Below are 1153433 nucleotides of genomic sequence, written 5' to 3' on the forward strand. Positions count from 1 at the left end.
AGAGGTTTTGTAGGCCTTCATTCCCCATAACCCAGCTCCTAAACTCCAATATTGTCTTCATATTTTGCTTATCTAAGATTTCTTTTTAACCGAGCTTCTTCATCATCCGTGTATGTGCACAACATGTATGTATATGTGGCTAAATAAATGGTTTAAATGATTTAAACCAAAGCGATGTCTAGGCTTTAAAAGAGAGGACCCAAAAGTTCGGCTCGAAAGTGGGTACACCAGGAAAATCGATTATAATATTAATGTAGTTATACCATTCTCCCGGCTAGCTCATCCTGTTCAAGGTCTTCGTAAGTTGTTCCTCAGACAATGTCATGGACTGATGCTTTATGTACCTGAAGATTGTGTCGGCAATATTCTTTTCAGTGACAACTTAAATAGGCGCGCATCTCGGGTGTCATTTTGCTGAAGCACCTGGCATCTGTTTCTTTGAATTCTCTTTCCTTAGGGACTGCCACCATCACCCTCCAGTAAGTGGGAATGACTCACTGGTCTATGAGGCCTAAGATTTCTCTGCAATCGAATATTTCCGTTTTAGAAAAGTGCATTGCTGTAGCGCTCTAGGGACCGGGATCTCGGGATATTTCAATTAAAAACATGTGTTTATTGACTGATGGAAAAAGTGTCAAGCTTAATAATAGATCATTACCTATTAAATTCCTGTTTTGTATAAAAAATTTAAAGGATTTTTTTTTCATGTATTTTTTATTTGTAGTTATCAAAGAAATTACCCTATAAATGCATCTTTGCCAACGCAGTAGGAGTAAATTGATACTTCTTAACGAAATCAGCTGGACGGGAGTCAACCATTTGTTCAAAGGCGTTTTGTACTGCCTCTCGGGTATTTACTTTTTTTCCCGACAAAAAGTTATCCAAATTCTGGAAAAAGTTGTAGTGTGTCTGTGTGGGCCTATGGTCTAGTGACGGAAAAATTCATTCATTTGTGTGTCTGCTGAGCAGTGCAAGGCACGTCTCGACGCGTACTTCGCGCTAGCGTTCGAGTTCGTGGGACGCCCATTTGTTAAGCTTTTTTACCTTGCCAATTTTACGCTAATGGTTTAATATTGTTTTGACGCTAACGTCGAAAGCTACTGCTAATTTAGCCGTAGATTGTGTATATCAGCTTTTGCATAAAATCAAAATCAAAATCAAAAATCATTTATTCAAACTTGGCTGCAAGACAGCACTTTTTGAACGTCAGGAATTTACATAAGACAGCCCCCAAAACGCCCACCCTTCACCACTTCCTATGTGTTTTTGCTAGGAAGAAGAAGTGGCGCAACAAACTCCCCAGCATATTCTCACTAGTCAGCCCCTTTAAATATATTTTCACAAAAATAATTTCGTCATTTATATGGGCCTTCATACTTAAATCTTAAACGATAATAAAACATTATTAGATTCTCGTCTTTATTTTACCGAGAACTGTAGAATTTCTCTTACATAGTTTGTTGTTAATAGAAATTCTTCCTTTATCGCAAATCGTCTTAAAAGCAATGCCTTCTGTATATTGGTTCTTACTGAAGAACAATGCAAGCCCTTGTAAATACGCGCCTAGAATGAGCGCGAGATCATTTTCGTGCCATTTATTTGTGGCCGCGATGGTTCTGAATTGGAATAAAAAATCATATAGGCAAACATTATCAGCGCCGGTGAAAAACAATATGTTCTGTGACATCTTTCGCATAAAAAAAAATACACTTAGCTCTTCTGGTTCTCCTCCGTGTTCCGATATTTCATCAGAACTATATAGTGCCCAGGAATACTTCATCCAGGTTCTTCTGTCCCGTCTTGTAGAATGCCACTCCGAGACTTTCTCACGGCAGTGAGATAATTATAGATTCCATGTCAGCTGATGCACCAATGGTGTGGCATATTTACTTTTACCTAGATATTTATTGCAATAAATAAATGAATACCTCAGTTTGAACGTTCATTTTAAGCTTCACTAACAGCATAAAATCAGGTAAAGCCATCATGGAATATAAAGATCCTTTGAAATGCTGACTGCATATTCACCTATGAATGAACACCATTCAGGGTATTCACTCGATTCGATTAAATTCTTTGTCGAGTCAAATCGAGTTACTTTGTTATTATAAAAAAAGTTAAACTGAAATATTATGATCTTAGTTCTTTATTTAGTTAGCATGATTTTTACAGTTTATAATGTGCATTGCACACATTCCAATGTGAACGTAATTTTATTCCAACTTTGCCAGTTTCATCATACCTATTTCTTCTTTTTGATTGGCACAGCAAGTCTTCTGTTTTCCGTACCTTTCTATTTGACGTTCACAGGTAACATTCGTTGTAGTCATATTGTTACTCATTACAACATCTATCTTATATTGGGCATCTTCTGCCTGTAGAGGTATATTTATATTTCATGCTCAACACTTTCCGCTCAACATTGATCTTTAAAAATACTCCCTATTTAATAAACAAATCACAGATTCAAATAAAACGGTCCAGCCAAAATCTGGTGACAAGCAATTTGCTAGTATGCAAACGATCCACCCGTAGGTTGTCAGTGTCACTAGCAGACCGACACTCGTGTATTTAGCACAATCGACGTCACTGTCTAAATACACTGTAGAAATGTGAAAATTAACTCAATAGAAGTATTTTGATTGGATTATAACGTTCAGCTCGGCTCTACCTGCATGCCGGGGAAATAAATTGCATACATGCTTTTTCTGAGCCTATACAATCTGTGAAATAAATTCCATTGAAATCAGTTCAGTTGTTTTCGTGTGAAAACCAAACAAACTGAGTCATTCGGTAAGAATGTTTATCAAACAACTCGTGGTATTATAACATTTTATAGCTATCGATATACAAATATCAATGTTTACTGCTGACCTTACTTCAAAACAGGAACAATTCTACACTAACAATTGAGTTTATGTGGAAAACAAACTCGTAAAGTCAACATAAAAAATATAACAAAGGAACAGCAGTCTGTGCGTTCTATAAAAATATCATAATCGTGTCGTTTTATTTCTAGATTTTTATTATAGAATTATGGTTTTTACAAAAGCGAGATATGAAATAAAAGATTGTTTTCACTTATTATATGGTTTCTCTTACCGGGTAAAACACTGGTCGGCCATAGCGCATAGCCCGAATACAATAAGCGCTGCATTTCATCTGAGTATACAAATAAAAATAACGTGCATTTTGTAAACATGAAGTCACATGTTCAGGTTTATCAAAGAGACCAAATACAACAAGTTTTATAATATAAATATAGGTAGGTATTATCATTCTCGCATACAGCCATGAATCGTTGCTATTTATTTTACATTACATAGTTATTCTATGAAAGCTCTTAAATCCATTAGATGTCATTTAGTAACGCAGTGTAAATACAAATGGCGTTATGTTAATCACATTTAACACGCTAAGGGAATGACGAAGGCTCAATATCCATTACGGCTCTTAGCAAAGTTTTAACAACCAATTTGCTAAGCCCATGTCAAGTTCGCGAAATTACCAATTAAATTGTTTATTAAGAAGAATTTAACACATTAAGTTTTTGAAAAATATTTTATCTGTTGAAGTAATTTAGAAGTGTTTGATAGTTCAAAAATAAAGCATCTTTGCATCATCATCATCATCTCAGCCATAGGACGTCTACTGCTGAACATAGGCCTCCCCCTTTGGTCTCCACAGATCTTTGCATCGCAAGTAAAAAATGTTTTTTGTTACAGAAGCTACGCTAATAGCTAGGCTAATTAAGCTAAGCTAATTTTTCCTTCATTAATTTAACAATTAAAAAAACTAAAATTTTAAAAAGTCTCGTTTTGCTCCAACCTTGTTTAAAATTGATTAGATACAGTTTACTTTCGTTCTCACTGTAAAATCGTAGAGGTATTTCATACATTTCTAATCGACAGTAAATGGAAATGAGTATGATAAGTGAGGCTAACTGTGAAATTAAGGCTGTATCGCGTAAATGATTTTGCAGTAATTTTTATAGCAATGGAGGCAATGGTTCCGTGAATGGAATTCAAGTATTGTATAGTAAGTCTAGGACGCATCAAAGTTAAAAGTTTTATATTTTTCCTGATATTTTAGACTTACTTTTCCAAATAGAAATTTAGTTTCAGAATGGTTCAATAGAACACACAGAATCAATTTTTACAAATCTTCCAAAAAGGATAGAATAAAACAAATATCTAAACAGTTTCACTGATAAACTTACAAGGAAATGTTTTAAAGCTTCTAAGAAGCCAGCACGCTTTTATTGTACTACGTGCAGCAGTAAAGTGCATTTTAACATCCTGCCGAAGGTGAGCAACGACATGTGCAACGTAATTTATAAAAGAGGAAATGGCTCTCATGCCACGATCTTAATTAAGGCCTGATATGATATAATATGAGACTTACACCGCAGGTAATGCTATTGTGCTGTTGCGGCACATTGAGTTACCACCAAAAGGGAAGATGGTACAAAGGAGGGTTAGTCAAAATGCGTCACTATCGGTCCTCCTGCTACGTATAGTGACAAAGATTATCTGATAATTTGCAACCTCATAAAAAAAAAACGGTAATGTTGACGAAGTTTGAAGTCGGTGAAATATTTTGTGCCCTGCCATTCCTCACCAGTAAGCTTTCCAACCATATCATAGCATGTAAAAGTTCTTTAAAATTATGAAGTAGGATACTTGTTCTCAGGCAAGGTGGAGTGATGACTTGCGCAAGACGGCTGGCAGGAGCTGGATGCGAGAAGCCGAAAATCGATCTCAGTGGCGTGCACTTGGAGAGGCCCTTGTCCAGCAGGGGACTGCGATAGGCTGATGATGATGATGATGATGATACTTTCTGCAATCTCCATTATAGTACCCTTTTGAAACCCTGTGACTCTTATAGTGGTTGAAAAACACAATCGCACACCTGAAAATGTTGGGAAGGTGGGATATATGAAAATTCACCGTTGTGGTACTTGATATACTTCCAACACTTCCATTATTTATTTAAAAATACATATCGAAACAAATTAATATCATCAAAAAGTGGTTTTTGTCAGCTGTTAAATTGGCTCATGGTGACAAAAACCGATGGAAAATTCTTGGAAGTTTTGGAATGTTTTAGCACTAGTTTATCACAAAAATAGTATAGTGTTAGCATCTGCTTTTTAACATTTATATAAAAGGAAACTTCATATTCATATAAATATGATTTGTTTGCTTCCCACAGCTTTTCAGGAGTAGTTACATTTGGCTATTATAATGTTTCTTGAAAATCGAGCTTTTTTTCCACATTTTATGTTTTTATAAATTCTGAGTGGAAGTAAAAGGCTAGAGTGTCGGTATTTTAATGGACTCCAACCATTACCACGTGCATTTATGTAATAAGTAAATCCCCATTATTTCTCATAGTCATAAACGAGCTTTGTTATTAAGTATAGTCTGAAGTTTTTAATGTTTTTTACAGAAGACGAGCGGGTTGCGCTCATTTAAGTATACGCTTCTGTTATTCTTTTTTACCCCATATTTTTTTTATAACTAAACCAATTAGCAATGACCGTTGAAGTCCCCGTAGAAACCCCGTAATCCTCTAAACGAGTGAAAAAGGCAAACTTACCTGGGAAGTGGGAAGTGGGGGGAGCTTCCTCCGCACTTTCTTTTTTAAAGCCTTTGATTCCTCGGGTCTGCTTGTACGGACACTTGCGGACAGCTCTCCTAGCGAGGGACTAAAGTGAAACCAGTCGTGGCAGGAAGTTTTTTTTTTCATTCCACATTAAAAAGAATGAAATAGGAAATGACCAAGAAGTTTGTACACAATAGCATTATTTATCATCTTCTGTTGTACCTAAGAGTGAAGATGTGTTGGAGAAGATTTTCTATTGCAATTAGGATTTAATTTTATATAGAATGTTGAGAGTTGCGTAATTATCTAACGAAGCCATAACCTACGATGAAAATTTTATTGATTAAAAAATAATCATTTTTCTTCGACAATAAAGGAACCCAACAAAAGGGATAATTTGCGAACAATTTGAACTAGGCTTTTTATGAGGAAAATACTTTGTGAAGTTGAACATACCAACCATTTCGCTAATTGGACAATTGAAATAATTGACCGCTAATATAAAACCACACAATAGAACAGTTTCATTTTAACCTTTTCAACGTGAACACAAAAAGGTAACGATGCTTTTGGAAAAAATTGTCAAATACACCAAGGAATTAGAGGATCCAAAAAACCCTTTGTTAGGACCGACATTGAAAGGATTGTATTTATTTGGCCTCTGGCCGATTGGGAGTAAGTTTAGGTCGACTGTTTACAATTTATTTCATTTTTCAACATTACTTTTTGTAATAAGCGAATTCACTGACCTCTATGTTGTCAGACATGACAGCAACAAAGTTTTGAACAACATGTCACTGACAGTTCTTAGCTTAATTTGCTTTGCAAAATGTTATTCTTGCGTCATGTGGCACAGCGATTGGAAGGAGCTCGTTAGAGGTATTTCTGAGGAGGAATTACGACACATTCAAAAAGACGATCCCGTAACAAAAAAACATATGGAAGATTACACGAGGTACACAAGGGTAATCACATTTATGTTTTGGGTGATGGTATTCATAACAAATTTTCTTTTGATATTAACTCCTTTGTTGAAATATGCGTCATCTCATTCTTACCGCGAGGAGATACGCATGGGGATTGAACCATTACCCCAAATTCTATGCTCCTGGTTCCCGTTTGATAACACGAAGATGCCTGGCTATGTCGGAGGTATTATCGTTCATGTGATTATGGGTAGCCAAGGTTCGGGAGTACTGGCTGTCTACGACATGAACTCTGTTGCAATTATGTCTTATCTTAAAGGACAGATGATTATTCTTAGAAATAAATGTATAAGCTTATTTGACGATGTTACTTCGACCGAAGATGTATTAGAAAGGATTAAAGAGTGTCATCGTCATCATAACGCAATACTCAAGTAAGTTCTTTATTAGTGGTTATGATGCACTTTTCTTGAGCGGTGATTAAATATTTAATTATTTTTTACTTAATTCATACTGATAGTGCTTTATTTGTGCTTTAGTTATTACAATTTATTTCTTTTTAGAATTTTGAGGTCGATATAAAATGGCTTCTTGTACAATCTTGATTTGGTGTTTTTTCATTTGCAGACACTTCTTGCTGTTTAACTCCCTGCTCTCTCCTACCATGTTTCTATATGTGCTGATGTGTTCCATAACCATTTGCGGCAGCGTGGTCCAGTTTGCTTCTGTAAGCTAATCTTCTTCATCTCAAGTAAAAAAAAAAGAGTTTTTGATGCTGAATCACATTTATTTTTGGAAAATGAGTGTTTATTAACGACTATCATTTATTTCCCCAAAACGATGGACAATTATTCATACTGCCTATGATATACCAATAATTTATTTGACATAATATTTTCATAAACATGGCATATCTAATGTTCGAAATACCTAACTGAAAAATCTCACCTGTCGTCTTTTTATCGATATTTCGCGTAGGATATTGCGGCATAATACAGGTCTGGGACGTGCGCGTGATTCAGTCCAGGGTGAGAGTGCTTGTCACTATATTCAAACCGAACAACAAACAAGTTTCCGAAGATTTTCTTGTATTTTTTTTCCATTGATTTTGAATATCAAAATAAAAAGCAAAGTATTTGTTTTAGAAAGGAGCCGTCACAAAAATTGTGGGTTATTCAGTACACTTGTGGATTAGTTTCGCAGCTGTTTTTGTACCTCAAACATACGGATCGTTCGTCGTTTCGCCCGACAAATCGACGAAGCAAAATTTTTGAATGGGTCGTTTAGCACCACAGTTTTGTTTTTGTTTTATTCGGGGCGAATGGCCCAAGGTATCTTAAGCAAAGGTCGAGTCGCAACATTTGGTTAACTCATTGCAAATATTGTCAATTCCAATTATTTATTTCTACAGTCGCTACGAAAATTGACATCATTTACCAGGAGAGCAGAAGTGTAAATGTGAGTGAATTGTGTTGAAAAGGATTAGGGAGAAACTCAAGGGAAGGTATATTAACAGTTGGGAAAACTCGGCCTAAAATGCACGGGCCAGATAACCATGAGAAGAAAGTAATGAAGGTAAATCGACCCACTGAAATTTTATTAATTTCCTGAAATCTGGTAGTTGTGAAAATGTTCACAGCTCAAAATCGTCAGGAGGCCAGACTTAGATTTTTTTCATAATTTTCATCAAAAATATTATAAGTAAAATACATTGATCCTTGTCTGCAGTCTCTCCGAACAGATGTTCATTTTCTCCTCTATTGTTAATTCCGCTTCATCTTTGGGGGCGTGGTTATGAACGGTTTCATGGACGATCACATAAAGATTCACATAAAATAAACCTTTTTTTATTTACAATAAAAATAAAGACAAAAAAATAAAAACTAAACAGCAACAAAAAATTCATCCAGCTGGCACCCCGACAGCCACAATAGTGCAGTCATTGAAGCGAAAAATACGGTCTAACCTCAGAATTTTTTTACTGTGAACCGATTTGCATGAAATTTTGGTATTAGGTTCATCTTACCCTTAACTTCAAAAGTGAATATGATTTGAACTCCGCCACCCCCCCTGGGGGCGGTTGACACCCCTTCTTTGGGGTGAATATTTTTTTTGCAAAATAATCACGGATATCGATAGAAGACCTAATTTTAAGCTAAAGTTGTCTTTAAAGTTTAAAAAAAAATCCAATACTTTTCAAGTTATTGGCAATTGAAAATTCCCAATTTTTCACGTTTTTCATCGGTTTTTTGCAAATATCTCCAAAAATATAGGTTTTATCGAAAATTTATAAAGAACAAAATTGTAGCAGGTAAAACAACGAACAATTTGTTTTTTTATAAAAGGTCCTAAGTGCAATATTAAGCTAGATATTAAAGATCAAAGCCGTTTTTTATTTTGTCTGAAATTTAATCGACGTAGTTTATGCCATCTATTATTTTAGTAAGTTGATCAATTTACCAGTTTTATTATTTTCCGGTGACATATATACACATTACAATAGTTGTGACTCTTTATTATACTGCCTACTTTCACATTGCTCCAAATATTGACACTCCGAAGTTTTCAGTTACTAAGTAGAAAAAAATATGACAAGTTTTTGGACCGTAACTCCTTCAATTTTCATGCTATCACAATTTATAAAAAAACACTGTAAAAGTAATTAAGAGAGCTACAACATCCATCATTGCAATATATAGTAAAGAACTTTTTTCTAAAACGGTGAAGGGTTAAAGTGCTTAAGAGAGGCTGTGATTGCGCTGCCACGCGCTCTTTAAACAATCATATCTCCGTCAATTTTTGTTCGACAGAAAAAACAAACAAACCAAATTGTTTGTCAGAAAAATACCTAATTTTTTTATCAGTACACTTTTATACGTATCTGTCGTAATTTTTGAGATATTATGAAAAACAAGTGGGTTTTTCTTTAATTTGAAATTTTGTTCTTTTCGTTAATCGTGACTTTTTTGAAAAATATCTGTCCTGAAGCAGCCAAACTGATACTATCTATCAAACTCTTCATAATAAAGTTAATCCTAGGCGGAATACGATTAATTTTAATTTTGGTGGAAATGGCACTTATGAAACCCATTGATTTAAAAGAAAAAATAAAAGATGCTCCCCTTATTTGCAATACAGCTCACTTATTTTACGTGCAAAAGACTTTTAATAGTACTCATCTTAAAGCTTATTTCAAGCACTACAAAACCCATTTGTATTCGAATGCATAAAATGCATCTACTCGCCGCTACATGGCATTGACCACAACGATTAAATTTCAGACAAAATAAAAAACGGCTTTGATCTTTAATATCTAGCTTAATATTGCACTTAGGACCTTTTATAAAAAAAAACAAATTGTTCGTTGTTTTACCTGCTACAATTTTGTTCTGTATAAATTTTCGATAAAACCTATATTTTTGGAGATATTTGCAAAAAACCGATGAAAAACGTGAAAAAATTGCGAATTTTCAATTGCCAATAACTTGAAAAGTATTGGATTTTTTTTTAAACTTTAAAGACAACTTTAGCTTAAAATTAGGTCTTCTATCGATATCCGAGGTTATTTTGCAAAAAAAATATTCACCCCAAAGAAGGGGTGTCAACCACCCCCAAGTGGCGGAGTTCAAATCATATTCACTTTTGAAGTTAAGGGTAAGATGAACCTAATTCCAAAATTTCATGCAAATCGGTTCACAGTAAAAAAAATCGTAGCAATAATGCTTCAATGACTGCACTACAAGAGCGCGACGTATATGGCCTTACTACAAAAACTTTAACCCCTGTTTTACACTTGTCTAATAAAACTTTGGCTGCAAAATGAACCGTATGTCAACGTCATAATTTGTCATTTTTTTAGACAAGGCATAAACTGACGTTAAAAAGTTTTTGTGGTAAGACGGATACTGTTTTAGGAGATGATTTAAACACAAGTGGCCTTACTACAAAAACTTTAACAACTGTTTTACACTTGTCTAAAAAAAATGTGGCTCCAAAATGAACCTTATGTCAACGTCATAATTTGACATTTTTTTAGACAAGTCTTAAACTGACGTTAAAAAGTTTTTGTGGTAAGACGGAAGAAGTTTATGTCGACTGATTTATTCCAACGGACGGCGCCCTATTTATATCTGTACGCCTGCGGCAGCGAAAATCTGCTTTTGAAAATTCAAAATTTTGAATTTGACGTTTGATCCTAATTGCATTTTTCTTCATGACTATTGAAGGTTGCGAGTCAAAAAGGTTGTATGCGTTTCATGTCGCTACACTGTCGTTGATGTTTGCGTGCCACGCAATAAGGCCCGCACTATGGCTGCACGAAAGGCTGTGGTTTCCGAGGCTGGTGACGGCCTCACCACAGTGGCAGCGATGAGGGGAGAAGGAGAAGAAAGGGGCTCCTATTTATTTATTTAGTGCTCGGATTTATCTTAAATTTTATAGTGGCATTGCACTTGGCTTTGTTCCTGTTAGTGCACCTCCATAGCTCCGAGCTGTCTTATTTACCCTCTTCAATATGTAGGTATAGCCGGCCCGATATAGCATGCGCCCATAGGCATAGGCAGGTGTTGTAGGCTGAGACATAGTAGTAATAATAATAATAAGCCCCGCAGGGCATCTGAGGCGGATGACGGGGAGTAGCGACCCCGCGGGGCTATATATCCGAGTGCTCCAGGGAGAGTACACTGTCCCCCACCTCCGGCTTGCCGGAGTGAAGCATGACGGGGGATAGGTCTCCCGCCTCTTGGCTTGCCTTCATCGGCCGGTCAGAGTGGAGTCGCTAGAGCAAGGTTAGTCCTGCTCGGAGGGTAGGTGCCTCGTGGTAAGTGGCGAGTGGGCCGGTGATGCTGGACCCACAGGGAGCGCGTGATCTGCGTTTAAAGTCCGCCGAGGTATCCTCACCCTTCTCAGCCGCTCATGTCCCTGTTGCCCTCTTGTTGCTTTTCAGTGACTAATTCCCGGGGGCCCAGTAAGTGAGTTGGCGAGTCTCCACCTGCCATTTTAACATGTATTTAATACATTGTCATCGGCAGGTGCCATAGTTCCCGTAGTTTCCCCATTCCTAGTCCATTAGCATCCCATCACAATAGCCTAAGTAGTTTTCATCCATAGTTAGCAATAGTTTAGCACAGAACCGGGGATTGTCCTTGGGTACATTTCTATAGTGTATACAGGGATAATCGTCGGTTTTGTGTTACCATTTCATTAAAGTTGTCTCAAAAGGGCTTCAGCGTGTTGGCTTCGGCCCCACGTTCGCCTCCCAAAAATCCGGGACTCTGTAGTCCCGAGGTCTGGTAGAGACATATAATAATAATGTACGTGTTTATAGACGCGAGAAAGGTGGAAAATAATTATTTTTTGCTTGACATAAATTATGACAGTTCATTCCAGAATAATATTTAAATAACAGAAAAAGAAAATCATTATTACAGCCAGCAAAATAACTAAAATTACCTTTTTTCTTGGTTTAAAAGAATATTATTAAGTAATTTTTTTGATTACGTTCTTGTAAGTAAAGGAGCTCGTCGCTAAATAGCGATATCTTCCATGTTGCAGAAAACACTTCAAGGTTTGCTTATAACGTCCCAGCTGTAGATTTGTAGATCTCGGACAGTTGTAATTAGTCATTTTCATACAGCGTTGATCGCTGATAGCCCAGGGTCCTGAGAAATTAGCTCATTGTCCTTTTAAAGATTCTACGTCGGTAAAAATTATGGACTCCGAGTAATGGTAAGCACAGTAAGTTTCCAGTTGACTGAGTTGTAATGTTGATTGTTGCATTCAACAAGTCGTTTTTTATTACCGACTTATTAACTGAGTTTTTTTTAATGAAAATTATGAAAAAAAGTCTTTTTGCCTCCTGACAATTTTGAGCTTTTAGCACGCGGTTTCATCAACGTCCTTACTTCAAGTATTTTATGCTGCCCTAGTATATCGTAAGATGACATTGAGTGCCAGAAAAGTTAAAAAGTTCAGATACAATAATGCATTTTTTCGGTTTTGAAGTACACCACTTGGATAAACTGAAGATGATACTACACGGAAAAAGAAAATAATAAAAACTGCTTATCTCCTCTGACTGCAATCACCCTTTCAAAAAAACGACTGTTCCATAATTTGGGGCGAATCAACCTATTCCAAATGGGTAGTTCGTCAATTGGCACCGGCCGCGGTGCGAAACGACCCATTCAAAAATATACTTCGTCGATTAGCACCGCAATCGCTTGTGGGGTGAAACGACGAACGACCCAAACAAACAAGTTTCCAAAGATTTTCTTGTTTATCTTTCCATTGATTTTTGAAAATGAAAAGCAAAGTATTTGCTTTAGAAAGAAGCCACTGCGTCACAAAAATTGTAGGTTATTCAGTACACTTGTGGATTAGTTTCGCAGCTGTTTTTGTACTGCAAACAAACAAGTTTCCAAAGATTTTCTTGTATTTTTTCCATTGATTTTTTAAAATGAAAAGCAAAGTATTTGTTTTAGAAAGAAGCCACTGCGTCACAAAAATTGTGGGTTATTCAGTACACTTGTGCATTAGTATCGCAGCTGTTTTTGTACTGTTGGCATAGCAACGAAGTTACACTGCAGGTATTCTCTTTTGTCATTTCTAGGATTTTGTATCTAAATAAAAGACTTAAGGATTCCGTCTGTCGTCAGGCTGTATCTTGAGAACCATGATAGCTATACAGTTAGAATTTTTCACAGATTATTTTTTTAACTAATGACAGAGCTTTGCATCCTTTTAATCGAATCCCAAATAAAATCTGTTAAAATTGTGGTAAAAAACAAGATGACAAGATTTCATTTTGTAAATAAAGGACAATAAATGAATGCTTATGTGTATAGCAACGCTTACTACCCACTTATTTTTAACTTTTGTATTTTTCCCGTATTTCACAGAGTAGAGTGGTAGATGGAGGAATCTACAATAGCAACTGGTGGAAGAGCGATGTAAGAGTGCGCAAACAACTAATATTATTGGCGGGGAAATTGAATCATCCATTAGTGTTGGACGCTGGTCCTTATACCACACTCTCTGTACCTACTTTCATCGAAGTGCGTATTTGTTTTTGTTCCTAGTTACTTAATTTCATATATTTTTTCAAAATTTCAAAGTCTAATTCAAACAAACGAGCAATGACAATGCCAATTTATATGTCAATTACTTGAAAAATATGGTAAAGCTTCTGTGCGTAAATAAATCTTGATAACGTAATAACAAGATCGAAGTAACTCGAATCAGGAGATCATATCCCAATTGTGGTTGTTATTCGATTTAAGTAAATAATTATAATTAACATTTGATTCCTTTCAGATAATGAAAGGCTCCTACAGTTTCTTCACGCTTTTCTCACAAATTCAAGAAGATTAACTTTCGATTGTTATTCACGATTCAATTTGCTAACAGAACATTTGCCGGTAATGTTCATTCTCATTTTATTATTACATAAATGCGAAACTAATTCTGCCTGTCTGTCTGTCGTGCGTCCACGCCAAAACTACTGAGACGATAAGCAATGGAAAAGCCACAGGGGACTTCGGGCAGTAGTATCATAGGGACAAGTGCAAAACCGCGGCAAATGCCTTGTTTGCCATAAATACGATAATTCACGCTGTTTTCATTTAAATTTAATTATGCTTGTAATATTCAATTTTAATATGCGGCACTTTCGTGTGTAAGCAGTGGACCAAAATTGTAATTAATGTGCTTTCTAAACGATGTAGGATGATCAAACACATGTATAATATTGTTTGTTTATTTTATGTATCAAATAAGATCAAAGTAAATGTATGCTGTTTAATTAGAATACGCTTGAATTGCTTTAATTAAATATTTTATTTGCTTCTTTTGGTTTTATTTATGATCCCGTGGAATTACGTCAAAAAGGAAAAACTAGTAAAATGTTTTAATTAAGGATTTTATTCAATTTAATGGAATTTTGTTTGATGTGTAAAAGTCAGTAAACCAACAATTGCGTGCTGATACAAACGAAATTATTGACTCGCTGGCTTGGATTTATATTGATCCGTAAAATGTAGGTAGGTATCTTATATTACTATAAGTCGAGAGTTAATTTTTAACAATGCATTTCAATTGCACTTTTACTAATCTCATAATAGTAACATGCTGTTTTTTTTATTAAAGAAAAATAAACAACTGGAATAATTGTGTGCTTTTTGCCCTTGTATTTACTAAAACTACTGTTACTCTGTCAAACTTGACAGCTTTAAGTCCACAATTACGCTGGCCTATTTGCAAAAACAGTTCAATTTACTGACCGTAATAGGCACTTGTCACAGTGTAAAAAATTGCTCATTTAATGGATAGGCTGCTTTGTTTGTTATGCAAAGCACTAATTTGTTTTTGAATACTGTGACATCTGTCCGCCTATGACTCGCAACTTATCCATTTGTTTGTTTAGCTGTCTGTTTGTAATAAATAGTGTTTAATGAAATGCATAATTTTACTCCTTCCCAAAGTAAAGTAATTCACTAATGCACCTTAAAGGGATTTATATTACTTTTACTGTAGGAGATCAAAAAACTACACAAACAGAATAGATCTTAAACAAAAGCTTTCTTTTCTCGTGAGGATATATCAACTTAAGCCAATAGATAAAGTAGGTATCATGTTTTACAAGTTTGAGTTCCAAAATGAAAAATTTAACATCACTTTAACTACTCCTATGACTCATTAGTTATCTGAATAGCATAAACTTTGTCCATTCAGATCATCATGCGAACCCGAGCCATTATTCTCCCTAATTATTTAAAGCCTTTTTAATTATATTTTTTTTAGACACAAGATGATAATTCATATTTTTTTCTTGACATACCTAATTGCAGTACTTTTCCCTGTGATTTGATTTCGATGACAGTCGATTATTGTCCAGTCAAAACAACGACTAAATAAAAAATGAAAAATAAGAAATTTGACAAAACTCAATTACCGAATGGCAACAGCACTGAGGCTCTTAATGACACACAGCGAGGATTTCACACAAAAGACTTGATTAAAACTCGTCCAGAATCCGCATTCATAGTAGTTGGGTTCATTCATTCTGTACATTTCGAGATAAAAACTGTGTCGCTATACGTCGGTCGGGACTGTCAACTTCTGAAATATGGAGGTCAGTGTAGAAAGGTTTGCGAAATAAAAATGCAAAACATTAAAAAAAAAAACTAAAGTTTGTACAAAATCCAAATATAAATAACACGCGCCGCTGGATTGTACTAGTTAAGCTAATTAAGTTAACATTTATATAAAAAGGTATTGCGTCAATTTCCATATTACGAGAAATCGCATTCATATTCACCTAGAACTAGAACTACTAACTCCAAAATGGTATTAAAATTCCTGGATCGTTTAGAAGACCCAAATAATCCATTATTAGGACCAACTGTATTGGCTCTCCGGTACGGAGGATTATGGCAAAAAGATCGAGTCAAACACTTTCTGTACAATTTGGTGCATTTTATAGCATTCCTATTTGTTGTATCCCAATATGTGGAACTTTGGATAATCAGGAAAAACTTAGAAATGGCTATGAGGAATCTGTCATTAACTATGCTCAGTACCGTCTGCGTTTTTAAAGCCTGCAATTTGATGCTGTGGCAAAATTCCTGGAAGGAGCTCATTGACTATGTATCTGAGTTAGAAAGGTCCCAACTGTCGAAAAACGACGCTGTGGTGAACAAAATAATTTCTGACTACGTAAAATATGCGCGAAGGGTCACTTATCTTTATTGGGCTTTGGTAACTGCAACTGTTGTCACCGTTATCTTAGCACCTCTTTTCATTTACTTATCATCCCCAAATTACCAGGAGAGTATAAAAAATGGTTCTGCACCATATCCAGAGATAATGAGCTCTTGGACTCCATTTGATAGGTCCAGAGGCTTGGGTTTTTGTGGAGCCACTTTGTACCAGATGTTGGCTTGTTTCTACGGAGGCACAGTGGTCGCAAATTTCGACTCTACCGCTGTAGTAATAATGACGTTTTTCACTGGACAGTTGAAGGTATTATCTGTTAATTGCGAACGACTGTTTGGTGATGGTAATGAGCTAGTTGATTATGATGAAACTGTGAAGAGGATTAAGGACTGTCATTTGCATCATTATTATATGGTGAAGTAAGTAGTTTGAAGACATCATATATTTAGTCATTTTTGCTAACAAATCAACGTGAAAGCAGTAGAACAATATATAGTATTTTTTTTTTGTCACAGTGCTAACTTCAGAATGTCTTAAAATACTGGTGTTTGTTTCAGATTTTCGTCGGTATTAAATTCATTACTTTCTCCAGTTTTGTTTTTGTATGTAATTATCTGCTCTCTAATGATATGTGCGAGTGCTGTACAGTTAACAACGGTATGTCTTTACTAGTTATCAAAAGTTAATCTTTTTTCATCAATCTTAATCTATACATATAATAAATCTGTAGAAAAGTAATTTTTGTACATTGAAGAAATTGACAAAAAAAATAGCCAGCATTTTAAAGAATAACTAACAGAACCCATTTCCAACATTTTTGTAATTTTTGTTTATGTATTTATATTTGTGTATTCTGTTTATCTGTTTGTTTGTTCGCGATTCACGTAAAATCTACGAATTCAATGCAGACAATGCTTATATACGAACGAATTCTACGTAACTTGGGGTATTACTTAGTTTTTGTTTCATCGAAATCGATTCACTCTATCAAAAGATATGATTAATTTAGTGAATTCAAGATGTAAAATATTACGACACGCAATCTATTTGTCAAAACTGTACATTTGAATGTTGTACTTATATTAGTTGATCGGCCTATTATTAATCTTTACACAGAAAACACACCTTTATAAGTAACTTCGGAAGAAAAAAAAATGAAAATTTTGTTTAGCCAAGGTTAAAGTAGCTCCATCTGTGGTAAAAATACATTAAATTTGTCAAAGGAGCGAGGTGGTAAATGACAATTAATTACCATACATTCTTTATAGAGGATTATTATTTCAACAGATGGAGTTGTGTATTTTCCGTAATTCACCATATTTTAACACGTAGTGTAATTTTTCGATAGACATTTCAATAGTGTTTGTCAGTTTGCCGTACCACATCAAAATCCAACTATATTATTACCTTGATGAAAGAAAAATTAATAGTTCTCAGCCAAATTGAAAACGGTGCCATCTAAATTATTTTTTGAAGATTACGTCAAAAATGATGACTTTAGTGGAACAATTAAATATCATTTAAAGTTACAGATGGAGTTCATATCAGGATTTTTTCATAAACATAGTTTAGCTTATCTTCCACTAATGTGGTGGCCTTAAAACAAATTACTTTGAGTGAGTAGCATTAAGTAGACCTTAATTATTTTTTCTGATGCAAAATATGTAAACTTAATCCTAGAAGAAATGAGGATCTATCTCTCGCAAGCGCTACTAAGCGTGAGGTAGGTAATGTAGGATTCTGTAGCTTTAAAAACAAGCCCAGATACACAGTGCAGATAAGATGGGAGCTTTCTCTATTTAATACCATACACACGTAAAATGCTTTATGCGTCTGAAAACGTACAAATTACGCGCCGCATACCGGAGACATGCTTACTTTCAACTTCTGATCGCAAATACACTGTTCACGATTACGAACAGTCTCAGTAAGACCCGAGCCAAGTCTAAAAAAACACCTTTTATATAAAACTACGTTTGATGTCATTTAATCACAAAGACAGAATTGTTCTCTGTTGCAAATCCTATCCACCTATATCCTATCCTAATCCAGAATGCATTGCAGGTGTGCATTGCACAAAAACCAATGGTATCCTATTCGAGAAGTCAAAAGAGTTGACCTGCCAACGTCAGCTTCTGCGCTAAGCAAGTGTTCTTAATAGTACCATCAGAATTACATTCATCGTTGAATGAGGTGAATAAATTTTCAGAAACCACAATAACAGTAGGAGCCAAAGCGTATTATCGCTTCATAGAGCTCTGATTGGCCCCAGGTGACCAAGTCAGGTCTGATTTGTTCGTTCATCAGATCTTTGAAAGTGTTTCGGTGGATACTTACTGTCGTCCTGTTTACGTGTGACACAAAATATGGTATATAAACGTCCTCCGCAATAGCGAAATTTTCCCGGTGTGCGGTAGTGACGCACAGTATACAACACTTCTGTTTCTTTTGATTTGCTGGCTCCACCAAGAAATGACAAATTGCGAGCGTACATTTTGAAAATCTTGGTAAAACTGCAGGTTTCAAGTACGAACACATGAAGTGGACTCTCACAGATACGTACATTTTGCCTATTCGTGAACTAATGCAAACATTTCGGTGGAGTCCCTCCCGGTTTAGACCTCCCCCACATTAGGCGTGCCCGGTCCTCGGGCGTGTGAGTAGCGCGTGCGTCGCGAGCACGCTGCGTGAGGGTCGCGTTTTGCTGCCCTGCAGCATTTGCAGCGCGCTCGACTTGACGTTTAACTGCTAAGGCGTTTAGCGGGCAGTGGGGATAGCGGGCGAAGGGGTAAGAACGCAACTCGAGCGCCGCGTGCCCGCCGCGAGCGCGTCGCTTGCACTCTTCACACATGCCGCAGGGCAACAAAACGCGACTTTCACGCAGCGCGCTCGCGACGCCCGCACTACTCACACGCCCGAGGATCGCGCACGCCTAATGTGGGGTCAGCCTTACCATAGTGAGTAAGTGCACAGAAAATCCCCAATTCATACAAGTCATACAAGTGTTTCTCCCCAGTAGTGAAACTATCCTACCCTATGCGCCTGATGATGATGATGACTCATTTTATCATCCATCCAGCTATTCCCCAACTATGTTGGTGTTGGGCTTCCAGTCACCGAATCTGTTTGAGTACCAATATTTTACCGAACGAAATTGTGTAAACACTTTTAATAACTCGGAGTATTTTATCCGACAAAATGTCTGCCGAAGCGTCAAGAGTGACGTAAAAAATGAAAGTTCCAATTTGAAAGGGCACACCGTGACACGGTTCATTTAAAAAATGACAATCCCTCCTATGTTGAGTTGAGTTTTTGAACTCACTTTTTTAGAGTGGTTCAGTGGTTCATACCTAAATTTAGTTTTCCGTACCCAAACTGTAAATATAGGAAGGATGCCCTTAGTTAAAATTGGCCTCGCCGTGGCTGTGGCCGTTGGTTCCATCAAAACAAAATAAAAAAAGAAAGACGTAGGTCAAGGAATATTTATTACTGCGAGAGAAGTTATCAAACATGAATATAACGAGTGTTTCAGAACCGGCAGACTTCAGACGTTTTTACTGTAGCATTCTTATCGATATTTTTGTATATGTTGAGAAACACTTCGAAACCTTCACTTCTAGGATCTTTGGTTCATGTAATTTTTATCGTTTTTGTTCCCTAGATATGGCATGTCTTTATAAAGTTCGATTATATAGCCTAGAACTTATTTTTCTTTCGTCGCTGTTCTCGAACAACGCACCTTCCTAAATGCGCTAGTCAGAATTTAGTAACTGCATCATTTAGACGACTGAATTTAGTAAAGTCTAACGGCCAGTTTCTTCATCAAAAGTTAAAGTTAAAGTTATGGCTAAAGTAATGTCTAAAGTAAAAGTAACGGTTAAATTCAATTTTTCTATTCATTTTGCTGTCACTTTAGCCTTGAAAAAACGAATTCGACCGTAACTTTTACTTTAGACATTACTTTAACTTTAAATTTTGATGAAGAAACTGGCCGTAATAAGCCCTTTAATCTGTAACCCTCAATTGAAGGAGGCTAATGATTATTGTTATATTTTTCCAATTTTCCAGGAAGGTACGGGCAATATGCAGCGTATTTGGATTGCGGAATACCTCATGGCCCTTATAGCGCAACTATTTTTATATTGTTGGCATAGCAACGATGTACTGTACATGGTTAGTGGATATAGCAATGTAATAAACTTGTCACTCACATGCTGATGTGGACTTGCTTACTTTGAACAGATAACCAACTGGATCGACAATCAGGTCAAATCTCTATTCGGGATAAAAGCATTTTCGTTCGATGTCGATAGTATCGTCATATGGCCGACAAAATCACGCACATGACAAAATTGACAGACACAAGCAAACTTTTACACACACTACATAGGAGTATGATTGGCGGTTCAGCCTGTAGTAATATCTACATGTATACCTATGTAATCTCTGACAGAGTGGACGGCACGGCGATGGCGTCTCCATAATATTAAATGCTCTAAGTGTTCATATTGAATCGTGCCGCGTTATTTTCATGACATTGCCTGAATTTCTGGCAACAATGACATAACAAAGGTGTTTTTGTTTTGTATTTTATCAGATATCCTACCTATGAGTTTTTTTATTGCTTCATAAAATTGGGTGAACAAACAACTACGATACAAGAAATGCTGAAACTAAAGTAATTATGTAGTTTGTTTGTTTGGTTTCGTAGAAATCTAGAAAATAATACTATTTGTTATCTATCTCACATTCAAATCTCACGTTATTACATGTTCAATTTACACAGCAAAGCCGTCTAAATAATATTGGCGTAAAAATGCGTTTTACTTTGTAGTCGGCAATTCCGTTTCATTATTTTCTGATGTGTGTGTTTGAAAATGGATAAATGGATCTCGATATCGATCGATTTATATTCGAAATGTTACCCAAAGCTTCTCTTCTGGCGTAATACAAAAGACGAAAATTTGTATCTCTTCCACTAATACCTGTTCAAATTTTGCTGAGCAAATAATCAAAAGATGTGGTTGACATACGCGTGTAGTTGAAGAATTTCTCTTCATATTTTCTAAGGTCCCAGTAATTTTGAACAAATGACCCATTTAAAGATCTTGTTTGTAAATAAGGTTGTACCCAGTATCTTCTATAGGCACGATTTCTTTTAATTTGACCGTATAAAAACCAAACAGTTAGTATAATGGCAGCGTCCTCAATGAGTTCCACACTATTAACCATTTTTATCAAAACTATCTTGATGCTCACTACTGCACGACCACCATAGAGAACGGCGAATAAATGAGAGCCGCCGTACGTGAATCTGTGAATCTACAAAACGCACCTACGCGCGTGAGTGCGCAAAAAACCCGCACGATGATGCAGATCTGCACTCCCGCAGGAACGCGCGTAGGTGCGTCGACACGCAATATGCAGCATGTTGCGGGGCAGTGTGAACATCCCCTTACAAATCCAAATGTATAAGGAATCCATCTTTTGGAAAAACTGTTGTATTACAGATATAATTCAACAGTTTTTCCGACGTTCTGTCACCAATTTACCGGCGATGTAAAAGAAAATGTTGCTGCAAAGTCATAAAAGGAAGTTAGAGAGGTTGGAAGCTAATTTGAATAGATTAACGTCGCTTTTCGTTTCGCAGTTTTCAATGAAATTTGAAATGTCACATTCATAATTTAAACTACTGGTATATGAAACAAGTTTATAAAGGTCTTACGGGACGTGAATTCGTAACCTGCTTTGATTCACTTTAAACTGCGGAGCGGTCATTATTTATTTATAATGCACTTCAAATTTTCCGCAATTTCTGTGTTTTTAATTAATGTTTAGTTCTTTTGTTTTATTTGAGAGTCTATTGTTAAAAAGCGTTAAAGACAGAATTAAGTCGAAAGTCAAGTAATATTAAACGTCTTAAGGCAATGTCTCCATGAACTGCAAATATTGAAGAAGGTATCCTATATCAGGTTTTTCTACGTAGATCTACGATAGCAATTTCCTTAATGTACAATCGCAATCTTACGTGTTTGTGTAATATATAAAGTAACACAGATTTTGTCTTAATTGAAGATGTCTTAAGTGCCTATAATTATAAAATTCACAAAAAAATACTTTAGTAATCGGTATTGTATTTTCATTCATAATGCACAAACTATTCGTGCTTCTATTGTTAAAAATATTATTTTGTACCTACAAAATGTACTATAATGTTTTACCTTAAAAATATTTCAGTTTGAATATGTTTTAAATATTGTTTTTTCTTCATAGAGTAATAAAGTTGATGATGGAGTATACAGCAGCGCTTGGTGGTCTCAAAACGTGCGCATACGTAGAAGTTTGCTCCTGCTAGGAGGGCAACTACGCAGACCTATCATATTCACTGCTGGGCCATTCACTTTACTCAACATGGCTACTTTTGTCGCTGTAAGTTATTTTGTTCTTCTTTAAATTTTACCTCAAAGCGTCCAAGACCGATTTCAGCCTCTGTGGCTGATTCCATATAAGGACATCAGCCAGCTGCACAGGACATAATTATAGCACACACGCATTTGCGCAGACACAGGTACGTCACACGGTCATATCCCGATGGGACAGTAATCCAACACGACCGGGGAGAGATCGGGCGTAGAACCGACATTACTTGCACTCTGATACACGAGTGCATTAATCACCATTTCCAAACCCACAAAGTGATTTCGGCCCGTTCCGGGAATCTAACCCAAAACCTCAAGCACTACAGTCGCGTTTGCTACTACTAGACCAACGAGGCAGTAATATTAAACTTATGAGCTAAGATTGTTTTCTAATTACAAGATTTCTAAGACTTTGAGAAAATTGGCATTTCTCAGCTACTTTTCAACGTAGCTTCTTTTGTAAAAGTTATTTTGATACAGTAAAAAGATAAAGTAGCATTTTAAAGTACAAAAGATTCTTAAGAGGTACTTCTATTCTTTGTGAGTGAAATGAACCACCTGTATTCAGAAATGTGAATAGAAAACCCGTGCAATTTTGAGATAATCCTTAGAACTTAAGTATTTTACAATTTATTCGATTTTCAGTGTTGTTCAAAGCAATAATGAGGTTTAAGACAAGACTAATGTATAATTTCTAGTTTAAAAATTATAATAAAGTTATCCGTATGTTATCATATTATATGCAGTCTCTAATTAACAAAGGTATATGCATGTATTTACCGATGTAATTTGGTTATTTTTTTTCATAAAATAATTTAGAAAATTTTGATTTCAGATTATGAAAGGCTCGTACAGCTACTACACGCTTTTAGCAAAGAAGGACGATTGATTTCAACAATATATTCAAATCCAAATGTACCGTAATTTTAATTTGATTTAACGCACATTTCTCTGTATTTTGCGATTGGAAATTCGATGTCAATAATTAAGCACTATGGAATGTAGTTTATAATTAAAATTCTGTGTAAAATTAAATTACGCAATTCACAAAATCACCTCATTGCTTTTCATTTCTATTTAAAGTTTTTATTAATTTCATGTTAATTCAATTGGAATGACCCGATTAAATTAATTACACATAATATATTAATTATGATCACATTCACTCTGAAGATCTCCTTGGCAAACATGGAGGAGCTTTCAAATAAAAATAAAATCACAGATTCGTCTACATTGAGTAGTGTTTTTTGTTAATATTTTACACTTATGCAGGAAAAGTAAATACATGATTTTGCTAAGTTGGTTTAAAGCAACACATGTTTGGATTTGACTATTCATTAATTTTTACATTTCAAACCTCCCCACTCAGAGTCATTTAATGGTTACTTAAGCCATTCCTTAGTGAAGAATTTGTATGACATTCCGTCACTAAGGAGTGACTTAAGTAATCATTAAATGTTGAGTCAGGAGGAAAGTCTTGTCGAATTTACTTTCGGGACACACTGCCAATTCCAGACGTGTTTCTTGAATGTTTCCAAATATTTTTCAACGTTTTGTACAAAACCCGTTTTTAATGTTTCCTATGCGTTGGTTCGTGAACTTAAGATTTAATTGCGCTCCCTCATCTCCGCTATGCCGGGTAATATAAATTTACAAATACTGTTTTAACTATCGGCCGGCATCACGCAATAAACACGTGAGGATGCAGTAAACAAACATAAATAAACTTTCATGCGTGGACATTACACGTGACTTGTCATCTACAGCTCACCGGAATCTGTTTTTATGTTGTAAACAACCGCTGAGTAGCAGCCTGGCTAGCTCGTTTGTGATAATCTGATTCAGAATTTTGAATTGACATATGCATATGCAATTAATCATTTTACGGAGCATAATTAGACTGTTTCGTGAATTAAATAATAAGTTTAAATAAAATAACTTTCAGAAAGAAGCAACATTCAAAGCTTTTTGCAATATTTTATATCTTTAGTGAAATAAATAAAGTTCTCTTTACATATAAAAAGCGAGTGAAGTTAGAGTATGTACAGATAGATAAATAAACTATAGTTAAAACAGGTACGTAATAATTTAATCCTTTTATGAACAAAATGAAGTAAAAAGATTAAAATCCCATCTAACCGTAATTTTGCTAAGCTGTTAATCTGATGCTTCAACGTTTTTTCCTCCATTTTTGGGTCTCGTGTTCGCGCCGAAATCTTTCTAAAGCCGCATGAAATATTACAAACAGTAAAATTTGGTTCTGTGATGTAGCGTAAATTTTTAACCACAATAACACAGTGAGTCCTGAGAGATTGAAATAGGGATTTTCGGTCAGTGGGTCGATTTTCTTAAGTACTACCAGCTTCCCGATTCCAGATTCCTGATACCAGATTCCTGATACCAAAAATGTATCGTGTATGTGAAAAAAACAAAGATGTATCGACCCAAAACCCGGAATCAGTCGAAAATTTACTAGTGCGAAAGCTATGTATAAGTTTTCGGAATAGGTACCTAATGATGATGTCCTCCTAGCCGATCGTCGGTTGTTCTCATATAAGAAGATGTATTTGTGAACTCGTATGTAAACTATACATAGGAGTATTTCTCCATCATCAGTCAGGAGTATTTCATTATTATTTTGATACATTTGTTGTGGGACTTTCCTTTGTTTTCCAACATCCAGCCACCTAGAACCCCGTTCATTACAAAAAGTTGAATTTTGAATTTAGCTCTCGAATGATTGGGTGAATTGCGAGGCTGAAAATTACTGACCCGAAGGGATCACCCTGTTGGCAAGCAACTGCGGATTCCAATAGGTTGTCTTTGATATAATACTGAAGAAAACTGTAAATTTTGGGTACTTCTTTTTGTGCTTCAGCCAGCAATGTGTCCCGGTTGACAGAAATAAATGCATTTTTGGTGTCAACCTTCAGGATGACATCTCCATTGCCACAATTTCGGTAGGCTGACAAAGCATGTATGGCAGCCTCGCAACCCTCTTTGGAAGCGTATCCTATCTGCAGGGGCTGAAATTTGTTCGAAAGTTTCTCACTGTATTTACAACAGATTTTAGGTGCCATACGGCGATATGTTGTTCCCACGGCAATGGGACGAATACCGCCATCCTTATCCGGAGAGCATGGCGCCACAACATCGCTGCTGAAAAGTATTCTGGCTGCACCTCTGATATCACCTTCACCTAACTTTGAATTAATTAAATTGGCTATACCCCTTCCATTGTGCCGGTAATTAAGAATCAATTTGATGCCGAAATATTTCAATTTTCTTTTATTTGGGATGTCAAAGATTTTTTGAATGGCCTCGCATCACGGGGAACCCGCTTTAAAATGGGAACAGAGTTTTTTAATTTTTAAAGCTTTTGCCAAATGGGAACATTATTTGGTATAATACTGTGTGTAACTGTGGGCCAGGTTGAAAGGTGTTTAAATTTGGAGGTAGTGAAAAACTTTGGGGTCTTTGTATTTTTCCGATGTGGATATTCAGACTCCGCTTACCTTTAAAGTACCGTGCCAGGGTACAGTGCGGGCATCGCTCCATAGTATCTAGCGATACAGAAGGTTGACTAGCACTTCTCGCCGCATCGCTACTGTTCATATCTCTTATATTCACAAAAAGTCTATCAAAAGGCACTGATGACAGACGTCACTGGCGTGGCGCCCTGACGCGCGTTTCATTCGTGCTCTATGTATTTCTTACTGATGAAATAATTATTAGATTTTTTACATTTTAGGTCCTGAACAACATTTTGTATTCTTCGATTGAATTCTACTGTGTCTGGTTTTCTTTTTAAGATGCTTAAGTTGCCTATGACATTTACTTTGCCGTAGAGAAGTTCGCATCTTTTTGTATTCCCTCCCAGAAATTGGGCAATATTGGGATTTTCGGGAATATTTTTTTATTCGTGCATTCCACGACTCCACCATATTATTTGTTCTGTCAAATTGTTTGTATAAATTCCATGTTGTGGAAAGAACATCATGCTCAAGCCACGTTTTAACAAAATAATCATTGAATGCTGTGACTTGAGAACTTTTTATATACTTTCTTCCATTCCACCCTTCGTCTTAAAAGTTTGTCGGCAAGTGTGCCAATTGTGTACACAGTTTGACTTGGATTACACACATTTTTGATTTATTAAGCCCAAGGTGTTTAGATTTTCACCATAAACTACGACTAAAATGAAAATAACATCCAACGATTTTAATATCTGGAAATTAATTTACGTTACATTCTAGGTCCTGAACAATATTTTTTATTCTTCGGTTGAATTCTACTGTTTCTGGTTTTCTTTTTGGGATGATTAAGTTGCCTATGACATTTACTTTGCTGTAGTAGAAGTTCGCATCTTTTAGTATTCTCCCCCATAAATTGGGAATTAGTGGTATTTCGGGAATATTTTTTTTATTCCCGCATTCCACGACTCCACCATATTATTTGTTTTGTCAAATTGTTTGTATAAATTCCATGTTATGGAAAGAACGTCATGCTCAAGCCACGTTTTAACAAAATAATCATTGATTGCTGTGACTTGAGCACTTTTTAAAATTTCTTCCATTTTATACAGACACCCTTCTAACAAGTTTGGCGGCAAGTGTGCCAATTGTGTGCACAGTTTAACGTGGATTACACACCGTTTTTTTTTATTAAGTCCAAGATGTTTAGATTTTCGCGATAAACTACGACTAAAATGAAAATAACATCCAACAATTTTAACATCTGGATTTTTTAAATGATTTTTTACATTCTAGGTCCTGAACAATATTTTTTATTCTTCGGTTGAATTCTACTGTTTCTGGTTTTCTTTTTAAGATGCTTAAATTGCCTATGACATTTACTTTGCCTTAGAGAAGTTCGCATCTTTTTGTATTCCCCCCTCCCCCCAGAAATTGGGCAATATTCGGATTTTCGGGAATATTTTTTTTATTCGTGCATACCACGACTCCACCATATTATTTGTTCTGTCAAATCGTTTGTATAAATTCCATGTTTTGGAAAGAACATCATGCTCAAGCCACGTTTTAACAAAATAATCATTGAATGCTGGCAAAGCAAGGTGATTAGATTTTCGCCATAAACTACGACTAAAAAGAAAATAACATCCAACAATTTTGACATCTGGAAATAAATTTCTTATTGCCAAAATGGCACCTACCTCGAAATCAATCGAAATATGTGTGGGCTTTCATTCTTTCACTTGGCTTTTTATCATCTGAAATAAAATTTCATATGTAGTCTTTGTTTTATCGGGAAACAATGCATATAGCACGGTGACCACATTAACATACTCTTAATTGTTGCCGATGTCTGCATGAAGAGTGTATACTTGGCAGAATCACTTTGGAAAACTACCTTTTTTTTGGTTCAAAAAAATATTATTTATTTTAAAAAGTTAAAATATATTCAAAAAGCGGAGTCACACTCAAAAACGACTCGACAGGTCTTTGGAAACTTACCCGAAAAATGAAAGGTTTATTTACATAGTAGTTCTGTTTAAGAATTATTAGACAATTGATGAAATGTCATATTTGAATGTTTTTAAGCATTAAGCATTTCAAATTGTTATTAATCGTTAATTATTTTCGTAGCGGTAGGTAATATAATTTCAAATGTATCAACGGCCACAGCTATTTAGATATGTTTTTTTTCCTGTGGACAATACTCGCTGGAGAAGTTACTGGCGTTACTGCAATCTCCGTTGAAACCCCATGACTCTCAGTATTATTGGAAAAGACAAACTTACCTGGGAAACAGGGAAGTGGACGGGAAAGAATCTACCAACGACGGGGCACTCGATGCCGGCCGGCCAGCGGGAAACTTCCTCCGCACTTACTTCAGTAATGTCTTTCCACGTGTCAGGGTGATACAGGCACTAACGGTCAGCACTTCCAGCAAGAGTTTTTCATACTTTTTTAATCGCGCGACGAACCGCGTGCATTACCAATATTTTGACAGTCAGAAGAGGGAAAAAAACAAAAGCAAAACCCGTCATGGCAGGAAAAATAACAATGACAGAAATGAGGATTGACCAAGAAGTCTGTACGTCCTGTGCATATATATTTTAGAATGTATACTTACTATTACAACTTAGTCAAATGTTGAATAAACAGTGGCTTAAAACGATTTCTTATTATAAAGGGTCGAGTTTCTAATGAAACCAAAAAATGCTTTAAATGTTTTAATAAAAAATAATTAATTTAATACTTTGTTTCATTTGCACCGATATAAGTTAATTTCACTCATCAGTAGCTCATGGTTTTCTCAAAATCAATTTTTGACACTTTTTGTTCGACGCGTGTTCCACTGTGCCGCAGTGCGAACCTCTTGTGGTGCGAAACGACGAACTACCCAAAAAACTGCTTTTTCCAAGGAGTGACAAAAGATTATTTTTTATCTCAGTTGCTTTTTAAAGTTTATTTCCATTTTCCGAATATCACAAAAGTAAGAATTCCCTCATTAAAACATTAAGCTGATTGTGAACAATTTACCCAAATCCGACTTTAAAAGGGATTTTAAACTTTACATCATATTTTTGCGGTATTAGATATGGCAGAGCGGTTTTACCACTTTGTTGGAATAATCCTTTTGCTCTAATTTATGCAAAGTTTTAATATTGTTTGTGGAACATATTACATTTTTATTAGGTGTAAAGGGTGAAAGGAAAAAGAAATGGAAAATAGGCAACATTTTAATTTTTGACGTGATTCAGAATAGTGATATATTTTTCTTTTAACAATATATTATGTAATGTATACACTATATATACAAACTTAAACTACTTATCTTTATACAAAAATAAAATACTTTAAGGAGATGAATTTCACACGAAGATTTTGTGTCGACTTATTTATTTAAACGGGCGGCGCCCTATTTATATGTGTACGCCTGCGACAACGAAAATCAGCTTTTGAAAATTTAAAATTTTGAATTTGACATTTGAACGTATTGTATTTTTCTTCATGACTATTGAAGGTTGCCAGTCGAAAAGGTTGTATGCGTTTCATGTCGCTACATCACTCCCCCCTAAGCGAAGCGAACGTTTGGTTTAACTGTGCGGCCGGAACGAGTGACGATTGTGTCACGCTGTGGTTTTGCCGCTGCTGCTGGTTGTGGCACTATGCTCGGGAAGCGTGATGGCGACGCTTGTTGCTTATTCTGCATGCTTGAGGAAGTGGGAGTGATTTCTTCTTCGTTAAGTAAGTATGCCGGTTTCAATCTGTCGATAGAGACGACTGCTGTACGCAAAGGCATCTGGATGGTAAATTGTTTTTCTCCTCGATGTATGACTTCGAATGGACCGTCGGTGAATATTGTGAGGTGATTGCCATCTATCAATCTTCGAAGATGTTGAACAGCGGTGTACATGGCTAATAATTCGCGATCGTACACGCTGTATCTTCGTTGAGTTTCTTCGCTCATGGATTTTGAGAAAAATGCCTGTGGTTTCCCAAACTTTGTCGACCTTTTGTTGAAGGACGGCGCCGATGCTAGTATTCGATGCGTCAGTGTATAAACTTAGCGGCGCGTTGGGAATCGGGTGCGTTAGCGTTGTTGCTTGGAGTATGCTTTGTCGGCATTTCTCAAAAGCTTGTTCTGCCTCTTGTGACCATGTTGTTTCAAGCCAGTCTTGTTGCCAATATGTTGCCGCGAGGTTCTCGGTGAGTCGGAACTGGCTGCTACGGCGGTGCTGCGAATCCCAGTGGGTCGGGACCGGCGCTGCGAGAGTTGCACAGCGCCGCGCTAGTGGCTAGCGGCTGCTTCGGCGAGGGAGATTCTCGACCGGCCGAAGTGCAGTGAGCTGGAGCCAAGGTCGCTGGATGTGGCTGAGGGTGCTGACCAGGAATGTGCGTCCGCACATGCTGGTGGTCAGGGATACTCGTTTGAAGCTGGCTGGCTTGAGGAAGGTCTTGCTGTTGACGCGACGATGAGCGATAGCGAGAACGGGAGGGAGGGTGGCGGCGGTGTGTCGCGCGCCGATGGCTTGTAGGTACGTGGTTATAACATTTTGCTGCGCACCGTCGCTGTAGTGGATGAGGCGTTTGAAGCGACGGTGGCGATTGAAGCAGATAGCAGATTTTGTTTTCACATCACGTCGGGGTCACCAATTAAGGAGATGAATTTCACACGAAGATTTTGTGTCGACTTATTTATTTAAACGGGCGGCGCCCTATTTATATGTGTACGCCTGCGACAACGAAAATCAGCTTTTGAAAATTTAAAATTTTGAATTTGACATTTGAACGTATTGTATTTTTCTTCATGACTATTGAAGGTTGCCAGTCGAAAAGGTTGTATGCGTTTCATGTCGCTACATACTATATACAAAATATATATAAACATAAAACATATGTATATAAAAGAACATCGATCAGGTGTCGAAGTATTCCTCCGCATCACTGTCCTCCGGAATCATGCCCAGAAGACTGGCTGCATTGCCACGTTGAATGGCAATGCTAATTCTTTGTCCAAAGAATAAGCCAGCCCTCTGGTCACGCGAAGCGTCGACAAGCCTTTTCGCGATGTCCTATAAATAAATAGTTTAAGTAAATCCTTCACTATAATTATTTATGTTGGTATGTACTTACAGCGTTCCAGAAAAAATGTACGTCTTTAAAAATACATGGTGTTATTTACAAGTATTTAATCAAATGTGTTTGTTTTTTTAAAGGAAGTTTTATAATAACAAATATATTTTAAAAGTGTGTGTCAAATGCACTTGTACTGATTAGTATTATATATTATGAGATTTATATGAGATTAGATATTATTATGATGTGGTGGCGGGTAGGTGTCCCGGCACCAACAAGCTTCATGGAAATTTAACCTGTACGGCACTAGCCTTAAGGCGCAGAGTAGCGTGGCGGTATAGCAGACGCAGCAGAGAAGGAGGATAGTAATGACGGTTTCTTGAGGAATGAATAGTGTTATTAACTCGATTTAAATATATATAATCAGCATTTACAAAGGATCACAATTACAAGCAAGGCAACAAGCACGGATAGCACGGGAGTTGTCGTTCGTACGCGTAGTTAAAGCACACTGGCCGGCGGTCCCAAGAAATGCATTCGGCGCGTGCACCGCTGCGCGTGTGTGTGTGTAGCGGCGTCGACCACCACATCACCTGATTTAAGGCCGCGGTACAAAATCATAAGCGATGGCGATTTTCTTCAAATTGTAAGGTGGTGGCCCAAGTGATATTCCGCTACATATTCCCCCCGGCCAGACCGTGACTACGGTCGATAGAAATCCGGGAACTTCACTCGTCTACCGCTTCTGGTACTCTTCTTGCCCTCTGTTGTAGTAGCAGTAGCCGTGGTGTTGCTAGTGACAGTTTCTTCTGCTGCTGTTGTAACTGGAACTTCCCTCTCATCTAGCGTCGTATAGGCAGGTTTCAGTCTGTCTACGGAGACGTTGTTAAATTTCCCTTTAATATCTATCTCGAAGTACTAAGGCTGTCTCCGTATAACCTTGTAAGGTCCAGCATATGGTGGTTCCAGTGAGCTTCTAACATGGTCTCGGCGAACGAAGACATGCGAGCAGGAATGTAGACCCCGCGGCACGTAGAAGGGTGAATCAGCGCTGCTGGTGTGCCAAGAAGTAGGTTTCGGGCTAATCTTGGCCATGTGAGCCCGTAGACGTGTGGCATACTCTGTGACGTCAGCTGTGGTGTAGTCATCTTTAGGAGACAGGAACTGTGCAGGTAAGCTCAACGTTTCTCCGTAGACCAACTCAGCAGGCGTGGCGTGAATGTCTTCCTTCCACGAGTTACGCATGCCAAGAAGAATCAGTGGAAGGGCTTCTGTCCACTGTGAAGGAGCATGGCACATGATGGCGGCCTTCAGTTGACGATGCAGCCGCTCTACGATGCCATTCGCAGCCGGGTGGTAGGCGGTTGTGCGGAAGTGATGTGCGCCCACCAAGGATGTGAGAGCCTTGAACAGATGACTCTCGAATTGGCGACCACGGTCCGTGGTCACCCGCGCCGGGCAGCCAAACCTGGCTATCCAACCAGACACCAGGGCAGCTGCGCAGGTCTCCGCCGTTATATCCTTCAAGGGATACACCTCAGGCCACCGAGTAAATCGGTCGATGACAGTGAGGCAGTACCTGTAATCATTAGAAGGGGTTAAGGGCCCTACGAGGTCAAGATGTATGTGGGAAAATCGGGAAGAAGGTGTAAGGTAAGAGGAAAGTGGAGATTTAGTGTGACGTGAGACTTTACACGTCTGGCATTGTAGACATTGCCTAGCCCACTCTCTACAATCCTTGCGTATCCCTGGCCACACAAAGTGTTGAGTTACCAGTCGCACTGTAGCAGAACTTCCAGGATGATGCAGGTTATGCAGTGACTTGAAAACCTCTTTTCTTAGAGCCGGCGTTATGTACGGACGAGGAGTCTGCTGAGAGCAGTCGCAATATACAGGTAAGTTATTGCTGTAAGTAGACGCTACCTTTCTAAGTCTAAGCGTGGAGCCATGAAGAAGCAGGTCTTGCAGTTCTGGATCTTCTTCCTGAAGCTTTGCAAGATCTTCGAAGTTTATGGCTGCAGATATCTCCTCGATGCGCGACAAGGCGCCGGCGACAACGTTCTCATTGCCAGGTAAGTATCGTAGGTCTGTAGTGAATTGTCCTATAAAATCTAAGTACCTGAATTGTCGAGGCGAGCAACTGTCTCTGTTTGTCTTAAAGGCGAAGATAAGTGGCTTGTGATCTGTGAAAATTGAGAACTTCCTAGCCTCAACCATGTGTCGAAAGTACTTTATGGCCTCATAGATGGCAAGTAGCTCACGGTCGTACGGGCTGTACTTCCTCTGAGCATCACTAAGCTTGTGCGAGAAGAAGGCTAATGGCTGCCAGTTGTCAGCTTTCCGCTGCTGAAGAACCGCGCCGATTGCGGTATCAGATGCATCTGTCACAATTGCTAACTCTGCTGATGCATCAGGATGGGCTAGAAGAGTTGCCTTAGACAGCGATGATTTAGTATCGTCGAATGCCTTTAGCAATCCCGGTGTCATATTAACCGGATGTGAGCCTTTTACCTTTGAGCCAGCGAGAACGTTGTTTAGTGGTGCTTGAATTCTAGCGGCATTCGGAATAAATCGACGGTAAAAATTGATGATCCCGAGGAACCGGCGCAGTTCTTTTACAGTCTTGGGAACTGGGAATTCCTGAATGGCCTGCACCTTGGCTTCTACCGGTTTTGTGCCCTCGGCTGACACGTCATATCCCAGGAAAACGACTTTCGACTGTCCAATTTTGCATTTGGCTGTGTTTACCACAATACCGTACTGTTTAAGACGCTCGAACAGTATACGCAAGTGTACCTTGTGCTCATCCGGAGATGCTGAGAAGACCAGGATGTCGTCCACGTACCCATAGCAGAACTCGAGTCCAAGGAGGACCTCATCGATGAACCTTTGGAAGGTTTGAGCCGCGTTCCTCAAGCCAAAGGTCATAAAAGGGAACTCGAAAAGACCAAAGGGCGTCGTTATCGCCGTCTTTGGAATGTCTTCAGGGTTAATAGCGATCTGGTTGTACGCTTTGACAAGATCTATTGTGGAGAAGGTGGCACACCCAGATAGCTGGTGAGAAAAGTCGTAGATGTGACGTATATACTTAACGCCCGCACCATACCTGTCAGGTATGGTGCGGGCGTTAAGTGCTCTGTAGTCACCGCACGGTCTCCATCCATCATCCTTCTTCTTCACTAGATGCAGAGGCGCTGACCAAGCGCTTTCAGAGCGTCGAGCTACTCCGTTCTCCAGCATGCTCTCGAACTCCTTCTTCGCGATTTGCAGTCGAGTTGGGTCAAGGCGCCTGGGCTTGCAAGCTACCGGTGGACCTGGTGTTGTCCTTATGAAATGTAAAGTGTTGTGCTTAGCCGGTAATTGTTTACCTGGAGGCCGTGTCATCTCCGGGAATTCGCGTAAAATGTGATGGTAATCAGTGTCGCCCACAACAGCCTTTACAGATGCGATGTCCGCTGCGCTACAGCTTGCAGCAGGTACCGACAAAGCCGTGACGTTGTCGATCAATCGCTGGTTTCTGCAATCTATTAAAAGGTTATAGAAGCTTAGAAAATCAACACCGATAATGGCCTTCCCCACGTCAGCAATAGTGAAACTCCAGCTATAGTTCCTCCTAAGACCTAGATTTAGTTGCAGTTGAATAGGCCCGTAGGTATGAATCACGGTGTTGTTGGCGGCTACCAGATCATATCGAGATCGAATGCAGGGCGTCTTGACAGCTGACCGAGGAAAAACGCACAAGTCAGAACCAGTGTCCACAAGGTACTGCATTTTTGAAGTCCGGTCAGTTATAAATAGACGGCCTGAAGAAGTAGGGCAGTCGTTAGCCGCTACTTGCGACCGCCCTTCCCGTTTTCCGACCTATACGTACAGGGTTGTTTGCAGTTCTTAGCCAAGTCCCCGTATGTATAATGATAAAAACAGTGTGGGTGATTTGAAGGTGGCTGCCGTGGTCTACTATTGGAACGGTCATACCTTCTGTGATGATTGCGGAATCGTGAGCGCGAGTGGTCTCTGCCTCTTCTGTTCATCTGCGAAGTGAGCGCCGCTACCTGTTTTGTCAACTCCGTGACTGTTCTTGCCAGGTCATTGTCGCTGGCGCTTGCGGAGGTGCTGGCAACCTGCGGTGTCATCGGGGCTATCTCGTACACCCTGTCTGCGTTGTCAGCTAATTGTGCCACCTGTAACTCAGTTATTTGTGAGGCAATGACTGTCTGAATCTTTTTGGGGCAACCGGGTAGTCCAGATACTTTTAACAAAATCTGTGGCGCCTGATGGCCCAGCCAGGCTTTGCAAGTGCCGTAAGAATTGTGACGGTTTGCGGTCACCTAATTCCTCGTGGCAAAGTAATTGCTGTATGCGCTTCTCCTGGGAAGCTGACACCCGTTTGACTAACTCGCTTTTTAAGGTCTGGTATTTATTTGTCTCAGGCGGATTTGTGATTATATCCTTGACTTGCAGAGCGTACTTAGTTTCTAGCTGAGTGGACACATAATAAAATTTTGTTGAATCGCTCGTAATTCTAGAGAGAACAAATTGGCCCTCAAGCTGCGCAAACCATAAAGCCGGTTCTTCCGGGCAAAATGGCGGACAGCGCAATGGCGTTCCTACTCCAGATACCTCTCTTTGGATAACAGGAGCGTCCTTACAGTCGACAAAACCATCTGGTTCCGTCATTTTTTAAATATGTTAAAATCGCTCCGCTTATGCTGAGAGACCACCCCCGCACTTTTGTCACTCACTGGGTAGAAATAAAAGTTTTGCCTGACCTTAGTTCCTTTTCTTTTCTGTTACTCCTGGGCACCTGGAGCTCTTGATCCTCACGACGCAGTATTCGGGGTCACCAATGTGGTGGCGGGTAGGTGTCCCGGCACCAACAAGCTTCATGGAAATTTAACCTGTACGGCACTAGCCTTAAGGCGCAGAGTAGCGTGGCGGTATAGCAGACGCAGCAGAGAAGGAGGATAGTAATGACGGTTTCTTGAGGAATGAATAGTGTTATTAACTCGATTTAAATATATATAATCAGCATTTACAAAGGATCACAATTAAAAGCAAGGCAACAAGCACGGATAGCACGGGAGTTGTCGTTCGTACACGTAGTTAAAGCACACTGGCCGGCGGTCCCAAGAAATGCATTCGGCGCGTGCACCGCTGCGCGTGTGTGTGTGTAGCGGCGTCGACCACCACATCACCTGATTTAAGGCCGCGGTACAAAATCATAAGCGATGGCGATTTTCTTCAAATTGTAAGGTGGTGGCCCAAGTGATATTCCGCTACAATGAGATTTCATAACAGTATCGTACAGATTTTTAAAGAAAAATAAACAACAGGAATCATTTTGTGCTTTTTGCCCTTGTAATTACTACAACTACTGTTACTCTGTCAAACTTGACAAGTTAAGTCCACAATTACGCTGGCCTATTTGCAAAAACAGTTCAATTTACTGACCGTAATAGGCACTTGTCACAGTGTAAAAAATTGCTCATTTAATGGATAGGCTGCTTTGTTTGTTATGCAAAGCACTAATTTGTTTTTGAATACTGTAATGAATAATGAATAATGAATGATGAATGTTAAATTTAGGATTAGTCGAGCTTGCTCTGTCGGGCTACAATTTTCACAATATCTTCTGCCTCCTTTAGCATTGTGTCGAATGCCTCTCCGAACGCCATCTTCATCTTGTTTTTGGTTTCTTCGTCAATGGACAGACTATTGGTTGACGTCTGGGCATTGAGGAACGAACGAATGAACCTTACATTTATGGTAGCATTCTCGATTTTTGCTTTATACCTGTCAAGAGTCTTATTCTTTGGATCGTTTATCTCTTCAATAACGTTTGCTGTTACGATCAGGTCAGCATAGTTTGCCGAAGTAAAGCATTGTATATCCGGCTTGAATAAGTGTATAAAGACGATATCTTCAGGATCGTACCCGTCGGCAACTATCATTTCTTCTACTTTTTTTTCTCCTTTAAAAAGGAAAGGACTTGGGCCGGAAGAGGTGGAATCAGGATAACATTTTTCCCCATTGCGATGACTTTTAGAATCAATGAATAAGTCGTCATCTCGGACAGCATTGTGAGCATCCTAGTATGAACTTTTATTGCTGCTCCCCGAGTGTCGGAGAATTGGGACTTAATGACACGAAACACAATAAGCCGAAGGCAGGACCGAGTACTCGCAATAGAGTTCACGCGTGTGCCGCCGATTTGGACGTCAGGAAATGCGGAGGTTTCCGTGGTGTGCTGGATTGAAGATAGAAAAGCGTTATATCTCTTCGAGATCCATTGTCGGAACTCCCTCTTATTCGCGACCGGTCGACAAAGGACATACGATCCATAGACCGCATGGAACGCGGCAATACCAGGAGAAATTTCCTTCCCATACTTCTTCATTTCCAGGTATCGGTTTTGTAATGAGGAAGGGATACAATGCACTATCTTCAACCATGAATTGGATATACTGTGAAGTATAATCAATGGATGATAACGCAGTTACAACGTCAACATCTGTCATATACTTAATGCAGCTGAGGTAATATGTGGTTAACAGGCGATTTATCTCATCAGTGGCCTCGCCCGTATCTGCTCCGAATAACTGAGTAATCCTCCCTATCGGGTCCCGCATACCGTCGTGAAAGGCTAGGATAATCCCTGATGCGGCGGACTTAGTTAGGGGGACGAATAAAGGTTTTTTGCCTTCTATCGAAAAGGGAAGCTCTAAAGTAACCTTCTTCTGAGCCCTAATGAAGGACTGGAGATTACCGATGATAGTACATTTGATGGACAGAAAGGTTGAATCAGATAAGGATCTTACCTGATCCTCAGTTATTAACACCTTCTTTTCCTCCATGTCATACAAGAAACCTGCAAAGGTGTCTGTTTCTGTAGTTCCAATTTTAATAACCAATTTGGTTCGCTTAAAGGCAAACCATTCAGATCCTGTAGCAACATCTTGATTCCTTAGTTCTAGCTCCTCTGGGGTAATAAGAATAGGAGTAAAAATTTGAGACATATTGATATCGAGGGGATACTCAGCATAAAATAATAATTTTTGACATCCGTCCGCCCATGACTCGCAACTTATCCATTTTTTTCTTTGGCTGTCTGTTTGTAATAAATAGTGTTTGAAAGAAAATTAATCCCAATATTGCCCAGAAATTGGGCAATATTGGGATTAATTTTCGGGAATATTTTTTTATTCGTGCATTCCACGACTCCACCATATTATTTGTTCTGTCAAATTGTTTGTATAAATTCCATGTTGTGGAAAGAACATCATGCTCAAGCCACGTTTTAACAAAATAATCATTGAATGCTGTGACTTGAGAACTTTTTATATACTTTCTTCCATTCCACCCTTCGTCTTAAAAGTTCGTCGGCAAGTGTGCCAATTGTGTACACAGTTTGACTTGGATTACACACATTTTTGATTTATTAAGCCCAAGGTGTTTAGATTTTCACCATAAACTACGACTAAAATGAAAATAACATCCAACGATTTTAACATCTGGAAATTAACTTACGTTACATTCTAGGCCCTGAACAATATTTTTTATTCTTCGGTTGAATTCTACTGTTTCTGGTTTTCTTTTTGGGATGATTAAGTTGCCTATGACATTTACTTTGCTGTAGTAGAAGTTCGCATCTTTTAGTATTCTCCCCCATAAATTGGGAATTAGTGGTATTTCGGGAATATTTTTTTTATTCCCGCATTCCACGACTCCACCATATTATTTGGTTTGTCAAATTGTTTGTATAAATTCCATGTTATGGAAAGAACGTCATGCTCAAGCCACGTTTTAACAAAATAATCATTGATTGCTGTGACTTGAGCACTTTTTAAAATTTCTTCCATTTTATACAGACACCCTTCGTCTAACAAGTTTGGCGGCAAGTGTGCCAATTGTGTGCACAGTTTAACGTGGATTACACACCGTTTTTTTTTTTATTAAGCCCAAGTTTTTTTAGATTTTCGCGATAAACTACGACTAAAATGAAAATAACATCCAACAATTTTAACATCTGGATTTTTTAAATGATTTTTTACATTCTAGGTCCTGAACAATATTTTTTATTCTTCGGTTGAATTCTACTGTTTCTGGTTTTCTTTTTAAGATGCTTAAATTGCCTATGACATTAACTTTGCCTTAGAGAAGTTCGCATCTTTTTGTATTCCCCCCACCCCCCAGAAATTGGGCAATATTCGGATTTTCGGGAATATTTTTTTTATTCGTGCATACCACGACTCCACCATATTATTTGTTCTTTCAAATCGTTTGTATAAATTCCATGTTTTGGAAAGAACATCATGCTCAAGCCACGTTTTAACAAAATAATCATTGAATGCTGGCAAAGCAAGGTGATTAGATTTTCGCCATAAACTACGACTAAAAAGAAAATAACATCCAACAATTTTGACATCTGGAAATAAATTTCTTATTGCCAAAATGGCACCTACCTCGAAATCAATCGAAATATGTGTGGGCTTTCATTCTTTCACTTGGCTTTTTATCATCTGAAATAAAATTTCATATGTAGTCTTTGTTTTATCGGGAAACAATGCATATAGCACGGTGACCACATTAACATACTCTTAATTGTTGCCTATGTCTGCATGAAGAGTGTATACTTGGCAGAATCACTTTGGAAAACTACCTTTTTTTTTGGTTCAAAAAAATATTATTTATTTTAAAAAGTTAAAATATATTCAAAAAGCGGAGTCACACTCAAAAACGACTCGACAGGTCTTTGGAAACTTACCCGAAAAATGAAAGGTTTATTTACATAGTAGTTCTGTTTAAGAATTATTAGACAATTGATGAAATGTCATATTTGAATGTTTTTAAGCATTAAGCATTTCAAATTGTTATTAATCGTTAATTATTTTCGTAGCGGTAGGTAATATAATTTCAAATGTATCAACGGCCACAGCTATTTAGATATGTTTTTTTTCCTACAACAATACTCGCTGGAGAAGTTACTGGCGTTACTGCAATCTCCGTTGAAACCCCATGACTCTCAGTATTATTGGAAAAGACAAACTTACCTGGGAAACAGGGAAGTGGACGGGAAAGAATCTACCAACGACGGGGCACTCGATGCCGGCCGGCCAGCGGGAAACTTCCTCCGCACTTACTTCAGTAATGTCTTTCCACGTGTCAGGGTGATACAGGCACTAACGGTCAGCACTTCCAGCAAGAGTTTTTCATACTTTTTTAATCGCGCGACGAACCGCGTGCATTACCAATATTTTGACAGTCAGAAGAGGGAAAAAAACAAAAGCAAAACCCGTCATGGCAGGAAAAATAAAAATGACAGACATGAGGATTGACCAAGAAGTCTGTACGTCCTGTGTATATGTCACCGTAAGATTACAAACATCGTTAGATTACAATCTATCTCGAGAGATTGTAAACTGTCGAATTATTGTAAACCGTAACACCTGATTGCAATTTAACGCATTATTTTTCGCTATATTATAATCTATCGATGAGAAATTGTCAAATTGTCAACTGTCCGAAAGCTCTCCCTGATTGGTCAGTCTTTTTGTAAGATCGAGAGCGATGTAGAGCGGTCAAATTGTCAACCCGGTGTCACAGCTCTTTGACGTGCAAAAATAAGTGACGGTTTAATTTTTTATAAAATCAAAAATTGTACTTAATTTTTAAGACTCAAATTACACACAATTAAAAATTGTATTAAAAATTGAAGTTAGTGACGAAAACGAATCGCTGCAAAACCGACTCCACGTAGTCTTGTCTGCCCTACCCCTAGAGTGCAATTCAAAACCGCGTAGGCGCGGAGGGGCGAGGCGGCCTGCGAGCTGAGGCGCAGGTAGTTTCAGCGCTCGCCGCCGCGGCTGAGGCTGGCCGGCTCTGCCGGCCAGCAAGCCGAAGCTGAGGTGGTGAGCGTGAAAACCATCTGCGACGATAAGCTCGCATGGGACCGCCGGAGCCCCGCAGCGCCGGAGCCGTGACAGAAGTTATGCTTGCTGCATGTTGCATGCTTACTTCCATGCTGGGTCAATTAATATGGGATGTGTTATATTTTAAACAAAAAACTCAGTAGGTACGAGTTAAAAAATTAGAAGGTAAATAAATATTTTTATGATGTTTTTACGATTTTTGGGGGCGAATAATGATATTAAAAAGAAGCCTGTTTAATTAGCACCCCTTTTATTTTATTTTTAAATATTAGTTTGTATTTGAAGACAAAATACCTAACTGTATTTTTATAAGAGTTATTTTTATATAAATTTAATACTTGAAGAATTTTTGAAGAGCATTTATTTTATTTAACTGACACCTCTATTTCATTCCTAACTCTACGGGAACTCCATGGGAACAGAACGGCTGGTCGTGATTGGTCGATCTTACAAAAAGACTGACCAATCAGAGAGAGCTTTCGGACAGTTGACAATTTGACAATTTCTCATCGATAGATTATAATATAGCGAAAAATAATGCGTTAAATTGCAATCAGATGTTACGGTTCACAATAATTCGACAGTTTACAATCTCTCGAGATAGATTGTAATCTAACGATGTTTGTAATCTTACGGTAACATATATATATTTTAGAATGTATACTTACTATTACAACTTAGTCAAATATTGAATAAACAGTGGCTTAAAACGATTTCTTATTATAAAGGGTCGAGTTTCTAATGAAACCAAAAAATGCTTTAAATGTTTTAATAAAAAATAATTAATTTAATACTTTGTTTCATTTGCACCGATATAAGTTAATTTCACTCATCAGTAGCTCATGGTTTTCTCAAAATCAATTTTTGACACTTTTTGTTCGACGCGTGTTCCACTGCGCCGCAGTGCGAACCTCTTGTGGTGCGAGACGACGAACTACCCAAAAAACTGCTTTTTCCAAGGAGTGACAAAAGATTATTTTTTATCTCAGTTGCTTTTTAAAGTTTATTTCCATTTTCCGAATATCACAAAAGTAAGAATTCCCTCATTAAAACATTAAGCTGATTGTGAACAATTTACCCAAATCCGACTTTAAAAGGGATTTTAAACTTTACAGCATATTTTTGCGGTATTAGATATGGCAGAGCGGTTTTACCACTTTGTTGGAATAATCCTTTTGCTCTAATTTATGCAAAGTTTTAATATTGTTTGTGGAACATATTACATTTTTATTAGGTGTAAAGGGTGAAAGGAAAAAGAAATGGAAAATAGGCAACAATTTTATTTTTCATGTGATTTTTTTCGATTTGGAATAGGTAGTTACATATTTTTCTTTCAACAATATTACTAACTAGTGGAAAACCCGGCTTCGCTCGGGTGAAATTTGACTCATAATACTCATAATACACGGAATATTAAAGGAATAATCAAGGCATAGATTCGTATAGCTTCGTTCGTTATGTTTAATAAATATAATAAATAAAAACTGCAAAAGTTTTTACACAAATTATTTTTATTTCAAATTAACATTCAAAATAAACTAACACAAATTAACAAAACACATAATTTTTAAGGTTTACTCTGTGTAAACCTCTTTGTTTTAAGCACTCAGTCTTTTTCTTTACTTTGACAGGTAGATAAGTACTTACTAATTTTAAAAATAAAATATGAAATTGTGGTTCTTTATCCAAATTGGCTAAATCAAGAATAATATTAGGAAGTATGTAAATTGTAATTTTACAATGAGTACTTATCCGAGAATTTGGCAAAGGTACTTATAAAAAAATATTCTCTATTATACATCAGAGGTTGATTATCACAAAATTTCTCTATATATAACATTTTTCGATAAATATTTATCACCTTTCAAGCCTTGTTCAGTGGTATTGATAATTTGAATTTTTACATCATCGAATCTTCGAACTCGAAATAATTGCCGAGAAAGTTTAAAATCAATTGCTTCATTCAAACATCTTTCCCATTCTTGATCGTCAAAAAGGAGCTTGAGCAGCTTCTCAAAATGAGTTGTAAATAATATTTTCATAAGTTCTAACATTCAACTCTTCGTTATCGACCTTAAAGGAGAAAATATATTAGATAAATATTCAAATAATAATAACTATTGTGAATGTATGTAGGTATATCCTCACATCTCTATCTGGTAATAAGTATTATTATATTATTGTATTCTTGCGGAGTCTCCTAACACAGGCATTACTTGCTTAAAAGGAGGCTCCAATCACAAATGAAATTAAAAATATGTTGTTACAGAAATAAAACATTTTGTATTTTTTGTATTTGTATTGTATTATTTTTCATTTTACAGCCACAGCACTCGCAATAATTGAAATTATCTGCAAAAATATATTATACAATTAATAATGTCTATTGTATAATAAGAGCCAGCCAAGTTCAAGTGGAACTTGCGCATGAAGGGGTTCATTTCATTATCGAGAAAAAACGGTGAAAAAATCGTGTCTGTTTCTGTATGTGTTCATGACACCTCAACACAGGCTATGCGTGTGGTCATTTATTATTATTTGTCGAATTATAGAGAAAAAATATTGAGCCGCTTACCGAGTATAATGTTGTCGCATTCCACACATCGACTGCACATTTGCTTTTGTTTGCCATCTCTTGCAAATATTTTGCCATTACAAAAATTGCATGTCACTGGAAGTAAATAAGTACTTATTTTATTTTTAAATGCAGAAGGCTCACAATCCACACTTTAAGAAGAAAACAAAACAAAATTCACTTAAAAACACAACCTGCCTACATACCTACTAAAATACTACACACCATCTTTACGAAGAGCCCTTCGCTCCATCCACTTTCCACAATTGTGAAAATGTTTACCAAATGCACGGAGATTCGGCTGTTAACAAAATGATATAGGTATCATCAAACAAAAGACTAAACGAAGACAGAGACACGACCAATGAAACATTTTATGAAATACTTACGATTTTCGGCATGATGTGTGTAATCCAAACAAAGTAAATGACAATGACATTTGAACTAAAACTTCGACTTTGAGGTTATGGTTATTATTCTTCTTTCTATGGTTTTTATCGCAATCGGCCAATCTTATGCTACGTTCACACGCGCGCCGCGCAACCCGGCGGGCTGCCTGGCAGGCTGCGCGGCGTGCAGCCCGTCGCGGGCAGGCGGACATTCAAGCTGTTCACACGCGCGCCGTCGTGTCAGTCAGTGCAAGAATGGCGAGCAGCGAGGATCTCGGTGTTGTTGCTGTCATAGCCTTTGGCTTAACTTATTTTTATTGGAAAAATAATCAAAATGATGAACGACGTTAACCATTCCGCCATGTTGTTATCTTCGATCGTAGCGACTTTCTTAGAACGTTTAATCGTCACGAAAGCGCAGGAGAGACTGACTGCCCGCGCGCGTGGAAACAGTCGCCGGGCGCCCGCACATTCATCCTTTGAATTTTGCCAAAAAACCGACACTCGACCGATTCGCGGCGTTCACGGGCACGGGCGCGTTCACGGGCTCGGGCGTACCGTTTACACGCTCGTGAACGTGACTGTGCCCGTTGAATGTCGATTTGAACGCGCGCGTGTGAACGTACCATTAGGTTTAAAGAAAAAACACATAACAAAAAGTATATCATAAAAAAGTGTCAAAAACAATATTTTCGCGAAACGTCAACGACTGACGAAAAGTATTTTTTGATAAGATTCACTAAACGTTGGCGATGCGTATCTAAGCAACGTTTATTAACTACCCAAGATGGCGACTGTGGTTTGCTTGTCAGTGCAATTGAAATTTAACGAAATTCTCCATAATCCGAATTTTGCGGATATATGTTGTCGACTCAAAATTAATATTTTTTTATGTTTTGTTATTCATATAAGGTTTCGATCGAGTCTACCGTACCCTTTGACGAATTTATTAATATAGATTCCTTGTTATAAAATACCTATATCCCGACCGTCAGTGGCGCAATTAGCAAATGCTGTCAATGAGTACAAACAACGCTATTTTCGCTTGATAACTAACAGTTGTCAACTGCACAAAACATTTGGTACCCCTATACTTTTTATTTTTCTCTTTATAGTTCTAGTTTTCTTTTTAATACATCAAACGACCATCAAAAAATACTGGATCCATGCATAAACGAAACGAAAACACACTCCTGCAAATGAAAAACAACTATTGCAGTCTCTTTCAAGCGGATACTTGTTAATCTCGGCTTTCATTTGAAAAACTATAATGGGAAATCACACAATGCTTAGCGGCCAGTCATTACCAGGATTAAAAACTGCATAATAAACAAACGCAAAAATAAAATACTAGCTCTTCCTCGCAGTTGCACCCGCGTCCCGAGGGACCTACTTTCCGATAAAATGAAGCATTTGGATAAATGTATGTCTTTATCCTATGCTCTTCTAGACTATTGGCCTTACTACAAAAACTTTAACAACTGTTTTACACTTGTCTAAAAAAAATGTGTCTCCAAAATGAACCTTATGTCAACGTCATAATTTGACATTTTTTTAGACAAGTCTTAAACTGACGTTAAAAAGTTTTTGTGGTAAGACGGTATATATTTAAATTCATTAAAATCGGTTAAGTAATTTTGGCGTAATAGGAAAAGACTTTCAGACTTTCGCATTAGCCTAACATAAAATATAAAATTAATAAGGTTTTCCAATTCCTACATTTATTTCTATATGGATGTTGTATTTACTAGACGGAAATCTTTTTAGTTTTTACTTATTTGTACAATATATTGGTCTTCTTTGGATCAAACCTTATTAGCTAATAGTTTGTTTAAATGTAGATATTAGTGTATTTTGTTGAGAAAATTAAACACGAAAATTCGTAATGCTCAACATCGGTCTCTGATGTTACTTTAAATAAAATCCGAGTTACAGCATAACAAACAACTTCATTACTGTCATTACTGTGAAACAAAATAATAAGATTAATAAACTTGAAGATACTTGTCTTCTTTCAAAGTGCCAGTTTGTTTGTCAAGAATTGTTATCCTCCCTAAGGGCATCGTTACCTGGCTTCTTCAACATCTCTTGAAAAGCCCTTTCTGTATTTATAAATCTGATTTGTTCACCGAGTAAGGAACGATAAGCTTAGATGCCTAATGCACGTAGGTCAGGCGCCGTCTTCTAGGTCAAATACTTACGGTGGGCATGATCAAAACGATCAGTTACAAGTGAACTAACGAGGCGTTCGTTCCTTTTACAAACAATGGTCGGGTCCAAAGAAGGAGTATATGGGCGAAAACAGTAACGTTCTTCGTTCTCGCAAACCCGCATTTTGGCGCGCTACTTCCTTAGACGATTTTCTGTTATGGCACCTCCGCTAGACATTTTGTTCTCCATGGTATTTATGACTCTGATTTGCTACTCAGTATCCTGATTAAAGCCACTTTGACGTGGCCAAATATCAAGTCTTGGTAATAGAATGTTTCTCTTTATTTTTTTCTTTATGATTTATTACATGATCTGCCTGTGGCGTTCTAGTAATTGGTTGGGTATGTCATTTTGAAATGGATATTTGGAAACAATATATGTCACGGTATCTTAAATAGGTACCGTTCCAGGGGGATCCACCACGGGGCATACAAAAAGTTGGTTCCAGTAAGTTAGTTACATAAAACCTGGTCGCTATTGAAATACCGATGTAGGTACCTATATTTATAGTAGGTATAGAAAAAATCCCTCGTAAAAAACCACATCGAAAGACCGCTATAACTCAAATTGATGCTGAAAACGAGCGATTTCGTTCCAATTTTTTGGCAGAACACAAACTGCGAACGTACGTGTCGAAGAATGAACACGTTAGACTGATTAAGCTTTTGCTGGTTCACGCGTGAATTTTGAAACCGTTCAGCGAGCGATCAGCTTTGAATGAAGAATTTGAATTCTGAATTCAATATTTCAAATCGTGGGTACCAGCAGAAGTGTGTTTTGAATTCTATCAATATGCAATGGAGCTGTGTTGATTTGTTTTTTATTAATTGGCTAAAGCGACTGTTGGGTCAGTCATAACTACGCATAAATAAATAAAAATTGCTTGCAAAATTCCAAATAGACATTATTCAAAACGGCATACATTTTATTTGGTTATGCAGGAGGAACAAACTTTTGTATTTACTTCTTATATTTCCATAGTTAGCTAAAACAAACAAATAATACACATATTTCTCACTACGAACGAAAACCGACTGGTTTGAAAAGCCTTCTAGAAACTAGCTGTCAAACCAGCCGGCCAGTACCAATAACTTTTCATGAAAAAGGTAGGTCACTACAGTTATATTAGTTCCAAGATATATAACCCAAACTATAAGAAAATGCAAATCCAAATTAGAAATCGTGTCTGTCGTTACTAAGCGGACAACAAATAACATTATTTGAATAACAAGCCGGATGAGAGCCGGATTGCTCGGGGCAGCCGGTCCGGTGCCGGTCAAACTGAAATGACAAGGGATATTAGTTGAACCAAATTCTCGGAAGGGGCTAGTTCAATATTCGTTTGTTTAACTAGCTCGTCCCAAGGTTTATTTATTTTATAGAATATTTAAAAACTATGCAGCCCTAAAAATGGGACGGCAAACGATAGGCTTCTATGGTAACTTGATAGTTTATTAAATTATCAATGATTCGATTATTAATTTAAAAAAAATTTTTTTTTACATTTTTAAATATAAAAAAAAAATAGGTCGCTACTGTAGCGCGTGGCGCGCTAGGGACCGGGGATCTCAGGATATTTAATTAAAAGATTGCAAAATAACTTCAACTTTGTGTTTATTGACGGACTGGGGTGAAGTGACATACTTCAGTATAAAAATTCTAATCTACTATTTTCCATAGAACGCATTTAAAATGATTGTCCGGACAGTATCAAAATAATGAATAAAACCTTACAAATGAAAAAGTTTCTAACTACACTACATGAGCTACGCCCTTAGGATAAAGTCGAAACTTTATCACAAAAGCGCAGTTGTTTCGGTGAAACCCTATAAGGAGGTCGATGAACCGGTATTTCGTCAGTAGTTTTTATTTCAATATTTACTAAATCACAATTTCCTAACTCTGACGTGGAAAAAGCAAAACATTTTCTATATGAAAGGAACAAATTATTCAATTCTGTTTTTTCTTCAACACGCAGGTCTGGGTTTATGTTAATAGTATCTATTAAAGACTTATCATCTTGCGTTCTTAAGGAATGTGAAACATAATCAGAACCTAACACATAATCGTCATTATCCCTAATCTTTTCTGAAAAATAAATATAGTCTGATTTTGACAATGTTTTCAAACTACCTGATGTCATTATGGAATTATGATGACAATAAACTAGCGTATTTGATTCTGAAGCAACATCTCGGGAGACTTTGTGAAACGGAACATATATGCGATTCATTACAACTAAACGTTCGTTACTAAAGTCTATCAATGCTTTATTCTTATATAGAAAGTCTTGACCGAGTATCACATCTGTCTTTAATGATGATGAGTTCGTTCTTGAAAAGATAAGAATCCAATATTATATTGACCATAGCGGATCCAACAATCTTCAAACAAGAGCCGGAGATGGACTTGATGCAATACCTCGTTTCGTCATAAGTGAAATTAATGTTTAATTTTAATGCCAGCTGTTCAGACATGCAGGAGATTGAAGCTCCAGTGTCTATCAGCGCAAGAATGTTTTGATGGCTGATGGAAATGTTTATTAAAGGAACAGACTGACCGGTTTTATTGTTTTCATCTGGGAGTTTATTTTCTTCGGACGCAGCTCGCAACTCCCCTGTCATTTTCTCTTTTTCTAATGTCTGCGTCCTTGGTAGTTTGGGTTATCATCCCGACTTCTTGGGCTAGAAAAGAATCGAGCGTTATTGCTGTTCGCATTCGTATATCTAAATCTAGGTCTTAAGTTGTATCTGGGCGTATGGAAAGTTTCCGTATTTCGTGGTTCCATTGGTCGGGGTGTCGAGGTTGATGGTGATGGTATTGGACTCTGCGCCCTCGGTGTCAGTGTGGATGGTGATCTCGTAATTTCGAAGGGGTGGTCGAATCTTACTTTCGACAAAATCCCTCGCGGGGTTTGGAGGGGCAAATTTATCGATGATTTCTGATCTTGACCAAATAGTTCTTTTATTTGTATTAATGTCATTCTCAACTCTGCCTTTGAATTATATACACGCGTCTCCAGCTTTTGCAAATTTTCGTTTGTCAGCCCCTTTAGATATGTCTTTATGAAAATACTTTCGTCATTTATGTGGGCCTTCATACTCAAATCGTTTAATCGATAATAAAACATTATAAGGTCCTCGTCTTTATTTTGCCGAGAACCATAGAATTTCTCTACGTAATTAGTTATGGATGGAAATTCTTCCTTTATTTTGTCACAAATCGTCTTAAAAGCAATGCCTACTGTGTATAGATTTTAAAAGAAGGACAATGCAGGCCCTTGCAAATATGCGCCTAATATAAGCGCGAGATCATTTTCCGCCCATTTATTGATTGCGGCAATTAGTTTAAATTGTACTAAAAATTCATCGAAATTCACGTCATCTGTACCAGTGAAAAAATTTATGGTTTGCGCCATCGTTATAGTGAAATATATGATTTTACTTAACTTATCTGTAGTTTGCTGGCTCCGTCGCGTAGTATACGTTACCCTTCTCGACTTGACACCTCCGATTTTTCTTCTATATCTGTCACCAAGCCAATTTTTCCGCGTGATCTAAAACTTTATACTTTATACTTTTAGGGGCTCTGGCGTCGGCGCCTCCACCATATGTAGCGCGTGGCGCGCTAGGGACCGGGGATCTCAGGATATTTAATTAAAAGATTGCAAAATAACTTCAACTTTGTGTTTATTGACGGACTGGGGTGAAGTGACATACTTCAGTATAAAAATTCGAATCTACTATTTTCCATAAAACGCATTTAAAATGATTGTCCGGACAGTATCAAAATAATGAATAAAACCTTACAAATGAAAAAAAATTTAACTACACTACACTACCGATATCTGGCACGGGGTCCAAGGTACCGGTGGTTAGGGCCCCAGAGACGGAAACCTCCTCACAATATCGCATGACGTCGGCGGAGAGAAGTATTCATCGCTCGAGCTCTACGCAACTGCAGCCCGTGTCACTAGTGGTCGAGGGTCCGCGGCGGCGAGGCGGAGCTGAGCGACGATCCCGGAGGTGGTAGCCGTGCGCGTAGGCGGGCCGCTCTCGTCAACATTTTTAAGTTAGTTTTCTCTCCTTACATAGCTGATGTGTTTGTGTCTCTTGATCTTCGTTATAGGTACTATTTCATTATCACTGATGTTACTATTTTATTGTTTTCGTGTATTTCGATATGTTATCTATAAAATATATGTGTAAATTATGAATATTTATCAAAAAGTTTTGGAGAGAACAACATAAATGGTGATGGTTGATTTTACGAAATCTAAAGTTTTACTGTCCTTATAATAATAACACCATCAAAACTTCACATACCATGACAACTTTCATAATGAAATTTCTTCCGTTTGAGTAGTACGTACACTTTGTAAAACTCAGTCTTAAATAGAACTTTGTTGAATAACGAACTATAAAAACTCTTCGAAATCACGAGTTGGGTATCAAAGTTTACCTTCACTCAGAAATGAGGGTCCGACAATGTGAGGGTATTTGGAACTTTTAATGAATGTCTCTATGAAGCTGTGGTCAAGACTTTGTAGATTTGATTTGAATGTTTCATTTTATATAACCATATGTTTTGGCGGGTTAACAAGTTCATGTAATAACTCAATTATTTTTTCTAGACTGAAATGACGTGTTCATCAGAACCGCTGTCATAGATTTGTTCGAAATACCTATAGAGAGTTCGCTAATCGCTACCAGCTGCCATTAGTTGCTACCAATTGCTTATTAGCCGCTTAAGGTGACTGCTGTAGCATGAAGAATCTGGATAAAAATAATAGTTAACTAAAGTCCTTTCTTGAAATATTCGGTACCGCTCTTATTCTTGTTTTTATTATTCCTAAACCAATATTGTTTGCCTATATGCCCATATTTGTTGCAGTTGAAGCAACGGAGGTCCTATGTTTTTCCTAAGTGACTTTCTGTAAGTCGAGTGTTGTTCATATTTTTTCACTTTGCATAAAAAGCGGTGTAATATTTTTTTGTGCACTTTTTGTTGCCCTACTAATAAGATCGTTTAAGAACTGCACATTGTCCCGGTCTGATCCTCTGCATGTATTTTCTGACAGATCTCTCCATCATCATCTACATACTCATCGTAGTCAATCACATAATTCCATCCCTTCTTAACTAATGGGACACTTTCTGATCTTAGCTTGACACCTCTGTGCAACCCACAAATCCAAGCTATTATAACATAAGCTATTATCACTGCAAAAACTATTAGTACAGACTCAACAATTATAATGATATTTTTCTCATTGACATTGCACTCAGTCTTGGTGAGTTGTTTCCTTAATCTAGTTTCACAGTGATTAACCTCCTCACTAGCCTAGCACTTCCCTGACGTCACTGGTCGCTGCAGGAACAAGTGGCCGCGCGCCGAGATCAGGTTCAGGTGCTGCTGTAGGGTTCGAAGGTCAACCCGCTACAGTCCACCGCGGGGAAGCAGGAGATTTAAGGTGTACGTGAAACCCTGTAATGCGCAATAAGCGAAGGCATTACACACTGGCCGTAGACGGTGAGCACCCACAGCAACGCTTAATAGGGAAGCGCTAAAAGTGTAGATGTGTTGCTGTGGATGTTCACTATCAGATACGGAGATAACAATAATTCGGTTACTTAGCAAATTTATCATTTGAAAATTTTAACGGTAACTAAAACGCAAGTAGGCAAAAATTACATTATTAAGAAAATGTGGGGTAAACTACTATGCAGAAACACATAATAAGCTTGCAAGAGAAATAAAGTTAAGCGATAACACAAATAAAGAGATTACCCAGCTAAAGCAAAGCGAAAGAAACCGTTATGGTTTGCTTAGCTTCTGGCTAATTTAAAATTGTGTAGCACTTACCCAATCGGGGTTTAAATCACACACACTGAATATGCTGAGTATTATTATATGTCGAGATATATAGTCGAGGGAACGGTAAGGACGCCCTTAAAAAGTTTAATCGCTATGGCGATTATAATTGCTTAGAAAAACCGTTGGATTAGCTTTTAAAAAACTGGCTTGCGTTCGCCTCGATATCCAGATTCGCACTGACAGCTGCGACGTGGAAGCGAGGAGTCGCTGGTGCGGTCCGGGTGCCTAATATGTCGCTCGTTTAAATACGCGCGTGGTGATAAAATGTAGCTGGCCAGAAATTTTGATGCGTTTAGTTTGATACTGTAAATAGTTTAGTTTTTGTAAATAGTTTTAGTTTTGTAAATAGTTTTGTTAATTTTATTTTTACTCAACATTTTATTAAAAAGAATTAAGACATGTAACAATTAATGTTACAACATACTGCCAATAAAAATATATCAACCCTGATATGATTTAAGTCATCAATAATTTCGTGTAAATATTCGTTGGCTGAGATACTTTTTTAAAAGTTCTATTTATTTTTACTGTTTCTATGACAAGGCGTTAGGCTGCTCACATAGCAAGCTCTTGCGAGAGTTAATTAACGAAATGGACCACCTCATTATGCTTATGGGTTGTGTTTTCCTACGCCTACACTACTTTGTTATACTGCAAATCATTAGACCTACTAGATTAGATTTACGGAAGTATGTTTACTTCCTTAATTCAAATCAAATACAATTTATTTAAATAAGTAACTATTACTATATGATAGTATTTTACAATGATAACTACATATTTACAAAAATATAAAATAAAGGGTTGGAAAATTAAAACTACCTATGTATCAAAATATTCATCCGCATCGCTGTCAGCAAGAATCGTACCCAAAAGGCCAAAGAAGTTCAATGCATATTCTTTGGCCGAAGTATAGGCCAGCCTTATGGTCACGAGTGGACTCCACTAATCACTTGGATTTTTTTAAAGCCTTTACAATATCAATCAGGACAGTGAAGTCTTAAAAAAAATGTTATTTAAAAAGTACCTACATTTTCAATTCTTGTTTTTATGTATTCTAAATGATTTCTGAAGATAAGAAATAATATTTTACATTAGTTATCAGACCCTAATAGCATGTGGTGATGTCAAGTCTTCGTTAGTAAGTACGAATCTATATTAGCTTAAACAATTTTCATTTTCTCATGATTTTATCCTTCTATGATAGCCAATATGGCGCCTAAATAAAGTATATTCGTGAAATTGGGACACGCAGAAGCGATTAGTGCGTACCTACCTACAATAAAATTAAATAGCCAATAAAGCTGATGGACGTGCATAAAATCTGTCGATACTCGTGAGCAGATAAAATAGCTATCACTCTTAAAATTGGCCGTTAATCTACGGACAAAATGGTAATTCTAATGGAAGTATCTTTTAATTGGATTTCATAGATTATGGCTATTGCTTGACACCCTCGAAACGAAGAATCTCTTTAGCTGATTCCAGTATTGGAAACGATTATTTCTGCTTGCGGTAGGACGGAGACTTGAGGACCAAACACCTATTCAGATAACAGATCATTAATATTTTTTATACCTTTGGAAATAAAATATCAATTTTGAAAAATTAGCACGAAAACGAGAGAGCGGCCCGTAGCTTGACGGCGCGATGATAAAATACAAATTAAAAACATAATAAAAAACAAGCCGTTAGATGTCATAGCAGTCACACGAAATTCTTAACATTTGTATTATTTCATTTATACTCAAAACTAGTCTAAACACAACCAAATAATACAGATTACATCTAATATATGTGACTAACTCAACTTGCTTACAAGCCAGGTTGAGCTATCGTAATGGAAATCTTGAAGATTTACGAATTCCAATAACTGCGAATAGAATACTATATTATGTGTTTTAGGGGTGAAAGATTAGATTTTAATAATTGGTTACTTGCCCTTTTTTATGGGATTTCATGAAATGACCCCTCCCGCTGTGGGTTAGCAGCATGAAGGAGCGTCAGACTCTTATTGACTAAAACCAACCATGTTCCTTCTTAAGCCCTTTATGTACCAGGGCCACGGTAACTCTTTCAAACAATACCGCAGGCCCGGCTGGTTACTTGCCCTTACATTGGAATATAACACTGTGCGTAGTTCGTGAATCACTTAGGCCGGCTTACACGGGCTTTTCGTGCAGTGACCAAAATACGCATAGCTCTTGTAGTCGCAGCTAATAGCGAGAGCCTACCCGCTCTATAAAATTCATTGCGCTGTCAAAGGCTCCAAGCTGTAGCAACAGCATGAGTGCATCCATTTATGTAAAGGGTATTTACTGACAAAAGCGAAACTTACATCTGAAACATTGTTGCACGGGAATCAAGACAATTGAATAAACCAAGCCCGCAAGCAAAGATGACCAGACCACAGCTTGGGCTTGAGATTAATATTGTCAAAACTACAATTTATTACCATTTTGACATGTTCCTTTAGACAGTCAATTAACCCAACATTTACGAAATATTCGAAAAGATAAACAGGGGCTAAAAGCTTCAATGTTTACTCTCAAAATTTTAACAAACCCTTGTAAATACATTTTGGTAACATACAGTGTTTAGTTACACAAATAACCACCCACAATGTACTCCAAACCTTTTCATTTGAACGTAATGTTCATGTTACACGTCCTATTAATTCTTTCGTAATTAATTTACTATGTTTAACTTTGAAATATGAATTTCTGCGATAAAATAAAAGATGGACAAATATATTTTGCAAACAATTCACTGTTTTGTCTGATTCTCCATACATAATCCACAGCTTCTTGACCCAATCAAACAAGTGGGTTTCTATCATGTCTACAACAGTTGTGCTAGTTAATGTAAAAGCCAATACAATGTATTCATTATTTTTCCAAGCCAACCTATTAATAAATTGTTATTGGTTCTTATAATTTCCTTCCGAGAGCAACAAGATTCAGTAAAAAATGTTTTTAATCCCCTGTTTCTGCAATTACAATAACGGATTCCATTGTTTTATTTTTTGTTTTACGTTTTATTTTTCTCTTAACCAAGAAATATTACCGCAAAACCATATATTTGCATAATTTATTTGTGTAAATTGTTATTCATTATAATGTATGTGCATGCGAGTAAGTACTCATTTCTCTAAGCTGACTAGGGGAACTTGGGCCATTTCTCTTTCGGCAATTGCGTGTTTGTTTAAATAATGTCGTTACGTTAATACGAGGTACGATATTACTTTGCATGATTTATATAAATGCTTATTATTTATTGTGTACCATAGCTTAAATGAGCATGCAGTCACGACATAACGTTAGTGACAGAATGGCTGGTTGGCTGAAGAAAATGTTTTTTTTGTTCGTCTTTTATTTAATGATGCTTGGGCGCTGCTGTGCTTTCTCATTCTCAGACTCGTAAGGTTTGACAAAAATAGATAGGTAATAAATATTATAAAACTTGAAAACACTCAGAGTACTTACATCCCACCAAAATATGGCACAACAAAAGAATATCCTTGAAGACAATGATGGAGAGCAACGAATGAATGAACGGATCTGAGAGTTTTCATTTCAGAATTATTGCTCCTAAATTACGGCTTAGGTCTCATGCCCGCTTTCATGTATGCATCCTTGTTTAGTACCCCTGGGGAAACCAATAGGACTTTTGAGTCTAGGGTAGCCAACAGGACTTGAATGCCATAGGATTTTTAAGTCTCCCATTAGTACGGTGACGTTGGTCACTAAAGATGAAGGTGGTATGAGTGTATCCATCGCCTTAAGGATATCGGGACTCCGATCATACAGAGTCTCGGCCATATTTTTAAAATACAAAAGGACATTGTTCCGGCTCCATACATGTTCTGCCTAAGAACCGTTTGAATGGAAAGTGACTTCTATAAACTCTTAAAATTATATGGAATCCTATGAAATAAGTTTTCACGAACGGACACTTCAGGAAACTAAAATAATTACGAAAAAAGTTAATATTTTGAGGTTATAAATAAAAAATAACCAAGCTTGCGTGAAATATCAGAGTAGTGTTATCAAACTACACTATACAAAATATCAACAATACTATGTACAGCTCTATATGTTCTCTTCTAGATCTAGGAAAAGACTACTCTACTAGATACTAGGAAAAGAGATAGTAAATAGTCAAGTTTAAGATAATTCTTTGACAATGATCATTTTATAAAGTTGCATTTTCTGTCTGTCCCTATGAATGCTTTAGATCTTTAAAACTACGCGATGGATTTGGGTGCGATTTTTTTTTATTTTTTTTTAATAGATAGAGTAGGTCAAGAGGAAGGTTAACACCAAGGTTTTATATTGCCACCGTGCGAAGACGGGGCGTGTGACTAGTTTTCATAAATGCTTAGAATTTTTATGAAAAACAACTACCTAAACGCTTTTGCTTTCAACGTTACGTTTCTTAATATATAGTGAATCCACTTTGGATTTGTGATAAAACGTATCCAAAATGGAAGAGTTCCATTCACCACAATTCATAAAATATCGATATTATTACGATAGAGAATTATTTATTTAAATGATTGTTACTACTTTTATATTAGACAGTTACCTAGCTATCTACATGCCATAAGGCGGGAATCGAACCCGCGGTCTATTACCAAGAAGGTACAGACCATACTAAAAATGTCATTACCACACAAAATAATTTAACAGTTAAAGTAAGGTTTACCAATAACAATGAAAGAGGTTTTCGAGGATGTGCAATAAAAACAATATTTATATTCAATTAAAGGTTTTTAATCATCAATATTTCTCAATAATATATTATCTAAGAACTGAGCAGGGGGTTCAATTGAGTTTTGGTATCTCGCCCAGCTTAAATACCAGATAATAGTCATTATGTGGGCACAACAGCCCACTGTTCTACGCCCAAAGATACAATTGCAACAGTATGCCTGATGGTAGGAGCTTCTTACAAAGTACACAATTGCGTCCAACAGTGCATTGCATCTTATTATGCTCGACTGCTTGAGACCAACACGTCGTACATATAAGGTCATGAGCTTCAACCTGTAATAATAAATACAAAAAACATTAGTAAATATCAAGTAACTTGCAATTGTGGCAATTGATTTGAAAACCGAGAAATTGTGTGCTTATGAAAACATAAGTAGGTAGTAACATTCTTATCAAAATTAGAAAAACACTTTCGTAGACCACTTACCATACGGGGAACGGTCCATTGTTGTATGCAACGAAGTATATCTTCGTTTTCTAATACCAAAGAACCTCCAGCAGATCCACAATTTATACAATATACTATATTCTACATCCATTGTTGTAATTATAATATAACTAAATTCGATCACAGACAGAGCAATATCCGAAAATGCTAGTAAAATCCAGTTCTTCACACAAAGCCGAGTCTACCAAGTACGCAATCTAATCGGAGTCCGTAATCAAGCCAAAGTTGTTAGAATAAAACCATGAAACACATAGAAAATCACAAAAGAAACGATAGTCGCAAAGCTATCAAACTGACTTCTAGCAAACTGACTGAAGTACACCAGTGTTGCCAATTACGAAAACTATAATCCTACTCGAGTGCCAAGCTAGAAATTCGCGATTTCGCTCAAAACCATCTTAAAACATTATACAAATACTAGTTTTTTTCTAGCTAGTCAGTTTAGGTATTTAAATGAATAAAGTGTTAGCAACTAATTTTAATAACCGACTTCGGAAAGGAGGTTCTCAATTCGATCCGTATTTACCGAAATCCCGAAAACTTCCGAAACTGGCAGCACTGGCCGACGGAAACATTTTATAAGGCATCAATAATTGTGACCCTACTTTTTATTTGGAATTTTTTTATTTGAAGTGTCCGTGGAATACTAAAATATGTTTCAAACAATATAAAAATAAATAAAAATTATAGTATAATTTATATTCACATCGGTTCTTAGGCCAAAATTGAACAATGTCCTTTTCAGGCTTTTCAACTTTTTTTCATGATTGAAGCAGAAAAACGTTTTTGTTTATTTCTTGGACTTATCAATAAAACAACTAGAATAATTCTCACTCATTATATTTGCTATAACGTTTAAGAAACATTTATTTTCTCATAACCATCTACAGTATTATAAATATAGGTACCTTTCTAAGATCACAACATAGTTTTAAGTAGTTCAGGCGTTATTTACAATAAATAATAAACAATTAAGTACATAAGTATATTTACAAACTAGTCTCATCATTTGTAATAAATAGAATGTACTAAGTTGAATAAACTGTGAAAGTACAAATTGAGCAAGTCTAACTTACATTACTTGTATTCATACATTACTTTACTTGATAATATTTTGACTTTATTGAGGTAAAATAATATTGCTCACTAATGGATTTTTTCATATTTTCAATCTCTTTTTGGAGTTGATAATAATACATCTTTTTGATAATAAGCTATTAACTAACGCTTTCTTCGAGCGATTTATTTATTTAATATGTAAAGCAATCTGAAATGGTTTCCAAATAGTATTTATAAACATTTTCATTATAACTAATGACTGTGCGCAAAAAGTACTTCTAAACTATGACTGCAAAGAGTAAAATTGTTGCTCAATGTGCAACATCAATCTTAATCATTGAATAGTCAAATATTCAGACAGGTTTCAAAAATATCATTCATACATAATAGTAAACAGTTTCATAAGCTCTTTACTGGGAATGTACGTAAATATGGACAATTGATCCAGGGTATATATTAAAAGAGATCGTGCAAGTGAATATTTTTCGCAAGATTTATCGAAGTTTTTAAGCAGTGCTAGTTACTTACTATCAAAACACCAAGTAACGTATTATATTGACATTAAACATTTACCTAGTATATACTAGTATAGTAATATAAGACTTTCATTTAAAACATTTGATTTTAGGGTTCCAGGACTTTTGAAAATGGGACTCAATCAAATTAAGACGATAGAATAAACAATTTAAATGACGGCATATTTTTTTAGCATTAAATTTTTAAATGTAGACCTTACCTTAACAAGTCATTGGTACAAATTAAGTAACTAAATGCTACTTTTGAGTTCGCTTCAAATAATGCTCAAAATCGAGCATGTCATGATAAGTATCTAACCAATTTGTCATAATATATAGGGAAAACAATAAGTGCGTCTCAAAATTAAATAAAGCACTATCATCCAAAATGAATACTTCAAGTAAATAACACCCTATTGAATGGATGTACGATACAGGAATGGGACGGGAGCTATAAAGGTTAATGCCAGAGAAACCTTTTGAGGCATCCTAATAAATTGAGACAAATGGCTTTGGGACTACAAATCATTAGGGACTCATCCATTTCAGAATTCACCAATTTCATATGTACACATTATCAGCTAAAAGTAAATAGGTATCTAGTACCTTTGTACATGCAAATATACATTAACTTGAATGATCAAGTGAGAGCACAAATGACAACATTCACATCCATATAATAACACGAAGCAAGAACTTTCTCACAACTTTTCTGTGTCACTTTATAAAGTCCTTTAAATTCACATAAAATTCTACACAATTGAATCGTTTGGTGTATCAGCTTTTGAAAGTAACGGTACACTGCTGTAATCCTTTAAACGTTCTGCGCCTTTCTTGGTGCCGTTATCGAACGAGCTCGCTGTCGGCAATTTAGAAATCCAATTGTTATTCCCTACTTTGTTTGTCTTGTGATTGCCAATTGAATTCTGGTTCTGGCAGTCTTTCAGCTTTACTCGGGGCTGACTGCTATGAACCGAGTTGTGGTTTAGTGAATTGACGTTTAGAGATATGGAATTAGAAACGCTTTGTTTGTCCACTTCTTCTCCATTTTCTGTGACACCATTCGTGACAGGTTCCGTGGGGTCTGAATGCTGTCTCTGAATACTTAAGTTTTGTAAAAGTGGTTGAGCGTCTTTTTCTAATTTACTGATGTCTGTTTTTTGTATGAACACTCCTGATCCTCTTCTACTTGATGATCGAGAAGTTTGGTCTAATCGTTGTCTGAATGGAGTTAAGTGTGACAGTGAGCCACTTTCTGTCGACTGCGTCTGGGTTTTAACTAACGATGGTCTGTCTTTTTGTGCATTAGGATCTATTTTTTCGCCTATTAACCAATATGTGACTAGAGTTCCTTTGCCCTGTAACAAAATCATAATTACTATAACATAAAGGAAAAAAATACCATTGAATCTTTACATAAATTCTATCTATATTATTAGTTAGCTAAACTGAACTTGTAAATACTGAAAACAGTTGTGAGTGTACCTTCATAGCAACTTCTCCTCTGCACTCCAAATGAAAGGTTCCAAAGAGATCAAGCAGTGCCTTAGTATCTGGAGACACATGGATCTTGAGAGCTTCGCCATTGGACTCCATTCTCGACGCCGTATTCACGGTGTCCCCGAACAGACAATAGCGAGGCATCTTCAGACCAACCACACCAGCTACACAAGGACCTGTTAGAAAAAAATAACATTTAAATTAGAAACGTACATTTGTGTCAAATCTGGCTAATTACGCGCATAAAAACGGTCAAAAACTTTATTAAATAAGTTCAATCAAGGTTGTATTAAGCAAAATAAAAACCAATAGGTACCTATGTGTAAATAAAATTGTTATGTACTTTATTGAAAATGAATTGATGTCGGCTAAAAGGTTTGTCTGTATGCCATAATGTGACTAGACCATTATTTTACTCTGCAGAAACTACGTGAGGGACCTTTAATGAATAAAAATACGCAAGGAGCACGAACATGAGAAACTGACAACAACGTTCTGACTCTATTGAAAGCTTTTACTCCGCCCATTAATTGATTCCAAAAAATTGAGCATATTTTCTCGTGAGTGATTTTCCTAATGAAGACGTGTCAAAGAAAACAAAGCTGCTCTCATAATGATATCGAAATAACTTTGCATGAAACAGATTTCTGACGGCAAAGTAATTTGAATGCTTCTAAAAAATACCATGCGAACAAAAAATTGGCTTATATTCTATTTAATTTTCGAGTTCGTTTCATCGCAGCTCGTTACTTTGAAAGGGAATGAATGTGGTACTGTATTTTTGTTCAACATTTCCGAGAGTCGTGGCCCAGATTTTTTAACGTAGTGATTTTCGACGGGATATCGTTCTCTTTATGTTAAGTTAGTAATTTTGGGGCATCGTTTGTCATGTTGCTTTTCCTACAATTCTACAATTTGTGATTGTTCGGTTGTCTGAAAGTTGTTTTTTTTTTTCTGTATAACTTAGTTTCATTTGCTTCTTTTGACATTTTCTCGAAGTAACTGAACGGAGTTTGTTGTGAAACAACATTTAAACGAGAAGTTATCCGAGTGACATTTAATAAAAGTACACGAACAATTTGATTTTATAAACTATTCGATGCCGCTCTGGATGAAAGTAACCTCATCACAAATTCAGATCATGAGTTTCGTATACCGGATTATTATTTGTGACTTGAAAATAGTTTCAGTTCATTTTGAAATCATATTGATCCCCGAGCTTAAATAAGATTTAGTCTTGAGTTAGATCCGGGATGAAGAAGACCTTATAGCGCCCTTTTGTGGTCATAGCAAGCAGAAACTGTTAGGACTTGTTCTCATACTAATCTAGATCGTTTATACCCTTTATGATTGTTTGTAGCAGTGATCTTACCAGAATGTAACCCAATCCGGAGCTTCAACTGATCTTGTGGCCGATGCCTGATGCGGAATCTACTGACTGCGTCTCGCAGCGCTAGAGCCATTCGGGCCACTTCACAGGCATGCCGCGTACCGTTGCGTTCTGGCAGACCTGATACCACCATGTAAGCGTCGCCTATGGTTTCCACCTGTTTTTGGGATACAAAAATATCTTAAGATTTTGACACGTTGTAAATATGCCTCAAAAAATATGAAGGTTAGTAGGGCTAAAACCATAGCTGCAGGATTGCTTGAGAGAGTACCTTGGATCTAGACCACAATAACTGGTACATAGGTAGATTAGGCAAACGTGGAAAACTCCTTGCTGCCCCACCAGCAGTCGAGTAAATTGACAGTAAAACTCACCTTATAAACATCGTAGTTTTCAACAATGGAATCGAAGCACGTATACAGGTCGTTCAACAGGTCTACCACTTGCATAGGAGTGGAGGAGGCAGACAGTGCTGTGAAACCGACGATGTCTGAGAAGTAGATCGTCACTTGTTCGAAGGTCTCTGCCACCACTGACTGGCCGTTGATCAGTTGTAATGTTACGGACCTGGGTGATAAAAACAACATCTGTCATTTCTATTGACGCTTTTAAGTTTTAAATTATTTACTAGAATAGTTTTAATTTGTGATTGTGATTAATAAATAATTTTGCGTCAAAAAAAAACATGTTTCTGTCGGATTCGAATTATATGGCCGATTCGTCGCGCGAGGTTTCATACAATTTTATTTACTTAGAATCTTAAAATTCATTTCGTTTGGCGCTTTCGCTGCTGTCGATTGCAACAGATTTGTAAATTAAGAATACGGAGTACATTTGAACAATGCTGTTGAAAATGGAAGGATGGACTCTCCACTGAGAGACTTTTTCTGACCCAATTATGAATAACACAATCAAGTCAGATCAAGCATATTTATTGTGTCGTATAAAAGAGTAATAGAACCTACAAAGTATCCAATATCCATTAAAATACGTGGAGCAGATTGCTTTTAATAATATTTCTATATTTTTAAAGATTCAGTATAAACCAACCTTGAATTTGACCTTAAAAGCGTAAGAAAATCTGTATATAGTACCTACCGTATGACATGAATAAATAATTTGAAATTAGGAGTTCTATGAAATATATTTTCTTAGCCTAAGTTAATGCTTTTTATGAAATATTTCAGTTTCTTTTGACGAAATATTTTTTAAGAAAAAGCATTTTTAAGACACAAACAAGTCACTTAAAAAATCAAGTTCATTAAATACGAAGACAAAATTTTTAGAAGTTGAATGGAAAAGACAATTAAGTCGGTCTTTGTTACTTTGAAAGTCCATTTTCTAATTAGCACTGTCTGCTACCGACGAAAGTTATTCATTATTGAGATTTTAATTGACCTCAAACGGCGATGCCGCGGGCGATGAAAAATTGGAAATGGAAAAAATAATTATATTTTGAACAGAGTATTTTTATTACCGTCGTAATTAGATTTGAGAACATAGTACATATCTTTGTTCTTTATTTTTTTTATATTTACCTACACAGGTAGTATTATTGTTCGTCTGAATAAAAAGTTTGCAGACTCTTCGATTAAAATTTCTATTGTTTTCGAAAGCAGTTCAATATTGGCGCTGTGTTTGAAATAGTTTTTACTGAAAGCACACTGCTTTTAAAATGCTGTTTTTGTTACTTACTTGGGTAAAAGTTGATAGAGAAGTTCTTCGCATTTCTTCTTTTCTTCTAAATAATCTTGAGTTCGCTCACTAACTAAAGATTCCAAATTATTTGCGTACTGCTCCATACGGGAAAGTAAATTATCTAAAATGTTGCTACTTTCTTGAGTTCTGTTGGAAAGAAAAATACGAGTTTAGAATATCGAGAACTCGAAAAAAGAAAATATTATATTTACAAATAACAAGCAAAAATGATTTCTGGAGAGGTTAACTTTTATTTTAAAGAAATAACGAAAATATTGATAAATGTATTTAACATTTAACAATATTTTCGTTATTTCTTTAAAATGTTAAATACATTTATCAATATTTGCTTAATTGTTTTACGATTAAAAATTGATAGTCGTGTGTTTTCAGAGACACTACGTAAATTAAAAAAAAATAATAAAAAAATTGCTAAAAAAATGTCACAATACATCTACACCAGAAGATGAAGACATATGTACATAATAATTACTTGTTGAGGCGTCTTATGGCTCCCTTCAGGTGGGCGAAGTCTGGTCTCTCGGCAGGGTCTTCGGCCCAGCACCTCCTCATCAACTCGGTGGCATCGTCCACCTCACAGGAACGGTGATGAGATGTATTGGGTCGAATACCACTGGCTATCACCGCCTCAATGATTTCTAGGAAAATTGTATATTCAAGAATAGTTTATTTTTGTTACAACGCAATTTCCCACGATTTATACCATATTCCAAAGTAAATATTTAACTATAAAGTAACGTATACCCTTCTTCGATTAAAGAGCTTTATTTTTAGAGAATTATTATCCGTAATTCAATAATCTTTATTCAGTATCTTAAATTGTATCGACGCTAATAGCCAAAAGGCCGTCCTAATAAATTACGGATCTATTGGTTTAATTCTAACATAAATGAAATATCCTTTTAAACCAATTTTATCCCTACAGCGCGTAAATAAAGCCAAAAGAGATATTTGATGAAAAAATGTTTTTGCCAATTTGGTTTGCACCTGTGTTAAACGGAATCCATTACGTTTAATATAACCTTGTATGAATAACGAGAAATATATTTTTTAAGCGCTACTCTCTTTTAAATATTTATGGCGATGAAACGCGTTGTACCAAAAAATATAGGTTTTTGGAATTTACTCTGAACAATAAAACATCAATTTGTGTATCTAATTGTCGCTAGGCTTGATCTTATTTTAATCATTCATTTGTACCTTTAGCATAACTCACCTTTAGGCGCCATTTCGATGCCAGGACCGAGCCAGAATGCTCCCTGCCTGTTCACAATTTCATGCATGACGATGCCGAAGGAATACACGTCTCCTTTCTGTGTCCCCTCCGGTGGCGGTTCTGCTGTTCGAAGCAACTCTGGTGCAGTCCAGAGAAGACCTAAAGGACCATATGAAAATTTAGTTTACCTGGAATAATGGGCTAAGAAAAATATCCACCCGTTTTGGGAATAAGTTTTGTAAGATCTTATCGCTTATGTTCACTTAGCTTAGTTTCTTGAGGTTTGGTAGACAACATTTTGGTCAATAATAGTCGTTTTTTGCGAGGCTTGGCGTTTAGCGAAGTCCTGATTTTCCTCAAATTGAGAGTTAAGAACCCACAAAGACAATTACAAAGTAAAAATTAAATTAAAAGCTGTCCAACTGAGCTTCCTTATTGAGGCGGTTAATATAATTTTACAAAAGTCAAATACTCTGACTGGCGACTAATTGACTGGATGCTGGTTGAATTTCGAACTTGTTTCAGAAAGTGCGAGGGTAGAATGGCGTCATAGTTAAGTGGATCGGTAATGAGTGATATTGTTTAATCATGAGGCTTTTATATAAATTCGAACGTGCTTAGTTCAGATTACTTATGACTACATTTGAAAGTTGTTATTTGAAAGCTTTGAATTTATATGAGACATCGGCATTTTTTGTGAAAAAGGAAAAGCATCATGAATCAATCACTGAACAGTACTGAACACAATCGTTTGACCCGTACGAGTAAACTACATTGACAAAAAAGGGCAGAAACTTTAAAAATGAGTTCTATTCACTTATCACTAATTTCAATGTACTTACGCGTCCAATAACTGTGTGCCCTCGAATCTTTCTCTGATGTCCTTAACGCGTGGAGTCCAAAGTCCGTGATCTTCAATACAAATCGTGAGTCTACCACACAGTTGCTGGACTTCAAAGCCCCGTGAGATCTGATGTCTGAACCGTGGAGGTAATGCATGCCCTGAATAAGGAAAAAAAACATTAAAACGTTATTTGCTTCTGATGCAGTCTATAATAAACGCTGATTTTGTTTATGTAAGGATAGGCTGTATATTTTATTAATGTTTTAATATCACTTGACACAAGACCCACACAGTATTGAATTCTGCATTGAAATTTTGACAATGTTTAAACAAGCTGGTTATAGTCACCACAGATAACATTTCGAATTGTCTGCCAAACAAAACAAATGATTTGATCAGTTCATTATTCATTAAGCCCTGTAATTTTATTGAACTTCAGTAAAATCGATTCACAATGTTTGTATAAAGCTTTTAAAGCTCGGTGAGGCAGTAGCAAAGTTTTGTCCTTTGAGATTTTATACTATTATCACCCTGTAAAGAGGTCCAACTAAACTGATAAACTGTTTAGTGTAAAGGAGCACAATAGTATCAATTTTCAAGAGATTTTATAAATAGTAACTAGACCCAAAAATCCCCAAGACTCAACTGTGACTAACGAGTGCGCAATCATCGTGTAAATAAAAGTACACAGATTAATACCAATTAAGAACTACAAGCTCACCTTCACGATATCGTGCATCAAACTGACTTTGAACATCCAATCCAGTTTAATGGATTCATTTTCCAAAATATCTTGCAGCGATCCTTTGGGGCAGTACTCGGTCAAAAGGCAACAATGTGGAGGATCCACACACGCTCCGTAAAACCTTGCCAAGTGATCATGTTCTAAATCCTTCATCTTCTTTAACTCGAGCAGAAGAGGCCTCGTTAGGTCTATCCGCTGTTTGTCCACTTTCTTAATAGCAACTCGGCAACCTTTGTAGAATCCACATGGAGCGTATACTTGTCTGTCACCAGCTAAAGACGTGGCTTCGTCCGAGAATGTAGTCTAAAACAAAAACCATTAAAGTGAAGACTCTAAATCTGTTTAATGTCTATGAAAATCGTTTAAGCTTATTCGCACAAATAAGGTTTCGTTTTCAACTACCTAAGAGTTAATTTAATAAGTATATTTAAAACTTGATCTCCTCAGTTTATCTTTCCTTAAGGTGTTCGCAATTACAAAGAAGTTGTAAGACCCTAAAGGGACCAGCTATTTCCAGGAATTTCAAATTATCAAAAAGATACTCCAAAATATTTAGGAAATTAACAGTAACTTCTTAAAGTAGCTCTTCAAACTATTCCACTCACAAAATCTATCGAACGCTAAAAGTTCATCGAATATTAACGTTGTTGAACGAGGATGAAGTTCGTACCGATAAATACTTGACATTTATAAGTTTGGTAACTTAGCTCTTCACAAGCTGAAAGTCAGCCATGAATCAATTCGGACTTACCTACTTTTACATTTCAGAGTCAAACAAGTTTTGCTGTATTCCGAATTCAAGACAATGTTTCATTCTCAAGAGCTCTAGACTAGTCTAAGATTTAACAGACTTTGGGGGTTCAGTTTATACGTGATCATTAAGCGTAACTTTCCAATATAAATAAAATTTAACAATACATGAAAATAGTTCATTGATCAAAGTTAATGCAACTGACAACAAATATTGTAAATTATGATTTGACACAATAGCGGATCATGAAAGCAATTCGAACAAAGCTTCCAAATAATGGAAGTAATGAACTGGAAAGTCCACAGGGGATAACCTATGGACAATCAATATAACATCGAGATTTTTCGTTTGTTTAGTAATTTTGCTTCTCTTATGTACAATACATATAATATATTATAGTAAACATTTACTTGAGTAACTAAGGTCCTATCGCAGTTTCTGTAGCGTATTTGTCTAAAGAAACTTTTTGCTATAAAATAATACACAGTCATATGATTAAAGGAAAGAGTCACGTTGCACCGACCCCGAATGAAAGATTGAGACAGGGGTCGCCTTAACCCTATCCATGATGATCCTTGTCAAATAATTGTGATATAAATAGGTCCATATTAATTTTGGTGGTGATAATAATTTTACGAATGTATTGAACAGTAAACATAATAGATATCGATTATAGTTCGGCCATTCAGAGAATGCGTTCCTGACACGTCGCGATTGAACTGACGACGTAACTTTGCAATGGCGTTGCAGTTACGATAAAAATATTTTTGCTGGTTGTTTACCGTTTTAACAATTGAGGAGCATTAAAACAACATTATTATATCAATAATCAATGAATGTAGTTACGTCGTCAGTTCAATCGCGACGTGTCAGGAACGCATTCTCTGAATGGCCGAACTATAGTTTCCATACTTTATGATTTAAAGCGCAGGTGGTCGCCCTTTAGTAATAATCTTGATTCAAAAGCCGATTGGAATATGCAAGCAACACGGGGATTTGAACCGCAAAACAGTTTTAGTCTGAAATTGCACCTACATTGAAGCCTACAGATTTCCAATTCTACATTGGATAGGCTGCACAGGTTAAATCCTCAGGCTAATGTTTAGTGCCTCTATTTCTAGATTAGTCTGATAAATCCGAATAACGGATATGCATAATTTAAAGTTTTGACGCTAGTATTGTAAGTAAATGGATGGATCCGATGACATATAATTGTAAAATGCTTCAATGTAATTTACGAAATGACTCCGACAAAATTCCTGAGTTCAAAGGTACACGTAGGTATGTACACTTTTTATTTTTATTTAATTTTTGTGACTAATCCTTCTGATTAAGATTTACGTTTCTTTTTTTTTTTTTTTTTCTTTTTTTTTTTTTTAAATAGTACATAGTTTAGTAGTTTTATTATTTTTTTCTATAGAGCATAAATCAGTTCATACCGATGGACATCCGCAACTCCGCATAGGTCCAGTTGAAAACCAGCGTCAGACACTAGCTGTCTGGCATAATGCTGAACTGGACCTAGTTGACGCAACCTTTTGTTCTTTTATTTTGTTTTTTTTTTGTTGTTTCTATTGTGTATGTATGGTTTGTGTCAATAAATAAGTTTTCTTTCTTTCTTCTTTCTTTCTTTCTTTCTAGCTCACTGTTCGTTTACCAGCAAACATCTGTTTACACCTTATTTGCAAAGCACGCTGTCAATATTCCTGTTACATTTGAATCGACATTTTATTTTGAAATATTTTGAAATAACACAATGTGCCAGGCTTTTTTATTTATTTAATACTTTATGCACAAGCTTGTACAATAGCGGACTTACTTATATACTTTTTACACTAGCCCATATCGACTTCCTTAATGGCCCTTAACTTATCCGCTATTTCTGACCTCAGTTCCAAGGTATAATTATGTCAGTAATTTAAAATACCCAGATGTTCATTTTGAGTTCCGAATATGGAGTGATGTATCACTTGCTCCTATTTTTAGTTATATCGTCATATCCCGGATCTGATACTTTTTTAACACTGTTTTTTTTTTCAGGTTTAACAAGGTTTCATGTTTCAAGCGAATTGTAAAGTACAGGTATATTATTGGGACTGTTATAAGGAATTGTGCAAGGAGGTTCGATACGCTTTATTCAATTTAAACATTTTTTTTTTTGTCCAAATGATATATATTAGAAACACAATAATGAAATGTCTTATATCTGCTTACCCCAGTACTGTATCTCCTCGCCAGTGAGTGCAAGCTCCCGCGAAGCCGCCCGCCCGGCTGCAGCACGTCACTCCAACTGACCCGCCATGTCATCATAGCTATCTCTGCTTCCAACTTGTAATGCCTATTAAAATGGAATCAGTGATTATTAATTCATTTGTTAACTACCTATGTACATATTAATAATATTTTTAAATATTACTTAAAAAATATTAAAAAGAAGAAGAAAGAAAATACAGGTACGCAATGTAAACCTTGAATTATCATGTAGGCATCACTAGGTAGCAAGACATGGGTTTTTTTTTTTAAGTGTGCAGGATATCATATCGAAGTAAGAGTTTTTTACAGTTTGTAAAAATTAAAAGATAATTCCCTGACACTCAGTTTATTTTTTTTAGTTCTATGGATAGTAAATATGGGATGGGGGTAGGTGTCCTCCCAATTACAGGCGACCACATCAATCACAATACATCATTAGGTACCACTATAACTATACAATACTAATAACAACAAGCAAAGGTTTCATTACAAGACCGTTGGTAAAAATACTTTTCTCATAGAAAATATATAATGATCTAAGAAATGTTGCTTTCACAAGGGAAAAGAATGATGGATTCAATTTAATGAGGCACCGAGTAAAATGTACTTAATGGTTGTTTTTTATCGGAAAAATATTCAGTGATATTGATACTTGTATTATTTAATACAGGATAAAACGGTGTATCAAACTAATAAAGCATTTATGGCCTTACTACAAAAACTTTAACCACTGTTTTACACTTGTCTAAAAAAAATGTGGCTCCAAAATGAACCATATGTCAACGTCATAATTTGTCATTTTTTTAGACAAGTCTTAAACTGACGTTAAAAAGTTTTTGTGGTAAGACGGTTAATATTTTAGTCCTAACTTTTTCAGTTTCAGATATTATAAACTTTTCGATAAACACTTTTCGGATAAGTTAATTTGCTTTTTTAAGTTCATTATAGCCAAACAAACGAACTTCGTGACAAAAAAGTCCTGATCAAACTAATAAAATACCTTTATTTTTATTTTTTAATTACATATGAAAACTTACCTGTAAATAAACACTGAGAGTATAGCCAGCACGACGACCACTGAACTGAGTATTATACTCAATATTGCATAAACTGGCAAAGCTGAAACAATAGATTAATATTAGTAAACAGTATATATTCCGAATATATTATAATTATGAAATTCTGACTACTAATTACGGACATTAATATCAAATTGTTCATGGAATCCTAATTTCAAATTTTGAAACCGTATTTCGATGTTATAGAGAGATGTTTTGAGTATGTTTCATCAAAATCCATGACAACTTGTTGGTATACTATATTGTGTGACATGATTTAAATTATGATTATAATTATGAGCGAAGGCAGAGACGACAGCGCAACAACAAATCAATATATTTTCAATCTATACTTATAAAAATGAAACCCGCTTTCCGTTGTCACGACATAACATGAAAACGGCTTGACCGATTTGGCTGAAAATTAGAGGGGAGGTAACTTAGACCCGGGAGAAGGTTTTTGTCACCATCCGGCTACGGGACGTGGGTGAAACCGCGGGCGAAAGCTAGTATTTTCATAAAACTCGAAGGTTAATGTTCGATTGGTTAAAATTCACAAATTCGGGTAGGTTGACCTGATAGCGTCTGCTCAGAAGCTGAGGACTGCCATTGAGTTTTCCGAGTACTGTATCAATCTTTATACACGACCCTAAATAAAGGACCTGTATCTTCCTTGTCACTGAATAAATTGTCTAGAGAATTTATTCTATCGCTTCACCCTAAAGTGAATTATCGTAATAAATCTGATAAAATTTAATTTCACGCCAAAATAAACACGACTGTGCTAGATTCGATAATTTAACGTGCTTGTGAGATGGGTTGGTCCTTTTATTCGCTTCCCAGCTTTTGTCTAAAGGAATTACATTTTGAAACAAGGAAAATTGATGAGGTTTTAGTGCATTCGCATAGAATACTGAACCCTAATTTATAAAGGAACTTATTACGTGAACCAGCTGTGCAAGCTATCGAGCTTTTTGAGAAAACACATTTATCTTTAGGTAAATAGTATTTGATTTTGATAGTGACAAAATCACCTTTTCCACAGTTTCCGAAAGCTGACCTTAGCAGCAAACAAATATAGTTATAATCTAGTTTTCTAGTTTGGACTGTAAATCCAATTACTATAATTTTATAATTTCCGACGTCTTAAAGAACCAGTGATTCAAATATCTACTATATTAGGAGAGGAACTAAAAATGTCACTTACGTGTCCCTGCTGTGTTTGCTTATCCTTATGGTATACAGGAGTAGGGGTCTATTTACCATCCACCTTATCCGTAAATGGACCTCTTCATGCATTTATTTACCAAAGACATACGTACCTATTTGTGTAACTGTTATTTTCAATGCTTAAATTCTATAAATTGAAAGCGGTCCTTTAATTAAACAATTATTATAATAAGTATATTACGTACTCGTAAATTATTCATCAAGCTTTAATAAAATATTCCAATTATATTTAATAATAATTGTCTTTCCGCACGTTTGACCGAAGTGCTTGAGCGGGATTGCAATTAACGATACCCATCACCGTTGCGCTGCTATGTGTAATAAACGATGGACCGGCCCGAGCTATATTGCTTGTATCGACCCTACGTTATTGCTTGAAGCAATAACAGGCCAGAACCAAACAGTGAGTAAACGCTTTCAATCATGATAGGTGTTAAACGGTGATTTTATGTTGGGTTTATTTTTCAATGTTAAAACCATCTCGTTTATCAACGTACCTACTTTTCTGCCTCAAATGTCCAGGCAGGCATAATTATAAATATAAGGATAAGGCATAATACTTTTTAGGACTGAAATATTATGTTAGTGTCCACCAATTACTTTATATATTTTAGATCAACATTTAGTAACAGAAAGAATATCAATAACATCGATTCAAATAGCTTCGCTCAATTCATAAACATACCGTTATTATGGTTTTTAGTCAGTTTATTACACAAGATTATGAACTGATGCATGACTTGTGTGTATACGATCGGCCTTTGATATTTGTTGGCCAGCTGCCAATACAAGTGAAGACGGTTAGCAATGGGACAATGTTGGCAATCAAATGTACATTAGTATCATCCTTGTCAACATTTCTCGTTAAACCGAAGGATCGGAATAATCACACTAATATTATAAAGTTTATATGTGTGTAAGTTTTTTACTTCTTTACACGCAAACGGCTGAATTTATAAGTTATTTAGATTTATGCCAGAACATGTTATTCGGGGATAGTCAAGCTACCCCATAGTAAACGATTTTATAAATCGTTATAGTTGCTTCGGATTATTTCGCTTAGATTAAAGACAAACAAAAGTTCCTTTTTTTATTAAAGTTTATATAGATATATAGATAGAATAAGATATGTATTATAGAAGATAGATTAGTATTGCGAAAAAGGTTTGTTTTGTCATTTTTCACTTCGCCTCCCTCAGTCCTTTTTAAAGGATTTACATTTTCAGATCCATTTATTTTTATTGAAAATGAAACAAAGCTTTTAATCCTACGATAATGGCAACCTACAAAATGAACGTAAGAACACTTTATCCAAAATAAAATAATGTGCTTTCGAAACGTTATGAAGGCTTAATACTTATGTCATCATTATAAAGAATAATGCTCATTTAAACTACATTCATTATTTTAACTATCACAATAATCCTTTTATAAAAAGAAAACTTTGGCAATAAATGGAAAATAATCATCAATATCCGCGTGTTTAATAATACAAATTAATCGTAAGCAAAGAAAAACGGTACAAAAAATAAGTTTCATACAGCATAATTTTACTTGGCGGTAACCCAACAAGTTGAAATAACTAGCGGCCGAGAAAATTGCAAGCGATTTACTGAAGACCCGATAATATTATTAAGAAAAGAAATGAGCTGCGAATACGGCTTCAGATTGGGTCCAAATGGCAAAGATAAGGTCTGTAACGAGAATAGCATAGGGAGTGGTCGCCAAACGATATTGTATAGACCACGATTCAGAATCGGTCATATTGAAAATGTTACTTTTCTATACTAATATTACCTCTATAAAGAGAAAAAAATTGTTTGTAATGGATGAACTCAAAAATTACCGGACAGATTTTAAAAATTCTTTCAATGTTGAAAATACACTCTTATCGAACATAGACTATATTTTATCCATGTACGGACAGTAGTTCCTGTGGGACACGTATTAATTTTCATTAAATATTCAAACAGAGGTACTGTTTGAATATTTAATGAAAATTAATAGTGACATCGACACGTAACTATCTTTAAAGAAAACATATTATTATTTGTATCATAGCATATTTCTTCCCTTTGCTTAAGGGATTGGTATAGTTTGCTGAATTTGTGGTTGAATTCTTATAAAAAGAAAATAAAATAAAGCCCTCAAAGTCTTTTACTTCTAAACTTTAATTAAAAGGAAGGTACTACAGCGAAAATAAAGTACATTGAAGTGGCAGATAAGAAGTTTAGTGGCTTAAAAGAGTAAACACCACCTCATTTGAGAGTGCCTCTTTTGTAATTAGAGGAAAATTTTATAAAAGCCAAGTCAAATAAAAGTTGTAGACATTTTAAATGACCTTTGTTACTCAAGGTTTTCATTCATTTTTGATGTTTTATTTCATAATGCAATTGTTTGAGTTCTAGTGATGTTTATGAACAAAACTAACTTGCGATGTGAAGAGGATAAAAGTGTCAGGTATTAGCTATATTACTCCCAACTAATATTTAACTAATATTTGACCCAACCCAACTAATATTTGACTGCCTCGTTGGTCTAGTGGTCGCAAGCGCAGGCTGCTGTGCTCGAGGTCTCGGGTTCGATTCCCGGGTCGGGCCGAAATCGCTTTGTGGGTTTTCTTAAACTTTCACAAAGCAGCCCGTAGTCTGGAAGTTGGTGATTGATTCACCCGTGCTTCGGAGAGCACGTAAATGTCGGTCCTGCGCCTGATCTCTTTCCGGTCGTGTCGGATTGCCGTCCCATCGGGTTATGAAAGTGAAGGAATAGGGATTGCACCTGTGTCTGCGCAAATGCTCGTGCACTATAATATGTCCTGCGCAGTTGGCTGATCTCCTTAAGTGAGAACAGCCGCCGTGGCCGAAATCGGCCGTGGACGCCATTATTACTCCCAAGTTTCAATTTTATCTATTGAAATTGGTGCCGATAATAACGTAGGTATATTAAAATCGAATATAGCACAAACACAACGTCACAGACTTTTCGTATAGGATCATGACACCAAAGACAGTATTTTAAACAACGCCACTACATGTGACAGATTATTATTGTATGTATATGGCCAGTAAGGGCCACAAGGAATTTCCTTCAATAATTGAGCTGTTTGCGCATTAAGAAGTAACATACACACAAAATCGTAAACTTTTGCAACAAAGTATTCATTGCATTAGAATAAAAATAGTTCTTACAATTATCAGGACAGAGAGAGCCATCAAAGCCGCACATAGGTGTGTCAGGAGGAGGTGTGGTCCTTCCACCAGCCCAGTGAATAGGCCGGTCTTCGATGAACTGGAGAGAGGAGTTAGCTGCCACGTATGTCGCCACCACCTGCGGAAAAAATATCAATATAGTAAAATAATATTCTTCAAAGAAAAACATAGGAAAATAAGTTATATTTTAGATTCCAGGCCCATAATTTTCATATTAATGCAATTTTCGGCCACGGTGGCTGTTCTCGCATTAAGCGACGCGCCAGCTATGAAGGACGTTCGCAAGAATTTGCGCAGACATTGGTGCACTTTATATTCCTTAACTCTCATAGCCCGGCGGTATGAACATAATACGAGTAGGTAAATTAAAAAAAATCCAGAGTACTTTTCTGCTAACAACCAGACTTGTTTTTTGTTTCGTCCAAAATTTAAAAGAAGTTAGTTTTTTTTTGAAATAACCAGCAATCACAGCCAATTCAATCTCTCGAAACTTACCAAAATGTAGAAGATATTTTATAAAGTGTCTGAAAATTACGTTTGCTCAAGGCTCACATGAAATCTGCGCAAACTTCGCAAATATCATGTTCATGCCTTTTCCAAGTTCGTAACAAGCTTTTTGAAAGTTGGCCCTAGACGAAACTTGAGAAGAGTTTTTAATAAAATGGAGGGTGAACCTTGAATTTTGTCCATGAAAGTAAAATTGATTTTTATGCGCGATTCCAATAATTTTGTTTGTACGCGTGAAATGATTGTGATTCCGGAAAACAATATAGACAAAGAATGTCATCTGCGCTTGATTTCACTTATTAAAATGTTTTGCATTTGCATATTAAAATTAAAAAAAAAACATAAGTTTATTGTAATTGATAATACTATTTTTTCCCGTGAAAGTGATCCCGAACTACTGTTATTCGTTCTTTGATACATGAATACATGACTTTTGCTTACAAATGAAACCATTTCTGAACTGAACAATATGAAGCAAATGGATTTCAAAATATAGAAATTCTAATTAAGCATAATACGTATTAGAGTGCGCTGCTGTCGACAGTCATTTTCATTCAATTATCTATTGTTAGTGAATTCAGTACTATGTAAATTATGCAATCATTTTGCCGTGTTTTCAACCAGTTGAAAGTCAGCAGAACACATCTAATCCACTAAACCCATATAGGATTAATTCAATAAACTATTTTTAAAATTAAGTGCATAAGATTTAAGCATTACTACTTGCATAATATTGCCTCACGAAAATATAAGTGGTAGATACCGATACCTACACAGATTCGGAATTACCTCAACGTCTTGTCATAGGGATAAACCATTTTTTCCTATGGTTAAATATTCAAATGTTGGCCTCATCTCAATTTACGGGAAATTCCATTACTACAATTTATTTGCGCGCCCCTCACATTTGGTTACGAACATAAAAAGGAGGCTATAAAATTTGCAGCAAATAAAGATGTAAGTAAAACCATTTTTATGACACAATTTAAGGACCTACTTTACTATCGTGTTAGCAAGAAAAAATCGGCTAAGTGCGAGTAGGACTCGCGCACGTAGGGTTCCGTACCATCCAAACTAATATTCTATATATATTTATGGATATCGAAAAACCACGTTTGTTGTATGGGAGCCCCTCGAAATATTTATTTTATTCTAGTTTTCAGTATTTGTTATAACAACAAATGGCGGCAACAGAAATACATCATCTGTGAAAATTTCAACTCTCTAACTATCACGGTTCATGAGATACAGCCTGGTGACAGACGGACGGATGGACGGACGGACAGAGGAGCGAAAACAATAGGGTCCCGTTTTACCCTTTGGGTACGGAACCCCCGGAACAAAAAGGTCTACAATAGACATGGAAAAATGTAGATTGGTACTATGTAGCTATTCTCAAGAGTTCACAAACATTGTTTGCTTGACAAATGTGGTTATATGTACCTATGTCTGCGGATATATTGCAAACGAAAGCTAACCTGGGTTCATAATAAATTCTTTCAATATCCCACATACAGTAAATAGAAATGCCAGAAACTTTATTCTAGGATTTTGTTTACTTTGCTTTAGAATTGAATATAAAAATTTTTCGCTGGTAGACATTAAAGAGATTGTTAATATGATTCTCGTAGTTAGTTATTTTTTCTATACCGTGGCTTAAGTTAATTTTAGTTAAAAAACCCAAAATTATGGATATACCCAATAAGTGTACATAGGTAACAGCTAAATATACACATACAATGATAAGACTCCATTTTAAACTATTCTGTCTTTTTATGTTTGGAATAAGATTTATCGGAGAGAAATACTGCAATTAAAATATAACTCCACGTTTCGGGTCCTTTGAACCCTCTGGAAAGGTCATTGAAAATAATGTGCTTTCCTCTTGACAGAGACAGACTGGTGTAAAATATATGTAGATACAAATGTTACGCTCGAAAAGTTTCCACGCAAACTTTCGATTAATCTATGTTCGAACATCGTCACTATTCACAAGTTTATAAATGTGTGGTGTGCTGTTATTTACGAGAAAGTGTGGGCTTACCTGAAGGTATCCAGAAGTTAAGATACAAAGAATTTTGTTATTGGAAATGTATAAATTACACTGAACATGGGATAAAATACCTTGTTTTTCATTTGAAGTCTTTATTACTTAATAAGTAAGTTAAATATCTTGGATTCCATTTGAACTGTTTCTAAAGTTTCAATGAGGCCTTAATCGCCTGTAATTTTTTTTTGAAAATAAATGTTTAATGATCAATGAATATTGAAAAGATAAAATATTTGGTCTTCAAAGTTCGTAAGCCGTCTTAAAGTTTAATCTTCAAAAGTTTTGTTTGTAATAGCTTCTTTATATTGTTTAGTACGATACTGGGAATCAATGTAAACTCCAAAACGTGTTTTATCGAGAAAATGATTATCTATATTTTTAATAAATTACTAACGTCTTTTGTCGGAATTTTTGGATCTCTTAGTATTTTAATTAAATTATTCTTTTACACATCAGTGGCCGTCAGGTAGATCTAAGAAAACTCTTAAACAAAGGTTTGTTTGGTGATTTAATTTGCAGCTCAATTCGTAAGTAGAAGAAAAAATAGGCAAAACATAACTTCTGTAGGTACTGATTAATTAATTCTAAAAATGTTTACTTCAAGGATTGAAAAACTACGCTAACAAAGTCTAGTTTAACTTTACCATTTTTTATAAAAAACCTTGGAAATCTTAAAGAACACAATGCCGTTTTACTGCCTTATTGTAACCTTTCTCGAAACCTTTACAAAAGCGCTTAGAAATTGAAAAGTCCATTGTTACTTGGAAAACGCTGAGGTGCACAATATGTGCGCGATAGAGCCATGAATTTAGGACTTTTATTGAAAACCCTCTTTACAAGTACCACGCAACTTTTGTTAAACCATTATGCTAATACTGAATATCGAAGTTAATAAAAAGAACCGAAAATCTAAGACCATTTTATAAGTCAGTAGCCGTTTTCCCGTGGCTTCACCCGTGTCCCGTCCCGACGTGCTGTAAGCACCCGAATAAAGTATAACGTATCTTCTAAACAGTGAATTTTTCAAAGCGATCAAGTAGTTTCTGCGTGACGACAAACAAACCATCAAATCATTCCTCTCAGATACCTTCCCAATTTTGGAGACTCATAAAAACGAAATATAAATCTTCTTTTCATAAAACAAATACAAATAATGCAGATTGATATTATCTCTGCAGAAAATCCTGCCTTCTGATATATAAAATATCGCTGAGCCCCAAAAATATGGCGGCAAATTTTCATCTTTTCTGCATTAACGTTATCTATGTCTGTGCCATTATTTTCGCCAAACCACTAACTTAAGTCGATCGATTTAAGGTCCATTAAGTTCAGTCCTGGTTATTTTTTTGGTGATGAAGTACAGATATAGGTTCTATATTTTCTGACCCTTTTATATTAATAGGTTTTCAGGCGTATGAGCACAAATATAATATCGCACATTCGCCGACTGTATTTTTAATCTGTGATAAAGAAGTTAGCCGCTAATTTCTCAAGGATATTAAGAGGATTCATTTTTATATAAATGGTCGTTATAGTTTACCTGCACAGAAAGCAAAGTCAAAAAGTACATATAAACACGTCAGGCACACACAGACAAGCTCTCTCACACGCTGATACTCACATAAATACTTTTTAAAGCAGAAAGATTTTCATGACTGGCAGGAGTTATAATTTTATTAATATTCCATCAATATTGTTCTCATTGACAGTATTTAACGATCATTAAAATTGAATGATACATTATTTTCACAATAAAATGCAACGGACCATGGGGCATGGGTCGTACATTAATCAACACATTAACAGATGACCCATTACCAATTACCATTTAATTTATTGATATTGTTTATAATGAATAGTTTGTTATTATAATTGAAATTGACCTCAGATTCTGATAACCAAGCCTTTCTAATTAACGTAAGCAAATACTGATAACTATAGGATTGGCGTCCATTGAGCGGTCAAATAGGACATATTCCTGTAATTGTTACGCTTGACAGAAACGCCATGCAATGGCCAATTTTCACTAGTTCCTGATCGCGACTTCCCCCCACGTGGTCTTGGATTAAATGATGGATTGAATAATGAGCTTTAAATGGAATTCTGAACCAGGGTCAAAAATAGGAGATTTGCCAAACTGTATCCACTTCAGTTGCTTTTGCGTAAAGTTATATAAAGAAGATTAGAAAGATTTATTCCCCCGCTCACAAATGGTTTGCTACATAACTTTGACATTTGCTTCACACCAAGATTATTCATAATGTTACATATTACCCAAAGTTAAATTCTTGAGTTACTTTTGCCACATAGAAGTAGGTACTTTTTGTTTTACATCGCAGAAGACTCATGATTTCGCTCGTAACTTTTTGAATTAAGCAAATCTGTCTTGCTTTTCTGCTTGATTGAAATACTCAGAAAGTTTGAGGCGAATTAAAGTCATTGTTAAGTTGCTTGCTTGAATGTGATTTGCGTTTTGGTGTCGTTTGTTTTTTCAGTTTATTTGTAGAATTCGTGGTCTGATTATCGTTTTTTTATAGATGGCAATACGATCACAGAACAAATAATAAGACTTAATTGACTTTCAAACAGGGACCCTTTTTCGACACGTATATTTTTTATAAAAAAAATCAAACGCGTTTTATACAAACATAAAAACAGCACTTTACATAAACTATTCCTTGGTGACTTAGAATATGACTACATTCTCTCGGTGACTACAAATATTGAAATTATTTGCGTTACGAGCAAAATCCCAAAGTCTCTCAACAATGGTCCCTATTCTCTTATCAGCTGACCTCTGTCATTTCGTATAATGTCCCATCGGGCCACAAAAGCGAGGACATAAGTGCATCTACGTTATCGCACAGATTTGTGTAGTATTATATTTTCTGCACAATTGGTATACAGGCTCCCATTAAGATTGGGCTTTGCGATATCAAAACGCTATTAGAGGTAAATAACATGAAGTTTTTCCCAGCTTCACGCTGATCATAAATGAACTAGTTCTCTTGCTAGGAAATGATTTTAACTGTATCCTTTCCTATCTTAACTTGTTCAGCATTTTCCTATGTGTTGCGAGATTTTGACAGATCTCGAATTTACTAGTAGATTAAATTGTTTATACAGGAATGAATTTTAAGCAGTGCACAAAAAAATACTGGTGGTCCAGAATCATTAACAGAACATATCTGCATCATCAGTAAAAAAAAAATTTTCATTCTTTTGTCCGCCCTAAAATCAGCAAAATATGGATACCAACAATTCTTTCGCGCGCCGAGCAGCGCTCGCGTCAGTAAACCGGTTTCGCGTTGCCGCCCGTGCCTACTATGACGACTGCGACCGTACAATCGGTAACAAAATAAACATCTTTCGATATCAATAACTTTTCTTTTTTGTACTAAAACACGACAAAATAAAAAAATTGTATATATAAAACTTATTTAACTATAAGTTGACAAAGTTTGTGCACTGGATAAAATTCATTCCTGTATGATAGCCGCCTTAGAATTGGAAAGGTGAAATCACAGCATGAAGTGGAAAATTAACTGAAAAATGACTGAGCTTTTTGAAACCATTAGTGGATAACAAAAACCTTTAGAAATATTTTCAAGAAAATTTTGCATATTCAAAGGCTCTCTTTGAGAGGAATTTGTTTGCAGTTTGCACATCTCCCTCGTCATGCACAAGATTGTATTTGCTGGTTTGTTTGGCATATTACATTTAATATACTTCACTGAATTTGATCATGAAAATCCCAAGGACAAGATATTTGAAGAAGATATATTTAAAAACTACGTGCAGACAGAATTAGATGTGAGCATCTATCGGACAATGGTCCCTTTAGAAAATAACGGTCGAGGTTCATGTATTCAGATATTTACTTATAGTTCAATAGAATCTTTGACCTCTCACTTTCTTAGACTGAAATGCATAATCTAACAGGACCGGGAGAAGATGAGACCACACGACTATTATCGTAAGATCTCCCAGAAACATGGAGATATCATAAAATAATTGAAAATAACAAAATCTGTATAATCTTAATTACTGTAAATAATACACATTTTCCTACCAGGTGCAAATATCGAAGACTAGATAAATCATGAAAATATAACATCAGCCAAAAAACATACATAAATGGTTCAGAAATTTTATTCGTGGGATATCTCTGTTTTCATGAAGGTAATTATAATCTTAATTATCAGTCTTTGCAAGCAGATGAGTGACACACTGTGACAGACGACCTTCTAAACAAAGGACTCATCTTTCTAACTGACCTTTAGAAGGTACGTCTGATGAGGGATGGCATTTAATAGGGTCCGTACCTCGAGACAGTTATAGTGAAACCACAGAATTTGGTGTCTACATTACTTCATAATCTGGAATTTGGGAAACAAAGGAAAAAAGAAAAAAACTTTTGCCAATTTAAATGTGGCGACTGTTTTTTTTCGCCGCATTAGTTAATAAAAGTGACTTTGTATTCATTTGGAAAACTTTCAACATGTACATAGATTAATTATTATTTCAAGAGTAACGCAGATAAATACTATGGTATTGTTTACCGATAAAAAATGCTTTATCAGTTATTCAAAAAGTTCCATTCCATACCAATTATTGCTAAATTCCTCTAGCGTAAAAGATCCATGCCAATTGATAAATTATTTTCGCGTCAAAATCTTTAATATTCCATTCATATTATTGCGTTCTTGGTGAATTCACGCAATATTAATTCTGAAATTTTTAATATCGAATTTGGTTTCCTGCTAACTACATTACGGTTTCAGCTTGAGTTTATTCGAATGAAAAACTTGTATATAACAAAGCCTTACAAAGCTGTTTAAAATTAGCCTTACTATAGATTTTTGCCTTACCGAAAACGATGCCGTCAAAAGGGTCAACCCAAAAGGATCCTTATGTATATTTAAGACTTCGAAAAGATATTCTTTGAAAAGTTATTTTTAGAAGACCCTAATTTTTTTCTTTTTTTTAGCTTTGCTTTGAGCTTAGGATGAAAATTATTCTAAGTAGATAGGTACGTTTTAATAATCAACATTAAAGAAATTAAGAAAATACTAATGAGCAAAGAATTTAAAAATGTTAAGCTGTCTAAATGATTTATGATAGATCATGACGCACATACAAAGCGTCCAATACATTAATTCTAGAATTTAATTTTATATCTCACTAATCTCACTAAATGCTTCTCATGACGACCTTCAAAAACTTTGTCCTTGAAAATCAAACCTTTTACACCTCAGAAAATAAATCAGATTTACGCCTTTCCATTGTTAAATGTAATTCTCTATCTCTTATTTACTGACTCCGAGTTAGTAACGATTTCGTCTGAAAGCATTTAACCGTATCTTAGTAATTTGATTCACAGTAATTTAATCTTCTAACGAAATGCCCCTAACAATTCACCATGACTGATCAACGTCTGATTGTACAAAAATGTATAAGAGAGCAGTTTTGGAAATGTTGGTAATTTAATGGACCTAGCACGTTTTTCTATCTCTGAAATTCAGTCACATTGCAAATATTTTTTTCTCTGTATATTTTTATAAAAAAGCCTTACTTTGTGATGGAGTTGAGCCACTTTAGCAATAATGGCTAATGTCGCAAAAAATTATAGCCGGTCAATTAGTCAATATCGTATAGGTGACAATAAAATATATTTTTTTTAAACAGGCTTCAATGAAAAGCATCAACATCAAAGGTTTCATTAATACAAAATTTACCACCGTTAACTTATCGAACTTACACTACAGGAAAATTGCAGTGCAGACAAAACTGGCGAAGTTATTAGCAACCGAAGCGCATCTCGGAACTAAACTTCTGTTGACCTTTCCTGGCCTTTCCACGTTAGTTGGAACACAAGTCACATACCCTCATATGAGATAGTGACGTCACGGGTCTAGATATGAAAGAACTGTATTGCAACTTATGACCGAAACGTTATGCCCTGAACTTGACTTTGCTTTTGTATCTTTTCTTTCATTTCTGTGAATGCGGATCGTATTGTAGGCAGAATCATACTAATATTATAAATGTGAAAATTTTTGTGTACATCCAGTTTGGGTTTTTGTTCCTCAATCATGCTTAAATAGCTGATCTGATTGTATTTAATGGTATTGTTGTTGTGTAAATATTAGAATAAAATAAAGGTTTTTAATACGGGCGCAGGAAGGAGTTTGTAGAACAAGAAGGCTGCAAGGCCGCGAGTCGAAGCAAATGTAACAATAAAATACGTATATTCAAATTTTTACTCATTACAATTTCCAAGTCAAAAAGCAGGTTTTCATAAATCCCTTTGTATTTTATAGCTGCGGGACGCCCAGTACAATAATTATATCATTTAATACTCAACATTTAAGTTTCTCTCAGCAAATGAAAATGTTACCGCTTCAATGAAAACGAAACATCCTGTAAAAGATTTCCCCGGGGCTTTATTTACTGTGCAAGGGTTAAGAAATTGTTGTTCTGTGTAAAGGAAAGATAACAACTTTTTAAATGCAATGTTACTTTAAGTTTCTGCAGTTGGCAGGATGTAAATATTGGGCGCAGAAAATGGGCACTGGATTGGTTTTCAGTGACCTCAGTTTGTTTATATTACGTACCGCTTCCAAACTGCTACCAAAATACCAAACTAGGTTTGTTTCAGTAAAGCTGCCTACGCTATAACTCATGGGATATGATATCGATCACCAAAAACTACGTTAAGATTAAGATATAAACGAGAGATGATAAAATGTCTTTCTTACTGACCTGAAACTTGCTGGTATCTGGATTCATGTCAAGAAGAGAGTAGGATGCCACCCGGTCACCATTGGAGTCTATGATCACCTCGCCGGTTATTCCTGCAAGATTATCAAAAGTTACAGGTATCTGCATCCTAATAATATGTTGTATATGAGCGGGGAAATACTATTTTTTGTTTAAAAACTTTTTCACTCCATTTCGTTTTGGAGATTCGATTTCGAATCAGAGATACATTGATGGAAACGCAGAAACTGTTAATTCATATAATTCAATCTTAAGATTATCGTACAATATAACCGTACAATGTATCTATAGCACAATTGATTGCAACCAACCACTGGCTTACTCATATTACTTAAGTGTTTAGCAGGTCCATTCAGGAGTGAATCCGGCCGGCCCTAAGCTACACGAGCGGCAAACCGCATGTAAATATCTCAGTTGCCTTAGGTACTTGAAATTATATTGTAATACTTTAACCAGAATGGTTTTCAAGAGCCCAGGTCTCTGTTCCTATTCGAAACAAATACTGAAATTACTGACTACATGATCATAATCATTTCCCTTAGTAGTCTGGTTTGGCAGACGGTTTTTAGTAGTAGACTACTTCTACCAAATGAGTTCAAATAACAGACGACGAATAACATCGCGATAAAGAAAGAACCATTGAACTAATTAAATGATTACTTCACCCCGTATCTTTTCAATGTTATTCGTCCCGTAACAAATGAATATTGCTTGTCTTGCAAGTCAAGTCAAAGTTCGCAGGTAACGAGTCTAATTGCTACACAGTTAAGTTTTACTTCCTTACAAACTGCCGTTCTATTCATTGCTTAACTCTGTAGTTCAGAAGTTACTTGACAAAACTTTCCGACGAGGCATTAACGTTACGCTGCGTTTGGTTTAATGAGGTAACCTTTTCCGATACATTGACGTTATTAGGTCCTGATGGTAGTTCTTATAGTTACTTTTTAAACTTGAAAGAAATCGAGCCTAGTAGAATTTGACTTCTTATATGCTTACTAGTAATATAAACACGATAAAGAGTACATTGTCGTGGGTAAATTGAATTGGTCAGATCTAGACGTGGATTTATTTTTATCCTAATGCAAGACCCAGACCCCTCGGGTCAGTTATTATAACAAATGCTTCACAAGAATGACAAGAAGGCCAGAAAAATCTTTTGACTGTTTCTATCATACTTTTATAAAATCCTTTAATACCTTGAAATGTCCTGTTCCACATTTTGCTGATGACCGCAGCGCCGTCCAGCGGTCCCCTCGGGTTTTCGGCCTCGCTGAGCGTGTCGTTCAAGGCTAGGGCGTACAGAAGCACTGCATCATAGAACGCTGCTACAAATGTGGACACCACCTCGCCTTTGCCGAACGTGTAGTTGTACTTCGTGGCTGCTAGGTCTTTCACCTGGATGGACAATTTGCTGTATTAGTTAAGAGAAAAATAAACTAAGGTCAAAATGTTACGGAGGATTATGAGTAGGAGCAGAAGCAGACCAATTTTTTTTTAATTCATCATGTTCATTTAAATTACAAACTACAAACCTTTTACCATACAGAGAAGGAATGAGCGTCAACGTTTTTATACTTAAGACATAAATTAAATTATTATTAAAAAATACATGTTATTGACTCACCTTATCAGAAAACCGAAGATATTCTTTTTTCTCAGGAGCTGGGCTGGTGACGGTGAGCACGGCGCTGTATGCTTTCCTCGCCTTCTCGTTCCTCTCTTCAGTATCATTCTCTACTTTCCAAGGTTCCTTCGATGATGCAGACGCGAGGCTGGTTGGAAAATGATATACAAGTGAATACAATTAAACAAACGCAGATGAATAAGAATTTAATGATATTTTAGTTACCATTATTTATTTACTTTCATACATTATGATAATACATACTATATATTTCACAAGCGTACTATCTAATATACATAGAGCGTGCCCAAGAGGCTGGCATCATTGCCACGTTGGATGGCAATGCTAAACTATTGAAGAAAATATAAAACCTGCCCTTGGGTCACTTGAGTGTCAGCAAATCGCTTTACTAATGACATGGAAATATTAATTTTGCTAACACTGCGATATCCATGATTTCCAATTCCATATCTCGATAGTCTATAATTGTAAATAGTTCCCGATAGTAAGTAATAATCTATTGATAAACTCGTAGATGGATGGGAATACCGTCATCTGTTGAATTGCAAGCAAATAAGATTGATAGTGTCAGTCTAGCGGAGCGTCGCTTGCAAAAATCGCCAACATTACTATTTACTATGAATCTTTCTATAATAAGTGTAGAAAATAGCTTAACAGATATTCCATCAAAAAATAAAATAAATATGCCTGATAAATCTAAACAAATCAATTGAAGGGATATCTAAGATCTACTGTCAATTAATTTTAGAGTGGCTATGAAGATAGAACTTAACGTAAATACAACTTGCTGATCGATCTGAAACCTTTTAGTCCGTCTAGCTAAAACCTTCACCGCACTCACAACACCGAAGTTTCGTCGTAGTCGTAAACATATAAAAGTTTTTGGAAGACATAAGATGTACCTATGTAGAACGAAGTAGGTGTTATTTATTTATTATCTTTACCTTTACCTTAAATAAAGTCGTTATTGTAATTTATGATTGTACCATGTAGTTTAGTTTTGAAAGAAAGCAAGAAACCATTGAAAACGCTTAGGCCAGCAAACTGGTATACCTAATTTTAATAATATGACAAACCAAATTGACAAGATGATACGTTATTACAGTCTTTAAATATTCTACCTACAAAACGATGAAGTACATACCATATAAGAGCAAGTTTATTCCAAAATAGATTTACAACCGTGTTCCCGAGGGATGTTATATCTCTAATAGGATGGGAGAGAGAAAAGCCTCAAGGGACATGCGAAAACCGTCGACATGAATGAAAGTCGATGACGTAATCAGACTAGTCGGAGATGTCCGTAGGCGAAACGCGAACCGCTTCCGAACAGCGATTCTTTATTGAAATATGATTATATGGTATATAAAAGGCAAAAATAATTCATAGAGAGAGAAACGGATGTATGACTTACAGTTTACAGTGATGGCTTACCACAAAACTAATTTTGAAAAGTCAAAGTTTAAGTCTTTTTAATAGGTATAATTTATTTATTTGAAAGATAATTAAAATTGAGTGGCGGTTCAGTACACCATCGTTAGACTCGAAACCTTATTTTTAAGTGATTCAAAAACGAAGAAGTTTCGTCTATATATATATGTTATGCTTGTTGTCCCATTTGGCTTTTACAGGCTTATATGAAACTTCAGCTACCAGTTGCACGGTTCAAAGACCAGAGATTATTTCGGTGACTTGGCCAGACATTTCAAGTAAGACATAAGTAGCTCAAGTACGTCTTACATTTCCAATTCTGTGATGTAAATAAGTCTGAGGCGAGGACTTGTTTGTTAGTTTGTCCGCAATACCAAAGTTCGAGGCGCAAGTTGGAACACTAGATACAATCTTGATGTACTGTGTGTTTGTGTGAACAATGGGAAAAGTTGAGTGATATTTATAGTGTTTATTTGCAGACACCCTGTTTTTTTTTGTAGTGTAGGGCAAAAATATCGTCATAATTTGCTTTTTATTATTTGGTTTCTTGTTTTTCACAAGATTTAGAATTCTAGACACAGAGCCCTGATTTTTGGAACTACCATGTTTGGCGTATATAGAAAGTAAGAATATAAACGTATGTAAGAAGTAGACTACTAAAGCTACCATAGATGAACCTGTGTGAAAGGCGATATAGCTGGAAGGGATTTACTTAGATAATAAAATTGTATAATGACATTTGGTAAGTTTTTGATCAGCTGATAGGTAGGTACAACTCAAAAACTGCTTATCTATACTATATACTATTATAAAGAGGGAAACTTTGTTTTGGTTGCAATGGATAAACTCAAAAACTACTGTACCGATTTTAAATATTCTTTCACCATTAGAAAGCTATATTATTTGCGAGTAACATAAGCTATATTTTATCCCGGTGCGGGCAGTAGCTCCCACGGGACGCGGGTGAAACCGCTGGAAAACGGCTAGTTTATAATATTCTAGATACGCACTTGGAAAACAGCTCGATATTGAAGAACACGTACTCTCCAGATGACACCATGTTTAGATCGTAGGCAGCCAACATTATGTCTCGCACAGTGCTCGGGTTTGCACACACCACCACAACTGAAACAAACGTTGGCATTTGCATTTTGAACACGACTGATATGGACAAGTTTACCCCAAAGAGTATCGATAACGTACAGGTAAGTAGACCCAAGTTATTAAATATATTTAAAAAAATGTTAAGTCTCATAATCCTACTTATATTATAAATGTGAAAGTTTGTGCGAATGTATGGATGTATGTTTGTTATTCAATCACGTAAAAATCAAAAACGGCTGGACCGATTTGATTGAAATTTAGTGTGTTGATAGGTGATACCCTGGATTAACACATAGGCTACTTTTTATCAACACACCACGCGGGCGAAGCCGCTGGCGGAAGCTAGTTAGTTATATGCTGGTGTAATCAATGCGTTTAAAATATTGTAGGAAAGTGTAGGCTCAGCTGGCTACAGGTTTGTTTTAGGACAACAGGTCTCCTGAGAGATACAGTTTAAATAGTTTTTTTTTCATACTAAATCAGTTCAGACTTTCAGCTGCTACTGAAAAAACCGTAAATTACACTATCAAAAATCCAACCCGGAGACTACCGGCACAATAAAAATAGAAAAATAAAAGAACCTCACTTAATAAAGGTTTTAATTACAGATCCCTTTTTTGAAAACGATTCTGTCTCTTCCAATTGTGGACAACATGGCGTGACGGCTTAACAGAGCAATTAGCGTGACCATTAACTTGTAATAAACAACATATTGAACCGTTTGTCCGGTAGAAAACCGAAGGGCGGGACTTTTAACAATATATTTTATGAAATACATGGCCACAGCGGAATTTGTGTCACTGATTAACAACTTTAGATTTACGGAAGATATTTGTATTTTTTTTTATTTGTTTAAGTGTTTTTTATTTGTAATTATTTCATGAAAAATTAAGTGTCGCAATAAGAAAACACCTTAATAAATCTTCAGAAAATGTTTATCGTAAAGATGACCTAACATTTAAAAATAATTTTCAGTGTTCTCATAGTCAGCTGAAAACGTATAATTTATGCAGCTGGCTTACACTCATACCACATGCGATGCAATAATTTTAACGTTTCACAGTTATTACACATAAATTGAATTTTGCATTCACGGATCAACACACAATCTTTCATCTGCAACCGAAATATATTTACAACTATAAACGTTTGAAGAGATCAAAAGAAACCAAGTGTGAAATATGTGCTTTGCAAATCGTTAAATTAATCATTACGCTCGTAGAGAATCGTATGTTATTTCAGCGTCGACATATGTAATCCTCATAATAAATTGTTTTATATTAGTTTGCAATTAAACTCAACTAAGACTTAACACAAAATAGCCATTAGACAGGGCACCGTCAAATATAGAAATTCATTCCCTAATACCGGAAAATTTATTGTTCCTATTGCGCATGCTTGCGAGAGTTCGTTAAATAAGACGATAACTCAAGGTTTTAGATATGTCTTGTTGCATGAAAACTCATCTTTACATTTTTAGGGTTCCGTACCCAAAGGGTAAATCGGGGACCCTATTGTTTTCGCTCCTCTGTCCGTCCGTCCGTCCGTCTATCACCAGGCTGTATCTCATGAACCGTGATAGTTAGAGACCTGAAATTTTCACAGATGATGTATTTTGGTAGCCGCTAAAACAACAAATACTAAGACTAGAATTAAATAAATATTTTGGGGGGCTCCCATACAACAAACGTGATTTTTTTGTCCGTTTTATAAATAATGGTACGGAACCCTTCGTGCGCGAGTCCGACTCGCACTTTGCCGGTTTTATAAATAATGGTACGGAACCCTTCGTGCGCGAGTCCGACTCGCACTTTGCCGGTTTTATAAATAATGGTACGGAACCCTTCGTGCGCGAGTCCGACTCGCACTTGGCCGGTTTTTAAGTAATCACTGTAACCTTGTGCAATGAAACAGATAAAAAATTCACCCTTTACAATGGTAGGTATATCTTTTATCAAGCTATAAAAAAAGTAAAATACCATTGTATGTAGTTTCTATGATGAAATAATAAACATTATTGACGTGCTTTTGTCAATGCTTGGCTTATTGAAATATCAGGCATTTTTCATGCTGTGTATGAAATAGTTATTCTATATTGCATACCGTGTTCGATATTCTAATAATATTTAAATAGGGTCACCTACTTACTCGGTTTTGTAAAATGTTATTTATTTATATGTCGTTATGATGGGATACACATATGTTGGGTACATATGTGTAATGTGTATGCATGGAAGTTACTTAAAAATCAAATAATTTAAATATAATATAAAAGAATATAAAATAAACATAACTCACATGTTAAAATTATTGCAATTTCACTCAGATTACACGAAGATACGTTTTTATCGACTGTTTTTTTTTTTGTTTCATTCATTGATTGTTTTGCAAAACATTTTACTAGTTTTTAATTACCTCTAACAATAACAAACAGTACGTGCATCTTGTATATTACCATTACACGATAATTTGCATAAAATGTGACTTTATTCAATTACGTGCCGTGAGAGGCTCGCATTCATCTCATAAATTCCGTTAAAGGTATTATAGTATCATGTTTCGCACTGTCTTTAGCGGATTAAATGATTAACATGAATAAGATTATTTGCTAGAGCTCCGCATCATCGCAAGTCAGTTTTACATGTGATTTTTACGTAGGTTAATATCGAAAAAATAATCGTAAGAAACATGAATTGTTAGGAATAGTCCAGTATTTTTCTTATATACTCACGTTTGATGTACCTATCAAATAGCAGTTTATTGAAATTATTCTTGCTATCTAATTTATAATTTGCAAATATATGATCCAATGCCAATCTGACTGTAAAATCAAATTTTAATAATATTATGAAACATTAATTCTCATTGTAAGTATCTGATCCTGGAGTCTATGAAATTGTCAGATTACATTATTTCGCCTTCCTGTTTGTGTTAGTTGTTGACTAACTATTCTTGAGTTTTCTAACTCGTCCCCTCGAGAAATAAGTTTCTATGTTTACCTCGTGACATGTCCCCTAAGCTGATAATTCTTAATTAGGTAAAAGAACTTTCAGTAGCAAGAAGACAATTACAAGATTGCTTAATCATAGCTTTTCAGTAGTCTCATCATCATCTTTATATAACACTTAATTAGATAAAATAACTTTTAGTAGCAAGAAGACAATTACAAGATTGCCTAATCATAGCTTTTCAGTAGTCTCATCATCATCTTTATCTTAGACATAGTCTTTTTCCATGGTAGTCTTGCGGTTCATTTAAAATTATATCAGTATCACTTGTTCTTAATTCATCATTATTACCATGATAATTGTAAGTCGCTTCATCAAAATTATTATCGATATCCTTAATACCAAATATTCCAATTATTCATACTCTATCCAAACCCCTTTTCGTAACGCCCATACATGTATTACAAGTCTATTTATAAAGATTTTTCAAAGCGGCTTTGAATTTCAAATTATCCGATTTCGAAATACCTTTTGCAAAAATACATCGTGGATCATCAATAAATATTTTTATCGTACGATAGACGATATCGACAAAGTGTACGATTGATTCTCTAAAGTAGTATTTAAAGGCGAACTAGGGTACATTTTCAAAGAATCACAAATCATATCAGTGCATATTGCATATCAATGATTTGTGTGATGCACGTGTGTCGAGAGGGGATTTAAAATTCAAATGGAATCGCATTGAGTCCGTGTCGATGCATAGGCGATGCAAATAACGGAAGCAGGCGGAAGAATATACATGAAGATTGGTCCCAATAAGGATCTGTCTTGTATATTCATTGTTATTACAAAACGACTGCGGTGTCTTGTACTTGCCTTTGTCACACCTACAGTAAACAATGATTATGGTGACAAAGGAAAAAATATGCAATGGACATTTAATATCTATATTAGTTACTACATCATCCTTATGTATGAAAAGTCTTAGTTACACCTCTTGTAACACTAGAACGGCTGAACCGAATTAAATGAAAATAACTGCTTTTAATAAGCTTTGTTGAACCAACCTGCAAAGGACTTTCGACCGATCAAGGAATCGAATCCAAAACCCCGTTTATGACAGCCACGTTTGCCACATTAAACCAACGGGCAATTAGAACAAAATACTATTAATTATGCTAATCGCTCATGGAACACCAATGCAAATATTATTTATTTATAAATACCGAGGCGAATACCGAAGCACACTAATTCGCCTTACCACTAATGTGATGTTCTATCTTTGTCCTACTAAATAGTAAACCCGATAGCACGTCATGGGAATAGAAGGTACTAAGCTGATTATGTTAACCAGTCAGAGTATGCAAATTAAATCTTGAATGAGACTCTAAGTATTATCTTCGGAATTTCGGAAAATATTATCTAAGTATTTGAAATTCGAATAGGATTGTTGGAAATTGACTCCTGAATGCAAAATTAAATTTTGGCAGAATTACAGTGAAAACTTAATTTTGCATTTTTTTATTAATTTATTCAATTAATAGCTCTTTAATACAGTTGAACATGTCCTGCCGTTGTCAAAATTAAATCAAATAAAATTGTTGTTTTTTTAATTATAAAACGAATTTCGATGTCTATGCTTCTCGTAATAAATTCGGAGTATATTTTATCTCAAAACATTTTTTTTAAAGTTATTTCATATTCCTCAATATTTAGAGTGATTTTGATATAGGTAATTCTTCAGCGAAAAACAAACAAAAACAATTTAAAAATAGCCGCCACCTAACCTTGTTAAAAGCAAGTATCAAAAAATACAATCCAAAATCTCTTGAACAATTTTATTCATGTTTTATTCATCAAATTTTTAAAATAAAGCCAGAGGGTTAGTTTCAAAATCTCTTCAATACTTACTTCTGGTGTTTAATGACAACTTATGTAGTAGTTCCTTTATTTTTGTCGTGGTTATGTTGGTCTCGTCAAAGGGTGAGGTCGCTATGTCCGAACCATTGTGTTTCTTGTTCAGTACCGAGAAGATTGCGCTCAGGGTCAAAAAACAGGGGCTGTTACCCTTCCCCGAAGCCGGGTCGTGGTTGTGGTACAGCATTCCTATACGGCTCCATTTGAATTCCTGAAACAATATAAAAGTTTGTATATTTTTCAGTGAAATTCAATTTGGGATGAAACAATGTAGAACATGACGCTTAAAAAGGCAATCAGTAATACTTATGTAAAGTCAAACTTAGAAACACTACTTAAACTTTGATGCAGTGAAATAGTTTTTAAATTATCGAATAAAAACACTCGCCAGCTTTTATGACTTAATAAAACTTAAACCAAGAAACGATAAAAAGTAGTAGTGCAGTCAAGAATATTTATTATAGAATTAAATAGAAATAAAAAACAAAAGACAGATCACGCAAAAGCATTTTATTTTTCACACGAAGATGTCGGACCTTCTATATTTAAAGTAAATTATAAAATAATACAAAAAGACACAAATAATAGCTGTAACAGAATAGACAAAGTACACACAAACCCAAAATACAGTGAGGAAATCATAATAAATAATCATAAATCAGCGGCACTAAAATCTATTAAGTTCTGATTATTCGCAATCAAATTAAATTCAATCTTATGTATTGCTATTCCATACATCATTTAATGTAGGATTTGTCACTTGGGTATAACTCAAGCTTTTATATAGTAAACTACCCTCCGCCCGCGGGTTCTCCCGCGTCCCGAGATAAGGAAGTGCTTTCTGTAACCGGATGGTGTCAAAAATATCCCACCAAAAACATTAAATGTAAAAAAAAGCCAATCCTCTACGCAATTCCTCCACCGTAAAAAGTTTTGAGATCGCATAGAAGCCAAGTCCTGTTCTACTTTATTTGTAATAATAAAACAATATTTTGTGACTATATCAATAGTTTCGTTCACTTTACAATAATATTGACTTGGCCATGAGCACAATAAACTACAAATATAATACAGCATATCTTGGAGAGGTGAAAGTCAAACATGAAGTTTAATATCACAGAATTAAATACTTTTAGTTTATTCAATTGTTACTAAATTACCGACAGTCAGTATCATCCAACATCAATGAACTGCACATGTACTATGGCGCATGTTTAGTGCATGGTGATCTCAAATTCCAACAAGTCCATAATCAGTCCAATCGTAAAATCATGTCCATATAGAATTTATCAATTCAATGGTATTTACACATTCTTACAAGGAGCGACTTTTAACTTGTGCTCATGGCCAAGACAGTATTATTGTAATGTGAACAAAACTATTGATATAGTCACAAAATATTGATTTATTATTACAAATAAAGTAGAACAGGACTTGGCTTCTATGCGATCTCAAAACTTTTTACGGTGGAGGAATTGCGTAGAGGATTGGCTTTTTTTTACATTTAATGTTTTTGGTGGGATCTAATTTATTTTTTGTAGGTCTCTTTCTTCTCTAAGTATAGGTATAACAAATTAAATTAACTGACATGCAACTAACTCAATATATAACAAACTAAATATGTACACCTAAAGTAGCAAGTAAACAATTTTTTTTTTACCTAAAAAATTTCGAAATTGTCGAATTTTTTAATCGAATATCTTTTAGAATAAAAGAGATTTATTTCAGAGGTAGATGACGCTATCACATGAAATTATTTGATTTTTTTAAATACTACTTATACTAAGCTATGTAACGAAACCATAGCGCGATTTAGACCAGGACAACGCCATCTATCGAGCGAGCATGCAGTGTTTATCGCACTGCATTAATATGAAAGATTTTATCATTATTCATTTCATTTAAACCTAGCTTTTTTATTCATATGTTGTATATTTAATACATAATAACAATATACCACTACGTAACAATAAAACAAATAGTAACATTTTGTACATAAATAAATAACAAAGTTATCAATGCAGTCAAAATTCATACACAATGTTCTTGAAAAACCGCAAATATAAATTTGTTTCCTATTTTTTTATTAAGTTTTAAGGTTTTTATAATTTTCCCTTTATATGTAGCTAATAACCTATCTTGGTGCCAAATTTGAAGGTTCTAAGTTTGCCAGAAGTACCTTAGACTTTTGATGATCGGTCAGTGAGTGAGTCAGTGACAAAATGGTGTAACTTTGATCGCTCATAACTCGTAAACTATTTATTCAAATGTCTTGTAATTTTGAGACTGAGCTTATTCTAATACTTACTCTTGGTCATCGAAAACCTAAACTCCTAGCTTTGTTCACATGGAAGATACAGGGGGCTGAAATAGCCGCGAAACGCTTCGAGAAAAGATGGTACGGCCGTGCCCGCTTTGCTCGAGTCTTGGCTGGGGCACTGCCGTGCCCTCAGATCCTATGTCCCTCTCCCTATAACTAGATGGGTATGTGAGCGAAAATGGAAAAACGTTCTTCATACGTTTTTTGCAGAATAGACCTATGCACCTTATCAAATCATCTTAGCCATTTGCAAAGGTTTCTCAATCGAAGGAAAAGGAAAGGAAAAAGCTTTGACTCAATGACATTTGGCTAAATTAAAATAACAAACCTACCTAGATTCAAATAATTTGCTATGCCTAACGCAATTGATGCTAATTGATTTTAATCTCTGCATACGTTAAATCTGTACCACTAATTGTTTGCATTAATGCATTCAGAGCGAATTTCAAACATTAACATACAGCTCGTTTGGAAGTTATTTAGAGCCCTGAATAGCAGTTGTACAGTAGGAGATAAAGCTGGGGCTAAATAAATACGTGAATACATAAACATGTCGATTTAACAAAATTAAGATATTTGAACAAAAAGATTTATACAAGCTGTTCTCTATGGTAGTACTTTCCACGATCAACTAGAAGAGTCTGCTAAAACGATCTGCGTTCCAAACATATAAATTAGTTTAGTAGTTATGACGTGAAAGCACGACACGCAATCCAAGTTACTATAAGGATAACTCATTTTTAAACGCATGTTTGAAATCCATGCTTACACCCAAAATTGTAATATACAAAGCCGTCGTTTTAATCATATTTATTTACATAAGACGTAGGTAAAAATAATGATTAACGGCCAGTTTCTTCATCAAAAGTTAAAGTTAAAGTTATGGCTAAAGTAATGTCTAAAGTAAAAGTAACGGTTAAATTCAATTTTCTATTAGTTTTGCTGTCACTTTAGCACGTTTGAAAAAACGAATTTGACCGTTACTTTTACTTTAGACATTACTTTAACTTTAACTTTTGATGAAGAAACTGGCCGTATGTCTACTACCTAGTTTGATATTTTATTAGACGCTAATCGGGTAATATGACATTAATCTTCACCTTGAATAATGTAATCAAAGCTAAAAATAAAACTTGAATACAATGACTATAATATATTATTCGCCGCTGTTGTACACCTGTCTAAATATTCTGTTTGCTAATATATTGGGTATGATAGTCATCTAGGGCTTAAATTAAGGAAACAGGTATTATCTTTTATATAATAAGAAAAATGACAATGACGCTTATATCAATTTCATATACAAACTGATTTTTTTTTCAGTTCTTTAATAAAATTTTAATTACTGCCATTTAACTGGTATTTACAAGATATTATATTATATCCTGACTCCGGGTTATCACAAAGATTACAGAGAAACGAACACTTCGCAGGCCAAAAGATCAGAAAATAAACTGATATGACTCTTTAGTTCATTTGTAATGGTTTACGCCGTATTAAGTAGCTGTACCTAATGTTCTCAGCTTCTTCTTCTTCTCCAGCTTCTTCAAAAGACAGATTTACGTGATGACTAACTTTATGAGTGACTTAAAAAAAATAAGCCTCCCCAGGGGAGGCTTTAAAGTGTTTTAAAAGCAGACCGCAGCTCCTATCCTTTGAATGTCTAGTATGGTGATATGGTTTTCTCTCTATCGAGTATTCCATGATAACGTTAAAGTACAGCATATTGACTATAATAAAAGAGAAACTTGTGAAATTGCAATATATTTAATTTTAACCATTTTCACGACGCGCACAATATTTATATCAACTATAGTTTTAAAGGCTTTTGCAGAGAGGTAACAATAAATTTATTGGCCACCAGCCCCTTTAAATTCTCATCTAATACTTTAAATAGATCAAGTTTGTTTATGGTCTGAGTAACTTTCCTCATTATTAACTTAGAACATAACAACCTGTTTTCCGTGAAGCAATAATGGGTGTTTCTTTGATTTTATGTTATTTCCTAAATAGCAGTTGTTTCGTCAAGAATTGATAATAAATAATACTTTAAGTATAGGTTTTTCTGGTTATTACTTTTGGTACTACTGGTTTTTGTTGTACCGTTCTTTTTATTATCTTATAAACTATTGTGTGTAAATCAGTATTTGTTTTTTATTTAAAAAGTATGCAGTTTGATTCTGCAATACAATTATTTTTGATTGACACATCAATAAATTAAGCTCCATTAAGAATAACGTAGCTGTTCTCGAAAATACTGTCCCGAGATCCGTCTCAATTTATCAGTGAACAAAGTCTATGCTTAAATCTGGGACAGCTAGTATAACAAAAGTCACATCACGTAAAAAAACCTTTTTGTTATGGATGATACGCTTTGATTGAAGAGAATCAAATTATTGGATCTAGCTTTAGTTGATAGCATCGTAAAATACTTTGGTTTTCATGTCTTCCTATTGACCCGGCTGAATTTGTTTTCTTTACTGCCCCTGTTTACGTCACAAATTCGTGGATAAAAAATGTTTGACGAACACCAAAGAAAGTTCTCATTTTGAAAAAGGAAATGCAAAATAAAGTTAACAAATTATCTTCCCATCATATGAAAAGCGGCTTGCACAGCATAATTGAAATTATTTCCGTTACTAAACCTTTTATTTCTGGATACCATATTTACGGTCTCTATCCATTAAGAGTGGGCAGTATTCCAAATTTTATCAGTAAGGCATTGGACCACTAAGTGCAACTTTGAATAACGTAAATAGAATCAGGGTCAATTATTACTAAAGATTCTAAGATCGATTGATGACTGATTTGTGTAGGTATATTTAGCTTTCTGAGTCTATTGGTCCTTTAGTTAAATAATCAGAGATAAGGTCTAGATATATGTTTTGTGAAAGTTAATAAAAGTATGTATTAAACCTCGTTTTAAAGTACAGTCAATAAGCGAAACTATTTGGTGTTTCTGCCCTAAACCCTTGTCAAAGCATGTGTGACATTATGAAGGATTCAGAATACAATAAAAACTTTTTGAAGAGTTCATTTTCATTGTTATACGCAGTTATTTGCAACTAGTTTTGTATAAACAGGTTCACGCTCGGAAATGCTACTGACAACTCAATTTATGAAGAGCTATGAAACGTTTGCAATATTATATTGTTACGGTTCCAGACTGTTCGAACAAATGACTATGATTAACAGCTTGCTCGTTCACAGGTTTGTAGATTTCTCCTGAACTGAATTAATTGATTTTACTAATTTGATGGAAATATTAGTCTTTTCTTAGCATGAAAATATGAAGAACCTTTTTAAGTTTTAACTTGCAAACCTATGATTTTTTTAATACACACAGTATTTTGGTTAGACTAAACTTTAGAAAATAACTGTTTAGATTATATTTCAAGTTACCACCGTTATTATTTATGGTCTTGAAAACTTAACATAGCAAAAAGTAGTTTAACTACTTGTTTTCCTCCTCATTAGTGCTCTAGCAGTCTCAAGTCTTGCAACATTAACTCGCCGTTTATTTAATTTAGAACAACCGTTGCATTTTGATGAGGTTATTTAAATCCCGACTTCTAATTCAAATCTCGTGTTGGTAATTATTATGAACTTCTAATTTGTATTTTATCTAAGATGGCCCATCCAATTTTGTACTTGAATAGTAGGTTACATTGACACTGTCTGAGAATTGTCATTTTTGGTTTTCCAAATGTCAAAAGCTAATTGGAACGAATTTTGGCCTTTACTTAAAACAAAAGCAAAGCACAAACATTCATAAAACATAAACTGCTCAATAAAAGCTTAACAAAACGCCAACCAAAAATAAAACATCACAAAACAAAGAGGCCGTAGATAATTCCGACATGTACAACATTGATACAGAATTCCCATAGATTTACCTCAAAGACTTTGCGGATCGCGACACCGGCTTGCGTGTAGCTTCCCATCATCCTGGTTAACGTGCTGTAACTTGGTTGCTTGTACCCAAAAGCCTGGGCCTGTGCTCCCGCAGTCAGCACCGGAATGCCCCAAGGTCCTGCATACCTCGCCACCGGAGCTATCACGTACTCACAACCGGGCCCGATAAACGCATCTGAAATGTATTTTATACTTGACAATCTTGAACTGCCCTCAAACTAATGCAACGTTGGAAGCTTTATTACTGAACTTAACATCTCAAATTCGCTTAAAGAAAGTTAATTGATAGCCTTGTTCAAATTAAAAAATCAATGCTTACCAGCGGCTTCATGGACGTAGAATTCGAAAGCGGCCAAAGGCCCTTCGACGGAAGAGCACCGTGTATCTCTGTAGTCCACCAAAATAGTCCAGCCTGGTAGTGGTCCATCGGGACCAGTCACAGCTGGGATTGCCATCTCAATAATAGGCAAAACTTTTCCAAGCGAGAAAATTTGGGTTTCGTCGGCAGGCAGTAGAACACCTAGTTTCACAATCTTGTCCTGAAACTGGTGTCTCTCAGGTCTCAAATTGAATTTTATATTTTTCACGAAAAAAGGATGTTCATCGAGCTTGTGTGGATGTCCTACAGCTTGCGAGTCGTCAGGCATGAAATGAGACATATGATCGTATGTTGGCAATTCAGTTGCGTTTGGTACATCATCTTTATCCTTAAGGTAATTATAATACTTATTAAAGTCTTGAGCTTCTGGGCCGTATTTATCTGGTTTTCCATCAGTCTCTCTTTTAGTTGATGCCCGACCTTTTCGCAAATTCTTCCCATAACTGCGGTAGCCATCGTGCCTCTGTCCAAACCAGTATTTCGTTTTCTCTCTAGTTATTTCACGTTCGTACAAACCTTCTTTTCGTTCTTTAATATTTACAGCACTAATACTAACATCACACGAGATTATCACATTTATAACACATACATAGAAAATGAGGAATGTTATCAACATTGGCACTTTAAATCTCGGAGTTTTAAGCGCGTATGTTTTAGCATTGTCCAAAGATAGATAGAATTCTCCAGGAACTTGACCTGTATCTTCATCTGTGTCGAAAGTTCGTCTCTTTCTGTTATTTGCTCGGTTTGCAAATGCCTTCTTTTTACACCTTATTGTCCGCGTGCTCGGGAGAATCGTGTGAACGATCTCCTCTAACATTTTATTTCAAAATTGTATCATTTTGTTAGAACATTTTGTGCACCGCATTATCGTGAGTGGCTGTCAAGATTTTTATGAATATTAGTATTGAATGCGACGATCTATTCATATAATCTAGGCACTATAACTATTATAACTTGTTTTGGGTGATTTATAGACAAGGTAAAATCAAATTTAAAAAATCCGTTAAATGTCTGCGCGGGTGAGTTAACGTTAGGAGTTTAAAATATTCTCTGTAGGTATTATCTAAAACGTCTGGTTATACTTATGTGGGTGTTTTTCCTGACGCAATTTATAGCATCTAAAATTATATTTTTAAGAATTTTAAGTGCCGAAATAAAATATAAAGATTGACTGACTATAAAATTTTAAAACTTTTTATGTATGAAATCAAAATGACCAATTCCAAATACTACGCTGTGACAGTTAATATCAGCAGCAATAAAGACCTCTATGTATACCTAGAAATATTAAAAAATACGAGGTCCACCGGACTCCACTATTATTATGACTACAACTGAAATTGAACACACTACGAAACATAGAAAAACATTGAAACAGTCACGCAGGCTAAAGTATATGTATTTTAATCATCATCATCATCATCTCAGCCATAGGACGTCCATTGCTGAACATATTTCTGGTTAAATAATTTTTTGGTGAGAAATAAAGACTGTTTGTATGGAATTGAGATTCCAAAGTAAGAATACATGTCATAGTCAAGAAAAATAAATCAACCAATTCAAATAGAACAGGATAAAAAGTTAATCATAAATATGTAATTATTTCAGCTGGATCCTTTTAAATAGGTCAAGAACTAAAGAGGCTAATTCTAAAGAACTATAAATTATTGCAAGTGTCTATTTAAACAATGCTTCTTATTTTAAATTCTACAAAGCAAGTCTTCGGCCAAATTACGCTAAAGTTTGCACCCGTGCTTAGAATTTGAAATTAGCAAGTGGAAGAAATATAACATTACTTAGCAAGATTGGTGTTCACTTCGGAACGTTATTTTAACTCGTTCAGGAACACTCGGAATAAATAGTAGCATAATGTAGTTAAGTGAAATCTCTTCAGTAATCATTGATGCAAATTCGAGTGCATTTAAAAATTCTGAAATGTAGTTCAATAGCTGTTTGGAACTTCGTTTGGAAAATCCTTTGTAAGTTGTTGAAATATTCCAAATACTATTTCAATTTGTTGTTGAAAGATTTTTTGAGATACTAATAAAAATACCTTAAAGTTGGCAAGGAAAGGAAAAGAAAAAAAAAATATGGGTCGTGTCAAAGGCTGTTTCGTCTTAAAATAATTGCGATGTTTGCTAAAACTTTGTAGATCTACGTGAAATAGAAAAATAACAATTCTTATGTAAATTGTATTGTATCTGAAGAAAACAACAAAATTAGTGAGTAAAATAAAAAATATCAGAGTACGGTGGCTTTTACCTTTAAGCTTATTTTAATGGATACTAAGAGAAGTTTAATTGTGTTATTTATTTTAATTATTGGATTGTTAAAAAATATTTTTTATACTCAAAAGTAACAATGTTAACAAAATTATCAGCAGTTTTTTCTTACAAACCTTCACAAAAAGCTCATTATTTCAACAAATAAATTACCTTTGTTAGTGATAACATGTTGTTTTTCCAATTAGATGAACCTGCTTCGAGAAGAAACATAAAAAATATTTACTTGTTTACTAGCTGCACAGTCATGAAGAACTGACCTCAAATACTGAGGCAAAAATATCAATGGGATTGGGATTAAATTCTGTAGGCAATGAATCGTAGGGCTCTCTAAGGTAAATAACACCTGCCTAGCCTTTTCCCAACTTCCAGTCTAACCGAGTGCCACTGAGTACCAGTGTTTTAAAAGGAGCGACTGCCTATCTGACCTCCTCAACCCAGTTACCCGGGCAACCCAAGGTAAGACTGGTGTTAGATTTACTGGCTTCTGACTACCCGTATGCAGCAATTTACTTTAAGCTCTTCGTTTCAAAGTGTGGATATAGCAACTGATTAGGTAGTGTACAATTACTACATAATATAAAACGTGTTAAAAGTTTAAACTCAGATTTCCTGACATAGCATCCTTCACCTTTAACAAATGATGTCCATACGCTCATAAACAGCATTTTAAATTTCAAACAAAAACTCTAAAACTGCACCTCTGCAGTAAAATAATATGTTTATAATTAAAACTTGTTCCCGGAAATGATTCATTATAATAACTATGGCATATAGCTTTGTCTTCACCTTGTGGGACAAGTTAATAAATTGTAGCTTAGACGAAGCTAAAAATAGACGGTGTTGTACTTGTCCTTCAATGCTTCCTATGTCGGGCATACTTAACTGTAAAAGGTAATGACTGGTAAGCAAGTTTTAAGTTGTTGTACGTCATTAATATGAACAAAATATATATAGGTATTGTTCATTATTAGTTTAACCCCCACACTCAGAGACATTTAATGATTACTTATGTCACTCCTTAGTGACGGAATGTCATACAAATCCTTCACTAAGGAATGGCTTAAGTAACCATTAAATGTCTCTGAGTGGGCAGGATAGACATTAGTTTTAAGTACTTATAAATAATTTACCTACAATAATGCATTTACCTGTAATTGTAAATGTATGTAGAATAATATGTACTTACCTATATTATTTTTTTACGAATTTCGAAACACTTTTCGAGGTTACAGTAACTTTTTTTGCTACCGCCTTCAAGAGCGATGTTCCAAAATTAATTATTCAGTTGTTTGTCTTGTCTGAAGTTTTTTTTTTTATGGCAAAAATCAGCATAATTAAGTTACGAAGACACTTAAGTTCATTAAGAATTTCAGATAGGTACTTGGAAGTTTTTATGTGTTTGTATATCACAGCCGACATTTGCTATTGGTGTATGTAATTTCTAAACTTACCTATATTTGTTTAGATTTTCTATTGAGATACCTATGTATTATAAAATGTTATAATCTGTGAATTTTTTTATAGGGTTTTCCTCAATGAAGTTAGCGTGACAATAATGTGAATGGTAATTTTTAACATATTTTCATGTACTTATTATTTCATTTATTTAATTCATAACTTTATTTTATCAGCTTAATCATTTTAGTAAACGAAATGAGTGATGTAACTACATGTTAATAAACGAGTACGAATTTTCAAAACTAATAGGTTTTCTTCCTCCATTGAATAAATCATCATTCAAACGTGATTTAATTTTGTTAAGGAAAATGAAATAGAAATACCCCAGACACACTATGTTGCCTAACTTTTAAAATAAGGTAAATCCATTAAGTTAAAATTTTAGATTACCTATCATACGACCGTTAATCATTTTAAATACAAAACATTATTAAAACAAAAGTTTGTTATACCTATAACAAATGATCAGATTTCTGAATTTATTTTAAATTAGGTATTTATCTATTCGGAACTTTTGCCAATTTTATCTAAAATCATAATTAGATATATATCTTTTATTGACACAGATTCTCTAGCCTCCAGTTATCCGTACTTACTCAAACCCCAATTAGTTAAGTTTTTTGAGACGAACAACCGCACAACTCTCGTGTATACCTAACAAAAGTTCATGATAGTTTTAGTTCTTAACTAGATCTCTGTAAACCATACACTTAGACTTACGACTATAAGAATAAAACTACATACATTGTTCTTACACAAAAATAAAAAGAACCATTCACGTCCTCCCTTTTATAGACGAAACCGGAGGTAGTCGCTAGTTTTCCCGCTCTCGGAAACAATTCCGAAGACAATGTAAGACAAATGGTCTGAGAGAGAACTTGGGAAAGGCCACCCACATTGGAGTATAAATAAAAACATAGAGCGTTATTCATTCTCAAAGAAAAAACTTATTTTTATTTATCATCTTGCACCTTGAGTCGCAATACTCATATTTTAAGAATATCTCATAAATATGAATTGCAAAAAAAATGAATCAAGTATTTTAAAATATTAATATTTCCTTCTAAAACGATAATATTATTATAAGACCTATACCTGGAATGATTAAGTGCCATATTAGACGAAGGCATCAATATCTTATTGCACACAATGTGGGAAGTCGTCGTGTAACCTTGTTCCATTCATACTTCATAGCGGTGTCTGTCAATGACATTTTTCCTCAGCCCTGGCGAATGGCAGATGAATACAGATTTGTTTGAAATAACGTAACATTTGTTAGATCGACTGGTTCGCGTCAGGAGGTAAACGAATAGTACTTAAGTGTTGATGTTATTTATCTACTGTGTACTACTAGGTTTTCCCACGGTTTTCACGGTTGTGGGAGCAACTGCCCATACTGGGATAAAATATAGCTTAAGTTACTCGGAAAGAGTGCAGCTATCTAACAGTGAAAGAATGTTTCTAATCGGTTCAGTGGTCTTGCAGCCTTTTGGGTGCAAACAAACAAACAGCAAAATGGCATAGACTATATGTATTTATGTTTGTTGATTTTTGTTTGTTGTATGAAGCTTTAATTCTACCACTGCTTCTTTACGCCTCGGAGACATGGTGTCTTTACAAAGGTGATATTAAACGCCTTGACACTTTCCACATGAAGTGTCTCCGAGCAATACTCCGTATACGTTGGCAAGATCGGGTTCCCAATACGGATTTTCTTCGACGGACGGGCTTGGCGGGCATGGAGTGCCTTCTGATGAAAGGTCAGCTGCGCTGGTGCGGTCACCTGGTACGCATGGAGTCCTCCAGGTTGCCGAAAACTATTTTCTATTCGGAAATTAGTTTGGGTAAACGACAAGCTGGAGGACAATATTTACGTTACAGGGATGTATTAAAGCGCCACTTAAAATCGACCGGTTTATCCCCGAACTCATGGGAGGACCTAGCCACCCAAAGATCTGAGTGGCGTAAGGCAATTCATCAAAGACTAGAAAACTTCGAGTCCCATCGTCTTGAAGACCTTGATGGTAAACGCCTGGCCCGTAAAACTCGTCCTAAACCGACGTATAATTATACCTTTAATGCAAACGGAGAGCTCTACTGTGCATCATGTGACCGAGTTTTTAAAAACAAATTCGGGTTCGCAAGTCACTACCGGGCCCATGAGCGAAGACAGATTGCCGGGAATTGACAGAGTGTCGCCGTCGACGGACACGTCTGGGAGGACATCATCATCATCATGATTTTTGTCTATTACTTCTTCGAGGAAAAACATGAAGGCTTATGAAGGTCTTTTGATATAGTTTCCTTAAGATAAATATCATAAGACATAGATACAATGATGATCGTCGATCGATGTCGTTTTTATTTGTGTGATTCAAGATTATTTACGACAAAACTACAATTCTTCTAACTAATGAATAACGATGGCGTCAAAAACCCTCATCAAAAAAGAAAATATTCCTCATAAAAGGAGCTGTTTCGTACAAATTTAAAGATAACCTCTTTTACAACTTAAATAACAAAGTAATAAACAAACGGAGAACGTAAAAACATGTTTTAAAAGGCTACAATTGACCGCCAAATGACTCAAGTGCGGCCGTGACTCCATACACCTCGAAATCTAAAAATAACTAACAACTTTGAATCTCGGATATTTTCGTAACAAGTTTTGGTCAGTAATTTACATTATTTTACGTTAAGGTCGTAGTTCATTTACGCGGCTTGTTTGCGAGCAAGAATAATGTTGGCGATTTTGTATTGTTCGTCGGTACATACAAATGAGCTTCAATGTCATGTGATGTAATGAGTTCACATTTTGAGCCCAAACGTCGACAAGTTAATTTATTATTTCGTTATTAAGTTTTGAATTGGTAAAATAATTGATGCCAACTGTCAATAGTTGTCAAAGTTTTGGTTTGTTTTGGAAACAACCTTATCGACTTTAGCGCAATTTGACAGATGCTTATAGGAAGTTTTATTACATAGCCCAAAGATAAATGCTACTGTCATAGAACGTCAAATCCCTAGAGAATTTAATTCCTAGAACATTCTATTCGCGTAACGTCCTAGTCGGGAAACCGACCCAATCCCTAACCGCACCTCCGCAAAACACTCCATGCATATAAACCACTGCTAATTTTAAGCTTTAGACACGGCACAGTTTCTTTGACAAACTTTAAAAGTAATCTGTGCCCGCAACACAAATAAAAATGATCGCGTAAAAGAAATATCGGCTTTACTATACTCATCTATCTACCTTCGGCTAGTTTTTGTCTGGCTTTTGTGTATTAATATCTAACATTAGCAATCTGTCTGGCACGCAAACTTGAATAAAAATTGAAATAGAATTAATTTAGTGTAGATAAAAAATCTAAGCAAGTAGATTAAGTTGCTTTGTCATTTCTCCAGTTATAGATCGAGATGTGTGGGAGTACAGTTACAAATATAATCTTTTATTTTTATGTACGAAAAAAATCGTTAAGTCATCATACAATATTGTATTCTCGTATAACTCTTTCTGTTATGGGTATATGAGTAAGATACAAATTGCCTTACTACAAAAACTTTAACCCCTGTTTTACACTTGTCTAATAAAATTTTGGCTGCAAAATGAACCATATGTCAACGTCATAATTTGTCATTTTTTTAGACAAGGCATAAACTGACGTTTAAAACTTTTTGTGGTAAGACGGTTAATATCTGACGGGGGTCCCCCCGTCCACGCAATTTTTTATGACTTTGTTAATGGACAATTCATTAAAAGGTGAACTTTAGACCTTCGGTTTAGTGTCCTTCAAAAGGACAAGCAAGTTTTTATTACGTTAAGCGTTTTATTTACATTTAATTACTCTTTTTTTATTAAAAGAGCGTTTAATAATAAAAATCGTCAGCCGCCTAGACCTGCCAGCTGCCTTACTCCAAAATTCCAATTTAACCCAATACAGCCAAGGGCCTATAATAGCTAACTCACTTTCGTAACTCAGTTACTAGGTCGTTACCCGTTACCCCTTTGTAACTTCTTAAGACTACCTGTCATATTCCTATTACCTTTTATGACCTTCAAAGATATAATTTAATGACAACCAGGACTCGACGTGCATTACCTACGTTTATTCACAGACCGAGCTTGAATACGGAAAGAATACCCCGCTTACCTCGCTAAAATGCTAATAACCTACTCTAGTAACTTTGCACTTGAATATCTATTCTATACAAAGTTATATGAAGTATCATCGAACACAATATCAAGTAGGTCAAGGCGCCAATAATGTGCAAAGTCCGAAGACTTACTGCGGAATTGCTCTAGCATCCCTATCTGTGACTGTTAACGACTGTACTTAAGGCATGTGGAGTGCTTCTAGATAAAACTCACTTCTAGCAAGATAGGTACAGAACTTTATTATTAGGTATTGATAATTTATTGATCATCTTTACAAAAACGATCTTTTTATAAAAGCGTTAATGATTTTTTGGTTACACATTAATACATTATGTAAACGCAAAAAAATCTGATTGCTTATGTTTGTTACATACTTACAAATAAACAACCAGACAAAATCAGACTGTTTATAAAATTATCATATCAGTTACTATTACAACTTATTTTTAGAGTAAGGCTATCCACCCACATGCGATAATGAAAAATAAAACACACTGATAGCAATGCAATGCACACATCCTACAAAAGTAGATCAGAAAATCCTGGTAAGAACGTTATCGGTCCTTCAAAAAGTTGACGTGGACGGGCCTCTTAAAAATGCCTAAACCAAAATCCTTAAGTAACGTAAGGGTGCGTCTACACGGTGCACGTAGCTGTAGCAAGTTAACATGCACAAGTGACAAAAGCACGCTGGTGGGTATTTTGCTTTGGTAGATCAGGGTTCTTCCCAATATTTTAATATCCACTGGCTTTTGCGTGCGGTGTCACCCGCTTTTGGAAGGCACTACTTCCCACAACCGAATAAAACCGAAACCGAATAAAGTAGCCTTCAATGTTATTCTCCAGCAGTTTATATGTGATAGAGGAATATAAACATCCATCTAAAGGTACATACAAACTTTATCGTTTCTACCGAAGTTTTAATGCTTATGAAACCACTTCAAGTTGTAAGTAGTAGATGCCATACTAGTAACGTAGAACATGGTAATTGTATTCTTGCCAAGATTTTATTACCAGTAACTGAATTGTGAATGTAAGACAGGTATGAATATGAAAATTCTGAAACGTATCTTTTTAAACTGGAATTTGATACAATCATCTAAAAAGGTTTTGGTAAATCATGAAACGTGCTATTTAAAACTTAATTGTTTGAATCGAAAAAGCAATAAAATAGGCTGTTTGAATAACGCTTTCAGTATTCAAATTTATTTTAACTGAGCACGCTCGAGCAACGGCATTCATTCATATTATAAATTGATACACGAAATATATGTATAGAATATAATATGAAATTTGTTTTTGAACCTATAGCATCTAAAATCAATTTTCATATAATATTCTGTTTTTAGATACTCTAGTATCTAAAATCAATGTTCATATTATATGATAAAACTACTCGTGTATAATTATATAATTTAATTATATAATTATACACGAGTATAATTATATAAGTATAATTATACAACGTATCTATACGATACACAGATTTATGACGAAATAACATATTATTTTTTTCGAGATCTTTATACTTCGTAAACGTAACAAAACTTTAATAAACATGATTAATTGACTAATTATTACTCTTACTGTCTTACCACAAAATATTACGTTGGCAGTCCTAATTTGGATTTTGAAAGGAGGTAAAATGTGAATGAAATAATTCAACGGAATTAAGCTTACGTTCAAATTCCATAATATTCGTCATTATACTGATAACTTCGATTGGAATTCATCCGTAAGAACTTGGATGCGTAATTGAATATTCCTACCAAATTATAAGAATTACAAGTTTTTTTTTATTTTCAAACGTTATTGTGACTTTCTTTTAGGCGTATACAGAATACCTACGATGTTACTCGGGAATAGTCTAGCTTCCCATCAGTGAAAGAATATTTAAAATCAGTTCAGTAGTCTCGGAGCTTTCTTCCTTGTTTGTTTCCCAAACCATAGTACTAAGATTAAAGTTACTCTTATTGGTCTATGTCTAAACTAAGAAACAAAGAAAAATCCTCTATATGATATTTGTATTGATATTCCCTTTTGCTTCGTCCATATTCATGCACATTTTTGTTCGAGCAGTTGCCACTGCACACCTGATGTTAATGTTTCTGTGATTAATTCTATGTTCACGGCTGTATCGTTAATTGGAATGGAGGACCATTAATATTCCTCTTATTATAATCACGTACTTGGATACCAAAGGAAAGGAAAAAAAGATTTTTCAAAGGATTTTCCTTTAAAATAGTTCAAAGAAAACTTTTCATATTGGCAGAAACTGTGCTGTACCTCACTAGTATCTAATATTAGAAAGAGGCAAGATTTTGGGACTGTGGGAGGAATTCATTCATTATTAAGAAAAGTTTTTCAATAAAAGAAGCCATGTTATTTGTGAATTTTACCTATAAGCTATTTTATATCATGATAAACAAGTAGGTTGATGATTTACCTATTTCGATAAAACTTGGCTGTAATATGACTTAGATTCAGAATTAATAATATTTACGTTATATCTGGAAGCTAGTTTTCCATATATTACGACTGACACCGCTATTTATATAAGTAAATGCAACATAAAAGGTTAGCCAGTAACCGTCAATCTAATAATAAGTTCACCTAGATCCCATAACAAGTAATATTGTTTACTTCCTGAAACGTTTAAATAAATAGGCTCATATGACTCTACGATATTAATAGAATAGAATACCTATGTAGGTGGATTAATTGCATGTTTATGTTATTTACATTAATTTGTTTAAAAACTAGTGACCGATAAAACGTAGTCTATCCTAGATTAACCTGTACCATAGGCGCTCTCTGTGCACTTAGATAAAAAGCATTGCTTTATTCCTTTAACATTCCTTACAGCGCTTTCACATCGGCGGATTTCTCGCTCGGTTCGTACGGACTACAGCAAACAATTGATACGTATGACTTTTTATTTAAAAACTCAGTTTAAAAATAAAATGTAGGTAAAACATTAATCAATATAATGATGATGATGATGATGATGTCCTCCTAGCCGATTATCGGCTACGGCGGCTGTTCTCATGTAAGGAGATTAGCCAACTGCGCAGGACATATTATAGTGCACAAGCATTTGCGCAGACACAGGTGCACTCACTATTCCTTCACTCTCATAGCCCGATGGGACGGCAATCCGACACGACCGGAAAGAGATCAGGCGCAGGACCGACATTTACGTGCTCTCCGATGCACGGGTGAATCAATCACCAACTTCCAGGCTTCGGGCTGCTTTGTGAAAGTCTTCTAAAACCCACAAAGCGATTTCGGCCCGACTCGGGAATCGAATCAATATAATAATAACGGTTACTTCATCGGTTGATCATAATTTTACTCAGTATTTTATTTGTGTAAAAAGTTTTACTCAAATGGAGTATACTTATTTACCAGTACAAAAATTTTGTCGATCGAAATTTGTCGCGCGTACAAGCGTGGATTTCATTTTGTTTTTGCATTGTTAACACGGGTCGTGAGGACGACAAAGATGACAAGACTTTAACTCTATCGCTTTGCAAAATCTCATCTCATTTTCTCCATTCTATCAAAAACAAAGTAACTTTTTCCATCCAACGAACATTATAAACGCGAAAGTTTGAAAGAATGTTAGGATGGTCGTTTGTTACTTCACGCGAAGCCTTATAAGTGGATTTTAATTACAATTTGAAATAAATTAATTATACTTTGTATCAATATGAAGAAAGTGGGTTTCTCGGGAATCAAGTGAAACCAAGGGCGCAAACTAATCTTTATATAAATAAAAATGAATTGTTGTTCGTTAGTCTGATTAAAACTCGAGAACGGCTGGGCCGATTGAGCTGATTTTGGTTTTAAAAGGTTTGTAGAGGTCCAGGGAAGGTTTGAACGATACGAACTTCGCGGGATGAGCTAGTTTAGAATAAGCAAGGATTTCGCTGGTCATTGAAATGTTATCATGCTTACTTTGTTTTACTATCAGTATTTACTTTGTTCATTTGTTTCCTCCAGACAAATAAAAAAAATAAAGGCGTGGCAAAAGTTCAGTTACAAGTTACATAGTTGTAAATGTTTTTGTACATGTCTACCTATTGTAAGTAAGTAGGTACTGTATAGTGTATATTTGATCACGTACTTGTTTTTTATTTATTTACGTTAAGTGTCTGAAATTACGAGTGCTTTTGTTGGTTTTTGCTTGTTATAGGTAATGGAGTTTCTTAATGCAATACATTATTATATAATTGTTGTTAGGGTTACAATATTTAATAGTTGATTTCAAGTTAAAACTACAAAAATGAAAAGGTATATTTTTAATGAATTAGTCAATTTGTAACATGAAAAATTATTCCGCTTGTTATTATTTACTTATTTATTTTCCCTAACAACAATAATAGTTTTTCTGTTATCTCTTGTTTATTATATAAAGTTATTCTATTAACATTCCTAAGATAACAACGAATAAAATTATACGGACGGGTAAATAGTACTCAATAAATAAACTAGCCCACCTTAGTTAAAGAATAAATTATTTAAATTAAAATAACTAGCTTTTGTTTTTAAAGTAGCAAGTGTAAATGTGTACCTACTTAAAGAAAAAAACAATGTTTATGTATATTTTCAAAAATCTGATTCCAGCACGAAATCAATGTAGGTACCTACTTTGCTGCCATCACTCCAATTATATTATGTTACACGCAAATGCTCGTAAATAAACTTTCTATACGTATTACCGATTAAACACAGGTAGTTATTTCCATATTTATTAGTTTTGTCTAGCGTTGAAATTTGTATCTACTAACATAGTATCTTGGCTAAAAAGGTTGGCTATTAACTATTCGCACGCTACTGAGCGTGAGCACAAACTTAAAAAAAAAGATTCTAAGAAAAAAAAACCGGCCAAGTGTGAGTCGGGCTCGCTCACGAAGGGTTCCGTACCAGAACAAAAATTAGCAAAAAAAAAAAACAAAATATTTATTTTATTCTAGTTTAAATACATCATCTGTGAAAATTTCAGCTCTCTAACTATCACGGTTAATGAGATACAACCTGGTGACAGACGGACGGACGGACGGACGGACAGAGGAGCGAAAACAATAGGGTCCCGTTTTACCCTTTGGGTACGGAACCCTAAAAAGCTCATCTAAGAATTCGAAAATTAAATAAGTTTATGATGATTACCATTTTAATACTGGCATAATTACGTCCATTATGTAACATCATTGCATAACATTATAACAGAAACCAGTTATTACGTAATATTGTTAAAATAGCTACAAAACGGTTTTTTTGCAATGGACCTGGCAAAATGAGATAGATTTCTTATGTTTCGATAAGAGTAGGTAAATAATAATTTAAAGTGGAAAGTCTGTGTTTCATTCGCATCCCCTGGAGAAGACCCAACAAGATCAAAAAGTAGTAGGTATAGCCTTTTTCCATAAACGAACTATCTAAAAATTAAAATTATTTTTCGAAGCGGTCTAAAGTTCCCAAGATTTAATAATTAAACCCACAAAAGCTTGTAAAAAGTACAGTAGTACTTATAGTATAGAAAATAATTTTGATTTCCTACGTGATTCATAAATTAATATAGTTTATGAATCATTTCTACGCATAAACATAAACAAAATCTACAATCTTGGAACATGTTTTCAGATAGACATAACGGTCTGATCTTTGAAGTAATTTAAAAAGATTTTTGGAACATCTTGCAAAGTAAAACCTTCTTCGAAAATATCAAAGATGTCTGCTACTGACTTGAGAAGGTATCATTCGGATGTTGAACTCTAGTTTGTATTCGAACCATGGAGAACAAAATGACTAGCGGAAGTGCCATGTCGGGAAATCACCTAAGAAAGTAGCCCGTCTAAATACGGGTGAGCAGGGGACGGAGGACCGTTACTGTTTAAGCCTTTATACGCCTTCTTTGGATCCGATATTTTTTTGTAATATTATAAACCGTTGACAGATGTCTCAAGGAACCCAAACGAAATCAAAATCAAAAGTCATTTATTCAAACTTGGCTGCAAAACAGCACTTTTCGAACGTCAAAAAAAAAAATTACAAAAGACAGCCCCCAAAACGCCCACCCTTCACCACTTCCTATGTGTTTTTGCTGGGAAGAAGAAGTGGCGCAACAAACTCCCCAGCAACACATGTCTGTCTGTTCGGTTAGAAGAACCTTAAACATTGTTTGATATGTACATTTGTATACAATTTAATTTGTATATTACAAAAGAGGACAATACAGTAAAAATACCTTAACTAACTCAAGCATTGAATATGTTTGATGAACAGAAAATTATAGCCTCCAAATATTTACACTTAATAGAATATCAGAGAGTGCCCACCTACATGTGCTATTCTTTTGTAAACTAGTAAATTAGACCGCTCAGCCAGAACATATGTAAAATAAAAAGAGTTTACAAATAAAAACAAAAAAACTAATATATAGTCAGTAAGACGACCTGGCACCACAAGCAGCACCCGTTCACGAGCATAACGCGAGGATCAGCCATCGCCCCCCTCGCACATTTTTGAGGGAGGGAGGCAACCCGACCGCCGACGCTACCGCAAGCAGTGCCGTCTAAGGGAGCATGACGTACTCACTGCTACACAACTCAATATCAAGATTAAATTATCAGTTCCCGCTAAGTAGCATTATTTACTAAAATCCAAAACAGAAAATTAATACAAAGAATGTATCTTGTCAATAATGTAAAAACATTAAAAAATAATAATTAAATAATAAATCAAAATAAAATAAATGTCAACGCCTCGTTAGTTCGCTGATCGTTCGTATTGGTCATGCCCACCGTATGAATTTGAACTAGAAAAAGGCGCCTGACCCACCAGCATTATGGCATCTCCTCTCATCTTTCTTTACTCCATGTTTCGAACGTTCACAAGATAACATTATTTTCGAGTAGTCTGCACATTGAAACTCCAGATTCACTTTCAAAGGTAAAGATCCAAATATAGCTTGAGATAAACGAAATTTTAGATAAGATAGTAAAATAGGATCATCTATATTATCGATTTACTACAAATAAGCTTTCAGCCTTTATTGTAGTTTGGGATGATAAAATATTTTTTATCATAATAACGGCTGTTGCACTGCGTGTTACATTCGATCAAAAATAAAAACTACTTTTTCCCCATACCAGCTCCCGTGGTTTTACCCGTTTTCCCATGCAAAGTATAGCCTAGCACTCGGAGCGGTAGTTCTTGAGATTAGCTCATTCAAACAAACAACTCACAGTTTCATAAAATAGGTAAGTATAGCATGATTACAGTTTTCTCTAACATACAAACACATGAACATTATTTTCTAAGAGTAAGTAGACGAAAGGTTTAAGCCTTTGCCGACGCGTTGTAACAAAAGCTTAACTGTGCTCCTTAGTTCGGTTCAAAGAATAAACACAGAAGCTTAGCTTGCGGTGGCCTGAAACTAAGCAAGGCAAGCTAAGCTTTGCCTTGCTTTTAATGAAAATTTTGTGGAGATACATAGCCAGGTACCCGCTTTATAATATGTTAATCATAAGTAAAGAGTGAATGGAGTAATAATAACATAGGCAGTGGCGGCCCTAGGGGTGTGCGAACTGTGCCATCGCACAGGGCCTCGCGCTACAACCCACACTAATATAAAAAAAAAATATTATAAAAAAATATAAATCTGGTCCAAGAAAAAAAATGTGCATTTTTTCTTTACTTCTAATTCATTCTGCGTTTACTTTTTGAGTCCTCAATTTAACAAAAAGTTGGCACCAAAGTAACAAAAACCACTGGCTCTCGATCCATGCAGTCACGAATTCTTTTTATTTGTGCTTAATTCCGAGTTTAATTTGAGAGTCCTTAAACAAACAATTTAAAAAATTCGCGCTCGCTACGCTCGCGACTGTTCACTTCGCAGTACCTTTCCTTCTAACTTGATTAGAGTAGTTTTATGTCCCAAAACTACGATTTTCGCGCTCGCTACGCTCGCGACTTCACCTTCCACTGTTGTTTCTTATACAAGTTTAGGTGTTTCAGTGACCCAAACCTCAAAATTTTCGCGCTCGCTACGCTCGCGGCTTCACCTTCCACTGCTGTTTGTTGTACAAGTTTAGGTGTTTCAGTGACCCAAACATCAAAATTTTCGCGCTCGCTATGCTTGCGGCTTCACCTTCCGCTGCTGTTTGTTATACAAGTTTAGGTGTTTCAGTGACCCAAACCTCAAAATTTTCGCGCTCGCTACGCTCGCGACTTCACCTTGCACTGTTGTTTATTATACAAGTTTAGGTGCTTTAGTGACCCAAAGTTCAAGATTTTACTTGATTTATTTTTTCATCGATCCTTTTTTAACTGAACCTAGACGGTAGCGCCGCTTTTAAGTCCTTTTATTAACAAGAAAACAACTCCTAGTTTCCGTATGAACCTTCTTATTTACGACGTTCGAACTACTCAAGTCACAATCTTTCAATACATAGGGGGCGCTTTTGTCATGATTGCACCCGAACGCTACATGAGCTAGAGACGGCCCTGAATCAGTTATACGAATAATTAGAAAATAATTTAACTGAAATTTATCCCACTACCGAAATAGTCTTGAGAATTCGAATAATAAAATATTCATATCGAAAAAGCAGTTTTTCGAGGCTTAAAATTATTAAAACATGTTTAAGGAATTCGATGACACAAGATCGCCTTTCAGCCCTTGCTATTCTTTCGATCGAAAATGACGTTGCACATACATTCCATTATTATTATTATTATTAATTAAAGATTTTAGTCTTAAGAGAAGTCGCAAGCATCAGATCATTTTAATATTTGTTAATTTTGTGATTCTTTAAATATAAACTGTAGTAAAATTAAATTTTATTAATTTGCTTAACTTGAGCATTTCTCCTCAAACATGACGTTTAGCTAAATCAAAACACCAGCTTACTTTCGCAACACATACTTTTCACGTAGGACAAAGGGCCTCGTATAGACCTGCCGCACGTAGCCTCGCAATGGCTAGGGCCGCCGCTGAACATAGGTAATCCTTTTGAAAAGACCGCAAACGACTTGTCTTTAGTGATGTAACTGATCTAGTATCTATGTACTATCGGTTGAGCATTTCCCCACTATAGGATAAAAAACTGAATTTTAAAGCAACAGTAATGTACCTTCTATAAATATGAAAAGTTTGTATGTCCGAAAAATTTCGTAGTTACCGTTTTTTTACTCCCCACTGTAGGCAGTGTTTTGCAAATAAGAACACGGCTAACGTACACAAGAATTAATCCAAAATGATGCTTAACTAAATGAAAACATTGCAGTATGTAAAACAGGAGACAAGATTGATAGTTCCATCCTGAGGGCTAATATAATCAATTGGGCGATATCCTTGTCATCTGATGCGCGCCAGATGGACGGCAGCTGACACAACCTGAACTTTGCTCCTTAGATGTAATGGAATACCATTTCGGGGGATAGAATATTTTAAGATTCATAAAGAGGTTTTGGTGACTTTTTCAAAAGTCGTAGTGGCCTAGTGGGCAAAGAACCAACCTCTCGAGTATGAGGGCGCAGGTTCAATTCCAGGTCAGACAAATACCAATGCAACTTTTCTAAGTTTGTATGTACTTTCTAAGTATATCCTAGACACCAATGACTGTGTTTCGGATGGCACGTTAAACTATAGGTCCCGGCTGTCATTGAACATCTTTGGCACATGAGTGTACTGTAACAACCCTTGTATTTTACTTTGATTGAGTGTAAATATAACTTATATATTTATACATATAATAATTGAACATCATTGGCAGTCGTTACGGGTAGTCAGAAGCCAGTAAGTCTGGCACTAGTCTAACCAAGGGATATTGGGTTGCCCGGCTAACTGGCTTGAGGAGGTCAGATAGGCAGTCGCTTCTTGTAAAGCACTGGTACTCAGCTGAATCCGGTTTGACTGGAAGCCGACCCCAAAATAGTTGGGAAAAGGATCGGAGGACTTTTATTTCCATTTTTTAAATTATTTTTTACCAAAGAGAAATTGTGAACATAAAGTACGGACTATATTTATTTCGAATAATTGAATATCTAATAAAACGATATGGCTGAAAAACAATATATCAGTGAGATGGCATTAGACAAAAGTGCTCGGAAGAAGAAGTCATGTTGCACCGACCACCAAATAAAATTGGGAAGATGAAAGATGGAAGTATGAGTTGAAAACAAATCGTATGTCGAACTAACATCGGCAAAATAAATATAGTATATTTACACTTACTCATATACAAACAAATAGACATTATGAATGTCGTAACTGTTGATGTTAATTGTCGGATCATTTATTTCGGTCTCGGGTTCACCGACCATTGGCGCGATGCCAAGCAGTCTACATTTATTGATGGAAACGTGCCTAGGATGGTGATGAAATAATGGTGATTTATTTCTAAAAAAAAAGATAAATTACCTCTTGTTTAACTGACAGTTTTAGAAACTTTTTGTAGGTCGAAGTATTATTTACTGACTTCATGAAGGAGGACGTTCCATTGTGGTTGCAGCATTTAGATATTTTTGATCGTATTGTAATTTTGAAATCATGTAAGCAGTAATTTGTAAGAAAACTAAAAAATCCTACAGTTACACAGAAAAATACGCTACTAAAATGTCTATATTTCTACATGTTAATACAAAATGTTGTCGCGGAAACTAGTTTGTAGTAACACGCTCATAACAATCCAAGTCTGCATTGAAAACCGTTGCAGCGTTAGTGAAATAACTTTTACGGCATACGGAAATATACTGAATATTGTTAAGCTGGAAATCGTGTTAGTTTTTATATACTTACCTAGCTTGTAGAGTATGTATAAAATAGCGAAAATTTACTCAAATAAGTATGGTGGATATTTTGAAGTAACTTTTAAAAACTCTTATAGGTACAGTCTAATACTGATTTAAACTTGAGTAATGTTTGAGCGTAAGCAAGCGTATAAGGACCCTAGTCACCCAGTGACGTTTGCGGGATTATGTAGTTACGAGTTTAATTACATAATAAGTACGTAAGGGTAAAACTTTACGGAATCAATGGAGATAATGATGTGTAACAATATATCTTTCTGTGTCTTGTGACGATGGTACGACAATCGTGTCTCCGGTTGGTGAAATGCTCGAAGCCAAATCATCACAAAATTAAAATATCCAACCAAGTACCGTTTTGCGTATAGGTACAACTGTATCCAGAAATTCGTGGTACTCATACAAATATCCATATTTGCATGCAACAATCTTGCGTTTTCGGGGTATCATTACAGTATTTTGTGCCTAAATCAATTTTCATGCAAATAAAAAGCATTACGAAACATTTTTACGCAAGTGAGTTTGGGATGCTCGCATTTTTGAATCGCAAATGTGGACGAGTATTGATACAATCGTTTCTTTTATTTATTTTTAGGATTCTTTAAAGTATCAATGAGACTGCACAAAAAAGCTTCGGTAAGTTTTAGAAAATGAAAAATGTATTACCTGTCATTTTGTCAAGAGTAAAATGAAATCAAAATAATTCCCGATTCATGTGCGTAATTGAAAAACAAAACAATTTTATAAATGGTGCCTAAAATCGAATTATAGTGGATAGTGATTGTCAAATGTCAATCCAATTTTTTGCGTTCAATCGAAAAATTCGCTTTGTTTTTTAACGTCATTAAAATTACTTTTGTAGCAACGTCAAACATCAAACAAAGGATTATTTGTCAAATTCATATGGCCAGAGTTTTTCCCCGAAAAAACAGGCTAAAATTGAAAATCATATTCGCACAGTTGGATCTCCGCGTTAATCCAATTAAATTGACAATTTTGAAGTAGATTTTACAAGTCCCTCGTGAAATATTGAAAAAATAAGTGCCAATCAATTTTTGAATTATACATGAAATATCTAAAGCAAGTATAAACATATTGTACATACGTGAACATACTGACATTCATATCACGTAAGTAATAACGTGGAATAAATTGACATACAAAATATCCCGAAAGAATTTTAATATTCACCGCTTCTTGAGTTCATAATGAAATGGGTTCCGGTAGTATGACAATGCAATGTTCATTATAATTATTGAAGTGTCAAAATATAATAAAAGTTACCAAATATGCAAAATATTATCACAAAAAGTGCCTCTAAAACTATGCTCTTGCCACTAGAGCGTGCTCAAAGAGCAATCCAGAAGGTCGCCACTTTTCGTCCTTTCAGGTTTCTTACTCACCAGTTATACTATGAATGCAAAGTACTCACAGTACGCCAATTATTTATCCTTGATATAGTACTACTCCAGCATACTGAAATTAGTTTCAGTCCGGTACCTACCGGCAAGAGAATAAAGGATTTAGTTTGCACAATCCCACAGACGAAACGTGCTTTTACCAACAGATTTTATTTATTTCTAGGACCTCATTTATATCGGGTGTGTCGTTCATAATCACATTAAATGAAATGCGTTAATATACTGGTTAATATATGTCCATTAACACAAAGAAAAAAGAAAAATACGTAAAAATAAAAAAATGAAATTTTCAAACAAAGTGAATAGAATAAAAATGTGCGAAAATTAGAACACCATACAAAAGTCAGTCATTACAAACAACTGTAATTCTCCCTTGAAAACTGACAGCTGTCAATTGATCAAAACATTCGATACTCCTAACTTTATCTCTGCTTTACACATGATGTTGTAAATTATAAAAACGAAAAATGACTCCTGTGACTAAACCACTGAATGGATTAGGTTATTTTTTTTACAATTCGCCATAGAATATCATAAAGTATATGCGATAGAATTTAATGTGATTGTGAACGACACACCCGATATAACAAACTTAATAGGTTGCTAAAGGTATATAGTGTAAGCTTAAATAGGTGTAATATAATGGTGACAGAGTATTTACAGTCTCTAAATTACTCAGATACGGAAAAATTGCTAGAAGTATTACAATAAACTGTTTAGCTTGGTAATTATATAATAGGTAGAGGTAATGTAATAATTTAGGACAGCTTGTCCTGTTTTTAGTCTATTATAAACTTATATCATAGAATTATAATTAAATTATCCATAAATATTATTTTGCTCCTATGATAACCCGAAACACAGGTTTAAAATAATCCTAGTTCGGGTGGTCCATAAAGGCATTAGATTTAGACCGTCTTTCTCGTATTTATTATGTAGTAGTCTAGATTAAGTGAACTCCTATGATTATTTTATTTTTTTAGATTTATTTACTGCCATTACAATGAGCTATTTGTATTTGGACATGTTGAACTATGTGTTTTTAATAAATTTATTTTATTTTATTATTATTTTACACATTTTACTTTTCCCTGCCTATATGTTTATATGTTCCTTTATCTTTTATGAATCACATTTACATGTTCCTTTATCTTTTATGAATCTTGTACACTCAGTATCGTGATTAAATTCTCGAATAGGTACTAAATAAATCCTCAAAACCCTTAGAATGTCGTTGGCTGGTAAACTTTATTGGAATTAAGAGGGTTAATTGTGTGAGTTTCGGTTAAATACCGTGGCGTTAGCTAGCAGTATTTAATTAATTTACAAAATTCAATTTAGAACTCAATTGAGAGGCTGTTTGAACTGGTTTGGAGTTTTTATAATTTTATATGTAATTAATTTTTTTGTCCCTCATGTTTCTGCGTTATCTGAATGGAATCCTTTGACGGAAAGGAGCAGTGCAACTAAAACTCTCTAATATTCATCTTTGTCTAAGTTCGCGACATTGTGTCCAAATAAAAAGTATTTTATATTTAGGTAAACTTCTTAATTTTGGGATCGAAAAAATAATCTTGACAAAGTTGTAGTTTGTTTACAGTCTACAGACAACACTTCAGCAGTTATGTAAAAAATTCAAATCAAAGATATTTTTAACCGACTTCCCAAAAAGGAGGAGATTTTCAATTCGGAAGCTGATATGCTTTAGGTATCTTTTATTTTATCAAAAAAACTTAAAACTGTAAACAAAAATCCTCTTTTTTTAATTTGTTTACTAATTAGAGCACCAATGACCAATGTCAGCCTTGACTTACGCATACTAGGTCGTGGGTATGACCTCAAGCATTCGAATTACGAACACAATATGTGTCATTAACATTTAAGCGTACATGAATTGTGGAATGACACATGAGTGAACCGTAACAACCCTTGTATTTTACTTTGATTGAGTGTAAATATAACTTATATATTTATACATATAATAATTGAACATCATTGGCAGTCGTTACGGGTAGTCAGAAGCCAGTAAGTCTGACACCAGTCCAACCAAGGGGTATCGGGTTGCCCGGGTAACTGGGTTGAGGAGGTCAGATAGGCAGTCGCTTCTTATAAAGCACTGGTACTCAGCTGAATCCGGTTAGACTGGACGCCGACACCAACATAGTTGGGAAAAGGCTCGGAGGATGATGATGATTTATACATATAATAATTGTTTTTATGATGATTATATGAAGTCAGCCTAGCCGATGATATTATCGGCTACGGCGGCTGTTCTCATGTAAGGATCGTTTTTATAGTATGTTTGAAAGTCATGCTTATATACGATTTAAAGTAATGAAAAATGTGTAGGTATTATTATTTGTGCTATATAAAAATATACCTAATATTCTATCCCCTGCTTAATCTAGAAGCCTTTCTTAGGAACACCATTCAGTTGGAATGATGTTATAATATGTATATGGTGCTATTTTTGTTGTTGTTGTATACATTGAAATACCAACTACACTAAGAACAATGCAGTACTTCTAAATTAATCCAAAGTGCACACTGTGGGCCCCGGCATCCGTAAAAGCACCTATTTTAAGCCGAGAGCAGATTGATGGATAGTTGTTCAACTCTCACCTCATGTAATCTGTTACTCCATTCCACGACGCGCTAAGTGATAGATTGGACCTTTTTAGATAGAATTCGCATTTTTCCGCGTATCTACTGAATGAGACGGAATGTACCTTTGTTATTTATTTTCGTGTTTACACAAAATGTTTACTTTGTTCCAGGTAAGTCCCTACATAAGGTTTGATTTCTGACACTTACGCGAATATTAGACATTTAAATAAAACTACTTTTACGGATTTTATCGCGTTATATTAATATTATTTAATCCCGACGTTTCGGATCCTTTAAAGCATCCATGGTCACGGGCAGACTAAGGTGTTGGTCGTCTTGATATATTAGTTACAAACAGCTACCCTAAATTTTGTTGACAAATACCTTCATGGTGAGTCCCACCACCACCCAACACAGTTATCTACCGTTGGTAAATCATTGTTTCAGAGAGCACGTGGGATCTGTGATGAACAACACCTGGGTGCTGAACTTCAACATGTTAAGCAAGTACTGCACGACAACAAGCTCCGAGTACCGCGCCCTCGTCGCAGAACCCGCGTGAAACCAGCCACAGTTGAGCGTCTACCTGCTGTTCTTCCATACATAAGAGGAGTCACAGACAAGATTGGCTACATCTTGAAGCGAGCTTCAATCAAAACCTACTTCAAGCCGCTGAAGAAGATCAGTCAATTCTTACCACCTGTCAAGTGTCACATACCTCTACAAGATGCGGCTGTATACAAGCTTGACTGTGATTGTGGTCTCTCTTACATAGGCCAAACTAAAAGAAGCATAGGGACCCGCGTAAAAGAACACATCGCCGATGTCAAACACCGCCGTTCCAGACAGTCAGCAGTTTGTGAACACACACTAGACAAGGCCCAGCATTACATCAGATTTGATAAACCACAAGTCCTTGCAAAAGAAAACCGATTCCTACCTAGGATGATTCGCGAGGCTATTGAAATTAAAAAACATCCAAATTTCAATAGAGAAGATGGCTGGTGCATACCACCTGCTTGGAATCCCATCATTGAAACTATTAAATCAAAATCCAAGCCTACAACTGCTCGACCTAAGGATACAGTGAGCTCGTTTTGCGTGAATCGGACTGTCAATAATAATCAACAAAATATAGGGTAGCTGTTTGTAACTAATATATCAAGACGACCAACACCTTAGTCTGCCCGTGACCATGGATGCTGTAAAGGATCCGAAACGTCGGGATTAAATAATATTAATATAACGCGATAAAATCCGTAAAAGTAGTTTTATTTAAACGACGATAAGGTTATTTAGTAGAGTAATGAGACTGGAATACGGTATCGTTATGTTACTCAGTTTTATTTAGTCATCAATGTCACAAAAGAGAATTAAATCTCAAGCAACAGACAGGAACATAATGCAGTAAAACATAACCAAGACGTTTATAGCCTCGCATAAATTCACGCTTGTAAGTAAGAACAGTAAGGGTGCATCTACACGGTGCAAGTAGCTGGCACATGCGCAGGTTACAGGCATTTTAAAAACGTGCGGGTCCAGCGACTCGCGCATGTACCAAAGCAAAATACACACCCGCGTGCTCTTGTCACTTGTCGCTTAAGTAAGTTAACTTGCTCCAGCTACTTGCATCATGTAGAAGCACCCTAAGTAACTGGTTACAACTGTAAAAATCGCGGAACTACACTTGTTTTGACGCGCTCGCGTTGGGCAAACCCGTTAACTCAACAATGCACTATCAGTTAGGCTCATATTATGAAACTCATTGTCATGTTCCGATGTCATTGCCATGGAAAATTTTAATAATAAAAACCGCAAGTAGGTGTGTGTAGCTGACAAAATAAGTTGTCAATATTTTTTTAGTTTTTTGTTAATCTGTCATTCACACACTCACATCAGTAATGTTAGTCACATTCACATTTCGTTTGAAAAGAATGGCTGGGAAAATTATTTTGATAATAGAAAATGATTGTTATGTTTTGTACTTCTTATACTGTTTTTAAGTACCAAAATCACTTACTCTCCACTTCTGATATAATGCATAAGTGAACCAGTCAAATTGGAAAAGGCATGGACAAAGACAAAGTAAAAAATAAAATCCAAAAGTTCTTCAAAATGTAGCCCCAACATTTACTCAAGAAAATAAAACCACGTAACAACCACATCAGTAAAATTTCGCTATAACATGCAAAACAAAATCCAAGCAACAAAATATTTGTATCAAATTCTGCTCGACACAAAATGAATAGACCGCACTGCGAGCAAATGTACCAGTACATTGGATATTCGGAAACCTGCTCAGGCATACAATATAATACGTCGACGTTGCCCAGGAAATATTCCTTAGCTTTACCTTGTACTCTGTATACTGGACTAACCTATATAGTTGCATCTTGTAGAATAGAATTGTGCAGTCAATGTTTTAAATTCAAATGGAAAGGAAATCTGGTAGATATATTTACCTATATATTTATCAATGCGTAGCTACTCTAAGGAAGATATGTATCTTCCTAGTAACAGGCTGTTAGTTGAAGGTAACTCAGTGAGGGTCAGAAGTATTCATATTTCACGGTCATAATCATATTTTTTTTATAAATTGTTAAGTCTATTTGACAAATATACTTGTTATTTTTTCATTAGGTTTATAAATTACTTCAAAACCGCATGGCGTTATAAACTTTAATTCCAACTATTTTAGTGCAGTTTGCAGTGCTGCCAGTCAGGACAGAAAAGCTATTTTCTCTTGAAAATTGACAGCTGTTAACTGTATAAAATATTCGGCAGCACTATAACATGTTATACAATATAAAAAACATATTTCCAACCCATGTGATAGAAAAAAGCAACATCGAATCTGTCACCATTTTTTATCACAGGATGGATGTCACAACAAATTGTGTGATCCATTCATTATATTTGAAAGCCACATGTGGTAACACCATTATTTTGGTAGTGCACATATGTATAGCAATTTTCATTTTAGTGACAGGACAATCCGTCAAATGTACCGTGTGAAAATGACATAATATTCTTGCGGAATATTATATTCCCGTAATACCAGTGACTATTCACATAGTTTTGAGCTTATTATTTTTATTGATCTGTTCGTCTAATTTAAGTGAAAAATGACAATAAATCACCGTTGGAAAACCAGGTTTTATATAATTAAGCAACAGTTATTCTAATTGGTTAATACGCTTAAAAACTACAGTCGCACAGACTGCTGCACAGCTTTTAAACTAATAACACCCACTAGACTTTTTACATTTAGGTTCAAAATAAACTTGTCGTAAGTACTAGGAAACGTATTTTGTATAAAGCAGGTGTAGGAAATTTTAATATAAAGGGCATTTAGAGGAAGCATGTAGGAGTAAACATGAGAAGTTGTTGTAATGAAGTAAAATCTAAAATACTAGGAATAATTTAATACACAGCATGCAGCTTTACTCACAGTACAAGTTGTACTGTTATTATATCTAAATGATGATAGCGTCCAAGGCCGATTTCCGCCACGGCGGCTGTTCTCATATAAGGAGATCAACCAGCTGCGCAGGACATATTATAGTGCACGAGCATTTGCGCAGATACAGGTGCACTCACTATTCCTTCACTTTCATAGCCACGGACGGTAATCCGACATGACCGTAGAGGTCTGAATGATGATGATGTCCTCCTAGCCGATTATCGGCTACGGCGGCTGTACTCATGTAAGGAGATTAGCCAACTGCGCAGGACATATTATAGTGCACAAGCATTTGCGCAGACACAGGTGCACTCCCTATTCCTTCACTCTCATAGCCCGATGGGACGGCAATCCGACACGACCGGAAAGAGATCAGGCGCAGGACCGACATTTACGTGCTCTCCGATGCACGGGTGAATCAATCACCAACTTCCAGGCTTCGGGCTGCTTTGTGAAAGTCTTCTAAAACCCGCAAAGCGATTTCGGCCCGACTCGGGAATCGAACCCGAAACCTCGTGCTCAGCAGCCACACTTGCGACAACTAGACCAACGAGGCAGTTATTCTATATAGAGGTAGAGTTATAGAGTTATAGAGGTCTGAATACCATACATGTAACCACGCAACAATAAATATCATTTAATTAAAATAAATGTTTGAAATAACTGCTTTGAAATGTCAAATTTATTGAATTTTATTTCTGGAAATACCTTTAATTAATGTTCTATTTACGATGAGTTTACCTCTATATGAAGATACTAGCTGGTGCCCGCGACTTCGTCTGCGCAGGTTTTGTATTTCGAACAATATGTTTACAAATTGTAGCCTATGTGTTAATCTGATGTATAAGCTATATTATTGTAAAGTTTCATTAAAATCCATTCAGTAGTTTTTGCGTGAAAGAGTAACAAACATCCATACATCCATACATACAAACTTTCGCGTTTATAATATTAGTAGGATTCCACTACCCAGTGACTATTTGTATGTTGCGCTGATATTTTGCAATCGTAATAACGATATACATACAGACGTAGTATACCTAGATGCACAGACTTAGAAATGTTATTTATAATTTGCATTGACAAGGCTTACACAACATAAATAAATATCTAAAGGTTATCATATCGATAACCTACAGCGTCCTAAACCTTAGATCTCGCAAGGCCTGTTTATATCTCACGGCAGTAAACAGTACGGAGGGTCAGGTTGGTATTGACACAATCAGATGTAATTTCCCGATATCAAACACGATTACAAACAAAGCCACGTGCTTGAACTAGTTGCTAAGACTTATTGTTCCAATGGAGACTGATCAATACACAATATCGGCCTTTCATGTGTGCAGTGTCAATATGACGTGTGTATGTATCTGTTGTAATTAAGTGACAATGAGTTTTATGTAAATGCGTGAAATTAATTGATTCGAATAATACAAAAGTGGCTGTTTCTCGCGATTTCAACCGCGTTCCATGGGATATAATTCCCGCACCCCCGATAAAAAGTAGTCCTGTAGTAGTGTCCCTTCAGGCTATTTTCACTATCTGTGAACCAAATCACAATTAAATTGGTCAGGGAATTTTAGCGTTAAAGTCAGAGGTAATATTTAAGACAAATTCTGCAAAATCTAGGCCCCTTTTCGAGGTAAATTCCACCACGCAGAACCTATATGTTTGACAGACGTCCATAAAAGTCTATGATCAAATATGGCGGCACAAAGCATATTGTCGGTGCCTGTCACATAGACACGGGTGTAACAAGGGCTCTCGAATGTTCGGAGCCGAATAGATCCAAGGGCCATTGTTCAGACGGACTGTGATGACGATGGTAGAATGAAATTGTGTGTATGAATTTTTAAACTACAGAGTAAATGGTAAAGGATGTTTATCTATACCTATGGAAGTTGGCCAAGATAGCTCACATAGTTGGTGCAAAAAATGGTTGTCTGTGGCGAAGGTAAATTTCATTTAAATCTAAAGTTTTAGCCTAAAAAGTTTCCTAGTGGATAAACGTTGGTTATTTTAATTTATTATATTTATTGTTTCTAACTTCAGTATAGTGCTGTTTAGGGTTCCGTACCCAAAGGGTAAAGCGGAACCCTATTGTTTTCGCTCCTCTGTCCGTCCGTCCGTCCATCCGTCCGTCCGTCCGTCTGTCACCAGGCTGTATCTCATAAACCGTGATAGTAAGAAAGTTGACATTTTCACAGATGATGTATTTCTGTTACCGCTATAACAATAAATACCGAAAACTAGAATAAAATAAATATTTTGGGGGCTCCCATACAACAAACCTGATTTTTTTGCTCAGTTTTGCTCTGGTGCGCGAGTCCGACTTGGCCGGTTTTTTTTTTGTTACAGTTCTATTTTTTTTTTGAAAGTAAGTCTGTTATCTATTAATAACTTAATCTTATTTTGCGGTCTACTGGTTTCACACGCGACTGACAGGTGTGAGTTTTCTGGGTTCAATTCTCGTATAGGGCAATACCTTTAAGTTCTTAGTAAAATTAATTTAATTACTCATAAACCGTTTAGGTACTTACAAACGCACTCACAAAGCAACCGGCTTAGATATTTTTGAACCACTTTGAGATTTTTTTTATCACATTCGTACCTATTTATAGGAATTTTTAGAAGTTGTTATGTGTATTTATTAACTACGTCCTGTAAATTATTATGGGTATAATTTAGGCGATCACCAAAAATATTTTTAAGACTCTAAGCTGAGGCACCAAATAAAATAAACAACTCCAAAAAAAATAAATTGACTTTATTAAAAGGGCACTAAAGTATATAATATTATGATCCAAAAAAAATAAAATAACATCAGAAAAATCGCAAATCTTGCACAAATATTATTTTTGGTTCCCAAAATGGATTAATGGTCACCAAATTCTATCCAACTAAAAGATTAATATTACTACCAAAATCAAAGTTAGTGACGAAAACGAATCGCTGCAAAATCGACTCCACGTAGTCTTGTCTGCCCTACCCCTAGAGTGCAATTCAAATCCGCGTAGGCGCAGAGGGGCGAGGCGGCCTGCGAGCTGAGGCGCAGGTAGTTTTTAAGGCTCGCCGCCGCGGCTGAGGCTGGCCGGCAGAGCCGGCCAGCAAGCCGTAGCTGCGGTGGTGAGCGTGAAAACCATCTGCGACGATAAGCTCGCATGGGACCGCCGGAGCCCCGCAGTGCCGGAGCCGTGACAGAAGCCATGCTTGCTGCATGTTTCGTGCTTACATTTTACTACTGAGTTACACACAAATTCATATAACAATAAATAAGCGACGTACGTTTGGGAACCCCAGTATATTAATTGGTGTTTGGGAAATATTCTAGCGATCGTTAGCTTTTTTAGTCTAACAAAAATGACCAAATTAGGAGTCATGGTATTACATAATTGGTAACATCTAAGTAGTGACAATATATAATATTTGGTCTAAAGTGTATTTTAAAGGCGTCCATATATTTTTTTAGTAGTCAATAATACGAAAAAATGGTTTTACCTAATAATATTTTTGGAAACGTTATTTGGTGACCATTTATCCATTTTGGTAACCGTTTAGAATTTTTTTGGTAGTAAACCGGCACAATTAGAGGAACACAAAAAAAAATACAGTTTTATTTTAAAATAATAGCTTTTAATGCAATTTTTTCACTTAATTCGAGCTTGTTTACATGTTACACGTATAACACAACTAAAACTAGGAGTAAACATTAATAAAATTGGTAAAAATACAGTAAAATAACAAATAATGAGAATCTTAAAATTTTCTAAACAATTGTAAAAATTAAATTAGTGGGGGAAATCTTTAAAAAAAACTTAATTAATACCTTGTATTGCCCCCGCGGGCTCTAATTAATGCTTGAATGCGTCTGCCCATACTCATGATGACATTCGCGATCATTTCTTGGGGTAAGTTGACCCACTCTTCGACCAGCGCCAACTTTAGCTCTTCAACATTCCTGGGAGGTGGAATTTTCGCTCTTACCCTTCGCCCAATCATGTCCCAGACATGCTCTATTGGATTCATGTCTGGTGATCGTGCTGGCCAGTTCATTTGGGTAATTCCGATTTCGCTAAGGTATTCGGTAACCACGCGTGCAGTATGGGGCCGTGCATTATCGTGCATAAACACAAAATTTTCGCCAATGAATGGGGCAAATGGCATTACATGGGGTTCTAAGATCTCTGTAATGTATCGATGTGCAGTCAGAGAACCTCCATCGATGATGACTAAAGCCGTGCGTGCGGACAAAGTAATGCCACCCCATACCATAACGGACCCTCCACCGTATGACACCGTTTCGGTAAAATTTGCTTGATGGTAGCGTTCTCCTCGATGCCTCCACATCCTTTCCCTTCCGTCGATGAAATTGACACAAAATCGGCTTTCATCAGAGAATAAAACATGACTCCATTCTTCAGACCAATTTTGGTGTTGACGAGCAAACGCTAGTCTTGCAACTCGATGGCATACCTCAAGCTTGGGCGCTTTAGCTGGCACGTATGACTTTAAACCGGCATCATTTAACCGTCTTCTTACTGTTCGTTCACTAATATGCACATTACGCACTTCTTCTAAAAGATTTCGGGTCTGAACTGCAGTTTGACGACGATTTCTCAAAGTTTGCACCCTTATAAAACGGTCATCTACGGCACTGGTTGCACGATTTCTGCCTTGTCCCCGCCTCCGCACGTAAGACCCCGTCTGCCTGTACCGTTTAACATTACGGTGGATCACAGATACGGACACACCCAACCTTCGACTCACTGAACGGTATGTGTGACCTTCCTCGATCATTGTCACAGCTCTGGCGACATCAGTTGCGGGCAAATCACTCATTTTCGATGCAATACAATGTTAATTCTCCAAGTAACAACAACAAAGTGAGCTAGGGCCACCATTGACTGCATAAACAAATTTCTTATCCAAAACACTTAAACGCCCTAATTGTCAACAAACACTTATGAGGGTCCAATTTCTGTTAAATTATTGAGGGATGTCAAAAAGTCTCAAAAGGGTATGTCATAAGAGGGTAATAAATAAAATAAAGGAGCCACTTGTAAATATTCTCATAAGAAATAAAAAAAACGTCTTTTTTTTTTGTGTTCCTCTAATTGTGCCGGTGTGTAGGTACTTTTTTGGGTGGTGTTTAAACACAAGCCAATTATTATTAAACCGTTAAACAAGGAAAACGGTTACCACATTTAATTTCTACCTATCGCTTGAACCGTACACATTGGAACTCCCTTTTAAATTAGTTTAGCAAATCTGGCTTAAACCGAAGGGTCGTGAAGTATATTAATAAGGCTTAAATTGAACGTGCTAGTTAGTTTAAAGTTGGATTATTATTTAAATTAGTCTTTGTTTGTGTTGCTGCTTATCTAGAAGTTCTGAATAGGTATATTGCAACTAGCTTCCACTGACCACACCAGGATAAAAAATCTTTAGGCCTTCTTCAATTACTGGGCTTTCTGACACTATGATAAGTGTTTGGATCAGTAGTTCCTGAAAAAAGGCCTTCCAAAAAAAATCGTGCAAGACTAACTCTAATGTAAAAACATACTAAAATTCATGTAGGTTTTCTAAATAGGATTGTTAAATATTTATGAATACATAATCATAGTCTGTATTACATAACTATTAATGAGTCAAAAGGTTACATTACCTACTGTCAGTTGAGATCTGGTTAATAGTAAATAGTAGGTATAGCTAATACCTAAGTAAGTCAGTCTCATTTGCAGTCAATTATTGTACTAGAAATAAATTAATTTAATTGAAACAATAGATAGGACTATAATTGATTCATCCATACATATAAAGGCTGCTATTTTTCAATGTAATAATTTTAAATTAACATATAAATAGCTTGTTATTAATTCTGTTCATGAATAATATTGTACTATTAACAATACATGTGATTGTGACTAGCTATAGGTATATATTACATTATAACGCACGTTTATTTCGAACTAATCAATTAGATCTTTCAACTTTAATGGATAATGTATATTCATTAATGAAACGTTTACGAGTACTAACAATGATTCATGTGTGCATCTATGTACTAAACACATTAGTATTCAAAATAATAATTATTTACTAACAAATCTATCCGCATCGTTGCTAATGTGACCGGAGAACAAAGTGAGTCAGTTCATCACTCAATTTTATGGCTTTCCTGTATCATTTATCAATGGAGTCAATCTAGCAGTGATTGCGTCATTGATGAAGTGGTCTCAGGGGCGGTTTCTGAACACAACGAGATTCCAATTAGTCAATTTACGACATTGAGCTTTAGAATATCTACTCAAAGGTATTCATTATTATATAAGAGGCATATATATATAAGTTTTTAAGGCTCGTTTAAAGATATTTCGTCAATTGTAACAAACTTCTAAAATAGAGAAAAGTCAAATTAGTTTTGAGCAGCGTGGAATACCTTAGATTTTGATTAAAAATAAGGATGAAAAGGTTTCAATAAAACTGAATATTTGCATAAATTGTATCCCAAAAATACTTGCTTCGATTTATGAATTTATGAGCAACATAACACGGGACCCGTCTTTCTCGACCTTATTGATGCATTTTATCATCATCAAAAACACACTATTTCGAATTGAAATCAATTTCTTAGCTGAACAAATTCTATCAAATTAGGGTCACGGTTGGTAATGATGACATATTGACAGTCTGATGCCGGATATTTGGCGTTTTCGCAATAACGCTGGCTACAAGAATGGATAGCTTTCCTAAATTCCAATTTTTCTGTGTTAGAAGAAATGTTGGTTAAATAAATCATGAGTTGGAAACCCCCCATAAATGGTCTCTAGCTACATTCCACAATCACTTGATCATACATAATTCTACCAATTTAATTAAAAAACATTGATTGCTATTTTTAATTAATAATTAATGTTTCTTCCATATATGCAAATGGGCTGTCAATATGACAACAGAGTTATTATAACTAACGAAAATGTTACATTTTAATTAAGGTCACATTAGCCTGTGCCTGACTTTCGGAACTTGTATTGTCAATCAAATTTATTACACTCGAGACAACATCATAGGCGTACAATTTTTTTATCCAGATTTTTTTTCTATAAAAAAAGCCACAAATCGTGTCAAACGAAACATCAACCAATGACAAAGAGACTGCCAAAGTAATAACAACGCTCAAACAAAATTACCTACTTGTATCATAATAACAAAGGCTTGGTCCTTCCGTTTACAAATTTGGTCCTTTTATACGATTCCTTTCTTACGCAATTGTCTAGTATAGGCTCTGTATTTTCAGCTGTTATTTTGATATTTTTCCCTGAGGATATAAACATAGGCTGAAAGGATAATCTATATTGGAACAGAAAATTCGAAGAAAGTACTTCCATCTTTTATTTATTTATTCTATATAGCTAGAAAGTCAACTTCGAATAGTAAATATTCTTCCCATAATAAAATGAATGTGTTTTTGTAAATTAGCGTAATTATTATTTGCCATTAGTTCCCATTTCAATGTCCCATGATTTAGGTTGACGGCTGTCATGAGATTGCCATTTAGGACTAATTGGATACGTCAACTGACAGAATTTTGTTAGGGATTACGCAAAATTATGCCACAAATTAGTAATGACATAGTTCTGAAAATTATTACAGTGACTGTTTTAATATGAAATTTTAATGTCTCAACTGAATTTACTTTTTCATTGGAAAACAAGGATAAATGAATGAAGCATCACTCTGGACTTTTATTTACGTCATGTTATGACGATAAATTAAATTCTGTTTGCTTTCATAAAGCAGAGGAATTTATAAATCTGGTATGATGACGTGTCGGCGGATTCCCATAACAATTTTCGTAAACAAACAATCGCGCAACTCTTACAGTTATTATTCTTTCAGCGGAAACAAATTAGCTTTTATATTCTTGTTCTTGTTTTGATGGACAGCTATAATTAGTGCGAATGGAAAATTTCGGGGTCGTTTCTTTTAAGAGCTTTGGTTTAGGAAGACCGTACACTCTCTACCGCCGAGGGATTATTTGAACTTAGAACAAGTACTATCTTCCATTCGCAGTTTCACTCGCGTGCCGCGAAACTTCTTCCAGCACCCGGATAAGAATAGTTTATGTTTGTGTGTGTCCCATTTTCAGCAATTGATTTAGCCTTTAAATACACTAGATATATTAAATTGAGAAAGACACATTCACTCTCAATTCACTTTATAATATTAGTAGGATGATACCTACTTTAATAATATCACGTTATGTAACGATGTATAATAGAAGTATGAATGTATAGCAGTGTCCATATTCAAATTGATTCCATAATACCGATACATCTGCTTATCAAACCATATAAGGCGCGCATTATTTATTGCGTTTTATGAAAAGCATGTTTAATTCGTAGCTGCGCATATGATTGGTTTTTGACAGACATTTTTGAAATGAGGAAAAAACGAAATAAAATAAAAAATCGCAGTTTCTAATTCATAGAATTATCATATTGTATGCATGTGATCACATGTCGAAAGAAGTTCTAGACCAAACAGCTTCTGACAGTATAATAAAATTCCGAAGGAAAAAATACTGTTTTTTTTTGTAGGTAGGTATATCGTATAATTTTAACTATCATTTGAGCAAGTCAGTGATCATATTCATGATATGTATTGTTCGAATATAGTCTATACTTATAAGTAACAGAATTAAAGTAGTCTGTTATTAAATGTTTTTGTAAGTAAGTAGGTAAGAAGAATTGCAAGTGTGCGTGTTTGCGGCAAATTATACCACTTACAACCAAAAAATTAAGTTATTTTTAAATATTGTTTGTTGTATATGAGTAGCAGTTGTTAATAGTTCTTTATAGTTTTTGTTCTTGGTGTTGTCCATCTATACAATAATTAAAATTTTTGATAAATTAATAAAATTTATAAATCGATCCATCATCGTTTATATCCAGAAAATAAATAAACTAAGATTGAAACTAGCACAAAAACATAGGGAAGTCTGATATTTGTATATTAAATACTGGTAAATTTCCTCGATATGCAAAAATCAGTAAGGTAAAATGTTCTGCGACTTTTTAGTCATTTATTCACCGACTAAAAGTCGCCAGTGTCTGAAAGCCCTCGCAGTAATTGAAGACAAATATTGACCGACAAAAGTATATTATACTCTCTTATTCTAGAGCCAGGAATTATTTATCGAGATTTCCTATTATTTTCAGTACAAAAGGTACACTAGGTAGGCACTTAAACCACTTTTTACGTCTCAATTTCATATTGTATTTTCGGTTCTTTTGTATTTTCTTGTTTCAGACTGTGATCCAATTTGGGATTGGAAAACAATGTAGGTTCATTTAATTATTGTTTCATAAAATGATAAAAGAAATATGACATTTTTACTTTTAATTGGATACTAACAGTTATTGTTTTATACAGTTACTCTGATGCAACATGCGTCGCGTATTATCGGTCGCGTGGCGCCAAAACAGACAAGTATACGATAAACATTCAATCATTCACACCTAACCGATGATGCATTAATAGTGTGTCGATCATACATTTACGATACGCGCGACGCATTTCCCGTCAGATGTGAACCTTCCCTAATGCTCATGGTGAGATAAAAAAACATTGTTATAATATACTCGTACCTACTAATGTAGGACCATTCTAATAATTATATCAGTTGATGACTGACATTGAATATTTCATTAGCAGAATCAACGCGTACACATAATATGTTGCGTTAATTAATAACTTCAAATAAAATACCACTGTATCTATTACATTTAAAAACTGCCCAAAAAACTACTACATACTAAGTTTTTCGACACCGTTCCACTGATGGGCAAAGGCCTATCCATCTCGTGTCTATAAATAGAATTATACTGACTAAATTACAGCCGACTGCTCAGATCTGACGCAAACTTAATACGTAGTATCACCATTCTTGTCTACGTGACTCCATGCAGCATTGTACTGGCTTCGCCCTAAGATGTTCGTGCCCTTGAGAAAGTACCTACGATCTATATAGCAGCAGGGCCAAGGCCTGCCGGGGCTGCGGGTTGTTCGAAAGAGATACCGCGGCCCTGGTACATAAAAGGCCTATGACGGAACACGACGATTTTAGTCAGTAAAAGTCTGACACTCCCTCACCGCTGCTAACCCACAGCGGGGAAAAAAAAAAAAAAAAAGGGCCGTTGATATGACATCACAAGAAAACGCTGTATGGAAACCTACGCGTTATTACTGGGTTCCTAGTACCTACATCAGAAGTACCGTCTATCTACGTAGTCTTAACCGCAGTATCTTTAGGGAACATCTAGGTAAATTAGGTATTATATAGGTCCCATCCCATAGGTTATTTATCAACATGACCTTTGTATATTTGTGTATATATTTGTATATATTATATTGTATATATTTCATGTAATTATAAAAGGTATATATTTAATTTATTATAAGGAATTATTCATATAGATTCTTTTTATTAGTATAAAGTTGCACATTTGCCCTACCCTATCAAATCACTCTTTCACTCTAAGGTTGGCTGGAAGAGAACCCAACACTGGGTTAAGCTCGCCATTGTACATTATCTCTCTGTATTCAGTGTGTCTCTCTGTATTTATGTGTGCAATAAAGAATAATAAAGTCCCATTCCCTCTGTCTATATTGATATTAAAAAGCTGTGGAGTTGGTTTGTTTGATCACACTCATCTCAGGAACGAATCGTTTTATTAAAAGAAAAAAAAATGAAAATATTTTGTTATGTTCTAGCTCTTATTTTAGCTTTACATAACAATATTATAGAGGTATAATCAATCTGTAACTACATGTTCACAAATAAAAAGGTAAACATAATATTCAATGTTAGATGTATCGTATCACAGCGAAGACCAAAGGCTACATTTTTCGGGGTGCTCTATAAAAAAAATTGTAACTACGTTATTAAATCCTATCATTTTTCTAACTGACGTATGTATGATGCGAATCTCTAGCTATTTTCCCTTGAAAATGAATTAAACCCGAATGTTGTTTGTGACCATAATAATTTTAAAGCACTACTCGCAATTGCGTGTTTTATTTCTTTTATGTTTCTCTTCATAATACTCGTAGTATAATGTCAAACAAATAAAATCGCACACTTTATTATGAGGACCTACCAGAGTTTTATTTTTCACTATTTGGGTCGACCATAAAGGTTCTAATGGAGCCATAAAAATTCATCATAATACTGCAAAAATTTCCAGGCATTTTCTTTTAAGTTTGAAATTGTTTTGGAAACATTAAACCTTGCAGAATATCAGCTTTCTTGATTACTGATCTTGAGTTAGTTGGAGCTTAAAGAGATTGGTCTTTATGGACAGAGGCACAAGCAATTAAAATGTCATTAGTGAACCAAATTGTTTAACGTTGGACAGCATAACGAATTTAATATTGTTCCGCGTTTTCATAAGCCCTGGTTGAAGAACCAATTTACGGTGGATTACTCCGTTCAAATGTAACGATAGCCGAACCATTTTCAGTTGTCAAATCGCGCATTTAACAAATGGGCGAAAAGTACCTATACGGCTGGCTAGAGGTACTCTGGTTATCGTTATAGTTAACTAGTGCAATTGACCCTTACAGTTAAATGCGCTTCAAATTCAATATGTCATGTTTTTTAACAATCCAAAATAAAAAGTAAATAAATGAAATATTCAAGATTTTTGTGTTTAAATACTCGTATATAAAGCCCTCAAAAGTTTAATTTTGGCCCCTCGAACAGACTGGGGTACATTACGAATTCAACAAGCAAACCGAAAAAAGATAATGATGCAACAATGAAATTTTGTTGCCCCTTTTAAAACCAGTAGGTACCTCTACGTTAAGCTATTTTTAAGTAAACTTTTGGCCTTTGGAGTAATAAAGCGAGGCTATTAAAAGACCTTACATTATCTTATTAACACCACACACACAGTTTTATGTTTAAAACTGTAAAATAGCTTGGAGTTCTGCCCACCTCATTAAACTATAGTCGTTTACATAATAATCAAGAAGTTAATTTGTTTATTGAATGAGAAAATTACAGGCTTTGAAATTGGACTGAAACTCACATTGAAAACTAAAAACAATGTCATACAAAGTTTATTTCTTTTTATTTGCATACACGTACTACTAAGGGGCTTCAAGAAGAGATTTCATTAGAAACAAGCAGTACCTACCTTTGTTGTATTTTATATAGGGAACAAATATAATGACCACCATAAAATGCTTTGATACCCTTAGTTTTGTAACCAGAAATATCTACAGAACACCAGAAAAATAAAGTCTAAAAATGTAATAGTACCACCTATTTTAGTCACGACTTCACTTTAAATTGTATTCGACCACCAAATTTAGTAAATGATCACCAACTCTTGACGACCAAATTAATTTATTATTTTTGCCTAAATAAGTCACTGTGATTGCCATAAAATGTAGGCTTATTACCAAATAAAGTATTATGATGCCATATTAAGTTATGTGTCCGGCTTGAAATGCATGCGTGAGTGTCAGTATGACGAGTATCAGGGGAAAATGGAAGAATATGACATATTGCGCCGACCCCAAGTAAAATTGGGAACAGGGCAGGAGAAAGAAGAAGAAGAATGTGCTTCTCAATACACTCCCTCGAAAACACACTCTTATCGCACTGTTTAGAGGCATGCAACAGACAATTTTCCACCCTAGTGCAGGAAAAGGGTCCCCATAATGTTATTACATTTATTGTATCAGGCCGAACTTATTTTTTGGAATCAGTTTACTTAAACAGGATAGCAAGATGTAAAAACTTTAATTATCATTTTATATTAAAACGCTGGTATAATTTTGATGATCATTTACTACTTTTGGGATAACAATGATTTATTTGGACTCATTTTGCTTAAATAGGATAGCAGAATTTAAAAACTTTGGTTATAATCTTACTTTAAAATGGTGGTTTAATTTTGGTGATCATTTACTATTTTTGGCTTACGAATGATTTATTTTGGAGTAATTTCACTTAAATAGGATAGCAAAGTGTTAAAACTTGTTATAGTTTTACATTAAAATGCGAGTTTCATTTTGGTGATCATTTACTATTTTTGTCTGCTATTTGTTACTATATGTGGTGATCAGTTAAACATAAGCCTTTTATATATTACTTCTTCTGTCATGTGCGCACAGTGTACATAAACGGTTAAATAAAAAAGTACCTTTGTTTGTAGTCGTAAAGAACTGCTATGTCGTAGACAATATATACTTGTCGGAGACTGTCAATAGTACGGACACTAAACGTCACGCAAGCGCGCCCTCTGGTGGCGTTTCCGGTGAAACAACATTTTGGCGCGCTTGGCAGAGTCGTGGTGGTCGGCGTGGTGTCCGCGGAGCTCAGTCTTGATCGAGTCTTGGTCGAGGCTTCGTCGAGTCTTCGTGGAGTTGTCGCGTTACTGCCTTTCGTTACGTGTAGTGTACCTAGCGTTGTAGTACCGTTGTAGATCCATATTGTAAAGTGTGTAAAGTGTCTTTTGAAATTAAAGTGTAAAGGTTCTTCTAACCTAACAGACAGACATGTGTTGCTGGGGAGTTTGTTCCGCCACTTCTTCTCCCCAGCCAAAACACATAGGAAGTGGCGAAGGGCGGGCGTTTTGGGGGCTGTCTTTTGTTCTAACTAATTTGAATAAACGTTTGAGTTTTGAGTTTGTTTGAGTTTTTGAGCTTGTTTGAATTATCTCTTTGTACGAATACCCTAACTGATGTCGGACGATAGTGCCATCCTGATGACACCTCCGACATCAGAAGTGGGATGTAATCCGAATGCCCACAGTGTCACGTGTTCAAAATGTGAACGTGTTCAAAGATTGTAGTGGTGAAAATTGCAACGCCAGATACGATACTGCTATCACATTGAATCGATCCATGTAAGCACAAGGAAGAATCCTGGGTGGTTATTCGGTGGAATGGTTATTTGGGTGTGCCTGTCAGATGCCGGATAGAGGTTGTCTTGAAGGGCAAGTCGACTATCAGACTCCGGATAGAGGATGTCTTGAGTCGTAGATGTCGGACGCCGGATAGAGGTTGTCTTGAAATGGTGACTATCAGACTCCGGATAGAGGATGTCTTGAGTCATCGCTATCAGACGCCGGAGGGAGGTTGTCTTGAAGGAAATTGTTGAACTGAGCTTAGTTTTGGACTTTTGTTAGTAAGGTTTGCTATGTGAATTTTGCTAGAGGGTATTTAACGATGTAAGTGGACTTTGAATCATCTGGATTAAAAAAATGGAACGTCGATAATTTGAAATGGAGTTTGTAGTAGAAGATTTATTAAGAATTTCAGCGAAGGTACAAGTATGGTAACCACGGTTATGGTAATGGTATCGTTTTCCAATGTTACATGTCAAGCTAGTTATTGCGGGTATGCTAGAAAATTAACCGAATCTGTCTTTTTTTATGTTTCAATAATGACGGTGGTTATTGTGCAATATGGCGACAAAATTACTGCGGAGCATCCCAGCTGCCTGCTAGGAGCCCAACGTGTCAACGTGTCGTGTGTTATTGTGAGTTCGGAGTGTTGGTGCTCGTGCATCTACGTGGCTTCACGTTCGCGAAAGCCACTGTACTGCGCGCTATAGCCATGTGCGCATCGTCACGCACGTTGAATGGAAACCCGGTGAGACCGATCCATTTTTGCTTTATGTTGACGTTATTTGTTTTGCGACATTTTTAAACTTGAGAGGCAGTCTGTCTCGCTGATTATTGTTGGTTATGAACTGCTTGGGTTCAGGGAGCATTCATTGCCACAAGCTTCGTTATAAAGCTGCTGTTAGGTTTGTTTTGATCCGAATGTGTCCAGGAGCTGACATAATGTTGACCTGACCTTCATGAATTGCATGGTTGGGAAAATCGACAATCAGTGAAATTAGATTTATGCCATGATAGTCATATTGTCATCGTTGTTATGAAAATGTTGTGATAAAATTAACCGATTTCCGATTTCTTTTGCATGTGATAATCCCGTGAGCCTCTCCTGCTTCGAGTGAAAGGAGTCTAGTCTGCTAGTTCGTCGCTGTGGTGTCCGCGAGCGCGACGCCTGGATTCTACTGCGCGCCGGATTTCAGCATGAACATACACGAGGCACTATGCACAGAGATGTTAAGAGACGCCTGAATGATAAACATGGTGAGATCAATCCAATTTTATTGTGGCTTTTCATTGTACATTGTACTGTTTAACTGACTCGTTGGCCTAGTGGTCGCAAGCGTGACTGCTATACACGAGGTCTTGGGTTCGATTCCCGGGTCGGGACGAAATCGCTTTGTGAGTTTTAGAAACTTTCACAAAGCAGCCCTTAGTCTGGATGTTGGTGATTGATTCACTCGTGCATCAGAGAGCACGTAAATGTGTGTATGCTTGTGTGTTGCGCTTCAATCACAAGGTTGATTGACTGTTAAGTTGGAAGTCACAGAGATGACTGCCGTTGAACACTTGTCACAGGGATGGCTGAAGTGTGTATCTTATGTTTGGTCACAGGGATTACCTGGTTTCTGTTTATCAATTAAAACCTCGAATTATAATATTTCAGTTTTGCGTCATTTGATTGAATTGTGCATCAGACTAGAGATTTTTGGTAAGGTGTTACGTTCACCTACTCGGTAATTTTGTTGCGTTAAGTTGTACCAATGATGGATACCGGGGTGACTTGGAAAAGACCCGTTGGCCTGTGTGATGGCATCGGGGTGACCAAGAAGAGACCTGTGTAAAGTCTGCGGTACTGTTGTTTTTATTGTGTTAAGCTGTACCTATGATGGGTATCGGGGTGACCTGGAAGAGACTCGTTGGCCTGTGTGACGGCATCGGGGTGACCAGGAAGAGACCCGTATACATCTGTGGTACAGTTGGTGTCATGTCACTGTGGTTGTGGTTGTGGTCCCTAGGAGGCCAGGATGGGCTGAGAGCTCGGCTAAGGGACACGACGGTTATGTGAAGCCTATCGAGTAGAAGGCGTTGATGTGAATGACAACCGTAGCTGTAATGATTTTGTAATTTACAAGTTCAGTCTGACTAGCAATTCGATCTTTCTTCAATTTCGTGCTATTTTGCTATTCTTAAAACCCATAATATGTGTTTAGGTCTTACCATCGAGAAGGTTTGTTGCTGACCCATATGTTTTCAATATTTGATGCCTAAGCACTTTCCATTTCTGACTTAACAGATAACATCTAAGGTGAACCGAGCCTGGAGAACAGGACGAAGTTTACTAGTCGAGCGGTGGGCGGGTGCGCTGCAGTTGCTATTTGGAGCGTCGTCCTCCCCCGGATTCGTCGTGAAGGCCGTGTGAGTTGCGGCAGGCCAGGACATCGCGTATCATCGCACAAGGTGAAAGCATTCTATTTCATTGAAAATGTTTAAATTGACCAGACAAACTTCACGATAACTAATAATTTGTTACTTGTATTCTGTCACTTGTAAGTGTTTTAGATTATTATCAATGCTTTCTTATTATTCTTTATTGTACACAAAATAAAATTTGATTCTAATTAAAAATCAATTCGCACTTGATAGGCCGGAAAATCAAAGTATCACTGATGAAATTGAGATGGAACGAAGTAGTTATGATATTGAGGAGTGTTTGAGTTTGCATGATGATCGGACCGTACCAGAGGCTGTCGTGTAGCCGTAGCTCAGTAGAAATCGGCGTCTGCTCAGTGAGTAGTCCGTGAGTACGCGGTAAGCAGTCAGCTCTGGCGGAGGTCGGGTTTCAGTGGAAACCAATGAGTCCAGGGTAGACTCGGCGTTCCTATGTGAGGTTCGCAGTAAAGAGTAAAGAGTAACTGGAGGTTACTGGGCTAAGTGTAGCCATGGTCACATGTAGAGCTTAAATGTTTTGTTTTAATTTATCAGTTTAGAGTTTATTGTCTCTTGTAAGAGGCAGTGATCGGTTTTACTTTGAGTTTCCTAATTTTGATTCTGAATTATTGTAATGAAACGATTATTTTCTTTCTTTTCATTGATCATTTCCCAATTAAATGTAGAGTTTGATTTGTTGCTTGTGAGAGTTTAGTACTCGGTTGCTCTGGGTATAGCTTTTGAGAACTAGTTGTCACCTAGATTGTTTATTAAAGACCTAATTGAGGCCATTTGAAGTTTGTTTCATTTCCTTGAGAGAAGTAAGACCGTAAAACAAAGATCGAGAGTTACTGTTGTGGTCAGGAGTGGCCGAGGCTGTACTGTGCATACTGTGTTGTGTTTGTGTTGTTGCAGATTAACCCACGAGGACGTGGGTCTACGCAGGATGGCCGTGTCGGAGACTGTCAATAGTACGGACACTAAACGTCACGCAAGCGCGCCCTCTGGTGGCGTTTCCGGTGAAACAACATTTTGGCGCGCTTGGCAGAGTCGTGGTGGTCGGCGTGGTGTCCGCGGAGCTCAGTCTTGATCGAGTCTTGGTCGAGGCTTCGTCGAGTCTTCGTGGAGTTGTCGCGTTACTGCCTTTCGTTACGTGTAGTGTACCTAGCGTTGTAGTACCGTTGTAGATCCATATTGTAAAGTGTGTAAAGTGTCTTTTGAAATTAAAGTGTAAAGGTTCTTCTAACCTAACAGACAGACATGTGTTGCTGGGGAGTTTGTTCCGCCACTTCTTCTCCCCAGCCAAAACACATAGGAAGTGGCGAAGGGCGGGCGTTTTGGGGGCTGTCTTTTGTTCTAACTAATTTGAATAAACGTTTGAGTTTTGAGTTTGTTTGAGTTTTTGAGCTTGTTTGAATTATCTCTTTGTTCGAATACCCTAACTGATGTCGGACGATAGTGCCATCCTGATGACACCTCCGACATACTTATTTATTAGTCACTAGCCTCTGCCAGCGGTTTCACCTGCATCCCGTGGAAACCTCGGCCCGAACCCCTATAAAAAGTAGCCTATAGTCTTCCTCGATAAATGGGCTACCTAAAAATGAAATATTTTTTTAAAATCAGGACCAGCAGTTCCTGAGAATAAAGCGGTCAAACAAACAAACTCTTCAGCTTTATAATATTAGTGTAGATTTGTATTATTTTGTATTTAAAAGCTAAACCTTTGAAAAGAAATAGTTCTAACTGACCGACATTTGAAATTGTTAAGCGAATTTTCCTTGATTACCCTCGAGATGCACTGCGGAGACTGATTAAAACGAACGAATGACTGGCATTTTTTAATTTCGAAATTGGAACGTGATATAGACTTTTTTCCTAGTTGAATACCTGGTAAAGCGAAAGAAGAAGGCTAAGGGTTACCCACACACAACAGACTTAACAGTCAGCCGACATCATTTTTAGGAAAATCGTGAGTTCAATCAAAGTTTTTAGTCAGTCTGAAATACCTAATCGTTGATATATGCATAGTACCATTCATTTCCATACTGATTGATGACCCCGAACAAACTGTCGGCCGACTAAAAGTTTCTAGTGTGCGGGTATTCTAAGGCCAGTTAACAAGACAATAATTAAATAACTTCAGTTGAGAATTTATAGATTCAATAATTCATTTATCGATGACAGGCTATCGTGTTTCTGTCAAAACTTAAACAATGGAAGTGTAAAGCAAATTGAAAATGTTCTAATTTGTCAAAGTAATTAATCATAAACCCAGCTGGCTAAAACTATTTGTGATAAACTTTAGAATTTTAAGGTCAATCTTAGTACCAAAATGTACTAAAGGTCAGATGAGACATTTTAGGTATGACCCCACTTATTTCAAGAGATTTTGTAGCATAACACAATTAGAATAATTTGTTTGAGTTGAAAGACAAGGTCGTGAGATAAAATTGTTTTCAAAATTACTAAATTGCACGTAACATGACAGTGCATGGTACCTATGCCTTTTCAGCTACAGCCAAAATGTTTTGTTTGTTTATGTAAAATATTCACATCTTTTACGTAGGTTAGTTAGAATAAGGGAACCTGGACTCGAACATAATTAGAAAAAGGCAGATGATGATGAGTTAAAAAAAGACTTAGAAATTTTGACTTAAAATATTAATAGAAACTTCAAAGTCCAAAGCAATTCAATAACAAGTACCAGTATAAAGTATCGAGAAGCACGTGCGACATCCGCACTTATAATTTTGTTATTAATTTCACGTACACTCAATAAAATAACTCTGAACAATACTAAAAACGTAATAAAAATTCACGCAACGACGTCGAATTGTTTGGTGCTGTCACTTTGGACTTCATTCAAAGAGTACCGTGTCTATTTCTGTATGTATAGCATACTAGCTTTTGTTTGTGGATTTACTCGCGTGTTTTGTAATATTATGTTTAATGTTTTTTTTTCATTGATTGTTCTGTTATACATGTCGGTTGATAGATATGTAATGATTGCTGTTTTTATTTGCTATCAAAACATTATTTCTTGCTTCCTGCGCTATTGGCTAATCCCTCGTATGAAAACAGCGAGGACCTTATATGAGGACATCACCATTTTTTGATTATTTCCGTTTTGGTATTAACCGAAAAAATAAATCATTTTAGAATAATCGCCACATGTATGTATCATCAAAAATAGTACCGAGTGTTCTGCCCTATGTTAATTCAATCTGTTATATTATTTTCAATCCAATATGTATAAAATATCCATAATATGTATTCCAATATGTATGGTATATACCTGCTAATCTTGTGAGTCAGTACAAAAAATGCAATTTTCTTTTGAAAATGACGGCTGTCAACTGCACAAAAGATTGTACACCTATATGTTACGCACTACACCCAAAAATTACGCATTCGTCGTAATGTAACTCACAAAACGGCTAAAAATAACTTCAAGTAACAGTTATCTCGAATATTTTAAGTGGCAATCGCGACTCGAATTTAAAACAGCGTTTAAGGAGGCAAAAACTTTTGCTTTTCAGAACATACGTTTAATAAATATGCGCATATGAATCGTGGGATGACGTAATCACTCAAGAAAATTTGTTCCGCCGCAGTATGTACTTGAAATTCGCGTTGAATTGAATTAGTTTTCTTTTCAGGAACACATGCTGGTTTTGGAAATAGTGTACCTATCTTTTAAAATAAATGCAAGGAGGCAATAAATTTAAATACGACCCAATTTCTGTTTATTGTTTTGTTTTGTGTGTATCCAATGACCATTATTTTCATTAACTTGAACTCAAGATTCAGAGTTCTTGTCTTGCAATTAAACTGAAGTTCTGGATTTATCCACTTTATTTTTAGTAGCTTCCACTAGTAGAAGTTAGTACTGTGCGGAACAACTTCGTGTACCCAGATTAAATGTAGCCTTTACGGATTCTTTACAAATGGGGAATGGGAATTCTTTCAAGTAAGTAGTTCCTCATATTAAGCACACAAACTCTTCAGTTCTATTACTTTAGTAGCTATATCTAGATGATCGAGTTTTTTTTTTGAATCGAGATTGCATTCTGTACATTTTAACAACAAAGATAGCATCTGAGTATTCATTAAATAGGCGGTATCTGAGAGGCCAATGCTCCGCTTTTTTAAAATAATAATTAAACTTGATTGTAGAGTTATACTGAATGAAGAAGCGCATTATAACATATGATTATTCTAGCATGGCAACAACTTATGATTGTTCTAGAAATAGCAGGTGAAAAAGTAATTCACTTGCATTCGTAAGGAAATGGTTATTACGTTTTTAAAGAACAAAGTCGTTCGCCGCGTCCATCTTTTCATGATAATCTAAAAAACCATGCAACGGATTATGATTATGGTTTGCTTACAGTTAGAGTAATATTTGCAAAGCCGAGAAAGGCCACTAGATTCAGTAAAATTTACATAGAGAATTTATTAATAAATTATAGGAGACAATAAAAGCCGTAAATTACACTATTTTGTCCGTAATCGTAATCCTTATTGACCTTTTTATTGTCACACTGTCTCTTTACATACAGAAAAGGAATCAGCATTAATCACCATGCTTGTCCAAGGAGGATAGCCAGGATAGGTGATTTAATTGGAGAAATAATCTGATGTACCTACCTTTATAATTATTATTTTTTAAATTAGCTTTCTAATGTTGGTGCTTTAGAATAATTCATGATTGAAATTATTTATTTCAAGCTAATTCATTGTAGATTTACTGAAAATCAACCAGAAATTAAAATCGGACCGAGGCACTTAATTTACCATGTCGCTTTAATTCATACACCAGTACAATTTCATTTAAAAAGTAAATACAACAATGTTTCCAATAATTTCGAACACGTGCTATTCTTCTACTATATAAAAATAAGTCCGGTTTTCCTCCCTGACGCTATAACTCCAGAACGCACGAACCGATTTCCACGGTTTTGCATTCGTTGGAAAGGTCTCGGGCTCCGTGAGGTTTATAGTAAAGAAAATTCAGGAATAATCAGGAATAATTCAACAGAAAAGTGGGTAAATCGTTTTTCACATACAGCGCCATCTCTGATACATAGCATGTACTACAAACCAATATCCAACACTTCAAGTAGATGGCGCCGAGTGTTTGACAGCTACTCATTGTTATATAATAAAAATTTTTTTTTTCTTTATCTTTTAATCACCAAACGAAATGTTACATAAAACGAATCTGGTGGCGAAACGGAGTTCGCCGGGTCTGCTAGTAGTCTATAAATAAAAATGCGTGGAACATAGATAATTCTGAAAAGATATAAAATTTAATCTGCAATATTAAGCCTATTCAACGTGTGGTTCCTATAGAAAAATTGTAAAGGTTATTTTCCGGGGTTTCTAATAAACGTATCTATCTACGTATCGTGAACGAAAAAGTTTCGAGTATTGTGACGTCGACATGATTTAATCCCGGGTAACGTAGAGTCGGATAATTCTTTTGTCGATACCCGGCCGGTTTGTCTGTTGATTACATTTTATTGGAAGAAATGTTAGGTTTCACAAAAGAATATCACGGTTATTTCTTATAACAGTTTATTTGTCAGAAAATTATATCTCGGCGACCTATATAATTTTCTTCCAATCGTTTAGAAAAGTTGGTAAAATATCAACAAACAACATCTCATATGATATCATCATGATATGGATTTGCGTCTTATTTAGAAAGTGAGTTTAAAAAACATAAAGAGAATTAAAAACGCTGTTGCATATTCCGTGAATCACAAGTTTAGAAATAACCATAGGTATTATAAAACGACATAAAAATTCAATTCATAGAAACTAATCCCTCAAAAACTTGATTTTGTACAGTATTTAATTTACGACTGTTTACCGAAAAGTCATTATGCATTGATTCATAATATTCGAGCATATAATTTATAGAAAATGTAACCTAAAATAATCACAAGGACAAAATCCCGTTGTACGTAATACAATTTCAGCGGATACACTCAAGGAAAACATACAAAATAATTCAAATAAGGTTAGTATATTCAATTCTTCGATTCCATTGATGACGAGAATCATAATAGAATCAAACCTACTGGGATGTGTTGGGGTGCACAAGGTTACCTTGATCTGCCTATATCTTTACGACGACTAAAGGTCTTGACACACATTAACACGGCACGGCACAACGGTAACCCAGCTGTTTTTAGATAGCTGTCACCGTGCTGTTGGCTTCTTTTAATGACGTTATATTTTTTTATTTACTATTTTAATTTTGTGCTTAGGATTCAAAGACTAAATTCACACTATAAGTTAATCGCTGGATTGGAACCAGGAGCTGCGTCGTGACGTACCGTTCATGTGTGCCGTGACCTTAAGGCAGAATACCATAACAATTGCATGGAGTGACAATCGGGATTGGACTCTGTGGAAAAAGTCCGGTTTCTTTTTTGAGAACATTATGATTTGATCAATTTTGTTACTGTACAAAATAGTCGATAATAATACTGAATAGGTATATGTGTTGGCACAAATGAAATTAACACTTATAGGAAATATCATAGTTTGTTTATTAGTCCTTTTTACGCATTTATTGAAAATATTATTCAATGACTTCTCCGAACTTAATTGGTTTGAAATGTCAAATGTCTTCTATCAAAATTAATATTTTGAATTCTGACGCTACGTGATACCAGAATTCACTGAACCATTTTCTAGCTTATAAATAATAATTATTAGATATGATATTCGAATACGAATATAATCCTTTCCAGCAACGTTATAATTTAGCGGAACAGACATTTCATTCATACTTGAAAAGGCAATAACCTAATACTCGTGTAATATAAAGCTATTCTTTGAATTGAAAATATTATACTAAATATACGAAAATAACGTTAAAAGCCTCATCAATCCCAGGTAAAAGTCCCTGATAACAGAATCAAGTAGTTCTCATGATTGATCGATCTCTTCTGAATAAGAAATGTTCAGAAGCTTAGGTACCAACAAAACAACGGGGGAGTTTTGAACTTTGGTAATACGAAGAAAGAAACAACAAAAGATCTCGATAGATCAAATTGGAAATATAAAATAAGTTTTTGGAAGTCTTTTTCAGGATTTTTTGATCGAAGACATGTCATCATCATTCAACAGGCTTTTTATTGACTTAATGTAGGGTTGCAGCGTTTTCGGCTACAGAAAAGGAATGAGCATTAATCGCTTGCCTACTCAAGGCAGATTTTAGGCTTCGAAATCCAGGTTTCCTCCAATGTTTTTGTAAACTCGTGAGGTTTTAGTCTCAAAAATAGCGGTATTGCAAGGAAGGAGTGACAAAAACCATTAATCTATTGTTTAATGTTGATACCGTACTATAAATATTTGGATTTTGTACAAATTATCTCGTCAACACCTGTTATACCCCGCATTAAACAGATAGAACTGTCACTATATTTATAAAATGCACATCCCAAGCGGATATGGCGGATAATATCCGAAATCCGAACGCAAAACGGAGGCCCGCACATTATATTTGATGACGTATCGGTAATCGAATCTGAGTGCGATATATCACATCTCTACTTAGAGTATTTTATCCACCGGAACCGCTATGAGGCAACTCAACAAAAATTATAGCTTACTCATGCATATTTGATCGCATTGCACGCACGCACGCAGACTACAAAATTGAGAAGCACTTTACGCACACATGGTACCAGTAATGCTCTGGTTCCTTTCAAAAAGAGGAAGGAATGCCAATGGCGTCTCCTGTTGGTTTAATTCTTTAGGCATCTCAATGAGCTTTCTCCGTCAGTTTGGTATGACACTCAACTCTGTCAACCCTTCGTTGAACACTTTACTTGAATATATAGATTTATACAACACATCTTGATATAACTAATAGGAATCCATTTACAGTAATAAGTTAACCAGTATTAATTTGTTGCATATTCAAAACACGGATTTGATTTTAAACATAGAACAAAAAAAAACACCTGAGGCATTACAGCCAAATTTAGTAAAAAAATCATTTTAACAAATCTAAATGAAAACGTTTTCGGCCGGAAAAGCATAAAAATAATAATTTACTGAAATGGATATTAAATAAAATATTGGAGAAAAGCCCATTGAGGCATTTAAAAGATAGGTAACTAAATATATTAAAAAAAAACTACAGTTTTAATATCAATTCTTTGATGCGTTAAAAAAAGTAACTAAATAAATAGTAACGTATAAAAGTAAATGTTTTTCCAAACATGTCTTCGTCATATGATTTCCCTTTGTCTCTGTGTTAAGCCCATGTTCAAAGGGCTTGTCATATCCATACCGTAACTCTAACAAATACGAGTAGGTTGTCAGGCGTAATGATACAACCTACGTACCTTACTATTATTATTAAGTTATCCCTATTATTTTTCGTTGTTCGTAAAAAAGCTTATCATTTTCGTAATATTTATTTCATTTTTTTAGATACGTACGGTTAGTAACAAAATAAAATCTCCATTAAATACGATCAGAATTACTAAATGCTTAAACACCCAAAATAACATACATTGAGTTCAGGTATTTAGTTTTCCGTTTAAGGACTTGTGGTGCTGAGAGTATGTCTGTATGTATTATTCTCTATTCAATCTCTCAGACAAAATATGCATCATATTTAGTTTATAATTTGTAACGCAATGTATGTAAACAGACATGAGTTAAGCACTATATTATGATTATAGTGAGACAGACACAAAGATTAATAACTAACTAGTAGTGCCTGCCTATTTATTAAGTTCGTAGAAACTGCAATTAGCCACGTCAATGCACTTTGCAACTTAACATTATTGATCTTCTGCAATCAAACGTATAATACAACAGTATTTAGTACATAGCTTTTCTAAAACACGAGAATTGACAATTAATTACCTATACTAAATATAAGAAAGCTCAACAATATGTTTGTTTGATTGAACTCCTAAATTCAGTAACTGTTGCACCATTTTGCAAAAAAATAATCTGGTTTTTGATTGCTCATTTGTTATCAAGGAAGGCTGGTTTTATTAGGGTACACACAGTAAAGTTTCCTCGGAACCCAGATGATCCGCTGCAAAAAGCTAGTAAAATAAATAAAGAACGACTACACTACGAAAAAGTGATTGAAAGTGTTGTAAGTACATTATAGTCATGATAACAACGATATACCATCCCGTACAAAAGGTAACCTTTTGTTAGTGCGCAATAGTCGTAACTTGGAAGGGCTTCCAATAATCATAAAACCTTTTCAAATTAGACACGTGCTTTCTTTAATGAAAGTCTGCGGTGAAGTGGAATGATGTGGTCATTGGTATGACAGATAAAAAAAGTAGAAAATAACAGTGGAACATAATCAATTCTCATGTTTTTTTTGTTTTAAAAAATTGAGGGTCTAGCAATTTCATCACTGATACAAGTGCTCAAAATATGATTAACTAGTCGTTTTCCCGCAGTTTCTCTCGCGTCCTGTGAAAGAACTGCCTGTACCGAGATAAACGATGCCCTATGTTACTTGTAACAGTGAAATAACTTTTCAAAACAGTTCAGTTGTTTCAGAGTACAAACAAACAAAAGAAAGTTCCCTCTTTATTATTACCGATAGACTAATCGAGTGCTAAAAATACCGCCTCCAAACTATTGACTTTTGAATTTTAATATTTGAAACCTGGATGGGAAGCAATGTAATATGTTTCCGATCACATTTGAAATGAGGCAGTCAGAAGAATGCATAATTTCTGCGTTCGACACGACAGCCACGTGAAATTACACGTGCGATGTTAAATCAAAGTCGAACGAATTGCTCTTACGACGTGTCTCCAAGGAACTCATGTTATGTATGTAGAACTTACAATATCGTGTATATACTATCTCTATTTCAATTACGTTTGGTTTAGATTCACCCTGGCTCATCTGATTAAAACTGCGGACTAGTACATTTAATTTTTCCGAAACAAAACAGGAACGATTCGCGACGCGCGGTTATTACGAAATGTACGTTCTGAAGTTTCATCGGCCACGCGCGGCTGTCGGGAGTCTGGGAAACGTTTTCATATATTTCCATACTGTGCCTGCAGCGGCATTGGTCGGGATCACAAGCCTCTATCCGAAGAGTATTTTTATCAATAGTTATGTATTCCGGAACGTTTTCATAATATTGAAGTAAATATCAAAAGGATATCTTTAAAACAACGACTCCATTAGTGTAATCTCCTTGGCCCATAAACTAAGCGATTCTAAAAAAAAATACTACACGACCCGTACCCTCTTTTTTACAAGTTATCTTTTCCTTTCCCTTGTTACCTATCTTTTACTGAACAATCATTTTCCTTTTTCACTTAGAATAATAGACTTTTATTTATAAGTCAGAAATAAGGACTGATCTTTTGGCCGGCGGTTATATTACAATTGCAAAGCAGGGAGATGCCCCATTACCTCGAGAACCCGGCGATATCGGAAATTTTGCGGACAATTTGTTTGTTCATACATTACTGGCTTCTGAACACTTTGTATCGTGAAATATAGAATGGAAATATTCTTTTCTAAGCAGGTCAATCACCCGTACATTACCTACTGACATGAAACAAAAAATAATACCTGATATTTGAAAGGTTTCCGAGTTATTGGTGTGGCAATAAGTAAGTAGCATTTGTGTTTAATATTTCATTGTGTTTTTTTTGCGAGTTTCATTCTGCGATGCCTGCCTTTTATGCAGATACAATTTAGACCTTATCATCTTCAGTGAAAAACTGACGAGTAATTATTAATAATACTATTCATTATAATGGCATCCAGACCAATTGTCAACTATGGTGGCTGTTCTCCCTAACGAGATCAGGCAGCTGCACGATAGTTACACAGAACACAGGTGCGCTCCCATAGCCTGATGGGACAACAATCCTTCACGACCGGACACAGATCAGGCGCAGGACCAATACTTATTCACGTGCTTTCCGAGTAGCAATCACCAACTTCCAGAATCCGGGTTCCTTTGTGGCACAAAATTAGCACACAGAAACAATCTACTCTGTTTCTGAAGAACATAACGTACTTACATTATTAGAAACATGAGAGTTCATACATTTTTCATTCAATACATTTAGCCGCACGTCGTCACATGTCGTTTATACCATTCGACCTTATGCTGACCCTACGTGACTTGTTCCGCTCACCGTACAGATATAACTTGAACGTTGTACTTGTGTTCAAACATTTATAATTATTCCTTGCTTTACCTATAGTTTTTGCTTGTAATAATGTGTTCGGTTCTAGTTGCTTTTTTTAGGTGTAAAGTGATTTAAGCGCCGAATAAGAAAATCTTGTTTTAGGTTTTCAATTATCTCTTATACACCTAATGTAAATAGAGTACTTTGCCATGAAATGGAATATGATATATTTTGATAGAAACATCAAAAACAGTTTACGCAACTAGTGGATTGAAGTTACACAGAAACTACATAACGATATGAAACTTTAAACTACCAATTAGTATAATGTTTACTACTTGTGTAAATTTTGAAGTTTGCACAACCCTTCAACTAATAAGCGGCTTCCTAATATCCATATTGATATTATTCGTATAAGTTTCAATATCTGTTCAAACCAACATAAATATAACTTACGTAAGTATATTCCCTACAAAATAAAAATAGTTTATCACGTGATTTTACCCGCGTCTCGAGGGAACTTATCACCCGCACTAAAAGAAGTACGTATGACCGTCTCCTACGTACCACCTATCTCTGTGTCATATTTGATTTCAATCCGTTTAACTGTTTTAGCGTGAATGCTTAATTTCGCATTTAAAAAAGTCGTGGTGGCCTAGTGGGTAAAGGACCAATCTCTCAAGTATGAGGGCGCGGGTTCGATCCCAGGTCAGGCAAGTACCAATGCAACTTTTCTAAGTCTGTATGTACTTTCTAAGTATATCTTAGACACCATTGGCTGTGTTTCGGATGGCACGTTAAACTGTAGGTCCCGGCTGTCATTGAACATCCTTGGCAGTCGTTACGGGTAGTCAGAAGCCAGTAAGTCTGATACCAGTCTAACCAAGGGGTATCGGTTTGCCCGGGTAACTGGGTTGAGGAGGTCAGATAGGCAGTCGCTTCTTGTAAAGCACTGGTACTCAGCTGAATCCGGTTAGACTGGAAGCCGACCCCAACATGATTGGGAAAAAGGCTCGGAGGATGCTTAATTTCGCATTTATAATGATTACTATCCTTTTTCTGCGGTTTTATCCGCTTCCCGTAGGAACTACTGCCCGTAGCGGGATAAAATAAGGCCTATGTTACTCCGGAAGAGTATACCTTTAAAACAGTGTTTTTTTTTTCAAATCAGTTTTTAGGTAGTTTCGGAACCTTTAGGGTGCAAAAAAACGAAAAAATATTACTTGTTTATTATATGAGTAGGGGAGAGTGGGGGAATTGCGGACGCGGGGTAAAAACGGACTAGCATGTATCTACTCACTCCTTCCCCCCGCGGCAGCCCGGTGCTGTCATCTGTTTCTTTAAGCCATTTTAGTGCCACGCAAAAACTTACGACAGCCGGCTGCGCACAGTTTGAACGGTAGGTAATTTTTTTAAAAAAAGTGCATAATGATCTAATATTCAGTGTTTTTCAATTCAAGGGACAAGTCTGTATACTAAGTGATGGTAAAAAGTGATATTTTCTATGGATAGCTTTGTCAATGGGGTTTGCAGCGCCAATGTTTGTTTTTATGGAACGTTTTCATAACTTACAAATTTCTCTCTTTGATTTAAAAATACCCAGTGGGGATAATTGCGGACAAGCCTTGCGGGGTAAATACGTACGTCTGCAATTACCCCTAATTCGATAAACTATTATGAAATCAATCAATAACTACTCATTTTTGAATGCCTCGGAAATATATACAAGAAAAAAGAACAATCATACACCATCGAATCAATACAAAAAGCTGTGCAAGAAATAAAAGACCAGATAACTTTTCGTCAGGCGGAAGAAAAATATGGTATTACCAGAGCTACTGTGTTTGACCAAGTGAAAAAGGGCAGTGTTTCTACAATACCAAAGAGAGGTTAAAATCCATTTTAAACGGAATACAAGAAAACGAACTGAAAATTTTGATTAAAATGTTGATGTTGAAATGTTGATTACGTTTGCATTTATTGTCAAGAAAAGTACAGTGATCCACCCGCCGAAGGTTGGATTATGTGTTCAAAGTGTGACAAGTGGGTTCATGAGAACTGCACTGTAGGAAGTTCTTCTAAAGGCTTTACTTGTGATTTTTGTAGCGATGTGGACCTAGTCCGTGAATACCCCATGCTGTCCATAATTAACCCAGGGTCAGTCCGAATTTACCCCGAGCGCTACGGGTAATTACGGACAGACAAGGTTTTGTTTTTGCTAAAAATATTATATTTATTGACTGATCTCGTATAATAAGTATAATTGTTTTTGTAGATGAATAACTAAAGATTAATATTTAATCAAGACAGACTGATTATTACTGATAGTACGAATGTTGTGCGTTATTTCCCTTCAGCGTCCGCAATTCCCCCATCCTCCCCTATAGATATAGTTATAAACTAAGGATTAGCGAAGAGAATTAAGTTTTCGCGAAATAACGTACCGTGAACAGAGCCGGTATAAAATCGTAGTTAATTAGTTACAAAAACAGAATACATAAGTTGTCTAACCTTCGAAGCTAAAAATAGCTTATTGCCGACGTGTGTTGAAGAATCTTTCTTTCCTAATATAGATGAACGTTTTATATCCGTGTGTTGGCTCTAGACATTATGTATGTTTTGTATGCAATAATTACACCATTAGTTCTTTTATTTTCAATAGCTCGTGTGATGTGAATTGTTGATCTTTTGCTATTATTAGCATAATGTGGTGATTTAGTTGTCTACATAAACATTCTTCTAAAACTATTGAAAAGAATAAATAATTTCCCTTGATTGCGTCTTAAAATCCTAAATTTTTAAAAGGTGAAAATTCTTTTTATATTTCCAGTTCTACTTACAGTTGACGTTGTAATACTCGTAGTTACCTATTTAAACTGAAAAAAAAAATACAGTAAACAGGAAACAAAACTATCTATTTCCATACAATCAGAGGTCAATTTAATGAATCATATGACCCTTCTTGTCAGTTAGACACAGGTGAGGCAAAACTAGTTTAGTCTTGTTTACCAAAGGTTTACCTATTCTAATGCTTTACTTATAGTCTACGACTATTTTTTATATGGGCAAGAAAGTAAGACATGCCGCGGTGTAGTTGGAAAAAGCCTAGACAGAAGGAGATAGGACCCAACTTAAGAGCGGCAAAGTTATTTGACCAGACCTGAATAAAACTTTAAAACGGTCCTGTAATAACACCTCACACAGCCTACAACTATACGGTATTTGAAAAACTGAAGTCCTGATTCCTGTTTAAGTTGCGTAATTTGTTTCTGGTAAGTTATGTACTTTACCCAAAAGGATTGGTGCTTTATCTCAGTCAGCTAGCTAATCAAGTTATCTATCTTAGTTTTATTTTTACTTAATTATATAAAAGATTACAACGAATTGATAATCTTCTCCTTTTTTGAAGTCGGTAAAAAATATTATGAAAAAGAATAAAGATTCTTAGACACATTTGGAGATGTTCGTAAGTTCTGAAGATGGAACAAATAAAATTATCATTTTGGTTCAGAAAAATATTATTTCGAGAACAATCACGAAAAAAACTTTGGAGACAATTACATTAATAAGATGGGTCGTTAACGTGTGGACGCGTCGCAACTCTGCAAAAAGTTTCAAAGTTTTTTTGCTACAATAAGCAAAAAATATGTCTCCATCATTATTCTCGACAAGACACTATGTATTTTGACAGAGCACTATGTATGTTGTTAGTGTATAATTTAATAAAATAATATGTGTAAGAGATTTCTTTATAAATATTCTTAACCTTTATAACACATTTTTCTTCTATGATTTAATATTAAGTATTGTGTTGTATTGTACATTAATTGTAAAAAAAAAACTACTTAATACATGATATCTATAACTCAAAAAGTAAGTTATGTTTTTTCTACGAAAAAAAAATCAATATGCATAGCAAAAAGTGTTAGTTACCTACTACCTAGTATTATTTAAAGATAATTCCCTGTTCAATTAATTATTTAAAAACGATAAACAACAAAGAATAATATGAAAATTGGCAATGATTAAGTATACAAAAACTTAAATTCTGACTTCCTGACAAGCGTAATTTATGAATATCAAAATAATTCTCAGAAAACAAAATGCAGTGCTGCAAATTTTCTGCAAAGGAATAATTACTCGTATTGTATTTTATATTTACTTGAGTTTTTGTGGCAACATTAATTTTACTGGACTGAGTGAAACCGCAGACAAAAACTAGTGGTCTGATAAACGAGCATCAAAAATGTATTTATAAAAATGTATACGTTCTTTTTGCCTTTTTCTTCTTTTTATTAAGTTTAATAAAAAAATTAAATACAATGACGCTCACAAAATAAACACTAACAATAAAACAAAATACATAGGTATTCCAATCTTCATCGAAGTCACAAAATCGCATGATAATCCCGCAAAAAAATCTATCATTTTTTTATCATTACCAACTTAATGACGATGATCAATCAAATGTTCTATTTCGGTACCAAACAAGCCTCGCTGTTACATCACTGTTCTATTTCTGATACAGTTTAATCACTGTGCTAATTATAGTCAGATTTGAACAAGAAACCGCTTCATGACCGCAAGTAATGAGGAAGTGACGGGCGATATAAACTATATGTATGACTGTATGTACCTACAAATGTAGTGTTATTGCAAACCTAATTGGTTATTCGTTGTTGGTCTGTTTCCGTACAATTGTGACGATGTCTACACTAGCCGTTTTATCGCAGCTTTACTCGCGTCCTGTGGGAACTACTGCCCGTATCGGGATAAAATATAGCCTGTGTTACTAAAAGAGTGTTTCTTCCCAACAGTGAAAAAAAATTCAAATCAATATGTTAAAAATAAACAAAAACTGTTTCTCTTTAAAACATTATAGCGAAGTAAGATATTCTTTTGAGAAAGCTTGTTTCGCAATACAAAATTTCGCAAAAAAGCTCTAAGTCTAAAAAATTCTCGCAGACTCAAATCCGCTTAGGTATATATTTCCTAATGAGTCCGTGTTGAATAACCGTTTGAATTATCGAGAAACGTTAATTGTATATCTATTATTATTTATTTTGCAGTCCCACAAAATATTAAATGAAATTATTGGAAGCTTGCCCTATAGGTACATACAGCCATAATTTTCCCGGATATCAAAATTCCAAGAAAATTGCACTGTTAAGGTTTTTGAATATTAATATTGATGATTCGCCGAATCTTGATACTTTTTACGGTATCTTGTGGTAGAAAACGGATATCGTAAATTTTATGTAGGTACATAAAAAGGAAAATCCATTCAAGTGTAGGTACCAAGAAACACGATACAGAAATATATACTTTGGTACTATAAAGACGATTTTTTTTTTGTTTGTATCATGAAAGTACAAAAACGAATTGAAAAAAAAAAGTACACTGTTGGTAAAGCCTATTCCTAAACAACAAAAGCTATGTTTTGTCCAGGTACTTGAAAAGGTTCCCCTAAAAAGCGTAAAACCACGTAACACGTCTAGTCATCATCAGCCTATCGCAGTCCACTGCTGGACATAGGCCTCTCCAAGTGCACGCCACTGAGATCGATTTTCGGCTTCTCGCATCCAGCTCCTGCCAGCCGTCTTGCGCAAGTCATCACTCCACCGTGCCTGAGGACGTCCTACACTACGTTTGCCGAGGCATGGTCTCCACTCTAGAACTCGTTTACCCCAACGGTTATCGGTTCTTCGGCTAATATGGCCAGCCCACTGCCACTTCAGCTTGCTGATTCGGTGGGCTATGTCGATGACCTTGGTTCTCTGACGGATTACCTCATTACTGATGCGATCCCTCAGAGAAATGCCGAGCATAGCCCTTTCCATAGCCCGCTGAGCGACTTTAAACTTGTGAACCAGCCGTACCGACAGTGTCCACGTTTCGGCTCCGTAAGTCATGACAGGTAGGACGCACTGATTGAAGACTTTTGTCTTTAGGCACTGTGGGATCGACGATGTTAGGACAGACACGTCTAGTAAATCATAACATTAATCAATCTCTAAGTCATCAGATGATGTCAAGGGTTTTCTGATAATGATCAGTTCTATTTCCGCACATAAGTAAGAACTCATCGAATACCAATAATGTTTATAACAAGTCATAGTATTGTGTCAATCACATTAATCATCGGATCATTATCAAAAGCATCCTGTTCACTGTTCAGTCAAGTGTATCATTAGCTGTTGGTATGATATCAGTTTTTTTTTTTTATGTCAGCTCTCATCTAAAATGCACAAGCACTCTAAACAATAATTAGAAAATAGTCATTTTGTACCTAACCTTTTAAATGAATAGGTAGGTGATTATTGAACCGGTTTTTTAACAAATTAAAAAGTGACCTTTATGTGTATTTTCAATTACCTACCTATGTCAAATACCTTTGATTCTTCTAAATAAGTCATTCCAAGTATTATGAACGTGCTGTATTGTTTTTTCATACACATTAGTGTATCATCTGTGACACGTGTCTTATTTTTATTCTATTAGTCAAATTCCGACAAGCAAAGCTACTGATGAAGAATTAAACCAGTATACCTAATAAAGCTTTTATCTAACATTTGCTGATGCACCACGCATCAGCAATAAAACTATTAGTGACCAACTCAGATCATTACTATGTTTAACACAGACTGCATCATTACTCGAATGCATTTTCCGCCATTATTAGTTATGACTTCTCACCTCATAGTTGTATGCCAATTAATATTACACACACCTACTGTTGTGATTCACAATACCATTCTGTCTTAGATACAACCTTGAGTTTATGAAACTACTACTTCTGCCAACAGTTTCACTTCCAGAGGGAACTACTTTCCGATAAAAGGTAGCCTACATGTTAACCTCATAGATAAGCTATATTATTGCCAAGTTTCACCAAAATCCAATATGTAGTTTTTGCATAAAAGAGACAAAAAGTCAATACATACATACATTCATACTTACATAGAAACTTTTCTATTAAAAATGTAAATATTAAGAACGTTTAGATGTCACATTCCCAAATATAATTTGTGCGCAATTTTATCATTTCACGTTTAATCTCATCCATTTAGGTACGATGTTTAACCTTCGAAGTTCCAAACTTTAACAAACACGTGTATACATGACTGTTATATTATGTAATTAGGGAAATTATTCGGCAGGGTTAATCATGTTTGGTAGCGAGAAAACAGAACTAATTAGTGAACAGGTTATTTTATTATAACATACTGGAGAATTATTATAATAGAGCTTCTTATTTGATGAAAGTGCAAAAGAGCAGCAACAACTAGGTCTAGACCTAGATTTTTTTTTTCAATTTTGTACGTACGTTTTCAAAGTAAGTACCTTTTTTACTACGTACCTATAGAGTTACAGAGTATCGTGTGATTTTCTAATCATTTTCCTAGACTTCAAGAGTTCCTTATTTAACTATTTCACTAACCACGGTCCAGACAGAATAGTTAAACAATAGGCGTGTATCACATATGATTCATAGGACAGAGAAGTTATTTAAATGGTCTTAAGCCCTCCCAATTTTTATTGCAGAAGGAGATAGCCACTCCGTAATAATTGTTCGGGTTTTGTTTATAATCTTGTTCACCAACAAACAAAAGTACGCGTGATAAAAATAGTCGAGATGCCTTAACGTTGCAATTTGTCAACTTGCCAATACTGACACTTCTCGCGTCAGAAATTGATATCGACGTCCCATAGTCGGATAGTCACGCTGTCTAGGTAAAACGAAAAAGTCCATTTATTTTGTACATATGATTTGACTGATCCGTTCGATGTTCTAGTTTCTTTATGTTTATTGAAATTCTTTTTCGTTTTTTTTGCTGTGTAGGGATTTGCTCAATTCTCGACAACGCTACTAGGTATACCTATATTATATACTCGCGAAATGACTCATACGTACAATAATTTGCATGTAAGCCCGACAGACATATATCCACAGTTGACTTCTCAATTATATCATCAGTAAAGATAATTTGGTAATTCTTAGCTACTCTATTATAGACGGCACTTATATCTTACATGAAGTTATATATCTGAACTTCTACTATCAACATTCAAGGATATTCCACCAAGGAAATGATGAGTAAGCACCATTACTCATATCTGCGGTTGGCGCAACACTCTAGCAATAACAATAAGACTCCATTAGCTGTTCAATAATATTCACAGTTGTTTCTGTATAAGATAACAATTATTACTTAATGAAACTTGCAACCTAGACTGGTAATACCACATCTTCTTCACTACTAAATATGGCTCTTTGGGTTTATATTTAAGTATTGAAGTTTCGTAGAAAACTGCGGCTGAGAGAGAGGAATGGAAGTGGAAAAGTAAAGTGTTCCGCCGACCCCAAATAAATTAGGAACAGGTTAGAAAGAAGATGTCTCGAGGAAAACTAACAAATGTAACGGTTTTCACTTATATTAATAAGCAATGAGTTTATATTCTAACTAGAACTACCAGAAGATTCCTCAAAGCGAGCCACCGATTACAAGAAAGATTAATAATGAAAAGCCCTTGAAACCTCTTCTCCCACTACTTAATATCTTAAAGATTAATTCGATTTATCCCCCAATACAATTAAATTTGCCTAAGGCCATGGAAAGCCAAGGTTTACTACAGGCTGTTTTTCTCAGAAGCCAGTAAGATCTTTACCCCTTAAAATTATACCAAATTACGTTCCACCCTCGGATTTAATTACACGAAACAGATAAACATCGGAAAACAAATTAAGATATCTCGATGTTTAGTAAACAGAATTTGTGTAATAAAATCTTATTACAGGTTCTCAAATACGTTAATTTCTTCGAAATATTCTAGGTTTCAGCCGCCGCAGGGGCCGCAGGGGATGATCGGTTAAGCAACGCTTGGCGCGGTTGAATCGTGGATGGGTTACCATCTTATCAGTCAGTCCATGTGCCTTCTAAAAGACGGAAGTTATATCTATTTCCTAGGTAACTATGAAGTTAATTTTATTATAATCGGTTAAGATTTGGCATAAAAACACTACAAACCCAAGAGTCGCTTTCGTATTTATAATATCAGTAAGGATTATTTCCCTTTCATAGATGGTCTTCATTGAAATCCATGTAAGCTTCGCATAGAATGCAAGGCACAACAGGCCCTGGAATACGCAAGACGTACGGGGCCCGTTCAATTTCCTACCACAAAGCATTAATTGGTAATAGATGGAATCGCTCTGGATTGAGCCTGCGTCTCGGATATTGTACTGAGAGACGTCAATTGCAAATGGCTTGCCAATCTTTAATAGTGGTTGCCAATAAATAGTGAAATTGGAAGGCGTGTATTAAATGTTTTTTTGTTTGACGTCAGGTAAATATTCGTAGTCGTGGTGGCCTAGTGGGCAAAGAACCGACCTCTCGAGTATGAGGGCGTGGGTTCGAATCCAGGTCAGACAAGTACCAATGCAACTTTTCTAAGTTTTTATGTACTTTCTAAGTATATCTTAGACACCAATGACTGTGTTTCGGATGGCACGTTAAACTGTAGGTCCCGGCTGTCATTGAACATCCTTGGCAGTCGTTACGGGTAGTCAGAAGCCAGTAAGTCTGACACCAGTCTAACCAAGGGGTATCGGGTTGTCCGGGTAACTGGGTTGAGGAGGTCAGATAGGCAGTCGCTTCTTGTAAAGCACTGGTACTCAGCTGAATCCGGTTAGACTGGAAGCCGACCCCAACATAGTTTGGGAAAAGGCTCGGAGGATGATGATGTCAGGTAAATATTGAAACGTTTTTTTTATCATCAATATATAAGGACTTGCAACTACTAACAATGCAAAAGAAAAAAACTGATCCAAGTGTAAAACGGTAAATCATGGAGTCCATAGATTAGGAATAGGAAGAAAAGATGGATGGATTGTTTGAGAGATGACATGAATAAGAAGGGAGTGAGTGTTAGTGACGACTGTCAGAGAGGAATGGAAGCAGAAAATAATACTGCGCCGATCCCAGATAAAATAAGAAACAGGGCAGGAACAATAAGAAAAGATGAAATATTTGAATCTTGAACACATTAATCATAAAAATAATTTGCTCATATTCTCACAGACAATAAACCTCTATCCCGAAAATCTTTCACAGGCAGTGTAACCCAGTTTCGAAAAGTAATAAAAGCTCATGCTAAAGAAACCCCTTCGGTAATGTGCTTTTGATACCCGGTCGAAGCGGAACATCGGGGCAAAAATAAGACTATTTATTTGCTGACAGTAATATTGCCTCGATAAGTACTGTTATTTTGAGCTTTGAAGATTCACTAGTATCGGGAAAAACTGTTTCAAATAAATAAAAACGTCGATTTTATAGAATTTTGTTAAGGATTCAGTAGAATTTTGTGACTGTTGGAAAGTATGCCGTTTCAGGTAACATCGTTTTTGTCCCTTTACTGGTTATTCATAGGCTGGAAAAACGATACCAGGAAAAACGTATCCATCGAAACATTTTAAAATTTATTGAACAAAGCAATATTCAAAAAATAAAAGCTCGAACACAAACAATTCCTTACTTTTTGAAGTTAAAATACGTTCCTATGACTGTACTGCACAATATCTAGACACACGGCAGTGTGTCCGCCAAGTTCGAGCAAAAAAGGCGACACACCGGCCGTGGGTTATATTACACGAACCATTTCGGGCCAAATTCGACCCCCCTGTAACTCAAAATCTATTTTATTTACGCATATCAAATTTCTAGTATCTGTTGAGACCCCCTCAGTTATCTAAAATACAAAATTTCATTAATATACCTATTGTAGGTCTTGAGATATTGACGTCAGAAAATCGCTATTTTTACTATACACTTATTCACTGATTCACTTATTCACTGATTCACTTATTCACTGATTCACTTATTCACTGACTCACTCATCAAAAACCTAGACCACTTCCAATGGTCGTATTGACTTGAAATTTGGCATGGAGGTAGGTCTTTATGTCAAGGTAAAGGAAAAAATCTGAAAATAGCCAAGTGTGAGTCGGTTTCAAAATAATGAAGGTGTTTTATACCCAGTGTAAATTTATACCCCTAAGGAACTAAAACGAACTAAATTTATCTATATTTATATAATATATCTTCGAATGGTACAAAGGTTTGTATTTAGTCAAAGTAAAGTAAAAATCTGAAAACGGCCAAGTGTGAATCACTTTCGAAAATAACGAATGTGTAACTTTGATCCACGAACATAATATATGATAACATGTCATGTCAGTCAGTTGGTAAATCTAGTCATAGTTAATCTAGTTCATTTCTTTGTAAGAAACATAGTGCATATTAAAAAATCTAAAAGATAGTATAAATGAGACATTTCTTTAACTAACTTCATCATAAGAAAAAAATAAAATAAACAACCTTACAAAAATAAATGAAATCCCACCCAAAACAAAAATGTGAAAGACTGCCAAGTTCGATAATATGGGAATGCTTCGCCTATAAAAGAAGTGAGATCTGAATAAGTACCAAGTTCCATACACATACCTCAGTTAAAAATAGTTACTTTTTAATGATGATTACTTGGCAAGTTTTAATAGAAAATTAAATACTTGATTCATTGCGTTTAGTAGGTTTATAACAAGGTGTATGAAAACTTGCCAAGTAACATCATTAAAAAGTAACTATTTTTAACTGAGGTATGTGTATGGAACTTGGTACTTATTCAGATCTCACTTCTTTTATAGGCGAAGCATTCCCATATTATCGAACTTGGCAGTCTTTCACATTTTTGTTTTGGGTAATAATAATATACCAGATTACACAGTTGGTTGAGAGATAAGTTTGTTCGTTCTATTTCTATATTCTTGAGTAGAAATACATTAACTGTACCACACGCGATGCAGTGATAATATGTGTCACGGTCACTTGACTCAGGTATGACGAAGCAATTCTAAACTTACACTCACTTGCAAGAAATCCAAGTCCAGCCAAGATTATGCCAACAAAAGTGCACTATATTAGTTTTATAGCTCATAAAATTTTCTCATTAATTGCGATTTTAATTGGGGTAATTAAAACGGCTATTACGTCAGGGAGCATTGTAAGACTGGAATATGAGAACTTACATTGTTTAAAGAACTTTGGGTAAGTTGAATAAGACAACTGATTTTCTCTTAAATTAAACGCTGTTTATGTTTTTCAAACCTTTATGATGACCCAAATATACTGTACGAAACCTTGTAAGAACTTTTTTTGTTTGTAATTAAAAAATACCTGAAAGAGAAGCCACAAACAGTTTTAGGTTTCCGCCTCACCTTTAAAACAAGAGCGGATATTTTTTCACATTAATTATAATACGTGTAGTCCACAACAACCCTCAAACAAGCAACAAAATTTCGCCCAAAAAATGTGGTTTTCATTAATTCTGTAGGCACTTGTTATTCGCGAGTCAACCCGTTAGTTGGCTCGACCTAAAATTAGGGTACTCTTTAGAACCCGTTGGCTGGATGATTTGATTATCACACTCTTTTAGATATATCACTATGAAAAGTTTGTACCTAAAGGACGAGGTATTAAACTGTGAAAATGTCATTACTTAATATGTAAAGGACTGGATACTGAATTATCGATATAAAAAAAAACCTATTGTTTTGTAAAGTTATTTATTTGGCCCGAAGCGAACAGCTTGATTTGGGACCACATTTAAAAACTAAAATAAATTGATTTCCATCTTTTTGTTAATGACAATTCCATGTCATCGAATGAAATATCACGCAATATCTTAAAATCATTTAATGTTGGCAGATAAGTTCGCATTTTCAGCTTCTTGTAAATGTGTAATATCATCGTTCTACATTACTGCTATAAAGATATTACTCCGTTCGCTGTCTCCAAAATATGTCGGTAATAACACTCGCTAACATCAAAACTCAGTATCTCATATCATAAAAATTCTACTTTCAGCAAACGTCTTTTAGAGTGTGTTTTAAGACCTAAAATATGATATTGGTAATTGTAAAAGACTAAAATAGGTGCAGACCAATAGCTATCTACGAGTATGCTAATATATTATAACACGGAGGAAACTTTGTTTGTTTGTTCCCTAGAGAGTTCCTAGATTTGAAAAATTCTTTCACAGTTGGGAAGCTGCACTCATCTTGAGTAACATAAACTTTATTTTCTCTCGGTGCGGGCGGTGGTTACCACGGAACGCGAGTGAAACCGGGGGAAAACAGCTAGTGTACTGTAACTTTTTATGTCACTCTTGATTACCTACCTAACAACATTAAATAAGAAATCTTTTATATTTTCTTATGAAAGAGACGATCAAATTACAAATTATACGGTAGCCAATATTTAATTAAAAAGCAAAAGCGTCCTAAAAATAAAAGGCTCCCTTACAAATATTATAGCTACAATATTACTTGAAAAATTACTAAATAGCTATTATTTTGCTAGACTTATGACATTATTTCTTTAACTATGATTATTATTATATCTATATAAGATTAACGATCTGTCTCACAAATGAAAAAAATACTTCAGCAATATCTTTAGATACCTAACAATTTATTTTTGTAATATTATTTAAGTATGAAAAATGTCTGTGTCCATTGTAATCTTTAGAAATTTTGCTGTTTATATTTTTTAAAAATCCCTTAAGAAAAGCTCTTGCATGTTTATATTTTTTTATTTATCATGTTTTTACGCTTACAAAATTATCCGAAAATCAACCTCACAACAGCACCAAAACAACAAACATAATTGCATTATGAGTACTGTTCGTGAATTCAGAAATATTGTTAAGCTTTAAAATATTCTTCATCATGATTCACTGCTACAAACTTTGCAACTGTCTCCTAGAACTTAAAATCTTCCGACTCATTCGTACGGAAAAGTGTCTGTACTTTGTACCCAGACACGTTTCTTCAAATCGCAATTGTACGAGTAAGCGCGGGCCATAAAATGCTGCAACTGTGTTTGATAATGGTGCATTCGCTCGTTGCAAAGTTGCTGAGCGCCATTTTAGTGTGCTTAGGGATACGACTTTTGAAGTTATGACAGCTGTTTCCAGAATGTATTGCACATGTTTCTTCTGGTAACTCCTGTCTCAAATATTACTTTCCCAAGAGGCCAGGAGTAAGTCTGCGTCATGTTCAGAAATTACGAAGGAAATATTTCTAGATTAAATATTATAATCTTGACAAATAAACGACTTGATAATCAAGGTGACTTTGATAAATCATATACGGGGAAGTCAAGATCGAACTCTAGACTAGTCTAGACAACTATTAACGATATTAGTTACGGTTTTTAATATTGAAAATATAGGCTTTACAAGGCATAAATAGATACTCAAAAGTATTGAATCGAAGTTCGCATTCTTTTACTTTTTTCACCAGCTACTTTTTGCATCTTGAAAGCTGTCCAATCTAATTAAAACGTCGATGGCATACAGATTTAAATAAATAACATATAAAACTAAAATATTCCTTGATAAAACTTCCACTACTAGCATTAACAGGTGCAAAAGGCAAGTTTAGATACCCGATAAATCTTTGATATACGTGATAATGTCGGAAGAGATCTCGGATGAGCGAACACTTTCATAACAGCACGAGCATCCTTTGTGACGTGACGCATGTGAGCATGACTTGTAAAGGAAAGCTAATTAAAATGTGTCTCGATTTAAATGTATTTGTTTAAAATTTCTGCACTCCGATTTTCAATAAGACGTCAATTAACTACTTCTTATGTACGTTTTTTTGTCAACGTTGGTTCTCCGAAGTTTGCATCAGCTCTCGCTGTCGCAAATAACTATGCTGCTCTGAAGTCAGACATACGAAAAACGCATACACAACATTATAAAAATTGAACATACCTACATATTGACTTTGGTTTTAAAAAATTGAGTTGTAAAATTCCACCCGAACACACATACCTAGTTAGGTACATACATACATTGCAAGTTAAATAAAAGCTTGTAAAAAAACTATAGCTCTCAAAATGTATTTTTTTTAGGTTTCTTTAAAAAAAATATTATTGGCCTTTATTTTGGTCACAATAAATAAAACATATTTTTTTGGTACAAAAAAGTTAACTGTGCAAAATATTCGCGTAACGAACACAGTTTCATAATTCGTTAAGTATTGAAATAAAAAATTTAAAGTTCTTTCATTGAACTTTTTTTTACAAATAATTGACCACGGCGGTTACGAGGCAAGTCAGAATATAATGTGACGTGGAAATAGTTAAAATGTTTACGTCGTGTTACACGTTGTTAAAGTTATACGTATTGCGAACTTTATTAGTTAGAGTTCACTCATAATAATATTTGTATTTTCACTGCCATTTTTTACCCACTACTATTTACAACGTATTGAAGAAACGATTATTGAATTGAATGATTTATGACAGTTCGCAAAAAAAGCTTACATTTGACTCTACAAGAAAAACAATTCATTAAAATTTTAAGACTTTAAGAACACCCGGTGTCAAGATTTCTTGTACATATCTATTTTAGTACTTAAATCATGAAATAACAACCTGCATACATAGCTACATCAAACGTTGTGAGTGCATACAAAGAGAGGGAAAAGTTCAATAGGATGCATATATGGATGTATAGTTGTCTACGTAAGTGCGGCTGTAGTTCTCGTTTGAATAGAGGGTTCAAGTCCAAGCTCATTGAAACGACTCGTACACGAAGCTACAGATATTATCACGCGCTATAGTAATCAGACATCGAGAATAAAATGAGTAGAGGAGGTGCCATAACGCCATCTCATATTATGTGATGATCTATTTATATATACCATCTTAGAGAATAACTGTGTATACAAAACACCTACACACTTATAGAATGAACTTATTTTAAAGCGAAAAAATAATAATTGAATAACGGAAAATCGCCTAAAAAAGTAACGCGCCAAAATACGGGCGAACAAGGGACGAGGAACGTTACTGTTTTCTTACTCATACGCTTTCTTTGGACCCCGCATTTTTTTTGCAATAAGTACCAAAAATCGTTTGATAGATGTCTCAAAAAATCCGAACGCCTCGTTAGTTCACTCGTTTTAGTCATGCCCACCGTACGAATCTGATCTAGAAGAAGGCGCCTGACCTACCTGTATTATGGCATCTCCGCTCATCTTTCCTTACTCCGTATAATCAACATTACAGTGAGAAAACGAGATGGAGTTATACAGGATACAGTTCCGTCTCTTTTTCTCCTCAGAATCTGGAGCATCACGACTCTTCATAATACGGTGGAGATTAATTACTGTAGATATAGTTAGTGAGACCTTTCTTTAGAGTGATTTTGCTATTTTGTACTATCATATTAGGCGTACTAAATTGTCATTATAAGTAGTTCTGCCAGCGGCTTTACCCGCGTCACGTGAAAACTGCCACAGACACGCGAATGAAAGAAAACAGAAGTAGAGAGTCTTCCTCGATCATCTGCCTAGCCTTTTTTCCCTACTATGTTATGGTCGGCTTTCAGTCCCGGGCATGCCGCAACCCCTAGGACTAATCTTTCTCGATAATGATGCTCAAACAATTTAATAATATTTAATATCAGATCAGTAGCTCTTGGTAATATTAATGCATTCTGACAAACATACAGTTAAAATCTTCAGCTTTATAATATTACTCTAGTATGTTAGCTAGTTATAAGACGTTTTGGCTTGTAACTAGCCATGACGGTTATGTCATATCTACTAATGACACCCGGGTTAATGTTGTTAATTACTACCCGAGACACGAAGGGTTTGCAATGAAGAAAGATGGTCACGGCGTGTACTCGTTCCTTCATATACTGTGAATCAGTGAGCTGAATCCGAAGTTATCTAGTTGTCGGTTTCTAGGCACCTTTGTAACTAGTTATTTTTAAGTTTAAATTAATGGCTTCCTAAACTACCGATAAAGGTGCTCAAAATCTGATCTGCTTTTTTTGTCAGTCTGATACCGGCTAAATATCTGTAATATGCATACTTCCATACGTGTTCTTCACACTGATTTATGCGCTCAAACAAACTATCGGTCGACTACATGCTATACTTTGCTACTTTGAAAGTTTTATCAAAAATACAGTGTTTCTAGAGAAGCCGATGAAAAACATTGTTCTTTGATTCTTGAAGAGTTTCTCTCAACCAATTACAAACTGTTTACAAACTTTTGTTCTGTACTAAAGAGCTTTACGTAAAATCCTTTCGCTTGAAAAGACTTCGATACAATTCTTAAATGTTCGCTTAAAGCTAAACAATAGGTATTGTTAAACCGTTTTAATTGGACCCTAATAAGCCTGAAAGAAAGAAATGAATGCCAACCACTGGATGTAATGATTCAAATAATATTATTCAATAGCTTTTGTGTTTAAGCGTACCTATTGTTGAATTTAATAATTTGAGCGGATATTTTTGATCGCTATTAATTGGTTAGATTTAGCCATTGTGTTTAAAAGGTTGACATTCCAATTTAAATTAGTAAGCCAATTTTTGGGACCTATCGTCTGTAAGCAAAATTAATCGTTTTCTTTTATTTGAATTTGGCATAAAGGCTGTCTCAGATTTTTAATAGGCTGAATATGTTGATGTGCCTGAACGCGCTGATCTCAGTTACTACAAGATCGATATGAAAAATTGTTTCGGTAGTTTTGGGTAGCCCATTAATCGAAGAAGTTTTTAGGACCGCGGAGTAGCTCCCGCGAGACGCGCTCAAATAAAACCGCTGACGGAAGCTGCTTTAGAATATAAACAAATTAGATTGACGTGTGCTCTTTGAGAATGAAGCAGTTCATTAATTATTGTTTTGTACACAAACTAAGCGCTTTCACAGCAGACAGACTGACTAGCTGAATAAATTACTCAACGGAATAATGCGCTAATCTGCAGTTGAGTTGTGTGGTATACAATTAGTACCTATTAAATTATAAGATCTTTTGTACCATGATTCAGGACCGTGTCTTATATAATAAAAATCTTTATTATACTTTTCGATTAAAATTCGTCCAATCTATCAGCCTTTTAACCGATTTAAAGATTAAGTTCTCAGTTTATTCTGTACGTTCGTGATTATTTTATGTGTGATAATTTTGGCTCCGTCCGTATGTTTCATTCACATTTGAATGCCTACTTGTGTTTTTTTATTTGCGATTTAGCATTTAGTTTCATAATAATTTTCATAAACAGTTTTCAATACTTTTTTCCAAAATAATACATAGAAAAATAGAAAAAATTCACTACTTTCAACTTTGAAAGGACAATGGGCACTTTGTATGGGATTTGGTACCCGCTCCAACAGCAACGTATTATATATCATTAGAAAGGTATTTACGTGAAGAATAATAAAAACTATGGAGCTTGCCTCAATTAGCTGTCCGATCCAAGAACGATAAAAATTGAATCGACATAGAAACAAACATGTCATCCATATATGCAAATTCATTAAGAGGCATTTATGTCGTCAGTGTAATAATTTTAAACTCAGTTAACAGACATCTTACATTGATTGATACACTCTATTATAATCTAAAGGTTGTAATAGTCTATGGAGTCATACTACGGAAACACAATCGTCATCTGATTTGACAAAAGTTCAAAACATTTCTATTCATCTTTTTTTAAGAAGAAATTCACCATTATCTCAGCACCTCTTGAGGAGCAAGATTGAGTCGTAATATGGACTATGTAAACATCGTCTCCTGACTTTTTAACCTCAATTGATTGTAAATACTGAAAGACTTTCATCAAATACATAAGCTGGTTCTGCGTGAACTGCAAAGGTTTGCACAGTCTTTTTTTAAATCAATCGGCAGGCAAACATTCTAAAAAGGCCATATTCCTGTTTTTTTCTTACTTTACCAGTTTTTATTCAAAACAGTTGGATTTAAGAACTTCATCTACGTTGATGATTTATGAACATTACACATTCTATTAGTCGATGTTACGGGAAATGGACAAGGATTTCGGACTAGTCGTCATAGTAAACATTTTTTGCCTTGCCAAGACCTACGCAATGGTACTAGATTCAACACTGTTGGACAGGGTACCAAAACGCCCATCGTCCTTTCGTGAGCAAGGCTTTATCCATCGAACATATTTTTAACCGAACTTAAATACCACTTTAAACTTTACTATTTTCACTGTTATAAATAGTTTGGTCAGTTTGAAAACTTATCCATTTAATTCGTTTAATTTTGGTTTCATTCATATTGCCAGCTTTGTTTTATTGGATAACTTTTTACTGAAAATATTAACAAATTGTACTCAGACGCAAATAAATTGATATGTAATTAAAATAAGTTTATTTTTATTGAAGAAGTTTAAACTAATTTGCAAGCAGTTGCAAACTCAGCTGCATCCTGGCAAAAACTTGGCAGATGAGGTAATAAAATGTAATGTAAGTATATAAACATATTTAAATAAAGTGTGCATGTAAAAGACAATTATTTTACCTTTTATTAAGCACCTTGAGTTAGACCTACATCTGTAAACGTATTTATAAATAAACCACCCAATTATAGTACTACATTCCGTCACATCAAAATGACAAACATGGGTATTCCATTTACCTTACAATTCGTTATACAAAAAATACATGTACCTATCGTTATACAAATAATACTGCCGCCTAACCACCACTAGGCTTCTTTTTGATTATTCATAAAAAAAAAAAACACTTTCTTGCTTTGCCGTCATGAACTTACATAAACGATATTATGCTTTCCTATAGGTGTTTTCGATAGGTGAAATCCATAGAGTTTTCTTTGAATAACGCCGTAGGATTTTAAACTCAAAAATTCATCAGTGGTCAGACGGAAAAGTCCGTAGTACCTATAACTACAATATTCGGCATTTAAACTGGTGTTTTGTGTCACTACTTCCAACTTAATGGCGCAAAATTGAACAAGTTTCAGCAATTCGTGAGCTTTCTTGTTTAAGTTTTCAAGTATAAAAACTGCTGATTCGGAGATTTCCGAGGAAAATCCATTTTCTTTATTCCCTTGCGAATTGGCTTTAATCTTGAGTTTAACCTCAACTTTTTACGTCAAAGGAAAAATATATATATAAAAAAAACTTAATACTAGGCTTTTCTGACGTCATGACGGCAGGTAAAAAAAATAAAACATAATGATATATAAGCCGACGACTCAATCGCAACACAAAAAACAAGACAGGTAAAGGTCGATATTTAGCAAGTTTATTTTTAGCCACCGCTGACGAAGCCAAAGTTTTAAGACGTCTTATCAAAAATTCAATTACAATATTACTACAGCATGATTGTGTAAAATACAGCATGTTTTTGTTTGAAAAAATGTTAAGATCGAGTGCTTATAATATGTCCTTAATAATGATAGGAGTTTTTCGTATTTCTTCATTGTACTATTTAAATATAGTAGTAGTTTATTTTTTCAAATGATACACAAGATTTTTCTTTATAAAAAACCAAAATAATTCAGTTCAGTTTATAATTGTTTTATAGGAGTTTTGATATTTTGTTCCGAGTAAAAGGTACGATTTAGAAAACGTTTTCGTGGAAAATTCTCAGGAGTCGAAACATTCCCTTTATTTGGTTTAAGACAGAAGAATTTTGGTAATTGCTTTTTGCGCGTCACCACGGAACGGGCAAACAAATGCTTAATGAAATTTTCTCGAAAACAGATATCCTGCTTTCCACAATACAAATATATCTTAGTACCTACCGCCTGAGATCCTCCCTCCCTCCTCTCCCCCACCTTTTTCAACCGCCCTTGACTCTTCTCGTACTTTTAAACAGAAATAAGAAGTTTCTCAATTTGTGTTGGGCTAGTTTTACTTAATATCTTCTAAATCGTAACGTCATTAACTTGTCTACCTTCAACACATGAGTAAAATCCTTTTTTAAGCACCCATTTATCTTCAATTTGAAAAAAAAAAACGATAGAAATAGAAACCATTTATTTGCAAAAAAAAAAATTGGTTCCTGTGTTTGAAATATCAAAAAATAGAATTTCGCGAAATCGATTGACAGTTCCAATAACTATATTTACAGCTTCCCATTTCATACAAGCATTGCTATATATAGATAGGAATATTGTTTATCTGATATATTGTACGCACAGATATAATGATACCTTATGTAAACGTTAATATAACGTTTATAATGAGATAGCGTTCGCGGTTAGATACGGGTCTGACCTGTAACCCGGGTACCGGAAAATCCTCGGGAAATCATAATGAAACAATATATTATCGCAAATACATTTTGTATAGCTCAATATATTATGTCTACTATAATAGAAGGTTCTAATATTACTTTGAGATAGAAGAGATGTAACATAATCTACGCATTGAAATATTTTACCTACTAGATTCTGCCAGGAGTTGCAAAGGAACCTTGATCATATCTCAAGAAATAAGATACGTGACACTGAAATAATGTTTCAATTTGGTCCAGTAATTCCAGAGATAACCGAGTTCAATCGAACAAACAAATTCTTTACCTTAATAGTGGCCATTAGTAAAGATTTGCCAGCTTATAAACAGTCTTAAAAAGCAAGTTTATAATTCAATGAAACGATTAAAAATCCACAATCTACCTACACGGAAAAATATTAAAAGATAGCATTTTTTTAAAATACCGGTTAAGATTAATATAAAAGCCGACGAAAATAACTTTATCATTAAAAAGGTTTCGAAGGCAAGGACAAGATGATCATTCAAAGAAGTAATTAACATTATGAAGTAAGCACTTATTAAGAAAAGGTTTAATATGTGAAGCAGAAGCAAGATTCATCTCACTCTATAATAAGATTTCAACATACAACTATAGTACTAACTAACATTTACTAAGTTCAAACATACAACTATCGGGCAAGTTGAAAAAAAAAGCTTGTAGCAAACAATCTATAAAAACATTTATAAAGGAAGGCTACTTTTTATCCAGGCACGCGGAGTGCTTCCCACGGGACGCAGTTGAAACAGCTGAAGGAAGCTAACATTTTATAGAGGTACAAAATCCATATTTCTTCTTAGACCTCTCATAATATTCAAATGTAAACCAACTGAAAGTGTGAAAGTCACTGGTTAAAAAGAATGCTGCCAACCAATGCCCACCAGGGCCAAAGCCTGCCGAGACTGCGGTATTGGTCGAAAGAGTTACCGTGGCCCTGGTACATAAACGGCTTCAGAAGAAACATGATGGGTTTTAGTCAGTAAGAGTTTGATACTCCCTCACGCTGCCCATAGCAGAAAAGGTCGTTTAATGATTTCCCATAAAAAAGTACATGATAATATACTTTTCACATTAACATTCCTATCATATGCAAGCCGACTCAATGTGCGTTCACGCTGTCTCTCAACTCTGCCAAATGGCAATTTAGACGTAATAAGTTAAGAAATTTTAGGCACGCTTCTGACATGCATCAAATCGTGATCTCTGCTCTATTTGGCAGAGTTAGTGATAACGACAATTATCTAGCGAATGAGATGTTCTAGTTGCTGCCAGAAAATCTATTTGCTGGTTCATAAGTGTCTGTGAACTGTCAAAAGATATATTTCATACTAACAGTTTAGTCGCGTGTCAAGGGAACTACTACATGCCGCGCAAAAATTAGACTGCAGTTATGTTATTGACCAGTTCAGAAGTTATAGATTTAGTTTTGTGTTTATATAATCTAATAATTTCAAAATTAATATTTTGTTAGCCAAAATTACAAATGAATATTTAATCACACACACACACAAACACGCACGCACTACCCTATATCAGAATTTTTAAGTGCCAAAGTGAATCCCTCATTCTCTGCGTCAATAAATAACACAGTTTCCCAACAAAAACGCTCAGTAACGATCACCCATCTTGCCTTCATTTGCTTTAAAAAAAGATAAAAATAGATAATCTATACAATGACATGGGCCATCGGTCTTTGTACAATCTGTGTGTTCACCTAAAATAGTTCGTCGCCTTATTTTCGTACTCAACTCACAAACATTGCGTTAGTTCAAACAAGCATAACATAACAAGCCTGAAGATTATTTGTTTGAAAACATTAAGGCCAGAAATCACTCCACATGGACAGATTATGTTATATTTGTATTAAAATGAAATTGAATCTATACTGGTATTATAAAACTGAAGGGTTTGTTCGTTTCAGGAACTACTGACTAGTTTGTATTAAAAAAAATATTTCAGTGCTAGACTCCATTTTTCAGGAAAGATCGGGGCAAAGAGAATGCACCTAACTGCGTTGTTACAAGGAAGAACGGATGGGCAAAACCGCATGGCAACACTAGGTAACTACTGACTTCTTATTAACAATTATGCAATAAATACATTTAATATATCCGACTATTAATCAACAATATTATTATAATTGATCCATAGCTAGCATATTTATGCAATTCTTAATTATGTTTAATTGCTAATAATTGCCTTTTATGTTTTTCACAATAATGTGATACCTAGCTTATCCGCGTTTTTAGCATTGTTTGAAAAGCGAGTAATATTGTACGAATTGAGTAAAAAAATAAAATATGGAGGATTTAAAAAACACCCCGGAACCCGGATAGGATTACGTCATTTTTTATTATACAATATTGAAATATGAACACCGCATCTATACTTATAATAAATCTGTAGAGAGGTCGATTCTGTACAATAAATATATTTCCAAAATTGTGTGATTATTATTTCTCTCTCATTCTTCTTCTTTGCACAAAGTCCGAATCTAACGCGGACGAAGTCGCTGGCAGAAGTAAGTGTTTAAATAAGTTGATTTAGCGTTTACATTTTATTTAATATTGAGCCTTCCCCGATAAATAAGCTACCTAACACTGAAAGATTTTTTCTAATAGTCAATCATTCCTGAGATAAGCGCGTTTAAGCGAACGATCAAATTCTTCAGCTTAATAATACACAGATACGAAATGGGCTTCATAAGAAAAAAAAAAAAAAGAAAGGAGTTAATTAAGTAAACACCTGAAATTCACAAGATTATTTATATGTAGTTTTTCATAAAAAGCACTTCAGTGACTGTTCAGAAGTCACAAGTCTTGTTAGCGCGCCTCAAGCTGTCAACGCAGTATCGAAAGTCAACAAACTTTCGTCGCTGCATTTACATAAAAATAGGCTCTTTTATAGTCGTAAAAGCAAAACGAGATGGTTCGAAATATAAATGGAATGGGAATCGGATTATTATGATGGGCGTTAAAAAAGTTATCGCTTATATTCGTAGGAAATACATTAAAAGACCCAATTGCTATTGGTAGGGATAAAATATGCTTTAAAAATAAATACCAAAGTCAAGTCATAACGGTGTCTTAACATAGGAATGTTTTAATTTCTAAATTATGTATACTTGTAAAAGAATCAAAATTCTGAAATTAGCAGTTCTCTAAGAAACAATATAATAATCCTTACCAATATGTCTGTCTGTTTGCTGTCTCTCTTTCAGGCCAAACTACGGAATTAATCAAAATGTTTTGTAAGCCTAGAGCTTGAGAAAGGATATAAGCTACTTTTCCCCGTATGCGGGCAGTAGTTCCACCAGCATACTCAAAAAAACCATTAGTTTGTGAAAAAAAACACTTCCTGATGCTGACTAGATATTAATTTGTATTTCGGCAGCAGAATTTTCCATTAGCAAAAACTCATAATAACATTTGGTTTATGTTTTAAATATTTGCAGTTAAATATTTGAATGGTAAATAAATTGAATGTGTAATTACTCGTTTTGTCGCACAAACGTTAGATTAAACCACAATGTCATAATAGTCAGACGATATATGTATTTCGGTCATTGAAATCGGCTAATATTTGATTACACATGTTAACACACAATCTTTAATGAAGTGTTATGCATAGTCTGTTTCTGTGATTCCCCTAAACGGCTGCACCACTCGAAGATATTCTTTCCTTATTTAAAATTAGAATTTGCAACGTTTCAATGACTTCACTGGTTAAAAATAACTTTTTCCTCTGCAGATTAGGCAATTATCACATTAATTTGTTTTCATTTACCTTTTACGAAAAGTATATAAATAGGTACATACATTTAATACATAAACATAAGGCACGTAGACCACATGTGGTGGTTTTAAATAATTTTAAATAAACTGGTTTAGCAGCCTCAATAGTTTTATTTTTAGTTAGATCTTGTTGCAATTTTAGCTAAAATTTGAAATTAAAATGTGACTTTGACTATCTGCTAGAACATACATATTTAAGTAGTTTAATGCATTTTACATAATACACCGTGACTTTTTAGTCGTCTTACAAAGGTGGTCCACTCAATCTATCCGACATAAAATACCAGTAGACACGATTATTAATTTTATAGCCTTACTTAATTAAGATAATAGGCGCAAAGAAAAATACTGAAAAAAAAATGTTTACGTATCAAACGGTAGAAAGTAGGTACCTTCCCAACGCGCCGCGCTCCATTGATACAAGATTCGGGCAGCGCTCACAACAGGGTGTTCTTATAATCTACGTCATGCATCATAATAATGAATTAATTTTTATTTTTAAATTTTTCAAATCTCATAAATATATATTTTTTTATATGAACGTTTACTAGTCATTGGATACATGAAGTGGGCTGCCGTTGTAAGACGGCTAAAAAGTCACGGTGTATAGGCAGGATAGAAAATAATTATATGAAATGGTTTTGAGATAAGAAGTTTTTTTTTTCTAGACTTGACGGACTACTACTGTAACTCTTGAATTTCAGGTTATAATTGTATGCAAAAACGACTAACATATAAAATACAGAAATAAGCAGTTGAATTATTTTTAAAACTTCAAATTCATTTATTTCAAGTAACAATAGGACTCATGCAATGTAGGTATGTGCATATTTTATACTATAAATACTGTAGTTAGTACTTTTAGTACTGCAATTTCCTTTTTATTTAAATCATCAAAATATCTCTGCTTGAAAATAATATTCGGATTTTTAAACGACTATTAATCAGAAATTAAGACGTAACTTAGGTATGTTATTATTAATCTAGCTACAGTGACACCATCGCGATATTCGATTTGAAAAACTGTAAATTAACATTAAGAAGACCTTTACTGGCAAAAAATCTATGACTTGAACCATCTCATTGAAAATTTTGAAACAAATTCATTACACATTGCTTAAAATAAACCTTATCAACATATACACTTGGGTGCATTTTTGTAAATCCAAAACTCAGGCTGTCACGTTGGTAAAGTCAAAGAACTAGTTTGTTTGTCCCTCGTTTTTATATTTAAATATTTTTTGGTTAATTTTAGTCATGTGATAAATGTCTGTTTTCAAGTGAGCCAAGGTTGTGAATTCGTTATTGTATAATCAAGACGTTTCGCCAATGTTGCGTACCGTACCAGTTGTCGGGAGAAAGGAGGCTTGATTTTGTGAATTAAAGTTCTATAAATAGCTGTTTGTTTTATGCAGTTTCATATATGATACTGTTATTGCATAATTGGTACTAAAATCGTTATCTTTTAAACAGAAATGCTTATTTTATACTAGCTTCCGATTGTGGTGTCGCTCGGGAGAACCAATTCGCGCGCATGATAAAATGTACCTATCACTTCCTCAGTAAATAGGCCAGGTAATACTGAAAGATTTTCCAAAATGGGCTAGTAGCTTCTCAGGTTAGATCGTTCAACCAATTAAACTCTTCAACTTTATACTAGTAAGTAAAGATGATTTTACGTCATTCTATGTAAAGCCAATATGACGGAATTTCAGTACGGATCGCATACCCCGATGGGTGGGTCAGTTTCTATCGTCCTTCTTGTCTTACAATACTTCATCATGTTACATACACGGTAATAGTACGTTGGAAACTCGCCATGGAAATTGATCAAACCTGTTAATTAGTAACGTACAAATTACTTGCAATTAATATTGCCTATCAGATGAAATATTTAGATTTGGTTCATTTACCCGACAAAGTTTCAGCGGTTCTATTTTTAGGCATTTGCACTTTCCACAGGTTTTCTTATTCTTTTTCAAATCTTTTATCCCTTTTGGAATCTAAGGGTGCGTCCACATCTGGCGAATGTGCCGCGAATGCGCAGCACGCGAGCCGATTGCGAGCTGTGTGCGACCTGCGCGCGTGCAGTCCCTGCGATAGTTTGGTGTGCCTCTTTAGCGCAACTCATGCAAGGCTCGTATAGAGCGCGCGAGCGGCGCGCGATCTGCGCGCACTCAGTTCTCGCCCTTACAGTTCCGTATACTGGCTCAGTACTATCGAAGATGGCAGACGTCGCGCGCCGCCTGCGCGCCGCTCGCGTGCGGCGCTTAGGTCGCGCGCGAACTGCGCGCGGGCGGCGCAGAAGCGGCGCACGAACAAAAATGCACGCGCGCAGCTCGCGGGCAGGTCGCAAACGGCTCGCGAGCTGCACATTCGCGGCACATTCGCCAGATGTGGACGCACCCTTATGCTCTAATGTCGTAATTTCTTTTACATGATCATAGAGATTAAAGTTTGAAATAATTTGAAATAGGCATTTTATCTCCTCTTATAATTTTTTCTCCTTATCCTCTTCCTTTACTCCAAATCATAAACTTTTACAAAAATGGTAGTCCATTTAAACTGGCGTTAGAACTCAAAAGAAATTCCAAGACGTCGTCGGAAAATCGCGTCATGTGAAAATGTCTACTAAGAAAGTGAATTTACCGCGAAATTCGGATAGTTCATTTTTATTACACCCCAGAGCCTGGAGGGACGATACCTTCGCACGTTTGCAAAAATGTGGAAATTGAAAAGTTCTTCTCAAAGCTAGCAGCTACCCTTTATGTTTTGCTCTGCATGTGGTTTGTTTTTGCAGGTATGCTAGCTAGTTTAATCTCATCGAAAATTGAAATTCTTCTCTGTACCGTGTACCGAATTTGTTTGAGGTCGGCGCAATATATTTTCTGTTTCCATACCTTTCTGTCAGCCGTCGTACTAACAGTCTTCTTATTCAAGTCAACTTTAAGGCAATCAGTCCATTTTACTCTTGATTGACCTGTCCCTCTCGATTCATCCACATTCATGTCATTCACACACAAGATCATTCTAGATTTTGATTAATTCTAGAAATTATTTCGGTCAATGTTACGTCAGAATTGACTAGCTTTGTATGTATTGTACCTATCTACACATGGTAGGATCTACATAAGGAAACTGTGACTATCAATAGGTTAGCAATATGCCTATTAAATGATAATATTAATTTATATTATAATAGTCGATCTGTATCCGTTTCTAAGCTTTACTGGGAACACAAGATCAATGATTGCTTTCAGGTCTTAAGACGTATCAATTTCATACCTCTTGCACAATACGATTATGGGATTCGATATTTGCCCTATTCATACGATCTTTGTATGACGAATAGTATTCAGAAGCTATATAGTACGTATATTTCACCTTGTATATAATAATAGTAAAAAGAAAATATCTTGTATATAAGGGGGCTTTTGAAAGTAAAAGATGATTCCTTTGTAAAAAGCAAAAAGTCTTAAAATCAACCTTCCTTAAGCAAAATGAATGAAGTTCAATGAAATTACAGTTAATTGTATTAAAATTAATAAGTTTACCGACCTCTTAACTAATGGCTAAAGCGCGGCCCGAAAGACTTAAAAACCTTTTTGAACTTTGAACCCTAAAATTCTAGTTTTAAAGTATCTATTCCCTTGAATAGATTTTGAATACTTTACAGACAAATTATTATATTCTATATCTTACGCTTCATAATTTTGGTGATAAACTAACAGTAAAGTTAATTTTTATCTTTGTGAAATTCAGGTATACCTACCAGTTTAATATCTTTTGATCTCAATTTTTTAGGGTTCCGTACCTCGAAATAAAAAAACGGAACCCTTATAGGATCACTTTGTTGTCCGTCTGTCTGTCTGTCTGTCTGTCTGTCTGTCTGTCTGTCAAGACCCTTTATCTCAAGAACACGTGGACGCATCAAGCTGAAATTCACATGAAATACTCAGGTCTGTTGTCCCTTTAAGCTGTGAAAATATCAAACTTCTAAGCCAAGCCAATCAAAAGATACAGCCGATTATGTCGATATTTTCAGCAAATTTTCGACACTCGCAAAGGAATCAAAACCTACAGGATACTTCCCGTAAACTCAGAGCCTTGAAATTTGGCATGAAGCATTGTCATATAATGCAAATATAGGAAAAATTTCGAAAATCTCATTTTTTTAGTTATATAATATAAAAAAAAATATTTTAATAAAATGTAACTTACTACCTTATTTCTCACGAACGAATAAAGGTATCAAATTGAAATTTATACGAAATACCTAAATCTATTGTCTCTTTAGGCAGTGAAAAAATCAAACTTCTAAGTTAACGCGATCAAAAGATACAGCGGTTATACCGACACCTTAGACGAATTTCCGTCACACGCTAGGGAATCAAAACCTACAAGGTACTTCCCGTGAACTCAGAATCTTGAAATTCGCCAAGAAGCAACGTTATATAGTACAGATAAAGGAAAAATTGCGAAAATGATAAATTTGAAGTTACATAAAATATTACAAACTCTAAACTGTAAAAAATTTTAAATCATTCAAAGGTCATTGGGCACCTTAGTATGGAAACCATACCCACGGCGGATACGAACGAAATATAGCGCAGTGTCGTGATAAAGGCTCTGATTTACTATGGCATTAGTCGCATCAATGTGAACCATGGGAATCTAGAGAAAATCAGGTGTAAACATCAAATATTTTCCTCATTTCAATGGGGAATTTAAACAACCAAGTTTGACGGATTTGAGAAATCATTTCTTTGTAGTGAAAGAGTATACTCGCCGTTTATTTCCAATGTCATCAGGTCAGGATCTGATGACGGAAATCCTGAGAAATCGAGGGCAACTATCAGAAATTGTAGGCCCATAGGATTAAAACTTGATTCTCAGATGTATGTCTGGTGACTATCAAAGAGTGAAGGTTAGGAAGTTAGAGCTTACCTGATGATGGAGACGTGAGAAAGTCGAGAGAACTCCTCAACGGTATGTTTTAGTTACGTCGTGTTTGGGCTTATATTATTCGTATTGACGAGGACTTTTCACAAAAGTTAAAAATAAAAACTTTTTACAAAAAAAAAAAACAACTTCTAAAAACAACAAGAAAACTGTTTATATGCATCGGTCTAGATCTCGGTGGTTAAATAAATATAGATGCATCCTCTAGACACCGACTTCTAGACCGATGCACCTAACATCTTTTTAATTTTTTTCTTGCTTTTGTTTTCTTGTTGCTTTTTTATATGTTTGAAGTTGGATTTGTTTGTAAAATGCTACAAAATAAAATAAAGCCGACTTTATAAAACAAAGAAAGGGACAGAATTACACTTTTGTCAAGGCTCCAGAAACGTAAAGCCAGCAGCCCTGAATCCTACTCTCTAGCAGTCGTAGTTACAATTCGACAGTTATAAGTCGTCAGGCAGTTTCGAAAAAAACCTGAAACTGATGCTCGTTAGGTGATTAATCCCTCAAAAATAAAAGATCCCATTAGTAGTGAATTATCATCACCTTAAATAAAATAAGCTCCAACACAAGGTTACGTTATAAATTGTAAAGGAATTCCCGTAACTATATCTGATCTTTGCTATCGATCCCACAATGGCAGTCAAACCTGTCTATGTGGAAAGTCTTCGCCAATACAAATAAAATAAGCCCAAACACGTGGTAGTTGCAACATACCGTTCAGGAGTTCCCTCGACTCTCTGTAGTCTCCATAATCAAATCAGCTCCAAACCTTCACTGTTTACCAGTACCCTCAAAAATACACTCACATGTCTGGTTTTGACTCGATGCGTGCCTACAATATTCAAGAGTTGCCCTCGATTTCTCAGGGTTTCCAGATCCTCATCAGATCCTGGTCATCCGAATTAGCATCTTCCTTCTTTATGAAAAGTCTTTAACAAAAAAAACTAGCATTGCAACCTGTACAATCCTCTGAAACTGCTTTTTTTATATTTTTCAAACGATCCTGGACATTCGTCTCCATGGAATTTTAATTTGGATGCATGGATTTGTACGGAACCCTCGGTGCGCGAGTCCGACTCGCACTTGGCCGGTTTATTTTTCTGTTAAGGTGCGTTCTGAAAGCCAGCTGCCGACTGCAACTATCGACTGCATGAAATCGGTCGAAACCAGTAGTAGGTACAGCTACGGCCGATTTCTTACAGTCGCGGCATGTGCGGTCGGCAGTTACAATCAGCAGCATGCATTCAACACGCACCTTTGATGAACATGAAAAGAAAAAGAAATTATGTTTGTGTAAATAATAATTGAACAGCGTTTTGAGTTTGAATTCAACAGTTCTAAGTAGCTTAATTAATTTAATTATGTTTTTATCTCTTGTTATCGCAAGAAGCTTTTGAAAAATGTTGATAAACGTAAAGATCGAAATAATATTAGAAATATTTTTATGTATACTATATTGCTTATTGAAGCAACTGCCTGATAGTATTTTATCGCAATTTTTCAACAACAGAGCAAATATTTTTATAGAGATACAGAAATAAAATCAGCAGTCTAAGGAGAAATTCAACAAATATTTATAGTAAATAAATATGTTATAAAAATAGCGTTTCTGCTGTATGATGTAATATTATAAAACTACATATTACATGGATGCCATAGAAAATTGATTATGGTAATCAAAAATATGCAGTTAACACACATAATTATTTTTACAAAAACACGTAGAATGACTAATTTTACTGATACTCATATTTAAGTTGAGAAATGACGTTAAAGTTAATTGAAAATATTGTAACCTGACTGAATTTACTAATTCTTACATTGTCTTGTACACCAATTATTGTAAAATTGGTAGGTATCTATCTAAAGATAATTTATTTATTATACTTTTTGCAACATATGTATTACAAAATTCATCCGATACACTGTCTGATTCGCTTCTTTTCATCATAATAGAAACAAATATGAACGTCAAATGGGTTTTTATCAGTAAACTGCCTTACAAAGTATATTTGATGATGATTGCGTTTCTTACAATCGAATAGCTTTCTCCTTTTACGAGTGCTGATAAAGAAATCAGAATTTACTTCTATTTTTAGAACTAGACGATGTGAACAGCGATTACCTACAAGGTTAAAAAACTCATGAAAAAAAATACCTACGTTATTTTTTATCGATGTCATCATCATTATCATTATTTTCAGGAGCCTATTTTTATAACCTTGACAAATAGTTGAAAACGAAATTATAATGCATCCAAAGCTATAGATTCTATCTTGCCTAGGTTAGTATCCGTGTGTTTAGATAAACGATGCTATGAACAAAGTGAAATGATGTCCTTATAACAAACAAAAAAGATCCTGAAATTATGGTTGTACGACAATATCGTTTCCACATTTAATTTTCTTAAAGAAAAAGATAAAATGTTCCAATCCCATGGCATTGCTCATTGCAGTTATTCACAAAAGAACCTCATTAATGAGGTAGATTTCTACCTCATAAACCACTATGAACTGAAAGGGAAATTACAAACCACTTTTCACAGAAATATTAAAATGTTTCAAGCGAAAAGATCCTTTGGGATCATTTCACGTTGTATAAAAGGATCAAGCAGATTAAATATTAAATGGTCTCAGTATAGACAGGACTATTTAAGAGCAGAAGATGTTTCATCCTTCAATAATGTTAAGCAAGGAATCTGAGGTTCATTCTTTCGGTTACAAAAAAACCAACGGCTCTCGTGACGGTAAGTGTTCACGAAGATATCATGTATCATGTATTATGTGTATATCCAAACTAGACCATAGCAACAGTATTAAGTATCTAATTTCTGTGATAGTTATGTTCTTTAATAGATATATTCATTGACGCGTTCTTAAAAAAAAACTCAAATGAGAATAGGCGTAACTGACGAGGCAATTTTAATTTCCATCAAAAAACTGATTCATAACTTACAGAAAACAAATACTTTTAATTTATTTTTAGCATTGTTCTTGCCAAATACGGAAAATTAAATGACGGACTTTTCATATACTATTCCGCCATTTTGGTTTCACCACGGTCTTAGATTAAGGTCTTAAATTAGATTTTTGCAATAGATAAATTTTATGTTTCATTTTTATTATAATAGGTTTCATTGTTATTGTAACACCAGAAAGAAAAATAATGAAGAAAATATAATTAAATGGATTTATCGAGATTGTTTCAAAATTATTGTAGTCGTAATCATTTATATCTTTAAAATAGTGTAATGCCCTTTCCCAAGTAAATTATGTTATTAAAATAATTTCACTTACCAAAGTATTTAAATTGTTCAAAACAATTTAGAGAAGATCATCCAAACGGGCGAATTCCAAACTTTAATTTTATTCAAATGAATCAAATAAAACATACTTACAACACAAATTGAATTTGTAATAGAAAACTGTCTGGCTCAGAAACAAGGTTAAAACTGTATAATTATATGAATATTGTTGTGTACAAAATAGAACAAATTCAATGTAAAATCGAGTAATGTATGCTAAGTACTTGCTAATACAATTAGGAAATCCTGGAATTGGTCACGAAAATGAATTAAATTCAGGGCCTAGATTTTTTTTCTAAATAGGATTATAAGATAGCCCTTGACCGATTTTTCGGTTCTGGCCCATTCATAGACAAAAATCCTCCAGCGAGATAAGATGTACCGTCTTATTAATAACAATATTTTTTTTCCTTGTTTTAATTATTATAAGTAATTCTAATGCAATCAAACTTTGTACGAAACGACCTTACCCACGAAGTTAAAAACAATTTACTTTTTTTAACAACGTAAAACACGTTTTAAACAGTATTTATAGGAACGGCGTCAGTTTTCAAGTATTATCGTTTTCAGACATTGTAAATTTAAATTCTTTTGTATGTAAATTTGCATAATCCGCATCAAAACAAGCCACGTACGTTTGTACAGCTGAATCCAACAAACCAGCAAATAGGTAACCGATCATCGCATTCAATATAACAATTTTAATAAAATTTTTGATTAATCACTTTTGAGACCGGTTGAACTCGGCCGATTACGAACTCACAATTTTTTTCACTTCACAAAATTTTCACTTTTTATCACTGGTTGGCAATCCCACATTTCACGATCACTGAGCGAGTTTTTGAAATTGGAGCGCGCGGAATACGTTAGCGATTTTCCCGCGCAAACAAGATGGCGGCATGTACGCCCCCCGCAGCGGTGCAGAGCAGACTGGCTAAGTAAAGGTGACGCTTCACATGATCAGATCACGTCGTTGGGTTATATATTTTTGCTACGAACATAACCTTAACACGACCGGTTCCAAAGCCCGTTAATATAATGACTGCCAAAAATAACACAGTATACAAGTAGTTGTTTCCATAATTTTGTGAAACATTTATTATTTCGCTGCGCTTATGAGCAAATGTTGCGCGGTTTGGAGTACCGCAAGCGATATTTTTATTATTTTTCACGAATCTTTGCGATTACAATCTACATAATATACGTTATAATGAATGCGTGTGTAGTTCGTTCAATGTTGACATGAATATTGTTGTTAGTCTATTACCAATATTTATGTTGCAACTTATGTCTTCTATTTTTTATTTTATGATCACGTTTCTACTTTTGGGTACATCAAGACATGATTAAATCAACGTCATAGGACAAAATTCTTAGGACAATTTTTACCATAGGCATATTAATCACACATATTTTTTTTTTGTAAAATAGGCAACAGTACTTTTATTGCGGAACACGTAAACTGCAATTTTCAGCTTATGAGAAATAAGTTTGTCAAGTAAAAAATCAAAAGTGCGCACAATTTACGTAAATACAGCCACATTATGTTAATTATTTGATTGAATAAAAACTGTTGATGTTACGTTCGATACCGAATCAAAATGGTTACAATGTGTATGCAAATTTTATAAAACTCAAATAAGGTATAAAAAAAAATCTTGTTTATAACGCAAAAAGTCTACTCCAAAGTTTAAGCATATTTAGGGATAAATAGATGAAATAGTAATCCATCATTTGTCATGTCAATCAGGATAAGACCTTTTTGCCACGGTTAGTGAAGCGAGTAATAGAGTTTTAAGGAGAAGGAAGGAAACAATAGTTTTTATCTCTGTCCTTTACCAACCTAATATTTCGATAGAATTTGCGTCATATTTTTGTCAAAACATTTATGTGTTTTAAGCAAACTTTTTAAACAATGACGGAAAGTTTGACAACCAGTCTTACGAAGGAGTATCGAATTGCCCGGGTAACTGTGTTGAGGAGGTCAGAAAGGCAGTCGCTCCGTGTAGCACACTGGTTAGACTTTAAACCGACCCTAATATAGTTAGGAAAAGGCTCGGCAGATGATGTTAGAGACAGCATTTTTTTGAATGTCTATGAAATAGTAGAGCAGTAAGATTTTCCGCTTGATTTTTCTGCGTCGATTCTACTAGCGTTTTCAAGTACCAGTTCAAACGAAGACAGCGTTTCGTGCGTAGAAAATGTAGAGTATTCGTACGAAAAAATGCTAGTGCAAAAGCGCTCTGACCTTATGATAGTTAATGTATCAAATTGGTATATTTAAGATTACTAAAAGTAGCTTTTACATTATGGTTTTTATTGGACGTTAAAAAAAATATTTTCATTCAAAATTAATTGAAACATTCAATATTTTTGGACAAAAAATATAAAAGCTGCTTAAAACTGTCATGGATTGATTAAATGTACGGAACTCACTCATAACTGTTGCATTTCATACATAAGGTCATTTTAAATGGAACGTTACGAGAACAGGTATTTCCTGCATTTTATCATTGCTCTTACAATATTAAAACTACTTCTGTGCTTTTCAGAATCACATTTCTGAGATTTTTTATTTATTTTTCATTGTCGTTTTAAATTGACGTGAAGCTCTTCGCTTACAATATTCTTTTTAAAATGTATTGATTAATCAAATATAGTGCTTTAAATGTGATGAGTAAACTTTTTGATTTCAAACGTTACTGGACCTACTTTTTGTTCGGGTGCATGATGTGTTGAGAAATTCTTTTAAGACTTAATAAAGAAAACCGTACATCTAAAAAGTACCTTCTTGCTTCTTTATTAGTATAATAAATGGGAAAACTCAATCTGTGTTTCTGTCTGTTTGTCGAACTTGCTTGCCAAAACTACTGAACTGATTATTTAATTTGGTAAATACCCAAAAGGTGAGAAAGGATAAAAGCTACGTTTTATCCGGATATAGGAAGTAGGGAACGGGCGAACAGCCGCGGGGGCAGCTAGTAATATATGAATTTACCATCCTAACATATATTTCCAACCAAAAATGCAGACGTGACTTAGATAAATCTTGTAATCCATCACAAAATACAAAGCTATTTTAAAGTGTACCGTAATAAATGCACTTACTTCGTCTTCGGTAGCTTCAGCTTCTGTTTTCGGTCTCTCAGGATGGATATCCGCCTCCCAACAAATGTTTACACTTTCTCTCAATGTTTGTTCCTGTAATGGCGTCTAACACTTACCCAAGAACTATGGGATAAACAAAAAAGGCAGGCGCTATTATTTTTAGAAAAATATTTTGGGATTTTAATAAATTTTCTATGAAAGACAAATTAAATGTCAAGAATACAAAATATGAATTATTTAAATGGCATGACATTAAGCAAAAATACTGATGTTAAAAAAAAATAATTCAAATCCAAACTGAAAGCAATCATTCCAATTTTCGAAACGAAAACAAGAGTTCGGTTGTTCTATTCCTAGGTTATGTAACATGATATTAAGTTTTTCCATCACAAAATTCTCGGAAGTGCTTTAAGCCTGTTTTTTGTGGCCGATGGCAATAACGGCCGCCCCCAGTTACACGAGCCTTAAACATATCTGACATAATGTGGAGCATGTATGTTCCAGGAAAACAGTTACCATATATGATGGAAAAAGAAAGGATGACGCCCTAAGGCAAGGTAATTACATTCTTTTCCACCAAACATCCACGTGTAAAAACGCAAAAATCAAATCACGTATCAATACCGCATGTGTAGAATATTCGTACAAATTCTTTTATAGCTAAACGGTTTTCTTATTCCGTCTTTTAGAATCGCCGAATGCGTACTGAAGGGAATCCTGCCTACACGTGCACAATAAAATATAACGAGAATGTTCTGAAAATGATTATGGGGATGTGTGAAGTTAACATGCCTAATAGCTGTTTATACCCACACATACGTACACTTAGGTACGGTACTTATACTTCTTTTAGGCTTTCATTTTGCTGCGTAGGATTTCTTTCCATATAATACTAGCTACAGCCAACGGTTTTAACCGTATCTCTTGGGAACTTCTGCAAGAATCCGAATAAAAAGTAACATATTGCCTTCCTCGATAAATGGGCTATCTATCACTGAAATATTTTTACAAATCGGATCAGTAGTGTCTGAGATTAGCGTGTTTAAACAGACAAACCTTTAAGCTTTTCAATACTAGTACATAATTGGTGAAAACTTGGTACTGATGTCTTTATCGTGATCGCAAATGTCATTGATGAATATTTTAGTCCTATTTAAATATGTGCCAAGGTCACAAAAAGTTTTAAAAGATTTCAATTAGGAATTTCTCCTAAGAAAGTTTGAAGTCCGGATTTGGGTTCAACTAATGACAGTCAGAGGCTGTGAAATGTACTTACTATTAAATAAATAAAATCTGAACTAGTAAATAAAAAAACAGTCTTCGCCTTTTTGGAAAGTCGATTAAAAATCCTATTCTATTCTTTTCTGTACCTCGTGCGCTAACTAGAGATTAGTTTAGTAGAATTCGTTTGTTACTCTTTCTTAGCTATTAAGAGGTTCTCGTGTGGAACGGCAATATCGATTATAATCGAAAATAAAATTAACTTCGTAAAGTCACTTTATATCGTAATTTTCTTATATATCATCCTAGGTCAACTTACATTGTATAATTTTCTCAGAGTCAAACCATAAAACATTGTAAAGAGTTTTTTTTTCAAGTGTCTTTGGAGTTTCTTGCCGGTTCGTCTCCATTAGACCCGCTTTTAGGAACCGCGCAACTAGCTTGACGTTTCTTAAGCACCTGTAATAGGTCTAATAAAATAACAACGTTTGACTTTGAATCATTGTGCGATCAACTTATTGCCTAAAATAGATCGCAGTTCAGCATGACATGACGATTTTCGAAAACTGGGTCGGGCGATTACTTGGTTTAGTCCGTGCAAGTATACTCCCAACTCAACTAGATGTATCAGATTTTTAGTCAAAGAGACAGTAGGATGACCTTTACTGAAGTAGACCGGGTTTCGGCCACATTTTATAGACAATGATGTTATGCAAGGCTGTATAAAGGCACGGCACGTGTAACTTATGCTAATTTATTTTGATTGAGGTGCAAAACCTCAAAATTTTAAACGAATCAGTGCGAATGTAATTTCCTTATTTACCTGGTTTCTAAATAAACAAAATTTAGTCTCTGTCCGTGTGAAAAGTTTTGTATTTCAGAGGTATATTGTGATACGTTCTTTGTCCCAGTTTTAATTTTGGTTTTTTTAATTTTTTACTTTTTTCAGTACGTTATAATATGTGTCACCAAACCATAATGTAATGTAAGTTTATTGCCCAAATTTTGTAATTTAAATAAGACTACAATTTACTATTGTAGTACTATTTTTATTTCCAAAAAAATCTATTATGTCCGTTGTTGTTATTGTATGTTAATGGAACCTTTTCATACAACAAAATTAAACTGAACATTAAGAATCTTTTACTGTCTAAAATTTAGACCGTTATTTTGTCTTTTTATTTTAAATTCCAAACTTTGGTAAATGTTATCAATGGCAGAATTCATGAAACACTTTATGCACTAAAGTGCAAATAAAAAGCACTTACGTCCGTTCGATGTACTCAATTTTAAATTCCCACATGGCAAGAAGACGAATATACGGACTAACTCAATTTCTAGTCCAGACAGTTTACTCTTAATAAAGAAAAATATTTATTATCAAAGTTCATTGTACTCAAACCTAAATTCGGTATTAATTTGTAAGGGCCAGTGTATTATTTCGAGGTTATATTTAAATTAATTATTGTACTCTTCGCCTACTCTACTGGACCGGGTTAATTCTTTCGTTTTAATTAAAAGTGTGATTAATCTCGGTGTTGCGAAAAATCGGTCTAATATTTCAGAGGAAGAAGCTTTGTTTTTTTTTTGTCTTGTGATTTAAGCTTGCTTTACAGTAAATGTTTTAAAAGACACTTTTAATATTAATACGTAAAACTCTTACTCATAATGTGATTTAATATTTTAAAAGTTACCTTAGATATGAACTACTATAAAACCTTATTCATATACCTAATTTCGTTAAACTAATGTATTGTTTATTTTAATTTACCATTTTATCTTACCCAAAAGCTTCTTAACGGTGAAAATTGAGAGCTTTTCTCTTACGTTGTTTTTCTTAATTAAAGTATAATAAAAAATAGTAATGAATGAAGAAAATTGACTTTCCTTTTAAAAACAGTTCAACATGTACTTTCTACGCTTTGAGTAGACAAACGGCTTCAACTTTCTGATTAAACTAAAGCATTCTTCGATCATTGCAATCTAAAAGTTGTAAGAGGTTTAATTGAATTGAAATATTTAATTGATAGATAAGTTTATTACGGGCACTTAAAGTAAGACTTTAAATAAATACTTCAGGACTATTTTATACACTTAGTGAGATTGGCGTCGATAACATTTCTATAAAAGTAACCTCTACTATATTCTGAGTACTTTCGAGATGTAAGTAGATAAATCAACTACTTTATACTAAAAAAAAAAAAAAATTATTGAGTTTTTTTTATAGTTTTGGCCGTAGATATCAGATTTATGGCTTACTGGGCCTCAAATTCGTCTTTGAATGGTGAATTTGACCTACACCACGAAAAGTCGAGAAAATTTTCGATTCTCCAGTTTAGAGACCCTGATTTCACCTTGAAGGGCAGCCCTCATTTTACTAAAAAGGATCTGCATAAAAAGGCTTCTTAACCTCGTCGTATTGGGTATTTTATTAGGCCATGCCTTTGATACATTGCGTAAAGTTGCCTTAAAATTCAAGCCCGTTTAGGCTTTTTTCTTGTATGAAAATCGAGGTTCTTCATCTAGGCTTTTAGATTTTTACTCGGCAAAGCTTTTGATATATTATTTTCCTTTCTTGCTTCTTATTAAATTATGTTTTAAAATTAGCGACTCTGTTGATTAGAACCATACTTTTTCTGGTGAAATTGAAGCAATATGAAGTTTCATGCTTTACAGGATACATAAAGCTTTTCTTTATCTTACAATTTCAAGGACTCCACAATTCGCGATAAGAAACTTCGTTCCAAATCCACTACATTCTTTGTCTCACGGTTATTCAACTCGCAAATGATTATAACTTCTGAAAACACAATCATGGACTTCTAAAGGGACCATTTCGGACCAAGACTGTCCATAAAAGGAGTATTTCACATAAAATATGTCGTTAAGAACGCTATAGTAAAGTATACGATGTGAAGACGGGATATAAAACACGTATGTTCAGCTGAAAGTCGGTAGCTTATGGATAAATGGAAGTACGTATTTATTTTAAAAAAGTCTGGTACAAAATTTGTTAGTCATCAATGTATGTCTTGGGAAATATCGATAATCATCTTCTTGCTGCCCTGTTCCTTAATTTATTTTGGGTCTTAAATATGTTTTGCTCTGTCAGCCGTTATACTAACATTCACTCCCTTTTTATTCATATTATCTTTCTTTAGCAATATTATCAGCGTTTATTTGGTCTACTTTTCCTCTCCATCCACACAGTCTTTATATTTAACACACTCTTTGTAGCATATTTGATGATGTTACAATCTCGATAATCGCCTGGGCGAGATGGTAAAGAAAAGACAGAGTATTTGCATAAGGCGTTTTCTTAACAGGATTTTCATCACTCAACTTATTCAATTAAGCCGCTTTTAATAAATTCTGTCTTATTAATTACTTATTCTCCTTCAGGCTTTTATTTGAAAGAAAATTGGGGAACCGAATCAGTTGTCTATTTTATCAGATTTCCTTCAAAGTTGGGCAATGCAATAATATGTTTCCAACAGTTATTTACGAGAATAGCAAATTGTTTCAACCCTATGTTGGATTCCGATGTCTGCATAAGTATACATTAGACACGTCGCCCTTTAATTTATTTAAACGGTATAATGTGGGTACGCAGCTGTTTAACCCCGTAGGTGGAAATAGGCGTGATAATAAGCTTTCAAATAAAGACTGATGTATTATTATTTCTCTTCGCAATCCTTGCTAATAATATTATAAAGTAAGTATATCTAGATGTCTGTCTATCTGAATTTTACGCCTAAACGTATGACTGAACCGTTGAAATTGAATTAGGAACACACTGGTAGCCTGAGAAGGGACGTAGGCTACTTTTCATAAGGGTGCGAGTTCCTCGGGACGCGGGTAGAACCGCGAGGAACAGCCAGTATATCATATAAGTAACACAATTTGGACGAAATGTAATAAGAATGTTGTGTACTTGATCAAATAACGCAACTGTATTACGATTCGTAGGTACCAGGAGTACAGAATTCGTGAGAGCACCAAATTACACTAATGGCAAGAGAAGGAGCTCGTTGTTTGTCGCGTTATTTCCAGAAACCTTTCTTGTTAACATAAATATTATAATGTATTATGTGTAAGCCCTTCCTTTGTGGTCCTGAAGGGACCGTACTTAACCCGTAGGGTGCTCTGCCATACAAGACATTGTTACCACAGACCTTACTGTTGAAATGTTCAAAACGTTTGTTTTTGACAAATAATGCCTACTGTTGGGCGTTTGTATTTTAAGCGTTACATTCCAAGTTCAACAGTTTGGACATTAGTGAGTCTGCTACAAAAATAACTAGGCTATTGTGTGTAGGTAAGTGTAGGTACCCTTATAAAAAAACTACCTCATTCTAAACAAATACCTAGACATTATAATTTTGTTTGTTATTCCATTGTTTCTTTACTTTAAATAAATTGAATATACGATTTTGATATTAGAAAACAATATTAAACTGTATGTTTTGATTACAGAAACACAACATGAGTTGAGAAACTGGATTAACAAAAAATAAATATATACACTCGATTTTATAGAAGAATGCAGAGTAAAATTTTTAACAAATAAATAAGGATCTGTAAAATGAACAATACCTATTGAAAAGGATGTATAAAACAGACAATCAAGAATGAAAGACGGAGCCGGAAATTAAGTTAATAAAGACAAACGAACGTTAAAACAAAATAGCGCTTTAAAGATGAACAATTTCTTAATGGAAAAATAAAATCAGTAAATACAGTAACAGCGTTTTCAGACTAGTGGATTTACCGACCGACATCACAAGGTTCATGTGGGAGTGATGCAACAAACAATTGATAACTACCAGTGAAAAAAAATACGTTCAAAACAGACCAGATTTGATTCGATCAGATTTCTGCCGCTCGGAATGTGTCGCACAAAAGTACACTAGTGTGAAAACGGTATTATAACATGGTAATACTATTTAATTTTAATCAAGAATATATAAATCGGTTTCTACTTATTCCAGTCCCGTAAAATATATAAAAAATGTATATTAAACCCGTCAAACAATTTACGAAGATTTACTGAAAATGAGATGAAAATTGACGTAAAACGATATTCAGATTACATGGTAACTACGTTTTTAACGCTTCAAATTACGAGTGTTGCGTTCAAGTATAAAATTCCTTTTTGTTTTTCTAAAGTTATCTTTTGTAAAATGTCTGCAGCAGTTGAACGGTTAAAATGCTCATTTCTAACCTCGGTCGGATTACTGTCACCGTGGGAACCTTTTACTGTAAGTTTATGGAACACTTTGAGTTGACAAGAAACTAACGTGAACGGTTTATTTTGTAAATGTTTATTTAAGGAACATGTAAAGAAGGCTTACCTAGTTAAAGTTACTATGTAATCAAATAGAACAGTATATACTTAATTATTCCATTGATAATTAACATCTCAGAACCCAATCTAATTGATCGCTGAGGATTTACTGAGCATTTTACTTTTTGGTTACCTTACTCGTATTTTTTGGTAGTCCATTACCTATAGAATTTAACAGTATTTAATAGTACCTATACTTATAGAATTCCATCTTACTTTTTATATAAATCAACAAGGGAAGATGCAACTTCTAAAGCACTATGAAAATACTAAAAGCCCTCTAAAGACAAATAAGTTTTTTGTACATTACTTGTCAAATACTTGAAAGTGAAAGGAATCCCTTGTATCGAAATAAAAGTCACATAGTGAGATATGTATAAAGAGGCCTTAAGTCGAAAATTGGATGAAAAGAGGCTGATATAGATAGTTAGATAGTCTGAAAAGTACCTATTTCGTTCCGAAGCCATTTTCGTTTATAAAGTGTTCTGCTGTTAATTTGATGTTTCTCCTGATAGTGGATTAATGTCTTTACGTCGGGGCCCCTTACATTTACCACTGAAGGTGCTCCAAGCATTTTCTCGGTAATTGGATTTTTTCCCAATCGACGTTGATTGTTAGCACTGTGCTTCGAACAAGGGTTTTTGTTTGCGTTGCAATTAAGATTTTTTTGTTTTTAAGTGTTACTGAAATTCCAAAATCTTGAAGAAAGTTTTTATGAAACACAATATTTTCGATTTTGTATTAAAATATGACATTATTTTGTATAGTTTTTACAGTTAATCAGCAGAAGTGGTTGTGATGGTTTGTACGTTTGGTAGGTAGATAACCTGAACTTGTGAAATCATTTTTGTTACACGTGTGAAATTATAAAAATAGGTAGCTTTTGTAGTTTACGGATAGCCAGAAAGTCTGACATCCAGCCAGGGGTATCGGATTGCTCGGAAAACTGAATAAGGCAAGTCAGATGGGCCGTCGCTCAATGTCATAAACTGGCGCTCAACTGCATGCCGTTCGAATAGAAGCCGACCTCAACATATTTCGAAAACATATAGGTCGATGAATTTTAAAAATATTTCTTTCACATGACCTCTCAATGGTGGCAAATAGATTTTTTATAAATATAGGTTATCATTTCATACTTTTTATTTGCACAGCAAACATTGTTTAAGGGTAGCTTCTACCTCGTACATGTTGCTAAGCCTAGATAATACATATAATATAGAACAAACAAGAGTTTTTATATAGCGAGTACATTGATTTTGTGTTTGAAGTCTAGACAGATTGACGTGTACATTTCTAGACGCTTTTTCTAATCTAAAAGAGTCCTGGATTTTTGGGCGTGTACTTTTTGAAGATACACTAATTTCTAGCTAGCTTAGCTACTATTTATGGAACAGTAAGCAAGTTTTATCTAAATCTGTTCAGAATTTTGTCGTAAAAACGTGATAGTAGTAGACTTTTACTTCATTTTCTCATCGAGTGAGCTACTGTTTTAATCAGCTAACAAGCCTCGGTGTCAGAGTTTTCTCAAATCTTAAAGATCAAAAAGGTCTTTATTAGACTTGTTAACCTTTACACCATACAGAGATTCCACCCGCTTTCACCCGCATCCCTAGGGAACTGTGTCTCACCCGGATAAACAGTAGCTTATATTCTGATTAGCAGCCAGTTTCTTAATCAAAAGTAAAAGCCAAAGTAATGTCATAAAGTAAAAGTAACGGTCAAATTCGATTTATCTATTAGTTTTGCTTGTACTTTAGCCTTGAAAAAACTAATTTGACCGTTACTTTTACTTTTTGAGATTACTTTGGCTTTTACTGTTAGAAACTGGCTGTCAGTAGTTAGAAGACTTTTGTTTGGTTAAAATAAGGAACACCCACACATCCTAAAATTCATTTTTAAAATATTAGTGGAGTAGTAGGATTACCTTAAAAGCTATTTTGCATGAACTACAAAATATGGCTTGCAACCTGAAAATGTTACATAGAAAATTTCTTCTCATAGTTTTTTGTTTGGCAAAAGGCGTACATCCTAAAGGTCATGGCACAGTGTAGCGGCACCGCAACAGCACGGCTCCACACCAGCATTTAAGTTGTCATTCAATTTAGAGCATTAAATCGTGTATATTATAATATATTTCGTAATGTCAATTTGATAAAAACCAACGGCGAGCAGTCAGCGCGCTTGCCGCTACCACACAACTCGGCTCGCAGCCCGCGTGCTGCAAGCTAGCGGACCTCATGCGTACAGCGCGCCGACACGGCATGCTCGTTACGCGCCGACTCCGAGTCGGCAGCGAAACAACGTCATTACGTCGTGTTCAATCATAACTGTCTTAAAATGATATTGAGTTTGCGGTGACAGCAAGCTTACACCTCGCGGACAACGCGTATTTAGCGCGCTGGCAGCTAGCCGTAGTCTAAATTCGAGGCGACGCCGTGCTGCAGCCGTGCTGTTGCGGTGCCGCTATAATGTGCCATGACCTTTATTATTATTAGTGTTGAGTAGGATTATCCTAAAAGCTATGTTTAGTTACACGAACTAAAAATATGGTTTGGAAATTAAAAATGGATGGAAAAATTCGTAGCCCAGAACTGAAAAAGGCTCTGTTTTACAGCTGTACCATATCAGGGACATTTTAAGGTACTCCCACAATTTTACGATGTCTCTTCCCCGTTCATATTTCCCCTAGTATTGTGTTCTAACCTTTTTACTTTTTATTACGTCGTTCCCATCGAAGATGACTGTATTAAGTTATAAATTCCTTTCATTTCTTCCCTTTTTCTTCGGTTTATTTCCACTGTGGGATGTTGTTTTTCTTTACAGTTCTATGTAAATAATTTAAATAATGTTGTATTAGTGTAAATACCTCTTTTATTGTATTCTTTTATAAAACTTGTAAGCTCTGTACATGCTTTTGTTACAAAATAAACTATGTAAACATGCAAAAGAAGTTGTCGTTCAAAAATAAAATATTTGACTTTAAAATATTCCACTTTCTATTGGAGATACATTACTTTAAAGAATAAAATACTCCTTCTTAATGTATAAGAATATAGTTTCAAATGCAATAACGTTCTTATTACAAATCTGTCAACTTTAACAATTTTCTAGTTTCAGTTTTCGTATTATTTAAAACTTTTCCGATCTTGATAAGACAAAACTAGCTTGTAGGTTTAATATAACTCCACGACAAACTTTGACTGCTTATACAAAAGAGGCAAAGTTTATTTTTTTAACTCTCTGAATTGTTTTGAATGAAAACAATGATTGATTTATCAGTCAAGACAAAAAATACGTATCATATTACTCTTTGCATATTGACAACTTTTCCAATAGGTCTAGAAATAAATCCATTCATCAATTCCGTATTTACTAGTGTCAATTTTCACAAATCTTTAACCAATTTTTTGACGAGATCTTTACTCATAAACAGTTGCGTATGCTTATTTTTTTATAACACTGATCTAAGCAATACATACATTAGATATACGCATAAGTATAAGGAACTACATACGTTTACAGAAGCACTCTAACAGTGATATAACCGGCAATAGTATTCCATTAGACTTGAGTCTCATTTACGCTCGCACTTAACACATTATGAGTCTCCGTCTTATGTACTCGTATGTTCTTAAATAAAAGGGTGGTCAGGTTATTATCTCGACATATCAAAAGAAGAATTAAATTAGTCTCATAATAAATTAAAAAAAATTATCCTGTGTTTACAAATCTTTCGAAATTTTTCGGTGTTATCGGGATAGGAAGGGACATCTGAAAGTCTCTTACTTTGCCATAATTTTGATTAAAATATTGAGAATGATAGACGTTGAAACGAATGCATCAATGAGCTGTCAAACAACAAAATAAGCTCGGAAATGCGCCCACGAGCACATATGTCAAAGTATCATCTAATTGACAAGAATAAACTCGAAAGTAATATTAATGTATTTCCATGTATCAATCCTAGATCAAACACAAGAATTCTTTTAACAATGTTTGTGTAAAGTATTTACACTTAATCAATATCCATGTAAGTAGGAGGATAAGCGCCAAAATAAAATGTTTTACCCCGCTAATCCCACGTATTTATAAAGAGCTTAAACTCTGTCCATGGCACATGTCACTCCCAAAAGTGGATGAAAGCGAACTAGCGGGGTTCTGCTAATACACTCACTGCTGACAGACGCCCGGGTAAACCCAGATGTATAGCTTAAGTATAGCTTAAGTTTCATCCGGCTAAATACTTGCATGTCGGTCTTGTGAGGACAAATTCAATGAATCAGATTCAACTTATGAGTACTTCAGGAATAAAGTTAACTAGATGAGTTACTAAGTAAATGTTAACAATAATACGGGAACTTCATAACATATCTTGATTTTGCGAAAATAGACCGCAATCAATATTTTTCGCTTATATTTTTCTTTCTAAACAATTTGCATCTCTCAGAATGTCCTCTCCTGAAACATAGCGCAATAATTTTACTGAAGAGAACGTTAAATTAGATCTACAATTTCACCCGTTACCCTTTAATTACTTCTGAATAGATTCACCCTTCACACCATAGAAGCATGTAATAAGCCATCAAATCACGGTGTTGATTAACAAGCGCGTCAAAACGATTCGACGCCTCATATCATTAGCAAAAATTGACACGCGACCCAAAATTAGCGCCGTCAAAATCAGCGGACCATGGGGAACAAAATGACTAGCGGAGGTACCATAACGGAAAATCTCCTAAGAAAGTAGCGCGCCAAAATGCGGGAGAGCGTGTGACGAGGAACGTTACTGTTTTCGCCATACACCTTATTTGTCCCCGACTATTTTTTGTAATATTAAAAATCGTTGATGGATGTCTCAAAGAACCCGAAAGTCACGTTAGTTCACTCGTAACTAATCATTTTGGTCATGCCCACCGTACTAATTTGACCTAGAAGAAGGCGCCTGACCTACCTACTCTCCGCTTATCTTTCCTTACTTCGTGGAAGGGACCAAGTGGGGTCTAATAAAGTCCCTAATTAATGACAGAGGAGCGAATCCCTTTTTACTTTCGGAATGCCCTACGGTAATGATATTACACTGTGATGATGAGGTGGGTAGGAAAAGGTTTTTTTGTCCTGTTTATTTTGGACAGGTTGTAGGAGTTTGGAGGTGTGTTCATAATTGAAGTTATTTCCGAGATTTTTTAAGGTATTCTTTTTGCATTTTATATTGGATAGGTTATGCAATAATACCTAATATGTTTTAAAAAATCACTTGAGAGCAAATATTTTTACTGGTTCTATTTGTATCTTTTGGAACGTAGCTTATATGAAGGACCATTAAAAATAAACAACATGCAAATTGCACATTGTTTCAGAAAATATTTATAGTTTATATCTTCAACAATAAACTTCTGAAAGAAACGAGTCTAACAAAACAAACACGTAGTTGAAAACGATCTGCGAAAACTATTTGTTTGTTCCGAACATCGAGGAAAATATGTTTGTATATTTCTAATAGAAAAACCGCAAAGTCAGCAAAAAGGTTATGAAAAACCACTACCTACACGGGAATATCACCAACAAATATTTGATTCAGTCCTGGCCAAATATTAGTTTCATGGCAATCATTCCAGTTCGCAAAACTTCTAATTGAAGACAAACAGACGACGCTGGAACTCTTCATTTATATGTGTTAAATAAACACCTGAGTATGTGCCAAGGGGGTACTGAATTTTGAATACTTCCCTAAGGCATCTTCTCTAGATAAAGTATGAACAGGGAACTTACAGAGCGCTATTATTGTTCATGCTTCAAAATTTTCAATGTTAGTCTAAAAGTTTTCCAACCTTTCTTTACAAGTGAAAACTTAATGGAAACTGTTTTTCTAGTCTTTATAATTCCGAATTATTATTGTTGAGGTCCGGGCAATTTTATATTTTATACTTCTGTCCTAAGTAGAACTTCGGTCACTACTACCTTCTTAATTTTGTCTTAATCAATAAACTTTAGGCCTCCAACATTAATCAATCTTCTTTAAAAAATATCTTATAAAAGACTGAAAATGGAATTGTATATACGATTATATTTTCTCTTGTTTAATCTTTATGTCAGACACACAGATCCACGCGATACTCAATAGATTTTCTACTGTCTTATACTCTGCGACATACAAGTGAGCTAAGCTACATTTCTCAGTAGCGTGCTACAGCTCTTCATACTCAAGAGTTCTCATTAAAGCCTTGAAGCTCGTCGTCGTTGTACATAATTATAAGTTTTTGATTGCATTTTACCGTCAGCAGCCGTATTATGCAATTTTCTGCTTCAGTTTCATGTGCGCAAAGAATTCATGAAGTCATATGCGAATATGGTAATGAGGTTTCTGCTTGAAGTTTCATAATTCTCGGTAGTGAAATGTTCGTATTAAAACTGAATTCAGGGCTTTATAGTGAGACAGAATAATATATCAAAGTTTAGTTACTTACTCCGAACTGAAGTAGCTATAAGAAAACTTATAAAGGACAAAGTCTTTATTTCTCTTTATTTTATAGGAACCCCTATAAAATTAAGCATAGTGTATGTTAATCCAATAATTTATCTTATCTATGAATCTGAACAAACCTTTCGCATTGTCACAATTTATTTGGGATATCGAATATACATTAAATCTGTAAAAAATCGGTTACCTCACATAATTATTCAAGCATCTCACACATATTAGACCAATACACTCTTAAGTTATATTTCAAATAAACATTGACTTGATAAATCTCTAGCCTATACTAAGCATTCTCTCGTAATCTATAAAGGATCTTATCTCTATTATGTGTACACAAAAGTCTGTCACGGTTCAATGTCAGTGAACTGGGTCTAATGAGCCATAGGACGGCTTGACGATCTACCGTCACAATGGAAAACCGACAATGTATGACGAAAATGATGTGGCTATACAAAATACATAACCAAATTTTGGGATTAAGCCAACTATTTATTTTTTACAAACTGACAGGATTAACATATATTACATTTTTATATTTGCAATTTACCTGTTTCATATTTTATTTAGAGTAAGTTATTATTTTATTTCCAATTAAATATTATGATAATTACAATCAATTCATTTCAGCCAGAAGAAAATATGTATGTTCAACATCATGATGATGATGACCATGATAATATTACTCTGAAACCTGTCTTATTTCTAAAGTAAAGCAACAGAAAGTAGCCTTCTTACGAGAAAACATTTTTAGGAAGCACTACATATCGCCGAAACTTGATAAACTAGGTCGAAAAATTACTAAGACGATACAAAAGCCAAAAAGGATCTTATTCTCTAAGAAGCCAGAAGTTTCTCACATAAACACAATCCCACTCCCACATGCGGTCGTAAATAATAAATTCCCAGCCTCTTCTATGGCAGAAGGAAGATCATAAAAGGAATAAGTGAAAGAATACGTTTTTAAGCGCACTCAATTTGGCACTCGTTCCGAATAACAAATGCGGTATCAGGCGTATAACTCATTGAGGATAAAGACTAAGGCTGTTTTGTTTTTAAACACATTTACTGCAACATCAACTAAGCATACAAAAACGTAGAAAAAATGTAAACATCCGAATCGAGGGATGTTTATATTTTTCCTACGTTTTTGTATGCCTCCTTTTTGGGAAGTCGGTTAATAATGGAGGCAATGATTAGGTAGTTAATTATTTCTTTATCCCTTAGATTTATTTTCAAGCAGACATAAATGATAATAATTAGAAGAATGAATGTATGTTAACTTCCGATTAGATCCTTCTGATTTCCTTTCTATTTGAAATCGGTAGGCTAAGGATGACCTATGGCTGAGAAGACAATGATGATGACGATATTACCTGTAGGTATTATTTTTACTTATTTTCAAACCAAAAGTACAGATGCTTAGCTTTGTTGAGAAAATGTTCTCAAAGAGATTGTAGTGGCTTTCAATTTAGTACTACCCTAATTTATCACACAACATACATGTAGCATTAGATTGATATACCCCATAAATCCACCTAGCGCTCATAAGTAAAAAGAAACATCATTAATATTTTATTTTTCCAAAATCCCAAAAGACATAAGCAATCTTTTTTTTTTCACTTAAACATTGATAAATAACAACTTGTTTGACAAAGAAATGAGTCTATTACCGAAACTTGAAAACAAACAATCTTTGGTTGTGAAGAAAAGCAATTTTTGGCAAACATGGCTATATTTATTGGCTATTTCATCTGGCGATTGAGTATTAAGATATCGAAATCTGTTTGTTCCTTACCTTTTGTCTTTGTTGGCTTTGTGTACTCATTCTAACTCTTAGTAATAGACTTGGCTACTTTAAGGTCTTAATACTTGTCCTGATTTTTTTTCTACATTGCCTACTTAGAAAAGAGGTTGCTTAAACTGGTGTTGGCTGGAAGGACATCGAACTTGCTAAAGTTTGAAACTACATGTTTCAAATAAGGTTTTAATAGGATGCCTAGAATAGAAGTCTAGATTAACTAATTATATGGCTCCTGGGCTTTCAAAATGTTTATAAGACATTCAACCGAAGAAATCAGTTTAACTAAATCGTTACTTCAGTAACAGATTATGATTTGCGGATATTACGCAGGTTTTTGGCAAATAATTTCCGCACGACGTCAGCTCCCAAAATAATGCCTAAAGAAGATAACCCTGTTTTAAATAAATGTCATTACCTACCCACCTTTATTTACAGTGTCAAAGACTAAGCTCTTAATTATGTAAGCAATTCTTAATTAAAGTACCTTCAAAGAGCCTTTGAACAAAATAGCTTTGTTTTAAGTTTTTATATATAATGAACATCGTAAGAAAATTGCATTTGTTTATGCAAATTTTTTGTAGTTAAATGTGTCGTGCGTGGCAAATAATTCTTAGGAGTTTAAAAATTTAAGTTAGAACAGATGCCGTTATGTTAATAAGATGGGCCTTAAAGTCTTCTTTTAGAATAATGACAAATAATAAAAAAGTATAAATTGCAAATTTTCTTCTCTGTTAGAGGATCTACATGTTGATGTCTTACTTCTGTCTCTCAACTACGTCATTTGAATGTTTTTTTTTTTTAGGATTACTGACTAACCCAGTGCACCCTAATCAAATGTCTCAAAAAATTCTTCTACTACAAGCATCAAGCAGAAATAAAAAGATGTCTAGATCATAAATACTAATATTTATATTGTGGTCTAGAAATCTTTTTTATTATTTGGAATACAGGCGCATTGGACACATTCGCGTCAAAAAGTAGCCCAGACCTGATTAATAGTAGGTAATATTTTGACATTTACATAACAGTATTTAGTCTGCAACAATATGAGAGCTATAACATATATTTTTTGGAAATTATGCTGTTTTGCTTCTCAGTTTTGCTGTGATGTGGTATTTTTTGTACGATGACGAGAGAGATCAACGCTCCACGGGTCATTTAGGATTTTATTGTCATTACTAGTTAGTATTATATTACTGGAATTAGTTTTTTTTTTCTGGGTTTTCCTCAAATATGCGGTGTGTGTATATTCTTGTGATGATAGATTAAAACTAAGCCTTCGATTTGAGGATTAGATTTTTTTCCGTCAAGATAATCATAAAAATAATTGCTTTCTGACCTCATACAACTTCGATGAATAACCTTCCTTTTATTTCGGAATCAAATAAAATATAGGCAGCAATTTATAATCTATATAGTCATTAACTACTTGACAATGATGACCATAAATTATAAAATTTGTCTTCTCTTATCCTTTAAACCCTGTTACAAAATCCTTTAGGTCCAATTACTCGTAAAATAAACTTACCAGCCTTTGCGAAAAGACCGAATATAGAAAACTTGTATTCTCACTTCATCCCTGAAGCATCAGTAGACATAATTTAACCAGCCTCTGACCCTAAAATGGAAATGATAACCGATATAAGGGCGTATACTTTGGGACCATGGAGAACAACATGGCTAGCGGAGGTGCCATAACAGAAAATCTCCTGAGGCAATAGCACGTCAAAACGCAGGTGTACGGGTCACGAGGAACGTTACTGTCTCAGCTCTTATGCGCCTTATTTAGAACCCGCCTATTGTTTGAAAAAAACAAAAATAGTTGAGAGATGTCTTAAAAAACTCAGGCGCCTTCGTTCGTTCAATCGTAACTGATCGTTCTGGTCATGGCCACCGTACGTATTGGACCTAGAAGAAGGCGCAGACCTATCTGCATTATGACTCCTCCGGTCGTTTTTCCTTACTCCATGTTTAGGGTAAACAAAAAAGGGTATCTGCTGATAATGTGGGTCCTCTATAGTTTTTGTTGCTTCTGTAACAGCTGTGCGAGATTTATGTTTTATGATATTATTTGATGTTCAACTTGAGACAAGAGTATCTACGGTCGTTGTGGATGATGACAAAAAATAAAGTAAGTTTTCAGTCTTGGATTTAATGTAAAATTGGTTTATTTTAAATAGGGTACTTAAATGGGTAGATAAATGCTAGGAACCTAATGAGATTATAATACACGTTGTACATAAGTAGGTACTATTAAATAACAAGATCTACCTAAGTGTGACGCAAAAATATGAAAAGGTTCTAGACTTTAGGATTTAGACCTAATGTAAGTTATTATCCAAGGTTTGCACGAGAGGATTACGGAAAAGGTTACTTTTAAGCTCATTTTTGCGTAGATGTTTATTTTAAATATAATGTTAACATACTATATTCTCTTTAACTTGAAAAAGAACTTTATGACTATGTTTTTGTTAGTAAAATTCAAATAATACTTACTTTAAACGAAAATGGATAGGCAATAGAGATTGAAACAAACTTATTGGCTATATTTTTATTACAATTCTTCCTGAATTTAAGAGCAATGATTCATAACATTTCCTTCATCTCTAAAACTTAGAGAATCGTAATAAAATGAAATTTATCGTTGACGAAGATGTTTTCAGATTATTGTGATTGTTATTACAGACACAGGTGCGCTTCAGAAACATTTGTACAACGGACGTTAAAGTAACGAGCAACATGAAAATTCCTAGTATCGTAAATCCCCACGAATTTGTTGGTTTTATACACTAATTAGAATTTTCGTATCAAAAATATCGTATATACCTATAGAATTTTGTTTAGAAACAAGTCTGTTTTGTTAACTCCAAATCAAATTATCCTAAAATCATATTGTGGAAAGTGCTGAAATATTTTGAATATTGCAAAAACATAAAGTATTTTCGCAGAATTTGTACTTTGTATTTTTAAGTTTATCAGACACACTTGTAAACGAAAACATAACCCCTAACCCCCTTACTTATAAAAATCTCTAATCACTCTCTAAGCAACATTTTAACTACTTAATGCCTTAAGTAGTGATTAAATGTTAGTTAAGACATGCGTAAACGACGTTTATAAGTAAGAATTTTTTTAAACAGTCCTTAAGTATTACCTACTTATTATATACAACATGTAACGTAATTAACGCACACCCTCAAACACCCCAATTAGAATATTATGTTATAATCATAATACATACACTGAATTTTTAATTCAACATGTACATGCATTGTTATTTACTAAATTAGTTATACCAATTCTTGGAGAACTTTTTGGTCATACTACTACGCACGCAAATATCGCGCCGCGCGCCGCTCGACTCGACACAACATAACGAAACTACGGAAAAAGCCGACAATACACGAAGTCTTATTACTTTGAGTTACGGTCTATTTGAATTTGTTTTGACTGTACAGGGTTAATATGACAATAATTTCCGTAGTTTTAATTATTTTTGGTATAAAAAATTACCTATATTAAGAATGATATAAATCGATTCAGTAAACGATTCTGAACAAACTAATTTCAGGATGTGCGTTAATTAAGTTACATGTTGTATATCACGTTTATAAGTAAGGCTGAACGTTGCTAAGTAAGTTAATCAATTACTTAAATCAAATGCCTAGATAAGATAAATAGGGAAACCATAGCGAAACCGAATCACTTTCTTAATCTAACCGCTCGGTAGTAATCGGGTCTATTCAGATAGTCCCGAATTGGACCGTCAAAGCAACTTAGATAACTAAAATCACCGAAGCAACTGACACTAAGCCGATAAGTTAGACACTGGACAAATAGACGATTAATTAATTTTCAACCTTATTACTAGCGACATAAAGTTGGGATATGATGAGCTAGAAGTTTATTCAAGTAATGTTTCGTATGTCGATTAAAATGTAGTGCCGATTTTCATGGATATTATGGTTAAATATTTGTGTTTGGTTTATTTAATTTAATTAATTATTGTTATTTATTATAGTAGGTATAACTATTGATGACTAGATGAAAAACCTACCTACTTGTTTTTTTGAAAAAACAAAAAGTTTTTTAATAAAAAGTCATGTCAAAAAATACCCGTAGGAAATAAATTGGCTGGCTATGTAGTCGATGTAAAAATAAAACTCCACGTAAAGCTGGAAAGTGTACCGAAAAGATAAATATTTGAAAACCGTGTGAAAAACTGTTTCAGTGCAAAATTCAATAGTCACACGTGCGAACACTCGTGGCAGGTTGTCAATTGGTGCTTTAAACAATTCGGCTATGCATTGTGATCGAAGGCTATGATGTTATTAAACTAAATGTGGAAATTTGAACACTAAAATAATATTATTTTACTGAAAGTTTTGAGCAAACGAAATAAAACGACCTAATTTAGTAGATACCCTTTGAACACCATGTTATAGGTAAGCATAGCCACAATGCGTAACCAAGGTTTATTACAAGTTGAAAGCAGTAAAACATCCCCACCCGTTCAAAACAACTCACTCGCGAAATCGTTTCCTACTATCTGAACCAACATGTCTTCGAAAGATTGTTGGGCCATCATTTCCCAGCCGAAAACTTCTATCGACGAGCCCAACATGTAGCCGTGGATAGTAGCGGCCATTAAGTATCCGCCAGAGCCTCCCACTAAACTTTCGTAAGCCGGAGTATCGTAAAGCAATGCCGCACGACCCCATCCGAATCTGTTGATAACCGTATTCATTTTAGAAAGATGCTAGCGACATCTGTTGTTGAGTAGCGGAACGAAAAATGTTCTAGGTTCTAGCTTCTACACTAGTGTATTAGCGCCATCTCTCGGCCGCAGTAAGAACTCCATAACGTTTTACTTACCGCTATAACCAATAGATGGCAGGAGTAGTAGGATAAAGTTTTTTAATTCTAAACTTACTTGTGTATTTGTAGCCGAGGTAAAACTTCAAGTTTTCTGTGTAGTTAAGCCCAGCGTCTGATGTGGTGTCCCACGGAGTGTAAAGGATTTCTTCTTTTTTCAGAAAATTGGCGAAGGACTTCATCATGAGATGGCAGGTAGATTTGCCGGCGACGTGCAATTGTGACTCGGGCTCGTTGATGAGTAGCAGTTGCTTCCACTCGAAGCTAGATGGCGTGAAAATAAAAACGTGTTAGCAAAGCCAAACCGTGAAAAACGTGCAAGGAAGGAAACAATCACAATTCACGCAAAAATATCCTAAGGTGATCTTCACACTGCCCCGCATCACGCTGCATCTTGCGTGTCGACGCACCTACGCGCGTTCCTGCGGGATTGCAGATCTGCATCATCGTGCGGGTTTTTTGCGCACTCACGCGCGTACTGTGCGTTTTGTAATTTCACGCACAGCGGCTCTCATCGAGTTCGGCGATTATCACACTGCCCCGCATGATGCAGCGTAGCGCGTGGATGCGTTTTTTTTCCGTTGCTTGTAAATATCTCCGTTTGTATGGAAAACACGCATAGTTCAACACACTGAAAATGAATCCAAGCGCGTTCATGCGGATCACGCGCATACACGCGGAGAAACATGCACCCCCGCGCGTAGGTGCGGGGTGAGACGCAAGGTATGGCACACCGAATCCCGCAGTGACGCGCGTGATTTTGAATGGGACGTGTATATTAATTGAAAATGAATCTCTATGAGAGCCGCCGTGCGTGAATCTACTAAACGCACCTACGCGCGTGAGTGCGTGAAAAACCCGCACGATGATGCAGATCTGCACTCCCACAGGACGCGCGTAGGTGCGTCGACACGCAAGATGCAGCGTGATGCGGGGCAGTGTGAAGATCACCTTCCATTTTCAAATATACACGTCACGCCCATTCAAAATCACGCGCGGCACTGCGGGATTCAGTGTGCCATACCTTGCGTCTCACCCCGCACCTACGCGCGGGGGTGCGTGTTTCTCCGCGTGTATGCGCGTGATCCGCATGAACGCGCGTGGATGCATTTTCAGTGTGTTGGACTATGCGTGTTTTCCATACAAACGGAGATATACCTTATTAATTAATAAATAAAATTGCTATTGTAACAAATTTACGACTACGAGTGTTGAAGTTACTTGTAATGCAAAAATATTACTTTTATCAGCAAACTTTCAATAAGGAAGTTCTATCTGCATATTTAACAGCATTGGAGTTCCACAATATTTTGCAAAGGAATAAGATTAGATTTTGGGTATTTAATTTAATAAGTAAATATCCATGGCCTTCATGGGCATAGACGTTATCAGGGTTAGAGGCGGTTGAGATACGCCAACAAACAATGCGAAAGGGCCCATGTGTTAAAACGACAACAAACCTTTTTGTTTTATCAGAGGTAGTTTATGGGAAAGACACGAGTACCTACCACAAAGGATAGCAATGGTTGTTACAAAGGAAGGGAAAAAGGGACAATAACACTAGCCTGGATAAACGCAGGTCTAACATAAAAAACCCCTATCATAATCAGAGAGAAAACGGACAAACTAAAGCTAGAACATCACGAATATGTTGAAATAGGTACGTGATATACCTATTTCCTCATCTATCAAATTTGTTAATGCAAGCAATAACAAAAAACAACATGCAAACAATATTGTTCCTGTCTCTAACATTAATTCATCGCCTGTGTAGGGATAAAGTGTCCAATATCTCATTTGATTTTAAAGCTTCGACCAAAAATCCTAAAAACCAAACAATCACTGAACCCACAAAATTATGCAGAAAATGTCAAGTGGCGTACATTTTAGGCGAAAGTACGTACTTTGTTAAATAAATACGTAGGTATAGATAAATCTCGATAAGGCTGAAAGCCCAACGCTTATTATTTTCGGACATTTGAGTGACAACACTACAGATAAGTTTATGAATTCTGTTTCTATTATTAGAAGGGAAAGTGCGCTTTGTTTGTCTTTCTATTGAAATGTTCTGAGTTACATAATATGGAGTAATATTATCTACATCATTTAAGCTATTTTTCGCTATTTTCTGTTTTAATTAATTGTTTTATTTAAGTCATCCGGATATAATCTTATCCTACATATTATATTCACCTATCTGTAACTCTGTAAGTAATAAGTACTTTTTTTTAATATAAACCTTTGATTTTGGCATATTCAATTTTAATTATTTTATTTTGCCTCCATAGAATATTCCATGTCAAGTGAATTCATTTGTAGTTAGCTACGTGCCAATTACTGATCGAGGCTTTGTTATTACCACAGACCACAGAAAATGACGAAAATAAAAGAGTCTAGATTTTTTTGCTTCTAATTAAAGCCAAATTCCTAAAATAATTACAGATCCTTTGAACACGAAATCATGAAATAAAGGCTCTCTTTTAATCTAAAAGAAGATGGATCAAAATTGCCCCACGTCCTATAACAATGTGACGTATCTCAAAAAAAAGATAAAAATGTTTAAAAAAATATGGCATACTCTCTAATTCATTTTTTTTACACCTTCATACGAAAAAAATGCTTTAAAAATTGTTCAGGCGCTGTTATGAAAACGTCGTTCATAGAACTATTAATGGACTATTTTATTAAATTGTTTTTTTGTTTGATAGAGTATACCTCACAGGTGGTCCCATAATCATCAGGTCAGGATCTGATGATGGAAACCCTGAGAAATTCAGGGCAACTTTTGAAAGTTGTAGGCATGCGAAGAATAAAAACTTGACTATAAGGTGTATGTCTTATAACAATATGCAACAGTGAAGATTTGGAGCTGACCTGATGATGGAAACGAAAGAAGGTCGAGGGAACTCGACAACTGAATATGTGAACTACCTCGTGTTTGGGCTTGTATTATTTGTATTGAATAGACCTTTGCAACAGTGAAGGTTTGGATCTGATCTGATGATGGAGACCAGAGAAGAGCGAGGGAACTCGACAACTGAATATGTGAACTACCTCGTGTTTGGGCTTATATTATTCGTATTGATGAGAACTTTCCACTTATGCGGATAGTGACAACTGTGCTTGTCACTGAAAAGCCAAAAATAGGAAGAAGTCGGTGGGGATATAAACTTAGGTACATCCATTAGACACCGACTTCTGAGGTAGTTTACATATTTTGTTGTCGAGTCCCCCCGACCTTCTCTGGTCTTCATCATCGGATCAGCTCCAAACCTTCACTGTTGCAAAGGTCTATTCAATACAAATAATACAAGCCCAAACACGAGGTAGTTTACATATTCAGTTGTCGAGTTCCCTCGACCTTCTTTCGTCTCCATCATCAGGTTAGCTCCGAATTTTCACTGTTGCATAGTGTTATAAGACATACATCTTACAGTCAAGTTTTTATCCTGCGAATGCCTACAACTTTCAAAAGATGCCCTGAATTTCTCAGGGTTTCCATCATCAGATCCTGACCTGATGATTATGGGACCACCTGTGAGGTATACCCTATCAAACAAAAAAATAATTTAATAAAATAGTCCATTCATAGTTCTATGAACGATGTTTTCATTACAGCGCCTGAACAATTTTTAAAGCATTTTTTTCGTATGAAGGTGTAAAAAAAATGAATTAGAGAGTATGCCATATTTTTTTAAACATTTTTATCTTTTTTTTGAGATACGTCACATTGTTATAGGACGTGGGGCAATTTTGTATGGATTGTGTTCCGTCTTCTTTACGATTGGGTAATCGTAATTTAGGAAATGCGTAAATTCCGTCTGTTTTTTTAGATAGGTACCAGCTTCTGCCAGCGGCGTGACCCGCATTCCATGAGACCTAGGTACCTACATCCTGTACCCGGATCAAAGTAAGTACCCTAAGATTATATTTTCAAGCTATAGAAAATCTGTGCACCCAATTTCGTTTAAATCGGTTCAATAGTTTTAGCGTGAAAGAGCGTCAGACGGGCTGACAGATAGTTACTTTCGGTATTTATTATCACCGGGAATACTATTGCTGTCTTAAGGTGAATTTCCCTATATTTTACGTTGTGTTTTGTTTTACACGGTAAGAGCTGTAATGCGGTATTACTTGGTATCTGGATAAGTAAAGGTATTCCCTCAAGAGTTAGGAAATATTTGAAACCGCGGGGAAATTTCAGCGTAGAAAACTGAGTGGTAAATGAAACTAATATAACTAATTTTACAACAAATTAAATATAAAATAAATATTACGTTATCTATGTAAAGTACAATAACGTAACTTTCCAGTTAATAAATAAACACGTCTTTGTGTAGAAATAAATAATGAGTGTAATTAATAAGTTTAACCCGCCCAAGACAAAAGGTTCGCTTGTATTCTAAACACGAACTTTATGAATGAATCCCGGAATTAAAATAATCTCTTCCAAGATCAGTGTCGAGTTTACTAAACGAGGCGTTAAGTATTAACGTAACTGGCTTTTTGAGGGCTTTACAGCCATCTTAGGGCCAAATTCATTAATACTTTGGTAAATCAATTTTCAAATTCTGCTTCTAATCAAATCGGGAATTTTAGATACTTACTAAGAAAAACCCCGTCAAGATTCTACGGTATTATAAAGTTGTCAGTTTTTGTTAATCAGTAAGGTCATAGTTTACTCTGAAACCGGGTGCCAATAAAACTGTAATAATACATTTAGAGCCCCTAACACTGCAATCTAAACTGTCTGGCAATAGTTAACCCGATTGCTGGATTGACCGGATCTCCCCATTGATTTTTGTGCTCGACTAAAACTTTGCAGTATGTTAGCTAGGTTTAAAATACAACGCATGTAAATAACGATTTTGGATAATAATGTTACAAATTTCAATTAATTTTTATCGTGACTTTGATATTAATTAATGGAAGAAGTTTATGAACAAAGTTACAAGGTTCATTTTGTCCCTTGTAATTTTATTATCAATATAACCCAAGACAAGTAAAGGCTTTATTTCGTAGGGCGTATTTTTAATCTGGTTGTGGAGATCAGATAGGCAGTTGCTCCTTGTAAAACACTATTAAGTACTCAGCTGCATGCGGTCAGACTGGCAGCCGATACCAATATATTGGGAAAAGGCTGGTCAGATGACGATTTCTAATAGCGCTGCACCTAAGGTCGTGGGTTCGAATCCGGGCATGGTGTATTTTATTTATTTAAATATAAAGATAAAAAGCTGTCAGGTACTTATTTGATAGTTGATTTATCAGTTCTCTAGTAACAATAGAATATGTTTTTCTTAGATTTCGATGATAAAATACCACTTTTAGATAACCAAAGAAGATCCCTTCTCTAATTGCCAACCATTAAATTGGATCGCGCGTCACTTAATTTCAACTACCCATCGAAAAACGCATTTAACGTCCTAAATGGCCATAGTCCCACACTATCCGAATGAATGGCTTTACTATAATGGTGAGCCGTTTTCTCAGCTTATAGTGAGCCTTACACTTAGAGCATTAAAACCAATGGAGCCGCATTGAGCACAAATGTCTCTGAGAAAAAATCTTCCCACACACGTATGAGGGCAAGGCAATGCAATAGGTAGATACTCATAGCTCACTCAAGGAATTTCGACGACATGGTTACGCATGGACACGAAAAAGTTACCAAACACAAGCATAAACTTAGAGCGCAAATGTAAGTAGAGTTGCTCCACAGCTGTCAGCGGCGCTTTCGTACTTTTGCATAAAGTAAATATGGCGTCTCCAGTTGGTTGCATTATCTAACTAAGGGCATACAGAAGTTATGGGATAGAGATAACGATTAACGTTCGGTCAGCAATCAATTGCCTGTTAGGTGAAGATGCAGCACAATTTATCAGCGGGAGCGATTATTTGAGCTGATTAAGTATTTATCAAAATGGGTGAAAATATAGGAGAAAGAAAGTAATCATTTTTAGCTTGTTCTGGAAAAGTTTTTTTTTTTTTTTAATATGAAAAATGTTTCCAAGTTTAGCTAATAAAAACAGTAATAAATACGATTCAATTTATATAGGTAAACTAGGTATGTATGAAAATAACAACAAACAAACCTTTTCTCATTCAAAATGACTTTTCACTAAACATTTTTCTTTAAATAAAAATACATTACCTAGTAAGTTTTGAGTCTTGTAAGTTGTTGTTAAGTACTAAGTTTTACCGACACCAAGCATTGTACCAAACTCATAACGTACTTACAACTATTTCAGTGACTTCTAACAAAAGCTAGAGAAACATCGTGAGAAACAGTTGACAACTGATGTTAAGCAAGTGGGAGATCAATACACGTGTCGTGTGTGACTCCACTATTTAAAGAGACAAGGAGGTCCTTGTATGAGAAGGAGACATTGGCAACAATAGTAAATAAACAATAAAGGATATTGCTTAGTTCTTGTTTATTTGCAGTGATTTCGAAGAAATTTACTAGAAAAGACTAAGACTGAAGTTTACGAGAAAATATAAATCTAATGAGTGAACGTAATGTTTAGCGACAAAATGGCTGAACCCAATTTGAATGCAATTCGGAATCCATATAGTCTATGCAGGTAGATTCTTACACTAAAATAATAAAGATTAAAAAAATATCTGTTTGAGTGTTTGTGCAGCAGTTTCGGAACCTACAAAGTCTAAAGGCACTGAAGCCACGCTAACTCTGGGTGACATACCTAAGCTATATTTTATCCGGATACGGAAACTTATGTCTACAGGAACCAGCTATTGAGTAAATACTTATAGGTTGTTGTTTTAAACGAGACTGCGATCAGGTCAGTAGGTACGCGTCCGAAACACCGTTAGTTAGCCTAAGAGCCTAAAAACTGTTAGTATTTCGAGGAAACAAAGAAAAGTAAACTTGAATTTACTTTGTTTGTCGTTTGTGAGCTTGGCGTAAAGGTTGTCAAAGGAAACTCGTTGAAGCTTGTATTTTCAGTCTTTCAGGTAGAAAGTACTTAAAAAACTACTAGACAAAGTTTGAAGATTTAATACAAGTCCGATTTATATCGTGAAAAGATAAAAAAATAGGAAAATATAATTGGTTACTAGCCTAGTATTTGAAGTAAATAATGTACTTCAAAAATATTCATGGAATTTCGTATCAAAGGCCCTAAAAATTATGTGTTAAAATACCTGAGCTTTAATAAAATCTTTTGAAGCTTTAGCTTTTCAAAATTACTTTATCTTTTCAAACATTTGGAAAACTTAATACCTACTTTAATATATTTTGAAGTCAAAGGCGAGATTATTGTACTCGACACCGATCAAACCAAATAAGTGCTCACTTACCTTTAAGGGTGAAAACTTATAAGTATCTACGTCAAACACACAGCTTGAAGCAAAGAATTCTATGAAAACCTTTTGAATACGTACCTGTTAAACTTTTAATGATGATAAATCGAAGGGAAAAACTCACACGCGACAAGTTTTTCAATTTATTTCAGTTACAACGATTGGTTACGAAGGAAACATTGAAAAAGCTGTTTTGTGTGGAGTTATTAAGACCCTTGTAATTTTAAGGACAAGTCTATGCTAAGTAGTGATTTTACAAAATATTTATCAAGTACCCAACTAAAGAATTGTATTTTTTCAAACGCCAGATAACTTTTATCTGAAGGATATGTTTGGCTATTAAACCCCTGTAGGTATTTATTCCTCAGATTGAATTTAACGGATTAATGCAAAATCGGCCTCAAGAGAGGTATCTTACTTAGCATAGTATTGTTATAAATAAACTATGAAATTATAATAAAAAGAAATTAAGAACTTACTGTCTCATCAAATCAATAAGGAAATATGCCAAGTCTTCGAAGCCAAGTGGTCCTGCCCGCACCAGCATATAAAACTCGTCTTGGCAAGTTTGCTTAGGCTTGACGAAGTCGAAAGTAAAACCGCCGGTCGTCACTAGAGGTGTGCCCATCCCGCCAAGAAACTTGGCGATTCTGGCTACAGATGCTGTGGACAAAAGAAAATTGGATTTATAGCAATATTATCATCGCATAAAATAACCTTATCGAAGTAGTTATGGTGTGCCATTCATAATCCCATGGAATAATCTATGTATGTAAATCTTACGTCTCAAGTTATTTTTATTAAAACTCTAAACTGCTCTCAGCTTTTTACATAAGTTCAGTACACTTCTTTACCAAGAACTCCTGCTAAGCTGGGAACAAAATTCCAGTAAGTATGTTTACATCACATGAGATAATTAATTATACCTATTTTTGTTTTATTTCGGCGAAAAAACCTTTATTATATGTTCAGTTTCCGCGAAATCTGCGGAAATATATGTTCAAATAAAAATCCCGACATTAATTTGAGAATGGCTATGAAACCAGGAAAAGGTTGTGATATAAAAAAAGGTTACTTTGTCTTGACAAGCAATTCTTGATAGTGTATTTTTTTTCACGTTTCCGTCTCAAAGGATCACGTACGCGCGTTCCTATTAAATATGAACAAAAGGAACTCTTAAAAGTTCGTCGTTTGAGACGCAGTTCATAACTTAGGCAAAAACATCTTTTAATACGAGTTTCTTTGAGTATGTTACATATCATTGTTCTATTTTTTCAGTGTGAATTTATGGAATATTGTATCTCGAATTTGGGACATTTTACTTTCAATTTGTTTCTATGATTTGTACTTGTTTGTTGATCCTGAAATATTATAATATGTACGTAGCTTTGAACCGCTTGCACACCGATCGTTATTGATACAATTTGGCACAGATATGGTCTTGGTATACATATGATCCCTTTTATCACGATGTAGACTAGGTACCTAATAGACCTGGAGACTGGAGATAAATATAACCACTTTTCTAAACAAATTAATTCAATCAATGTTAGTTCTAATTAGGTAACGTCGTTCTCCAATGAAATCAATAGATATATGATATCAATTTAATATCATGACAAACAAAGACCATTGTTGTGAACTATTCCTATTAGTTACAAACTAATAATCTAGAATATAGATATTTCTGTTTAGACTATAGCTCTGTGCTTTATAAACTATCGCTATTGTTTAAGCTATTGTTTAAGTACTAGGGAAGGATGTACCAGTAAAACAGATTAGTGACAAAGTAGTTTTTATTTTGAAGAAATTTATTCATTTTTATGATGTCAAGGTATAACGTCTAATATAATTAAATCTGTATCATATTTACTTTTTAAATCTGAACAAACTGGAGTCCTGCATTTAAGGATTGTTAACCTATGTCGGCTTTTAACTATTCACGCATCCAGGAAAAAAGAAGACACAAAAGACTTGTGTTATTTTGATGCGTATTCTTACCTATAGTCTGTTTTTAAATCTCGTAGACTAAACTGACATTACGAGTGTGGTCAGTTTATTGCAAATTCTTAAGTAGTGATGTGGCACGACCGAAACTTGGCGTTAATAAAATCAAGTATCGTTTTTTTACAATAAGTCATCCTGAAATAATGGGCTTATTCTTGATGATTACGCATGGCGTTGCGTGGTCAGATATCCCTGGCAGTTTGTAGCACATCGTGCAGCCCTGTGTACGTACGTGAATTGTAAATATAAAACTTTGTATGAATATTAAATTCGTCTATTATAGATAAAAAGTTACGATTCAACAAACCGGTATCGTAAGTACAACACTTCACAAAAAAGCTAGCAACATTATCTGTAAGTTTGACATTTTGCAAGTGGAGATTAAAAAACAGAATTTTTATACCTACTCTAAATTTGTTTTGTTTTTGTAATCGATTTAAGTTAAATTTTATTATTTTTGTATGTGTAGCTATTGTGGACACCACTATCGAATTGGTTTGTAAACAGTAATGATAGTGTGTCTGTTTTTAAATAAATAAATAAAGTTCTACAAACACGTGGTGGCCTAGTGGGTAAAGGACCAATCTCTCAAGTATGAGGGCGCGGGTTCGATCCCAGGTCAGGCAAGTACCAATGCAACTTTTCTAAGTCTGTATGTACTTTCTAAGTATATACACCATTGGCTGTGTTTCGGATGGCATGTTAAACTGTAGGTCCCGGCTGTCATTGAACATCCTTGGCAGTCGTTACGGGTAGTCAGAAGCCAGTAAGTCTGACACCAGTCTAACCAAGGGGTATCGGGTTGCCCGGGTAACTGGGTTGAGGAGGTCAGATAGGCAGTCGCTTCTTGTAAAGCACTGGTACTCAGCTGAATCCGGTTAGACTGGAAGCCGACCCCAACATGATTGGGAAAAAGGCTCGGAGGAGGATGATGAAAGTTCTACAAACACCATTCAGCATTTTTATCCACATCCAAACATTCAGTTTTATAATAATATGATGCAATGTAATGTTTGTTAACACCAGTATGTAAAGTCTAGTCTCAGTACCGACGTTCTTAATTACAATACCTACCTACAGTTGAGAAAATGGAAATTTTCCATTTTAGCTCTCATGTATCCTCGAAAATTGCTCGTGTTGAGAAGTTTTACCTTCTTATTTGCTTAAAAGTTTTTTTTTATTAAATTAACAAGTTTATAATATTTATTTAGTCAATACAATACCTACAAAAAATGATAAGGATCTCGTTCGCTTTTGTCAAAAAAAATCGCTTTTGTCAAAAAACGTATTTTCCAAGTAAGAACTTACTTTTCAGTAACAGAAGCCTGGTATTTTTTTCTCGAAAGCTCAATTTGGATTTTCGATTCATTTAGTGAAATTGTCTTATAAATAAAAATAAAGCTGTTTTTCACTGTAATGTCAATTATTTACCTACCTACCTACTAACGCTATCATTAAAAATAAGTATATTTCTTTTATTTTTTTCATGGCCTAAAACAAAGTTTTTTGCAATATCCCCTCTACCCATTAGACAGGTCTCTTAATCTCCTGAAATGTGTAGCTAATAAAATGTTAATAGCCCCTTCCCCGTAGATTCCACTCCATAAATTAGAAGGTACAAGCCAATAAATCAAACCGTAACAAACAGGTATTGGTATATAAACTGCGTTGCAAAAAAATTTGGCATCCTTTGTTTTATAAAGGTTTTAAACTAACGCGAATTGTAAACATATTTATAAACAACCGGGACTTAAAAACGATACTGTATGTGTATACTGTACGATTTAGGTTTTATTGGATAATAATAATATATGAAACATAATAGTCACAACTTTTGGATCTGTTTTAATGTTTTTTTTTTTTGTGTTGTAGATTGGTAGTGAGAATGATTGAATTTTAAAATATGATATTACTTAATAAAGCTTAAAACTTCTAAACGTCGATTAGTCGAACTATTCAAAACTAATATGACAATTCCAAAAACTTTTTTCGGAAAACGTTCTTATAACTGCCTTTCGCGATACATGCTTTTGAAAGAAATGCATAATCTCAAAACTGACAAATCTCGTAGGTACCCATTTTTCTTACAAGAAAATGTACCTACAACCTAGTAGTAGCAACTGTCTGCTTAGGTAAAGACAAATAGCAGAACATTGGAGAGAAACAATTAGGAACACGTCCAAACAAACTTTTAGTGGCACATGCTACCAAAGCCTTTGAGGCCATTCTTGGATCAACTGGTTATAAACCGGGGCTTTGAAGCCAGCGATTTTTTAAATTAATTAAATTCTTCTTTTTTTAAGCTTTCGTACCTAAAGAGAAAAACGAAACGCTTGTCACTAAACTGTATCTCATGCATCGAGATAGTCACAATGTTCTCACACTAGCTGATAATAAACAATTGACAACTGTTCCACCGGTGTGAAAGATGACGGCCACATAATATTTTTGCCGTTTGGAATTTTTTGATATGCGCGACAGTCCGAGAGTGTGAAAAATTGTTACAGACAGCTTAATCAGAGTATTATAATGTTGCCGCTGTAACACAAAACACTATAAATTATAGTGAATATTTAAAATCATATCAGTAGATTTCTGTCAGTTTTATTAATTACGATCACGGATTCCTTTGCACGCGAGTCCAACTTGTACTCGGCCTTTTTTTACTTTGAATACTTAGCTGTTCATCCAATTGGGCATAGGAAAATATTTATGTATAGAAACTGAACAAGGCTCTAATGAGAATGCGTCCGAGATTTTTATGGCTCAACCGCAACCGTTTTATGGTCATCCGTTGGGATTAGGGGAGCCTAATATTGTAAGAACCGTATCTACGTATTGGCAGGCGCTTGCAAATTCAACACCCAAATATACACACACACACACTTATGAACACAATCACACAGACATACAGAATCCTTTGATACCGAGAATTGTATCTATGTTTATTGCTGTAGTGAAAATGTAAATATTTACGATTAATTTTATCAAAATCAGAATAAACATTCTGATTTTGATTTTGTTTACGTAAGTCTATGGGAATTGTCAATTGTATACCAATTGGAACTAGCTGTTAATTTTAGATTAATTGAATAGAGGAAATACAAGATATTCAAAATCAAAAGTGGTAAATGAAAATAAACTATTGTTTTAACTTTTCACTAGCGGTTTTACACGCGTACCGTGAGAACTACTCATCCGGATATATCTATATATATATATATATATATCCGGCCTATAGCCTTCGTTGATAAATAAGCTAATAACACTGAAAACATTCCTAATCGGAATCGGCCAACAAAAAAACTCTTGACATTTAAAAAATCGAAGTTTACATATCTAAGCATATTTTTTGACTGAATTTAACTGACTCCAGATGCCATTTATATTCGTTCCAATTTGCAAACAATTAACTTGATTGTCATCTATTCCTTGTTACCGTAGAACACAATGGGTGCTGATGCCTTGTCGACATTGAGCTGAACTGAGCTCTTTCAAAATCAAAGTCAAAGTCACTTTTTATTTCAAATAGGCCTATGAAAGCTCTTTCGAAACATCAAACTAGTTGCACAGTTCCAAAGAGTTGGTCTCATGGAGGAAAATCGGTAAGAAACCGAATCTCGAAACGTAAAATGGAATATAAATATCAAGTGATTTTTGCAAACAGAATATATATCGAGGTTTTGTTGCTGTTGAGGTTTAAACACGATTTAATAATATTCCTCTTTTTAATAATTTTGAAATAATAATATAGGTATAGGCTATAATTATCCTTATTCTCCTGTCCTGAGGGCACTATTACTCGCAACTAGATGAAAAGTAGCCTAATTGTAAACAATTGACTTGTTTGTTATTTACTCCTTGTTACACGGGAGAACACAATGGATCCTGATGGCGTGTCGACATTGAGCTGAACTGAGCTCTTTCAATCTCGAAGCGTGAAATGGAATATAAACATCAACAGATTAGTGCAAACAGAATATATCGAGGTTTTGGTGCTGTTGAGATTTATACGATATAATGGTATTCTATTTTTAATTGTTACAAATAATAGCCTATTTATGGAAAGCAAATATTTACCTAGTAAAACTGTTGGTTTATTAGGAGATTCTTGATTTTAAAGGAGAATTATTATTCTCCTTTTATGAATTCAGGCAAAGTCTGTTAAATTATAGAATGTAACGGATTTGTAGAAACTATACCAAGTCCTGTGGGAACTACTTACAGCAGATAAAAAGTAGCCTATATGTTATTCTAATATGTATTATCTATATTAGAACCAAGTTTTATTTTTAAGTTTCAGTTCCGTGTAGTGTAGAATTATCGAACACGCCGGGATACTCACTTTCACCTTCATAATATTAGTTTGCACAAACTTACTAAAACATTTTAAGCTTTAATCTTAATCTTAACGTACACTATTAAGAAGAGTACCTATCTTTAATGATATTTCCTTTGTGTAACAGGGAGGGATTCCACTCAACTTGAAATTGAGCGGTGTATCGTTTCAGGATAAAGTTTGGCAAATCCCAGCGATATCGGATACGAAGATTAGTGTTTACATTTGGCAATCCTCTTTAAACCCGATATAAATTTTGAGGATTAAGTTAAACAGGATAGGGGAATAATACATTATTTATTTTGTACATCTATTTATTATGGTGATATCGAAAATTGGTTAATACTAGTTTTCCGGAACTGTTAAGATTTTTTTTATTACTGTTTACTTTCCACGTAAAATATTATTGATATTTTATTTCTGTGTCAATGTCCCATTCTCACCGATGACATGAGCGTCAGTTTTTTTTTTTACTCTGAAAATCTAAACGCGACCATTAATCGAAACTTAGCAATTATAAGATTAGACTTAGCCATGGCGGGCGTTTTGGGGGCTGTCTTTTGTTAATTTGACCTTCAAAAATACTGATTTTCAGCCTACTTTTAATAAATCACTTTTTATCTTTATAACTGCCGTTGAACCCTACTTGGCCCTTAGCCATTGAAAAAAAAAACAAAAAACACATATATATGAAAATAAAAAAGCGTTAAATTAAGATAGTCATTACATTTGTTATACCACCCCTTGATAGATAGCAACATTCAAACTAATGTTGCCATAAAAAACATACAGTGTCCTCTTAATGTTTATCACTGACATACGTAGTATTTACGATACATTTTCTATAATTAGAAGTGAGTGAATGACTGCTAATTGACTTTAGTTTGATGACTCTTGTAATTGTTATTGTCTACTAGCTGTGGATCACGGTTTCACCCGCATACCGGGGGAGTTCTACCCGTATTTGGATAAAATATAGTGGTACACGAGTACAGTGCCGCTTTTCATCAGTGACATTAAAAATTAAATCGGTTCATTACTTTTGAAGCTTTAAAATAACTTTTAAATAAACAAAAACTGTTTCCTCTTTGTAATTAGACAGTATAGATTTGCCAGTCTCTCCAGTCAATGAAAGATACACAACTTAGTACACAGCCTTAGAAAGGATATAGGCTCCGATTTATCCAGCTGCGGAAATTAGTTCCCTCAGATCACAAGTGAAATTACGCAGAACAGCTACTTATGTATATTATTCAATACAGTATCATTATTAAACTAATCACATTTAATCACGTGTTAATAAGTTCGATTATTGCTAACGCTTTTAGTGGTTCTTGCTAATACATGTTTGGGAAACCAATTCCATTTAATATTAGTAGACAGTGTTTCTATGTCAATAACGCGTCCTGTATTATGACAGACTCTATTAGAATAAACACATCAAATTAGCTTCCGTAACTAGGGTAGAGAAATGTTGCATTTGTGTTACTTTATCATCACCTCCCGGGCTTTTCCCAACTATGTTGGGGTCTATCGGATGTATACCAGTGCGTTATCGGATGCGGATGAGTACCAGTGTTTTACAAGGAGCAACTGCCTATCTGACCCCCTCAACCCAGTTACCCGGGCAACTCAATACCCCTTGATAAGACTGTGTTACTCAATCATCTCTGAATATTGCTTTTGTTCAAGGAAGAAGACAGAAAGTCTGATAACTAGTCAAAGGGTGTAAAGTGACAGTCGCTCCTTGTAAAAGCCGAGTCCCATATAGTTGTGAAAATGCTCTTATGGTAAGTATATACTTATATATGTATATATGTATAGTATCAATGGTCATCTTTGAAAATTGGCATATGTTAAGTTTTATATTCTAATGAGCACTGAAAGTAATAATTTAATGCCTAATCACGCATATAATGTTTGCGGGATTTTTCGAAAGAAATACCGCGGCTTCAGAAGGAATATGAAATTAATCAGTTAGTCTACCATTCCCTCACGCTGCTAACCCGCAATGGGATTTGGTGATTTCCGAGAAATAAAATAGAGCATCTATACTAATATTATAAAGCTGAAGAGTTTGTTTGTTTGTTTGTTTGAACGCGCTAATCTCAGGAAATACTGATCCGATTTGAAAATTTCTTTCAGTGTTAAGCCAATTTGAAAAACTTCAATTTGAATGGATTCCACGAATTTTCACGACATGAATACTAATTTGTGTTTATCTTCACTAACTGTTTTCCCACGATTTCACCCGCAACCCGGGTGATTTTATTTTCGCACCCGGATAAAATATAGTCTATGTTGCTCGGGGCTAGTGTAATTCTCTAACAAAAAATGTGTGTTTATATTATAAATCGGGTGGAGCCGCTGGCGGAAGCTAGTTTTTATTAAATCATCACCATCATCATCTCAGCCATAGGACGTCCACTGCTGAACATAGGCCCCCCCCTTAGATCTCCACAGATACCTGTTGGAAGCGACCATTAATTAAATATATTTTAGTTATTTTCGATATACCTACATACCAATTGACACGTGAAACTAATGGAACTACTGAATTGATAAAGCCACATTTGTAATCGCCAAGGGATGAGTCCCGTTAGGTATAGTTACCTCAAACTTGTGGGCAGTGAATTCTTATCGCTTTGGAGTTTAAACCCAATATTCAGAATAGTTTACATCAAACGGGTTATGAGTACAATATAAGTTATCCATATTTTACTGTAGCTATTGTCAAAGTTTAATTTTCAGATTTATTATTGCTTCTGATATCCTTATAAATTATATTATAAAGCTGAAGAGTTTGTTTGTTTGATTACTTTAACGCACTTACTCTGGGAACTACTGGTGCGGTTTATACAAAAAAAAACTGCCAGTGCAGATAGCTATAGCCAACGTGGTTCCCATGAGACGCTGTTGTTACCGCTGGCGGAAGCTAGTATTAAGCTATTGCATAGCTTCTATCGCAGGCCTTGAGCGCGGGGACCAAATCCAGAAATTCGGTAACGAAAAAACCTCACGCTCCCCACTCCGACGGGCACGGAGGTGTGGCTTGAAGGCCGTGCATCGTCTAACGTCGTGTCAGTTCGGCAGTCTTCGACACGGCGCTGTGTGTCGTGCGATTAGACGTATTGTACGACTTTACGGAACTCGCCCGAATCGAGACGAGCTGCTCCGAAATCGGACGAATACATAATCAGCTGTTTGTGAGAAAGTATATAGGTTTATAAGTATTTATCTACAACAGTGAACGGCTGTACTTGTAAAGGACATTGTTCCGGCTCCATACATGTTCTGCCTAAGAACCGTTCGAATGGAAAGTGACTTCTATAAACTCTTAAAATTATATGGAATCCTATGAAATAAGTTTTCACGAACGGACACTTCAGGAAACTAAAATAATTACGAAAAAAGTTAATATTTTGAGGTTATAAATAAAAAATAACCAAGCTTGCGTGAAATATCAGAGTAGTATTATCAAACTACACTATACAAAAAATCAACAATACTATGTACAGCTCTATATGTTCTCTTCTAGATCTAGGAAAAGACTACTCTACTAGATACTAGGAAAAGAGATAGTAAATAGTCAAGTTTAAGATAATTCTTTGACAATGATCATTTTATAAAGTTGCATTTTCTGTCTGTCCCTTTGAATGCTTTAGATCTTTAAAACTACGCAATGGATTTGGGTGCGATTTTTTTTAATAGATAGAGGAAGGTTTACACCAAGGTTTTACATTGCCACCGTGCGAAGACGGGGCGTGTGACTAGTTTTCATAAATGCTTAGAATTTTTATGAAAAACAACTACCTAAACGCTTTTGCTTTCAACGTTACGTTTCTTAATATATAGTGAATCCACTTTGGATTTGTGATAAAACGCATAAGTTTCCAAAATGGAAGAGTTCCATTCACCACAATTCATAAAATATCGATATTATTACGATGGAGAATTATTTATTTAAATGATTGTTACTACTTTTATATTAGACAGTTACCTAGCTATCTACATGCCATAAGGCGGGAATCGAACCCGCGGTCTATTACCAAGAAGGCACAGACCATACTAAAAATGTCATTACCACACAAAATAATTTAACAGTTAAAGTAAGGTTTACCAATAACAATGAAAGAGGTTTTCGAGGATGTGCAATAAAAACAATATTTATATTCAATTAAAGGTTTTTAATCATCAATATTTCTCAATAATATATCTAAGAACTGAGCTTTGGTATCTCGCCCAGCTTAAATACCAGATAATAGTCATTATGTGGGCACAACAGCCCACTGTTCTACGCCCAACGATACAATTGCAACAGTATGCCTGATGGTAGGAGCTTCTTACAAAGTACACAATTGCGTCCAACAGTGCATTGCATCTTATTATGCTCGACTGCTTCAGACCAACACGTCGTACATATAAGGTCATGAGCTTCAACCTGTAATAATAAATACAAAAAATCATTAGTAAATATCAAGTAACTTGCAATTGTGGCAATTGATTTGAAAACCGAGAAATTGTGTGCTTATGAAAACATAAGTAGGTAGTTCTTCATAAGATTCTTATCAAAATTAGAAAAACACTTTCGTAGACCACTTACCATACGGGGAACAGTCCATTGTTGTATGCAACGAAGTATATCTTCGTTTTCTAATACCAAAGAACCTCCAGCAGATCCACAATTTATACAATATACTATATTCTGCATCCATTGTTGTAATTATAATATAACTAAATTCGATCACAGACAGAGCAATATCCGAAAATGCTAGTAAAATCCAGTTCTTTACACAAAGCCGAGTCTACCAAGTACGCAATCTAATCGGAGTCCGTAATCAAGCCAAAGTTGTTAGAATAAAACCATGAAACGCATAGAAAATCACAAAAGAAACGATAGTCGCAAAGCAATCAAACCAATCAAACTGACTTCTAGCAAACTGACTGAAGTACACCAGTGTTGCCAATTACGAAAACTATAATCCTACTCGAATGCCAAGCTAGAAATTCGCGATTCGCTCAAAACCATCTTAAAACATTATATAGAATACTAGCTTTTTTCTAGCTAGTCAGTTTAGGTATTTAAATGAATAAAGTGTTACCAACTAATTTTAATAACCGACTTCGGAAAGTAGGTTCTCAATTCGTAGTGACGTACGTCGTACTTCCACGTAGTGACCCCTGGGCAACGCCGCGCCTGACCACCGTAACGGAGTGGCAGGCCGGCGGCTAACGAACGCTGTGCGTCGAAACGGTAAAGTCCTGTGTTTCGATATTGTCGGTGGCAATGCCACGCCATTCGAGGGCCGCCTCCGGGCGCTGTCTCCCCAAAGGCCCTTCTCAGGGCCAACCCAAAGGCCCTTTTCAGGGCCAAACCATGGCTCGAGATGTTTCGGCATCAGAGAGCAGCCGCGCACCATCCGCGGCCAGTCTCTTGAGGGATAGTGACATCGTGTCGACCGATTTGTCCGACACGGAGTCACAAATGAGTGAAACGAGCGGCGTTACAACCCGCCAGACGAGGAAGAGGGCCTTCTTCAAGCGCGGCTCCGAAGGCTCATCAGACGCAGCTGAGAATCCGGCGAAGCGGGCGGTTTTACAAGCCGACTTGGAACAGCCAGCGCGAAGATGCAGAGCCAAGGCCAGCCACGGCGCCTCCAGTGTCCTCTACGCGGACCACACAGTGGAGGAAATGGAGCTCATGGCTCTGGAAGATCAGATGGAGATCTACGAGGTAGCCTCCAAGGCCTCCAACTTGAAGGGGACCTTACAGAAGGCCCTGAAATGCCGGGCAGCGAGCTTGCTCGGCATTGTTAAGGAATTGGCGCAGCGCACCACCTCCGAGGAGACGCGGCAACTGCAGGCGAAGGTGGATCGCCTGCAGAAAGAGGTGTCCGCGCTGCACGCGCGCGTTGCCGAGCCCACGTCTCGGCCCGAGGGGATGTCGGAAGGTCCAGGACCTATGCCTCCCTCCTCCAACCTTGAGGATATTATCCGCAAGGTAGTCATGGAGGAGAGGGCCTTCACCAGGGCCTGTCTCGCCGGCATCGAGGACCGGCTCCTACCGGAGAAGCGACTACGCCCTCCACTCGCGGCAGATAAGGCACCCGGACGGATGCCCATCGCACCGGGGCCCTCAACGGCCCCAGCCCAAGCTATGCCCCAGGTGCTAAAGACCACCAAGGGCAAAGGAAAGGGCAAGAAGACGTCACCGGCCCCGACTGCTCCGACGGTCCCTCCGGAACCAGTGAGGGAAGACCCAATGCTGCCCTCCACCACCCCTTCCAACCAGCCTTGGATTAAGGTGGTAAGGAAGCAGAAAGGGAAAAAGTCGGCTCCTGAGCCCCCTGCAGCCAAGCCTGCAGTTTCAGCGGACAAGAGGAGGAAGCTCGCTCCTCCTCCAAGAACTGCAGCCGTGTTAGTGACATTGACCCCAGAGGCAGCGGAACGAGGGGAGACATATGAGTCCGTGCTGCGGCGGGCTCGTGCAAACGTCGACCCTGCGGAACTCGGAGCTGGCAGGGTCACGTGCCGGAAAACCCAAACAGGGGCCCGAATCTTCGAGTTCTCGGGGGCCCAACGCGGCAACAAGGCGGACCTCTTCGCGACGAAGCTCCGAGAGGCTATCTCGGATACGGCCAAGGTCGTGAGAGCCGTCAAATGTGTGACCCTTGAGGTGACCGACCTCGACGACTCGGTCACTCAAGAGGAGGTGGTGGCAGCAGTTGCGGCAGCGGGGGGCTGCCCCGTCGCATCCGTCAAGGGCCGAGCCATTAGACCTGGCCGTAGGGGCATGGGCACTATGAGATTAGAGTGCCCGGTCGTAGTTGCCAAGGCGGTTCTGGCTAAGGGTCGCCTCCCAGTCGGGCTTAGCTCGGGTGGGGTCCGAGTGCTCGAGGATGCGCCGATGCGCTGTTTCAAGTGCCTCGGCATCGGGCACACCCGGCCTCTCTGCACGTCCACTGCCGAGCGTGGGGAATTATGCTTCCGCTGCGGAAAAGAGGGGCACAGGTTGGCCACCTGCGAGGCTGCCAACACGCATTGCGCAGTATGCGCTGCCAGCGGTCGTCCAGCTAACCACGTGATGGCGGGCAGGGAATGCCGACCGCCACAAAAGAAGGGCAAACCGCAGGCACCGGTGCGGCCTGCCGCTGCCGCCGCCACTGAAACTCCAGTTCCAGTGCCGGCCACCGAGGGAAGCGCGATGAACACCGACTGATGGCTGGGCATCGACGACGTGTTCTTCAAGCCAACATCAACCACTGCAGAGCAGCCCAGAGCCTGCTGGTCCAAACCTTTGCGGAGTGGTTGGTGGATGTGGCGGTTGTCGCTGAGCCGTACTCTGTCCCTGGCAGCTGGCTGGGAGACGACAACGGCTCGGTTGCATTGGTGGCGCGGTCTTCTACGGATTCCCCTCTCCTCTCGCTCTTAGAGAGGGGACCGGGATACGTGGCCGCCTCGTGGGGTGACATAGCCCTTATAGGGGTGTATTTCTCCCCAAACCGCCCTCTCACGGACTTCGAGGACTTTCTAGAGGTCCTCGCCAGGGTGGCAAGTGGAGTGGTGCAGCACCGGGTGTTGGTCTTGGGCGACTTCAATGCAAAATCTTTGATATGGGGTAACCCAGCCACAAATGCCCGAGGACGAGAGGTGGAAGCCTGGGCCGTGTCGTCCGGTCTGTCCCTCCTGAATAGGGGAACAGTTCACACCTGCGTGCGGCAGCAGGGGGGCTCCATCGTGGACCTCGCCTTTGCCTCCCCTTCTTTGGCGGCCTGTGTAGTGGACTGGCGGGTGGAGCTGGTGGAGACGCTGTCAGACCACCGATACGTGCGGTTTGATGTTTCCATCCCGGGCTTTCAGGGGGCCCGGGAGGGTCGGTCGCACTTCCCACGGTGGGCGCTCTCCCGCCTAGACCGGGAGGCCGCTACGGAGGCGGCTTTCGTCCAGGACTGGCTGTCCCCTCCTGTAGTAGTCCGGGATGTGGACGCCACAGCGGCCCATTTAAGGGTCTCCCTGACCGAGGTGTGCAACTCTAGCATGCCTCTGTCTCATCGTCCGCCTCCTAGGCGCGCCGTCTATTGATGGTCGGAGGAGTTGGGGGATCTTCGGGCCGCTTGTGTGGCGGCCAGGCGGGCCTACACAAGAAGCCGGCGGCGGCGCCTTCGCGACCTCGACAACGAGGACCGCCTCTATGCAGCCTACATAGAGGCCAAGTCAACATTGACGGCTCAAATGGGCACAGCCCAGGATCGCGCGAGGGCGGAGATGCTTGAGGGTCTGGACATGGATCCCTTTGGGAGGCCCTACAAGGCGGCACGCAACAAACTGCGCTCGTACGGTCCCCCAGTTGCCGAGACCCTCGAACCGTCGTTACTGGATGGGGTTGTTCAGTCCCTGTTTCCGCGCAGGGACAACTTCACTCCACCCGTGATGAGCGCCCCGCAAGGTGCGGCTCCATCGGCCGAGGAGGTCCCGCCGGTTACGGAGGACGAGGTGGAGAAGGCAGTCTTCTGCCTCAGGGGGAAAAAGACGGCCCCAGGTCCAGACGGCGTTCCCGCAAAGGTGGTGGCCATCACCGCCTCCCAGATGGGAGAAAGGTTTCGGGATCTCTTCAGTGCGTGCCTGACGTGTGAGAGGTTCCCAAAGCCGTGGAAGGAGGGCCAATTGTGCCTTCTTCGGAAGGAAGGGCGGCCGGTGGACTCTCCATCGGCATACCGACCCATCGTTTTACTGGATGAGGTCGGTAAAATGTTCGAGAGGATCCTCGCTGCCCGTATCACCAGGCATCTGAGCACAACTGGCCCAGATCTAGCGGACGCTCAGTTTGGTTTTCGAGCTGAGCGTTCGACAGTTGATGCCCTGTCCCGACTCAAGGGCCAGGTGAGGGAGGCGATGGATGCGGGAGATGGACTGCTGGCTGTGTCATTCGACATAGCCAACGCCTTCAACTCAATTCCTCACTCCACTATACTGGAGGCCCTCCGCTTCCATGGGGTGCCCCCGTATCTGCGGAGACTTTTGGCTGACTACTTAAGGGACCGTACAGTCATCCTTGTGGACAAGTCGGGCCAGCTCCGACGTTACGTCGTCGAGTCCGGTGTCCCGCAGGGTTCTGTTCTAGGGCCACTCCTGTGGAACATCGGATTCGACTGGCTTTTGAGGGGCAACCTCCCCCGTGGCACTTCTGTCATCTGCTATGCAGACGACACCCTTCTGACTGCCCGGGGGAGAAATTTTGGAGAGGCGGCCAGCTTGGCCTCGGCGGGCGGTTCTCAAGTGGTGGACAAAATCTCCCGCCTAGGGCTGACGGTGGCGCTGCACAAGACCGAGGCCGTGTTCTTCCATGGGTCTCGGCAGCACCAACCGCCCGACGCCCATATCCATGTGGAGGGTGTCCGCATTGAGGTGCAGCCCCAGATGAAATATCTGGGCATAGTCCTTGACAGTAAGTGGCGCTTCAGAGCACACTTCAGCGGCTTGTCGACGCGCCTGATGAGGACCGCGGGCGCCCTCTCATGGCTCCTCCCAAACATCGGGAGGCCCGGCGACCAATGCCGGCGTCTATACGCCGGCATACTCAAAAGTATGGCACTGTACGGGGCCCCAATCTGGGCAGACTCATTGTCCAGTCGGGTGAACGCCGCTGCCATCCGCAGGCCACAAAGGGTCATTGCACAGCGGGTGGCGAGGGCGTATCGCACGGTGAGCTTCGCGGCGGCGTGCGTTCTGGCAGGAACCCCTCCCTGGGAGCTCGAGGCATGGGTGCTCGCCAGAGTGTACGACTGGACGGTGGCGCAGAAGGCGCTAAACCGGCGCCCAGACCCGATAGAAAAGGAAGAGGTGCGTGAGGAGGCAAGGGAGGCAATAACACTGCACTGGGCCGAAGACCTTGCCTCGGCAACGTACGGGCGCTGGACGCTGGATGCCGTCGGGCCTGTCCTGAAGGGATGGCTCGATCGGCGGCACGGGTGCCTTTCGATGCGGCTGGTGCAGGTGCTGTCCGGGCATGGCTGCTTCGGATCGTACCTGCACCGGATTGGGAGGGAGGAGAATCCACAGTGTCACCACTGCGAAGCCACGGTGGATACGGCAGAGCACACACTTCAGGTGTGCTCATCGTGGGCTGAACCCCGCCGCGCCCTGATGGCAGTGGTCGGGAACGACCTCTCGCTTCCCAGCGTGATTGCCGCCATGCTGGGAAGTGAGGAGGCATGGGAAGCAGTAGCCTCCTTCTGTGAGGACATCATGTCACAGAAGGAAGCGGCGGAGCGCATGCGGGAGAACGACCCTCTCGCGGTGCCGCTCCGCAGACGAAGAAGGGGCAGAAGACGACAAACACGACGTCCGTCCCCATCCGCCCCGGGGGGCGATCAGCAGGCGACAGGCGCGGGGGCGCCACCGCCTGCATCACAAGGATCAACCCCTGCGCTCCGGCCATTATAAGGACCCTTCTCCACTAGGGGGAGGTATGAGGGGCCTGCCGTAAGGCGGGCAATCGCCGGTGGGGGACTGGACGCCATAGATTCCCAGACCCCCTCCACTCAGGCGAGGTCGGAGTGCCGCTGGGCCTTTTTAGTGGGTATACCGGAAACGATTTTACCGGGGAGTCCCACATACCCCTCTCCCGTCCCCCGACGGGAAGGGGATGCGTAATAGCATTTTTAGCCCAGCGACAACAAAAAAAAAAAAAAAAAAAAAAGGTTCTCAATTCGATCCGTATTTACCGAAATCCCGAAAACTTCCGAAACTGGCAGCACTGGCTGACGGAAACATTTTATAAGGCATCAATAATTGTGACCCTACTTTTTATTTGGAATTTATTTATTTGAAGTGTCCGTGGAATACTAAAATATGTTTCAAACAATATAAAAATAAATAAAAATTATAGTATAATTTATATTCACATCGGTTCTTAGGCCAAAATTGAACAATGTCCTTTGTGTATACAATTTGTCTTATGTAAAACGAATATAATATAATAAAAAATAAAAAAAAATAATTATAATTGCATAAGTTGATACAGAATGCTATGCAATAGCTTTACCGCGGCAGTCCCCGAGTGCCACACGTATTTTTTTTATAAATGCTTATGTAACTCTGCATGTATGCCATCTGTCAATCCAGCTAAAACAACTGAACTGATGGGAAGACGATCCCTCAGGAGTTAGTCATAGGCTAAACTACGAAAAAAATTGAAACCTCGAGCAGAACCTATTATGAAATAATCTTTCAAAAGTAAGTAGGTAATGTAAATTAGAGTTATTCTTTATAAATATTTATTGATAACGAAACTTATAGTGGCACCCTCTTTTACATTTACTATTTATTTATTAAATCTATGTGGTATCTGTTTTTGCGGTTGGCTTATACTTGATGTTAATCCATCCGTGATATTCATCTCGCATATCTGTGTTTGTTAATGTTGAATGTTGTATAAAACAATAGGAATTAATCACTCACTATACTTAGTATAATTATTCTGACATGACACACAGAATACTTTGAACTCCAAAATACCAATAATTATATAATTCAGGCTTTTTGTGAAAAAGGATGAATGATTACAAGTAAAGGTTTGGTATCTCGATTAGTCGGTCCAATTCTTCAAAATTATTTGACATCATTGAAACTGGATCTGTGTTACTCATTCTTGTCACCCAATATAAAGACTTCTCAAAGAAACGATGGTCACCCTTATCGTTCCAGATAAATAAACATCAACTTAACAATTTGTTCTACTTATTGACTCCCGGAGAGATAATGAATTCATTATGATAATATTCAGGAAATTTTACAGCTTCAAATAAAGCGTTTAACTTAAGAAAATCTTGTTTAGGTACTTCTGAAAATTCATGCAAATTATTGCTCTTTCATGTTTTTCTAACTGTATGTAGCTGTCAAGATGGTTCTCTTAAAACAATAAATAAAATGAATTGCCAAGCTGGTCCATTCTAAATAAAGATTTTAGTCTCATACTCATTTAGTTTTCTCGAGATGTTTCTATTTCGTCCAAGATTGCTTGAAAGTTCAACTAAAGATCTTACTTAGGACCTCGAAATGAGATTTAAGAAAAGTCCCATCATTGAGAGCGCTCTCACAAACCTAATTTCTTTAGGAATTATTTTGTTACTTTATTTAAAAAAAATAGTTTTCTTTCATTTATTTTTTATTACGTTAAATAATAATTCAACAGAGTGAAAAACTGGTTTTAATTTGAAAGTTCTTTCAATATAACATTTTATTTTCATATTGTGATAATAAAGCTTGACATGTGTCTATCCAAAAGTGCAAAAAGTAAACTGATTTAAACATACATATGAAGTGAAGTTTCATCATAAATAAAATTATGCGCCCAAAAAATAATAAAAACAATTTTTCGCACAGGCAACACACGTATCTTATGATATGGCAACACAAAACAACATGGCGGGTAATGTAATTTTTCACATAGATTTATTGTGTGACAGATGAGGCACAACAAAAATATATTTACATTTTATGAGCCACAGTACAGATTGGATGAATTTATTGACTTTGGGAAAATGTACGCTTATAATAGTTGCTGTTACTTGACTACACTTTTTAGCTTTTATGGCCTTTGTATAAGGTTCAAATTGCAATGGCGAAAGAGCTGAATAAATAGGCTCTATTGTTGTATAAGATTGGTATATAACAAGGTAAGTACAGTAACATTAACTACAAATGAAAACAGAGCTCTCTGACCGCTGAAATTAATGCACCTACTTTTGTTTCGTTGGCTAAGATTGCTTTTTCTACTGTAGGTACATACTTACGTCAGTTTCAATTATTGTTTGATACAATGAGACATTCATTTTAGGGAAATACAAATGAAAATTAATGCTACAAAAATAAAATAAAAAGAAATAATATCATAAATTGTGTATATTTAACATTTAATCATTACATAACTTCGTTGTCATTCATTATTAAGTTTATCAATACCAATTTGGCCGTCAATACGAATTATAGGACTTTAACCCATGTTTTTTGTTTGTCTGTTTTTACTGATTTCATTGTTCCGTACATGACATAGTCACGGTGACATTTAAACGACTATTTTGTGCCTATTTAGTTAAAATACAACAGTACAGGCAGTAGTGTGATGTAAAAAGTTTGGGGGCTCGACCGACTACGTAATCGAATCGGCTGTTTAAAAAAAAATGAACAATTCGTTTTGCTTCCGGATAGTAGCTTTTTGACTGTTGGTCCATACAATTAAGGTTAATAAACTGCTTAATTGTTTCTAGTACTAATAAGTTTGGTACACTAACTGTGAAGGCCGATGTCCATATTATATCTAGGTATCTGTCCATTTGTTTCAAGACATAATTTTGACAATAGCCCCAAACAAGTAATCTTAAATTATGATCTCTAGTAAGCAAAACAACAGATAGATAAAATTTTGGAAAAGGCTGTGAAAGATTCACTTAAGACCATTAAAGGATTTCTACTTCTTCATCTGAAGTGGTTTTCTTCTTACATCGTACCTAGTGCAGGTTAATGCTGGTATATGTAATGCTGGTATATGATAATAATCATTGCTAAAAGCTAAAAGAGGCCTTCCAGAAATAAAGGCAAATAGCTGACACCAAGCTACGTCTCGAATAAAGTGAGTCTCACCTAACTCAGGAGGCTTCCAATATAATAATATTTTTATGCCAATTAAACATTTATCATATCATCTAGCACGGGTCTTACGAAAACAGATAAACTGAGGTTTAGTCCAAATGTACCGAGTTGTTTCTTCAAATTGTAAGCATATAGCCTTCACCGAAAATAAATATTGCAAAAGAAACTGTTTTTTTTTTAATATTCACAAATCTATGATAATAAATAACGGTACGCCCAAAGTCAAAAGTTCAAGTATACTGCTAATCTAAGATGGAATCTTAGTTTGTTTTTAATTATGGATTTTAATAATATTAATTTATAATATTAGACATTAATAGATAACAGATATTTGAGTGTTTCGGAGAGCACGATAAACGGGATCTACAAGGTCCCGGCTGTCATTTCAACACCTTCAGCAGTCGTTACGAGTAGACAGAAGCCAGAGACTCTAATAACCAGTCTTACCTAGGGGTATTGGGTTGCCCGGGTAACTGGGTTGAGGAAGTCAGATAGGCAGTCGCTCCTTGTAAAATACTAGTAGTCAGTAGTAGTACTCGAAGCCGCTTAGACTGGAAACCGACCCCAACATATGAAGCTGGGAAAATGCTAGACAGATGTTTAGGCAGATAACAAAATGCTTCTTTAAACTTTTTGATGGTTCGAAATACTTTTCTTGTATGGACTCACAGCTTTAAAATCATATACCGTGGTGCCGTATGTTTGTATTTAAATCATCGCGTGTTCATCCGTTCTGAAAATTCATTTATTCAGAACGAAACAGAAATGTTAATCCAGATTGTCGCTTGTTACTGTGCCATTGTTTGTCGTCCAAATCCAATTATTGTTTTCTTAAAACCTTTTAAATGTAACAAACTTTTTAGTTTTGCCTGTTTACCTAAGGACTATCGAAAGTTGTTTCTTGTTTCGTCCAAATAATTAAATTAATTAATTTAAATGTAATGCTATGTAATGTAATGTAATATTTGCAGAATGAACTATTTAAAATTATTTCTGTGATTCTCCAACAAACTGCAACCTTTTGTATTTTGATTAAAAAATGCATATTCACAGAACATGCGCAATCTGACACATAAACAACTGTCAGATTGTGACATTTTATGTACAATCTACATGTCGTTTCCCGCCAATTTGGTATGACGACGGCGGGAATATGCAAAAGGGGTCTTGTTATACTTAATGTAAAAAAGTTATTTTATCACGGCCCTTTTCCAAAAGGCTCAGCAGATTTGTTCCTGCGTTTTGTATGGCCATAAAATGCCAGTTATGTAAATGTCCTCGGAAATAATGGACACCCTTATAACTTTTACGCGGCTATAATATAAAAGTTGCTAATTTATTTTAAAAAGAAAAATACAATAGGCGTCATTCTGAAGGTTTACATTAATAAGTTTCTGTAAATCTTGCTCTAGTTCATAAAATGATTTTATGACAAGTAAACGGGTCAACGAAACTACATCGCTTAGGGCTGCGGGTTGTTCGAAAGAGATACCGCGGCCCTGGCACATAAAAGGCCTATGACGGAACACGACGGTTTTTAGTCAGTAAGAGTCTGACACTCCCTCACCGCTGCTAACCCACAGCGGGAGGGGTCATTAGATGATTTTTGACGTCGTTAAAAAAAAAAAATACCCACCCAGTTGACAACGATGGGGACGAATTTTTTGACGCTTTTTAGTTGTTTGTTTTAATAGGATAGTTTTTGATATTTATTGTAAATATGTATCGCTTAATTTAATAAAGCTTAAAAATATATGTTTCGTCTGCCTCGATTTTCCAAAACTTTTCAATAGCAAGAATATTTTACAAAGGACAACTCTCGATAAATAAAAGCCAATCTTATTTAAAAAATAAATAACAATAACTGTAATAATCAATTTTAATTTCCTTTGTATGCCAATCTTGTTGTTTACTAAAAAATAAAGTCTTTCAAAGGAGAGTGAAATTTTGTTATATATTTATGTTTCATAATCATCATCAGCCTATCGCAGTCCACTGCTGGACATAGGCCTCTCCAAGTGCACGCCACTGCGATTATTACCCAGCAATTTTTACTCGTCTCGGATAACCGAATTAACAACATAGTAATTACGATTATTTGCTTTACCTTCAGTTTGCAGGTATTCAATCTAAATTCCTTTTTTTTTGTAATTCTTGCAAATTGCTTTTGTACGGCTGCCCTAAAAGGTCTCAGGAAGAAAAACGTCCAAATATTTACTAAGGCCGTCCAAAAGGGGTTCATACAATTTTTCATCCAGAGGGAATTCTCTTTTATCAGTAAAATGCGACTCACACTTAACCTTTTCACCGACTTTTCACAGTTTGCATTTGTTTAACTTACTTTTACATTAGACTGTCGAACGTTAAGTTTGAAGCAAATACTTTTAGGGCCAAGTATAAGTTATGTTCCGCGAAAATAAGTGAGAAGAACAAGTTTGCTCAAAACTGCGAAATTCATTTTAAAATTGATTTAATGAAGATAAATGTTACTGAAGTGAGTTATTATCCTTGCGAGTTTAAGTGGATATACTTTTCTCTTTTACCGAGTTCCTCGAATTATGAGGTCACTTGTTAACATAGGAAGATTATTGACTGCTGAATGCGTGGTGCTGACATTTCTAATGGGGTCATTTTGTAACTTTTTCTGTTGGTACTCTCAATCTTCATCAAATCTTTAAGTAACCTACCTTACAGTTAACCTAGAGAAAGTTATGCAATGAAAGTTTGTAACTATATACCACATAAAAGGCATAATGTTATGTAATCAAACTGGTATTCGAACACTACCTACACAAAATTACTACGCAACGTAGGAATTCCTGCAAACGAATGCTTGCGGTGAAAACGTAACGTTGTCCAAAACCTGACAAAACAAAATTTTGCCAATATTCGGCAAACGTATCGGTTTTCGGTTTTTGTGTAACTTTGAACAGGCGGTGCCACGATATAGAACTTTTTGTGTAGGTGGCCGGTTCAAAGATTCTTTATTTGATACTATCATTTAATTTCTTCAATATGAGAGTGCTTGAGACCATACTGCAGTCTAAACAGCCGGAAGACAGTTGACCCGATGGTTGTGCAAATTGTTTTTTTAAATAAAATTTTGATTAAAATCAAAGTTTTCAGTAGGTCCGATACCCTGACCCGATCTTTGTAATGTGCATACAACCCATTCAACTTTTTTACTGATTTATGAGCCCAAAAAAACTATCAGCCGACTTATATTTACAGCGTGCAAGTACTCACTCTTATAATAGTTTTCAATGTTAATTTGATTATTTTTCTGATACATTACACATTGATTTATTACATTTTAAAATACTTAAATAATTCTGAGCCCGTTTTTTCTGAAAGTATTTATTAAATATTTAGTATTTATTTATTCTATATTGTTACATTTAATAACAACAAAATAGTCCAGATTTAAACTCAGGAACGCAAAATAAAATTCACAATCCCAAAATCTAGAACATTTAACAAATTAAGGTGAAATCTTTGTTAAGCTTTAATGACTAATTAAAAGTACCCTCCGGGAACTCGTTAAGTTAGGAAAATTAAACCCTAATTTATTTAAGTTCTTTGGAATCATGCTACGTTATTTGATTTTTTCTTTGGTTAACTTTATTGTTGAATTTCTGGCAAATTAAGTTATTAACCATGCGGAATTTACCGCTGTTAGACTGTAGAAAATGGCTGTTTGTCTATCCTATCATCATCCTCCGAGCCTTTTTCCCAAACTATGTTGGGGTCAGCTTCCAGTCTAACCGGATTCAGCTGAGTACCAGTGCTTTACAAGAAGCGACTGCCTATCTGACCTCCTCAACCCAGATACCCGGGCAACCCGATACCCCTTGGTTTGTCTATCCTATAATCCTACTAATTTATAAACGCGAAAGTTGGTGCGTACTTACTGATATATCATTGTTTGTTCCCCGTACACGCTAAAACTAGTGGATGAAATTTAATGAAACTCGGCAGTAATATAGCTTAATACTCTAACAAGAATCACATATATCAGTATAGGCTCTTTCAACATGCGAGAAAGACTGCGTTATTAGCCTCTGCCTAACTGTGAAAAACTGGATAATTCCAATTAAATACAATGTATTTTAAATTATTTTATTATAGAGAAAATTATAACATAAGGAAAAAAGTGAAGTGACAGATGTAATAAAAAATAAATCGTTAAAATCTCTATGTACAGACAAAGAGGTTTGTCTTGTACACTAACCTTAAACTTTATTCAATAATTTTCAAATTAATCATATTTTAAGTGTGTAAATCTATTTACAAAATAACAAGATAAATATCGCTCTCGATAGTTAATAACTAAATTAAAGTACACATTGTATGGTTTCACAGATAAGTTTATACTCGTGCTCAAACTACGCTACTCAAGCTTTGAACTTTCAAAGTGCATTGAAACTTCTATTGCCAATATTAAAGACACACACTAACTTGTGTGTAACTATGTCTTAAACATTAATGTGTTGGAATTTCTCATTTTCACGTAATCTAAGACAAAATAATCATGAAATAAACTGGAGAAAATTTTGAAATACCTATGAAAAACAATAAGATTAGGAAGTATATTTTATATAATGTGTTGTATAAAAAACCATCCGTCGTACGACAAAAACTTTTAAACATCTGTTGAACACTTGTCTAAAAATGTCAGATTATGACGAATTATAATAAATAAGGTCCGTTTTGCAAGCCACACTTTTTATAGACATGTGTTCAACAGATGTTTAAGTTTTTGTAGTAAGGCTGTATGTGTTTATGTTTTTTGCACAAAAGGAAACTAGGTATGTCTAAAATGTATAATGTGACAAGGATATATCCATAAAAAATCTCTATCGCTGTAAAGTTCGTTGATAAAGAACCCACTTAGGGTTAATGAGGGATTAACCCAAAGTGAGTTCTCATAATGCATAATCTTTAAGGATTTAAAGACTTAAAATATTTTTTGTGTTTGTTCAAAAAACCCTTAAATATTTAACGCGAAATTTGGAAATTATTATGTGTTTAGGCCTGCTAATCAATCACATGTTATCGGCTGCACGCATTCGGATATGATGTGGCATACAAGTAGACCATGGTATAAATTAAAACGAGGGGAACACCAAAAGTCAACCTTCGTATAATTATTTTTATCGGTAAGGATAGAAAGTGAAGAAAAGCCTTTGTTATGACAATGCGAATTTTTCCATAAACCATAGAGCATTAATGAGGGCTTTTTCCACAACGCTCAAATGACAGCATTCACGGGCTATGAGAATTTTAATATTCTTTGATCGTACAAAATTAATATTCTTTGAACCATGATTCAGTCAGACAGATCAAAGAAAAAAATCTTTTTTGAAGTTCCAACACAGACTTGGACTAAAAAACCAATTTTCCAATCTGAAGCGAATTGTTATAGTGGGTGTGGCTGTTTTTTGTGTGAAAAAAAAAACACGTGGTCTTGTGTTTTTGTGTTAGAAAAAGTCACGTGATGCTTTGACAATGAGTATGCGATATTGAAAGCTGAACTTGATTCGTATCAATTCTCGTATCTTACGTCAGTACCTACTTATTAGGTAAAAGAATGCAATATTGATACTGCCGTTATCAATTCTATTCTATATCTATTTTTGAATAAAAATATAGGCTTTATTGCCATGTAATAATGTGGTCCTTTGTTACACCGAACATTTTTATTGCATCCACAAAAACTGGTCCTTTTGGTTAAAAAGGATGAGAGAGGTGGCTTTTAAACAAACTATGTCCCTAGTTATTTTGTCTTAATACCACGTTAAATGGAACTGGATGCTTTGAGCATGCATTAGTAATGTTTACTTTGTATTAGCACTTTTAACAGGTAACTTTTATTAGCACAACAGTTCGCTAACGAGACATTAACTAATTTGGCGGAACAGCCCCCAAAATGCCAACAACACGAAAACTCAATTTTTATTTTCATCACTAAGAGCAATTTTTATGTCAGCTGCGAAGTTATGTCCATAATAAACGCCATTATTAAACTACGGGATACCTCAGAGACGTAAAACTATTTGTGTAGACCTATATTCTTTTATATTGCTTTCATAAAAGCAATACAATACCTTATTCGTTTTGCAGACGATTTTCGACTCCTGAACTTTGTTGTGACTGGACTAGCTTACGAACTGTACATTTATTTCTGTTTTTTTTTTCCACAATTCTGGTTACAGCTTCGAGAATTTCTCTATTGGGACTAATATAAATCGTAGAATTGTATCTGAACTTGAATGTGACCTTCTAAACTTATAACATGTATGTTTTGTTCTCACTAGCTGTTTATCGCGGTTTCACCCACAATCCGGGATAACTTCTTCCTGTAATATAACCTATATCATCCGGAGATACTGTAGCTTCCCAATAATGATATAATGTATTATTTCGAATTAGTTTAGTAGAGTTGAATCCTTTAAAGAATAAATAAACAAAGCATATTTATTTATTTATTTATTTATTTAGGATCTCCAACGTAGAATACACAATTACATTTTGTTACCTTTACAACAAGAACATTTCTGTGTGCTTCTCCAATTATGGGAGATCACAGCATTTGCAGGATAAGCTAGATTTCAAACAAGTTTGACATAGATTTACACAGCAAGAAAAATAATAAATTAAGGTGCATTACAAAACAAAAATGCCAAACGAAATTTAAAATGAAAAACTAAAATACAAACAAAATGAAAATAAAATCGTGTGAACAAATAAACAGACTGCAAGAAGTTATTACTTAATGTTATGTAGTTGTTGTCCATAATATACATTTGTTAGCTCTTTCTTATACTTTGATATTGTACATGTGATATCAAGATTATTAATCTTGGACAATTCGTTGTATTGCCGACAGAGTCTTGGAAGAATAGAATAATGCCCAAGATTTGTCTTAGACCCCGGCACGTGAAAGAAATTATAGCTACGTTTCCGCGGTATGCGTGATGGTGCATTTATCCGCAGTTTGTTGAGAAGTTCGCTACAGTCAACAACCCCGTGGAATAATTTGTGTAGGAATAAGAGGTCAACTACTTTTCTCCTGTCTTCAAGCGCGGACATATTATAGTGTTTCAGACGTAGCTTGTAACTAATTATCTTCTTTGCAAGACGATCTTTAAAACAAAGATGGTAAAGGAAACGTTTCTGTACAGATTCAAGGCGTTTGACGTAGACGTTATAGTGCGGGTTCCATATTGTTTTTACATTGTAAAATAAGTCCAGATTATAATTAGTTTCTACATTCAAATTAGTTACAATGTTGAGCATTGTAACTCGGAATATAATTCCTTGTCCAATTAAATAAAGAGCGGTCGTGTAGCTTATGTCACTAGGGAATGGTGAAGCTTGTCGGCCGAGATTTTTACAAATTAGATAAGTGCCTCCAGAGATCTTCCAAGAAATGGCTTTACTGATTTATTAAATGAAATGTGCCTTTGAAAAATTATACCTCTTCATATCTATTAATTATGGAAAATTGACTGAGGAAACTTCCAGTTTTGAGACGGAATTTAAGAACCTCTAGTCAGTGGGAATGTGACATTCCTTCTCGTTTCGAATGCATTTATCAGCCGTAGCAAATCTTTTGCATATTCCTACATACTTTTTATTTTAGGTATTTATTCACCACTAGCTATAGCAGTTTCTCCCACTTCCCAAAAAAAACTAATCTCATCATACGGATGAAAAGGAACTTATTTTTCTCACATCTTTTATCTCTATCGATTTAGCTGGTTTCTTGTAATTGAGTAATATGCAAACAAAGATACTTTAAGCAAGAGATTTATATGTAGGTACATCGTCATTTTAGTTGCTGCAAGATAAGATGCCATGTCTTAGTAAAATCAAAGATGTTTGATCTCAGAAGATCCCACCCACTCGCTTGATCGGCTTATTTCTTTGAATACGTATTACAATGGTTTGACGTCATTAATCTCTTTTTATATAAGACCTATAAGATTTGTATGAAGCTTCACTCGGATTTACTTGCATGTTAAAAGATTTACTTTTAAGGTATACACAAAAGTATGATATCTATTCATCTGATGTTAATTTTTCAATTCATCTTAAGAAACTCATACCTTTGCCATACAGATTCTATTCAGTACCTTGACCATTAATTCAATTCAATTCAATTCTTTATTTCAGACTATTTTTTCCATATTATATTAATGCTGCATAGACAGACAAGATTAATTTCTCATTTATATTTAGGTTTTTTTGTACTGTACTTTATTATTTAAACCTGACTTTGACTGCCTCGTTGGTCTAGTTGTCGCAAGTGTGGCTGCTGAGCACGAGGTCTCGGGTTCGATTCCCGAGTCGGGCCGAAATCGCTTTGTGGGTTTTAGAAGACTTTCACAAAGCAGCCCGAAGCCTGGAAGTTGGTGATTGATTCACCCGTGCATCGGAGAGCACGTAAATGTCGGTCCTGCGCCTGATCTCTTTCCGGTCGTGTCGGATTCCCGTCCCATCGGGCTATGAGAGTGAAGGAATAGGGAGTGCACCTGTGTCTGCGCAAATGCTTGTGCACTATAATATGTCCTGCGCAGTTGGCTAATCTCCTTACATGAGAACAGCCGCCATCATTTAAACCAATATCCGCCATGTCAATAACAGCTTTGAAGTATACCGATATTGACAAGTGTATAATATAGTTTCGTTTCGTTTTAAGTTATTTCTTAATTAAATAAAGTAAACGAGAACACAACTTTCACGTTGATAAGTTATTAAGTTTTAGATCTTCCTAGCCTTTTCCAATTAACTAACTTTTACAACATGAAATAAATATTGACAGGTAATAATAACAACACTTGTTTCCCGCAATTGTTTTCCAACATTAATGAATTCACGAACGCGATTTTCAATTCTAAGATCGTAAAATACACAATTTTCAATGTCTTATGAAAGCAAATACTGTAAGTATCCAAGTAAAATAGTGATTATGTCTTCATCAAAATCCCCTGCCCTTATCCCAGTCTATTATTTGGAGCTGACGAAGCATATCTTTTATATGTATATGCCTATCTAACGTCGTCTCACAAGTAACACTCTTTACAACCATATCATCTTTCACACAATCATCCATAAATTCGTTGATCTTCTTTTCTATACGTAACCTTTAACTGTATCACAACAAAACCTACGTAATTCCAAGACTTAATCGCATTTGTGAAAAATGAAGCTCAAACGGAAATGAAATAAAAATATGACGACTTTGGTATTCATAAATCTTTATAGCGTTATACGTACCTCAGTAACAATTTTAAGAATCGGCGATCAAAAGACAAAAATAATTGAACGAACGAATTGATTTTAAAATCACCTGAGAGCGACCTCTATGTCTATGACTCAACTGTTCGTCTAAACATACCGATTTACAAATCGATTTCAAAACAAAACAATCACGCGTCTATTAATACTAGACTAAACACCGACTAAACATTTCAAATTCTAAATAGGTATTCCGTCAGTGGAACTCGCCTTCAGAATACCAGCACACTGCAAACTTTTAGTCGGCCGATAGTTGTTTGGGCTCATAAATCAGTATGGAGATTAATGGTAGTGCTCACATTATATAAAGATCAGGTATTGAGCCAGCCTGCGAGTTGTTCGAAAGAGATACCGCGGCCCTAGCACATAAAAAGGCCTACGACGGAACACGACGGTTTTTAGTCAGTAAGAGTCTGACACTCCCTCACCGCTGCTAACCCACAGCGGGAGGGGTCATTTGATGATTTTTGACGTCGTCAAAAGGTATTGAGCCAGTGTCAGACCAGTTAAAAACTTTGATCGGTATCAAGATTACGTTAAAAAAAATTGACAACTGTCGGCCGACTATTTAGTCTGCACTATGCTAGGTAATCTTAACTACAAGAAATCGATGCCGATTTCGGCGCATCAAATCTAGCATTGGAAAATCTGCTGTAATTTTACTGTGATTGAAATGAACATGAATTGGTCTTTTGAGTTTTGAATTCGCAATTTGTAGTTGTCATTTGTTTCGCCAGCTAACAAAATTTTGGTAAACTGTGACATTTCTTTGAAAGTTAAAATATTATGGTGTCCTTTTACTTATTTATCATTTTTTTCTTTCCCTTTCACGACCGTCCCTTATCACTACCTTAACCTTATTACCACTTCATTAAATATAGAATATTCGCCTATAATTATCTTCCCTTCGTCCTTCCCGCTAACACTTACAAAACACCGGCCACATCACATAGAACCCTTTAAAAAGATTTATGTCCTACGTGAGGTAGCATGACGTAGCGGTCCTTAGCACGATGTTTGTGGAATACGATGGTCTAGCAAAATGGCGATTAATCTTTTCACTTCAATGTACCGCCCGATTCATGTCACGATTCAAATGAAAAATCGCTGTTGAATGTGTACTATAATAGAAACGTTTGTATGGCCCTGTAGGGAAATACCTGGTTAAGTAAATTGATATATTATCATATTTATTTCTGGCTGTGCTATCAGAATGAAGATTTCGTAGTCAGAATACACAAGATAATAGACCAAAAGAAAACGTTATTGCAGAGGTTTTAACTGTTTAGAGAACAGCGGTTAAATGATAGAAAGTGATTTTATAATTTTGTATTTTGATAACTACATAGCTTTTATATTTTGATGAAAATTGATTAAATAAACAAGCTTTGTTTTAAATTCCTAGATTCAATCTATTGCTGCCCTGGTACTGTGAGCTACAACGCTACATTGTCCATGTGCGCATAACATGTTATCGTATATATCCCTATTTACTTTATCCCACAAAGCACGTATAAGCTAGAATTTTCACCCGAGTTCTTATGATATTTATAGCATAATATTGCACTGTAATTTTCCAGTTACTATCATGTGGGAAAAATAAACTAAGCATTGGTTGCCTCTGTCTAGGTAACACAGAGAAGATAAGAAAATATACGTAGATTGACGAAATAATGGATAGAATAGTAATGCCACAACCCTTGTCTAAATCAAACACAACCTGCGCCGTGACATCATGATTACCCAACTGCCGCAAAAAGTAAATGCTTTTATAAAATGATGATGTAGGTAATTTGTATTTAGGTCACCGATTCACCTAGCCATATGCGGGATGTTGTATTTTGTTATTACGAAATAACTGCCCGATTCCCGCAATTAAATTAGTTTCTCGTGAAAATACGCTCAGAGATAAATAATGTATGCAAAATTATTTTCACGGCAAAAATAAAAATTTTCACGTGAAAAATGGAATCAGATTACCAACGGTTTTTTTTTTTTAATTAATTTATTTTATGTTTGCGATATTAGAAGGGAGTTAGTTTTCCCTTGATAAGTTACTCCTGAGAAACTACATAATCTACTAACTATTTCATAAAAAATATATCCAATATACGGTGGTATTCTTTTTAAGTTCATTTTATATATTATATTTATTTTACATATTTACAAGAGTATGGTCAGACCTGCTGTCTTGTATGGATCAGAGTGCTGGCCCACAAAAGCGACGAATGAAAGACAATTGCATGCGGCAGAGATGAGAATGTTAAGAGGTATGTGTGGCGTTACGCAAATGGATAGAGTGAGGAATGAGTATATAAGAGGAAGTTTGAAAGTAGCGCCGGTATCAGAAAAACTGCGTGGAAACCGGCTGTCATGGTATGGGCATATGATGCGGAGGAATGATAATCATGTAGTGAGAAAGATGATGAGTATGAATGTGGACGGATATAGTGGAAGAGAAAGACGAAAGAAACGATGGATGGATTGTGTGAAAGTAGATATGGTAAGAAAGAATGTTACTTGTGAGATGACGGCAGATAGAAGAGTATGGAAGGAGAAAACATGCTGCGCCGACCACAAATAAAATTGGGATAAGGGCAGGAGGATTCATATTTTTTTGCCAAAGAATTAGCAGATAATTACTTTTCCATTAAGAAATAACTCCTGAATACTACATACATTAATTTGATACAAATACTCGCAAATCCAGTGGTATAAACTATAATTAAGACAGGCAACGCTGAAGACAAAGTCTCTAAGTAAACCTCCTCACTCTATCGTTAGCAGTAAGCTTAACAACGCATGTAGTTAAACTCAGACTCCTGTCTGGCTTAATTCGTAGTATTCCATCATAAAATAATAGGGCATAAGTCTAACTACTACTCGAAGTAATCACTGAATAGAATACTGCTCTTTGTAAAATAAGACGCCTTGATAAAAAAGTCTCCGAAAGCAAAGAAAGTGTTCGTAATGATTGAACAGTGTAGGAATTTGACCAATCTATATAATTATTATAGACATAGTCAATGTGCATAACAAACAAATAACAAATCTCAGACAATATTTCTACCACCATTCACAACAATCAACGCTGCACGACGTTGTAACATTAGCAGACAATCATTTAACTCCACTCAATTTAGCAGACCGAAACCCACAAAAAAAAGAGAAGATTACGGACGTTAAAGAAAAGATTGCCGCTTGGAAGCAGAAGTCTCTTCACGGACGGCACTACCACGACCTGCAGCAACCACATGTCGACAAAAACGCGTCGAACGCCTGGCTGCAGCATGGCGAGCTATTCCCTGAGATTGAAGCTTTCATGATGGCAATCCAGGACCAAGTCATCGATACCCGCAACTACCAGAAGCATATAATGCGGGTCAATAACCTTCTCACAGACACCTGTCCGACGCCGACCGACCTGTGTGTCACTGCCACTCAACCCCCGAAACCATACAACATATCACGTCTGCCTGCAGATCACTTGCACAGACTGACTACAAACACCGGCATGACCAGGTAGCATCCATAGTACACCAGCACCTTGCACATAAATTTATATTCATAGAAAGGAAAACTGCGTATTACAAATACAAACCGAGCACAACATTCGAAAACAATAGCCACAAACTATATTGGGACAGGACCATCATTACCGACAAGACTATACAATTCAACAGAACCGACATTACATTATTTGATAAAAATAACAAAAACGCTTACCTTATAGATTAGCCATCCCAAATACCCATAACGTCCAATCCACAATAGCCGATAAACTAACAAAGTACCAAGATTTAGCAATAGAACTCAAACGCCAATGGCAGGCACAAACCATACATATGGTCTCGATAGTCATGTCATCAACGGGGGTTGTGCCAAAGAGCCTTAAACGCAGCCTAGACCTACTACAGATCCCACAATACATAACCCAAACAATCCAGAAAGCCGTTATACTTAACACATGCCGAATCACGAGAAAATTTCTCACAACATCTTCTGTTTCATCTACCTACTGTATCACCTAAACCCCTGATCACGCTTGGCTAAGGCCCGTGTGATCAGATTCTTTTACCCCCACCAAAGGGAGAATAAAAAATAAAACAAGAAATAATTATAATATTATAATAATATTATAAAGAGGAAAACTTTGTTTGTTTGGTTGTAATGGATAAACTCAAAAACTACTGGACCGATTCTAAATATTCTTTCACCATTAGAAAGCTATATTATCTGCGAGTAACATAGGCTATATTTTATCCCGGTGCGGGCAGTAGCTCCCACGGGACGCGGGTGAAACCGCGGGAAAACGGCTAGTTATATAATAAACAGGATTTTTTTTTGTTTGTTTGCTTGTAGGGTACAAAAGCTCCAAAACTTTTAAAAAATTCTTTCACTGTTGGAAAGCTACACTCATCTAGAGTAACATAGGCTATATTCTATTCCGGCACGGGCAATAGTTCCCACTCATGATGAAATAGGCATCAAATGATGATATCCATTTTTTAGGGTTCCGCGCTCAAAGGATAATGTCACCGGGCATTTCTGTCTCATGAACTCTGATTAGTTTATTTTATAAGTTTTAAAACAATGTCAGAAGCTGTCAAGTGGATTTGGGACAACTTTGACACGAGGTCATTAAACCAATGGCACATTTTATAAGAAGACCTCAGATAGAGGATCAAAATATGTCAGAGACGACATTCAAATTGAAATTGACTTTATACTAACAATTAGCAAAGTTATTGTTTTACCCGAAGCCGTTCTAATTGATTACCAGGAAACAACGCAGTTCAAATTACATTAAACTAAATTGAACTGAGAAATGTTACTTAATTCAACATTAAAATCTGTCTTCAACACTTAAAATGTAATTAATATAATTGTGTAAGACGAGGGCGATAATTAATAGGTTATATTTTGGTCTCAAGGGATGTTTGTTAAAAACATTTAGCAGTTACTTGAGCTTCTATAATTATATATACATATATATACTTACCAACAATATAAAGCTGAAGTGTTCATTCGTTTGTTTGAACGAGTTCATCGCAGAAACTACTAGACAGATCGAAAAGGATATTAGCTCACAATCGTTTTACAACCCAAAACGTCTACGTTGAACATGTTACAGATTGCACGGATTAACTAGAAAACGAAAAAACTACACGTTTCTGACCGAAAAAATCTCCGAATAAAAATGTGTACCTAGAGCGATATGAGAGCGTTACAATAAAACGTATAGAGTTATAAAAGGGGAGAGGAAATAAAAAAATGGCTGCGTAAAAGGCACAGATAATAAGCACGTATTCATTGCACTCGAGTGTACGGCTCCTTTCACGTGTTTACGAGTATTTTACTACACTTTAACCACTTTTGTTATTTTCGCTAAGAAGTGGTTCGGAGAAAGGGTATTTTTTGCAGGAATTTAAAACTGCTGAAATCTCAGTTTTAACATTATTGAGCATTATTAATAAATTGAGAAAGTTTTCATCGATGAAAATATTAGATGTTTTCTATAATTATACGAAGAGAGTTTGCTTGGGACTTTACTTTAGGTGCAGGCAAACGTAGTAAACAGCATCAAAATCGGTTTACCCAAATGCTGCAATCGCGCACAAACATTGAACAGTACAGGTAAAACTGAGAACCTCTTGTTTTTGAAGTCATTTAAAATACACATTTTGCGATACCATTTTAAAACTAGCCAAAATTCTCCGCACGTAAGTGTAATACACTGCTGTCATAAAACAAATATATTCAGCAGAGATTGTGTGTGTTAGTTGTTATCCCTTCCACGTCAGATAGCGAGGTCTTTGGGCACCGGCAGTATCCTTTCTGACAGCACCTGAATCCATATTTTTCCACTGTATTAGGGAAAATAAATTACACGTCTGTCTGTCTTGGGTTCCGCATCCCTTGGGTAGTCTTGAATGATACGCTCTTACTTTGAAATCTAGAGCATTTAACGAACCGGAGACGCTATGAGCAAAATTCTATGCGACAAAGTGCTTGGCAGAAGTAACGCATCGAAATGCGCGCACGCAAATGCACAACTAACAGTATTTCTGTTAGTTCACTCGTGCATTTTCAACATTGTTACACATACAAGAATAAACTTGATGCACACATACACTTGATGACTGGGGCAGTCTCGTAGGTATATTAGGCAAAGGAGAATACTCACACAACATAATTGACACACACACAAGGAAACACTTGATTCACACATCTACATATGACTATGAATAGAAGTCTGAGCCTTTGGCAGAGGACAGTACACAGTAATGGCTTATCCAGTTAGTTTCATGCTCCAAGATTAAAACCGTGGCAAAACCGTTAAGGCAGTGTTTTTTATCGCGAGAATTTCTCGCCCTGTTGGCTCCGCTTTAGTAGTTTATGGCACCACAGAGACTTGCTATAGGGAATATGCTAAAAGTGCTTTGGAAACTGACTGCATTAGGCAAATATATGATGTTATAGCCTCCAGCTTTATTCTCTTTAAGGCTGTCGGAGATAACGTTAGCGTCAGGACCGCCGTCACAATTCTCCGATCCTCTCTAAATACATATAGAGAGTTGCTACCTAATTGCTACCAGCTACCATTAGTTGCTACCAATTGCTACCCTCGTGGTTTTGAAGATATTCAGCATCCAAAGGTGACAGCCATTCTGATCTCAGGATGGCTGTCACTTTTCCCAGTGTGAAGAAACGGCGCAAAAGTATTGAGTTTTTTTTTCACCCAGAGTTGCTACCTAATTGCTACCCTCCGGAATTAAATTTTGGGCCACAACGATTCCCTGGATAAAAAGATATTTAAAAAATTAGTTTTTACGCCCTGCCAAATTAAATTAGCAAGCAGTCAGTTAATACAAATGAGTACTTTTGACGTAGGCGCTATCTATTATAATCCGACAGCTGATATAAATGCGGCCGAAAAGTGAACTAAAGCAAGCCGCCATCTTTGAACATCATTTTTGATTAGGTGTATTTATAAATGTTACCTGTTGAATGAAATTTCCCGAAATGCATGAAAAAAGTATTTATTATATTTACCTCAGCCTTCGATTGTTAACACGAAATAATTCAAAATTTATTAAATCATGTCAGGGTATGATATACACTCTTTGCAAAAAAAGCGGGCACCTATGCGAAATCTTAGTTTTAAGGACTTTATGTGTGTTTCAAAGGGTTTTCATGATTGTAGTATGTTTCTAGCATCAAAAAGGTAAGCCAAGCATGCGTGAGAGTGTATTCTAAATTTGAATATTTTAAAATTGCTAAAAAATTGGTAAACCTTGTTTTGGACTAATCGCTGGCAGAATGTTCGTCGGTGTTTTGAAAATTTTTTAGTCCTTAAAACTAAGATTTCGCATAGGTGCCCGATTTTTTTGCAAAAGAGTCTATTTTAAGTCAGTGACTGAAATAAAAATATTTTTTAATAAAATCAATATTGTTTTACTGTGACCAAATCAGTTCATGTTTTACGTAGAGTTGGGTATGATTTTTACACGACTGGCCTTACTGGATGTTTTCGTGTTAACAATCGAAGGCTGAGGTAATTATAATAAATACTTTTTTCATGCATTTCGGGAAATTTCATTTAACAGGTAACATTTATAAATACACCTAATCAAAAATGATGTTCAAAGATGGCGGCTTGCTTTAGTTCACTTTTCGGCCGCATTTATATCAGCTGTAGGATTATAATAGATAGCGCCTACGTCAAAAGTACTCATTTGTATTAACTGACAGCTTGCTAATTTAATTTGGCAGGGCGTAAAAACTCATTTTTTTAATATCTTTTTATCCAGGAAATCTTTGTGGCCCAAAATTTAATTCTGTAGGGTAGCAATTAGGTAGCAACTCTGGGTGAAAAAAAAACTCAATACTTTTGCGCCGTTTCTTCACACTGGGAAAAGTGACAGCCATCCTGATATCAGAATGGCTGTCACCTTTGGATGCTGAATATCTTCAAAACCACGAGGGTAGCAATCGGTAGCAACTAATGGTAGCTGGTAGCAATTAGGTAGCAACTCTCTATATGTATTTCGAGAGGATCGGAGAATTGTGACGGCGCTCCTGACGCTAACGGAGATAACTCCTTTGTTCTACCAGCTATCTAGGACTTTTTACATGAGAAAAATCTATTTATGTCTTAACCATTTATTCGTTTAATTTTTGCGTTTTTTATGCAATAATATTGACAATGATATACGATTTGTGTTACGTATTAAGATTGATATAAGATAGAAAAACAAATAAAACAATAATTGAGAATTCTTTCTTTTCCCCTCGAAAAGTGAGTCACGTTAGAAAAGCCATCAAAATGTTTTTCTCATAATAAACATTGTTTATGGAAGTGATTACATAAAAATGCCTTATGAATGTCACAATGGCTCTTAATATGATATGAAGTATGATTATTAAGGAATATCCCCAAAATAATAAGAATATGAAGAAAAAGGGACTTCAGGCCGATCCCTATCAATCTTCCCGCAAGCTAATGGTTCCTACTTATGACATCGAAATGTTTTTTGATTAAGAAAATAATAAGGTCGTTTATCAAAATTAGAAACGATTGATGCGTAATATCAAACATGAAAATTAAATAAATGTGTCGTGCATTTTTATGAAAAAACGTTATTGAATTTCAGGAAGTCTGATGATGATGTCTTCTAAGCTGTAGTCTTCGTTTTCAGTGCATTTCAGGTACTAAAATAACTATGTGAATATAAACTGGTTTGGCTTAGCTATACTGATTTATCCTATAGGGCTCAGGACAAATTAGTTTTGTCTGGGTCAGTTTGTCCTGAAATGTGGTTTGACCGGTATTATAAAAGAGTATATCTACCCAATACTTCGAAATACCACTGGTAGGCACCTATTCGAATATTCTACGTCCTATATACTAAACGTAGTGAAACATTTACGTTTAAATTCGGAACGATACAAAGCCAATTCATAGGAATAGGAGAGGACGAAATTGGACTGGTGTAGCAATTTACCTAAATAAAGAGTAAGTTTGGCAATATGGGCCAAGTTTAGAATCAAAGAGTATTTATTTGAGGTGTATTTGTGGTGACATAGTATAGGGATTATATGCCTTTTGCAATGACAAATAGGAAGAATCGAGGCAGATAATTATATAGTTAGTTAAGAAAGACGCAAAAGAAAAACAGCATCCTAAAAAGCTTATTTTAGCACCAGCAAATTTGTCTGCGTGTATTTTAGTGTCAGGCTCAAATGCCATATAAACACATTATCAGAATATACGTATGTAAAGGTTTTGTAAAAAAATGTGTATTACTTGAAACAACCCGAATAAAAAATTCTATCATAATGTTTTTTATGAAATAAATAAGAAAGAAAAAATCCAAAAATAAAACAATAAATATCTAAACAAAACTAACAAATACCCAATAAAACTGATCTTCACAGATTCACCCAAATAAGTCAGTTTTCCTTGCCCAGCGGCGAAATCCTTACGTCAATCTCTTTTGAAAAAAACCCTTTGATTCTGAAGCAATTTTGTTTCACGATAACAAGCGGAATCAGGGGTACATCTACGTTTGTAAATATCATTTTCACTTGTCACACGAGTATTCATATGAATTTCTGTGCAAATAACAGTGACAAGAGATACCGTAATGATACAAAGACTGTTTCAATATTGGGTGAGGAAATAGAACGCTTGATGTGTGGGGAGGTAGTCAGTCAGTGGGTGTAGGCAGCTGTCACTTTATAGGGTAAAAGGGTTAAAATAACATAATATAGGACGACTTCATGTATGGATGTTTTGTCTCACTAAAAGGAATGAGCCATACTTGTGTGTGCAAAACTTACATGCATATTATCTTTGTATGCATTAACTCAACAGCGTTCAGTAGTAGCCGAGACACCGAGTCATATAAAGTCATATAACGACAATATGCTCGTATTAAAACATATTGATTGTAGACATATAAAATTCCAGTATGGCTCGCCCGCTTTCGGGAAATAAAACAACTGTACGACTGGAACTGTAGACTAATAAAGTTCACTTCGAATATTGAGTCGTTTGACACCTTGTATACTCATGTTTTACAAATAAAATATCTTTTATCTTTTTATCTTTTATCTTTATCTTTATCTTTATCTTTATCTTTTATCTTTTGAATACATTAGGATTTGCAAAATATAAAATTAGTTCTAAAATTAGGTATCGCATCTTCCACCAGTGTTTATCGTGAAATCTAATGTAACCTATAATTCATTTTAATGTTTGATGTCACCCTCAGGTGGTTTGTAACCCTAGTCATTATAGTAAGAGCTTATTCAGGTGCTGAGTTGATTTATAACGGCTTTGGAGCACAATGAGACTCTCGGGCTACAAAGGGGCTATTTCTACTAGAAACTGCAAAAGACTATGATCTATGTGTTAGAAGCATGAATATATTTGTACTAGCTGTTCCGCGCGGTTTATTTCACACGTACCGTAAGATATACCAAATAAAATTGGGAACAGGGCAGGAGGAAGAAGTATATAGTAGGATAAATAGGTTTTTTAACACTGAAATGTTTTTTTAATCGGGTCTATACTTGAGATTAAATAGCGCTTTTAAAGAAACAAGCAAAATCTTACGATTTTTAATTAGAGTTTTTTTATTTCCTATTTCGAACAACAATATGTACCTTACTGACTGATTTACAAGATTGCGAAATAACATTTACGACATAAAAAACGAAGAAACATCGACACAGTTAACAATCAATTTGTTAAAGATTTGTTTTCATTAGCATCGTTAAGATGAAAAATTCATGAAACACTTCCTTATCATAATAGTGCCTTTTATGCTGCAGCACGTAGAAACTCTTCATCAGATTCAAATAACACCAAGAAACGGTAAATAAGGAAACTTCAGTGGAATAACAAATCCTTTAGGCACTTCGTATACACAAGACACTCACTCACACACATATTTTTTACCTCTGCATCACCGTAAGAATGACTGGAGAGAATTTCATAGGGTTAGTCCGCCATATTGTATTTAGTTATACGAGTATTGGAGGTTATATTGCAATTTGAATAAATAAATACACGGTGAAAGTCTCTGACTACCGCAATAAAAAATTAATACACTTTCTTACAGGTACCATATATACACATACATATATATGCAGCTTATAAAGGTGAGGCGTGTCGAGATACTGCGGGTTGTTCGAAAGAGATACCGCGGCCCTGGTACATAAAAGGCCAATGACGAAACACGACGGTTTTTAGTCAGTAAGAGTCTGACACTCCCTCACCGCTGCTAACCCACAGCGGGAGGGGTCATTTGATGATTTTTGACGTCGTTAAAAAAAAATAATAATAAGAAAAAAGGCGTGTCGAGATTTGCGTTGCCTTGTCTATGAAGCCCCTTAGATGTTTTGAAGTACTTTGTATTCTGTGTCAACGTAGAGGATATTTTTTGTCCGCATATTGATCCAATTCTGAAGTAAGCAGACGAAAAATCACGTAGTAAAATGCAGATGAGTAATAAAATCTACACTTTTTGTCGACATGTATAGTACAGTCACGAAGAACTCCTGGTCATCGAAGCCGCGCAGATCGAACGATCATAAAGTTAAGCAACGCTTGGTGAGGTCGGTCCGTGGATGGGTGACCATCTTGTCATAACGAGTTCTTCCATGATTCGGAAACCACGATAAACTATAGGCAGAAGTCACATATTTTAGAAAATGTGACAAAGCGTTAAATATTTTATAACAGTTTTCAATGTTTTACTTGTGTGAGTTTTTCTCTAGAAAAGCCCTTTAAAATTACACTAAAACCACAAGTATAAAATGCTTGGACCAGAATTTCAGTGGCCCGTCTTTCTAACGTGGAGTAATAGGATTCACGCCGTAATAGGCTTAGAGACGATTTATTCAGATGTGGTCTAACAACAACCACGCAACGTCGGCATAATGTGGCTGCGACCAATATTGAATGGAACTTAGAGCATGTAACTAACAGGAGACGTAGGTATGTGCCGAGCCTTCTTTTTGTACGTAGCAAGACCGCCACGCAGATCTTCCGTACACATAAGTGGATCTATATTATGTTTGTGTTTGTAATTTTTGTCGTGTGTGACATGACTGTGATTTTTTGTTTTTTTGTACTCATACGTGCCTAAGTATTGTTAAGTTTCGGTACACTAACAAGCCATGTGCCGATGACTTTAACGATTTTTTTACAATGTATGAGCAATCTATCACTAATTGGTTTCGTTTGTTAACACCCAGCGAGTTTTCTTGTCATTATTTTTTTATAGTGATGTGTGACCATGGCGACTCCGGTTGGTAAAATCATCTAAGGCATGAAAAGCTAGTGGTTTCACACAAATGCTTATTTACGTCCGTACTTCTGAATGGGACTGAACGTTTCAAATTATCTGAATGTTTACCACAACTTCACAGAGTTTGTGACAAAATAATGGGCTTTTGAATAAAATTAATTTCAATTATGTACCTTACGGTAGTCTCAGAGTAGGCTGATGCAAGTCGTTATATTTTCTGCTATTTCTTTTTTGAAGCTCCAAAATTATGTACATTTACATAGATATTATCTTGGGTATGCTTTTGTTCCTAACTAAAGATATTACAAAGCTTTATTACATAAATCAAACTTCACAGAATATGAAGTAATTTCTTTCAAATGAACTATGAACAGACAATTTAATGATAGCAGTAACTAACTAATATTTTAATCCGGAGGCTCATCAATCTCTTAGCGGGTCATTTTCTAAACGAATGGTTTAAAAAACTTTTCAACGTAAACTCACATTATTCATTTTATTTCGGGCTTAATAGATTGTTGTCTATTTTGTAAAGTTTTTTACTAAAAAACGGGCAGGCAATTCATGGCCGTCGGGTAGTGTAATAATAGTAGAAAGCAGTTTAATTAAAATTTATATAAAAATAAAACCTAACCTTACCTAAATTACCAAGACTCAAACTTACCAAATCTGATAAATTACCAAGTTCTTAAGGAGAGTACATATGGAATTTTATAAATAAGATAAGGGATTACATAAGAAAGTTCATAAGGCGAGTACATAAGGAGTTTATGGGAGTACTCCCCTTATGTACTTCCTTATATACATAATTTTGTTTTCCCCTTATGTACTTCCCTTATGAACTAGCTTATATACTCCTATTATGTAATCTCTTTGTCTTCTCTTATCTATAAACTACCTTATGTACTCCCCTTATGTGCTCCCCTTATGTATTCCCCTAATATAGGTACTCCCTTTATGTACTTCCTAATTTACTCCCTTTATATACTTCCTTATATAATTTATTATATACTCCCCTTATTTACTTCCTTAGACTTCCTTATTTACTCCCTATGTGTAATTCCCTATTAGTCCCCTTATGTTCCTCCTTATGTAGTCCCCTTATGTACTTCCCTTATATACTCCCTTTGTGTACTTCCTTATGTACTTTCTTATATACTATGTTATGTACTCCCCTATATACTCAAATTATGTGCCTCCTTTTCTTCTCCCTATTTATAAAGTTAATGTATCTATAAAATGTCATGCACAATCAATTTGTACTGTGTGTTCTGTTCCAGTAAAGATTTATTTATTTAGATAAAACACCAGCTTTAAGTAGCTAAAATCTAGGTTTTTAGCTAAGCCACTTTTTGCTAGATATTCCTTCTTTTCAAAAACATAGTCATAAAAGTACTAAGTTTAGTACTAGGTTTAGAGCAATAACTTTGTTCGAGGCGGTGGTACCTAGTAGGTACTAGAGTCGGTACTATTTTAGGACCACATAATATTGTTGGTTTAAGTTTCAGACAGTATAATCCAGATTTATCTAGACCAGCGGTTCCCAAATGGGGTTCCGCGGAACCCTGAGGTTCCGTGACAGGCCCTCAGGGGTTCCGTGGAAAATTCAAGATTTCCATATGGTAAATCGTTTCACTTTTGACAATATTAAATTATTATTCATTTTCAATTAAATTGTTTTAAATATTGCATTCCAAAATTCCATTTAGGCACCATGTAGGTGGGTACCACTCAGGAGTGTAAGTCTCGTACTTTCGCGACAAGCGCAGGGGAAGGCCACGGCAGCAGATAAATTAATTCTGTTTTTTACAAATTGTAGATTAACTTAATACCTCCAGGTCTTCGGCAATCGGCATAAGTAGGTAGCGAGTCGGCCAAAAATCACCGCATTTTTTGGGCTTATTTCATCGCCAGGATTATACGTTTTCATACATTTGACAGGACGTGAAATGACACGGCATATGAGTATTTCCAGTGGCTATTTTTACCATGAATCAAAATGTGACATTATTTCCAATTTTTGCACCTCCGCGAGTCCGAAAATTTCGCGCTCGCTTCGCTCGCGACTCCATGTTGCGTGTGATGCTTTTATGTTCGTTTAATTGCTCAAGTATCCAGCAAAGAAATAATTTTGCGCTCTTCCGTCGAGGTTTCCTTTGATGTTTATTTTTTATTCCTCTGGTTCAGAAAAAGCAATAGCGCTTTCTTCGCTAGCTGCTTATTCATTTGGATTTGCTTTTTTGTGTGGATATTGTACTTTTTGAGACCTTATTAATTTACAGTGGTTTTGTTTATTTTGTGTAGGTAATTAAACTAAAAAAAATTCGCGCTCGCTTCGCTCGCGATACCGGCTACCACTGCATGTCTTTCAATGCTAGCGGGTGCTTGGAACTTCGTTTTTTAGTTTAAAAAAATCGCGCTCGCTCGCCTCGCACGTGTACAAACCCAATCTATTTCTTTTTGCGTTTACTTTGTCAGTCTTCAAACTGAAAACTATTCACATAATACACAAAGTCAAGGGTGACCAAATTATTTTCTGGCAAGTGTGGCCATGCTACGCCTGAGTATACTGAATATATCTCTAACCATATTATAACCTTTTGGTGCACTACCACGCGCCGCGAGCCGTACCTAAGTATATTTTACGTCTTTAGTTTACTTCTTACTTAAGCTAAGGTTCCGCCGAAAAATGGTGAAACGAAAAGGGTTCCGAAGCCAAAAGAATTCGGGAACCGCTGATCTAGACCCAAAATAATTTAAAGAAAAACTCACCCAGCGCAAAATCGCAAGAAGGTCCAAAGAAAACATGGGCGCAGTCGTTGTAGGCGTCTATAGCTGATATCACAGCGTAGGCCGCATCACAATCTGTGACGTCATACTTCAGCCATTCGACTGATAGCCAGGGAGGGAAGGCGTCTTGAATGACTGGGTCTTGCATCGCCAGGTCTAGGGCAGGACCAACCTGGAACAATATAAAGTTAATTAGTTATCGTATACTAGCAATCTGTCTTAGCTTCGGGTATTGATATGCCAAAGAGAGCTTTCAATGTAGTGTATTTTCCCCGCGATTTTTTACAATACATAAATGTGCTAAATACGTGACAATCGCGAAGCCTTAGAAACCGACGATTAGATCTAGCAGCTAGACTTCTTTCGTGATACCGTGATATCCCTGACAGTCCCTGACAACATAATTCAAATTTAATTATTTAACATATTGTAGCAGCGATGCAGGTAAAGTTGATAAATAAAACAGCAATGATGGTGTAAAGTAGAAGAGTATAGTATATCGTATCTTTTGTAAATACAGAACGAGCTTAAGTCTAAAATAACAGGGGCCGAAGTAGTGTTAACGCTCAAGCGAGAGCGTCGCGCGATTGTCCAATAAGAACGCTCTGATAAGACTCTGTGAGTACCTAAAAGAAACGAGACAGATGCGCGCGCGAGCGAGATAGCACGAACGTAAATATAACGCGTTCGGCGCGAGCGGTCTTCAATCCCATGTTGTGGGTGGTGTAGCGAAGCGTACCTCACAGTACCCCCCCCTTAGCGAAGCGTACGTTTGGCTTGCATACTCTGCCGGTCCTGGTGACGTAGGGTTGCTGTGAAGGTACAGGATCCACGATGCTCGGTGTACTCGTAGGACACGTAGTGTTTGGCGAATCATTTTCGTTGCAGATGTATGCCGGTTTCAGTCTATCCAGCGATACAACTGTCTCTCGATTCGGTAGCTGTATCTTGAAGAATTTTTCGTGTCTCTGTAGCACAGGATACGGTCCATCGTAGGGTGGTGTCAGCGGCGCTCGAACGGTATCGTTCCTCACAAAGACGTGTGTGCACGTACCGAGGTCCTTATGTATGAAGGGACTGGCTGATGTTCTCGCGGTAGTGCACGAAGGTGAGAGTGACGTCATCGTTTGTGTGAGGCAGCGTACGTAATCTTCGTCCGACATGTTAATTGTAGTAGTCGGCGCGAAGAAATCCGATGGCACACGTAGCGTAGAACCGTAGGTCATTAGCGCGGGACTTAGGTTGTTGTCTTCACGCAGCGCTGTTCGGAGGCCAAGTAGTACGGTGGGAAGTTCGTCACTCCAGTTGGTAGCTGCGCCTCTAGCCATTAACGCAGCTTTTAGCGTACGATGCCAGCGCTCTATTTGACCGTTTGACTGCGGATGGTATGCAGTTGTACGTATGCGTGTAATGCCGAGCTTCTTCGTTAGCGCGCTGAACAACGACGATTCAAACTGCCTGCCTTGATCGGTTGATATACGTAGTGGGCAGCCGAATCTCGCAATCCAGTTTTCATACAGCGCTTTTGCGACGATCTCAGCTGTTATTTCGCGCACTGGTACAGCTTCTGGCCACTTTGTAAATCTGTCCATGATCGAAACACAATATCGATAATCGTAAGATAGTCGAAGTGGGCCGACTATATCGATATGTATGTGTTCGAAGCGTTGAGATGGCGGGAAACTTCCTAGCGGCGTGACGACGTGACGATGTACTTTTGCTCGCTGACAGCCGACGCAGTTTCTTGTCCACGTTGTTACGTCTTTGTTCATGGATGACCAGAAGAACTTCGATGTCACTTGCTTCCTAGTCGCCTTGATACCAGAGTGGCAGAGATCATGTTGCGCTTTGAATGCAGCAAAACGATGTGCCGGTGGTAAGTATGGGCGAAGCGTGGACGTTAACATCTCGCACGTGATTGGTCGTTGCGTGCCAGGCAAAGTAACTGAGATGAATTTTAAATTCGGCTGCAGCTTCAATTGTTTCAGCTCATCGTCTTGATCTTGATCACGTGATAACTTGTCGTAGTCGATGTTTGACGGGCATTGTATTTCGTCAATACGAGATAAGGCGTCAGCGACTGAGTTTTCTTCTCCCTTTACGTACACGATGTTCTTGACGAATTGACTGATAAAGTGGAGTTGTCGCTCACGTCGCTGAGTGTCGCTGCTACTTTGCGGCCTTGAGAGCGCATAGGACAGCGGTTTGTGATCAGTGTAGACGGTGACGTCACAGCCTTCGATGAGTCTTCGAAAATGTTTCACAGCCGCGTAGATCGCTAGTAGTTCGCGATCATACGTGCTGTATCGTGATTGCGTAGCACTCAATGTTTTGGAAAAGAATGCTAGCGGTTTCCAGGCTGCGTTGTCACGTTGTTGTAGCACCGCTCCAATGCCGTGGTCAGAAGCGTCCGTCATGATGCAGAGTGGGGTGCCGGCGATAGGGTGCGATAGTGTTGCACATTCCAGTATGCTTTGGCGGCATTTTTGAAATGCTTGTTCGGCGGCCGGCGTCCACGTGATAGGCGTTTTGTCATTCTTTTTCCCATTGTGCAGATATTTGTTGAGTTCACTTTGCATGTCGGCTTGATTTGGTAAACAATCTCTGTAGAAGTTCAGCATGCCCAGGAAACGACGAAGCTCGATGATAGTTTTCGGTTGAGGATAACTGGATATGACTTTTATCCGTTCTTCGGTTGGTTTTATGCCGTCCGCTGTTACTTCATAGCCGAGAAAATTGATTTTCGCCTGTGCAAATTCACATTTGTTTACGTTGAGTGATACGCCGTATTTGTTCAAGCGGTCAAGAACTCGATGCAGTAATTCCTTGTGTTCTTGTTCGTTATCTGAGTACAACAAGATATCGTCGATGTATGAAAAACATCCCTCGATGCCGCGCATAACCTCGTGCATGAATCGTTGGAAAGTTTGACTAGCGTTACGTAGGCCAAACGGCATGCAGGTGAATTCAAACAACCCGAAGGGTGTGATGATTGCCGTTTTCTGAGCGTCTTCTTTGTTTATTGGTATTTTGTAGTAGGCCATTTTCATGTCGAGTTTTGAAAAGATCTTCTTATTGTGTAGTTGATAGGTGAAGTCTTGTATGCGCGGAATCGGGTATTTATCTGGTAGCGTGACTGAATTTAGACGTCTGTAGTCGCCGCACACTCGTAGACTGCCATCTTTCTTCTTTACCACATGGAGTGGGCTGGCCCACGGGCTCTTGGAAGGTTGACATATGCCCATTTCCATCATGCGTTCGAATTCGTCCTTAGCCGCTTTGTATTTGTCGGGCGGCAGGGGGCGAGCACGGGCGAAGACAGGTTGTCCCGTAGTCTCGATGTGATGCACGACGTTGTGTTTAGCGGGCGTTTTCAAGGACATAGGTCGCAGTAGATCTGGATATTGCTTGAGTATGTCTTGATATGTCTGCTTGTTGCTAAGTACGTAAACGGCTTGTTGCATCGACGAGATTTCTACGGCGTTTATCGATAGTTGTGTCACCTTGTCGATTAGCTTCTTTTGATGCAAGTCGACGAGGAGTTTGAAGTGGCGAAGGAAGTCAGCTCCGAGTATCGATGTTTTGACATCTGCGACTACAAATGACCAGCGAAATCGTCTTCTGAGGCCTAGGTCGATTTGTAGATCTTTCTCGCCGTAGGTATTGATTGGTGAACTGCTCGCGGCGTATAATTTGTATGATGTTGGCGAACATTTCTTCTTATGTATTGGGGTGGCGGCTAGGACGGAGATATCCGCACCGGTGTCAACGAGGAAACGGTGATTCGTGTTGCGATCGAAGACACATAGGCGGTTACTTGTCGTAGTTACACCGACGTCCGCCACGGTCGGTGTCTCTTCTAGTTTTCCGACTTCTTTTGATTTCGCCTAGCGCACGGTGACACGCAGCGTCTTGCCTGATCTCCAAATCGGTAGTGGTAGTAACATACTCGATTGGGATCGTGTTGATGCCTTGCAGTGGACTTTGATCTTGAGCGGGAACGCTGATAACGGCGATGGTTTGGTCTTCCACGGCTACGAAGTTCGGAGATCTCGAGTGTCAGATTCTCGAGTTGTTTTGAGAGAACTTGTATCTGCGCGGACATGATTTGCTGGTTTACTGCCGCAGAATCTGGTTGAGATGAAGAGACAGCTGCGATATTTGCCGACTCGGAATATTCCATCATCTTGTCTGCCATTGCCGCGAGCATATCGAGTGATGAATCTGTGTTCACAGACAGCACAACTCGCATTTGCGGCGGAAGGTGGTTCATCCACTCAATCTTGATGCCATCTTCGGTGATCATGTTGCCGCCGAGTTCGCGCATACGTCGTAGCAACTGAGACGGTTTTTGGTTGCCAAGTTCCAATCCGCTGATGAGGTTCTTAAAGTTTTTCACCTCGGACTGCTCGTACACGGAGAGAAGGCGTTGTTTGATGGCCTCGTACTTCTTAGTTTCTGGCGGCTTGATCACGATGTCTGTGACATGTTGAAGGTCGGTCGGTTGTAGTTGGCCCAGGACGTAACGATATTTGTTTTCGTCACTGGTCTTCTGCGGCTCGACGACGGCTTCGAATTGAATGAACCACATGCGAGGATATTCACGCCAGAAGGGAAGGAGACGCGACTGCACGGAGACGACAGCGAGTTCTGTAGGCTCGCTAACTTCTTGCTTGTGTTCCATCATTTTTCTCTCGGGGTCACCAAAATGTAGCAGCGATGCAGGTAAAGTTGATAAATAAAACAGCAATGATGGTGTAAAGTAGAAGAGTATAGTATATCGTATCTTTTGTAAATACAGAACGAGCTTAAGTCTAAAATAACAGGGGCCGAAGTAGTGTTAACGCTCAAGCGAGAGCGTCGCGCGATTGTCCAATAAGAACGCTCTGATAAGACTCTGTGAGTACCTAAAAGAAACGAGACAGATGCGCGCGCGAGCGAGATAGCACGAACGTAAATATAACGCGTTCGGCGCGAGCGGTCTTCAATCCCATGTTGTGGGTGGTGTAGCGAAGCGTACCTCACAATATTATTAAAATGTATGTATGTAATTATACAAAAAAGTCATGTTAGTTACGCTATTTATTACCTGAGAACGGTTGACTCTATTTGGATGAAAATTCTCAGGACTTAGAACCATGTAAGACGGACATGTTTTTCCCCAGACACGGCGCGAGGAACCGCGCGAGTGAAACCGCTGGCGGAATTTTGTATATTTATAATAACTTGTTGCTCAAATTGGAGCCCTCATGATAATAAGATTATTTTGTGTTGTTCGATGACTTGTAAGGTTATAATGATCTATTGAACTATTTAATCCTCTTCAACTCCCTTGCCAGAGCAATGAAACCAGGTCAGTTGTTTTAAAAATCTTGTTATACCCGAATAACGAACTAAGTCAAGTAAGAAATAAGAGCTATAGAAAGGAATATTAAATAAGTAAGTGCTTTTAGGCTTTGTATTTTGTAGAAATAATATTTATTTATTATGTAAAGATTTTGAGCCTCTTCAGTGTGTTTACTATTCAGATTATAACTAAACAAATTCTGTAGATACAGCTAGCACTGTTTGTAACCATTGGAGAAAGCTCTCAAAGAAAATGTAGTGTCATCATAAGAAGTAGGGTGTCCAAACTTAACAAAAATATGAAGAAATCACAAACACATCAAGTCAACATAAACAAGATTCCATCATAATAAAAATAAACGAAGCAATAGCAATGGGTTTACAAATATATAACCCATTTTTGCAACGAGGGAGTGAATCTACCAGAACGGGAAAAGTATTTTTTCCCAAGATTTATGGGCACCCTACTCCGGAACTTGAGAATTGTTACATATTCAGAGTGGCGGAAAACATTTTTCTCGCAATAGAATGTTCTGGATTATGTCCTGAATTTTGCTTTCAGCTGAGACCCCACCCTATTTGTTTTAATGGCTAACCCCAACTTTTGTTTTAATGTGTGGAAATGTGTGTACTACATTACACGGACACGTAGATTTCCTTTTTACCCGATTGCTCAGAATAATTGAAGATTTGATTATTTGATTAACTTACTATTTACTAGCCGTTGTCCCGCGGTTTCATCCGCGTGGGAACTACTGCCTGTACCAGGATAAAATATAGCCTATGATACTCGAAAAGAGTGTAGCATTCCAGTAGTGAATTGGTAATAGATGAGTGTGGCTAAGAAAATAAATTAATGTTTTACATAGTGTCTTTCTGTTTTAGTAAGACTTTATACTTTTATTTGTTTTTGATACATAACATAATAGAATGAATAGCCACACCTGAAAATACGAAATATTCGGATAGCGAAAACACGCAAAAATATTCAGGAGCGAGTTTTTTCATTAACCTTTTATTTATGAAAAAAATCAATAGGCATTAATTTACACAGGCAGCAACTAGCAAAAAATTGAAAAAGAACTATCCAGTGGCTACCCATTCATTAAAATAATATAAAAGCTCCCAGTAATGCCTTTTCAAGCAAGGCGTCGAGTAACAGAATATATTTTCTTTTCTCTATAAGTTTTCATAGGAAAACACAGTGATCGTCATGCAACATTAATTAGGGTGGAATACAATGGCAGTGGGCGTTTCGCATCACAAGCCATTGCCAAGATATCCTGAATGTGATGTGTAAATAAACCTTCTTTTTCAGAAATAATTGTAATGTCGATAAAGGCTATCGACAAAAGCCTTATTTCGCCGTATTGCTTTATTTCGTATAGTTTTATTTTAAAAGAATACAAATAACTGTGTCAAAATATTTTTTATTTAACTGGCGTCCGCCCGCGATTTCACCCGCGTCCCAAGACATAAACCTATCCTATGGCCTTCCCCGGGTCCCCCCTCTAATTTTTAACTTAAAAGGTTCAACCATTCTTGACTTATTAATTCGTGTAACAAAAGCGACTTTCGTTTATTTTATATAGAAATATATCTGTGTTATAAGTTTTATTTTATTTTATGTAACGCTGTTGCAACACCGCCCCAAATAGATAGTGAAGCGCCATGACATTATCGATAAACATTTATCGACTCTAACTAATCGAATTGATGAAAAGATTTCGTGTTGTACGTGTTCCTAATAATAGAATGTATACTGTTATCTTTTTATCGAATTTACTCGGATCTAATCTAAAAACGTATAGTGCGTACTCCCGTTTCCATTAGTAAGGTATAAATAGACATTGCTGATAATGTAGATATTATTTAGAGCTCTATAATGATTGTACTTAAAACTAACATAATTATTCGATTCGTTCTATGAATCATAGTTAGTTAGATTACAGAGGATCAAAGGATTTTATTGATTTTGATTGAAAGCCTGCATTAAGAGTCATATTACAATTCGGACAATAACAATAATGTAATACTTCATTTCCGAATATTATAACGGTCATAAATATTTTATATTGATATATGTACATGCAAAACTGAATTGAGTAATAAATAAAATTTTAACTAATATTACTAGTCATTTAGTGTTAATATATTGTCGGCATGAATACAAGCTTTTAAAAGAAAACTTTTTTGCAAGTACCTAACTACATTGATACCATCATACTCACAGCAGATAAACAGGCATCGTAAGTCGTGTTCTTCGGCAGCAGCAACGCCGCCCGTATCTTGCAGTTTCCATTTTCATCACAAACGTGATCACAATTCCGAATCCGCGGCTTTTCACCGCGACAGTTCAATTGACAGACAGCCACATTCACTAATCCAAACAAAACTAACGCGCTCCACCACATTTTAGCTTTATCGACAAACTCTAACGTAATACACATCCATATTTAATTTATAAATTACTAAACAACAATTGATTTTAAAATTAGAACACTAACATTTTTTTTTATTTCGATTCCATAGTTCACAATTTGAACGTGGGATTTTTTATCGATAAAACAACTTCACGAGACGATACATCATTATTTTTTTTTCACAACACTGCCACTGGACCTGAAACAAAAGAAAGAGTAATGAGTCAATATTACTGGATTTAAATACCAATGTGATACAAAATACAGAAAAGTCCGAGCATAAAGTACAAACAATCGTTGAAACATAAATAAACACATCAGGACCAATAATTTTTATACTCATAAAGGTTTTTGCAATATTTTCTTATGTTCATAATTAATATTTTAAAAACAAAATATACCATTGTTGAAAATCATTAAAAAGATAATGACTTTTATATTTACACTGTTAACTGAAACAATCTTTATCTACTGACATGTTTTTAAAATAGCCTATACTCGTTGTTCCACTCGCGTCCCGTATCAACTTCTTCCCGACTTGGATTAAACGTAGCCTAAACCCTTTCTCGAGCTCTATAGAATATAATTAAGTAAGTAAATGCCCTTTTCATTACAATCGGTTTAGTACATAGTTTTGGCCTGGAAGCGCAAAATACAGACAGACAAAGCTACTGTCGCATTCATATATTGTTGAGGATTCTTCTTCAGTGGCTTGAAAGCTTTTTCGTTTCGTTAAATTCAATTTTATTCATTCGAAGTTCTTTGAATTTTATTCATCATTTTACTCAAAAATCTGTGTTAAAAATATTCCAATATAATTTGCCATCAGGGATACTTTGTTTCACGACAATTTTCGGAAATATGTAGTCGAATATGTTTTTGTATTGTAAATGATATAAAAAAACAAAATTGATATAACTATAGACCAGATTCTGCCCGCGGTTTCACCCACTTTAACCTATTTTCGTCTCATAGGTTGCATGTCGTTTTGGATTGCGTAACAGAGAGTTATTTTCGCATTTATAATGCTAAAATACGAATTACAGTAAGCTGGATACAGTCACACGTAACCCAGCAAAATGTATTTTTTGAGCTATTTATTTCATCCTAACACTGGTATTTTCCAAAAAGGTTCAAATTGATCGTAACTTTATAGAAATTATGGCTGTTTCATTCTGGTCATGCATAGAAAGTAGGCCATTATGAGATAAAGAAAAATAATGCTTGTACAGATGACCTGAACGACCTTTAGTCCTAACTAATATACCTAATAAATGTGAAAGTAGCTTTGTTTATGTACTTTAACAATGCAATGATGCTAGACTGCTGTATCCGTCTTTTACATACTGTAGTTTAGAGCCGGAGAAAGAACATAGGCTTCTTTGCCAAAAGATGCGGGTGAAATCGCAGAAAAATGGCTAGTATCTAATAAAGTATCTAACATTCAAATACGGAAAAGACTCAAGAGAAGAACTATAAAACAAATAAAACGTAGAAATAAAAAATAAAGCGTGAAGTTACAATACAAAGGCCCAAGTACACCGACAAGTTAAACGTCAGTTTTGTAAAACGACTATTCACTATGTACAAGTTTATATACACAGTTGTTTAAAGGAAAACGGACGTTTATGTTGTTGATTAACTCGGGCCTTAGTAGTTTCATTTTACTTTGCGCTAGCATAATATAACTCGCTGTTTGTATGAAGAACTGCAACCTAACATTAATTAGCAATTAGTACTTTTCTAAATGCTTTCTGAAAGTACCTACGGATAAATAACTTATGTTATATGTTTATACGTAGCTGACTACCGCATCTTTTCGAAAAAGAAGACGCACTATCAGAGGATAAATTTTCAGTATATTTTTTTCTACCAGAATAACTTTTATCTTGTTTTTCAATTCATGATAAAAACGGATTATTAATATCTCAAGTTTCATAAAGTTTTCTTGAAAAGTAAAAGAACTACAAAACTACACCTTTTCCAATAAAATGCTTCGGAAAACTAAATTGTGGACCTTTTTCCTCCATATCAATTCCTTCGTTTATCTTTGCAAAGATAAAAAAGATGAATGTCCTTCGGAAAGGTCTTTAATGAAATGGTCCTCTTATAAATAATGCGTAAACAGAATCGTGAAGTCGTGAAACGTGTAAATTGGAACGCCAGCTGACATCTAGTTTATAACTTTTGGAATATTCGCGAGAACAATTTTGGGAACATTCAATAAACATAATAAATGAAGCAAAGGAAGTATATTTTTAGCATCTATACTTTAATTAAAAAGCTGAAGTTTATTTTGTATGGTATTATTATTTGTTTGGTCGTTGATATGTTTGTTAGCTTGAAATCGCTAAGTGCAGTAGCACCGATTCGATTTGTTTTTTTTTTAATGTTAAATAGCCCACCTATCGAAGGGAGCTATTTCCTATCCGAAAGCATGAAGTAATTCCTACTGGATACGGGTAAAACGTCTAGCAGAAGGTAGTCTTCGATAAATGAAAAGGTAAAGAAATGAAAATGAAATTTTGATGTTACTGATGTAGATACAATCTCTTTTTAATTTAATGTACCTTATGTTATGAAATTCAGATACTACTGCTTTTATTACGCTCTTTCATAGTTCAATAACAAGAGTCATGAATATAAAGAAACTGTGTCTGTTTCGACATTATTTGAAAACCAACATAACCCATATTATGGTTCGGTGCAGACCTCCAACTACTTTTAGTAGATCTGGAAAATATATTTTTATGGTATTCATCAGTAACAATGTTTTACCTTAAAGCGACAATCACTAAACGAGTACAAAAGTCCTCGTTTCTTATGCACATAATCTCCATACGTAAATATGTGTCTACATAAATTACCTAACTGCCATTTAGTCGAACAAAAAATCAATCAAGGTGAAGCTACATTAAAAGATAGGCATTAGATATTATAAAGCACATTAAAAATCCTTTTATTAGTATTGTATATAATACTTCTTGTGGGATGACAGCAAAAAAAATGTGGAAGAACAACGAATAGAATTAGAATAAAGACAATAGGATGATGATGGATAATATGAGTCGTATTGCAAATAATATACTACTGAGCAATAAAAGACCAGGGAAGAATTTTCTAAAGTAAAAACTGAACCTATTTTCAGAGTACGCAATCACGCAACTAACGTTTTTGTCTTTACAATACCATTGTTTCAGCCTATAGATACTGGTATTATGTAAGAAACAAAGGAGCGTAATGCAGTCTCTGTAGGTTATTAAGCGCTCAGAATTAATATCATAACATGCAGTGGAACGGAGCCTTCGATGAATTGTAGCCTTTAAGTCTACTAAATACAGGTCACACAAAAGGTGTCAGTAACATCGAATGCCTTTTGTGAAGGTGCTGTGTTCAAGTCCAGGATTTCTGGTAATTTTACCGTTGGTGACACAAGTGGAAACCGAAAATGATGTTAAAGCTGTATTGAAAATGTTTTGCTTTAATTTTCTGATTATTTTCATAACCAGGAATAATTAATGAAGTTATTGTTTATTTTCCAAGAAAAATGTTGAAATTAGTTACAAATCATCCATCCTTATCTAATTTCAATATAAATCTAGACCGTTACGGTGGTCGCAAATGCGAAATTCGATTCCTGGGTCGAACCGAAAAAGCATTTTGAGTCTAGAAACTTTCACGAAACAGCCTGAAGTCTGAAAATGATATACCCACGTGCCTGGAAGGACACGTAAAGCCTTGTGTGCGAACATTTCTAAACTGTAACCTTTTCAACGGTAACAACTGAAAACTATAACCGAACACATGCTACCAGTGGACTCGCTCCATGGAGTAAAGAACAATGAGCGGAGATGCCATAATGCAAGTAGGTGAGGCGCCTTCTTCTATCAGTTACGAATGAAATAACGGCGTCGGGTTCTTTGAGACATCAGCCAACGAGTTTTGGTATTACAAAAAATGGGCGGGTCCAAAGAAGGCGTATATGGGCGAAAACAGTATCGTTCCTCTTACCCCGCTGACCCGCATTTTGGCGAGTTACTTTCTTAGGCAATTTTCCGTTATGACACCTCCTCTAGTCATTTTATTCTCCATGGTTCGCTCCGACACATTTTTTGTTCGCAAACAAATGTGTGCGAACTATTTTGGTGGAAACTCGCCATTACAGTGTTGCCTTCATTAACACAACAATGAGTTTTGTTTTGTTCGGGATACAGTTCGTTTTTGTTTGCACCCTTGATTATATTGTTCCTGTAAGTGACGGGGCTTTGTATTGCAGTCGTATAGAGGATACATTCAGTTTGAAAAAATAGGCTGTGTGTCCTTTTATTTACGCCGACTTTGTACTCAACAACGCGACATATTGTGTTTGTTTTCGACAGCTGTATTTTTTAGTTTATATATTACCAATTCACTATGTTAGTTCGACTTCCCTGACTAATTTACACGCCTATCGTGAAAAATGCATCATGGCTTAAATACTCTAATAGTTTTTTGAATCTTATGATAATATAATAAAGCGTTATAATGCTTCTATTTTTAAACAATATCAAATCTCCCACGAGAACCCAAAAATAATATGGCACTTTCTTAAACAAAAATGTCGCGGTAACAACTTAATAAATTAAGTTAAACTTCCAGTTGGGGAATACTAAACAAGTTAAAAACTTAAGTGACAGGACTAAGGGCGCCCCCTGGTGGTACACAAACATCGACTTACGATGTCACAAGGGAAGTACGAGGGACTAACTGAATCTTATTAAGGGCTCAGAGGTAATTTAATATATACTATGTTTATAATCCTCTGGCAGGTAAAGATGTTGGTAACTACCTAATGAACTCGTAATATATGTACATACAGATAAGTACCAAATAATATGTTTTAATGCCCATATACATACATTATGCCATATGAATCCGGGTTACGTGAGCATATTGACAATGATTAAAGATCTGAGTCTCGTGTTTGAAGCTGTTAAATCCTAAGGTTTTAAAATAAAAAGCCCAGACCGCGGGACTACAGAGTCACCGATTTTTGGAAAGCGAATGTGCTAATGGAGCCCCTTGGGGAGCACCTTAATGAAATAATGACACACCAACGACTATTCCTGTATAAAAATATACATATACTTAGATCGTTTTTTAACATTTTGATTACCTGTAAATAGCTACTCCTAATACTTTTCAAATGCGATATTCTTATAAATAAAACACCTTACAAATCGATTCACCTCTTTCAAATTCCAAACAAACAGTACAACTTTATCGGCCGATAAGACTTAGAAAAAGGTGCGATAACGTAGTTATTTCTGTCTTTGATTTAGCGATAAACAAACGTAGGTACAATAATAATATCGTATCAGTCAGCTGTCGTATTGACATGTTGATAAGGAATAGGATTTACTTAGATTACTTACTGCGTTGACTTAGACGGAGACTTTGTTGTGAAATAGTTGACTAATAGGTATGCGTCATTGGATCAGGATCGGTAGAATTTATACCTATTATAAATGGGAAATCAGCAGATGACCTCACCCACTGTATATGCAGCCGGAAGAAGTTTCAGACTCTTACTGACAAAAACCCACCATTTTCCTTCTTAAGGCCTTCGTGTACCAGGGCAGTGATAACTGTTTCGAACAATCCCGCAGCCTCTACAGGCTTCGACCTTACTGAATTTGCTGAATGCTCTTTGAGCCGACCGAGATAGAGTTATTTTTCTGACAACATCTTTCAAGTGAAATAATTGAACCAATAAAAATATTTTCTACAAATAATAAGATTTATTGTTCAACAAAGCCCTAAAATGTCTTATCTAATTTAAGAAAGACGCCTACGGACGTACAAGCAAAAATATTCAATCAAAACACGTTACGCTAAAATTAGACGCATTCAACTAAAAACTCCGTTCGTTATAGGAAGGGAAATTTGAATAATAGCCACGAACAAACAATAATGGTGATCAAATATGTAATGAGGGTGGAAACATTCATAAAATTTCAGCCGAGATTTTTGGGGTTCCTTACAATTCATGGCATCTTAAGACTTATATGAACTCCAGATAACTTTGCCAATTGATATATCGCGCATGCACAGTAGAGTTTTTGCCCATAATTTGAAAATTCAAAAAAAAAGTCACAAGAAGCCTACATGAAGGTACCTAGTAATCGCAGTCTAAAAGCTCGCTACACCACTCTACCATTATATAAACCATTAGCTACGGTCAGTACTGTGGTCGAAAAGGTTACCATTTGTGTCATACTTACAATCTGAAAGCCTGGGAAAACAACGTAAGCCGTTAAGCAGGGGGCTGCGGGATTGTTCGACAGAGTTACAGCGGCCCTGGTACATAAAAGGCCTACGATGGAACACGACGGTTTTTAGTCAGTAAGAGTCTGACACTCACTCACCGCTGCCAACCCACAGCGGGAAGGGTCATTTGAAGATTTGTGAAAAAAAAAGCCGTTAAGCAGGATGCCGGCTAATTCGAACCAGAAACTTCAGGGATTAGTCTAACAGCAAGTGCCCCGTGTAAAATACTGGAAAGTACCTACACAGCACCTAGTTAGGCAGGAATCTAAAGAGGTCTTGCTATATTTCATCCAATGACCTTATGGACTCTACAGTAAATCAAAAAGTCGTTTACATAATTATCAGATTTCTTGTCCCGAAAAAGTGGTTTAATATTTCTACGGTACCATTATACCTATCTCCCTTTCTTATTATATTTTTTAGATAATATTGCCTTTTGCAGCAACACATTTTCCTTTAACGGTGTTTTTCAAAACTCTCAGCGTCGGTCAATTACGGGACTTTTAAATATGATTTTCAGTCTGTTGCGAATTCTTAAACTTCGCAAACTTTTAAGGAAAAATCTTCGTAAATTATTTTTAATATTTTTCCATCGCTTAACCAATTTGGAAGCTTTTAAACCAGCGTAACAAAGCAAGATAATTGTTTATCTTTTATTTTCCTGTTTCCAATTTATTTGGGGACATCAGTTAGAATTCTTGTCATATACTACTTTGTTACCTGTCATACTCACTTAGTATTTTACCAAAACTGACGTCTTTTTATGATCCACCTTTAATTTTCATCCTTCAATATTATACTTTAGATATTGTTCGTAGTATTTACGTATTTAAACTGTTCACTTTAAAAAATATGAAACGTATACCATCTACGAAGAACCATAAAACCCGCAGAATGGATAGTTTTTTCCCAAGAAATATAATAAGACAGATTATGTAAATCCCCTACCACCATAATTGGCGAATTGTTTTATTTCAGCACATCTGTCTTCCTGCTTAAGTGTGACATTGATGCATTGTGTTTTTTATTTTATGCTGTTCTATCAATCAAAATGCCAAAAGGGATCAATAATCACCGATCAATCGTACAAGCGCGGAACCCAAATATTGTGACGTGGCAACACTGACTATCAATGAATAAATAGACGCTCACTATTATCGCTTTTATTGCGTAATAAATTTTCTTCATGGGTTTTCATATCTTACGGGTCGTTATGGGTTCAAAGCAATAATCGTACATCTTAACCGAAATAATTGGAGTATCATAAAAGTTCTCATCTTTATATCGATAGATTTCATAAAAAAAAGTATTTGATTTAGAGGTATGTCGGGTTTGCCTGGACTAGCCTTACCAATAGATTTTTCGATTTGATGAAACTCATATTTCATGCACTCATATAAATCCATCTTTAGGAATACGTACCTCTACCTCCTTGTACATATATGTATATACAGGAATGAATTTTATGCAGTGCGCAAACTTTGTCAACTTATAGTTAAATGAGTTTTGTAAATACGTATATTTTTATTTTGTTGTGTTTTAGTACAAAAAAGAAAAGTTATTGATATCGAAAGATGTTTATTTTGTAACCGATTGTACGTGAGTCGTCATAGTAGGCACGGGCGGCAACGCGAAACCGGTTTACTGATGCGAGCGCTGCTCGGCGCGCGTAAGAATAGTTGGTGTCCATATTTTGTTGATTTTAGGGCGGACAAAATAATGAAAAACAAATTTTAACTGATGGTGCAGATGTGTTCTGTTAATGATTCTGGACCACCAGTTTTTTTGTGCACTGCTTAAAATTCATTCCTGTATATATCGGGTGTGTCGTTCATAATCACATTAAATGAAATGCGTTAATGTACTGGTTGATATATGTCGATTAACACAAAGAAAAAAGAAAAATACGTAAAAATAAAAAAATGCATTTTTCAAACAAAGGAAATAGAATAAAAATGTGCAAAAATTAGAACACCATATAGAAGTCAGTCATTACAAACAGCTGAAATTCTCCCTTGAAAACTGACAGCTGTCAACTGATCAAAACATTCGATACTCCTACCTTTATCTCTGCTTTACACATGATGTTGTAAATTATGAAAACGAAAAATGAGTCCTGTGGCTAAACCACTGAATGGATTATATTATTTTTTTTACAATTCGCTATAGAATATCATGAAGTACATGTGATAGAATTTAATGTGATTATGAACGACACACCCGATATATGTTTTATGTGATTTAGTGCAGCTGTTAAAGCGGAACAAAGCCACATACCATCGCCCAACGATCGAGTACTTTAAGAACCTAGATTTGAATAAATATTAGATGAGAATCAAGGACATTTGGTTCAAACATCTTACGTATAGACCATTTTTACGCGGGTCGAGTTATTTAGCAAAACAAATATTTATTGGTAATTACTTAATAAGGTCTTGGTTCGTAATTTGGCTTCTATACACGTGTAAACGAATGTCCTTGCTTGATCCAGTTTAGTTATTAGAATATGAAGATCCTCTAATGACCTAGTAAGTAAAATCACAAACAAAGTCATCTGTAAATAAAATAAATAATCTGGCATTAAACTTTAAGCCACCTTTAATAGAACCCTTCTACATAGATACACATAGTAAGCAAGCTATGAATGAATAACATCGCCATTACGTGATGATGTCCTCCTAGACGTTTCCGTCGACGGCGACATCCTGGCATATATCGGCAGTTTGGTTTCGTTCATGGGCTCGTACATGACTAGCGAAACCAAACTTTGCCTTGAACACGCGGTCACAAATAGCGCAGTAGAGTTGCCCTTGCGCATTGTAGGTGTAGTTATAGGAGGGCTTAGGGCGGGATTTTTGGAGCTGGCGTTTAGCGTCTAGGGCTTCAAGACGCCGCTGTTCAAAATCCTGTACGCTCTTATGAACAGTTCTGCGCCACTCAGGTCTTTGGGTCGCTAGTTGTTCCCATGAAGTTGGCGATAAGCCAACTGATCTTAGGTGGCGCTTTAGTACGTCCCTGTATCGCAAATATTGCCCTCCAGATTGGCGTTTGCCAGTACTAAGCTCAGAGTAAAAAACGGTCTTAGGCAATCTGGAGGACTCCATACGCACAAGGTGACCGCACCAGCGCAATTGTCCCTTCATCAGGAAACTCTCTATACCTGACATAGACGATCGATGGAGAACCTCCGTGTTGGAAATCCGATCTTGCCAGCGAATGCGAAGAATAGCTCGGAGACATTTAAGATGGAAGACGTCGAGGCGTTTGATGTCACCTTTGTAAAGGCACCAAGTCTCCGAGGCATACAAAAGCAAAGGGAGTATAATGGCTTTGTATATAGCTAGCTTAGTGACTAATTTGAGATCATGGGACTTCCATACACGGTGATTAAGTCCGCCAAATGCTGCTGCAGCCTTAGCGATCCTTGCAGATATATCAGACTCGAGACGGTTGTCGCTGCGTACGAGACTGCCAAGGTATCGAAAGGATCCCACTTCCTCCAGAGGTTTCCCGCTTAGGTAAACAGGCGTGTCGTCTGCAGATGTTTTTCTTGCAGGCTGTTTAAGAATCTGAGTCTTTGATGCGCTGATTACCAAGCCAAATTTGTGACACGATTCGTCCAGATAGTCAAGACATTCTTGAAGATCCTGGACACTGCTGGCCATAAGGCAGACATCATCAGCATATTGAATCTCCGCAACAGGAACCGTGGAGATCCTGCGTTTTGCTCGGAAGCGTGAGATGTCAAAGACGCTCTTGTCCATGCGGACATTGAGGATGATCTTATTCCTACATTTAACTAGAGCATCACTCATTACCGCAGAGAAATAAATGGCAAAGAGTGTCGGTGCCATGACACAGCCTTGCTTGACGCCGCTTGTGACCGGGAACTGTTCCGTAAGTTTGTCCTCGTGGCGTACGCGTGCAAACATGCCTTCGTGAAATTGGCGTACTAAGTTAACAAATTTTGGTGGACACCCACGTTTTTCAAGGACAACCCATAAAGCGGACCTTGGAACCCGGTCAAAAGCTTTCTCTAGATCCACAAAACACAAATAGAGGTCACGATGCTGTTCAAGGCACTTTTCCTGAAGCTGTTTTAACACAAAAATAGCATCAACCGTGCCTCTATTTGGGCGAAAACCACACTGGCTTTCTGGCAGGAAGCTCTCAGCTAGCTTGACGAGGCGGCTATTGATGACATGCGCCAGTACCTTGCCAGCCGCAGATAGCAGGGCGATACCTCTGTAGCAACTACAGTCGGAAAGGTCACCTTTGCCCTTGTAGAGTTTGCTTATAAGAGCATCCTTCCAGTCCTGTGGAACTATTTCTGCGTCCCATATTTGCAACACAAGTTCAAACAGTCTGGTCTTAATATTTTTCCCGCCATATTTGTAAACTTCTGATGGAAGACTGTCATAACCTGGAGATTTGCCATTCTTTAAACGGTTTAGAGCATTATGGAATTCCTCATAGGATGGTGGAGTTTCGAGATCGGATGAAATCGGCAATGCATCAAGAGAATTGATGTAATTTAGATCCGCTCCTTGACTTCCAGGATTGAGCACTTCGTTGAAATGCTCCGCCCATCGAAGAAGAACTTCTGAGGGATCAGTCAGCTTGGTGTTCTTGTCGCGCGAATATACCGGGGCTGTTTTATTACAACGGGGGCCATATATTGTTCTGAGGCTTTCGAAAAATCTAGCAGTTTGATTGGTATCTGCCAAACGTTGTAAGTCTTGGGCCTTAGCCAGCCACCATTCATTTTTCAATTCACGCACTTTTCTCTTAAGGACTTGCTGAAGTGCATTGCGCTCTTGGTTACAGTGGGCACTTCTCAGAGAGCGTCGAAACTCTCCAACAAGTTGTCGTAATTCCGTATCAGAATCATCAAACCAGTCTTGATTCTTCTTTTGCACCTTACCAATAACCAGTTTTGAGACCTTGTGCAGGTTATCAGCGAAACAACGCCATTCAGCGTCAATTGTCGGATTGTCTACAGAGTCAGAGTCAGATGCAGTATTCCCAAATTTTTTGTCAAGTTCTTTTCTAATATCCACGTCCAGAACTAGTTTCGAAAACGCCAGCCTAGCTGGTATCTTATGTTCTGCTCTATGTGGAGGTTTGATATTGAGCCTCATTTTGCATCTGATAAGCCGATGATCCGTCCAGCCCTGAGCACCTCGCATTGCTCTGGTAATAAGTACATCTTTTAGGTCATTCCTTCGGACTATGACATAATCAAGGAGGTGCCAGTGCCTTGAACGAGGATGCATCCAGGATGTTTTATATTTATCAGGCAACCGAAAAAACGTATTGGTTATGCTGAGTTCTAATTCTGCACATAAGGCAAGTAGGGCATAGCCATTAGAGTTGCATTTTCCAATGCCGTGCCTCCCAAGCACGTTTTTCCAGGCGAGATACTCTGTTCCGACACGCGCATTAAAGTCTCCGAGAAGAATAATCTTATCACATTGAGGGATGCTAAGGAGAACCATACGGAGATGGTCATAGAACTTCCGCTTTTCTTCATCAGAGCAGGTCATGGTTGGCGCGTAGACACTCACTAGGTGGACGAACTTCTTTGCTGATGTGTGAAGTCGAAGAGTAATGATTCTATCACTTAAGCCTTTCGGAGGTTCTATCAGGGAGCGGGCAATGCTGTTCTTAATCGCGAACCCAACGCCACTTGAAGCGCGTTCTGAAGAGGGTTTCCCTGACCAAAAGTAAGTGAATCCACCTAGTTCCTCGCAAAGTTCTCCACTGTCAGCTAAATGAGTTTCGCTTATTGCTGCAATGTCGATGTTGTATCGGGAGAGCTCACGAGCTATTAGCGCTGTCTTGCGCTCTGGGCAAATGTTGTTATCGTTGTCCAGAAGTGTTCTTACATTCCAAGCCGCTATATTGATTTTCTTATTGTATATTTGACTATTCTTTCGACCGCATTGATTGGTGACCAGACGGTCGCGGTTAACCATCTGGATAAAGGTGAGATGGGCTTTGTTTAGGCCACCTTTTCTAGGCCTCTCCCTGGATTGGGGAAAGCAGTGCTATCCCTAAATAGGGCTGCTTTGTCTTTGAACGAGCTGCCGAGTCAGTCCTCCCATCTCATCTGAGTCCCGAAACGACCATCACCGTCCAAACGCCTACGTGCAGAGAGCCAGCTAAAGACCGAGCTCACCCGCTCAATCCCCACCACCAGTCTCCATCGCCGCAGGGCTTTTAAATTCAGAGTTCAAGGATATTGCCAGGAGTCATCAGCGCGGGAATATATTATAGTGGGTAGGTATGTGCGCAGATACATACCCACTCTCTCGTCTCCTAGATCTTGTGTCCAGTGGATCGGATGACCGATACGACTAGACAGAAAGAGGAGATGCAGTGAATGGCCGCATGCCACTTTGTATCCTGACATACGCCCTACAAGCATATCACATATGCCTTGCTGCAACGCAACGATGGCCGGGTGAGTTGTCATACTGACGGAACCCGCCCATCGAACCGCTGCAGGCCATTACGTACAAGATATATGAGCAGCGAAGTATCGTTTGTTTGTTTAGTCAATATATTACGGTTATGGCCTTTTAAACCGCAAATAACAACATTGTTACAGTGATTTATTCCGATTCGTAACCATTTGTTCAACCACTTTTATTGTACATGAATTAATTAATGGCTTTTCTGTAAAATGGTCACAGAAATAAAAAACCCATTATTTATTTTTTGCAGCAAGTAGGTTTATTAAAAAAAAGGCTAAAGGCTGTAGGCTTAGTGAGATGGCTTTACTTCTCAAATGCCAAATATATTTTTTTAAATATGTTACGAATTGAAAACCAACCTTTTTCGTGTAGCCGAAAAATGACAATTTGAATTTGGAATTGAGTTCCATTCAACTTTGGATGACATCAAAACTTTTTTAAGTTATCATTTTCGCGATCAAAAACGTATTTCTAAAAATGAATTACAATTTGCAATTCCTTTTTCAACGTTATTTCAAACCAGCTACATTTTTCTTTTACATTTTTGAACGATGATCTAAAATTCGCGTAGGTATAATTTCAGAATTGAGTTAAAACTTGTTCTATTTTTGACTCAATTCAAACAAATTGGCATTGCATACCTATAACCGCTATTTTAAATCATAGTCCTTGAATCTACGAACATCAAATAGAGAATGATCAAAGCAAACTTTGGCAAACGTGCTGACATGAGGTAGGAGTGTGTACGGACAGCTAGCGAGGATAACGGGGTACGTACACAAATATTTATTGTATTAGTATTGTGTAATATTAGCGATTGCTGTGAGTAAACAATGCCTCTTGTATTGGAATTGATGGAAATATCAAATTTTGATAGGTACTTGTACTTCAGGTATCTCGATAAAGCGTGTATTGTAAAATATAGATTTCGACCGCAGTCCACAGGGTACTATTTCCCGCATATAAATTAAAAATAGCCTATTTACCTACTACTATGATTTATAAGCTATATAGGTATCTCCCAAGGCTCATTAAAATCTAACCAGTGGTTGTATTAATATTTATCCGTCATCGATAGTTGATGTAAAAAAAAAGTTTTCTTTTAAATTAAAAAGGTATTTTGTCATGAACTCCTTTATTGTAAAACAGGGGTTGTTTCTATTTTGTGATGGTTGAATACACTTGAAAAAATCATTTGTAGCTCGGCATTTCCTCGAAATCTTCCAGGTTCTAACCACTAGGTTCTACCACAATTTTTATGTTTCATTTAAAATTGTTCATATTAATTCAGGTGTAAATAAACCTCATTTGTAAAAGAAAATATACAATTTTATTTGCTCTCAATTCCTGAAATGAGCTTCTGTGGTCGGAACAAAATCAACTGGCGCCGAAAACAATACAATATTAACAATTAAACACTGTTTTTCCCAGAATTATGTACTGATATTGTGATTTTAACAAAACACTGGCAACAAACATGCTAGAAATAATAATGAGGAATTTTAATTATATGCATGTACTAGCTTCGCTAGTCGTGGTGGCCTAGTGGTTAAAGAACCAGCCTCTCGAGTATGAGGGTGTGGGTTCGATTCCAGGTCAGGCAAGTACCAATGCAACTTTTCTAAGTTTGTACGTAAGGCTGCCTTTTAAGTTCTGTCGTTTGGTAACCTCCCGCGATTTTTAAAAATATATATATATGCTATTTGAATCTTTTTGAATTTAGAATTCGAAAACAAAAGAATGTTTTTAAATAGGTCGAATAGTTTTATTGTATCGTCCATTCAAAGGTGACAGGTCGGTTGCAAAAATGGAAATGTGTAAGGAAAATTTGAGTGCGATAATTTTCTACAACTTTAAAAGGGGATTGTCGCGACTTCAGTACTAGAAAGAGATTAATTCTGTATTTAGTGATGTAGCACCATTCCTTAGGACCGCAGAACGCTGATATTTAGAATTTCAACCTGGGCACTCTAGCTTCAGTGACAAGCCTCGTGAAGGTCGTCCAAAAACCGCCATGATGCAAGTTTATATCGAGGCTGTGCGGCAGCTAATCCTCGCAGACGGACATGTAGCATATGGTGAAATAGAGGCATCCGTGGGCATTTCAGGGACCACAGTCAAAAATATCCTACACGAAGAACTTGGCGTAAGATAGATGATCTCTCCATGGATACCACATTTTCTTAGCGACGACCAAGAAACAGCCCTAGTAAGTTGGTGACGTCAAACTCTGCAGCGATTCGACCGAGGAGAGTCAAAGCAGGTCTATGATATAGTTAGTGATAACAAGTCCTGGATATACGCTTATGATCCGGATTCTAAGCAGCAGTCAGCTGTCTAGGTCTTCCAAGACGAGCCAAAACCGACCAAAGTCGTACGCTCGCAAAGCACTTAAAAAAAAATGGTTGTCTCGTTTTTGGCAAAGGGTGATCGTGTCGCCACTATTGTACTAAAATATCGCGACATGGTTACCGCTGACTCGTATACCATTGTTTGTTTGCCAAAAGTCATCACCGAATTTAGAAAAAACTATCCAAGACTTCGAATGATACTGCACCATGACAATGCAAGTTCGCGCACCGCCCGCCAAACACCGATGTTTTTGAGTTCCCAAAATGTTGTAATATTGGATCATCCACCTTACAGCTGTAACTTAAGCATTAATGATTTTAATACATTAACCAAAATTAAGAAAATTCTTCGTGGACTACCTTTCAGCACACCTGAAGAAGCTGTTGACGTATACAAATCGGCCGTTTTGACTACCCCCACTTTGGAATGGAATAAATATTTAAAAACTGATTTGAATGCATGCAAAAGTGCATTAAATATCGCTAAGTATTCTTAAAAAAATAATAAACGGTAATAACCTATTGGATTATCTATACTTATTTCAAACGACACAACTTAAAAGGCAGCCCTCGTATGTACTTTCTAAATATATCTTAGACACCAATGCCTGATAAAAAGGTGAAGGAAAACATCTTGAGGAAACCTGGACTATATAGTCTGAAATCACCAACCCGCATTGAGCAAGCGTGGTGATTAATGCTCAATCCTTCTCCGTGCGAGAGGAGGCCTGTGCCCAGCAGTGGGATGATAAAAAGGCTGTAACAGAACAGAACAGATGTACTAGCTTCTGACAACGGTTTCACCCGCGTCCCGTTGGCACTTCTCGACGAACCCGTATAAAAATACTAATACCCGTATAAATGGGCTGTGATACTTTTTCAAATCGATTTTTTGAAAAGATAGTATTTTTTTCAAATCGGACCAGTAGTTAACAAACAAGCAAACAAAGTCTTCAGCTTTATAATATTAATATAGACGTAAAATTTGCTTAAATAGTCAAAATTGTAAAAAGTAGAATTTGTATTCAAAATCACATTTAAAATCATGCTTAATTTTAAGTTCACAGAATTGTATCCATAATAAATATTGTGTTAATAAAAACAAAATAAGTTAAAACCTCATTTCATTATTATTGGGTAGGGATAACCGTATATTACTGAACTTAATTTTTGTATAATAGGAAAAACCACTATTGTATTTATTTTTATTTTGTTTGTTAATACTAACTTACGCCAGCGGTTTCACGAGTGTACCGTGGGATATACAATTAAAAAAATGTAGCGAATAGGTTTCCTCAATAAATGGACTATCTAACATTGAAATATTTTTTTCAGACTGCGCGTAAGAACTGCCGAAGCTGTTCAGCCTACAATTTAACGCACCTTACAAACTATGGAGGGATTTATCATGTCGAGATGGGCACTCATCCACAGGTACCGACCGCGCCTTATGATCGACCGACCCGTGCGGCTGCACTTAGCCACGAGCTCCTCCGTAAGGGCGTATTCAGATGACACGCGCCGATCACGCACAGCACCCGTGCACGCGTTCTGCCCGCCTTAAACCCGCACACGCGCTGCATCCGCCTCGCATACGCCTCGCGCCAACATAAACTACTAGTGACTGGACTACTTCGTTCACTAGGCACAGTGGCTTCCAGGTATCACAACGCGTACGCGGGGAGGGTGCAGAGCGCGGGCAGGGCGAGTGCAGGGTTGGCGCGAGTCAGGCGCGGGGCGTGCGCATGCCGTGCGCTTGTAGACCTCGTTAAATGCAATTTGAGATCTATTGATGCATTATAAGGCTCAAATTCTTATTTAACAAATTTCAATGCGAGTTGGACGCGGGAGAACGCACCCTAAAGAAAACATAGCAGTGAACGCCGTAGGCTTTCTATAATGTATCCTTCTCTGTCAAACATTTATAATTTAACAATTATTGCTAGATAAAGACAAGGCCCAGCAACAAAATATTACAAAGCCATATCAAATTGAAATCACTTCGAGACGATAAAAATAACTTGTTACTATATAACGCCCACAAATCAATTAGGCCACGAGAGAAAATTCCATTTATTAAAGAACAAGGAGCCAAAGCTTTTCCATTTACACATATTTCATTCACACAAAACCTATCAAATGCTTGTATATAAAGATAATAGTGTTTTCCCCTTTTTTGTTATTTACCCATCTCAGCGATTTACTCTATAGGACCGTTAATAATATGGACCTTGATGCGAAAAAATCAAGCACCTATAATAATTTTATGCCTTTTGTCCTTTCGTCTGTGTTTCATATTTGTAATTAATATGTAGCTGGCATAACGGTAGGATTAAATAAGAGTATATTCCAAATTCGAACTTGATTTGTCGACGAAATTCCATCAAAAAATTTGTACGCGCGTTGCCGCAAAACCACTGCTACTTAGCGTGTTTTCGCACACAAAGGTTCGCGATGGTTTGCACGCAATTTGTTGGATAGGTATTGTGACTAGATTAAGTAGATCATTAAGAAACATTTGTGTGCCACACACTGGTGGAATCTCCCCTTAATTTTAGTAGACATTACCTAAATGTCTACTTAAATTTATTATCTTCGTAAATGAATAACTACCTACTTATTAAACCTGGGTTCTTAGTGAATTTACTAATGATGTAATATGCAAACCAAGCATTTCAGTACATTGATATACAAAACAAAATATAGGTACCTATATACGAATTAACTTCAGAAAATTATTTCTCAATGAGATAATCATTATTTTCCAAAAGCAATTATTTTGGCTTATAACGCAGCAAAAATTACCGGGTTGGGTTGTATTAATTTTTGTAATTAATGCCATTGCAACTTTAATGATTTACTGATCAAGCAATTATTATCATAATATTTTACAACAATGGTCTCTGCCGGGTCTGTCTGATGGTTCACGATTAATTCAGGAACTACTGAATGGATTTTCATGTGCTTTGGGTAATAATAGATGACAAGTAAAAAAAGAATGAATTGTAAGCAAAGATGGACAGACGACCTTACAAAACGAAGGAAAACGCTGGATGCAGGTCGCTTCCAACCGGTATCTGTGGAGATGGAAGGGGGAAGCCTATGTTCAGCAGTAGACGTCCTATGGCTGAGATGATGATGATGATGATGAAAGGTTTCAAAGTCTGCCTGTTCTAATTAAATAAAGGTACTAACAATTTACATTTAAACTGTTATTACATTTTTGTAATGATGTAGATTCTATAAAAAAATCTACCTATTGTATTAATAAAATGCATCATGTGAAATAGAAACGGGATCAAACGTGTAGATAAATGTGGGTCACAGGTCACAGTGTTGTACGCAAAGATAACCTTTTGAACTTCACATTGAGATAAGTAGTTCATGATCGATTTACATTCCTTCCGCTTTTTAGATCGATTTTCTGGTTCTAATCTTCTAATGTCTGTGTCTTCACCTCTAGGTTTACAAGTTCAATATAGAAAGCATTTATAGGATATGTGACCAAAGTGTATATTTAAAACTAATTACTACCAACAAATTAAATTAAGTATCTACATCAGTTTTCAAAATAAATTACCTCAGGGAAAAAATATATCCCCACCCAAACATCTATCTGCTCTCATAATAATTTATCAATCATTGACAACCAAGAAAAAACTTTCAAAAACAATTTCGCATAATTTTTCCTTTACAAATTGCTATGAAAAGCCACATGATCAAAGCTTAAGAATATTGTATAAATGCGTGTGTGAAGAAGCAATTATCTCTTCAAAGAGCCATCGCGACAAAACAAATTAAATTCAACCTCCGCAGTCTTAGAGCATTAACGAACCGGAGACGCCATGAGCACAGATCTCCACGGGATTAAGTATGTAAATTTAGACACAGGGGCAGAAATGACCGCAAATCTCCTTAGGGAAAAGGCTGCCATTTGACCCACGGGGGCAGAAGTGAGCACAAATCTCACAAAGGGGCAGCGGACAATACAAAAAATAGTAACACTTACCTCACACATGCATTTTCGATCACACCATTACGTACACATACGATAAAATTTTCAAACAATCTTATTATCAAATTATTAATCATAAACGTGATGCACACATGTTCATACGAGTATGAACGGCGTATTCGTACTTTGGCAAAAAGGAAAGCACAGCAGTGGCGGATCCAGTTGATTAACAACTCTAAGTACGTAGCAGGGTCAAACTGTACTGCTATTTTTACTTACAAAAGGGCGTAAGTATGTAGACTACTTCATACATGAATATACGCTCTTTCAAATTTAACGGAAAGGAAAAGCTTATTACATTGCGACGTACTAAAGAACTCGATCTAGTTGATATAAGGAAGAAATGGTGTCAAGTTTATGGAGTACTACGTTTTCTTGCGGTTTTACTAAAACTTAGACAAAAAGTATATTTTGACGTTTGTTATTATTTCATCCTATTTACATAATAAAGCCGTTTTTTTTTTGTTTACGCTTATCTCGGGAAGTGCAGAGCTGACTATAAAAAAAACCTTTATTAAGTACACCATTTTTTTCATTTCGGATCTCAGAACTTACTAGGTATTGTCCAAAATGTAAAACTCAAGTAACGCCAGGTGTACTAGCTAGTTATAAACAAAGATATAAATGCTTGAGCTCCCAAAGTTGATAAAATTACACGAGCTATTGATGTGGAAGAAGGCATTGTCATGAAAATCTTCCTGAATAGATACTTTCGTGAACCATTGATTTACATAATACACCAAGCTTTATCTGAAGGGATGGGGAAAAATATATCTTATTATAGCCTTACCTTATAGTTTCACTTACATCCTGATAAAAATGGAATTCTGCCTTTAGGTTGCCTGTTCACCGGAGCGGAGCTAGGCTACGGAGTGGAGAAACTGAGAAATATTAACCAATAGGATTGCACAAAATCTCCGCTCCTCAATCCTATTGGTTAATATTTCTCAGTTTCTCCACTCCGCAGCCTAGCTCCGCTCCGGTGGACAGGCAGCCTTAAAGAAGTAAACCCTCGTAACCAAGTTTTAATTAACCTATTTAACTATCGTCAAACCAAATGTTTTTAGCAGCGGATAAACATTTTTAAAAGTACATATAAACTATTTATTTACATACGTATTAAAAATGTAATAGAAACACTCAAAATTGAGTACAATATTTATTGTCACTCACACACCGAGAAAATTGATAGCTTTTGTTCCTATTTACCTATTAATACTGCTGTCAACTTAAAATTTGTATTTCACTTTACCGACTATATTCATTAATATTTCATAAATTTTCCAGCGAGCAAAATATTTCTCACAATGGGATTTTTATTTCTCTGTAGGTATCGATTGAAGGAATAACCCATAACAGTGAAAATACTCCATTTACTCAGTTTTGGGACTGTTCGTTTACAGTTTTTTTTCAAGGAAAAAAATAAATTTTTTATAACTCATTTGTCGCATTTCCCTGAATATCGTAAATACAAAAAAAACCGTAACTCTTACTATATAATATGAATCATTGTATTAGCATTTGAATTCTATGTTAGGATGAGCAAAGGGTCAAGATAGCATTGTTGTGGGATCAAAAACATTTCATGGCTCAGCGATTTCACAAACTTCCTGTTTTCCGCGAAAGTTACTCGTGTGTGAATCTACCTGTGTTTTTGTTTGTAATGTATGTTTTTTTTATGTCAGACTGTCTATCAAGTTTTCATGTTTTTCGTCGCTCAAAATGTATCACAGGTAAAAAAAGCGGAAAATCCGCTGATATGAAAACGGTACTAGTACCAGCCATTTCGACCGAATGTCAATGCGTTGAGTATTTATTAGTCACAGTATGAAAATCTATAAGCTGTCATCAGTCGTATGTATGTGTATATAAATAGTTTTATATTTTTTAAGTCCGGAAGATACATGTGTACTTTTCTATCTAACCATTGGCAAGCGCTAGTCATAAGATAAACTAATATTTTTTCGCAAAAAGGTTTTTGTATAAAAATACACATTATACGAGCTTTAGAGATTTTTTGTAAAGAATTGCATGGTCAAAGGAAGCTGATTGGGTGCAAAACTACTGACCAATTAAAGGTATCAAAGAACGCTGTAATTAGGACTGTCCCAATTGAAATCAAAAGGTCGATAATGCTATTAGTTGCCCAGGAAATGGAATGGAATCAATGGCTAATGGCCGGCCAATGGAAGGTAATCATCCATTTGTTGGGTCAAGCTTCGAAGGTGTAACATAAATATTTAGTGCTACAAACATACAATGATAGTTCGTAAAAAAAATCCACACGTACCAGATAAAAAATAATAAAAACAAAATGCAATAAATGCGATGGACGTTTAAAAAAACTGCAAGTCATGCCATGAAAAAATACCTTGTTGTTCAAGAAAATGAATCATGCGCTTTAATATTTGAATACAATCTTCTATTTCGGCATTACAGTCACATCTTCGGTAGTATAGTGGTAAGTATCCCCGCCTGTCACGCGGGAGACCGGGGTTCGATTCCCCGCCGGAGAGATTCTTTTTGTGCTTTCAAACAACATTATTTATCACACCGTAATCAGTTTTACCGAGTACATTTATTATCTCGCTTTACACGATGAATACAAAGTTATAGTTTATTATTTTCCATTCAATCGGTACTGCGTAAAATTAGTATTGTTTTACGTGTCCTTTTCATATGGTATTGACAATTCGATTCAATTTGAGCTAACTACCAGGTAAAATAATTTATATAAACTAGTTCTGAACATTTTCAATTAATTCACCTACATTCACGATGTAAATAGTTTAGTCACACTACACAAAAAAATATTTTACACGGAACTGTAAAAGTTGCTGCGCTCAGACCAATTGCCTTTCACATTACTCATATAGTTTATTAGTAGGGACATAACATTGAAGTAAAATTGTAATTGCGTAAAACATTAAAAAAAACTGCAGTTTAATTAGTAACCACGTCCACTGATACCAACTTACTTAGTCATCAAAACCGTCCAGTAGTTAAACGCCTTCTCAAGTACGAGAGTAAATTGCAATCTAACTTCCCCTAGTTATAAAGGTTTACGCACTTTAGTCTAAGTTATAATATGTACTTTCTAAGTATGTAGTAGTTAGTAGTAAAGAAAAACATCTTGAGGAAACCTGGACTTTATAATCTGAAATCGCCAATGTGCCTTGAGTAAGCGTGGTGATTAATGCTCATCTCTTTTCTGTATAAAAAGAGGCATGTGCCCTACAGTAGGAAAAAAGAAAGGGCTTATGATGATGATGACATTCTTCAAAACTGTCACCCATCCATTTTCCTCGCATCAAGGCATTTGGGCTCACAGTGTCACCGGGATTGTTCGAAAGAGTTACCGCGGCCTTGGTACATAAAAGGCCTACGACGGAACACGACGGTTTTAGTCAGTAAGAGTCTGACACTCCCTCACCGATGCTAACCCCCAGCGGGAGGGGTTATTTGATGATTTTTGATGTCGTGAAAAAAAAAGTGTCACGGAAGAAAATATGTCAACATTATGGGGATCTTAAAACAAATCTATGTAAAAAGAACTCATAGCAAGTCACATCACAAGCCGAACTGTGAAACAAAATCTTTTCAAGTCGCGATAAAGCGGAAAGTTTTGAAAACCCCGTGCTTTTAGGCTTTTATGTGACGCCTTCGCTTACGAAAGCGGATTATCCGTTACACGTGTTTTGTATTGCGACTCCTTATAAATAAATGATTTGTGTAACCTATTTTATACGACCTCAAAAAGACAAGAAGAAATTAAAATACCGAATGTTTCTCTTTTTGTGGAAAAGTAAATTGTCTTTTTCATGGAAAAGTACGATACTTTCTCACTATATGGATTGAATGGTTAACCTATTGATATTAGCCTCTTGATTCTGCTGCATTTTTAACCTACCTGAAAGGACAATGCTCATGAAGTATGAGAAAAAAACCCAGGCCCGGCGCAAAAGAAATGTAACTCAAAATATAGGTAAAAATAAGTAATTAAATATAACATAGGGGGCATTATCGAAATCAGTGGCTATATGTGTGAAATTGCTATTCGAATATTAACATCTGCGGTACATTGCTACTCGAGATTTTAGAGGAAACATAATATATTAGTAAAAGGAACAGCAAACAGATACAGTTGTGGTTTAAGACATAATGACATGTTTATGGCAACTTCTCCACTATTCTACCTACTTTTGCAAGATAAAAGGATGATAGAACTAAAACACGATATGAATGTACTTTTCATTTTAATAATAACGCTTAAAAGTCATCGATTCTTTATTTCTAACACGACATGATCCAAAAATGTTGCGGGATGCGCGAACTGTTCCTCATGTCTAGCCCACCCTAAGTAATGTAAAACGGTCATGACACGATGACGGGGGTGCTGCAGCCCAATGTCCTCCACCCATGAATACAGGAGCAGTAATATCCTGATATGCCATTCCTGCCATTTTCCCTCGTATAAAGAATTTAGGTGTAAAAGAACACTGCTAAAGTGAAGTTAACCCGGTTTGGACAAGGCTTGCGTCGCATCCCAAAGTCCCGAGTTGTACTTTGGTATTGATTTATCTTTTTGGAGAGGCTTATTACTTGCCATATTACTTGTTTGTTGTTTCAGATAGCACTTTAATTAAACTATAAGCCCCAGCTGCTCATGTGTCCTTTAATTAAATTAATTTAATATAAAAGAATTATACTTTTTTGCAATTTTATAAGGTCGAGGTAAATACTTCCCACCCCTTCCCCTGGATAAATATTGACAGTCTGCAAAATTTGTATCAACGATTTCTGTCTGACAACGTGAAAGAGTGACAAACGGACAGACACAGTTACTTCCGAATAAAACAAAAGAAATTTCCAATAAACGCGTGAGGGTTGTTACTGTCACATGAAAACTTTCCTCAAAGATAAAAATAGAATCAAATGCCACGAGAGATTACAATATTATTGTTTAATTTTTGTTTATCACGCTGACTGATTTAGTAAACCACGTCATACTAAAAACGATATTTAAGCATTACTATTATCTCTATAATCATTAGGTACTTTTAAATGTCAACTGAAATACTTTCAGGCAAAGATTATTGAATTAAAGAGACTAGACGGTTTGCGTGGCACGAAACGTTCATACGAGACAGATTGCGTAAAATAATTTGTGATAAATCAATACTCTTATTATTCTTTTATTTGTATAATTACTCAAGTTCACAGAAATTTATTTTGTTTGCTTAACACCAGATTCTTCAAATCTTCACCCACTAGGCCACCACGACTTTTGGTAAAAGGCTAGGCAGATGAATATAAGATTTTTAAAGCCAATTACGAAATGGCACACACGTTTACGCAATAAAAAGCTTTTATAATTTCAGACTGACATAATACATGGAAACTGAACTTTATCGCACCTTACTATGCGCTTGGACTTACACACTTATTCATATTTCATGCGTTATTATTTCGAGTTATAAGTATATTTTCATTATCCCACTGAGATGTCTTCTCATGCAGAGAAGAATTGAGAGTGAATCAGCTCGACCAATTTGGGTTGGCGATTTAAACTTTTAACCAACTTTCCAAAAAAGAGGTACTCACTTCTGAGGTTTGTATTTTTAAGTCCAGATTTCACTATTAATATAGAAAATTAATATTCGGATATTTTTTTCCAGTCATGTTTCATGACTAAATGACAAAGAGACAGCAAAATAATTCAGAATTAATTACTCGAATCTAATCTCAAGTGCTCCATAAGATTAAGATTAAAGAACACTCTCGTATTCATAATCCAGCCATTAGATTACCTACTCGAGCATCTAATAACGTTTTAAATAATACATGACTTTGGTAACATAGACTTCTGCAAAAAGGAAAGTTACGAAATGTATTTAAATTCAGAACTTGAATTAATGTCAGATATTCTAAATCCGACTTTAAAGATTGGTCAGTACAAAAAATTCCATCATCCCTTGGACATTGATTGCTGTCAACTGCACATAATCGGTACCCATATAATTCACTGACGTTCACTGACTCCGTAAATATTACGCTCACATACACGAAATAGATTCGTATCCAGTTCTAAACTTGAAAAATTAAAAAAACGAACTCAAGAATCCGACTCAAATAGTTCCAACCAATTCACAACATTTCCAGAATACCTCCGCACACATTCTCAAACACACACACATATACACATCACATATTTCAGAAGCAAATCTATATTATTATATTGTATTGGGCAGATAAGATATGGTCGTTACACTTCTACGATATCTAAGAGCCGTGATCGATATCGGGTATGAGAGGATGGATAAAACTATTAGCGGGTTATAATAATGTTTGAGAATCGTTTCCAATAATGGCCCGTATTAGTACAGATGTTAGGCCTTTTATGTAGCTTGGAATATCCTTTTTTTCTGAGGCGGATTACCAGTATCACGCTTTCGTGGAATTCATCAATCGATCAGTATTATAACCATGTGTGTATACCTAATACAAAATGTACATTTTGTGATTGCATACCCTAGAACGTGATGTTACGTAGATTATGAACCATATAAGGTCTTTCAATAACCTACCAAGGCTACAGGAATGTTCGAAAGAGATTCTGCTTCCCAGGTACACAAAGGCCTTTAGAAAGAACATAGATCGGTTTTAACCAATAAAAGTATAACACTCTCTTTCACAATAAAAGTCGTGGTGGCCTAGTGGGCAAAGAACCAACCTCTCGAGTATGAGGGCGCGGGTTCGATTCCAAGTCAGGCAAGTACCAATGCAACTTTTCTAAGTTTGTTTGTACTTTCTAAGTATAGCTTAGACACCAAATGACTGTGTTTCGGATGGCACGTTAAACTGTAGGTCCCGGCTGTCATTGAACATCCTTGGCAGTCGTTACGGGTAGTCAGAAGCCAGTAAGTCTGACACCAGTCAAATCAAGGGGTATCGGGTTGCCTGGGTTGAGGAGGTCAGATAGGCAGTCGCTTCTTGTAAAGCACTGGTACTCAGCTGAATCCGGTTAGACTGGAAGCCGACCCCAACATAGTTGGGAAAAGACTCGGAGGATGACTCTCTTTCACAATAACCACATCGGGAGATGTCATTTAATGATTTGAAAAGCAATGACAAACTAATTGGAACCTGGTTTATGGCACACAAGATGTACCACCTGTATTTCAGAACATAAAGAAATAAAATCCTCAAGATGGCCATTTTACAACTTCAAGAGTTAAAGGCCTGTTGCTACAATAATTCCATTATCTGTCAGACAAACTGAGTTTGCTTGAGTTAGATCTAACTGGAATTGAGTTAGAACGTCATTGGGGCAGTTATCTGCTGAACGAGAATTTTGTTTTGAAACTGTTTTATTGGACAAATTCCTGTTTTGAAACGTGTTATGATTTATAAAAAATGTGTTTGTCGTTTTGGTAAAATGGAGACAAAACAAAAAGAGCAGAAAGAACGGGTCTGCTCGAAGAGATTTCATCAGAATTATGCAGTACCTTTGTACTATTTTATGTCACTTCTACTTTTTGTGTGTTTATACAAAAATGGTTAAATAAAATAAAATAAATAAAGAATCCTCCAGACGCTTTTTAGTTGTTTGTTTTACTAGGATAGTCTTTGATATGTATTGTAAATATCTATGTAAATAAAAATAAAGAATAAACCTGGTTAAAAAAAGAGCATCCTTCAGATGTAAATATGTTTAGTCAACGAAAATTTACCTATGTACGAGTAATTCGGTATCGTTAATTTAGTTTCTACAAAACAACAACTGAATGTGATGAATGAATAAAGACGCTGAAAATATTTTTCAATCACACAAAGATATTTTGTAACTTCTTCAAAGCCAAAGATGAAAAATACAAAGTGACTTTTACAAAATCCTAATCTTATCTTACACGTCGTCTCTAACAAAGGAAAATATTCAGATAAACCTATAAATGTAAGAAAAATATTACTGGATAGCTAATCAATGGTTGACACTTTGTATAGGCAAAAGCAATTGGCTAGGGCAGGCGACAATGGCCGGTATTATGCTGACAATTCCGAATGAACCGCATTTAGTTTAGTTCATTCAGTTTCTAAAGACATTTCTTTATATAAGCTTTTTTGTACATTGATGAAACGTCAAAGCGCTGTATAAAGGCTCGAGCAGACCGCTTGCGTAGCGTAGACGTGCGCGTCGTTACGCAAGCGGTGTGGCCTGTTTCATACATTACAACTCATGGTACGTGCACGTCTACGTTTACGTCTACGCGTACGCATCCGGTCTGCTCAAGCCTTAAGTGAATTTTTAACTGACTTCAAAAAAGAGGATTTTAATTATCTCACGCGATTATCTGACGTTTGGCTAAACCGAATCACACCAAGTATTTAATCTCTACAACCAAAATCACTACTATCATTGTACAAAAATACAAAATAGGAATTCATCCCCACCCATAACATTAACAGCGCTTTCACACTAACAGTTTTAGCGCTCGGTTTTCCCGAGTAACATCGCTCGACTCGACGGACAGTGTCAGCAAACAAATTTACTACGGCCTTACTACCCTAGTGCAAAAAATTATATTTAAAACCGAACGAAACATTTTCGCCACTCGAAATTCAAACATCAAAAATTTAATAGTGTAAAAGCGCTATGGCACACACTCACTGCCCAGATTACAAAGCAAAATTGATGTAAGTAGGTTTGTTCAGGAAATATATTCTATCCGCATACTTTAAGATCGTGTATGAATAATGTGAAATCTGAATTTCCCTAAGGAATGCACGGGGAAACAGAGTTACCACAGCTAATTAATTTGAGTGGAGATTAAAACAGTGGTTTAAGTAGGTCAAGAAAAACTAGGTGCTTTACATATTTTTTTTACATTTTACCTACGTGCGTAAAATTCTATATATAATACTATGGAACGCATAATTTTATTGGCACATAGGAACAAAGCAATCTAACCATCTTCTGTAATAACACAATTATTATGAAAAAATAAATTATTTTCTCTTTACTTAAATCTGAATCGATACAGCTATTAATGGTATCAATAAAAGTTTTCAAAGTGTTTGTTAAAACCCTTGACCGATTTTCCGTTTACAATTATAATAATGGGATTCACCGTCAATTCTCGATGCAATGTTGAGTGCTCTCACAGATAGGGCACACAATACACGTAAAGTACTTCGAATGATACACACCTTTATTGTCAATGAATGAGTGGTGATTGTCAATGATTTATAAGTTAAACTAGCTACCAAAAGCGGATTTACTCATTTTATGATTTACTCACTTTCTGAGGTAGCTTCTTTCAGCACCCGAATAAAAATAAGTCTGAATCACGAACAATCGTTTTTTTTTTTCTTAATATTGTCTGGTTAGGCTGTGGATTGTGGAACTATGTATTTTATAGTAATTCAAAGCACAAAGTACGCACATGAATTCGTACCCCTCCCGCAATTTGGCTGATACCTAGGATTAATTTCTGTTCAGCCACTCACTCGAACTATGTACATAGTTGTGTATGTATATTAAGCAATTGTATAGACACCGCAATTTTCATAGCGCGGACTTTACAAATTGTCAATTTAGAAGGACCATAACAACTTTCCATTTCACAGAAACAATGACAGCTGACGCAAGCACTTCAGTAACACGCAGTTTTCCTCTCAAGCCGTAGATAGTGTTAGCTTGTATGTGTGCGTTTATCTCAAGTGCGCAGACGCAGACAATGTTTTTAGTACAACGCCTTGCTTTTATTAATACAGATCTAGGTTTATATGTACCTTCCATATTTAGAAACGCGATGGTTTGTAAGAATGATTTGATGCGAAAACTACTGAATGGATTTTGATGAAACTTGGCAGTAAATTTCAAAATTACATATAGAGCTACTGTTTATCTTCGGGGTGACGTATTTCCTCCAGGACGCGAGTAAAACCGCGAAAAGAATAATTAAGCTTATATAAAAATAATTTTCAGATATTTTGTTGGAAATATAAAAGGTTTATATTTCCAACAAAATATCTGAAAATTAATTATATTTACTAATTGATAAATGCGGTAATTTACCGTGACAAGACAAAGCTAACTTGTAAAAATATAAATTTCAATGATAAAATACATGATGTATTTTTATTACGCTGTCTGATATTAAATCCTATAAATATACCTACAGTTTTCCAAAATGAGAAACAGCAATGAGTCTTCGTCAAAATACGTATCAAAGTAGTGGTAATAAACATTGTTCCATTAACAATAATGATGATTGACAGATGGGCTTATAGTGCATATTAGTTACCTACTATTAGGGATTAGTTAAATGATCATATAGTTCGTGTAAACGTGGGATTATCCTCCAAGAAAGGATAAGACCACGATCGATTAGAACGTGCCGAATTAACATTAACTGTAAGTGAACCAGCTTCCACCTGCGGTTTCACTCGGTTCCCCCCTTTCCGAGGGAACTATTTCCGGATAAAAAATAAACTACACATAAGTATGTCGTTCTGATTTATAACCTATACTACTGTCAAGTTTCATCAAAATGAATTTGGCAGTTTTTGCGTGAAAGAGGAACAAATATTCTAAACATACAAACCTTCGCATTAACAAAATTAGTCAGACGATATATCTCACGTGACGTTAAAAATAGCCACTTAAAAGTCTTGTATGGGGGTTGATTGCTCAAAGGATTACAGCAACCCTAAATCAGGGACAAGTTCAAGGGGATGATGACACAAGCCTTTGCCAACACTTCGTTCAAATAGGCTTACCCAAAAGGTACCGATTTCACGATTATGACCTAAAAAATATAGAAAATACAGTAACTTTATGCAGTTGGCAACAAAAGTTTGTATGCATGGATGTTTGTCTTCTTTCACGCAAAAACTGTAAAATCAATGTTGATGTAACTTGGCAGTAATATAGCCTATACACATCAAAAAATATACAGACTACTGTTTTTATATTTGCGGGAAGTAATTCCTTTTTATGACGAGAGAAACCTCGGGTGGAAGCTAGTGTAAGAGTAGCAGTAAGCTACATGACACACTAAGAGTGGGAAAAACCATGTCGAGGTTTTGCGTAATTTGTAGTAAGAGATAATGCATACTTATTATGATTAGCATTGGCATTCAAGAAGTTAAATACATAGTTATTTTTGTATAGCATTCGTATGTCAATCATATGCCAAAGCCAAGATTATTTCTTCGCATAAATATCTAGAGTCGAATTTACGTTCTTCACTACATAAACATTGGGTGTCGAAAAACGTATTCGGTCTGTTTTCGTAGCCACAATGTTTTCTCAGTTCCCTTTGTTGAAAGTCAGGAATCTTAGGAAATATACTCGTCCTTTCTATATGGATAGAAGGACCATTTCTATTTGCTTTTTTTCCTCGCAATTTCTTACGCATCATGAGAAAACACATAGCTTCCTAGGAAAAATCTGAAAGGAAAATTCTTTGTTTTGTATCTTTATATTACACAGGCTTCCGTTTGCGGATTCACTCGCGTTCTATGGGAACTACTACGTGCACGTGGATAAAAAGTAAAATTTAGTTCCTGAGAGAAACCAACTATCAAAAAAACTTCGGCTATTTTTTTTTTTGTTATTTTAATATAAAATACAAGCGAGCAGGGATAATTTCACATGTGCTTATCCATCTAAAATTGGACTAGGCAAGCTAAACTTATTTTAGCCTTCACTAATGTTTGGTAATACATTAATGTCGCCGTGCCTAATTAATCATTTACCTACAGTGAATCTTGTTTACGTAAACAAGCGTAAAATACAAAATAATTAATGAAAATCAATACCCACAGCTTCTAGTCTTTGTTGCTCTCCATCAACTACAAGTTTCCCTCGTATTCCAAATATGCAAATTCTTCGAATTCCATTTATTCCAAAAACAGACTTTTCATCTCCACAATAACGGTTACTTTTTTATATATAGATAGTTATAATACAGGGTTATAAATTTATAATTCGAAGTATACCTCATCTATATAATACTAATATTATAAAGCTGAAGAGTTTGTTTGTTTGTTTCGCGCTAATCTCAGGAACTACTGGTCCGATTTCAAAAATTATTTCAGTGTTAGATAGCCAATTTATCGAGGAAGGCTATAGGCTTTTTATCCGGTTTCGTGCAGAGGTTTCCACGGGATGCGGGTGAAACCGCTGGCAGAAGCTAGTAATATATATTCGAGATACATCCGAAATTCCCTGTGTTTTGAAATAATGAATGAATTTTAGAAGCCCTGTATTTTGGAGATAAATCACGATTTTGGAGATAAACCACTCCTAACTTATTCAACCCTTCCAAAAATAAATGACTTGTGGTGTCATCTATATGTGTATATTTTTTAATGAGGTTAAGAGTACACTGAATACTTTTAGTCGGCCGATAGTTTGTCATAAGTCAGTATGAAGATGAATGGTATTATTATAAAGATCAGGTACTTATTCAGCCGATTTCAGATCGACTGAAAACATTGATTGGAATCAAGATTTTCTTAAAAAAAAAAATTACAAACATCAGGTCAACTGTCGGTTAGTCGACGGTTTAGTCTGCAGCGTTAGGGTACTCAAATTGAAAATGATTAAAAAGGAGCCATTAATTAGGCATTTTAGACGCGGCCCATGTTGATTTAGGTGACAAAAGGTAAGGCCTTTTTTGGGAACTCAGCCATTTATTCCATTACGTTTCTAATTACGGGTTCCTTGATCCTTATCTATAATTACACGTATATATAAATAAGTAATTAGATAATTAATCGGGAAAGAAATTAAATTAAATGGTTTAGACTATTAGACTGCGATTTTGTAGCCTTGCAGACCTACTGTTTAGATAATAAAGTTATTTTAATGTATTTATTCCGGACCAGTCTAGCTAGAAACATTTTAATAATTTACTTTGAGTTTATATTTTGTTATTTACATATTTAAATAAGCTTCTTCAGCTCCTAACTTACGTAAATAAACTTTACATTAGAGGAAATGCTTACGTATTTATTTTAACCATAAAGTACACAAAAAAAGTATTCTAATTTTATGTTTTACTCATACTATTTAAAAATTATATGCTGATACATTTCACTTCTGGATATGACAGTTAAAACTTCATCCCCTTAGGAAAAATAAGCGTGCAAAGTCAGACATGATTTATAAACGTATAAATAATCAACGTACGACGCAGAGCAACTAGCATGAGTTAATTGCTCCAACGAAGCATAACGGTACGTTTTGAAAGCGAGCTGTTCACTGCAACTGCCGATCGAAGCGGTGGATGCATATACAGAATTTCTCTTATGAAAAATCATCAAATGACCCCTTCCGCTGTGGGTTGGCATTGTGTGTCAAACTCTTATAACTAAAACCCATCATGTTCCTTCTTCGGCCTTTTATGTACAGGCCCTGGCCCAGCACATACAGCCTGAGATATCAATCAGTTGGCAGCTCACTTCGAAAACGTACCTTTACACTTCCATTTCTACAGTGATGAGGAAAATAATTTTCTTTACTACAAGAGAGTTATTAGCTTCCAGTTCGTGAGTTTCAGTTCAAAGTTTTAATATTTTACGGAAATATTCTAGAAAATATTTTATACAAGTAAATACATACCTATTTCAAAATTTATGGGCTTACATCGATGTGGCTATCATCAACAAAGTTACGTTTGGTCAAGTTTTACGATATCCGCAGTAATTTAGGAATCAGAACTTCCGCAGTTGTATGTCTGAAATGGTATCCATTATTTGTATTATAGGATTACTATATGTTATAAATCAGACTAATGTCTAATATAAATCTCTTGAGGCTAATAAACCGCGAGTGCCAAGGATGTGTAAGACCTAAATCTGAAATATGCTGTAGTAAATAATCATTTTATTTGTATTAGGTATAGACCTCTGTTACAACATTTTAATTTAAGATTAAGGAAGCTAAAAAAGTAGATTTGTAAAATTTTAAAACATTTTATTAATTTTATTCCTTCCACATAAATGTATCACCAATTCACCATTTATCACCAATGTACACCATTTATCACCAATTCCGATTACCAAGTAGGGTTATAGTTGTTTTTTATGGTACCAAAATAATCCTAATCAATTTTTATTTCCGAATTCGTAGTAGGTACTGCACGTGTTACAATAACTTGTGCATATTTTAAAAAGCACTTTCATCTCTAAATATAGCAAATAAAATACAGAATATAAAACGGAATACATACATCATCTGCCTAGCCTTTTTTGGATGCAACTAAGTACCAGTGTTTTACAAAGAGCGACTGCCTATCTGATTTCCCCAAACCAGTTACCCAGGCAACACAATACCCTCAAGTAAAATGGAATACACACATTTCAATCACATAAAAACAGTGCGTAATAAAACTGTCTCACAAATCCTTCAAACAAAATACAGCAGACATTATGATAATCCTGTTTAGTGAAGTAAACCAATATACATGAATACATAACACAATTTGTTAGATAACATAGAAAGGAACATATTGGTGAACACGTGGGGAAGTTTATCTTGTTATTTATGCCGCGAAATGAACACAAAAATATGTGAAAGTACTTACAGGATCCCATGTTTGCTAAAGTGTATTGGATTCCTTCTTGTGTCACGAAGATATGGTGTTGTAGAAGAACATGAATCACTCTACAAGGAGGTTTTAGGGTTCCGGAACTGCGGGATTGATCGGAAGAGATACCGCGGCCCTGGTACATAAAAGGCCTATGACGGAACTCGACGGTTTTTAGTCAGGAAGAGTCTGACACTCCCTCACCGCTGCTAACCCACAGCGGGAGGGGTCATTTGACGATTTTTGACGTTGTTTAAAAAAACACATACATACAGGGCATTGTCATATTACAGGAAATTTTACGTGTTCTAAGCGTATTAAGAGTTTATGCAACACCAAAGATGAATAAAATATATGAATTCGTTTTTTAAAATGGCAGCCATGCACATAAAAAATGACAGTTTGTTAATTGTATTTAAAGAAAAATGCAATAAGTTTGTTTCTAAAAAATCTCGACGTTGACGAGCATTATGAAAGTAACACTAGAAAAATGTAGATCATACTTTTTACCCTGCTTTTTACAATAAAATTTTAAAATATTACTTAACAGTTTTTAATTTAAAATCCTTTAACAACTAAAACTCCGCTTTTACGATTCAAATATTTTAAACTTCCACTAATATTTTGTTGAGGTCAGCTCGCCTCGATGTAATACATAGTTTGTTTAATATTGAAACAACTACCTTTATTATTGTTATGCTCTAATTTGTAAAAAAAATATGTTGAGTCCATTCGATATTTTTAGTTCTGAAATAAACACATTTTATTTACTTTTTTACCTTTTAGATACATCGAACAATACCCGGAATCTAAGTATTTTGCTATTTAATGGATTTTAATAGAAACATTTTTGCTGAAATTATTTTTTATGGTATCAAAATAAAATTATTAATTGTTAATTTTATGAAATACTGAGCCGCTTAACAAAGCTATTACTATCATATTCTGCTATTTCCGAATTTCTAACATACATATTTTAATACTATTTATAAGGTTAATCAATAAAAAAAATAATTCATCATAAATTAAAAATTGAGATGAACACAATACGCAAATATCTCGAAAATGTTATTTGTTCCACGGAAAACAAAAATAATCCATTTCTCCGTGGTTTGTTCCTACCTCTGCAATATTATTCTATTCTTGACAGATTGTCACAATTTTCCTAAGCAAAAACTTCCCGAGTTGTCTAGAAATATCGGTAATACTTTTACGCAAAAAAGTCGCGCTTAATTGCAGGATTATAAATATCAGTAGAGTTTTAGCTTATCTATAGAATCAGGGGAATTCCTTGTTATATAAAACCCGTTTAATCGTGTTACAAAATATTATATGATATGCTTTGGTTTGATAGTACTTTTATTATTCATGGTTAGCCTTAATGGTTAAAGCTACCTCAAAACCATGTATGACGGAAATGTTCTTCTTAAAATTATGTAAAAAACATCCCTTGACAGCATATGTCTACCTTTTATGGTTGACTCACAATAACACGTGTAAGTCTCGATAGCTTAGTAGTTCGGAGCTTTCTGATTATATTTGTCTACTATTACGTTTCTTAGACTCTGACTCACACTAAATAATAAAGGTTAACATTATTACCTATTCAATAAAAAAAAGAATCATATAAATCGGTAAACAAAAACCAAAGTTATACATGAAATACGGTTATAAGCCATCGCGCGTGAATATCATGCGATAAGGATCATTTTTGTGTAACGGTCGCCGTGCTCGACGCGGCTCACGGCGCGGTGGCTGCGCGAGCTTCATACATTATTTGGCTGTTGATGCGATTGGTGCGAATAGACGTTCAGAGTGTTCAAGTTCAACCTTATTGACTGACAATAATTGATATTAACAAACCTTATAATTTATTTTAAACTTGCTTTTGTTGTTATTTTATAAAATAGGTAAGAATTCGTTATTTTGGTAGTGTTTAAATATTCGTTTTATTACAATAATACCATAGTTTACATTTTATTTCTTTTTACGTGAAGTAGTGGTAGGTACGCATAGATTTAGAATTGGATTGGCTGGTGTGTAGTACCTATTTCTTCCTCTCTTTACACAAAATCCGAATTTAATGCGGACGAAGTCGCTGGCAGAAGCTAGTCTAGAATAAAATAAACGACTATTTTTGTAAACATACAAACCATTTTGCCTCTCAGGAATGGGACAAAACACCCATTACTACAACGTTCAAATTCCTACATTTTGGTTCGCCCACAAACGCTTCAATGTTTGCTTTGAATCGCTAATGTAATGTCCCAAATAGGCCTTCTACTAAATAGGACGACATTACCGAATTCTCTATCAATAGAAGTTCTAAATACGCTTGTACGGTACCAAGCAAAGCCAAAACCAGTGTTCTGTAGGTTTTGAAACAACAATTTGACTGCAGCTTTGAAATTCGATTTTCGACTGTTGTATTTTAGAACGTTCCTGACATTCACGTATATGCCTCTACAAGCAATCTGTGGTACAATTCTCTGCGTCGATTCCACGGAGTAAGGACAGATGAGCGGAGGTGCTTTAATGCAGGTCGGTCAGGCGCCTTCTTCTAGGTTAAATTCGTACGGTGGACATTACCAAAACGATCAGTTACGAGTAGACTAACGTTCGGGCGTTCGGGTTCTTTGAAATAGCAATGATTTTTCCTATTACAAAAGAATATCAGGTCCAAAGAAAGCGTATAAGGGCGAATACAGTAACGTTGCTCGATTTTCCTCATGGCACCTCCACTTGCCATTTTGTTCTCCAAGCTCTACAAGCAAAATATGAAACAGTTCTCTGCGTCGATTCTAAGTCACCCGGCGTCCTCACAAATTGGGATTATACAGACATTGTCGTGTTAGATTTTGAGCCTTATTCTTGTGGGTATAGAAACGTGTACGGACTTCGAAAGGCTGCCCGCCTGGTGTTGTTAAAAAAGTAACCAGGAATTTTACTTCGGGTTTGACATTTTGAAACGGAATTTGATCAACCCCGCCACAGGCATTTAAAACAATTATACAAGCTAAAAGCGAAATTGTACCGAATTTTTTTAGGCCCGGAGCGACGTTTAAAAAAAAATCATTACTTGGATCATTACTTGCGCATCACTTTTGGAGAGTGAGTTTCTCAGTTGCAGTTTTGATTCCCAAAGGAAAAAACAAATGAGTTGCGTGTCTAAATTGGCCAGCCATAATTATCGTTTTTCACACAATCCATCCATCATTTCTTTGGTCGTTCTATATTTTCAATACTTATATATTTTCTTACAAAGCGGTTTTTTATTGCATTGTTTGTTTTGGATATTTATTTTATTTAAAGAAAAGACTCGTCCATGCTTCACGTGACCAGAGGGCTGGCTTATTCCGAAATAAAGCTAGCTTTGCCCGAAGACAAAGAACTAGCATTGCCATACAACAGCGCAATGTTGAAGTTTGTATACATGTAGGTATAGTGTGTAGTGTGTATATATTTCTATGATAAATAACGTACTAATTCTTTTACGGTTACGATACTATTTCTAGGCAGTAACCCGAGACGTGTACTAGCATAGCAACCAATTCGAGGGCAATCCATCACAATAGCTGTCATCATGAATTAATGTGCCCTGTGTAAACGTATGACGAATTACATCTTTTCATATTGAAACCCTTAGTAACAATATTTATTTATAGGTAACTTAAAATTATTGTCTTTTGCGCCAGTGTCTTGTGTGGCAGTGTGTCTTCTACGGTTTCCTACTACTATTATAAAGCCAAAGAGTTTGTTTTTTTAAATGCGCTAAGCTCAGGAACTACATAATAATATCTACGAAAGCTAAGTATATAGTACGTATTATCCAGCTAGTAATTTTAATAACAATTGATATACAACAAAATATTCAAAAGAGACTGACAACTGTTGAACGGTGCGATTGGACTCCTGTTTGTGAAAAAAAAAAACTTCTTGCTTTTACACGAAATGCACAAAACATTGTAAAACAACAAATCTGTTTTGTTTAAAGCGTTACGCGTCAGGTTGCCTAAGCTAAACTTTGTTCTGCAACAGCAAAATAAAACCCGTTTCCTCGTTTTTGAAACGTATTCAATATACACACGTACTACACTGAATGTAAAATAACAGAAAGAAAATCTTAGTGCCTAATATCCTAGTGAGGACAGAATAAGCATCTGCGGGTTGTTCGAAAAAGATACCGCGGACCTGGTACATAAAAGGCCAATGACGGAACACGACGGTTTTTAGTCAGTAAGAGTCTGAAACTCCCTCACGCTGCTAACCCACAGCGGGAGGGGTCATTTGATGATTTTTGACGTCGTTAAAAAAATTTTTTTTTAATAAAAATTAAAAAAAAGGACAGAATAAGCATTTACTCGCTTGGTTTAAATTCATCCCAAGACTCGTTCTAAACTACTGGCCTTGTTTGTCTAGCTTCCATTTAGAATACGAGACTCTTTAAGCTGCCATAGATACCTACGTTTGCAGTCGGGTTGATGACAATATCAGCATCTGCCTAGCCGAACGTGTCGGCTTCCAGTCTTACCAAATGCAGTTGAGTACCAGTAGAGCGAATGCCCATGTGACCTATACAACCCGGGCAACCTAATAATATCCCTTGGTAAAACTGATTGTCAGAGTTTCTGGCTTCTGACTACCCTCAACGACTGTCAAAAATATTCAAACGAGAGACTTGACTCACCAATTTATTGTGCCTTCCAAAACACGGAAGTACGCGTCATGATGCCAAGCGTTGCCAACTCAATGATAAATCGATCCACGCGGCTTTGACTCAGCTACGAGCCCATTGATGACAATATATTTAGATATTTCACAGGCAAATTAAAAACCAGTTAATGAATAAACAATGATAATCAAATGATGTGACCACAAACAAATAGCAACCACGCGTTAATCTATACGGATATAAGTAAAATCGTTACGAAATCCTAATGAGCATCTTTAATAATTCATATTTGTCATGCGTTACCTGCTTGTGCGGTAACATGTCATCTAGTATTCTGGTCAAACGTGACGTTGTTTAAGTTTGAAATCGTAGTTTTTGTTGAATGTCTTGAATGAATCGAGGTAAATGTGTACGCCAAAAGGTTTGCTTGCGTCACGCTAAAACTTCCGAAAAAATATGGAAAGCACAAACAGGATCCTTTTTTCTTTATCCTGATCCAATTGGAAATAACTTGAGACGGCTAATTCACGAACTGTAGATACCTATGGAAGTAACGATTTTCCTGTAGTTAATATAAGTAGGGCACTCCATTACTTCTTACTTTGAACCCTTGAACTTTGTCCTTCCACGTGATGGATTGCATCTTTGTCACAGTCGCGGGGCAACGCGTACCCCGGTCATTTATCAAGACCGCCGATTTCTCACTTCCAACGCAACATAAACAAACAAATACTTAATTAAAAATAATAAAACATGTTGGTTTAGGCTTATAATGTAAACGTTTTGAAATTAAAATGTGTATGATATCGTCATGGGTTATACCTATTTATTGCGTGGGTAAATATTTCTAAATGATTTTTTTGAATGTAACTTCGGTTAATAGGTAATTAAAATTACTCAAAAATACAAACAAATATTTTTGTTTATTTTAACTCTTTGATCCAAAATTATTGGAATGATTTAAAAAGGCAAAAAAAGATAAAATCCAGGATATTTGATAACTCAAATTAATTCCAAAGTTAGCGAGAGGCGACGGTAAACAAAAGCTAGGCACGTTGTAATAGGAATCTCTCGAATATCTCTTATTCTCTATTACATGAAGAAAAACATCAAATAACAAGTAAATGATCCCTTACGCCTTTCAAAACAGAATTCAAACTTCTCTCAAAGACAAACTTATTTTATTAACCGGCCCCAAAAACAAGGGAAGTCGTAAACAACTTACCTAGAACAGAAATCAACCCAAGTTCTTAAATCTATTTAATATAAGTGACCTATAAATGAGACCCCGAACTTTTAGAGGGTACATAAAAGGCTTGACTTCGGTGACATCAGATTCTGGAACGTTATTTTCATGTCACACTGAGATGGGGAAAAGTAGGAACATTTTATCTATACTAATATTATAAAGCTGAAGAGTTTGTTTGAACGCGCTAATCTCAGGAACTACTGGTCCGATTTGAAAAATTCTTTCAGTGTTAGATAGCCCATTTATCGAGGAAGGCTATAGGCTACTTTTATCCGGGTTCGTGGAGAGGTTTCCACGGGATGCGGGTGAAACCACATGCAGAAGTTAGTGTGATATATGTATATATGAATAGCCGTTTTCCCACGGTTTCACCCGCGTCCCGAGGGAAATACTGCCTTAACCGAGATAAAATATAGCCTGTTACCCGGGAAGAGTGAAGCTTTCCAACGATGAAAGATATTTTCAAGTCGGCTCAGTAGTTTCGGGTACAAACCTGGCTTTGTAGCCTTTAGGGTGCATACAAACAAAAAAAAATGTTTCCTTTTATTAAATTAGTATTGATGTTTATGTGTCCCATGGTTTCACATGCGACACTAGAAAAATACTTTCCGATAATAAGCAGACTGCAATATTACTGCCAAGTTTCATCAGTATCCGTTCAATATTTTTTGTGTGAAAGCCTAACAAATATCTACACAGACAAAATTTTACGTATACAAATTAGTGTATCCCGTGGTCTCACCCATATTTTAGGGTAACTTATAAAGTAGAAAGAAACTCCGTGGTTTACCTTCGCTATGCAAAATTGGGGTACAAGATGATCATTATGGGAAAACTCGGCAGCTGATTACGGTCTGTGTAAAATAAAGAAGCAAGGTCGCCAATTAAGTCCGGATTCTTAAAGGCCCAGAACCTTTAATTTTGATCCCAGATATATAACATCCAGTAGTACAAGTAACGTAGATTACTTCTTATGACTTAACTTCATCTTCCTCCTGCCCTGTTCCCAATTTTATTTGGGGGACGGTGCAATATGTCATCTTCTTCCATTTTCCCCTGTCACTCGTCATACTGACACTCACTCCCTTCCTATTCATGTCATCTTTCAGGCAATCCATCCATCTTTTCTTTGGTCGTCCTCTTCATCTCCATGCATGCTTATCATGTTGCATGCTTATCATCCCTCCTCATTACATGCGCATACTATGACAATCTTCTACTCCTTATAACTTAACATTATAGCGAAATATTCAGTCTTAAAACTCGTTTAAGAACATAGGTAAAAAACTGGGTACTTAGTAGTAAGTAGGTTGTAGTACATGCAAAGTGGTTTATGTGGTTCATGAAACTTTAAAAAAAAGTTATTAAAATTGACGTACGTAATTGGCCGGGAAACAGGTCCGTAAATTCAAAACACAAAAGTTTGTAATTGAATCTGTCGACTAATTTACTCGCAGGTGAATAGGGTGTTATGGCAAAATTCAATAGCAGCTTTGTCCAGAAATGTATTGCAAATAGAGGAGTTAATTAAAAACGTTATTCCGTGCAGGTGAACCGATTCATAAAATTTTTAATCTTGACTAAGCAATCGGTCTCGATACAAAAAAGAAATAAAACATCTTTCTCAGTTTTAGTACGCAGATAAAGTAGTATACGGAATTTCATCAATGATCGAAGATATCAGTTTAGGAGTTGCGATAACACAGACACACATTTTACACTTATCATGCCCCTTCTTTTTGTTTAAATGGGATAACAAACAAATCAATGGACACGCCATTTTGTTTTTTCAGGTATGACTCAATTTTTACAGTTAAAAAAATACCTGAACTAAAAATATAATCAGTTCATGAAATCTATTTGTAAAAATTGTAGAGATATTAACGGTATAGATAGTGTTACAGTATTTAGATAAGGACTGTATCTGAAATGTATCGAAGATGTCGCTGTCACATGACATTGATGGGAGTGGAAAATTACTTGTCAAGTTGCTACTTGTGGGTACTAGAATATGTAGCCAACAATTTGTCTTACCAGCCAACTTTGAAGTTGGCTCCAACATGAGTAAAGTACAATTAGTCAATACTTGCACCAATTCTGTGTTGTTTCTTAATGGAGGCTCTTGTTATCCTTCCAAATGTTTTCCATATAACGATTTTTAATATTATTTGAGTAGGCGGCTTCAAATATTGACCAAACTGATTCCAATAGTAAGTCGTTCCCAACATCACAGGAACGCTTCCGTATGATAGGAATGTTAGATATAGAACCTCTTTTATGTATCTGGATAAAGGAATTAAAAGATTGGGACCCGTTTGCCATCCTTTGGGACCCTAAATCAATAAGCGGGGTTCATAAATTCAAGGGACGCAAATTGAATTCATATTTTTTCTATTATTGTATGAGTGAAGTGAGAATGATGTGATATATGGAGTCGTTTGAACTTATTCTATTATGTAAACTTTGTGTACCTACTTACATAAAGGTACGTCAAGTAAGATTTTCGAGGAAACGCTCATATTAAATTACTAGATTCTGCCAGCGACTTCGTCCGCGTTAGATTCGGACTTTGTGCAAAGAGAGGAAGAAATAATAATCACCAGCCTATCCAGTTATCTAAATCTATGCGTACCTAGCCTATTGCTACTTAGCTTTAACCACTAAGGCTGCACACGCGACGGAAGTTTAAAAACAAAGTAACTTCTCCCGTTTTCCCAACATTTCCCATCACTGCTCTGCTCCTATTGATTGTAGCGTGGTGAAAAGTACCTGCCCAGGAGTATGAAGAATATTTGTGCCAAGTTTCGTTAAAATCCGTCGAGTAGTTTTTGTTTCCAAAACGAATATACAGACAGACAGACAGACTAAAATTTTACTGATTGCATTTTTGGCATCAGTATCGATCACTAATCACCCCCTGATAGATATTTTGGAAATATATTGAATGTACAGAATTGACCTCTCTACAGATTTATTATAAGTATAGATTACAGTTATCGATTCGATATGAACTTTCAAAATTCAGTAGAACTATTTGACGTTATTTTTTTTTTATATTGGTACGGCAAATAATATTATTATTGACATTTACAGATAGGCACTTATTTGCAAGGCACAGTATTCATCTTCGGCCAGCCTTTAAAAACGTCCCACCAATATTCCAGTTTACATCTTTATAAAATACCAGTCCCATACATGGAATACTCTATTATCGAAGCTGGAATTTCATAAAACGTGATACCGTTTTCTATCGATCTAATAAAATAGTCATGTGCGTCTCAGTAAAGGATAGGCGTCAATCTGTCAACTGTCAATCTGACGTTGGATTTGGCGCGTTTGGGCTGAATATATCGACGACATCGGTTGCCATAAACAAAAATAGAATACTTTTAGGAGTAGTAGTCAAATACAGTTGGCTGAAATCATGAAGGAAAATTGTGGCCTCTAAAATCATTATTATTCATCATCATCATCATCATCAGCCTATCGCAGTCCACTGCTGGACATAGGCCTCTCCAAGTGCACGCCACTGAGATCGATTTATAAATTATAAATCATTATTATTGATTATCCAATATTATTTAATTCAAAAAATATATGTTGCGCTTTAGTTTTCTTCCATGACAAAGGGCACATTATAACAAACTAACCATCAACCTAGCTAGATAATCGTCTTGTCCTCATTGAACAAATATCTGTTATAAGCTTATTTATGAGATGTTCGGAGAAGCTTCTTAAGGACTCTGGTGATTCTAGTTGACAAAATCCAGTTGCTGAATATTTTTAAAACACTAAGTATTTCCTTCAGTTATATGCCAAAATTTTAACGCACTTACTTATGCCCATTTTCACCAACAAATACCTAAATTTAGGGATCCCGTAAGAGCATTTACGGAACACTTAATAAGAATTTCGTTTTCACCAAAGTTTAGGTGTCCCTTATACATAGTTATTTATGTCAAAATTGGGAGGGCCCTTATTATAAGTGGCACTTAGATTAAGAGATTGTTGGTGAAAACGGGCATTATTTTTCCTTACGTTCACTTAAAACATCAACCTACCACAACGTCTTAACATTATTGGACATATTGTCAATCTTTGTGACAGATTTTTTTTTTTTTTTTATTATTTATTATTCAAAATATCAGATTTACAATTTGGTTACATAACAGTAAACATACCGACACAAACCATCGCGGGTTTAACAGTGGTATGTCAGCCACGGCAACTCGGTGACACATTTATACATAGGTATACATTATATATACATAAGGAGTTACTTTCTAGATCGCACTGCAGTCTAGAAAGTACTTCTTTAGTATCTTTTGACAGTTTTTAGGATTTATTTTACTGCAGAGTTCAATGGGCAGGTCATTTAAATATGATGGTAGCATACATTCCCACGTCCTTGTTCCATAGATATTATTAGATTTAGGTATGATAAATGTAGGTAAATATGTTAAACAACGCAACGACTTTAGCCTTTCGTATTTACGGATATTGAGAATATTGTGACAATTTTCACTTATAACGCGTAAACGTACCTTATCAAATACATTAACAATTTGACAGTGCTTAAATAAACCCGAGTCATCATCTTGGAATTGCTGTTTTATTTTTTTGGGTACTATCGTTTTTAAAATGCGTAACTGTAACTTGTAAATGTCTTCAATATAAGTCTTGTATGTTCGTCCGTAGCTACTTAGGCCGTAATCAATTACGGAATCAGCCAATGCCAAGTACAATGTTCTAAGTATTTTATATGGTAGTTTATACTTAAGTATCGATAGTTTTGCTAATATAGACCTGAGCTTATTGCATACATGATCGATGTGCGGCCTCCAGTGGAAGTTACTATCTATTATCAGACCAAGGTACATATGCTGAGTCACTAGCTCCAATGAGGAGCAACTACACGCTTTGACCGGTCGGTGAAGACACAGGTGCTCATGAGCAACGACAGAAGGCACACAAGACGCTGTCAGGTAAGGTGAGTGTATGTAAATTAACTTAGTTTTTTTTGTATTAATTACAAGACCAACGTCATGGGCCCACTTGCATAAGAGGTCGAAGTTACACTGCATCACTCTCTGCGCCTCACGTATGTCTTTATGTGCAGCAACCAAACATGTGTCGTCAGCAAATTGGTACACGGAGCCTTCTGTGAAAATGTTACACATGTCGTTCACGTACAGTAAGTATTCAGTTGGCCCGATAATTGAACCTTGTGCTGTGCCTTTATCAGTTGAGACCATGCTACTTAACGAACCCGCGACACACACCGACGTGTAGCGGTTCTTGTGGTAGTTTTTGAACCAATCTAATAAATAATAATCCAAGGTCGGATGCGAGAATCTGTCTGTCGAAGCTCTGACGTCAATTTCAGAACTTTAGCACCGAAACCGATACGTATATAAATGTATAAATACGTAAAAATGCAAAAAAAAATCTATAAATAGAATTCTGCTAATCCGTCATTTTGAAGGTAACAATAATGTATGAAAAAATATAAGCTTTGAAGTAAATGCTGAACAAATTACATGAATTGTTGTTATTTTTGTATCACGTACTATTAAATTCTTGACCGTTATTTGAAGCTTACTAGTTTGAGATAGGCACCTACGTGTTTTCCGCTTTTATCTCCGTCCTTTTCTACCCCATATCTTGCATCTCTCTCGCACACCGACCAGTTTCACTCCCCACCAGGCAGGAGGCGACGAGTGTTCTCGGCGGCCACAGTTCGTCATTGGCGTCTTGTTTTCCGCCCGAGAAGGTTGTCTAACCAACCGCTGTAGTATTTCGTTGAAAAATAAACTCAGTGCTCTCGCAGAACACAGGTGAGTTTATAATATTTTATACAATTTGTTAACGGTTTTTTACCGTTCGATATTCGATTTTGCGAAATCAAGTGTTAATATTTTGTACATCTACCCCTTTTTTGTCACGAGTTTCTTCCGTGTACTTTTTTTTCAGTAATTTGTTTTCAGAATGAGTGACTTATAAAGCAAATACAGATGCGGTAAATAATAAAGCTACCACAGCCCGTGCACGTGACTATGGAAAAGAAAGCAAGCCCGAAGTTCCTAAGGCACCTGTGGCCCTAGTTCAATCCTGCAAGGCGTTCAACGGTTTGACAAAAAAGAATGGTGTGAGGTGCGGTCCAACCAGCATCTCCTTAGTTCGGACTGATCACTACCGCACTTGAAGAGGGCTGATGGTGTCAAGAAAGCTTTTCGGCCTTGAAAGACTTGGTACGCTCCCCTCGGACTACCAGTAAGTCTGTTAGCCACCTCCCATGGGGGTCGGCTCATTATCACGGCGTGTGATGGTTTTCGGCCTTGAAAGACTTGGTACGCTCCCCTCGGACTGCCAGTAAGTCTGTTAGCCACCCCCCGTAGGGGTCGGCTCATTATCTCGGCGTGTGATGCTTTTCGGCCTTGAAAGACTTGGTACGCTCCCCTCGGACTGCCAGTAAGTCTGTTAGCCACCCCCCGTAGGGGTCGGCTCATTATCTCGGCGTATGATGCTTTTCGGCCTTGAAAGACTTGGTACGCTCCGCCTAGGACTGCCAGTAAGTATGTTAGCCACCCCCCACAGGGGTTGGCTCATTTTCACGGACCCGCGCAGGGTACCAATCTTGCATGTTGCGAGACGCAGCATCATTACAAAGTGGGGACCAGTAAGTATACTAGCCACCCCCCACAGGGGTCGTTTCATTATCACGGACCCGCGCAGGGTACCAATCTTGCATTTTGCGAGTCGCAGCATCATTACAAAGCAGGGACCAGTAAGTATACTAGCCACCCCCCGCAGGGGTCGGCTCATTATCACGGACCCTCGCAGGGTACCAATCATGCATGTTGCGGGTCGTACCATCATTGCAATCTACCCTCGCAGGGTGGCTTTTTGGATCGACTTTCGAAGAGTCGCCATTATAACCTTCCCTCGAAGGGAAATGGTAATCACACTCACGCTGAATGGCGTGTGACGCAAAACTCTAAAAGCTCCCTTGGGATATCACGAGTAAATTACAATAGGAACCATGTCCAACAGAGGAAACAGAAAGCGTCCAGGACCGCAGGCGGACTTTGATGCGTCCAACAAGGCACGTAAGTTATGACTTTCCAGGCGGGTTGCCTAACATTATATCAAGACCAATGGAAAGAAATGGGAGCTCCGCCTTTCTTGTCAAAAATAATAACTGGGTATCGCATACCATTGGCCAAGAGCCACCTTTGATAGATAATGCCAGATTTGACCAGAGAGTCCAAAGAGATGGATGTCGTCATATCCCAAATGATAAAACAAAAAGTTCTATTGATAGCTGCAAATTCTGCCAGCTTTCTTTCCAATATGTTTCTTGTGCCCAAAAGGCGACGGAAAGAACCGTCCAATACTCAATCTCAAGGTTCTCAACAAGTTCATAATTACGGAACCCTTCAGTTTAATAAATGTTTTTCGGGTGCTAGAGTTTCTTCAGAAAGACGAATGGCTGTGCAAGTGGATCTCGCCCAGGCTTACTTCTACCTTCCGGTAGCCGGAGGTCACAGACATGTTCTTCGACTAGTATACAGAAGAAGACTGCTTCAGATTACGTGCCTACCATTTGGCTTAAGCACGGCACCCAAGACCTTCGCCACAGTGACCAATTTGGGTGGCTCAAACTTTGAAAACTCAAGGGTTACTTATAATTGTGTATCTCGATTTTCTGGTGGCTCACCAAGATATATTTGCCTACTTTGGGATCATTTGCACCACGTTTTGGATGGCAAGTGAATAAATCGCAAGCATTATCAACAAGATAATGACAAAACGCACTACGTGACAAACAGCACGACAAACTTAGAAGACCTGCATAGCTTGATAGGACTTTTAAACTTCGCAAGTTTTCGTTGTTCCATACGGCGGACTGCATTACCGGGCTCTCCTCACTTTCCTCAATGCAGTGTTGAACAGCAATCTATACCTACCCTATTCATGGAACCGTGAGCCAAACGGTGAACAAACCATAAAAAGGGTTCTTATAAGTCACGATTGAAGTAATGATCATATTTTATAAAAATAACTACGAAAGTAATATACTGACAACATTAGAAATGATATTTTAGAACGATGTCTGTGGAACTTATGCAATCTTTTCAAACTTATTTGAAATCAAATATGTATAATAAAGGCCGTAAATTATTTTCTTAATTTTAATGAAATATGTAGTAAATCGTTTACATGTAAAATGAACCTAGAAGTCTTGACTGTCATACATAGAACCCTACTTAATTGAAGACCACGATACTAAGAACATTTTACATAAAAATGTGACGTTTTTGTCATCGGTCGGGTTATACCCACCATTTTGAAAAAGTGTCATTCTTTGGTTACATTGTGGGCTCACGGCTCGGTGAATGGAGTATAGCAATGTTGAACCTACCAGCAGATGCCTTAGCAGATCTAAAGTGGTGGCTGGTCAGCTGCCACCAAACCTTGGATATTCATTCGCCACTTCCCTGTCACCTTATAACCACGGACGCCTCCGATGTAGGATGGGGGCACAACTGAACGGAACTCCCGTAATGGGTTCATGGAACGAGAGAGAAAAAGGCTTTCACTGCGATCTGAAAGAGATGCTTGCAGTATTAACTGGAAAATCACGGCAAGTTGCTAAAGAGATCAACAGCCATTTTTCAATGCAAAAATGGGACTGTGGTGTCATATCTAAGAAATCAAGGTGGCACCCGATCAAGGAGCCTACCGAACTTGACGTACAGAGTATTCAGTTATCTTGAGCTGTATCAAATCTATCACGTCGTGAATCATATACCAGCCCTATTCAACAGTCAGGCAGACCATCTCTCCCGACACAAACCTCCACCGGAGTGGCATCTTGTATCAGCAGTGGACCTACTTGCCTCGAAGCGAGCCCAGGGACACATAGTTGTGTACTACGTGCCCCTAGATCTGAAGGACCCGAAAGCGGGGTTCCACGATGCCTTTTTCTCAAGTTTTGACTTACCCGCTAGCATGGGTATTACCGCCACCTTACCTTATACCGTAGGTCCTCAGTCATCTCAATTCAGGAACGGGAGTTAATCTCATAGTAGTTCCTTCGGTGGCACCAGGTATTTTGGCGAGCAGATTTGAAGTCCCGATCATTAGCAGTACCCTACACACTGATGAACCTCGAGCAGAAACCGATAGACACAGCAACGGGGATACCCCCTGCCAAGGTCAGGGAAATGGGGGGGGGGGGGGGAGGGACAAGGAGTCTCTCCGACTGAAGTCTTCTTCAATCCACACGCAACACTTATCAATCAGCTTGGAGTCGATGGTTAAATTGGGGCGAAAAGTATGAAATTGGATCCTATGAATCCTTGAATCCCTATTTGGACCTATACTTACCCAATTTTTAGCAGACTTACACATAGTAAATAAACTAACATACAATACTATTTTATTACACAAGTCAGTTATAGCTACACTATGCAATGCAGAAACCACTGGAGAGCTAGGTTCACACGTTCTAGTCGGACACAATTTAAAATCAATAGCGCTGAGCAAACCTGTTCCCCGGGAAGCCGTCCATCTGGAATAATGACCAATTGGTAACCTACTTAAGTGCAGTAAACGTAGACGAGAATAATCCATTTGCAACTTCCAGGCACACTGCTGCTCTTTCTTTTGCTAGCTTGTTTCGGAAAGGCGAGTCCATGATCTTTCCTTGCTTGCAATAGACCCAGAACATTTCAAAAACAACAAAGATAATTTAATCTTATGGCCAGTCTTTGGCTCTAAGACCGACAGTTCTAGTCATAGGCAGTCGGGTTGTTGTTTGATGGATAATCAGGAAAATATAAATCTAAGTCCAGTGTATTGGGTCAGAAAGACTAAAGCCTTGTTAGAAGATAGACGGACATCGGCTAATTCCTTAAATTTATTTATATCCGTTAGAGGCCAACCAAAGGCAGGCACCCGAACGATGATGCGGGTGGATTAAGACATTGTTAAAAGAGGCAGGAATAACTACAACCCCAGGAAGCTTCCACTCGGCGGTAGCGTCAAAATCTGTGTTGACAATATACTTTTGGACGATATATTAGCAAAGGGTAATTGGCGATCAGGCAATACATTTGCCCATTTTTACAGAAGGGAAAGATACCCACTAAATAGAAGTAGCAAGTTATCTCGATTATTTAATTAATCCAGCTGATTAATGTCTATATTTTTGTTACTATTGTTATTAAGAAGTATCGCAATGTTTTTGTTAATTACTATTAGAAAATGAAATCAATTTTGCTTTTGTTCTTGCATCTCTCTTTTAATTTTTATTACTCATCCTTCGAGCCCATTTCCCAACTATGTTGGGGTCGGCTTCCAGTCTAACAGGATGTAGCTGAGTACCAGTACCAGTTAACTTTGATTACATTAGTATTCCAGGACGCAATACACATACTTACATGTGATTACTCGTGTACCTAAGTACCTATTTACATACACAATTTCATTGTGCTTTTGCTCACATTGGCGTCCACTTCCACCAGGCGATAACAAACACGTCTCAAACTAGTAAGCTTCAAATAACGGTCAAGAATTTAATAGCAGCGTTTTACCTGAAATAAAACGCATATTAAATACTTACCTTATTTGAAGCTTACATTTTAATTTCTGCCTGGTGTTTTCGACTCAATGACGAACTGTGGCCGCCGAGAACACTCGTCGCCTCCTGCCTGGTGGGGAGTGAAACTGGTCGGTGTGCGAGAGAGATGCAAGATATGGGGTAGAAAAGGACGGAGATAAAAGCGGAAAACACGTAGGTGCCTATCTCAAACTAGTAAGCTTCAAATAAGGTAAGTATTTAATATGCGTTTTATTTCAGGTAAAACGCTGCTATTAATACGCATTCGTTGTTTTTTTCTTGTATTTTATTATTAGGAATTCAATCGCACTTACGATACTGTTTTGGTTTCTTCTATGCATTTAAAAGGTTTTGAAAACCTGCATTGGCCACATTCAGTATTATTGTAAAAACCCAGTAAATGTGAAAATATTAAACATTTTCTACCTACATGCCAGTAAGTATTATTTTTTTCATATCATTAAACAAGTAGAAAAAGCTTGAAGGAAAAATATAACATAGTTTCACCTTGACCTATCAACGTAGTAAACTTGATACAATGACCTAATCGCTTACTTTCTTAGCTGTTGTGACGTGTGTTTGAAGTTTGTTTTATTAATTAGATAAGTGCTTTCACAGGAGAAGCTCGTGACTATGTAAGCGGCTCGGGACGATCGCAGGATCGAGTTATCTTTGTTATGCTTTTGCCCTAAAACGGCTATTACGATACAGATAGCATTTGTGATGGAGTTTTTTGATGTCTTGGAGACGGAAATGGCTTTATTTTTATTTGGATGCGGGAAGCCATTTGGAAGCCCTTGGTAACTGACCAAATAATCAATTAATGATCACTGTTACGTTCTTTAAAAATAGCAACGTGTTGACTAATAACCAAAATACCATTTTAACAAAATCTTCCCGATTTTAAACGAGGGTAATATTGACGACACTTTTACATGATGACACTCCTAATGACATCGCGTTTAATTTTATGACAGCGTTTACTTACCTATAAAGGATAATCGGGGTAGCTGAAAAGCTGAACATTGGGGTAGAAATAATAAAAATCATAATTTGTTACACCCTTCGAATAATATATCTACATAATTCGTATTGCTGTAAATAAGGCCTTATTCTTCAAATTAAGCTTCAAAATATATAAATAGGTAATCATGATTTAACATGTTTAATTAAGCGTAACTAAAGATAATAAGTATATCAGTTTTTTTCACTGTACTATTTACCTAATTATTTAGCCAAAGTACCTAATCTATTGACATTAAGTACGAGTAACTAACTATTGTCGGTTTGGTTTGTTCCCACTAGTTCTACTGCTTAGTTCTACCGTAGAACTAATGGGAACTTTTTTTCCCACTAGTTCTACTATTTGAGGTGTAACAAAATAGTAGAACTAGTGGGAATTATGGTTTTTATTGGTATTCCCACTAGTTCCACTGAACATTGGCAGTAGAACTAATGGGACATAATTTTGTTCTACTAGACAGAAGAAATACAGTCGACGGCCGATAGTTGTGATTTTTTTTGGAGTTCAAAATCGATAGCAGGCAGAATAACTTAGATTTTTTTCATTACTTTCAACAAAAATCTAATGTTTTTCTTTATAAAAGTACTAGGATAGCAGAAATGAAGAGGAGCTAGTTAATCTTTTTGTTCTTCTGATTTTTAAACAGGTGGAGGTGTTATAAAATTTTATAACACCTCTATGGTGGTATTTGACACATTGATTAAAAAAAACACACTAAAGTCAGTTTAGTTAAAAGGTTCTTCTAACCTACAGACAGACATGTGTTGCTGGGGAGTTTGTAGCGCCACTTCTTCTTCCCAGCAAAAACACATAGGAAGTGGTGAAGGGCGGGCGTTTTGGGGGCTGTCTATTGTAAATTCCTAGCGTTCAAAAAGTGCTGTCTTGCAGCCAAGTTTGAATAAATGATTTTAGATTTTTTGATTTTGATTTTGTTAGTTTGATGTGAGTGTTGTGTTTGAAACTAACAGTATTAATACAAAAAGTTAAACATCTGTTGAACACTTATCTAAAAAAGTGTGGCTACAAAAGGGACCTTATTTCAACGTCGTTTGTCATTTATACAAGTGTTCAACAGACGTTTACATTTTTTTGTGGTACGACGGTAAATGTCCGAATTATTGTGTTTTTTTAAAAGATTATTTTTATTTATTTGTTATTTTTTTGCCTAAATCATAGGGCTGCAGTTCAAATAGTCAGTCTCTTCAAAGTAATTTTTGCGTTATTGTTTACTTACATTGCTATTCAATGTGTATTATTATAAACAATGTCTTTTAATTAGTAGTGTTGTAGATGAATATCAATGTCTGATTTCAAACACCACCTAGCTCCTCTTCATGTCTGCTGTCCAAGTACTTTTATAATGAAAAACATTTAATTTTTGTTGTAATTCATGAAAAAAATCTAAGTTATTCTGATTGTTATCGATTTTGAGCTCTGAAAAAAATTACAACTACAGATAACCACCCAGGCCGTCGACTGTACTTCTTCTGTCTAGTAGAACAAAATGTCCCATTAGTTCTACTGCAAATGTTCAGTGGAACTAGTGGGAATACCAATAAAAACCATAATTCCCACTAGTTCTACTATTTTGTTACACCTCAAATAGTAGAACTAGTGGGAAAAAAAGTTCCCATTAGTTCTACGGTAGAACTAAGCAGTAGAACTAGTGGGAACAAACCGTCGGTTTTTAATACAAAAACAACAAGGTAAAAAATTTGAAAAAATATACTTACATTACCGAACCAAAATTTTGCATCCCTTAGTGTAATGTAACCTATTGATAAAATTCCGACCGATATGCAGTGGAATGAATAGTGTCACCTATTGAAAGGTATACCAGAAACTAATTAGCTAAATGGGAAAACTACTGAAGCATTCTAGTTGTACTGAAAACCGATATTGCAAGAGAATAGCTGTCTAAACTTTAAGCTATATACAAAAGTAATCGTTTTGATAATATTGTCAAAATAGCAATATAATTAGAAATAATTGTGATGACAATAATGTGATGTGCCTGGATTATAAGAGTAGAATTTAAGATATAAGATAGCTATGATCAGAAGTAAAAATATAGGCACCTAATGTTAAACTGTACGCTTAATAAACATTTATATTTCTTTTTCAATAAATTGCAATGTCTTTAAGGCAACTAAGCTCTAAGAACGTACCTAGTTATAAGATAATTTGTACTCACTTAAATCGCAAGAAAGATTTTGAATTAGAACTTGAAAATATTTTTATACGTTGCAAATTAACTAATAATTGTAAAGCTATGAATGAATCCGAATTACTGTTTACAAACTGCTGTTTAAAACAATCAAATGAAGTCTGTATAGGAACTAATAGCCACCAAATACAATTCTTTCGAAATAACAATACACTGTTTTTTCTATCAAAGTGTATAAAAAAAGACTTCAAATATGCTTTAGTTAAATCAATTCAGAAAGTCCTGCGCTTGATCTCTATCAGATCGTGTCGGATCACCGTCCAATGAGAGTGAAGAAGTAGTGAGTGCACCTGTGTCCAAGCAAATGCTTGTGCACTATTATAAGTCCTGCGCAGCTGGCTGATCTTCTGTCTAGATGTTATTGTTATTACTAAGTGAGTAAAGGTGTGACAGTTGTACTACATACTGATATGCACTCGATATCTAAAAATATGCATAAACAAATTGATATTAATAACCCGGTATCTCCAAAAATCGCTTTATCGTTCATTATCCCCGATTTATTAAAAGTATTTACCACCGTTTTCTTAAGATAACATAACTGATAACAGACTTGATATCGTATTATATTATTTATACCGATTTGGTAATTAGAAAAATAATTAAATGTTCACAATTATAATAATTAATTTTAATGTATTTTAGGAACATGATTCACAGTTTAGTTAACGTGGTAAAGATACGTTATCATAATTATTGGCTTTATCGGAAACTATCTCTTGTACAAAAATTGTAGCATTGATTACGCGCCGTATTTAAGTCATGATTCTTTGAAATACTTTTTTAATTTACAGTAGCTCTGTACTCTTTTATAAATAGTCTATCGTTTAAAGATTTCCACTTTGTTTAATTAAAGAATACTTAGTGTGAAACTGTAATAAAAAATCGTTTCTGCTTATATTTTTCACATATTCCGTGTAATTCAGATTTATTATAAAGCCTTGCAAAGAATTGCAGGTAGGCCATGTTTGCATTGTCTTAATTTTAACGGAAATAAAAAGCCTTTATTAAATGATAAAATTTTGTTTTTCATTCTTGTTCAATTTATGTCAGGAAAATTTCAATGGAACTTTTACTGGTAGGTAAATAAGGACCAAAATATACGAAAACCTAAACAGACTTTCCTTTTCAACAATTCCAGACACAATATTGAAACATAGTTAACCCAATTTTTTATTATCTGTATTTAAACAAAAACATGCCTAAAGATAAAATTAAAAACAAGCAAAAAACTTACATGCGTCAAAATAATCCACTTTTTGGTAGTTCTCACTCACTTTTTACACTTAATCACAGAACTTAACACTAGATATATAATGCGAAATATATTTTTAAATATTTATTTGACCACAACAAGTTTTCGCGATGTTTGTACGAATTTTGCGAGCGCAACGCGACCTCTCCCGCTGTCTTCGCAATCGGTACTGAACTGAAAACATCAGCGTTTAGAGATAAGTCTCGATACTACAAAACATATTTATCACTAACCGACCAAATTCAGATGTCATGATTGGTGAAAGATAAGCGCTTCTAATGTAGGTGTTCGTAAATAGTTTGGTTAAATTGCCGGAATTTTACAAAGAGGAGTAATCAAAAGTTTTCGTATTGCAAATAATGTGTTTGTATGTGTAAGCTTGAGAGGGCTCGGTAGTGGTCAAGTTATATGATGAATAGATGTCCTCCTAGACGTTCCCATCGATGGCTACAACCTGATATACAATCGGCAGTTTGGTTTCGTTCGTGGGTTCGGAAGTGAGTAGCGAAACCAGATTTTGCTTCGATTATTTTAAGCACGTGGTCACATATAATAGTGCAGTAAAGTTGCACATGGTAGGTGTTATTATATGAAGGGGTGTTATTATACAATATTATGAACAGCCAAACGCCATCTCCAAAAAACACACCCTAAAGGCGGCCACACAAAACGCATCGCATCGCAGTTTTGTATGGGAGCTCTACCCCTCGAGACATATAAATATCGCGACACCTTCACACACGGTCTATTATATAAAGGCAATGTGCATAGAACATGCACATTGACACACACAAGTGTAGCTCTCCCGCTTTCGTGAGATAAAACATCTGTAACTGTCGAGCTGAGGTCACAAATTGATCAGTATTTCTGAGAACACTTTAATAAGATCAGATAGTGAAGACTAAACTTTGCTAGGTAACTATTGTAGATATTAATAAGGCCGTTTATAGCTAGCTCGCAATATAAATAATCAGTTTATTATACGCTGTTGTACCTACTTCTGAATTAACCACTAACAAATAAAAACTGGGATCAAAAAAAAGGATAATAGATAAACGCTTATTCAGCACAAACAAAGATACCAACTCAATAAGAAATATAAAATGCAAGCAGAAATTATGCTGGTATTCTGCTCGATCCCTGCAATCACGTACGCAAAATCAACGAGTAAGAAAATTCTCAAACAAGGTTTGTTCATAAACTTAAAACCGCAATTCAAAATCAATTTATTTTACAATTCTTTTTTTGACTAAGCAAACTCCGAAAGCTTCGAACGGATCCAAATTAAATGGTGAACCGTTTCCTGAACGCAACAACCCTTTCCGCCAAAATGAATTTCTTAAGTAAGCAAAACTCAGCAACTGAGTAGAAAATCAATCAAAAACAAAATAAAAATTCTACCAAAAGTTTTACCTTAAGATGAGAAGATTCTACGTAATAAATAATTAATATACAACGTTATAAAGGGCTCTAAGTTAGAAAGTCTAAACAAGATGCAAAGTCAACAAACTAGAACAAGGAGCCCAGTTATATTTCAATATAAACTGAAACCTGATATCAACGGGTTCATTCAAAACAAAACACAAACAAAACAATTGACGACTTGAAACAATTTCAGAATTTCTAAGACTACATAGAATATTGATGAATAGATGACTCAACTTAATTAAGTAACAAAATTATAAACATTAAGGCGAAAATCCACCGGCGTGCGTCATTTTGGCGAACACAAATGTTTCTTCTAGTATACTTGCTCTAATCAGTACGAAATTTCGTGAAATATTTTTGAAATTGCTGTCTCCGTTGCGTAAACATGTGCTAGTGGACAATCCTTATCTTTATATCATCTTTTCGCGATCAATTTTGGTGGAATCTCACCATAACGAATTAAACGATTTTCGATGCGCAACGCACTTTTTCCAATCAACTGACCCTCACTGAATTACATAAAGGAAGCAAGAATGGCAAGAATAACAAGAACAAGGAAAATTAGGAAAGGATAAGTTATAATATTGGGACGCAAGAAATACATGGGAATGCTACAGCTGCAGTTTTTTACCCATAACACTTATGGGAAAGTAATTAGGAAGGAAAAACTTTTTTGTACGTTCTTACTAATGGAGAGTGTGATAAATTACAAGACGTAGTAAGTATTTAATATCACATTTATTTTAAATGTTCCAAAATAACTGAAACTCAAAACTTAGGCTTAATGACTTTCGCTACTGCGGCGCTTAGAAAAGATCAAATCTTTTAATTTAAAATTCTGGGTCTGATCTTCCTGCCTAAAATAGCCAACTTTCACTGTCTTATTTGTAGACTTAAATTTTGTAGGGCTAATATTTTAATTTATTTTACGTCGTACGTCTAATAGGTAAAGTTATAATCGATTGTGCTTATAAGCCTACTCTTTAATGCATTTTTTATACCACAAAATAATTTGACTGCACTTAAAATACATATACTATCATTTTTCAAACATTGCTACACCCAAATAACGATCAACTTAGATCACTGATCAGGTCAGAGAGTCAGTCCATTAAAAATACAAATATTCATCTGTATCTAGTTATAACTACATAGAAGCCAATCCCAACATAGTTATATATATATATATATAGTCATATCAGATATATAACCTATCCCGATACGTCGCAGAATGAATGGGGTTCTATTTTGATCATAGCCACAGCCATCTGATCCCTGCTATTTATCTTCTGAGACATATTGCATGATTGTTGGTCAGTTTCTGTCTGACTAGACGCTGCAAGATTGATCAGCATATCTTCTTGGGGCCTTTAACGAAATAGCCAACAGCATACACACTGTTGGAAATTATCCAGTACAATAAAATTGTTTAAAGGTCGACATTTATATACCTATGTATTTTGAAAGCTTTTATGTTTTTTTTTGTAATGAAAATGTGACACGGTCTATCGATGACAAAGTAACAAACAAGATGAATTTAAAAGCTTTTAACTAACTTCGTCAACGAAAAGTCGTGGTGGCCTAGTCGGCAAAGAACCGACCTCTCGAGTAGGAGGGCGCGGGTTCGATTCCAGGTCAGGTAAGTACCAATGCAACTTTTCTAAGTTTGTATGTACTTTCTAAGTATATCTTAGACACCAATGACTGTGTTTCGGATGGCACGTTAAACTGTAGGTCCCGGCTGGCATTGAACATCCTTGGCAGTCGTTACGGGTAGTCAGAAGCCAGTACCTAAGTCTGACACCAGTCTAACCAAGGGGTATCGGGTTGCCCGGGTAACTGGGTTGAGGAGGTCAGATAGGCAGTTGCTTCTTGTAAAGCACTGGTACTCAGCTGAATCCGGTTAGACTGGAAGCCGACCCCAACATAGTTTGGGAAAAAAAGGCTCGGAGGATGATGAACTAACTTCCTCAACTGCACCAAAAAGGATTCTATTTTATTTAATCACATAAAACATCTTATTTATTTATTTACTATTTTATTTTTAAATCAGGCATCTAAGGCCCATACAAAATACTATACATAAATATTATAAAATTAAATCGTATAATAACATTTTATATAAACAACTTATATCCGATCTTACTTACGAGACTTTTATTCTTATATCGGTATATCCGATTACGAATATATGATTTTTAGAAACGTTTCTCGTTTCACAAGACAGCATCACAGTTCAAAGGCTTGAACAAAATGATCCTCTTTGCATATTCTTTGCCTATTTTTCATCAAAATCATTGGAGCGTGCGTTTAACACGTTTTCGATCAAAATCTTACACGCGCTCGTAGTTCTACTTACGTACGGGCCCAAGCACATCAAGCTGGTACAATTTGTCAAATATGTTCATTCATTTTTCAACTTTATCTCTTAAGTGTAAGGTTCAAAGTTGATTGGAAAAGTTTTGCACCTATCTTAGTTTGCATACCAAACTATGCATATTTCATAGTTCTTCGAATGGCGTCGCTTGCTTGAAACTTAACAGAATATAGCTTACGTTCCAAGTACAGCTGTTGCGTACTTTGTTGTTATAGTATAGATTACTTGATAGTTTTCTAGAGGTAGAATTTCGTGGAGAGAGATTCCTTTAAACAAGGGAAAAAATATTCTAATATATTTTATTCTTATATAAAACGTAATTGTTTAACCTTTGCCTATATCAACAAAAAGAAGGACAAAAGTTCAGTCACCCAAAAATTGATAGCCAACTTCAATCAGGGGCATGATTTTAATAACCCATGGCCACTTCAGATTTCAATTCTGTGTATTGGTTTCGGCACGTTTCAAGTGAATGCAATTGTTGACAAAATTCCGCAAACACTTCACTCCAGTTAAGGCAGATTACACACGGAAACTGCAAAGCCCTGCCAAACTTGAAATATTTAAATGTGATACTTTTTTGTACATTACCATGTAAGGATTTAAGGACCCATGCTGGGCTTTCTATGCTTAACTTTTTATGTAAAACGCGAAAGTCTGAAAAATTCTTGCTACAATAAAAATACCAATTTTCAAGGAGTTATAGGCTATTGTTTAAAGAACAATGTGTATGACTGGAAAGAATTTCCCTTTTCAGTTGCAGGGAGGAAAATATGGAAGAAGACATGCTGCGCCGACCACAAATAAAATTTGGTATAAGGGGAGTGATGTTGATTTCTGGCTAAAGGATATTTTGATATGGGAACCAAACCGAGTAAATGTACTAAATATGACAAAAGAGAGATGTTTGATGTGACGTTTCAGGACGGACGAGTAAACCCGCTGTGCAGAACAAGTTCATGCCCATTTGCACGACGTCTCTAAAAGCTTTGAATTGCTTTCACGTTACTGTTGATTTGTAGTATTTGGGTGCGCCTTGAAATGACAGACGGACAGACAACCATTGACGAAGATGCCTTGTATGTTTGCAAATAATGTCACTCTCGAACGAGGGTTTGTGGCAGGAAAGGATTCAATATTTTCTTAGCATATTTATATATTTTAGATACATAGTGGTGCTTTGCTCAGATATAAAATATATACATACTTTCACAGTATAAGATGTGATTAAAAGTCAACGAGGCGTAACATTTAACTACATAGGTAACGTAATTTCTTTAATTCTCTTGTATTTTTTTTTTACAAAATATGTTAACTAATAATTATGATTACGACTTGCCAATATTTTTTTGCGTATCTAAATATTAGGTCAAAAATTCTTTAATCAGTGAACAAACCCAGATTTATTAATATCGACCCAGAATGGTTTGTGTTTGGGCACACGCGTATCGCACTCGATAAGATACTGCAGTGACTCAATTAATATAATAAGTAAATTAATATTTGCCTAGATAACGGTTTAATATAAATTCTGATAACTGCTGAGTGGACGATACGAACAAACCCTTTGCCGTCGTGATTTCAAACGCCATTCATACATTACATTATCCCTGATCCTCTTTTCTTAAACAGTTCTTTTCTGACATGATTAAACTTTCACGAATCGTAGACATCATCCTCCGAGCCTTTTTCCCAACTATGTTGGTGTCGGGTTCCAGTCTAGCCGGATGTAGCTGAGTACCAGTGCTTTACAAGAAGCGACTGCCCTATCTGACCCCCTCAACCCAGTTACCCGGACAACCCAATACCCCTTGGTTAGACTGGTGTCAGACTTACTGGCTTCTGACTACCCGTAACGACTGCCAAGGATGTTCAATGACAATCTTTCACGAATCGTAATATGTTGAAGAAATGAGAACTGTGTTATAACCTAAACATGTACCATTGAAAAACACGATTATTACTTATATTCCTAAACGCCCACTCCTCATCACGTCTTGTATATTTTCCTGGAAGAAATCTCATTACTGAAGGAAATTTTCTTGTACCTGTTCGTTATGAATAAAATTTTTATGTTACCACACTAAAAAACACTAACCTTTTTCCCACGGTTTCACCCGCGTTAGTGTGAACTACTGCCCGTACTTGGATAAAATATAGCCTATGTTACTCGGAAAGACTGTAGCTTTCCAACAGTGCAAGAATTTTTCAGATAGTAGTTTTGGAGCCTTTAGGGTACAAACAAACAAAAAAAAATTTCTCCTTCATTATATTTTGATATTGCTACACACAACTCCGCAAAACTATTGACAAAATCACTTAGCTCCAAGCTCTTTTGTTTTCATCAGTTTCTATATATCATACAACTGTCTACCATCTCGGCCTAACTTCTGGCAAACTGAGAGATAGTGTTAAGCAATTCCGTATATAAATCAGAACAATAACATAATATATGGCCCATAAGTCAAAGTTTGTGGTATGTAATATATTTGGAGTTAGGAAATATGATCGTGTCGGGTATCCTTATGTGTAGATATGCGACAGTGTGTTTGTTTATAACCCTTTCATGGTAAATTCAATTATTAAGATGGAGTTTTGCATGGTAATATATGGTGCTCTGAATGAAAGAAAAAAAGAAAGAAAAGAAAATAAATTTTATTGCGCAACAATAGACGCATACACACACTTAAAATTAGGCACATGATTCTGAAATAATAATAGGTCAAAATATGCGTCTTAAAGCGCGCAATACGGCCCTCGCTCAGCATAATGCCCCTACCCGGAACAAGACGGAGTCCCAGCGCTGGTTTTCAGCGACAGCCGGTGATACCGCGATGACGTCTATCGGTGATGCTGATTATATTATGAAGACACATATATGTACTTAGTTTAGACATCGGCTTGTTATCTGGGTAAGGGATATAGTTTCCCTCGTGAAACGGACGAAGTCGCGTGCAATATCTAGTTTCGAATAAATCCGATTAAGTTTCAAGCTGATCTGATATGTTAAAATACTTGAACAGATAAGGATGTCATCTGTGGTTGGATAAATCGAAGAAAAATATGATCAAAATTACTTGTGAATTTGCCATTTCTGTCACCGATATTTGGTAGCTTGATTGAAAAAATTGGAAATTTTTAACTTATACGCAATGTAGACTCCATTTATTTATTTCTAAACAGCACTAAAAAAGCCGACTTTTAAATGTTAGGAAAATCATCATCATCTCCGTTTTTTCGCCTTTTTTCAACTTTGTTGCCGGCTTCCAGTTCCAGTTGCTAGGGAAAAAAAATATCTAGCATTAATTCCACAAGACAATTAATCGAGGCGCGATGCAGGATGTAGTCCTAGCCATATGTGCACATACAGCAAAGGTTTATGCATAAAAGATACAATTGCAGACCGAATAACCATTTCATTTCTGTAACTGTCAGACGACCGTCGCATCGGGTCAACAGCTGACTCTTTGAACTGCAGAGTCAAAAGGCATATAAGTACATTCCGACCGTGCCAACCCTATTGTGAACATATTCTCGTAGCTTCAAATTCCCGAGTACATTATGACAGACATTCGATTACAGACACTGGAGACACGATGACGAGTGATTGAGAGAAAACTGACGCTAGAGTTGGAAATTGTGAGAATTGCGGTAGATGTCAATTCAATCCTAGCGTTGGCTGCGTTCTATTAATATATAATCGATCATTTTCAGTAGCATTTATTTCTAAGACACCTTATAAAGTAACTAGTTCCATGAATTAAGGGATTGTTCGCAAGAGTTAACGCGGCCATGATACATAAAATGCTTAAGAAGGAACATTATGGGTTTTAGTCAGTAAGAGTCTGACACTCCCTCAAGTTGCTTACCCACAGCGGATGGGGTCATTCGATGATTACCCATAAAAAATTGCTGTTTCATGAATTCTAAATTTAAGTAAGTAGAATAAATAATGCCCTACCGATAGCAGTACCTTCATCTCATACCCGTTCTTCGCGACTTCACAGAATTACCGCTGGAGTACCAACGCATCAGTGTTTTAGTTACGTGTTGGAACGCTTACCGAGAAGCGAGTAAATAAACGCCTAAGTGTAAGTCACTTACTACTTTCAATTACTTTGAAAGAGTTCTAAGAAAGCACTATGAGAACATTAGTGACATGTTTAAGATGGCGTCTACAGAACAGAGGGTAGCGTTTTAAAATGTATAACCGATTTCCAAAAAAGTTCACACATTTTTTTGATAGGGTTTTGTTTGATTTCTTAGCACTTCATCATATAAAATTGCAGAAGACAGTCTTCGCTTTTGATTGCACTATATACCAAGAACTGATAGAAAGAAAATAGGAAATCGAAAATATTGCTCGCGATTCTTTACAGTTGACTTGGTTTCATTGCTTTGCAGTTGCAGTTGACAAGCTGGGAACTTGATTTGTTTAAAAAATAAAATATTTATGTACAATGTCCACGACAAATACCTACGCGTCTGTTATCTGTCTGTTTATTCATGGAACATTTTTATTTACTCTCAATCGATTGAAAATGACTCGGGCCCATTTTCACCGACAACGTTAACGTAAGTTTTCGTTAAAACAACTGTTTCCTTTGAAAATTGAACGTGTAAATTCATAGTAAACTGTTGTTTTCAGAAAACTGATGTTCGGGCTGTCGGTAAACTTGGGTGTCTTTTGTTCTAAAGGTACGTTTTGAATGCCGACTGCCGACTGCAACTGTCGACTCTTGCCGCGACAGCATCAAATCGTAAAATATTTTCATGAAACCGTTTTGGATCGCAGTGGCAACAGCACGGACGGACTGCAGTTGCATTCGGCAGCTAGTAATTAAAACGTACCTTAAAGATCGCTCCGCTTCCCAATAAACGCTACCTAACTCCCGACCAATTTTACCGAGGTATACTCATGTATACCCGTGTAATATGCTAATAAGGACCGAGTTCCTTAGTGCGGTATCAAATATGATATTATCCTTCACCGCTAAGCTTGGGTTGTTCTAATTAACATCAGTTTAGAAGGTGTTTCCGTAATAAGGAAGCAATATGAAGACTTAATATGTGTACCCAGATCTTGTTGCGAAGTTAATGTGCTAGTTTTATGAGAAAGATATTTGATTTCATTTTTAAAAGGTGAGATGTGTTACTTACTGTTTGTTTATGAATTTCGTATGGTTAAGTTATAGCTTGGTGTTGTCCGTCCGTTGATTGGACACTATTAAGTAGGAAATCAAAGTCAAATATGTATATATATTTTTTTTTAAATAGGCCCTCGCAGGCTCCTATGAAACGATATAGGTATTTGCATTTTCTTCAACTAGACTAGCCTAACTAGCCTAGCTAGAATAGCAAATTAATTATAATTTGTCTACGCTATTGCATTAGGATAAGTTCCTGTAATAATAGTTGTAAGTTGATAATAATAATAAATAAATTATCAACGAATTGACTATCTCATTTTGTGAATAAATCAGTAAAAAATAATGACAAGCTCAAAAGTAAAAATAAATACTCAAAGTTCACACAGACACACCTACTTAATTTACACAAGCTTTAACTGTCACTGATAAAAAAATAAAACGAAAGTATATGTTAAAAAATATAATTTAATAATAAAAACTAAATCAACAATGGCAATTCAGTTAAAATAGAAATAATTTTATTCTAGGGCGCCATATCTTTTGAAGATATTAGCTGTAATTACATATTTATAAGTTTTTTTCCCATTAGAGAAAACAACTTCTGACTTCAATGTTATAGGAACTGTTGCAGTCCAAAAAAAGAAATTTCAGAAGTAATTTTCGCTATTGGAAAACATGATTTTTTATCAATAAGGTACATCTACTTTTCGAGGCAAAATTTTAGTCTAAATGTAGAATGAAACGCTATGGCACAATATTTTGTCCGAATCATAATTTTATCCGTATTTTGTTTCACACAAATTGATAGTTTAATGATAACTGAGTGCGGGCTATTTTATATATTCACATTGTAAACGTCGCCGGGGGCAGAATTCAGTTTATTACTGAACCAAATCCAGTAATGGTTTTGTTAGTTACAAGCATTTGATATTCACACGGGGCTTTTCATGTATTTGTATATTTATATTGGAAAATAAAAATAGTATACAATGAAGATATAGGTAGTCAACTTCTTCGGACATAAAATATTTTTTTTAATTTAATGCTATAAAATTTGTAAAAAAGCGAACATGCAAAGATTGTGTTTCATTCTAAATTGAGGAAAATGGACTGTAAGTAAATTATTCAGGCTTTTAGAGAAAAAATATTATTTTCTAAAATAGTAAATTATTAAGATTCCTCGTTAAACATTCTTTTAGAGAAGATGTAAAATTATGAAAGCTATATTAATTACAGAGATAATGTACAAAATCCTGAATACATTTACTGAATAAATTTACTGATTAAGAAGTTTTTAATCTAAGCTGTCCTAGTATAGCTTAAGCGTAGCTTAGCTAATAATAGCGATGTAAGAAATATTAAATACCTATCTCATTATATGTTTGGTCCTTTCGTCCGCAATTTTCAACAAAAAAACGAATTCGACAGTTTAGCTCGGATTTGTAGCAACGTAAAATATTTCTCCTTTAACGATTTGGTTTTAATTTATGCCATAAAAAAACACCATTACTGCAAAGTCCAGTATTAAACCATAAATTTTAAGTTATACGTTTTGGTGTTACAAAATCGTATCGAACAACCTTTAGGATCAAACTTAGTAGAATGATCTACGAACTTTTTCTAAGATTTTTTTTCAATACTACAAGTCGCACATTTTCGCCTGATCACCCATTTAAAACACCCTTAACTTTTTCTGTACCCTGTACATAAATACATACTTAAACTAAAACATATTTTAAATCATTATCTTACTCGGTTATATTTATATTTAAAGCATTTACATTTATATAAAATAATGTTAGTATACTAAAATCTCTTTTTTTATTTACAAAAATAATTATGAAAATAGGAAAGTTGTACATAGACAATTCACAGTTCGAGATAGGTTTTTTGTAAAAAACCTCTGTAAAATTCGTCATATCATGTAGGTCTATAAAAACGAAATCCCAACCAGACAGTTATTCATATAAATACTTGCGTATTATTATGATTTATTTTCTGACAAAAGCTTTTATTCAAACAAAGACACTCAATTTTCCCTTATGAGAATACATGTTTATGAGATTCGTTCATATGAACGTAAAGGTCAAGTCCGTAATAATGCAGCACGAAAATAAACCTTATTGCGTTTGAACAAGGCCAAAAGTTGCTGAAGCGGAGTTCTTATCGTATTCTGATCGCTTAAAGGATTTCAAATCTCTTGTTCCAAGTTCCCATTTGAGTCTCGTTTTCCTAATACCAAACATTTTGACTATTTTTTAATCAAAGCAATAAATATGGAACATCAAAACTTCTGTCTTCTTATATCAATAACAATGTAGTCTTTTGTTTTTCCTACATTCTGTATTTTAAAGATACAAAATTGAAACATCAATCTTCTTTTACGCCATTAGACTACAGTCTTTTCGACACAAATATGCTCGATACTATTACCACAATTGAAAGGTCCTCATTTCAACAAAATCCAGGGTTAGTGTGTTCAATAACACATCTTTTGCAGTACTTCTTAACCGCTCTGTAACCTCTTAACGTGACCGGTGTATCTTGAATGTTGAGCTGTGTTAATCCTCTGCAGTAATATGCTACTGCTTCTAAACCATCGTCTCCGACTAACTCACAGCCTCGGAGAGCGAGCTTCTTTAGGTTTGGACAGCATCGGGCCAAGATCTGAAATAGAAGACATCAAAATGGAAAAATGTCAAAATGTATTCAAGAATTGAAAATACCGTCCTATATTTCCGACAGTCTTTTTGATAATGTGAAAAGACCAGATTAGCGAGAAACTACTTAGTATATACATATATACTTAGTATATATAGTACTAAGTATATCCATGGCAAGTTGGCGGAATCATTACAGTAGTTCATTTTTCTCACTATCTTCTCCTACATACTCCTGGATACAGTTGTATATATACCTATATATATATGCATATATATATATATATATACAACTGTAATATGTATATATACATATATATATATAGTTATATATGTATATTATATTTATATATGCATAAATATATATTTTTATTATCTTCCACTGATGCTCAAATTGTGTTGCACCCACCACTTCTATTTCACCACCACCCTAAGGTAGACTGGCAGAGAACGCCTAAGGCGTTAAGTCCGCCGTTGTACAATGTGCAAAAAGTATTCTAAATAAATAAAATAAATAAATATATAACCTTGACAGACCTAAGGTCTTCTCGGCCCAACTAATATGTAAATTTCAATTACGTATATTACTACTGTCTAAAAAATTTTGGTATTTAAAGATTACCAGAAACTTGAAAGTCTGACCAGCATAATCAAGCAGTCTTTCCAAAAGTTCGGAAACGCCTAGGCAAATAATTATGTCCTTAGATTTAAGAAAGAAGATTTACCTGTAACCCCGCTTCAGAGACATCAGTAGCACCAAGATCGAGTGCCCTTAGCCTGGAACACCCCCTGGCTATGGCTTCCACGCCATCGTCTCCGAGGGCCCCACAACCTCGGGCGTTCAGATACCGCAACTTGTAGCATCTTCGGGCCAGGGTTCTGACACCAGAGTCTGATACCTGGAGAAGTAAAGACAAGTTATAAAGTGGTGTAAAATGCAGAAAAAATATTTTTGGGAGATTCAGGGAATAAAAGAAAAATAAGTTTTGGTTTGGTAGGTAAGGATTTTTTAATATTAACATAGCAACCGTCAGTCAAACTTCATATTGGTTAATCGTCCACACATAATAAGGGTCCAGACATACATAGTTGTACACAAGAGGTTTCACTCTTTATAGTACGGAGGGTCAGGCAGTCACTGGCTATATCATCATCATCATCAGCCTATCGCAGTCCACTGCTGGACATAGGCCTCTCCAAGTGCACGCCACTGAGATCTATTTTCGGCTTCTCGCATCCAGCTCCTGCCAGCCGTCTTGCGCAAGTCATCACTCCACCGTGCCTGAGGACGTCCTACACTACGTTTGCCGAGGCGTGGTCTCCACTCTAGAACTCGTTTACCTCAACGGTTATCGGTTCTTCGGCTAATATGGCCAGCCCACTGCCACTTCAGCTTGCTGATTCGGTAGGCTATGTCGATGACCTTAGTTCTCTGACGGATTACCTCATTTCTGATGCGATCCCTCAGAGAAACGCCGAGCATAGCTCTTTCCATAGCCCGCTGAGCGACTTTAAACTTGTGGACCAGCCGTACCGTCAGTGTCCACGTTTCGGCTCCGTAAGTCATGACAGGTAGGACGCACTGATTGAAGACTTTTGTTTTTAGGCACTGTGGGATCGACGATGTTAGGACTCGACGTAGCTTCCCAAATGCAGCCCAACCCAACTGAATTCTCCTATTCACCTCGTCCTCAAAGTTGTTTCTACCTAACTGCAATGTCTGCCCGAGGTATATAATCTATCTCATCTGTATATCATATCTCACTGGCTATATAATCTATAACAATATTTGCAAAACCATAATTATACAGAGATAGGTCAAATGGTTTCTGTAGAATTTGGTTTAAAACGTCAAATCCAGATTCAAAACAAAATATGGATATTATTCAGTTCCAGTATAATTGGTTGAACTGAAAGTCCGCTACACGAGTAAATTGGCGCTTTGAAGAGCATACTGAGTAGTAGATATAACTTCATATAACGTGTAGATTGCCATCGTCTGCATTTAGATTGGATTTATGATTGCAACAGAAACCAACACTGATATTTGCTTTAATCAGAGTAATGTTTCAAGCTTAACTGCTGGAGGAAAAGCATTGTAAGTGGTTTTCACAAAATTTCACAATTGACGATGTTATAAAAAAATAAGGCTGAATATCACTGTTAATTTAAACGTCAGTTTTTTAAAACAACTGTTTTGCTACGATTTTTTTAAGTTCAAGTTTCAAAGTAAACAGTTTTCTTAGAATTATGAATAATAGTATGAATTTTGAAGTTCAAGTTTCAAAGGAAACAATTGTTTTAAAAACGCACGTTTATGCTCTCGGTGTACTTGGGCCTTTGGGTCGTTTTATTCTGGTGTTGGTACTATGTCACAGTTTAGAATAAAAGTAATGCTGATATTGTAATATTTGTTTCAGGAACTACGTTCATTTTGAATGGAAAAAAACAACTGTAAGACTTAATCGCAAGCAAAAATAGTACTTTCAAATGACGATTAGATTGCAAGACTAATTAAGAAGAACTACAAGTTCTTACGAATGGCCTCTGAGCCAAGTTTCTGCTAGTCAACTAATTAAAACTGTATGAAGTTTGTGGACCACGAGTTCATTCGTCTTTATTAAACTTCCTGTAATTGGTTATCGCGTGTTTTGGTTAGGTTATGTTTTTTCCCAAGAACGGGACTTTTCCATGGACACTACTGATTTATTTATGCAGAATCCAAGTGGGCAATTGGACTCTATTTTTATTCTACAAGCGAACATCACTTCATATTAATTAATGCAGGAATAGTTCTACACACAAAAATCGTCACACTCTTACATTTCACCAGTTATTGGCCAATTGACTTTAATAAAACGGTAGAATTATTTACCAATGCAAATACGATGAACCAAAAAATCATAAATTAAACTTAGTCTTTGTTCTCATTTCTGAAATTCAATTTGCAATTTATGAACTTAAAATGTAACAAAATTGAACTTAAACTTGTATAAACTTTCCATACAGTTGCTTTACTTATTTCCATAACAAAAAGATGTGATCATAACTTCCAGACTTTGGTCTAGCTAGACGTAGTGTTAAGTTTCTAAGTCGTATTTTGTCACAGAATGAGTTCTTAGAACTTCTTTTACATGTAGAAGCAATCAACGTGACTATAAATTCAGTTTATGTACTTATTGAAGGGAGACTGACATAGTTTTAGAAAATCGTATCTAGTCGTACTATAAATATTATCTTACTTTTTTTTTGCCAAACAGCAAAGTAATGATAAGCTTTTGCCACACTCAGATAAAATCAGCCCAATGTATATAAGACCATTTTTTTTTTAAATTGACAAGTTATTTTCAAGTTCATTCATTACATTATCTCTATCTTTAAATCTTCCAAATCTATTAAGTCTTTTCTTTCCGAAAGATAAACAGATATTATAAAGATTAAGCCATCATCAATCGAATAAAAATCTAAATCACTATTTCTGAGAAATACAAGCTGTTGATTTGCATCCGTGCCATAGTCAAAGACGTAATTATACTAATGATTCTCAACCCAAATCAACAAAAAAATTGGTACGAAAAATTTTGATTTAATTTTTTTTTCGGAATTCCGTCAATGTCACCTACCCGTTTTTAAACTCGGCGCGTGTGTTACTGGCCTTAAAACCGTGCTGCGCTCTCACACTAACGTAAACACAAAACATATGCAACGATCACTCATAAATTTCAATCAATTCACTCATACATTACAATGACAAAAAAAGCGGCACATATTAACTATTTCCCGTTTACTGTAATTCCAATCGATTATTTACGTATTTTATGTCAACCTCCTGAACTATGGCACAGATGCAAATCAACAGCTTGTATATCCCATCCGGTAAAACCCTAAGTGGAAAAACCAATAACAATTTTGTCCAATCTCCGAATTCCGCCTAAGTACGATCACTTTCCGACAATAAATCAATTTAGCAAATCTTTGCAATGAATAGCTTTTCAACCAATGTATTTCTAAAAAAAATAAACTTTCGAAAACTCATGAAATGTGTAAATAATTATTTTAAGGTTACAAATCTTCTCTATTTCATTACGTGAAACTAAAATACGTGTCTAACGGTGGGTTGCATCATTTAAATATAACGATAAACCGTTTGAAGTGGTCAAATCGCGGATTTGACCAATGTATGGCTGTTTATGATTAGTTATCGTTATAGCTAAGTGATAAAACTCACCCTAAATGTTGTACCCGTTATAATATGTAGAATGACCCCTTAAATAGTAAAATAATTTAGCAGAAAAGTAATCTCTCTGCCATATTTTTATCCAACTTTTCAATAAATAAACAATACTGCTATTACAAGAAACAAAACCCTTTCTATTTTACAACAATAAAATATTCATCCACCAAATTAAAGTTGCCATATTTTTTACTACAAAATAAACAAGAATCAACCTTTTCTTATTTACCCAAAGTAGAAGATCATTTAATATTTTACAACTGTTGAATCCAGACTAACAAAGTGAGCCTCTTTGAACAAAGGGAAATATTTCAGTATTTTCAGTTTAAACATGGGTTTACTCATCCGTATTATAAACTGAATATAAATTAAAAGGTTCTTCATTTATCAGTGGCTTCCGCATAATGAAACGTTAGGCTTAATTTTTGCCGTATTTGCTTCCTTTGATGTGGTTTCTCCTAATCTACACTAATTTTATAAAGAGGAAAATCTTTTTGTGCTCTAAATCTACTGGACCGAATCGAAAAAAAATCCTGTTGGAAATTTCCATTATCCCAGTGCAACAATATTTTTTCTATTACATATAGGTAGGTAGTTCTAATTTTCCTAAGGACGCAGGTGAAACTGTTGGAAACATGTCGTCCTTACAAATATTTGTAATTCGAAAGTACTCTGTATGTTCGACTTTGACGCAAAAACTACTGAACCGATTGATTTTTATTGTACACGGATAGTTTAAAACCTGAGTATTGTTAGAGCCCAAAGAAACGCGTAAAACAGCTGGTTTCACAATCTAAATTGAGAATTGACCTTTTGAAAATACAATATGGTCTATTCTCAGAAAAATGAAAACGATTCTACTTGATCTCGTTACCACAGGCAACAGTCTATCCCGCAATATGGAAAATATGAAAATATTAAATTTTCTGGGAATGAGATTGAAAATTCAGGGAAATACCAGTGGTATGAAAAGTGTATAGTTTTCTTATTATCCACGTAACCGATGTGGTCCAAAATTTAATTCTGGAGGGTAGCAATTAGGTAGCAGCTCTGGGTGAAAAAAAAAACACAATACTTTTGCGCCGTTTCTTCACACTGGGAATAGTGACAGCTATCCTGACATCAGAATGGCTGTCACCTTTGGATGCTGAATATCTTCAAAACCACGAGGGTAGCTATTGGTAGCAACTAATGGTAGCTGGTAGCGATTAGGTAGCAACTCTCTATATGTATTTCGAGAGGATCGGAGAGTTGTAACAGGGATCCTGACGCAGACTGTCATCCGCCACTTTCAACTCCGCAACACATAGGTAGTGTTGGCAAAAACTAGGCTAGCAATTCAAAAACCAGTTAATATGCATCTTTGTTTATGAACAAAATTTTCTATCATGAATACGAGATTTATATGGAAACGGATGTTAAGTTACTTGGTGTTATTTTCGTACATACCTATACGTATACGTACTTAATTCAAGACAAACAGAAAGAAGAACGAAATGCTTCACAAGTACTATTTACTATGCATAGCCATGTACAGACAAGCACACTAGTGCTACTCACCTGAGTACACTTAGCAACAGAAAGGTACCGCAGCGCCGGTCCTAGCTTGGCCAGCTCGTACAGTCCGAAGTCCGTGACTCCGGTACAGTCGGACACACTGAGCTCTTTCAGCGCGCAGTAAGATGGTATCCATCGAACTCCTGCATCTGAAATACAAAGGATAGTGCCAGTTTTAGTTTCAATTTCATTGAAATTTGTAGTTTCAATTGCGTTTCAGTTTCAATTTCATTGTGGTTCCAATTTAATTTTTGTTTCAATTTCATTGTGGTTCCAATTTCATTTTTGTTTCAATTCCATATTATTTTCTATTTATTTTGTTCCTATTTCAGGTGTTTCTAGTTTTTATGTTTTTGAGTAACACTTACTAAAATTAATTCACCGGTGAAAATAAATAATGGACCCTGATCCGAACGCGATTTGTACCTGTTCTATGATCTTAGGGATACCATTTAATTGGTAAGATTAATGGGTCCGTTCACCCAATTAGAACACGACTTAATTAATTAAGATGCTGAACCGAATCCTTCCTCGTTGTAAGGAATTGTTCAACCCGAATTAATTGTTACCAATTTTACCTTTAACGCGATGAGGTGATAAGCCTTTATTTCATTAAATGGGTCGTATTCAAATCAAAGGTGGATTACAGAAATACATAGTATTATAGTATGTACTAGCTTCTGCCAGCGACTTCGTCCGCGTTAGATTCGGACTTTGTGCAAAGAGAGGAAGAAATAATAAACACCCAGCTTATCCAATTATCTAAATCTATGCGTACCTACTACTACTTCACCTAAAAAGAAATAAATGTAAACTATTAATAATTTGTAATTTGAACAAATATCTACCTAAACATTACCAAAATAAGTAATAGGTACTTTCCTATTTTATAAAATATCAATAAAAGAAAGTTAAAAATAAATTATTTATAACCTAAAAGTCGCCCTGATAAGCAAGGTTTGTTAATATCAATAATAATTATCGTCGGTCAATAAGTTTGAACACTGAACGTCTATTGGCATCAATCGCATCAACAGCCAAATATTGTATGAAGCTCGCGCAGCCACCGCGCCGCGAGCCGCGTCGAGCTCGGCGACCGTTGCACAAAAATGATCCTTATGGCAGGATTCAGTATTTACGCGCGATGGCTTATTACCTTATTTCATGTATAACTTTGGTGTTTCTTTATCGATTTATATGATTCTTTTTTTATTGAATGGATAATAATGTTAACTTTTTTAAATTACTGTGAGTAAGAGTGTTATAAATGTAATAGTAGACAAATGTAGTCAGAAAGCTCCGAACTTCTAAGCTATCGAGAGTTAAATGTGTTATTCTGAGCCAACCATAAAAGATAGACATATACTATCATAGTATATTTTTTACATAATTTTAAGGAGTACATTTCCGTCATACATGATTTCTGTGTAGCTTTAACCATTAAGGCTGCACACGCGACGGAAGCATAAAAAATGGAGTAACTTCTCCCGTTTTCCCAACATTTACCATCACTGCTCTGCTCCTATTGATCTAAGCGTGATAAAAAGTATCCTATAACCTGCCCAGGAGTATGAAGAATTATTGTACCAAGTTTCGTTGAAATCCGTCAAGTAGTTTTTGTTTCCATAACGAACATACAGACAGACAGACAGACAAAAATTTTACTGATTGCATTTTTGGCATCAGTATCGATCAACCCAACCCGCATTGAGCAAGCGTGGTGATTAATGCTCAATCCTTCTCCATGTGAGAGGAGGCCGCAGCCCAGCAGTGGGACGATAAAAAGGCTGTAACAGTAACATTAACAGTAACAGTATCGATCACTAATCACCCCCTGATAGTTTTTTTGGAAATATATTCAATGCACAGAATTGACCTCTCTACAGATTTATTATAAGTATAGATTAGTTTATGTATTTCGAAGGGAGGTTTAATTGTATTCGAACATCTTTAGCAGAAGCTTGGGTAGTTAGAAGCCAAAGTTTGACATCCAGTCTTACTTGAGGGTATCGGAGGGGAGGAGATCAGATAGGCGTCGCTTCTTGTAAAGCACTGGTACTCAGCTGAATCCGGTTAGACTGGAAACTGACCCTAACATAGTTGAGAAAAGCCTAGGCAGATGATGATGATTATTTATTGAACTATCAAACTTTGGTAATGAATCATTTTTGCGTGTAACAACTATATGTACCTACCTACAAATAATTAGCAAAATAATCTCAAAGTTTTTAAACAAAGCCTAAAATTCGCATACACAGTAACAATTAAACAATAACATACTAAAACCCTGGTCTACGTCACTCGTGCGGACCCTTTGTAACAGGGGAACAATTATAATAATTACTGAAGCGAGTTGAAAGAGTTTTATCATTGCGCCGTTACTTTGTGTTAAGCCGTTACGCTTAGAGTATCGAACCAACAAGTACCGCCATAAAAATATGTAGGTAAGTCGCTATGCGAAGAAGTCTGCCAATTACCTAAATACCCACTATTAAAATATCATTGCTCTCTTGATTCAGCAAAATAGAGTAATTATCTAAGCCCATTTTGCAACGCCTGAAAAGGGCCGTTGAGCTTTTGTTATTTATTTTTTAAATATGTTGGGACACCTTTTCACACACGGTCGGTTAGCCCCATGGTAAGTTATTAATTAACTTGTGTTATGGATGCTAACACAACTGATAAACTACATATAGCTACATATATACATATTTATAAATACATACTGTGACACCCAGACCACGGCCAACAAGCATGCTCATCACAAACGTACATGTCGACCGAACCGGGAATCGAACCCGGGACCTCAGATCCGGCAGTCCGGCATGGTGACCATTGCGCCATCGAGGTCGTAGTTATTATTGTTTTTAAGACCCAAAAAAAGGTTCTGAGTTTGAGTTTACGCGACGGCGAAGTGACGCAGTAAATAGTGATCGCTTACTCAATACTTATGTATATTCATGAAAGTTTCAAACACAAGCATAGTCTTGACAACCCATGTAGGGCTCAGGTATAACTGACGCAGTCCCGAAGCTTTGGCAGAGAGGAAGACACGGCAATGGCGCTTCCAGCTAGTTCAAAGATCTAAGCAGGTACCCCATATTTTACATAATCGTTTAAAGTTTATGTACCCTCATTCTACGCAGATTTAGCTCCGGGCTATTAAAAGTTTGGATTACGAACATTTTATAACAAGTTTCAGAAATATTTTGTTATCTGTTTGTTTGCTACGCTGCTATCCCTAGAACTGAATTAATTGTTATTGTTCGTTCCCATATCAAAAGTTTACACGTGTAAAAGTTGAGAGTAACTAGAATCGGTCATGGAAATGCCCCTAAATATTCAAACAACAAAAGCTGAAGAATGCCGTTTCATCTAAGTACTAACAAATTGATGCAGATACCAAATATGGCTATCTGATCTAAAACATAACATATTTTTCTTAATTACCTATTTTCATTCAGTAGGTAACGAACATCAGTTACGCAGTCTTTCTTACAATCAATTTATTATCTACCTCTTCTATCATTTTGTGAATACCAATATATCTACACAAAAAAAAACCTAAGTACAAGAAAATAAAAACACTTAACATAAGCGTCTACAAACATCAACCTTTTTCCAACAAGAAAATCTTGTGTGAAAACCTAGTACAAGCAATTACTTGGTTACTTTCGAAAAACTGATCGAACTAGCTTGACAAGCCTAGAAGCCTACCAGCTATCTAATATAGACGTTTCTTACGGATTACGGCGATTAGACCGATGTTTTTCTGAATAATAATGCGATTACTGTCCCGTACAGGCCGTGTTATTTATCGGACTAACGGGAACACCTTTAAGTATAGTCTTATTTGTAGACCAGTGCTCTTCGAGAAAAATTGAATAAAGTTGTTATTAGGGTCTGTAGTATAAGTTCGGCCATTCAGAGAATGCGTTCCTGACACGTCGCGATTGAACTGACGACGTAACTACATTCATTGATTATTGATATAATAATGTTGTTTTAATGCTCCTCAATTGTTAAAACGGTAAACAACCAGCAAAAATATTTTTATCGTAACTGCAACGCCATTGCAAAGTTACGTCGTCAGTTCAATCGCGACGTGTCAGGAACGCATTCTCTGAATGGCCGAACTTATAATGATATATTGGCTCTTTTGTACATTATTATGCTTTTAGTAGACTTACAAGCGGTTGATTTGCATCCGTGCCATATTCAAGGACGTAATTATGCTACTGATTCTCGACCCAAATCAACAAAAAAATAGGTTAGTAATTTTTTTTTTTTTTTTTTTCGGAATTCTTTCAATGTCATCTAGCCGTATTTTAAACTTGGCGCGTGTGTTACTGGCCTTAAAACCGTGCTGCTCCCTCAAAACAAACGCAAACACAAAGCATACGCAACGATCATTCATAATTGTCATTCATAAAATTGGGTTACTTCTGAAATACTACGACATTAAAATGACAAAAAAGCAGTGCATATTAGCTATTTCCCGTCTACTGTAATTCCAATCGATTATTTACATATTTTATGTCCTCCTCCTGAACTATGGCACAAATGCAAATCAACACCTTGTATATTGGAAAGTAGATCTATACTAATATTTTAAAGGTGCAGATTTTGTGTGCTTGAACTTGCTAATTTTAGGAACTATTGCAGGAGATTTTAAAAATATAGTATGTAGAACCATAATTCAATTTTCAAAGATGAAAAAATGAGAGGGAAATGATTATTTTAATGGCTATTAAAAATGCATAATAGTTGTATATTTTTTAATAGTGTAAGCGGTAAAATGAATAAAAGATTGATTATAAGACTCCTTATTTATATCCTGTATATGATCGACTTTTCTAAGCTCTGACCACAACCAATCATGATATTGATTAGAAAATTCCGCAGTTCTAATTTCTAAGCTAACCTAGTTTCCCGGATTAACTTGTCGTTAAATTACTGGGTGTTAACTTTAATCAGTCAAGTTATCATTAAGTCACACTTAATTATGTTATAAAAATTGAGAAAATTAGAATAAATTATGATATGCATTAGAAAAGTGGTTTTATTTACATAGTGTGTGGTCAAACTAGTATTTTCCTGTGATCTTGCCCTGGTTTTGATCATGAAATTATAAATATAATCTATAATATTGCTTGTAGAAAATTGAGCTTATTTGTGAAAGACAAGTTTAGTAGTTGCAGAGTATTTACTTTATAAGGTTATGTGTTTGTCATATAACTCTTTGTGCGGGAGCTCGGACAATTTTGACATTTTCCATGATTCCTATAATAAATTTAAGCGCAATGTAAATGCCTCATATAAATTAAATTTTGCACAAAATTGACCAATTTGAATAGTACCTTGTCATTTACCTCTATCGATTCTTCTTCTTTTTTTTATTATTATTTTTGTTATGCATAGTTTGGTTTAGTTTAATTTAAGTTATTTTTAATTTGAACGTTGTGCGCACCTGTAATTAACATATTTACGCAGGACTTATTACAATTGTAAACTTATATATGTGAAAGTATTTGTAAATAAGTTGTTGGTGTGCCTAAATAAATAAATAAATAAATAACAAATAGATGAAAAAAGCCTGAAATATTAAAAAATGTAGCAGTTGTATACAAATATATGCTAATATTATGTATTTATTTTTTAATCAAAATGCTGCAAAGAAATTTTAATTAAAGCAAATATTTCATATTTTATTAATGTTCGTGACACAAAAATAATAAAAAAAATTACGTACTTTGCCTTTGTGAAATATTTTCATATTCAAAAAGCTACTACAAATGACCGACATAGAGTCCTTCACAAAAGACATAGAATATGATTTGTTATGTCTTAACCACTTATATGTACTTGAAATATCACAGGAAAAATATGATATATATTGTATTCTGTTCTTGGCTAGCTTTTACGCAAACAAAGTTATTAGGTTTTTCTCTTAGGCAATCACTTTTATTTTGGTAAATAAAAACAAGTAACATTTTTATGCCCAGCCAATTCAATAGACAAGCTTTTTCGTTCGTTATTTTAGTGTTCGGTTTTATTCAATACGATTTTTGGTAAAGCTACAAATAAAGCCTAGATCAAAAGATTTTAAAATAAAGGGAATAACAGTAATTTTTATTCAATACAGCATACATCAAAATTAACTATGCCTGTCATGTAGCAAATCATCATCATCTGGCTAACCTTTTCTCTATTGGGTTCTATATTGGGTTCGAAACGAAGCTCAGTACCAGTATTTTACAGCGAGGCCTTTCTGACCTCCTCAACCCATCTTAATAATAGGCTTTCTGGCTTCACCCATTTGGCAAATAATTATGACTACCTATAAATCGACTCATTTCAGTAAAAACCTCGTGAAAACGTAACTTTCCGGAGTAAGATATCTAGAATGTGCTTGGTGTCGCCTTTTTCCTAGAAACGCAATAAAATGTTGAGCAAAAATGCATTTCCTTCCATCAATTTCTCTTGCCATTATTCTAACTTTAGCCCAACATTTCCTCACCTGTGACTAGAGTACACCTCCTTAGATACAAATACTGCAAGGATGGACAGGTGTGGAGCAACGCACACAGTCCAGCGTCCGTCACAGACCCACAGTCCGTCAGGTCTATGTACTCCACTGGGGGTCGGCGCGTCGCCAGCCGTGTCTCCAACCACGCCCAATCTGGCCAATCCACGTTTGGACAACCTGAGGAACAAAGTGAGTATGTATCTGTGTGTGGATTTCTGTAAGATATCTATCCGTTGTTTTGCAAGTATAGATTGACATAACTTATGTGGAGTTAATGTTAAAATTCAATCTCTAAAGACAAATCAACGTATAAATAGGCTAACGATACACATTAGGTATATTTACTGTCAAAAAGGTGGTTTATTGTAACCCTTTCGTTCGACTGCAAAAGGGAAGATAAATGGTGCCTATATTTTTTGCAAATTATAGACCACTTATCATTCGTATCAAGAATCAGGGAATGCTAAGATATGGGGCCCGTGTTTCTGCCTGAGGATTTGGATTGATAAAGTAATTACAGCGACAATGTCTTCATCACATCATTTCACTCGTATTCATAGGATAAATATTTCATTCACGCGAATAAACCTCTCTTAATTATCTTCCAAAGTAACAAACATCTCATTAATACTATGTAAATATTAGCAGGAAAAGCAGCCTCATTATTTACTAACTCTTCCTAAAAATCGATGATACGTAGACCTTTCCCGGTTATTCAAATTGAAAGACAATTATTTATTCATTGTTTAGACAGGCAGCGGAGTTTGGTCCCAGTGGGTGCTACCCTTCCGATCTAAAATGAATAAACAAGAAAATTACAATGAACGAACATCGTTATTTACGGGTGTACTTGCTTTCAGTAATTCTTTAGGAAGTTGTGAATTCATTTTGTATAATTAAAATTGTATAAACAATACAATGTTTATGAATTGTGGCCTTTATTAAATAAAAGGTTATCTTCTGTTTTCGGGTCCTGAATAACAACCAAAGTAGCAGTTCCAGAAAAATAGTAATTACAATATTTGAGCATTCTTCACGAAAGGTCTCCTGGGTCTTGACATTTTAAAGGGTTCTTATGGATACATTAAATTATTTTTTCAAATAAAGTATGCATTAATTTATAAAAAAATATAATCTAGCTAGGTGAATGAAGATCCCATGGAATATGGAAAAACCAATATTTCAAAAGCGAAAGTCCGCTTGCTACGCCTTCACGCAAAAACGATTTAACCGATCAGCGTGAAACTTGTACCCATATTCTTGGTGGTACTAGAATGAACATAGGATACTTTTTATCAACACACCATGCCAAGCTAGTCAAGAATATTTTCAAAATAACAGTAATACCTGTAAGGTCTATATGCCTCAAATCCGTGAGGTCTGTGATGAGAGGCGCCATAGCTCTGGCGTCCATACTGCTAGAGCCGGTCACGGCGAGGTGCGTCAGGTTTCTGAAGGTAGCTACCAGCAACTGAGCACTGGCTACTGTCACCTGTATGTTAAAGAATAGATACTAAACGATACCTACTAGAATATAAAAACAAAATACAAACATTCTAATTGAATACTTTTTGGGAAGTTGGTTAAATGCTAACTTTCGCCAGCAGTTTTTTTCGCGATCCGTTGGAACTTTTTCACCAACCTGGACAAAAAGTACAATTTGCCTAGCCTTCCTTGATAAATGGGCTATCTAACACGAAACTGTTTTTATATCAGTTCCCGAGGTTAATGCATTCCAACAAATAGATAAACTCTTCAACTTCATTATATTGTAGAGGCTCTTCAAAAATAAAAAATAAGATGGCTCAATTAAAACTCTTACCGCACAGTTTTTCGAGCGCCACTCCCTAACAGAACTGACGCAGGGCCCCGCCCTTGCTCCCGCGCATCTTGCAGCGATCTCCAGGGGCCCAGCGGCCCTCACCTTCTTCCAGGCCTCAGGCCTCGTGATGAGCCTCGTGGTCAGTCGAGCCCATCGTCTGCAGACGCGGGACATTCGACAGAGGTCGGATACCTGGAAATGTCAGGTGTAGGTCTAGAAATATGATGATATTAAGTAGGGTTAAAACAATAGAAAATCAATTAGTATATAAGTGTCTCACGTAGCTATATCCGTGCTCCGACATACAATAGGTTAATCCCTTCAACATTCTAGTTCCACCTTTTATTAAGGAGATTCCCTAAGTTAAGGCCAATAAGCTAGGCATAAATAGTGGATTGACTACACCACCTATTTAAGAAGTTTGTGTATATGTAATGGTTATTTCATTGGCATTAGATTTTTAGCTGGTAAACTTGACTCAAGGCAATCTGAAAACCATTTAATATGGAACTCAACACAAACTTTCGACATTGGAATAATAATCGTTGCTAATATCATATTTGTTTTAGGTATAAACTCAAGACCGAGCTTAGTTGGATGGAATAACCAAAATTATAAATCAACGTTACATTTTCAACCGCATCTCATATACTTTGTATCTTTAAAACCGACTATAATGACTTTAAAAGATATATAACTGTTCAATGTTGGCAAGAACCTATAAACGTTGGCAAGATTCAGACCAAATTCACATGCAGGGGCTACCAACCTCAAGGTACGACAAAATCTTCAACCACAGCGCATCACTAAGGGTATTATCCCTTCTTCGTCTCGGCGGGCCGCAGTCAGCTAGGGTGTGGTAGCCCTGGTCTAGGCTGAGCTCACTGAGGTCGGCTGCGAGCGATAGCGCGGGCTCCGGGGGAGGGGGTGGCCGCCGCCGCGCACCCCCGCATACGCCCGGCCCGGAACAACTGCCGCTTGACATGGCGAGACCCTGGGAGGAAAATTGAGAGTTATTATCAGGGACTTAAAGCACAGATTACTATAATAGTTAAGTTACTACGTTTAAAGTCTTCTTTCATTGGCATGTGTATAATCGTCTGCGGTATGTTCATGAACAAACTACAAAGATTTATAAAATCATCCACTAAGTTGCAACTTAACGACTCTGAAGCAAACCGATTAGTTGTGCAGGACATTCTTAATTGGAAACAAAATATTCTACAGCGAGTAGTAGTAAAGATAAAGTAATATAAAATATAAAAGTAATATAAAGTAATATTTTTTCAGACTCAAGAAATTAAGGGAACTTAGATAACTGCGTATCGAAAATTCGTAGACAGACATTGTTTTCGTGCCACTAAACGTAATAAACTAAAAGTGGAATAAACAATTATTGTAACCTTTAAACATTGTCAAAATCATAATAAACTAGATAAACAATAATCAAATTATGGTTTTACAGGCTAAATAACAGGCATTCAAAAGATAAGAAGGTAGGTAACAGAAATCATAATGCCAAACCAGAAAATATGACTTAATTCGATAGCAATTCGTTATGATGTAAATCGTAACAAATTGTTCCAATAAATTATTTACATTGACAAGCATCTATAAAACGCCAATTACAATGAACTAGCTATTACCCGCGGTGTCACCCGTTTCCTAAGATTTTTTAATGCAGTCGTTTGCTGAAATATTATACGACTTCTCCATAAATAACTTTAATGCCTGTTTCGTCCGTTTAGCTAAGCTATTTATTAGCTCTTGTCATATGTTGAGTACTTATATATTCTCCTATTATTACACCCAGACCACATACACAAAAATACATGTTCATGACATAAACTGTTGACGTATAGGGAATCGAACCGGGACCCTCAGTTTGTCAGACCAACATGGTGACCATTGCATTAACAAGGTCGTCATTTTCAAAATTTTTCTTTTACTCTTATTAAATGAACAAACAGTCAAATACTTTTGTAAGGATCTCATATTGCGGTAACTTAACGATAGCTTTAAATATCCGAACAAATTACGCAAATCTTGGATCGTTTATATTGAGTTTTCAAGTCAAAGGATTAACCTAATTTCAAGACGTCGTTTATGAAGGAATATTACTTCGGTAGTAAAATGCTGTCGACAAGCCGTCGTGCGCGTGTTCTCGCTTGTATTCGACGGCAAATATATTGCAAGGGGATGCAAAAATGTTTAAAACTATATCGATACTTTGTATAGTAAACTAAGGAGTTTTGGCGTGATTTTTTTGTATTTTGCAGTTAATAATGTCATGCATTCTACCTTTTGCACTGGTGTACGAACACTGTACTCCCTTATTTGATATGGTTCAACTGTGAAAAAACAGATTTTCAAATTATGAAAGTTTTTGAAAAGCACTTTTCAGTCTATGGCAGCCAAATCTGATTCGTGCAAACATTGTATTTTGGATTAAAATAATAGGTAAAAACAGTGCAACATGCAAGTGTTTCGGTAACTCATACCTAACAGTGGCAGACATCTTTATATACATACACCCAATAGATCTCCAATGACTAGTTTCACCATTTACTGATAAAGTCTCTGATAGCCTATCAGGAACTTATAACAAAAATAAACTTTTGATTTCACGGGTCTCGGATAACAAAACCAGGCACAAATTATAAACAACTTTTATCTGGCAGATAGCATAAACTACCAGTTAACTAATTAACACTCCATCGGTAACCAATGCAACCAGTCCTATTATTTAAAACTGCCTCTAGCTAGTGGTCGCAAGCGCGGCTGCTGTGCTCGAGGTCTCGGGTTCGATTCCCGGGTCGGGCCGAAATCGCTTTGTGGGTTTTCTTAAACTTTCACAAAGCAGCCCGCAGTCTGGAAGTTGGTGATAGATTCACCCGTGCATCGGAGAGCATCAGAGCACGTAAATGTCGGTCCTGCTCCTGATCTATTTCCGGTCGTGGCGGATTGCCGTCCCATCGGGTTATGAGAGTGAAGGAATAGGAAGTGCACCAGTGTCTGCGCAAATGCTCGTGCACTATAATATGTCCTGCGCAGCTGGCTGATCTCCTTAAATGAGAACAGCCGCCATTGCCGAAATCGGCCGTAGACGCCATTATTGTTTAAAAGATGCAGGTAAGACCACGCGACATAACTAGTTCACCAATAAACAAAACAAAATTCTCAGAACACATCCGATGAAACAATTTATAACGTGCAAACACATTAGCATACAAACAGACATTAGTACCAGTGCTAATTAATGTTTCTGAAGCTGTCAATTGCACAATTAATACGCAAATTATAATTTTATTCGTGTCTGTGGGAATTTGATTGCATATTGTAGACGTTGAAGATTTATTTGCTGAATGTGTTTTCAGAATTTAGTGATGTGCGCAGAATATTTTTATCGATAAAGAATAAATAGTGTATCATATTATGGTCTCTTTACCAGTCTATGTTTCGTTTATTTTCTAAGGCCCCATTTGTCTTCCAGTATTTATTGTTTCCATTGATATTCATATTAATGAACTTCTAACGTGACTAATTTATACTTTGACTTCCTGAGAAAATATTTTTGAATTTGACATCCTATTTGAATTAATTAAAGCTTATATCGGGTGTGTCGTTCATAATCACATTAAATTCTATCACATGTACTTCATGATATTCTATAGCGAATTGTAAAAAAAATAACATAATCCATTCAGTAGTTTAGCCACAGGACTCATTTTTCGTTTTCATAATTTACAACATCATGTGTAAAGCAGAGATAAAGTTAGGAGTATCGTATTCGAAGAAGAGATAAAGTTTTGATCAGTTGACAGCTGTCAGTTTTCAAGGGAGAATTTCAGCTGTTTGTAATGACTGACTTCTATATGGTGTTCTAATTTTCGCACATTTTTATTCTATTTACTTTGTTTGAAAAATACATTTTTTTATTTTTACGTATTTTTTTTTTCTTTGTGTTAATCGACATATATTAACCAGTATATTAACACATTTCATTTAATGTAATTATGAACGACACACCCGATATAACGACCCATACATGAGATACCATCTTTGACGGTAATTACATTCCCTTCATCCTTTCTTGAAAAAATACGCAGAAATAAACTACAGTTAAAATTAAATACAAAAGTTCTAACACTACAGTTATAAACTACCACAGAACAATAAAACTCTATAAGACCATAACAAAAGCTGAATAGGACCATACATGAGAACATCAAAGAGGTTGAAGTACCAACGGTTATAGTCTTAGCAATATTATAAACGCAAAAGTTTGTATGTATGGATGTTTCTTCCTCATTCACGTAAAACTTACTTGATGGATTGTGATGAAACAAAGCAGTAATATAGCTTATGTATTAGATTTATATATAGGCTTTTTATCCGGGTCTACATATTCAGTATTTCACTGAAAAAGCGGGTGAAACTGCTTGGGTAGTAAAAATATGTACGCGAAAATGTAAATGTGTGCACTTTTGTTCCTCGTTGACGCAAAAATGACCAAATCGATTTTTTCATCAATATAACTTGAACACCAGAACAAATACATGCTTCTTTTCATCTAAGTGTAGTAAGTAGTTCCCATCGGGAAGTAGGCGAAACCGCTGGCAGAAGCTAGTGCTTTATAACTAAGAGAGTAACCCACGATATTCAGTCGTGTATCTTCATCGCTTTACAGGCTGACTTTGATGTACGCCACATATCATGACTGGTTCTAAAAGACCAAGGAAAGTGTACAGAAGGACCAAGTTTCTTTTTAAACATACCTATTTCTTAAACACTTACATTATTAAAAATAAATAAAATTGATTTAATTCAGGTAAAACCAATAAAAAATTAACAAGATATTACGGAATTATAGAAAGAAATTATTACAAAAAATTAAGACGAAAGGGAGTTGCTTTTTTTGATTGAGATAAAATAATTATTTTTATGAAGAATGACCTGTTTCTACGGATGAATCCGTAGAAACATTTTTCATAAGGGACTCTTAAAATGATCTATCTCAAATTATCATTCTTAAAACTACACGTAATACTAAATGGCCTTTAACAACTTTTAATCATGACCTATTTTTACCTATTTTATGATACACAAATATAAACACGAAAATAATGGCTATGCGAGATCATCTTCAGACATCTTTGAGGGCTTAGAGAAAAAAATATCTACAAAATAAAATTATGGGTCAAGTTCTTTTGATGTTAAATCGAAGGCAGAATCAGGCTAAGTTACTCGAAATTTCTAGAAAACAAAACACGTTTTTTTTCTATTAAAGAAATCCTTTTAAGTTTTACGTGGTTTTAGGTTTTATCTCTATTTTATTTCTTTGAAATTGTGGATTAAACTTTAGAGAGCCTTACCAGATCAGGTTTTGGCCGTCATTGGCTGAAATAAATGAAAAAATAACGATTTACTAAAGCACCTAAATCTTACTGCATTTTTAAGGACCACTTTTTATAATAACATTTATAGTAACTTGAATCTGTAGATAACAAAAAATCTCACAGAAATATTTCATTTGAAGCAAAAATCATCTTCTTCTTCTTCAATTTAAGAGCCCAGCTCTTATCGGTGCAACTCCTTCCATTTACGCTTATCTAGCGCCAACTCCTGAACTTCCTTATACGTCACAACATTCGCCTTTTCTTCCCCTCTTTCCTTCGACTTTCCCTTCCACGATGTTTTTTATAAAATCGTCGTGGCGCATAAGGTGTCCTATCATTTTTCCTCTCCTGTTCTCTATGTTATGCAATAGTTGTCTAACGATTGCAATCATATTTTATAAGGAATGAACCTTCTGCCCTCCTATTCTATGACCACAGAACATCAGTACCGACCTTATTTCACAATTAAACGCGTATCTTTACAATGGAGGTATAAATCAAACGAGTTTGTCATCTGTGCCACTCATGCACATTTATGAGCCCAAGCTATGCCAATTGAACTTGCTATTGGCAAACGCACTTAATTTTAAATTGTCAGTAAAAAACATTGGCCGTTTTAATGGCTTAAAGGTCTTAAAAAATAATCTATAGCCTTCGTAAAAACTAGAACTTCTTCCAATTATAAAATTTTAATTATCGAACACTTTAATCGAATATTATAACGAGCAGAAGTGTTTATTCCGACATATTTTTTTTTATTCGCATTCCTTTATCTTAGTGAAGTTAATGTTTTGTTTCCGGAACTATTTTATGAGATATCGGGTGTTGTTAAGTGTGGGCGTTGATTAATGATTAATAAACATAAAGCCTAGAGTTAATTTCCTTTGGAAACTCTTCAATATTATTCAAAAGTGCTTAAGACTGAAAAGTATTCGCATGTGAAATACTATACACGGGCATATAATGAATTTGGATATTCAAGGCTAGCATAACTATAGCTGTCCATCATCCAAATATATTAGCCACCAACACATTTTTTAGGTACCTGAAACATAACAATATATTTTGTTACCTTATTCCTTTTATTAAGAAGCAATATTCAGCGAAAATCGAATACAAGTAAGTAAATAAACGTAAAGTCGACAAAATAAAGACTGACATACAGCGTAATTGAATTAAGAGCAATCGACGTTTTAATAAAGACACGTGGAAATGTCTTTCAATCCTTTGATGCTGATTAATCTTCAAGGTACCGAGAACTTTTCCCTATGAGAATTTTTGAATAAACTCATTTATTTCTCAACTAAACGATTCTGCAAATAAACGATTTCTATTTCTATTTAATGAAATGAGTAAAAATAGAGTACCTACCAAATAATTGTGACTGAAGTGGATAGTAATCTTATAAAAATATTGTGTAGGAATTCAAGTACGTTTTTACATAATCCGCTTTATCTATATAAAGGTCAAACAATTCCATTAAAATTACACAACAATTTACTAAGCAAAGATTACCAAATTATTCTCACAGAGCTTAATAATAATTCCATTTTCTACCATAGATAACGGAATTCGAAAATATTTAGCTTCAATTTCTCACAAATAAAACACCGTCGCGTTAAAAATGTCACGCATTGAACAAGATAATTTAAAATTCTAACTGTATAGGGCCTGTTGAGATTGCTGACCGATCAGTGGCTTCGCACTTTCCGATAGAAATAGGGTTGTCAACTAAACTTCTGCCAGCAGTTCTAACCAATTATATAGAGAACCACTTCCCGCATTTGGAGAAAAAGTAGTCTATATGTTATTCTAGTTTTAGAAAGGGGACGGATAGTCCGCTCAAAGTAAAATAAAAACGTCGTACTTAACAATTTATTACAAAAAACATATTTCACAAAATCAGTATCAATCTACCTATACAGTAATACCTAAATACCTAAACTATACCTAACGCACAAGATCACTCAAGACAACCGTCCACCCACCGCTCGTCGAGCCAAAAGTGAGGCGCTGGACGCCGCACCCGTCGACAAATCATTCAGTCGGTCAAACAGTCCACATAGCGCCATCTATGATTTTTGTCTCTTATTCTAATACGGCCTCTCCTGACGAGAGAACGTCCTCGTTCTCTAATGCGTGCTGAAGGTCTTTTTGTGAGACACTCCCTGCATCGTCGCCATCTTCAGCAACAACGATGACTACGACTGTCTCTTCGCCTTCAGGAGTTGGTTCAGCTGCACCTGGTTCCACAACTTCTGATCCAGTCGATTTTGCTTCTGCTATTGTAGAAGTTGAACAGGAAGAGCTGTGCTCAGCTATCCCGGATCCAGAAGCGCCTTGGTTCACAGTTTCGTCTTGATCCGCGGCAGCCGACCCGGACTCGCTCTGGTCTGCACCTGTAGTACAAAACAATGTCTGCTCAAACACAAGTAGGTATCTCTTGCGAGGTCTGCTCGCATTTGGTGTGAATTAGTGAGCTCTACTCGCATGTTTTTGTATAACCTGCTCACAAGCGAGGTCTGCTCGCAGTAACACGTGAGGTCTGCTCATGTGCAAGGTCTGCTTGCCAGAGTATGTGAGGTCTGCTCATATGCGAGGTCTGCTCGCAAGAGTATGTGAGGTCTGCTCACAGGAACATAGAGGTATGCTCATATGCGAGGTCTGCTCGCAAGAGTATGTGAGGTCTGCTCACAGGAACATAGAGGTCTGCTCATATGCGAGGTCTGCTCGCAAGAGTATGTGAGGTCTGCTCACAGGAACATAGAGGTATGCTCATATGCGAGGTCTGCTCGCGAGGACGCGTGAGGTCTGCTCACATGGAAGTACATTCAAGTAACCCAAACGCTACAACAAGCAACTCACTCTCAAAATAGGCAGCACAAGTGTCCGGAGTCCACTCCCCTTTCCAAGGGATCATATACTCGGCAGCGGCTTGAGTCGACTTCCCGTATGAACCAGCAACTAGTTGGAGCTCGTATCTTCCATGGGGCAGCGCCTTGACCACACGGTAAGGGCCGCGCATACCAGAGTCCAACTTTCCTGTGGACTGTGCTTTCTTGATAACAAACACCATGGAATTGACAGGGTAAACACGTGGTGTATGTCGGCGTTGATTCACCGACAGATCTTGTTGTTCCTGGTTCTGTTTAAGGCGCTCAGACACCCTTTGCCTTGTCAAAACACGGAGTGCTTCTCTGTTTTGATGGGTACCTTCTATTGCGACATCGCGGACAAGATTACGAATGACAGGTGTCATGGCGTCAGCACCAATTAACAAGTTAAGTGGTGAAGTCTGAGTGGTTTTGTGCTTAGTCATGTTAACAGTAAGTTGTAACCTCCACAAAACGTTCGACCATTCTTCTTGGTGATAATTACTCTGAATTCTGATCATATTAAGCAAAGTCCTACAGTACCTTTCAACCTGACCATTGGAATGATGCATTTCAGGAGTGATTAGGTGGATATCACTACCCACCTCAGAAACCCAATTAAGAAACTCCGCACTTTGAAACATTCGGCCACGGTCAGCAACAATTAGCTTAGGTGTGCCGAAGAGTGAAATGGCATTCGTAAAATGACGTTTAAGCTCACTGGCTTCTTGACGCAACATTGGATAAAAGAGGCAGTATTTGGAAAAAGCATCGACAATAATAAGCACATATCGATAACCATTGGATTCTGGCAAGGGTCCTAATGCATCAGCATGGATGGTCTCAAATGGGGAATCAGGTTTCTCATATGAATGAATTGGTTGAAGTGGTGCTCTAGGAGACTTTTTGTGCGACAAACATACAACACAATGGGATATGTACTTTTGAACAAAGGCACGAAGCCCGGGGAACCAAAAATGTCTTAGTATAAGATCACACGTCTTATCTACCCCCACATGATTATGTTCGTCGTGAAATACGCGGAGAAGGCTGAGTCTGTGGCCTTTTGGGATAAAACATAGAAGTTTAGGTTGTTCTCCTGTGACGCAGTAACGGTAATACAATAGATCGTTCTTTTTGACGTACTGATTGGGATCTAATTGCCCGTCAGTAAGTTTTTGCATGAGAAGTTGGGTTTCTTCATCTGCGGCTTGAGCAACGAGTGCCCAACTTTGAGGTTTTTGAACCCTAACAACGTTAACCGCATTGCGACTTAAGTAATCTGCGTGTGACATCGAAGTACCCTTGCGGTACTCAAGCGAGAAGTCAAAGTCCTGCAAGTAGATCCACCATCTGGCGACGCGTGGCATCAAGTCTTTTTTTTTCTGGGTAAGTTTTAAGGCGTTACAATCTGTCACAACCTTAAAATGTACGCCAACCAGATAATGTCTAAAGTGTTGCAGGGCCTTGACGACCGCAAGAGTCTCCAGCTCATACGAGTGGTACTTCGATTCTGCGCCTTGAGTCAATTTTGAAAAATAGCCTACAACACGTTTGTTTCCAGTGTCGTGCAACTGAAGGAGGACTGCGCCGTACCCTAGAGAGCTGGCGTCAGTATGAACCTCAATAGGTAACTTCGGATCATATATGGCCAGGACAGGTTCATTAGTTAAGTGTGAAATTAATTCTTGCCTAGCCGCTTCTTGTTCCGAACCCCACACAAAAGGGACATTTTTCTTTGTAAGTTTAGCTATACAGGCAGTTTTTGAGGAGAACCCCGCAATGTATTTTCGAAAATATCCCGCAAGACCTAGGAACTGTCGAACCTGTTTAACATTTTTAGGCACAGGTGAGTCTACGAGAGCTTTTACTTTTAACGGGCTCGGTCGTACCTGACCCTGACTAATGGTGCGGCCTAGATACTCCACTGTGGTCGTCAAAAAGAAGCACTTTTTTATGTTTATAGAAAATCCGGCATTGGTAAGTGTCATCAGTACTTCGTGGAGAAGGGAAAGCCCTTCCTGAATGGTGTGACTCATGATCAGGACGTCGTCGATGTACACCAGGACTTTACCAGAAACAATGAGATGACGCAGAGTTTTTGTAATAATGCGCTGATAAACTATTGGTGCATTAGCTAATCCATACGGCATCTTCAAATACTCAAAGTGCCCCTCTGGCGTAACGAATCCCGTCAGAGGAATAGAATCCTTCTCCATTGGGATCTGATGAAATCCTGTTGTCATATCCAGGCTACTAAAATATTTATGACGTCCTAATCGATCAATATAATCGTCAATGAGTGGGAGTGGGAATCTATCCTTAACAGTTATCTCGTTAAGTTTTCTGAAATCAACACACAAGCGATCCGTGCCGTCTTTTTTCTTAACGAGAAGAATGGGGCTTGCAAATTCAGATTCCGACTCCCGTATTACTCCTTTGTCTGTCAAGTCCTTAATGATTTCCCTAACACGCAAAGTCTCTGGCTGGGAAAGACGGTAAGGCCTATAACTAACCGGTGTATTACTGTTGAGTTTGATGGACATGCTACCAGTTGTTACAGTTGAAATAGCAGTACCAGTTATAAAGTGAGACGCAAACTTTTTGATTATAACGAGCAGTTTATCTAAATCATCACCAGTTAATTCCGTATTAACCAAGGGCTGTTCTTCAAACTCAACAGTCAATACTCTTTCAGGGTTAACCTCAGTACGTGTAATACGCTGGCGGTCACAAGTTCGTAAGTAGGTGACACCTTTACGGTTAAGAACGTCAGTTCCTACTATAACCGGCATGTTCATATACAACGCGTCTACCACGAACAAATCAACTTCGAGGGTGACGTCATCAAACTCAATCGGCAAAGTGACATAATGTGTGGATTCTACTTCTTGGCTACCAATCCCCTTTAACACACGAAAAGCAGGCTTACGTGGACAGTCAAAGTGTTTTAGTAAGGCAGACGATATCAGAGAAATAGTTGACCCACTATCTATCAACACATCGACTGGGACGCCATTTATGACAGCGACCACTACATCGTTATTACGATTAACCTGCATCTCACAACAGAAATTGACATTGGACTGATTTCTCGATTCAGACTTCATCCTAGCAAAGCATGTCTCAAGTTTGTGCCCGACTTTTTTACAATAAGAACATGTATCTACATTTGATGCTTTCGACGCAGGGGTTACTGACGATACAGGATTAGGGTGACTAGAATTATCAATTCTGGGTTTTTTACTGCAAGAGCTCTGTACGTGTCCAGAAAGGCCACAAGTAAAACATTTACCAGACTCAAAACGGCGTTTTCTTATTGCATCAGCGGGACGTCTAAACTTAGAATTGTCACGTTGGTTTCGCAGTTGTATGGCATGTAAATTGTTCTTTGCTGCATTTGGTTTAATGTAAATTGAGAGGAATTCAACTAGTTCATTTGGCATGAGCTTTGCATTAGTTGCAGCAGCCCTGATTTGTGGGTCTGTGATACCACGAATTACAATGGCGGACATTAATTCCTCACTCAGACCGGATACAACTCGTAAACGAAGCAAAGAACGTCGGGCGTAATCCGCGTATGTGGGATAACTATCGGAATTCGTTTTCATTACGTCAAATAAGATGTTAGCTACGTTGGGCTTTTTGGGACACAACGGCTTAAACTCCCTTTTAAAATTACTCCAACTGCGGTCATTTGTTACCCATTCATTCATCCACGTTCGTGCGTCACCTTTCAGGCAATTACCTATTCTCGACAAACATTCGTTGTCACTCCAGTTGTTAGTTACTTTAGCTCTATCTACTTCTTGACACCATACCTCAATGTCGTGTAAATTAGGGTCAAAGTTAGAGATAAAATAAGGTTGATTCGATTTTACCGCACTATTGATGGACCGGATTGCATCTACCAAGGCTTCTGTGGAGGTTTGTCCTGATGGAGCGGAACTGCTCGATCGCGGAGCTGCTTCGCACGTTACCTCACTGCGTCCCACGGCTGACCGGCTGGACCGGGCTGATGGCGGCGGTGATCCAGGCGGCGTGCCGGGTAAGGACCCTGCCCCTGCAGACTCCGGCTGACCTAAGGCTGGCAGCGACGTAGACGGCGTTTGGAGCGGTTGTCTTTCCAATGCATGAAGCCTAGTTAAAATAGTTTGCATCTGTCGCTTGAGATCTCCATCGGGAGTCGCACTACGCTTATGTTTCCGACGACGATGTCGGCTTTTACTTCGTGATCTTCGATCGGACATTGTCTAATCTATACGCAATTACAAGTAATGGAAAAACCAAATACTAAAAAGTGGGTACTAAAAAGTACGAAACAACACGAAACTACAAGTAGAAATTGATTGAAATATTCTAAAACGAAAAAACGTCTAAACAGAAATAATTAGCACTACGCGTAATAACAAAAAAAACACTTCAACTATTTTCATAAACTTGTAGGTACTCGCAAAAATAAAAAAAGGAATCACGAACTTATTTAATTAACTACTACTTATGTACACACAATGACCTTCAACTAAAATTACAAAAGAACACACGAGAACGCAATCACTATAGTACTTATACACAATTACACAGTGCAATAAAATTAACGAACGAAATTTTAAATTAACCGAAAGTCGGATAGCGAAGCAGATTGAACTACGTAAGCTGAATCGCACTTCTGATTTTAGAAAGGGGACGGATAGTCCGCTCAAAGTAAAATAAAAACGTCGTACTTAACAATTTATTACAAAAAACATATTTCACAAAATCAGTATCAATCTACCTATACAGTAATACCTAAATACCTAAACTATACCTAACGCACAAGATCACTCAAGACAACCGTCCACCCACCGCTCGTCGAGCCAAAAGTGAGGCGCTGGACGCCGCACCCGTCGACAAATCATTCAGTCGGTCAAACAGTCCACATAGCGCCATCTATGATTTTTGTCTCTTATTCTAATACTAGTTTATAAGCTACATTATTGCCAAGTTTCATCAAAATTCATTTTGTAATTTTTGCGCGAAAGAGGCGCAAAAATTCCTACAACCACCGTTACATATATTGTTGAGTTTTGTTATGTTAAAATACTTATTTTCTAACCAACATACTGCTTAACACAATTCTCAGAATTTTCCTCTCTGATCCACATTAATTATATTAAGAACTCTCATTTATTCCTCATCATATGCTTGAATTTCACACAATTTCTAGTTTGCCCGAGACACTTTCAGGCTCCTTTCGATTCAAACATCTCGCCTGCAAGTAATTTAACTTTGAACGAATGAAATATTCAAATCGTCTTCTCGGAAATTTTCATACATTTAGATTTAAGTTTTCATATTAAACTCATTTCATTTACATGCGTAACATTTTCTTGCAGTTTTTGGGTATCACCATGTTGGTAGACTGTCAAACGTATGCAAACAACTGGCAAAACCAATATGCTTGACGTAGTTTTTAGGCAAAGAGAGATCTAGCTGTGATGGTACTATCAATCGACTACGGCAGTTCCCTTCGTCAAATAACTATGCTGCTGCCTTTTCTAAAAGTGACTTCACCATGGTCAAAAGATTATATGGCTGACTTCAGACTGACAAAATGTTTGATGCAGCTCAATCTTCATTGATGGACTCATTCCTACTGATATTACTCCACTAGCTTCAATCTCGACATAGTAGAACCGTTCAAGAGATTACTTTTAAAGCACGTCATAACCGCAGTTCATTTCGTAAGACACTTAAATTACAAAGTGTTTACAACGTAGTTTATTAGTGTAACTGTGTGCACCCTAGGAAGATGGCTAACCGCTCATCAAGAGCTCATGTGGCTTGAAGTGTCGCCTCGGAATAGGGCTGTCAGAGTTATGTTTGGGTACATAAATTGGTGCGGATATGTTAGCTATTTAAGTCTTAAGACTGTGTGTGTTTGTTCCGTAACCTAAAGCTACTAATCCGAAATAGTTTACTCTTTTCAAACCATAAGACTAGAAAGGAAATTTCATTGTCCAAAAACTTCTAGATACAATGATGATTATATGGCCTCTTTGCCCCATACAGAGATCAGCCAGCTGCGCAGGACATATTATAGTGCACAAGCATTTGCTTAGAAACAGATGCACTCTATTCCTTCACTCTCAAAGCCCGATGGGACGACAATCCGTCACCAACAGAGAGAGATCAGGCGCAGGACTGACATTAACGTACTCTCCAAAACACGGGTGTATCAATCACCGCCTTCCAGACTCCAGGCTGTTAAGTAAAAGTTTCTTAAAGAAAGCGAATTTAAAACTTTTCTAAGATAAATAATTAGGTATTAAAAGAGACAGCCCTATTTGTCTCTCATCGCTCCCAGTCCATTAACATACACAAACACTATTTGCTTAGCCGTGGTGTTATTTCAATACCCATTGACTGCACTTGAGGGGCTCTTCCAATAATTATGTTTACTTTGCGTGTCTCCAGCGAGCAACTATTACGCTACCGGACATTTTCTTCTTAATAAAGTGAGCTGAGAATCGTGTTTTGTACATTTTATATTTTTTTTGATTTATATAGAAACTATTTTCTGCCTGCGGTTTCAGCCGCGTCCCGATAGTTACAAGTCCGCACACCTGGATAGAAAATTCTCGTTTACCTTCCGTGATAAATGGGTAATCTAACATTGCAAGAATTTTTCAAATCAGTTCAGTAGTTCCTGAGGTTACCTCGTTCAAACAAACTAACTCCTCAGATTTATGACCCGACTATAGTTCGGCCATTCAGAGAATGCGTTCCTGACACGTCGCGATTGAACTGACGACGTAACTACATTCATTGATTATATTATTGATATAATAATGTATTTTTGCTGGTTGTTTACCGTTTTAACAATTGAGGAGCATTAAAACAACATTATTATATCAATAATCAATGAATGTAGTTACGTCGTCAGTTCAATCGCGACGTGTCAGGAACGCATTCTCTGAATGGCCGAACTATACCAAGAAAGGTGTACCTACTGGTACAAATTCTTATATTAAGTGAAGGTGTATCTTTGAGCGGTAGTAAAAAGTACATTTTCAACATGTTATTGCTATGTAGCGATATTGGCTTCTGAATGCATGTCCCACTTTCGATCCTACTGCGGAAAATATTAAATTCTTGCTCATAAATAGATAACTTGCGTATACAATATATATCTATACTTATGACTGTGTCTATACCTATGTAATGTTATCTGTATAGCCATGTCAACCTATATACGACACAAGAATCTTTTATGAAAATTACGTCTATAGGTATAAAGCTGAAGAGTTTAGATACTTGTTTTCTTGAATTCGCTAAACTCAAAAACTACTGGACCGATCTGAAAATTCTTTCGGTGTTAGATAGCTCACTTATAGAGAAAGGCTATAGGTTACTTTTTAACCAGTGCGGTAACAGCAGTTACGGGTGAAACCGCTGGTGGAAACTAGTATCAAATAAAACTGATAAATATCAGCATTAGGTAGGTACTCAAAAATATGTGAAAGGATCAAAATATACTTCCATTGCGAAATATTAAGGCTACCTACTTTTAAAGCGTTTATTTCATACTGACAGTTTACATTAAATAAAGCTTAATTTCCATATTTTCTTCAACGTACAGTACACGGTACAACTCATAACCATTTTGCATAATTATTTGAAGTAATTATCATGTTAGTCAGAACGCCGCGAGCTAGTCTAGACTTTGATGCTTGTATATAAAATAAAATTTAACTAAAACTAAGCTCCTGTCAGGTTAAGTAATTGGACTTGTTAGAAAATATATTTCAACGAATTGAATTAAATTTCAAAACACGAAAACTTATTCGCGTAAAATATGTAAGAACCACAAAGCCTTTGGAATATTTTACACTACACTTTTCTTAGAATCAATATTTCAAAGTTTTTACACAATTTCATCGAAAAAAGGTAAGTTCATTGAATTCTTGGTATTTATTGATTAAAATTTACACTATTTCTTTGCTTTAATATTTTATTTTATTCAAGTTTCTGTTGCATTTTACGTGCTAAATAAAAACGAAAATGTACAAGAACACTCCGTCTATTTGTTTCTTAACAAATTAATCTTATTCAGTTGGGAAGTTCTTGAATAAATGAGACTCATAATTACATTAATTAATTAAATTACGCTCCATTTTCCACTTCCAAACTTCGGCTGTAAAGACCCGTAAGTAAAGGACGATAAACCTTCACAATAATACACCCACTGTTATCTTTTAAAGTATAATATTCCTTATAGGGCTTTTACAGAAAATATCAGAAAGAGCAAATGTCAGAACGTCAAGTTTTAGTCATATCGTCATAACATATGAAGCCTAATTATTCCCAACAATGCAGAGGTCGGCATCCCGCCTAACTGGATGTAACTGAGTACCAGGCCTTTAACATGGAGTTACTGCGAATCTGAACTCCGCAATCGAAATACCTAGTATCCCTTTTTTATGTAAAATCATCAAATAACACAGCGCACTGAGGGTTAGCGTCAGTGTCAGACTCTTACTACTACATCTGAAGCCCTTTATGTACCAGGGTAGCGGTTATTCTTTCGAACAATTCCACAACCCTACAAAGAGGTACCTTGGTAAGACTGGTTGTAAGACTTCCTGCTCGAGCCACGAGCCACATATAAATAAATAAATAAATAATGTCGGGACACCTTTTCACACACGGTCGGTTAGCCCCATGGTAAGTTATTAATTAACTTGTGTTATGGGAGCTAACACAACTGATAAACTACATATAGCTACATATATACATATTTATAAATACATATTGTAATACCCAGACCACGGCCAACAAGCATGCTCATCACACAAATGTCGACCGAACCGGGAATCGAACCCGGGACCTCAGGTTCGGCTGTCCGACATCGTGACCATTGCGCCATCGAGGTCGTCATATACAATCACGTATTTAATTTATAAGCAACTACACATTATAAAACTTAATCAAAGTCAGATTACTTTTAATGTATATTTAAATAAATCACAAAGATTTACTACAGTTTAATAGATAGGGCGGTTTATAATAATTGCAAGACGCCACAAAAAGACTTACATCGTTATTAAGCCATGTTTATCCGCTGACAGGCTAAAAGGCTATAAACAACTGAATACCAACACTTTTATTACTCACGTAATTATTCTATCGAACTAGATTTATATATTTCTTTGGTTTCAGTAATTAAAATGAGAGTGGTTCTGTTTGAAGGGCCGGCTGAATATAATAATCTATACTAATATTATAAAGCTGAAGAGTTTGTTTGTTTGTTTGAACGCGCTAATCTCAGGAACTACTGGTCCGATTTGAAAATTTCTTTCAGTGTTAGATAGCCCATTTATCGAGGAAGGCTCTAGGCTACTTTTATCCCGGTACGGGAAGTAGTTCCCACGGGATGCGGGTGAAACCGCTGGCAGAAGCTAATGTATTATACAAGGTGTTGATTTGCATTTGTGCCATAGTTCAGGAGGAGGACATAAAGTACGTAAATAATCGATTGGAATTACAGTAGACGGGAAATAACTAACATGCACTGCCTTTTTTGTCATTGTAATGTCGTAGTATTTCAGAAGTAATCCAATTTTATGAATGAAATTTATGAATGATCGTTGCGTATTCTTTGTGTTTGCGTTTGTGTGAGGGCGCAGCACGGTTTTAAGGCCAGTAACACACGCGCCAAGTTTAAATACAGCAAGATGACAAAGACGGAATTCGGAGAAAAATAAATTAAAAAAAAATTAGGTACCAATTTTTTTGTTGATTTGGGTCGAGAATCACTAGCATAATTACGTCCTTGACTATGGCACGGATGCAAATCAACAGCTTGTATACCAGCGGTTTCACTCGACTCGCGGGGCCATATTCTTACACCCGGATAAAATATAGCCTATGTTGCCCGGAAATAGTGTTACTTCCCAAAAGTGAAAGATTCTATAGTATCAGACACTATTCAAAGCAAACAAACAATGGAATATTTCATCTTGATTTTGATAATGTTAAAAAAAAATGCACTTATTTAAAGATCTGTATGACTTTTAGAAATAAATAAGTTATTATTCTATTTTTTACTAAAAAGTAGTTAATATAATTAGCAATATTTTTTACTCAGGTTTTAGTCTAAAATTCCTTGACATAGCACCTACTTCGGTACTCCGGTCATCGCATCTTTTAGTTCAATTATAAACAGAACTCAAAAACACCACCAACATCAGAAGTCTCGTCTCTTTGTAAACATATCTTCAGTACAATATTGAACATACTACCGAAGCCCAGGCGCCGCCGCCCACACACATGCCTTGAAGTAAAGCTCGGCACATACAATGTTGCAAGATGTACCCCTTGCGTGAGAAATGAAGTCAGTATTGGTTGCTGTCTGAGATTAAAACAATCAGATTACTTACTTTATTTATGTAGGCTGATATTTGTTTTTTCTAGTACTTTGGGGTTGTGCTCTAATTGAAAAAGCTGAAAGTTTTGTATTATTCGTTTGCCATTATTTTTGATCATAAAATAGTTCGTCGTTACAATGCCTTGTTAGTCTAGTTATCGCATAGAGTAACTGCTGTGCCCGAAGTCTCAGGTTCAATTCCCGAAATGGACCGAAATCGCTTTGTGGGTTTGAAAATCTTCCATAAAATAGCGAGTCTGGAAATTGGCGGTGTTACACCCCCGTGCAGAGAAGTTCTGAGAAGGCACATAAAGCCGGCGGACGTCCCCAAATGGTACTCAGTAGCAATCATTATTAGAATTCCACGTCAGAGGCCGTCAAGCGGATTTGAGAAAACTCTGAAAACAGGGTTTGTTAGGCGATTAAACCTGCAGGCCAGTCTATAAGAATAATGTTCTTGAAACCTTTTGCCTTTATAATTAGCGTAAGTAGTGTAGTTGATATCAAATTCAGGGAAAAAAGCTTACCAACAATGTACGGACATTTTAAATTAGCTTTTGAGGTTTTTAAAGCTTCACTTTTTCATGGAAACAATACTGAAGCAGAAAGTCTGGCATAATGAGTTGTGGTTTTCCAGCAAGAATGTATTTCAATGGCTATTTTGCCTAAAAGTCAGTACAGACAAAGTGTGTGACAAAGACCCGTGCCATATGGAAATTATAGAAAAAATACTAGGTATAGTTAATAAAATAAAGTTAAACAGATGCTTAACACGTACTTAAAGAAAATTCACATGCCTATTACATTTTCTTAAACACATTTCAATATAGTTCGGCCATTCAGAGAATGCGTTCCTGACACGTCGCGATTGAACTGACGACGTAACTTTGCAATGGCGTTGCAGTTACGATAAAAATATTTTTGCTGGTTGTTTACCGTTTTAACAATTGAGGAGCATTAAAACAACATTATTATATCAATAATCAATGAATGTTATTACGTCGTCAGTTCAATCGCGACGTGTCAGGAACGCATTCTCTGAATGGCCGAACTATAGTCTGCTTAACTTTTTTTGAGTAATACCGCACCGTTGATGTTTTTTACTCATCATATCTATTTCGGCCAATTTAGGGATATTAAATAATTTCAGAAAATACCTTATTAATTCCACCACGTTTTTTAAAAATCTAAAAAAGTCCACCAAAGATTACTCCATCGTTTCTAGGCTCGACGGGGTCACACGCCCAACTTAGCCTAGACCAACGCCCCTTTAAACTAAACTACAAACTTTCACAAGCCTCCATAACTTAATTGTTAAACACAAATAACTCTAACTAATTGAGTTCTGCGCTTTACCTAGCAATGCGGCGCCAACATTCACTGGCCCACGCTCGCCCTTGACGCACCCGGCTTATCATGATCTTAGAAACCCTTGATCACTTTCAAAATCTGACGAACGGAATTAGGTGACCTTGGTATAGGTAAGTTAGAAACTGATTTATTTATAAACAAAAATATGGAACTCCATAGAGAACATTGATAAAGAAATAGCTATTGCTGAGTGTAATCTATGCGTCGAAAGAACCATATTCTTGCATTGGAAAAAAGAAGCTACATATGTTATTATGATTTAAAAGCTACACATATTGCTTATAAAGTTTGATCAAAATCTATTCAGTAGTTTTTGGTTAAAAGAGCTTCAAATAATTAAGTCACTCAGTCATACATTTTATCAGCATTATTACCGTTTATGGATTCGAGCGATTTATTTTCATTTTGAATTTTCTCTATTTTCCAGAATCGGCTTTTACTCTACATATTATTTAATACCACACCAGCCCCAGTTATTAACGAAATTACTACAGATTACGTTCTTCCTTCTTCCTAGTTCATAGCTTACTTTTAACTGAGTTAATTCATTAACACAAGCCTAGTTCACTATTCCTTACATAGACCTACGACAGCTGAATAAAATATTCTAACAAAAATTCTTAGCATACCAAATTATCAAAAGGCATTTAAGATAGCTATGTTAAACGACTGCCTACACCATTTCATTCGAATTCCAAGTCTATGAATTATTTCGTTAAGTACCTAATACTAGACACGTCTAGTAACCAGCATTGAGAGACAATAGCATTCCATTCCTTTCAGTACGAATCTAAACACGATATTACAAATGTACATGAAACTTGGTTGCCTCACTCGAAAGCCAAACCTTTTTCTGTTAATCTTATCAATAAATCATTTTATTTCTTATTAAAATAACATTTCTACGTTACGACACGCCATTCTAGAAATCACAAACTGTGGGAACAGTTGTCCCGATGGTTAGCAATTTTCTTTTTCAAGTTTTTAGTAGGTCTGATACCGGCTAAATACCTAATCTTTGTAATGTGCCTATTACCATTTATCTTCATACTGATTATGAGCTTAAGCAAATTATCGGCCGACTAAATGTTTTTAATCGTATGTGGTTGTGAATCGATAATAATCAATAACTTAGATCGTTTTTGTCGTTTTGACATATCGTCAAGGTAAAGAAGACTATAGGTATTACCGAGATCATTCTTAGGAGGGTTATTTTTATCAAAAACCAAGTCTTTGTATATAAAACTGGCATTAACTTCTACAAAGTTTGAGTCGTAACTTAGGCAACGTAAGATCGTTTTCGATAATAAACTTGCTTTTAAGCAACATTTCAAAATTACTGTATTAAAATATAATGATTTCGAACCGTTCTAATCTAACGAGATAATTAATAATCTCGGGAATTTCCTCATAAATGAACTTGCTACTGGTTTTGAAATACATTGTTATTTACAAACTTTACTTTTCAATCTGATCTTACGCATCTTTCTTTATTTAGGTCAGAATCGAAATATTTATTTGTTAAACATAGGTGTATTATTATACCAAGTGTGCTATGTTTTGACGTGACAAATATTAAAATAGTCTTCAATCTATTGCCATAAGCGATTGTCTAACTATTTTTGATCTTATCCTTGAACCTACATTTTCTTGGTCGAAAGGACCAAAAAGTTTTGACGCAGCGTATCACCAATATGTTCCAATAGTACCAGGCGAACATATGTCGCAATAGGTACCTATTCCGTAGATAAGCGAGCTAGCGCCATCTGGTATATAAATCAAGAAAGCGCACGCAAGCCAGTGACGCGCTGAGTACTATCTGACGATCTCATCCCTATCGATGTTTGTATGTAATCGCGTGTTCGACAATAATTTATTTATGAGAAATGTCGGGAAGTAATGACTGGAGTTGTTTATGAGAGTAAATAACTAAATACTTTGTAGATTACATTGTTGGTCCTTTCATACGGTTTTTTTTTCTCCTTAGACAACATTTAAATGTAGTAAAAAAAAAATGCTATCAAAAACACTTAAGACCTATTCATTCAGAGCCTATTCTGAATTTTATGAAATAAATATACAAAGCTGTACAAGTTTTTCTGTACCAAAATAAATCAAATCTTCTATTGACCTTTGCGATACCAAAAATACCTAAAATCTCTTCACAAAATATATTTTCTTTTGTGTGTAAGATTGTTGAGCTGGCTTAAATTATATTAAAGGAGATCATGTTTATTTATACACAGCTTGTTTAATAAATAAATACAACATTATTAATTTTTTCATCTAACCTAATAAATCATAAAAACCCAATGAAGATATCGCAATATTTTTTTGCAATGACATCGTGCGACTTGATTGGACTAGATAGAAAATTACTTCATTTATTTTATTAAGTAAGCTATAAATAATAACACTCATATTATACGTCGGGATACCATAAAAAGATAAGTTATATTGGAAATAATATATCTTGGAACATACAACTCTCGTTTTCATGAAGGCTTGTGGCTCAGCTTTCAGAAAGTAACCTGACCTATAGTTCGGCCATTCAGAGAATGCGTTCCTGACACGTCGCGATTGAACTGACGACGTAACTACATTCATTGATTATTGATATAATAATGTTGTTTTAATGCTCCTCAATTGTTAAAACGGTAAACAACCAGCAAAAATATTTTTATCGTAACTGCAACGCCATTGCAAAGTTACGTCGTCAGTTCAATCGCGACGTGTCAGGAACGCATTCTCTGAATGGCCGAACTATAGTTGGCGCAGTAGTCACCAATCTGGAATGCAGAAAAGAGGGTCCTGGGTTCGATTCCTTTACGGTCTTCATTTGATAAGTGTGTTTGTTGGCCTGTGGTCTGGGTTATATGTAGTACATATTCATAAAAAAACTTGTGGAAAGCAATAAATAAAGAATATGAATACATGCGACCGTGTAGGAAAGATGTTCCGATATATAATTATTACATACAAGACGTCTTCATGAAATAAAATACATTAAAAAAACAACCAATGTTAGGCATTGCTTTGACTTCCTTTCAAACAGTTTAGAAACTCATAATAACATACCTGACAAACTAATTTACCCACATAACAATGGTTCTCATAACACCGATGCCATGGATTGAATCTCCATAAATACTAGGGCATCATAAAGCCGCAATAGTGAGTTCACCCACGTTTGTTAGCCGTGTGGGATTGTGCACTATCTAAAGCTATGCCGAGAATTAGTGATAAAATAAAGCATGCAGGTATAGATTTACGGGCTTGTGGCGTTTGAATTGTTCTTGTTAGGTTAGGAACTTGAAGATGATTTACTTATTTTGTAGAAGCTCAAGATTTATATCTAAGCTTAAAGAAGTAACATAAATAAGTGTATTTAAAGAAAAACTTACCAACGCATAATTAAGTATTATGGCACATAAAATGAGGTGATTATCGTGTCAGAAACTTAATTACATTTAAGAAATTAGGTAAATATTTTTCATCTACTTAAACTACATTCACGATATTACGTTTCTAGGTGCGAAATAAATCTGGATGACGTATTACCTGTAAACAAAGAAAAACAGATGGTGAAAAATCTAGTGAGTGTAAAAAGGAGTACTTATAACATTAAGTTTTATTTAAAAAAAGCTGTTTTGTTTTTCAATAATGTCGTACAAAGCTTGAAGAAAAATCACACGAGTTACTCTATAATCAAAACTTGAGACACAATTTGTTTCAAGAAACCATATTTCTTTATCCTATTCAATGGCACTCTTAAACTTGATTACACAGAAAGACCTGCTTTCATTTATTAAATAACTACAGTAACAAATTGAAGACAATATTTTGTGGTTTTATTTTATAAAATAAAATTTCATGTTTGCTTTTCTTTTGTATACCTTCTTAATGCTCTAGAGGCTTTACACAAGCTAGTGAAACGAAACACCAAATTACTACAATAGATATTTGGCAAGATTTTTTTTACTTGGTCCTTTGGGGCGAAATTGCCGTTGCTAATAAGATTTTTGATATACGGAAAAATGAGGAGCTTTGTTTAATTATTATTTTTGAGAGAATGCTGACTAGAGGCGGGTGGTTGTTGGTTAATCTTTTATGCAAAACACTTAAACTATATTTTGATATAATATACACATTTACATAGTTTACTTACACAACGTAACATGTTTTTAATGGGCAAGGGAGGCATTATAACCTTAGTACGCGAGTGAAACCACGGAAAACAGTCAGTTAAATAAAAGGAATTATGATTCCATTACAATGAACAGGTAAAGTTCAAGACGAAAGTTTCTGAAGTGTTCAAAAGACTTAATAAATTGATATAAATTCCGACCAAAACCTCAAGTTTTTAATGAAGTATTGAACTTGGAAACGAGAAGCTGAGTCACACTGAGGATTATTCATATAATCACTAATTAGCTATAATGACCGTAGCTAAAACGGGTATAATTTAATTAGTTAAGGAAGCCATTTATTATTTCCGATTATATAATATTAATTCTATGCTATAATATTCTGTAATCAAGATGTAACTTTTCATATAATGTAAACAAGAAGGACCTTGATTTCATGTTGTTAAAAAACGAATTATTGAAATATTGATATTTCCTCTTTTTGGCAAGTCGGTTAATGAAGTATTATGCTACGTTCAGACGCGCGCCGCGCAGCCCGGCGGGCTGCCTGGCGGGCAGCGCGGCGTGCAGCCCGTCGCGGGCAGGCGGACATTCAAGCTGTTCACACGCGCGCCGTCGTGTCAGTCAGTGCAAGAATGGCGAGCAGCGAGGATCTCGGTGTTGTTGCTGTCATAGCCTTTGGCTTAACTTATTTTTATTGGAAAAAGAATCAAAATGATGAACGACGTTAACAATTCCGCCATGTTGTAATCTCCGATCGTAGCGACTTTCTTAGAACGTTTAATCGTCACGAAAGCGCAGGAGAGACTGACTGCCCGCGCGCGTGTAAACAGTCGCCGGGCGCCCGCACATTCATCCTTTGAACTTTGCCAAAAAACCAACACTCGCCCGATTCGCGGCATTCACGGGCACGGGCGCGTTCACGGGGTCGGGCGTACCGTTTACACGCTCGTGAACGTGACTGTGCCCGTTGAATGTCGATTTGAACGCGCGCGTGTGAACGTACCATTAGATTTTATCTTTATACAGGATGCTACGAGCCCTGAAGCGCATACTTAGCTTAATTTCTGTATTCTCAATGTCAGTAGAAGGATGGGAGACCAAACGTTTCGTATCAGAATACTTAGATAACATCATTAAACTCTATGTACTTGTAACACCCACCTATGTCCTTTAGAGCTTTTCCTCAGCAGCCTAATATCTATTATAATACCTAAGGTAAACCAACTTCAAGCAATCGATTATTTAGTATTATAAAGTTCTAACATTATTCTAGCTTGGATGATGGATTGGTTCGCCTAGAATGGCGGAGCGACGGGATGGCGCCTACCTCGAGTGATCTGAGTGGCCATTAAGCAGGCGAATTTGTGGCTCAACAACAAATAGAACATTTACGAAAAAAAATATCTTGATGCTTTTGTAGAAATTGTGATAGTTTAATTTTTTCATATAGAGTAGGAACATTTAGGTGAAAAAAATCTTTTTTGTTTTCATCAAGTTCATCTTTCTTTATGTTTTAAAACATTTCCAAACGCCACCGCACACTTTCAAGGAAAGTGGTCATGGTCAACAAGATAACAGTCACTAAATGAATAAGCAAACATAAATATCATATTTTTTCTTACAGATTCTTCTACACACTGTCCCATTATTCAATTTTAAATCAAGGACAAGCAACCCCACTAATTAAAGTTACACATGACGTGCAATTGTGAAAGCAGTCTAACAAACTTGATTGCTGATTGATGAGGTGCAATTTCATGCCAATCTAAGACAAATACTACATCAACATCTTGTTTATCCTATACAAGAATACTAATAATATGTAGCTGAAGGGCTGTTTGATTATTTATACATACAGGCTATTTTCAAGGACTAAAAATCGAATTTGAGAAAATCTTTAATTTTTAAACATTTTTTTAGGAAAGATACAGGCTGATTTTTATCCATGTGCAGGAAGAAGTTCTTCGAGACGCTGGTGAAACTGTGGAAAACTTAGGAACATCCTAACTGTATCAACCTTCTTCTAATTGTGTTGCCTGCAGGTTTAATGACATAACAAGAGAGATTAATCAAAAATGCGAAACGATTTATGGAGTCTCATATAAATGTACCAGCCCTTGATTTCACTTTAAAAGCCCTCTGAAAACAGCATCATAATCTTTTGTTAATTACCAAGAACATTATCAAGCAAATAGGAGTAATTATGTCACAATATGTTTATTTTCTAAATTAACTTTTACACCCGATCGTCTCATATAAACAGTGGATTAATGGAAATAGTGAGGATAATAGTTCTCGTAAAGTTGCGACCAGTCGATAGTCATTTGTCAGTACCCCAGTTTAAGATATTTATTCGTCTTTAACAGTACAAACCAACTTAATGGTTCTTAATCGATTTTAGTAATCCATTTAATTGATAGCGGTACAACGATGGATAATAATGTATGTCCTAGTATACTTCCTTGGGGAGCACCAAAAGCTATGTGTTTCCTTTGTGACTTTTTGACGGTTATTTAATACAATTCTTCATTACATTACTGTAGCATAAATGAAAAGAGACAGACAAAACATCCGAATTAGGGCCTCCTCCTTTTTGGGAAGTCGGGTATAAATAAAGGAGATAATACTTTATGTATCCTAAACAACAAATTTAAGTCCATTGTTTTTGCAAATTAAATAAAATTTATTTCAATTCGGTAAAAATTTAAAAACATTTTCGCACAAATCCTAAGACTAGAACCACCATTTCTCAATATCTATCACATTCACAACAGCATTTCCAATTTTAGCCCAAAACCAATTCGCGTCAATAACTTACACCATTGCTTAGCTGCCAACATTCTCTCCCACTTCATACAATAAACTGTACTTTACATCGGCCATCTGTCTCTTGCAAATTCTCGCCAACTTTATAGCCCCATTTCCCTGTAACTCTTGCATGAGTGAAGCCTTTGAAAATTCTTGTTTTATTATTTCTATGTTATGAAGAGGTATTGTTTGTTAATCGTTTAGTTTGAGTGTATGGAATTAATCAATTGGATATGTATGAAGTACTTTAATGTGGAAATGACATAACATGAAAATGAAGACTAAGCTTTAAATAGGTCACATGGAATAAATTATCATATATTTTAACTCAATTACCTAACATTTTCGTAATATTTTTGAAAACTTTCTTTCAATTATTAAATATTTTGAAAATAATGCCATGATAGGTAAAGAATATGAAATAGAAGAGAATGATAAATGAATAGAATGAACATTTTAACGACTCTGTCCTAAATATTCAATGGTAGTGACGAGACATTCTCGTAACAAATTCATTAATAATTATGTACGTGCAAACGATTGATTGCAAAACAGTGTTACTTCATTATTTATGGCAGAAGTATTAAGTTTCTCGTATTTCCCATTTATCATAGAAGCAATTATGACGACACTGCACTGTGAAATACAACAGCACCAAGATTATTGAAACCTGAATCACTGACAGCTATTCTATCGATAGAAACAATTTGTCGGATTAGGCACAACACTGACAAAATAATTTAGTTGGCAATGCTTGTTCGTTTGTTAGTGAACAGGATATTGTTAAGTTGTAGAATGGTATAGCATTACATACAATAAATCAATCAATGTACACTACAATGAAAATGTTACGCGTGTTTTACAGTGAGAATAAAATCTGTTTATATCTCTATGAGATAATGCTAATAATTTTGAATTGATATAAAAACGATATTTTCTGCAGTTTCGCTCTCAGCTTCAAGGAAATAATTCTTTACCCCGACATCTTAATTATCATCATCATACTCCCTTTACGTCCAATTTTATTTGGAGTTGACGCAGCAGTCTTCGTCTTCCATTCTTCTCTGTCCAATGTCGTTCTTCCCATTTTATCTTTCACACTATCTTCCATCCCAGTATCGTATTATAATTATTTTATTCATCCAAATTCTTACGTAGTCAACTAAATATTTCTACCCAACAGTACCCACCAACGCATCGCTTAGTTGTATGTTACAAACTAAGTTAAAAGTTTTACCAACATATTTCTTAGAATAAAAAATGTAGCACCAATCAATTCGCCTCATTGAACTGGACATCCACCTCAATTGGCAAGTCGCCGTCTAAAAAATGCCCAGCTGTCTAATTTAATACGGATGTGGAACTTTGTAAGCTGTATCGAAACCCTAGCATTCTTGCTCTAATTACGATCTCGCTCGGTCGGCCTGCGGTCGACTTGAAGTAAGTATATGTATGTACTTTCAACCTAAGATTTGCTTGTTGCCAGTTTATTTATGGTTAAAGGCATTCGAGGTATGTCGCTAATGGTTATAAAATATCGTGCCGTTTAGCATTTGTGTCATTTTAACGCCACGTTATTGGCAAATTGATGTTGGTTAAGGAATTTGGTGGGTTTAAGGATCTGTTTTAGGATGCTGTGTTTCTTCTATTAAGCTTATATCTATGTAAGTAAGTGGTAACACCATTTTTAACAAAACTTCTGAACATACTAAATATACCTATCTAGATTTCTACCAAGCGCAAAATATGTAATTCATTCTATTCAAATATGTAGAACATTTTATTTAAAATCCACATGCAATTCTACAACATAACTGAAATCAGCGCCATCTATTAACCTCTTTTAGAACTAAACCTCCTTATTTATAGACGACCAGAAAATATACAAGGAACAGAGCCTCTCTCAACTATTAAAGTGATTTACTACCACAAACTATTAAACCGTAATGAAGTATCTCAAAGAGACATTGAGTGCTAAATAAATTACTCGATTCCCACTAAAATTGCTTATGTTAATTAGGAGGCTCTCTATCGCATCTTTTCTCACGGGGGAATGCACGCCACGAGAAATTATTGTAAATGTTTGTTTGTACTTTAATTGGTGTTTCTTTGTTTGGTGATTACTTTTATTATCGAAGTCATATTTTTTAGAACATAGCTTAGCTTGCCAGAGCAAGCAAAAAATTACATAAACTACAAGTATAAACTACCAGCTTCCATCAGCGGTTTCACCATGGAACTACACCTGCATAAAAATAACCTAGACTTCATAGATAGGTAATGGGTTAGTTCTTGAGGTTAGCGGTTTCAGACATTCATATTTTGCAGATTTATAAACTAAGTAATAGATAAGGCATTTAACGCCAGTAGCATGAATTACAATAAGTATCTAAAATTATAGGGTATACCTACCTTTAAAGCGTAGTCATATGATTTCAAATTAAACACCACCAATTAATAACAAAAACCAGCTACTGTATACCTACTCGTGAACCACTTCAGACCAACAGCAATAAATACGTTTAACATATTAAAATAAAATGATGATACAAGCAATTTTCTTAACACTCTTATTGCATTAAAGTTGAACACTCGATATCTTAAGGCTGTTTCAACAAAAAATGCATCGAAATATAAAACATGTAGGTAGGTACTTTCCATGGGTAAAGGTGCAGATCCATAATGGTACACGAAGAAGCTATGGAATAAAAATGTATGACCACTGGCATAGTCGATTTTACCCACGAATTAATTCACGAGCATTTGTTTCGTATAGATTTTGTCGTGTTGGAGCTTTGCTTCTTCAAAGTTGACTACAGTAAGAACATTAATTATTCACAATAGTAAAGAAAATATATTAACAAAACACTAACGCTCAACTGCAAGTTGGCAATCTTCAGGAATGTAAAGATTTTGGCGCTACGGTAACAGTGTTCAGTGCGCGAGCACGCAACGGTGCGCGCTACAATAGGATGGCACCTCTATCCCGCATCATGCATGCTAGCCAATGCATCTACGAATATGAAAAGGTGCAGCGATCAGGAATGTCAAGCCATCAGTCGGGTATTGTGCTATTTTTTCATTTTGACAGCCATGAATTTAAAAGGATTCCGAACAAGGCCGTTTAAATTAAGGGCCTTGTGGATCGCAAATTGAATGAAGGAGTATTTATTAAAGAGCCAATCATTTATATGTTAACGGATAAAACAGTATGGATTAATTAGTGCCAAACAGTTACTTGACATATTGAATTGGAATGTCGCTCAAGTATGGGACAACTTGTCTACATTGTAACATGAATCAATTATTAACTCTGGGAATTTATTTTAGTGAATACTAGTGTTTTTTTTTTCAATTATTTCATGTATTTATTAATGAAAAGATAATATCACTCATTCTGTACAAATATTGTAACGTATGTTATATTTCACAGTATAAAGAGCTGTAATTATTACGAACATTAATTTAGGTCTTACAAAAGACCTCGCTTTACTTGGACAGGTCATGTTTACTTCACATCTTTTGAAAATAGAGCAAATAGAAATAAGAGCTCTCATGTATTTAGTTTTTAGTAAGGTTTGTTTTAGACTGTTAGCAGCTGGTTCTAAAGGAGTATTGTAAAGAGATTTATTTGGTCCTATCCTAGACTTTTACCGAATGTGCTAATATAAAAATAAATACCTACCCATGTAAGCATTACATTTTCAATCTGTCAAACCTGTACCTACACGAAATAGTTTGATGTGATCATGTGGATAGGAATAAGAAGAAAACAATTGCCAACAAATTGCAAAATTAAAACTAAAAAACAAAAACAATATTTGTCCGACCACCTTAAAAGCAAAAGCAAAAGCTAGCGTCCATAAAAAAGTATTACCCATTCATAAAATATTATCAAGTGTCAACCGATGCATTTTTGCTTCATACTCGCGGCTCTGCACTTACAATCAATTTGGATGCAAATGTGTCGCGCCGGGGACACTGGGCCAAACTAGTTTGAAGTGGTTTGAACGTTGCATATTTTACCCATTGCTTGTTTGCTCTTTATAATTGAATATAGGAAAGGACGGTTTTAATAAACTAGGTACCTCCAGTGGTTTCACCCGCATCCCTTGGGTAGACGTACATCTCCACATTTCCAGCCTTAATAAATAATACTTCTTCGCGTTTCCACTTTCCAGCATTCATAAATGGGCAGTTAATACTGAAATATTTTTTTCAAATCGATAGAGGTGTCAGTGAGATGACCGCTTTAAAACAATCATTTCTGCTATAGTGAGATGATGTCTTTTTAACTTGGCCGCAAGTTCCTCTTGCGTATTTAAATAAATACAAATATGTTAAGTTGGTCTCCTGATTCCTGGCTACGTTTGAAAAATGAAGTGCGTCAACATACAAAAAAAATAACAAGAACTTTACTTGATAACAGAACTTAATTTACCAAGGACCAGAAATGTGTGTTGGCATTCTCTATAATACTTCGAGTATTATTGGTACACAAATGACTACGACACCCATTTCAATCTACCGTAGCAATATAAACAGAAAACCTACGTCTTAAAACATTGGTCTATCTATAGAGATCTTATTTAAACTCTTATACCCACGTACATTTAAATCCCAGCCAATCGTCTGGAATTAAGTCGAAAATAACATATTCCCGTAGAGAAGAGACTCATGTATAGAAATTGATGCCATAAAATTGTATATAGCCCAAGTAATGTTTTTATTTTAATAGACTTTGAATGAATTTGCATGCAACTGTGTTATATAAGGACCAGCCGTGAAGTAATGTGCAAGACGTGGATGCAACAGCCTGTATATCGTACAGGGTGTTGAAATAAAATGTTGATGGAATTACAGAAAGGTATTAAAAGGTTTTATTGCTCACTTCTTTTTTTTTTTGTTTTTTAGCTGTAGGCATGTACTGAATTTTATTGGTAGTTACAAGAGTGTGAAATAAAAAACAGAAAATAAATAAGGTGACGACTAGAATTCATGTCACGATGAATTGTAAAAAATATGAAACATAGTCGAAAAAACTCTGTCAATCAAAAATGGATACAGTTTTTTTCTTCCTAACGAAAATGGATACATTATTTTAATTCTTCCTTTTAATCGCCAAAATCAGCACAAATATGCGTAGTTTTTTTTTATATTATTATCGAAAATAGTCTTCGGGCTTTCAAGGGCTTTCAAACTGCACCGATACACCGTTCATAAATTGCCAAATAAAATGCAAAATGATGATAAAATATCTTCGCTACCGCTAATGCATGCTAAAAGCCTTTTAACTGCGAAATAAAAAGATGTCTCTCAACACATAAATAGAGATTATCAAATGCTTATGAGACTAAAAGGGCTGGTTAAGACGAAGTCTCATATTTGGTGGATTAAGTAGTATAGAATGTGAAAGGTACAAAGGATGAATCATGCCTTCAGACAGAAAAGCAAGAAAAATTCAAAATTTTCTCTATTAACCCGTTGTATGTCGGAACGCAGATATACGCAAGACACAATTGGTTTTCTATTGTTTTATACTTAATTAACGACATAGGTACTAGCAGTTAATTTAATGGTCCTATTTATAACTGTAAAAAAAATATTTGTACCTGAACTTAGGTAATCATAATTTACTAAGTATATCCATTAATAAAAATCACACGAACGTCTGATCTTTCTTCTCTGAGAGATTTTGTTTTACAATATGTTCTGGAATCTGAAGTACATACTACATCGATTTCTACACAGAAGCCATATACGGCATAAAAATCTACTTAAAACTAGAAAATCGTAACAAATTAGTCAAGAAATAGGTCATTGAAAGCTCACAGACTAGAAAAGTGCGCGTTCCTTACAACTTTACAGTCAAAGCATCGCAATAAAGTTAAACTCTCTAATACTAAGTTACTGGTTAACTTCAAACCGCGGGGAGTATGTAGTAGCTTAACTAGGTACTATAATTACTTTCTGAATCGAAGATATACTGATGATTCCTGTAGAAACTGGACTCTGAACGGAAATGCTTGGGAAGAAAGTGGCCAGCGATCGTCATTTGTTGCTGCGAATGGACAATAAATTGATAAGTACAGGCTTAGAGCAAATCCTACTTAGTTGTGTTTGAACTAGAACATGCGAATAGTAATAAATTGACTGATCAGCGGTCAGCTTATTAGGTATACGTCTCGTAAAATAAGTTTTCTACCATGAAGTTACTGCTAAAATTTTATTACAAGTACACCTGCAACTACCACAGAGTGAGAGTGAGTCATTACCTACGTATTTCATGAGTGCTGCAGTATTTTGTTGGTAGGTTCCTTTTAACTTAAATTGTCGACGCGACAAACACGTTTGACATGACTCTAACTTACTTACTAGACCTTATTCTATGTGTAGGTGAGATCAGTAGTTTCAGAACCATTAGCGTGTAGCGATAAAAAAAAATCTCTCTATAATATTACTTGATAGTTTAATACACCCGCGTTTGACCACTAGGTATGTCACCTGCTACTGGCAAGCAACAATGCGGTCAAAGAAAAAGCACGTTTGCTTAGAATTACTATTTATTCTTCATTTAAATACTCCCAGTTACATCTTCAACAGATAAATACTTTTAAATTCAACACGATCACAGTATTTGCGTACATTACACACACAATCGGCATAGTCCTGTAGAAATGAGTTGAAACGGCTAATTGACACGCATTGGCTAAAGAATGCTTCGAATAGCATGCCTTCGAGTTCAGATAGGTCATTTGCATGGTATTTGTCGCGCCAACGTCGACTTTAAAACAAATTACTGTAATTGACTGTAGTTTAAGTCTTGAAGACGAGAAAATAGTAGAATTTTTCTGTTTCTCTGTGTTCTGTTGGTAGCGTTTTGTCCTTTTTAACCGGATGCCGGGATGACTCTGTTTTTAAGAAAATAGAGAATATATTTCGCAGTGCTAAAGATGGTGATGTGACACATAGTAGATTAAAATTAATAATATTGATTTGAAAAATATGTTACCATTGTATTGTACATAATCGAAAAACAGAGAGAACAAGAGTTGTTTTTAAATGCTTACAATATTTTATTTCAGTTATTTATGTGCCAAATGATTAATAGGTGACTGACATTTTACAAGATCATAATTTACAACGTGATTTGTTCAAGCATCAAAAGCAGTCAGTAATCCCCTAATAAATGTTTCGAAAAATAATTCGCTCGAAAGAACTCGAACTACGTTCACTAGGTAAGAACTTAAAAATAAACTAGAAGCAAAAGTTTTCAACACACACTTTTCTAACCGACAATTTACTCCCGTACCATATCAGGTACTGCACCTAAATGTGGGTCCATTACACGGCCCTTATTGTTAATAACAACATTCAGAAACTCAATAAACATGGGGACTACGCAAAAAAGGAAAAATCGTGATCCTCCGTAATCGCTCGCGACGAGGCGACTAAAATGGCGCCGTACGACTTAATTATGTCGAGAATCCGATTGTACTGAAATTGTGGGGTTGCAGTTTTTGTTCGCAAAATAGGGTTAAATAGTTCGTACGTCTCTTGAATAGATAAGTTCGAAATGCTTTTGTAATGAAGATTATCTTGTGATAAAGAGGTCGATACCTTTTTTTTGTTGAAAAAACGAGAATTTACTTTTTTTATCCAAATAAATCAAACGCTGCCCGCGATGCAGTCAAATAAGTTAAATAATTAGGTACCCCTGATTCATGGGATACCCCTATCAAAATTAATAATTAAGTGACTTTGAACTACATTTCAAATTATTTTACAAGAAATAACAAGGTACAAAGGGTTCGTACAAATAATGGATTCTTTGACATTCTTTTTTAAGCAACGAAGGCTTAACAATAAAGTTATTCAGTACTACCAAGTATGTCATACTTGTAAGGCCGTATGTTAATAAAATAAACAAAAAAACTATGTAAGCCTGTGTCGCGGTATTACTACCTACTTATTCGTTCGCATCTTAGAGAACTCAACTAACAGGAGCAGTAACGGAAATCTGCCAATTTATACGCGGGAGACAAGGCATTGGTCAAATAGTCTTAGCCCACTCATGCATTTCTTATCACATCTGTACGTATGCACACGATAAAATTGACAAAGTGGAGCATATGAGTGTGACCGCCGCCCGCGCCGGTCTCGTACCTTTAGCTGAGGAGAAGGACGGCAATGACGTCTCCGGTTGGCTTAATGTTCTAAGATACACATAGAACTTTTATATATTCAGTAGACGAATGCGAAGGCCTACAATTTATGTAAGTTTATAATGTTGTTACAATGTTAGCGCGTTTTTCATATTTTCCCAGATAAAAATGTTAATAAAATCAAGAAGAAAAATGTACGCCTCTCACTTTGAATTTGTTCAACAAATGTATTATTAATGTTTGTAGATGGGTTGATAAAAAAGATAGTTACCTTCTTATTTGTAGAACTTGTTACAATGTTGAGAAATTTTCTGAATTGCTCTCTTTATATGAATTATGTTAACGTATACGTATAAGTGAGAAAACTTCACACTAGTATTAAAACATTGCAAATAGTATGAGACTGGCATTACCGTCTCTAATATAATAAATCCAAGATCTAGTTACAGTGAGAGAAAGCTTTATACATGAATAATACAATTTTATTCTCCTTTAGATTTTGGTATGCCATAACGGGCCCAGGTGTTAAATATCGCTTAGGTAGACTTAAAATAAACTATAAATAAGTAATAAGTACAAAAGCACGCCCACAATCAACTAGGGATTAGGTTTTCGCACGCTCTACGCCCACATTCTTTGATGGTATTAAGGTAAGTTTAATCCACGATGAGCCTATTGTTATCCGTCTAAAATACAGTTATAAGCAAAACATTCAAAATCTTGAATACATTCACAAAGGCGTAAAATATGAAGAAAACATTTACGTAAGTTGTTTTTTTCTGTAGTATTATAGTATTAATATTTTTTTTCGTTCAATTTTGAAAGGACCACACAAGAATTCGACACATCACAATTTAGGTGCATTACCGAAAACTAAATAACATATTATACCCTATTTTGCATAAGTCCATTCAAAACGCACATCGTAATTCACGAGCAGTGCAAAAGCGCCATCTTAGTGCCCCTCCGTACTTCAATCGACAATTTTCCTGAGGCGCAACGCTCGCAAAATATCGCGCAAAAATATTATTTTTAATATTGGCAAGAGTTTTATCGTCGCCAGAAGCAATAGGCAGGCCTTAGTGTACCAACTTAATGTTCGCTTATTACTAGCTACTCGATATTTCTTCTCCTTCTTTCATACTAAATTGTAGTGCTAACCTTGTCACTCGCTCTTTAATAAATGCCTGGTTTTTGTTAATGCTTTATGGCTAGTATCATTAAGTTTTGCCGGTCCTTAAAGGGGACCACCCTATGTATTATTTTGGGAAATAAAATTGTAATGAGATTTTATTATGTGTAGTAATGTAATAATGATATGTTTTAATGTAAGCTTTTGGCTAAGTTACAGTTTTACGGGTCGATCAATCTTACTGGCTAAGCAACGCTTGACACGATGGGTCCGTGGAAGCCGACTCTAATACAGGAAAAAGTCAGGCTGGTGATAAAACAAATGACAGTGTAAATGTTAAGAGTTAGGTCTTAAGTGGTCTCAAGTCTTTTGCATTATGCAAGCGTCACTCGTTGTTTCATAATTGGCAACCATTCTTTTGATTACTTTGGTACTTTTCTGATATCGTCAAATATTTCAGCTGTTGTCAGCGGGCAATATTTAGTAATTACATTTTATTTATAATTTAATGACGCCCCTTCAAATTCTCATCATTACTAAGAATTAACTTGCATCAATTATTCTAAACACGTTGCCAACTCGTGTCGTAGCACTAATTGTATCATCTAATCAGCCCTTTATGTATTACTAGCTTCTGCCCGCGACTTCGTACGCGGATCCTGTCCCTTATGCCAGCGACTACGGGGTCAGCAAAATAAAAGGTCTGAATCATCTGATATTGAATTTTAAGGGCCCGTTGACTTGAAAACAACGGAATACGCATAGCCATTAGAAACGTTCCATATATTTATTTTTGTACTTCAACGGCAAAAGCACAGCAGACTAAACAAAACGTTGAGAACTGAACCGCAATAGACGTGACCATAGGGATAAAAGTAGTGATTCTAATTAGTCCACATTTAAGTTGTGTGTGGCAAAAATATTACACGTATATAATATTGTACGTAAAAAAACATTAAATGTTACTGAGATGACAAAGTCGTGATGACTTAGTGGAAGTCGTAGTGGTTTATTGGGTAGAGAACCAATCTCTCAAGTATGAGCGTGCGTCTTTGATTCCAGGTCTGGCAAGTACCTGCCAATAGAGCCAATGCAACTTTTCTCTCTTGAGATAATAACGACAATAATAATGAGATATAAGCACCGCAGGACATCTGAGGCTGATGACGGGGTGTAGCGACCTCGCGGGGCATATATACTGAGTTCTCCAGGGAGAGTATACTGTCCCTCATCTCCGGCCGGTCGGAGTGAACCATGACGGGGGTAGGTCTCACGACTCTGGCTTGGCTTGACCGTCCAGAGTGGAGTCGGTAGAGCAGGGTTAGTAGCCCTGCTCGGAGGATAGGTGCCTCGTGGTAAGTGACAGGGAGCGCGTAATCTGCGTTTTAAATCCGCCGAGGTATCCTCACACTTCAGCTGCTTATGTCCCTGTTGCCCTCTTGTTGCTATTCAGTGACTGATTCCCGGGGGCCCAGTAAGTGAGCTGGCGAGTCTCCACTTGCCATTTTTACATGTATCTAATACATTGTCATCGGCAGGTGCCATAGTTCCCGTAGTTTCCCCATTCCTAGTCCATTAGCATCCCATCACAATAGCCCAAGTAGTATTCATCCACAGTTAGCAATGGTATAGCACAGAACCGGGGATTGTCTTTTTTTTAACGACGTCCACCGGGGATTGTCCTTGGGTTCATTTCTATAGTGTATAAAGGGATAATCGTCGGTTTTGTGTCACCATTTCATTAAAGTTGTCTCAAAAGGGCTTCAGCGTGTTGGCTTCGGCCTCTCGTTTGCCTCCCGAAAATTCAGAACTCTGTAGTCCCGAGGTCTGTAAGAGACATGCAAAATAATAATGAGATATATATAACGCAACTAATTCGGAGAGTGGGGGCTCGTGACGCCACGTCTAGGTATGTAAAATTTGTACTAAGCAGTGACTTAACACAAAATTCAAGCGTGTTATATCTAAATCTAAAAGACGGACTAATTACTTTCTTTGATTCACCATACCTATTTCATAACATTCATTTCTATACATTTCAAGTGTAGTATTGCTCTTGAATACATTTCAAGTGTAGTATTGCTCTTGAAGTTCCACATCAGGTGTTCCAGATCTTCGATGTTTATATGTCAATAGAGAGGGCTTATCAGATTGAACCACTTTTGCTAAAACGTCATATCTTCATATGCTTCATATAGTCTAGCAGGGCTCCTGGAGTTCCACATCAGGTGTTTTACATCTTCAATTTTTATAAGTCAACAGAGAGTGCTTATCAGATTGAACAACTTTTGCTACAACGTTAGATATACCTCTATATGCTATAGTCTAGCTGGGCCCCTGGAGTTCCACATCAGGTGTTTTAGATCTTCAATTTGTATAAGTCAATAGAAAGTGCTTATCAAATTGAACAACTTTTGCTAAAACGTCATACCTGTATATGGTACAGAAAAGCTGGGCTCTTGGAGTTCCACATCAGGTGTTCCAGATCTTCAAATTTATTATCTCAGCTGAAAATGCTCATCAAATGAAACAATTTTTGCCATGGCACCATTTTTGTATCTCTTATAGTTTTGTTGGTCTGTTGGTGTTCTGCATCAGGTCTTCAAGTTTCGAAGATAAATTATAGCCTATATGTTGACCAGGCTTGATACTGATACAACAAAGAAAAAATCATTGAAATCCGTTCAGTAGTTCGGAAGATTAGCGTGTACAAACAAACAGACATACAGACATACAGACATACAGACATACAGACATACAGACATACAGACAGAATTTTTTTTTTTGATTTGTGCTCCATTACTGTTTCTAAACCCCACCCAATTATTATTTTTTTAATATATTCAATGTACAGATACAGTTTTTTTACAGATTTATTATATGTATAGATTATATAAAGGACCAATTAATACGCACATAATGTAAATAACTACATTTAACAAACTATTCTTATGGTAAACATTCTACAGAGCAAAAACAATATTGTTTCTTGCATTTTCCGACTGCGATTTTACCCACGTCCCAGGAAAATTTTCGCCACATGGATAAAAATGCCATAATTATGTAAATCTGATATACAGACCATGTTTCATCAAAACCCGTCAGTTTTTTTTTTCTACAGCTTCCTATTTCTGGGAAGGATGTTATAATTGAAAAGGACCTTTAAATATATAAAAACGCAATTACATTGCTACGTTATTAATTGAAACCTCACATTCGTCTTATACATAATTTAAAAAATTCTTCTTCCCAGCCACAACACATAGGAAGTACTGACAGGTGGGGGTTTTGGGGACTGTCTTTTCTTTTTGAAGTCGGAAGTGATTAATGAAAGCTAATTTTTGACCCTATTTTATTTAGGTATTTTATGATCCCTTCGTGATCTTGCTGTGGATTTAGCGTGAGGGAGTGTCAGACTCTTACTGACTAAAACCCACCATGTTCCTTCTTAAGCCCTTTATGTACCAGAGCGGAAACTCTTTCGAACAATCCCGCAGCGCTTGAAAACCACCCTAACTCCTAACCACAGTGAACACAAATGACCAGCACGATTTCGCTACTTTATCCCCGTCTAAACATAGCGTTAAAACAACATTTATCTATTTAGGTTGCGCTGTACTCTATAAAGGACACAACAGGCATTAATAAAGGACAGGCAACAAGGGCCACGACACAGTTTTATCAACACGCTAGTTAAATACCCGAATGATTGTCACAATGTCGCCATTACTACATGGTCCTAATTTACAAACTGTTGCGTGTACCTTTCAAAGGTGTCAGGTTCCAACAATCAGTATTGTAAACGTTGTTTTAGTTGATAGATAAAATAGTAATATTATTGGGCTTGTCGGAACATTTGTGTTTAGTTGGTAATGCAACTTTTTAGTTTCAGTACGCCATTTATGTGCTTCCATACTTTGTAGTGACTTTGGAACCTTTCTTGTTATAATCTTTACAGTCTATCGCATGTCTTTTGTCAGCTTTAGTGTCCTTTTCTTAATTTTTTTTTGTTGGCTTTTTGGCAATTTATCTCAATCTTTGAGTCCATAATATAAATTTAAAATAAAAGAAGTAAATAAATACTTTATTGATACATGAAAATCTTTCTTACATTTTCTCTGTTGCCATATCATAAAAAATCTTAGGTTTAGGAGGATCAGAAATAGGTAAGAGATACAAAACAGTTCTTTAAAGGAGACATACCTAAATGGGGTGAAATATAATCAAGTAAAGTATAGGAAAGTAACAAAATACATTAACCCTGTTAAGTGCTTAAGCCAATCTATAAGCTCATCTTCTCCAGACCTTTACAGAATAAGATTATAATAATTGTTCTAGGCAACCTAGTTTGTCAACTCAGCCTGATCTTACCAATTACGGTTAAATACCAACTGCTGTTTTATGTGAACCGTCAAATAACTTCGAGCGTTCCACTTATCAACAGTGTGTTGAGAGGTGAAATATTGTCTTGAAGTATAAAATAAAGTGATGTTACTATTCAAGTAAATGGCAAAAAAGCAAAAAAATACAACTGAAAGTGTCGTTAAACACCTTACTTTTTTTTTTTTTTTTTTAAACCGCCATAGGTATGTATTTATTCACAATATATTTACATTAATTGAAAATAAAATAAAATAAACTTATATATATATATACAACTTAAAACTAAACTTACTTTTTGTTTTAGACAAAATTCCTATGATATTTATGCAAAAATAACAGCACAAGGATGATTTTTTAACTACTGCCCGTACCGGGATTAAATATAGCCTATATACCGATAAAGTTCATACTTTGTCAGAGCAGCAAAGACCTTTAATACACTCGCAGATTTTTCGAAACTTGACCTATTTACCGCTAAGCCACGGGTATTCGCAGGAACACTTGCTAAGAGCTGGTTTGATGTGGTTCGATAATTGTATGTTTTTGTTTGTATTTTGTATTGATGTCGTGTTACGTTTTTATTGCTTGGATTAAGCAGACAAGCTAGGTATTGATATGCGAAAACATGTAATTGGTTTCAAGTTATCATAAATTGTAGTTTAAGTGTTTTTTTGTAAAACTGTTTGTTTTCCGAATAAAAAATATATATTTAGTCCCCAGGCCGGCGAACAAATTTTTTTTTGATACATATACATTTAAGACTTAGTGAGTGTCTTCCTTACGATGAGTCCGACAAACTTTTCGAATGCGCAAATTTTGGTGCCGCTGCGTTTTTTAATGCTTGACTCCTGAAATTGTCGATATGACGTCACTATGGCTCTTCATACATACACGTTTCATTTTTTGAGATTCGTTTAATAAAGTTAACTAGAGAATGGTGGTCAACTTGTCCGATAAAGATCGTGCTGCATTTGGAGTGTCCACCATCCTGAAAATGTCGGTATGACGTCACTACGACTCTTCGTACATACACGTTTCATTTTTTGAGGTTTTTTTAATAAAGTTAACTAGAAAATTGTGGTCAACTTGTCCGATAAAGATCATGCTGCGTTTGGAGTGTCCACCATCCGAAACATGTCGATATGACGTCACTGTGTCTCCCCATACATACATGTTGGTCAAACACAACAATGATAGATAATACTATTCTTATTGCAAATATCGACTTGTCCGACAAATGTAGTGAGGTAAATAGTCAGTTCGACAAGAAAATGAGAAAAAAATATTACAATTGGAAGAAGTTTATTCTTTTTGTCAATTTCTGACTTAAATATTCACGTGCATTATTTAAGTATATTAAATTGGCATACTACTTACCAATTTTAATTACTATTTTAGAAAAAGTAGCCTGACTAAGACGTATTGTTGATAGTTTATATTATGTTAAGGAATAATATCCCACATCTATTAATGGACTATATATCAATCAAAAGGTCTTTTTAAGTGCAACATTTTGTCCCAGCATACCACTTATCAATTCTTAGTATTTTAGAAGATATAGCCCAAATAAGGCGTATTATCGATAGGTTTTACTATGTTAGGGAATAATGTCCCACCTCTAGGTATGAACCATATGTCAATCGAAAGATCTTTTTAAGCGCTATATTCCGTCTTAACATACCACTTACCGATTCTTAGTATTTTGGAAGACATAACTGACCTAAGGCATATTATTGATACTTTACATTGTGTTATAGTTCGGCCATTCAGAGAATGCGTTCCTGACACGTCGCGATTGAACTGACGACGTAACTTTGCAATGGCGTTGCAGTTACGATAAAAATATTTTTGCTGGTTGTTTACCGTTTTAACAATTGAGGAGCATTAAAACAACATTATTATATCAATAATCAATGAATGTTATTACGTCGTCAGTTCAATCGCGACGTGTCAGGAACGCATTCTCTGAATGGCCGAACTATAGGGAATAACATCTCACTTGAAGTTATGAGCCATGTTTCAATCAAAAGATCTTTTTAAGCGCAAGGTTGTATTAGCATAACTCCGACAAATTGTAAGTACTTTAAAAGCTAGAGCTTTTCTAAGAATATATTATCGGTAGGTTCTGTCAAGCTAATCCATTACTTCTTTAGTAACAAATTATATATTATTTGAAAAACCTTTCCAAATGAAACATTTCGTGTTAACATACTTCCGACAAATTGTTAGTAGTTTAGAAGCTAGAGTTTATTTAAAATTATAATTATTGATAGATGTTTTCAATTATAGTTCGGCCATTCAGAGAATGCGTTCCTGACACGTCGCGATTGAACTGACGACGTAACTTTGCAATGGCGTTGCAGTTACGATAAAAATATTTTTGCTGGTTGTTTACCGTTTTAACAATTGAGGAGCATTAAAACAACATTATTATATCAATAATCAATGAATGTAGTTACGTCGTCAGTTCAATCGCGACGTGTCAGGAACGCATTCTCTGAATGGCCGAACTATAAATAAATCCCATCTCTAGTAATGAGTTATACATCATTCAAAAGACGTTTTTAAATGCAACATTTCATATTAAAAAACTTCGGCGAATTGTCAGTATTTCAGAAGCTAGAGCTTATATAAGATTATTATATCGATAGGTGTTTTCAAGTTAATTAATCCCTCCTGTAGTAATGATACATATATCATTCGAAACGACTTTCTAAATGCAACATTTACTATTAACATACTTCACACCAATTGTCAGTACTTTATACCAAATCTTAAAATATATCTATATTTTCCGGACGGTGGACACTCCATATGCAGCATGATCTTTGTCGGACAAGCTTACCACAATTTTCTAGTTAACTTTATTAAACAAATCTCAAAAAATGAAACAGGTATGTACGAAGAGTCGTAGTGACGTCATACCGACATTTTCAGGATGGTGGACACTCCAAACGCAGCACGATCTTTATCGGACAAGTTGACCACCATTTTCTAGTTAACTTTGTTAAACGAATCTCAAAAAATGAAACAGGTATGTACGAAGAGTCATAGTGACGTCATATCGACATTTTCAGGATGGTGGACACTCCAAACGCAGCACGATCTTTATCGGACAAGTTGACCACCATTCTCTAGTTAACTTTATTAAACGAATCTCAAAAGATGAAACGTGTATGTACGAAGAGCCATAGTGACGTCATATCGACAATTTCAGGAGTCAAGCATTAAAAAACGCAGCGGCACCAAAATTTGCGCATTCGAAAAGTTTGTCGGACTCATCGTAAGGAAGGCACTCACAAAGTCTTAAATGTATATGTATCAAAAAAAAATTTGTTCGCCGGCCTGGGGACTAATATATATATGTATATATATCACTCGGGAAGAGTGTAGCTTTCCAATAGTGAAAGAATTTTTCAAATCGTTTCAATAATTTTGGAGCCCTTAGTATAAGATAGTATAGAAGAAAGCTATCTAGTAATAAGTTCTATACATATTAAGTTTACAATACTTTTAAAGAATTCTCATCTCTGATTTAATATGAACGTGAGTATCAATGAGTTCGTCTGACGTAATGCCATAACGGTACCAACATCATCTCATTAGTAAGTCTTAGAACAAAACATATTAAAATCATTCTTAAATCATTAATATTCACGATTTTTTATCTTTTTTCATCAAAATAGTCAATAGCATCATTTTCCAAATAAGTTTCATAGAATATATATAGCGCAAAAACGTGGCTCAAACTGTCAATCCGCAAGTGAAACGAACCGTTTCTTTTTATAGGAAACAGGCATTAAACAGTTAGGATATCAGCGAAAATTTTCATCATATTTCTACAGCTATTATTATCAAGTCACCATGTCAAGTCATCATTATTATTTCAGGGAGGACAAAAATTCAGAGTAGGTATTACCCAAGAAAAAGGCGAACAGCCTCACCAGTCTTAATAATGTACTCTGTGAGCCTCACTAAACCTGCATTTTGACATCTGACAGCATAAAAAGCCCACTACTGCCCATACCATAGACACGTTTGCAATGACGCAGACCAGAGACATTAGTCAAGCGGCCCGTTTGTAGGAATGTGACCCCCGGGTCAACTGTACCATTCTAGTTAATTTACTAGGCACGGTAGCCTGTTGTATCACTGCCTTTTTGGTAGAACCTGGGACATTGTAATTGTATGATTGCTTCCTAGTTTTGGATGAAAGGGCCATTTGTTTTGTATGAAATCTGATATGAAGTCTCGTTAGTGAATAAGCTGATGGTTTGGTTTGGACAATGGAAGATTGTTAAATCATGAAAGATTTAAGCAGGGCTCCTGTCATTGGCATAAAAGTTAGTCATCATACTCATTTGTAAACGCAAAAGTTTGTAAGGATCTAAGTCCCTATGTGGGCATTTTTGTTTCTCTCCGAAGCTAAAATAAGAACAACATTTTGACAAGCATACAAACAAAGTTTAGTAAATAGAAAGTTTTTGATTCAATAGGAATGCGTAAAAGTATTTTTGTAAATCTAACTATCCAATAACGAAAAAAATTGTTGTAATGAAAGCTTACCACTGTTTTATTATGCCTTTGCCACATAATCAACACAAAATAGATTATTACCGCTACACTGGGTCACAAATTTTGTTCGCCAGTGTATCTTGGAGTTCCTTCACCTATCCAGTTCCGTAAAGGCGATAGAGTGGACATTTTTATACGTCCGCTTCGTGATTTACAACTTGTTTTTAGGGGTCGCTGTAGTTTTTGCAATTTGCTGACCTTTTGTTTACCGACCTCCTCGTGAAACCGTGTGAAAAGTTACTTTACTTAGGTACTTAATTTTCATGTTAGTGTCATTATATAAAAAGGAGTGAAGTAAAATATTAAATACGATATTTTATAAAACAAAGTCACGTCTGTCTGTCTGCTAACTATAGACTCAAAAACTGTTGCATGTATTTTCATCGAGTTTCACCTTCACCAAAGAAAATAGTGATTCATAATAATTGGTTCAAATACTTAAAATCAGGGCTTACCCGGACCCTTGTTTACGAAACTCAACGTGCTTGATTATTTTGAATAAATAATGGCGTCATAATATGTAGACAACGTCATGTAGGATAAAAAGACAAAGAAAAAAAGTCATTTATTCAAAGTACAGCTGACAATCAGCACTTTTCGAGGGTCAAATTTACAAAAGACTGCTCCTTAGACGCCCGTCCTTCACCCCTCCCTATGTGTTTTCGCTGGGAAGAAGAAGTGTTGGAACAAACTCCCCAGCAAAACAATTCCGTCTGTATAGTTTAGGAATTGTCTAATCCAATGTATTAGAATATCCGCTAACTTGGAAAGCAACACATATACCTTGTATGTGGAATTGCAATTTCCTTATCCAGTCGTGTTTTACAAGTGTAAGCTTAATTTCTTTGCCATTTAACATTTAAATCTTTTTAGTTTCCCCGAGCCTCTGTTACTTTAAGACGCGCACACTACAAACTTTTAGTCGGCCGATAGTTGCTTTCAACTCATGAGACAGTATGAAGGTGAATGGAAGTGCACACGTAACAACGATGAGGTATTTGTCCTATATTAAACTGATTAAAAACTTCGATTGTGAAACTAGTTTCAAGTTTCGAAAAATCTGTTAAAGGCCTATTTGAAATAAAAAACGACTTTCAAACACGATTTAAAAAAAATGGTGTTTAAACTACCGGGCCAACAGTCGGCCGACTGTTAAATCTGCAGTATGCGCATATTCTAAACCTCATCGGCGAAGTTACAGTCAAAGTCAAATGTACAGTCGTTTAGAAGTTTATTAAGAGGTAACGGCAAAGCTGATAGTGTTGGCTAGCTGTAGTTAACATTCGCGGTTCTTAACACGGTTTCTGAAACAATGTTAACAGGAATAAACAGTGCTTTATTCTGCTTTACACTTTATATTCAAACGGAGATTTTATGGCTTTTTTTAGGCTAGGTATTGAGCACAGTTAGGCTAGTTTTACTGTCGTGATGAATGTTTCCCGTAGCCTTAATTCCGGAATGCATTCATGTGCCATTATCAGCCTTGTCCACTGCAAGGCACACACCTCTTCAGAGAGAGAATGAATGAGCATCAATCACTTTGCTTGCTGAAGGCGATATCAGACCTTAACTAGGCCTAAACTATCATCTAAATCTAGCAGTAAAGCCTGTACTTTTTAAAACCAATTTTTATAATAAGGTGACCGAAGTCCAGGTTTCCTTGGGATGTTTTCCTTCACTTAATACCTACTCATCAATTTTGGTGCATAAAACACATATATGTTAGAAAAATATTCTCTACACGGTCATAACTTCTAATCTTTCCTTGTACCTACCTACATAGAGTTACTTAATACATCCCTTGTACCCCTTTGTATAGAACACGATAATATTACAGAGTCAGCCAGCTTCGTCTGACCTTCGAAACCAAGTAACCCAGTAACTGATACTACATAGTTCCCAACATCATCAAACTGTTATGTAGGAAAACAAGGCTTAGGCAAATAAAACCAGAAGTTACTTATCAAGTTACGAACTAACATGTTGCTATGATAGAAAAGTTTGTCTACTCTTCAAATGGTTACATTATTACTTACTTAAATACCCTTGAAAATATATTTGCCTAATGATGAATTTATGTAAAAAAAAAGTCTATGAGGACGTATTCGCAAGAAGCTACCCTCCTACAGAATACGCCTGCATCACTTTAGAATGCATACCCTATCTACGCGCAGATACGTCACTGACGCACTATTTCTGTATAAAATAATAAGAAATCCAATTGATTGTCCTAAATTATTAAGTTTTATTAGGTTCCATGCTCCATCCAGGTATCCGAGAAATACCATCACACCATTATGCCCACCCCTGCGAAGGTCGGTACTTGGCACAAACTCACCTATACCTAGATTGTGTAAAATTATCAATAGTTGCAGTGATTTAGTGGATATAAACCAGGATAGTTTAAGCAAAATTGTTAAAGTATTTATAAATAATTCACATACTAACACTGATTAATCATTGTATTTAATATATAATTTTTGTAATTAGCCGTTTACCTATAGTGCATGTGGTGTTAGCCTATAAGTGATTGTTACACTTACAAATGTTTATATGTAAATTCTAAATGTAATGTTATGTGTAAACAATTGTTGGCTAACCTAATAAAAAAATAAATAAATAAATAAAATTTTCACAAATAAATAGTAATAAATGGTTATAAGTGTATTACAAGCCCTCACGTTTGCAAAGCCTAAAAAAGGCTGCTAAGCTGTACTCAACAATAATAATTATTAACATCTCTAAAACACCTCCAATATGTTGAGTGTTGATAAAGTTGTACCTAAAACACTGTTTTTAGAACCAGGTGGGTTTTCAGTTGTAACAAAGTCCATTTTTCCATATTTTCGCGACAACAGCCGACATTTTTATTACAAAACCTAAAAAACGACAAATCCCAACACTTTTATTGCAAGAAATCCGCTTACACTTCATATTTATTTCTTTTACTTACACCGCCATACATTTACCGCAATGAAGTAATAATTTCTAGGGCTCCATTAAATTATGGGAGGCCCATACTTGAACACCATTACATAATATTATAAATCTTATAGGAATCTTGTATGGGGCTTGTATGATAAATTCACTGTGAGTACATGCCAGGCCTAGCTTGGATTAGCATCGCTATCGAAGCGCAAATCTATAGAAACATTTTATAAGTACGTGAATATATAATTTTATGCACTCATACATGCTTGCAGTTAGACTCAAATGTTAGGAATATTTAATTGATTTATGTGAATTTCATTTCATAAAGGACATTGTTCCGGCTCCATACATGTTCTGCCTAAGAACCGTTTGAATGGAAAGTGACTTCTATAAACTCTTAAAATTATATGGAATCCTATGAAATAAGTTTTCACGAACGGACACTTCAGGAAACTAAAATAATTACGAAAAAAGTTAATATTTTGAGGTTATAAATAAAAAATAACCAAGCTTGCGTGAAATATCAGAGTAGTGTTATCAAACTACACTATACAAAATATCAACAATACTATGTACAGCTCTATATGTTCTCTTCTAGATCTAGGAAAAGACTACTCTACTAGATACTAGGAAAAGAGATAGTAAATAGTCAAGTTTAAGATAATTCTTTGACAATGATCATTTTATAAAGTTGCATTTTCTGTCTGTCCCTATGAATGCTTTAGATCTTTAAAACTACGCGATGGATTTGGGTGCGATTTTTTTTTATTTTTTTTTAATAGATAGAGTAGGTCAAGAGGAAGGTTAACACCAAGGTTTTATATTGCCATAAAATATCGATATTATTACGATAGAGAATTATTTATTTAAATGATTGATACTACTTTTATATTAGACAGTTACCTAGCTATCTACATGCCATAAGGCGGGAATCGAACCCGCGGTCTATTACCAAGAAGGTACAGACCATACTAAAAATGTCATTACCACACAAAATAATTTAACAGTTAAAGTAAGGTTTACCAATAACAATGAAAGAGGTTTTCGAGGATGTGCAATAAAAACAATATTTATATTCAATTAAAGGTTTTTAATCATCAATATTTCTCAATAATATATTATCTAAGAACTGAGCAGGGGGTTCAATTGAGTTTTGGTATCTCGCCCAGCTTAAATACCAGATAATAGTCATTATGTGGGCACAACACCTGTTCTACGCCCAAAGATACAATTGCAACAGTATGCCTGATGGTAGGAGCTTCTTACAAAGTACACAATTGCGTCCAACAGTGCATTGCATCTTATTATGCTCGACTGCTTGAGACCAACACGTCGTACATATAAGGTCATGAGCTTCAACCTGTAATAATAAATACAAAAAACATTAGTAAATATCAAGTAACTTGCAATTGTGGCAATTGATTTGAAAACCGAGAAATTGTGTGCTTATGAAAACATAAGTAGGTAGTAACATTCTTATCAAAATTAGAAAAACACTTTCGTAGACCACTTACCATACGGGGAACGGTCCATTGTTGTATGCAACGAAGTATATCTTCGTTTTCTAATACCAAAGAACCTCCAGCAGATCCACAATTTATACAATATACTATATTCTGCATCCATTGTTGTAATTATAATATAACTAAATTCGATCACAGACAGAGCAATATCCGAAAATGCTAGTAAAATCCAGTTCTTCACACAAAGCCGAGTCTACCAAGTACGCAATCTAATCGGAGTCCGTAATCAAGCCAAAGTTGTTAGAATAAAACCATGAAACGCATAGAAAATCACAAAAGAAACGATAGTCGCAAAGCTATCAAACTGACTTCTAGCCATAGATATAATATTACTAAACAAGATTGCGTACGCTCAAAATATATATTTACGAAAATGAACTCTATTCTAACGCAATAAGGTACTAAATTGGTTGCATAATACACAGAGGCAAATCCGAGCCGAGAGGGATAGTTCGAACGGAGGCTGTTTGTCTCTTTCTAACACCTTGCCAGCATAAAAAAATGTTGTGATCAAAAGTTTTGTCTTCCCAAAAACAATTGAATCACTTATATTTTTATCTTATTTTAACAATTGTAAGTCAACAAATTAATAACAATCGCATTAATTTATTCGTATTTATTATTAAAACATAAACAACATAAATTTTTATTTTGCTTTTTTTTATTTTCTAGCGGTAACCCTGAACATTCTTGGCGCGTAATCAGCATTTAAAATTTTCTTTATATTTTTTTGTATTAAATCAATTTAAACTATTAAAATGGTGAAAAAGTGTTGCGTTTCTACTTGCAAAAGTGAATCCTATGGTGGTTGCAATATATCGTTCCACAGGTTAGCTAATAATAACATTTTCGTAAACCAAACAACTAGGGTGCCCATGAATTCTTGTAACGAGTCAAAATATGGGTGATGGATTGTAAAACTGTTGTACTATTGTTATAGCTTCCCAAAAAATGAAGAAAGGCGACATAAATGGCTCAGCAGTCTATATATGAAGTAGAAATAAAAAAAAAAAACAGTCTTCACTTCGAATCCTCCTGCTTTTATACTGCTAATTCCCGCTAATTATTAAAAGCCTTTATTAGTATCTTAAACTGCGTAAGTTAAAACTTCAATACCAATCTGTGTTTAATAATCTTAGCAAATTCGGATTTGTCTCACATAGCTTAATCTCATAGTCACCCTATTAGAAAGGGACAGACAGCCTCCGTACTAACTGTTTCACTCGGCTCGTTTTTTGGGTTTACGTGCGCAGTCCTGTTTACTAATATTATGTCTATGCTTCTAGCAAACTGACTGAAGTACACCAGTGTTGCCAATTACGAAAACTATAATCCTACTCGAGTGCCAAGCTAGAAATTCGCGATTTCGCTCAAAACCATCTTAAAACATTATACAAATACTAGTTTTTTTCTAGCTAGTCAGTTTAGGTATTTAAATGAATAAAGTGTTAGCAACTAATTTTAATAACCGACTTCGGAAAGGAGGTTCTCAATTCGATCCGTATTTACCGAAATCCCGAAAACTTCCGAAACTGGCAGCACTGGCCGACGGAAACATTTTATAAGGCATCAATAATTGTGACCCTACTTTTTATTTGGAATTTTTTTATTTGAAGTGTCCGTGGAATACTAAAATATGTTTCAAACAATATAAAAATAAATAAAAATTATAGTATAATTTATATTCACATCGGTTCTTAGGCCAAAATTGAACAATGTCCTTTCTGATGCAATTCTTGAACATACGATAACTGTCTTTAGAAGAAAGTAAACATTATTGTAATGGATGGTGTCCGTGAAGTAATATCCGATTTGGAAGTCAAGAAAATATATTGGGATAAGTTTTATGGCGTTTTTATTACCTACTATGTGCATGTGTACTATACAAGACTAATCAAGCAAACTATTAATGATTAATTTGTTCATCTTGTACGACATAGTTAATTAAATTAGTTGACATAACTCTACTATGATATTGCCTTCTTAATTATTCATCTCATACATATTAAATTAAAACTAATTAACTAGATTATTATTAATACCTTAGTTCACATTAATTATGTAATAACTAATTTCCTCATGTATTAGAAAAGAAACCTTATTAATGTTGATAAGTTTTTTTTTAACATAGGTATCATCATCTCTCCAGCGTTTTCTTGGTCTTCTTCTTGGTCGCCTACCATCATCAGGGATCCATTAGAGAGAGGCCCTAGACAACTTCCACAAGGACTGGTCACAAATGGTGACCGATAGGGACAGATGGAAGGCTATGGGGGAGGCTTTTGCCCAGCAGTGAGACAACACAGGCTAATAAAAAAAGGTATCATCATCTGCCTACCCTTTTTCTAACTATGTTGGTGTCGGCTACCAGTCTAACCGGATGCAATTGAGTACCAGTGTTTAACCGGGAGCGACTGCCTATCTGATCTCCTCAACCCAGTTACCTGGGCAACCCAATATCCCTTAGTAAGACTGGTTATAGTGTTGTTTGGTTAGAGATTTTTAACATAGACGTATAAATACAAAAAATCCGGAACTACATTAAACTCAACACACATTTTTACCCAATTGCCAAAAGCGTTCTAAGTTTTGTCTTCAGAAGGAAACTCCGAATATATAAAACAAAAACACAACAGCTTCTAAACATAAGCACTAACATGAAACTTCCTACACATATGTATATAGGAACTTGTCAATTAGCGCAATAATAATTTCCTGCCATAGAAAGTAATAAAGTAAGCTATTATCAGATGGGAACCGGGTAGTGTAGAAACACTTTCTCTGTACATCGTACTTATATCTAGTTCAAGACTTTGATCTGATATCAGGGTTTTTGCTTTATAGTATAACGTTGGTAAATTGTCGATAAATAACTTTAGTAAGGTTATATTTTACTTGAAACTTTGTTTTTGGCTTATGCATATTTTGTACTGTTCTCTGAAATGACTGACAGAATTTTGACCATTTGAAATACCCCATACTATCGGAATTACTTTCCAAACATTTGGAAATGTTTCGTACTCGCATGAAAAATAGCCATATAGGGACCTCTGCGCAAATTTCATACAAGTCGATTCAGCCGTTTTGGCGAGAAAGCATGACAAGCAAATTCACATTCGCATTTATATACCTAAAATAGACGGCAGATTGTACAATCGCGCCTTACTTTTGTCGCAGCTTTCCGACAAAAGTCTACAAACAAGTTTACAACATGTTTCATAACTCCGGAATACCTAAGCACAAGCTATTCACTGTTGACTCAGAGCTACAATAAACACAGTAACTTTCCCAATAAGTGGTCCCTTCAGGTTGAAACTCTGACCTAAGGACTGTATTGAACAAAGTAAGATACAGCACTCAACGCCTTCTCCCCAATGACAAGCAAACCAGGGTCAAAGACTGCCGGAGCTTCGAGATTGTTCGAAAGAGTTACCGCGGCCCTGGTACATAAAGGGCTGAAGAAGGAACATGATGGGATTTAGTCAGTAAGAGTCTGACACTCCCTCACGCTGCAAACCCACAGTGAGATACAGCGCACACCAATGTTTTACAAGGAGCGAATGCCTATCTGACCTCCTCAACCCAGTTACCCGGGCAACCCAATATCCCTATGTTAGACTGGTGTCAGACTTACTACCCGTAACTACTACCATGGATGTTCGATGACAGCCAGGACCAACAGTTTAGCGTGCCTTTCGAAACACAGTCATTGGAGTCCAAGACATACTTATAAAGTACATACAAACTTAGAAAAGTTGCATTGATACTTGCCTGACCTGGAATCGAATCGATGTACTTATGCTTAAAAGGTTGGTTCTTTCCCCACTAGGTCATTACGACTTTTCCTGACCCAAGGGCCTGTATTGAACAAAAATAAGATACAACTACTCTTTCTCGTGAATGACAAGCAACCACATGCAGCCCATAGCTTATGGTGATGTTAAACTGCTGGCCGTAAACCGCAGACCGCGAATATTTTATACTAACTCGCATAAATTATATGTACGCTGTTTTTGAGGGGGCTTCGGGAAACCTGTTCTTCTTATTTTTATATGAAAAATCTAAAAGAAAGAAAAATAAAAGCTACAACATGAAACAAACAAAAAACACTACAGTCATGACATATAAGGAACTACTTCTCGTGTCTGGATAAAAAGTAGTCTGTAGCCTTTCTCGATCAATAATCTACCTAACGCTGAAAGCAAAAAGTGCTCAAGCAAACAAACAAAAAGTTAGTTTTTATGATATTATCTGATTTGATCTATACCTACCCATTTTTTCATATCAAGTACCTATTGGCTTTTCGATTAGATTGAAGGGATATATTTTCGCTTTTTAACTGCGTTTGACTAAAACGACCAAAAATAGAGACGTTTCTTCCAAAAAATAATCTAAGCAGAAAAGCTAGTCAGCTCAGTCTACCTACATTTCCACATTGAACTGTTCTGAACCTTATTCTAGAAGTTATTACCACAGTATCCTAAAATCCTTTAATTTAGACTTATGCGACTAACCCATTAAAGCAAAGTACACAAATTCCACTGGGAGTCATTAGTAACTTTGTACTTAGAACTTTGAAGACAGTTCGGAGTACGATATCCTACCAAAACTGAAGTTCGCATGCAAATGCACTATGCTTGGTGCCAGGAAATCCTTACTAATAAAAGTGCCTTCATTTGTTAATTTACTATGAAAAGTAAGTTTGGAATTTGAAGACAATCAAATATGCAATTTTTATCCGGGAATAGGAAATATTCCGTCACCAGGGTGAAACCAGTGTAACTGGGAGGGAATCTTTGTACAATGAATATTATAAAGAGGTAAAGTATTCGTGTAATCCCTAGATTTTCTGAACTAATTCTGAAAATTCTTTTACCAACATCAAGCTTCATTATTTGTGAGTGTTTCACATGATGTGAATCAGTTAATAGATCAATAAATAGAGAAGAAAACCACTATATTTTAAAAGTACATTTTGTTCACACGAGGAAGCAGCCTTGCCTTCTATCTTAGAAATTGGGTAGGTCCTATTCAAACTTCAAATTACATTGAATCCTTCCTTTAACGCTTCAGTGTCGATATTCTAGACGTTTCGACGGAAAAGATACAATTTCAAAGCCATAATAATAATTGTATTGTTGGCTTGTAACAGAACTTTTAAGTGAATTCTTGGAAGGCCCAAATAAATGATTATATAGAACATTGATTCAATATTTGAGTGTCTCATTGACCTTTCGCAATAATTTAATTTGGAATCCGATTTGTCTTTCACTGTATGGAATTTGATTGAATTAATAGATGATATTAGTTAGCCTATTGAAGAACTACAGACCCATCACACTTCTAAGCCATGTTTATAAGCTGTTTTCAAGGGTTATCACGAACCGTCTCGAGCACAGGCTTGATGACTTCCAGCCTCCCGAACAAGCCGGTTTCCGAAGAGGCTTTAGTACCATAGACCACATCCATACGCTGCGGCAAGTTATACAGAAGACCGAGGAGTATAACTTGCCATTATGCTTAGCGTTTGTGGACTATGAGAAAGCCTTTGATTCGGTGGAAACATGGGCGGTACTTGAGTCACTCCAACGATGCCATATTGACTATCGGTACATCGAGGTGTTGAAGTGTTTGTATAATAACGCCACCATGTCGGTCCGAGTACAGGAGCATAGCACGAAGCCGATTCCATTGAGAAGAGGCGTAAGACAGGGGGACGTAATCTCCCCGAAACTGTTTACTGCCGCAATGGAAGACGCCTTCAAGCTCCTGGAATGGCAAGGACTTGGCATCAACATCAACGGCGAATACATCACTCACCTTCGGTTTGCCGACGACATCGTAGTCATGGCAAAGTCGATGGAGGAACTCAGTATGATGCTCGAGGGCCTCGACCGAGTTTCACAACGGGTGGGCCTGAAAATGAACATGGACAAGACGAAAATTATGTCAAATGTCCATGTTCAGCCCACCCCAGTCTCTGTTGGAAGCTCGGTACTCGAAGTTGTTGACTCATATATCTACCTAGGACAAGTAGTCCAATTAGGTAGGTCCAACTTCGAGAAAGAGGTCAACCGCCGAATCCAACTCGGCTGGGCAGCGTTCGGGAAACTACGCAATGTCTTTTCGTCCGACATACCTCAGTGCCTCAAGACGAAAGTCTTCAACCAATGTGTGTTACCAGTGATGACTTACGGCACCGAAACGTGGTCTCTCACTATCGGCCTCATCTCAAAGCTCAAAGTCGCTCAACGAGCTATGGAGAGGGCTATGCTCGGTGTTTCTCTACGTGATCGAATCCGAAACGAGGAGATCCGTAGACGAACCAAAGTGACCGATATAGCCCACCGGATTAGCAAGTTGAAGTGGCAATGGGCAGGCCATATTGCTCGCAGAGCAGATGGCAGATGGGGCCGAAAAGTGCTGGAGTGGAGACCACGGACTAGCAAGCGCAGCGTAGGACGTCCACCAACGAGGTGGACAGACGACCTTATAAAGGTCGCCGGAAGACGCTGGATGCAGGTCGCTTCCAACAGGTATCTGTGGAGATCAAAGGGGGAGGCCTATGTTCACCAGTGGACGTCCTATGGCTGAGATGATGATGAGATGATTAGTTAGGCAGTTTGATTATCTAATTTGGACGGTAAGATACAATGGTTCATACAAATATAGGTGACTGAAAAGCTACACTGAACAAATGAAATGTTAGTATAATTATGTGCATTATTGAATACCAACTACAAATAATCAACAAATACCAATTATATAAATCGGTGCTGAACTATCTGCCCAACTTGATTGATTAATTTATTACAAAAACAGAAAATCGAAGTAGGTACATCACCATACACTAAAGATACTAAACAATTTGTCTACAATATAACACTAAATATTAACAAAAGGTCATGATGACTAAGCCGTGAGGTATGAAATTTATCAACTATAGATTATCTCGTTAGGAAAACCTACGCGGCCGGCCCACGAAGTGTTGTAATTTTGATGAGATTGCAGTTCTAAAAAGATAATTAGCAGCTCGTCTCTGGGTATTGATAAATCAGATAAGTATAGTCAGTAGATAGGTGACTACATCCGAAATATATTTCTTTCAGACAACATTTGTAACTTTTGAAATATCACATATTTATTTACTGAAAAAAGTCTGTAGCTATTTATGTATGATTAAATGAGTAATAAATGATTAATCACAGTAGCTAACTGTCTTCTGTGATATAAAAATACAACCTTATGATTTCCCACACACCAAAAGAAATCTAATAAATTATATTTTATTCAAAATCTCCAAAAGATCGCACGGAACTTAACCTCCATAGACTTTTCCCAACGCATCAAACGAATAAATAATAATAATATTAAAAAACGCATTAACATTCGAGTGACGTCACCTTATCTATCGACTATCGATATTTTGACACTATTTACTTAAGCCGTCGTAAAATATTGAATTACAACGTAGAAATGCCAGTCTTTTTATATTCAGTTTTTTTATGTATTTAAAGATAATGCTGGTTCGTGTTATTTTTATGTTATAGCTTAGTTGTCACGTTTTTATGCTTATTATTTGACTTTTTGCTTTAATAGTGTTGTGGTGATGCGATATCGATATGCTTTTTAGGCATTGATTAATTTATTTACATGTATATGAGAATAAAAATAGTTTTTATTTTAAGTGACGTATTCGCATTTAACTCGAGGAAAGATAAGCATTTAAATAAATTTTTGTTAAGTACACATTCTGTGTAACTGGTTTGTAGTTGCATCAAAAAAAACTTTTTACTTAAAAAAATGTCTTTTTTTTATTTTTGTATCCTTAGTGGCAGTTGATAGATTATTCAATCTAAGCCCAAGTTTATTTACACATTAAGATTTTAAGAGTAATATGTTCTCAAGATCCACCGATAGGAGCAACTACTTATTATTCTCTATGTATCCTAACAATTTGCATAAAAAATAGCTATCGTAATTTCCAGGTAAGACTGCTACCAGTTTTTAACTACATTGAAAGAGATAGGAACAGGCTCAATACTGGTTTTTTTTACTAATTGGATGTAATTTTGTTGAAACTGTGGTGACCTACCTCTTTCGCCACTTATTGGTACTGGCCGGCTGGTTTGGCAGCTACGTTCGTAAAAATGAAGACTTGTCAAACCAGTCGGCAGTCGGTTTTTTCTCTTTGGTAGGAAGAAAATGTATATTTTTATTGTCTCAATTTATCTTGTAAATATTATGTAAATATATCGATGTAAATACCAAACCCATTTATATTTCTTCCTACATTTGGTGACCCCGTCTGAGCACGACAACAATGTCGATCAGCAAAGCCGACGTTGACGGTGCTGAGACTAGCAAAGTCGGCATCGACGCTGCGGAGGCATGCCGCGTGGGCGTGCGAGTTCCACCGTTTTACCCTGAGAAGCCGGCGCTTTGGTTCGCGCAGATGGACGCGCAATTCGCGCTGGCGAACATCAAAACCGACGAGACGAAATACTTCTACGTCACGGGTCACCTCGACCCGAAATACGCCGACGTCGTCGAAGACATAATCGCCAACCCGCCCGCCAGCGATAAGTATGAAAAGCTCAAGGCCGAGCTCATCAAGAGGCAGTCAGCTTCACGCGAGGAGAAGGTGAAGCAGCTTCTCATGCACGAGGAGCTCGGCGACCGGAAGCCGTCGCAGTTTTACCGGCACCTCCTCAACCTCGCCGGTCCAGGTGTTCCCGAGGAGTTTCTGCGGACGATGTGGACGAGCCGTCTGCCAGCAGGTACGCAGACCATAGTGGCGTCGCAATCCAAGCTGGACTTGGCCGAGCTGGCCGAGTTAGCGGACCGTATCCACGTCATCACCGGTCCCGCGCAGGTGGCATCAACAGCTGCCGTCGCCACTGCACCGTCGTCGTCCACCAGCGGTCTGCACGCCGAGATCGCCGCGCTAAACCGGCAGATGCAGAAGATGGCGCTCAAGCTCGAGAGGTTATCCCGCAACAGAAGCCGTTCCCGTAGTCGCTCACGTCACCGGTCCAGCTCCAGAAGATCGCAGTGCTGGTACCACCAGCGGTTCGGTGATAACGCTAAGAAGTGTATTAAACCGTGCGACTACACAACGTCGGGAAATGCGCGGGGCAATCTGTGATGGCGGCCGATGATTGTCCGAGCGCTGGTCGCCTCTTCGTCACCGACCAAAGGTTGAAGATACAGTTTTTGGTTGACACCGGCAGCGACCTCAGTGTATACCCCCGGTCGGCGATTCCGCGACGATTAGGAAAAACAGAGTATGAACTGCGTGCAGCAAACGGCACTGTGATAAACACTTACGGTTTTGTGAGCTTAACATTAAACCTAGGGTTGCGCCGCGACTTCGCCTGGCGATTTATTGTTGCAGACGTTACAAGGGCGATAATAGGTGTGGATTTTTTGTCTTATTATAATTTGGTTGTCGATTGCAGGAACCAACGCCTCATCGACAACCATACTACGCTCTCCACCCCGGCGTCGCCTGTCCGCCGCTCTGATGATGTGTCTTCGGTGAGGGTGAGTCTCGGTGATTCCGCGTTTACACACATACTGCGGGAATATCCCGACATCACTCGACCTCGCGGCATACACGACACATCCAAACACAATACAGTACACCACATTCGTACTACGCCAGGGCCACCAGTATCTTCATCCCCACGCAGATTAGCACCGGACAAATTAAAAATTGCGAAGGCTGAGTTTGATGACATGTTGCGGTCCGGTATCTGCCGTTTATCCGAGTCACCGTGGTCGTCGCCTCTTCACCTCGTTCCTAAAAAGGGCAATAGATGGCGCCCTTGTGGCGACTACAGGATGCTGAACGCACGCACTGTCCCGGATCAATACCCTATCCGGCACATCCAGGACTTCGCGCACAGCTTGTCTGGCTGTACCATCTTCTCGCAGATTGACCTAGTTAAGGCTTATAACCAGATTCCAGTGCATCCGGATGACATCCCGAAGACTGCGATCACGACTCCGTTCGGGCTTTTCGAATTTCCGTTCATGACGTTCGGGCTTCGAAATGCCGCACAGACGTTTCAGCGCTTCGTGGATGAGATGCTCAGGGGTTTGGACTTTACATACGCATATCTTGACGATTTTTTGGTGTTCTCGAAAGACCAAAAGACGCACGAGCTGCACCTGCGTCAGCTGTTCACCAGACTGCGAGAGTATGGTATGGTCATCAACAGTGCTAAGTGCGTCTTTGGTGCGTCGGAGGTTAATTTTTTAGGGTATCACATCTCTTCCAAAGGGACGAGACCGTTGCCTGCCAAAGTTGAGGCTGTCCAGAATTTTCCTGAGCCAAAAACGGTCAGGGAGCTGCGCAGATTCCTCGGGATGCTAAATTTCTACCGCAGGTTCATCCCGAATGCCGCAGCCTGTCAAGCACCTCTCAACAGCCTGCTCTCCGACTCCGTGAAGGGTTCGCACCCTGTCAATTTCACAGCGGACCAACGTGAGGCGTTCCAGGGCTGCAAGGACAGTCTGTGTCGAGCAGCACTGTTGGCGCATCCTGACTGCACCGCCAAGATGGCGCTGGTCACGGATGCGTCTGACAAGGCTATAGGTGCAGTTCTACAGCAGCGTACCGGAGGAGCATGGGAGCCTCTGGCATTCTTTTCCAGGAAGCTGAGCGACGCGCAGGTTAAGTACTCTCCTTACGACCGTGAACTGCTCGCTATTTACGAGAGCGTGAAGTACTTCAGGCATATGCTGGAGGCTCGTGACTTCGTGATCTACACGGACCACAAACCTCTCACATTCGCCTTCACCTCTCGTAAAGAAAACTGTTCCCCACGACAGTTCCGTCACCTGGACCTGATTGCTCAGTTCACTACTGACATCAGGCACATCTCCGGGAAGGATAATGTCGTGGCGGATACCCTTTCGCGGGTTGAGGAGATTACTCAACCTGTGCCCGTCGAGAGGATCGCTGCAGCACAAGAAGATGACCAGGAGCTGCAGCAGCTGCTCGCCGGGGACAACTCACTGCGTCTGCAGTTGGTTAGCGTCCCAGGTTCACAACAGCAGCTGTACTGCGACCTCAGCAGCGGCACGCCTAGACCTTTTGTACCCAAGGAGCTGCGCAGGTCAATTTTTCTCAGCCTGCACTCCTTGAGTCACCCTGGTACTAAGGCGTCTGCCAGGCTGATTGCAGCCCGCTATGTGTGGCCTGGGGTTAGGAAGGACTGTCGTAACTGGGCTCAGAGTTGTCTGGCTTGCCAGCGCTCTAAAACCACACGGCACGTCTCTGCACCACTGCAGACCTTTAAGTTGCCCCAGGCGAGATTTGCCTTCATCCACATTGACCTCATAGGACCTTTGCCGCTGTGTCAAGGTTTCCGGTATTGTCTCACCGCCGTCGATCGCTTTACGCGATGGCCTGAGGCAATACCCCTGGCAGACATCACTGCAGAAACCGTGGCAAAGGCCTTACTGGGTGGATGGATTGCCCGATTCGGCTGCCCATCGGATATCGTTACCGATAGAGGTAGGCAGTTCGAATCGGCCCTCTTTAAGTGCCTATCCGGCATTGCTGGCTTTCAGCATCGTAGGACCACTGCCTACCATCCAGCCTGCAACGGACTGGTGGAGCGATTCCACCGTCAACTGAAGGCTGCAATCACCTGCCACGCAGGCAGCAGTTGGGTGGAATCTCTTCCACTTGTGCTGTTAGGAGTGCGCAGTGCCTTCAAGGAAGACGTACAGGCTTCCGCTGCCGAGTTAGTGTTCGGCCAGCCACTGCGCCTTCCAGGCGAGTTCTTCGACCCGCGGGTCGAGGAAACGGTCGACATGACCGATTACCTTTCTAGGCTTCGGAGTATTGTCCGGAGTTTGCAGCCAGCACCAGCAGTCAGACACAACAGCCGCTTCAAGACATTTGTCTTCAAGGAGCTGGCTACAGCCACGCACGTGTTCCTTAGGGACTGCACTGCTGGTGGTGGTCTGAAACCGGCATACTCTGGACCTCACAAGGTGCTCGAACGAGGTGACAAGGTGTTCAAACTACTGGTGAACGGTAAACAGGTCACAGTATCGATAGACCGCATCAAGCCGGCCTTCATACTGCGTGACCCTGACACCACAGCACACTCACCACACAACACTATCGCACATAACTCACCACAGTCACCACTCGACAATAACACTCATCACTACTCACCTGACGCGGATAACCGAGGCTTACCTTCGGCTGACGATGGCGTCATCAGAACGACGCGGTCAGGACGTCGCGTCCACTTCCCAGCTTATTATCGCCCTTGAAGGTCTCTGGGGGGGGGTGATGTGGTGACCTACCTCTTTCGCCACTTATTGGTACTGGCCGGCTGGTTTGGCAGCTACGTTCGTAAAAATGAAGACTTGTCAAACCAGTCGGCAGTCGGTTTTTTCTCTTTGGTAGGAAGAAAATGTATATTTTTATTGTCTCAATTTATCTTGTAAATATTATGTAAATATATCGATGTAAATACCAAACCCATTTATATTTCTTCCTACAAAACTACTGTATAAACATTTTAAATAATCCTACTCGTACATTGCATAATTTAAGTAGGTATTATATTGCATTTCGATTTTGTATAAATCTGGTTCTTCAAACTTCAACCTGACAGACATGTGTTGCCGAGGAGATTGTTGCGCCACTTCTTCTTCCCAGCATAAGAACACATAGGAAGTGCTGAAGCTGTCTTTTGTTATGAATTTCGAACATGTAATGCTGATAAATAAGCCTAATTTCAATAAACGTTTGTGAGTTTAAACTTTGCAAGGAGGCTCGAGAGCTCATAGTGGGTATCAGACGACAAGATACAAGATATTTTATTTGTAATCATTTTATTATTGTAATTGTTTTCATTTTATTATTTTACTGTATTTGTTCGTTGCCTACATTTTTTTTCTGAAGTTGACAGTCTGTGCACAACTGTAGCTCTTTACACCCAATTTAAGCTTCAACAGCTGCAGAAGCCTAATCTCAAAAATTTTACTACCACATAAAAAAAAACTATTTAAATGTCAACCTCTCCAATAATCCCCTTCATCAAGGTTACATAGGAAAAAGGTACTAAAACCTAAGACTTTTATATACATTAGTTTATGTTGCATTAGAATATATACACGCCATTTGAATAATCGTAAAAATTATAATATTTTTACGACTTCCTCTGTGCCCCATGTGGATTGATTCATTATAAACGCGCGTTCCCACTTGTCCCTTACAAGTGGCTAGCTAAGGGAATGAGGAAAAAATAAGAGCATTTTAGTACTTAAGGACTATTCATTATGAATTAATTGCTTCCGATTTTAAGAACTTAAGGCTGAAATAAACGTAATTAATGAAGTTTTAGATAATTTTATTATTTAACATTAATTTATTAGATCTCAAATTGTGAAAAGACAACCGACAATTAGGTAATTATGGACTTGTAAAAGCGATTATCCATTCGTCTCCTTCTACTGAAATGGATAAACCTGATAAATCCTCTATCTTTCCCATTCTTTAAAATTTTGGCCGCAAAATATAGCATTAGCTTACGTTTGAGGATAATGAGGACTAATAAATCTTCAAAAACCATCGTCTTTCATTCCCATTCCTAACGAAATCCTACTTTAAATGATTATGGGTTTAAGACGGCAGTTTCATTATATAGGTATTATTTCCATTTAAAATAATGATATCAGAACAAGAAGAACTGTTTGAACAGGCAGATGTTTTGTTAATTTTTGTGTAACTAAACGGCTAAATTGATTTGCATCATCCTCCGAGCCTTTTTCCCAAACTATGTTGGGGTCGGCTTCCAGTCTAACCGGATTCAGCTGAGTACCAGTGCTTTACAAGAAGCGACTGCCTATCTGACCTCCTCAACCCAGTTACCCGGGCAACCCGATACCCCTTGGTTAGACTGGTGTCAGACTTACTGGCTTCTGACTACCCGTAACGACTGCCAAGGATGTTCAATGACAGCCGGGACCTACAGTTTAACGTGCCATCCGAAACACAGTCATTGGTGTCTAAGATATACTTAGAAAGTGCATACAAACTTAGAAAAGTTGCATTGGTACTTGCCTGACCTGGAATCGAACCCGCGCCCTCATACTCGAGAGGTTGGTTCTTTGCCCACTAGGCCACCACGACTTCTTCACGGCTAAATTGATTTGCATAAATCATATAAATACTTATTTTGAATATTATGTACCTAATTACATTAATTTTATTTTGAAGTTAAGAAGTTTGTTTGTGATGTTGGTAGACCACGCTAATCTCAGGAAGTACTAGTCTGATTGGAAAAATAATGTTTTAAATAGCCTATTTATCTAGGAAGAGGAACAAGTCGTGGTGGCTTATTGGGTAAAGGACCAACCTCAAGTATGAGGGCACGGGTTCGATCCCAGGTCAGGCAAGTACCAATGCAACTTTTCTAAGTTTGTATGTACTTTCTAAGTATATCTTAGACACCATTGACTGTGTTTCGGATGGCACGTTAAACTGTAGGTCCCGGCTGTCAGTGAACATCCTTGGCAGTCGTTACGGGTAGTCAGAAGCCAGAAAGTCTGACACCAGTCTAACCAAGGGGTATCGGGTTGCCCGGGTTACTGGGTTGAGGAGGTCAGATAGGCAGTCGCTTCTTGTAAAGCACTGGTACTCAGCTGAATCCGGTTAGACTGGAAGCCGACCCCAACATAATTGGGAAAAGGCTCGGACGATGATGATGATATCTAGGAAGAGTACAGGCTATTTTTTCTTTGGATTCAAAACCACGCGCGTAAGCTGGTGCAGAATAAAATGAAATGGAGATAAACCCGATGCTTAAAACTGCGATTATAAAGCATTTGATCCTTCAGGAAATAATTGTTTCCGTCATAAAATAGTCGATCAAATAGCAATATGTAATTAAAGAGAATGGGAAATGAAGGATGCGCAGTTGCACAATTATATCTCAACGGTTTAGTTAATCGATTGCTACAAAAGCTTCACTTTAAACCTTAATTTAATCTTCGATGCCTCATTTATAGTGCCCAAAGTAATTATTTTGCTATCTCAAGCTTCTACAACCATTTTTCTGACGCAATATACCGCTGGCATGCAAGAGACAATTTATTGAGGTATTCCTTTCAAAAAACAGTAATTCCTTGTAATTTCAATATACAGTCTTGGCCAAAAGTATTGAGCACCTTACAAATTTCGCTAGATCACGGTAATTATGGGAGAAACCCGAATCTATCGTTGAAGTATTCTTTTATCGGTTATCTACAAAGATTTTAAAACAATGACTTATGCCGCAGCTGACAGTAAAACACCTGGGTGCAAAAAAATGTGTCTTTTACAATTTTTGAATTTATTTTCTATTTCGGTACCATCGCTCGTTGTGACAACATCCAGTGATCTAGTGCGCCTTTGGTATTTTATTTCAAAGTTTTAAGTGTTATAGTTGCGATATGCCAAAATGAAACGAACTTTCTTTAGAATAACGAGTGCAGATACAGCTTCTGCACAAGCAAGGGAAATCACAAGTAGAGATTTCCAAAACTGTGAAATGTTCGCGCCGATCCGTGCATTATGCTATTCAGCGATTCTCTGATACCGGATCACATCAAAATAGACCGAGAACCGGGCGCAAACGCATCACCATAGGCCGTCAGGATCGTCAGTTACTGAGAGAGTCTTTAAGAAATAGCAAGAAAACATCTTCAGAGCTCGCTGCTGAGTTTTCAGAACAATTGAAGAAAACAATTTCTGCTCGAACTACTCGTAGAAGGCTTCAGGAAGCTGGTCTGAAAGGCTGTAAAGCTAAGAAGAAGCCATGGCTCTCCGAGAGCAACAAAAATGCTCGGTACAAATGGGCCTTACAACACCGAACTTTCACCGCTGAAGATTGGTCAAATGTTGTGTGGTCAGACGAATGAAACTTTGAGGTGAGTAAGTCAATATAATGCCCTCACAAAATAATATAAAATGTTTTAAATTCTAAACGCATAGAGGAAGTTCTTTTTATTTCCGGAACTCAATATTTTTCTCTTTATTGCAGATTTTTGGTACACCTGGTGTGACCTTTGTGCGTCGCCGGGTGGACGAAGAATGTAAGCCAGAGTGTGTGGTCCTAACCGTAAAACACGGCGGCGGCAGTATAATGGCCTGGGGCTGCATGACCGATTCTGGAGTTGGCGAATTGTTCGTGTGTGAGGGCCGCATGGACTCTTCTAAGTACATAAATGTGCTAGAAACTGCGTTGCTGCCTTCATTCACGAAACTTTTCGGTGACACGAACATGGATAGTGATAAATGCCAGCAGGATAACGCGCCTTGCCACAAGTCTGCCCGCACTATGACTTGGTTTCGGGAAAATAGCATAGAGCTTCTTGACTGGCCTGCCCAGTCGCCAGATCTGAACCCCATAGAACATTTATGGGGTTTATTAAAGCGTCGAGTTAGGCGCCACACAATTAACAACAGAGAAGAATTGAAACGCTACCTGCGCCTAGAATCGAACGCGATTACTGCTGAAGACTGTAAAAATCTTGTTAGCTGTTTACCAAAAAGAATTTCTGCTGTAATTAAGGCAAAGGGTGGACCCACAAAATATTAATTTTCAATTAATAAATAGTAAATTACAAATAAAAAAAAAGTTTTGTTTTATTTCTATTTGATACTCCGCATAAAACTGAAAGATGTCATGGGTGCTCAATACTTTTGGCCAAGGCTGTACTGGCAGTGGCATTTTCACATAGCTAAATGTAAACAACACTCTTAGCCTACGTTAGAGGTCATAATATCTAAACTTTATTTAGAGATCTCGTCAAATTTCGCATTCTAAAATCAGCCATTTGTATGCCATGAGCCGTAGCCCAAGTTTTAATTGATAAAGTTATCGATAAAATCTGCAATTTAAGACGACATTTTAAACTTACTACACTTTAAAAGACAAAAACCAAACCTGTCAAAACACATTTACCGTAACGAGAACCACTGCTAAACTCCTTCCAGCCTACATTCGGTCACTATCAGTCCGCGAATCAGTTGGTACCATCGATTTCGTGGGAACGCCGCGAGCGTTCGATCCCTCAGTATTGATTAGGTTGCTGATTTATCAGCTTATTGTTGGCATCTGATACACGTCACGAATACTGCTTGGATGGATAGATCGCTATTTGTTGGCCTTTGTTGTTTGTGTCATTAGATCTTTGTGATCAAATAACTGGCCTTTTGGTTGGGTTTGTATTGTGTGTACATATTTATTCATTCTTGTACTAACTTTGATCTATGAACTAGTTCTCGGACCTGGATAAAATGTATCCAATTAAGTAAAAGTCCGGTATTTAAAAGTTCCAAACGTTATCTATTGTTCGGGCTGCTGGATTATCAGCTTATTAGCTGGTCTCCAGTTCCTGCTACGTCCCGAGAAAACTACTTCCCACAACAGATAAAAAGAGGATCCAGTTCTTCTTCAAACTTTAGACTATCTACGTACTTGGCTTTTAATCGATTCAATAGTTTTATCACGAAAGCTCGACAGATAGACTTACCTACTTTCGCATTTACAGTGTTGATTCATCGATGAATCGTTTACCAATGACATTCAAACAACCAGTTACATTAGACCAGTACCATAAACTTCATAGCTTCCTTCAATTAACATGAGGCACGCATGCGCAGATCGTTGGCTGATTGTCTGCACTTTCCTTAGAAAGCGTGTCTTGTTCAAACCATTGATGACATAGCAGGGTGTCGGGAAAGCTATAGATAGCATGGAATTAATCAACTAACTAGTCCAGTAATCATAAATACGATTGAACATGGATACTGTTTGTAAGCAATTTTCTGGTTAAGGGAAATTTTGTTGCATTTCCCTTGAGAACCTTTTAAGTACTAATTTAATCTAGCTTGTGGCAATTTTATCGCCGTGATGTTATACAAAACTATAACAATTTATCCAGGTTGTGGTAATTTTATTAAATAAAACAAAACAAAGTACAATTCTAATATGTGTTTTTACTCATTTCCAATCGGATCATTAACTACTCACTAAGTTCAAGCTAACAAACAAGCTATTTAGCTGAACATAAAATACTAGTACCTATAGATAAATATTAAATTAAAATACGGATAAACACTGTAAAATATCAATGTGCTGTGAATAGAAACAAGTCTTCCTTTCAAGTCTAAGAAATTTTAAGTAAGAACAAACTGTAATATATCAATCAGCTACGAATAGAAATATCTTCCTTCCACGTCTAGACATTAATAGCCTTACTACAAAAACTTTAAGAACTGTTTTACACTTGTCTAAAAAAATGTGGCTCCAAAATGAACCTTATGTCAACGTCATAATTTGACATTTTTTTAGACAAGTCTTAAACTGACGTTAAAAAGTTTTTGTGGTAAGACGGTAAGAATCAAGAAGAGACGCCAAAACAATGAAAGGTCATGGTCACTTTTGAAGTCCAGACATTAGAGACAGCTTACTTACTTAAGTGGACGTGTTTGGACAGCTGGCACGCCTGTTTCTTTTAACTTTTTGCAAAGAAACAAAGAAGGCTATACAGATTAAGGTTTTTTAAAGCATTTTAGATTAACGGAGTGAATAATATTTTAACTGTATTTACATGTTTCTCTCTAAAAGTCGTGAAAATTGGCACTGTTTTGTATTGCAATAAAAACTGAAGGGAATAAAAAAAACCTGTATCAGAAACTGTGTTCATTATGTTTCCTAGATCCAATGTGTTAATGTGAACAATTAATCTTCCTATTAGAATGTCTGCCCTTATTCTAATTATTTTTAGCGTCTTTGTGTTCTTTGTCTAATTTTATCTCACAAGTGTCCTTCTTTTCAGTCATTATGTCACTCTTCAATATCTCTCAACTTATTTCTCACATATGTACAGGCGTCTCTTACTAACCACCAGTCAAATACAAACCAAAGATTAATATCAGTTTACCACAAAGTTTCTCTAAACCAAGTTCAATCCCACATCATTAAACTCAGTTCACATCAAAGTTAGCAAAGAACTAAACGAGGTTAACTAGCTTCGGACATAAAATGACAGGTGATCACCACAGTAATTAAACTGGTTAAAGCTAAGAACTAAGTAAGTAATCACAGATTAATTAGCACGTAGGTACCCTGATTTCCGTGGTCATAACTCTTCGGTAACTACAGTTAAATGATTGGTGAAATCCGCTGCTGTCGTTGTAGGATGACAAATCTTGTGTTACGCCTTTAGAAACTAGATTATGAGAACTTCAATTTGTTATAATTCCTTCCTTTTGTGTGTAAGTACAATTAGAAATTTATTATTTATTTATTTATGAGAGTCGGAAGCCGGGGTGGACTAATGGTTAGAACACCAGCCTCTCAATTACAAGAGTTCGGGTTCGATTCCAGTTCAGGTTAGTACCAAATAGAGCTTGAAAAAGGACATACGCTACTTTTTATTCGGTTGCGAAAAGTATTGCCATTGGGGCATAGGTAGTTGAACCATACTAATATTTTACAGAGGAAAACATGTATTTTTGGTTGTTGGTTTGTAAACTCTAAAACTAATGGACCGATTTCAAAAATTCTTTCACCATTGTAAAGCTACATTAATTGCATATAGGGCTGCCATCCGTCCGGGTTTCCCCGGATTTGTCCTCGTTTGGAGGCCGTCCGGGGGCCGTCCGGGCGGGGTTTCAAGAAGTGTCCGGGGAAAACCCGGACACTTTTCATGAAAGAAGCACCTCATTGAATTTAAGTATATGTTAATAGTAAACGGATTACAAATTAGGTATTATATTGTTTTAAAAAAATCGTACTCGTTCGGGGAAAAAATGCGATTTATGCCAAATGTCCGGGTTTTTTTAAATGTTTGTCCGGGTTTGACGAAATTCGAGATGGCAGCCCTAATTGCATATAACATAGGCTATGGTTTATCCCGGTATGGTCAGTAGTTTCTACGGGACGCAAGTAAAACCTTTGGGAAACAGCTAGTCGAGAATAAAGTTACAGTAAATAAACGATTTCTACAAACGCCATCACTATGTAAGACACATTGGCGTTACTTAATGTCAAAGTGATTGAGTGCGCGCCCAAACAATCGTGTTTTGTTTTAATTTGTTCGGCAAATTCACACGGCCTTGAATTGTTTCCTTTGCCCGATTTATGGAGCAGGCTAGACAGTTTACGATGTAGTTTTTATGCGCGTGGGTAATTTTTGATTGGTATATATGTAGACAGTGTACATACTAGACGAATCATTTTAATTGTATTACTTATTAGCTTACCTATTAAAAAAAAAAACTAACTCAGGGTTATAAGTATAGACTATATGAATATTCATCAAAGTATGTTTTTTATTCGCTCCTGATTCCTGATATTTGGGTAAATATTTATTTTTATTTCACTTCTTCTTCTTGCAGAATAAAAGTTGCAATAAATTATTTTACAGCTTGAAGATTGCTTGCTTATTATGTGTGTGTATTTTTTCGTACTTACCTACCAAAAAATGCACACAGTAATGAAAACAAAGACCTTCACACACAAGGACTTCAGAAGCTTTATCTCAAAAATAAGCCCACGACAAACAGATACCCCGAATCCGATTTCCAGATTAGACAGCATCACAGCATGTAAGTCAAGTTTCCTGCCAGAAAGTGTGCGAGGCGTATATTTGTGAGCGATAAACTGCGACAGGCTCCCCAACTACAATACCGTTATATCGCCTGTGGGTGTACCATAGCACCTTAACCCTTGCGATTCAGTTCCGTGAAAATTGCAATGATTGGAGGAAAATGCAAAAAAAAAATACATGGTAATAAAAACAGGGATGATTAAGAGGTTTTGTCTCAAAAATATTTTTATTTACTTCTACTTTATGTACTATGTAATATGGCAGACTTGACGCCGTAAGCGTTCTCTGCCAGTCTACCTAAGTGGTGGTGAAAAGTAGAGGTGGTAGGTGCAATATACTTACCTTTCACAGAAACAAAAGCCCACGAAAAATTGATACCCCAAATCCAATTTCCAGATCAGATTCTATATTGTATTTTAGATTTCCAGATTTTATTTGTGAGCGATGAACTGCGACAGGCTCCCCGACTACAATACCGTTACATCGCCTGTGGGTGTACAATAGTAGTTAACTCTTGCGTTTCAGCTCTTAAGTTACTTACGTCATAATGTTTCAGTTTCGTGAAAATTGTGATGATTATGGTAAAAAAAACAGATTTATTATTATTTTTGTCACCTATGGTGTCATTCCCTTTTAGTCATATACAATACTTCATAGGTTGCTTCATAATAAAACGTTGTAAACTCAAATTCTCTTATTCCATTTCAAATATAAGACAAGTTAACAGCTGAGTACAGGTGGTGATGTAAATGATTTTAAGGAACAGGAGGTCCCCAGGATGGCACTCATTACTCAATCTTATCCATTACTTCATAAAACCTATTTACATGGAGCCGAAACTTGAAGAAATAGAAAGCTTAAAGTTGAAAAATAACGTTTAGTATATTGTCAAGTACAGAAGTCTAAAATACTCAATCGAGATAAGATTTTATAAAACGCTAGCTCTAAAGAGAGTGAAAATTATGGTAAAGAGATATTTTTAATGTTTCCCACAGGACTAGCGAAACAGCCAGTAACAACTAGCAACAAATAAATTACAAGCACATTCTATGTAAGTATGATCAAGTCGTGGTGGTCCAACTATGGAACAAACCTTTTTTAATAGTTAAGGCTCAGCCTATACGGGCAAGAGAACATGATAAATGACTGATTCTTGATCTAAATGTGTTCATTTTATCCTCAGATTAATATGCGAACCTATTCAAGTCGTTAATTGGATTTTAATAACCAGAACCTAAGCGCTTAACTGAGAACAACTCTATCCTTGCAAATTCAAGCCACTTTCAACTTTGTGTCAATCAAGATAAAGTGCAAAGTTACAAATGCAAGATTGTGATAGTAATTGCAAGTCGGTTTATACTGGCCATATATAGTGCAGTTTATATACATTTCATATTTATATATTCAATTTGCCGTACAGCACAGGAGACCTAGTTACAGGACTATATTTTAAACGTTTAATGCACTCTTGCGCAACTTAAGTACCAAATAAAGTGGCGAGTTAGTGTAGATTTGTATAGCAACAGTAAAGCGAGATAAAGGACATTTGGCTTGTAGAAGATATTATGTCTAATTTATTTGTTAGAGCTTTTGGTCTCAAGGAAACAAACGCTGGAAGGTAATGGACACCATTTCTTAGTCCGCATTGTGGCACGATAACGGAGCACGAATCTCAATATACCACTGTCAGAATGTAATTCTCATTTATTTATTTCAATTTAGATTTTTGGAATAATACATAAAATCATTCTGGAATAGAATGGAAAATTAATAACCTGTCATATTTGTGACATAAAGTAAATCATCATCATACTCCTGCCCTGATCCCAATAAATTATATTTGAGATTCCACTTCTAATGTCATCTCAAGAGTAACAGTTCTTTCCAACAATATGAGCTTTCACACAATCCATCTAGCATTTATTTGGTTGTCCATTTAAATTCGTCAATTTTCAGTAAGCTTACGAATTTGAAAGCTACACAATTAGCTCAGTGTTTGCTATATGTTTATCAATTCCCTTTACCTATAAAGAAGCTACGTATGTATATAGGTACATCGAAGTCAACATCTCTAAAGTCACCTTCTGCTTGACTAGGTTCCTAGATCATGAAATGTTCTGAATTCTTGTTTACCTATTTATAGAAATAGATTAACTAAGGGAATATGCTTGACTATAGCCTTGTTTCCGAGATGACAATGCTTTTCCAATCCCTTCGGTATGCAGTTTTTTTTTTTTATTTTTTTTTAACGACGTCAAAAATCATCAAATGTGGGTTAGCAGCGGTGAGGGAGTATCAGACTCTTACTGACTAAAAACCATCGTGTTCCGTCAAAGGCCTTTTATGTACCAGGGCCGCGGTATCTCTTTCGAACAACCGGCAGCCCCGGCAGGCACGGTATGCAGATTTAAATGAACAAGGATGACCAAGAATGTGGTTGGCAACATTTAACAATGAAAAATGTTTGTTGGTGGTTATGTCAACTGTTCTTAAGACATTTTTTTTTGTTTTTTGGGGCTTGGAAATCATCGAGTGATCCCTTCCACTGTTGGCGAAAAAGAAGGCAGCGTCAATACATTAGTGACTAAAGCCTACCCTCGTTCATTCTGGAGTCCTTCTTGACCCATGGCCGCTTCTTAGATAACCAACAGGCTATTCTTGAGCCTAAGATTCTCATTTCTTGATTGCAGTTTGTTTATTATACTCGTAGAAAAAGTTCCTCAATAGAAGGACAGAGATGAGAGATTTTTTTTTTTGAGACCTTATAACATTATAATATTAGAAAACCACTTTCTCCATCAAGAATGAAACAAAGCCTCTAGGCTTTTGGTGATTTGACCTGTTCCAAATACATATTACGACCAATACGATTCATTAAACTCTTAATTCATTTCCAATCTCATTTCAATATTTTTACCATTGACCGTATTGGATAGGGAAGAAGAATTTCTTTTGTGACATTTATTGGTTTGAGCCTAGAACAAACATAGCTTTTGGACTATTCGTGCAAACTTTTTGAGATCTTTGGTGCCCTTTGTATTTTGAGGCTAAAACCTACGATAATTATGGCTTATTTGTTGCATGTGTTGAGAAAAACTGCAGGATAAAACAGAAGATTCCTACATTTACAGTTACTTATGTCTCGCGATAAAGACCTATAAGTCAACTTGAAATGTCTCACACACAGGCTTGAAGTTGGTAACATAACGTCGACTCTGAATCAAAGTTGTTTAGAAAGTGTATTCCTAAGTTAAATATAACTTAAGTAACGACTAAGTCATGCAAATGAGGCTTACCTATACACTGGTCCTCTTTTTCCTCACAGATTTAACGTAGAAAATGTTTTCCCACATTTTCAACTGGAGTCAAATCCTTCCATATCCAACACGAGGGGGTATCAATCACTAAACTCACAAGCACTCATAGTTTCACTTAACACAAACTTAATTAAACCTCAACTTGAACCAACTTAACCGAAACTTAACACGTCGGAACCGGGATGACAATGTTCGTAGCACTATGACAACTTTCAAGTACCACTTAACTGTTGCGACACTGTAACTCGTTACGATACAAGGTGGGACGTTTTAAGTAAGTATTTTCGATAATTTTCAATAAATATGTCAAAATAATTTGACGTGTGAAGTTATAAGGGGTCCCTATAAAGCGTTTGATGACCTCTAAAGTTGCCTTACAACTGAGTGTTGAATGCAAAGCGCACGGTTTCTCCAGCGCGCGCGCAGCTCGGTATGCGGCCGTGTCGCTGTGTGCGTGCGTAGGGACGCGACAACACGCACACATGCAAACGCAGGCTGCACGGTTTTTGTCGATGTCCACGGGGCAAGTAACCTTAGCAGAATAGCGTTGTAGCTCGAGAATTGACGAAGGTATTTTTATGGTTTTTCTAAATATGGGTAATATTATTGACACGTTTTGTGACGTGACGGTCTGTTTAATATGAAAGTTAAGTTTAATTTACAAATTGTCGTGGTTAAAATCAGATGTCAATGGAAAATACTTAAATATTTGATAACAATATGCTGTTTTTCATGGCCGATTTAGCGGACTGATGATTGAACTATTTGTTTTTCTTTATTTCAATAAACGATTATTACTTTTCTTGGCCTCTGCAGTAGATACGTATTTAGAAATATCGTTTAAAGAAAAAATATTTCATAAAAATCTTGAACAAAAAGTTGCTACACAAATAAGCTAAAGTTTCCAAGTTGCAACGCTGCGGCACTCCGCCAAAGTTTTTCTGAAAGCTGCTGGTCGATGTCCCGCTAGTGAGACTTGAGCTTCGTCTCCATTCTCTCTCGCACTTCGCATTAACAGTACATTAGAGGGAGACAGCCATACTTCTTATGACGCGCTATAAATTTGCAAAACTTGAAGCGGCCTTACTACGATAATATTGATGGTAAGAGTTACGGTCGCTTAGGTATAACCCGGCCGAATTTAAAAGGTCCTTTTGATAGGAGAATTTGTTTGGTAGGAAGGGTCATTATTTTTGTTTGGGTTAGCGATAATATTTTTCGTTGGTTTATATGGATACCGGGTTGATTGGTTCGAATATAAGTCTATTGAACAGTTTCGATCAGTTAAAGACTATTTTTTGTTAGATAATCTAATTATGAATTGGTATGTAGATATTGAAGTCAGTGTGTTGTATAAAGTTCTGTCGTAGACATTTTGTTTTACCAACAAAAAATATGTAAATGGGACATGTAATGTAATTTACATTACTTAAATTATTATAATGAGAATTGTTGTTTTGTCATGTTTTACAACAACAATTGACAATGTAAAACAAAATATTGTTTTATCAAACTTTTCAGACGTTTTATTTCTTCAAAACTTAAATTCACATATTTGTCTATCCATCAGTTCTGAGATAACTTCCTGGAAATACTTGTTTTTAGATATTTTTTAACACACCCTAAACTAACCGAACGTCACATACCTATTCATTTAAAATTCTTAAACTCTTTTGCCCAAACCATATGAGCTGTTTCTAAACCTAAACCCTAAAGAGGTCTTTATTGAGAAAACCTCTAATCAACTATCAGCCTAGCCTTAAGCGTCATTCAAGTCATTCACTAACAACAGACATCAGCCGAACAGACTCATAGCAATTTGTTAAGCCGAACATTTAAATAAAAACTCTTACGCAATCTAATGTAACTGTTTATTTTTTTGACAACAAAACCTGTATAGATTTATACTAATCTGTATACCTCAACATAAGTATATACTAATGTTAAAATGTGGTTTTGTGAGCTTGTTCATAATAATATCTGGATCTTATAAGTGTTTGTGAGTGTCACATGATATTTTATATTCGCTGTGATGTTCAAAAGTCTGAACTGATGGAGATGAAACTTGTCACAGATAAAGGTAGTGCCTTAGAGAAAAACATAGGCTACTTTTTATACGGGTGATAGGAGAAAAAATGCTATTGGGACGAGACTAAAACCGCAGGTCAGTAAATTGCCGTCCGAACTTTTAATTTTCAATTTTCTGGATTCTACATAGTTCTAAGATCTACTTAAGTGAATTCGAATTGAAAAGCTAGTGATACACAACGTTTTTTTTTTTCAAAATCATCGCGTTGGACAAGATATGCTATTAGATAATAAACACACAATGAGAATTTTATTTAAGTTTTTCTGTTTGTAATTGTCGAGTTAGATAATATCACCTTTGGGCTATTTAAAGAATGAAATTATACACTACGTTATGCCTGTGGCTTCAAGTGGACTTGAGAATTGAATGAAGTCTAGATACTTACTTACATGGATCTATAATACATATGTATGTGAAACCTGTATTATTTTCTACTCCTTTTAGGTCCACTTGGTCCACTGATTTAACCTATTTGGCACAAACTTTGCTTTTTGTAAATAATGTATTTATTCCCCTTTCTGTTTGCCATGTATTGTATCAATCATATATTTTCTCCATTTTTCAGCATTGATGGCTAATAAGTATGTGTTAACATTTCACTAGTCGAATCGTATTGCTGATTCAGCAATTTCCTTGCACTTCGTGTCCATATCATGACGTAAAGTTCATAAAGTTTTTTTGTCTTAAAAAGTGGCCGATGACGTCACGTTACTCGTACAACACACTAATAAAATTACCCGACCAGCCGGGTGCAGTCAGGTGAGGTATGTAGCCAAACCGGGATTGCATACCAGTCCAACAGTCAATGGGCTCTGAAATTCAATTAGAAACAAGACAGACATATTTCACTATTTTAATAGCTCGTATTATATAGCGTTATTCATTATCATAAAATATAATTACTTCTCTTTACACGTCGCTCTCTACATGGGCTTCCTAATTACTCTTACGGCGTAGTTGTAAATCGAAAAGGGAATTGTCTTTCCCATTAAACTGGGTTTCATGGAGAGTTATGGCCAAACCAAAACTTTACCGGCCAATAATTTCCTTAGGTAGACAGACACACCATATCTGTCATAGAAATAACCAAGTAATTGATTTTCGAAGCAGTTATTAATCATCAAAATCCTAAAATTGATACAAAATATTATTTTATGAACCTCTTGATGATACTTTCGATGAATAATAATAAAATGCTGTGTGACATTCCTCCAATAGCTTCATCTCTTTCTTACACACGTGTAGAGGAACGTTAGAGTGAGACAACGATATCGAAGGAAGCACTCCCTTATCGTTCATTCCAGGAATAACTTTCCCATAGATTGTGATGGCAGAGAGGTTATGCATTTGGAATGCAAAAAGTACGACTCATTTTATATGGAGTGGTCATATATCATAATTTGACCATAACGAGTTGCGGTAATGATATGATTGTAGGGTTATTTAAAATGACTATTTAATGAATGTTTATTTTATTTAATGTATGGTTAATTGTGTAAAAGAAACTATAACGGTTTGAAGGTGCAATTGACGTAGTGGTAAACAGTTGTCTGTGACATTATGCGTTTCGTGACCAATTGTAGTTCGTTGACTTGAATTAGATTTTTTTTTTAGGTGAATTAATGAATTTTAGTAACAAATACTTGGTGAAAAAATTATGCCTTCTTCATTAAAAAAAAGGTGTTAGTGTATAATAAATATAGAAAAAAGACTATTAATCTAACTTCTGTACATGCATCATAAAACTGAAAACTGTATAAATGCTGTTGTTATGGTTATTTCTCTCCACATAAAAAATATTGCGAGTTGAAGTACCTATTAGCTTTTTCGTGATTATTGCTTTTTATTGACGACTAGCTTCCGCTCGCGGCTTCGCCCGCGTGGTGTGTTAATAAAAAGTAGCCTATGTGTCAATCCAGAGTACCCACCTATCTACATACCAAAATTCAACCAAATCGGTTCAGCCGTTTTTGCGTGAAAGAATAACAACCATACATTCGCACAAACTTTCACATCTATAATATTAGTAGGATTATAATATTAGTAGGATATAACAATTTAAAATAGCTTTCTCAATAAAAAATATACTTTATAGGGTGTGTATGAATAAAATAAAGAACAGCCAGAAGAAAGTAGAAAATCATGAAGTTAGACAATCTTAGGTAAAAGTAAGCTTACAATTTTATTTTACACTAACCGTTTTCCCGCTCGAGAACGATTTTTCGTAGTTTTTAATTTAATGGATGCCTCTTTTTCCCAAATATTAAAATAAACAAATAAATAAAAAAATAAAAATGTTTTTTATTGGCATAAAAAATATAATACAATTACAAAGGAAGCCCTGAATATTGAAATGTCCAAACGGCCGAATTTGTAACATATCAAGCTTTGTATTTAATAATATATGTGTAACTATATATCTGTAGACCAGTGTAGCCAGGAAATAAAAGTATTTAGAATGTGTGTGTGTGTGGTGTCCCGACATTATTATTATATTAAACGTAAAGTTACGTAAACACCCTACTGGTCTTAAATCCTCAGTTTTCCCGTTCCCTTCAAAGAAAATGAACGTGGATATAATAATTCCTATTAATATTAATGTAACATAATCCTTTACTTCGTCTGAATAATACGTCCCAGTCAATTTGTTTCGGAACAGCTGTTTAGAAATTATAATTCTTCTTCGCGTTTCAATGATTAGAATTTTCATTCTCATTCAGGTATTTAATAGGGATGTTAATGCGTTGATTCAATAGTGATGTTAATATGAGTTGTTAAGTTATAGCTAGACGAGCTGAATGTTAAGACTGGTTTTATAATTTAAGTTCGAAATAGGAAGTACAATTTTGTGAATGCGAGTGTTTTTTTTTTTGTTCTTTAAAAAGCTTTTCCTAGTATATTTAAGTGTCTGTAGCGTGATGTTTAATAATGGCTTGTCAAATATATGTTTTGGTTTCTTACAAAAATGAAATTTTAATCGCAAGAACAGTACATTTTCTAACACAAAAGAACTATAAGTAAATAAAAAAATTCAACACCAATCAAGTACAGCTCGACTAGATCACATATTTACGAATAAACCATAGAAATATAACAGCGTCCATCCCGCCAATTGTCAAAAGGGAAAAAGTTCTAGAAGCTTCCATTGTCCGGCTGCACGGCACAGCTTATGACGATATTAACACACAAAGTGATAGCGTGTCAGACTCGCGCCATTTATCAGACAATCCCAGACTATTGACTGTCTTCTTTTTATTACTTGTAACAGGAGAACCCAATTACAACTGACTCATGAATTATTCTGGTCATTGGACTTTAAGGAAATCCTAAAGAAAATAATAGATAATTAATCCTTCAAATATTATAAACGCGGTCTGTATAGAAGTATGATTGTTACCTGGTAGGTTAGTTATATGCGAGAATAACAAATACACATACATCATATAGGCTACCTTTTAACCATGTATAAAAGTTGGAACATGGATGAAACCGTGAGAGTTATTGACTTTAATCCTACACCCAATTTCAAAATTATGTTTACCGAAAAATGCCCTTTAAAAAAGCTATGCACGTATATCCATCTTAATTCCTTGTCCACATCCACGCACCTTAATTCATCAAAATTGATGCAGCCATTTTGCAACAAGAACATAACAATCAAACATAGTCTCATTCCCTATTTTTTTTTTAAGATAAGGTTACATAACCTTACATACAATATTATTCATAGATACAGTATGTTTTTTATTTGTGTCGAATAAACATAAATTATAACGACATTTTATGACTTTTGTAAAATTATTACACGGAGTGTTAGGTTTGTATTGTTCAAGTAGCCCGTAAAATATAATAATGTCTACCGAAGAGAAACATCGTAATCGTAAAAATGTAAAGATACTTTCTGTAAGATGAACTTTATTGTTTTGCGGGGTAGGAAGAAGATGAGGATGAAAACTAGAATAAAAAAATTTCTATCAACTTCAGTAGAATTGTTAAAGATGTGTTTTCAAACTATATAAAAATATATATACTTATAGAAGTTGTGAGATTATTACTCTATGCCTATATAGAATTTTCAATAAAAGTGCAAAAAAGAACTAAAATCTCAACCTCCAAATATTTTCAGGGAATCAAACCCAAAGCCATTAGCACATTCCACCTCCGTACCATAAGCATCTAATTTATGGACATACTCACAGCTACACACTGAAATAACGATCCGCAATGGATAAATAACAAAAAACTCAGTCAAAATAAATCAACGTTTATCGATAATCTACAACATCGATTGAATCGAAATGCGTATCGATAGGGAACGGTACCCGTTTCGGCCACAGATTGTTTAGAATACAGAGGCTGCATATTTTTGTCGAAAGGTAAGGGTGTCTTCAAACTACTGGGATGCATTTTGCGGCTAATTGAAAAGCAACCTTATTGTAATGTTGCGAAGGTTGATTATCGCTTATTCGCAGGTATCGTTGAGGCAATATTGGTTTAGTACGAGGGATGGATAGGAAAGGTCTGTGAGTACAGAATTCTGAGTTTGTCTGGTTACTGGGGTTTTAGGGTTGTTCGAAAGGGTTTTCATGAGCCTAGAACATCAGAAACACGATTTGGTGTTATTATGTAAGTTCAGAGTGAGATGAGTAATTTCATGAATGATAAAAAAAATATTTACTTAGCAGAACAAACTTTAATTTACAGTGGCCTGTATGGAATAACATCTTTCAAAATTTTACTAATTTCCTACTTATTTATTACAGTTGCTCTCTATGTATGAATTATGATATGGTTTGAACACGATGTTCTTCTTTTTACATTAGGTACACAAAAAAAAATTAAACATTTTCAACATTTTTTAAACTAAAGACTACCCTCACTTCCCACGAAAAACTCCTACAACAAATCCTTTACATGTGTGCGTACATTGTAAGGCCTACAGTAAGCCAATACTCGCTCACATTATCTGTGGAGCTTCATTACTTGGATGACGTCACGGCCCGCTCCCAATCGTTAACCTAATTAAAACATTCTCCAGGTTCGATTATCTGCTGCACCGATACATGTATTATGCACTTTTTGTATGGTTTTGCGAGATTGTATGTGTATGTATAAGTGTGTATAGGAGGGAATTATTGTTAAGAGTTTTGATGTTCTGTAATTTTTTTTTTAGATTATTTTTGGGGTTGCTTGACGTCATATTGTATGTATTGTAGATGAAGTACTGATGTAATAATCAGGGATAATGAGGATTTCCTTAGAATGTAACAGGATGGGATGATAAATTTAATGCACCCTTTACCCTACTTTATAACTAGCATTATCTAATTAATTATGATATTTTTATTCGTTTTTTACATTTCTCCCATGTTTGCATAAGGAGCACCAAAATGCACAGCTACGAGTTTCACCGGACCAATTTTTTTAATTGTTGAAACTTTTTGTGTGATATGAAACTCTGGTACCAATTAATTCTTTTTTGGACGTTCCCCTTAATAATTGTAAATAACGCAATAATGAGATAAATTACAACTTAATAAATACTGTGTTAATTATTTTGTAATTCATTTAATTGTTCTTATCGAAATGTGATCAAAGATTGTTATCTGAGCAGTTTCCGTTTATCTCGCAGGGATAGGTTTTTATACATAGAGAATTTTATTTAATTTGTCAATTAAAAGTTATAAAATACATAATTACAAAACCATGTAGGTACGAATAACTTAATTGACACAATTAATTTTTATTAGAAAATATTAAATTCTTAGTACAAGACTACATCAAACTGTTATTAGCATTTACACTGAATAGCTTTTAAAATAACTCGACAACAATAAAAATCTATTAACATCATGAATAAGAAAAAAACAGGTAGCTCATAAAAAAATAACATGCTGTAGATTTCAATAAATTATTTATTTTTTAAAACTACAAGGTACAAGTTAAAAAAGCTTTAAAAAACGGCAGCGCGTTGATGTCTTTTACATGGAGCGTAACAAAATTGTAGTTCTCATACAAACAATGTGTAGTTTTTGTACTAACATTTTACATAGTCTAGCCTCAATTTATTACTTAATTCCAAGGTAATATTTATTACCTCAAACATTTATTTTATTGACTGTTTTATGTTATTTTCGTGGCTTAATTAGCTCTGGTTTTACTTTAATCCATTTACAATTGTAATATGTATTTTAATAAAGTAAACCTAGATTTGTAAAATAATTTATTAATAAAATTTTTGACTCTTGAAATGGTATTTATTTTTATTTAAAATTTTCTAACCGAATCCTATTTTTTTTAGTTCAAATTAAAAATTACAAAAAAGCCTAAACATTTTTTCTTTAATGTGTTAAATTAAGCAAAAGCAAAGAACGTGTGTGTATTCGCCCACTCAACTCGTAAAAGTCGATTGAGCCAATTCAGAATACGCTTAATGTGAAGCGTGGGCGACGTATCATTTGTTAGTGAACTGCACTTTTGCAATACCTGTGCAATCTGTGTGATATGGGCCTTAAATGTCACGTGTCTTCGGCATTTCTAGTAATTAATGACTGTCTTGTAAGAGGCTCTATTGTTCATATAAATCACGAACTGGACAGGTAAATCGAGTATTAGTTGCAATTACAAAAAAGTCGCGCTTTGAAATGCCTTAATCTATTAGGGATTTCATTTTGCGGGGTCCACTAAAAGCAATGAAAATGGTCTATGAAGAAAAAGTTTAAGAACTTCTTTGCTATATTTTGCTATATTTGCTTTCTTTTTACCCGGTGGCAGGAAGTAATCAGTGTAAAATAAAATCTCCGTAACTCATTCTCACATCGAATTAAGAAGCACAGCCTTTCAAATTCAATTTATTCGCAGAAATACCTCAAAATACCTCATGACTTTTGTGTCTAAAATACATACCTCGATATTTGCATATCCACTTCCAACAAACAATTAGCATACAACAATACAGGTAAAAAACCTTTCTCATTGTGCTGCGGAATCCAAAAAAATCACGTCTACAGAACCCGTCTATTGTTGACATCATTATTATGTATTGTCTACCCTCGAGGGTGACAATTATAGAGAGTCCTGTTCAAACAATACCGAACAATAAACAAAAGGGAACTAACTAATGTTTTGTGGAAATTAAAAACGGCTGTGGTTTCGTGATATTGTGTCTCTTGGTCTTATTTTTATGTCGCCCATAGACTAAAGTTAGCCTATGCAACAGGCTAACTTTCGCTTCAATGAATAGGCTATGTAATATTTTCTTATATAATACATACTTCTTCAAATCGTTCACGTAGATCCTGAAATTAGATCGTTCAAACAAACGCGTGACTCATTTCAATAAAGACATCAATGAGTAATGACCCCCCCCCCCCCTTAACTTCACCATGATTCAAATGACAAGATGTGATTAGGATTTGAATTCACTAGTCCTCAGGACACATGTAACTTTCATGAATTTTTTGAGACACATATTATATGTAAGTACATAATAATCAATCAATTACAAGCATTTAGTAAATGGCAACCACAAACCATACTCATTAACCTTTCAACCGCCATCAATCCCTAAAACCATTGCTTTCTAAAGCTCATTACCACAACCGCTACCAAATGGCCACAGACTAAAATGATAAGTACATACTTATGGAATTACTAGCCGATTTCCCGCGGTTTCACCCACGTCCTGGGAGAATTACTGCTCTTAGCGGGATAAAATATAACCTATGTTAATCGGGAAAAGTGTTGCTATCCAACAATGAAAAAAATGTCAAACCTAACCGATTTAGTAGAGTAGTTTCAGAGACTTTACAACAGGGTACAAACAACAACAAAAAAATCCTTATCATACATATAAGTATTATAGAATAAATAGGGATAAAAGCAGACGAATGATGATGAAGATATTGGACCTACATATTTCTAACTTAAGTCCCACCGAAGCTTCTATTGGCATTAAACTTAACTTTCTCAATAGATACACAAAAATGTCGGAGCCGCCCGGAGCGCTTTTGTTTTATGCAATTGTTTAGTTGCATAACTGGTCGACTTGCGCTTATAACAATGCAACAACTGGTATTTTACACACAGCCTTTAGGATCAGAGAACATTCGCTTGTAATAGATACTCTTATTAAATAAGTTGAATTTTCACAAGTGCCATACTATAATAGGTATCATTTTGGTGTGTTAGACTGGAGCTACTAGAAGCCGATCCCTACATAGTTGTGAAAAAGGCTAAGCAGATGGTAATTTCGTGTATTTTCTCGTATAAAAGAACCATGACACATAACCACTTTTACTAATAAGAAAGCACTTTTAAAAACTTATTTTAATGTAGCACTCAATTGCTTTTGTAACGAAGTGGTAGCAAAAATCTCATTTAACATATAAAAGTTATTTATCTTTAGCTCTGGTACTAACACTCGCGTCATCACTCAGTTTGTGACTTCGTAGCATTGATTGTAGGGAGTTACCTTTTGTAAAATTATCGCCCTATTCCACTTCACACTACCAGCGAAGCTCCTACATTTCAGACCCCGTATGCCCCCTAGCTCAGTACTCCGTAGGTACGGGCGCCAACCAATGACCCACTGAGAGAGTTATTTATATCGCACCGCAGATATTTCACATTGTTACGTTCAACAGTACCAGCGGTCCACAATGGGCACTACAACATTATTAAGCATATACTTATTCAATTTGCCTGATATGGCTTTAAGATCTTGTTTGAGTCTGTGTTGTAACACCTTTAACGCGATTGTGAGATTCTCTGATTCTTGGGCAGTTTGCGTATGTGAACATTGTAGGATTTATAGAGGAGATTCTAGTCTAAAGTGTTGTGGTCGTATTTGATAAGGTTTATGTTCTATGTGTTTGTGGACTACTGCAAAGATATGATGATATGTAACTTAGGCTATAGTCTGTCTTAGCCTATGTGTAGTACCTATGTAAAAATATGGAACACATATGTATCTTCAGCCCGCGCTTTCAATTTTTTTTTTTTTCAAAATACTTGTCATCAAAGTTAACAGTTCTTGACTGGAAATTACTGAAATCATATAATTTTAGAAAAAACTTAACCAAGCAGACGGAAAATATAAAAAATAATGAATTTAAAGCAAAAATCCTTCACAAAATAAAAACTGTTCTGTTGAAACTAAAACCTTTAAGAAATTAACCATTAGGACACATAAATCGTAAATATTACCCACCAACTACGTCCGAATAATTTTAAAATGCATTAATTACAAATACCAAGTTTGAAGTTGCCTACAATTAACATAAAATTGCCAATTCAAATGCCTATCTCGGCAAAAAAGCCCGCAATTTAAAATATCGTCGACAATCCTTAAAATTTCATATAATCATGTAAGCAGAGAAATATTTGAGATGTCAGAAACTTTGTGACATGTCAGAAATGTTTATAATTGAGCGTGCGAGCGATTAGTTACAATTAGTTGGAAATGAGTGTCTCAGAAGTGGCGCCGTGTGAGGTACGACTATTAGCTTACGCTATGCACGTTATGTTTCAAGTATGTCGTGCGGCGGGATTCCGTGTGTACGCGCACCATTGCTAGGCGAGTAGGGAAGGACCAATTTGATAGGACTGAAGGACCAGTGTTTGGTCTGAGGTAATTGCTGTTTTGTCAAGGTTGACTAACAAGAGCGTGTTTAGGATATAATAAACTTAATATATGTGAGCAGGATATTAAAAAAATAAAATCCACACGTTAACATTTCAGTAAAATGATATTTCGATAAAAATTGAGTTTTTTATACATACAATGTATGTACGTTATTTTACCACCAACAGTAAATTAAGATATGGCAGGCTACAGGCAACTTTTAAACCATATTAAAAAACATATGTCTCCTCGTCAAAAAAATACAGCACTTTATACTTACCTATAGCTTATCAATTGATCTCTGTCAGTCACAAATCAAACCAGTATTGACTAGTTACATACGCCACATTCCCAGATGCGTCACTCAGCCATTCGTGCATAACAAACTCGTAAAAATGAGATCAAATCTAATATCTCTCGTACATTGGTTACAAAGCGGCAATGCATTCGATACAAGTCAAAAGTTACCGGCCGTCCAAAAGGATAACATGCTATGTCCCATATGATTGATAACCTCTATAAATGCTACCTTACCACACCCATCTACCGCCAAAATCCCCAAAAATGAACCTTATGTCTATAAGTAGAGAGTTGAAGATATGTGCAAAGTTGTCATGGTAACTCAGTATGGGGTTAGTCAGGAATGTTTTTCTTTAAAATTTGACATGTCCTCTTCGATAGAGATTTAGATAAGATGTCTTTGTGTTACCGAAAGCGATCTAAGTACTTTGTTACCGAGTAGCTTTCGCCTCCTGGTATTTTTGGTCCTAATACGATACTACATTATGGGAGTTAACAAAGTATGTACCTACATACATTACGTACTTGATTTATTAATTGCTAGATGTTTTTCCGCGGTTTCACTTGCGTCCCATGGGAACTACTGCCCGTACGGGGATAACATATTTATGGCGTATGTTACTCGGGAAAAGTGTAGCTTCCCTGCAGTGAATATTTTTTTTCAAATCAGTTTAGTAGTTTCGGAGCCTTTTGACAAACAAAGAAACAAACAAAAAAAATGATCCTTTTATTATATATTTATATTACTATAGAAGTATGGACTTAGAACCAGAGAATAATTACTCCTGAATAATACTGTAAATATCGCTTTTAGGCATGCGTTTCTGTAGTTGTAGATTCGCACGGTAAATGGGCAATTGTGACTTTAAAAGTACCATACATTCAAATAATATTGTGAAAAATACCCGTATCAAAGGACCCAATTGCTAATAAACTACAAAACGACCCGTATTACGCCTTGCACCAATAAAATATTTCCGCGACCACAACAATGCTCCATAATAATACTTACCTATTGTTAAACTCCTGCATAAAGTTAACTGATTTCCGCAGTTTCTCTCACATCCTCATTATTTTGTCTCAACAATTCTACATTTACTATAATATATTCGTCGACTTTCTGGAAAACCAAATGACCAGGGGCCCGATTCTCCCAAGTTAATAATGTCAAAATCGAATAGAAATTGACTCTCAATATGATCGCAATAGCAGTTTTAACCATATCGGGCATTCTACAACTAATATAAGACCAATCGTATTCCAACCAACGACATTCGATTAGTTTGCGATTGGTCTGCTATTTTGGTGATTTTGGTCTATACGGTAGTTTGTTCTACAATCATATTGCAATCGCAAATCATTTGCAGACAAAATGATTCATTATTGAATGACAGAAAAGGATAAAAACGTTTATTTCAAAGAAAAAATAGCGGAATGTCACATACGCTGCAATCGTAATCGAGTCGGGATTGAATCTCAGTCGAACGTGAATCGTATATCGCTTAAGTAAAATTAGGAGAATCGGGCCCCAGATGCTGCTTGAAAATATAAACATGCACTTTGAATGAAACAAAATGACCTTTCGTACCTCCAAATATAATTCGTACCAAGGGGCAATTCCAACACGTTTATTTTATTTTCCAAGTCGATGGAACACCTCAGGAAATCTCTCATATTAAACCCCTAACGAGAGGCCATTTAAAATTCACGTCCACTAAAATACAGGACGAAGCTGAGGCATAAGCCAAAACGCGTCATGTAGCAATGGCAGTAAATAAAATACGCCACACGAATAATAAAGAACAAAATAAAGTCTAATTCTTAAGAACACTTTGTCACTATGTAAATAAGTTTAAAAGTTCCACAAGAATTTGTCAATTTTTTTTTCAAAGCTCTTTCAAAACTTCAATTTACTTGCACGGTTCCAACGAGTTGGTCTCATGGAGAAGAACCGGCTAGAAACTCCGTTGACACTCTTTTCAAAAAAGCATGAGCTCACAATAGTTTTCTTACAGTACAAGTTATCCCTGAGAAAGTTATACAATGTAAGTAATATTTTGTCTACTATTGTGTGTTCATCAACTTGGAATTTTTCTGGGCCGGTCCTGTAGTCCGGATTTAGTTCTTCTGAAAAAGAATCTATCTAGTGGCTTTACGATCTTGGGCCGTTTGTGTTTTACATACATTTTATTGATGTTTGTTCCAAAGCCTTGATATTTGTAAAGGTATTTCTATGGGCGGTAGTTTCTTTCTTCCCCTTCAAATGCGTGACGGCTCGCTGGTTAAGTTTTTTGACCACTGCATCGACTGTCATAGTTAGATAAGGTAAGAGCACCTATTCGAAAGTACTTTTTGCACTTTGAAGAGGCGTCTAAACATTTCTTGCCTAGAGTTTCTTGTGACGCTTTTTAAGCGTTTGAATTCTCCAACAATGTTGGGTGCTGGCGGCCGAAGTTTTTGCCTATTTGTATACAATACTAACCTTTTTGGTATTTACGCCTATCTTTGAATTCTTCATTGAAATCGCCGTTTACAGCAGCTAACTAAAAATTCAAAAATGAGAAATAAAATTAAGATTGAACTTAATATATGGCCCCCATTTCTAAGGACAAATCTACATCTATGCTTGTGTTAGATTTGATACATAATAGAGCAATTTAATGTATTATTTAATTACTGAACTCTCAAGAATAAGTGTAGAAAGCAAGGAATAAAACAAAGGTATAAAAAAATAAATAAAACATTTTCTATGATCAAAATCGAAAATCAAATCGAAATGAAAAATCATTTATTCAAACTTGGCTGCAAAACAGCAGTTTTTGAACGTCAGGAATTTACAATAGACAGCCCCCAAAACGCCCACCCTTCACCACTTCCTATGTGTTTTTGCTGGGAAGAAGAAGTGGTGGAACAAACTCCCCAGCGACACAATTCTGTCTGTATGGTTATAACCCATTAGAACATAAATCATATATTTCATAAAGAAATAATTCTATATGGTACCCAATGTAATACACAGTACAGCATAAATATATCTTAAAGACATGTATAAAGCGATAGATCACTATACATTTTAAACATCAGCACAATAATACATAAAACAACAATTACAATAATCACATCACAGTAAGAAAATATAAATCAGGAAGAATACTTAACTTTCGTGTGTTGTCTACACCTCAACGTCCACCAGAAAAGTGCCATGACTATTTTAAAACATTATTTCGAACAGTCATACTATCCCGCCACAATTGACCAATCACAGACAAGTAAGCTTTATACACAAATAACTAAATTCACAATTGAAATAAACTAATTTAAACACACCCAATCTTATTTAAAACTTATAACGATAATTTTAATATTTATTTTAATCATTAAACATGTAAGATTTTAGAAATAAAATTTAATGAACATAAAACAATTACATAAAGGTACCCTCGTTTTCATGTGCGTTTACAGAGACAGCAAAAATATTCAATAATTTGTCATTTAAAGTTCGTTTACAGAGATAGTTTAAATCAAGAAATATACAATAATCTATATAACACTTGCATATTATTCTGTCACACGAACAGAACATTCGGTACAAAAAAAACTCCTGACAACGCAACGTTACGCCTCAATGGTCACAGACCTCAACTTTGTAAACAGATACGATTTGGTAACGACTGTATTTGAATTCCTCAGTCAATTTATGAACTCCCAGACAATAGTAGCAGTTATGATTACATAAATTTAAGTCGTACAATAAAACCTTATTGTCTTGAATTTCTTTTTATTGCTTTAGTGGTCTAGTGGGTGGTAGGCTGTCTTTTATTTTAAGTGTAGATGAGGGAGCTATCTGGCTGTTGGAACCCCTATTCTGTTTTGTAGGTAATACTTATTCGAATACTGAAATGGGCCCTCAAATAAATCGTTATGGCTGTTTGCTGAGTTTTATGAACTTGTTTGAAAATTCTGAGATATGAAATTCCGAGTTATAAATACTTAGGTAAAGTACTTTAAAATAAAGGTTTCTTTATTTATTTACTTTTATAATATGCTATGTGTGTCTGTCTGTCTGTGGTACCGCAGCTCCTAAACAGATTAATGTCGATGTTTCTGGATTTTCTGCATGTGGTATTCATTTTTTTGGTGAAAATGGGCTTACAACTTTAAATCCTATCCTAAGAACTTAAGTGGGATGCTAGTCGGCTTAAGTAAATAAGCCATTACTTGTACATAAGTAAGTACACGAGACAATTCACCTCATTTTAAGTCGAAGGAAGTACCATAAGTACTTACTAAAATAACATCAAGTTTTTATTGCATATATTTCTCAAGATAAACCACACATATTTGAACTGTACTTGCATATAGCTTAATGCATATCTACAACTTGCAATAAGGATACAGTTTTCATAACAATTTGCATAATTTTCTTCCGTAATAAGGTGGGGCTTAGATTTTATTTAAATACTAGATGTGGCACGCGGATTCGCCCTCGTCCCGATGGATTTGCTGGGATACAATGACAAGGTGAGCAGTTGCATCGACATCCCGGTGAATGGTAAGTAAACACTCATGAGATTTTAGGTATCTTGATAATCAACTTTTCTGGTTTTACCGCATTCTGCAAGTTTTTGACAAATCACCGGCGCAGCGTCCCGGGAAACGTCTTCCCGTACCTGGATAAAATCGAGGAAGGAACCTTCCTGATGGGAAGCTTACATGGCCTTTGTTCTATGTGAAAGAATTATTCAAATAGGCTCAGTAGATCCGGAACCAATTCGATGCAAACAAACAAACAAACAAACAAACGGACAAACAATCAAATCCTTACTCTATGAATATTAGTAAGTAAGTATAGATAACTTAAAGCTTTAACTATGGGAATGTTAGTGGGGCATATCTTATACTTGACATCTACTTACAAGGTTTTACGGCAGTAACAATTGTAATTATGTAGGGACACTCGCAAACTTTCTTGGTAAAGTCTTGCGTATCGCGTAAATTATATTGTTAATGTCGTTAGATGACAAAGCTAGTAAATACTAGGACTAAATTATTGTAATGATTTCTAGGGGTCATCCCAGGTGTTGTTAGTACCTACATAATTATAGCTTCATCTACCGTGTATTATTTACTTTTGAACAGTACCGGTTTATTTAAGAATTGCGATGAAATTATTTGTAGAAGTATCTAACATAAGATAAAATCAATCCTACATTATAAACGCCAAAGTTTGTAAAGATGTGGAGGTATATTTGTTACTCTTTCACGAAAAAACGACTGAAGAGTTTTGATAAAACTTGGCAGTAATATAGCTTATCTAAATATCAGAATAATATATAGGCAACTTTATCCACTTGAGGAAAGTACGCTGGTAAAGCTAGGTAGTAATCAATAAAACTGAGACACAGAATCCAGTCATTAACGAAAGGAAAGACAAAAATTTACATAAAAAGATATAGGTATGTATGCGTCGTAGATACTCAGTACAATATAAAACATAATAATAAAATACAAAAGTCCCTTCATACGCATTCCTTGCCATACTTTTAATTTTAACAGGCGACCATAACTCAGACATCTGACTACCAATGTCCCGATCAATCGACAAAGGCCGGGCTACATCCCTACGCTCATGCATTTCCCGCGCGTCGACGCCCCACCGCGCATGCGCGTCCCGCCACGCCAACTGTCACTTTGACAGCGTATAAAGCAATAAACGCGATGATAAACAACCGCGTTCGGAAAACAAACCGAGCGATTGAAATAAATATGTAATCATTTATTAAGTTATTGCCGTTCGCTGGTATTGTCCGTCCAAACCCGTTCCGTTGAGGCGATAACGAATAGTGTCCGGTTCGGAACAAGTCGAAAGCTCTTTTGAATATAACGGAAGCTTGGACGCTTTCGTGAATACTTGATTTGGTTTTAAATTATTTGAATATTTTCCTTATTCTTCAATCTTTTTTAATAATAATAATAATAAGCCCCGGAGGGCATCTGAGGCGGATGACGGGGAATAGCGACCCCGCGGGGCTATATATCCGAGTGCTCCAGGGAGAGTATACTGTCCCCCATCTCCGGCTTGCCGGAGTGAAGCATGACGGGGGATAGGTCTCCCGCCTCTTGGCTTGCCTTCATCGGCCGGTCAGAGTGGAGTCGCTAGAGCAAGGTTAGTCCTGCTCGGAGGGTAGGTGCCTCGTGGTAAGTGGCGAGTGGGCCGGTGATGCTGGACCCACAGGGAGCGCGTGATCTGCGTTTAAAGTCCGCCGAGGTATCCTCACCCTTCTCAGCCGCTCATGCCCCTGTTGCCCTCTTGTTGCTTTTCAGTGACTGATTCCCGGGGGCCCAGTAAGTGAGTTGGCGAGTCTCCACCTGCCATTTTAACATGTATTTAATACATTGTCATCGGCAGGTGCCATAGTTCCCGTAGTTTCCCCATTCCTAGTCCATTAGCATCCCATCACAATAGCCCAAGTAGTTTTCATCCATAGTTAGCAATAGTTTAGCACAGAACCGGGGATTGTCCTTGGGTACATTTCTATAGTGTATACAGGGATAATCGTCGGTTTTGTGTCACCATTTCATTAAAGTTGTCTCAAAAGGGCTTCAACGTGTTGGCTTCGGCCCCACGTTCGCCTCCCAAAAATCCGGGACTCTATAGTCCCGAGGTCTGGAAGAGACTTACATATAATAATAATAATAATCTTTATTTGCTTTAAACATGGTATTTTTGGTGTTACATAAGATATATAAGGAACAAGCATGTTTAGCTATATAATAGCATGTAAAAATGTATAACTTAAAACTAACATCTTAATATTAAATTAACATTAACCTATTTGAGATCAAAATTTCGATCAAGAAATTCACTGACACTATAAAAGCTACATTTGACTAGCCATTCGTGTAGTTTTGCCTTCAGAGCTCTTACATGTAATAATTTCAGGTTTCTAGGAATTTTGTTATAAATACGTACACACATTGCAAGGCAGTTTTTGTTATATTTTGTCAGTCTTGGTAGGTCATCAAGAACTAGCGTGTATGGATCACGTCTGCTCCGCTGTAATACCTCATTTGCTGACTTAAATAAATTTTTGTTCTTTGCTACGAACATACAAATTTCATATATATAAAGTGATGGTAGTGGTAACAAACCAAGTTTTTTAAATACTGGTCGACATGAGTCGTCAGGTTGCATACCCCAAATCGATCTTATGCACTTTTTTTGTGCAATATATGCACGGTTCATGTCGGTACTATTACCCCACATGATAAGCCCATAACGCAGCAATGATTCAACGTAGGCACGATAAGACATTATTGCCGTTTTGATGTTTGTTACTCTTTTTACTATTTTTAGAGCATATACAAATTTATTAATTTTGGTACTGAGATTATCTACGTGCTCTTTCCAGTTTATATTTTTATCTATGATTATACCTAAGAACCGAGTATGTGTAACTTCTTTGATTGTAGGGATGTTGAGATTGATGTTATTTTTGTAATTGTTAGTTTGGTTAAATTGAATGAAGACGGATTTCTCTAAGTTTATTTTGAAGCGGTTTATATTTAGCCAAGTTAGTAATGAGTCTATTGTGTTATTAATTTCAACCTCATGACCTTTAACAGTATTACATGTTTTGTTGGACGTTACTATGATGGATATATCATCAGCAAATAATATGCACTTATGTGGGGTTATTTTAACGATATCATTTATATAAATTAAAAATAGTATGGGACCAAGGACACTTCCTTGTGGAACGCCATATTTATTTGGATTATATTTAGAATAGTATGATGCCATATCTTTATTATTATTAATTTTGTTTATAACGACGCTTTGCTGCCTATCACCTAGATACGACGATATCCACTCATGAGCGGGACCTCTAACTCCTATAGAATCTAATTTTTTTAATAGTAATTCGTGCGAGACTAGATCGAAAGCTTTTGATAAATCGAAGAAAAGACCAGTAGTGAGATAGTTGTTATTAACATTAGAGAGTATAGTTTTCATGAGTGTAAATATGGCTAAGGATGTAGACTTGTTTTTTTGAAATCCGAACTGTTCTTCAGCAATAATTTTAAATTTACTGCAATAATCAATCAACCTCTTATGCATGCATTTTTCAAACACTTTCGATAAGATGGGTATAAGTGTTATTGGGCGATAATTATTGACATCAAATTTGTCTCCTTTTTTAAATATTGGTTTTACTATGGCGAGTTTTAATCTGTCGGGGAATATACCCTCTGAGAATGACATATTGATAAGGTACGTTAAGATTTCACATAGTTCTTCACAGCAGGCTTTTATGATTTTTGTGTTAATTTCATCGTAACCCTCTGAGTGAGTATTGCTTAAGGACATTATTTCCTGCCGCACTTCGCTGGGTGACATAGGTTTTAGGAACATCGAGTTTGAATATCTACTTGGACTAATGTGTTGATTGCTCGTCTGTGCTTTGATCTGTGGTAAGTTGGTGTAATGATCGTTAAATACAGAAGCTATTTCGATAGGGTCTTTAATGTCTTTACCATTTGACTTTATCGTTTCTATGGTGTTTTTAGTGGGTAATTTATTAATTTCGCTTTTAATAACTGACCAAGTTGCTATGCATTTGTTATCGTGATTGTTAATATATTTTATATTTACGTTTTTTTTTTGACAAACTTATACACTTTTTTAGTAAATCAGAGTAGCAATTATATTTATTTCTATTGTTACTATTTTTGTTTTTATAATACAGATACCGTAGTTTGCGTTTAGTTTTACAACTTTGTTTTAATCCTCTGCTTATCCATTTTTGTGTTTTATTATTGTTATTCACCTTAATTCTTGTTTTCGGAAAGCAGAGATTATACAGTAGGCAAAGCCAATCATGGAACTCATTAAATGCAGAATTTAGATCAGTGTTTAGGTAAACATCAGACCATGACAGATTCTGCAAGTGACCCTTAAATTTACTTATGTACTCTAAATTAAAGTCTCTTTTGTAAATATAATATTTTTCAGAGTTTTGTGTGGCAGGTTTAACAGGAAAGGTTAACATTTGTGCAGTATCGTGATCAGACAGATGTAGAGGTAGGACAGTAGCATTTGCATTAGTAATATTGCTTAATATGTGATCGATACAAGACAATTTCCGGGTTGGGACATTTATGTGGATTTTAAAGTTATAGTTATTTGCCAAGTCCTGGTTACATGATTAAAATCTACTAGCTTCAGCCCACTTTTTTACCTGCATCCCGGGAGAACTTCTCCCAGTCACTAACTACTCTCGTAAGAACCCCTTATGTACCTACTATCTCTATGTACTATCCCAATCTATGGACCTACTCCCCTTATATTCCCTAATTCGTTACGTAATCTCCTTCGCTTATGTAATCCTCTTCGAAAAAAAAAACAAATCTAAATATCTACAGATTTATTAACAGAACAGTCTTATATCTACAACTACACTACAACGGGAACCATCGTTGCGCCCCATCCAATCGTATGACCTCTCCGTTCAGCATGGAGTTCTCAACCACGCTCGTCACTAGATGAGCGAACTCCTCGGGCTTGCCTAACCGAGAGGGGAATGGTGTCATACGTTTTATAAACTCCAGCATTTTCTCTGGAAGGTAGTTCATGAGGGGGGTGTCGAAAAAACCTGAAAATAAATAAAATGTTAGATAGATGCGTCCAAAAACATTGAATATTGGCAAAGGAGTATTTAATAAAGATACATTGACGACCTTACGAAGAATCTAAATTGTAAATCGTTCTTCATCATTCCCCATAATTTCAACTTGAAGTATGCGAAATGACCAAGACCGAAACCTGGTCTAAATATGGTAGGTTACTATTAGTTCTCTTTACTTAAAGCGATTTCGGACTAGCCATTCTATTTCAGTCTATTTTTTCGGGCGTCTACGTTCCAGCTACAAAGGTGTGTGCGGCGCATAAAAGGGTTTATTCAGGGTGTTCACCAGTAGTTATCAGTCGCATAAACACGCACATACAAAAACGAGGGTAAAATCCGCTAGCTTGAAACTATAATATTTAATTAAAAACAGCTGAACGTCTCACCTGGAGCAATAGTAACAACTCTTATTCCCTGCGACGCCAAATCCCTCGCAATCGGTAGCGTCATGCCCACAATGGCTGCAGTGGACGCAGCATACGCCGCTTGTCCTATATCCCCTTCATACGCAATCGTTGAAGCTGTGTTCACAATGACGCCTCTTTGACCGTTGTCGTCTGGCGTGTTCTTGCCTATTAGACCGGCTGAGAGCCGTATTGTGTTGAATGTGCCTATTGTGTTTACCTGGGAATTTAAGAAGATTATTAAATCACAAGGGGTCCCTAAGGATGTGTCCCGTCTTGCGAGAGCGAATCAACGCAAACGCAATGCGATGCGACTTCAAATAAGGACGTCACATAGGGTACTTCAAATTGACTGTTTGTTGTTTTCGTTTCGCATTCGCATCCAGATCGCTCACGTAGGACGCACTGTATGCAGCTCAGTAGGTCATAAAGCAATCTTAAGCACAAAGTTCAGGTAAAACAGTTTGTAACTGTTGCGGCATTAAAGCCTAGACAGACCAAAGTATATCACTTCCGCAGTGCTAATTACGAATCAATCAACAACAAATTGTGTGAGATAGACTGGATAAAGCTGTTAGGTTTGTGTTCGCATGTAGATCAAATGGTCTCTACATTATATGAACGTATAAACATTATAATAAGTGAACTTGTTCCCAAATACAAGCGACTTAATTGTAAATACCCTCACTGGTACACAAAATCTCTGGTCACCATTTTAAACGAAAAAGAAAAATTAAGATCTCGCTTTAGGAAATATAATAATCCACGTCAGTGGCGTAGCGTGGGTATCTGCCGCCCGGGGCAGTTGTCGATTTTGCCGCCCCTTCCCGTGTATTTTTTTTAACAAGTGTTACTGGCCGTTTGTTATTTTTTACCGACTTCAAAAAAAGGGATTTTTTTTTGTATCGACGTTAAAAATCATGAAATGACCATTCCCGCTGTGGGTTAGCAGCGGTGAGGGAGTGTCAGACTCTTACTGACTAAAAACCGTCGTGTTCCGTCGAAGGCCTTTTATGTTCCAGAGCCGCGGTAATCTTTCGAACATCCCGCAGCCCCGGCAGAAGGGCAAGTAGACTATTTTATATCTTTGTTACTTGATTTCTTGAAGGTTTTAAAATTCTTTTAGGTACGCAGGCTAGCGAAGTAGGTACCTATAAGTATATATGAAATTGAAATAATTTAAAAGCGGGGCTACTTTAAACTGTTTAACTAATTAATTTAATTTACGGACTTAAACTAGTTTCCATGGAACTATACCTAAGCGTGAAATTTGGCCTGTATCTAGGTAGGTATTGCTTACCTATAGCATTCAAGTTTATCTAAACCAGTGGTTCTTAACCTTTTAGTCATGAGGGACCACCTCATTGGTTTACCTAAATTAGCACTCTGCTAAACGCATGTCGGCAGTTGTGTAGGTAAGCAAATGCAATAAAGAAAAACTTGCCTATGTAGTTTCCAAATGCGCGAGCGAAGCGAGCGCGAAATTTTTATCGGACTTAAAACAAAAATTACGTAAAATTTAGCCCAAACGTACTTAACTTTTTGTTTGTTGACAAATGCAAACATAAGTGCATATCGTTTTTGAATACGCGAGCGAAGCGAGCGCGAAATTTTTATCGGACTTAAAACAAAAATTACGTAAAATTTAGCCCAAACGTACTTAACTTTTTGTTTGTTGACAGATGCAAAAATAAGCGTACACTGTTTCTGAATACGCGAGCGAAGCGAGCGCGAAATTTTAATTATTTTTTATTTAAGGCTCAAAACCAAAATTACGTAAAATGTAGTGTCACGTTTGTTTTAAGTACCAAATTTTAACAATAATTAATTTTAAGTTTAAAAAGTTTCAACTTTCTTGTTTAATGTTTTGTTATTGTTAGACAGTTTTATGTAGCGGCGCAGATACTAGTTGCGAACAATTTTTTTTTAATTGGTTAAATTTTGCCGCCCCCTAAAAGCTGCCGCCCGGGGAATTTGCCCCCCCTGCCCCCCCCACGCTACGCCACTGATCCACGTGACCAAGTTGAATATAGAATTCTCAACGACCGAGCCCGGGCTCAAATTAAAGAGTGCTACAGTAAATACGTGCATAAAATAGAAAGCAATATGCGGTTTAAATCCAAATGTTTTTGGTCTTTCGTCAAGGCCAAAAATAGACAGTCTGCTGCTGTTCCATCTACAATTAAATTCAATAATGTAGTGGCTACTAATGGCGACGATATCTGTAACCTTTTTGCCTCGCAGTTCAGTTCCACTTTTAATAGAAAGAATATCCCGCTTGCGCGAACTCCTCAAAATTTCCCCCAACAATCTCTGGGTAGAATTAATTTTAATGAAAATGATATCTTTAAAGCACTAAAAAAGCTAGATGTTACGAAAGGTGCCGGTCCTGACGGATTGCCACCAATTTTCATCAAAAAGTGTGTCCGAGGTCTTACTCTTCCGTTATCACTGATATATAATAGATCTTTGTCAACTGGAATTTTTCCCTCGGAGTGGAAAAAGGCAAACGTGGTTCCGGTATATAAAAAAGGCGATAAAGCTGACGCAAGTAACTATCGTCCCATATCCATGCTCTCTATTTTCTCAAAGGTATTCGAGTCCTTAGTTTGTCCCATATTAAATGCGCATATTAAATGTCAGATTGCACCTCAGCAACACGGGTTTTGCAGTAATAAGTCAACTGTCACGAATTTAGTATCTTACATTAATGACCTGTCATCAGCTGTGGACGCAGGTCAACAAATAGATGCCATTTACACTGACTTTAGCAGTGCTTTTGACAAAGTCGACCATCGGACGTTATTATTAAAACTTGAAAACATTGGTGTTCATGGGAGTCTCTTGGAATGGTTTTGTTCATATTTGGATAAGCGCCGACAGAGAGTAGTAATGGAAGGGTACCACTCTTCGGAATATACTGCAACATCCGGTGTGCCACAGGGTTCACATGCTGGCCCAATATTATTCATAATTTTTATAAATGACCTACCAGATAGCTTTCGTCACAGTCGGTGTTCACTTTTTGCTGACGACCTGAAAATCTACCGGGTTGTTGGGTCACTAGAGGACGCTGCACTACTTTAAAGGGACCTCAACTCGTTGCAGTCTTGGTGCGTCGCCAACGGCATGATGTTAAATGTAAGCAAGTGTCATCACATCACGTTTACACGTATAAAACGCTCGATTCCAACATCCTATTCACTTGCAGGTGCTCCTTTGGAGAGAGTTGAGACTATTCGGGACTTAGGCGTGCATCTTAGCTATAACCTGTCTTTTACTTCTCACTTTGACAGCATTACCGTGAAAGCTGCTAAAATGGCAGGTTTTATTAAAAGAGCGTGCAAAGAGTTTAAAGGCACTGCAGCGTTAAAAACTCTGTTTAATAGCCTTGTTCGTAGCACGTTGGAATATGCTTCCTCGGTCTGGAATCCAATGTACAGCGTTCACTCGGACAGAATCGAACGGATTCAACGAAGCTTTACACGTTACTTACGGTTCAGGGATAATAGCTGCCCCAACAGAGCTGACTACACGCTTCGTATGAATCATTTTGGACTGTCTTCTCTGCAAGATCGTAGAATTCTGGCGGATATGGTTCTGCTTTTCAAGATAGTGAACGGTCAAACATGCACTCCCGAACTGCTTGAACAGATCAAATTAGACGTTCCTCGCGGGTGTCGGGTAAGATCGGTTAGGGCACGTAGTACATTTGTGAGTAGAAGCTGTCGTACAAACCTGGGACGCTCCGCTCCCCTTAATAGCATGATGGACACTTACAATAAGATCAGTGCCAGTAATCAAGATGCTGTCATTGATATCTTTTCGGATGCTCTGTCTCAATTTCGCTCTAAAATTATAAAAGAAGGATTGATTCGTAGTTCTCACTGATCTCCCATCAATAAATATTGTTAATTAAGTTTTTTTATGGTTGGATCTCGTTAATTTGATTTATTACTTGATTTAATTTTGTTTAATTTAATTGTCTAATTTATCAAATTTTGTATTATTTTATTTTAATTTCTTAATTGTATAGTTTATGTTTTAGTTACTTTTAATTTAATTGCCACCTCAACAGCATGAAAAACGCTTGAGTCCAAATTAACAGCGCTTTCAAACGAGCGGGTTTCCTTCAGCGCCGCGCGTAAATCCGTTAGTATGTAAGGTAGGTGAACACGGAGCAGAGAAAGATGAGGGGAGATGCCATAGGGCAGGTAGGCCAAGTGCCTTCTTCTAGGTCAGTCCTACTATAAATATATGTACTCACATTAATACATTTAACAAAATCGTCCAGTTCACATGACTTGTCTTTATGGAAGTTGTACACTTGATGTGTCTTCGACTGGCCTGCACAGTTGACCAACGTGTCCAGTCGTCCAAACTTGTCCCTCACTATGTCTAGAGCTTTCTTTACATCTGCTTCTGATGTCACCTGTAATATGGAATTTATTTTTAATGGTGATATCTATGTAAAATTTACCTTCATGAATCATACTAATATTATTAATATGAAAGTTTTTTCATATTTCCATGTTTGTTTCTTTCTAGAGCATGTGAAATTGGTAGTCTTATAGCTTTTACATCAAAATAACAGTTAAGCTAGTTTTATCTAAAATAGTTTCCTCAGCTAGAAGAAACAACAGGAAACAAGTGGTTAAGTATAAACTTAATACTTAATAGCTATAAACTTGGTTGTAGAAATTTTAATGCCAAAGAAACTAGAACCTATGTTTAGAAGGAAACTAGTGCATTAAATACTAGCAACTAGGTTAATATTAATATTAGTACTAGTTTAAAAAAAATGACTTTTTTATGAAAGGATTAGTAGAAGCTTTCATCTATGGCAAAGAAATTAATACCTGACATTTTAAATTCATGATCATTAAGTAGATAAACCTTAAGACCTGATGAAAGTTTATACTTTAATACTTCCTGAATTACAGTTTTATGTGTGTGTAATAAAGGTGTAGATACACTTTAATAACTTGATTGATACTATGTTCATGGGATGCAGTTGACAGGCTTACTTACAATTACAAAGACATAAAAACTTAAATGATATAACTACTAGAACAAATTGACCAATTTAGCTGATGCAGGGTTGTAAAGTTTAATACATTAAACATAAGAATGGATTATACATGGTTTCAATTAACTGGGTACGTATTTATTATCCAGTTTCAAATAAATGAGTGAGGACGGCCGGATCAAAAATATATTCACAGAAGTACATTAAAGTACAACTGCTAAACTGTATAACGGCTGAAACAATTGAGATGAAAAATCTGGCATTGAGTATTATAACAATGTAATAATATTCCTAAATATTGGCATTAATTGCCTCAGGTAATAACTGATTAATAGATAGGATAAACTATCGAATAGCCAAACTTACACAACCGGTAGCCACGGCTACGTTTTCGCCAAGTTGTTTAGCCACCTGCTGAGCTCTTGTGCCCTGAATATCAAGGATGACAACCTTCCCGCCATTCTTCACAAATCTCTCCACTGTGGCCTTTCCAAGTCCTGAAGCACCGCCGGTTACCAGGCTTACCATTCCCTATAAGAGGTTAGAATTGAGGTTATGTTTACAACAGCAAATTCATGAATTAAATGGTATAAAAACTGTGGAATTTAGTACTCACCTTCAACATTTTATTTCTTGTTTTCAATTATTAGTGTTAAATTTATTATTTTGCAAGAAATGAGAAGTCGAAATAATAAAATCGAAACTCGCTCGAACTCTAAATGTCAAAGTCAAACAATAATATGTCAATAATTTTAATCCATTACAAGCAGAATATCTTGGCTGAAATTTGAAATATTATAAAAACACTGGATGCAAGAATCTGAATCATTGCTTTATTTCATTTTCCTATTCAATCACATATTATAATTTACTTAGATTACATAGAAATATTAATTTAAGCTCATTTAATTTAAAACCGGGTCGTCACAGTACTCTTTTATCAAATAAAAACGGAACGAACCAGATTAAAAAGCGACCAAAATAAAACGTATCAATTATTACTAGATTCTACATGGTTTTAGAATATATTTTGTAACTTTCAAAATTAGTCATCACAGAGTACATTAATATATAGGGTATAGAGTCATCAGCTTAACCTACCTTGACGCGCCATCTGGTGACCAACGACGGAGGTACATCTATTCTGTGCATGTGTGCGTAGTCATTTGTTTTGCATGTGTGCATGCATGTCTACAGGGTTTCATTTCATATTATTTTTTTGGATGTTGTTTTAGATGGTTTCGTTGAATAAAACACAAATTTACACATCTTATTACTTTATTTAGGCCGTACCGACCTTCGTCTTTTTAAATAATATATTGACGCCTCATTTTGAATATCATCATTTGGATCTACATCCTTGGTAGTACTAATTCCATTTAATAATTTATTGGTCCATTTACACCAGTTATATGCAAAAAATCTGCTAGAAAAATCAAATATATATTCAATTAAATCTTTGGAGTGACGACTGCATACCAGAAATTGAGTGTTGACATTAATATATAATATTGTTTTCATATAATTTTTTAAATTGTCTATATGACTTCTCTTTCGCAATATGTGGTGCAGAACATCCTGGATTTCAGAAAAACATTTAGTTAAATTTTCACTGGGGTAGCACAAATACTTTTTTCCCTTTTTATATTCACGACACAACAAGTACCTATTTTTATCTGGATCATTAGTAAATAAATTTAAATTACAATTTTTACATTTTTTGAAAATTGATTTGGTTTTGCGCAAAATATATCCTGTGATATATTCAATTTGAGCTATTTTCCTAGGATCCTGTTTTTTTAAATCGAAATTTTCTATTATGATATCATTGACATCTTCGAAGTCCACTTGGATGATTTCTTTTGCTTCTTTATTATTAGAAAAAATTAATTCATCAAATGAAGCCAGAACAGAACAAAAATCCTCTTCACAATTTGACCCTGGTGAATAATTGCTGCTCATGTTATTAATTAATAGAGAAGCAAAAGCAGCTTCAAACCCATCACAGGTGGGCGAGTTATTCCTGACCCCATGACTTCTTATGCTACCAAAAAAGTTTTCAATGGGATCCTGGTTTAAATGTCTGCACCAAAATGATTTAATTTGATGTTCATTAAATAATTTTTCTCTCAATAATATCATATTATCAACAGTCTTCACCCAATTTTTGATACTAGGAACAGTGTTAGCACTACCTTTGGATGTGACAAATGTCATGGAATTTAAAATAATTTTTGCTTGCATCCAAACATTGTGATGCTGTGATTTCGGTGTCACGTTTCGTAACAAATCTTTTCCTGATCTGTTGTCTGAGTTCTTCATGCTCCCATTTAGTGAATCGAATAAATTATCCATAAAGATAATAAAATCTGCAGTATCTTTAGTTTCTTCAGGTAGTATGCCATTCTCTGAAAAGCGAAATCAGACAAAAATATTAGTTAAGCACAAACTAGAACATAGTTGTAGTAAAACAAATGCTGTTTGCATACTCCATCAGTTCAGGTAGTTAACTAACTAAACAATCTTGATAGGACTTTTTACACAAATACATGTTAAACAAATAAACTGCTGCTTAAAATAATCGTCCAATACATTAAATAATTGTTGTTATTCTATTTACAATTATTTTTAGCTGTACTTTATTTTTAAATTAAAAGTCATACCAAAATTGTTTACCTTTAGTTAACTACCTAAACTACAGATGGAGTATAGTACAAATGATAAAACCAAATTCGCTTTTTTTAAACAAAAAATAATGTTGTTTTTCAAAACATTACAACAATGAGTGTTAAGAATCTGTTGAATATTTTTTATTAACACAGTGTTTTACTGCGAGACAACCTGATGGTAAGCAGCTGTGATAAGCAGTGATGCAATTAGAGATGGATGTTAGTTAGATTCTTATCACCTACACTGTGGTGGCTGCCTGCAAAGGTGGAACTTTATAGACTTTAGTATAAACTTACCAGCTAAATATCCCATAGTTTTTCCCACAGTTTGGCTGAATAGCTGGGAAGCATATTTCACCTTCATTTTTGGTATTTTATCTTTATTTACGTGATTTTCTGTGAGGTTTTTAATTATTTTTAAGCCTTTATATGTAGGATTGTTTTCATATAATAACATTATGTGCTCCCATTTTGCGATTTTTACTTCACCATCCAAAGTAAATTTTAAGTTTTTGGTCATTAAATTATTTCTCATCCCTTTTAATAAGTGTGGTATGTCATATAGAGGAATTATTTTTTTGCCATCAATTTCAAATATTGAATTCCGTGGCTCTTCATTTTTTCTTAAATATTCTCCTCTAGTCTCTTCAATTAAATAATTTATGGCACTTGTGTTGGATGTGCCTTGATCACACACTGTGGCTAAAACAGTAAATCCAATTAGATGCAATTGTTTTATAATTTTCTTTATTTGTGCAGCCAAAATTTCTTTTGGTGTACTGCCTGAGCAGAATGAATAATAAATGGGTTGTTTGTAATTTTTCATCACACCTCTAATCATAAAAACTAAAACATGATCTGCAATTTTCCGTGTTGATTCACCATTGTGGTTTACAAAACCCAATACTCTATCTTTCTTCGGATTATACTGCATGTGTGGTGAGAGTGCCATCTCATCAAAAATCAATGTGCACAACTTATCACAATCATTCATTTTGCCAATTTTTTTTTTTAATTGGTTAAATATATTTTCATTAATGCCTGGTTTAAGTGAAGCCCTGGATACCATTCGGCTTAATGTCACTGGAGATGGTAAAACAAATATTTTGCTTAACCATCTGTAAGCTTTTGGTCCCATTTTATATACACTGAGAGCCATAATTTTCTCCTCTTTTGTGAATCTCCTTCCCATTTTTGGTTTTGAGATTTCTCTGAATTGCATAACTGTAAATAGTGCAGCTAAAGTCTTAAACTTCTTTAAGGCAGTTTGAAACGTGATATTTGAGGACAGTTTTAATGCTTTTTGCAATCTCATTTTATATGAGATATTTTTTGCGTTTAATTTTTTAATCTCTTTTGCCAAATTTTGTTCATTGCTGTTGTCAACCCATTGTTTGGTAATTTCTGAAAACAAAAGCAAGAGTCAGCTAAATGTGTTTGAAAACAGTAAGTTAACTTATGAACCAACATGCACTTGTTTAGTCATGTAGAAAGTCAACGTCGCTCAGATAAGATACAAACTATAGCTACTAAGACTGCTTTTGCTCATAAAAGTGTCTATGCAATGGCACCTAAATTATATAATAAATTACCTTGTGATATTAGAAATAGTAAGAATAGTAATGAATTTAAAAATAAGCTCTTCAAGCTACTAAAAGACAAGGTATATTATTCAGTCAAGGATTATTTGAATGACAAATTCTGATGATAATTTATATATTTTTTTAATACTTATGACATTTACATGACTTTATCGACACAATTTTTAATTTGACATGAATATACTCATATTTTTTTATATTATTGACATTTCTTAAAATAATTTTGTATGCCTATCGGCGGGACATGGTCTGCACATTAACCTATTAAAACACCTGTAATCACCCATGTTTCACAAAATGAATAAATGAATTTGAATTTGAACCAACAATGCAGCAAATAAATTAATATAGTGCATAACTAGTATTTAATAGTGAAATGCAGAAATAAACCATTCCACATCCATTAGGGCAAGTGAGTTTGTATTCACTCACTCAATCAAAAAATTACCCCTTCTTACTAAAACTATCAATATGAAAAGGTATCAATTGGACAGAGTTCAAAGCCAGCTTTGTAGCTAGGTGTTTCCTAAGATTAGCTCTGTTCATTAATTTTGTTCATTAAGGAATGAATAAAGGAGATGGCCAAATTTTCAATTAGTAAAAAAACCCAGAATCGACAGCAACGAAATGGGTACCAATGGGTTCATTATGATAGATCTTTGATGGTGCCAAAAAGTCCAGCCTGAAATCCATGGGGTATAGGAGCTATATCATATTTTCACAAAAATAGGTTATGTTGAATTTATGTTGATACATAAAAAAACAAGGTATACTAACATTATACAAGCCAATAGTAATATCCCCATAGTTACAGAGTTTGCCTGGTGACTAAAAGGTCTTGAGTTTGACCCCTACCCATTGCACTATTGACATGAACCACTCCAGAAACGATTAAGCACCGACCTTATATACTTGGAGAGGTTTTCCAGTTATGTGCAACCTTTATAACTGGCAAAGGTTAATAAAAAAACTATTATTAGGTGCATCTGCCCAGAAGTCAGTGTTTTTGTAAAAAGTTTTATTTTTGGTTCTTTAGTGACAAGTATAGTTGTCACTATCCGCATTAGTGGAAAGTTCTCGTCAATACGAATAATATAAGCCCAAACACGAGGTAGTTTACATATTCAGTCGTCGAGTTCCCTCGATCTTCTCTGGTCTCCATCATCAAGTCAACTTTAAGCCTCCACTTTTGTACAGTGCTAGTAGACATACACCTGAGTGTCAAGTTTTTACCCTATTTACGCCTACAACTTTCGTAAGTTGCCCTCGATTTCTCAGGGTTTCCATCATCAGATCCGGACCTGATGACTATGGGAATATCTGGGAAGTATACCTTATCTAACAAAAAAATAATTTTGCAAATCGTAAACTTCTAACAAACAGCAAACAGTAAAGGTAAACTTTTTCGTGACCTAAATTCTTGATCGAAAAACCATCATAAAAAGAGAACCCCATGGTTTTTGGGTGATATGACATACTTTTTTTAATCCACACATTATACTGAATCTAATGATGCATGTGAAGTTTCTGTCGACTCTGGGTGTTTTTTTGGCCATCTCCTTTACATCATCACAAGATTGTAAGTAAAATATGCATGACAATGGTGCAAATGCATATACCAATATGAAATGGCATATAATCTGGTTTTTAATATCAACAACAAAGAAATTACACTTACTGATTTTCCTATTAGAGATAGTTTGTTCAGATTCTTGAGGTGGAAGAATATCAGGATTGTTACTTCTAGAGGTAGATGCCTGAGGTGGAATAACTTCAGCAGGAATAATGTTGTGTCCTTGGTTTGTTAAGTCCATAAGAGGTGGTCTTCTTATAAAGGGTCCTGTAATTTTATAAAATTGGTTAAAAAGTTGAACTAAAAGATATTTACTTTTATGTATAAATATTTTACAATTGAAAAACTTTTTACCAGGTAAACCAAGTCGAGGTACAGCATCAGCACTAAGAAACTTGCTCCTTGTATGGTAATGTGATTCAAAATGCAAATGACATACTCGACGCCGTTTAAAGATTATGTCATTCTCTAAGGCTAGAATGTCACCTCCAATGTTGTAAATCCAAGTTCGAAAGCGTTCAGGATCTTTATTAGGATTAGGGAATTTGTGCAGGATTTCCTTTTCCGAACCTGAAAGAAAATATTAAGTAGGAAGGTATTTTATTATGTTAAGTAATACTAAATTTAAAAATATCTAATATGATAGCCAGATTTAAGTTTAGGTCAGTGGGTCGTCTTAGGGGCGGAGTGTAGGAGTTGGAGTATACGCTTAGGGGCACTATGAGCAGCAAAGAAAACAAAAAAAAAAGGTTTTAAGACTTTTTTTTCGAAAACTTACCGATTTTTTTGCCGATTTTCGGTTTGACCTTGTCTGTAGCAACCATTTACGATCTGAGAAGCATGGTCCTACAATGCACTGTTTCCGAGTTATGGGCCATTTATGTTTTTCTTATTTTATCGAAAACCATTTATATTTCAAATGGGTCCGAGTGCCCACATTCTATTTAAAGAACACTCTAGGCGGCTGGCTGACGCTTCAAGTGACCAAAAGGCTGGCTATTACCTTGGACAAAGGATCAGCATGGCGATCCAACGAGGTAATGCTGTCAGCCTCTTGGGCACGCTCCTAGTCGACAGTGATGGGGACGATTCTTTTTTATGCCTTTTAGTTTTAGGTTTGATAAAAGAATAGTTTTTAAGTAAATCTAAATATAAAATGTAAATACGAGTTGAATAAAATTTATATTTCCAAAATGGTTGCTCTAGCTGTAACGACGACCGACACTTAGAATTTTTATCATGTTGTTTTTTTTTTTCTCAATTTTGCTGGGTTTTTTTTACACGATGTCATGACTTTTGAGTACAGCAACAATTTCTTTCCCGAAAACGATCTTATCCGAGCTACCATTTTGGAAATATAAACCATTTTCAAAAATAACAAAAATGAAATGCCCATAACTCGGAAAGGTCAACCCGATACTGCAAAAAAATTGGCAAATTTACGGAAAAAAAAACGTTTTTTTTTCTAAGTCCTTGCTCCATAGCGCCCCGAGGCTACACAACCAACCTTTAAGCCATAAGAAAATCTTAAGATGTGAGTGCCTAAGACGACCAACTGACCGTAACCGCGGGGGACAGCTGGTGCAATTTAAACCACATAGCACGGATTAGTTTCCGACCACGTGGAATTTCGTTCTGAAGTAGCTGGTATTGTGAACCATTGGTTTATTAATTAACCTAATAATTTGTCAACGGAGCAAAGGTTATGAATTATGTTATTAGGTTATAAAATTTAAACTTTAATACAAAAAAGAGTAGAAGCCAAAAAAGACTACTATATTACAAAATTTCTTACCACAGTTCGGTACACAACATTTCTTTTCCGATGTCATTGTAGAAAATCGAAATCCAAAAATCAATGCCGGTTTGCAAAAAAACAAGGTACGGTCGTCAAAGTCCAGGATAGAGCACAGGTAAACAGAATAAAACACAGTCACAAAAGTCCATAAAACAAAGCCAGGTCGTAAGATTGAAAATTCAAAACGCATAACAAAGGTGAGAAAAACACGATAGTATTGACAAATCGCCAATGACGGGAAAAAAAGCAACATGGACGTATTAGCCATCGGCGACGTTCCATTCTATCTCTATTTTCATAAATATGTACTAATATTTTATTTGCATTTAAATTTGCAATGTAACGAGGGATGACGGACGGGGATGATTATATTAGTAAATCTTAAGATTGATTTAAATAAAATAAAAAGAACCAAACAGAAATAAGGCAAATACATCAAGAAATAAACAGCTTGGAATTGTTTTAATATGCATGAAAAGAAACGGATTCTACACCAATTTCTTACAGTGTTGCTACAAAGTAAAATTGATACTGTTTTTCTTTATTTTATTTTATATTCTTTTTCATTTAATCTAAAAGGTAAGCTTCAGTACTTAAACATAATCATTATTATTATTTTTTATAAAATTCAATAAAATCAAGTAAGCGACACATACGCCATCTGTTGAGAAGAGAGGAAAGTATTGCCAGAGTCTTTTTGTCCATAGAAGTTAAGAATGTACTAAGTGAAAAGACCCTGTTAGTCATACTGTAATAATGGCCGGCGGCAGTGTTTGTTGTTTTTCGTCTACAAGTTTTTAATATATTTGTGAATAATTAAGCTGTGTTAACTGTATATTTGTGTTCTCTGAAACGTGTGCAGCTATGGCTAAAGTGGAGCAGCCAATCTTCATTCTGCCGAAGAAACGAAATGGCAAGAAACAGAATACAATAGCCAGCCATGTAGACCACATCATTACCGTGCAGGTAAATATAATATTTTATGTTCTATTAACTGCATTTTTATCGCTGATATATATCTGGATACCTTTGTCTAATGTTGTAATTCTTTTATGTATAATCAATCCAATTAAGTTCGGAGATTCTTGTTTTTTTTTAGCTGAAACCGACTCTATTGTTTAGTCAATTCACGGCTGATAACGCCGGTTTCCGAGGATTTTGGCATTTTGTGATCGATTCTATCAATTCCATTGTGGCCTCTAATTTACTGTTTTTTTAATGTTGTATCATTGTGCTCAAGGCTAATTCCAAAATTAATGTCAATTATTTATTTGATTAGTTTTTTTTTTTTTTTTTTATTGAATCATATTCGTTTCATATTTTTAACACATTTTAGTTAATAAATATTTGCTCTTCTTTTCCAGGGAGTTGCAGATGAAGCTCAAACAAAATACAAGAATGGACTCTCTCCTGTTTCTGAACATGTTGTCAATGGCATAATCCACTCTACTATGGAAGGCCTCAAATCCAACATGAAAATAAATCTGCCAATAATAAATGACGTCAATGATGAAGAATATAATGATTTCAATGGAGAAGAATCTCAGAAGAATGTCCAAAAGAATGGCTATCAAGCTCTGTCTACTCTCAATAGCAGCCGGGAAATCATAGACTTGTCACCAATATATGAAAACTCCTCAGACGCTTGTTCCAGTCATGGTGATCTCAGAGATGCTAATGACAGTGACATACAGAAAAGCTGCAAGGTTCTCAACTCTGATCAAAACGAGAGCTCATCCGCTACCCCTAACAGCATGTCCCAAACACAGTCTGAAAACAGTTTTGAAATGGGCAATCTCACTGATAGCCTTAAGAATAGTGCCAAGAGGAAAAAACGAGTGAACATTGTCCCTGGAATAATGGAGGCAGATAACACTGATACTGAAATAACAGCCCTACGAGTTGAGTCTGAAGGTTCAATGTCCCCTGACTGTTCGCTGACAGACAATTCCAAGGATGGGTATTTGACTATGACAGGCACTATTAAGAGAGGCAAGAAAAAGGGTCAGAATGTTGATGTCAAACTCAATATTTCTAGGGAAGAGCTTGAGATTATTGAAGCTGCAATTGTAGCTGAGGAGTACAACAAGATGGATATCTCCAAATGCTCTCTATACAATGGCCCACACATATTTCTCTTCAGTCTCATTTGCATTCCCATTGTGGCTTGCATTTCAGCCTTGTACTCATTCTACATGGGTACAATGGCCTGGTACAATGTATTTTCTCATGTCACTGAGAATTTCAGCTGCATCAAAAAGGTTTTGCTCGCTCCCATAGTGATTTTGTCTTATCCATTTTTGATAGTCATATTCACTATTGGACTGGGCCTGTATGCAGGTATAGTGCAGCTTACGTTCAGTGCTGCTAATTGGTGGAAAGATGTCTGCGATTTTGAGAAAGGCTTTTACGGCTGGCTCTGTAATACTCTAGGTATGTCAGAGTGTAGTCCGTATGAAGTTGTAGTTCTGATGGATGTAAAACCTTAAAGAGGAAATAATAATTAATGTTGTCTATGACACTGCCATTTATAGATGTCCATTATATCTCAAATATTATTATTTAATGAGACAATTAACAGTAAATAATGTGAAGGAGTAATCTCTTTATAATAATCCTTTTTAATAAGGTCTTGTCTTTGTAGGAATGTTTTAATGTGTTAAATGAAACCCCTTCTGGTAGATTGTAAGTTTAAATGTAATGTTTCAAAATCCATATTTGGAAAAGGGGTATTAGGTAAAGATTGCATTTTGGAAAAGTGATATTTATACATGGAGTGGGATCAAGTATTGATGGTATACCTTTTAGATCTCTTTTTAAAATACTGATGTGTATCCAGATAGTATCATTTTGCTCAATTTCTTCCATTGTGTCATTCCATACTATGCAATTATTTCTAGTCATTTTTTAACCTTTTTGGTTGCATACTTGTTATTTATAAGGAATTGTAATCATAGATGTATTTAGGATAATGTTTTTTACATATCTGCTAAGAGTTGAAGTAGTTGCAGAAGGTCTTAGAAACCAAAGATTTTATGATGCAATACCATGCAAGTGGTCTGAAATCAAGATTACAGTTGGTCTTCTTACTTCATAACTTAATTATAAGTTGAATATTTATGACTGAATTAGTGTTACATGTTGCCAAGCACAAATTCAATATTTTAAGCTTTCAAGCACAATAGATACTTATGTAGAAAATATAGCCAAGTTTTTAACAATGTATGTACTTATTGCTGTATTGGGATTAGCAGTAAAAGTCAGTGTAATGCATAACAAATATTTATTGATTTCTAATTATTTTAGGACATTATGCTTCAGCATTAATGGGTTTATGAATTGTGACTTTGTTTTTAGGAATTATTTTTACATCTTTTGTAATTTTGTAATGCGTAATCAACAATGTATGTTATGAAGACTGATGTATTCTAGTCACTATTGTGGTATCCATTTTCTACGCAATAAATATTTTACAAAACTGAACATGTTTTTAACTAAAAACAATATCTACAACAATAAAAATAGTAGCTCTAGTCCAAGTTAGTTAACATTGTTTCATGATGTGTCCTTTGCTGGACTCGGCGCCTCCTTCTTTTTGCTGTCATCCTTCGCATGTTTGAATTCTTCGTCTATTCTTTCTTTTGCTCTAACAATTTTGGATTGTAAATAGAAGGAGCCACCTTTGGCTTTATCGTTGACTTGAAACAGATGTTCGTAGTTTCGTATAATTTTATCCTTTTCTAATTTGTCTAAATTCAGTATCTGCATTGCTTCTTCTAGTGTGAGGCCTGTGGAGGCATTTGCAGCCGCTCTTCTGGTGCCTTCGGCGCCACCACCAGCTCGCTTCGCTGCCTCCTGCGACGCAGCTATTTCTTGTTTTAGAGCTCTGGCAAAAGCTCTCCCCACTACTTGGGCACCTAGAACTATAATTTGAGCAATGTATTTAGCCATATTTTCACTACTATTGATGAAATAACTCTTGACATTACTAGCAAAATAAATGTCAACTCTGTCTGCTGGTCATGTCAATGTTACGCATTAAAACTTTGAGGTTAAATTGCGTTCACGACGTTTTGGCTCAATGTTTTTTGTTATCACTCTTTAGCAATGTCAAATAACGTGTTTCTGAACGCAGCAAATTAAATTTGGTGGTTTCTGCAAATGGACCGCTACCCAACTACTAGCTCTGTAGAACTTTCGTCTTTACATTCCTACGATAGGGTTCAAAATAGATAGTTCGTTTAATGCCTACCCCTGACTGACAGTGACAGACGACAGTTGGTTGAGTTGAGTTGCTTGCATATTCGCGCGTTTTTTTGACATCACTGAAGTTAACCTGTTATTACCTGTTTGTGTTTTTTTTGTAACGACGATTTCTGTCGTTTATTTGTGAATTTAACTTTTATTTAGTTATATCATTCATTAGTTTTGTGGTAATTTTAAGTTCAAACAATGGTGAGTAAAGGCATTGTTCCTTTTTCGATGTATTTACTTAATTGTGATTAACAAAGGTGTAGCATCGGCGATCCGCTACCCAAGCATTGTTAGTGGATGATATTTAGCATTTGCGTTGTTTTTGATAAGTTTGATTAAGGAAAGCTCTCATAGTTGTCTGACTAGTCTATGCAATCGTTAATTTGCCAATGTTAGTGGAAAATTGTAATCTCTAGGTTCTTCAAGATTGTAAAGAAAACTCCTTCGCCTTTTTTAACTTGTATTTACATTGCAATAGAAATTTAAAACATAAAAGTTATATTAAAAACATGGAAAATAAAAAATCAATAATTTGAACAAAAAACCTTTTCTCTTGACAACTGTCATCTATGTCCTTTTTATAATTTGTCTTTGAGCTAAAGAGGTTGAATATCTCTATACTTATTTGGACATACCGCCCACCAAGGACATATTCGCCTGAATTGTCCTTAACCATCAAGAGCCGCCCACCATGAGGTAATTGGACAAATAAAGAGCATACAATAAAACTAAGAACAAACATATTCAAAACAAAACTAGTACCTAATCAATAGGCAAAACACATAACTTATTTGTTGGTCTCTTAATTCTACACCCGTTGCATTTAAGGGTCACAACCCTAGTGAGTCCGTCTGAACCCGGATGTTTGTCCATGCGACTGGGAAAGCGGTCTGGAATTGAGACACGCCTCAATTTGAGTTAGTAAGGTGGACATTTCTTCGTAGGTAAGGGTTGAATCACCGATGACACACTTTAGGTGATATTTAGTGGATTTGATCCCAGACTCCCAAAGTCCGCCAAAATTTGGGGCATGAGGAGGAATAAAATGCCACTTAACGCTGTTAGTACTCAACCAACTTCGAATTTCATTAGCAATTGCTGACCTTTCAGTAGCTACCAATGATTGTAGTTCTTTGGAAGCACCAACGAAGTCTTTTCCATTGTCGCTCCAAATTTCGCTGCAGTGTCCTCTCCTGGCGACAAATCTCTTAAAACCGGCTATAAATCATTGAGCGGCGAGATCACTGATAGCTTCTATGTGTTGATATGTGCTCCTCGTGCCTCGTGGTCATGAGTCATTCTCGCACTAGTAGCGTGCAAAAATGATTTTTGGATGGAATTATGATTGGATATGTATCATACTCTCAGTCATTTTAGACTTCTGTATTCTACTACCTACTCTTAATATTCCCTTGTTATCTATTCAGGGACATAAAGGTCTCGGTTTACTTTTCTTGCTGACAACTCCTGACTTCTTGATGCTATTTATATCTTCCTTGAACTCTTGAGCTTGATATTTTCTCCATTCCATTCCAGTCCATTCTTCGCTGGTCAAGTATGCTTCCCTATGCTCTTTATGCCTCAAAAAACGTCTACAGTATGCTACAACTCTAATCAACCTTTAAAGTGACGAATACTTTATCCAAAACGGATTATCTTCATTGGTTGTTAGATGTTATCTAACAGATTTTGGCGCTGGTTTATACTCTAAACCAGTTGAAACTGATTTCAGTTTAGTGAAGTCAATTGTCTCCCTAAACTTCTTGAATAAATGATATCACTCGACTGTGAACACATACTAACTAATGTGTTGTGAGGTTGTGCTGCATCGACATTGCGATCAGCATGAGGTTGTCCAGATAAAATCCAGCCCAGGGATGTGTTTTGCGCTATTATAGGCCCTGAACCGCATTTAACTAAACCCTCCTTAATGACTTGGCCATAAACCTCGGCTCCAAATAAAATGTCAATTTTACTTGGAGTGTGGTATTCTGGATCCGCCAGAACCAAATCTCTCAGTTGAGGCCAAGTTTGTATTAAAATCTTTGTAGATGGAATCAATGTTGTAATGGTTCTCATTACATATGCTTGGACTTGAATGCTAACTGTAGGATCGTGACGTGATTTAATAGTTACAAAAACTATGAACTTTGAGGCAAATGCGCTCTCGTCACCTCCTATACCAGAAATGACGCTCCTGGTTGGTATCTTCTTCAGTCCCAGCAATCTAACTGCCGATTCTGTTATGAAGGATGTTTGAGATCCTTGATCTAGCAATGTTCTCAGCATTTGCTTATGACCGCTCTCAGTCTGTGCTTCGACCAGAGCGGTTGGTAACAGAACTCGGTTAGGCACTACTCTTCTCGAGAAGTGTGTTGATTGTGTTGGTAAATCTGATTCTTGGGCCATACTGGAGGCGGTTAGCAACGCAGACGCTGCTGATTTGACAGCTGCCGCTTCTCCGGACAGGCCACTTGTGGTAGGCGACGTGGATCTTGAAGAAACCTTGGGGTGTAACAATGAGTGGTGCTTACGTTGACAAAGCTGGCAAGTAGTTTTAACTCGACAAAACTTGATCGAATGGTTGGAACTTAAACAATTATAACATAATCGATGTGTTCGGACGAACTCACTTCGGGTTTTGTAATTTTCTTTACAAAACTGTTTACAATGACTCAAACTATGATCTTGTGAACAGAATGGACATATTACAGTATTATCGTTATCTGAACTTACTGCGTGAAGGTTCTTTGACTTTACAGCTGTGGATTTTTGTGTAGACTTGGCAGTATCTAAATATTCCAACGAGCGAAATCTAGATTCTAAAAACGACTTAAATTTATCAAAAGTTGGCAAATGTTCTACAGAGCTTATCTCTGCTTCCCATAGCTTGCGCGATTCAGAATCTAACTTGTCACTAATAATGTAAATAATGATGACGTCCCACGACTTTGTATCAATTCCGAGATTGCTTAAGCTATGTAAGCAATCCACAGTTGTATCTAACAGCTCCTTCACCGAGGATGATGATTCCTTTGCAACAGGTTGATTCATTAACCGTTTTAGAATACAATTAGACAAGTAACGCCTGTTGTCATAACGTTTAGTTAAGGTCTGCCAGCATTCTTGATAATTGGCCGCAGTGATTGGTGTATGCCTTAACAACTGTTCTGGTTCACCAGCTAGGTACCCTTTTAAATAGTGCAGTTTTTGCACATCATCAATACTGTCGTTGTTATGTATAAGGGAAAGAAACAGATCGCGGAAGGTAATCCACTCGGTGTATTTGCCTGAAAATATTGGGATCACAATTTTGGGTAATTTTACAGTGGTACATTTTCCCGTTGTTGACTGTTTATCCTGTATAACCTTTGCTGATGAAAATTGTCTAAGAGCTTCCTTTAATTCAGATTTATAATTAATGTAAATTTCTTCGGTTAATTCATATGCTTCACTCGTAAAATAATTATGCTTCCTGTCGGTTTTTTCAACAATCTCTCGATGCGTTTCGATAAATACTGCCCACTGTTGTTCTAGTGTCTCCAATCTAGTTTCTAAATATGACGGTGTGATGCGCTCTTTAGGAGATTTTTTGTAATTGATCCTACTTTTTTCTATATTTCTTTTATTATCAATTTGTATATTAAATAACGTATCCATGACTATAACCGAATGAGTATATGAAATAATGTAACAAATCAACAACAAAAACTGAACAATACTATATAGTTAGTTATTTGCACACCTTCAAAAAAACCTATGAGTCATCATAAATGTGCAACAAATTCAAATCTTACCAACTACTTAAAATTATGAAAAGTTTAAATGTATTGCACTTTCACTTCGAGTCCGCGAGTTCATTAAATACGATCAAACACCAAACAAAACAGAGTTCCAATCTTGCTCCAACTGCACAGTTGAGATATTATATCAAGTTTTTACTCACAGCTTGAAGTCCAATTCTTACATTGAAGTCATCGAGCACCCAGCTCTTGTACTACCTGGTGCACTGAAGTATTTCATTGTAGAATTCTAGCGGCGTTTCACCATCGTCTTATCTCTCTCATCGCCGATTCCTGAACCACATGCGCTCAGTACTAACGCATTGATTCGGCTCTTCGAAGGACCATGGAAAATTGTAATCTCTAGGTTCTTCAAGATTGTAAAGAAAACTCCTTCGCCTTTTTTAACTTGTATTTACATTGCAATAGAAATTTAAAACATAAAAGTTATATTAAAAACATGGAAAATAAAAAATCAATAATTTGAACAAAAAACCTTTTCTCTTGACAACTGTCATCTATGTCCTTTTTATAATTTGTCTTTGAGCTAAAGAGGTTGAATATCTCTATACTTATTTGGACAGTTAGATTGCAATTCAATGAAAATATTTTGTAACCTCTAAGTAACTACCAAACACAATCTTCCTCTACAAATGGGCTATCTAAGACTGAAGAAAAGTACTTTTGAAGGTCAGTGGGCTCTAAGATTCGTGCGTCCAAGCAAAAAAACTTATGAACTTTATAAAATAACTATAGATTCAAGAATATACTACAGTCATATATTTGAATAAATACTTCTGGCCTTACTACAAAAACTTTAAACCCTGTTTTACACTTGTCTAATAAAATTTTGGCTGCAAAATGAACCATATGTCAACGTCATAATTTGACATTTTTTTAGACAAGGCATAAACTGACGTTTAAAAGTTTTTGTGGTAAGACGGTTCATGTTTATATGTATACTGCTATTTCAGAGTTCTCCAGCCCCCGACACGCCATCAGAGCGAGATGGAGCGCGGTCCCGCATGACATCACCGGCGCGAGACTATGAGATGTTTGAGGATGAGGGTGCCATCCTCGGAGACAATCCTGAGGAGGAAGAGGATGATGGAGAGGAACTGTTCAACGATAATATGGAGGCGTGAGTGGTTTTGTGTGATGTATTAGGGGTAGGATAAAGTTGTGTGGATTGCTGTTTTTATGAGAAAGCTTGTAATAGTAATTCTGGAAAATTGTTAACAGATTTTAATGATGATTGTAAGGTCCTACTTAGTTTGTGAAATACACTACACAAAAAAGTTTCCCTTACCTAGAAATCATTTGCAAGTAGTCTGTTGAGCAAATCATCTGAAATTGATTTACAATACTAATTACTAATATACAATGCTAATTACTCTTTACACAGTGACTACCGCCCCATGCCAGCACTGGATCGTTATGATGCAGAGGATTTGGATGAAGATGACTATGATCCCATGTCCATACAAGACCGCGTGGCTGCTGAACAGGAGCTCCGGAGAAGGGACCGGGAAGAGGGCCGCACTAGGAGGGATGACCGCGATTTGTTGTATGGTAAGTAACAACTATAAAATACTTGTAAATGGATAAAGCCATTTCCACCATAAGTAAAAAAACTCAGTGTTCATAATAGTTGACAGAAATAGAATAAAGAAAAACCCATGTTTTTTGTAGCTGCTTGAATTTTTTTTCTTTAGGTACATGTATTGTAAACAGACAATTTTATTCATAGAGTCTAGCTGTCATATCTATATTGGTGCATTCATTTTCATTAATGTATCGTCGTATTTTCCTGACTCAAGCTTACTGCAGTTTTACACCTAAATTTAGTCCTGCAAAGCTGCGCGGGATGCTGCAGAAACCTTTCAGGTATCACTATTGAGTACTATCTGTATATCCTCGCCTTTTCGCAGATGAGTCAGACGAGGAAAGCACAGGAGCCCCGAGGGCGAAGCGCCGCCGCGCCGCAGAGAAGGCCGCCATGGGGTCAGATGAACAAGTGGAGGAGGGCATTGAGAGTATTGAGAACTTGGAGGACACTAAGGGTTATACTACGAAGGAGTGGGTCTCTATGCTTGGGCCTAGAACTGAGATTGCCAACAGGTTTGTGACTACATAAATAAGTATGCATATGTTATGAGGGTAGAGAATAGTCTTTTTACTCACTCATCCAATCTCAGTCTCTTATATGTATTGTTGTTTTTTTTAAGATGACTAAAGTATGATGCTTTTGTTCTATGTATTTTTTATTTCATGCAGATATAATATGTACCTACATGATGTATTATACATATGTATCTTCCCATAACCATCATTATTTTATTTTTACTAACACACAACTAGGTAAAGGGTTCTTCTCAAAAACAGCCTTAATTTTTCATTTTCGTACCAAATCATTTGCATTCCCTCTGCAACCATTCTTCTGAATATGATACGGTTTTTCGAACAAACTATTTTCGCACTTCAATTACCTCACTAAATTGTAATTCAAAAACATGAATAATAGAACACTTATTCCCTTCCCAGGTTCAAAAACTTCCTCCGCACGTACACGAACAGTAAAGGCCAGTTCGTCTACAAGGAGCGTATCCGTCGCATGTGTGAGCACAACCAGGCGTCCTTCCACGTGGAGTTCGATGTACTGGCTCGCAGGGAACAAGTGCTGGCTTACTTCTTGCCTGAAGCACCTTTCCAGATGTTGCAGATTTTTGATGAGGTCAGTTATATTAAGTAATGAGTTGCAAAACATAGCTGATGACTTTGTTTTGCTATTAGAACTGAATTAAAGAAATGAGACCCTAGAGATAGTTGTTGCTTCTCTAGAGGACTTATTGATGATAGCATCAATCCACGGAAGTCAACTAACAATAGATTGCAATTTTACTTATAGCAAATAGAGTAGTCTTATTTTTTGTGTAAAATGATAAACATTTTTAACCAACTAAAAAAAGGTGACTTTCAGTTTGACCGGTACGTATGTACGTTTATGCGCGATTATCTATACTAACATTATAAAGAGGAAAACTTTGTTTGCTTGTTTGGTTGTAATGAATAGGCTCAAAAACTACTGGAAATTCTTTCACCATTCGAAAGCTACATTATCCACGAGTAACATAGGCTATATTTTATCCCGGTACGGGCAGTAGTTACCACGGGACGAGGGCGAAACCGCGGGAAAACGGCTAGTCGAAGATAAAGATAATTGTCGTCTAAATTGTTTCCTTGATTATCATCTTGCAACAAGAAAACTTACAACTACAAACATCATCAACTACTTATTAAATTTTTCATTCGTGAACTCGTTTTTAATCACTTCCAGGTAGCAAAAGACATAGTGCTCCAAATATTCCCCAGCTACGAGCGAGTTACTTCCGAAATCCACGTCAGAATATCAGACTTACCTCTCATAGAAGAATTAAGAACATTCCGGAAGCTACACTTGAACCAACTCGTGAGGACTGTGGGAGTCATTACGGCTACCACTGGGGTGTTACCACAGTTGTCTGTCGTGAAATATGACTGTAATAGATGCGGGTATATATTGGGACCGTTTGTTCAGACTCAGAATTCTGAAGTTAAGCCTGGGTCTTGTCCGGAGTGTCAGAGTGCTGGGCCGTTTATGGTAAGTAGTGTTTTTGACTAATTAATCTTTAACGTGTCAGTTGGCCTAGAAATCCATGTAATTTTCAATTATGTATTTAGTTTAAGATTTACGCGTCCATAAATTACTCCGTAGCTGCAGTGTTCTTCAACTGAACTCGTACATTTCATGGGAACTACGGTAGTATCTTACAATATTTCGGATTGCATTGGAATTGTAAGAACTTCCACAGTTAAACATGGACAATAAAAAAAAATCTTTGAGGTATATTATTACCGCGGTTGATAAGATCATTCCTCATATTGAATGTTAACTTCATAAAAACATCAATATACCATTTTATGTTTGAACTAGCGACCCGCTCCGATTTCGCAAGGGTGCAATACTAAAATTGAAAATGACAATATTTCTCCACTATTTAATAGATAATACACGTAAATCTTCCTCTTTAATCAGACTATCTATTAAAAAAAACCGAATCAAAATCGGATGCTTAGTTTTGAAGATTCAAGCGTACTAAGGGACATGGGGACAGAAAAAGCGACTTTATTTTATACTACCTCTATGTACTCACCATTTTCTATTCCAGTTGAAGCACTCACCATTTTCTATTCCCATTCCCAGGTAAACATGGAACAGACAGTATACCGCAACTACCAGAAAGTAACAATCCAGGAGTCCCCGGGCCGCATCCCCGCCGGACGTATTCCTCGCAGCAAGGAGTGCATACTGTTAGCTGATCTGTGTGACCGGTGCAAGCCGGGAGATGAAGTGGATCTGACTGGCATTTATACCAACAATTATGATGGCTCGCTTAATACTGAGCAGGTAAGTTGGCTGAATTGTATAACTGTGTTTGTTATGTTGAGGTGTTGCTGGGGAGTTTGTTGCGCCACTTCTTCTTCCCAGTAAAAATACATAGGAAGTGGTGAAGAGTGGGCGTTTTAGGGGCTGTAATTTCTGACCTACGAAAAGTGCTGTTTTGCAGCCTAATTTGAATATATGACTTTTGATTTTGATTGATTTTGTATCTAGATCCACTCTGAAAAAGAAGATACACAAAGTATTAACGTTAATTTAATCTACATCTTGTGCAAGCAATACTTGAGCTATCATTTACAAATGCAACTGTAATTTTACTGCCTAGAATTTTCCTAACTGCATTAGGGTTGACTTCTTGTCCAACCAAATGCAATTGCCAGGGTTTTATTTTAGATGAATCTCCCAATTATTCTCTTTCATGAATTTCGCTGACAACCAAACACAAACTCCCACATTTCTTCCCCAGGGTTTCCCCGTTTTCGCAACAGTGATAATAGCAAACTACATAGTAGTGAAAGACTGCAAGCACATTGTGGACTCTCTTACTGATGAAGACGTGGCCACCATAGTGAAGCTATCCAAAGACCCAAGGATTGGAGAGCGGATCGTACAAAGTATTGCCCCGTCTATATACGGACATGATTATATTAAGAGGGGGTTGGCTCTGGCACTGTTTGGGGGGGAACCTAAGAATCCAGGTATGTTTTGGAAAGCAGGTTTTTTTTTAATAACAGCAGTTTTGACTAACATCACTGACATATTTAAAAAGTTATCCAAAAGTGAATTGCACTATTTACTATAATAATAACCAAACCATAATCAGCCATACTTGCAGCTCATTGACCTATGGCAATGGGATGAAAATGGTTTGGTTATCACTTTAGTCAAATGGTGCAAAAGCTGTTAAACATATATCTTACTTAATATTAGTATGTTTTTCTATGAAAGTCGCAATCATTTGATTTATTCTCTGTATTCATACATTTCTTTGTAAAATTTCTCCTAAAAATATATCTTTTGTAAATTAAACACCAAAATATTTCTTTATAATTTTAGGTGACAAGCACAAAGTGAGAGGTGACATCAATGTCCTTATTTGCGGTGACCCTGGTACCGCCAAATCACAGTTCTTGAAGTACACTGAAAAGGTAAACAATACTTATTCAATACATGATAATTTCATTTTATATTAATTAATTTACATACTTATTCAACGTTTTTGTAATTTATATGCCGCTTGAAAACTAGGCTGTTATGTGGTAAGTTTTCTACAAATTATAATTTTTATTATGGTAATATTCCTGTCTATAATATCGTCCATATTGTTATAGATAGCGCCGCGAGCAATCTTCACAACAGGTCAGGGCGCCAGTGCTGTCGGTCTTACTGCCTACGTCAGGAAGAATCCTACTACAAGGTTTGTTAGTTATACCAGGATTTCACGGGAAAGTTCGTTTAGCAAGAAATTTTTAATCGATCTAATGATATTGCTGTATGTACTGTACTCTAATAATGTAGAGGTAAATGTTTTACTTAGTTACTTAGTTCAATAAAAACAAGAATAAATGTGATACATTTATTTTCAATGGTTTTTGGTGCTTCATGTCACATTCAGATTGCCTACAACAATACCTTTATTCAATTCCAAAATTAGAAAATAATACCGATAATCATATTCATACAACAAAATCCTTTAATTTCTTATCTTTTAATTTCTAAAATATCCATCATTTCCACAGAGACTGGACACTAGAAGCCGGCGCGTTAGTTCTGGCAGATCGCGGCGTATGTCTCATAGATGAGTTCGACAAGATGAACGATGCTGACAGGACATCAATACACGAGGCCATGGAACAACAGTCTATTTCTATATCTAAAGCGGGTATTGTGACGTCTCTGCATGCTAGGTAAGGAAATAAGGAGATCGAAAATATCAATTTTTTCTCTATGTTTCCTTTTTCGTAAACGTTTGCGCAGTAAAGTAGTCGGCGCAAACAACTTTGCGCACTTAAATATTTTGCGCAAAAATTGTGCAAAACAAAATCCTGAGACGAATTCTATGGATATGAGTAAAATGATTTGATAGTATTATTTAGAAAAGAGCTAGCTCATCGCTCATATTTGCCATGTTAAGTATATCTAAAGAGCAATACATAATGCCCATGTTTTAACTACATATTGAAAAAAAAAAAAACAACTGTTTACCTACCTACTTTTTTTATGTTAAGTTTCAAAGTAGAAGTTGTTATGAAATGTGACATCTATTTTGACGGTGTGATAAACCCCAATTTCATTAGAGATATTCAACGATATAACTTATATCATCATGTATTCTTTGTTGGCCGTCCTTAAATAATACTAATACTCTTTTTCTACCCTCAGATGTTCAATAATAGCGGCCTCCAACCCTATAGGCGGTCGGTACGACGCGTCGCTGACGTTCTCTGAGAACGTGAACCTGTCGGAGCCCATACTGTCGCGGTTCGACGTGCTGTGCGTCGTGAGGGACGAGCCCGATCCCATGCAGGATGCACATCTCGCCAAGTTTGTATTTTAATTATCTGCCTAGGCTTTTCCTAATTATGTTGGGTTCGGCTTCCGGTCTAAACTGAGTATGTGCGAGCGTGTTATAAGGAACGACTGGCTATCTCACCTCCTCAGCCCAGTTACTTTCTGGATTCCGACTACCAGTAATACCTGCCAAAGGTGGCCAAGTGACAGTAAAGACCCACCATTTTTTAGAGTTATAGTGCCTTCCGAAACAGTGAAGAACTCGTTATAACAACATGGTCACTTACTGACCGCGCTAAGCGTTACTTATCCTTATTGTCGATCGATCCGCGCTCCATTAACTTAACAGTAAGCTCTTCTGAGCTAAATTAGCATTTAATACAACATTAATTATTATAAAATTATGAGATATGACTACAAACAGACAGGTAGGTCCGTAGAATAGAATAATTTAGCTAACCACCTTTCTACCCCCCAGGTTCGTGGTATCGTCCCACATCCGCCACCACCCCACCCAGCGCGGCACCACGCTAGAGGACAACGCGGCTCCCGACCCTGACTTCGTGCTGCCCCAGGACTTGCTCAAGAAGTACATCGTCTATTCTAGGGAGAATGTGCACCCTAAACTGCAGGTATGTCACCTTTTCATTATCTCTTTAGTGCTTTTAATGGGTTAAGTCCTTAAAAAATAGCTTTAAGTATGTACCTCTATTCTATTCAAGCCCAATTTCACCGACAGTCATTTATATAATTGGCTGGTTAAACAACAACGTTCTTTGCATGAAGCGAGATTTTTGTAAAATCTTTCTTAATCAACATTTTTTGGTATTTACGTCCCAAATTGAAAGGTTCATCTTCGTATATTGAACGGCTGTTTTACTTATCTTGTTAGTGAAAATAGGCCTTTGACATGTTAAATAAATTATGGGTAGTGGGTATATATTACATAATATTGAGAGTTTTGAAACAAACATTTATATAAACTAGTTTATATTGATATTTACCATGTATTTTACAGAATATGGATCAAGACAAGGTAGCTAAGATGTACAGTCAACTGCGTCAGGAATCTCTCGCCACCGGCAGTTTACCCATCACTGTTCGTCACATTGAATCAGGTACCTATATATCAATCGGTTTTCTATGTATATCCTTTTTAAAGGTTTTTTTGACTTAACTGAAGATCTTGATAGGAGTACAAATAATATAATCGACTGCTTAAAATAATTATTAAATTGATTAATTCTTATTATTGTATTTACATTGGGGTTCAGCACTGAGCAATCTTTAGATTTAAGTGCATATTCAAATGGAGTATGTAGCTCTGCACGTCTGTTCTAACTCAAACATTTCTGTTTATGTTAAAATGAGCAATATGAAGAAATGAAATGACCGTTTGACTTACAGAACTACAATATACCTACGAAATTGTCACAAAATAAAAAACTTAGTTTATCAAAAATACATAATTACCAACCAATAAAATCTTTTTACAGTAATCCGCATGAGTGAGGCGCATGCCCGCATGCACTTGCGGCCGCAGGTGTCGGAGGAGGACGTCAACATGGCCATCCGCACCATGCTCGAGAGCTTCGTCGAGACGCAGAAGTACAGCGTCATGAGGGCTATGAGACAGGTACCTAGTTTTTATACCGTTTTTCAGAGGTTTTAACACCGTGTAACGGGCTACCTACATGGTAATTCACTTAAAAATCATCGCGCAGTTGGAACCTGCGCCCAGTATGTAAAAAAAGCCAGTATGGGCAACTAGAATCAACCTATTCATAATTTTTGACGTTCATAAGTGCTTGTAAAGGCCTAAATGAAAGAAATGATTTGACTTTTAAGTACCTAATAAAAAGAAGAAACTTTTAACTTGCTCTATAGTAGCTCCTAAAGGGATGACGCGTCAGGATGCGTTTTATTTGTATAGCCCAACTCCTACAAATTTTATGTAATGTAGGAAGTAGTTCCCTCGGGAGTTGGGTGAAACCACGGGGAACAGTTAGAACACCTTAGATTTCATCATTCTTTATTTTTACCCAATTTGAATACCAATAAGGGTGAAGTTTGTATTCTACTAACTTCATAGTAACAAACCTCTTTCTTCCACAGACATTCCAAAAATACCTATCATACAACAAGAACCACAGTGAACTCCTGTATTACATCCTACGCCAACTCACAATGGACCAGCTAGCCTACATGCGAGGCCTTCACAACCACTCGCAGTCTACCATTGAGATTTCCGAACGAGACCTCTTAGAACGAGCAAGACAGATCAACATTTCTGACTTAAAACCTTTTTACGATAGCAGGATATTCAAAATGAATAGCTTCACGTACGATGCTAAGAGGAAAGTTATTGTTCATGTATTGCCTGATATGCCTAGTGCATCTAGTGCGTCTTCTTAATAAAGAATGTTTCTTTTTTTTCTATTTTTGATGTACTGTGTGAATTGTAGTAAATGGTTTGTTTACAAGGTATGAAACTCACTGTAAAATTGTGTTAATTTTCGTAGATTTTTTAGTATCAGTTTTGTATATTTTATTAATTCTATGAAAGATGAAATGCAAGAAAACGTCTATATTGATTATAATATTTCACAATAAAGTTACTTGTATTTGCTGAGATTAGATTCACTTTGTCACTGACGTCGCAATTCCAGTAAATGAAATATAAATCTCAATTTTATTGTTACAAAATTAGGTACCATTTATCTACAATCCACATAGTAGTACTGACATATTTACCGATACCCACCTTTTACAAAATCACTACAATTGTAACATAGCTTTAATGTTGCCTACAAAATGTCTTTGATTTAAGTCTTTTAGAATAAGCTTTAATTTCTCGATTTTTCTTTGATTCTGTGCTGAACTCAGACATGTTATAGGTCTCGTATGGATCAAGTTACTCTAATAATAGTGCAAGATCGAATATCCGTGAATAGAATAGTAGGTAGCTCTTGAAACTAGGTCATCTGACAGTCGAAGTTATTTTTAAGACTTTCTTTCCATATATAGTAATTGCGAGTCGATGATAACTAACATATAAAATGGGCAAAATCTTCATTTTTTTTTTTTCAATTCAAAAAGGATAATTTTAATGTTTTGTGTTGTAGGTACAAAGTGTATGAGTAAACTAAGTGCCTTGGTTAAGTACAAACCCGATTGTTAGTTGTATTGTATCTAATTATGTTTTTCGTAATCAGTGATTTCAATTTGTAATTTTCTAAATAAACAATTTTTGTAATCATGTTTGTGTTTATTTTATTGCTACGGCCATTCTTATCTATTGAACAGCCCGTAACTACTTTTAACAACTTATATAGTGTAATTAATTTCTCACCTTGTCGTTATCCATCGTATTTCTGCGCTTGACGTCAGAATAATTTACTAAAAATAAATGGAAGGCTTAAAATGGTTTTCAATAAAAGACTTGAATGCAATCCCATTTAAATTATATTTTGTTTTATATCAAAATTCTTACATTTTGTCTATTTAAATCATGAGACTATGAAATTGAAGAGACATTTTACTATACAGTCTTAGAAAATATTACGTCTATGACATGTAAATATGTAATTGATAATTAACTTTAACTCTATGCTATATTAACACAGCAGTTTCACAAAGCACAAACAAAATGACTAAATTTCCACTAACTTAAGTCTGTTAGTCAATTTTAAGTTTAAATAGAGTATTATATTAACATCAGCAAACTTTGGCTTCATTAAATAATTGTTCACACTTCATTTTTAATCATGTCAGTGGAAATAAAGCCTAACATATCTAAATAATATTAAAGATATAAATCTCTACAAACTCCCAATCCGTTCATACACACATATAATTACTTTTAGCATCTTATAGAATCATTTTAAACTACAAACATTCAACAAGTTCACAGCATTAAATAATTAGGAAGAATGGCGCCAAACCCATTTAGCTCTTTTCTAACATCAAATTTCCTTTTTTAAATTACTTTTAATCGAATCTACGAAAACCAGTGTTCCGTTTATAATCTGCTATTGATTACACAAAGGCTGAATGAGAAAGTGCCACTACATACACAAAAAAATAGATTATAAACATTGTCTGCAAGTTAAAAATATCTTAAGAACAGTGTCACATATTATACTAAGTCCTTATTTTTAATGTCCAGCATTATGAAATCTTCTGGTGATGGTTAAACCTACATGCAATGTCACTTGGGATGAACTTACAACTGGTACTGTTACAAACCTCTTTTCTAACAATTATATTATAATGAGAATTGATACAAGATTAAATAATAGTACAAAATATTAAGAATGAATGCTATTCTTATCAAAATTTGTTAGAAAAATAAGATTAACATTTTAAATCAAATAGGTTTTATCCATCAAGTATACTAAAGCCTGCTTTACAAATGAGCACACATCATATAACTTCTCTATATTCTGAATATGACTTGATTGAATTATGTACATTTACGGATGAGAAGCGAATGCAATTTATAAGTACCAGTTGTGAAGTACAGCGCGCTGACTATCTCCTTAACAATCTGAGCAGGATTCGGACCCGCTGCTGCTCTCGCTGTCACTCTCCGAGTCACTGCTGCTGTCGCTCCCCGAGTCGTCCGAGCTACAGGAGTCTGATCCTGAAGAGCTACCGGAAGAACTGTTGTCTGAGCAATCGGCGCAGTCATTGGTGCGTTTCTTTTTGTTTGGTATCTTGCAACTGCCATTGCTGCAGAAGGAATAAAAATAGGTGATCAATATAAAAGGCTAAAAGAAACCATGTGCTTTGTGTAACCAGTGAGACAATGGCTTACTGATGTAGTAGTCTGACAACTGATAGCAGAAGAACAGAACGAATATAGCACAGCTTTGAAATAATTTACACACATATTATACCTCCTAAGAAAAAAGTTTAAGATTTAAAAGTCAGTAAAATCGGTAAAAAAATGAGGGTAAGTCAAAAAAACGAAAATGTATAAATCTGCCATATTCCTGTAAATTGCAATTGCCTGGATGGTCATTGAACTAGTTTATCAAAATAGTTAGGAGTGGAAAAGCCTCTAGCAAGGCCTTCATCCCCTGAGGGATGATCTCATCATCAAATATGCCATGTGCTTTGAAAATGTTGAATATACAATTCTTGTTAATACATTGCTTACGTTAGCCACTAGTAACTTCAAGATAGTAAAATACATGAACACACCACTCCTGCACATGTACATTTAGCTAGCATCGGAGAAGTAAAGTTATTTGATGGGAACAGTACACAGTTGTCTGCGTGGTATACATTATCCAACTTCTACTAACATCATCAAATACAACTGAATCTTGCATATTAGATTCTATTCAATTATAAATTACACTAAATTCAAAATAAGAATAAAATATTTTTTTAGATGGTGGGTAGGTAAGACAATTTTATTTTGTAGCCTTAAGTGACCAGGCATTTACCATCATAATTTAAATTATACCAATAAAATCCAATAAATAATATGTGGAAATTAATATTAACTATTAGAAATTAATTAACAAAATAGATTCTTTATTAATCTTCTAAGTAGAACCTATTAGAAACATATTGAGGGTAGGACATTTTTCTAGAAAAATCGAATGAATCTAAAAACTGAATAACGAAGGGAAGTTACCTGCAGGATCCCTGTTCCCGAGATTTCAGGTTCTTCTTTAGTACCTGCGTGCTCGAAGGACGCACCAATATCTTGCGCTTGCCCTTACACTCGTAACTCCAGTGCCCGTATTCCAAGCATTTCTGGCAACGGATCCCTTGTGGAAAGGCCGCCGCCAACGCAGCTTGTCTAGAAAAACAAAACAATATCAATAACAAGCAAAACCCCACAATAATCTACAAGAAAAACGGAGGGAACAAATGGTTTACTTTTTCTTTTGCGCCTGATGCCTGTTATAAGTTCCCAGAGTCATGGTGGAATTTTCCAGTTAACGGCTCAAAAATTATATGTCGGTAGGTGAAAATCACTTAAACACAAACTGCAAGGTGACTATCGCGCGCTAATGCTCCCAAAATACGAATGAATTATCACAAAATCGCAGAAAAAAGAAGCATGGAAAATAAAAAGATTTGTCAACTTGTCGTTGTCAAACACAGCAGCACAGATTAACAAAAGAAAAAAGATTTTTATCAATGGCATGTCTCTGTGGTGAATCCAAACGTTTTTAGCTCCAAACCAAATCTTTCATTCTTTTTTATTTTATAACTTGAAACTAAAACCCTCAACTAAAACATATTATAGTTTATAATAGTCTTATAACTTATAATTTTGAAGTTAAATAGACCAATTTTTCGACACTTAGTTTTAAGTTTCTTTTTATGTAAGTACTAGCGACCCGCTCCGGCCTCGCACGGGATAACGGTATTAGTAAATAGTAGGGTAATACGACCCGTATTACCCTACTATTTAGAACGTATTACCCTACTATTTAATATATGTTATTATACATATACCTTCCTTTTTAATCACTCTATCTATTAAAAAACAGCGCATGAAAATCGGTTGTGTAGTTTTAAAATTTTAAGCGGTCAAAGGGACATAGGGACAGAAAAAGCGACTTTGCTTTATACTATGTAGTGATAAATGTAGTTCATTTTAAAGTAACAATTATGTTTCACACAAATAAATATTTCCAATATAAAAAATTGACGCTGAAGTTAGATAATTATTTTCTTGCACCAAGAGCTTTTATTCTTTCCCATGGCACTTAAGTTCACTCGACATAGCACCCACTTGCTTACACCTCAGATAAAATAATAGTAATGTATTTCATCAACAAAAGAAAGAAGAAGAAATTGAAATTTCTTCGTATGACCTCTGGCCATTGGTTCCACCAATCCAACATAGTTTTGAATGCAATACAATGATAATTTTCCCCCTTGCAGTTCATAGTTGAATATACCTACCAAGCGATAAGTTATGTTTTTGAGAAATTCTCAAAAAAAAATTCTCAAAAAGATATTCAAAGAAAAAAAAAGATCCTGACGAATTGAGAATTTCCTCCTTTTTGGGGAGTCGGTTAAAGAGCATTTAAATAGTTAAATAAAATATGTGATCTACAATAAAACTAACTTTTCAAGTCAGTTAAACACAATAAAATATTAGAAAACTTGTGCCAAAAACATTTTACCACTCTCCTCCAGAAATTTTATGAGTCACACTTTTTGTATCGCAACCGAAGGAGGAGTTTCGTAAGGCTTTCCTTGTTTATTATTTAGCGAGCAGGGTTGATCGACCAATTTGATATTACCGTAGAAACTGGTTTTTGGCATGAGTCACCAACAAGAATTTCTAAAAGACAAACAAAAGAGTGTGGAACGAAACGCTTTCTGTCCAAGTTGACAGTTATTACGTGGAGATGTAAGCAGTCTGTGGTTAAAAGTTTTTCAATCAGCTGCGCGCACCTCGTAATAAAATATAAGAATTTCATAATAAAAATAAATAGCCGGTTTTCGGTTTGAAATGTCCAGAAATAATTCGGCTGTAATACAATGTCGGACTGGTATTGGCGGGCAATTGCTTTAAAGGCAGCCTTCGCGTTAACTTTATTCGTTTGTAGTGTACGTGCCGAGGATACTGTGCCAAAGTTACCGTACTGCAATCCCAATAATGAAAAAGACAGTAAAGTTTTTAATGAGTGAGTTTTACTATAGTATTTTCTATTCAGCCTACGTCCCATGTGTAAAAAAAAAGAATGCAGCATAGTTAAACTTCATGAGAGTTTATTGCTATCAAAAGTTTTGTTTACAAAACAATTGGAGTAAATCTACTGATACGATACGAAAACAGGTTTTTGATATCGTGCAAAAAGTTTTATTAGTCATCGTGCACAGCTTACATTCGCTGAAAAGTGTATAAAAGAAGTTTTTCAAAACTTTTCAGCCTGTATGAACATGTTTGGACTTGCTCACATTTTTATTCTAGAATATACCAAGCCTAGAGTGTGGTATCAAAAATATGGCTGAAAATAAATATGTTTTATGTTATTTAGTATTGATATGTAAACACAGCTTAAAAACAGTGTATAAAACAACAATGTACAATCATTATTTTAAGCTATGATAAGTTATCTCTTTTGCTTATCCAAATCACTGCTTGAGGTTTTGTGAATTAGTCAGAATTACTAACACTAATATGGGGTTTGTCTAAAGAGGTTGTTTTCTGAATGGAGTGTATTGCACTATTTAATTGATTCTTTAAAATATTTGAGTTCTTAGAACCATTTATTGAGGAAATTCTCAATTCTAATTTGATCGCAATAATTTGTACATTTTTCCTTTATAACCATGCTAATTCACTTACCCTTAAGATAGAGCCATTTGAAATACAAATAAATAATGAAATACTTTAAAAAATTAACCTTTTTTCATTCATTTATGTTCCTAATGCTTTTGTTTACGAAATATTCACACTGGGACCATACAAATTAATGTAAATTTTTATTTAATTTGAGTATAAACAATTGTAAGATTTGTATAAATTCCTTACAGTTTGGTGATAGTAAGCACTTTAGATGGGAGGTTGACCGCCTTCTCCACGCAGAATGGCATCAAAGCCTGGGATTTGGAGACACAGCCGCTGCTCTCCTCAAACCTACATCATGTTGAGGTAACTTCCATCCTGATAATATTGATAAAAAATTGCAATTTTTTAATGTATGGATGTTTGATGCTATTTCATGCTGAAACTACCCTATGGATTTTGATGAAACTTGGCTGTGATATAGCTTATATATCAGAAAAGTATATATATATAGGGTACTTTTTATCTGGATGTGGAAAGTAGACAGTAGTTAGATATGGGTGAAACTGCAGTAAGAAGTTGGTTTCTTTTTTGAACATCAGTTTAAAATTAGGAATAAATTCATAATGTATCCTATGACAAGTAAGAAACCATGAATAAAAGGTTTTCCTTATTTATAATTTGTGTAAATGTTACTAATTGTGATTTCATACCTATTACTTGCTTTTCCTGCCAGCAGTAAAAATAAAAACAACTCATTCAGCTGCTTGTAAAACAACCACAAAACTGGTTTTGGTTCATACTTCAAACTGCTCATACGCCCATATGTGAATACATACTCATATTACTGTCTACATTTTGATTAGTGAAAGTATATTCTTGTGTCCTTGTCGCGATCTAGCCAAGCATATACTATCAACTGTTTGACGACTCCTCATGTCCTTAACTACGTGACTTCTTCCAAAAATGTATTTGTCTGATAAACAAAAGCTGACCATTCTATTTGTTGGCCAGCCACGATTTCTTTTCCCTTCGAATGCGTATTTCGTTATTCTAAAATCTAAATCATATAGCAAAGGAGAGCTTGTGATATTGTAGGCTGTAAATCAGGTGTGTTTTAAAATTATTTTAGCAGTAGAAAACCACATTATTTGTGGGTGTCATAGGCTGTATTTTATCCAGAAGTCCTTAGAGAAACAAGCACAGTAAAACATATCAAAATTATCTATGCACCTATTCCTTTTCTTACTACAGCTCACATCAGGAGGAAAATGGGTCCGTCTTGTGCCGTCCCTCAGTGGCTCCCTCTACAGTCTCAGTGGAGACAACATCGAGCCTCTGCCTTTTGATGCAGAACAGCTTCTTTCATCCTCCTTTAAGTATTCTGATGACCTGGTTATAGCTGGTGAGTAAACATTTTTTTATTAAATAAATACTAATATTATAAAGCTGAAGAGCTTATATCTCTGAAACACTGTCTAAAAGATTCTTAGCCTAGCCAAGCCTTAGAAGAAAACAAGATGGTTAAAGTATTTTGCGGAAGCCGATAATAAATAAACACGGTTTATATTTTTAAATGTTTTTTTTTTTATAATTTAATATTTTAAAATGTAAACAATATGTTGATAAATAAATAAATGATCTACAAAAAAACACGGTTAAAAAAACGGAAAGTGTTTAAAGTACCAGAATGACTGTTTAATTCGGTAGATAAAAATATCAAAAAATACGCTAAAATATCTTTTATCTTATAAACAACGTGACGTGTAAAAATATTAATTAGTTGTCTATACGAATTACAACGCATAACTACTACGCTCATTAATTTTCCTACTAGTAGGTGAAGAATGTGAAGATGACCGATTAGAAAGTGCAAAATCAATGTCTTTGACCTTCTTTCGCGATATTCCTTGATTTTCTTTGGACTTTGTTTCTTCTATGAAAGTTCAAATTTCGTGTGGAGTTTAAAACTATGTTCTCGGACATTGCTAATAATCATTGGTGCCTTCATAAACATAAATGTAACATGCCTTAAAAATATAGAATTGAACCGGCAACTCGAAATAAAGCAAACCATTTAACTATGATTGCTCTTATAGTGCGTTCACATGTTTTACGTATCTCCCTAAAAGGTAAAGTCAGCAATAAAACACTACACTCCAAAAATAACTGTATACCAAAATCTCACATAACTGTTACCTACGCATTAGATATGTCACCGTAAGATTACAAACATCGTTAGATTACAATCTATCTCGAGAGATTGTAAACTGTCGAATTATTGTAAACCGTAACACCTGATTGCAATTTAACGCATATTAAATTGCAATCAGATGTTACGGTTCACAATAATTCGACAGTTTACAATCTCTCGAGATAGATTGTAATCTAACGATGTTTGTAATCTTACGGTAACAGATACATTACAAAATTAGCTGGATATCACAGCATTAAAATAGCTGAAAATAGCATTAGGATTTTAAATGGTGTTAATTGACTTTTGTTACCGACCGTACACTATAAACAGTGCCAGAATTCTAGGACAGACATTTGATTTTTCTACCAGTTATCTATACTTCTATACTAATATTATAAATAGGAAGACTTTGTTTCTTTGTAATAGATAAACTCAAAAACTGCTGGATCGATTTTAAATATTCTTTCACCATTAGAAAGCTATGTTATCTGCGAGTAACATAGGCTATATTTTATCCCGGTGCGGGCAGTAGCTCCCACGGGACGCGGGTGAAACCGCGGGAAAACGGCTATGTATGATAAACCCCACATTGTAGTTTAATCTACTCCCCCTATACTTTTATAATAAGTTCTCTCTATAATGCAAAATACTCATTACAACGTTCAAAATATCTTCGAGATAGTCTTCAAAAAGTTTGCATGTACTTACTTACGTAGGTAAATAAACAACAGTATTATCGGTTAGATAACATAGCATTATGCGTGATTACGCGTCGAGTCATAGCCGACCAATCTCGTGTCACCACGAAACTGCGACCACGTCTGTGTGTAGGCGTCTATTACGTGCCTATGTATGTGTGTGTGTGTTTGTTCTAGTGTGTATTTATAGAGATTCACTGCAGGTTGTAAGGTAAAATTAGATTAGCTCTGTGGGAGTTTTGGGTTAAAATTAACTTTGTTTTCAAGTAATTTTAAGTTACAAAATGTAAATAAGAAGATGGAATATTAAGGAAAACCTTAAAGCAATCGAATGGTCAGCCTTCATTTAGGGTCCAAAACGTTTTCAAATACGCTAGGGTCATAGGGTTAAGGCGCCGGTTTAGCCTTTCGGTCAATATGACACTCATTCATTCACAGATTCCCTCCTCTGCGCTTATTACTCTTCACAGTCATTACGTATGTGGGATTAGATTAACAGCAGTTACATGTGTTGACCTTCGCATACAGACGTAGTTACTACCTAAACATGCAATAAAAATATGTATAGGTAATACAGCAAATCGGTGAATTACATTTCGGAAGGCACGATAAACTGGTAGGTCCCGGCTGTCATTTTAACATCTTTGGCAGTCGTTTCGGGTAGTCAGAAGCCAGAAAGTGTGATAACTAACCGGTATTGAGTTGCCCGGATAACTGGGTTGAGGAGGTCAATTAGTCAGTCGCTCCTCGTAAAACACTGGTAAACACAGCATCATCAGGTTAGACTGGAAGCCAACCCCAACATAGTTGGAAAATGGCTCGGCAGATGAATCATCTGCCGAGCCATTTTCCAATTTTAGCCGTCATTAGCCATTTTTCATTTCCAATTTCATCTGAGATGATGGTAAAATACATCATCAAACAGGCCAAGAGTTCAATTTCTTCTTTAAAAAATAAAAGACGTATAGTTCTCTACTAGTCTCGAGCGTCTATCTATTAACTAGAAAGTACTGGTAATACGATTAAGCAATGACCTTGTGACGCGATAAAAACAAAATAAAACTACAGTCGGAACATAATCACGCCACGCTTGTTTTCGTCTGATCGTCTGGCGTCTGTTTAACTAATAGGGTTGTTTCCTAGTATTCAGTCAATTAAAAATTTGTATATGCACCGAATGTATACAAAACTAGAAACACGATAAGCTATATGGGTCATTCTAAGTTAAGAGGTAATTCGTTGTATGAAATGGCGGCACGAGTTTTTTTTTATATATTTTTACTTAAGTATACATTTTTAAATGTAAACGGCTACGTTGAAAACGTTTACAAAGGGGCCAGTCAATTTTTTGGGTTTATCTCGTTTTATAAGTGACCAGGGGAAATACACAATACAGGGGAGAGACAAGGTGTACAGGGGAAGATACTTCATGAACAGGGAAGAGATAAAAAATATAACAAGGTTAATTTTAAGAATCATCTTTATTTATTTTAATTATGAATTATTTATAATCAGACTTTTCATTTCTTAGCAGTCTTATGTGCTAGGTACAAAACATGAAAAACAATAATAAAAAGAAACAAAAACAAAAAATTCTCTTTTGAATAACAGTAACTTGAAATATGGAGAGAAAAAGCAAAAATTCGTAGAAGACGTTTAGCACTCCAAGATATAAGTAATGCTTTTGTAACACCACCATGTTCAGATAATGAAGGCCCACCGCCTCCTCAAAATATAAACAGGCGAACGCAGGCAGCACAGCAAAAGTCAACTTTTTTTTTAACGACGTCAAAAAGCATCAAAAGTCGCAGGCCTTTTATGTGCCAGGGCCGCGGTATCTCTTTTGAACAACCCGCAGCCCTGGCAGGCCTTGGCCCTACTGGGCCCCGCTGGGGATGCTGACATCTCTTTGAGGAGCACGTGGAACAACGCGCGCCGCTGACACGGGTCTGTTGTCTAAAAATAGACATGAGCGATGAGCCACCCGAACTCACCGCTCACAGACCTACGCCTACGGTGGCCGGGAGTCGTCTCGCGACACCCGGCGCCCGTGGTGTCTACCTGCTCCAGCGCGGCGGCCGGGATGAGAGGTGCGAAACAGTCATGCTCGAGAAGGAGGCGACGGCATCCCATTCCCTCTCGCCCCGGACCATGGCCTGAACCAGGGCCGGACGCGAGAGGTCGCCGCCGCCTAAAGCCTCGACGAGGACCCGGCGGTGCCCTTCCCACGCAGGGCACTCCTGGACTGTATGGTCCACCGTGTCCTCGGGGCTGTCCGCACAGTGGTGACACCCAGGCGCCTCCTCACGACCGATTCGATGCAGGTACCTCTCGAAACAACCGTGTCCAGTGAGGACCTGCGTCATGCGGTACGTGAGGGCGCCGTGACTCCTCCCGAGCCACTCCTCAAAGAGGGGACTTACCGCCACTATGGTGGCGTGCCCTGCACTGGGTTGCGACAGTCGTTCCCTCCAGGCCACCATGAGATCGCGCCGGAGCTCCGCCCGCTGCTCGACAACTTGCCGCGGCAACGGAGTTCCCTCCCGGCCCTCCTGAGCCTCCTCGCGCCAGTAGTACAGGCGCAAGAAGACTCTCGCCTCCATATCCCACGGTGGCAGTCTGGCAGTAGGCCAGCTGCTTCGCGGGAGATCGTGCAGCTAAAGTCCACTCGAGCAAGAAAGGCAAGAAACCTGAAAATAAAAAAACAAGCGGAAGAAATAGATCCACTTAAATCTGTGCAGTCCAACGCTACAAAAAAAAACAAGTACAACGATGAAATACTTATCCGGGTCATTTTTAATTCTTTGATATCGTAATCGTTTGCTATCCTCTTCTTTTCAAGCCATTTTTCTGTAAATAAAACGTAATATTGTATTGTAAAGCTAAAATAAGCATAACGCCAAGTAAAGGATTAGAGAAAACTAGAAGTATTAATGGAAACGCGTAAAAATGTATCTCTCCTGGACATTAAGTATCTCCCCTGCCATCAAAAGAGCCAGGGGAAATACGCCAGGGGAGATACATTTTCGATAGAAATCTAAAATAGCCGTAAAAGTATTTCGCGCACGTCATTCACACACAAACATAACAATGTACACACTATTCATAGTAAATATTGAAGTATATGTTAGTATTTTAACAAAAAATTGCAATGTAAAACTTACCAGAGGAAAGACTGCATTCACATAACTCTTCTGCACCCAGCGAGTAGCGTGAACGAAATGGCCGACAATAAAGGCGGCGCAGTTGCTTATGCGCCGTTTGCTGCTAACTTCACGTTACACACTATGCATTCAAGGTCACAACTTCTACAGACTAGGAGAGCAAAACTGATTTTTGAACGAAAACAAAAGACCAGGGGACGAGACACGAAACTCGGTGGACAAATTTCGGTGTTCATATTTTTTTTAAAGAATTGAAATAAAAGCACTTTTACTTGTAAGATACTATTACTAAGTTTACTGTCCCTATAAAATTAAAGAGTTTATAATAATTATTGAATTTTAATACATTCATAATTACTGATTTACAAATAAAGTCGGTTGGGGGACAGACCAGGGGAGAGACATTTTTCATATATTAGAGCTTATTGTGACTTAATTACGTACATTTCTGCAATAAATTTGAGTGACCACATAGGAAACATTTAGTTTTAAGTGATAAATAGGTTATTTGTAAAGTTTATTGAAAAAAAATGTATTTTTTTGTTGTTGCCGTCGAAAGTACTTCTTAACTTAGAATGACCCATATTATATTAATAATAACTGACCACATAATTTTTAAATAATTTATGAAATTTAAATTTATCGTCTATTACGTCATGCCCTTGAAAACGGCGAATCGAGTCCGATGTCGTCACTTTACATTGACAATGACAAGTATTTGACAGTGACAGTCTATGACAGGTATAAACTGAGAATTGATGTGATGTTTTCTTTAGTTTTTATTTGTATTTGAGCGAAAGAAAGTTAGAAAAGAATTATGGAGAAAGGATTTATGAAAGATGATAGTTTTTTTGTGGCTCAATTCTTTGCTAATAACCAAGATAACACAAATATAACCTCAATAACAAACACAAACTTTACGTTCCTTTGCACAGTTTTATTTTACCGCGTACACAACTCAAAACATTACAGGTATTTTCTTTTGTGCCCAATGTTTAAAAATAATGTAAATGTTTAAAATGTTTGTTTTTGTATCTATGTTATAAGAATACATTATTAGAATTTAAAAATCAATGACTTCTTTCTAATTAGTTTCTTCTCTTTAGATGTGCAAAGTGTAAAGGAACACATAGTATACTCTGACGTCACAGTCACGTGATCGAGCGTTTTCTGGGCAATGTTTTAAGAAAAATAGAAAAAAAATCGAATACATAAAAAGTAAAGAGATTTAAGACGCAAAATCATAGGAGGGGTGATCTTTAAATTATTTGGAAGCTATTTAAATAGATTTTCGAAAATTGGAAACAACCCTATTGGCTAGCTGCCAAACACCTGGTTAAGTCAAGTTTTGACCCTCCGCGGTTTCTTTAAATAAACAGTAGTATTTAAAAATCGCATTATAATAGGTACTTATAATTGTTAGTTTTGTTTTGTGGTGGGACTTTCAAATAACTTTATGGGGGCATGAAGGGATCTTGAACCAGCTTACCTTATAGTATTCCTGTAAAGTATGTATACTACATAATTAGAGCAGTAGTTGTCTGGTTGTCTGTCTAATGTTGTCCCCATTATCTTGAATCGCATGGGGGAAAAAAGGCCGGTCTGGATATCGCCAGGCCTTAGAATAGCCCTGAACTAATGCCCATCGTGCCTAATAGCCAAGAGGGGCCTGAATAAATATAATGTAAATCTTCACCTACATTAAAACTATTTACTCTCAGAATATTGTGTAGAACAATATCGATCACATTCCATTAGTTTCGCTTGTATTGATTTACCACATCATACATGGTGTTTAGTTCCAGTCTTTTATGTGTTAATCATGCCGTTTACTGTAAAATACACGTCATGTTACATGTAATTTCAGTAACTTCGGATATTTCATAAACCAACTTTAGTTACTTCACTTTACATTATTAAGTCCTCATCTCTAATTGTTTGCGATAATCTCTGAAGTGATTGGGGCGCTACTCTTTTATAAAAAACTGGCTTCCACCAGCTATTTAAACCCATGCCGGATAAGCCTTTATTCCTCAATAAATTTTAATGTCCTTTATAAGTCTGATCGATCGTCCTAAGATTAGCGGGTTCAAGCAATTAACAAACTGTACAGTTATAGTACTATGTAAGGATTAAGGATAAATACGTATTACATAGATCAACATGACCGTTTACACTTGCGTAACACCTTAAATAAAAGTTAATTGTTAAGACTCGTGGATCGTATTACTGCGAATTTTAGAACGTATTTCCAGCAATCAAATTAATATTACATACAATGTGAAAATACGTCATCGTCATTGTACATATCAATTAATATTATCTGCGTATATAAAGGTCATACGCTGAACACACCCATCGACTCGAGTAAGAAAAATAATATTGACATAATTACGCTTTATATAACAGAAGCTTGGTCAAAATACAATCAATCGATTTGGTATTTTTTTTTTACATTTTCAGGCAGTTACAGCAAAAGTTAATCATGCCTACTATCTGTTTCCGGGAATTTCACGCGTACATCGAGGAAACTACTTCAAATATTTGCCTTCCTAAACTTTGAATATATCTCCTCACTTATTTACATCTGAATTATTATAAGCCGTTTCCGACCGAATCTTTCACAGACAAATAGAGGGATAGAGATGTAAATTATCGCATTTAAAACATTAGATACGGTCTCGTAAAATAATAATGCCGTCTCGCAGTTGGCTACTGGAGATCACGATAGTCATTTACTTTGCAAGTCCTATATAGCTGATTTTAGGCCTCGTCATCTCCCAACTATGATGGGGTCAACTTCCAGACTAGCCGGACGCGGTTGAGTACCAGTGTTTTACAAGGAGCGAGTCGACTGCCTATATGACCTCCTCAACCCAGTTACCCGGGCAACCTATCTACCTGTTGCTTCTAAGTCATAATCCTATCTCTATTAAGCAAATTAGCAGAGATACATAAGTTATTGAAATCCACAGCTAAACAACAGGAGCATTCGACCGTGACTCGCCACAGCATCTCGTTCACGCTGATTGCAGACTGACGTCACTAAATGATAATACTTGTACACTGAATGCTGAAACTAATCGTCTATTATACTTCAGAAGTATACGGATGTAGGTCACGAGAATAAACAGAGGAAGGAAAGATTTTCCTTTCTGAATATCTGTTTACTGATCTGACATATATTTTGAGATAAAAATTCTGATAGAGTTATTTTTTAGAATTGTGAATCAACGACTGCTCAATGATGTTAGTACCAAGCTCTTATCGGGTGAAGCATGTTTTTGCATTAAAGATAGATTCGCAGCACGCGAATGTCTTGTTTCATCCTCGCCGGGTTTTCACGCAAGAATTACTGAATGGATTTTGATGAAACTATCAGCAATATAGCTTATACATATATCAGAATAACATAGGCATACACATGAACATAGAATATCCGAGTGCGGAAAGGCAATCGGGGGCCACTTTCTATTGAGCACCCACAAAATAAAACTACAAATTCCTAGTGAAATCCACTTTTTTGTATTTTTCAATGGACAATACCAAAAGACCGGGAAGGCGAGTTAGGCTCGTCATGTAAGTTAATATTCCCGCGGTTTCACCCACGTCCCATGGCAACTACTATCCGTAGCGGGATAAAATATAGCCTACTAGCTTTTGCCCGCAACTTCGTTCGCGTGGAATAGTGACTACCAGCAGATTTTTGATTTGACCAATAGATGGCGCTATATGTCCGGAATAATTTTATTTTTATTTTTTTTTGTAATAAAAACTATCCTATGTCCTTTCTCAAGTTTCAAACTATGTCTGTACCAAATTTCACACAAATCGGTTCAGTAGTTTAGGCGTGAAGAAAAGACAGACAGACAGACAGACAGACAGAAAGACAGACAGACAGACAGAGTTACTTTCGCATTTATAATATTAGTTTGGATGATACTCGGGAAGAGTGTAGCTTTCCAACAGTGAAATAATGTTCAATTCGGTTTAGTTTACAAAAGAGTGGTGTACTTAAAATATCCTCCTTTCTACCTACAGGTGCCCGAGAAACCCTATGGTTCGGTCTCGACGCTACCACGGGCGGCGTGATCTACGAGTGCGGGTCAGGAGGCTGCAGTACTGAACAACAGACAGCCAATGCGGGCCGTGACGTCATAGTACTGAGGCGGCATTCTAATACTGTGCGAGCTTTGGACCCGAGGACTGGGAGTGAGAAGTTAGTGTTTTGTTTAGTTTACAGTTTTTTTTTTTTTTTCATTATAAGATACACTTTCAGTAATCTGTGCTTTCAGTGTTGCCGCATACAGTGCATTTTTTGCTTGCGACCTTAACTACCAAATTGACGGGTAACATCCATAGCCTTTGCTGAAGAAGATGCCTAATTACTCTGGTTTATATGATAATCCATACCCTTTAAGACACATAATTGTCAAAGTCATAATTGGGGCGCACACCCGCGCTTTTCCACAGATTTATTTATAATTGCAATTATGCAGCCTCTGCTGCCAATCCAAAGCTGAATAAATAAACAGGCCTAAAAATATATAAATGGCATTTGGAAAGTTAAGTTTAACCCTTATAAATATCCTCATTATCTTCCTATACTTTAAAGTAATTTTCAAAAAAGTACTACATATCTTAAATAACTCTTTCCCGCATAGATGGAACTTCAGCGTAGCAGAACATCGAGTCGCTCTAAGCCGTCGCGAGTGCGCCGACGCGCCGGCCGGGTCAGCGCCGGTCGCTGTGGCGGTGGCTATGCCTGAAGGAGTGGTTGCTATCAAGGATATATCGGGGACCAAGCTGTTGTGGCAGCAGAAGGTATGAATTACTCTACACCGTCATCATCATTCCAGTTATTATCATTATCAGCCTTTTTGTCGTCCCACTGATGAGCACAACAGGGCTCCTCTCACATAGAGGATTACTGAGCGTTAACCAACATGCTTGGTCAATGCGGGTTGGTGATTTCAGACGTGGACTATATCCAGGTTTCCTTGAGATGCTTTTCTCTACCTATAACCTTTAATTAGTCATTGGTGTTCCTAAAAAAGGACTTATAACAAGCCTGGAATGCATACTTGAAAGTCCCTACATTATCCCAATTGTATTTGGGTTTGGCGCAGCATGTTCTCTCTTCCATAACCTTCAATCTGCCGTCATCTCACAAGTCATCTTTCGAGCTACATCAACATTCGTTTCGTCGTTTTACTTGTTGTAATTCTAAGGTCTTTATTTTATCTCACAGTTAGATGCACCAGTGGCAGGCATGTGGCGCCTCCACGCGGGCACTCTACAGAACATCGACGTGCTATGGGAGGCCACTCAGACGCTCATACAGGGGGGAGTTACTCAACAGCCTTCGCTTTATATAGGCGTGCATGACCGACAGGTAATATTACCTATTATTTTAGCACATACACTAATATATTTGAATTATCGAAATGTATAAATTATTTTTCTCGCACTAAAATTGTTTTATATAATTTATTAATATATAAATATTTGCTTAATTTGCATCTTATAACTTTCTCAGGAATAGATAGAAACATATTGTAATGTCCATGGAGTTTCTTGCCTGTTCTTCTCCATGAGACCAAAACTTTGGAACCGTGCAACTAGTTTGACATTTCGAAAGAGCTTTTACAGGCCCTCCTTTGTTCCTAAAGGCCGATTACTGAAACACTACTCAATTTTGAAGACAGCTCAATTGAGCTCAAACATTATTCTATCTCTGTCACATTTATGCACATTGCAACACATAGCCTTCAGTAACTTTCTAAAACTACAAATAAAAGTGATTTGATTTATAGGCTTAAAGCTAAGTAACGTTTGTGTATTCGGACGTAAAAGAACTATTTAAACCTAACTTACCATTTTTTCAGCTATACATCCAAGAAAGTCAATTCTACTCCCGGAAGATAGAAACAGCGGTATCAGCGAAACCGTTGCCATGGAAGCTGGTGACAGCCCGTCCTCTCATAGGAGTGGAGCCTGACAATGAAGATACAGCCTTATCAGTACACGATAATGATCAAAATGCATTGTCGCTCATCACGTTGTATGGTACTGCTTTGAATAATGTCGGTAAGTAGTAATGTAATTCGATCAATTTTATGTCTGTACCATGTGATATTGTTCGTTCCACATAATATTTTTCTAAGTATTTATTAACTTCTGCCAGTGATTTGACCTACTTCCCGAGGGAACGATTTCCCGTAACCTGATAAAAAGTGACCTATATTTTGTCCTAATATATAAGCTACGTTTCTGCCAAGTTTATATAGTTCTGGTCTACTTACTTTGACTGTAATCAACTTCAGGCCCCTATTCACTTCAACGACATACACAAACAAACTTTCGCATGGTTTTTTTAAGACAAAAGTTGGTGACAAAGTGAAAAAAAAGCCTCAAAGTAACCTTTTTCTTTCAGGCGACCACGGCTACTTCGTCTACTTACAAGAAACTTGCGACCAATCAGTCCAAGTTACCGAAGACACCTTCGACCTTCCGAACATAAGCACGGAACAGCCTGAACATCATCACATACACGTCCACATCTCTTCTCTATGGTATTGGTGGAAGGAGGTTTTACTCATCGCTGTGTCTTCGGCCTTGCTGATGAATCTGATGATATGGCCAAGGTTCTTTGCGCCGAAGATCAGGGCTGTTACGCCCTTGCCGAGTAGTCAGGAACAGGTGAGGGTCTTGTAAAATTTTGGGAAGTTTTTTAGGTTCTAGAAAATAGGGACCCTTGTGGAGTGACTTCGTCACCATGGGATTTGAAAGAACCTACACTTTTGACGATTTACAGATTTTCGGTCAAAACACTCATCGTACCTATAATAGGTTACCAATTGGTCCAAATCACCTATCGTATTTCTAAACTTATAATCGAAATAATTTATATTTTTTCCATACTGAAAAATCTCGTAAAAATATATCGAAATTGCGTTTACTCGTGAAAAGTGTATCCATAGGTACAATACAATACGAGTACATATATCGATATTGACTGTTTATTAAATCTTTTTTATCATTTGGAAAACAAATCACCTAAAATACAACGATATTGTGTTTTCTTGAATAATGTATCGACAAATCACAATAGGTATATCGATATGTATCCAATTTCTATGTCACAAACATGAACCATGTTCCTAAATATACATAAACCCAGGTGGTAGTGCAAGTGTGGCGCGTGAACAAGGAGGGTCGCTTGCCGGAGTACTCGGGCCGCTACGAGAACGACTTCACGCCGCTGCGCTGTCTCGGCCGCGGCGGCTTTGGCGTCGTCTTCGAGGCTAAGAACAATATCGATGACTGTTCTTATGCTGTTAAACGAATTACTTTGCCTAGGAGGTGAGTTTTACATTTTTTAAATTTCCATTTTTTTCATAAAAGGACAATGACTGCCTTACCACAAAAACTTTTAAACGTCAGTTTATGCCTTGTCTAAAAAAATGTCAAATTATGACGTTGACATATGGTTCATTTTGCAGCCAAAATTTTATTAGACAAGTGTAAAACTGGGTTTAAAGTTTTTGTAGTAAGGCCATGAGCGTTTTGGTCTACCTCTCCGCTAGCATTAAGTGATAATCAATAGAAAGCTTGTGTTATGCAGAGTATTTTCTTGTATGGCGGCGATTGTCATTTGTTAGTATTTAGGGAGTTAGAACGTCTTTAGTGAAATAATAACTATGTCTAAAATCTGCTGTAGCTTCTAAAGTACTGACAATTTGTTAGAGGTATTTTAGTACGAAATGTTCTATTTAAAAAGGCCTTTCCAGTGATATATTATTCATTACTAGAGAAGGAATCTAAGAACTTGAAACTAACTATCGATAATATTATCTAAAATACGCTCTAACTTCTAAAGTACTTGGAATACGTTGGAGGTATGTTCATACGAAATGTTCTATTTAAAAAGGCCTTTCCAGTGATATATCTAGACACACGGCAGTGTGTCCGCCAAGTTCGAGCAAAAATAAGCCACACACCGGCCGTGGGTTATATTACACGAACCATTTCGGGCCAAATTCTACCCCCTTATAACTCAAAATCTATTTTATTTACGCATATCAAATTTCTAGTATCTGTTGAGACCCCCTCACTTATCTAAAATACAAAATTTCATTAATATATCTTTTGTAGGTCTTGAGATATTGACGTCAGAAAATCGCTATTTTTACTATACACTCACTGACTGACTGACTGACTAACTCACTCATCAAAAACCTAGACCACTTCCAATGGTCGTATTGACTTGAAATTTGGCATGGAGGTACGTCTTTATGTCAAGGTAAAGGGAAAAATCTGAAAATGGCCAAGTGTGAGTCAGTTTCAAAATAATGAAGGTGTTTTATACCCGGTGTAAATTTATACCCCTAAGGAACTAAAACGAACTAAATTTATCTATATTTATATAATATATCTTCGAATGGTCGTACCGATCTGAAATTCGTTACAAAGGTTTGTATTTAGTCAAAGTAAAGTAAAAATCTGAAAACGGCCAAGTGTGAGTCACTTTCGAAAATAACGAATGTGTAACTTTGATCCACGAACATAATATATGATAACATGTCATGTCAGTCAGTTGGTAAATCTAGTCCATTTAGTTAATCTAGTTCATTTCTTTGTAAGAAGCATAGTGCATATTCAAAAATCTGAAAGATAGTATAAATGAGACATTTCCTTAACTAACTTAATCATAAGAAAAAATAAAATAAACAACCTTACAAAAATAAATGAAATCCTACCCAAAACAAAAATGTGAAAGGTTGCCAAGTTCGATAATATGGGAATGCTTCGCCTATAAAAGAAGTGAGATCTGAATAAGTACCAAGTTCCATACAAATACCTCAGTTAAAAATAGTTACTTTTTAATGATGTTACTTGGCAAGTTTTAATAGAAAATTATATACTTGATTCATTGCGTTTAGTAGGTTTATAACAAGGCGTGTGAAAACTTGCCAAGAACCATCATTAAATAGTAACTATTTTTAACTGAGGTATTTGTATGGAACTTGGTACTTATTCAGATCTCACTTCTTTTATAGGCGAAGCATTCCCATATTATCGAACTTGGCAACCTTTCACATTTTTGTTTTGGGTGGGATAATTCATTACAAGAGAAGGAATCTAAGAACTATCTCGAAAGCCTATATCGATAAAAAGAAAACCTTAAACACGTTCTAACATCTGAAGTATAAGTATTATGTTAGTACAAAATGTAACGCTTGAAATGACCTTTCAAAATGATGTATGACTCATTACTAGAGGGGGAGTAGACCAACATCCAAACATTTCGCCCATTCTCCTTTTCCCAAAAAGAATAAGATGCATTTCCTCGTCTAATTTTCGTCTTGTCCAAAACTTTTACTTGAGATTTTATCACTGTATTTTTTTTTTGTTATTTTCTGACCTTTACTATTGTGTCTTTGGTCAGTTAAAACTAAAATTATTTTATATGTAAAAGTATATTTTAGGTCTTGCGTTATATGGACACTTTCTTACATTATGTTATAATCTTGATACCTATTTGTACAGGGCATCTAAACGCGAGCGAGTGCTTCGCGAAGTGCGAGCTCTCGCGAAGTTAGAACACGAGCACATTGTCCGCTACTTCAACGCGTGGGTTGAGGAACCTCCTCCCGACTGGCAGCAGCAACGTGACGCTGTATGGATGAGGTATGTTTGTGTGTCTGTGAGAAGTGCTCTCGCGAAGTTGGAACACGAGCACATTGTCCGCTACTTCAACGCGTGGGTTGAGGAACCTCCTCCCGACTGGCAGCAGCAACGTGACGCTGTATGGATGAGGTATGTTTGTGTGTCTGTGTGAAGTGCTCTCGCGAAGTTGGAACACGAGCACATTGTCCGCTACTTCAACGCGTGGGTTGAGGAACCTCCTCCCGACTGGCAGCAGCAACGTGACGCTGTATGGATGAGGTATGTCCAGATCTCCTCAACTATGTTTTCCTAATTCCTTCACCGTGAATCATGAATTTCCAAGATAGGTACGCCAAGAAAAATCTTATACTTCGGCCGTTCAGAGAATGCGTTCCTGACACCTATCAGTTAGTCACGACTAGTGATGGGCACAACATAACACTGAGTTCGTTACCGTTCCTTCAAAATGAACCGCCGCATTATTTTAAGATTATTTTCGTTTTAAATTGGCGGAATCATTTGTTTTATATTTTAGTTATTTAAGTGGAAACCAAAAAAAGGTAATATTCATATAATAAAATTGTTTTATTTATTCTTTGTTACAAGTACATTGAATTGAATGTGCGAACAGAATATTAATCAGACTCCGATTTGCTTGAGGAGGTGGTGTCTTCATCATCATCTTCGCCTACATGTATAATTATATTATTATCAATAACAGAATCAATCCTGATATCTCGGTCTAACAAAAGCCGGGTAATCAAATAAAAACAGATCGAAAACACTTGAAAAACGTGGTCTATGCGCACGAAACGACAACGGACGACTGTTTTAGCGTCACAAAATGGCGGCCCATAACGCCATTTGGGGTTACCATTTTTAATCTAAGTATAAAAATGCGGTTTGGTCATAGTTTTATTTTTATTTTTCATAAAAGTTATAATTAAGTCTTATAGTCCATTATTTTCCAATTCTTAAAAAGAAAATCAAAACGTATTATTTTATATTATAACTGTATAAGAACAGATTACGATACTTGCCTGTTATTTTTAGCACAGCACTACAAAATATAAACCGCTGACATAACCTTGTAATAGCGCAGTATAGATTTAGAAAAATATTGTTTACCAAGTTATTTGACACTCAGTTTGGCACAAAATTATAACATTCATTGATTATTGATATAATAATGTTGTTTTAATGCTCCTCAATTGTTAAAACGGTAAACAACCAGCAAAAATATTTTTATCGTAACTGCAACGCCATTGCAAAGTTACGTCGTCAGTTCAATCGCGACGTGTCAGGAACGCATTCTCTGAATGGCCGAACTATACAACCTGACAGATTTGTCAAAGTCAATACTTTTTCACAATTTCTACATTGTAGAAATTAGTACACGGCGGACATACTTTATTTATTTATTTAAATCAGGCATCTAAAGCCCATAGAAAATACTGATATAAATATTTATTATAACATTAAATCATACCTTATACAAACAGCTTAAAACTAATGCACACGAAGTGTCGCGTAGTCTGCCTCGGAACCTCCGATAGACGACACCTTAATGACATAAAGCCGTATGCATTCTCTACCAGACTACCTTAGGGTGGTGGTGAAAGTGAAATAGGATTGGTAGGTTTGATGAATATGAATTATTCTTATATCATTAACAAAAAAATGCCATTTTCATTAACAGGGAGTTGGACGGAGTATCAGTTGCGATGACAGACGAGTACACGGCGACGTCGCCGCCGCCCGCGGCCGGTGACGTCACGCTCAACCTGCACAAGTGTACCCACAGCGACAACAAGCTCGCTGAACCTAGCAAGAGGCTTAGGTGAATATTGAACAAGATAGCTTTATATAGTAGTGTTGACGCAACACATCTAGCGGTACATCGTACAAACGTCTAATACATGCTGTATTGTCGTATGTGCTGCCAACTAGTGGACTCGACACATTAAATACATCAACCAATCACTGTCCATTCACTAATATATTCATTCAATCAAACAATTCATCCGGAGTATTTTCAGATTATTGAATTCAGAGGCACGTCAAGATACAAGTCCCAAATATGTGTAATAATAATTGTCACTCAGCCAAGATCTTTTCGGAGAAATTGTAAAATTGATTTCTCGATTGATTTCTCGATTCCGATATTGACAAAATAGAAAATAAAAATACTTACGATTCTCGAACACGTAAAGTTAAATAAGATTGAAAGGAGTAAATTAAATACCTACATCTTCATTTTAGTGAATTCATTTCTCCTTTCTCAAAAAAGGTGGTTCAAAAATCTAATTTCCAAGTATTTTGTACAGGTCATTAAGCTGCAACGATTCCTTCAGCATAGTTTTTGACGAAAACGCTCCTCATTCGTCAAAACCGTCAGACTTAACCGGGCGTTCGCTCGCGAAACCCGACGACGGCGACGATTCGTTCATAGTGTTCGCGAACTCCGGAGAAGAGGTGGAGGGGAGAAGTTCTTCCTTCGACAAGAGATTGGAGAGAGTTAAGGAGTGTGATTATAAGACTGAGAGTTCGTGTACTGGGAAGAAGAAGAAGGTGAGGAATTTATCCTTATTTTTCTGGTATTATCATTAAGTTATTTTGTACGATTTTTTTATAATTATTCTCTCGACTACTAATAGTGGAAAATTGTAGGTCTGTGATGTGGAATTGAGAATAGGAAACTAAAGTATGGGGCTTTCCATTCAACACGCTGTATCGAGTGCTACGGGCAGATTACGCGGTTACTGTTTGTGTTATATTCTATTATTATATAATTATTTTATTTGGATGTTTGACGCAGAATAATCAATCGTCAACCTAGGACACAGAATTATCGCTTTTTTATCTGCATACATATTTAAGATGCCAGCTAAAATACCTGACTTTTTCCCACAGAAAGGGCACACCCGGCACTGGTCGCTGGACATGGTAGTGCGCGGCACGGGAACACAACCCGACACCCCCGCGCCCGCCAGCCCACAGATGTACCTCTACATACAGATGCAGCTGTGTCGCCGGGACAGCTTGCACGACTGGCTGAGGGAGAATCGCTGCTGTCACGATAGAGCTGACAAGGTATAGTACAGCAGATGTGCCTCTACATACAGATGCAGCTGTGTCGCCGGGACAGCTTGCACGACTGGCTGAGGGAGAATCGCTGCTGTCACGATAGAGCTGACAAGGTATAGTACAGCAGATGTGCCTCTACATACAGATGCAGCTGTGTCGCCGGGACAGCTTGCACGACTGGCTGAGGGAGAATCGCTGCTGTCACGATAGAGCTGACAAGGTATAGTACAGCAGATGTGCCTCTACATACAGATGCAGCTGTGTCGCCGGGACAGCTTGCACGACTGGCTGAGGGAGAATCGCTGCTGTCACGATAGAGCTGACAAGGTATAGTACAGCAGATTTCTTCGACATAGTCTTTGACGAAACCGCCTCTCATTCGTCAAAACCGTCATAGGTTACATCGATATAGTGAAATGTATTATCGATGATGTGAAAGTTTCTTTTTTGGGTGGGAAATCATCAACTGACACCTCCCGCTGTGGGTGTAGCGTGAGGGAGTGTCAAACTCTTACTGACTAAAAGCCGTCATGGTGCTTCTTAAGCACTTTATATACCAGGGCTGCGGTAACTCTTTCAAACAATCCCGCAGTCCCGGCAGGCCTTGCTGGGGTTGCTAGACATTCTTTCTCTTTTAAGAAACTGAAGGACTGTAAACCGTCCAAATATCAAACTAACCTTAATTATTTTTTCTTGTCTCCAGGTAAAAGTCCTGTTCAGCCAAATAGTATCAGCGGTCGAATACGTGCACTTAGCAGGCCTCATTCATCGAGACCTCAAGCCTTCTAACATTCTATTCGCTCCCGACGGACGAGTGAAGGTGGGAGACTTCGGGCTCGTCACCGCCATGAGCGACACGTCCAGTGACGGACAGAGGACTGACGTGGTGGATGCACATCAGAGGCATACGTATCGAGTTGGTAAGTGAAACTTGTGGGTAGTGTAACTTGGTTACTGAGACTTACTCAGTCATTATTGATTTCGGAATTTAAGGACAAGGAGGAAAAGAAGACTGATGTATTGTAGTAGAATAAAGGGAACGATAAATTGAGTGGAAGGAATTAAGACGTTAATTGCAAGCTATGTAGCTTTTTCTTCAAGAGAAATCGCAGTCAAAAATATTGCTCAAAAATGTATGACTAACTGCCATTGATGTCAAAATGAAGTCATATAACAATCTATATTTTTAAATCACTTCAAAAAGTTAAGTCCTTTGGCTGGCTTAAATGTCAAGCAATATAATACATTACTTTTAGGGACTGTTTCATTTTAATATTTTACCTTTATAAAGTTCGCACAGAATGTTAAAAATTTAATTTCTTCGCCAGGCACACATTTGTACATGTCACCAGAACAATTGCTGGGCCGTCCGTACAGCTACAAAGTGGACATCTACTCTCTCGGGCTGATATTGTTCGAGTTGCTGCACCCATTCGGCACCGAGTCCGAGCGGGTCGCGTGTCTACTGCGCCTGAGGCAGGCCATATATCCCGACCAGTTTAGCTCCAGTTATCCGCAAGAGGTTAGTATTTACATATGAGTATAAATAAATATAAAATTTCGTTAAAAGAATTAGGCTGGCCCACTTTCACCAACAAGATAAATTTCCGGTTAAGGAAAGTAGCTGTTTTCGCAAATTAAAACCTCCGATATTCGAAGCTGGACATTTTATTTGAGACTTACATATGTTCCTAAAGCATGGTTAAAAAAATTACTTGAAAGAACGATTACCTAATCGACTGTTAGTAAAATTGGCCCCCAATTTTTTTTTTCAGTTGAGTAACTGTAATCTTTGATGATTTTATTTTGACTTTTTGACTCGCATCTATCTTTGTTACTTGCATTAAAATAACTGCCATTGTTTACAGACCAAAGTCCTAAAAATGATGCTGAGTGAAGACCCGTCGAAGCGGCCCACAGCGACCGGCGTCCGAGCTTACGCACCGCTGTACCAACACACCAACCCTGATCATCATTTCACATTACCTACCATGGCTGCCGCATAGAAAACCATTAATAAACCTACAGTAAGTTCACCTAACTATAGTGTCACCGCATCTTTTGTTCAGTTGACAGCTGTCAATTTCAGCAACTGTCAACTGTCATTTTATATTGTTGGTAAAATATTTTATGTAAGAGGCTGTCAGGTGGTATGAGAAAATGGAACTAGAATTTTTGAGGTTTGTAAAAGATATAGCTTTCATGTTTGTAAGCAATAATAATAATTGTGAGAATAATTAATGTGAATAAATTATTAATTTCAATAATATTTAAACATTTCATAAATACATTCAAATTAATCCAATTTTCAGAATAAATGTAACTATCATAAAATATAAAAACATAATTATGTAAATCATGACTATTCAATGGAAATTATATCCTAGTTAATTTCAACTTAAAATACTTTAATTCAAAGTTATTATGAAATGTATATGTTACCGTAAGATTACAAACATCGTTAGATTACAATCTATCTCGAGAGATTGTAAACTGTCGAATTATTGTGAACCGTAACATCTGATTGCAATTTAACGCATTATTTTTCGCTATATTATAATCTATCGATGAGAAATTGTCAAATTGTCAACTGTCCGAAAGCTCTCTCTGATTGGTCAGTCTTTTTGTAAGATCGACCAATCACGACCAGCCGTTCTGTTCCCATGGAGTTCCCGTAGAGTTAGGAATGAAATAGAGGTGTCAGTTAAATAAAATAAATGCTCTTCAAAAATTCTTCAAGTATTAAATTTATATAAAAATAACTCTTATAAAAATACAGTTAGGTATTTTGTCTTCAAATACAAACTAATATTTAAAAATAAAATTAAAGGGGTGCTAATTAAACATTCTTCTTTTTAATATCATTATTCGCCCCCAAAAATGTATGTTGCCTTCTAAATTACTAAGTCAGCCACAATTAATAAAGCGTCGAGCATCTAAATAATACTATCTTAGCCACGAGTTATCTTCCACTCTAAATACAACTCAGCATGATGGTTATTTTTTTGCATCTAAATTTGTAGCATGCATTCTAACAGTAAACTTCTTAAATACTATTAAATGACATCATAAAAATATTTATTTACCTTCTAATTTTTTAACTCGTACCTACTGAGTTTTTTGTTTAAAATATAACACATCCCATATTAATTGACCCAGCATGGAAGTAAGCATGCAACATGCAGCAAGCATAACTTCTGTCACGGCTCCGGCACTGCGGGGCTCCGGCGGTCCCATGCGAGCTTATCGTCGCAGATGGTTTTCACGCTCACCACCGCAGCTTCGGCTTGCGCCTCAGCCGCGGCGGCGAGCGCTGAAACTACCTGCGCCTCAGCTCGCAGGCCGCCTCGCCCCTCCGCGCCTACGCGGTTTTGAATTGCACTCTAGGGGTAGGGCAGACAAGACTACGTGGAGTCGGTTTTGCAGCGATTCGTTTTCGTCACTAACTTCAATTTTTAATACAATTTTTAATTGTGTGTAATTTGAGTCTTAAAAATTAAGTACAATTTTTGATTTTATAAAAAATTAAACCGTCACTTATTTTTGCACGTCAAAGAGCTGTGACACCGGGAGATTCAAAGAACATTGTCTTTTTTGACGTTCTACCAATCAGCGCGCAAGATGCATTCCGTTCTACGCCAGTTGACAATTTGACCGCTCTACATCGCTCTCGATCTTACAAAAAGACTGACCAATCAGGGAGAGCTTTCGGACAGTTGACAATTTGACAATTTCTCATCGATAGATTATAATATAGCGAAAAAGAATGCGTTAAATTGCAATCAGGTGTTACGGTTTACAATAATTCGACAGTTTACAATCTCTCGAGATAGATTGTAATCTAACGATGTTTGTAATCTTACGGTGACATATACAAAGACTATTTGTGATTTCATACAATGTTATAAAAATATGTAGATCTAGAACAGTGGTTCTTAACCTTTTTGACATGAGGGACCACTTTAACTAAAGTTTGTCTTGCCGGGGACCACCTCATCGGTTTACCTAAATTAGCACTCATTTCTTTATTATTTATCAAAAAAAAAAACTGTATTTTTGGGTCACTTCTACTCAAAGCTAAACGCATGTCGGCAGTTGTGTAGGTAAGCAAATGCAAATAAAGAAAAACTAGCCTATGCAGTTTCCAAATGCGCGAGCGAAGCGAGCGCCAAATTTTTATTTGACTTCAACCAAATATTACGTAAAATGTAGCCCAAACATACATTTTCATGAATGGGGGGACTAGGTACGACACACCCGATATACGTCCATGCGAAAACCCCCGCTCGCATAGATAAGTCGATAAAAATTAAGTTAGATAACGTATAGCAACGTCGCGAAGCTAAGCTTGGCGGACCACTTGGTATGCCTCCAGGGACCACCAGTGGTCCGCGGACCACCGGTTAAGAACCACTGATCTAGAATATTGTTCGCTTGTGCCTTTTAATTCTTTACTAGTAACACATCATAATTAAAAACTTATTTTAACCATCCCAGTGTGTACCCCCTACTAGAATACTCAATCATCAATCAATTTTTAAATGGCACCTAAAATTTGTAATGATAAGTTCTTAAATTGTAATTAATTAATTTTTAAATTGAATGATGATTGAGAATAAAACATAAGCATTATATTATGATCATCTTCGCTCCTAAGTATTAATTAAGAATAAATTATTTTCTCTTAATCTAAGCATTTGCAACGTATTCTAAAGCATTTACTTTTAATTATTTCTTTAGCTACCAACACTGGCTAGTAGTATTGCCATTTTTACAAATTCATATCATTTGCATTCCGTCAAAAAGGTACTGTAATAAAAAAACGTAATGGAAATAAAATGTAAATCTGTTAAACTTAAAACATTTTTTTTTTCAATCTATAAAATTTCTTCAATAGATTTTTAACCTTCACACAATAGTGGAAGGTTAATGATCGATTGGTAAAATTTGACAACTTTGGGTAGGTATACCTGCTGGTGTCCGTTCCATAAGGTTGAATAAATAAATGCTGTTGGCAACACTGCTACCTACATAATGTTTACTGAGAGTTAAACATCTATTTCTAACTTCCCCTAAGAGGCGATTCCGATAGTGAATGTTAGTGTGTACATTTCTAGTGATAAAGTTTAATTTGTACTGTTACTTTTTAGTTTAAAATTAATCATTTTCAACAAGATGGAAGTATAGATTTTCTTCTCATAAAATTTCCTATCACTGTTAATCTTCAGCACTTTCAATCATATTCAATTATTTCTACTAATAAAGTTGCCCAATTAAAAATGCTAAATAAATTCTTATAATACTTATTGAAAATGATTGATTAATATTAATTTAAGCAATAACTATGTAAGTAATTAAGTTTCTTTAATGTAATGTATTAATAAACGTAAGACTGGAGATGGGTATTGTCGGAATGTTGATGTATTAATTAAATATTTACATAAAATTGTTTAAAACATAAATAAATACTAGTTAAGCTTATGAAAAAAACTAGCGAGTGGTTGCTGCGTTCCATGTAATGGTAAGCGCAGTGATCTTTGTTTGCAAAATAATCTTATAGTTTGCGCAAACTTTGCACATTTTGCGCAAGTATTGCGCAAACCCTTTTTTCATAAAATTGATGTTGCGCTTCATCATCATCATCATCTCAGCCATAGGACGTCCACTGCTGAACATAGGCCTCCCCCTTTGATCTCCACAGATACCTGTTGGAAGCGACCTGCATCCAGCGTCTTCCGGCGACCTTTATAAGGTCGTCTGTCCACCTCGTTGGTGGACGTCCTACGCTGCGCTTGCATGTATATAATTATACATTGGTAAGATATACAATAAAAATTCTGAAAACATTAAGGAAAGTATAGTTCGGCCATTCAGAGAATGCGTTCCTGACACGTCGCGATTGAACTGACGACGTAACTTTGCAATGGCGTTGCAGTTACGATAAAAATATTTTTGCTGGTTGTTTACCGTTTTAACAATTGAGGAGCATTAAAACAACATTATTATATCAATAATCAATGAATGTAGTTACGTCGTCAGTTCAATCGCGACGTGTCAGGAACGCATTCTCTGAATGGCCGAACTATAGTAATTATGTTTTATAAAGTTTAACTCGTGAATGTTACGCGGTGTGTTTGAATACTCTCGTTTTTCATTTATTTTTGATGAGATTGTTCCAAAGTATAGTTTTGAACAGTTTTTATGAAACAATGTGTATGATTTGTCCTTACTGTAATAATATTACGGTGAAAATAAAAATATTCGATATTGAAATTTTGTTGTTTTTTTAATCTTATTCTCACTGACCCTAAGATTTATCATACCAGGCACTTATAAAAACATTCTTGGCAGTCTGGCATTCTTTGACGAGAGGAAAATAAAACTAATAAGTAGGTTAAACCATAACTTATATTTATAAATTAATCGTCACCAATAAAAATAAAAATAAAACATTTCTATACATTTATTACATCACATACATAATACTTCAGTTAATACTATTAATAAACAAAATGTGCTTTCAGCAATAAACATTTTCAAACAAAAATAATAATGATAGGCGAAAAACACATACGACAATAGAAGCGCCATTTTGATTCAAAATACATTTACAAGTTACAAGTTTTCACTGGATAGTATGAATTATAAAAAATGGACCCAAGTTTACAAATTCAGATCTTTATAGTGTTTATAATGGGACTAAGACTGCTTTGCTTAAAATTACGCGGAAAAAAGTAGTTTTCAAATCCGACTTCATTAATAAGGGAATTCTATATTCATCAAAGATATTATCAATTGAAAGAAAGCAAAACACTAAGTTTATCTAATCATTTTTAACATAACTATAAGGATAATATAATATGCACTGTCGAAAAGGGACCTAATAGTGGTATATATGGCGAAAAGCATATTGTAAAAATATTCATGTAACATCAATCTACACGTACTTGGTTAAATAATGCAATGACTATGTCAGAACCTTGAACGAATTTTTTTATCAAACAAGTAATTCCCGAACAAACTCGTGTTGAAAATTGGGGTTATATTATATTATGTAAAATATGTGATTAGAACTTTGACACCGTTGATCTCATTATACCATATTTATGACCAGAATAGTATCTATTAGTGTCAACTTTTATCACATTATTAGCAAACAGCGCCATCTATAGGGAACGGAGAAACTATTATGGGAGTTACTCAAAAACATTAATAATGTTATGCATTACACAAGTTTTATAGCACTCAAGCGCGCAAATGTTCACTAAACACAGAATAATGCACCTTAATTTATGAGTGTTTGGTTCATTGCATAATAAATGTATTGATGTAGGTAATTGTTTAAAATCATTAAAAGAATTATGACATTTACATTAATTACAGAGGCAAGAATACCTACATCATTAAATATTAGGTTAAATTTGAAGTTTTCTTTTAATTATTGTCCTTTATCTCTCTTGTAAAGATTTATTTATTTATATTACAGGCATTTAAAAAATTACAATTCATACTTTTAAAAGGACACTTCTTTAAGGTCGTGCAAATATTGATTTTTCAAAATACATTTAGGAATGCACGTAACCTACATTATAACAAAGAAAAACAAATATTATACAACAAATATACACAAGAATATTAAAATTAAAGTTTTATATGTCATTTAAAAATAAATCTTTAATTTTATATTTCATAATCTACGCTTAATTAGTATTGGTCATTTCCATAACAGTAATTATATTACACATACATATAAAGCTATATGATTATCAAATATCACATTTGTAAACGAGATAATAACTTTATGGTCGGCGCCAGAAATGTGAGCAAAAAGGTCGCATATATGCTAAAATTGTCTATGCCTGACTCATGCTCTGTACAAAATCTATAAATAGATGACAAACTGCGAATTTGTTTACCTTTATCCTTGCACATATTTCTGTCGTAGACTTTATATACATATTATAAAACAGCACTCGTGAATTTACAAAAAGACTTTTATAGACATCTAAGGCCATCTTATTTATTTCATATTTTTTGGGCAGTATTTACAGTTACAAATTCATTTTAAGACAGCCAGAAAGCATAGAAACTACATTATCACGAAATCTTTAGTCAAAGACAAATAAGCATTTAATTTATTTTTCATTTACAAAGACAGTTCAACTGAGCAGTGCGATTCTAAATCTAAAATAAAACACTATAAATAACAAAATAATGACATCATCACATTTATAAAATAAAGATCTTTCTTTACATTTAATTTTCAATATTACATTTACTTCCAAACAGATTTCACCAGCGATTTTTGCCGCCAATTCATAAAAAAGTTAAAGATCTAAATTCAAATAAATTCTACATTCAAAATTACTGTCAACTTTTATTAAAACTATGACTCGTGTTGTTATTTTGTAGAAAACTGGGCGTCTTACCTTCTTTCACTGTTCTCAAAGCTTGCAACACTCTTGCCGTATCCAACTCCTTTTCCGAGGCCTTTTCATTGTCCAAGCAGATTTCCGTCATTCTAGCATTGAACTGTTCTAAAACTTTGACCCTATAGTCTATTGACGAGGCCACAGGATTGGCCGTCAACCACAGATATTCTAAGCATGGTAACTTACAAATATGCTGGACTTCTTCAACGTCTGTTATCACATTGCAGCTCAAATCGAGGCTTTCCAAGGAGTATAAACGCGAAAATCCTTGGAGACTTTCCACTCGATTTTGGGACAAATCTATTCGAACTATGTTGCCTATCTTAGCGTGCCAGTTCTCACATAGGGAGAAACTATTCATAGATAAGTTTAAGACCCTCAATTCGTGGAGACAGGATATGTCACAGAGTTCTTTTAACTTGTTGGATGAAAGGCTCAAGTGTTGAAGTTTGGGTACTAATCTTATGGCCCAGTCGACGTTTTGGATGTTGTTGCTGCCAAAGTTTATGACGGATAGCTTCTTCCATTTCTGTGGACAAAAGGAAGAAGTATTTAGTATCTCTTTAAAAATAAAAAAATGGGTAATAATCTATCTTAATGATATGGGTTTTATTGGGGCATTTTTATTTACTGGTTTAAATCGAAAGACTGGTAAAAGTTTCACTAGTTTTACTAGTCCGTGTCTAAAGGTCATGGAATTTTCAAGGTGAACTTATTTTATCGCATTGCAGGATTTTGTCGCTGATTGGATATGCATGTTATTATTAAAAACAGCTAAGAATATAAGGCTCTCTTTCGCATAGCAAGACTAACTCATTTTGCCCAATAAACACAATGCTAGTGCATTTACCATAGATAAAATGTTAAATATTCAGCCAGTTATCAATTGGATCCTAAACACGCCACCACTATCAGTACTCTAGACATGTGACGCGACCTATTTGGTGCAGATAATTATAATAGTATTACGCGCTGATAAACCTATTGACTCACTGGCCACGTGCGGCGAGGTCGCGGCCATATCGTTCAGTTAAAAATATTTAATTAAAAAAAGAATGCTGTAGTTTTTAATGCGCATTTCTTTAGTTCCGTAGTATTATTACAGGCCCATAAATGTATTTTGTGATTAAATCCTTCGCCTTCTTGTACAAATGTACTTTTCCTCAGAAATAGTTACATTAGCCATTTTCAGGACTGCATTTATTTATTGGTTCATCAACAACGTTAATACTTTCCGAGTAAAAAAAACTAAATAAAAAGAATTGGCGTGTGTGATAGTTACACTTATAGATGAGCACTGCTTGGGTGTTATAATGCATCAATGTTAAGCAGTAATAATACTAATCGGGTGCAACCACAAATAAACTATATCTGTGGGTGCAACGGTATATTGTGTATTTTCCTCAGCCTATGCAAACACTCCAATGATTGTACAGATAAATATATTATGTCAATATAACATCACAGTATTCACAGTGCATTACTCATAGAATTATTGCAAAACTAATACAAATTGATGCTTCTCAATATAGTGGTCTGTCTGGATGTATATAAAATGCGGCACTCGTAGAGATTGCGAACATAGCACCTAGATTTTTATTCGGGACTAGCTTCTGCCATCCCGTGGGAACCTCTGCAACCCAGACAAAAAGTAGTCTATGGCCTTCCTTAATAAATAGTCAATCTAACACTGAAAGAAATTTCAAATCGAACTTGTAAGTAGTTCCTGAGATTAGCGCGTTAAAACAAACCAACTTTTTTTCACGTTTGTAATATTAATAGATATGGAAATAGTTCCCCTGAGCCACGAGTGAAACCTCGGGCAGAATAAGCGTGATATTCATGGTTCTATGAGAAGAGGCAATAAAGCGTTTTATCGTTTTCAAACTTTTCTGTGTATTGTATTGTTGTATTTGCTGACGCATCAAAAGTTGGAGTTTCTTCTATCGCAATCGAGATTCTATTTTTAACTAAATCGTGTATCACCGATTGGATTACGATCGGAAACAACCTTGACAAATGCTTGAATACTTAAGTGAATACAAAATGTAACTACAAAGATAAAGCCAGATATTGATTTCTTTGTGAATTAATGAGGCAGTCTTTGTGGTTTTGTTTTTATAGAATATGTTGAGGTCATAATTTCGTCATCATCTTTGTATGATATTTAATCTTCCTACCTATATTAATATACGTCGGTTTTAATGTATATCGAAACAAAGCAATTGTTGATTTGGAAAACAATAAAACAACATGCATTTACAAAACATCTAAGAAGTATCCTGATTTGCAATATTTTTACTGACTCATAAGAATCGAACTCATATAATCAATGGAGTACTTTTTTTTTTTTTTTTTTTTTTTTATCGACGTAAAATCATCAAATGACCCCTCCCGCTGTGGGTTAGCAGCGGTGAGGGAGTGTCAGACTCTTACTGACTAAAATCGTCGTGTTCCGTCATAGGCCTTTTATGTACCAGGGCCGCGGTATCTCTTTCGAACAACCCGCAGCCCCGGCAGGCCTTGGCCCTGCTGGGCCCCGCTGGGGTTGCTGACGTCTCTTTGAGGAGCGCGTGGAACAACGCGCGCCGTCGACACGGGTCTGTCGTCTAGGAAGACAGAGGGACGATGAGCCACCCGAACTCACCGCCCACAGACCCACGCCTACGGTGGCCGGGAGTCATCTCGCGACACCCGGCGCCCATGGTGTCTACCTGGTCCAGCGCGGCGGCCGGGATGAGAGGTGCGAACTCTCTGGCGTTCCGCCTCCTCCTTCTCGAGCATGACCGCTTCGCAGAAGGAGGCGACGGCATCCCATTCCCTCTCGCCCCGGACCATGGCCTGAACCAGGGCCGGACGCGAGAGGTCGCCGCCGCCCAAAGCCTCGACGAGGACCCGGCGGTGCCCTTCCCATGCGGGGCACACCTGGACTGTGTGGTCCACCGTGTCCTCGGGGCTGTCCGCACAATGGTGACACCCGGGCGCCTCCTCACGACCGATGCGGTGCAGGTACCTCCCGAAACAACCGTGTCCGGTGAGGACCTGCGTCATGCGGTACGTGAGGGCGCCGTGACTCCTCCCGAGCCACTCCTCAAAGAGGGGACTTACCGCCACGATGGTGGCGTGCCCTATCAATGGAGTACTCAGTTGTTTTTTGACGACCTCGATGACGCAATGGTCACCATGCCGGACTGCCAAACCTGAGGTCCCGGGTTCGATTCCCGGTTCGGTCGACATTTGTGTGATGAGCATGCTTGTTGGCCGTGGTCTGGGTGTTACAATATGTATTCATAAATATGTATATATGTAGCTATATGTAGTTTATCAGTTGTGTTAGCACCCTTAACACAAGTTAATAAATAACTTACCATGGGGCTAACCGACCGTGTGTGAAAAGGTGTCCAGACATTATTTATTTATTTGTGTCCAGACATTATTTAGTTGTAATTTAGGCATCTGAATTTGAATGGGCTTCCCCGTCAGTATAAATAAGCATGCATAATTTGAATAATACCAACCTACAAAATATGAGGAAGGAAACTATAAAATTATAAAAAATATCGACTTCTAGTTAAATGCAAAATTTTTAAATCAATGGTTATTGCATGGTCCAAAGCACTTCACTACCAAAAATTATTTGACCTATACACATGACATTGTAACACCATTTTACATTATAAATAGACAAAATGATTGAGGACTCAAACACTTGAACCATATAGATGACATTGAGAAATATACTTTATTTCACAAGAAATAAGGTCGGTTATCAACTTACAACAGTGTCAGCGATGCTGGAGGGGTCCTTGTGCAGGATATCGACAAGCAGGAACTCATTGAGCGACACGACGCTCGCTGTTGACACTGATAAACTCACTAGAGTGTCGCGAAGCCCACCTGGATAACAAAATAGGGTGTTTAAGAAATATTTAATAATCAAAATATTTGATTAAATATTAATTTTTAAGAAAATTTAATGGTATATGGAATTAAAGAAAGAAATGGGTGTATTAAATCATTGTGATGCTGTTGTCTGGGATTTAAGTTGCAGGATATAAATTCCAGAGTAGAGTAAAATTTGGTTTTAGGCGAAATTCCATTCCCTAAATCCACAAGAGATGGAGTCCTAATTGCTATTACAAAAAGTGAAGTTGTATAGCAAAAGGGGTTTTAATTACTCCTTCAAAATGGGAAATTGTAATAAAAAGTGTAATTCTAATAAGCATTTTTTAAGTACATAAGAAAATCACTTGGTGAACAAGCTACATATTTAAATAACAGATTTTTGAACAATATCATAAAACTGCCTAAAAACACAATAAAAATGAATTTACCTAAATGTTATATTAATTCTTAAATTACTAAAACCAGTTCTATTTCAAGAAGCAGACAGATAATAATATGTGAACAAGATGCTTGTTCAATGATAACAACGGTATGACAAGTTGTGTTAGTATTACTTACTGATACAACAAGAATCTATCTTGTAGTATTTGTTTGTTTTGTATCAATATTGATAGTTATTCATTGGAAATGATTTTATATTATTATGTTAGATACATTCTCAATAGTCACTGTGTATTATTTGCAAGATTTATTATAAGTCAGTAAGTGACTAATATCATATTTACTTAGGTGTGTATCTGACTAATAAGTTTATAATTTATTCAGCATTTGAATACAACTTGAGGAAAAAATTATGTCTAACACGTCACATCAAACACAAAAACTGCCTTCTAGCAAATATTGTAACAACTTACCAACACTCTGTATGCATCCCATCGGTACACCGAGAATCTTCAAATCCATCAGCGATTTAAATGGTATCAGATCAAAGTGTAAATCATTAGGCACTATGTTACTTGTACCGAGTTTCTCGTAACTCCCCTCAATGTTTAGTGAACGTAGCTGAGAGCAGAAGTCCAGGATGTGACTGAAGTCATACATCTGATCTTGCTTCTCAGTCGGTGGACATGCCATTTTTAGACGCTCACTTATGGCGTGCAGCTGAAATGAAAAAAGGTTTGCTAAATATCATAGTTACTAGCTTCTGCAAGCGGTTTCACCCCCATCCCGTGGGAACCTCTTCCTGTACCGGGATAAAAAGTAGCCTATAGCCTTCCTCGATATATGGGCTATCTAACACTGAAAGAAATTTTCAAATCGGACCAGTAGTTCCTGAGATTAGCGCGTTCAAACAAACAAACTCTTCAGCTTTATAATATTAGTATAGATGAATTGTTTTTTATGAATGAATTTAAATGGTTATACATGGAAATCCATAAGATTAAATAAACTTGGCTCAGTAAAAAAAGAAAAGAATTGTTATTCTTTAAAGAGAATAATACAAACTAGTAATACTTAGTTATTAATGAACAATGAATGCAGACAACAATTTATGTAATTAAAATGTTTGTCAACAATTCTATTCATAGGAAAATTACTAAGTACAATTAGGTATGTTAGCGATTTGTAATTTTCATTCTTAGACATACTTTTTTTAGGTACTTATTAGCATGACTAAAATTAAAACTAGATATATAACTGACCTCCAAGGGTGTGAAATTATGTGACCTCTCATCCTCCAATAGTTTATCCCCTTCTAAAAACAGTGTCTTCGCTAAATCTTGTAGCAAAAAGAATATATCATACAAATGGAAGTCTAGGAAGTGAGCGAACTCGGACGGCATCGTGAGTTTTAAATATTTAAATACGTTTTTCAAATATTCCCCCAAGGCCTCTCGTCTTTGCTCCACAAACTTGGGTGTTTTATTCCGAATAACTTTCTTCGGCGGGAGCAACTCTTTCGCGACTCCATGGTCTGCGACCAACTTCTCGTGCAGCTCCACAAAGTCACTGTAGCGATGCAACACGTTCCAATGCACTAGCCCCACTTTAACAGTTATTTTGTAATATGTAACATTGTCTTTTGTGGAAGCTTCTTCCACGGTCACAGTGCTATCCTCGCGGTGATTCACGAAAGAAGACATTTTGTATATAACGTACACGATCACTGGCGCTGATAAGTCAACCGTTTATCAGTGTGATTTATTTTAATTGAATTGATACACGCATGTCGTAAGCGCATCAGGAAATCGCGATTTGCTCGCTCGAGTGATGAATCCGCGAATGACAATTATTTTGACGTTACTCTGTTGACGTTGTCATTGAAAATAGCGTTCCAGTTACTGGGTAGTAAATATTTATATCTTAAGCTTACAATCCGAGTTACTTTATAGTTCATATATTATCAAATACCTTCATTCATTTTTTTCATCTCTCAGCATATTTAAATATAGTACATATCAAGTTCATCAAACTTTAGGCCATATCATGTTAGGAACAAATTGTAATTATAATCGATCGATTCATAATTCTGAAAAGATACCGGTACATCTCTAATTTTATCATGTGTTTGCAGAGACAATCAATCATTTTTTTTATTAAATTTTCTTCTGACAATGACATTGACAGATATTTATCATACTTCATTTTGTATTTATTCGGACTACTGTGTTGTGATAGAAATTAAAATTTACAGAGCCAGCTAAAATGATTTGATGCTCTAATTACAATATCGAATCGCTCCGTTAGACTATACTCAAAGCCTGTGTAATGTGTGGTTACATGTAAAATTATTTAGGTCACAATGCTGAGTCGTTTTTCAGATGTGCTACAAACAGCGGCGGACGTTGTAAGAGCAAAACAATTAATATTATAGTTGTACGCGCGTACTGTGCAAATTAATGAGGTTTTGTTATTTCAGTTGGCGCCTCCAGCCACGAGGTTGGAGGACTTCGAGTACCATTGGAAGATGATACTGAATTTTTACCAGAACTATGACGAGAATAACAAACAACATGTCGAGGAGACTAGGATACCTCATCACCTGCATCAAATGTTACAGGTTCGTGACTAATTGTAAATTACAGGCGAATCATTACTTTGTTGTAATACTTCACCTGTTAATTTCACTTTGCTAAGTGCATTTTGTAGTAACTGATAAAAAAACCTATTAACTTTGAAGTAAAAACGAATTGAACGCAAATGGTTCATTCAAAATAATCTGCAACGGATCCATAACAGATTCTTTTAAGTTGGTTTCCATAGGTAACTAGATACTCAATTTGTTTCCATACATTTATCATGAGCAAATAATTGAATATTTGTACTAAATCTTATAAGAATCTAGTACAAGCTCATTCCTATCTTGTATTTGATTAATTACATAACATCTATTAATTACTTTATCTGTTGGATAAACTAAGATATCTGATAAAGAATTTTGATTCTATATTTATATTACACAGCAATGTTTTACTATCAGCTTTCAGTCTTTTTATGGCATAGGTGTTATGAGCTATAAAAAAATACAGGGAAATAATTGAAAATATTACATGAACTGGTCCGGAAGCCAACATAGTTGATAAAAGGCTAGACATAGACAGAATGTATTGGAACATATCACATTTTTTTTATTGAAACAACTCCAAAAAAAATATTGCCTTACATCTATACTAATATTATAAAGCTGAAGAGTTTGTTTGTTTGAACGCGCTAATCTCAGGAACTACTGGTCCGATTTGAAAAATTCTTTCAGTTAGATAGCCCATTTATCGAGGAAGGCTATAGGCTACTTTTATCCAGGTTCGTGCAGAGGTTTCCACGGGATGCGGGTGAAACCGCTGGCAGAAGCTAGTATAAGTATAATATAAAAATAATAAAACTTTTTAAAATGTGGGTGTGTACAAATGTACCTTATCACACTTCCTATGTAGGTATTAGTTAATTAGCAATGTACTGATAACAGATATCAACATTTTACAACACAGTTCAAATTATAAGTTAATCTTTTGTTAATAGGAAAACAATCTACCATCAGTTCTGATATAATCTTCAATGCAATGTTATTTTTGTCACGGCCGCCAGCTGTGGGTAGAATTTAAATCAGTTTAATTCTATAAATACATTATTGATGATAATATATTTAAATTGATAAATACATATATGTTTTTAAATTGTCCAAGAGCACTATAAATGTAAAATGATATCAGTAAAATGATTTTTATAAGACACAAAGTAAAAAAGCAGATGAATTTTAAACAAAGTTGGAACGCCAAATTCCAAAACATTACTTAAATAAAACATAATTGTGGAAAGCTACAAACATTTTTGCTTTAGTTAACTTGTACTAATTTGCTTTTAAAATAAATGAATCACTATCATTAGTTAGCAAGTAATTAAGCATGTAATGATTGCTATTACCTTAGGTAACCTTCACCTTGTTTTATTTATTTGATAACAAGTATAGGTATAGTGGATTCAATACATTGTACATATTAGGTAACAAGCCTGGTACAAGCTCAAGAAATGAATGACTATTGATTTCACATATGTCTTGGTCTTTAAAATGTTGATACAACATTGCGAACTGTGACATGCATCTGGATTCAGCCTACAGCTTTCCTCGATAAATGGGCTATCTAACACTGAAAGATTTTTTCGAATTGCCCCAGTAGTTTCTGAGATTAATGTGTTCAAACAAACAAGCGCTAGATTTATAATTTAGATGAAGTTAGGATTTTTGAGACTAAATAATATGTATGAATTACTTGCAATAAACGATTTTTCATTTTTTTTTTTTTTTTTTTTTCATTTTTTTTTAATATGCAATGTTTTAGGTACATTCTCTAGGCATATAACTCGCGAACTTTCATTTTATTATGGTAACTAAATATTTTATAGTGAAATATCACTTTCACCTAGAGACATTCAAATGCATGCAATACAGTTGAATTTCACGGCGTTGTGGATTTTAATTATACTGTTGACCTTGATAGGCGGTATTATCATACTGTGCTGCATGGGCGTAGCCACACTGGGGCAAGCTGGGGCACTTGCCCCACCCTGGGCCCTGGCTCTGACCTGTAGGGTGTCTAATTAAACAATGTTTTTTTTACTAACTCTAACTAACAATATCAACAATCATATGTACTATCCGTAAGTTATTGCAAAAAAAAAATTGTCGACTTTGAAAAGAGCGCGATCAAAACAAAATACACGCTCGAGTTCCCGAACGTGCGCGGTGCGCGCTTCATTTGAAAGCGAGCCGTATTCCCTAAAAGAATAGTTGCTATGTGGCGTAGCGAGCCGAGCCGTCCATCTAATCAAAAAAAAATGCATTGAAGGAGATGTAACTGGTAGATGTGATCAAAATTTTGGAAATGCAATTTTATCCTAGTGTAAAAACCGCGCTCGCTATTTTGCTTGCCCAGCCATGTACGACCTGTACAATAGAACGATCGTTTAGCACAGTGGTTCTTAACCGCTGGTCCGCGGACCACTGGTGGTCCCTGGAGGCATTCCGAGTGGGCCGCGAAGCTTAGCAGCGCGACGTTGCTATACGTTACGTATCTAACTTTATTTTTATCGACTTATCTATGCGAGCGAGGGGGTTTTCGTATGGACGTAAATCGGGTGTGTCGTACCTAGTGAATGGGGGGCATTCATGAAAATGTATATTTGGGCGACATTTTACGTAGTTTTTGGTTTTAAATCTTAAAAAATAATTAAAATTTCGTGCTCGCTTCGCTCGCGTATTCAGAAAATGTATGCCCTCATTTTTGCATTTGTCAACAAACAAAAAGTTAAGAACGTTTGGGCTAAATTTTACGTAATGTTTGGTTTAAGTCCGATAAAAATGTCGCGCTCGCTTCGCTCGCGTATACAGAAATTGTATGCCCTTATTTTTGCATTGGTCAACAAACAAAAAGTTAAGTAGGTACGTTTGAGCTAAATTTTACGTAATATTTGGTTTAAGTCCGAAAAAAATTTCGCGCTCGCTTCGCTCGCGTATTCAGAAACTACATGCCCTTACTTTTGGCTTTTGTCCTGTGTGTGATTGTTTATTTTCTGTACCTGAAAATATAAACCTCTCAAATTAAGAGATTAACAAGTTTGAGATTAACGGCTCAAGATACAAAAAATCGGAGGGCCCCCGCCCTCCCCCGGGGAATAGGTTGACTGCTGCCCCATCCTGAGCCCAAAGCTGGCTACGCCCATGCTGTGCTGTAGTATTTATTGTTAAAATGTTTAATCAGTTTGGTGATACTGATATCCTCGTTTAGCGGGGAATAAAAAAGTGTAGATTTGAAAATCTGGGATATTTTGTTTAAAAGAATACAGCCTACTATAGTTCGGCCATTCAGAGAATGCGTTCCTGACACGTCGCGATTGAACTGACGACGTAACTTTGCAATGGCGTTGCAGTTACGATAAAAATATTTTTGCTGGTTGTTTACCGTTTTAACAATTGAGGAGCATTAAAACAACATTATTATATCAATAATCAATGAATGTTATTACGTCGTCAGTTCAATCGCGACGTGTCAGGAACGCATTCTCTGAATGGCCGAACTATAAAGGCTATAACTATAATCAAACTGTAGAGTTTCAATAAAATCGGTTTCGTAGTTTTGCATGACAGATTAAGACCATGCACATATCCCCTATATTTTTTCAGGTTCATGAGCTTTTAACTATTACTCAGCCCGTTAGACAGGTGGTTGTCCCCGACATAGGGAAATATTGACATCATTGGGAAAAGGCTAGGCATATGATGTTGATGAGCTTTTACCTACAAATTTATCATCGAAATAGTATTTACACTAGTATTCCTAGTAGACTGAACATTAATTTAATTTCTTCCAGCTAATAGTAGACGAAGAAAAAGAACAGCAGGGTGGTACAGTCGGCCCATGCATGGAGGCCATTGTCCAACGCTCCATATGTCTACTGGACGCGTTATGTGCCCTCGCGGCGGCCGAGCGTCCGCCCGGAGCGCGGGCGTTAGCACTCACGACGGGGACTGCGTTACTGAGGAGGACGAGGCAGCCCTGTGTTAATAGTGCGCATGTTTATAGGCCTTTGCAGGTAAAGATTTAATAGTTTAATTAAAAAAACTAAAAACACGCTGGTCATGTATTGTTATCAGAACTTTCATAATCGAAGACCGGGAAGTGGGTCAAATTAAGATTCAAAGATTTTCTTACATAGCTACAAGTGAAGCTAATATAAGCGTGTTAAAAAGATAAAAACTCATTTATTCAAAGTATGCAGAAAATCAGCACTAAAGAAAATATTGTTAAAATAATGTATTAGTTACAGTTTTGGTTTTTTATATGAGTGCATACGTACGTTTACGCACTAAGCATAGTACATTCGCTTTCGGGAAATAAAACATATACATTTATTTACATAATATTTTGATTTTAAATGACAACACGAATTCACTATAACATAATATATAATACTAGCCGTTTTCCCGCGGTTTCACCCGCGTCCCGTGGAAGCTAGTGCCCGCACCGGGATAAAATATAGCCTATGTTATTCGCAGATAATTAGCTTTCTAATGGTGAAAGAATATTTAAAATTGGTCCAGTAGTTTTTGAGTTTATCCATTACAACCAAACAAACAAACAAAGTTTTCCTCTTTATAATATTAGTATAGATAAGAAACAAACACAATACAAATAATAATATCCACCTTTTCCAGAGAATGTTAATCCAATGCAACGAAAGTCCAGCATCTCCAACGGAGAAGGAAGAGGTAGAATTACTTCTAACTCTCTGTGGTCTAGTGCGTAAGGAGCCAGGTCTGGCTAATATATTCACCACGCCCTTCGTAGAAGACAAGTCTACCTTGCTCAGCATACCTGAAGATATACAGAAGCTGATACCTATTAAGAGTAAGGTTGGTACGAACTATTATCTATGAGAATTAACTTGTAGGGTTACTTAAATAATTTGAACTATAGTTCGGCCATTCAGAGAATGCGTTCCTGACACGTCGCGATTGAACTGACGACGTAATAACATTCATTGATTATTGATATAATAATGTTGTTTTAATGCTCCTCAATTGTTAAAACGGTAAACAACCAGCAAAAATATTTTTATCGTAACTGCAACGCCATTGCAAAGTTACGTCGTCAGTTCAATCGCGACGTGTCAGGAACGCATTCTCTGAATGGCCGAACTATAGTAGACAATTTCTGTTACTAGCCTCAGTCTCCGGTTACTTATCCTGCACATAGATTAAGAGTGACCATATAACGTTATTCTGATATAAAAGTGACTGAAGTTTCATCAAAATTCAACCAATATTATGACCTTACAAACTTCATTTATTTTTAAAATTAAAATAGTTTAGCTTTTGCCAGTGCAGTCACCTTCGTCCCGAGGGAACTTTCTTGCACCCGGATAAAAAGAAGCCTCTGTAATTTTCTTTCCTGATGTATAAACTATATTACTTCCGTATCCAAACCGTTTGCGCGTGAAGAAGTAACATCCAAACATACATAACTTTCTCTTCTCGAAGTAGCTTAAAAATAACCTTTTTTCAGATCCAAACACCAAAGAAGAACCCTCTATTCGAAGTAGAACTCCCCCCCAACCCTCTCCGCAACGTGTCTATAATCCGCACAAGTAAGGATGACAGTTGTAACGCCACCACGTGTTCGTCGGACGACAACGTCTCGTGTAAGAGTCATAAGACGGTGTACGATGATAATGATAAATTCCTGCTCATTGATTTGTTGCTGTCTTATTTGAATAGTGCGGTGAGTTGATTTGTATTTATTTTCAGACATAATTTTAAAATTAAAATAAATGATTGTTCTTCTTGGTTCTTTGAGACTAAATAGAACAACGTAAATTCATACCATCGTACCACAAAAAAATTTAAACGTCTGTTTAACACTTATCTAAAACAAAATAGATTATGACGTTGAAATAAGGTCCTTTTTGCAGCCACTCTTTTTTAGAAAAGTGTTCAACAGATGTTTAAGTTTTTGTCGTGTATTTTTAAACTAGCTGTTTCCCGCAGTTTTATCTGTGTCCCATAGGAACTACTTCCCTTTCTCGGAAAAAACATTATCTATGTTACTCAAGGATAGCCCAGCTACCCAACAAGGAAAGAATTTTTCAAATCTGTACATTGGCATCGGAGCCTTATCAATGGATGTAGCTCCAACAAAAAAATATGTTTTTTTTTTTTTTATATCAGTTTATTTTAAACTGTGTTTTTCCAGGATAACCAAGTAGTCCTCCGAGCATGTGAAGGCATAATGATCGTGTCCTCTCTACCCGAGGATGATATAGCGAACCTAGTGACGAGCTGCAGCCCCGCCTGCGAGACGATAGTGGACAAGCTGGCGGCCAAGTACAAGTGCATCCCGGCCAACGTCGACCCCAGTGATGTCGACCATCTTAATATTACGTGGGCGTGAGTAGTTTTGAAGTTAAATTGCACCATATTTCCTGAAATGCTCTTAGATTTGCTAGAATTGACTGTTTTAAATGGTTTGCAATTGAATTTCACCATCTGTCTAGCCTTTACCCAACTATCTTGGGATCGGAGTCCATCCAGATGCAGCTGATTACCAGTGTTTTACTTCGCTTCTAACAATCTGATCTCCTCAGCCCAGTTGCCCAGTCAACCCAATAACCCCTCGGAACATGTCATGAACAAGTATTATAGAATTTGTGTATTTGTGAATTTCTATAAATAGGTATTATTTCTGGTTTCAGATACGTTGCACAAGACTTTGGAGACAAATCGTACAGCAAATTCCACGGATACAGAGAGTTAACGAGTTTCTTCTCCTGGCTAGACTACTGTGATACTTTGATGAAGGTACATCATCTTTAATTCTTTAATGTATTATTTGCTAAAGTTAGGTAGAAATGTGTATTAAATGTGAACAATATGAAATAACGGAATTCTCAAAGAAATAATTTGTTGTGTGAATTGATAGCAAAAAATCACAATATTGATTTTGAAGAGACTTTTGGAATTTTCTTATTTTTTTCTCTAACCTCACGTCGTTTATTTGTATAATTTGATTTGTTTTAAAATATTGTTCACCAACCTAAATCTGAATAGTCTTCGTTGGAAATAAAATCCACGTGTAAATATCAGTTCAGTCAGCTTCAATACTGCTTTGCTAAAGTGTTCGTTGTGCTGTTTCTTCCCAGCAAATACCCATAAGATGTGGTAAAGGGCAGTGCCGGATTTATATTCTTCATGAGTGTAGGCCGCCCCATGTACACATGTTACAAATAACTTTTATATTCTGAAATCTGCCGCCCCTGTGACGCTTCATAAATCCAGGACTGGTAAAGGGTGGTAATTTTGGACTGTCTTTTGTATACTTCGATGTTCAAAAAATGCTGTTTTGTAGCCAAGTTTCAATAAACGATATTAGGTTTAGATTCGACTCAACTGACATTATCTTTTCCCCAGGAATGCCACCCGACGATAGCATCGCACTTATCTCGAACATTCCGTCAGAACTTTCTGGAAGGCACCGCGGAGAATGGCATCAGTGACATCCACCACGCGGTGCTGGTGACCGCTATACTCGCCAAGTGTCTTAAAGTTGTCGACTCGCCTGATCTTATTAATGGTATGTACTACATTGTTTAATTATTGTATTGTTATGTGAGAGAATTTTTCTCTTTAGAAGGTTTCACTTCAAATTTTTGGTCGCTCTTACAAATAGTACGTATAATAGAATTGTACGAATATACCTAGGAATAAAAGTTATAAGTACTGTGGACAGTTCTAATTGTAATTGTCCCAAAGTTTACGGTCAGGAATCCAATCTACTAACTCTACAACTAGGAATACTAAATTCTGCCAACGATCCTATACCCACGTCTCGTGGAACTTGCTTCATGCACACGGATAAAAGAGTAGCTTATAGCCTTCCACATGGTAGGTTCCATAGCTTATACATGGTAGTCTCAAAATCTAACACTGAAATATTTTTTTTAATCGCACGGTCCTGAAATTAGCGCGTTCAAGCAAAGAATCTTCAGCATTATAATATTAATCGAAGTACCTTGCGAAAAATTCTAAAAATATTTGCCAACCTCTTAAATATAACTTAAATAAAAATATAACATTGTTGTAGAATTCTCCAACTGGCTGGTGGGCGAGGGCGAGGTGTCGGAGTGGCCGCTGCTGCACACGCTCATTAACAACTGCTTGACGGAGTACCACGACCTCACACTAGAAACATTAAGGTTCTTCGAGGTCAGTTATACATATAAGGTTTTAAATAAAAAAACAATACCACTGCAAAAAATACCTTAGTTGGTTGATGCTTCTAAATATATTTAAAAAAAAAACCTCTAAATATATTGATGTATAAAAAAGTACATACTTTTAGTAGAATTCAAAATATGTACTAGAACTTGAGCCTCATAAAATATATATTATTATGTATACCAAAAAAATTACTGTCCTTTTGCTAACCTCTGAAATAGTGTAAATCTCTGTAACGTAAGAACATTTTTGCACGCCTTTATTGTAAGCAGAATACATTTACTTCTAGGCTTAAAAATATGAAATGTTTCTTGTAAATAAATGTTTGAATTTTAAAAGCAGATCAGAGTAGCTTTAATTTAACTTTTATAATATTACAGACGATAATAGAAAAAGGCACAGAACACAGCATACATCGGGTGGTGTTGGCTCGAGTGACGTCGCGGGGGTATTATGCTCCGCAGCCCAACAACGACGACGACGAGAGAGACAGGCTTAACGACCTGTCTATAGGGAGGGAGAGAGAATATAATAGGTGAGTCGAGTGTAAGTTATGAGTGTTAATAGCCTAGTTTTAATGATAGAGTAGTTTTTTCTGTCATGCTGTCTCACTAATTAAAGGCGCAAGTTCATCGACAGTATAAACGTGCGTTTTTTTTTACAACAACCGTATTATTATTAATTTCGTTTGAATTTTGAAAACTGACGTTTATTTTATCGACGATTTTCAATATTTTTAAACAGTTGATATAGCTAACGTTTTTATTTTATTTTTTATAATATTCTTATTCTTTATTGCACACTTTTTAACTAAACAAAAATATTCAATAACAATATACTAAACATATATATGTAGTAATATAATAATAATTTAATTTAATAAATAATAATTAATAATTTAATTTAGTGGGGAATAATAACTGCGAGCGATGAAAACATTTAATAAACACTTACATTATTAATTAAACTTTATTGGAAAAATCGATACCCTAAACTGTGAATTGAAGTCGATATCTTGTATAGAATAAATCTAAAGTATTCAAGAATACCAGTAACTGACTTATTGCTTAATTTTACAGGGAAGCGATGAAACAACTCCAACACGAGGACCACGTGAACGAGCAGATCACAGACATACTGTCACACGAAGGGCTCGACCCCAAGCACCACGACGAGGGCACGGAGAACATACACAGAGTCATCAACAGGTCAGTACATGTGGTTGTGTCACTTCTAGTTATACGTTATGCTGTTTGTTGAAAATTGTGTGCAGATCTGTGTTTTTCTGATCCTTTCGTATGGGATTTTGGTCCTTTCTTGGGTATTATTCTGAGTGGTAGAGGTTGTTCAGGGTACAAAATATAGTGATGCAAACTTAAATTACATTAGTAATCAAGAATTCTGGAAGTTTTTAACTCTTACTAGAGCTTATTAGACTGAATTTTCACATTAGACTTATATATAGAAAGTGAAATTAAAGGTATACAGGTAACTAAAATCTACAGTTAATGAAATTGGAACATAAACATTGATATGAGAATTAAACATGTATTTTAAAATTCAATTATTTTCGGGCAATCTCATACATTTTTTAACAGAAAGCATAACTTAAGTAATGCTTACATAACTATTGCAATAAAAAACAAACCACAATAGCTAAGGTGTCTGGTTATCGCTTTGCCACAAACATACAGCTTTATAAACTCTACAGATTAACGGCCGTTCCCAATATTATATATCTATCTGTTGATTTACTTACCAGAAATAGAATTTCGACAGTAATCTTATACAAATCCTGTTAAATTCTAGCTATCTAAAGCAAAACAATAGATACACACTGACTGTTTTTGGTGCGGTTGACAGTTGCTATCACTGAACTGACAACACCGAAACTGACAGCTGTCAACTGCACAAAAAAATCGGTACCCTTATAGATAGAAACTTGAGAACGGCCGTTAAATATTCTAATATTATTAAGAAATCGCTTATCGCAATTTTAACCAGCAATTAAAATTTCTAGCCGGCTAGAGCGACTCAAAACACTCATCGAAGATATAATGAATAAGGAATCACGTAATACCACCGACAATACTGCCAGTCTCATAAATAACGATTAATATTTAACTTAACGTTAGTTTATATTTTGTACTAATTTAAATATTATTATACTTCGGCCGTTCAGAGAATGCGTTCCTGACACCTATCAGTTAGTCACGACTAGTGATGGGCACAACATAACACTGAGTTCGTTACCGTTCCTTCAAAATGAACCGCCGCATTATTTTAAGATTATTTTCGTTTTAAATTGGCGGAATCATTTGTTTTATATTTTAGTTATTTAAGTGGAAACCAAAAAAAGGTAATATTCATCAAATCAAATCAAATCAAATCAATTTATTCATTTTGTGAAACAGGGGTGATTACAGGTGTTTTCTAGATTTATGTACAAGCCATGTCCCGCCGATAGGCATACAAAATTATTTAAGAGATTACAGTAATATAATATAAAATGTCCGAGTATATGAATGTCAAGATAAAGGAAAATAACCAAATAAAAAAATTGTGTCAATAAAGTTGTGTTACTAGTGTCATAAGTATTTAAAAAAATCATATAATAAAATTGTTTTATTTATTCTTTGTTACAAGTACATTGAATTGAATGTGCGAACAGAATATTAATCAGACTCCGATTTGCTTGAGGAGGTGGTGTCTTCATCATCATCTTCGCCTACATGTATAATTATATTATTATCAATAACAGAATCAATCCTGATATCTCGGTCTAACAAAAGCCGGGTAATCAAATAAAAACAGATCGAAAACACTTGAAAAACGTGGTCTATGCGCACGAAACGACAACGGACGACTGTTTTAGCGTCACAAAATGGCGGCCCATAACGCCATTTGGGGTTACCATTTTTAATCTAAGTATAAAAATGCGGTTTGGTCATAGTTTTATTTTTATATTTCATAAAAGTTATAATTAAGTCTTATAGTCCATTATTTTCCAATTCTTAAAAAGAAAATCAAAACGTATTATTTTATATTATAACTGTATAAGAACAGATTACGATACTTGCCTGTTATTTTTAGCACAGCACTACAAAATATAAACCGCTGACATAACCTTGTAATAGCGCAGTATAGATTTAGAAAAATATTGTTTACCAAGTTATTTGACACTCAGTTTGGCACAAAATTATAACATTCATTGATTATTGATATAATAATGTTGTTTTAATGCTCCTCAATTGTTAAAACGGTAAACAACCAGCAAAAATATTTTTATCGTAACTGCAACGCCATTGCAAAGTTACGTCGTCAGTTCAATCGCGACGTGTCAGGAACGCATTCTCTGAATGGCCGAACTATAAGAAATCATATGATACATATACGTAGGAATCAACTTCATAGTTCAGGCCTTTAACCATTAATGAATACGCCTTACCCAATTAGTTGCCATATTTTAATGAAATGGGAGGATACCGACGATATATATGATTCGGGAAAATCAATCGTAATACGTCCACATAGAGATTAAAATATAAATATATAGTTTTGAAGGCAATTAGACAGTCATTATGCTTTAGTAACATATCGGAAGAAATAATAAAGCACAAAAAAATATATTTGAAATTGAAAATGTTTTTTTAAGACTGAGATTATTGTTTGTCTTTGTCTAAAAGGCGAAGGGAGAATGAGAAAAAAAATACAAGAATATTATTATATGGATAGTTAGAGGCAGCTCTTATTTTTTTATTTGAAAATTAGTTCGGTAAACAGGCCTAAATAGTTTTTTTAGTTAGGTATTCACAAATCATCTCATGTACAAACGTACTTGCCATAATCTCATCTATATATTAAGTTATTTTAGTTGTAAATAGTGTAAAATGTAAAGATAATTCATACAGGTAATTTTTATTATACATTTATATTGCATTTACGGATTATTTCGCGATAATATGAATTGTTCACTAAAATACAAGCTTTATTCAAAAATAATTAAATAAATTCACAAATATAAAAAAAACATATTTTGCATAAATACCACTTACAGTCTGTTTTTTAATCTCGTAGACTAAATTGACACTTGCAAAATGTCAAACTTACAAATAATGTTGCTAGCTTTTTTTGTGCAGTGTTGTACTTACGGCACCGGTTTGTTGAATCGTAACTTTTTATCTATAATAGACGAATTTAATATTCATTCAAAGTTTTATATTTACAATTCACGTACGTACACACGGCTGCACGACGTGCTACAAACTGCCAGGGATATCTGACCACGCAACGCCATGCGTAATCATCAAGAATAAGCCCATTATTTCAGGATGACTTATTGTAAAAAAGCGATACTTGATTTTATTAACGCTAAGTTTCGGTCGTGCCACATCACTACTTAAGAATTGGCAATGAACTGACCACACTCGTAATGTCAGTTTAGTCTACGAGATTAAAAAACAGACTATAGTTGCAAGTAAACATCCAATCCAGTGATTGCCTACATATGATCTCGTCATACTAGATATATTTAGTAGAAAGTTTTCAGAGTCCTCATTTGGACGCTATCTATTATATTGCTACACATTTAATAATTTCCAGTAATTTATGGATATTACGTAAATATCATGAAACGCGAAATTTTCTGTAAGTATCTGACATTTTTGAATAAATAAATATTCAATGTACATAAAACCCGTAAACATGTAAATACATTTAATTTTAATTTATACAATGCACACACGAATAGTTTTTCAAAAGCAAAATACAATTTTGATGCCATATTTATTACGTTTCCTTTAAAAGGAACTGAATTTATAAATAGATCTGGTCAAATTTAATTTCTACATAGCATATTATAATTATATAATATCGTTTCAAAATTTTTATATACACTTTTATTGTAGGTAGGATATAATTTATAATTAATTCAGAAATATATATTTTTAACATTTTAATGCAATCAGTAGGTTTCATAATACTCTTAGCTTATTATTATTTACTTTTACGATTTTGTGGCTATGGTCTCAACCTTACAATATAGTTCCTTTTACTTAAAGCTAAGAAACTATTATTTTTCAAACTATTGTGACGTTACTTACTTTATTTCGATAATTATAAAACTTTAATTTTTGACAGCTTTATTAATGGCCAAATATTAGATTTTCTTTACATTTAGACTTTATTGGTTCTTTGAAATGATTTTATTCCCTCACCACTCCTATTTCTCTAGAGATGCTTGCATATAAATTAATTCTAATATTTGGGCATAAGTAACGCTATTTATGAGCTATTTACAAATACAATACAGTGGACCCGCGTTAATCAGACAAACGTCATGCAGGGCGCATGTCGGACTGTCAATGGAGCACATTGTGATCTGACAAGAACTTTCAATTAAATAGTATAATCATTTACCAAAAAAAGAATTGATGAATAGTTAAAAAGAGTTTGATTACCGTGGGTTCACTGTATTTATTATAAGAGTGTGTCTTACTTGGGCGAAACAACGCAACCGCGAAGCGATCCGAAGCTACGTTTAAGCCAATTGAAAAGAAATCCACTGTTTATAGTTTTCGCATAAACTTGTTTCGCTTACGTAGAACACACTATAACTGTAAGATGTACGCCTGTATATCTGTACATTTGACATTAAATAGTTTGAAATGGAACATTGTGTTTGATTGTCCCGTTCGTTGCAGCTTCCTGCTGCTACTGCCGCGAGCGATACTGTCGGACCCGGTGGGGGCCGACTACGAACATTACATACACGATGCGCATAGGCGGTATCAGGTAAATATATACGTAGCTGGAAAAATGCTGTGAATATTAATTTATAAGTGAGTTTAACAGAAAAAAATTAAGATAATTTAACGAATAATATTATCCGATATTATGAGTAAAAGTTTGTTTGTTGTTTTCACGGCGAAACCGCGGAACCCATTTACATAGTATTTGGAGACAGTTACACTTTTAGCAACATAGCCTTGTAGACAAGGCAGCAGGAAACAGCTAGTATATTAGCAAGGGGCTATTCTGTGGCCTAGTACAAGTTACAAGAATTGACTATTCTTTAGAACTAAGGTACGGGCGTACCTATGTGAGTAAGAAAACAACGAAGTAGCTGTAAAAATCGCATTATTTAACATCATTGCTTCATATTGATATATTATACAAACTTCTACACTCAATGTGTAAAGTTATCGAAAATTAAAAAAGGTGAATTATAAAAAAATAGATTTAGAAAGAAACAGCGTTCTACAGCAAGTAACTAGATCTTTCATACAGGAAATGTATCCTCTACCTAACGTATTCATAATACGGCCTAGCAAAAATTCATCAAAATCGATTCACAAGTTTAACCCTATAAAATATAAAACATCAAAATACCAACTCAGCAATATAATCTTCCAGTACTGGCTGGACGCGACTTCCACATTCAACTGGCCAGCCGATCACAACTGGGTAGATACCACAGCCAGCTCAACTCACAGTTACGACAGCCGACCCGAAGCCGACATACATTTAGACGACGCCTTCGAACCAATCAAAACAGACACACGACAGTTACCCAAAAACGACACAAAACACTTCTCACAGAAACTAGTCCTTCGATCCAGAGACTTAACTTCCCAAACCTCTGAGGAAGAATTCGACGAAGGACCATTTTTCAAAATGATATTCAAATTACTTGCCAACATGCCCACACAACCTTACCAAGTTAATTTACACCTAACTTCGATTATATCTCAGTTGGCTTTGTTACCTCATCCTAATTTACACGAGTATCTTCTTAACCCTACTCTGCCGACGGCTAAAAAGACCCCGACGTTGTTTAAAACGTTGCAAGAGTTGGCGAGACGGTTGACTATGGAGATACCGCGGTTAAGGAATTATAAGAAGATTATTGAGAACACGAGGCTGTGGTTAATGAGTGAAGATCCTAGTTATGATGAAAAGTAAGTATATAAGTATAATTATTCACATTTAAAAAACGTCATCTGGTCCCAAAATAAACTGTACTACGATAGCTAAAGGTACCTGACACAAGAGTAGTAATTTTTAAAAATGTACTGATCTGGATCGAAAGTTAACAACAACAACTTATATATAGCACATTTAATTCTTGGACTGCACAAAAATCTTCAAAACAAAACAAAATGTTACTTACCTGAACGATTTTAGTTTTTAGTCCTTCGTGAGTCAACGTTACTTCGCCTGGCGTGTATTAACGCATATTTTCCCAAATAAGGACGAACAGAAAACACAACAAACAAGTTATTACAATACCAATTTTATAATTTAATTTTTCTACCCACTTTCCCCAGTGCCGACCACAACATGTTGGTGGAAAGTCTGATAGTACTCGAAGAATTCTGCAAGGAGTTAGCAGCCGTCGCGTTTGTCAAGTACCAACATAGCTTACATATGCAGAGATAACTTGTGTTAAATATCGCGTAAGTATTGTGAATATATTGATGGAAGTCCGATTGTGAAGTGATGAGTGTTATAACGCCCGGTTCGTAGTAAGAAAACGAGTCGTTTCGCTTACGGGCGGTTACTTAACAAAGTTTCTTTTTACATGAACTGGGCGTTAGTAAACTTTGTCATTTTTTTCAACATTAATGAAAATTTGTAAAATAGCTGTAGATAGAAAAGAAATCCATGTGATTTCATTTGATTTCATTAAAAATGTTACAATTTACGATATTTTCAAATAAAAAAATAAAAAACTAATACATTTGTCATTCACAATTGGATAGGTTGTTTTCACTGAAAGCGTGGAGCAGCACATGTAAACAAGTTCTACAACGCTGTGTCGGGTTTTGAAAAGTTTGCAAATATCATAGGATTTGCTAGAAAACAGAGTAAATACGTTCGTTCAAGTATATAAGTATGCTATGTACCAATCTGCTAGTATTACATTATTTATATAAACACTTAGATATAGTACAAAGACGGAATCTGCATTTCAAGCCTAAGTTTGCTATTTCAGTTTAACTGTTTTTACACGAATTGTTTAATTTAATTTATTTTGTAATATTTATAAGATCAATCAATTGATTATAACCGTTATGAAAGTTTTAGAAACTAAAAATAATGTATTTTATTTAAGTTTTTTTCTCTAGGTTCGGGTTCGAGTATCTGTACAAACATCCTTACTATTACGCTAAATGCGAAAGTAACTCTGTTTGTCTGTCTGTCGGGCTTACACCTCAAAACTACTGAACCGATTGTTAAGAGATAACGTTACGTTACGTTTTACTCGGTTACCGAAAGCGGTTTTCCCAGCCCATGAGTAAAACCACGGGCAACAGCTAGTTTGTATATAAATAGAGGCATAAAAACTCTCATTCGCTCTACAGTATGTGTAAAACACGGATGGAAGGAATTACAGGTAAAAATTATAGCAGCTTATTTATTTTTATTTATCACACTATTTTGATATTATTTTCTAAATGTACTTTTCTTTGTTAAAAATCTGAACGTAACAGAAGTGCGTTAAATTTAAATGCATTATCTGTAACAGTGCACATTAAATCTAAAAATAATAGGAAAAGGTAGTTATGTTTATCCAATTTGTAGTATATTTTTAAATAATTCTCATTCATATACTAAGAAATTAGTAGTAAAATAAAAAAAAAGTAAGATTTTATGAAAATTTCTAAAAGATGACTTCGAAATTACCAACCTATGTACTTATGTATTTTTTATTATTATAGATTTATTATATTACACAGTTTCGAATAAATACATTATCTAAATACTGTTTGTCTTCTGATCTGCCAGTTTTGCTTTTGGCCCTTTTGTCCGCATTAATAAAAAAGGACCAAAATGCATTCCTATTATATATGGTTTTATAATTTTTAACGTCAGTATGGCCTTATAAATATAATAGAAAGTTCTCGTCCGAGTATTTAAGCGTCACTTTATTTTAATAAGCATTTTATTATTTATTAGGTACCTCTGTGGTACTCAAACTATTGAATTCTACAGTCATCTTCAAATCATGGTTGATTAAAATAAGTCACGTTTAAATATGGCGGAATTTTGAATGCTCATAAAATATCCACTGCTGTGTTCGACTTGTCAGTAAATTCTAGTCTGAAAGGGGTACTTTAGCCTGCTCTAGAGGTTTACAAAAAAAAACTGTGTGACCTGACTCTTGCCTAATTGATATCGTATGGGTGATGAAAATAGTTTAAACATTAAAAAAAAAAAAACACTAAATGGTTTGTACTAAGACCATACTACCAGCTCTGCCATTTTTATTCTATATAATTATGTTATTCTGTTCGAAAACATTCTGACACAATACTCAATCAACTAAGCTAGGCACTACAAATTCGAAATACGATGTTTTTAATACCACATTTTGAAGAGTAGGCACCCCCTTATAATATATGTTTAAATGCGTACCTATTCATATAATTCAATGGTGCAATATTTATATTTAGAAACATTCCTTATATAACTTATAAACAAAAGAAAAGCTTTGGTTTCATGTAAATGTATAATCATACCGTTTATTTGTTTGCACAAATACGTACTTGTTATTGATTATATTATTGTTTATGTAAATGCCTGAATTTGCTGTTGAAATAAAATGTGAAAGGAAAAGATTTTTTTTTAATATTACCTGGTCTGCGCAATCCGACTTTATGACATCTAACTGGCCGTAGTGCCATGTTTAGCTTTCGATATAAATAAATACATAAATGTTAAAATAAGAAATGCCTTGTAAATCGGCGTGTCCGTTAGGCTGTTGTCATTCACAAGTACCAGGCTCGCAGAGGCGAACGGAGTTGTACTGCACCTACTACAATTTATACTTTTCTCATTCCCTATGAATGGGAAAAGTACTAAAAGCAGGTATGAATTGTAGGTAGAGTCACGTGAAGCTTGTCACTTGTACTACGAGCCTTACATCTCATCATGGGAGAGGGGGGGGGGCAGCCAACCCATTTTTCATTCAGTAAATCGACTTAGCAGGCTATGTACGAAATTTAACTCCAAAATGGAATAATAAATAAATAACTCACTAAATAGCGCTGTGCTTGGAGACTTCAAAACACCTAGCTGTATGATTCTGAACAAAGAAAAATGGTCAAAGGATTTTTATAATTAAAACACAATCATTAAAATGCAATGGTGATTATATTTTTCTCAAATATTAAATAATAATGCGTAATAAACATTGTAATAACTATCAAACAAAACTTGTTAAAAGTATGTACAACATGAAATTGTTATTTTCTACCATTTAAAGGAAGACTTACTTGTATAATCTCTTTATGGTCACAAAAGAACTAAAAGGCATATAAGACTTTACACATGTGAATATTTTATTAAGATACCACAGACAGAAATAGTAAAGAAAAATCAACCCTTTTCAACCAGTTACAACTTTAGAGTTGTAAAAAATGTTTGTTTGTGGGTCAGAAAAATCTAATTTATCAAAGGAAATCTTCCTAGAAATGATGAAACGTATCTATAAACACACTCATTCGCCTTACTCTCACAGTTACTTACATAAATACATACATGTACATAAACGTTATTATTTCGTTTAGTTTCTTCTACTTGATCGTTACAAATCGTAGGGAACTCATTATTTTAACTATCATGGTTACTGCCAGTGGGGTGTGTAAGGGGACAAGCCCGATAGATATTTCACGATAAGTTAAGAAGAATTATTACATTTTTGGAATTAGGTATTACATTTATCAGTAAACTATAAAATCAAGTATTTGAGAAATGTACCATGTTACAAATATGTACGGGGTCCAAATGAGAACGTTCTTCTTTTTGAGAAGTCGGCTAAAAGAGTAGGTGTGTTCGAAATAAACTATATTCTTTAAGAAATGTTAATACATAATTTTTTTAAACTGAATTTTTATGTTTATTTTGATTGCCTGAATGAAAATAACCACGAGGCTTGTCACCTTCTTTCCTCACTGGTTACTTGTACAAATACGGAATAAGTTAGATTGTACTATGTTATAATCCGCACGGCGAGGCCGCGCCCACTTCGTGGCGAAAGTAAATTATTTTTACAAAAGTCATTTAATTAAATAAAGGCTCTCTGATATAGGAAAGTGAATTCTAATAAGCTCAAGTCAGGGTATAAAAAAGAATGTATGTTGTAGAAAATAGATACAAAAGTTCGTGCGTCAGGCCGCCATTTTTATTTGGAGCCACGCCCATTTTGAGACGCACGGGAAGATACAAATTTATTATAAAATGGTCAGTTAGAAACTTTCTTCAATGTATGAGAATGTTTCAATTTCTATTAAATGTGTTAAGAACTTTACTGAGGTCGAAATAAAGTTCAAAATAGAAGACAATGATCACACAACCATGTTTCAAAAGATCTTGTAATGGAGTTAGGTTTACCTATTTGTATTATTTAACAATTTTAAACAACATAGATCACAAAAAATTTGATATTTCAATGTTCCTATCTAAGTATCAAAGCTGTCGCATTTCTTTAGCTATTTAAAAACAAAATTAAATATAACTGGTACAAATTAAGTTTACAATCATAGATTATTAAGAAATAAACTTATTTTAGAATGACTGCCAAAAATAATGTTGCTGTAGGAAAAATATTTTCATAAATAAAAAAACGGTAAATTTACATTGTGTCAAATTTCTGTATCTGAAACATATCTAGATATGACTGCCTGGTGTATATAATGTGAGAATTGGAATATATTTAACTACATAACATGGGCATTTTCTATAACAAACTCCATTATTTAAATTGTATTTACAATTGATTTCAAAAAACCCAAGTTGTGATAATGTAAAATAATTAATAATTCGACAAACAATAGGAATTTATGATTTTAAGTAGCATATTCTTAGAAGAAAAAACATGAATACGCCTTAGCCACATTGGTTGTCTAAAAGTATGATATAGAAGAGTTTACAGATATTTCTAACAATGCTGTCTTTTGTGATCGTACAGAATAGCTGCACAATTTTGATTGAGCTAATAAAACCTAAAGAATGAATATACATATAAAAAATCAATCAATACTTGCCACTTTATAAAATAACAAGGGGTTTGTATTTTAAATAAAATTTACCGAAAATAGACCAATTTTAGAAATAATATTTTCATAAAATGACAGAAACAACGTGGCTTCTTAATTTCGAGCATTGTCAAAACATTTCTGTAAAACTATTCATGATCCTGAAATTTTCGACTAGTAGGTACCTTGAAGACAATATTATGAAAATGAAAAGGGATATTTACTGTAACCTGTATCGCTCTAACACTCGGCTAAAACACTTCGTACGTACGTCCAACATTGGCTATCAAATGTTACATAAGATTATTTACTTTAGAATTGTACCGCAACTAAAATGGTGTTTATGACAACTGGGAACTTTTAATAACTTCTAAAGGTAGAATTCCGTAGGTCGCGGCTTACGCAGCCGCGCGCGGCTTACGACAGTCGTCGGCCGCGCGCGACAATAGTCAACCTATGAAAATGTATGGCGCCGCTGCCGAGGCCCGCGACACAAGCGCGCGCCCGACGAAATTCGTAAGCTGCGCGCGGCATTGTGTTGAAATTAGTAGATTTTGTTCGTCCGTTCCCTCTAGTCGAAGTGCTAATTGATATCCTTGAAGAAGAAGAGGATGACGTATTGCTGTGGCTGTATTATGAAAATAGATTACCAATCGACCCTATTTTTAAAAAGTAGAAATGATGAAGGATACTACCCAATACTGATTCAAAAGCATTTGTATTGTAATGAAAACAAAAGGAAGTTTTGCCGACTAAATAAAAAACGATTCAATTCTGGTTTTACTAAAATTATATAGATGTTACTAAGCGCTAGACCATGTTGAGATGCATACGGCCGCGCGCGGCTTACGAATTTCGTCGGCCGCGCGCTTGTGTCGCGGACCTCGGCAGCGGCGCCATACATTTTCATAGGTTGACTATTGTCGCGCGCGGCCGACGACTGTCGTAAGCCGCGCGCGGCTGTCGTAGCCGCTATCCACGGAATTCTACCTTTAGTATCACAAGTTACACAGCGTGAATAAGTTTAAAGTACTTAACTGGCTATAACTGGATAAAAGCAGTTTTCGGTGTCGACAAAACTATAAAAGTTGCCAGCTTAAAATTATTCTCACTTGATGGTACATACCTTTATTCGGTCATAATCTATTTTTCTGCTAAACAATATTGTATCTTATATTCCCAATCGACAAAACACCATCTCACAGGATTCATAACAACTCTATAATTAAAAAGTAATCAGAAATTAAATCTACAAGAGCTGAGCTCTCATTCCCCTAAGAAGCATAAATCACAAATAATAATAAAATTATTAAAAAAATAAACATTTTAGCCAAGGATTGTAGGCGATGTCGTTCATAAAAATTATAATATTAACCGCCTTGTTACGTACGATACGATGAGTAGCGAGAAATATTGACCTATAAGAAATATAGAAATGAAAATGTTTAAGAAAATGTTGGGATGTTTTGTCAGTGTTCCTTGAGCCAAAATATAATGTTGCCCAATACTGTCAAAATTTACCTTCCACTATTTTTATAAGGTTGAAAATCATTGAAGAAATTTGACGGATTCTGTGTGTATCAAGTTTTTTTAGCTTGTATACTTTGGATACCGTTCGTTCTTAGAAACAAACTGACAAAAGGACATTACAGTCTATTTACTTAGAAATGAAAGGAAAATAATGAATGTAAAGAAATAAGAACATACAACTATGTGCAACTAATCGTATCATACACAACAGCGTTTGATCTACCTCTCGAGCAGTATTAGCTAGTTTACAATAGTTCTAGTCTACATTATACATACATACAGTTGTGTTTACATCTATACGTTATCAGCTTCAGTGGAACTTATCACCATTTTTTTGATATACACCTGTAACAAAATAATAACAATAAATCTAACACTGAAATATTTATTTAATTGGTCCTTAGATTAGCACCGCAAAGGAACAAACTCTTCGACTTAATATTCGGTAATATACTTAGATATTCTCTCCTTACTAAGTACTAATAATACTAGTATTTTGTAAGTATTTACGTTAGGACATCACACTATTACTATAAAAGGTTTGTAAGAGTGTACATACTTATCGTCCCTTAGCTAACAACACCGCATAAGTCATTTTTAACAACTTTACAGGAGACGAAAAAACTGTGTATTTTTTAAAAGGCCAGCCGACTTGCGCACCGTCACTACTTTTCGAATTCCGGAATCGGATTGGTCGAAATCTATATCATGTGACCAATGGTTAGACGCGCAGTGAGCGAATCTATCCAAAGGCATTTAAATGTGAAAACCGCCAATTTTCGACTTGAGCGGTGTTGTAAGCTAAGGGACGTTATGTTACTTTTTACAAACAGCTCAACGGATTTTGATAAAATTGTACATCTGAATAACATAAATATTTTTATCTAGGTGCGGGACGTTCCTTCAGGAAGCGAATGAAACTGCTGTCCTAAGCTAGTGGAGTACATGAATGTTTATAAATGTACTACTGACCTATCTAGCGGTGTTGTTCACCACCAGGAGAAGAAGGGCGACTTGTGCTGGAAACGTTGCTGGAACGAGTCGAAGAAACGAGACGACGTCGAACCGCTCTTGGACCTGCAAATATATTCATTACCATATTATAATCATACTTTCATATTATGTATCACTAGTTTACTGTGAGAGCAATGTACATTCTTAGTTGTAATAAATGTGCATTACAAAATATACTTATAAATACGCTAGGTAAGCTTGGCGCGGTCGGTCCAGGGATGGGTGACTTTTTAAGTACCTATATCATAATGGACTCCACCCGTTTTTCTGAAGGTATACTAAATTTCGGGTCCCAGCTGTCATTTGTTATTATGGGTAGTTAGAAACTAGAAACCCTGACAAACATTCTTGTCAAGGGGAATCAGATTGCCGGAGACTAGGTTGAGGAGGTCAGGTAGACTCCTGGTACTCTCAGCTGCATCTGGTTGGGAAGCGGCTAGGCCAATGATACAGACCTCTCGACGATGACGGCAGGCATCTGCACGAGCTGCACGGGGCTCTTGTTGTCCTTGAGGGCCTGGGTCAGGTTGAGGACCTGGCCTCGCATGACGGACATCTGCCGCTCGAACAGACCCTTGTCGAAGCCTTTGTCCTGCTGTCACAGCATGGAAACATTAGTTATACAGATTTATTGAATGGTTACTGGTTAGGTATGTCATTTTATTTTATTCTTATATGTCAATTGTGATTCAGAATTCATTTTTTCCAGCAAAAACACATAAAAAGTAAATACCTGAGCTTAATGTAAGGATTATGATTTAGGCCATAGATATGGAGGAACGAAAATAATTATGCAGTCATTTATCTACATTATTTTTAGCGAAATAGAGTTTAAAATGAAATTTAAAAAAATACAATGAGGTCAATATAGTCTGCAGATTAAGCAACTTACTTTGAACAATAGATGTAGCTCATCACACAGCTCTTGCACGAAGTTCATGTCTGATAACAGTGGAAGTACTAGCTCCCTGTCAAACACAAAAAAAAAAAAACATTTTAATTCTGACACTGCTGTTGCATTTACGATAAATAATTCGACAGCGATTTAAAACTTTCGAGTTTTAGTTTAAATACTTCTTTTTTTTTTTTTTGTAAAGTCTTGTAAATAGTTCTGTATATATTGAATGTATAGCTCGGGGTACGCGAACTAATGAATAACACGTACGTTATATAGATGTAAAAAAGACGCATAATCGAGTAAGTAGTGTTTGTAAACAACAATGGATGGACAAAACAAAACTAAACTTAGAAACACTAGCTAGAGACACGACTTATAGGGTCGGCGCGTGTGTTGTTGCTGAGGGAGCGGGTCGCGGACTAACTGGACTGTTGGCCTGGCGGGCGCCGGGTTGAAGCGGATCGTGCGCGTGTGTTGTTGCTGAGGGAGCGGGTCGCGGACTAACTGGACTGTTGGCCTGGCGGGCGCCGGGTTGAAGCGGATCGTGCGCGTGTGTTGTTGCTGAGGGAGCGGGTCGCGGACTAACTGGACTGTTGGCCTGGCGGGCGCTGGGTTGAAGCGGATCGTGCGCGTGTGTTGTTGCTGAGGGAGCGGGTCGCGGACTAACTGGACTGTTGGCCTGGCGGGCGCCGGGTTGAAGCGGATCGTGCGCGTGTGTTGTTGCTGAGGGAGCGGGTCGCGGACTAACTGGACTGTTGGCCTGGCGGGCGCCGGGTTGAAGCGGATCGTGCGCGTGTGTTGTTGCTGAGGGAGCGGGTCGCGGACTAACTGGACTGTTGGCCTGGCGGGCGCTGGGTTGAAGCGGATCGTGCGCGTGTGTTGTTGCTGAGGGAGCGGGTCGCGGACTAACTGGACTGTTGGCCTGGCGGGCGCCGGGTTGAAGCGGATCGTGCGCGTGTGTTGTTGCTGAGGGAGCGGGTCGCGGACTAACTGGACTGTTGGCCTGGCGGGCGCCGGGTTGAAGCGGATCGTGCGCGTGTGTTGTTGCTGAGGGAGCGGGTCGCGGACTAACTGGACTGTTGGCCTGGCGGGCGCTGGGTTGAAGCGGATCGTGCGCGTGTGTTGTTGCTGAGGGAGCGGGTCGCGGACTAACTGGACTGTTGGCCTGGCGGGCGCCGGGTTGAAGCGGATCGTGCGCGTGTGTTGTTGCTGAGGGAGCGGGTCGCGGACTAACTGGACTGTTGGCCTGGCGGGCGCCGGGTTGAAGCGGATCGTGCGCGTGTGTAGCGCGGCGGGCGGCGACGGCTCGCGCGGACCAAGGGGCGACACCTATGCTTCGATTTTGACGCGTTATAAATGTCAACAACTACTTCTCATATGCGAGGCATCAAATAGCCTTAACCGACTTCCAAAAAGAAGGGCGTTCTCAAATCAAGTGTTTATTTTTTACAAAGTTATTCGAAACTATACTCTGTTCCATTGGGTTAAACTGGACGCTTAACTACATGTAATGAAGAAGCTAGGCAGATAACTAAAAGGCTACTTACTTAGTCTCGTGGCTAAAGGGCTGCTTGGCCTGCGGCAGCCAGGCCCAGTGGTAGGGGTAGGCTCGCCACGAATCGGGGTGCTTGAACGGAAACGCCAGACCGTTGTCTATGGCGGCGATGCGGACCTCCGCGCCCGTCCACTCCTGGAATATATAAAAAGATATGATTACTTAGGTACTTTTCGGTTAAACTTGCTGGCTACAAAGGGTATCAGTTAGCGCAGAACTCATTATAGTGCAGCAGAAAATGCGCTGACTATTTTTGTTGCGTCGGCTTTTTTATGTAAAACTAGATAAATGGAAAATGAAACGTTGGACAGATTAAATTTTCATGTAATGAAAATTAGTGACACAAGTCATAGATAAATAAAAAAAAAACAATTTCCCAAAATAATCCAACAAATATTAAATCCCTTATTGGAGGAGTGCAGCCAAGGCAATAAGAACCTACAGACATATCTCCAAAGTCTATATAAAGATAGTGAAAGCAATATGCACTCACACTGGGGTCCCTAAGGTCCATTTCGGCATGCGGCGGCGGCAGGCTGGGCGAGTCGTACTTGATGAGCCAGTTGTCGTTGCCGCGGTCCGTGTTGCGGATTATGTAGTCTAGCACTACTAGACGCTCGAATTGTAGCTGGAATCTGGAATTGTAAAATTATTGTTAAATACCACATCAACTTGGTACATGTACAAAATAGGACTTGTACCTACATTTTTGACTAATATAATTCTAAAGGTTTAAACTTTTTAAAAAGTGTAATATTAGCAGTCAAAAGATACTTAAAAAATAGAAGGGCCGTTAGAAAAAGTTTTACAGAAATATGAATTTAGTATCTGAGTATCTGGTTCGGAATTGCACAGTCATGGTCACACAAACTAGCTTTTAAACACTGTTTATGCAATTTTTAGCTTTACACACATCAAAATAAGGTTTCATAGTCTCTTTACACAATTTGAAGCTTTACGCCTATTAAGGTTGCGGCGGCGGCGAGCCCAGTCTATGCAATAAACAACTTACGCTTATTAAAATAAGGTTGAAAATACAACAACTAAGTGGTTACTAACTTCCTCATGACATGCGGCGGCGGCGGGTCCTGCTCGAAGCGCCGCAGCCAGTAGTCCGCGTCCTTGTAGCCCTCCACGAACAACTGGAATGATCCCGCCTGCCCGAGAGAGGTATCATGTCTATTAGACCATAAAGTAGGTACTTTCCTAAGATTTGAAATGTTATTAGGGATACATAGAAAAAGGTATCTATTCTTTACATAGAAAAAAATATTTCAAAAAAGTTTTTTTAGTTTTTCTGTAATTATTATAGACGACTATATCGATAAAAATCAATATTTATTATAGGTATATAGATTATATCGATATAAATCTTTATTACTTCACTAGATCTCCTTGGTAACGATAGATGATAAGTGCACTGGTTTTGACATTTAATAGTTCTACTTTTATATATTTTTTTAATCCAATCAATGGCAAGGTCCAACATTGCATTTAATTTGAGATGACATTGTCGTCATTTGTCTATTATATTTTGTTTACTTTAAATTATAAAAATAATAGGTATAACAGGTATTTAAGAGACAAAATTCAATAAATGGTACATAGACAAAAGTGCATAAGTCTGTGCCAATGACAGGTCTGCACAAACATCTTGACATTGTTTCCACTCATACTTTACAGAATGTACAGGTATTTGTAAATTTGGTGGTTTGGTATATTTGTGTATTTCTGTATCGAGTGGACGTGGTGTATCACAGTGATTCACGGAATTACTCTGTCCGTTTTGTATTGGGTAAGAGCTCATCTTAATACCTTGTATCAGTTAAGAGCGTACCTTAGGCGGTAGTCCCATTCTATTGAAGCGCAGATTGGGGAACTGCTCCGTGATGGCTCGCTTGAGCCGCGACCGCTCGCGGTCTATCCGCAGGTAGTTGAACGTCTCCGATACTAGCTTCACCACCTACAATAGTAAACAACACAGATATAAATAAGGCAAAAATATTTGTATTAACGTAGGTAAGTGACAAAACCAAGGAGAAAAATATAGTGTTTTTTTATATCTAGACTCCATAATTATTTTTTAAGCGTCTAGACAAAGATATCGAGATTTTAATCGATTGAAGATGGAATCGCGATCTCGCAGAATAGATATAGAATACATTTAACAAGAGTATGGATATTTGGTTACATTTTAAATCATCATTTTATCGCCTTACTCAAACTTCTCTACTACTCTAAATCACTCTGTCTTACTATCTAATGAATATTAAATAATTATGGAACCCTAAAGATCATTACTTTATCATAGCTTTCTATACCTTGAAGATGTTAGAAATATCTTACAAAACCGCTGACCGACATTTTTTCTCGACAATCAAGGTTAATCAAGTATAAATAAATACATAATATGTGAGGGCACCAACTTAACGTGAGCCGTCGCGAGGTCGGCCCAGTGCGAACGCACCGAATTAATGAATACATGTTTAAGGCGACGAATTGGTCAACAATAATTCCATAACCGGCACGCGCATCTAAGGCGCCAAAAGAGGTCGGAGCGTCTGAGCGGGGCGAGGATAACAATACGCGCGCTAGCTTATAACTAAAAGTCGTAAGTGACAAAATGGTTTTGTAATTTTATTATTTAGAAATGATAATTTGATAAAAATTCTTTCTACAATTTTAAAGAGTATGTATATACTCAACTACTAAAAAAGTTAAGAGGCTTAAATCGGTCCCGTTTGCCCATAATATGTGAATCTCTTTTTAAAAAGAGGTATGTTTGATATATTTTTCTCTGTTATAAAAGTTACCTAATCATGTTTCTACGTCTAACAAAATAAGGTTTATATCATGAACTTTCAGGTAACCAAGTTGTATTTAGATCCGTTTTGTATTTACTGAGAAAAATTGAGATCCTTGGCGCCAAAAATTCCAATTCGTCCTCTTAAGACTATGTTTACATAAATTATAGCTCTATAAAAATATATAATGCTTGAATAGTATTATATATAGTGATTTTTTGCATAATTAATAATCATCTAGTTAAGCGTTTTTGTTTAAAACGAGTCTACGTCCGTGCAGACTTATTTTTGTGAATTTTAACTGCTGCTATAATAGGACTTAACATACCAAACTGACATATTTTTTCTTGTTCGATATAAAATAAAATTCTTATTTATGAGAACATCTATTAATTAAATATTTACATACATTTAAATAGAAGTTATTGTTATATTTTGAACCTGTTGTAGTATATTTTTATCTCTAGTACATGACCTGTGGCGATAAAGAGTCATGATTGGGACATGCTTAATAGAAGCAATATTATATATCAATAAAAATATAATATATAATTTAGTTATGAGTGTGTTAACTACGAATGTTGAAATATTGTTTATTACATAATACTCAATACTGAAACATACATAATAAAAACATAGTATGGACATTACATAGTTGGTTGCGAACGTCATAGACGAATAAATTATAGAAATAACGTGTATCGGAATTGATAACACGTGCCATTATGTCATACTGCAAGAATGGTAATAAGTTTGATATAAAAATATGTTGCAGCCGTAAAATTATTATAAATCTCATAATGACGAACAATTATAATACTTTAAGTATCTGTCTTGATTTTTACCAGACAATCTTTTTATGACGTTTTTTTTTTCTCAAGAAAACATGCCGCAATCGAACCAAAATTAAGATAAATGCAGATGATGATGATGAAGAACCAAAACTGAAAACAGATCTAGCCTCTGTTATTTATACTATTTTTTAGAGTTCCGTAGTCAACTGGGAACCCTTATAGCTCCGCCATGTCTTACTAATTTTTAAACCAACGATCTGATCAGGATGTACTCCTGGTCCACCAATTTTAAACAGTTATTTCATCTATTATCAGGTTGCCACCGATATCGGGCACAGGGTCCAAGGTACCGGTGGTTAGGGTCCCAGAGACAGAAACCTCCTCACAATACGCGCCGTATCAAGGACTGCCTTCTGAATCAGTCCCTTGATCCAGCCGCCTAACGAGAGCCTCATGAGGTGTTGGTATTGTATTCATTTCTTTATTACGGCGCTGCATACATTTTCATCGCCATAGACAGTCTTATCATATTGCAGAACTTAGTAACAACTCTACAACTCACCCTAGTCTTTGGCACAATCTTGAGGCCTATCTTGGAGTCGACGAGGCTGGCGCCCGCCTCGCTGAGGTACCCCTGGTTGGGGATGAGGCACGACCGCCCGAAGCAGCACGGACAGCATAGCTTGTGCATCCATTTCGTCCACTTCGGGTTGAGCCGGCCGTACGGCTCCTCGTCTTTCGGCTTGAATACGCCTATGATTTTCTGGAATTGTGGAAAAGATGGTTAGATAAATACGAGGATAAGATTTAAGCAACTAATATATACATACGAGTATTATGTGTGTAATTGTAATATCAATATATTATTTGATAGTTTGTTTTGACACTTCAGTTTGTATCGGCATTTCTTTTAAGTTAGAAAATACCAACATCGGCCATGGGAACAGGCAAGGCAGATTATGATGGCTTCAATTCTGTTAAGTTTAGGGCGTCTAAACCACCAACATTACGATTTCACTGACCCATGTCGGTTTATAAATTTTTCTCATGGCAAGCGATCGCGACTTTAACGACGCTCGATCTTTAGAACGAGCTCAGTAATATCATAAAATTAACTTCTTTTTAATCAGCGTCTATCCACATAATCCACAGCTACAAGGTGCAATACACAGCTAAATGAAAAGTTTAAAGGGCATATTTCGTAATAAAATCTGTGTTTGGAAAATCCTCTCATCAAAATACACCCACTCCCCAAATACAACAGAAGTTGTGGCCGTTCTAAACGAAGCACAAAGACCGGAGCAATTATTTCGTAATGAACACAAAAACATTAATGATTGAGTTCCGAAACGCAGTTTTTTCATAATGTTCTTCTAAATGTAATCTCTCACGATTGAAGGTTAGTTACTTAAAGCCGTTCCCAATATGCTATAAGTACTAGATGTTTCACTGCAGTTTCACCCGCGTCCCGTGAGAATTACTGCCCGTACTGGGATAACATATAGCCTATGTTATTCGGGAAGAGTGTAGCTTTCCAATAGTGGAAGAATTATTTAAATCGGTTCAGTAGTATCGGAGCGTATGTATGTACTTTCTAAGTATACCTTAGACACCAATGACTGTGTTTCGGATGGCACGTTAAACTGTAGGGCCCGGCTGTCATTGAACATCCTTGGCAGTCGTTACGGGTAGTCAGAAGCCAGTAAGTCTGACACCAGTCTAACCAAGGGGTATCGGGTTGCCCGGGTAACTGGGTTGAGGAGGTCAGATAGGCAGTCGCTTCTTGTAAAGCACTGGTACTCAGCTGAATCCGGTTAGACTGGAAGCCGACCCCAAAATAGTTTGGGAAAAGGCTCGGAGGATGATGATGATGACTGGGATAACATATAGCCTATGTTATTCGGGAAGAGTGTAGCTTTCCAATAGTGGAAGAATTAATCAAATCTGAACCGATTTAAATAGTATCGGAGCCTTTAGGGTACAAACAAACAAAAACATGTTTCCTTTTTATTATTATTTATACTGGGGCTATTATAGTGTCAAAATTCCTATCTTTAGTCAACAAAACAGCAGATAGTTGGAATATTGGAAACGGCCGTTAGTGTTCAATGTCAACAGTTTATCTATTTGTTGGTAAACTTTCACAATGTCAGGCGTATCGTCACACCTTGTAATTTAATTCTCACTTTTACTGTGACCACGAGTCTTATCTGTCGTTTGTTCGTGACATACTAGCTGCTATTCGCGGTTTCACGCAAGTCCCGGGAGAGCCACTTTCCATAATCGGGTAAATGCCAATTTATTATGCTATTTAAATCAGTTTAGTTAGGTTTGGCCTGAAAGCTCATCAGACAAACAGAGATTCACATTTATCATATTAGTAGGGATCGTTGGGCAAATCCCTCTTATCACAGAAAAAGCATATACACTTTGAAATAAGTAAGTATATTTAGTTAGGATAAAACCACTGATAACAAAAACGTGATGTATAAAACTTAATGAAGTAACGTGTTTTATTGATTTCCAATTGTTATCTGCTCAATATTACAACTTTCCCAACGTTGCTAGGACAACAGCCTGTATTTGTAATGTAATACACAACACCCTGTATCTGTAATGTAATACTTATCTAATAAATCAATATTTATCAACTTAATGTTTGTTTGATCAACACTAGAGGAACAAGAGTAAATATGAGTAAAGCGAAATGTATGTACTTCAATCAAAGGCTAAAATAAAATGTATTATAACTGTGAATAACTCTGTGTGTGTTAACAAATCATGCAAAAACGGATGAACCGATTAAGACGAAAATTTGAAAAGAGCTACGTAGGTACGGTACCCTGAAAACGAGTATAATGTGCTATTTTTAATATCTTGATGGACGCAGGTCAATCACGGATGGAACATAGACGCTTCTTTTAAATAAAATAAAACACTTACAAGTATCTAAGGTAAACAGGACACTATACAAAAGTCGGTAGTTACACAAAGTTAAATATACCTTTAAGATAATGGAAGGAATATACTATAAGAAATATACATGTATCTGTTGTACCAAAAGTGGGAACTAAACTTGAAGACCTCACTTCCCCTTTTCGCAACAGATGTTTAATGTACGCTCTGGATTCTTCCCGATAAACTGACAAAAGTTTACGGGATAGCACGGCTACTGACAGAGCGAAAATAACCTGTTTGTTTCCATTTCAAGAACTCATTTGTATGAATAGTTTCCTTCATCTTAAGTGTTGGGGACACCAGTTAGAAATGTAGTAAACGTTGCAGATTCTTATACGCAATCTATCCTAATACAATAAAGAGGAAACATTTTTTGTACCCTAAAAACTCCGAAACTAATGAACCAATTTGAAAAAATCTCACTGTAGGAAAGTTAGACACATAAGGTATATTTTGTCCGGGTAAGGGAAGAAGTTCTTCCACTGAAGTCGCTTGAAATAGCTAATATTTTATCATACAACCCGGAACTCTACAACCTTTAGTACCGTAAGTACAACGTACATCACCTCAATATTTCATCTCAGACCTATAATGTAACACGGCAAAACCACACGCCGTTCCAACATCTCATATTAATACCAGTTTGCAGTACATTGCAATTTTGCGGGAAACTAATAAACTTGTTCCGATCTCAATTCCAGCAGGTCTCAAGTTTATACAGGAATGAATTTTAAGCAGTGCGCAAAAAAAACTGGTGGTCCAGAATCGTTAACAGAACATATCTGCATCATCAGTAAAAAGAAATTTTTCATTCTTTTGTCCGCCCTAAAATAAGCAAAATATGGATACCAACTATTCTTACAAAATAAACATCTTTCGATATCAATAACTTTTCTTTTTTGTACTAAAACACTACAAAATAAAAATATACGTATCTATAAAACTTATTTAACTATAAGTTGACAAAGTTTGCGCACCGGATAAAATTCATTCCTGTATAGGTAGGACACGGAGTAAGGAAAGATGTACGGAGATTCCTAATACAGGTAGGTCAGACACCTTCTTCTACGGTACGGTGGGCATAACCAAAGCGATCAGTTACGAGTGAACTAACGAGTCGTTCGGGTTGTTTGCGACATCTGCCAACTATTTTTGGTATTACAAAAAATGCCCGGGTCCAATGAACGCGTATAAGATCGAAGACCGTTCCTCGATCCCCGCACCCGCATTTTGGCGCGGTACTTTCTTAGGAGAATTTCCGTTATGACACCTCCGCTAGTCATTTTGTTCTCCATGATTTCAATTCCAATAGGTCTCAAGTCTATATAGGACAGTTTAGTAGATCGTCTTTCTGTCTCCCTAAGTCAACGCATTAATATACATTAGTGAACTTAATAATGTAGAAGTTTATCCTAAAATAGAATAGTCAGGCTTTTCTTTCATGGGTATCTATTGTTCGGAGTTAATAACGGTCTTGGGGGACAACAACGGTCTATAATAACCCAATTTTATCAAGGGCCTAGATATAATTGGATCTTGGATATTGGGGTCGTATATTTTTCCTGCCCTTCTTTAAGTTATGGAGTTTGGAGAAACTAAGCATTTGGAAGTCACTGTAGACTTATTTTGCGAAATTTTCTTCAAAAGAGTATTTTATGAGTTGTATTTGGGCACTAAAACTAAAGGAAAAGTTCAAAAAAACTTACCCCTCCGGGATTTTTGACGAAATAGGACCCGCTGGATCCCTGGTATATCCTCTCGGGGAAGATTCCATTGTCGATGGCCACCTCCGCCTGCCATACCAACTCGCTGAACTGCGGGTCATCTGCGCAAACAAACGTACATGTCTTTAAACCGTGCTGCGGGATTACTCGGAAGAGTTACCGGGACCCTGGTACATAAAGGGCTTAAGAAGGATCATGGTGGGTTTTTGTCAATTAGAGTCTGATACTCCCTCACGCTGCACCCACAGCGAGAGCAGTCATTTGATAATTTCCCATTTAAAAAAAAGTATTGGCCAGTGCTCGTGACCTCATGACGTCATGAATCGACGCCATACTGTCGATCTGTTGTGAAGTATCCTGGCCAATGCATTGACGATTAGGAATACTGTTTGTCCTCGTATATACGTCATACTTACTTGTCTCATAAGGACAGTATGATCGAACATCAGCATCAATACAATATGGCGTCGGATTCATGACGTCATGACAAGCCATTAGCCAATACTCACTTATATTTCAACACACACAAGCCTGCAGAAGTTAGATGCATGCTTTTATCAAGAATAGAGCGAGATTTGAATAATATTCTGACAAGGAACTTGGAAACAGTCAAACTGGGTCACTACTTGCGGCCGAATATCAGATGTCACCTAAATGTTAGTGGTGTATAGAAACGTAATGCGTGCAGTAACGACCCGAATTCTGTTACTATCAAGTGCCAAATAACTCTGCATTTCAGAAGTTAGCCATTTGACGTCTCACGGTGTTTTGTTCATATTTTTTGTGACTATTGTGAAGCCAATGGCAGCCAACTTCGGACCAGCAAAGCTTCTAAATAAGATCCGTACGAACAAAAGCACAAGAAGTTAAATGACTAACGTCGGAAATACACAGTTCTTTGACGCAATCGCGCAGACTTGACTTGACCAGACTACGTTATCGAAATACGAAATACTTAATTGATAAGGACTGGCCATTCTCTCACAATGAGCGCCGATTGTACTGAATTAACTTGATAACTGTGTCTTTCAGAAACTTCAATGTTTTCCCTAGAAACATTACTGCGTACTATTGATAAGCTAATCAGACATGACTCCGTGATTCATTGGATGTTCTCTTTATTTTTTAATACTTAAATATATAATTTTATATATAATTAACTACATATAAGGAAAAACTAATTGTAATTTAGTCGCTTAAAATTGCAGACATGCCAAGGCTTCTGAACCGCGAATATCTTTAAGGAAAAGAGTGTTATATGAATTAAATTAATAAGAAGTCTTTATTAAACCTTATTTTTGAGGCCGTATTACAATCATCAACACCAACCTTTATCTTGAGACGTGTAGCAGATTATCTATTTATTTTGCCAGAGGGCGTATCGCCGCAACCATTTGCGGCTTTTCCCAATATCCTATCTATCTTTTGATTTGGTTACTAGAGATAGTAATTTGACATACTCGTAACTTGTATGGGTCATAGACATTATGGCGTTCGATGAGAAAAGGGGGCGGCAATATTAATTCTGTAAAGCTTATAGCGTATGAGCAGTTAGTTACCACTTTGTTAAGCGACCGGCTGATTTATCATTCCATTCTATATCATACAAAAAATGACATTGAATTGTTTTTGCATAAATTAAACGTATATTGGCCCTATACTAATATGTACGTTTAAAGGTTATGCAAGTTAATAAAAAAGTTATCTCATTTGAATATTGTATAAAATTGAACAAATCAAAAGTCATCTGTAAAATGGAGATTTTTTGAAAAAAATACTTAGCTATTTAGTACAAGTGATAACTGAGAGGAGACACGGGAGATATTTCAAAAGCCATTTTCATGAAAGCTCAATTTGTTACATGCGACAAATAGAGTGACAGAGATTTGCAAGGGTGGCTGGCTTTGAATGATTAATTAATATAGCAATACACAAGCATTATTGTATTTCTGAACTTGTTTTCTACTAGGAATCTGTTTCTTTTTTTTGCTCTTTGTCCTAGTATTCTTCCATTTTCCCACGCAATAATCATTCTCATTTCATTGATTGTTTGTAAACGTAACAGACACAAATAACAACTTTCATTAAGGCTTGAAGACAATCCGTTGAAAGACCAAATCATTCTAGAAAGGTATTCAATGGATCTCTCAATCAAGACTCGGCTCAATCAGTTTATAGTTCATTCAGAAGTCGGGTTCCGGTCATTTTAGGATGAGTAATCATCGTGTGACTAAAAGCTACTTTTGTGGGCGAAACGAAAGAGTAGGTATACCTAAGATGATTTCTGACGGTAACCCATTCGTGACGTTCCTTATTATAATATTGTCCTTCGCGTTTCAAGGTCACGATCGTTAACTATTTGGAACAATCTTGCGTCCTTGACAAGTAAAATGAGGCCTTACCCTAATTATTTATTCCACATGATTTCTTAAATTTTTGGAACGTAGTTTTGCTTCAGAACTTAAGAATTCCTTCCTTCGGACTAAGTAATCGCAAAAACTTAAAAATATACGATGAGGAAATAAAACAAAATAACCAGAAATATGATTGTAGATTGTATATATAGAAATATGTCTAGTCTGCAAACAACTTATTCTGTTCAATGAAGGTTTGCCCTTTTACGTAACAATAAAGTGTTTAACTAAGCATTAATTAATATGATTGTATCGTTGTTTAACAAAAGGTACACCGAATCAGACTGTTTAGCATTCGTACTAATGACTCACATTGTAATTGTTGACTTCGTCGCTAGTTTGACCTACTGATTGTATTGTAGAAGCCAGACATTCACACGCTTTAAAAAGGAATGACCGATTACGGTTTAGTGGCAAAATTAGTTAATCAAACAAAACTGTAAGTACACAGTATATTTATCCCCTTATCTCAAGAAGTGATTAGCAAAAAGGGTATGTATCCATCGAATACTTTTACATTATTTTAATGCAAATAGATCTGCCTCATTCACTCACAAGCAACTAAATAAAGATGCTAGGTACAATAAAGTCGTGACGTGCTACAGTTTTCTGAGTAGTAACTTTTTAGACTTTGATCAGGCCTTTATTAAGATCTTCAATACTCGTACATTTTTGCATCGTAACTGAAGAGTGTCTCGCAATAGTCTTTATCAGTCGAGTGAAGTTTCATCGCACGTGGCACTGGCAGGTTGTCAAAACTTTCTATCTCTAAGTTCAAAAAACTGAGAACAATATTTACACACGTGTCTGGCAGTTGCAGCTACGCATGCTGTACTTTGAATACTAAATTTGATTCAGGATTTTTCTTATCATCTTACGAAACCAAGCAAAGACAATTGCTGTGAAATCTTCTCCGTGTGAGAGGAGGCCTGTCCCCAGCAGTGGGATGATACAAAGGCTGTAACAACAACAACAACAAACGACAATTTTTGGGGACTTGATATTTTTACTTAATAACAATAATAAATAAGTCATATGCATTCGTAACGTAATAAAATGCTGTAACAACCTACCTACATTTTCATCGAGTGTCGTAAATTGTCAACGTCTCGTCAAATGGGCCATGTTTTACGAGGAAAGAAAACCGTCTGGCTAGATCATAAATATTACTCTTAGGGAGATTGGGCACATTTGGTACACTTACGCTTGCAAGTTGTGGGGTCCGTACATAGTATGATAAAGAAAGATAAGACAAAGAACATTCAATAGTAGGAACGTATATAATCACAAAACAAACACACACACTACAGTACTACACATATGAACTAGCATTATATAAAAAAACTTCTTACTTTTGGCTAACAAGCGCCGCCATTTGCCTAAGCAGCGATGAAGAACAAAATAAAAAGAATAAAATTAAAAACATTGTATAATAATGAAAACAAACAAGTTTAGCCTTGCACACAATTGTTTATTCGTTCGGATTCATTCAATATAATGTACCTAGTACCTAGTTTTATAACTCGTATAACGTTTCGTTTTTATAACTCTGGATGTTTTCTTAAAGCTGCTGTTTTTGAAAACATCCTGTTTTCTTAAATTATCAGGAATTGCTATGTTTATCTATCATATTTATTGAGAATCCAATGCTATTCTGACAATCAAATAGAGACAGGTTTAATGTAAATAAACATAGGAAGTGGAAAGCCGTTGTTCCTCGCTAATTGAAAAATCATTTTCGTTTTCATAAAAATCTTTAAACAGAGACATTTTATTCATACACATTTATAGGTAACATCAAAATAATATCTATTCAAAGCCAACAGACATCTTGATAAAAACAAATCGTCTGATATCCAAATGAATGCATTTCAATGACCTTTTGTAAGCCTTGTCTGAGCCTCGCAAAATCGTGGATAACAAAGAAATAAAGCAATATTACTTGGTATATTTACTTAGCACTAAGTAGCCAATACTATCATATTTTATGGTTTTACTTGGGTACATTTGGTAAAGGAGATGGCCAAATCATAGTAAAAAAACCCAGAATCGACAGCAACGAAATGGGTACCAATGGGTTCATTATTATTATATAGTCCTTTGATGGTGCCAAAAAATCCAACCTGAAATCTATGGGGTATAGGAGCTAAATCATATTTTCACAAAATAGGTTATGTTGAATTTATGTTGATTTTTAAGATTATTTACATCAAGGCACATAAAAAACAAGGTATACTAACATTATACAAGCCAATACTAATATCCCCATAGTTACAGAGTTTGCCTGGAGATTAAAAGATCTTGATTTTGACCCCTACCCATTGCACTATTGACATGAACCACTCCAGAAACGGTTAAACACCGACCATATCTACTTGGAGAGGTTTCCCAGCTATGTGCAACCTTCATAAACTGGCAAAGGTAAATAATTAAAAACAAGAACTATTATTAGGTGAATCGGCAAAGAAGTCAGTGTTTTATGAAAGTTTTTTTATTATTTTTGGCTCTTTAGTGACAAGTATAGTTGTCACTATCCGCATTAGTGGAAAGTTCTCGTCAATACGAATAATATAAGCCCAAACACGAGGTAGTTTACATATTCCGTCATCGAGTTCCCTCGATCTTCTCTGCTCTCCATCATCAAGTCAACTTTAAACCTCCACTCTTGTATAGTGCCAATAGCCATACAGCTGAGTGGCCAGTTTTTACCCTATGCACGGCTACAACTTTCGTAAGTTGCCCTCGATTTCTCAGGGTTTCCATCATCAGATCCTGACCTGATGACTATGGGAACATCTGGGAAGTATACCCTATCAAACAAAAAAATAATTTTGCAAATCCCAAACGTCTAAAGAACTGCAAATAGTAAAGGCAAACTTTTTTTATAACCTAAATTCTTGATCGAAAAACCGTTATAAAAAAAGAACCCCATGGTTTTCGGATGATATGAAATACTTTTTTAAATCCACACATTATACTGAATCCAATGATACATGTGAAGTTTCTGTCGACTCTGGGTTTTTTTTGGCCATCTCCTTTGGAGAGTTTAGAAAGTTTCGGATGGTGTGGTCACAAGACTATGGTCACGTTTTCATAAGGAACTTCTCAGGGAAATATTTGAACTATACCCAAATAACGTGTTGTAAGCATTACATGCGCATCTTTCTTCATAGCTTACAGGTCAACCTTCGTCAAGACTGTTTGTAATAAATGGGGCTACTTTTTCAAGTACATTGCTGATTGCAGACTAGCCTGCGTACTTAAGCAGAACATTTCTTCAGAAACAGAAACATGTATGAAGCCCATTAGCCACTACATAAAGCGTGAGAATACAATCAGCTTTAGGGTCGCTTCAATTATTTACGTCATACAAAAAAAGAAACCATCCTTGAAGCCATACTTAATGATTTCTGAGGAATCACATCTGGCAGAATTCCTAGGAAAGGCAGAATTCTCATAAGTTTATCAATACGATCAATTCATTTCCTGCTTTGTTTCACCCGAATCATGCATAGTAAATCCGAAACGTTCAATTTCCTAACTAAAATCTCGCGTAATCGTGACGTGGGCTGTCCAATGACGCATACGAACTATACGCGTTTAAACGTATCAATATAAACTTGCTCAATACGGAGATACATTGTCAATGAATTTATTTATAATCAGTATTGAATGAGGGTTTTTTCTTCGTATAAATGATGTGGAGATTAAGGGCCTGTTTCGTTACTACTGGATTAAATATCGTTACTACGAGATTTATACATGCTTTGAAACATCGTGCATTGTACCTGGGCTAGTTAAATCAATGACCTTCATGTTTTATGCTGTATTAGAACTTCTATTGAAGTTTACTAATTTATCTACTTGCTACTGCTATTTTATTACACGAAACGGAACTTAATGTTAGGAACAGGAACATAAGTTTAAAATAAACCAATCTCTTCTTTATGAAAAGGCTTGAGAAAGTAAGGAGGGGTTAGGTACCGGAATTTCCAAAAACCAGACTTTGAGGAAGTCAATTCTATGAGATCATTGCAAAATTCGAAGAACTATAAATCGAAAAAGTGTAATGTGTAAACTGTAAGTATTTTATGAGGGGCGTATCAGGTTTTGGGCGTATGTCAATAGCTCACATTTACATACAAATGACATATTACACATAATTATGAAAGACCTTTTCCAAGTAGAAGCAAATGGGGGTATCACATGGTGTGCTAGCTTATCTCTAAAACTATGCACACAGTGTAGATAGGTAGAAACATACAGTTGGTCTGTATTGCTTTAAGGACTAATTCACTTAAAAGCATTGGCCAATACCGTTTCAGTAAAAGATTGGTTTGAAAAGACTGACTTTACACAGATAAGAGAAAATGAAATAAATTGAAACTTAGATAAACATTTTTACTTTTAACTATTAAAATAATCAAACTTCTCTGAGTGATCTAACATTGATGGCACATAATAATTTTTATCTATGATTAGAAAGCCACACTGCACCTGATAAAAAATGTTAAATTACCTTGCCCATTTTTCCATATATAATTCTTTACAGGTTTAACCAAGTATAAGCACACTTATTTTGGCACTTCCAACCGTTCGTACTACATAATATTCAGTGAATAGAAAACGGCAATACAAACAAATAGAACGGTCGGCTCACAAGTCACTAACAAGACAATCAATATCAATTAGCATATCAGAGGTTTTGACATGTTTACTTAACTGTATTGCAAGTCGGTGACACATTGACATGTGGGCGTTGAATTCACATTGCATTTAAGAAAATTAGGCCAAATTGAGAACTTCTTCCTTTTAAGGCAGTTATAGACCCTTTTTTACTTCGCAAGATCATTTCTTTGGGTGAAAAAACAGCTTTGTTAGTGGAAAAAACATAACATTAAATCAGCCTGAGTACTTACAAGTTTAGGTAAGATTATACAAAGGTTTCATTTTCACTTCTGCCATCAAAGATTCACAATTGTCCAATTGTCATTATTTGGTAATTACCAAACTAAAAATAGAAAGTCTAGATGTTCAGAAACAATTAAATAGTAGCCAGTTATTCTAAAACTATTTCTTTAATTCTAAAAATGGAATAATAGAAACACATTAGAAATTGTGTAACAATAATAGGTATTTGAATAATTAGTGACAAAAATTTAACTTTACCTTGAAGTTTTGTTCTAGTACCACATTAACATAGTAACCTGTTTAGTTATCAACCTCTTTCGTTAACCATGCTGTGTTAACTGAGTTGTATACTCCATTCAGAAAAATTTCACAATGAAAGATAATTTTTGTAAATAGCTTACAAATTCTTAATTAGCTTTTATTATAAGTTGATTGAACCTGTTTTGATAAGATTTGGTACACAGAAAGCCTAAAAATAGGAGACAGTTTGTTGAAAAGTAAAAATAATTGTTAGTCTTGTGTGTAGTTCATTGCACAATTTACTTAGTATGTTTTTCTCATTTAACTGATTATTTAATGATTCAGTATTGTTGGTAAGACATAATATATACTGAGTATGATTCACAAAATAAAAATAACAAATACAACATATTGTATTAGTAAGAAAATGAAACTAGGTTGGTCCTAATATTAGATTATCAAAACAAAAACACAATGCCAATTAAAGTGATTGCTAAACTACGCAGAAGATAGGTATCAATAAAGTTTATCAGCAAGCCTAATCTAGTAATTAGCAGTTTTGGTGAAACAGAGAGAATTATTTCATTACTAAGTTTTCAGTGCCACATCGCTGTACTAAATAGATCAAATATGTTTCAGTATAAAAACTATATCTGAACAAAAACTATACAACCTTGGCAGAATCAAACTCCTTTTCTTAATTTTAACTACAGACTCATAAAAAAATTATAAGAAAAACTTGAACAATACCGCAACTGGCATACCGTTAGCTCCCATATGGCTTATCAGTTACTTGTGTAAATAAACACTTTCAGTATGCACTTATACTGAATATGCAATTATTTACTGTAATATTGTTCTCAAAATACTCACTGCATTCAAAAGGACCTTCCATTTTTATTAAACAAAAGAAAACATTGGCACTGAAACTACAGCTCGGCCGTTACACTTCACTGAAAATACAGTGTTGCTATATTCATTTATGTGTATACAGTTTTTGAATTAACTACAGGCTGAAGTTAGCTCAATCAATAACACCAAAACATGCAACTACGTAGGTACTACAACATTAAAACAATACAAATTTTCTAATCGTGCGCGATAAGTGAACTATTACGGCGTCAAGGTAAATATTAGCACCCAATAACAGATGTTATTTGCGAAAAGCTTAACGACGTCCGCCGAAGCCCTACAACGCATCGCCAGAAGTCTCACAAGTGTTTTTAAGACCGTACATTACTAAACATTATTGTTACGCGAGATTTAGAACGAGCTAATAAGTCTGATAAAGTAAATTATATAGGAACATGAGTCAGTGCGACGTTACAAGGGTCATAATTGAGTCTTACCTGGAAAATGATTGAAAGAAACTTCGAAGTCGCCGCGGCCGCCTAGCAGCGGCTGCGACTCTCTGTTCACCCCTGGCGAATCCACGTTGCCCTCGAACCCGACCTCTGGCACTAAACAAATCTCCTCCGAACTACTCGACAAAGATACCACACCGTCATCGGGCGGCGTAATTGTTGTGTTCGGTTTGTCGAAATCGAGATTCAACAGAGTCTCTTCCGTACTCATGAGTAATGTTAAACAGTAAATCTCTACCGAGCCTCATTTATTTCGTATAAATCTCTTTGTTTCACAACCATTTAACACAAACACATATCTTCATTCAGCTATGCTGCAAAGACTATAGAGCTGAGCGATGACAGCTGAAATTGACAAGCTGTTAATCATAGAGCAGACTTCTTTTTTCTATTAGTGTTGGACTAAATATTGGTTACTAAAGTGTATTTTACGGTTTTCCACTTTAAAATTATTATAAAATATGGCAATCTTCGTTGGACGTTTTATAGTTCAATGACAATTAGTTATTAATTACATTTTGTCGTTGATAAACTGTTGGATGTTTTATATAAAGGGAGGCTTACTTAAAAAAATAAGTTCTCAAGAAAATGATACATGGCGTTGTATCTACTATAAGTGACTGAAAACAGGGACTGTAAGACCATATTTTATTTTAAAAAAGAGTAACCATGGAGTTTCTTGCCCTTTCTTTTCCATAGGAAGCTACTTTTGGAATGGGCAACTAGAATCAAACTTAGTTATAATTTTGACGTTCATAAGTGCTTGTAAAGGCCTAAATGAAATAAATGATTTGACTTTGACTTTGGTTAAAAAAAATATTGCCCCGAGCCCTTTATGTAGCTTGGTTCAAGAAAGTCCGATTTCTGGAAAAAAATGTTTTCAAACTCTCTTAGGATATTCGGATAATAATCTTACTGAGGCCTTTGCCCAGCAGTGGGACATTATAGGCTAGTAATAAATAATAAATAAATAAATCTTATTGACTTCTTTTCAAATTTTCAGTGCACAAAATGGTCTATAATGTTATTGTTCGTATCAAAGTATATTGTTATTAATTTGACCGTCTCGGGAGCCCTTTACTACAAATCTTTCCGGGCATATTCCAGCGCGCAATTCAAAACAGTAGAATGATGATAATAGGTTATAGTTAAGAAGTCGTGGTGGCCTAGTGGGTATAGAACCAACCTCTCGAGTATGAGGGTGTGGGTTCGATTCCAGGTCAGGCAAATACCAATGCAACTTTTCAAAATTGTATGGACTTTCTAAGTATATCTTAGACACCAATTGCTGGTAAAAAGGTGAAGGAAAACATCTTGAGGGAACCTGGACTATAAAGTTTGAAATTACCAACCCGCATTGAGCAAGCGTGGTGATTAACGCTCAACCCTTCTCCGTGTGAAAGGAGGCCTGTGCCCAGCAGTGGGACGATAAAAAAGACCGTAACAGTAACAACAGGTAGTTAGGGACAAATTAAGTACATGCATTAATTTGGATTTTTTATTATAAATATTCTAAAAACTTAATCTAACAACTAAACAGACTTTCTAAATAAATTCACCTTGGCAACAAGAATTATCATGGTTGTAAAAGGTATTTACACACATATATTGCCTAGCACACATGTTGCTGGCAATAATTATTAATTCAGAAAAGTATGTTGTAAAACACGCTAGCACTATAGGAACACAAAACGATATATTTTTTAACCCTCATTAGATGCAGAATCTTCAAAACTTTGAGAACCGTCTTCAAGACCTAGAGAATTATAAAAAACTTGATCTTCTCTGTCCACGAAACCGTCATCTAAAAATCCTTGTTGGGCCAAAAAGTCTTTTTCGCGTTCATCTTCGAAAACACCTCTGTTGATTTTTGCACCAGCACTCACCTTTGCTCCTTGTCCTTTTGCTGCAACTTTGTTGATAGTTTTGTTCACTTCATCATCCTCGAAGAATTCTTGGTCCTTCTTATATTCGTCTTTATGCTGCACTCGGTGGAAACCGCGAGTCTTCTTCCCCTTTCTGTAAGTCCTAGTTGCTCGGGCTTTATCCGCGGCTGCGGTTGCAGCAATGGCTTCGGCTAGCGCATACGCGTCGACATTGTCAAATTTACCGTGATCGCGCAGTTTAGCTTTCTTGAAAAGCTGTTCCAGGTCTCCCTGATTATGCTTGCCGTGATGCCCAAGGTCTACAATGTTCTTCTTTACGAATCCTAAATATTTCACGCCCGATTTCGCAGGATCCTTCTTTTTAGAGCTCTCAGTACTGACTTCATAAAGTTGCTCAAGCGCGTCCCCGTCCCCGTCGAAATTGTCGAATGCTGAAACGCTCCTCTGATTGACGGGCGATGACTCAGCCAAACACAGAATGGTCAATGTCAAGACTAGACATAATATTTTCTTTTGCATATTGACCTAATTTTTTTTCTCCACTCTTGCGCAATCGAAGTAGGTTGCGACACTGACATACATGGCGTAGACTAGGCTTATATAGCCTTTTGTTTACAATTATTAGACAAGGATGTTTTTTCTTTGAGATGAGCGATACAGCAGTTATTTCTAGCTACAGTTGATTGGATTTGTAATCGGTGCAACGATTTGGATCGGTCAAGGTTGCTATGTGTTTACACGAATATTTTTTTTCAATTATGTAGGTATATTTGATTTTATATTAAGTAACTTGATCAATATTAGGTACGTGCTCAATGAACAGTACTAACCAAGAGTTAGAAAAAATGCGGTTAAGGTAACACAATCCTGGGTTACCTAGACTAGAAAAATTAGGCTAGAATGCGTTACGTCTGCAAAATTTTGGAAAATTCGAATTTTCTTACCTTATCTAGAAAAAGAATGAGAAAATCACTTTGTGAAAAATAACAGTATTAATTAAGCATTTACTTTTACTTGTTTTTTTTAGTTTCCAGCCATGGTAAATTGGCATGGTAGGTAACATAGGTACATGTGCCCGAACGTTGATTCTAGAACCATTGGTTTAAGAGTGTGGGTCACAGCACAGTCCATATGATTGATATTATTAAAGTGTCTGAACCACAATTTCACGGTACCTTTAACAAAAACCGCAACTAAAATTATCACGAACATTTCAACATTATACTTGAATATAAAAATATCGGTCAAAGATGCCAATATTTTTTGTGGACATTATAGTTCATTCATAATAAATTATATCACTGACCTCTGAAATTATGCAAAAATTACCAGCTTGTGGCGATTGACAATGTTGTTCAAGAATAAAAAGCTTTAGGTTCGTTTATGTGGGGACATATTTTTGTGGGTGGTAAGTAAAGGGATCGAATCATATATGAAAGTTGTAAATAGAAGTTTTCGTGCCCACACCATAAACGTATGTGACCTAATACTTACATCCTTTTTGGGATATCATTAAAAGAAATTACCAGTTCCACGTGCAAGGAGTAGAAATTGGCTAGTTTAGTACTTACCTACTTATCAATTTCCTTCGGTCCTCTGAAAATTCTCGCACCACAGAAAACTCTTGGTCCTATGATATTCGGCATACATGAGACTTTTTCGCAAACATTTTTGTGTTAATTTTTCATTCATTAATCATTCCAAGAAAATTTCTTGTAACAATATCATGAAATAGCTATAGCACCTACATATAAGTCAGGAATTTCTTGGTGGAAAACAAAAGAAAAATAAATGCATCGTCAACGATTGTTTCGTAGAAGAATGTCAATAATTTTTCAAGAAAAATGATGCTGTAAAGGGAAAACATAAATGCTTAGAAGAATAAAAGAAATCTGAAGAGATAAATACTACTGGTCTGAAAACAGATGAAGTAGTTTATTCCACAAAGTTCTCTCTCACATATGTAGTATTATTCTTAAAGATGATCATGAACGAGAGAAAATAGGATTTGATGTTCTCCGATAAAATCCCTTATTCGGAGGTTGTATAAGAAACCAATACGTAAGTACAACAAGTTTAATTAAGTAATTACAATTACTAATTAACACAATTAAATGCTTTTATATGGACTAATCGAATTAGCGTTCAATTAATATAATTGATGATTGATTTAATTTCATAGTTATTACGGAAACTTTACACTGTCAAGGTAACTGAATTCGGTTTTATAAATTCTGGATCCAGACTTCGCGTTTTATTTTGTTTTAAGAGCTGAATTAAGGCTCTCCGTTGGTCGAATACCCAATAATTTCAAATTTAATTTCCCTTTAATTTAAGGATAAAAGAATTATACTCCATTAAAAATAACATTAGAAATTTAAGTAAACCTTTTTTATTGTTTGTTCAACCGATTTTGACTTCTATTCCGTAGACAAAAGAACGGAATTGAAAGCAAAATAGTGGTTACAATACCAAGTATTTACTGCAGCCGCCATTAATCATACTACTAACGCAATAGAGGTCAAAATCGGTTGAAAAAACAGTAAAAAAGGTTTACTTAAATTTCTAATGTTATTTTTAATGGAGTATAGATAGAATTAAGGCGTGCATTGCATCTTTTCAAGCACGTTCCCGCGGTTCCAATGTTAAAACTATTAACATATTCCAAGATTCGGGGCCCTTAGTTAACCATTTTACTGTCAGTTTATGATCGTTAACCTTAAAGTAATCTTCAAAATGTACATATGTGCCACTTAACGATGTCTGTTGATATGTAATTCCTATAATTTTTGAAAGTTTCTGTAATTAGCTTTAATGATCATAGATAGAAAAAGATACCTACAAGGTCCAGAACCCAGATAAAAATCCTATGTATACAGGCAACCATCTCCAGGGTCCTTTCCTATAGGATCTAGTTGTAACAAATGTGGTTGTGAAAACGTAACAAACTATAAACATTCCTATAGCTGTACAGTAATTAGCGCTAGAAATGATATCGATTAAAATGGTCATATATTAACATTTATGTACCAACTGTAATCATCACAGTAATCATCTTCGGCCCAGTATGACCCTTTGTTAATTTGTCTGTTTTTCAGTTTTGTCCGGCCCCTTCGCTGAGATCGCACAAGCAATGTTCCTGCGAAGCGAACGCTCGAATGCGTGTTGCGTGGCGAATTATCGTAGACACTTATTCTGAAATCAATGTAGAAAATGCGTGTAACTTTCGATTTAAGTTCCTGAAAGGAATTCGAACTGATGCAGAGCTTTTGCCAGCTATGAAGCCTCTAGATACCTCGTTATCATCATCTACCTAGCAATTTCCCAAGTTATGTTGGGGAACCTAGTTCATTGAGAAACTTTAGTTTTATTGTTTTTCAAATCTTTTGTCTCCATATTACTTAATTTACTAAAAAGGTTTGTTAGTAAATAAACACAGGAAATCATTTTAATAAGTTATTTATTCGTTTGCGATAAAAAAATATTTGCATCATCATCGAGCATATCAAACATAACAAAATTATCGAGAAAATTAAATAGTCAACAGATATTTACAGTTGCCGCAGTAAGCGGATAAACTTATTCCTTATCATCGTAGTGACTGTCGTCTTCGTCATAATCGTCACCATCGGCGTCGGCGTAGCCGTACTCCTTGCCGTGAGCACTGCCTCCCTTCTTGCCGTAGTCCTCTTCATGGTGACCGTGGCTCTCGTGGCCTGACTCAGCAGAATGACCAGCGTCAGCGTCATCAACATGCCCCTTAGCGTGGAATCCAGCCTTTCCAAAACCACCCTTGTCGAAAGCAGAATCGTGGTGTCCACCTTCCTTGTGAGCTCCCTTCTCGGAACCGTGATGACCCTTTTGGGAGCCATGCTTGTTGAAGTGTCCGCTGTTGTCAGCTACGTCGTAGAAGTCATGGTCCTTCTTGAACTCGTCCTTGTTGAATACCTTGTGGTAGCCAGTGACCTCCTCGCCCTTGCTGAAGTGCTTTTTGTGTCCGTGGTCACCACCCTTGTAGCTTTCGCCTCCTTCGTAGTGCTTGCCGTGGGCTGAAGCCTCGTCGTGGTGCTTCTTCTCTCCACCTTTAGCCTCCTTGTGGTGTCCTTCGTGGTGCTCCTTGCCGTAGTGTCCAGATTCACCCTTAGCGTGATGTCCTTCAGATTTGAAGCCCTTGCTGCCCTTTTCACCATGAGCGGCGTGATGCTCTTCGCCATAGTCGCTGCCGCCGCCCTTAGCGAAACCGTGTCCGTCATGTCCTCCCTCGTGTCCTCCATCGATGTACTCGTCGGATTCCTCGCTGTCGTCATCATCATCATCATCTTCGGCGTCCTCAACGACGATGGGTTTGGCAGCCACGTAAGGGAGAGGCAGGGGCGCGAGATCATACGCCTCAAGTGCGAGTTTGGGTTGTGCAAGCGGCAGGGGTGCGGCGAAGGCGTCGTGTTGTGCGTGGTAGGGCGCGGGAGCCCCGAGCTGGATGTAGCTCGCAGGGCCGTTGTTGTCGCTGCGGTAGATGTAGCTGGTCGCGGCGGGGGCGAACCCCACCTGCACGGCCGCCACCGCGCTCGCTGCCATCAGGACGTACAGAGCTGAGCTCGCCATGTTGAGATGTGTATCGTACTGCTACTCGTACTGTTATAATTTGATAAGCCCGTTGCCCAATATTTATATCTAGTCTAGAGACAAAGGTCCGTGAGTGTGTTCGCCTACCTTTCTTGTAGCCATGTAACAAATTGCTTATCAGACGAGGTTATAGGTGACAAAGACGTTGTTAATGAAAAAAATTGGCTATTGTGTAATTTGTGGGCAAGCCGACCGCACTGCTAACGGGCGTGAAATGCTTTTTTTAATAACAGATTCCACGCGGATCACGTCTGTCAATGAAAACTGTAATATCTTATGACATCGACTTAATTAGTCGATATTAATTAAAATATGGTGATGTTATGGGATCTATTCAAAGGAGAGCTTTTACGATAGGCTGAATTAAGCACATTCACATCATTTACAAATATATAGCAGGTCCGCTAAGCTTGACCACATATTTAACTTTTTTATCGATAAAATCTTGTAAGAAAAAATACATTTTAGCGTTCAGCTGTGTTACTTTGCCCATTAATAGCTAATAGTACTGTTGCGTGAAAAAATTGAACAACATCACGGTTAACTGTTGGGTTATTGCCGTTTTCGTTTTTTGTGCATAAGAACCACTGGAATGATTATAAAAAATATTTCAGTGTTAGACAGCGTATTTATCAAGGAAGGCTATATAGATACTTTTCATCCGAGGGCGACGAGAAAATTCCACGGGATGCGGGTGAAACTTTAATATACTTTTCTTAATTACTCGGAAACAGTCAGCATGAAGTCTTTCCTTCGTGATGGATGAGAAACTACGAGATGCAGTATGTGTTTTACAGTCGAGATTAAATAGTAATTTTCGATTGTAAGTTGCTCAGTTCTGTGTTTTCGTATAAACGGTGTCCAACCCTTCATCTCTGCTCAACATGTTTGCCGCAGCTTTACCAACTATTTTCACAATTTACAAGTTTACTTAAGTCCGTCTTACATGAGAGGGAATCATAAAAATTATACCTACTTATAAGCACTTACATTTTAAATACTATCAGAAGGAAGTAAAGCCTTACCTATATACCCAAGGATCCAGTTCTCAAAAATGGGTTATGGGTACGTACACCCATCCGAATGGCTGAAAATTCATACTAATATTACGTTCATTCAACTCATGCAGTTACATACATGAGTTAGTACCCAAAGCTATGTAAGTAAAGGTACATATAAGGAGAATACATAGGGTAGTACATAAGGAACACTCCACCTATGTAAGTTATGAGAAAAAGGAGTTAACATTGTGACGTCGCGGGTAAATAAGTGTTGTGGGCATGCCCATAGTGCCCACAGCGGTAGACCTACTGTATATGTATACCTCTAGTCAACTCCAAAAAATGCATTAACAAACCGCAAACATTATTTTTAAGTAATGTATAAAATCAGAAGCTCGTAACAGCAACTCCTGAAAACCTGCCGAGGCTGCGTTTATCACGATTTTTATCTTAATTATTTACTTTACTTTTAGTTACCGTAAATGAACTAACTTACGAGTCCTGTACTACATATAAAGTAACCCATGGTTCCGTGAGAGCTTTTAAGCTCTCGACCTTATTTTAAAACCTCAGTTGGTTTTGATCGTAAACTCTTTTGAAAATTGCAAGATGTTGTTAAGAAATTAAAACATACTTTTACGCTCTGTTCAGCTCATACTGATTTTGGTGTTTTTGTTCAGATCTTGGAGAAGCCCTGCAATAACCTTGGCTGCACCGCGCTTGAGCTGTGTAAACAGTACAGCAAGAATATTCATCAATTTATTATCATTTTAAGCTGGATACCGACCGACGCTTCAGAGTTTCAAATATGGAGAATGGCGAGCATTCGTGTACAGTACATAATGTTGCCTACATGGAAATCAGCAAGCAACAGCCATAGATATAATATTACTAAACAAGATTGCGCACGCTCAAAATATATATTTACGAAAATGAACTCTATTCTAACGCAATAAGGTACTAAATTGGTTGCATAATACACAGAGGCAAATCCGAGCCGAGAGGGATAGTTCGAACGGAGGCTGTTTGTCTCTTTCTAACACCTTGCCAGCATAAAAAAATGTTGTGATCAAAAGTTTTGTCTTCCCAAAAACAATTGAATCACTTATATTTTTATCTTATTTTAACAATTGTAAGTCAACAAATTAATAACAATCGCATTAATTTATTCGTATTTATTATTAAAACATAAACAACATAAATTTTTATTTTGCTTTTTTTTATTTTCTAGCGGTAACCCTGAACATTCTTGGCGCGTAATCAGCATTTAAAATTTTGTTTATCTTTTTTTGTATTAAATCAATTTAAACTATTAAAATGGTGAAAAAGTGTTGCGTTTCTACTTGCAAAAGTGAATCCTATGGTGGTTGCAATATATCGTTCTACAGGTTAGCTAATAATAACATTTTCGTAAACCAAACAACTAGGGTGCCCATGAATTCTTGTAACGAGTCAAAATATGGGTGATGGATTTTAAAACTGTTGTACTATTGTTATAGCTTCCCAAAAAATGAAGATAGGCGACATAAATGGCTCAGCAGTCTATATATGAAGTAGAAATACAAAAAAAAACAGTCTTCACTTCGAATCTTCCTGCTTTTATACTGCTAATTTCCGCTAATTATTAAAAGCCTTTATTAGTATCTTAAGGTCACAAACTGCGTAAGTTAAAACTTCAATACTATTCTGTGTTTAATAATCTTAGCAAATTCGGATTTGTCTCACATAGCTTAATCTCATAGTCACCCTATTAGAAAGGGACAGACAGCCTCCGTACTAACTGTTTCACTCGGCTCGTTTTTTGGGTTTATATGCGCAGTCCTGTTTACTAATATTATGTCTATGGCAACAGCACGCAGCTATGCAGATAGCACAGACTATTACTAAATCAGATAAGTAGGCACTGTAGAGGTTTTATCTCAATTAATTTGAAATTGATACAGGACATGTAGAAAATGAAAATTATTTAAAAATCGAATGTTGAAAAAGAAAAGTTATCAGTTAGATAAGATTTTTCTAATTTGCTTGCCAGTCTGTCATAGATCGACTGAAGCAATAAAGTGTAAAAGTTCATGAACTGTTTCGTTTAGTAGAAGATTGAAAACCCGTTTAGTGGCGAGCTCACTATACAGTCGAATCGCGTTGGTCAGTACAGTAGGTACCCAGCTTTTCAGTTCGATTGTTCTATCAGTAGTGTAGAGGTTGCATATTAATAGTTTTTATTTTAAATGTTAGTCGGATAACAATTTAAATAGTATTCTTTTAATAAAGATAGAAGATTAGGTTTTATATTCAACACGTGACTTCTGCCAATGAGCCTAGAATAAACATAAGTTCTTGATGATTTTAATTTAAATAAATACAAGATCCCGTAGTATGCTACGCGCTAAAGTAGCTTGATTTAGAGCCTTCTTTACTTACTGTACGGGTATCTTACCATCTTTTTACTATCTTCCCAAAGGAGTTACAGTGTAGGTTCTGAAATTATACTGTCTCCTTTCCGAGGGTTAAAGATATGAAAAAAACTTACTGTGTAGAAAATTTGTGCAGACTTGCTATTATAAAACCTTTTTAAACAAATACATTTCAGCAACACATCACACTTTATTATTGTAAACGTGATTTGGATAGGTGTAGCTACCTACGTGTGGACTGTGGACGTTTGTTGCTTATATTGTAAGAATAGCACTTTTACGTACCTATGTCATGTATATTTTTACTCGTAAGAAAATATAGCTTCCTCGGGACGCAAATGACCCCGCGGAGAACAGGTTTTCAGAAATGGAATGATTACTGAACCTATTGTAATGTTGTAGAATTTTCATTCACGTAGCTGTTTTTTTTTGAGCTTAAACAAGAGGGAGATAGGTTACTTTTTACCCGTTTCGGAAAGTAATTCTCCCGGAACAAGGGTGAAACCACGAGGAGCGGCTACGTACAGGACTTATATAATTTTTTTGTGAGAATACCCTTCATGTTCAGAAAATATGGGCAAATTAATTATTTAAAACATGCGTTACAATGCCTAAAATTATTAATTTAGTCTAATAAAGATAATAAGAATTATACGACTAGGAAACTCGATAAAAACAATAAGGTAAAGTTATGGCTTAATTTTATATCTACAAATGTACGCATATTTACAAAAATATATTACCAAAAAATCAACAAATAAGTAACAAGTATTGCCATCATAACATCAGTGCTTGACTTCGTAAGCGAAGCTCTCGCCCTTAGCCCCGAATTTTCCTCCTTTGTGATGATGGGCTTCTCCATCTTCCTCTGAGGAATGTGCTGCGTCATGCTCGTCTCCAGACTCCTTGGCGAAGTGTCCTCCTTTTCCGAAACCCTTCTCGTGATGTCCTGAATCATGAGACTCTCCCTTCTCGTACCCTCCGGCCCCTGATCCATGATTTGCATGTCCATCTTCGTACTTGTGGTGGTCTCCTTTGAGACCTTCTGCATCGTAAAAGTCTTTGTTCTTCTTGTATTCGTTTTTATCGAAGACTTTGTGATATCCATCGACCTCTTCTCCTTTGAGGTGACCAGCTTTGTGTCCGTGATCATCTCCTTTGTATTCATGTCCGTGAGCGTAGTGCTTCCCGTGACCATCGGCTTCATCATAATGGCCCTTGAGGCCTCCCTCTTTAGATACTCCGTAACCTTCTTGTTTTCCTGAGTGGTAACTCCCCGCTTCTCCTTTCTCGTAATGATATTTTTTCCCGTGTCCTTCATATCCTTTATCCCCATGACCGTAATATCCTTTCGCACCAAAGTCCTTCCCACCCCCAAAGTCGTGGTAAATACCGTGATCGAAATGTCCTAATCCATGCAAATAGTCTGAAAAATCATCTTTGTAACCTGACCCGTACCGCTTTGCGTAATCTTCGAAGATTTTGTCGTAGTTCTCGGCTGCTAGCCCGTCTATACGATCGTCGTGTTCGTCTTCAGTTTTCTCTTCAACGGGTTTAACATGTTCCTCCGCGGTGTACGAAGCAGCTTTGGCTTCATCTTCATCTTTGGCATAGAAAGGTCCAGCAGCGGCGGGCAAGGGTGCCTTAAACGCCTCGGGCTTAGTGTACAGTTTAGAAAAATGTTCAATCACTTCACTTTCTCCCATTTTAACGACACTGGCGGGGCCATTACTTTCTTTCTTGTATATGTAGCCGGTGGCGGCCGGCTGAAGGTCAGAGCCAGTGGTCCGTACCATGACCGTCCGCTCGACGGTCTCCCGCATCTTCATGCAGGAGCCGTACGCAAAAAGCAACAACAGCGTGGCGATCTTTCGCGCCATGCTTTCAGTGATAATGTCAACTATAATAATGACGATAAAGGTCAAGACTAGCATTTATATAGTGAACATAATACTGTATCGATCATTGACATTCATAAATGGGCCGACTCGAGAGCGCTCTCTAGATTGGGCAATGGTCTTCTGTGTCAATGATAATGAAAAACCCTGTATTAATTTACACGCTGCATAGCTGCGCGTTCAATCAGACGCAGAGTATAAAAACGATATTGTATTCGCGACTGCACACTCTGGTAGCGACACGTGACTGTACTAGCTGAACTTTAAGTTAATAAAACAGTGGCCTGGATTCTGTTTATTATATTATTGAAACTATTGAACGTAAAATGCTACCCTACTAAAGCAGCCATTACGAATGAGCACGAGACCACCCGGCCACCACCTTCCACGTGCCCTCTATGCAACATACTAACATGGTTCTGATTTCTGTCTAAATAAAACTAAGAATAAAAGTTTATGTAAACTATCGAATCATGTTTATTTAAACACCTTCTACATTGAATTGAATAGCAGGCAAGAATAAAAAAAATATAACATAGTACTTGTAAAACAAACTGCGGTTTGCCTGTGAAATGGTGCCTAAATTTCACACTGCATTGTATTAGCATGACAAGTAACAGACATCGATATTCATACTCGTAGTTATATGAATGTACGGAATCAATGGCTCCTGTAATTAGAGAAATTCTTTAGCTTCTTACGCAACTTTAGCGTGCTGCCGTTTTTTTTGGACTTTTGCTGTCGCTTTTTAGTTTTATCCTCCAATGATGATGTTAATCGTTTCTCTTTACTAGAAAAATCTCTGCTAGTATTTTCTTCCACGGACCTCATTATCATAAAGCCTTCCTGCTGATCCAGCGTCTCGGGGTTCATTCTATAAAATAAAGCATACGGGGTTTCATTGACTTCTAAACTTTCTTCACGACTCCCAATCCTGGCTACGTCCATAGCCCTATGCGTCCCAATGGTTTTATCTTTTCCTATGTACTTCCTCATATTATCAGACACGACACTCCGTTTGCTCTTCTCAAACAAATCTAAAGTTTTCGTGGTATCTCGCTTCCTGAATTCACCTTTGTGTCGTCTGTCTGCAATTTTTTGTGTCATGTCGTCTAGAACTCGCGACATTATCTCCATGTTATGTTCGTGGAGTCCATTCGCTTTGTGCAAAGTTTTGTCCATCATCAGCGACGTGGGTAACCTCTGTCGTTTCTCCTGAGATGTGTGCACGGATAACGAGGTCAGCTGACGGTTATTATTTAATCGAACAATTTTCTGGGGATCAGTCGATATTTGTGTCTTCCTAACATTCATTTGCACAAAACTCGGTTTAGGGTCAAACACTCCGTCCTGTTTTTGTTTTTTTTGGCTACGTTGCTTCAGTTGGCTGTAGTCGGCTTTAGGTCTTATCGGCGAAATTGGTTGATTGTTTGAAGGTTGATTATGAGGGGCAGCTTCTTGAGCGTTAGCATAATCAACTCTGACAGAAGGGTTGTTAGGTGTCTGTGTATTTTGCGGTTCTTGTGGTCCAGAAATAGCAGTATTACTCGACTGTTGATGTTGAGTCCTTTGTTGCCACTGTTTTGGTGCTTCAGTGTTTCTGTACTCCTCGACTATTCTTTTCGCGTTGCTCTTGCCGGCTTCGTGTCCTCTGAGTCTCGCGTTATCTACTACTACTGCGGTGGACGGTGAATACCTTGAAGGAGTCTTCATAACTTTAAAGTGAGAATCAACAACATGCTCGTTGTTAATCTTCTGATATTTTGGGTTATATGATCCCGTGAACTGTTTCTTGCTGTTGACACTGAATCCGGTCTTCACGTAAGCTCCTATGCCATTGTCCAAGGCCATAAAGCCTATGTTTGGATTATCATCGTATATGTAGTACATGAGAACAGGGGACACTGCATTAAAGTATAAAAACGCACTAATTATCTTGAACAGTATCTTCATCTTGACTGACACAAACTAACTGCTGTTGGTTATTGCATTCTTCTTATAAATTTTTTGCTCTCGGGTTACTGTTGTTTATTTATCCGTATGGATTGCAAACAAACAAACTTTTGAATCACACTACAATGAGCACATCTTTGTAGGGTTAACGAAGTTGTTAGTGGACAGCTGCAAATAAAAATAAAGTTGAACAATGAATTACTTATTAAAGCACTTACAAAGTATCCGTATTTTGCAGGAATGTTGTTTATAATTAAATTAGGAACGTCGATTAATTGTTTAGCCTAAAGCATTTTAAAGGAACGTCTCAAATAAGAAAAACTATGAAAATACCTGAAGTCAGATTATACAAATGCATATTTACCTAATAAACTCACAAATAGCCTAAATGTTAAAATGGTGGCTGGCAAGCGAGAAGAGATTACTTCATCGTCATCATCTCAAAAGCCTTTTCCCAACTATGTTCAACGGTTCGGCTTCTAGTCTCACCGGACGCAGCTGGAGCGACTGCCTATCTGATCTTTTCAACCCAGTTACCTAGGCAACCTGATAGGTACCCTTGGTGGATACTGGTGTCAGACTTGCTCCGTAACGATTGCCAAGGATATTAAATCACAGACGGGAGTTACAGTTTAGCATGCCCTCCGAAACAGTCATCGATGTTAAAGATATACTTAGTAAATACAAACAAAGTTAGATTGGGAACTTTCAAACTTTTGCCACCACTTGGCGTAAGATAGTTTTCACTAGCGTAATACAAGCAGGTACACTGAATACAAGTGAGGAAGGTTTTGAAAATAACCCGGTTTGAGTCAAGGACCACAATGTCATGATAAAAAGAAAGATGAAGATAAAGCAATCTCTCATTAACTTGATTACAATGAATGATTTAAGACAAGCGTACTTCACAGTCTCACTTTCACAATGGCAAAAATTTACAATGTGTGAAAATGTGACAATGTTGTGAGGTGTTATGAGAACAGCTATGGAAACACTTCTCATTGAAAAGATTCATTACATGAGATCAAATGCGTAAACATTGAAACAGGAAAAAATCTTGCGAAAGGACGTGACGGCGAAATGGAGTAGTACATACCAGATAATGAAAAGTTGCAACTGCACACATGCTTTTTCATCCATGAGAGAATGACCGCAATACATAATACTTTTTAAAAAGTTATGATAATAATTTTCGGCATATCGTTAAAATAACAATATAATACGAATATCAAGACAATCAAGCGGTGGAACCCTGCCAGTGAATAAAACAATAACAAAATCATTCGTTTGTTATCAAAATAAAATCTATTAGTCATTCTATTTTTCTCATCATACATTGTTCATCTATGTAAACACCATTTAAAAACATCAGTAGTTTACTTTATGCATTGATTCAGAATCATGCTGCTAGTCGATACTCCGACAGCCCAGCGTTAAGCACATTAAAATGAAAATTATATTGCTCGTACTGCTAGGTTCCAGCTTTATTTTAACGATAAACGCTCGGCTGATAGAGAAAATAACCGATCGAACATTGACGACAGAAACGAAAACGACTGGTTCATCTCCACCGATACGACTCACGAGGGACGTGTACGAAGAAGACGGAGGCGTCGGCTTCTCCAAGGAAGACAACGCGCAGAGCGATGAGTTCACAAAGGCCTACAGTAGGAGAGCGAGACACTTCTTCAAAGTCAAGCCGAAGCCCGAAGTGTCAACCGTCATCCGTGTGCCCAGAGAGTCTCATGAGAAATCTGAAAAAACAACTAAACATACCAGCACTTCACCCAGTGCGCCAGTTACAAAACCAAAAGTCACCCTCGTGAAAAAACCGATACCAAAATATAACGAAATGGACTACGATGACGACTTCCAAATGAAGATAAGCCGATTGCCCGTGAGAGTGGTAGACTCCGGCGAACACGAAGACGAAGATTTTAATCTCGACGACTACGACTTTGATGTAAATCATGACGAATTTGTAGGAAGAGGCAAGCCGTTGGAGCCACGTACTAAGCAAGCTACCCAAGAACGCCCTACGAAACCTAAACATGAAGTAAAATCGACACCCCGTGTGACACAAGAAATGAAAACGCAAAACAAAGTTGTTTCTACCCCCACACACCGACCCGTGTCCAACAAGAAGGAACGTGCTGTAGACAGTGTCATGAGGAAACCAGGTGAGAAAGACGACTATTATGACGATGTCACTACTACTAAAGCTCCCGAGAAAGAGAAGGCACGTGACCTGGACGACGAGTTCAATGACGACAACGAGGAAAGTAAGGAGTTCGAAGGTAAATCTGTCCGAATGGTTCGCTCACCTTGGAAAATAAATTCCTATGTGGATAAATTAGGAGAGAAAACCTCTTCTGTGATGACTAAAGTACTCAGTATTCTACCTATGTTCCCGCAGGTGCCCAACAAAAACCCAGACGATGAAACTATGAATACGGACATGGACCCTTGGGCTGACAGATCTTAGGCGACTTACTTATTTTGCAGTTTTTAAGTTTTATCGAGTTGTTTTTGCCTTTTGTGAATATGTTATTTCAAATTTTTACCTAATCACTTTAGTACATCATTTATGTGAATCGAATTGACTAGTTATATATAAATGTTATTAGTGGTATTGTCAGAAGTATACAGAATATTGCGTTACTGTTTGCCTTTTTTTATTTTACATAATATTATTCTGCATTAAAATATAGCGGCTAGGGTAAATAATTACTTTACGAAAACAGAACACCAGTTTTTTCGTAAATTTTATTTCTAAGAAATACATATCTTAAGGTAGCTTTGTGTGTATCGCTTATACCTAGCTTAAATATTACATTTTATATTTCGAATTTGCATTGTAAATCAACATTATAAAAATATTGTTCATTACACAATTTTGTCGTTTCATTTTAAAACTCGTACCTACTTAAAGCAACAATTGATTTTTGGAGACTTATCATCAATCAGTCTACCTACCTAGTCTATAAACGTTACAACATGGTCAAAATCGTTTGGTTATGTGAAGGTTAGTGAATCGCACAGCATATTTATTCTATATCATTGTTTTTCCGGTTGCAGTGAACTACATTAAGGTTTTAATGATTAGTTCAATGCTATTCTAAAACAGGCAGAGATGGATCGTTACCTGAAGTAAAAAAAGACTTATCAGCTAGGTAAAAAAACAATGCCCTACAATAGCAGAAAATTAAAAAAATAACAGGGAGCGATGTCATCGCTATGAATGTTACGACTAATTGTCTTTCGTCAGTCCATTCGAGGTTGTTTACACTGAAGAGGAAATCAACAAACATGTGTTATGATTTCCTAGACCATTATGATAGTCTATTATCTCTAAACACAATTCCGAATTGTTTAAACCTCCGCAAAACTCCACTTTTTCAGTCACTCACTTTGCACCGTCTGTCGTCACTTTCTGAGTGTCTCGGTTGAGTACATCACCCAAATGTTTCGCCTCCTGTCATATCCTGTAGTGGTCTGCGTAATCTGCTTCGTTGCTGAGAGCTGCTCTCTTTGCCGTGTCTATGTACTTGTTGAAGCTGTTTTGTACTGTATTTGATTTGTCATGTCCTGTGTGATTCTTCTCAAACTTTTGATCCCTTGTGTTTCCTGAATTGTTGGCATTTGTCGATTGGTTTCCAACTGCCGCCGCTGCTTGGGACCGCAAGTAAGCTTCAGATCCACCCAGGTGAGCGTTAGAACTGCCCTTCTCTATTCCTCTTGTGCTGCTGTTATTGTTATCGAAGAATTCTTTGTCTTCTTGGTATTCATCCTTGTGGTAGACTCTGTGAAAACCTCTCCTGTTTTCACCTTTATCTCGATTTACTTGATTAATTATTTTAGAATCTTTCTTATGATCTTCTGAGCCGAACTTATTTGCAAAAGTGTCTAGAAAATCTTTGAATCCATTATATCGATTTAATTTGTTTTCATACTCAGTTCTATGGTCAGAATGTTTCTTTGCACCGTTTTCACGTTTGTCGAATTCATGATCTTGTCGTTTACCTTTAGTTGCTGCTGATTCTGCATTTGCATATCTGGAATAGACATCTTGGCTTTCTGTGTTTGTTAATGGAGGTACAGTTGAATAATAATTACTGTTTTCTAATCGTCGAATTCTGCCATTATCTTCAGGCATTGAAATATCATGGTCGAAATCTCTGCCCCAATCTAATCCTTTAAATGAAAGTGGGTCCTCGTCGTAACCACTCCTTTCAAAATAATCATTAAGAACAAATGAAAAAAATGGCTCATCTCCTGTTATAGGGTTGTCGGTGACGTCATAATAACTTCCAGGGCTTGCAGCATAACCGGCAGGAGTATCGTTTTCTATAACCTCATGAACTGGTATACTTTGAATTCCTTCTAATACATAACGTTTGTCTTTCACTTTTTCTGCATCATATATATCTTTGTCATGTGCATATTCATAAGGGCTATGGTAAAAATATGGCCAACTGTCATATGAACTTCTAGAACTGCTCCTTACGTCGTCATCGTCTATTCGGTATTCACTGCTGCCGTCGTACCCAGATACAAACTCCTTATCCGGGGGAGGGTGATAGTGCATCACTGACTTCAGTTTATCATACATGTTGTCTGATTTAATTCTCGAAGTTTCATATTTAGCTTTGGATGCGGATTTAGCTATTTCATAGTCTATGTCCCTTTTTGTAAATGGGGTTGTGTGAGGCGAGATAACGTAATCAAATGTTGGTGGCGGGTCGTTCCTCAATTTTTCAACAGACGTGGGGTTTTGCGGCACATAAGGGATAACAACAGGCTTTTCGATGCCAACAAACTGTCCAGGTTCATCGAAGTGTCTGTAAACATAACCACTTTGCAGCACCTGCGGCATGTTTGATCTCGATTTTCTTGACATGTGCTCCGAATATGAGTGGTGTTGAACTGTGTATGTTCCGTTAATCACTCGCGACATGAAACACAATATTATTGTAAAGCGACGCATAGTAGCTACATCCACGTGTTTTCAGATGCTCTCTGCAATATTAACTGGAAGTGGTTGTCCCTAATCGCGTCTATATGAATTGTTTGTTTTCTCCGCGGTCAACAACATTGTCCGGCTGACAATAGATGGTGCCGGGTCAGACGGCCATTGAGACATATTCCGGTGTCTACAATGAGAATGGGTGACTAATTACCTACGGTTAGTATAAACTGTATTCACCTACTTTGCTGTAGGTACTAACAATCTAGGACTGTACCTTTGTTATTATTATAGTGGTTGAGACTATTGTTATAGTCTAACGATAAACAATAGAAACTATTCCCGTGCAGAAACAATAGATAACTATATAGACCAACCCAAGTCATTACGAAAGTTGTATCAGACACGACACTACCTGCTAATTGAATCTAAACCTAAGTCGTAATTGTGTCTATTACTATATCTCTGAGTACAATAAATTCAATTATAATGTTGAATGAATCGCCTAATTTCTATCGGAATAGATTTATTTTTATTTGCGAGAAAAGCACGAGTATTTGATATAATCCTACTGTATGTATTTAATTACTTGAGTAGGTATAGGTTGAAAGGTAGGGGTATTACACATTTTTGGTCGTTATTTTGATCTTCAAAAAAGGCTCTTATAGGCTTCAAAACTGAACCAATTTAAATAATTATTTCTCTGTTGGGAAGCTACACTATCCTCGCGTGACATACCTCTAGGCTAGGTATATATTTTCCAGGTGAGTTTCCACGGGACGCGGGTGAACCCAGGGGAAACAGTAAAAAATATTATGAAGAATATAAGATGACCATGATAGCTAGATTTTTTTCAGATGGTGATTTTAGGAGGCGTGCGGAAACCAGCATCATTCGCACCTGCGACCACCAGAAGAAAGCTGTGCAAAAAAACTGAACTAATGATTGGTAAATCTATTTTGATAAGGATGAAATATTACGTAGTGATAGTGATATACAGAGGCTTGGGAGACGACGGCTGATAGAAAAGTATGGTAGGAGAAAACATGCTGCGCCGACCCCAAATAAAATTGGGATAAGGGCAAGAGGGTTATGAGTAGGGCTTCCAAAATTACGGAAATATCAATTACGTAACTAATTACGCAACTTTTCTCTCAAATTACGTAATTTTTCCCATTTTTTTTTTAATCGACTATGGATTTTTGTAAATATTGTAAGTTACAATTTACAATTTTTGCAATTATCTTTTAATATCTCAAAATCAAGGAATTATCAAAATGAACACAATTTTTAATCAAAAAAATATTTATTTAAGAACTTAGCATCGTAACTTTAAGCCTGTTGTAACTATCTTACGAACATTGTGGAAGCAAATAAACGAGCATGAGTATACTCATCAGTTCAATCAAACCATTTTATTTCCTCCCGAATATAATCTCTCTTCTTGAAAATGTGATCTCATAAATGACAAGGCATTTAAAGTTTTGTCATCCAGGGAACTTAGTTTATTACAAAAATATCCGGCGGATGAAAAGGCTCGCTCGGTAAAGCCGAGCGACACTTGCAGGCATTATTGAAAGCAAATATTAATTATACGCTGCAGTCAAAAAAACTTCGCGACCGCCGCCAGCGCTGTCGTAAATGCACATTTCTACCCTAATACCGACTCGCCAAGTTGATATATTTGAACTCTATTCTTTACGTCTTAGAACCATTTTTTGCAAGATTTAACAAACGATAAAATAAACTGCGGGGAATTCCCTGTTTGTATAGTTTTGATGTAGATATAACGTAGTATTGCCATTATCTAGACACACGGCAGTGTGTCCGCCAAGTTCGAGCAAAAAAAGCGACACACCGGCCGTGGCTTATATTACACGAACCATTTCGGGCCAAATTCGACCCCCCTATAACTCAAAATCTATTTTATTTACGCATATCAATCTCAATTTCTAGTATCTGTTGAGACCCCCTCACATATCTAAAATACAAAATTTCATTAATATACCATTTTGTAGGTCTTGAGATATTGACGTCAGAAAATCGCTATTTTTACTATACACTCACTGACTGACTGACTGATTGACTGACTCACTCATCAAAAACCTAGACCACTTCCAAAGGTCGTATTGACTTGAAATTTGGCATGGAGGTAGGTCTTTATGTCAAGGTAAAGGGAAAAATCAAAAAATGGCCAAGTGTGAGTCAGTTTCAAAATAATGAAGGTGTAAATTTATACCCGGTGTAAATTTATAAGGAACTAAAACGAATTAAATTTATCTATATTTATATAATATATCTTTGAATGGTCGTATCGATCTGAAATTCGTTACAAAGGTTTGTATTTAGTCAAAGTAAAGTAAAAATCTGAAAACGGGCAAGTGTGAGTCACTTTCGAAAATAACGAATGTGTAACTTTGATCCATGAACATAATAAGTTGGTAAATCTAGCTAGTCCATTTAGTTAATCTAGTTCATTTCTTTGTAAGAAGCATAGTTCATATTTAAAAAAAAAACTAAAAAACACGCTTTTTATAGAAAACCGAACTAAAAAATAGAAAATAAATTTAAATTAAGAAAATAGTGTTCAAAATTTCAATGAATATAAATTAATAATAGTGTGAATACAAAAAATATATTAAAAAAAAAGCGTGGGGTGCTTTTTAAGGTATTATCGAAATGAAAATCACTCTACTCATATCTGTCAATAAAATATTTATAACTATTGACACCATGCACCCCACGCTTTTTTTTAATATATTTTTTGTATTCACACTATTATTAATTTATATTCATTGAAATTTTGAACACTATTTTCTTAATTTAAATTTATTTTCTATTTTTTAGTTCGGTTTTCTATAAAAAGCGTGTTTTTTAGTTTTTTTAAAACTATTATTTATTTTCTACTTTTTAGTTTTTTTGTTTAAAGCTTTTCAGTGATACGAATAGTTATCACTATCCATACAAGTGGGAAGTTCTCATCAATACAAAGAATATAAGTCCAAACGAGGTATTTTACATATTCAGTTGTAGAGTTCCCTCGTCTTTCTCTGGTCTCCATCATCAGGTCAGCTCCCAACCTTCACTGTTGCAAAGGTCTTGTCAATACAAATAATTTAAGCCCAAACACGAGGTAGTTTACATATTCAGTTGTCGAGATCCCTCGACTTTCTCTGGTCTCCATCATCAGGTCAGCTCCAAACCTTCACTGTTGCATAGGTCTTGTCAATACAAATAATTTAAGCCCAAACACGAGGTAGTTCACATATTCAGTTGTCGAGTTCCCTGGACCCTCTCTGGTCTCCATCATCAGGTCAGCTCCAAATCTTCACAGTTGAATAGTGCTTTTAGGCGTACACCTGAGTGTCAAGTTTTTACCCTATGTATGCCTACAACTTTCGAAGGTTGCCCTCGATTTCTCAGGTTTCCATCATCAGATCCTGACCTGATGACTATGGGACCAACTGGCAGCTATTTCGAGTCGAACAAAAAAAGAATCACGTAAATCGGTCTATAAACCTCGGAGTAATCGATGTGTATGTGTAACCTCCTCCTTTTTGGGAAGTTGGTTAAAAATGGAATAATTTTATCAAATTAGTGTATTGTCATCGGTCCTCAATAAATCTACAAAGTTTGAACGAAATCTGGCCGTTTAAAGTGGGTCAAAATCGCGCCCAAAGAAGTCGGTTACAAACATACAGGTGAAGCTAATAAAAAGCGTGTAAAATCTGAAAGATAGTATAAATGAGACATTTCTTTAACTAACTTAAACATAAGAAAAAATAAAATAACCAACCTTACAAAAATAAATGAAATCCCACCCAAAACAAAAATGTGAAAGGTTGCCAAGTTCGATAATATGGGAATGCTTCGCCTATAAAAGAAGTGAGATCTGAATAAGTACCAAGTTCCATACAAATACCTCAGTTAAAAATAGTTACTTTTTAATGATGTTACTTGGCAAGTTTTCACACACCTTGTTAAAAACCTACTAAACGCAATGAATCAAGTATTTAATTTTCTCTTAAAACTTGCCAAGTAACATCATTAAAAAGTAACTATTTTTAACTGAGGTATGTGTATGGAACTTGGTACTTATTCAGATCTCACTTCTTTTATAGGCGAAGCATTCCCATATTATCGAACTTGGCAGTCTTTCACATTTTTGTTTTGGGTGGGATAAATATTGTATGTAGATTCCTTTTTTATTGGTTGATTATTTTGATTGATTTATGATACCAATAATTACGTAAGTACGGAATTGACATCTTCAGTTACGGAATTGAAAATACTCTAAAATTAAGCATTAATTAAAGTAATTTAGTAATGGAAGCCCTAGTGATGAGTGATAGACAGAAAAGGATATAATCATCGGCACGAATCTTGAGCGCTGACCTTCACCTGCCCAGAAGTAATTTATTGGGTCCCTTTTGTGGTATGAAGTGAAGTGAGGCGCGGGGGCGTTGTAAAGCGGTGATTCGCTCGCAGCACATCGCGTCATAGCCGTCACTCGGGATTGGTTTGCTAATAAATCACTTCTGCGCAGGTGAAGGTCAGCGCTCAAGATTCGTGCCGATAACTATAGCGATTTGTAGCTAGACTTCATCGTTTATGGGTGTTGGTACATGTGTCCAGGTAGTGAGTTGCCAATTTATATGACAGATGCGCATTCTGATTCAGTTCCTTAAAATGAAATCTATTCTTAGACACAAAAAAAAACTTAAATCAATAAGCAGTCACAAAATTAGTTACACCTGTTTAATTAAATAAAAAAGTGCTCAGTCAAATGAGGTATCGCAATTGGTCTCACTCCGTTTGCTACAAACAACTGTGTGTGGCCTTCGATTGGTTCTGGTCGGAGCCATTAGTACGGGGCGCGTAGCCTGTGTCTGTCGTAATGCCATTGTAAGCTGTTCTTTGACAATTGGTGCAGCTGTGTCTGGTCGTAAAATTACTATGACAGTTGTGAAAAAATGTTCGCAAGAGGAAGGAAAGATGAGCGGAGATGCCATAAGGCAGGCAGGTCAGGCGCCTTCTTCTAAGTTAAAACGCTCGGTTACAAGTGCACCAATCTAATCCGCATTATGACGACGCGACGTTAGTTTCGGAGATTTTCCGTTTTGACATCTCCGCTCGTCATTTTGTTCTCCATGTAATAAACCATCAGCTGCACGGGATAAGTAACAGTTGTGGTGTAAATATTCAGTGTATGTGTGAAGGGATGTAAGTAAATCGGACCCGCTCGTTATACTAAGTACCTACTTAACATGCAATATTTATGATATTACCCATTTGAATAACTTGAAACAATAATTATATAAAAAATACTATTCGTGTTTTAGTGAGTGTGAAAACATGGTTTTAATAAAGTAACAAAGTGGCCCTTTTTAGTGAAGGACGAGGGTTTATATTTTATACCCATAAAAATAGTAAATAAAAGATAGGTACAAATCAGCGAAATAAAACAACAAAAATAAGACAAACAACTTTATTTATTTGTATATCAATTTTTGAATAACCTTTATTTTTACAAAAATAAAATTCTCTACTTTATTTTGTACAGATCAAGCCTCATTGACCGTTCGTTACGGGTAAAGTAGATAGAAGTCAATGTTGATAATGTCCGGTAAATTCAAACAATGGATTTAATGTCAAAAATTAATTTGCGTACTTTGACCCTAACTACAATTCCTGAATGTCGAAATAATTGGTAAGTAGGATATAAAATCATGGATTTTGATAAGAATTTTGTCGTTTGTGTACAAAAGGTACCACAGTAGGTACATAATAATACAGGATACAATTGTTGATCACAAAGTTTATCAAAACTGACAAAAATATTATGCAAAGACAATTTCAGTAAGTCGACTATGATGTGAAATGGCTCTTAGATCATCGGAAATATAACTGCGTTGAAAGCAGATAACTCAAAAACATTGTGTATATTGTGTATATTGGTAAATGCATTTTAATCAAATTTTATTTCATTTTTTTCGAAAGAATCAAAGGCACAATAATAACGAAGTTAATCTGTGCTTGGTATATGTTTTTCGTTACCTACACTAAAAAAGTCTAGTCTAAGAGCCAGTTTCTTCATCAAAAGTAAAAGCCAAAGAAATGTCATAAAGTAAAAGTAACAGTCAAATTCGATTTTCAAGGCTAAAGTAACAACAAAACGAATAGATAAAATCGTGAAAAACGAATTTAACCGTTACTTTACTTTATGACATTTCTTTGGCTTTTACTTTTGATAAAGAAACTGGCTGTAAGTATAATTCTGTGTAAAGTTTGCAAAAGCTTACCTTTTTTGCTTACTGTACACAAAAAATGTAATACATTTGTTTTGCTAAATGTCAAAAGAACGGCGGTATTTGTAGCAAATACATTCTGAAAAGAAGTTGGAATAGTGTAGATACTAAAATTCGGTCGTGTTCAGAAATTAGCAAAAATTATGTTTCCCTTTCATCATTATTTTAAATCTAAAAATCTTTCTAGTTTTAATATCAATGACTCTCGCCATTATTTCTAACATTAGCTAACTTTAGTCACATTATGTACAGAGGTGAAAAATAAAAACTTAACAAAATGACGTATGAGAATATTTATTTATTGTAGTGATACATTATTGTTTATATGGACGGTACGATGTGAAACTGACTTCATAGATATGTACATTGTTATTGCACAGTTAATTATAAAAAAAAACACATTACTTAAGAGAATCCTGTCACATGATTTTATATAAAATCAAAAGTACGTATTGGTAAAATCTATCATGAATTCATTTAAGAAAAGAAATCGTTCACGCTATTTTTCAGTGTAAAAATAAATTTATCAGAATTAAAAGTTTAAACTATGACTATTAAAGGCATTTTTTTCTTGGGTCCGTAGTGTGGATCTGAACTGTTGTCGCTTATGTATATTGCAAATTCATGACATCTGGCAACATTATAGCATTACAATTGTCAGTTTCCATGTTCAGTGTCAGCATTCAAAAGTTGCCATATTAAAAAATATATATTATGTTAAAATTGAGCCAGTCAGTAAAATACTTTTAAAACACCGAATTAATAATCAGATCTTTGGCTGAATTGTGATACTGGTAACAAAATATATTAATCTTTTTCACGTACATATTCTTTTGTGACAAACCTTTTTTTACAGAGATCGGTATATTATTTTGACAGTATAATATCATTCATTCTTTTTCGTGAGTCTGTGGTAGATGACAACAAGAGCGAGTGAAAGCATATTAAAACAAGACAAAAGTTCAGTAGTCTCAGGATATGAGTAAGGACAGAATTCGTAACATGCATAATCAACATAGAGAAAAGATGAGATTTTATTTGAAGTATAGCTCGCTTTTGTCGCCACTTTTCTATCGCTGCGGTTGGCAAAGTTCATATTGAAAGAAGTCACAATAATATAAAACCTCTATAAGGCTAGCTGCCGACTTAATCCGATATTTTCAGTCGTAAATATAGAAAAAGAACAAAAACTGCATAAACATTTTTAACCACTCTTATACTCGACTGCTAAGAGTAAAAGCAGGAACGCTCTGTTCATTTTCTACATCTATGGACTCAGTTCAACAAAACGCAAGGAGTACATTTAATAAAATGAGAATTTACCACAAAATCGATCTAGCTATCCGTTCCTGGCCATAAAGACTCTAATAAGGTCGGTAAAAGGACATTTTATCGCGTTACGTGACAATATTTTCTCATTTTTTATCAACAACGACAACGAATGATTCAAATCCGTCGCCATATATCTAATTTCCAATTTTTAAAAACATTTTTCTATATTCAAAATTCAAATATTCGTTCTCCATTGCTACCAAAACTACGGCATCTTTATCTTTAGTCAAAATAAAAGTAGTTCTAAAACTACCTTCCTTCGATCCGAACGCTAGAACAATTAATTACTATAATTATCATAAGACGCAATATTAAAAACTATTATTTTGCTAATAATTAAACCTACTTTCGTCTAATAAAGTTAACGCAAAGAGGTTTTGAAGTCCGAGCGTTACATACAACCAGACTAGACAACGAAGGCACAACTCGCAACAAATTATACATACGATTTTGAATTCCAAATACGAAAACTGCAATCAAACATTTATGACCTTACTACAAAAACTTAAACATCTGTTGAACACTTGTTTTTAAAAGGGACCTTATTTCAACCTCATAATCTGTTATTTTTTTAGACAAGTGTTCAAAAGACGTTTAAATATTTTTGTGGTACGACACGGTTAATTTATTAACAAAGAAATAATTTTAAAAAGGAATACATCAGTATATTTAAATAAAAATACGTTGAAGTATTCTTGATACTTGCTAGAAAGTTTCTAGTTTCTAGGTTCAATTGCACGATCAATATTTGGCATTCAAAAAGCTAAACTTATCTGTACTTAAAATAAATAAAACTGTTTAAGCAACATCCGTTTATCACGCTTTTGACCGCATGCAAAAACCATCAACTCGTTTACACAATAAAACTATATTAAAATATATGAGACAGCTAAATAAATACTAATATTTGGCTTGTATGAATACTACAGATGTATACATATAACTTAAAGAAAATAATATTATGCAGTTAAAATGTCATGAATACGATTTTTCTAGTACTGTTTAAGTAGTATGATCCATACCTTCAAAGAAATAAAAACATGCAATTATTAATTATTAGCTACCCTTTCAATTTATCACCCAATTTTTCCACACATATACATAAAACATTCGTCAAAACTTACAATATATATTGTGATATGAGATTGGAGTCACATTCTTCTATAAGCATAGGGTTTTCACTGTCACTTCAAATCGTATACATACAAACAATATAAGAACAGGACTTTATTTAAAAAAAAAACACAAAATTAAAATTAGCGAACAAAAATAAACATAAAATTTAAAGCTCTAAGCATTAACCGAACTTACGTAAAGGACCAAAACCTCTTAGGCGTCGTATAATCTAATATTTCGCATAGAAAAATATCTATAGTTCTAAAACTACATTAACTTTAGTAAAACGAACGTGTTTAGTGAGAGCTTAGACGTATCTCCCAAAAAATGGAATCCGGCCCGCGTGGCTAATCTGAAAATAGTTAAATAAATATGGGTAATATTTTATCACTAAAAACTTATTGCTTTATTAAATTAATAAGGCAAAGTAAAGATATAAGAATTTGTATTATAACAAAAAAAGTTCTCTCCGGCGGGGAATCGAACCCCGGTCTCCCGCGTGACAGGCGGGGATACTTACCACTATACTATACTTCGGCCGTTCAGAGAATGCGTTCCTGACACCTATCAGTTAGTCACGACTAGTGATGGGCACAACATAACACTGAGTTCGTTACCGTTCCTTCAAAATGAACCGCCGCATTATTTTAAGATTATTTTCGTTTTAAATTGGCGGAATCATTTGTTTTATATTTTAGTTATTTAAGTGGAAACCAAAAAAAGGTAATATTCATATAATAAAATTGTTTTATTTATTCTTTGTTACAAGTACATTGAATTGAATGTGCGAACAGAATATTAATCAGACTCCGATTTGCTTGAGGAGGTGGTGTCTTCATCATCATCTTCGCCTACATGTATAATTATATTATTATCAATAACAGAATCAATCCTGATATCTCGGTCTAACAAAAGCCGGGTAATCAAATAAAAACAGATCGAAAACACTTGAAAAACGTGGTCTATGCGCACGAAACGACAACGGACGACTGTTTTAGCGTCACAAAATGGCGGCCCATAACGCCATTTGGGGTTACCATTTTTAATCTAAGTATAAAAATGCGGTTTGGTCATAGTTTTATTTTTATATTTCATAAACGTTATAATTAAGTCTTATAGTCCATTATTTTCCAATTCTTAAAAAGAAAATCAAAACGTATTATTTTATATTATAACTGTATAAGAACAGATTACGATACTTGCCTGTTATTTTTAGCACAGCACTACAAAATATAAACCGCTGACATAACCTTGTAATAGCGCAGTATAGATTTAGAAAAATATTGTTTACCAAGTTATTTGACACTCAGTTTGGCACAAAATTATAACATTCATTGATTATTGATATAATAATGTTGTTTTAATGCTCCTCAATTGTTAAAACGGTAAACAACCAGCAAAAATATTTTTATCGTAACTGCAACGCCATTGCAAAGTTACGTCGTCAGTTCAATCGCGACGTGTCAGGAACGCATTCTCTGAATGGCCGAACTATACCGAAGATGTGTTTCCACGTGCGAAATTTCGGTTCTGTTCCACAGAAATAGACCACTTTGCAATATAAGTAAGTATACTTTTATTGTCTTCTTTTATCCGCACTAATGCACAAAAGTTATAGTAAGTTCAACTCAGTCGTGCGCGCGGCCCTATGTGTGGGTAACCCTTGTACATATACAGTGACTTTGTGTGCGTGACAAGAGGTACAGTCGGGTACAAATACAGTTATTTAGGGGTTGTATACGGCTGTTTAAAGTACAGCTATTACGTAATTTAGTTTATTTATTTATAATGATTCTGTATCGCTACTTGAAAAATCAAATGATGAATTTTCGGATTCGCTACTTTCACCAATGTTAATTATAAATTCTGACTCCATGTCAAAATGTCTATAGTATTCTTCTTTTTTCTTTTGTACATGTCGACAAGTATTACCCAACATCCCTTCATCAATTTGACTTAAACGTTCATTTATGAGTTTCATTATTTCCGTCTTATTTTGGTCGACATTATGCGAAGCAATATAATTTTTTAAAATTCCCCACACATTTTGTTTCCATTATTATACTAAATTATAGGTCTTTTACATTCTTAGTCCACACATTTATTTATTGTCCGCGTACCCCGAGCTAGAAAATATGTAAGGAGTATTTAATTCATCTTAGATATTTCACTTCATTTATTTCTTAGATACTGTCAATGTCAATTTGAAAAGCCGTATGAGAAAATAATGATAAACTGTAAAATGTAATAATAAAAAGCTTTGAATGTTGTTTCATTTTTTTGAAACGCTACCTGACTCCTTAAAACATTTTCTCCGTGAAGAACTAGACATTTTCGTAAACGACTGTACCCATAACAAAAAGCGATGAGAACACGTCATGCTCGGACGACGTCACTGTCACACGAATGAAAGTTGTATATTTACAAGCCGACGCACACATAGGGCCGCGCGCAAATCTGAGTTGAACTATCTATAAACGCTTTTGGCTTAAAAAAAATACAATATGTAACTAAAATTATTGTGGGGAGGAAAACAACAAGTCGACAGTCAGACCATATGAACATAAAAAGTTTCTCTCCGGCGGGGAATCGAACCCCGGTCTCCCGCGTGACAGGCGGGGATACTTACCACTATACTACCGAAGATGTGACAACTATAGCAAAATTTTGGGTTCTTTTGGACCCTGGCAGCAATTAATAATAGATCTAGCATTGATTGCAGTGCGTGTCTTCTTGAGCAAGAATATCACCACCAAATACTGATTATGGGATAAGCATAGTCCTAATGATATTGTAAACGCTAAAATGTATAGGTACGGACGTTGATGCCGTCTTACGCAATAAATACCGCATTCTGTCAAAGTCCAATGACTTAATTACTGATATTACGTCAAAATTTCCTCATCAATTTTTGATTTGAATGTACACAAATGTGATGATTATGGTGTTTTATATCAGAATACTTTACAGAATTTTTATAGGGAAGTACATAGTTCGCCCGGCAAGAGGGCGACAGTTAAACTAGTTGGGAAATAATGAAAGGAACGTATATTGATACCTCACGTGTCGACGGACTGGTTGGCGAGCGAGCCGTCCCATGCCGCCTCCTTGTGTAGCGCCGCCTGACGTTTCTTCTCTGAAAATATTAAATGTAAATATAAATTCACATGTTCAATCAAACGATTCGATGAGTATTATGAATTCCTATCAAGTGCACTGATTTTGAAGGCTCAGTCAATTGTTTCTGCAGTTATTAGCAGTTCTGCGATTTGAAAGTGGTGAAAGGTATAATTACAGAAATCATTGAAGCTTTAGCTTTGCTTCATCTTTCATTTATGTCTAGCATTTTCCCAATGTTTAGGGTCTTCCTCCAACAGTCCAAACTAACCAAATGTAACCGGTACCAGTGTTTCCCATACTACTGCCCAAACTAACCTCAGTCCTCAACACTGTAGATACCGCGGCCCTGGTACATAAAAGGCCTACGGAACACGACGGTTTTAAGTCAGTAAGAGTCTGACGCTCCTTCGCCGCTGCTAACCCACGGCACACACAGAGGGGTCATTTGATGATTTTCGACGTCGTTAAAAAAAAAGTCCTCAACACTGTTTAACTTGGAGAACCTGATACCCCTTTCCCTTTGGTCTGTTAGTCTGTGTTGTAATGGTAGTTGTTTTAGTCTGTTTTTGTAGTTATCAGACTTTTTGCCTTCTGGCTGTCAGTATGTTTACCTGAATTTTCTAACTAAAACTTAGTTACGTTTTCTTTATAATCTCACCTCTAGCGATAGTAATGAGCCGCCTCTCCTCTGCGCGTTCCTGCCGCGCCGTGCTGAGCTTGACGCCCAGCGCGCCCGACACTAGCCGCCGCGCTAGCGCCGTACACGTCTCTGGCCGTTGCCTGCAATGGTATATAGAGATAATTAGTTCACAGCTGCTGACCGCCAAGGTTAAGAGCATTGGCATTCTTAACCGCAGGGCTACGTGACAAATAAGTTGTATAAAATTAAGATTTTGTAACTTGAATAAAAGATTTTCAGTGTAGATATACTAAGTATGTATACATAGGTTAATTTTTTTTTTTGGAAATCTACTACTTGTGAGAGTAATTTTAGAATTAATTAAATAAATACATAATTATCATTTTGTTTTATTTAATGATTACCCTGTTTCAGGAAAGACATGCAGCATCCAGTTTCAGTCTTCTATATTTGCATAAAAATATTTCAACATATACGAAGTTTAATAGGCATATTATTGCAAAATTATTATCATAGCAATGTCTCTAGGGTTAATATTTCAAAGAACCCAAAAATTTTGCAATAACTGACACATCTTCGGTAGTATAGTGGTAAGTATCCCCGCCTGTCACGCGGGAGACCGGGGTTCGATTCCCCGCCGGAGAGAACCTTTTTTTTGTTTTCTAAGTGATTATTTTCACATCTTTTATTCCACATACATAATAACATCGTCGACAAAATTTAGATCTACTCTTATGTATTTTCTTTTATTTTATTACTTAGGTTTCCAATGTCAAAGGATGTAGAAACTCTTCATATAGCATTTTCCAACATTTTAGGGTCGCCTACCAGACTAACCGAATAGGTACCAGTGTTTTACAAGGAGCGGCTGCCTACATGACAACAAACAACCCACCTAACTAAATGAAACAATACTGACCGATAGGGCTGCAGGAATTCCGCACACTTCTTCGCTTTGTTCCTGGACTCGAGAGTAGCGGCGTGGAGGGGCCGGCATCGCACGAGGGGACGCTGCGCTGATAGTACTTCGTTAGCTGAAACGATACACCATTTTGGGTCAATTCGCGCATTCATATTGCTTATGGAATATTGACAATGAAGACGCGGCGTAAATATAATATAAATATATATAAAAGTTATAGGTAATTTTAATGTTTTTTTTTCTAATTGCTTCGATAAAACAGAGCAAAAATAAGACCCCTACCTAACACATTTCTGATTTCCTGCAATTTAACAATAAATAAAAAATAGTACACAAACAGTTTAGTATCCACTGGCCGCATTCCAAGCATAACCGCGCAAATATAATACATGTTTATGTGTACTAAAAATGTAATGAGTTTAATACACGTCAATGTCTGTACCTAATACAAAGTAGTTACATTATTCAGAATTTTGCTAACGTAATTATTGCGAGTATAATAATCGGTTAATCATTTACAAGAACTTTCTAAAATATGTGCCAAGGTCAAGATCACAAAAGACACAAAATTATTATCTATTCCTGATTAGTGTTACAAAACTAAAAATGCATTATATAATTAATACATTTTATAACGACTCTAAAGATGGTGGACTAGTTTGACGTACAACCTAGATTTTGGCGCGCAACCTCGCAAGGAGGTTCGATGACCCGCGTGACGCAACGGTGCGGCGAGCAAGTGGAACGACGCCCGCGCCACATAGCGTTGTAATAAGCAGCTCTTTGTGGTTGCTTAGAAAATAGATGCTGAATCTTCTAACCACTGTCATTGAGGCCTTGGTTTATGAGAAATCTATTGAGGTAAGATATTTTTAAGAACTTAGTTTCAAATGTCACGGGGATAGCTAAAGGACTTTTTCCAGTCCCTCCTAACTAAAGTCTCAACTACTGAATGACCGTAGGACGAACGCAAAGGCATATACGGCACGGCTAGGGCTGCCATTTCGAATTTCGAAAAACCCGGACAAACATTAAGAAAAACCCGGACATTTGCCGTAAATCGCATTTTTTCCCCGGACGAGTCCGATTTTTTGAGCGACCGCGAAAATTTTTGAGTTTTGGGTCACTAAATATAATAAAAAAAATCCGCAAAGTGAAAAAGCCGCAAGCGAAGCGAGCGCAAAAGTTTTTGAATCTTAAAAAAAAAATTGTGCTAAGAAAAGAAGCCGCGAGCGAAGCGGGCGCGAAAATTTTTGAGTTTTGGGACACTTCGACTTCTGCAGCAAATGCTTGTCTATTTGTAATTTTACAAGGTTAAACTTCCATACAAGGCAAGCAATCTCATGTATATTATGTTTTCCACTCGTAGTTAATGAAAGCGGGGCAGGCTAAGAATTGGCTTGGTTGGTGGATTTAACGATTGTTATTGAAAAACCTGTACCTATGACTTCTTATCCTCTCAAATCGAGTGATCGTCCTCTGAAATCTGCTAGCTCTAGGCCTGTATGGCGTTGGCGTGGGCGCTCTGCGGCGCCCGGGTTATTCGCATACCCTGCACCATAGATAGGTTAAGACGACCCTGTGAAAAATGTCCGGGTTTTCCCCGGACACTTCTTGAAACCCCGCCCGGACGGCCCCCGGACGGCCTCCAAACGAGGACAAATCCGGGGAAACCCGGACGGATGGCAGCCCTAGGCACGGCACATCACCGAAAGAAAATAAACTTATCGGTTTCTTATTTTGCACCCTATTCCATAACATTTTTGTACTCTGGTTTACATATAGCAGTTCCAATTTCCAATAGCTTTAAAACTATTCTACAAACTTTAAGGAAACGAAAAATTGCACAAATACTGTATAATCAATAAGGTATTTCCTGCTCGCCCTACAAAAGGAAAAATCGAGTCCGACACAAGAGTAAAATGAAAGTTGTCTTTCCCAATACATACATAAGCATATGCAACTTCATGCAAAGCCAAATCGGACTGCATATGAACGCAATATCATTGCCGCGTACCAGAAGTAGAAACTACTAATTAAGTGTGAATTTATAATGAATACGGAAAGATATGTCGTTCTTTGCAAGGATAGGAAAAAAATGGCGGCATATTAGCGAAATAACGCCCGTCTGCGTTGTTGACAGTCTTTTGTTTTGTTGATGCTATCTATGGGGAAGCGAATTTTTTAGGCAACTTATTACTTCTACAGTCTACTACAGTTATGTCTGCATTTTAAAAAACGATTAAAACCTTTATCACAGATCGGTAGCAAAATTCTTACCTAAACCAAAGTCTGCTCGCTATGAAAATATTTTGTACATTAAAATTAATGTAACTAATAAAATCCTCATTACGGTAATCAACGACGCGTATAATCTTCATGTAGGAATTTAATTTTATAAAATTAAAATTAACCCAGTTCGCGCCAAAAATGTACGGAGGAAGTTCGTTCAACCATGAAGTCTGCATTGCGTAAGTGTACATCTATGGTCTGTCGGCAAAGACAACACCAAAAAGGTTTAATATTGCAAAAACATTGATTACCTAAGTGTGCAGAATGCTTGAAATTAGAGCAGATTGTGAAGATATTATAATTTAAACATTGGGTTTATATTTGAATGGCAAGTTAAGTCTCAAGATCTAGGCAGCAAGACGAAAGGCATTATGCTATGATCTAATAAATTTGATATGTCCATTCTCATCGCACTGCATGCTTATGAGTTTTTGCAACTCTCAAATAAATTGGCAGCAGTGTTGAATTGCTGTGCCCTAACAGGGTCCATAATATGTACCTAGCTTTAAGCCCCTTGTACCATCATTGTAACATTATGGTAGGCAAATAAATATGAATATGAATCACATGCCAAATCCAAAAGGCAAATAGTTAGAATATTAAAAGCATATCGCCGTCATTGGTAAGTACAGGTAATGTATTGTATTGCGTTAATTAAAACGCCAGTCGCGGAACGGAACCGGGACAACGCAGAGTGCATCAAGAGAGATCAATAGATATAAAAGTAATTTTGTTGGGATACGTAATCTCAGCAAATGAAGCAACCGACATTGATAAATGTCCCTAATAAAATTAATTTTGCAAGTGGCAAAGTGATCTTGTTTCTCGAAAGAACAATTAACTTAGCTTTTCAAAGGGCCGTTTCATGAGATCCTACTTCAGATCCGGATCCAAGCAACATGTTTTAAAAGAAAAAAAAAACGTCTAGAAGATTTTCCTGAGTTATCTTTTTATCGAGACACGCTCGATAGGAAATAGTGCTCATTAAAATTATGATTTTATGGCTTCGTGCAATGGCAGATGTTGAACAGGTGGCATCTAGGACACAAACCTGTTGATTTAATTGTCACTCGCATCCGAAGCAATGAACTTGGAACTGGTTCCATCTTTTTATTTAGAAGGTTAAAAAAAATAAGGGTGGCAGGTGGAGTTCTGCAATAGCATTGACTGAGCTCTCGGAGACTCGTGAATAGAAAAGGGTAAACTGCTTTAGACCATTACCGGATTACGAGCAGCATGAACAGACAGACAGAATCATCTAGTAAGATTTCCTTGGTATTTAGTTATCTAATTTGACTTATGGAATCTTAAAGTCAGTTTTTATTTCACTATAACTACACAGAAAGACGGAAGCTTAACCATCACAATAGAGCATCAGTCAATAGTAGTCTAACCAAAACGGAAGATTTCCGTCTACAGACAATACTTAACGGCAGACATAACATTCAATTAAACGAAGTCGACACAACAAAAAGCAAATTAGGCGTTGTTAACAATTTTACAGTAGGAAACGTTTGTATTGTATCATCACCAGGTGGTGATCAAGCAAGAAACGTAACGGTAATTGTCTAACAACCAACCTGCCTTTTTAAGGTTTACACGTAAGTATACTTTCACTGGTAGTACTGTAATCATTGCGTACCACAGTTGCAATTAGAGCATTTTTCTCGAAACTACTGGGAAGAGTGTTGCTGTCATTAAGTGTTAGGGCTGTCACTTGTTATATCACAAACGCATTCTCTTGGCTGCAGCTTAGTAAGCTATACAATAATTCAATGATCTTCCGCGGTTTGCTATAAGTTAATGATAGCAATGAAACCACCTGGGGATAAATGTATCCCCAAATGAATATCTGCAACACACAAGTAGCACATATAACTATGATTGAAAATCCTTAGTCAAAGGAATCTCTGATATGGAAATACTGCCAGCATATTAATGAGGCTAGAACACTAAAATTTTGATAGCGGCATACATTCCTTCCCAAGGAGCGCTACTATACATATAACACTCGCAAGCACGATACCAAATTAGCACCTCGGACGCAGAGAACCTTCGAATTATAACATTAAATACAAAAATAGAAACAGCGGAGGATCTCCCACATCGAAACGAGGGATTTGCATCAAAAGTTTATACATTGTTTCACCGTGGGAGATCTGATTCACTACTCTAAAAGTAGTGCCAATAAGACTTTAGAAAGCATGTCTACCCTTTTATGTTATGGTAAATCAGCAGATGACCAAATAGTGTTAGACTTTTACTGACTAAAATCCACCGCTGCTCCTTCTTGTGTGCCATAAAGCTAATGTAGCAACTGATAATATTTGAACAATGCAGATAAAATTAAAGATCTTTTAAAAGTTATAATCTGAACGATACAAAGAGCTTGTTAAGTCGAATACGACCCTAATAACATTCCAAACCTTAGAGCCCGTTCAAAAATCTGCCCTATATCTCCAAGCAATAAGGAAGAGGAAGCATTAAAATCTGAGAAATCTCAAGATGCAAATTCAATATCATTAAAACATTCCACGATCGACCTAGAATGCTTCGTGGTCAGCCCATTAAACACATGTGCGTGTACCACGGGCGATACGTAATCTGTTTTCTTTAATTTTCGCAATACACGTGCCGTTTTGAAAGCATCTGTGTGTGTCAGCTCAAGTTCAAGGCGGCAATGGAACGCGTTCTGAATAAAAAATGCGATGTATTACAAAGTAGGACACGCTAATGAAACTGAAAGTGGTGTGTGGTGCAAAGAACTAAACAAATGGATGAGTACTGAAACAGATATAATAATGGATGCTGTAAGACGCATTAAAAGCTAATCTTCTTCACAGTTGTTTTTTGTGAGTATTACTTACTATAATTTTGTCTGGTTATTTTTAGATCTGCAGCATTTTAGCATTGTATGTGTGTTAGTTTAGCATTATGATGCGCGCATATGTTTTTGCGTTCTCTTCAGGTTGCTAAAGCTTTTGAGTACTCTATGAAATTTAAATTAATTGGTACATTAAAATGCTATCACCTATCCCTTGAACCAAAACAACGTGACTTGCAAATTACAGTTACCAAACCATCTCTCCAATCTTGATCTCCAGCTTAAATATTTACGTAATCCTGTTTAAAACGAGCCTCGTGAATTGCACTCAGCTGCAAACTTGATGCAACGTCTTACTTAACTTTGCAAGTTGCACGAACCTTCAAAGAAGTTCTGGTATTTACTCAAGTGACGCTTATTAGTTAAACAAACCAACTGTAACAGTTTCATTTCGAAATTAGAACAATCGATGAAGAAAAAAGCTTTGTGATGGCTGAAAAAAGATTTCATTATAAGCTTGGATAAGCAAATAGTGTAAGTGAAATAGATCAAGTTATGACATCGAGATTTAAATAGCAAGAACGAAAATTAAATCTTTCTATAATAGAGTGTGTCCATTTAAACGTCAGAACGAATAAAGGATATCGAAAATTGAATAATCCTCACGAATGGACTAAATCTTTCTGAGGTACAAAACCGGAGTCATAAAATATTATCGAGAAGTGAGATGTAAGCATGTTATATCATATCCCAAAATTGGCCAAGGGGCCATATACGTTTTCCAAAACTTGCTAAACATCCTAAACAACCATAATTGTACGTTATTTATTTATTTCTTCAGATTAAGATCAAAATGGCAAAAGTGAATATATATTACCAAATAAGATCTAAATGTCATTGGTCGTAATGGTTTACGTGTGGATAGGCGGTTTAACGCCGGAAGGCCTGTAAAGGTCAACGGAGGTCATTAAATGAGGGTAATATCAGACTCGTTACCGGTAATGAGGAAGGAGGATGATTGAAAAGTCTGAAAGAAGTCTCGCTTTAAAGAATTGAAGATAAAAAAGTGTCTGCGATTATTTGTAGATTATTAGTAGAACCTATTGTTAAGTATTATAATTCTTTGGCTATTCTTTTATAATTACACCAAAATCGTACTGTATACTAAGTACTGATTTAAACTAATTTTGGCCGTAACTAAAACTTCCTTCGCAATTATCATTCCATCAAGCCCAATGAATCAATTAAAGACATTAACAGCTGGAAGTTGACAATGTTTGAATAAACAAAGAAATTATACAAAAACCGATGCAGTATTACAATAGGCTAGGAACGTCGCTTGCACAACAGCAAACAATGCACTTCGGGTTTCCTATGATATTGTTTTGCAAGAGCCAATTACAGTTGTTAGGCGCATTCAAATTTTTGTCTCCTCGACACAGATTTGGATTTCGACATACTTGTAACGATATGTTACATACACAATACATTATGCCGCAGTTTTTAGCTAGGTATATGCATAAAGATCACTCCAGATCACTCAACCTTTCGCGAATAATTTACCAAGTTCCGATACCTAGCTTTTGCATAATTCGTATGTCATCCATCTATTAAAGATTTTTCAAAAACCAATAAAGACAGGAAGTAAGCAAGAAAAATGGCATTATAATCGTTTCGGAAATTACTTAAGAGGCAGAACATATTTATACACACAGAGAGAAGATATTTTGATGACACTGCAGTGAATATAAGAAACGAATTAATTTACTACGCTTAGGAAGCAAATCAAAATGTGCTAAATGAAACCTGATAAAACATAAACACTGTGTCCCCTTACCGCACTCAAAACTTCATCAATAACAACAGAACAACATTACACCACGCTACACTGCTTACGTCACTACTCGTAACATGCATTGCGTGTTACGTCACAACGCAGGTGATAACTTGGAGCTGATAAGTGCACTCGCTGCATTAGCAGGTGCAGCGCTTAGGTAATCCGCGTGTGTTCAACGTGGATTATCTAATTCGCATCGATCATCTTATGAAACTTTATGTGCTTTATTCACTGTATGTAAAGGTGGAATCAAAACTGATTGAAGATTTATTAAGAAGTTATTAAGAATCTTACAGCCCTGTTCCCTAATTACTTGGAGTGTGCCTAATATTTTGCCAGCTTACATTCCTTTCCGTCAGCCGTCTTTCTAACTTTCATACTTTGAAAAACTGAAGTCGTATAGCACACGGTATCTTTGACTACCAAATTTATTTGGCTATTGTCAAGCAGTATCAACGACAATTTCATTTCTACCGGACATAACCGGGAAGGATAAGAAGAAGGCTAGAAAGAAGTTGAGACTTGACATAATTCGACAAATCTGAGAATGTATTTTACATTTTAGCGTTAATGCTGTAGAATTGTAGATGAAAGTTAAAAATACATCTACTCCTCATATTTACCATTCGGTCACTTCAAATAGTTTACGAAACAAATTAATATGTGAGTCCATGGCGTTCACTTCACACCTCAAGCAGCACATAATAAATAATGATGAATCCTTACACAAACATTGTGTTTGCATTGCCCAGTCACGAACTAAGATGCTAGGTGTGTATGCTAGTGATTCTATTGTAGGTAAAGCAGCACAAAACTTTGTCATCAGCTTAATAATAGGTCATCAACGAAGGTATAAGCTCTCAATGCTTTGATTTATAGCACAAGTTTCTAGTGGAACTCGTAGGTTTCACGTTTTAGCATCTACAGTGTCTAAAGTTACGGAAATAGATAAAATCTATTTACTTAAGCAAGGTTCAATAGAAGTGGGACCTGAGAAGCAGGAAACAAAATCGAGGCAGGCTTAGGAAGAGATGGCGTGAAAAATTAGAATCTAACCAAAAGGAGTGGCTTCTGGTGATGATATAGACAAGTGAAAGAAGGGGAGACTTTTTGCCTGCAGGCCACACCAAGCAAAATGAATAAATAAATAATTAAAAGGTTACAACATTATTGCTTTCATAAAATAATACAACACAGGTATAACTACCCAATGCCATAATCGCCACATAACGAACGCCTAATAGAAACCGCGCCAATCAGGTGGTAACGCACGCATCGCGGCCGCATCATACAATTACCATTTCGGTCAATTAACCGCTTTAACGACTTTACATACTTGCCGTATTATGCTCACTTATGCAATGGTGGAGTAAACTATAAACACTACGTTACGCGAAAGTTTTCCGATGTTTCCAAACTCAATGAATATGTTATGGTAAATTAATTCCATGGTGTCATTTAGAAGAGAATTTACTCCTCTATTGACATTATTCGATTTGAAACGGCCATTAAATATGCATTGGATACGAGCCCTAATGCAAATAGCGCTTTATTTACGCTCACCTACATACATAAATCGGAATACAAAATTCTACATGGATCATTTTACTTCCAAATGATGTGTATCTTGTCAATAGAATTAAGACCGGTTCGATATTTATGTCTATGGCACTATAAATATTGGCAGCTAAACTATGCAAAGCAGAACCACTAATGCCAATCATCTTACATTTTTTTTTTTCAAATAGGACATTTGTAGGACATTTATACTACATGGTGTTCAATAGGCATGATGACAAATTTTTAAATTCCTTTGTATGATGTAGGTATACGTCTATTTTATATGAAAAATTATTAATTTTAAGAAAATGCGAAGTTTTTTTATCAAATAATTGCATTTTTCTCTGTCCACTTTGAATCCGGCGCGAAAACGCTTGTCAGTGTCATGTCGTCACTCGTGACGTCACGACTGAAATTACAAGACGCAAGTAAACAACATTCGTGCAATAATTAAGTTTTTTGTGTTATTAAATATGAATTCGAAAGTGCATAGGTGTTGTGGGGTCCCCCAGTGTAAGAACACATCCAAAACAACTCCTGATAAGTTATTTGTGTACGTTCCTCACAATAAAAAAATACGAAACAAGTGGCTTAAACTTGCAAGGCGAGATTCAAAAGCAATATTGCCCAGGGTACAACTTTATTTTTGTGAAGATCACTTTGATGTAAGTTATTACATAGTTCTCTAGATTCTAACATAGAAGTTTTTTTAATTAAACTAATACACTTACATGGAAGTTTTTTTTAATTAAACTAGTATACTTACATGGAAGTTTTAACATTTCTAAATTCAGCTGAACAAAAATCTTTATTTGATGCCAAAAACTCTCCCAGCATTATGATATCAATTCTAGGCAAATTAGCGCTGTTTGCCTTGATAAATCCGGGCTCCATAACTCGTGTTATACACAATTAATTAATTAAAAACAAAGATCGCAGTGGAAGTTCACAATAACGAAATGTGACGTTCGCGCGCTTTCGCGCGAGTCGTTTTGAGAAATGACGTCACGAGCTCTGATTGGTGTTCAAGATATCATGGCGGATTGCCTTAGTTCGTAATTTTATTTTATAAAAATACATATTAATCACATTATTAATAAAGAAAACAATGCGCGTTTTATATTCCAAGCTTCAAGTTTAATTTAATAAATATATTATTTTAATGATTTTTGATTACTGTCATCATGCCTATTGAATGTTCCAAAAAGTATGGAGAACTGGGTAAAACGCACACCATTCCAACGTATTATCCTAAACCAGCCAATGCTTACTTTACTAACTCCAAAATTAGCACTTGACGAGATTGCTTACGAGTTAACACCTTTGCGATATTATCGAGTATAGTTCGGCCATTCAGAGAATGCGTTCCTGACACGTCGCGATTGAACTGACGACGTAACTTTGCAATGGCGTTGCAGTTACGATAAAAATATTTTTGCTGGTTGTTTACCGTTTTAACAATTGAGGAGCATTAAAACAACATTATTATATCAATAATCAATGAATGTTATAATTTTGTGCCAAACTGAGTGTCAAATAACTTGGTAAACAATATTTTTCTAAATCTATACTGCGCTATTACAAGGTTATGTCAGCGGTTTATATTTTGTAGTGCTGTGCTAAAAATAACAGGCAAGTATCGTAATCTGTTCTTATACAGTTATAATATAAAATAATACGTTTTGATTTTCTTTTTAAGAATTGGAAAATAATGGACTATAAGACTTAATTATAACGTTTATGAAATATAAAAATAAAACTATGACCAAACCGCATTTTTATACTTAGATTAAAAATGGTAACCCCAAATGGCGTTATGGGCCGCCATTTTGTGACGCTAAAACAGTCGTCCGTTGTCGTTTCGTGCGCATAGACCACGTTTTTCAAGTGTTTTCGATCTGTTTTTATTTGATTACCCGGCTTTTGTTAGACCGAGATATCAGGATTGATTCTGTTATTGATAATAATATAATTATACATGTAGGCGAAGATGATGATGAAGACACCACCTCCTCAAGCAAATCGGAGTCTGATTAATATTCTGTTCGCACATTCAATTCAATGTACTTGTAACAAAGAATAAATAAAACAATTTTATTATATGAATATTACCTTTTTTTGGTTTCCACTTAAATAACTAAAATATAAAACAAATGATTCCGCCAATTTAAAACGAAAATAATCTTAAAATAATGCGGCGGTTCATTTTGAAGGAACGGTAACGAACTCAGTGTTATGTTGTGCCCATCACTAGTCGTGACTAACTGATAGGTGTCAGGAACGCATTCTCTGAACGGCCGAAGTATAGTTGCTATCTCAACAATATCGATAGCCGATAACGCTGATAAATCTTGCACTTGAAAATAGATTCACACGTTAGCTGGACGAAAATTCAATGGACTTAGAAAGTTGGTACGTTGGGATATAAGGTACGTTTTAGATTCTGAAGAAACATATTCTCCAGAAGACAGGAGATCATATAAAAGTGCAAAAAATGAAAGTAGCTGAGGTTTTTTTGAAGGTTTGAAGAATTCACTGATTAGGAGCTAGTAAACCTATTTTTTGATGTAATCAACTTGTAACAACACAACAAACTGTCAAGAAACCAAAGTTATTTCTTTGCAACTCTCAAACCACAAAACGGATAAGTCTTTTGTCACTCATCATTCTAAGAATCGAGGCAACTGAACATGTAAGTACAGAATATCGTGACAGAGTAGAATAACATAATATCGCTAAAAATTTGTAAAAGATAACTAATTAATACGACAATAACAATGTACCTATCGCAAAGTTTAGAGCTAAAGATAACAATTGTAAAACAAAGTATCTTATCGTCTTTCAAATGTGACAAGAACATTTAGCTCATGAATCAAAACAAACTGAAAGTCGATCGATAGTAGATGAATCAGAATACATAGTCACGACAAGAGAAGCATCAGGGGAAAAAGAATGGTAACGAAATTATGTATTGCAACTAGCCCGTTTTTCCCGCGTCTCAAGAAAATCACTTTTCAGCTTCATAATTTTAGATGTACATATTAGGACAGAAAACAAGTAGACAAATAGAAAATATTATGAAGAAAGTGAATGGAAAATTTTCAATTTGCAATAATACTTTATAAAATGTTATGGTTATTCTAGCGTAACTGGACGTCATCGAGGTCACGAATGTTATTGGTGTCGATCGGTGCGTCGGAACTCGTTACGATTATATTATGTTGCTCAAGGCATCATCGTAACTGAACTGTCAACATTGCCGTATTGCAAAAGGAGCGTAAAGGACGAGTAGGTTTTCTTATAAGGTTCTATAGTTCGGCCATTCAGAGAATGCGTTCCTGACACGTCGCGATTGAACTGACGACGTAACTTTGCAATGGCGTTGCAGTTACGATAAAAATATTTTTGCTGGTTGTTTACCGTTTTAACAATTGAGGAGCATTAAAACAACATTATTATATCAATAATCAATGAATGTAGTTACGTCGTCAGTTCAATCGCGACGTGTCAGGAACGCATTCTCTGAATGGCCGAACTATAACTACATATAAGGTGTTATCTATTCTATTCTTGTTGAAAATTCTTCCCATAAAAGAACGTCCTTGCATGTCCTACATAATGATTAAAATTGATCGGCAGACAATTGGCCGAGATACACAGCCCATAGTGTTGTAATTTGGTCAGAATAATAGCTTCATTATACTAATATGTTATACGTAATGACCATAAAATTACCAGGTAGTAATTATCAGTTTCTATATTCATGAGCGCGAGCAATTCATGACATATCATAAAATGTACCTACCGGATTTTTTACGACTACGAAAAAATCTGATAGTTTAAATGGAAAAAGACCCAATATGTATAAAACTAAAATCAACTTACCAATTTTGGCGCTGCTGAAAACGATCAACGCATGCGTGTCGTCCACCCACTTAATTTCAAAACCCGTGTCTTTATATTCACTAAACAATGAGAACAAATCGTTCGTTTTGAATTCACTAGGAAAGTCATACACTTCTACTACATGACCGAACGTTTCGTCGTAAGGTCCATTGAAAAGCTGCTGACCTCGAGTTTGGTACTGATCATAACTGTTCTTAGGTTTAGTTATGTGAACTTTCCCAACTGTAGTTGTCAACTCTTCAAGAAGTGAAGGATCCAGGCATTCCCCACTGTCATCAAAAACTGCGTCCCAATCGTTCTCTTCCCGCTTCAAAGATACTTTAGCTTCTAATTTAGGTTTAGACTTCTTCAATTCAGGTTCTTTTACTTTCTCTTCTACAACTGGTTCAGGCTCATTTTTCTCCGGCTCATTCTCAACTGCATCCGATATAACCAACACGTCAGAATGGAAGCTCTGTTTTATAATTCTCTTGCTACTCCTATTAATTTCTTGGGACGCTCGCTTCAACTCATTCTTCTCCACATCTTCGTCCTTAGCGTAGGGGTAATCGTTATCGATTATATTATTGCTTTGATTCGATTCGTTCACCGCCATATTTTCGTCGGAATCATTTGATCTATAGTCGCTACTATCGGCCGCGTTTTCGCGACTGTTATCGGCGTATTCACTATAGTAGTTCGGGCTGTAGAACCCTAACTGTCCGTTAGCGAAATAATCTCCTATATAAAAATTCTCGCCTACTTCTATGTCGTTAAACCTATTATCACTAAAAGATATTGCACTATCACTATTTGGCACTTGGAAGCCTGAAGGCACGGATTCCTTTGTATCGCTCGATGTAGGTTCGTCTATGCTTGGGGCCGTTTGAGATCTTTGATTCCTGAGATGTGGTGGTGTGTACACATTGCAGTAGGTCTTGTCTATGGATTTCCTAGGGGTGCCGTGTTGTGATTTGTCTTTGGGCGCGGGAGACTTGGGGCACTTGGTTCCTTCCGCGCTGTGACTAGTTCTGCGGTGGTTGTTGGTCTCCTTGTGTTCCTCAGGCTGAGCGTTATCCGCGGTGCGTAAAGCACGCGGTACATACACGGCGCGATCGGGACGACGAGGTTTCGTTGAGCCAGTTCTGCGAACAATATATTGAATGTAAACATTTGATGTGGTATAACACTACTGTACATAATTGTGTGAACACGGGGCATAATAATACAAAAGTTACTTCATGGATTTCCCATACAAACAACTCGCTTTCCCTCTTTAAGGATATTTCCTAATCAATAAAGATTGCCTCTAATTAAAACCATACATCCCAACATTCAGCAACCTTGTCTTGACATCAATCCGCTCGAAATACCTCACGATCTCAAATTCCCCACACATCACCATTATCAAAATCATCATCATCACCAAAATCAAACAGCTGTCACGTTCATTGTACGCGATTACGGCGTCCACGTAACCCTAAGTGGGGCAAGGCCAGCGAACGCCAGTCGAACGCTGTGCCCCTCTCTCCGTGGCACACTTTCGTCCGTTTTCGGCCACTCGCCGGTTTGTGTAATTGAATGTTGATGTTGTTGACATCACTTCTTTGTCTGGACCTAGTTTGGTAATCGTACTTTGTGATATGATTGGCTATATCATTATTTCCATATGTTTATGTTGTTTGTTTTGTGTTCTGGCTGTTCAATGTTCTGTTACAGCTGATTCAATGGTTAATTGATCTGTATCAAGCATTCCTTCTATTACCCTAATGCCCATTACTTTTTTATTTTTAAGACAAGTAAATTCATTAATTTCTAAATTAACCTAGATATTTATCAGTTCTCTCAAAAAAACTACAAGTTTGGCAACTTTGTTCTGGCGCTATCTTGATCGTAATATCTGGAGCTAATTAAATGTTACGTAAAAGAAATGTAAACTGTTGCAATTTGGACCAAGGACGCATTGCAAAGACGAAGATGATTCAAGTGAAAAAATATAACATCACTTGACCACATAAGATGAAGGCCATTGACGATGTCAACATTTGCAATAAGCCAGTATTTTCTTTATTTTAGCTATAAATCATTTTATTTTCAGACTCAAAAATATTCTTGCAAAGTGCAAAAAAAGATCTGAGATTACAGGTCAAGATAAAAAAGAGTCTGCAAGCAAAAAGTCTTTCAATTACTTAACACATTTATGTTCTAGTAGGTTCGATGTCTAGATAGAAGTTAGGGGTCCCATAGAAAGGGCTTTATCTGCGCAACTTACGACATTGCGCAAGACTGCCATTCTAGCTTTAGCCTATTGGCTAACAGTGCTTTCGTAATGCCTTAGTTTGAGAAATAGTGCCTGCAGGCTAGGTGCTCCTATTTACGATATGACTTTAGTTTATCTTATAAGGATACGGAAGGCTTTTGTGCTGCTTAGGAGATGTAAACAGGAAGACTTAAGGTTTACTAGATAACATGCCATTTGGATAAACGAAATTTCAGTATGAGTTTTTGGAAACCTCGGGCTTTTGAACTAACAAATACAACACTGCCGCAGATTGTATTAATATCAAATTGCCCTACATAATTTTGTATAAAAACATATGATGAAAATACCGATCCAAATTGCAAAGTGGTTACACTTCACAACAATGCAATACTTAGCTTTAAGAAGACAAACAACAATGCCATTATTATAAACATCATTAATGAATCACTTACTAACAATATCTATCTTGCAATAAATAATACATTAACAGTAACTGATCTGCAATTTGACGCCTCTCATCTCAATACAATGACTAGTGAAGGCGCAATTGTCGATCTCGATAATATTAGAGGTGCGCCGCAAAAAGCGGTCAAGTACACCTCTATTGTGTAATTTCCTTATTAACATGATTTATAACTTGAATGATTTGTTTGATTTGCTTGGTCATTTGAATGACATTATGAACTTTAAGAATTGAAAGGTGAGCGATTAAGTAATTTGTTGGTAATGTTACTATTTATCAGTAAAGGTCACAATGTTTTTTTTAATATGTTCTACTTCTCTTTAATGCAGAACCAGTCAAGAATCCAGATTTCAGAGAACCTATAATCAACTTATTAAGCCTTAAGGTTTTTTATACATAACTGGGATTCCCCGAGATTCAAAACCAGAGAATATTTTTGCTAGTCCGAACTTTGCAACTGCATTTATTACAGCGTAATTTAAAATTTTCAAATACAAACAAATGCTCGAACGATCAAATTGTCCTCTAAAGGCACCAGAACGAATTTATCCGAGACTAGGAAGTCAGTTCTTACCAATCTTACAATGAATCATGCTGACAATAACATTCGTATCTCGCTTAGCTTGATAAGAAACGATTATAAAACTACTGAAATAACCACAAATGACGTTGATAAAACCTAACCTTTTTTATGTCCGTATTTGATTAGGTAAAATTCCCGAACTCTTTGAAATAAGTATGTAAAATTATTTGAATTTGCGTCACTGTTCCCCGAAACGTATTAATACTCATTGGCTTGTAAGTAAATATGTTTTGTATTATGCGCAGCTGGGCATATATTTTCCTCAATCGTTACTGACTGAGTTGTACAAGGCCTTTTCATTGTTTCCAATCGTTTACAATTTCTTTGTCATTGTCAAAGCTACTGATAGTAAAACACCTTGATCGATAGTGACCCTTCACTTAGTTTTCAGAGGTTGAAGGGTAGGCGTTGTCATTCCATATGGCGTCATGTGGCAAACTGTTTAACATATTGTTTATGTCAGCGATGATGACCTTATTAATAAGGGTCCAATCAGTATGTCATTTTATGATTACACTAACAGGTGACACCATATTTTTACCATCATTCCTACTACATGGTATGTGCTTAATGATGATGACCTCATTAAAATTCGATAACAACCTACCATTTAGATAAAAAAAAAAATACAAAACCCAATTCAGAAACTTACACAGTGACAGTATAAGCACATCCAAAGGTCGAAGAACGACCTTAAAACCACAAATTAGCACTAAAACCGCACTACACAGTCCACTTTATAAAAACACTGATAAGATAAAGGGCTTAGCGCACGTCCGTCACTGACGAGTAACAAACAATAAATGATGTAGGAAGTATTGTTGATACCGACCTGATCTTTTCCTGAGGCTGCGCGCGCCGCGTCGCTTGCGCCGGCTTGCAACCTCCCACCGCTGCTGCGAAACAGTGTTACATAAAGTTACCATGATTTTGTGACATCAGGGACTGATATGAATGCTGTTTATTTATAAGTAGTCGTGTGTGGCCTTCACACGTGTTCTGTAGGTACAAAGGTATGCACTTTTGTGGATTTGGTACACAGGATGCACCCTGGGCAACGAGGTCCTGGTAAGAAGACACATTGGTTGGGCGATAGGATTTTTTCTGTGGTATGGATTTCAACAAGCAAATGTATTAGTGTAGCATTTATTACACATACGCAGTATTTATTATGCAAATCGATTAAAGTATGTAGTCTGCTTGTTTTCATTGTGGATTTACAAATAAAACTATCGTTCAGTGTTTAAATGAGAGTGATTTGTTAGATAAACAGTTCATTCAATATTGCGAAATACTATTGCAATAGTATCGCACCCGATCACGTACACAATGACTTTTTAAATAGTATTTTTAATTATACAGCACTAGACAGTCACGTTGCAGTCCATTACGCTGACATTGTAAAAATATATGAAAATAAAACACGAATGAACATGCAAAAACTATTGTACCATAATAAGGAAATTCGATTGTACCGTGAATGTGTTTACAAATCTCACTTGTTCAAATAATCCCAGTCAGACAATAAGGAGGAAGAGAGAGGAAACGAACTGGTACAGTACAATATCCCTTGTGGATACAAAAAGTTTTCAAGTTGTTTTGAAAACGGGAAAAATCTCGCAACAATGATTATTTTCAAAAATACTGAGTGACATCCTCCAAATCTCTTCAAAACAAACTCAAATCAGTCAAATTAGTAAACCAATATAATACACGAACAAGCTGCCACATCTCCAACATCAACTATGGGAATGTCTCTCAAAACCTCGCACCGCGTGGACCTCTCACTATTACATCAAGCAGTGAACGTGGTTCCCATGCTGGCAACAAGCTTTACAATCACGTTTTTGTACTAGCTATTGCATTAGGTTTACGACACAGTGCAGATCAGGGAAGATTATCTCGTTATCCGGCCTCTTATTGGGCATTCATCATCATGCAAAATTGTACCCACTTCCGATGACTTTGTACTAGCTTTTGTTGCTGAGAGTGAGTCTGGTTTGAGAATTGTTCGAACAGCGAGACATATTGTGTCCTATATTCACTGAATGCTAATTTCATAATATAGACAGTAGCTTGATAGAGACCAGTCGCCCTATTGGCAGTTTGAAGACCCATGTTTCATCAAAACTATGTATGCGCAACAACATTTATAATCCTAGAAGTTTTTTGCGCCTCTATTTTATAAAGAGGATTTTCGCTTTTTGCGAGCATGACTGATCAAATATTGTATTTCTAGTAGGTAAGGCCCCTTAAACATTAATTAAAGTTGCAGAAAGATTACGACTTATTATCGAGTTATCATCATCGTAATTCTTATCGTAGTAGGTAAGTCGTGCAGTACCACTTAGGTACCTCATACATACGGCGCCTCATTTACATAACAACTCCCGTTCAATTAGGCTTCCCACACATGAAATCTTTATACTGCAATACTGAAAGCGACATTTGCTTCATTCGTATATTGAGCCACAGCTGTTGCAATATTGTCTACAACACGATAGCTGTGGTGCAATCGTTTGCAATCAGACTTACAAGGTATCTCCTTTTGCGATCTGTGCGATTTTGATCTCTGTTGATGACCGTCAGAACTTTGCTGGTGATTTGGGAATTTTGTTTTGACAGTTCTGTTACATTAATCATTTATCTTGATTCCAAAATATTTACTTTTGCATTGGATCTTTATTAAGGAAAGGGCCCAGTCAGCAATTAACGCTTTTGAAATGAAGCCATTAATTTAATTAACTCCAATACTAATGCTTGTATTGGTTGTAACAGCAAAAAGCTACCTTTGCAAGTACTAATTCTCTGACGCAATAAAGTATGAAAAACGATGTTAGGTTTCCGATATCTGATAACTAGCTCATACCGCAAACTCAATCAAGTACAGAAGGTCTAAGGAAAGAAACAAGGTTGTAACATACGCTAGTAGAATAATTTTACTAAAGTAATTGAGGAAAGGATATAATAATTATTAAAACGAAATACATAGTTATGCTTCAGGAATTAAGGTTTTTATACGAAGGAGACCCAAAATACGAGATCAAGAAACCCTAAGCTCAAAGGAGTACACACAAACGCAAAGAAAATAAAAAAGCAAGGTAGTGATGATGATACAATACTTCAAGGCGAACCAACTTTTCTAGAACTTCAGAGAATATACCTTCTACATCCTACACCTTCGATACGAAACATAGAAAGTGAAGAATTATCAAGTTTTTGCTCCAATAGGAGCAGGAAGCGTGATAGTTTACGAACCAGCCGCGCTCCTTGCCCTAAACGATATGCATAGTATGAAACACGAATGTGTTTGAAACATGCGACGCCGTTTCCTGAGACACGTTTCCTTTGAATAATATTAGTATACGCAGATACTTGTGGTCATTTTCTTCAAGTAATTTTCTGTATACTTTCAAGTTTTTTTTTTAATATTAATAGTAAACTTTGATGCAAAAATATCTACCATCCATGATGCGATTTTTGTTATGTAAGTTTCAAAGATTTTTATGTATGTCTCTAAACTATTATACGTATTTATTACCAGTTTCTTCGCGTTCTATAAAACCATCACATGTATTTTTGCTGAAACTGCCTCTTATTTTGATTCAAAGCGTTATACTTCATACTTTGCTATCGTTCCGAACAACTAAGGACACTAATAAGCGGTAAAGACGACGACAGTTAATGAACGGTTATTTTTTTGGCTGGCCAGGCATGATACTATTAATGACATAGACTTGATAATCTGAACTGCAATTGAACCAAATACATAAAATCCTCCAACTTTGGCTTATTAAACTCAATTTTAAACGAGACTCCCAAAAAGGAGGCTCTCATTCGACTGTTTGTTTTTTTTAGTACTCCCAAAAAAATATTTAGATTATTATCCAAATAATAATTTCGCAGAATCAATACCACACATGCGAAGCCCTGACCGATCGCTCGTTAGCATAATGAGGGCTGATTTAAGCTTCAATTATACCTCACCCAGACGGCTCACCGTAATTGGATTAATTTGAGCCACGTGAACATATAAGCCCAAATAATGCTTGCAGAATGTCTACACGCTATTTACTTTGCATAAAAATTCAGGTTTTTTGTACAGAACTCGCGTAGAATACGGTGACTTTCAAATTGACGAAATGGACACAACGAGCAAAGGTTGATGGAGAAGAGAATTAGATCACGAGTTAAAATAATACAAATTAATGAATTCAAAGCATAAATAAGCTTTCAATAAGAAACGCTCGGAATCCTGGCCACAAATATCCTAAAATTATCCAAACAGAAAAAAGTAATGGTAATCAAATCAATTTCATTGGCAAACGAAAGGACGATGAACAAAATTGATCTCACTATGCTTGTGTTTACTGGTTTGCCGACTTCCCAAAAATGAGCAGGTTCTGAATTCGGATGTTTGTATGTTCCTTTATATTTATTTAAATGACCTCGCCAAACCGGCAGACTTAGCTATTACATAGACAGCAAAGCATTTCTTTTTATAAAACTCGGAAATATCACTTGAGCATCTGATATTACGATGGACTGGCATTGCATTTCCTACATCATATATTAAGAAAACGATTGCCGGCTAAATAATGCTCAAGCTTTTCCTACTACGTAAGGCTCCCACCAATATTTCACTTTTTGAATGCATAGAGCACCTAAATAGAAATCGAGCAAAGGCGGAATTTATGCTGTCGGAATTTTCTCCCAGAAAATCTTCGTATGATTCATAGATCAAGATAAATCACAGATCCAAGATAGCTATGAGAAATAAGACTGATATCTAATCATCATAGCCAACTTTAGTAAAAACGTGATTCATTTTTTCGACTTTTCCAGTCTTTCTACGAGTTCAAACAAAACTATGAGTCATAAAAGACAAACGAAGAGGTCAATACCACTGCAAGATCAAATACACATTGTAAACACTGCAAGCCTCGCTTTGGCATTATTAAACAAAACAGACTAATATTTACTTAAAGAAGTAATAGCTTATTTGGTTTACGTCTGCGAAGTCCGCCTGCATGGGTTATGTGAAACAGAATACTTCTGCCACTTTAGTTAGGTAAGGATAGCGTATTTAGACATCCCAAAAATCCAAATAATGTTTCAAATTCAAGTTTATCCAAAATGGCTGAGTTATTTATTTTATTTAACTCTAAAGTATTATGAACCTAGTATGCCGCATACGAATACTTTATACGAATACTTTGGTATATTTACTAAATATACCATACATTAAAAAGTTAATGTCAATTGCTCAAAGACGAGGTACGACCCGAAAGGTCGATAGTTCAATCAACACCAATGACATTTCACCTTTACCACAACAGCTTAGTGAATAGTGATGGATGTAGCATGTATATCAAAATAAAAACGACCTACTTTTGCATATATAATAAACCAACAATCAATTCTCGGAGGTAAAGCTCCAGAAAAATTTGCACCCTTTTTATCCTTTTCCAAATCCCAGAATTTTATTTCTGGGAGCTGCAAGAGCTGACACCATGAACCATATTGTGCGCCTGAAACCCATTAGACCCTACAAATACTCTTTCAAAACTTAAATGCAATACTGCGCCAAAACCATGGCAACAGTCTAGACAAACGGCAAGTGCATAGCAGTAAAAAGCTCAGCAGCAAGGCGTGCTACTTTCACTTTCCGTGTTCCACATTCGCGGCCCGGTCATTCCGCTAAGCCGGTTGAGTTGCATCAGCGCTTATGTCATTGGAATTTTCGTGTGCTGGACCGCTTTTTTGTTTATAATGGGTAATGGCATTGTGAAGGACGAATTGCTAATTACAAGGAAAGGTCAAGGAAGACGTCCTCGAGAAAAAGCCTAAATATCCCAAAAGTTTTTCAGGTCAACTTTGGTGTTAAGAATTCTATCTGAACCCATAATCTTGAAACACATCATTTTATCAAACCAATTTAAGTCAAGGAGTATCCGATATATTTTAAGTAAGGAGCACAAAGCAGGAACACGACTGCGACAAAATTTTCCGTTTCGTAACTATACAGGTGACGGAAGCAGTGGTGCAGAGGTATAAAAAGTTATATTACTACTAATAAAATCAACTTTCTGGCAAATATAGTAAAGGAACCGGGTTATATCTGGAAGGTAGCATGATGATTGCACAAATCGTCAGCTTTTCAGGTGAAGTTGAATTCATTTCAGGAGTACGAATATCAGATCTTTTAGACTAGACTTATTTCCACCATTCATCCGAAAGACTAGTTTCAAGATAAATAGAGTAATGTAATTTGGTCTTCAAGCACTTAATTGAATGAGCACCGCCTACTCCCGTACACCTTTGATCCAACAGTGAGTGGGTGTGGATGATATATCACTTTGTATTTACTGAATAATGCTAAGTGAATACATGTCTAAATCGATATTGAGTACTAGCTTCTGCCAGCGGTTTCTCCCGCATCCCGTGGGAACTACTTCCCGTACCAGGATAAAAAGCCTATAGCCTTCCTCGATAAATGGGCTATCTAACACTGAAAGAAATTTTCAAATCGGACCAGTAGTTCCTGAGATTAGCGCGTTCAAACAAACAAACAAACTCTTCAGCTTTATAATATTAGTATAGATTCGTGACCACGAAATTAAGTTAGAATTCCTAGGGACTGATGAAAATAAGGAACTACAATAGTTCGTCGAAGTTCTCGTAGAACCTACATACATTCTGTATTCTATTCTATCATGGGACAAATGTGGTGCACATAAGACGAGCTTTTATGTAGATACACATTTGATAACGTATACTTTCTTCTTGCAATTTTGTGATATGTATACAGGATGTTAGTAATTTAGCAAATATAAAACCATACTTTTATAAAGTGAAGTAGTAGAGTTCCCTAACATATGAATTGATTCAGACTTGAACATGAACATGGAAAACGTATAATGATATTCTAATAGCTAGAAGAGTACTAAAAAAACACGAACTTCGTGCCTATCCATCAAACACAGAATGTATAAATCAAAAAAGTCATTGATACACGAATTTATTGCATGAGCGTTCATTCAGACACGCCGAACATGCATGAACCAAACGACGAACAGACATGCAAACATTCGGAACCCCGGGGAAAGTTGTGGGAACAGTTTGATACAAATAATATAAAAGTTATTATTTTATTTTATGTAGGGTTTCATAACGCGCGGAAGTTTTTTGCTACATTTAATTGCAATGTTGTGTAATTGTCCTACACTGTTTGTAAATAAATGGAGAATGTTGTCTTATCCTAATTTAAAAGCTATTATTTTTACAATTCCTACGCTTGGAGGAAAAACCCAAAAGCAGTGTACTGTTGTGACCACAAGCCACAATCTCGGCTTTGTGGTAATTCAGTCAAAGCGTGCGACGTTTTCAATAATCTTAGTTTCCATGTTAGACATATCTTGATTGGGTTCATTACAGTCAGCATCGTGGTTGAGAAATCCGTATTCATATTATCATAAATGCGAAATGAGTTTGTTTTGTTCGTTGTAGGACTTGTATATGAGCGGAAACCCGTCAAAGAATCGAGCTATTCTTTCTCAACAAAGAAAAGCAAGACCCAAGAAAACCAAAACTAGGAATTTGAAGAACAATAATGAATCATAGGTACAAGCGTTTACCCTAACTGTGAGTGCAAAGCGGTGACCTGTTACATCGCAAATGACCTTTCTTCGCGGAAACCAGCTCATTCCTGGTATCATAGAACACGTAGGGATATTTATTATTTATGTTCTTCGAGATTGTTCTGTCCGTAGGACGATAGAAATTGCGTGGGAATTCGGATGATTTGAATAGAACAGTGTGCAATATTTCCTGCTAAATTAAAAACGGGAAAGTTGCGATGCTTATTCATCGTCGGAAAGAGCTAGGTAAGTAAAGGATGATTTCAGGATATAAGTACATCTCGTATTTTCTGCAGATTTTAAGATAATAATCAGATTTTATCTGTCAGTTTCATTATTATTGCTTTACAGAAATGATAGCCATATTTTGCTTTAATATGTATAGAAATGCGTAGACAACAATTAAAATCTTGAGTAACACGAACATAAAATCAGACTCTACCGTTGCATGATGTGAATCACATTTTGGGTGCATTTACCTCAAAACGGTACATTTTTTGTCTTGCTTACACTCGCAGGAATGTGAGCGAAAAGGGAAGCCCCAGATGCATTTACAAGACCTTTGGTGCAATTTAATAAAATATAATTTGTCGATTTTATTTCATTGTGAATTTAATATATTACGAGATGTTCGTAAACGCAAAGCTTTATGACATTGTTTGGTACAAATATTTTTATTAATGTGTGATAGGTAGTTAACTTTAGGAAGTGTTTGTATGTATGGGCCTTATATGTAGTGTAATAAAATACATAATACAACTAACCTGCTTGTGAAATAGTGGCATCGTCACGTTCAGTCTGTGTCAGGCCCATGGCTGGTCGCGCGCAAGCTTCATCACTGCAAAAACAACTTTGAATAAAAACTCCTTCGATCTATTTTTTTTTTTGTGTCGACGAACTTTGGTGCTGGCACATTAGAATTTTAAATCGAAGTTTATTTGAAGATCGAATTACGCTGATGTCACGTGGCGGAGTTGTAATAAACGCACGATTTAATGTACCTACACTATAATGTATAATTTACAAAGATTATTAATTGTAATTGTTGCGAGTTTTAACAATAAGTTAAATAATTTGCTTTATATGGATGATCTGAAACTGTTTGCCACTACAGAACTGCAGCTGATGAAGCTACTGAAGATCACTGAAAATTTCAGTAGTTGCATCAGGATGGAGTTCGGTGTGGACAAATGTGCAGTCATGCATGTAAAGCGAGGGGGAATTGTGGAATCTGAGGGAGTACAACTCTCAGATTCCATAAACCTGAGATCACTCTCCGCAAACGATACATATAAATACTTGGGTATGGCGGAGGGGTTAGGCATCAATGTGGCTGTCATGAAACAGTCATTACGGGAGCGTTTCTTTGGCCGCCTGAATAAGGTCCTAAAAAGTTCCTTATCAGGCGGCAACAAGGTTCGCGCCTATAATGGTTGGGTCATGCCAGTCCTGATGTACTCCTTCGGCATACTCAAATGGACTCAAACTGAATTGGATGCCTTGGATAGGAGAGTCCGCACACTGCTGACCGCAGAACGAATGCATCACCCACGATCGTCGGTGATGAGACTGTACATCCCACGGAAATGTGGAGGCCGAGGCTTTTTAAATGCAAAGACGCTCCACAACCGTGAGGTGTGCAGTCTCAGAGAATATCTTCTCAAAAGCGACGTGGGTATGCATCGTGATATGGTAGCAGTGGACAAAGGACTCACCCCGCTATCGTTGGCAAATGAGAACTGGCGCAGACCTGTGGTACTAACTACCCATGATCGCAAGGAGGTATGGCAGAGCAAACAGCTACACGGACGCTTCTTCGGGGCTCTTCATGGCCCCGATGTAGACTTCAATGCGTCCGTATCTTGGCTACGCTTCGGTGACTTGTTTGGAGAAACCGAAGGGTTTGTATGTGCAATTATGGACGAAGTTATCCTTACGAATAACTACCGGAGATATATCGTGAAAGACGGGACGGTTGACATATGTCGGGCATGTCACCATCCGGGTGAGTCTATCAGACATATTATATCTGGTTGTTCTCGTTTGGCTAATGGTGAATATTTGCACAGACATAACCAAGTGGCCAAGATTATCCACCAGCAGCTTGCTCTGCAATACAACCTTGTAGACCTTGAGGTACCGTACTACAGGTATGCGCCCGACCCAGTTCTCGAAAAGGACCATATCACGTTGTACTGGGATCGATCTATCATCACTGACAGGACTATTGTAGCCAATAAGCCTGATATTGTGGTGATAGATCGATCAGCGCGCCGCGCGATGATAGTCGATGTCGCCGTTCCGCATGACGAGAACCTTGTGAAAGCTGAGAAAGAGAAACAAATAAAGTATCTCGACTTAGCGCACGAGGTTGTCGCCATGTGGAGTGTCGACACGGCTGTTGTTGTGCCGATTGTCGTTACGGCCAATGGTTTAATAGCCAAGAGCCTCGACGAACACCTCAGGAGGCTCTCGTTGGGCGGCTGGATCAAGGGACTGATTCAGAAGGCAGTACTCCTTGATACGGCACGTATTGTGAGGAGGTTTCTGTCTCTGGGACCCTAACCACCGGTACCTTGGACCCTGTGCCCGATATCGGTGGCAACCTATTTTTTATATTTTTAAATGTTTTTTATTTTTATATTTAATATTTAAAAATGTAAATTATATGCTTGAAAATAAATAAATACCAAATAAAGTTAAATAAAGTCCTGATAATAAACATCAATTCGTCATAGTTGAGAAAAGCCGAGACAAGATTTAACGAGAATTATCACCGATCATAAAATATTGCTACAATTTTGCTAGTGAATGGGACACAGAAATAGCTAAATTAAAAGCCGATGTAAAATACCGGTGTATGGTCTAGCTTAAGTTGCGAGCGCACTTTACGTGTCTATTAATGTCTATCAATCACGTAAGATATGCTCCGTAAAGTCTGTTATATCTTGTGCAGTAACGCTTAGGTATAATGCATAGCATATAACACTGGCTGGTAAAATATAGTTCAGTAGATATATTTTATCTCTTTTTTAAGTTTTTTATGACAGCTGATTATATGTAATTAATGCTCATAATTAATTTCATCGTAAATAACAGATTGACAGTAGAAAAATAATAATTTTGAACTATATTCTAAAAATAACAGTATTATTTTATTGAAAATCTCTTTAAACGCTGCAAATTTTTTATGAACTTAGATTTTTTAAGGAAAGGAATTATTATTAAGCTAGAGGTCCTATGTATCTCAGTCTTTTCTTGGCTTATTGAATTAAATTGGTTTAGCAAACCAATTTGTGTCATAAAACTGCTGCTGCAATAAAATCTAATAAACTCCATACCAAAAAATTACCTCAGCAATCTCTCCTTGTAGCAGACCACAGTGCGTCGCTCGTCACTAACTCCTATAGAGAAGGTGGCAAGGTCAGCTCTGCCCAGCTGTTCCACAGAGTTGTGGATAAGGAAGCGACGGTAGTTGCTCACTGGAGGGAACACTAGCACGCTGAAATTATATGCTAAGGTTAATGCTTTGTCTTTGGTGTGGACAAACCTTCTTGGATCACAAAGAAGGTTTGTTGAAGGTTGTGAAGGACGGACCAACCTTCTTGGATCACCAAGGTTTGTCCCATCATTTGGGGTTTTTATTTAGAATGGATGATTCGTTTGGGGATTTTTTTTTTATAAATAATTTTAACAAAAGGATTTTATCTTAGGATGATAGGAAGTTAATAGGATTGTGCATTTAAAAGATTTAAATTAAATGTATGAACTATCAATATAATAAATATGTATGTATCCATGTATATCTTTGTGTATTTTTTTAGCAATATGGTAGAGTGATGTTAAGACCAGATTATTTGATTCATAAAAGGAACTAGAATTGACTATGTCAATGAAGAGTGAATAATATTCAAATTCACTTACAGTAAGAATCTTTCAGATATCACTGAAAAATAAATTATCATAATAGGTATCATGGAACTAAAGCTGATTAGTCATTAATTAATAAGGGTCTTGATAACTTCCTATTTTTTATATCATTGTATTTTCATGTAAACATGTGTGAAATGCTTGAAATCATAACATAAAATACCTTCAGCATTTTCCAGAATATACCAATAAAATATAAAAAATACCGCTTTGTTTGTATTGCGATACTGCAGTGATTTATTGCAAAGAAACTATTGCGAGTTATGAGCGTTCGAGAGCGTGCGGGATATCGGTAATTAGCGGACACGGAAACAGCACATTGCCGCACTTTTTAACAGTTCCACATATATTTTATCAGCGTTCAAGGTGTCATCTCGACTCGCATCATTTGATTCACGACCTACGTTAGTTTGCGCTTGACACATAATAACCTTGAAAATATTAAGCTACTACCATTTTTAGTAGTCCTTCACAGAAGCGTTTACAATCTCTAAAATCAATTAGAATAGGACTAAAACCTCAATTTAACGAGCGAATGCACCTGAATAACAATAAAGATAAAATTGTTTACCTGTCAACTCTTCCTTCGGCAAGGAAACATTTCAGGTCTTCGTTGACATCTTCGACAAAGTTGTCGTCTGCTAGGCTGAGGAACCGCTCTACTGTTTTGGCACCCAGTTTGACGGACAAATGATAATTACAAATAATTAAATAAAAATATCTATTCACGTGCCAAACGGGAATCTATCGGCCATCCATTTTCATTTTACACACACATGGAATCCTATAAATAAACTCGCATTAACACACACATTGTTATGGTAAATGTCAAAGCTAGTGATGCTCTTGAAATCGATACTGTAAGATAGTCGATTATAAAAACCGGTACTCATGGATTGAACGTTAGATTATTCGATTATTCTTTTGTTTTGCTGTGATTAAATATTTTTTGTTTTAGTCTTCCCCTTTTTCCAATTCATTTTTTTTTTCAACAACAGTACCGGCCATGTCTGACTCTGTAAGGCCGCAAACGCACAGGCAGGTGGCTTGCTTAGCGCCTAGTGTCTAGCGCGTCACCTAGCGAGTAGCCCAGTAAAACGAACGTTCTAAAATGAACGCGACCGGCTGCACTGCGCGCTTAGCGCCTAGCTAGTCGCTTGGCGTGTATTCATAAGCGCGCAGTGCAGACACTAGGCGCTAAGCAAGCCACCTGCCTGTGCGTTCGCGGCCTAAAAGCCTTATTCCACTTTACAAAATTCAGTCAAGTAAAATAGCGTAACTTAAAATTCTGCATATTAATAAGAATCTTGAAATAGAAAAGTATAGCTTTTGGCTTGTAAAGCGACTTAGAACTTCCGAATTTAGTCAAGGCCTTCAATGACTGCCAAAGATGTAACCTATGTTAATTTTCAGTTTTTTGTCTCCCATTTGTGAAATAACAACACCACAATCAATTATAATTTCGCTTTATTAAATATTTGTTTCATTAAACCTAAATTATTAATTACTCCATTAACTAATAAGAACTAAAGAAACGTTAATTCGTAAATACTTTTACCATTCCGTGGAGATTTCATTTAATTAATCTAATTTTAGTTTTACCAAATAATAACCGAAGCATACTTATTAAACAAAATTAACAAAAACTAAATATACATTTGAGGAAACATAAAAATATATGGATTAATTGAACTAATACAAGTATAATTCAACTAAAACATGTTGACTTGTGGAAGATAAATTTTAACTAAAGTTAGATTAAACTTCTAGATATTAGAAATATTCAATACAAACATTATTCACTTCCTTTTACGTTTCATTTTTAGTGTCAGTAAGCTAGACATCCATTTATGGAAATTTAAAATCAGAAATGCTTTCAAATTATTTTCTGTATAAAATTAGAGAAGCGATTTTCGCGCCATCTGCAAAACTGTATCTTCTTTATTCAAAAAAATAAGGAGGCCTAGCTTATTCCTGACGAATATCTAATTGGGAAGTGTTATGTAGTTTTCAAATTTTATAAAATTCCTTTATCCTCCCTACAAATCAATTTTAGGTCTATACTGCAGTCTCAATGGCGGGTCACGGAATCGCCAACGTGTAACGTACACGAACTTTAATGTATGATCCTTGCCTAGTAATTCGTCGTTGCATAGTATATCAATCTGGAAAAAAAGAAAGAATTATTATTATTTCAGTAAAACATTAAATCTAGTTGTTTTGCAAGATTGCTATAATGCAAAAAAACTACCAATCCATAAAAAAGTGGACTTATTCTAGCTAAATCTAGATTTATCAGGATGGCTCCAGACTGTTGTGTTTATGATTATAATTTAAAAAGATAAATCTTATATTGCTTTTCAATTTCAAATAACCAATTAATAGACAAACTATTACTGGATAAAAACTGGGAGCAATGTTTATAAATTTTCACCTTGATAACATTGGATTGTGCACTAAAACTTACTTCTCTATACTTCTCCATGCCACTTAAAACCTTTTTAGCTATAAACTTCTTTAGGTGAGTAATGGTGGCCTGTGCCGAGCACCGGATGAAGCTGCGCTTTAGTGTCCTCAAGGACGTTGATATGCACTCCAGGCATACATTAACCTGAAATGTAAAGTTAAAGTTTAAACTATGCCATTTTCTAAATAAATAAAAAAAGGAAACATTTTTTGTTTTTTGTAAGTGTAAGTTGAGAATCACTTCTCAACAGTGAAAGAATTTTTCTCTAGGTCTATTCTCATAGGCTTTTTGTACAATCTATGTGAAGAAGATCCCCAAACACTCAGGTGAAACTACAGGAATCAGCCAAGCAGTGTTAGTATAAGATAGCATTTCCAGCATACATTAGATATGCAGGATTTATTCAAAACGCCTTCGAATTTACATACATTCGATATGTAGGCCAATCATGTTGGGTAAAATTTTAAATAGGTATTGGAATTTCAAGCAGATCTTACTAGTACTCTCATAGACAACTTTACCAACCGAAAAGGTTATATACTCAAGCTGTAACAAACCTGTTCATCTTTCCTATGACAGTCAGTATTATCCGGTTGCTCTGGCTCATCAGCACCAGGCTTGTCTGCAGCCAATGCTGCATCCTTGGGGCATGGCAGGTTGCGAGCCCGGTAGAAGTCACGCTCACGCTTTATCTCATCTAGAAATTACGGCCAATCATGTTAGACATGTTATGTTGTAAAATCATTAGTTGAGGTGATAATGGTAACACTTTGTTTTTTTCAATCAAGTTAAGACCGTTAAGTTCTATGTGTTTTTAAGGATTTAAGCATTTTTTAATTTGAATCAATAAAGATTTGTGGTCTTGATAATTTATTCAAATACACTGTTCTAAGAGCTTTAAAAAATGATATTTTATTATTGATCAGTTTGTTAAACCATGTGATCAGCAAAGACCCATTTTTAGGGTTCCGTAGCCAAAATGGCAAAAACGGAACCCTTATAGTTTCGTCATGTCCGTCTGTCCGTCTGTCACAGCCGATTTACTCGGAAACTATAAGTACTACAGTGATGAAATTTGATGGGAATATGTGTTGTATGAACCGCTACAAAAATATGACACTAAATAGTAAAAAAAAGAATTGGGGGTGGGGCCCCCCATACATGTAACTGAGGGATGAAATTTTTTTTTTCGATGTACATACCCGTGTGGGGTATCAATGGAAAGGTCTTTTAAAATGATATAAAGTTTTCTAAAAAACATTTTTCTTAAAGTGAACGGTTTTTGAGATATCAGCTCTCAAAGTCGTAAAAAGTATGTCCCCCCCCCTCTATTTTTATAACTACGAGGTATAAAATTCTAAAAAAAATAGAGGTGATGCATGCTAATTAACTCTTTCAACGATTTTTGGTTTGATCAAAGTATCTCTTATAGTTTTTGAGATAGGTTGATTTAACTGTAATTTACGGAACCCTTCGTGCACGAGTCCGACTCGCACTTGGCCGGTTTTTCATAATAAAATCATCTTTACATTGATATAATATCAAAGCAATCGTGGTTTACTTCCACAACCTCCAATGCTAACTACAACCTACTTTGCTAAATCCTCCTTGTAACGATACTCTCTGAGTAAATACTTACTGTCCTGCAGGTCAGGCACTAACTTATACACTATGTCCTGCATTGTCCGGTCGAAGCTGATGTACTGTAGTGGGTGGGATTGGTGTATAACTATGTCGCATGTTGGACAGGTGTTATTCTCCTCCAAGTGTTTCACCAGGCAGCTTTTACAAACTAAAATCAAAGAGGTTGTATTACTTTGTTTGTTGCACTTTTTGACAGTTTTTTGGCTGTATGAGGCTTTCTTCTGACTTTATAGTGTTATGTTTAGTATAAAAGGTTGAAATTATGGTAGTATCAGGAGAAATATTTATCGTAAATTGACTTTTATAACCATAGTTGTCAAACAAAGAAGTTTGTGTTGGATAAATAATAGAAAATAACATGTGAATACTGTTTTTGTTGCAATTAACGCTAAATGGAGTAATTAACAAGAAATATCACTAACACGTATGAAGACACTCAGTGACCGTAGTCGCGTCGATGAAGTATCCGCGACATATCTTGCAAGTAATGTGACTGTTTAGTGCTTTTAACTTTATCCTCCTTTCCATTGTCATCCTAAAACTACGGTGGAGTCAAAAACATTAGTGAAACTAACTTAAAGCGGATTGAAAATAAAAAAATTGGAACATAAATGCAAAGGCTACAATCAACAACTCAACACTTCAAATGCGTTTAGTTTTTGTTACAAATCAAAACGCTAGCACAGATAAACACAATTCTGCGTTAAAATAAAGTAAAATGGTTTATTTTAGTTTTTATTTATTAAATGTTTAAAACTCTTTTGATACTTTAAAAACATAGGTTTATTCATTGGATTAGCCATATTTGTTTAAAAATGAACCATCTAATTTTCAATGCAATGTTTTGTATAGAGCAATAGCGAAACGTAATAATTGACCTTCAAAAGGGCGGCCACTGCTCTTATTTGAATTCTTGCTTTGAACATATTTAACTTTATTAACAAAACGATACAGTATAAAATGGAACAATAGTGTTTAAGATGACCCAGAGCAGTCAGATTTAATATAATTCGTGAAAAAAAATGATATGAAACTTCCAAAAACACTGAAAAGCAAACAATTAATTTACTCTTATTTTAGCTCTTTACTGTGCAGAAGGCGGAGCCGGTATCTTCTCTCTATAAGTACTAAAGTAATAAAGATATTTTTTTTTGTTGGTATATAAACTATTGTATACATATCCTACTTTTTTATTGTTACTGATTTAGATGGAAATATAATAATTTAATAAAGGAGATGGCCAAATTTTCATAGTAAAAAAACCCAGAATCGACAGCAATGAAATGCTTACCAATAGGTTCATTATGATAGACCTTTGATGGTGCCAAAAACTCCAGCCAGAAATCCATGGGGTATAGGAGCTATATCATATTTTCACAAAAATAGGTCGTTGAATTTATATTGATTTTAAAGATCATTTACATCAAGGAACATAAAAAAAAATCTATGTACACTGAGATTATACTAGCCAACAGTAATATCCCCATAGTTACTGAGATTGCCTGGTGATTAAAAGGTCTTATATTTAACCACTCCAAACACGAAAGCACCGACCTTACATACTTGGAGAGGTTTCGCAGTTATATGCAACCTTCACAATTGGCTATGAAACGTCTTTTTAAAAATTGTCTTTGAAAATCGCGCCATGTGACATTGTCAAATGTAACAAATGACTTAGCGATGCAAAACGGTCCAATCATGAGTCTGCATTCAACTTCTAATGAACATGAAACAGTAAAAGTAAACTTTTCTGTGAACTAAAATCATGATCGAAAAAACGTTATAAAAAGAGAACCCCATGGTTTTTAGATGATATGAAATACTTTTTTTAATCCTTACATTATTCTGAATCCAATCGTACATATGAAGTTTCTGTCGACTCTGGGTGTTTTTTTGGCCATCTCCTTATTTACATTAATTGAAAATAAAATAAAATAAACTTATCATATCCTACTTATATTATAAATGTGAAAGTTTGTGAGAATGTATGGATGTATGTTTGTTATTCAATCATGCAAAAACGGCTGGACCGATTTGATTGAAATTTGGTATGTAGATAGGTGATACCCTGGATTAACACATAGGCTACTTTTTATCACCACACCACGCGGGCGAAGCCGCTAGCGGAAGCTAGTAACCTTATAAAATATTCAAGCGATTTGAAAAATTCTTGCACTGTTGGGAAGCTAGACTTTGTCCGAAAAATGTATATGGTGTGATGGGTGCTGCCTGTGAGCCGTGAGAAAGAGTGGCTAAGATTACAAATCCTGCTCTATGTAATCTCAAGGATAGGACATTAATTTAAGCAAGTATTAAAACACCATTTTTTTGTATTCAAATTTATATTATTGTACACACTTTGTTATCACAAATTACAATTTATTTAAAACATTTCTCTTTAATTTCAAAGATTTTTAATATAAATACATAATTTATAAAGTATATGGTAACTTATTCTAGTCTAACAAAAAGGTAGCACAATATTTAATTAACATCTCTGACTTACTTTAAGAAATTAAAAAAAAAAACAAAGTAGAATATTTGACTCATTTTTCTATTAATTACATACTTAATGAATTCGCAATAAAAAATCAACTTAATGCATACTTACACTAATATAATAAATACCAACTTACAAAATTAACTGAATTTGATGCATCCTACAGATGTACTTTTATTTATGATTATATAATCAATTGTCACAACTGATTATATAATCATAAATATTCACTCAATTCCACAAGAAAATATTTTTTATTATTTTATTAAATAATAACAACGCTCTACTATATTGATCATTTTATTTATAAATCGTCAATTCGTTAATAGCAAGCTAAAACATTCCGATACTTATGATATATATTTTAAGTTATTCCTATATTTTGTCACTGTAAGAAGTTTCTTTTTCATTATTTCTATAAAAAAATATTCCATTTGTCAAAACGAATCAGATTCGCCAGATTTGTTGTGATATACGTAAATGATGTGATTGGTGTAATATTGAACATTCTAATTTATGATGACCTAGCTTTGATTATTACAGGCTGCCAAAGTATGTAACTTTAAAATAATTCTGTACTTTACAACTATCAAGTTGTATTAGTAAGACATCCTACCACGAGGCTTTGTTCGGCAGTGGACAGGAAGTGACATTGCCGAAAAATCTCAATTAGGTATATTACATATTTGCGACGAAATAAATCTTCTACTCCGTAAAACCAATAAATTACATTACTGAGGTAGTTTTACGTTCAAACAAATATCAAACCTTCGCTACGAGCCTTCACACTTCACATCGCTATTAACATTCTGCGAAATTTTCTGTATCGTACTATCTATTAGAGTAAACACATTATTATCTGGCAACACTATTTTGTAAGTTTCCGAAGAAGGTAAGGGCGCGTTCGGTTTAGCGTGGTCTCGTCTAAAATGCCGACCTAAATGACTAGTTTGTGTGAACTTTCTGTCACATATTTTGCATTGGTATTTTTTTTCTCCTGTGTGGACTACTTTGTGTTGTTTTAATGCTGATGACGTGAAGAAAGTCTTGCCACATTCACAGTGGTAGTCTCTCTGGCCTTTATGTCTCTTTAAGTGGACGTTGTAAGCGCTACATGTTACGAAGCCTCGTTCACATTCTTTGCAGTTATATCTGTGAAAAAAGCAAAATTAAACATTTCTAATCTGAAATACTATAAATTACCAGATAGAAATGTACCATCTTGGGAAAAAAAACTAATTATTGATTCCAAATTGGGAACATTTATAGACAGGTATTGTTGTTCCCAATTTGGGAATAGTTTCATATTTTATTCCCTTTGTGGAATAGTTTAAGATTTCTGTTTCTATCACAGAAAAAGGTCCATAATTCTGTTCCTAAACTGCCAATACATATCATTTTAAAAGTTGATATTTAATATATCACATGTTTAGCAGTAAATATACTCAAATCAAAAAAATAAAAATAAGATTATTTAACTTACCTTATTTCCTTATTATGTATCCTAACGTGTATGGATAAGTTGCCAGATGTCGCGAAAGTCTTCGTACAGAGATGACAAGAGTATGGCTTTTCGCCGTTGTGTGTCCTTTGGTGAACTTTCAATTCTGCCCTTATTGGAAATCCTAGAAGAGATAAGAAGCATATTTTATCTATTAGACCAGGATTTTATTAGTGGAATTTATAGCAATAATTCATATAATTTATTAGCCAATCTATATCTACACGAAGCGATACTCCTATGTTTTAAGAATGTCTTGTCTTTTGGAACTTATATGGGAAAAACGAACACTTGAAGACAATTTCCACTCATCATTTTAATAGAATGCATATTAATATGAACAGAGCAGGGATCAGAAGAAGTATATTATTTATTCAATAGCTTACCTTTCCCACAGACTTGGCACAAAAAGGGTTTGTCTCCTTTATGTCTCCGTAAATGAATGGACAGCTGAGCGCTCTGCACGAACGTTTTGAAACATACATCACAACTGTACCTCTTGTCTCCTGCGATTAAACATATTTACTGTAGGTATATAGTAGTCACATACAAAACTGATAGTATATTGGATTATTGGATAAAGAAAAAAAATAACATATATACGTAGACGCATACATATTAACTAAGATGTGTATTATTAATAAAAAGTTGTTTATAACAACACGCTAGAATCTTTTCTATTCAACAAACAAATAATCTTAAGCAAGAATAAAACATGCAATTATAGTATATCAAACACCTTGTTAACTCACCTTTATGCATTCGTACATGATTGACGAGTCCCGTGCGTCTACTAAACTGCTTTGGACAATACTCACAGTGGTAAGGAGTTTCACCCGAGTGTATTTTCTTATGTTGAAATAACGCACTGTGACCTCTGCAAAAGTATTTAATATTACTGTAAAGGGTATTTACATTATAAGATCTCCTAAAGTGCACGAAAAAAGAAGAAAAGTGTATTTTCTTGTATTTTACAATACATTTAGGGTGTGTCTACACGGTAGCTGAAGCAAGTTAACATGCGCAAGTAAGTGTTTTTGCTTTGGAACATGCGCGAGTCGCTGAATCCGCATGTTTTTATAATGCATGTAACCTGCGCATGTACCTGAACATGCGCAAGAACTTGCACCGTGTAGATGCACCCTAAGCTTATCCATTTATTTATTCCCTAACCTGATCTATCACACTGCTGGGAAATGGCTTCAATAATTCATCACCTTCCTGTGATGATTGTTCACCATGTGAGATGTAGTGTTTTCCCAATAATTACAGAGTGCCTAGTGCGAGTTTTGAAAGTTAATTTTTTCAATGAATTTCAAAAATTCGAAGATTATCATACCATTGAATTAAGTAGCACTTATCATCGAATTGATTAAGTCTGTCTTCGGTACTTGGTCGTATAACACTCCAGCTCACTTTTGCGAGTGTAAGCATTATTAACCGGCAAAATAAATGAACATGTAATAACTAAATCATGTGACGTAGCATACAACTCTCTATTTCAATAGACTTATAATTACGTATCGAGTTGCAAACGCACACAAAACTCGGAATCAGCACTCTGTTGTAGCAGATCATAGCTCACAAGTATATTTCCATTAAAAAAAACTGAAAATCCTCACCTAAAAGTAGCCGGACATTCGGTACACTGAAACGGCCTGAGATCTGAATGGCACACTTTATGTGCTTTCAGATTACTCTTAGTACTCAGCACCTTCCCACAGATGTCACACTGATGCGGCAGCTTACTCTCTGGTATGCGGCGGACTTCGTTTTCTAAATATACTGAAATTCATACATAAGCTCAAAGGATGATGGGTAAAATTGGCCGGTATATCCAATGAAAACCATTCGCATATCAAATGATAGCTTATACCCTAAGCTTCATTTTTTGTTATGGGCAAAACCTTGTAAACCACCGGAGAACGAAGTTATAACACCTGATAGCATAGGACAGCCCATGGACTTGAAACACTTTATTGCATATGGGAGGGATGTTCAAGTGCATTATTATTGTCAATAATTGTCAGAACGAGTCACAGAAGGTGTCTGTGCCCATATTTTCCAAGTTTATTGAAAAAAAAAAAGATTATTTAGCAGGTAGTATTTACAACGTATGGTGTACGTATTCCGCCGTTCTGGTGAGTCTAACCGGCATAACCAATGAAAACCGTTTGCATATCAAATGATAGCTTATACCCTAAGCTCCATTTTTTGTTATGGGCAAAACCTTGTAAACCACCGGAGAACGAAGATATGACACTTGATAGCATACGACAGCCTATGGACTTGAACCACTTCATTTTGTATGGGAGCGATGTTTAAGTGCATTATATTACTGTCCATATTAGTCAGGACATATCACAAAAGGTGTCTGTGCCCATATTTTCCAAGCTTATAAAAAAAAAATATTTAGCAGGAAGTATTTACAATGTATGGTGCACGTAGTCCGCCATTCCGGTGAGTCTAACCGGTGTATCCAATAAAAACCATTCGCATATCAAATGATAGCTTATACCCTAAGCTTCATTTTTTGTTATGGGCAAAACCTTGTAAACCGCCGGAGAACGAAGATATAACACCTGATAGCATAGGACAGCCCATGGACTTGAACCACTTCATTGCATATGGGAGGGATGTTTAAGTGCATTATTATTGTCAATAATTGTCAGAACAAGTCACAGAAGGTGTCTGTGCCCATATTTTCGAAGTTTATTGAAACAAAAAAAGATTATTTAGCAGGTAGTATTTACAACGTATGGTGTACGTATTCTGCAATTCGGGTGAGTCTAACCGGTATATCCAATAAAAACCATTTGCACATCAAATGATAGCTTATGTCATAAGCTTCATTTTTTATTATGGACAAAATATTGTAAACCACCGGAGAACGAAGATATGACACTTGATAGCATACGACAGCCCATGGACTTGACTTGACATGTTATTACCACTATTTTGTATGGGAGGGCTGTTAAGTGCATTATATATTATTGTCAATATCAGTCAAGACGTGTCACAGAAGGTACATGTGTCCATATTTAAAAAAATAACAGTTAGTATTCACAACGTAAGGTGTAACTATTCCTCTGTTCCAGTGACTTTAACCGGCGCGGCATAGCCAATAATATCCATTTGCGCATCAAATGATAGCTTATACCCTAAACTTCAATTTTTATTATGGGTGGAACATTGTTAATCACTGGGGAAAAAAGATATCAGTCCTGTAAGCCTACGACTGCCTATTTTATTAAACTACTTTGGCACGTATGGTATATAAGGAAAACTAAAATCTTCTCATTATAAATAACGTAACTTTTCCACCACTGAAAGATTTTTCAAATCAGTTCAGTCAAGTTCGTAGCCCATTTAATGCAAATACTTGTCGTGAGTACTTGCACAGACATCATCTAATGGCCAGGATAATACATCTTGCTTTGAAATATAATCCTGTGGAATTGGAGGTGTGCTGGCATCAATCTATCATCACCAATGACTGTCGACTGTCCTGGCTGACCAGCCTGATATGCCATATGATGAGAACTCTGTGAAAGCTGACAAACAACTTAAATAACTTTATTCTACTGATTAAACCCCTCATGTATCCTTGCGGACTTGACCACCGTGGTTTGATTATCATTTGTGCATCACTACATAGTATAAGACAAAGTCGCTTTTACAGTCCTTATATCCCTATGTCTAAATATTGTTTTCCCGTGCGAAGCTGGGGTGGGTCGCTACTTTTCTAATAATTCGACAACCCAGGGCCGACTATCCTGGTGCCGGAGAACGAGGAAATGCTTATCTCCAATAATGGAAATAATATACAGTGGTAGAAATAAAAGTTTTTATGTTTTGTTTTACTATTAAATCAATTATGCCTAGTTACAGGCCCGCCGTAAGCGGGCGTGCAGCGCGTGCACAGCACGCGGGCGGCACGTCCTAGGGGGCGGCAAATCTAGCGAGTTATCACGTAATATTTAAAAAATACAATATCTTTTTACTAATGATTTGATTTCAATATTTCCGAACTCAGCAATAGCGCTAAGAATATTACTTACACTGCCGGTTTCAGTTAGGTACATCTGTTGAAAGGACATTTTCAAAATTAAAGGTTCTTAAAAACGATTTAAGATCAACCAGTGGCGTAGCGTGGGGCAAATGCTATTTAGGGGGCGGCAAAATTAAACCAATAAAATTTCAGAAAAAGCCGCCCTAGCTTTGGTCGTCTCCTATTAATTTTGACTGTTTCACCCTTTGCATCCCCAAAAAAATTCGCGCTCGCTGCGCTCGCGGCTCCATGTCAGATGTCGCATTTTATCTTTGTTTAATTGTTGAGGCATTCAATTCCGGAAAAAACATTTTTCGCGCACGTCCGTTATGGCTTTTTATGATAATATGTTTACTTCATGAAAACTCTGTTAAAAAAAAATCGCGCTCGCTTCGCTCGCGGCTTTTGCACTTCACTTCCGTGCATATCTTACTTTTTGACTTTGCTTTGTTAATTTAAAGTGGTTTTTATTTGTTTTGTGTCCTTAGACTAAAAAATTTTCGCGCTCGCTCCGCTCGCGCTTCCTTACATATGACATGTGCCTTATAAGTTTTCAACGGGAAACCCACCAAATAACATATTTTACTGACTTTAAACATTGTTATAGATATTTAAGTGCGTTAGTTTAAGTTAATCACAATCCTTCAATACATAGGGGCCACTTGGGTAATGATTGCACTGCATTGATGCCCTAAGCCTAAGCAATTGCTTAGTTTGCTTATGGGCTAACCCAGGACTGCTTAGGTTACTCTGAACATTTCAAGTAAATAAAAAGTTATGTGTAATGTATGTTATGTATTGCAATAGTTATTTATCCAAAAGTAAGTGGGTTTTCTGCAACCAGAGCGGTGCATGTACATATTTTTTTCTGTTGGACAAGTAAAATGGATATGAATGGGCGGGGGGGTCCGGACCCCCTGGGTCCCCCCCCCCCTTATATATTTTTTGTCAAAACGTATGTAGTCGTAGGGCGGCATAATCAGTTTTGCACGCGGGCGAACAAACAGCTAGCGGCGGGCCTGCCTAGTTAAGACCGATTTTAACTGATAGTCTACCCTAGGCTTATTTAAATAAGTGATAAGTTGACGAAAATACATCAAACACTGAATTTTTCTACTATGGATTTTATTTTAACAAAAAAAAAATGGTGCAAAAAGTATAACTCTTTTGTGCCCGACTGTACTTATTTCCGGTCGATTCTTGACATGAACTGTTTTATTTTAGTAACTGTAGGGTATAAGTAATAATCTAATATACATTAGAACTTTATTGGTTATCAGGCCAGGGTTCATACAAAATTGCCCATCATCCTTTAAGTAAATCACATATAAAACCTGTTCCCATTTTGGAAATGAATTTCTAGATTTTTTTCCAGATTTGTACATTACGTAAATTTTGAGTATTGTTTTCATTGATAATGATTTCATATTGGAATCCATAAACTGAAAGTTATTCCATATTAGGAACAATAAATTGTTAGTGAATCTATGTTGTGAATGATAATCTGGGAATGTTTCCATGTTGACGACAAAAATCTGTAAATGTTTCCATCTATGGAAATGTTCCCATACTGGGAACAATAATTTAGACATGATTCTATATTGGGAATGATTTAAAGAAATTGCGTACTACATACCTTTTTTCTTTCTACCTCTTTTCTTTTTTGGTTTCTCTTCAAGAGATTTTGTTTCTGCAAAAAAATATATTTTACTTAAACAACTGTTGCATTTATTGTCAATGCATATTTCATTATATTTAGGGGGATATGGTTATTTGGAAAGATAAGAAAAATAGAATAATAATGCTCTCCTCCAATCGGCCTGCTAGAAGAGATTTCTAAAGAAAGAAGTAGAACTTTTTACTTTTTCTATTTTTTTGTCTCATCAACTACATAATGTACATGAACTTGTTAAATAAATGAATAGAAAATTATACCTTTTTTCTTCGATTTTCTATGTTCCAATAACACATCATTATCTTCAACATCCCAAGAGCTGTTGCTTCCATCATCATTCAATAATGGCTCTGAAAGAAATAAATATTATACTTAAAATGCATCTTTTCTTTTCTAGAATTTATTGTGTTCAGGAATGACTGCAATATATATCAAATTTTATTTTTAAAAATCCATTTTATTTCCATGTACGTTCAGATACTGAACTTCCACTTACCGAGCTTAATACCCTTAAGTTCTTCTTGGCCATTATCATCAAGTGCTGGCAACAGATCTCCCTGAACATTATCATCTAGCGTCGTCAATAATTCCCCATCAACACCTTCGGCTTTTATTTCCCCATCATCTTCATGTTTCACAGTTGCATCCAAACATCCATTTTGTTTGCTTTCTTCTGACAAGTTTCCTAGTAATAATTTTAGCTTTTTATCACTCTCATCACATTGTACGTTAAAACTGTACGTACGCTTGAGCTGCCGACAACATTCCTTACAAATTAAACGAGGTAGACCATCCTCTTTTTGCGGCTAGAAATAGAACACAAATCATAAGATTATCGTAAACGTATACGTCAATTTCTGTTAAATACGTTAGGATAAATGTATGCTACCTTTAATTTAGTGCAATTTGTTAGCATATCATGGTAAGTAGTGTTGCTTTTTACACAATAACTGGTGTAAATATCGTATGTTTGTTTGTTTGGCTCGAGACATAATCGACATATTTTTGTAAAGTCTAATAACGACATGGTCAGGTTTTGCGAGTCATGTGAAAAAGAATGTATTGTTTGTTGTGACTGTGATTTCGAGGAGTTTCTATGAACAAAATTACGAACAAAATAAGAAATAAAAATATCCAGTCAGCTATTCGTAGTCAAAAATTACGATACAAACAAATTTGACACATGCCACAATGACAGCTTAGGTATGGAATGATCTATCTCCCATCGACTTAAATAACTCGATTAGTTACGGTTTATTTTAGTCGAGTAATTGGTATGGCGGGAAAATTGAAAAATACATTCATGTCTCAATAGAGTACTTTGTTTTCTTAACATGTAATGTATGTACCATGGTTTTTGGTTTCAATTTGTAATTTTAGGTTTATATAATTCCACGAACTTTATATAATATTTAAGCGTTTCTGAAACACAGCTCAAACAGGTCAAAGGAATCTAAACGAGGCTTGAGAATTTCGTCGGTGTGAAGTAGGCAACGCCTACGCCTTGACATTGCAAATTACTTACTAAGATCTAGATAAAAAGGTCAGAAATAATAAAAAGCTACGAATCCAGATATCTTTGAAAAATAAATTGAGAGGAATATTCAGTGATGACGTAAGTTCATTCAAATTTTATCTATCTTTACTGTATCGATGCAACAGTGTGTTAGAAGAGGAAGAAAGTATCATGAAGGTTTCGTTTCGCGCCATATTACTATTATTTTTATTGAAGATAAAAAGTTTCATAATTTATGAACATTTATTGAAATCAAAAGTGATTTATAATTACAATTTCAATGACTAGGCTGCCTACTATGTTATGTTAAATTACATTAAAACTGTCCACCCCAACATAGCTGGAAAAGGGTAGGATGATGATGATGACATAATAATTATGTACATATGGTTAAATATGTTACAAAAATAATTAACCAGTCGCAACAAAACAATCAACCAAATACCAACATAGTTAATACTTATTACTTACTAGTAAGTTAAACTTTCTAACAATATGATGCGCGTAACATTTAAACATGGAGAAATAACCATAGAACCTGTCTAGTCTACTCTTATACATCAATCAAATTTATATTTTTACATTTATCATATTTATACATGATAGGTATTTCTACATTTTCTAGAATACATACAATTAATATGCTACATATACTCCATTTGAGTAGACACTTAACTAAAGATAAACAATCTTGATTTGACTTTTTATTTAAATATCAAATTTTAAAATAATATCTGCTTACAGATCAATGTAAATACAGTAATCAAAATAATTTAATGAATTGTATAATTATCTTAAGATTGTTTATTTTTAGCTAAGTGGGTACTCAAACGGACTATATGATAACTTATCCGGGTGTGTCGCAGATTATGTTATACAACATAGAATTTACATTTAACACATTAATCGCATCTCAATAATGGTCTTTTGATTAATTCACATATCAAGGAGTATATTATTGGCTTCGTCTTCATCTGACGGAGAGAAGCCAGTGGAAGTTCTTCTCACTCTCTTCGCATTCTAGATGGAACTCGTACATGTCTTCCAGATGTATTATGCAGTTCTTGCACATGTATGGAGGCAGGCCATCCTTCATTTGTACCTGGAATGAAAATAAACATTGGCTTGTAGTTACTTTTATTATATCATAGTTATATGACTAGGCCTATGTTCAGCAGTGGACGTCCTATGGCTGAGATGGTAATGATGATATGACTAGGAAATTACTATTGACTTAAGACTTGAGAGAATTATTGAATGGCCTTCAGTGCCTTTCAAAATATTGTAAAACGCATAAAAGTTTAACCGGAACTATAAGGTACTCTGCTTTAGTTACTGAAAATACTCTAGAATAATATTTGGTGATAATATTTACCGGTATTTTAGTACAGTACACCAACATGTCACAATACAAAGTATTTCGCTCCACGTAATAACTGTTAAAAATATTATACGAATGTGTATCTATTCGGAGACAAATACGACATATTTTTCTGTTTTCCGACCACAGTTCGTTGTCCGACATGTTTATATGCTAGCACACCGGCTTGCTACTCTCTTTCAGAAATCACTTTTATAATGATAAGCAAAATACTGTCTCAATGTTATGCAAAAATCCGCACAAACAAAACAAACAATAACCCCGGTCCGGTCCAATCGCCAGCTGTCACAACATGCTGCCAACCAAAACCAAACAAACCCAACGTCAATGTCACACGATATTGATCTGGCTGAGTGAAGCGATTTGTCGGTTTATAGGCTATATAATTTAGTCGATTAGTAAGATGACTTTTATTGAATGCAGTCTGTGGGAACTGGGAACATTTTGTAAAATGTCGGAGAAAGAATACCGGGGCAATTTAGAAATGTTATCAGAATAAAAACAAACTGAACTGGAGTTGTTATTAAAAATTACATTAAGTGTATAAATCGGCAGTGCTTTAATTACTGAATAAAGTAAAAATATGTCTGCTCTTCAGAAGACGATAATGAAAAACAAATTGCCGCCAAGATGCCCTAGAACTTCTGGCGTATCGAAGTAAGAAAGGACAACAAATTAATATTAAAACCTCGTTTCTTAGTCTCAAAATTGATATTCTGTTTTTACAATATTAAGTAAAGTTGCGGAAAAGCAAACACAAAGGCCATTTCATTCAATGTTTTATTGTCAAAAAATGCAATTATAAAAATGTGTTTTGTTTTCAAACATTGAAATGTATGATAAATCAAGATTTTTTTAATTAAACGCTTACTTTCACAGCTATCCTCAGTTTTCTTTTGACATATTACAGACAGTTCATACCGTTTCATTGTACAATTATTTTCTCTTACAACTATAGAAGACTCATGCAATACATAAAGGTTTTTATTCAATCATGTTTTTACAGGCTCGCGCCATTCGGCGCAGGCCGTCGTAAGGACTACACTCCAGTACCCTGGAAGGAGTATTTTGAGAAGACAGTAGATGTCGAGACTGATGGAGGAACCTTCAAGGTGTACCTGTCTCCGGAACCTGATCATCCGGACAGGCCCAGGATAGTGACTTTACATGGAGGTGGTTATTCAGGACTTAGTTGGGCTTTGTTCACTGTGAGTATAAGATGTCTGTTTTGATTCAGTATTACATGCTGTGATGTTGATAACCTGTTGCTTTTGAAATTATTTTTGTTTTTGATGTTAAGTTTGTTTGTTTGTTAGGTTTGTTGTTCTGTTAAAGGAACATTATACTGTTCTACTACTTACTACTATGTAAGTGCCTTAATAAGTTGAACATAGTAATGAAGACTAATGGCAGAGTACTGAAACATCACTCACACTTTAAAGCTTCTGAAAAATCTTTTGTCCCTGTCACACTTTTGTAGATTGCTCTGACAAACAGTGAGCGACTAAAGAAGTCAGTAATTCAGGGTATCAGAAAATATTTATGATCTATATGAATGAACACTTCAGATTTCTTCCCAGAAAAATATTTGTTACTTTTCCTATACAACTTTTACAGTTACTCAACATGTTGTTCATAATTTGTAGGAGGAGATAACCAGCATGATACACTGTCAGGTGGTGTCAATAGACATCAGAGGCCATGGGGAAACTAAGGTGGAGAATCCTGATGACCTCAGCATTGAGACTCTTGTGCAGTATGTATTATTGTAAAGAAAACTACTCAGCTATCCCTACTAATATTTAAGTCTGTCTGTTACGCTTTCACGTCTAAACCACTGAACTGATTTTAATAAAATTTGGCACAGAGATAGAGTTGACCTTGAGAAAGAACAGGATAGTTTTTATCCCGGACCTTTGAAGAGTCCTCTTGGAAACGCGATATAACCGAACTTGGTGCGGGCGGAAGCTAGTATCTTATATTTAGTTATTTACGCATCAGGATAGAAAATGTTCTTTCTTATTCATTAGAGTTCAAATTTCATCAAAATTGGTTCTGATATTACTTTTGATATTAATTAATAACAACAATAAGTCTAATTGGAATAAGTTCACAAGCGATAGCCTGATTGTTAGCTGTTTGATGGGCCATCTGTTTGTTGCTATCTGTGTCATGATATATGTACGTAGCACCACCCCTTTACATAGTTAATTCGATTTACATATTTCTCTTTAAAACATTACACATACCTAAATATGTTTATCTGTTCTCTGAAATATTAAGATAGTGCAACAGGTATTAGTTATTATCACAAAGAAATTGCAATCTCATTAGATCAAATTGATTAACATAATTTCCAAAGTTTATAAGTATTATTAGTGATAAGAATTTTACCTAAGTTATGCTTACTGTGCAGTAAAAGTAATACATAAATAAATTTTAATGAAACAAAATATGCCTGTAAGGTATTAGGGTAAACTGCAAAATTATAAAGCTGAAGAGTTGGTTTGCTTCTCAGGAATGACTGGTCCAATTTGAAAAAGTATTTACTCGTTAGATAGCCCATTTATCCAAGAAAGCTATATGCTACTTGTTTCCACAGGACATGGGTGGAACCATTGGCAACAGAGCTAGTATTGCATATTTTCTCTCTAATTCAATCAATCTATAACTTCCTAGGTCTTTATTGTTTTAATTGCTCATGAATCCTATCACGTTTTTGAAGTACCATTTTGACACTACCGTCTTCCAGTGACGTTGAACAAGTGCTGCACAAGTTGTTCAGCGATGGCATACCGTCGCTGGTGCTGGTGGGGCACTCGATGGGCGGCGCCGTCGCCGTGCGCGTGGCGCAGCGGCCCTCGCTCGAGCACTGCATACATGGCATCGCGGTTATTGACGTCGTGGAAGGTCAGTGACGTACAATAGGACTATGTACATAAGTTGTTCCAAGAAAAAAAATAGTACAGAGTCAGTTCCAGATTAAAAAAATGTGGGGCACAGGCACTCTAAACTTCTTACTAGATTATAGAGACAGCAAAAAACTGTCAGTTTTGTTGTGATTGTAACCACTACTTAGCCTGGGCCCACATAGGCATTGGGCTGTCGATGATACAAAGTAATTGGGTCTGACCTTTGTTTTCCGCTTCAATCATGCTCTAGATTTGTTTCTTACCTAGTAGACTTGAAACAAATAATGATATGCCATATCTTCTATCCTACTTATATTATAAATGTGAAAGTTTGTGAGAATGTATGGATGTATGTTTGTTATTCAATCACGCAAAAACGGCTGGACCGATTTGATTGAAATTTGGTATGTAGATAGGTGACACCCTGGATTAACACATAGGCATAACATATAACACATACTTTTTATCAACACACCACGCGGGCGAAGCCGCTGGCGGAAGCTAGTCTTCTATATATAAATAAAAATTAATTGTTGTTCGTTAGTCTGATTAAAACTCGAGAACGGCTGGGCCGATTGAGCTGATTTTGGTTTTAAAATGTTTGTAGAGGTCCAGGGAAGGTTTGAACGATACCAAGTTCACGGGATCAGCTTGTAAGAAATAATTTTCCTATAAAAAAATTAAAGGTGTAAGATTTTTCTTGTAACTAGAACAATTTTCATTTATAATTCTAATTAATATGAATAATTTTGAAGGCACTGCAATGGATGCCCTTGCCAGCATGCAGAGCTTCTTACGGAGTAGACCGACACATTTCAAGAGCATTGAACACGCTATAGAGTGGTGGTATGTAAACAAACAGTAAATAAAATGTTCTAAATTTAAATCAGTGGGGTTTAAAACCTTTTTTGTGATGTTTTGTTTTTTCTTATCCAGTGTCCGAAGTGGCCAGGTTCGTAATGTTGATTCAGCGAGAGTATCTATGCCCAGTCAAATTGTGAAGTGAGTGATCTATTCTATTTCTTGCTTTATTAAATTAATCTTTAAAAGTTGAGTCAGTGCACTTTCGTAATCCTTTACCTACCTGTTTTATGTTGAATACCTGTGTTATTTACATGGGGTATCAAATAATATTCAATGAGAAGTGCTAATTATTTCCAAATGTCAAAAATATTTCATTACATTCAAATTAAAAACAAATTCGTACTTAAAAAAAATATAAGTTGAATTAACTTATCATGATTCCCAGCTGTGAAACAGGCCTCCTAGCCACAAACGAAGTGGAGACATACACTCGAGTGTCGGGCTCCGCCCCCGAGCCCGCCCGACACGCGGCGCTGCCCGACCGCATCGCCGAGGAGGATGGCGAGGACATAGCCGAGCCCGAGCCCGAGCCGGAGCCCCAGGCCTTCGCCCGCCCTACCGCTGTGGGGGACGGCGCTAGTACTATGAAGTGAGTTTACAACATTTTGGTTGAAATTCATTTATTGCAGGGATGGTTTTTAGTTAGTAAAGTGGTCTTGTAGTTTAGAAAAGTTATGGTGGTTGCTTCATCATGCTGTCTGATACTTTGTCTTCTTGGTGCCTTTTGCACTTTTAATAATGGTGGTCAATGTTCTCATGTCTAATGAAGTTCTAATTATTAACTCACAAAACTCGTGTTTTTTTTACTATGTAGGTACTCACTTTCTCTATGTCATTTGTAACTTTCTAATCCCTTTTTTCCAAAAGAACATTACATATTTTTTCACATTTTTAGGTACAAATGGCGTATCGACCTATCGAAGACGGAGCGTCACTGGGCGGGCTGGTTCCGCGGACTGTCGGCCGCCTTCCTCTCCCTGCGGCCGCCGCGGCTGCTGCTGCTGGCCTCTATAGACGGCCTCGACAGGGAACTGACTGTCGGACAGATGCAGGGTATGTGCCACTAGCTATAGCTTAATCTCTATGGCCGACTACCATATTGTTGCGTAGGTAACGAAGTTGATGAGGTCACATAGGCAGTCGCTTCATATAAACTACTCAGAAGCTTCCGGTAATACTAAAAGGTAACCTCAATTTAGTTTGATTACGGTTAGATAGATGTTGATGTTAAGTCATGAGCTATGTAATCAATCAATTTAGAATAAAAACATGTCGATATTTCGGTTTCAGGTAAATTCCAAATGCAAGTGCTGACGCGATGTGGTCACGCCGTACACGAAGACACTCCGGGCGAGGTAAACTCACATAAAGGAGATTGGGCAAGAATGTATGAAGTTTGGTCCAAATGTCCACCACAAACGAGACCTATATAATTAAATACTCCACTTAATTTAGAGTAACTTTTACTAAGAAAGTAAAAAAAAAACAATGCCAAAAAAAAGTTATAGCCAAAAAAGTAATCTTAATTTTCGGTAGTTTTTGTATGTTATCATTATTATTTTTTATTTTATTCCACTTCCATTTCCGCACTTTATCTAAAACTAAGATGAGTAAGACACATTTGCATGTAAACAGCCCATATTTTTGATGATTGCCCGATGGATGTACGAATCACTAACCAATTGAGGCGCCAGAAGTGCTTGAATATACTCAGCGGTTCCTGGATCTAAGAAAGTTCGATGTAACTGGTGGTGTCTTCTCTCTAATAGTGAACAATTCTATTTTGTCAGAAGTTACAGAAAGTACGAAAATCGAACATCACGAAAAGTAATTGAAAAAATCTATAAAATGTTTTATTTGATTTTGCTATAACTTTTTTCTGGCATTATATTTTTTTTTACTTTCATAACAAAAAATGTTCTATATTTAACGGGCTATCTAGCCATATAGGTCTCGTTCGTGGTGGACATTTGGACCGGAATCGCCCATTGTCCTTTATAATTCGACTTTTTACATACAGGAATGAATTTTATTAAGTGCGTAAACTTTGTCAACTTATAGTTAAATAAGTTTTATAGATACAAATATTTTTATTTTGTTGTGTTTTAGTACAAAAAAGAATAGTTATAGATATCGAAAGATGTTTATTTTTTAACCGATAGTACGGTCACAGTCGTCACAGTAGGCACGGCGGCAACGCGAAACCGGTTTACTGACGCGAGCGCGGCTCCAAGCGCGTAAGAATAGTTAATATCCATATTCTGCTGATTTTTAGGGCGGATAGAAAAATTAAAAACAACAATTTACTGATGATGCAGATATGTTCATGATTCTGCACCACCAGTTTTTTTTTGCACTGCTTAAAATTAATTCCTGTATAAATTATTTTAACAACAATATCTTCTATACCTTGTCACTGGTAAATAAATGAAACAATATTTGCTTCTATACGTTATAATTTTATTTTGCAGGTAGCGCGAGTGGTAGCAGCATTCGCCTTACGTCACCGTCTCACGTCGGCCACTGAAGCCGGCGAACAGATGCAGCTCGTGCATGCCATGCCCGGCTGTTGAACTGTATTTATATATAGAAAATACTCAATATAACTTGATTTTACAAGGACTCACTAATATTCCGGTAAACATACTTTGAATAGGGTACCTATCTGTAAACATACATTCAATATGGTTAACAATTCTGTATTAGTCTGATATACAGCATGTAGATATGTAGTATGCCAGTGCCAGCTTGAGTTGTGTTTACTTTTCAATCCCTAAAAAATGTCATTTCTCCAAACCACTTCGATTAAAAGTTCAAAATATAACTTTTTTAAAAGACAAAAAATGAGTTGCAAATGGATTATAATGATGAAAAAAATGAATTATAAATGGAAACTGTGTGAGAATTAAGGTTAAAAAAAACTTTAAATCAAAAGTTAGTGTAATACAAGTTATATTGAGTAACTAGATGCTCACTAATAGCAAAAACTGACCAAACGTAAAAATGTTAATATTCTGCAGAGAATTCTACTAAAGCTTATATAAATTAGCTTAAACAAAGGTTGTGTTTCATATTTTAATTTTGGTGGTAAGCATTCTGCATGCTTGATGATCAATCATTATAATGTTATGTGGAATCTAAGTTAGATGAGTTGGTTGTGTATTGAATATTTTAGGCTGAAGGTGTTTGATTAATTTCCTGATAAGCAATATTAATGCTACATTGCAATTGTATGATTCTAGCATGAGAAAATGTGCTATTGATTTCCTAGTAAGCAATATTCATGCCACTGACTTTATCATAAAAAAATATGTATGCAACATACATATTTTTAGATTGCTTGCACTACCTATAAAATGTACTACACTGAGCAATCTGATATAAGCAATAGTAAAAAAAAATACCACAGAAGATGAGAACCTCCTTTGGAAAGTCGTTTAAAGAAGTATACTGTCTAAATTGAAAGAAATGATTTAATCATTTGGTTTAGCTTGTAGGTACTTTAAGCAAAGTAAATTGGTTGCAGCTAATATTAACTAAAGTGTCTTTCCTAATGGTTGTAATTTAAAGCATTTACTAGAATTCTCTGTAAAAGTAAGAAAATAACAAAAAATCTTTTGAAATAAGTCTGAAAACGGAAGTACTTACAATTTATTGTGAGTATCCAAGAATGATTCCAACATTGTCATCATGTACTTTGACCGGGTAGGGTTCGATAATGGCCAAGCTTGAATTGGTCAAAGTGCAGAAAATAAAAGGTCGCGTTTATATTGGTCCGAGTAGCACAAAAGTCTGGTATATTTATTATTAGCACTGGCTTTCTAGAAATATTCTAATGTGTAAAATGTTACCGGACGAGCTTAAATACATAATATTTATATCTTTTAAATCTAAAAATGTAATGTTTCTTTTTTGTAATTTCAAGTAGAATAATGTAATCAAAATGTATATTTAACAATTAATTAGTAAATAAATGTTTACCAATGTGAACGCGACCACAAAACTATTTATGAATGAACGAAAATATTTTTAGAAGCAAGTTCAAAAATTTTAATAATTCTTGTAATATTAAGCTTCTGCTCACAGTGAGTGAGTTTTTATTTTAATTTAGTTGTTAATTTTAATTTGCGAAATTACGTAATTTTTTAAGTGATATGTTCTCTTTTCAATTATTTTTACATTGCTGCGGACGTTGTTTTCAGGAATTAGCAGATCTTGTACCATAAAAGTAATGTTTTGTTAAAAAGCAACATATTTATTTTGAAATACTAAACGAAGGGTTTATTGATTAATTCAAAGGCTAATTAGTTAATTTTAAGAATATCCAGTAGATACATGTCTAATTTCTTGTTTACTTTATGTCGGGAAATATATCTTAAAGGTGACATAGTCTATACAAAAATATGTATTGTACTATGTTGATTGTGATACGTTATGTAACGGTCTAAAAGTTAAAAAGAGTTCCTTTAATCATTTCATTGTTTTCATTTCGTAACATCGATTTCAACATCAGAAATAGCTAATGTTTTGGTCAGAAAGTAGTCGAATGTTCAGTACCTCTACCATGAAAAACCAATAATATCGGTCGATACTCGATTTATGTCACCTTTTTTTGCATTCTACGGCAGTTAAGTTAATGTTAAAGGTACTGAAATACGTAAAGCCTAGCTAGCAGGCACTGGCAGGCAGGCAAGTAGTATTTTCATAGTATTAAACACCCTTCGACTTCTCAATATGAAGGTACCTTTAGTGCCTCTGTAATTATTTTTGTGTTGTTCTCGAATTATTTAATTTATTTTTTAGTTATTAAGTGCCATCACACGGTTTTATTAAGTTTTCTTGTTTACAATAAACACTGAATTATCGCGATTTAATGTGATCGTGTAAAGGACTTCACTTATTTCTCAATTTGTATAGATTGTACAGATGCTATTTGATGTTTAAAATGAAATAAAGATATATTTAATTCAGACCTTGTTCTATTTCTTCCCTGTGGCTTCTAAATGCACCAATACCTGGATAACTGGTATTCTCCGAAAAGTCATATCTTCACGTAAAAAATCGCTTGTAGAAGACATAATGGATGGGGAAAAATAAAAGCACCAAAAATTTAATGTTTCAAACATTGTTTAATCAGATCAAAAGGCCGAATACAAGCTAATGATTATAACACGTGAATATTATTAGTTAAATAAATACATTATAAATGTAATGAATTACTGGTAACTTCAAGTTGTATCAAACTAAGTTTGTACGACTCCCTTGACTAGCAGTTTACAATTATTAAGTAACTTTTATACTGATTGTTACACTTTGAACTTTTAAGCTCTCACTAACCGAAAAATAATATTGTTATTTCTATAAACTTATCCCTGCAAGTTTTAATATAAAAAAGATCCAAAATTCCAGTGGGGTTGGCCTAACAACTTTTATTATAGGTGCTACAAATTCGTTTAGTGAAAAAAGTACAGTCAGGTTTATAATTTGTTGTGTGTTTAACTTATAATACCAGTAGCTAGGCCTACCCACAGATGAATTCGTTATAAATAATAAAAACCCAAAAAAATGAGTATCTTTACAATTCATAAAAAGATTTTTTTTTTACTCTTAATTAATTTATTGAAATAATTCACTGGTTCTATAAATTATATTAATCTCACTGTAGAAAACCACAAAAATACTTTACATTAAGTTAGTAAATAAATAAGTAAATAATATGTACAGTATTGATTAAAGCAGATTTTTGTGATTATTTACGGCAAAATAAAGCACCGTGATGTGCCCAATTTAGATATTAAAATTAAACCCATAGAAAATTATTGTGAAAATTAAGTCTGTGACTCTATATATAAATTACTAGCTTCTGCCAGCGGTTTCACCCGCATCCCGTGGGAACTACTTCCCGTACCGGGATAAAAAGTAGCCTATAGCCTTCCTCGATAAATGGGCTATCTAACACTGAAAGAAATTTTCAAATCGGACCAGTAGTTCCTGAGATTATAGCACGTTCAAACAAACAAACTCTTCAGCTTTATAATATTAGTATAGATTTTAAATGCAGTGAAATATTTTAATTAAGTTAGTTATGTGTAATATTAGTATTGAAATCTCAAACTACCCGTTAAAAAACTTTGGAGTACACCCGATAGTTAATTACAAAATAATCTTACCTATCAGTAACCATAATAAATAATTTCATACATACATGATAAGCCAAAATATAAGGCAAGATTTCCAATATTAGGCCACTGGCATCTTATTTATAAATAAATACGATAGATATATTAATCTCTCACTTTTTGTTTTTGAATATAATTTTTGTTATAAGTACTTATAACAATTTTCTCGTTCACACCAACCCTTAGGTATAAAGTATGGCAAGTAATGGAACAAAAAACAAATTCAATCTGCAACCGAAAGTTGATATGAACAAAGAAAATTGTACTTTGGAGATAATATTATAAATTATTTATAAATTTTCTAGTATACTTAGTATAAGCAAAATGTAAAATAGGTAGAATAAAATAATGACCGTGAGATCTGAAATATTCGTGATTTATGGCAAATGCATCGTATCGTTGTACAGACGCGGATATTATCTAATAGTTGTGCCACTTTCTTACTTTCGAACAAAACGCAAACTGTTACGAATCCAGCGGTAGCTTGCTATCCACATAATGTCCTATCCAGATGTCAAAGTTTAATCCGTTTATTTTATTCATTATTTTTAACGCTGATGTTTTTTGGCCACAGTGCAAGTGGAACAACTATTAATTTCCACGATTGTACCTACTAATGTTATTGATATTAAACAGCGCTCTTCATTTCTTGCTTCACGCATGATTTGAACGCCTCCCAACCTTCGTTCTTCGCGTAGGACTAAAAAAAAAACAAAAAAATGTAAAAAACTCAGTATGTAGTACGATATAGAATAGTAGTAGTAGTCTGTATTATTTAACTATGTATTTCACCACCCCTCCTATCTGGCCCTGTGGCGCAACGGATAACGCGTCTGACTACGGATCAGAAGATTCCAGGTTCGAATCCTGGCAGGGTCGCATTTCTCTTTTTGAGTTTTTTTCTTCCAATAAGTAAAAATATACGTACAGAAAAAATGAATTCAATACTTCTTTTTGAAATGAAATGAAATGAAATGTATTTATTTGCCAGAATATAGGTACAATATTATGATGGTCGATACAATAAAAAAATATGGTCTCACTATATTCGACTTATAATTTAGTCATGCAAATATCTTAAGTTCTAAAATCTTATAGCTAAAAAAGTACCTACAATCATTTTGCATTAAAACTATTTCTCTTCTAGGTACTCTTTAGGACTGTATAAAAACATTTATCAATAAGCCAATTTCTGAGGGACCTCTTAAATTTACTCATTGGTAGGTCTTTAATGCGAGATGGTAGCTTATTGTATATTCCATAAATTAATTCCATAATAAAAACTTTTTAGATTATTTCTTAGTTGCAACTTAAACCAATACTTAAAATTATAGTTCCTGACAATCAAGGGTTCATCAACTGACGTACTTCTAGGAAGTCTACAAATACATAATCAGGTTTTAAAACTTTATTATTTGTAATTCCTAACATGCCAAACATTTTTGCGGCTAAAAAAAACGGCAAATATTTTCAAATTCAGAACATAACAAAACGATCTCCATTTAAAAAATAAACTTCAACGCTCCAGCAACAAAAAAAAAAACACTATTTCACAAAAGAGGTAACCTACCTTGAATCCTCTATGCAGGCGATCCTTCATGATGGCTATAAACTCCTTGTAGCTGAGCAAGCCGTCGCCATCTGCGTCGAATATCGCGAACACGGTAGACACGAGGTGCTCTGACTGAGATATGCCCGTACAAATCTTTACTGCACGGTGGAACTCGTCTAAAAAACGTATAATTAGAGTTTTCAGATAAGATTTTTCCAGATGAAACTTTCCTATTAGAGATAATATTCATCACGATAGAATAATGTACCTAGGGGCGGATACAGCACCTAAAATTTTTTGTGGGTACGTCCATCCGATTTGGTAGAAAAATCGCATCGATTAAATTCAGGCACACGAGGAGTTACTAAACTCACACGGTACATACGGGCGGTTGGTGCTAGTATCCCATGGGATAACTGAGGTACTTCATACGTCTTCCAAAAGAGAGATACAAGAAAGTACATGAGTTAAAAAGAAATAAGTGTGCATGTCCGGCCTTACCTTTCGAAATCGGATGATCAGCAAGCGTATACATCCTCATAGCGATAGTAAAGTCCTCCAGATTATTTAAGAACTGGCAGAAAGTCTTGAACTCCTCGAACGTGATGCCGTGTTCGTACTTGACGCGGTCCAGCAGCCGATCCAAGTACATATCATACTCGTCCGTGTCGAGGTATGTGTAACGGAGTAGGATCTTCGCGAAGTCCACCTCGGAGATTGTTTCGTGACCTGGGAAAGAAATATCAGGTTGTTTTTATACGTTTTATTTTTTCATTTCAGTGTGTCTTTTATTCTTTATATATTAACATTATTGCAGTTAATATTATTTACATTTTCATTCAAAACTATTCTAGTAAAAAAACATGAAACTAATATTTCTTTAATGTCATGTTGATTTCTAAAAAAACTTATACAAATTGGCTTTTTCAGTTTTTTTCTATTATTCTCATGCTAGTTAATAGCGTAAAAAGTGTTAGTAGTAACCGCAATCTATCTATCTAGAACGGTTTATGATTCGTGTCAAAAATGGTCTATCTATCCTCCGAGTCTTTTTCCCAACCATGTTGGGGTCGGCTTCCAGTCTAACCGGATGTAGCCGAGTACCAGTGCTTTACAAGAACCGACTGCTCTGCCTGACCTCCTCAACCCAGTTACCCGGGAAACCCAATACCCCTTGGTTAGACTGATGTCAGACCTACTGACTCGTACGTATTCTAATAAAACAGAAAGATAAAAAATAATTTATTTTTGTAAAAATACGGGTGTCATATCAAAATAATTGTAAGACCGCCCAAAAACATAGTCTATCATATTATCATATTTTCATAACATACTATTATAGGGTATTGGGTTGCCCGTGTAACTGGGTTGAAGAGGTCAGATTGGCAGTCGCTCCTTGTAACAAACTGGTATCCGGTCACACTGGAAGCCAACCCCAACATAGTTGGCAAAAAGACTCGAAAGATGATGACTATTAAACAAAAGAGTAACCTTTAGCAAACTCGTGGAATTCCAGCTCCAGCACTTCGGTCTGCAAGTTCTCCATGAACTGCCGGAAGCCTTCGAACTTCAAGTCGTTCGTACCCTTCTTGCCGAAGAAGTGCACCTGGTAAGTAACATGCGTTAAAATTTTACTCCGTGTTCATGTATTTTAAAAAATATTTCAGACTAGCGACCCGCTCCGGCTTCGCACGGGATAACAGAATTTTCCCACTATTTAATGTATGTTATTATACATATAAACCTTCCTCTTTAGGCACTCTGTCTATAAAAAAACGCATGAAAATCGATTGCGTAGTTTTGAAGATTTAAGCGTACAAAGGGACATAAGGACAGAAAAAGCGACTTTGTTTTATACTATGTAGTGATGATGATATCCAAAGATGCAATCATCCATATAGAATTTGCTCCCACTTTGCGTGTTTAAACTATTTATATTTCTTTTCCATTATGATTAAGAAAAAACATGTCTTTGTTTCTTTATATGGTAGTGGTGTCTAGCACAAATGAACAGATTCCGACATTTTCATCTACTGTTGGATAGTAAAAATCAAAATCAAAAATCGTTTATTCAAACTTGGCTGCAAAACAGCACTTTTCGAGCGTCATAAATTTACAAAAGACAACCCTCAAAACGCCCACTCTTCACCACTTGCTGTGTTCTTGCTGGGAAGAAGAAGTGACGCAACAAAATCCCCAGCCACTTTATCATTAAGTTCTATCTGATAGAATATTTTTATACAGACGACCTGATGGCCAGAAACCCTCACCTGCAAGAAAGTATCAACATTGTGCCTCCTCTGTAACCCCTGGTCATCATTGACGTAGTTCTCATGTGCCTTCCCGTCTGCATTCACATCCCCCTTACCGTCATCCTTGTTCTCATCCTCCGTCATCCCCCGCTTGCCACGCCACGCAAAGCTGAAGATTTTCTCCATCTGAAGTTTTTAAGTGAAGTGTCAAATCATTGCAGTATCAGTTCGACCGACTGCGTTTGATGTCCTCAAGGCATATTAAAGCAGAGTATTGTGAACCTTATGTCCATATTGTAAGGTGGAAGTTTCATTGCAGTAAAACAAATCTGTATGTATTTCTTAATAGTGAATGTTTTTATACAAATGTGTACTTTAATGTTGTAGATATAAAGACCATTATGTATTGGTGCTTGCTTTAATGTGTCTTGAGTCTTAAGTGCATGTGTGCTGATGTATCAAAGAGTAGATAAAAGTATAATTAGAGTAAGTAGGTACAAAGTAAAATAAAATATTATTGAAATAGGAAAAATTGAGTAGAAGTGCAAAAAAATATATGGTAAGAAGTAGGAATAAAAATATGATTTGGTTAAATGTGATGTGAAGTATAAATTTTAATTATATCCGTACGCAGTCGGATTGGTATTGATTAAAAGCGCAAAATTATAATTCGAAGTTAGGTCTGTTTGAAAACAGTTGTGTTAATTGCATTTTGTGTTATGCATGAAAACTGTTGTAGAAAATATTAAAATTGTTAACACCAAACAACCTGTAAATAACATTAAAAATTAAATATAATTACTTCGTGCCAAATCTTAATTAATATTTTTCTTAAAATATTTATTTGTAAACTTAAATCTATAACAATTGTAGCTGATGCTTTAACTCATAACATACAAAGCACAGAAACAAATTATGCAATAGCGAACAATTCAATCAATTAATCTTATTTAAATATATAGCAAAAGCATTTTTTACGGATTATCTTACAGTCTGATTAATTGTCGTAATTCAGATTCTATAACATATACAGTGACTTGTCGACTACTTACTATTCGACACTACATTTAAACATGAAATACTTTCAAGTCATCATCCTCCGAGCCTCATAAACTACATTTACACATTTACAATATAAACTATCACAAATTACTTATACCCAAACATGTACTCAACAATTTACATATATTTGCGTTAATTACCCAAAAAACAATCACAAGAATAAATCCGTAAAAGCTTCAACGACAACGAAAAAATTACAAAAAAAAATGACGTCACGAAAAAACTGACAGACAGACAGACGTGGTCCATTCAGGACTTACTCTCGAAGGACTGGGGACGTCGACCGGACTGGCCCGATTCCTCATCGCACTTGTGGACACTAACGTAAGCAGCTAATCGCGGTGAGCACATAATACACACATAAATATTACATTATTATTTACATATAATTATATAAATACAAAAATAAAAATGAAAAAGAACAAGCGAAAGGACTTTTATGCCGCTCCGGTATAAACAATTGTAAGTAGTTCAAAATTATTTTTAAGGAAACACGGTTTAGTGACAATTTATATTTTGATTAGGGAACTTAATTAAAAAAATATGTATTTGATTGTTTTAAAAAAGGAAAATAAAATATTAAACAAAAAAACATTTTGTAGGGAATTCACACGTTAGAGCGGCATTAGACTTAGTTGGTGACGGTTAAAATTTTGATTCGATTCCCCAAAAACTATTAAGAAAAAAAGATAAGTCATGACGTAAATGTTGCCTAATAAAATAAGTAAATTCGTTTTGCGAAGGATAGGTCATTTGGTCTACCAAAAAAAATATCATCATCATATGCCTAGCCTTCTTCCCAAATATTTATGTTGTGTTTGCTTTCGGATTAATTAGATATACCAATATTTTAGAAAGCAATTAGAGAATGGATATATGAAATTCATTTGCTCTCTAAAATATACTACATATTTAATCTATCAATGATATAATACGAGTCATTACTGGATAGTGAACTTTGTAATAGCCAAAAATTACTTTCAGTGAAATAACTACAGATTGAATATTTATGATCAAAATGATGTCTTTAAGAATAACTAAGTCAATTACTCATTCTAGCTAGAGGAAGGGTAGACCAACTATCACTTTACCATTCTTCTTCAAGAAATCGAATCAAAATTATGACCCAAACCCAAAACATGGTATAGCGAGGCTGCCCCTCCACAAAGCGGTTAATATTGAACTCACTGCTTCCTGACTTTTGGCGTCCAAATTCCTACGCTCCTTAAACGTACCACCGAGCAGTCGCTGAATCTAGATATAGAACATCGCAGAAACAAAACATTCAGAAAAAAAGAAACAAAAATAATAAAAATAAAGTAAAAATATATTTAATATTTCTTGGTTCCTTGTCGTATAAGACATGCTGTGCTTTTTAGCGTCTACATTTTTGGTGTTATTGCTTTTAATAAATTAATTAGCATTATTGCGTCGACTTTGATTTATTTGATAACTGTTTTCTTTTTTGATAAAAAAAATGATCGTCGCAATATTGTAATTAATCGATTTGCTTTGGCGAAACGATATTTAGTTACAAACCAATATTATTTTTATAACTACCACCATGTTCCTAAAAATTCCTCAAAATCCATAGTTAGTTTCAACCGTTTTTTACTTTTACTACTGCTACCAGTGTTAAACCATCACCGAACAATTTTGCCATTTTATTTCGCCTCAGCAAACCTTGCTAAGTCCCTCTATATTGTTATAATCTAAGGCTATGTGCTTCAGCCGCTAATGTAGCTTGTGCTAATTTTTATGCAGTTTTCCTACAATATGGCGCAAGTGTAAGCGGAGAGCGATTTATTGTAGATTGTGAATGAGATTTAAGGAATGAGATGCCACTGAAATGCTTTTTTATTCGCTTTCCCATTTGTTAGAATGCGATGAATCTTGTAAGTAATATGAATGGTTGTGAGTACCCCGTAATGACGCAAATGTAGTGTTGTAAAGATTCTTTTTCATTGAGGTAAAATAAGTAAAAGATTTTTGAGCAAGTTTGATAATATCCCCTTATGGTTTGTTTATCTTAACACCAAGGCAGCTTGAGGGTGATTAATGTTCAATAGTTCTATGTTAAGACCCTGATGCCTGTGCCCTGCACTTAACGCTGACCAAAACGCATGAATGAAAATGGTATTTTCTACAAAATTGCTCCCCGCTCGTCCCTTACACCATTTCACATGTGCATACTCACGACTAGGAACTCGTTCTTATCAACGCGCTGGTTGCCGTCCGTATCAAACATGTTGAACGCGATGCGGAAACCTGAAGCCGGCTCTGAAACACCGAATTATGTGTTGCAGATTACTGGCAGATGGGGCAAGGAAATTAGAGGTTTTGTTAACATAGTGTAAATTTTGTTTAGGCATTTGTCTTATAGCCTGGGGAGCTCGTTGGTGACACTCTAATAGTCCACGTGGGGAGAGGGACGTAGGCAGCGGGGGTGATTACAGACAGCTGACAGGACTATAACTAAAACTGACTAAAGCTGGCCAAGGCTGACTGTAGGTCCAAGGAAATACCTAAGTGATCCTATAAGGACAGGATCACTTAGGTCAAATTTTGTACTGAATATACTTACTTGTTAAAATTGAGAGCAGGAACAGGTACTCTGTGTAAGAGATGATCCCTGAAAAATTAAAGAGTTGAGATCAACAAAATGTTTTATAGATTGCCAGTCATCTTGTATTTGTTGGTTTATACATATATCTACATTTTAGTTTATTTTGGTTGAAACCTTTTGATATTTTATGATATAGTCAGATCTTGTAGACAGAATATCACTGAAGTTTACCTTTGTCCCTCATATTGCGGAACATCTGGGAGGATCCCTTCTTGAGCGCCGGCGTGTGGTCCCGAAGGTACTCAATCTCTTTGGTAGTCAGCACACGACGTTTTAGACGAGCTGTCAAAAGCAATAATCAAGTTGACATTAACAAGCTGTTCCCCGCGGTTTTAGCCGCGTCTCGTGGAAAATACTTCTCGCACCTGGATAAAATGTAGCCTATGTCGCGGAGGGTTAAGTGTAGCTTCTCAACGGTGAAAGAATGATTCAAATCGGTTCAGCAGCTTCGCATCCAAAAGGGTAGAAGCAAACCAAAAAAATATATATAACGTATAGAAATCGCAAAGGCTTTAAACGTCTTTTAATATACAAAGAGAAATATCTTTTACCGGGCAGCATGACACTACAGAACAAGACTTTTAGGTCTCCGTAACTATAGTTAAATGTGACCTTGGTATACTTTCTATATGAACAGTGTAAATAAACTGTACTCACGCCTAGGCTCCTGCTCGACCACGGACTCGAGGAAGTCCTGAGGAGTCATGTACAGCTGGCCGCCGTACTCCACGCTCGCGAACTTGATGAACCGCCTCTCTCGGGAGGTCAGCTTCACCGATCTGGCAAGCTCATCCGGCTGGAACAAATGAATGTTTCGTTAGCTGGCTTTGTAAAAATAATGTTTATTGACCAAATTTTTTAATATAATCACGTATTTTTTAAAATCATTCATCGTTACAATAGCAAGGTGATTAAGATGAACCCTGGTACCCAAGGTTAGATATAGCTTGTGTTATTGGTACCATCGTTTTCTTTTATTATTTGCTCAAAATAACAGATGTTCAATTTTTTCAATTGGTACAATTTCACTTAAAATTATAAAATATATTAAAAGAATATGGTTGATTCTGAACGATGTATATATACCTATACGTAGTGTACGCTAATCTGAAAATCTACAAACGTAGTAGAATGATGTATAGAACGAAGAAACGCGGTTTGAGCCTCAGATTAATTTATTGGATGTGGTGTCTTTTTAGTTCAAAGCTGATTTGCTAATGATATCTGATTCCATCTCTAAAACTAGCAACCTAGCAACGACTAATCCTAGTATTGTATCAATAAATGGTACGAAAGCTCTAATGGAATCGCTCTGTTCCGTGTTTTGGCATCGTTGAGTGATGCTCGGTTTACAGGGCACGGGCCGATGCACCCACTGTTCATATCAATCGGTAAATCTATGAACTTGGTGCGTAGACGCGCGACTAAAAGTCGTCAAAGGATTTTAAAATAAATATTTTTGAGTAGAAAATGCTGGACCGTCTTTTTAGCTGCAAGTCCGTAAAGATATATAGTCAGGTACTATATTTATAGTTTGTTCAACTTCATTCAACACCACCTTGTTTCCACCTGTCTCTAAAACAGTCTATTTATGTAAATATGTCCAGAAGATTTTCGCAACGCAGGAATTTTATAATCAGCCTCATTATTCAACAGCTCTCTCAGTCTAGATTCTACAATTACATAATATTGTAACTACAATTTGTAGTGTCACCGAAGAGATAAATTTCTGCCAATGTTTATTGACAGGAATTCGTTTTGTAAGATTTCTGGAAGATAAAACTGGGTTTGATTGGCGCTGCGTTACGTCACTTCCAGTCTAAGTAATCTGTGTGTAAGGATATAGATCTGAGGTGATTAAATGCCTTGTTTTGTACCTAGCTGTTAGTCGTGTCAGAGATAATAATAGCAACCCTACATTTTGTACTTTATTTATTGAGTAAAAAACAATACTTGCTTTTTAGGAAAATAGCGAAGTTAGTCAAACATTATAAATCTTATGAAATTGAACGAAGATTATAGAAGCTTAATCTTCGACTTGATCAACAAATAGCTATAATTGATATTTATATAAAAAATAAAATTACAGTCTTCACTTTAAAAGCCAAATAAATGATATTTCTGCAAAAATAAAAAGATATTTTACACAGCATTTCCAAAAGTTCCGACTAAAAAGTCGCCCGATTACACAGTCCCACATTTTAACTCTAACAATACAATCAAAGCTAAGAACTAAAAATAAACGAAGTGGAAACTAGTAATAAGATACGCGGAACAAAAGTATTTTTCCCTGTTCCTTAAAATAATATTTTCAGTAATGCGTTGTACGGCGAAAACGGACGCGGAGGCGACTTTTGCTAAATTGGGCGACACTATTTTTGTTCGGTTGACTTAGTAACCAGTGTATTTAGGACTTTTATGGACATGATTTTCCATCGCTTTCTCGTTTTAGATATGGTTTAATTTACGTAAATTATAAAATTTCCAATAAACCATAGAACGAGGAGCAATCATTTCTGAGGTGGTTGATGAGCCTTTTAACAACGACTGTAACAGCCTTACTACAAAAACTTAAACATCTGTTGAACACTTGTCTAAAAAACGTGTGGCTGCCAAACGGACCTTATTACAAAATCATAATCTGATTTTTTTAGACAAGTGTTCAACAGAAGTTTAAAGGTTTTTGTGCTACGACGGTTAATGTCTAATTAAATACTTACATTTAACTGAAATTAATAGTAGGTACGATTACTTACAACAAGTTTTAAACTTTCAAGTCAGAAAACACTCACAATTAATTTAAAGAAGTCAGTATTTTATATTTAACTAGCTTTTGCCCGCGGCTTCGCTCCCGTCAACTGACTTCTCTACTTTACCCTATTTTTTTTTCATAAGAACCTTCTCCTGACAATAACAAACACAACAAAAAAGAATTAGCCAAATTGGTCCAGGCGTTGTTGAGTTATGCGCTTACCAACACATTTTGCGATTCATTTTTATATTACAGATTCGTTAACAACCTGTATGGTTTTGAATTATCGCTAGAAAATTGTTTCCATAAGAAGCCTCGGTCCAAGTTATACTGGTCACAACATTTTGGGCTCAGAACAGTGACAATGGATTTGTATTACGTGACAGCGTGATACTAATGCAGTGTTTTCGGGATTAAGTGTTGAAGGATAGCCTTTTATCATTCTAAATGTTGTTTATTTTCAATTTGTCACTGCAGTGTAAATAGAAGGACTTTTATAGACAATGTGGATCATTTGTGTTAGTTTTAAGAATGCATATGCTGAGGCTATTTTTTTCTATCATCAAATGACCGCTCCCGCTGTGGGTGCAGCATGACGTAGTGTTAGACTCTTACTGACTAAAATCGACATTGTTCCTTCTTAAGCCCTAATAGTACCAGGGCCGCGGTAACTGCGGGTCTCAGGACATTTCCGAAAGAACATTTTGGATTAAAAAACGCACCCTTAGAATCACAACAGAATCAGTAAATCTTTAAACAAATAATTCCCTTATCGGGCCGATAAATCAGGTTTGTAACAAGCCCTACTTAATAGTAGTTTTGTCACAAATATAGCGATAAATTACGCGGAACCACCCCCGAAAAGAGTTATAAATCCTTACAAATGAGGTAAATGTTTGTTTGAACAATTTATGTTTTCAATGGGGTATTTTTTTGGCTTTTGTCGGGTCAGCTCGAAGATTCATGAGTGGAGGCGCCATCTGAATATATTATGGTCAAGATTGTGAAAGATGCCGACAAACGAAAGGCAAAATTCATGGACAAAGTTGAAGTTGTCGTGAATAACTACAGTAAAAGTAATAAGTACATGCCATTTCTAAACAGTCTTTTGCAAGCTTTACCATCCATATTGCATTTTATGTAATGAGTCTGAGTGGGTTAAGTATCTGACTTCTTTTCTATTTCGATATTTTTTTCAATACCACCTGTGACTTTTTTCTGCTGATTTGAGGAAATGGAACAAGCACGCAGCGGCGGCCCTAGCCATTGCGAGGCTACGTGCGGCAGGTCTATGCGAGGCCCTTTGTCCTACGTGAAAAGATGTGCTGGGAGAGTAAGCTGGCGTTTTGATTTAGCTAAACGTCATGTTTGAGGAGAAATGCTCAAGTTATCATCATCATCATCATCATCTCAGCCATAGGACGTCCACTGCTGAACATAGGCCTCCCCCTTAGATCTCCACAGATACCTGTTGGAAGCGACCTGCATCCAGCGTCTTCCGGCGAACTTTATAAGGTCGTCTATCCACCTCGTTGGTGGACGTCCTACGCTGCGCTTGCTAGTCCGTGGTCTCCACTCCAGCACTTTTCGGCCCCATCTGCCATTTGCTCTGCGAGCAATGTGGCCTGCCCATTGCCACTTCAACTTGGCTAATCCGGTGGGCTATATCGGTGACTTTGGTTCGTCTACGGATCTCCTCGTTTCGGATTCGATCACGTAGAGAAACACCGAGCATAGCCCTCTCCATAGCTCGTTGAGCGACTTTGAGCTTTGAGATGAGGCCGATAGTGAGAGACCACGTTTCTGTGCCGTAAGTCAACACTGGTAACACACATTGGTTGAAGACTTTCGTCTTGAGGCACTGAGGTATGTCGGACGAAAAGACATTGCGTAGTTTCCCGAACGCTGCCCAGCCGAGTTGGATGCTCAAGTTAAACAAATAAATAAAATGTTATTTTTACTACAGTTTATACTTAAAGAATCACAAAATTAACAAATATAAAATGATCTGATGCTTGCGACTTTTCTTAAGAAATCTTTAATTAAAGCAGAATAATCGAATGAATGAGCAACGTTATTTTCGATCGAAAGAATAGCAAGGGTTGAAAGTCGATCTTGTGTCATCGAATTCCCTAAACATGTTTTAATAATTTTAAGCCTCGAAAAACTGCTTTTTCGATATTATTATTTTATTATTTGAATTCTCAAGACTATTTCGGTAGTGGGATAAATTTCAGTTAAATTATTTTCTAATATATATTTCAGCACCGAGATAATATTCAGCTCTTCGTATAACTGATTCAGGGCCGTCTCTAGCTCATGTAACGCCCGGGTGCAATCATGATCCAAGCACCCCCTATGTATTGAAAGATTGTGACTTGACTAGTTCGAACGTCGTAAATAAGTTCATACGGAAACTAGGAATTGTTTTCTTGTTAATAAAAGGACTTAAAAGCGGCGCTACCTTCTAGGTTCGGCTAAAAAAGGATGAAAAAATAAAAGAAGTGGAAAGTAAAGCACCCGCGAGCGTAGCGAGCGCAAAAATTTTGAGTTTTGGGACATAAAAGTACTCTAATCAAGTTAAAAGGAAAGGTACTGGCAAGTGAACGGCCTCAAGCGTAGCGAGCGCGAATTTTTTGAAATTGTTTGTTTAAGGACTCTCAAATTCGGAATTTAACCACAAATAAAAGGAATCCGTGACTGGATCGAGAGCTAGTTGTTTTTGTTACTTTGGTGTTCCAACTTTTTGTTAAATTCAGGACTCAAAAAGTAAACGCAGAATAAATTAGAAATAAAGAAAAAATGCATATTGTTTTTTGGACCAGACATATTTTACATTTTTTTTTATATTAGTGTGGGTTGTGGCGCGAGGCCCCCCCAAGCGCGAGGCCCTGTGCGAAGGCACAGTTCGCACACCCCTAGGGCCGCCACTGCAAGCACGTGAATAAAGCTTCGTTTTCACACAATTTGGGCGTACTTTCCCAACTTTTCCCCTAAACCAAAAAAGGCGAAACCAACACAATGCGACAACCCGCAAACAACTTTCTATAATAATGTTAAATGTTTCCTCCGATGGTGATATTAAATCACCGGCACCATGTATCGGATAGTACACAATATTAATTCCATTTATACTGGTAGCCATTAGAAACAATTTAGAGGCGTATTATCCGTCGCGGACATTAATAAATACTGTTTGTTTTGAACTAGCTGTGCGCCCCGGCTCCTGTCGTGTAGTTTGTTCGCTCAGTGATGTAATGTGAAGGGTATGAATTTAATATCGATGGAACAAGTACTTAATATCGATGGTGTGGGTAGTTTGATTTAATTTCAAGTGCTGGTACCGTTTGAAGCTGTTACGATTTTGCGGTATAAAGTCTTTATAAATTAATTATGATTTCCATTGGTAAAAAATATTCGCCACATAATGGTAGTATACATTAGCAATAATCTTTTGCCGATTACACTCAGAAATAATAACCTTAGTCGTAGATCACAGAGACAACGACAATCCCAATTAGGTTGTTAATGTAAGTAATACCTAAAATCTTCATCAGATGTCCAGCTGTGGGTGACAGTTTTTTACTGGCTAAAACCCACCTTTGTTTCTTTTGAAGGCCTTATGAGCACTAAGACTGCGGTTTTTCTTTCGACCAATCCCTAAGCCCCAGCAAGAAGCAGTAAATACCTTAAAGTAGCCCATCAGCACATTTCTCTCAAACAGCCACATAAACTGACCGACACACAAACAGAAAACACCAATTTGCATCCCATTAGACGTAGTTAATTTGACATAAGGTCACATACATACACACGGACTCGCCACAACAGGTTGAAAGACGATAATTGTGGTAACCTAACCTAATGAGCAGTTTATGATGGCCATCGCGATAGCCCGGACCCCTAATTGTTCTTCTAGCATGTGTTGGTAGAAAACATCGCTGATTCATGATGGGAAGTTACGGATGATACGGATCATGCTGTCCGATGGGATCTTACCACTGAGTAAAGAAAGATGAGAGGAGATGCCATAATGCAGGTAGATTAGGTACATTCTTCTAGGTCAAATAAGCACGGTGGGCATGACCAAAACGTTTAGTTACGAGTGAACCAACGAGTTCGGGTTCTTTGAGACATCTTTTTTAAAAAAATTTGGTATCACAAAAATGGGCGGGTTCCAAGGAAGACTAATAAGAGTGGAGGCAGTAACCGTTCCCGTCATTGTGACATTAGGGTTCGTTCAGATAGACCGGGTCGGAGAGCATCGGCGCGCATTATTCTTTTCACTCAGACCGGAGCCGATCAGCTGCGCTAGCATTAAAGAGCATGCAAATGGAGCCAAACGTCAAGAAAAAATACACGATCGGAGCCGATCGGCTCCTCTTATTATTTCACACCGAGCGCATTCGAGCATTCTCAATGACAAAAGCAGTGCGCAAGCAAAAATAAACCTTACCTCAAATACTAATAACTCAATTTTCAACGTGTTAAGAATTTGCTTTGCTCTCCGAGCCGATCTGTCTGAACGGACCCTAACGCATTGTGGGGCGCCACTTTTAGGAGATTTTCCGTTATGGCATCTCCGCTAGATATTTGGTTCTCCGTGGATCTTACTGAGGATTTCTCTTTAGCCTAGTAGGTGCTAGGATTAGTGAGATTATAGGTTAAGTGTGCTACTGGCCTGGTGGCGTATCTTGTAATCTGATAACGCTTTGTCGGTGTTAGAAGTCTTTCTCTTGTTATATGCGTCTCAAACACAGATTTATGTGGGAAATCTAATAGATATTATGACGCAGGTACTGTAAATAATATTGAAAAATGCTGTTTGAAACATATTCATAACTAAGAACCGTTAGAGTTTTCACCCGCCTCCCAAGAAAACCCTTTGACATCGATTACCTGGGTCCCGGGAAGCTACTTTGAAATCGGTTACTCCGGACATGCTTTGGGAAGCTTTTTCGAAGGCTATGAGATTTTGGAGCTTTATTGGATCAACAGAACACAACTTGTTGTGTGTCTACTTTTTGGATATATGTGGTTATGTAAATGGTTTTCTTATATTAACTACGAACACAAGACACACAAAACGATCGTACACAAAATATCTGAGATTTTGGGAGTACAATACTTATGGGCTACAAAAGCGATCAATTGAATCACAATAAGCATATTCAGAATCGCAAAGCCAATTACGCTGTAATTAAGATTCTGGCTAATTTGCCCGTCGTTGAATATTTTCTCACTTACGATATCGTATTGCTAATTACTTAACGAGAATGTGAAGTATTTTATCGGAATGCCGCAAATGATGCTGAGGAAACTTGCTGTGTTGGGTTTGCAAGATATCTTAATAAATGCATATTTAAACTTATGGATCTATTCGCTACTGATGATTTAAATTGCATGTTTAAGAACATGAGGATAAATTAGGTTTTCTGTAAGAAGCTATATTTTTTTAGATCTGCCTGAAACTATATTTCAAATATGTATTGACATTCATTTCATTTTATTTCTAGGAACGATAGTATGATTAGACTATACCTTTTTAACAGCACTTTCACACTATTCGGTTGTCCGTGAGCTACTATTTGAATTTTCTATATGGCCTTTCATTTTATCTGTAGCAGCCTGAACCCCTATATTTTGTTTATTTATCACGTCGTTAATATTTTAGCAGACTAGCAACACCTCTGAAGCCCTATCAATTAGATGGATCCAGAGTAATATATGCAAGCGATTCTCACGCTCATTGGTCGAGCTATGAAGGCTTGTAGTCTACGTACTAATGTTACTACGAACAGTACTGATTAATAGGCTAGCTTCGTCGATAGAAATCGTCATTACGCCGTACATATTTTACTGGGGACGGGTTCGTGCCCGTTTCACCGTTAGCTAGCATAATTTTAAGTTTTGCGCACACAGATAGTTATTAAGGCTTGTTTATATCAATGTCTGGTTTGTTTGTGATTGATGACTGGTTGTGTACCTGCTAATTGGCGTGGTATTGTGTTGTGGTAATGGTAGTTGTTACTAAATAATAAGCTTTTGTGGAACCTTCTATTTTCAGGAGTTTACGCCATCGACCAAATTACCAATAATTAGGCTTATCCACAAAAACATGCGTCATGCGCTTATTATCGTTACTTATTTGTTACTTACTTAATCCTACCCTTCTCCCTATTAGTCTCTATTGATCAAGCTTAAAAACAAAAGGTGATCTAAAATCATTTCTGCATTGAATAGTTTCACAAACATTTTACCAAGAACTTAAACATTAAACAAACAAATAGTTACAACAAAACAAACAGTCCATTCATAGTAGTAACACAGGTCCAAGCCATCAAGTGGTGAATGGGAAAAAGCGTGAATGTTAGCCAGGCTCCAATTAAAAGCGACGGCCTTATCTATCAATACTAGCTTTGTAAGGCTGTACCTACGCCTCAGCGGACTGATATCCGTAGCATTTCATTTACCTGTTTCAGTAGGGTCGCCCATAGAAAGGTAAATAAAAATTGCATTTATATTTTTGTGCCTTTTTATACCTGCTAAATATGGTTTATTATTTTTCCAGCGTTATGAGTTAAAATTCGAATCAATATTGTTTCTATTATAATTCATAAATAGGACTGGTACATTTGTAGACTCCCTTAGTTTTCCAGATTATATACTTCTGTCAACCCTCCTACTTTTCAGTAGGCTATTTATGTCTTGTAGAACATCGGGACGGAGCTCAATCGCATTGTTCTGAGTTTTATAAATTGGATAAACAAAGTTACCATAAGGGTTCTCAATTTCGGTCCTTAACGTTTGGAAAAGTGATTTTCATAAATAAATCTCATATTGAATGGAAAAGAATGTCATCTTTGGCATTCACTTAATTTAAGTTTCGTTTTCTGCCTACCATTGATACGTATTCCACCGGACGGATCATTTAAAGTCCCAACCAATTGAGCAGCCCTAGATACAGCTTTCAATTTGACCAGCTGCGGTAAATATTGTTTGTATCGCTTCATCTGTGTGAATGAAAGTATGAACGATCGGACCAGCTCGTTGGGACATTGGCGTTCAAAATGTGGGTAGATGTTTGGTAATACAACTAATAACTGCTAATGTTTTGCTAGAGGAGTGACAGAACATTGTGTAACTATCAAAGCGGATTGTAGGTAAATCTGGGAATGAAGCAATTTGCTGTATTTACAAAATACTGTTTGTTTTATGTAAAGCAACTGCTATGGGGTTTAGCAAAAGGAAGCTTATAATTTAGGATAACAATTTTTCATCAGATTACTATGATACTATTGTAAGTCGTAACAAGTCCTCGTGCAGTATTTTAGTTATTTATCGCAGTAGCTTTTTAGTTTAGACGAGGCAAACAGGCGGCAAAGGATTTTAAAAATAATAACAACTAATAAGCTGTTAGGTTTTCCCATATTTCCCTAGTGATCAAGTTCTAAAACTTTATCCAAGCCCTAACAGCTAAATAATGAGTGCAATAGCTCTATAAATAATTTTTCACACTAAAATATAAGCTAAGATTTCTCAACACACAATTATCTCTTCAATCACCTCACAAACCACTAATTCAATATATCAAACATTATTGACTTGATTACAACACGGAACGGCCGAAGTAGATCACATTCTAAAACCGGACATATTGGACAAAAAACGACAACAACATAAAACTTCTGTATGCGCCATTTATTACGGCAAATGTCAGTGCCCGTGCGCAACTAGTGCAAAATTGGTCGTATTAACTGAGTGGCCGGTGGTAGTTGGCATGACAGAGTGGCGCCACAGAATAAAGAAAAATGAAGGCATTTTCATTTTAATTAATATTAATGACTCTTTAGGTATCTATGTGTGAACTCTGATGTCCACGTTTTTAATTGATTACGGGGGAAAAAGGTTATCTCTGGTCTTGTAGAAATGCAAAGGTCATAAACGTTTTTTCTGAAAAGTTATAATTTATTTACCCAAGCCAAATTATGCTGGATCTTTGTACTGCTTGCAGTTTTGAAGACATTACGGCCATCAAATCTTAAATACCTATAATTTTCCAGTTTGAATTTACTGCACGTCGGGTGTCAGTTTATTTATGTCGGTGCCGTGGGTGTAGATATGACTACGAGAATAAGTCATAATTATTTGAAAAATACTTATTATTGGATCAGGGTTTTGGTGATCTACAATCTTGGAATAGATATCCTTAATAGTATTAATCAGACCACGATTTCAATAAATTCCAGAGCTTAAATTGCAGTTCAGATGAATCATAATTTTTAAAAGTGAAGAAAACATTTTGATTTTGTACATGTTAAGATTTTTGATTATTAAATTGATAATGTGCGTAACATTATGAGCAACATTTTAATCTTCAATTCCATTTTTAGCTCTGCCGCTACGGCTTTCCTAACAAAAGCAATCACAAAACTTTTACTGCTCACCAATTTAGTACATTCTTTAAAACCTCAAGTTAAACAAATACCAAAATAAACATCACGCCACACACCTTGCCATCTTCAGTCCATTAAATCTGGCATCAAATGCAAACCGTAAAAACGATAGTAAAACACAAATAAATCATTCAGCCGATAATTGGATGGGAGTTAATATCCTGAGGGAGGATTCAGCAATTCCTGGTTCAGCAACCAACAATTTCAAACAAAATCTGGGGACGACGTAAATGTCCGTACGTCAGGAGGCTTTGAAAGGATATAATGTGTTAGGCATTTTAGTAAAATGTTAGGTTCTTAAACTGTTACGTAGTGCAAAGTTGCAAGGATTCAAAATATGTTCAATTGACGTTCTTTTCATTCAGGGGCTGATTTTCTAAACTAATCGACTATGTTCTTGCTTTACATAAAATTCATGTCCTTGATTTTAAGTCTGATTTCAAACATGTTTAAACATAGGTAGTCATATCGTTTATTGCTTTCTATAATTATATCCCCTAACATCCTGGTCTCACTAAGAACTTTTGAATCTACTACTAACAAACTAGCAAGATCAATTTTACTTACGCATCTTTAAAATGTATAAAACAATTTACCCTTTTCTAATATATTTCAATAGATAGTGCGAGTAATTTGACGTGTACTAAAGTTGTACTAGGCGAGCCAGCCGAGGGTGTAATATAAAATTGTCCGCATTAACATAAACAGTGCGACGCGACTTAGGTGCGCAGGCGCCACGACTGACGCGCTGCGTTGAGATGGATTTGTGAGAACCGACTGGGCTACAGGGACTTATTTTGTATGAGTTATTATTAACTTTTACCTGATTAAAATAATTTTATAATAATAATACTACCTTAATGCGTACCGACTTCTACCCATCTGTATCACTGAAGGTTCTACAGAATAAAAGTAACGATTTGCCTGTAGGTCTGTGTATTTCATTTATGCAACAATTTTAATTTACTTTTAATTACCGAGGAGACAAAATGTTGCCATATTTGGACTTTGTTCAACTTTCACAAAAATAATATCTTACTTACTAAGGGTAAATTGGTCAGAATCACATAGAACCCAAACATATTTTTTTCTTTTCATATTCCCATTAAAAATTCCGAGTCCATCCCTGCGAGTCGTTCCTGGACGTCCCCCATAAATCGTGAAGCGACAGTTTTAAACACTCTATTGTACAAACATTTGTATCGTATTAGCCGAACGTAATGGCTCGGCTCGCGTGATTTACCGCCCGTGTGTCACCTACCTTTGACACGCATTGTACGGGTTACAAGCTCGTGTGTATCTTGTGCAATCGTTTTAATATGGTCCCTTTTTTGTGAAGCAAATGTTATGATTACCAATTTTATGGGAATAAAACTTTCTCTGGATATTGTGTTGGTGAAAAATTCTAAGTGTGTGGTCTTGTTAAGGCTTTCGTTTTTGTTGGGTGTAGGATGATTATAAAAGATTTGAGCGATATAAAAGTGAGAAGTCATATGAATAGGAATTATTTACTATAACTTATACAGGACATATATACCTGTATGTATAGGTACTCAAAAGAAGCAGACGTTGTATTTGGCATCTTGTACACACATCGCTGTTACCCAAGAAGGTGGATCTCAAGAGTATGTTATGATAAGTAAGACTCTTGCAGAAATCAAATCCATTATACACCTGTCTGTGTATCTAAGAATACATGTAGATAGATCACCGAAAGCGATGCTATTTCAGCAATTACTCTGTTCGTATAACAGACTATTAAATAGTTCATATAGCAGAAAACGCCTAAGGCGTTAAGTCCGCCGTTGTACAAAATATGCATAACGTATTATAAATAAATAAATATTGCCTACTTAACCTGACGGAAGTGCATTGCATTTATAGTGTTTTCAATTAGGTAGATAAAAGGTTTAATAATAATTGAGTAGAACTTTTGTAGTTCAATCACGTATACAGTTTATGTTCCTTGTTCTCTGTTAAGTGATAATTTTATCACCTTACTTAGTTTTGCAAACTCAACTTGTCATTTCGTAACGATTTGTTTGAAGAGGAAAAAAATTGATACAACTTTTACATGGAAATCGTAAAATGGTTTAAACGAGTGCATAATTTTGGTTTTATATTGCATTTTTTATCTGCGGTTAAATCTACAACGTAAACAGGGCCAGTGGGAAAATAACAAATATGTATTTTGAAGGGGATATACCAGATCAAATTATTTTGCAAAACAATATTTTTATCATAACGACAATCGATTAATTTAAATCGATTCTCAAAGTACTGCCACAATTATTTCTTCAATTAACGAAAAAATTGAGGATAAAAATGTTTCCCAACACTTAGATACATGTTCACATCAATCAAACTTTCCAGTGCAGCAATAAAGTTAGCTATAAAACATAATCGATTACTGATAACGACTCACAAAGCGTACATACACCAGTGTTACTTGGTCTATGTTTTAGGAGATTTAAAATAATAGAAAAAAACTTAGCAGCTGTCATTGAATAGACAGTAAGTCTGACAATCCGTCATACCAATGGGTTTGGGTTGCTCGGGTAACTGGGTGGAGGAGATCAGACAGGCAATCGCTCCTTGTAAAACACTGGTAATCAGCTGTATCTAGTTAAACTGGAAGCTTACCCCAACATAGTCGGAAAAAGACTCGGGAGATGATGAGATAGACAAATGACAACCAGACTGCGTAGAAAATGCCATTATTCAACTTGTCTCTATCCTCATACAAAATCAGTTTAATTGTTTTTCTAATTAATATATTTTTGAAGTACCGCAAAGAAAGGTCAAGCAATAGTGGACGAAAGCGTTACCTGTTCAAAAAATATATATATACGGACCGCGGTAGTATTTAATTCAATTCTATAATTTCATTTCACAATATTTGGTCAGGTTGATATTCCAATAATTTACTTAGACAAGTTATACTTGGAATGCGTCCAGTAGTTTTATTACTTTTTATCTTGCTTTGCATAAACTTGACATTTATTAGGTTAAAGTGCACCTGCTGCACCTTGGCGTGTTAGTGACCATTTTCTCATGACCTGTTGTGGGGTCATATTTGGCAGTATTTAAACTATTGTCATAGCTATACTATTCATAGTGTCATTCTGCTTCTCGACTGTATTTTTTTATGAAACCTGTCTCACTTGAATGATATCTAACAAAATAGTATATGGAACACTTCTAAAAGACCCAGAAAAACCGAAATAGTTTAACACTGCGATCATGTCAATCGTTCCAAAAAATTCAACGCACACTGCAGACACATTCGAACATCGTTAACCAGATATCATAATCCCGTATATTACAAATACATTGAACACCAACTTGTCTGTTAATCTTATTCGTCTGAATGTTTCCGGATGCTTTGAAGCTTGTCTGTTTGTTTGTCGGCTTCGCAGCGAGGCGTCAGATTATCTGAATACTTGCTAAATACACCGAGATGACGATACATCTGTGTGAGTGATTGATATAGGTGAAAATGTCCATGTGTGAGTGAGTTTCGAGGTATTGAATCATCTGTTACACGTGAAACGAATTGCCCTAGACTTGAGTTGGCGCCAGTGACAAAAAGGTTTGATTCTAATTTTGGTTATTGAAAACTGGATGAAGATTTAAAAGATGGACGTGGAGAAGATAATTATAACAAAGCAGAGGAAGCTAACAGATAAGTAAAAAAAGCTAAAATAACCTCATAAGACCGCGAAAAAATCCAACTTAAACTTGAAAGTAAGTCGCTCTTATCAAGATATAAACAAACCTACATTAAAGACCTAATAAATAGAATTGCATGTCGTCATTATTTTACTAGCACTTCAAGATAACAGTTACACAGCATATTGGTTGAACTATTAATAATGATCGAGACTTTATAGTCCATAAATGTAAGTAAACACAAAGTTAAACAGTTACATTTAGGCGTTATATTTTCGCCAGCACTGTTATAGCAAAACTAGATACAATTTATGATCCTATCAGCCAACCAGTGGGGGACATTCCCTTAAAATAGTTTGAGTACTCTCACACTGAAGATAGTAGAAGATATGTGGATATGGCATAAGCATATGAGAAGGATATTTCGAAATAAATGTTTTCTTTGATCTAAACAAAGGCCACATACTTCGCGTGGTTGACGAGGAAGCAAGCGTTGAGACCCTCATAGAAATAAGCATGGACACATTTTAATATAACAAATCTTCAAAAAAATATAATAGAAAACATTAGACACATAACTGATTAAAAATGGCATATGTATAGAACTAATGACGTAAGCAAGTCATATACAAGCGACAAGACAGACTCCCATGCATCTTGAGGCACGATCGCAGACTGTTGGCACATCCCCCAATTCACTGCTCCACGCGCGCCCTTCGCGTACATAGTTTTATTCGACATATTTCCGCATTCAAGGTTGTGACATCAAGTTGAATGCAACGCGTACTACATACCCAGGAGACAGGCTCCGTACATTTGTGTCGGACATTTGGACATTTGTTTACGAGAGAATGTTTGAAGACAAGCGCTTTGTTTGGTTCCCAGTAAGTGGGCTAAAGGTCGGAGCTGCACTGTTTTGTTTGGATTGACGTGTCCCAGTAGCTGGAACTTCGTAAATATACTTGACATAGTACAAGTTGGTGCTTACTTCATTAGAAATGTGTGACGGCGTGGTGACGGCAGAAACAACAAAACGTTGCAACGTTCCACGAGTGTTTTGAATATTTTTAAGTTTCGCCATCCCTCATTGCACATTTTTCAGCACATGAATTTCAACATACTATAAGAGCAATTTAGCTAACATTTCTGCACAGTTCAATTAAATCAAATACTTTTTACGTGCAATAGCGTCCCTTAAATCTTTTGTATAGATCTAAGGTAATAACAACACCTCTCAATATCCTACGAATCTAGATAATACCCGAGCAGCATCTTCATCATATTCCTCGGCAGAAACTGGTTGATATATGATAAACTCTGATCGCGATTACAGGCGAGGATAGCGGGCTAATGGCAGATTACCGGCGCCCGGCACACCTTACACTTTGCTATAAATATCGAAAACGAAAGTGGAAGTGCTGAATTTAGCTGAGAAATTCTCGGAGAGGAATGAGGCTGTAAGTTTATGGTGTTTTAATGGTGATAGGATGAGTTGTAAGGAATTTGCGTTTGTTTGCACATTTCCCAAGGGTAAATCGTAGGTCCTGGTTGTTGAATTCCTTTGGCTCGTTTTATGTCGCTGTAGAATGGTCCTACCGTTATAATTATTCATAAGAACAAAATGGAAAGATCCGATGGATCACTAAAATATTTGTTCCAACCAAATCTCGTATTGATACTTTCACTAACACTATAGAACAAATTATTATTATTTATCGAATCGAATATTTAGACCCTATGTAACAGCAAAGTAAAACGACTGCTAATCTTGATCATGTAATCTGCTACGATCAATTACCCCTCCATTACCCCAGATAACCTGGCGCTAACTATACCTTGTTAATAAGACAAATTGATAACCACCGACTTACCTACCATTAGCATGGTAAGCAAGGCAAATGGACGTATTAGTACGTGACTATCCTTTGTAAAGTGGGTGATTAATCTCGCTCGACAGCGCACAAGATCTATTAGAATTGACATCTTGAAGAGCAAATATGAGTAGTTTTGAAACAAATTGGTTTTGCCTTATAAGGAAAATGTGGAACGTAATTTCATTGGGCCTGTTCTGTATGACCTTTGGTCGTATTGCTATATGCATATTTATTAACTTTAAGTTTTACTATCACTTTGATTGCTGTATAAAATGTTGCAGGAACCTAAAAATATTTTGATCTGAAAAAAGTACTTATTCTCTAACAATTCTTAAGCAAAGATTAATTGTGTTCAGATATTACGTAAAGACCATGGTATTTATAATAAAGTACATTATTAATCTCGGCGGAGTGTGTAGTCTGCGAATATTTGAAGTGCAATATGAATGGGTTCAGGAATAGATTGTGTCTACGTTCATAACGCCTGGACATTTATCATACAGCTCAGCAAGTGATGAATCTATACATATAATAAAATGATAGGAAAGTCAAACTGTACATTGAATATTTTTTTTAAAGAATACTTGGGGGGTGATCTATTATCGATTATGAAACCAAATATGTAGTTTTTAGAATTTTTGTCTGTATGTCTGTTTATCTGTTTGTCTGTATGTTTGTCCCGAATAAACTCAAAAAGTACTGCATGATTATTACCTGGGGGCCGGTTCAACACATAGGCTATATATTATCACGCTATCACCTACGGGGGTTGAGCAATGAATGATTAAATAAACGAAATTGGAAATTCTGTATTGCTCACGCAGACGAAGTCGCGGGCAACAGCTAGTATTGGATAAGAGCAATGAGTGCTACTGTATCTATACTAATATTATAAAGAGGAAAACTTTAGTTTGTTTGGTTGTAATGAATAGGCTCAGAAACTACTGGACCGTTTTTAAAAATTCTTTCACCATTCGAAAGCTACATTGTCCACGAGTAACATAGGCTATCCCGGTATATTTTATCCCGGTACGGGCAGTATTTACCACGGGACGCGGGTAAAACCGCGGGAAAACGGGTAATAAATATGCAACAAAGAGCCGATAAAGACATAATGTATTACTTTTTGTCTGGAAGCTGGAAATTTTCATCCAGCTGGAAGTTTTAGAAAAAATCATAAAAATGGTGAAGCGCATCGAATCAAAGTCACAAAAAGCTCATTAATGCCATATAAAAAACCGGCCAAGTGCGAGTCGGACTCGCGCACGAAGGGTTCCGTACCATCCAAACTAATATTCTATATACATATATATATTTATCGAAATCGAGCAAAAAATCACGTTTGTTGTATGGGAGCCCCCCGAAATATTTATTTTATTCTAGTTTTCAGTATTTGTTGTTAAAGCGGCAACAGAAATACATCATCTGTGAAAGTTTCAACTCTCTAACTATTACGGTTCATGAGATACAGCCTGGTGACAGACGGACGGACGGACGGACAGAGGAGCGAAAACAATAGGGTCCCGTTTTACCCTTTGGGTACGGAACCCTAAAAACTATTGAATTGAATACTATTCCTTAGAACAATGAACTTTAATTCTAATTAAAGAAAAAATCTTTCATTTAAGCAGTACAGTATCAATTAGGTGCTGAAGAATCAATTGCTAATATAAAAAATCTCAGTACGGAAAAACCCCGTCTACAAAACGACCATGTTTTTTGTGAAGGTGAAAAAACTGATATTGGCAAAGCATTTTTTTAGTGTACTGTTGTTGCTAGGGCAAGGTAAATTAGCTTGTGGTAGCCATGGTTGGCTTATTTGCACATAACCAATAACGGAAGTAAAATATCATTGATAAGTAATAAAAAAAAGATTTGATTGGATTTTACTATTGAAAACGAATAAAAAATATATTGATAGTATTGTGATATTAGACGAGGTAGAATACTATAGATCACGACTTTGAGTGGACAGTAAAACAGAAGCAGAATGTAATATTGAAGGCCTATATAAAACCAAATACCTAAAGGTAGAAGAAATACTTTCATCTGCCTGAGCTCAATAAACCATTGAGGAAATTGTACATTCCTACAAAAACCGGCACTTATTCCATCATTAACATCTAGACAAGTTGTTATTACGAACCTCATTTAATAATCAGACGTCTCCTTACTAGCCACTATTACAAGATGTGTCGCAAGGGAAGCCTCGTAGCAATAAAATCTACATAATCATAGAATATTAAGTTTGCAAAATACGATGCAATTTATGACAGTACTCATTACATCTTTGAACACAATGTTGGTTGCTTCTCTCTAGTAAATGCCATCTGTTTTACTTGGATCACTTTTATCACACATTTTGTTGTTTGCACATTATATGCCTGTTTTTTTTTCTTCTTCGTCTTTATGAGATTGATCTAGGTAGTATGGATTTTTGAAATGCTTTTGGAATGTATTCCGAATTCCGAGATCCTATCTTAATGTTTGAAAAATCCAAATGACTCACACTGATGGCCAGTGTCTCAATATGAGTATGACATTCGACACTTTATAGCATTCGGTAGATTTGAGTACAGTCAACTTCAGGTCAGTGGTAACAGTTTTATAGGAAAATCGTACTTATTACTATTGAGTTAAAGTGCATGACAGTTACCACTGATGTGCAGTCTACCGTACGAGCGGTTAAACAAGGTATCTTGTAAAATTTGTGTTATCTGAACCGTTTATCACCAGTAATCGGCGTCAAGCCTCCAACGTTCAGGCTCATTGATGTCAAGACCGTTGATCTTCAATCATGCACTAACCGACTATTACAATCAATCTCTGTTTCAACTGTGCCACGTTTGGCGCGAACCACCATTATGTCTAGTTGTACCATTTATGTTCGTTCATTTCTCGCTTAGAATAAACTCGCGGGAACTAGTTTGTAATTAGTTAGGATGGTATCAACTATCTGGTGTGGCTGGATCATAGATTACTTTCGTTGTAGTAGAAAATATTGTCATTAATTAATGAAGGTAGACAAGCCAATCAGGTATTTTACCTTTTTTCTCATTTTGTAACACGGCCCGATCCAATTAACTAGGAAAGCTATGGGATATGAAATGACATTGAGAAAATGATTTTCGCAGATTTGTTAAACGAAATTAGACTCTTGAATTCCAAGAATGCATCATATTGAAATATGACACAAAAGTTTTGTCCTTCTAAATCGGTTGCACTCTTGTAGCAGTTGTAGCCATTTTTCAAAGACTAATTATCTACTCCCTTATTCTTCGAGTTTCCATAGTAAGATGGTGTCGAAGCAAACGAGACAGGTTTAGCCAATCATCATTTAGATAGCCGTTGTCATTAAGATATGTTGGTCACCAGCCCAACAGTTTACAAGCTCGTAATCTATCGTCAATGGTTTCCATGTGTGAATGTTAACGCTTCCTTGGGAGAATCATTATTTGTCAAATGTCTTCAGCTTTATTATTCTTCGTCTTATTTATTATCCTTTTCGTCACAGATGTTACAGGAACTGTTTCGTTAACATTTTCTTTATTTCCTCAGGAAGACTGCATTCAGAAAGCTCCAATTGTATCGTATGACAACTTAAGGTATTGTAGCCACCCCACTACTTCAACCTAGTTCTTAAGAGGCAGATTCAAAGTGTATGCGTCACGGGTGCGTTTGGTCACGTGCGTTCTTTGTAAGTTGCTCTTAAGAAAACGGAACGTGTACTATCTAAGGCAGATCGGTGTCTGTGTTATGCGCATTTCTTATATCCGAGTTCACAAATGCTTTTTATTTTCTTCAAGTTAGACATTAATTTCATTATTAAGAATATGACTTGAAGTGGGGCCAAATGGCGGTAATCAGTACTCTAGTAATATAGTATGACTACAGTAAGCTTAAGTATATAGAGAAAGACCAGACCACAAAGTTCACACTTTACCCTACAGATCCTTCCGTAACATCAGAAGCAAATACCCAAAACAGGTTAACGATTCTCACGTAATGAGTTCTCCGTTTACATATTAAATAATAAGATAACAGTAGAAAGTGTTTATAAAACCCTTATTTATATAGTGTTTATTTCCTTGCCTTTGAAGTAACAAGTAACACTTGCTAATGCCGATATTACAGAACACTTTGCCTTATCTAAACAGTTGTGCAGCATTAGACTTTCGCGCGGAAACTTGAATGTTCGCTATGTTTTGATTATTATAAGGTCTGTAAGTTGTAGGATAGTAAAACGGAGAATCCTTTGAGTTTCACTTACGAACAACTTTATTGGGCCAACTTTGGTGACGTCTGACAGTGCAATTAGTATGGTCTCCAGGGAGTCTCGCGGGGGAGTCAGACCACCAATATAATCCAAATAAATGACGCCTGACAGCCGACAGTGAGGGCTTTTACCATAATTGTCACGTTCGTTAATCTTGACGATTCACCCTTTCGTTGAACTTCGACTTGTGGGATTATTTCTGTAATTAGATACGTTTTTGGAGTATCGTTGAGGGGTTAGCACTCAGCTGGAGTGTACTTGACGTGAAGAGTGCGAGAGGGCCCACTTATTTCAATGATATGTCTGTCGTAAGATGTTGGCCTCTTATTTAAATGTGGCGTGTGTCATTTCTCGGACTGACTTCGACGCTAATAATGCAATAGATTGTTTTATTATTTCAGAATGTTAGATAAAAAAGCTTTTTGTTATCATTGATTCTTAGAATCGGTTCTTTTGTATTATCAAGAATTCCAGATATTGAAACGATATAAAACAATTCCCAATAAAACTTTTCGCAAAGCATTTTAGCCGATCAGTCAGCCACGTTACGATTCCCAAAATTCTAATAAATATCACTTGAAGAGACAGTTATTCAAACAATAGGAATTCTTGAATACAAATAACGATTCGTGACGATGGGAATGTGGGCAATTCGATGGAATTGAAGATTGAAGCAATTTGCTTAAACTCGGCCTCACAAACGAACAATTATTCGCAACTATGTGCCAATTTGTGATCCTTTTAAGCTCAATTAGCATTTGACCAGCGGAATGGATGGACAAACAGGATTTCTAGAATAGTAGACATGCATTGAAACGTTGTCACTGCAAAAATTATGAAACTCGTCCTACCTAATGAATTTTTATTCCAGAAGTTTTAATATAAAGACTTTTTGGTACAAACTCATAAAACTAAATATCTATTCATGAAGAGACTGCATGAAATCATGGGACAACTAATATAGCTTTAAAACATCCCATGAAGTATTCAAAGGAATATAAAACAGTACCTATTGTTATTAAAATTGTCACAACTACGGGACCCAACTTTATTCGTTTAGAACGCATGTCAGTAACTCCAACACTCGTTCTTTAGCTATGGCGCCAAACAATGAGATATTGTTACGAAGTGGGCCGAGGCTGCTGGATAGGCAAACTTTGTTCTGATGTTTACATAAACATAGGGATTCTCGCTTTATGTATCATTCTAACTATTCTACTCTTAATGGAGGAAACTATGTTCTGACCGAATATAGCTCTTCATCAAGTGTAAGCCTGTCATTTAACATCCTTGGCAGTCGTTACGGGTAGACGGTAGCCAGTAAGTTTGACACCAGTCTTACCTAGGGGTATTGGGTTGCCCGGGTAACTGGGTTGAGGAGGTAACATAGGCAGTTGCGCCTTGCAAAACACTGGTACTCAGCTGCATTCGGTTAGACTGGAAGCCGACTCCAACATTGTTGGGAAAAGGCTCGGGAAACGATGAAGGGATACTAGCTTTATGTATCATTCTAACTATTTGCTCTTAATGGCGGAAACTGTGTTCCGGCCGAATCTCGACAGTTGCACCTTTTTATTAGGTGTAAGTAGGCCCAAGTAGTGGTAGGACGGAAATGCATAATGCAGCTGGACCAATCCGGTGATAGCCGTTTACCCGTTATGTTATATGAATTTCGAAATTAGAATCCCAACAAAAACATTAAACGTAAAAAAAAGCCAATCCTCTACGCAATTCCTCCACCGTAAAAAGTTTTGAGATCACATAGAAGCCAAGTCCTGTTCTACTTTATTTGTAATAATAAATCAATATTTTGTGACTATATCAATAGTTTCGTTCACTTTACAATAATATTGACTTGGCCATGAGCACAATAAACTACAAATATAATACAGCATATCTTGGAGAGGTGAAAGTCAAACATGAAGTTTAATATCACAGAATTAAATACTTTTAGTTTATTCAATTGTTACTAAATGACCGACAGTCAGTATCATCCAACATCAATGAACTGCACATGTACTATGGCGCATGTTTAGTCCATGGTGATCTCAAATTCCAATCAGTCCATAATCAGTCCAATCGTAAAATCATGTCCATATAGAATTTATCAATTCAATGGTATTTACACATTATTACAAGGAGCGACTTTTAACTTGTGCTCATGGCCAAGACAGTATTATTGTAATGAGAACAAAACTATTGATATAGTCACAAAATATTGATTTATTATTACAAATAAAGTAGAACAGGACTTGGCTTCTATGTGATCTCAAAACTTTTTACGGTGGAGGAATTGCGTAGAGGATTGGCTTTTTTTTACGTTTAATGTTTTTGTTGGGATCTAATTTATTTTTTGTAGGTCTCTTTCTTCTCTAAGTATAGGTATAACATATTAAATTAACTTACATGCAACTAACTAAATATATAACAAACTAAATATGTACACCTAAAGTAGCACGTAAACAATATTTTTTTTAACCTAAAAAATTCGAAATTGTTGAATTTTTTAATCGAATATCTTTTAGAATAAAAGAGATTTATTTCAGAGGTAGATGACGCTTTCACATGAAATTATTTGTTTTTTTTTTTAAGTACTACTTATACTAAGCTATGTAACGAAACCATAGCGCGATTTAGACCAGGACAACGCTATCTATCGAGCGAGCATGCAGTGTTTATCGCACTGCATTAATATGAAAGATTTTATCATTATTCATTTCATTTAAACCTAGCTTTTTTATTCATATGTTGTATATTTAATACATAATAACAATATACCACTACGTAACAATAAAACAAATAGTAACATTTTGTACATAAATAAATAACAAAGTTATCGATGCAGTCAAAATTCATACACAATGTTCTTGAAATACCGCAAATATAAATTTGTTTCCTATTTTTTTATTAAGTTTTAAGGTTTTTATAATTTTCCCTTTATATGTAGGTAATAACCTATCTTGTTGCCAAATTTGAAGGTTCTAAGTTTGCTAGAAGTACCTTAGACTTTTGATGATCGGTCAGTGAGTGAGTCAGTGACAAAATGGTGTAACTTTGATCGCTTATATCTCGTAAACTATTTATTCAAATGTCTTGTAATTTTGAGACTGAGCTTGTTCTAATACTTACTCTTGGTTATCGAAAACCTAAACTCCTAGCTTTGTTCACATGGAAGATACAGGGGGCTGAAATAGCCGCGAAACGCTTCGAGAAAAGATTGTACGGCCGTGCCCGCTTTGCTCGAGTCTTGGCTGGGGCACTGCCGTGCCCTCAGATTTCGCTATTTAAACAATATCCGCCAATCACGAATAGAGGAAAAGAATAATTTTCCTTAAGGTGACTGCAAAAACTATGTAATTAAATATTAGCAAAACTCACAAAGATGTACTTATTTGACTGTTTGTATTTGAAAACCTCTTCAGAGTAGTATTACATCGTGAGAAAGATCACAAAACAAAAAACGTCTAGTACGCAGTTAATACCAATGGACTATGAGATGATTCACTGATGACATCAACTCTTCGATCACTAGGTAAAAAATTGCAAATGATTAAGTAGCAATTAGTTATTATATTATGCAATAGGCTATATTTCTACCATATTTTAAATGATTTTTCATTTCCAAAAAACTTTCTTAATGATCATCATAATCGTTATTTACCCAGCCTTTTCCCAACATGTTGGGATCGGTTTCCAGACCCCTTGGTAAGACTCGTTGTTATACTTTCTGGCTCCTGACTACCCGTAACGACTGTCAAAGATGTTCAAATGACAGCAAGCACCACTATATCGCTCCTTCCGAAACGCGAAAGAACCTTTCCTGATCAAGGAACAATTATTACAACAATGTATACTTTGGGTTCAGTCCTAAATCTCTCTGTAAAGTCGTAATGTTATATAAATCCATAGCGTCTCAGCTCGCGTATAAATAACGCGACACTGCGGTGACAAGCGTGTCAACATACTTGCGACGCAGTGTAAACAAGAGTTTATTAGTGCTTCTGGTTTATTTTAATGTTATAGGTGGTACATACATTGTTTTAATAGTGAATGGGTCTGAATTGATAATTTTAACTCGCTTATTCATCATCATCATTATTGTGGAAAAAAGCCCGCAAGCCTGACAGTACGCGATAGAGGACTACAGTCTATGTCACTTTAGGATACTGGAAAGTAGAAAACAATCCTAAAACCTTAAACCGGAACATAGGAACGCATCGAAATAGTAGGGTAGTAGTAATAAAAGTAATGACTAGCTCGTTCGAGTTTTTGAAGGAATGTTAAATTGGTGGTCCCGTCGATTTTGCGGAGAAATTCCGATAGTCTGACAATCAGTCTTACCCAGTCTCTCCATGTAAAACACTGGTAGGTATTCAGTTGCATGCCGCTGATGCGATTTCACTGGAAGTTGGTTTCAATTTTGTTTTAGGAAATGTTCAGGCAGATGATGAACCAGTAATAATTATAGCCATTAGTAATTCATGATATCAGTAAAGGTTTACAAATATTAATTATTTAGTTAACTTGTCCAAGATCATAATCATGACGGTAAATGACGGAATTTAGGAACTTATCTAAGTCTACTATTACGTTAGTTTCTATTTGAAGTTAATACTGTCGATGGTATTTTGATTTTCATTACGATTATGTCATTTTGATAGCGAAGAACATTTTGAGTTCAGATAACTGGGTCTTTAGAAAATGCCGAAGAGAGATTTTACGAAATTATGTAAGATAGGGTATCGAAATCCTAATTATGTAAGACTTAACTTATGATGATATACAAAAGCTTTCAAACTGTTTTTATTAACTTCTAGCTAGCTAGGTTTTAGTGTCAAGAGACTACCTACTTATTTCATCTAGTTATATAGCCAACTTAGGTTAAATCTGTATCTGAACAGCAGAATTAAAAAAAAAAGTTTCATATTTCACCACAAACCAAAAACATTAACTTCCCAAAGGAACTTCCCTCAAAGACAAATTGTCGCATGCAACGAAACTTATTTATCTTAACCAAACAAACAATCACATTCCTCATTTAACTCGTATATATTAATTACTAGACTTGTATTAATGTTTGTGTGTTCGCTGTAAATCAGTCAAAGTCGCGTCGTCTGCGCGTGTGCACCAGAGATGCACGCGACAGTTTCACACATTGCTACAGTACTGGTATTATGATTTTCTTTTACGCATTTTATATGGTTTAGTCAGCGTTTACTAAATTGTTGTATTTGTATGGAATCCTTACTAATATAATAAATGCGTAAGTAACTTAGTCTTCTTCATGCCAAAACTATTCAAAAGATGTAAATGGGTGAACACACATATAGAAATGGCCTGAGAAAGGTCATACGCTACTTTTTATCCAGGTGCGGGAATTAGTGCCATCGGGACCCGGATAGAACCACAGCGACAGCTAACAGGACTTGGTGATGAAATCAGATATAGGTATATTTATAAGAAGTGTTATTAAGTTTGGTTGCATGATCTAAACCTACAGTTTCACCTTGCATGTAACTTACCTCATATTTGTTATTACAGACAAGAACGCACAATAAATCTTGTACCACATAAAAATATTTAAGCTACCCACGTTTTTATTAAATTACAAACAAACAACTAAATTACAACACTAGAGATCGTCGATCTATTAGTAGTTACGTCACTCGATGGTCGATAAATCGTGGAAGGTGTCGATTGCGCCCGCGCACCGCCGGAGCCACCGGCGCGGCTAACTCAATCAAAATTCCTACTGTCTACCGCCCACATGACGGTAGTTTGCAGTATTCTAATCACTTCCTCGCTACTGTGCGTTGATTACTGGGATAAAAGAATCGATCAATCGATTTGAAATTAGGAAGTGTGTTTAGATTTCAAAGTTAACAGTGTTTGGAATTAATCATTCACTAAGTATATTTCTCTGCCACATTGCTCGCAGAGCAGATGGCAGATGGGGCCGAAAAGTGCTAGAGTGGAGACCACGGACTAGCAAGCGCAGCGTAGGACGTCCACCAACGAGGTGGACAGACGACCTTATAAAGGTCGCCGGAAGACCCTGGATGCAGGTCGCTTCCAACAGGTATCTGTGGAGATCAAAGGGGGAGGCCTATGTTCAGCAGTGGACGTCCTATGGCTGAGATGATGATGATGATGATGATGAAGTATATTTTATAAAGCATACATTTCCACTAGTATGTAAACTGCAGATTGGTGGATACAAAAGCAGAGAAATATCAAACTTAGGTTTTGTATTAGAAGAGAATTTTCAATGCATTTATGCGACAAAAAAACTTAGAATTCTCGTTTCGATTGCTATTAACCGTTGGTATATTTTTTTGTACACTATGTATACATACAGCGAGTTTAAGCAAGTCAAGAAAAATATCAGCAAATAAACCCAAAAATCATATAGTTGCGTATTCTAGGAAGCAACCCTAGCTATCAAGCACCATTCATTTGGCAGGACTATCGGACACTTCCAGTGAAAGTCTGACACTGACAGTGATCGCTGCTGCAACCGGCTCGGTGGTGTATCGGCCATCACCCGTGAAACTTACCACAAAGTCTAGAATTTACAGAGGTCCTGTTAGATTTTTTGGAATACGGAGAAAAAAATTGCTATGAGAAGCTCGTGATAATCAATGGCGCTGTGGCGTTGTGCTGACCATGTTTAGTCTGTGGATCGATTACGATGATATATTGAGACTTCTTAGATTGGAGATTATAGTAAACATTCTATCTTAGCTGCTAGTACAAGAGTAAAAGATGCCTTATCACTTGGGTACTCTCTAACCTTGTACGTAGGTACATTATACTAAAATAAAGCGAAAGTATATTTTGATCAATGAAAGAATGATTAGATAATCTTTGAAGGAATAACAGATAAATCAATCGAAATGATTGCTATGGAAATAGGTATTCCCATAGCAGTTATGGATGCGGGGATTAGTAGATTCGGGGCAACAGCTAGAAAGTTAAACTGTAGTGGCTAAAAAGGCATGAGCCATCAAAAGACTTTATTTTGTAAGGTGACAAGTGATGTAGGATTGTCCTTTTATTTTAAAGGCCGAGTGTGAATTGTCGTGGTAAATTGCTGCATGTAGCTCAGTTAGCGACTGAAGCCTTTTCTTTTTATTTTTAACGGAGGCGGCGAAGCGTTAACACCTAGATTATTCGATGTTAAAGTTCCAAAAAAATCCCGATTTTGTTGAAGATGAACTTCAACAAAATCGGGATTTTTTTGTACCTGCATGAGTTGGAGAGATAAAACACTAAAGAAAATGCTGACTAGGTAAAAATATTTTCCTGCAGATTTAAGATTTAATTATATTTAATGTAAATAAAAGAACACCATACACAAAGATTATTCATTATTCTTATGATAGCTTATGTATATCAGAAGTATGATGTGCAAACAAGTGATCAAATCCAATTGATCATCGAATATTCATTAAAAGGCATAAAATTGAATCGAACTAAACACTGAGAACAGAGAATTTCTAACCACGAGGAACAAACTGGTCTACTGCATAAAACCAAACTACAACTATTATCTAAGAATCGGTAATTAAACGATTTTCCTTACTAAGTGTAAGTGAGACGGCTGACAAACTACGTGTGGGTACTTCTCGATTATTCTCGAGATTAAGCTTAAATTAATTCGTTTCGTTTATACAAGCGCAGTTTAGGTTTCTTGTTGAGAGTAAACGATTGGGTGTCGATCGGAGATTAGCTGCGCCTGCGACGGTCGACGTGCAATTAATGGTTTAACTCAGGTGTGAAGAAAACTGATTGTTGTTTGATCTGTAACGGAAACTTATGATAAGCTTGTTATAGCGTTTTAGAATTCCACTTGTTATAATATGGTACAAACAGTTGAGAGGATAAATATTGTCGTCACAATGGGCATGGTCCCCATTTTAGTCAAGTGTTTCTGTCACTTATCTGTACTTACCATTTATTTATATACCTTGTTTGGGGGTTGTTAGGCTTTGTGGGTCTACAACTACAAATCTTACAGTGAAATGTTTATGGCATTTGGTATAGGTATATTTAATAGTTGCTGCTTAGCTTGGCCTAGGTGTTGGATAACTGTGAGTTGTTCAATAGCTATATCCCCTTAACACGATCCATATATTAATTTCTCCGCAAGTCCGCATGTAACTACAGCAGTATTTTCAAGAGTATCAATATTCAATTAAATACCATTCTATAAATCATCGTAGAAATGGAACGAGCCCGTCAATTACTCCCAAAGGTAGTATCTTTCATTACAGAAAGTAAAGATACTTCGATAGGCCCTGATCGGGATTACGTCGAGAGACGGCAAGTGGGGACACCGGCGCCCTGTATACAGATCTAGATTATGAGCTGCGGCTTAACACGATCGCACTTGACCGAATTGCATCAGCCTAGGATGAAAAATATTGATTGAGTAGACAGGATTTTAATTTTAATACTTTCATTTGAGTATCTTTGGAGGAAAGTTTTTAGATAAAGATGTTTTGTTAGGTATATTGAACTAATGAATTATTATATTGACACAGAAAGCAACATTTTCCTCAGGGAAGCATATAGCATCTAGTCTCTAGTATATAGTAAGTATATAGTAAGTATATAGTAGTAGTAGTATATAGTAAGCATATAGTATCTATTTTTCGTATCATCAACTATATGATGATACGAAAAATACACATCACATGCCTGCGTGATGTCCTAATGCGTTGATGTCCTAATGAATATCAACGTAAATTCACGTCTTCTTTTACATCGACAATTTTCAAATCCACAGTTAATTTAATATCTTAATAAGTAAGTAACAACCCGCTTGTCAATTAGTCCTCATTACACTAAAACACTTTAGCAGTGGGGCGCCGCTCATGATTACGATGGCGCCTCCAGATAGCTGATCGAGATTAGATGTCGAGGCTAGCACGAGACTCGCACTTGACCGAATTACCAGCCGGTTCTTAAGGATTCGTTTGATGGCTTTTGTAGGCTGTGTTACGTATGAATCTGTGTTGAATTCGGTCGTAAATGTCTGTTTGATGTTGGGCACTTGATTACGAGTCAACAGAGCAGCTATAAATGACTGAATTTGAATCGTAAAAGTTTCCTAGCATTGGGATACTAATGCGTTTAAGCAGGATTATTTTTTATGTACAATAAATGAAGCTTTCAATGCAAATAAGAAAACACTGCAAGTTCGAGCGGTACCTTAGTCTGCCAGTTTTCCAATTAATGTCATATAATCATTTAATACTAGTATAGTTAAAGTTGTCTTTAGAAAGTGAAGACAAAAAAGTAAGTATACATTTTCAAGTCAACCTAGCACAGGATTTGTAGAATAGGAATTTGTAACATACGAAGCATAGCCAGACAACATATTCCTAGCTAGCTAAGGTATTCTCGTTACTCCACTTCCATATGCAACTTTAGTAGATCATAATTTTCGCATAGCACCTCAAATAAACGACTGGTATCTAAGTGTATCTCTCACAACGATTGACATTGACAATAAGCACAAAGCTCAAACATAACACGATTTCTATGAAGCTCATATTGAAACCGTTACAATAACACAGTTACACGTTATAGTAACAGTACAGAATTGTAACACGTTGCTTATCCCCGATCTAACGGTGAAGGAGTCCCAGCAGGAGGTGATTAAGAGGCGCATCTATCTATTCGATACAAACACGGTACAAGGCGATGATAAACAAGAAATTGTTTTGTGTTAACAGTTTTATTTGAATTATGATTAACTGTTTTAGGGATGGTACAGCCAATGTTGGTGCAAGAGATTGATTTTTGAAGGACTCTTTACGGTACATTGAATAGACACTACCACCACTAAGATAACATAAGTTATATAGAGGATGAATGAGAACGTGCTATGTATGTGATTAACATCAAATGGAATAAACCATTTGAAAATACTCGTTTAAGCAAAGGTCCAGACCACACAACTAAGTTGAAAATGTATCCAACCTCGAAGAAAAATAATACAAAATATTCTAACGTCCCGAGGGAACATACGAATGAATTTCATCTAAACACTAGAATGCCAGAGGATTTTCTCAGATACGTCCGTTTAACAAAATACACTCGCGATACAGTCGATATTAGAACTATTCTTGCACCATTAGACTTGTTGTTACCTTGAAGAAGAAACGAGAGGATGTGACTAAACTTTTCTTGCTGAAAATCTTGAATATAACAAAGATTATATACAGAGCTTATAAGCCGAACAAGGCACCAACGAGTCTGCTAAAGTTACTGTAACTAATAAGATCGTTTTGAGGCATCATTTTAACAAAATCAGCTAAGTAAGCCAAGAGTAGTATCTTCAAAAAGTTCAACGACTCAAAGGTAAAGTTTTAGCTATCTTTGGCTATATGCTCAATACAAGAACTGCCTTCAACTTATTCACTTACTTACATCTTGAGCTACCCAAACGCTTCGATCATTACAAGTCACAAGTACACAGAGCAGAACTTCACAAATACCGCATCCACAACCAAGAAATCCCCATACACACACATGGGATCGTTAACACGAGCCAACAACTTCTTCGAGCTCGTAACTTTTGAGATACCATCAAGTACTCGCGTGGGCGGTACTAGGGTGGAAAGTGCACCGCGATTGAGCCGCAAACTTGCCCACCAGCTGACAGCTACATGAACACGGAATCGGGGACTTATGACACCATGTATGCCATGTCCACCAATAAATTTCGGTATTAAGATAAGGAAATTTCGACTCCAAGCATCAATGTAATCTTTGATATACGAACAACAATGGTAACCTATTTCCGTGTTCAATATCCGAGGAAACAGAGAATTTTGTTTATCTTATCTCAGGTTTTCTAAATTTATGAAAATAATTAAAATGTCTACGCCCAATTAAGAGACGGGACATGGATGTTTTAATGTTGTTTTTACGTTCGAAGGCGTAACCATCGACGACATTACTTTCTAGTTTTTTCAACTTTTTCTAATTCCAAAGAACAACCAAAGATTGAAATTACATTGCATATTATTACGATAATTCTTCCTTGATCTGAGTATTATGCGTACAACTCGCTTTACTGATAACTTCAATAGTAGAAACTAAAGGGACATTAAGTGTGGGCGCGTAATTGCAAATATTTTGTCGCGAGGCAGGTTTATCTAGAGATTTGAATCGAAAACAATTATTGTCGCGGTTTACAATGATTGTGGTAATTGCGATCGTAAGTTTTACTTGCAAATGTGAGGATGAAACGTGGTCGTGGGTGCTTCAAATCTAAAAGTGTTGCGATTTAAGACGAGGGTCTTTTTATTATACCTTGAAATTAGATTTTAAGATATGTAGACGCCTATATTGCCTTGCCTTACAAATAGCAATGTCATTTCTTCTCTCCATGAGAAGCTCAATATTCTCAAGCGAGCTTTTGCTTATACATGCTTGGATAATTCCATTCTTTTTATATTTGTTGTTTTTTCTACTTTATAGCGTCATTTTATAGTTCGTACACAAGCCGAATTTCCTTTGAACTTCACACAAACAATCTCAATAACATTCGACCGAGCACATCCTTTATCTTGTACAAGGTGTTAACGTAGGTCAGAGTCATGACCGACCTTAAAACGCCTCATTATCCAGGAAATAGTGCTTCAGTTTCAACGGTAATCTACATTAAGGGTCGGGGGCTAAAGTAATTTACATTCATGGGTGTGCGTATCATAGCTGGGGTTATCACGTGCCCCCTTTAGAGCAGCATTGCAACGGTGCCTTAACTTAGAAGATAGGCTTGTGTTCTGTGATGATGTAAATACTTATGTTGGCGGCTTTTGCATCAAGCCTGTACTTGTTTCCAGTTTTCGGAAGGTTCGTATTAGTGAGTTGGGATAGTGTTTTTTTTGTTCAAAATATGTCGAAAGTTAGTTGTGACTGCAAATATAAGTTGAAACTTGGCTTTGAAATATAATAAAGAATGCTTATATTTTTGGGCGTTAATTTAGCTTTCTTCAGTTTTCATTTTGAATCAAAACAGTTATGCAAGTACAAGTAGGCAATACCAAATGATAAGCTCACCTTTGGCTGTTGCAAACAAATGAAAAGCGGGTTAGGTCAATTGCGATTTGTTCAAGCAATCCAAGAATAAAAGATTAAGAGGCGATGTATTGAATATTCAAATATTCATATTTTATGCAGATTTAGGTCTTAATCAAAGCTTTATTGGGTCTTAAAGGTTTAACCTTTTCACATTTGTTGTGTCTATAAAACAAGACTTTACCTATGACGTCACTTACGGTGGATCTACAAGACCAGATAAACCGTAGATACATTATTATAATAACTATGCACATATAACTCTCTTCGCGCTTCAAACAATTTTTTCAGTCGCTTTTCAGTCAAAATATCTATAACAAACAAACTCAATGTAAAGTAACTCGTTTGTCTAACAATATCTGCTCAAAACCAAACAATCGAATCAGCTCTCGATTGCAAACAAAACATAATCGTTAAGTTACTAGTTACCAATGGAATAGAGTCGTTACTAGACGTTTTAACACGGTCATGATAGTGCAAGTGATGAGTTCATTCGATACACGAGCGTAACGATTGCGATTCGATTCATTGACGAGTTAACCATTGTTGGCGATAACACTATTGTTGAGCTGTTACGTCAGGCCTTGAATAGGTTTTTGAATGATGTATGGAATCATGTCATTTCTAGATCATTTTAGCATTTAGATTATGGCATGTTAGATTAAAAGAGCTTTCATTTTGGGCGGATATACGACCCCATTTACAGCTGAGGAGGTCTTTTTCTTTTTAATTTTACATACTACCGCGATTTACTCGATAATAAACATACTTTCAGCCATTACATTATTAAAATTACTAGATCAATGAGTAGGCCATCGCATTGATTTCTACTAAACAATTTTCCCTCACTTTATGACCAATTTAATACTCGAGAACGAGAGATCTCTTTCCGATATTAATTATGCGGCACATAATTATATCGATACTTTGTTATACATCGTTATCGTACAAACGGAAACCATAAATGATACAGCCAATGATACTAGGTTTAATAAAACGTACATAGAATCGATAATCCGAGTTAACCTACAAATAAATCGAGTTGATTTTGATATCGAGAATCGGTTCGCGACGGAAGAAGAGGGAATATCAGCCGACAAGACGGGTGGACTACATTGTTGCTTTTGTAGGTTAAGCCTGGATTAGATTGGAGCTAGAGGTGAGATACTCGATACAAATATAGTCTGATATGAGTTATGTGAAGCAGTCAATCATGACAGTCAGTAATGTTGGTATCGATTGAGGATTTGGACTGGAAGCCCTCCGCTCAGAATTTGCCGAGGTTTGGCAAATAAAGCTGGTATTTTTCTGTTTTGTAGGATATCTGAAGGTGACAAAATTATAATTTTCTTTAGTGAGCAGTAACAGACAAAGCTAATTGTAAATTTTGAGCAGAAGATTAATTTGGATATAAGCCATTTTCTTTCTTCTTCTAGTCTAGCAACGTTAGTTAAAGTTATCTCCTAAATTATGTAACCATTTACTAAAACCTTTTACCATAATGTTTAGCACAATCCCTTAGTTCATGTTCACAGAGGATAATCCAAACTTTCCTTTTAATACATAAATGTAGTTGTTATCCTGTTTATCTGTATTTTGCTGATATTAACAAATATTTCCTCCACGAGTTTTGTAATGTATTGTTCCACTTACTGCGTAAATGCTTACTCACAGTTTTGTAACAGTTTGTATGTTTGTAAGTATGCGGATAACTGGTTAGCGTCAGGAGCGCCGTCACAATTCTCCGATCCTCTCAAAATACATATAGAGAGTTGCTACCTAATTGCTACCAGCTACCATTAGTTGCTACCAATTGCTACCCTCGTGGTTTTGAAGATATTCAGCATCCAAAGGTGACAGCCATTCTGATATCAGGATGGCTGTCACTTTTCCCAGTGTGAAGAAACGGCGCAAAAGTATTGAGTTTTTTTTTCACCCAGAGTTGCTACCTAATTGCTACCCTCCAGAATTAAATTTTGGGCCACAAAGATTTCCTGGATAAAAAGATATTTAAAAAATGAGTTTTTACGCCCTGCCAAATTAAATTAGCAAACTGTCAGTTAATACAAATGAGTACTTTTGACGTAGGCGCTATCTACTATAATCCGACAGCTGATATAAATGCGGCCGAAAAGTGAACTAAAGCAAGCCGCCATCTTTGAACATCATTTTTGATTAGGTGTATTTATAAATGTTACCTGTTAAATGAAATTTCCCGAAATGCATGAAAAAAGTATTTATTATAATTACCTCAGCCTTCGATTGTTAACACGAAAACATCCAGTAAGGCCAGTCGTGTAAAAATCATACCCAACTCTACGTAAAACATGAACTGATTTGGTGACAGTAAAACAATATTGATTTTATTAAAAAATATTTTTATTTCAGTCACTGACTTAAAATAGACTCTTTTGCAAAAAAAAGCGCCCATACGAAATCTTAGTTTTAAGGACTAAAAAATTTTCAAAACACCGACGAACATTCTGCCAGCGATTAGTCCAAAACAAGGTTTACCAATTTTTTAGCAATTTTAAGATATTCAAATTTAGAATACACTCTCACGCATGCTTGGCTAACCTTTTTGATGCTAGAAACATACTACAATCATTAAAACCCTTTGAAACACACATAAAGTCCTTAAAACTAAGATTTCGCATAGGTGCCCGCTTTTTTTGAAAAATAGTGTATATCATACCCTGACATGATTTAATTTTTGAATTATTTCGTGTTAACAATTGAAGACTGAGGTAATTATAATAAATACTTTTTTCATGCATTTCGGGAAATTTCATTCAACAGGTAACATTTATAAATTCACCTAATCAAAAATGATGTTCAAAGATGGCGGCTTGCTTTAGTTCACTTTTCGGCCGCATTTATATCAGCTGTCGGATTATTATAGATAGCGCCTATGTCAAAAGTACTCATTTGTATTAACTGACTGCTTGCTAATTTAATTTGGCAGGGCGTAAAAACTCATTTTTTAAATATCTTTTTGTCCAGGGAATCGTTGTGGCCCAAAATTTAATTCCGGAGGGTAGCAATTAGGTAGCAACTCTGGGTGAAAAAAAAACTCAATGCTTTTGCGCCGTTTCTTCACACTGGGAAAAGTGACAGCCATCCTGATATCAGAATGGCTGTCACCTTTGGATGCTGAATATCTTCAAAACCACGAGGGTAGCAATTGGTAGCAACTAATGGTAGCTGGTAGCAATTAGGTAGCAACTCTCTATATGTATTTCGAGAGGATCGGAGAATTGTGACGGCGGTCCTGACGCTAACGATAACTGCGATTGCAGATTAACTTAATCTCCAATGTTTTGACTTTTATTTTATTTTAATTTCTTTTGTTTTGTTTTTATGTATTTACCTAATTTCGGTTGTAATTGTGTTCATTGTTCCTTGGTTTTTAATTATTTTAATCCTGTTTTTTAAATTCAATGTTTATGTAACGCGTATTATTGTCATTGGGGCATGAGGTGCTAACCTATAAGTAATTGTAATACTAACCATAGCTATAAGAATTCTTGTTATGTATAATGTATCAGTATATACAATTGTTGGTTGGCCAGAAATAAATAAATAAATAAATAAATAAATTGCATTGAGGAAAATTTGGTCGTATTAGTCAGGTTAGGCCCAAATGATAACAAAAGCTACGTTCATTTCTATTTAATCCCTTCATCTAAATCAGTACATCATTATAATCGTATGAGAGTAACGATCCAAAGACTAAACAATTTCTGCGTCCTAACAAATCTATCGTCAGTTTCCTGACATCTAATGATAAGATATAGGTATTAAAACTCTACATATATATTTTTGGTACATTTCATGTGCACTAATAAATTGATAATAAATCACGCTAAAATGCATGCTCTATGCGTACATGGCGGAATATTTTAGGGAGAACGTAAAACTGGGGCCATATTTGCATCAATATCGTAATGGCTTTGTTTGCTTAAATCTTTTGTTTTCCTTATCATGTACGCCGTAAATATTGTCTAAAAATAAACTGCTTTTGTATTTATTGTAAACAAATAATAAATTGGGCTCACACTACGAGTATAAACTCTAAAACGGCTGAACTAGTTGCGATGAATTTCGATATGGAGATAAGGGAGCTGAAAGCCTAGAAGTAGTTCCATCGGGAGGCGACCAACTTAGAATCAAATAAATAATTAATAACTAAACAAATCTAAATGACAAAACATAGCACTTATCAGAACCTGCGAAAGCCAATCTCGGAATCCCGGAACCAGTCACACACACATTCAAAGAAGACATCAATCGAACAAGGAACGCTATTAATCATACGAAAACTAGAACGAAGTTCAACAAAAAATGCATATAATCGTGTATGGAATTACACGCTTGGGGCGGCGATTAAGCTCAGGCAGTCTATGGCACGGTCAATTAGCCGGCGTTTATCGTGAAAACGTCTCAATTATCGACCACTGTGTAGTGCCGCCTTTATGGCACACTGGTGGGGTCGTAGGGTTGGCATGGCAAAGGCTGAACTTTATTCAAACGATGGTTTTGTCCTCTATTTACTGGTGAGATGCAACAATAGATGGAGAAATGAGAGGTAAATAAAAACAAGGGATCGTTTTGTTGGCCATTGGTTAATTTAAGGCTATGTAAAGTTAAAATCCCACGCACGCAGTTTTACACTTAGATCTACCAATATTCTTCGAAAAATAGTCATAAGTTTATGGAAGTGTATCGTATTTGAGCAGATTTTTTTGTGAATCATATCAGTTATTTTAAAGTTTCTGACGATGTTTGAAATAAAATGCCAAAACGAACGAGTCATCTCATTAAAAGCATGTATTCAATTGCATAAGACATGGCAACCCTAGTCCCATATAAGGCAGGGTGGTGCAAATAACACGCTTACACTTTGATATATGGCCGTAAGTACTTACATCAGTTTTTCGATTCGTTTTCCTGTGATTGCATTACTTGTCCTATCGATAATAAGCCTAGCCGTTTAGTATATAGGAAGCCTTCTTGCTAGCCGTGCTCTTTGAATCTGGTCATTATTTTTATTATGGAGCAATGTATGTTGTTAATAAGTGAGGTGTCAAGGGCATCATTAAAATTGTGACTAGAATCTTATTATATAGTAGTGAGGATTAAGGGCCGTGCAATATGATCCTTTAAGTCTTATATAGACCAGACCTACAGATTTTCGCCTATAGGTCATGTAGGTTCACTGATTTGAATTCTGAGTACCTATTGTTTTTTTTGCAGTATAGCTTTTTTAATATGAAGATGAGCATTGCTTTTTTAAAAGTATTTTAATGATATTTCAACAGGTAGGTACTTAGAGATAGTTCGTCTTACGAAATCATTACTGGACCCAGGCATGTTTTGTGGATTTTTGATAATTTCTGCTTCACGTTCACGGATCCCAAATATATCCAAGTGGCATGGACCGAAAAACAGAAACCTACGTGTGAATCCCTGTAACGAATCCGCTGTGCCTTCACACAAATTAGCAGCCTATAAAAATTGGGCCGTTTCACAATTAACGTTTTGCCTGTAATTAATCACCTTTGAAGGTTCGCCGCCCAAGCCTTTGCCGACTCACCGGGCTTTTTAGATAATATCGATTAAGTTTTTCGAGTTTCAAATCGATTTGAGCATTCGACCTAATTACTGTTGTTATGTTTGGATGTATCGAAATGAGTTTCACAATCGTCGTGTTTGAAAAGGCGAGTATTTCGAGATGCTTTGTTCGGAGTAAGCAATGGAAGAAAGCAATGCAAGGCTCTTCAGAATCTTTTAAAATAATTGTATCATAGTAGCGTAATGTATCTTCGTAACGTAAGAATTTCCTTAGACGTTGGACCCGCTAGCTAGTTGTCCAACATTTAATGAATTCAAATCCACTAAAAAGTCCAACACAATTCATCAGAAATGTCACCAACTAAATACCTACGTGTATTTGTTACTAATTATACGAAATAATTTCGATGCTGCGCCCACGCAGCGACAGATTGTCGATAAAACAATTTATATCTAAAGCTCGGCTATCGATGTTCGGTATTACCATAATTAAAAATTGTTTGAATGTAAATTAAAATGTTACTAACATTTATTGGGAGGCGCTTCCATAAATAATTAGGTGTTGAAACTTTTCACTTACGCAATTGTGATTCATTATGAGTTTGTATACATGTTTGTTGAACATAAGTGGTCGCGTGCTTAAGTCTCTTTTGTTACTTGGAATTTTAAGGCTTTTGAGTGTCTAATACATTCTACAATTACTAATTCTTTTCAAAGCAGCTTGAACGTGTCACTACCGAAGCTTGACATAACGTGCTTACTGCACGTTACGTCAAGCTTCGGTACGCACAAACCACAATTTTCAGACCGGTTACTTACTATCACCTCATTACCAAAGAGCTATTTGCTATTTGCGCACTGAATATATTAGTTGGCCCTTTTAATTTTGTCACCAGAAAGATTTAAAATCCAACTTCAATTTTATAGCAACATAAAGCAAGCCTCACATAATAAAGCAAGTTCCTAACATTATTTTCTAGATCTAAAGCCTATTATAACACTGATAGACTTGAACATGGTGGCATCAAGACATAACACAAGATCATAAGATAATGATCCGGTGTGAACGCACATAGACGCGACAATAATGGCACTTGACGATATTAACGTAATAGAAATAATAACAGTGAAAGTAATAGGTACACGGACAGAGAGGAGAATGGAGACGACTGTGTTGTTTTTATGCTGCATTTAATTTTAAGGACTAAGCTGCATAATCAAGGATGAAATAAGTTCAGGCCCAGATATTTTGAAAATTCGACAGACTTTTATGGAACAATTATTATTTATGTAATAACTAGCGAGAATCTTTTTAATGTAGCTACGTTAATTATTTCCTCGGGCAAAGCATATAATTTTTCTTAGTTCTGACTCTATGTATGCAAATATATCAGAATTCATAACTTCCTTAAAGTAATAAGTTAATAAGATCCTTATCATCACGGTCATTCGTCCAATGTATCTCAAAACTTGTAACCTAAGGTGTCGCAACCACCAAAACTTTTAGCACAAATGCTACTCCACATACATTCTGTTCGTTTTACATCTCACAGCGTGGAAAACGATTCGATTAGGCGAGGAGACACGGCCAGTCGCTTTATTATCTGGTGGTCGAATGATGAATGGGAGGCGACCACAGGTTGAACGACAGGTCTGTTGTGACGGCTCAGCAGAATATCAGGTACCGATACCTTACTTAGTTTAATTAGATTTAGTATTAATAGAGGGTTTAGTAAGAGTGGTGAGGCTTTTCTGAAGGCATTTCTCATGTCTTTTATGCCTGATCATTATAAAAGCAACGTGTTTTAATATTTTCGATATTTTCGGGTTTGTTCGTGTTTCGTGGTAATTTTTTCGTGGGATTTTAATCCATGTAAACTGTGCTAGATGCGGTCCAGATTAAGTAAACTATTGAGACATTTTTCGTGAGAAATCCCTATACCGTTTTGTTTAAAATATGCTGGAGTCAGCATTAGCACTATGAAACACTAGGTTGTAGCGTAAGAATTGATATCCTTACTCTCTATTTGCATACTAATCGTGAAGGCAAAAACGTATGTCACGCTGGCCCAATCAAATTTTATGCTCCTCACATCAGCTGAAAAACATTTATCACTGTAATATCGCTCGTAAAATCTTGAGTAAGACATCGTCGGCACTTTGTCAGTTAAGCGGCGACCGACACTATTAAGATAACTGTAGATATGCCACTGTTTCCTCATTGCATATGGTTATTTTAAGTGAGGGCGCTTTTATCTGGATACCGATAAAGGGAAAGAAAGTTTCATCTATGATAAACCTTGGAGGAAGTTTTGAGAACGTGATGAGTTGCGCTTTCGCTAGAAGTGCTTGAATTCCATGAAGTGGCGCCATGTCGTATCGATTTTGTATATGAGCTTGTTGTAGCAAACACATAGGTTAGTGACGTAGGTTTTATTAGTGCCTTATAAAAGGTGCTTATATTTTTATTGCAGTATACAAAGGAAGGACAATTTAGTACCAAAAACTCAGAACGAAGTATAAAATATATGGACTTTCTCAAAGTGAACTTCCCATTTCACTTATAGACCTTAAAGAACTAACCATCTTAATAAAAACTTTCGCCTAAAATAACAATTTATCAAACGCTAACTCAGAAATAATCTAGCCATCCAATATTAGGTAAGGACATCAAATCTAAATAATCCCACCATATCCGTGATTTGAATAAAATCACATCTAAATTCAAATGTCTCAATCTGTTAGAACAAAAAAGGAAGAACCATCACGCTAAGGGCACTACACAGATAAACCGGTAGGATCACACATTAATGCCCATGAAATACGGATCCAAAAGGTACAAGGCCATAACTATTTGCCCAGAAATAAAGAACATCATACAGAGAAATATGGATTAGGGAAGAAGGATGATGGTGAATTGATTGAAAGTTTACTACTGTTCTTTTCAAAGTTTTAGATTCTAGAATTCATTTGGAAAATCTGAGTATCTGTCACATTTTTATTAGGATAGTCATTTACTAAGCGGTAGCCTTCTTTATGAGAGTAGCCAACTTGGCTTTGGCCAGAGGCAATCGGAGATAATGGCCTGTTTGTCCTAGAAATTTGCCGACAAGGTTCTTAGAGCCAGGACTTCTGAGCTCCACTTTCCAGTGTCAATAGTTAGGGGGTGTACACACAACTATAACGGAACATAAAGCGTTTTTATATGATAGCTTTATTATTTTATTAAAATGTAAATGGTTGACAAGTGATGTTTGTGTGACGGGACGCCCCGGGCGTAAGAGAGTTATGTACGCTCTATTTGAATACAACAACGGACGCAAACAAATTGTATGTGAAAGCACTTTTGTGGGTAGTTCGACTTGTGAATGGACTGACATTATTGTTCTAAATATTTTCTGGAAGGTTCCATAAATTCCATTGATAAAGCTTTTCCCAGATGGCCAGATTTGAAGGGCTTATGAATATAAATATGTATATCTCCACATATTTTTACTGCTTCTTTATCGAAGACGATACTTAAAAAATAGAACACCAAAAACACCTCTTATTAATGCGAACGAATCTCAGTAAGTTTAAGTTTAAATCTTTGAAAATGTACGGATTCACTTTTCTTATCCCTGGTGTAACTTTTAATCCATGATTGTTAATAAGACCGGCAGACAATACTGATCACCAGAATTCTTTTGTTTCAGGTTGCCATGACAACAATAGGTCCTAAGCTAGTTCCCAACGACTTCTGATTGGCTGCACGATAAGATTGATTGAAAGCACTTTCTCTTAAGCGACAACCACCGAGGTGAGATTTATTGGAGTTCAACATTTTGTTAAACAGATTGTGTGCTAGCAAATATGGTCTACAGTGAGTGGACGTAGATTTATCGTGTTTCTGCAAATGGTTTTAGAACTGATTTGTTGTTTCAGGCGATTTTGTCCGGTCACCGAAGGAACTAATAGGACATATCTTATTCCCGAAAAGATATACAGTGTCCTACGCTTGGTTTTGTCGAAGCATCTATCCCTCAAGTTATATAGTGTCTAACTTTTTCTTCGAAATTTGTAAAAGTAACACATAAAGTTATCTTATAAATAATTTTCAATCTACGTCTATTTCTTTTTCATGTACATTTGACTTTTTTATACCAACAGAGCCCACATGTAACGACATTTTAATACAAAGTAAATAAAGACAATTTACTTGCATTTACCTTAATCCAATATTCCCAATACAGCCCATGCTGAGTTCCACATAATAATGTCCGATTTCCGTCATCAGTTACCACATTAAATTTGAATTATACCGTGGTTCCATGGTGTTTGTATGGGACATTCAAAGTGGAACAATTGTGTTGTTTGTTATTGCTTGTGGTCATGGGGCAGGCCATTACCATCGATTTATTGCTATGGCTTGTCTATGAGCTGTGACGTGCGTGACCAAACTAGAACGAATTCTATCGAATCTTGTTCTATTGGTTTGTCACCTATGATTCAGAATGTTTGTGTGATTTGGTGATCAAGACACTCAAATATAAGGCATGTGTGAGTTACTACATATCCTGTAAAATGCAGACGTAAGATTCTTTTTTGTTTTAGCAAAGTTTCACATCAGCATTTTCCTTTGCTTTTAATTTAGAAGAAAATAAGAGATCATGCTGCTTTAAATGTGCCATTAGTTCTAGAGGTTGATTGATGTTGAACTTCACTGAAAAATCAAACACATATATTTACTTACGTATATTTTATTAGTCTTTAGATTGTTAATCCTTCAATTTTCCAACAGAAATCCATTGCCAATTTAAACCAGTTATACCTTCAGTACCTATATCTCAGAATCCTCATTCAACTTCTTCAATTCAAAACCGCCTGTAACTTGGCGGTACGTTTCTGTCCGTGATTTATGTCTCGCCAATGAACGGCTTTGATATATAGCTCACGTTTATCCCTTATGGGGTAAACAGAACCTACGGCGATATTAATATTGTGCTATCGTTTAGCAGGTTGATCAGAGCTTGGAACAGTGCTATGACAGGTTGCTGGATTACCGCCTATGATGCAAGTAATGGCCTTGAGGCGATTCTTATTAACTTTGCCTTTTGAAGACTGCTATAATGAATATGCGAACTTTGTATTTTTGGATCACATTTTGCGGCAGAAGTAGATCCCCTCCAAGAAAAAAATGTTTAGCATGAAGATTTGTCTATGTCCTGGACAAGGCCAGTAGTTCCTTGAACCCAGACAAAATAACCCAAGATTGCCTATACCTATTCCATTTGACAGAAATTATAGGCTCAACACGTTCCTCATAGATAGCACTAATTAAGATAGTCTGGCACCGTAAGATTGGTCCATTTAGTTCGCTTCGAAGGCTGTGTGGTCTCCCCGCCCACAAGCCGAGCCGTCAACGGCTGATGATTTAGGGGGAACTGCGAAAGCCTTAATTATCAGTTCGCGTGGCCAACTAATTAGCAAACGAATTGATTGCATACAACAAAGACGGAACAAGGTTTCTCTACAATTTCTAAAGGTATAAATTTTGTTGAGAGCTAGAGGAAGCGGATGGTTGAGGAATTACCGTTTCAGTCGTTGATTTAATATTGCTGCAGACTGGTTTAAACAAGGAGACTTTTACACAAATATTGGTTGACATGATTTGATAAACAGATGAGGAAATATATGGACGCAGAGAAAATGATCTTCACGTGTAGGTATGTACATTGAGAAATGCTGCTAGGTAATTTTAGACCTACCAAAACTTCCCAAAATAAAATTAGAACATGTGATGCATCAAAGTTACACCAAGATCTTAATAAGAACGATGAAATTAAAATGAGTTTAGAAATCATAGCAATGATAACGGACACACAGTCACATGATTCGCCAAATGTTCTAAATGAAATTTTATGCCCGTCAACGTTCTAGGAAAACTCCCAAGACAAACATTGCCTGATTTACTCCAACCAAGAATCATTGTCCCCATAAACATAGTAAGTAGCAATGAGGCCAACAAAATAAAACAATGAGTCTCAATTATTTTGTTTTACAATCACGTTTAACTGCAATACCAGATAATTGCAAATCATACGCTTCGCTTTTACTCACAACTTTATTTCCTTAATTAAGAAAGGGACAACAATAGGATGTAGCCAACCATCCCTTTCGCACACCTGATTTTAATTTCACGGTGTTCCAATGTTTTTTCTCTGATCATTTCAAAGAATCTCGGCCATTTCGCTTCGAGCTATACAATGAAGATTCTTAGAATAAATTATTGGCATAATATTAAACGTTGGTCTAATTAACGAATTATTATTTGTAGTAGATTCGAATATAAACAATAATTAAGTAGTGTGTGATTTGTATATGGTTTCAATTAGGGCATGCAATACCGGTTAACCGGTTTCGTTTTTACCGGTAAATCGCCCATTTTTGCGAGTTTTAAATTACCGGTAAAAATAATATGAAACCGGTAATTTACCGGTTTTTACGTTTTTCTGATAAAATATAGGAATTGTTCATTTAACGTCAAATCTTTGTTATGTAGCCTAAATATAATGTAATGTTGCATACATTACGTATTGTAAGAGTGTTAAAGTTGCTGTTTTTTAGGAAAGTAAACTTGTGTGTCCTTAACTATCTCTAGGTTAGATACAAATCTTCTTTCTCATCTTAATTTATAAAATCTAAACAAATTGTATTCATTCGGTTATTCTGTTTTTCCTCATAGCTGTCAGCTCATACTAGGTATAAATGTAGCTAATGCTTATTTTACCTACTCTATGACCTTACTGAGCAAGGGCTTTTACTTCACCACCATGCGGACAGCTCTGAGGACACGGTGGAGCACACAGTCCAGGTGTGCACTGCCTGGGAAGGGTACCGCCGTGTTGTCGTCGAGGCAATAGGCAAGGGCGACCTTTCACGTCCTTTCCTGGTTCAAGCCATGGTCCGGAGCTAGAGGGAATGGGAAGCCGTCGCCTCCTTCTGCGAAGCAGTCATGCTCCAGAAGGAGACGGCGGAGCAACTGCGAGTAGCACTTCTCAACCCAGCCGCTATAGTCGACCAGGAAGACACCACGGGCGCCAAGGGTCGAGAGACGACTCCCAGCCACCGTAGGCGTCGGTCTGTGGGCGGTGAGTTCGGGTAGCTCATCGTTCCACCGTCTGCATAGACAACAGACCCGTGTCAGCGGCGCGCGTTGTTCCACGGGCTCCTCAGGGAGATGTCAGCAAACCCAGTGGGGCCCAGCAGGGCCAAGGCCTGCCTGGGCCGCGGGATTGTTCGAAAGAGTTACCGCGACCCTGGTCCATAAAACGCCTACTAAAAAACATGGGTTTTAGACAGAAAGAGTCTGTCTTTTGATGATTTACCATAAAAAAGGGCTTTCACTTCAATGTAAATATATTTTTTTACGGTAATTCTTAGCGTTTATCCCGTCTTGTGACGGGGTCGGCTTTCCGTATCTTCCTTCTTCCACTTCGCTCTATCCTTCTGAATAGACATCTTTCTCTTCGAGTTCGCAGATTTTCATGTCATTCATTACGACACTCAACCACCACGGTTTCGGCCTGCCTTTGCGCCTTTGACCCGGTATATTGAGATTGACTTCACATTCACACTGCCGATGTCCTCAGGTGTCACTCCTTTTTACATGTCCGTACCATCGCAGCCGTTTCTCTTGCATTTTGTCGGCGACATCGCGTACGAATGGTACTGACATGTTTTTTATTTCGGCCCACGTCACAAAAAACGTTTACCACCTTATACTTTGCATATTTATTTAGTTTTTGCTTTAAGACTACCCAATCTTATTGTTATAATATCACATTTAAAAAAAATACAAAAATTACCGTTTTACCGGTTTACCGGTAAAAATATTTTTATTACCGAATTTTTACCGGTAATTTTTGTTTTACCGAAATTGCATGCCCTAGTTTCAATAATAAATGGAAAAAAATAATACAAGTGCGTCTGTAAGACCAAGTCAAACAGATAGATTCTTAATCCCACCAAAAACATTAAATGTAAAAAAAGCCAATCCTCTACGCAATTCCTCCACCGTAAAAAGTTTTGAGATCGCATAGAAGCCAAGTCCTGTTCAACTTTATTTGTAATAATAAATCAATATTTTGTGACTCTATCAATAGTTTCGTTCACTTTACAATAATATTGACTTGGCCATGAGCACAATAAACTACAAATATAATTCAGCATATCTTGGAGAGGTGAAAGTCAAACATGAAGTTTAATATCACAGAATTAAATACTTTTAATTTATTCAATTGTTACTAAATGACCGACAGTCAGTAATCATCCAACATCAATGAACTGCACATGTACTATGGCGCATGTTTAGTCCATGGTGATCTCAAATTCCAATCAGTCCATAATCAGTCCAATCGTAAAATCATGTCCATATAGAATTTATCAATCCAATGGTATTTACACATTATTACGAGGAGCGACTTTTAACTTGTGCCAAGACAATATTATTGTAATGTGAACAAAACTACTGATATAGTCACAAAATATTGATTTATTATTACAAATAAAGTTGAACAGGACTTGGCTTCTATGCGATCTCAAAACTTTTTACGGTGGAGGAATTGCGTAGAGGATTGGCTTTTTTTACATTTAATGTTTTTGGTGGGATCAAATTTATTTTTTGTAGGTATCTTTCTTCTCTAAGTATATAACAAATTAAATTAACTTACATGAAACTAACTAAATATACAAGGTGTTGATTTGCATTTGTGCCATACTTCAGGAGGAGGACATAAAATACGTAAATAATCGATTGGAATTACAGTGGACGAGAAATAGCTAATATGCACTGCTTTTTTGTCATTGTAATGTCGTAGTATTTCAGAAGTAATCCAATTTTATGAATGAAATTAATGAATAATCGTTGCGTATGCTTGGTGTTTGCGTTTGTGTGAGGGAGCAGTACGGTTTTGAGGCCAGTAACATACGTGCCGAGTTTGAAAACGGGTAGGTGACATTGACGAATTTCCGAAAAAAAATTAAAATCAAAAATTTTCGTACCAATTTTTTTGTTGATTTGGGTTGAGAATCATTAGTATAATTACGTCCTTGACTATGGCACGCATGCAAATCAACAGCTTGTATAACAAACTAAATATGTACACCTCTAAAGTAGCACGTAAACAACATTTTTTTTAATAAAGTAAAAAATTTCGAAATTGACGAATTTTTGAATCGAATATCTTTAAGAATAAAAGAGATTTATTTCAGAGGTAGATGGCGCAATCACATGAAATTATTAGTTTTTTTTTAAAGTACTACTTATACTAAGCTATGTAACGAAACCATAGCGCGATTTAGACCAGGACAACGCCATCTATCGAGCGAGCATGGAGTATTTATCGCACTGCATTAATATGAAAGATTTTATCATTATTCATTTCATTTTAACCTAGCTTTTTTATTCATATGTATGTATATTTAATACATAATAACAATATACCACACTACGTAACAATAAAACAAATAGTAACATTTTGTACATAAATAAATAACAAAGTTATCAATGCAGTCAAAATTCATACACAATGTTCTTGAAAAACCGCAAATATAAATTTGTTTCCTATTTTTTATTAAGTTTTTTAATAATTTTCCCTTTATATGTAGCTAATAACCTATCTTGGTGCCAAATTTGAAGGTTCTAAGTTTGCTAGAAGTACCTTAGACTTTTGATGATCGGTCAGTGAGTCAGTGACAAAATGGTGTAACTTTGATCGCTCATAACTCGTAAACTATTTATTCAAATATCTTGTAATTTTGAGACTGAGCTTGTTCTAATACTTACTCTTGGTCATCGAAAACCTAAACTTCTAGCTTTGTTCACATGGAAGATACAGAGGGCTGAAATAGCCGCGAAACGCTCCGAGAAAAGATGGTACGGCCGTGCCCGCTTTGCTCGAGTCTTGGCTGGGGCACTGCCGTGCCCTCAGATAGGCTTATTATTCCAGGTCGCAAGCAAACTGAAAATAATAACAATGGTAAGAATACGCTAAAGTGTTATAGTGCAGAAGGAAAAGTTCCAATGATCTTTGTAGCTTTGGATGACGTTGATAGAGACTCTTCAATATTCAATGATAGATTACAAACTTTTTATTGTGTGTACTATACATCAGAAATGGCCTCGCATGCATAATCAATGATCCATGTGCAAGCAAAAGTTTAGCCCCTCATCAATCATTTATTTCCAGTTTCTCGAACAAAGTAAATAAAACCACACATAAGAGATAAGAGACGAAGTTTGTGACTGTAATAAACATGAACTTCATCATCGTACCGTAAAGACAACGAACTATCCTAAATATGAAACTTACGATAACAGAATGAATCATCGCCATCACAACAGCCATCAAACAACATCCTTCTTAAAACAGCGATGAATACATAACAGGCCTATTTTCAATTCAAAACGGGTCAAGTGTAATATACCCACTAACCTTTTACGAAGTACCACGTCAATCTCTACCAACATTGAATCGGCCTTCGAAGGCATTCAATAAAAATTTGGCAAGCTGTAAATTTCAATCAATTCATATACTTACGCTGTTACTCAAGAGTAATGCAAATTTGTTACGTGAGAGCAATGAACTCATCAATTATATCTACTAGATGACTATTGTAATGGCGTCGTAAGATCTTAATAAGCAATGAGTTTATGATTTCAAGTGTTTGAGGAAGATAACGTAACTATCATTTGCATTTGAAACGTGTTTACTTTACAAAAACGTTGTAGTAATTTCATGGAGCCCTTTTATGCAATGGCTGAACAATAAAATGTTTATAGCAGTTCTATGCTAGGCATTGTTTTCTCAGCGGCTCCTTTATATAATGGCGATGAAAAAGCTGGTTTTAAGTTGCAATTTACATACCCCACAAGCGCCAACATTACATTAAACATCCATAAAATTAAAAATCAAGATTAAGCAGAGGTATTAAAATTATTAATAGCCATAGCAGCTCTGGTGATGGTAATTTCAAACAAATGACTACACAAATCAAACTGCTCCAAATGCCACCCAAATGGAATTTATTGGAACAAATTGATTATAAATATACGACCTTCGAAATCGTACACGTATTGTCAGTTTGTGAGTTATTCCCGAAGCTCTCATTAACAAACGTTGTACTGCCTCGAGCGAAACACATCAAACGAATTTGCTCATTATATATTTTTTTAATCGACTCCAACATCTTTGATACAGTTCAATAGCTATTGACACGCGCAAAAACTTTTTATTACACGTATGAGCATTGATAGCAATTTGCGATTACAATAGCTTCTGAGGTAACATTTCTAAGAAGCTTTCAACTAAAAGAATAATGACTTCAAATCGAATTGTCATGTCTATATATAATCCTCATAAACCGTTTACTATAATGATGAGATAACCATTTCTTGTGATCCTTAAACGGTAGCTAATAGCTAACACAACAGTTATAATAGAAAACTGGGTGGCGATCATAGAGATTGCCGAAAATTACGGCAATTTAAACAATAAGACCGTTTTACGAGGCGCAGCAAAAAATCTCGAAGCGAGACTGTAACTATCAATTTTCACTGATAAAGCCATCAAACAGACTAAAATACAAGTTTGAACACATCGTCGCCGCAATGATTATGTTGAAAAGCCGCGCTGAACAAACAACGGATAATGAAGTGGCTCACAAAAAACACGATAATAATATAGTAGGACCACCGGTAATTTCTGTAGAAGCCCATTGACTTAATGACTGAATTAACATAATATCTCTGTTCTACCATTAAATTTATCCACGCGATTTGATTTCGCCTGCCTTCATTTTTTGTTTCAACCCAAATATTAGCACAGCCAGTGTTTAGATGACGAACACTAATATTTGTAGACGGTCCATCGTTTATTAGCTATCAAATTGGCATGTGAGACAACAATAATCTTCTATCATGAAGCTGGACCACAACGAAACAGGATAATCTCGATTTTATACAGAAATTAAGTAGTAAATGTTGTATTAGAGAAACTCGTGAGTTGTTATCGTTTAGAATACAAGGGAAGTGTTCCAATTCTGTTCATGTACGCGAGAATTTAAATACTTTAGTCCATAAATCCAATTACTGTGACCGAAAGAGGTATAGGAAACATTCAATGCAATGAGAACCAGCCTCTAAGCGATTCAACAGATCTACTTAAATCTACATCCACTTACGAGAAGACAGATGTAGTAAATATTATACTCATGCAATTTTAATGACCGATTATTCAAATCCATTTCAAAAGCTGAATTATGGGCTCCAATTAAATCAATTAACATAACCAAATGAGAGGGCGGATCATTTGCAAAAATACATTAGTTAGAGCACGATGCGTTGACGTCTAATAAGATGGATACAAACCTGTACTAACGGACAAGCGGTTACTGACGATCTAATTATTTTATCTGGTTCGTACATAGATGTGTTTGCAGCTAATTAAAATGTTAAAGCAGCTTTAGGCGTTGGTCGTAAGTTTGGGAATGGTTTGCTACTTGCTTGGCACGAAGCAACCATTTGGATGGAAATAATAATGTCGGTATTGGTAATCGCATAGATGACGGTTGCATGAGTTAATGAAATATCGCGTATGACTGGCGCTATGGTATCGAGAATGTGTTAACATGCTGTGGTTATTCAAGTATGTGGTTCAAGTTGCGTCATTGTGGGAAATAAATGTGACACTCCAGACAAAAGCTTAAGATGAGAGAAATCGTATAGATTAATAATTTTGACAGGAAATCAGGGGAGATGATGTAACGAGCGTCGACGATGCCATCTCATTGACTTTTTAATAAGCTGAGATTAAGTTGGAACAGGGCAAAACAACAAAACAGGGACACATGTTGTGACATACAGATAATATAATAAATCGAATATAAGATTTCGCTTTATAATAAAATCTATTAACATTGGTAAACTTATAATGAAGAACCGCGCTCAGGCTTTGGTAGGGACTTAAAATTAACAGATAGTTATAAGCTTTATGCAGAGAGCTAATCATACTTAACCTATGTACAAAACAGGCCACAGGCAACATTGGCAATTACAAGTATATTTTACACCTGTAGACTTTCCAAAGCTAATGAGAAACAAAAATTGACTAACACGAACAACATCATTAAACTTTACGAATATAGTGCCATTCCCTTTAAATGCACAAATTATATGTTACTAGCAAGAACAAAATAACGTATTCTTTGCAGTGTCACTAAAAGGAAATCCACAATCTTCGTTAATAACTTGTTAACTTTCCCTCGTAATCTAAAGAAGTACTGATTCATTGTTGAACACCAAAACAAAGATCAGGGGGCTTCAAGGATCATCAAACATTCAATAACAATAAACGCTGGCTCCTCTATCAATAATTCATCAAGCCAATTTTCAGGGCGTTCAACATCTTATTGTCTACGCACCCTTTATTAATTAAAACCGTCTCCCTTCAAAGGATTGACGCTATCTTTGTTTGCCCATTTGAAGATCTTTTCTAAGTTCCATTGTGAGGGGCTACCGATTCTCATAAATAAATTAGACATTGTCGCCGCTCTTTTTACTCGTGAGACGGGACGCATTGGGAATGTCGACGCCGATTTACTAATTCATTTCGGCAAGTCGGCCCTTTAGAGCTTGCGATACGATTTCGATGTTATGGGAGTCGTTGGATTTGTGCGTCATCGTTACCTTGTTATTCAGCACTATCTAATAAGCCTGTAGTACTTCACTTTAAGTTAATGTAGTCAATAAAAATGAGTGGTCAATCACTAGTTCTGTATACAGTGATCAGACAATTGAGCACAACACGGTTGAGAAGCGGATAAACTTGCCGTAAAAATCGGTCGTAAAAGTCTGAACTTCATTATCTTCCGTAGATTTAATTTACTATACGACTGATTTTTACATCTTAAAAAGTCGTGAGTTGTAATAGTTCTTAGAACTAACGGTATTCTTCTGTGCCTATATTTAAGTACTAGCGCAGTGGACCGATGCTAAGATATTTTTTGTTGTAAATCCCAAGCCTCGTTTCAGAGCCAATTTTAGCTTCTAACACCCAGTAGCCTAAATAGCAACAAGTTTATTTGAAGCTATTCGATTCATGCATTTCAATTGTCAATGGGAAAATTAATTTACCTGATTGACTAACGGATAAAGAATTTGAATGTTTTGTGTACCCGATCAATGTATTATTGATTTAGTTCAAACAACTTTGTTTAAAATCCTCAACAAATAAACCTGCGTGTTTAACCAACAGAAGCTGCGTGCAATATTTGAAGTTCAGGTTCAATATCTATAAATATAACCGAGATTTGTTTACGTCGCCACCTTCAAGTTGTCCTGAGAGTAATAGTCGCTAAGTCATTGTAATGGCCATCTCCAAATTGCAACAATGATGAGCATTCAATCCCCAAACACAGTTCAAGGAGGGTCATAATAGCATGATTGTGCGATCAACATACGTGGGATTTGTCGCCTTTTGTAGTACACCGCATTGTAAAATTTTTTTATAGCTTTTGATACATAAATTGCTGTCTAATTTGGGAGCGGCCGTGTTTTGAACGGACATAAAAAGATCTTCGCTCGACATGTTGTGACATTCCAACGATACCCTATTGTGTTTAGAGAATATGGAACGATTATCTGATCTAGGGAGTCGAGGCCTTCGGTACAAACATTTTGATATACCTCGAAGTTACATGGAAGGTTCCGAACACGTTTGGTAACTCTTTATCGGTGTAACTGTAACAGATTTAAGACTGGTAAAAAATGGATTCCTTTGAAGTCAACATCAATTTCGACGTGTACTTAGTTTGTTAATAGATACCTTAACCGGCCCATTTGCATGCACCCAGTGAAAGCTATTTGATTTTAAGTGAATTCTTTTCATCCAGTACTCGCCCACACAACCTGAATAAATTGTTGTAAGAGTATTTTTTGTTGTTTCAATATTCATCATCATCATCAGCCTATCGCAGTCCACTGCTGGACATAGGCCTCTCCAAGTGCACGCCACTGAGATCGATTTTCGGCTTCTCGCATCCAGCTCCTGCCAGCCGCCTTGCGCAAGTCATCACTCCACCGTGCCTGAGGACGTCCTACACTACGTTTGCCGAGGCGTGGTCTCCACTCCAGAACTCGTTTACCCCAACGGTTATCGGTTCTTCGGCTAATATGGCCAGCCCACTGCCACTTCAGCTTGCTGATTCGGTGGGCTATGTCGATGACCTTGGTTCTCTGACGGATTACCTCATTTCTGATGCGATCCCTCAGAGAAATGCCGAGCATAGCCCTTTCCATAGCCCGCTGAGCGACTTTAAACTTGTGAACCAGCCGCACCGACAGTGTCCACGTTTCGGCTCCGTAAGTCATGACAGGTAGGACGCACTGATTGAAGACTTTTGTCTTTAGGCACTGTGGGATCGACGATGTTAGGACTCGACGTAGCTTCCCAAATGCAGCCCAACCCAACTGAATTCTCCTATTCACCTCGTCCTCAAAGTTGTTTCTACCTAACTGCAATGTCTGCCCGAGGTAAACATATTTCCGAACAACTTCGAGAACGGCGCCGTGTATCGCTATCGGTTCCGGTAGAACATGTTCATTGAACATGACCTTGGTTTTGTCCAAGTTCATCCGTAGGCCGATGCGTAGAGAAGATTCAGCCAGGTCGTTCAGCATCTGTTGTAGGTCCTGCAGCGTTTCCGCCATGATGACGATATCGTCGGCAAATCGCAAGTGAGAGATGTGTTCGCCATTGATGTTGATGCCGCGTCCTTTCCAGTTCAGCGTCTTGAACATATCCTCCATTGCATTAGTGAACAGTTTCGGGGAAATAACATCCCCTTGTCTCACTCCTCGATGCAACGGTATGGGCCTTGTTTGCTGATTCTGTACTTGGACGGACATTGTAGCGGCTTCGTAGAGACATCTCATCACTTGGATGTATCGCCAATCTACTTGACAACGCTGCAGGGACTCCAGAACAGACCAGATTTCAACCGAGTCAAAGGCCTTCTCATAGTCCACAAATGCTAGACACAGGGGCTGATTATACTCTTCGGTCTTCTGTATAATCTGCCGCACTGTGTGGATGTGGTCTATGGTGCCGTATCCGCTCCGAAACCCAGCCTGCTCCGGTGGTTGGAATTCGTCGAGTCTTCGCGCAAGTCGGTTCGTGATCACTCTTGAGAACAGCTTATAGACGTGGCTTAGGAGGGAAATGGGTCGATAGTTCTTCAACTGGGTTTTGTCTCCCTTTTTGAAGAACAGGACGACAACACTCCTACTCCACGCCTCTGGAGTTCTCCCTTCAAACAGGACGGCATTAAAAAGCTTCTGGAGCTCCCCCAGTACGGGCTTTCCTCCTGCTTTTAGTAGCTCTGTTGTAATGCCATCCTCGCCAGGGGCTTTCCCATTTTTGAGCTGTCTCAGAGCGATCTCGATTTCGCCACTGCTGACTTCTGGCAGGTCTTCGGTGAAATGGCGTGTTAATGTGGCTCTAGAATCCTCATTTCCGGGATCAGGTCGGGATGCATGCGATGCGTATAACCGGCCATAGAAATTTTCCACTTCCGAAAGGACTGCCGGCACCGAAGAAACGACTTCTCCGCTTGCTGTGGTCAGCTTCGTCAAGTGGCTTCTTCCAAGAGATTGTACGAACACCTTTGACCCCCGATTCAGCTCAATTGCTCTTTCAATGGCAAGAGTATTGGAGCACCGGAGGTCGCGTCGTACGTGCTTGTTGATCTCTTGGTTTAGAGCTCGCTTAGCTGACGAAGTGACAGGCGGGTTTTCACGTCGTTTCTTCATAAGTCCTAATGTCTCTTCCGAAAGCTTTGATTTCTTGCCCTTACGCTGCATGTTACAGAATCTCGAACCTTCCTCCCTGAGGATCCGAACCACATATTCGTGGTTCTGGTTAACGTCTGTTGTGGTTTCCACGGCGGCAAATCGGTTCTCCAAATGTGACTGGAACGTTTCAGATCCTGTCATGGTTTGGAGCAGTGTTGGTCGGAGCCTGGCCTTCATCAGACGGAAACGTTCGGCCTTGAAGTTGATATTCAGAGAGCCTCGGACAAGTCGGTGATCGCTCCCGGTATTAAACCTATTGATCACGGAGACGTCTCTGAATATGTGCTTCTTGTTCGTCATGATGAAGTCAAACTCATTTTTAGTCATAGTGTCGGGGCTTTGCCACGTCCACTTCCTTTGGGGCCGCTTTTTGAAAAAGGAGTTCATCAAAAAGAGCCCCTCGCGTTCGAGGAAGTTGACGAGCATTTGCCCCCTATGATTCCTGCTTCCAAATCCATGGGATCCTACTGCCGATTCGCCGCAAATCTGTACTCCCACTTTAGCGTTAAAGTCCCCCATGACAACGGTGTAATGGGTCTTTGTAGTGAAGTGGAGGGCCCTTGATATATCATCAAACATATCCTCCACTTCATCGTCTGAATGTGTCGAGGTCGGTGCGTACACTTGCACTATCTTGAGGCTATACCTATCGGTGAGCTTTATGATAAGGTACGCTACCCTGTTCGACACACTAGACACCTCCACAACGTTATCAGCTAGGGACTTATTAACCAGAAACCCAACGCCACCTTGGGATTGTTGGTCTCCCTCTCGGAAGTACATTAGGTGACCTGATTCGAGGGTTATGGTGTCCTCCCCCTCTCTTCGAACTTCACATAACCCTAATATGTGCCACCTAATCTTCCCAAGTTCCACTTCGAGTTGCGCCAGATGCGAGTCAAGCCGTAGCGTGCGGCCGTTGTACGTCGCAAGAGTCAGTTTAGTTTGGTGGCCTCCCGTAACCCGGAGATTCTTCGCACCCCCTGTCCCACCGTAACCACGGTCGCCACCGTGACCGGGAATAGCGGGACTGCCGGGAACTAGGGGCCGTGGCTTTTTTGTGCTGCTCATGAAGGTATTTAGCCTACTGCTATCACGCTGGCCAGACGGGTTGATAGAGGGTTTTTTTCCGAGTTTTCCTTCTCTCACACTGGTGTTCGGTGCATTCTTTACTCCATTAGTCGACTTCTACGACACCCACTGGAAGAAGGGGTAGCGACATACGTATTCTTAAGCCGTCGCTACACGGCCGTCGTTACGCCGTTTCAATATTAAGACATTTCATTTGTCGGAAGGGGTCTTAACATATTTGTATTCATGGAATAGATTTGAATAAACAGTTTTTATTGAACAAACAGCCATTTATTTTCGAATAAGCTGTATTAGGTTTTCTATACGATGATCGATTGTTTTCGGACAGTCTACAGTCGCTATTGTTCCACAAAACGTCATAAACTGTGTGTCCCTCATCAAACAATCAGATTCGAAGCCCGCAGAATAAGTTCATTTGAGTCTTTTGGACAGGAGCCGCAAGCGCAGTACATATTCGAACATGGCAAAACATGGGTTTTGTCTCGCTGTCAAAGTCAAGGCGATCGATCAAAAACGCCCGTCTGTCACGGGCCAATGATTGAGGGCGGCAGTATGTTCCCCTGCGCGGACGCATCTGCCGAATTTGGCGCGATGCAAGCTGTCAAAATTCGTGTTCTACCGCGAATGAATTCAGTTTGTTGTCTGCTTGACTTTTCCCACAACAATTAGTAGAATTACGTAGTATGTTATTTCAAAATTACATTGTTTCATTTGGCTTGAAAGAGGTCCTATATGTTTTATCTACAACTATTACTATTCTCATTGGATTTTCATAATCGATCATTTTGTGGCGTCATCGTGCTGGCACTCCAGAACAAAAATATTTGCTCTTTTTTACACACTCCTTTTTTAAGGAACAATATTTTCAATTACGAGCGATCCCATCACCCAAAAAAATTCTGACTCCGTTTATTAGTTCGCACGGCTCTGCCAATTTCCAAATTAACTGAACGTCATTTTGGACATGATTTGTGACGACAACAGCACAATGGTGCTCGTTGTTATTAAAAAGGTACGGTTTTTATTGTGCTCGCCTCGAGACGCAGTAAATGTCGCTTCGACGTCGATTGATATTCGTCGATGAGTTTTTGGGTGTTGCAATTGACAGTAGGCATGATGACAGTAATCAAAAATCATTAAAATAATATATTTATTAAATTAAACTTGAAGCTTGGAATATAAAACGCGCATTGTTTTCTTTATTAATAATGTGATTAATATGTATTTTTATAAAATAAAATTACGAAATAAGGCAATCCGCCATGATATCTTGAACACCAATCAGAGCTCGTGACGTCATCTCTGAAAACAACTCGCGCGAAAGCGCGCGAACGTCACATTTCGTTATTGTGAACTTCCACTGCAATCTTTGTTTTTAATTAATTAATTGTTTATAACATGAGTTATGGAGCCCGGATTTATCAAGGCAAACAGCGCTAATTTGCCTAGAATTGATATCATAATGCTGGGAGAGTTTTTCGCATCAAATAAAGATTTTTGTTCAGCTGAATTTAGAAATGTTAAAAGTTCCATGTAAGTATACTAGTTTAATTAAAAAAAACTTCCATGTAAGTGTATTAGTTTAATTAAAAAAACTTCTATGTTAGAATATTAGTTTAATTAAAAACAATTTTAGTTATAAATAATTCCTTAAAATTACTTTTGACAATGTATTTGTTATCAGGTGTAAATGTTAATGAAATCTATTATCATGGTTCTACCCTTTATTTATAAATTGATTTTTCTTTTAGGTCCTCCAGGCCATCCTTTGGTGATGACGCTGTGAGTTACGTACAGCTGAAACGCAAAAAATAAAACAAAAAAATAAAGTTGTACCCTGGGCAATATTGCTTTTGAATCTCGCCTTGCAAGTTTAAGCCACTTGTTTCGTATTTTTTTATTGTGAGGAACGTACACAAATAACTTATCAGGAGTTGTTTTGGATGTGTTCTTACACTGGGGGACCCCACAACACCTATGCACTTTCGAATTCATATTTAATAACACAAAAAACTTAATTATTGCACGAGCGTTGTTTACTTGCGTCTTGTAATTTCAGTCGTGACGTCACAAGTGACGCCATGACACTGACAAGCGTTTTCGCGCCGGATTCAAAGTGGACAGAGAAAAATGCAATTATTTGATAAAAAAACTTCGCATTTTCTTAAAATTAATAATTTTTCATATAAAATAGACGTATACCTACATCATACAAAGGAATTTAAAAATTTGTCATCATGCCTGTTGCTGTCTTTTTCATGTCTATTGTGGCTTTTGTTTGATGTTTTGCCGTTTGGTGATAGATGTTAGCTTTAGTTCATGAGTCATGTCAGAAAGCCATGGCGTAATTGATAAAAAAGTCTGGACAAATTAGACTTCACTCAGACTTTCCTGATGCAAATTGCACGATGCAATCTCGTTGTTCGCTAAACAAAATTGCAGATACTTTCTTTGATCCCGCAACAGGTAATCTTCCAACAAATTAAAATAGATACGAACTATATTAAAATGGTCTCACACGGGGGTCTTGTTGGGAAGACATGACAGATGTGCGCGTGACCGTCCGTCGCGGAGCGCCTCGCCGCCATTGTTTCACTCTCGACGGGCCCCGCGCGTGCGCTACGATTTAATACGACACAAATGTATATGGGTGCGCTGATAGTAATGTAGGAAAAAATATCACTTTCGACCGCTCGGGGATCGTAAGCTGTCGGCTTGTTATTATAATCGGTACCTTTAATGTATTAATTCTTTAAGTGTACTGGTTCTGTGATCTATGATACAGCTTTTAAAGCTTCAATTTGCGCAGTTTATTTTGATTGCTTCATGATTAAGTTCTTGATATCTTGTTGTTTTATGGCAGCAGTCATAAAGTATGTATGTTAAATTATGTAGTATGTTCGTTGATTTATTTATTTCCACTTATGTTTGCTAACAGAACCTACAAACTCTCAGAGAAAGTCACTGAAGACTTAAACCTAACTTCCACCCCATGTTCAATAAGCATAAATATCTTCATTACAGCACATAAAATAAATCCGGCACTAAAAACTAAATACGTAAAACGGCCACCATTCGCGTCCAATCACGTCGAACCGCTAAGCTTAACACATTAACTAACCGTCTTCTATTAAAACTACTTGACTTGTAACCGTCCAGAGTCTAAATTCTCCTCTTGAGCCTATAAATCCAGCATAGCGTGCACATAAGTCCGCAAAATCAGGCCATTCAGAAGACGACCGGTTTAAAGCGATGATTTAATTCGATCAGTTGGCCAAGTTCAAGCTCATTCGATGAGACTGTATTATGTCTGGTTGTGTGCGGCATTCTTTATACTATGAGGTAGGTAATGTTTTAAGGTAAGAGGACCATTTTTTGGTTTGGAACGACCCCTTTATAACTTTGATGTATCAGTTTTATGTTCCAAAGTTTATTTTTGTTATGATTGAAATCAATGGTTTTATGCATGTAATACCTTTCGTGTTTGCCTATTTACCTACTTGTGTCTGTTGAATATTAAAGCTCCCGTATTAATACCTAATACAGTTTGTTCCTGTTAATTCCGTTAGAAGTAAACCGTGAAAATGGAGCTTCATAATTAATATAAAAGCGACACGTTGATGGCTCTGCATGTCGGCTTGTTTGGAGATCCGTAGTAATCGCATAAAGCCTTGTTATATAACAGTTAGGGAGATTGACTGGGGAAAATCGGCTTTTATCCCGAGAGTAGGAAGTCAAAATATAAGCGGGAATATTTAATGGCCATGATTATTGTATAGCTACGTTAAGACCATCTTACATCTTTAACACATAGATTTCTAAATATGGAAGAGTTAAGTTATTATAATATGGGCTTTGAAATCATGAAGATACTGTTTAAATATGTAATGTAATTATGATGGATCAATATGTAGGTATACGTCATGAACAGCGGTGTTCAAACAATGTAAAGAAGTACATATTTTGATTTTCCATTGTTTCTTGCTAGCTCGCACAGAACTTATGACCTCTGGACCATCACCACAACTAAACATCGTAGTGAACTTAAAATAATCTTTCGACAATTTGAAATCTGCTCTGGAAGAATAAGAAATGTCCATTCTAAGATCCCAAAATCGTTAGTCCTTCGTATTGACGCCCTAAAATAAATTATAAACGGACAAAGCATGATAACACTGATAAGGAAGCTGCATTACTGTAGAAGCATAGTGATTTATACTGTGATTTATACCACAAATATCGATCCTATCGACCAATACATCATTTGTAAGGCTGCATTGTCAAGCTCTAGTTTTTGGTCCTTTTATACTTATCAGGCATGTGAATGTGGAGATGTTGGCTCGTAAGTCGAAAATCAATGGTTGGATTTCGTGTATCGTGAGGTAAGGTGGTTCTGTCATTTTCAAAGCCAAAAACTTTGTGTAACTCATGAAGTGACACAAATTAAGCGGAGATTATGCAAAAGTTGCATCAGTGGAAATATCATTGATGTTATAAGTTTTATACTAAATATTTGTTACCTTACTCTAAAGTCTTCTTAATCTTGGATGTCATAACGTCACTTAAATTCTGCTTACCTGAAACAAAGACAACTTTCAAAATAAAAAATGAAAACTTAAAGCTGTCGCAACATATTCACTTTTCTCAAATCAAAAACTACTGCATTCACAAAATCCAAAAACCAACCTTCAATCAAAAGCCAATAAACTAAAAGCTCGTTTCGAATAAGAACAGCTCGGAGCACGTGTTTAACTGTCGCTCACATTAACCGCCAGACAGAACTAACTGTATGCAAATTGAATCACGATTATATCAGATGGTTTAGCGTGAAACACTTGCAGCAGACAATGATGGGCGGTGTTTCACGGATTAACTTCGCAGCAGATAAAGCTTAGGAATTATAGTAATTAAGTGTCTGTGTTTGAGATGGCGGTACCGATGTGTAGGATAGTCTGAATTGTGTCATCGATGTATATGAAGAGAGTTTCAATGTGTCATTAGACCAAAATGTAGGATCATTTACGAGTTTCTCAAAATTCAATTTCTTATTAATTCTGTCAAAAGCTAGGACTACAGATTTTAATTATAACTGTTAACTTTTTAAGGAAGACATAATCAAAACTGACTTTTAACAATTTGATAGGAAACATAGTAAATATTCAACAGAAAGCTTACCAGAAAGCTAAGACATAACCAAAGATACACGAGGCTAGTAAACTTATTTCTAAAAGCGAAAGACGAGAGCAAATCTCTGCAGATAAGGACAAAGAAAGGGTTTACTAGGAAAAAACAAAGATAAGCAACGGGTATCAAGATCTAAAGTATCAAGACTAGCCGACTAGGCTCCCGACTCTGAGATTGCAAGCGTATGATAGGATATGATTCTAATACTAAAGCTTCGTTTACTATAGAAATAGTATCTATGCGTTTTATCATATAAACTTCTAACTCTTCAGCTATAAGCCTCCATAACCTAAGGGTCAAATTAATGTTGGTTAATAGACTTCAATGGTAGAACCACCAACTATAGTTGCCAAAAATAACTAGATTTCATAAAGTACACATAGAGTATGTTCTTTTTAAGTTTTTCCGTAACTTATTTGTTTAGTGTAATGTATTAACAGGCTAAAATGTTAACAGGCTTAAAATAAGTATGACAGAATATAGACGAGCTTGGGGCGCTTTGCTACTGATCATATTAAGTCCTACTGTCAACTAAAACGATTATAAAGCGGTGTCACTTGAACCAGGAAAGGCTAAATATCTAGTTTCTTTGAAACTACGTACACAAATAGGTATTCATCGTGACTAATCTTGCTTCTTGTTAAAACTTCTCGTCAATGTCCAATTTGTCTCAGTTGACAAGCTAACAAGCTTTTGACATAGTCCATTTATTTCATTAATTCATAGGACACAAAAAATAACTAAAAATAATTGTGGTATGACAACCGCGCCGACGACAGTAGTACATAAAGTTGAATCAAAGATGCATTAGCACAAAAAGATTTTAATTGGACTAACATTTCAAACATGGCAGTCTTCCTAAATATCATTTTACTACAGAAGAAATGATCACAGCGATTGTTGAACCAAACAATGCAGATATGTACTGCACTATAGACAAGGCATTACAAAACACTTTCAAATCTTCTTCAAAGGGCTAATTCTAAAATAAAAGGACAGGTTCATTACCACCGCAAATCTAGTTATGTAAGCTATCATCGGCATCTCCCGCCGACAGACGAGCGACCAATCATATCGTATCTCTGATCTTGATTGAGATTTATTAGTCACATCGTCTCAGACTGAGTCGGCTCGCTCTATATAAATCAGCCTTTATTCCTTAACAAACTTTATTTTGCGGCTAATAGCGCTCAAAACTCTTTCCTAACCTTTCAAAGAGGTTGAAGAATGAGCATTGTCTTATCTTTGGCAAATGTTGGAGCAACATTGTCCGTCGGTATGGGAGCCGATCTTTCCGGTTTAGTAACCGAATCTTCAAATGATTTGTTTTGACCATTCGTTAGCGCTTCTTGTCCTTACCTAATTTGTGTGGTCTTTTTACTGCGTTCTACTTTGTAAGGACGACATTATTCTTTCAAGGTCCCGTATCCTGCTTTTGGTTAAGTAATTGCCATTATTTTACCACTAATAGCCATAAATTATATTGTGTGGTCATATGAATTTTACCTTTACCGAAAAAGGCATAGAGCACATATTACCTGGCGTTATTTTAGTCCTTTTATGAGGGTAGGTCGTGGTAGTGATTGACGAACAAGATGTTTATCTGGGAACAATGCGTGTGGCTGCTCGGGCGCAGGTCAATGTGTTTTAAATTTGAAGTATCGATGTATGAACTGATCTGGCGATGCTTATGAATGTGTGAGAACTGTCACACGGTAATATTTTCAAATCAGAAAATGACCGAACGGTTGTAATTCTGGTTTAAGTTGTGGCAACTACCTCCTACTGGCAAAGGATATTACAAGAAAAGGAATACACACATAGTAACGTTATAGAGTCTATCAATAGATGCTATGAAGTTCGAATTTTCTTCGCCAGCTTATTTATAAACTCGAAACTTTTGGTTAGATACAATTTCTGTTGGAACTTCAGTAAAATAAAAAACGTGCTCAATGTCGGAAACGATAGAACACGGAAGAGCGAATCTGCTTCTAAATTAAACAAACAACTTTATTTAGATCTATTTGGAGAATTTGGAACAAACAAAACTACCAATTTAAGAACGGAATTGAAGAGTCCAACACGAACTGCTTATTTAGATATCAAACGGGAAGGAAGTATCGATGGTTTAGTAGATAAAGAATATGTATGAACCAATTCATTTATCAGTTATAAAGAAGTCTTAATTAACGTTTAGTACGTACGTACGTAACATAAATTATTATCTGATTTAACCTCAGATTTGACCAATACAACAGCTTCCGGAATTCACCGGTTCTAACGGGAAAACTATAATTAGCGCCATAAAATTAAATATAATTTCAATACTTGTAGATTTATTATGCTATATTCTTTGCAACGTCTTCAGTTAAACCTTAAATGCCATGTTGAGAATGTTAATCATCAAAACAATAAGTACAAGGTTCTCCTTATCATTCATATCCATCCTTCTTAACTCTTCAAACCTTGTTAAGGATGTGTTTACCCTCGACAACGCCCCTAACAGATTTGTTTCAATGACCGCCATAACCTATTGTACGCGCCATTTCACTTTTTTTCCACCTTCCGCTACATCCCCATCACACTTTCAACTCAAGACAAGAAGAAATAAGGTTGAGTTTGGGATAGAAAGATCTTTATCAACAGGGTTCTCAAGCAGTCCCACTGTGAAACGAATTATGAAGTCACATGTTTGTGGTTGATTGAAAAATTCCAAAAGGAGGGGATTAAGTTAACGTTTTGTTTGTCAGTGACATTTCTAGGGGATCATGGCCCCTTGCGATTTATGTCGTACGCTATTTCCGGTAATGGGGATTTTGTACCGAAACTATTTTCAGACTTTTTCTGAATACGTGACCGCGTTCGTTCGGTGTCGATGCCAAAATGCATTCTTGGATCAGCTTTGCTAAAATTGTCGTACGTTATTCTAATTGCACGAGCTTTCGCTGAACGGAAACTAAAACAAAAACATTATTGTATTTTTTTCAATGCTTGAATCTTGGCAGCGTAAAATAGACCGTTTTCGTGGGTTCCTCTTGGTAACATCATCTCTTACTCAAAACAAATAACGAGAACTCTCCTAACACTACTTAAGCACAGCTCTAGAATGTTCCAAACAACAATACAACCTCCCCAAAGTTCAACAGATAGGTAAATAATTAACGACATCGAGACAGCTAAGGGGACCCTCAGAAGCAGACGTGCAGAGAAACAATCAATTACAGTCAACCCGGACCTCTAATCGTCTGCAAAATGAAGGCTAAATTAGCGGAGACGCTGTCACTGATGGGGAACCAAATATGTAGGGGAGAACGTTTGTTTATTAGTCTCACGATAGATTAATGAAAAGATTAGGGACAGATTTTCGGAGTATTGTTGATATTGGGAGCTAAAGCTGAGGTAAAAGAAGTAAAATGAGAGCTTTCGAACTAATGTAATTCTAGTGATTGAAGAATGCGCACAACACAACTGGTTGTGATCTTCCATGCTGCTATCTCCAATAGAGTTCCATTGAATTAAGATCTTTGCCACAACAAGTTACTCGGAAGAAAGCACAAGTTTCACAATAACACCGTCTTAATCAGCGTCAACAGGTGTCACGGTGAATTTACGAGGCAAGAAATCGGTGTTAACACAAGCAGCATCAACATACAATCGAGCATTTTCCCGTCTGACCATAAGATCAGCCTCTTACTTACAATACCTACCCACATCTCGTTAAAACGGAATAATGTCTCAACATTCGTAAACGACTTGTCAATGCGTTCTAGCACTTTCAACAAATTTGTTACCAGCTTTATTTTAAATAGTTCCGGGAGAGTTCCGGTCCAGTGGCAATATTTTAGAGAAATGGTAGCATGTTGTGAAGACTGTTTTGATCTATTAGACACAAGTGCTACTGTGAAGTATGAGGTATTGGACCCAATTCCTGGGTTTGGCAAAGAATTTTTGGGCATTGGACCAAAACCGTGAACACATAAGCACTAACACATAAGTAAACCGTCCATGAAGGTACTGTGATAGGGAAAAATAGGCGTAAACGTGTCCTGAATTCAAAAGAGATGGGTCGGGGCTGAAACCTCTTATACTAGATACTTTGCCTCTATCGGTATGTGGACTGACCGATCGCAAGACTTCTATGTATAAATTACGCAATATCATAACATTCATTGGCCCAACAGTTATTTTTAATTAGCAATAATGAAGCTGTTCATTACTAATCATGATTCAATCAAGTTTTATAGCTCTTGTGCGGTTCTTTTGTATTTATGACTTCTATAGAGTAGCTGTCTCAAATATTGATATGTAGTGGTTCGAGTGCTATAAGAAATTCATTTGGATTTTTTGCCACTTGACCGCCATTGTTTTCAGTTAGGCCTTATGTGTGACTGACTGCTCTCTCAACTAATTCAATAGCTTCTATTCATTAAGTATTATGACAATATTGAAATAACTGCTTTGATATTTCCCATGAATTTAGTTTTAAAATGTCTGATATTTTAAATAAGAAAAAAGGCGCCAACTACTTCTTATTTATCACACTCCTTTCTGACTTCCATAGCGTCGCAAGAATTTACCTCCTCCATAAATATCCTTAATCCAAGTTCATTATTTACACGCAGCTAACAAAGTTACAAAAAGATTTGACAACAAATTATCTCATTATATCACTAGACAACGTTCATAGAGGTTGACAAAAAAAACCGTTTGAAAGACTGACCAATATTAGGAACTGGATCAATAGCGATGCAGGTGGTCTTTTCTAAGAAACACCCTTTACTTAATGGCCATTGGACAATAATATGGTCCCGTTTATAGGGGGTTGCTACAATTTAGGGCTAAACCGTTGAATAGCATCGACTGATTTACTTTTAATCGTGAGTTTGATATTATCGCGCGCCATTCAAGTGTTTTGTTACGAGCGCGCCGGGGCCCTACCATTTGTTCCCGCTTGCTGTCTGATTAATTGATGGCAGCCGTGAGAAACGATGCGTGATAAGTTTTCGAGAATTTGTTACAATTGACTAGTTTTAATATCAGGTTGGACTGTGATGGATGAATGGAAAAATAAGAATTTTATTAGGAGGTAAACATCAAAAAGAATTAATAAAAACTAAAACTTTCTTCAGACTTTTCGTTTGGATACAGAAATTGCAGTTGCTGAATTTTCTGATGTAAACAGCAGTTAAACAAAGATTCTAGATTTAGAAGCAATAGTTACGATAAAAATATTTTCACTGTGGTACAACAAGCAAGAAAAAAACCTATGTATAACCACAGTTACAAATAAAACTCGGATCCAAACAAGCAACAGCACAGAGTCAATAACTCAAAGCAACCAATAGTAAGAACCCCGGACAGTTTAGTGCGACACAGTGGATTGTGTTACTTCGACAAGAAAAAAGTAGTCGACTGAGAAACATGGGTCTCGTCTGCTACAAAACAAAACGTTTGATGTACAACTTTCTCATAGAAAACAAAAAAAATAACTGTCATGTATACAATTTCGCTAGATCGCTTTGTAGGTGCGGTGTTTGTACTACAGTGAATGTCATTGATTTTTTTCATTATGTTTGAGATAGTCGTATAAACTGAAGAGTTTTCTGATCCTTGATATTGTTCATTAGTTTTTTTAGGTAAGGTTTTTCAGATTGTAGGAGTTTAGTAACAGTATCTGGCTAGAGGTTCTGCAATAAGCAGGATCTGAAAGGTTCATGCATCTCAACAATCGAAATGATGTATTTCTGTAACAGTAACTCCGCTTTATTATAATGATTTAACTGTATTTATTTTTCCGGAAATAAGCGCTTTACTGATTATGTTTAAATTAAACAACCTTTGCTATTATTTATCCCTCTGTGCTGTCTAATTTACTTGTTTCTTACCGCAATTACCACTTCGGTTATTTGGTCCATAATTATTACTTCTAGCTATAATCCCAGGCGATCCGATATTGTAACGCCTAAGGGTCCTGATTAGCCAGGAGACATTGAAGTAAGACTTCACGTAGGTTGGTAATCTATTAGGAAACATTGTAATAACGCCTGGTGATAAGTTAATAAACCATCGCCCACGAATCCAAGCTATTTCCCTCAGCTGACTCATGACTGAATAGTTTCACTTCATGCCTAACTAATAGGCCTATAATATTAATTCAAGACAAGTACGTGACGAAAATGCTCCAAGTTATGGCAGATGACGCATCTAGGATATAAAGAATTGGACAATCCCATTGCCTTTTCTTGCCTGTGGTCATGCGTTATAGAAATGTTAAGTGTTGATTAAACGAAAGCGATTGAAATTAGACCACAGAGTGACATTGTTGGGCTGGTGACGATAGTTGTTCCGTGACGGGACATGAATTGGTATCGCGTACGTGACTGCTATCAGATGCGATCATAGCTTTGATTGAATCATTTGATGACACAGTAAGGAATTTGCAAGGCTCTCTTCGAAATAATTAAAACAAAAAATGAGTCATCGAAATATAGTTTTTGTTCTATACTCTTTATTCTTTATAGGAGCCTCCTATCACCAACTTATATTCAACTTTTAAAACATAAATAAAGATTTTATATTTTGTATTTGTTTATATGTTCCGTGATACTGATATGCAAAACTGAATGCAAGCGCCACACAAAGATTTTCTATCAAAACGCCAAAATCAAAAATAACCTCATTACTGTTGCCCACAAATCATTTAAGAGACAATAGAACAATGCTAAAAATTACCATTTTTGCCACTTTTTGTTTTAATAGGAAATCCTGGAGTATACACTCGATCGTGAATCATGAATCGGCGCCGCAACAAGGTAGACTGCACGTCAGTGGTAACTGTCATGCACCTTAACTTAATCGTCATAAGTACTATTTTCCTATAAAACTGTTACCACTGACCTGAAGTTGACTGTACCTATTGTTTTAGCCCCTTCAATGAATTTGTACGCCGATCAGACTGATCTAGGTTAGGTTAGGTCACCGCAGAAGGACCCCAACTGAATTATTTATTAGAGTGACAAATATTCGAAGACTTTCCTGTAGACAGCTCATGATGTATAACATCAACTTTTTACCAGGTAGTGCTATTATCGGGAAATGCATTTATATGTCCAGCGGGGCTTTTCCTCTTGTTTTCTAACGAAAGGATCACCTTACAGGACCACCACTACAACAATGCCTAATATAAGTTGTGGTTTTCCTTATGAAATATAGTAAATCCTTTCCAACAACATCAGTTTGCCCCCTTTTCTATTCAACGTGTGACTTGAATACAATAATATCATTTCAAAAAAAATCATTATATCAAGTATTTGCAAGAATTCGAAAACATCCCAAAACTTCAATCGCGTTGCAAATCGCAATAACTACACCAAGATATCGTTTCAAAAATCTTCGCAACACAAATGCATCCCAACGGCGTTCGGTCATTAAGTGCCAATAAGATGAAATAAACGCAGTATTTAAGCCACGCCTGTCACATTATGAGGTGCGTATGAGTGCATCTGAAGCGGCGACGATGCAAAGGATTTGCTTAAACCAAGTCTCTTATTACCTGACTTTAGTGAAGGGATGGGATTTGTCGACCTTAACAGTCGTATTTTTTTGCACGATAACTTGCTAATTTTAAAGTTAATTAAATGAAAAGATGAAGCGGTTGCCGACTTTGAACCAAATTGTTTTTGGAGAAAAAGATGACAAAATCATAAGCTTTATATTTGAAACCTTTCCTTCGTCTCATAGCTAAAGTGGGATATAGGTTCAAAAATGTATTATTTTTGGCTTTCCAAAGAGCAGGTATCCATAGTCGAAAATGTACTTTGTTTCAGCAGTCGATAATTTTATATAATTATTCACAACAATATGGCAATGTTTAAGCAACACTGTCCATTGTGTAGTCTCCAGCAGACAACAAAAGCATTAATCTTCAAAAGATTTATTCAAAAACGACCGAAATTGACACACTTTCTCTTAATCGACAACTTAAGCCGTTTATCGACGTTAATTATAGTCCGTACATCACTGCGGTAATCTGCGTTTGCGCACGGATAATGACAGGATTTGCGGATAAAAGCCACCGCTATGGGCATGTTGACACAATAGTACGACAACTCGTCTCATAATTACTTTAGCATTATACTCATGATCTTCTTTTTCATCTATTTATATGCTGATTTAAGCTGGTAAAAAAAAAAAAAAAATATGGACTAACCATTCTGCCAGTGAATTTTGTGTCGCCATGTCGATTCACATGGCTATACCATTGAGCTTGGGGAACTATAGCATTGAGTCTGTTTCACTATTTTCACATTGTTAAGTTATTATAATGAAACTTCCTATTTTGCTTTCAGACAAAGCTGTACACAAAAAAGCTGTGTACAAATTGAGATAATTATCCTGTATTATATTCAGATAAGCTGCCCTTTCGCTACAGAATTGTTACAGAACCCTGGATTGAAGAATTGATAATAGCTGAACACTGAAAACAACGAGCGATACGGTGACAGCTGCGAAGCTTACACCATTCATATTGAAGCCATAGTAGGAGTCTTTCCACCTCACATATTCCAATGCTTCTTTTTGCCAAATACCAATAATAAATTAATTTCATGATTTAACTACACCCATCATACCAGGACTACAGCAATGCAAAAAGTCCTGCCATCCCAGTCGACGAGTGCGATCTAGATACCGTCGCTTGCGCATGATTGGAACAGCGAAACGATTGATCCGATTAATATGGCCTTTATATTTAACTGTGTCACTCATTGTTAAACAAAATATCGGGTGTTTGTGGTGAATATAACTTATTTTTTTTATTTATCACATTTTTTCTAAATAACTAGTTTTTTCAGGTGACCATCAAGTTAATCTTGAACGAAATGCTGATGGAAAATTGCATTAGGATTAGGAAAAATTGCACTGGTAGTCAAATGAGCATCAATCTACCTTAAGCTATAGTTATCACTGCTAGTACGTTTTTTGTGTTTTTTGATGGATACTTTTTCTCTGCTGAGAGGAGTTATTTAACTCCACTGGCGAAGAAATGTCGCTGGCGTTGTATACTTTAGTATTCAGCAAAACATCTATTACACCAATTAAGTAGGTTATCAAAGATGTTCAAGATTAACATTCCCATCTCAAGTAGCAAGTAACAAAACCCATTTCCATACTATAATACCTGTGGAAACAAGGCAAGGAGGCTACCTCCACGATTCTCGTGTTGATCACTCGATCGCTAATCGGCTTTCGAAGCGTACATTATGGTATTATCAGCTAGTGTTTATAAAGTATTTGGTCGCTCATATGTAGGCTAAGTGGTGTTAGGGCGGGATAGTTGAGGCAGCTATTCTCAACATGTGACTCGACTTGCAGTTTTAATTTCCGCTCGTACTACTTAATCATGGAAAAGTTGTTACGCAGTGCTTTGGCAAATTAAGAGTAGGAATAGATACTTCTTACAGGAATAAAGACATTTAAATAGTCGCTAATTGTAAAGCTGAAGAGTTTTAACACACTTTTTTTGGTCCGACTGTAGGGCACAGTCATCTTCACATACCTACAATTTATGGCCCAGGTATACTCTCCTTTTTCCTAAACTATGTTCCTAATAATAGTCGCTAATTTATTATTTTTAATTATTTAAATCTTCCACACTATACTTTCTTACGACTTGTGAAACTATAAACTGTGGTGTTTGCGACCCCCTTGAAAAAAAGGTTGAGTATAGCTGTTTTAAGGCCTGAATTAGCGCTATCTATACACGATATTTGTAAAAGCTTATTTTGTTTTATTCAGGTTATATGTCAAGTGTTACATGTAAGGGTTAATTGATGCTATATCAGACGAGAAAGTGGCGTTTAGCGGAATATTTATGTTTTGTAGGGCGGTGTCTGTAACCCAATTAAATGGTAATATTACTGCGTCTGCCATTATAATTTAGACTATATTGTTACCCAGTAAATATAAATAATATCCTAGTAATGCTAGGTGTAAACTCGAAAGTTTGTATTAATAGGGTTTGGTCCTCTTTCACGCACAAACTACAGACTGGGTTTTGTTGAATCTTGGAAGCAATGTGTCAAATTTATAAGAACATCGTAGGCACAGGCTTTTTATCAATGAGTGGGAAATAGTTCTTTCGGCGCGCGGGTGAAACCGCGGTCGGAAGCTAGTGGAAGATTAAGAAGATATTATTTTATTGCTTGCTTTAGCTATCAAGACCACCATGTAGATATACTAACAGCCTGTAATAATCCAACGAACAAGGTAAGTAATTCATACGGTATTTTATAGCCACCTCTATCTTAAAACCTTAGCCTCGTTTCTTAACTAACCATAAAATAATCATAAACACTCCAACAGGAACATTTATAAAATAAATTATATGATTTAGATTAATAAGCAGACACGATATTTTCTCATATAGACTTAGAGAGCATTTAATGACCGGAGGCGCCATGAACACAAATCTCTTAGGGAAAACTTTTGCCAATTTACTGGGAATTACCTTTATAACCGATCCATCGGTTGTTTTGCGATTTTAGATTGAATTTTGAAAGAAAAAAGAAAGAAACATTTATTCTAATCGAAAAACAATCGGTCAATGTTGATAATTCGCAGTTAAACAGCATTTTGACGCACACGTATGCATACGAGTATGCCAGGCAGCCTTGTTCCTTTGACAGAACGAAGATACGGCAATGGCACAAAATAATTTCGTATTTATTTTGGGCAAAATGGTGTATCCAGTAGGTTAGATTCTCTAAGCATATACATGTTTCTTGTACGGAAAATACTGTCGTGTCTTATGTCCGATATCCAATACAACATATCTTAAAGACTCACAAAGAACTTAAGATATAGATTTATCAGAATAACTTATTTCAAATGGAGATGATAGCAAGCCAACGTGTTGCTATTTGTTATTATCCACAATAAGGATATTACGTCTCGTGTAGTTGAACAGGATTATTACAAAATCTACGGAATGGCAAAACTGGTATGTAACTTTGTATTTCAGTGCCTAACGTTTTCAAAGTTGCTGATATTTTTATCTGATTTTAACTTTAGAGAAAGCTTCGTAACTGATAATTTTCTTACAGCTAAGTTAACCTAATTATCTAATTATCCTTTAAATTTAAAATGAAAAGCAGAGGGGACAAACTCGAAAATGAACTCGATAACTTCAAAGCACATCACTAATACACTTAAATCGGGAACCCTTAAACGATGGCAGCAATTATTCTCCTGTCTTATTAACCATTCACCACCACCCCAGGAACTCATTATCTCGTTAAACACGTGTTAAACTAACTAAAAAATAACTTCAAACTCGCCTACCGAGTTCTCATGCTGATGCTCGATATTAATCGATACCATTAATATCGGAACTTGGGAATTTTGAATTAGGAATTTATTTATCATCTGTGCGGTGTGGTGTGGAGGGGTTTTATGCTATATAATATCAGTTGTGTGTGACGTGACGCCACAAACTACTAATATTTTTTCTGGATAAAGTTGTCCTTATGTAAATAAAAACTGTCTGCTCTTGATGCTCATGCAAAATCTATACTACTTACCTATAAATCTATACTTTATAAATCTGAAGAGTTTATTTGTTTGCTTAAACGCGCTAATCTCTCTCCCACTCGAACCAGTGATCCAATTTGAAAAATTATTTCAGTGTTAGATAGCCCATTTATCAATAAAACGGAGACCGACCAAGCTTTTCCTCCTGAGATCAAAATATCATCAATATTACAGAATTTTATGAAACGAAAGGTAAATAATTATGCAAATATTTTGGTACGAAAACTTGTTGCCAAAAACTTGTTAAACTTGATTCCTCCGATTACGTATTTCGGAACGTTCGATCTAATGTCAAATTTCGGTGCTATTTATAAACAACTTCCCGATTATGCGATGATAGTAAAAAATATGACATAAACTAACCTTTATAGAACTACAGCCTATGAGACAAAGGGTAAAATGAATCATTAGACATTGCTGCGGATCTATTCGTGCAGAAATAAAGGTGCAATAATGCAAAATACGACTAACCTTCGCCTTGAGAGCGTAAACGGTGTTCTTCCTCCCATATTTATTTACGGCATAAAACGCCACGCCACCGCCTACGACACACACACAGGTCGTCAAGACCTTTTTCAATGAGTTATCACTTTTCACATTGCTAAAATTACGCGTAAAAACAGGCGAAAACTGTATTTTTCTTAATAATTTTGTCGAAGTACGGCTTAGCGTGGCCATGTTGGTAGAACGGGGGATTGACGTGTGCGAAAGAGATGGAGATAGTACCTGAAAGAGTAAGCTTATTATTACGCATGCGCACATGTTCTCCAAGATTGATAAGGAAAAGTTGCTGAAATAGAACTTTATGGCTTACGACTTAAGGGCTATACTGATACGGAATGGCAGTGCAAAATTAATCGCATTTTTCGCAGGTTCGGAAAACTGTGGTATAGTGTAAATTCGCTAAGCTAACTTTATTGCAATACTTGCCTAGTTTTCAATAAATACTACCTCCTACCTACGTGTAAGCACGGAAAGTTTTAAATGTATTCGAATTATGTAATAAGTAGGTAGGTACTGTAAAATACTCAACAAAAATAAAGAGCTGAGCTGCAAATTGACTTTTAGTCAGCAGCAAAGGAAGCAAACCTACCTAGAATGTCGAGAGCTGGCTACCCAGTACCTTAATATCAAGCAGCATGCACTGGGTCTACATTACATGTCCCCATTATGATTTTACTGCAGAAGCGCATTGATACAATGGTCAGCAGACAGAAAAACCTCAGTACCACAATGACTCTCAAATTAAAGTCCATTAGTTAGGGACACTGGATCCTACCAACTAGCTAAGCCATATGGTCCATAAACTTCACAATTAGTATTGTTTAACAGCTGTAAAACATTCGCATCTAAATTACCTTACCAGTCCACCGCCATTCCATCATTTAGTATCACAATTAAGTTGCATCCTGGTTGGAGTTGAACAGCCGACCCAAATTCTTCACACCATCTATTTATTATCTGTAACGTCATTCGCACTCTGGTCTATGCAATTTACAAAGAGCCTAGTCATTAAGACCATGAACTATGAGGGTCCAATTTAAGGAGATCCTTATCGTTAATTAGAGGACCGAACTGCAGTTGACCTGCGATTCTGCTTGGTTCGTCAATGAGTGTTATGAGTCGTAATGTTGGTCCTATTGCGATTTAAATGGTATTAAACTGTGGTGTATCTTTGACCATCTTTCGGTATAGTTACCGGCACGGATATTGGGCTCTCGGCGGAAGAGTGGAAATCGCTTTGCGCACTGTACACATAAGGCAATAAACCAATAAATCGCTTCTGCGCAGGTGAAGGTCAGAGCTCAATATCCGTGCCGATAACTATATTATCTGTGTAGATACTTAATGGGTAATGAGCTGAGATTTCAACGATTTTTGTGTGATGGTTTAGCGCATATCATCATGTATCTAGTTTTTCCAATTGTGCTGAGGTCAAGTTCCAGTCTAACCAGACGCTGTCAGTCAAGTAAGACCAGTGTTTTACTTACACGAAATGAGATGGACAGCATCTGGCCTATTAATACTTCACGTCCTTAACCGCGATGCCTACGCAACTTAACGCAACAGATGTCTTTTCTGACTTCCCTACCTTTAACGACTACCGAAATAATTGATCCAATGATGAATTAAGGATTTACCGTAGTTGGTACTGTGGGTACGCCCACAACAGTAATTTACTTGTTCCTGCACGTTATGACAGATGGGCACCCATCAACGGACCGACTCCCTTCATTTTTACCAGGGTCGTGCTAGATAATTTGCAAGTTTGATTCTCGCAAGTCGCACCCAAACAACCAAAATGGGTCTGCAACGTGATGTTGGAGAGTTGAACCTTTCATGGAATTAGGTAATACTCCTTTAAAACAAATCCAGTTAGGTACACTGGTACCGACGCCTGGCGCAAATAAAACGCATTAAATAGCTTCATTAACTCAATACGTGACCAAGCCTACGCGTTCTAAATCACGTGAAAATTCGTAAAGAAACAATTCCGGGCTATTTTTGTTCTCACACGAAGTCATCGCACTGATAATGATTTCTTTTACAGGAGTTTGTAAAAGATGCGATTGTGTTTTTTTTTTTTATACAAACCAGAAACCACCTTATTTCAAAACGTCTTAGATAGTACAGGCTTGCCAGCGCTAGGGAAATGCTTCAACTGGAACTTAAAATCCGAAAGTTCTTACATTTGAAATGTTCAATTCTATAAACTTTACCAATATATCGGATTGCATTTTAATTGTAAGAAATTTCTGAGTGAGAAAAAGAAAACACTACAGTTGTTCACCTATTTTATTACTTTGCCCAAGAAAGGATGGGCATTATTCATAATGGTCGGGGAAAGTGAGTCATGCTGTTTTAATCAAATTGCCGAATTGAGTCGGATATTATATGAATACAGACCGGCCATTATTAATAGGTAATGCCCGTAACATGTATACTCACTCATGCCTGCCACCAATGCAGACCTAATCTTTTGTGATTACAGGCTATATTTATGCCTAAAACTATTAGTTACTTCCGTTGCCGCGTACGGGAATCGAACCCGATATAATAATAATGTGACACGCTGTACATAGGTAGGTAGTGAAGCTGAAGGCTTACGGCAAGTTACAGCCGTACTCGTTGATCAATCGTAGGGTCAAGGAAGCATCGCTCTGCAGTTGATCTGTTCATGAGTCTATGAGAATGTGTTACTCCATGTAGCATAAGGGATGTTAAAATCCCAGCCGTCATTTGAACATCTTTGTCAGACAGGAGAAGTATCTGACAAGACTTAGAAAGGGTTGTGGTTAAATTGTTTCCCGAGTAACTGGGTTGAGGTCAGATAGGCAGTTACTCCATATAATGCAAGGCTAGGCAGATGATGAACATGAACTGGTTGTCATCGTCAACAAAATAAACTTTTCTACTTTACCTCTATAATATGCATAGATAATATAACCTCTGCCATGTAACTGTTTACCATATTGAAGGACAAAATAAACTTTACAAAAAAATAATGACTGAAAAGCTTTATTATAATATGTAACCGTAAATTAACCTACTTTAAATAATACTTAAGTCATAACTCCTAAATCATCCTCATTGCTTTGGATAGGATCTTCACTATGCTCTATAACTTCTTCTGCCTGCACCTGGACTGTTTGTAATTGTGATTGCATGTCCACATTTAAGGCTGGTTCAGGCTCGGGAGCCTGGATAGAGTACATGAGTACTCTCTTAACAGCCTCAGCGTCATCATACAAACCATACTCCGCCTGCCATAAAATCGTTGTGATCAACTGTTGTAAGTTCCCCCTAGTTCGTGGTGACTTAAACTTCCTGAGTTTGTTAGCAACATACTCTCCGAATATCGAGTATTCATCTTTTTTGTGTGAGTCGTCAAATATAACAGTCTTTTCTGCTTTTGGTGCTACATAGAACCCGGGTAAGCCAGTTGGGGAAGCAACTTCACGCTTTATCTTCCTGTACTTCATTTTCTTGCGTTTAGGCTCGTAGGTCTCTATATGTGTGATTTGGTAAGGGTCCTCTTCTAACCACTCTTCATCAGAGGCTGCCGCATGCATTTGTTGGACGAGGTTTATTGTTGCCTCGTTACCTTCTTGGTCAACATCAGAATCTGTGTTTTCTAATATGTCGACCTGAAAGTAGAATATAAATTAATGGAGGGAACAACTAAATATCAGAGACATCAAATTGTTTATGTAAATTATTATTGAAGGCAAAATAAATCATATAAAAATGGGTCAATATCGCTAAAACGCCTAATCTGTGGTTAGCTAGGTACCTACGGGAAAATGTTAGGCGTTTAGATTTGCATCTATAAACTATCATAAATCAAAACTATAGGAAAACATCTCTTTCCAAGGTGAAACATAACCTACATGATTGTCACTGTGACAAACACAAAAGGCGCAATTGTTTTAACACAGAACAACCAATGAAATCAACACGTAACAGTGTCGTGTTGTGTTATAATTGGTGGAAACACAAGAGTTTTCTGATTGCTGGTAGCCCTAACTAAGTAAACACGACTCTAACCTACAAACATCGTAAATATGATCGAATCATGTCAATTTTACAATATTGCTGCCACGATACCTGTTTAACTGTTGTTTGCGAACACTTATTATCTTTCAATTATTGTGAAACATAAATAATTCGTTTAAAAAGCGCATGCACGACAATCACAACGAAATAACAACAAAAACAACAGACGAGTATCGATTATCAGTTACGTCATTATGTCTTATCGATCGAACTTCTCGATTCGATTACTTGAATTCAATTTTATCAACATTTTCAACAGATGACCGCTACTCGATAGCGGACTCGGTATCATCAACAATAACTGATAAGAAAACTATAACCTAATTATAACAATGTAGGTACCCGTTGTATTTCGATTTTAGGCATAGCACCCATTCCGGCTGACTCTTCTTTATTAACTGATACTGAATAACGTACGTTTTGGTCTTTGCGAGGCCTCGGTGTGTACTTTTTTCGTTTAGGCGTAGATGATGGATTTGTATCATCATCTTCAATTCTGAAATGGGATTCGTCCAAAGTTCCATTCTGCGACAGTTCCCACTGAATAGGATGTTTATTTATCAGGTGGGCCCTAAGATTTGTCGTATTTCCAAAGTATTTATATTGAGATTCACATAATTTGCACAACACTGCAACGCATCTCTTGTTTTCTTCGATGCGTTCAAAAAACCTCCACACAACCGAAGAACATTTCTTCATTTTGTATCGATACTAGATTGATAGTCAATTTGCCGCCTAAAATCCGATGGTTATTGAATCGAAAACGATTAAAGGTGTGTATCGAATCAAAAGTATCACGAGTAGGAACACTTCTACAAAATGGCGATCCGAATGAAACATCGAGCAACTAAGCGAGCGAGTGAGCGACCTTCATTCGATTTAGCCGCAGCGCCATTTGATAAGGCTGACAAATATCTAAAGCACTTCTGCCACACGAAAATCAGTCTTATCGCTCAAAGTTTATGAGCTTCATTCTTGTTACATTAAACTGGTAGCTCGTACACGTGATGATTTTTCTCTTTTACACTTAAGACATAGATGCTATACCTTTCTCTTTCAGACGTATGCTTATTGGACGACTTTGCGTCAGAATCGTAGTGCTGCCAACTTCGTAAAAATGGAAGCGAGAACGATCAATGGCTGGCGCGTTCCATTGACAAGATCCATAGTATTTCATTCATTTGTTATGGGATCTTTTTTGATAAATAAAAATATAAATGTGTTTAAATTAATGGGGAGTCACACTGCTCAATTAAATACTGCTCTTTCCCAAATCGCTGATTGCAGTACGAATTTTATGTACAGAGGCCTACGGTTAGCAGTGATGATGAGACTACAGTCTACATTCTATATCCTCACTCAAAGTTCTGGATCGATCATACCTACTCATAATAAAAAGTATGAAAAGAATGTCAGGGAAAACTAAAAGCAGCATTATTGATTTCCGTTTCATATTCGCTTCAAAGTCTATACCATCACAAATATGGGCTCGTAAAAATGGGTACTAAATAATATTGACAAAAACGTTTTAAAAATATATACTGTAATTTTTGTACAAAACAAATATAAAATGTTGCAGGCGTAGGTAATAAAAATACAGGAAAATACTCTCAAAAAGTACAAAAAGATTCCTCTCCGGCGGGGAATCGAACCCCGGTCTCCCGCGTGACAGGCGGGGATACTTACCACTATACTACCGAAGATGTAAGGAAGCGGTCGAAATTAATGTTTAAGTTTTCGAAACGACAAATATTTTACACTGCTTTAGTTTCCGATCTTCGTGAATAGAAATAGAAATACTGTCGACCAGCCCTGACAACTTCGCAGAAATAACTGGCTTCAAAGGAAAGAGGAAAATTCAAAATAAGAAGTTTTTTTTTATGTTTTACCTGTGTTAATAGTAGATTAAATACTTATGAGGTGTGATCTTGTCATTCGTGGTGGTATAATAATACAGCAATTTACTGTAAGTACCGTATACTTACGTAAGCACCTATCTACCGTTACCGGCTAAGTTTTCAGTATTTGTTGTTGTAGCGGCAATAGAAAGATACGAGTATCATCTGTGAAAATTTCAGCTGTCTATCATGGTTCATGCGATGCAGCCTGGGGCTCAATTCTGCTAATGTTAATGTGTGTCGATTGATCTCAGTCGAATGTGAATCATAGGTATGTCGCTTTACTAATCGAAACTTAACTACGAAAATGAGCAGAATCGAGCCCCTGGTGACTAGGGCTGCCATCCGTCCGGGTTTCCCCGGATTTGTCCTCGTTTGGAGGCCGTCCGGGGGCCGTCCGGGCGGGGTTTCAAGAAGTGTCCGGGGAAAACCCGGACACTTTTCATGTAAGGAAGCACCTCATTGGATTTAAGTATGTGTTAATAGTAAATGGATTACAAATTAGGTATTATTTTGTTTAAAAAAATCGTACTCCTTCGGGGAAAAAATGCGATTTACGCCAAATGTCCGGGTTTTTTTAATGTTTGTCCGGGTTTGGTGAAATTCGAGATGGCAGCCCTACTGGTGACAGACGGACAGCGAAGTCTCAGTAATAGGGTTACGTCGTATCCTTTGCGTGCGGACGAAAAAGAATGGTCGAATGTAGAAGCTCTTTTTGGAAGTCGGTTAAAATATGATAGCACGCTTAATAAACTTAGAATTAGGTACTATGATTCAGGTCCCTCTTCTTCTTAATAAAGTATGTAAATAAACAGGTAGGTATACCTAGGTACCTAACAAGATTGGGACACTTCATATTGAAATGTGCAAACAATCGAATGAATCCCACCAGGGGCCCGATTCTCCTAATTTTACTTAAGCAACATACGATTCACGTTCGACTGCGATCCAATCCCGACTCGATTATACGATTGAAACGTATGTGGCATTTCGCTATTTTTTCTTTGAAATAAACGTTTTTATCCTTTTCTGTCATTCAATAATGAATCATTTTGTCTGCAAATGATTAACTATTGCAATATGATTGTAGAGCAAACTACCGTATAGACCAAAATAACCAAAATAGCAGACCAATCGCAAACCAATCGAATGTCGTTGGAATACGATTGGTCTTATATTAGTAGCAGAATGCACGATAAAACTGCTATTGCGATTCGATTTCTATTCGATTTTGGCATTATGAACTCAGGAGAATCGGGCCCCAGTTTACCTGTATTTTCCACACAAATGAATAATCGAATTGGTCTACAGCTGAGTAATCAAAAGATTATTCGATACTCGTTCCTACTATAGAGAGTTTTGTGTTATTTGTACTATACTAGCTGTTCCCCGCAGTTTTACCAGCATTCCGAGGGAACTACTTCCCGAATTAGGGTAAAAAGTAGCCCCAGTTCTGTCTTGGTTCTCAATTATCTGTGTATGTACCTAGGTACATACTTACCTTTCATTTAAATCGGTTCAGCCAATGCTTGATCAAAATTGCAAAAGCTTTTGATCATTTTATTTTTAAATCTAGCAAGCAAGGATGTGCTTAAAGATGGAGCACGTTTTGCCCTGAACTACCTACAGCCTAGTTCACTCTTGCTTTAAAACTCCTCGGTTTCTGTTGTGAGGACACTCAGACTCAGGAAGGACATTCTAAACACACATTGGGTAAAGAAAACTCAGAGATTATAGAATCATTTTTATTTATTCGTCGGTATAAGAGGCTGTAAAAAGTTATTGTCTAAAAGTTTCGATCAATCTTTCTTTTGGTAGCACTAAGTAGGTAAATAGGTAAAATTTTAAAATTCTACTTTAGAATAAACATCTAAAGATATTTTATTTTTATTTTGTTTACATTCAAAAAGTTTTAAATTATTCAGAATTAATTTTTAATTGTACATGTATAAATGCACTAAGCAAACACGAACATTTTAAAAGTATGTATTAATTATTGTAAAAAGGTATCGAAATTAATTAAGTAAGTAATACTGTTTGACTCCTCTTGACATACTTATATATAATTTTCGAGAAACAAGGGGTATTTACACCACGATCAGAGAAGAAATTTATAATTATTTTATCTACAATTTATATATTGTCCGTTATTGGCCGTGAAGTGGCTAATCCCCTTATTTCTTAACAATATTGACATTATGTACTTGAGTATAGCAACTTCGTGAAAATTAACAGTGAATATTGAATCGGTAGGCTAACCCAGAGGGCAGTATTATGGCACATGGGCATTAAATTAACATAACACTCATATTTTTACACCATCATCGGCACATTGTTATGCAAACTCACGAATTCTCGCATAATTTTATATAGCAGACTGATAAATTATATTTATTTCTATTTTATTACTTAGTAGACTGAATATGACCATTTACATGGCTGGTACTTTAAAAAAAAGAACTGTCATTGGACTTAATTTTTTTTAACAGTGGACAGCGAGGCAGAGTTTGTCAAAACGGCGCCTGTAAGACCTGTCAGTTTGTATTTACGTATAGGAGAACAAAATAAAACCAATTGGCATCTGCTGAAGTTTCTTACAATCTCTATTCAAATTATAAAACTACAAAAACTAGATACTGTAACGGAGAACCATTTTTACAATACCGAAATACTGCTTCTACACTAACATAAAGATCGATTGGTATTCATTTACAATAACGAGTCAAGTATAACGAATCCGAGAATCGAATAATTTATTGACTTATACGAAAACGACAAGGAATCGGTACGATCGTGATTATTTTATATAAAATGTTTATAAGATGAGTAAATGCTTCGTTATGTACGTATTCCATGTCGCTTTCATGTGATACCTAAAATATTATACATATATATAAATAAATTCAAAATATCATTCGTATAACATACGTAGGTACATTCATAAAGCTTGCTGCATATATTCACAAAAAACTCCTGAAAATGTTGATCAGCGAACATCGATTATACCAGAAAAGTTTACCTACATTTAAATTTTACTTCTTTAGGTACTCTGAATCTTAGAGCCGTTCCACGCTACCACGAACCTGTTCAATCGATCTTATCGCGGCGTGGAATTCAAGAGAAATTCAAAATATATACAACACTAATTATAATCTAAAACTGAAAGTGGGACACCTGTTTTCCATAATTCATGAACATATGTTCCTTTACATAGTAACCTTTGCCTCTAGGGATGTAACGATTACATACAAAATAATATGGTGCTAGTATAAAAAATGTTCGCTGACAAAGTTCAAGATACACCTGCTACAAATCTGCGCACATATTCAGAATGCGAGGGACATCACTAAAGAGAATGTAATCGTGTAAAATCCATTCAATCACAATATTTGCAAATGCATCCATTACACACTATACAAAACTGCATACAGAGCACATATTGTTACCGAACGGACTTAAAAATATAATACAAATAATATAGGCTCACTAAAAGTACAAGCGTATGACGTCCTACACACCTACAGTCGGTTGGAACTAAAGGGGACGAGAGAATAAAAAACATCAACTAAAACGTTAACAAAATACCACTTTCTCTATGGAAAATAAATAAATTTACAAATTAGATACACGTTTTAGAACTACTTACTAATAGTCACTTCGTCGTCGTTAATGTTTATCACTACATTTTTGGACGAGTCGAAGCGAGCGGGCCTGTACTAGAGGCGTGCCTTGCGCAATTATAATTTTATAGCCTTTTTTGATATTTAGTCGTTCGAACTGGTTTAGTCGTGACGGCGCGGGGGATGTCGAGTGTCGCCAAGCCACCGGCACGCGTGGGAACTCTATCCCCGTCGATTATAATTTCGGAGTCATTATACACGGCCGCTCGCGTCCGACGCTCGAATATAACTTACAAATTAATACAGAAGCATGCCGTCCGCCGCACTACGTTATCCTATCATAGCCTAGGCCGAAACCAACATAAACTACATTACTCAGTCCAATTTTCAGTCAATTTCTTATGAAATTACACCTCAACACACGTATCTAAGTACAAAAACGTTTCGGAATTTCTTCTCTTCGTGTTATTGAAGCATTTGGATGCAAATTGTGATGGTGGTCTACGATGGTTTAATTTTAGGTGATCAAGTACGTTAAAGTCGCGTTTTAGATTCATGCATAAAAAGGAATGGAGCGTTAATTTCTTTATTTGAATACCGTAGCTCTTAGAGCACTTTGTAAATGTGGAAAATTACGAGCATTTAAGATATCTGGTCAGTTTATATGTTGTGTTTGTAACGGAACGGATTGGACTCCGATCAAATCCATTAACGAATAACTTAAGCTTAATTAATGAAACATATTACATGAATGCTACTTAATAGCTTTTTAGATACACCAGTTGAAGAAATATTAGAAATGAACATTGATGATGAGGAGCTGAATGAAGCGACGCACGCTCGAGAGAGTGATTCCGAAACGATTAGTATTTAGGCTAAATTTTAATTGACAGGAATCTTTTGCCTTCTCCTAACACAGTTCCACCTTACCAAACGATAATCTCGACGTTAAAAACAATCAATGTTCTAGTCATTATCGAATAAAGTTAATTTATCATCTACGTTAATTTCTTGATGAGTAACAGTAACTAACAACTGGAATCTTGCCGATAAACCTACGTTTTAAAGCGAACTAGGAATATAAATTGAGATAGATAATTTCAGTAGCTTTGGTAGAATAATATCATTCGTTTTATTGTTAACATGTATCGACTTTAACGGCAACACCGCCTCACTCAACATTGAGTATTATGTTCCGTACGTACTACTAGTAAAGGAAAAACGAAGTACAAGTTTCGACAAACATTCGTTATGAACGCGTCACGGGGTTCAACTTGACAGTCAAATTGGAGCCCCATTCGTAAGAGAGCAATGCTACTTTGTCGTAAATATTTGACGAGCCGTTCCGTATATGAACGGGAACGGCACTAAATAGGAATGATAAAGAGATTCTTGCACGTGTAAGTGTGGAACGGTGCTAGTGTGCGAGCGCGACGGCTGCCCCGACCGCGACCAGCGCCCGACTCACGCGCGACCGACCGCCTCCTGCGCGGTCGCCGACCGAAAAAACTCGACGTCCGTCGTAGACATGGTCGACATCGTCGACTCGTCCCACGTCACCTCGGTCGTGGTCGTCGTCCCGTTCTCATGTTTTCTCCTCGTTTTCGGATGCCGCTGCTTTTTCTTGGGATTGTTAGCCTTCTTGTGCTTCCTCTTATGCCTCAGATTGGCTTTCTGAAGGCGTATGTGGCAGTTCCGATGCCGCGGCGGGGGCCGCTTCAGCCTGCCGCGATGCCGCCGCGGCGGGCAGTGCGACTGCTTGGGCCCGTCCCAGCGCCGTGTCAGCGTGAGCGCGTAGGGCGACAGGTTGCCCAGCGGCCGACTCATGGGGATCTGCGTCCGTCGCGCTCTCCCCCTGTTGTCTAGCGCCAAGAAAGTTTTCTTCCCGTTGCGTAACCGCGAGTATGTGTTGTAGTTGTTCTCCTCTATATGTTCCGTGAACACGCAATCGTCCGAGAGATCCTTCTGAAACAATGAAAAAGATGCGATTAGTTGTCAAAGTAGGCGTAATTACTGGGACTGTGATGTAAGTTTCGGAGTTGCATTGTCGTGATCGGGGTCAGCATCGCTACCGTGACTATTGTATGGAATGGAGGCACATTCATTTGTATTGTGCATTGATTTAGGAATCGGTGGCCGTACTCCACAATTATACTATCAGAACACAATTTATCACTCTATAAATCCGCTATAAACTCCCTTTTATGTGCGGAGCGGAGCGCGCAGCGGCGAACAAGGTATTGGTTTGACAATTTCAAGAAATTGGGGCTATCCTTTTAAGATAACCGTATTTCCCCCGGTCGTGCCGTTATGGCTGCAGCAGCCGGGTGCACGAAGTTATACAAATTGGTTGTTTTATTCATAAACATGTATAAGTGAATCGCTGTAGGGTGTACTAATGCCTCTTAAATTGTCCCAAGACACATAATATCGAGGACATTAAATTCAATCTGCGATGGTTTGCGGGTTACTGCGGCCGGTGGGTGAAAATTATTGCCACATAGATTTATGGTGTTAGCAATTTGTCCTATCGGAAGTTCTTTAGTAAATGCCGTTCGCATACCGTTGTTGATTTGTATTTTATGTGGTAGCTATCAATGTCCGAGTTTATTACGTACTTTGAAAGTTGTAAGCTGTTGAAGAGGTCAATAAGAATTATTTTATTGATGCCTTTCGTTAGGTTTTCTGGTAGACTATCCTATCAAATGTATTTATTATTTATTTAATTTATATCCCAATTGATTGCAGAATTTCCAACACGTACCTAACGGATAAGTCACGACACTTGTAAGACAGGTACAGTTTATGAATATGCGTATTCAATTAACCGCAGTGTTCTTGGGCAAATAAATCAATTTTTACACACTTTCCTTTCTACAGACATGCAGTGAAAACCCCTGGTTTCCTGGGAGGTACTGGTTTTACTTTATGGCAGTTGTGGTTTAACATTTACTTATTTATTAATGATGGAATAATTGCCGCATTGGTTGCGTATTCTAATCTTTTGAATTGAAACTCTGAGATCCTTTTAAATCAGTAAGACAGAAGCTGTATTTTTACCCGACTGCCAGGAAGTGGTATGCTTTCCTTATGAAGGCTTAGGCTTGACTTCGAACACACAAACAACAGCAGCTACATCACAGCTTAACTGACCTCCTCAACCCCGTTACCCAGACAAATAACTTTCTGGCTTCTGAGTACGTAGCCCCCAGCCCCCAAGCGACTGCCAAAAATGTTCAAATGACTGTCGAAATCTACCAGATTAACGTGCCTTCCGAAACACGGGGGGACTTTTTTTTTTAAGGACGTCAAAAATCATCAAATTACCCCTCCCGCTGACGGTTAGCAGCGGTGAGGGAGTGTCAGACTCTTACCGTCGTGTTCCGTCATAGGCCTTTTACGTACCAGGGCCGCGGTATCTCTTTCGAACAACCCGCAGCCCCGGCAGGCCTTGGCCCTACTGGGCCCCGCTGTAAACATGGGGGGACTGGCTATGACAAGATCGATCCGTACGACTGTTATGAGCCACGAGCTCCTCATCTGAATCTTACTGTGGTTACCTAAATAAATGATCCACATTAAATTTTACTAGTTCACTCGACAATTATGAACCTGTTTGATATAGGAACTCGTGTCAGTACAACTAATTACTCAGTGTTAGCCTACTAAATACGCAATGGAATGCAATCTATTTAAAACAGTCGCTGGTAAATAATGCCTCGTGTTTTACACCACCCATGGAGACTTAATTCTATAAGGTGTGCCAGTAAGTTCGTTACAATTAAGTATGTATTAAAATGAAATGCGGTAACTTTAGTGTTAATGGTCCCTATTATTTAGTATGTTTAATATTTATTACGTGTTTGATTAATTTAGGCCCAGTAACTATTTTATCGTGAGGGAATATTCTGATTAAGTACGTCACTATTAAAATGAATTATATTTTTTTGCTGTATGTATCTTAGCAAAGAAAAGTGATATCAAATAATTTTGTTTAGTTGTTTTGTATTATAAAACAGTTGTCTTTTTTACTATCCGTAATATTCTCGCCAATTCTGACAGCAACATATGGCGCGCAAACCATAAAGTTGGCAACATAACAACACTAGAGGTCGCCACATACCCCCGAGCTTAAACATGATGATATTAATATCTCCTATGTACGGTTTTGCGGTTTCTATTAAACTGTTAATCATAAAAGACATACTTAATTAATAATTGCCTTTAAATAGTTTATGGCTTTTAATTATTTGGTTTGGAAATAATTGAGACCCACTTTCTAGCGTGAAAATTATTTATATGGGTATGTTTATTTTTGCAGATTATCGTCTCAAACTGCATTAAGAGAATCATATGCAGTTTATATTTCTGCGTATAAAAAATAATATTAATTCGTAATTATTTACTTCCAAACAGAATCTTATACGCAATGAATTTTATCTTAGTCTAATTAGCAGCTACAAATTAGAAACATAAAGAGTGACTTTTACAACATTTTTAGATAAAAGTATTTTAACTCTGAATATTTCAATAAGGATAATAAACTATAGATCTAATTATCCCAGGAATTACTTCCTACAAATGAGTAGAACAAAGCATTTAATTAAGAAAACTAACACCGTAATCCTTTCCCAAAAAACGGTTTTTAACTTCACTATCAGCCACAGATAATATTAACCGTTTCTAATAGTTCAATTAAGGCAGGTGGCACACGTTTTTATCAATTAAATCGCACCTACGTGGTAACCGTCATAATATAAGGTATCTTATCGCTATTGGGACCCATTTCCAATAATAGTTACAGGATTCGTTTAGAGAATTGGTTCAGAGGGCAAATGGTGTGAGAAGCAGGCAAAGATAAGGGCTGTAGAGATTGATCGAAAGCAATTCCGATATCGATAAAGTCGATTCGAATATCGATAAACAGATAAGATCAATTAAAATGGAAAGTTAATGTTTTGGTCGATAAAGTTGCGCTGGTCAATGTGTCAGGGCTACTAAGTTTTAAAATGACAGTAATGAGTTAAGATAGCATAAAGTTGCACCCGCTAAAGTGAAGTTTATTGCGCTGACCATGAAAAAGACATAAAAATACACTTATATTAGTAGTAAATATGCCGTAGTTACTGTACAGAATTTTGTCATAAAATAAGCAGCCGTACTTAGCATGATAACTTTACTTGCTGTCTCCTTATGAAAAGATTCGTAAGTTATTCAATGTGACTGAATAAAGGTAAGTTCCTACTCGCAAGTTTATGTGAAAGCATGAATAATACATGCATGCACGCATGCAATTTAATATTTCAAACTTAAGTTACGCGCTTTCAAACAAGACTAACAAGATTATTCTAATTCAATGATTCCCTGCAACATGTAAATATCGATACTCATAATATTTACATACATTTTCTAATCGATAAATCGTGCCAACCTCTAGGGTCAAACATTTTACGATCGTGAATTTATCGATACCGATGATCGACTATCGATAGTGAATAAGCGACACGACACTAGCAAAAGATAGGGTTATCGCGTACAATCTTTATGGACTAAAAACAATCGCCAAAGAAGATTCTCGTTCCTTCCTCCGTGTTCCTTGTAAAGGATATAATATGACGAAATTAAATTTTAGTGTCCTTATTGACATGTTTCTTCGTATGTCACTTACAAAGTAATAAAATAAAATCTATGGTCCTTGGTATTTTTTTCTGTGACAGAGACCCATAGACACCCACTATATGGGTTATTAGGGTGTTGCCAACATTGTAAAGATACAGGTTTTATTTGTGACGGTATTCTATAAAGGAAGACTACCCACCACATTCTTTTATGACACTAAAATATCCTGGGTCCTTTTCTTATTTCGAAATCCGGCAGAAGGGGACAATTTGAGTATGATACTGCTACCGCTACGTTTAAGTAGTCTACGATGTGGTTTAGTAAGGAACATTTATCTTATAAATAAGAGATATTATGTATCTTTTTCAAATATATTAAACATCGTTCATATTTAAAGTACATGTACACAAGGTTATACCGAACTTATCAGTATCCTATCAAATGCACACCCGACTTAATAACAACTCATGCAAAAACTCAAACACGATACCAATTTGTACAAAAACCCATCAACATCTTTTAAAATCCCAAAAAAAGCACGAAACCGAACACTGAAAGAAAGAAAGTTCCCTCTGAAATCGGATAACAGTAAGAAGCAATGTAAATGCTAAATTAGAAAGCTTTGAATCCTAATTTACGCGCCTCTAGAGTTATTTATTCTGCAATAAATATGTCAATTACAGTAGTCTAGCCGAGACAGATTTATATAGGGTTGTCACTCGTGTTTTAAAATGAAGTCTTTTGCATGGAGTTTTTAGCTAAAAAGGATGGAGTTAGAGGTTAACTTCTTAGTCATAGCTGTTCATTGATCATTTGTGTAAGTATTGTTAGAGGTTATAAATAATAAGAGGGTGCACTAAGGAGTATTATGCTTATTATCTAAAAATATGGTACGTTATGTTAAAAAGGCAATGAACGTTAAATGCAGTGATGATGAGGCAGACAAAAATACCAATAATAATTAAGTCAAGTTATTATAGCGTTTTTACTCATATGGAGGACTCGGAGGAAAAAACTGTATACCTAAGAATCTAGGCTATTATGATACCTGATGCTTGGTAATCAAAAAATGCGAAAAAAATATGTTCACTTCCAGAATTCCGTTTCATTTGCCATACTATATGGATATCTAAACCTTCATTTCTGGTCAAATTAGGACCATAACAAACATAACATATTGGCAGCCCTCACGAATAAGTGAAAATAAATACGGCTGCCAAACCGTTGCAACTGGGCCGGCCATGTTAGCTGCATGCCAGATATATGGGCCAAATAAGTTCACATTAGCGCACCGAACATATGGGTGACTAATAGTGAATGGAGAATAGTGTGATAATTAAAACCTCTTTTGAACAGAAATCTAACCAAGAAGGTTGAAAGTGCGTACAATGCTAAAAGCGCTATTTTTAATGAATAAATAGAATCCAGAGGTTTTCTATGCAATATCTGAATAGCTGTCGTTGAACATCCTTGGCAGTCGTTACGGGTAGTCAGAAGCCAGTAAGTCTGACACCAGTCTAACCAAGGGGTATCGGGTTGCCCGGGTAACTGGGTTGAGGAGGTCAGATAGGCAGTCGTTTCTTGTAAAGCACTGGTATTCAGCTGAATCCGGTTAGACTGGAAGCCGACCCCATCATAGTTGGGAAAAGGCTCGGAGGATGATGATCTGAATAGAAAGGTACAGCTAATCTCATAAAATAACAATTCATCATAAGAAATGCTTACAAACCGGCGACGTGCCATTAATTATGACGTCATTTGACATTTCATTTGAACAATTAATTAATTTCAATCTAATTATGAGCTTGTTATGAAAGCCCGTTAGGTAGAAACATACGTAGCAAATATAAATACGGTCGATGGCCTATATGTTCTAATGAAAGCTAAATCCATTGAAGCTTAATCAAGGCTATGGTCATGTCATCTTGTTAAGTCTCGGAGGCATTGTAGACAAGACAGTTTTCCTGTACATTCGATATCATATCGATACAGCGATTGGTAGGCAATTTATGTCTACAGTGCATGAATTGGAGATTTAAATACATAGAGTTATAATATAATGCTTCATAAATATAATTAACACTATTGCAAGAATTGACAGTATTTTTAGATGATGACATGTTACGAACTAACTTCGTAGATTTTGTTGCTCTTGAAGTGGGGTAATCTCATAACAATGTCGAGACCACCGTGCCAAACCATAGCATAAATAAACATCAATGCATATCCCGCCAATAAACTACCCAAAAGGCCAAAGAGGTTGGCCACAAATAAACCTAATGTCCCCACATTTGTATTAAAGATAAACATCAACTATTCATATTTCGAATGCAAATTCAATAATCGAATGTCAGTCAAGTGAATGCGCGCCATTCGATGCATTATCGGCATGCAGATAGTTTCATGAATGCAATGTCTGAATTTACCGATATTTGTACGGGAGGCGACATGTTTAAGGTCTAGGTATTGTTAATAAATATAAGCGTGTTATGTTACAGGATAAACGATTTTTGGATTTAATAAAAATAATATTGTAAACAGGAAAATTAGAGCATCTTCAGTTTTTCTCGGAAAAGTTATAAAAAAATTTGAGGCTTAGGTAATATCAAATAATCTGGACTCAAAAATATCTTAATTGGCGATTCCAAAAACGAACGTGACACATAGTAGAGTTACCAGCAATCGTTATTCGATTCCCCGAAATCGATGATCGCGATCAATAACAAGATCGATGCGGTTAGAACATCACTTCCAGGTATTTTGATGGGATTCCGTCAGACCGAAAAACAAGGGTTTTTCGTCACACGAATCTTTGTGGCCAGTTACCTGTCGTCTGTGAATCTAGTGTTAATTTATGCGACGGCGGCGCCTCTAATAAAATTTAATGGTGTGTGTCTGTGGAGCGATTCGAATGTATTATGAAAATTCATTCATAATTTTTGGAATAGCCTCTCGTAGACCACCGGCCAGCCAGGATTAATAGCTTCATTCTTTCTGTTTTACTATTCCTAATCTATGGAATTGAGGAGGATAAAATGGGGCCGATCAAAATCTGGTTTGAATGGCGATCGTAATTTTTTGTGAATTAGTTTTTAGACTGATTTCAAATGTTTCTTTAATTGGCTTGATTTATGTTTATCAAGCACAAGGTTACATTTGCACAATAAAATATAGGTCTGATAAAGATCATTCTAGGAAATGATTCTTATTCATATTCTAAAGCATTTTTATCACACTTCAGTGAGGTACCAAATACCTACTCGCCCCTGTGTTATCGGAAATATTCTCGTGATACTCGACAAGCTTTTACAGACAAAAACTATTTTTATTCCAAAACAATATATAAAATTATTACGATATTTTTATTTTCTATGAACAATATCTACTTATTTGTTGAGACTTTATTACAGTACGTATTTATTTAACAAATGTTTTTCTCACGAAAAACGTGGGCAACGTAGATCAGAATCAACGATAAGATAATTTTGGATTAAATACTATAATTAAATAACTTAATTAAATGTCGAGTTTGTTTCTAGACCATCAATTTTATATTAATCGTGATTATTTCGATAATTAGTTTCACTGACATTTGCGATCATAGTGTAGTTCCTTATTTTTTTTCAACAGATTATAAAATCATAATGACGTGAACATTATAATTATTGTGGCAACATTAATGATAGGTTTGGTTTTAAGCCAAATTTTAATGTTTTCAAAATGCAGACTGACCTTTGAATTATTCATTGTTAGCAAAAGTTGTTCCAATAAAATCTAATTTTAATCTTTATTTATGTGTGAGATTTAGAAACACGGTCTGTGGAGCGCGGACTTATTTTTATTTTTGTGGACTTTTAATGTTTGTCATATTTTAGTAGGTTTATGGTTATTTGTGTTAAAAGAGACGAGGTGCGTAAACAAACCGCTTAAGCATTAAAAAAATAAGTTAAAATGCAAGGATAGAGTGGACTACAATGTACTAGGAGTCCTGAAATCAATAAGAGTACTTAACTTAAATAATTTATATTAATACAATATTACTTGAGTATTAGTTTTCTAATCTTTTGTTTCCCAAGCATCGAGTAACAAACTCATAAAAACGTTTTCCAAGATAACATCGCTTCAATGATCTCTGGTCCATAAACAGACAAGAAAACTTAAAATACCAATATTAAAGATCGTTAAAAAGCTCATAAAAACAAAATCGGCCATCACTCAGGGCCAGTTAACCTAATTTATCAATACAACAACGAATAACACGACATTTTGGATTTATCGCCTGTTAGCAAAGTTATAATGGACACTTTCACATTTTATCGCGTATATTATATTTTTAATCAACTATTTTCCCGCGGGTTTCACCCGGACTTATTCTCGTACCGGGATGAATACTTTTGCTGTGCCCCTGTGCCCTAACAGGGTCTATAATTGTACCTAGCTTTAAGTCTTTGCAACATCTATCGTAACATTATGAATGCAAATAGATAATAATGCAGATAAATATGTATATATATGAACATGAAGTATAGCCTATGTTACTCGGGAATTGTGCAGTCTTTTAACAGGGAAAGAATGTTTCAAATCGGTATCGCAGCCTTTCAGGTACAAATCAACAAACAAAAAATGTTTAGGTACATGTATTTCTAATAATACAGGCAGTTTTTTCGGTTTCTTAAATCGACTTAGATGTCCCGGTCGTAATTAGATCATTTGAAACAGCTGTTTAGAACTATTATTAGGTACCTACGCTATGCTACGCTACAACAAGATTTATTTTTGTAAAAAAAGTGCTCGTGTGTGTTCTACATTAATTTCACAAATGTTTATATAAATGTCGTGTATTTAGAATACATTTAAAATCTTTCGAGGCGATTAATATATTTTTTTCAAAATGATTCTTTAAAAAATTTATGTCGTCTCCAAACTCCAAACAAGAATTTTTCTATAATTTTATTACATAACTTTAGAAACAATCACAAACAGCCGATTCATACATACCAAAAACAGTTGACATCCATCGACTGACAGAATCGACTAATTTCAAATCGATATTCCAAGTTTAAAATCCGAATAGGTTACTAAAAGCCATTACGATCGAATCGAACACTTAGCCAAACGGTTTATATTGATTGTGTTCAGTTAAAACAAAGGGCATAAAAACGAAATAAAGGGGATTGAGAGATAAAAACTTTACGATCCGTTACCTCATTGTCATCACAAACGCTCTCGGTTTATGGGGGTTTAAGAACTCCCATATTAGGTTGCTATGGCAGAACAGGGATAGGAGTCGTCTCCTTGTTATAATTTAAAAGAGAGATATATTTAAGTAGAAATTAAAATAGTTATTTAAACATATTCATTCAAGTAGAAGAAAAATAATGTGTTAAACAATATTTAGAAATAGATTGTCAGATGTCGCTACTAATATTTGCTTTTTCAGTGAAAATAAACGAGTGATTGAGCATTTCAGAGCTGAGTAATGCTTTTGGGCAGAGATTAAAGTAATAATGATACATACTTTGAAACCCTATCAAATACGAGTAGTCTAGTATATTACTGTAGCTATTCATGGTGGGTAGGTATGTGGACGTTTTTCGTATCTTCTCGTAGTACCTAGTAATCACTCTATGTTGTACTATTTAAACAGTGATATCACACCTTTTGGGTTTCTCTCATCAATTCAGATGATGACAAATCAAACATTACAAAACTATGTGCGAACTAACTGTTTTTAGGTCAATATTTCATCGATATTTTGTGTGACCTCTCCAATGCTTTTTGTGCTTTCGACATACAAATTAAAGATTTTCCAAAGCGTTAAAAATAATTTTGAATCCAGCATCTCCACGGTACTCAATCCCGAAATCTTATTCGATACTCCAAAAGTCGATATCATTATTAATCATTATTAAATTTATATCGAATTATAATCTCCCAATCTACTCGGACTCGTAAACCGCTCCTAGTCGTCCTTTCGGAAATTCCATCGCTAATAAAAAAGCAGTAAAATATGTGATTGTCGATATGTATACACAAGTTTTAGAGGTTTTATTTAAAACAAGCTATTTCTTAATTATTTACGAGCGCGGCCAGACGTCGTGTGATCTAGTTTAGGCACCGCCATGTTCCTGAACTGTTTTATTCAAATAAGGAACAGAATTGAAATGCGTGTGAAACGTTTTGAATTTGTTTTTCGAACGCCGCCGATGTAAACATGTTTATGACTTTTTAAAAGAGTATTCTGTGTATTTTTTTCAAAATGTCAATTCCGTCTAAATATTTAAAAAGGTACCTACACGTTTTTGAATACGAAATGAACTCTATTTTGTTTGCAATTTGGTATTACAACGATGAACCTAGAAGAGAAGATTTTCTTCTTTTCTACAGTTTCCACTACAAGTAATTTTACTACTGTTGCCTACTTTTGCCATAAAAATATTTGATGACCACACGATTTAATTTCCTAAACAAATAAATAAGCATTTAATAATTAGTTATGGTCAATAAAATTTGGATGGATTCTGAATCTAACAATATAGATATTTATTACGTATTTCACATAAATAATATTTGATTCACTGCATTCTGTCCATTAAAAAAACTGGCTATCAGAGAGAATCTTCAGCACTTAAGAAAGTTCTAAAACAACCCATTCGCATCAAAATGTCGATAGAAACTACCCTATAAATTAAAACATCCCCTTAGAAAAACACGAATTCCTAGCCGAGAATCAAACACCCATAAATATAGCGTCATATTAAAACATAAAATAGGGTAAACAATCGTAAATAAAAATTACAACGAAAACACACAATGGGGTCGTTAATTCAAATATAAATTATGTCTATTTTGTGGTCCGTTTTACACTTTTTTGTGTTGTCCTTGATTTTTTTGTGATGGCAACACGAGCGGCGCCTGTGGCGCGGCGAAACCCTTTAGTCCGAATTTAAAAATGGAACTAGGTTTATTTTTTTAAAGTTTATTTTTTGTAATGGCTGTTTCGGTGTTGTTATCGTCTAAGGAGGTTATTAATACTCTTCTAGTCATTATCTGAGAACGCTTTATTTCGTTAAGCGGTGCCTATTGTCCTTTTCAGGCATTCGTTTTGTCCTGGGATAGAGCTATAAATTCTTGGCTTACTGTCCCGGGTGTCGGCTGCAATTTGCCTTTTGAATGACTGAGTTCCGAAAACGATTAAAACAGCAGTTAATCGAACATTAAGTATTACTTAAATGGTAAACCTGTGATCTACAGTTTATTATTAGGTACATAAAGGTTACCTACATAAAATATTGATTTTTGATCGCATCTAACAGGCGTCGAATAAGTCGTTAAGTTTGATATCATCTGTTAAACTGTCGTGAACACCTAAATAGTTAACAAAACTAATTGAATATGAACATATTTGCTTTAAATAATATCTGGATAATCTACACTTAGATGAGACCGTACAAGGCTTCATAGATTGGGTTGCATTATGACAGGTAATAAATTAAAAAGTTACAAAACGTAGTGATGGATTCATTACATGCTTCCGGTTGTACGATGGTTGAGCGATACTTGCATTACATTTTAAATAAAATCTGGTCATTATTTTAATACCGTCTATTAAAGTGAGCTTCAGTTAACAAATCGTCTAAATCAAATAGACTCGACTAAAAGGCAACACTGTAACCATTTACGCAATAGCATCTTAACCTGTCATTATGGCAATCGTAATATCTATCGTATATTCATGTCATAATCCATTCGGAATTCAAACTGACCAAGAAGGAAATAGTTAGACAGGTTTGATATGCGACTGTAATCCTGACTGCCTAATGATTCTCACGGCCACTGTAATTGGATTATATGGGCACTTGAACACTAAGATGGCGAAATGATTTTAGTAACAGCTTGCTTTGTAAATGTCTTGATGAACTATAAACAGGCTCGTGTCGCCATGATTGTTCTATTCTCAATTGTCAATTTCTCAGCTTCAATGGGACTTTGTCTGCGTTTTGTAAGAAAACGACTAATTAGGCAAAGACATTCATTGAGACTAAATGGTTAGGTAATTAAGTTTCATTTCCCGATCTAAGTAACATTTAAAGCTATTCATTGCTTATGGTTATGGGGTACTGTTAACCATTGTCTACCAACAATAACATTTTTGAAAGTAGCCTTGTTGAAATTTCTATGGAGGTTGCTCTCATGAGTAGAGATTAATTCCAATAGATACACATTCCTTTTATTAAACTACAGCTGATTACTGGATTCCCGCAGTCCTTAACATAGAAACTTACCGTAACGAGAGCCACTAGATATGAATGATGGATGCTCGTCGCTGCGTTTATCATTTGTTTTAATAGCTATCAAAGTATTCTATTGGTATCCAATTAGTTTTGGATTCGGTAGCGTGAAAGTTGGACATGGAGTTGATATATTATCGGAAGCCAGTTTTCCTTTTTAGGTAATGAACAGTTATAAGGGAACAGGAGATTACAAACAGGAGGAAAGGTTTAACTATTGTGAAATGGTTTAAGTTTGAGTTCAACAGTACAACTTTCATTATTTTTAAGATATTAGAATTATATCGAATAATAACTTCAAAGCTCATTTTAATTTGAAACAAGTTCATGAGACCTAAATTCAGTACAAATATTTCGTATACAAAAGCTGTGGAATCTTTCTGCCTTTGTCACAGTGAAAGTAAATTAACATTGAAACAGCCCTACTGTGGTTCTGCTATGTAAACTATTTGATATATTCAGTTGTATTTTATTCAGTAGACCTTGTGTAGAAGATTCAAAAACTTTTTGGATAGGATATTTTTTGACACAAAAACCATTATTTTCAAAAGCAGTTCGGTATAACCTTATTTGTTGACAAACTCACTTACGACCGAGTACTGAAACGCCATTTAATATTAAACATTTCTCAAATATCATTCTGTCGTTACCAGACGTACTGCGATATAATACTTTTATTATTACTTTAAGTAAAGTGTTTGAGTATTTTAAGATAAGTTTCTTTGGAAACGATTACGACTTAATTATTTCTATATCAGTTTACATATACACGTAATAGTCTGAAGTAATTTAATTGATGCAGTCATTACGAACCACCTCGTAAACACAAAACAGTTTTATTGAAGTCGTCTTTTTATGTATTTCTTACGCGATATAAAACTAAAGAGTGCAATTATTATAATTGGTGTAGTAATTATTTTATTATAAAATAAGCTTTTAAGATATCCCATTTATTAATACTCTTTCCGCCATGCAAACGGAATTATTAAAATATGTCATGTATTACATAAGAATATGATTCACTAGTCGTTTTCTCGCGGTTTCACCTCCCTTCTGTGGAAACTGCTGCCCATACCGAGATAAAATATAACTTAGGTACATAACTCGGGAAGAATGTAGCTTTCCAACAGTGAAATAATTTTTCAAATCGATTTTGGAGTCTTTAGGGAACTAACTAAAAAGCAAACAAAAAATATTCTATTTACTTTATTAGTATAGATAGAGATTTTACTTGTAAAACATAATCTAGCAAATACAAAAATTTACACGTTCACTCATAAAACCCAACTTAGAACCACCTAAAGCAGGAAGTCCCTAATTACACCACCCAATAACACTTAACATTATAATTAAACGCATTTTAAAGTTTCGTATCCAATTTTAACTTTATCATTGTCGTCTGCCGTCGTAAAGACGCTCACTTTAAATTCGTGAGGGCACGAGTGCTTCGCGTTCCGTACATATTAAGGGGTTCAAAGGGGTAAAGTTTTCTCAGGTCTAGGGTAATAAAATAACTATGTAAATTAAAAAATAGCTCGTGTTTAATTTACTTGAGAAATGGTTCGTAGATCTGCTGAATTGATATTGTAGTTCCGGAGAAAGGCATGATAAGTTAACTCGACATAAAAAAAATCTCTGATGTTTCTGTTATTATGCGGACTGGATTCCATAATTCTCAAAAAGGAACATTATCTTATTTGAATTCAAGTTAGTAAAAGTTTATAATAAGACTATAGACAAGATATATTTTAGTCAGTCCAGAATTTGAATTTAAAAGTTTCAGTTTGGTTTCAATGAACCTGTAACCACGCTGCGCAGTAAAAACAATTTGGTGCAACAAACTTAAAACGAGTAAACACTATGATGGATCAGCTTTTCAATTTCGCTCTAAACTTTCCTAGAGAAATCACATTATTCTCACTAGAGCAAACAAACAATCCATCAAGAGCTTTTCCTAAGCAGATTTCTACCAATATTTTTCTACGATTTTTCTTCCTTGCATCCCTAAGTGCAACAAACAATCTTCCCCCCACACCGTCATAGACAAACATAGCTATCGAACCAAAACAATTTGGCCCGTATCTAACGCACATCCCTATGACAAATCGATGCTCGCCGCGCGCGTTAATGAATCGAGAACTCGCTGATTAATGGTGTCACTACATCCTTATCGCGCCCAATGTTAGTGTTGCGCCTTCTTAATGGGATCACCCGGGCGTTAGTCGAGTAGAAAAATGAGCTATCGATTAGCTATTCGTATCCTTTATTGTTCGATTTAAATTGGGTGTTAGAGTTAGGTTGGTGACACTGTTCAATGAACAGCGGTTTTGAATTTGGAATGCTTAACTACGTATACGTAGAAATGAAGAATTTTATTATATTACCAGTAGTAAAAGTAATGTCTTATATGCGACAATATTAAACTTAGGCCTAATTATACTCAGCAATGCTTACCGTCCATAAAACAGTAATGAAACAATTAAAACGAGTGGTTCAAATTCTTTCTGACATTAAATGACTTCAATTGAGGTTTAGTTACATTAAAACTTATGTTTTCACGAAATTTTACGATTTACAAGAAGATGATCAGTAACATCAGAATTATTACGAAAGGCGCCAGAATTATGATTTTTTATGTTTTTTTTCTTGATGCATTCCATTTTTAAATTTCAAAATCGCTGCGCTTATAAAGAACTGTATCCTTATTATTGTCTCTGCCTAGTTGGCGGGTGTCGTGCTCGAATTTTGAATCGCGTTCCATTTTTCAAAGCGTCTACGTTTGAGTGATAACGCAAGACGCGTTGACGGGACGTTTGAGTGTTTGAATCTGGAACTGTAATAAATTCCTTTGAATGATAAATTATTTTATAAGGTAAATAGACGGACATAGAACCTCTTTTGGAATTCGTTTCCCGCCTTTTCACTCACAAAATTTTAAGGAACTACTTTTGGACCCATCACAAAAAAAACTTATCGTTCAAAAAATCACTCTTATCGATTAAAATGGTCTTTTTTACAAATACATTTTCCAATTCCTTCTGCATAATACAGGAGTAAAATTGCGTAGGCGTGTATCATTACATTTTCTTCCAACACATGTGCATACATGTCAACATATAAGTAAATAACAAAAGGGATACGAACTCTATTTTGACAGCAAGCTGTCGAAAGCGAACAATTTGTCATTTGTCGTCCATATTGAGTTGTCGTCGCTCCCCACGAGAAGGGGCGCGAGTGAAAAATGTGCAAATTGTGACAGATGACATTAGCGTGTGTCAATATGCTGATGCAAATCAATATTTTTTTTACAAATTAAACTGTATACCGTTCCTTTAGATATGTATGTAATTTTTTTGTATGTTTCATGCATTTCTAGGGTTAGTAAAAATATTAAATATATTATTTACCCTTTTATAGGTAATTTTTGATCGACCGGTATGCGTATTTCAAACTACCTAAAAAATGAAATGTTTTCTATTCCACTGTTTTGTCGTGTAAACTCGTAAATTATAGATTTATCTTTGCTAACATATTGGGGGCGCTACTAAAGTTTAAATATTGAGACGTTATTCCAATTTATGATCGTTTCTCAGACTACTAACAAGTTGAGGGATTTTGTGAAGATTTACTTTAGAAATTCTCATATTGTTTTGAAAATACACGCAGATCATGTGTTAAAAATGAAAATAACATAATTTTTGAGGTAATCTTATACATTATTTACGTGATTTACATAAATTTGTTACAGTTAGGCAGATTATTTCACGATATATGGATCTCAATGTCAAACCAACGAACAAAATTTCACTTATTTCAATAAAAATGCTTTTCAGTTATTTCTAATATGATATTTCCATAATTTTATAATGTCAAATCTTACATTAATACATTCTAAATAGATTAAGATGGTCCCATTAAATTTAATATCCGATCCTTATTTGGGAGTTCTATTCAAAACTAAATGTGACGTCATAAACTGTCGTTTAAGGCTTCATACAAACTTCAAGTGACGTACAAACCGATAGTGTCACTATAACAATAATACAGGAACACCTACAATAGAAAATACCACCCACAAGTAACTCCCGACTAAATAGATCAGACGTCGAAACGTTTCAATTAACAATGGCTTTAAATGTACAAAAACTAATACAAATACTATGCAGACATGCCATACAATTTTGAACCTTATTTCTAAAGCTATAAAGATTCTGATGAATGTAACATAAGTTTGTAATATCTGAATGTAGGTGTCATTCATTACACGTTACATCATGAAGTAAAATAAGTTTTGTGTGAAGTCAATAAATACGATCATGAAAGGGATTTTTATCGATCTATCGATCAATGTGTGATTGATCGCTATCCTGCAGCAGGTGAAAGTAAGTATAGTGGATTTTTGTTGTGTAAGCGCCGCGCCGATACATCTGTTCGGCATCTTGAATCGATATTATTTTTGAAATAAGAATACATTACAGGTGTGAACTGATTATTCTCTGTCTATTGATCATGGAGGTAATAAGTAGGTAGTATTTAATTTAAGGAAGTTATGTTTTTTCTTGTATGAAAGAAATTGTTATGCATGATGCGGACAGCACATGAGTACGTAACTCTGGTTTTATTTTTCAATTCAATGCTGGGACAGAATAAGGTGGAATATACGAAAAAAAATTGGATGATATCAATTTACCATTACCTATAAGTAAAGAGAGGCCTATGTCCAGCAGTGGACTGCTGATACGCTGATGATGATGATAAGTAAATAAATATTACATGAGAATATACCAACATACAATATGAATATCAAATTGTTGTTTTACAAATATGGTGAAATTTCATGATCCCAGATTATGTTTGTCCACGTAAATCCACACATTTATAGCCCTGAAGTTTTATCTTCCGAATATAAATAATAGAGGAATAATAAACTGAATATTCATGGAATATGCAATCTTGAAAACTAGGTATCGGTAGTCACGTACGCCATTTAGTTATTAAACGGTGACATCAGATGTGTCTGTAAGTACTTCATATTTTGTCATTTGCATGTTTTTATTAAGTATGGTTTGCATTTAAATGTGTAAGTTTATGAGTATGGAAGTAATTTACAGTCATATTTCATACATTTATTTTTGCCTCGCCTTGTTTCATCCATCTAGTTTAAATAGTGTAACGTTGTCTATCTCAAGATAAATAATCTAACGACCGATTACAATATTATTTCTGTTGTTTTGTTTTCTATGGATTTTAAAACTGACGTTACTGATGTTTAAATAAAATTACTTACATAACATACTTAATTTTGTTTAAGCTTGGGTGTTGCATACGAGCATACAAATCGCTCTTATACTACTACATTTGGGTAATCTACTTTAGTATTACCTAATTAACAATAATTAGGTTTCTAATGCAGCCTAGATTGCTACTTATAGAGAATAATAGTCCATTGCTTCAGTGTTTTAGTCATGTGGTCTGTAAGTTGTGTACAAAACGGGATAATTAAGTCACTTTTGTAATTTATTTGTTAACAAAGTCTGTACTCTTTCCCTTTTAATACAAGAAGTTTTAATCTTGTAATTTTTGAAGGCGAATCAAATTTTTTTTCCGTTTAAAAAAATACCTTTATTTTGAATTATTTAATAAAATAATCATCAGAAAGAAAAGTATCTGTAAGACTATCCTTTTATAAAAAGTATTCCTACATAATTAACAGCCTACCTAATAACCTAAAAATAAATTCAAACCTTTAACCAGTAGGTAGTGAAAACGACAATAATTAATACCTAGCTGTAAAAAGTTTGTTTCTTAAGCAATTAGATAAATAAAATGCACTTTCGCCTCTCTTCTGGCGGCGCCCGGATCCAATTACAAATAGGTAAATAAATTAATGAGCTTTCTTTTTTGTACAATTTCTAGGTCTTAGAAAAGAGTGACATAGTTTTTGTAACTAAATATAGAATCCTTCTCAAAATAACATTGTATTTTATACGACACCAGCTTCTGCCAGCGGTTTCACCCGCGTACCATGAGAATTACTCCACGAACTCGGATAAAAAGTGGCCTATAGCCTTTCTCGAGAAATGGGCTATCTAACATTGATATCCAATAATTCCTGAGATTAGCACATTCGTGCAAATAAACAAACCAACTAAAGTTGTTGTTACAGCCTTTTTATCACAGTCACCACGCTTGCACAATGTGGGTTTGATGATTTCAGACTATACATACCTATAGTTCAGGTTTCCTCAGGATGTTTTCCTTCACCTTTTTATCAGCCATTGGTGTCCAAGATATACTTAGAAAGTACATAGAAACTAAGAAAAGTTGCATTTACATACAAACAAACTAAAAGTACTAAAAATAACGACATTTCTGAATGGTCTAAAATAATTGTAAATGTCATCATTACTTTTGAAGTTTATGTCTTCATCAAAGTTTTCATTGTAGATAATTTTATAGTGCTTCCGAATTCTGAGACTTTGTATGTGGAATGCAATAAATATATAGACAAATAGCCTGGTGTGGCTCAAATCAAATTATTATGATGGCATTTAGATTTTATCATCGTGTAAAATTAACTTTATAAATGTCATATTTGTGCAAGTATGTACTTCATCCCAAAACCACTTCATGTCGATTTTATTCATGAAAAGTCTTGTGTAGTGAGTGCTTAGTCCCGTTCATAGATTTTGCTTTAATGAAAATATAGTTAAGTACATAGATAGGCCAAATTACCAGTACAAAATTATCTTGACAAACTACAGTTATAAAGTTACATTCAATTAGAATAAAAAAGCATTAGTGTACTAACTATTATCATAAAAACCAAAGGCTACTTACAATTTTATAGATACAATATACATACAAATCTTTAACACAATTACCGAACAAGATAAGTAGCATAATTAGTAATAAATCTCCCGTTGCCCAATAATTAACGTAATAAGATTAACATTAATTAATATCATTATCCTAATCTCTCCCGTGATTGGTAACAAATCTTGTTCGATCGCCGCCATTTTGTTCAATTTCCTGCGTCATAAACGTAATTAGTGTTAGGTTCTAACGGTAGATGGCGCTCATGATTACGCAGGCTATTATGAAGGTTATGGTATTGTCTATGTTTAGACATTACGTTGTGCTAATAGTTTTAGGAAATGGAGAGAATTGTTCTTTTTCATGTAAACATCGTGCTGTAATCCATTAGATATATAATGGTGTAAAATGAACATACTGGCTGTATTTTTAAACCTACATACCTATGATGTTTTTGCACAGTTATTTCATACGACAATCAGGACCCAAAGGAAGCCTTGCTTATTTATCTTTACCTTTTAAAAATATTACAACGAGTCAACAATAAGATTGATGTGAATTTTTCAATTCCAAATCATATTTCGGAATAATCAAACATTTTCAATACACGACTTAAAGCCCCTCAAAGCCCCGCAATTTGCTAGCAGCTGGCAACACTAACCGGCGCGTTGCGCAAGCGACGACAACCGGCGACCACTCCGCGTTGATAGACACATCGTTTGTTTTTATAATCTATCAACAAAAACGCGGGTATTTTGATTCACCGTCTGGCAACACTTAATTTTCGTAACGTGTTATTGTTTTATTACATTTTAAAGGTCTTTGTTCTTTCGTCAGTATTAAAATAGGGTAGTACCTAAAACTTTCAAAGGATAGGTGAATTTATTTCAGATGTTTATTTTATTCGACATGTCCAAGATAGGTGTCTAAAACCTAGCCTTTGCCTTTTTAAAAGAATCAAGTCTTAATGTTCTTTTTTTTTCTATAACGCATCGTTGAAATTGCAAATTACCAATACCGTGTTCGCATATCATTAACACACAATATAGCCCTGTTAACATAAACGCTTTTTTTTACAGGACCAAAAGATATGAAAGGAAGTCGGCTAAAAACAGTACAAAAATGCTTGAAAGCTTGAAAGCTTAACGCGCTTTCTGAAATGAGATGGAACTCATTTCTATCGTGAGACATGTACTACGTCGTGTGATAGTTCTTTGGTAAAAATGGATGCGCAGACCTGGTTGGGTCTAGGATAGTGCCCTTGGTGATAATAATCGGAGGTCGTAGCAATAAAGGTGAAAAGAGTGTGGGAGAAGAATGGACTGTGTGATATGCAAATGGTCTAATAAGGTAATATGGACGTGATGGTTCTTTGATAGAAATGGATAAAGGTTATACTCACATGAGCGTACTGGAATCCGCAGGCATCCATACAGAGGTAGAGGCAGGTGGAGACCCCCTGGATCGTCAGGAGGCCTGCATTGTACGTCGCACGCCGAAGTATCGCTGTGGACAAACAAATGTATTCATTAGTTACATATAAACATTGAATCTGACAAAATGTTATATAATGGTCTGTAATGGTATTGTATGTAGATAAATGAATAAAAATGAAACTTTTAAAAATTTCAAACTTTTCATCTATTTTACTTATTCTCAGAGCAACGGTTATTTAACTATCAAATATTTTGCCTATTTTTCTTAAAAATAAATGAATTAAAGTTCTGTTCCTGCCTACATGCATTTGTTGGTTTACTAATTTTGATTTTGAGTGAAATGGAAAAGAAGAACATAATTCAGTTACTTTATAGAAAATGTCCAAGATTTTCAGGCTCGCGCTAAGCGTATCAAAACGGCTATAAAATCTAAACGAGTGATATCCAGTAACTATCTACAGAGTCTAATAAAAGATTTATTTATCACAGTCGTTCAAGCTCACTGATTGTCAAAGGCGCGAGAACCGCAACCAGTTTTATTTGTCGCTAAGAATCTCCACAGCTATCCAAAATGATGTAAGTTCCAAGTTCAAAACGTTTCCTTATAATAAATACCGGCAGTACATTTACTACGAGGAAGTAAACACCTTGACAAGTCTGCCATGAAAGAGCTCATTATGAAAAACGATAACTGTCATGGCAGACAATCGACTAAAAACAAATCGGAACATCTTTCACATCTCTAAATGCGAGATAATCTTAAGTGTAAATAAAGCGCGTTCCACACTCATTGAGTCGACTAAAATGGCGATCTTAATAGTCGACTATTTGCATGACAACACTATTCATGCGTCTAATGTTGCCAGTAACAAATTCAACGCGTTTCAAATGGTGTCCGTAAATATGGTAAGTTTAAATGGGGAAAAGGAAAAATATGTTAAGGTCAAGACATGGTTATGGAGTATAATGTAATACTCATGTAGTTTATGGGAGGCCAATGGCCGTAAATATTGCATATATTATATCACCATATGTTCCACTTACTATCTATGAAAGTATTTACGTTTTTGACATACTGAATGGCTTTTTTATTGCCAACACTATAAGTGCCGATAGTTGAAGTGCATATAAAGCATCCTTGAATTGGTGAAAGTTATTGAAATAAATTGTTTAATTAAACTCTTCCTAATCTTTAAACAGAATATTTGAAAGCTTAAGTGAAGAAGGCATTTTATTTTTGTCAACGATGGGACCAAACGTTGCTTAACATAATGCAAAGCTTCAGACTTACTTATTCATTTGTTTCGGGTCGTAAGGATACACGCCCACCCATCTTAGCTTTCCCAAATAGTCAATGTATTATGCATGGATAACTAATAACACTTAACATTTGTTAATTTATCAATCTGTCAGTTACTTTGGTTCCGGTTAAAAAATAAACATTTGCTTCCCAACCTAACTGTGAGCAATATTTGTCAATCATCTTGAGTATTCGTTAGTGTATGTTTGTCTTTCAATGTTAATCCCCGAAACTACTGAACCGGTTTCGGTGAGCGTAGGCTTTTACGCTCAGCTTTGACGTGTGTTTAGCCGCATCGTAAACTTTGTACTGACGTGTGAAAATGAAAGTTGTGATTATTGGTATCATCTAGAGATGAAGTAGCGTAGTCCACCAACGGTTTTTCCTGATTCCCTTTGGAACTACTCCACTTGCCCAGACAAAAAATAGAATACCTAGACTAATTTTTAAGCCTAACATGACATGTGGGCTATCTAACACTGATTTTTTTTCAATTGGCCAGTGGCATTTACTTGGAGTAAAATAACTTTTTCGAAAAATTACTATTTGAAGTCTCAAAACTCTCAAATTAATTAATCTTTATGAAAAACAGAAAAAAAATATGTTTCAAAGACAAAGCCCTACCCTTTATCCCATATATCGTTTGAATGCAACAGTTTTATAGTTCGAGATCCAAAATGGCGTCGTGACAATGCGTTATTGTAACAGAGCATGTGAAGATGTTACTTAAACGACTGTATTCTGACTGCTGAGCCATTGTACGTGTGTTCTCTATATTAGATCATATAGATCTGGTGAAAAGTCTCAGAAAATAGAAGAAATAGCTAAAAACTGGGAGAACATAACCTTAATCTGATAAAAGATTTGCGATTAGAAGTCTTAAAAAACTCGAATTAAATAATGATCTCTACAAAAACAGAAAAAAAAACATGATGACAAACATCTTTTTCCAAAAAACAGAAAAACAAACAACTTCAAACATGTAGTTCTGCCCCTTAATCCGCAGTTTTATAGTCCGCGATCCAAAATGGCTTCGTGACAATGCGTTATTGTACCACAGAGTGCACAGAGTATGTGAAGATGTTACTTAAACGACTGTATTCTGACTGCTATACCATTGTACGTGTGTTCTCTATATTAGATCATATGAAAGGGTTATAAACGGAAGCATTTTGTAACAATCTCAGCTAGATTGCGTTTAATGGAGGGTGGTGTTATGAAGCCGTTTATAAGCAGGCTTTTGCTGTAGTAAAATGTGTAAATATTAGTTATTTTGTGTGCAATTTTTTTTTTGCGTCGTAACATTATTTTTGTTTCGGCTTGAATAGCGCTTAAATACTCGATTTATATTAATATAGTGAATTTATGCCAATCTGCTCGGTAGAACGGAGCGTAAAATCCGCTGGAGTAAAAAGTCCGTGAAAGTGCCTTTAACTGTTCTTTGAAATTTTTGCTTCAGTTATTGGAATAAAAAATAATCATCAATATGGTAAATTAGAAGTACAGTAAAGTACAAATAGAATTGACCAGTTAATCATTTTCACTGTAAGGACTTCCTACCTGCCCATACATACTCATATCGAAAGTCTACACATCATACCATAAACCTCAGTTCTCTATGTAGTCTAGACATTCCAAAATAGAACAAAGCTAAACAGGAACTCTAGTAATTAACGCGAACAGAAATAAACAAGACTTCGTTTTGTAATAAAGATGTACCGTCTATCTGTACTTGGCAATCTCTGTACTCAAACTTAGCGATACTTGCAGAAGTTTCACATGTAAACTTTGTTGCAAAAAACGGACTTCTATTGCTCGGAGTATATGTATTGCTAGCATTTATATGTATTTGATATTTAAAAGAGTAGTAGGCATTGGGTTGCCCAGGTAACTGGGTGGACGAAGACGGAATGGCAATCGCTCCTTGTTAAATACTGGTACTCAGCTGCATCATGCCTAGCCTTTTTTTTAACGACGTCAAAAATCATCAAATGTCCTCTCCCGCTGTGGGTTAGCAGCGGTGATTGAGTGTCAGACTCTGACTGACTGAAAACCGTCGTGTTCCGTCGTAGGCCTTTTATGTACCAGGGCCGCGGCAACTCTTTCAAACAATCCCGCAGCCCCGGATCATGCCTAGCCTGACCCCAAAATGATTGGGAAAAGGCTAGGCAGACGATGATGAAACTGTGTAGACTAGAGAGCTCTTTACGGGGCCGTCTAAAAGTGCAGTTTAATTTTAAAGTGATAAACGATAGACACAGGATTTTTTTACCATACATATTGGATAGAGTGGTACTTTTCAAAACATTTACATTGTGCAAAGATCAAAAGATAGCTACAGGGGATGTTTAATTTAATTGTTATTAACACGGTGAGGTAAGTAACTGCCGTCGAGATATCGAACTGAATCTACTCAATAATGTGCGCCAAAGGAAGTGGATTGTATTATTCTTAAGATAGGATCTTTGTTTGAGATATGTACGGCTATTGTGTGGCTATTAGTGGCTATTTGAAGATGGTAATGATGTACTTTTGTATTTGATACAATCTAAGTATACTAAGATTTTTTATAACTAAAACTAAACCTATACATAAGTATTTTCATTAAAATACAGAACTTAAAACTAATAAGTAAACTGATATATTTTAATTGAATTTAATTGAATTGAAGAGTTTATTTGATTACTTCAACAGACTACTGTTTCGATTAGAAAAATATTTCAGTATTACATAGCCTCTATTTCTGATATAGGCTGATTATCCGGGTGCACGAATTAGTTCCCACGGGACGCGGGTGAATCGCTGGCAGAAGCCAGATGTATCTTACTGAAGGCATAAAGTCTTTTAAGGTCCATTTCATTACTCTCGACCATTAAAATAGCAAGATAACTTTAATTTGACGATTTGATCTCCAGCTTCCGAATTGTCTCAAATGTACGAAGTAACAATTGACTGACTCCTCGAAAGCTTCATGAATATTTATTAACATAACAAATATGAATATTCAGTCAAGTGGAGAGGTTAGTTTATTTGATTGTATTCGTTACTGAAATTAATATATTGAATTGTTCATGAGGCTATTGTTCTTATGTTTAATATAAGTTTTGTTGTAATAAACCGAGTCGTCTTGCGAGTTTTGTGCGTCAAACAATACTTCTCATGTTAAGCTTAAACTTTACAATTACAAGATGAAAAAGTTAAATTAACTATTTTCTTCTAGTGATGTTTTCTTCCTATGCTTTATTTACTTGTGCTCAGTATTTCTTCTTTTTCCTCCTGCCCTATTCCCAATTTTATTTGGGGTCGGCGCAAAATGGAAGAGGATGACCCTCTTCCATTTTTCCCTGTCACTCGTCATACTGATACTCATTCCCTTCCTATACATGTGCTCAGTATTTCTTATAGTAGGTATTTTTGGTCCAACCCTATTGTCATCTATTGTTTATATCTCTAATTAATTGTCTGTTTTATGTATTTATTACCGTTTAAACTAAAAAAAACTTCTGGATTAAATGTTACGTCTAATACTTTTATAAGTTGAAAAGAAAATAAGAGCCCCCGTGTGTGAAGCTCCCCACTTTAGTTGTCACGACTCTGCTTGACGTTCAAGTGTATCGTTAACGTATCGGCGCCCGCGGCGTTCCTCAGATGCGCGAGCGCCGCTGACAATGTCAAGTGACGAGCGGTAGGTCAATGTTGTGCAGGTTTTAAATCGGTCTTTATTTTTTTTATTTTTTGTTAAAAACTGTTGTACTGTAAGTTCTTCAAAGTGTACGTTAGTTAGAGTATGTTTAGGTCATCATCCTCCGAGCCTTTTTCCCAATCATGTTGGGGTCGGCTTCCAGTCTAACCGGATTCAGCTGAGTACCAGTGCTTTACAAGAAGCGACTGCCTATCTGACCTCCTCAACCCAGTTACCCGGGCAACCCGATACAAGTTTAGGTACTGGTATTAAATTGGATATTATTTAAATATACTTACATACATATTTCTGTCTATAAGAATATTTATGCTCATTTAAGTAATTGATATTATAAAGTAAACCTTTTTAAAACCGAGTTCTTACTTATATTAACTTTGTCAAAAAAGTTGAGAAAATTACAGTATTTTTAACTCATTTATTATGTAATGAGTTCCTGCTGAAACCCTTTATGTAAGGTAGTCATAACAGGTAAGCATAAAGAATTATTTTTATACGTAACTAAAATACTGTCATTGATTTTTATACCGTCTCTTATCTGAGTAGGGTGACGATGCAGTATCATACAATTTGTTCGACATGAAACATTTAGGAGTACAGGATATTGTACAGTCGCGAACATTAGTTGTTAAGCCACTTGTCACTGTTTGAATTTTATCTGTATAATGCAACCGGCAAACAAAAATTAAAGTTCCGAATTCAAAATAAAGATTTAACATCATTATCATCTGCCTAAGTAGACTTAAATGTGGATTTACCATTGGCAACTTATTATGATCACATGTCTGTAGATTGCAGGCATCAAGTGAATCCCTTGAAGCCATGTTAAATCGTATATTCTTTCGATCTTTTAAGCCACCAAAATGCTATGAAAGACGCTCAACCATTAACGTCAGTGACTGTACAGAGTAATAATAATCCTAATATTTTAATTGAATTAAACAAATCGTGATATGAATAAAAAAGGGTACGGTTAGTGAGATGTTACGATAACTTTTGGTAAGGACGATTGAATGACGATTTGTATTTTGGAATTATTATGTTTTTTAAAATTGAATTATAGACAATCAATAATTTAATTTACTTTAGCCGTTCGGTCAATTAAAGTTGTTAAAATTAATTAATCTTAATAAAACAACATTCAAACATAATTGACACTATTCAATTGTTACAAGTTTTTTTATCCTTATTTCACAAAAATAGTCATGTAACCTAGTCGATAAATACAGGGTATCGATAACTAATAAGAGTTAATATTCACGTTAAATAGCGTGAATGGAGTGTCTTGTGCAATTTGCCGATACTGAGCTGCAGTGAGTGGCCGCCAAGATAGTAATGAGAGCGATTGACGGCTAGTGAGGGGATGTAGTCGATTATTACGAGGATTATCGATTAATGAATCTTTATTAGATTTATGGTGTCCAAATCAGGTTAAGGGGTTAGAAATGTGATTAAGATTAGATTGTGACATTGTAGAAATTATTTCGATAAGATGTAAAGACGTTCAATGAAGTTACCAGAAAAACAAAATACATAATAACGTAAAACAAAAATTAAATATTTTTTACTGTGTGTAAATTACTTTGCAGTATACTTATGTTACTTAATATTTATCGATAAGAAAGTATTGTCGCAACTGCAGCTTCACAATACGTGCCCCCGAGGTGTAAATCACTAAATTGATACAAAATCACCCTTAAATACATACGATCGACACTAAACGATGCTAGCCGACTAAATAACACACTTCAGTGGATGTTAAGTGAAAATAAAATGTAGTTTAAAGCTTATTTAATATTAGGGTCAGATTCCCCGAGCTTACTGTAATGGCTTCCCATTAAAAAGTATTGCACTTGGCTGACATGCTCTTCAAGGCTCAAATAAAAATAATGAAATTCTTGAAATGTTACTAATTATTGAAATGGATAAAAATCCAATATGCCTATAATATTGTTATTACTTTTCCTAATGAAAAGAGAAAGTTCTAACACGCTTCATTGATTTACCGTAAAACTTACTATAAAAGACAATTTCACAACTCATTGGAATGAAATAAAAATAAAAACGTAATCATAGATCACGTCCAATAGATGGCGCTAGTTGCGCAAGCGGGTAATAGTGGTCAGTCACGCGACGGCCACACACGACCGCGGACGTGTCAAGAGCAGAGCAATCACTGTTATTTATCTAATTAACGCTTGGATAAAGCGGGCACGAGTGTTTTCCTTTATTGTAGGGCTCAAGTACGTAATGATCGTAATGGACTAACACGTTGGGATGAGATAGGCAGGAATTTATTTTTACTGTTGTTCGATGTTGGGATTTATTTACTGATGGATAGTTTTGCTGAACGGGGTACTATAATGGATGTCAAATTGATAACAATCCCAACATGTAATTCATTGATAAAGGTATAAGCGACACTGAAAAAATATGCTAAATTATCTAGGAAGAAGTAAATTAAAACATGAGTTATTTTATCAATACAAATAGAAAAAGAAACCCAGTGCGTATGGCCTAATACACGTTATATCTTTAATATTAATACGCAATCATTTCTTAGAAAGTGCGCTTAAATTCTTCAAGGCCCATTCACAAATTCTTGATCGAAACACAAACAAAACAAATCCATTTCAATCTGCTTACCCAACACTTAAAGAAGCTATCAAGTACACATAAAATTCTATAATTATACCAAGATTAATAGATTCAAACGGCCAAACCCGATTCGAGATCTCATTTCCCCTACATAATCTGTTGTGGCATCTTAAGTAGCCAGTGTAAATATAACGGGAAGTTTTTATCAGCTAGTCACCTCTTCACCTTACTTTATCAGTTACTGTGACGTAAGATAACTGTCTCATTTTTACCGCATTTATCTTAGGTATCCGTCCGGTGGTACTTGAAGAAATGCTAAGCGATTGATATTGTTGTAAGAATTTAATTAGAAGGTTAACTCCTTGACCTGTTTGATGGCGGAAGATTTTTTATGGGCGCTCTGTAGTTAGGATGACAATATTACGATCATTGAATGACCAATGGACTTGTTGCTAAGGGAATCTAAGATTGACTGGGTCAATGTTTGAAATACGAGAATCCAGATTCATATTGTATTCGATTTTTGGTAAGAAATAAATACCGAAGCATTGGAAACTAAGTAGTAAAATCTTGTTTCAAAGAGTAAAGCGACACTTCCCAAACTGTAACCGATCAACGCTCCCGCAAACCTGAGTCATCGAACGGACGTCAACAAAATTGCGTCAATAGTTTCATTACTATACTCGAAATCATTAGGCAACTTAACGTCAGGTAAACAAAGATAGATAACAATACATCAAGACACGTCAACTAATGAAATTATAAAGTGTAAGATAAAACCAAAGCTGGTATAAATAATAATTACGGAGAAAGTTGGTAGCATTGACGTGCACTGAGGCCGGTTTGGGCCCACCGTAGCGACGATTAGATTATGACTGAAAATATTTGGTCAGATACTTTATTAAGTAGTTTGTCATTGGGATCTGAGATTATAGCTCCTCTATCTATAGATGTTGGGACATTTTAGATAGTAAATGATGTGCCTCTGGGAATGGGAAAAATATGGAGTGCAGCAGGTTTATAGTCCTTAATTAGCTGTAGGAAAGTGAGGGAAGCGGTTTGTTTAATAGCAGGGCTGGGTAGAAAGCTAGTAAGTTACTACTGTTTAATAGATTGTTTCGTAATGATATCTCCTGTATTACCCGTGGTGTACGAAGGCGTGACGATTACGATTTATTAATACCTGTTAATGGGAAGACTAATGAATGTAATCAAATACGTGGCTACATCTGTACGGTAAAGGATGTAATCTATGTTCTAGGATTTGTTTTGATTTTACTATAAAGTATGTTCCGTCTTACACGTGCAGCTTACAAAAAATACTCAGACATATGAATCACAAGCAGAATTCTTGAGACCTAGAACAATGTCTAATGTTCTTGCGACAATGTCGCGACGAATTTTACTGGATTGTCCTCATCAAACTGCTAATAGGAGCTATTAATTGATTTATGTTCATTGACCATGACAGATAGACCGCAAATTTAAACTGACTATCAATTTCTTACAGTACCGCCACAATTGTTGCCATAAATCATACAATTCTGGGCTGTTTAAATATCAATAAACTAGATTTGGTAGTAAAACTATTTGACATTGGCAACTCTTTTTATCTTATGTACTCCTTTATATATTGGTGTTACCTATTATTTTTTCTCACAACTTTAATTGGAACTGCCAATATTGTTTATGAGTTTAAATTAAAATGCGATCTTATCATAGGCTTTGAACGTGTAATTGAACTAACAGCACTTACGGATTAGTTATCAGAAACGAATATTGAAATGTATTTTTCGATTTGTATAGATGCCAATGTCTTAAGTAAAGTGATCTGTAGTAATGTATTGATATCGAGTATTTCCGTGAAACACTTTTGCCAAATGCATCTCAAATCCTAATACGATTGGTATTACATTATCGGCTACTACATATGTTCTCTATGAATCACGTAATACGCCCACAGACTTATCACAAGCAGCAGCACGTGATACTCTCACGGTGCTGTCAGTTTCTAGGTTCCGAGGTCGACGTTCGGCCTTGTTCGGCGATTTTCGCGCGACTTCGCTCGTGACGTCACTCATAGCGCGACGACGTGCTCTCGCGCACGTATGGCACCCCTTTAGTGACGTACGCGTGCGTAAATATCGATAAAAGCGGAACAGTAAGTGTTTGTTCACTTTCGTCACATGTTTGTTTAGCGGTGAAACAATTGATTTTCTTGTGATTTCTGGAATTAATAGGATACAACGGTTTCATCGCTAGAGTTATGTTCTTGTTATAATTATAATTTCTGTGTTTAATAGCAAACCAAGAAATTTAAGAATTCATAGATAGAATAAAACAATGTCGTCATTCATAAATGCACATTGCAAGAGTGACGATAGATTTATTTCAATCTCTTCGTAGATCAATAATAATTTAATGAGATCACAATTTCTTCGGGATATAATTCCCAGCACTAATTCTTGGTTTATTACATGACAGTGCGATTAGTAGATGTCTATGACAGTTATACAGCGTCGGTTTGATAAGAATAGCGCCGTTAGATCTATTTTAACACGAGGCCGAGACAAAATGTCGTTTGTAATCGTGAACGCCAGATGACTCACAATTAGTCGTATTTACGCGTCATATAATATTTTGCGGGCATGCGTGGGATGCAGTATATCGATATTTGCGGTTCGCCTTCAACTTGTCCCATCACTAAAGCCGAATATATTGTTTCGAACAAATATTTATTGCTATCAAAAGTAATTTTTAATATTTTTATGAATGAGTAATTTATTCATTAGTGAGTGTTTTTGCTGCGCAAATGATTAGATTATGTAAATTAATTGCGGTTGCGGTAACAAATTAAAATTTAAATATTGACATTTAGTGACCCACGCACGGCCAGAAAGATGGTATTTTCTCTTTTTGGATGTAAACAGAAGAAAGTAAAAGCGATACAATTTTAGATTCATCATAATCAACATCTTATCGATAGATTGATACGCACAACACTAATCAAACAACATTTGAAGACAGTCACAGTAGTTCCTATTTATATAAATGTATGTACATATTGTTTTTACATTACTGTAATGGATACATATACATACTATCTGGTTTCGAATACGTTAGAGTTTCAGTTGCTGTACGTTTAGCTATGTAAACAGTTTATGTACGGGAAATAATACAAATCCGATATTTATAAATATAACGAGTATATTTAAAGACCTGGAGATTTATTGAATTACAGAGTTTTTAAGGGTCCTTCCTAATCGATTTCCTAGATCACTATATTAAAAAAAAAAGAAATCCATATTTAAGTTCTCTCAATTCTGCTTCTTACTTTCTATTTTAAGAATTGTTTCAGGAACAGTTGCCAAGTGCATTATAACAAAATTATGTTAGCACATTATTTCGCTAGAATCTTGTTGCCACGCTGTCTCAGATATTAAATAACGTCTGAAATTCATGTATTCCTTACAACCGACATTTCTTAGATTTTCGGAGACAATGCTTTAACAGTTTGGCCCAACCTTTGAATCCTGGACTTGCCTAGCGGTTCTTGTTCATAGAAAGCAACTTTTGGAATGGGCAACTAGAATAAAATGTATTTATATTTTCATAAGAGTTTCTAAAGGCATAAATGAAATAAAATGGTTTGACTTTGCCTTAGAAGTTTTCTTTACGGTTCTTTTACGTAGCATCAATTTTTTGGAACCATGCAATTAGTACCTGAATTTTCATAAAAGCCTGCAAAGGCCCATTTCACATAAAAACTATGACTAACTCACTAGACTAATAGATATTCAAAGTGAATGTGACAAAATACGGCTGCAGGAAACAATTTATTCACTCTTTTTTACCATCAACTTAATTCTCATTTGTTATGCCACTATTTTATTTATTGCCTTCTAATTAATGATAAATACATGTTAAATTATACGCATTAAGCATTTTGTCTCGATCAATACAGATTATAATTGTTTTAATTATTGTAAAATAACAAAAAACAGCTTAAATAAATAGCGTCTTAAATCAGTTAGAACTAATCAGAGCTAATTCATTTGACTTAATTTGAATTTTGGATGTCTATTTTTTGTTCGTCCGTTGCATTTGTTATTTGCTACTTTATTTAATAACTGGCACCCGCCCGCGGTTGCACCCACATACCGGAAGAATAATTTTTGTAACCGGGTAAAAAGCCCGTGTCTTTTCTTAGGCTTATGACGATCTATGTGCCAAAATTCACCTGAATCGGCTCTGTAGCTTTGGCGTGATTATTATACAAACCAATAATAATCAATCCATCTCTGTGTGAGAGGAGGCCTATGCCTAGCAGTGGTACATTAAAAAGGTTGCTGATGATGATGATGGATAGCCAATAAATTACCTATTTTGATGTTTTTATTTCTGTAGGTACATGAGATCTTAAACTTATTCGTATGTACATAGTTGATAATATTTTACGACTGTCTTACCAATGATTGTGTCGGCCACCTGACTATTAAATGTTAATAGATTCAACCGAAAAACGTTTGTTATCTAAGCGATATTTATTATCTGCTCCATTAAAATTACATTTATAATAAGATTTGGAGATGTCACACTGATTTAGGAGACAAAATAGTTTGAAATTAAAGAATTAAAATATGATTTTTCAAAGAATGAACCTTCTCTGTGGACCAATAATGTGTGAGCATAATAATATACAGGTCTTAGACAACTAAATATTCCCAAAAGACTATTGAATTTATTTCACATAATAAAGCAAAATATGTTGTCTATTAGCACAGTTAAAGTTGCCTTTATGGAGCCCTGACTGCCGGTAGCTTGGACCATTCCGGATGTGGGCGGTACACTATTTTTAAATAATTGTTTTTTTTTTTTTATTAATATTTATTTTCTTATGGTATGAAATATTTTAAAAATATAATCATAGGTAAGAACATGTGTGATATTAGGCGTCGATGTCATTACACTGCTTATTTTAATCAAAGAGTACACATTTGTTGTTTTTCTTACATTCCATTTTAAGACATACACTTTCACAATTCCCACACTAAATAAAGTCAAACAGTAAATGCATACACTTGGTCATTGACATAACTATTTATAGCAATTTCGCAATTGATATCTACGTAATTCAATCTAGTATCGAGCTAAGATCGACATCACGTTTGCTTGAGATCTTTCTTATCTGTGAGATCAAAAAACTTTTTTACAAAAAAATTAAACCGACTTCCCAAAACACTAAAAAGCAAAAAAAAACTATTTTTAGGTGCATCGGCCTAGAAGTCGGTGTCTAATGGATGTTACTAAGTTAATTTTGCCACCGACTTCTAGGCCGATGCACCTAAAAATAGTTTTTTTTTGCTTTTTAGTGTTTTGGGAAGTCGGTTTAATTTTTTTGTAAAAAAGTTTTTTATTTAAAGCTTTTCAGTGATACGAATAGTTGTCACTATCCATACAAGTGAGAAGTTCTCATCAATACAAAGAATATAAGTCCAAATACGAGGTATTTTACATATTCAGTTGTCGAGTTCCCTCGACTTACTTTCTCTGGTCTCCATCATCAGGTCAGCTCCAAACCTTCACTGTTGCAAAGGTCTTGTCAATACAAATAATTTAAGCCCAAACACGAGGTAGTTTACATATTCAGTTGTCGAGTTCCCTCGACCCTCTCTGGTCTCCATCATCAGGTCAGCTCCAAATCTTCACAGTTGAATAGTGCTTTTAGGCGTACACCTGAGTGTCAAGTTTTTACCCTATGTATGCCTACAACTTTCGAAGGTTGCCCTCGATTTCTCAGGGTTTCCATCATCAGATCCTGACCTGATGACTATGGGACCACCTCGGGAGTATATCCTATCAAACAAAAAAAGAATCATCAAAATCGATTAATAACTGGCGGAGTAATCGCGTAACAAACATACAAAAAAAAAAAAAAAAAAAAAAAAATACGGTCGAATTGAGAACCTCCTTTTTTGAAGTCGGTTAAAAATACCTAAGCAATAAAAATAGCACTCAAAAAACTTCTGTTTTTAAAGCTAACAATTTTAAGGAATGGTCGTAAAATTTTGCTATGAATTACAATTACTTTTTTTTTGGTGTCTCTATCACTTTTTTGCTTATTTTTATGTTTTAATTTGGCAATGTTTTTAACACCATTGCAAACATCTCTGTGGAAGTAAGATTATTTTTCTATATTTTCTTCCTTCCTTCAAATACCTAAATATCGATATAGATAAATATTAAAAGTAATGACGCGTGCGTGGCGAAATACTGGGCCACTAAAATATGAGACTGATTGTCATATACTAGCCAAGAAGAAGAATAGTAATAAATATTACAATAACACTTACAAACTGTATTCTCACTACACTAGTCAGCAAAATATATCTTTAAAATCATAATTTACACCTTCAAAGTGATCTAAAAAGCCAGACCTATATTTATTACTGGTAACAAATTCCCGTTATAAACGAAACTTTATGGTTTTCACGTTTTGTACGAGTATTTGTCTTTGCGCCCCATTTCACAAAATAAATAAGTCTGAACAACCTGTAAAGGAAATTCGCGAAAGCAAATAAGATCTGTTTGCTCGAAACTTTGGCACATGAAACAATATCTCATAATATGAAAGTGTGAGGCAACGCACTGGGTGGGAAAACTACAGCGTTTTTAAGATTGTAATTAATACCCACGTATTATGTATATTTTCCCTTTAGTTCACAATAAAGACTATCTATTGTGAATCGTGCGGCTCTTTCTCTCCTTTTGAGAACAATAACTACAATAAGATACAAAATATGTATTTATTTTGATAAGGTAAAACAAAGTCGAGCTAGAATGTCCAAATAAATTAATTAATGAAAATAATTAACTGATTAAAAGAAAGAACTGCAAAAGTAATACTTTTTTCTGTCACGACAATCGTAAACTGTATCATTTTTTGCATCGATCTGAGTCTTTCTGATTGCGGTAGATTGGAATAACCGCCGCAGTTAAACTTCCCAGTGCCGTTTCTCTCTTATTATCTTTAGTGTCATCGTAAAGTAAGTTAGGTACGGGCGTATCCGCGGGCACTTGTGTGTTCAGAACTTAGAATAGAACATATTTTAACTTAAGTAACGACTTGTGTTGATGTTAAAGTTCTTAATAAGTTGGAAGCAATATTTTGTAGCTTTTTGTTCTTCTAAATTAGAATAGGTGATTGATAACTTTTTGAGTGTAAAGATAACGTTCTATTGAAATTGTAAAATCTTCTTAACCTTCGTGTTTATAATATTACAGAGAAGTGTTTGCTTGAATGTGTGAATCTCTGAAACCATTGATCCGATTTGAAAAAATCCTTCAGTGTTCGATAGAATAAGGCTACTTAAGCTACTTTTTTATTCGGCTGCTCCAAGAGGTTCTCTTGGGTCGCGGGTGCTCTATGCTAGAATCTAGTTTTAATATTCAAAGTGATGCCTAAAAGGAGTATAAATTACACCAAATAATTCAGCATTTTATTTCCCGCGACCACCTGACCTGTCATATTTGGAGCAAATCGAATACTGTGTCCGCAGTGTCGAGCGACAGCCGTGACACTCGGCACTAATCGCGATTTCTTGGGAAAATCATAAGCGGTAGATACTTACTAGAGTTCGTTTCACGCAAATATTTATTGGCGGGTATAATCTATTTTGTGGCGATGAATTTTGCCTTTTTTTAAAAGTACAATAAAATTATTAGAATACATAGAATATATCTAGTGAAAGTATTTGCGATAGGTATAGGTTCGATTATCGGTTTCGGCAGAGTTATTAGGTTTTGGCACTTACTGGGTTTATTTTTAAATAATATGCCACTTGGTTATCAATGAGGTTTTATCAAAGTTTGCTGACTTAAGTATCTAAGTGTACCTATCATATTTTTAGGAAACCGTATTATTACATAAGCCCGATCAATTTTCGTTATAATAAGAATCGAGCCTCGAAAATAAATCACCTACAGAACCACTATTACAAAAATGACTAAAATACAAACTAATAACCACAATTTCAAGCTATTTAGTAACATCGCATTAGCCTCAAGTATACTTAACTTCTAGCTAACTATAGTTTATCTAGTAACAGTTGTTCTAAGATAGATCTATGGAAAAAAACCAGGTTCATTGTAACTTGGGCCGTGGTAAATTGCACTACCTAACACAAAAAATGATTCGAGCTTAGTTAGTTAATGGAAGTACTAAAAAAATGTGGGTTTTCTTAGTGCCTAGATACACGTGCTGGTTTTTAAAACAATCGTGAATGGTATAATTGTGTACGAAGTATTTTGTTGGTGCAAACAATTTTGTATTTAGTTCCGTTTTAATTCTTCCCAGTCTTATGAAACATTCCACTAGGTATAGTACAGTTCTAGTCTACTAAGGTAAATTTGTCTTTTTATATGTAAGAATTTAATTTTCAAAATACATAATATAGGGTTTTCCGTCCATACATGTTGAGTATTAAGCAAGCTACTGGTAGCTAACTTCAGAGAGACTAACTTCAGAAAGTTATTTGAAAAGAGCTGTAGCACAAAAGGCAAAAATTAAGAAAATCATGAAAACATTTCCTTAGTGTTTTAACTAAATATATCTTTTCCAATAAACCCTACCATTATTCCAATAAACAGAATTATTTAATACAAAGATGTTCAAACAAAATTGACACTGAGTTCAAGGGAACGGAAAAAAATAAAACAAAATTACTTATTACAAAAAAAAAAAAAAACTTATCACATTTCCTTAATAACAGTACAATGAACTGTCTGTTTAATTGAATAATTAAGATAAATATCAGGGTCGTAGTGATAAAGTTAAGCAGAATTTTTGGGTCAACGTGTCAATAGTAAGGACAAGTTCGGTAGTTTTAATTTCATTCATTCTTTGTTGAATAGTTCTAAGTATTACGAGTATGTAAGCAAGGTTAGGAGATAAGAATCCACGCGGAAAAATACTTTAAGGTACATGCTTCGATTTTTCAGACGTTATGCGAGTATGTAGCTACAGTTAACGTACAAAATCAAAAGTCATTTATTCAAGTTAGGCTGCAAAACAGCACTTTTCGAACGTCAGAAATTTACAAAAGACAGCCCCCAAAACGCCCACCCTTCACCACTTCTTATGTGTTTTTGCTGGGAAGAAGAAGTGGCGCAACAAACTCCCCAGCAACATGTCTGTCTGTAGGTTAGAAGAACCTTTTAACAATTTATAATATAGAATTTTGTATACTGCAGTAGTGTACGCAAAGACTATATTATGAGTGTACGTTTTGAATTGTACAGGGTGGCCCATCCATAGGCGTCCAAAAGAAAAATTTAGAAGCTCTATGCTGTGGGGTATTCGAATCACCCCCATGTATGTTCAGCGATTTTTTGTAGTTTAGGAGCTAGAATTCTTTTTAATTTTTTTCCGTAATTTTTATTTCAACATTGTTTTTTCTATTTCATCTTTTTTCCTAACGTTTACAGATGTTTTTTTTTTGTGTAATTAATCATCATGATAGTAGCTAACACCTGAAAAAAAGCAGTTTGGCTAAACATTCTAGAACTTAAATAAAATTTTATCTGGAGTTCAAAATTAGAAACCTGCTTAGAAACCCCTTATTAATTTTTTTAAGCCCTTAACATTTTTGGCTACTGAACTCCAACAGTAATTTTGAACTTCAGATAAAATTTTATGTAAGTTCTAGAATGTTTAGCCAAACTGCTTTTTTCAGGTGTTAGCTATTATCACGATGATTAATTACAAAAAAAACATCTGTAAACGTTAGGAAAAAAAGGTAAAATAGAAAAAACAATGTTGAAATGAAAATTACGGAAAAAAATTAAAAACAATTCTAGCTCCTAAACTACATAAAATCGCTGAACGTACATGGGGGTGATTCGGATACCCCATAGCATAGAGGTTCTAAATTTTTCTTTTGGACGCCTATGGATGGGCCACCCTGTATACTTCATGCAGTCGCGGCATGTGCGGTCGGCAGTTGCAGTCGGCAGCTGGTATTCAAAACGTGCCTTTACAAGCTACACAGCAAAAGTGAAAACTTGTTTACAAATAGATTGTTTCACGGTTTGTAATACATTTCCTGGGCGCTCCCTTATGTTCTATTATGTGAAATTATTCAGATCTAAATATTGTAATGAAGAAGGAGCTCGTTGCTTTTGGGGTTAAGCTTTGATTATACTTAGCTTATCCAATGCGCAATATAAACATTCCTTTACATATAACACGTTTTTTAAATATGCCAGGAAAATAAATTAAAAATATTTCTTCAATTTCGCATTTTTATACCAAAGTTAATAAAAATAATAATTTGTACAACGTTTTACCAATTAATCGATAATCGATACTAGTTACGTACTTAGTCGATCTCAAACGGCGGCGGTTATCGACGAACGACGATACGTCGGTCATAAACCGTTTACGACTCGTATAAGTCGTATAATACGACGGATCGCCGTTATTTCTATATTATTACTTAATACTAGCTGCTGGATTAAAACGTTATTATCCTATCTATTACTTGTCAATGCTCCTTATTTAAGGTCTTTGTATGGATTATGGAATGATCGTAAAAGTCTTGGCATCTGAAGGTGAGCTGTTCACAGTCACTCAAAATCGTATTAATATTTTATACCTACATTGTAGCGAATGTTGTTGCGAGGGTCTATAAAAAAAAGAAAATTCACCTAACGTAAGAACGAATGTTGGAAATTATAGAGATATAAAGCTCTTCCAAAACAATGTTTAAATTTTCATTACACATTTACAAAAAAAATTGAAGAGCTCAGAATTAATAAAATCAAAAGCGAACAAATAAAGGGGCAGGAGTCAGTTGTATCAATCAACTAGGGCTGTCACTCACGTCCAATTATTATGAAACAAGTTGACAGTTCACGTCAGGGTTGTCAAATCAGTATTAATGCGGCCCCACAGGCGGGGGCGACAGGCGACACTGTCCCTTTTCACGGTCGACTCGATTTTAATTGTTTTTATTCGATTTATTCGAGTGCTTTATTCGATTCTTTTTTTTTGTGATGTGTCTAGTACGTGTGTGTGTTCGCGCCGTTTTTAATAGATGCGGTTTGTAATTGATATTGTAGGCTGTTGTGTAATGGTTTGGTTGATTCAGTAGCTTGTTGATGTGTAAACGATTAGGGAATGTGAGGAAAATTGAATGTACCTATAGTGTTGATAATGTAATATGCTCTTTGTACAAATAGTTACGTAGGTATATCATAAGTGACCCTTGTACCCAGGGATTATAACAAAACGATAACAAAACGAAAAATCCAAGTGATAACTTCAGCTTTGCAACATTGATAGGCGTAAATATGCTTCTAAATGGCAAATATTTAATCGAAAACCAATATCGATTTATTATTTATTTGAACAATATTAAACCCCACACCGAGTCGCAGACTATAAATAATTTTTATTCTCTTTAAGTGATACATTAAATTATTACAACCCAATAAAAATGTCTGCAAAGAATCGATCGGGTAATTTAAAATGACATGTTTGTATTGAGCTAGCGACCGCGCCGCGGGTTCGCCTGCATCCATCATCATTCATCTTCTTTTATAACCATTCGATTTTATTAACTTTAAAATTACGAGCGGTTTCATTTTTAAACAACATTTTTGGTATAAAATGCCTCAGATTTTTTTTTGCATCGAATCGTGATTTTACTTGTATTGTATCAATTTTTTATTTAATTCAATCTGTCAGGCAAGTATTGAGTTGTCGGGTTTAGACCATTTTATTACAAATCGTATTTTAAGTGTATATTTTTCGCATTGTCACGATGTTTTTATCGATACTAATAAAAGATATCTTACGATTTAACGATGATCGACAGTTTGCACATTGTATTTTATTTTTAACAGCTGGCTACTTATTATTTTCAATTGAGACAATATAAAAAATAAAAATAAAAGAATCACAAATCTTTGTGTGGTTTTAAAAAAGTTTTTTTTTTTTGTAAATAAATTTTGTTTAAAAAATAATGTTATTAAAACAAATTGGTCAGTAGTACAAGTGGGTTTCCTACTATAAATTGCGTTTAGTTTCTCGTTAGCGTGAGATACGGTTACTTGGAACAGACAAACGCGTTTTAGATAAAACCCTGATAGTTTCCAGTTGTTCCTTGAAATTATAATATTTGTTGCGACAGATTCTTATGTCGAAAATACAGGACGGAGAAATTTCTCTGCCTAGTCAAACATTTTTGAAAGTTTTTCTATAGTGTTGTTAACAAGCGGTTAAACTGTGTCGATTTATATCGATAGAGTCGGTTTTGTTGTTGTTTGAGCTTGTTTTTGTTACCTAAACATCCATTACTATTGGTTTATGGGTATATCTAAGTATTTGCGAATGAGGAAAGAATTCTGTCTTTATAAATACTTTACCGGCTATGTCGATTCATAATGCTAAGGAGTATTAAGAACATAGGAATTATACAACTTATGTGTATGAAAATCGTACATGTTACTCTATTAAGCAGAGACACTTTTATCTATTGAGCTCAAGCTGGTCACCACCTCATTACGTTCACCTTACTACACACTTCTCACACGCTCCAACAAAAATCAACAATCACCAATCAACATTTTTGGTAACTCCATAGGGATGTGACACTGTCGACAAAAAAAAACCGTCTACATTCTATCTGCTGTCATTATCTACATAATGGGAAGAAGACCCGACTTCATAAATTGCTTGTATCACAGCTTACATCTTAATAAATAAAGATCTTTCACTAAAGATACTTGTGTAATATTTTGGGTTATTTATTGAAGGCCGAGCCTCTCTTTGTGGCACCGAACTTATCAGATGTTTTAAGGATATAATTTAAAACTGTGAACTTGTCACCCCTTGTAATGGGTCCTTATAGGGCTGGCAGTTTTAAAAACATGTTTGATTGTGAAATACTATCCTTTTTAATATTTAATATTATCACATTTACACTATTAATGTGAAAGTAACTTAGTATGACAAACTTTTATGCCAAAACAAATGAACCAATTTAAATATAATTTGACAGACAGATAGACTCAACCGCTACGAAAAAGGACATCGAATAGGTGGTATCACCCGCATCTTGGATAAAGTTCATTTCAAGAATGCTCAAATTGGGCCTAGGCGATTTCCTAACAGATCTGGATACTTTGTGCTACTTCTGTATTTTAGACGCAATAATAAGGAAATACAGAAGTGGCACATTAAGTAACTAAGGAGATAATAAATACTGTAAAGCGTAGCAAAGCTTTTAATTTTTCCCTCATAAAATAAAGCTAGTTTGTCACAAATGCGTTTCCAAACAACTAGAAACTCGTATTTATGTTCAGTCGTAAAGATCGCACGCAAATTACACAGCACAAACGCGAATTACTATTTTATATTAATACTACGAATTCTAGCAAGTTGATTATTACTTAGCGGTCCCTATGAATATACTTACTGCTAACTAGGTACTATGAAATATTGTTAGTATGACTTTTATTGAAAAGTCGTAAGGTAGTTAACAACAATAGACAAACAAAATTACTTTATACCTGGACACAAAAAGTTGTTCCTATCTACTTATACAGAATTTGCAGTTTACGAATATTATCTCCGAAGTTTGGGCATATGCGGAGCCTAATGTACATACATACTTACACCAAAATTCTCAATTTCCTTAACCTTCGTGAAATCAAACCTGAGACAATTTAGGTAAAAGGCCAAATCAGTCATACCTGTTATTTTTATTTCTTGTTTTAATTTTTTTTGAGGCAGCCCTATAACAAAGTAAACTAATCCTGCGTCAATGATCCTGTGAATATGTTAAATATTATTTATTCTGGAGCTATGAATATTTGTGGAGCGAGCCGCCTTGTCATTGAAATTAACCGCTCCTTACCGAGTTACAGCTATTTTATTGAATTAACATTCTTTATGAAGGCGAGTAAGGTACAAGTAGGACGTAGGTTTAGAAGTGTCATCAGTAGACCGTCTCTCTTGAAAATTAATATAAGGACTGTGACTGACCCATTCAGAAACCCATTTCTTTTCCCAGGTTTCGACCTAGTTTGATACGTAGTTTCATTCAAATCGGTACGTACATACGTTTATTACAATATATTAATAATAGGCATACAGCGTCACTTTCGGTTCTTAATATTAATGAAATCGAAATGCTTAAAACAATGTCCTTTTGATTAGAAAAGTCCCATTCAAAAGCAATCTTGATACTTTAACGGCACACTTTCCCAGTCATAATATCCGTAGGTGTTGAAATATCTGAATGAAGGTGTTAGTTCCATTCAGTGTTTCATTCACGAATGAAATGCTTGGCTATTCGTACGCCAACGCATGACACTTGAGATGACAGCTAGATATTACAGTTATTGCAATAACCTTTCGTTCATGAGTCAGCTTAGCTCAGAATTGTTATAGTTTTATGACTGAAAACGAGAATTTAGGTCCTTTGAAACAATGTTCATTTAGCACGATCAATTGCGCTTCAATTTGATAAGTTATTGCTCCAAATCATTACACGAACCGACATATGATTTTTACCAAAAGATGCAATAGTTCGATAGTCTTTATAGAATCATACTTGATAAACAACATTATCATGTTAGGACCATTTGGAAAAACCTGCAGTAAACACTTTTTTTTAAACGTAAATATAAACATATTGTTACTTACATTCGCATCATGAATCACCATAAACAAAAAAGAAATACATTTTTAAAACGCATTTCAAATATCGAAACGAAGAATGAAAACAAACAGTGCTGTGCTAACGTAAATATCGATAAATCTGTCGATGTCGAACATCACAAGATAATCAGTGCAAAAACGATTCGGCTAATTTATTTCTTTTATCTCGAAGTGGTGTTAAAAGTGCCAAAGTCTGAATGTTTGTTTTGTTACTCATTCATCCAAAATCTGGCTAACCTGAAATAAAATCCCAATCACGTGTGTCTGTGTTTTTAATTCTAAGAAGTCATAAATGAACATTAGAAAGTTGTCCATACGTCAAATTTATTTCAGCTACATACTACGATACGAAAACATTTTGTATGGATTTTCATCAAAGTCTCAATCATAAACGGTGTTAACGGAATGAATAATTTTATAAAATTCGTAGCAATTTACTAAAATTCTCATACAAACTGTAGCCAAAGCTGTTGTCGGCTGAGCATATATGACGATAATATAAAGCATACCCGTCATCACTTTCAATTTGTGATTTTTATTTTAGATTTAATTGAACATTTTGCTCAAACAGTTTTTATGTTATTATTTCAATCGGAATCTTTAAATCAGTACGTTTTATTTTTGAGTACTTTTCAATTCGGATATGTTTCATTATTTATTCATCGTAAATATTCAATATGCATTAAGGAATTTATAAAGCAACGTTTAAAATAAAATGTGGTTATTTTTGACTGCGAATAATATAGACTACTTAAGAGTAAATGCATACATTCTTAATACTTAGATACCCACAGAACAACTTGCGTAGTCATAAATGTATGACAAAACACGTCTTGTACATAATTGTTTACACCCGACATTTTCACGATAACACAACAAATAACTATCCTAACCATCGATATCGATATAGGTTAAGAAGTACAACACTACAGTTACGGGAAACTTATTTTATTATAGCCTAGGGTACTACACTACTGGGAATTCATTGTTATTGTTTCCACAATTGTAAATATTAAGCGCTACGCTCAATATAGTTATACTTTAACGTTATTTAACCAACAATTAACGTTATTAGGTTAACGGTTAACGTTACATTTAACGGGTTGTTAGAAAGTCGATAGCTGGAGTCGATTATTAGGATTGAATGCAACTGATGAGAGGACAAGTAGATTACTTAGTATCGGCGCGATTGATATTATAGAAATCAATATTGATATTATTATGGACGTTATCGATTGCCTTATAGGATTTGATGCTGGATTTACCATTAGCAGCGCTTTCACACTACGCGTTTGCGCTCGGTTTTTCTACGCGCAGCAAAAAAACTGTTGTTGAGTTTCAAATGTTTTGCACTCACTTTGAGATACAATACTTACTCCAACAAAGAAGTGTTTGACTATTAAGTTGAAGAAGACCTGTGGGTAGATAAAATACTAAGACTCGTTTCACACATAATCAATTTTTCTATCTCTATTGAAATTCCATAAAATTATTTACCAATAAATAATTTCCAATAAGTAAATATTAATCACGTTTTGAAATAATTGCTCATTCTTCACACTATGGACAGGTAGAATATTGTGATAATTAAAAATGTGTAATTTATAATAACATTTGTAATACACGTTAAAGTCTATAATTAATTTATGAATTATTTAATTTGGTCGGTTCCGTAGTTTATATTAGAGGCACGTGCTTTGGTGTGCAGGCGCAGGCGGTATACTGCGACGAAATGGTGTTGATACTTTTCTAAAGTTTGATGAAAGCTCTGTTGAAATTTCGGAAGCTTTTCTTGCTAGATCGACATTTAAATATATTTATTTAATAGCTACATACACAAAGGAAGAACTTATAGATATAGTGATAATTTAAAGGAACTTTGTACTGTATGAACATGTTTGAAAATTATCTTGACTATATCATCAATTGGGTAATTTTCACAACTTTTAGAAGTAAGTTCTCAAAATGAAATACCATTTCTTATTAATAGTCTTATGAGCTGGTATCTAAGCACGTATATCTACGGTTTTATTAATTTTCCCGTAAAAACAAATGGATAAATCATCAACAAACGTGCTCAGAAACAGGTCACTCGATAGGTAAGTTATTTAAACCACGTAATAATCTCTCAGTAAAAATAATAATTCATCAAGTATCCAAACCATTCGAGCTAGTATCCAATGGGGTGTTGAGTGGTCCCGAGTGGGCTAAACACTCGAAAGATAATTTTAACTTAACGGCTACTGTATGGCGCTAATAGTAACATATTAATCTGAACTCTAAAGGGAAACTCAGTGTAAGTACGTAAGTACTTCCGAACTGTATTTCATCATACGAAGAAGAGGTTCCGTGGTTTATTCAAGTGCTGGTTTTCAGTAGCTGGTAAATGATAATACTGATATGTTGTATGAAGTAGAATATTTTTTTTTTGTATTTCACTAAATAATAACTACATTTCTTGAACAAGTCTTTAGACGGTCTGTCAGTCTATACGCGATGAACTTAAAAACCACTGCTCGGATTTTCATGCGGATAGAACTAATATATAAAATAAGTAATCGTATGCTGCAGTAATCGATTGATAAAATATATGTCTCTACACTTTCACAGTATCCTCGGATAGTTCGAATGGAACCACTCGTGTTCTCAATAAGCAAAAGCTCTTTTTCCGAGCTCAGACAAAATAAGTAGGTATAAAAGACTGCAGTCATCTTACATTGTAAATGCAATAGTTTTAACCCTTTACATGACATAACTAAGACTATCCTTTACCTAGGTAAAGAGAATACTCCTATATTTAGATCGGAATGCGAGGAATTCTTAATACGGTACTGTTGCACCGATATAGAAGTACTTAACTGGGTTACAAGTTAGTTCGAACGAGCTTTGCTAAATGAAATGACTTTCTTTGGGATTCAAAGAGATTTGCTGTATGGCGGTATTATTCTGTATTAGTGAGCTATGTAATGTAAGCTACGTAAGATGACTTTATTTTGTACTGTGCAAAGGTATTGGTTAATAGTACCTTTTAAATAAAACTACTTTTACGGATTTTATCGCGTTATATTAATATTATTTAATCCCGACGTTTCGAAATGATATATAATCAACAAAATGTAGGGTATATGATGAATAATCAACAAAATGTAGGGTAGCTGTTTGTAACTAATATATCAAGACGACCAACACCTTAGTCTGCCCGTGACCATGGATGCTGTAAAGGATCCGAAACGTCGGGATTAAATAATATTAATATAACGCGATAAAATCCGTAAAAGTAGTTTTATTTAAATGTCTAATATTCGCGTAAGTGTCAGAAATCAATATAATAGTACCTTTTTTAAAAATTGAACACATTTTGGTTATTTTGTAAAGAAAGTAGTTTGCTCTTTATATTGTTCGGCCATTCAGAGAATGCGTTCCTGACACGTCGCGATTGAACTGACGACGTAACTACATTCATTGATTATTGATATAATAATGTTGTTTTAATGCTCCTCAATTGTTAAAACGGTAAACAACCAGCAAAAATATTTTTATCGTAACTGCAACGCCATTGCAAAGTTACGTCGTCAGTTCAATCGCGACGTGTCAGGAACGCATTCTCTGAATGGCCGAACTATAACTAGGTTTATTTGTAGAGATAGATAATAATAGTTTAATTTAAATATTCAGATAACTTTTTGGTAGCCATCTATAAAATCAGTTATTTAGAACTGCACCTATGTATGACATAACATAATTATTTTAAACTTTATGACTACATTTCTTTAAAGATTTTCATCCTCCCTCATCCAAAAGGTCACCAACAGATCAACATCAAAAACCATGTAAGTACCTAAAGCTACTTACTCAACAAACCAATCATGATCTATGCCCTATCACCTCAGTCCTTCCGCACCCTTACCTGATCCCTTAGGCTAAGAGCTCGACTAACAGATGATTGCTATAACTCAACCGTAAGTCGGCTCTTAGAGTATTAGCGACACGATATATGGTCGCCGCCGGGGTACGTTTGCCTTACCGCGGATTTTTCATGTGCAGTATTAAGTTACAGCCTTTAAATAAGGTTATAACTCAATATGCCTTGTTTAGAATGTAATAGTTATTTATTGGGCGTCTTTGGAAAGTAATTGAGGTGTCTTCTAGCTTTTATGTAAGCCCTAGTTAGGTTACTTGTATGTATCTTAGAACGTATGTGTAAATGGTGCATTGTAAGTGGTCGCTTACAGTAGGTATGTTTTTGTAACAGGTTTTTTTGGTAACATTATGAAGAAAATTAACTGACTTTTTTATATCTAAGAAACTTCTTCTTTTTTTGTTTAAACATAATAATTTAATGTTACATTAATTTGTTTGTTTATTATACATGATAGGGAAATATTAAAACTAAGTATCAAAATATTCATCCGCATCGCTGTCAGCTGGGATCGTGCCAAAAAGGCTGGCTGCATTGCCACGCTGGATGGCAATGCATATCCTTTGACCGAAGTATAGGCCAGCCCTTTGGTCACGAGTGGACTCCACTAATCGTTTACTGATTTATTCTAAGAAACTAATCTAAAATTAAGTATATTGACTTCATTGGCTGAAATGATAAATTATTTCTTCCTCTATCTATCAGAAGAAACTTAATCTTTTAAGCTTACATTTCACTTCTAGACGTAAATACTTTGAGACTGAAATAATATTAATCCCTTAGTTCATGTTATCTTTTCAATCGAGGTACATCTTACAATAGCGAGTTGTCAGGACGATTTCACGCACCAATGAAAGTTGTAATTGGAAATATTTTAAAGGTGATACCTTTAAAACTTTTGAAAAACTTAAACTTTAAAATAAACTTTTGGGGTATTAAAGAGAAAGATGTAGAATAATTTTAATATAAACGTACCAACTCGAGTGTAAAAAATATTATCATCCTCATCCTCATCATCCTCCGAGCCTTTTTCCCAACTACTATGTTGGGGTCGGCTTCCAGTCTAAGTGTAAAAAATATTAGGCTACTGAAAAACATAGAGCAGATTTAAAACCTATAATTTGATTTTAATTAATTAAAATTAGTGGCTGGTTGGTTACTTAATATTTCCGGGAAGTAGTAGTGTAAGTAAGAACTAAATGTAAATGATTAAATATTTTACAATTAGGTACCTAATACATATGCATGAAACATCCACGCATATATTTTGCTCATCCCGATGAAAAACCACCAACATATGAATATATTAATAAATAATTAAATTCCCTTTACTAAATCTAATTAACAAATCCGATATAAATAATTATATATTAATTAAATCGGCGAACATCTCCGCGGGGCATCATATTACCCGTTTACTTAACACAAGCATAAAGTTACATCAAAACCGTGTAAATCGGCTTATAACTATAAATAAGTAATGTTTAAGTTGTAACTTAGCGGGGCGCTAGCGGAAGTTATAGCAGTTTCGGAGCTTACTTCACATAAACATACAAACATGACGTTGACACGTAACATCTTTCTAATGAGCGGGTGTTTCGCAAATAGATGTAATGAACAACATGGAGTATCAAGTTTATTAATATGAAGTTAAATTGAATTAATTTATAGAATTAAAATACCTGTTCTCACAACCTAAACCTTTGAGATTGTTAAATCCAAAACTAGAAAAGATATGTAGAGCCTCTTATGAAACAATTTTATTGCAATTTTTTATTTCAGGTCGATGCTTCGCAAGATCGAGGAATCTGCAAGAAAGAAACATCACCAATTTGATACTTATGTCTTTCAAGGAAAAAAAATGGAATTACTATTTCCATTTTTTTTAGCACTATATCATATACATATTTCATAACACTATATCCTTATACTTCTTCAGTTATATGATAGCAAATTATAAAAAATACTTTCACTAACAACAAATGACAATACACACAATACATGATCCTACGTTCACGAGAAAATCAATTAAACACTAATCCCTTGTAACACTTCCTTCAACATACATTGCGCTCTAGATACGCACATCTGATACAGTAACAGTGCGCAGACGGTAATGAATGCGCGCTAATCATACGCGGCGATCTTTGATGAGCTCGCGTCGCGATCCGCCGCTTTTAACACATTAGGATCGCGTGTAGCTCCTACTAGTTGTTTCATTAAGTTCTTAATAATTATAAAGTATGGAGTAAGAGATTTTTTTTAGTTGCAGTTAATATAAATATTTTTTTGTCTTTCAAAGAACTGGTGGCTTTCCGCCATTTTTATCTAAGTGGCATCTACTCGCATTTTACATTTTGTATAAAAATTGTATTGTTAGGCTGAAGTCGCATTTGTTTTCATTTACCTACTTTTCCCCTTTAAAAATAGTTATTTTCTCTTTACCAAAATTACATCTTAATGTTGCTACTTTACTGTGAAATATTTCCAAACGAAACTGCACATTTATAATAACTACGGCTTTTTACAACACAGTTTAAATATACCTTTAAATCAAAATCAAACATACGCTACGTATTGATGGTGACATATCAATAGAAGTCCTACTAGGAAACAGTTCGTAAAAAGACTTCGTAATTCATAATTGTGGGAAAAAATGTACCTATTCGAGCCTTAAAGAGAAAAACCCACTTCTACGCAATGAATAAATTTAACGCTATTAAAAATTACGAAAGCATCTCAAAGGTAACAAGCAATTACATTTCTAAATGATTACTCATATCCGCTTTAGGTTTTTTAATATAGTGTTTGCAAGAGAGCCGTTTGCGTTCGCCTCGTGTCATATTATTGAAACTTAATCTATCAAAAAAACTTCTAGCAAATAGTGTAGGTAATCCTACGGCTTCGTTTCCCATTTGCCACATCGTAGTATTCAATTTGTTAGCCTGCCGGGGCTGCTTGATTGTTCGAAAGAGATACCTCGGCCCTGGTATCATCATCATCATCATCATCTCAGCCATAGGACGTCCACTGCTGAACATAGGCCTCCCCCTTTGATCTCCACAGATACCTGTTGGAAGCGACCTGCATCCAGCGTCTTTCGGCCCTGGTATATAAAGGGCTTAAGAAGGAACATGGTGATTGGTGGGTTTTAGTCAGTAGAAGTCTGACACTCCCTCACGCTGCACCCGCAAAGTCATTTGATGATTTCCCATAACAAGTGTACAATCTACTAACGTACAAAATACCATCTCGGATCATTTTACGGTGAAAGCGTAACAAACAGACAAATACATAATCACCCAATGCCATTTAGGCCGCCATCTTATTTCACAGGCAGTTCTATTCATTTACAACTCTATGGCTTCCGCTGATAATTTATAAAATAAATCCTAAAGCGTATAATTACAATATCATTAATTATGAAGTACTACACTGTATTAGATAAAGCGATTATCCGTAATTGGATCATAAGATCAAATGAAGGCAATTTGTTTTAACTTTACAGTTACAGATTGTAAGTGAGTCATGGAAATTGAAAAGAGATTATATTCAATAGACGGTACATTTGTTCGAAAGCGATATTTAGTCTTTAAAGATAACCTGCTGTAGTTAATTTTATCGTTTAGTGGTTTAGTTCCTTCTAAGGGTTTTAGGATATTGCTAATTTATACATGTTATAGTTCGGCCATTCAGAGAATGCGTTCCTGACACGTCGCGATTGAACTGACGACGTAACTACATTCATTGATTATTGATATAATAATGTTGTTTTAATGCTCCTCAATTGTTAAAACGGTAAACAACCAGCAAAAATATTTTTATCGTAACTGCAACGCCATTGCAAAGTTACGTCGTCAGTTCAATCGCGACGTGTCAGGAACGCATTCTCTGAATGGCCGAACTATAATGCTGTTTATTTTAGAGGGTACTAAAGTAAAGATTGAGGTAAAGTAATGTAACGCATTTAGTTAGAAACTCTTTTATTGTAAGGTATTCATTATATTTGATACTGCCCGGACAATCATTTTAAATGCGTTCTATAAAAAATAGTAGATCAGGATTTTTATATTGAAGTATGTCACTTCACCACTCGAGCCCGTACAATAAACGTCGTGATATCGAATCAGTTTTTCATTTTGAGCAAGCGAGTTGTATATAGGTAAACAATTTCTTTTTCAATCCAGATTCAAATTTTCGGGTTAAAATTTCCGTCCTAGACGACTGCTACCAGTAGTAGGGGCTCATAAATAAGGAAGAAGTCCGCATGAGCTACTTTTGAGTGGCACTTATTAGTTTCAGGATGCCGTTTGTGGCACAAGTACTGAAGTCATTAAGTAGTGATCGCCGGGGGTCCGAGCGTGTCCGGCTGTCCGCTTCACGCCTTCCCTTGTGTTATGTTATGACCCGTGGATTGCACACTGTGAGGTTTATAATTAGAGGTATTTGTTGTTTTTGACTAGATAGCATTTGTTTTAAGAGCGTTACACATTAGCGGATTTTCCGATGCCGGGTCTGCATCAGGTATTGTACGGGCGTTGTCGCCCGTTGTCACGCGTCTTCAAACGATTGACAACCACCAGTGCAAAATTTCTTAAACAGTGCTTTCACAATAGCGGAATTTCTCAAAATCTTTGGTTAGTTAACTACTCTTCCATTTACTGGTTCTTTTCTCTAGTAGCCTTGTGTTCTAAAAATTAAGCTAAATGAATATCATACAGGATTGGATTCGGTTAATTTTTATGCCAGAAAACTGTTACAATGAAAAGCCCCATGCATTTTCATAGTTCACCACTATCTAATTCACTATCAGACTAATTAATACAAAGTTAGCCTTGTTCCAACCACTATGGCACCCAAACGATGTTCTCATTAGTCTCAGCCAATTATCAGCAATTAGGTTCAGGGTAATAACCTTGTAAGTTGTGGAAAGCTGTTCAGGAGTTACAGCCTTCGAGGTCAGGAATTGGATGTTAATGAACACGGAGTAAGGAAAGATGAACGGAGATGCCTTAATGCAGGTAGGTAGGCCTTCTTCTAGGTCAAATACGCAAGGTGGTTATGACCAAAACGATCAGTTACGAGTGAACTGATGACTGTCAACGATTCTTGGTATGACAAAAAAAATATCGGGGCCAAAGAAGGCGTATAAAAAGGTGTATAAGGGCATAGACAGTAACATTCCTCATCCGCCGTTCACCCGCATTTTAGCACGCTGTTTTCTTAGGAGATTTTCCGTTATGGCACCTCCGCTAGTCATTTTGTTCTCCGTGGTATTGAAGAACATCTTGTTGGCTAATTGTGATATAGAGACCCTTGTAAGCTGATCGTGACTGTTGCTAGTCTTGCTTGTAGGTCAGTCGTAAATTCGGCGATAGTTCGGTTTGCTTGTTTCAATTAGGCGGATGAAAGTTTGGGTCAATGTAGGTCTCCTTTATGCTTTAATTTGTTACGGGTCGTTTTTACTAATTGCTACAGCTGTTAAGGAGATGCTAGTCTTAGCAGTGGTCAGAAAACGTCATAGCTTCGGAAAAGCTCTGCAAAAACACTCATTAAAGTACACTATCTATCGGGCCAAGGTTCGGTTGACAGTCCAGTCTGCAACATATGATCCCTCTAAGAATATTTGTGGCTGTTTTCTATACATAAACAATCACTCACCAAGCTAACCACACAAAGTTTGACTTTTACTTCACTGCGTGTAACAGCACAAATCACTCTCTACAGTTCAGCAGAACTGCATCATATTTTTCCCAAACCACCTTTTCCTAACCACTATAGACATATTCCGCCAGTTATTTCGCTACTAAATTCTACATTCTCAATATATGTTAATGTTTGGGAAAGCCCAAAGATTTACTTGTTGTATGGGAGTGCCGTGTTACAAGTCCTACTCGTGTAGGAAGCTAGACCATTCGTGCGTTTAGCAATAAATTGTGAACTCGCTCCGAGGACAGCTATGGGCTATTTATCAGCTTAAGTAAAACCAATTGGTGCAATGTAAATGTGGACAGTAATCGTGATGAATATGTTAGTGTTTTTGTCGGAATGTATGTTGATAGACTTTCCTATTACATGCTAGCGGTTTTTGAAGACATCATTGAGATGGCATTTCAGGTAAGAGCAGAGAATCACGCAGAGTCAAGTAAGCCGAAAAAAAAAGCTTAAATCATATCTACTGCACATATATAGCCAATCTGTCAAAAAGCTGACTCCAGAGTCGGCAAAGTTACTTGAAGAGAACTGCCCTAATCTTTAGCCGCGCTTGTAACAACTCCAATCTAACACAATCTGATAAAATCCAACACACAGCTATCTGCCTACAGTTCAACGTAACCGATAAAGCTCGTTCAATTGAGCAGTTAAATTATGCAATCGTCCCATCTCGTGGGCAGTCCGTAATGATCGAGTTAGCGCGAACGCAGTTAGTTTGCACAGTTTCAGATCGAAGATATGGTGACGGCCGTTTGGAAGTCTGGGAGGCAATTGAAATAGTAGTCCTAGGTTTATGAGAAGCTGTAATAACTTTCTAAGTAATGCTGTTTATGTTTATGTTGTTGTTTGTTTGGTTTTCATAACTGCCCTAGGTTTAGTGGTCGCTAGTGACTCTTCTGTGTGGTGTCTTGGTTTCGATTACTGTCGGCTGTAAGTAACTTTCAAAGAGCCTGGTGTCCCGAAATTGATGGTGATACACCAATACCTGTGCCGATATGTTTTCCCGTCGGACCAAGAGAGAGAAGTAGTAATGAGCTCCTCCGTCTGCACGTCGTCTCTGGACGTCGATATGGTTTCACTGTCAAACAGGTAAACAGATTTACATGAAATCTTAGATTGTGGACGTTGTGTGCTAAATGGTATTTTAGCTTTCGATATGTAATTCCTACGGAATGTCACTTAAACAAATAAAGTGGGCGATAAATTATATTCACCATCAGAGTTTCGTTTAACATGATTTATTCAAGTAACAAGCATAATAAAGTTCAAGCGTCAGGTACAGTGCATTGTTTTGTTATTTTCTAGTAAAAGTAAGGAAAACAACGTTTTCTAGTAATGAGGAACTGTGAACAAATGTGTTAACATCGATAAGCTCATTGTTATACGGTATAAGCTGTTGAATTTAACTCTTGTACAATTTCAGATATAGGTACTACAAAACTTTACCGTAACGAGAAAATTCAAGAAAATGTGGTAAATATTGTTATGATTTTCGGAATTTTGCCCTGTATACTCTAAACTAAATCAATAAAGATTATTTATTATTTTATTTTCACAAATCTTTACAAAAAAGTCTAAGGACTATTGATTCGATTCGAATTATTTCAGTGATAGATAGCCTATTTGTTACAGTTCTAACCAGAAACGGGTGCAGCCGCTAGCGGAAGCTATTTATAATTTCTGGGCTAGGCAATTAGATAACAAGGATTTTTCTAAACATTTGATATTTCTAAACATCTTCAAGGAAAAAGTGCCACTTAGGACACTCATAACCCATTTAAATTTCAGCGAAATCGACACAGCAATTTCATACATTAACCCCACACGGACAAACAAACACCGCCGTATAACAGACATAGACACTAATACAATAACATCAATTAAAATGCCTTGCAGTGTAAAGTAGCATATCCTAACCTTTAGCCGTTTCCCAGTCATTAACAGTTAGTGGGAACGCGATCCTATCGGTGGATCTAAACCCAATATATCTGAAGCTGTAACTGCAAACGCATATATACTGAGATGTTAGAACCGTTACTCCAGTTAAGGTTAATGATGCTCGATTTTAGAGAGGTTTTAGTTTTCAATTAAATCCTCTGTTTGATTAGGTTTAGATGTTGACAAAAATGCCTTTAAAACACTGCTGTTTAAAGTTTTTAATGATGATAAGACGCCATGCTATATTTGCCAACACTATTGCTAAAAGCCAAGCAGCACTTTCCCTATCAAACTACATTTATCTTCTTTCACATGAGAGGGATATGTGAACAGAGCAAGACACATTTTTACATAACATCACAAAGCGATAACGAAGACAAAGTTTAGCCTATCACGGAGTTGTAATGTATTAAAAGGCAGTGACAACAAACTTTAGAAGTTCTGTTTTCATTTCGACATACAAGCAAACAAACAGACAAACAGAACCAGCAGTCAATACAATAAATTATTCGGATGAAATCTAATACTCGCTTAGTTGTCGCTTTCTCGAAGCAGAGCGTTGTAAATTAAGCCACGCCGATACTTCGATAACCGACTGCCATGTTTATTAAACTGCCATTGAATTAAACCGTGCTTTCAGAGGCATGGGGAATCCGCCATTTTATGGTAATTCAATTTGAGTTTAAGTAGGACCGATTTCACTGGTAACTTATCGTGATTGGTTCGTGTAAAGCTGTGTTTAATGATTTTGGGTAGAACGGATGGCCGATAGAGCAGAAAAGTTTTCGAATGGCAACCCCGACAAGAAAGATGTAGCGTGGGTAGGCTCCCAATGAATGGACGGACGACCTGGCCAAGGTCGCCGGGCTAAAGTGGAGGCGGGTTGCTGAAGATCCAGTAAAGTGGCGAACTTTGGGGGAGGCTTTTGTCCAGCAGTGAACGTCTTTCGGCTGACACGACGACAAGCTCACTTGGCAACCAGCAAACCAACGCAACATTTTGCCGATTGGTGTCCAATCGTTGTCCACTGGTGGACACCTTATTGTTGCTTAGCTTCAGGCATTATACCCATGCTTTTATGGTCGTAACAAATCGTTTGAATTAGTTTCGTTGTCTTTATAACCGTGAAGAGGTTCTTGGTATCTCACTCTACTCTCATGAGCGTGTTTAGATTAATTTTCTGTCATCATTTCACTTCGACAAGATGACTTTAGTACTGCTATGATATCCAAACACTACATGCATATCCATCAAACCATATTACCATCATTAATCATCCGAAAAGTGATAATAAGTACACGTCTTTAAGGCACGTTTACACTTGACCGGCGCAACGATAAGCTTCCGCGAACGCATGCAAAACGCCCATTATCCGTCCATGCAGCGTTCGGCCATTAAGCCAGCGAATTAATTAAATTATTTCTACGAAGCAATGGAAAATTAATTTAATTGCGATTTGGCACCGTTGTCTTATCGATGCGGTTTCTCTTGGGAAAGTAGGATTTGTAGGTGCTTTTAGCCGCTTGAAGATGTATAATGTACTAAGTGCGATTTAGTTGCATAAGTTATGTTTGAGTTAGGTAAATACATTTTAAGGTTGCTCAATGCTTACTAGCTGTGTATAGTTGATATTGTACAGATTTTTAGGAATATATTTATGTAATGTATAATAATATATCTATTATAATAATCAATTATTGATATGTGTTACCTATGATAACGTTTATAGTTACCTATTACTTACTATATATAAATTACTAATCATACAATATCACATAACCCAGTTTGCAGTTAATTTGTGAAAAAAAAATATGGCCCATTCGTTATTTTAATCGTGCATATCCTTCTGAAATTTCAATTTTGGATTCCGTCCAAAAATTGACTAATTATTAAAATGTGGTAGGGCGTCGTTTATCTGAACAGATGGCGACAAAGTTGTTTGTCATTTTTATTATTGTTGAAACGAGTTCTTTGGCGGAGAGAAATAATTAATGATAACGATGATTCTCATAATGACATAATTAAAAAACTGGAACCCGATAGGAAACCTATCAACATCCACTAATGTATTTAATGAGTAAATTATGTAATTAATACAATAATATGTTTTATAATAATGATTAAGTAGAAAAAATCATTTCACCGTACATATGTGTGGTCATTAAAATTGTCAATCTGACCTATAAATAATTAGTTAACAAAACTACTGACAAATAAGTATTTCAATAACGATAAGTGAGAATACATAGGTATAACTTTCCGGAAGTCGGGTAAAATTTAGAAAACTATTTATTCAAAAAAAGCCATGCCAAAAATGACGTACTTAAATTTATTTATATTTTTTTAATTACCCGCCTCTTTCGTAGCCCCACTCACCGCTTGATTGAGTCCGATATAATTTTGGTAGTCGTAAAGGGTTAAATTGACGCGGCTCCTTTGTATCGAACGGTTTACGAAGAAAGGGCATTAAATACACTTGTATGGGCATAAAGTTAAAACTTAATGGTTTAATTTGACGACAGCTCTGATGAAGTTGTTATAGCCGTGATGATGGGAACTTCGGCTTTTGACGGTGTTCATAATGTTCACGTAACATAGTCATTGTGGGCACAAAATGGTAGTATGCATGGTAGTATGCGTGGCGTTGTACGTTTGCATGTTGGTTTATCTTCTTGTATAGAATTTGCATATATCGAGTTATTAGGTCTTTTTTGTGTAAAAGAAACAAACAACTAGAGCAGGAACAAAATTTCGTTCCACTTTCTTGTTTTTTTTTTTAATTTTACTATCCCATGCTATTCCACAGCTGGGCAACGGCTTCTCCATTTTTCGCTGATCTGTTTAGAATACTTTTACAGGTTGAGATATAGGTATAGATGATAAAGTATACCAGAAGTTAAATTATTACTTAAGAGACATTAAAATCGAAGTACAAACAACATTACACGACATACTCTAACAACAAAACAAGCATACCACGCAATGAATTACAAACAATAAACATTTCTCATTACATTCTCGTTTTATCGATGACCCATAGATAAATCTTCTGTACTTACAAAACTCGAAATTCAGACCTTAAATTCCGTACTTACCTGTAACAATGATAAATAATAATTAATTGATAATTACATAATTAAGATTCATGTGAGCGTGAACACGTCTCTGTATTTACTTTAATATATTAACTAATTGTTTATATGAAATAAAATTAATTTAAAGTATACATGAATTCAGTAATTTAATTGATCAGATTTATGAGTTGTTATCGGTTATAGACAAATAGGTATGCTTAATAAATTTGAAGTGAGTTACTAAACATTTTCACAGAAATAATATTCTACGCTTACCAATGCATTTTCGTCCATAATTAACTTCTCGGCAATAATATAACAGGTAATTATCAAAACATTTGAACTCGAATCATCGGTTATGTCGGTTATGTTAGAGTTCAGGCATAAACAGTTTGACAGAAAAAATACAATTGTAAAAGGTATGTAGGAAATACATTGGTGTAGGTACATGATACAGGTAGATTTTTTTGCAACGGAACATGCGTTTTCTTGCCAGTTTTTTTTTCTACTATTATTTTCTAATGTTGCCAACAAATGGGAAACAGTAGTTAACATATCCGCCTGTCAAAGAAGGAAAATGGCAGCTGTTTGAAGTTATGATACACATAGAATAAATAAAGTTAGAAAAGAGATTGGATTTCAAAGATTATGTTTCTTTTTTTCTGCTGAACTGACAGTAACTGCCAGTTCAGATCCAGGTTATTTGCAAGAAAGAACTATTGAGATTGTAGGTTAAACTCAGTTGAAGTACACATAAGTAATTTTATCATCCCTGAATATGATCCTAGTGTAAAATGTAAAGAGTAACATTGCCATCATTCGATTATATTTTCAAAATAAATGTCAGCTTTGAGATTTCCCATGGGATGCCCCATGGGAAATTTTAGTTTTCTACCAAAAATGAAAATTCACAAAACTGCCAATTCAGGTGCACCACACACATAATCAATTTTATCTACATCGACAAGTGGAACGAGTGTTGACCTGTCTGTTCGTCAACCAAACCAGATGTGTCACAAATGATGTATAGGTTCTTAAGATCATGAAGGAAAAGACAAGTAGCAACCTAGATTTTATATCTATTTGTCTAGGAGATAAAACGGCCTAGTTTTGGGATGTCCGATGAAGATTATAGTGTAAATTTGTTTTTATGAGATAAACAGCCATTCTATTTTTATTTGTATTTTCTGTCTAGTTTTCGTCAAATAACTTTTCAGCTCTGAAGTCAGCCATTAGCCACCCCACATAATTATGTACATGTATAAAAAGAACACTACTGCTCGTGTTTTTTTCGTACATTTTCACTGTAGTGACTATACTAAACCAACTTTGATTGGACTAAGTTATTTGGCTAAAACTGTACCTATTGCTTGAGAAATTTGTTTAATATCAAAACCTTTTATTGAACTTGCAAAATAGTTTGTTTTCTAATCGCAATAAAAACCTGACGCAATCCTGATTAATAACTTAATTACATAAAGTCCACATAACAAAGCCTCTAGTTTCATAATTACAATATTTCACAATATCGATAAATCTTATCGATAAAATATATCGATTGTTCTTAGTATAAACAATGTAGGCTTATTTACAAAGCTATTGGATATCGACTCATTTGCATTGCATATTTAAATAAATTTCTAGTTCTTTATGACAATTTAAATGGTGTGGCTTCGATTTATTGATGTTTGTTAGAAGTATGTGACAAGGGTAGGTAGTAGGCATAATAGTGCTTAAAGGCCAGAAATAATAGTCTACTGATACAATATCCTACTACATATATCTCAATCACATTGATATTGATTGAGATATAGGTTTAAAGATAAAATAAAAAGGCTAAAGTTTGTGAGTGTGTAAGTTTGTACATTTTTCAGGCGTAAACTGCGCAGTGCAGCTTCTACACCTGAATAATTTTATTAATATACAAGAAGTAGCAATAAATATATACCTATTAAATAGTTATTTATTTGCATATAAAAAAGGCAGCCAATCTAACCAAGGGGTATCGGGTTGCCCGGGTAACTGGGTTGAGGTGGTCAGATAGGCAGTCGCTCCTTGTAAAGCACTGGTACTCAGCTGAATCCTGTTAGACTGAAAGCCGACCCCAACATTGTTGCGAAAAAGGCTCGGAGGATGATGATGTAAATAAGTGGAAATTTAACTATTTCAAGCCAGAGGCAAGAAGTAGGCATTGATGCAAAGATTTGGCCGAAGACGGACAACCCAAGGGCCGTGATAGATGTTGTTGTGTTAATATAAATTAATATAAATAATAAAATAAAAACTTTCAGCTTATAATGAAACAAAATACCTACTTCAACTACATGTAAACTTCACATTAAACAGCCATTCATCGGTGTACACAACCCTTATAAATGTCGCCAACTAATTAACAAAATCACTTTACATACGGAAGCAGTGCCTACAATTATAGTCACTGACACCACGCATGATCGATGGGGCAATTACCAGCATCGCATGTAATTTACTTATTTATATCATAACCACTATATATAAAGCTGAACCGTCTTACCACAAAAACTTTTTAACGTCAGTTTAAGACTTGTCTAAAAAATGACAAATTATGACGTTGACATATGGTTCATTTTGGAGCCACATTTTTTTTAGACAAGTGTAAAACAGTGGTAAAATTTTTTGTAGTAAGGTCATAAGAGTTTGTTTGTTTGCTTGAACGCGATTATCTCAGGTACTACAGGTCCGACTTGAAAAATTATTTCAGTGTTAGATAACCCATTTAGCGAGGAATTCTAGAGGAATATATATTTTTAAACCGCTGGCAGAAGCAAGCACTTCAATACTTATGCTATCAAGAGGAAAAAAAAGGTATTTTTGTTTGTAATCTCACAAACTACCTACTTTCACTGTTGGAAAACTACATTCTACCCGAGTAACATAGGCTACATTTTATTCCGGTACAGACTAAAACCGCGGGAAAACGGCATGTTAATAATAATGCTGAAGTTTGTTTGTTTCATCATCGGCCTAGCCTTTTCCCAACTATGTTGGGGCTTCCAGTCTAATCGGATGCAGCTGAATACCAGTGTTTCTTTGAATGCGGAAAATCTCGGGAGCTACTGTTCTATTTAAAAAAAATCTGTGTTTAACAGTCTATGTATTTGTTGTAGTACTTTTTCTGGGATGTATTCTTTTTGTAGTTTCCTTAGGAAGTGGATGAAGTCGTGTGTAAATTGTTAGTTTATGTCATAAAATAATAATTTCCTTAAACCACTGTTGGCGCCGACTATGCAAAGTATAGCGCGTGTTATAAACACGCTTGGTGATTCATTAGGCAAATGCTGTTATGATTAATATCATTTTGCTGCGTGTAAAGAATCGTAATTTGCATAATTGGTTTAAAGGCGCCTCCTTTTATATAAGGATATGGATAGATGCATTCCAGACGGTTAGTATCTCCGTCTGTTTGTTTTACGAGCAATTTAAAATATACAGCAATCAGAAGTTCATAAAAAAAATAGATTTTACAATAAAAAATAAAATTTAAAACAAATCCATGTAAGACCGTTTCGCATCATCAGAAGCTTCATACTAAAAAAAAATCCAAATTACATAATACACCAATGAATCGAAAGAATTTCAAAAAAAGAATAACATTCAAAAAAAGAACAGCTAACGAGCATAAAACATGTAGCCAGTGGCATCTTTAAAATAAAACAAAAAAGGCGAGGTCTTACATCGCGTGTACCAAGGAGTTCGCATAAGGAAATGAGTCGGGAATCGAACGGGACAACCCTCTTAATTGCACCGATTGATTGGCACTGAACCATCTTGATAAAGCTGAATATTCCGTCCTTTTTGTGGGACATTCATTACGACACATCTTCAGTCATTATAGACGAGTAGTTTGTGCTAAACTTAGTTGGAAGGAATAAATAATTACATTAGTAATTGCGAGGGACGTAACTATTTTCCTGGTTTTTTAATTCTCTATTTTTCTCATATAAACATTAATATAGGTATATCTTTTTGCTGGTAAGGTATCTGAGAATTAATTTAATATGAAAATTCGAAATAGACTTGATTGATATTGAGGTTGGTAGACGCAAATTGGTTGGCCATATTAACTGTACCCTGAGGAAAACAAGTTTTCTTGACGATTCCAATAATGTGCTTAACCAAGATGAAAATTATTTTTTTTAATAAAACATTAAAATACATGTAATTTTAACACAAAACCAGGAAACACAATTACAAATTAATAACAGCCGCTGTAATTGGACACTGTATAACAAATTAGCGAATAACATGTTCGAATAAGCTTTGGAATTCAAACAAACTGCCATTAAGTGGGCCGTGCATGCGCTTGCGTCTATTTTTGTTGCGTTGTGCAATCATCGATACGTGTCGCGTATCACTGGCCGGGAGACTGGTGATTACAGGGTATTTGAGGGTTCATCATCATCTGCCTAGCTTTTTCCTTACTACGTTGAAATCAACTACATATTATTATAGTCTAACTGGTACCAGTGTTTTCCCTGCGCAGTTGGCTAATCTCCTTACATGAAAACAGCCACCGTAGCCGATAATCGGCTAGGAGGACATCATCATCACCATGTTTTAAATGAAATGACTGCCTATCCGAAGACCTATCTAACGACTAACTACCTATTGAATACCTCAACCCGTCTAGAGGGGCCTACTTTAAAGACAAAAAATAAGTCTGCGGTGCCACACCACAAAGAATACACTTATGTGCTGACCAAAGTGGTCCAAAACTTAAACAATGAAAGATGTAACTGACGATGGACAATATAGATCTCTATGGACGACTTGCTGCTAACAGTCTGTTAACAGAGAGAGATGGTGGGAGATCGTGAGAAGAGCCATGTCCATCTCAATGTGACCACAACCGTTCCGCCAAGAGATTCCCTCTTTCGACAGAGAAGAGAAGAGAGATGGACGTCTTTGAGAATACATCAAAAGTTTCACTAGTTCCGCGACCCAACAAAATCTTAACCTACTAAATCTAAAATATTAATTTACCTGAACAAGTTAACCTAAATGCATATAATCTAGTAAACGTCCATCAGTTAGTAACGAAGCTAGTTAGCTTAGGATATATCGCTGTCAATCAGTTCGACGTGTAAATGACGCGATAATTGGAGCGCTTATTATATCTGCGCGCGAGTGTCTGCCTAAATATGGTACGGCTGTTATGGTGTTTATAGCAATGTTCAAGTAATCTATGGTGGTAGGTTCTAACTGACTGCGCGAAAGAGGGTTATGCTTTTCAGTGTGTTACTAAATGGGTTTTCATGATTTTGAGTTAAGAAGATTTGATAATTGATTTTTGCAAACTCTCAGGTTTTTTATGTTTTTTTTTGGCCATACATACAGCTAATTATCTAATTAGATATATTGCTTAATGGGGCTTTTTCATAGTCAAAAATATATTAAATTAATTTACACATTACTTATAACACAACAGTTGCTCAGTTGCTCATAAATGGAGATCAATCTTGTCGCACAAGAGGATTAACATCTACAAGTGAGATTACACAAATCTTTTATGTCACTTCAAATCAATATGGCGTATAAATCCTACGCATATATCTTAGAGTACCTGCATACTACAGATTAAAAAGTCGGCCAACAGTTGCCAGTACAGGTGATTGGCTTTTTTTTAAAGGCGGGTCTACGCTAGACGAACCGAGCACGAGCGAAGCACAAGCGGGGCCGTTCTCGGCTTAACGTTCGCGGTGTCAAGTGTGGACGTACAACGAACCTACAACGATCACTGTTAGCAAATCCCTTTGTGTTCGTCAAAAATCGACAACAGGCGGAACGCAGCCGAGCACGTACGAAATGCTCGCAGCGCGCTCTTCAGAGGCTTGTAAGTTGGTCCACACTAGACAAATTGTGTTCGGCTCGTGCTCCGCTCGTGCTCGGTTCGTCTAGCGTAGACAGAGACATAGCTTAAGAAAATCGTGAATTCAATCAAAATACGTGATCGTTGTTACGTGTATTATGTACTTCCATTCATCTCCATACTGATTTATGAGCCCAAACCAACTGTCGGCCGACTAAAAGTTTGAAGTGTGCTCTTAAAGTTCCTGTTTAACAGCTAATAATATGTATGGTATAGTTTTTACTTATGGTCAGTAATTAGCGCCTTGAAATGGCGAACCATATTAGCGTATAACCAATAACCAGTCGGCATATTAAAATGTGGCTTGAATTGTTTGGGGTTAAGTTAAGAGCTGATAGCGGGCAGTAAAATGCACTTTGGACTGTGTTATAATCTAATGTAATAATAGCACTGTCTAGATTGTCTACAGTAGGTACACAGTTATAGTGTTGACCTAACTTTAGACTATATATGGGATAAATCTTTGGTCATCATAGCTTAAGCCATAGAACGTCCATTTCTTAAAGGTATGGAGGCCCACTGATCTCCTAAAAAACAAATTTTCTTAGCTTCTGTCAGAGGTTTCTTCCGCGTCCCGTAAGAGCTATTTCAAGCAACCAGAGAAAAACTTCTGTCACAGCTTTCCTCAATAAACTGACTGTCTAACACTGAAAGACTCTTTCTAGTCGTTCTAGTAATTCCTGAGATTGAGCCAATCAAGCAAATATCAAACTCTTCAGCTATGTAATATTAGTGCTGAGTTGGTATTATATTCCAAATCTTCTTCGCTCATGCCTTACCCTACACAGCAAGGGCAAGCAAAAAACCGCTACCAATCATAACATCTGACAGAGATCTGGCGGCGCAACAATCAAAGCGTTACCGCTAACGTTTCAATCTCAGATTAACTGCAACTGACAGTTAACTTCAGTAGTTTAACTGATCGATTAACTATTCATTTAACTTGTGTGGGTTGAAGGAAGTAACGTTTTGTTATGACTAATGTGTATAAATAACATGTTTTATGCTAAATCTAGATTATACTGTAAAATGGATTTTAATATTATAGTTGTTGTCGGATATCAATCTTACAGCAATTATATGACGCCAGTTGTTATTATTACATTTATCATTACATTTGCAATTTATCACGCAGACGTTTGCGTTGTTTTTATTATTTGTACCTAAGCTAATGACAAATACTGAATATTGTAATTAGTTTGGTGTTCAGGCAATACTTTTTTTTACAATTTGTATTTCGACAACTCAATTTTAGTTTCTACTTAAGTCATACCTGCATGAGCTTATTATTTTTCAATGGCTGACCTAAGTTCTGTAACTAGCTTGACTTTTCATAATTGCCTACACTAATCTTATAAAGAGGAAAACTTTGTTTGTTTGGTTGTAATGGATAAACTCAAAAACTACAAGACCGATTTTTAATATTTTTTCACCATTAGAAAGCTATAGTATCTGCGAGTAACATAGGCTATATTTTATCCCGGTGCGGGCAGTAGCTCCCACGGGACGCGGGTGAAGCCGCGAGAAAACGGCTAGTTTGAAATAAATATATTCGATTTTGAGTTTGAACAATTTTATGCTGAAACTTCAAGGACTTAATATACTGGGCCTTCTGAAAACCCCTGAACATTGTCAAGACGTTTTTGCCGATTCCAGATCTCCTGGCTCCCCATATTACAGTCCGGATTACTAGGGATTACGATTGGGTTCCATCTGCGATTACTAAGAAACTATATTTTAATTTGATTTTTTCACGGTGATTAGTGAAAGATGGATGTCTGTGAATGCTGACGTTGTTTTGGCTGCGTTTTCATTTGTTTGTTTGTGAGAATTGTTTTTTGTTTTTTGAGTATTACTGTCTAGTAGTTTTTGCTATTTATCTGATGGATATTTGAATATGTTATGCTTAATTGAGGTCGTATTTATTTCGGGGCTGCGGGTTGTTCGAAAGAGATACCGCGGCCCTGGTACACAAAAGGCCCACGACGGAACACGACGGTTTTTAGTCAGTAAGAGTCTGACACTCCCTCACCGCTGCTAACCCACAGCGGGAGGGGTCGTTTGATGATTTTTGACGTCGTTAAAAAAAAAGGTCGTATTTATTTCAGTTACTGGTTTTACGCAGCTTTAAAACTCTTATGTAGAATTTGTTATTTTTAATTATTACATATTTCAATCGTTTGGCGAATGGAATCGATTATTTGATTGTTATGTATTATGCAGAACGGTGCAGTAAGAAAAAAAATATTCCTGTGAACTTTACAAGCCATGTACCTATTTCTTTGACACAATAAATGAACCAAGTATACAATCAAAACATATCTACCTTTTTATGGAGTAAGAGACATTTTATTATAATACAAAGAACTTAATACGAAACTTTCAAGTATTCAAGCCTTGTAAATGGAACCAATTTTATAATTTCATTTTGATTCCCTTTTATAGGCAGATTCGTTTGCAGCCAGTAATATGTACGTTCTTATAAAGTTACTTTTTCTCTCGTGACCAATGATGTCTTCATTCAATCGTGATTCATATTAAACAGGGTATGTCTTATTATCATGTTATTGTATTATTAATCATTGCCAAATTCCCTAGAGAACACTAAAAACAATAAGGTCGAAATTCGGCATGTATTGTAAAAGAGGTCTTTATTGTATGTTAATCATTTTTTTAGACAGTATCATACTTGTCATTGATTACTACCATTTTGGCTGGTACGGCGACGTCTAACTCTACATCATCTGCCTAACCTTATTCTCAACTATGTTAGGGTCGGCTTCCAGTCTAACCAGTTTTACAAGAAGCGGATGCCTATCTGACCTCCTCAACCCTCCTCAATCAAAAAATCCTCAATGTTGGGTTGCCCAGATAACTGGGCAACCCAACATTGAACAAAGAAACAAGTGACTGACGAAGAATTCCTTTTAAAAATAGAACAAGCATCGAAGCTTCATATAATCACCAGTGTACCGTATCTTCAAGCAATCGATTAAGCAAAGTCAGTGTCAATTCGCATTAAACACGGTCAATTCTGCTGACAATAAATTGATGTGGGCGAGATCGCAAAATAAATAGAGACGTCATTATGGTGTGGTGGGCTGACTATAAATAAATATCGAGTTAGACTGAGGTGGCGGTAATCAGCTGTGACGGGTATACTCGACTGCTGAAGTTGATTTGTAAATGAAATAAACAGTTGGGTATACCATGTCAGTATTGAAGTAAATTCTCAAATTGTATTATGTTACTAGCTTTCGCCCGCGGTTTCACCCGCGTCCCGTAGCCGGATGGTGACAAAAACTTAAACCTTCTCCCGGGTTTAAGTTACCTCCCCTCTAATTTTCAGCCAAATCGATCAAGCCGTTTTCATGCTATGTCGTGACAACGGAAAGCGGGTTTCATTTTTATATACATATATTCAATACCCTGTTAATCTAAGTGTTTATAAGACGATCAAAATGAATTATTTTAATAAAAAAAAAAATCATCATCAAAAATCAATCATGATTTAAATTATTTCCAGTTCTTTAAGGACATATGAAAATCCTTTTTCTAAGGCTCAGGAAAAAGCAGTTGGAAGTACCTACAATATTTTTATATAAACCAACTTCATGAATGAAACATGATTAAAATTACAAATAGTATTTCATCCTACATAACAAATAATATCCCTGTATGTTTGTACAACACCACACAATACTTGTATTAAGCAATTCGTCACGCCGCCCGCGTCACGTCACGCGTTAACATCACTACGCCATCCTTGTTTATTCTTTTATTTTAATAGAGATGGAAGATATATTTCTGCACAATTCTAGGATACGTGGTATAGAATATCTACCTATGTATACTTTGCAAGTAAAAGCATTCAAGCACAGTCAGTATCAAAAGTAGATGAAAACATCTAAATTTTCAAAAGTTTCTAACTACTTAAAGGATTATAATTTCTTAAGAAGCCATACGATATTTACTTATCATTTTCAACTTTTAAAAAAGTAGATGAGTACTCTGGTAAAATAACCCTGGATAAAATATTAGCACAAAAATACATAGCATCAATATCTATTGTCTTCGTATAATATTATTATAATAATGTGTATTTACTTAATAATTATTATTGTTTTATTAACACCTCTAGTGTGTACGTATGTTGTAACAGTTTATACCACAGATCAAGTAATTACATAGGTATGGCATTATATGCACGTTGGTTTTCTCTCGTTGTTGACAACTTGAGTTAAAACTTGTAAAGGCTAGTTTATTATTTAGTCTGAGGACACATTTACCAAATCCCAGAGCTACACAAATACATAGTAATGTAGACTACGCAGAAGCGATAAACCGTATGATCTCTTTTTCACAGCACGTTTTTTTTCTAGTGACCCATACAACATTGACAGTGCTCGCATATGTACAAGATTAAAAGCTTTGTGAACAAGAGACCAAACTCAAAATCATTTATTCAAAATTGGCTACAAAATAGCACTTTTTGAACGTCAAAAATTTACAAAAGACAGCCCCCAAAACGCGCACCCTTCACCACTTCCTGTGTGTTTTGCTTGGAAGAAGAAGTGGCGCAACAAACTCAACCAGAAAACTACAACATAACTGCATTCAGTAGGTGTCTATACACGATACCTACTTAAAACGCCTCGTAGGTACAATCCAAGGTCTTCACCATCTCCGAACCATCCATAATCTTTGCACATAATTGCTCATTATCAGAAGCAAGGATGACCACAATTAATTATTCAGTCAGTAAGCAAACAGATCGTAAAACACAGTTGTCATTACTTGCCGTGTAAATTGATATTATTTCTCAAATATATTGTTGTACATTTAAATATTATTTGTACGTAACCGCTTACTTGTAATGTTTAGGCCAAGCGTAAGTTATAGTTTTAAGGGATAAGATGAAGCGAGGTTGAATTTATGCAGGAAATGGGTGGTTTGCGAATACTTTTGTATGCACTTTTTTTCAGAAACTGACTCTTAGATATTTCATTTTTTTTTTGTAAGTTTTTAACTGTTTTTTTGATGAAGTTATTAGGAATGAAATAGAAAGATGAATTACATAGTTCAAAGTTTGATATTGAGGTTAGATAGAGGTTCTTATAAAATCTCTTAGAAAGTTCTGCGTATTTTTTCCACATTAATTGTCCCTAAGCATATTACGTGGGAAATTAATTTCACTGTTTAAATAAATCTTCTTCATTCATCATTCATCTTCATGATTCTTGTCTCTTGAGAAACCCTAGATTTTCTTTTAATTTCCAAATAAACTATTTTGTCGACAAAGCTTACGCCTTGCACTGTACAAATAAGCAACCGCATTGACCCGCTTCTGGCCAAACTAAAAACCGCTGGCATCAAGTTGCATTACTTAAGATACATTGACAGAAACAAAATGCACTTTAATTTGTTAATAAGCTACCTACCTACTATGTCTACTTAAAAATGAAACTAATATTTACATTAGAGGTTAGATTTTCAAGCTAGAATAGCAAGCTAGTCTAGTATCAGTAAAGATATCAAATTAGTACGTCAGGCTTCGTGTAAACAAAACTAGCTTCTTCTATGCTAGCAAGTTAATAAATAAGTTTACAAGTCAGGATTGCGTTTAATAGGATGAAGTTTTATCTTAAAGGATAGTAGGGTCGCCATCTGACTTTAATATCTTGGCTTGTTCACTAGATTCTGGGTCTTACTGTTCCTGAAAACCCACAAAAGCAGACTATGTATTTAACTACTCAAGAGACCTCTTGCACAAAAAATGTTGTGCCTCTTGTAAAGTATATTATTTGGCAATCATTTTTATCGATAAGTGTGGTCTATATACAAACTAGAAGTGTCTTAAACATAACTCTATAAGGTTAAAACAAGCAGTTATTAAGCTTACAACTTTTAGTCATACTAGACCACTTACTACTAATTTGCTTACAAATCGTTACAAATTACTTTGTGGCGTCAAAATTGGTTTGAAAACATTAATTTAGTGTGAACGAGGTGGAGTCTGGTGACAGCAGTTAGGCAGCTTATATCTTAATGGTAGACTGACAATGTGTCAAGGAAATATTTTAAGTATTATGGGGTTTTATTCCGTTTTATGTCAACTATGATCGGACTTTAAATCTTTGGTGATTTTAGTTCTAAGTAATTATTCTGTTACATGTAGACATAATTTACTAGAAGCTTCCAAATATTTTTAAGAATGTTTAGCTATAACTTTTTTTAATAATCGATTTTGTTAACCCTTAAATTTTACATCCTTCTCCTTCTTTGTGTTTCCTTTTTCAAAAGTAAATTAATATTTTATTTATTAGTTTCCTTGGGAGCCTTTGTGGAAAACAATGCTGGTATCAAAGAGTATGGTTTCTTAAAGTAGGCATACCTTACGTATAGATAGGACGAATAATTAGGTGTCGATTATATATCTATTTAATGCCTGGCATATAAATAAATATGCAGGTATATTGTTTATTGTAGCTAATGACAATAATAAACAAGAAGTTAGTAGCCATCTTGTGCCTATGAATACTAATTTTACAAGATTCCATGCATAATAACAAATTAATGGCGCACATATAGGCTATATAACATTACGCATTTATATTTATGATATATGCATTACGTAAGCTTATATTAAAACTAATAAAACTTAATCAAATATACATCAAACTGATAATTGTTGAAATGATTAATGAATATGATCTAGATTTCGTGAAATGCCGCACTGATTGCAATAATTGTGTTTGTTAATTAAAATGACGCCGTTATAACCTTGAATGCAATTAAATTGTCTTCAATGGATTCTTAATTGGTGGTTTATATTACATAGGATACAGATCTAGAGATACATAAAATACATATAAATTAAATGCTCTATAAATACTTCTATGTATAGATGTTTTATCTCACGAAAGCGTGAGTGCTATACTTGTGTGAGTATACATGTGCATTGTTATATACTCTTACACACACAAGTCAAGATAATGTACATGTATGCTTACACACACACGTACCAACGTACACACAGCTATAGGTCAACCGCTTGTGCAAATATAGTTCCATTATTTTGGCGATTAAAAGTATTTAGTCAGACTATCCTAAAGGCAGGTAATTTATCAGAACCTTTTCATCAGCTTTAAAAATTAAGAAAAATACTAGACGGATGTCTAAAAACCTGCTAATAGCGGTGTACCTATCGACAATCGCAATAGTTACTAGAGCGATCGGCCGCAAACATGCGGTCGACTTGAATCGTACACCGATCGCGCTAAGCATTCGCTTTGACGGATGGAGTAGACGTTTGTACAAGATTTATTTGTTTTAATGGTATGTATGAATACTAATATGATAAAACTGAAGGGAATACTTAATCTGAGAATGTCCTGAGTACTTTTTGACGAAGGCTATAGGCTACTTTTTATCCGACTGCCGGAAGTTGTTCTCTAGAGTAGTAAGTGAGACAGAGTGTTTTATAAAGCCACATTTCTTAACGAATTATTACCACTGACTGCCGCCAACTTTTAACTTTTCTGTAATCAAACATTTTGTGGTTTATTCTAGCAATTTTCAGTACCTAAAATTATATCTGTATCTATAGTTACTCTAGTTTGCTATTTTTGTCATGTAACTTTAGTTTGCTATTTTTGACAACTCTATTGGTTTCAGCGCAACCGACAAGCGAACAATTAGGTGACACAATTGCACTGCGGTGCGCAGGCGCCGGCCCGCGACTTATCAACCGCTCACGTCACTGTATAGCGATATCAGAAGGCTTTATTTTTGTAAAAACATTTTATTTGTACATATTTCTAAGTATACATCAGAATTGATTGGATTGGTTCAATAGGATTTTAGTAGCTATTGAGTTTCTAGCTACTGAAAGGTATTGAGTTGGCCTGATACCAGTGGGATACCTGATTGTTGTCATGTGGGCATCACCATTCATCTCCATTCTGATTTATAAACCCGATCGGCCGATAAAAGTTTGCAGTAAATTATTTACAGTGTGAAGAAATAGTGGGTCTTCTACCATTGTGTTGTACTGTGACATAATTATAATTGTATAAATTGTTTGGTAATTATTTTCAATTTATACATTCCTACATTCGTTATCTTTGTTGAAAGCTTGACTATGTTTTGCTAAACTACGTCAGTAATGGACTGTTGATCTGACAGCGGAATTTTGTATGTTCAAACTGAATTAACTAGCTATTATTCCCTACTGTATTATAATAGGTAATGTCGCTATATTTTAATCGTCAGTATTATTGTTTTAACACTACCAAAACGTTATACACAAATGCGAAGGTAACTCTTTGTATGTCTGTTCATCTCCCTTTCACACCTTAACTACTGAACTGAATTATGACATAAGAATAGTACCAAGGCAGATGTACCTAAGCTTGAGAAAGGACATAAGCTACTTTATACCCGGGTCCCTCGGAATGCGGGAAGAATGCGGGAAACAGCTTAATTTTAATTTTTACACAGATTTTACCAGTACAAAATACCTATATAATGATTCTTCAAGGATATGGAGGCATCATGCACAACGCTAATGTTAACGGGTGCATGTCACTTCCTCAATTCTTTTCCCATCAATCGTCAAGTTTCCTGAGACTTAGACAACGATATTATCTCCAGTTTTTTTTTCTTTTCATTGAGACTGTTTTGGCGAAATGCCAAACTTTCTAATAGCTGTTAAGGGGAAGTATCAAGTAGGTGTAAGCATTCCGATACTTCGAGGAATATCGAAGAAGTTTTTCAGTTCCTATTGTTTCCTGAGTTGCTGTGAATAACTTTAAAATGGGACTAATGTCATCACGTGTCTAGTCTTTTCCCAACTATGTAGCAGTCGGCTTCCAGCCTAACCGGATGCAGCTGAGTACCAGTGCTTTACAAGAAGCGACTGCCTATCTGACCACCTCAATCTAGTTACCCGGGCAACCTAATACCCCTAGGTAAGACTGGTGTCAGGCTTACTGACTTCTGACTATCCGTAACTATTTTCCAAGATTTTCAAATCACAGCTGGGACCTACAGTGTATTGTGCTTTCATCAAATATTTAAAGTAACATGACATACATAAGGTAACATAACGTTTTCACAAAAAAGGTAAAAAAAAGCTTACTAAAGCACTAAAAACCAAGAGCCTATCATCATATTATCACCTAGTTGTCCCCTTCAGATTCATAACATTAACAATACCATACTTGGTACATATTATCAACTATGCCTTAAGTAAATACCTGTGTGGTCTTGTAATACAAGAATGTAGGCACGTGACTATCTAAACGAACGTTAAACACATATAATATTTTAAACTGGTAACAGTAACTACTGTTTATGTAAAAAAGTCGTATCTACAGCTTGAATGATGATCACTTAGGTCATTCTTACTATGAAGTCAATTACTTCTCACATTGTTCCCAAAAATTTAAGTACTAACTAAATAAGAAGTTTGCACTTTCTCTCTCTGTCTCTATCTGTTTTGTTTAACATAGTAGAACAGTTTTTTTTTTTCTAAAACATATTTCTACATACCCGATGAACTTATCCATAATAGGAGTTGTCTTTATCTGTTTATAAAGTCTGCGGAATATAAAGGTACACAGTTCCTTCCAACCGTTGCTACTGACTACCCCTTTCTATTTCCTATCCGACATTACACTCTTCATCTCAATCGTCATCATCATATCTTTCATAAAAATGACTTTCAGCTGTCATAAACCGTTCATTGTCATACTATTGTGAGTTCGTTCGTTGATAGATACGTCTGTTAAATTAATGAGTTAAAGTGTTAAGTCTAAGCCACTTCTTCTTCAAAGCAAAAAAATATCGGAAGTGGTGAAGGGTGGGCGTTTTGGGGGCTGTCTTTTGTAAATTTCTGACGTTCGAAAAGTGCTGTTTTGCAGCCTAATTTGAATAAATGACTTTTGATTTTGATTTTGCAGTGTACTAAACTGTCGGGATAGTAGAGTTAGGTGTCTGTTTATTTTGAATGTCTCTTTGTGTGGTAATCGTGAACCTAATGAAACTTCTAAGTTGTTCTAATACTGGCGGTTACCTGATCGTTGTAATGTGGGCACTATTCATCTCGATACTGATTAAACTATCGGCCGACTGAAAGTTTGAAGTGTGCGGTCTAAAACTTGCTACTGTCAGCCTATCATCAGCTTTGAGCATCTATGAAAATTATAGGTTTAGGTAAGCAAAAATCCCAAAGCATAGGTACACAGAAAACATTTGAGTGTATAGGCTCAATTGATAGACATAGAACAAATATATCCTGTTTGTTCTAGCAAAGAAAATCTAAATAGGTTAGTCTGTCTACACTTGAGTTCGTTGTTAACATTTTTGTGTTGCAGTATTGATACATAAATCGCTTCCGAGGCAAATATTTGAAAATCAATCTCAATCTGTGTATTTAAAAGTGTAAATTCTTCAAAGATTTACAAATGTACCTACGAATTGTATTATATGTAGGTGAAGATTAGATTCTAAGTATGAAAACGCATGAAAATATTCTCTTACATAACACTAATAATAATTTTCAAACGACTTGATCCCATTATTTGAACAAGCTTGTTCTACCAAAAAATAAATTAAACTACAACATTTTATTCTGGTACTACGGCCGATTGAAATATTTTTTAAGCTATAAAATTAAAATATATTTGACAGCAAAGATCAAATGTAGGAACCAGCATGTGTCGTAGAAAATATTTTTATTTAGAAATAGTTCACTTACTGATGAGTTTCTTTAACGAACTGGTTACGAACTTACCTGAAAAAATAAGAACAAAATATTAAATATAAGGACAAATAAACGCACTATTCGTCTTGCTATATTAAATATGGAGCTATGGAAAAATACATTTGGTCAACATCATAAGAATAGATTCACAATGTCTTAAAATAAAGAAACGAATTGGGACAAAAATAGTAACAGGTTAATGACGTGAGATGCTTATTTTAGAAGTAGATTTCTCTGATCTTAAGTAATTAATTGCCGTTATAAATTATAACTTTAAAGACATATCTTCAACACCAGTAAAATACGCTTGAAATAATTATTACGCCTTAAAAATAACATCCAAGGAAATACTACGAAACCGATAAGAACTACTGAATGAAGCTTAACAATACCCGCACAGTTAACGACGTAGCAGAAATAGACGCAATGATAAAAGATACCGCAACAGTAACTATTATCTCAGCATACATTCGCGACTTCAAAGAAACAGATAAAAGGGTTCAACGATAATGATATATTTTCACGACACAGAATACTATTAATACAAAATTTGGCATGGAATCGAAATAACGCAACGCAATGGGTTACGCACCTGTTGAAGAGATGCTATTGAGAATAAATCATGCCGGCAATATCTTTCAGCGTAACTCCGATCTCACTCTAACACCCAACGAAGCTAATAATGCCGTCTTTCTCGACAGACGGCCTTGCCAAAAAGGTGAATACCCTACCAACTATGATTTTCCGTATGAAAATTCTAACAATAACAAGACTTATGGGAGCGAAAGAGGTTTAGAAGATGGCCTCTGAAAAAATGTTTATCATAAACAAAATGGATTCGATGCGTCAGAGTTTTCGTAGCCGTGAACTAAGCGGTCTAAATTCTTTAGTCTGCGATCATCACCTGCAGACTGAATTGCGAAACACACTCAAAATTCCGTCAATATTTTATGTACAATGGTATTTATTTATTCAGTACTACAATGCGGATTTTTAGCAAAACCATAGTTTACCACTAGAACTTTATAACCCATCTTCACAAACATGAGGACCACATTCTTCAATAACTGTTAACCAAAATGAACCACGGCTTGAATGTACAAATATTTTTTCACCGAACCTCCCAAGGTTTTTGCGATCACCATTCAGACCTGTCAATTGGTCCATCAATCACGCACATTATATTTGGCAGCAGATACAAATAGGATGATTAACCTCCTTAAACTCCTTGCTTGCCGATCAGCAAATTAAGAAATCGCCTGTCAGAACATAATTAGCGGCCAGTAAGTGGTTTCATCAGGCTCAGATTTGAATGAATCTCATGATGCGAAACGTAATGGTGTATATTTTGTAAAAGTATGGATCTTAATGACGTCTTTAGCAACTGAATTTTGTTTTTGAGCTTTAATGCGGAAATTTTCAACCATCAAATTAACAATTTCATCTGAATAAGATATTTTTTTTTTTCAAATGAACTGTTTCGATTTTACCACATGGCATTTTCCGAAGTGAAGTCGTGGACGTTATAACTAAGTCATCAAAACCATTGTTATCTATTACTGACGGAATTTATGAGGACCGCAGTATTGAAATGTTTATCTCTGCCTATGACGCGTTGGCTGTCATATATAAAAATAAGTGTTCACGCATGAACTATTAGCAGATGTAGTGTAGGATGAAGCTTCTGAAACAAACTGGCATGAGAAACATGTTGGAAATGTATTACATAAGAACAATGTTAGGTTTGGTACTGAAACTCATAGAGCTGAAGAGATTAATGACTTGCATGACAACTTTATGGAGATATTGGAGACACACTCAAATATGGATATGATTTTAAGGAAATCATTAAGAACTGGTTTTGCGACCGTAAGTTTACGATACGTATAACGACAAAATCGGTTCTACATAAAATTGAACGCGAAATGATAAGCTATGAAAATCAAGCAAAAATCGAAGAATTATCGAATGTTTACGTAAACCCACAATTGTTTTTATAGATGCTCCGATTTCTATGCTATTTGCAGACGTTAGAGTAGCATTGAAAAAATTCCATGCATAAGTCGCAGACTCTATGTCTACGTGAGGTGTTTGACCGAAGGGCACGCCACCATCGTGGCGGTAAGTCCCCTCTTTGAGGAGTGGCTCGGGAGGAGTCACGGCGCCCTCACGTACCGCATGACGCAGGTCCTCACCGGACACGGTTGTTTCGGGAGGTACCTGCACCGCATCGGTCGTGAGGAGGCGCCCGGGTGTCACCATTGTGCGGACAGCCCCGAGGACACGGTGGACCACACAGTCCAGGTGTGCCCCGCATGGGAGGGGCACCGCCGGGTCCTCGTCGAGGCTTTGGGCGGCGGCGACCTCTCGCGTCCGGCCCTGGTTCAGGCCATGGTCCGGGGCGAGAGGGAATGGGATGCCGTCGCCTCCTTCTGCGAAGCGGTCATGCTCGAGAAGGAGGAGGCGGAACGCCAGAGAGTTCGCACCTCTCATCCCGGCCGCCGCGCTGGACCAGGTAGACACCATGGGCGCCGGGTGTCGCGAGATGACTCCCGGCCACCGTAGGCGTGGGTCTGTGGGCGGTGAGTTCGGGTGGCTCATCGTCCCTCTGTCTTTCTAGACGACAGACCCGTGTCGACGGCGCGCGTTGTTCCACGCGCTCCTCAAAGAGATGTCAGCAACCCCAGCGGGGCCCAGCAGGGCCAAGGCCTGCCGGGGCTGCGGGTTGTTCGAAAGAGATACCGCGGCCCTGGTACATAAAAGGCCTATGACGGAACACGACGATTTTAGTCAGTAAAAGTCTGACACTCCCTCACCGCTGCTAACCCACAGCGGGAGGGGTCATTTGATGATTTTACGTCGCTAAAAAAAAAAAAAAAAAAAGGTGTTTGACCGAAACCATTATAAAAAACATTGGCATCATACCAATTTGTCACAACATTTTTATCTGCAGATGTGGGGTAGTGCGCATTCAATATTGTATCTTTTGAATTCTACATCTTTGCAGTCTTATCCTAATCATTGATTCTGACAAGAAATCTTTTCGAGAGGAACATTTATTTATATGGATGATCTTGCTGCATTTACAATAAAAATTCCTTCTTGTTTTTTCCAATGATGATTAGAAGAAAATTCCTCAAAGAACTAGGTCGTAAGTAGGCGTGGTTCGTCACATCGTCCATGCAGTTGTCAATGAATGCATGCTTGGTTCCTCCAAGACTCGAAGCTGGCAGCCAGCCCAAATTCCATTAGGATCATAGGTAAGATTAGCGAACTTTTTACATTATTACGCTTGAGTTAGGCAGATAGTAGATACTTTGTAGCTTTTATTCAATAAGCAGTCTACTGGGTTATTATGATAGTGACACTTTCATCTCTCGTTTCTGTTGAATGTATTGCCTACATTTTGCAGTCGGTTTAATTCGAAACCGAAACGGACGAGCGTCTAGCCTAGCTGGGCCGATGTTCAATTGTTTTTCAAATTGATCATAGACTTCAACCGTCGTACCACAAAAACTTTTAAACTTCTGTTGAACACTTGTCTAAAAAAATCAGATTATGACGTTGAAATGATTTCCATTTTGCAGTCACAATTTTTAGACAAGTGTTCAACAGACGTTTAACTTTTTGTAGTAAGGCTGCAAATATTTATCCAGTTAGTAAATAGGACGATCTGATACTGATAGATAGTTCTTGAAAGTTTAAATGATTGCGTCTTCCACTAAGACTAATTTGCGTCATATCAAATCCATTTGTCTGACAGACAAGTTTTACTGCCTACAATCCCTTTGATGATAAATCGGTGCGGTTTCTTTTGATTATAATATTTATTTCTTTAGGGATAGAAAAATAATGCCACTTCTGACAACAGAAATATTTAAAGTACTACTGAACTTAAATAACCAAACAAGACATCTTCAAAAGGATTCATCCATTCTCATACTATATTACAGAAAAAACATTTTCTGAAACTACTAAAGCTAATTAAAAATTTATTTCACTCTGTGGGAAGCTAGACTATCCCCAACTAACGAAGCCGTTTCGTCCAGGTAGCTACAGCAAGAAGTTCACCCGGAACGCGGGTAAAACCGCGGGAATCACCCAGTAATAAACATATGAAAGTGTTGAATTTTAATGCTACAATAAACAATTCCTATGCTATCTCATCCGGTGAGAAAAAGACATCTCTTTATAAACACTTGAGTAAGTACATTATTTTTTGTCATAAGGCGAGACGGCTATCTGCTCTTCATATCGGTCATTGAACCCGCGAATCTGCTTCGAAAATACGTAATCACGATTCTTAGATACGTCTGTTGGTCTGTACCACAGATTAAGGAAAGGTGAGCGGAGATATTATAATGCAAGTAGGTCAGGCGCCTTCTTCTAGCTAGGTTAAATAGGTTCAGTGAGTATGACCAAAACGATCGAGTTACGAACTATGAGGTCTTTGAGACATCTGTCAACGGTTTTTGGTATTACAAGAAATGGTCGGGTCTAAAGAAGGCGTGTAAGTGTAAGAGAGGATCTAGTAACGATTTTCATCACCCGCACTGCATTTTGGCGCGCTACTTTCTTAGGAGATTTTCCGTCATAGCGCCTCCGCTAGTCATTTTGTTCTCCTTGGTCGGTACATTGATAGTGGTATTTGATATCTCTTTCTCAAGGCCAGTAGTGTGTTGAACAGATTTCCTCGAACTACATAATTTTATGCCAAAAAGTATGTTTGTGAATGTGTTTTGGATATCTATGTTAATCTGCCTATCTCGGGTATAAGCAAAAAAAACGTTAAGCTAGGATTAGAACTTACTGGTGAAGGTAATTACTGGTTAAGGTAAAAATTATCAGGCAGTTAGGTAAAAGTTCTAGCAGATAAAATATTGAAAGCTGTCATCTCAACTACGTATTTATGTTAAGGTGTAAATAAAAGGGTCCTAAAATTCTGGGATCACAAATAAACTGCATACATAAACAGTACATTTTAAAACGAAACAAAAGAGTAAATATTAGCCGAATCTAAGCAATAACATTGATTGTAAATGTGGGTCACTTCGCTAAAATATAACGAAGGCACGCTCGTTTTGTACACAAAACATATTTATGATAAGGATAATACAATTGGGTATGTAGTTCGTTATGTAATTGCGTCTTAATGTAGAGGATATTTGGAGAATTTCATATGTTTCTACCATAGAACTTTGATTACAACTTGGGTAGGTTATGTCATCTACAGAGTCAGGAACTTGATTTCAGGCAAATATGTCCCGCAACCGGATAGAAATCCGGTAATGCCTTATACCATCGAAATCGGTTCAGCTGTTTTAGCGTCAAAGAGTAAGATTTGCATTTATAATATTACTAGGCTGCACGAGTGATTTCTCCTGCCTCTCTAGGGAACTTCTTAACTTCTCTTGGATAAAAAGTAGTCCATACAAGGTTTTGATCAAAATCCGTTAGGAAGATTTTACGTAAAAAAGTTAAAACCTTACATCTTCAAAACTTTCGCGTTTATAATATGCATTTGAAGGATAAGTGTATCTACTGAGGTTATTTTAGATCTTGAAGGAATATTTGCGCAAATATTTAGTCGTAAAGTCCAAGTTTGCACGTGCGTGGTGTCAGACTTGCGTGCGTATTCCTGCACGCGAGTCTAAGTTTACAATCATGAGTTTCGGGGTGACACATAGTGATAGAAGCAGCGGATTCCATGGTGACAAATATAAGTTCACCGTTTAAACTTTTCAGATGGTATTCCTGTATATTCTAAGTTGTTACAAATCGTATTATGTAAATACCCACTATACCCAGCACATAGAATTTATGTTATTCTTAGTCCGTTTACGTCAAATTTTTCAATCATAATTTTTCTCGACACTAACTTAATAACGTTGAAAATATCGTTTAATCTCTGTGACACCTACATTACTCTAAGCCTTATCGCACTAGCGGATTTTCTTCTTTTCGGAACGAACCGGGCGATCTCGCTTGGAAAATCCGCTGGTGTGAAAACGCTGCCCAGTCAAAACGAACACGTATTATTCCAACCACAATTATTTAGTTTAGTTGACATAATGACACAAGTTCAGTACCTTTAGACACGCTCAAGTTCAAAATAAGACATACTAAATACACATTGATTTGACTAACTTATTGATAACTTTTCGATTCAGCGATCTAACAACCAATTCCCAATAAAATACAATTAAATTACAAGTATGATATCAATTGACTGGTGTAGCATAAAGCACTAACAATTCAATTTATACGTACAATAGAACGTAAATAGTTACAGGGTTATATGTGAAGGGTTATCGGCGTTTATGATTGTACTGAGGTGAATTGGTGATTGAAATGCGTATAAGGTAGCAATCGAACTACTGTTTAGAATATGTCAGACGACCTTTGTATCAGATTTATGGTTCGCAGCAAGCCATTGATGAGGTTACTTCTAGGATGGGTCACCATACTAGAAATTGTCGAGATGCATTGGTAAGATGTTCAAGTATAGTGTTTGTATAGGTTTGCAACTTAATACAATAAATAGTAAAGTAGTGCACTTTTAGATAATCAGATATTCCAAAAATTGGAACAGTAATTAGATGCTATTAATCTTAACACAAATAGTTGAACATTTTTCAATATTTTTTTAATACAAGGAATAAACTCGCTGTCACTTTCCTATGCCATGGACCTTATAATGTAACTTAACACTAGATGAGGTTAAGAAGACACGTTTTCTAAACCACTATGTTTTACCCGGTAAACATATGCTTTACTTTTTCTATCACATAAAATATCTACATTGTAAGACCTATCGTTTTATAGACTTAACACAAGTACACAAAATGTTGCCTAGGAAATTATTGATAGAACCAATGCATGCAATTCAAAAATTGAAATATGAGTAAAAATATTGCTAAGTTCGAGAGAATTATCTGTACTTACCTATCTAATAAAACAATAACGGTAATTAATTTAAATTAATAAACAAACCAGAGATAACATAATGATTAACTTGAAAGTGTCAACTAAAATACGAAATAATTTATCTTTACACTTAATCTGAGCGGCGCCATCTTTAAGAGACTTTTGAGCATAGATGCATATCAAATCAAAAAGCTAGCAATCATCTTTGTTTATAACACTGAGAGTTATTACTTGCCCCCTGACTTCAATTAACCTGACCTTACTACGTTACACTTGATACTCCGATAAATCTCTTACTAAGTATTCCATTGCCGGCTTACATCGATAAGATAAGCCAGCGACGTACAACCGAAAAGCAGTGAACTTCAAATTTTGAGGAAGAATCGTTTTTGAAGAGAGTAAGAATGGAAGCCAGATTTGAGTGTTTATGTTAAATAATAAAGTAACCTATTTAATGAAGATTATATTATTATAAAATTAGTGGTAGTTTTTTGATAATTTTCAATTGCGTACGTGTGTTTTGTCACGTAGATTTTGAACTTATTAATTTTTGAGAATTTATGTATGCTAATATAGAAATTTTATGAATGCTACGTTCGTAGTTTAACTTACTAATCTAATAGAACATAGATTTATTGACCACACGACACGACACGCTAGGCCATTTTACTTACCTACTTTATACAAAAAAAAAATCTTGTTCGATTCCAAGAAGGTGTAAATGCTTATAAAAAATATCACTTCTTTCAGTATTATAAATCACCTTACAAAATGCTTGTTGGTAACCGATAACTGGTAATAATGTCATTCAACTTTCAGCACTTGGCTCAAAATGTACGTAAATCAACATGAGACATGTGAATTTATTGTTTAACAAATTACCCTTTTTTCTTGTGTTTTTAAAAAGATGGATAAATTGACATCAACTAAGAGACGGACAGATTTACAAAGGGACTTTTGGTGTTTCCGAAAAAGTGCAACAAATCCAAGGATCAATTTTTTCTTACTAATTTTTGAACTTAACTTTCACTAATTCATACTTATCAATGGCATATGAAACAGATAACTATGCAGTGAAGGGAAAAACATATTTATTTATATTTTCAATTCATTCCTAACCAATTTAAAAACACTAACGGGTAGCTATTACTTTCCTAGAGCACGCATGCGTACGACAACACGGAAGAGGGCGCTAACAGAAGCTAGTTAATTACCCTATAATTTATTATTGTTATCATCTTCAATGCAAAACAATTAGCTAACATACGCGATAAATTCACCGAACACCTATAAAATTCGTATAAAACGTCCCGAACTGCCTTCGTATAATTAATACCACTATAAATTTTGCCGAACTAATTAATATCCTGATAAACAATGGAACAGTTCAAAAGAATGTCACACAAACATGTGCTCTCATTAATAACTCAAAACAAAACAGACTATTCGATAGAAGATTAGAAGTAGAAGTTCAAGGGCAAAACCGCCAGACATTGTTATTACAGATAAAATATTTATTTGATCCGGCTACAGCTATAAACGAAAGCCCGGTAGGCAGTTATTACCCTCATGAAAATCTGGGTACGCTTATCCGGATCACCCGGGAACAAAGCGTTTATATTCATGAACCCTCAACGAACCTATTACCCTCCCTGATAAAATATTCAATTACCAGTCAAGTACTTTCACCTTTGGGTTCAGTGACATTATAATATGAAAATTCAGCAAAAAATAACCATCGCCACAAAACGGTGCACGTTCTCATTTTGCAAATTATCATCAAATTACCGACTAAACACACGTCTGCCTACGTCGGAGGTCAGTCGTCGTTTGAGCGTGGCGTTCGAATTTCAAACGCGGGCGGTTTAAACTGACGCACGTGATTGGTGGTCGTAATTTTCTCTGCACTATTATTATGTGAGATGAAGTTATCAAATTTTGAAACAGAAAATTGTGGGTTTTTATACTTTCGCTTTCGTCAGTGTTTGCTTTTCGTGCGTTGGTATAATTTTATTAGGCCTTATTAAGTCATCTGGCCAACATGTTGGTTGCATGATGTGTGTTTAAGAACATTATAAATGGAATTATTATCGTGTTATAAAAGATTTATTAGTTGCTCGTTATTTGTGACGTCATCTTTGGTTGTCAGGTTTCGCTTTTTTTATCGAAGAGATGATCTTTTTTAATTGTTGTAACATCATGTTTCAAAACATTTTCCATGCATGTTTACATATCAATCTATTACTATACGTTTAAAGTTAAAGTAAGACTTATTACCAGCAAATTGATCTATGCGCTAGCCCATACATACATTGGTTTTAATAATAAATAATTGCCCAAGGTTTGTAATAGATATGTTATGGACCATGTGATTAATTGGGGCATTATTTATAATGCCCGAGCATTATGAATAATGTCTAGCTTCATCGGGCCAAGTGATTAATAACTATCTTAACTTCATTATTTATCACATTGCACGGGCATTATTATATTGCTACATGATAGTTGGGCAATTTGATAATAAAGCTATATTTTATGCGGTGCGAGGGTGGCAGTTGTTCTAATAAATAAATCCTGTGACTTGCTACATATTTTATGATTATTGTTTTAAATTATATGTTCTATTTTAATGGGAAATTATAAGTCTAGCCAAAAAAATATTAATTGGACAATTGTCATCTAATTTACTAACTCGGCCTCGTTTTTCTTGATCTCATTTTTCTTGGCTCGTTTTTTTATGGTAGAATTTAATTTGGATTCAAAACATTGTATTAAAAACTGAACTTAGTGACGAAAACGAATCGCTGCAAAACCGACTCCACGTAGTCTTGTCTGCCCTACCCCTAGAGTGCAATTCAAAACCGCGTAGGCACGGAGGGGCGAGGCGGCCTGCGAGCTGAGGCGCAGGTAGTTGAAGCGCTCGCCGCCGCGGCTGAGGCTGGCCGGCCGAGCCGGCCAGCAAGCCGAAGCTGCGGTGGTGAGCGTGAAAACCATCTGCGACGATAAGCTCGCATGGGACCGCCGGGGACCCGCAGTGCCGGAGCCGTGACAGAAGCCATGCTTGCTGCATGTTGCATGCTTACTTTGCTATGCTCTGTCAATTGATATGGGATGTGTTATATTTAGTTTATTTTAAGTTAAATGTCAATAACAATAAAAAATATGAAATTAAATATGTTTGTATTACTTTGCCCAAAAGGTCACGGGCAATATGTATAGTGGCCGGTCAATTTGATTGTTTGAATAATTATTATCAAATTGCGCTCTCATATTGGGCATTATTCATAATGACCGGGCATTATGTATACTGTCCAATTTATCACTTGGTCCATAACAGATACTCAATATAGCAAGCAAATATTATTACTTTGTAGCTTAGATAACGTTTAGAATCTTCGTTCCTAGGATATTTTCTGGGTCAGTTTGATTTAGATTTATATTTGTAATTATATAAGCTTCTATTAATCTTACAAGCTATTTGATTACAATAAATATATTAATGTTAATAGAAGGTATCTAGTTTTGCCATCGGTACAGATTTAAACGGAATAAAGGTAAGAAAAAATATATTAGAGAGCCATGATTTCTTTATAAGATTACTAACTATACTAAATCAGTTACTGTGAGAAAGAGGGAAATTTTTACTTAACAGCTACGAAATATCAATTTTCCGATAAGGAAAAGAAAAAATAGTCTCCTTCCTTGTGGGAAGACGGTAAAAATTGGGTAGAAACATCTAATGATTATGCAGGAGAATGCCTATAAAAATAATTTACACTAAATTCCATATATCTGTTTGTATGATAAAATTTCAAAGTTAATTCTTCTAGCAACAATCCTACAGTAGTTAAGTTATGTACGTGAAACTTTTGAATTATTTCACCTGTCCGAGCATCGAACCTGGGCCCGCTCAGACAACCAATAACAATAAACTTTACGTACGTAACTATTTGTTTTAACTACAGGCTGTTTGTTTTCCTGATCACATAAAAGACGTTTGAATTACATACAGGATGATTTAAAAGTTGTGTGTATATTTTTTATACTTTTAGTTCAAGTTAATCATAAATACATTAACTAAATAAAAAATTATACATAATGTTATATATCTGGAGCTGTGAAAATAACAAAAGATCGAACTGAAAAGGAATAAAATATTTTGCATATAACTACTTAGTACCTAGGTATTATATCTTTGCTAATGCCGGCCATACACTCTACGGTCTACCGGAGAGGTAATCTGTGCAGGTATGCCCGCGCAGGTCAACCGAACATTGGTAGCGTGTATGGCCGACTTAATATAAATCTAGCAGAAATAATTCACAAAATCATTATACATAGCGTCCAAAATAATCATCTAACAAAAATGAATTGAGAACATCACCCTTATTGGGAAGTAGGTTAAAAATTAAATCATCTATCTCTACAGTCACCACGAACACAAACCAAACCGCGTGCATAAACTAGCTACTTATACCAGGATCTCAGAACACCCTAAGCATCGCATGCTCACGCGCCACGCATTGATTCCAATATCGATTAGTAGTTATTTGTGTGCACCCGCCCTAACGGTGCCGCGGCTGCCTATAAACAAACTTAAACTGATTTTAATTTTCTACTTATATCTTCAAGTGTTGGTTTAGTGAGGATATGCTTCCGTGTAGACATGTTTTACGGAAAATTATTACCACTTTATTATTTATTAATGTCTCATTTTCACCAAAATTATAAATATAAAGATTTTATGAAATTAAAAACTCATTACATTATTACCATCTGCTTAACCTTTTTCCCAAATATATGCTGAGGTCGTCTTCCGGTCTAACCGGATGCAGCAGAGTACCAGTGTTTAACAAGGAGCGACGGCATGTCTGACCTCTTCAACCCAGTTTATCGTGCACTCCGAAACACGAAACAAAAATTAAAAAAAGAAAGATTTAATAAAATTAAAAACTTATAATAATAAGATTAAATGCCATAAAAGGTTAAAAATCAAAATAACAATTAAATTGATGGCGGTTTGAAAAGGTTTTACGACACATTTAAATATGTAATAAATTTTATGGAAATAGTCAAAACAAACGTTGATACCATGCCACCCATTTGGCGAAAAGCTTTTAATTGGTCGTAAACTTTTCTGTTCAAAAATAATAAATTACCATAATTTGATTTCATATAGCATTTTAAAAACCGTTCGCGTGAATTCTGATGTAAAAATGCAAAGTTCAAAAGATTATATCTTGCCTCGTAAATGTCTTGTTCTGCAATTAAAGTTATATTTGCACAAAAGATAATTTAATTAACCAATTAGTAGGATTTTATGGGATTTTGAAGTATTTTCTTTATCAAAACTGCATTAAAAGTCATCAAGGCGCATTATATTTTATTGCTGTTAATGTCAGAATTATTATTTGAATTTTAATATCGCTAAAGGTAACTACTATCTTTATAACTGAGCCCTATAAATTGAATATGAAAAATATTATTTCAATTAACCTGAAAAAAAAAACTATACTTTTTATGTGCACGACCAACCAACACAGATATCAATTCTACACATACAGATCCCCACAATTCTTTCGTACAAAAATCACCCTATTAAATCACATAACAAGAAAATATTTGTATTTATTAGTGGCATCACAATCTGGCCTGAGTTATAGGTCCATCGTAAACTTGGGTTATGTCGTATTACTTGGACCAGTGGCTCCGGCCACCCGGAAGGTGGCTAAGGATCTTTAGAAGAAGGATATTTGGGTGAACGGTTTTGGATGACGAATGGAATCGTAAATCTTACTTTAAGGATATGACAATTGAGTCCTTTTGGAGTCAATGTAATGTAGAGCAACTCTGACTACTTGTTGGTACTTTGTAGTTATAAGTATTTAGAACTGACATGTTGGCATGTGGTTAGTATCATACATAGTAGAAGATTTCTACGGTTTCTTAATACATCAAAGATTGTACTATTGCTGTAATATTTGTACGCCATTATATGAGGCTAAACATGGATGGACTATTTTTTTAAACTAATATCTCTCATGCTTATTTTATTAACAATTGTATGTACACACATGTTTACAGAAATAAATGATAAAGATAACGATTTACGAAAGCTTCATTATGCATGAATTACCTAGGGCAATATTCAGTTGGTTTCTCGTATATTGACTTATGATGCGTTTCCGCATATATAAAATTAACAAGTTTTTTATCACGCTGTCACCACTAACAAGCAAGTAATTATAAAAATTGGGATAAAACTATAAATCACTTACGAACTTTTCTATACTTAGACTAGAGTTACGGTGTTTTTCGGCTTTGTAACTAATAATTCCGACTGGCAACAATAAATAAGAATTTGAGTACAAATCCGACGTCTTACAGTTTGTAAACAAACGCGTGTACAATGTATGTGTGGCGACGCCTTTATAATCCGCTGAGAAAATATTGTCTTAGAAGTCTAATGAAAGATAAATGTAACTTGTTATGCAAAACTATTTTGTAGAAGTAGTAAATGTTTGGATGTCAACTTGGTTTGCTTCAGAACCTTTACGAATTAAGATGCTAGCTTTTCTTTTATCCAGCTTTTTGGATAGCGAGGACCCTTGCTGGTTAAATTGAAGTTTTTTTATTACTATTATTAACTTTTGGAAGCTCTAAGCTGTAGTGCATTTTATGATAAAGATGGTTACGAGGCTGATTCTGAATTCTGAATTCTATTTTTTATAATGAAAGAGTTTTCAAATTTGAAATATAGAAAAGTACCCGATTAATCTTGAAACAACTGAAATATTTTTTTAAGTATTTCAAAAACTTTCAAAAATTATTTACATACAGCCTTTACAGGAATTAGAAACCCACCTTAATTAACTTTGCGTCTAAACTTAGCTTCAAAAACTCATTCAAAAATTAGGCTACAAAAGAACAAAACTGATTGTTATCAATAACCAAGATTTATAATAGTGTTTCTACCTGTTACGTGTGCCTAATGAACGCGGTGCGTTTGCGCAACTCACGGGGAGGAGGGCGAGGGGGGAAGATAACAGATTTGTTAATGGAAAGACTGTGGTATACATTGAACCTACCCTTTATTCGCCGCAAGTTCCGATAAAATATATGCCTAACTCACATCAATTGCTTCATTATTTGCTTTTTCTTCTGAAAAACTGTTCGCAGATAAAAAGTGATCAAACGTAGAAAATGGTCTATTTTATGTTCAAATTTGATTTAATGTTTTTATTGAATAGATTTGACGGAAGTCCGAGTTCAAATATGAAATTACCCATGTATACCAAATTAAGGTATGTAAAAAAATATTAAAATGAATGAGTAAGTTCAACGGTTATTTTGTTTATACTTAACTACGTAGTTTAACCACGCTTTAACTGTGAGTAATTGCTAGTTTGGTCTATTTGATTTCTTTTTAACTTCCGTTTTACTTGGCAGTTAGGTTTTCTGGTTGAAGTCACTGATAATTATTTCCTGTATTTTAATTTAATTCCTTAGAATTGAATTTCCTTTATTGAAATAATAATGAGAATTGTTTCTTTGTGGAAAAAATATTTTGCAAATCTTGTTAATAAAACCTCATATTAGATTTCAAAACCTAAACCACTTCATTATCGGGCACAATAGTTAAAAAATCGGTGTGTATCACATATGACTCAGAAGACAGGGAAGTTTTTAAAAGACACTTATTCCGTTACTTTTTAACAATATAAAAAAAAAATCGAGAAAATATAATCTTTGTCATATCCATGTTATTCCATTGCCATATTATAAAATTTGTTTGCTTGGCGGGGCGTGAGTGGTTTACAGCCTAAAGCTGTAACAGCTGATAACAGTATACCCCCGTCCTTAGCCTTTCTTATTTTATTCACAGGGGTGTCACTTTTGACAACTTTTTATGTATGCACACAGTCATATTTTGTGTTAAATGCCGACTTTTTAACAGCTTTTTAAAGTTTTATTTTATTGGTCTATAGTAAAAGATATGATTTTATTTTAAAAATCTGGGTTATGCTCTTTACGACTTTCTTTGAGATCCATACAAGGTATTACTCGAGTCACAGTACAGAAATCATTCTGTACGCAATATGTCTTCTGAAAAAATTGAAAATATTATGTGGTTCCCACGGGTTGAAATACCATGATCACGATGACTTGCAGGAATTAAACATATTGCTATCAGGCAAGATAATGATAATGTAAACAGAGTTTTTTCACGAAATCTTGGAAGGACTTCAGGAGTTACCGATAATTGATTGCCGTTTTTTTTTAATTATTTTCTTACAAATATTGTTAGTGGCATCCCTAATTAAAAGTGTCACGCGAAACCAAAAGTTTTGTCGCTCGTTTTAAAAATCCTCGTAAGCTGTAATTAAATATTTTTGAGTTCACTTTCTTGAGATGGGTTCCTAATCACAAACGAACTTTGATAAGTGGTCGGTAGCAGATATTCTTTAAAAACTTTAATTTAAATTGCTTGTTTAATTCGATTTTTATTACAAACAATTCTGTTTGGATTAGCGTCGGGATTTTTATGTTAATTTTTGCTGATTGCGACAACTTTGGGGGCGGGGGAAGATTACTTTCGTGTGAAGCGACCGCGGTGGGTTGAGAATAATATGGAGCGGTATTATTCAGGACCGTGCTTGCTATTGTTTTTAAATATATCAGGAATAAAAGATAAAAGTTTCATATAAAATTGAAACCTTCTTATCTACTTCATTAAAGCTTGTTGTAGTATCTATTAAAGAAGACATACACTCATAATCGCTACAGTTAATCGGTTCATCGTCGTGCACAACGCAACAATTTTTACTACAAGTATCGAGAACTATTTCTTTAATCGATTAATTTTCAATCGAGTCACATCACTGGCTGTGTATTCAAGGCATGTCTTTAGCCGACGGTACATAAAACGGCAGCTGATGACCAAAGCACATAAAATACAGTGATAATATCAAAATAGACTACAACTCGTAAAACTTTAATACTTCGTGTAAACATGAGCAAATATAGATATTTTACCTCATTTTATTGTAAAGTCGTTTATTATCAGCTAGCTTTGCGGATTTGGTCCTTAGTTGCATTATAGCGTGGTGACAGAGAGCTGAATTGAAATGTTAATAAGTGTTCACCCAGTTATGGTCTCACTATATTCACTGTTATTTTAGTAGCTAAATCATATTATTCGAACTGATCTCTCGATTTTTTCCTTTGACTCCACCACTATAGGAAAAAATGGAATCAACTAACTTATCCATCTACATGTATTCCTTTACTCTAGAAATTATTTTACTATTGTATTTACTACTAGCCGTTTTCCCGCGGTTTCACCCGCGTCCTGTGGTAACTACTGCCCGTACCGGGATAAAATATAGCCTATGTTACTCGTGGATGATGTAGCTTTTGAATGGTGAAAGAATTTTTAAAAACGGTCCAGTAGTTTTTGAGCCTATTCATGACAACCAAACAAACAAAGTTTTCCTCTTTATAATATTAGTATAGATATTGCATTGGCATTTAGTGTAACAAAGCTACGTAGGCGATACCCATGAATGTAGTTAGTGGACACAACATTCATCCAAGACAATTTTGGTTGTTGAAACTAAAGAACAATTAAGAGTAATCTAAATATATAAAACTCAAAGGTGACTGACTGACTGACTGACTGACATAGTGATCTATCAACGCACAGCTGAAACCACTGGACGGATCGGGCTGAAATTTGGCATGCAGGTAGATGTTATGACGTAGGCATCCGCTAAGAAAGGATTTTGATCAATTCTACCCCCAAGGGGATAAAATAGGGGATGAAAGTTTGTATGAAACTTTGTCAGTTTTAAACCGATCGGACTGAGACTTTGCATGCATAAAGCTACTATGGCGTAGGCAACCCTTAAGAAAGGATTTTGATAAATTCCATCCCTAAGGGGATAAAATAGGGGATGAAATTTTGTATACATCTTCTTAGATTTTATGAAGAAGTCCTGATGACGAATCAGAATTTTATGATGACGTTCGCTTAAATACGATTTTGATTAATTCAACCCCCATTCAACCCCCACGGGTGATAAAATAAGGGATGATGAACGCTGTGCATTTTCGTCTCATTTCTGAATCGCGGTGTTAAGATTCTCCGCCAGTTAATTACCTTCGAACTGAACTGTAGGTAATCTGTTTGTTTGGGTGCTAAACTATTGCTAACTATGGAGGAAAACTACTTGGGCTATTGTGATGGGATGTTAGTGGATGACAATGTATTTGGTACATGTAAAAACGGCAGGTGGAGACTCGCCACCTCACTTACTGGGCCCCCGGGAACCAGTCACTGAATAGCAACAAGAGGGCAACAGGGACATGAGCGGCTGAAGGGTGAGGATCCCTCGGCGGACTTTAAACGCAGATTACGCGCTCCCTGTACTTACCCTCCGAGCAGGGCTACTAATCCTGCTCTAGCACTCCACTCCACTCTGGACGGCCAAGCCAAGCCAGAGGCGTGAGACCTACCCCCGTCATGGTTCACTCTGACCGGCCGGAGATGGGGGACAGTATACTCTCCCTGGAGAACTCAGTAAGTATATATAGCCCCGCGGGGTCGCTACTCCCCGTCATCAGCCTTAGATGTCCTGCGGTGCCTATATCTCATTATTATTGTCGTTATTATCTCAAGAGCCTTTGTCCCAATTATGTTAGGGTCGACTTCCAGTCACGATGCAACTGAGTACCAGTGTTTTACAAGGAGCGACTGCTTATCTGACCTCCACAACCCGGTTACCCGCTCAACCCAACACCCCTTGGTAAGACTTACTGGCTTCTGACTACCCATAACGACTGCCAAGAATGTTCAATGACAGCCGGAACCTACAGTTTAACATCCCCTCCAAATAACGGTCATTGGTATCCAAAAAATACGTAGAAAGTACATACGAACTTAAAAAAGTTGCATTGGCAGGTACTTGCCAGACCTGGAATCAAAGACCCACGCTCATACTTGAGAGATTGGTTCTCTACCCACTAAACCACCACGACTTCCACTAAGTCACCACGACTTTGTCATCTATTTAATGGTTTTTTACGTAATAATACGTGTAATATTTTTGCCACACACAACTTAAATGCCGACTAATTAGAATTACTACTTTTATCCCTATGGTCACGTCTATTGCGGTTCAGTTCTCAGCATTTTGTTTAGTCTGCTGTGCTTTTGCCGTTAAAGTACAAAAATTAAATATATGGAACGTTTCTAATGGTTATGCGTATTCCGGTGTTTTCAAGTCAACGGGCCCTTAAAATTCAATATCAGAGATCTTTGATTTTGTTGACCCCGTAGTCGCTGGCATAAGGGACAGGATCCGCGTACGAAGTCGCGGGCAGAAGCTAGTAGTTCAATAGAGATAATAAACCTATTCATTCTTAATATAGCCAGACCCTGTTCCCACAGCAATATTCTATTAATACACATCAGATTAAGACAAAATTATCAGACACGGCCGTTATACCAAGAAGCTTTTTTGCGACCCCATTAAACACTACATTACAGGACATAAAAAAACAATTAATGTACTATTAAAACAATATCGACAAATACAGGATATTAAAAATACCGACAGACGGGACGACAGATAAGGTTTATTACTACTTTATCTCGACTTACGGCGGGTTTGGGCAATCAAAAGGCGGTAGGTATATAAAATAAAATTTTTACTACGGCCTAATCTAAAATTTTGCCTGGATTCGCTTTGAAACCACCCCGTTGGTATAAAGCGGGCTGTGCACGATAAATTGTAACTACAATTTCTTAGCTAAGAAAGTACTTTTTATTCATTTATATGAAAGCAATTAAGTTAGGTACTTTTGACTAAAATTAAATAGGTAGTGAAAGAAATACAAACTTTAATTCATTATATTGTAGCGTGCATAACTGATAAATGAGCATAACTTAAACCTATGAACTTGTGTTAAAAAATCTAGCACGTGCTAATTCATGTTTAACATTCCTTCCAAAACGTTGAATCATTAAAAAAGTTTTTTATATGGTAAACCTGTTAAACCAATCGTAAATTCCGTTGATTTTTGCGAGAAAAAGAACTCAACTGGTTTTTTGCGATAGGCATGAATAACAGAAATAAAATCTAAGCAAAAGTAGAAAAGGTTGTAATAAATATATTGTAATATCTTGATTAACACATAATACATACCTTAATTGCCTTTAAAAAATCTTTTATTCCGTAATTTGCAAGAAAAAAATCTTTACGTTCTCATTTAAACAAGATATTGATGGACAGGTGTCGATAACTAACAAATTAGATTTTTTTTTTATCTGTTGAGAAACCCATAACTTCTTCTTTTGAGCAGTCATCATAATTGTTAGGGAAAGTACAATATGTGTGGCATAAACTGTATATTTTCTTGTAAGCAGTCCTAACAAAAATGACGTTTAAGTTAAAAAAAGTTTTCGTTGAACTTACAATATTTTTTATCATAAATATAATTTCATTCTTTGTCAAAATTTTCCTCTGTTCCTCGTAATTATACATACCTACTTTATATTTGATAGCCTGCTACGATTGTGATACATATAAAATAAACGCGCCTTGAACAGCCAGCCTTAGGGATATTAAACATTTTTACGAGGGCCGAAATAAAGGATGTTTGTTGGTCGACAAATTTAACGCTGTGTTTATCGAGTGGTTCCTCATCTCTATTTTATTGCTTGAGAAAAACGATAAGTGACTATAAAGCGTTTGATGAGGGGAAAAATTTGATAATAGGCTCCAGATCCCTCTATCTATTTTCGCGGCAACACAACAAGGGAATGGAAAGTTCTTTCAATCCATTAATATTTTAATGCCACATAAAAAAAAACAATGATATTGTTGATAGAGGAAAAGGTTCATGCCATTAGCAAAGCAATAAAATCACTTACGTAGAAACAGAAATTAACAGTCGTATAACAAATAGTAGAAAAACTCTTTACTCTTGTAAACAGTACAATAAAGCAATCCAAAAAATTGCTCAATGGGTACGACAGAAACAATGGCTGAAATAAACCAAATTGCTCCACTAAAACCATTTACTACTCAAGCAATACGCAAATCACGTAATAATTACTCAACATCTAATTTGGTTCAACTGAAAATAACAGGTCATTGACTCCAATCAATCTCAGTATAGCAAAAATAAACGGTTCGGGTTTAGACACAATATTTACTGCCCGTTGACATACTATAAACATACATTTTCTCTAGGAACCCGAGTGGTTAATCATTGGTCGAAACAGGTGGTAGATGATGCGTATATAAAATAAATATATAAAAATAAAATGCCTGAGTACGGCAAATATTGCAGCGATGACATAAATGGTATGGTAACGTTTGTATCTGCGCTTGCGCATGAAATGTCTGTTTGTTTTCGTTTCGTTTGTCTGAAGTTTGTGGGTTTGTGTGAATGGATATTGGGTGCGTGTAGCTTCCGTATTTACGTATAGTAAGGGAAAAATAGAGGTCTATTTTTTATATGGAGGATGTGAATTATTGAAATTAAGGTTTGTTAAGTTTTGACTAGTTTAGAAAGCTAATTATAATAGAGACATCTTATCTATACCAAAAAAGTTAAGTCTGATTTCGGTTTGAATATTCAAAGGATAGTAACTGCCATATGTTGACGTTAGCTGTCAAATTAACAACACTTGACTCACGTAAACTTTAACGCTAAAAAAAGCTTGAAACCACTAAAGTTAGTTACGATAATGTTCGTTTCACATCAAAGAGAAAGCGATTTTCGTCAAAAAAACTCCAAAATCAAGTATCTATATAATTTTTTAAATCGCCATTTCTTTACCAAACTAAATACTCTTTGCGTAAAATCTATGGATCCAATAAGGAATGATTAGTCTAGTCCAAGGAAGTCGGTATACACATAAGAGGCGTCGTTTTCGCGTCGTGGGCGCATTCATCAATCTTCGTACGTGCGTAAAACAAAACGTCATTATTAATATATGAGGATTGCACGCGGAAATTGTCGGCCAAGATTTAATGTTACATTTATGGACTACTGGAGTTTCATAAAAGTGATAGATTATTATTGTATTGTGTTTTAAATGGTCTAAGACATGGAGTCGCTTTATTCATGGAGAGGTAATCAGGGTGGCTGTTGTGAGCTTAATTGTAAACTGACGCCACTTAAACGACGAAACTTAAATAAAATGACGCCGCAATTGTTACTTAAAAATGAACACAATTAGAGAAAAAAGTTTCTATGGTAAACAACAAATAGATACCAAGGGCCTAAACACTAGGTATTGTCTAGATTTCCACAAAATTTTGTTCTACAACAGGACTTGATAGGAAAGTCTGATTTGATGAATCAATGGTCCCTCCATTGATTCATCAAATCAGACTTTCTCATTATGAACCATATAAAAGCGAGTCATTCCACATATAAAGTGCTCAGAGATTTCACTTTCAATAACTCACAATAAACCCAACAAGTTTATTTCACAAAGGCCACATTAACACCGCGATCCGTTGATTATTCTCATTAACTTTCCCATTTTAATTCATCCACGGACTAATATAGAAATCAATTAAAAATATCACAGAAAACTGACACTAAAAATCTCAACTTCTCTAGTGATGCTCCGAACATTATCGATAAATTATCCGCCGAATTACAAATGTCGCTCATTTCATGTCATTGTGAACATTTATTGAAAGTTTATATCCTATATTTTTATTCGTAATCACTATAAAAGAATGTTTGGGGTAATACTATCGCCCATTATGCTTGTAATATCACGTGAAGGAAATGGTCTAATCGTGCTGATTGAATGTTAGGGAGTTCTACGGAGCAAGGTAAGTAATTTGTCGGTTCGTTTTAATAATATCGAAGGGATGTGTGTTGTATATTTACTTTACATAATTTAAAACAATTTTAAAATACACAGAGTTTTTCTATAGAAAAATTGCATTTGTAAATGAATAAAATTACTTACGTGTTTCATTCAAAGGCTTGGCTAAAACAAGTGAAGCTAATGAATAAAACAAAAAAATAATGACTGTATCATCAGTATGCCTAAGAATTAGAACAAAAAAGCTGGCTTAATGGCTAGTAGCAAAAAGTTATGAAAACTTTTTGTAGCGGAATAATAACAAGAAAGTACTAATTTGAACAGACGGGCATAGGGATCGACTATGATGAGGCTTATTCAGTTTTTTCATTCCGTAACTTGTTAAAATTAATAACAATTTTTACGATTTATTTGTGTACATTCGATATCTCAATATTTTTCGATAAATAAGTTAAAATGTTTTAAAAACATTTTTATATTGTCGTTACATATTTTAGGTGATCAATAAATATTTTTGCACAAAATTAAGACATGCTGATACCTTTGCCATAATAACATTAAATTACAAATTTATTTCGTGTACACCCCGTGGTGTTAACAGGGACAGCATACAATAGAAATTAAAACGTTCTAAAACGTTCGAACACTTTATTAAAATATCGGAACAGAAGGCCCTAAAAAAATGATAAAAAAAAACGAAAAATAAACAACAAAAGTTACCAATTTATCGATATTCATTCAATATTGTTCACCCCATCGCGTGATAAAAGGTTATTACACAAAAACCGATAAATCAATATGAATTTTGATTAATAAGTACCTTCGTTCCGATGCATTAGAGTAATATATTTGTTTAATCCCTTATGGAAAGGACGATGTTCTATTTTTAACGGTTTTTAGATATCTAATGAGCTGAAACGTATGGGCATTAGGATAATTGAACTTTTTTGAATCGTTTAAGCAAAAAAAAAAATTAGAGTTAGGTAGGCCAGTTTGGTTTACGATTGTAATGCACGCGATTGATCATGCTCTGTTTAACAGTTTTAAAAGCTCATAAAATGTAATTATTTATCAATTAAAATATTGAGTACGTAGATTTATTAATAAAGTAATTAACTGTACACGTTTTGCTATAAAAATCGAATTTTGTGTGAAATCATTCAAAAATTCACTATCAAGGAAATATCGATTTATAGCGAAAATAGTAGAACTAAATGCTAACGTCTTGAACAAATCTTTTCTAAGCTAATTCGCATAAATAGTAAGTAGTCGATTTTCTCATTTTGGAATATGTTTAAATCTGGAAATTACCTATGTATATTTTAGTAGAGAGCAATCGAGAATTTGCCGATATAAAGACCAATTACCACATCAAATAATTATACCCCAATTTAATTACCACCCAGTTTCATCAGTCCACTAATGATCGAGTGCATACATATGGCACCAAGCTGATGTATCACCTTGATCGAGTTTTGACGCATATTGCTTATGCAACGAGTACACTGAACCCCTGTGCCGGTATGTGGGCCGTCGCTAATTCACAAATATTTGCTTTCCGTACTTACCTGACTTGCCGGCCGTAAACTATTTTTAGTCAGCTTTATCGATCTTTTTATCGCCCGATGGTGAATTTGAATGAGTTATTCCCGTGTTATTGCTTTTTTGGTCCAGTTAAAGTTGATTCTGTTTTAACTTTGTTGTGCTCATTTAAATTTTGGAAGTTCAAAGATTATTTTACAGAACGAAAAAAAAACGATAAATTGGTAATGACCTTAAAACGTATACGTTTTTCGTTTGAAGATAATGATAATTAAAACATTCACAGGTAGTTAACAAGCGTTATCAAACAGAATAAATCACAATCAAAAACGAGAAGTTGATAAAAATTAACGCCAAAAAAATCGGCATCCTTCTTTAAAATTTAAAATATATTCGACCTTTAAATGTGAGCGAGATAATCGAATAATATTTGTCTGCTAATAACGTATGTTAGTGATAGTATCGAAGCCGTCTTGTAATCTTAATAAAATATATCCTTTTGTTCCACCCGCATCCCGCGTGTGAGGTGGGCGCGCAATCTCAGCGTCAGTGAGGTCTGTTCCCGGTTCGTCCAATATTTTTGTTTCCAGTTTCGAGTTTGTGTGTATTATTGGTATTAAAATTTATTTTAACTAGCTCACAGTTTGATCAGTTTTTTTTTATTTTTTGAGATTTGGTCTCTGTTTAATTTAGATTAATGCTTATTATCTGAATTTTGTTTTAGTAGAAAAAAAACAGCATCATAAATACTGCTTTTTTATATATGTATACTTTAAATGTTTAGTTGAAATAATCTTAAAATATCGCTACACCATATCTAGATTGTAGATTTATTTAGGTAACACTTAATTTACACCTTTTAAGACATAGGTACAGATTTAAAATTAACTATTTCATAACACCAACATCGACGGACCTACCAAAAAAATTGTAGGTACCTAGGTACACATTTTTTGGGGGCCAACAAAATACGTGCTTCGGGGAACACACGAGATGAGTTCAGTAGATACCTGGAGATTGCGTCTGAGATAAGAGCTGACATCTTATTTATACCATTTATCATCATTCATTAGTCTGTGCCCCGCCCCGACTGAGTTTTTTCGACTAATGGCGGGATATCTTTACGAGATACGTTCAAGTTCAGTGGCTTCCAAACTCCTTTTAAATTCACTCGTGATTTACTTTGATAAACATATTTCGACTGTTTTATGTGGTGTTCGGTTTGCTAGGAATGTTTAAGGTTTGTTTATTCGATAAAATAGTATTGATGTCCATTTCGATGTCGTAAATCAGAATTTTATTTTTACGGGTTATAAAAAATTTTGGAATGACGCAAAGTGGTATTTGATGTGCATTGTTATAGATTTTTTGGTACATAAAAACAGTTGTTTTAGGTATAAATAATGAATTTGTCTTATATGTCCTACGCACATTTTTGGGTCCTATAAAAAATGATGATTTAACGGGACCAAACAATAATGTACCTCTGGGTATGTATCTAGTGATCTTCATGCAAGAATGGCTGGTATTTCCACTCTTCAAACTAAGACAATCAAATCAAAGATAGAAACTATTATTATAGGCAGTTACAACCTTTTCCTGCAAGTATATACCACATAAGTATAACTTACGGCCTAAAAACTATAATTACCATACCACAAAGCCATACAATCATTTTGAACTTTGACAGCAAAAAATGCTCTTGTGCAGATCAAAATATCGCCATAGTTTCTAATAGATGATAATTGTAACACCGTTACAACGATGAATTACAATAGTAATTAGTGAAATGTAATTAGTTTTGCTTCGTAATTATGCGTGTGAGAACAATTTAATAGTTATTTTAATTGTTGTGTTGGGTAACTTGCTAATGCTTAACTCGAATTAAGTGAGATAATAATTGATGGGTTCTATAGCTACTTAATGACGTCATCGTTTTTTGTGCTTCCTCAGAGGCCTATTATTTATAACAATTAATGAAGGATTAGTGCCGTTTGGATTTAATTGAATAATTAATTGCTCGTTTAAATTGCCACTAAGCTATAGAGGGTTAGACAAAAAATATTGAATGGTCTACGAGACTGCAAAGATGAATTTAAATAAGATTTTACGCAAGCCTGACGCAAGTCTCCATTGACTAGTGGACAATACATACAAAATAGACGACTCCGTGTGTGGTCCAAGTAATGAGAGTTATTTAATTTCATGAATACAAATAAAAGGAGTAAAAAACAATCGTAGATATATAGGTAATGCTATCCTGGAAACAGCTAAATAAATGCAGAAAATCTTTATTTAATTAAAAAATAATCTATGGCGTTATATTTATCGCCTACTTGAAAAATCTATTGGACGATCTGAATAATATCACGGGTCAGCGCGCTAGGCGCAAGCTGCTTCTTTTTGAAATGCATTAGAATTGGCGTATGTTCAGCAATGGAAGTCCTATGGCTGAGATAAAGAAGTCGCCTATCTTCCAAGTCTTGCAAACTACATTGTAGTAACACAAACAATATATTAAACAGAAGACTTACTTAAGACAGCGTTCAACTGACAACTTCGCCATTACAGTTTGCAACAGTGTCTGTTTCCATTGTTGTACGAATTCAAGGGGTAACGTCACGTCACCCAACAGTAGGTGAATTCTTACCGGGTTATTGAACTTAATACGAAGAAAAAGTATTGTTGAATAGGTGAGTCATGTTAACTGGTATTCCGTTGCATCCGACTAGATTAGAATTTTTGGACGCGACCCCAAAATATTCGTGACTCAACTAGACAAACTTTAATCAGAGGGATGACATGTCATCTTAAATATGTGGCATTGTTAAAGGGGTATTTAATAAGCACTAAAAAGTCTATTCATGATGCATACTAAGTTGAAGAATAATAAGAATAATTGTTCCTATTTGAAATCATGAAATAAACAAAATTTTAACTTTGTAAACTGAATACTTAAACACAGACATTGTCAAACATGACTAATAATTATCTTAAATCTCAAAACAGTTGACCTCATAACACCTTAACATCTTTTGAAAAAAATGTTTTGCGGTGACTAACAAGAATGTCATCCAAAACTCGTACGACAATACATATTAGGTATATTTACTTAACAATACCGTGACGTATGACAATGTAAACACTCGGTTACAAATATTTGTTGGTGAACATAAAACTCTCTTCATTAGGACCTTACAATGCTGACAAGTAAAAAGCAAACAAAATGAATAAATAGCCCAGTTGGGTATCTCAAAACTCAGTTATTGTGTTTGTAAAGGACCTAAATACTGACTTCTGATCGTCATTTTGTTCAAGTGTATATTGTAAGTATGCAGATTTTAAACTACCTGTATATGTGTATGCCTGTGTGCTTGATGCCAACATAATTAGGTCAGTTGTTTTAGCAAGATTTGTTTATGCAATTAAGTATTAGTAGCAATTTTAAGGGCGCTATCTTAAATTTCAGTTCCTAGCCTAATTTATTTATTTATTTAACACTTTTGTACACATAGAACACAAACAATAATAAATAATAGGAAAAAATTGTACAAGGGCACAGCTTATCTCTAATGAAATTTCTTCCAGCAGGCCCGTTATGGGAGAGTTAGAAATAGAAGAGATAGGTACAGATAGACAGTGTAAAAAGAAAGAAGATATAACCAATATAACTATATACAATATACTAACATAAACTACTTAAATACATATATATATATATAAATATAAAATAAATACTATATACATCTATGACAGAGAGGAAAGATAGTGTTCTTTCAACTTGCGTTTAAACACAGCAACAGTCTGGCAGCTCCTCACCTCAGGCGGCAACTTATTCCACAGCCGTACAGCGTGGGAAGGGAATTTAAGAAGGGATTTGAGATGTGTCCTGCAGGACGCATCAGGTGAGCGAAGAAAGGAGAAACGTTCCCGCAGGTACGAAGGAGATTTAGGATTAAAGAGGATATTAAAAAGAAGACACAAAATGCGAGTGTTCCTGCGAAGACGAATTGGGAGCCACTTGAGTTCCTTGCGAAAGTGTGAGACATGATCATACTTTTTAAGATTGAAAACAAAACGTATACAAAGATTTTGCAAGCGCTCAAGTTTATTTAAAAGCTCCTCAGTGGCATCCAGATAACAGGCATCGGCGTAATCTATGATGGGTTGGATGAGTAATAGCACTAAATAAATAGAATTAAATACATATATATTAATTCTTATAAATCATTGTACTCCAGTATGTAAATAGGTTAAAATAATATTCTCGTTCTTCCTCCTGCCCTGTTCCCAATTTTACATGGGGTCGGCGCAATATGTCATTCTCTTCCATTTTCCCCTGTCACTCGTCTTACTGACACTCACTCCCTTCCTATTCATGTCATCTTTCAGGCAATCCATCCATCTTTTCTTAGATCTTCCTCTTCCTCTCCATCCATAGGTTAAAATAATGTGCAGTAAAATATGTATATCTGTTGCAGTATTCCAAAAAATGGAATAAAGTTTCCAAAACAAAATCTAGTATGACAATCACCTATCCTTTCTTAGTACGTCCAATCTTACGGTAAAGTTATTAAAACATCAAGTGATCATGTTACGGATTCCTGCGACATTACCATATCAAAGTAACCGTGGATGTAGCACAGAGTTTCTCAAAGTGTTGAGCGGGTACCAAAAGGGATTATTACAATGACAATGAGTGTATCAAAGTACGTACAAAGCCATTTTGAGAAAAGTGCTAATTCCATACATGGGTATTTACGAGTTTAACTTCTTAACTTTCACTAGCTATTCTTTACTACTTTAAATTCTACGGTTTGTTTTAATTATAAATATCAACAAAATTGAATTAATAGGTTTATTTACGATTTAAGTTATTGATAACTGGGAAGGCCGCAACTAAATAAAAATTTAAAGGACAACAACAACAGACAACCGACTTATTAAACAGACTAGATAGAAGTAGTTGAGGTAAAGTTTGAGCAACTCTGGTTTGATAATTAAATGCATGTCATTTGTTGGTTGACACACGCCGGTGAGTGAAGGCTTCAAGGAATCTTAAGTTATATGAGTGTTTATTGCTTTGTTAACTTGTACGGCTTTGAAAACAGCGGCTTTGAGTTTATTTTGAGTTGACGTGAAGGATTTTATGTAAGCCAGCTAGCCAGTAAATCTGAGATCAGTCTAACCAAGGGGTATTGGGTTGCCCGGGTAATTAAGCTGAGGGGGTCAGATAGGGCAGTTGCCAACAAAGTTGGGAAAAAGGCTCGGAGGATGATGTGAAAGATTTTATGTCAGGCCCTAAACTAGATTAAAAACCCTTGCGTGATAACAATTTTATTGCGAATATTGGTGGTTTTGTTAATTTGATTCTTACTGATTATTCGGTAGCCTCATTCAGATAAAATAAAAAATAAACAATATAGGAGACATTTGCATTGTATAAAATATGCAGCCTTGTGTGTCTTTATTTATTTTTAAACCCGTCTACATATAGTGTTTTTATAGTGTTTTCTCTTAATGATTTTCCCCTTAATTTTATTTTGTACTAGGTACTTTATTTTAATTCAAATTAATTGATAGATGTTTTCTATCTTTAGTACGTTGTACGTGTGTCGTATCTCGCTCAAGCTCAGTTACACTCGCGCATTTCGAAGCCTCGTTTTATGGACATAGCACCAACACTGCCTCAACATTTTCTCCCTTGAGTAGCTGTGTGTCAAGGCCTTAATGTGGCCTTGGACACCGTTAAACAACATCATAAGAGATAAAATTATTACACGTGTTTTACTGGAGATCTTACTTAAATGTTAGTAGAAACTGACGAATGTAACAAGAAAAAAGCAGTTAATCCTAATTTCGTTTCTACAATTTCAAAATATGTGTTTGTTACCCAGCAATAGGTGTTTGTTTCTATGCAAACGAAACCGAGAAATCATAGGCAATTTGATGCTAAGACAAAAATAGAAAGTATTGTTAACCAAAAACTTTTAAGGTCGAACCTAAAACGCCATCTCAATCTTCAGAATGCCGCATAGAAACCGGTTTACACAAATCTAATAGCGAAATATTACCAAACAAACATTTGTGAACAGGAAACGTATGGGCAAACAAGCGTGGCTATGCGTATGCGCATGACAATACACGCACACATGTAAACATGCGCACTCGTGTACATAAGTGTGTGTTTGAGTACGCAATGTCCGAAAGCGGGCAGTTTGAGTGCAAAAGTGATGAAAGGTTTGGGTGACGAGAATTCCTGTTCGAGGAAAAGATTTAAGAAATTATTAATGTTTGAAGATATGATGGCTTTCCTACAGAGTACTTAGAAGTGGTTTTTTTTTAATGAACTCTGTATATTATCTGTTACTCCTGTATGTATCGTAGAATAGGACCGATTGGAAAATTAAAAATTGAAAATTTTAAAATGAAATTTTAAGGCCCATCATCTATCTCTAGATCAGTGAATCAGACTTAAATGATTAGAAATAAATGAAAGACAAATATGCCAGTAGAACAATACATTTATAAACAAAACAATAACAGATAGTCTGCGGTTTCCGAGCAAATATTACAAAATATGTAGGCCAACTGAAACCAGTGATTTACAACTATAGGTGAATACCTAAGCAAAAGTTGTAAATCATTTACGAACAGACGGTTAACGATGTTCAAGTATCTATTGTCGTCTTCAGAGGCGCCAGATTGTTACATTGAGCATGACAAGACAGGTATGTTATGAGGAGGATGCTAAGCAAAATGTGGATGGATTTGGAAGAAGGGTATAGTTATCGGCACGAATCTTCATCTTCGCAGAAGTTATTTATTATCAAAGAACCAATCCCGAGTGAAGGCTATGACGCGATGCGCTGCGGGCCAATCTCCGGTTTAGCCCGCCGTGCCTCACTTCATACCACAAAAAGGACCCAATTAATTACTTCTGCGCAGGTGAAGGTCAGCGCTCAAGATTCGTGCCGATGATTATATGAAAGACGATATTACAGAAATAATGTGACTTGTGGGATTACGTAGGATAAAGATAGATGGAACGAAGATGCCAAGTAAAAAATGGGAAAAAGGCAGGAAGATGATGATATAATGATCTAAACAGACTAAACCGTGTAAGTGTAAGAGATGAATCTATAAAGGCAGAGATTTTCAAAGTCCCGATCTAAAACGTAATTTGTATCGGCTACTTTTCACCTCATGCTTATATTTAACCTAACTTTCCTCACCAAACCCTTTGCTTTAAGCAACATTTAACAAACATAAACAATATTAATCATTGTCTTGTTACAATTACAATCAAGTATTAAATGGAACAGGTATTTACACGTGGGTAGCCGTTACCGTTCCGTAATATCTTCATATCAAGACTGGAACAATTAAATGCGGGATAGACGTGGTTGGTGCAAAAAACGCCCACACATAGAGTTGTAATCTATGACTCAATCAGACGTATCTGAGGGCTGTTTCTGTTCTAAGGTAACTGTTCTTTTGGTATGAATGGTAGTCTTTAATAGTTTAAATATAGGGCAATAGTCTTGTCCGATTTGCCATATTTTTTTGTTCTGCAGTCAGCACTAAATTGCAGTTTCTTGGGCACGAAGGTGTAGCACTGCCAACTTTTAGACTACGGACTGTTCGTGAAAGTTTCTAAAACCTACAAGACGATATCAACCCTAAAAAAATAACAATATGCCTAAACTACAAATAGCAGAATGTAATAGTACAGACTCGAGTAAGCTTATCTAATTTTCAATAGCCTAAATTGTAGACACAGAATAGATAAAAAATGATAAAATATCATTGTTTTACTTTAAATGGTAGTAAGGACCATTAAGTTAATCTTTTAAATAATGCGAACCAAGCCTCTGTAGACAGACTTGAAAATCCTTTAGTGGATAACAAAAAATATAACCCGATAACAAAAAGTAAATATGAATTATATTTTCATATCGACACTGAAATAACGTTTGGCTAAGATTCTATGTAAATATAAGATTACACGCCAACATAAAATACAAAATAGATGGTCGATATGTATAAGTATATAAGGTATCCTTAGATCGATAGTGTAGGCGAATAATATTGTTCATATACAAAGCTAAGCCAGAAAAATAGCACTTAGGGGGTTAGGAATTTGAACAAAACTTAAAGAATTTGACTACAATTTACTGCCTCCTAAAATAGAGAGCTATAGATATATATGTATATAAAAAATAGCTTAAAATTATGTATTCTCTGAAGTCTGAGGTCTAAGCGACATGTCGTTATCTACATATTTAAAGAGGAACTCACTGTACATATAGTAAGCTTATTTCAATGTGAAGTAGTAATCTTAATCTCCCTTTCTTGTAAGCAAATCATCGATTAAACACACACTTACAAACGCGAAATCGAGTTGTATCGAGCATCGCTATTCCTCTAATAGTAGTAGGAACCAGTGTATTAGCAGCGGCTGCATCGGTGGCGGCTGCCTCAATGTGCTGTCAACTGTCAGCGCGGGAAGCTGCGCCCACGCATGCTACGAAGTACGAAGCTAAGTTAGAAGCGGACAGCGGAATTTAGAAAAAAAATATTGTGGTTATAAAATTGAATTGCTAAAGGACTTCTATCTGTGTGATTGTTTTGATATCAGACATAGTTTCTGAATGGCATGATTTTGATGGTGTCATGCTTTTGAACGCTATAGCTTTTTACTTTAATTTCTTTGATGGTTCTAAAGTTCGAATCTTTAGAGAGAATGGGTAATTTTTGTTTATTAGGTCCCAAGGTTGAGTTAGAAAGTTACTTTAGTTAACTATAGGCACTATTTGAGAGGCCTGCGAAAGCCTTGTTACCATCGAATGTTGTCATCGAATTGTGAGTGTATTTTAAGTACACCAAGAAAGATCCGCGTGACTGGTCATTTATAATACTAGATTTTGGAATCTTGAAAAAAAAACTCGTACTTTTTTCTCGCTAACCTCACAAACCTTCGACCACATCTCTATAATTGAATCAACGTCCGCCAACATTGATATATGTAAGGGAGATACGTGAACAGATTACTAAATTAGCTGCTAAGATTTATCTGCAGTTCACTTCCCATTCAGGAGCACGCATCCTATCGCATAGTCGAGCAGTGCTGAATTTTGCAGGAAATAGGCGTGTCGTCAGCCTATTACATTGAACAAGTTGAACAAACTCCTCGTGGATTTGTTCTTGGATTTCCTTTTGCGGTTGTAAATTTATAGTTAGATTCAGATTTATGAGTGTTATGTTTCTGGGAGTCATTTTTTTGGTGTCATCGACCTGTTTGCTAATTTATTTAGAGCAATGTTTCCTGGTAAATTCTATACGTAATTATTGGATGTGTGAGACCTTTTTGGCATGTTTCAAAGGGTATCAAAAATATATTGATAAGTTGTGTACCTACTCTTCTTGTGATGATTTAGATTCTACCAATGCCAAGTTGAAAGGTAAATGCTTTCATCTCAATTTAAGGGTTCGGATACAAGGGTCCATTTTTTTATAGTGGAAGTTCAAATCTTTCGCCATGTGTATTGTGTACCTATATCGACCTAGTTAATGTTGAAAATGGGATCTTGACTTTGAAATCTGTGCATTCGTACGTTGAACCTCCGGGTTCCACGACAGTTTATTTTGAGGTGACGTTAAAATTACTAGAGGGGCTTGTGTCTATCTGCATATAAAAATACAGATTTACTAATCAACCAATATGGCAGCTTGAGCAGCGCTTGATGCAGTTACTATGGTAAGTTTTTTGATGGGTGATCAATGAAGCATATCTCTATTATGCATGTGTCTCGAAAACAACACATCAAACCGAGCGTGTTTTAGAACTCTGGATTTGTGGTAACACAATTGGTACAGAATACATTTAGAACTATGATTTTTAAAGGGCAGGTTCTCTTAAGAGAAATAATTAAGCTTTCATAAACACTACATTTCCCTCTTATGCGTAACCTACGCAGTATCTCAAAATATCACAACCAACATTCAATCGGAGTGGTGTCGTATACATACAAGTAACGGTGTTCCGGTAATGTCACATTGTTAGCTCGTCTGTCAGGGCTGCAGACGGCCGGCAGACTGACCGGATCGGATGGCGACATCCGATATTATTGCCGGCCTCGGTTTGTGAGTTGTCAGCGAGTGCGTGAATGTGATTTGAGAAATTGATAAAAAAGAGGTGCCCGATTTTTTTGCATGCGATTGTAAAAGGTTTGATATAAATACATAAAGTAAGTAAATAACGTAAGTAAGTAAAGGTTCTAACATTGTTATAGAAAAGTACATGTGTGTCCTAAAATATTGATAGCCTACTTGAATCTGATCACACCTTCGCTGTCGCAATAATAAACGCATCTTAACAAATTAGTCTACTTACAATAACTCCAAATCAATCCTCAAATTCCGTACTTACCTGAAACAAAAAAATAAATGAATTAAAAACAAGTTAATTTAATTAAAATTAATTACAAACACCTCTGTAATTGGCTGATGTGTCAATTTCACACCTAATCTCGGAGACAATTAATTGGTCCATTTATTTTGGACTACCTTCACATATATCAAGATTTAGTCTCAAGGTCTCAAGTCAGCAGGCTGTGGCAGAACGAATTGAGACAAACGGAGTTATCGAGATACGGCTTAAACTTTTTTGGGGCACACACAATTAAATCTAAGTCTCGAAATATATATATATTAAAATCACAAAATATTTTTAGTAATTATTTGTTATTAAACTCTCATATTTCATATCTCTTTTCGTCCTACCACGTTAAAAAAAATAACAAGATTTTACACACGAATAAAATGTCAAGACATTGTTTTCGAGAAATGTAGCTAAAATTATGGCTACCATAACGACCATAGGAACTGATAGTAATAGACCATGGTCATTCAAATACTCTCATATTTTAACTGGAACCCATCAAACCCACTTACTTGTCAGAAGTGGGCGTAAATCACCAACCTTCAAAAATTTGCATACATGAAAAATCACATCAAACAGTGAAACATGTGTTTTTTTACTATTATTGCCACTATTATCATAATCTTTATGTATGTGGTCCGAATTTGTCAAAAGTGACAGATGAAATTTTATTAGGCCCACCGAGATGAGATATAGTGAAATATGTATTATGATAAATAAATGTCACGTTAATAAAGACCGTTTCATGTGGAGTCTTTATTAACGGCTAGAACATTTAATCATCTAAATAGGTGCAGACTGTTTTTTTTTTTATTTACGACTATGGCCTCTCATCGGTCTTTTTATTGTTCCATTATACCTAGTTCAGGTCACAGATCGCCACACTTCCTCAAGATATATTAGTAACTTCAAACTTTAAAGTCCTGGTTTGCTTTACTTTACTCAGTCATTTTACAAATTACTAAAAAAAAGTTCTTCTGTCTTCTAACTTAAATAAAACGATAAGTGTAACTTTACAAAAATCATAGAAAAAACACAAAAATCGTTGTTAAAACTCATAAATTGGCAAATGACGACTATAGGCCGACATAGAGGAATTTATCGACATAAATAACAATCAGTGCGTAGGTGTCAAGCGGCTGTCAAAAGTTAACTAATAAAAGGTAGGTACTTATAAGCTTAATCTAAAATCAAATAAAAATAGAATTTCTTAAAACAATAAGAAAATCTATTTTTATTTGATTTGGATGAACAGAATAGATGAGTGTTATTGTAGTAGCGATGTCTAAGTCATCATTACCATAAAATATTCAAATGTCAATAATTAACTATTTATAAAAATATCCAAAGTTCCACATAAAAATAACTATATTGGTCTGCTATAAGATAACTCTGTTCACAAATATACAAAATAATTGTTCACCTTAAAAAAATAACAAACTGTTACAAGTTTTTACATAACAACAAAGCGTAAAGAATTTTTAACACAAACGCAGCGGGATCTCTGTGCATAAAATGTATGTAAATTGAGATTAGTTTAAAATGGTCTAAATCATTTAGGTATCGTATTTCTACACATTAAACTAACAAAGCTAATGTGTAATTTTATTAAAATTAACATACTTAAACGTACCTTCAAACTAAAATTAGCCAGAAACTCCCTTGTAACCTACATTACCGATAAAGGTTCTAAAAATATTCACGGACCTACACTACCTTCCATCTTTCCGCATTCAGTCTACCTCTACAATGTACTAACATCCATCAAGCTATCTAGTGTTTGGCGAAAGATAATCCGTCGCCGGTCGCGATTTACAACCGACCCAGGGTTGCCACCTGACAGCTTTCACAGACACAAGTGTCTCGATAAATGTAACTCATAAATATAATTTGTAACATTCAGCGATTATATTTTATTACCAAGACAATTTCGCGTAAACTCGAAATTCGAAATAGTTCAAGTTTCGTCTGAAACTGTTTCCGAAATCATATTTGTAGAAAGTTCTCGACCATGTTTCAACTCGGACATAAATTTCGATGTCTAGGACACTTGTGTCACGATTTGTTTCGCCTGTCTGTGTAATTGAAAGCCTTGCTTACATGCTGACAAGAAATGAAAGGTGCAAATATACTTGTAATAAATGTGGGACAGGTATGCTTGTTATAGGATTTATTGTCGTTGAGATTAAAACGATCATTATTTTGACAAACTTGTTAACTTTCACTGGTACAATTTCTCTTGTATTTCACACGTCATACTGTAAAGTATTTTCTAGTGTATTAACTGAAGTATATTTCAAAAGTGACAGCCCTATGGGTGCGTTCATTTTGAGGTAAATGCTTCACCTAGTTGCTTCTGCGGCGTTATATCTGCTCACCTCTTGAAGTTTAAAGCGGTATGATGGAACGTTTAGAAGCCGTTGACCTATTTTAAAAATTTTGTCAGCAATCCATCATGGGTTTACATAATAACAGATTGCTTATACAAATGTGTAGATTCCCCAAAAATTTATAGTAAATATTATTTTGAGATAGCTGTGAAGATATTCATTCTTTGCTGCATTGTTGCTAATTCTCAAGGCGAATAGTCTGAAAAATATAATATTCTCAAACTTTAATGACTTGGGAACTAAAAATAATGAACCAAGTTTTAGTTCTGTGCTCGCAGCCCTGTAAAGTCTGTACAGGATAATGTTATCACTGGACAAGGAAGTGCAGTTTTACAGGTGTTTGGTGCTATCTGACCTTGTAAAGGGGTAGATGACATATCTTACACTCCTGAGTTTTCAACTATTTATTCGGTCACTTTAGTAATAGTATCTGTAGCGAACAGAATATGTATTAATAGAAAATATAATTTGTGATTCACTATAGTTATCACCTATGTCTGTGTATCTTTGTTAGATATTTGTCTAATTTTCAGTCTTTAGTGAAAGTGACACAAGTTTCAACTTGTTCTACTTTTATGGACATAGCCATGTGATGTTACAATTAACACTTAAAGTAGGCAAACATAGTAATTCCTATCTTTTTAGCCGTTACTTTCATAATAGAAGCACAAAGAATATTTGAAACGTTACTATTTCATTACTTTTCGCAAAAAATACGTCGTTTGCAAAGCTTACGTAATTCAATGAGTAAATAATGGTTTCATTGATCCCAAACCTTATCTGTTGATTCAATTGACACCAGGCAACCACGTGGTCTATGCAAAATCAGACCGAATTTGTGTTACCGAGATAAGTCTTATCAATGACTCGACAATGTTATCAATTAGGTGCTAACTGCGACAGCCTGAGAAACGCCTGGGTGGTCAGATTTGACACTCGATTTTGAACTCTATGACAGGTACAGAAAGTTCACTATTAATAGTGCAATGTCCCGTATCAAAGTTGCAATCCGCGCGTGAATATCGCGCAGCAATTATTTTTTATTGTTTGTGAGAACTGTGTTTTTATGTTTAAATATTTGAAAATAGTTTGAATATGCCAGTATTTATTTTATAATTAATGCATTTATAACTTTTTTTGTTAGCACCTTTTTGTTGGTTCTTTTAAGAGCTTAATTTTTTATCGGACAAATGAGTTGTTTAGTAAAAAAGGAAATGCCTCGTGCAGCGTGTTTGTAATTACTGGTCTATATAATTACGGCTTACAATCATGAACAATCAATTTATAAGGTAAAATATTGATAGTGTTAAAAGGATTAAGATATCAAGTTTTTATTGGGCTATCATAACATTTTAATTATGTTAATTAGACTAGCGGCACCCAATGTTTATGCTTTTACAACATACCATTAATCTATCTATGCGTACTCACTAAATTATTTATATCTTCTATCCCAAGAAACTTATGGCATAATTAATAAAAACATCTTAAATAAACCAGTACCGAAATTCCATTCTTAATAAATAATAATTTAATTTACGGCCATCCATCTGTTATATTCGATCGCGCCCTAAACAGGCAGCTTTGAACGCATCCAAATATGGCGATGCCAAATGGCGGGAAATATGACGTTTGTTGCGTAACAGTTGAATTGTTACGAAATAATAATTTCGACAGTAAACTGTTGTCATAAGTAAGGTACAGGTAATTATTCATATTTTTTACATAATACTAGAGGTACATAATACAATAGCATTATTCTCTGCGGATAAGTTCGATAGTTTAAACTGAATTTTATCCACTAAAGACTAAATAATTTTGACACATTCAAAAAATTAAAAACTGTGGATTATCTACAGTTCATACATGATTTTGAATAAAATTTCAGCCCATCCCATAATATACCAAAACATATTAATTAAGCTGATCAATATTCTTTTGATTTTGCCTAATCGGTTTCGCAACATGTAATTTATTAAATATTCTATTACAAATACGTGAGAAGGTTTTAATGTAAGAGATTATAAGTTCGGCCATTCAGAGAATGCGTTCCTGACACGTCGCGATTGAACTGACGACGTAACTTTGCAATGGCGTTGCAGTAACGATAAAAATATTTTTGCTGGTTGTTTACCGTTTTAACAATTGAGGAGCATTAAAACAACATTATTATATCAATAATCAATGAATGTAGTTACGTCGTCAGTTCAATCGCGACGTGTCAGGAACGCATTCTCTGAATGGCCGAACTATAACAAGAGTAACGACCTTTCAACAAAATTGTTTATGGTCTATTAATGAATGACCATAATATAGTCCTACACATTTAAATATGGACGTTATTTATTTTTTAAAGTAGATACCTCATAAAATAGCTTACAGGTATGTACCTATTTGTAATACATATTTTGTTAACAATTAATCTAGAAAAAATATATTATTTTGTAACCAGAAACACTCTTTGCTCAGAAGGAACAAGCTGTGTGTAGTTAGCCATACAGTATTAATTTTTCTGGAGAAATTTCTGGCACCAACCACATACAAAGTATAAAGAACTACTTTACAAAAAAAAAAAACATCAACCCTAGATTCCTTTTCCTATTTCACACATTTCCAGTAAATAAAATGACAAGGTTTACTTTTAAATAAGGCTTTTCCTTCAGGCGTAATTTTAGAACTAAATACAGTAGCCTGGTGGTCCTACGCATAACTTTTAATTATAAAGTCGTCATCATCAAGGAGTCTTCAGGGTGGGCAGAGGATTGATAGAGTAGTTAGCAGTCTGCTATTAAACTATCAGCTAGTGGACAAGTCATTTGTGCACAAAGTTTGTGTTTCTTTGCTTGATTTTTCGATTTTTGCGTAAAATAGTTTAATTGAAATTGTTTTTATTTTTTTGTTACTAGCTGCTGCTAGCAGTTTCGTCTCGTGAGGAGTTCTTTGCGCTCCGAAAGAATGTTTAAAATTGATCCAGTAATAAAACAAACCACAGATTTTCAAAAAACACCAGAATAACCTCACACACAGATTTGATGACCTCGATGGCGCAATGGTTACCATGCCGGACTGCCGAACCTGAGGTCCCGAGTTCGATTCCCGGTTCGGTCGAAATTTGTGTGATGAGCATGCTTGTTGGCCGTGGTCTGGGTGTTACAATATGTATTTATAAATATGTATATGTGTAGCTATATGTAGTTTATCAGTTGTGTTAGCACCCATAACACAAGTTAATTAATAATTTAGCATGGGGCTAACCGACCGTGTGTGAAAAGGGGTCCCGACATTACATATTTATAACACTAAACCTACATAGGTACGTCTGAAGTTTTTAGTGCCCATTGAACTGAAGGTTACATATTGTACGATAGTCTATTTACAACCGTACATAATACTTGCTTAGAGTTTATGCAGATTAAGCCATTGATAATATAATTAATGTGAGTACTAACTAGCTGATGTCAAGGAAAAATCTTAACACATTGCTCGCTTGTTTTAACGTGATTTTAATTTGGGTCACGTCTGTATTGAGTGATTGATCAATCTGCTAAGTACATGCGATATTTACATATCTTGACGACTTATTTTAACCAACGACACAAAAAGGGCATTCTATGGTTCTCATATTATAGAGGTATTATTCTTATATATTAGATTGTAGACATTCTGTCTGCCTGTCTATGGCAACCTAACAACACAAAAATTTAATCGGTATACGAACTCATTTAAAAAATGCTGTAAAGAAAATAATTTATTAAACAAAACATTAATTCCATCACTATCAACAGTAAATCAAGTAAAACGAACTAATTAGCAGTTTTACTTTGAACATTAAATGTGACACTTCATTGACATATTTATAGTCAAAAGTAGTCGATTCTTTTCAAACAAAATTCTATCGCAGTTACTATCGAAATCGGAGCTTATTAAAGAGATTGATTGTATGAAAACGATTTTTATCGATGTCAAAATCGAGTAATAATTTAAACGAATACCCAACGTCAATTAGTTGTTATATTAGCTGTTCGTATAATATTTTATCGATAATTTCATGTTTTTATGTGTCGTAAAATGTGATTATTATAATGAAATTGTTACGTCTTAATTGCTAGGAATTGAATGGACTTAGTCAATATGCTATTTATAAATAGTATTTCATCATGAATGGGCGAGTCCATTGTTAGAACTTATTCAGCATTCTCATTTGTTTCAAATTGATCGACTGTTTTCTGATTTAAAACAATTGAATTATGAATGCAATATATGCAGACTATCCTAAGCCCTGTTGCTACAAAAATGTGTAGCAATTACGACGTCTGATCAAATAAGATCCTCTTTTGAAGTTGGCAACTAGTATTTAAACTGTAAAAAAAAAAAAAAAAGAGCTGTGGTGTTTTTTACGTACATTTTGACTTTCGAGAAGTCACTAGTGACCAATTTCACAGTACTCACCCTAAAAGTATCCGATTCTTAAACTATACGAAACTAAGAACATATTTTAAGTTCTTTATTAACCAATACCTCTATGTAAAACATCCCATTGATATAACGCCATTGATTTTAAACCCGATCACCTACAGACTCATGTATTAATAATAAGAAATGATGTAACCCGGTTCCACTTCCTATATGTAAATCTTATTATGGAATTGAGATTTTGACATGTTTGTGAATGTTATTGTTGATATGTAAAGTATAAACAAACGAGGTATCTATTCTTAATCTAAGATATTTAAATGTCATAACATGTTCATTGACTCTGTCGTCCTGCTAAATCGAGAGCCCATTTTAATCATTCTTTATGCCCATCTAGTTCTGGCGCCCAACCGTTCTCTCTTGTCACGTATGATAGACCTATCACGGAGAATTTCTTTGGTGACCAGGTAAATATGCAAATAGTTAGAACAACATACATAACATACCTATAAAAATAATTTCCTGCCTACGCATAATTTTATGATAGTAGGTACTACATTAACAAACGAACATCAGAATTTAATTCCAAACAAATAATAAAAACAGTAAACTTCAATAAATATTGATCGGTAACAGTAAACCGTTAATTATTTTACACATTATTGTAACAATAACCGGTACAACAAATGTAAAAAAAAAATTTATTACACATACATTTATTGAGCACGTAAATTCAACTAAATAAGTATAAAGTTTGACTCAAATTGGGCTACGAATTTTATTACTATCGCCTTTAAAGATGGAAAGATAAAAGATAACTTTTGTAGGTTAATTTAGTAGGTATACCCAATTATGTGAGGAATCTGAACGCAATAATTGAATTACTGTTAGGTCAGTCAGGCAGTCAATTATAATCATATAAACGGATACACAAAGAGGTGTTTGTTTGAATGATCTAATCTCAGGAACTACTGGTCCGATTTAAAATATCTTTCAGTTTTAAATATCCCATTTAACGACGAAGGCTATGAGCTACTTTTGAGCATAATATGTGAAACCACCAGCGTAAACTGATCATGAATAAAATAACGTAGCACACAAAATACAGTTTCAAATTATGTATGCAATTTGAAAAGTTACTTAACATCATCGTAGGTATACGATAATATTCAAAACAGTGGCTACTTGAATTAATTTTGAAAGTATCATCAAAACTAACACGAGAGCCCAATATAACAAGGTATTGTTTCGTCTCCAAACAAATAATTGTTCATTGCTACCAACTATTTACAAGTTCACATAAATTAAAACGTTACAATGTAGTTTTTAAATAACGTCCTATTTGTATAAGGAAATTAGTCTTTAGGGTTGAAAGAAAAATAATTTTATAGGCTATTAATTAAAACATTCTTCTCTTCATTACTGAGATCTAAACAACTATTAAAAAGAGGATTTATTTGTTCTTTTAAAGGCTCCGAAACTACTAAAAAAGATTTGAAAAAATCTTTCACTCTTTAAAAGCTACTCTATTCTAGGTTATATTTTGTCCACCACCCGCGACCCGAGGGAACGAATTTCTCAGATTTTCTCGTTTTTTTTTTCAGACTACGCCTTTTGCCCAACCCTAAAATAAAGCCCAGATTTGAGCAACTTCGACACGTGTAACATAATGCATGCATGCATCAGTAATGTGCATTGCATTACATACATTCATTGTACCTGCCAAGCTATTGTTGAGGAGAAAGTGCCTTATAGACTTCGATTTGAGCAGTGGCACTGCACTTGAATTATTCATTATGATAACAGAAGAACGATATAGATTTGAATCGATGAGCATTGTTTAATTTTTTAGGAGTCCTTATAACTAAATTTCGTAAGTCTTACGCTTGTTAGTTTTGCTTACGATAAAATAACAAATGTGAAACTCCTTCGTAATTTCGTTCTTATAGTAATTTTTTAAACCTTTTTAGAACTTGCTTGAAGTTGGTTACGTAAAAAACTTACAATCATTTAAAGTCGAGCTAACATACTGTGAATTTCCATAACATTATATCTGTGCGTCGTTTTACAGGATTTGAATATGACATAAGTAATTAATTTATAGGGCTACTGTCATAATTCAATTCTTTTATCCCAAAACAACGGATACATTACAGTAATCAACTGTTAATCGAACTTAAATTATAGATTTCGGTCCAAACAAAGATGAATGCATCTTAAACTAAGAGACGTTTTATTATATACAACTAGAATAAGTGCAAACGTGTTAGTATAAGAAACACGTACTTTAGAATAGCTTTTGCACTTTTGCAGTGAATGTATACAAACTATTCGCGTGATTTGATCACTCGTAGGGTCATTTCTATGCATTATGCATTTGTCCTGATGCCGCTTGCAGATTTTCTAACCATTAAAGGCAAATGAGCTTGAAGATGGGTTATAAAAATGATAACATCATTACACGACTGTGGTGCAATATATATTTATAACTGTCTCATTGGTCTAGTGTGAACGAGGTCTCGGGTTTTACTCCCGGGGCGGGCTGAAATCGCTTTGTGTCAGATTGCCGTCCCAACGGGCCATGAGAGTGAAGGAATAGTGAATGCACTTGTGTCTGCTCAAATGCTAGTGTACTATAATGTGTCCTGCGCAGCTGACTGATCTCCTTATACGAGATCACCGAAATCAGCCTTAGACGCCATTACTTATTTGTACGGAACCCAGCGTTTTAAACGGTCTCACGCGGTAGATTTTATTCTAAATCTTTAATGATGGAAGACATTCTTTGAATAGTTCTGTTCATTCGTCGAGATAATACCTGCTATTGAATCGATAGTTCATTTATTAAATGACAATAGGATTTTGATAAGTGCATCGTTGCGTTACCAATACTATGATTTATGTGAAGTCGATAATATTAAATAGTTGATGAAAGTTTTTCTGTAACAAATAAGATTAGGCTACGTTGAAGAGGTTCTAAAGAGTACCCTTCAGACTAAACGGCCGGCATTTAATGAGATGGTTGGCACTTTATTTTATTGAAGAAATCTGGATATCAATCAAAGTTTTCAGTGGGTCTGATACCGGCAAAATACCTGATCCCTGTAATGAGCGTACCAGCATTCATCTTCATACTGATTGACTGACTGACTGAAACCATCGGCCGACTAAAAGTTTCTTAAGCTCTTTCATTAAAGAAGAAATTGGAATTCAAATGTCCTACAGCGATATATTAATGGAGAATATTTCAACATAAGACACTTCCGATAGACACGCCACGAAGTATGCTCTACATACGATAAATCAATAAAATCGAAACCCAATTAAATTATCAAGAAATGTCGTCCATTTTAATTATCCTTTAGATAGCATAAGTTAATTATCTTCTAACTAGTTATCCTGTCAGTGGGGTAATTATAATGTATCTTGTAATATGTTTGTTGATTAGAATGACATGGCTGGGACGTGCGCGTGAGTGGCGCGCGGAGCTACTGTAAAAAGTCGACAGTTTATTTTAGCTATTTTTAATTGGAGCTTGAATTAATTTGTTTATTACGTGTCATCTCTTCGTAAATTGTCTTTATTTTTTTCTTGTGGATTTAATTTGATATTTTTATAGTTACGGTAGGTTTTACATTAATTATACCGATAGGAGAATGTTTTTTTATAGTGGTTGCAAATATTTTTATATTATTATTTCAATTTTTAACAGACTTATTCATAGCTGAGTTACTGAGTCAGTAGAAATATATAATACCTTTATCTTTATTTCGCTACCATCACAATTTTATTTTATAAAATCTAAACAGCTTCTTACAAGTAAATTTTTTTACTTATTTACCTGTCAACGCAAGTACCTCAGAGGTACTAATTAATATTAATACTGTCGGACAAATTAAGGACGACTCACTAAGAAGATTGATTAACATGATCTTATCTGATGTAATATGTAATTTTATTTTAATTATAATAGTGACGAAGGCAATAAATAAATGTTAACATGATGTTCAGTATGAATAATTTTGTGCTTTGTTTATTTATAATGTAATTCTTTGAAAAACTAACGCAACATATACATATAACGATAAAGGTATGTGGGTACAATGTTTTATCTTGTTGGTTATTTTAGTTAAAAAGAAAATAATCACACCAAAAATCATCTTTGGTGGAATACAACATCCCTACCAAGTAATGGATCATTAAGTTACACATTACATAGATTCATGTAAAAAGGTAATGTCATATTTATCAGCCCACCTCCTAAAAAGCACCCACACAAACACATAAATACAACCCAATATTACACTTGCGGCCAATATAACAGGGACACTACAATTACGAGAAAAACATAAATCATCATTGTGCGTCCAACTCGTTATGTCAAACACATTATACTCCGGAGCGTGCAAATCGGCTAAATATATTCCTAATACACTTAAACTATACTTTATGGACGCACTGACAGGCCGACAAAGAGATGTACCTAGATGGACTGGTTTAAGTTATAGAGCTAGATAAAGGTGGGTGCCGAACGGAGCGATATCGCCGATTCACCGATTCGACCGATTTGCGTTGCTGGTTTGCCGATTGTATTCGATTTAGTCATGTAGAAATAATATTGGAAATCGATGATTTTGTTATGATAATGACGCTTAGAAACAGGTTTCTTGATTGAGATTTGGATTTAGTAAGACCTAATAAATTGAATAAAAAAATAGGGTGTAGGTTAATTAATAGAATTATTACTTATAGCCAAGAAGCTGTCGAAATGTCATCTAGTGATACTTATACCTTAGGTGAAAAACGATATCAATCAGTATTTTTCCCTTTATTGTCTCATTAGAATAGTACATCTACATAATCTAAATCTAACGATAGAAATAATATTTGGAATAATTTTTATAATTTTGATAATATTTGGCTTCTCTGATATGTCAACGAGAAGTAGTTTAATCTGTTTAAAAATAAATTTGAAGAAGCAATAATAATTTTACATACAGTTTCGTCAATTCATGATATAGAACTTAAGTAAATTAAATATTTATAAACATTGTATTCAAATAACGACACAGAAAAAGGTCATATTGAGCAAGAAATTAACAATGAAACTGAAGTATTATGGTGAAAATGGAAGCGGATTCTAAAAAGGTGAATTCTTGATATTAAGAAAATACAATTACGACACATACATAGTTCTTCCCTTTCTCAATTATAACTTCAACATAATTGAAAAAAGCTAAGAACATCTAAAGAAAATAACACCGCTCAAAAAATTCAATCAATGATAAAACCCTGTCCATCAAAGATAGAGATCAAGACGACAACATCGAAATAGACTTAATAAATAAATACACTCTATTTGAGCCACCAACGCCTTCATAACACTAAATCCTAAACAGTGAATAGCGTGACGACGATAATCCGCAGCGATCTAATCGCTTGTCTGTATCAGCCTTTACACCCACAGTACCACACCCGAGCTCTTCCGACTATCTACGAGACATCCCGATCTCTGACGTTCGTTAGCAAGCTACCGGGAACCAAAGTTTATGTACTTTACATAACAGTCATAATATAACATGTTGTTAGCGCAAATGCTCCAATAACGGTAGGTGGTTACGGTATGGATTGTAAATAACAATTGGGTTTATGGATTTCAGGTATTAGGTTGGTGGAATTGTACGGTCTATTGTTTTGGGTATAATGATGGTAAAGATGTAGTCCTGAATATACAAAGAATTTTAGGTTGGATCAAAGTGAATAAAAACGCAGGTTTGGGCCTCTCAAATACCAACACTAGAAACTTTGGTAAAAATAGTAGTCTGTTCTATTCGACAGAATTCTAAATGTTTACCAACCGCTAATCTGAGACTAGAGAAGCTTCCGACCTAAGATCTTCTTCGATAAACCCGAACAAACATAAAGAAATATTTTATTATTAGGATAGATAAACAAACTATCAAAGAGGATATCGAATTGTATCACAAAGTCCATTAGCATAGAATTTACAAAGACCGCTCGACATAAACACTAATTATGCAGACACAACTTGGTAATACGATACTTTGAGCTCATGAATAATTTATAAATCTCAGTACGAGATTCGATCAATTCAATTCTCAAGGTCGGAGTAATGAGATGGAAGAAAAAAATTATTGTTATCAACTTCCGAATGCTACTATTTGTTCATCAGATGATGATTGTTAGGTAGACATTATGTATGTTTGTTATAGAACAAGGTATGTGGATGGTTAACTCTCCATATCAAACGAGTTACTTTAAGGAACTAGTAGAAATACTGCTCTAGGAATGCTATTTTAATTCTATAAAACAACAATAAAAAAATGAAGTGACCAACGCAGCGTGGACACCACAGTGAATTTAACAAGACTCGATTTAGAGCAGTTGATTTGACAATAAAATTGTATTAAAACTACAGCCTATAAACCACAGCCGTTGTTTGTAATCAATATAGACAACAACTGCATTCCAGCATACAAACCAGAGTTCCTACATTATTCTGAAGGTCAAACAGCAGCTTCTTAAATAGCAATAAATTCACCAGAACATGCACAAGGAAGTCATTAAACTAACTAAGGTAATTATAAATCTTTCTAATAGATCCATGTTTTACAAGTTAATTTCTGATGTGGTTTGCAATTTTTCAAGGAAGATACTCATCGGGGACGAGCCTTGCAATCAACATGTGAATGATTGCAGTCCTTAGTTTGAGTTGATGTTCAGTTACGCAAAGTCATTTTCATTACTAGGGCTGCTTATTTTTAAAATATCTATGATGATCCAAGTAATAGTATTTTGGAGCCGACCCCAACATAGTTGGGAAAAAGCCTCGGAGGATGATGAAGTAATAGTATTTTGGAATGACGCCGGTCTGAATAGGAGTTGCCGCATAAGCATCACAAAATAAATGTTTCTGTCTATTTTAAAGCTGAATAATTTAAACAAGCGATTTCAGAAACTGGTAGTTCAATTTTTTCGGTTTTATTTGTCCGGGTAGGTGGAGGAGTCTCCTCAGGATGGGAGTTAAACCGCAAGCAGTCAAAAGGTATACCGGTACTTAGAAGAAACCTCAACTGATGACACAGCAATACGAGTAACTCTTTACTTATCGTAACTACATAATTTGTTAGGCCATTCATTTAAATTAGTATAGTTAGTTAAGAAATCTTCTCTGACTTTTACAGATGACGAGGTAATAACCTTTGTAATTGGCCTGTTAGTATGAAATGTTTTATTAACTGCAAGCAATTCGTCTTGTAACTCTGCTGATCTAGGAGCCTCGTTCTTGACAAGTATTTGCATTGGTCTATGAAAACTGGTGTAATGATGTTCTAAGATTTATGGATTTAGTTCTAGAGTTTCAACTGGAACTGCTTTTGCTTTCATAATTAATGGACCGTCATCATTTGTTTCATCCTCAACCATTTTTCATCTGTATAGGTAACACAATATCTTTATCGAAAGGAATATGATGACTTAGCTCAAATCTTTCAGTAACCTGTTGCAATTCTTTATTATTTATCTACTCTCTATCATTTCAGTTTGCAAGAATTAATGTATTTTTTATTAACCGCAGTTATGTAATGGTTGTCAACAGTGATTTTATCCGTACTATTTAGAGTTACATGTTTTCGGTAACTCGAGAAATACTGGACCAGTTTGCGTGAGTTGATGCACCTGTTCTGATAACTTGCAGAGATTATTGTAATGTACAGATGCATCATTGTTTTCAATGGACACCTGGTATTTTTCCTATTAATACCTAATCAATAACATAGTTTTGATTATTATTTGATTTTGTTTAAATAATGTACTCTCAATATTATCTACCATGTCATTTAATATAAAACTTTATCTTCAACCTTCTCTTGAAATTTAAAAATGAGCAGTTTCAACAAAAACTGGCATTTGCACAGCTTTTACATATTTATTCTTTAACAGGTCCAACAGACGTATGGCTTTTAATATCAGTTTCCTGAAAATGATAACCAATATCGCATAGAAAATCACTAACACTAAGGTGCCATCTCTTATCACAGCCATGATATTTACAAAATACGCGCATATATTCGTCATTCGGGTCTACGCACCTATGCTAATATGAAGCAAAGATTATGTTGTGTGTCTAGACGCGACACTTGCCAAGCTTTGTACCCAGAGTTTATGGGCTCCAGATTACGAGACGTCTCTTGTTATTATTTATGCATGTACTCCAAATGTACTCCCACCAAATATATGTGTTGTGGACACGTGTACGGTCAAGGACATCGGTCCATTCAAGCGGAATAGAAAGATGTAATTTTTTTTTTTTCGAAAAAAAAAGTTTTTTTCTACATATTATTAAGCCTAAGTCAAAAATGTAGTCATGTATTTCCAATAGAGTAACTTCTATTAAAAATGTGAATACTTGTGAAAAATCTGATATTAGGTTCGCGGTTCCAAAGAATTTGTATCATGAAGAAGAACTGGCAAGAAACACCATGGACACTCTTTATCAAGTAATGTGACTATCACGCATTACTATCAACAAACAAAATTAAAATAAATTTAAGTAAAATATAAAACAAAATATTAGGTACAAAAACCATTACGTCAAAAACATTACAAACGTGATAACAATCACGTTTTAGAAGAGACAACAAATGAAGATTAACGAAATTAGAGTGGACAGAGTCCTGTTTTCTGCCTACAATCTAATGCTTTTGAAATAAGGTACTGGTATGATACGTAATTGGCTGCATAGCACCTGTGTTTGTAAGTAGGTACTTTATGTACTCAACATGTGGAATTTCCAGTCTGAGGTTTGTTATATTTGAGATTGGAAAGATATTGATTCAGTAACAGATTGTGAACACTAACATAAATTTAGAACTAAGTGCAATGTGCCATAATATAAAAAGCTATTACGCGTACTCTTAAGTGAAACAGAAAAATATCTTTAGGCTAATATAGAATTAGAAATTTTAAAACAAATGGCTAGGGTTTCGATGATAAGATTAAATAAAATAACTCAAAGAACCTTCATAGTCCTACTCCAAAATCATAAAGCATATAGAGCTCAATAACACACACAATTAATAATTAATTTTAGAATTATCAACACCCATTAAACGCACGTTAGCAACAATATGAAACACTAACGCCTTTAATACAAAATCGTTCAACTCAGCTATGTACAACAATGTATAACCGTAGATAACATGATAACCTACCGCAAAAATATACGTAATATTCAATTACAAGCGAATTCATATCAACTGTGACACTAATTTATTTGTGTATCTGGAAATTTATTTGCGATAAGTAACTCTCACATTCTTGATAAGGTAAATATAACGCACATTGTTGGAAGGAAGTTCCGTTAAGCATTCTTGAATTTATCGTTAACGCTAGAGCCGACATTTTTTTCTATTAATTAACATGCAGACTTTGACCTGCTTATGAACGTAAAAAAAATATATAAGGAAAGCAGAAGCGAATCTCGTCTTGAACATAGAAAGTACTTGTACCACTAGAAGGTTAAAATAATTAAATTTAAATACAGAGAGTTAGATACATCAAAAATCCTTTTAAAGTTCTAATTTTATGCATACTTAAAGTAGTAGATATGTTGCTAACATCCCAAACAAATATGAAACAACAGTTACAAAGTCCAAATAAATCAGCCAGAAGACATGTTATCAAAAAGCCATCCTGCGAGACGCGTTTGAAAAAATATGACTTTCGACATTTCATAATCTAAATGTGTGTTTGGAATTCGATACGTAATCTAAGTTATGACTGACAGTAACTACTCTGTAAGCTGTAATGTTACGCATTTAGACATGCATTTAAAACGGTGTCTCGTCGGCTTCTGTGAAAACCGTTTAGAAAATGAAATAGCACAATATGAACATATAGATTTTACGGAATCGCTGCCAGCTGCTTCTGACCAAGCGTATCGGAAGTCTTAAAGATGTGTCTTTGGTTTTAACGATATTATCTTCGAACTGAATGGACATGTTTACTTTGAAATAGCAAACGCTGCTAGATCTTCTAAGTTTATTACGCTAGACTTCACGCCTGCTGTCACCAAAGGATTTGGTTAAGGCAATATATACACGATACCTATCCATACTTCTCATTGATGACAAGGCCATTCTAATAATCTAAACTATTTCAAAAGTGTAAGCCAAAGCAAATATTACATAGATCCAAACTTCTAATTCAATAATGTCGCGGACATCTTGTAGGGCACCAGTTGACACCAATTTTGTGTAAATTTAACGCTGAACACTAATCTAATTCTAGTACATTTAGTGCACGAGATAATTGTGACATTGCTATTAAACATTTCGATAGTGCACTTAAACAAATAATTGCGTCGTGAGTAGATTTTGTTGGGATTAATAGCTGATGAAAATCAGACAGATTTCTTAGAAACAGTTTGGGTCAGCTTATAACAATTATAGATTTATGCAACTTTTTATTCCTATTAGAAGCATAGAATTTAATTTGATTTCTCCCGTTCTCCAAATAGTCTTAATTATCTAAAAATGTCCATTAATGCTCTTGCATAGGTATCAATTTTCAGTGACAAGTGTTAGAACTTAAATCTAAACAGCTGTTGTAAAACGCCAATTATACCAAAGTCAGTTACAAAGTAAACTGAAACAAGCCCACAATTGGCTGCAGACCACACAGGACCAATTACTCATACCTGTAGACACAATTCTGTTCAAAATTTGTACAAGTTGACACCATCTTACGAGTTCAGATCGTGTTTACTTTAGAAAGTCTTTGTAGCTATCTCACGCGGACTATATTGTGGCACTGGCTGGTACAATACTAGCCTGGCCTAGCAATCTGGCTTCTCTATTCAGTTCCTCCACTTTAATATGTCTTAACTTGGGGCTACAATGGTGCATATTAATATTTGCCGTCTCCTGAACCATGTCGCTTGTGAAATTCTGTGTGGCGCTAAGTTTACTGAACTTTGTTATCTCAGTTTCATGTTTCCTTGTAGTTTCAACATGTGCGGCATCGGTAGCATGTATTAGTTCAAAGATTTGAGAATGGATTAAACAGTTTACGTTGTCTACCATTCCTTCAACTAATGTTATGAAATATTTTATGGTATACTCAAGATTGTTAATATCACCAATAAAATATTCGAGTTTTGTTACCTTTACGTTTGTAACTGTAACATCTATTGCACTTACTTACTCTATGATAAAATTCGTAGCAACTCGATACACATTTTCAATATAAAATGGATGGCCGCCAATAATTAATTAAAATAAACGATTACATGCCTTTCGTAAGCAGCTAATGAGATTGAAAATGATTGAGTTTTCGTGAAACGTGATATCAGTGTAAATTATAACGGTTCTCTAATGGGTCTAGCCAATGATATAACCATTGATTTTGGTGAGGAAGCACGCGTCTCAACTATTTAGGTTATGTCAATAAAAGCGGCTCTTTAGAATTGACCAAAAGATACCACTTATGATAATAAATGTAAGGTTGAGGAAAAAAACTTTGAGAAAAATATAATTAAGTATTTTTCCTCTTGTTGCTTGGGATATAAAAATCGTTTGTGTCATTTTTGGCTGTAACTTCTGAAGCTTTATTATTCTGTCTTTTACTTAAAATTAGTCAAAGACCAAACCTCTCAATCAGGCTAATTCTGTCTCCCAAGTCAATCCTATATAAAAATATTTTACTCTAAAAAATCTTGCTAGCCATCGATTCTCGATTCATTACTAGTGAACTCAATTTCGTCACTTGAAGTAATGCCAGCCATTTAAACGTCAGAATCGATTACAATTCCGATTGAACTCGGTACTGAACCGAAATAAAGATGTCCAATAGTCGGAGGCCGTTGCCCATTAACCAGTCCAATTGAAATGCAACGATTATTCGATTAAATTTCGATTTCGAGTAAAAATTCTCGGAATGTTGTTATGTTGTCAGGTTTATTCGTTATTTGACTATTGGGTGCTGCTTGTGTGAAATAGTAACTTATAATTCCATATCTCAAATCAATGCCAATAAATGGTAGATAAGTTGATGCCTTACTATGTTTGGTTACTACCTTTGCAACTCCATATTTTAATGATCGATCGAAAAATGCTTGAAGTAAAAAGAGTTTCTTAGATTATTTCAAACGCAATTTACTTATCGCCACATCAAATTAACAACAATTTTGAAATAAATTAGAATATTACTGCTTGCTTGTAAAACACAAATTATGCAACATCAAAGGGCTGTTGGTATTTCAAGCCAATATGCTTATCAGATAACTTTACGAGTCTTGTACATACATGGAAGAATAATGTAACCGGCAAATAATTTACGTGCATTTAAAATTCAAATCATAAATTGGATTTTTTCTCACACCATCCATAATCGTTTGAAGATGATCAAGACGTTGTATAAGGAAGCTGTAAAGTATAAGAGGTGTAAATTGCTATATTAAAAGAGTTCGATCAATCTTTCTGTCGTCACCGGCGCGGGCTCACGTCCCATGCATATGGATGCGTCGTTTAGCTGCGCGAATATTTTTGCCGTTTATGTCCTGAGAATATCACCTTTCATTCATGAAAAATATGTTTGTTATATTAATTTTTTTCTTAATTTTATATATGGAAATTACAATTATAAGAAAAAAAACGGAAAGTTTTTTTCTACATATATAATTAAATACAGTCGTCATAACAACAATGATTCGACCGGTTTCCGAAACATATTGTAGTTTTTTACCATTGTACAATTTTAAATAGAAATGACTCATTGGCCCAAGAATGGTAGGCAATATTTCACTGTCATCATTCTTATTATGTTTTATTAATTGCATTGTTGGTGTAATGTTGTATTTAGTCATATATATTTATATTTATTACAGTGAGTTGTTCTTCAATCAATAGTTACTATAATATATGAGCGACAACAAGACTTATTTTTATGCAACAGATATTTTCACTAAAAAAAATTTGAAATAATCCTAAATTTATTCTCTTTCGTACAAGGCCCAAGTGAAACAAACTTGCGCAGCAGCAAACAGCCAGTTTGTAACTTTCGTACCTTCTGTCAACGTCGCAACAAGTTTAAACACATAACAAGAACAGATTTCGGACAACCTCTGTATGTTAGTAGCGTAATGATACCGCTGTCAGTTTATACAAAGTTGTATGGAAATTTTTGGGACCTTTTTCGAGTCGGAACTCTTTACTCTTTAGTGCGAAGAGGTTTTTAGAAAAAAAGTTATAATATGTAGTGCGATTTAAAATTGGAATTGTTATGCTATATAATGAGGAATATGATTAATGATTTTGAATTAAGAAAATTATAAATTACGACATTCGGCGATGGTGGTCGACGAGCTTACAAAAGTTTATATAGACCTTTTTAGACTTTGGCAAAATCAATATTCCTATTCATGATTTTTTTACAACATTTTGAAGAGTTTTGGGGAAAGAGCCAACACTTATATTTTATCAACTCGTATTATAAGCATCAATATTAATAAAGTACAGCTAAACAGAAATTGGTGCCGAAATACATCTGCGTCATACGCCGTATTCTACCAATATTGTATACCTACTCTGCCTTGAACTGGAACTTGCAAGACCAATATATTTTGGATTCTACATACTCCAGTATAACTAGTTACTATTTATACCATTAACAACTGTGGTTTGCTGTACTTTTAAACGGAGCTGGTTACAAGATGCGGTTCTAAACGTTATATACACCATGAAACGATACAAACGATTATGTTATAACTATGTAGGTACTATTTAATAGCTAGGAGTTACCTGATAATGTCACATAAGAGGTAACGACAGAATAACTATTTAAAAAGTCTTTACTTTTCTTACGTCATGCCTGTTTAGAGATAATGATTTTAACTGTAATTGAAGCATTTTTTTATGCTTATTCAATTTAATAGCAGAGTCCAGTATTTTATTATAAGAACAAGGTAAGAGCCCTATACCCAAAATATCTTATGATGACAGTCCATCTGAATGAAGATCTTCATTTGTTTTCACACACACAAACGAACTCGGAACTACTGATCATATTTCTGTCGAACATTACTTAAAGAAACGACTGCACTTAAATCACACATATAACTAGAATCACCGTTCTAAATCACCGCTTAATGTGCTAATTCGAGCCGACCTATCATCAAAACATAGGACCATTAATAGATTTTTCTTGTTGACCACATTATTAACTTTTCTCGACCCGTGTGGGAACCGAAACTGGTTTATATTTAACGGTTAAGTTAACCTGACATGACGTAAGTCGTTAATTAATATCAATATTAAGATGAATAATGATTGGCTGGCTTCACTTGTGTAAGACGGACGAAGTTTTCGATACTGATTGGTTACATTGATCGGGAGCAGGATAATTTAGTCTGACTTAGAAAGCTTGTTCAGCATTTTACGTTTTAAGTAAATAGTAGGTTAACATCAAGTTTACTATTAGTGATATAGCAATGAAACTCGAAAGACTTGAAAAACTGTATAACAGCGATTATTCTATACTCCTTTCTAAAACATTTTCAAAATCACACACAACATCAAAAATTCCCTGAACTACCTCATAAAACATTGTTAGCTCCCTAAAACAAGAGAAAATAATAAAATAAGCTAAACAGCGGAATGGAGAATCTGACACCATTGACCATGTATTGTTCTGCCCACACCAAGATGGCTGATTACGCTCATATACCAATCGTATGCGCATCTGATGACTGATTTATACGTTAAAGATGGCGCCCAACGATTCCAATTTTGAGATAGGTTTCGCTTCTGTCAGATAGCCCAGTTTAGAATTTTATTCAGTTTTGATTTTTTTTTATTTGCTCCTTGGGCACGCTCCCTGTCGACGGCGATGGGGATGATTTGTTTGACGCCTTTTAGTTTTTTTTTTTGTAGATTATTTTTGTTTATTTGTAATAAATTTTTGATAATGTGTTCAAAATCTTAAAGTTTTGATTTTAACTAAAATTGCGGAGTTTTGCTTGTTTTAACAGATGTGTTACTTGAGTGTTAGATTAGATACTTTTCATAACCTATGATTGACCTTGAGATATGTTAAGAGCCTGGTGTGAGGAAACGATTAAACATTAAATTGAAATGCGATTTTTATTATTGTCATTTTAGTTACAAAATATAGGAACATTTAGCAATCTTTAACCTTAGGTAGGTACCCGTAGTGTATTTACATATGTATAGGTATAATTGCTATTATATTTCCAATCGTTTGCTGCGTATCCTTTAAAAAAAACTGAACAAGAAATGTTCAAATAGGGACCATTAAAGCAACAGTTGACGACAATTCATTTCAAAATGGTTGTCAAAATATGTTAGGGGAAACATTAAATTTGTCATAGAAGCTATCATGTGAACCTTGATCTCTTTCAAATATAATAAAGCTGTCTAGCTAGACAATAAGTAAAAAAACAATGGAAAACATATGGAAGCCAGCCATGTAAACCGTCTGTATTATTACCTAACTATAAACTAGTTTATCCGCTAATATTTTTGATAAAATTCTTGTTTTTTTCGTGTGCACGTGTGAGCGTTTTGTCTTTATCATAGATGCATAGATATATATTTAATTTGCTATACATATGTTGTTTTAAATAGTTTTTTTTTTCACCTTAGTAGTTTATTACTTCTGAATTCGTTCTTCGTATGTGAGCATTGTTGCTTAAGATCCAAACATTTGTAACTATGTGTATGTTGCTTTACGCTTATTATCGTTCATAGTAATTTCGCGATTTTAACGACGTGTAAGAAATTGAAGATCATGACACGATTTTGTGTCTAAAGTATGAGTTAATGAGCTTTTGCACGCCACTTATTTGCAAACAAATTGCAACTTCAACAGTCTTTGAAAAAGACATCGGATTATTAGGATCTACAAATAATAGAACCTGACCAATGATTACCAAACTGATTTGATTTGATTTGAAATTATTGAGCAAGAAGTCTCATCATTAACAAAATAATCTTTTCGTATTCATTACGATCGCTTGACCACAAAAGCTCATTTTCGGTTGCAACATTGCAACCTATCGGTTCATTTGAAGTTCAGCAACTCTTTCTATTTGTTCTGTATCTACAAAATAATAGAATTAAGATCTTCGATACAATGCAATCGCAGTCTCTGGTACGATCGCTGCCAAATCGCCTTCAATAAAGAAGTAATTGATATAATCAGAGCAGTAGATTACACGACAAGGCCTGCCTACCACAACTTTAAAAATTCACCCAATTTTTCACACGTCATAACATAACAGAACTTTGGATAGAGTTCATTTCACTTTGATTGGGTGTTTGGCAGCTGTAAATATAAATTTGTTTTGAGACCATGTATAGCGGGTGTGGACTTAAATGTTGTAATCTGGGGAAATTGCTACCGGGAAGTCGAGAAAGGTAGGTTACATTTTTTGTGGTAATAAAAATAATTTTAGTGCTGTTTTGATCTCTATTTTTATTTAACGCTTTAATAGTAATTAGTTTCAAGACTCGAGTTCGAGAGAATTTAATCACTTTTTTCACTATTAGTAAAATTAAAAATAAATTGAAGCTTTTTTGTTTTACGCTTATTGCGTATGACATTTTTAATCCATACAAATAAAGCGTAATAGTTATATTCTATTAATACACATACGTATTAAACGATGTTTCTGATTTAGGTCCATAAATGGTACATTTATTCATCATTTTCACACAACATAAGGCGTGGTACACATCATTTCTTAAGAGCGAATATAAGGCATTCATCACACACGCTCCCGGACGCCCGGAAAGATCAAGCTATTCATAAACTAATTAAGTATGTGTAACTATCCTTATTTGACTAAATTGACGTCTACGAATGATAGTTTTTAAAAGCAATGACTTTCCATTCTAAATTTAAAAGAGGTCTATATTGACAGTTTTTTTTTTCAGAGACTTCCTAAAAAGAGGAATCATATCTACAGGACTTGTGTGGTTTTCAATAATTATAAATTGTTCAAAAAAGGAATTCCCAATAATGTATTACTTTTAGAGGGCACGTTAAACTGTAGGTCCCGCCTGTCATTGAACATCTTTGGCAGTCGTTACGTTTAATCAGAAGTCAGTAAGACTGACAACCAGTCTTACCAACGGGTATTGCTTTGCCCGGATAACTGGGTTGAGGAGGTGACATACAATTATTGTTTTTCATTCTTTCAAAAAAGGAACTCTATGATATGTGTTACCATCAATATTTTTGTATGATACTAATGAGCTTTCTTTACAACAATCAGCAGGTTTATAGGCCCTTATAGTCTACGAACAATTAAGCTATTGAATCACTAGCCTTTTGTTACGGTTTCGTATTTATAACTGAATTTGGTATTTTACCTCTTTAATAGGCCGGCGTGAAAATTCTTGCTTTAATTAGTAAAATAACGGTAGTTAACGTATACCTGTCGTTTTTAAAAGTTGGGAGTATTGATTAATAAAAAATAGACTTTCTAAGGTAAAATACTTAATGAAAATATATCCCCAGAAGTGATGTGAAAAATAACTAGCCATAAAGGTATTTGAACAGTGTATCAATTAAAATTCGGATCAGTTTGTGTAAAAATATAGTTCCTGATTGCTGCGTACACGCATGTTCGGTATTACGTATCATGAAGATTACATGATAAGCAAAATCCTTTTTCGGATCGTAATTTGGCTTTGTAAACCACACCGAATTAAGAAAACTATGGTCGAAATTACTAAAGTAAAAATTATAACGGAAAATTGGGATAATCTCCATTGAGCTGACGTAAAATTATTACTACATAGTAAATCAAAAAGACTACCAACTAAAACCGTGTAATACATACATATGTTCCAATAAATCGGCCTTAATCTCGAAATCTGGCGAGAAAGTCAACATTCAATCATTACCTACATTAATTTCACAGGTCATTAATTTCGGCTCACTTACCTTCGACATTACGAAATCGACATACTTATCGATAAAAACAAACAAAAAAGCATCGCATACCATTCCACCTGATAGAAACTGTCCGCTATCGAAGTACGAAATCTCCATTTGGAGTCCATAAAGTTGTTATTAGACTTTTACGATCTCAATCTTACAGTTGGACCACCGAAGCAAACGCTTCGGGCACTTCAAATCTTCCTATTGAGCCATTATCACGATTCCGTTTAACTAATTGTGAATACACAATATGTAATTACGATCCAGATTAGAATGATATTAACATCTATGGTGTTATTACGGAACTATTTCAATGTCTATGAGGACATGTAATTAGGCTGTCTCTATTATTTTTCCGCTGTTAAAAATAGGACAGACCTGATTTATGTCATTGGTCTTAAACTGGTTATAATGAAACATGCGTCTACGAGGTGTCTGGTTGGCTGTGTCAGAGAAAAAAAACCTAAAAAAATCTATGGATAGATCCTATAGACATAGTAGCAAAAAATATTGCTTAATCATTCTCCGCAAATTATGCCTATGTAACTGAAAGCAATAGGCTTGGTACACAGTCAGATTGGCCAAGTAAAATTGTACAAGCCATAATAATTTTATGCGTGGCATTTACATTATAGCTACTGTCATGAATAGAAAGTGTATTGTGTTACTAACATAACTAACAGTACCCTAACTAAGCTATAGGCAGTAGATACATAAGAAATGAATAAGCTACCGTTTTTTTAACTGTATTAATCTTCTTTTCTTTAAATTCAGTCATCATGATCTGTTATATCTGATTTTCAATTTACGTATTCTCTGGTGCAGCGCCATATTGGAAAAGTCAAATCTAAAGGCATTGTGGAAATAGGCTCATAAATAATTAATAAAAAATTACCAATAAATGTAGATACAATATTCAACGCCTATTTTCTGTACTTAAAATATTTTACATTTCATAAAATCTCTGTGGCATTTCAAAACGAGGACCGTTTCAAGATAACGTTGGTTTCGTTCATATATCTAAAATAGCCCAAAAATATTACCACAAAGTAATTTACAATAAACCATAGAAAACTTACAAAGTTAAAGTAAACAGTAAAATAAAGTGATCGCTTAGATATTTACAGATTACAAAACAGCTCCTTGAGTTTCGATTACTTTCGGTCGACCCGTAGACGGTACACAGATAAGTTATTTCCCGTAAATTTTAACGACATATTGTTATTACGCTGTTACAAGACTTGCGACACACTTGTAACATGTCACATGTATGTATTTATTTGCATGCTCGAAGAACGCTTCTGCGCATCGAAAAGTAACTATTTATTTACTACGGTTATAGAATTTATTTATATAACAAGAAGTATAAACAAATTGTTTGTTTAGGCTGCTGCCTAATTTGCTTTCTTTTCGGGCGTTCTTGTTTCCGAATTGGCTAATTTGATGATAAACTTAATATAAAAATGCTTTATAGCTTCTCATTCGTTATGTTCACTGCTATTATAATCGTTTGTTACAAAACATATGAAAACGTTATTACAGATAGCAGATAGATAGCGATTTGTCAAGGCTACGATTGTTAAGCTACATATATTTACAGCGAAAGTTCAACATCAACTTTCAGTATAAAACAGAACTTTTCTACTGTTCTTCGTAGTTTAGTATTTTCACGATAACCACATGATGAAAGTAAGAACCTCAAGTATAAGTATTCCCTTGAGAAAGCGTTGTTACCCAACAGCTGAGCGACTACATGAAAACTACAATAGTCGATGTTCGCGCCAGAGAGAAGTAAACAAATGGAGTAAAGACTCGAACACACTCGGCAGTGTTCGGTCGGAGAAGAGAAGGTCTTGTCGATACACGCATCGTGCCCCGGCTTGAGTGTAATTACTAGTTCGTGGTCAATATACACAGAGGATATTGCTAATTATCATACCACAATGGTTTTTTCAACAGAAACTGTACGCACGTGCAAATTCAAAGCAAATAGACATAAAAGTGTTCAGTGAATCAAAACGAATAAAAAATTCAATTGGTATAATTGGGAGCACTGTCAATGTACCGCTGTGATCTCGATAGTACGTGCCGATCGGTGCTCGTGGACTAACAAAAAAACCTTGAGCCGAAGCACTGGACGTTGTGAAATACTTTTAATGTAATTTAACTGTTGTAAGCTTAGTAAGGTGCAAAAATGTTTCAGGTCCGTTACCTTTCGCTTCTGAGTAGACTCTTACCAAAGCTGAACAGCTTGATAAAATTGTTCGTAAAACATTAATGGCCTTACTACAAAAACTTTAAACCCTGTTTTACACTTGTCTTATCAAATTTTGGCTGCAAAATGAACCATATGTCAACGTCATAATTTGACATTTTTTTAGACAAGGCATAAACTGACGTTTAAAAGTTTTTGTGGTAAGACGGGTAAAATCTAATCTAGAATACTCACTGTAAACGCTGTTGTAATCTGTGGTGCCGTTGACTGTGCCATCCGGCAGCAGCTGCAGATAGCGATTCTTGAGGAACATCTGTATGGTGCGGGAGGTGCCTGTTATGTGGCTCAGGTTGGCGGAGCGCTGCGCGCGCGGCTCGGGCGCGGGCGCCGCGGCGCAGGACGCGAGCGCGAGCGCCGCCAGGAGCAGCCGCAGCGGGCGCGTGCGCGAGCGCATGGCGCGCCGCGCCCATGGCAGCCGCCCGGACGCCGTCACTGCACAACACCGCCGCGCATACCCCGCTTAAGCCCCCACGACGACCGCACCCAGTCTCATTCAATACCTTCCTTCTTTACTTATAAATCAGTTCGGTATACTCTGGTACGCATCGTACCCAACACCCTCATATTACTTTTATTGCACCATATTATTGACAGCTTCTCGGTTTACAAGCGCCGCAAGCCGGGTTGTTCACACGATCTGAAACAAAATAATTTTGTGTTTAATAATAGAGTGTGGTGGACAAATTGGTAACCGATACACCACGTCGTCACGTGAACAATTGTTCGATACTAAAGCAAATAGAATTGAGTTAACAAAGTCTAGACATTTCGCGGTAAAGAATTTTACAGACGATTGTGGTGAAGTCTGACTTTAATGAGAATATCTTGGATTTTCGTATAAGACAAATACGTTTTGGCGGTACAGCAGACGCAACAATGTTTATGCGAGATTCAAACAGCTATTGTATAAATACAATGTGTTTAAATAGGAGACTCGAATGAGACAATAGCACTGAATCAAGTGGTTATTTTTATATTAGAGCTCGGTAAGGTCAAATCACCTTGATGATGATCACAATACTTTCATTTTAAAAGCAAAGAGATGAAACAATTGACAACTCTTCTCACTGATATCATTGGAAAAGGAACATTCAGTGTACTGTTTTATTTGAAATCGCACTCAAGGTGCATTGCCACCATTAGATAAAACTTAATGTTAGGCATTATTTACTTTTACAATGGCGTTCGAGCATTACCACTAAAACACTAGATTACAAATAATTTTCGGATCTTTATACCAAGCTGGAAACACAATTGAAAACAAAGTATGTAGCATCAAAACATTTTGAGGTTGGACGAAAATAAAAAAAAGTAAAGTTTTTTATAAAATTTATTCGGCGATCGTTGCCAAGGAAAGTCGATAACGTAAAGCTACCGATCGGTAAAATTGTAGGTCGACCATCTGTCCGACTTTCAACATTTACATGCGATCGCATCGCCGGTGGAGCAGTCGACCACTCTAAGATAAGAAGCAAGTAACTGTCTTTATTTGTAGACCTGGTTCTACACCCTAACGAAGCTATCTCAGTTTTCGTACTGGATTCAGGCGTGTTCACTTTCAAAGAAGGAACTCTTTGAAAGCCAGTCTTAAAGGTGTAGCCGCTAATAGCAGGAAAAGAAATCTTCAACATAATACAGTACAGTTTAACTTGTAGCTAACTAATGAGATCTGCTTCCTCAGATGATTTTGAATATCCTTCATCCAATTTGTATCCATCGCTCTTTCACAAAGTGACAAAAACCAACTCTCACCAGCTTTTAACCTTTCAGATTGACTTTTAATACCTACTTAAACCTTGTGGACATTAACATGCATTAACGATTTCATATGCCGCCGCACGCAAATGGTGATAGCAGATATTTCATTAACCGAATTAAGGTCACCTGTATCCTTATTATTAAAAACAAATCATCGTTTGAGCAACACTTACAAAAATTGACACTGTTGCTTCAATATTTCTGCCTCTTAAACTTTATTATCTTCATGTTCTACATACTCAATTATTTGATGATTTTATTGATTCATACCACTTGAGTTTTTGACGTTATCGAATCGTGGAGAATAATGATTGAATCTGATTGTAGTGTCCTTATGTTTTCAATGTATCTAGATCGGGTCATCGGTTCGTCTCCCATATGTCATGATTGTTAGACGGTACGACATTTGGCTAACGTCAAATATTTCTTCGTTAATGCACTAGTCATCTATTTTTCTAAGAAGTACATTGTTAACGTCTTAACTGATGTTTCGTTATTTTCAATAAAATCATTGTCATCAGCCACTATAGATTTGACTCCTGCTACTATTTTCCTGTTATCTTCAAATACGAAAATAAAGTCTTCTTAACTTTAATAGCTTTCTCCTGAGTAAGTATCGGGCAATCCAGTAACACAATCTGGTCTCAATTTGTCAACCTGTTTCATGTAATTGAATGGAGCGAGAAACTTGCCGACAATGGATTGAGATTGCAAATGGTGGAAGTTAGTTCTATTTCTTATTTATCACGCAAGACTAATCGGTCTCATAAAATTCTAAGCTGCAAAATTTATGATTAACAAATAAGCGGAAAGCATTTCAAGTAAACGCGAAGAGAATAAGTTATTAACGAAACAGTGTATTTTAGTATCTAAAAGTTTATCAAAATATTATATCGGCTTAATTAAAATGTAATCATTCCAGTATTATTTCTTTGAAATTGTAACACTCTTATTCCGCTGATTACGACTTCCACATGCCATTTTTGTAATTAGCCTTCATGCTGTTAACCCAGAATATTGAGTTATTGCTGACCACAAAAATATACCTACCTACTCAGATGTTAACTTTTCTCTTATCAACCAATTAATTGGCAGATATTATTAATCATTATTTCATTTCAAATCGCTGAATTTTTAGGAGCATAATCCAAAGTTGAAATTTTTTCTCTTTTCCTTTCTAATGATCGAATCAAATCAAATACAAAGTCATCACCAAATCTAATGTCTTTTCTTCCAACGTTCTCACTTATCAAAATAAAATCAGCGCTTAGATGTGATGATTGTATTTTTTGTCATCTATAGCTGTAACACCCATAAATATCAGATCATGATCATCATTTTCCACTTCTGTGGCTGTCAATCATCTTTTATCATCGTATCATGCTTCAGTTGTGATGACGTTAATAGTACGAGTGCGTGAATATGATAAATTGATACTGCTTTTAGCCTTTTCATTACCTATGCTAAGTGGCTAAAAAAATTTAGCTACGATGCGAGCCCGTGATTGTTATTTTTTATCATCTTACTTCGGTTCATCAATATGTAATTCTCTAAAGATTTTATTATTTTGGGTTTTTCTATTTTTAGTGTTAACAGGAAAATCTAGATAGATATCTAGCTTAAATTACACGGGTCGAATGCCAGTAAACTAAATTGAATCTGCCTCTTAGCTTTCAAAATAAGAGCTTAACCAATTAATTATTGTGAAACTGTGAAAAACGTGACTCGACTTGCTAAAAATTGATTTATAATTGCATTGAAATATTATCACCGTCTTTTTCGAGACTTTTTAATTTTACAGTAAGCTATTTTCTCAGCTCTCAAGATTATAATATCTTGACTCTGTTGAAAGCATTTTAAGGTTTAATCGGTACTTGTTTCAAGAATTCACTTACCCATTAACTCAATGTATTCAACCCGTTATTGCGTCAACAAACGCGTTAAGATAAGAAGAGATTCATGCGATACATTCGATTACAATAAGCTTTCTATGCATCTGAATTGTAAATTTTAGAGTCCCGTAGATTTTTGTGTTTTATAGATACCTGTGGAACTTTGGCATTTTTAAAAACAAAGAATTGGTACAGCTTAGATAAATAGCCGTAATTTAATGTTACACAAGTTGATTTTAGTTCGTATGTACCAGCATATGTACCCATATGTATGTGTTATAAATTATGACAATTCTACCAACAATTATTAGCCACTTACTCTAAATCACATAAACATAAAAACCTAAATGTATTCACTAGAATTTCCCAAATCACATATGGGCGGGTTCCAATCTCGCAAACTACAGCTGCATACCAGCATTTTACTAGTATCGACTCCCGTCTGACCTCCGCCACGCAACTACTTACACCGGTAAATTCTATCGGCATAAATCGATGTACGGGTCCATTAAAGCTTCGGTACACACCTTCACCTGTATTCCCGGTCTTATCTGCAGATAGAGTGCGGTCCAGCTAAGCAATCTATCTTTATTGCCGTGTAATCTATCGATCGCCATTATAATTGATTTTAACTCCGAGTCAACATTACAACACATTTCTTTTGAAGAATTTCGTTTGTGGTTTTAGTCTTTCGCTAATAAATTGAAGAATGAAGAGTCGATTGTGTGCGGTATTTTTGAAGGTCTGTTGGAATGTTGTGGTTCGAAATATTGAGCGTTGTTTTCTTATTCCGCAATTTTTGATTTTATCTGGCTTATTGCCAAGGTTTATACTGTTTGATCGTGTGTTGGTAATTAAACAGTAAATGATAGCTTCGATAATCATTAATAAGTCAACCTAGAATTCTTTTAGATCGCCACGTGTAAAACATGTCATTGAAAGTCTAACGTGATATTTACAAACTTTTTCTTCACACATACAAGCTTGGTAGCATTCGATACTCAATCCATTTCTTAAATAATTACAAACAATCTAAAAATAAAACAGCATTCACAGAAACTTTTTTCACTTCACCGAGTTCATTGAACTTGCAATATCATTTCTTGTTCGATGAATTAATCTTACATTTCAATCGGCTAATCCAAGAAAGAGCATTAGCATACGATCAATAATGTCAAACGCTCCGACTGGTTCTATATGGCTGATTTAATATTATTTCAATGACCTTGACATGCATACAAATGAAATATTTAAGGTCATAACGATACATAATCCAGTATTAAAACGGTTAATACTGAATGATTTGATATTACTTTATCAATAAAAGTAAAGGGAACTGTCAGTTCAATTAGGTGGTAGATCTGGGTGGGCGATGATATTATGTGCAAATGCGTTTTTATATACAGGTAATATAAAAAGGCATTTGCATAATCGGCATAATTGGGTGGCTACGTGTCGTGAATATTGAGGCATATTTTGTCAAAAAAGTCAAAGGGATACAAATAGAGCATTATAAAGGTAGAAAAAGGGAGAGAGTAGAGTTTATATTTAGAAAGGTTTCAACTATAAGAGGAATGCTAATGATTTATATATGGGAGAAACATAGAAAAATAACTCATAATTAAGAGAAATTATTCTCTTAAACGCCCAAGTAATAATATCTTTATATTATCTAATACGTAGACGATGATAAAAAGGGGAGTATGAATGAAAGAAAAAATAACAATAAAGCTCAGAATGCTAAACGATAAACATATAAGAATGAATTCAATAAGCCCGATGTTATCTCAGAAGGTGTCAGTTGACAATGACAGGCGGCTGATAAACTATGACATTATTGAATAATTGACTTGCACCCTTCTACACTGCGAAATAATACGGGGAAGAACTTTGAAGAAAATGATACTTACATTTTTAATTCAAATGAGAATATTTTCAACGATAAAGTATTTGGGAACTATGATGGCAGGTTTTATTAGATTGAATGCATATTTATTATGATAAATGAAATTTTAGGACAGAATAACCTAGATAAAAATATTTTACATAATGTAGAATGAAAACAGAAACAAAGGAATTAACAGTAACATAAATCCATATCTGACCAATTACATGTAAACATAGCGTATTATTTATATTGATAACTAGCCGTTTTCCCGCGGTTTCACCCGCGTCCCGTGGTAACTACTGCCCGTACCGGGATAAAATATAGCCTATGTTACTCGTGGATAATGTAGCTTTCGAATGGTGAAAGAATTTTAAAAAACTGTCCAGTAGTTTTTGAGCCTATTCATTACAAACAAACAAACAAAGTTTTCCTCTTTATAATATTAGTATAGATAATTAAGATAAAATTAAAATTGTACTCTTAAAAAGCGTTATACTTGGAAACGTTTACACAAAAAATCCCAAACAGGAAAATAAGGTGTTACACTTACCACAAACATTTGTTTAATGAGAATTGTTATTAAGGTTTATTCCTGAGTATATTGATGTTAGCTTTTAAACCTTTTCACTTTATTTGTGAATAAGCATTTTCAGTGGCTATTACAGAAATGTTCTTTTTGAAAAGGTGCTAACTAAAAAAAATGTAAGTGTACTATTTGTTCGTTACTATTTAAGTCTATCTACACATTTACGACAACCAGTATAATTTCAAACATTTAAAAAAGGCTTGATGAAGCTATTCCAAGTAACCAAAAGTTAAAGTCGGTTCATGAAAAGAACTGTAATCGACTGACGTAAAGATGCAGTCTACATACACAAAATACTAATCTTATTTGTTGAAACGCCAACAAAGAGTCGAGTAAGTATTACTTTCTTGTTAACACAAGTTATTGTGCTCACGAGCCTGTCTAACTAGGTCAGTTGGCTTCTACGGTGCAAAAGGTGCAATGTACCTATTAGTATTGTCAAATATTGTTGAAAAACCACCACTCAGTTTAACAACTTCAGTTAATGCTATCTCATTATTGGGTGATTCCCCAACGAAATCATAAAAGATGTTTATGTCTAATCATTTCCTTGATTTAATAGATCTTTATTCTTCAATTACGATTAACGGTACTTTAACCTCATTTGCGAAGTCAATGGAAATTTTGTATGTCTGTCATCTGAAAGACGTAATCTCGTCCGATATCCCTGAAGAGACTCTTAATGTGCGTGGATAGATATTAATAAACCAATTTGCCTCCGTTGACTCATGCGACGCGCTTGGTATGATTGGCAGGTAGCCTCATGTTTTCTTTCCTATATGTACATCTATAAGCTATTAAAATGCTTGTAAACTTCAAAGTTCGGAACACTGCTGTATCTAAAATGATTGTGAAATAAAGATCCTTGTGAAGAGAAGAACTAGGCTAGCTGAACATCCAAATAATTTCTCACAGTTTTGGGTCAGTTTAACATCTATACATATAATAAATCTGTAGAAAAGTAATTTTTGTACATTGAAGAAATTGACAAAAAAAATTGCCAGCATGTTAAAGGATAACTAACAGAACCCATTTCCATCATTTTTGTCTGTTTGTCTGTTTATCTGTTTGTTTGTTCGGGATTCACGTAAAATCTACGAATTAAATGCAGACAATGCTTATATACAAAAATTCTACGTAACTTGGGGTATTACTTAGTTTTTGTTTCATCGAAATCGATTCACTCTATCAAAAGATATGATTAATTTTGTGAATTCAAGATGTAAAATATTACGACACGCAATCTATTTGTCAAAACTGTACATTTGAATGTTGTACTTATATTAGTTGATCGGCTTATTCTTAATCTTTACACAGAAAATCACACCTTTATAAGTAACTTCGGAAGAAAAAAAAATATGAAAATTTTGTTTAGCCAAGGTTAAAGTAGCTCCATCTGTGCTAAATCTGTGGTAAATAAAATACATCAAATTTGTCAAAGGAGCGAGGTGGTAAATGACAATATTATCATACATTCTTTATAGAGGACTATTATTTCAACAGATGGAGTTGTGTATTTTCCGTATTTCACCATATTTTAACACGTAGTGTAATTTTTCGATAGACATTTCAATAGTGTTTGTCAGTTTGCCGTGCCACATCAAAATCCAACTATAATTATTACCTTGATGAAAAGAAAATTAATAGTTCTCAGCCAAATTTAAAACGGTGCCATCTAAATTATTTTTTGAACATTATGTCAAAAATGATGACTTTAGTGGAACAATTAATTATCATTTAAAGTTACAGATGGAGTTCATATCAGGATTTTTTCATAAACATAGTTTAGCTTATCTTCCACTAATGTGGTGGCCTTAAAACAAATTACTTTGAGTGAGTAGTATTAAGTAGACCTTAATTATTTTTTCTGGAGCAAAATATGTAAACTTAATCCTAGAAGAAATGAGGATATATCTCTCGCAAGCGCTGCTAAGCGTGAGGAAGGTAATGTAGGATTCTGTAGCTTTAAAAACAAGCCCAGATACAAAGTGCAGATAAGAAATGGGAGCTCTCTCTATTTAATACCATACACACGTAAAATGCTTTATGCGTCTGAAAACGTACAAATTACGCGCCGCATACCAGAGACATGCTTACTTTCAACTTCTGATCGTAAATACACTGTTCACGATTACGAACAGTCTCAGTAAGACCCGAGCCAAGTCTAAAAACCACCTTTTACATAAAACTACGTTTGATGTCATTTAATCACAAAGACAGAATTGTTCTCTGTTGCAAATCCTATCCACCTATATCCTATCCTAATCCAGAATGCATTGCAGGTGTGCATTGCACAAAAACCAATGGTATCCTATTCGAGAAGTCAAAAGAGTTGACCTGCCAACGTCAGCTTCTGCGCTAAGCAAGTGTTCTTAATAGTACCATCAGAATTACATTCATCGTTGAATGAGGTGAATAAATTTTCAGAAACCACAATAACAGTAGGAGCCAAAGCGTATTATCGCTTCATAGAGCTCTGATTGGCCCCAGGTGACCAAGTCAGGTCTGATTTGTTCGTTCATCAGATCTTTGAAAGTGTTTCGGTGGATACTTACTGTCGTCCTGTTTACGTGTGATACAAAATATGGTATATAAACGTCCTCCGCAAGAGCGAAATTTTCCCGGTGTGCGGTAGTACACGCACAGTATACAACACTTATGTTTCTTTTGATTTGCTGGCTCCACCAAGAAATGACAAATTGCGAGCGTACATTCTGAAAATCTTGGCAAAACTGCAGGTTTCAAGTACGAACACATGAAGTGGACTCTCACAGATACGTACATTTTGCCTATTCGTGAACTAATGCAAACATTTCGGTGGAGTCCCGGCTTAGGCCTCCCCCACATTAGGCGTGCGCGATCCTCGGGCGTGTGAGTAGCGCGGGCGCCGCGCGTGCGTCGCGAGCGCGTTGCGTGAGCGTCGCGTTTTGCTGCCCTGCGGCATTTGCAGCGCGCTCGCGGCGCGCACGCGCCGCTCTCCTTGACGTTTAACTGCTAAGGCGTTTAGCAGGCGGCGGGGATAGCGGGCGAAGGGGTAAGAACGCAACTCGAGCGCCGTGTGCTCGCCGCGAGCGCGTCGCTTGCACTCTTCACACATGCCGCAGGGCAGCAAAACGCGACGTTCACGCAGCGCGCTCGCGACGTCCGCGCTACTCACACGCCCGAAGATCGCGCACGCCTAATGTGTGGTCAGCCTTACCATGAGTAAGTGAAACTATCCTACCCTATGCGCCTGCTGATGATGATGACTCATTTTATCATCCATCCAGCTATTCCCCAACTATGTTGGTGTTGGCTTCCAGTCACCGAATCTGTTTGAGTACCAATATTTTGCTTGGAGCGACTACCTATCTACCTATCTTTAATCCAGTCAACTACACAAGACGATATCCATGGTAAGACTGACAGACTTTCTGGCTTCTGATTAGTCGCAGCAGCTGCAGAAAATGTACAAATGACAGCTTTGTCAGACTCAAAGCATGTAGACATATTATATTTATTTGATTATAGCTGTTTCCTGTGAAAATTACTTACGCACCATATACGTAATAATTTTCCAAATTGGCTGAACAACGTCACAAACTTTACTTCTTTTGTTTAGATAAATGGTCACATCCACAACACAACCTTGATCAATGAATCTATGCGACTGCTAAGTGCTAATCCTAATTATACTGTCACGTGAAAGAATGCACCTACGGGATAAGTAGTATTTTGACGATTCTATATTGCCCACGCAGACGAAGTTGCGGGCAACAGCTAGTTACTAAAATAAGGAACTTCACATATAATGTGGGACTTAAGTAGCTTGGGGAACAAATAAAATAATTAAACCACACGTGAACGCAGATCGTAAATTTTATCGCTTATGCCGATTTGAAAGTAAGCGTCGCGCCGTTTCACAGGCACGCGTATGGTTTTACAACCTTACACTTCAGTTGACGGTGTAAGTGCATACTCCACTATTTCTTGGATGTAGTACCGTTCAAGTACTTGCAGAAGTTACACTAGGCGAGGAATTAAAGAAGTTTAGCCTAAACGAAAATAAGTAAAGTCTCCCAATAGCATTAAATTGATGATAGCAAACTATTTAGAAGGAAGTTACTTTCTCCTGCCACAAATCTTACTCGACCCAACACGTGGTTAGAGCAATGCATCACAATACAGTCTAAACATTTGCCCAGATTGAGAGAAACAGAATCGCGGAACAAGGGAAACGTCGAGCCATGTCAATAGATCAAAGCTGGCCGACCATCTAAAACGGGCACTGCGCAGCTGCCAAAACTTTTGCTAAAAAATGAGGGACACAAATAACGATCACTTCTAATTGCCGAAGTTTAGTTTCCCTTAGCTTATTTCTGGCTAAGACGTCACGGAGTCAATGAACTCGTTATCTAAGGTGTAGTTGTGGATATCGGTAAAGGGTTTCAAGTTTCTTGGAGAAAATTAGTTTTCCGAATTGTTAGCTGCGAGTCGCGACTGCGAGCGATTTAGCTGTTTTAGATAAGTTTCATGCTCGACCACATTTATGTTACTCAACTTCTAGAAAGTCTAGTTTATCCTGCTTTACTTATGATTTTAGGAACTTCGTCATTTGATAAGTTGAGAAGGAAAGCGTCTGTTTTCGGAATGTAAAATGGTTGAATCCAAAAACATCCAAGATCATGAATTTTCTAACTTTGTAATGATTTGAGTGCAAAAATATAATTTCTTGCAAAAAATTTAATAAAAAAACCAACATAGCACTTGACCCGTATCGAAGTCATAAGACCTAATTCCAAATCTAAAACGCATAAAATTAAAATACAGTAACACTCAAAGATGCTCAAAAACAGGTTACGAATCAAAATAGCTGGCGAACGTTAGACCGAAAACCAGAAGTGGTAGCGACAACGGACAATGCATAACTTCGGTCTGTGTACAGAATTAGCATCGATATTTTGCGAGCGTGCGGCATCGAGATCACGAGCACGTGGACACCAGAAGATTCACTCTCAACAACACGTGATAATGAACTCGGCATACACATCTAGCGTCAATGTCCCGAACATCCGACCTACCTTGTCTGGTATAACCAAAGTTCGATCACTACTGACAAATTTTACTACGTAGATGCTTATATAGTAGAATGGGACTTCTGTTGTAACCTTTTCCTTGATCGAAACTATTCTAGAGTAGATCATGAGTTCAGACTCTCCCGGTTCGGTTCATTGAGTAAAACATTTTGTTACGTAACTTTTAGCGCCAAACGGAATACTTGCGGGAATTTCAGTATCACTTAGATCTACATTATGGAGTACATTTAAATGTTTTGGTTTTTTGAGTGCAGTTGTATTGTTCGTATCAAATTGTACTACCTCGTTATGATTTTCTACAGTCAGTGGTTTTAATGTCTTTGATTTTAACGACTTCAAGGTTGACTGTGTTTCTTCTTACGTGAATTAAATTCTTTGCCATCGTAATTCTATTTAGCAGTTGCGAGCTTACTAGTGGTTTAGTAAAAATAATGCTTTACCGCCCACATATGACGATTTTGGCATGACGCATGCTGTAGATAAATAGTTAAGCGTCGTTGAAAGTAAAATTGATATTCTAGTTTTATTAGTACTCGGAATTGTCTAGGCTAAAAATAATAGTTATCTAGATTCATAGAACCACTTCGGAATCTGTAAAATAGATTTTGTGTGCTGTTGTGGCCGATTTATGATACTGAACGATTTTGTAAAATATTCCTACTAGTTTTTTTTTTTTTTTTTTTTTTTGACAGAAGAAATCGTTATTTCTTTTTTATCGTTGTTGATGTTTAGATAGTTTTTATTAGATTTTACTGGACGTGTAATCAGATGTAGGGATACAAGAAATTTTTTTGGAAGTACATATGTGCGATCAACTAAACGACATTTGGGACAGAGATTGCAACTGCAAACAATCCTGACATGTGCATCTATCATCTTCATCAGATAACCCGTTTCCCACACTTAACGAGATAACGAAATAACTTGTGCATTCTGTTCAAATGTTAAGCGTAGATCTACAAGTAGTTAGGTATAAATGTTGCTCAGACAAAAACACATTCATTGATTCACAGATACCAAGTTTTCACTCGACATATTACAAACGTAAAAAATATCTTTCTGTGTAATAAAATGCATAAAATATCGCGTGAGTATGTGATACCACCAAATCTTATATCAATCAGTGAAATAGTTAGACAAATGATAATCTATGTGATAACGGTTGCGAAAACAGAGTTGAATGCACTTTGTTCCTACATGATTTTTTATTTGTCAAATGGCTTAACGTCATGGCACTGGCTTGACATTTTTTATTGTAGAATGTTGCTATTTTCTTTTCCGTAAAACAGTCGAACGACAGGTTTGGTGACGCTAGTCCAAAATGTAAGTTTCCCTGAAAAATATATTCTGTCAAATAAAGCACATTGCAACTTAGTAACCAGTTGTAATAATAGCAATGAAATGCAGCTTAAACATAGGAATGCTAAACAATATACTGACTAGAGCTGGTTAGAGCGGGCCTAGATTTTTTGTCTAGATTTTTAAGAGGTTATAGACCCTGTTGACACACTCAGTTTATTTTGCTTTATCATTGAGGATACTACCGTGCATACTACGAGAAAAAGGTGACTAATGCAGTTGTAATATTTGTTCAAGACGATTTCACGAGAAGATTTTTTACTAGCTATGCTATAAGCATCTATTTAAAGCACCAGCTAAATCCTTCTAAGATATTTTATGAACTAGACACAAAAGACTAAAAATAGTAAGAAGCTTGTAATCTGTATGACGTAGTCCACGCATTTTATTTTTAGGAAGGGGAAAAACTAACAGGCGAAGTATTTCGTACTTGGACGGCCGTGATCCAAGCAGGTGTAGACTTAAACAAACCATACATGAACGCCGAATAAACATTATTGGTAGTAAAAATAAACTATGGTCAATCAAACATGAATGTTGCGCCACTCTTACTAGGTATTTTTCGGCTGAGAAAATATCAAAAGGCTTGTCTTGCTACTTGCATATTTTTCCTTAGAAAACCTCGTAGATATCGACTAAAATAAAAATACTTCAGCAAGTGTTGGGGTCTCTCATTTTGTTATTTAAGTTTGTAGGCATACATATATTATGAGAATTAGGGTAAAATGTTGTCCAAAATATCAAAAATACAATAGATATCTTTTGATTTTTCCACAAATCACTTCAATAACGTTTCATAAAAATGCTACTTCTGGAACAACACTGATTGTAGTTTATTGAACTAGACAAAAATGATGTTAAATAGTTTTAATTTTCGCCAATTTATCGCATGGCCAAGTGTTATGAATGCTTTACTAAAAACTTTTATGGCTTTTTACGATGGCCACTTAATTTTAGTATTGTCACATGTCCCCAATATTGTCCAGATGTTTCTAGTATGTAATAATATGTAATACTAGCATTTTCCAGCGGTTTTATCCGCATCTTGTGAGAACTACTTGATACATCCAGATACAAAGTAGCCAACTGCCAATAGCTTTTCTCGATATATTCGCTGTCTAACACCGAAACAATTTCTCAAATCGGACCAGCAATTACCGAGATTAGCGTGTTCAAGCAACCAAACATACATACAAACAAACTGTTGAATGGATTACTGCTTCAATGAAACAGCCTTTTGTCTCACGGGAATTATCTTCATCTTAATATGTATGTCACCTGCCAGTCTCTATTAAATTCGCGAGCATTTGTTCAGAAATGGTTCACTGTCAAGTCTGACGTAACAAGAATCAAATTGACTTTCGTAGCATTGAATTGAAATTCGTCCCATTTAAGAACAACAATTTGAAATATGTGTACCTTTACATATAATAAATGTTTGTACTCAGATTAGCATAGTCGCTTTTTAAAAGATGTACCTACATGTCTTCCGGAGATGTAGCACTCTCAAAACTAGCTTAAGATTAAAATTTTCTTTTACTCCATTCCACGATGAGTATAAAATTAAATAACATGTGACGTTGAAAAATTTACAAAAATAACTAACAGTTGTAAAGGTCAATGGAATCACACTTTCGTCGTTCATTCAAATGACTGAAATACGAATCGTGAATATTAAACAGTACCTTTACACGTTGGAAAATCACTTCTAATGGGCCAAGTCCATTTATAAATTATTTACTTTTATAACAAATATTTATTCAACTGTTTACTTCATTTATTTCAATGACTACTCTGGCATCTACACCTACTGTATGTGTCCTATTGACAAATCTTACATCAGTATAATCATTCATGGTATCACTGTTATCAATGATACAACAATTTGAATGTGCAGATATCCGACTTTAATTAGCATCCTGAACTTTAGCAGCTTCTAATTCTGTCTTAATGAAAGCACTCAACCTAATATTATTAATAACTTCAGCCCAAATGTCACTGTCATTTTTGTTGGCGGCGCCATTTTATATAACATTCTTCATTTGGTCGCCAGGGAAAAGATTAATTGGATTCTAAATATCTTCAGAAAACTGTGTATTATTTAGATATCTTTATAAATCTTTCGGAGGAAAACTAACGATCGGTTGGTTCGCTTTGCACTCAAATGTCAAATAAAATACGTCTAACCATAAATTTTGATTCACTTTAGTGGAAGAAAATGCGATGTCTATAAGTGTTATTCAAATAAGGTGATATATAACTTGTTTTATTTATGTGCTTTTAGTGTGCTTTATTTATTTTGTGAGTTTAAGTGTTTTATTGTTGTACTGACGTTAAATCACGCTTATAATTGGATTGAAGAGGTTTACTGTACCGAACTTGGATGATCATAAAAGAAAGATTACTATAGATTGTTGGAGTAGAAAAACTGTTAGCCTTACTTTACCATATTTCATACTTTTGCTTATTAAGTACGCCGAGCTGCTGAATGAAATTTACTTATATCCAGAGTATCATAAAACTATACAAATAAGGACATCGTATGTTTACCAAGTCTGTTTGTTCATCCCTAATGCAAGCTACAAATGAACAGTTTATTCTGCTAATAGATGCCTGGGACTTTTCGGATGTGGTTCCGCATCTACTACTTAATATTATCTACATAGTCATGTTTTGTTTTGTGACCCAAATAAATACATCAGATAATCGTTATCTTAACAAAATTATAAATGGAAATGTGAGCCATTTGTTTGTTTTGATAAAATGGCTAAATTGGCACCTAATACATATTTAGTACGGAGATTGAAAGTTACAAAGTAATATGTATAAGTATTTTGAGACACAGTGCAAACTTTTAGTCTGGAGATGGTGATAGTTTAAAAGGGAAAAGGAATGGGTAGAGATGAATGGTAGTTAGATATCTGCCCGGTATCAGATCAACTTAAAAGTTTGAGAGGATTCACGATTACCTACACAAGAAACGGAAAACCGGCCAATTGTGAGCCGGACTCGCGCACGAAGGGTTCCGTACCATTATTTAAAATCACGTTTGTTGTATGGGAGCCCCTCAAAATATTTATTCTATTCTAGTTTTCAGTATTTTTGTTATAGCGGCAACAGAAATACATCATCTGTGAAAATTTCAACTCTCTAACTATCACGGTTCATGAGATACAGCCTGGTGACAGACCGACGGAAGGGCGGACGGACAGAGGAGCGAAAACAATAGGGTCCCGTTTTACCCTTTGGGTACGGAGCCCTAAAAAAATGGTAACCAGTCTAGTCTGCAGTGTGCTTAGCGTTTATTGTGCAGGATGCAGCTTAACAAAAAATACTCTTTTTTACAGCATTGAGCTCAGTCGAGTAAATATGCAAGACAGATAAGTACTAACACATTCTTATCTATTTAGACATAAAATGGTATGTTATCAATGATCATGCGTCGTGGTTTTGGCACAAGACTGTAAACCTACATTAAATACTGCAGACAGATAACAAATAGTATCATTACTGTTCGAAGAAATTATCTCTCTTTATCCTGAAAATCAGCAAGGTATGACTAACTCTATCGGCGTTGTACTGAAACGTCACTCAGATATAAGAACTGTTTGAAACAGACAAGAATTAAGTAAAACTTTAAATTAAGTGGCGTTTGATTATATTGGGGTTACTACGCTACTTACCTAAAATATGTTTGAAATTGATTTTAGCTTAATTTGGCCTCCCATTTTATGGATTCCTACTTATTCTCATTTAAAAGTTTTCTCACATACTTATTGATGTTTATAAATACGAAAGTATTTTTTTCTGTTCGTTTGATTTTCCGATTTCCCTAAACCATAGCAAACATTTGCTCATCACATTATGTATGACTTTGTAAAGATCAACAGTTGAATTCCTTTTAAATGTCTGATTTAAATCAGTTATTTTTAGACAAAGCATTTCCAAGTAACAATAAATCAATTATCAAACAATAAATGAATAAATTACGTTATTTTTCACTGCATTAACATTAAACAGGTACTAAAACTCAAAGGTTATTTAATGTCCTATCTTTAACTGTGGAAATGCATCTTCACTTAACTAAACTCAGTCATTAACTTCGGATTAAGTTTTACGAGTAACGTGTGACAACAAGACGTTAAAAGAATGGTTTACTGTGAGACTTTGAAAGCAATAAAAATGTTGACAAACGCATTTTGAATTAATTTTGACAATTATAGAGTACAGTAATGCCTCCTAATTGTTATGGTGCCCTGGTCATGTTACTTTAGATATTAACTATATATACAGTCAGACTGTCGGACCTTTCAAAGAAGCGCCAACTTTCTTGGCTAGCCTTAAGTTTTTTTTCTTCTCAATCTTCAGAAAACCGTGACATCGTTTTTTTATTATCTTTCCAAAATAAATCCACTGTTATTGGAACTGAAAATATATTGTGCTAACAATGTATGGACACTATTAGAAAACTCTTAATAAAAATATCTACTAGTAAATAAAAATATACAAAATATTCAATAGAAGTATAGTTCACACAGACGGTGTTTTAATAAAACTAATTTAATTATCCAATCATGATTTATGCTCTTTTCATAGCTGCTATAAAATTATATTAGAATAAAAACATGCATCTATATTTTTTATGCACGCATCATTTCACAATAAAGACGCCTTGTACCTATGCATATGATTACTTGCATATTCCGTTTTACTACAAAACAGTTAGATATGTCATAATATTTTGTAATTGTGCATCGTAAAACGAATTTGGTGCACGTTGTAAAACCAAATTCCTGCACAGATTTATGCTTAAAATTATCTCTAACTGTACATCGTCTGGTTTCACTTTTTTTTTAATAATTGGATGTGAACTGTAGTTACGACTTCATGATCTCTTGGGATATATAAATCTCATTTTAATTATTATAGCAAACTGAAGACTCGGCAAAACCTCATAATTCTATAGAAACATAGTAACAATACGTAAAACAAAACAAATTAAGGGATTAAACTCTAAATTCAGCCATAAAAAAATGCTGTGAAATGAAACATATCCGAAACAAATATGTAGGTATATTTTTTCCGACACGCTATAAATAAACCGTGAAGTACCTTGTATTTGTATGCAGAGCAGTAAACCAAGAGAGGTGTCAAGTACATCAATCAATTACAAAATTAGCTGATAGTAGAACGCGGCAATAAAACAATTATGTTAGGGCCCAACACACGTCGGCCATACCAATTAACTGTCAACACGTTATATGATAACGAACTTGACATGTGGGAAAGGGCTATTGTATTCTTGTACAACAATGCAAGAGTAAGGCATAATATAGATTAGCGTTGGAATAATAATATCGTCCAGGCCAATTTAGAAAACGGCGCTTGTAAAGTGTCATACTATCATGCACAAGAGTAAGAACAGAAACAGGTGCGCTCTCTTTTCCCTCACTCTCATTGTCCGATGGGGCATCTAACACGATTGGCGAAGTGTAAGTCATAGGACGGACAGCTTCACATACTTTCCGATACACAGGGGGAGTATGTTAAAAAAAATGGTCACCCATCTATAGACAGACTACGGCTAGCGTAGCTTACCTTGCTTATTAATCAACTACTACTGGCTTCGAATACTTCACAATCATAGTACATTAATACTCTGTTTGACGTGTTGACTTACTATGAATCTATTAAAGAATACCGGAGAATAAATCTGTTAAAGTCCATAATAACCTAATTTAGACCCAAATAAATAACATAATTAATTCAATGACTAATTAACACACAATTGCAAACGTATCAAATTGCAGTTCTTAGGTTTATTTAAATAAAATAAACATTTACATTTAATTGACACCTAGTTGATTTATTGTCTTTAGATTTTATCAATTTAATGTATATGGTATACAAACTAGTTTTGGAACACCATGTTATTATGTTAGAACAACATATTTTATTACAAAGGGATTAATATAATCTTTTTTTTACAATACAGACGACCCAATGTGTGTTAAATGATATTTTAATGACCAACTTTGCAATTTTGCGCAGTTTGTCTCAATGGGAGTTACCATCGAAGAGGTAACATACTTAAGACCAAAAATACACTACTTCTTGTTAAGCTATGCAAAGGAATTTTTAAGAGACATTACACTTAAACATAATCACCATTTTACTACAAAAGCCTAGGCTTATTAACTTCCAATAAAACTGGTGTAGAAATCAATTAACAGCCAATTAAGAATTCAAACATATTAATTAACGACAGGGGTTCTAAGTTACTTCATTAAGCCATTCCAGAATTTATCTAACAAATCTATGAGACATTACATAGATAATGATCAGATGTGGCCATCTTTAAAATTATGGATGTTCCAAGTGAAATTGTTAGCTACTTCGTGACGAAATAGGATAAAAGTGTTACAGAGTGTGTCGTACATAATCACATTAAATTAAATATGTTAATATACTGGTATATGTCGATTAGCACAAAGAAAAAAAAAATTTTTTTTTTCAAGCAAAGTAAATAGAATAAAAATGTTAGTGCGTTTTAATCCCGTATCTATGTTAATTTTTGACCATCGCCGACTAAAAGTTTGCAAGAAGCTTAAAATATCTGAAAGGAAGCTTAAATTACTTGCAAAGATCATTAAACTACGAGTATGTGCGTAGACCAAAAAAAGATATTAATAAAAAGCACGAATGGACAAAAAAATAACTAATTAATAATGAAAAGGCTTATCACGTAATGGATTGAAACATAATAAAACCACTTTTAAAATAGAAGCCTACAAATCAATAGTTACATTAGCAAAGATACACTTTCCGGTCCAAATAATGATGATGATAAAATATTAACAGCATTTGTAATTGGTCTGGCAAAGCTTTCTATTAAATATGTTTTAACTAGTGAAACTAGTGAGCAAGTAAATAGGTCAAGAGATTAAACAGCTTTTGTTGAAGTTAGTTTCGTTATGAACAAGTGATTCTAGGCCTAATAACTAACTTGTAGCTAATACCTTGAAATCGTTGGTATAATTGGGCTCTTCGACATTCTAGACATTCTTGAGAATATTGATTGTAATGATTGGAATGTTCTAGATGTATTTGAACAAGTTTAGACGGACAGCCAGAGAAGAGATCAGGATAACTTAACAGGATGCTTGCGAAATATTCAAGGTGACAAAATGTATGTGTAATTAAGTAATTTTGCATTAAAGATGTTAAACATTTTATACATGTCCTTATCTCTCGTCTTCTTAGCAACAAATTTCTTTAATAAAAACTTCGCTATGCCTAAATAAGAAACCGGTTTCAATATATCATATACTCCAACCGTTAGTCGCACCCAAAGACTCGTCTACTGCTTGTCTGCTAGAACTACTACCGAACGTGAAAATTTACATAATATGTCATACATTGCCGTTTTAAATAGTGTTGACATATTTTACCTGCAAAAAAAAGTGACGTGTATTCGAAACCTGTTATATTAACCGCTTCACATATGTTGTGTAGGCTCATCTTAGCAGTTCCGTTTATTTCTATAGTACTGACTACTATGAATTTTGTTTTATTGACTGTGTCAATTTGCACCTTTTTTCAACCTTTATCGGTTAATAAATGGTTATCCTTGACTAGTGTGTTAACCTTTTCATCAACAATTTCGTTATTGAGCACATTTTTCGTCGTGCAAAAATTGTAGAGGTTTTAGTATGGGATGATCAAAAAGAAACTGTCACAGATATGTACCTACAAGCAGTAGAATTTATGATCATCTTTAGTTATAACTTATTGAAATAACGAGATGGTACTTTACTCCTTTCCAGGAAAATAGGATATAAGTGCGCTCTGAATCGGTCCCAATTGATTTAATATGATGTATTCGTTGAACTTACATCACATTATACATTTAAGGACCTTCAATTTGAAATAACATCCCGTCCATTTCCATCTCGAAAAATGCGAGATTGTTTTCTGCAATAGTTCTATCAAAATTCATGAATTCCTTTGCTCTTATCCCAATTTCTAAAAAGGAGTCGGCGCAAAAAATCTTCTTCCATTCTTCTCTGTCTCAAGTCATCTCACTCGCAATCTATTCATTTTTTCTTTGATCATTCTCTTCTTCTATATCCATAGACATTCATGCTCATACAACACCATCCTCACAACATGATCCTCATGCAATAGTACTCATTGAGCTTTTTCAAACTGACATTGTCAAGGGAGGTTAGAATGCTATCACCCGTTGTCTATGCCCCTGTTGTTACGTCAGACTGTCCGTTACTCAGAGACGTTGGCAATTAGCCGTGGCACTACCGTCTGACTACTATTTTTGTTTGCTGTAAACATGCATACGCATAGGCAAAGTCGAGTCTGGCCGATTAGATGTGAGAAAAAAATCGTGGGAATTTACTAGTCTTCGACTTTGTATGTGGCAGTGATGGTTCAGTTGTCACTTTGTGGTACTTAAGCTCAGGTAAAGGAATAATTTGAGCTGATTTCATTAGTAAGTCATATTGCTTTGACGAGTTCCCCTATGATAGATTGGCTCCTAATTCTAATATTCTGTAAGATAAAAATAGATATTTTTAACCGCTATCATGGTCCGAAGGTTAACGTAATATTCGTCACGTTAAAAGCTTAATTTAACTGCCGAATTTACATTTTTAATTAGTCAGTTAGAAACGGTATGTTAACTTTTAGAGGCGATAAAAACGTTGAAGATAATGTTTGCAGAATCAATGGTTTTCTCTGGTCACTTCTTATTAAAGTTAAAGTATTTTTTTTAAAGGCTTAGTGACGTCAAAAGTATATACAATTACTTTTTTTTCTTTATTAATATGTCTACTATTTCACGTTTTATGAGCGCGATGAGCAGTCTAGCATTAACTGGCCATTCCGTCGAAAGCCGATTCTTTTTTAAATTTATCATTGTCGACTAGAAGATCTAGACAGAAATCTAGTCAGGAAACGAGGTTCATTATTCCTAGTAGAATGTCTGGCAAAAGCACTGAAAACCTAATGTTTTTTGTTTTTAAAAATATCTTCTAGTAATCTTTATTTTTCTCAGTTGCATGAATACGAGAAGTGAGTTTTCGTGCATTCCATAGCGTGATCATTCATCTATGCTACTGTGTTGACAGTCAGACATTCAATGTTATTGTAGTAGTTTGAGTATTATGTAAAAATCTGTATGAATTATGATTATTACCTAAAAATTACATAAATCAAAACCTTCAAGACTTGTACTGAACATCGTAAGTATTTGATACAAATAGAGATTGATATTCGTAACGTAGTTGTTGACACAAATAAGAAATTTTTAATTAGATTATTTACATACAAATCAATTGATATGATCTCATTTATACTTCCTAAGTAATTATTATCCATAATTTAAATAACAACACTATTCATGGATTCTAGAATGGTTAAATAATTTCAGTGATATAATTGGTCGCTAACTAACTTATTAGTAATTAAAATAAATACGTATTGAAATTTAATTAAAAATTGGAGTGAATGCCCGTTACAATCACTACCAGTCCAAGTTTTTACCAACGGTGAAATGGTACACTGAAGGTTTTTTGCTTCACTTGTGACTATCTAAATAACGGCTGAACTCCAGTGGTGAGCTATGCCAAAGCGATAGATAACTATACTTTTAATGCAAATCTCTTTGTACAATAAAAAGTTTCCCATGTTACTTTTATTTTTTTGCTGATCGTGGAAAATCGAGGTTTTCATTTGCTTCAATTAACGTAACATGACATTCTGTCAGTGAAGTCAAAACTGTTGCAAAATCTATGCAGAAAGACATCCACTTACTTAGCTCTTAAAACTATAAAATATATTTTGAATAATGTTGGAGCATTAACTTTATATTATCTAGATCTTTCAAGCTGATAGTCCGATAAATAGGTCTACATAATGAATTGGACTGACATTGTTATAGATTCGTTTCTCTTGTCATAAGTGACTCAAAATGAAGGGGCTCATTATTAAATCATTTGCATAATAGAAAGCTGATCGAATTTTCTGGATTTACTGACTGAACGACGGTAGTTTTTGGTTATAACCCGAATTTGCCTAAATAGTGACTTTGATCTTAATTATGATGTGTCTCAAATACTTATTTTTTAAACATCATTGTATAGTTTATAATATGCAAAATTCTAAAATATTTCCGCCCCTTACTCGCCTTAGAACATCTACCCCTTAACAAGATATATTACTCGACAAGTGCCAGAGTTCAAAGGTCCCTCAAAACACAGCCCCACCGACCACAAAGACTAAAAACCTATAAAATAGAAATGAAATCCGTGTCGACACGTGTTTCGTCCAAAAAGGACATATCTACAACTTTGAAGTACTACACTTACGTCTTTTTGGACTTGGGGTCCCTTACACTATTACGTAGTAACAGTGTTCGATATTGTGCAGGTGTGGTCTAAAGTACTCGTTAACTTACCTGTATGTGATCGGTAATAGTAGCCATATAGAGTTGATACTAATTTTTTTTTTTTTTTGCTGAGAAAGGATTATTTTTTGCTTAAATCTGTTTTGTTGGTCGATGTGTATTCGTTTAAGGAATTTAATGGTCTTAACACAAAAAACTAGATTTTTGAGTTAACCTCTAGATCAGGAAGGGAGGATAGGAGGAATCAGTTTTTTCGCATTTTCTGAAAAAAGTGTTTTTTTGAGTCAACCCTCTATAGATATAGGTGTGCGATATGATGCAAAAATAACTAGGTATAAAACCAATCTTATCAATAGTCGTGCGTAAACTAGAGTAGAAATAACATTACGAGGTTACGATCATGTTCCCCGAAATGGTGGGAAGTATAATGACATAAAAGTTGAAATGTGGGTGTTTTACTCCTACATTGTAGAGTAAGTTCCCTGTAATAATCTTAACAAGATTTACTAGAATATATTGAAAGATAATAGTTTTCCCTCGTATTACAGTTCTGCGCAAAATCCTTGCTAATATCATATCTACCATGTCCATATTATGTTTTAGCGCATAAAGCTAGCAAAAAGCCGCTAAAGCTAATAAAAGAATATGAAGAAATTTTATTTTACCGAGGTTGAACAGTAAATGCAATAAAAAAATAGAGTAGATCTGGGTGCCCAAAACGCAGGACGTATTTCAAATTGACACAATTCGCTAATAACAAGGGGGAACTCCGTAAAAAGCAATTTAGGAAGCAGGTTCAACGCATTTATAATGTAACTAGGGTTCACTGTCACTGCACTTTAACCCGAACAAATGTCATGACTGCTAGACATTCCTGTCTGTTTGTATGCTATCGTGTCTTCATAGCTCTTCATAAGCTGTTTAAGTCCAGTTAGCTTTTTGCTCTAAGTAGAGTGGGAAAAGTTCGAAATTATCTCGTGGCCAATTGTTTTCATATTCTTTTAATTTCAAGGCAGCAACTATTCTTCCTAAAATTCCCGGGCCTAGATAGTATAGTATTTAGCTACTCAGCTGAATCCGGTTAGACTGGAAGCCGACCCCAACATAGTTTGGGAAAAAGGCTCGGAGGATGATGATGATGAGATAGTATAGTATTTCTTATCTTTGTTCCATTTTGAATTTTATATTATCTTAGCCGAGCCACCAAACACGTGTTTCCTGCTTTTTTTGTCGTGCTAAATTATTAACATCTCTCTCATAATAGTAGACATTTATTCGACAAGACGCAACTGTCAGAATATGAAAAATGTTTTACATTATTCATTTTCCGACAGTCATGTTTCAATCCATTCTTAGGCTAAGTTTAGACTACGCCACTTTACACCAATTGTCTAGTCTAGATTTTTTTCTAGCTCATTCATTTCTTTAGAAGACATTACAGACTGAAATGCCTAGTCTAAGATTTTTGCAGAGCTATCAACTTGGCGGTCTTTAGGAAAGACTTAAGTTCAGCAGTAGATGACAAAAGGCAGTTATAGACTATCCTAAGTAGTTACTCGAACAACAGCAACATAACACAAACCTGATGAGGTGTGAGGAACCAGCAGACATTTGTGTCGCAATCCCTGTCGTCTATACTTAGCTTAATACCATCTGTGACCACTTCACTATCCTTAAAGAGACTAATAGCTCTCGCCTGTCGTACAGACTTATTTCTAACTTGCGTTTAACCGATTAAATGTTAATTGATGTAAGATCAAACAAGCCGAACAACGCCTGTCTCGTTAGTCTTTGTTAAGATATATCATTAAATAGTTTCCGAGCTAGAATATAAATATGTGGGACAAAAATAAAGCTGGCTAGTGGCTAGCGTAGCTGGAAATAATTTTGTGCGTAGCAAAATGACGCGGAAACTAGACGGTGTCTTAATTTTCAATTTTGTTTGAGTACGGGGCTTGAGACTTTTAAAGAGCTTTATTAATATATTTATAAAGGTCTTTTAAAGAGCTTTATTAAGTCTGTTAGCAAAGGAAGATACAAGAGTGACACTATCGAGATTATAAGCGATATTTGAATAGCTCTTTATTATAGTATTTTGTATTTTTAAAGTCTTGTTAAGTTTAGCGAGTGGAGACCCAAATCTTTATGTGCGGTTGTCAGTTAAAGTTTGTAGTAAGTAGGTACTGTAGAAACAGAAAGTTGTCAGTTATATTCTAACATACGTACGTATGGAGTCAGTACTACACTAATATCTAGAAACGTTTAAATCAAGCTTAAAATTAACTGAAAGGATTTATCGCACATGTGTACGCTAGCACCACAGTATAGATTTAAGAACTACCCACTAAATCGCAAATGTTTGTGCCTTAGTTAAATCGTAGAGCAGTAATTTAAGGTTTCAAAGTAGTAGGTTAGTTGCCTACTGGAGTTTATGACAGCTCGCTGCATTTTCACGGAAAAGCTAAATGAAAAATGTTGAACACCGGCAAAGGCAAAAATATCATGTCCAAAGTAAAAAGCCATAAATACAGTATTATCAACATTGTTTTGTTTTTTTACGGTAGCAAAGTACAGACGCCATATTTGTATTCAAAACTGAAAATTTTCGTTGAATAATTCATGAAACATTTAGTATGTATCCGAATCGTGATTTATATTGCATTATTATGGTTCACGCCTGACATTCCCTTGAATTTTCAATGTTCAATTCTTCTAATCTAGACTGTTCAATCTTTTGGAAACATACGATCAAGTTTTGTGTACATATCCGCTACTTTATGACACAAGAAGCCTTTGGGTTTTACTCCCTCCATATGTAATTTACCAGGAACAACGAAAGCTCGTATAAAATCAGAAACAAATTATATTTGTACAACAAAATTCAAGAAGCACAGGGCAAAAACAATCACACGGGTAAAACAAACCTCTTTCATAATCCGCTACCGATTTAAATCTAAACTACCGACGAACAATCGTAAAACAAAGATAAACGTCTCGGGGCACCTCTTCATAATAAATAGTCCGTCAAACATCGTCCGCTACTCTAATATCTAAAGCACGGAGTATGGAAAGATGACCGGAGATGCTTTAATGCAGGTAGGTCAGGCGCCTTCTTCTAGGTCAAATACTTACGATGGACTGGCCCAAACAGTCAGTTACGAGTAAACTAATGAGCAGTTCGGGTTCTTAGGGACATCTGTAAACGGTTTTTAGTATTACCAAAAAAGGAAGGGTTCAAAGAGGGCGTATAAGATTGGAAACTATAACGTTCCTCGTTCCCGCACCGCACCTGCGTTTTGACGCGCTACTGTCTTAGAAGATTAACCGTTATGGCATCTCCGCTAGTCATTTTGTTCTCTATTATCTAAGGTAATGCAATATACAGTTATGCGTTATGCGTTTTTTGACTGGGCGATGCTGGGCGCTCGAGTTTGGCTAAACTGGCCGGTGGCCGCTGCGACTAGGGTTGATATTTTTTTATTTGTGTTTTTAAATTTCGAAAATGGAGTCCTAGTTTTTTTTTATTGTTTTCAAAATCCTTGCTGAATGGATTGTGTGAAAGTTGGTATGGCTAGAAAGAATTTTGCGAAGAATAAAAGAAGAAAACTTGCTGCGTAGAGCACAAATAAAATTGGGATAACCATTTCCATGTTGTGTTAGCCGTTAACAGATTATACCAAAGCCCTTGTTACGCAGTTAATAAAGTGGTACATTTCTTGCTTGCTTTAGTTAGATTGTAGGTAAAAAATCACTTAAATAGTTGAAGTAGCTTTTTGCTTACAGACTAAGTATTAAGGGCAATTGTGTTGGATAGACAGTTTGACACAAAAACACTCGTTTACGTGAAACCGTTTATTGAAGAAAAAGCGCTGGATACCGGAATCACTTGAACAATGTGACTTTAGGCTCGTTTAAACTTTTTTACATAAGGAAATTCAGAATTGAATTGGCACTTTTATTCTCTGTTCGGATAAAAATAAAAATTCTTGATGAATTAAATGGTATTATAAAACTTAATTGTAAAATATTTGAGTGCCGACCCTAATGACAAGTTTAGAATGTCCTACCGTTCTCCAGTCACATGTGAATATGGTCCAGTAAACTAACAACGAAATATCTAGATATTGTGACGTAACCGCTAAGATAAGCGAAAGGTTTGTGGGTCAACACTTTAGGTTTATAAATGTTCCACACGATAGAAACCGATGACCACAAGGTCTTAGATTAAAATGGTCAATTTATACAACACATTTTAGGTACTTTTCTGAACCTCATCATCTAAATAACCTTTTTCTAATCATGTTTTGGGCGGCTTTTAGTCTATCCGGACACAGCTGAGTACCAGTCACACTATTTCACACTGATCTGACCTCCCCAATAAAAAACAACAATTTATTTATCAGTTCGTCACAAAAGGTGAAGGCCATTTCTTTGCAGACGGCATTGATATTGTGACCGACTACCAGATGGCCTCATAGGTCATTATCAAATAGAGACCCAGCTGTCCTTGACACTTGTAATGTTATATTAAGCCAGAATATGGCTTGCTAAAGTATCGCGCCGGTTAATATTGATATGATAAGAAGAAGGGGTTTCTGAGACAGAAAGGGTATTTTTGAACAAGTCATATATGGGAAATATTTATTGAATGATGAAGAACAAAGCTGATCTTTCTAATGTTGGCAATCTAGCAGACTGGCAACTCCTAACTGGCAATGGCAATTGCTCAAGAAAATTATTGGCATCCTGATCTTCAAATAACAGCAAATTGTGAACCAATCCATCATGTTCTTTCAATTACGAAGTCATATAGAGGATGCAGATTGCAGGGTCATTGAGAGGCCTGGTAAAATCCAGGTCTATGAGCGATAAATGGAAGAGTAAAGGCGATCCTGGTGTTGAGCTAGCATTGAAGACTGAACTTGTTAAAAAATAGCAAGTTGGATGTGAATTTTCTTCCTTAATAATACTTAGGAAGAGAGGGATAAATTAAGAAGAATTTGGAATTTTCAAAAAAGATTAACAATAAGCCTTGCGTAGCCAAAGGAATTTTTATATTTTTAAAGTCCAGAGAACTAGAACCATATCTAACTTTAACACTAAATTGAATCTCACTGTTAAAAACTACCATCGCAGGTAACTAACAGCATGACGGCAAAATGATAGCGTGTGAATGCTATCTATAATCTGAACAAAAATGAATTCTGCGTCACTTGTAGGTCATTGCACTTTTTATCTCAAAACCATATGCCAAAACAAACAGCAGTGATAATAATATATCAAAAACTAGCTCGTGAAATCTGCCTATTACGTATTTCAGCTATTCATACCTAGGTTAAAATTCCAACACCCATTAAAATTACGATCATTCCTGGAAGAATGAACTTATAAAGGTGAACAGATAAGAAGGTCAAGCTTAGAGAAAAGAATCAATTATGTTAATAAATGAAAATGTGAGTTTGTATTTTCGTCACCACTTTTACAATAATATTCCAGAATTGCCAAATCTCCCGGTTAGCGTAGTAAGAGGGCGTTTTCTTTCTTTATAGAGTGGAATCCTGTACATCCTTATATACTCCCTTTTGTTGTCCACTTATAAAGTTCCTCACGTACTCCCCTAAATGTATACTCCGTTATGAACTCCCCTTATACACTTCCTTATGTAATACCCTCATATGTTCATTTGTTAGTATTTTCCCATGTACTTATATACTCCCTTTATATACTCTGGAACTCACCCTGCCCCCAAAGCCACCGATGACACCTCGGGAAAGACCTAGAATACCTACTATAATGTACCTAAGTATGACAGTCCCAGCTGATACGACATAGTAAACTTGCGAAAGATTATTCATCCTTGAAACGTACACACGTTGCTAAGCAAAGTTACACTAACATTTAGCTAGGAGTAAGCGGATCTAGTAGTCAGTCGTGACTGGAAGCTGTATCAACGTTTTTATTTAGAGTTTCTACTACATGTAACTGTTCACGGCTATGAATGACAAATTAATTGCTATGAAAATTGCGTATACTGTCTTACGCTTTTGTATCACACATATGATATGAAGCAAGGATCTATTCAGAACATAGTTTTTGTCAAAATCGTCTCAAATCTTCGGTAGAAGAATGATAAATATAGGTAAGTATGTAAAGATTAATGGTTAAGATTTTAATATAGAATATCTATCGATGGTTGCATAAACAGGTAGGTCTCAAAAGCCCTGACAAATGACAATCAATACAGCACAAATACTCAGTTTTCCGCTAAACGCTCCGCTCTCCGCCATCACTAAGCCCCGCCGAGCCCACGGCACTTGCAGTCCGATTCAGTTTTAGGTCGTAGCCTTACATAACAATTGAATAATGGCGCGTACGCATACCGTCCGGCCGCTAACACAAACTACACACAGCTGCACTTGTGATACAAGTTTGTGTATTTACTCATTATCTCTAGTAAACAGAGCCAAACTACTTTACTACGGGAAGCATTCTGTTAGATAAGTGTTATATTTAAAATTCCGGAACAGGTGAACGGGACTTTATGGGATTTGCTTGGGAATTTCCCATACCATACATGTTCTTAAATAACTCTGCACTATCCAGGCCTTGGAATCAAAGGCCATAGCCTTAAAACTCGAAGACCACGTTACCGCACCATTCATTTGTAACTTTACCTACTAAAACTAAAGTCTTCTAACTCAAAAAACTATCCTCCTCTCTCACCTTATTTTCCCATGTTAATAAAGCAAAAATCTACACAGAACGAGTGCAAACATTCATATGGATTCAACTAAGTTCAGTAATGCAGACAACAGTTGGTCAGCAATTCAGGTTCTATTTTGTCTGACATGGCAATTATTAAAGAACGCTCAATTGAAGTATGCTGTCAGACCAGATTTTCAGGACAAAGTAACCGAGAAAGCACATTCAAGTCAAATTCAAACAAGAATTAAACTCCCAAATGAAATGTTTCATAATGACTTGGACGTATAGTCTCGACACCTATACGGTCATTCAATTTAGCTATGCAATTTACCTTTGGACCATCGATTAACAGTTAAGATATGGAACCTTCAAATAAATATGTTAGGGACCGGACCGGATATTAGCCACATCCTAATGTTAGCTGATGCAGTGGCCTTGCCAACTAGGTCTTTTAACACATTAATCTTTGCAGTACTAGATGTATGTTGGGACATGACCCCGTATGATTGTTAATTGTAGCCCATTTGAGACCTATGATTAGGAGGAAACTGCGTTTGAACGTTTTTCTAAGCAGATTAAAACCACTCTATGTAGGTCTTTACCACATGTTTTCTGAACAGTCAAGAAATCTGATTAGATGATAGTACAGAAATTATTTCGCATATGTTCGTGTAGTAAGAGCTGTATTTCATAAACATGATGATAGTGAAATCGCATGTAAGTCCCAAAGCGAAGATGTTGCGATAAATCCACTAGAGCTGATTTCCCAAAACCCATCTGTTATTGAATTGGCAGGCCTGGCGCTTCATGCTCAATAAGCTCCTACCACGCAGGGTCAAGACTTGCAAACCTATAAATTTCCCATTCAATACCCATGTCCACAAAGCTGTCTCCGCTCGGCTACACTTGTTCCCATAACCTATGGCTTGCACCATAGAAAGTCCATTGAATTCAATGTAGCAGTGGACAGATGCATGTGTTTAGCGGTGCCGTTACTTAGATATTGTCGGACAAATCGCGGACTAAAGATCATGGGAAATGTGTGACAACTTTACTTGCCGTGTTTAAGTATTGTTGTTCATAAATAATGTTCGAGTCTGTTACTGAAGTGGTTGTCGTTGTATAGATTGAGTTAGGAACTTTCGATAACAGTTTATCTTGTTGCGAATGTTTGAGAGAAATCTTGTCGATGGAGCCAGTGTGGTCTCGTTGATATGTTAACTTCTTTGGTAGTCAATGTGGTTTCTATTTGTCTTTTATTGATGTACATATTTTCTATAATTTCATTCAATGTTGTCAATCAATTCTTGTATTCAATTGTTTCATCAATTATGTCTATATCGTAAATCCTTACATTTTATTCTTTCCTACGTCAGTAGCTTCATCATCTGTCTCTCGCTACATTTTCAGTAATAAAGTGTATTATTTATGGAGTTAGGTGAAATTATGTCATTAGCCAACTGTATTTCATTGAATAATTTTATCATGTCCAGATCATTTGGATAAGATTACAGAAATTTCAATTACCACGTTAACTGTCTTTGCATTTTGCATACCGGCTCTGAGAAAACATATTTGTTCTACGTTATGTGACGTTACGCACTTCTTAATTTTAATATTTTGCCCTCTTCCCATGCATCTTCTATCAACTCCCTTTTATTTTATGTATTACCTTTATTTATCTTCGATTCCATTTGTAAGTATTGTAGATTTCTGGTTTTTCCTAAATACAAATCTAATCTTCTCTTTTATCAAATATTTCCTCAAGCTCTGGAATTTTCTTGCGGACAATTCACAAAGTTAACTTTTTCTTACATTGTTCCTTAAATTTATTTATTTTGCAAATATGGGTACATACATGTAGATCTTATTTTATTTTACAAAAGGAGCGTTGACCATATCCTACCAATATAAGGCTTGCCAAATTAAACTATTAAATAAAACAAAAAACAGAAAAAAAGGGAAATCATACAGTTCTAATTATTATTCTAATTCTATAATTTATCTTCAAAAAATTCTCTTACACTATAATACCTACGCCTTTGACAATAACAATGTTTTAACTTTCCTCTTAAACATGTTGATCTGTGAGGTTTCGAGAACAGATCTTGGCAAATGGTTATAGATCCGAGGCGATACAGTATTTAACGTTATTTCCAAGAAATATGTTAGACTTAGATTCAAATTAATTGAATAGTTTAGCTCCAACCAAATCATAACGTTATCAGCTTGACCTAACGTAATCTCAAAACATTACCTACTTATCACAGTAGCCATAAATTACTGTTTGCCAGTTAAAGTTAAATCGTCAAATTAACCAAAGTTTTTGAACATTTAAGTTGTGAGCTTGATACTCAATTTGTTAATTTAATGTTTAGTTGCGTTGGAATGTGTAAAATTTACATGTTGACTTCAAAGAGGCCGAGGGTCTGAATTTTGTTCTTGTATAGATTTTGCATTTAACTTCGTAACATACATTCGTAACATTCGTAACGTACAATATCAAACGCCAATTAATAGAAGTAGTTGAGTGGTCCAGCCTAACAAAACAGTCAACAAAAAAATCATAACGCCAATATGTCCTGTTCCCATTAAAAAAAACTGAACGTTGAAAAACATTCTTCACAACAAATTTTTATTTACGTAACGCCCGAAGAAGTAAAGGGATGTCCCATCCTTCTACGAACCTGATAAAGGCGAACACATACATCTGTACTTAGTATAATATATTGAAAGTGATAGTGATTAGTGGAGCAATCAGACGCACTATTTACAGCCGGTTATAAATACGCGCCACTGTGATCTGTTGTCACTAGTTAAACACGATGGCCGATTGAGAGCGATGTTGTAAGTAACCTTGTGCACCAAAATGTCTTGCTTGCAAAACAAACACGCAAAAATCTATCAATTTTTCCCTAGTTAGTAAAATAGTGATGGGAATGCAAACATAGCGTTCCATTTTCGATAGTGTTTTTTTTTCAGTATTTAAAATCGATAAGTCACAATTCAAAATTCGAACTCCATGGCTACTTTAAATGCTGGCCAGCAAAATACCGTTCTGTACTTATGACACTTATGCAATATTGAAAATCAGAAAATGTTAGCCTTCGGTAACGAGATCTCATTTTAGGGGTCAACTTGTGACGAGAATTACGCGAATTACAAACCGGAACACGGCAGAAGCCGGTCCGGCAGGTTGGTGCTCGACTTTTTAAAATATTTGGACTGAGTCTTTTTTCATTCATTTAATGACTTACGCATGTATTTAGTGTGCAAAAGAGATTTGTTGCAACGTCTCAATAAAAAGCAGAAGACATTTACCAGTTTGTGATGCTAATGTTGTATGAAATTTTGAAGAAAGTGAATTAAGAATAATACACTTATTCCTCAGCTCAACAAAAATTTGTTAACATATAGTTTCCTTCACAATATCGGCCATGAGTTATCATGTTTCTTCACATTTTTATTCCACCTCTTATTTTTCAATACAATTTTCGGAATCCAATAAAAGCATAAAGAAAGCTTAATCCAAACAAACCAAAAATAACAACCGAAATATCTCAGTAGCCTTTACATTAAATTGTAAAACAATAAAATTTACAATAATGTATTCGCCCAAAGGCAAAAGGGCCGAAAATCGCAGCCGAACACGAAATATTTGGTCTTATCGACAAAATGTATCGTGGACACGGTATCCGCACTTCATGTTGCAAAACTTTTTAAAACTTTTCATATGAATTCAATGGACACATTATTTCATACTGACATTTGGTGGACTGTTATTTTAATTTATTATATTTTAAAATTTTATTGTTTCTTCTGTATTTTCGCGCTATTAAAGTCGTTTGCGTATTTTATTTATTTAAGTTACCCAATAATTTTTACTCCGCTTTTATTTTTGGGTGTTGACTTTCTCTTCATACATATAAAGGGACAATATTAATTTTCGGCATTGTTTTATTGACAAACACTGTATTTTGTCTTAAATCATTGAGTAACTTTTCGTTGTTTTTCGTTTCCTTACTTTATTTTGCTAATGCTGTACTATGTGCGTAAAAACTAGCAAAATGTAGCTGCGTTAGGCACTTGTATTTACATTTTTCGCGTAAACTGTTGTAGGTACCTAAATATTAGATATAGTTTTCAAATATAATACAGTATAAATGCTGACGAAGTTCGAACTAGATGTGAAGTAAATTAAAACATGTTTATCTATTTAAATGCACTTTCATTATGACTCGCTATCAGCTATATCTCTTTTAATAAGTCTTCAATCTCACTTCAAAGATATTGTACAACAGATTACAAAAACTATTCAAATTATAATAAATGTGAGACGGAAAAACAGATATTGCCCGTTAAAATTAAAGAGCACGTGTTCAATTGAAAAACATACATTTATAACTAAGGCATTCATTTTCGTTGAAGTCGTAGTAGCAACTTTTCTAATGCAACTTTTCTAAGTTTGTATGTATTTTCTAAGTAGGTATACCTTGGATACTAATGGCTGAAAGGTGAAGGAAAACATCTCGCAGAAACCTGAACTATAAAGTCTTAAATCACCAACGCGCATTGAGCAAGCGTGGTGATTAACACTCAATCTTTCTCCGTGTGAGAGTAGGCCTGTGCCCAGTAGTTTCGTTTTGGCCTGAATCTTACAAAAAACCTATAAATTGTATCAGAAAAAATATCGTTTTAGCTGACGAGATGATTTTGTGGCGAGTCTCGGGCTTGATTCTTTCAAAACAAACACTCGAATGTATCCAAACAGCTGTTAACATATTTTGGTGTATGGTACCAACACAAAGGAGTTCCCTAAAATCACTATACAGTTGCTACTAAGATTTGATATTTTTAAAAATATTTCGTATTTTTTTAGGGAACTGAAACATTATTTGGGTATGACACTCCTAATGGAATATTCACTAAAAAATATTATATCTAAAGATTAATTAAAATTTCATTAGTGGGTAATAAAAAACAATAATTTACGCAGAAGTAGAGCATTACTCACGTCAGAAACTCGCTTATCTGCCATTCTATTGCAATTAATAAATAGACTCGGCATAAAAACATCCCAAACTATACCTACTTGTATGACTGTACTCAAGACCGATAAAAGAATTATTGAAAAAACTGACTCAAATAGAATAAATCTATTCGAAAGCATAATAAATTGATTCGTTCCACTTAGTACCGCGAAGCACGTGTCACTTAGGAAAAATTCCAAAAATATCATTAAATTATTTATACAATGTATTCAGGGCCCTTCTTGACCGGTTGTTTATTTTATACGGGTAACAGTCGTTTGTGTAACTTTCCTACGTTTTTATCTCGAGTTTCGGATGTGCGTGCGCATTCTACGGCTTGTTTGGTAGCTAAGATGCTGCTGCGCGAAACGTATAAAAAAAATACAATTGGTAAATGAGATCTATTTTTAAACAAAAACATTTTTTTTTGTTTATGTTTTAACTGTTTAAATTCAGTTATTCGTGTTATTTTTTATTTATCGCTTAACTTCATTTACTATGCGTTAGCCCTGGACACATTATCCAGACCAATTATTACGAACATGTTTAATTAGGCACATGTTTAAATCGTATGGACCGAAATAATACATTTTCAGTAAGACACAAATTCGAAATATAGTCAGAAACTTTCTTAAACCATTTAATAACCTTCATAGAAAGTGTTAACAACTATTTAAAGCCAGGCTTACATTATTTACACTCATAAAAATCCCTGTGCACTAAGAGAATGAATGTGTAAGAAAACATAGTTCATAATAAAATGTCCTTTTCTGCGTCAATAAAAATAAAATGCTTGTCTACACGTAAATAAAGCCGTAAAGAGTTTTACGATAATCTTGTATTTTTCTTACTAGAACAACACACTAGGATTAGTCGGTAATCCCACGCAAGCCACTTGAAACTAAGATATGTTTACTTTTCTTGTATGTATGTGTAAAGATAAAACCGAGAAGTTCAATATTAAAAACTATTCAACTTTTAATAGCTATTAATATTACCATCATTTTTTCTTAAGTTCACAAACCTTTTTGGAATAGGTAGTAAGGCCCTTCCAAAAGTACATAACATGACGACGATTTTTTTTATACGCAAATGAGTGTTTTTTTTAGAATATTTTGTGACGTTAAAACGCTAATGGCACCAATGAACTCGGAAGTCATTTTACTATTTTTAGTATGGTCACATTAATTTGACACTTTCGCAACGAAACGTTAATAACTCTTAAGTAGGTACCTATGGACCATCGAAAAATGTTAAAAATCAAAATATAGGTACCTACTTAGAATTAAGTGATAAAATATGTTTCTTGACAATGTGTGAATTTCTGTAAACCTGTAAACTGAAGCCCTGTCCGTCTGTTTGTTACAAATTCAAGGACTGGTGAACACATGATTATATATGGATCTATAACTAGTTTCAGGTTTAAATATGTTATTTATGAATATATTCTTCGTAATTATTTATGATATATTACGAAGCTTTCGTTGTTTTTTTTTTTTCAAAAATCTTTTAAAAGTCAAACATTGCACGCCCTCAGCAGCATTTTAGCGACCTCCCCAAAATTAAGGTTAATTGACTTTTCGTCTACGTTATTGATTTTAGAACTGTCTATTTGTTTGTTAAAATAGCTGAATGGCTTATTAATAGCGACTGGGCGATGGTTCTCACACATTAAATATATGTCACGGAATATATTCCATGTCTTGTGTATCAATCACCACATAACGACTGCATCTAATTTTCGATTGAGTACCAACCCGTGGTTCTGGCCAATAAAATTCCGCACGCTGACGTTAAGCGTATGTAAATGTACATTTTTGTAATCAGATATAAATATGTATGATATTTGTTTTAGTAGCCGTTTTTTATGCGTATTTTATTTACTTAGAGTAGGTACTATGTTGGAAGTTTTAGTTTAGTTTTTGCTTGCAGCCAAAACTGAAGTTTTATAAATTTGTTTCACTTATAAAGTAGCTTTGCACCAATTTTACCAGCTTTCTGAGGGAATTTGTTTCCGAACATTCAAATCAGTTCAGTGGCAAAAGCGTGAAAGTCGAACAGACAGACGCATTTACTTTTGCACTTATAATATTATTAGTAAGGATCCTCTCAATATGTATGAAATTAACCTGACTTATGACTTATAACTTTACCCGTCATAGACAATTGAAGCAAATAGAAAAAAAACTCCTAAGATAAGATCTAAAACGGACTAGCAGCTCTAATTATACCTGATAATAAAAGCTAGACGTAATAAAATTCTAGTTAAATATACTATGAACGAAGATAGGTAGCCTAGGACAACATTACTGACCTATATCTCATGTATTGACTTACAACTGACTGATAAGCAGCTGATAGATAGTTCTTCATTCATTACTGTCTGGCTTCTTTGTAATAGTTAAGTCGCGTTTAAGGTCTCTGGACGGGACGGCGACGCGACGCTGAGCAGTTGTAATGTACTAGATATTACGGAGGCCGCCACACAGAGCCGTCCCGCTCGACGCGACGCGACGCGACGATCTAGTACATTGTGTCGCGTCGCCGTCCCGTCCCGCCGCGCCGCGCCCGCTGTGTGCAGAGACCATTACCTACTGGGTAAAACCAACTCGGGTCTTACCAAGGGATTGTCTTACCTGGATAACTGGGTTGTGCTGATACTCAGCTGCATGCGGTGAGACTGGAAGCCGACCCTAACATTGTTGGGAAGTCACGGGAGATGATGATGGCGTAGTTGGTAAAAAACCAACCTCTTAAGTACAAGTATGTGAGTTTGATTCCAGGTCAAGCAAGAACCAATGAAACTTTTCTAAGTTTGTATTTACTTTCTTAGTATATATCTTGGACATAAACATGATTTAATTTAAGGTGAAGGAAAACATCTTGTAACCTGGACTATAATGTCTGAAATCTCCAATCCCAATTGAGCAAGCGTGGTGGTTAACGCTCAATGCTTCTCCGTGTGGGAGCTTTAATTATTATTTATGTAAAAACAAGTCATCTCATTTAATTACCGCTAAGAATTATCATAAGACAAAATCTACTTAAAAATACCTGCTCTACTTTGATTGATCCAATCAATCACTCTACAACGGAATTGTAATGATTGATTCAGCGATTTAGATTATTTGGTAGAGTATCTATGTGTATGGTAATTTCATCTTTGAAAATGACCCACTCTTACGTGATAAAATTTATATGTTTAATGAAAAAAATTTCGTTTCTTTATATAAGCTTCATAGACAAAACATCAAAATTAAGCAAAGGAGTCGTTATTAGGAAGATACATATAGTGAAATGACCACATTTGCCTTTATTGTTAAAATTACGAAGCGCTTTATATAAGTAGCTAGGTATACTATATTTACAGACCTAAGTAAGTACCTAGGTACATACGCACGTTACGTCATGAGATAAAATATTTGCTAACATACGTGTCTTTGGCGTAGTTTTCTGCTGGCCCTGAACCGTAGACAGATATAAATATAAATAAAATCAAACAATTCATCGTAATATTAAAAGGAAAACTGGTCAAGGGCAATCTCCACACAATACAGCGAATCAACAAGTCTTTACCGCCCAGTGGGCAAACTTATAAAAAACCTAGAAAAAAATTTTTCTAACACGGAATTTCGGCGAGACATTTCACAAGCAATCAATCAAACCGGACTACCGCAGTTTTCGGTGCAGATAACACGAAACGGGACAGCAGATAAGTAATTTATATCGCAACCGCTATCGTACATTGTATACTTTCTTCAGTTTATCGTCGTAATCAAATCAGTGCCAGATACCGGTAGGCGGGAATCGAGATAGCGAAACGAAAAATTCCGTGCGATTCTAAACTTTGTGACAAAAACTCCATCATGGCCGATTTATTTTTAGTTGCGAAGAAAATTTTCATTACGAGGTCATTGTTTTGCAGGCGGTCGCAGACGCTGTTTTGTCTCGCACACAAATAAATGTATTTAAGCATATGTGGCGTTTACATAATTTGTCATTTTTATTACTCAAGTATTGTATAAATTGCTTCGTAACAGACTGTGTGTAAACTCGGACTTTGTATTAGCTTCAGTCCGTTTTGTGACTATTATATCCGCATGAACAATACGTGTGCGTTATCATTAGGTAGACTGAAGAGTTAAAGAATGATTCAAATGGTGTTTAGCTGAAATATAATGTAAGACCGTGTGCAGCTAAAATAATACCGCTTTTATCAATTCAGTCGAACCTTTAAATATTATTGCAGATTAAAAGATTCTAATTAGTAAGAGCAAGGAGGAGACCCATTTTTTATGCGCCTTCCTCTTATCTACAAATTATTACTACAGTCGTACCAAACGGAAATATGTAGACTAATTCAATAACACTTTTTTTATATTGGTACCACTGTGACACTAGTTACCCTTTCTTACTGGCACGGAACCCGGAAGCCGGGATAAGATAAAAAGCACGCACTTCATCGATATCTTATCGATACACACCCACGTTGTTCGCACATCATTAGACTTTAATAATCTTGATCTGCAACATTGCTTAGTAGCGTATACAATTTTGACAAAATACCTAAATTCAATAAATTTTCGTCTCCATCTAATAAAATGGCTGTTTATTCAAAAGGATTATGCATAAAATGTTAAGTGGTTGCAAATAAGCTATTAAAATAAGATTACGTTTTTATGATGTAAAAAAACTTGCGGCTGCATCGTAGCTGGTTTTTGGCTAAAAAAACTGTCATAGATTCCATCTTTGGTCCGTAATAAACTTTTTTTACCACACTTAGGCAACGGTTACGTGTATCGACCAAACGTATTTAGATAAAAAAATAAGAGCAAAACGGTGTATTGTCTCTTAGCGATTTATAATCAATCATAGTCTAGTCAATCTGCCATTTTGTCGAGAACAAAAAAATGTGGCAAAATATTAATGAAAACAATTGTGGATATTATAGTAGATACATTAGGTTAGTAATTTATGGGTTGTAAAGGCTTGGCTTGCAATCATTGAACTGGCAACACCTTCAATGACAGGTTGTTGGCCCACCGCCTACAACACTCATAACGTAATCAGCTTCCTTCAATTAACATCAGGAAGTGTACGGGACAAATATTAAGAGTTTCTCATCAACCCTTACAAGCCACTAGGTTTCAACGTATAATTTTATAAAATAGATTTACTCTTAAAAAAAACGAAAAAACGACTACAATATTTATTAAATCTTAACTAATATTAATTACTTATAGAAAGTAAAGTAAAGAGGTATATAATAATTTATTAAGACTTTTTCCAACGGACTTATTTTTTGCCAAAACATAAGGAGACCACAGAAGTTATCACAAAAAGTATTATTTAATACAGTACGTCACTTCTCTTATAAAGAAGACATTAACAGGTAAAATTATCAGACTGAGTAAAGCAATGGGCCAAAATAGTCTTGAAAAAAATAGCTCTACTAGAAGTTAATATCCTACTCGTGTCTATAACTGTAAAAAATAATATTTATACGCGAAATAGTAGCTGAATTAAGAATACATTTGGAGGTGAATATAAAAAGATGATCCGATGCACGTTTCAAACGAAAGTGAAATTAAATCTTCGGTAACAGGAAAAGTGCTTATTCATTTTTATACCAATGCATTCAGATATTTTGTATCTAATTCTAAAAAAAAGTACAATTATTATTTTTTCATACAATTTTTTCTTGACAGAAGCGGTATCTGATTTTTACGAGATTGTATTAAAAATCTTCTCAAGTTTAGAATACAACAGGTGTGTTGTCAAAACACTTATAGTTCCCTTAAAAAAAAAGTCAAAAAAATATTTAAGACATTTCTTTTATGATGACCTACTAAAAATGCAAAGAGACCACTGTGTTGAAAAGATCTAAGTAAGCCATATAAAGTTCTTCAGTGATTGAATTCTATGGGTTTTTTATGTAATAATGTTTTATATTTACATAAAAAATACCTATAAGCTAATATAAATAAATTGCGTGAAAGAATAATTCATATTTTTTTAAATACATATTGTGATCAAAAAAATGTCTTACTAAATGGTGTTTGTATAATGGTACACTTTTTCACATATGTTTTCACAATTTGAATCCTACTTATACACCAACAATATTAATTCAATAGTTTTACAAAATGATCTTATTATAGGGAAACTAAGTATCAAAATATTCATCCGCATCGCTGTCAGCTGGGATCGTGCCCAAAAGGCTGGCTGCATTGCCACGCTGGATGGCAATGCATATCCTTTGAACACTTATACACCTCTAAATACCATTTGTAAATGCACTGTAAAATATACGAACTACCTAGTGGGTACGTGTACTCGTCTGAACACGTGTTTCCATTCCACTAGTGCCAGTGCTAGACTGATTCTAAAATAAACTACCTTTTAGCACTAGTTGGTCATCACTACATTCATAAAATATGCAGCCTTAAATACAAACGTTATTACAATTATGTGCGACGACTGATGCACTCAAACTCACTTTCATTATCTCACCACTCACACTTTTTTCTCAAAATGAAATTTTTATGACTTACGTCAGTTCCCTTGTAATACTTCGTCATTTACGAACCGCTAAAAACTTCAATAAGAAATTATTTTAATTTTAATGCTCACTATTTGAACACGCAACGTAATAAAACGGTATAAGTAATAAAATTAAAATTCACTACAATTCACACACACTAATGTAAATGGTTATGAGAAACTTACCTGTTCAAATCTGTATACTCTGCCGAGGACAGATGTTGCACATACAAAATTTTTGAACCAATAAACTGTTACACTTTGAATTTTTCCTCCTGAAACCGAAGTCACACTTTCGAAATACGCTAGTTCACACAAATGGATGTTTTTCAAAACCGCGTAAGTTTCCCAACGGCGTGTCACTTTCGTACAGTTTCCGACCAGATCGTGTTCACTTGTGGTTATTGTAACTCTAACTCGAATAACTCAACACTCGTATTATTGGTGCAAATAGACATCACACAGGGAAGGTAATCGATACTAGTAATATTTCCCACCGTCGTTTCTCTGCGAACTGAAAATCACGCACATTATTAGCTAACACATGAACCACTTAAAAATACACTTATTAAGTTTCGGCACTAAAATATCATAGAGTAATAAAAACGCCTTTAGCGTCGCGCGGGAGAAATAAACAAATTCAAAATAACCTACACTGTCAATAAGAAAATTAAAAGAATCGATAAAGGACGCGATAAAACGTGTAAGTCTGCAAATGTTTACTCAAATAATTGGTGCGCCGTGTACAACGTATGTTGAGGCGCAAACTTACAGTGCGCCCCGTGCCAAAAGAGATTTTGTCAAGCAATTAGCAGATAACTGTCGTCAGATGGAACGAAAAAAAAGTTTTTCGGCAAGAAAGTGTTCGCCCCGAGCGTTTCGTAACAGGCGAGCTGAGCGCACAAGTCGTTACACTGAAATCGTCCCAAAGCAGAGATCACGTACGCACGCCGCGTGGAAACAGACCACCTAGGCACCAAACACCAATTTTCACCTGTGCGAAATGATAAAATCAACTTTTCCACGCGGTCCGGCCTTCGCTGCATTGTTATGCAATTGCAAAACGCCGGACCGGCTGCCAAATCACGAAACTAAGGTTTTCGAACGCGCGAAGTTGTTCGGAAAAACGTTAACCGGAAAAATCCTAACCTCAAATAGAGAAAGCGGCGGAAAGTTTTTGGTGATACTTTGAGGTTATTACTCTATGGTATTTTGTGTTTGCCGATCACATGTTGGTCAATTACCGGCTGCGATTTATCGTGAGCGTGTTCGGGAGCGCGCTCGGCCGACTTCGTGGAGCGGCATAACGTGACCGGCGCTGGCGGTAACTCGCGCGATACTGAGGCGTCGCGCCCAACTGCTATCTGGACTCCGCGGGCCGATACACTTTACGTCTTCAAAAAAGCTCGGCCTAACGTGCTAGCGGTACCGTCAGCAACGAAAACTGGTATACGAATGTACGGTCAGAAAAAAACATGGACCTCGTGTTTTGGCCATGTAGTATAATGGAACATGACGACACGTATGCTTCGGGGAACCGATGCATCATCAATGACAAAGTCGTAAAAGAGATTTTTTCCCGAATTAAACATATTAATTTAGAGACACAACCATTAATTAGCTTAACCAGTTCTCTTAGTATGATATGCAATGATAATAATTTTCAGGTCGCAACAAAAAGTATTTACATAAAATTGTTGTTTTATGACATGTGAGTCAATGGATGAACTGATATGTTAATAGTTATTTTTTATCAATTACCGTATTAAGTTTATTGATCACGAGAATAATGACCACAATAATGTTTGCGGCTAGTGTTAAAAATGTCTGACTTCTTAACCTGGGAGATAACGAATAAATTATGAACGAACATATTTCAAAACAGGATATCCCCTTAACTTAAAACAACTACAATGTACCTTAAGAAGATGGGATTTCCATTGTGCCTAGATATCTAAAATAAAAACCGGCCAAGTGCGAGTCAGACTCGCGCACGAAGGGTTCCGTACCATTATTTATAAAACGGACAAAAAAATCACGTTCGTTGTATGGGAGCCCCCTATAATATTTATGTAATTCTAGTTTTCTAGTTTCAACAAAAATACATCATCTGTGAAAATTTCAGCTCTCTAACTATCACGGTTCATAAGATACAACCTGGTGACAGACGGACGGACAGAGGAGTGAAAACAATAGGGTCCCGTTTTACCCTTTCGGTACGGAACCCTTAAAACAAAGGACATCATGATCATATCATCACTGCCCTCTACTGAACGTAAACCCTGAAAGGGGGCCCTTACTAATGTATGACGGAACAAGACAAGAAGCAAGCATGTCTATAGAAAAAGTAAAGCAAGCATAGAAACGTACATATAAAAACGTCATAAATGTATTTATCCTAATAATGATTACATGTTTTAATTGTGCTTCTGTTACTAAGTCACGAGCCACATTTACATCTATATACCTACTCTCTCATATACTCCCTCAAACACTCTTCGTATATACATATGAGACCCCTTCAGGAACTCCCGTATGGTATATAAGCCCTATCTACATCATTACGTACTACCTCTATGTACTCTCCTATAGGTACATATATTCTCATGTGTTACCTCTATGCAGGTACTTCTTTATATACCTACTGTCTCATGTACTCTATCGGCTACGGCGGCTGTTCTCGTATAAGGAGATTAGCCAACTGCGCAGGACATATTATAGCGCACGAGAATTTGCGCAAATACAGGTGCACTCACAATTCCTTCACTATCATAGCCCGATGGGACGGCAATCCGACAATGTTTGTTACAAATCGCAATAGGTTTTCGACACGACAATTTATTATATTAAAAAAATACTTAGGTGGTTTCTCTCACAGGCTGGCTGACACACTTGAATGCTGCATTAAGACGAAAAACATCCTGAAAATAAAATATTGCAATTTTTCGATACCCATTTTGTCATCTGCCTAGCCTTTTCCCAATTATGTTAGGGTCTTCCAGTCTAACCAGAAGCAGGTGAGTATCTACGCTTTATCCATCCGTCTAATGAGAGCCTCTTTAGATGCGAGTTGAGGCCTCGAGTTACTATTCCAAATAATAACAAAATATTCTGAACAATTGATATAACTACTGCAAATCTCAGAACACCGAATTTCAAAATTCCGACGAATAGGTATTTCCAATTATATTCAGATACTTTTTGAAAAAAAAAATGAAGCAATAATAAAAAATCAAAACTCTTCCACGGTTGGTTTTTTTATGACATTCACTAAAATATATTTCGTTATTTTGAGCAACCGAAATCACGAATTTTTGGTGTTTTGTATTCTAATATCCTAGATCTGAGCTCGTGTCTAAGAAACAGCTTTGGAGCGCTCGAGTACGGAGGCCACATTAAATGAGTCCTGGTCATAGAGAAACTAAATGACTAGCGGACTTGTCATAATAGGTACAATATATCCTAAGAAGATAGCGCACACAAAAGTGGAAGGGGAACGTTACTAGCTCCGCCCTCATACGCCTTCTTTACAACCCGGCCATTTTTTCTAAAGTAAAAATTAGCAATCAATTAAAACCAATCTTTGACTGATTGGTTGTGATTTGACAACGAACACCTCGTTAAAGGGCTTATTACACTTGACTAAATGATTCAGTCACTGAATTCAGACAAATATAATCGCATTTAGGAAGGTAGATTTCTCACTAAATAATTTAGAAACCTAATCAGACAATCCTATCGGATTTAGTCAAGTGTAATAAGCCCTTAAAAACCGAGCGACATACATTTGCTAAGTACTTGGAATATGTCGAGCCTTCATGCTCGGTTTTTCTACGCACGGTAAAACCGCGCTGAAAACTGCCACTGTAAAAGCGCCGTATACAAAGTGTGTCGTACCTAATCACATTAAATTGAATACGTTAATTTACTGATTAATATATGTCGATTAGAACAAAGAAAAAAATAAAATACGTAAAAAAATTCGGACAAAGTAAATAGTATAAAAAGTGCGAGAATTAGATCACCATAAGAATCAGTTATTACAAACAACGGAAATTCTCCCTTGAAAACTGACAGCTCTCTAATGGTCAAAACATTCGATACTGCGGGCGGGACGGGACGGCGACGCGATACTGAGCAGTTGTAATGTACTAGATATTACGGAGGCCGCCACACAGAGCCGTCCCGCTCGACGCGCCCGTTGTGTCCAGAGACCTTTACTTTATCTCGGCTTTACACCTGATATTGGAAATTATGAAAACGAAAAATGACTCCTCTGGCCAAACCACTGAAAGGATTATTTTTTTTATAATTCGCCATACAATATCGTAAAGTATAATATGTGAAAGGATTTAATGTGACTAGGTACGAAACACCCGATATACATTATACGAACATGTTTAATGTTTTGCATGTCGACAATGAATTAGGTTGGTAAAAGTATGCCATCTGAGTAAAAAAAAAAAATTGTCTTGGTGGCACCGGGTTTAGTTCTAAGTAATTCGTGAAGTTCTAAAGATCGATGACACACGTAAATAGCCACGTAACACGTAATATTATACACGTGCAGCCGTAGAGTACCTACCTAGCAAACATTTAGTAGAACGATAGTTTGTTTGGGCTCTTAAATCTGTATGAAGCTGAATAGTAATACCTACGCAAGATATAAAGCTCACATATTTTTCCTGTATGAATGAAAATTTTGGAATCAAGATTTTCATAAAAAAAAAATTGCCAACCGGGTCAACAGTCGGCCGGCTCTTTAGTCTGCATTGCATACTCAATACTAACGATTTCACCAGGTTTTCCCTGCGTCTCGTAGAATCTTCTTCCTGTACCCGTATAAAACAACTCAAGTTCAGCGCAGATAATGTAGCTTTCTAAGGCTGACCCCACATTTGGCGTGCGCGATCCTCGGGAGTGCGCGCCGCGTGCGCGCCGCGCGCGCGTCGCGAGCGCGCTGCGTGAGCGTCGCGTTTTGCTGACCTGCGGCATGTGCGGCGCGCTCGCGGCGCACAAGCGGCGCGCACGTCCTCCATGTGACTGACCGAAACAGTAGCGGGCGGCGGGGATAGCGTGCGAATGGCTAAGAACGCGACTCGAGCGCCGAGTGCGCGCTGCGTGCGCGCCGCGAGCGCGCTGCACATGCCGCAGGTCAACAAAACGCGAAGCTCACGCAGCGCGCTCGCGACGCGCGCGCGGCGCGCACGCCCGAGGATCGCGCACGCCAAATGTGGGGGAGGCCTAACAGTGAAAGAATTATTCAAATCGGTTCAGTAGTTCCTGAGCCTATTGGATTCAAGCAAACAGTCAAATCTCTCATAAATAAAAAGAGGTATATTAGGGCCGGCGGCCACTGCCGGCGTGGCACGGCATGGCAAAATTTTATCGCAATAGCAGTTTTAACCTTAGCGGGCATGTTGCTACTAATATAAGACTAATCATATTCCAATGACATATCATTGTTTTGCGATTGGTCTGCGATTTGGTCTATACGGTAGTTTGCTCTACAATCATATTGCAATTGTAAATCATTTGCAGACAAAATAATTCATTATTAAATGACAGAAAAGGATAAAAACGTTTATTTCAAAGAAAAAAATAACGGAATGCCACATACGGTTCAATCGTAATTGAGTCGTGATTGGATCTCAGTCGAATGTGAATCGTATGTCGCTTAAGTAAAATTAGGAGAAACGGGCCCCTGGCTAATTTCGGCCACAACGACTTGGTTCTCACACTGCCGACGACAGGGAAAATACCTTGTTCCTAGCATGTTAAAACAAACAAATAAAGACTTCAGCTTTTTAATACACATTAAGTATAAAATAAATATGGATTTAGTACATAGCTGCTTATAAACTAAGATTAAATTGACTGCCTCGTTGGTCTAGTGTGGTCGCAAGCTCGCCTGCTGTGCACGAGGTCTCGGGTGCAATTTCCGCTTCGTCCGAAAATCGTTTTGTGGGTTTGAGATACTTTTACAAAGCAGCCTGGAGTCTGAAATTTGGTGATTGATACACTCTCTCCGGTCGTGTCGGATTTCCGTCCCATAGGGCTATGAGAGTGTGGTCATGGTTAAGGAATAGTGAGTGTACCTGTATCTGCGCAAATCCTTTTGCAATATACTTAGATATATCATTTACTGCGCAGCTGAGTGATCTCTTATTGTGAGAACAGCGGCCATGGCCGAAATCGGCCTTGAAAACCATTATTAAAGTATCTACCAAGGGCATCATCATCATCCTCCTGCCCCTATCCCAATTTTATTTGGGATCGGCGCAGCATGTTTTCTCCTTCCACACTCTTCTATCTGCCGTCATCTCACAAGTAACATTCTTTCTTACCATATCTACTTTCACATAATCCATACATCGTTTCTTTGGTCTTCCTCTTCCACCATATCCGTCCACATTCATCATCTTCCTCACAACATGATTCTCATTCCTCCGCATCACATGCCCATACCACGACAGCCGGTTTCCACGCAGTTTTTCTGATACCGGCGCTACTTTCAAACTTCCTCTTCTATACTCATTCCTCACTCTATCCATTCGCGTAACTCCACACATACCTCTTAACATTCTCATCTCTGCCTCATGCAATTGTCTTTCATTCGTCGCTTTTGTGGGCCAGCACTCTGATCCATACAAGACAGGAGGTCCGACCATACTCTTGTAAATTTTCCCCTAAAGTTTAAGGCAAAACACAAGTGCTCTCTTTATTTTTTCACTCCAAATGCATATACAAGTCCAATGGGACGGATTCTATCACAATCGGAGAGAGAACATGCTCAGGGCCGATATAAGTAGGTAGGCAGGCTCTGCGATGCACAAATGTATCAATATAAAACTCCGGGGCTTTTGAAAGTTTCTTATAATCAACAAAGCGATTTTGGCTCGACCCGGGAATCGAACCCAAGACTGCGCATAGCAGTTGCGTTCCGTGGATCTCTACTCCATTTGAGTAGGCACTATTATAAAGACTGTTTCACGCGGTTTCGCCCGCGTCCCGGGAAAACTTCTTCCCGTACCCGGATAAAACATAGCCCACACTCCAGTGAAAGAATTATTATGCAAATCGGTTCAGTAGTTCCGGAGCCTTTATAAAGCCCTGCAAAGTTTAGGTAAGTCAGTTCAGTAGGTAGGTAAGTTCCTACAACGACGAGTGAAACTGTAGGTACTCGTTAAATAAGAAGTACATTAGATAGTAGATTGAGATAGAATAATATTAGACACCAAAAGGTACGAAACCGCACATTTATTTCACGAGTGTGGCCATCTGTTATTGTAACTTTGAACAATTTTATAAAATAACGCGCGAGTGTAACGCCATCTACGTTAACGTCGATGAAAACTGTATCTCATCATTTATTGTCTGTGGACAAACCGTAACTAGTGATGTACAACTAGAAACTCGACTAAATGATTAAATCGTTTTTTTTTTTTTTCGTAGTTTTTCCTTGTAAATTTGAAAACAATTAAATATTTGTATGTAAAATAAACGGTACTAATGTATTTAAATGCATATCCGATCAAGATATGAAAGCATTTAGGTTTATTTTTTTAGCCTTGAAAACCGTAATTCAATCTCGTCTAATCCAATTTAGTCTGTGGCACGTATCATAAACAAAAACCACAAACAAAATTTATTAAAACGATTTGTTTTCTCAAAATCGGTTTTTCGATCATTTTTTTATTGATTTCCCAGTGTTTCTAAGTGTATTCTATTAAATAGTTAACACCGTTTTGTGCATCTGTTCAGGTATTGCTCCATTGCTAAAATTGAATTCAGAGAGCACACGTGAAGTAACAAGTTTGTATAAGTACACGCACGCATGCTCTCAGACCGTCCCGGCTGACATTACTTTCTTGAGTAAATGTTTAGAAAAGCTATACGTAACTTTGGTAGTTTAATTTACAATAATTCGTCGTACAATAACTTTGTTAATCGACGGTTTTTCTACGAGTCTAGAAATATGAAGGTGGGAATTCATTTATTATTTTATAAATCTCGTAGGTGCCACTGGCTTGTGGCTAACCTCGTTATAGGTTACTTTATTTCCATTCATAAAATACCGATGTTTAATGAAATTGATAAAATTGTTAATATTGTTGGTTTATTTCTATATGCGCGTGTTAATTCTAGGCATATTATTTCACCTTCCGAGAATTAGTACATGACATAATGCACAGCCACACAGCAAAGTTTCGATGTAAAGATGCACTGCATAGATGCATGTGTATTTTATGATTGTGTTACAAAGTTCGACATCAACCACTGTTACTGTACTAACTAATTTCTTATTTATTTTAGATTGGAACTCATGATGGTGTCTTCCACTGTGACGAAGTCCTGGCATGTTACATGCTCAAACTGCTTCCATTATACAAAGATGCCCTCATCGTCCGTACTCGGGATACATCCAAGCTCGATGATTGTGACATTGTTGTTGATGTCGGTGCTGTCTTTGACCATGCCAAGAAGCGGTACGATCACCACCAGAGAGAATTTAATGAGACCCTGAGCATGCTGAGGCCTGAATTTGGTGATAAGTTCAAAATCAAGTAAGTTTTTTTTTTATTTGTAAAACATCTTGAGGAAACCTCTGGACTATATAGTTTGAAATCACCAACCCGCAAGCGTGGTGATTAATGCTCAATCCTTCTCCGTGTATGAGGAGGCCTGTGCCCAGCAGTGAGACGATAAAAAGGCTGTAACAACTATTTGTAGCAGAAAAGGTACCTATACTATCACCATTTCACCCCTAAATTCAAAAGGACAACAATACATCTACAAATATAATCACAATATGCTGTTATTGTATGTTATCTTAAGTTACATCACAGCCTATTCATTTTATGAAGCATTCATAGTATTGTTTGAAGCTTACTAAAAACAAGATCCCTTTTATTTTTATATGTTAAATTTTACCGTGAAACTGGCCATCATTGCCCGCTTTTTTCCTTATTTTTGAGATTTTGCAAAAATAAAACACCGGAAACGTGTATGAAGTCGACTATAGTAGCAATTACTATTAAAGGCTTTAAATTGCAAAATGTGGTGCTTCTAACTATAACAGAATCTTAGAAATACGCACAACCGTCCAACATTGCTCACCTTCATTTTCTCTAAGGCCGCGAACGCACAGGCAGGTGGCTTGCTTAGCGCCTAGTGTCTAGCGCGTCACCTAGCGAGTAGCCTAGTAAAACGAACGTTCTAAAATGAACGCAACCGGCTGCACTGCGCGCTTAGCGCCTAGCTAGTCGAATAGCCAGGATGAAAGCCGCTAGGCACTAGGCACTAAGCAAGCCACCTGCCTGTGCGTTCGTGGCCTAAAACTTTCAGTTCTAAGGCTTTGGCAATAAGATATGTTTTAGTGAATTATGCAATGTTGCCATTTCTCTTGATCAATATGTCAAACACGCTTATTTTTTTATTTTTCTGAGGTGGGCAATGTTACAATACACACCAGCTACTTTTTCATACAAACTAAAATGGTGGGTTAGGGTTGATACACATTTATGTGATAAATAATTATCTCTTTAAATATAAACTCTTTTATTGTTAATAATCAGTCAATTCTTTTATTATTACTAATCAGTCAAGTACAATAGTTCTATGAAGGTATGAGACTATGAGTATTATGCGCTTTATAACATAAGGGGTTCTAAAACAAAATAAATCTTACAAAGAAATCTCTCAAAAATGGTAAAACAAATGTTACAAAAAAAGAAGCATTGCAACGCATGCCAACCACCTTGTAACGAAAATATATAATATTTACTTTTAACAACATTAATAAAATAGGAACTATAAAAAAATAAATTTGGTTGTTCAAACAAAATGTATTTCTAAAATAAGTTTAGGTACTCTTATGACCGGGGCTGCGGGTTGTTCGAAAGAGATACCGCGGCCCTGGTACATAAAAGGCCTATACATAAAAGAACATAAAAGAACACGACGGTTTTTAGTCAGTAAGAGTCTGACACTCCCTCTCCGCTGCTAACCCACAGCGGAAGGGGTCATTTGATGATTTTTGACGTCGTTAAAAAAAAAAAACAGGTACTCTCATGAGCTAGGTACACAAACAATAGGAACTTAATAAGTAGGTAGGAACTTTCAATAGGGACAGTCAACGACAGAAGTTACTGGGCATAGGGGAATTTTAATTATTTAATATCATAAAAATAGGTAATTAAAATTCCTCTTTTAAATATATATTAATAATAGTCTTTAAAGTATTCCTTACTTTTCAAAGTGTTAACCTACTTCTGTCGCTGACTGTACAAGTTCTATAAGTAGGTAGGTAATTATTATTAATATCTAATCAAAATAAAGGTAATCATCGACAAGTACAAAATCAGTTTCTGCTTCATTAATTGTTAGTAATTCAACAGTCTTGACAATATTCTTACAGTCAATTAATTCAATATCTTCAGATTTTACTTTTATAAATTTAGTGTTGTCATTTTTGCCAACTTTTCTTAAAAAAGATATTTTCACCTTGCCATTTCTTGGCTTTTCCAAAATGATCCCTATGTAATACTCAACTTTTTTAGTAAAAAAGTACCTGACCAAAACATACTCGCCCACTTTGTACTCTACAGTAAGTTCTTCGTATTTTAAACTCGACGTCGACGGCCCTGGTTCTGAACAATGATCCACAGCCGGTGGTTCAATCAAAAACAACTTAGTATCTGTTTTTGTGATAGTCTCCACTTTTCCAGGTCTTTTGTTCTTGCTAACTGCAAATAATTTAGAATCGTCATCTCCTAAAAGAAAACCTGGCTCATCTTGATCGGAAGCAATCTCGCATACAGTCATGGTCACATAATTAAAGACACCCCCCCAACTCGAAATGAAATGAATAGTTATGGTACTGACATGAGATTAAGCACGGTATAAAATGTAATGTTATTATTATTAAAACAAATATTACATTGTGTTCTTCAAATTAAGGACAAAAAATATTTACTTTCTTTAATACTTTAGATATAACGCTCTATGGGAAATGAACACTAACTTTTGTAGCTGATACTTGGCTGGTCAACTAATTAAAGACAGTGTGGCCCAGTTAAGAAAAAAAAACCAAAGATAGAAATAGTTGCCATACTTTTTTTTAGAAGTGAGTAAAATACTTATGAAAACTCGAATTAGGTAATAATTTAGGTTTCTTTCATTAACAATTTTCATTTTAGTCCTATCAATAAGACTAGAACAACAATTTTGGTAAGTAAAATGTTTTAGGCTTTTTAAAATTAAGTTTTGACATGCGGATTTATTCATACCACTTGATCTGTAGTAAGAACATGGTAATAAATTTATTATTAAAGATTCCTTATCAATGGCACTAAAAAGGCAAGGTTTGAGAACAACTGAAAACCGACCCCAAGGAAAACTCGTCCGCAAACAGACTTTAAGGCGGTGCTATAGGCAAATAGTGAACCATTTACATGATTCGGTACTGGTTTTTTTGGGAGTCATCTGATGCTAAAAGGACGACAATTGTGTCTGCAGAACTTTTAGACTACAACCGGGTCGGGAAAAGCTGTAAGGCATAGGTATCGGAAGATGTTACTTTTGGAAAAGCACCGCCTGTCCATACTGTAGTTGGCTATTTCTATCAAATGTGAAAGGTGCAGTGAACAAGTTTTCAAAAATGTATTTTTTTTCTCATTAAACAAAGGGATACGCATAATTCTAAAATAATGCATCGAAATTAGTCGCCTCCAAAACATGAGATGGAACCAAAGTACACTAAGAAAGTTCTCAAACATAGGAGGCGAAAAAGTAATAGTGTGGGGCTTCTCTCCACTACTTGGTGTGGTGATCTTTTAGAAAGAATCTTTTAAAAATAGGCGATTTCAAGTACTATAATATTTTAGAAATAAGCATGTTGTTATATGCTAAGCATAATTTACCGGTCCTTAGCGCTTTCCAAATTAGAAAAGTTCTGAAAAACACTGTAAGAGTAGTAAAAAGGACTCTTTGATCGAGCAACTTATGACGGTTTTGGTTTGGCCCATTGCAAATTTAATAGAAAAAAAACTGGTAATCGGCCAGAAACACAATGACGATAAGTCATACATGAAACATTGATCAATTTTACACAGATTTTTATGAAGCATGGAAGAAAATTCGCGTAGCGACTTAAAACAAAACTGACCGCTTGCACGTTTCGGGATGTCGTGCTGTCATTGAGGTAAAAGGAAATAAACCGAATATTAGTACTCATTAGTATGCTTAGTTATAGTGCAGGGAATGTTGTTATAGAAAAGTACCATCAATAATATTAATAATTTGCATTTCTTCCTCTGAGCAAATGGAGTGTCTTTAATTATATGGCCAGGCCACGTTATGGTTTATACCACTCGAGATTCGGATAAAGCGAAAAAAATCTTGTCGCGGAGGATCACTGAAGATAGTCTTTAGTTTTAATATTTCACAATGCCCTCTTAAATATTTTAAAATAGAAAATAAAGTTCCAATAGCAATCAGAAAAAAGAAACACAGATAAAATGCGGCGGCAATTTAAGATTCCAACAGTGTCTTTAATTAGTTGACCACGACTGTATATCTGAATCACTGTGGATAATCATGTTGACATCACTGTTGCTTGATTCACTGTATTTTCGTATTAACCTCTTCTTTAATCCTTTAATTTTAAGTCCTTTCATTTTATTTTCTTTGGAAACCTTACAATCATTGCTACTTTTTTTTTTCGCTCTCTGCTTTCCTTTAGGTGCCTTTATTTCTTTAATTTTTCCCATTTTTGATAATATTTCGTGATCATTTTGTTTATCTATCGTTTGTCCAGTTCGAGGGAGCATCAAGTTTTATTTATTGTGATCGCTGTCGTAAATAATGTTTTTTAAAGATCTTTTTGTGACCGGTATACAAGATAAAATCTTTGGTTTTTCTATTTTTAATACATTGGTGTCTTCTTTAGATGAATTAGAACTCTTAGGCTTCAAAATAATATTTGTCCGAGCGGATTCACGAATGATGATTGATACCACTTGAAACATTTATTTCACGTGATGTAGGTTCAATCTGTGAATGAAAAGTTCCAGTTTTCTCGTCTAATATGTCCATTTTAACAAAAGATGGTAAAATCTCGTCTTGTTTCATGTGTGTTCATGTCGTAATCTTCATTACTTCCCATCACATCCTCAATTTCATAATTTTCGTCGACGCTGTATCTGTCTGGCAACAATGGTAAGGAGAGGTGATCAGAGAAGTCTAGTTCGTTTTTCAAAATTATTAGAAACCTGGTCGTCTTTGTTGACACTTGCCGTTGAAGGTGTAATGTTCAACATCTCACTTTCAGTGCTTCTAGCAGTGGTACTTCTTGTTAAAACAGTTTTTTTCGGGACGTTTTTGAATGTCTTCATTCTGGTTTTGAAAATCATCAATCGTCACTGATTTCCCGGGTTCCACCACAACTTTCTTATTTCTATTCGATGTCAATGGTTTAGGCTTTCTATTGGTTTTCAGATATTCTAATAAAGTGTTGTCAATGCTATAAGTATCGCCCATTTCTTCGGCACATTCTGGAATCTTTTTTAAAAATTCACGTGGATTATAAGGGTATATCCCAGTGGCTCGAAAGCCACTTTTTATGTTTTTCGCCTCGTTCATTTCAATTGCTTTAATCAATTATATTATTCAAAATGCCACATCAAGTGGCTGGGGCCCGGTGTGTGGAATTAAGAGGGATAAACACAAATGAAATATTGTGATCCTGACACAGCTTAATAACGCCCAAACTTAAGTAACTGGACAAGTTAATCACACATGACCACTTTTCTTCCAGTTAAACTTTCCGCCCATGTTAATACAACAGTTTTAAAATAATCTTCAAATATTGTCGAATCAAACCATCCGGATGACGTTCGGTTATATCTTGCACCACGAGGACCACCTTGAATCCATTCTGAATATAAATTGTCTGCCTTATATACCACATATGGAGATAGGCTAGTACCGTTTGCTACCGCAGAAAACATCAACGAAATGGCGCCTTTTGAAGAATTAAGGACCCGTTCAGGATATTTCACACCCCTGCGAAATATGCACTTAGAATTACCTGGGTCGTCACTTAGATTAGTTTCATCTAGATTTAAAATGTTAGAGGGAGGAACATCTCTTAAAGTTTCTTCCAAATTCTGAAAATATTCTAAAAAATCGTTTGCACTTTTCTGAGCCCGCGCTGTTTTGATATTTTGCGTGCTTCTAACAGAAAGTTCATCTGCATGTCGGTCGAGAAAACTTGTAACCCAGTCCTTGCCAAGTGGTTTTCCATTAAATAAATTTTCACGATTATTTTTCTTTAAATAATCAAAAACAGTCAAACGTAAATCAAGTTTCGTTAGTGGGCAACCATATTCACCAGCTGCAATTCAAAGCTTGAACAATACTCTTTTCCTCTTCCAAAGAAAGCCGAGTAGGAGTTCCAACGTTTTTGTTATGGTACTCTTTCACTTTGTTAAGGATGGTGCGCCTAAGTATACCAAATGTTTATTCTGCTGATCTTGAGGACATCCTATTTTCTTTAACATTTTCTACCGCGAGGTGCAACATCTCTTCTGAATAATTTTTATAGGGACGAGACCCGAGGATTCTCCAATTTCTTCTTTTCACAGGCTTTCCCATACTGCGAACAAACAGACTAAATGTATCGAAGTGTCTAAATATAGTTTTTGTTTGTCAACTTGTCTAGACTGAAATACAGAAATATTATCATTTTTCCGCCCTTATCCCAATTTATATGAGGTCAGCGCAGCATGTCTTCTTCCAAAACTCGGTATCAACTATCATCTTAGTATTTACTCCCTTTCTATTTTAGTCATAAATACATATTATAATCATTTGCACAATCCCTCCATTGGTTATTTGATCTTTTCTTACCTGCTCATATAGCCATCCGCATTTATACTCATGCCTACTTAGAACTTTGGCCGTAACATGTTTCTCAGTCCTCTGTATCAAATGCTCATATATTATGATAACCAATTTCTAATAAATTAGGTACCTAGGTAGGAGTATAAATTTTTTATTTAAAAATACTATAATGGGTGCCAACCCTAACACTGTTTTCGCAGTGGGCAATGTTGTCACTCCTATATTCACGCAAGTTCGGGAATCATTGCCCACCTCATTATCTTGAAGATTTGATGTTCTAATGATCTCAAAATAGCAAAGAAATGAAACATGATACTTATTATTACTCTAATATTGAAATAACTTACCTGAGTGATGTCGTACGCTGTCAATGTGTAAAAACGTAAAACAAGATTTTGGCACCACCTTACACTAGTCCTGCTTCTATCATGTCTCGCCGACGACTGAGTGAACTTAACAACGAAACTAATATTTAGTGTTACCAGAAAAATTTTCAAGTTTACCCTAATGATTAAAAAATGTTGTCAGCTTTATAAATTTATTTAAAATTCATGATTTTCGTTATTTTTCGTGTTCGGGCAAAGATATCCGCTAAGGGCAATGTTGGCCGGTTTCACGGTATTCAAAAAGTTAGTTATGTATAGGGACAGTTGGGGCACAATGGTACGAAAAAAATATATTTATTTTTAGAAAAATCAGTGTTTATTATTTATGTAATTTTTGCTTACAGATATCAACAATATACCTTAACTTAATAATTGCACAGCAAAACGGAGATCAATAATCAAACTTAAACCTATTTATCTTTGATTTTGTGAACACCTTCCTGTGTTCCACTGTTCCCCAGGTCTGGGGTACAATGAAACAGGGTATGGGGCACATTGGAACTCGACCTATATTCATACCAAAACATTAACCAATGGTATCAAATCTTTTTAATATCTTGTCAGGAAACGTGTAGATGCTTTTTTGACGTTTAGTTTTTCCAGATAAGGACGGGTGTGGCAAGACTAGTTCAATATCCTCAGCTGAAACCATTGCCATGTCAGGTTCTAACGGAAAATAGAAACTATTGTCAACTTTTGCACTTCGTCGCAAATAATTTATCTCAAATTCGTTATTCTCATCTATATCAGACAGTATTTGACCAACAAAAAATTTGATTTGCTTCAAATCGGCAAATTTCACCACTATAAAATCGTTAGGTTTTGGTAATTTAAAGCTGGACAGTGGAAGTTCCATATCGTTATCACTAGATTCGCACGAAGTTATATTATCATCTGAATCGAACCTTTTCTCAGGACTAGAAAATAGTGTCTTTGTTACTTTTTCAGTTTTCAGTCTTTTTACAGTCTTCGCCATTTTTGTTCTCTTTATTTTTCTTTGTTCTCTTTCCCGTGCCCGTTCTTCTATTTCATGTTTCACAGGAGTGTCAGTTAATATCATACTTTTTCCTTTCTTTCTCTTATTGGTTTTTCTAGGCCCTGCTCTAGGGAAGTCTCTACATTCTAAGGGGCTTTTTATCTGATTTTCAAATTCTTGGATAGTAGCTCTTGAAGTAGAAGGTTGCTGGTCATCAATAGGAGGTGTAGTATCCTTTGGTTGCTCTGGTTGTTGCTCCTCACCAGTCAAAAGTCTATTTGTCACTTCGCTTGTTAAAAATTCATCTTCAGCAAAGACGTCTCGGTCGAATGGAAAAATCCCGGCCTTTTTAAATCCAGATTTGATATTGCATGGCGTCATCGATTTTTCAAATGCCTGTCCTACAAGCTCGGCTACATTGTAAATTGTTAAAGTCTGCCCTGGGTGCCGAACCATCCATGAATCTGCCGCAGCATTATAATAGGTTTGGAATGGCCCAAACACGGATACGTCGAGAGCTTGAAGTTTGTGACTTGTATGTGGAGGTATAGTAAGAAGTATTACCCCATTGTCTTTGGCAATATTTAAAACCATCGGAGATAAATGACTCTCATGATTGTCCATGATTACAAGAGTTGGATTGTTTTTCGTAGATGAAGTCATTTTCACAAAATGCCTCATAACATCCACAAACAATTCGCTGGTCATCCATCCAGTGGGTTGAGCAAGACCTAAAGTGCCTGAGGGTGCTCCTGTCAACATATGACTTTTAAAATTCTTTCGCGGGAATACCATTACTGGCGGCAAAGCAGTTCCAGTGGCGGAAACTATGCAACAAGTAGTCACTAAAGTTCCTCGCTCTGCGCTGGTGACTTTATTTAGCTGTCTAGATGTTTTTGAAGCAAAAACTCTTTTTGGTTTCTGAACTGTGGTTGTTCCAGTTTCATCTAAACTAAACACACGGGTACCATCTCCAAAACTTGGATTCCTTTGTAAAATAGTAAAGAGGTTATCAAAAAATGTTTTTACATTGTGCCTATTAAAGGAAGTAGCCCTGGACAAGCTGCAAGCTTCAGGTTTACGAAGACTTATATCGGGGTGACGTTGTCTAAAGCCGTAAAGCCAGTCACTACCAGCCATTTGTCGTTCATTCCAAGCTTGAGGAATTTTAAGATTGTGATGCTTCGCCATTTCATAAGCTAAACGTCTCGTTTCTAAAGTGTCGAGACCGTAGCACATTTTGGAACAAATCACCAAATATTCTTCCAATGATTTTTCAAGGTCAGTTAAAAATACTTTATTTACTGCATAGTTAGGAGTCATACGAATTTCTACTCCATTGTTGTCGCACCGCCATATTTCACTACGTCCTCGTATGACGCAGGACGCGCCATTGGTCGTAGCGGTAGCGCGCGAATTAGTTTGAAATTCAAATTTTTTTCGTTATTGTTCCATAGTGCCCCGTGTTCCACTGTTCCCCAACTGTCCCTATATTGTGTAGTCTAGGAAACACAATTTTTGTTACTTTTAGAACTATTTACTGACTTGATTATTAGTACTGAAACAAACTGAAAAATTATTTATAATTAGGTAACTATAATTAGGATTTGAAGCAAAAAATTGGCTCTGATCTCACCATAAATCCCCAGAAACATAATAACTTTTGGATTATTTACAAATTGTTAATGCATTTATTTCCTTCTGTAGATTGAGTTCTGCAGGCTTAGTGTACACTTACTATGGAGAAGATGTCATAAAGCAACTGATGCCGAGCAATACTTCATTGAACCCATCTGATTTGACTGTAATCTATAAAAAAGTATATCAGAATTTCATTGAAGAAATCGATGCTATAGACAATGGTGTACCGATAGCCTCAGAGGAACCGAGGTACAAAATACGCACGAATCTAAGCAGTAGAGTGGCACGCTTGAACCCAGAGTGGAACTCCAAACAAGATATAAACATAGATGAAGTTTTTAAAAAAGCAATGGCTTTAGTAAGTGAAGAATTTCTATACACAGTCAACTACTTTATAACTGTATGGTTGCCAGCTAGAGAATATGTCAGGGCATCATTAGACAGCAGATTTGAAGTTCACAAATCTGGGGAGATTGTCGAATTCAAGGAGAGATTTCCTTGGAAAGAACACTTGTTTGATTTGGAGGAAGAAATGAATATTGGGCATGAAATCAAGTATGTTATATTCAATGACAAGCCAAACTCTTGGAGAGTTCAAGCTGTACCTGTGAACCCTACAAGCTTTGTTACCAGGTGAGTATTTAAATGAATACATTTGGTAGTCGACAACCTTATAAACGTCGCCGGAAGACGCTAGATGCAGGTTGCCTCCAACAGGTATCTGTGGAGATCTAAGGGGAAGGCCTATGTTCAGCAGTGGATGCCCTATGGCTGAGATGATGATGATGATGATTTGGTAGTATTCACCTATACTAGTCTTATAAAGCTAGAGTTTGTTTGTTTGCTTGTATGCTCTTCTATCTCAGGAATACTGGTCCGATTTGAAAAATTATTTCATGATTGATAGTACACTGTTTAAAAAGGATATAAGGTACACAATCTAGGCGAGTTATTCAATGTAAATCAGAACTAAATATTTATATTGCTGACATACTTACCATGGGTGTCTGAGTACTGCCTATCTGTAATCACATCGCTTAATATAATAATTATAACGGTTGAGCAGATTTGAAATGTTACTAATATTCCTAATATTATATGTCATGGATATCCACAAAGTAATGCCTGATTTCACGATTTATCTGAATGGATTTAGATGCAACTTGCTAATAGTATTGCTTATACAAATTAATATATAGGCCATTTTTATCCAGATGTGGTAAAAGTTGCTCCCCAAGGAAATCCAGTCCTGCACTGGGATAAAAAAATACCTATTATATCTCCCAAGTTACTACCTTATCTCCATGCTAAATAATATCTCCATTGGCTCAGAAGCTTAACACATTACCCTGTGTAGGACATAGTTCCTTCGAAAAACCTAGCTTAAAATTTCAGTATGGATTGCTAATAAAAAAAGTTCTTAAGAGTACCGTTTTTTGCAGGAAACCTCTACACAAAAGTTGGTGGGGTGTGAGGGATGACATTCTGAGTGAAGTCGCAGCTATAGAAGGTTGTATATTCTGCCACAGTACCGGATTCATTGGCGGTAACACATCGCGAGATGGAGCTTTAAAAATGGCCATCTCAAGTCTAGAAGCGGAGGCATAAACATGTATTTGTATACAATAAATTTACTCACGAATATTCTTGTTAGTACTTACTTTGGAAAATTGGTGGGGTGTGAGGGATGACATTCTGAGTGAAGTCGCAGCTATAGAAGGTTGTATATTCTGCCACAGTACCGGATTCATTGGTGGTAACACGTCGCGAGATGGAGCTTTAAAAATCATCCAACCATCCAGCCATCTCAAGTCTAGAAGCGGAGGCATAAACATGTATTTGTATACAATAAATTTACTCACGAATATTCTTGTTAGTACTTACTTTGGTGAACAACTCCATTTTTAAGCCTTTATATTTTACTAGCCTACTTTTTATACTACTATACTACTACTTTTATTTTACATCCCGGCTCTATTTATTTATTTATAAGGTACTTCAACGACTTATATACTGTACAATCAAACGTAAGTTGTTACACATGCATCGCATTATGGTGAATAAATCACTTAAAGAAGTACACAACACATACATTAAATATACCTACTCAAATGCGTTGTTTATGTCAATTGGTACATGGTAGGATTGTTGCAAAGGTTTACACGCCTGTAATGTGGTTCTAAAGAGTTAAAAAAATCAAAGTGTTAATTCAGTAAATCGCTCTGGTATTTTCTGCTGTATATCCGTCGAAGAAACAGTAAAAGTTTTGTGTTTTTATTTCTAGCTTGTTGTCAAATATGTAATTCAATTCTACGTTGTGATGCTACAAGATTTTGGTGCTCGATTCGATAACTCTTCAATAAAAAAAGCAAGATTAAAAATAAGATTGAAAAGAAGTGATTAGTCGTAGTGTTACTTTCTCAGTCGAAACTATTCCAACTTGGATCCAAACAGTCATTGGTTCAAAATTGTGTTTTGTTATCAAAATCAAAAAAAGTGCCATTATTTTCTGGCTACATTGGCCCATGGTTATATATCTTAAAGTCTTACATACATATTTATTATATTAAAAAAAAATTAAGTATATAAAACTTAAATTATTATGTTATATATATCATTAGTCGTTGTTGGGTGCTTGTTTGTCAATTGTTAAAAGATCTTGTCTTGGTGATAATTATTTACTCGGGTTTGGTCGGGTCATGCTCCTCCGTATTGCAAATTATTTCCTTAAAAAACTGTCGAACTTATATTTGTAAAATTTTACCGCTTTTTAAGATCTCTTCTGGATATAAAAGGACTTCATTTTTAGCTTTTACTATTTATCTATAAATTGACTGGTTGGCCATTGTATCGAATGCAACATCATGTCCGTTTTGTCAATTGTCACTTTTTTTGTCATCTATCTATCTATCTATATACAAGCTGTTGATTTGCATCCGTGCCATATTCAAGGACGTAATTATGCTAATGATTCTCGACCCAAATCAATAAAAAAATTGGTACGTAATTTTTTTTCTTTAATTTTTTTTCGGAATTCCGTAAATGTCATCTAGCCTTATTTAAACTTGTCGCGTATGTTACTGGCGTTAAAACCGTGCTGCACCCCCACACAAACGCAAACACAAAGCATACGCAACGATCACTCATAAATTTCATTCATAAAATTGGATTACTTCGAAAATACCACGACATTACAATGACAAAAAAAGCAGTGCATATTAGTTATTTCCCATCTACTGTAATTCCAATCGATTATTTACGTATTGTATGTCCTCCTCCTGAACTATGGCACAAATGCAAATCAACACCTTGTATAAATAAAAATGAATTGTTGTTCGTTAGTCTGATTAAAACTCGAGAACGGCTGGGCCGATTGAGCTGATTTTGGTTTTAAAATGTTTGTCGTAGTCCAGGGAAGGTCTAAACGGTGGGCAAATAAGGAAAAGGCGGTACGAAGTTCGCCGGGTCAGCTAGTAATCAATAATTTCTGGGTTCTTTGTCGCCAATCTTGTTCTCTTCATTGTTTATTCTTAGGGAAAAAAGCTGTATTCTGAAGCGTTGAAAGCATATGGACTTCTCTTTTTTGTCTTTGTATTGATAACAGCAATCAGGGGTTTGTTATATTTTTCGTCCATTTCCCCTTCAGAGGTTTGAATTCTGCAATATTAAGGCAAAAGTACGTAATTCCGGAGTACTAGGGCGTTCTTGTCTTTCCTAGCAATTTCTAGTAAAGCAGGCAAAATCTGCGAATTGAAGTTAGTTTAGTCGTAAGAAGAGGTTTTCAAAAAAGAGATTGTTGTGTAACACTACTGTATTTAAGTATTGAACTATATTATAACTATATTATTTTAAGTATTTAAACTATTTTTATAAAAGTAATTGTAATTTTTCTGGACCTAGTAAATGTCCGTTATTTTATTTATTTATTTTGGTTCACCAACGATTATTTAAACTGATACGACTAAGATAACATGTAATTTAACTAAATAATAGTGTAAAAATCACTTATAGGTAGTCAAATATGAACGCACTATGATATTTAAAAAAATATATTTATTTGATTAAATACATGATCTTATGAGGACAGCAAGTACGACAAGAACACTTAATACTACGTTACATGAACTTAAATACTAATATGGCATGTGCGTGTGTGCCGTGGATACAATACGCACACATACGCAGAATTAGGGATAATTTTAGGTAGCAGATACACGCGGAAGCTTCCCAAGGCCAGGCGAAGCTTAGTGACAGACGATATGAAGTGCTTCCGCATGCCATGGCATCAGGCCATCACAGTTCTTGGTAAGGGCGTGTAACTAGCTCAAGGATAGATGATATGAAGTGTTCGTGGAAGCTATGGGTGGTGTCACGCCACCTTTGTTAATCATAACAGTTCTGGGTAAGGGTTGAGTGTGCGTAACTCCTCCCTCCGTAGGTGCAAAATCATCATCTGGATTATGAGTATGAGGGTTATGATTTTGATTGAGTTTTTGGAGAATCGTGTGTCTGTCACGATACAAAATGATACTTAATCCTAAAAATAAAATAAAGTAAAGTACAATGGTGCCTATGCTAACACTGTGCACATTCACTAATTGACTTTCACTGGTATGTATCACTGCACTGTTATCCTGTAATGTGTGAGACAGGAACTGTAGACTTTCTAAGTCGATATTATCTAAATTGATAACCTTTCGCAGTTTGACACCTTCTGGTGCTATGATGCTAGGCAGGTGTTTCGTAGGTGTGCTCCGAAAGCTGGCTTCGGTGGATTGAAGACGACGTTGCCTTAATGTGACTTTACCTAGCTTAACTTCGCAGGCGTTGTCTAGGGTAATTATATAGGTACCCAAGATGTCGTGTTGGCTCGTCTCGCTGTCACAATACTCCGTCAGAAAGGTAGGAAAACCTGCGTAAATAAGCCAAGAGTTTGGCTGGATGTTCTTTATCCTTATATCTGATGCGTTGACTGTTAATGGGCGGCAGGACGTTATCCTGGTGGCGAAAGTCATCAAATCCTTGATGCAGCTGGTCTCATCCTCGAAGGAGATGTCGTTGTCATAACAAAGGAACTTTCCTTCGTCAATCTCTCTGCAAGGCTGGGAGAGTGAAACCATTTTCAACCCTTTCGCTAGGACATGGGAATGTTTGGGGGTGATTAGGAAGGATAGGTTAAGATTAGTATGGTACATCGGAAATGGGTGTAAGGTATAATAATTATAAATGTCTATTTGGACTGTTGGTACTGACATTATAAAAGTTAATTGTTTACCCTTTACATAGGCCTTAATATCTATGCAATGTTCTAATTTAATTAAATTTTCTATAGTAACAGGAAAAGCTAATTTATCTGTTTTCTCTATGTTTTTGAGTATTTTAAACAATTCATCGGTATCTAATAAAGTCTGATGTAATACATTAACTCTACTAAACGAAACTACTGTATCCACTTCATCCAAGCGGGTTAATAATATTTGAAAGTTGTGAACTAATAAGTGGAAGGTATGTAAAATAAGGCTCTTGGTCCTTTGAAACTGTGTCTTATTTAAAATTTCTTCTATTTCCTTAATGGTTTTCTCTAAAATTATAAAGTTATTTCTAGTTGCGTTGGTGACGTTTACAAAGGCGTCTACCATTTCGGTAATTACAGTTATTTTATTTGACATTGTATTTTGTTTTGATTGGATGTCAGTTATTAAATGGTCATATCTAATTGCGTCATTGTTATCCATGTTTCCAGTAATAGCTTTGATAATGGACCCAACAGGATTGAGAAGTCCTCGTTTGATTCTTATGTTCGGAATAAGTTGACTATATCTTTGTACAGTTATGTTCATAATATATTGGGTTTGCAACTCAGCATCAACAAGGCTTCCATCTAAAATGTATGTTTTAATCTTATCTTTCATATAATTAACTATCTCTGAATATTTTTGTATATTATAATCTAAGTTTCTATTAATCAAATCTAAGTCTAATATTTTAACTATTTGCCAGTTATAGAGGCTAAGAGAGGCTTGTCCTTCCCGCATAGGGAGAACTCCAGGATTGTCGTCAATCCTTTGCAGTTGAAGGGCCAGGCTTAGAGCTGCCTGCGCCGCCATCACCAGGACGAACCTGTGAAGGACGTTTGATATCTTTAACAGGAACTTTCTTCTGAATTTTGTTTTTATTAGTCTCTATCATTACGGTGTTCTTGTTTAGTTCCTGTTTAATTTTCACCTTTTCATATCTAGGCTTATCTTTACTACGTCTAGTGTTCACACCTTTGACGTAAACACTATCGCCGGGTTTAATGTCGAAGTGTTTTTCTCCACCTCGTTTTTCTTTTATTTTCTGTTTGTTTTCCAACATTTTGTTGGTTAGGGCGTTATAAAGGTATTTAGTGCGTTTTGCGTGATCGCTAACTAATTGTTGGGTGTAATTCCTATGGAAATCAATTGCAAATGGACTTGAAGCGTCTGTATGTCCGAAGACTATTTCGAAAGGTGTTAGACCAGTTGTTGAGTGTATAGACTGGTTATATGACATTATAGCATATGTCATAACAGTTGCTGCGTCTGTGATCTTCCTTTCGTACTTGGCTAGTCGGTAAATTTCTATTATAGTTGAATGAAATCGTTCAATTAGTCCCATTGAATTTGGATTATGCGGTGTACTAATGTGCAAGTCTATTTTATAGAATGTTAACATTTCTTTTAACAAGTTATTGTTAAATTCTGTTCCTGGGTCGGCGCTAATGCGTATTGGTATTCCGTACAAGGAAAAGTATTTTAGTAAGGCTCTAACTACTTCCGGTGTTGATCGATTAGGTATCGGAAATGCTTGACCTAATTTACTGAATGCATCTATTATGGTAAGGAAATAAGTTCCTTCAATGGAAAATATATCCATGAAAAGTTCTTGGAAAGGTCTGTTTTGCGTTTGAGTTAATTGTAATTCGGGTTTAAGTGGTTTTCTATCATACTTCATTCGTTTACAAGTGTCGCATGAATTAATTATACTGGTCACTGTCTGTTCTAAGTTACTCCAGTAGTAAGTGCGTTTAAGGTGAGCTGTTGTTTCTTTAATTCCGCGATGACAGTTTTTTCCTATGTGGTATTTAAGTACTATTTCACGCTGTTCGTTTTCGTCTTCTATATAAACTACGCGATTAGTACATTCGTACATTTTAATTGTGTCCTTTTTAAATAATGTTGTAATTATGTTAGAGAATTGTTCTCTATGGCGTTTGTCTTCAAAATAAATGAAGTATTTAATATTGGGTCTAATATATTCTTTCAGATATCCTTTAATTATATCCAGGTTGTCTAATGGCAGGTGTACTTCGAAAACCTTTTGTTTAGGTCTAGAAAGGTCTTTTACACTGAGGTCTTGTTTAAACCATTTGTATATGAGTATTTGGTTTGGTTTAGTGTCTATGGCTTCATTTAATATGGGAATACCTGATGTATCAGTATTCTCTTCAGAATGAATTGTCTCTATAATAGATCGGTCAGCTCCTTCGGATGCTGTAAGGGTTTCACTATCGGTTGACCTATATAATAGAATATGGTGATCTTGGTCTAGGTGTCCTATCTAGATTATCTTCCTCGGCTGAAACGTTTATAGACTTTGAGCTTGCTTGTTTACCGATGTTGACCGCCATAGAGGTGTCATCTAATGCATTTAATTTGATCCTGGATAATGCATCTGCATTACAATTTTGTTTACCAGGTTTGTATTTAATTTCGTAATCATATTCGGCTAATCTAAGTCTCCATCTAGTTAACCTACTTCCGGGTTCTTTAATAGAGTTAAGCCATACTAAGGGTCTATGATCGCTTAGAATGGTAAACTTCTTTCCATATAAATAAGGTCTGAAATGTTTACATGCCCATACTACAGCCAATAGTTCTTTTTCGATGGCACTATAACGAGTTTCAGCGTCGTTAAGTGTGCGACTAGCGAATGCTATAGGTTTGTCGCTACCTGCAGGTCCTTGTGATAAGACCGCGCCTAATGCAAAGTTAGATGCGTCCGTTGTTAATAAGAAGGGTTTTTCAAAGTCCGGGTACTGCAGTAAGGGTGCATTTGTTAAAAGTTCTTTGCATTTTTCGAATGCGTCTACGAATTCCTTAGTAATTGTTACTTTGTTCTTTTTCTTTAAACAGTTTGTTAAAGGTTGTGTAATTTTGGAAAAATCCTTTATGAACTTCCGGTAATAACCTACTAGTCCTAGGAAACTTTTTATTTCCGTTGGTGTTTTTGGTAAAGGAAATTGTAATACTGCTTTTATTTTATCGTCATTTGGCTTAAGACCGTCTTTAGTGATAGTGTGACCTAAGTACAGAACTTCCTTTTTGAGGAACTCGCACATATCTAATGTTACTTTGAGGTTAGTCTGTCTAAGCCTATCGAATATTTTCCTAAGTTTTACTATGTGTTCCTGTAAGCTAGTAGAATAGATTATTATATCATCTAAATAAACTAAACAGTGTATTCCTTGGAGTCCTCGGAGCACATTATCCATGGCTCTCTGGAATGTTGCGGGTGCCGTCTTTTAACCAAAAGGCATCCTTTTAAATTCAAAATGTCCTGCTTGGGTTGTAAAGGCTGTTTTAGGTTGATCATCTTTATTTACTTCAATCTGATGATATCCACTGGCTAAATCAATTGTTGTAAAGTAACAGGCCTTACCTAGTCTATCAAATAGGTCTGTTATATTAGGTAGTGGGTATTTATCGTCTATGGTAATTTCATTAAGTCTCCTATAGTCGATAACCATACGGTACTTTTCACCGCTAGCGTCTAATTTTTTTGGTACTAAGTGTACTGGTGCACTCCACGGGGAATGTGATTCGGTAATTACTTTGTTTTCTAATAATTTATCTACTTGTTTTTGAATTTCCAAGTTTTGACTCATCGGTTGCCTATATGGGCGTATGTATATGGGGTCTTCGTTACTAGTACGTATCTTATGTTTAACTTGGTTGGTAAATGATAAAGGAACATTTTCGCAATAGAATATGTCTTTATACTCTGTACATAAGTCGATAATTAATGTTTTTTCTTCCAAGTTTAGATGGTCTAAACGTAACTTAGATAAATTTTCTTCCAATATTTGATCTAAATTATATACAGGGTTTAAACTATTGCAATTAATTGTTTCAGGACTTGAATCTAGTTTAGTAACTTTAAAAGGTTTTGTAAAGGTAATTTTCATTTCGCTATCGGTGGTATTTTGAATCACCGTTGTAGCGAATGAGTCTATACAGTTAACTACTGCGTCAGGCATGCGAACTCCTGGGCAAAATTGTAAGAAATTAAGTATTGCTTCACCGTTGCGTAGCATGGTAGGTACTTTAACACGTTTTTCCGATCTAGGGGGTATCACTATCTGTGAATATGGGTTATATAATATAGGAATGTCAGTAGTTTTAGTCCTAAGAACCGAGTTTTTCATATCTATATTAGCTTCTAGCAATGATAACAGGTCTGAGCCTATTAATCCATTATGTATTTTATCTACGTTATATATATAAAATTTATGTTGTAAATGTGATTTAAATGTCTCTGGGAGAGGGATGTAAGCTATTTCACTATGTTTGCTACGGCTATGCGTACTAATAACTTCAAATGACAATGAAATGATGATCGTTTGCATTTGCGCGGGGTGTAATTTAGATAAAGCAAATGATGGAGTATTTTCTTCAGCAAAGCGTATTTCAAGAGATGTAATAACGGAGTCCAAGTATGGTATTATTAAAGATCTTTTCCAGAATTCTGAAGGGCTTTCTGCTGGGTGATTGCTTCGATGACGTTGTTTTCCAACAATGCGCGGCGTTAACGTGATGTCCTCCTCCAGTCCGACTTTCTCCGCAATAACAGTAGCATCCTTTATAATTTCATCTGTGACTCTTTCGGGATTGGCACGATGGCTCTTAAGCAATTGCAAAATGCGTTTAACATGTTGCGAGGCCTTAACCACGTCCAAAGCTATGGATTGGAGTGCGTTGACAACAGGTTCCATCAAAGCAGAGTATTTGGCTATCAAAGTAATACCAAGTATAAACAAAATTCTGGAAGCAGCCGCATGAAGTTGAAAGGCGTTTTTTCGAGTCGCACTGTTTCCTTCACGCGATAAGGTTTCTAAGGCTTCCAATATAATCGGAAAATTCTTAAAAACTCTGAGAGTTTTATGCTTCTCACTTCACCTTGTTTCGCAGAGCCTGGAAATATTACCTAGGTACCAATTTTCTTGGATGTGCTAGGTCTCGTCAGGTCACCCACGGAATCATCGCTGTCACTGCTTGCTCCTTCAGGTTTTTGCTTTTTAAATTGACTGCAAAACAAAATATTTGAAAAAGGTATAACTTCTTATACAATGTCAACACGTACGTGTTGACGTATAACGCCATAGTAAAAAGTATGCCCCCCCGTTTAGGCTACGTCGGACAATATGGGCGACGCCAACCTGCTCCGTTCAAGCCATGTCAGTCAATGCTGTCCGACACTCAGACCTATTTTGTAGTCTAAGAGGTCCCCCGACCGCAATGACAACTTGTTTTTGACTTTTTAGTTCTGTATTTAGCAGGGCAGTCGTGTTTTTAATTTTTTTTTATTATTTATTTTTTTTTTCTTTTTGCGATTTTAAAACCGATGCAAAATCAGTATATACAATATTAGTAAAAACATATCAATAGGGAATATGCATATAATTTTTTTTTTCACTTAAATCAATAAAATACAGAACTATAAACTCAAGAAAATTCAAAATTAATTCATCACCTGCTTGTCGCTCAAATAACATATTAAACTCCTACAATTTTCTACTGCACTTCAAACGTTCGTGACTCGTTCGTCGTGACATGACTATACTGTGACGTCAGTGTTCACGCTCTTCCTTGTTTACATTTAATTTTTTGGCCCTTATTTGAATAGTTTTACTAATTGTGATTATGTACTTTATTCAAGCAAAAATTGCAATTACAATATTACAACATTTTTTTTGTAAAATTAAAAGTACTGTTTACGAAATTAAGTATTTCTTTGACACATAAATTGTATCGTCACTACCCGCATTATCGTGAACGAACGTTTTGCGTTTGTGTTTAGTTTCATCAAAAACACGCAAAATATAATAGTGAATTGTAAAATAAGTGATGAATAAAAATATATGTCGGATGCGTCATCAGAATGGCACTATCGTCCGACATCAGTTAGGGTAATCGTACAAAGAGATAACTCAAAAAGAAACTCAAAACTTAAACAAACTCAAAACTCAAACGTTTATTCAAATTAGTCAGAACAAAAGACAGCCCCCAAAACGCCCGCCCTTCGCCACTTCCTATGTGTTTTAGCTGGGAAGAAGAAGTGGCGGAACAAACTCCCCAGCAACACATGTCTGTCTGTTAGGTTAGAAGAACCGTTACAATTTAAGTTCACAAGACACTCTACATTTGAATCTACAACGGTACTACAACGCTAGGCAATAACACTAGGTACACTAGACGTGACGTAAGGCAGTAACGCGACGACTCCAACAAACACTCGATGAGGACTGCGCTAAGACTGAGCTCCGCGGACGCCACGCCGACCGCCACGACTCCGCCAAGCGCGCCAAATTGTTGTTTCACCGGAAACGCCACCAGAGGGCGCGCTTGCGTCTCGTTCAGTGACCGTACTATTAACTATCTCCGACAAATAAAACAAGTGCACGGTACACCACATTGTTTCTTTGATCCAATAGAACGCATATTTAAAAAATAAAAAAGATTTGAATTACTTGCATATTCCCTATTGACATTATTTTACGAAAATACGAAAGCTAAACGGAAGAAGATACTCACCAAAAAACTTTCTGATGTCCATATTGATGATGTGGACCTAGCAACTGTTTAGATTAATTGATAATAGCGCACAAAACAAACGTAAAAGCGGGCAGTGGCAACGGGGACGCACGAATAAATGACAGACGCGAAAACAATGGCGGCTGCGCGGCGAGCGGCGCGGGCGGCCCGGCCACATGTACCTCCCCCACTCTCCCTCTCCCGCTTTAACAATAACATAGAGCAGAGCGTAGTTGAGCGTACGGAATATTAGGAATCGAATTGGTGAATTCATTCGAGTTTCAACGTACGGGAAAGATCGATCAAACAAGTCAAGTCAAAGACTTAGGACTTTTTAGAATCTCTAGGGGGGGTGGGGGGGCAGCTGCCCCTCCCTGCCCCCCCTTGGCGACGCCCTTGACGACGGCCAAGGATGTTCAATGACAGCCGGGACCTACAGTTTAACTTGCCATCCGAAACACAGTCATTGGTGTCTAAGATAAACAAAAATAAACTTCTAAAACATTAACTTTTTAACTAAAACAACTTAACTTGAAATCATCTTTAAAAATAAAAATTAAACATAAAATTCTTCTTGGGAAACAATTAGGAACTTTAGGTGACTATAAAACAAAACTCAATATGCACAAACAAAGAACAAAATAGTCTTCTAAAACATTAACCAAAATGACTTAAACATAAAAAATTACTAAGAAAACAACTTTGAGATCTACTTATTACGAAAATAAGATCTTAAAAACGTCAATGCATCTAAAGTTTCGTCTCCAAGCCGTGTTCTCAATTTATTGCATATAAATGCTGCAGCTGAAAATGCTCTTTCAGACTCTACGGAAGTCGGGGGAACCGTCATCAGACATGTATAAGCTCGTTTAAGATTTTCGCCCCGAGTAGAACCCGTAGCTTCGAAAAGATTCATTTATTGTTTTACGATTTTCGGCAGGTCTGTTTCTTTAGGTTCATCTGGGGAAAAAGGTTTCATGGTATTATCTATCTCCAGCTGTAGTTTTTCCTGTAGCGTGAGTTCAGTGTTAGTAGAAGAAGAAGAGCCATCATTGAATGACAACTCTTCTGAAGTGTATTTTCTGTCAGGATTTTCTTGTGTAGGTTTAGCATAGTGTCACAGAGGTATCTTTTTTGCTTTTTTACTTTATTTCTGGTGACACAATCTTTTTTTCCTGGGCACATTTTGCTATTGTCATCTCTTTGAAGGAATTTAGTAACGGCTGTACGAAGTTTCTTTGGCTTTTGAAGAGTATGCGGCCAGGAACACCAGGGAAAGCCTCAGGGAAACCGGGAGCACAGTAAAACACATCCGTTCGCAATCGTATTTAATCCGAGACAAAATATACCCTACACTGTCACAACTGTCACTGTCACCCACATAATGCATACATTACACCCTTCCACTTAAGTATAACTTAACTCTAATGAACCAAATAACTTAAACTATAGTATAAAATGTACAAATAACAATAGTGTATGGTACAAACTTTTTTAAATTATGCAATTCTATACAAAAATTATTTACCTCCGCACTCAGGTCATCCTCACTGTCAGAACTCACCCTCTCTTCTCACATGTTATATAATTTTGAAGATCCACCTATTAAATATTAAAATTCGGACACATTTTCTTCAGGTGCCCTTTCTTGTTACAAACTCGACAAACATAGTATTTGAAGTAGAAAGTTAGCGCGCTGTCCTTGGCTCCGCCACCATTCTTCACCCTGGTACGGCCCTCCACCAACGCGGCATCCGTTTCTGCTGTCTCCATAGCCACTGCCAGTTTGAACGCTTTGTCCAACGTAATGTTGTCATCCTCCGCAAATAATCTTTGTCGTATGCTTTCGTTCTTAAGACCTTACACGAACTGGTCTCGAATGTTCTCGGCCAAACTGCTCGCCCCAAAACTTACAGTTCTTTGACAGTCTTTTTAACTCTGCAAGGTATTCCGGAACCATTTCCTCTTCCTTTTGTACCCGTTGCCTGAATCTGAATCTCTCCGCTAACAAACTGGGTCGCGGTTGTAAATGACCTTTCATTATCGCGACAAGCTCACCGAACGATTTCGTAGACGGTTTATCGGGCGTACACAAATTCACCATCAGTTCGTACGCGTCACTCCCGATCACTGTTATTAACGTTGCCACTTTCACTGCTTCCTTCACGTCATTAGCAATGAAAAACTGTTCCAAACGTTCCACATACGAGTCCCAAACGTCTTTTGTGATATCAAAAAGGCCCGATTTTTCCGATCGACATTTTGACGCCCGCGATCACAACACACACGAAATAACAAGTCCCACGCGTAATCCAATTGTTTTCGTCGCCACTGAAGAGTATGCGGCTAGGAACACCAGGGAAAGCCTCAGGGAAACCGGGAGCACAGTAAAACACATCCGTTCGCAATCGTATTTAATCCGAGACAAAAGATACCCTACTCTGTCACAACTGTCACTGTCATCCATATAATGCATACATTACAGCTTTGATACTTCTGTTTTTACCTTGAGGGCTTCTCTTTTTCGTAACATTATCCATGTATTTCTTTCGCTCAGTTACTCTCAATAACTACTTGTAAGGTATGTACTTTTTTCTTCTTAGCTTGTATTGTCTCTTTTTAGATTTTTATTATCAAATTAGATAACTCTCTTCTTACTCTTGATGCATGTACACCTTTTTTCTTTTGTCGGCTTACTATCCCACATTGTGAAGAGCTTGGACTAAGGTCTGACAGCATTTTCGATGTCGATCTAATTAATTCCGAGCATGTGGTAACATCACTGTCACAATTAGACAGTCGACGGGCTAATATCTCAGGAACGCTTTCTAAGATAGATGCTGATTCTGGTCGGATGGGCAAAACTGCCTCATCATCAGTAGTTTCTGGAGTGTTCTCTCTTAAGTGATTTAATAAGATTTAAGCACGTTTTTGTTTCAATTGACTTCTTAATTTGCGTTCTCTCCACTGTTTTTTCTGCATTCGATGTTCTCTAGGTGTCATATGAACTATAAGCTTCACTTTATTCTTCTTTCGTTCTCTATCTTTTTTTAGAAGCTTCGTATAAGGCAGCATTTTCTTTTATGCGAGTTCTTCGCCTTCGCTCACACTCTCGCTTTTGCCGACGTATCTCTTCCGCAATTTTTGGGCGATTTTTAGTTTTAAGTTTCCCCATCTAAAATGAAAAATTGCACTATTGCACTATTTTTCATGTAGCCAAGTAATAACGTCAAAAACACCACCCTAACGGTGCGTACAGACCTCTGTAATTTTGTTATATAACGTACTGCAATACACTTTAACATAAAATAGTAGTCATACATTTCGAGAGGATCGGCACTGTTACTTCTTAATACAGGCAATTTCGTGGCCTAGCAAGAACAGTACGTCACCCATTTGATAATCAGAAATCTAAAACTATCCACTTTGTGAAAAATGTAAAATGTACTCCAATCTGTTCTTTTTTTAATTAAAATAAATTATATTATTAATTTGCAATGTTAAATAACAAGGTTACATAGTGTAGACATGTTATAAAACACAACTTATATAACAATGTTACATAGTCTATACGGACCGTAAAACCTGCACAAGATCTCTCCAGACAGTCACTTCCGTGGATAGCAGTCACTTCCATGGGTAAATTTTTATCCATGGAACCAGGGAAGTGACCTCCACGGATGTGACTTTGTCTGTTCAATCTCTGATTACATAACCTCCAAATCGGGAATGAACGAGCATGTTTAGCCACGTGTTTTTGTACACCAAAACGCATCAAAATCACACAACCTAATAACATAGTTGTAAATTATATACCTTTGACGACCTACACAGATGTGACTACTTATGCTCGACGAATTTTATAAGAATAAACTTTTATTTTTTATTTTCGCACAGATGCCTATTACATACATTATTACATTACAGATATATAACAGTGTTAGGATGCCATGACGATTTTTTTTTAAATGGCAATGTGAAATCTGCCCCACCACGGGTTAGCTTCATTCACCATGTGGGGAGCATACACAGAAATTAAAAACTATATTATAGTCAAAATAATACTCCTTGTTGAGATCAATGTTGAGCAAAATCACAGAATCAGCATTAAAAACAACATAATAACTTTATCATTAATCAAATATCAAGCCAGTAAGTCTGACACCAGTCTAACTAAGGGGTATCGGGTTGCCCGGGTAACTGGGTTGAGGAGGTCAGATAGGCAGTCGCTTCTTGTAAAGCACTGGTACTCAGCTGAATCCGGTTAGACTGGAAGCCGACCCCAACATAGTTTGGGAAAAGGCTCGGAGGATGATGAAATATCAAGATAACAAACAAATGTAAAAGACAACTTATTATACATTATACTAAATGTTTAGAAAAACTAAATATCTTAGCTGTTCGCGAAGTATGTCTGTACGCGCTTGCGTGTTCAAATAAAAATGCGAATGCACAACTTATTACTGGTTTATATTAATTATCAAAACTTTACAATGAATTATTCACTCGAGATTAGGTTATACAATTTAGACTGCAGAGATGCGTTGGACCCGTTACGTATCGGAAAAGGTGTTGATCTCGACGGCCCGTGAAGGCAAGTGGACGAGCGCCGCTCTCGACGCCTCCGTCGTCGCCCCTTCTCCAACGCGCCGGCGTCACCGTGGCGGCCTCCCGTTGGATGACGCAGGGCGCAGTTCGAATCGCCGTCTGCGATTGGCTCGCGCGCAGGTGGCGTGATGCGCGGCGGGCACCTCGGTGTTGCCAGAGAGCGCGTCCCGCGCTTCCCCAGCATTTTGCCCCGCCGCCCGACTGTGTTGCCAGGCGGCGCAGGCCGTAACAATGTCGATTTGGATTGATTAATTATACAAACCAAATCAAACAAGTTTAAAGTTCCTTAATCTTCTGTATTGGGAAAAACGAACTTCCAGGTACCTGGTTTCCTTCTTAAAAATGATATTCGTACAGTAGGAATCTACCACACGCATAACTGAATGAATGCACTCCAAGCCGAAAAAATAATTAAGAAATTCTTAATAAAACAGAAATAATACAGAATGCAACAGGTTTTGGCGGCATTTCATTATTTTTACAGGTCACACAGTTACTCCTTACCACACCTGGCGTCCCACAGCCATAATAAGCTAACTGGTTTTGAGGTTTGATATCTGTGCTTGTTGTTTTATTTTCTGCCCACCTTTTGCGACATTCTTCCAAAACAGGCCTTTCTTAGGCAGTAGGCACATCTCCTTATAGGCTTACGCTCCGTGGTAAATTTTATGGTTTCCTCACCTTCTTTTGCAAGGCTTTCAAGATGGCGACCGCGTTCCAGTAGATCAGCAAATGTTTTGATGTCACTGCGAGCTATCTCCTTCTTGTACGATATTTTCAACAACCCATACACTATGTCTCCTGTGTTCCTCCAAGTGTTCCTCCTCTTTTTGTCGCTTCACTGGAAATTGAGCCAACAATGCTCGGTTTCCGCAAACAAAATCGTCTATGTTTTCATTACCCTGTTTCTTTGCAAAAACTTCCAGGTACATTTCGTGCGGTTGTTTTCTCGGCGCAAAAGCACACCGTATTGCATCGATCGCTTGACTCCTTTTGTTAATTTCAGATTTTATTTCAATCCACCACGTTGCTGCTTTATCAGTTAACACTAAAGACAGACCCTCTAATGCATTATCATCCCATATTTTTTCAATTTTCTTGAAGATATGGTTGTTATAAATTCTTCTACTTTATAGGACTAGAACTTATTCTGACGACACTTGCTCTGGTTTTGACATTTCGTCTGTGGGTGGTTGAGTAGTATGGTACTACCTGCTCCGTTGGTCGTCGTGTGCTAAGGGTGTGAAGAAAAGGTCCCAAATCCAGTAGTGTAGCACATGTAATTGCGTAAGCACAGGCAATAGTTCACACACGGAAGATAGACAGTTAGCAGATTATAGAATACACGACACAGAATAGAAGGAGTAAAAATAAGTAAAATTTTACATTTTTGAAATAATTTCCTGTAATCCCCTTTGCAACTTACTTTGGTCTTTTTTGTAACTGACAATTTAAGGAATATTATTTGTAATGACTAATTTATTAAGTAATTCCTTCTTCTGCCTCTTCCTCTTGCTGGATGTTCTTGAATTGTTCAAATGTGGTTAAGTCATTTCCTTAAAATCACAGGAATCCTCCTCCATTGTACTTAATTGGACATTTGAGCAAGACTGACCTTGACAATTGGTACACGATAGAGAACTCAGCAACCCGACTTTTTTACAGCCCCGTTTGGCACTACAACCTTTTTTGTAAGTCTTTTTCTTGTCAATTACCAACCCTATTTTTCTGGATTCAGCTGATTGCCTAGCCATGTTTGAACTCGATTTTATACTCGATACAAGTGTTGAATAGCAGATGCTGACTAAAAGAAACATGTCAGTGGCGAAGGGTGGTTTAATGAAATAGGGAAGCCGCAGCAAAAAAAAAACTGGGGGGGGGGAGTACTCAGGGATGGGGGGAGAGAGGTAATGGAGGTAATTTCTCAGTCCACCTTTTAGCACTGACTGCGAGACCGATAGTTTGAACATGTTTTCTCGAGGAATTCGGCAGATTATTAATATCTATAAAACTTTATTATCTTTAGTTAGGTAGGTATATTAACTACTAGAATCTGAGAAAACTTGGCACTAGAAACAATACATTTTAAGTATTTAATTTACAACGGCCTGTTAGCCACTTATATTTATGGTAGGTATTTATCCGTCAGGACGTTAGTAATTTTAATATAGACGTAATATTGGTAGGTAATTCACCCGAGCGGCGTGCCCGAGTTTTATAACAGGTTTTTATTCTCAAAACTTAACCTTGAAAAATAAGTTCCTTCCTAAAGTAAATAATCTGTCGGAAAACAGTCTAATGCGATAAATGCTATCCTAGTTAAGTTTAAGGGATTGTTCACACCAAACGTATTGTCCGCCGCTGACTGTGAGTATACTCACTGTCTGCCCCAGTGTGAACGTCGACTCAATCTGCAGTACCCGTACTCACCAAGCCGACAGTAAGCTATAGCGTACGATGCGCTACATGTGTGAACAAAAGAATAGGCTCGTGTAGGTTCACACTAGATGCGTACGCTGAGCGGCTGACTATTCTACACATAAAAGAGCTCAGTATTTGAACCCCCCAATCTTCATACATAACAGATGCTATGTCTTCCCAAGCGCATCTTCGTAAGTTTCTATCACTAAATTCTTCTGAATTCGCATTCCAAATACATTCTCTAGAATGTACTTCTGCAATAAACTTTTCGGTGTCGAACGTCGCGAGGTGTCACGTGTCACGTCTGTCCTCATTGAAGTTTGTTTCTCGAGTGTATTGCGGCCGAGGCGCGCGGCGGTGCGGGCGCGGCGGAGCGGCGCTATTCGGCAACTGCGTCCGCGTAGCCAATCCGCGTCCGCCGTGCATAGTCGCGTAGTAAAATAATCGGCCACTAAGAGTCAGCGACAACAGACGACGTAATAGCGTATAGTCGGTTCGGTGTGAACGACAATTTCAATATATATGGAAAAGCAATAAACTGCGTAACGCGCGCTCACAGTTAGCGGCCGACAATACGTTTGGTCTGAACGATGCCTTAAAAGTAGGTACACTAAAAAGAAACCTGATGCCAACTGTCTACGTATCAAAATAACTCAATTCAACGTAAGTATCTCACTGTAGTACTGTACTTGTGCTGAGTACCAGGTCACACAGTGCGATCGCGGGGATTAGTAAGGAGTTATGATACTGCCAACTACTTACACAAAATTATATACTTGGTGAATTCAATTAAATATAAATTCCCAACTAGAGTCATTAAATCGCGGAGAATCTTAACACCGCGATTCAGGATTTGCATAAAAATGCACAACGCCATCTATGTTGACATAATGTAACTAAAACACTTAAACTAACATAAAATATTGTACACACACGAACTATGTTATTTCCAAATGATACACACACTAATAAATTCAATGAAGTAATACAAAGAACAAATCGTTAATGGTATTATCTAAAACAAAATAAGAACAATGAAAGTGAATTTGTCTGATTTGTTTGTTTACATATCGCACCGCCGGTGCAATACTGTCACTTATGCAAAAATGTAGTTTTTCAGGAGAAGCATTTAAAACTTTGACACCTCACAAAACAATGACTTTAAGATATACCGATGAGATGAATAGTCTATACTAAACTGTCAACTATCAACTTTATTTTTGGATAAATACCTGTCTCTTTCTAATTTAAAAAATATACTATACCATTATTTAAAACTTCCAATGCCCTCAGAAGTGACGTTGTGGATCTAACGAAATATTATAACTGTAGTTATGTCACTCTAAGAAAAAAGAAAACAAGAACAAATTATTTAATAAGTTTTATTTTTAATCATAAATACACACATCAAAAGTGTCTAGGGATCAACATATATTTTTGCAATAACTTTTCTCCTGATTGATATTAATTAAAATTTTCTTTAAGGATTCATCAAATAAAGTGTTTTCGTTTGTCACAGTAACGATAAACCAAGTCACCTTTGCACTAATAAAGAAATTTGCCATTTTCCTAATAAAGGGATTTTTGACATTTGAAACACTAACACAAAAGTTCGAAAAAAAAGACTGAAATAACAGTTTTCTTTAAAAGTTTATTGGGTAACTTAAACAATTAATAATCCGTGTTTCTACCGCGAACACTAACAACACAAGAACATCGGTTTGGCATACTCAAAATGAGTTCATCCAAATCACGATGTGGAATGGCCGCCCATGTTCGTTGCAACAACAAAAAAAGGTCTTCTTGCGACTGGATACCCTCCATATTCGGCAGAGCTCTTCTCTGTAGCATATCCCATGCATGCTCAATCGGGTTCAAGTCTGGCGACTGAGCAGGCCAGGGCAGGACATTGATGTTAGCTGCCGCGAGAGTCTGTCTTACAACTCTTGCGGTGTGCGGTCGTGCATTATCATGCATTAACTGAAATAAGGGACCGATTTGCACTTGTAGAGGAACGATGACGTCTGATACAATCGTCTCAGCATAAATTTGAGCGTTGAGGTTGCTTCTGATCCAAATCAACTCAGTTCTTCCGCCGATCCAAATACCCGCCCATACCATGATGGTTCCACCACTATAAGGATGGACTTCCTGGCAGGATTTTAATCGCTGTTGGCGTCCAGGGGTTCTCCAGTGTCGTATACGTCTTGTATCCGGTCTCATACCAAAACGAGACTCATCAGAAAAGCACACGAAACGCCATTGTTCTTCTGCCCAATTTCTGTGTTCAAGAGCCCATTGATATCGAATCCTACGATTGTGCATTGCTATAGGTGGTACCCGTAGCGGTCTTCGGGAATGAAGGTTCACTTCATGCAAGCGGTTTCTGACTGTTTGGTCGCTAATTAAGTTCCCTGAAGAGTGATGAAGCCTCACGGCTAACATCATGGCGGTTATTGTTGGAGCTCTTCGAGTTAAGATTTGAATGTATCGGTCTTGTCTCCGTGTGGTGCAGCGATACCGTCCTCCATGGCGCTCAGCTACGGTACCAGTGCTTCGGTAACGTGTCCAAAGTCGACTGATAACACTCTGACTTGTATTCAGAGCTAAAGCCACAGTACGTTGCCGGGAACCAGCTTCTATCATTCCCACGGCTCTGAGCATTTCTTCCCTGCTTAAATGACGTCGCCGCTCCATAATAACGTTGGTTTTAATCAGTAGTAGGGAAACAGTAGCACTAATAATGTCTTCAATGCGTTGTATGTGTTTATAGGGAAAATATTGACAGCTGATTTTCATCTTTTACTCGAATTTGATTCACAGTTCCTGATTCAAATTATGAAATGCACCAAAAAGGATCCATATAAATTTATAAAATCATAAATTTATTACAAAGCCACATCTCAATCTCAAGAAATCCGCATAAAAATGCTTGATCCCTAGACACTTTTGATGTGTGTATGTAGTTTTATTAACGAAAATTAGTCTAAACTCTTCGAAATAACATAAGAAATTTTGTACTTCTTATCATTTGTACGAAAAAAAATTAGTAGAAAATAGTGTATGAGAGTCAAAAAACAACAATTAGGACAAAATGAGATTTTTACTTAAGTATGTTTACTTACAATTAAAATAATAAAAATAACTCTGTGTTCTGAACCAATTCTTCTAGTTCTAATTAAGTACTATCTGAATTCTAAGTTTAATCAGACTTGTGACATCACAGCGAGTTAATCACTTATAGGTATCTTATTCTTAGTAGTATAATATTAAAATTATTCGAAACACTAAGTGTTTCGCTATTACTACTACTAAGTGCTATTAAGTCTTAATAGCAATCACAATTAATATTGCATATAAAATATTGAAAAAGGAGGTAGGTTTTACAAGATCAATTCAATTAAATGAGATCTCTATAGAACTGTTCATAGTATCTTGGTACTATGTTTGTCTCTACCAAACTCAACAAGTCGCGCTTCTTGCGTTCTGTAACAGCAATCTTCGAGGTATACGCTGGTTTCATCAGGATCTCGTTGATGCTTGTGACGTTGCCTCGACCTCGACGTAAGTTATTTCTATTCGGTTCTAATATAGCTTTGGCCTCTTTCCATGTTTCAGTCTTATAGGTTGTTCGATATTGATAATTGGCACAATTTTTAGTAAACTTAATGCTCATAATCTCCCCAGTTTTAATTGCGTCCCCTTCAATATTTTTGCTCATGTTAAAGTTTATGTTATCTGCTAAAGCCTTAAGATCGAAAAAATCACTGTAGTTCATTTCTTTCAACAAAAATGGTTTCCCTGTCTTCTTCGCTCCTCTTATTATAGATATGTATTGGTCAGGTATATAGATGGGTCCAGATTTTTTTGCTCTAGCGATGGCTTTTTCAATAATTGAATGTGCCGTGTCCCCTTCATTTTGTGTGTGCCCGCGTATCAAAAATTTGTGTTCGATAGAATTTATATTTAATTTTGTTACTGCGAAATGGTACATTGCAAATATGAATCGGTTTTTTTGCTGGCCGCAGCAATTATCTGAGTAAAAAATGACATTATAGCCAGGATACTTATTTGCAACTTCTAACAAATATGAGTACACACAAGATCCTATTTCTATAGATCCCCTGTGGCCTAAGCCTTCATGCCAAAAATAACATTTAGTTTCTCGATCTTTTGCATTGGAGATAGTGAAATTATAGCAATTTAGCCTGGATTTATAGAAAAAAGCATATGAATTTCCTAAAGGGCATGGCAAGACAGCTTGTAGGTCGAAGGTACATACGATGTTAGTACTTTGAGGATCTTGACATTCTTTCATGTCCCTATCTTTTTCAATTCTACTCAAGCTCTTTTCTTCTTGGTGAACCTTGTAGCTGGCGTACAATTTTTCTTTTTCTTGAGCTGGTGCATTTTCATATGCAACGCATTGATCACATAAGTCTTTCTTCGGCCTAAAAAAGCCAATATTAAAATCATGATTAAAAATGCGTTGGTAGGCGTCGTAATTAACAGCTGGCTTATTATTTTGTGCCTGTACCTCCTTGTAGTTTCTGTGCAATTCTGCAATAGTTAAACCACCGTCAATAAAAGCCTAGTTGTGTTTGCCCTTAGATAGTGGCTTTCTACTTTTGGAATAGATTCAATGTGGTCTCTGACGGCTTTTATCACTTCATTATCCAATTTGCAATGCTTATCGTGTTTGCCTCGGCGATCTTCGGGAATGATAACGTCATTGAGTTTTTTAGCATCAGTGACAGTTCGTATAGTTCTTGGTGAAATACCCAAGGTGTTGATTAAAAAGGTTTTGCAGACTCGAACTGACTGACCATCATTGAGTAAATAAAATGCAGAGTTACCTTGTCTTGGGTACCGACGATTCGTATTGATACGCCGACTTGCAATTTCGAGTGGTCTGATGCACGAATTTAAAAAATCACGGTGTCTTTCTATACTGCCTAGCTCCCAATAAGAATTGAATATTTGGATTCTTTTTTCTTGGGTGAAATGAGATGAGCAAGCCAGCCGACACTTATCGGAACAAGGGGGACCAATTTTTTTAGCCTGAACTGTTTTACCAGTTTTAATTGAACGGTATTCATTACCGGAATTCCTTAATTTTTTTGCAATATTTTTTTTCCAGCCATTAGGATTACGTGAACGTTTTCTACCCCTTTTTTTGATGATGTTGGCTCTTGGTTATCAACAGCTTCATTCTCAGAGCTACTATCACTAGGTGAACTACTTGAACTGGAGGAACTATTTGAGGATGAAGACGAACTAGATGAGGGCTTGAAATCGTCACCTGAATCGGTACCAGAGTAGTCACCAGTTGGAGACCCAGATTCTTGTTCTTTTGTTGAATTTTTGTCGTCAATAATAGACTGGGAGTTTACAGCTGGCAAAACAGAGTTTCTGCCATCTTGATTGACTTCAGAAGGTGACACTGAAGATTCATTTCTTTCAATGGGTGAGGTTAGACCACGTGTCAGTAGAACCATTTTTTTTCCCCGAGACAGCATCTTATTACATTCAAGAAACAACTGAAAATAAGTAAACAGGATCGAAATAAATAAATGTACCACTGTATACTAACTGTATATTAACTGTTATTATATAATTGTCAATTTTTTTCATCGTCATTAAATTTTACAACATAGTTAGACACACATAATTATTATTATTACACACACTATTACAAGCAATAGGACCAAAATGGCTCTCGTACAACTACAAATCTTAGTTTGAGACCAGGTGATGGGTGTGCATTGTGTGGCATATTTACTTAAAAAGGCAACAATTGGAGAAACAAAGTTATTTATTAAGAAAGGTCACTGTAGTACAAAATTAAACTTTCAAAAATATTTAAATATTGGGGAAATAATGTCACAACTGTATCTTAGGTCAATATTGCTCCAGGATTAAAAAAATAATTTGTCACAATTACCTTAGTAACAGTGTAGCTCCAAGACACATTTGCACTGGCGGGAGACCGCACACAACTGACCAATGAAACGATGTCGCTCCCAGCAGCGCCGTGAATCCCGCCAAAACGACAATGACACTCACGCTCTCTGACGGAAACTATGCGTACTATACAAGTGACGTTATCGCACCAAGTAAAGGGGTGCTTTAGGACCATTTTAAAGTATTTGTCTCATTTTTGTGTTTTTTGCAAAAGTGACAGTGTCGCACCGGGGGTGCGATATTTGAGAGCTCTAAGCGCTGTCACTCGCGCGTAGACAGATATAGCTGCTCTACTCTTGACGCGTTCTTTCTCGTTCACTCGCGAGTTTTGATTGGCGGAAGCCGCTCCGTGAGCCGGCTTACCGCTCGCCCATATTTTGCGAACATCGCGCGGCGCGGCGTGGATGACGTCACGCAAGCGTAGTTTTGTATGGAGGAGGAAGCCGCGGCTTGTTTAGTAGGAGCAAAATGTATCAAGTAATTTATAGACAATTTTTTTACGGTGGTAGGCGTTTTGCTACATATTTAAATTGTGTGGTTTAAATGATTATATTAATTATACCTATAGCTATATTATAACTTATACCTATGCTTCTTTCTTGAAATTCGAAAGGGAAGCCGATGGGAATCGGCTTATAAGGACGCCTCGCCACTGAAACATGTAGATACATATATGACCGAGACCTTCGAACAATAGAATAGCCAGAAGTTTTTTAAAACCACGTGGGTAGAGTGGATGAAGTTAGGGACTGACTGTCTTTTCAGCCACTGTCACAAGGGTGGCTGACGGCCGTCTTTCCGATCACACAACACAATTGTCACGTTCTCACCCGCGGGCGGATTATCACAATAGTTCGCTATCCTACAGTAGGGTCGAGGATGCGACACGGGAGCAGCACGAATACTTCCTCTCGGCGATGCATTTACTTCCAGCGGTTTAGCAATGGAGCCACGGAGCGCGAGCACGTTGCACTCTCCAAACGTGCGAACTGAACAGGAGCGGGGAGTTGGGGGGTGGGGGTAGCAGCGCTCGTTTGATTGTACCTAGTCAAACGCAATCAAATTTATTATTGATGCGTGGACGTAGTCCGTTAGAAAAAATATAGATGGTGCTACCACAGTCTTTCCATGGCGAATATTTCCAAGCTAACTTGTATTGTGTAGCACGAACTACTAGAGCTACGTTGGATAAAGCATATAATTTAGGACGGGTAAATTTTTGGCCTTCCCAATATTCCAAAATGGAATTCAATATGGTCGCATCACTTGTTGTTGCAGCATATGAACCCAAAATATTATTTTGTATGTAAGATAATTTCAAATGTGATTCGGACGACACGGTCAATCAAATACAATTCAGTTTCTCTGTAATAAAGTTAATTTATTGTTTATTTTACATGAACACTATGTCTAAAAGTACTTACAGCCAGTTTCTTTATCAAGTAAAAGTAACAATGTCATAAAGTAAAAGTAACGGTCAAATTCGTTTTTTTTTTTTTCAGGCTAAAGTAACAGCAAAACAATACAAATCTAAAAGTGAAAATCGTGAAAAAAACTAATTTGACCGTTACTTATACATTATGACACTACTTTGGCTTATACTTTTCATGAAGAAACTGACTGTTAGAATCCAAAATCTTAGATACCTGTAATAAAAGAAACAGTTGAGGCATATTTCCATCTCGGTCACGGTTGTAAATCCTAGATCGTGCATAAAGTTGGAAAAACAAGATCTATATTTAGCCAACAATTCGGTAAATTGTTGGACTTGAAAATCAGTTAATTGTTAGCCATATTTAATAGTTGCGATTTCAGAATTACTTTGATCCCTAGATACTCCATAAATAGATATTTCAGATTTAATATAGCGTGCTCTAGTAATGAGAGTATCCTTCGCGATTATTACCGGTTTACCACCAACGTTTTGCAGCAACAAAGAGCAGATGCCGTTAACTATGTGGTACTCCCCTGGCAAGAGACAATATTCGTTGCCTAGGGGTACATTGCCCCTAACGGTACCATGTACATAAACGTTTCCACTTGATTATCCGGAAATTTTACAGAGACACATTTCATCTGGATGTATCTGGATAAGAGAGGTAGTTTAATTGGTGGCTCCTTATAAAAGGAGATTTAAAAATTGAGTACAAAAAATGCTGAAAATTGAGACGTTATTTTTGTTCCCGTATGGTATACTGAGTAACTGAAATGACGTACTTATACTCTCTAGTTTATAAAGGATAATACATATTTCACGTAGCGATAGTATTTATTTGTTAAAATGTAAAAATGTGAAGGGTAGGTATTAATTTATGTCAGTTTTGTTATCTACTTGATACCGAATAATAAATAAAAATATGGGGGATTCTAGGTTAATGCTGTAGTTATTGGCCACTTAACGTAAAATTTATTTTCTGACATCAATAAAAAACATGTTGATAAAGTCACATACACTTATCATAAGTTTTTCACTTTTATTTGGTATGGGATAATGAGAAATGAGATGAGGTCATAGGTAATAAAACAAATAAGATTAAATTACATTTTATTGTTGAAAAATCAAATCACTTAAGAAATTTAGCAATTGACCATGAAATCACAGTAACCCACCCAACACAAAAATGTGAAAGACTGCCAAGTTCGATAATATGGGAATGCTTCGCCTATAAAAGAAGTGAGATCTGAATAAGTACCAAGTTCCATACACATACCTCAGTTAAAAATAGTTACTTTTTAATGATGTTACTTGGCAAGTTTTCATACACCGTTATAAACCTACTAAACGCAATGAATCAAGTATTTAATTTTCTATTAAAACTTGCCAAGTAACATCATTAGAAATTTTTGCTCGAACTTGGCGGACACACTGCCGTGTGTCTAGATTATCACGAGAAGTCACAGTAATTAGCCAGTCAATTTAATTGTGAAATCTTAGTGAATTATTGACTTTTTTTATCTGAATTAAAATTTTACGCAGCTCAAACCTAATTCATTTTGTCCTGATCTTATTATATTTAAAAATTCCTGATTTTCTTCGTCACTTTCACTCTCCTCGTTCCCAGAAATACTTTCATCATTTTCCGTACAAAAGCAGTTGTGGCATAAAAAATTGTCTCCTTCCTCCTGAGGTATATGCATAAAGTGAGATTTAGGAATACATAATTTCGTCATTGCGCTTGCCAAAACCTCTATGTGTATTTAGTCAACTTTTCAGGGTAGACAATAAACTGTTTTTTTTTAATGATTGATGGACTTATGAATAAATTAAAAATGCAGCGTGGTGAAAAAAAAAATTACGTATGAACTGACATACAAGTGAAAATGATAACATGTACTGTTCATCTTCAATATTTTTTTAGCCAATTTGATGTACATGTCATATTTGTCTTGCGAGCACCATTTTTTACAAGTGAAAAATGTTCACGTATCAGATTTATTAAAAAACACATTTGGATTTAATTTATTGTATTAAATGCATCATCATTATCATCATCAGCCTATCGCAGTCCACTGCTGGACATAGGCCTCTCCAAGTGCACGCCACGCCGGTTTCTTATGCCATTAAATGCATAAGAAACCTATATTCCATTTATGTTATAAACATTAGAAAAAAGAGGCTCGCAGAAGCAGGAGTTCGAAACCTTTTATTTTGAAGTCAAGTTCGAACAATTTTAACAGATAATGTATGTGATTTTAATGCCAGTGTATGACTTCTATGTATGGCAAAGTGTATTTCTATTTATCTATCTACTCGTTACGATGCTTGGATAGATACATGAAATAAAAAAAAATAGTTGCAATCAGTTTATTAAAAACAACTTCATCATAATCCATACCTATTATGATTAAAACAAACCAAGTAAATACGACACAAAACATACTTAACAATTTAGTCACTGCTACCATCAGTATATTTAACTGACATAGGCGGTAACAAAAGTAATAATTTTATCTATAATCGTTTAGCATTACAGAGGATTAACAAAACTATACTTTCGCAAAGTTGCTTCTCTTTGTTCTTCACTTAAAGCTCCACACAAAAAAAGTCCTGTTTGACTTTGCTTCAGTAGCGCTATGGGTACAAGTTTTAGTTTTCGTTGCTCTCTGGTTTTTCGGAATAAAGGTGAGCAATTTTTTAGAATTGTCACTATCCACTTTAATTTTTCTTCCCATGTAAGGCTTTCCTTTAACTCCTTGCTTCTTATTAAAGTCGCTGTTTCTTTTATTGTCACGTATTTCATTAATATCGAACTCATCGTGGTTTTCTACTGTTTCCCTAGTTTCCTCGTCAATTTCTCCCAACTCTCCAGTTTGGTCATCTAGAATGAAGTGTCTGTCTGTCTGTCTGTCTGCTTCCTCAATAAGATGAACTTGTTTACTTGTTTCAGATTGTTTAATTGCCTCGTATGCATCTCTAACATTTTTTATGTCGAAGCCATGACATACTTTCAACATCCGTTTTATGTTGCCACCGATTCCATCTGCCACGCTCTTGCCATGACCAGCTTCGAAAAATGACCATTGTTGAGTAACAGAGATTAAGTTGCTAGGTAAATATATAATGTAAAAAGAAATTGTTTTTCTGGCGATACTGAGAGATTGGACAGTCCGAATAGTAATGGATAACATCTATGTCTGAATTCATCTCTTTGACTGTATGTAAAATAGGAGTCAAGTGGGCCCATATTGCTGGAGGTTGGTGAGAGATATTGTGCAAAAAGATTGTGATTTATTTTTCTAATAAATCATGCCGGTATGGAGACTGATCTGAGATTTCGAGGCACCAAAGAGCATGGATTGTATTTCTTCTGTTAGTTTACTTTGATAATTTTCAGAGAAACCGCGCATAGTGTGTGACACCAATTAGAGCACTTCACCCAATGTTCTTTTGGCCTAGATTGACTAAATAACTCATTACAGTAAATGCAAGCTGGATCATCGTTTTCCTCGTCTTCATTAGTGTAAGGATCCTCGAGGTCCATGTCATCATCTTGAATTGGCTTCTTCTGCTTATAACCTCGTGTGGGCCTAGATTTTTTAGGTGCAGGCTGGGGTTCCTCATTCTCATGGTCAAAAATAATACGCTTCGTTTGTTTTTTAAGAGATTGGCGATTTTCCTTTTCTTTTTTCTTCTGTACTGCTGCTTTTATATCACTCATAAATGGACTAGCTGTAAAAACTTGCGCTCCGCCGACTTTTCTGTTAAACCTTGACTTTCCCGTTGAATCAGCTTTTGGTAGTGGTGAAATTTCTTTAAGAATACCCTTCGTGATGAATATTATTTCAGTTTGCAAAATTGGAGGTCCAGTTAAAATTTGATTGCTATTCGATATTTGTCCTTTATCCTCCTCATAGATTATTTCTGGAACATCTTCAATGCCTATCTGCTCTTGCCCAACAGCTACGTCACCTGTCTATCCTTGACCAAGAACTTCATCGTCTATTGGAACACCTTCATTTTCTATCTGTCCTTGTTCAACAGCTTACGTCGAGGTACCGTTTCATAGTTTTATCCCACCTTTTTACGAGAGTGGTTGCACCGGAGCCAGTACAGTTTGATGCGAATAATACGGATTTATTATCTCTCCACTTTACGATGGTGATGTCCGATCCGGTCCGATTATCGGCTACCGCGGCTGTTCTCATGTAAGGAGATTAGCCAACTACGCAGCACATATTATAGTGCACGAGCATTTGCGCAGACACAGGTGCACTCACTATTCCTTAACTCTCATAGCCCGATGGGACGGTAATTCGACATGACCGGAGAGAGATCAGGCGCAGGACCGACATTTACGTACTCTCCGATGCACGGGTGTATCAATCACCAGCTTCCAGGCTCCGGGCTGCTTTGTGAAAGTCTTCTAAAATCCACAAAGCGCTTTCGGCCCGACTCGGGAATCGATCTAGAGGCGATGGTAGTAGGTCCACAAACAAATTGTTGGCGTTCTCCACGAGTCATTTGAACATCCGTTTTAAATTTTATTGTAGGTCGGTCAGGGATACGATTTAACATTATTGTCTATGTAGAATGCAGATTTAACTTGTTCATTTCTTCAATTAAAGGTACTGTGGTAAAATATCTATCGTGATACACACAGCTACCTGGAGGAATACTTTTAGATAAATGTAGGATTACTGAAGGACCGAGGCCGAGATTCGTATCACCAAACATCGTCCTTGCACCTCCGTATATGTCGAAATCCAACATCAATCCCTCACTAGTTGTCAGGACGAAGTTTTTAAACCCTACAGGCCTAGGTTTCTTTTTCACTACCTGACGTAGTTGACAGCGACCTGTAAATGGTATCATCTGCTCATCGATTGAGTAAAATCCCGGTACCCTTTCTAATTTATTACAAGCACGTTTAATTTGATCGATTGAACCTTCCATAGTGGATTACCAATTTCAGTTGGAGGTGGAGAATCTGAATCAACTACGTGTAGCGCATTACGAAGGGTTAAAAACTTGTCCCGAGACATTAAACCGCCGATAACACTAGTCAACAAAATTTTCCTTTTTATTGTATCCAAGGTGAAACATTTAATCGAAATAATCTGTTATAGTAAACAAATTATTTGGAAAACATAGAAAAACAGAAAAACGATACAAATACACGTATACGTGGTGAAAACTGGACCCAGGAAGAAAAGGTAGGAATCATTTTTAATAGATATACATACTGAGATAGAGACGTCACTCGAACATTTCATAGCGCCCTCTGGCAATAAGTAAGAACAACTTACCATCAAGATATAAACGGATAACTACACCTTCAAATCTACAGTAGGCCTTGTATTGTTTTCATCCCTTGTACTGAAACTGCTACTGAAATCTAATGCTACTACTACTATCGATGGGGACTTTTAATATTTTATTTATAATGATAAACCCGAGCTCTCCACAAAAATTCAGCTTTCCGGGAATTTTTGTTATTTGACCCTACTTTTATGTCTATTTTGACTGGGCTATTTAAAAGATATAGCCTAACTAAAGCATATTGTCTATAGTTTATTCTGTGTTAAGAACATAAGAGGAGTATATAATAAGAGAACATAACAGGACTACGTAACAGGAGTACATAAGACTAGTACACACTAGGAGTTCATACGAGGAGAACTTAAGGGAATTTTTGTTGGGAATAATGTAGCTATCGGTCAATTTAGGCATCAGCTTTATCCCCTTGTAAGAAGGATTTTCCTTATAAAGGTCTTGGACATGATCCCATTTGGCTCTCTTTTCTTGGCCATCCATTTGATACACCAATTTTTTTGTTAATTTATTATTCCCTTAATAAGGTGAGGAGGATCAAAGAGGTATTACTTCTGCTCCATCTACCTCAAATGATTTATTTTTTTGAATTTTTCCTTGTCGCAATTGATTTCCTTTTAGGTCTTTCACAAGCCAATTAATTGCACTTACATTTGTGGCACCTTGGTCACAAACAGTTGCTATCACTTTTAGCCGAATTGCATGTAATTTTCTTATTAAAGTCTTATTTGTGAAGCCAATTCTAATGCTGGTGGGGTGCTTGCACAAAATGTGTATGACACAGGCTGTTTATATTTTTTTTGTACGCCTCTCACCATAAATACTAGGGCATGGTCTGCAATTTTTTCATTGACGGTAGTGCCATTATTTACAAAACCACTCACATGATCTGTTCTTCTATTATAATCGAAATGTGGGGTTAGAGCAACTTCGTCAAAAAGCAAAATACATAATTTTTCAGATTCTTTATTTTTTTTCTAATTCTTCGAATAAATTTTCATTTGTTGCAGGGTGCAATGAAGCACGTGAGATCATCTTGGTAAGTGTTAGTGGAGAAGGCAGTACAAAAAACTTTCTTAGCCAGCGATATGCTCTGGGCCCCTGTTTATATAGGAATAAGGCCATCACTTTTTCGTCCTTTTTAAATCGGCAACGACAACTTTATTTCTGTCGTCTATTTCGCAGCGATCTTCGTACTTTTCTTGGCGGCTCAATGTCTTTTCTTCTAAATGAGCATCGTACTATTCTTTGAGCAATACTTTTTGTTCAGGCGTCGAGTTCTTGTATTGTAAACATAATTGGGTCGGAAAAAAGGAACAGCTAAATTGGGAATAAAAAGTGTAGCTAAAATACAAGTAAAATATAAAAATCATTAGGTATGCAACAGTGTATTGTTACGAGGACGACGAACAGTGGGAACCGTGGATTCGAAGAACAAACTACAAAATTGACACAAAAGATATATTTAAAGTATCAGTACAACCATATTTGCAAGAAACAATACCGGTAAACAATATAATATATGAAGTATGGTATCAATTTAAAAAAATACATTTAAGCGATTTCGACAGACAAAGCATATATGTATAACAGATTAGAATTCAAATTGGAAGAATTCGATTACAATGACAGATTACAACAACAATCGGCAGATACAAATCCCCCACAATACAGACACGGGGAAGATTTATAAAACAATTTGATATTTTTATGTACAGAAATAACCATCGCGGTAGCAATCTTTATGGTACGAAACACAGTCATAATACATATAAGTGTTCACGGTATATGAAAACACGGACGCACATTTACCACACAGGTGATAACACGTACGACGGGGCGATTAGAATTGGACCCGAATCTTGACCCAATAAGTCGGCACCGCGCGATACTTCGAAAATTTCAAAAAAACGTCTGCTAGTGTTTCCGTCATTGGTACTTCCAAAGTTGGCTTTTGGTATATCACCAACAGACCGAGTTTCTTTTTTTTTTATTTTCCACTGCTTGCTTTTCCTCGGCAGTAAGGCAAACGTTCCATTTTTTTACTAGTTTCTCGCACTCCTTGATATTGGGCCTGTGTTAGTCCCGCTTCAACAAACATAAATAATGCACGTGAATGTGCTAATCTCTTTGATTTCTCCTTATCTTCTTCGCAAATACTTTTTTTTCATAGCTACCGCATATTCCCTTGCTCTTCTGGGACTTTTTGTTAAATCTTTTACGATTTTTGATGCATCTACTTTGCCCGTCTCCCGTAATTTCATCTGTGTTGCATACGTCAATAGGCATGATGACAGTAATCAAAAATCATTAAAATAATATATTTATTAAATTAAACTTGAAACTTGGAATATAAAACGCGCATTGTTTTCTTTATTAATAATGTGATTAATATGTATTTTCATAAAATAAAATTACGAAATAAGGCAATCCGCCATGATATCTTGAACACCAATCAGAGCTCGTGACGTCATTTCTCAAAACAACTCGCGCGAAAGCGCGCGAACGTCACATTTCGTTATTGTGAACTTCCACTGCGATCTTTGTTTTTAATTAATTAATTGTTTATAACACGAGTTATGGAGCCCGGATTTATCAAGGCAAACAGCGCTAATTTGCCTAGAATTGATATCATAATGCTGGGAAAGTTTTTGGCATCAAATAAAGATTTTTGTTCAGCTGAATTTAGAAATGTTAAAACTTCCATGTAAGTATACTAGTTTAATTAAAAAACAATGAGAGATGAAACCTAACCTCGAAATAGTTATTTACATTATAAACTATGCTAGAATCTAGAGAACTATGTAATAACTTACATCAAAGTGACACACAAAACACAAAAATAAAGTTGTACCCTGGGCAATATTGCTTTTGAATCTCGCCTTGCAAGTTTAAGCCACTTGTTTCGTATTTTTTTATTGTGAAGAACGTATACAAATAACTTATCAGGAGTTGTTTTGGATGTGTTCTTACACTGGGGGACCCCACAACACCTATGCCCTTTCGAATTCATATTTAATAACACAAAAAACTTAATTATTGCACGAGCGTTGTTTACTTGCGTCTTGTAATTTCAGTCGTGACGTCACAAGTGACGACATGACACTGACAAGCGTTTTCGCGCCGGATTCAAAGTGGACAGAGAAAAATGCAATTATTTGATAAAAAAACTTCGCATTTTCTTAAAATTAATAATTTTTCATATAAAATAGACGTATACCTACATCATACAAAGGAATTTAAAAATTTGTCATCATGCCTATTCATCTGTGTCAGATGATCTTAGTTCTTTAGTTTTACGTATTTAGCTTCTTTCACTCAACTCTAAGAACGATTTTTGAGGTCGACCGGGACTTTCTCCTACAACAAAAAAACAAAAGATGTACTAAACAAATACTTTATATTACTACCTCTAAAATTAAAAATTTAAGTTAAAAACTACTTTTTGGGCGGGTAAACAAAATACTTCAAAGCATGACAATACAATAGAAGTAATGGAATTTGAGTATCACCTACCTGCTTTCGGCAGCGATATGCATCCTTTAAGCCGCTCGGCATTGTTTTCTAGGAATCTCGCCTTTGTTTTGCGAGCAGCTAACCATTTTTGTTTAAATTGATCTCTGATGATCGATAGTTTTTGCTTTACATCAGCAATATTTTGGTCATTTTTTGCATATTGATTGAGTAGTTCCCGCTCCATACATGCAACTTTTCATCAAAAGTTGAGGTATTTGAACGTTCCATTATATTTAACAAATCATTTCGAGTCATGACTCTCATTCCAGAAGAGCCTATAACAAAAATACAGCAAATATAAGTAAAACTTTAATTACTGAGTATCGGGCGTGTCTAGGGAAAAAATCACCAAAAAGAGAGAGGGAGGGCACTTTGGGGCGGCTATTTCGTAGGGTGAGATGTCCAACAGTGAACCATGAAAAAGTTGCTCATTCACAACTGAAGTGTTTTTAAACATAATAAAGATTTTTTTTTACTAAAATACTTCTCATATATCCGACTTCAATTTAGCATATTAATTTTAGACGCAAACGTAACAGGATAGGATATATATTTTTTTTTTTTAAGATGGGATATGGCTCACTGCGTCCACCTCGTGGGACACAAATATCTTAGGCCTTACCTAAGATATTTCACAAATATCTTAGATACAGGTGAATTGGCTATGTTGTGTAGTACAACACAACCATTCACAATTTTAGCCGCTGTTACTGGGTCATAGTGAAGAACCCTATGTGCCAATAAACAGCGCCAACGATTCTTTAATACACCTATGCAACGCTCAACAGTATTGCGGACTTTGCAATGCAGTGTGGTGTATGTAATGTTCCTCTGGTGAACCAACAGCAGCCTCTAATATAGGTGTCGTCGTCGTTATCAGTAAGATCATCACTTTCGTTCATTTTGTATCTCTTTTTAGGTCTAGTTGACTTTTGTTTAGGTCCTTCCGTTATCATCGAGTTTGAAGTTTCATTTCTTTCTTTGTTATGACAGTCATCATTTCGAGTATTATCCAGACTTGCATTCTGTAAATATAGACATTATTACTTAATTTTATTTACAGATACCATCATCCGAAGAAGAGTGGCTTACCATAGCGAAAGAGTTGAGAGCAAATGGAATTTCCCACATGTCATAGGAGCAATGGATGGGAAGCATGTTATATTACAGTTGCCTATAAATAGTGGCAATGATTATGACTGTTACAAAATGTTTCCAAGTATAGTGCTGTTTGCTTTAGTTGACGCTAACTAAAATTTTCTGTACGTAGATGTTGGCAGCTAAGGACGTATATCAGATGGCGGTGTGTTTAAGAACACCAATTTATTGATATAAAAAGGTCGAAAAGAAGGAATTGAATATTCCTCCGCCAGAAATATTACAAATACCGTATAAAATTGCAGTCCCCTGTTTTATTCTAGGCGATAAAGCTTTTGATCTCAATTATTACACATTGAAACATTATGAAGATACTCCAGAAAGAGGTTCAATGGAAAGGATTTTCAATTATAGGCTGTCCAGAGCAAGAAAAGTTGTGGAGAATGCTTTTGGCATTTTAAGCTCCGTTGCAGAGTAGATGGATTGGCGCTACCTGTTGATCCTGTTGGTCCAGTGTTAACAAAATGGTCTTTATAATTTTTACGAGGGAAGACGAAAAATGGTGGAATGCTGTTCCCTGTCGCTGACACTGTTACTGCTTAAGTCACTAGCGTACCTCGCTCAGCTGAAGTCAAGGCGCCAATCTGTTTCATGCCTCTGCGTGCGACTATTTTTTGAGGTTTTTGGACCGTGGTTATTCCAGTTTCGTCTACATTCCAGATGTCTTGTCCTTCAAACTTGTATTTGTCCAGAACTTTTCCTAGATTATCGAAAAACAGATTTACATTATGGGAATTGAAGCTTATTGCACGTGCGACGAACAGCAATGTTTCGTTGAGCACGTTGCAGAAACGGGCGTAGCTCTGCCAAAACTCGCTGAAACCCGGATTTGTTGATACGGAAATTAGCCACGAATTCCTTCTCCGGTAAATCCAGAGAATTGTTGCAATCCCGCAGACGACGTTTCTGGATTCTGGACAAACTTCGTTTACTCTGTTCCTCCGCAAACGCAAGCAAAAATGCACGCGACATTCTTTTTTCCTTACAAGAAACCTAAAACAAACTAAAATAATACAGTTAAAAATAACACTATCAAAAAATAAAGGAAACAAATCAGGGTTTATATTTCTACCTATTGGATTCGCAAAATTAGAGATTAGAGAAATGTAATTTCTGCAACAATGTAGCAAATATAATCATGTATATAATCATGCATTATGTCCTACGGTATTCTACTGTGGGGCAAAGCTGCAGATATAGAAAACATTTTCGTATTACAGAAACGAGCTGTTCGTGCAATATATAAGTTAGGTAGCAAGCATTCCTTAAGGGAACTTTTTAAAGAAATAGGTATCCTTACTGTGGCATCGCAATTCATCCTTGCTAACATATTATACATTAGGCAGAATATTCATCACTACACCAAGAAAAGTGATGTCCATGTGGCAAGCAAAACACACGACTAAACGCAGCATGAAGATCACGCCACTTTTCGTCAGAGCGTGCCGTGTGCAAAACAAGTTGGGAAGCTCCGCCCACTCCGCGACGATAAGCAAGTTAGCGCCGCCCCTTTCAATATGGCGTCTGCGCATCTTTTGTTGGTGGCGCTAGTGAGCCGAGATGGTGGCGCTAGTGAGCCAAGATGGCGGCGCACTCGCCTATTGTCCTCGCTAATGAGGGGGCGTAAACTCCTGCGCATAGATGCCAAGCGGGAGCTGTTTTTTCTTAAGTATTTTTATGTATAAATACCTGTGCATTTTTATAATTAATTCATTACGCTTGTAACCTTGCTACGTAATACAGCTTCTAAACTCTTACCGTGTATTTTATTCCTTCGCCTGTCGTCATCGCCGCTATTGCTATTGCCACGCTGTTCGATCGCAAGTAGTATACTAGCTCCTGCAGTACTATACTACTTCACTGGTGACCACCGACGTTCGTTCCGGATTCAAGAACTAAGCCCGGCAAGCATCAATTATGACAGAACCGATGAAAGAAGCTAACAGTGATTTCTTCATGGCGTACCGAGTGGGGGTCAAGGCACCAGTCTTCAATGCAGACGACCCACAATTATGGTTTGCGCAGCTAGAAGGTCAGTTCGTTCTCTCCAACATTACCACGGACAACACGAAGTTTTATTACGTGCTGGCGCAGCTCGAACCGCAACATGCAGCGCAAGTGCGTGACCTCATAGTGAGCCCCCCCGCCACCGGCAGATATGAAAAACTGAAGGCAGAGCTGATCAAGCGACTATCCGCCTCGCAGGAGCGGAAGATCAAGCAATTACTCATGCATGAAGAGTTAGGAGACAGGAAACCCACCCAATTTCTCCGCCACTTACAGCAACTGGCCGGACCTAATGTCCCAACTGATTTCATCAGGTCGATTTGGTGCAGTAGGTTGCCGACGAACCTCCAAACGATAGTAACGATGCAAGCAAGTTCCAGCCTCGAAGACGTAGCAGAATTGGTGGACCGCATCAATGACATCGTTCCAGTAACCACGCAAGTCGCCGCAACTAGCATTCCAGTGCCCGGGAAAGAAGCTTGCTCACAGCAGGAGACGAGTCAACAAGGAAGTGCTATCGAGGCGTTGACTCGAACCGTGGCTGACTTATCACATAAGCTGGAGGTCATGAGCGCGCAGTTACGTCATGGACCATCCCGCTCGCGCTCCAGAAGTCGGTATAGCCAAAACCGATACCGATCACATTCCCGCTCCAGAAACAACCGGTACTGCTATTACCACAGCCGATTTGGCGAGAAAGCCCGCAAATGCACGGAACCGTGTTCGTATAACGCGAAGGCGTTAAACCACCAAGGCAGCCACTAAGGGCGGAGTATGACTGCCATGCAATATCGAGCCGCCTGTTCATTACGGATCGCACCACGAAGATACAGTTTCTTATAGATACGGGTTCAGACCTGTGTGTCTTCCCACGATCCGCTGTACGGGGACCACGCATGAAGACAAAATACGAGTTGTTTGCGGCAAACGGATCAGTTATAAGCACATACGGGTTTCATCCACTAACACTCGATTTAGGACTTCGCCGCGCATTCACGTGGAGGTTCATAGTTGCCGACGTCACCAAGCCCATAATCGGAGTCGATTTTCTAGCTTTCTACAATCTGATTGTCGACTGCCGAAATCAACGTCTCATAGACAGCATGACGTCACTTACGACTCAGGCACCGCAGTACGAACCGGCAGAAGCGATATCCTCTGTCCGCACCATGACCGGGGATGGCAACTATCACCGCATCCTGAGGGAGTTTCCAGACCTCACGCGTCCTGCAGGCAAGCCAGGGGTACCAAAGCACAACACGCTGCATCATATACGCACCACGCCGGGACCTCCTGTTTCTAGTCGTCCTCGTCGTTTGGACCCACAACGCCTCAAGATAGCGAAACAGGAGTTTGAGGAAATGCTGCAAAACGGAACGGCACGCCCTTCGGAGAGCGCCTGGTCCTCACCACTGCATTTAGCGCCTAAGAAGAATGATGGATGGCGCCCATGCGGTGATTACCGCGCATTGAATGCTCGAACCATTCCGGATGTCTACCCTATCAGACACCTGCAAGACTTCACTCACGAGTTGGCGGGCAGTACTATCTTCTCCACGATAGATTTAGTGAAGGCATACAATCAGATCCCTGTATCTGAAGAAGACATACCTAAGACAGCGATAACAACTCCATTTGGGTTATTCGAGTTTCCCTACATGACCTTTGGACTCAGAAACGCTGCTCAGACTTTCCAAAGATTCATGGATGAAGTTCTGCGAGACTTAAACTTCTGCTACGGGTATCTGGATGATATACTGGTCTTCAGCAAGGACATTCACCAGCACGAACAACATCTCAGACTACTTTTCGAACGTCTGGCCAAGTACGGCGTTTTATTAAATACAAGCAAATGTATTTTCGGCCAGACAGAGGTCATGTTCCTGGGATACAAAGTCTCCGCAGCAGGTACGCAGCCACCAGAATGCAAAGTTCAGGCTATTCAAGACTTCCCTGAACCGAAGACCGTCAAGGAATTAAGGCGATTCCTAGGGATGCTGAACTTTTATCGCCGTTTCATCCCGGCAGCGGCTTCAACACAAGCACCGCTCAACCAACTGCTCGCAGGTCCAAAAGTCAAAGGATCACACCCGGTTATCATGACACCGGAACTGCTAGACGCTTTCAACATCTGCAAACGGAGCCTTTCCGAAGCCACTCTCTTGGTGCATCCAGACACTCACGCTGAGCTAAACATACTCACGGACGCGTCTGATACAGCAATAGGTGCCGTACTTCAGCAACGGAGCAACGGAAAATGGCAACCACTTGCCTTCTTCTCAAAGAAGCTTAGCCCATCCCAGAAGAAGTACAGCCCATACGATCGTGAACTTCTGGCGATATACGAGGCCATCAGATATTTCCGATTCATGGTTGAGGCACGCGTGTTCTACGTCACGACAGACCATAAGCCGCTGACATTTGCGTTTGCTCGCCCACGATCAAACTGCCCTCCTCGTCAATTCAGATACCTGGATTATATAGGACAGTTCACAACTGATATAAGATATATACCAGGGAAGGACAACGTTGTTGCGGACACACTTTCGCGCATCAACGAGCTTCAACTGCCATTGGATTACCAAGCGCTGGCCAAGGAACAGCAAGCCGACCCCGAGCTACAGAACTTGCTAAAAGAAGGATCATCTTTAAAGCTGAGGAAGGTGAAATTACCCGAGAGTGACGTCGAGATATACTGTGACGTAGCGGGTACTCCCCGCCCATACATAACAAAAACGTTCCGCAAGCAGATTTTCACGTCTCTTCATAACCTCAGTCATCCGGGGCGAAAGGCAAGTGTTCGGCTTGTCACGGAAAGATTTGTTTGGCCAGGAGTAAGAAAAGACTGTAGCCAAATGGCAAAGGAATGCGAAGCGTGTCAAAGGAGTAAAGTGACACGCCACACATCTGCTCCATTGCAGCCTTTCAAACCACCGACGGCACGTTTTCGCCACATCCATATCGACTTAGTTGGCCCCTTACCACTGTCTTGCGGTTACAAGTACTGCCTCACGATTGTCGACCGTGCAACACGGTGGCCTGAGGCGTACCCACTGCAAGATATTACCGCAGAGACATGCGCCACTGCTCTCACCGCAGGATGGATAGCTCGGTTTGGCTGTCCAGAGCACATAACAACGGACCGAGGCCGGCAATTTGAATGTCGCACCTTCAAGAACCTCGCCGCCCTCATAGGTGCTACTCACCATCTGACCACCTCTTACCATCCCGCAGCCAACGGCCTTGTCGAGAGACTACACCGCCAATTGAAAGCCGCCATTATGTGCCATGCGACTTCAAGCTGGACAGAGGTCTTACCATGGGTGCTACTAGGCATACGCAGCGCTTGGAAGGAGGATATAGGTGCAACAACCGCTGAACTCGTCTACGGCGAGCCACTCCGCTTACCTGGACAGTTCCTCACAGAAGCCCCAAGGGACGCCGCGGACATGGGTGACCTGGTGGACAGGTTACGCACTCACATGAGCAAGTTGACGCCACAACCAACGTCGTGGCACACGAACTCCAGCCGTCCTTTCTACATCCCGAAGGACCTGAACACAGCGTCACACGTCTTCCTACGTGAAGGCCCAGGTCGAAGATCACTGCAGGCCCCATATACAGGCCCACACAAGGTCCTAGCTCGTGGCCAGAAAACAATAGACATAGAAGTCAATGGGAAACGGCAAAAGGTGACGATCGACCGAGTAAAACCTGCGTACAGGGCGAGAGAAGAACTGGATTCAGAACAAATTAAAACCTCAAACCCAAATCAACCTGATTCCCCGCTCAGAAGAACAAAAAGCGGCAGGACAGTAAAATTCCCTAATTACTATCGCCCGTAGTCACGGTCTCGCCGGGGGAGTGGTGTGGCAAGCAAAACACACGACTAAACGCAGCATGAAGATCACGCCACTTTTCGTCAGAGCGTGCCGTGTGCAAAACAAGTTGGGAAGCTCCGCCCACTCCGCGACGATAAGCAAGTTAGCGCCGCCCCTTTCAATATGGCGTCTGCGCATCTTTTGTTGGTGGCGCTAGTGAGCCGAGATGGTGGCGCTAGTGAGCCAAGATGGCGGCGCACTCGCCTATTGTCCTCGCTAATGAGGGGGCGTAAACTCCTGCGCATAGATGCCAAGCGGGAGCTGTTTTTTCTTAAGTATTTTTATGTATAAATACCTGTGCATTTTTATAATTAATTCATTACGCTTGTAACCTTGCTACGTAATACAGCTTCTAAACTCTTACCGTGTATTTTATTCCTTCGCCTGTCGTCATCGCCGCTATTGCTATTGCCACGCTGTTCGATCGCAAGTAGTATACTAGCTCCTGCAGTACTATACTACTTCAGTCCACAGTATCAACACTAGGAACAAGCATAAACTGTGCGTACCCATTCACAGGCTTCACAAGGTACACTCTGCAAAATAATTAGCTGGGCAGGCAAGTGGCTCCACCCGGCGCGGCGCGGTGGTATTAAGAGAAACATACATGTTAGTGTGCGTAAAGTTCACGCGTGTATTACTTCGCCTGTTTATTAATGTGCGTACACAACGGGTTATTGGATACAAACCTCAATATCCCGTTGTGCACGCACACACTTGCAATTTTTTTTCACTATTATGCTGATGAGAATATGAAGTTAAAATTTAATGACAAGACTATAAAGGCTCGTAGCCGAGGCGTAGAAGCGTTCGTCTAGCATTCGGAAGTTTTATGTTCGAGTCTCACATCTGCATAGACTTTTTTCATAACTAAAACCATTTTTTATTTTCATTATGTATTTTTTTATTATTGTAAATAAAATACGAATATTAATCTAGATTTTAATAAGGAAGTATAAATTAAACAACAACATTTGTATTAAGAAAGCAACAATATTTATTGACTAGGTTTATTTATATTATAATCACAAATTAATAAGTTTTATGTACGACAAAACTATTCTAAGTCGGACAAGAATTAGCGTTATTTTTCATATTCAGTGGGTAATTATTAATTTATTAGTGATATGAATAAACATGTTAGTAAGTTAGATAATTATTAAGATGCAAGTATCTTAAATTGTAATCTTACTAACAATAACATCACTCACATAAAACAAATTTCATTACCCCCTGATATTTTTATTAATAGCCAATTGGTGCGCCACTAGACCTGTATGGAAGAACATTTTTTGAGTTATAGCGGTCATCCTTTCGCCAAAGTATTTTGCGACCATCCTTGTCCGACTTATAACATTTTTCATCGCTAAATATATTATTGCACCAATCAAAATCCAAATATTCTTTTGCGAAGCGTACCCGGTTTTGTTTGTGAATGTCGGATAGTAAAATTTTCTTAGCTGGCCTACGACATTTCACACCAGCTGCATGCAAGTGGTTCCTTATAGTTTGTAGTGTCACATCATGTTTAGTCGCCATGGAACGAGTGCTGAGGAAAGGCTCAGCCATATGCGCAGAAACTATATCACGGTGCCGCGCATTGGCTTCTGTGTATGCAAATCCAGCCTTCGGTCCCGGTCGGCGAGGATCAATGTTTCCCGTATCGGCATATCGATGAACCCACAATTGCACAGTACTTCTCTGTGAACAATAATTAAATATTGATATAAATAACAGCAATCGATTACATTACATACAAATCTAAATCAAAGTAACATAATATTATATATATATATATAATAATATATATATTATATATTATATGTATATAATATATATAATGGTCATTGTATATATATATTATATATATATAATATGTAAGTTAATAATATTAAACTTCATATTATAATCACAGTATATATAAATATATTATGTTAATATGACATTTAATATTATTAAATTACATATTAGTATAATAATAAAATAAAATTACTCACCGATAACTTTAAACGTCTCGCAATTTCACTAATTGAAACGTTTTGCTCATGCAAAACAATGATTTCTGCTCTTAAAAGTGTAGTCAAATGATTCATGTTGATTTGACAAACAAAAGCACTCCTCTCTCAATAAACGCAAAGTATAATCACAGATTATTATAATAGTTGGTATAATGTCTAAAAACGTATCGAAAGCCCGCTAGTCAATAGCATTATGAATTTATGACGGTGAACTTAAACTAATAATTAGCTTAGATATGGTTTGTTATTTTTAGAGGGTAGACGGTAAATATATTCCATCCAAAATAGCAGCGTTTTACCTGAAATAAAACGCATATTAAATACTTACCTTATTTGAAGCTTACTAGTTTGAGATAGGCACCTACGTGTTTTCCGCTTTTATCTCTGTCCTTTTCTACCCCATATCTTGCATCTCTCTCGCACACCGACCAGTTTCACTCCCCACCAGGCAGGAGGCGACGAGTGTTCTCGGCGGCCACAGTTCGTCATTGAGTCGAAAACACCAGGCAGAAATTAAAATGTAAGCTTCAAATAAGGTAAGTATTTAATATGCGTTTTATTTCAGGTAAAACGCTGCTATTAAATTCTTGACCGTTATTTGAAGCTTACTAGTTTGAGACGTGTTTGTTATCGCCTGGTGGAAGTGGACGCCAATGTGAGCAAAAGCACAATGAAATTGTGTATGTAAATAGGTACTTAGGTACACGAGTAATCACATGTAAGTATGTGTATTGCGTCCTGGAATACTAATGTAATCAAAGTTAACTGGTACTGGTACTCAGCTACATCCTGTTAGACTGGAAGCCGACCCCAACATAGTTGGGAAAGGGGCTCGAAGGATGAGTAATAAAAATTAAAAGAGAGATGCAAGAACAAAAGCAAAAATTGATTTCATTTTCTAATAGTAATTAACAAAAACATTGCGATACTTCTTAATAACAATAGTAACAAAAATATAGACATTAATCAGCTGGATTAATTAAATAATCGAGATAACTTGCTACTTCTATTTAGTGGGTATCTTTCCCTTCTGTAAAAATGGGCAAATGTATTGCCTGATCGCCAATTACCCTTTGCTAATATATCGTCCAAAGGTATATTGTCAACACAGATTTTGACGCTACCGCCGAGTGGAAGCTTCCTGGGGTTGTAGTTATTCCTGCCTCTTTTAACAATGTCTTAATCCACCCGCATCATCGTTCGGGTGCCTGCCTTTGGTTGGCCTCTAACGGATATAAATAAATTTAAGGAATTAGCCGATGTCCGTCTATCTTCTAACAAGGCTTTAGTCTTTCTGACCCAATACACTGGACTTAGATTTATATTTTCCTGATTATCCATCAAACAACAACCCGACTGCCTATGACTAGAACTGTCGGTCTTAGAGCCAAAGACAGATTAAATTATCTTTGTTGTTTTTGAAATGTTCTGGGTCTATTGCAAGCAAGGAAAGATCATGGACTCGCCTTTCCGAAACAAGCTAGCAAAAGAAAGAGCAGCAGTGTGCCTGGAAGTTGCAAATGGATTATTCTCGTCTACGTTTACTGCACTTAAGTAGGTTACCAATTGGTCAATATTCCAGATGGACGGCTTCCCGGGGAACAGGTTTGCTCAGCGCTATTGATTTTAAAATGTGTCCGACTAGAACGTGTGAACCTAGCTCTAGAGTGGTTTCTGCATTGCATAGTGTAGCTATAACTGACTTGTGTAATAAAATAGTATTGTATGCTAGTTTATTTACTATGTGTAAGTCCGCTAAAAATTGGGTAAGTATAGGTCCAAATAGGGATTCAAGGATTCATAGGATCCAATTTCATACTTTTCGCCCCAATTTAACCATCGACTCCAAGCTGATTGATAAGTGTTGCGTGTGGATTGAAGAAGACTTCAGTCGGAGAGACTCCTTGTCCCTCCCCCCCCCCCATTTCCTTGACCTTGGCAGGGGGTATCCCCGTTGCTGTGTCTATCGGTTTCTGCTCGAGGTTCATCAGTGTGTAGGGTACTGCTAATGATCGGGACTTCAAATCTGCTCGCCAAAATACCTGGTGCCACCGAAGGAACTACTATGAGATTAACTCCCGTTCCTGAATTGAGATGACTGAGGACCTACGGTATAGGTAAGGTGGCGGTAATACCCATGCTAGCGGGTAAGTCAAAACTTGAGAAAAATGCATCGTGGAACCCCGCTTTCGGGTCCTTCAGATCTAGGGGCACGTAGTACACAACTATGTGTCCCTGGGCTCGCTTCGAGGCAAATAGGTCCACTGCTGATACAAGATGCCACTCCGGTGGAGGTTTGTGTCGGGAGAGATGGTCTGCCTGACTGTTGAATAGGGCTGGTATATGATTCACGACGTGATAGATTTGATACAGCTCAAGATAACTGAATACTCTGTACGTCAAGTTCGGTAGGCTCCTTGATCGGGTGCCACCTTGATTTCTTAGATATGACACCACAGTCCCATTTCTGCATTGAAAAATGGCTGTTGATCTCTTTAGCAACTTGCCGTGATTTTCCAGTTAATACTGCAAGCATCTCTTTCAGATCGCAGTGAAAGCCTTTTTCTCTCTCGTTCCATGAACCCATTACGGGAGTTCCGTTCAGTTGTGCCCCCATCCTACATCGGAGGCGTCCGTGGTTATAAGGTGACAGGGAAGTGGCGAATGAATATCCAAGGTTTGGTGGCAGCTGACCAGCCACCACTTTAGATCTGCTAAGGTATCTGCTGGTAGGTTCAACATTGCTATACTCCATTCACCGAGCCGTGAGCCCACAATGTAACCAAAGAATGACACTTTTTCAAAATGGTGGGTATAACCCGACCGATGACAAAAACGTCACATTTTTATGTAAAATGTTCTTAGTATCTGTGGTCTTCAATTAAGTAGGGTTCTATGTATGACAGTCAAGACTTCTAGGTTAATTTTACATGTAAACGATTTACTACATATTTCATTAAAATTAAGAAAATAATTTACGGCATTTATTATACATATTTGATTTCAATTAAGTTTGAAAAGATTGCATAAGTTCCACAGACATCGTTCTAAAATATCATTTCTAATGTTGTCAGTATATTACTTTCGTAGTTATTTTTATAAAATATGATCATTACTTCAATCGTGACTTATAAGAACCCTTTTTATGGTTTGTTCACCGTTTGGCTCACGGTTCCATGAATAGGGTAGGTATAGATTGCTGTTCAACACTGCATTGAGGAAAGTGAGGAGAGCCCGGTAATGCAGTCTGCCGTATGGAACAACGAAAACTTGCGAAGTTTAAAAGTCCTATCAAGCTATGCAGGTCTTCTAAGTTTGTCGTGCTGTTTGTCACGTAGTGCGTTTTGTCATTATCTTGTTGATAATGCTTGCGATTTATTCACTTGCCATCCCAAAACATGGTGCAAATGATCCCAAAGTAGGCAAATATATCTTGGTGAGCCACCAGAAAATCGAGATACACAATTATAAGTAACCCTTGAGTTTTCAAAATTTGAGCCACCCAAATTGGTCACTGTGGCGAAGGTCTTGGGTGCCGTGCTTATGCCAAATGGTAGGCACGTAATCTGAAGCAGTCTTCTTCTGTATACTAGTCGAAGAACATATCTGTGACCTTCGGCTACCGGAAGGTAGAAGTAAGCCTGGGCGAGATCCACTTGCACAGCCATTCGTCTTTCTGAAGAAACTCTAGCACCCGAAAAACATTTATTAAACTGAAGGGTTCCGTAATTATGAACTTGTTGAGAACCTTGAGATTGAGTATTGGACGGTTCTTTCCGTCGCCTTTTGGGCACAAGAAACATATTGGAAAGAAAGCTGGCAGAATTTGCAGCTATCAATAGAACTTTTTGTTTTATCATTTGGGATATGACGACATCCATCTCTTTGGACTCTCTGGTCAAATCTGGCATTATCTATCAAAGGTGGCTTTTGGCCAATGGTATGCGATACCCAGTTATTATTTTTAACAAGAAAGGTGGAGCTCCCATTTCTTTCCATTGGTCCTGATATAATGTTAGGCAACCCGCCTGGAAAGTCATAACTTACGTGCCTTGTTGGACGCATCAAAGTCCGCCTGCGGTCCTGGACGCTTTCTGTTTCCTCTGTTGGACATGGTTCCTATTGTAATTTACTCGTGATATCCCAAGGGAGCTTTTAGAGTTTTGCGTCACACGCCATTCAGCGTGAGTGTGATTACCATTTCCCTTCGAGGGAAGGTTATAATGGCGACTCTTCGAAAGTCGATCCAAAAAGCCACCCTGCGAGGGTAGATTGCAATGATGGTACGACCCGCAACATGCATGATTGGTACCCTGCGAGGGTCCGTGATAATGAGCCGACCCCTGCGGGGGATGGCTAGTATACTTACTGGTCCCTGCTTTGTAATGATGCTGCTACTCGCAACATGCAAGATTGGTACCCTGCGCGGGTCCGTGATAATGAACCGACCCCTGCGGGGGGTGGCTAGTATACTTACTGGTCCCTGCTTTGTAATGATGCTGCGACTCGCAAAATGCAAGATTGGTACCCTGCGCGGGTCCGTGATAATGAACCGACCCCTGCGGGGGGTGGCTAGTATACTTACTGGCAGTCCTAGGCGGAGCGTACCAAGTCTTTCAAGGCCGAAAACCATCACACGCCGTGATAATGAGCCGACCCCTACGGGGGGTGGCTAACAGACTTACTGGCAGTCCGAGGGGAGCGTACCAAGTCTTTCAAGGCCGAAAACCATCACACGCCGTGATAATGAGCCGACCCCCATGGGGGGTGGCTAACAGACTTACTGGCAGTCCGAGGGGAGCGTACCAAGTCTTTCAAGGCCGAAAAGCTTTCTTGACACCACCAGCCCTCTTCAAGTGCGGTAGTGACCAGTCCGAACTAAGGAGATGCTGGTTGGACCGCACCTCACACCATTATTTTTTGTCAAAAAGTTGAACGCCTTGCAGGATTGAACTAGGGCCACAGGTGCCTTAGGAACTTCGGGCTTGCTTTCTTTTCCATAGTCACGTGCACGGGCTGTGGTAGCTTTATTATTTACCGCATCCGTATTTGCTTTATAAGTCACTCATTCTGAAAACAAATTACTGAAAAAAAAAAAAAAAGTACACGGAAGAAACTCGTGACAAAAAAAAGGGGTAGATGTACAAAATATTAACACTTGATTTCGCAAAATCGAATATCGAACGGTAAAACCGTTAACAAATTGTATAAAATATTATAAACTCACCTGTGTTCTGCGAGAGCACTGAGTTTATTTTTCAACGAAATACTACAGCGGTTGGTTAGACCAACCTTCTCGGGCGGAAAACAAGACGCCAATGACGAACTGTGGCCGCCGAGAACACTCGTCGCCTCCTGCCTGGTGGGGAGTGAAACTGGTCGGTGTGCGAGAGAGATGCAAGATATGGGGTAGAAAAGGACAGAGATAAAAGCGGAAAACACGTAGGTGCCTATCTCAAACTAGTAAGCTTCAAATAACGGTCAAGAATTTAATACAACGCAGACTTACTATTACTTAAAGCAATGAATTCAACAAACAATTGTAAAATATTTATTTTTAAAACATACAAAAATCGCTGTGCCGTAAGCGAGATTCGATCCTACGGTCCCAGGCGGCGTAGTATCTTAACTTCTGTCCGCTCGACCAACGCGCTATAGAAACGATAGTTATTAACGCCAAATTTATGCGTCATATTCCCTGCATCATTAGAGGCATAAGATATTGCAAATGTTTGAGTGGGGACACCGTGTTATTGTGAAGCAAAACTATTGAGTCACATACTCAATATCACCACGCCGCGCCGGGTGGAGCCACTGGCGCGGCGACTGATAAATAGGCGAAGTAAAACACGTTTTGCTTTACGCACACTAACATGTATGTTTTTCTCAATATCACCGCGCCGCGCCGGGTGGAGCCACTTGCCTGCCCAGCTAATTAATTTGCTGCGTGTACATGGAACATTTATGGGGCTTGGTATTCGATTTTATAATAAACTTCCTCAGTCGTTTTTAGAATTGCCTTTTGATAAATTTAAAGTGCAGATCAAATCTATCCTGTCGAAGAAAGCTTATTATACAGTTAATGACTACATAAACGATAAAAATAGTTGGTCCTCATGTTAAACACTGGACAGCTTCAAAGTTATCATTATGAGTTGATGTGATTTATATTATTTTATACGTGACATTTTTTTATTTTTGTATACTGACTAATTACCATCATCGTTCTGTTTTTACGATGAGTTGTTCCTTAATTTTGTAAATGGTCTACTAGCGACTGCGAATCTATTAGTATTAACTGTTTTCTTGTAGTGTAGCTGCAAGTTGTCATGCTCCCTTTGACGGTATTGCTTGCGGTAGCGTCGGTGGTCGGGTTGCCTCCCTCCCTCAAAAATGTGCGAGGGGGGCGATGGCTGATCCTCGCGTTATGCTCGTGAACGGGTGCTGCTTGTGGTACCAGGTCGTCTTGCTGACTACATATTTGTACACCCGTAATATACCTAATGTATATGATTTTGGTTTGAACGGTAGTCCTAGTTCACCGTTTTCATTGTTTATGTTGTTATTTTATTTTTTCATAAAAACTCTTTGACATGTCGGTGGGTGCACCCTAAACTATATCTATCTTCACTGAATGGAGGCTTTATATTTTTTTATATTTTTCACTCTTTTTTTAATAGATTTATTTCGTAACTGCTTGAGTAATAGGTATGGGTAAGGTGTGTACTAGCCAACATGATTAACTATTTGAATTGATTTTATATACAAATTTATGTACACAATGTTGTATAGTGATATTTAAATATTTGTATACGGTTCTTCAAACCATACAGACAGAATTGTGTTGCTGGGGAGTTTGTTCCACCACTTCTTCTTCCCAGCAAAAACACATAGGAAGTGGTGAAGGGCGGGCGTTTTGGGGGCTGTCTTTTGTATTGACGTTCGAAAAGTGCTGATTTTCAGCCTACTTTGAATAAATGACTTTTGATTTTGATTGTATAAAGTACTCTGTGCAATATAGTATAGACATCCCATGATCGAAATCAGGCATAAAACACTGCTATTTGTAGTGTATTTCAAAAAATGACAGTTACTATCAATTTGATGTGCTCTCATTGTCTACTGGGCTTACGAAATCGCAATCTTACGTTTATCGATAAGTCACGGTGGATATCAGCCGGTGTCGCTGCTCATGAGGTCATCGCAGTTGGTACCTGGCGTTAGCGAATAAGAAAATAGCTGTTTGACAGTTCACTGATGTTCATTTTACCAAATGATGATAACTGCGAGCTGTCAGTGGAGTTGACTGATGATCCCATTTGGCTGTCTTTTCTTGGCCATCCATTTGATACACCAATTGTTTTGTTAATAAATTATTCCTAATTCCCTTAATAAGGTGAGGAGGATCATAAAGAGGTACTACTTCTGCTCCATCTACCTCAAATGTTTTATTTTTTTTAATTATTCCTTGTCGCAATTGATTTTCTTTTAGGTCTTTCACAAGCCAATTAATTGCACTTACATTTGTGGCACCTTGGTCACAAAAAGTTGCTATCACTTTTAGCCGAATTGCATGTAATTTTCTTATTAAAGTCTTATTTGTGAAGCCAATTCTAATGCTGGTGGGGTGCTTGCACAAAATGTGAAATGACACTGGCTGTTTATAATTTTTTGTACGCCTCTCACCATAAATACTAGGGCATGGTCTGCAATTTTTTCATTGACGGTAGTGCCATTATTTACACAGCAGCGCTTCCCTTGCTTTCCTTTTAGTCATAATATGTCTAATGCTGTGTAGACTAGAGATGGATCTCCTGCTCCAGTGTCCACCTTTCTCGCGCGAAGATGGGGCATTCCAGGAGAATATGGGGTACGGATTCAATCGCGCTGGGGTCGCAGATGCACGATGGGTTCCCCTTACACTTAAAGCGGTGCAAGTATTCGGAGAACCCTCCGTGCCCCGTCAATACTTGTGTGATTATCCCCCGCGGTTTAATTTTTTGGATAATTCTGTACGCGTCCGCAGCGTCGGGCAAAAAGATCTTGGTAACCCCCGCTGTTGCTCCGTTGCCGTATCTCCGATTCCATTCGCCCAGCGACTCCTATCGGATCTGCCGCTTGACGAATGAAACCGGGCAGAGGTCGTAGTCTGGCTTGGTTTTACTTTTTAAGGCCGCTTCCTTGGCCAGGTGGTCGGCGCGCTCATTGCCTTCCAGTCCAGCGTGTGCCTTTATCCAGAACAAGGACGTAACTTTGCCCTGGGATAAAGCCACGTTAAGGTTCGCCCTTGCTTCCACTGCCAGGGCGTGGAGGGCACTCTGGTTGGTGACCGTTTGCAGAGCCGCCTTTGAGTCACTGTATATGCCAAAAGTGCCCTCCCGGCGCCGCAGTATTTGGCCAGGAGTTCTGCCTGGTAGACAGTACAGCAAGACGGCAGACTGAGTTTCGACGACTTGATCTCAGCCTCCCTATCCCAAAGTGAGAGTGCTGCTCCGACCTTGCCCTCGATCTTGCTGCCGTCTGTGAAGAAACGTACGTCCTGGCTGTTGTGGGTCTCCACATGAGACTGATCTACCAAGCTCATGAACCCCATGGCCGTATGTTTCGCCGGGTGTGGCTTATAATCTCATTAGCTTCATTTCGGTCCTGAAAACGAACCCCAAATCTATTTAGTAAACTGGCAGCTATTTGGAAATTTTGCAACATGTTTTGGTTTTGGGACAGATATATTAAAATAGTCTTGCCTCAGGAGCTTGAAATCTCTTTTAAAGTGTCCATTTACTGCCTCAACCACCCAACGACATATAGTCACACAGCGGCTCTGGTTAGCTTGCTGTGTTTGGCCGGAAATTCACGGCAAATGTTCGGTCGATCTCGCTCTTCGGGCGCTGATTGGTCGCGTTCGGTTTTCTTAGGTTGGCAGCGCCTTACCTCGTTTATCCGCACGTTTGGATATGCACGCAGCGAAACTGCTTCGTTGTATGGCACGGAAACACCCTTACACACTATTATTATACCTCTAAACTTGCGATTTATGGATGACTCTGAATTTGCGTTTCTTGTTTTCTCCTGTGGCTTCTTCCTTATTTATGCCACTTTTTTATAAGAGGATTGCCTCCTTATATGTAAATCGAAGGATCAATTTTTCTTATATGTGAGTCTTGTATTCGAAGGACCAATTTGTTTTCTTATATGTGTATCTTGTAATCGAAGGACCAATCATGAACAGGCGTGCTCTCGTCTGTAGTGCGATATGGAAGGATTAAAAGAATTTATATGCTCTTCAACTTTTATTTCATCAAACTTTTTTAGATTGGAATTGATTCCTCGCTTTTTTTAAGACGTCTATGGCTAGTATTTTGTTGGCTATAGAGCGATGTAGTAGAAACGAAACAGAATCTTTTTATAAGTGCTTAAAAATCAATTTTCTAAATTACTATCGAGTAGGCGAAGTTTGGCACGGTAATTTACGCTTTCCAAAGAAATGTGAACAACCAACCAGGATTGTCACAATTAATAAGAGTCGCAGTTGAAGGTAAAAATGGGTTCCTAAAAAATAAAAATCAAAAAGTGCCTAAAATAAAACAACGCTTTTATTTACTTATTTATCTATTTACTTTTATATCCTCTATAGTTAGTTATAGCCTCTTCCTCCTCTGACGTGAGTCGCGTAGGACAACCTACAGCTTTCTGATGTTTTTGATGGAGTGCGTCCAGCAATGTTCGTCGAGGTATACCGTACAATGATTCGGCTTTGTAAGACGAGAGCTCCTTGTTTCTCATCATATCGAGAGCTAAGTCCATCATTTGCTGATCATGATATGCAGTATACGATCTTTTTTTTTATTGAGGCCATTTTGCTGAAAATTAAAATAAATAAATATGTATCTTGACAATTACAAATGTTCACTTAAACCATTTCCTAAAAAACATCGCTGTCATAAGGCCATCTATGTACTAGGGTTCTTCAATAAGGACGTGGTAAAGTTGAAATGGATTAAAACAAGCTGTATATCAGGTATTCACGAAATATTTTTATTTGATAGGCCTGAATATATGTAATATCCCTAAGGATACTAAGGATAAGGATCTACTACTAGACACACATCAAAAACATATTTTTTATTGAAATGTATAGATACCTACCCAATAAAAATGTACCTAACCATTTTTTTATAATAAATAACCGTTTGATGAAATTGGTTTAATATGTAAATATAAAATATACTACTACTACTAAAATGTTAATTGCGTTTAATTTTTTTTACCACAATAATCTTAAATAATCTACAATGAAAATACTTATAATCTTAGCGACAACCCTATGGGTAGGCGAAGTTTGGAACATTATGGCCACTCATGTGCCTCCGTACTTAATTTCTATGATAGCAATTTATTCTTAAAGATTATTGACAAACTGATTACATTGTAAGAATCTACGATAAATTTACTATATGATACACTTTACAGTATAATCTTACCTGTTATCTGAAAGCTGGACTGCTTTGGCCACCTTGATCCTTTCAGTGAGGCCTTCACCGAAGAGAAAAGCATCGGGACTACCCTGTAAGGAGTCCTTCAACTTCTTAGCTAATGACATTTCCGATAAGAGCTCTGAGTCTCACTAAGCAGTAGATCACATAGAATCTTTGCAGCATCATTAAATCTTTTTATTCCCTCAACTTTAGTATAAAACATAAAGCTCTCCAAACCACGGCCAACGGCTGCCAGGGCAGCAGCTACATTTTTCTGTCTATATTCTATAATTATATCTCTTTTCTTTACGGGCTTCACATTGCAATGTGAGTATATAAGAGTAATCATAATAATCCTTATCTAAGGGCCCCACTACATCTAAAATTATTTTGTCAAAAGCCGATTGCGCAGTCGTAGTAACAACCATGGGTTGTTTAGTCCGTAACGAATGCTTTTGCTTCTGACATTTGTTACATTTCTTACCAAATTCCGCCACGTCCTGAGACATTTTTGGCCAGAAGTAGATATTTTTATATTATTCATCATTCGTCTAGCCTGTGAATAATTTATGTGAAATATAAAAATACTAGCTTATGCCAATTTTTACAGATTTAGAATATGCATATAACTCAATTTCGCAAAAAATGTTAGATGCGTCTTTTTGTCTTATGACGGCTGAGTAGTCGTCCATGAAATTCACCACGTTCGAATATCTCCTTCAATTTGCTTTCATTAAATATGCGGGAATCATGGGCGCTTCCCCTCCACCGTGCAATTTCATATGTCTCTGATTTTCAATTTTGAATCGCAGACAACTTGGACATTGACGGAGTAATAACCCTTTCGATTCACATAGGCTTCACTCATATCTCCACCCACTCTTTTTATTCTTATGTGAGTACAGTCTATGGCTCCAATGAGTGTGGGAAAATCACATATGCTTCTAAATCCTCTCATGGCCTCCGGTTGTGCCTCAGTGTTGTCGGCATATTGATAAATAAATAGGCTTTTTTCGCCCACTTTTCCGCGACATTTCTCGCAATTTTACTTATTGATTGTTGAGAGATGCCTTGCATGTCTTGCATTTAACCAATCTTACCTGATGACGAGCCCAATGGCGTAAAGCACAGGCTACTTGTATTTCTGGTAATATGGTATTACCACGAGGATCGCTTGAAAGATCATCTACCACTAGATCCACTATCTTCTTAGCAAAAGCTTTGCTGAATCTATACTTTTTTTTAAAACTGCTCATCGTCGTACTGTTCGAACGGATTAATTCTCACACGGGGTATATTATTGTCACGAATACTTTCCATGAACTCAACATCCATTCCGTCAATGAAGTCAATAGAATCTACAAAATCCATTATGCACGAAATACTTAACACCAAACAAAATGAAACAGTGAGTGGCTTTGACACAAACTGTTGAGGTTAAACAGTTTCAAAACTAGGGTTGGGTCAAGTGGGGTAAATGCGATTACCCTATCTAGAATGATATATTCAACCATACACAACATTTTACTTTTTAGGAGTATTAAAGGATCATGCCCATATTAGTATGGAGTCAAAAGTCAGCAACGCCATGCAATGCCCAAATTCCAGTTCTATGTCATACGATAGCTTTATAGCCATAATTGTAAGATATCTAGATTTAATATTATATAAAGCATCGATTCAAAAGATATTGGACATTAAACATGATAACTTGCCACTGGTTTTTTATACATTTTATCGTTTACAGACAGCATTACTATTAGTTTTTCACTAGGAACTTCATGATCATCATGAATTCATGACTTAATTGTATGTTATTAGATAAACATGTCAGTTATTTGAATATATTGTATACATTAAATGAATATATACATGGGCCAAAGGACGAGATTCCAGACCGTAATAAATAAAGCATGATTGAAACGATGTCATGTACTGCAATATCAACAAGAATGTCTTATTTTTTTTATTTTTTAACCGGTGCTTTTTAAGACTTCAAATTATCATTATAATTCTAGTTTTTATTTAATAAGGCTATCTTGTAATATACTTTCTCTGGGCGTTACTAGGGCACAGATGGGCATGGTCCTTTATAATTATCACGTGTATTAAGTATTTAGTAGACTAAAGTTTTAAGTTATTTGTTTAATTAAAATCACTCTGACAATTTAGATATTCAAATAAAAAAAATATACCTCACTTATTACATTTACCCGGTGTTCAGGGGTAAATGTAATAATGTTGGGCAATTTCTCAGTATTTTAGATAGTTGCCAATCAGGGGTAATAGCAATAAAATGCGAAAATTAAATTAACTTTGGTTTTTTATTTCAAAGAGATCACATGAAAGCTTACAAAGATATGAACTTTTCCTTACAGACTAAATAAATCGATCAGTCTTTACGAAATAATCATATTTCTAAAGAATTTTTCAAAAACAATTTACGTTAAAACAATAAATATTTTTGGTATTAATATTTATTCCCAAATGAAATAAAAACATTAGATATCATCTTTTCTTGCTAAATAATATGTTAAACTGTTTACCTTGCAGTCAGCGGAAGTAGGTTTTGCTGGCACCAGTAGAAATAAATATACTTAGGGCTAAATTGGTTGGAGGAGCATGTGGCTACGTTACAATAACCACAAGGAGATATCTTGAGTTAAGCTACTTGGTCAGATTGCCCATGTTGACCATCCATTACAAACTTCAGCTGGGTGGCTGCTAGTACATTCAAACTGTTGATTCTGGGTGCATTATTTCTACTTGTTACGAGTAGCTAGAATCCAGCAAATGTGACAACCTCTTACCAGGAGGTAACATGTTATAACCCAGTGTATCAGGTGTGGAGGTCAGATGGGCAGTCACTCTTTGATACCACAATACGGTCATCGTATGAGCGCAGCATCCTACTGTACGATTTCCCACTAAGCAAGTACAATAATGAGCAATGATGCTTTCTAAAGAGTTTGCCCTATGTTGCTCTTTACTTATTAATAAATAGGTGTAATAAATCCTGCTGCTGACATGTCTCGATTTAATTCTAGCCCTAAAGATAATTATTTTGACCGAATATTAAGGGCAAATCTTCTTCTAATAATTAATTGCTTATTTCTACACTGTAGGTACCATTTGCCCACACATGCTCTCCATAATAGGACCTTGCTTGTTTTAATTAGATAAGATCCTAAAGCAAATCTTCTTAAATCGATTAATGACAATCTTGGAAAGTTATTTAGATGGGGAGCAGTGTTGTTTATATTTTGAAAAATCGTACGTCTTCTATATGTTCCCTTTGAATAAATTCTGATAACTAATTTACTGTATTTAATCTCGACAAAGCAATATTTAAATACTGCAAAGCATCGGGTCTATCGTCAATTGTAGGATGGAACTTATTTAAAAGGGAACATGCTATTTTGAAATCAATCATGAGATGATTTGACGCTCTATTAAAATATCCTGCCGAAACAATTTATAATCTGTTTTTATTCTCCCATTAACAACCTCAACCACTTAGCGGCACATAGTTACACATCTAGATTTATTAGCTTGCTGAGTGGTTAATTGATGTTCGTTTTCGGATAATGACTCTGGTATGTGCGTTTTATAATTGTAACTTTCTAATTCAGGAATCACATCCCTAAATCCTTTGTCCAAAATGAACACACCACCGGGTCTGAAAAATGAGCGCATAGGACTATTTTCAGTAACAAGGCACTCATAATCGAAGAGTCATTTTTTGTGGCTTCATATGGCCCTACGCACTCTAATATCCATCGCAGCAAACAAATAAAAACGGTTTGACAAGATTGGCATATTTATGCAGACTATACTTTTTTTTTGTACGAATAATTACTGCTGCATTGTACATAAACATATGTGCCATCACATATTACAATCGCAGGCTTAACGTCTGAAAGCCATATTCCCAAAAAGCCCCAAAAAAGCCCTCTGGAATGATTCTATTCCGTGATGCTACATTTTGAATAGAAATGTGATTTATTCCTAAATATCGAGAAACAAACTGTTCATTTAAACAATTTCTTGCAATGTTCATTTTTATTCCAATGTGGATCTTGGCATTTTAAAAAGAGTTGATAGTCTTTCATTACTGTCACCTGTTCTGAGTTTTACTAAAAATATACTGAGAGCAACAGAAGGATTTGGAAAGTGATTGTATAACAAAGGATTACAATTTAAAAGTTCATTGAACTGCTCTGCAGTAAGTCCTAACCAATAATGGCATAAATGAGAATCCATTGAGTTTATGTCATTATAGTTCGGCCATTCAGAGAATGCGTTCCTGACACGTCGCGATTGAACTGACGACGTAACTTTGCAATGGCGTTGCAGTTACGATAAAAATATTTTTGCTGGTTGTTTACCGTTTTAACAATTGAGGAGCATTAAAACAACATTATTATATCAATAATCAATGAATGTTATAATTTTGTGCCAAACTGAGTGTCAAATAACTTGGTAAACAATATTTTTCTAAATCTATACTGCGCTATTACAAGGTTATGTCAGCGGTTTATATTTTGTAGTGCTGTGCTAAAAATAACAGGCAAGTATCGTAATCTGTTCTTATACAGTTATAATATAAAATAATACGTTTTGATTTTCTTTTTAAGAATTGGAAAATAATGGACTATAAGACTTAATTATAACGTTTATGAAATATAAAAATAAAACTATGACCAAACCGCATTTTTATACTTAGATTAAAAATGGTAACCCCAAATGGCGTTATGGGCCGCCATTTTGTGACGCTAAAACAGTCGTCCGTTGTCGTTTCGTGCGCATAGACCACGTTTTTCAAGTGTTTTCGATCTGTTTTTATTTGATTACCCGGCTTTTGTTAGACCGAGATATCAGGATTGATTCTGTTATTGATAATAATATAATTATACATGTAGGCGAAGATGATGATGAAGACACCACCTCCTCAAGCAAATCGGAGTCTGATTAATATTCTGTTCGCACATTCAATTCAATGTACTTGTAACAAAGAATAAATAAAACAATTTTATTATATGAATATTACCTTTTTTTGGTTTCCACTTAAATAACTAAAATATAAAACAAATGATTCCGCCAATTTAAAACGAAAATAATCTTAAAATAATGCGGCGGTTCATTTTGAAGGAACGGTAACGAACTCAGTGTTATGTTGTGCCCATCACTAGTCGTGACTAACTGATAGGTGTCAGGAACGCATTCTCTGAACGGCCGAAGTATAAAGTCTAACTGTCTCTCAGTAGCTTTTTCAAGTTTACTGAAAATATCATTTATTTATTTATTAAGGGACAAAAAACAGTTACATAATAAAACTTATCGAAAAAAGTATTAAAACTAAGTTAACAATCATGCAACCCATACCATTGTCCACAAGTTAACAAAAGAAAAGAAAAAGAAAGCATGAAAACTGATTACACTGAAAAAAAATAAATAATAAAAATGAAATATGTAAAAGTACTTAGTAGATTTGCGGTTGATAAGTCTATAATTACAATTTCAGACAAAAGTTTAACAGCTTTAATTTTAAACTGATTATGAGCTAGATTAAATATGTCAAGTTGTGTGAAATGCGAGTTATATATGTCCTCAGGACGGCGAAGAGGCACACGCACTCCGGCATTAGTTTAGCAGGACTCAAGATAAAACAGATCCCACCCAAAACAAAAATGTGAAAGACTGCCAAGTTCGATAATATGGGAATGCTTCGCCTATAAAAGAAGTGAGATCTGAATAAGTACCAAGTTCCATACACATACCTCAGTTAAAAATAGTTACTTTTTAATGATGTTACTTGGCAAGTTTTCATACACCTTGTTATAAACCTACTAAACGCAATGAATCAAGTATTTAATTTTCTATTAAAACTTGCCAAGTAATCATCATTAAAAAGTAACTATTTTTAACTGAGGTATGTGTATGGAACTTGGTACTTATTCAGATCTCACTTCTTTTATAGGCGAAGCATTCCCATATTATCGAACTTGGCAGTCTTTCACATTTTTGTTTTGGGTGGGATTTCATTTATTTTTGTAAGGCTGTTTATTTTATTTTTTTTCTTATGATTAAGTTAGTTAAGTAAATGTCTCATTTATACTATCTTTCAGATTTTTAAATATGCACTATGCTTCTTACAAAGAAATGAACTAGATTAACTAAAGTTCGGCCATTCAGAGAATGCGTTCCTGACACGTCGCGATTGAACTGACGACGTAATAACATTCATTGATTATTGATATAATAATGTTGTTTTAATGCTCCTCAATTGTTAAAACGGTAAACAACCAGCAAAAATATTTTTATCGTAACTGCAACGCCATTGCAAAGTTACGTCGTCAGTTCAATCGCGACGTGTCAGGAACGCATTCTCTGAATGGCCGAACTATAAATGGACTAGATTTACCAACTGACTGACATGACATGTTATCATATATTATGTTCGTGGATCAAAGTTACACATTCGTTATTTTCGAAAGTGACTCACACTTGGCCGTTTTCAGGTTTTTACTTTGACTAAATACAAACCTTTGTAACGAATTTCAGATCGGTACGACCATTCGAAGATATATTATATAAATATAGATAAATTTAGTTCGTTTTAGTTCCTTAGGGGTATAAATTTACACTGGGTATTTTACACCTTCATTATTTTGAAACCGACTCACACTTGGCCATTTTCAGATTTTTTCCTTTACCTTGACATAAAGACCTACCTCCATGCCAAATTTCAAGTCAATACGACCATTGGAAGTGGTCTAGGTTTTTGATGAGTGAGTCAGTGAATCAGTGAATAAGTGAATCAGTCAGTGAGTGTATAGTAAAAATAGCGATTTTCTGACGTCAATATCTCAAGACCTACAATAGGTATATTAATGAAATTTTGTATTTTAGATAAGTGAGGGGGTCTCAACAGATACTAGAAATTGAGATTGATATGCGTAAATAAAATAGATTTTGAGTTACAGGGGGGTCGAATTTGGCCCGAAATGGTTCGTGTAATATAACCCACGGCCGGTGTGTCGCTTTTTTTGCTCGAACTTGGCGGACACACTGCCGTGTGTCTAGATGAGAGGCGCGCACTCTACTCCGGATGACAGTTCTGGGTACCGTATAACATAATTTATTGGTTAAATCAGTACAGTCAAATCTATTGTTACACAAACCATGTAGCATCATAACAGATAAAAACATTCGCCTGTGCTGTAGGCTCAAAATATTATATTTTTCTAATATAATATAATATAAATTGTGTGTATGGAATTTTTGAGTGATAACACCTATAGTTCATAGAACGCAGAAATCATTCAATCACATCATCATCATCTACTTGAAATCCAGTAAAATCGGAATATGATGCTTCTAGTTCATCTCAACGATTGATATTTAAATGATATCGGCAAATTCTTGCAGACAAGGGAATATACACTTTATAATTTAATAAAATAACTTCCTTTAAAGTACCTGGTACCAACAGACGTTCGGTATTCTCACAACCAGGGAATAGGCAGTGACGTGAACTTGCCGATACCCGTTTATACTTTTGTGAGTTAATCTTTGAAAATGATTGACTTAATTGTTGTTCCTGAGGTGATGTTGGTTGTCGAACCAGCGGTGGCAGTGGTGGTGGTACAGGAATCATCATATCTGTAATTATGTTTCCATCCATGATACCAGTCTCCGGTGCAGACTCCACAGTGTGTTGGCTGCTACCAACAACTGGTTGCCTCCGGACTTGTCTTGATGCAGCCGCCCAATAAGGAAGACAAACTCGTTCCAAATGCAACACCTAATAACAAAAATATTATATTTAGATACTTGATATTCATTAATATTTAATTAGTTCCACACTTAGTCTTTTTAATGTCAGGAGGTTTTTATCCAGAGCTTTAGCTATTTTCAGTATAATTTAGTAAAATTCTTCTAGTATTTACAACGATTTTGCACTTAAGGAAGTAATTAGACTAATCTTAAAAATTGATCGAAATGTGCACCTCCCCGCGTTATGCACAGTTCGGCAGGCTTTCTCATATTGTCGAGCCTTTTCGGGAAGAAGATCGTAACCGCCATTTTGCATATTTTACAAGAAAAGGTTTTTTTTAAATATTTCTCAAAATATTTATAGCATTAGTTTGAAATTTTTACTTGATGTTTTAAGGGCACTTCCCAATTTATTAAAATATTAAAATTTGACTTAGTACTCTAAAATCACATACATTTGTCGCTTACGTTAAAACTGATGACCGTTATTAGGTTGAGATGATATGAGTATGTCGATTACGATAATTGTAAAAATCATTTTTTACGAGAAACTATGCCAAACAGAGAAGGACAAAGAGTCAGAAATACAAAAAAAAAAACATTAATTTAAGTGAATTAGCTTTATTAATAAACCAGTAATCGTCTTCATCAGTCTCAGGTAAAACGTCTCTTGTGTTTCTATCGCAGGGCAAATCCAGATATTCTTTTGTATAAAATTCTGGTATGATACCTTTTTCGCACATTTTCTTTAAATCTTCGTATTTGGCCTTCGAGATAGGAATTTTTTCAGTGTAAGCAGTTTTAGGTTCACGAATAGCTTGTTGATTCTGCCAAGACCTCAATATAAGAGAGACATCAACAACTTCTTCGGGTCCATCATAGTCGTATTTCAGATAGAACTTGTCACCTTTTTCAAATCTAGCGTTACGCAGCTTGCTTGTTTGTATTTTAATTTTGTTTGGTAAGAAGGCTGTTGCATAGGCATTCCAATCTTTGATTTCATTATTTTTTAAAAGAATTGTTTCATATTTTTTGGGGTTATTCCGAGCATTTCCAATCAAAGTTTGCCATTCAGATGGTGCGTAAATCGTTCTTTTCTGTATAAATCCTTCTATTGTTGCATGCACAGAGTCTACTGGCATCATGGTATGTCCAGGAATGAGGAAGTTTATAGTCAGCCTTTCAACAAAACTCGCATGATATTGCATGAAATAATGGAGCATCACAATCATGGCTTTATTTTTATTTTGTCCTGCGCAACTGTCACAGTATAATACAACTTCATTTTGAGTCCTTCTCTCGTCAACCATTTTAAGGTATTTAAAGAGAATAGTACAGATTTCATTACACCCTCTTTTCGCTTCAGTTTCGTTCCAAAGATAACAAAATACAGATCTGGTACCGCTTTCATAAATGCTTTCATTATAATAGGCAAGCTTTTCGAGTATAGTAAAAATTTACGCTTTGACCGTGAGGTGTTGTTAAGACCTTTTCGAGGTCAAAGCTTGCACACAAAAAGTTTCTGTTCTCTTTGCTTCTTTTTTTGATCCTCTAGAAATAGCTTTAATGATTTTTTTTTGTCCTTAATGTGATTTTTGTAGGCATCTGATTCTATCGCTTTTTTTCTTTCTTCATCATTCAAATTCTTTATTCTCTCACATTGATCACATTTATCTTTCTTTGGTAAGTGAAACCCTAAGTTGAATTCAGTCTTAAATATTTTTCTAAACTTTTGATAACTTACTGGACCTAACTCTTTCGTATCGTCGTCTTTCAAATAAAAGTTTCTATATAAATAGGTCACATCCCTAAATTCATTTGGTAAGTACAATTTGTTACTTTTGTTTCTGCAATAGTGTGACTGAACGGTAGGCAACTTTTTAATAAAATTAATGACATTTTGAGTTTGAGATTGGCTGTATTTATTCAGTGGCGTGTTTTTACCGCGTTGGTCAGGTTTTGACATGAAATTTGCAATTTTATGTGATTTCGTGTAACGCAGTGTCATTTGCGAAATATCAAGGGTTTTCAAAAGAAACTGTTGGCAAATTTTAACTGATTCACTGCCCTTTGGTAAGTAGTAATTGTAACTTATTTTTCGACGATCACTTTCTGCTCTTTTTCGACCGATTTCACATTCCTTAATACAAGACAAAATAAAATCTCTTTGTCTTTGTAAGGATCCAAGACCCCAATAGAGTTCATGAACGCAATTTCTCTCGATTTCAGTAAACTTATTAGCGCAGTCATTCCCGCATTTTTTACCTAAGCAGGGATTAGGTTTGACAAATTTTCCCTTTCCAGACCACCTCTCAGACCTTTCTTTTTGTTTTTTCGTTAGGGATCGTTTCTTCCGCATACCCTTTTTACCAACAACACCTGGGTCTTCCTCTTCTGTGCTATCTTGCTTTCTTTGGTTGAGTCCGAACTGTCAATTGTCGTCGTAGGAGTTTGAATAGTTGACGTGGATGGGCGAACGTAGTCGTCCATACTTGTGTAAATACTTGCCTTGTCTTCTTTCTTCTGCTAGGAATATGCCAAGACTGGTCAGAGTCATATCCACTAAAATCTTTTTCTTCTTCAGAGTTTTGGTCGATAGACGAGCAATGTGTAGAATCTGAGTAGTCAACTAAAGCATTAGTTGGTATAAGTTCAGCCACCTCCTCCATTTTCTGGAAGCGAAATAAAAGCGCTATACAAACCAAAATCGCCGCCACCCAAACAAAAGTCAAAGCACAAAAAAAACCCGGGAAGGAAATTTAAGATTGAGGCATAACATGAAACAAACAATCGATTACTAGATGGGTTATTTGCACCCATAACATATTTCATTGAAATGCACTATTGCAATAAAACTTGTCATCAAACTTAATAACATGCAGAAGGTAATTTAATTTATTTAAGAAGTCAATGCATTTAATCAAACTCAGAAAAATAATTAGCATAGTATTTTACTTAAGTCTCTAAGTACTTTTTTGTAGTTATTATTTTTGTTCACATCACAAGATTCAAATAATTTAGTTTCACGTTTCACTTACCTTGTCGTTTGATAACACGTGTTTTATTACTTGAATACCCTTTTACACAAATACACACTAGGAATATTTAATTTTAAAAGTATTCGCAACGTAAGTGAAGAGAGTTTATCACAGAGTCGAATAAACTTCAAAGGACGATGGGCGTTTTGGTACCCTGTCCAACAGTATTGATTCTAGTACCATTGCGTAGGTCTTGGCAAGGCAAAAAATGTTTACTATGACGACTAGTCCCAAATCCTTGTCCATTTCGCGTGACATCGACTAATAGAATGTGTAATGTTCATAAATCATCAACGTAGATGTAGTTCTTAAATCGAACTGTATTTAATAAAAACTGGTAAAGTAACAAAAAACAGGAATTAGGCCTTCTTAAAATGTTGGCCTGCCGACTGCTTTAAAAAAAGACTGTGCAGACCTTTGCAATTCACGCAGAACTAGGTTATGTATTTGATGAAAGTCTTTCAGTATTTACAATCAATTAAGGTTGAAAAGTTAGGAGACGATGTTAACATAGTACATATTACGACTTAATCTTGCTCCTCAAGAGGTGCTGAGATAATGATGAATTTCTTCTTAAAAAAAGATGAATAGAAATGTTTTGAACTTTTGTCAAATCAGATGACGATTGTGTTTCCGTAGTATGACTCCATAGAATATTGCAAACTTTAGATTATAATAGAGTGTATCTCAAACAATGTAAGATGTCTATTAACTGAGTTTAAAATTATTACACTGACGACATATGCCTCTTAATGAATTTGCATATATGGATGACATACTTGTTTCTATGTCGATTCAATTTTTATCGTTACTCGGATCGGACAGCTAATTGAGGCAGGCCCCATAGTTTTCATTATTCTTCACGCAAATACCTTTCTAATGATATATCATACGTTACTGTTGGAGCGGGTACCAAATCTCATACAAAGTGCCCATTGTCCTTTAAAACACGTTGAAACCTGTCTTGATGCTACACTGCCTACAAATGCGTTTTGATTCACTATTAAACTATTAAATAGATTCTTTTAAATATAAAATAATAAGCAGTTTCTATTATTCTATTAAGTTATTTCTATTACTATATACCTATAGTAAAGATAACTTTTCTTCTATAGTAACCAAAGTTTACGCCATTCACATTTCATTTATTTGCGCATTATAAAGTTACAGTGCTCGAACAATTAAACGCAAAACGTATTTAACTTAAATTGCATAATTTATTATCGTAAATGCCAAGTAGGGAGCTTGCAATAAAATTATTAACCTAGTATTATATCGTTAGCGACAGGTACTATATTTACGATCTGTCAGTCGGTGTAGGTTACGTTCATAAACTGAATGGGTTTTAACTTACGATGAAAATTTCGAAATTGAAAAAAATCAGTTAACTTCTTCTTTGAACTCTAAAGTGAGTGACATAAGATACAAAATCAGATGATCTGGCCGTTAATATAAAAACATTTTTTTGAGAATTTTGGCGCTTACGATGTTCTTCCTGAAAAGGCTCGTTGTGTTTAACACGGTTAAGGACGAACTGATCACTACTCACACTGTTAAATGCGTTCGTTATTCGTTCCTTCAATTCTTCGCGATTGGAGTACTCCGTAGAGTAAACAATTCTTTTTACTTCACCCTACAAATAAAACTCTAGCGGAGTGAGATCTTGCGAGCGTGTGGGCCATGGCACGGGCCCGCCACGACCTATCCACTTGTCACCAAAATGAATGTTTAGGTACTCACGTACGCGCACCTGATAGTGCGGGGGCGCTCCGTCATGTTGGTATGTACATTTCTCTGTACAAATTAATGGCAGCTCGCACACGATCATTTCATAGCGCGTAGGCACGAACCAATATTCCCAATATTCTTCATTTGAATACTGGGACGACATTATTACACTACACACACTACCTAACACTGGGAAATGCACTTAACGTAAATTTGGTAAACGGGGATGTTTACGCAATGCGGAAGCGGCGGCGGGTTCGCATAGACTGGCGGTCACAATTATAAATCAACAATAAAATAAATAAACACAAGAAATAAAAGTTGCTCTAGGCTCGTCTGCAGAGATCTCTCTTCAATAGAAATACATACCTATTTATTATTAGAGATGATTTTGTTGTGCTAACTCGGCTTTAGCTTCTGCTTCTTTTAATTGCTGTTTTAAAATGTCTAGTTCTAATTTGTGTTTTTCCTAAATGAATTTTATTTGTAACTCGTGTAGTTCGGCTGCTCTCTTTTCCCTGCTTAAATATTCTGCTTTTAAAATTTGCACACGAAGTTTTTTTCCATTTGTGAATAGTTCTGGTGATTCTACGGATTGAATGGTGCTTTGTGGGATGGTGTTTGGTTGGGTAGTGACATTTTCCAGATTTTGTGATTCCCGTGTTGGAGAATCAACAGCATGGGCTTCAGTACTTTCTATTAAACTGTCCACACGCTGAACAGTTCGCAAGTCTTTAGTCTTTACTAAAAATATACTGAGAGCAACAGAAGGATTTGGAAAGTGATTGTATAACAAAGGATTACAATTTAAAAGTTCATTGTACTGCTCTGCAGTAAGTCCTAACCAATAATGGTATAAATGAGAATCCATTGAGTTTATGTCATTAAAGTCTAACTGTCTCTCAGTACCTTTTTTAAGTTTACTGAAAATATCAGCTACTTGAAATCCAGTAAAATCGGAATATGATGCTTCTAGTTCATCCCAACAATTGTATCGGCAAATTCTTGCAGAAAAGGGAATATACACTTTATAATTTAATAAAATGACTTTCTTTAAAGTACCTGGTACCAACAGACGTTCAGTATTCTCACAACCAGGGAATAGGCAATGACGTGAACTTGCCGATACCCGTTTATACTTTTGTGAGTTAATCTTTGAAAATGATTGACTTAATTGTTGTTCCTGAAGTGATGTTGGTTGTGGAACCAGCGGTGGCAGTGGTGGTGGTACAGGAATCATCATATCTGTAATTATGTTTCCATCCATGATACCATTCTCTCTGCCAGCAACGGGTTGCCTCCGGACTTATCTTGATGCAGCCGCCCAACAAGAAAGACAAACTCGTTCCAAATGCAACACCTAATAACAAAAATATTATATTTAGATACTTGATATTCATTAATATTTAATTATAATAGTTAAACACACATACATACGCATTCATACTTTAAGTTTAAATAAATAAGAATAAACACTTACGTGATCCTGGCTGGCTGGTGTCCATCTTAGTATAACATTCCTTTAAGGACAATCTTGACTGACGCGATAAAAGAAGATACAGGGATAACTGCTGAATCTGACTGAATAGTAGGCGTGTTTTGATGTATTAGAAGTGAACTTGTACTATTTGAATGGGTATCTTTTGCTTCTTGAAAGACTGATGGCATCACAATTTGATCTTGATCACGATTCTGTGAAAAAATAAACATTGTTAACAAAGTCAATCACAAGAAGTGAAGTTGAATACTTAAAACATAGCGATTTGATTTTTGAAAAGAGAAAGCGAACATACACGAAACATCGATTAGTCAGAGAAGTTCTTACCTCCATCAAAGCTTTTGCCATGCCGTTGAACGATTTCTCTGGCAAAACGCTCTTTTTATTGCGATTCGATCGGTTCGACTGCATATAACTCTCATCTGCTTCGGTTTCTGATCTATCATCACTCATTGCGTCAATTTCATCGTTTGCCTCTTGAAACGTTTTCAAACTTTTTCTTTTCACAAGACATGCTATAGTCTCCCAAGAAACGTCGGGTTGGCAATTTTCTTGTCTTCTTAATTTTTCTGCTAACGTTATTGTGTACCCATAACCTCAAAAGGAATATTTTTGTTTTTCAGCTACTCCTGAATATCTGCCTTTCGTGTGGCTGTAGTTGGCAGCTTCTCCACTTTTCTCGAATGATATGGCGCATTATCCATAACAATAACTGAACCACTCTCGGTTTTGGATATTATTAGTCTGAACCACTTTTCAAAATTGTGTGCATCCATTTCAGAATGGTAGTCTCCATCCCCTTTTTATTATTTTTTTATTTATTAGGGAAAACAAACAATTACACACTTATTAAAAATCAAACAAAATGGTTAAGAAGTATACATCAGTGTGCAACTCACAACGTTATCCACAGCTGAAACAGACACACAGCTTCAGATATGAATTCACCATTCATTAAAAACCCATCTGTTGATCCTGTGAAATGAAATAAAAACAAATCAATAATTAAGTACCGGTTGCATAGAATACTTGATCGCTGGAAATAGATTTTAACCTTTAAATAGCAACCGAAATTAATTGCATCATTAATGTCCTTGGACAGATGATTCTATAACCATGAAGATCTTTCTCCGAGGGAAAGTATTAAGACTTAACCAGTTTTTAGTGACCGAAAATGGAGTGCTCATTTTATTAAAATGCTTTGTTAATGAATTAATAATAAAAAAAAGTTTACCAATATGGCCAATGATAAGCCGTTTTCCTTTTCCAGTTGGGTTCTTTAAACCAGTTGATAAGCCTGCTCGGTGTGCTTCCTTTGAAGACTTAACAGTAGTGTCTTGCCATACTTTGCTTTTTGTGTGTTCTGTAGGTATATAGTTTAAGATGTAAACATAATATTAATTCAACGAGATGTAAACATAATATTAATTCAACGTATGTTAAACTAAAACTTGGTTAGCTATTTACCGAGTTATGTAAAACCCCCTTCTTCCAGACTTCACAAATATTAGCAGCACTATACCTTCTGTTAACGCAGTTGCCAAAAGCCCGGTGTCCGCGCCGGGGAGTACAGCGAGCGGCGAGTTCGCCGCCATGACTTTCCTTTTACGCTACGAACGCATCGCTACAAGACGTCGTGTCGCCACATTCTACACAATTATTGTGAATCCATTTAATGAATCTAATAATACAAGTTTAAACCAAGAATACCTGTGCCTCATTCAAGAATACTCAAGTTTCGAGCCGGATCCTTGCCGCTTTGGGAAATTATTACGACATTGCAAGACAAGGCGGAGGGTTAACGAGGAGTTCCACGGGCACAGGTTGACACGTGGCGCATCACGAACAAGGCGAGACTCATCTGGTGCTAGCTGGGACACAATTGAGAAAATCGCTGTGCTGTTCTGCTGTATTCAACTAAGAACCCTTGAAGAGTTTCCAAGGATGAATCGAGAGAAAAAAAAGCCATGAAGGGTTTGCAGTGTGGTATAAGTGAGTCCGTTCCAATCATTTAAAATAGCGCTGTCAATTAATGCCTGGTACTGGCAAAAAACCATTTCCACTTTCTCAACAGAGAAATATCCACGTCCAATATTGCGTCATCTAGTATAACCTAGATGAATGTAAACGGTGCACATGCACTGATTTAATTGTAATAGTGTGCCGACTTATTTCCAAGAACATTTCATTTCCAAAAAATTTCACGTAGACAATTTCCATACATCGCAATCATGTGCTAGTGAATTTCCTTTTCAGAGGTCTGATTTACTGTGTTGTGTCAGTTTGTGCCAATGCAGTGCAAGCCATTGTAAATTTCTAACAGTTTTCAACATTCCAGCGGATCGGAGGGCGGTCAAGTTCACAGCGCGCGGCCTACGTGACTCGCGACGCACGCGTCATACATACCCACCCTCTCTGCTTCGCACAGTTTCTGCCGCTGCTTGCCTGCAAACATTTTCTTGCCTGCTATATCAAAAATTTAAGTATTGCACAACATTATTCTTTCACTATACTCAATTCATCGCGGGTTATGATCATTTGCTTTCAGCTGGGCTGTTTGAGACTGGTTTCATTGCACTTATTGACTTGTTTGCACAATGGATCTTAAATCGTTAAAGAAAACCAGAGCTAGTCATAAAGCAAAGCTTACCATATTTAAATCATACATAGAATCATTTTTGCCTAATAAAATTATCAATAAAGTACAAGTTCTCGAAACAACAGCTCGTCTAAACAAAATATTGGAGTTATACACTGAGTTTGATGCTATTCAAACGGACATTGAAAGTCTTGTGGAAATTCCAGGTGAAGAGCACAAGGAACGGGAGATATTTGAAACAAGCTACTTCGGCTGCGTGGCTGTTGCACAGGAGCTGTTGAGTGCTGCCTCTGCAGAGCAGGAGACCGGATCGGTGACGGGTTCTAGTGACAGCGCTGGAAAGCCGGGTGGGCCAAACATTAAATTACCTACTATCAAATTGCCGATCTTCTCTGGACGCTATCAGGAGTGGCTAGAATTCCACGACACTTACAAATCACTTATACACGACAACACAACTATACCCAAAATTCATAAATTTCATTATTTGCGAAATTCATTAAAGGATAATGCAGCTTTAATTATTAAATCATTAGAATTCTCTGCGGATAACTATGATGTTGCATGGGATTTACTATGCAATAGATATCACAACGATCGAATTTTAATTAACAATCACATACAAGAATTATTTAATATACAACCAGTAGTTGAAGAATCTTCAAGGGCCTTAAGAAACACAATAGATTCAGTCAATAAAAACTTGAGTATTCTTGAATGAGGCACAGGTATTCTTGGTTTAAACTTGTATTATTAGATTCATTAAATGGATTCACAATAATTGTGTAGAATGTGGCGACACGACGTCTTGTAGCGATGCGTTCGTAGCGTAAAAGGAAAGTCATGGCGGCGAACTCGCCGCTCGCTGTACTCCCCGGCGCGGACACCGGGCTTTTGGCAACTGCGTTAACAAGCTGGCCCCCTTGGAGCAGGAGCAGCATCCTGGTCCAACGTAATTGGTAGTGGGCAGAGTCTATTCCACCTTCATTTAGACAAGTCTCATCTAAATAATATATTTTTTTCCTTATTCCTTAATCTCTTAATTTCATGGAGATATTTCACCCTCCATAATACGATCCTCCTGTCTGTCGATTAGGGCACTTTTTCTACTTCTTTTAATACATGTAAATTTTAATTTGTTCTTGATTAAATTATATTAAGTGCTTCTTTTAAAATCGGGTAGAGACTCATCACTATTCATGGCTTCCAGAATCTTATCCAATGTCGGTAATTCATTATCAAAGAAAAAATAATGAATTTTCCTTCGTATTCCACTTAAAATTATATCATCATATTCATCAGATTTTGAGTATTTCCGTTAGCGAGGAGGAGGTGATTGCAGGCGACCTTCTATATTGTACTCTTTGAGGATATTTTAGACTGTTGACCGAGATATGCCTGTAAAATGTTTAATAGTGTATATTATTCATCCTCACAAAGCATGCTATTTTCAAATACATTTATTTATTATAATAAAATCCCTGCAATTTCTGCATTGGGTATGATCTTTACCTGCAATTTCTGCAGTTTTAATAATTAACTGCGTCTTATAGGCAGGAGTATTTTCTAAGATAAAGTAGGTTACAGAATTGATTTTTTTTTCGTTATTCTTACTTTTAAAGTAAATAACATAATCTACTGCCAGAGAATTAGTACAATAAAGCGTGTTACAGTTATAATAGAGAGATACTTCCCATTAAAATCCGATTAATTTGAACTGAGCGGTTGACAGCTGACCGCCTCCGTGTTGTGTAGATTTTTACGAGTTATTGAGCTTTAAGTTTGTGAACCCTATGTTCTACCATAAGTCGTTGCTTTTGTGCCTCATCTGAGTCTCTTTTATTTTTTTCTAGAAGTAGAATACATGTCGTGCATACATCTGTTCTAGGACTGCCAAAACCGAGGTTATAGTTGTTATTGAATTTTTTTCTGAACAGACCTTTTTTGACTTTTAAAGGTCAATTTCACACATATAGCCACTGATTTCGATAATGCCCCCTATGTAATATTTAATTACTTATTTTTACCTATATTTTGAGTTACATTTCTTTTGCGCCGGGCCTGGGTTTTATTCTCATACTTCATGAGCATTGTCCTTTGCTTCAAGATTTGGCTGGTTGTTGTACATTTTCCATATTTTGTTAATTGAAAGTTCTGCAGGTAAATATCTCCGTTCGGGTAATTGATGCGTAAAGTAGATTTCCTCGCAAAACTACGTCCACAGACATAAAACTACATTCATAGTTAAATTTTGACTTTAAGTGGATATTGCCTTTGTTATTAGATGACTCAAATATTAATTATGTTTTTCAATGCTATGGTACGAGAAATTCTGAAAAAAAAAATAGTTTTATAAAATTACGACTTAATTTTTAATAATAAAATATTCTTGATACTCCTTCACAAACAAGGGGCCCATCGGGTGGCAATGTCCTTTGAAATCAAAGTACATTATACCACGCTTGGTTATTGTAGGATTTGGCATTATTTTAACTTTGGAATCAGCGATAATTGTATCAATATCTTCTATTATAGGCCATGCAAAAGCTGTCTACTTACGTCGTGCAAACTTTACCTCCCAACGATTGTCTATCTGTTTTTGAATGAAGCCTACGTAATATTTATGTCCCTTCACTAAAGTATCCAATCACCACACAATCACCCACTGGTTAATATGGATATCTAGCCCAATCTCCTCTCTTGGTTCATTTTCTTTGTTAATTCCTGCCATTACAGCTTCATCATCAGACTCAATAAGATATTCAGCTTCCTCTTCCAACCATTCACTTTTGTCAGAATTCGCATAATGCACTTCATTATCTGAATCAGCATCTGTTCTGAATCTTTAGCATTTTTCTTTACTTTTATTTAACAAAAATTGTAAGTTCTTATATAATATAAGCAACACAAATTAACGTTTTAAAACAATCAACTTATAAAATGTTTTTCACATAAATCAACAAAATTAAATTATTCAAATATTTCAAAAAAAAAAAAACTAAAAATCCGTAACCAATGAGTTCAGTAGTAACGGCTTAGGTAGGCATTTGGATAATATTCGACTCCTGGTCTTTGGCGCCAGCTTTTGAAAATAATCTCTCTGCTGGAGCCGAAGAAGCAGATCCCAATAGCTGCTTACACGCCAACTGTGTGAGTTGGGGATAAGCTCTCTGATAGCTTCTCCAGGATTCTAAAGGGTCTTCTTTTAATCCTATCAGAGGTGCAGCTATGTACAAGTTTAATTCAGATGTCTGAATGTGATTTTGACTGGTTTTCATAATCTCCAACAACAGCTTGTTGTGGGTTTCAGTCAATTATCGACCTATGACAGTATCGATATACGACTGAAATTTCTAAATGTCATCATTATCGACATTAGCAGCAGCCAAAGTAATTGACAGTGGGCAATGCTCAGGTTCTCGCCCTCGGTTTTCTTCAATAGATCGTCTTATGTCTTTGCTAAAAATGTTCCATCATTAAGGTGTAATTTTTTAAACCGAGGATCTAAAAATGTTGTTGAATTAAATAAAAGAACTTTTTGTATTTGGTCAAAATGTTTGTTAAATTGTCGTATCGTTCTTTCCCTGTGTCTTGAGCAAGACGAGGTCACTTACCGTTTGGCGGCTGTACACACTAGTGATGTAACGAATATTAGCATTTTTTCAATATCCGCATTCGCAAAAATTATGCGAATATTTAGCGAATGTTTTTAATAATCAAAAACGAAATTATGAAGGGCATGCGTGGTTAATCAATCTCACAAATCCAAGTGATTCCACAAAACGAAATGGTAAGTCTTCCAGAGCGATCATTTCGCCAACCAAATTATCCAGCACGAAAGACTTATTTTTTTCAACGCAATCACTCAAAAACATTTGCTTAAGGTCAGTTTTTGTACATTGTCGCGAGGAGGACGCCGAAGAATTAATTTTAGCAGCAACTTGCTTTTCAAGTTCTCTTTTTTCCAGTTCTTCATATTCATTTTTGTGTATAGCTTCCAGGTGTTTTGTCATAGCACTGGTGGTTGTACCTTTGTGCGAGTACTTTTTATCACACAACCTGCAGTTAACATTTTCAGTATCACATATTGCAAAATAAGTTTTTATGCCACTTTGTCCCTTAAATCTCAGCTAAATTTTAAAAGTAACATAAAATTAACCTCAATTTTTTTCAATTCATTCTAAAAAACTTTTAGAATGAACTTTCTGTGACTAAATTCATTCAATTAACCAATAACGGCTCGGCTATGTTCAATTTAAACATGGCCGACACGAAACTTCAAAACTGTCAAACATTTTACGCCCGCTTTTTAAAATTTTACTTCATTTCATGGCGAAAGAGAAGATGGTGGATGGTTACTATGCACCCAGCGCCGGCTCAACGAAAATTGGCGCCCTAGGCAAAACATTGGAACGACGCCCATAAAAAACAACAAAAAAAACACTAGACACTAAACAAAACTGCGAATTCTGTACTTTTGAATTACCCGGAAATAGCATATTCAAAGATCAAAAATCATTTTTACTAGGTACTGGCATGGGTTCAGGTAATTAAAGCAAAGCAGATTATAAGTGTATTTTTTAATCATCTAATTAGAGCATAGTCTTGTGACACGATTCTGTTGCTAGGCTGTAGACATTAATTTATGAAAAATGAATTTTTGTTGCCTTCATTCTTGCAAATGTAGAAACCATTTCTTTTAAATCAATTGTTTCAGCAATTTCTCTTGAGTCATTGTGGACCGTAGATTTGTTTTAATCAGTTTAAGTTTAGAAAAACTGCGCTCTCCACTGGCCACAGACACGGAAAGAGTGAGCAATACCCTTATTGCTGTTACTAAATTAGGTACGCTATCTAGAAGCCCATTTGCACAAATATAATTTAAAACGTCTTGTGGCGCAGTGTTATTTGGTACTCTTCTTGCAATAGCTTGTATTCACTGCATAACTCAGTTGCACCAACATCCCAAAAGAAGTGGGTCAATGTTTTTAAATTACAAACATTACTTTTCAATTGTTTTGATGGCGGTAATTGATACAAATTATAATTATATTTTCATTGATGTTGGTGCATACGGCAAAGAATGTGATTCAAATGTTTTCAAGGAGACTGCTTTTTGGAAAAGCTTAGTGAACAAGACGTTAAATTTGCCAAAGCCTGCACAACTGGAAGAATCAAATATCGATCTACCCTACATTTTTGTTGGGGACGAGGCTTTTGCGTTACACGAAAACATACTTCGCCCATTCAGTGGCCAACTGCTGAATGCGACTAAATCGGTCTTTAACTATCGTTTGACCCGAGCAAGGCGATATATAGACTGTGCTTTTGGCATTATGGCTAATAAATGGAGAATTCCCCATCGTCCTCTAGATGTGTCACTTGATTTAGCAGTTAAAATTGTAAAAACGTGTTGTTTACTACAGAACTTTATACATAAAGAAGAGGGTATGCGTGAAATATCAACCATCAATCTTGGCCCTGAACTATCGGCTTTACCAAGGTCGCCATCAATACAATACAATACTATGACAGCAAGTACAGTTCGCAATCATTTTGCGGAATACTTTATGTCTGAGCATGGACGAGTACCATGGCAAATTAAATATTGTTAAAAATTTATTAAATATATATGTTCTTAGAGGTCAGATCAGAAGTGGTACTTGAAAATGAATAACACACGTCTATAAACATTTAACCTGGTAAGGTTTATTTCTTACAAAGGATTTAGCAGAAGCCAACTTTGAATAGCAAATACAATATCGATAATTAATTATAAGATCACGATGTGACATCTTCAACGTCCGTCATCCTTCTATCCGTCCTAACTTCTTCTTCTATACCAGCCCGGTCAGGCCAGGTTGGTAGCAAGGAGGATTCATATCTAACACGGCCGTTCCTGACCCTGCGGCGTCCTCGCCAGCAGTATTATTCGACTCTTCAGCATCAGATCAACTACCCATAAGCTGATCACCGAGATGTTGCTCATGATCTGAAACATGTTAAGCAAGGTATAAGTAATTTACTCGTAGTAGTCGTTTTTGTGTAAGTATAAGTCTGCAGCAGGAGAAAAGGAAGGGTAACAAAAAAAAATGTTGCATGTCATTTCACGCATTCATAGCATAGGCACGCGTTTAGGCTATAGGTTGCATACTATGACGACGTGAAACAGAGACCCATGCCGTTGTATGTTCTCGGTGACAGAGGCTCCCAGTTTGCTTGTCATTACACACGCTCATAGCATAGGCACGCATTTAAGCTATAGGTAGCATACTATGAAGACGTGGAACAGAGACCCATACCGTCGTATGTTCTCTCAAAGTGGTCTAGACAACTAGCACCATCAGTATGTCAAAGTCAAAATCAAGGAAAAGACCATTTCCAAGCTAAAATACAGTCAAGGTCAAAATCAGTCATTGAAAGTAGGTCAATTAGATCAACACATCAATATTCATGCACCCTTTCATGGCACGCACACAAAGACTCATGTACATTCGAACGTCCTCAAAGTCCTTGTCATTGTCAAATTGCCTTGCAGCTCTCAAAGAAAGCCAAGGAGGTCACATTTCGCTCGGCCACTGCTGACCATTCATTTGAAGGATCTAAGTTTCCAAAGAAATAAATCCATGACTTAATTATAACTTTGACATCATCATCATCATCATTGGCCACATAGCATCTTGGTCAGACGATTGTGGCAGTGCTTGTCTATGCGGTTATTAGTGCCGCAATCACTTTCTTTTATGGCTAAATAAGCCAATAGCTGCACGACACACATAACTTTGACACATAAAATCAAAATAGTAATCCAAAATATCATCATTACTCATATCAAGTGCCAACAAACATAAGTGATCAACGGTTAAAATTGACACGTATGCAGTTTTAATCATCTTTTATAAAATAATGGTAAAAGGTCATAATGGGATACATAAGAACTGGATTGATCTCACCAGGCATTATCACTCCATGCTTCTTGTAATATCTCTGCAAACAGCGCTAGGCCTTTGCGCTTTATGATAACAGCAGGGAATCACATTATGTGACACCACAGCGAGACAGGAGTAGAGGTTCCTTCCACACGAAACGCACGAGCGACCTTGCGATATGTTGATGAGCTGCTCCACTCGACAGACAGGATACATGTTCCCAGCTCACGTATTAGATACTATTCTCGCCATAAGACAAATGTACCACATGAAACATAAAAACACAATAACTGGATAACAACTTTGATATGTCACCATGGAAACCGGTGATATTTTTTGTAGCTACAAGCGGCCTTGTTATATAAATAGAAATTACTTCCCATTATTTCTTAAAATGTATCCAAGAATAATGAAAACAACACCGATACTCTTCTTTCAACACAATTTTTAGTACAGCAAATCATGCATCGCACAGAATATTCAATTAAGGTAGAAACACATTATTGAAACGCCACGCCACACAACGTGTCGCCACCCCATGAGCACTGTGCACATTACCAACACGTGATGCCACGACACGCTCGCAATTTTTTAATTCAGTCTATGTGCGGCGGTGAACATGTATAGTCGTGTACTATGGATCTTCTAAATAACGAGTCAGATGAAGATTTTGAAGATGGATTGATGCAAATTTTGGGTACATATATGTTACTAAAACGACTCAAGAATAAGAAACAAACTAGACGTTACTGGGTGCATGAAATAAATGAAAAGAGAAGTACGTGTGGTGAATATCATGCTCTTTATCAAGATTTACTTAATGACAGCGAAAGATTTCATATGTATTTTCGGGTTACTAAAACACAATTTGAGGAAATACATGAATTTATTAAAAATGATATACAAAAGAAAAGGACAACATTTCGCGAAGCAATCAGTACAAAAGAAAGACTTGCTGTATGCCTCAGGTAAGTAACTACTAGATATTTAAAAAAAAATAAGATCAGACTGTCTTTTAAAACTTTTCTTCATGGTCAAAACTATCATAATATTCTTTCAAATTAGTATTTTCATTTGGCAACTGTCCAGCTTCTACTTTTGACACATCATTTTGTGCTGATAGAGAATGGTCGTAATATCTATATTGAGTCACATTTGGATTCGACATTATTTGATTCGTATTTAAGTTATAGTATAATGTAGTCTTCTCTAAATCACGCGATGTTTGGTGAGGGATAATATTAACCGGTACATTTTCTTTTTCTGTTGTCCTAGTGTGTGTATATGGACTTTGATTTGGTTTTACAATAAATGGCTTATTAGAATTGTGAATTATATTATCACTAGTAATATTTATCGGTGTGTTCAGAATTCTTTCACGGTTATTAAGCATTTTCATTTCCGAATCATGTATTAGCTTATGTAATTGAAATTTTATTTCAGCTTGGTCTGTTTTAGGTAACTTCTTCAATTGTTTACTCATTGATAAAAAAAAATAGTCATTTTCATCCATGTCTGGTACTCCTCTTTTCTGTCTCATATCCTGCGTCGTTTTCATTACATCAACCATTTCTCGTAAAATTTGAGTATCACTATCATTTTTGTTTATGCGTCTCGGGGTAAAATTTAGAGTAGTACAAGCTCTTGCAGCAGATGCCCTGGAAGAAGAGGACCCTGGAGTAGGTGAACGAATTATAGGAGGAGGTGAAAGTGCAGATTCTTCAGAAAATTGCAATTCAGAGTGTTGTGTTGAATCTTCATCATTTATATCAGCTAAGTTTGTAACAGTCTGTCTCCCTTCTAAATGTGGTAACAGAAATTCCATCTGCTTCTCAAATTTCCAAGGTACTAAATTAGTTGCTGCTTGACCGCTCTTCTTGCGGCGTCTTTTCAATGCATTTGTGAAGCAGTTTCTTAATTTTGCCCATTTATTTTTTACATCTTCAACTGAAAGAAAAGAAAAATAATGAAATTTTTTGTTATAGGTTTTTAGCCACGGGCAATTCATTTAGATCGATGGGATTCAACTATCGAATGGGATTCAGTACCGTACGAAACATTGTGCAAGACGTTTGCAATGCAATTTGGAAGAAAATGGGTCCTATTTATATGCCCAAACCTACAACTGCAATTTGGCAAGAATCAGAAAATGGTTTTAGAAATTACTGGAATTTCCCAAATTGCTGTGGAGCAATAGATGGAAAACATGTGAATATTATTTGTCCTATAAATGGTGGTTCAAATTACTGGAATTATAAGGGAACTAATTCAATCGTGTTACTAGCTGTAGTAGATCCAAAGTATAGATTTTTAGTTGTGGACGTCGGATCCTATGGTAAAAACAGCGATGGTGGCATATTTGAAAAATCCATTTTAGGAGAATTAATAGAAAAAGGAAAATTAGAATTGCCAGCCGCTAACCCTTTAACTCCAAATTCAGAACCATTGCCACATGTGATTGTGGCAGATGAAGCTTTTCCCTTAAACCCATTTTTGATGCGACCCTACAGTAAGAATGACGTTCGTAACAATGAACCCAATAAAATATTCAATTACAGACTCAGTCGTGCTCGACGAATAGTCGAGAATGCTTTTGGCATCTTAAGATCAAGATGGCGTGTATTTGCAGGTCCTATGTCAGTACAACCTGACATGGTCGACAAAATAATTTTAGCAACATGTTGCTTACACAATTATTTGGGCACGGATAATTTACCCTCGAACTGTGATCATCCAGAGACAAATGTGACAGAATCTACCGCCTTTGACAATTTAAATCCAATTCGTAGAAATTCCACACAATATGCTTTTACAGTGAGAAACAAATTCAAAGAATATTTTAACAGTGAAGGCGCCGTTCCGTGGCAGCTTGATATTGTGAGGAGAGGTAGACGACATTCATAACATGGCTACTCTTCAAAAAAATCACAAAACTAAGTTCATACGAGATATATGTATATTTAGTTAACATAGGTGTTCGGGATACCCAGAACGTGAAACCTTTTTTAATGTAAAACACCAAAACCTATAAAGTAGGAACCTCTTTGTGTCTGTGTTTTGTTTTATCTTTTTTTAATTTTTCGTTGTCAAAAATAAGTCTTGCGGAATACAACTCTCTTATATAATTTTCACGAAGCATTTTTTATTCAATTTTATATACAGTCCTATCCAATAGGTATATATATTCAAGTAAAAAATAAGTATATTCTATTTTGTAATAAATAATATTCGTAATAAAACTTACCTGGTGTATCCATTTCCCCTGCAATTTCTTCCCAAGCATTATTTCGTACAGTATGGTCCCTGTACTGAGCTAAATTAGTATTATATAGAATAGGATATCGTTTCACTAATTCTATTAAATTCTTGACCGTTATTTGAAGCTTACTAGTTTGAGATAGGCACCTACGTGTTTTCCGCTTTTATCTCTGTCCTTTTCTACCCCATATCTTGCATCTCTCTCGCACACCGACCAGTTTCACTCCCCACCAGGCAGGAGGCGACGAGTGTTCTCGGCGGCCACAGTTCGTCATTGGCGTCTTGTTTTCCGCCCGAGAAGGTTGGTCTAACCAACCGCTGTAGTATTTCGTTGAAAAATAAACTCAGTGCTCTCGCAGAACACAGGTGAGTTTATAATATTTTATACAATTTGTTAACGGTTTTACCGTTCGATATTCGATTTTGCGAAATCAAGTGTTAATATTTTGTACATCTACCCCTTTTTTGTCACGAGTTTCTTCCGTGTACTTTTTTTTTTTCAGTAATTTGTTTTCAGAATGAGTGACTTATAAAGCAAATATGGATGCGGTAAATAATAAAGCTACCACAGCCCGTGCACGTGACTATGGAAAAGAAAGCAAGCCCGAAGTTCCTAAGGCACCTGTGGCCCTAGTTCAATCCTGCAAGGCGTTCAACTTTTTGACAAAAAATAATGGTGTGAGGTGCGGTCCAACCAGCATCTCCTTAGTTCGGACTGGTCACTACCGCACTTGAAGAGGGCTGGTGGTGTCAAGAAAGCTTTTCGGCCTTGAAAGACTTGGTACGCTCCCCTCGGACTGCCAGTAAGTCTGTTAGCCACTCCCCATGGGGGTCGGCTCATTATTACGGCGTGTGATGGTTTTCGGCCTTGAAAGACTTGGTACGCTCCCCTCGGACTGCCAGTAAGTCTGTTAGCCACCCCCCATGGGGGTCGGCTCATTATGACGGCGTGTGATGGTTTTCGGCCTTGAAAGACTTGGTACGCTCCCCTCGGACTGCCAGTAAGTCTGTTAGCCACCCCCCGTAGGGGTCGGCTCATTATCACGGCGTGTGATGGTTTTCGGCCTTGAAAGACTTGGTACGCTCCGCCTAGGACTGCCAGTAAGTATACTAGCCACCCCCCGCAGGGGTCGGTTCATTATCACGGACCCGCGCAGGGTACCAATCTTGCATTTTGCGAGTCGCAGCATCATTACAAAGCAGGGACCAGTAAGTATACTAGCCACCCCCCGCAGGGGTCGGTTCATTATCACGGACCCGCGCAGGGTACCAATCTTGCATGTTGCGAGTAGCAGCATCATTACAAAGCAGGGACCAGTAAGTATACTAGCCATCCCCCGCAGGGGTCGGCTCATTATCACGGACCCTCGCAGGGTACCAATCATGCATGTTGCGGGTCGTACCATCATTGCAATCTACCCTCGCAGGGTGGCTTTTTGGATCGACTTTCGAAGAGTCGCCATTATAACCTTCCCTCGAAGGGAAATGGTAATCACACTCACGCTGAATGGCGTGTGACGCAAAACTCTAAAAGCTCCCTTGGGATATCACGAGTAAATTACAATAGGAACCATGTCCAACAGAGGAAACAGAAAGCGTCCAGGACCGCAGGCGGACTTTGATGCGTCCAACAAGGCACGTAAGTTATGACTTTCCAGGCGGGTTGCCTAACATTATATCAAGACCAATGGAAAGAAATGGGAGCTCCGCCTTTCTTGTTAAAAATAATAACTGGGTATCGCATACCATTGGCCAAAAGCCACCTTTGATAGATAATGCCAGATTTGACCAGAGAGTCCAAAGAGATGGATGTCGTCATATCCCAAATGATAAAACAAAAAGTTCTATTGATAGCTGCAAATTCTGCCAGCTTTCTTTCCAATATGTTTCTTGTGCCCAAAAGGCGACGGAAAGAACCGTCCAATACTCAATCTCAAGGTTCTCAACAAGTTCATAATTACGGAACCCTTCAGTTTAATAAATGTTTTTCGGGTGCTAGAGTTTCTTCAGAAAGACGAATGGCTGTGCAAGTGGATCTCCCCCAGGCTTACTTCTACCTTCCGGTAGCCGAAGGTCACAGATATGTTCTTCGACTAGTATACAGAAGAAGACTGCTTCAGATTACGTGCCTACCATTTGGCTTAAGCACGGCACCCAAGACCTTCGCCACAGTGACCAATTTGGGTGGCTCAAACTTTGAAAACTCAAGGGATACTTATAATTGTGTATCTCGATTTTCTGGTGGCTCGCCAAGATATATTTGCCTACTTTGGGATCATTTGCACCATGTTTTGGATGGCAAGTGAATAAATCGCAAGCATTATCAACAAGATAATGACAAAACGCACTACGTGACAAACAGCACGACAAACTAAGAAGACCTGCATAGCTTGATAGGACTTTTAAACTTCGCAACTTTTCGTTGTTCCATACGGCAGACTGCATTACCGGGCTCTCCTCACTATCCTCAATGCAGTGTTGAACAGCAATCTATACCTACCCTATTCATGGAACCGTGAGCCAAACGGTGAACAAACCATAAAAAGGGTTCTTATAAGTCACGATTGAAGTAATGATCATATTTTATAAAAATAACTACGAAAGTAATATACTGACAACATTAGAAATGATATTTTAGAACGATGTCTGTGGAACTTATGCAATCTTTTCAAACTTAATTGAAATCAAATATGTATAATAAATGCCGTAAATTATTTTCTTAATTTTAATGAAATATGTAGTAAATCGTTTACATGTAAAATGAACCTAGAAGTCTTGACTGTCATACATAGAACCCTACTTAATTGAAGACCACAGATACTAAGAACATTTTACATAAAAATGTGACGTTTTTGTCATCGGTCGGGTTATACCCACCATTTTGAAAAAGTGTCATTCTTTGGTTACATTGTGGGCTCACGGCTCGGTGAATGGAGTATAGCAATGTTGAACCTACCAGCAGATACCTTAGCAGATCTAAAGTGGTGGCTGGTCAGCTGCCACCAAACCTTGGATATTCATTCGCCACTTCCCTGTCACCTTATAACCACGGACGCCTCCGATGTAGGATGGGGGCACAACTGAACGGAACTCCCGTAATGGGTTCATGGAACGAGAGAGAAAAAGGCTTTCACTGCGATCTGAAAGAGATGCTTGCAGTATTAACTGGAAAATCACGGCAAGTTGCTAAAGAGATCAACAGCCATTTTTCAATGCAGAAATGGGACTGTGGTGTCATATCTAAGAAATCAAGGTGGCACCCGATCAAGGAGCCTACCGAACTTGACGTACAGAGTATTCAGTTATCTTGAGCTGTATCAAATCTATCACGTCGTGAATCATATACCAGCCCTATTCAACAGTCAGGCAGACCATCTCTCCCGACACAAACCTCCACCGGAGTGGCATCTTGTATCAGCAGTGGACCTATTTGCCTCGAAGCGAGCCCAGGGACACATAGTTGTGTACTACGTGCCCCTAGATCTGAAGGACCCGAAAGCGGGGTTCCACGATGCATTTTTCTCAAGTTTTGACTTACCCGCTAGCATGGGTATTACCGCCACCTTACCTTATACCGTAGGTCCTCAGTCATCTCAATTCAGGAACGGGAGTTAATCTCATAGTAGTTCCTTCGGTGGCACCAGGTATTTTGGCAAGCAGATTTGAAGTCCCGATCATTAGCAGTACCCTACACATTGATGAACCTCGAGCAGAAACCGATAGACACAGCAACGGGGATACCCCCTGCCAAGGTCAAGGAAATGGGGGGGGGGGGGAGGGACAAGGAGTCTCTCCGACTGAAGTCTTCTTCAATCCACACGCAACACTTATCAATCAGCTTGGAGTCGATGGTTAAATTGGGGCGAAAAGTATGAAATTGGATCCTATGAATCCTTGAATCCCTATTTGGACCTATACTTACCCAATTTTTAGCGGACTTACACATAGTAAATAAACTAGCATACAATACTATTTTATTACACAAGTCAGTTATAGCTACACTATGCAATGCAGAAACCACTCTAGAGCTAGGTTCACACGTTCTAGTCGGACACATTTTAAAATCAATAGCGCTGAGCAAACCTGTTCCCCGGGAAGCCGTCCATCTGGAATATTGACCAATTGGTAACCTACTTAAGTGCAGTAAACGTAGACGAGAATAATCCATTTGCAACTTCCAGGCACACTGCTGCTCTTTCTTTTGCTAGCTTGTTCCGGAAAGGCGAGTCCATGATCTTTCCTTGCTTGCAATAGACCCAGAACATTTCAAAAACAACAAAGATAATTTAATCTTATGGCCAGTCTTTGGCTCTAAGACCGACAGTTCTAGTCATAGGCAGTCGGGTTGTTGTTTGATGGATAATCAGGAAAATATAAATCTAAGTCCAGTGTATTGGGTCAGAAAGACTAAAGCCTTGTTAGAAGATAGACGGACATCGGCTAATTCCTTAAATTTATTTATATCCGTTAGAGGCCAACCAAAGGCAGGCACTCGAACGATGATGCGGGTGGATTAAGACATTGTTAAAAGAGGCAGGAATAACTACAACCCCAGGAAGCTTCCACTCGGCGGTAGCGTCAAAATCTGTGTTGACAATATACCTTTGGACGATATATTAGCAAAGGGTAATTGGCGATCAGGCAATACATTTGCCCATTTTTACAGAAGGGAAAGATACCCACTAAATAGAAGTAGCAAGTTATCTCGATTATTTAATTAATCCAGCTGATTAATGTCTATATTTTTGTTACTATTGTTATTAAGAAGTATCGCAATGTTTTTGTTAATTACTATTAGAAAATGAAATCAATTTTTGCTTTTGTTCTTGCATCTCTCTTTTAATTTTTATTACTCATCCTTCGAGCCCCTTTCCCAACTATGTTGGGGTCGGCTTCCAGTCTAACAGGATGTAGCTGAGTACCAGTACCAGTTAACTTTGATTACATTAGTATTCCAGGATGCAATACACATACTTACATGTGATTACTCGTGTACCTAAGTACCTATTTACATACACAATTTCATTGTGCTTTTGCTCACATTGGCGTCCACTTCCACCAGGCGATAACAAACACGTCTCAAACTAGTAAGCTTCAAATAACGGTCAAAAATTTAATAGCAGCGTTTTACCTGAAATAAAACGCATATTAAATACTTACCTTATTTGAAGCTTACATTTTAATTTCTGCCTGGTGTTTTCGACTCAATGACGAACTGTGGCCGCCGAGAACACTCGTCGCCTCCTGCCTGGTGGGGAGTGAAACTGGTCGGTGTGCGAGAGAGATGCAAGATATGGGGTAGAAAAGGACAGAGATAAAAGCGGAAAACACGTAGGTGCCTATCTCAAACTAGTAAGCTTCAAATAAGGTAAGTATTTAATATGCGTTTTATTTCAGGTAAAACGCTGCTATTAATTGTTCGTCCCTCATTTCCAAAAGATGCAAATAAAATCCGCGTGCAAAATCAAAGAAAGTTCTCGAACAAATGACGCGTGGCGTCGGGTCTGCACTAGAAACACACTGCGAGCGGTGCGTCGGGTGGCGTGTTTACCCCCACCACCGGCGACACGTTGATCTGGCAGTCAGGGATCGGGTGGCGTGTACGCGCATGTTGTTGCGTCGGGTGTTTATAATGTGATTCTAGGCATAGAAAATAGTACGAATTGATTCCACTCAACACGCATCACGTTTTGTCGGGTGGCGTGGCGTTTCAATAATGTGTTTCTACCTTTAGTTTTAACAGTTGGCAGTTTTAGGCCTTTATGTTGAAATCATTTTCTAAAAGCGTGATAAAAGGTAGCGACACGATACAGCGCTTCTTCCTTCCTTCTCAACGCCAGACATACTTATACCTCGTACTATGATAAGTTGAAAAGTTTCAGCCCTATCTGCAAAATTCATAATCCAAAACTGTTCAAATCATAAAATATTGATCATAAAGGACAATGCTATTCTTTGTATGGAAGTTGGGCTCAAGAGTTGCCCACAGTAACTGCATAGTGTATTATGTTCCATAGGCTTATAATAGGTCCCAGACCGAAATATTTCGAAATCTATCCCAGGAGTGCTGAGAAAAACTGGTTTGACTCTTATTCAATACTACGAAAAATATGCTTACGAACTCTTAACTATTCCACTTTTATTACCTTAATTGAAATGCATTATAATCAGTGGTCGGAATAGGTAGAGCTATTTGGGGTGAATGACCGCAAACATTGATATTAACATGGACATGCCTCTGAAATCCCGGGATTTTGAAATTGTCGATTGATTTAAGTGAGTTAATATGGGTAAGTGGGCAGTTATGAGCAGGTAGTAGGTGAGCACCCAAACAGTATATACTTACTTATAAACACACACAGGGATCCTGGAACGTTGTTAGAGGTAGCTTCGTGAAATATGAATTAATTAAGTAAAACTGTTAGAAACGATACTAAATATACTTTACTGCACAAGGAAATATTAAATGCCTACACAATACAGAATAGAAAAAGATAATATCGCTGCCACCGGCTGGAGGTACGCGACGGCTGAGGGGGAGCGCGAGGGGAGTGCTAGCGCCGGGTTTACGCGGGCAGCGGGAGGGGCGCGGGATCGGCGGGCACGAGCGCTCGCCTGCGCCGCTGCGAGCGAGACGGCGCTTCTCATTTTACCACGGCGGTGACGCCGCATTTTGTTATTTCGTATTTATTGTAATTAATGTAATACACAATTGTCAAATCAGTCTACGAGTTTTCCTGACCAGCTCCTGCTACACTAAGTTATCGATACATCAAGAACAAACCAATTTATCTCTCTTTTATTATTATATGTTTATGCTCCATGTTGCCAACCCGTCGTAAGCGCTGTTTTCGTCGCTTATTTTTTGTCTCTTTCTATCTTAAAACGTCTAAAGTATTAGCTGTCTCACTTATACAAATACAGGTACAGCGGGCTTCACTCACTCTTTTGTTTCGGCTTGTAGAGTGCGCACGTGTGATTTATTGTGTTCCTTATTTTATTTGACGTTGGCTTGTTAACTGGTTTCTGGAATCTTACTAACACGAATACTTTGGCTTGGATTTACGAATTTTGATTTGTTTTTTGCGGACTGGATACATTTGAAACTGTTTATTTGATTTACCTACCACATTTGGGTAAGTGTTTTTTATTTTTATAATATCTACAAAGGACATTTAGTGAAAAAGTAAAGTAATTGTCCTCTGCTAAATACATATTTTTTCAGGCTTCCGAAGTTCCAAAGGAAGCTTTATAGTTTTGCCTTGTCCGTCTGTTTGTCACAGCCAATTTTGATATACAAAAGTTTGAAGTGGAATTTTTCGTTAGTGACCTGAGTAGCAGGGAACTTGTTTACGTAAATTGTGCTCTTCCGCTACCCTACACCTTGTAGGTGATCCGACACGCACCTGACCGCTTTTTTCTAATATAATCTTGTGTTAAAAGCTAAGTCAATTACAATACAAGGTGGACTAAGTCCTCCCCCTCGCACACCCCTTCAAGTACCGCGTTTTCCCACAATAACCATTTTCATTGGCTATTGACTGCTCTTACCTAAATATTTTCGGACATGAGCTTGACAGTGTTCTATCTGATTGTCTTAATCGGCTAACAAAATGCATTTGAATTATGTATCTCATACTTACTGTGCAATTGTGCAACTGTGTGTGGAACAATTTTTCGTGAATTTTTCACACCGTTTTTATTTCGACTATTTATTGGAAAGATTTTAACTGTTTACTATTGTTTTAGGGCGATAAACAAGAAAAGCCAAAAATGCCAAATATCAAGGAAGAAACAGTACAAAAGTGGATATCCGAATATCCAGAGCTGTTATACGACCACGCTAGTCGTTCAATATATTGCTCGAAGTGCGAGAGCCATATAACGGCGAAAAAATGTAACATCAATAGACATGTCGAAGGAGCCGTGCACAAGGGAACGTTTAAACGGCCTCCGGAGGAATTTTATTCCGACCTGATCAAGTTTCTGGTTCTGTGCAATATTCCCTGGTCGCAGATGAAAAATCCAGCATTCAAGGAGTTTTTTCAGAAATATATCTGTACTGTTTGTTGTTGTACTTGTACTAGTCGTAAAGTACCCGATGAGTCGCTGTTACGAAAAGTATATTTAGATAAAGTTTTTACTAACAAAATCAAAACAATTTATGAAAAAAATCAAACTGAAAAATTGTGGATATCATTAGACGAGACAACAGATTTTTTAGGTAGAAATATTGTACATTTTTTGATAAAACCATTGCATGAGAATATCTCAAATCGGCCATATTTAATTGCCTGCAAGATGTTAGAGGTGGTTAATGGACAAACCATTGCCAACTTTGTAATACAGTGTCTTGAAAATCTATGGCAAAACTCGTTTGAAGAAAAAGTTGATAATATTTTAATACTATGTACTGATAGTGTAGCATATATGATATCTGCAGGGCAAAAATTGAAATGCTATTTACCACAATTAAAACATGTAACATGTTTTGCTCACGCACTTCATCGTGTTTCTGAGCAAATTCGAATGGAATATAATGATGTGGATATTTTGATATCAAATGTAAAAAAAATATTTCTAAAAGCGCCAAGCCGTGTTCGCATTTTTAAAAGAAAATACCCTGACTTACCACTACCTCCACAACCAATTATTACAAGGTGGGGTACTTGGTTGGAGGCAGCATCATACTACGCAAAACATTTTGATGCAATAAAAGATGTTTTGTCTCATTTATGCAGCTCTGATGCAATAGCTATCCGAAACGCGAAAAACATATTACAAAAAGAAAACATACAAAACGAGTTACAATATATAGATGAATATTTTTCAGTTATACCGTTTGCTTTAAAAGAATTACAAAAGCACCACTTGACGCTAAGTGATTCATTTTTAATATTAGATACAGTCAGAACTTGTATAAATGAGTGTGCATCAGAAAATATTAAAAATAAAATTGAAAAAGTTATAGAAAGAAATCCGGATATAGATATATTACGAGAATGGAGTGAAAAAATTGTAAGAAATGAAACAGATGACCAAATTTTATTGAAATGCAAATTTGCTCCAATGACCTCAACAGATGTCGAACGTTCATTTTCCATATATAAATGGATTATGGATGTAAAAAGAAATACATTAAAAATGGATAATATAGAAAAACTGATGGTCATTTATTTCAATTCCGTAGATGGTGATGGGTTTTTCAGCGAAGAATTGGTAGACGATGAAACATCATCGTCTACCGGTTTAGAATAATTTAATAAAAAGATTAAATTAATAAAAAAATAGTTATTTATTTTCATCACGCGCAGTAGCGTGAAGTCTTTCATTTACGAGCATGTCAAGAGCTTCTAGGAATAGAAAGTGTATCGTAAAGTTTTGTTACTAATCGTTAAAGATTAACATAAGGAAACGGCTTCACGTCACTGCGAGTCGTGAAAATACCTACTCTCTATCAATGTTTTCAATACGACGGCGTTATTAATGCTGAAAATGTCATAATTACATTTTTACGAATGATATAGTACAAAGTTCTTTATGCATATTTTTGTAATTTATTTGCTACTTACTACTTTAGTTAAGTATATTTATATATCGTTGTAGACAGACCAACCAGTAATGTCAACTGTTTTGAAAATTAAATAATATATCTAACTCGATCATCGCATTTTATTTATATTCCATGTCTCCTATTTACTATAGTAAACTAATAAAAGTGGATTATCCATTTAAATATAATGTTCTAATTAAGCACTGACAAAAGAAAGTACTTAGTTGTTTTTTTTTTAATTTCGATAATTCCCGGAATTTTTGGAAATATTTGGCATATCTATGTTATGTCCGCATGTAGCAAATAACAAAAATACTTCTACTTATTCCTATAAAAACTACTTGAACAATGTTTTTTTAATTCCAAGAATTCCCGGGATTCCGGGAAATATTTGGCATATCCATGTTATGTCCTCATGTCGCAAGTAGCCAAAATAGCTCTACCTATTCCGACCACTGATTATAATATTAATCGACAAATACGAGGTATTGAACGAGATTTTTTTTTACCGACTTCAAAAAATGGAGGAGTTTCTCAGTTCGTTTGTATTCTTTTTACGTAAGTACGTGCATAACTCCGTCGTTTACCAACCGATTTAAACAATCATTTTATTGTTTAAAAGGATTTACTTTCCAAATAGTTCCAGGGTCCAGGGTCTGGTGATAGAAACCTTAAAACATTATGGAACTCTCGGAAATTGTAAGCACATATCGAATAAAAACTTGTCAATCGGGTATATGTCTCCGACACCACAAAACTGTGGTGGTTAAGACCTGACCTGACGATGGAGACGACAGTGAGACGAGGGAACTCCTCAACGGTATCTATTTACTACCTCGTGTTTGAGCTTATTTTATTCGTCTTGATAAGATTTTTCCATTGCCATTAAGGATATTAATTGCATGACGCTACTCGAACTTAGGACTGATTGTGGTAGATAGAGACTGAAAAGCAAGAGAAACAACAATTACCTTTAAACGTCTATTTCTGTTTTTTTTTTTTTTTTATCCTGTTAACAGTGAAACCACTATCTATCTGATATATATATCTCTATCTATCAAGAAAAGAGGTTGTTAGGTTTGTGGCTGCTTAAAATGGCTTGCTAACAATGGCTGGCTAACATTAGAACTGGTTCAAGTTGGACATTAGAACCGGGTTTTCTCGGGACTTCTGGGACCGATTTCCAAAATATTTGGATTTCGTGATAACAGTGAAGTAAAGAACCTATTCTAACCATTCCCACTACTGGGCAAATGGCTTGGGCTTTATAAAGTGACTGTTCAAGTTTAACATTTGAACCAGTTTTTCTCGGGACCTCTGGGACCGATTTCAAAAATATTTGGATTCCGTCTTAAGAGTGAAGTAAAGAACCTATTCTAACCATTCCCACTACTGGGCAAATGGCTTGGACTTTATAAAGTGACTGATCAAGTTTAACATTTGAACCGGTTTTTCTCGGGACCTCTGGGACCGATTACCAAAATATTTGGATTTCGTGACAACAGTGAAGTAAAGAACCTATTCTAACCATTCCCACTACTGGGCAAATGGCTTGGGCTTTATAAAGTGACTGTTCAAGTTTAACATTTGAACCGGTTTTTCTCGGGACCTCTGGGACCGATTTCAAAAATATTTGGATTCCGTCTTAAGAGTGAAGTAAAGAACCTATTCTAACCATTCCCACTACTGGGCAAATGGCTTGGACTTTATAAAGTGACTGATCAAGTTTAACATTTGAACCGGTTTTTCTCGGGACCTCTGGGACCGATTACCAAAATATTTGGATTTCGTGACAACAGTGAAGTAAAGAACCTATTCTAACCATTCCCACTACTGGGCAAATGGCTTGGGCTTTATAAAGTGACTGTTCAAGTTTAACATTTGAACCGGTTTTTCTCGGGACCTCTGGGACCGATTTCAAAAATATTTGGATTCCGTCTTAAGAGTGAAGTAAAGAACCTATTCTAACCATTCCCACTACTGGGCAAATGGCTTGGACTTTATAAAGTGACTGATCAAGTTTAACATTTGAACCGGTTTTTCTCGGGACCTCTGGGACCGATTTCCAAAATATTTGGATTTCGTGACAACAGTGAAGTAAAGAACCTATTCTAACCATTCCCACTACTGGGCAAATGGCTTGGGCTTTATAAAGTGACTGTTCAAGTTTAACATTTGAACCGGTTTTTCTCGGGACCTCTGGGACCGATTTCCAAAATATTTGGATTTCGTGTTAACAGTGCAGCAAAGAACCTATTTCGACCACTTTCACTACTGGGCAAATGGCTCAGGCTTTGTTAAGTGACTATCTATGGAGAATATTTGAACCGGTTTTTCTCGGGACCTCTGGGACCGACTTCGAAAATATTTGGATTTCGTGTTCAGAGTGCACTATGGAACCTATTTTAACAATTTCCACTACTGGGCAAATGGCTTGGGCTTCATAAACTGACTGTTCAAGTTGGACATTAGAACCGGGTTTTCTCGGGACCTCTGGGACCGATTTCAAAAATATTTGGATTCCGTCTTAAGAGTGAAGTAAAGAACCTATTCTAACCATTCCCACTACTGGGCAAATGGCTTGGGCTTTATAAAGTGACTGTTCAAGTTTAACATTTGAACCGGTTTTTCTCGGGACCTCTGGGACCGATTTCAAAAATATTTGGATTCCGTCTTAAGAGTGAAGTAAAGAACCTATTCTAACCATTCCCACTACTGGGCAAATGGCTTGGACTTTATAAAGTGACTGATCAAGTTTAACATTTGAACCGGTTTTTCTCGGGACCTCTGGGACCGATTTCAAAAATATTTGGATTTCGTGTTAACAGTGCAGTAAAGAACGAATTTCCACCACTTTCACTACTGGGCAAATGGCTCAGGCTTTGTTAAGTGACTATCTATGGAGACCATTTGAACCGGTTTTTCTCGGGACCTCTGGGACCGATTTCAAAAATATTTGGATTTCGTGTTCAGAGTGCACTATGGAACCAGCTGAAACTACTCCCACTGCTGGGCAAACTTTGAGCCCACACCCTGGCATTGTCCTTTATTATGTGCAAGTTGTAAAACTTCAACATGGCTTTTCAGGGCCACTGTCTTCGAGCTTCAGTGCTTTACACATCCTGAAAAAGAAATCCAAGAGAAGAGGTTCACTCTAAAACACAAATCTGCTGCTGAAAGGAATCTTCGTAAGATCGAACTGAGGCTGTTCCAGCTGGTGGGCTATCTTCAGTATCTCCAGCATTCGATCGCTTTTTGTTTTACAAACAAGACACAGCAGCTGTCACTTTTCCTCTCTCGCAATTTCTAGTCAAGACTTTGACCAGTTCTTTGCCATAATGTTGATGTTGTGGCTTCCAATGTGCTGTCGGTTATATCGTGATTGTTTCACAGCACATGAGGATCATTTATAGAATCGCAACGGTATCGGAACTATAACTAGTTCATACTTTTTCTTCAGAATACTCTCGAGTGTAAGAAATAAAACTTATTTACGGTTGAGATGTAGTTTCAATAACAGAACAAATAATTACTGAATTTAGACGGCAAACGAAACGGTAAAGAACGCGTGGCGAATCCCACTTCTGATCTTAGAGGTCAGATCAGAAGTGGTACTTGAAAATGAATAACACACGTCTATAAACATTTAACCTGGTAAGGTTTATTTCTTACAAAGGATTTAGCAGAAGCCAACTTTGAATAGCAAATACAATATCGATAATTAATTATAAGATCACGATGTGACATCTTCAACGTCCGTCATCCTTCTATCCGTCCTAACTTCTTCTTCTATACCAGCCCGGTCAGGCCAGGTTGGTAGCAAGGAGGATTCATATCTAACAATGTATATTCAAACATACTTGCCGTATTTATTTTTTTCCACATCCGACAGCGATTCAAAATCGTCATTAATAACTATACAAATTTCACGCCAAGCTTGTAGAGTTTTCCTTTTATCTTTATAGCTTTCAAGGGTTTTATCCCATAAAACATCACAGCACATCTCTTTCCTCCACCAAAGAAATGAATGTTTCTTTGTCGAAGTAATCCATATCCATCATATATTACTAAAACAAAAAACACGCCACCCGACCTTGATCACAGTCAATACAACACTAGCCATATTCTCATCCATGCCAGGCATAGCGCAGGCGCAAGGCGTACGCGGGGAGGGTGCAGAGCGCGGGCAGGGCGAGTGCAGGGTTGGCGCGAGGAGGGCGCGGGGCGTGCGCGTGGCGTGCGCGTGTAGACCTCGTTAAATGCAATTTGAGATCTATTGATTCATTATAAGGCTCAAATTCTTATTTTACAAATTTGCTTTTACCAGTCTCTTTCCTTTTTAACATTTGAATATACATTATTAATTTTTAACATATATTTTATTTGGTATTTAATTTAAGAAAAAATAAATAAATTATTTAAACGTTAATATACCACAGATTTTGTTTCAATTACATGGGAAAAAAATCACAATATGGGCAATAAATGTATTATTTTATTTATGTTTATTTTTATAAGCTTGTGCTGCTGTTTTAGTTTCATCCTCATCACGCCACCATGAGTGATTTTGCCAGACAAAATCCGGTTTATTGAACGGCAGCAACTATATACATTTAAGCACATTAATTTTTGTGTTTTCGAAATAGTTTTTAAATATTTTTTATGCTGTTCACAAGTGAAAGGAAAATCAACAAATATGTCAGTAAACATTTTGATACTTTGTTTTAATTTTTTTTTGGGAACATTTTGTAACTAAATTGAATTTGGACAAAACATTTTTCCATTTCTTTGGATGGGTATATAAGTGTTTTTTTTTTTGTGTATTGTATTCTTTGGCCCTTATATGTTCATTTGATTTGCTGTTAGGGTCGCCATACATATCTTTTTTACAAATTTTGCAGCTTTTTGACATTTTTTATGCATTTCCCCAGGACCCATCCACACACATAATTGCCTTGACCAACATCGTTGACAATATTATTTATATTTATAAACGGCACCACAATTTCAGCATCAGATTGTGGTGTTTCAATTTCAGTGGGAATATCAGAAGTTGATGCAATCTTTTCTTGTACAAAAAAGTCCTAATTCTGCAAGATTATCCATTTCGCAGTTTGCATGCAAAGAATGGGGCGAGTTAGAATTGCTTATTAAGAGGGACTTAAAGGCCCCCTCAAACGCAACTGTGTCTTGTGCAGTATTTCTCGACCCATTACTCCTGATATTCCCAAAGAAATTCTCTAATGGGTCCTGATTGAAATTGCGCGTTAACATAGGCATCAAATGGATATTTCCGGGACAGCAATATCCATATTTGTTGCATTCCTTCAATAGTGCAAATAAAGTTTTTTATTGATGGTATTGCTTTTTATTCAGTAAAACGGATTTTATTATTTTTATCCTTCATTTTTATAATAAATATTACTATTTTTAGAGTTTTAATGGCATTCTTCCACAAATCATGGTGTTTACTGGATCGTCGTACACATCCTTTGTTTATTTTGCCATCAGGCACATGAAATGTATTTGAATTTAGAGAATCAAATACATTGTCCATAAGTTTGGTAAATTTAACTTAATTCTGGCATTCTTTTGGAATATTACCTCTTGCCACGAGATGCCCTGTAGTCATAGCGACTGAGTGACAAAAAATTTGGAGTATCGGCTTCACTTTCATTTTTCTTATTTTGTCGACATAAATATTCATCTGTGAGTTTCAAGGGGCATTTTAATTCTCCATAGCACTTATCAGCTTCGTAGACTTGCTTGATGTAATCCCATTTTATGATTTTTTCGCAATTTTCATCAAAATCATAATATTTTAAATCTTTTGTGAGTATATTGTTCCTCACTCCTTTTAGTAAATGTGGGACATCGAATATAGGGATTACTTCTGATTTCCCTATTTGAATTTTTTCGTGCTTCCACTCCTTCTTTTCTTTTAAATATTTTATTCTATTTTCCTCAACCAACTTATTTATGACACTCTCGTTTACTGTGCTTTGGTCGCAAATAGTACATATTTGCTTCAACCCCGTACTATGTACATATTTTACAACATCTTGTAGAATTTTCTTTAATTCTGCTTTCTTAATAGAGTTGGTAAAATAGTAAGCGATGGGTTGTTTGTACTTCTTCCTCAATCCCTTCACCATAAAGACTAAAACGTGGTCTGCAATCTTCTTGTCGTCAAAAGTGAACCCTCTAATCTGGCCTTTTGCAGCGTTGTAGTGAATTTGAGGAGAAATTGACATTTCGTCAAACATTAGACTGCATAATCGGTCTTCGGGGCATAACTCTTTTACAGTATTTTTATTTTTTATAAAAATACATTTATTCAGCCCTGGCTCCACTTCTATTTTAGTTAGTAGTCTTTTTAGACATTTACCAGACGGCAAAGTAAAATCTTTTGCTAAAAGAGGGTAACATCTCGGACTTTTCTTATAAGAAAGTCAGAGCACTTTTTCTTGTAATGAGAATCTGCGTCCGGAAGGCTTCTTGTTTGTCTGTGCGTACTGCATTTTTGTAAAAAATGTTTTAAGTATATAAGAGAGAACATAACAGGAGTACATAAGAAAGTATATAAGAGAAAACATAACAGGAGTACATAAGAGAGTACATAATGGAGTATATAAGAGAGTACATAAGAGAGAACATAAGTGAGTACATAAGAAAGTACATAAGAGAGTACATAAGGGAGTACATAAGAGAGAACATAATATATAAGAGAGTACATAAGAAAGTACATAAGAGGGTACATAAGAAAGTATACAAAGTGTGTCGTTCATAATCAAATTAATATACTGTTTTATATATGTCGATTAACACAACACAAAAAAAAAAAACGCAGAAATAAAAAAATGATTTTTTCGAACAAAGTAAATATAATAAAAATGTGCCAGAATCAGAACACCATTTTAGCAAGTACATTTCATAATTCACTGACCTGTGTTGTAGGAGCGGCAACGTCGCATCATCGCATATGGCGGCGAATCAAAGGCGGCAAACTTAACATCTCAATCGTCTTACAATCACATCACATCACTTTTATTTTAATTATTCATTATGATTGTTATGAATCACTTGATTTAAATTCACTTTGATTTAAATTGTTTCTAATCAACATAGCACTCACGTATTATCGAAATTAATTTTAAATAGGCAGATTTTCAACATGTCCGCCGTTGACATCAATACAACGCTGATAGCGTCGTAAAATATTTTGCCGTACTTTGCTTAAGATGTTTTAATTCGCAGCTAAAGTTTTTAATCTATCAAACGCTGTACATATCTGAGCCCTAAGGTCCTCGACACTGGTGACGTCAGTAGCGTATACGGCACCCCACAGAAAAAAGGAGGAGTAAGGTCTGGTGATCTTGGTGGCCAACGTGCAGGTCCATACCGTCCTATCCATTGTTCACCGAACATGAGATTTAGCCGCTACCTAGCACCGACCACTGAATGAGCAGGTGCTCCGTCCAGCTGATACCACAAACGCCTGCTTTGAGCTATCGGTAATTCCTCGATATACTCAGACACTGGTCCTTCTAGCAGGTCCAGAAACTAAGCTGCATTGAGGTTACCATCAATAAAAAATGGGGCCAATAATCTGTTTTCTATGAATTCCCGCCCAGACGTTCAGAGAAAAGCGATACTGATGCGAAGATTCGTGAAACTGATATGGATTTTGTCGACTCCAATATCTCAAGTTCTGCCTATTCCATATTCCATTTCGCGTGAACGTGCTCTCGTCAGTCCACATTATGTCACTTAAAAACAACGGGTTATGCACCACTTTTTCAAGCACCCAATTACAGTAGGCCACCCTGACAGGCTTATCTCTATCAAGCAACGCATGTACCTTCCTAAACTTATAGGGCTTTTGTTTGTTCAATTTTAACACGACGTGAACCTTTTTGTGGGGCACATTGAATTGGCGACCAGCTCTACGGAGACTACACGTAGGGTTGCGCGCAAAGTGTTGCAATATTTAGATTACCCCGGGTGCTCCACACCCGAAGCACGTGATGGTCGGCATCGGCGCAGGCGAGGATGACACCTTAACATCAGCGGCCTTCAGCTTGGCTAACTTCTGACACGCCTCTTTCAAATAGCCAAACTGCTTGCAGTAATTACATTGAGGCCGGGCCTTAGAAACAGAGGCCGAAGATCGAACGGGCGAAGACGGGGCGGCGGCTGAGATCAACGGCTTAACCTCAGCAGGAGCGGGGCGCCGCCGACCCTCGTCGAGAATGTCCTCGACACGGCGCGCTTCCGCTACTAACTTCGCAAACGTACCAAAGCTGGAGCAGGCTACCATCTCTCTAATACGATGTTGCAGGAGCCCGTAAACCATATCCAGCTGTACCACCTCTGACAGAGAAGACGGTGGTAACTCGGCTATCAGCGCCCTAACGTGGCACACAAATATGTCGGTGGACTCGTCGTTACGTTGCTCGCGCTCAAAGATTTTCCTATAAATTTTATGACGCGCTAATCTTGGACCAAATGTAGCCTTTAATGCTTCGACGGCATCATGCCACGTATAAGTAGTCTCTTTGACACCCTGCCACCACGTGGCGGCAAGCCCCGTTAATAACATGGGTAACCCACGCAGGGCGTTAGCGTCGTCGACACGCACGCACTCCTTGTAGGTCTCAACGGCGTCAATAAATGCAAGGACGTCGCTCGTCGTCTTTGTCCCCATCAAAGCGCGCAGTACACTTCGCGAAGTGGCCAGAATAAACAGGTCTACTTACAGGATTGCGACGATTACTTAACCTCTCGATGAGCAGCATCAGCTGGTCAGTGGTCATGGCCACCGGAGCAGAGCAAGCGACAGCTTGCGTGTTCTCCATGGCTGCAGGAGCAGCGCCGCACAGTAGATCGACGCCATACAAGCGTTGGGACATAGGATATTTAAATATCCAAATGTCAATTTTTGAAAAACGAGTTATGCCATCGTATTTGTCTTCTTATTAGCTGTTAAAAATGTTACTAGCATTTTCTGATTGGACTCTTACATCGAGAGCTATAGCGCAAAATGTGATTTAAATGTATGGGAACTGACTTAAAAACTGATGTATCTCGAGATTCCCTTCGCCTTTCGACTTGATTTTTTTATATGGTAATAAGACATATGTTTGGCACATTTTCTTCAAACAAACATGGTGCGATAAATGTGCCCGTTTTAAGATACAAGTATAGACCGATTTTTGCAATATCATCTACATATTTATTAGTTTCACATATTTTATCTCTGAATCTCACTTCAGTGGTGACTCACTGATATGGTCAGGCCATAACTCATTGGTGCACCGATAATATAATCTCTGGAAATAATTATATACTACTAATGAGATAATTTGTTAATTTTTGGTAATTTGTTATTACCTAAATTTTAATGAGGTGATTAGCTATTTTTTTGGAAAATTAGCTAATTACTTATAAAAGACCTTTTTATTGTTTACAATAAGAACTCGAATCGATTTTTAACATACCTACCCTCATAAGTGCCAATTTTGGAAACCATATAAATAGGCGCATGGTTGACTGAAATTAAATTAAATAAAAGCAGTCGTTTTTTATGAAAAACAAAAAAATATTTTATTGTCACGCTTAGTTACTAAAAAAATAATAAATTACAAATAATAAAATATGTAAAAACATCAAAATATACCTACAATTCTATTACTAAGATATTTATTGAAGTACTTAACTACAATTTACTAATAACTAATTTCATAATGATAAAGTAAGGACAAAATTTTAAATTGGTTGACACTAATATTTAGACATGATAAAAACAGTAAAAACAAATATTCAATATAACAAACAAAACGAAGAACAGCATCATAAAGCATCATAAAAATCAATAGTCTAAAAGAAAGTGTTAGTCACAGAAAATATCATCATCAGATTCTATTTCAGATTCTTCAGAATCGCTATCAGATATTAAATTCATAACGTCACAAAATTCTACTTGATTTTCTTCTGTGACTATCATTTCATAAACTTCTTTAAACATATTTCTCTTTACGTTACGATCCAATTTTGGTCGTATGGTTGTCAAAAAAGGATCTGAAGTGAGAAGCAGGTTATGAAGTACATCTTCATTACAATTAATACTACTACTTTTTCTCGAGTGAGACTCTCTAAATTTACGAAAATCTTTGTTTCTCGCTTCAGATGCTTCTTCTGACAAAAAACCGATTGGCACTATAAACAAATGCTCAATTATATGAGCTCCATGAATAAGCAACTTATGAATACTCACAGGCATATAATACCATGGATAAAGATTGGTAAACATTTTTGCAGTATCTATACAGAATTCATTAAATTTGTTTACAATAATTTTTTCACCAGAAGAAATACATTGTAGGATCACACCAAGTCTTTGCACTAAAGCAACGTCTAGTCCAGTTATATCAGCAGTTTTGGCTGGATCTTGAAAGAACCTTCTAGCTGAGTTTCCGTTGTTTGTCGTCCCACTGCCTTGTTTTACAACGTCTAATAATAAACCAGTTTCTTTTCTGAATCTGTCTTGAATGTTCTTTTTTCTTTCATCTACAGATTTTTTGGCATCGTCTCCTCTTGATTGCCAAGATTTAATGTCTAATCTATATGCTATATGAAGCAAACATTCCATGGCACGGATCCATGCATGAAGACTGCTTAATCCATATTTATACATATCTTCGTCCACTGGTTTTTTCTGAACCAATTCTATATTGTTCATTTCCTTCGGACGCGCCTTACACAAATCGCAAACTGCTGTAGAAGTGCCAGAGATATAGGATGCCACTTTTCCATCTATCATTGTCAAGAGCAATTTATGCTTGATAGTTGCATTTTCACATTTCGTTGGATTTAAACTTTCTATTTCTGTTTCTATATTAGTCATTTCGTTTTTAACATTAAACTCCGTTTCTTTCATGAACTTCCACATAATGGGTCGGCAGAAAGACGTTGATGAAGGCCGTTGGTTTTGCCAAATAATACATCCATCTTGAGTTGTGAGCTTCAATGGCACAAGACTCGCCATGAACACGCTTTGTAGTTCTTGATTTGAACAATCCGACTTTTGTTGATGTACACTTTGATTTGAGGCTCCATCAAACCCCCATTTGCTTATTAGCAGGAGTTCATCTTTGTCAAGACTTATGTCCAAACACTGAATAAGTCTATTTACAGTTAAATCTAACAGAGCTTGAAGTTTAATCTTAACAGAAGTTTCTGTTATTGTTACAGCACTGTTGTCAGGGTAGCACTTTTTCTTCTCTTCTTGAAGTTTATAATAACTAGGGTATTTACAAATTCCTTCCTTTTCACTGAAATCTCTTAGTGTTATGTATCGAAACTTTGATAGTCTTAAAGTGACATATAATGCCAAAGCTTTTTGGGATGATATTTCTTTCATTTCTCCAAATTGAATAAACTGCTTTACTTTAGAGACTTGCTCTGGATTTTCTAAAAGGTACTGCAGGATTTCAGCCACATCTTTTTTTCCAGATGAGGCTCGTTTGAGCAGAGAAGACGATTTCTTCCGTGCTATAGGAGCTGCAACTCGATTCTGTGCGTCTTCTTTTTTGTTTGTTCGATAATTCTTCAAAAGGTTTGCGGCTTTCTATCGAAGTAGATGTAGATGCGTCGGAAACCCGACATTCCGGATTCATCACAACATTTGTGAAAGAATCGGATGTTGTCGCTGTTGGTTCTTCAGATGCCTCGTCTATTTCTTCTTCGGGTATAATAACATTCTCTTTCCAATTTTCTGGCCATTTGATATCTGCTTGCAACCAGGAGGAATACTTCCGCATAAATGCTTCTTGATTTCTTGAAGATTTCATCCATTTAGCATAGATCCGATAACAAAATCTACGACACCATTCTTTAAGTTCTTTTTCAACTGCGTCTCTTAACTGAAAATCACTATTGGTTTTCAGAGACGTAAATAATTGATTATAGTCCCGAATATCACCACCTTCACGTAGAGAAATGTAAAGGTCGAGGTAAGTACCGAAACCGTGAAAAGACATAATGACAACACTCGGATGAGGATGAAATTACAACTAATGCTCTTCAAGTAATGCACCTATTTATATGGTTTCCAAAATTGGCACTAATGAGGGTAGGTATGTTAAAAATCGATTCGAGTTCTTATTGTAAACAATAAAAAGGTCTTTTATAAGTAATTAGCTAATTTTTCAAAAAAATAGCTAATCACCTCATTAAAATTTAGGTAATAACAAATTACCAAAAATTAACAAATTATCTCATTAGTAGTATATAATTATTTCCAGAGATTATATTATCGGTGCACCAATGAGTTATGGCCTGACCATATCAGTGAGTCACCACTGAAGTGAGATTCAGAGATAAAATATGTGAAACTTATAAATAAATATGTAGATGATATTGCAAAAATCGGTCTATACTTGTATCTTAAAACGGGCACATTTATCGCACCATGTTTGTTTGAAGAAAATGTGCCAAATATATGTCTTATTACCATATAAAAAAATCAAGTCGAAAGGCGAAGGGAATCTCGAGATACATCAGTTTTTAAGTCACTTCCCATACATTTAAATCACATTTTGCGCTATAGCTCTCGATGTAAGAGTCCAATCAGAAAATGCTAGTAACATTTTTAACAGCTAATAAGAAGACAAATACGATGGCATAACTCGTTTTTCAAAAATTGACATTTGGATATTTAAATATCCTATGTCCCAACGCTTGTATGGCGTCGATCTACTGTGCGCCGCGTGGATAAGAGTCCCGCGCAGGCGCGAGCGGCGTCGCCAAGTCCTCAGACTGGGCGGCGGCCGAAGCCGGACTCGCTGCACGCGATCTTGTTAGCACCATTATTCGGAGCTAACGCGTACACACGTCGCACATAGGAGTATTTGTACTAAAAACCTGGCCAATATTATTTCGTGGCATTTGTGACGTGGAAACTATTAAATAAATGTATTAAGATATTTTTCAAACGTTTATTATAAAAAAAAAAATAATCATTGATTCGTTATTTTCATCTGTTGCTGTTGTGTTTAGTGGTGTTCAAAGTTGCTATGTGGCAATAACTTGCTATATGCGAAATGCTATAAATTTTTATCACGCTATTTTACTTGCTATATTTATAGCATGCTATTTTATGCGTAGGTTATAGGTTCACTAGGTAGGAATAAAGCAAGCGCAGTGACTGTTTGCTGTAGTTGCTTGCAAAGTTGCTATACAAGAAATTAAGAATATTACATCGCGTTTATGAATTCTTACGATAAAATGGAACAGTAAAAAACCAATGAACTTTCCTTCATACTTTTCAGGCTTAGGACTGTCTATAATTGATTTTACGCTATAAATTAATAATTTGTAAATATACATTTCGGGCGTAAGTGTTTTTATGAAATAAACTAGGTATGTTATGAAAAGCGATTATAGGCGTATTTAAAAGTTCATTGATTGTATGTACAAAAATCAACTATTTACATTTTTTACTTTTTATACACTACTATTTACATTTTATTTACATGCAGAAACATGATCTGTTCTACTCTTGTAGTAGTCAACCGTGTTCTTCGTTCACTAATGAGATACCCCGACTTGGAAAATATTCTTTCACAAGGAACCGAAGTTACCATGATGTTACAGTGTTTTATAAATAATGTATACAAGTTGGGGTAAATGAATTTGTGTTCGCGCCAGTATTTAAAGGGACATTCCGTTCTTTTAATTAAGTTATCAGCTAAATATTTTTCCAACTCTTCGGAAGCCTGAACATTTGAGGGCTTAGGTTCAAAATCTTTATTTGCTTCACTATCGAATTCACACCACAAACTGTATGTGGGCATGTCGCATTCAAAAGTTTGAGTCGGAACAAAACTCGCAGCTGATGTCGATGGTACAGGTTGAACTTGTTCTGAATTGGATGCTTGTTGATTTTTCAGGTTTATTTCGTACGTGATTTTCTTTATTAATATTGTCTTTAGTTCTTCAGTGCGTTCTGGGTCTTTTATAGCTTTTAATTTAAACCTAGGGTCCAAAACTGTGCTCAAACATATTGTTTCGTTTTTTTCTAAATCTCCCAGTCTTCTTATCATCCCCTCTTTTAACTTTTGGGCTAGGTTTCTGACTGGGATGTATAATTCTGGCCGCCTGGTGTAATTTTCGCATATTTTTATGAGGCTGGAACTTAAAACAATCGCCTTGCTCGCGACTAAATAATTTTCGGCTCTCATCTCTACAGTGGCTTCATAGAAGGGTTTGAGTATCACACAAATTTGTTCTATGCACTTCCACTCTTCCATTGTTATAATTGGAAGGTCGGTTCCTAAATTAGGAATGGTAGCTCGCAGCGATTCTCCTATCTCTACGAACCTATCCAGCATAAGGTAAACCGAGTTCCAACGTGTAGGGACCGATTTTATGACACTTTTGGGTTGAGTTAAATTTTGTTGGTTCGTTTGATATTTTAATAGTTTTTCTTTGGATATAGTGCTTTTTCTGAAGTGGTTAACAATTCTTTGCACTTTCTCTACAGTGCCTTTAATTTCGGCAAGTGCGTCTTGAACGACGAGGTTCAATTTATGCGCAAAACATCCAAAATGAACCCAGCCATCTAGTTCAAAATATTTTGCAGCACTCTCCATGTTCGAGGCATTGTCACTAACAAATAAAAAATACCCCAGTTTTCTAGTAATCTTTTCAGTTCCCTATGAACTCTTATGCCGGTATGATGGCCTTCCGATTCGCCACATTGAATCAGCACTGATTTCAATTCAATTGGGTCTTCCGTCATGAAGTGCGCCGTTATACCCATATAACTGTCCATAGTACGGGAAGTCCAATAGTCTATTGTAATGCAAACTGATTTTGCATTCATCTGCACGAATGATTTAAGTTCTGCCAGCCTCTTCTCATACATTTTTGGCAGAAGAGTAACTGACAATGTTTTTCTGTCCGGTATTTCATAATTGGGATTTAATGCATGCGTGTACTCACGAAAACCTATGTCATTAACAATGGAAAAGGGTTGGAAATCGTAAACAATCATTTTTAAAAGGCACAAGTCAATTTTGTTCCTTTCCTCTGGTCTAAGTTTTTTTGGTAGGTATGCGTGCATACCTCTCTGAACTCTTTTAGGGGGTTCGTTAATATCACCAACACCAAGGCATGCAGCGTTCCTCTTCCTATTCCCATCAACAACATTTTCCACATGCAAACCTTCGACTTCAGATGACAAGGGAATTGTACTCACCGTTTCAGGTGCTGTTGATGTTGATTCAAGAGTTTTTCCAAAACTCATTAAAGGACAATGGGCACTTTGTATGGGATTTGGTACCCGCTCCAACAGTAACGTATGATATATCATTAGAAAGGTATTTACGTGAACAATAATAAAAACTATGGGGCTTGCCTCAATTAGCTGTCCGATCCGAGTAACGATAAAAATTAAATCGACATAGAAACAAGTATGTCATCCATATATGCAAATTCATTAAGAGGCATATGTCGTCAGTATAATAATTTTAAACTCAGTTAATAGACATCTTAAATTGTTTGAGATACACTATATTGTAATCTAAAGGTTGTAATAGTCTATGGAGTCATACTACGGAAACACAATCGTCATCTGATTTGACAAAAGTTCAAAACATTTCTGAAAACACAACTAATCATTTTAGTTACATACTATCTTTAAACATACTGGCTTCCATGTACCTACACATTATATGAAATAAAAAAAACCTGTTATTAAAACACGATAATCATCAAACATTAATTGATTGTAAATACTGAAAGACTTTCATCAAATACATAAGCTATATTCTGCGTGAACTGCAAAGGTTTGCACACAGACTTTTTTTAAAGCAGTGGGCAGGCAAACATTCTAAGAAGGCCAAATTCTTGTTTTTTTGTTACTTTACCAGTTTTTATTCAATACAGTTGGATTTAAGAACTACATCTACGTTGATGATTTATGAACATTATACATTCTATTAGTCGATGTCACGCGAAATGGACAAGGAATTGGGACTAGTCGTCATAGTAAACATTTTTTGGCTTGCCAAGACCTACGCAATGGTACTAGAATCAACACTGTTGGACAGGGTACCAAAACGCCCATCGTCCTTATTATACACCGAAATGTGTTTCTGTTTCAGGTGTGATTTTAAATTTGTTACACTCGTCCTAAACGACAACTGCCGAAGACAGTAATTACATGTAGCAGTTTTACTGCCATCAATGGACTTATCAAAAAAGTTCCATATTGGTAAATCGCTATTCCTTTTAGACATTTTCGTCCGTTAAACACACACAAAACACAAAATATCTCACTTAATACCTAAATCGTCCTTACACTATTATATACAATCATAGATAGTCAATATACATAAATATTACGTGTCCTATCACTATTATTCACTATTAATTACTAACACTATAAAACATGAACGCTATAACACTATGAAATATGTTTACGCGTGAGCCGCCTGAGATCGCAAGTACGCGGTGCGAAAAATATTAGCGCGAGCGACCGATAGCAATCGCAAGCATGCGACGACTGGCCGCCCCGCCCACCGCCGCCGGCCGCGCCGCGTCTTGCTATCTGCTATTGCTAGGGGCAACGCAAATAGAAGACGGCGAGACGAAGGTACGGTACAGACACGGCGCAGATACGGTGCAGGCGCGATATCTGCGCAAACAGACGCGGGGACGATACGGCAAGTTAAGTCATTATAGAGCGTGATATTGACGGGATAAGACATGTATTCCTCTTCAGACGAAGATGAAGATGCACTGGCTTTGCTACAGATTATTAATTTACAGCAAAGACCAAGAAGGTATTGGATACATCCAGTGTGGAGAAATGCCGAAGAGCACAGGTACTATAAAATAATGGAAACATTATATGAATATCCTGATCGTTTTCGCACAGTTTATAAAATGTCACTGGAATGTTACCATATCGTATTGTCAAAAGTAAGAGAAGGACTTCGGAAGCAAGTTACAAATTGGAGAAAACCAATCAGCCCTGAAGAAAGACTACTGATAACTTTAAGGTAAGTGAAACTATTTTTTACAGATCAAACTTTTATTGACAAATCAAAAGATAATATTCATTGAAAATGTTTTTGGTTTAGCATCTTTGCTACAATTAGTATTTATAAATTGCTCTCAGTGTTACAGCTAATTTGAGTATCTGTCAAGCTGTCATCATGTGCTGTCCTTATCTCACAATACAGAATCAGCGCATGCGGACAGGGACAGCACATGACTACTCAAGCTAGCTGTCGCACTAAGAGCCATTTATAAATAAGGTATATTCCCGCTGTCCACCCCCTGCTTGTCCACCCCGGGTGGACAGAGACACAAATGATTTAAAAACCGATTAATTTTAAATGATTTAGTAGGTAATATGAAACTCGTGTCTTTTTCCACCTGGGGTGGCCGGCGGAAATCATTTAAAATTAATCGGTTTTTAAATCATTTGTGTCTCTGTCCACCCGGGGTGGACAAGCAGGGGGGTTGACAGTGGGAATATACCTATATAAATACAGGCCTAGTTCAAGGCATTGGATAGTTCTCATTAAAATCACTTATTTCGTCTTCATGAGATTGGATAGATGTCTCTGGATTCGGGTGAGGTGTAGCTGGAGTTATTGGTGAAAATATTGGCAAATATAATGTAGTTGGAGTTGCCGGAGGTGCTAAGGATTGTGCTCTTTCATAAGCTCCCGGTGTCCGCGTTTGCTGATATTCTGAAATGCTGAGTTGATAAGCTTTCTCATCATAAGTTCGGTGTCTTGAAGGCCCAGCTATTTGTTCAATTACAGCCACTGCCGCCGGTGGTGCTGGATTTATATACTCTCCGGATATCAAAGTCAGCTGAGTTTCCGGATTTTTGTTAGCTGCTGCAGTATGTTTAGCTGTCTGCTGAGTCGAGGTAAACAAAGGTGCTGGACTTGTATTAGCTCTGGATGTAAGAGTCTGCTGGGTTGCACCTTCATTAGGATCATAATCTGTCTCTCGAGAAGGTGTTCGTGGATAATACGGCTGTGTCCTAGGATAACTAGGTACTGGCTCATTTAAAATTTGCTCTGATAAATTGAGAACGCCCATTTTAAATCTTCGTTTTTGGGCTGGTGTCATTGTTTTCATATCTGGAAGCATGCTTTGAAAAAAAGCTAGATCGCTGTCTATTTCAGGCTCAGCTCTATGTATGGTCTTCATTTGTAATGCTCTTTGACTGAAATATTCATGTGCTGATTTATTGACATCTTTTAAAGAGATTGCCCTAGATTTATTTAATGCTGGTAGCAGTGGCGGTGTTGGAGTGGATTGATTGGAGATGGAATCCGAATTTGTGTTTTCACAAGGTAGTTGACCAGTACACAGTGTCTCATCGACTTCTTCACTATCATTACCGTCTGTGCTATCATATTTGCTTAGATTACTTTTGGTTGGTCGGGACTTCAAGTAATTGTCTAAAAAATGTAGATGTGGTGAAAGGTAGTACTCTTTAATCGTCTTTGCACCTGATCCAGATGGCAAATCTAGCCTTTTCTTGTTTTTGCTGTAACTACATCGAATATTCTTCCACCGTTCTTTACATTCTTGGGCTGAAAAATATTTAAGGAGATTAGTTACAATGTGTGTTTAGATTGAGGTGCCACTTTTCGCATCTTAAAGTGGCTAATGGAGTTATTTAGTAGTAGTTTACAAAATTTTGTAGAACGGATATTGGATTTTGTAGTAGAATACTTCAAAAGTTAAATGAATATAAAGGTGGCACCTCAATCTAACTGTTTGGATTAAGGTACCACTCAGAACTGGGAATATTATGGATGAGTTTTCATTCTTTCATTCAGAATTCTGGAGTACTACAAAATAATACAAAATTTTGATAAAATTTCATCCATAATTTTCCCAGTTCTGAGTGGCACCTCAATCCAAACAGTTAGATTGAGGTGCCACCTTTATATTCATTTAACTTTTGAAGTATTTTACTACAAAATCCAATATCCGTTCTACAAAATTTTGTAAACTACTACTAAATAACTCCATTAGCCACTTTACGATGCGAAAAGTGGCACCTCAATCTAAACACACATATGTTACATACTTATTGCTATTTTATTTTTGTTACAGATACTACTCAGATGGCTGTTCGTTTACATCACTTTCTGGATATGTATTGAGAGGAGGCAGTACCGTCCGGCAAATTGTGCATGAAACCTCTAGCGTTTTGTGGGAATGCCTACAGCCGGAATATATGCCTGTACCTACACGACAAAAATGGGTAGAAGTTGCTGAACGGTTTTACACTCTCTGGAATTTACCGAATTGTGTTGGGAGTTTAGATGGAAAGCATATTAGAATTACAGCGCCCATCAACTCGGGTTCGACTTTCATAAATTATAAGGGATATTTCTCTATTGTATTGTTAGCAGTTGTAGATGCAGATGGTTTCTTTTTAACTATAGATGTTGGTGAATACGGCCGAAATAGTGATGGGCGAGTATTACAAGTTAGCTCTTTTGGACAAGCTATGGATCTAGGCGATCTCGATTTACCGAACCCTACACCTTTGCCTGGAGAAACACAGAATGTGCCCTTTTATTTTGTGGCAGATGAAGCTTTTCCACTAAAAAGAAATATTATGAGACCATATGGTCGAAATCAATTGACTAATGAGAGAAGAGCTTATAATAACAGGTTGTCAAGGGCACGTAAGTCAGTAGAATGTGCCTATGGTATGTTAGCGTCAAAGTTTGGTGGACTTTACACGCCTATTTGCTGCAAACCAGAATATGTTGATAATATTATAAAAGCAATGTGTGTGTTGCATAACGTAATTCGCACATGTGATGGTAAAAAATCAAATCCACGGTTTAGAAATAATTTGATAGGAGCAAACATTAACATGCGATTAATGGGAGAAAATCCCTACCATATCAGGGAATATCTTACAACATATCTAACACAACGATCTCCGATTCCGTTTCAGACTAGACATAATGTTTAAAATTTAAATAAAATACATACCTGTTGCACCGACTTTTATTGCTATTTCTTGCCATATTTTGTCTTGCACATTTCTGTTACTGTACCCTGTCTTAGTGTAGTCATAGATATTCGGGTATTGCTCAATTAACTCGCAAAACTCAATATTAAACTCAATATCGTCACGCATCCTGTATACGAAGCGACGTGCGTCTTGCGTTATCTTTTGTTCGTGACTGAAGGCGGCAAGCGGACGGCGTAGGCACGCCGCTCCTCGCCCCCCGCCACGTCGCCAGCAGATGTAATGCCTCGTTTATGCCTCGTTTACACTCAGCACGAGTGGGCAGGGAAGTGGGAAGGGAAGGGAGCAGCGCGAGAGTGTAAACACGATACTTCCCATGCCGTTGCCGCTGCCACTCGCGTTGTCCGGCGCTCCCTCGATTGTCGGTTTTTCGTGCGCGAAGCAAAGGACTTGCAACGCGAGCGGCAGCGTGTGTTTACATTCAGCCCTCCCTCGCGCTCACTTGTCGCCCGGCGTTTTGAGCGGAAGGACGTATTTTTTGCATTTAATTTTTTGTCCATTTCTAGACGTCAGCATTTACTAAAGTATTATTATATCTGTGACTATGTCTACGGTACCACCACTAGAGTGGAGTAATGAAAAATTAATACAGTTTTTGGAATTGTACGAAAGTGAGAGAATAATATGGGATCCACGTGATAAAAATCATAAATTGAAGCATAAAGTACACGATGCATGGAATCGCATCAGTACTCAAATGAACAATACTCCAATAGAAGAGCTAAAATGGAAGAAGAAATCGCTTATGGCTACATTTCGACAACTCTTAAAGAAAAAGAAAGCGTCCATACGTTCCGGAGCAGGTGCTGATGATGTGTTCCAGCCAATATGGTTTCCTTTTGAAACTATGGAAAGATTTTTAGGCCCACTGTATGACGTGGATGAAACAATTAACACGGAACAAAAGGTAACTTCATTCAAATATTAAAACACTTGATAAAATTTATTAAACATTTTTAATTAGATGATTATTACAGCTTACATAGTATTACTACTATATTTAGTTATTTTCTGTATTCAAATTATGAAAATAATGCGCAAATTCAGTTCGAATTTCACAAACGTTTCTAGATGAGCGTCTTGGTACATCCGCTATTGGCCTAATAGCTAAATTATCTGGGTTGGTTTGATTTTGTCTCCAAGAGCCATCAATATTTACTCCGTCTACTACGGAATCAAAAGTTCCCGGAGGAGCGTAAATATTACTAGAGGTTTTACTGTTTTTTAAAAAATTATGTAATAAAATACAGGTCATTGTTACTGTTGGTACATTCTCTATATCGATCTCGATTGGTTTTCTAAATATTCGAAAAACAGTTGTTAAAATACCGAAGACATTTTCTACAATGACACGAGAACTCGAAAGTTTGTGATTAAAAGTGCGTTCCATTGTGTTAAAATTATAATTACCAGGAAAGGGTTTCATTATATGTTTATGTAAAGCAAAAGCTCCATCACCAAGAAATACATAGGGTACATCAATTTCTCTTCCGGGTAAGGGCGCGTCTGGTGGCAAATTAATAGTGCCTGCGTCAATTTTTTGCCAGAGTAAACAGTTTTGAAAAATTCCTCCATCACTAATACGTCCCTGGGCACCAATATCAGCAAAAATAAAACGGTATTCACTGTCAACTAGAGCCATTAGTACGATGCTATATGTATGCTTATAGTTGTAATATTGTGAGCCACTGTGTGGAGGACATTTAATTACAATATGCTTCCCATCTATAGCTCCGACACATCGAGGAAATTTCCTTCTAAATCCTTCTTCTATAATTAACCATTCCGCTGGTGTTTGTGGTAACTGAAACAAAAAAAGTATAATTATTTATTTAAATTTTCAGAATTTTCATACTGAGGAGGCACAATCTCCAGATGTCGAACCGCCACTTCAATCACCATCACACCAGCAAATCAATTCGCCGTCATGGCCAGTTCCTTCGCTGTCACAGTCAGTTTCTTCGTCATCACAGGCAGACCGATCATCAACACCAGTACATAACAGGCCAAACAAAGCCAAAAAAAAACCAAGCCTTGACATAGATGAGGCTCAAAATAAAATATCTCAGACTTTAGACACTTTGAACCAAGTGCTAAGAGATAAAAGAACTCATACAAATGAAAACAATGAAGACGAGTGTGATCTTTATGCGAAACTCTTAGCTAAAAAATTACGAAAATATCCCGAGTCAATACGGGGAACAATTATGTACGAAATAGATGGGTTACTTTTGCAAAATCCTTATCCCACCATCAACCATCAAGTTGATCGACCGTCAAGTGTCTTATCAAATCATTCAACGTCATCGCAATCACAGTATTCAGATTACCAAGTCACATCAAACCCACCGATTCAACAATCTCAACGTGTTTATATCATGCAACCAACGGTACAGTCTGACTCATCAGTAGAGATCAGTATCCCAGAAATGAATGTACCAGCTTCTCCAAGCCATGAGATACCACGAACTTCATCAACACAATATATTATGTTGGAACCAAGAGTACAGCCCAGATTCGAAAGAAGTGTTACACCTCAAAACCAAATGAATGTGATTGAAAGAGCCTACTGGAACGCTACCCAGAATTGAATTCTATTATTTTTTTCATTTAGATTGTTTAATTTCGTTAGTGATGTGATGCGCAGTGTATTTTGATTATATCATTTGTATACCTAATTTAATACAATAAAACATAAAAAGTACTTGTGTTACTCACCTTAATTTGATCCTTGAGAACAGAGTTGATAGCTTTGCATACTTCAGGAATAATTAACGAAATGGCTGGTGTAGAAACCTTGAATAAGTAGTGGAGACTTTTGTAACTATCCCCCGTTGCTAAATATCGTAATGTTATTGCCAAACGTATTTTTGCTGGTATGGGCATTCGCAGTCTCGTTTGCTGTTTTTCAATCATAAATGTAATTTTATGTAACAAGAATTTAAAATCAGAAGGTGACATTCTGCAAAAGTTAGAAAACTCGGCAGCATCTTCGGAAGTCAACTCCATAAAAAAATATTCATGCTGTTTCTGTAACAAAAATATAATCATCATGAATTCATTTATTAAACTATTATCAAAAGTGTATGCACTTTACAGGTAGTTATAGTAGTACTTACGTCGTTCGATTCAGATGAATTTTTTTCATCCACCATCTTCTTTGGCGATAGCGTCTTTTTTTCTGATTTCTTTTTAAAACGTTTAAATAATTCAATAAACTAAGTAGACATACAGCTGTCGCCGCAACAACCTCGACGTCAGCCATGTTTGCGAGTCGCCCGGCAAAGAAGTATGAGGGCTGAATGTAAACGACACACTCGCGTTGACACTGCCGCGGCAACATTCGCGGCGACGCGAGTGGCAAGGGAAGTGGCTGAGTGTAAATGACATATAATAACGGTAAGGCGCAAGCGGCGTCTCGCATTATATACAGTATGAACAAAGATACGTAGCGATATATTTTAAACTGTTCAAATTTTCGTCCATATGGATATTTAAAGGCTGATTTACATTGATACAGTAGCTAATCCATGATTTTAATGAAAATCCGATGTAATTTAACTTATTATGATTTGATTTATGTATTTCGATGTTATTCGTATTTTAAAGTAGTTAAATAGCAAACATAGCGGTTACATATTGCAAACATAAGTACAGTCGACAGCACATCAAGCTATACAGTTTGACCTTGAGCACGCCTTTATTGCACTTGTAATAGTGGCGGCTTTCGTAGCGCAATGTTACACTTGATGTGCTGTCGACTGTACATAGGAATTATAATGATACAAAAGGAGGGAATTAGTATTCGAAAAAAAACCGAAAGGATGTGTATTAAATGTTATTTCCACTAAATAGCACCTTGTATAATTATACTCTGTGCCGTACCGTCCCCGCGTCTGTTTGCGCAGATATCGCGCCTGCACCGTATCTGCGCCGTGTCTGTACCGTACCTTCGTCTCGCCGTCTTCTATTTGCGTTGCCCCCTAGTCTGCGATTGCGATTGCGTGCGATTCGAGAATGATGCGAGTTGCGACGCGCACGGACAGAGACAGAACGCGTGTGATATTTTTATTAGCTAGATAGCAACTTAGCAAGTAGCAACAAGTGTGAGCCACGATAGCATTTGATATATGCTATGTATAAATAGCACGGTGCTATATTTTGTTATATGATATATTATCCACCACTAGTTGTGTTGTGTTCTTCGTCACTACTTTCTAGTGATGAATTTGCTGTGTCAGGGAGCAAAAGACTTATGGTCTCCGAACAGAATGGGTTCTTGACATTCCATATGGTTCTTGACATTCCCAATTGAATCTAAAAATAAAGAGTATTTACTGTAAATAATCTTGTTTTAAATTAACTCGCCATTTTGTTTGAATGAGTGTTAAACAAAATGGCGGAACAAAGCGGAATATTTTCTTTCACAATTCTCTTTAGGAAAGTCTAAACTTTATTTAAAAAAATTGATCATTACTCGGAAATGCTCGGAACACATACAAAACCCTTTCTGTTTTTTTTTTTTTTAAATAGACTTTGAGATTATTTTAGTATCCTTTGCGAAATTAAAAAAATAAGCATTTATGAGTCTATATCATAAATGAAATGATATTATTAATTTTGTTACATTCCTTGAACTTCCATATTCGAAGTGCCTTTCCCACCAACTATCAACAAAACGACTAAAGGTCTCAGCACACATATGGGATCGGAAAGGGATCGTAACCGTAACGCCTTTCGCCTCGCTGTCAACCAGGCGTCAACCTACTATGCACGTAACGAAAGCGTATCAGCAGCGCCTGTACGTCAACTCGGCTACGGCTAGGCGACACCGCGCTTACGCCTCGCCGCCCCCTAGCTGACCTGGTTGGCACCAGATCAGTTTGAATCCAAACGTTAAGCGTAGCGCACGGTTATGTCTTGGTTTACAATACGTGAGTTGGCTATCATAGCCATAGCACTTGATGAAGAGGAAAAAGAAAATAGCAAGAAAAAAAGAAAAAGATATTGGGTACACAGTATGAATAAAGCAAGGAGTACTGAAGGGGAATTTCGGACTATAAAAAAACATTTGATGGATGATGAAGAGAAATTTTATATTTATTTTCATATGCCGAAATATCTCTTTTATAACATATTGCAGTCTATAGATGAATGTGTAAGGAAGAAGAATACAACATTCAGAGAAACAATATCGCCCGAAGAAAAACTAGCTGTAACGTTAAGGTGAGAAATTGCATTTGTTTTTGGAATTTTTAATCTGGTCTACATAAATATTTGTACTATAATTTTAATGTTTGTATTGTTCTTTTTTTTAAGTGTACAAAAAAAATACTCGGTTCCGAAACTACAAGATAAATTAATTTTAATCCTCTGTCGATAAAAAATATTTCTTTTGGAACGCAACCCTCATTTGCGATCAGGTGTGCACAGGGGATGTACGTTTTATGTCTGGTGTATGTGTGTATATATTTTGTGTGATTGCGTAAGGTATTTTAGTAAATGCAACTTTTTTGTAGTTTAGGTAAAAAAAAATACCCATAAATCACATATTTTTTTATTATACAAAACTATATTATTAAATCCAAAAATTATGGCAATTAAACAAAAATAGCGCCACAACAAAAATACAATCATTGTATAAATTAAAGATTGTTTGAAGTATCAAGAGCCAGATCAAAAGCCATTTTCTTCTAAGTTTGAAATATTAAAATCATGAATGTTTGAAGCGCCAGATGTTGATTGCATCTCGTGGCTAATGTTATTTAGAGTGGTATAACCTCGAGGCATGTCATCTTCTCTTTGGGGAATGTAAGGGTTGCGATAACTGTAATAGCTTTGTTTCTCTGCGATTTCTTTTAACTCCATTTCCGAAACTGCGAAACTTCCATTCTGAAAATTTTTTAACCGTTGCCGCAATGCTCTTAAAAAATGTATCTATCTCATCTTTTTTGGTTTCATTGTGATTTAATAAATATTTCATTGAAGTTTGTGACGCTGAATTTTTTTCAATATTAAGATTTTTTTTTTTGAAATTTTGGATGCAACTGAAGATGCAGAAGACTCAGGACGCGGCGAAAGTGGAGTAGTTTCCGTTTGTAAGTTTTCTGGAGACTGAATTATGTTTATTGAGTTCTGTGAATCATCATTACCCAAGAAACTGCTAACATCTGAACCGTCATCATCATCAACCGAAGAGATCGTATTTCTTTCTTTGTAATGAGGTACTAAAAAACTCATTTCATCTTCAAAGGTCCACTTTTTCGTCGTCGGGGCTGCCTGACCACTTTTAGTTTTACGCTTCTTCATAGCTCGTCGGTGAGACTCTCTAAGATTTAACCAAGTTTTCTTGCACTCAGATTCTGAAATAAAATAAATCATGGTTAACTATATCAAGCGCATGTAGTTACACATGTATGTGTGAAAGGGAGTACGTACACACACATTCACATAAACATATACACGTATTATAAAACGTATATTAAATATACATTTATTGTTGCAGGTACTTCATAACTGGATCTACATTTACTAATTTATCATCGAGCTTCCGTTTAGGAGAATCAACTATTCGTTTGATAGTAATAGATGTGTGCAATGCAATAATAAATAAATTAATGCCAATTCATATACCTCAACCAACTACAGCCACATGGCAAGGAATCGAAGAAGGATTTAAAAATAAATGGAACTTTCCGAATTGCATAGGCGCCATTGACGGCAAACATGTAAATATAATTGCACCTCCCAATACTACCGTGTATATCCAAAACACTGTAACTCGAGTTACAGTCTTTTGCCTTAATAGCGCTCATTTGATTCCTTCGAGGCAGTTACATATCTCTATAATATTACTTTTTCATTTTAAAGTACATAGAAGGAGATAGGAGCACCTAAAAAACACTGTATTTTAGTTACATTTATGGTTTAGTTTGGCATATCACTGTAATTGAAGTTACAGTGTGTTGGCAAAACATTTTACGCGCGAATAGCCGAAAGCTTTAGATACAGTGTTTTCGATACCCAAACAATCTTGACACGCCGCGCGCGGCGACACTTCTCTGCGCGTAATACTTGCAAGACGCGCGGGGGGTGGAGCGAGGGCTCAACGGTTAGTAGTCAGTCGTGAATCATTGCTTGCTCGGACGCGCGTGTTTTGATCGATGGCGCGTACCTACTTTCGATAGATTTTCGTTTGTGCGTTTAAACGAGTTTATAAATAATAACAATGAGTGGGTATCGAAATAGATTATTAGTGAAATTGTCACAAAGCAATAAACAACATCACAACAACTCATCATGTACCACAATGGCTTCAGAATTAAACAGTGTGTTGAATGAAAAAGAGAATATCACCGGCATTAATAAGGAGCGTCCTGGTATCAATACATCATACGATTGTGGTAGCATTGAATATGATTGTTCCACATATGCATTCGATTCACGTAATATAAGCCCCTTGATACCCCTTAGTGAATCTCAAATAAATGAGTGTATTGCCGACAATCTTGGTGGCGACGTCAACTACGTTGATTTATTACCCGTACCTGCTTCTAGTACCAATCAAGAATTATGCAAGGATTTAAGTAGCCAACCCTGCGCAGAGAGTCCATCATTCCATTCTGATACTGGACCCGTAATTAATGTAGACGCGGCGCCCTCTTCTACTTCCAACGTAGAGTGTCTCGATACGTCAAGTGCTGTATTTCCGTGTGAAACACTAGAAGAAACTTATTCTCCACCAGTCAAAAGATGCCGAGACCCTAACGTTATTTTGGAAAATCAAGCAAAAAAGCATCCCATGAGACCTTCTTGCCAAAACTGCAAAAAAAACTGTTCTGTTAACATCTCTGAATCCAACAGAGAGACCATTCACAGTCAGTTTTGGAGTATGGACAGACAGAGACGACGGGATTACTTATCAAGACAGGTGCATAAAATGTCCACGGCAACCAAAACGGCTGGTCCTACCTCAAGGCGACACAACACTTTGACATGGACTCTTAATGAGTTCAAGGTATGCAAAACATTTTTTTTAAATACCTTAGGATACAGTAACGATGAAGCAGTCCAGGCTGTTCTAAAACAAAATCACTTGAGTGGAAATAAAAATCCTAAAATTAGTGCTGCTCCTGATCCCAGAGGTCGTCACACACCTTATAATGCTTATTCTGCGGAGTACGAAGACGAAATGAAGAATTTTATATTAAAGTATAATCCTATGCCATCACACTATAATATAAAACATGCGCCTAACAGAAAATATCTGCCAGTAGGCGTGAATTTTACATCCATATACAAAGAATTTCAAATATACTGTCAAGAGAAAAACCTGAAAGTTTGTAGTTGGGCACATTTTCACCAGATGATCAAACAGCTCAATCTTTCTACAGCAGAGCCAGCTCAAGATATTTGTACAAAATGTAGAAACCACGAGGTAAAACATAAAGCATTACCTCTACCGTGTAATTGTACTGACTGTATAGATATAGGCAAACATTTAGAAAACAAAAGAGATTCAAGAAGAGATTTGAAAGCAATAGAAGAAAAGTGTGAAAATTCAGAAGGACGAGACGTGCTGTATACTGTAGATATGCAAAAAGCTATTTGTATGCCACTGTTAACTACAAAAGAATACTTTTTTTCAAGAAAACTCGTACTTTTCAATGAATCATTTGTGCCTCCGGGAAAAAACAAACAGGCTGTCTGTGCCGTTTGGCATGAGGGAGAAAGTGGTAGAAAAGCTCACAATGTTGCTTCTACGTACACCCATTTTCTTAGAAAATATTGCAGAGACCTGAAGTCCGTAACATTTTTCTTGGATAATTGTAATGCACAAAATAAAAATAAGATACTATTGTCTGCTTTGATAAGAGTTATTAATGATAAAATGACAAATATAGACAAAATTACTCTGGAATACTTTGAACCAGGACACACCTTTATGGCCGCTGATGCTGTACACGCCGCAATCACAAAAAAATTGAAATCTAAGGGACAAGTCTACGATATAGATGATTTTATATGTACAATTAAAAGTTCACGAAAAAACATGCAAGTCGACTTATTAGGTCACCAAAATATGATAATGTTTAGTAATGATTCCAAAGTAGCATTTCCCAAAGAATATAACATACATAACCTTAAAGTAATCGAATTTAGAAGAAATAATGTAACAATATTTGTTAAGAATGATTACAATGCTGAATTTAAAGAGATATTTTTTTTGAAAAAGAAAATAGAAATAATATTGCGGGCAAAAATATCAAACGGAGTAAATGATCTTTTGGAAGACATACCTAAGGAGAGTCAACCCAGAGGTATTAGCGAGATTAAAAAAAAAGAGTTATTAGACTTGTGCAAGTCAATACCTCAAACAAGAACATTTTTTTATGAAAATCTTGTTGTCTCGGAATCACCCGATCTTGACGAACACATTGATACTGATTTAATATAACTTCTAAGTAATTTACAGACTGATTACTAATAAAAACTTGATCTCATTATTGAATTTTTTGTATTTAATTTGCATTTTTTTTTTTTAGTTTTGTTATGTTAATTTTAATTTTACTGCAACGGTTATTCTACCTAAGAAATAAGTAAGAATTAAGAAATAATAATTGATGTTTGGAGAAGTCTAAGTTGAGCTTTTGTTATTCAAGTATTTTTGATTTTATTTTTGAAATGTTTGATTTTATTTGTAATTTTTCGTTTGATTATAATGTAAGATTTGATTCATTTTATTATAACAAATAAATAATTTTTAATGTAAATTCTGTTTTATTATTTTTGACATAAGTGGACCCAAACAAAATTTAACACCCCTATAACACTTTGTAACTGTAAGTATTTAAAATTGTCAATGTAAATTCATTCGGACATCCTCATAAATACTTATTATTGTTAAGGTAATACACTGTATTTGAAAATACAGTGTTTTTGTATGATCCATTGGCTCTGTTCTCATAAAACCAATACACTGTAACTAAATATACAGTGTTCTGCTCAAACAATCGGATAAATAAATCTTAGTTTTATTGGGGCAATACACGTTTACTTAGTTAAGTCTTATTGTATGGATCGTATGGTTGTAAAAAACTTTTTTACAAAAAAATTAAACCGACTTCCCAAAACACTAAAAAGCAAAAAAAAACTATTTTTAGGTGCATCGGCCTAGAAGTCGGTGTCTAATGGATGTTACTAAGTTAATTTTGCCACCGACTTCTAGGCCGATGCACCTAAAAATAGTTTTTTTTTGCTTTTTAGTGTTTTGGGAAGTCGGTTTAATTTTTTTGTAAAAAAGTTTTTTATTTAAAGCTTTTCAGTGATACGAATAGTTGTCACTATCCATACAAGTGAGAAGTTCTCATCAATACAAAGAATATAAGTCCAAATACGAGGTATTTTACATATTCAGTTGTCGAGTTCCCTCGACTTACTTTCTCTGGTCTCCATCATCAGGTCAGCTCCAAACCTTCACTGTTGCAAAGGTCTTGTCAATACAAATAATTTAAGCCCAAACACGAGGTAGTTTACATATTCAGTTGTCGAGTTCCCTCGACCTCCTCTGGTCTCCATCATCAGGTCAGCTCCAAACCTTCACTGTTGAATAGTGCTATCAGGCATACACCTGACTGTCAAGTTTTTACCCTATTATGCCTACAACTTTCGAAAGTTGCCCTCGATTTCTCAGGGTTCCCATCATCAGATCCTGACCTGATGTCTATGGGACCACCTCGGGAGTATATCCTATCAAACAAAAAAAGAATCATCAAAATCGATTAATAACTGGCGGAGTAATCGCGTAACAAACATACAAAAAAAAAAAAAAAAAAAAAAAAAATACGGTCGAATTGAGAACCTCCTTTTTTGAAGTCGGTTAAAAATTAAGATGGTTAGATTAGACGTAAAAATGCCTATAATTTGGTACCTATTACTATATACTTTATTTTTAATATATTAAGAAAACAAACCAAAAATCAAAAAAAGTTTTAATAGCCCTTTACACGAAAAAGGTACTTTTGAGATACAGTGTTTTGGATTTACACGTCAGAATAGTGGATCGTTGTTTTTTAACTATAAAAAAACATTTTCTATTGTTTTGTTAACTATAGTTGATCCTGAATACAGATTCATAGCGGTTGATGTAGGAGCTAGACATGCGCAAAACAGTGCAACACGAAGTAATGTGATATGTCATTACATTTCGTGCCGAGTAATATTACAGTTTACCATCACTTCAAACATCACGCGTGATGTGGCGCCATGCGATAGCACACTGTCGCGCATGTTCTAATGTAATACAATGTTTAGGTGTAATAGAACATAACACTTAACAGTGAGCGATATGATGTTTCATAGTGATGTTCAACATCATGATGACATGAATGAAAAGTAATGAGCACTAAGCTACCACCCGTCGCGCCGTATTTTACGAAATTTAACAAAGTTGATTTCCCTTCATACTTAAACCTTACAAATTACTAACGGTTTTTCCAGGCTTAGGACTGGCAATATTCATGGATTAAAAATAACTATGAAAGTGTAATGAAATATCCCATGAATATAGGCGTATTTAAAAATCAACTTTATGTACAATGATTGCATTTTTTTATATACATACTAAATATACTATATATACCTACCTACTATATACACATTAAATATCTTTATATTTATATTCATCAGAATTATTATACATTTATGTACATACCTACATACATTAATATAAAATATATACATAATATACAGTATCTATTTTTATATTATACACACATAAAGCTGTAAAATATTTAATTACAGCTAATAAATATCAATTCTGACAGTTTTTTTGTTTTGAGTCGTGTCCGTCTCTCATTCAATATTAAGCCAGCTTTGGAGAAGACACGCTCGCACGGTACTGATGTGGCTGTGATGTTTAGGCGTTTCAGCATATATTTATATAAGCGCGGATACACGCACTTCCGATCTTTCCACCACAGCAGTGGATTTTCCGTTCTTTTAATAAGCGGTTCCTCCATGTACTTATCGAACTCCACAATACCGGCTGCAGTCGGATTTTGGGGAATATGAGCGGAAATTTCTTCATCGAACTCATCCCAAATAGATCCAGTTTTCGGCTGAGGAACCGGTACTTCTTCAACAGATTCCTGCAAAACCTGGGTGCGATCTGAGCCAATTCTTAATTTCAAAGTTGAAGCAGCTCTTTCAAAATTACGAAAGTTACTAAATCCGCTTTTTTTAAAACGCGGGTCTAATATGGTCGCCTCGCAAAGAAGCGTATTATTTTCGACTTCTCCAAACCGTTGCTGCATCTGAACTTTCAGATTATTATGCATCTGCTGAATTTTTTCATTGCACTCGGGAACGTATTTGTTTAGAGCCCGGTTAATAATTTTACAAAATACTATGTATTTTGAGGCAGAAACATACATTTCACCACTAATCTCAACCGTTATTTCGTAAAAAATTTTTAAAAGTTCTGTCGCCTTTTCAATGGTCAGCCAGTCGTCCTGCGGTAAACTGATATCTGGACGCATTATTGCGAGAGTGGCGATAAGGGCTTCCTTTATTTTTATTATTCTTTGTAGGGCATCATACGTGGAATTCCAGCGAGTAACGACGTCTTGTTTGAGTTTTAGGGGCGAAATATTCATTTGTTCTTGTATCTCGGCCAATTTTTTTTTTGCAGGAGCGCTGCGGTGAAAATATTCAATGACATCTTTAACCCTACGCATAGTGTCAGATATGGCGTCCAAACTAGACTGCACTACTAAATTAATAGTGTGCGCATAACAAGACAAAGAGCGCCAGCCGCCTAGTCGTACAGCACTTAAAATATTTGCTGCATTGTCGCTGACGATCACATTCACGTACTGACGTATGTTCCATTCTTCAAATTTTGTTTCTAAGAAACTTTTGAGATTAAGGCTGGTGTGTCTCTCCTCAAACTCTATGCACCCGATCATTACTGTGCATAACTTGTGGGTGTCCGTATCAATAAAATGGGCAGTGATAGCAACATAACCATCTTGCACAGAGGATGTCCAGGCGTCTGTGGTTATACAAATAGCTGCAGCTTTTGCTATCTGTTCTTTAACTTTTTCCAGAACTTTTGCATACACTTTAGGAAGAATGCTCTCTGACAGAGTCTTCCGAGTCGGTAGTGTGTAGCCGGGATTCAACATTTCGACAAACTTCCTAAACTCAACTTCGTCGACCATGCGAAGGGCGTGGTAGCCTTTTGCTATCATCCGAACTAACTGTTCGTCCAGCTGCTGAATTCGGCTTCTAGGCAGAGATTTTTTCGTTTGAAGATAATCTGCCATTGTAGGTCCCTGCTGAATCTGCCTATGGCTTACCAATAAATCAGTGGCTGTCTCAGCTTGTGTACTGCATGAAGGTACCTGTTGAACATGCTCCATAACGCTATGCGAAACATGTGGTTCAGTTTCAAATGTTGTAACCGTTGCCGGTTGTCTGCTGCTATTTATTTGGATCGTGGGGTGAATAGATTTCATGTGCCGGCTTAGACTTCCTATCGAGCTGGACGAAACTGCCAATATACGGGAACAATAGCCGCATTTCGCCTTTTTGCTGGGTACAACTTCATCGAAGTGATTCCAGAGAGGGCTAAATTTTCTCTTACTCGCCATAATCACTAATAAAATGTACCTACCTACACGACGAACTTGCAAAAACGAAAGTCTAAAAGCTAAAATGTTTCTAATTACAGGTATATTTACAATTTTACTAACTTATTGTCCTTATTTACAGTTTAGCACATTTAGTGTTCAGAATGTTCACAGTCCAATACTATCTACACACACACAGTTACCTATATTGATTGCAATCACTATCACCTATCACACTTCAGAGATACAATTATCGAGAGTCGACTGTATTTAAATAATGACACGACCTTGACCGCGTAAGCAAACAAATAAACTAACTAAAAATATCGAAAATAACCGAAATTTGAAAGAAAAAGACAGTACAGTAGAAATGGAGTACATAGTCCATACATTGTAAAACGATACAACGGGTGGTGTCAAGAAAATGTAAACCTTTTGCAAATTACAATAGAGTCCTAAATAAAATGTTAAACCACCTGACCGAGCGAAATTCAAGTCGCGCACGCCATGTTCGGATCGGAACTTACGAAATAAACCGAACATAGCCGAATAGAACGCCGACGGGCGTTCGGTCGGGCAGGCTCGTGTGACACGTCACACGAGCCTGCCCGACCGAACGCCGTGCGCTCTGCATTCATTTCATTCATCGCACAAGTCATAAGTGATGTCGAGAGCTGCGCGACCGCGTAATGTTTAGTGTGATGTGTGATGCTTAATTTAGTCGAGTAATGTGTGATATTACTCTACGCGGTCGGGTAATATTACGCGTAATGCATTACTCGCATCACTTACACATGTCTAGTAGGAGCCTATGGAAAAAACAGCGATGGCGGAATCTATTCATCATCTACATTTGGAAAGGCACTTGAAAGAAACACATTCAATATTCCATGTGACAAACCATTACCAGGAACTAATCATGCAATGCCACATGTATTTGTGGGAGACGAGGCATTTCCATTGAAGACATATTTATTAAGACCATATCCTCGCTCAAATACACGGAGACTATCAGGTGCTATAAAATGATATGTACAGATCCTGAACGGCAATATAATTACCGCTTATCACGAGCTAGAAGGGTTGTTGAAAACGCTTTAGGAATTTTATATCAAAAATTTGCGATTTACAACAAAAATATTAAATTGCATCCAAAGTTTGTAGGTAAAGTGGTATTAACAACTTGCATTTTACACAATATGATGAGGACATATAACATTGAGATGAATTTACAGGAACCGAACAGAACAGAACAGGAAATTACAGTTGAATTCGGCGAAGACCGATTGTTAAGTCAATTACCAAGTATTAGTGGTGCCCATATGGCTACCGCTTTTAATGTACGTGAAAAGTTCAAAACATATTTTCAAACTTCTACCGGACGAGTTCCATGGCAATAGCTTTTAGCTTTAAATATTAATGTTGATTCTTAATGGATATTCCAGTTAAATTTTTCATTATAATTATATTAATCATAACTGTTTTATTTCCAATACATACCTACATACGCGAAAAACATTAAATAAATATTTAAATAGGAGTAGGTACTTACCAGATTGCTTTAAAGTAATACTTATTTGTTTCCAAGCCTCGTTCTTTTTTATAGTATTGCTGTATTTAGCATCACTTAAGTCATATAAATATGGATATTTTCTCACTTCTTCAATAAGTTTCTCCCTTTGCATCGTCATTTTGTTTTTGAATCGAACTTAAAATTTTAAATAAAACATACGCGCAACACGAATGAAATACTCTTTGCGAATGGCGGCGTCTTTAGCAGGCAAGTCACGGGAGGGGAAAGGGGAGAGGGTGGACGAAGAGATGTGAGCTCGGGTACGGAGAGACGTAAGCGCGGGGTCGGAGAAACGTAAGCGCGGGGACGATGAGCCGTAAGCGCGGGAATTCAAGTTCGGAGCCTGTTCCGAGGCGAGGCCATTACGTTATTATTCCGATTAGTGTGCGTTGCAGTAGGGAGTTTAAGGACGCGTTTGCAGTTTGAGCAAAATTAAGCTGTTTTTCGGTACATTTTGCGACTAAACCAAGCCAAATCAAATATGACAAATAACTCCTAGTTATAGCTTGGGTCTTCAACTATAAACGCGAGGAAGGTTTTTTTTGAAAAAATAAATTTTTGATATCATAAAAAAGTTATTTCGTAACCCCTTTCTACAAAATTCATGATTCCGGGTCAAGTTTAGGTACAATTTTCTACTAAGAATAAAGTAATTTAATATTGATTTATTTTTTGTAAATAGGCAAACATAGTCAAGATTAAATGTGAGGAAAAAAAATACAGTATTGTGCTATGAATAAGGTTAGAAAAAATAAAAACAAAACCAATTTTTTTCACATATTTTGCTACTAACGATGAGTCTTAACAGCTTGAAATAGGGGTTATTTTATTTGTATTCCTTCCGACCCACGATTGTGCGAAAGCCTCATTCTGAGTCAGTCTGCGCTCGGCCGCCGTCGTGAGAGGACACTGTATCGCTCGTTTCCAGCTGCTCGTGTTGAAAAAGATCGCTGTATAAATACAAAATATTCGACTAACCAAATTTGATCCTTCTAAGGTAAGATTATTGATTTTTATCATTACACCAAAATATTATGCAATATTGTAAATATTTCACTAAAAAATAACGTTTCATCGCACGTGATCATGAAGTACTTTGGTGACTGCTAACGTGGAGTGACCTGAAGGTATATCCTCGGTGTCTGCTACTGGAACTCCGCGACGAATATATCTAGGTGTACCGAGTTTGGGCTCGTTTTGTTAGCTATGATGAGACCTTACCACCGGACTTGATGGAGTGACCTGAAGGTATACCCTCGGTGTCTGCTACTGGAACTCCGCGACGAATTGAGTCAGATGTACCGAGTTTGGACTCGTTTTGTGTGTTATGAAGAGACTTTACCACCGGACTTGATGGAGTAACCTGAAGGTATACCCTCGGTGTCTGCTACTGGAACTCCGCGACGAATAGATCTAGGTGTACCGAGTTTGGGCTCGTTTTGTTAGCTATGATGAGACCTTACCACCGGACTTGGTGAAGTGACCTGAAGGTATACCCTCGGTGTCTGCTACTGGAACTCCGCGACGAATAGATCTAGGTGTACCGAGTTTGGGCTCGTTTTGTTAGCTATGATGAGACCTTACCACCGGACTTGATGAAGTGACCTGAAGGTATACCCTCGGTGTCTGCTACTGGAACTCCGTGACGAATAGATCTAGGTGTACCGAGTTTGGGCTCGTTTTGTTAGCTATGATGAGACCTTACCACCGGACTTGATGAAGTGACCTGAAGGTATACCCTCGGTGTCTGCTACTGGAACTCCGTGACGAATAGATCTAGGTGTACCGAGTTTGGGCTCGTTTTGTTAGCTATGATGAGACCTTACCACCGGACTTGATGAAGTGACCTGAAGGTATACCCTCGGTGTCTGCTACTGGAACTCCGAGACAAATAGATCTAGGTGTACCGAGTTTGGGCTCGTTTTGTTAGCTATGATGAGACCTTACCACCGGACTTGATGGAGTGACCTGAAGGTATACCCTCGGTGTCTGCTACTGGAACTCCGCGACGAATAGATCTAGGTGTACCGAGTTTGGGCTCGTTTTGTTAGCTATGATGAGACCTTACCACCGGACTAGATGAAGTGACCTGAAGGTATACCCTCGGTGTCTGCTACTGAAACTCTGCGACGAATAGAGTTAGGTGTACCGAGTTTGGACTCGTTTTTTTATTATTATTTTTTTTTTTTTTTATAATAAAATGTTTGAGTACATAATAACTATGAATATTCAATTGTTGTTATAGATGCCGAGAAGTCGAACGTTTGGCAAAAGCTCTCGTAAACAAGTGCTTTCCAGAAAAAATGCATTGGAAAATATAAGACGGTAATCATTTGTTTATGGAATGCTCATCATAATTGAGAACTGTCAAATTAATTCGTTTGTTTTCACAGACTTCGAGAAGTGAGTCGCAATTCTAGTGACATAAGTGAGGTGCATTCAGAAGAAACAGATTGTAGTACTTCCAATAACAATGACTTGGAGACATCTTACGTAAGTTATCATATTTCTTTACTACGACTTGTACATGTACTATTATTGTGTTTTGCTAACGTCCTTTGGTACAAATGACAAATTAAATATTTTTTTCTAGACCGCTGTGGATGAAGAAAAAGTAACCTATCAGATTTCAGGAAGAAGGCTTATTGAAATGGCTTATTTTATGGAGCAATTACAAGGAATCAGCAATCATAAGTCTATGTTTAATTGTAATTTGAGTACAATTGAACTATTGAGTGAAAAAAGGTCTGGGCTTCACTCGACCTTTTCAATTAAATGCAAAATGTGTGGTGCTGAATTCACGTTAGAATCATCCAAAAAAACTGAAAATAAAATGGACGTGAATGAAGAAATTGTCGCTGGTATAATGACGATTGGTGCTGGGGTTACACAGCTTAATACTGTTTTGTGTCATGTAAATATGCCACCAATGTCAGTACGATTGTACCAAGCTAAGCATGACATAATAAGTCGGTGGTGGAAAAAGGCTGCGCAGCACTACATGATCGAGGCGGGTAAAGAGGAGAAAGACAATGCTTTAGCTATTGGAAGTGTAAATACAGATGGGTTAGCTATGATACCTGTATCGGGTGATGCATGTTGGTCCAAGCGCTCTTATGGAACCAATTACAGTGCTTCCTCCGGTGTTGGTGCAATCGTAGGCATGCACTCAAAAAAAGTATTATATTATGGTGTCAAAAATAAATTCTGCAATATCTGTGCACGAGCAGAAAATAAAGGGGCATTACCTAGGAAACATGCTTGTTTTAAAAATTTTCAAGGTCCTTCTACCGCTATAGAAGCAGTTGTAATAACAGAGGGCTTCAAAAAGTCCATTGGTATGCATGGACTTATCTACCACCAGTTTATAGCAGATGGTGATTCAAGCACTTATGCTAGCATTAGGAACGCAAGGCCTTATGATAACATAACTGTGGGTAAAATCGAATGTAAAAATCATTTACTAAGAAATTACTGCAAAGGCCTGCTAGCAATTTGTAGTAATACTTCTTTCCACATAAGGGGCCGAAAGATTCTGAAAGAAAATTATTTGCGTATACGTTGGGGCATTGATAGTAGCGTCAAATATTGGTCCAATAAAAACGTTGCTTTCGAAGAAAAGGCAAGAGGTATCAAAAATGATATAATAAATGGTCCCTATCATATATTTGGTGATCACTCCAACTGCGCAACTTATTTTTGTAGTGATGACGTCAAAAAACGCAACGTGAATAATATGGTGCCAGAACTGACAGCTTACGGGGTCTTTCAAAAAGTTGAAGATTTGGCCCAACGTCTTTCACTGCATTCCTGTAGTTTTGTTTACAATGAAACAAATAATGCAGTGGAAAGTTTTAATGCACGAGTTGCAAAATTTATAGGAGGCAAAAGAGTGAACTTTACCCAGCGGGGGTCCTATCTTGCTCGTTGTGCTGCAGCCGTGGTGTCCTATAACACGGGTGTCCTTCAGTCGGCAGTACACAAATATATTTTTGGCACAGATGCCAATCCCGAAATTGTTCGGCTAGAAAAATTACGCCAAAATTTAAATCAAAAAAGGCACAACAGAAAAATTAAAAAGAAAAAGAATCCAAAGCCATCTGCATCTAAAGATGCCTATTATGGTGAAAGTTGCCAAAAGGTGGACATGAACGAGGAAGAATTTGAAGAGGCCAAAAATAAATTTTTAAATGCATTAGAACTTTCGGAGACTGAAAAGGTAAATTTAGAAAGGGACACAGTTTTGCAGAGTGGCAGTACATTATGGCTAGAAACTAGAAGGAAACTGCTGACAGCGTCGTGGTTCGCAGCAGTCTGTAAACGTCGCATAACCACTGAGTGTGGACCACTAATAAAACAAATATTGTATCAGAAAGACTTAAGCAATATCCCGTCAATAAAACATGGCAGAAGCAATGAAGCGACTGCCATCCGCGAACTTGCAGCGATCTTGAATATGCCCATTGAAAAGTGCGGGTTGTTCATAGACCGAGAATTTCCCTTTCTTGGAGCAACCCCCGACGGAAAGTGTGAGATTGGAATAATAGAAATAAAATGTCCATCTTCGGCATATGGTTTGGAGCCAGACGATGCCATTAAACTCAAAAAAGTTGATTTTTGGTTGCCTAGTGATAATTTATTTACGGTAAACAAAAAACATAAATGGTATTACCAAATACAAGGACAGCTACGCATTACTAGGCAAGACACTTGCGTGTTTGCTATTTGGACGGGCCCTGGCAAAGTCAAATATGAGTACATACAAAGAGATGAACAATTTTGGAAGGAAAAAATGGAGATAAATTTAATTAGTTTTTACCAAAATTGTCTTCTTCCAGAATTGATTGACCCAAGAATGTCACGGAATATGAAGCTGAGGGTACATTCCTCGCACTTAAAAAAAAATATTCTAGGGCTGAAAAATTTGTGAATAAATTAAAATGAATCCAAAACCTTCTTTTATTTCACATGAAACCATCACTTGTATTAAATAAAATATATATTTATTCATTCTCATCATAACTTACAAAACGAGCCCAAACTCGGTATACCTAGATCTATTCGTCGCGGAGTTCCAGTAGCAGACACCGAGGGTATACCTTCAGGTTACTCCATAAGTCCGCCGGTAAAGTCTCTTCATAACACACAAAACGAGTCCAAACTCGGTACACCTGACTCTATTCGTCACGGAGTTCCAGTAGCAGACACCGAGGGTATACCTTCAGGTCACTTCATCAAGTCCGGTGGTAAGGTCTCATCATAGCTAACAAAACGAGCCCAAACTCGGTACACCTAGATCTATTCGTCGCGGAGTTCCAGTAGCAGACACCGAGGGTATACCTTCAGGTTACTCCATCAAGTCCGGTGGTAAAGTCTCTTCATAACACACAAAACGAGTCCAAACTCGGTACATCTGACTCTATTCGTCGCGGAGTTCCAGTAGCAGACACCGAGGGTATACCTTCAGGTTACTCCATCAAGTCCGGTGGTAAAGTCTCTTCATAACACACAAAACGAGTCCAAACTCGGTACATCTGAATCTATTCGTCGCGGAGTTCCAGTAGCAGACACCGAGGGTATACCTTCAGGTTACTCCATCAAGTCCGGTGGTAAGGTCTCATCATAGCTAACAAAACGAGCCCAAACTCGGTACACCTAGATCTATTCGTAGCGGAGTTCCAGTAGCAGACACCGAGGATATACCTTCAGGTCACTGCATCAAGTCCGGTGGTAAGGTCTCATCATAGCTAACAAAACGTGCCCAAACTCGGTACACCTAGATCTATTCGTAGCGGAGTTCCAGTAGCAGACACCGAGGATATACCTTCAGGTCACTGCATCAAGTCCGGTGGTCAGGTCTCATCATAGCTAACAAAACGAGCCCAAACTCGGTACACCTAACTCTATTCGTCGCGGAGTTCCAGTAGCAGACACCGACGATATACATTCAGGTCACTCCATCAAGACCGGAGGTAAAGTTTCATCATAGTCATCATACATAACCAACAAAACCAGTAAAATTTTTATGGTTATCTAAACGCAGATAAGTACTTGAGTACATAAAAAACAAAATAAATTATCCAAGTTTCAAAATTTGTTTATTTGACTATATTCTTGCAGCTAACAATGCCTACATTTGTGTGAGTGGGCCGTGTCAATGTAGTAGTTCGATTTCATGCCTATCAATTTTGCAAACGCGTCCTTAATACAAACCATTCTGAACGGCTCGAGGCGATACGGTGACGATCCCTTTCCGATTCCATATGTGTGCTGAGACCCTAAAACACCAAATGTTAGGAGCACGAAAAATTGTGTTATCGAGAAAACAATGGATCGCACTGGACGACGACTGAGTTCCGACTACTTGTGTGCTTCGCGGGGAAGGGATAAGGGCGCGGGGGGTGCGGTATGTTATGAACAGGTTATTTGTCTTAATTTAGCCAAACTTTGAATATTCGACTTATGGCCAGGTTTTTTATGCAAATACTCGTATGTGCGTCAGATAAACAACAATCCACGTTGGTACCGCACCGATAAACACGACGCGAAACAAGCATACACAAGCCTCAGTTAAAAATAGTTACTTTTTAATGATGTTATTGGCAAGCTTTTTTGTTAGTTTTGTATAGATCTACAAGTAGTACTAATTTTCAATTATGTACGAATTTTATATCAATGGATCCCAGTTTACATACAAGTTCGCCATTCTTCTTTGTGTTCAATAGTTTAATTACCAAACAAAAGATGGAAAACTTACCGAATGTGTTTTTTCCCCCAATTGGAAGGTCATTGAAATCTTCTTTTATAATTGAACATAGGTCATGCCAGGCTTTTAGTGTTAGACGTTTATCCTTATAGGATTCGCTTGTTTTATCCCAAAGGATATTTCTTACTTCCACTAAAGATATCAATGTCTCAGGATTGATACTCAGTTCATCCATCTTCGAAATCACAATGTCCGCGCGTTACAACGTCTCGCGTAAGTGACTGACGGACCAATGAAAGAGAATGCGGGGACGCCGGCGCGGGGCGTACATCGAGAACATTCGAGTGTGAGTGTGAGAGCGAGACGGCCGCGCGGCCGCCGTGTGATCGAGGAGCGAACGCCGCGCGGCGGCCGCAAGAATTTTTTCGCGTCGTCTAACTGCAGCCTAAATCAGACTCATCAATTTCCGCATGATATCAGTAATCTACTACTTATACTAGATCAGATTTATCAATTTCCGTGTTATACCAGTAATCTACTACTGTAGATGGAGGTTGGTAGATAAGTACGAAGCAGGGCTGACAGGTGCAAAAATGGTGTGATCATGCGACTACAAAAAAATCGTATGCTAAGAAAATTTTGAAATGAAAAAATCGTACAACCTAAAAATACAGAGTTTTTATTAAAAATAACAAAAAACGCTTAGTTTTAGAAAATAAATAATTGTAAATTATTTAGTTTTTAAATACTTAGTTTTTGGTTCTTAGCTGTCGTATTAGGATAAGAGATCCTGTAAAGATAGTTTAAGGTGTTTTTAAATAAATAAATAAGAAAGAAAACATATTTATTTGGCACTACTATAAAACTAATAAAAATTAAATAACAACTTAAAACTACACAATCAAAAAACTATTTATTAGATTAATTTTTTTAATTAGACTTATACAAATTTTCTGAGGTCATATTGTTTAACATTTCTTTTGTCGATTTAAAATTCGTGCAAGTTTTGTTTTTTCTTATTAATTGTTTGGCTAATAATGTTCCCTTCAGTGTTTCATTCGATAAACTGTTTCTAAGTTTTTTTTTATTAAGTTTACTTCGCTGAATGCTTCTTCACAATCTGCACTAGAATGGGGCAAACAACAAATTCAAGGCAAATTGAGCCAGTGTTTTATTATTCTCAAATTGTTTTTTGATGTTGCCCCAAAACTCGTCGGTATGCATAGATATCTTATCTAAAATGTTGGAAAAACTGCACCATTTGTCATCTATTGCCTGCATCAATTGAATGTCATCGAGTTTAACAATTCTTGGAACAAGTATCATAAGCCGCTGTAAGGTAGGTAATTTATTCCTGTAATAACTAGAAGCAGCATTGGTAGGTTCAATACAGTAAATTTTTGATAGAATGGGATCATCCAGGTCATATCCTTTTTTAATTTCTTTAGCGCTTGGGATAAGAAAATACCGACAGCGATGAAAAATCTCCTTAGTGGCAGTAATGTGACTACGAAATTCAGGCTGTGTAATTTTGTTCATCACTCGGATTCCCAAATAAAGGACCATGAGTCAAATTGGGCTCATTGTCCAACAGAGTTATAGCATACGCCGTTATGAAGGTTTTTGTTTGTACTAAAATTGTTACTATGGGCACTACCTTCAATTCCATGGCAAAAAAAAGATATGCACCTAAATAGGTTTACATATTACGTAGGTATACATTCTGGTTAACAGAAACGAAATGGGTCGAGATGCCATTGCTCAGTATTACTGCTCGTGTCTAACAGGTAGACGCTCAGTAGGAAGTTGTGCTCATATCATTTCAATAATATGGTATCTAGGGTTAGGCAGGCACTCACAATTTAATCCACCGGCAGGATATTTAGACGACATTATTATTGATATTGATTGAAATGTTAACAAAAATAATTTTAACTGTTAGCAGCTGTTTTATTTTTTATGTATACATTAAACCTGGAATTAAAACTAGTTAAAGGTGTTCAATAACAAAACCTACACTGCCATAACAGCACTACTTTTTGCAGAATATTAGTTTATTTATGGTCGGAGAAAAATATTTATAGCAAAATAACCCCATGGATTCTTCGCAAAAATGAGTTTAAATCTTTATATTTAGTGCTTTACAAGTATATTCAAAGTGGTCTCATCTCTGTTGGTGGGTGAGCCCAGGCTTCATACATTTTTGCCCATGGTCCTTTGATCATCTTTTAACCATTTTGATTGATATGATTTGGAGACTGAAGTTGCGGCTGTAGATGGTCTATTTGGGATGCTAATCTGAACTGGTGAATTGGTGGTGGTGTCCTGTCTTGGTGGAAGAAGTAGATACTTATTGTATTACAGAAAATATTTGAAATTGTAACATTAATGTTCATGTTTGGGCGGTAAATGAAACCGACCTTTCTTTGTTCGAAAGTAATAATGGCAGTCAAGCGTCATCGGAATGCCCCCGCGCACGTCGCCCCGCGTAGCTGCGTTCCGTTTTTCTGGCAGGCTGCGTTCCGGCGTAGACACCTCCGGCCCTTGAAAGACTAACTTTCAACTGGTTCGATTGGCAGACGAACAATGTTGTGAATCGCTCGACGATTGTACCTCTGGTGGTGTAGATATCAACCACTCGACACACGTTGTCTGGTCCCATATGTAGACGTGTAATACGACCAAGACGCCAGCGCTGTGGTGGTGCATTATCTTCTTTTATGATGACCATAGGTCCAATAGGACCAGAGGTCGGGAATTTAATATGGCTTCTATCTGTGAAAATAGCGTGGTCAATTCTTCAAAAGTAAACGATTGATTACCAGCGATCCTAATCAGATGGTATTTTGCAGCCCATATACCTCCAAAATAAGGAGAATATGCTGGACCAAATACGAACTCTATACCTTCGCAGGTAGCAAATTTTGTGACAGATGCACGACTGGCGCGTAGAATATTACCAAGTTCACTATTTGCACCTACAAAGTTCGTAACGTTATCGCAATATAATACCTTAGGTTTAAGTAATATTAGGTTTAAGTTTAAGTAATTAAGTTAATATAAAATATAAATAAAAAGGAAGCAAAATAATTCACATCATAAAATTTTCAAACTTTCCAACGCGATTTAAAATAGCGCGAAACAACGTTCACCAGCGTCATACACCATTCAAATTTAACCGAGACTCATGACTCTAGGTGATTTTCTGGAGGATAAGGTAAAATAGACATTATGACATTGCAATTGGCTTAACATTCATTTCAATTACGAATTCGTCGGTCGGTAGTAATCCGTTCGTAAATATGATAATGCTATCATTCACGAACGACTTATTCACTCACTCCCTAACAGATCTCATTCCCTCTCTTTCTTTCGGTCCCGGTCGTTCTTCGGAGTATCTTCGCTACGCGAACTAATAGACCGACTGACCGATTAGTAATCTGTGGTCTGAAATATTTCTTTTCGTACAGTTAAAAGATACGTTTCCTAATCGTTCATCGTTCGCGAACTACACAAGACTAGTTTATACAATGCGAGTTTTTAACAGAAACACAACACGCAAAATATATTTCTGTGTGAAAGATGATAAATAAATGTGTAAAATAATACAAGATCTTTAATGCTTTATTTGTATCCGTTTCAGGTGATTTAGCGGTGCAACAAGGAACTCAAATAACAACGCCAACAAAAGGTGCTCGAGGAACTAAAAATACACGAGTTCCTATGGATAACTTCACACTGGTCGCCATAAGGGGTATCATATATTAAATAAAATATTGGCGGCTGCAAAGAAAGACCTAAATTTCAACGGTTCAAAAACCACATTACGACGAATTTAAAAAAATAAGTTAGGCTGTCGTTTTAAGAAATGCCGTAAAAATAAAACAGTTTTACTTGAAAGGAGTAATATAAAAGCTTAGCTTTAAAGAACATCGACAAGCTCTTGAACTTTTAGCTATTTCAGAAGATATACAAATTGTAAGAAACTTAAAAAACATAATTTTATTGTTTCGGCTGCAACCTGGACTAAGGTCGATTGTTGTCTAGACATATTGTCACCGATCGAGAAAGCTATCTCAGTTGCAGAATCTAATCATGCTTTACTATCAGATATCCCTCACCTTTTCGATGAAATCAAACACAATCGAAACTCAGTTACGGTCCGATACAACCAGAAGTTTTGTAACTTTTGAAGAAGAAATAGATATCGTAAATGATATTAATAAAAGGCGGGAATATATTCTTCGACCTATTCATTTACCCCCGGTATATTGGAATAAATCTCCAGACCGCCGAATTCGGACCTGCAACAGACTACCTTACAAAAATTGCATCATTCTGAAACCAAGATTTAATTCAAGTCATGACCAATCTTGCCGAGTTCCGCACTAAAACAGGGTTTTGGAATAAACGCCAAATTTGGTTACCGGTCCAAAACTTAGAACCCAGGTTGTGGTGGCAGGGATTATGTGACAGCCAACCAATTGCATCAATGGCTATAAAGATATTAAGTATACCACCTTCATCTGCATCGGCAGAGCGAAATTGGTCACTGTTTGCTCGAACACACACAAAATCGCGAAACCGATTAACTGATGATCGCGTCAATAAACTTATAACTATAAGTGCTAATTTGTAATATGTAGACGCAGTCTTTGATATTATTGAACGGCTTCCGGCCTCGTTTATCCGGAGATTTAATTACACCTGTTAGGTCAGGCTGTTTTAAAAACCTACGGGAGACTGCTACCATTAGAATGCAAGGCACCTTTTAAGGTTGGTCAGTTGGTTCTAGTGCAGAGAAAGGTATTTAGAAAGGGCCTTAGAAGTGGCAAGCTAGTGCCACGTGTTGTAACATCACTAATTAGTATTACTAATTAGTATGTCACTAATATAATAACTTCCGCTATGATCTGTCATCTGTCATTTTCCATATCCTTTGTATTTTCGACTATGTAACTGTGGTGCAGTGAACTATTATAATTGTGTGTTGTGAAATAAAACTCAAGTAACCCAAGATCAAGGACTTTCATTTATATTACATGGTGTCAGAAGTCAAGAAGAACTCAAGTCAAAAAAGTCGAAGTCTGGAAGACAGTCGGTCGCGAAAATGGACCAGTCGAGTTCCGAGCCATGCGGCGTGGGCGACCATAATGGCGTCCAAGGCCTTAACAGCAAAATAAAATCACTGCAAAGAAGACGGATCAAAATTGCCCCACGTCCTATAACAATGTGACGTATCTCAAAAAAAAGATAAAAATGTTTAAAAAAATATGGCATACTCTCCAATTCATTTTTTTTACACCTTCATACGAAAAAAATGCTTTAAAAATTGTTCAGGCGCTGTTATGAAAACATCGTTCATAGGACTATTTATGGACTATTTTATTACATTATTTTTTGTTTTGATAGGGTATACCTCACAGATGGTCCCATAATCATCAGGTCAGGATCTGATGATGGAAACCCTGAGAAATCCAGGACAACTTTTGAAAGTTGTAGGCATGCGCAGGATAAAAACTTGACTATAAGGTGTACGTCTTATAACAATATGCAACAGTGAAGGTTTGAAGCTGACTTGATGATGGAGACCAGAGAAGGGCGAGGGAACTGGACAACTGAATATGTGAACTGCCTCGTGTTTGGGCTTATATTATTCGTATTGATAAGAACTTTCCACTTATGCGGATAGTGACAACTGTGCTTGTCACTGAAAAGCCAAAAATAAAAAAAAAACTTTTTGCGATAAAAAAACTTCCAAAAACACTGAAAAGCAAAAAAAAAAACTAGTCTTAGGAGCATCGGCCTAGAAGTCGTTGGTGAAATAAACTTAGGTACATCCATTAGACACCGACTTCTGAGGTAATTTAAATATTTTGCTGTCGATTTCCCTCGACCTTCTCTGGTCTCCATCGTCGGGTCAGCTCCAAACCTTCACTGTTGCAAAGGTCTATTCAATACAAATAATATGAGCCCAAACACGAGGTAGTTTACATATTCAGTTGTCGAGTTCCCTCGACCTTCTTTCGTCTCCATCATCAGGTCAGCTCCAAACCTTTACTGTTGCATATTGTTATAAGACATACACCTTATAGTCAAGTTTTTATCCTGCGCATGCCTACAACTTTCAAAAGTTGTCCTGGATTTCTCAGGGTTTCCATCATCAGATCCGGATCTGATGAATATGGGACCACCTGTGAGGTATACCCTATCAAACAAAAAAATAATTTAATAAAATAGTCCATAAATAGTCCTATGAACGATGTTTTCATAATAGCGCCTGAACAATTTTTAAAGCATTTTTTTCGTATGAAGGTGTAAAAAAAATGAATTGGAGAGTATGCCATATTTTTTTAAACATTTTTATCTTTTTTTTGAGATACGTCACATTGTTATAGGACGTGGGGCAATTTTGTATGGATTGTGATCCGTCTTCTTTCGTCAGATTCCACAAATAATAATGCGGAGGCGTGGAAACGCTGGTGGCAGCAGTTGGAGCTGTATCTGTTGGCCACGGGTTTGGATAAGGCACCCGAAAAGCGCAAGATAGCTATCTTGTTGCATCTCATAGGTGAAAAGGGCTTAAATATATTCAATACTTTCAACCTCACCATTGAGAAGACCACGCTTGCCGAAGTCAAGTCCAAATTTCAGATTTTTTTGAGCCCAGAAGGAACATAACCATGTGCCGTCACATGTTCTTCACCAGAAAGCAACAGAAATCCGAGTCGATCGAAGGATTCCTAGCAGATCTGGAGAACAAAAGCCAAGATTGTGAATTTGGAACACTCAGGGAATCGCTCATCAGGGATATTTTCATTGCAAATCTGCATATGGATTTAGCACATGTACGTCAGAGACTACTCCAGGAACCTGATCTGACATATCAGAAGATGCGAGAACTGGCAAGAACACTGATCGTCGCACAGCAGGATGCTGAAAAAATTGTCAGTAGTTCCAACGTTGAAAAGTCAGAAAATGTCATGCATCTACGTCGGAGGAGCCGTAGTCGAGGGGATCGTCGACAGCGAGCTTCACCAGTCGGTCAGCAGGGTTCTGGCGCAGGGAAGTCTCCCAACCCTGAAAGGCGCTCGAGGACGTGTAGCCGCTGTGGGCAATCTCACCGCTACAAGTGCCCAGCGCAAGGAGTCAAATGCAGGTCATGTAAATCATTTGGTCATTTTGCTAAATATTGCTTCAAAAATAAAAATATCAGTCATTTAGAGTCGTTTAATTCAAGTCATAGTCATAATAATAATCAAGATTATTTTGTTGGAATTTTGAATAGTCATAGCTCCAGTCAAAGTCATAAGTCTAATTGTCATTTAAAGTCATATAACAGTCACTATAAACATGTCAAGTCAGCAAGCACACAGTCTCCACCACCACAATTTACATACATACATAGACAGTCACAGTCAGGGAATGATTCCGGTGATGACATTGGTGTCATTCCTGAGAGATCTCACCGAGACTCATATTGTCAGTCTGAGAAATTAATTCTCAAGTCATATTTCAAAGATGATAATGGTGATAATGTCATGTCTGAGAGGTCTGAAAAGTACCTCGGTGATGAAAGCAGTCACCAGTCAGAGAAATCAATTCTCAAGTCATATTGTCATAATTCAAATAAAAGTTGTGATAGTCAAAGTGTGTATCTCAATGATGAGTACAGACACATGTCTGAGGAATCACCTCACACAATCACAACAGTCACATCACCATATCACAGTCAACAAGTCACATCATCATTTAGTCAAGTCAATACAGTCGAGTCAAAACAAACATAACATTAACAATAGTAAACAGTCTTGGAACATAAATGTTAAAGTAGGTCATTCACAATTTAATTGTATCATTGATTCAGGAGCTGATCTTAACATAATGTCAAAACAAACTTTTGTTTCTTTAAAACGTCAACAAAGTCAAATGTCACTTGTCAAATGTCACATAAATGTCACAGGATTTTGTGGCAAGTCAATACCCATTATGGGAAAAGTCAATATTAAATGCAATTTAATATTAAATAATAACACTGTCAGTGAAAATATAGTGTTCATAGTCGCAAATTTAGTATGTCCCAATGTCCTAGGTCTTACTTGTGAAAGGTTAGGAATAATTGAAAGAGTTTTTTCAGTATCTAAACAAAATTTTTGTCAACAAATTCTAACACAATATAATGATGTTTTTCAGGGTCTTGGCTGTCTACCTCCTGTCTGTCACCTGAAACTCAAACCTGATGCAGTACCATGCGTGGATCCTCCCAGGAGAGTACCATTTGCGATGCTTGGAAAGCTACGCGAGGAGTTGGATCGCATGGAGAGCATGCAAGTCATTGAAAAAGTCACTAAGCCTACAGAATGGGTGAATAGCATAGTAATTACGGTCAAAAGTTCAGGTCAGTTACGAATTTGTTTAGATCCTAGAAATTTGAATAAGAATATCATAAGGGAAATTTATCCAATAAAGTCAATTGATGAGATAAGATCTCAATTAGTAGGAGCTGCTTGTTTTTCTCATTTAGATGCATTTTCAGGTTTTTGGATGTTAAGATTAGATGAATATAGTTCTAATTTATGTACCTTTCAAACACCATTTGGCAGATATAAATATTTAAGATTACCTTTTGGCATAAATGCATCAGAAATATTTCAAAGAGTTATGATGAATTTGTTTGGTGATTTAGAAGGAGTCTTGATATTCATCGATGACATTCTAGTCTATGGTCCAAGTGAGTCTATACATAATGAGAGATTACATAAAGTAATGCAAAGAGCTCGTCAAGTTAATTTAAAATTTAACAAGTCCAAATGTAAATTTCTAGTTTCTGAAGTCTGTTTTTTAGGTTATGTCTTTAGTAAAGATGGTGCAAGGGTTGACCAAGAAAAAGTAAAAGCAATTGTCAATATGCCTACACCACAAAATGTCAAAGAATTGCAAAGAATATTAGGTATGATCAATTATTTAGGTCCCTTTATTAGCAATTTGTCAGAAAAAACTCAAATTTTAAGAAATCTTTTGAAAAGAGATGCAGTCTGGTCTTGGGATGAAAATCATAATAAATGTCTTAAGAGTTTAATAGATGAAATTACAAAGTCACCGGTTTTAGCTCACTATAACCCCAATATTCCATTAGTCTTGTCAGTAGATTCGTCTAAGTCAGCATTGGGAGCAGTCATTTTACAAAATAATAAACCCATTGCTTATAGTTCAAAAACATTAACCACAACTCAGTCTAGGTATGCTCAAATTGAGAAAGAATTGCTTGCAATTCAATTTGGTTGTGAAAAATTTCATCAGTATGTATATGGTCATAGAGTCACAGTTCATACAGATCATAAACCATTAGTCTACTTATTTGATAAACCATTACATGATGTACCAGCTAGGTTACAGCGAATGATATTAACTTTACAAAAGTATGACTTGAAAGTCATACATGTCCCAGGTAAACAAATGTTTATATCTGATACCTTGTCTAGAGCTGCCTTAAAAGATTATTATATACCAGAAAATGAGTCAGAAATAACTTGTCATGTCAATTTAATGTATTCAAATTTAGCAGTCACTAAAGATTACAGCACAAAATTGTCACAACATACTAATAAAGATGAAAGTTTGCAATTGTTAAAGAAATATTATTATGAAGGTTGGCCAAAAAGTAAAAGTAAAGTCAGTCAATTAGTCAAACCATATTGGAATATACAAGCTGAAATTCATGTCGTAAAAGATTTGTTGTTCAAAGGTTCAAAATTGATAGTACCACAGTCTATGTATAAGGAAATGTTGGATAAAATTCATGAAGGTCACCAAGGTATAAACAAATGTCTTAAATTAGCTAGAGATTCTTTATATTGGCCAAACATGTCAGTTGATATCAAAAATTTAGTAGAACAATGTCTTATATGTGCAAAATTCAAACCTTGTAACCAAAAAGAACCATTACAAAATTTTGAGATTAATAAATATCCATGGCAACAAGTTGGTATTGATTTAATGTATATTGATAACCTTTCTTATTTAATTGTTACAGATTATTACTCTAAATACATAGAGATAGCTTTGTTAAATAAAAATAGTACAGCCAAAAATGTAATTACACATTTAAAGTCTATTTTTGCCCGTCATGGTATACCTTTGTCATTAGTGTCTGACGGTGGACCTCCTTTCCAATCTTTAGAATTCAAGAATTTTTTACATGAATGGGACATAGAACATATTATTACTAGCCCATATCATGCACAGTCAAATGGTCAAGCAGAAAGTTCAGTCAAAATTGTAAAAAATATGTTGAAAAAATGTAAAGAAAATTCGTCTGATCCTTATATAGCCTTATTACAATATAGAAATACACCTAAAAATAATTTACCATCCCCAGCACAACTGTTAATGTCTAGGAATTTAAGAGATAATGTTCCAAAGTCATATAAAAAATTAAAACCAAAGGTTGTAAAATTTAAAGATTACAAAGAATGTGTAAACAAGAATAATGTCAATAAGTCAAAATATTATAATAGAAATTCTAAGCCTTTGTCATTGTTGTATCCTAATGATCATGTCTACTTTAAAAGAAAACCAAATTATAATTGGGAACATGCCATTGTCAAGCAAAGGCTGGCAAATAATAGGTCATATGTCATTGAGGATGTCAATGGAGTTAGGTATAGGAGAAATAGAATTCACTTAAGGCATAAGTACTCTCCTATGCTATCCAACTCGTCGTCGTCGTCGTCATCGTCGCAGGGGAGAGAGGATGGTGACAGTCAGAAGGCTGGACCTCAAGAACTCTCATCTCAATCCTCAAGTAGTCAAATTGTCACACGTTCAGGTCGATTTGTAAAGCCTTCTCGTAGGCTAATAGAAGAAATAGATTAAGTATATAATTGTAATCTAAATTAAGTCATAATTAAGTAAAAACCTTTGTCTATCATAACTATGTATAATAAAGTCAATTTTTGTCAAGTCAGTCCATAGTCTTAAGTCTATTGTTTGTCAAGGGTTAATTTAAACTTAACAGGGGGGATGTTGTAACATCACTAATTAGTATTACTAATTAGTATGTCACTAATATGATAACTTCCGCTATGATCTGTCATCTGTCATTTTCCATATCCTTTGTATTTTCGACTATGTAACTGTGGTGCAGTGAACTATTATAATTGTGTGTTGTGAAATAAAACTCAAGTAACCCAAGATCAAGGACTTTCATTTATATTACACCACGATATGACGGACCATTTGTTGTGACTAAAGTTCTTCCGCATGACAGATATGTTGTTAAAGCTATATAGCAATAAAACTGACCGTCCTTATGAGAATGTGGTGGCTCGGGATAAACTGAAGCCATTCCATTGTATGTCTGATACTGATTCAGATTAAGAACTGAATTATTGTTTTATATTTGTTCTTTTAATTAGTTATTTTAGTATTAGAAGAAAATGAGACTTATTCAGATTAAGAACTGAATAATTAATGTCTTATTTAAATGGATAACTTGACATCTTGTCAAGGAAATTTTATTTCATTTTTATCTCATTGTATTCAGGGCCGCGCCGCCCCTGTGTGCGAAATGTGCGGCGCACACAGGCGCCAAGACAATAGGGGCGCCGCGCCGCCACTGCCACCTAAATTATTTTTGTTACCTATATGATTGTTTTTTATAGTGGAGTATCGACAAGTAGGTACAATAGGCGCAACATAGGCCTTGTAAACTACAAAACATCTAAAACGCTTATTGAACAAGTCTCTCAATATTTAATGTTTATTATTATTCACGTTTATGGTTTCATTTTACGTTTAGGGTTTTAGTTTACATTCCTTACGAGCTCAACGTTAAAACGGTGGCAGTTCTTTGAACCAGGGAAAAAGTACTAGTTATTTAAAACCGTAGAGGCGCCGAGTTTGTATGAGTATGAGTGAGTTTCTGAACGCAGCCCGATGCGATACGTGCGACGCAAGCGGGGGTGGGGTCACGGGTATTCCTCTTTTGATTTGAACGAACGAGATAGCTAAGGTAAAACAAAACAAATGAACAATCATTTGATTGAAAGTGTGTGTAAGGTGCGCATTGAATTTTTATAATCATTGTTTGGGTGTTACCTACTGATTGTTTTAACGTGTTTTCACGATGAGTGATAGTATTCATGATAAAAAAAGGAAATTATCTGGTTACCAGAATCTAATAAGGAAAAGAAAACAAGAAGAAGAACGTAATAAAAATGCAACTAAAATAAGTAAATACTTTACGGCTCAACCATCCACTTCGACACAATCATTAGAGACAGAAACCAGTCATGTTATCGATGAAAGTGTTATTAAATCTGATTCAAAAAACACTTTATGTAGTGGTAAGTGTGTACTTTTTATGTAATTATGTATAAAATAAATTAAATTAATGTAATTTTGTAAAAAAACGGAAGGAACAGACAGACAAAAATTATATTTTATTTTATGTACTTTTTACTGAATGCGTGCATCATAAGCATTTAGTAAAAAGCGGTTATTTTAATATTACAAACAGACACTCTAATTTATATAAATATAAATAATTATTCATAGACAGATAAATCAGTTAATTCAGACAAGGAGATAGATAGGTACTCATGTGAACAATATTGTGTATTTGTTTGTCTGTTATTAATTTAAGATGATGCCGCCGAAGTTACGTCTGTGCCTGTGCCTGATACACCATCGTCACCGTCAAGACAATTATCGTCACCAATACCAACTTTTTCCAAAGATGATCCTGGAGCCTGGCCAGAAGTTTTAAACGCTACTTTGATCCAGTATTTAATAGAAAATCCGATTAAACAAATTAGACAGTATAATTTTCCGCGTGATTCTTCGGGACGAAAATTTTCTGAGTATTATTATGAAAGGCATTTAGGAAACGGTGAAAAGTATCACAGAGAGTGGCTGCTGTATTCAGTGTCCAAAAATGCCGTTTACTGCTTCTGTTGCAAGCTATTTGAATCAAAACATAAAAATAAATTCTGCGAGGGAATTAGTGATTGGCAACATCTAGCTTTGTATTGCAGCAGACATGAGAAAAGTTCTGCTCATTTCAATAATTATAAAAAATGGACAGATTTGTGTAATGCTCTTAAAAATAAGAACACTATTGATAGTATTCAACAAAAACTTTTAGAGGTTGAAAAGCAGCGCTGGTACGATGTAATCAAAAGAATACTATATGTGGTCCAATTTCTAAGTACACAAAATATGGCTTTTCGTGGCCAAAGCCAAAAATTATATGATCTTTCAATGACTGAACACATACGACGCGTAACGAATGATACGGATCTCAAAAATATGCCGACTTATCTTGGAGATAAAATTCAAAATGAAATAATTTACATACTCGATAACCAAATTCAACATTTTATTTTAAATTTGTCGAATTAATGAATATTTTTCAATAATACTGGATTGTACTCCTGACGTTTCACACGTAGAACAAATTAGTATTATAATAAGATTTGTCAATTTTAAGGCTCCTTGTCTTGTCAAAATCGACAACCTGAGGGGGTGAGGTACGACCCCACTACGGGGCGCCGCTCATATTTTCGCCGATACGAAAACAGTCGACAACTGATTTTTGACATAACTCGTATGCTTGACTGTGTTCACTGGATGGAATAAGGTAGTCAGTAGTTAACTAAACTTTTTTAACAACTAATAATCCCGCAATGATTTTCTTTAGATTTTTTAGAAATCGCAATCAAATGATTCACATTTATTTATGTTCCCAAACAGACGTCTCATTTACAATTTTGATTAATATTCTTACGAAGGTCAAAATAGATATACGGATTTAAGACATGGTATGAGATAAGAGTTTTGATAGATTACAGGTAATTTTGGATTTTCAATAAAAACTACTTAAAGGACAATGGGCAAATCTCTATTGGAGCCCGGGCTATCAGCGGCCAGCGATGATTTTGGTACTAATGGATGTAGTGTGGTCCTATAATTACTGTTATGAACTCATATGAAGTTCTATCCCCGTGATGTATTAAAACCGAAGGACTTCGAACTTTTTTGACACCTATTGTCACACAATCCAGTTAAAAGGTACGCCTTAAACGGTTTCTGATTACTAATAACAACTGTCCAAGATGTATAAACATAGCTGGGACCATATAAGCATAGCTTGAAGTGCTTTTTGTAACATTGAAGAAATCGCTACTTAGCGACGAGCTATTTTTCATACAAGAACAAAAACCAAAAAAAAACAGATGATCAGGATTGATTAGAAATAACAAAACAGGGGATTAAAAGCCTTTTAAAAGCTCAGAATTAGGTTAATTTTATATCAAAAATTCCGAAAAAATGGATGTCTGAAAAAATGGATACATTTCTGATGCAAAAATAACCGAATATCTTTTTTCCTAAATGTCCCCCGCGGGATAACGCCCATAGTAAAAGTTATTTCTAATTACTACTAGAGCTATCGTTTCATACCAATTTCATGGCTAGCCGCCGTTAGCCCAGGAACGCCCAAACTCCTAAGGACTTCTCGTTGTAATGGTTTTCCCTGTCAAATCTTGTTTGTACATATAGGCATACAAGGTGTAGAGACCATTTCCATGCCTTATATAACTGACAGACTGAAAGCAGGTGTGTGCTGCACAACACATTCACAATATTGAGAAATAGGGACTTTGTAAGCTCCATTACAGAAGTATGGTTGTAAAACAGCGTTCAAGCAATCCTATAAAAAAAGGTCGCGAAAATACATTGTAATTTTAAGACATCAACCCAGGAAATTCTCTTAAACTCTTTACACTCTTTAAAATAATCATATACTCATAGACCAGTTACTTTCTGAATGACATCCATCCTCCGAGCCTTTTTCCCAACTATGTTGGGGTCGGCTTCCAGTCTAACCGGATTCAGCTGAGTACCAGTACTTTACAAGAAGCGACTGCCTATCTGACCTCCTCAACCCAGTTACCCGGGCAACCCAATACCCCTTGGTTAGACTGGTGTCAGACTTACTGGCTTCTGACTACCCGTAACGACTGCCAAGGATGTTCAATGGCAGCCGGGACCTACTGTTTAACGTGCCATCCGAAACACAGGCAATGGTGTCTAAGATATACTTAGAAAGTACATACAAACTTAGAAAAGTTGCATTGGTACTTGCCTAAGTTGGGATCGAACCCACGCCCTCATACTTGAGAGGTTGGTCCTTTACCCACTAGGCCACCACGATTTTTTCTGAATGACTTTCTGAATGTCAACACAACAACATTAAGTGATGTAGGAACACAACATTAGTTCGTTTGATTATACCTACACTACAGTAAAATAGGACTTTTAAATAAAACCCTCTTTTGTAATTAAGGAGGATTGAATTTGCCACATGTCTGTCAAACTTCAATTCTTACTTTGACCAACTGAACGGCCAGAACGCGAGACTCAGTAACGTAAGAGCCCCCGCACACTGGCCACTTAGTGGCGGCCACGCTTCAGCCACTAGTGGCCGCCACAACCTGCGGACGCGTTTCTTCATACATTTTATATAGAATCGGCGCACACTGAGCGCTTGAGTGGCCGCGTCCGAGCCACAAGCTGCGAGAGTCGAGCGCGCTCGCTACTTGTGGCTGCGTTTTGTCGTTCGACTCGTGCGCATACACGGCCACAGTTGCCGGCTTCTTCCCACCCCTGCGCGCCGCTCCCCAATCCCGTCTCCCGGGTCTAGTCTTGTTGTAAGCTGCGTACTGAATGCACGTGCATGATGTCCACGGATCCGATTCCTCATTTTGATGTAGACGCTTTTATTTCCGATGTCGAAGAGCGACCCGCTATTTGGGATTTAAAGTCAGATTTGTATAGCGACAGGGGTAAGAAAACTGAAGCTTGGGAGGAATTGTGCCTAAAATTTATTCCAAATTTTAGTGAAAAAAATGTAGCGGAAAAAAACAAAGCAGGTAAGTTTTTGGACAATTTTATTTTACATTATTATTATATATTTATTATATTTTATTATTTTGCCAAGGTACAGCTCCCTCGTTGCTAATAAAATAATCTTTCAATATATCTCTGGTGTTTAATGAACGACGAGATTGCACGTGGGCGTTATCGATATCGTGAAGTCCTGGTACAGTCAATGTATGATGGAAATTAAATCCATCTCTCTGACGAACAAAGTTGTGTAGTATACAACAGGCCTTCACGATGTCTTCGGCGAAATCTATTGACACATTCAATGGTCGATGTAGTATTCTCCACTTATTCACTAATATCCCAAAGGCACACTCGATATGACGCCTGGCTCGAGAAAGCCTATAGTTGAAAATTCTTTTTTCAATATTCAAGTGTTTTCCTGAATAAGGTCTCAACATGTGTTCTGCAAGACCAAAAGCTTCATCACCAACAAAACAGTAGTTTACAGGACCAGAACTACTAGAAATTGCTTTTGGTGCAGGTAAATTCAGGGATTGGTCTTCCAATTTTTTGAATAATTTCGATTCTTTGTAGATAGTCGAATCTGAAGCTTTCCCATAAGAGCCGACATCAATAAATGTGAACTTATAATTCACGTCACAGATAGCTAGAAGTACGATGGAAAAATAGTGTTTATAATTATAATATAAGGATCCGCTATCTTGAGGCTTAATAATCCTTATATGTTTTCCATCAATTGCACCACAGCAATTTGGAAAGTTAGCATATTCTTCAAACCCCTTAGCTATTTTACTCCACATCTCTTCAGTTGGTTGTGGTACGCAGATATCTTGAAGTGATGCATAGATCAATTTACATGTTTCTTTTACAATCAATCTCGCAGTTGACGCACCACATCGATATACTAATTCAAAATCACCAAATGAACAACCAGTAGCAAGGTACCTGCAACAAAAAGAACAGATTAGAAACCTTTGATTATGTTATTTTTATGTTTCAGCATCCCAGTTGCAGCGAAAATGGAAAAGCCTTCGTGACTGTTTCAAAAGAGAACACTCTAAACAAATGAGCGTTAAAAGTGGATCTGCATCATCGAGTCGCAAGCCGTATATATATTATCAACAACTATCTTTTTTAAAAAACTTGGCTGACACACGACGTGATCCCAGCCCATTACCGAACGAGGTACACGATGCGACTGAGAGAAAAAGGCCAAAAAAGAACAAGACAAATAATGAAGACATTCAAGCAGAAACTGATATACTTGTTAGTATTTCAGAACAATTACAATCTCGTCATTCTAACAAGCATGAAGAAGACGCTGACCATAACTTTGCTTTGTCCTTGGTCCCGCACTTTAAACAAATACCCAATGAATTTAAATTGGATGCTCAAACCGATGTATTGATGGTACTAAAAAAATATAAACAGTATATGCGAACATCACAGAATCAACAACATGGATATTTCACATCATCATTTCAGGAACCACGCTCATACCATACTATGCAACCATCTACTTCGGGTTATCAACCGACTCCGCGTCCATCTGCTTTGGGATATCAATCGGCTTCGCGTCCACCTTCTATGGGATATCAATCAAATTTTGAGCATGACTTTTCCGTTAGCTCGCCATCTGCATCTGATAATACTATGAATTCTGTTTTGTCAGATGATATAAATGAACATCTTTTTGACAACTGACTATGTAAAAGTAAATGTGTATTTGTTATAAAAACTGTATATCTGCGATATGTAACTTGATTTAGTTTGCGATTTTTCAATTCTCATTAATAAATAATTTCTATTTCAATTTGGCTTTTTTAATTGTTTGTTTTACGTTCTAGAATCCACGTGAGTCGCAAACTAATAGAAGCAAAATGATACGAATGAATGATACTTACCTTAAAGTTATAGCCAGCCTTTCTGTTGGAGAGATGCTTTTTCTCATGCGTGTATCTTGATGTTTGAGGTCATCGTGCAAAACGCTAAGTAATTCATTGAATGAGTTCACGCTCATTCTAAAATACTTGAAGAACTTATCTGGATAACATTTTAACTCTTCGAACAGCAATTTGTGCTGTCCATTTTTATTGCGTGATGTCAGAATTGGATGTACCCAGTGACGCCGATGAATTGGTCGTCGATGGTTCTGAATTCGGCGCCGTTTTCTACGTTTTAGAATAATAAGCAACAATAGCGAAATCAAGAGTGCGTCCATTCTTGGGCAACACACGTCTACCTCTGTCGAGATACTTGCAGCTAGTGTCTGACGCAAGTGGCAGCCACTGGTGGCTTGATGCGGCCACTAGTGGCTGCCACTGGTGGCGGCGTGTAGTGGTCTAGCCGAACTACTGGTGGTCGCGTTTAGTGGCGGCGACTGGTGGCCGTAATGTGCGAGGGCTCTAAAGGTCTCACTAGAACGCTTGCATGTGTGCTTGACACGTTTCTAACTTTTGTAGGTAGCTTCCCAACTATTTACGCATAATAATATAGAGGTATGTATTTGGACTGTACAACAATCAACCCGCAGTTAGTATCGAAGCATTTTGTTGCCAAGTGGACCCAGAAAATTTTTGTTTCATTTAATATGTATTTTTATTTTATTGTTTGTCACCTATATGCACACACAAAGTCACCGCTGTCCTGGTACAGAACGGGTTCAAGAACAAACATGGTGGGTTTTAGTCCGTAAGAGTCTGATACAGACTGAAAAATATTCAAATCGGCCCAGGCGTCTACGGGAAATCGAGCAATAAAAAAATAAAAACACGAGCTTAGAAACTATCTCTTCTTTTGGTAGGTTAATTATAATGTGAAATAATTATAAAATAAATTAATAACGTATAGAATAAGAACAAGTTAAGCCTCGAAATGTCTGACAAAGAGGAGAAGCTAGATTAGAAACAGGAGAGGGCTAGATTTAACTTATAATAAATCAAATACGATTATATATCGCTGTCCCCACCGAATAATATCGTAACCAAAAACTTAAAATTGTACAGGAAAAATAAAAAACCGTTTTTTGGTTATAACTTCTTAACAGGTTTACATAGCAACATCGTTGGTATATCAAAAAATGACATTTTTTTTCTTAAATATTTATTTGCCATATGAATAAATATTGGATTTGTTCTCATTAAGTTATAGCTAAAAATGTATATTACCAGAAATGGAACACAATTTTGAACCATAATGCACAATACGATTTTATTCATGTAAATTGTTGACAATGACCTACACAGCAATAGTCCATTGCGATTGTCTTGACTGTAAAGTAGCGATGTTCATTATAATGGTAACTTATTATTGCCATAGTATTCACTGCTCAAAACAATCTATTATGGTAACAGTAAATTGAGTTACGTTAATATTCCATAGCAAAAAGAACACGTGTCGCTATTGTAAAAATCTATTGCACACGCGACGGAAGCTTAAAAAATGGAGTAACTTCTCCCGTTTTCCCAACATTTCCCTTCACTGCTCTGCTCCTACTGATCGTAGCGTGATGAAAAGTATGCTATAACCTGCCCAGGAGTATGAAGAATAATTGTACCTAGTTTCATTAAAATCCGTCAAGTAGTTTTTGTTTCCATAATGAACATACAGACAGACAGGCAAAAATTTTACTGATTGCATTTTTGGCATCAGTATCGATCACTAATCACTCCCTGATAGTTATTTTGGGAATACATTGAATGTACAGAATTGACCTCTCTACAGATTTATTATAAGCATAGATTAATTATATTTCGTTATCAGTTTGGTCGGATTCAGCGACCTCATCTAAGTTTTGCGGTTCTGGGTTCCCACAGCTTACAAGAGATTTGTAAAAATCAGCAAATGTTTGGATATAGCTTATAACTTATAACTCGAAATTGTTGACTCATATATCTACCTAGGACAAGTAGTCCAATCAGGCAGGTCCAACTTCGAGAAAGAGGTCAACCGCCGAATCCAACTGGGCTGGGCAGCGTTCGGGAAACTACACTACAAACTACTAAACAATATCTTTTCGTCCGACATACCTCAGCGCCTCAAGACGAAAGTCTACAACCAATGTGTGTTACCAGTAATGACTTATGGCACCGCACCGAAACGTGGTCTCTCACTATCAGCCTCATCTCAAAGCTCAAAGTTGCTCAACGAGCTATGGAGAGGGCTATGCTCGGCGTTTCTCTACGTGATCGAATCCGAAACGAGGAGATCCGTAGACGAACCAAAGTCACCGATACAGCCCACCGGATTAGCAAGTTGAAGTGGCAATGGGCAGGCCATATTGCTCGCAGTGCAGATGGCCGATGGGGCCGAAAAGTGCTGGAGTGGAGACCACGGACTAGCAAGCGCAGCGTAGGACGTCCACCAACAAAGTGGACAGACGACCTTATAAAGGTCGCCGGAAGACGCTGGATGCAGGTTGCCTCCAACAGGTATCTGTGGAGATCTAAAGGGGAGGCCTATGCTCAGCATTGGACGTCCTATGGCTGAGATGATGATGATGATGATTTTTACGCTCAAGGTGTGCTCTATAGTTTTCTTCTAAATCATTTTTTTTGTATCATCAGCTTGTTCATATAAGGAACTTTTATTGTTTGATTGTATTAGTGTAGTATTGATTGTTTGTTTGTAACTTTGTACAAAAATATAAACATTTGTAAATGTGAATACCATGTAGCATTTTAACCTTTTTTTAAATCTTATAATCTTCGTCTATTGTGATTCTACATGATCTTCGCATGTTATTATAGTATGTATCAATACATACATACTGTAATACCTATTATTTTTAAAAGAGTAACCATGGAGTTTCTTGCCCGTTCTTCTCCATAGGAAGCTACTTTTGGAATCGGCAACTAGAATCAACTTTATTTATATTTTTTGACGTTCATAAGTGCTTGTGAAGGCCTAAATGAAATAAATGATTTGACTTTGACTTTGAACAAATTGGGCATAAATCCTTTTTAGGTTTAAAAAAAGAAAAGTTGAACTCTGTATTGAAAATTGTTTCATACTGCCGCTTTGTACCTAAGTTTTCTGCTGAATAGTTTTGGTTTTTAAACCAGTTTTACGCGAATAATATGGTAATATACTTTACCGAAATCAGTTTTATTTTTTCTACTTGAATAAGTTTGTAATTACGGTTTACTGGGAAAATTAAGTTTTTGAAGAGTCAGTATTAATCCATTGTGATGATATTCGTCACGTTAAAAACAATGTATGTAGAGTAGAATACTATTGGTAAATTCATTACAAAATGTCTAACTCAAAAAGTAATAGCACGAATCACGTGAAAAAAATTCACAAGGTGTAGTCGCACCTCTAGAGCAATAATTCCCCATAAAAGCACTTCTATCGTAATAATCGATTACGATATTATTCGGTGGGGACAGCGATATATGAATCTCACATTATACAAATAGTCACACGAAAAATATTAAAACTGCCCTTGCAGTACAACCCCAGCTTTGGTGCTTAATGTATAAAAAATGATTAAACGTAGTGTTTAGGATTGTGGTGGTACAGATACCGGCCAAAACATATCTTCACTGATTTTGATTTTGCTATAAAATTTTGTCAGTTCTTTGTTTCACCGCTTCCAATGAAGCTCTATTTGGCTTTTTTTATCAGGTTTATTTTCTTCTTTTTAATTTCCATCTTTCTTTTACGAGTAGTCCCCTATAAGCACATAATTATTATTGTACTGAAGAATGATCACCTTGGTAGAAATTCAAACAAGTGGTTTTGTATCACAATATAAAGGATGATGGGCAATTTTGTATGAACCCTGGCCTGATAACCAATAAAGTTCTAATGTATATTATATTATTGCTTATACCCTACAGTTACTGAAATAAAACAGTCCATGTCAAGAATCGACCGGAAATAAGTACAATCGGGCACAAAAGAGTTATACTTTTTGCACCATTTTTTTTTGTTAAAATAAAATCCATAGTAGAAAAATTCATTGTATGATGTATTTTCGTTAACTTATCACTTATTTAAGTAAGCCTAGGGTAGACTATCAATTAAAATCGGTCTTAACTAGGCATAATTGTTTTAATAGCAAAATAAAACATAAAAACTTTTACTTCTACCACCGTATATTATTTCCATTATTGGAGATAGCATTTTCTCGTTCTGCGGCACTAGGATAGTCGGCCCTGGGTTGTCGAATTATTAGAAAAGTAGCGACCCACCCCAGCTTCGCACGGGAAAACAGTATTTCCTCACTATTTAACGGATGTTATTACAAATGCCAGCACACCTCTAATTCCACAGGATTATATTTCAAAGCAAGATGTATTATATCCTGGCTATTAGATGATGTCTGTGCCCGACAAGTATTTGCATTAAATAGGCTACGAACTTGACTGAACTGATTTGGAAAATCTTTCAGTAGTGGAAAAGCTACGTTATTAATAACTAGCTTTTGCCCGCGGCTTCGCTCCCGTGAACTGACTTCTCTACTTTACCCTATTTTTTTTCATAAGAACCTTCTCCTGACAATAACAAACACAACAAAAAAGAATTAGCCAAATTGGTCCAGGCGTTGTTGAGTTATGCGCTTACCAACACATTTTACGATTCATTTTTATATTATAGATAAGAAGATAGGTTTTTCTTATATACCATACGTGCCAAAGTAGTTTAATTCCATAGGCAGTCGTAGGCTTACAGGACTGATATCTTTTTTCCCCAGTGGTTAACAATGTTCCACCAATAATGGATATTATTGATTATGCCGGTTAAACTCACTGGAACAGCGGAATAGTTACACCTTACGTTGTGAATACTAACTGTTATATTTTTAATATTTTTTTAATATGGACACATGCACCTTCTGTGACACGTCCTGACTGATATTGACAATAATATAATGCACTTAACAGCCCTCTCATACAAAATGAAGTGGTTCAAGTCCATGGGCTGTCCTATGCTATCAAGTGTCATATCTTCGTTCTCCGGTGGTTTACAATATTTTGCCCATAATAAAAAATGAAGCTTATGACATAAGCTATCATTTGATGTGCAAATGGTTTTTATTGGATATACCGGTTAGACTCACCGGAATTGCGGAATACGTACACCATACGTTGTAAATATTACCTGCTAAATAATCGTTTTTTTTTTTCAATAAACTTGGAAAATATGGGCACAGACACCTTTTGTGACTCGTTCTGACAATTATTGACAATAATATAATGCACTTAAACATCTCTCCCATACAAAATGGTTGAAGTCCATAGGCTGTCCTATGCTATCAAGTGTCATATCTTCGTTCTCCGGAGGGTTACAAGGTTTTGCCCATAACAAAAAATAAAGCTTAGGGTATAAGCTATCATTTGATATGCAAATGGTTTTCATTGGTTATGCTGGTTAGACTCACCAGAACGGCGGAATATGTACACCATACGTTGTAAATACTACCGGCTAAATAATCTTTTTTTTTTTCAATAAACTTGGAAAAAATGGGCACAGACACCTTCTGTGACTCGTTCTGACAATTATTGACAATAATAATGCACTTAAACATCCCTCCCATACGCACTGAAGTGGTTCAAGTCCATGGGCTGTCCTATGCTATCAGGTATTATATCTTCTTTCTCCGGTGGTTTAGAAGGTTTTGCCCATAACATAAAAATAAAAACATAAAAATGAAGCTTAGGGTATAAGCTATCATTTGATATGCGAATGGTTTTCATTGGATATACCGGCCAATTTTACCCATCATCCTTTTATAAATCGTTTTTTCTATCATCAAAAATGGTTGATATGATATCCTAAATAAAACCTCTATGTTCACTTCATATTTTTACTCATTACTGAATAATTAATTATTTGCGACGTTCTCACGTAAATAATTCTTTTTCGCTATCGTAAATAAGTGATTTTTAATTTCCTTATTAGTCAGATTCCAAAATCAATTACTAAAAACACAAACCTCCTTGCGCAGTCAAGCAATGACAGTTTAAATTCGGCTACCATGACAACTACGTTTTGCAATAAACAACCTAATAATCAAATACAAATAATTATTTGGAAAATAAATAAATTTTGTGAATGGAATTACATATTTACCTGAGTTTAACAGTCATTATCTTAATGTTCCTATTTTTTAAGACCGGTGGAAGGCGTCTAAAACTGTGATCTCACATCATACGCTTGAAAACATTTTGTTGCAAGAGTAAAGCATCCACAACACTCATGATCATCTTCCATGGAGCTAATTATATGTAATACATTAAAATAAATGCACTTTCAGTCATAAAAAAAGAACTTATAGGATGTTATTACAAATATATTTTTTTATATTATTTTTGGGAACACGAAGGATGAACTGTCATCGGATGACAAAGCGACATGACCACTCGTCTCTACGGCGGAACGCCGTCTGGCAGTAGGTAAAATTCATGAAATGAAAATTGACATTGAATTTTATACGTTTTTTTTTATATTTCTCCTTATGTGCTTTATAAAGCCATATATTTTGTGGTATTTTTCTTTAGCTTAGGAAATTTTCTATCGTTTAGTGATAAAACATGTGTAGGTTATCATTGAATATTTTGAGCATTAGCTGACGAAAAATTTTTTCGAGAGGCAATTTCAATCCTTTTTTTTTTCTATGTGTGAGGCTATTTTTTTAATAGGTTTTTTTCATATTCTCTGGTCAATATCCTCGACTACTCACTGTTAAATTTTCTGATCTATAGAATGTATCCAGGCCTCATACTACCCGTCGAAAAAACGGATGTTTTCGAAGTGCGGAGCCTTAACACAGAAACTAGAAAGTTGGAAACAAGAGAGCATTTCCTAGCTTTCTGTCCAATTATAGATACAACTGGCGCTGGATTGACGTCATTTCATATACCGAGCCACCACCCGCTGATTATGAATCGTATTCGGAAGATGACGATGATTCAGTAAAAGATCCTAACTACAACTCTAGTTCCTCCAGTAGGTCATCTAGTTCTTCTAGCAGTTCCTCAAGCAGTTCCACGTCAACTGCGATTACGAATAATGTACAAGTATTACCAACTAACGATCAAGTGGAACCAGTTTCGATCCAGACTTCTACTGAAACAAATAACGAAGAAATACAAGAAACAGTACAAGATGAGAATGAACCAAGACGAAATAGTCGAACAAAATACTTCCATGAACATGATGTTATTTGTGTGTAAGAGTAGTGACAGTGATTATATCTCTTACTAGCTGGTCCCGCGAACTTCGTATCGTTCAAACCTTCCCTGGACCTCTACAAACATTTTAAAACCAAAATCAGCTCAATCGGCCCAGCCGTTCTCGAGTTTTAATCAGACTAACGAACAACAATTTATTTTTATTTATATATGTCACCGTAAGATTACAAACATCGTTAGATTACAATCTATCTCGAGAGATTGTAAACTGTCGAATTATTGTAAACCGTAACACCTGATTGCAATTTAACGCATTATTTTTCGTTATATTATAATCTATCGATGAGAAATTGTCAAATTGTCAACTGTCCGAAAGCTCTCCCTGATTGGTCAGTCTTTTTGTAAGATCGAGAGCGATGTAGAGCGGTCAAATTGTCAACTGGCGTAGAACGGAATGCATCTTGCGCGCTGATTGGTAGAACGTCAAAAAAGACAATGTTCTTTGCAACTCCCGGTGTCACAGCTCTTTGACGTGCAAAAATAAGTGACGGTTTAATTTTTTATAAAATCAAAAATTGTACTTAATTTTTAAGACTCAAATTACACACAATTAAAAATTGTATTAAAAATTGAAGTTAGTGACGAAAACGAATCGCTGCAAAACCGACTCCACGTAGTCTTGTCTGCCCTACCCCTAGAGTGCAATTCAAAACCGCGTAGGCGCGGAGGGGCGAGGCGGCCTGCGAGCTGAGGCGCAGGTAGTTTCAGCGCTCGCCGCCGCGGCTGAGGCTGGCCGGCTCCGCCGGCCGGCAAGTCGAAGCTGCGGTGGTGAGCGTGAAAACCATCTGCGACGATAAGCTCGCATGGGACCGCCGGAGCCCCGCAGCGCCGGAGCCGTGACAGAAGTTATGCTTGCTGCATGTTGCATGCTTACTTCCATGCTGGGTCAATTAATATGGGATGTGTTATATTTTAAACAAAAAACTCAGTAGGTACGAGTTAAAAAATTAGAAGGTAAATAAATATTTTTATGATGTCATTTAATAGTATTTAAGAAGTTTACTGTTAGAATGCATGCTACAAATTTAGATGAAAAAAAATAACCATCATGCTGAGTTGTATTTAGAGTGGAAGATAACTCGTGGCTAAGATAGTATTATTTAGATGCTCGACGCTTTATTAATTGTGGCTGACTTAGTAATTTAGAAGGCAAGATACATTTTTGGGGGCGAATAATGATATTAAAAAGAAGCCTGTTTAATTAGCACCCCTTTTATTTTATTTTTAAATATTAGTTTGTATTTGAAGACAAAATACCTAACTGTATTTTTATAAGAGTTATTTTTATATACATTTAATACTTGAAGAATTTTTGAAGAGCATTTATTTTATTTAACTGACACCTCTATTTCATTCCTAACTCTACGGGAACTCCATGGGAACAGAACGGCTGGTCGTGATTGGTCGATCTTACAAAAAGACTGACCAATCAGAGAGAGCTTTCGGACAGTTGACAATTTGACAATTTCTCATCGATAGATTATAATATAGCGAAAAATAATGCGTTAAATTGCAATCAGATGTTACGGTTCACAATAATTCGACAGTTTACAATCTCTCGAGATAGATTGTAATCTAACGATGTTTGTAATCTTACGGTAACATATACATAGATGGTTTTGTTTCTATAAATAAAAGTGGTATCGACATGCCGCAGTGTGTTATATGTAACGAAGTACTGAGCAATGATGCTATGAGACCTTCGCGTTTGGAACGTCATTTGTCAACAAAACACAGCGCTTTAAAAGACAAGCCGAAGATTTTTTTCGCTACAAAATGGCGACGAATTGGTCAACAATAATTCCATAACCGGCACGCGCATCTAAGGCGCCACAAGGGGTCGGAGCGTCTGAGCGGGGCGAGGATAACAATACGCGCGCTAGCTTATAACTAAAAGTCGTAAGCGACAAAATGGTTTTGTAATTTTATTATTTAGAAATGATAATTTGATAAAAATTCCTTCTACAATTTTAAAGAGTATGTATATACTCAACTATTAAAAAAGTTAAGAGGCTTAAATCGGTCCCGTTTGCCCATAATATGTGAATCTCTTTTTAAAAAGAGGTATGTTTGATATATTTTTCTCTGTTATAAAAGTTACCTAATCATGTTTCTACGTCTAACAAAATAAGGTTTATATCATGAACTTTCAGGTAACCGTTGTATTTTGATCCGTTTTGTATTTATTATATTGTAGCAATAATAAACAAAATGCCCGGACGCTGGATCCGAACGCCCGGCCCGCGGTACCACGGCTATGCGTCAAGTGGGCGTGGCCTCCCCGTCAGCGCCGAGTATTGCCGAGCTCTTCCGAAGCCCGCCGACCGCCGCCTATATAACGCAGGGTCCGGCGTGCGCGCAGTCAGTGTTCACTGCGTTCTCAGTCTGCTTCAACCTCTCCAGTTGGACAGCTCTGAGTACCAGTCTTACGCTAGCGCACGCACGGCGACCCGCTCCCTGTGCTGTTCTAGTGTGTGTACGTTTACGAGTGTTTTGTAAAGTTTAAAATAAATCACTTAAGTAAATCGCTGGGTTTTTTCTTATAAGCCCGCGACAATCTGGCGCACAACGTGGAGCCGAACTCAGGGATTAAGTTGGAACATTTAAGAAGACTCCCACATCGGACTTTGAAAATGGCGATGTCAAACGAACAATTCCAAATATTCCTGCAGACCATCACAGCTTCTAAACAGCGATCTTTTGCATCCTGCAACATCACCTACAGTGGGGAAAAAGACGCGGACGCAGTTGAGGCTTTTATAGCGGCAGCTTCTACCTTCAAGAATGTAGAAAAGTTGAGTGACCTCGATGCGCTTCAAGGACTTCCACTTCTTCTACGGGATGAAGCAGCGGTTTGGTGGCAAGGCTTGAAAAGCCGAGTGGAAAAGTGGGAAGAGTTTTGCAATAAATTGCGTCATACATTCGCTCCCCGCAGACCTGCATTTATGATATATCATCAGATTACCCATGAGGTCCAGGAAGCTGACGTCACCACTGAAGCATTTATTGCCAAGAAGCGGGCATTGTTTGCATCACTTCCTCCTCCCGCACTGTCTGAAACGCAGCAAATAGATCTGATATTTGCGCTCATACGGCTAGACATACGAAACCGCATGCCTCGGGATACAGTTCCCACGATAGATAAACTGCTGGAGACTGCACGGGGAATCGAAGAGACCTTACATGAATACGCAGCAGGTTCACATGCAAGTGACATCAGAACTACTGGGAAGAAAGGGAAGGTAAGGTGCAGTTTTTGTAAAAACCCTGGCCATACTGCAGACGTCTGTCGGAAGAAGAAACGGGCTGAAGGCACTTTACCCAGTATTCCGAAAGTTGTCTCAGAAGTTGAAACGCAGGCACCATCTCCTCATCAACCAAAGTTTTCCTGCTACGGTTGCGGCGCACCTGGGGTATACAGAAGCAACTGTCCCACGTGTAAGAAGGCGTCGGCCATTAAGAAGGAGGACTTGAAGTTTTGTGCTATCAACGTACAGGTAGACTCAGATTCCCGGCCTGTTGTGTTCGTGGAGATCGAAGGGATAAAAGGTACCGCCTACATTGATACTTGCGCAAAGATGAGTGTCGCTTCGTACTCCCTATATTTAGAGCTAGTCAAATGCGGATGCAAGTTCCAGGAACATCAAGTCAATTTGACGCTGGCTGATGGAATAAAAAAGAATCAAGGAGTGCTAATGTGCAGAGTCAACGTTGTTTTGATGGGTCGAAAGGTGCAGACGACATTTATCGTGCTACCTGGAGCAAAAGACAACCGCACGCTTTTGGGGGTTGGGTTTTTAAAGGATGCGGGCATGGTAATCAACTTGCCGCAGTACACGTGGAATTTCATTGATGAACCAGAAGAGCAATACGAGCTATACGCCGAAGAGTTTGCAATCTTTGAGAGTACGGTCGTCAATGAAATAATGCAGTTGCCAAGCCCAGTAACCTCACTCACAATGACAGACAGCGAAGCAAGTCCAAGTATTAATACCATACCTCCTACTCCACCACCAACACCTCCACGGATGGAAATACCGGAACTTCCGTTAACACCTGAACCTCCGTCAACGCCTAAAAATCTGTCAGATGATAAGGTCACCTACAAACTGGCATCGATAGATTTTGGCGACTCGTCTTCTGTAAGCAAGAAACCACGACTGTTCGATGGCTATTCACCTAGTTTCACGGATTTTATGCTGCGAGATGCACAAATCAATGTTCACCGGGAAGACATCGAATTATCCCCACAAAGTGCCAATCTCTTTGACGCCAACAACTGGGACATACGGATTGACACAATTAATGTCGAAACACAGAGGACAACTGTTCAAAGGAAGCAGCTGAATGGGCTTCCACCAGAAAACAAGCACGTTTCAATGCCAAGCCGATGCAAGCGAACCCTGCATTATAAAAGCGAGGCAAGCTCTTATACAAAAGGAGCAGTTTTGGTCAAGGGGGAGCGTGAAAGCGAACATCCTGTTGAGTTCGCTAGTCGTCTTCTGACAGCCGCCGAACGGAATAACAAGCGAAGAAACGCGAAAGACACCACATGCCTCCAACTGCTGGATCATCGTCGGGACGACTTCAGATCCAGAGGGGGAGACTGTAGCAATAATAAACAAAATGCCCGGACGCTGGATCCGAACGCCCGGCCCGCGGTACCACGGCTATGCGTCAAGTGGGCGTGGCCTCCCCGTCAGCGCCGAGTATTGCCGAGCTCTTCCGAAGCCCGCCGACCGCCGCCTATATAACGCAGGGTCCGGCGTGCGCGCAGTCAGTGTTCACTGCGTTCTCAGTCTGCTTCAACCTCTCCAGTTGGACAGCTCTGAGTACCAGTCTTACGCTAGCGCACGCACGGCGACCCGCTCCCTGTGCTGTTCTAGTGTGTGTACGTTTACGAGTGTTTTGTAAAGTTTAAAATAAATCACTTAAGTAAATCGCTGGGTTTTTTCTTATAAGCCCGCGACAATATTCCAATTCGTCCTCTTAAAGCGCATGAAATTGGATAGTACTGGAACCTTTGCTCAGACATCTGAGAAAGTACTCGAAGCTTCCTATGAATTGTCGCTACTCATTGCAAAAGCCAAAAAAAGCCATACTATCGGAGAAATTCTCGTTAAACCCTGCTTATTGAAAGCAGCTGATATCATTTTTGGGCCTGAAAATAAACAAAAATTGTCACAGATACCTCTTTCTGATAATACTGTCAAACGTCGTATTGATGATATGGCTGAAGATATAAAAAATCAAGTAGTGGAGGCCGTCAAGGAATCATGTTTTTTTGCAATACAGTTGGATGAGAGCACGGATGTTGCGCAATGTTGTCAACTGCTAGTTTTCGTTCGATACATAAAAAACGAAACAATCGAAGACGAGTTGCTGTTTTCAATAGAGTTAACGACAACTTCGAAAGCAACTGATATAATGACAGCGATGTCTGCTTCTTTGATAAACATGAACTACAATGGAAAAACTTGATAGGTGTGTGCACAGACGGCGCTCCGGCGATGCTAGGATCTCGTTCAGGATTCGTGCAGTTGGTGAAAGAAAAAAACCCCAAAGTAATTAATATTCACTGTTTTATACACCGGCAAGCCTTGGCAACTAAAACACTTCCAAAGGAACTTTATGAAGTCTTAAAATTATGCATTAAAATTGTAAATTATATTAAGAAGAGTGCATTTAACACGCGGCTGTTTACAGCTCTCTGTGAAGATTTGGGCTCAGAACACAAGATATTGTTATTATTGCTATTTCATAGCGAGGTGCGCTGCCTCTCAAAAGGTAATATGTTGGGAAGATTATTTGAACTGCGAGATGAAATAATTCAGTTTTTAGAAATTCACAAACAAACTGAATTGGTTGTGGAATTTAAAAAGCCAGGGGTACGAGTAATATCTGCCTTAATATTATCCTCTCCGAACCCACGCGGTGGTCGTAAGCTACCAGCCGAGACGGAGAACTTGGTTAAAGATATTTATCTACGAGAAGACATTAGCCGCATAATGCCTGGTAAAAAAGATTTTATATCTGTTAAATTAGACGATGGAAAAAGAACGCACATACAGAAACAGCTTCTTCTCTGTAACATTGACGAACTTTATCAGAGGTTTAAAGATGAATACCCTAACATCAAGGGAGGCTTAACAAAGTTTTTTACACTAAAACCCATACAATGTATCCTCGCAGGCGACTCCGGAACAAGATTGAGAACCAGGACTAGATTGTTTACCCATTGAGTGGGTTTATTTACTTTCTCAATAACTCCCATTGATTCCATTTTTGTTAGTTCCTCTCTTAATTCAGGCAATAATGAAAAGGGAACCCGATGTGCAGCTTGAGCAACAGGTACAACATTTACCTTTAGTTGTATTTTCACCAAGCCCGGTAAGCAACCAAGACCACCATCAAATAGTTCACTGAAATTGGATTTAAAACTCCTTAAACCCTTGCTCAGCATGTTGCTGTCACTCTGTTGGACAGAGTCTCAGCGCTGGTTTTCAGCAAAAGCCGAAAGCTGACGTGTTAACGTCCGCCGGCAATTTAAATAATATATATTAAAAATAAAACAATAATATTATTAAAATAAATACAATAAATTATGAATTAAAATAGGAAGAATTAATAGTTGGGTAGTCCCTTTTTCGCCCGTATTGTCAAAAATGTTTAACGCCCATATAAACGTAGAGGCTAGCAGCTCAGTGCGCGCTACCAAATATATATATGTAAATACATAAACAAAGGTAGCGACCAAGCTATTTTAAATTTCAAAAACACCGATGCTGCTAATCCCATAAATGAAGTCCAAACGTACCAGTCTGGTCGTTATGTTAGCAGCAACGAAGCCGTGTGGCGGCTTTTAGCCTTCCCGTTACACGAAAGGCACCCGACAGTCACACACCTGACTGTACACTTGGAAAATAAAAAAAAAAAAAAAAAAAAAAAAAAAAAAAAAAAAAAAAAAAAATTATTTAATAAAACATAGATCACATGAATTTGTAATTTAAATGTCTCAGATGTTGAGGTAAAACAAACTGTCTTAATAATAACATTCGGATAAACTAAGTTAATCTAGGCTAATATCTACATACAGGCAATAATAAAATAAAAACAGTTCTAATTCTAAACATAGGGACCACCCGAACTAGGTTTATTTAAACCTGTGTTTCAGGCCATCAAGGCTCAGAAGTACTGTCGGATATAATTTTAACAACATAAACATATTACATAATTATTTAATTATTAGACTAAGCAGGGGCAAAGTTTCCTTAATTATAACATTCTAATTATACATAATTTACTAAGATCAGCAATTTATTTTAACACTTCTAGCAATTTTTCCGTGTCTGAGTAATTGAGGGACTGTAAATATTCTGTTAGTACTATATTACACTTATTTAAATTAACACTATAAACATTTAGCAATCTGTTAAGTTTGTTATACAAATAAGGCCCTAGAAATAAATAAAACCTGTTAGTGAAAGCATGTTTAGTCCGAGAGTTAGTGCAAACTAAATCCTTTCTTCTTTTGCCAGAAGGTACAGGCTTGAAACCAAGTTCTACATGCTGGAGTAGTACTATATTCAAAATAAATAGCTGGCGTACTGTTAGCACTTTGCATTCCCTGTAAAGCTGGTGGGTGGGGAATCTGAATGGACGAAAGCTTGCGACCTTCAGGATTGCTCTTTGGGCACGTTCCAAGGGCAAGAGGATAGTTTTAGGGGCGCCACCCCAGGAGCTGATACAGTAGGCAAGAATAGACTGACATAAGGCCATATACACCTGCCGAATTAAAGTGAAGTCTGCTATGTTACGCAAGTTTTTAAAAACGAATATCAATTTACGAACTCGAGTGCATAATGAGTCAATATGTTTCCGGAAGTTAAGCTGGGCGTCAATCGTGACACCTAGATATTTTATATGGTCAGTTTTTACTAATGTAGGGCAAGCGCATGCTGTGTCAGCGGATGTACTCATATGACAATTGTGTGCATAAATGTGTAGGTTAGTGTTTGAATTGTTATTATTTCTTATAGTAAATAAAATGTACTTGGTTTTATCTGAATTTAATGTCAGTAGGTTATTGTGAAGCCAATTTGACACTATATTAAAACCATTTTGGGCAAGTTCATAAACCTCATCTATAGATTTGCCTGAGAACACAAGAGCTGTGTCGTCAGCATATGACATAATGACACCATTTGCAAGTGACAAGCTGCTTAATTCATTTATGTAAATTAAGAAAAGGGTGGGGCCTAAAATACTGCCTTGAGGGATCCCGAAACCACTATTTTTTTGGTCAGAACTTTTGTACTGACCAATTTTTACACATTGGTGACGATCACTGAGATAGTCAGAAAATAATTTTAATTGTGCTCCTCTTACCCCCATTTTTTCCAGTTTGTGCAATAATAGGGAACAAGAAATGGTGTCAAACGCTTTGGCAAGGTCTAAGAAGATCCCAATAGTGATCATGCTATTATCTAGATTAGAACAGATGAGATTTGTTAATTTATGAACTGCTTGGTTAGTAGATCTTTTAGGCCTAAATCCAAATTGTTGTTCCGACAGTAAGTTGTTATTTTCAAGATACTTAATTAATCTACTGTTTATTATTTTTTCCAAAATCTTTGAAAGACCTGTTAATACTGCAATGGGGCGATAATTAGTGACATTGGCTTTGTCTCCAGCTTTAAAAACAGGGCTTACGACAGCTTTTTTAAGCAAATTCGGAAATGTTCCTTTACTTAGGCATAAGTTAAAAATGTGTGTTAGAGGCGGTGCAATAAGGTGTTTGAAACTTTTTAGCACATTGTTAGGGATGTTATCCCAACCCACAGCACAGACGTCTTTTAGACCATCAATTATACATAACACTTCCTGGACGTCTGTTTCTAACAATACGAAAGAGCCCAGAGAGTTATGTGTCTCAGGCAAACATTGATTGATTGCAGTTCTGGAAAAGGTTTTTTCAGCTAAGTTTTTGCCAACGTTAACAAAATAGTTGTTTACTTTATTTGTTGCTTCGGATGGGTTCAAGCAGGTTGATAAAAGATCAAGCTGAGTGTCTACTTTTGTTTGTCTGAAAGTGTTGCTTTTTATGAATTTCCAAATTAGCTTATTATTCTTTCCCGCTTTCTGAAGCTGTGCACGGTCATATTGTATTTTTTGTTTTTTCAACAGATTATTGCAAAAGTTTCTGTAACGTTTATATGTGACTGAAAGTATTGTATTGTTGGGTGTTTGCTTCCACTTTTGATGAAGTTTGTCTCTATGGCGTATACATCGGACAAGACCGGGAGTTATCCAAGGTTTGATGTTAGTATATCTTCTAGATATTATTTTGCTTGATGTGTTATTGCTGATGCGTGTTTGTAACGCCTCAATAAAATACTGCAACGAGGCATTCGGATCATTTGAATTAAAAACAGGGTCAAAATCGATGTCACGCATGTCGTTTTCAAGACTCTTCATATTTAATATTTCAATATTACGCAAGCAGTTTTTTCTAGATGGAGATATTTGTAGACTTAATAATATAGCCTGATGATCCGTAAGCGATGAATTAGTAATGAATGTTTTAGATGGCGATTTTGTCTTAATGATGATATGATCTAAGCATGAACCACTCTGGTGAGTGGGATGATTGTGTGCTGGCAAAAGACCATGAAATGTGCAGATGTTGAGGTAGTTATGTGCATGGGTTTCAGTTTTCCCCGGAGCTATATTAATATTAATGTCACCTAAAAGTATAATATTTTTATGACAGGAAATTTTACTTAATGTAGCACTGAGCGAGTCTAGAAATATGTCCATGTTTTGGGATGGAGGCCTATAAATAGCCATCACTATAATATCGGGGTTAATTTTAATTAATAGGCAATTACAGCCTAGAAGCAATGGTTCTTCTACTGTTACTTCTAAGGTAGTTTTAATGTAAGCAATTAGGCCATCATTTTGGTTAGTATTTAAGTTAGTTTTATATAGCGTATAACCGTCAAGCGATGGCAGATTGTCTGCTTGTTTTGATAGCCAGCATTCTGTTAGCACAATAATATCACAGCATAAGTCAAGATTTTGCAATAGTAATTGAAAACCGGTAAAGTTACGGTTTATACTGCGAATATTTTGGGTTAGTAAAGTAATCGTTTTATTTTCAGCCGTACAATATTTCTTGCACTCCTCAATATTACAAACTATGACTTCAGATACGGAAAAACTATCAATGTCGGTGATTAATTGCTGTGTCATAAAGTTAGAAATTACAAAAATAAATAAAGGTGTAAACCCTATATGTGCTACTTAATAAATATATAGGTGGCGCTCTTAGGCGCCTTCATAATCAATAGAATTAATGAAATTGTCTTCAGCATACTTGCGTGCCGGGCAGTTCATATCACCTGTGGGATGATCACACTTGCGCTTGAAGCGTTTGCAGGTACCACAATTGGGTGGACGCGATTTGTTTGGACATTCTTTAAAAGCATGACCTGTCTCCCCGCAGAGGTTGCATGTGGGGCTGGTTTCGCGGCAAAACTTGGCTGCATGTCCAAACTGCTGGCAGTTGAAGCATCTAGTAACAATCGTAAAATCCCGCACTGGGCATGACGTCCAATTTATAAAAATCCGGCCTTGAGTTATCAGCATTTTTCTAATGCTTGCAGGTACCTCGAGGATAAAATTACAGGTAGGCCGATCTTTCTTCCCTGATTTGTGGCTGAGTTTTATATTTTCTAAAAAGGACTCACGCGAGGTATTGGTCAGCAAAATGGTGAACGTGTCTATTTTACTGCAAACAATTTCCAAGATATAATAACCTCTGCTCCAAAAACAACACTCACCGCTTTTTTTGAGCTCTGCACAAGAGATGAATTTGCAAGGACGCTATGGAAGGACTACGCAAGGAGGGAATGGAAACGACGAATCCAAGGAGTTCCGGTCCAGAATTGGCCTGGTGTCAAATCTGGAGATGCCTAAGGCCGAGTTTACACGGTTCACGTTACCAATATGGAGTGGTTTTGTCTGAGAATACTGTTACACCACGTGCGGGGGCCAACTTCTTTTGCAGATCTCAAAAAGCTAAATGATGAAGAATTCTCGACATTTAGAGAGGCATGTGAGGCAAGAGGACTATTAGAGAACGATAATCATTGGGATCTAAAATGATGCTAAAAATGACCTCCCTATTTCGAACCATACTTAGAAAGCACATACAAACTTAGAAAAGTTGCATTGGTACTTGCCTGACCTGGGATCGAACCCGCGCCCTCATACTTGAGAGGTTGGTCCTTTACCCACTAGGCCACCACGACTTTTTTTATTCCTTCAGTTAAGTTTTCAAATTCGCAGTCCTTTCCTAAGTTTATAAGTTTCTGGAAATAATCTTCAAGCGTTGAATTTCCTTGCGTAATTGTAAAGAATTCGTTTCGTATAATTATCAATGATTTTCTCGGAGCAAAGTATTCTGAAAATTTTTTAATGACTTCTTCCAACGTCTCATTTTCATTTTCTCCAAAAGTGTTATAAATTTCAATCCCTTTCGGTCCTATATAGTTAAGTAGAATATTTACCAATCGTTTTGGGTTTTCTTTTTCCATTCCGTGAGCCGTCAGATATATCTTCAATCGTTGCACCCACCACTGAAAATTTTTCGACAGGTTTCCCACAAAACACATTTCGGGAAGCGGCGGCATTCCACCCCACGCTGACACCATGTTATTTGCTGTGTTTTGTGTCATGATGGGTGTGATTAAACTTGATTAAATAACTTCCACTTGGTATTAAAACTTTTATTTATGTTCCACATGCTTTTACAATAAATTGACAGCTGCTAGTGCTGTGTGTTCAACATGAACGAAAAATGAATGACGGGACTAGTGACGTCCCTCAACAACCACAGACTGAAAAACACTGAACTTTCTGATTTTGAAACAATTCGACTTGTAGTTGACGGGTGTGCTGGCCAGAACAAAAACACCATCATGTTGGCTATGCTCTCAAAATGGTTGACAGAAGCTCCGCAAAACATTAAACAAATAGAGCTAGGGCTCCCAGTCGTCGGGCACTCTTATATACCACCTGACCGTGTTTTTGCTAAAATCGAGAAAGAAGTCCGTCGGCATGAAGTCATAAATAGCCCCGAAAAATACTTGGAAATAATTTCAAACTTCAGTACTGTTATCAAGTACCCCTCATTTAGTAGGAGACTGTGAAGTATTTGATTGGAAAACTGCTGCCCAGGATGTCATGAAACCTGTGGGTAATTAGCATTTTAAATTCAAAGAATATAAACGTTACACTTTGAAAAGGTCCAAGAGACAAGGGAATGTTCTTATTCAAGGACATTTACATTATAAAACTGACGATGGAATAAGTAAAAATGTTAGTAAGGCAAGAAAAAATTGTGCAATGATAAATCCAGAAAAAATGCAACCTTCAAACAATGTAACTGCTGCTAAAAAAAAAGATACCTTAACCTTACTGTCGCTGGGAAAATCATCATCACAATCATCATAGGACGTCCACTGCTGAACATAGGCCTCCCCCTAGGAGGAAAAATAATAGGCACTAAAACGAGGAATTGCAATTTTTTAAGCAGTTACTGCAGCGGTGTGAGGACCAGACAGAAGAAAGTAAACAAGGTCAGTTCGGTGCGGATAGTGGTTTTGTGAGCCGCGTGAGAAGGTTGATGACATTCATGTGTAGATAGTTTGTAAATAGTATAAGTGTTCATGTACAATACCTAATTAATATTCGATAATACGATCAGTAGTTTTATTTAATATTATTCCATAAGTTCCCCAAAGGTATCGTCTTGCAATGGATTTATTTGTAGGAAAAAATTGTTTAAAAAAAATTATCTTGCTAAGAATTTATATTAATTATTTCATTACAAGAATATACGTTCATTCAAGCCCGCAGTCCGGAAGTTGTGATTGATACACCCGTGCATCAGAAAATACAATAAATATTGATTCTTTGCCTTATCTCTCTCCGGTCGTTTCGGATTGCCCCTCTGGTGCCGTTTCCGGTTAAACAACATTTTGGCGCTCTTGGCAGAGTCGTGCTGGTAAAACGAGACGATGATAGAAAAGTCCAGAGCATAAAAGAAAAAAAGATGAAGTTGCAGAAAGTCAGACAAATAAGGAAGTTACGGGGTGGTTTAGAATCTAAACTTAACTTTATCTAAAAGAATCCAAAATATAGTGACAGTTTTATCGGACATAAAAATAAAGCAGAAAATCGGGCATATTTCGATTGACGCAAATATGGTCCTTTTGCACTTAAAGAAATAAAACCCGATCATATTGTGAATGTAAAGTATATAACAGTGTTTCGTTTCCATAAAGAAAACAAAACGTCATTCAATCAAATCAATTTAGTTTCATACTTGTTGTTCTGGTATCCTGCGGGAGCAGTATCGAAACGCCAATTTGTTGGTTGTTCATGTACGCACATTGACCAATCAGAATCGGGCATGACTCGCGCGAAGCTCGTTCGAATGACCAATGCCGGCAAGCGCTCTGTTAGTCGTTTGAAAAAAAAACGAAATCACGCGCACGAACACGACAATATCGCTGCTCATCAACCTAAATCAACAAAACCGACTGCAACTCCTAGTTTTTTGGTGTGAAATCATCTCGACCAGCAGACCAAAGCATCCCGGAATCAAACGGAGTGGAAGCTCAACGGCCAGTGCAGGTCGCAGCCCGGATTCGCAAGGTATGTGCGTGCATTGTATCTTTGCTGTTACCTGTCCAGGAATTACTCGGACAACAAGTGTTTTATCGTAAGACCAAGATCTGGTCTCCCCAGAGTAGTACCACGCACCGTAATTACATTTCGGCCGGTGCAAGTTGCTATAAACAGAAAGTAAAAATATAAAAAGCTCCAAAATGCTTAAAAAACAATAAAATCTGAGCGTACGGGGTTGATCGAAACTGGAACAACTAAGATGAATAAATCACCGTCTCCTAATCTCATCACCGTCTCCAGCTTCAGACACGATTGGGGTGCAAGTTGTAGTACGGAGCCCAAGCAAAATACTCCTTTGATTTATTACAAAGTCAATGATTTCGTATTAATAAGATATGTATTTAAAAAGAAAATTCAGTATTTTGTAGGTCAAACAATTGTAAAACTAATAGGTAAATATCAAGTTTCAATCTTTAAGAAATCTGGAAGAAATTATAATATTTATTTATTTATTTATTTGACTTGCACGGCTTTAAAAGCTAATTAAAGCAAATATAACTCTACCAAAGAAAGAAGACAGATACTGTAGGGACTCACACATACGTAGCTATGTAAGTGCACATAGGTACATAGTTAAGTATGGTGTCGCGTGCATTATTCTCGATCCCATACTTCAGTCTGGTTGAGATCGTCGTTTCTTAATTACTATTAGGGTTGCCACCCGTACTTTATTATAAAGTATTGTACTTTATTTCAAGTAATTGTACTTTATACTTCATGAAAACAATAAAGTACACGAAAATACTCTTTTTAAATAATTTCTGAACGCAACCTAACCTCAAATGTGATAATGTCTACAATGACAGTGTTATAAATTAAATAAAATATTTTTTTATGAAAACAGTAATGAATCAGCTGATGGTATGTTTGAAGCTATTCAAAGGTCGTTAAGGTAGAGCCACACAAATTATCATTTCAAAATGTATCTGGATTAAGTGCTGATAACACCAATGCTAATTTTGGAGTAAATCATTCTTTGTTTACAAATATAAAAAATTTGGTTCCAGGGTTGGTTAAAGGTAATTGTCATGCACATATAGTGCATAATTGTGTAAGACATGCCATGAGCTTTTTATCACACGATATAGAAAATGTATTTTTTTTGATAATCTATGAGCGAGAGAGAAATTATAAATTAAATTTAACTAATAGTGCCATTACGATATTAAGAGACTGAATTAGTTTTCTACAGAATGATTATTTTATGTACCTACCTAATTATTTTGAAAAGTCGTGGTGGCCTAGTGGGCAAAGAACCAACCTCTCGAGTATGAGGGCGCGGGTTCGATTCCAAGCCAGGCAAGTACCAATGCAACTTTTTTAAGTTTGTATGTATTTCTATGTATATCTAAGTATATCTTAGATACCAATGATTGTGTTTCGGATGGCACGTTAAACTGTAGGTCCCGGCTCTCATTGAACATCCTTGACAGTCGTCAAGGGTAGTCAGAAGCCAGTAAGTCTGACACCAGTCTATCCAAACGGGTATTGATTGGGTGGCCTGGGTAACTGGGTTGAGGGGTTCAGGTGGGGCAGTCGCTCCTTGTAAAGCACTGGTTCTGAGCTATATCCGGTTAGACTGAAGGCCGACCCCAACATAGTTTGGAAAAGGGCTCGGAGGATGACCTACCTAATTATTTTGCTGATTGATTTTAGAGAGAGAATTTTAAAGTTTGTTTTAGTTTATTTTGTTACATATATTTTTACGTTTACAAGAGACTGAATTACCCACTCTTTGAAGATTGCGATTCTTTTATGTACAGATTCTTTCTGAGCTATAAAACACAAAGCATGCGATGTTTGCTTTTACTTAGGTATTGTTTTTTCTAAGCTTACCAAACATATGTAAGTCATGATTACCTAACATCTGTTGGTAAACCATAAATAAATAAGACGTAGAAAATACGTTGCGATGTTGCATGCAAGACAATAAGTCGACTAAATGGTCCATTGGTTGTTTTTTTGTTTAACTCTATAAAACTCTTTTTACCGCCGCATATTTGGCAGATCCTACCATGCCTTATTTGGTCGTGAACCGAAAATATTGAGAGATTATTAGAGAACGTATATTGAGAGATTGTAATACTCCTGAAAGTATGATGACATCAATCAGCACGGAAGAAGAATTGTACCGTTTAAATCAGAATGCTAGCATCTATCTTCTGCAGAGTTAGTTAATGTAATGCCGTTTGATGACGTAATAGTGGATCGGTTGATGATGTGCGTTTATCTAATATCGAAGTCCAGGAGTTAGATAAGTCTGCTGATGGACCAGTAAGTCTCGTCTCCGGCAAAAATACATTAAGAGCTCATTTCTGTAGATTGTGTACTAAACAAGTGCGAGCTATGATCTGATTAAGGCAAATTGTAACTGTAATCTACAATTGCATCAAGTACGCTCTTAAAGCTTTGTCAGTTGATGTAGAAAGCTTCGTGATAAAAACATTTAATGAGTTTAGCTCATACTCTACGAAAACCGAGAAGCTAAAAGAGTGTTTTTTGTTTGCAAGTGTAGAATATAAAAACCTTCTTCAGCATGTCCCAACAAGGTGGCTGTCACTTATACCTGCGTCATTTGGCTGCATTAGCCTTTTTAAAACCAGATGAGATACCCGAGGCTTTTGAAATACTAAAAGTATTACCCAAGGATGCAAGGAAAGTCATTGATTGGTTTTCCAAATACTACGTCAATGGTACTTATAAGAAAAGGACTACTCAAAACCTCGGATCATTAAAGACAAACTTGCACAAAGTGCCTGCATTGTTTCCGCCTGACATCTGGTCGGTGAATAGCTCGATAGGAACCAATTACACAAAATGAGGTGGAATCATGGCACCGCCGCTGGAACACCCTATTGGGTAGAAAGAAATGGAATTTATGTAAGACCAATGAAGAATTAAACAAGGAACAAAAACATACAGAATGAATAGTTGAAAAATTAAATTCGCAGTCTCAAGAAACCAATACATAGATCAAAGAAAATAGGGAAGAAAAAATAAAAAAAAACATTTGGAAAAAAAGGAAACTATGGACTTAACCACATTTTTAGATGGTCTTGCATACTTGTGCTATTTTAAACGTTAACTGTTTTTTTTTAGTTTTTTTTTAATGTTCAATTTGGTTGGTTATATTGTCATGAAAAATATAATTATTTGGTTGATTGACACATAATATGACATTTTTTTTTTAATGTTTGATTTGGTTGATTGTTATATGAATAAAGACTTTTTACGATGATTTTTAGAGGTTTAGTTATTCGAGATCACATGGCTACGGCGTTAAGTTTTTCGAGGTAGCGTGCATTCGTTGTTAAGTGTTTCGTATAGGTGAATTAGAGATTTCGTTATTCGAGTTCGCATGGCTACGGGCGTTAAGTTTTTCGAGGTAGCGTGCATTCGTTGTTAAGTGTTTCGTATAGGTGAATTAGAGATTTCGTTATTCGAGTTCGCATGGCTACGGGCGTTAAGTTTTTCGAGGTAGCGTGCATTCGTTGTTAAGTGTTTCGTATTCGTAAACTTACGGGGACGTGATATTCGGTGTTACACTTTTCTAAGTCACGTATCACACTCCATCGAACTATTTTTTATCTGTGAAACTAAAATGGTTCATGTTTGTTTGTTTACAAAAAACGATTATTGTTGTTGATTTTACGTATTTAAATAAAAATATTGGTGACTACTGCGGCAAGGAAAAAGTAAGTAGATTTTGTGATTAAATAAATAAAGTACTGATTATTCCAATAGTTGTGTATAATTAACCTAAACGAACATAATAATCTCAATAAATGGTGATTGGTGGCATTGTCTGATGAAAACTTTGCCATGCACAGTTCAAAGCGTTCCTCACTGTTATCTTGCTTCCCTATATTATTGTCCGAAGTGTTTTTACTTTCGTCGTTACAAAAACTGTTTATTTACAGCGTACGAAGTCCCATCCAATAAACAGAGAAGATAGTATCGCGATCCATTGGGAAAAGAAGGCCACGATAAAGAAGAATAGGTCCGTATTCAAAAGCTGCTGAAAAAATATGGAAAAAGAACGAGTTCTTGGCATACAATGCTGACACAAGAAATATTCTATTAGTAAGTGTCTTTAAATAATATTCATTTACTGGTAATAGTTCCCCAGACTTGTTGGCTCCAACTTATGGGCAGCTCATGATTCCATAGAGTTGGAAGACGAGCCAATGGCCAATGACGAATACAGTTCAAGCTCTGTGATCGGAATAGCGCTAGAAAGCTATCTTAGAGAGCCAATACTGCAAAGAAATGCTAATATTTTTGAATATTGGTTTTCGTCTCCTTATAAGGTGCTTAGGGTTGCAGCAAATAAGTTTTTATCTGCGCCGCCTGCTAGCGTAGCAAGTGATCTCTCGTCGTGACTCTTTGAAAGGCGAAAATGCCGAAAAATTGCTTTTTTATTTTATAATATAATTTTATTTAACTTTTATAAAACAGTTTTGTTAAGCAGAAAGTACCTACTGTATTAAAAATTTGACAGCATTATTTTTTTTTTCACGCTATGTGTATTCTCGGTCGAGCCTTAGCCCTGACTTCATAACATTAGCGCCACATCGGCAGAAACCAAATTAAAGTCCAATTTAATCGGATGTGTTGAATACAACACACACGATGTGACACACGAGCGAGAATTTAACAGCCTTTCTGTGCGACATAATGACAGAATGGAATATCACCCATTATACCACGGCTATTGCGAGTGACAATGCAGCCAACTGCAATAAGAGGTACAGATAAATGGCACATACCATGCTTAGCACATTCAAGTAACTCGTGTGTGAAAGCCACTCTGACGCCTTTATTGCTGTAGTATTGCTCAGTTTTTCAAATGAAGCTCTCACGCCCAACTTACTGAATAAGCTGCGGGAAATGCAGAAACAGCTTAGTTAATTTAATATCAACTTCTGCGATTGTAACTGATGTGTTTTTAAGTTCAGAGTCAGAGATTGATGACTCTGATGCCGACCCTAATTATGAAAATCTTGATAGGATCGAATCCAGAATTTCTGAGTCTGCTGAAAGTTTTTCAAGTATATCTGAAATTGTGCAGGAAGAAAACATTAAGCCTAAAAGTCGCAAAAGGAAGGCAAATCCTGCACTGTGGAAAAGAAATAGAGCAAAAGTATTACGTAATTCTGGACAAGAATATAAAACTTTAAAGAAAGGTAAATTGGTGCCTTCAAGGAAAATAGGGCTTCCATGTACTGACTCATGCAGACGTAAATGTACACTAAAAATAACCGAAGATGACAAAGACCTTAACAGACAAAGACAATTCATTAAAATACAGCGTTGTTTGCTCGAGGCACTCCCGATTGTTTTGAATAATTAAAACCGACGTTTATTTAGTTCTGCGATTCCAACAGGCCGGCAGACCAACAAAAGAATTCAAAGAATTGAGCGATCAAGCAAAGAGGCGCAAAACAAAGGATTTGAGGGAACACATACCCTGTGAACAGTTAACCTATGCAGCCCAAATGAGTCAACGTGCTGCAGGACATGGTGACACGGCTAAAATTATGAAAGATATGACTTTAACGCCAACAAGAGCCAAAAAGTACAGAACACGTTATAGTTCAACTCAAAACGAGGTAAATAAACATACACCATCACAAGCGTTAGCAATTTTCGTGGAAGCTAATTTGACAAGAAATCAATACGAAGTTATTCACGCTGCGAACAAAAACATTTATCCGTGCTATTCACTTGTTAAAAAGGCAAAGACAGACTGTTATCCGCGTGAAGAGTCGATTGGAGTTACAGAAACATGTGCTGAAATAAACTTGCAGGATCTTTTAGATCATACAGGTTATGTATGTACTCAGATGAAGTACTCGAAAGTTTAAATGAAGAAGAAAGAAGATCTTTAGAGCTAATTTGGGTTGTCGTTGGTTTTGAATCACTCCTTAATTTATCTTATAAAATACCTATAAGAAAATGGCAGGCAAGAACTCAAGAACATAAAAATATAGTGGCAGATAGAAAAAAAAAATCAAGAAGCTTTTAGAGAGGAAATGGGGCTGCTAGTGGATATTCCAAAGTCAGGGTTTGGGAACACTAATGACGGGAACACATCAAGGAGATTTTTCTCAAATCCCGATATTTCTTCTCGCTTTACAGGGGTTGACATTAATTTAATAAAAAAATGCAGTGTCATATTAGAGACCCTGTCAAGTGGTTTGAAAATTAATACGCAGAAATTTGAAAACTTTGCTGAACAAACTGCAAAATAAATAAATAAAATAAAATACATTCGGACAAAGCTTTATGTAGATTTGTATGGGTGGCACCCAATGTCGCCTACAATGCACAAAATTTTAAGACATGGGGCCACGGTAATTGATCACGCTATTCTGCCTATTGGTCAGTTGTCAGAAGAGGCGGCTGAGGCCTGAAACAAACACTTCCGCATGTATATGTTATGGACCATGTGATTAATTCGGGCATTATAAATAATGCCCGAGCATTATGAATAATGTCTAGCTTTATCGGGCCAAATGATTAATAACTATCTTAACTTCATTATTTATCACATTGCACGGGCATTATTATATTGCTACATGACAGTTGGGCAATTTGATAATAAAGCTATATATTACGCGGTGCGAGGGCGGGGAGGGAAGTACGCATGGTGTGACACGCTTTGACCAATCAGAGACAGCCATTCTTAATTTTATGTTATATTTTTAATATGACTTTCCTTAACATTTATATGCAAAAAATTGAGGATTTTTAAGGCAGAAGTCCTTGTGAGGAGGCGCCCGGGAGTCAACACTGTGTGGACAGCCCCGAGGACACGGTGGACCACACAGTCCAGGAGTGCCCTGCGTGGGAAGGGCACCGCCGGGTCCTAGTCGAGGCTTTAGGCGGCGGCGACCTCTCGCGTCCGGCCCTGGTTCAGGCCATGGTCCGGGGCGAGAGGGAATGGGATGCCGTCGCCTCCTTCTGCGAAGCGGTCATGCTCGAGAAGGAGGAGGCGGAACGTCAGAGAGTTCGCACCTCTTATCCCGGCCGCCGCGCTGGACCAGGTAGACCACGGGCGCCGGGTGTCGCGAGATGACTCCCGGCCACCGTAGGCGCGGGTCTGTGGGCGGTGAGTTCGGGTGGCTCGCTCATGTATATTTTTAGGCAACAGACCCGTGTCGGTGGCGCGCGTTGTTCCACGCGCTCCTCAAAGAGATGTCAGCAACCCCAGCGGGGCCCATCAGGGCCAAGGTCTGCCGGGGCTGAGGGATTGTTCGAAAGACCGCGGCCCTGGTACATAAAAGGCCTACGACAGAACACGACGGTCAGTCAGTAAGAGTCTGACACTCCCTCACCGCTGCTAACCCACAGCGGGGGGTCATTTGATGAAAAAAGGCAGAAGTCCTTCATAATTAATCCAAATCATGAGGCTGATTATTTAAGTGGTTTAATATTTAGTTTATTTTAAGTTAAATGGCAATAACAATAAAAAAATTGAAATTAAATATGTTTGTATTACTTTGCCCAAAAGGTCACGGGCAATATGTATAGTGCCCGGTCAATTTGATTATTTGAATAATTATTATCAAATTGCGCTCTCATATTGGGCATTTTTCATAATGACCGGGCATTATGTATACTGCCCAATTTATCACTTGGTCCATAACATATAGACAGAATTTTTCCAAAAAGTTTTCGCGCGAAGATCTGACGACTCTGGGATACCATAAAAATAATGATAGGCGTGTGCTTGATATTTTGAAAAAACTTCCAAGTGCTCAAAAAGATCGACGTGGGAAGCATGATATTTCGAAAAAATTGGACAGAGAAAAGCTCAAAGAGCATATTGAAAGTTTTAGACCGGCTATTGCACACTACAGACGAGCACATGCTCCGAATAGAAAATATTTACCCAGTGATTTAAACGCAATTTTATTTTATTTAACGTAATTTTATTGAAAAGAATCCAAGCTTTATAGTTTCTTATGATCTCCACGATTGGTTTAGAGTTAAATGAGGGTAAAAATGATACGAGTAACAAAAGATGGCAGCGACAATTAGGTGCTGGTACTGCTATTACTTTGCGGTTAACAGAGCCATGGCATGGAACTGGACGTATTGTCGTAGACGATTCATTGTTTCGTCAGTGAAAACTGTTGTGGAGCTTTCAAAATGTGGTTTATATTACATCGGTATGTTAAAACAGCCCATAAAAAATTTCAATTAAAAAAGTTGACAGAAAAGACACCTAGCAAAGGAAGCAATTTAATTGCTGTTGGCAAATCCAATAATATAGATTTATATGTTATCAGTTGGAGGGATAGAAAACTACATACTTTTGTTTCCTCTTGTGGAACCTCACTGCCAGGCACTCCTGTCAGAAAACGAAGATATGATCATTGTGGAACTGTGCGATTTAAATAAATATCCAGACCCAAAATAGTGGAAACTTATTTTGATGGAGCACCGTCTATTGATATACACAACCATATTCGCCAGAGTGGTCTTGCTTTGGAACAAGTTCGAACTTCAAACTGGTGAAGAAAATAATAACGGAAAAGAATCTCAAGCTGACAAAAATAGAGAACAACCAGAAACAGCTTTCGCTGTTGACAACAACGAATCGACGGAAAGCGACGAAAAGATGGACTTATGCTAATTTGTGCCATCTTAAAAAACATTTCTCTAGTTGTTTTAATATACATATTTTGATTTTAATGTAAGACTGAAGATAATAATTTTGATTATTTCTACTAACTGATTAATAATTGCTTTAAACTAGGTACCTAAAACTATTTTTTGTATTTTTTTATGTAAATTAAAAAAATAAAACCCTATATCTATTACAATAAATTTAATACGAAAATTAATTATTTGAACTTGGCAATGCTGTTTTCTACCGTTGTCCCACCCTGTTTATGGCACATGTTTTGCCGCGGCTTTTAAAATTGAATCCTAATATTCCTAAATTACTGGTGTCATTAAAAAGAACGCAAAGTTTGCTTTTCATTTTATAAGTTATTATTTAGTGAATATTTTGTAAAATATAATAAAACAGATAGTTTAGTAAATTATTAAAAAATGGGCATGGTGGAAAATTCCATTGAGTTACGCAAATATACCCAGGAAGAAATAAAATTTACTAATGCTATGGCAATTCTAAGATTCCTTTCAACAACTCCGCCATGTTGCTATTTCGTTCAGTTTGACGTGTAACATCGCCGGAACCGGTACGGCTGTGGTAGTGCTGTTTGAAAATTCCACTGATTTACGGAGATGACTTGGTAAGTACGCTTGTTTTACTATTTAAAAAAGTATTCACGAAAAGAATAATCTATTATTTGATAACAAAACAACCATTTGAATCAATTAGACCTGTGAGTCACGAAAATTTTATACATAATTGACCTAACCTTAAAATCCGTTACGTCAACTGGGAAACGTTCTCTCAGTGGATAGGTTTTTGTAACTCAGTGGAACATAAAGCTTAGTTATTTTATTTTTAACCGACTTCAAAAAGGAGGTGTACGTATTTATTTATTTAAAAACGTAAATTTCATCTTCAGATTGAATCATCGAATTTGACTTATTTAATTTATCTGGTTTGTATAGTTTTTTTAATTTCCTTGATTTGTTGTCAATTGCACGATTATAGATAAAATGGCTTCTGCCAGCGGTTTCGCCGGAGTGAAAGTAGTTTTTTCATACAAACTTAAGAGCTCCGTTTAAGTATGCAGATAGAATGCCTGAATGTTTTGCACTTGAGTGGAGTTAGTTATTACACTGTGTTAGTTATTACATACCAATTTTCTATATTTATTATTTTCGTTAGGTGTCAAAATGGCGCTTACTGCGGCGGAACGGATGAAAAAATACAGAGAAAAACTTACACAAAATCCACAGAAATATGAAGAAGTGAAGAGAAAACATGCAGAAAGAGCAAAAAATAAAAGTAAAAAAATATCGCAGCTCAGTGAAGAAGAGAAAAAAAACGAAAGAAATGGAGAGCTTATTTTTTTATAATATTAAGTTTTTATTTTTTGTTGTTTAAAGTTGTTGATGTAAACTCAGCCTAACATTTTCCATACCGATCCGAGTCCGATATATGACTGCCTCGTTGGTCTAGTGGTTGCAAGCGCGGCTTCTGTGCTCGAGGTCTCGGGTTCGATTCCCGGGTCGGGCCGAAATTGCTTTGTGGGTTTTCTTAAACTTTCACAAAGCAGCCCGTAGTCTGGAAGTTGGTGATTGATTCACCCGTGCATCGGAGAGCACGTAAATGTCGGTTCTGATTTCTTTCCGGTCGTGTCGGATTGCCGTCCCATCGGGTTATGAGAGTGAAGGAATAGGGAGTGCACCTGTGTCTACGCAAATGCTCGTGCACTATAATATGTCCTGCGCAGCTGGCTGATTTCCTTAAATGAGAACAGCCGCCGTGGCCGAAATCGGCCGTGGACGCCATTATTATTACTTAATTATATTGGGTAATACTGTTGATATTGCTGCTGCAGAAAATATTACAGCCACCGAGCAAAAAAGGCCAAGACAATAAAGAGAGGTAAAATTCAAGGACCACAAACAGCATCCGCTGTATTGATGTCGAAATTGTTAGAAACGCAAAATAAATCTCTACGACAAGACTATGAATTAGACCGTTTTTTTTGCACATATCAGATACAGTAAATAAGTTTCTCCTTACACACAAGCCATCGCAAAAAACAAAATATTCAGTTTAGTTTCCGAAATGGCTTTACAGCAGCTCGCACCACGTAGCTTTGCTACAGTTACACCACCGTATGCCTAGCCTATGCTTCATCTCCAGTATCGACTTCTTCGAGCGTACAAGCGAGTGCTACCTATGCCTCCGTCTCCTGAGCTTTGGAACACATACAAGTGGAATAATAATAATCAAGCATAAAGCTTTACCATGAATACTAGATCAAAAGTTTGATTAAATATTAATTATAAACAAATAGTATTTTACTTGCCGTAAACACACAGCAAGCTTTTCTTTAGGTAGCAGGCATTCTCTAAAGTTTGCTTTCCGTGCCGGATACGTTCCTAGCACGGTCGTGGTATGCTACGGGATAATATGCACAAAATTTTAGAGTGCAGAGTAACATCTCGTTTTGCATTTGTCATAGTAACGCGTTTGTCGCAGTCGCAGACAGTCTGTGGATTTTCATTATTCATAGACTCCTCTGTGCCTTGTTGAGATTGTTAAGCTTTTGGCTCTGTTCATGTAAAATACTGATATTCTGTGGCACTAGGTTTTACTACAAACTAACTTCAACATAGGAAAAAGCTAGGCAGATATTTTTTACTTTCCTATTAGTAAATATATTTATCCTTCCCTATATTTTTAGTCCAGAACATAAAGTTGCACTAGCATGTAGGGATTTAGAGATATACCCCTCCTAAAGTACCAAAAACGTATTTTTTAACGATATTTGGCGATTTTTTTTAAGGACAGCAAAATTGTTTTTTAGTTTCTGTGTGTATGGCTAACCAATAGCAACCTTTTTACTCTGCAAGCGAGTATTGCGACATGCATCTTGTTTACGGAGAAACAAGGCGTGTTAACACCAAAGGAGGAGTAAGTTACTCTGCAAGAGACGCTGCTAGGATTTACGCTGAGCGATATCCAAACTGTCAGCACCTGTTTATGGAGTATTTTTAAGAGTGCACAACTCTTACTCACAGGGCCAACTTCCTTGTGGCCCTTATATTGATGGAGGAAGACCACAGGGACATAATGTTGATGTTGTTGTACAACAAGTTGCTGAAGATCCGTCCACGTCAGTGCGAGCTATTGCAAGAAGAACTGGCATACCACGATCTACAGCGCACGGAATACTGAAAAAAATAGGATACCATCCGTACCATGTACAGAAAGTACAATGTTTAGTAAGTCGAGATTACGCACCGCCTGTAGCTTTTTGCCGCACAATGTTGCGGTTGCATAATGAAGACCCGAACTTTTTTAACCGAGTTTTGTGGAGTGACGAATCAGCCTGCAAAAAAGATGACTACACCAATTTGCATAATCTGCAAAGCTGGCAGTTATCAAACCCACATTTACCAAGAGAAGAGCGTTCACAATACCAACTGAAAATTAATCTATGGACTGGTATTCTTAATGGCAAAATTGTCGGTCCAGTCGAACTGCCTGCTACACTTAACGCACAAAATTATTTAATTGAGAGACACAATGCCGGGACTGTCAGAAGAATCTGACGACTTCTTGCAAAGTATGTGGTTGCAAAATGACGGATGTCCGGCCCACTTGCAGCAGCCCACTTGCAATAGCCCACACATGCACGAGAAGTGAGGGCCCACCTTGACGAAGCGTTTCCTGGACGGTGGATTGGCCGACTGGGACCTATTTTATGGCCCGCGAGGTCGCCAGACCTAAATCCATTATTTATTATATAGATTTTTTTATTGGGGTTGCCTTAAGGACAAAGTTTACTCCAGATTAACACCAATTTCAGCAAGAGGCTTCGTCAAGCAGTTCCTATGGGGTGGAACTCTGTGTTCTTTATGTTAGAACGTTTCTTGGAATTGCAGGATGCACTGCGAAGTACAGCGGGCTTGTTGGACAGATACATACCAATGTTATCTGTTGAAGAATGGAAAATATGCAAGGACCTATGTACCATGAAACCCTTACAAGAAGTCACTCAACAAATGAGTGGTGAGGAATATGTTACAGTCTATGAAAATAATATTCCAACTACAATCGACCCCGATGTAGCCATATCCGTTGAGATCATTGTGGGACAACTGAAAAAAATATAGGGGCAAATAGAATTCAGCGGCACTTTTTCAATTTGCTCATTGTTGGATCCCAGATACAAAAGCACTGTTTCAAAGACAAGTCTGCTGCTGAAAAAGCCAAGAAAACCCTGATAGAACTCGTAACTGCAGAAATCAACAAGAAATCTCATGACACCAGGTCAGCGTCACCTCAACCATCCACAAGTACGAGCACATCCAGCGAACCTTTTAAAGACGGCTTATCAATAAGGGATAATATTAACGAAATGTTTGGGGATGTCGAGCAAACGCAATTTTCTTCGCAAGCATCTGCAATAACAATAGTGCAACGATATCTTGCAGATAGGTTGTTGCCGATAAAGGATGAACACGACAAATTACTCGATCCTTCGTGGAGGTACCACCAATTTGTGTACCCAAACTAGGCACAATTATATCGAAATAAATGCTGCGCAATGAGTACTTCGGAGTCTTGCGAGCGCATATATTCCATTTCCGGAAATATTATTACAGAGCGCCGAACAAGGCTGAAATCGGAAAAGGTCAAACAATTCTGTACCTCGGAGGTATACAATAGTAACTCCACTTTTTTTGAAAATATGTTTCTTACACCATTAAAATCGCAAAAACCAATTCCACTTAATGGTATACGACATTAAATTCTGTTAGGTACATCTATAAAAAGAAATATTCAATAGTATATGACATTAAATCCACTAATGTCTAACTGGTAAAGGACCTCAAATGACCATTTGAGCTTGACCTTGATGAAGATTATTTACCTCTACGCTTTGCGCGAACTTAATGTTATTCATTGGAGTTAATGTTCTTTACCTCTAAATTAAAACTCGCGCGCGCCTATTCGTACGAACGTCACTTGCATCAGTGCGCCAGTTGTCGTGCGTGTAGGGTTACCAGATGAAAAAATCAAAAGTCCGGAGAAAAGGCCTGATTTCATATTGATTTTTGACACTTACGCTTACGACATATTGATTTCTGCTTACTTATTTAAAAGGCCTGATTTCCATGGAAAAGTCCTGAGATTTTCTACAGATGAGAATTTTCTCTCAAAAACGTCGTTGTATATGTTATGGACCAAGTGATAAATTGGGCAGTAAGTGGTGTCCCGACATTATATAATAATTATTCAAATAATCAAATTGACCGGGCACTATACATATTGCCCGTGACCTTTTGGGCAAAGTAATACAATTATAATTAATTTCATTTTTTTAAATGTGATTGACATTTAATTTAAAATAAACTAAATATTAAACCTCAGTACGTTTAAAATATAACACATCAAATATTAAGCCGGGGTCGTAGCGGGATCCGCCAATTTCTTAAAGGCAAACGCCACAAATTCGGCATCAAACTGTACATGTTGGCTTCACCTAGTGGCCTTTCCCTCAAAATTCACGTTTACAAGGGTAAACGTGATCAAGATGTAGGAGGGAAAGGCCACACAGATAAGGTAGTCATAAAACTGCTGGAAAACTATTTAGGTTCAGGGCGCCACGTTTACATGGACAATTTTTATAACAGTTAAGCACTCTCAGAGTTCTTGCTACGTAATCAAATGAACGTGACTGGAACTCTGAGAGTAAACCGCAAAGGGAACCCAACAATGGTTGCAACCAAATTGAACAAAGGTGGCAGCCTCTACAGATATAACCGCAACGGTATTTGTGTTTGCAAGTGGCGTGACCAACGCGACGTCTTGACTATCAGCACCACTCATTCACTAGAACTAAAGCCTGTAGCCAACAAAAGAGGCCAACTAATCCTTAAACCGGAGATGGTAATAAAATATAATCAGTTCATGAGTGGTGTTGATAGGCATGACCAAATGTTATCATACTACACTTGCGAACACAAAAACATGCGTTGGTACAAGAAAGTAGGCATTCACATCTTTCAAATGATGATGCTCAATGCCTACTTCTTGTATCAAATCAAATTAGAAAAGAAATTAGATTTTTTTTTTTAGAGAAGAGGTTATAGATAAACTGCTGCCATCTCTTGTTTCAAATGAAAATGATCAGGGAAATGGAATCATACACTTGCCTGCTCACCTTCCAAGAGATGAAAACAGAAACACAAAAAGAAGGTGTAAGCATTGTTGGGACACCACAAAAAAAAGGGTGAACACCCTATTTTATTGTCCCAATTGTGAAAAACAACCTGGCCTCTGCCTAGAATGTTTTCGGGCATTTCATAATTATTAGTTGTTTAATGTAGGTACTGTAGTCTATAAGTTTCTTTTGTGTATCGTTTTTTGTATTGTAAATTTAAATGTATTGTAAATAAAGACTGATTGAGGGTATTTTTGTAGTTTCATTTTTAGCAAAATTACACACCAATATTCTTTGATATTACTTCATAACTAGTGTTAGAAAGATTTCTATTAATTACACTTTCATGGTAAATGAGTTGGGATTAAATGAGTGATTATAAAGAACTAACTTCTGGGTGCAAGAATAGTTTCCTTGGTACATACTAGTAGGCGCAGGGTTGCACCCGCCCTGACCGCCCGGAGCGACATTGCGGTTGCCTTCTGTAACATTAAATAATATTATTTAGCAACGAGGTACTACATACGGCTAAAAATAAATCATGTCTCATAGAATTGTGAGCTACTGGTCAAACTAAAACTAATGTAAGCTTTGTTTATCAGTTTATACTTGAATGTTCTCTTTTTTAACTACATTAAATTACATTTACTTAACTATAGAAGAGTATTACATAATTAGCTTTTCTTTTTGTTGATTAGTGAATGTAATAGAATAGGTACAACAAAATAATGATTATTTCTTATTTTAAACATTCAGGACGGTCATAGTTTCATAGTAATAATCATGCGCAGAAGATTTGTTGAAAAGTTATTTTTTTTGTGTATTTGCAGGTATCTAGTAAGAATTATAACTTTTTGCTTAAGCAAGACCTAGGCAACCACATAAATTACTAAAAAGTATAAGAAAATAAAAACTACTCACACATATTCTACAGCCTGACCCGCACCCGCATTGCCTCTCAACAGTGGCTCCTGCCTAAAACAAGAATTTATTAAGAAATAAGTTACACCACTTAGAATCCTAAGCTAATGCACACTCTATTGTAGCAGACTAATTATATTTAGAAAAACAAATCAATATAATATCACTGTGTGAAGTAGAACGATCATTCATAATCCTCTATTTGTACATCTTAAAAGTAATTTATCACCCTCAACCCAAAGTATTTACTAATTAATCAATTATAATTATACAAACATATACGAAGTTTATTTATTACTTCCGTTTATCGTATTACTTCAGTTTATGTTATTAATATTTTCAAAGAGATCCCCAAATGAGATACTTTCAAAAACCTTTGAAATCCGTAATTCTTCTCATATTTTGTAAATGATATGTGATTTAGCTGTAATGCCTGTAGCACACCTCCGCTGCGAAACAACAACTGCGTAACCGCTGCGTGAGTTTCGCTGTGCAACAGTACTTCACTTATGCCTTTAGCACACTGACGCCGCGAACCGCGATAGCGAAACTGCGGTAAGTCTGTCCCACACTTCGAAACGTATCGCGTTATGTTACATCTCGCTCTATCGCCTATGACTTCCTATAATTGCATCTTAGTTTGTGTGGTATCGTTGTACCTCGCGATACTTGTTTCACACGGACGCCGCTGTACCGCCATTTTAGTTTCGCCGCTGGGAGAGAAACGACGCGATTTGTCTTTTTCGACAGAATATCGCGACGATACAAGATGACGGAGGTAGAAACTGAAAGAATTATTAATGAAATTCGAGGTTATCCCGAATTATACCTTATGGGACATCCTGATTACAAGAATTCGTATAAAAAAGAAGTGGCGTGGCGAAAAATCGAGGGAAGTACCGGCTTGGATGGTGAGTTGAATTTAACCAAAAGTGCCCGGTAAACGATCAAACGTGTTTGTCAAATTTTACGTGTTTATCAATTTTTTTGAGAGTGTGCGGCTGTGTTTGAAGTGTTTGTCAAACAATCTACGTTGATCTACGTGTTTGAAGCGTTTAATGAAAATCATTTTGTTCCTTGGTTTGATCGTGTACGCGGTTGTTTGAAGAAAACGTAAAGTTTGACAAACAAGTTTGAACGTTTACCTGGCCCTTAACTGCGGTTTAATACAAATTAATGCAAAGTTACGCGTTCAAGAAAGAAAAAAAATTAAATAAATGGTTATTAAGATGTAGGGGCAGATAGGATGTTTTCATCCCTACCGACCCCATACAACTTTCGGTAGGGTGGATGAGCATGAAATTAGGTATTTTGAATTCTGACGGACTCCTCATAAGGACTCCTTACTGGGTCAGAGCCATGGGGTCCGTTTGGAATAATCTTAAAGGATGTTTTAAAAAATGTAGATGTGTACAATGCATTCCATTTAATTACAGAAACTAGCTTTTAAAATAATTCACAAAATTTTGTCTAACATCAAACGCTTCATTATTTGCCCTATGTCTGTTTGGTTGTATGGATACAAATGCTCCCAAAGGATTAGTAGAATTTTTGTTTTCATACACATAGGCACTTTCCATATCTTGTAAATAATTGTGTAGACATGCTGCTGCTTTGACGACTTTTACGGTATTGTTTTTATCAGTTTCAAAGGGTCTCAAAAATATACGAAACTTCTGGGCCAATATTCCGAATGCACATTCCACGACAACTCTAGCTCTACTTAATGCACGATTAAATTTTTTTTTATCAGGATCATTTATTATTGATTCTCTAGTAAACGGTCTCATTAGAAAAGTTTCCAATCTAAAACCTCCATCGCCGATGAACACGTGTGGTGTAGGGTTTTCACAACCTGGTAAAGGTTTAGATGCAGGCAATTCCATTTTCCTTCCTTTTACAAGTTTGTAGAGTGTTGAATTTTCAAAAATTGTACTATCTGAATCCTTGCCATATGATCCAACATCTATATAAATGAACTTATAATGTGCATCAACTAGCGCCAGAAGAACGATAGAAAATTTATTTTTGTAGCAATAAAACATCGATCCACTGTTAGGTGGAGACTTGATAGTTATATGTTTTCCATCAATACTCCCAAGGCAGTTTGGAAAGCCCCATATTGTATAAAATCCTTCTGATATTTGCTCCCATGTCTGTAGAGTTGGTACTGGAATGTATATTGGCTGCAATACTTTCCAAATAGCTTCACAAACTTCAGAAACTATACTTGAAACGGTGCTTATACCCATTCGGTATGAAGATGAAATAGTAGTAAAAGTATCGCCCGTAGCCAAAAATCTGAAAAATGAAATACAGAATGTATTACGCTGTGTGAGATTTGTTAAATCTGCATAATCTACATGTGTCTCCTAATTTTGTTTCAGTGAAATCACTAAAAGCAAAATGGAAAAATCTGCGTGATACTTACAAGAAGTACAAACAGTCTCAACTAACATTTAGTGGGCAAGCTGCAAAGAAATATGCTAATTGGGTGTGGGCTGAACACATGAGTTATGTGGATTCTACAACAAATTTACGATCTACTGAGAGCACTTTAAATACTAGCCCTCCAAAACTGCAAGCAGCGGAAAATAATAAGATTGAAAATTTACTTCAAAATCCAACGGATATAGAAGAACGAGTAGAACCTATAATCGGAAATGAGACACAACAAGAAGCACAGGATGATGGGTCAGTAAGCAATATTTCAGAGACAGGAAGCGATCTATATCGAAGAAGAAGACGCCGAAACTTAGATCCATCCGATAAAATTATTAATTATTTAGAAAAGAGGAAGATTGCAAAATCATCTACTCCAAATACAGGTCAAAATCTAGTTAATGTATTGTGTGACAGGCTTGATATGACATTTTTAGGTTTTGCTGACAGTGTCAAGAAACTTTCTTTGAACAACCAAGCCATTATTAAATTACAAATCATGAAATTAATAACCGAGTATGAATTAAAAGAAATAACAAGTGACAATAGACCAAACTCTAGCAAAAGTACCTATGTTTCGACTCCAGAAAGTATTACTCTCGATGATCTTAGCAATCACAGCAATCGTAACGTCCGTCAACCATCCACATCAGGCGTCAACTATCATAATACACTTTCAAACACGCAAAGCCAAACAGAAAATCGTGACCTCAATCAGCCGTCCACATCAGGTGTCAACACCCATAATAATATACGAACACCTAATATCATCATTTTACAATCATCTGAAATCAGTGATCAACACACATCACAAATCATAACTGATGAAAAAAGTACTCAAAAGTACATCATGATTCAACCATCAGACCAAAGAAATGATAATAAGGAAAATAATTACTTGAGTGCTCAAAGTTGTTTTGCTAATTTGAACGAGTAATGAAACATGTGTGCGAATTATCTACTACATACTAATCTAAGGGCCGATTTTTCAATCATCAGATAAAATGCCTAATAACTATTCTAAGGAATAACGTTATTGGACTGTTTATACAGACGAATAGATGCTCGTCGATTTTTCATTAGTAATTTATTGCATGAATAACGTTTTGATCCAATATTTCAACTCTAGCATTTTAAGCTTTTGAGAAGTGAAACAAATATATCGCTAAGCAATGCATTAGACAGAGACAGACTTTTTTCTATCCTGTCAAATTATCCGTCTATAATTTTTAGGTTAAAAATAGCCAGTTCAGTTTGAGTTGTTTTTGATTTTGTGAAAAACATAAAGTAAAATAATGGAAAACAAAAAACGAGAGCGCTCAGCCAATTTTGATTCTGCTGAAATTCAGCTCCTAATTAATTTAGTGGCAAAATTTAAAAATATTGTTGAAAATAAAAAAACTGATGCCGTTACTAATAAGGATAAGGAGGCAGCCTGGAGGCAAATAGAAGAGAATTTTAACTCCTGTGGAGTGTCCACAAATGCCCGATCGTGGAAGACCCTCAAATTGAAATACGAGGGTATAAAAAAAAACACAAAAAAGAAATCTTCTCTGCAAAGGCAAGAGATGTACAAAACTGGAGGAGGGCCTTCAAAAGCTCCAGAATTCAGTGAAATCGATGAAAAGGTGCTTAGCATCTGCTCGAACATAACAGGACTTGAGCCACGTCACGACAGTGACACTATTTCAAGTAAGTATTGGCATGTTTTTGGTTACCAGTTACTATTTAAAGTGCAAAAGCTCACATGTAATAATATTTTTCAGAATCTACTCCTCTGGAAGAAGTTGAAGATAGTAATATTATTTTTGAAATAGAAGAAATACCAGAAAATTCATTCCAACCCCATCCAGTAGTTGATTTGGCCATCGGGGAAATTGTTGAGGACAATCAAAAAGGTATATGTCTATAAAAGTCAGATGTTCTTAAATTCAGTTATTTTATTTTAAGGAGCATTCTATGAGGCCATAATTTATAATTTATGCTTGCAGGCAGGTTGTAAGATTATAGTAGGGTACTACAGATTGTGTTTTGATATCTAATAATAAACCAAACAAATGAAACATGTTATGTTTAATTAGCCCATAAGCCCATACTAAATGTAGGTATACTTTCATGTAATGTATTGTATGTAATTGTTGTTGTATTACTTTCAGAAAATAATTGGGACAAATGGCACCCAAAGGCTTTAAAATCAAGGGTGTCCAATGTATTAAAACCAAATGTCTCCAAAGCTAGTGTCACCGCCAAACTAGACAAATTAAGCGAAGCTCGACTGGAGCTAGTACAGCTCCAAATGAAGACTGCCAAACTTGAGCACCAGTTTATGGAGGAGGAGCATAAACTGAAAATGTTGCATTTAGCTAATGATGAGAGAAGAAAAGAAGAATTACACTCATTACAATTAAAACAAAATGGGTGTAATTGTGGAGCAGTTCCAAATACCATGACTTAGATTTTTGTTCATTATTTTGAAAAATAAAAACTTGACTTTAATAAAATACCAATGTTTTTATTATGTAACATTAATTGAAAAAGAAATTGCACATATGATAAACATAAATTTCTATTGAATGAATATAAAGATTATATGTAGTAAAACTGTTGAAAAATTGAGCTTGGCTGCCCTAGATTATTCAGTAGGTAAGGCATGAAAATAATTTATTAAGATTAAGTTCCTAGTATGGCACCTTTCATCACCAGTAAAATCGGCTATAGCGGGTGGAAATATAGGCTGTGGTGGAATATGCAATTCTGGGTCCACTGGAGGTTCCTCCTCATTTTTTGATCTTGCCAAGTTGTGTAGTACAGCACAGGCTACAATCACATCTTGTGCAAGCGGCAGCCTACACCTTAATCCTATACTTAGGACTGGAAACCGTCTTTTCCAAACTCCAAAGCACCTTTCAATAACATTCCGTGTTCGAATTTGTGATTCATTATATAAAGTCTTAGTTGGTGTGTCTGGATTTTGAAAAGGAGTGAGTAGGTAATTAGTTAGTTCATAACCACTATCTCCAAGTATAATTCCATTGCCAAATTCACCATTCTCAAAGTGGTATTTCACATGTGAATTGGCAAATATCATGCAATCATGGGTAGAGCCAGGCCAACGTGCAACTATATCTTGAAACATCAAGTCTGCTGAACACATTGCTTGAACATTAAACGAAAAGAATCCTTTTCTATTCCTGAATTCTTCTGCAGTGTTACCACCAGGCGACTGAATCCTAATATGGGTGCCATCTATAGCCGATACTACTCTAGGGAATCTGGCTATTTTATAAAATTCTAGTTGAGTGCTTCTGATGTCTTCGTCACTTCTTGGCAAGTTTATGAATATTGTTCTTAAAGATGCTATAGCTTCAGTAACTTTTTTAATAATACGGCACATAGTGGAACTATGAATACCACCAAAATCACCAACAGTTATGTAAAAACTTCCAGTGGCATAAAATCGCAGTGCAATTAATAACTGCAACATGGGTGAAATACACTGATTTCTGAAACAAATAAAAGCCCTTATTTTAACTGATATTGTAAGTACATACATAGGTAAGCACTATCTTACATCACGGAAAGTGCGATATAACAGCTTACCGCTTACGTACCTTTCTGTTTGGTGCTTGATTTTATTTTCAATTAGGGAAAGTAAATATTGCACCGACTCTTTCCGAAGTCTGAATCTGCGATGAAATTCTTTTGAATCCCAAATCCTAAAGTGATCAGGCCTTGGGCGGATTATTCTTTCTTTTCTTTCGGGTGGATTTATATATTCATTTATTATAGTCTCTTCTTCGATAGCCAAGTCATCAATATTATCGAAAATATCCATAATAAATTGTTAATAGCGCAAGAAATAACTTTCAGGCCTTGGGCGGATTATTCTTTCTTTTCTTTCGGGTGGATTTATATATTCATTTATTAAAGTCTCTTCTTCGATAGCCAAGTCATCAATATTATCGAAAATATCCATAATAAATTGATAAATTGTTAATAGCGCAAGAAATAACTTCAAACTAAAACGTCATCTGCGTCAAATTATCAATCGAATAGTACTTACCTGGCGGTCAAGGCGGCAAATAAATTAATTCCTCAGATAAGGATTTATTCGTCCAATAGGTCTTACTCGACCATTGAAAAATTCATCAACTTCGCTATCTCTCGAATATACCCTATCTGTTTGTTTATCTGACAATTGAAAAATCGGCCCTAAATTGTATTTTTTTAATAAATAAATAAACTTACCTTAAACATATTGCCAATCTTTCCTTTGAGGATATACTTTCCCTGAAGTTTGTATTTTTCTTCTGGATATATGGCTGAAGTTGGTTGTGCAAGTAATCAAAAGTTTCAGGCGACATTCTAAAATAAGTGAAAAAACGATCACTATGCTGCTGTAGTTCTTTGCATAATTTATTTTCTCCAAGCTTCTTTCTTTTTTGATTAATTTCATGAACCCATATTCTTCGTCTTTTTCTTAATGTCAGTAGGGTATAATTGGGGATTCTGGAATCATTTGTTCTCGCTTCGCTCGAACTGCATGATTCCAGAATCCCCAATTGTTTTTATCGAGCGATGACTAATCAGACCACCGACATTATGATTTATAACATAGGTATTGTTGATCCAGATTGATCTTATAACATACAGCATTAGTCATTTTTTTCTCACTACGAGTTTATTTATACTTATTATTTGATCACAGTTATTTTATAACTTAAGTACGAAAGTAGTTGGAAAATAGGGCATCCAGATCAGAGATCTGGATACCCTATTTTCCACATTTTAATCTTCTATTCACATATTATTTTAAGATAGCAGGCATGGCAGTAATAAGTGCCATCTTATTCGAATACTGTTACACAATAAACTATCTATTCAAATATACCAATTGGAAACCAAAAAAAAAAAACAGCTTTTAAAAACTCAACGTTTATTTTAATCATTTTATCACCGCGGAGTACATATTTAAGAATCTTTTCTTTATTAGGAATAACAGTTGACAGCTACTTTCAACATAACCTTCGTTCTCTCAAAGTTTACTTTTGCAAGCAAAGTCGTTGAAACATTCTACTTTTGCGGACTCACGAGTGGATGTCATCGGTGTGATGGTGACCGGCCGTACAAAAATGTGTCAATATTATGCGTTCATCTGTTTCTTTGATCTGTTCTTGATCATAATATTTAAATCTTCTACTAACATATTATTTTAATCTGTTTCTTGATCATAATATTCAGCGGTTAAATTAAATGTTATTGTGAAAACTTCATCATTAAATGTAATAAACTGATTTTATCTAAAGTATACCTGATTGGACAGGTCCATTCAAACTTGTGTGGCACTTTCCTCAAAAGGTCATTTCAGACACAAACCATCACCATATATAATTTATTTTTATGTCTGGACCTGAAAAGAGACCATGTCTCTTGAGTTTATTTCGACGTTTCTTTTCAAGTAGTCAGTTAGTCAACCTATTTGCAAAATAAAATATCATTTAAAGGTTTATAAATTCTGTAGTATGGTATCGTAGTGTTAAAAATTCATAGAATACTTTCATTTACACAAAAAAAGATCTTAGAACCATATATAAATTTAAATACTCGACTCAGACAGGAAGCGACTTCAGATTTTGAAAGGGATTTTTTTAAAAAGCAAAATAATTCAATATTTGGGAAAACTATTGAAAATAAAAGAAAACAAGTTGATGTTAAGTTAGTTAATTTATGGAAAGATGACTTCAATAAAACTAACAAAATTAATGGTGCTGAAAAGTTCATAGGCGCTCCCAATTTCAAAAACCTTGCTATAATTTCTGAAAATCTTGTTGCTATTCAGTTACAGCCAGCAAAAGTAGTTTTAGACCGACCAATATATATGGGCTTTACGATACTGGAACTAGCAAAGAGTCACCTATATAATTTTCATTATTCCATAATGAAAAAAATATACAAAAATAACATTAAATTATGTTATACCGATACCGACAGTCTCTTGTATTTAATACGTACCAAAGATTTCTATGAAGACATGAAAAATAATATTCAATACTTTGATACAAGTAATTTTAAGATTAACAATATTTATGGGATACCACATTGCAATAAACAGATACCTGGTTTCTTTAAGGATGAAATGGGCGGAGATGTCATATCAGAGTTTATTGGTTTAAGAGCTAAGCTGTACTGTATTAATACGCTGAGCGATATAGTTAAGAAAGCCAAAGGTGTAAAAAAATCTGTTTCAAAAAAAATTACCATAAACAAATATAAAAGTGCATTAAATTGTAATATCAATTTTAGATACCCTATGTTTGTTATACGATCTAAAAATCATAAGCTTTACACACAAAGAATCAATAAAGTGGTACTTGATGGGAATGATGACAAACGTCAAATTAAAAAAAATAATGCTTTTACTTTACCATGGGGTCATTATAGTTCCCTATTCTAATCTGAACCAAAAATTTATTACTATTTTTTTTTTAATAGGATAATTATATTATTATTTTTTGTAATAAAATTAAGTCATAATGTATTTTTTATTTTTGAAATGAAATAAATATTTTGTATTCAACTGATTTGTGTTTAATTGTTATTGATACATACCTATTTATCTCGAATATAGAAGCTGTGATATCCTAGTGGTGAGACCGTGGAACAGTCGAAGGTTTCGATTTCGAACCCAAGGCACACGCTGACTTTTCGCGTGTTCTGTTTATTTTATAAAATAAATATCACAGTTTCAGTGTTTTGGAAAGTAAGTAAAAATTTGGGTCATGGGCCTGATCTCTCTCCGGCCGTCAGATTGGGGCTGTGAGAGTAAGAGAACAGAGACTGCACCTTGTTTAGTGGCTCTAGCCGCTGTGGCCGAAATCAGTCATTAGGACAACTTTTATTTCGATTTAACTGAATAATTAAACAAGTATAATTAAATAATTTATTTTAATTTTCACAATAAATATACAAAGGGACCAGTCACTAAGTACTAAAAAATAAACTATTAATAAAACTAAATAACAAACTATTTCTGTACTACTAAAAAGTGAACTACTATACTAAACTTAGGGCTATTATTTTAATTACAAATTAAAATGTACATTGTAAAGTATTATTTACAAGCTAATAAACAAAAAGTCTTATTCTTTATCTACAACTAAACATACACATCTATTTGCTTAATTTCTTTACAATTTTACCAACTAAATATTCAGTTTCAGTCATAATATCATCATATTCACTAGTCACTAAATACTGCACATTCACACTTGCATCTTCAGGATTAGATGATATTTCATCCATATTGCCACCGTCCAAGTCATAAATTATAATTTTTATTACGCGTTGCGCACGATCCGATTCTTTACGCATGATAAAAGATTTAGTTTTCAAAGATTTTGATTTAACTTTCCTCTTCTTTAATGTTTGTCTCTTTGCTTTTTCAAGACGATATTCCTCTTGTGCTGCTGCTGCTACTTCAGCATACCAACTCTCCCTATCTTGGGCAAAATTAAAAGGATGAGTTATAGGATCATTGATGTCGTCCATCGTGTTCTGAAAAAAAACTTTATAAGTGAATGGCAGCAATTAACAATAATATTTAATAATAATGAAAATTCTCATTTTACTCACTTGTAAATTTATTCCCTCCGAATCGTTATTCAATGACGAAGTTCTGTTAGGATCCATAATATTAAAATCCGGACTGTAGCATGGTGATCTCGACATGATTCTGAAATTAATAACAAGATTGTCATAAATGAAATTAAAAGTATAAGACAAGTTAAATATTATTGGAAAATACTTACCTCAAAATAACTAAATTGTAAACAAAGGACCAGTTGACTCAAACTACAGCTGCAGACTGAAAAATATTTAAGACGTTAGTCATGTTAGATACACATTTTATAATTTAAAAATTAATGTCTCAAATAACATAATTGATGCTTGTGGTATTTTAATGATTTATCTTAACAAGTCTAAACCTGTCAACTGTAATGTGTTTTATGGATGCCCTAACTGTCTGACGTAAACGCCATCTCCAACAACTTAGAAACTCTGAACAGACTTGGACTTGTTCTTGTACTCAATGTATTTTGGGGGTAAATTACTAGATATAAATATTTAGGCTGCCTATTCATTGCGGCAATCGGTATGATGAAGTTGATCAAGCAACCCATATCTCTGAAAGTTAATAATATCGATTTTAATGAATCTTCTCGCTCAATCAGACACAGTGCTTTATTGCCTAATACGATTCGATGTATAATATGCGGTCCTTCCAATTGTGGTAAAACTAATGCCATGATTAGTTTACTGGTACATGAAAATGGTTTAAAATTTCAAAATCTTTATCTTTACTCGAAAACTTCTTTTCAATCAAAATATCGTTTCTTGACCGAAGTATTAAAAAGAGTGCCGCAGATTAACTTTTACGAGTTCAATGATGATAAAGATGTAATTTCTCCGAGTGAAGCTTTAGCAAATTCTGTATTTATTTTTGATGATGTTGCATGTGAAAATCAAATAAATATCCGCAATTATTTCTGTATGGGTAGACATAAACAAATAGACTGTTTCTATTTATCTCAAACTTATTCTAAAATTCCGAAGCAATTGTTACGTGACAATGTTAATTTTCTTATTATTTTCAAACAAGATGATGTAAATTTAAAGCATATTTATGAAGAGAATGTTAGTTCTGATTTACAATCGAAAGAGTTTAGAAATCTTTGTCAAACTGTTTGGAGTAAACCTTATAATTTTCTACTTATTAATAAAGAATCGTCATTAAATAACGGAAGGTACAGACAGAATTTTGATATGTTTTTTAATTTTGACTGACTGTTTATATGTACATTTAAGCAATTAACATGCAAAATCAAATTCAGTATAATTTGTTCTTTAGCGTAATACAGTTGTTATGATAGGTACAACATGGAGAAAAATATTAAAATAGAATTAATGAAGTCTGTAGACTCCATAAAGAATAAAATAAAACAAATGAAAAACCAGGAACACTCAATGAACTTGTCACTTGACAAAATGTTAAAACCTGTCACAGATCCCCTTAAAACCCTAGTCGATTCGAAAAAAACAATAGAAAAAATACAAAATTTAGAAAATACTCACTCTAATTTTGAAGAAATGGAATTGGATGACATTAATACTAGCTCATCTACAAAGTTTGAAGAATGCTGCGAACCAGAACTGAATTCTAAACAGTTCGTTAAAAAGTCTCCCCAGACAGAATTACTGGATGATTTAGAAATATCATTAGAGGGCAGTGATATCCATGATATTTATGATGGGGTAAATATACCATTTGGAATAAGGAGTGCAAACAAAAAATTACTAATGGGTAATTCAATAGTTTCATTTTCTAAAATAGATAGTGTGAATGATGATAATGTCATTTTAATTAAAGTTGGCGACAAAAGCTACAATTTAACCCCTGGTTTAAAAGAACTTTTACTTCGAAGAAAACCTGATTTGAAACTAATATCGAGCAAAGATAAACTTGTCTATAAAGATATGTTGCATTATACAAATGCACATAAGAGAGATTTCAATCCTAATGGACAAATTAGAGGCGATAAAGGTATAAAATATCGTGATATAATTAAACCATTGTTTTCTGAATCGTTAAACAATAATACTATCACTAAATTTGGAGGAAGCTTACCAACGCTAAAGACATACAAACATAACACGGACTTGATATATTGGGATGATCCTAACGAATTGGTTGACAGATTGAAACTATTAATTGCTTCCCGAGATGCTGGTAATACAAACCATGATAATGAAATTTTATCAATAATCGAAGAATTAAAAGAAGTTGATATAATTAAACCATAAATAGTCATAATAATATGCTTTTTATTCAGTATAATAGCTGAGTTTAAGACAAGTATACCTACTGAATTGTGAACATGAGCAAAGCTGATGTGGTAAACGAAATTCATAAAAATGCAAGGGTGAACTATCCACGAAGACATGTTATCATGAAAGATATAGATGACTTGTGGCAAGCAGACTTAATTGATATGCAATCAATTTCAAAAGAAAATAAAAATTACAGATATATTCTTGTCGTTATTGATACATTTTCGAAATATGCTTGGGCCTTTCCTATGAGAAGTAAAACCAAAGAAGATTTGTGTAACTCTTTCAAAACTTTGTTGAATAAAGGACGTGTTCCTAAAAATCTACAAACGGATAATGGAGCAGAATTTTATAATAACAAATTTCAGAAGCTTATGAAATCATATAATATTAACCATTATTCAACCTTCTCAACAAAAAAGGCTTCAATAGTTGAACGATTTATCAGGACATTGAAATCTAAAGTTTATAAGGAATTTAGTTTAAATGGCAATTACAATTGGATAAATAATATCCTAAATGATGTTATTTACAAATACAATCACACTCGCCATCGCACTATTAATGAAATTCCTGCTAATGTGGACAATATTAATAAAAAAATTATATTAGAAAGGTATTTAAAGTTGCTAAAAAAATATAATTTAAACAGCAAGTACAAAGTAGGTGATTATGTGCGTATCAGTAAATACAAAGGAACATTTGAAAAAGGTTACACTCCCAACTGGTCAACGGAAATATTTAAAATTCGTAAAATACAAAAAACAGCTCCCATAACCTACTTAATTGAAGATACTATCAGAGGTCGCCCTATTTTAGGTGCATTTTACACCCAAGAACTTCAAAAAACAAAACATCCCGATATTTATCTAGTTGAGAAAGTTCTTAGAAGAAAAGGTAATAGAGTTTTAGTAAAATGGCTAGGTTTGTCTTCAGCTGAAAGCAGTTGGATTGATAAATCGAATGTAATATTATAAATAATATTAATAACAAACTGGAATCGATAACTATTTATTAAATTATTTTAAACTGGAATCATCAGTCGTATAATGTGTTTTGGAGAGAGTAGTCTTCTCAATTGGCTTATTAATAATTTACCATTTGAATTACACTTACCAGGATATAATTACTGTGGTCCTGGTACTAAATTAATAAAAAGACTAGCAAAAGGAGATAACGGTGTAAATAAGTTGGACGAATATTGCAAAGATCACGATATTGCATATCACAAGTCATCAAACTTGAAAGATCGACATAAGGCTGATTTAATTTTGTTAAAAATGGCGAAACAGCGAGCGGTTGCTTCCGATGCCAGTACAGGCGAAAAACTCGCAGCACGCTTAGTAAGTAAGGCTATGTCGGCAAAAATTAAAACTGGTTCTGGTTTGAGGAAAAAGCGTTCTCCAAAAGTTACATCTGGAAAAGGATTAAAAAGTAAATTAAAAACTGTTATTACAAAAGCGAAAAGACACATAAAAAAATTAAAACCTAAGAGCAAGAAAATGGCTATAGAATTAGCTATTGCTGCTACCAGAGAATTAGCTGATGATTCATCGATTAAGCTCCCTCGTGTTATTCCTATTCCAAAAACTGGGGGAGTACTACCTCTGATTCCTATTTTTGCGGGATTATCAGCAGCGGGAGCTTTAGCAGGCGGTGCAGCGGGTATTGCCAAAACCATAAATGAATTCAAAATGGCTAAAAAACTGTATGAGGAATCGAGAAGACACAATGAAAAAATGGAAGCTTTATGTATTGGGAAAGGACTACATCTTAAACCACATAAGGACGGTCTTGGAATTTTCGTGTCAAAAGAAAAAAACTAAAATATCGGCTACCCAAAAGGGCCTTAACTAACTTTGACATTTTAAAGTATGGAAATAGAATTCCTTATTTCAGAGGTGTCTTTATGAGAGATGAGCTCCCTAAATATCCATATAAAAAGGAATGTGGAGTTATTAATTTAGATAGTTCTAAAAACCCTGGTTCTCATTGGGTAGCCTATGCAAAATGTAATGATTATGTTGAGTATTTCGACAGTTATGGAAATCTTAAACCTCCAAAGGAGTTTATAAAATATGTAGGTTCTAAAATTCAATATAATTATGAAAACATACAACGTGATCACCCATTCAACTGTGGTCATCTATGTTTAAATTTCTTAAACAAGTTTTGGTATAATCAAGAAATAAAATAAACAGGATCATTGTAAAGAGTTCAGTATGCAAGCATGTCTACTACGGTTACCATCTCTGGAAATAAATCAGAATTGGTCTCGTATTTTCAACCACCTCTTCATTTATCTGATCAATACGAGTGCGGTTTACTATACTTTTCAGTATTAAAAACAAGACCGAATGTGCCCGCTATTAACAGCAGTTCAACAGCTGTAATCAGAATCGAATGTGATCTTGTGCACGGTTCATATCACAACGGATTACCGACTCATTTTATTCATGAATTCATATCTGATACTGCTTCAAGTCACGGCTACACAGAAATACCCCAGAACGTTATTTACTTCCCAGTGAACAAAAATATAATTTCATCTATATCTGTTAAGATTGTTGATCAATTTGGTAACTGTATTAACTTTGGTGAAGAACATATTCAATTACGTCTTCATTTAAGAAAAACAAAATGATAGTATATTATAAAAACACTCCTATGAAAATCAAACGTCTTATTCCATCTACGACCGTTAAGGTGCATAGACGTAAGAAAAAAGTGAAGAAATTGAGTGAAGCAAATAAAGCTTTTCTTAAAGCTCTAGGTTTTAAAGTATGAATATACTACAAATTACTGAATTACCTCACTTCGATAGTTCGATTGAAAGCTATGAAGTCCACACATACAATCCCTACACTAACAGCTTTAGAGAAAACGATGAAATCAGAATTCCCATACACCAACAAGACATATACGTGTTACCATCAGCCAGTTCAATTTACGTCGAGGGTCAAGCAAAGTTCTTCGACAAAGATGGAAAACCGATTAAAAAAAATATTACGTTCAGTAACAACCCTGTTATGTTTTTGTTTCAAGATATCAGATACGAAATAAATGGCATTGAAATAGATCGCATTAAAAATTCTGGAATAACGTCGACATTAAAGTCATACGTTTCAATGAATGATGGAGAAAATAAAGTTGCTGCTTTGTGGGGTTGGAACCTAGATGGATTCAAAAGTGATGGTCATTTTAGTGCTATTGTACCTCTTAATAAAATTTTAGGATTTGCTGAAGATTACAATAAAATTGTGATAAATTGTAAACATGAACTTATTTTGAATAGAAGTAACTCTAACTTAAACAGTATCTTAGCAACTGATGATACAGCGCATTTTCAAATAGACATACAAAGATTGCAATGGCGTGTACCACATATAAAAGTGTCAGACCGGGAACGACTGACACTACTCAAACACTTGGAAAGAGATAAACCTATTCAAATAGCGTTTCGAAATTGGGATTTATATGAGTATCCTTTGCTCCCTAAAACTACAAAACATTCTTGGTCAGTTAAGACTGCATCGCAATTAGAGAAACCTCGATATGTAATTTTTTGCTTGCAAACCAACAGAAAAAAATAATAAAATCAAAGATAGTTCTCTGTTTGATCACTGCGGGGTTACTAACGTAACACTATTTCTGAATTCACAGTATTATCCCTACGAGCCTCTAAGCTTAAATTTTTCTGAGAACAAATACAATATATTGTATGAAATGTATGTGAAATTTCGTCAGTCGTATTACAATTGTCCTGCAGACCCCTTGCTTAATTTGATCGATTTTAAGGAGAAGGCTCCTCTCTTTATTATAGACTGTTCAAGACAAAACGATAGTTTGAAAACAGGCCCCGTAGATGTACGGCTGGAGATTGAATGTTCAGCGCCAATACCAGATAATACAACTGGATATTGTTTAATTATTAACGATCGACTCGTGGAATATAAACCTTTAAGTAACATAGTGCGCAGATTATCATGACAGCCATCGTAGATGTTCAAGGTTTTAAAACAGAAACAAATGAATTTATCATTAAAGAATTTGCTGTATTATTGAATAACAAAATTCAGGTGTTTTTAATTAAGCCGCCATTTCCATTTTACGATTTGACGAAACCAGAAAAACGACAAGTCAGTTGGATTGAACATAATAGAAAAATATACTGGAGAGATGGATTTATACCCTATTCAAATCATCAGAATTTGATTGTAGATATTTTAAAAGATAAAAGTGTTTACACCAAAGGTTTAGAAAAAGTGTTGTGGTTAAAAAATATTTTGAATAATAATAATATAAATAATTTAGAAGATGAAGGTTGTCCTAATTTTTTAAGCTTGTACAATAAATATGAACATTCTCATGATGTCTATAGTTGTATTTATCATAATAAAATATGTGCTTTAAAAAATGTAATATGTTTAAATAAATGGTGTATAGATAATAAATTTTTTAAATAAATATTTGCTTGTTTAATTTTCAAATGTTCTAGCCCTACCAATCCCATCAAATGTTAATCATTATAAATTGCTGGCTACAGCAGTACGATATCATTTCATTTTTATCTGTATCTGTATGAAGAACTATATAGTGAGTGAACAGACCATGTCTCAAAATAAATGTAGCCCTCGTTATGACATCTATAATACGTATAAAATGCGTGAAATTTCGTTTAGACATTATTGGGCAACGGCTAATTCAAGGAGAAGGTTGGTGATGGAAATGGCTGAAGCCGGATTTTTTTATTTTGGAAACGGTGTAAATGATAAAGCAGCATGTTTCTCATGTGGAGGTGTTATAGAAGATTGGGAGATTTACGACGATCCTTGGATGCAACATGCTATACATTTTCCTCAATGTTTTTATTTGAATGCTGTGAAAGGAATATATTATATTAATAACTGTCTGAAACAATTACTATATTAGAATATGCGCTATTGCATTGTGTTCTGAGTTGGATCATATCTACCCTATTAGTATATTTATGTATACGATGCCACATTGCACTTGAAATAGATCAATCTGGATCAACAATATCTATGTTATAAATCATAATGTCGGTGGTCTGATTAGTCACCGCTCGATAAAAATAATTGGGGATTCTGGGATCATGCAGTTCGAGCGAAGCGAGAACAAATGATTCCAGAATCCCCAATTATACCCTACTAATGTCGATACAAGAAGTAATAGTTCTTCTTCTTCAGATTCAGAACGAAACCAGTCTGACTCAAACGACATGTTGCACTAAAATGAATAGGAAAATGCGATACTGAAATGCGGTGTGAAAACGACCGCTTAAATTTCGCTTGTTTACCGCTTTTTCCTGTTCGCTATCGCGGTTTGCGGCGTCAGTGTGCTAACGCCGTTAAGCGAAACTATAATAGCGAAACAGAGCGAAACCTAAAACTAGAACAGTTGATAAATAAGAATCGAAAGAAAATGTCGTCGTTTTCGGAGTCAGAGGAGGAACTAATCTTACTGTGGTCGACTACTTTAAAAATTCAGTAAATTCCAAATCCATTGTTCCTATTTCGCTCAAGATACACGCGGAACCACACCAAAATGGCGGACAACGGGCGGAGATGTAGACGGCGCCTAAGCAAATGAGCGAAATCATGTTAGAAAGAGACAACATCATAGTCAGTTTTGTACGTATAAGCAGGGAATTTCGCTATTGTTTCGCCGCCCAACAACTCACAACTCACAGCGAAACTGTGGCGGTTTCGCCCTTTGGGTTTCGCAGCGGAGGTGTGCTACAGGCATAAACACTAGTATTTTTATATTACTTTGACCTAATAATAAATTTATTTCCCATTTATATTAGGCAAGGATTATCTTTGCGAATTTAACGTCTCTTGATTTGGACATACAGCCTTGGCCAAAAGTATTGAGCACCTTACAAATTTCGCTAGATCACGGTAATTATGGGAGAAACCCGAATCTATCGTTGAAGTATTCTTTTATCGGTTATCTATAAAGATTTTAAAACAATGACTTATGCCGCAGTTGACAATAAAACACCTGGGTGCAAGAAAATGTGTCTTTTACAATTTTTGAATTTATTTTCTAGTTCGCTACCATCGCTCGTTGAGACAACATCCAGTGATCTAGTGCGCCTTTGGTATTTTATTTCAAAGTTTTAAGTGTTATAGTTGCGATAAGCCAAAATGAAACGAACTTTATTTAGAATAACGAGTGCAGATACAGCTTCTGTACGGGCAAGGGAAATCACAAGTAGAGATTTCCAAAACTGTGAAATGTTCGCGCCGATCCGTGCATTATGCTATTCAGCGATTCTCTGATACCGGATCACATCAAAATACACCGAGAACCGGGCGCAAACGCATCACCATAGGCCGTCAGGATCGTCAGTTACTGAGAGAGTCATTAAGAAATAGGAAAAAAACATCTTCAGAGCTCGCTGCTGAGTTTTCAGAACAAATGAAGAAAACAATTTCTGCTCGAACTACTCGTAGAAGGCTTCAGAAAGCTGGTCTGAAAGGCTGTAAAGCAAGGAAGAAGCCATGGCTCTCCGAGAGCAACAAAAAAGCTCGGTACAAATGGGCCTTACAACACCGAACTTTCACCGCTGAAGATTGGTCAAATGTTGTGTGGTCAGACGAATGAAACTTTGAGGTGAGTAAGTCAATTTAATGCCCTCACAAAATAATATGAAATGGTTTAAATTCTAAACGCACAGAGGAAGTTCTTTTTATTTCCGGAACTCAATATTTTTCTCTTTATTGCAGATTTTTGGTACACCTGGTGTGACCTTTGTGCGTCGCCGGGTGGGCGAAGAATTTAAACCAGAGTGTGTGGTCCCAACCGTAAAACACGGCGGCGGCAGTATAATGGCCTGGGGTTGCGTGACAGATTCTGGAGTTGGCGAATTGTTCGTGTGTGAGGGCCGCATGGACTCTTCTAAGTACATAAATGTGCTAGAAACTGCGTTGCTGCCTTCATTCACGAAACTTTTCGGTGACACGAACATGGATAGTGATAAATGCCAGCAGGATAACGCGCCTTGCCACAAATCTGCCCGCACTATGACTTGGTTTCAGGAAAATAGCATAGAGCTTCTTGACTGGCCTGCCCAGTCGCCAGATCTGAACCCCATAGAACATTTATGGGGTTTATTAAAGCGTCGAGTTAGGCGCCACACAATTAACAACAGAGAAGAATTGAAACGCTACCTGCGCCTAGAATGGAACGCGATTACTGCTGAAGACTGTAAAAATCTTGTTAGCTGTTTACCAAAAAAAAATTCTGCTGTAATTAAGGCAAAGGGTGGACCCACAAAATATTAATTTTCAATGAATAAATAGTAAATTACAAATAAAAAAAAGTTTTGTTTTATTTCTGTTTGATACTCCGCATAAAACTGAAAGATGTCATGGGTGCTCAATACTTTTGGCCAAGGCTGTACATCAATAGATGGCGCGCGTGAGCGCATTATTACTAACATCAAACAAGATCTAACCTAAGTACGCATGTACCAAATTAATACAATACTGGAATGAAGCAATAACTGGATGGAATAATACCAATTTACGTTTTCTAATCCGTTATAAACTAAAGCGATGTTTTTTCAATTGATTTCATTTGTTTACTTTTGACAACCCTTACAGCTTACTTAGCTATGGACTCGCTATTCGGGTCCTGGGCATGAGCACATGCATCTATAGCTACACATAGCGACGACTCGGTATTCGGGTTGCGGGCATAAGGAATGAACTATGGTTCGACTCGAATCCCGGGTGCTGGGCATCGAAAGTGTTAACTGAATACACGAACGGTAGGTATATGTTTATTTTTACCGGGATTAAATTATTCAGTAGACTACAAGTTGGAAATTAAGCTACGGAATAAACAGGAGATCAACTGAAGGTACTTTTTCTGACTAGTGTTAAGTTCTCGATAACTCTGATTGGTCAACAAGATCGGGCCTGGCAATCTTCGACTCGAAGATTGTCAAAATATTGTCATTAGAATAGATTAAAACCTGACCGTGACGGCACAATATTCTTCGGTGACCGTTAACCACACAAATGACCTAAGTCACTATCACAGATATTTCACGTATAATTCCTTGTCCAAAAGTGTATCAAGTTGCGGTCAAATATCAGGAAAACCAAAATGGGCAATTGGTAAGTTTATTAACAATCATTGCGAACTATAAATATTTCCCTACTTAAATATTTATCGTGTTTTACAAGGTTTTTCAAAGTTACATCGGATTGACTCGGTGAACAGCAGACTGGTATGTTTTGCATCGCATGCGCCTCTGAAGATATCGTCACAATGTGATGATATATTTATATTGGTGGTTTAAGTAACCGTCTCGGAATGTTTCTGTGGGAAAAAGTTTTCTAACATGGTGTGGCAGCTTATTACATTGTGGACGAAGCTCTGGGCAAATACATGAAACTGCTTAATGGAACGCCTTCAAAGCTTTGGACATACTTACTAATGAATGTGCTAAAACTGATTGGGTCTGCCTGTAACATTCTATTGATTTACTTAAGTTTTGCATGGTTTGAGTGAACTTTTATTTTTTAGTATCTCCGACTGCTGCGGTCGAGGAGGAGGAGGAGGAGCGGCGGCGGCGGCTCCGGAGGAGTAAGTACTGACCAGATCATTAATTGACCGAGCATGGAAGTAAGCATGCAACATGCAGCAAGCATGGCTTCTGTCACGGCTCCGGCGCTGCGGGGCTCCGGCGGTACCATGCGAGCTTATCGTCGCAGATGGTTTTCACGCTCACCACCGCAGCTTCGGCTTGCTGCCCGGCAGAGCCGGCCAGCCTCAGCCGCGGCGGCGAGCGCTTCAACTACCTGCGCCTCAGCTCGCAGGCCGCCTCGCCCCTCCGCGCCTACACGGTTTTGAATTGCACTCTAGGGGTAGGGCAGACAAGACTACGTGGAGTCGGTTTTGCAGCGATTCGTTTTCGTCACTAACTTCAATTTTTAATACAATGTTTTGAATCCAAATTAAATTCTACCATAAAAAAAAATGGATGATTCGATCTCAGTGGCGTGCACTTGGAGAGGCCTATGTCCAGCAGTGGACTGCGATAGGCTGATGATGATGATGATGATAAAAAAAAACGAGCCAATAACAATGAGATCAAGAAAAACGAGGCCGAGTTAGTAAATTAGATGTCAATTGTCCAATAAATAATTTTGTAACTAGACTTATAATTTCCCATTAAAATAGAACATATAATTTGAAACAATTATCATAAAATATGCAGCAAGCAACAGGATTTATTTATTAGAACAATTGCCACCCTCACACCGCATAAAATATAGCTTTATCATCAAATTGCCCAACTGTCATGCAGCAATATAATAATGCCCGTACAATGTGATAAATAATGAAGTTAAGATAGTTATTAATCACTTGGCCCGATAAAGCTAGACAGTATTCATAATGCTCGGGCATTATAAATAATGCCCGAATTAATCACATGGTCCATAACGTATACACTGCGGATCTTGCGCACGCGTTTTACGCGACGCGTTGCAAGCTTGTATGTACATCGCACTCAAAACAGCGGGGTGTAGGGAGGAGGGGGGCGCCCGTCGCCCCGCAGCGCTGTTGCCGCTCGCTCGCTCATTCAGTCAGTTCGTCTTGCGCCATTGCGAAGGTTGGACTACGCTTCATTGAGTGTCATTACGGGACGAGCGAGCGAGCGAGAATCGGAGCTGTTGGATGGATACGAGTTAAAATGTCTTCAAGTACCAAACGACCACGATACGTGTGTACATTCACAGATAGTTTAAAACAAAGATTTCCGATTATGAAAGATGGAAGAGAACCTACCGAAGTGTTTTGTTCAATATGTAATAATCATTTTTCAATTAAGTTCAAGGGAGGTGCTGATATGGAAAAACATATCCTAACGGAAAAACATACTCTTTATAAATAATAAACCGACTCTTTATTTCAACCACAAAGTTCTGGACTGACAGACCAAATAGCCGCCGCTGAAGCCACTTTAGCTTTCCACACAGTGAAACATCACCAGTCATTTAAATCTATGGATTGCACCAGCCAACTGGTAAAGGCTATATTTGAAGATTCCAATAATGCGAAGAGTATTTCTTGTGCACGAACGAAGACTGAGGCCATTGTAACGGGCGCGATACCCAGGTAAAAGTCTCATTACAAAATGTCAACGACTCTATTAGATGTATTACGCGGAATTATAATTCATTTATCAGATGTATTACGCGGAAGAGATGACGTGGGATTTAAAAAGACAATTTATTATATCTAGCGTCTCAGAAGTTCAAACTGCTAGATCCAGACGCCGTGACCCTGATCAATCACCTAAAAGAGTATACACATTAAATTTGAATACGTTGGCTATTTCAGAAACTGTGGTGAGGAACGCGATAAAAAAATCTAAACAAGGATTTGTTCAAGCAGATAGACGAGGAAGACATCCACCGCCTAATAAAACAGCAGATATAGTTAAAGAGACAGTACGAAAACATATTAGCAAGATACCTAAATATGAGAATGATAATAAATATAAGAGCCATTATAGTCGAAACAGAACAGAAAGACATTATCTTGGAAGCCACCTAAACCTAAATATTGATAAATTATATTCTTGTATTTAGAGTTCTGTACTGAAGAGGGTTTACCGAAAGAGAATATGGCAAAGGCGTGGCTATACAGACATATTTTTAATACAGAGTTTAATTTCGGTTTCAATCCTCCTGCTCATGATACTTGTGATGATTGCGATACGTATGTTACCAAATACAAAAATGCCACAGATGAAACTGAAAAAAATAATATTAAAGCTCTACATCATAAACACCTTGAGGAAAGCGGTCTACGATACACTTTGAAAGGATTTGATAAAGTTGCAGCTATGCCACGGTGCCAAAAAAATGCTGACAGTGGACCTCCAAAAATGTTTACCCATACCCTATTTAACTAAAGGGCAGAGTTAGTATTACAGAAAGTTGTGGACTTTTAACTTCACAATTATGGATTCAGTTCCCAAAGAAAGTTGGTGTTTTATGTGGGATGAGACCGTGGCAGGACGAGGCGGTAACGATTGTCACCGATCTATTCCAGCAAAAAATAAATTGATGAAGATCGAAGAACAAATGAATATCTCGTCATTAAAATTGAAGCAGGAAGTAACAACACGTTGGAATTCTACCTACGACATGCTCATGCGATTTCTTAGAGTGAAAGATCCGCTAATAGCCACGCTATACGCTATACGCAATAATGCGGCCAGACTAAGAGGACTGGTCTGTGATTCAAAAAGCGACTGAAGTTTTAAAAATATTTTACAATGTCACTGTAGAAATAAGTGGCGAAGAATATGTGTCTTCTTCATAATATACACGAATATTTTTTAATTAGTACACAAAAAAATAGGGCTCTATCTGTACCCGTTACTGATCATATTTGTGTAATCAAAACTAAAAAAAACGAAATCCCAAAATTGTCCAGGAAAATTCGACATATTTGGTAAATTCATAATTGAATCAATCATTCATAACAATTGCTACTAGAAAATACTACGCGCAGTGCTATCTCGTTTTGAATGCCATTCATAGATCCCAGCAAACTCGCGTCTAAGGTCAAGCCACGCCCCCTTCTGCGCCAGCGATCCCTTTTCAAGCGAGCGAGAAACAGACAGTGCTAATTTGTTAGCGGAAGGGTGCGCGCGTTTTTATTTTTTACCATTGTTTACGTTTTTACTGTCGCGATGTCTTATCAATTTACATCTCGGGAGTATACGGCGATGATACGAGCATACTTTTTGTGTGGTGAGAACGCGAGAGCCGCAGTACGTATGTACAGAGAATTGTACCCAAATGCTCGCCAGCCGAACGTTCGGACTGTGGTAAATGCCTACCAGCGTTTACTCGACCACGGATCATACCGAGCACCGGCTCATAGCCAAGGACGTGGAAGACCGGCGTATTCGCAGGATCTGTACGACGATGTCGTGGACTACTTCGAAGAAGATCCCCGGCGAAGTACAAATGACGCAGCTCGTCATTTTAACATCAGCCAGTCCTGTGCATGGAAAATAATTAGTTCGTATGGATATCATCATGATTGGGAAAAGGCTCGGAGGAGGAGTATGGATATCATCCATACCACTACAGAAAAGGTCAAGAATTGACCACTGTGGATTACGAACAAAGGATGACATTGTGCAGATGGATACTCGACAACACAGAAGCAAATATCCTCTTCTCAGACGAGTGCATGTTTACGCGTGTCGGATTGTTCAATCAACACAATGAACACTGGTGGTCAATACGCAATCCAATGTTAACAAGGGAGAACTCTTTCCAACACAGGTTTTCCATTAACGTTTGGGCAGGAATTCTCAACGACAACATTGTTGGCCCGTATTTCATAGAAGGGCGCCTTACTGGCGAATCTTATTTAGCTTTGCTGCGGAATATGGTGTCTGAAATGCTGGAAGAGATTCCATTAGCCAATTTAAGAGATGTCTGGTTCCAGCAAGACGGCGCGCCTCCGCACTACCACAGCGCAGTGCGTGAGTACTTAAACGAGCAGTTCGGGAGTCGGTGGATCGGTCGAGGCGGCCCCGTGGCATGGCCGCCACGATCTCCTGATCTCACGCCATTGGACTTTTTTTTGTGGAGTGAAATTAAACGACGAGTGTACGTTAGTGAGCCTACAAGTGTAGAACAATTAAAACAGCGCATACTGGACGCATTTGACGAAGTAAAAAGTAAACGAGACATACTTTTATCATTAAAAAACAATTTAATTAAACGTGCTCGTGTTTGTATTGAAAATGGTGGTGGACATTTTGAAGGACAGCTAAAATATCTGTAAGTTTTTTTTGTAAATAAGTAGGTACGTAAATTCTAAGGTGACATAACAATTATTGTAAATATCAGCTGATTCAAACTTTTTAAATACGCCAAAATTACTTATTTTCACAAGTTTTACAACTTTACTTATTTGATTTCTTTTTACCACGTAATCTTTTAATTTAGTCACCTAATTTCTTAATAATTCATTTTGAAAAAGTTGGTAATTTTGTTGGTCCTAAGCCCAAATAAAGTATGAAGGAAAAGTTTGAATTGAATAAAAGTTTATTTTCCGTACACCTTTTATTTTACTTTTTCTTAGTTTTTAATCGTAACGCATCTATGCGTTTTAGTTACCTACATTCGTTATCAGCTGTTGGACGCGGGGCAAGTTCGAGCGAGAGCACGCGAATGCGAGAGCGACAGAATATTATTAATGAATACTACTATGAATGACCTGGAATAACTTGTACAATGTTTCCATGAATTGAGTGAAATTTTTGGATATAACTTATCGCTAATAACTTTGCTGATTATGAATATTAGTTTTTGAAACTTTGCATAGATAATACTAAGAACTTTTTAAATGAGCCCTTTAAGTATGTGCACTAATTAAAAAATAGCGGTGTATAGTTTATTGTAAAGTAATAAACAGGACACTTAAATACTCCACCGCAAACGAAAAACTTGAAAGCCTGCTCAATTCGCTTAAATCACAAATGAATTCAAGATTTGACGGGGTGGAACATAATGCAGTTCTTTGTGAGGCCACAATATTAGATCCAAGATTTAAGAAAAGCGGGTTTGGTGATCCTCGCAACTTCGATACAAGAACTACCAGTTCCACAAGCGACGTCTTCACAGCCTGGTGAATCTAGCTCTATTTGGGATGAATTTGACGCCGAAATAGCCAGTCTCGTTCCCAAAATCCGACGGCAGCTGGTATAGTAGAATTCGATAAATATATACAAGAACCGCTCATCAAAAAAGCGGAAAATCCACTGCTTTGGTGGAGCGAGCGTAAAGGTGTGTGTATATCCACGATTATACAAATTTATGTTGTTTCAACTAAACATCATGGCTAAACATCACGGCTACGTCCGTGCCCTGCGAGAGAGTTTTTTCTAAAGCGGGACTAATTTTAAATGAAAGAAGAACTCGCCTTAAGACAAAAAAGTTATCGCAATTAGTATTTATTAGTAGCAATAAAAAAAAACAAAAGAAAAGAACAAAAAAATAATAACAATCATTGTATTGTACAGTTGATTTGTAATACGCCAATATTCATTGTCATTAAATCTAAATTCATGAATGAATATTGCCAGTCCTAAGCCTGGAAAGCCTGTTAAAATCTAAATGAAAAATTGAACTAATTATCCCGTAAGGTAAGTATGAAGGAAGATCAACTTTGTTACATAAAGTTTGTGTATGTGTACCTGTGCATAATAGGTACGTACGACGAGACAGAAGTGCATCGTGAATAATCGTGATACATATTCCTATTGGTTTCATGTCGTACGTAACGCATGTCAACAATTCGACATCGCACTGCAATATAATTCGATATCTCATGTATATCTAGTGATATTAGATCCTTACATGCCGCCTGTACATACATCACAGAAGTGACAGAAGTGTTGGTGGGCCGCGGCATTGCGCGACATCTCAGGTGATGTTCTAATCTAAAATAATATTACGCGTTTATTATTTTTGTGTTTTTGGATTTATTTTTCTTGTAACATTAGTAATTTTAGTGTTTTTAGCTTATAGTGTAAATAAAACAAGCCGCAGCACACGGATGCGCAGCGGGAATGATATGGATTATAGTGCATATCAATCTTCTGGATCTCTGGATGCACTAGAGAGATGCCGCCTGTGCCCCCAAGCTCGTTTCTTCAGAGGTAAGCGAGGCTTGAGCGTGTACATTGGGAAGATCCACAAATCTCAATGTGCAGGCTCTGCCAATGCTACTAACTGCTACAAACTCGACTCCAACCACCGATCCTTTCTGGCAAAAATTATCTAAATTAAAAAACTCAATTCCGATATTAAAGCGAGTTCCCGGTGGAGCCAGGCCTCTGGTTGCTCAACACTTGGCAGGTTGTGTTCGCCTGGCTGCACGGGAGAACTCGCAACGTGCTTGGGAGCAATTGCTCACCTTCCCAAACAAAAAGTCCTTGACAAAACAAATTAAAGACAACTGCCTAACTTTAGGTCATGAAGATTTCGATACCAAATTACCGACCCAAAGACTTTCTAATATACCCCGCCTAGAGGAATCAAAGCTAGGCGAGGGTGACAGTCGGGGGGCTGCTAGAATTCTCTTTAGCAGTGATGTGGTGGCTCCGTGTTCTCCAGACACGTTCTCCGCTCTGGAGAGTAAACACCCAGCCCCAGCAGATGGCCTCTCTTTTCCCGACCCTCCTGATTCAGACGCACCACAATTTCTGGTCGGCAGCCATAGGCTCCTTCAGGAACACCTGAAGGATCTTACCTGCCCGAGCGCCGGGGAAGCTGGTGAGTTACTCTTGAAGGAGCTTACGGCCCTGACCAACCTTATGCTCTCCGGCAAGGTGGACGAAACCGTCATAGCAATTTTGTATGGAGCAAACCTCTGTGCTTTGCGCAAGATATATGGCGGTATTCGTCCAATTGCCGTGGGGACCACTTATCGTCGTATGGCAGCTAAAATCTGCTGTAAATTTTATAGTGAGGACGTTTCGAACAAATTTCAGCCCCTGCAGCTAGGTTATGGCTCGAAAGGGGGCTGCGAGGCTGCCGTACACGCCCTATCAAAATTATGGGAATGAAGAAGGTTGACATTAAGAACGCCTTCAACTCGGTGAACAGGGACACCTTGCTGGCAGAAGCTAAAAAAGAAATACCCCAAATTTTCAGTTTCTTGCTGGCCGTGCTATAGACATCCAACAAAATTACTTTATCGGGACAACCTATTAGATCCCGCTGTTGGCTGTCAACAAGGTGATCCCCTCGTGCCTGTGATTTTTAGTTTGGCAATTAACCCAATAATTCGGCAACTAAATTCTGAATTCAACGTCTGGTATCTCGATGATGGGACCCTGGGAGGCAACACAGATAACGTACTTAATGATTTCATTTCCCTAAGAGACAAACTCCATAACATTGGCCTTGACCTTAACATTTCCAAATGCGAACTCTTTATATCTGACACAATCGATAGACAGACGACACTCCAAAATTTTAACGCAGTAGCCGATGGCATAAAAATAATAGACAAAAGTTCTCTTTGCCTCCTGGGGTCACCGAGACATTTTCGGATTTTATTGAGAACAAAACGTGACGTTCCCGGATCAGAATAGGACATCCCCATCTCTCTCCCGTGGGTGTCGTAAGAGGTGACTAAGGGAACCTAAAGTCCAGTGCATAGCACTTTTGGGCCACCCGCACGGTGACGGGTAAATCACCACAACAGCATTCCCAAAGAGGGTTGGTGTCAGGCAGACGGCCGACCATAAAACTTAAGCCGAAACCTATGCAGCATGAGAATAGTAAATGATATGAGCCATAGGGCTAGGGCGTACCCCACAGGCGATGCGCAGGAGCAGCACCTGGCTCCTCCTCCTGTGGGAAATGGACAAGGGTTGTCGCACCATAACGGGCGGGTGCGACGTAAGATGCGAGCTCAAAGTGTGAGAGAATTGAAATTGAGGTATGCCACTTGGAATGTAGGAACGGTGACTGGAAGAGGAAGAGAGCTAGCAGATGTTTTGAAAAGGCGTCGAATAAATGTAGCGTGCCTGCAGGAGACTAAATGGAAGGGTGCAAGGGCTAGAGAGATAGGTGAAGGATATAAGTTTTTATATTGTGGAAGTGACGGCAACAGAAATGGTGTGGGTATAGTTTTGGACAACAGGCGGAAAGAATGTGTCGTAGAAAGAATGATTAGAATGGCGATATGACCAAATTCGATTAAATGGGAAAACTATAATCCCCTTATATGACGTGCCTCATCTGATAAAAGGTATCAGAAATAACCTTTTGACCAAAGATATGATTTATAATACAAATAATGAAGCAAAAATTGTGGAATGGGCATATTTCCAACAGCTTTATGTAGCAGACCAGACACACGGGGAATTAAAAATGTTATTTAAACTAACAGAAGAACATGTAAACCCTGAAAAAATAAATAAAATGAGAGTGAAGTCGGCGACGCAGATCTTCAGTCACAGTGTTGCAGTCACAGTCGCAACAAAGCATTTAACTGCCAGAGGGGATCTTAATATTGAATGTAAAAATTTGATAGATACCACTTTATTATTGGATAAGCTTTACGACAGCTTAAATGTTAATACTTTTCACATTCCGGATGGACAAAAATATAAGGGACCCATTAAAAACATTCGCAGCACTATCAACTATGGGTAGAAGCCAAGAAAATATTAAAAACAATTAAATTTAAAGTAACAAAAAAGTGTGGCAACAAAATAAGATTGACGGAAACAGCTGTCCCATCTGTTCAAAACTTGATTAAAACTATAGAAGGCATAGAAGTAATTTGGAAAATATTACACTCAAAGTATGGTTTTGATACATTTTTGACAAGACATTTGAACCAGGACCCAGTCGAGAACTTCTTTGGAAATATCAGAGGGTTATGGGGCGAGGAATGTTGCCCCTAACATAATAGGATTTGAAAAGGCATTTAAAGCACTTCTCTTAAACAATTATAACTCTCCCCACACAAACCGCGCAAATTGCGAAGAAGATTTAAATGAATGCCTACAATCTTTAGATTTTTTTGTAACAGAGCAGCCGGAAACGACTTCTGATATTTCCAAAGACAACGAAATATTATGTAACAAAGAAATTTTGGTGGAGCGTAGTGAACCTGATGCCGGTCAGAAAAATTATGTGTGGCTGGGTTTTGGCAAAGTGCCTGAAAAATATTGTAAAATTTTGTCGAAAATTTAGACAAAATCTAATAGACCAAGAAAATATACCAACAACACTGACATAAAAATAAAAGCATATGCCAATAAAAATGGCTGTGCGATCTGGTAGCGCCATCTATATTTTTACTAACGGACTACGCCCACGCATCCAAATAAATAGTACTGCGTTTGAATAAAATCAAACGAGCGATGCTACCCCTTCTCTTGCTCCCCGCTCCTGTTCTGTTCCGCACGCCTGGCGAGTAAGAGTGACACGCGCTCGCGCGCCGTGACTCCATTGCTACACCGCTGGAAGTAAACGCATCGCCGTAAGGAAGTATTCGTGCTTCTCCCGTGTCGCATCCTCGCCCCTACTGTAGGATAGCGAACTATTGTGATAATCCGCCCGCGGGTGTGAACGTGACAATTGTGTTATGTGATCGGAAGACCACCGCCAGCCGCTAACTTGTGAAGCCCAACGCTGGAGAGCCAGGTACGCGTGCATTTCCTTGATTGCCTAGACATCGCTCGTTCTTCTTCATCTTAGCTAAACATGCTTGTACCTACTATATTATTATTGAACACCTTTGTATACCATGTTTAATGCAAATAAACGATTTATTTATTTATTTCTCTTCTTGGCGATAACTAGCCATCCTCCAACAAAATACAATCAACTAAAATTTACTATTTGCGTTTATTTCCAAACCACTATCCAAGTAAACAATTAGAAAATTGCTTATCTGCACTTCAAAATATCACAGTAGCATTTATAAAAAAGGTCTACAAAAAATAAATATCAAGAAAATCGTAACAGAAATAGCTGATTTATTAGTTGATTTTCAATTCGACTGTGAAAGTCATAAAGATAAATTAAAACAATATTTTTGTAATACCACTATTCATTTGTTAATATTCAGTTGGTGCAGATCCGTCCATCGAATTTTGGCCGGAAAAATCACATATAGCGGCGAGGATAAAATTAAAATGAACGCATAAATGTATTATAATAAGCATAAACATTGTAAAAACAAAAAGTAATACATCATAATTATTTGTTTTCCTTCAACCTTTTACTGTATTAACGATGACATTTTCTTTTAGAGTAGGTGCTGCAGTTGGTGCAGATCCGTCCATCGAATTTTGGCCGGAAAAATCACATATAGCGGCGAGGATGAAATTAAAATGAACGCACAAATGTATTATAATAAGCATAAACATTGTAAAAATAAAAAGTAATACATCATAATTATTGAGCCATCGAGATCAACACCTATACCAATAACGTAACGGGCCCATCGCATCTCTGCAATCATCAATTATTATTATTATTCGATGTAGTACAACTAATTTAAGATATTTTTTTTATTTGATATCCAGGTGCCTCAACCGTTTCAAGATTTTATACTTGCCGACTATAACGACGGAAAAACGAGAATACTTTTATTTGCGAGAATACACAGAGGGGTAGACAGGAACTGGAAAGCTGCAATCATATATACTGCGACGGAACATTTAAATGCGCGCCTAAACCATTTCTTCTACAGCATCTACGGTGAGGTTGAAAATATCGTAAAACCTTTACCTATGCTACCTTTACCTTTGCCTATGCTTTATTACCTAACAAAACAAAATCGACCTACAAAATATTATTTCAATCATTAAAAACAACAATTCCCAAAATGCATGTTCGCGCCCCACACTAAATGTTACTAAAACCGGCCGGATGTGTGCCCGGCTCTACGGGACGCGAGGGGGTGGAGAGAGGGACGCGGGCGCAAGATGCGCGCGCTGGCTGGAGCCGCGCGCCGCCATTGCTAATATTACACCGCTAGAGCATAGTCGAAAAAACATAAAAATTAATATTAAGCGAAGCCAGTGTCGCGTTGTCCTTGTAAACCTGTAATTATTTATCTTAATTAAAATACTTTTCATTACCTATCAAGAAGAAGTATTATTTGTCTCCGACAATGCAAGTCAATATTTTCACAAGCGATTTTGAGGAAGCTGCCGTGAGGAGTTTTACAGCAGTATTTCCTAACGCACAGATAAAGGGACGCTATTTTCATAAAAAAAAAAAACAAAGAAAGAAACCCAAAATTTACAGATGGGACACGAATTTATTATCTAGTAGTAATTTGTCTTTATAAAACTTTGGTATACCTATTTTGTGCTACATTATGTTTACTTTTCATGTGTGTAACAAAAAATATTTTTTCAAAACTGCGCACTCTTTGGTTCCTTTACCCTACAATAAAAATTAAGTGTCCGACGGTTGCGCCGGACAAAATAAAAATACAGGTATGATAGCGATGCTCGGTAAATGGTTGTACACAGAAGCCCCAACAAATATCAAGAAAATAGAGCTGATCTTCCCTGTCTGCTGGTCACTCCTTTATACCTCCAGACAGGCTGTTTGCCAGAATTGAGAAATCTCTGAAAACAAAGGGAGTGATAATCTCTCCATCCGAATATGCAGATGTTTAAAAACAAAATGGTATGTGCAAAGATCTAGCATCAATTCTTGTATTTGATTGGAAAAAAAGTTACGAGTCCATCATTAAACCTACCACGTCTTGGCATTTTCAGTTTATGAAAATAAAAAGATTTTTATTACAAGAACGAAAACAGAAAACACTTAACAAAAATTTTAGTACAGGGTGAAGAGACGCATAGAAACGAAATACGCCAAAAAAAGACACAAAAAACAATAAAAAAATCACCATGATTTCTCCTCTAATAATCCAGCCAAATCGTGTTTACATAAAACAAGCAAAAATTCAAGACGTCGACAAACTTTCTTAAAAACACTATGGAAATAATTGGAGAAACTTGGAAGAATCGTTTTTTTTTAATCTTTGAGAGAATGAGTACCGCTGATACGAGACAGTTTATGAGATTGTCGAAAGAGACTGATTTTTGTGAAGCAGGATTTACGGATAATACTTGTCATGTTTAAATTTTTTATCTCTCTCTCTCTCTTTCATTTTTATTATAACTATTTTTAATAAATACGTAAATTAAATTATAAAAACATGCTAAAACCTTTTATTTCATGCCTATAACAGATTTATCGTATTTTTTTAATATTATCAATCAAAAGAAATTACTTGATTCTGGATTTTTAAGAGATTTTAATGAAAGCGACATTTACCTACTATCTTGCTGGTTGTTGATATTTTGTATAACACCATCCTTTACTAATTATCATCTTTATTATTTTATAAGACTTCTACTATGACAGTCCAAAAACATCAGCGTGTCACTGCCCTCAAAATCCGTCGAAATGTAAGTAAAGTCACTAGTGGGGAACGAGAAACATTAGTGAGAACTTGCTGCATAGTAAGTGCTAGAGGAACAGCATTGCCTCCAGTCAGTTGTATATTTCCTCGCAAAAATTTTAAGAATTACATGACCAAAAATACTCCGGCTGCCACTTTGGGTCTAGCAGCACCAAGCGAATGGACGAATTCGGAGATAGTCCCCGAAGTTATTCAACACTTCATCGAACACACAAATTCTACACCTGAAAATCCGAGCATTTTGATTATGGATAATCATGAATCTCACTTGTCTATCAAAACCTTGAATTTGGCCAAAGCTGCAGGCAATATATTGACATTGCCCCCAGCCCCCACACACTGGAGCAAAGTTGCAGCCGTTGGACATGGGTATATTTGGACCTTTCAAGACATATTACAATGCAGTCATAGATACCTGGCTATAACGAAACCCAGGCAGACCCGTTTCTATTTATGAAGTTGGAGAGCTTGTTGGATTTGCGTTTTTAAAAGCAATGACACCCACCAACATAACAAACGCGTTCAGAAAATGCAGAATTTAGGATAAGAACTACACAGTGACTAGGCTCATTCATTTTGTTGTCCATTAAATGAAACTTTTGGATTCCATCAAAATAACATATCCAATCCCAGGGAATTCATACTTAGAATGCAATAAAAATATGAGACTTATCAATCTAAAATCCCACACGGAAGTAAAAAATATTAAGTAGGACATTCCTTGTATGGGACACAGTGGACATTACCACTTTTTGTATGTTCCAAATCTTTATTAGGTACTTTTTTAGTTATTGAAAAAGATTTTTATTTCAATATTTTATGTTCCTAATAATAAGACTTTATAAGGTAAACTTAAGTTCCTATTAGAAGTTTATAATAATACTTAAAATTTTGGTTTTGTGACATTTCTTGTTCCCTGTACCCTTTTCCATACAATCAAGGATAACGCAGGTTTTGTCCTCTGATTCTCCTGTCCGAGCACATATAAAAATGACTGGACGAACCTCCTACACTGCAACGCGTTTATATGGAACAATATATCCGAACATTCTTTTAGGATCCATGGTTATTGTTTTATTACAATTTTAGCATACATATGGAGAAATCCGAAATAAAATATTTTAATTTGAAAACAATATAGACATACTGCCTTTGTAATAAATCAAATAAATGATTTCCTCTGTAAACCAGCACTTCTGTAAGCTCAGGGTTTTCTCTAAATCACAACACAATGACAACTTTGGATAACAGAACAACCTCTAACTAGTATATGAAAATACCAGAAA

At 36.2% G+C, this 1153433-nt stretch overlaps 43 protein-coding genes, 2 long non-coding RNA genes, 5 other non-coding genes and 1 pseudogene across 67 annotated transcripts; 22 read left to right on the forward strand and 29 right to left on the reverse strand.

The window, feature by feature from the left end:
- The first annotated feature begins 6170 nt into the window (after positions 1–6170).
- Positions 6171–13953, forward strand: LOC124640873 (odorant receptor 4-like). Its single transcript, XM_047178825.1, has 5 exons — positions 6171–6967; positions 7161–7260; positions 13016–13120; positions 13433–13588; positions 13848–13953. Exons 1-5 carry the CDS (start codon positions 6171–6173, stop codon positions 13902–13904), a joined length of 1215 nt encoding a protein of 404 aa, XP_047034781.1. The 3' UTR covers positions 13905–13953.
- A 1922-nt stretch (positions 13954–15875) lies between these two features.
- LOC124640856 (odorant receptor Or2-like) lies at positions 15876–23575 on the forward strand. Its single transcript, XM_047178791.1, has 5 exons — positions 15876–16666; positions 16805–16904; positions 20316–20420; positions 22521–22676; positions 23502–23575. The coding sequence occupies exons 1-5, from the start codon at positions 15876–15878 to the stop codon at positions 23553–23555; spliced, it is 1206 nt and encodes a 401-aa protein (XP_047034747.1). The 3' UTR covers positions 23556–23575.
- Positions 23576–25282: 1707 nt separating this feature from the next.
- Positions 25283–32054, reverse strand: LOC124641049 (annotated as a pseudogene).
- Positions 32055–58240: 26186 nt separating this feature from the next.
- LOC124640759 (atrial natriuretic peptide receptor 1) lies at positions 58241–324196 on the reverse strand. Of its 7 annotated transcripts, XM_047178678.1 has the most exons (21): positions 324011–324196; positions 269029–269419; positions 261434–261623; positions 217519–217702; positions 209772–209977; positions 88332–88446; positions 85870–86017; positions 85442–85640; positions 84228–84319; positions 74885–75023; positions 70446–70527; positions 69370–69493; positions 66381–66707; positions 65658–65817; positions 64816–64974; positions 64072–64237; positions 63576–63725; positions 62255–62447; positions 61863–62037; positions 60476–60666; positions 58241–60348 (listed from the first exon to the last, which is right to left on the reverse strand). In XM_047178678.1, exons 2-21 carry the CDS (start codon positions 269245–269247, stop codon positions 59743–59745), a joined length of 3825 nt encoding a protein of 1274 aa, XP_047034634.1. In that variant the 5' UTR covers positions 269248–269419; positions 324011–324196; the 3' UTR covers positions 58241–59742. The 7 variants fall into 7 exon arrangements, with proteins under 7 accessions (XP_047034634.1, XP_047034633.1, XP_047034631.1 ...); XM_047178677.1 differs by lacking the exons at positions 209772–209977; positions 217519–217702; positions 261434–261623; positions 269029–269419; positions 324011–324196 and adding exons at positions 93288–93504; positions 99510–99703; positions 99848–100787; positions 187606–187831; XM_047178675.1 differs by lacking the exons at positions 209772–209977; positions 217519–217702; positions 261434–261623; positions 269029–269419; positions 324011–324196 and adding exons at positions 93288–93504; positions 99510–99703; positions 99848–100787; positions 187541–187831.
- LOC124640762 lies at positions 140535–143278 on the forward strand. The gene is made up of 2 exons (XR_006985590.1): positions 140535–141297; positions 142331–143278. It is a non-coding gene; the product is annotated as an uncharacterized LOC124640762 (long non-coding RNA).
- Positions 264761–266221, reverse strand: LOC124640761. Its single transcript, XM_047178682.1, has one exon. The coding sequence runs from the start codon at positions 266136–266138 to the stop codon at positions 265311–265313; it is 828 nt and encodes a 275-aa protein (XP_047034638.1). The 5' UTR covers positions 266139–266221; the 3' UTR covers positions 264761–265310.
- Positions 290819–290890, forward strand: Trnad-guc. Its single transcript has one exon. It is a non-coding gene; the product is annotated as a tRNA-Asp (tRNA).
- A 9234-nt stretch (positions 324197–333430) lies between the features above and the next one.
- Positions 333431–423863, reverse strand: LOC124640877 (F-box/LRR-repeat protein 7). Its single transcript, XM_047178833.1, has 8 exons — positions 423438–423863; positions 350555–350779; positions 349786–349977; positions 349311–349455; positions 347955–348140; positions 341438–341583; positions 336369–336542; positions 333431–335650 (listed from the first exon to the last, which is right to left on the reverse strand). Exons 2-8 carry the CDS (start codon positions 350768–350770, stop codon positions 335438–335440), a joined length of 1272 nt encoding a protein of 423 aa, XP_047034789.1. The 5' UTR covers positions 350771–350779; positions 423438–423863; the 3' UTR covers positions 333431–335437.
- Positions 423864–444885: 21022 nt separating this feature from the next.
- On the reverse strand, positions 444886–451365 carry LOC124640969 (3-hydroxyacyl-CoA dehydrogenase type-2-like). The gene is made up of 5 exons (XM_047178958.1): positions 451211–451365; positions 450961–451125; positions 449833–449997; positions 445548–445785; positions 444886–445128 (listed from the first exon to the last, which is right to left on the reverse strand). The coding sequence occupies exons 1-5, from the start codon at positions 451217–451219 to the stop codon at positions 444935–444937; spliced, it is 771 nt and encodes a 256-aa protein (XP_047034914.1). The 5' UTR covers positions 451220–451365; the 3' UTR covers positions 444886–444934.
- A 7615-nt stretch (positions 451366–458980) lies between these two features.
- On the forward strand, positions 458981–461718 carry LOC124641041. Its single transcript, XM_047179049.1, has 2 exons — positions 458981–459201; positions 459600–461718. Exons 1-2 carry the CDS (start codon positions 459100–459102, stop codon positions 460722–460724), a joined length of 1227 nt encoding a protein of 408 aa, XP_047035005.1. The 5' UTR covers positions 458981–459099; the 3' UTR covers positions 460725–461718.
- Positions 461502–462197, reverse strand: LOC124641042 (mitochondrial import inner membrane translocase subunit Tim16). Its single transcript, XM_047179050.1, has one exon. The coding sequence runs from the start codon at positions 462184–462186 to the stop codon at positions 461791–461793; it is 396 nt and encodes a 131-aa protein (XP_047035006.1). The 5' UTR covers positions 462187–462197; the 3' UTR covers positions 461502–461790.
- A 337-nt stretch (positions 462198–462534) lies between these two features.
- LOC124641040 (DNA replication licensing factor Mcm2) lies at positions 462535–476482 on the forward strand. Its single transcript, XM_047179048.1, has 16 exons — positions 462535–462690; positions 467246–467412; positions 467677–467843; positions 468203–468392; positions 468816–469005; positions 469609–469911; positions 470515–470718; positions 471179–471410; positions 471769–471860; positions 472044–472129; positions 472452–472619; positions 473095–473256; positions 473702–473855; positions 474242–474341; positions 474720–474859; positions 475339–476482. Exons 1-16 carry the CDS (start codon positions 462688–462690, stop codon positions 475636–475638), a joined length of 2658 nt encoding a protein of 885 aa, XP_047035004.1. The 5' UTR covers positions 462535–462687; the 3' UTR covers positions 475639–476482.
- Positions 476483–476670: 188 nt separating this feature from the next.
- LOC124640926 (zinc finger CCHC domain-containing protein 10) lies at positions 476671–479358 on the reverse strand. 2 transcript variants are annotated; one of them, XR_006985612.1, is made up of 4 exons: positions 479122–479358; positions 478874–479041; positions 477520–477957; positions 476671–477486 (listed from the first exon to the last, which is right to left on the reverse strand). XR_006985612.1 is itself a non-coding variant. In XM_047178889.1 (3 exons), the coding sequence occupies exons 1-3, from the start codon at positions 479163–479165 to the stop codon at positions 477765–477767; spliced, it is 405 nt and encodes a 134-aa protein (XP_047034845.1). In that variant the 5' UTR covers positions 479166–479358; the 3' UTR covers positions 476671–477764. The 2 variants fall into 2 exon arrangements, 1 of the variants encoding a protein (XP_047034845.1); XM_047178889.1 differs by having other exon boundaries at positions 476671–477957.
- A 1255-nt stretch (positions 479359–480613) lies between these two features.
- Positions 480614–502554, forward strand: LOC124641050 (eukaryotic translation initiation factor 2-alpha kinase-like). Its single transcript, XM_047179057.1, has 17 exons — positions 480614–480890; positions 481744–481861; positions 482750–482900; positions 491596–491773; positions 492219–492378; positions 492806–492949; positions 493443–493644; positions 493991–494256; positions 494738–494919; positions 497107–497247; positions 497398–497505; positions 498926–499066; positions 499554–499797; positions 500140–500319; positions 501017–501233; positions 501642–501835; positions 502182–502554. The coding sequence occupies exons 1-17, from the start codon at positions 480745–480747 to the stop codon at positions 502317–502319; spliced, it is 2910 nt and encodes a 969-aa protein (XP_047035013.1). The 5' UTR covers positions 480614–480744; the 3' UTR covers positions 502320–502554.
- A 4149-nt stretch (positions 502555–506703) lies between these two features.
- Positions 506704–514891, reverse strand: LOC124640906 (nischarin). The gene is made up of 4 exons (XM_047178867.1): positions 514295–514891; positions 513506–513752; positions 512524–512642; positions 506704–509274 (listed from the first exon to the last, which is right to left on the reverse strand). Exons 1-4 carry the CDS (start codon positions 514733–514735, stop codon positions 508684–508686), a joined length of 1398 nt encoding a protein of 465 aa, XP_047034823.1. The 5' UTR covers positions 514736–514891; the 3' UTR covers positions 506704–508683.
- Positions 514892–515232: 341 nt separating this feature from the next.
- LOC124640571 (FHF complex subunit HOOK interacting protein 2A-like) lies at positions 515233–538638 on the forward strand. Of its 3 annotated transcripts, XM_047178387.1 has the most exons (15): positions 515233–515439; positions 515512–515652; positions 519456–519677; positions 520300–520497; positions 521150–521365; positions 521837–522030; positions 522336–522441; positions 523051–523213; positions 523724–523845; positions 524238–524392; positions 524937–525065; positions 529560–529650; positions 530272–530816; positions 531186–531314; positions 538317–538638. In XM_047178387.1, the coding sequence occupies exons 1-14, from the start codon at positions 515395–515397 to the stop codon at positions 531295–531297; spliced, it is 2439 nt and encodes an 812-aa protein (XP_047034343.1). In that variant the 5' UTR covers positions 515233–515394; the 3' UTR covers positions 531298–531314; positions 538317–538638. The 3 variants fall into 3 exon arrangements, with proteins under 3 accessions (XP_047034343.1, XP_047034342.1, XP_047034344.1); XM_047178386.1 differs by lacking the exon at positions 538317–538638 and having other exon boundaries at positions 531186–533478; XM_047178388.1 differs by lacking the exons at positions 529560–529650; positions 530272–530816; positions 531186–531314; positions 538317–538638 and adding an exon at positions 525878–526031.
- On the reverse strand, positions 537051–558517 carry LOC124640572 (phosphatidylinositol 4-kinase type 2-beta). Of its 3 annotated transcripts, none has more exons than XM_047178390.1 (11): positions 558090–558517; positions 549158–549276; positions 545056–545256; positions 542733–542858; positions 541955–542052; positions 541389–541530; positions 540888–541030; positions 539335–539410; positions 538898–539034; positions 538401–538505; positions 537051–537773 (listed from the first exon to the last, which is right to left on the reverse strand). In XM_047178390.1, the coding sequence occupies exons 1-10, from the start codon at positions 558313–558315 to the stop codon at positions 538418–538420; spliced, it is 1356 nt and encodes a 451-aa protein (XP_047034346.1). In that variant the 5' UTR covers positions 558316–558517; the 3' UTR covers positions 537051–537773; positions 538401–538417. The 3 variants fall into 3 exon arrangements, with proteins under 3 accessions (XP_047034346.1, XP_047034345.1, XP_047034347.1); XM_047178389.1 differs by having other exon boundaries at positions 538898–539037; positions 558090–558514; XM_047178391.1 differs by lacking the exon at positions 558090–558517 and adding an exon at positions 557614–557680 and having other exon boundaries at positions 538898–539037.
- A 5003-nt stretch (positions 558518–563520) lies between these two features.
- Positions 563521–564592, reverse strand: LOC124640913 (oleosin-B4-like). The gene has a single exon (XM_047178873.1). It carries the CDS (start codon positions 564590–564592, stop codon positions 563570–563572), a length of 1023 nt encoding a protein of 340 aa, XP_047034829.1. The 3' UTR covers positions 563521–563569.
- A 4221-nt stretch (positions 564593–568813) lies between these two features.
- LOC124641051 (keratin, type I cytoskeletal 9-like) lies at positions 568814–569908 on the reverse strand. Its single transcript, XM_047179058.1, has one exon. The coding sequence runs from the start codon at positions 569906–569908 to the stop codon at positions 568814–568816; it is 1095 nt and encodes a 364-aa protein (XP_047035014.1).
- Positions 569909–573311: 3403 nt separating this feature from the next.
- LOC124640842 lies at positions 573312–574773 on the forward strand. Its single transcript, XM_047178778.1, has one exon. It carries the CDS (start codon positions 573327–573329, stop codon positions 574362–574364), a length of 1038 nt encoding a protein of 345 aa, XP_047034734.1. The 5' UTR covers positions 573312–573326; the 3' UTR covers positions 574365–574773.
- On the reverse strand, positions 574675–576866 carry LOC124640841. Its single transcript, XM_047178777.1, has one exon. The coding sequence runs from the start codon at positions 576864–576866 to the stop codon at positions 575358–575360; it is 1509 nt and encodes a 502-aa protein (XP_047034733.1). The 3' UTR covers positions 574675–575357.
- Positions 576867–582319: 5453 nt separating this feature from the next.
- LOC124640678 (coiled-coil domain-containing protein R3HCC1L) lies at positions 582320–618649 on the reverse strand. Of its 2 annotated transcripts, none has more exons than XM_047178560.1 (9): positions 618132–618649; positions 616983–617132; positions 614395–614468; positions 606823–606883; positions 602682–603826; positions 590281–590395; positions 589380–589501; positions 588660–588737; positions 582320–585953 (listed from the first exon to the last, which is right to left on the reverse strand). In XM_047178560.1, the coding sequence occupies exons 3-8, from the start codon at positions 614441–614443 to the stop codon at positions 588661–588663; spliced, it is 1569 nt and encodes a 522-aa protein (XP_047034516.1). In that variant the 5' UTR covers positions 614444–614468; positions 616983–617132; positions 618132–618649; the 3' UTR covers positions 582320–585953; position 588660. The 2 variants fall into 2 exon arrangements, with proteins under 2 accessions (XP_047034516.1, XP_047034515.1); XM_047178559.1 differs by having other exon boundaries at positions 606823–606886.
- On the reverse strand, positions 588176–588247 carry Trnad-guc. Its single transcript has one exon. It is a non-coding gene; the product is annotated as a tRNA-Asp (tRNA).
- On the forward strand, positions 589935–590006 carry Trnad-guc. Its single transcript has one exon. It is a non-coding gene; the product is annotated as a tRNA-Asp (tRNA).
- Positions 618650–619009: 360 nt separating the features above from the next.
- Positions 619010–622326, reverse strand: LOC124640967 (polycomb group RING finger protein 3). Its single transcript, XM_047178956.1, has 5 exons — positions 622094–622326; positions 621667–621819; positions 620585–620724; positions 620028–620171; positions 619010–619725 (listed from the first exon to the last, which is right to left on the reverse strand). Exons 1-5 carry the CDS (start codon positions 622203–622205, stop codon positions 619600–619602), a joined length of 675 nt encoding a protein of 224 aa, XP_047034912.1. The 5' UTR covers positions 622206–622326; the 3' UTR covers positions 619010–619599.
- A 1906-nt stretch (positions 622327–624232) lies between these two features.
- On the reverse strand, positions 624233–632590 carry LOC124640947 (zinc finger protein 660-like). The gene is made up of 9 exons (XM_047178922.1): positions 632288–632590; positions 631895–632204; positions 631659–631748; positions 631360–631413; positions 627295–627457; positions 626425–626549; positions 626059–626178; positions 625655–625796; positions 624233–625323 (listed from the first exon to the last, which is right to left on the reverse strand). The coding sequence occupies exons 1-9, from the start codon at positions 632423–632425 to the stop codon at positions 624945–624947; spliced, it is 1521 nt and encodes a 506-aa protein (XP_047034878.1). The 5' UTR covers positions 632426–632590; the 3' UTR covers positions 624233–624944.
- Positions 632591–633143: 553 nt separating this feature from the next.
- On the reverse strand, positions 633144–634585 carry LOC124640765. Its single transcript, XR_006985591.1, has 2 exons — positions 634290–634585; positions 633144–634016 (listed from the first exon to the last, which is right to left on the reverse strand). It is a non-coding gene; the product is annotated as an uncharacterized LOC124640765 (long non-coding RNA).
- Positions 634586–634731: 146 nt separating this feature from the next.
- LOC124640834 (protein phosphatase methylesterase 1) lies at positions 634732–640693 on the forward strand. The gene is made up of 10 exons (XM_047178769.1): positions 634732–634952; positions 635302–635503; positions 635942–636051; positions 637048–637205; positions 637963–638053; positions 638144–638209; positions 638457–638660; positions 638967–639124; positions 639362–639426; positions 640543–640693. The coding sequence occupies exons 1-10, from the start codon at positions 634879–634881 to the stop codon at positions 640642–640644; spliced, it is 1230 nt and encodes a 409-aa protein (XP_047034725.1). The 5' UTR covers positions 634732–634878; the 3' UTR covers positions 640645–640693.
- Positions 640694–643180: 2487 nt separating this feature from the next.
- Positions 643181–725891, reverse strand: LOC124640822 (calcium uptake protein 3, mitochondrial). 2 transcript variants are annotated; one of them, XM_047178756.1, is made up of 11 exons: positions 725670–725891; positions 652400–652538; positions 651914–652024; positions 651701–651748; positions 651314–651396; positions 650305–650370; positions 648073–648240; positions 647294–647408; positions 646304–646531; positions 645821–645978; positions 643181–644950 (listed from the first exon to the last, which is right to left on the reverse strand). In XM_047178756.1, exons 1-11 carry the CDS (start codon positions 725874–725876, stop codon positions 644879–644881), a joined length of 1395 nt encoding a protein of 464 aa, XP_047034712.1. In that variant the 5' UTR covers positions 725877–725891; the 3' UTR covers positions 643181–644878. The 2 variants fall into 2 exon arrangements, with proteins under 2 accessions (XP_047034712.1, XP_047034713.1); XM_047178757.1 differs by lacking the exon at positions 650305–650370.
- Positions 645057–645129, forward strand: Trnar-acg. The gene has a single exon. It is a non-coding gene; the product is annotated as a tRNA-Arg (tRNA).
- Positions 725892–728701: 2810 nt separating the features above from the next.
- On the reverse strand, positions 728702–730614 carry LOC124640932. 2 transcript variants are annotated; one of them, XM_047178895.1, is made up of 2 exons: positions 730098–730614; positions 728702–729346 (listed from the first exon to the last, which is right to left on the reverse strand). In XM_047178895.1, the coding sequence occupies exons 1-2, from the start codon at positions 730452–730454 to the stop codon at positions 728762–728764; spliced, it is 942 nt and encodes a 313-aa protein (XP_047034851.1). In that variant the 5' UTR covers positions 730455–730614; the 3' UTR covers positions 728702–728761. The 2 variants fall into 2 exon arrangements, with proteins under 2 accessions (XP_047034851.1, XP_047034852.1); XM_047178896.1 differs by having other exon boundaries at positions 730173–730612.
- Positions 730615–731386: 772 nt separating this feature from the next.
- Positions 731387–731458, reverse strand: Trnad-guc. The gene has a single exon. It is a non-coding gene; the product is annotated as a tRNA-Asp (tRNA).
- A 1926-nt stretch (positions 731459–733384) lies between these two features.
- On the reverse strand, positions 733385–914558 carry LOC124640574 (fibroblast growth factor 22). Of its 2 annotated transcripts, none has more exons than XM_047178393.1 (5): positions 914423–914558; positions 913365–913692; positions 872097–872559; positions 757402–757505; positions 733385–737235 (listed from the first exon to the last, which is right to left on the reverse strand). In XM_047178393.1, exons 3-5 carry the CDS (start codon positions 872314–872316, stop codon positions 736738–736740), a joined length of 822 nt encoding a protein of 273 aa, XP_047034349.1. In that variant the 5' UTR covers positions 872317–872559; positions 913365–913692; positions 914423–914558; the 3' UTR covers positions 733385–736737. The 2 variants fall into 2 exon arrangements, with proteins under 2 accessions (XP_047034349.1, XP_047034348.1); XM_047178392.1 differs by having other exon boundaries at positions 733385–737238.
- Positions 914559–920800: 6242 nt separating this feature from the next.
- LOC124640823 (MYG1 exonuclease) lies at positions 920801–933447 on the forward strand. Of its 3 annotated transcripts, XM_047178758.1 has the most exons (5): positions 920801–921162; positions 921495–921745; positions 931155–931721; positions 932531–932547; positions 932758–933447. In XM_047178758.1, exons 1-5 carry the CDS (start codon positions 921058–921060, stop codon positions 932994–932996), a joined length of 1179 nt encoding a protein of 392 aa, XP_047034714.1. In that variant the 5' UTR covers positions 920801–921057; the 3' UTR covers positions 932997–933447. The 3 variants fall into 3 exon arrangements, with proteins under 3 accessions (XP_047034714.1, XP_047034716.1, XP_047034715.1); XM_047178760.1 differs by lacking the exon at positions 932758–933447 and having other exon boundaries at positions 920807–920942; positions 932531–932732; XM_047178759.1 differs by lacking the exon at positions 932758–933447 and having other exon boundaries at positions 920809–921162; positions 932531–932732.
- Positions 933448–953351: 19904 nt separating this feature from the next.
- LOC124641053 (putative uncharacterized protein DDB_G0277255) lies at positions 953352–955449 on the reverse strand. The gene is made up of 4 exons (XM_047179059.1): positions 955120–955449; positions 954808–954863; positions 954234–954402; positions 953352–953570 (listed from the first exon to the last, which is right to left on the reverse strand). The coding sequence occupies exons 1-4, from the start codon at positions 955447–955449 to the stop codon at positions 953352–953354; spliced, it is 774 nt and encodes a 257-aa protein (XP_047035015.1).
- Positions 955450–969278: 13829 nt separating this feature from the next.
- LOC124641054 lies at positions 969279–970133 on the forward strand. The gene has a single exon (XM_047179060.1). It carries the CDS (start codon positions 969279–969281, stop codon positions 970131–970133), a length of 855 nt encoding a protein of 284 aa, XP_047035016.1.
- A 40047-nt stretch (positions 970134–1010180) lies between these two features.
- LOC124641055 (transcription factor Adf-1-like) lies at positions 1010181–1019703 on the reverse strand. The gene is made up of 3 exons (XM_047179062.1): positions 1019699–1019703; positions 1012558–1012715; positions 1010181–1011260 (listed from the first exon to the last, which is right to left on the reverse strand). The coding sequence occupies exons 1-3, from the start codon at positions 1019701–1019703 to the stop codon at positions 1010329–1010331; spliced, it is 1095 nt and encodes a 364-aa protein (XP_047035018.1). The 3' UTR covers positions 1010181–1010328.
- LOC124640916 (protein ALP1-like) lies at positions 1011255–1012556 on the forward strand. Its single transcript, XM_047178875.1, has one exon. The coding sequence runs from the start codon at positions 1011330–1011332 to the stop codon at positions 1012215–1012217; it is 888 nt and encodes a 295-aa protein (XP_047034831.1). The 5' UTR covers positions 1011255–1011329; the 3' UTR covers positions 1012218–1012556.
- Positions 1018722–1022233, forward strand: LOC124640850. Its single transcript, XM_047178785.1, has 2 exons — positions 1018722–1019707; positions 1020321–1022233. The coding sequence occupies exon 2, from the start codon at positions 1020345–1020347 to the stop codon at positions 1021827–1021829; it is 1485 nt and encodes a 494-aa protein (XP_047034741.1). The 5' UTR covers positions 1018722–1019707; positions 1020321–1020344; the 3' UTR covers positions 1021830–1022233.
- A 7881-nt stretch (positions 1022234–1030114) lies between these two features.
- Positions 1030115–1030831, reverse strand: LOC124641056 (activity-regulated cytoskeleton associated protein 2-like). The gene has a single exon (XM_047179063.1). The coding sequence runs from the start codon at positions 1030829–1030831 to the stop codon at positions 1030115–1030117; it is 717 nt and encodes a 238-aa protein (XP_047035019.1).
- A 7533-nt stretch (positions 1030832–1038364) lies between these two features.
- Positions 1038365–1042184, forward strand: LOC124640774 (protein ANTAGONIST OF LIKE HETEROCHROMATIN PROTEIN 1-like). The gene is made up of 2 exons (XM_047178699.1): positions 1038365–1039193; positions 1041283–1042184. Exons 1-2 carry the CDS (start codon positions 1038898–1038900, stop codon positions 1042157–1042159), a joined length of 1173 nt encoding a protein of 390 aa, XP_047034655.1. The 5' UTR covers positions 1038365–1038897; the 3' UTR covers positions 1042160–1042184.
- Positions 1042185–1043156: 972 nt separating this feature from the next.
- LOC124640775 (protein ANTAGONIST OF LIKE HETEROCHROMATIN PROTEIN 1-like) lies at positions 1043157–1045708 on the reverse strand. Its single transcript, XM_047178700.1, has 2 exons — positions 1044938–1045708; positions 1043157–1044023 (listed from the first exon to the last, which is right to left on the reverse strand). The coding sequence occupies exons 1-2, from the start codon at positions 1045271–1045273 to the stop codon at positions 1043220–1043222; spliced, it is 1140 nt and encodes a 379-aa protein (XP_047034656.1). The 5' UTR covers positions 1045274–1045708; the 3' UTR covers positions 1043157–1043219.
- An 11857-nt stretch (positions 1045709–1057565) lies between these two features.
- Positions 1057566–1062378, forward strand: LOC124640668. Its single transcript, XM_047178535.1, has 2 exons — positions 1057566–1059919; positions 1060020–1062378. Exon 2 carries the CDS (start codon positions 1060077–1060079, stop codon positions 1062354–1062356), a length of 2280 nt encoding a protein of 759 aa, XP_047034491.1. The 5' UTR covers positions 1057566–1059919; positions 1060020–1060076; the 3' UTR covers positions 1062357–1062378.
- A 17184-nt stretch (positions 1062379–1079562) lies between these two features.
- Positions 1079563–1081857, forward strand: LOC124640929. The gene is made up of 2 exons (XM_047178891.1): positions 1079563–1080067; positions 1081045–1081857. Exons 1-2 carry the CDS (start codon positions 1079872–1079874, stop codon positions 1081746–1081748), a joined length of 900 nt encoding a protein of 299 aa, XP_047034847.1. The 5' UTR covers positions 1079563–1079871; the 3' UTR covers positions 1081749–1081857.
- On the reverse strand, positions 1080069–1082434 carry LOC124640928 (protein ALP1-like). The gene is made up of 2 exons (XM_047178890.1): positions 1081949–1082434; positions 1080069–1080989 (listed from the first exon to the last, which is right to left on the reverse strand). Exons 1-2 carry the CDS (start codon positions 1082263–1082265, stop codon positions 1080113–1080115), a joined length of 1194 nt encoding a protein of 397 aa, XP_047034846.1. The 5' UTR covers positions 1082266–1082434; the 3' UTR covers positions 1080069–1080112.
- Positions 1082435–1091419: 8985 nt separating this feature from the next.
- Positions 1091420–1094184, forward strand: LOC124640719. The gene has a single exon (XM_047178621.1). The coding sequence runs from the start codon at positions 1091878–1091880 to the stop codon at positions 1093996–1093998; it is 2121 nt and encodes a 706-aa protein (XP_047034577.1). The 5' UTR covers positions 1091420–1091877; the 3' UTR covers positions 1093999–1094184.
- Positions 1094185–1119148: 24964 nt separating this feature from the next.
- LOC124640691 lies at positions 1119149–1122179 on the forward strand. The gene is made up of 2 exons (XM_047178581.1): positions 1119149–1119671; positions 1121148–1122179. The coding sequence occupies exons 1-2, from the start codon at positions 1119530–1119532 to the stop codon at positions 1122137–1122139; spliced, it is 1134 nt and encodes a 377-aa protein (XP_047034537.1). The 5' UTR covers positions 1119149–1119529; the 3' UTR covers positions 1122140–1122179.
- LOC124640690 (protein ALP1-like) lies at positions 1120172–1136747 on the reverse strand. The gene is made up of 3 exons (XM_047178580.1): positions 1136267–1136747; positions 1125451–1125687; positions 1120172–1121061 (listed from the first exon to the last, which is right to left on the reverse strand). Exons 1-3 carry the CDS (start codon positions 1136332–1136334, stop codon positions 1120200–1120202), a joined length of 1167 nt encoding a protein of 388 aa, XP_047034536.1. The 5' UTR covers positions 1136335–1136747; the 3' UTR covers positions 1120172–1120199.
- Positions 1122171–1123703, forward strand: LOC124640693. Its single transcript, XM_047178584.1, has 3 exons — positions 1122171–1122894; positions 1122969–1123100; positions 1123359–1123703. Exons 1-3 carry the CDS (start codon positions 1122498–1122500, stop codon positions 1123655–1123657), a joined length of 828 nt encoding a protein of 275 aa, XP_047034540.1. The 5' UTR covers positions 1122171–1122497; the 3' UTR covers positions 1123658–1123703.
- LOC124640692 (putative nuclease HARBI1) lies at positions 1123694–1125397 on the reverse strand. Its single transcript, XM_047178583.1, has 2 exons — positions 1124814–1125397; positions 1123694–1124705 (listed from the first exon to the last, which is right to left on the reverse strand). The coding sequence occupies exons 1-2, from the start codon at positions 1125035–1125037 to the stop codon at positions 1123835–1123837; spliced, it is 1095 nt and encodes a 364-aa protein (XP_047034539.1). The 5' UTR covers positions 1125038–1125397; the 3' UTR covers positions 1123694–1123834.
- LOC124640694 lies at positions 1128154–1130822 on the reverse strand. The gene is made up of 4 exons (XM_047178585.1): positions 1130335–1130822; positions 1129011–1129066; positions 1128835–1128934; positions 1128154–1128756 (listed from the first exon to the last, which is right to left on the reverse strand). The coding sequence occupies exons 3-4, from the start codon at positions 1128928–1128930 to the stop codon at positions 1128373–1128375; spliced, it is 480 nt and encodes a 159-aa protein (XP_047034541.1). The 5' UTR covers positions 1128931–1128934; positions 1129011–1129066; positions 1130335–1130822; the 3' UTR covers positions 1128154–1128372.
- Positions 1136748–1153433: the final 16686 nt, after the last annotated feature.

This window comes from Helicoverpa zea, chromosome 21 (assembly GCF_022581195.2).
Source record: "Helicoverpa zea isolate HzStark_Cry1AcR chromosome 21, ilHelZeax1.1, whole genome shotgun sequence".
NCBI lineage: Eukaryota > Metazoa > Arthropoda > Insecta > Lepidoptera > Noctuidae > Helicoverpa > Helicoverpa zea.

Excerpts from the sequence above, each read along its gene's own strand:
- LOC124640877 (XM_047178833.1), bottom strand. The coding sequence starts at position 350,770 with ATGTCAAGCGGCAGTTGTTCCGGGCCGGGCGTATGCGGGGGTGCGCGG. Across the intron at positions 341,584-347,954 it reads GAGGTGTACTCTAGTCACAG|ATGCAGGAGTTCGATGGATA; the intron begins GTGAGGAAATGT and ends TTTGTATTTCAG. Across the intron at positions 336,543-341,437 it reads CTGTTGCTAAGTGTACTCAG|GTATCAGACTCTGGTGTCAG; the intron begins GTGAGTAGCACT and ends TTACTTCTCCAG.
- LOC124641042 (XM_047179050.1), bottom strand. The coding sequence starts at position 462,186 with ATGGCTAAATACATTGCTCAAATTATAGTTCTAGGTGCCCAAGTAGTG.
- LOC124641050 (XM_047179057.1), top strand. The coding sequence starts at position 480,745 with ATGTCGGACTGGTATTGGCGGGCAATTGCTTTAAAGGCAGCCTTCGCG. Across the intron at positions 493,645-493,990 it reads TACTGCTTTGAATAATGTCG|GCGACCACGGCTACTTCGTC; the intron begins GTAAGTAGTAAT and ends TTTTTCTTTCAG. Across the intron at positions 499,067-499,553 it reads GAACCTAGCAAGAGGCTTAG|GTCATTAAGCTGCAACGATT; the intron begins GTGAATATTGAA and ends TATTTTGTACAG.
- LOC124640967 (XM_047178956.1), bottom strand. The coding sequence starts at position 622,205 with ATGACAATGGAAAGGAGGATAAAGTTAAAAGCACTAAACAGTCACATT. Across the intron at positions 620,725-621,666 it reads AGTGCCTGACCTGCAGGACA|ATGAGATAAAGCGTGAGCGT; the intron begins GTAAGTATTTAC and ends CGTAATTTCTAG. Across the intron at positions 619,726-620,027 it reads GCATGGAGAAGTATAGAGAA|ATTGATATACTATGCAACGA; the intron begins GTAAGTTTTAGT and ends CTTTTTTTCCAG.
- LOC124640856 (XM_047178791.1), top strand. The coding sequence starts at position 15,876 with ATGGTATTAAAATTCCTGGATCGTTTAGAAGACCCAAATAATCCATTA. Across the intron at positions 16,667-16,804 it reads CATCATTATTATATGGTGAA|ATTTTCGTCGGTATTAAATT; the intron begins GTAAGTAGTTTG and ends TGTTTGTTTCAG. Across the intron at positions 20,421-22,520 it reads GCAACGATGTACTGTACATG|AGTAATAAAGTTGATGATGG; the intron begins GTTAGTGGATAT and ends TTTTCTTCATAG.
- LOC124640926 (XM_047178889.1), bottom strand. The coding sequence starts at position 479,165 with ATGACTCTGGGAACTTATAACAGGCATCAGGCGCAAAAGAAAAA. Across the intron at positions 479,042-479,121 it reads CATCAGGCGCAAAAGAAAAA|ACAAGCTGCGTTGGCGGCGG; the intron begins GTAAACCATTTG and ends TTGTTTTTCTAG. Across the intron at positions 477,958-478,873 it reads CGGGAACAGGGATCCTGCAG|CAATGGCAGTTGCAAGATAC; the intron begins GTAACTTCCCTT and ends TTCCTTCTGCAG.
- LOC124640692 (XM_047178583.1), bottom strand. The coding sequence starts at position 1,125,037 with ATGGATATTTTCGATAATATTGATGACTTGGCTATCGAAGAAGAGACT. Across the intron at positions 1,124,706-1,124,813 it reads ATCAAGCACCAAACAGAAAG|AAATCAGTGTATTTCACCCA; the intron begins GTACGTAAGCGG and ends TATTTGTTTCAG.
- LOC124640678 (XM_047178559.1), bottom strand. The coding sequence starts at position 614,443 with ATGGGCCTGACACAGACTGAACGTGACGATGCCACTATTTCACAAGCA. Across the intron at positions 590,396-602,681 it reads TTTCAGCAGCGCCAAAATTG|CTAACGAAGTACTATCAGCG; the intron begins GTAAGTTGATTT and ends GTATCGTTTCAG. Across the intron at positions 589,502-590,280 it reads GAATTCCTGCAGCCCTATCG|GCAACGGCCAGAGACGTGTA; the intron begins GTCAGTATTGTT and ends ATACCATTGCAG.
- LOC124641041 (XM_047179049.1), top strand. The coding sequence starts at position 459,100 with ATGGCTAAAGTGGAGCAGCCAATCTTCATTCTGCCGAAGAAACGAAAT. Across the intron at positions 459,202-459,599 it reads ACCACATCATTACCGTGCAG|GGAGTTGCAGATGAAGCTCA; the intron begins GTAAATATAATA and ends CTTCTTTTCCAG.
- LOC124641051 (XM_047179058.1), bottom strand. The coding sequence starts at position 569,908 with ATGGCGCGAAAGATCGCCACGCTGTTGTTGCTTTTTGCGTACGGCTCC.
- LOC124640850 (XM_047178785.1), top strand. The coding sequence starts at position 1,020,345 with ATGCCAAATATCAAGGAAGAAACAGTACAAAAGTGGATATCCGAATAT.
- LOC124640932 (XM_047178895.1), bottom strand. The coding sequence starts at position 730,454 with ATGAAGAAATGTTCTTCGGTTGTGTGGAGGTTTTTTGAACGCATCGAA. Across the intron at positions 729,347-730,097 it reads CTAAAATCGAAATACAACGG|GTCGACATATTAGAAAACAC; the intron begins GTACCTACATTG and ends TTCTACTTTCAG.
- LOC124641054 (XM_047179060.1), top strand. The coding sequence starts at position 969,279 with ATGACAGAACCGATGAAAGAAGCTAACAGTGATTTCTTCATGGCGTAC.
- LOC124640690 (XM_047178580.1), bottom strand. The coding sequence starts at position 1,136,334 with ATGTCGTTTGAGTCAGACTGGTTTCGTTCTGAATCTGAAGAAGAAGAA. Across the intron at positions 1,125,688-1,136,266 it reads CTATTACTTCTTGTATCGAC|ATTAAGAAAAAGACGAAGAA; the intron begins ATTAGTAGGGTA and ends TACCCTACTGAC. Across the intron at positions 1,121,062-1,125,450 it reads AGATTGGCAATATGTTTAAG|ATTTTTGGCTACGGGCGATA; the intron begins GTAAGTTTATTT and ends TTCATTTTTCAG.
- LOC124640823 (XM_047178758.1), top strand. The coding sequence starts at position 921,058 with ATGTTTAGAAAAGCTATACGTAACTTTGGTAGTTTAATTTACAATAAT. Across the intron at positions 921,163-921,494 it reads ACGAGTCTAGAAATATGAAG|ATTGGAACTCATGATGGTGT; the intron begins GTGGGAATTCAT and ends TATTTATTTTAG. Across the intron at positions 921,746-931,154 it reads GGTGATAAGTTCAAAATCAA|ATTGAGTTCTGCAGGCTTAG; the intron begins GTAAGTTTTTTT and ends TTCCTTCTGTAG.
- LOC124640928 (XM_047178890.1), bottom strand. The coding sequence starts at position 1,082,265 with ATGGACGCACTCTTGATTTCGCTATTGTTGCTTATTATTCTAAAACGT. Across the intron at positions 1,080,990-1,081,948 it reads AGGCTGGCTATAACTTTAAG|GTACCTTGCTACTGGTTGTT; the intron begins GTAAGTATCATT and ends TTTTTGTTGCAG.
- LOC124640774 (XM_047178699.1), top strand. The coding sequence starts at position 1,038,898 with ATGTATTCCTCTTCAGACGAAGATGAAGATGCACTGGCTTTGCTACAG. Across the intron at positions 1,039,194-1,041,282 it reads AGACTACTGATAACTTTAAG|ATACTACTCAGATGGCTGTT; the intron begins GTAAGTGAAACT and ends TTTTTGTTACAG.
- LOC124640947 (XM_047178922.1), bottom strand. The coding sequence starts at position 632,425 with ATGTCGTTATTAGACTTTACAAAAATATGTCGATTATGTCTCGAGCCA. Across the intron at positions 631,414-631,658 it reads TAGAAAATCGAAGAAAAAAG|AAACAAAATCTCTTGAAGAG; the intron begins GTATAATTTTCT and ends ATTTTTTTGCAG. Across the intron at positions 625,324-625,654 it reads ATACATAATAAGGAAATAAG|ATATAACTGCAAAGAATGTG; the intron begins GTAAGTTAAATA and ends CTTTTTTCACAG.
- LOC124641040 (XM_047179048.1), top strand. Across the intron at positions 469,912-470,514 it reads AGAGTGCTGGGCCGTTTATG|GTAAACATGGAACAGACAGT; the intron begins GTAAGTAGTGTT and ends TCCCATTCCCAG. Across the intron at positions 470,719-471,178 it reads GCTCGCTTAATACTGAGCAG|GGTTTCCCCGTTTTCGCAAC; the intron begins GTAAGTTGGCTG and ends TTTCTTCCCCAG.
- LOC124640574 (XM_047178392.1), bottom strand. The coding sequence starts at position 872,316 with ATGCGCTCGCGCACGCGCCCGCTGCGGCTGCTCCTGGCGGCGCTCGCG. Across the intron at positions 757,506-872,096 it reads AGATTACAACAGCGTTTACA|CGATACTTCGGCGTGCGACG; the intron begins GTGAGTATTCTA and ends GTTTGTCCACAG. Across the intron at positions 737,239-757,401 it reads GCGGATTCCAGTACGCTCAT|AAGGATCTCTCGGACGATTG; the intron begins GTGAGTATAACC and ends TCATTGTTTCAG.
- LOC124640761 (XM_047178682.1), bottom strand. The coding sequence starts at position 266,138 with ATGATGGAACACAAGCAAGAAGTTAGCGAGCCTACAGAACTCGCTGTC.
- LOC124640572 (XM_047178389.1), bottom strand. The coding sequence starts at position 558,315 with ATGAGTACGGAAGAGACTCTGTTGAATCTCGATTTCGACAAACCGAAC. Across the intron at positions 545,257-549,157 it reads TCGTCAAAAATCCCGGAGGG|AAAATCATAGGCGTATTCAA; the intron begins GTAAGTTTTTTT and ends CCACAATTCCAG. Across the intron at positions 539,038-539,334 it reads AGCTACATCTATTGTTCAAA|CAGGACAAAGGCTTCGACAA; the intron begins GTAAGTTGCTTA and ends ATGCTGTGACAG.
- LOC124640775 (XM_047178700.1), bottom strand. The coding sequence starts at position 1,045,273 with ATGATGATTATATTTTTGTTACAGAAACAGCATGAATATTTTTTTATG. Across the intron at positions 1,044,024-1,044,937 it reads TTCTCAAGGATCAAATTAAG|TTACCACAAACACCAGCGGA; the intron begins GTGAGTAACACA and ends TTTTTGTTTCAG.
- LOC124640694 (XM_047178585.1), bottom strand. The coding sequence starts at position 1,128,930 with ATGTCGAGATCACCATGCTACAGTCCGGATTTTAATATTATGGATCCT. Across the intron at positions 1,128,757-1,128,834 it reads CGGAGGGAATAAATTTACAA|AACACGATGGACGACATCAA; the intron begins GTGAGTAAAATG and ends GTTTTTTTTCAG.
- LOC124640969 (XM_047178958.1), bottom strand. Across the intron at positions 449,998-450,960 it reads TAGCCGTGGCTACCGGTTGT|GTGACATCAGAAGCAGATGT; the intron begins GTAAGTTTGGCT and ends TCCATATTACAG. Across the intron at positions 445,786-449,832 it reads ATTTTGTTAAATGTATTAAT|GTAAACACAATAGGCACATT; the intron begins GTGAGTACATAT and ends TTAAATTCCCAG.
- LOC124640842 (XM_047178778.1), top strand. The coding sequence starts at position 573,327 with ATGAAAATTATATTGCTCGTACTGCTAGGTTCCAGCTTTATTTTAACG.
- LOC124640929 (XM_047178891.1), top strand. The coding sequence starts at position 1,079,872 with ATGATGTCCACGGATCCGATTCCTCATTTTGATGTAGACGCTTTTATT. Across the intron at positions 1,080,068-1,081,044 it reads AGCGGAAAAAAACAAAGCAG|CATCCCAGTTGCAGCGAAAA; the intron begins GTAAGTTTTTGG and ends TTTATGTTTCAG.
- LOC124640759 (XM_047178677.1), bottom strand. The coding sequence starts at position 100,727 with ATGTTAGAGGAGATCGTTCACACGATTCTCCCGAGCACGCGGACAATA. Across the intron at positions 66,708-69,369 it reads CGAGGAGATACAGTACTGGG|ACTACATTCTCGGACGAAGC; the intron begins GTAAGCAGATAT and ends TTTTTGTTTTAG. Across the intron at positions 60,667-61,862 it reads CCGGATTGGGTTACATTCTG|GTCCTTGTGTAGCTGGTGTG; the intron begins GTAAGATCACTG and ends TTTTTCTAACAG.
- LOC124641056 (XM_047179063.1), bottom strand. The coding sequence starts at position 1,030,831 with ATGGGGACAAAGACGACGAGCGACGTCCTTGCATTTATTGACGCCGTT.
- LOC124641055 (XM_047179062.1), bottom strand. Across the intron at positions 1,011,261-1,012,557 it reads AGGGGAAATGGATACACCAG|TTGAAGATGTAAAAAATAAA; the intron begins GTAAGTTTTATT and ends CTTTTCTTTCAG.
- LOC124640834 (XM_047178769.1), top strand. The coding sequence starts at position 634,879 with ATGTCTGCTCTTCAGAAGACGATAATGAAAAACAAATTGCCGCCAAGA. Across the intron at positions 635,504-635,941 it reads TTAGTTGGGCTTTGTTCACT|GAGGAGATAACCAGCATGAT; the intron begins GTGAGTATAAGA and ends CATAATTTGTAG. Across the intron at positions 639,427-640,542 it reads ACGAAGACACTCCGGGCGAG|GTAGCGCGAGTGGTAGCAGC; the intron begins GTAAACTCACAT and ends TTTATTTTGCAG.
- LOC124640916 (XM_047178875.1), top strand. The coding sequence starts at position 1,011,330 with ATGGGATTCAACTATCGAATGGGATTCAGTACCGTACGAAACATTGTG.
- LOC124640906 (XM_047178867.1), bottom strand. The coding sequence starts at position 514,735 with ATGTCTTCTTTCGTGAATCACCGCGAGGATAGCACTGTGACCGTGGAA. Across the intron at positions 512,643-513,505 it reads GGGATGCATACAGAGTGTTG|GTGGGCTTCGCGACACTCTA; the intron begins GTAAGTTGTTAC and ends TTTGTTATCCAG. Across the intron at positions 509,275-512,523 it reads CCAGCATCGCTGACACTGTT|AAATGGAAGAAGCTATCCGT; the intron begins GTAAGTTGATAA and ends TTTTGTCCACAG.
- LOC124640571 (XM_047178387.1), top strand. The coding sequence starts at position 515,395 with ATGCTGAGTCGTTTTTCAGATGTGCTACAAACAGCGGCGGACGTT. Across the intron at positions 520,498-521,149 it reads TGATACCTATTAAGAGTAAG|ATCCAAACACCAAAGAAGAA; the intron begins GTTGGTACGAAC and ends ACCTTTTTTCAG. Across the intron at positions 522,442-523,050 it reads ACTGTGATACTTTGATGAAG|GAATGCCACCCGACGATAGC; the intron begins GTACATCATCTT and ends TCTTTTCCCCAG.
- LOC124640691 (XM_047178581.1), top strand. The coding sequence starts at position 1,119,530 with ATGACGGAGGTAGAAACTGAAAGAATTATTAATGAAATTCGAGGTTAT. Across the intron at positions 1,119,672-1,121,147 it reads GGGAAGTACCGGCTTGGATG|TGAAATCACTAAAAGCAAAA; the intron begins GTGAGTTGAATT and ends ATTTTGTTTCAG.
- LOC124640822 (XM_047178756.1), bottom strand. The coding sequence starts at position 725,876 with ATGGCCACGCTAAGCCGTACTTCGACAAAATTATTAAGAAAAATACAG. Across the intron at positions 652,539-725,669 it reads TTTACGCTCTCAAGGCGAAG|CCGGATGAGCTTGCCAGATC; the intron begins GTTAGTCGTATT and ends CATTTGTTCCAG. Across the intron at positions 646,532-647,293 it reads ATTCCACGAGTTTGCTAAAG|GTCACGAAACAATCTCCGAG; the intron begins GTTACTCTTTTG and ends TTTCTTTCCCAG.
- LOC124640841 (XM_047178777.1), bottom strand. The coding sequence starts at position 576,866 with ATGCGTCGCTTTACAATAATATTGTGTTTCATGTCGCGAGTGATTAAC.
- LOC124640913 (XM_047178873.1), bottom strand. The coding sequence starts at position 564,592 with ATGGCGAGCTCAGCTCTGTACGTCCTGATGGCAGCGAGCGCGGTGGCG.
- LOC124640668 (XM_047178535.1), top strand. The coding sequence starts at position 1,060,077 with ATGGCTTATTTTATGGAGCAATTACAAGGAATCAGCAATCATAAGTCT.
- LOC124641053 (XM_047179059.1), bottom strand. The coding sequence starts at position 955,449 with ATGGTTCTACTGACACGTGGTCTAACCTCACCCATTGAAAGAAATGAA. Across the intron at positions 954,864-955,119 it reads CAACATCATCAAAAAAAGGG|ACCACTCGAAATTGCAAGTC; the intron begins GTAGAAAACGTT and ends TTCGTGCATCAG. Across the intron at positions 953,571-954,233 it reads ATCCTCAAAGTACTAACATC|ACTGAAACATGGAAAGAGGC; the intron begins GTATGTACCTTC and ends ACAACCTATAAG.
- LOC124640873 (XM_047178825.1), top strand. The coding sequence starts at position 6,171 with ATGCTTTTGGAAAAAATTGTCAAATACACCAAGGAATTAGAGGATCCA. Across the intron at positions 6,968-7,160 it reads CATCATAACGCAATACTCAA|ACACTTCTTGCTGTTTAACT; the intron begins GTAAGTTCTTTA and ends TTTCATTTGCAG. Across the intron at positions 13,121-13,432 it reads GCAACGAAGTTACACTGCAG|AGTAGAGTGGTAGATGGAGG; the intron begins GTATTCTCTTTT and ends CGTATTTCACAG.
- LOC124640693 (XM_047178584.1), top strand. The coding sequence starts at position 1,122,498 with ATGGAAAACAAAAAACGAGAGCGCTCAGCCAATTTTGATTCTGCTGAA. Across the intron at positions 1,122,895-1,122,968 it reads CGACAGTGACACTATTTCAA|AATCTACTCCTCTGGAAGAA; the intron begins GTAAGTATTGGC and ends AATATTTTTCAG. Across the intron at positions 1,123,101-1,123,358 it reads TGTTGAGGACAATCAAAAAG|AAAATAATTGGGACAAATGG; the intron begins GTATATGTCTAT and ends TATTACTTTCAG.
- LOC124640719 (XM_047178621.1), top strand. The coding sequence starts at position 1,091,878 with ATGGCGATGTCAAACGAACAATTCCAAATATTCCTGCAGACCATCACA.